The 1,153,433-nt window shown below is 44.8% G+C and overlaps 2 protein-coding genes across 2 annotated transcripts; one reads left to right on the top strand and one right to left on the bottom strand.

Annotated features, from left to right (window-relative positions):
* Positions 1–285,985: 285,985 nt before the first annotated feature.
* LOC146816628 (cytochrome P450 2K1-like) lies at positions 285,986–469,504 on the top strand. The gene is made up of 10 exons (XM_085610506.1): positions 285,986–286,284; positions 314,763–314,925; positions 344,425–344,574; positions 367,886–368,046; positions 374,629–374,805; positions 411,294–411,435; positions 418,141–418,325; positions 447,963–448,104; positions 462,136–462,318; positions 469,433–469,504. Exons 1-9 carry the CDS (start codon positions 286,099–286,101, stop codon positions 462,315–462,317), a joined length of 1,488 nt encoding a protein of 495 aa, XP_085466632.1. The 5' UTR covers positions 285,986–286,098; the 3' UTR covers position 462,318; positions 469,433–469,504.
* Positions 469,505–589,971: 120,467 nt separating this feature from the next.
* Positions 589,972–1,132,990, bottom strand: LOC146816627 (cytochrome P450 2K4-like). Its single transcript, XM_085610507.1, has 9 exons — positions 1,132,653–1,132,990; positions 1,009,848–1,010,010; positions 868,358–868,507; positions 839,288–839,448; positions 783,983–784,156; positions 703,447–703,588; positions 660,396–660,580; positions 620,827–620,968; positions 589,972–590,263 (listed from the first exon to the last, which is right to left on the bottom strand). Exons 1-9 carry the CDS (start codon positions 1,132,836–1,132,838, stop codon positions 590,082–590,084), a joined length of 1,485 nt encoding a protein of 494 aa, XP_085466633.1. The 5' UTR covers positions 1,132,839–1,132,990; the 3' UTR covers positions 589,972–590,081.
* Between the last annotated feature and the right edge of the window lie 20,443 nt (positions 1,132,991–1,153,433).

Below are 1,153,433 nucleotides of genomic sequence, written 5' to 3'. Positions count from 1 at the left end.
TGAGGTGTGCAGTGCAATTATGTGGGTAGTATTGCAATTGTTAATCGTGTGCTGTGGACTGGATTTGTGGAATGGAATAATGTGACAGGGCATGCAGTGGAATTATATGGATAGTAATTATGAGGTGTTGAGTGTACTGGAATTATGTGGAGTGGAATTGTTTCATCGAGTGTAATTATGTTGAATGGTATTTTGTATGTGGGCTGCTATGTAGTAGTGTGTTCAATTGTTTGGCATGAAGTGGAATTTTGTGCTGTGGACTGGATGTATGTGGTGTGTTGTGTAACTGTGTTGAGTTGAAGTATGTTGTTTGTTGTTGAATTATGTCATGTGGAATGGAAATGAGTAGAATTGAATTGTGTGGCAGTGAAGTGTGTGGTGTTTAGTGAAAATTATGTGAAGTGGTAATATGTGGCAAGGTGTAGAGTGTATTTATGTGGAGTGTTGCTACGTAGCATAGACTGGGTTTATGTGGAGTGTATTTATGTGGTATGGACTAGAGTGTAATTATGTGGATTTGAACTATGTGGTGTTGAATGGTATTTTGTTGAGTAGAGTTATGTTGTGTGGTGAATTGTGTGGGCCTGAATTGTGAAGTGTGGAATTGTGTGGAGTTGTGTGGAATCATGTGGCATGGTGTGGTGTGTAATTATGCTGAGTGCTGGCAGGGTGGGAAAGGGTTAAATAGTTTATATTTGTAAGGTACCTAAAAAAAAATGTATTTAAAAGAAAATGTCTCAACACTATTTAACACACCATATGAACTTTGTCATATTGTAAAGTTTAAATAAAACATTTATTTGCAGCACTCCTCATATACATAAAAGTTACGGTGTGGTTACCATTTGGGTGAATATATATATTTTTTTACGAAAACATATTATTTATATTTTTTGTATTTCTTTTATATTTTCTTTACCTTTTTGGGTGCACAGCTTAATTGGTATGAAGCAACGAGACACGCACTGACTGGAAGCTGACTCAGCGTTTGACCCGCATACATCTGAATGTGATGTCACATTGGAACTGGTAATGGCGGCACTCAGATCAGGACATCTATAATAGAAAGCTTTGAGAGAGTCAAAGAAATTGCTGACATGATTTGAGGCTATAATACAAAAGTAAATACAAGCATTTCTTTAAAAACGTAACTCAAATTTAAAAAACAAAAAAGGCATAAAACCTGCAAAGGAAGAAAGTAAATTAATTTGTTACATGAATAAAATACATGTACATGGGAAATGAGGAAATGAGGAAAGCATTGTACATACTGCCACCGAGAGGCTTACAAAAATAAAGTATTTCTAGTAATAGCAAAGTCCGCCTAAAAAGGTGAATGAAATGTGTACTAAAACCAGATGAAACGCGGCGATAGTAAAGTGTGTGCCACATTAAAGGATGAAAACAAAACTTGACCACTGATGGAAAGTGCTTGTCCCAATGTAAAACAATCTGGTGCATGAAGTAAACAGGAACCCTACTCACTACATGAGTAGAGGCAGGCCAAAGAAAAAAGAGTATCATAGATAAAAACCCAAACAAATGCATATCCTCTTGGAGGCAGGATGTGGCATAACATCTAGAGCATCTGACTTTGGAACTAGGAAAAAGGGTTTCAGCCTCAGCATCCCTGTGTGAAAAAAGACAAGCGAGCTGAGAAGAGAGGGCAGAAAGAAAAATAGTGCACTAAAATTAAACATGGCCACTAGTAAAAGGATCCATGTAGCAGGGGTAGTCACTAGGGTGGTAACAAAATGTACACTATTCACCAATGAAACAGAATGGAATTTGCAAGGGCAAACCAAGCTACCAATTAAAAAGCAGCGGGCATGTGTGTGTGTATTCAAACCCCACAGAGGGATTACAGCATGCCTCTCAGAACAGCGCATAGGCGCTGAATCTTCGGGTCGACCTAAAAATAGTGTTCGAGTCTTGGACTTTTCCAGTACACACACAACAATAGCAGGTGTGGAGATCCTCAGGGCCTCCACAGTCCCTGTCAGCGTACTCACCTACACCCGTCCTGGGAGCCAGCTACATTTGTTCGCTCCCACACAGCAAAATCAGCTTTTATCTGCTCAAACTAGGCAGGAGCAAACCTATGACCAAGAATGCAGGCAGGGAGTTGGAGTTCTTCCTCCCCGCAATCAAACAAACGGGGAACTGTGAAGGAAGTTGCCCAATTCGGGTCACTCAGGTCACTCACGACCACCTATCAGCCTTCCATACCAAATGAGGAGTTAGTCAGACAGTAGAGTATAAAAACGAATAACTGTTTATTCAAAGTACAATCAGAGTGGAGCCCTGTCTGCCCAGTTGCTAGGAGTGCTGCAGAGGAACTGAAATCAACAAGCATAAAGACACATTTAGTACATTTCGTAACTGGGCTTGAACACGCCCATAATGGAATTTTCCAGGAAGGTGCGGCAAAGCAATGGAAACGAAAAAAACAAAACAATCTCAGTGCTCATATCTTACACATTTGCAAAGTCCAAGGCTTCTGCAGGCGGACCAGTCTCCAGATAAGTTGGAGAAGGCCTGTATCTAGTGAGAAAAGGTATGCGCTAATATGAACAGTCTATTTATTAGTGAAGAAGTGAAACTGAGCTGAAGCCTTTTCTCAGAAATAGCAAATGATTAGTTTCGATCATGATTCAAAATGACGTCTTGACACAAAATGGTGCAGCAAATGCTAACTTACATAGGGTAATGCACAAGCAGAAACATTTTCATTTCAACAACTGCAGTATCCTGGGGATGGGGTTCCAGGACACTGCTGCTATCTGGCCCTCTGGGATGAGGTCCCCAGTGTCACTGGATAGCTGTTGGAGGAGGCCCCATCCACCCAATCACCACAAAAACTAATTTGGCCCCTCAGATAATTGGTCTCTAGAGCTTTTTCAAGGCTTAGGGAGGGGGTCCCCACTCACCCGCCCCAAAAAAATCAGCCTTGGAGATGGGGTCGCAGGGACCCTTTAGAAGCTTGGATGGGTGGCCCTATTTACCTTTAAAAAAGTAATCACCTCCAGTGGATGGATTCCCTGGGGGCTTTGTATTGCGGAAGGGTGCTGCATGATGCCTTCCTCCCAGTTAGAAAAAAGTAATCAACCCCAGGGGATGAGATCACTGGGGCGTTTAGAGAGCTTGGGAGGGGCCGCGCAATCTCCTCCCCATTAAAAGAAAATCTGCCTCATGGAACAAGAGTCCCCGGGGCCTTGAACTGGCCCGGGTGAGGGTACATGCCCCCTTCCCTTCACAAAAGTGATTGGGCCAGGGAAAAGGGTCCCTGCGGCCATGAAGTAGCACAGGGTGGATGGCTGCACACCCCAATAATTTTCTAAAGCAGTAAATGTGAAATTAGCAGAGTAGCCATTTTTAAAAATTGTTTGATATTGGTGGTGTCCATAGAAAGTGCAGGGGAACCATCAAGCTTTTTTAAATGCTGTGGGAGCTGTAGGGAGCACAGCGGCCCCCCAACATTTTTTTAAAAAAATGCAGTAAGTCTCCTGGGTCAGTAAATCTAAGAATCCAGGAGAGGTTATTATTTTTTTCAAAGCACTCTGATGTGAAGCTATGTGTTTTTGAGTTGATGTGCAGGGGACCCCTTGTGGTTGGTTCTATGGCTGCACTTCGAGGACTGAAAAATGTTAATAAAAGTCTCAAAGATAATAATGTTTTTTTTTTTTTTAAATATTGAAAATAATTTGTAAAAATTAAAATTGAAATGTGAGAATTTATAAAACGTACATTTGATTGTAGTTATTGGCGACATATTAAGAAAGCGAATTGGTCTGCTTAATATATGTTAATGTGCTGACCCCTTCATAAAACCAATTGATCCATTTTTAATATTTTGGTCCTGATCCTTTGATAAAGCCAGTAGGTCTGCTTACTTAAAATTACTCCCTTTATATTGTTATATGAGATTGTCAGCTGTGTGCAGCAACAAAGAGTGCAGGCTCTGGCTGCAGGCTAGCCTCAATGCCCAACCCAGTGCTGAGCATGGCTCAGATCATGTGTGGCAGTGGTTTGGGCACCCATGGAGGGGTTAGGTGCAGAGCCTGGCTACAGGCCAGACCCAGTGCCATACCCCATTGCATGCACAGTGATAGACGTCTTTCTTTGCTTTTAAAAAACAGAGAAATTCACTGAAAAACAAAGGTTAAAGTAATGTTTGATGTGGCGGCCAAATCCTGGACAAGTCAGCACTGCTATTCCTGAACTGCAGGCAATTATTCCCAGCATGTACACTGGCTTACATAGAGTCATCCTTAACTCCCTGTCTTTGAGAGCATCCAGCCCTCTCCCACTGCCTGATAACACAAAGTGCGGCCCAGAGTACTAGCCTGGAGAGCAGAGTCACTGCTGCACCTCTTGTGCCTCCTCATCAGCTCTAGAGGGCATATTGTATCGACGCTGCAGACACTTTCTGTTTTCTGGTAAGCTGCCCTGCTGTCATCCTCCACTTCTAGGGTGCCACAACTTTTCCTGGACCCTCACTCCTATCTTAAGAGGTGCGTCACCTCACCAATGCCATCAGTGCCACCGCAAGGGACCTACAGCAACAAAGCTGTAGCTGGCTAACACATGTTAACACAACGCACATGTGGATTTGTCTGCCTTTGATGCAATATTGAAGGAGATGAGGCTGGATGCTCGATATAGAGGTTGGCAACTCATTCTCTTAACTGTTGGTGCTACTTTGTATATTTTATACTTGTACTGAGGTTTTTATGTGTTTGTTATGTGAAAGAGGGCTGGGAATTTTGAGGAGCCCTACATTTTAGAGGGGGCCAAACTTATGAATATAATTTCATAATGGATTGGTTCTTTTTTTTTAGAGAAGTGAGGTATATCATCTTTGGCTGAGCTTTTGACAGCTCTCCGGTTTGTCCCGGCTTGAACCTTTTGGCAGAGGGCGCCTTACTCCTAGCAGCCATTTCTCCTTTCTTTGGCAATTTGCCGCCACCATTTTTAGAGTGGTTGATGCTCTAGTGCTCTGATGAATACGGGGCAATCCTTAAAAGAAAGACAGTAAAACAGACTTGCTACTAGCGCACCAAAGGCAAGCCCGTCTGCGTCCGACCATGCCTGACCATTGCCAGACTTCAGAATAATTGCCCAAATCTCCTTAGGAACTCGAGATGAGGTTAATATGTTCCAGTGAGGCACTAAATCGTTTAAGAGAGGACAGTAGTACCGTAGGGGATGGGATGGGCAGTGTTTTGAACATTCTCTATCGACACAGATAGAGGGTCCATTCTCCTGCTATGGGTGCTGATGAGAATGCATCTGTGAGCCATCTAAGTCCCAGTCACATATCTACTGTGGCTTAAGTTCGGTTCCAGATTTGGGAGGCCCGATAAAGTCTAGAGTAGCTGGTGGATCTGCACTCAAGTGTGCACCGTTCAATGTCAGGTCTCTCCCTAAACACGCACCTTAAATCTGGGATTTCTTGACATCTTGCAACCTGGATGTATGTTTTTTATTGTGACTTGGGTACATACGGGTCCCTTCCCTGATATTGCTGTTGCTATTCGGGATCACTACAAACTGGTCAAACTGGACAGAGTAGACAAGTCGGTAGGTGGTATAGCAATTGTATTTTGTAACAAGCTCAACATTCTATACTGGAGCCCTATATGTCTAATCAGTTAGACATGCTAGTGTTGAAAGCTGACTCATCCAACCATAAAAATGGTAAGGGGCATTTATTTACCGTTCTCTAGGTCCTAAGAATCAATGTAGTCTACATATTCTGAAAACAAAATAACTTTCTACTGTTGGGTGACCATGGAGAAGACATCAGCTATAGGGACGTCTCTGAACTGATCTGGGCTCTGTGGAACTAAAACAGACAGTTTGCAGCCCTACTCATGAGGCCGGTCATACGTTAAAGTCTACTTTTAATCAATGTAAATGGGTAAAAGTTGATCTCCTGTACAACTGGCCTGGACTGACCATTGTCTCCTTAGGTTTGAGCTTAATTTTGGCAAAGATTTGTCTTCTCTGCAGACAGGGAAACAGAGTGGGTGAAGCGTCTGGAACAATATCAATCAAAGTAATCAAAGTAATATAGGTACTCGTCTACAACTGCAAGCTATTGTGTCTGCAAATTGACTCAGTAGGTGCAAGGTTCATGAATCAATGACCAAGGCTGTAGGTGAAATACATTCTACTAAATTGTTCAAGAGCAGACCACATAAAAAGCAGACATCCTGGTATAATGAAGAGCTTAAAATGAGAAGACGCAAATGCATAAAATTGGAGAGCATGGCATTGGGCAAAATCTGTTCTGGAGAGAGACACATACAAATCAGCCCTGAATACTTAACATAAACATCAAAAGGCTCTCGCAGAAAGTTTTTAGTGGTTAAAATGAAGGGTGGGCGGAGCCTGCGGAATTGCACTATGCGGAATTCCACAGAGTTGCATAAAAACTCAGTGGGTTCCACAGAGTTCCATGAGTGGGCGAAGTTGCTCCAATCACCCACCACTACTGATTTTGTAGGGTCTGGAAATTTAGCCACACTTCCTGTGAAGTACACCAGGCCTATGAGTATGATTTCACCCCAGTCGTGGAGTCCAGTCCACACTTATCAGTACAAAAGACATCAGCAGAGGAGTGGGGGAACCAGAGGAACCAATCAGATCCACTCCATGGTGCACAGTCAGTAACAGTTGTGACATACGGAGTGCTTCTATTCTGCTCTCCTTTCCAAAGCAGTGCCCCAAAAATGATTTTCATTTCTGGGGGATGGGAACCCACCTGTAATCCCACTCAGCACGGCCAGTACCCACCTGTGGACCCCTCCCCCCTCATCTTTAATTCACTCTTAGGCAGTCGGTGGTTCAATAGATCACATCACTTCCCACCTTCTGTGTTCCTAGAGAAGTTTTTCAAAGATGCCCTGTAGTGCCCCCTAGCTGTATCCAGCGCGTGTAACACTAACACTATCACAAACAAGTAGAGCAGCGTAGATGTCTCCAGGCGCTTCCCTTATCTGCAAGCCTGGGTAAGGTGGTCCTGAAATTCTCGGCTACTGCTTGCATGGGATGAGGTATGCGAGAACGGGAGATACTCTCGCATCTGAGGAAGAGCCTGGCCTGCAGTGTGTGACCCCTTCACATGAAAACCCGCATTGGTTACACAAGAAACTCTTGAAGCACTTCACAGTTGATATGAGCAAGCTAGGTCTATGCGTTGGAGACAACCAGGATCAGAGGCGGGGGTCCGGGAATTTCTGCTTCCAGCCAGCATCTTTGGAATGAGTAGGCCCACGCAAAGCACTAGCAGGGAGCACACCAGTACCTGCTACAAGAAGGAAATTGCGATGGCTTATCTTGCGCAGGCTCGGGCTATAGTCTGGAGATAGGCACACTAGTACAGCAATAAATGGTGTGTTTTTGTAGGTGGAGCAATGGCCATTTTGTGTGTGGGAAAATCTAGAGCGTCTCTTTCTTTAAGCCATGCATTCTTGTCCTGGAAATGTTTGCCTAAATCTGACACGGAATCCAATCATAATCGGTAAGCGTTCTACTGTTTTTAAGGAGTTTGAGCAACAACGGTTTGCAAATGGGTTGAGATCAGGGAGGGAGTGACATCTAGGGGAGCGTTGGTGTTACTTATTTGTAATGTGGTGCTGGTGGATGCCAGTAGACTCTGCTACGTGGCGTAGTTGGAGTTTTTGCCAAATTCTGCCCTGCAAGTGGAGGGCAGAGTGACAAAAACTCAGTGAACTCCACTGGCGGAGCGGAGTTTCCAGCCCAAACATAGTTAAAATTCAGAACTTAGGTAACAGTGCCACAGAATTTTTGAATGCAGTGAAAGAAGTCACCAATCCTAATGTATGTCAAGCCTCAATTGAGGCTTTGCCTGTTCTGTGTAATGGCCTCTACACTTACTTCCAGTCCAAGTTGAGGAAAATGTATGAGGAATTTTATCAACTGCCGGAGTCTTTGTGTAACAATGACAGCTATAACAATCCACCTACTAATACACTCAGTAACTTGGGAAGCTTCAAACCTATTGATTCAGCAGGAAGTACAATAGCTGTTTCTTAAAGTTAAATCGAGGTCACAGGAAGATCCAATCCCAGCTCATATCATGACGAAATGCTTAAAACTTGCTTCTCTCTCACTGAGTCATAAAAACCATCAACAGGTTAGTTTTTCCAACTACTAGCCAATCTCTCTACAGCTGTTCCCTAATAACATTTTGGACAAAGCAATTAATAGAAAATGCCACAAATTTCTTGAGGACAATACTGGATCCCTATCAGTCAGTCTTTTGGGCTGATCATTGTCCCGCAACAACTCTTTTTGTAGTCACACACTATATTAGGTCTTCCCTAGACAAGGGCAGTTCAATCATACTGATACATTAATCTTTCCACTGTGTTTGATATGATGTTGCATTCAGTACTCATTGGCCGACGCTCTGGAATAGGAGTGCATGGACGAGTCTTGGATTGTCTGAGAGACTTACTGGATGGTCGTTTCCTAGGTAGTCTCTGTTCCAACTTTTAAATACATGCTGGATGATACCATCTGTGTGGTACGTCATGATCCTACTTAAGTCCTACACTCTAACATGTGTGTGGCCCCGCTGGTGAATGTTGTAAGGTCCTTTGGAATTGAGATCATATCTATACATATGACACCCAGTAGATTTTTTGTTTTCTGCAATTGAATGGGGGAAAACTTAAATAATGCTGTTTGGAAAAGTCTTCAAGGGTTGGTCTGAGGACTGGTGGCCCCAAGAATTAGGTACAGCATCCTACCCTAAAAAGGTAGTTAGAAATCACAGCTTCACAATGGATGGAAGTCTTTAAATGAAAAGCCATGTCAAGGCCATATGTTTTACCTGTTTCTCATGAAGGTGTTCTCCTTGCTTTCTTTGTATTGTAGGAAGACTGTGACCCAGGTACTTATAACCGATCTCCTGGATTATGGAAATGCCTTTCAGTGGCATGCTTACTCTTCCACCTACCAGTAGATGCTAAAATAAGTCTGTGCTTAGCTCTTTGCAGAGGTGCATTTTTAAGCTTATTTTCCTCTTTCATAATGCCCTGCACAGGGCTGGGCAACTATATATTGGCTCCTGTTTCAGCCAGAGCTCTAAGGTCAGCCCATACTGCTTTAGCTGCCCTCTGCAGGATTTAAACTATATGTTAGGTGGAAGCTCCTTTTTGTATCTTGCTCCTTACTACTGCATTAAAGTTGCCAGTTCACATCTGCTCCTGCAATATGCTTTCACTCTTTAAAAAGCTTATTAAAACCTGGCTTTTTAATCTTACTTCTCTTTTGGAGTCTGGTTGAGTTTGCCTTCTCCTCATATGGCCTTAGCATCGGGATACTCCATATGAAGGTAGCCGTTTCAGCACTATACCAAATACCAGTAACATACCATAACATGCGACTAAATGCCTGGTTCCTCCAGGACAAAGAATTCAGGAAACAGATAGGGGACGAGCTTCGTCATTACTTCTCCACTAATCAGGGACCTATGGGAGGCCTGTAAGGCCACCATCCGGGGCTTTGCCAAAGGCGAACTCAAACTCCAGCGGGCAAAACAGGACTCCCGGCTCAAACTTCTGGAAGCCCAGGTTGTCCTGCTTGAAACTCAAACTCCTGTGGAGAGAACCGGGGCCCAGGTTAGGAGACTAGGGTTTCTCAGGGACGAGATTAAGCAGACCTCCCTGGAGGCTGCTAAGCTGCTGTGGAGATCCTCTGTAGCGCGAGTTTATGGGTGAGGAGACAAATATGGAAAGCTCTTGCATCGTTTGGCCACCTATCCTATGGCCAACCGTATCATCCCTAAGGTGATTGACTCAGATGGGGCCATCCAGCGGAACCCCCCGGCGGTGGCCCACTGCTTCGCCAAATATTATGCTACCGTCTACTCTGTACGGCCCACCAATCTTTGCTCCCGGAACTCCTCCAGCGTGAACAACTCCCCCTTCCGCGGCTAAGTGAATCTGAGGCGGAAGACCTAGACCTTCCAATCGCTCCAGAAGAGATCAACGACGCCATTTCACGCATGGCCACTGGTAAGACACTGGGCCAGACGGGCTTCCACAGGAGTTCTATGCGTCCTATCGAGACACGCTGGTTCACCACCTTCTAGAGGTGTATCAGGAAGTGGCTGACCGCGGCTCTTTCCGTCCCGAGACGATCCTGGCCACCATTGTTGTGATCCCAAAGTCTCAGCCTCCTTCAAAGCATTGCTCTGACTACCGTCCCATCTCTCTCATTAATTCGGAGCACAAAATATTTGCCTCGGTTCTGGTTACACCGCATACTTCCACATCTGGACAAGCTGGTCCACCCAGACCAGTGCAGATACATGCCCTCCCGCGGAACCAGACACTGCCTTAGACGTCTCCACCTCGCTCTCGCGAATCAACAACAATTGACTCCCTATCTATCTCATCTTCTCGTGGACTTCGAGAAAGCATTTGATTCGGTAGACTGGCGATACCTAGAGGCAGTGTTGACGGAAATAGGCTTTGGTACCCCTTTCAGCAACCTGGTCAGGATGCTATACTGTACACCACGGGCCCAAGTTCTGGTTAATGGAGCTCTTTCATGCCCCTTCCCCATCAAAAGAGGCACGAGGCAGGGATGCCCCCTTTTGCCACTCCTTTTCACATTAGCGATGGAGCCCTTTGCATATCTTGTTCGCAATGACCCACTTCTCACGGGATGGAGATGGCCGGGCTTGGAAGAGACAAGAATGCCCTTTATGCCGATGACGTTCTACTATTCATTTCAGATCCAGCTTGATCTGGACTGCGGTGCCTTCGGGCCCTGCATCTCTTTGAACGAATATCTGGCCTCCGATTGAACTCGGTCAAATCTGTTCTGGTCCCTCCATCTTTCGAGAGAGTGCTTTGATTGGCAGTCGTCGAGACCCCTTCGGCCGCAGTCATTCAAATACCTGGGTATCTGGGTGGTCCCATCTTCCTGACCTTGCCTGGTCCCTCAATGTAACCTCACTAGTGAAACGGGTTCGTGCTCACCTCCTTAAATGGAAAACGCTTCCATTGAATCCTATGAGCAGAATAGCTTTTTTTAAATGATGATTCTGTCCAGATTTCTTTATATGCTTCAGAATACGCCACTCTCCTTCTCACGGTCATGGTTTCGGGAGATATACAGCCTAGCCACCAAGTTATTATGGGGAGGTCGAAGGCCAAGGCTGGCCCTCACCCAGTGCCGGATCCCACCCTTTGATGGCGGCCTGGGAATGACGAATTTATATCTTTAATATTTAGTGACCCGGCTCCTTACCGTACATGATTCAATGGTGGCTGTTCGGACCCGGCATACCGCTTGGAACTGCATAACTTGGGTTTGTCTACCATTCAGGGGATGCTGTATGGGAACCCCGTCCCCCAAACCCTGCCTGAGGTCACGCTTGGGGTGCTTCTGGCCTGGCGGGCCTCTCTGCGTCACACCCACTGGACGGATAAACTGACCCAATGCACCGCACTGTGGTGCGGAACATGGCACCAGGAAGTCGCTAATCTCTCTGGTTTTAGAGCATGGGATCTCATTGGGATTTCACAACTGGGGTACGTCTGAGGCGGGAACCATATGCGCACCTTTCAGGATCTGCAAACCCGATACTCCCTCCACACCTCCCAGTTTTACCGCTATCTGGGGTAGGGTGGGATCTCCCGCATCTATCGTTCCCTCATGAATAACACTCCCAACTCCCTATCCCTCCTTAAGGGCAAATGGGAGGGCTGCCTTGGGTCCCTGGATGTCGCTGATTGGCGAGACACATTGATGTCCCCTAAAACAGTAACAGACTCAGCAAGGCTCCAACTGGTTCAAATATACTATCTGCATGCTGCCTACCTCACGCCGCTGTGTCTCCACCGCGCTGGGCTCCGGCCTGATGCATCCTGTCCCCACTGCGAATACCCCCAGTCTGATTTTTATCACATGGTATGGCAATCACGCTCTTTTGGGAGTCAATACCGGGGGAGCTCACTGAAGTGCTGGGTTGGAAGGTTCCCTTTAGCCCAATAAATGTGCTCATAGGCCTTACTGTGGGAATGGATGGTTCTAGAGCTGAAAAACTATTTCTAAACACGGCTATGATGGTGGCTAAAAAAGACATTGCGGCCAACTGGCTGAACTCGACTGCACCCACCATGGCGGATTGGCGCAGGGTGGTGGATTGGTGCGCTGCGCAGGAGTGGCTCATGTATGAGGCCAGAGGCTGTCCAAAGAAGTTTCGTAGAATGTGGGGCAAATGGGTCGGGTGGTAGAGGATTGACAATCTCAGAAGATCACTTATGGACTGGGGTGAATGTGATGATATTTTCTTCTTATCTGTCGGACTCTGTACGCTGGTGTAGTATTCTCCTGTCTTTGTTTTGCACTGACAAATGTGCCATCGGCTGGTATTGTTTTTCTTTTGTTAGTTCTTATAAAGTCAATAAAATTGATTATCAAAAAAACATACCATAACATATTAAGGTGTCTATCGTCTCCATGGAAAAAGCGACTTCAGACACCACTACAGAAGTAAAAAGAATCGAGCAAAGACATATAAACTTGGCAATTGCGAGTCACAAAGATGTTTACAAACCTACCACTGAGAGTAGACAATTCCGTGGGCTGGAGTTCAGAAGTTTGACACCCAGAAAACAGACTCTCGCCTTTGGAAGATTGCAGCTGCTGAGGCTATATCTGCATCTTTAGAGGGACAAGAAGGCAATCACATCAAATGATTTTTGCTAACCTACCTTCTCACTCTTTTACAAATCACACACTGGAGTTTGAGAGAGAGCGCATACATTGAAAATGTGCTGTTAGAAACGGAATTTCTGGTTGGCTAAAATAGGCACCCAAGCTAGGCAGAACCCTCCACTCTAGTCACTCTAGTCAGGGTAAGTCAGATACACACCAAAGCCTGTGCTCACACTCTGGTAGCTTGGCGCAGAGCATACAGGCTTATCTACAGAGGCAATCTGTAAAGCATTTGTGCAATTCACACTCACAGTAGTAATAATAGTAATCTTTATTCGGTTTATAACAGAGTAAAACCATAAAAGATATCATAACATACACATATTCATAATAAAATTTACTTAAAAATGTTGTTATCTGTATAGTTAAAAAGAGAAAGTATGCGTAAATTAGGTAATACAGAAATTAATTCACTATATTACAAATTATTTCTGTGCCTCATAATACACTTTAGAAAATTCAGTACGTGATAAACTGTTCGTTCAGAATCCAAAGTTTGAAGTGCCAGCATAGCTGGTCGACATTGTCTGTGGCCCCATCTTTTTAATAAAGGGATTAGCCAGACTTTACGATGGGTATGGAAAAACTTACAGAACAATACTGTGTGCATATTGGACTGTTGTGAACGATCATCACATGGGCACAGTTCCATCTGCGTTTTCCAGTTATTTTTTTCGGGGAATGACACTAGTCTGAAAAAGAGGTTCATTCTGAACCTTGTTAGGAGCATTTTTTCGTAAGTTGTAAGCTCCAGTGTCAAATATTGCTGGATATTCAGCGACTGCTGTGTCATAATTGCGTGGATGACCGATTTTTTCGCACTCAGTGATGTCAGTCTAAGGGATTCCAGGTGGCTTAGGGCAACTAATTTCAGTTCCTTTTTAGATATTTCCTTCAATTCTTCTGGCATATGGTAATATTTTTCTAGGCCCAGGTCAGAGAAGAAATGTCTTACATAGGAGAGCCAGGATATTTTGTAGGCATGGTCCAGATCCATGGTGTCGCGAAGGATGGTTTTAGTCAAGGTGTTTTTTCCAGAGATCCATACTCGCCTCCAAAGCAAAAGAGGTTGGATTTTTATTAGATCTTCAATATATGTGATTCCTAGTTCTATATGTGAGGCATAGGTGGAAGTGCCTCTTGGGGTTGATAAAAGGAACCTCATGAAGAAATTCTCCTCTTTTTGAATAGAGTCGATAGGTGTGTGGCCCCATATCCCTGCACCATATAAGGCGATGGCTTGGCATTTCGCGGCATAAATCTGTAGTAGCTCTGCTGTTGGCTTTTTGCCGAGTTTTTTGGAGAATTTCATTAGTGCCATGATGGCTCGTCTGAAGAGATGTCTCCTATTCTCGACTGCCGCTTTCCAGTTCAGGGCATCGTCAATCATAATGCCTAAGTAGGGATATTGTGAGGTCATTTCAATTTTTTGTTGTTTCAGAAAAATGGACTTGGATGTCTTTCTTGAGCCACTGGCTACCATAACATAGGTTTTATTGATGTTTATATGGAGGTCCAGAGCGCCCATGAAATCTGCGTATTTAGATAGAGATTTCTGCAGTTCAATGGGGGTGCGGGCTAGGATAACTGCGTCGTCCGCATAAAGGAGAGCGGGGATCAAGCGACCGTTAGCTCTTGGGAGGTCTCTCCCTCCTCTCAACATAGCCTTTTCTAGGCCGTTGGTGTACAAAGAGAAGAGGAAGGGGGCTAGGATGCAACCTTGCCTCACTCCCCGCTCTACCCTGAATGGCGACGTCAGTTCTCCTTTTGTCCCGTACCTTACTCTCGCCATGGCTTCGCTGTATAGCTCCCTCAGGAAGTCCAGAAGAGGGGGATCTACCCCCATTGCACTCAACAGTGACCAGAGTCTTGCATGCGAAACGCAGTCGAAAGCAGAGGACAGATCTACATAAACCATGTAAGTAGCGCCAGGTTTTGCATGGATGTATTTTGAAATTAACAGACTTAAGTTTAGTGCCTGTTCAACAGTTCCGAATCCCTCCCTGAATCCAAACTGTAAATCTGATAGGATGTTTTTGTCTTCTACCCATTGCTGTAACTTTTCGAGGAGGACTCTACCAACAAGTTTACCCAGGGAGTCGAGGAGCGAAATTGGTCTGTAGCACTTGGTGTCTTGTCGGTCCCCCTTCTTAAAGATTGGGACCATGATTGAGGATGACCAAGATTCTAACAGCCCAAGCTTCATTGTTGCTAGGCAGACTCTGGTGAGTATTGGAACCCATAGGTCTGGGAGATGTTTAAATAGGTCGACTGGGACCCCGTCGGGACCTGGAGCTTTCCCACTCTTACTTAATGTTAGCGCCGTATTGACATCCTGCAGGTCAATCTCCAGTAGGATTGGGTAGGTTACTGGATTAATATTGGGGTGATGTTCTTCAGTCGTATCTGTTAGTTTAAAGATTTTTGAAAAATGATTCACCCACGTATCCTCATCGATGGCCACATCTATTTTTGGACCAGTATTGTCCGTTAACAGTGGTGTTTTGACTATTTTCCAGAATGCCTGACTATTTTTCTGGAGTGCACTTTCGTGCAAGGCCTTCCACAGAGATTCTTTCAGTTCTTTTTTCCTTGTGGCTCTGGTGATGTTATACTCTCGTCGAAGAGATTGAATATTTGTTTTATCTCTGTTTGGATTTCCGAGAGCTTTTTTCAGCTTGGAATGTGCCTTAGTGCGATCATGATTAAACCAGCCTATGGAGCATAGATTATTTAGTTTTGGTGTTTTAGTTAGAAGACTTCTGACTTGTTCTATTATTTTCTTGTAATTTTCCACGATTTGATTCGCCTCTGCATGGGGGTCGAGACAGATCAAGATGTTATCATAGGTAGAGTCTACTAGATGCTTGGTAAGAATGTTGGGGTCCAGTTTTTCCCATTTTATGGTGTATCCATTGTTTTTCCCCAATTCTATCCTGTTCTGTGCTAAAGTTTTTGCTATGATTGCCGTGTGTGTTCTTGGATGATCTGTTTGGAGGGTTACTTGTAGGGCAGAATGATCACTCAAGTTATTTTCCAGGATTTTAAAGTTGGAAATTGTATCTTTAAGACCTTCTGTAATCATTATGTAGTCAACAGTGGTCTTATGGCCCCTTCCTCTGTAAGTGAATTCTAGTCTGTCATTAGGTTTTTGGATGGGGTTTACAATTAGCAGATCCAGATCAGCAAGTAATTTGTTCATGGCTAGGCCCACACTAGAATGGATAAAGTGGACTAAAGGGTTCTCGAATTCGTCCACCATTCCACAGATGTCATTTTTGGGGCAGGGATGAAGGTTGAAGTCTCCACCCCAAATTATGTTGGCGTTTTCGATTATTTGGTTAGGGCGCCTATGTTCATTTATATTTGCTTGTATTAGGGAAAGAACGTTCAGGAAAATCTCATCCGCTAAATTATTATAGATGTTAATTAGTGTGATGACAAGTTTTTTCCCTAATTTAAGTGTAAGAATTTGGAAGTAGGGCAGGAGATCTACCTTAATGATCTTCATGTCGGAGATTGTGTTTGCTAGGTAGATAGCTAATCCCCCTTTTGGTCTACCTGAGGTACTAGGGAGGGCAGGAGATGTAAATGTTCTATAACCCTCAAGGTGTAGGGGCGTCGTTGTCCAGGTTTCTTGTAGACAGATGATTTGAGCCTCCTTCAAGAAGTCGGCTACAGAACCATCTACTATTTTGTTTCGAAGACCTGCCACGTTCCAAAAGATCACGGACAGATGTAAATAAGTATGGTCTACAGCTATGGTTTTTATTTGTGCAGCGGGTGAAATGAGGATGGATGGGGCCAGGGCGGTCTGTACGGGCTCCGGGGATTTACTTGTTAGTCAATCGACCATTTCCAGGCCACTAAACCTATTCATAGTCGGTATACCTAACCAATTTGGCCCTTTGATGGGTTCTCTATGATTGACTTCGTATGGTTGGTAAGATGGTCGCTCCCATTGCTCCCGTTTTCTAGGTCTATTTTGTGGGCCCATGATCTGCCATGGAAGTTCTCTTTGCTGGTAGTTCTGATTTGCGGGGCGCCAAGGGTTATAGAAGTCACTGTGTCGTAGCGGTGGTTTTAAGCCAGCCACATCTAACTCCCACGGCTGTGGAATAGGTTTCCGCCAAAAGTTATCAGTATCGTATGAGATGTTATTGTTACTGAATCTTTTTGGGTAAAAATATGACAGTGGTCTAGTGGCAATCCCCCCTGTGATGTTGTTTTGTTCCCAGGAGCAGATATACTCAGCGATAGTGGGGTCCTCAAAAGTGATTACGACGCAATCTCCCCGAATAGTTTTCTCCGTATGGCCCACCCACGGGGTCCTACTGACTGAAACTATTCTAGTTATACAGGGTGGCGGAACCGGTCGGTTTGTGTTCAGCCAGTACCGAACTTTATTCTTCAATGACCAATTTGGTTCCGTCCCCTCTGATGTAAGTTCCGGGACCCCCGTCAAGACTGCCACATAAGGGCACGCCTCAGGTGGCATGTTTAGGGGAGGTCTTTGCTCAGTGGTCCCTTTCAGGGGTCCTTTTGTTTTTGGTGGATGCGTGTTTATTGCAGCTAGGTTTTTAGGGACTGAAGTGCCAGTGATTGGGGTAATTTCTAGTGGTGTAAGTAGGGGGTTGGGTTGTGAGGGAATGATCTGGGGATTAGGAGTTTGGTTTTGTGCGGTGAGAGTGTTTGGTACTGTCGATGATTTTAAGGAGGGTTGTTTTTTTGTGCGTGAAAGCGATACTGTTGCGAATTGCTTCGAAGTAGGGAGAGTAAGCGTAGGGTTTGGGGTAAGTTTTGTGAAAGCTTGAGAGGGTAAAGGTTTAATGGACGCTGAGATTTTTGTTAGCTGTCTCTCGATGTTGATGAGTCTAATTTCTAGAGGGCGAATTTGGGAATTTAGGAGGGAAGCAATTTCTTTAATTAATCGTGATAATTCTCTATTTTTGCCTAGTTGTAGAAGGTTTAAGGTATCTGAGGTAGAGATATCTTGAAGAGCAGATGATGGCTGATGTAGTTCAATCACGTTGTTTTTTGGAGGGACAGAGTGGAGAGGGAGTACAGATAAGTCTGTATCACCAACCAGTACTGGGTTCTCGGTTGATATGATATTCTCAGATTGATTTCGTGTTTTCCTAACATTCCTTTTCTTTACAGTCCCCTCCCGTCTCCCTCTCTTTTGCCTCAATTCTTCAGAGGTTGTATCTAGAAAAATATTTAGGGTTTTTTCTAGGTCGCTTTCAGTGGAGGTTATACTAAGTTGGGAAGCTGAGAGGTCTACGTTATTTGGGAGGCTGGGTCTGTTTATAACTGCATCCCTTTGAGATGGCAATGGCTGTACGGGTGGGGATCTTGCGGATGCCAATATTCCCATTGAGGATCGGCGTGCTATTGCAAGTTCAGTTGAAACCCTCCCCTCAATTAGGCTTAGACTTTGGTCAATAAAAGTATTAGCTTTTGCAAGAAAGTCATCCATTGGGCCTAGTAATTTTTCGCCTATCCCATTTTTTTTGAGTTTCTTATGCTTATTTGATCTCGTGTTCATTTTCCTGGGAATAATTCCAAGTGGAATTTTGTACGGCGACGGTTAGTTATTAAGACAGGTCGAAAGCAGTAGTAAATACCTGTGTATTGGATGTCCTTGGTGTAGGGCTTGGGGGGGTGGGCCGGACCGGACTCTCACGTTCTCGAACGGCCTCAAACGGCCCGCTCTTTGCCCGGTCTTCGCCCCGGACTGCGCCCCGCACGCGTCCCGCGATGCGCGTTACGGGGGCCGCCTTTACGCTGTGATTGGTAATAGGGGCGTGGTACTGGGAGGGGACGCGGCTCGCACGGAAAGAGGACCAGCTGGAGCTGTTGTGTGCTGGTCCTCGCAGTCCCGGGGCCAGCGCCTCTCCCTCCTCTGCGGCCACGGGATGTGCTGGGGCCTCCTAGCCGGGCAGCGGTGCTGAATGGTCCCGTGGGGCTACTCCTGTAGCCAAGAACTGCTCCGGTCGTGAACTGGACTTGCAGAAACTATTTGCGAGTGGCGACTCACAGTAACATAATGAATACACCACAAAAGAGGCACCAGACAGGGTTCTAAAAAATAGATTTCTATATTAGACCTAACACAAGAAGACCAAAACGACATGAATCACATAAGTAGTGCATTAGATATGCCGTCTACCAGTACCAAAATAAAACACCATGCTAAGCAGCATTTCAGATCAATGGGTCACAAGAAACAATACAAATCACAGTGGAGATGAATGTAGGTTATTTTCCTGCAGTATCATGGTCCAAAGACAGTGTTTCAGTGGAGATAGAGTTGGGGAGAGCACTCAGGACCCTTGGGCTATGCGCGGTCACTGCAACCACGTCTCATAGAGTTTGACTTCAAATGAGGCTCGTTATTGAGGCAGATAAAAAACAATAGATGAAAATTAAAGGCGTGCCCTTCAGACACGAGAGCGGGAAATCCTCTATACTTTTCCCAGGACTACACTGTTCTTAGACACACAGTACCTTGTCCAGGGACACCGAGCCAAGGAACGGGTGATGCTGCGGTGGTCTCCCCCTCAGAGGGGGGGGAGGTACTCAGCGTTGCTCGGCAACTTGACTACTCTGCAAGTGATGCCTCTTGGCTGGAGCCAGTCCAGATTTGGGATGGCAGGCAGGCATGCACACGCTCCCCTTTTAACACTGTGGGTGCTGAGCATGGCAGGAGAGCAAGTATGGCAGTCTCTTTTCTGCCAAGTAGCAGGTGGGGAAAGGCACTGCTCTGGCAACGCTTCACTACAGGAGTGTGATGAGGTGATATGATAGACTCCCATCAGTCAGAACTCCGCCGCGGTAACTTAGGAAATGGAGTCCCTCGGTGAGACGCACATGGAATGCTGAATCCGGATCGCACTCTGGCAACGCTGTCTTTCCCAAACACAAAGTTCTTGGTTCCCACAGATCAGAGCTCTGGTTCTTATAGAACGGGCCTCTGGAGTAGTGTAGGGTACAGGGTAACAAAGTCTTCGATGGCCCTGAGACCTTGAGAGAACAGGGGGCAGGCCAACAATCCCTTTGAGAACACTAGGGGCACAAAAGCAGGTAGCAAGCGGCAGACCAGCACAACCAGGCAAGTTGTAAAGTAGCAGTTCCTTCTGCAGCCCAGCAGGCAGCAGGCCAACACAGCAAGGCAGTTAGTGGGAATGGTGATTCCTCCTGGTAGCACAGCAGTCCTCCCGGCAATGTGCAGATGTAGAGCCCGCACTGTCTGGTTACAAGTCCTATGCAATGTCTGCCCAATGGGGTAAATAAGCCATTTGTGTGAGGGCAGGATATAACCTATTCAAATGTAAGTATGAACCACTCCTCCCTCTACCCGCCCATGAAGACTACCAGTATCCAGATGTATGCAGATGTATCCCCCTGTCACACCCAGCCTTTCCTGTGTTGTGGCTGACTGGAGCGAATGGACAAAGTGTACCTGTCGTCCAGCCCATATGTGTATTGGAGATAGGCTGCAAAGCACAAAGAGTTATAAGCACAGAGAAGTGACAACTTTCTCAAAATTGCATTGCTAAAATAGACATGCGAAATCCAACTTCGCAAGTAAGTAGGATTTATCGCTATTATTCTGAACATTTCAAACAAGGCAACACTACTCCTTTCTGATCAGAATGTATATAAGGAGATTTCTAAAGCAAGCCTATGAGAGAAGTGGATCTCACAGTAGTTAATAATTAGGGCTCCCGGATTTCCGTTTAAACAGATTTTTGCATATAAATACAGACGGAAAACAATTTTTCCTTTGTCTGTATTTATATGTAAAAACGGCAAAATACTAGAAAATGTTGCGTGCTCGAATCCAGAGTTATCTCGCCACGCCCCCTTCCTGCAGCTGGAAATTCCTCCCCGTGCACACACACAGCCGCACCCGAGTACTTCACAGGTCTTTTGAAGATCATTTACTTGTTGGAGGCTTTATCTGCTATATTTTAGTTATATGTTTTCTATTTTTAAACTGTTTCTCCCCATTTGTTTGTACGCCAGGACTGTGTCACTGGCTGTGCTGTGCGCAGTAATCCTGATGTCTTTTGAAAACGGATTCCTCTTTATAATTGCGTTTCCTTCCGGTAGGCTGCAGAGTACCAGTACTACGTCCTTCAGTAATTTATACTCGTTAAATAACTGCTAGTCTGTGTCAGTCGCTTTAAATTAGGCACACAGCGCCTTCTTCTGGAGGGATGGTTACCTGTTAATTTTTATGCCATAAGTAGACGTGCCTGTGCGAAGCAGCAGAGGCTGAACCCTATGAATATTGTAAACCGTGTGCCTTGAGGCCAAAGATGCACATTCAGACAAAGCTGCTGCTTCTCTAGAACCGGTCCTGCAACCCTCTCTGGCATCAAAACCTCCACTTCCGGGGTACTTTGTCTAAGTAAACAGCACAGTTCCTACTACTAAGGGCCCTTGTATTGAGGAAATATGAATTTTGTGATCAGTTATGTCCCCTATCGTAGACCCCAACGGCTCCATGTGCATGCTATAAGTACATGTATGTTCCCTCCAGTTCCAGTTTTGAAGACGCAAATATATGTGCGTCCACCGTCAATATGTCCTCTTTCAGATCCGCCATGAATGGGTCAGATATTCCATTCCTAAGTATGAAAGGCCACCGACTTTATGTGGTTCACTTTCCACATTTTACAGATTCAGGCGAGTAGGCCCAGAATTCTGTCATCAAGCCTTTTCCTGCCTTCTGCCTCTGAAAGCTCCAGTCTGGGCCTGCATCTGTATCCATGAACTTTGTCCTACTCCCTGCGCGGCTAACGGTGCCTGATCCAGCCTGTTGCCTGCCAAAAACTGTATTTCACCTTCAAGATTATCTGCTCCGCTCCTCATCCGATGCATTCCTGTCTAGTAGTTTAGGTAAACATTCCTCCAGCTACCGTGCAAAGGGCCAGGCCTCGCTGTCCTCATGCAAGTAATTCATAGCCCCCGTTACCATGGAATATTCCTACCCCCTCGCATCTCATGTAGACACTTAGACGCTTGTACACGCACTAACAGTCAGTATAGAATAGATTCTATCCTAGAGACCTTTCCTTTTGGATAACACAGTTCTTTAAACATAGGATATTAGATATGATTTGGGATTAGGTTGACATGACCCCCCAGACTTCTGTCTCCACATATAGAGCTAAATGTCAAGTCCCCTTCACCCTCTAGTTGCACGTCATTCACACGTCATGCGGCTGCGCGCGCATCTCTGCCAAATATTTCTGCTGACATTGCAGGATTCTCTTATGGATCCACCCACTTGTGACATCATGTATAATGACGTTATCTAAGTTACGCCTATATGTCCGCCTCTATTAGTTACGTATGCACATTTTATCTGTATTATCAGCTGTTACGCCTCCTGCATCTGTTTCACTGTAATGCATTTCCTATAAAACTGATTATCTGTCAATAATGTATGCCCTTCCTTCCTGAACTTTCGTGGTGATGGAATTTGAAGCCTGCAATTCGAATTGTATTCCTTTGTATAGGAATAAAGCCTTTTAGAACCTCTAATACCACGGATTCTGCCTCTTATATTTACTGAGTTATTCTTACTAGACTTTACCGCATAAAAAATAGTACCGGTAATGAAATATTTACCACATAAATTGGCGCCCGAACAGGGACACTTTCTCATCTCACGCGCCGGAGGTGCGTTGCAGGCCCGGTCTCCTGCCACAGCTGAACGGACAAAAACGCGTACCTGCAGGATTTCCTGTATCTCCCTCCGGCCAAGCGGGGGCGACTGAGGCTGCGATCAACACCCAGACGAGGCGGTGAGAAGTGCGAAGTATCCCGACCAGAGCCTAGCTGAGAGAGCAAGATCCGAGGTATACAGAGGCCCACCAGGTTCCGAAGTTCCGAGTCCAGTCGAGTCGAGTCCAGTCCGGTCCAGTTTCAGTTCCGTTCCGAGGCCTTCCGTTCCGAGCTACCCGGTGAGTACCATTACCGGGGAGGCATTTAACGTGCACATAATCTGTGCCGGTCAAGACGGGTTTGGGTACACTAATCCGGTCTGCACTGTTTCAGCAGTGTATCTGTACTGTTTAGCAGTATATCTAGTATGTCTTGCATATAAATAAGTATTATTTAGTGTCAGTATTATGTCAGTAACTAGTTTTCTATTAGTTATCATCGTTCGTTAAACTGTTAAGTGTTAAATGTTTTAATACGTTTTATATATATTGTGGTGTGAATGACTGTTCATTATTGTGTTTATTGTATAAAGTGTGTTCTAGTAATAAGGTCTACAAATGCCGCTCTTTTCGAAACTAAGACAGATCAAAACTAGAAAAGGTGTACTCGAAGAAGCTGTTCCCATCCCACCTAGGGACACTCCAGGGTACTTTATGTATCATAAGCATGGCCTAGATGCCGTATTATTTCTTGATTTATGGGTGGACTACACCAAGGATTTGCCAGAAAATCAGAGATGGCCCGCAGCGGGGACCTGGGATGCAGATAGCATCATGAGAGTAGAAGAAGAATTATGGAAAAAGAAAGCCAGACAGTCACAGAAAGATGCCATTGAATTATGGCGTAAAGAATCTTCTAGACGTACAGAAAAAGCGCTCAGACAGGAAGAGAAAGGTAGAGAGAATTCAAATAAAACCCGAGAAAATCTATTAATTGAGGAAGGTACCCGAGTAAAATCAGAACAAGTAGACAGACAAAGAAACACTCTTATGAATGGTATGTATCCACTTCTGGCCGAAGGGTTACCTAAGGCTACCCCGGAAATACCAAAAGACTTAACTCCTCCATTGCTCCCGATAAAAGCACATCCCAAAACACATCCCAAAACAGCAAAGGATGTTTTCCTTTCCTCCTATTTAGATGACGTAGCTCCCGAGTATGCTAATGCCATACCACATACACCGCTTGCCGATGGTGTTCAACACCAAGAGCATCCGTCTGTATCCCCGCAACAACAAACTCCTACACAAGTTCCCACAGGTCCGTCCGTTTCTACTGTTTTTCCCGCATCTACAATTTCTATCTTACGTCCAACGAATCCTTTCTGGCCCAGCACCTCAGATGGTGCTACAGGAGGTACGACAGACATGTTTGCCACACCGCCGCGAAATAAACAGACCCTTAGAGATTTAGCACTCCAACGTACACCCCAACTAGCGACATCCGACATGTTTAAAGAGCAGCTTGTGGATTGTAGATACGATCCAGTGCCAGGTAGACAGGACAAATTGCTCATATCATCACTACGTATACGACGAGCTACATTGTATTTAATGACGATACCAGGAATGGTTGAACACCTAGACAATATATATCGCTTTGTCCAAACAGGGCGAGGTCCAGAGAGTATTAACGAAGCTATGGAATACCAGAAAGTGGATGTACAAAGACAACTACTCCGTTTTTTCATAAATTGCGTGATTAGGAACCAAGACAGGCCTGGGGCAGATCATGATACCATGCAAAAACTTATCAAATGGGGTCAGAACATATCAGAAGAGAAACATGATAGACAGGCGTGTATAATCGCCATGTATCGAAAGATCCGCAAGGAAGTAGAACGAATACATAAAGAAAGACGAGAAGCAGACAGAGTTGAATCAGAGGAAGAGGAGGAGCAAGAATCAGAACAATTAGATACGATAGCTTATGTAGGTAGAGGAAGACCCCATAATAATACTAGAGGCTTTAATGATCCGATACGTCCGATACGTCCAGAATATAATAGACATTTTCAAACCCCTATGTTGAATACAAGGTCCCCCGAACACCTATTTCAAGCCGCTGATAAATTACTCCGAGATTGAAGGGGGTACCACATGCTCGATTCCATGGACGAACAAGAATTAGCCAGGTCAGCAGTACAATGGGCTGATAGTCCCAGCGAATACAATGATGATGCACTAGCACACACGTTTCTGAATCTTGACCCCTACGAACAGCGTTTAGCTAGTATATACATGATTCAACACCTCCTTATATTATATAAAAGCCAACACTCCGATCCAGGACCCTTACCTGACATATTGACAGAACTACTCACGAATAAATGGAGAGGGTCAGGTACTGATTTAATTAATGAAATTCTAGAATTCCGAAACCAGTATATAACTTTCGTATGCCCAGAACACGTTCCAGTTCCCATTATGGGAAGAAAAATGTATCACATAGATAGACAGAATCCGTTACGCGAAGTACACCCAATCAGAGGTGAAGGTAATAACTTTACACGCGTGTTTGTGTACACGCCTATAACTAAAATTGAATTATTAGAAATGAAGAAAGTAGTACCCAGCCATGACAAGGATCCAGCAGGTTTCCACCGTGAGATAAAAGACATGTTACTCATGGGAGAGTATACCTACCCCGACATTATGAAAATATTAAAAGTCCTATTACCCGCCGGTGTTTACGAGAAACTCAAAGAAAAGGAATGGGAGGTGGGAGACCAAAAGATAGATTGGACAGCATTAGAAAACGAAGAAAGGGCCAAAGCTGCAGGAGCAGGGCTTGGGGAAAAGACTACAGCATTACCAGGATTACTAGTGCAGGTACTGCCACGATTATTAACTACGAAAAAGGAAGACTGGGGTGCAATCTCAGCCTGTAAACAAAAGCAAGATGAAGACACTAGTGATTTCTATTCCCGATTTGAAAAATGTTTTGGTATAAATAGTGGCATAAAAGCAAGTAGCGAGTCATATCCACATCTGTTTGTGACAAAATTAGTTGAAAATTCCCTACCACAAGTCAAGAATAGAGTATTGAAATTCGAAAGTACCTGGCAAGGTAATACCCCGTCCCAGATGTTACAGATGTTACAATATCACCACAATAGAATTAGAGAAGAACAAGAACACGAACAAAGACGTATGAAAGATACAAAAATGAAAATGCTTGTTGCTCAGTCAGTTCCAGCTGATGGTCATCTAAAGGGTGATTCCGCAGGTCCCACGAAAGGGACATGCAACTATTGTAAACAACAAGGTCATTATATACACGATTGTCCAGTCCTGAAACATAATATTGCCACAGGTAGAACCCAGGAGAGACCACGTCCACCTAGACAGGATCAGAATCAACAACAAATCCCTCAGCACGCACAACCTAGGTTAGCTCCGCAACAACTAGCTCCGCAACAGGCAGCTCCACAACAGACCGTAGCACCACCACAAGCGCAGCCTATTGCTGCAACACAAGCAACGACACAACAGATGTATCAGTATGCACAAGCAGATTATCCCGATTACCAGCGATACACATGAAATAGCCTAGAGAGGGAAGTTGGCTTACCCCTTATTGAGGTTCCTGTAGACCAAGAGGGACCTTATGTACATAGTGAACTATTAGGGGAAGACAGAAAGTTTTTACTTGACACAGGGGCAAGCAGAACAACTATAAGACGCAGTGAAGTTCCAGGGGCACCCCTCTCAGGCTCACAAAATATTTCCCTTGGATTCTCAGGAAAACCTATAATTAATGATGTAACACAACCTCTTCCACTTACGGTTGGTCCATTGACACGTACTACAGATTTATTGCTTACTAAATCATGTCCAGAAAACTTGTTAGGTATAAAAACATTGAAAGCTCTAGGAGCTATAATATGTTGTTCTCCGGAAGGAGTACGATTATTTTTACGTGACTTTAAAGGTCACTACGTGTCCAGAGACATGGATCACCGGCTGCAGAATTTACCTACACATTTATGGGCACAAGGCCCCACTGATGTTGGTTGCATGAACATTACACCATATCGAGTCACACTGAAAACAGGAGTAGTACTACCACGAATGCGACAATACAAGTTACCACCAGATGCTGTTGTGGCTTTGCTGCAAATCATTGACGAGCTCATTGCACAAGGAGTGGTTGTCGAAACCGACTCCAATGTATGTAATTCCCCGATAATTCCGATTCTTAAAAGAACGGATCCAAAAGCACCACCAGTATATCGTTTAGTTATTGATCTGCGCGAATTAAATAAATGTATTGTACCACAATACCCTGTGGTCCCAGATATCTCTTCATTACTAACAGCTATTGACTCGGAAGCAACGTTCTTCACTGTAATTGATCTCAAGAATGCTTTCTTTAGCGTCCCAATAGATCTGGAAAGTCAATATCTGTTCGGATTCAGTTTAAATGGACGAAGTTTTAAATTCACACGCGCACCTCAAGGATTTACAGAAAGCACCAGCATCTATAGCCAAGCACTGAAACGAGAACTTGACAGTATCCACATGCCAGTTAACACTGCCTTGCTTCAATATGTCGATGATCTGCTGATCACCGCCCGAAGCGAACCTGAATGTGAAACAGCGTCACTGACGGTTTTGAAATTTCTGGCCGACAAGGGGCACAAGGTGTCCCCTTCTAAGCTGCAATTCTGTGTCCAGCGAGTTGTTTACCTTGGGCACTCGCTGTCCAAGGAGGGAAGACAGCTTACACCCGACCGCATCCAGTTAATTGCTAACATGTCACCACCCAAGACACAAAAGGAGGTGCGGGCTTTTATAGGTCTCACTTCATACTGTAGGCAGTGGATCCCTCAATATGCATTTCTAGCAAAACCACTCATCCAGTTGACAACACAGGAGGCAGCCACATCGACTGTCCTCCCTTGGACTCAAGAACATACACACGCCTTTGAAAGCTTAAAGAAAGCTTTATGCCAAGCACCTGTTTTAGCAACACCATGTTACAGTAAACAGTTTACACTCTTTGTTACAGAACGCGAAGGTACTGCCTTGTCAGTACTCACTCAGGAACAAGCAGGATCACACAAACCATGTGCTTATTTCTCTAGTACATTAGATCCAGTAGCTCAGGCTCTTCCTGCGTGCCTGAAATCGGTGGCAGCAACAGCTTTAGCAATCAGACAAAGCGATGCCATAGTGTTAGGACACCAATTGACAGTACAAGTACCACACGCAGTAGAGGTTCTCTTGAACCGCACACAAACACAACACTTGACTATAGCGAGACTCACTGGTTACGAATTGACATTGTTTCAGCCACACATAGAAATCAGACGTTGTAATACGTTAAATCCTGCCACACTGTTACCAGTGGGAGGAACAGACCCCTTGGCACATGATTGTGTCAAAGTCATTACTATCACGACGAAACCCAGACAAGACTTGACAGACATCCCTTTATCAGATCCAGACCTGACATTGTATGTAGATGGTTCATGTATGAGAACAAGTACAGGAGAGTTAGTGGCCGCTTAAGCAGTCACAACAGACACTGAAGTCATTGAAACAAATTGTATTAACACTTTGTCAGCTCAAGCAGCAGAGCTCATCGCTCTGACACAAGCCTGTATTCAAGCCAAAAATAAGAAAGTCAACATATACACAGATTCACGTTATGCATTCGGAGTCGTCCATGACTTCGGCGTACTGTGGCGAGAGAGAGGTTATTTAACTTCTCACGGTGCCCACATCCAACACGGACCCCTCATTCAAGCCCTATTAGACGCGATTCATCTACCTACTGCAATATCGATTATGAAATGCAAAGCTCATACGAAAGTTACCGATATCATTTCTCAGGGTAATGACCTAGCTGACAGAACAGCTAAACAGACTGCTCAGAATCAGACTCACACAACTGACACGACAAAGACAATAGTTCCGACACCAACACATTGCATGACAGTTAAGGATCCCGCCCTTGATGTAATTGACATACAGACACATGCTACACCAGAAGAAATAAAGAAATGGACTGAATTAGGAGGGATCCAAACGGATCAAGGATGGATGACGAAGGAAAAATCTATATGGTTTCTTCCCGACTCCATGGTTCAAGTCATCATTAACACAATACATAGTCCAGCGCACCTAGGAGAAAAAGCTATGCTAGACAGCATTCAACACATCTGGTTCAACAAACATTTGCGAGCAGCAGCTAAACAAAAAGTTCGTACCTGTATGATATGTTGTCAGTTCAATCCAGGTAAAAGCATCCCCGTAGAGCAGGGTGGATTTCAACCTCCCGATCATGCTTTTGAAGCCCTCCAGATGGATTATATCCAGATGGAACGATGTCGAGGATTCAAATATGTTCTCGTAGTTGTTTGTGCTCTTTCCCGTTGGACAGAAGCCTACCCGGTTTCAGATTACACTGCCCCGACTACTGCCAAACAGTTAGTTCGAGAATTCTTCCCACGGTACGGTTTACCACGTGTTGTCTACTCAGATAACGGCCAGCCATTCTCATCCGAACTAATGAAACACGTTTCCCTTTTGTTAGGCTACCAATGGAAATTCCACTGTGTCCGACATCCCGAGGCAGCAGGTCTTGTGGAACGCCATAATCAAACTCTGAAAATTAGATTGTCCAAAATATGTAGAGAAAAAGGTGTTGATTGGATAGTAGCCTTACCAGTTGCGCTCTTTTACATGAGAATGGTAGCACATTCTCGAACAGGGCTATCCCCGTACGAGGTGATCTTCGGTAGACCACCAAATATGTGGGGGACGCCTATACCTCGCAAAATCACTGATGTTGACTGTAATATGCTGACAGATTACCTGGCTTCCTTGATGTCTGCACTACAATCTTGTCGTTCACAGGTAGCTGCAGCTTTTCCCGATAATACTGAGGTGAAGCCCCATGACGTGGTTCCAGGCGACCTGGTTCTGGTCCGGAATTTCGACCGGAAGACCCAACTGGAGCCTAGGTGGAAATCGCCAAAGCTTGTTCTACTAACCACAAGGACAGCCGTGAAGATCGAGGGACGTAAAGGGTGGTTGCACTCGAGTCATATCAAGAAATTTTATGGACTACCATCCAGTGTGAATACTCAACCCTGCATTCCCTCACAGACAGACTCAAAGCTCCCCTTGGTTGAGCAGTCAAAACCGGAACTTTATAAACTAAAATTAAGGTCTAGCCAGTCAGACAATTTGATTGTTTAAGTCCTCTCCAAGGTGAATCGGTTGAATTTGTCTCTGACATGTATCCTCTAGACCGGAATAGAGAAAGAAATCAACAGATGCAGCTTAAAAAGCATGCGTATTGTAAATCACTTCGTAGTCACTGCACAGTAACATTATTAATTTTGTTTTTTCTAAGTCTTCTGATCATCATTTCCAGTATACTATTGCACATGTATTACCCTATTTTTAAGCGTGCTTACAATGTAACTGCAGAACATTCTTTTAGCGAATTACCTCCGCATGAGTTGTCCTATAGATTTGCGCTGCGCAACAACACATTCATTAGTATGTTACATCATTCCCATCAGACCAGCAATGCTACAAATTGTTGGATATGTGGACGACTCCCTCCCTATCAGAACTATAAGGGAGTTTTGCCCCTCTTTCCATATCCGTTCACACACAATGGCTCCTGTGGAGCATGGTTTAGTTTGATTAATTCCCTAGATTCAAATTCCGCAGTTTATCAAGACAACTGGGTATGGGGAAACCTGAACCTAGTTTTGCTTAAAGTCTGCTACCCTAACAAGGAGGGACTTCCCAAAAGAACAGGAACTGATCTAGAAAATGAAGTATATGGATTAGGTAATTTTACACTTAACCTCATGATCCTGAACGTTGAATCTGAAGCTACACCAATCTTGCCCGCCATGTCAGTATTCCCAGTAAAAGGGGAATTATGTGTAAGAAAGAATGGTTCCATACACATGGGCCATAGTAAATGCACCACTGTAATAAAATTCAGTGATCAAGGCAAGTCTACATTTAGAGCCTCCCATCATTCCTACTTCATATGTGGCCAGACCGCATATATACGTCTACCTCTAGATTGGGATGGTACCTGTTACATAGCATTCCTTCTGCCACCTGTTTTCCTAGCCCCTCCTGATTATCACAGAAATACCCATTTAGTACACAATAGACAGCAGAGAGATCTCCCAATTGTCGATTACACTGAAACAGCATGGGAGCAATACACAGATTTCAATAAAGGTTTCTTTCCCTATATAGGTACAGTCACTAATAGTAAGCTGATACGTAGATTAACTAGAACCCTTGAAGCAGTAGTGAACGAGACTACTTCCGCCTTAGGCAATTTAACAGAAGAGCAGTCTGCTATGCGGATTGTTGTGCTTCAAAATCGTCTTGTCCTTGACGTCATCCTGGCCGATAGGGGCGGAGCTTGTAGGGTCATCGGATCAAGTTGCTGCGTTTTCATACCAGAAAATTCGCCGTCAGTATATAAAGCCATAACTCGCCTTCATAAAATTGTGAGCCAGATACACCAGAGTCCAGGCACCTGGACTTGGTCCGGTTGGTTTTGGAGCGTGTTGTCAGCCTGGGGATGGAGAATCCTATCCTTCCTAGGTATTGGCTTCCTCATACTATTCAGTTGCTGCTTATGTCTACAATGTGGGCCAGCGATTTGTGGTCTGTGTGCCACATCGTGTATCCCACATCCAAGTTTTCGTTCAAGATCCCGGAAGAAGAAAGAAGAACAAATGATGCTATATGAACAGATCGATGGATTGATGAAGATCGATATCTCCTGAGGGTCCGTAGGGGACAAGGAGGGAATGAGGAAATATGAATTTTGTGATCAGTTATGTCCCCTATCGTAGACCCCAACGGCTCCATGTGCATGCTATAAGTACATGTATGTTCCCTCCAGTTCCAGTTTTGAAGACGCAAATATATGTGCGTCCACCGTCAATATGTCCTCTTTCAGATCCGCCATGAATGGGTCAGATATTCCATTCCTAAGTATGAAAGGCCACCGACTTTATGTGGTTCACTTTACACATTTTACAGATTCAGGCGAGTAGGCCCAGAATTCTGTCATCAAGCCTTTTCCTGCCTTCTGCCTCTGAAAGCTCCAGTCTGAGCCTGCATCTGTATCCATGAACTTTGTCCTACTCCCTGCGCGGCTAACGGTGCCTGATCCAGCCTGTTGCCTGCCAAAAACTGTATTTCACCTTCAAGATTATCTGCTCCGCTCCTCATCCGATGCATTCCTGTCTAGTAGTTTAGGTAAACATTCCTCCAGCTACCGTGCAAAGGGCCAGGCCTCGCTGTCCTCATGCAAGTAATTCATAGCCCCCGTTACCATGGAATATTCCTACCCCCTCGCATCTCATGTAGACACTTAGACGCTTGTACACGCACTAACAGTCAGTATAGAATAGATTCTATCCTAGAGACCTTTCCTTTTGGATAACACAGTTCTTTAAACATAGGATATTAGATATGATTTGGGATTAGGTTGACATGACCCCCCAGACTTCTGTCTCCACATATAGAGCTAAATGTCAAGTCCCCTTCACCCTCTAGTTGCACGTCATTCACACGTCATGCGGCTGCGCGCGCATCTCTGCCAAATATTTCTGCTGACATTGCAGGATTCTCTTATGGATCCACCCACTTGTGACATCATGTATAATGACGTTATCTAAGTTACGCCTATATGTCCGCCTCTATTAGTTACGTATGCACATTTTATCTGTATTATCAGCTGTTACGCCTCCTGCATCTGTTTCACTGTAATGCATTTCCTATAAAACTGATTATCTGTCAATAATGTATGCCCTTCCTTCCTGAACTTTCGTGGTGATGGAATTTGAAGCCTGCAATTCGAATTGTATTCCTTTGTATAGGAATAAAGCCTTTTAGAACCTCTAATACCACGGATTCTGCCTCTTATATTTACTGAGTTATTCTTACTAGACTTTACCGCATAAAAAATAGTACCGGTAATGAAATATTTACCACAGTATGGTGCGCTCAACCCCCTAAGTGTCTTGCGGCGCTAAAGTCCACCCTGAAGAGCAAGTCTGGAGACCAGGTGAAGTGTTCTAGCAGTTGTGACTCCTGGCTGCACCATGTCATCAAATGGTTTGATCCTGGCCAAATGCCTTTATCCCTCTGGGCTTTGGTTGCCATTGTCTGTAGAAATTTAGAGTGCACTCAAACTGAGCAATTATTGTTGGGTGTTGTATGTTAAGGCGTGTTATTGGCATTTCTGTAGTGCAGCATCGGTCAGCTTTGTGGCATCACAAGAGAGAGAGGGCAGTTGTTCACCATGAAGTCTGTAATAGCCAGTATATTGTTGACTGTCCCAAACATCACCGGACCCAGGTGCACTCAAAGGTGGTTCTGGCCCTGCCTCAGACACTACCATCTAAACTGAAATCACCGGCCTCCTCAGGCGAGGGACTGACTCCGCCAGCTCTATGCTGACTCTGTCCCAACCCTACAGGCCTGTTGGATCCGTGCCTCCCCTCAGATCGCTGCACTCGAGGCTCTGTCTTAAAAGACCATAAATTAAAGAAGCGCCGCACAGCTGCGCATAATGTTCAGGTAATGTGTGGGCTTCTCTTTAAAGAGCTTCGGGTGCAGAATTTAATACATGCAAAAGCCATTCCTGCCTTTGGTCTCATCCAGAAGCAGGCAGCACATGTCTGCCTGGGCTTTGAAAATACTAAATTCATTCACTGTTTATGGGGGCATCTGTGAAACTGGAAGGGCTGCTAATTAATGCAAAAATGTCTCGATAGTTCAGCGCTCGTTGCTGCAACATCCAGTGCAAAAGCAAGTCACATGGTTGAAACCCTGGATTCTACAAGGCTGAAAAACAATGAGAGGGAAATAGTAGCACGTGTTAGCTGCAGCGCTTAGAAACGGCAGAAGTGAGTTATAAAGTATACATAAAAAACAAGTTGTCATCATTAATACTGGGCTAGCCAATATAGACAACCAATAGCTTTTCAGGGATGCCAGAGGCCCGGAGGACCCTTCCCCCCCACCCCCCCAACACGTTTGGGTTGTAAAAGAAAGGCATGATTGTGGTAGAGAGGCTGCATTGCATCCCTGGGCCCTGGTGCCACTGCACCTGTTGCACTACCGATGGGCACGCCCCTCAGAGCACTTTGTCTCCAGTTCTGAACTTTCAGTGTAGAAGTGGCCAGATGATGTTAGCATGTTATTTTATTTGTTTACAAGGCACCCGTTCACCCGGCTGTGACTTGGCACTAGTGAGACGTCAGAGCACAGAGCCTACTCACAAAGACATTTTGGAGTACTTAAAGTGGTTATCTTGTGGGACGCTTTTACGTGCTCATAAATGCCTCTGTGAATTGGGCCCTAGAACATCTAAATTAGGATTAAATGGGCATATTCATACACAATTAGCATAAATAGAAAAACCTTCCCCTCTCTGCAGTTTTAACAATAGGGAGTGGATGTTTTGGAGCCAGTGGGCCAATACACAAAGGCCACTGGGAGCACAGCACCGTGACCAGCACTCTCGATGGAACTTTTGACAATGCCCCCTAGGCGGAATCCAGAATCTTCTTTGCGTACTACGGTGCCCGAGCAACCTTGGCCAATGGAGATGTCCTTTGCAGCTATGGAGGAGTTTGGCTCTGGTTCACCACTTGGCCGTCACCTACCCAGCCGGAGATCGGACACAGTTTTCCTCACCTCCCCATTGTGTTTCTTTCCCCTCCCCACCTCCTCCCTCCATGATTCTTTGTCTGCCTCCCCCGTTCCAGCCTGACTTTCCTGTTTCCCCTAACTACTTTACCCCTTGCGAGTTTTTTTCTAATGTTTATTCTATGCTTTTGTAACTCATGTATCTACATTATACTGTTTCCCACCAATATAGGTAACCTTACGTACTTTCAGTGTGAAAACCATAGACATTTGAAGGAAGATTTCTAGCTGCTTTAGATGGAAATACAGAAGCGCTGGCACATGTTTGCTCCTGATAAGTGCTTGTACTCTATCCTAAAGTGTTTTTATAGCAGAACTGAGAAGCACAGGTACTCTCCTTTTCAAATTACTGAGTACCGGACATTTAAAGCACTGCTAAAGCCACAACAAATCGCTAGTTTAAGTGAGCCTATGTGTGCATTGTCAATTTAAATAAATGTGGAAAAATACTAGCTGTAGCGTCGTCTTTTGCTTGTGGCAAACATAAATGTGGATAAATTTAAAAAAAACGCCCCAAAAATAAATATGGATAAATACAGACGGAAATGGAAAAAAAAAATGCCATAAAACTGCAAGCCCTATTAATAATGAATTAGGTTGTGTGTCACTTCCAGGACATGCAAAACATAAAAGTACATGTTTTACCTTTTACTTACACAGCAGCCTGCCCATGGGACTACCAGGGCCTACCTTAGGGGTGACCTATGTGTGATAAAAGGAGAGTTTAAGGCTTGGCAAGTAGTTTTAAATGCCAAGTCGAAATGGTAGTAAACTGCACACACAGGCCTTGCAGTGGCAGGCCTGAAACAGGTTTAAAAGGCTATTTCTATGGGTGGAACACTCTGTGCTTTAGGCCCACTAGTAACATTTAATTTACAGGCCCAAGGTATATGGTACACCACTTTACAAGGGTCTTACAAGTAAATCAAATTTGCCAAACAGGTGTAAACCAATCATACCATGTTTACAGGAGAGAGCACATGCGCTTTAGCACGTTAGCAGTGGTAAAGTGCCCAGAGTCCTAACTCCAACAAAAAGAGGGTTTGCCAAAAAATTAGGAGAAAGGCAAAATGTTTGGGGATAACCCTGCAGAAAAGGCAAGGTCCAACACAGGCCAAGACCCTAACACAGACACACCACATCCACTAATAGTCTGCCTACTTTAACACAGTCAGGCCCGCTATACCCCCAGGCTCTTGCTACAACACGGTCAATACCAGTATTAAGGTCAGAAAATCACTGGGGCAGCTGATTATTCACCGGAAACTAATCTCATCAGAGAAAAAAAATATTGCCATTACAACCAACTGAAACAAAAGGGCATACTCTATGGCCTAGTTGGCACATGGATCATGATCAGAGAATAAACAGACCAGCTGGCATTGGCAAATTCCTGTACAATGTTAATGATCAATCTATGAATGATGAGACACAATCCACTCCTTCTCATTCACTCCCACAAGAGATGAAATGTCACCTAGCACAATGGTCAGAGTGCTAAGGAGGGGGATCATTTGCTCACTTTTTTGCAAAAAATTGGCCACAATCCCAATTTGGCCACTTCACCTACCACAGTTAGAGGCAAAGTCAGAGTCCCTTTGAAGACCCAGTGCTCAAATGTTAATGGCAGCTACTATGTGGATCTGGGTCATGCATGTCATGCTAACTAAAATGTTCTTTGTTAGTACCTAAACAGTACATTCTGGTTCATGGACTAACAGCTAATCACACATTCCCTGATTCAATATGACAGTCTACAGCACAATACCATCTTGCAGACCCTTTACTGGTATTTACCTTGCTACCCTGCATGCCTTACCCTTATCATGACTCCAAGACCTCTGACAGTGCTTTCTCTCAAAGTTCAGGGTCTAAACAACTATATTGAGTGTAAAGAAATATTATCCTTCTTGGCAATCAACAATCCTGACATTGCTCTCATGCAGAAGCCCAAACCTCCCAGTCAATAAGCTCTTTAAGATTCAACAGGATTGGGTGTGGACTGTGACCTTTGCAGCCAACCTGCTGCACTGTTGTAAAAATTGCCAATTGCACACTTGCATACTGGACAGGTACTGATGGTGTTGTGTAAACAACGTCTTGGGCTTGGTTCTACAAGGATGTGTTTCCCACCCGCAGGTAACACAAGTGAACTCAGTTCGGGGAACTAAAACTGAAAGTGAAAGGCGGGCTATGGCAGGTATACACAAAAAGGGAGGAGGGGGTCCAAGGAGAAAGTTTAAGACCTGCGAGGGTTAACTTCCCAATTTAACACTATTTACACAATAGAACCCTTGTGTCTAAATAATAAACGAAAGTTAGAAAAATCAAAAGTGAGAGAAAACTGTTGAAGAATTAGCCTCAACGTCACCTGAGGTGTCCCTTTCTGAGGACGAAATACCTCACCCACCATAGGTGGCATGCTTCATCATTGGGAATTCTCCTTGTGGCAGGATGCCTAGTCCCGGCACGGGCTACAACCCCCTCTCTGAGAGGGAGGAGCTCAGGGATGTTTTGTTTCTAGTTTGGAATATACTAAATCTCACAATGATGAGTAATAACTCGGGTTAGGCGAAAGACGCAGCTCAAAAAAATATTGTGATACTGAAGAAATAAGACAAAACTGGCTACGTGGTACGCAATGTACCTTTATTGACTCGTTCTGGGGCCAGGTTTAAAAAACAGGGCTCAGCAGGGGTAAAATATACCTGCAAGTTAGTGACGAAAATGAACTACTTGTTTCAGCCTATTGACCCTCTTTGGAGGTGTTGTGGCTATAAAGTAGTATAAACAGTGGCTGATAATCAGGAAAGATTTTCTGAATATCACAAATCAATAAGAAGATAATGAAAAGAAAGATACAAAACCAGTGATCCTTTTCTTCTCTGTCATATCTCGTAATGGATTCACTTTTAATACCTGCATAGGGTCATAATTCTAAATTAGGTTGAAGTGATTCATAAAGAGTTTGCATCAGGGACATAGTTTCTCTTACTTTCTACATTTATAATGACATTAAATTAATTGTGGGCAATGTCTTTTGCCACAAAACATAGAACAGTGTATTAACTCTGTACATATATCAAAACAAAGGAGAATGTGTCTCCTTGTCTTACCGGAATGTTGCAGGAAAATAAGTTGTTCTACTGGCTATTGAAAAGTATTTCTATTTTATCTTGTCATGATGCACTTCATACCTTGGATCACAGATTGCTGTGAGTGGTAATGTAATGTCTTTTGTAGCTCTCAGGCAGAGTTGTTTTGATTTTCATTGACACAGACTTGAGGGAAACAAGACCAGGGTGAGGAAGATAAGGAGGACAAGGACAGCCAGCCAGGAAGCCCAAGTTGAATGGACCTGGTCGCAAGGAGGGGCAGGAGCCAAATATCCAGCCTAAAAAGGACTTCAAGAGAAAGAGAGCCAGGACCAACTGGACCCTTGGATGCAAAGCCAGATGGGGCAGGAGGAACAGGATGAACCAAACCAGGAGGCAAAGACTGAGAGACACAGGCCTAAGAAAGCTAAAACACGAGACACCAAGTCACTAGCAGAACCAGGAACGGGGAACAGGAATCAGATAACCAGGTTGAGGAGGATCAGAAGGACCAGGTATGGGGATGAGGGTTAAGAAGACCAGGAAGGAACTAGAAGGACTGGGATGGTTAGGAGGACATGGACCAAGAGGGCAAGACATATAACTAGCCGAATAAGGAGGACCAGAAGAAAGAGGATCAATGGGCACAAAACCAGGAAGAGAAAAAAAGACTGTGAGGACCAGTATTAGAAGGACACTGGCTAGACAGACCAGAACCAGAGTGATGAAGACTAGGAGAATAGGATCTGAAGTAGTAGGAGCAGATGCCTGTGCAACAAGAGCAGGAAAGACCAAAATAAAGCAAACCAGGGAAAGGAGGACCAGTGAGACCAAAGCCAAAAATCAATGACAGGAGTCAGAATAACCAAGCCACCTGGCTAGGAATAGAAGAAACAGAATAAGGTAGATCGTAATTAAATAATGAGTTAGTGCAGAACTAGTATGACAAAGAGCTGGAACACATGGTGGTCCAGGGCCAGCAGTATCACGAGAAGGATTAGCTGAGCTAGAAGTATAATCAGGACAATGTACAGGACTATAAGTACCAGAGGGACCAGAGCTAAGAGAACTGAGATCTGGAGCCTAGTAGAGTATTAGGACAAGGACTTGGAGTAGCACAATCAGGTGATGAGATTCAGGAGGATCGGAACAATCAGAAACAGAAGGACAAAGAGGATCAGACCAGGACCAAGATGACCAGACTCCGTCCATAAGAAACCAATAAATAATAATCACCCAGATAAAACCCCCAACAGTAACAAGCAGCAACAATCACCATGCCGGGAAAAGACAGGTCTTGAAGGCTTTCTTAAAGTTCAATAAATCTTGATAAACTCTTAATGAGAGAGGTAAGGTGTTCCAGCGACGGCCGCTTTTAATGAATTGGTACATATACCCTAAATTTCATTCACAGAACGAGCAGACCCATTTTATTAACTCCTTTAAAGGTGATACACATGTCTTTAAACAGAACTCATTCTGGAACACATGGGCAAAGTAAATCTGCTAGGGCCTGAGAAATAGAGAGAAATCTTGGGTTGGCTAAGGCTTATTTAGCCTGCAGAAGTGAGGCAGGAGCCTCCAAGAACAATGCATTGCTCTAAATGGCTCATAAGAACACCATGAAGCATTAACAAAGCATTTTTGATTTAAAATAAGACAGAACTTTCTGGGGCAACCTCATCAAGCCAAAACATGTAGAAGAAAGCTTATTCACATATGCTGAGAGGGAAATGTCAGAACCAACTAAAACTCCCAAATAACGCATAGAGGCTGCAGGTTCAAACCTCACACTATCCGATAGCAGCCAAAAATGTGATGGTAATGGTGGAGCTGGACTGCAAATCGAGCAACAACAAATGTATGCATTGGCATTATTGAATTTCAGGGCATTGTTGCTTAGCCATGCAGAGTTGCCATTTAGAGAGTTATGTAAAGAGATCTGATTAAGTCGTTGAAAATAGTCGAAAGACAAAATGAACTGCATGTCATCAGCATAATTTATAAAATTGATTCCATGATATCTAATTAACAAAGTCAGAGAGTGCAAGTAAACATGAAATAAGGTTTGGTTTAAAGCAGAAACTTGAGGCAGCCCATGATTCACTGGCCAGAAAGAGGAAACGGTAAGGTTACAGATGGATGGCTTACGCTATGTCCGGACGATAGAATTTAAAATAGGCCAGAGCCCTTCCTTCGATCTGTGCTTCCAAAAGCCTGTGGAGCAGAATCCCATGGTTTACAGTGTCAAACACAGCCAACAGGTCCAGCGGTACCAGAGCACCTACTTGACCACTGCCCACCATTATTTGCCAGTCATCTAAAGCTGAGACCAGCACAAACTTGCTCGCAAGAGCTGGTCTAAACATATCTTTCCAAGATCTTGACTGGGAAGGGCAACTCAGAAATAGGACGAAAGTTTGAAAATTCATGGGGGTCTGCTATAGTTTCTTTAATAAAGAATGAGCCATTGCTCTTTTACAGGGCATTGGCACCACACTCACCACAAGAGATTGATTACAATGGGACAGGAGAGGAGGCCTTAGGGGGATTCAGATTTAAATTGGAGCTAGAGGAACACACCAGATGTCTAAAATAATCTTCAGGCATTGAGCCACATTAATCGAAGATTGGGCAAGACGTCCTTAAGAGGCAAGGTTTCCTGAAATTGAATGTTAACCAGTGGCAATGGTTTTGTGACTGAAAGATGCTGGATTGTCACATAAAATGTGGAGGGGAAAACGTCCTCACTTAAAAAGTCAGAGTTAGACAAATAACAGACTAATTCGCACAACAACCTCAGGGACTCTGACTACCATGGCGCCAAGATCCTTAACAAACTACTGCCCAGAAGGAAGACTAGAACCAGTGGACTGAGTACTGGTAGACCAAGAAGGAAGGGACTAGGTCTGGAGAATCAGGATGAGCCAAACCAGATGGACAAGGAGTGCCACTGGCGGATCAGGATAAGAAGACCAGTTGGAGGAGCTCCCAACAGATCAGCAGTCTTGGTTTGGAAGGATCAGCAGTGCTAAAACTAGGGGTCAAAGAAAGACGTCCAGGACAATGAAGTGCCAGGAAGGAGCATGCACAGGAAAACCAGGGCCAAAAGAGACTAGAACCAGGAGCACCAGTTTAATAAAAACTAATTCCATGGTGACCAGTCCTAGGTGGCCAGGGCAAGTAGGAGGTCCATTATGACCAAAATAATCCAGAAACACGCAACTTAAAAAAAAAAAGCGAAGCAGAGCTAAGTATCACGAGAAGGCTTTCACAAACATAAATAGGGGTTGAGGGAGGCTGCAGAAAGATGGGCTCAGATGGTTGCTCTGGGTAACAAAGATCTCTGAGAGCAAGCTGTATTAACACAGCACCAGCGCCAGCAGTGGTTGCTTCAGCTTGAGACAAGTTATTTACAAAGCTCTGAGGGCAAGTAAAAGGGTGGTGGAGATACACATGCAGTAGAATTGATTGGAAGGCCAGCAAAGAAGCTCTGAGTGTCAAGACTGACAGAGTAGTCTGTGAAACTCTTGGCAGTCAAATGAATCTGAAGACGAATTAGGGGGTTTTAATGCCAAAAAAGGAGTTGGATGGGCTTTGAGGCCAGCAGAGATCACTTAGAAGTGGTCTGGGCCTAATACAAAAAAGAAAAAAACTGAACGCCAAACAAAGTATTCTGAGGACAATGGTAAGGATGTGAGAGTCATAATGGCGTTATGTTATCACCGATGGGAAACAGATGGGTTCAGTAGTCTGCGAAGCATGAAGTGACTCTTCCTCAGAGATAATGGAATGTGAAAGCTGGTCAAACTGAGTACTTGAGGGCCAGCAGGGCAATGTGAAGGCTGACATGACACTGGAGGAAGGACTGAAAGCTAATATCAGCAAAGCTAATATCAGCAGACAGGATCACAGGCTACTCAATTAGCAGTTAGGGCCAGCAAAGGATGGTCCAAAAAAAGTCACTTCAGAGAGCCAGCTGAAGGCCTCAGAGGGCCAGAAGAGGTGGCACTGGATGGTGAAGATGGGGGGATGTGGTTTGCAAACTAATATAGAAGTTCTTAGTCCTGACAAAAAGAAAGTAGCTGAAAGTTTTGTGGGCCAGCTGAAAAGTGGTAGTACTGACAGTGAAGGTTTGATACTTCTTAAAGGTGACACTGGCAGAATAGAATTGAAGATTTGCAGAAAGAACTTTTAGCCTCTAAGGACTGGCAGAAGGCTGCAGAATGTAGTTGAGGGAGCTGAATCAGTCATATGAGTTTCTAAAGCTGGCATATGGGAGGGTCTGGGCAATTCTGAAGGCCATTGTGGACAAGCAAGGGGTGACACTGGCTTATAGGCTTTAAGTGTTACTGGTAGTAGTCAGACAGATGGTGGGGGCACTTAGTGTTAATAGTTGAGCTATTTCATCCAGACAAGAAGGTGTTCTGGGCACTCAGGGGCATCATAGAAGCCCTTAGTCTCCTAGAGGAAGTCGGAGAAAGCTAGGGCACACCAGTGTAATGGCCTATGCGGGGTCTGAAAGAGGCCATCTGGTGTAGTATTAGGAGTCTCAGAGCTGCCAGAGATATTGTGGATGATGCATGCTAAAGTGTTATAAGAGCTGATGGTCATTAGAGGAGGGAGGTGGTTAGAGCATGTTCGAAGTTCGGTGCAAGTTTTGAGGGCCATCTGAAAGGTAGGCAGGCTGACAGGCTCTGAGGTTCTGGCAGATGAGCTATGAGGGCTGGTTTGGTGCAGAGGTAATAATAGTATTGACACCGTAGTCTGAGATACAGAAGGGGAGATAGAAGTATTATCAAGCATAATTATGGGGGGTCAGAACCAAAGTTCCCTCTAATTTGTTTCCTCTGTGTGTGCCAGTGTAGGGTCTCTGGCCATGGCTATGAGCGCCAGGAACCAGACCGCGCACGTGGGGGCAGCACCAAATTTCGCTCCAAAACCTTGCTTAAAAAAGTGAAAAAACTACACATTTCCACACATACAGTGCCATGTTAAGTGCCTTAAGGCAGGTTTGCAATTTAGATACACATGCTATGACATTAATGGGCTACACAGGCAAGTACACTTCGGGTTTAGAAAAGCACACGACTCCAATGGGGGTACCATCATAACTTTTTACTGCTGTAGATGTATTGTTACTTGTTGTATAATATATCTGGATGCAGAGACAGAAAGAAACAGCAAAATACCAGCCGGGCGGCACACTTAGCTAAGCAGAAAATTCTATCTTATGTGTTACCTAAGAAATGCAGCAAGTCCAAAAGCACGATGTGTAAAGCGTGATGTTGCTCATACCTGTACCAGCCTCCCGCTCTGTCAGGGGGCACAGGTGCTAAATTCTTGGCCACACTAACAAATTATTTCCAAGCAACCCAGGACGGCCAACTCAAGTCCACTGGCTGAGGGAGAGTGCACAGCGGTAAGAGAATCAGTCATCACCAGTAGAGAGTCATGCTGCCAAGGTGAAGAAGAAGAACTACAGAATGAACACAGTACGTATAACCACCAGCCACTGTCAGTCACAGTACACCATCACAATCAAATTGATTTAATTTTAGGAAAGCGTATGATATTCTTTCTTTCTGAGTTCTCGGCTACCTATTGAGGAACGTCAAAGCCGTAAGCCATACACAGGGTACGGTAGTACGCCCGACTTGCTATCGCTGCTGTAAACTTTAGAACACAAGTTGGTGAATTACCTGGTGTGTATTCTAGCACCAAATGTTAACGTTTCGCCGAAAACATCCACCTTTGACAGAATTACTGAATAGCGCAATCCACAGTAAGAACTGAGATACAACTATGAACTAAGTTGTGGGCAAATTAAACATTGTTTTTCTTATTGTGGTGCTGGCTACAGGCACAGAGAGAGTGTGGGATTGGTGTCATATAGTCCACTTAGGGGCTCAGTGGCAATGTACTGAGTGCATGCTTACCGTACTTTACAGTGTTGTCAGCGTCGGTGACTGAGACTATGCAGGATGTTTTTCATTTTAACAGCCTTACCCTAGAAGGCATTGCTGCTGTTTGGGCTGGCGGCTGGACACCCATTAAACAGAATGCAAGGGGCCTCTTAAGAAGCAAAAACTGCTGTGAGCCAGAGCGAGAAACTCCTGAGGAGAACTGCCTATGGCTCTCCATGCGTTCTGACACATCTTTATATTGCAATTACAGACTTTTTTCTTCCTCTCCAGCTGAAGCACCAAAACACGTCACAGCTCATGTCTGAAAACAACGCTGCAGTGGTGAAAAGCAGCTGTCAGGTGACTCACCCTACAGTTGATACCTTTCCCAGAGAAAAATTGGCCATTAGTTGTTATTCAAAGAGTCTGCAAAGGCCTAGACCGGATACTAAACAGCACAGAATACAAAATTGAATTTATTCATTTGTAACATGCTATTTATATATATGTTTACTTTTAAGTGTTAGTCACTAATAGATCACCTCCAGAACGCTTTTAAAACTGCATTCTATTTATATTTGTTCTTTGTAGTATGTACATATAATATTGAAAAATTCCAGCTCTAAGTAATTTTGCTTATTTTTGTACTGTCCGCAACATCAAAATGTCTGCCTTGTGTTCATTTGATTTCAGCAGGATGTGCTTAGCTGTATTACGGTGCAATAAAGTGCAAAGGCATGGGGGTATGAGATTTTTAGGATGATTTCTTTACTTTTATATCTTCTGGGCAAGCAAATCATATCAGTGTCTTAGTTTTCCGTTTCAGGGGTTTTGAAGCAGTTTCAAGATATTGTAGGTCTTATTGATCGGGAGGGTGTAATTTCCAATATTTATCTCTTTCCATGCACTTCATTGCTTGGTTTCACTCTCGAGTAAATGTCACACTAAGGGGGAGATTTACTAAGATTTTGTACTGAGTTTTTTTCTGTATTCATTTGAATAACTGAGGAAATGAAGTACCATTTCCAGCATCTATATGTTCCTACAATTGATACATATAGATCAAAGGTTGCATTTTTAAAGTCAGACAACCAATATAGAAAAAGCATTTTCTCAGTGAATGTATTCTTTGTCGTGGGCGAATATATGCCTCCCGCAGGGCCTTTTCCCTCCAAAGGAAGGAGGGATCCACTACCCTGATTGTCTTCCACCCATTGTTTGAGCAGTAACTGGAGGAGGATCTTCCTTTGTCAGAAGTGCTTATCGAAATCACTTTGCCTCTTTTGGTCACTTACCTTTTCTTATACTTAATTGAGACCCTGCTGTATCTGGGTTGTAAAGTGTATGTAGAGAACAAAGTAGTTTTCAGTAATTGTCGGCCGCCGGTTACGTAGTTTTGATTTCCGCTCAGCTACGGTAGACGGGCTCCCTGAGGTGTTTGTCTGGAGGATATTCTTAGATACTGATTGGTCTTGGGAGTCTACATTTTAGCAAATATAGGGGTATATTCACAAGAAAGTGTGATAAACAAGATCAAAAAATGTTAACGCAAGTTTACACATCGCAGCCTATCACGGGAAAATAACCCCGTGTCAACGTGAAATTCATAACCATGCGATAGTCTGCTGACACTGCGGACAATGTCCGCGATACAACCACTTCGATGGAGATAAAAACAGAAACCACAACACAAAAAAACCTGCGATGGGCCAAAGCGCGATGAGGAAATCAGCGATAGGCAGCGCCAGGCCTGCAACACACACCGGGCAGGCGGGAAAAATCACCATAAAAGTAGAAAAAACACCCAAACACAAACTAACCAACACCCAAGCACATGGAGGCAGCCAGAGCAGGCACAGAGGATGAGCGCAACCCCACAAGCACCCCGGACGACCAGCCTGGGACCTCGGGGACAGGGAAGGGCAAGAACAAGAAGAGGAAGACGAAGTTCAGTCCGCAGGCGAACAGGATCATAGTCACGGAGGTGATGGAACACCATCAACAACTGTTCATCACCTCCAACGTGTCATTGGACACCAAAAATGGAATATGGCGGGACATCGTGGACAAGGTGAATGCCGTTGGAGAGCACAAGAGGACAATGGACGAGGTCAAAAGGCGATGGAATGACATCACGCGAAAGACCAAGGAGAAACTCGCAGCCAACCAGAAGGCAGCAATGCAGACTGGAGGTGGGGGCCCGGCGCCACAGCTTGTGCTGGATGACATGGTGGAGCTGGTGTTGACAGTCATCAGTGTGTATACTGTAGCCGGAGTCGAGTGATCGGACACTGCTAGACAGGACACAACACAACCGCAACAGGGAGATTGACCACCAGGTTCTGGGGGGACGGGTGAAGATGGCCACGATGGCACACATGCACAATCAAGCAGAGCACAGTGCACACCCTCAATGACTCTGGGTCATCGCCCAGATTTACAGACTGTCACAATGTACCACCATGCTGTCTGAATGTCAACATGTACCATGTGGCTACATACATGTGGACACATTGTAATACACCATCTACCCTTCACATTGCAGGGCCACTGTCAACACCCCCAGCAGAGCAGTCCCAGCCACTCTTCACTGATGACAAGGAGGACAACCCCAGCATCGACGCACAAGCCCTCCTAGACATCATTGACATCATCCACAACTCACCTCCAGGATCAGGGCAGCCCAGCTGCATCGAGAACACCCCACCCACCACCCAAAACACCCAGCAGGAGGCACCCACAGCCCGGCGGTCTCCCAAGACCCCCAGGAACAACACACGGCCTTACAATGCTGTGTGCTGGAGGGCCAGAGGGAGACGGCTGAGCAGGTGCTGGTGGGGTTCGACCTCATAGCTACCAAAATGGACACCATCCTTGGGAGTCTCAGTCCGCTCCATGGTCTCCAATGAGCCCTGACCGACATCGCTGGAGTCATGATGTGGAGAAAAGAACACATGTCTGCTCAGAGGGGCTCGAGTGATACCAGCCGTGAGCTGGCACACATGTGAAGGATCATGGAGGACATGGTGCGGATAGAGGCGGAAAGTATTGCACCCACCGCTGCACATCAGCGAAATGTAGCTGGGATCTACCATGCCCTGCAGATCCTCCTCATGGCATTGCTGCCACAAGGCGTGACGCTGTTGAATGCTGCTGCCCCTACAACATCCACATCTCCGCCCCCTGGTGTGCCAGTGCCTCACAGTGCGGCAGGCGTATCCACTCAGGCACCTGATGTGTTACTGCCACACAGTGCGGCCGACAACCCTCCTCCGGCCCCTGATGTGTCAGTGGCACACTGTTCCTCAGCCGGTACTGCAACACCCACAGGTTGGGCAGAGCACCAATGGGTTTGTGTTCAGAAGGAGGCACTAGCTTTTATTTCCGCCACCTTGTCTGTTTCTGCTTGGTGCCGCACATGGCCCCATGACCTTCCACTGACCCCCGATACACTCCGATGCACTCACCTTGGACAGCGACATGGACTGCCATATCCTGTTTGATGACCAATGACATGGCGACCAGACTGCGGACTGTACCCTTCCTCTCCCACAGTAATTGTCATCCCCGGATGGACTCTGGCTGGCCCTCCACATGCTCATATTGTGTAGTGTGCTTGGCATTGCCCTGTACCACTCCAGCTACAAAACTGCACTGGATGTGCAATAAACATCCAGTAACGCACTGCAGTGTCATGTCTTTCATCAACCATGTATGAATGTGTGGATGAATGTAGGGACAGTGATTTCCTTTGCGTCAATGATGCTCATCCTGTGGGATGCCAGTCAGAGGGTGCTACATTGCCTATTGTGTTCTGGGTGTCGTGGACACAAGCATCAGTCACTTCCTTGTCCGGACAACATGGACTGAACCATGCCCAGAGCCCGCGCGTCATTGTTGCAACCCCTACACTGGGCTAGCATACAGCAGGCCACACCACTCCGCTCATGCTCCGAGGGGGGCCCTCATTGCTACCCGTCGCAGGCGTACTCGCTGGTGGTGTGCCGGTCACTGGTCTAGTTTTCAGCGTGTCACAGGCACTCCCTAAGGACAGGTTTGCACAAACACCACACCCATCTGGCACAGGCGTCACAGGCCATGTGACTCCGCCAACATAAGGGGCTGACGACATTACATTCCCTTCTATCGGTGGTGACTAGATGAAGGATGGTCCATGGTTCTCAATCATAAGGGGCGCATGAGTTGTTGCGCACAGGGTTAGTGGCACCCGAGGCCTTGTGGCCGACACCAGCCTACCACCACTTGGCGCTGACTGGGGCTGCACAGGGTTAGTGGCACCCGAGGCCTTGCGGCCGGCACGGTCTTACGACCATGTGGCGCTGACTGGGGTTGCACAGGGTTAGTGGCACCAGAAGCTTTGTGGCCAGCACATGCACACCACCACGTGTCGGTGACTTTGGGTGCACTGAGGTAGGGGCACCTCAAGTGCTGAGTGGGTGTGCAGCCTGCCATGATGCCCCGTCCCGGCGGTCCAGAGAGCTCAGGTTTTGTGTGCCCTGCTGGACCGCAGTGTAGGCCAGAGCCAGCGGGCAGCGCGGGCCTACCGCCACGTGGCTTCGCGTCTGGGATCACAGAGTTAGTGGCACGTATTTGGCTGAGCGGGTGTGCAGCCTGCGTTGATGCCCTGTGCACTGGTATGTCCTCTGCTATGGAGTAATCAAGACCCAGCACCAAACGTGAGACCAGGAAATTACAGTTTTTTTGCACTCGCGCGAACACTCTCCCGGGATGTGTGCGCTTCACTCAGGACACTGCGCGCACCGGGTCACTAAGGTATGAGGGTGCACGTGCGCGCACCTTAGACGGAACACTGGTCAGAACACTTGTCAGACAGACACTTATGGGCTGTGAATAAGGGAGGTTGGGTGCAATTCTGGAGAAGGGGCAACAAAAAAGGTTATGATGGAGAGGTGCAAATAAGATGTGTGTGGATGAAGGTAGTGTGGATGCTATATAGCTTGACTAGACTCTGCAGAGGCACCACATTGGACTGTTTCATAAATGAATTTAGATAATAGCAGGACAGGATTGTCCCGTGCTTGAAATACGAGTGAGTATCCTGAGTAAGTGGCTAATTGAGAAACTGCACACTAACCTGGCATGTGTGGAGTGCCCTAGACACCTGTCCATTGAAAAAAAAGCTCCACAGCCTATTCTGTGAAATAAAGGGGCACAACATGCTTTTCTACATAACTGAAATACGACTACTGTCCATGTCCTTTGGTTCATCACCTGAAGTGGTGATGGCAGTGTACTGTATTTTGTGAATTATTAGTCTTGAACAGACAGTTTTTTCCTGAGTAAAATAAAAATGTGGACCTCTGTACTCACTTGTATGAAATTCCAGTTTAGTGCAACTCCAAGACCCTTTAGCTGACATTGCATGTGCCTGTTGAGTGTGGGTATGTGTGGTGGATGTGTAGCAAGTGTGTAGTAGTAAGACTCCATTTGTGTTGGAAGCCTGAGTGCTGGACCTGTGGGATGCAATTTGGTTGGCTTTGATGTAGCATTGCATGTGATAGAAAATAGATACAGCTTCCCCAGACAGTAAAGTTTATTTACTGCACTCATTCATGCACCTGGAGGGTGGAGACCCAGACAATGAAGTTAGGGGGGATGGAGAAAGGGCTACACAAAATATTGCAGATTAGCTTGTTATGAGTAATGACATCTGGTACATGGTAGAAGCGAGGGGTTGGTCAACAGTTTCTGTTCTTAGGGAGAGCAAGTTTCTAAGCAGGGTCTGTCCCTGAGTCTGTATCTGACGACTGCTTCAGGAAGGCTGAGGAGAGTTGTTACTCAATTTTCGATCCTTTAGTTGCAAAAACAAAGTTAACAAAAAGTCTCTATTTATTCACATTGTTACATTTCCTACAATATTTGTACTACAGTCAATTAGTAAAATATATCTCTCAGTTTCTTTTGTGCTTTTTCATTGATGCCTGTGTGTCTTCCTCTGATTTACTGGAAACACTCTTTTGATTTTCTGTCCAATTAGTTATAATTGACACCTTCAGATTCTTCCTTCCTAAACTTTCTCCAGGAAATTATTCCCTGCACTGAGAGAAAAAAACAGGCAGTGCTCACCCCAGGAGTATAGCCTGAATGGTCATCCTTCGTCCTTAAGAATAACCTTCTTTTAGTCCCTTCATCACTCCTATCGTGGAGAAAGAAGAAACAGTGGTCATCTCTGGTGGCAGTTTTGATGATCCCCAATTTGCAATGCCTTCCTCTCTCCTTCACCTAGGTTGGAGTTAAGAGGGGACCAGGAACGGTACAAAGCTTTTGCTTCCCTACTAGTGGAGTTTCTGCTACAGGACATGGCCCTAACATTCCCAGGATTCTGACTGGGTGATTGGCTGTTAGAGCTGCTTCTTAGTTACTCACTCCTTACTTCTGTGGTCATACCATCACTGGGGTAGAGTTCTGGGAAAGGCAGTTTACTTGCGGAGTACCACGGTTTGCTATGCCGTCCCTTGTGTAGCTCAGACTGGAAGTAGGGTTGACTCCCTCTCCAAAATCAGATGGGTTTGACTCCCTGTCCAACATCAGACACTCATCCAGCTTGCGAGAGTTGACTGCAACAACCCAGTTTACAGATTGCTAGGACCATTTTCTCTGCCCATTTCCTGCCTGCTTGTGCCATGCAAGAACTATTTCATCTTAACTTAGTCTCAAGTTTTACCTTTGCTTTCTCATCAATGTTGTTTTCATTTTTCCTTCCAGAAACATTTCTCAAACAATTTTGCTTATTCTTTTCCTACCACTTCCGTTGGGATCCTGTGGTGTATTTCCACCATTTTTAGGTCTCACGTGATCCAGCGCTTGCGCTGATCTGGCCGAGACATTTTGTATACAGGCTTGGCTTTTCAAAGTGCTGCCGTGGCCTAAAGCTTCAGTGCACGTGAACGTGCACGCGCGCAGCGCCATGTGTCTTTCCTCAGCACGCGATCGCAATCACTTTCACTTTCACGGCCGCGATGTCACTTTCGCGTCTGCATTGCCAAAGCTTGTTATAATATTGTTAACAGCTGTGTCAAATCACAGACTTTAATATTTGAATGCAAAAACGTAAACCTTTAAGTTAGTTTCTTTGGTAAATTATTCAGCAAAATGCATCATTTACCGCCGAAAGTCCTACCATGGGGTGGGTGTGTGACATTGGTCTAGTTCTAACGTGTGCAATTTAGCAGTAGTTTACGATACAATTTGCCTGACATTTTTTCAGATCACTAGCAATGGCGCTATTTGTAATTTGCCTAACAGTAAGGACTCACTTGCAGTCTCTGGCAAGTTCGTTCACCTCACAGCGGCGCGAGAAGTAAAAAGCAATGACAATCAATGGAACTGTCAATGCATCATGCTGAGTGCGTCACCCTTGACCGCGTCAGGGAGGCTCGAGCTCGTCAGGTGCCTGTGTTTTTATTTTGATACAACGTTCGCTTTCTCTGCTGGCAGCCAATATGTTCAAAGTACGGAAACCTGTCTCTGTGCTCATGCATGCGAATGTTGTGTGATGTACTCGATTAGGCAGGCCTTGGAATGCCAGGCAGCAATGACCTCCAGCCGCAACTAGTCCGTGTTTTATTCCAGCTGATTGGCCAAGATAAAAGGCATTCTAACCCTGTGGCCAATCGCTGCGCTGTTTATTTATCCTACAAAGACTATCGTTGCAGCAGCTGTACAGCTGTTCATCCCGCGTTGTCTCAGGGGGTAGAAAGTACACAAAACATAGCATGTTTAAAATGAATTTCCATGTCTAAATATCCTACGTAGTTCAAAGTTACGGGGTCACGACAAAGTGCAAAAGCAGCTGTAAAAAGCGTGGGGGGCTGTATGTTGAAATACAAAGGCAGAAGGAATCGAAATGATGCGTTCACATTGGTTATAGTTAACACAGAATATTTGAGAACAAAAACACCTGCACGTGCTCAGTAGGAGGCTGTTCTCATAATAATACAACGGTTTTTTTTTAGTTCTAATTTGAGAATTCCCGTTATGTTTATTTTCAGCACCATATAAATTAGGAAGTGGTACTCATAAATGCAAAATATACTTGCAGCAGCGACACCTATTGGCACATCAGTAAACTACTTTCACTAATGCTGAAGAAAAGCAGAATATTGGCCTATGGAAAAGGTGAACAAGAGCACGCTTAAAGCAAGGTTACGTAACAGGGTTAAGACTCAGGGAAAACGACAAAACTTTAAAAAAAATATCTGCACTGCTGGTTGCATGTAACATTTCCATTTCCGTTAGCTAATTAGCCCAAGGAAACTTAAATCAAATCCCTGAATACAAGCCTGTAAGATTTTAAAGTTCACCAAAATGCAAGTTAACTAGTGTTGTTCTGGTTCCAAATAATGCTTTTTTGGTCTTTATCGAATCGATACAACTCCTTCGCACCCTGTATTTTCCAAAAACTCTCTCTATGATAGACAACATTCATTATTGACCCCATGATCCGTTCCATACATATTTGCATAATATATATGGTTTGCCCTGCAACCACACATTGCTCACTTACCTATCCAAACATATCCTCCATGTGCATAAACAATGAACAGAGTACTAACTCTCAACCACCATGTGACAGAAAATGATGACGTATCTTTAGCGAGCAAGACTAAACTTTAATAATTAGAAATGTGGTATTAGCCATATTAAGGTATATTGAACTAATAACCAACTGGTGTTGTGCTTGTCTCTATATTAGACAAACCGCGCCACCATGTGGCAGACTGTATAAGCACCGGTGTTGACATTAAGTGCTAGTGCCGAGCACCAGAAACCACCGGCTCAAACTAAGCACTGCAGCATTCATTACCTTATTTAAACGATGGTTGCAATGCAGCATCCAGTCAAAAGTAGGGAATGCCCCGCCTGCCAACCTCTAGCATTGTCTTCCTCATGTGGAGGACGTGGGATGCCAGTTTCCCTCATGGTAAGGACTGCCAGTATTCCCACCAGCTATGCCGAATGAAAACCCCTCAGTGCCATCAGTGTTAGAAGTGGGCGGGAACGGAAGGGCACGGCGTGCCCCTACTTATAAAAATTAATTTCAGTCCGTTCCCCTACTTCTTTGTTTTAAAAAAGCATCCCGGGACTGCAGAAATAGCCCTACTTCTAAAATTGCAACTTTATCTTTCAGCCTGTGTGGTGCACATCGAGGAAGGCCTCTGCAGTGCCCACTACCTCCTCCCACTTCCCCTCTGTGTCTAGGGGCCTGCAAAACAACACCGAAAGGGCCATCAGTCTTAGGTTAGCACGAAAACTGCTCCCTCTGATGGCCCTGCTGCTGCCGTGTTTCACACCTCATTTAGTGGGGCCGCTGCTTGCCTGCACCCACTGTGACCAATACAATGGTCACGTCAGGATACTTTGGTGTCCCCGCCCTTCACCTCCTCTGCCCTATATTTTCGGGCTCACGCAGACTGACGGTAGCCACCAGGAAAAAACAAGCATTTGCAATGCAACAGGTCTCGCATTTATACGAGTTTTAGCTATTGGCATTGTAAATGAAAATGCCTTTTATTTATGTTTGTTTTTGAAACATAAATAAAAGGCATTGTCATTTACAATGCCAATAGCTTAAACTCGCGTAAATGCGAGACCTATTGCATTGCAAATGCTTGTTTCCATGTGGACAAGTTTCAATATTAATTAAGCCTGTTCTGGATCATGTTGTTAAGTTCTAAGAATGCGCTTCTAGTAAATATGCAATGTCCCATAGTTTGTTAATCACTCTGCAATAATAATAATCAGTGCATGATCAGATTCAAGCTTCATCATTCAGCTGTTCTCGCTGATTGCACATATCTGCCACCCATCCTTAGGGCATGTGAGAATATAGATTTCATATATCACACTGCATCTGTTAACAAATTTCGTTTCTTTTTTTAGACATGCTTAAAGCCCATGAAAGATGTAGGATTATTGCACATCTACAAGTATTTGAAATACACTGCCATTTCGCTATCCTGTGTAGCGGTTTGCACATTATAGCTCAACTCATCCTAGGGCGAGACGGCCTTGTTCTGAAATTGGCACAACAAAGTGTGAACTCCAAAAAGTAGTGGAGTCAGACATTTACTAGAGTAAACTGTATCAGTATTTCAAGGTTTTCTCGCATTCTTCACAAGACGCTCCTGACATTTGCTTCTTAGCCCCTATTTGAAGTTTTTGTCCATCACGTGTTCCTGCTTCCATTTGTTAGCATTTAGAAGACGTGTATAAATGTGCCATTGAAATATGGATTCTAGCGCTGCGTGCTTCAAGTGAGCAGAGGGCAAAGCTCTGGTCTGTTGATTTGTTATTTTCTCTTTGCATATTTTGTTGCCTGCTGGCAGTTTTTACAGTAAAGATGGTAGACTTCCATTTGCTATCCTCAGTGCCTGTTTTCTTGTATACACGATAAGATTTGCCACTAATTAATTAGCAATTTTCAGTGAATGCTCACTTTTGACACCCTTCATCCAGTAGATGTTAGGGCATGTTTAGATATATCCTGAAAGCGTCCTTAGATTAACTTGATTTTCTCTCCTGACTAGAGAGAAACTATGCAGTGGTTAAGAAGCAACAGGGCCAGGAAACAGAACTGATAACTTTGAGGTGGTCCCCTCTGCCTGCTACATCCCACTTTTTCATTCATTAGTACCCCAGTATTTTGTTTTACTCTTTGACCATGGAATGGGTATGGAGACCATAGAAAGATGCCATGGATTGAATCCGCTTCGATACTCCGTTTTTTTCTCCACCTTGAATTGTATTTACACACTGATGGCACTAAAGATGAAGGGGCTTATTTACAGTTTGGTGGGACAAGAGCACCCCAATCCAATGGGCTGTTAATGCGCAGGATACTGTATATAAAAGAAAATAATGCCTAGGGACTGATAATGTAACATGAATTTTGGCGAAAAGATAGATAAATTATCTCTTCCCTTGAGTAATATTCTTTCTCCAAAACAAGCTTTGTTGCTATATTTTATGACCACGTCAACGGCAATTCCAAGGAAAACATTTTTTTCACCTTTTTAATAGTGTAAGTATAAGTATATTTATTTTATACCTCACTTCTTCTTCACTCTTTTTTAGATATATATATACAAACATATACAATATTTACAATACTTACATACAACAAAGCAGCTGAACATATACATATCAACAAAAGCCCTATATTTCAAACAGGATGCCTATGAGCTTATTTTACTACAGCATTCCTATATATCGAAGACCACTCTAACAGAGACACTTTGAGATTTTGTTGTTACAACCTCCAAATTATTTAGAGTGCTCTTTACTATTTTTTTAACAAACAAAACACAATCAAGCGAGTGTCTTCAAAGTAAATGTTGACGCGTTTCAGTCAAATAACTCTTTAGGCCTCATCAGGACTAGGGCATCAGAACATATAATTTCATAAAGTTCAACCTATTGGAACAAATTAAATATTCCTTTTAGTCAGTATAATTATTCATCTTGTTTCTATATACATTATATACACACAGGAACATGCAAACCCACAATAGAATTCCATTATATTGCAATTATATTACAAACGCTGAAGTGGAGGCCCACAAAAAGGGGGAATTTAGTGAAACACCCAATTGTGTAATTCAACCATTTTATACGTGAAATACCTTATCACCAAAACAGTGAATATAAAGAAGCTCCTGGAATAATTTTACTATATTAACCAGAAAAAATTAGAAAAAATGTGTGTATCGCCATATAAGAGAAACTATATATTACCTCTTGTCCACCAACAATTTTTTGGGACAAATGGGAGTCCTCCCTTTTTCTTTTATTATAATAATTTTTATCTTGGCGCGCTAAAGACAAAAAAACCATAAAGAATAAATATCTCCATGGGAAATAAAAATAAGAATAAAAATATTCACTACATCCCTATTTAGTATATTTACTTACTAATAAGAGTCTTTCTGTCATTCCACCATACTGTCACTGATTTATTTCTGCATGGGGCTGCCATGCGAGGCTCCCTGTCAGTGCTTAATTTGAACAAGAATGGGTGTGGGTTCCCAAAGTGGGCTTGCTGAATACCACGGCTGCATGGTCTTAAATTCACCCCTTCCTACTTCAATCCACTCTGCTTTCCCATGGATCTACCTAGTGTCTCCCTGTGTGACAATCTGTCTGTCTTGCTCTTCCTCCTGTTTTCCACTGTGTGTGTTTTTCCCTCTCTTGCTCTTAGGAAATGTCTAATGAGGAACAATAACTGCCGGCCCCAAAATGTATGCATTGGTGGGCCCCACTGTCAACCACCAGATCAAATTAAGCTCTGATCCCTGCACATTAGGGCTATTTCATTTTCTTTTTAAAAACAACAAACCCCTGCTTTGTAGCCGTGTTGCTGAAAAGGGGAAAGGAATGCTGAGTGGCCTCAATAAAGATTGCAGCTGGCCCAGCGTTCACTTGTGAATAGAGTACACCCATGACACCAGTGGATTACAGAAATCACCACAAGGCAGGTGGAGGTCCTCTACAGGGAAGTAGAGGGTACATATTGTAATTGTATTTATATAGTGCTTAATACCCTGACAAGGCTTTGATGCGCTCTGCACTGGGAAGCGTGTGGTCCGGAACTCAAGGTTAGTCCAGAGTTATTGGTTAATGTGTGATATTGGAATTTATATTTTTTGGAAAGTGGGTTATTGGCAGGAGTGAGAGTGCACGTACCATTGGCATTAAGGCCACCAGCCCAGTATAAGATACAGTAAAGGTCTCAGTAAATTATTTATTCCCTTGCTCAATCCTTGGTAGCTGATAATGAACAGTCAGTACTAATTTAGGAGACAGGTATGCAAAGTATTCATAAACACCAATACATCAAATACGTAAGACACCACACACAATTAAATTCCCACAAAAATTATAGAAAAAGGAAATATGTTTATCTTTAAAATGACACCAAAACAACGAAAATCGAATGAAGGGAGCAGAAGACATGACATTTTAAAGATTAAGTATATATATTGCTCTTCTCTGGGACAACTGTCACGTTTGACCGAGACAAAGTCAAAGTTTGAGGCTGACCGTGATGGAGCCCAAGTCAAATACACTAAGCAGGAGGACCTGGTCAAAATCTTTCCTTCACACTTAGAAACTTTTCTGGAGCTTTCTCTTCCAAAGTCGATCAATGCTCCAGAGCAGGCTCGATTTAGTGAGGGTTCACCGGCCATCAGTTTGGTGAGGCTGTGTGGTTGTAGTGCAGATCTGGCAAAATGTAACATGCAATCTGCTTTTTGGAATTTGCCAATTCACCCGGGTGATTTTCACCTTTTGAGTATGCAGTTTGGAGGCGCTATATATGTCGATAGAGTGTAGGTGATGGACTGGGCTATCTACTGTGCCTTGTTTAAAAACCTTTGTACTTATTTGCAATGGGTGGTGATGAAGAAAGCAGGGTCTAAGTCGATATCTTCTTATCTAGATAATTTTTGCTCATGTGAAGAAGAGGCATAGGTGAATGCGCAAGATTGCAGCATACCTTATCTCGCTCATCACGTTCTTTTGCCTTTCTCTGACCGCCAAAAGGTGCCCAACATGCTCACTGCATTTGTATGTTCTCTCCATCCAGGCTGTATATTTCTCTGCTGCTCTATCTGCAAAGATTGGATCTATTGCAGCCCTGTCTGTTAATAACCCTGCTTGGGCATCTTTCACATCCCCTCATTGCTGTAAAACTCTAATGAAATTCTCCTCTGCGGCAGCTAAGCTGTCTTGTTTAGTCTGCACATTTTGCCTCTCAAACTTTGCCCTGTTCAGTGAAAACCTAAGTGTGTCACCCCTTAGGCAAGCCTTGAAAGTATTCCAGACTGTGCTAAATGGGGCACTCCCAACATTCTCTTTCAAGTATGTTGGGATCCACTCGCTGAAATGTGTGCAATAGTCTTCATTAAAGAGCAGGGCACACTCAAGCTCAAAGCATTTCTAGTTTTATACCCCATTCCTTGGATTTCTAATACCAGTGGATTATGATCCGAAAGAAACCACGGTATCGCTCAATTTTACAACCAGCAAGGAGACGATTGTAGACAAGGAAATAGTCCAGCCGGGCATATGTAGAATGTGGGGCAGAAAAATATGTAACCATGTTCTGCTGGTTTCATTCTAGCACACACAAGGAGGCACAGGATCAAGACTGATTTGCATATAGCTAGGTTTGAACTGAGGTGGCAAAGTGAGCTAAAGAATGATGATGGATTCAACCCAGATCTGTGACTGGGGTGAGTGTCTGAAAAGTTTCAGTGCTCTTCCATCATCTCCTTGTGTTTGCTTTGTTCGCCCTAAGTTGGCAGGGTATGCCCAGACGTGGCTTCCTTGCTCATTTTGCCACTGGATTCAAGCTAGCCTGGCTGATGAGAGGCGTTACCCCGAAACAGGTCCCAGGATGCTTGTTTCCGGTTCATGGCAGACGTGGTTTGGCAGTTCAGGCTGGACTGTTCCCATGAGGCACAGGTTCATCTAATTTGCATAGAGCTGGGTCTGAACTGAGGTGGCGAAGTGCGCTAAAGAACGATGATAGATTCAACCCAGATCTGTGACTGGGGGTGAGTGTCTGAAATGTTTCAGAGCTCCGTCCATCATCTCCTTGTGTTTGCTTCATTCTAGCTCAGACATCAAAAGGGCCATGTTCTTTAGACAGCCCTTCTAGTGCTTTAAATACCCTGGGATGCCGACTGGTGTATGGAAATTGAGCCACTATATTCCAAACACTCAGGAGATTGATATTCAGGTCCCCGCACAAAACTATGTGTAGAGGCCGAATATCAATTCCTTGGATATCGGGTCAATAACAGATGGATTATCCAGGATACAACCATAGACTGTGCAGAGGATAAATGTATCTCCGCTAGCAATATGACAGACTACCACAATCCATCAAGCCTGAGTATCCACGATTACATGTTTAAATTTCAACCAATTACCATTGGCCAGAATTGCAACCTCCCCCCCCCCCCCAAATGTGCCCCTTGTGAAGTTGCACCAATAGGATTGTACCCCATAGTGTTTAGAACATTTCTTTGTGAAGTTCAATGTGTGTTTCTTGTAAACAAACGATATCTGCCTTCAGGACCTGTATTCCTATTGCAACTCTTGATAATTTCTAGGATCATTCAAGCCACATACGTTAATAGAGGCAATAGGTATTCTCTGTGTGTCCCCCATTTAACTTATTGAAAAAGCAGAAGAGAGCTATCTGGTTCCTAGTTCTTAACATGGCAGTGGGAACACTCCCAAGCTTCTTCACTCTCCTAGGTGTTTCCTCTTTTCTACTTATTTGTTTTCTGAGCGTGTGGGACACCCTACTCCCCCATCACCCATCCCAAACCCCTCCCACATAAGATACCCCTCAAAACCCTTACCCATCCAGTTGGCAGCCAGGCCTGGCCTAAGTGACGGCATCCAAGACCCAGGAACCGCTTCTCCAACCTCCCCCACACTCCTCAGTAGGAATGCAACACCCCCATAGGTTTCTCTTTTCCCCCCTTTTTTTTGAGCCCCTTTTCCCCCTTCATCACAAACACAATGCTTATTCATCAACGTCCCCTTTCATCTGTTTGACCACCCACATTCTTTTTCCCCCCCATATTCTAGATTCTTAGATTGAGAGCCTCCCTTCAACTCATCCAAATATTAAGTGCCTGCACCTTTGAGAAGAAGCTTCTTATCCACCCCTTAAAAAACACTTTCAATTTCACTGGGTTTTGCAGGTAAACCTCAGCCATTAGCTTCTGAAAAGGAGAAAACATCTGTCTCAAACGCCATCGCTGCTCAACGGTGGCATGGGAAAAATCTGTCTGGGCAAATAATGAGACCCCCTCAAACTCTTTTTTTAGAGTTGGGACGTGCCTGATCGTAAATGCTCTGCCTTAGCAATAAATTGCCAAAATACATCAAAACCACCAGGGGATAGGCATTAAAGCTGGTTTTTTGCTTCTTGATGGTTAGGGGGAATCTATGTAATGTAATGTAATGTAAGTGCCAATTTGTATCGCGCGGCAATCGCTCCAAGGAGCATCTAGGTGCCCAGAAAGGACCACCAGATGTTAGGTAGTCCCTATGCTTACTTGACCGAGAACCCGAATTACACTAGGCTTCTGGCAGTTATATCTTGGAGATTAAAGATCCAGGTTTTTAGATGTTTACGGAAGTCTATTTCTTTATCCAGTAATCTCAACTGGGGGGGAAGAGTATTCCATGCTTTTGCTCCCAGTACCGCCAGGGATTTGCCCCCTCGAGTTTTGAGTCTGAAACTCGGGACGGTAAGCAGGTTGGCCGTTGAAGAACGCAGTGCTCTGGTTGGACCGTATCTGCTGAATTTTTTCCTCAGATAGGACGGGCCTAGGTTGTGAACAGCTCTAAAAGTAATTAACAGTACTTTAAATAAAACCCTTTTTGTAATGGGCAGCCAATGTAATGCCTTGAGGGCTTTGGTTGCAGATGATCTTTTCGGCCATTTTAGAACCAGCCTCGCTGCTGCATGTTGCACCATCTGAAGTTTGTGTGTGACAACTTTATTTGTACCAGCATAGAGGCTGTTGCAGTAATCGATGCGCGATGTTACAAGTGCAACCGTAACTGTTTTCCTTGCTTCAAGGGGCAAAAGATCAAAGAACTTTCTCAGTCCCTTTATTACCCCAAAGCACATGCCTGCCACTCTAGCTGCTTGTTGTCTAAAAGACAGGTCAGAGTCAAAATGCACCCCCAGATTACGGGCCGAGTTGGTTGTATGGGGTGGTATTTCAGCTTTTTCTGGCCACCATAATCGTGGGGTGAACTCATTTTTTGGGCCTATAGGCATGATCTCTGTTTTACCTGTGTTGCATTTCAGGTGATTTAGGCGCATCCATTCAAAGGTGGCCGTTAGGCAACCTTTGAGCTTATCCTCCCAGGCTTGGTTATCCTTATCCATTACCAGGATAAGTTGTGTGTCATCGGCATAGGCTATAGCGTCTATGCCAAATGACGATATCAGTTTTATCAGGGGTGCAGTATAAACATTAAACAGGGTCGGGCTCAGGCTCGAACCCTGCGGAACTCCCGTCAACAGCGCTTTTTCACTGGAGCAGAATTCCCCCAGGGTCACCACTTGCCTCCTGTCACTTAAAAAGTTTCTTATCCACTCAAGCACTGTCCCTGTGACACCAGATGTTATTAACCGGTCTAATAGGATGGCATGTGAGACCGTGTCGAAGGCCGCCGATAGATCTAATAAAATCAGGACGGCCTTCTTGCCTTGGTCTAGGGCTGAGCGGATAGTTTCTGTAGTGAACAGGAGGGCCGATTCGGTGGAATGTTGGGCCCTGAAACCTGCCTGGTTGGGGTGCCATACATCACTATCTTCCAAGAAACGAGTAAGTTGTTTATTTACAATTACTATGCACCCTCTGGATTTCTTTCTCCCAGTCCCATCCCACAAGTTAGGGGAAGGCGCCCTTTAGGACCCTGAGTACAAAGCCTTTAGGGCAGAGGTCTTCAAACTTTTTTGCTCTGAGCCCCCTCAAGCAAAATGTTTTGAAGTTGGACCCCCCTCCAAAAATGCATGTCAAGAAAATGAAGCATGGAAGGGGCAGGGGTGAGCTCCAGGACGGCGCTTAGGAGATCATTTCAGGGGTATTTTTCTGTAGCACATAATCTACGCTATATGTGAGACCTATGAAAGTACATATATAATAAACCAAAACAGAAATGGACCAAAAACACTATGGCCCATAATTGGAGTTTTGTGAGCTTAAATGCAACTGTACCTACTGCACTAAAAAAAAAAAAGCTACAAAAACTCTCCAACTTCTTCAAGGCATCTCTCTGAGGTAGCTGTCTCTATCATCTGTAATCTACATAATAAGCCCCCGTATAGCACCATTTCTTCTGGGCTATCTCTTTGATGCTGTCAAAGGAGCTCACTGCTTTCCTCTTTTTCTCGGAACAAGATGCTGCTGGTCACCTCTCTGTCATCCCCTCTACTCACCTTGAAGGACATCTGCATGCTAAAAGATTCGAAGCTGACAGAATCTGTGGGGAGCCGCTTGCTTTTTTAATTTCACAAAAGCAGTCCCCATACTTTTGGTTAAAAAACAAAACCAGCTCTGAACAACTGTTGTGAAGGGAGGTTGGGGTTGGGGGTGGAGTTTTCCTGTGCTGTGACACAAAGCTATGGAGGAAACAGTCATTCCCACCAGGGTGACTGCTACCTGAAAGAATGCAAATGTGTGCAATTGCTTAATCACCACAAGTAAAGGCAGCTTGGAAGCCAGTTTAGGATTTAATTGATAGAGGCACCTGAGGCTTCATGTGGGCAATGAGCTTTTCTTTTTGATATTTAGGGGCAGATTTACTATTTTTTCATGTAGCGCTCTGCAGCAGCCGTAAATGCTGTGCTGCGCTGCGCTACGTGATAAGAAGAGAGGAGGAGAGCACCCTATTTACTAAAATAAGGCAATCTCCTCCTCTCCAGCTAGTTCCGGCGCTGAAATCAGCAGCTGTGCGCCACAGAGACACCTTTGCACCATGGTGCAAAGATATCTCTGTGAATCTAGCATAGGTTTTGTACTGGAAGGAAGCCTTCCAGTACAAAATACTATGCACAGACTAAATTTAACCATGTTCCCACTTTGTATGTGTGCTGTAAAGTGCAGCTCACATGCAAAGTCGGAAAAGGAAGGAGAAATTAAAGCATTTCTCCTTCCTTATGCCTACTTGAAAAGGGCGCAGTTTTTTTTCACGCTAAACCTAATCTACTTTATTTAGCAAATTGGGTTTTGCATGAGAAACCTTGGGTGGTTGCATGCGAACACCCCTGCACCACGCTTGGTACGCCCCATGGCGCAAAGTAATGCAAATCAGCACCATTTACTGCTTTGCATTACTTTTCCGTTACTTCCAGCGCTAAACAAGTTTAGCACACGAAAGTAAATTGGGAAAAAAGGCGGAAAATCTTAGTAAATCTCCCCCCAAATGTCAGGCTGTTTAAAGCTGAGTTCTAGAAAGTGTACTTTTAAAAGACAAATGTTTGCACTAGGTATAGTTTACATATTATTAAATTATACATGTTGAAAGCACTTGTTTCATCTTAAAACACCAAATCATTTTGCAGCATTCTACCTTATGCAGTGTATAATAGCATTTTAAAATATTGACTTGCATATTCACAGGGCTTTCTGCTCCAAGCTGGGACCTTATAGCACTATGAATACACAAGCCATGATTCCTCACATCTACAGCAGTCACATTACTCAAATGAAATTTAAGAATGTATTTCTATCTGATTAGCTTACCTTCTAATTTTCAGTTAAGGTCTCTACATTATTTTATATGCCATTAACTGAAAGTGAAAAACAAAACACTTACTGAATATTTTCTTCTTTATAGCCACGTTTTTGACCCTGCCACCATATGGCTAAAAGGAAAAAGATATTCTGTAAGCATCTTGTTTTTCCACTTTCTGTTACCTGCATATAAAAAAATACAAAAACTTTAGATGAAAAATAAATGCAAGTAAGCTAATCCGATGGAAATGCATTCTTTTAAATTATGAGGTCTCTGTGTGTTTTTTTAACCACTTCAAGGAATGCATGAAAATGAAGACAGACTGAAAACGAGCCAAGTTGCGCTTCCAGGCCATCTTCATTTACCAGTGCTTGTGAGCCATTGGTGCCCCCCTAGGAATGTAGCCACGGCCCCCCAAGGTGGCGCGCCGCACAGTTTGAAGACCTCTGCCCTAGGGTCTCCTCCTTCAACACCTTCGAGAATGACCAACAGTCTCAGGTTATCCCTCCTTTGCCTGTTTTCCTGATCCTCGATCTTCCACATCATATCAGTAAGTTAGGGATCCTGAGAGATACACAAAGTTTTTAATTGGGCCACCTCTGCTTCAAGGGTTTCTGTGCATGCTTCCACCATGGTCATCCTATCAGATATCTCAGAACAGCTTTTGCTTATTTCCCTGACAGAGCTTTGTAGTTTTTTTAAGCCTGCCTAGCATGCTGGTTATCACTCCTGACCTCCTCCTGCATCTGTTTAATGGCTGCCAAAATAACAGAGGATGACGGTTCATAAGTGTCACTGGGTGCTCGTCCTAAACACTCAGCCCTGCTCCCTTGTTGAGCGAGTAATTGGATTGACGAGTAGTTCCATCGCAACCTGGGGGTGTCTTTCCGGGGTGAGCCTTCATGCCCTGTCTCCGTATTCTTGCCACTTCCTGACAGTTTTTACCCATCCTCGTAGATTTCTTCTTGGCTTTTTGTGCGCTCGACTGACTTTTGCATCTGGTATGGACAACAGACTCGTCCAGGGAATCCCTGCTGGATGAGCATGACAATGCGGGAGGTGAGGATTCTAGATCCAGCATTAAGAAGTCAGAGTAGTCAGTGAAGGAAAAAGAAAATTCTCCACCCCCCACTGGTTCCAGAGAGGGGATCCCCTTCACATCCCCCAGAGAGCTAGATCCTGGCAAAATGGTACTGATAAATTCTGGGAAGCTAACAAGGCCCCCCCTCCAGCCCTTTTGGTCCTTCCTGCTCAGTGAACACAGTGTTAGATAGTATATTTTCAGAAACTAAGTCACTCACTGGGGTCACAATTAAACTGATCACCTCAGTCGTATTCCCACTTACTCTAAGATTCTCGTTCAGATTGGAATCCAACTGTGCAGAAGCAGCTGTAGTTGTAGACAGGGGAGCAGCAGCAATCATCTCTTGATTCTTCGAGTTTTTACTATGCTTAGGTGGAAATATGTTGGAAATCGCTGGTTGCCCTTCAGCGTTTGATGTGCTGTTTCTTCCACAGCTTGGCTTTTGGTTAGGCTTCCCTTCGAAGCTGGTTGCTTCAGCACCTCCCCTCCGGCCCCTCCTCTCTGTGCTGGACTCCCGGGAATGCTCTGGACCTCTTGGAGGAGCCGGCTGGGACCGAAGCTGCGGTCACCGCTGCAGTGAGAATGTTGTACCTGAGCTTTTTTGCTTCTTTGTCCACCATCAGTCAAAAAAGAATTACGAGCAAGGTGAGCGGTTTCGTGGGCGGCTCAGAAATGGTCAGCACCTGCGGCACTATCGGGAGAACTAAAATGATGATTGCCCTGCTGATCTGTTTCACCATGCTTTGTTTCAGGCACCTGCAGAATACTTTATCAACGTTGTTTCAGAGGATATAAACGTGCCGCCACTGGTCCGGTACTGCTGCATGTTAAATCTGGGGTCCATATACATCCCTGCTGCAGAAGTATCACAGAATGAGGCGGGTGGGGGAGAGAGGAGACTGGGGCGAGTTACTCTGACGCCATCTTGCTCCCGTCCATCCTACTTTGGTACATATTGAAACGCTACACCTGTTTCTTTCTAGCTTGCGAAAAACAGATAATTCTAAACACACAGGGGCAGATTAACAAGCTCCTTGCGCCAATGGTGCATCACTTTTTGTGTCACACCGGTGGCGCATTTAACAGCTGCATATTTACAAAGACAGGAAAAACCACCCTGCGTGACTATTTCCGTTCTTGTAAATATTGCCACTTTGCACGCAGCACTTTCCGTGAAAGGGGCGTTCCATGGGTGTTGCTGTGGGTGTTTCAACGCAACACCCATGGAACCTGACTCATTTCCAGATTTGCAAAGAATCGTAAATTTGGAAATGCGTGTGAATGCAACGCCTCCCCAGGGGAGACGTAGGGAGGCTCAACGAGGCAAAGTGTATTCATTGCTCAACTAAAACAAATGTTGGTATTGTTATCATGTTAAATTGCATAGCGCACAGTGTATGTTTTACTTTCAGCAACGGGTCAGTGTGTGTTTGTTTTAGTTTTACCAACAGGTTTTACTGCTAATAAAATAAAGGCTGCATGTTAGAAATGTCCCACAGGAGCAGCAAAAGCACTTGCTACTAGTAAAAAAATGTGGGGCAGGTTTACAAGAAAGTGACTCGGAGCGTTCCACGAGCCATTTGGCTGCGCCACACTAAGTCACTTTCAAAGCACAGGGATGTGACATATTTACAACAATATGTTGCATCTCTGTGCTACCCCCTGCACTGACGCACAAACTGCTGCCATGTGCCGTCGCAGGCACCCTTGCACCATTGTGCAAGGATGCATGCGTCATGGGGAAATTGTTTTTGTTCAGGAATGGTTCCCTTCCTGCACAAAAAACAATCTGAAAAATGCAGTTTTACAACTTCTACGTGTGCTGCATTAGCACTAGGCCTGGGCGGTAAATTCCGTTCCGCTCGCGGAATTTGCGGAATTTGCGTAATTTCGCGTTCCGCGGAGAACGCGAAATTGCTAAAAAGTCTGCTTTCCGCGATTTCGCGAAATTTTTGCTTGTTCGCGATCTCAAAATGCGTGTTCGCGAGATATTTCTCCCCGAGCACGCAAACAGCAATTGTGAACAGGAAAAAAGCATCGCGAACAAGCAATTCCGCGTGTTCGCGGAATTTCTGCGTGTTCGCGGAGATTTTTTACCGTTTCGCGGAGATTTGCGTAACGCAATTCCGCAAATTCCGCCCACCCCTAATTAGCACACATAAAAGTTGAAAAACGCCATTGTTCTAATGATTGTTTATGTGCAGGAAGGGAACCTTTCCTGCACAAAACCAATCATTAGAGGTGATTTTATCTTTTCATGTGTGCTAGAGAATTCAGCACGCATAGAAAGAGGAAAAATAAACGAGGAGCAATGAATACATTTCTCCTTGTTGCCCCTCCGTACGCCTCCCTTGGGGAGGCATAGCATTCCCACGCATTTCTAGATTTATGATTCCTCTTAAATCTGGAAATGTGTCTGGTTCCATAGGTGTCGCGTGGGAACACCCACAGCAACACCCACGGAACGCCCATTTCATGCAAAGTGCTGCATGTGAAGGGGCCATATTTACAAGGACAGGAAAAGCCACGCAGGGTGGCTTTTCCTGTCCTTGTAAATATGTGGCAGTGAAATGCGCCACCGATACGTCACAAAAAGTGATGCATCGGTGGTGCAAGGGGCTTATAAATGTGCCCCAATGTGTTTTGCTATTTAAATCCCTTATTTGGTTGAAAAGAGTATATGTTTGTGTATAGCAAAATATATATGTAAATAAATTTACACAGTATGTTTATATGTTCATGAAGGTACACAATGGTGCAAATGTCAGGTTTGCTTAGGGCTAGTATTCATCTATTTATGTAATATTTAATATGTTCCCTTTGATTACAGTGTGTTTACAGTAGTTGGATATTCCTATAAACTTCATGTAATATACATTTTATAAAGGAACATAATATGCAAGTATTTTTCTGTATATGCAAACCTTTTAAAACTCGCCCAGCATTTATTTATATTCACTTAGTGCACATAACAGCCAAATTGAAGTCCGAAATACTGGTCTGCACTATGCTCTGAGTCTTGACCCATTTGTTTTTGTTGTAATTTGTGTTGTGAAGCGCATCTGCGAATGAGGAGAAGTTCACTGCAGTTTGAAGGAACTACAGGGCATATTAACAAGGGCTTTATCTCCGCTTTTTTGGCTTTAACCCCTTCGGTGCTCATGACGGAACGGTTCCGTCATGAGCCACGGTTGAGCTGTGCTCATGACGGAACCGTTCCGTCATGACCACGCCCGCGCAAGATTCCGTCAGCACAGCGGCGGAATCTGCGCAGCATGGAAGGGGTTAAAAGCCAAAGAAGCGGAGATAAAAATATCAACAACAGGGGGGCATATTATCAAGCCAGGCGATAAAATTATCGCCGCTTTAGCGGCAGAAAACGGCCGCTAAAACGGCGATAATGGGCTTGATAATATGCTCTATGGAATTCCAATTGAAGCCCATGTTAGATGTGAAGGACATCTAACATGGGCTTCAATTGGAATTCCACAGAGCATATTATCAAGCCCATTATCGCCGTTTTAGCGGCCGTTTTCTGCCGCTAAAGCAGCGATAATTTTATCGCCTGGCTTGATAATATGCCCCAGGGTGCTAACATGCAATAATCGCATGTTAGCACCCTTTTTCACTACGCTTTCCTTTGCATCTCTAATGAAATGCAAAGTGGGCGTTCCAGAGCAAATTAATAGGAGAAATGTCACTAAGCGACATTTCTCCTATTATCAAGCTTCACGCTAACCCTGTTAGAGACAAAAAAAGCAGCACTAACCACGGTTAACGCTGCTTTTTTACGTCTGCTAATTTTCAGATTTAGCCATGTAATCCAATGGGAGGTGGATTACATGGCTAAATCCACCATGGGATTATCAACAAGGCTATCCCTGTCCTTGTAGTTTTATCGCTGCATTACCAGTGATAACCTCCCAAAATGCCGCTATCGCTGGATTTTTTATCGCCTAGGCGGTTAGCGTTGTTAATAACGCGATAACCAGGCGATATTATCCAGCGATAGCGGGCGTTAAAACAATTAACGCTAAGCCCCCTTAGTGTTAATTTTCCCTGTTCCTTGTTAATATGCCCCTACATGGTGTAAAGGGTCCCTCACAATAAGGGAAGAAGTGAAGGAAGGAGAACGTCTTCCTGTCTCGTCCCTGCAGACTCAGCAGTTTTGACAAGAGTCAGCAGTTGTTCAGTGGCTTTAAGCTCCCACATTAAGCCAGGAGTCATGCCAAAGGAACATGTAACTCCTTTATATCCTGCTGGAAGCATATTTTTAACTGTGCTACAACCTACCAACATTACACAAGTGGGACTGCTGGAGTCAGACCCGATACAGCTGACCCGATACATCCAGCCGGTCCCTCTGCCTAGTCAATGGCACTGCCAATGTAAAATGTGACCAGTCACTTGGAATGCAGATTATGTAACCCAGTCCTAGTGTAATACACATTTTAGAGAGGAACATATTGTGTACGCATTTTGTTTGTATATGTAAAAAGTATAAAATATGGCCAGCATCTATTTATATTTGGTGAATGTACATCATAGCCAAGTAGCAATCTAAAATACACTAATGATTAAACCTGCTGCTAGATTGTAGCTCTCGTTTAAAAAAAATACCTAAAAATGCACATTGATATAATTTACCGTTCCAACAATGACATACTAGCTTGCCAATAACATCAGCTGACTCTGGAGTTGGGGAATAAGGTTCAGGTTTTGTGACCACACATATTAAATACTTTTATATTTAAAAAAAAAAACGTACTGCTTAAAAAAAATCCATTTAATTTAGATAACACAAAATTGATTAATTATCACTAAAATCCATTGCTGCTTCTATGGGATATTTGTAATATGCAGCCTTTGTTTCTGAGGCAAGTTGTGTTTTGCAAAGAAATTGTACTTAAAGCTAAACCAAGTATGCTCTTAAAATCCATATATATAGCTAACTACAATTAAAACCTTCCGTTGGAACTCCTAAAGCAAGTTTAATTAGTAAAACCAGCAGTGACCTTTTACTAATTTTTTGCAACATAATTAATCAAAAAATGTGCTTAATTTTATTTGTACCGATTGATTTACTGGGCTGTACTATGTTACATTCTACACTAAATATAAGAGGTGGCTGCGTTTCGAAACAGGGATTAGGAACTACATATCCCAGAATGCAATACAATTAAAAGTGGATTGGTAATAGGGGACAGGACTTCAGGTTCGTTAACTGCTTTGTTTCAAACTAGTTTGTTTCCCTTTTCCCCTCAATTCAATATATGTTTCTATTCCTTCTATACCTCTTTATCCTGGACCTTTCCTATTACTTCTTCCTGACTGGATTTCCCTTTCACTGCTTCCATGGAACATTTCTAACATGTAGCCTTTTTCTCCGGGATATGTTGTATTTAGCTATAAAACTGTGCTTAAGTTAAAACACGTATGTTTGCAACTACACACAGGGCATATGTGTATTTTTACAGATACATATTTCGTTTACTGCACGCAAAGGCTACAGAGGCATCCAAAAGGCAACCAGTATCTGACAGCCAATCTTTCTGAAACGCGCTGCAACTTTCTAGTGCATGTTCAATAAAGTGAAACAAACATACACTACTGTGTGTGATATAATTTAGCTCATGAACAAGACTCGTGCCCTTTGCCTCGTAATTGCTTACATCTCATTAAAACTGTCTGGAATATTTTGGAGGCTGTGTGGGCTTTTATGCAACTTTTTTATTAGCAAAATATAATTGTTTTTTTAACCATATTAATACAGCGTATTGGAGCAATATGCCTTAAACTATATACAACATTACTTTACAATATTTACTGTCAGTTTGTGTTTTGAACAAAAAATGCACTTCATTTTGCAATTCTTTAAAAAAAAAAGTAGGCCTATGTTTACCTTTGATCACTTTTTTCTATAAATACATTACCATTTACAATGCTATTAGCTCTAACTCAAACAATTGCGAGACTTATTGCATTTCTAATGCTTGTTGTACTATGTTATGAAGTTCCACTTCAGTGTCACTCCCAGACCCTTGAACTGGCATTGCATGTGCATATTAAGTGTATGTAGGCCTGATGCATGTATAGCAAGTGTGAAGTAATGCATCTTCATGCGTGTTGAAAGTCTTAGTATTGAGGCCTTTGCCGTGCTTTTTGTATGTCCCCTGATTTAGTCTGGAACATGATGGAGAGTAGATACAGCCTCCCCTAAACAGGAGATGTTTATTGACTGCATTCCTGGACCTGGAGAATGGAGACTCAGACACTGAAGTGACGGCGGATGGAGAAAGGGCTAACCATAGAAATTCAGGGCTTATTATTTGAGAGGCCTTGCGTCACTTTTATGCCGCCGGTGCGTCACTCTTTGCGACGCACCGGCGGCATAAAAAATACGTCATGTTGCGCCCTATTTACAAAGTGACGCATCTAGGCAGATGCGTGACTTCATAAACCCCTGCCCACATTATACCAGAGCAAGGTATAATGTATGCAGGGGGGGGGTTCCCCCGCAAAAAGCCTCGTAGAAGTGGCGCATTGAAATCTATGAGATTTCAGTGCGCCACTTCTAGCACGCCATTGCGTCAATATCTTACGCCTGCCTCCCAGCAGGCATAAGACTGATGCAGCTCCTTTCACTATACAATGTCCCATAGTTTAGTACTCACCCTGCAATAATAAGCAGCACGTGGTCTGATTCAAGTTCCAACATTCATCTACTCTCACTGAATGCACATATCTGCCACCCATCCTTACGGCATGTGACATAGATTTTATGTATCACACTGTATTATTAATTGCAATTTCGTTTTTATACCTACTTAAAGCCCACTGAATTTTTAGCAATATTGTACACCTATAAATATTTCAAATATATTGCCATTTTGCTATCCTGTGTAGTGCATTGTATGTTTTACCTCAACTATCCTAAGTAAAGGTAGCCTCATTCTGAAATTGCCACAACGAAGTAGTGAAGTCAAACTTTCACTAGGAAAAACTACCATGCCTTCAAGGGTTTTCTTGCATTTTTCCAAAGAAAAGAGTCTAACATTTGCTTAGTATCTCCTATCTGTAGTTTTTCCCATCACATGTTCCTGCTTTCATTCGTCACCATTGAGAAAACATACAAATGTACCATTGAAAAATATGTATTTTAACATTGCATGCTCCAACTGAGCAGGGGCCAAAGCTCTGGTCTGTTGATTTGGCGTTTTTCTTTGCTTATGCTTATGCAACTCATATTTATGACCTTCTCAATACGGAAGACTTGGATTGCTTATTCATCACGGAAACATGGATGAACGAGTGCTCTAATCCTGATATTGTATTGGCACTACCACAGGGCTATACCTTGACCAGACAGGATAGAGGCGACAAAAGGGGAGGGGGTCTTGCAATTCTATACAAGCAACACTTGATATTAAAAAATATAAACTCTATGGCTTTTGATGGGGCAGAGAGTCTACAGTTCTGCTTCCAATTAAATAGCAGTACTACGTTTACAGGAGTTCTTATTTACAGACCCCCAGGCCCGCCGCAGAATTTTATAGATACTCTAGGAGACAGTATTGGCCCCCTGGTAATCAGATATTCCAATTTTACCCTTTTAGGCGATTTGAATATCCATTTAGACTCTCATGACAGTCTCTATACTAGACAGTTTTATGAGACTATTAGCACGGTAGGTTTAAAACAAATGATTGAGACCTCCACTCATACCGCTGGGCATATCTTGGATGGTATTTGCACTAACATGACCAATCTCGCTGCAAAGCCTCCCATTACAATTACGTGGTCAGATCATAAATATATTCCATTTAAGATTATATTTGATAAGGATCCAATAGTGACTCCCCGGAACCCACAAGATTCTACGAAGATTCGGAAATGGAATAATATGCTCATACACCCAGAGCTTTTAACTAAGGCAGGGATAACAACACCCACTCTTTCGGGTATTCCATCTATAGACACTGATAAGTTTAATGAATGGATGGCATCTTTGGCCGATAACTTAGCTCCACTCACGTATTCTCGAAAGGTACGGAGCAATAACAAAAAGCAAGCACTATGGTTCACTCCCCATTTAAAAGAATTGCAAATGATTTGTAGGAAAAAAGAAAGAATTTGGAGGAGTAGCTATAAATCGACTGATCTTATGTCTTTTAAAGCTGCCCTTAAACAATACCACCACAATATTAAACTGGAAAAAGCTACTTTCTACTCCAACCAAATTGAGCTAGCAGGAAACGACCAAAAAATAATCTTTGATATTGTTAAGACATTTACGAAACCTAAGATATTGGTACAAGAAATTATACCATCACAAGCTCTATGTGATAAAATCTCAAAATATTTTGAACAAAAAATTATGGACCTGAGGGAAGACTTCCCAGCGACCACCCTTTTAATGAATGAGTCTATACTCTTAGGGACTACCGGAGCTTTTTCCAGCTTTCAAGAAGTCAGCTTGGAACAATCAAAACAAGTTATTCTTACCTGTAAATCGGGCTCCAAGTTTGATCCATGTCCTCCCAAAGTCTTTCAGGCACTTGTAGACATCATTAATCCAGTCATCAATAAAATAATTAATTCATCATTTGAGTCCGCAGGTGTCCCTGACATCTGGAAAATCGCAGCAGTAAAACCTCTTCAAAAAAAGAAAGTTGCAGACCCTAGTACACTTTCCAACCTTCGACCAATTTCACTGCTGCCCTGGCTGAGTAAGCTGGCTGAAAAATTGGCGAATAAACAATTGAATGAGTTTTTACTGAAAGAAAACATCCTCCACCCTAAACAATCTGGTTTCAGACCTGGCCATTCGACAGAATCCGTGCTGCTCCATACATCAGAAACGTTAAAATTGGCTTTAGATCAAGGTAGGGACGCAGTACTGGTTCTGTTGGATCTATCGGCAGCGTTTGACACTATTTCTCACGCTGTCTTGTTGGATAGATTGGCTATTAATTGCATTACCAACAAGGCATTAGCATGGTTTACGTCTTTCTTAGAAAATAGACGTAGCATTGTCACCCTTGGCCATTACAAGTCGGCAGAAAAACTGAGTCTGTCAGGGGTCCCTCAGGGTTCCTCTCTGAGCCTGACACTTTTCAATCTATATATGGCCCCATTACTCACTCTGATCGACTCCTTTGAGGTTGAGGCTATTACATATGCAGATGATACACAGATCATCCTCACCTTAGATAAAAATTTCACCAGATCCGAGGAAAAATTCAATCACTGCCTAATGGCATTTATGAATTGGATGAAGGTGAATCATCTGAAATGTAATAGCCAAAAAACCGAGATTATGCTGTTTGGAAAAACTAATCTTTTTTCGCCCAGTTAGTGGTGGCCTGAAAACATGGTCCCTCCAGCGAACACCGCAGACACAGCTAGGAACTTAGGAATTTTATTCGATCGTTCCTTATCATTTCACAGTCAAGCATTAGCAGTGGCAGGCATGTGTTTTTATACTATAAAAACTTTGAGAAAGTTCTTGGACCTATTGCCTCTTCATGCTAGGAAATTGGTTGCGGTAGCGCTAGTGCTCTCACGCCTGGACTACTGTAACAGCCTGTATGCGGGGGCAAATAAATCCATTATAAAAAACTTACAAGTGGTCCAGAACACGGCAGCCAGGTTGGTGCTTAGGCTTCCTAGGGGAGCCTCTTCTTCCACAGGACTTCAACGTCTACACTGGCTGCACATACATAAAATAATTCTGTTTAAAATCTTAACTATCATCTTTAAAACCACTAAAACATTAGGGCCAGCATATTTTAGGGCTAGAATCTGGCCTTATACCACACAGCGTCCTCTTCGTTCATCATCTGGACATTATCTGACAGTTCCCCGTTATCGACTGAAAACAAAAGGGGGAAAAACCTTAGCTGTTCTGGGTACTAAAGCCTGGAACAGCTTGCCGTTTCAGTTGAGACTAGCTCAATCAGAATGTCTTTTCAGAGAGCTATTAAAAACGTGGATTTTTCCATCACTGATAGTACCGTGTTCTCCCTGCTATCAGGATAATCACAGGGACTCACACTTTTATCTGTCTCCTTATCTCTTCCATTACTGCTCGGTCTTCTGCTTATGGTCTGATAGCGCCAAGATGCTCCTTGGAGTGGACGTAGCGCTTTATAAACAAATTAATTAATTCATTCATTGTATTGCCTGCTGGCTATTTTTACATTAAATTGTTTAGACTTCTTTGCATTATCCTGAGTGTTTGTTTTCTTTTACACATGCTAAGATTTGCCAGATTTTCTTCCAGTAGTAAAGGCATGCTTAGATATATGCTGACAGCGTCCTTGGATTAACTACCCATTGAGTTGCTGAACTCTCCTGACCAGAGACATTTTATGCTGATTGAGAGCAACAGGGCCAGGAGGCAGACATTGTAAGTCTGAGGTGTCCCTTCTGCCTGCTACATCCAACTTACTTTTTTGGTCATTATTATCCTAGTATTTTGTTTTGCACTGTGGCCATGGAATGTGAATGGAGACTACATAAAATGAGCCCACTGTTTGAACCAGCTTCGGTACTCTGGTCTTTTCTCTATCTTGAATTGTGTTTCTTCCCCAGTGGCACTAAAGATGAAGAGACTCAATTACAGTTTGGTGGGAGAAGAGCTCTCCCATACACTGGCTGTTATTCAGCGCAAGGTTACTGCCACTGATTTCTTTTCTTCATGGGTTTGCAATGCAAGATACCCTGCCACTGATTAATTTGAAAATGAATGAGTGCAAGTACCCAAAGCTCTGCTTAGAGGTCCACACTATTAAAAGTGGGTGTAGGAAATTGGTTTATTGGTTGATTGAGGGGTTGAAACCTTACTCACGCAGCAACCACAATTCTTGTCAGGGTATAACACAAGCAAACCCCACATTATCCTGTGCCTAACCCCCAAGTAGCTTGGCAAAAAAGCAGTCAGGTTTAACATAGAGTCAATATTTAAAGTAATTATGCATCAGTTCAAACAGCAATCAAGAATAAACTCAACACATGAAAAATAACACCAATTTCGAAAAATAAAGTAACATTTAAGAAATTATTTGACACCAAAACAACAAAAATCTAATTAGTAGAACTAGAGATAGGCAATTGTAAAGGATTAGATAAAAGTAGTGCCTAAAAGCACAAAACGCTATCTGGGGTTATCTGAATGTACCAGATCAGGAAAAGGTCACAAGTTCAGGCCGACTGCAGTGGAGTGTGGGCCAGATACAGGAACCAAGTTAGGCCTGCTGAACAAAGCAACTTAAATTCTGGTTGCGGAGCATTGTGAGGTCCCGCGTTGAGGAAGTGTCGTGCACCAGCGGTTCTGAGGAGCAGCCATGAGGTCCTACGCCAAGGAAGCATCACGCAGCGGCGGGTCCGTGGCGATGCGAGACTGCGATGTGAGGTCATGCATCGAGATATATTGTGCAGCAGCAGTCTCAATAGTCTGCGGGGCGATGAGTCGCCCCTTATTGGTTCTACTGAGTGCACAGCTGGGCTGGCAGAGCACCTTTAGGTCCACTTTCAAGGGTCCAGGCCTGCACCCTTGGGGGCACCACTTGGGGGGCAGGGCTCTCAGCAGGTAGAGTCCAGGTGCAGGGTTCAAGGTGGTTGGAGCCTTTTCTGTCACTGAAGCTCCAATCAGGAGTCCAGCCAACTAGCCCTTGCAGTCACTCTAGTGGTCACGGGTTCAAGATGAAGATAAAATCCTTCTCTATCAGGCAGCAGGGCAGCAGAGTAGCAGTCCTTTCTGCAGCAGAGCAGCAGAGCTGTCCTCTTTTGAATCTTCTACAGGTCCAGAAGTGTAGTGCATAGTAGCGTCTGAGGGTTCAATATTTCTTCCTGGCGCCCACTTCGAAGTGTGAGAAGCTTCTAGAGTCCTCCTCCTACAGAAGGGTTGGGAATTTCCTGCCTCCCTGCCCGGGCCCTACCTTGTCTAGTGGTAATAAAGCCTAGTACAAAACCCTTTGTGAGTCTGCTGAGGCAGAGGTTGTGTGATGTGCAAGTGTGGTATGGGACAGCTGCTTCCTCTTATTCCTGACAGAGATGGCCCTTTCTGCCAACACTGATCCCCCCTCTGTTTTACAGTCTGGGAGTAATACACAAGACCAACTGCCAGCTTCACCTAGTCATGTGACCGAGGATACAGGCTGCAGGCACAAATTGTTAGGTCAAGAAAATGCCAACTTTCAGAAAGTGGCATTTTCAAAACTGACTTAAATACAACTTTACCATTAAAGTGGATTTAAAAATACAATTCTATAGAGACCAGACTCAACTTTCCTACCTTCTCCCAATTGAAAGTTATCACTTAAAGATAATAAGGGAACCCAATGTATCCTAAGGGAGATGCCAGTCTTGCAGTAGTGAAAATCGAATTTTTCACTACCAGGACATGTAAAAGTTAAAAGTAATTGCCCAACGTTTTAAATACATTGCACCCTGGCCTATGGACTATTTAAGGCCTACCCTAGGGGTGGCCTTTATGTATTAAAAAGAAAGGTTTCGACCTGGACAATGGTTTATTTTGTCAGGTCAAAATGGCAAAGTAAAACTGCACACACAGGCTGCAATGGCAGGCCTGAGTCAGGTTTAAAGGGCTGCTGAAGTAGGTAGGGCAATGCGTGATTGAGGACCACCAGTAGCATTTAATTTAGAGGCCCTTGGTACCTGTAGTGTCAATTTACTACAGACATACAAGTAAAAAAAATGTGTCAACTGGGTGTAAGCCAATTTCCCCATGTTTAAAGGAGAGAGCACGAGCACTGTATCACTGGTTAGCAGTAGTAAAGTGAATAAAGTCCTATGGCCAACAAAAAGGAATTCGTCAAAAACAGGAGGAGTAAGGAAACAGGTTTAGGTGAAGACCACCCTAAGGCTGACAGGTCTAAGATGTGCCCTCCCCAGCAGAAAGTACGAGAACTACCCAACTCCTAGAAATTCTCATCACTATGGTGAGAGAACCTGGAAAGAGACCATCAGCATTGGAATGGTCTGAACAGGTCGGTGTTCCAACATGAAGTTTGTTCCCTGTAGGGAGATGGACCACCGCAACAGCTTGAGATTTTCACCCCTTATTTGCATGAGCCATCTGAGGAGCCTGTGGTCTGGATCAACTTGGAAGTGAGTCCCTAACAGGTATGGTCTCAGCTTGTGCAGTGCCCAGAGCACAGCAAAGGCCTCACATTCAATAATGGCACTCCTCGTCTGTTCCCTGGGAAATTACCTTCTACTGATGAAGGCTACAGGTTGGTCTAGACTCTCCTCAATTAACTGTCCCAATACATCCAGTATGCCATGCTCTAAACCGTGGGGCTATACAATAAATTCCTTGTAAATGTCAGGAACCTTGAATAAAGGTGCTGTACACATGGCCACCTTGAGGGTATTGAAGGCCTCTGTCATGATCGCCTTTTTTGGGCTGCTTCTTGGAAATCAGCTCAGTAACAGGACAATAATGATGCCACATCCCTAACACACCTCCTGCAATATTCGGTAGACCCTAGCCTCCGTTTGAGTTTCCTGGGGGTTGCCAGGCAATGGCAGTCTCAATCTTGGCATGGAGGGGCTGCACCTTGCTGCTGCCCACTAGGTGGCCCAAATATAACATAGTTCCCTGGCCTATCTGGCACTCACTGGCCTTGAAATTCAGGCTAGCATGCTGCAGGGTCTGAAGTACCTCCTGGAGGGGGAAACAACCTTTACAACGCAGTCATTATATCGCACTACATTTACAACGCAGTCATTACATCGCAACATCCTTTACAACGCATGTCACTACAATGCAGCCATTACATTGCATGTCACTACAACGCATGAAACTACAACGCATGTCACTACAATGCAGGCATTACATCGCATGTCATTACAATGCATACCATTACAATGCATAGTACCCCTACACTATCCAACACTTACCCTACTGTTGCACTCCCTGGAGTTAGAATAGTAATTTTTACCCCTACACTATCCAACACTTACCCTACTGTTGCACCCCCTGGAGTTAGAATAGTAATTGTTACCCCTATACTATCCAACACTTACCTTACATGCGATGTAATGGTATGCATTGTAATGGCATGCATTGTAAAGGTATAATGCGATGTAATGGAAAGCGTTGTAAAGGTAGTTTCTGAAAATGCAATGTAATGGCATGCGACGTAAAAGAATGCGTTGTAAAGGATGTTGCGATTTTAAAACTGCGTTGTAAAGGCATGCATTGTAAATGTATGCGTTGTAACATCAGACATTCGTGTTTGTTCCTGAAGCTCTGTAAATTACAATATATATTGTGTCCCATCAAGCGAAGGTACGGAAGACGCTGACATGTTCATCATTGCATAGCTTCCATTACAATTAAATTACCATGTAGAATTTCAGGGGTCAAACGTGTTTAAGGCAAAAAAGATAAGGGCATCGTGTTTGAAGGAGTCCGTTAACAGTAAGGTTAAAAAAATATAAAGCTGGTGGGCCCAGGCCCATTTTGTTTGGTGTAATTGTTGGGCCGGTTTCAGGTTCTACTATTTGAGCCAGTTGCAAAGATGCAGAAGAGGACAGGACACATATTGTAAGCAGTTCCAGAAGCTCTCTACCTCTGTTCCAAGCACCCAAAACTGTTTTTTTTTTCTACTGTGAAAGTTATAGGAGGCATCTACTTACACAAAATGCTGCTTGTATGCTGAGGACATGTGTGTGCTTGTGTAACATAGTATGTGAACGGGCTGTCATTGGCTGAACGCATGAGTGTGTGTGTGCTTGGGCAACATTGTATGTGAAAGGGCTGTCATTGCCTATAAATGGAGCTGAGAGGTCAGGTGGATGCGTCTGCTATTAGTTTTGGACTCTGTACATTGGCACAGGTCCCACTTGAAACAGGCTGGGGCAGGATTGTGTTGCGTTTCCAAGTCAGCCACGTGATGTTTACGGCAGCAAATAAAAGCAAGCTGCTTGCAACTCAGGTTTCTTTTCTGAAAAGAAACTACACCAGAACCAGCACGTCATTGAATGAGCATCACACATTGAAAGCATTTTGTAGGCTTATGCAATTCAAATTACTGTAAATGACGCTATATATTGTGTCCCACCCAGTAAAGGTGCACAAGCCACTGATGTGTTCAATAATTCATCTCTTTCATACCACATAGAATTTCAGGGTTTCAAATGTGTCGAAGGCAAAATAAGATCAGTTCTCAGCAAAGATACATTTATGATAATATTTTTTTCCAATGTTATATATGCCAGGCTAACACTACAGATTAACACCCACACAACAGTGATATATTGCTGGTTATTTTTCTCAGTTCCCAACTACCAATGTTCCCAAAACAACATACATTATTTTTAAAGAAATTGTGTATATGAGTATAGAGACGTGTCAATCCCAATGCCTTAAAAATAACTATATTATCAAGGAATGGGAAATACGGAATGCTTTGTAGTCTCCCTTACTTATACAGTTTGTAGCAGCTGTTCATACATACATTCTCCTTATGCAAGATCAAAGTTGTTCTCAACCCTCCCTCCTGGGCATAGTCTTGGCAGAGCAGCACCATCCTCCCTTCTCCACTGCCCTTGATTGATTTAAATGCCATTTGTGTCGGGGTCAGTGTGCAGGCCTGGCTGCTGGCTGCTGGTGGGCTTGTGCAAAGTGTCATGGACAGTGGCCTGGGCTATGGACTTAGTTCGAGGATTATCTGCATCCAGTCTGCTTGAGTTGCGCCACTCACGGGAAGCGGAGACTAGCCCAGAAAACCTGCCAAACACATGTGGCAGTGGCTGTAATGTATACTAGTAAGCAGGTGTACAAGAGCACTGGCCTCCTCACTGTCAAAGAGGCCTGCAAGATACCTTGCATCACCTTAGAGTCACAAATTTCCTGCTGCGTGTGGCACGCATGTGTAGATTTTTAGGTTGAGCCTGTAACAGCGCGCATGCGCTGTTCTGGCGAAAACTTCATGTAAGGGCTTTTGAAAATTAACCTAAGAATCGCACACGTGCGTGTGCTTTTTGTTTTGGCCCACGATAATGGCCTTTGCATGCGTCTTTTTAACAAAGACAGCGCACAATTGGCCAAAGGCGGGCGCATTGCTCCGCCCATGGCTATATTGGCTGCGGTTACCCGCACGGCCGCCATGTGATTTCAATTATCGTGTCTAGACACGGGCGTGATAATTGAAACCAGATGTCTCGCTGTGGCACGCGCACCACTCGCATGCATGTTTGTTGCTTCTGGCCACCTCCACTGGAATATGAAAGAACAAAGCTATTGAAATACTTGAATACAGATACAGAGAAGTCCAGGAATCTTGTAGATGCTCCACCCCCCACCCCTCTACTCCTGACAACGGAATAGGATGGACCCATAAGACGGACATGTAAATTTATATTACAAAACATTTGCATTTGTTATGGTATGTGACTAAGTCAAATATAGAAGCTGATTTCTGCATCACACAATAAAAGGAATATTTCCTAATTGTTGCCTAAACAGTAATAGCCTTACGTTTTCTTTGACACAATTGCAAATGATATTAGGTGACAAATGTCACATTAGGTAAAAGAGTTTTAGTCTCGAGGTCAGCCTTGTGTCTTACCTGTTGTGATCACGTATTTATTAAGCTCGGTGTCATACATTTATCTTGTCCAAAGTCGGTGGTCACAGCAGCTCTGGCTAACCAGGTTGCTGCTATAACTCTCCCCCCGTTATATATCGTACCTGAATTTGTCTGCTGAAGATATTATCCATTGACCACCTCGTCACCTTTTGCAATCCTCGCATCCAACACTGTTGCCCCACCCCCTGCTCCCAAGACCCAACTGTCTCTCCAACAACAAGGTTCTTGGGCCTTGTCCCAAACTCAGACGTCGCGCGCCTTATGCAGCGTCACTACACACCCTGCCCCACTGCCATCGCTTCCATCATCTTCTTCACACCTGCCACGAAGAAGCCTCAGCCAGGTAAAAGCATCTTCCAACCAGCACGTGGCACCGCTTGAAAACTCAGGATTCTAAGTCACTTTACCAGGCATTCAAAACTAGTGCACTGTACTGATGCCTCTCACTAACACCCCTGCTCTATGCAATCAGGTTATTACAGTCGTGCGTCAGCATTCTTCTGTGCCGAGTGCACTGTACTGATGCCTCTCAGACAACACCCCTGCTCTATGCAATCAGGTTATTACAGTCGTGCGTCAGCATTCTTCTGTGCCGAGTGCACTGTACTGATGCCTCTCAGACAACACCCCTGCTCTATGTAATCAGGTTATTACAGTCGTGCGTCAGCATCCTTCTGTGCCGAGTGCACTGTACTGATGCCTCTCAGACAACACCCCTGCTCTATGCAATCAGGTTATTACAGTCGTGCGTCAGCATTCTTCTGTGCCGAGTGCACTGTACTGATGCCTCTCAGACAACACCCCTGCTCTATGCAATCAGGTTATTACAGTCGTGCGTCAGCATCCTTCTGTGCCGAGTGCACTGTACTGATGCCTCTCAGACAACACCCCTGCTCTATGCAATCAGGTTATTACAGTCGTGCGTCAGCATCCTTCTGTGCCGAGTGCACTGTACTGATGCCTCTCAGACAACACCCCTGCTCTATGCAATCAGGTTATTACAGTCGTGCGTCAGCATCCTTCTGTGCCGAGTGCACTGTACTGATGCCTCTCAGACAACACCCCTGCTCTATGCAATCAGGTTATTACAGTCGTGCGTCAGCATTCTTCTGTGCCGAGTGCACTGTACTGATGCCTCTCAGACAACACCCCTGCTCTATGCAATCAGGTTATTACAGTCGTGCGTCAGCATTCTTCTGTGCCGAGTGCACTGTACTGATGCCTCTCAGACAACACCCCTGCTCTATGCAATCAGGTTATTACAGTCGTGCGTCAGCATCCTTCTGTGCCGAGTGCACTGTACTGATGCCTCTCAGACAACACCCCTGCTCTATGCAATCAGGTTATTACAGTCGTGCGTCAGCATCCTTCTGTGCCGAGTGCACTGTACTGATGCCTCTCAGACAACACCCCTGCTCTATGCAATCAGGTTATTACAGTCGTGCGTCAGCATTCTTCTGTGCCGAGTGCACTGTACTGATGCCTCTCAGACAACACCCCTGCTCTATGCAATCAGGTTATTACAGTCGTGCATCAGCATCCTTCTGTGCCGAGTGCACTGTACTGATGCCTCTCAGACAACACCCCTGCTCTATGCAATCAGGTTATTACAGTCGTGCGTCAGCATTCTTCTGTGCCGAGTGCACTGTACTGATGCCTCTCAGACAACACCCCTGCTCTATGCAATCAGGTTATTACAGTCGTGCGTCAGCATCCTTCTGTGCTACTTCAGCGAATCCTCGTACTACTTACAGGTTTATGAAAAGGCGCTGCACCTGCACGTCACCTAGACCACTACTAAGCGCAGAAGTTGCCTATTTGAACTTACCTGCAAAATTGGCGTGAACGGCGTATTGCAGTCCACTTGCAGGGCTTACGTCTGTAATGCAACGGCTGCACTTACTACTATCATCGGGGTAAAGTTAAGAGCAGCATTACAACTCCCGTGCTCAGCTTTAAAATAAGAATTCCCTGTGTGTCGCTCCCCTCCCTTCCTGCGTGTCGCTCCCCTCCCTTCCTGCGTGCACTCCAATGAGACTTTCCCAACGCATTCCTTGTAGCCGTTAGGAGCAGGGTGCGCACTCTCCGGCAGGGACTGCAGAACAGCAGGAAGGTAGGGAGAGGCAGCGAGCCGCTCTGCAGGCCCCGCACAGGCATTCTGAATTATTAATAGAGAAAACTGCGGCACCCCCTTTCTCCTCTCATCACCACATCCCACGAATACCACAGACTGCACTGCTGACAGGGCGAGGCCCGCCTGCTCTCAACTGGGCGAACCTGCTACAGCAGGCTGTGGTGTGCAGCCGATGAGGCTATAACTTATGGGCCGACTCTGATCCAGTCTGCTAAAATCTGCCTGTACTGTACAGCCGAAGAAACTGCAGTCAGAGCTGGTCAGTCTGCTGGGAAGTAACCGCAGCGATGGGGAGGCTGAAGGCCTGCCTGCTCTGAAGTAAACATGCTGCAGCGATGAGCAGGCTGCAGACCTGCCTGGTGTGAAAAGAAACAAGCATTGGCATAGCCAATAGGTCTCGCTTTTGGGACCTTATAAGTATTTTTCTTTTTTTTTTGTCCTGCCTCTACTCGTGTGTGTTATCTTTACTTCCAGCAGAAGGTTCCTAGCAGAATCATTAACCAGTGCTTCCTAGTGGATGCTCGTTCTGCACATGCTTTGTGTGGTTATTTTTTGTTTATTTAAACTTTTACAGGCTTTGCTCTAAGTAATTAAATTTTGTTTTTGGGGTTGTCGTCACTCCTCGCCACTCCCCCTATGTGTTCACAAATCCTCTTGGTCGTCCCGACGGCACAGTTTCCAGCTGCTCCTGCTTGGGAAGGTACCAAACAAACAGCATATGAATTTGTTAACAACATTAACAATAATGATTTAAACCTTAACTTTACAGCAGAAGTTAATGAGGAGGTAATACAGTTCTTAGATGTTGAGATCTACATCAAAGATAATCTCATTCACACCAAACTACACAGAAAAAGCACAGCAGGCAATGCGATACTGCATGCTAGTAGCTCTCATCCCTATCATCTGATTAAACGTATCCCATATGGGGAATTCTTGAGGATCAAACGTATATGCAACACAGACCAAGACCTCAAGAAATGCCAAAGTGAGGCATTTCAGAGATTTATCCATCAAGGGTACAAAGAGAAAGATATTTATGACAGCTATGAACAAAGCCAACGCTTTTAGTAGCGATGTAGAAACAACTGAAACTGTTTGTCACGAAAAGAAAATGATTGAATCAGTTAACAACATAAGACTCATTACAGCATATAGTCAACAAGAAAAACAACTTAAAAAGATTGTTTATAAAAACTGGCCCATTATTAAAACAGACCTTACTATGTCTCACATGGTGCCTGAGCTACCTAACATTACTTTCAGACGGGCACCTTCAATGAGAGACGCATTAGTTAGATCCAGTCCAGAGGTTATGAAGACATCCAATTGGCTAACCAAAAGAAAGGGTTTCTTTAAATGTAGCTCTTGTAGAGCCTGCAAATTTGGTAAAAATACAAGTGAGATAATAGGAGTATCTGATTTAAATCCCATAAAAATCTCCAAAGTACTGACATGTCGTACTGAATTTGCAGTCTATGTTCTAGAATGTACCTGCAAATTAAGATATGTGGGAAGTACGAAATTGCAGGCCTTCAACCACACCTGAGAGCTATAGTAATCTCGGACCCCAGTTACCCAGTAGCTAGACATTTTAAACATGTACACAACAACAATTTAAATGATCTTAGCTACTTTGTCATTGACATGGTACCCAAATCAATTAGAGGGGCAAACAGGGAAAAGAAACTGAGACAATTGGAGTGACACTATATACTGACTCTAGATTCAAAAATGCCAAAGGGTTTGAACAATGGAGAAGAAATGCATCATTTTCTATAAATCTATCATATGTGACGTTTAAGAACTGTTATTATTATCTTTTAATCCTTTTTCATCACTTTTTAAATTACTCCGATTTTTATTCATCTGGCTTTTTATTTAGTTTTTGGATAGGTTTTTATCATGGGTTTTAACTGGTAGTCCCGGTTTTACCTTTGATTTTACCAGTCTTTTTACGAATGAATCGCCGATAATATTTATTGAGAGTGATTTTATGGGGGTATTATCCCGCCTACATAATTATTGGTGTCTATTTTTTCATTAGTAACATGTTAATCTTTGAAATGATCCTTCAACACGACGAAGTTCCCCGAATATACCTGAGATATATTAGCACTTACTAGTAATCAGGGTTAGATTTAAAAACATTGAGATTAAGTAATAATCCCACAGGGGACTGATTTTCAAAATATTATACATTATCACTGCATTTGCCAAATGAGAGAACATGAACAGGATAAAATCTGATAACAGTACAGGCTTCTCATAAAAAATTCGAATATAAATAGATTTTAAATGTATAATTTACCAACAGTTATGCTGTTTTAAATAACTGATGATTTTTTAGCATGATTTTTTGCACTTGCACTATTCTTTGTTTACATATTTATTTATTGTAAACTGCGATTTTGCACATTGTATAAATACGAAGGTTAATATTTGTATTATCAATATGATGAAATAATATTGTTTGTACCTTGATATTCAAGAGCAATAGCAAAACAAGTCTTTTTTCACTGTTTGTTCACCAGTATTTAAATACAGATTGGCCGTATACATGTCATGTGATCAATACAGTGTTTCACTGTCGAAACGCGTAATGCTGAAATGCCAACGATGCTGATAATTTAAATGCAATAAACTGCACTTGAAACTACGAAGAACAAGCTGTGGTCCATACCTGTTTCCTTGGGGGATCCCAGGCACGACAGGATTTTGTTACCTAATATATATATACAGCTGGCAATTCAACACTTCACGCCAGCAGTGCACACCCGCAGCACCTCATACAGAGTATCCCCTATGGGGAGATGCTGCGTCTTAAACGTATTTGTAGTGACCACACGGACCTTATACAGGTACAGGCCGCCAGTAAAAACAGATTTCTGGCAAGAGGATACTCGAGAAAGGTTATTGACAGAGCAATTCAAAAAACCAATGATCTTGATAGAGCAACCCTCTTTCAAACAAAAGGAGTAGCCAAGGGAACTGAGGATCAATTTAGATTTATCCTGAACTACAGCAAACAGAGCAGAACCCTTAGAAATCTAATCAACAAAAATTGGCCTATTGTGTTGGGGGACCCCATCATAGGCCATTTACTCCCTAAAAGAGCGTCATTAACCTTCAGTAGAGCGCCATCCATGCGGGATGCATTAGTCAGGAATGACTTGGAAAATCAAACTCAAGTCACCTGGTTAAGCCAAAGAAAGGGGTTCTTCCGATGTAAATCGTGTAAAGCATGTCAACAGGGCGTTAACACCACTGCCTTCAAGACACCCTTTACCAAAGAAGAAATCCCAATCACCAAATACCTAACCTGCAAAACAGATCATGCTATTTATGTGCTGGAGTGCCCCTGTGGACTAAGGTATGTAGGTAGTACTATCCTACAAGGGCACAAGAGGGTACTCCAGCACCTTAGGGCAATTAAGAATTCTGACTCAGCGTACCCTGTCGCTAGACACTTTGAGGACCTTCATAAGTCCGATCCCACTCTGTTAAAATATTTTTTGATCGACAATATTCCACACAAAAAAAGAGGGGGTGATAGGGTCAGAGCGCTTAGACAATTAGAAACCAGATATATCCTAAATTTGGATACCAAGCACCCTAATGGCCTCAACCAAACCGAAGACCTATACACGTGTTTGTGAATCTCTGCCACTATCATCTTTCGTCATAGCTAAATCGGGGTTAAATCTGAATAAGTAGCTTTACTGTCCAATAATCGAGCTTCATGGGAAAAACCAAATAAATTTAAGGTAAACTGAGATCTATAATAAAACCAATAGGATGGAACACTATGTCCATATCCTATATTTCCTTATGCCGTTTGTGCACATTTGCACTTCTCAAATAACCACACTAACACATCGGGTTCTTCTTTTTTTTAAAACAATTTAAAAAATAATTTTTTTGATTTTGGGGATAAAATGTACACACAGCACTAAGCACTTTAGGTAAGAAAAGGATTTTCTTTTGTTTTTCTTCTCCTCACTTACACTTACCCCACATGCAAATAAGATAATATGAGGTTGTTAAATATTGATCAGGACCTTTGTTTGATTTCACTATAGTGTCCAAAATATAACCAGTCTACTTAGACACATTGCTACATGGTATTTATACCTGGACGGTCTTGGTGACATTTATACATATACATGTATTTATACACGCAAATGATTATGGCCATATAGAAGGAAAGGTTTTTTGACATAGCAGCAATATTTATGCTTTTAGCTTATTTATTTATTTAAATGAGATGGATCTTTTTAAATTTGACTGACAATGTCTAATTAAAATGTTAAAACTGGCCACACAAATATGTACATCAAATTGACAAGGTCGATTATTGTAGATATTTTAGCATTGTTGTAACAATTTTAACAATTTGCTATTTGCTATTTGCACACTAAAATGTGATAATTCGAAAATGTATAAACTCACATGTGAAATTTCCTCTATGTCTATGATCAAATCGAACCTCACTAGCATGTCCCCTTTAAATGAATTATAAAAAAATGCAAAAAAACGCAATTTAAGACACCGCGAGATGTGTAGCGCGTCATGTGATCAAGGTCCTTCCGGGACCGAAACGCGTCATGTCGATCGTGTGAGCTGAGGCTGAATAAAAACTTTTAATGGCGTAATGGATTTTGTGGTCCGCACTCTGATTTGAGGCAGTGAATATCACGGCTGCTTTTGGAGACTAAGCGCGATATATATATATATATATATATATATATATATATATATATATATATATATATATATATATATATATATATATATATATATATATATATTATCTAGTAGATAGTTATAGTTAGGATCGTGTTTCCATAGGAAATCCGCAACATTCTATTTGGAATAACTTTGGCGCCGATTAACGAATCCTCGCGAAATTTTCAAAATAGGTGGGGCGCTCCGCTCCGCTCTTTCCCTGAAAGTCTCGGGGGCATTCGTCAAGCGGGGGCTGAGAAAAAGGGGGGGTCCCAAAACGCGTTTTTCCCATGCATTTTTCCATAGGACCTTTAGTCCACGCTACAGCCCGAACGGCTGAACAGAATTACTTGAAATTTGGCAGAGAGGTAGTCCTCAGGTCAGGGATGTGGTTATAGTCATAGTCAAAAAGCTTTATTTCGATAAGAATTATCATAAAAGCATATACAAGAAAAGCATGATAAAAATAGAAGTTCATTAGGAAACAAATTTTACAGCAAATCATGATATTAGCTTAATGGCTAGTTTAAAAAAGACGTATTAAAAATACAGATTTAAAACTGTGATTTAAAAAGACATATAAGAAAGACAATTCATTGTATCAACTAGTGCAGTTATTAAGTTTGTTTCTGATAATCCAGGACCAGCCCAGGAATTTTGCCACAGCACAAACTAACACCAAACTTGTGTCAGAACGAAGAATGCGTAGGGCAACTCGATAGTTCGAAATGCCCAGGAGACGGCAGGCAGGGGCTAGCCATCTTTTTCTTGGATTGCTATACACTGGGCATTCAAACATAATGTGCGCTGTACTTTCTACTTTTTCAGGGCATATCGGGCAAGTAGCGGGGGTCTGATAGGGAGGTTTCCATTTGCTAGTAAATTCGCGAGTAGGGAGGATCTCAAGTCTGAATTGAAAATACAGTGCTCTGTCCCTAGGTTTTGATATGAACTCAAGAAAGGGCTCAAAGTTAACTGTCTGCTTGAAGGTATGGTAGGCTTCAGTTAATCTTCCAAGACTTGAGCTACCAAGATCCCGATTATCAATCCAGGCCCAATAAGCTTTTTTGAGATCGACCTTACTCACAGGGGCTCCATGTTCCCAAAGGTCGTTGAGACAAAGCTGGATACGAGATTTTTTGATGTTACGAAGCCAGCTTATTTTTTGGGAGCCGGCTGCGTCCATTATATCTCTCAAGCCCTCAGTATATTTTGCTAGCTCCGGGGTACGCCATAAGCGAGCCCAAAATAGCAGGGGGCGAAGCCTAGCAATGTCTTTAAATGAACGCCTACCCAAATCACTAAAAAAAGGTTTCAAAGGAGTACCCCTGGGCATTGATACTAGTTCTCTTAGGAATTTATTCTCGGACAAAGTAAGTTCATCTGTGTTTTCGAACCCCCAAAGTTCGGCTCCATACATAGCCGAACCTACTGCTTTGGCCTGGTAGATCATTAATGCGGGAGTAATTGGCTTGCTCCTCGAGGAGCGATGTTCTTTAGCAATTACCCCCGCGGCCCGCTTATGGTTAAGCAGCATTTTATGAATGTGGGGCTTCCAACTCATATTGTCAGAGATCCTGATACCTAGGTAGTCAAATAATTTGACATATTCTAGGGGGACTCCATCAGAAAAAATAGATACACTAGATGATTTGCGAGATTTAAAAGAGAGGAGCTTCGTTTTTGATGTATTAATGACCAGACCTCTCATTGAGCAAAACAGGTAAAATCTATCTAAAAGCTTCTGTAACCCTGCCGGTGTCTTGGACAACAGCAGGGTATCGTCAGCAAATAAAAGAGTGGGGACTTTTTCCCCCGCCAAAACAGGTGCGTCCGCCGGGACTTCTAGCAGGAATTTCACCACTCCATTCACAAAAAGGGAAAAAAGAGTGGGTGCTAGTACACAGCCCTGACGGACTCCTCTGCTGACTGGGATCTTATCAGTACGCTGTGCCTGACTACCCCATCTCACCCTGGCAAAATTCCCCTCGTGAAGGCGTACCAGGAGGTCGAGGATGTAAGGCGGAAGACCCAAATCATGGAGGACAGACCATAGACGGTCACGAGGGACCAGGTCGAAGGCCGACTTCAGATCGATAAAGGCTAGGTGGAGATTGCCCCTACCAATCTGGACAGTTTTCCAGTATATCAGTAGGAGCCTAAAGACCTGGTCGATCGTGCCCGTGAACGGCCTGAACCCAGCCTGATAGTGTGATAGAATGTCATTGTCAGTGGCCCACAATAGAATTCGCTCCAGCAGGACCCTGCCAACCACCTTCTGACTAACGTCAATAGGGCTTATTGGGCGGTAGTTAGCAGGGTCCTCCCTGGAGCCCTTCTTAAATATTGGTATAACCTCCGCCCCCCTCCAAGACTCGGGGATGGGTAGCCCCTTTAGAAAGGCATTAAGTAAGATGGTAAAATACACAGCCCAAGATTTGGGGTCAGAGCGAAACAAGTCTCCAGGCAGGCCATCTGGGCCTGCAGCTTTAGCTGGGACCAATCTATTAATAGCAGACATAACTTCTGTTTCAGTAAAGGGATCATTGTTAGGCGGGGTTAGGTCTGTGGGAGCAATAGTAGAAAAAACACTAGTGCTTTGCACACTGTCATCCGAATAAAGTGTCGAAAAATGGGTAAACCACTCATGGTTGGTAATATGATTAGGGATTATATCAGGATCTTGGCCTTGGGAAAATCTACAAAGGTTCCAAAATGTGGTCCCATCCCTTGCTAGGCTAGCATTTTTTAGAGCCAGCCAGTGAGATTCTTCCCATGTACGCTTTGCGTTGGCTACAGCCTTCCTGTAAGTAGACCTAGCATTTTTAATTAAAATGCAATCCTTAGTTTTAATAGCGGATGCGAGCGTTTTTCTGCTGGATCTGCACTCAGAATTGAACCAAGAACCGGGTGTTTTGTGTTTGTGGGAGTTGTTAGAGGAAGAGGATGTAAAAAGAGACCCAATTAACTCAATGGTGTCGGCATAAATAGACACGGCCCTTGATTTCTGGTTATCGTCTTCACATGCTTGCCTAAGTTCATCTGTTTTTAGTAGCAGTATTTCTTTAATAGTAGACAATTTTTGAATGTCAACTGCAATTTTAGGCCATTTGAGATATCTTTTACAATTAGATGGAATGACATCTCTTGTGAGCAATGTCGGACGATAATCGAAAGCTGATTGATCAGGGGTCCATAAGCTCTTTAGGGTCAGGCAAAGGGGGTTGTGGTCACTGTCGATGGTAGGGACAATAACCATATCCACTGCATGGTGCCAGAGTCTTCGGTCAATTAGGATGTAGTCAATTCTTGATGGGCTAGAGATTCTATTGAAGGTGGATGCTGCATGGAGGTCGGAAGGGAGTCGACCATTAGCAGCTCTCAGCCCATATTCCATAACCAGAGCTTTCATTTGAATTACCACTGGTGACCATCTCGTTACTGGGGGAACAGAAAGGGAGGGTATACCCCACCTAGTGTCTTCCTCTTCAACATCCAAGATGTCTTCAGAGGCAAGAGGTTCAAAGGTACAATTCAGGTCTCCGGCAGCCAGTATGAATGAATTCGGAGGGCAAGAGGAGAATTCCTCTTCTAGGATAGTAACAGTAAGTAGGGGACTTAGATCCTCCTTGAGTACCCCTAATGTAGATGTTAAAAAGCTCGATAGTTGGCCCCCCTTTCTGCCCGCTCAGGGTTAGGTGCAGCACGTCCGGAGACGGACTTCGTACGTGTCTAACTCTACAGGAGAGGGCTACATTGATCCATATTATAAGGCCCCCCGAGGGGCGTCCACGGCCAGTGGAGACCGCAGGGACGCAATAGCATGAAAAACCAGATTTAAATAAGGGTATGACACTCCAGGTCTCTTGAAATATACAGAGATCAAAAGTGGCAATAAACCGGTTCCAATCTGGGAGTGGGAGTTTAGCTTTCAGACCTGCAATGTTCCACGAGATAATTTTAAGGGTCGTATTTGGTGCTGGGGAGGGGGAAGTGGCAGAGTCCAATGAAATCAATGTTGGAACAGCCCTTGTTAATACACCTTCCCCCCCATCCCCGTTGAGGATAGTAGAGGGCGGTGTTTCAGGGGTCAGTCTGTGATTGGGGATAAGAGCAACTTGAGTTGCTTCAGTAGGAAATGGTGACGTGTAGGGGACAGTTGTGAGTCAATCAATTTGTCCGAGTATGGATGTTCCCTCAAGCCTTTGATAAGGCAGCCCGCTTCTCCACCCCACAGGGGCATGGCTCAGTGTAGAAGGATGTCTGAACTGAATGGAAGACGAGTCAGGGGAGGAAGATCTATACTCTAGTGCAATAAGGCCCTCAGCTAAATAATGATTAGCTAGAGTCAATTCAATCGTGTCCGTTGGAAAATTGTTGGATCTTAATCTGCGAGCCCTCAGGAGGTCATCTCTAATAAGAGATCGACAGCCTCTGGTGTGGCGAATCCAATGCGTAACTTTATTCTTTAAGGATTCTTCGCTCTCATACCTATCACTCTTGGGGACTCCCACCATATGGACAATGGGCTGGGAATTGGCCCTGTGATTTTGCACTACAGAGGGTTGGCAGAGCGAATCGGGGGCTGCAGATTTTGAAGAAAGATGACACTGATTAGTTGTAACATTATCATGCAACATTGAGTGCGTTCTTTTATTAAGGATTGGTAAGCCAGTCCCAGCTCTGGTAGATGGTATAGAGTTTGATCTAGCTTGCAAAGATGGGACTGGCGGTTGAATAATCATGGGTATACTAGGATCAGTAGTAGTAAGGGAAGGATTTATTGGTACGTAAGGGTAATAAGCAGTACTAGTTGGAACAATTGATAGTTGCGAGGACTGTATGAGGGGTCTTTTCACTATTGATAGTAATTCCTTAACCAGCACTTTTAAGTCACTAATTTCAAGTTTCAGTGCGTTAATGGTTTCCATAATTAGGCCCGGCGCTGGGTCTGCCACTGCCTCTCGTTGATAGCTATCCATATGCAGAGATGGTCCAGGAGCAAAAACTCCATCACCGGGAAGGTCTAAAACAGCAGGTATAGGTAAACTAGAAGTAATGTCACAACATTCTGCAGAGTCATTGGCCAAATCAGATAAGACCTCAAAGCGATTTTTACACAAAATGACAGTGGGTTCAAGAGGTACCATGTTGTCCACAGAGGCACAAGGGCTTAAAACTTCAATAGTTGCTCCAAGAATAGTGGAGTGGCTCTGGGTGCCATCCAGAGCTGTTGATGTTGGTAAAATAGAGGGAGTTGGGGCAGTTTTCTTATTAAACATTTGGGGGATGGTAACAAGGCCTGGGCGAGGATTACTTGCAGGCAACGGAGACGGAGGCAAAGACATAGTAGTTGAATCAGAATCCAGGAGCGTAGTACAATCATCGACTAAGGATTCAATACGTTGTAAGGTAGTAGGTGGAATAAGTTTCTTAGTGGATTTATGGGCCTTGTTTCTTTTGGCCACACTGCCATTAGCATCCGTCATTTTCCTTTTGCCCATTATGGCTCAAGACCTGTCCCGCTAGATGGTGTGTGAACAAAGTACACTGCAAGCGTGGCAAAAAGGCCCCACAGACACAGCACAGAGTAGTACCTTCAAATGATGTAACACCCGATGTTGGGGAGGGAATACGCTGGCCTCGGGACTAAGATGACAGGGACGTGGCCCTGCCCTGCCTCCTCCTGCCCCGGATGGCCACAGACGGCCCGCCCTCTGCCCGGGCTCAGCCCGGCGACGCCCGCGCACGTCCCGCGACGCTGAGGGAGCCGCTGCTGAAGTAGCGCCTCCGGGCGCGCTTTCCGCCGGAAATGGGCGGTGCAATAGGGGGCTGCTGGGTACTGTAGTCTCCCCCTGTGGCTGCCTCTGATGGCGTGTGGCGGCGAGGGAGGGGGAGAAAGCCCAGGTACGTGCGGTCACCTCACTGCTGGTTCCGCTGCTGCAGATGGCACAGAAGACCCCCGCTCCACCGGGGGAGCCGCTGCTGAAGTAGCGCCTCCGGGCGCGCTTTCCGCCGGAAATGGGCGGTGCAATAGGGGCTGCTGGGTACTGTAGTCTCCCCCTGTGGCTGCCTCTGATGGCGTGTGGCGGCGAGGGAGGGGGAGAAAGCCCAGGTACGTGCGGGCACCTCACTGCTGGTTCCGCTGCTGCAGATGGCACAGAAGACCCCCGCTCCACCGGGGGAGCCGCTGCTGAAGTAGCGCCTCCGGGCGCGCTTTTCGCCGGAAATGGGCGGTGCAATAGGGGGCTGCTGGGTACTGTAGTCTCCCCCTGTGGCTGCCTCTGATGGCGTGTGGCGGCAAGGGAGGGGGAGAAAGCCCAGGTACGTGCGGTCACCTCACTGCTGGTTCCGCTGCTGCAGATGGTACAGAAGACCCCCGCTCCACCGGGGGAGCCGCTGCTGAAGTAGCGCCTCCGGGCGCGCTTTCCGCCGGAAATGGGCGGTGCAATAGGGGGCTGCTGGGTACTGTAGTCTCCCCCTGTGGCTGCCTCTGATGGCGTGTGGCGGCGAGGGAGGGGGAGAAAGCCCAGGTACGTGCGGTCACCTCACTGCTGGTTCCGCTTCTGCAGATGGCACAGAAGACCCCCTTTTGCAGGTCTGGTGGAAATCTGTTCAGTATTTCCTGAGAAAATAGCCTTTAAAAGCATATATATATCTATAAGCGCGCACCGTGCGCGTATGGTAAAACTTACCGTACGCGCACGCTGCCGTGCGCGAGCGCGATTCTGATTGGTTGTTAGATCTTAGTAAACATTCGAATCGGTCGAAACCAGGAAGTGTCGGCCGCCATTTTGTCTCTCGCAGTCTGAGGGGGTGAAAAACAAAGGTGGAGAACGTGAAAAGGGGGCAGGGTGGACAGTTCCTGACCCCCTAGCCTTAGTCAGGGGGTCCCAGAAGGACCCCCAAGGACCAAAATTTCCTTAAATTTTTTTGCGAAAAATCGCGGCGTACGCATAGCGTGCGCGTACGGTAGAAACGGAAAAATTCTGCGAACTGCGTAACATGGGCGCGCGGTGCGCTAAGCGCACAGTGCGAGTACGGTACGCGCACGGTGAAAAACCTTAAAATATAAAATAAAATAAATACATAACTTAGCATTTAAAAAACCGTACAAATTCACTGAAAAAACCATAGGTTTCACACACGTTATAGTTAGGAATTAGCATTTAAAAAACCTTGCAAATTCACTTAAAAAACCATAGGTTTCACACATGTTATAGTTAGCTGGACATTTCACTCGTGAAAAACCATTGAAATTCCCCCGTTATAGTTAGTGCAGGCAACTATAACTCACGCGACCGCAATCCTCTGCTGATGACGTCAGATATTACATCACTGATGACATATGTGTCTTTCTGAAAAAAAAATATTTGTAATATATGTATAGCTAAAAATTAATGGAAGAAGACATGGGTAAATAAGTGTCTAAATACAGTGATGTAATATCTGACGTCATCAGCAGAGGATTGCGGTCGCGTGAGTTATAGTTGCCTGCACTAATTATAACGGGGGAATTTCAATGGTTTTTCACGAGTGAAATGTCCAGCTAACTATAACATGTGTGAAACCTATGGTTTTTTAAGTGAATATATATATATATATATATATCACTGAAAAAAACATAGGTTTCAGGGGCGTTATAGTTAGCTGGACTTTTCACTCGTACAAAACCATTGACATTCCCCCGTTACAGTTAGTGCAGGCAACTATAACTCGCGCGCCCGCAATGCACTGCTGATGACGTCACATATTACATCACTCATGACATGGTCAGTGACATCACTCATGATATCACTGATGACATCTCAAATGACATCACTGATGACATCACTGATTACATAATCCAGTGAATGTGTGTTTTTCTGAAAATTAAATGTTTTATATATGTATATCTCAAGGTCGATGGAAGAGTAAATGGGTATATAAGTGTCTAAATCGATGATTTGTTTTTGAAAAATTGATTGTATAACTGACTGATTAAGTGTATCTTAGTGAATACATGGCTTAGTGAGTAATGTTTAAATATGTAAATATCTGTATCAGTCTCTCACTTTGTGTATAAGTGGCTGCATGGGTTGCTGAGTAGCTACATGAGTGTCTATATAGGTTATTAGTTGGTTTTTTGAGTATCAGTATGAGTGTCTGAGTGTCTGTATGGTTCGGTGGGGGGTATTACGTAGTGCATATGCGCATGAATGAGTGACTCACTGTTTGTATGTGTCGAAGACAGCATGTGTGCAGGACTGTATGGGTGGATGAGTGTGTGCATGGGTGTGTTAGTGAGTGAATGACTGTCTCAGTAGTGTCTTTATGAGTAACTACATATGTTTTAAACTAGTATATGTGACAATTGGTGTATATAAGTGAGTATATGTGAGAGTGAGAGATTGAAAGAGTTCCTGTATGAATAAGTATGTGTTTCTATAAGTGATTGTTTAAAAGACTAAGTATGTGTAAGTGCCTGTAGAAGTAAGTGTGGTGGTGTGTGTATAACTGTATATGCAAGTAAATGGATGTTTGATTCTTTATTAGCATGAGTGACTATGTGTGTGAGTAACTCTATGGATGAGTGGCGTTGTGTAACAGGATGTATAGGTGTATGAGTACATATGATGAGTGAGTACATGTATGAGTGACTGTATAGGACTGTTGGTGAATGAGTGGATGTGTATGTGGATCTTAGAATTACTGAATAGGTTGTTGTAACTGGTATTGGTATGTCCATTGTTTTGAAAATTGTGTGTAACAAAGGTTATATTAGGGGGAGAGGAGGTCTGCCACTCTATCACAAGGATGATGTTATCAGTGATGTCATGAGTGATGTCATTAGAGATGTCATCAGTGATGTCATGAGTGATGTCACTGACCATGTCATGAGTGATTTAATATGTGACTTCATCAGCAGTGCATTGCGGGCGCGCGAGTTATAGTTAGCTGAATTAACTATAACGGGGGAATGTCAATGGTTTTCTACGAATGAAAAGTCCAGCTAACTATAACGCCCCTGAAACCTATGGTTTGTTCAGTGAATTTCTAAGGTTTTTTAAATGCTAATTCCTAACTATAACGTGCCAGAAACCTATGGGTTTTTCAGTGAATTTCAAAGGTTTTTTAAATGCTAATTTCTAACTATGCCTACAGAGATAGGACATGTGAAGAAAGAAGAAAAAATGCACAGAAAGAACAAACAGAAGAGCAGAAAGAAGCCTTGTTGCAAAATCATCCTGTACCCTCAACTTTTTCAGATGGATACTGGTGGTAACTGAGTCTGACTAACCAGTCCTAGAGCCAGTGCTATGTTAAAAGACACTCAGAATACAGTGAAAACACCTACATACATTAGGGAACACTATGCGTTGGGGTCCCCCTGTGATTAGCATGACCTCCTCTGTAAGCCCCTAGTATATAATAGGGCAGGGGATTAAAACTACCTCTTAAAACGCGCCACAGGGCGTGTTTGCACACGTCACCTCAGGCCTCGTCCCCTCCCTTCCCCACTGTGTAAACACGCCCTGTGGCTGTTTTAAGTTGGGAGATTAAGTCCCCTTCAATCCTGAGGGTCCCTAGGGTCCAACTAGACCACTAGGTACCTCCAGTAAGCGCCACAGAGCTGCGTTGCAGAGAGATGTAAAAAGGGGCACGGCCTAGTCCACCTCTCTGCAACGCAGCGCAGTGGCGCTTACTGGAAGCAACTGGTGGGCTAGTTAGCCCCCAGGGGCCCTCAGGATTGAAGGGGAATTATTTCCCCAACTTAAAACACGCCATATGGCGTGTTTGCACACGTCACCTCAGGCCCCGTCCCCTCCCTTCCCCACTGTGTAAACACGCCCTGTGGCCGTTTTTTAAGTTGGGAGATTAAGTCCCCTTGAATCCTGAGGGTACCTAGGGGCAAAATAGCCCACTAGGTACGTCCAGTAAGCGCCATTGCAGAGAGGTGTAAAAAGGGGCACAGCCTGCGCCACCTCTCTTCAACGCAGAGCAGTGGCGCTTACTGGAAGCACCTGGTGGGCTAGTTGGCCCCCAGGGTCCCTCAGGATTGAAAGGGAATTATTTCCCCAACTTAAAACGCGCCACAGGGCGTGTTTGCACACGTCACCTCAGGCCCCGTCCCCTCCCTTCACCACTGTGTAAACACGCCCTGTGGCCATTCTAAGTTGAGAGATTAAGTCCCCTTGAATCCTAAGGGTACCTAGGGTCAAACTAGCCCACTAGGTACCTCCAGTAAGCGCCACAGAGCTGCGTTGCATAGAGGTGTAAAAAGGGGCTTGGCCTCAGAACACCTGTCTGCAATGCAGATCCCTGACACATACTGGAGATACCTGTTGGGCCAGTTGGCCCTCAGGGACCCTCAGTATTGAAGGGGATTTAATTCCCCAACTTACAACTGGCCAGGGGGCGCATTTGCAGAGTGCTGCAAGGAGGGGGCATGGCCTCCGGCGCGATGCCGGTCTTTTATTTATTTTATTTTTTTAAGAAGGAGGGCTGTGTGGCTCCCCTTCTTTTTCTAATTTATTGGCCCTGGGGACCCCATCCCCCAGGGCCTGCATCCTAATATTTTTTGTTGAAAAAAATTAATTTGGCCCTCCCAAGGCCTTAATCGGCCCCGGGGACCCCAACCCCCGGGTCATGGCCTTTTTAAAAAAAAATTATTTAGGAGGGGGGCTGCGTTGCCCTCCTCCTCAGGCCACTTAGGGCCCCAGGGACCCCATCACCCGGGGCCGGCCTTTGTTTTTTCTTATTTAAAAAAAAAATATATTTATAGAAACACCTAGGACATGCTGGACAAACCATATGTACCTATCACCATGATGATTTGCGTGATAATTATTAAAAGGCGACTATGCATACAATGAATCCACGTGGAATGTATTTACACCGCTAGTGAAGCTCTGACGTGTCTGAAGCACTACCGTGCCTAATCCCGGCGCCCCCGCCGGTGGGTACTCTCCAAGTAGACACCCTTGTCGTTTATTTATACAAACATGGTTAGCTATTGACGGGCACAATTAATACACACGCACACCAAGCCATTGAAAGGAGATTCGACAAAAATTCGACCAAACTATGCAAGAAGCCCCCCTCACGGTTAATAAAACACACATCCACCGCCGGATGTGTAATACTTTTTATTTTACTCTCTGGAAAGGAGACGAACCTCACTTGAGAGTCACAGCATGCCCCTGGCTGAGCCCAATGCTGTGTTACACCCACCAGTGCCCTCCGAGTGCCACACACCTCTGTGTTGTATTCCACCAGCTAGTGCGTATACTATGACACTCTCTAGCCCATGTGCACTGTAACACCACCCCATGAATATGTCATGACACACTTGCCTTCGCACGGGTTATATTGCCCCATCTAACGTGCCTTCCTCGATGCCTATGTTATAACGCACAGCACTATGCCATACATATTACAATCTGGGATCCATATCTTTGTCACAGTGCATATGCAACGTTACACTCCCCAGCACATATTTTATATTACATCTTTAGAGGCTAGTTAGGTTACACAACACTGCCCTGTGCATTTTACACTCCAAGGACATATCGCATAGCACGCGCTAGTGCCTGTGCTATCTCGCGCTCTCCAATGAATCTGTCATTGCGCACAATGTATTGCATATTATATTTCACGCCCTGGTTCATCTTATATCACACTTTTTGGTGCATAGTTTATACCATATACTATATCTAGTTTTCATTTTCAATCGTGCTCTCAGGACTATGTTCTATATAACACTGCGTCCACCTACCCTTTTCACGGACATTACATTTTGCGATGGGGGTGGAGGGTCAGGGGGTGTTTCTGCCAAGTGAGCCCGGAGTCACAGTCACACACGTCCTCTTCTTCCTGAATAAAAGTGAGATTATGCTGCATACTTGTTCATATTTTAAGTAGTTCGTACAGACACACATTTTTAAAAACAATAAAGTTCCTAATACCCACCTTCTATGAACAGTTAGCTTGCTGCCCCATCCACCTCCTCCCTATCCTCTGTTGTCTGAATCCATGGACTAGCCTCCTCCCTCCTGCCATGCATGGTCTGATGTGCTGCCACTGCCCTCCATTTAGCATGATGTACCAGTCCACTCCTCCTGCCCTCCATTGCCCAATTCTATGGCCCATCATTGACCTCCTGCTTAGCCTCTGTGCTTAGCTTGCTGCCCCTATTCTCCTTCCCCCTGCCCTCCGATGTCTTTGTGCATGCCCCTGCTCCATCCTTTTTGCCCACCATGTTCCATTGACCTGCCACTCCTATCTACTGAGTGTTCTGCTGAGCTGCCACTCCCCTCCCACCTGCCTAGCATTGTCAGATGACTGTAACCTGTGCCTGCCACATCCACCCTGCCTGTCCACATGCCATGCCCCTATCCTCTTCCTCCTGTCCTCCATGGTCCATTTTACTGCCACACCCTTCTGCCCTCCCCGGTATGTTGTGCTGCAACTGCTCCTCCTGCCGGCCCCGCGCGGTCTGTTGTGAGGCCCCTTCCCCTGAACTCTGTTGTCTGTGCCCAGGTCCTGACCCTCCCTTCTGTCCTCCATGGTCCTTCCTTTGTGCATGCCCCTGCACCCTCCTTCTTGCCCATCATAGCCATTGTGCTGCCACTAACCCTCCCGCTTGCCATGCATGGTCTTCTGTGCTGCCATGGCCCCTCCCACCTTCCCTGTGTGGTCAGCTAGCTGCCCCTGACCCCCTCCCACCTTCCCTCCATGGTCTGTGTGTATGCCATCATAGTCTCAGTGTTGCTCTCCATGGTGTGTCTTGTTTCTAGTGCCCACCCTGCCTGACCTCCATGTTCATCTTGCTGCTCCTGCCCTGCCCCCTTGCCCACAGCCCTCTGTTTCCATGTGCAGACCCCTATTTCCTCCCTCATGGCTTGTCTGTTCCATTGTAATGCCCCTGATCTGTCCCTCCTGCCCTTTATGGTCTGTTATGCTGCAGCTTTCTCTCCTGTCTGTCCATTATGGTCAGCTAGCTACCATTGCCTCTTTCCCCTCTGTTCTCTGTTGTCCTTGTGCATGGTCCTGTCCCCTCCCTATTGCTTTCTATGGATTGTTGTGCTGCACTCCCGTCCCACATGCCCTGTGTGGTGTATTGTGCTGCTGCAAACCCTGATGCCTGCCCTGTAGGGTCAGTTTGGTGCACCTCTCCATGTCCCTCCTGTCCTCTGTTATCCGAGTCCATGTCCCTACCCCAATTCCTCCTGCCTACCATGATCCAATATACCATACTTGCGAACATTTTGAACTTGGTAAGAGGGAGATTTTGAATAAAAACTGGGGTATTGATTTTCCTAATTTCCGCATTTACTGCAGTCTCCTCAGTAGGAAATACTTTCAGTTTTTTACTTTGGTTCCATCAAGAAGGCATTCAGATGTGTCACACATTTGCCATAAATTCTGAATTTTAGCACTCTAGTTGCTCATTAGATCACTGTAGTAAAGCTACTGCTCACCAGGGAAGTCTGCTGCTGGTATTCAAAGTGCATGTTTCAGTCTGCATGTCAGAATGTTCTTATGAAATAGAAGAGGATTTGAGAAGTCAAAATGTGCCCTAATTTTTCTTTCTGCAGCACTAATCATAATTCCTATGGCAAAATGAACCCCCTCATTTTGTTCCTTTGTAAATTAAATGTTTTAAGTGTTACCACTTTATTCCAATCAAGATGGCTTCAGGTGTGCCATACTTTTGTCATAAGTAAGACTGTTGGCGCTCTAGTTGTTCGTTAGAACACTCTGGGACATTCTGCCATTGGGCTATACTTGGGCTACATCCGGGTGATATTTGGGCTACATTTGGACTCTTTTGTCTCTGTTGGCCATTTTGTGAGACTTATTTGTTATGAAGTTTCCTAATTTCCTCATTTACTACAGTCTCCTCAGTAGGAAATACTTTCAGTTTTTTGCTTTGATTCCATCAAGAAGGCATTCAGATGTGTCACACATTTGCCATAAATTCAGAATGTTAGCACTCTAGTTGCTTATTAGATCACTGTAGTAAAGCTACTGCTCACCAGGGAAGTCTGCTGCAGGTATTGAAAGTGCATGTTTCAGTCTGCATGTCAGAATTTTTTAATGAAATAGAAGAGGATTTGAGAAGTCACTCAAAATGTGCCCTAATTTTTCTTTCTGCAGCACTAATCATACTTTCTATGGTAAAATGAACCCCCTCATTTTGTTCCTTTTTAAATTAAATGTTTTAAGAGTTACCACTTTATTCCAATCAAGATGGCTTCAGGTGTGCAATACGTTTGTCATAAGTAGGACTGTTAGCGCTCTAGTTGTTATTTAGAACACTCTGGGAAGCTGCAGTAGAACACAAAGGATTCAACTGACAGGCTCTGCCCTTGTTGGATGTACATGTTTTACTGAGAATGTCAGACTTTATTCTCACATGACTGAGAAAGATAATGTGAATTTACAGAAAATATGCTCTCAGTTTAGCTTATATATCACCTTCCAAACCTCTGTGGGAAAAGCATGAGAAAATAGTTTTCTCTCAAACATGATTCATGATATCACAGCAGAAGGCTTTTTCACATAGTAAAATCACCTTAGAACACACCACAATTCCTAAAATGAGTATGGTACCATCAACAAATGATTTATAATGTAACTTAAGTCTTAAAACCTTCTATTAACTGCAATGCTTTTTAATGAGGTGCTATCATGTATATTGGTCCCAAGATGGCTGCCAACACTTCTTGGATGAAGTACTGACAGCCAATCAGATCTCACGATGAGATGTGTGGTTAGGCTCCGCCCAGATATATCTATCTTTTTAACTCTAATTTTCTCAGGAACTACTGAATGGATTTACACCATTTAACCAAAAGGCACGAGTCTGCACTGAGGACTACCTCTTTGCCAAATTTGGTGTAATTCCGTTGAGCAGTTCAGGCTGTAGCTGCGTCAACAGGTCCTATAGGAAAATGCATGGGGAAAACGTGTTTTGGGACTCCCCTTTTTTCTCGGCCCCCGCTTGACAAATCACCGTGAAATTTTCTGGATAGGAGCGGACCGGAGCTGGCCAAAAGTTTGGAAAATTTTGTGAAGATTCGTCAATCGGCGCCAACGTTATTCCAAATAGAATGTTGCGGATTTCCTATGGAAAATAGGTTCTAACTATAACTACCTACTGGTGACTGCCAGTAGGTAATATATATGTATATATATATATATATATATATATATATATATATATATATATATATATTAAAAAACCAATGAAATTCCCCCGTTATAGTTAGTGCAGGCAACTATAACTCACGCGACCGCAATCCTCTGCTGATGCTAATACTGTATTTAGACACTTATTTGCCCATGTCTTCTTCCATAAATTTTTAGCTATACATATATTACAAATATTTTTTTTTCATAAAGACACATATGTCATCAGCAGAAGATTGCGGTCGCGTGAGTTATAGTTGCCTGCACTAACTATAACGGGGGAATTTCATTGGTTTTTTATCAGTAAAATTTCCGCTAACTATAATATGTGTGAAACCTATGGTTTTTTCAGTGAATTTGCAAGGTTTTTTAAATGCTAATTCCTAACTATAACGTGTGTGAAACCTATGGTTTTTTCAGTGAATTTGTACGGTTTTTTAAATGCTAAGTTACTTTACGCCATTCGTGGCGTGCGCGCCCAGTTTACGCAGTTCGTTCCGTGCGCGCACGGTGAGCACGCGGTGCGCTTTGCGCACCGCGCGCCCACTTTATGCAGTTAGTGCCGTGCCCACGTTACGCTAGATGGGCCATGTACGCACAATGCGCTTCGCGCACCGTGCGCACATGGAGGACATATGATGCACTTCGTTTTGAAATGTAATATTTTAATTTTTCACACCTGTTATAAGCAATGCACAAATGGTGCCCTTCGGGCACCATTTGCACACGGGGTGGGGAGAGTGTGGATACGTTTTTTTTTTTTATATTTTTTTACCGTACGCGTACGGTAAGCGTCATCGGCGAAATTAGCGAAAAAAAAAAATTTCAGTTTTTGGCCTTGGGGGATCTTTGGGGACTCCGTCAACATGGCTAGGTGTTTTGGAGCTGTCCAAACAGCCCCTTTACATGTTTTTGTGCTTTGTATTTTAATCCACACTCTCAGTGCGAGAGAGAAAATGGCGGCCGCCGCTTCCTGGTTTCGGCCGATTCAAATGTTTATTAAGATCTAAGAGCCAATCAGAATCGGGCTCGCGCACGCCACCGTACGCGTACGGTAAGCGTACCGTAAGCGCACCGTAAGCTGGCTCAGATATATATATTGATTTAAAGGCTATTTTCTCAGAATCTACTGAACAGATTTACACCAAACCTACAAAAGGCCCTTCCTTGACCTGAGGACTACCTCTCTGCCAAATTTCTAGTAATTCTGTTCAGCCGTTCGGGCTGTAGCTGTGTCTAAAGGTCCTATGGAAAAATGCATGGGAAAAACGCGTTTTGGGACCCCCCTTTTATCTCAGCCCCCGCATGACGAATCCCCCCGAGACTTTCAGGGTAGGAGCGGAGCGTAGCGCCCCACCTATTTTGAAAAATTTGCGAGGATTCGTCGACCGGCGCCAAAGTTATTCAAAATAGAATGTTGCGGATTTCCTATGGAAACGTGGTCCTAACTATAACTACCTACTGGCGACCGCCAGTAGGTAATATATATATATATATATATATATATATATATATATATATATATATATATATATATATATATATATCCAACAAACCCTCCTGTGTAGAAAGGAAGAGGCCACACGGGGAATTGCTTCGGAAGCGCCTTTATTGGAACAGCAAATTGGCATAATAAATTTCGGCTTATTCAAGCCTTCTTCGGATGCCTCTGTTAGTTCAGGGTGCTGCCCCACCCACGCTGTTGTAGTGTCCTGCACCCTCCCATTGGTGGGAGCGCAAAAATTCCTGATCACATGGTTGCCCATCCGTAGTAGTATTGTGAATACTACAACTCCCAGAAATCACCATGCTAGGATCGATGTTGCACAGGAAATGTGTTGATAAGTTTATCCAGGACCGGATTGTGCTGGGCAGGACAAACGTAGGGTGGCCGGTCTGAAAGTGTCCTGAATGTAGATTTTGTCCATAAAAATGACTTCCTTCGGCACCCGTTTACATCCCAGCCTTGTCGAGTAGAATTTCTGCCTGGCTGTGAGCAGGAAAACAATGTGACCTGTTCCTCGTATAATCCCGAGCTGTATTGCACAGCAGCCTCTGCATATTTCTCTCGTAAAGGTGGGCTGAGCAGAATCCGATACCTCGGGGCCAAAACAACTGCAAAAGCAGACTCCAGTAATCTCTCAGCCACTTTGCGGGATGGTGCCTCTTAGCACGCCACTGGCCGGCGTGAAAAACATCCAATGAACCCTCCTGTGTAGAAAGGAAGAGGCCATACGGGGAATTGCTTCGGAAGCGCCTTTATTGGAACAGCAAATTGGCATAATGCATTTCGGCTTATTCAAGCCTTCTTTGGATGCCTCTGTTAGTTCAGGGTGCTGCCCCACCCACGCTGTTGTAGTGTCCTGCACCCTCCCATTGGTGGGAGCGCAAAAATTCCTGATCACATGGTTGCCCATCCGTAGTAGTATTGTGAATACTACAACTCCCAGAAATCACCATGCTAGGATCGATGTTGCACAGGAAATGTGTTGATAAGTTTATACAGGACCGGATTGTGCTGGGCAGGACAAACGTAGGGTGGCCGGTCTGAAAGTGTCCTGAATGTAGATTTTGTCCATAAAAACGACTTCCTTCGGCCCCCGTTTACATCCCAGCCTTGTCGAGTAGAATTTCTGCCTGGCTGTGAGCAGGAAAACAATGACCTGTTCCTCGTATAATCCCGAGCTGTATTGCACAGCAGCCTCTGCATATTTCTCTCGTAAAGGTGGGCTGAGCAGAATACGATACCTCGGGGCCAAAACAACTGCAAAAGCAGACTCCAGTAATCTCTCAGCCACTTTGCGGGATGGTGCCTCTTAGCACGCCACTGGCCGGCGTGAAAAACATCCAACGAACCCTCCTGTGTAGAAAGGAAGAGGCCACACGGGGAATTGCTTCGGAAGCGCCTTTATTGGAATAGCAAATTGGCATAATGCATTTTGGCTTATTCAAGCCTTCTTCGGATGCCTCTGTTAGTTCAGGGTGCTGCCCCACCCACGCTGTTGTAGTGTCCTGCACCCTCCCATTGGTGGGAGCGCAAAAATTCCTGATCACATGGTTGCCCATCCGTAGTAGTATTGTGAATACTACAACTCCCAGAAATCACCATGCTAGGATCGATGTTGCACAGGAAATGTGTTGATAAGTTTATCCAGGACCGGATTGTGCTGGGCAGGACAAACGTAGGGTGGCCGGTCTGAAAGTGTCCTGAATGTAGATTTTGTCCATAAAAACGACTTCCTTCGGCCCCCGTTTACATCCCAGCCTTGTCGAGTAGAATTTCTGCCTGGCTGTGAGCAGGAAAACAATGTGGCTTTTTCACATAGTAAAATCACCTTAGAACACACCACAGTTCCTAAAATGAGTATGGTACCATCAACAAATGATTTATAATGTAACTTAAGTCTTAAAACCTTCTATTAACTGCAATGCTTTTTAATGAGGTGCTATCATGTAAATTGGTCCCAAGATGGCTGCCAACACTTCTTGGATGAAGTACTGACAGCCAATCAGATCTCACGATGAGATGTGTGGTTAGGCTCCGCCCAGATATATCTATCTTTTTAACTCAAATTTTCTCAGGAACTACTGAATGGATTTATACCATTTAACCAAAAGGCACGAGTCTGCACTGAGGACTACCTCTTTGCCAAATTTGGTGTAATTCCGTTGAGCAGTTCGGGCTGTAGCTGCGTCTACAGGTCCTATAGGAAAATGCATGGGGAAAACGCGTTTTGGGACTCCCCTTTTTTCTCGGCCCCCGCTTGACAAATCACCGTGAAATTTTCTGGATAGGAGCGGACCGGAGCTGGCCAAAAGTTTGGAAAATTTTGTGAAGATTCGTCAATCGGCGCCAACGTTATTCCAAATAGAATGTTGCGGATTTCCTATGGAAAATAGGTCCTAACTATAACTACCTACTGGCGACTGCCAGTAGGCAATAGATATATATATATAATATATATATATATATATATATATATATATATATATATATATATATATATATATATATATATATATATATATATATATATATATATATATATATTTCTTTTTTTTCTTTTTTTTTGGTATATTGACATTCTAGCAACTGTAGTAATGTAGTTTACATTTTATTGTTAAAGGCACTATCTAGCCGGAGATCGACCCAGATTCCCCAGGTCCGAAGTCGGCAGCTGTGGCGGTTATACCACAGCCTCTCTCCTGCTTGTTTACTTTTGCTTTTGCTTGGTAAGCTGTGCGCACATGCACTTTCTGAGTCCCACTCCCTTCTGTAGCTGCCTGCATCTAAAAACAAGCATTTGCAATGCAATAGGTCTTGCATTTGCAAGAGCTTCAGCTATTGGCATTGTAAATGACAATGGCTTTTATTTATGTGTTGGTTTTTAAAACATAAATAAAAGGCATTGTCATTTACAATGGCAATTGCTCAAACTCTCGCAAATGCGAGACCTATTGCATTGCAAATGCTTGTTGTATAAAATGGACCATATTTGTTCACTGCTGCTGACAGTGTAATAAAAGTCCACTTCAATGCACGGTGCAAATATTCATGCATTAGGCCACACAGGCGATAATTTTTAACGCCGTCCTTGATAATATGCCCCCTAGTTTTAACCAATTCACCCACACATTGCATGTGAGATCCTCTACAAAAATAAAAATCTGCCTGCAAATCGCTTAGGTTCATATTCTCAAGCACGGCGTTAAAATTATCGCCGCTTTAGCGGCAGAAAACTGCCGCTAAAGCGGCGATAATGGGCTTGGTAATATGCCGCAGAGAATTCCCATAGAAGCTCATGTTGACACCAGAACATGGGCTTCTATTGGAATTCTCCAGGGCATATTATCAAGCCCATTATCGCTGCTTTAGCAGCAGTTTTCTGCCGCTAAAGCGGCAATAATTTTAACGCTGTTTCTTGATAATATGCCACTTAGATTCTTTCTGAAGCAAGAGGTAAGTCACAGTGTATAGGGAAAAAAAGAGCAAATAGGCCAAGAAAATGTGCGCCAGGATATAAACAAGACTGAAAAAGCTTGTTCAAAATAACGCAATTGTTGAGATACCAGTTATCAAGAAGGTAAAGTGTTGACTGGGAACCTCACCTAGGGACCATGTGGTTCAAACTGTAAACTGACTAGCTGAAATGTCTTCAACCCACTAGAAAACTATTAATGTGACTACGGTTTGACAAGCCAGCTGCTGTGTGTCTGGTGCCTCCTTCTTGTTGGTGACGTGCCACTAAATTTAAAATGAGACTCAAAATTTGGCTGCCAGTTTGCCACACATTTTTCCCTCGAAACAGCTCCGACATACAGAGTGAGAAAACACTGGCCGCAAATCTGGCATGGAAGGAATGGCCATTGTGAGTTGTCATTTCTGAACATAGATGCTCATAGCTGTGGTGCATCTGCACAAATATCCTAATTAAAGTCCCTTGCAGGTTGGAAGCTTTTTTTAGCATATTGGAGGCATTTCTGGATTTTTTGTTTGGACCCACCATGATTTATGTGGCCCTTCAAGGCAGAAAGGATTCTGGCCCCTCTGACGCCATTTTCGCTGACATCAGGTCATTGGAGTTTATGGTTTACATTTTTTTATTGAATTTTCCAGAACGAAAAGCACCACCTACAACCTACCGGCCGGTGGGCAAAAACCACCATAGAATAGCAAAATAGAGAGAGGAGATTGAGTTAAAGAGAGACAGAAAGGACGAGAATAAAGGGAGTACTGGTCCAGCACTGGTTACGATCTCGTGTCCTTTATTGGGAATTATCATGTGGCTTGTGTTCCTGCTGCGAGGGTATCTTTGAGTCATGTGGGGGATTTCTGGTGAGTCCAAGCACACCTAAATATATAGGGCATGTTGGTTCGTTAAATTCAGAGGATAGGAACTCCACTGTGGAATTCCAGGTTTTGTGAAAGCGGGGGAGCCTGCGCGATATACTAGCCTTTATCTTTCCCATTCCTACCACCTCCCATAATTCATGTAGCCAATCTAGCCTGGTTGGAATGCCTTTACTCCCCCACCTAGCCAATAGTTCTTGTTTAGCCGCTCCCAAGTCCAGCGTAATAGCGCAAACTCTGCACGATTTAAGGGGATATGTTAATGTGTTCGGAAGGCCATAAAGTATGTAACTTGGAAATCGTGGCGGGTCTGTGTCGTAAGTAGTGTTGATGTCTGTCAGTATGGCATCCCAGAAAGGCTGTATCTTGGAGCATTCCCATAGCAAATGAGTCAAGGTGCCTACTTGGCCACAGTGGCACCTGCAATGAGCATCTGCCCCTGGTTTCCATCGTGCTACCCTGTCTGGGGTATAATACCAGTAATGCGCTATTTTAAGGAACATCTCTTTACCTGCCGTGCTACAAGAGGAGGCTCTAGCTCTATGTACGATGTTGTGCCATTCCTTTGGGGAAAATTCCCCCACACATTCTGTCTCCCACCTGCGCTGCACTGGTGTCTTATTTCGTTGTGTGGGTGTATATGTCTGATAATAAATGCTTGTCTGAAGCTCTGGTTATCACCCATTTCTCAAACTTCGTTAAAGGGCGCTATGCGTGTATGCTAGCATTCGGGTGTGTCACCCAGTGCCTTAGGGCAAGGTATTGCCAATATGCTGTTTTAGGGAGGCTGTATCCAGCCGAAAGCTGAGAGAAATCCATTATCCCTTTCTCATCGAAGAGATCTCCCACCCTTTTGCAATTGGCCTCTTGCCATGTGAGGTAACTTTGTCCATGGTGCACTGACGGAAACTCCGGATGACCATGTCAATAGGGACATGGGGGTAGAAAGACCCTGTGACACCTGAACCCTGTCCCACACAGTCATCGTAGCTCTCAGCACTGGGGAAGTGTATACCCCCACCGGACAGTGTCATCTGGGCAGCCATGGAACCTTCCACATGTGTATACCCGCTATTTCTCGATCAATGAAGCACCAATGCTTCTCTGACATTGGCCTGTACGATTCGACCATGTGTCGTAGTTGGGCAGCTTGATAATATCGCAGCAAATGGGAAAATCTCAGACCCCCATCTGCTTGTTTTAGATAGGTTTGCTGGGGTGCCATGCAAGATTTTTTCCCACCCCAAACCAAGTCCACTATGAGGTGTTGCAGTTTGGCAAGTGCCAGGGAGGGGGGGGCTTGCAACAGGATAGTTTGCATTACATACAGTATACGAGGTAGTATAGTCATCTTGACAGCAGCCAACGTACTCAGCCACGACAGTGTGAGTGATCTCCAACACTGGAGGGCGGCCCGAGTGTTGTTCAGTAGGGTGTCATAATTCTCGCATACTGTGCGATCCAACGTGGAGGATATTTGTAGGCCCAAATAAGGGACCCCTGTGTCAGCCCATACAAAAGGAAAATCCGTTTTTAGTCGCTCTAGATCGACAGTGGTGCGGCTTGTGTTTTATGATTGTTAATTTTAAAGCCTGAGACCCGACCAAAGTCAGCAAACTCCCGCATGAGTGGGGTATGGAGGTATCCGATTGAGTAATAAAGAGCACCACGTAGTCTGCATAGAGAGAGATCTTATGTTCCTTATCCTCATATAGATTCCGGTAATTGCAACGTGGTGTCGTATACGCTCCACAAAGGGCTCCATATACAGAGCGAATAGAAGGGGAGAGAGCAGACACCCCTGCTGGGTGGCCCTCCAGATTTTAAAAGGTTGAGACCTGGTCCCATTCACATTAATTTTCACCTCAGGTGCCTTATACGTGCTATTTACCCACCTCAGGAACCGCGGCCCAAGGCCAAATCTCATTATTACCAAGTGCAGATAGGGCCACTGGACCCAGTTGAAAGCCTTCTCGGCATCAACCGATAGAAACAGGGTCGGTTTCTGACAGCGTTGGGTCTTGTCGATAAGGTGGCATAGTCGTCTAGTGCCATTGCTACAGCTTCTTTCGGGTATAAATCCCAACTGATCGGGGTCCAGCAGCCCCTGCATTTGTGGTGCTAATAGAGCTGCTAGTATGCTGGTAAAATTTTATGATCCATACTCAGCAGCAAGATGGGGTGATATGATGTGTATTTCTTTGGGTCTTTCCCTGCCTTTGGCAGGACTACCACCATAGACATACACATAGAATCATGTATTGATGTATCAATGCTAATCAAATTAAAATGTCTTGTGAGTATCGGAATTAAGCTTGTGGCTAGGATCTTATAAAAATCTGAGGAAAACCCATCTTCTCCAGGGGCCTTGCCTGACGCAAGACCCTGAATCGCCCTCAACACCTCATCTGGTTTGATGTCTGCGTCTAGTTTATCTGCATCAATGGTCGGAAGAGAGGCAACCTCTGCTTGGGCGACAGATGCAGCTGCTGCTTTATCGGTGGTGTCCACCGTGTAAAGTGTTGTGTAAAAGTTTTCGAACTCAAGGGCTATTTGGTCATCTCCCTGTACCGTGTTACCCTGTGCTGTTTCTATCTCCACTATATGGCGTTGAAGTGTTTGGGAACGCAGCTGGGGCGCCAGCAGCCTCCCTGCTTTGTTCCCACCTTCATAAAAGCGTTGCTTAGTGCGGGGTAGAGAATTGTTAACCCTATCGAGATCCAATGCTTTCAGTTGCTTGCGAACATTGGTAAGCTGGCGATGCACCCGCACTGCCCTTGTATTACGATGCAACATTTCCTGCTCTTTAACCTGCCCCTCCAGACGGTCTCTTTTTTCTTTTCTGTCCATGTTCAGTCTGGCCGCTATTGCAAGAAATCGTCCCCGAATGACAGCCTTCAGTGTGTCCCACAATAAGTGTATGTGCGTGTGACCATCATCATTGCTCTCTAGAAAGGTTTGTATGGCCTCTTGTATCTCTTTTATATTAGCGACATACGTAAGAAATGTATGGTTAAGTCTCCATAGCCTATGCTTCTGGTAGTCCCCTTCTAGACGCCAAGAAAAGTTAATGGGTGCATGGTCCAAAAGTGATGCCGTGCCTATACTGGTGTCCAGTATCCCTTGAGTAATTTGTGGTGTGGTGAGAAAGAAATCAAGCTGGGCATAGGACTGGTGCGCTGCTGAGAAAAAGGTATAGTCACGGGCCGTAAGGTTACGCTGTCGCCATGCATCCGCAAGTCCCACCTCTGCCAGCTAACCCAGCATGGAGGCCGACAACACTCCCAAGTGACCCGTCCGTTGTGTGGTTCTATCTAGAGTGGGTTTTGTACTATATTATAGTGCCCCCTATTATGATATTCTCACCGAGTCTCATAGGATCGAGGCAATTGTGTCCCTAAGAAATCCCTCTTGTCCCTCAATGGGCCCATATAGTTATGCCAGTGTGTAGGTGTGGCCTCCCACAACCACCTGAAGTGCCAGCACCCTTCCTGGTATTTCTGTTTGCACCCTCAGTATCCTACCTGGAAAGTGTGTTTCCAAAAGCACTGCCACCCCCGCTTTCTTCCCTGACAAAGACGAGAAGAATTGGCGGTCAAACCAGCGCAACTGAAGGCGCGCCCAATCTGCGCGCTCCAGGTGCATTTCTTGCAGAAGGCAGATATCACATTTAATTTCTTTGAGGTATGCCAGAAGTGCCCTTCGTTTTGCCAAGGAGTTAAGGCCCCGTACGTTGAGACTTACTATTAGGGTATTAAGGGTAGCGCCATTGGGACAATATGAGTGTGTGTGCTTCAGATCAAGGTTTCATTTCCTCACACGTTTCTCTGGTCCCCTTTGCTTAGTATCTTCTTGATAGTGTGTATAACCCTGGTCCTTCCACTTGGGAGGATCCCAATCATAGGTCAGAGTGGTGTTCGTCTCACCCCTCTTAATGCATGAGATGCAATGGACTACCAGCCCTGGCTGTGGTAGCCCATCAGTGGCACAATAGCCCTCCCTCACCCATACCTGGCCGATTACAAATCCTGTAGATCGTGTAGATAGGCCCTGTGTGTTATATACCCAGAGATCCCCATCTAGCGTCAGACTCACTTTCCCCGTGTTCTTGCCGCATTTCTATTTAGATGAAACCCGACCCCTCCCGATCCTGGCTGGAGAAAGAGTGCGCCAAAGAGAGGCCAGAGAAAAAGAGAGAAAAAGAGATATCTCATAGAAAAAAAAACTTATAGCCTGATTTTCACAGAAAGGCTGTCCCAACCTGGGCACCAGTAGTGCCTTGGTGCGTGGGTCCATCTGGCGGGCGACAGTGCAGCACCATCCGGTATATTGATGGATGAAAAGCAGGCTTTGCCCGCAATGGCCATAACCAGTTCTCAACCCGGGATCACCAGTCACCGGCGTGCCTAGGGATTCTGATAAAAGTCCCTGGAGACCGCTCCTTCTGCTGTCTGATCTCCTTCGCCCTCTCCGGCTTGCAATTTCTTAAGGAGTGCCGCTCGTTCCTTCCGGTTTTCTGTTTCTGAGGGTTGTGCGTGTGAAATCTTCCCAGTGCGGCGTCCTCCTCTCCTTTTCCCTACTTGTTCCAGTCCAGCCTCGCTCGGCCGGTGGTCCGCTGATTCACCTGCCACAAAGTCAACTCCCAGTGCTTTCAGCACCTCTTGCAAGGACCTCACTGCATGTGTTTCTTTGTCCCACACAAAAAGTAGTTTGAATGGATGTCCCCACCTGTAGCGTATCTCGTGATCTTGCAGGAAGGTAGTGGCAGGGTGCAGGGCTCTACGGCGTTGGAATGTTAATTGGGAGAGATCTTGATAGATGCCCACTTGAAGGCCCTCAAATTGGATGTTCGCCTTGTCCCTGGTGGCTGCCATGATAATTTCTTTTGACGGTACGAGTGAAGGCACATGAGAATGTCCTGGGGTTGGCCTGGGTTCCTTGCAAGGCGGGCAGCCCTATGTGTGCAATCCAAAACAATCTCCTGATCTTCCAGCACCGGGGCGACATATCGGAAAAGTCGGGTCCCAATGTCCTCTAGTTTCCCAGCATCTGCGCGAAGAGGAACTCCCTTAATGCGTACATTCGAGCGCTGGGATCTGTTTTCCAGGTCTTCTAGACACAGGCTTAATACCTCGTTCCGATCCCGCAGGTCTATCAGTTCTCTTGCCTGCAAATGAAGTTCTTCTTCCCTGCCATAACCTGCCTTCTCCAGGGTATCTATGCGGTCTCCCAATTTGTTGATATCCATCTTGACCTGTTTCAAGTCAGCAGAGACCTCCTGGCGCAGTCCCGCAAAGCCGTCCCTCAGCGAGGTGAACAGTTGCTCCATGAAGCGCCGCTTGTCGGTTCTTCCTTTCCCTGGTCTATGTGACCTAGCTCCTCTTCCCAGGCCTCGGATGATGGCAACTCTGCTGCTAACCATCCTGCCGCTTGCCACAAGGTTTCTGCAGGAGATCTTTAATGTTGGTCTCTTGTTTAGGACGGGTGGATGTCATACTGCTAGCTTAGTTCTGTGTGTGCTGTATAGTTTCCAGACCACCTCCCGGAGTACTATGTTTAGCGGTGCGGTCTGTCAGATGGCCCTGTGAGCCTTGTTAGGTGCGGTATTCTAGTGGGGGCTCTGATGTCGTCAGGCCATACGTTCTATTCAGGCTCCACTAATCGTGCCTGCTGCCCACCATCTGTGTGGCCTCTGCTTTGTCTGGTTTCGGTCCCTCAATCACATCAGGCCTCGCCTGCTGGTAAGTCCGAAAGGGGTGCAGTCCCAACCCTTGTGCCTGCTGAGTATTCTTGCCTCTTTCAAGTTAATTGAGATGGCGGCTGTCGCATCCCCTCTTAATCAATGCCTGACTTGGCCCTTCACACTTTGCTCTTCCTGTCTTCGCAGTCTTCAAAAGCCCTGCATCTGGGGGCCCTCCACCTGGCCCCAAGCCGGCTGCCCCCCCAGTCAGGTGCACTACAATCCCAGGGGGAACATCACCTTCCACCCCTCACTGTTCCTACTGCTCCAGGTCAAGGTGCCAGCCTACTGGGTTGCCAGGCTAACGGCTTATTCTGCCTGCGGGGGCCAGCTCCACATCTCCCCCGCCCGGCCTCCTGTATACACCTACCGCAGCCCGGGTCCTATTATAATTCAAAAGTCAATTGGTGTGCCCCCCGCTGCCCCGGCCGCCTTATTTAGGAATCTGGGTCCAACGGGGCAGGCCCACCACTTCTATGGTCTGCGACTTTGCGTCTCTCCTTTAAGAGCATCTAGCTCACCGGCACACCTCCGCGCCGCCTCTTCGCAATCCGCTTACACCACGTCGTGCTCCATCTCTGCAGCAGCTGGGCCTCGATGTTGCAGTACCTCCGCGCTACCTGGCCAACCTCCTGGGATCCAGCTTCCCTCCGCTCGGCTATTAGGCCTCGAGGCCGCCTGATGCTCGTCTTGCATCCCGCACCTCGCGGGGACTGTGACCACCGCTGCCTCATGCCTCTGCTGAGCTCCAGTCCAGGAACGATGCTTTGGGCCAGTTCGGGAGTCTCAGGGTGGTTGAAATATTTGCGTTATTGGGCAGCGGCGAGCGGAGCTCTGGAAAGTCACCGCTACACCTCCGCCATCTTGGCCACGCCCCCTCTACATTGGAGTTTAGAAGCACAGAGTCAGAGTCGCTCCGCCATCGTGTACAGTAAAGTTACCACAACTTTTGGCTGGCATGGAGAAGTGTAGCACTCAGTCCTGCCACTGCCTGTCCACATATCATGGCTGATACAGAAGCAGATGCAAAAGAGGCATTTTATTAACTTCCTGATTTACTTACCTGAGTTGGTCCTCCTATCTAATACAAATTGTGCAGTTGTTAAAACAGTAACATTCATGTTATGTGCTGTTCTTTGGGTATTGTGTTTTTCACAGTCTCTAAACGACAACATGGGGCTGGGCACTAGAGTAATTTATTGTCCATCTGTAGGGCTTATTACTTTGTCTCTGCAATCTGTCATCAAAGGTTTTAGTAAATGTCTCCCTGAAGGATAGCTATTTGGTCCAAGGTAAGTGTTTGCAAGAATATTTAGCTTGTTAGTTGATCATCTGGGCAAATAATAGAGGCCCAAATCATAAAGCTATTTTTGGGCTGTAAATCAATGTGGTACTGGCTGTGATTGTGTGGGGTACTGTTAACTGGCTGGCTGCTCAGGGAGTTCAAGTAGCATGTCTTCACAGGGCTCACTCCTCAAAACAAGTTAACTCCAACCAGGTCAGAGAAATGAAATCAGTGTTTCATAAGATGTCACCTCTTGTTCCTTGTATTTCAGCCTGTCCTGCTGCCTCAGCACACGGGATGCCGGCTGGGGCGCATGTATTTTATGGATGGGGACAACCCTTTAACAGTGGATAAAGACCCTCAGGCCCCTACCTTCAACCCATGCCCCCTAGAGAGAAGAGCACCAGCCTCATAGTAAAGGTAAAAGAAAAGGTTACAGCAACCTGGGCGAGGCCCATTTGGTTGTTTGTAAGGCCCGTTTATGGTCTAGAATAGATTAAAATAATGCTGACCACAAGTATATAATAGAAATGACAGTCTGTAACTCTTTTTCCTGTGCATTGGCATTGCGATATGAACCAGTATGAGTTTGGCTGTTTGTAAGGTGTGTGTCACAATGAATACAGAGCACTTCACAGTGCATGCCTTTTCCTGGACTGAAGGCAGCAATAACTGTAATCACACGTAAGAGCGAGTCCCCCTGTTTCATAATGGAAGTGATTCACAATATTATGGTAAGATAACTCTGGAGGTTAGCATATTTGCTGGAGAGACCTGTTTGTTGTCTAGTCCCAGTTTGGAATCAATGTAGCATAAAGGATTATTGTCTTCTGCAAAGCACATCAGGTGGCATGCAGATGACAGATTTTTGTTGTAGGGAGATAGGAAAGAGGATTGCACATTTTAACATAGAAATATTTTGTTACTTGCAGTTCATAATATAGTACAGTGAGCTTTGATGGACATGTAACACCTCTCACCTTGTAACTCTCAATGTCTAATGTACCACACCCTGTACATTGATTTATACAATTGCATGAGGTATTGTCAATGTATAATGTGTAAGAGTGATGTTGCTTGTGCCCCCCCCCCAAAACCATAACTGTCACTCCCCAGCACCAGATCATCCCATGGCAATGGGACATCGCCTTTCACCCCACCTCGTGAGAAGAGCACGAAATCCGAGCTGTAGGCACTGCAAAAGCCTCAAGCTCTTGTTTTGCTATCTTTGGTCTAGGTTTACCTTTTGTCCCAGATTTCTGAGACATTTCCAGGGGTTATTCTCATGTCCAGGACTGTTCCATGTCACTCAAAAGATTGCCTGTGTCTGATTGTGAGGACTTGAAGAGGTAGTGTGTTTTAGAACTGTCCCCAAAATTAGGCATTGCCAGCCTGCAGAACATCGATGCACGCAGTGCATCTCTGACCTTAGCCAGTCTGCAGCCTTCCTCCAGTTTCCGACTGGATGCAGGTGATGGCTGGTGTTTGATAACGTCAAGGAAAGCTCTTGCGACAAAGTCAAAAGTTCAATGCTGACCGTGATGGAGCATTGGCCGGCTACAAGGACCCACCTTCTCCCTCTGAACACAGCTTAAATCCTTGTACGCAATCTGCACGATGCTGCTTTGCATAATTCTTTCTCACAGTTCCTTGATGTTGCTGAACAATGCTGAATTAAGAGCTTTTGACATGCTCAAGTTGTTCAGTGGTTTCTGCTGTGTATCCAACGGACCCTAGTCTCAAAGCTTTCATCACATTTTAATTATCAGCAGGCACCAGGGAGGAAGTCAGCAGATAGTTAAATGACAGGCAGCAGAGAGGAAACCAGCAGAAAGGTTTTCTACAGACACCGGAGGAAATTAGTAGATAGTTTGAAAAGCACCAGGAGGACATCAGCAGAAAGTTTATCATCAGGAACAATAGAGGAACTCAGAAGGAATGTTGTCTCCAGGTTCCAGAGGACCTTGGTCGATCATTTATCAGGAGACATCATTTATTAAATCAGCAGAAAGTTTATCACCTGTAACAAGCAGCAGAAGGGGAAACCAGCATAAAGGTTTTCTACAGGCACTAGAAGAAATCAGCAGATAGTTTGATGAGCACCAGGGAGGAAATCAGCAGATACCTTATCAACAGGAGCAAAAGAGGAACTCAGCAGGAAGGTTGTCTCCAGGTGCGGCAAATAGTTTAACAGGAGGCACCGTTTACTAAATCAGCTGAAAGTTCTTCACCTATCGCCAAAAAGTAACTTGAAGTACAGTTGCAAGTCCATGTAACAAGTGATAGACAAATAACAACTAACTAGTGCTACTTATGTGTACTTGATTACATTTCTTGTTAGTATATCTATGGTATTATAAATAATATACATGGGTGTTTTCTGTCAGGTGATAAGTCTATCTAGTTAGGGCTTTCTTTGTACTGTTCAGTTTATTGTTTGCCAAAATGAACACAGTTGACAGTTTACTTGCAAAGCCGTTTTTGGGAATGATGCATGAAGATAAACTTCGGGTGAAAGCACTATGACCATATACACCTGAAATAAACATTGAACAGTCTGCAAAAGACCAGTGGAAGGGTTACACACACAGGTTGACACAAACAGGATTTGATAAAATGCAGTGATTACCTACCAGCTCTTCTAAGAATGCCTTGTACTGTTTCTCCTGTTTGTTCTTTGGGAGTGACGTTAGCTATACTACAACAGGAGTTACTGACCTAAAACATCTTGCAGAAAACATAAAGAGACATGATTCCAGCGAATCCTGCTTCACCAATGTATTAAAGATATCTTTGTTGAGAAAATCAAATACTGTACTGCAGTTAAATGACGCCTATCGCAAGGGATAATCAAATGTAATGAGGAGGTTAACAAGAACCGGTATCTATTATCCAAATTGATTGAGTAAGTCATATTTGGTGGAGCCATTGATTTGGCATTGTCAGGGCCATGATGGAAAGCAAGACTCCCTAAATCCAGGTCTCTCTAAAGGGCTGGTTGATTTTGTGTCCAGAATAGATAGTGCAATGGAAACACACTTGAAAACTGCAACTGTGTTTAAAGGCATTTCTAAGACAATCCAAAAAGAGTTCCTTGACTGTATGCTGGGGGTAACAAAATAAACTATTGTACAGCAATTAAGAAGCACTGATAACTTAGCTATTCACGCAAAATATACAACTGATGTCACTACCAAGATGCAGTCAGTACTTGTTTTCCGTGACCTTGATGGTAATTCCAAGATAGTGGAAAGATTGTATTGATTTTCGCATCTTAAAGATTAATCTGCAGATCCAATTTTATCAGCTATTCTTAATTAACTGAACCTTATTTTCATAGAGCACTGTGGTAAAGAGAAATTTAATTGCTCAGAGCTACGATGGTGCCAGTGTCATGTGTGGTGCCTCTGGTGGGGTTAAAACAAATCAGAGAAATCTACCCAAATGCAAACTATGTCCATTGCTGTGACCACCAACTAAATCTAATCATGGAATAGTTTGCATTGAAAATATCCAGAGTCAGAATTTTCTTTAAAGAGTTAGGTGTCATTGCTGTTTTCTTTCTTGTTCTCCAAAATGGACTGAAGTTCTTCAGTAAGTAGTAGCAAAAAGAATACTGAGAGGGTCTACAACTCGCTGGAACTTCAACATCTGAGCTATCAATATAATTCACGAACACAGAGATGATCTTGTAGAATGCAAGAATTTGAATACAGAAGAAAGTACATTTGATTCCAATTATGCATGTGAAGCAAATGTCTTTACCAGAATTCTGGAAGACAAGGAGTTTTATTTTTTTAATTTTTTTGTTCCAAGTCATAATGCCCCATGTCAATATTTTGTAAGAACAATTACAAGAAACAAGACATTGATACTGTATTTGTACAAAGGGTCGCTTCAGACTTTGTGATAAGCATCTACAGGTATGGGAGTCCATTGACAATTTGGACTCTAAATTGCCACATGATTCTCAATTTACAAACCACAAATTGCAGATAGGTACCTTGATTCTGGGAAAGAAATATGTGACATTACTGTGAAGCACATCAATATAATGCGGGTTGCACACCTATTTTTAGACAGTAAATTTGACGTTTCTCAACCTTCAATTGTTATTGCGTGCACACTGGTGACGTGCCCAGCCCAAACTACATGTTTTTTAAAACTAAACAACATCAAATAGGGGCATCATGTAGCCCCCAAAACCAATGGCACAGCCGATGCTGCCGTTGCATAAATGTTTTTTCCACATTGTATTCCGTTTCACTTGTATTCCATAATTTAATCCAGTCTTTCATTTCAAACCAGTTCAAATCCACATGCTAGAATGCTATTTCCCAAGTTTCTCATGTTCCAGGTGGGCCATCCGAACCTCTATGCAAGAACACGTACTGAGGCAAGATTCTTCAAAAGCAGTTTATTGAAACCCAGGCATCTTCTCAGTGCAACACTACTGCATAGTGACCTGTAGTAAATGTTTTTTTACTGCAGCTCTCAATGAATCAGTGGAAGCATATCCAATGCTAAACAAGTCAAGATTGCCCACAGAACTATCAATCCTGTATGGAAGACAGGACTTTCATCAGGCAACAAGGGGTGCCATGGCTTTATATATATTTTCATGTCACAAAAACTTACAAAACTCTTTTTCTGAGACTCTTTAGTTATTAAGAATTGTCATTACGACACCTATGACAACATCCAAAGCTAAAAGATGTTTTTCCACACTGAAGAGGATAAAATATTCTTAAGAAACACAGTGACCGAAGCTTGGCTAAATGCATTAGCCATGCTGTCAATGGAAAAAGAACAAATAAATCAGATTCCAGAATTCAACAAAAGAACTATTGAAAAGTTTGCTCACATTAAAGAACTGGGTGCAAACTTTCTGTACAGTTAGAAACCATGGAAATTCATGTAGTGTTGTGAATCATTAGTCCTAGCGAATATAGTTTTGGTTTACTTTGTATTGTAAAGTAACATTAAAGAATACAGTAGAAACCTTGTATGAAAGTAAGTGCACAATGTATTCAATATTAGTTTCGGTACCTTGCAACACCTGAGAGGATTTCAGATGTTAATGGACCTCTCTCTTAACCTTTTTGCAAAGTTCCCCAGCAAATATGGCCCAGGTTTGTAAATAGCCTACATTCTGGCAAACTTTGGACTAACATGCAAACTACAGCCAGCCAGATTGTGACCATGTACCTTCCATGACATACTTAAAGATGGTGCATACTGAGCAATAATCTGTCTTGCACGAAATTACAGGATTATGTTTATTGGTCTCATCTTTCCTGAGGGTATTATAGTCTTATTTTCAAACTTTAGCTGTACAGCAATGTCCTTTACGAGAAGGAGTTTTCTTGTGGCTATCCTTTGATGAAGCTGTAGTTGTTTGCTCTTTTCCAAATTGCCAAATCATAAACAGTAATGTTTGCTGTGCTGATAGAGGCCTGTAGAATCCTGGATGTCATTGTTTTTACCATATCTATTACTATGCGCATCATATGGACTGATACTGAGTGAATTTGTTAATAATATTACTTACACATTTTGAATGCATATGGTTTAATTCAGTATTATATTGTTGAGTACTGTCACACTTTAAGGAACATCTCTCCTTTTCCTACCAGTAATTTAAATAGCTCCAGGATAGCTGTTAGATGGCAGATAAATGAATAAATAAATAAATATCTTAATCCACTGAAGAGCAGACTAAATGATTTGACATCATTGGATATCTTTAGAGCTACACATGAGGCTTGACCTCAAACTTGATTGCTCAACACATAGTAACAAAGTTCAAACAGTTATGTAAAGGTGGCAGCACTTCATGCTTATCTAGTGCATTTGTTGAGCAGAATTTGATTCTAAATTCCATCTGCAGCGATGCAAAATCTAAATTGATGCACTTACATGCAAGGTGTCTGAATGTTTGCTCATTTTGGATAAATGATGATAGAGCAATGTTAGTTTGTATGTTGGCATATGTAGAATTATCTGCTAGTAATATTTTGTGATGGCTTCATGGGTGTCAGATAATATAAATGTGTAAACCCATACAACTTTGAGAAAGTTGTGTTTTATCTTTACACCAATACATATTTAATTTCATTATTTATATATGTTCTCTAAAGTACTGGTTAACCAGAGTCCTTGTCAGAGATGTACAAAGTATTGAACGTTAAAGTATATAAATTTACTCTTTGAACTATTAAAACATTCTCTACACAAAGAGTTTCGTCATCTTTCTCTAAAGCATGTTTTTTGAAAGAATTTAACCAGACTTGGTTGTTTAAATGTAAATATATATAAAGTATTCTAAATTACTCGTTGACCAGCTGGCTTTTGGTAGATGGATATTTACTTTTTGTTTTTCATCTGTAAAGCTACCCTGCTTAAAGTTTGGTTGACTTTCATTAAGATGAAATTGTTATTTTGTTCTTCAAATAATTTGATTATATCATATGAAGATTTTTTTCACCTTCTCTGTACTTAGCTTTGAACAGATGATTCAGAAAAGAAACAGACATGCACTAAAGGTAGGGAAAACATTTTAAGTGTTGCATGTATATATTTTATCTCTGCATGTTTCTTTGTGTTTTTAGTTTATGCGAGTTCCCTCCATGTATGATATTCAGTTTCAATATGTGAACACTAAACAATATCTTAATCTGTTGCCCATTGATGATGATCCACTGTATTTGACTGGCTGCTGGTAACCGACCCAAGCAATGTCAGTCCAGTACAAATCAATAAAGAAGCTCAGTAAGGAGCAACACACTGATAGCGGATACAATTCAGCTTTACTGAAATAGTTCACAAACATAAGGAAGGTGCACTCAATACAAGAGTCATTCAGATCCACAAATATTATCCGTTGATATTTCAAGTTTATTCCAAATTTAATCGGCAAACAGCCAAAGCGTTTGCCGATAGTGGTGACTATTTTATTATATCGTATGATTATATTCACTGCGATATTGAGACAGTGGTTACATAACCTAGTTGCGATTTATATGCAGCGCTTGGGTTTCTGCTTTGACTTATGGCGTAATGCGCTTCACACTGGGTACCTCTAATTAGGTTATCAACTAAGATTATATTCTTGCCGTCATATGCTACATGATATATGAGCATTACACACAAAAAAACTTTTTTGTAAGTTAACAGATATGTTTAAGATTACTATCTGATTACTATAGTCTAGGGATGATTATTGATACATTTAGCGAGTTTGCCAAAATTTGTCCCATGGGAAATCTATAATAGGGATTGGCACTTAGCAGTCAGACAATATACTATATGTTTATATTAGTCATTTTTATGATTACCAGTATTGCTTTCTAAGAAAACGGTGCTACCTTGACCTAAGGACATTGGATATTAGTGATAAGTTGCCCTATGAATTTTGCGCATTACTGCTGCATATACTAGGGATTCATGTTGGTGTTTCTCATGTCTTTGTGTTTATGTATTTGCCTGTCTAAACAATTGAGAGAGTTGATGGGCCTTTGTCAAATTGCCTTTTTCATTTCATTTTATTTGTCCTTTGCTTTTAGATTGAGAGTGCAATTATTATGAAGCCTCTTATAATCTAGAACTTACCTATGACGATACTCACTATGCCGCTATATACCTTTGATGAATACGTAAGTCACCTTTGAAAATATACCTAGTTTATTATTATTATTTTTTAGAAAATACTCTATAATTGTGTTTTACACTAAAGATTAGATAGATTATGCATCTACTTGCCCTTTGTTATTTTGACTTTCAGATTGGGATACATATGTGATGAACTTTGCGCGGTTTATGAACGCTTTGGCTATTATTAAGTTGCTGTGGCGAAATTAGCCGTATCTCGTTTGATCTTTAGGTGAGACGGTATACATATATTTTTAGGTAACTAGACATAATATCGAAAAAAAAATATCGAGTAGCCAGAATATCGAGTTTTTAATATCGAATGGACAGAATATCGACTTGCAAAAATATAGTGGTGAAGAATATCGAAAAACAGGTAAGAAATATCGATTGCAATAATATAGAAGTAAGTAATATCGACTGTCATAATATAGTTGTTAAAAATATCGAATTTTGTATAGTGTTTTAAGTGTTAGTATATGTGTTAAAAGTATGTATTAATATTGGAATGTATGTTAGAATATTTTTAAATTATTGAATTTTATGTATTTTGATTTTTTTGTAATTTAATTCCGTAGCGGGTTGTGGGTTTATAGGGGAGTAGGGTGGGAAGTAATTTAATTATAGTACATTCAATAATAATTTATAGGAATTATTAATTATTTTTAATTTAATTTTGCGTTTTACTTCTGTAGCGGGTTGTGGGTTTATAGGGGAATAGGGTGGGAAGTAATTTAATTATAGATTATTAAATAATAATTTATAGGAATTATCAATTATTTTTAATTTAATTTTGCGTTTTACTTCTGTAGCGGGTAGTGGGTTTATAGGGGAATAGGGTGGGAAGTAATTTAATTGTTATTAGTTAATTATTAATTGGTATTGCAAATTAATTGGTTGTTGATTAATTATTAATTGGTAAATAATTAGTATTAATTGGTAATTAATTTGTATTAATTGTTTAATTGATAATTATGTTAATTGTATTCATTTAATATTTGTAGCGGGCAGTGTGTTTATAGGGGAATATGGTGGCAAGTAATATAATTGTAAATAAATAAATATTTAATTTATTTGTGTATATTGTTAATTAATATATCTTTAATTTAATTTTGCATTTTACTTCTGTAGCGGGTTGTGGGTTTATAGGGGAATAGGGTGGGAAGTAATTTAATTGTTATTAGTTAATTATTAATTGGTATTGCAAATTAATTGGTTGTTGATTAATAATTAATTGGTAAATAATTAGTATTAATTGGTAATTAATTAGTATTAATAGGTAAATTGATAATTATGTTAATTGTATTCAATTAATATTTGTAGCGGGTATTGTGTTTATACGGGAATATGGTGGGAAGTAATATAATTGGAAAAAAATAATTATTTAAATAATTTGTGTATATCCTTAATTAATATATTATAAATTAATTATTAATTGGTATTATTTGCATTTATTAATGTTTATTATTAAAAAACAATTGTTTGTTAATTAATTATTAATTGTTAATTAATTAAACAAAAATGTATTGGTATTTATAAATAATCAGTTCTTGTGTGATTGGTAATTAATTGTAATACTTGTTTTTGTATTAATAATTAATTAATTTAAAAATAAAAATACATTTATTATTTTCTCTACTATTGCACTTACTTGAGTGGGAATAGTAATTTTTACCCCTACGCTATCCAATGCTTTCCCTATTATTGCACTCTCTGGAGTGTGAATAGTAATTTTTACCCTCCCGCTATCCAACACTTTCCCTACTGTTGCATTCTCTGGAGTGGGAATAGTAATTTTTACCCTACCGCTATCCAACGCTTTCTCTAGTGTTGCAGTCACTGGAGTGGGAATAGTAAATTTGACCCTCCCGCTATCCAACCCTTTCCCTACTGTTGCACTCTCTGGAGTGGGAATAGTAATTTTTACCCCAACGCTATCCAACGCTTTCCCTACTGTTGCACTCTCTGGAGTGGGAATAGTAATTTTTACCCTACCGCTATCCAACGCTTTCCCTACTGTTGCAGTCACTGGAGTGGGAATAGTAAATTTGACCCTCCCCCTATCCAACGCTTTCCCTACTGTTGCACTCTCTGGAGTGGGAATAGTAATTTTTACCCCTACGCTATCCAATGCTTTCCCTACTGTTGCACTCTCTGGAGTGGGAATAGTAATTTTTACCCTACCGCTATCCAACGCTTTCCCTACTGTTGCAGTCACTGCAGTGCGAATAGTAAATTTGACACTCCCGCTATCCAACGCTTTTCCTATTGTTGCACTCTCTGGAGTGGGAATAGTAATTTTTACCCCTACGCTATCCAACGCTTTCCCTACTGTTGCACTCACTGGAGTGGGAATAGTAAATGTTACCCTCCCGCTATCCAATGCTTTCCCTACTGTTGCACTCTCTGGAGTGGGAATAGTAATTTTTACCCCTACGCTATCCAACGCTTTCCCTACTGTTGCACTCACTGGAGTGGGAATAGTAAATGTTACCCTCCCGCTATCCAACGCTTTCCCTACTGTTGCACTCTCTGGAGTGGGAATAGTAATTTTTACCCTCCCGCTATCCAACGCTTTCCCTACTGTTGCACTCTCTGGAGTGGGAATAGTAATTTTTACCCCTACGCTATCCAACGTTTTCCCTACTGTTGCACTCACTGGAGTGGGAATAGTAAATGTTACCCTCCCGCTATCCAACGCTTTCCCTACTGTTGCACTCTCTGGAGTGGGAATAGTAATTTTTACCCCTACGCTATCCAACGCTTTCCCTATTGTTGCACTCACTGGAGTGGGAATAGTAAATGTTACCCTCCCGCTATCCAACGCTTTCCCTACTGTTGCAGTCACTGGAGTGGGAATAGTAAATTTGACCCTCCCCCTATCCAACGCTTTCCCTACTGTTGCACTCTCTGGAGTGGGAATAGTAATTTTTACCCCTACGCTATCCAATGCTTTCCCTACTGTTGCACTCTCTGGAGTGGGAATAGTAATTTTTACCCTACCGCTATCCAACGCTTTCCCTACTGTTGCAGTCACTGCAGTGCGAATAGTAAATTTGACACTCCCGCTATCCAACGCTTTTCCAATTTTGCACTCTCTGGAGTGGCAATAGTAATTTTTACCCCTACGCTATCCAACGCTTTCCCTACTGTTGCACTCACTGGAGTGGGAATAGTAAATGTTACCCTCCCGCTATCCAATGCTTTCCCTACTGTTGCACTCTCTGGAGTGGGAATAGTAATTTTTACCCCTACGCTATCCAACGCTTTCCCTACTGTTGCACTCACTGGAGTGGGAATAGTAAATGTTACCCTCCCGCTATCCAACGCTTTCCCTACTGTTGCACTCTCTGGAGTGGGAATAGTAATTTTTACCCTCCCGCTATCCAACGCTTTCCCTACTGTTGCACTCTCTGGAGTGGGAATAGTAATTTTTACCCCTACGCTATCCAACGCTTTCCCTACTGTTGCACTCACTGGAGTGGGAATAGTAAATGTTACCCTCCCGCTATCCAACGCTTTCCCTACTGTTGCACTCTCTGGAGTGGGAATAGTAATTTTTACCCCTACGCTATCCAACGCTTTCCCTATTGTTGCACTCACTGGAGTGGGAATAGTAAATGTTACCCTCCCGCTATCCAACGCTTTCCCTACTGTTGCACTCTCTGGAGTGGGAATAGTAATTTTTACCCCTACGCTATCCAATGTTTTCCCTATTATTGCACTCTCTGGAGTGGGAATAGTAATTTTTACCCTCCCGTTATCCAACACTTTCCCTACTGTTCCATTCTCTGGAGTGGGAATAGTAATTTTTACCCTCCCGCTTTCCAACGCTTTCCCTACTATTGCACTTACTGGAGTGGTAATAGTAAATTTTACGCGCCCGCTATCCTACACAGAAAATATTGAATATTTTTAATTAATATCACGTTAAGATATATGTATTAATTTTTTTTTTTTACTTACTTTAATTATTCATTAAGTTTACTGTTATTTAAGTATTTTTAAGTATGTGTCAGTTAATTATATGTATTATTTCATTAATTTAACATTACTTTTAAAACATTAAAAAAATTCGATATTTTGACTAACTATATTATTTACAACGATATTTTGGATTCGATATTTTTGTAATTTCCTGTTTGGAGATAGGACTTCGATATTTTGGCATTCTATATTTTGGCATCGATATTTTTGTAAGTCTATATTTTTGTAGTCGATATTATGTCAGTGATCCATATTTTTAATGCCATGGAATATATTCTGGTCCAGAGTCTATTTATATTTTTTCGTATAGCTATGTTGGTCCTATACACTTTCAGTTTTTACTATCACAATTACTTCTTTTCCTTTTTTCTCCTTTCTTCTTTCTTGTATGTCCTACTAAACTAGTTCTTTCCTTCAATTAACTAAAAGATGTATGTAGTTTTAGATTCAGATACAGTACGCTTTGATTTCTATATCTGTATTATATGCCCAGCAAAACACGTTACATGTAATATGTGTGTTTTGTGTTGTTTTTATACATATAATTTTGTATATATGTGTATGTTTGTTATTGATCATATTGTATTTATATATTTGTACTTTGTTATGTATTTCTGTTGGTTGTCGCATTATATTTGTGCTTTTTTATGTTTTTACATTACTTCTGCAGCCCTGAAGAAGTCCCCTGGCAAAAGGGACGAAACGCGTTGGCTGTTTGCCGATTAAATTTGGAATAAACTTGAAATATCAACGGATAATATTTGTGGATCTGAATGACTCTTGTATTGAGTGCACCTTCCTTATGTTTGTGAACTTTTTGGATCATTATAGCATCTTCCAACGACGGATGCTGGAAGTGGATGCACCGTTTTTGATATAACTATACTTGGGAATTTAAGTGCTTAACCTTTGTCTGTCGTTGGTAGCTTTACTGAAATACTAGGACAAATGCAAATCTCAGCAATGATGATTATACATTAGCAGAATAGTTGCATGTGTATTTATGTATATATATATATAGATTCACTTAAAAAACCATAGGTTTCACACATGTTATAGTTAGCTGTACATTTCACTCGTAAAAAACAAATGAAATTCCACGTTATAGATAGATCAGGTAACTATAACTTGCGCGCCCACAATAAACTGCTGATGACGTCACATAGTACATCACTCATGACATGGTCAGTGACATCACTCATGACATCAATGATGACATCTGAAATTACACATTGTGGATTGCGGTCGCGCAAGTTATAGTTACCTGATCTAACTATAACGTGGAATTTCATTGTTTTTTTACGATTGAAATGTACAGCTAACTATAACATGTGTGAAACCTATGGTTTTTTAAGTGAATTTGCAAGGTTTTGTAAATGATAATTCCTAACTATAACGTGTGTGAAACCTATGGTTTTTTTCAGTGAATTTTTACGGTTTTTTAAATGCTAAGTTATGTATTTATTTTTTATTATTTTTTCTGGTTTTTCACTATGCGCACACCCTGCACGGAGCGCGCTTACAGATATATATATAGATTTAAATGCTATTTTCTCAGGACCTACAGAACAGATTTACACCAGACCTACAAAAGGCACTTCCTTGACCTGAGGACTACCTCTCTGCCAAATTTCAAGTAATTCTGTTCAGCCGTTCGGGCTGTAGCTGTGTCTAAAGGTCCTATGGAAAAATGCATGGGGAAAACGCATTTTGGGACCCCCCTTTTTTCTCAGCCCCCGCTTGACGAATCCCCCCGAGACTTTCAGGGTAGGAGCGGAGCGTAGCGCCCCATTAGTTTTGAAAATTTCGCGAGCATTCGTCGACCGGCGCCAAAGTTATTCCAAATAGAATGTTGAGGATTTCCTATGGAAACAGGGTCCTAACTATAACTATCTACTGGCGACCGCCAGTAGATAATATATATATATATATATAGATATATATATATATATATATATATATATATATATATATATATATATATAACAAGATTCGCCACCAACAGCTGCTTTCACGCAGAAAAAGGATGAAGAGCGGACCCAAAGTTCTTAGTGCAAATCAAGTGGCTTTTATTTTCGTTCCTAGCAAGTCCGCCATTACGCGTTTTGACCCCCACGGGTCTTGATCACATGACGCGTTGCCTATGGTTTGGTCGACATTTAAGGTGCTACATGCAGGAAATGACATCAATAGTGCAAAGTTCAAATGCATAGTAACTGAAGAGATACTATGAGCAGCAAGAGTTGTCTGTACATGTGCAAAACTTTACGCATATAATTTGTGTCAATAAATATATAAATATAAAAATAATCATATAAATATGCTCACAAACATTATAATGAATACATAAATGTATATAAAATCCTGAATCTGATAAATAATGCGTAAAAGCAAGTTGAAGTCACTTTTGATAAGAACAAATGTTGTTAACACTCAGGATGACAGATGGCATTTAAAATCTGATAAAACAATCCAATGGATCCTCCTAGATCATTGCTTTTTTATCTCATCTTGTTGGCCAGGAGAGAAATCTGCAAAAGGTGGACAGATCCTTCCCCTCCCATCTTCCCAGACTGATTGTCATCAGCTGTTGTGGTTTCTAAACTCGATCTTATTAGATCTTGCAGCAAGAAGAAGCTGGCATTCTGGGACTTGTTACTTCTCGGTTTGGGCCCAGGAAGTGTGTAAGGTTTTTTTTTTTCCTTGAGTCCTATGATTATGCTACCTCAACACTCTCCGGGCTATGCAGTGTGCTCCCTACTTTACAGTAGGGGTTCCCCAGCTCTTGGAGCTTGGTATGAGAGTTATCTCTGTTGACCTATCACTGGCATCCAAGCAGACTTCTGGTACCTGTAAGTGGGCTTCTATACCTATTTGCCCACCCTCTCCCAGCTTGCTGAGTTTGGTACAGAGCTCATTGATGCGTAGTGAAGTGAGATTGGTGGCGAATGAGGGCAAAAAAAAAAAAAAATCCAATGGAATTATATAAAGCTAAAAATGCCTACTCTCATTTAGTAAATTTGCCAGCCTGGTATAGACTCCATTATATCAGACAATTTATAATTTGCACATCATTTTATAAAATTATATTCTTTGCCCCAAAATGTAATTGCAATCAAGCCCAAGTGGGCCATCATGAAGTCAATAAATATCCTGCATAAAATCACTCCAAACAGTGCTAAAAAGGATGTGTAAAATACAAAAAATATTTGTAAAAATCAGTTGTTATCACAGTTTCATACATTCACGAGAAGATGTGCCCTACCTGACACAATAAAATAAAAAACACATTTTTTATAAACATAGCAGCTGATTTTTTCAAAACATACACAGAAGTTGATTATCTAAATTAATTTCATCAGAGACACGTATAAAAATATTCGCTAACATTCAACCCTGATGGAGACTTGGTGTCCAACTCCAATATGTAACGTGTTTCCAGGAGGCACAATTTCGTCTCCCTATTTCCTCCTCTTTTGAGTGGTAAGATTGTGTCTATTACAAAATATTGGAGATGTGAAGGGTTGCTATCATGTTTTTCCTCAAAATGCCTAGCAACTGGATAGGCTTGATCTTTGCCACTGATTGCTGGAGTATCCGTTTGTGGGCCGGCAGCTTAGTACTGCCGATATATCTCAGCCCACAAGGATACTCCAGCACATACACCGCAAAATCAGTTTTACAAGTCAATTTTTTGTTGATTGGAAAAGGATTTGGTTTGAATGGGCTGCTGTAGTGCGTTTTATTGCACCCAAACCTGCAAGCTTTGCAGCTAGGACATTTTATGAACCCCCTGCACAATGCCATCCAAGTAGTCGGTGAAAGCACTTACGGGCTATTCCTAACTAGGGCATAGCTCATTGATTTAGATTTCCTAAAAGTCAAAGCAGGCTTAGTTGGAACAAGACTACCAAGAACTGGATCACCCTGTACCAGGTTCCAATTTCGATAGAAGATTTTTCTAAGTGCCTGATGTTGACTGTTATAGGTAAGTATGATTCTAGGTTGGAGTTCTGTAGTGAGTGTGCTATCTATGGTCAGCATCTCCCCATAAGGGATGCTGCGTATCAGGTGATGCGGATGATGACTACTCGCATGCAGAACTGTGTTGCCTGTGGTAGGATTTCTGTATAGTTTTGTGGCAAGGGTACCCTGGTCCACGAACACCTCCACATCTAAAAAATAAACTGACATTGCACTTATAGTAGATGTAAATTGGAGGTTAAAACAATTGTTGTTAATTAGACCCACAAATTCGCTTGCACTGATTTCTGATCCTCTCCAAATTAAAAACAGATCATCTATGTGACGTAGATAGACTACTGCATGTTGGTCCATTATCTCTTTGTGCTGCCCCATAAGGACCTGCTCCTCCCACAGCCCCATGTGCAAACAGGCATAGCTGGGGGAGAAGCAGGCCCCCGTCGCAACACCCCTGATCTGCTGATAGATTTGGTTGTCAAATGAGAAAAAGTTTTGATCCAAACATGACGATATCATTGAAATCAACATTTTGTTGTGCATGGAGAGGTTCATTGGTCCTAGATTCAGATAATACTCAACAGCTTTAAGGCTATCACAGTGCCATATGGAGGTATAAAGTGATGTTACATCTAAAGTTATTAAAAGCATATCAGAGCTCCATTCAACGTGATCAGTTTTGCGCAGGAAGTCAGATGTGTCCTGTATATACGAGGCCAATCCTTTGACCCAAGCCTGCAAAAAATAATCCACATATTTGGACGTGTTTTCCATTATGCTGTCGATCGCAGAGATTATTGGTCTCCCAGGGGGTTTGTTGGCACATTTATGAATTTTTGGGATGAGATATAGCGTGGGGGTGACCGGATGTTCCTTTTTCAGGAATAGATACTCGTCATTTGTAATCAACCCCCCACTTTTCCAGGCCAATAATTTACAATAGTGTTGATTCCATGCTGCCCTAACAATATGAATGTTGCTTTTCCTGTAACACTCTGGGTCAGCCAGTTGCTGTCCTGCTTCCTCCATGTAGAGTTGGCGCGGCCATAGGACAACGTTGCCACCCTTGTCCGCCTGCCTCACAATTATGTTGTTATATATATATTCACTGAAAAAACCATAGGTTTCAGGGACACTATAGTTTGAAACTAGCATTTAAAAAACCTTTGAAATTCACTGAAACAAAAATAGGTTTCAGGGACGTTGTAGTTAGAAATTAGCATTTAAAAAACCTTAGAAATTCACTGAAAAAACCATAGGTTTCAGGGGTGTTATAAAAAGCTAGACATTTCACTTGTACAAAACCACAGAAATTCCTCCATTATAGTTAGTTCTGCTAACTATAACTCGTGCGCCCGCAATGCACTGCTGATGATGTCACATATTACATCATTCATGACATGGTCAGTGACATCACTGATGACATCTCAAATGACATCACTGATTGTCCAGCCAACTATAACACCCCTGAAACCTATGTTTTTTTTAGTGAATTTCTAAGGTTTTTCAAATGCTAATTTCTAACTCTAACGTCCCTGAAATCTATGTTTTTTTCAGCGAATTTCAAAGGTTTTTTTAAATGCTAGTTTCTAACTATTACGTCCCTGAAACCTATGGTTTTTTCAGTGAATTTCAAAGGTTTTTTAAATGCTAATTATTGGGCAGCGGCGAGCGGAGCTCTGGAAAGTCACCGCTACACCTCCGCCATCTTGGCCATGCCCCCTCTACATTGGAGTTTAGAAGCACAGAGTCAGAGTCACTCCGCCATCGTGTACAGTAAAGTTACCACAACTTTTGGCTGGCATGGAGAAGTGTAGCACTCAGTCCTGCCACTGCCTGTCCAAATATCATGACTGATACAGAAGCAGATGCAAAAGAGGCATTTTATTAACTTCCTGATTTACTTACCTGAGTTGGTCCTCCTATCTAATACAAATTGTGCAGTTGTTAAAACAGTAACATTCATGTTATGTGCTGTTCTTTGGGTATTGTGTTTTTCACAGTCTCTAAACGACAACATGGGGCTGGGCACTAGAGTCATTTATTGTCCATCTGTAGGGCTTATTACTTTGTCTCTGCAATCTGTCATCAAAGGTTTTAGTAAATGTCTCCCTGAAGGATAGCTATTTGGTCCAAGGTAAGTGTTTGCAAGAATATTTAGCTTGTTAGTTGATCATCTGGGCAAATAATAGAGGCCCAAATCATAAAGCAATTTTTGGGCTGTAAATCAATGTGGTACTGGCTGTGATTGTGTGGGGTACTGTTAACTGGCTGGCTGCTCAGGGAGTTCTTTAAGTTGCATGTCTTCACAGGGCTCACTCCTCAAAACAAGTTAACTCCAACCAGGTCAGAGAAATTAAATCAGTGTTTCATAAGATGTCACCTCTTGTTCCTTGTATTTCAGCCTGTCCTGCTGCCTCAGCACACGGGATGCCGGCTGGGGCGCATGTATTTTATGGATGGGGACAACCCTTTAACAGTGGATAAAGACCCTCAGGCCCCTACCTTCAACCCATGCCCCCTAGAGAGAAGAGCACCAGCCTCATAGTAAAGGTAAAAGAAAAGGTTACAGCAACCTGGGCGAGGCCCATTTGGTTGTTTGTAAGGCCCGTTTATGGTCTAGAATAGATTAAAATAATGCTGACCACAAGTATATAATAGAAATGAAAGTCTGTAACTCTTTTTCCTGTGCATTGGCATTGCGATATGAACCAGTATGAGTTTGGCTGTTTGAAAGGTGTGTGTCACAATGAAGACAGAGCACTTCACAGTGCATGCCTTTTCCTGGACTGAAGGCAGCAATAACTGTAATCACACGTAAGAGTGAGTCCCCCTGTTTCATAATGGAAGTGATTCACAATAATATGGTAAGATAACTCTGGAGGTTAGCATATTTGCTGGAGAGACCTGTTTGTTGTCTAGTCCCAGTTTGGAATCAATGTAGCATAAAGGATTATTGTCTTCTGCAAAGCACATCAGGTGGCATGCAGATGACAGATTTTTGTTGTAGGGAGATAGGTAAGAGGATTGCACATTTTAACATAGAGATATTTTGTTACTTGCAGTTCATAATATAGTACAGTGAGCTTTGATGGACATGTAACTCCTCTCACCTTGTAACCCTCAATGTCTAATGTACCACACCCTGTACATTGATTTATACAATTGCATGAGGTATTGTCAATGTATAATGTGTAAGAGTGATGTTGCTTGTGCCCCCCCCAAAACCATAACTGTCACTCCCCAGCACCAGATCATCCCATGGCAATGGGACATCGCTTTTCACCCCACCTCGTGAGAAGAGCACGAAATCCGAGCTGTAGGAACTGCAAAAGCCTCAAGCTCTTGTTTTGCTATCTTTGGTCTAGGTTTACCTTTTGTCCCAGATTTCTGAGACATTTCCAGGGGTTATTCTCATGTCCAGGACTGTTCCATGTCACTCAAAAGATTGCCTGTGTCTGATTGTGAGGTTTTGAAGAGGTAGTGTGTTTTAGAACTGTCCCCAAATTTAGGCATTGCCAGCCTGCAGAACATCGATGCACGCAGTGCATCTCTGACCTTAGCCAGTCTGCAGCCTTCCTCCAGTTTCCGACTGGATGCAGGTGATGGCTGGTGTTTGATAACGTCAAGGAAAGCTCTTGCGACAAAGTCAAAAGTTCAATGCTGACCGTGATGGAGCATTGGCCGGCTACAAGGACCCACCTTCTCCCTCTGAACACATCTTAAATCCTTGTACGCAATCTGCACGATGCTGCTTTGCATAATTCTTTCTCACAGTTCCTTGATGTTGCTGAACAATGCTGAATTAAGAGCTTTTGACATGCTCAAGTTGTTCAGTGGTTTCTGCTGTGTATCCAACGGACCCTAGTCTCAAAGCTTTCGTCATATTTTAATTATCAGCAGGCACCAGGGAGGAAGTCAGCAGATAGTTAAATGACAGGCAGCAGAGAGGAAACCAGCAGAAAGGTTTTCTACAGACACCGGAGGAAATTAGTAGATAGTTTGAAAAGCACCAGGAGGACATCAGCAGAAAGTTTATCATCAGGAACAATAGAGGAACTCAGAAGGAATGTTGTCTCCAGGTTCCAGAGGACCTTGGTCGATCATTTATCAGGAGACATCATTTATTAAATCAGCAGAAAGTTTATCACCTGTAACAAGCAGCAGAAGGGGAAACCAGCATAAAGGTTTTCTACAGGCACTAGAAGAAATCAGCAGATAGTTTGATGAGCACCAGGGAGGAAATCAGCAGATACCTTATCAACAGGAACAAAAGAGGAACTCAGCAGGAAGGTTGTCTCCAGGTGCGGCAAATAGTTTAACAGGAGGCACCGTTTACTAAATCAGCTGAAAGTTCTTCACCCATCGCCAAAAAGTAACTTGAAGTACAGTTGCAAGTCCATGTAACAAGTGATAGACAAATAACAACTAACTAGTGCTACTTATGTGTACTTGATTACATTTCTTGTTAGTATATCGATGGTGTTATAAATAATATACATGGGTGTTTTCTGTCAGGTGATAAGTCTATCTAGTTAGGGCTTTCTTTGTACTGTTCAGTTTATTGTTTGCCAAAATGAACACAGTTGACAGTTTACTTGCAAAGCCGTTTTTGGGAATGATGCATGAAGATAAACTTCGGGTGAAAGCACTATGACCTGATACAACTGAAATAAACATTGAACAGTCTGCAAAAGACCAGTGGAAGGGTTACACACACAGGTTGACACAAACAGGATTTGATAAAATGCAGTGATTACCTACCAGCTCTTCTAAGAATGCCTTGTACTGTTTCTCCTGTTTGTTCTTTGGGAGTGACGTTAGCTATACTACAACAGGAGTTACTGACCTAAAACATCTTGCAGAAAACATAAAGAGACATGATTCCAGCGAATCCTGCTTTACCAATGTAGTAAAGATATCTTTGTTGAAAAAATCAAATACTGTACTGCAGTTAAATGACGCCTACCGCAAGGGATAATCAAATGTAATGAGGAGGTTAACAAGAACCGGTATCTATTATCCAAATTGATTGAGTAAGTCATATTTGGTGGAGCCATTGATTTGGCATTGTCAGGGCCATGATGGAAAGCAAGACTCCCTAAATCCAGGTCTCTTCAAAGGGCTGGTTGATTTTGTGTCCAGAATAGATAGTGCAATGGAAACACACTTGAAAACTGCAACTGTGTTTAAAGGCATTTCTAAGACAATCCAAAAAGAGTTCCTTGACTGTATGCTGGGGGTAACAAAATAAACTATTGTACAGCAATTAAGAAGCACTGATAACTTAGCTATTCACGCAAAATATACAACTGATGTCACTACCAAGATGCAGTCAGTACTTGTTTTCCGTGACCTTGATGGTAATTCCAAGATAGTGGAAAGATTGTATTGATTTTCGCATCTTAAAGATTCATCTGCAGATCCAATTTTATCAGCTATTCTTAATGAACTGAACCTTATTTTCATAGAGCACTGTGGTAAAGAGAAATTTAATTGCTCAGAGCTACGATGGTGCCAGTGTCATGTGTGGTGCCTCTGGTGGGGTTAAAACAAATCAGAGAAATCTACCCAAATGCAAACTATGTCCATTGCTGTGACCACCAACTAAATCTAATCATGGAATAGTTTGCATTGAAAATATCCAGAGTCAGAATTTTCTTTAAAGAGTTAGGTGTCATTGCTGTTTTCTTTCTTGTTCTCCAAAATGGACTGAAGTTCTTCAGTAAGTAGTACCAAAAAGAATACTGAGAGGGTCTACAACTCGCTGGAACTTCAACATCTGAGCTATCAATATAATTCACGAACACAGAGATGATCTTGTAGAATGCAAGAATTTTAATACAGAAGAAAGTACATTTGATTCCAATTATGCATGTGAAGCAAATGTCTTTACCAGAATTCTGGAAGACAAGGAGTTTTATTTTTTTTATTTTTTTGTTCCAAGTCATAATGACCCATGTCAATATTTTGTAAGAACAATTACAAGAAACAAGACATTGATACTGTATTTGTACAAAGGGTCGCTTCAGACTTTGTGATAAGCATCTACAGGTATGGGAGTCCATTGACAATTTGGACTCTAAATTGCCACATGATTCTCAATTTACAAACCACAAATTGCAGATAGGTACCTTGATTCTGGAAAAGAAATATGTGACATTACTGTGAAGCATATCAATATAATGCGGGTTGCACACCTATTTTTAGACAGTAAATTTGACGTTTCTCAACCTTCAATTTTTAATGCGTGCACACTGGTGACGTGCCCAGCCAAAACTACATGTTTTTTAAAACTAAACAACATCAAATAGGGGCATCATGTAGCCCCCAAAACCAATGGCACAGCCGATGCTGCCGTTGCATAAATGTTTTTTCCACATTGTATTCCGTTTCACTTGTACTCCATAATTTAATTCAGTCTTTCATTTCAAACCAGTTCAAATCCACATGCTAGAATGCTATTTCCCAAGTTTCTCATGTTCCAGGTTGGCCATCCGAACCTCTATGCAAGAACACGTACTGAGGCAAGATTCTTCAAAAGCAGTTTATTGAAACCCAGGCATCTTCTCAGTGCAACACTACTGCATAGTGACCTGTTTTAAAAACATAGTAAATGTTTTTTTACTGCAGCTCTCAATGAATCAGTGGAAGCATATCCAATGCTAAACAAGTCAAGATTGGAATCAGGGAACAGGGTCCTAACTATAACTATCTACTGGCGACCGCCAGTAGATAATATCTATATATATATATATATATATATATATATATATATATATATATATATATATATATATATATATAACAAGATTCGCCACCAACAGCTGCTTTCACGCAGAAAAAGGATGAAGAGCGGACCCAAAGTTCTTAGTGCAAATCAAGTGGCTTTTATTTTCGTTCCTAGCAAGTCCGCCATTACGCGTTTTGACCCCCACGGGTCTTGATCACATGACGCGTTGCCTATGGTTTGGTCGACATTTAAGGTGCTACATGCAGGAAATGACATCAATAGTGCAAAGTTCAAATGCATAGTAACTGAAGAGATACTATGAGCAGCAAGAGTTGTCTGTACATGTGCAAAACTTTACGCATATAATTTGTGTCAATAAATATATAAATATAAAAATAATCATATAAATATGCTCACAAACATTATAATGAATACATAAATGTATATAAAATCCTGAATCTGATAAATAATGCGTAAAAGCAAGTTGAAGTCACTTTTGATAAGAACAAATGTTGTTAACACTCAGGATGACAGATGGCATTTTAAATCTGATAAAACAATCCAATGGATCCTCCTAGATCATTGCTTTTTTATCTCATCTTGTTGGCCAGGAGAGAAATCTGCAAAAGGTGGACAGATCCTTCCCCTCCCATCTTCTCAGACTGATTGTCATCAGCTGTTGCGGTTTCTAAACTCGATCTTATTAGATCTTGCAGCAAGAAGAAGCTGGCATTCTGGGACTTGTTACTTCTCGGTTTGGGCCCAGGAAGTGTGTAAGGTTTTTTTTTTCCTTGAGTCCTATGATTATGCTACCTCAACACTCTCCGGGCTATGCAGTGTGCTCCCTACTTTACAGTAGGGGTTCCCCAGCTCTTGGAGCTTGGTATGAGAGTTATCTCTGTTGACCTATCACTGGCATCCAAGCAGACTTCTGGTACCTGTAAGTGGGCTTCTATACCTATTTGCCCACCCTCTCCCAGCTTGCTGAGTTTGGTACAGAGCTCATTGATGCGTAGTGAAGTGAGATTGGTGGCGATTGAGGGCAAAAAAAAAAAAATCCAATGGAATTATATAAAGCTAAAAATGCCTACTCTCATTTAGTAAATTTGCCAACCTGGTATAGACTCCATTATATCAGACAATTTATAATTTGCACATCATTTTATAAAATTATATTCTTTGCCCCAAAATGTAATTGCAATCAAGCCCAAGTGGGCCATCATGAAGTCAATAAATATCCTGCATAAAATCACTCCGTTGATCATTAATCAGTGCAAAACAGTGCTAAAAAGGATGTGTAAAATACAAAAAATATTTGTAAAAATCAGTTGTTATCACAGTTTCATAAATTCACGAGAAGATGTGCCCTACCTGACACAATAAAATAAAAAACAAATTTTTAATAAACATAGCAGCTGATTTTTTCAAAACATACACAGAAGTTCATTATCTAAATTAATTTCATCAGAGACACGTATAAAAATCTTCGCTAACATTCAACCCTGATGGAGACTTGGTGTCCAACTCCAATATGTAACGTGTTTCCAGGAGGCACAATTTCGCCTCCCTATTTCCTCCTCTTTTGAGTGGTAAGATTGTGTAAAATATTGGAGATGTGAAGGGTTGCTATCATGTTTTTCCTCAAAATGCCTAGCAACTGGATAGGCTTGATCTTTGCCACTGATTGCTGGAGTATCCGTTTGTGGGCCGGCAGCTTAGTACTGCCGATATATCTCAGCCCACAAGGATACTCCAGCACATACACCGCAAAATCAGTTTTACAAGTCAATTTTTTGTTGATTGGGAAAGGATTTGGTTTGTATGGGCTGCTGTAGTGCGTTTTATTGCACCCAAACCTGCAAGCTTTGCAGCTAGGACATTTTATGAACCCCCTGCACAATGCCATCCAAGTAGTCGGTGAAAACACTTACGGGCTATTCCTAACTAGGGCATTGCTCATTGATTTAGATTTCCTAAAAGTCAAAGCAGGCTTAGTTGGAACAAGACTACCAAGAACTGGATCACCCTGTACCAGGTTCCAATTTCGATAGAAGATTTTTCTAAGTGCCTGATGTTGACTGTTATAGGTAAGTATGATTCTAGGTTGGAGTTCTGTAGTGAGTGTGCTATCTATGGTCTGACTCGGTTTTGATGTGAGCACCTCCCCTCTAAAAAGGTTCCTAGTGTTTCTGATTGCACTGTCTACAATGCTGGGAGCATATCCTCTTGCTTTGAATCTCAGCCTACTTGACTCCTGCGCAGCCTCACAGTCAGAATCTGTACTACAAATACGTCTGATACGCAGCATCTCCCCATAAGGGATGCTGCGTATCAGGTGATGCGGATGATGACTACTCGCATGCAGAACTGTGTTGCCTGTGGTAGGATTTCTGTATAGTTTTGTGGCAAGGGTACCCTGGTCCACGAACACCTCCACATCTAAAAAATAAACTGACATTGCACTTATAGTAGATGTAAATTGGAGGTTAAAACAATTGTTGTTAATTAGACCCACAAATTCGCTTGCACTGATTTCTGATCCTCTCCAAATTAAAAACAGATCATCTATGTAACGTAGATAGACTACTGCATGTTGGTCCATTATCTCTTTGTGCTGCCCCATAAGGACCTGCTCCTCCCACAGCCCCATGTGCAAACAGGCATAGCTGGGGGAGAAGCAGGCCCCCGTCGCAACACCCCTGATCTGCTGATAGATTTGGTTGTCAAATGAGAAAAAGTTTTGATCCAAACATGACGATATCATTGAAATCAACATTTTGTTGTGCATGGAGAGGTTCATTGGTCCTAGATTCAGATAATACTCAACAGCTTTAAGGCTATCACAGTGCCATATGGAGGTATAAAGTGATGTTACATCTAAAGTTATTAAAAGCATATCAGAGCTCCATTCAACGTGATCAGTTTTGCGCAGGAAGTCAGATGTGTCCTGTATATACGAGGCCAATCCTTTGACCCAAGCCTGCAAAAAATAATCCACATATTTGGACGTGTTTTCCATTATGCTGTCGATCGCAGAGATTATTGGTCTCCCAGGGGGTTTGTTGGCACATTTATGAATTTTTGGGATGAGATATAGCGTGGGGGTGACCGGATGTTCCTTTTTCAGGAATAGATACTCGTCATTTGTAATCAACCCCCACTTTTCCAGGCCAATAATTTACAATAGTGTTGATTCCATGCTGCCCTAACAATATGAATGTTGCTTTTCCTGTAACACTCTGGGTCAGCCAGTTGCTGTCCTGCTTCCTCCATGTAGAGTTGGCGCGGCCATAGGACAACGTTGCCACCCTTGTCCGCCTGCCTCACAATTATGTTGTTATATATATATTCACTGAAAAAACCATAGGTTTCAGGGACACTATAGTTTGAAACTAGCATTTAAAAAACCTTTGAAATTCACTGAAACAAAAATAGGTTTCAGGGACGTTGTAGTTAGAAATTAGCATTTAAAAAACCTTAGAAATTCACTGAAAAAACCATAGGTTTCAGGGGTGTTATAAAAAGCTAGACATTTCACTTGTACAAAACCACAGAAATTCCTCCATTATAGTTAGTTCTGCTAACTATAACTCGTGCGCCCGCAATGCACTGCTGATGATGTCACATATTACATCATTCATGACATGGTCAGTGACATCACTGATGACATCTCAAATGACATCACTGATTGTCCAGCCAACTATAACACCCCTGAAACCTATGTTTTTTTTAGTGAATTTCTAAGGTTTTTCAAATGCTAATTTCTAACTCTAACGTCCCTGAAATCTATGTTTTTTTCAGCGAATTTCAAAGGTTTTTTTAAATGCTAGTTTCTAACTATTACGTCCCTGAAACCTATGGTTTTTTCAGTGAATTTCAAAGGTTTTTTAAATGCTAATTATTGGGCAGCGGCGAGCGGAGCTCTGGAAAGTCACCGCTACACCTCCGCCATCTTGGCCATGCCCCCTCTACATTGGAGTTTAGAAGCACAGAGTCAGAGTCACTCCGCCATCGTGTACAGTAAAGTTACCACAACTTTTGGCTGGCATGGAGAAGTGTAGCACTCAGTCCTGCCACTGCCTGTCCAAATATCATGACTGATACAGAAGCAGATGCAAAAGAGGCATTTTATTAACTTCCTGATTTACTTACCTGAGTTGGTCCTCCTATCTAATACAAATTGTGCAGTTGTTAAAACAGTAACATTCATGTTATGTGCTGTTCTTTGGGTATTGTGTTTTTCACAGTCTCTAAACGACAACATGGGGCTGGGCACTAGAGTCATTTATTGTCCATCTGTAGGGCTTATTACTTTGTCTCTGCAATCTGTCATCAAAGGTTTTAGTAAATGTCTCCCTGAAGGATAGCTATTTGGTCCAAGGTAAGTGTTTGCAAGAATATTTAGCTTGTTAGTTGATCATCTGGGCAAATAATAGAGGCCCAAATCATAAAGCAATTTTTGGGCTGTAAATCAATGTGGTACTGGCTGTGATTGTGTGGGGTACTGTTAACTGGCTGGCTGCTCAGGGAGTTCTTTAAGTTGCATGTCTTCACAGGGCTCACTCCTCAAAACAAGTTAACTCCAACCAGGTCAGAGAAATTAAATCAGTGTTTCATAAGATGTCACCTCTTGTTCCTTGTATTTCAGCCTGTCCTGCTGCCTCAGCACACGGGATGCCGGCTGGGGCGCATGTATTTTATGGATGGGGACAACCCTTTAACAGTGGATAAAGACCCTCAGGCCCCTACCTTCAACCCATGCCCCCTAGAGAGAAGAGCACCAGCCTCATAGTAAAGGTAAAAGAAAAGGTTACAGCAACCTGGGCGAGGCCCATTTGGTTGTTTGTAAGGCCCGTTTATGGTCTAGAATAGATTAAAATAATGCTGACCACAAGTATATAATAGAAATGACAGTCTGTAACTCTTTTTCCTGTGCATTGGCATTGCGATATGAACCAGTATGAGTTTGGCTGTTTGAAAGGTGTGTGTCACAATGAAGACAGAGCACTTCACAGTGCATGCCTTTTCCTGGACTGAAGGCAGCAATAACTGTAATCACACGTAAGAGTGAGTCCCCCTGTTTCATAATGGAAGTGATTCACAATAATATGGTAAGATAACTCTGGAGGTTAGCATATTTGCTGGAGAGACCTGTTTGTTGTCTAGTCCCAGTTTGGAATCAATGTAGCATAAAGGATTATTGTCTTCTGCAAAGCACATCAGGTGGCATGCAGATGACAGATTTTTGTTGTAGGGAGATAGGTAAGAGGATTGCACATTTTAACATAGAGATATTTTGTTACTTGCAGTTCATAATATAGTACAGTGAGCTTTGATGGACATGTAACTCCTCTCACCTTGTAACCCTCAATGTCTAATGTACCACACCCTGTACATTGATTTATACAATTGCATGAGGTATTGTCAATGTATAATGTGTAAGAGTGATGTTGCTTGTGCCCCCCCCAAAACCATAACTGTCACTCCCCAGCACCAGATCATCCCATGGCAATGGGACATCGCTTTTCACCCCACCTCGTGAGAAGAGCACGAAATCCGAGCTGTAGGAACTGCAAAAGCCTCAAGCTCTTGTTTTGCTATCTTTGGTCTAGGTTTACCTTTTGTCCCAGATTTCTGAGACATTTCCAGGGGTTATTCTCATGTCCAGGACTGTTCCATGTCACTCAAAAGATTGCCTGTGTCTGATTGTGAGGTTTTGAAGAGGTAGTGTGTTTTAGAACTGTCCCCAAATTTAGGCATTGCCAGCCTGCAGAACATCGATGCACGCAGTGCATCTCTGACCTTAGCCAGTCTGCAGCCTTCCTCCAGTTTCCGACTGGATGCAGGTGATGGCTGGTGTTTGATAACGTCAAGGAAAGCTCTTGCGACAAAGTCAAAAGTTCAATGCTGACCGTGATGGAGCATTGGCCGGCTACAAGGACCCACCTTCTCCCTCTGAACACATCTTAAATCCTTGTACGCAATCTGCACGATGCTGCTTTGCATAATTCTTTCTCACAGTTCCTTGATGTTGCTGAACAATGCTGAATTAAGAGCTTTTGACATGCTCAAGTTGTTCAGTGGTTTCTGCTGTGTATCCAACGGACCCTAGTCTCAAAGCTTTCGTCATATTTTAATTATCAGCAGGCACCAGGGAGGAAGTCAGCAGATAGTTAAATGACAGGCAGCAGAGAGGAAACCAGCAGAAAGGTTTTCTACAGACACCGGAGGAAATTAGTAGATAGTTTGAAAAGCACCAGGAGGACATCAGCAGAAAGTTTATCATCAGGAACAATAGAGGAACTCAGAAGGAATGTTGTCTCCAGGTTCCAGAGGACCTTGGTCGATCATTTATCAGGAGACATCATTTATTAAATCAGCAGAAAGTTTATCACCTGTAACAAGCAGCAGAAGGGGAAACCAGCATAAAGGTTTTCTACAGGCACTAGAAGAAATCAGCAGATAGTTTGATGAGCACCAGGGAGGAAATCAGCAGATACCTTATCAACAGGAACAAAAGAGGAACTCAGCAGGAAGGTTGTCTCCAGGTGCGGCAAATAGTTTAACAGGAGGCACCGTTTACTAAATCAGCTGAAAGTTCTTCACCCATCGCCAAAAAGTAACTTGAAGTACAGTTGCAAGTCCATGTAACAAGTGATAGACAAATAACAACTAACTAGTGCTACTTATGTGTACTTGATTACATTTCTTGTTAGTATATCGATGGTGTTATAAATAATATACATGGGTGTTTTCTGTCAGGTGATAAGTCTATCTAGTTAGGGCTTTCTTTGTACTGTTCAGTTTATTGTTTGCCAAAATGAACACAGTTGACAGTTTACTTGCAAAGCCGTTTTTGGGAATGATGCATGAAGATAAACTTCGGGTGAAAGCACTATGACCTGATACAACTGAAATAAACATTGAACAGTCTGCAAAAGACCAGTGGAAGGGTTACACACACAGGTTGACACAAACAGGATTTGATAAAATGCAGTGATTACCTACCAGCTCTTCTAAGAATGCCTTGTACTGTTTCTCCTGTTTGTTCTTTGGGAGTGACGTTAGCTATACTACAACAGGAGTTACTGACCTAAAACATCTTGCAGAAAACATAAAGAGACATGATTCCAGCGAATCCTGCTTTACCAATGTAGTAAAGATATCTTTGTTGAAAAAATCAAATACTGTACTGCAGTTAAATGACGCCTACCGCAAGGGATAATCAAATGTAATGAGGAGGTTAACAAGAACCGGTATCTATTATCCAAATTGATTGAGTAAGTCATATTTGGTGGAGCCATTGATTTGGCATTGTCAGGGCCATGATGGAAAGCAAGACTCCCTAAATCCAGGTCTCTTCAAAGGGCTGGTTGATTTTGTGTCCAGAATAGATAGTGCAATGGAAACACACTTGAAAACTGCAACTGTGTTTAAAGGCATTTCTAAGACAATCCAAAAAGAGTTCCTTGACTGTATGCTGGGGGTAACAAAATAAACTATTGTACAGCAATTAAGAAGCACTGATAACTTAGCTATTCACGCAAAATATACAACTGATGTCACTACCAAGATGCAGTCAGTACTTGTTTTCCGTGACCTTGATGGTAATTCCAAGATAGTGGAAAGATTGTATTGATTTTCGCATCTTAAAGATTCATCTGCAGATCCAATTTTATCAGCTATTCTTAATGAACTGAACCTTATTTTCATAGAGCACTGTGGTAAAGAGAAATTTAATTGCTCAGAGCTACGATGGTGCCAGTGTCATGTGTGGTGCCTCTGGTGGGGTTAAAACAAATCAGAGAAATCTACCCAAATGCAAACTATGTCCATTGCTGTGACCACCAACTAAATCTAATCATGGAATAGTTTGCATTGAAAATATCCAGAGTCAGAATTTTCTTTAAAGAGTTAGGTGTCATTGCTGTTTTCTTTCTTGTTCTCCAAAATGGACTGAAGTTCTTCAGTAAGTAGTACCAAAAAGAATACTGAGAGGGTCTACAACTCGCTGGAACTTCAACATCTGAGCTATCAATATAATTCACGAACACAGAGATGATCTTGTAGAATGCAAGAATTTTAATACAGAAGAAAGTACATTTGATTCCAATTATGCATGTGAAGCAAATGTCTTTACCAGAATTCTGGAAGACAAGGAGTTTTATTTTTTTTATTTTTTTGTTCCAAGTCATAATGACCCATGTCAATATTTTGTAAGAACAATTACAAGAAACAAGACATTGATACTGTATTTGTACAAAGGGTCGCTTCAGACTTTGTGATAAGCATCTACAGGTATGGGAGTCCATTGACAATTTGGACTCTAAATTGCCACATGATTCTCAATTTACAAACCACAAATTGCAGATAGGTACCTTGATTCTGGAAAAGAAATATGTGACATTACTGTGAAGCATATCAATATAATGCGGGTTGCACACCTATTTTTAGACAGTAAATTTGACGTTTCTCAACCTTCAATTTTTAATGCGTGCACACTGGTGACGTGCCCAGCCAAAACTACATGTTTTTTAAAACTAAACAACATCAAATAGGGGCATCATGTAGCCCCCAAAACCAATGGCACAGCCGATGCTGCCGTTGCATAAATGTTTTTTCCACATTGTATTCCGTTTCACTTGTACTCCATAATTTAATTCAGTCTTTCATTTCAAACCAGTTCAAATCCACATGCTAGAATGCTATTTCCCAAGTTTCTCATGTTCCAGGTGGGCCATCCGAACCTCTATGCAAGAACACGTACTGAGGCAAGATTCTTCAAAAGCAGTTTATTGAAACCCAGGCATCTTCTCAGTGCAACACTACTGCATAGTGACCTGTTTTAAAAACATAGTAAATGTTTTTTTACTGCAGCTCTCAATGAATCAGTGGAAGCATATCCAATGCTAAACAAGTCAAGATTGGAATCAGGGAACAGGGTCCTAACTATAACTATCTACTGGCGACCGCCAGTAGATAATATCTATATATATATATATATATATATATATATATATATATATATATATATATATATATATATATATATATATATATATATATATATATATATATATATATATATATATATAAACAAGATTCGCCACCAACAGCTGCTTTCACGCAGAAAAAGGATGAAGAGCGGACCCAAAGTTCTTAGTGCAAATCAAGTGGCTTTTATTTTCGTTCCTAGCAAGTCCGCCATTACGCGTTTTGACCCCCACGGGTCTTGATCACATGACGCGTTGCCTATGGTTTGGTCGACATTTAAGGTGCTACATGCAGGAAATGACATCAATAGTGCAAAGTTCAAATGCATAGTAACTGAAGAGATACTATGAGCAGCAAGAGTTGTCTGTACATGTGCAAAACTTTACGCATATAATTTGTGTCAATAAATATATAAATATAAAAATAATCATATAAATATGCTCACAAACATTATAATGAATACATAAATGTATATAAAATCCTGAATCTGATAAATAATGCGTAAAAGCAAGTTGAAGTCACTTTTGATAAGAACAAATGTTGTTAACACTCAGGATGACAGATGGCATTTTAAATCTGATAAAACAATCCAATGGATCCTCCTAGATCATTGCTTTTTTATCTCATCTTGTTGGCCAGGAGAGAAATCTGCAAAAGGTGGACAGATCCTTCCCCTCCCATCTTCTCAGACTGATTGTCATCAGCTGTTGCGGTTTCTAAACTCGATCTTATTAGATCTTGCAGCAAGAAGAAGCTGGCATTCTGGGACTTGTTACTTCTCGGTTTGGGCCCAGGAAGTGTGTAAGGTTTTTTTTTTCCTTGAGTCCTATGATTATGCTACCTCAACACTCTCCGGGCTATGCAGTGTGCTCCCTACTTTACAGTAGGGGTTCCCCAGCTCTTGGAGCTTGGTATGAGAGTTATCTCTGTTGACCTATCACTGGCATCCAAGCAGACTTCTGGTACCTGTAAGTGGGCTTCTATACCTATTTGCCCACCCTCTCCCAGCTTGCTGAGTTTGGTACAGAGCTCATTGATGCGTAGTGAAGTGAGATTGGTGGCGATTGAGGGCAAAAAAAAAAAAATCCAATGGAATTATATAAAGCTAAAAATGCCTACTCTCATTTAGTAAATTTGCCAACCTGGTATAGACTCCATTATATCAGACAATTTATAATTTGCACATCATTTTATAAAATTATATTCTTTGCCCCAAAATGTAATTGCAATCAAGCCCAAGTGGGCCATCATGAAGTCAATAAATATCCTGCATAAAATCACTCCGTTGATCATTAATCAGTGCAAAACAGTGCTAAAAAGGATGTGTAAAATACAAAAAATATTTGTAAAAATCAGTTGTTATCACAGTTTCATAAATTCACGAGAAGATGTGCCCTACCTGACACAATAAAATAAAAAACAAATTTTTAATAAACATAGCAGCTGATTTTTTCAAAACATACACAGAAGTTCATTATCTAAATTAATTTCATCAGAGACACGTATAAAAATCTTCGCTAACATTCAACCCTGATGGAGACTTGGTGTCCAACTCCAATATGTAACGTGTTTCCAGGAGGCACAATTTCGCCTCCCTATTTCCTCCTCTTTTGAGTGGTAAGATTGTGTAAAATATTGGAGATGTGAAGGGTTGCTATCATGTTTTTCCTCAAAATGCCTAGCAACTGGATAGGCTTGATCTTTGCCACTGATTGCTGGAGTATCCGTTTGTGGGCCGGCAGCTTAGTACTGCCGATATATCTCAGCCCACAAGGATACTCCAGCACATACACCGCAAAATCAGTTTTACAAGTCAATTTTTTGTTGATTGGGAAAGGATTTGGTTTGTATGGGCTGCTGTAGTGCGTTTTATTGCACCCAAACCTGCAAGCTTTGCAGCTAGGACATTTTATGAACCCCCTGCACAATGCCATCCAAGTAGTCGGTGAAAACACTTACGGGCTATTCCTAACTAGGGCATTGCTCATTGATTTAGATTTCCTAAAAGTCAAAGCAGGCTTAGTTGGAACAAGACTACCAAGAACTGGATCACCCTGTACCAGGTTCCAATTTCGATAGAAGATTTTTCTAAGTGCCTGATGTTGACTGTTATAGGTAAGTATGATTCTAGGTTGGAGTTCTGTAGTGAGTGTGCTATCTATGGTCTGACTCGGTTTTGATGTGAGCACCTCCCCTCTAAAAAGGTTCCTAGTGTTTCTGATTGCACTGTCTACAATGCTGGGAGCATATCCTCTTGCTTTGAATCTCAGCCTACTTGACTCCTGCGCAGCCTCACAGTCAGAATCTGTACTACAAATACGTCTGATACGCAGCATCTCCCCATAAGGGATGCTGCGTATCAGGTGATGCGGATGATGACTACTCGCATGCAGAACTGTGTTGCCTGTGGTAGGATTTCTGTATAGTTTTGTGGCAAGGGTACCCTGGTCCACGAACACCTCCACATCTAAAAAATAAACTGACATTGCACTTATAGTAGATGTAAATTGGAGGTTAAAACAATTGTTGTTAATTAGACCCACAAATTCGCTTGCACTGATTTCTGATCCTCTCCAAATTAAAAACAGATCATCTATGTAACGTAGATAGACTACTGCATGTTGGTCCATTATCTCTTTGTGCTGCCCCATAAGGACCTGCTCCTCCCACAGCCCCATGTGCAAACAGGCATAGCTGGGGGAGAAGCAGGCCCCCATCGCAACACCCCTGATCTGCTGATAGATTTGGTTGTCAAATGAGAAAAAGTTTTGATCCAAACATGACGATATCATTGAAATCAACATTTTGTTGTGCATGGAGAGGTTCATTGGTCCTAGATTCAGATAATACTCAACAGCTTTAAGGCTATCACAGTGCCATATGGAGGTATAAAGTGATGTTACATCTAAAATTATTAAAAGCATATCAGAGCTCCATTCAACGTGATCAGTTTTGCGCAGGAAGTCAGATGTGTCCTGTATATACAAGGCCAATCCTTTGACCCAAGCCTGCAAAAAATAATCCACATATTTGGACGTGTTTTCCATTATGCTTTCGATCGCAGAGATTATTGGTCTCCCAGGGGGTTTGTTGGCACATTTATGAATTTTTGGGATGAGATATAGCGTGGGGGTGACCGGATGTTCCTTTTTCAGGAATAGATACTCGTCATTTGTAATCAACCCCCCACTTTTCCAGGCCAATAATTTACAATAGTGTTGATTCCATGCTGCCCTAACAATATGAATGTTGCTTTTCCTGTAACACTCTGGGTCAGCCAGTTGCTGTCCTGCTTCCTCCATGTAGAGTTGGCGCGGCCATAGGACAACGTTGCCACCCTTGTCCGCCTGCCTCACAATTATGTTGTTATATATATATTCACTGAAAAAAACATAGGTTTCAGGGACACTATAGTTTGAAACTAGCATTTAAAAAACCTTTGAAATTCACTGAAACAAAAATAGGTTTCAGGGACGTTGTAGTTAGAAATTAGCATTTAAAAAACCTTAGAAATTCACTGAAAAAACCATAGGTTTCAGGGGTGTTATAAAAAGCTAGACATTTCACTTGTACAAAACCACAGAAATTCCTCCATTATAGTTAGTTCTGCTAACTATAACTCGCGCGCCCGCAATGCACTGCTGATGATGTCACATATTACATCATTCATGACATGGTCAGTGACATCACTGATGACATCTCAAATGACATCACTGATTGTCCAGCCAACTATAACACCCCTGAAACCTATGTTTTTTTTAGTGAATTTCTAAGGTTTTTCAAATGCTAATTTCTAACTCTAACGTCCCTGAAATCTATGTTTTTTTCAGCGAATTTCAAAGGTTTTTTTAAATGCTAGTTTCTAACTATTACGTCCCTGAAACCTATGGTTTTTTCAGTGAATTTCAAAGGTTTTTTAAATGCTAATTATTGGGCAGCGGCGAGCGGAGCTCTGGAAAGTCACCGCTACACCTCCGCCATCTTGGCCACGCCCCCTCTACATTGGAGTTTAGAAGCACAGAGTCAGAGTCACTCCGCCATCGTGTACAGTAAAGTTACCACAACTTTTGGCTGGCATGGAGAAGTGTAGCACTCAGTCCTGCCACTGCCTGTCCAAATATCATGACTGATACAGAAGCAGATGCAAAAGAGGCATTTTATTAACTTCCTGATTTACTTACCTGAGTTGGTCCTCCTATCTAATACAAATTGTGCAGTTGTTAGAACAGTAACATTCATGTTATGTGCTGTTCTTTGGGTATTGTGTTTTTCACAGTCTCTAAACGACAACATGGGGCTGGGCACTAGAGTCATTTATTGTCCATCTGTAGGGCTTATTACTTTGTCTCTGCAATCTGTCATCAAAGGTTTTAGTAAATGTCTCCCTGAAGGATAGCTATTTGGTCCAAGGTAAGTGTTTGCAAGAATATTTAGCTTGTTAGTTGATCATCTGGGCAAATAATAGAGGCCCAAATCATAAAGCTATTTTTGGGCTGTAAATCAATGTGGTACTGGCTGTGATTGTGTGGGAGTTCTTTAAGTAGCATGTCTTCCCAGGGCTCACTCCTCAAAACAAGTTAACTCCAACCAGGTCAGAGAAATTAAATCAGTGTTTCATAAGATGTCACCTCTTGTTCCTTGTATTTCAGCCTGTCCTGCTGCCTCAACACACAGGATGCCGGCTGGGGCGCATGTATTTTATGGATGGGGACAACCCTTTAACAGTGGATAAAGACCCTCAGGCCCCTACCTTCAACCCATGCCCCCTAGAGAGAAGAGCACCAGCCTCATAGTAAAGGTAAAAGAAAAGGTTACAGCAACCTGGGCGAGGCCCATTTGGTTGTTTGTAAGGCCCGTTTATGGTCTAGAATAGATTAAAATAATGCTGACCACAAGTATATAATAGAAATGACAGTCTGTAACTCTTTTTCCTGTGCATTGGCATTGCGATATGAACCAGTATGAGTTTGGCTGTTTGTAAGGTGTGTGTCACAATGAATACAGAGCACTTCACAGTGCATGCCTTTTCCTGGACTGAAGGCAGCAATAACTGTAATCACACGTAAGAGCGAGTCCCCCTGTTTCATAATGGAAGTGATTCACAATAATATGGTAAGATAACTCTGGAGGTTAGCATATTTGCTGGAGAGACCTGTTTGTTGTCTAGTCCCAGTTTGGAATCAATGTAGCATAAAGGATTATTGTCTTCTGCAAAGCACATCAGGTGGCATGCAGATGACAGATTTTTGTTGTAGGGAGATAGGTAAGAGGATTGCAAATTTTAACATAGAGATATTTTGTTACTTGCAGTTCATAATATAGTACAGTGAGCTTTGATGGACATGTAACTCCTCTCACCTTGTAACCCTCAATATCTAATGTACCACACCCTGTACATTGATTTATACAATTGCATGAGGTATTGTCAATGTATAATGTGTAAGAGTGATGTTGCTTGTGCCCCCCCCAAAACCATAACTGTCACTCCCCAGCACCAGATCATCCCATGGCAATGGGACATCGCCTTTCACCCCACCTCGTGAGAAGAGCACGAAATCCGAGCTGTAGGCACTGCAAAAGCCTCAAGCTCTTGTTTTGCTATCTTTGGTCTAGGTTTACCTTTTGTCCCAGATTTCTGAGACATTTCCAGGGGTTATTCTCATGTCCAGGACTGTTCCATGTCACTCAAAAGATTGCCTGTGTCTGATTGTGAGGTTTTGAAGAGATAGTGTGTTTTAGAACTGTCCCCAAAATTAGGCATTGCCAGCCTGCAGAACATCGATGCACGCAGTGCATCTCTGACCTTAGCCAGTCTGCAGCCTTCCTCCAGTTTCCGACTGGATGCAGGTGATGGCTGGTGTTTGATAACGTCAAGGAAAGCTCTTGCGACAAAGTCAAAAGTTCAATGCTGACCGTGATGGAGCATTGGCCGGCTACAAGGACCCACCTTCTCCCTCTGAACACAGCTTAAATCCTTGTACGCAATCTGCACGATGCTGCTTTGCATAATTCTTTCTCACAGTTCCTTGATGTTGCTGAACAATGCTGAATTAAGAGCTTTTGACATGCTCAAGTTGTTCAGTGGTTTCTGCTGAGTATCCAACGGACCCTAGTCTCAAAGCTTTCGTCATATTTTAATTATCAGCAGGCACCAGGGAGGAAGTCAGCAGATAGTTAAATGACAGGCAGCAGAGAGGAAACCAGCAGAAAGGTTTTCTACAGACACCGGAGGAAATTAGTAGATAGTTTGAAAAGCACCAGGAGGACATCAGCAGAAAGTTTATCATCAGGAACAATAGAGGAACTCAGAAGGAATGTTGTCTCCAGGTTCCAGAGGACCTTGGTCGATCATTTATCAGGAGACATCATTTATTAAATCAGCAGAAAGTTTATCACCTGTAACAAGCAGCAGAAGGGGAAACCAGCATAAAGGTTTTCTACAGGGACTAGAAGAAATCAGCAGATAGTTTGATGAGCACCAGGGAGGAAATCAGCAGATACCTTATCAACAGGAACAAAAGAGGAACTCAGCAGGAAGGTTGTCTCCAGGTGCGGCAAATAGTTTAACAGGAGGCACCGTTTACTAAATCAGCTGAAAGTTCTTCACCTATCGCCAAAAAGTAACTTGAAGTACAGTTGCAAGTCCAAGTAACAAGTGATAGACAAATAACAACTAACTAGTGCTACTTATGTGTACTGGATTACATTTCTTGTTAGTATATCTATGGTATTATAAATAAATAAATAATATACATGGGTGTTTTCTGTCAGGTGATAAGTCTATCTAGTTAGGGCTTTCTTTGTACTGTTCAGTTTATTGTTTGCCAAAATGAACACAGTTGACAGTTTACTTGCAAAGCCGTTTTTGGGAATGATGCATGAAGATAAACTTCGGGTGAAAGCACTATGACCTGATACACCTGAAATAAACATTGAACAGTCTGCAAAAGACCAGTGGAAGGGTTACACACACAGGTTGACACAAACAGGATTTGATAAAATGCAGTGATTACCTACCAGCTCTTCTAAGAATGCCTTGTACTGTTTCTCCTGTTTGTTCTTTGGGAGTGACGTTAGCTATACTACAACAGGAGTTACTGACCTAAAACATCTTGCAGAAAACATAAAGAGACATGATTCCAGCGAATCCTGCTTTACCAATGTATTAAAGATATCTTTGTTGAGAAAATCAAATACTGTACTGCAGTTAAATGACGCCTACCGCAAGGGATAATCAAATGTAATGAGGAGGTTAACAAGAACCGGTATTTATTATCCAAATTGATTGAGTAAGTCATATTTGGTGGAGCCATTGATTTGGCATTGTCAGGGCCATGATGGAAAGCAAGACTCCCTAAATCCAGTTCTCTTCAAAGGGCTGGTTGATTTTGTGTCCAGAATAGGTAGTGCAATGGAAACACACTTGAAAACTGCAACTGTGTTTAAAGGCATTTCTAAGATAATCCAAAAAGAGTTCCTTGACTGTATGCTGGGGGTAACAAAATAAACTATTGTACAGCAATTAAGAAGCACTGATAACTTAGCTATTCACGCAAAATATACAACTGATGTCACTACCAAGATGCAGTCAGTACTTGTTTTCCGTGACCTTGATGGTAATTCCAAGATAGTGGAAAGATTGTATTGATTTTCGCATCTTAAAGATTCATCTGCAGATCCAATTTTATCAGCTATTCTTAATGAACTGAACCTTATTTTCATAGAGCACTGTGGTAAAGAGAACTTTAATAGCTCAGAGCTACGATGGTGCCAGTGTCATGTGTGGTGCCTCTGGTGGGGTTAAAACAAATCAGAGAAATCTACCCAAATGCAAACTATGTCCATTGCTGTGACCACCAACTAAATCTAATCATGGAATAGTTTGCATTGAAAATATCCAGAGTCAGAATTTTCTTTAAAGAGTTAGGTGTCATTGCTGTTTTCTTTCTTGTTCTCCAAAATGGACTGAAGTTCTTCAGTAAGTAGTAGCAAAAAGAATACTGAGAGGGTCTACAACTCGCTGGAACTTCAACATCTGAGCTATCAATATAATTCACGAACACAGAGATGATCTTGTAGAATGCAAGAATTTTAATACAGAAGAAAGTACATTTGATTCCAATTATGCATGTGAAGCAAATGTCTTTACCAGAATTCTGGAAGACAAGGAGTTTTATTTTTTTTATTTTTTTGTTCCAAGTCATAATGCCCCATGTCAATATTTTGTAAGAACAATTACAAGAAACAAGACATTGATACTGTATTTGTACAAAGGGTCGCTTCAGACTTTGTGATAAGCATCTACAGGTATGGGAGTCCATTGACAATTTGGACTCTAAATTGCCACATGATTCTCAATTTACAAACCACAAATTGCAGATAGGTACCTTGATTCTGGAAAAGAAATATGTGACATTACTGTGAAGCATATCAATATAATGCGGGTTGCACACCTATTTTTAGACAGTAAATTTGACGTTTCTCAACCTTCAATTTTTATTGCGTGCACACTGGTGACGTGCCCAGCCCAAACTACATGTTTTTTAAAACTAAACACCATGAAATAGGGGCATCATGTAGCCCCCAAAACCAATGGCACAGCCGATGCTGCCGTTGCATAAATGTTTTTTCCACATTGTATTGCGTTTCACTTGTACTCTATAATTTAATCCAGTCTTTCATTTCAAACCAGTTCAAATCCACATGCTAGAATGCTATTTCCCAAGTTTCTCATGTTCCAGGTGGGCCATCCGAACCTCTATGCAAGAACACGTACTGAGGCAAGATTCTTCAAAAACAGTTTATTGAAACCCAGGCATCTTCTCAGTGCAACACTACTGCATAGTGACCTGTTTTAAAAACATAGTAAATGTTTTTTTACTGCAGCTCTCAATGAATCAGTGGAAGCATATCCAATGCTAAACAAGTCAATATTGCCCACAGAACTATCAATCCTGTATGGAAGACAGGACTTTCATCAGGCAACAAGGGGTGCCATGGCTTTATATATATTTTCATGTCACAAAAACTTACAAAACTCTTTTTCTGAGACTCTTTAGTTATTGAGAATTGTCATTACGACACCTATGACAACATCCAAAGCTAAAAAATGTTTTTCCACACTGAAGAGGATAAAATATTCTTAAGAAACACAGTGACCGAAGCTTGGCTAAATGCATTAGCCATGCTGTCAATGGAAAAAGAACAAATAAATCAGATTCCAGAATTCAACAAAAGAACTATTGAAAAGTTTGCTCACATTAAAGAACTGGGTGCAAACTTTCTGTACAGTTAGAAACCATGGAAATTCATGTAGTGTTGTGAATCATTAGTCCTAGCGAATATAGTTTTGGTTTACTTTGTATTGTAAAGTAACATTAAAGAATACAGTAGAAACCTTGTATGAAAGTAAGTGCACAATGTATTCAATATTAGTTTCAGTACCTTGCAACACCTGAGAGAATTTCAGATGTTAATGGACCTCTCTCTGAACCTTTTTGCAAAGTTCCCCAGCAAATATGGCCCAGGTTTGTAAATAGCCAACATTCTGGCAAACTTTGGACTAACATGCAAACTACAGCCAGCCAGATTGTGACCATGTACCTTCCATGACATACTTAAAAATGGTGCATACTGAGCAATAATCTGTCTTGCACGAAATTACAGGATTATGTTTATTGGTCTCATCTTTCCTGAGGGTATTATAGTCTTATTTTCAAACTTTAGCTGTACAGCAATGTCCTTTACGAGAAGGAGTTTTCTTGTGGCTATCCTTTGATGAAGCTGTAGTTGTTTGCTCTTTTCCAAATTGCCAAATCATAAACAGTAATGTTTGCTGTGCTGATAGAGGCCTGTAGAATCCTGGATGTCATTGTTTTTACCATATCTATTACTATGCGCATCATATGGACTGATACTGAGTGAATTTGTTAATAATATTACTTACATATTTTGAATGCATATGGTTTAATTCAGTATTATATTGTTGAGTACTGTCACACTTTAAGGAACATCTCTCCTTTTCCTACCAGTAATTTAAATAGCTCCAGGATAGCTGTTAGATGGCAGATAAATGAATAAATAAATAAATATCTTAATCCACTGAAGAGCAGACTAAATGATTTGACATCATTGGATATCTTTAGAGCTACACATGAGGCTTGACCTCAAACTTGATTGCTCAACACATAGTAACAAAGTTCAAACAGTTATGTAAAGGTGGCAGCACTTCATGCTTATCTAGTGCATTTGTTGAGCAGAATTTGATTCTAAATTCCATCTGCAGCGATGCAAAATCTAAATTGATGCACTTACATGCAAGGTGTCTGAATGTTTGCTCATTTTGGATACATGATGATAGAGCAATGTAAGTTTGTATGTTGGCACATGTAGAATTATCTGCTAGTAATATTTTGTGATGGCTTCATGGGTGTCAGATAATATAAATGTGTAAACCCATACAACTTTGAGAAAGTTGTGTTTTATCTTTACACCAATACATATTTAATTTCATTATTTATATACGTTCTCTAAAGTACTGGTTAACCAGAGTCCTTGTCAGAGATGTACAAAGTATTGAACGTTAAAGTATATAAATTTACTCTTTGAACTATTAAAACATTCTCTACACAAAGAGTTTCGTCATCTTTCTCTAAAGCATGTTTTTTGAAAGAATTTAACCAGACTTGGTTGTTTAAATGTAAATATATATAAAGTATTCTAAATTACTCGTTGACCAGCTGGCTTTTGGTAGATGGATATTTACTTTTTGTTTTTCATCTGTAAAGCTACCCTGCTTAAAGTTTGGTTGACTTTCGTTAAGATGAAATTGTTATTTTGTTCTTCAAATAATTTGATTATATCATATGAAGATTTTTTTCACCTTCTCTGTACTTAGCTTTGAACAGATGATTCAGAAAAGAAACAGACATGCACTAAAGGTAGGGAAAACATTTTAAGTGTTGCATGTATATATTTTATCTCTGCATGTTTCTTTGTGTTTTTAGTTTATGCGAGTTCCATCCATGTATGATATTCAGTTTCAATATGTGAACACTAAACAATATCTTAATCTGTTGCCCATTGATGATGATCCACTGTATTTGACTGGCTGCTGGTAACCGACCCAAGCAATGTCAGTCCAGTACAAATCAATAAAGAAGCTCAGTAAGGAGCAACACACTGATAGCGGATACAATTCAGCTTTACTGAAATAGTTCACAAACATAAGGAAGGTGCACTCAATACAAGAGTCATTCAGATCCACAAATATTATCCGTTGATATTTCAAGTTTATTCCAAATTTAATCGGCAAACAGCCAACGCGTTTGCCGATAGTGGTGACTATTTTATTATATCGTATGATTATATTCACTGCGATATTGAGAAAGTGGTTACATAACCTAGTTGCGATTTATATGCAGCGCTTGGGTTTCTGCTTTGACTTATGGCGTAATGCGCTTCACACTGGGTACCTCTAATTAGGTTATCAACTAAGATTATATTCTTGCCGTCATATGCTACATGATATATGAGCATTAAACACAAAAAAACTTTTTTGTAAGTTAACAAATATGTTTAAGATTACTATCTGATTACTATAGTCTAGGGATGATTATTGATACATTTAGCGAGATTGCCAAAATTTGTCCCATGGGAAATCTATAATAGGGATTGGCACTTATCAGTCAGACAATATACTATATGTTTATATTAGTCATTTTTATGATTACCAGTGTTGCTTTCTAAGAAAACGGTGCTACCTTGACCTAAGGACATTGGATATTAGTGATAAATTGCCCTATGAATTTTGCGCATTACTGCTGCATATACTAGGGATTCATGTTGGTGTTTCTCATGTCTTTGTGTTTATGTATTTGCCTGTCTAAACAATTGAGAGAGTTGATGGGCCTTTGTCAAATTGCCTTTTTCATTTCATTTTATTTGTCCTTTGCTTTTAGATTGAGAGTGCAATTATTATGAAGCCTCTTATAATCTAGAACTTACCTATGACGATACTCACTATGCCGCTATATACCTTTGATGAATACGTAAGTCACCTTTGAAAACATACCTAGTTTATTATTATTATTTTTTAGAAAATACTGTATGATTGTGTTTTACACTAAAGATTAGATAGATTATGCATCTACTTGCCCTTTGTTATTTTGACTTTCAGATTGGGATACATATGTGATGAACTTTGCGCGGTTTATGGACGCTTTGGCTATTATTAAGTTGCTGTGGCGAAATTAGCCGTATCTCGTTTGATCTTTAGGTGAGACGGTATACATATATTTTTAATGCCATGGAATATGTTCTGGTCCAGAGTCTATTTATATTTTTTCGTATAGCTATGTTGGTCCTATACACTTTCAGTTTTTACTATCACAATTACTTCTTTTCCTTTTTTCTCCTTTCTTCTTTCTTGTATGTCCTACTAAACTAGTTCTTTCCTTCAATTAACTAAAAGATGTATGTAGTTTTAGATTCAGATACAGTACGCTTTGATTTCTATATCTGTATTATATGCCCAGCAAAACACGTTACATGTAATGTGTGTGTTTTGTGTTGTTTTTATACATATAATGTTGTATATATGTGTATGTTTGTTATTGAAATATTAACAAATGGCCAACGTGCACTCAATTTTAAACGTTGTTTAACTGATGATTAATAGTGTGCTCTCAACACCAAGACGACCGTCCAAAGCGTCTCATAGATAAATATCAACGAAAATGCATGAAGAAAACTTCCTGCTGGTGTGAGCACTGTAGACACAGCAAACGTGTTGCTATACAATTTAAACAAATGAGTGAATTCAATTATCAAGGCTCATGAAGATTTTCAATGTTTCGAAGTTTTTATTGCATTCTATCTCTGCAAATGCACTTCAATTAGAATAACAATGTTCTGTGAAAACGAACAGAATCCATGGCTGACGTAAATTCAACAGAACCCAATGCATTTCGGTCAAATGCGGACCCTTCATCAGGGGTCAATATTCCATGCTACAAAAAACAAACAAAAGAAGCAATTCAACTGCATTGTCCTCATAACCAAACACTTAATAATTTACAATTGCTGTACGAGAAAAACTTTCTCTCTATGACATACCAAAATGTGTACATTAGTTAGCTGAAAATGCGCAAGGGCGAAAAACAGACAAGAAAAAAGATAAAAGGTAAGAGATCATGCTACTTCGGTGAAAACAAAACGTGACCGATTGGCTCGGTGGAAAACAGTTGCTCTAATGTGAAAAAAGAAGGCGAAAAGTGAAGTGATAGTGCCCAAACTCATGGCTAAACTCATAGTTATACAGTTTAACTGTGGCTGACCCCTTCACCAAGTGTAACAAATTTGCTCCGCAAGTTAATTAAAATGCGCTAAGGTTTTCAACCGTGCGTGTCACACTCACCAAATCTGGAAATGATACATGGTTACTCAGCCAAGGTTGGGTGCGTGACGTGCTCAACGTCACCATTTAAAAAATGTTTCAATGAAAATAGAAAGCGGATCACTGTGATGAATACTAAACATAGAAAACAGACTCGGGTGCTGTGGTGAAAACATAGAAAACAAACTCGAGTACAGACAAATAACTTAATAGTTATTAGAAATGCAACCTAGAAGCAATACACAATTGGTTTAGTGCAACATATAAAATCTATCACATATGATTTTATAGAAAACAACTGTATTCAATCCTATCATTTAATCCAATAGGTTGGAGAGATTGTAGTTTTTTAGTCCAAAAGAATTCAGAGCGTGCTAATGATTTAGCAGGATCACACTCTCCTGTGGGTTTCTGCGATTCAAGAATGGTGAAACGTAGTTGCGCAATGTTATGTCTTGCGTCTTTCCAATGCATTGCAACTGTGGATTTTTCATTCATCAAGCGAATGTTACTCTTGTGTTCACCTATTCGTGTCTTTGCTTTTCTTTCAGTTCGACCTACATAGATCTTGTCGCATGGACATTTCAAGGCATAAATTACATTCGTGGTATCGCAAGTGCTTGAGTGTTGTAGATTGATTTTATGACCTTTGGTTGGATGATAGAAGACGGCGCCTGTCATCACATTATTACAATGAATGCAGTTCATACATTTTTGCATGCCTTTAAATGTCTTTTTGGGAATCGTTGGATGTTTTGACAATAGTTCTTTAAGGTTCTTGGATCTCTGCATGGCAAAAATTGGAGGCTGTGGAAACAAACTCATGAGATCTGGTTCAGTTTTTATAATGTCCCAATGTTTTAAGATGGTAGATTTAATCAAGGTGGATTGTGTTGAGTGTTTCAGAACACAAATAGGACGGTGAGTTTGCAGTTTCTCTGTGGGTTTCAGTAGATCAGTCCGATCTATGTTCTCCAATCTTTGGCAACTTTGGTCAAGAATGTTATCTGGATATCCTCTATTCCGGAATTTATTAGAGAAATCGTGAATGATCTCTCTCATGTCTTGAGAGTCAGAAGTTATTCTCTTAAGTCGAATGAATTGGGAATACGGCAAATGTTTTTTGAGAGCAAATTGATGAAAGCTGCTGAAATGCAAACTATTGTTTCTGTCTGTAGCTTTGATATATACATTGGTTTTGATGTGTCCTTCATGAATTTGTATTAAAACATCCAGAAAATTAATTTGAGATTTATTGATCGAGTGAGTGAATTTAGTGCGATCATGAATTTGATTGAGATCACCAATATTGTCTTCCAAAATTCTCGGATCACTTTTCCAAATTATCAATATGTCGTCAATGTACCGCTTATATAAAATCAGATGTTGAGACCATGAATCATTGTTCAAAATATGTTCGTGTTCAAATTTAGACATAAAGATATTGGCATATGTGGGTGCCCCCGTAAATCCCATCTATGTGCCAGTGTTTTGGGCGTAGAATGTACCTTTCCATTCAAAATATTATAAATATTGATCATATTGTATTTATATATTTGTACTTTGTTATGTATTTCTGTTGGTTGTCGCATTATATTTGTGCTTTTTTATGTTTTTACATTACTTCTGCAGCCCTGAAGAAGTCCCCTGGCAAAAGGGACGAAACGCGTTGGCTGTTTGCCGATTAAATTTGGAATAAACTTGAAATATCAACGGATAATATTTGTGGACCTGAATGACTCTTGTATTGAGTGCACCTTCCTTATGTTTGTGAACTTTTTGGATCATTATAGCATCTTCCAACGATGGATGCTGGAAGTGGATGCACCGTATTTGATATAACTATACTTGGGAATTTAAGTGCTTAACCTTTGTCTGTCGTTGGTAGCTTTACTGAAATACTAGCACAAATGCATATCTCAGCAATGATGATTATACATTAGCAGAATAGTTGCATGTGTATTTATATATATATATATATATATATATATATATATATAACAAGATTCGCCACCAACAGCTGCTTTCGCGCAGAAAAAGGATGAAGAGCGGACCCAAAGTTCTTAGTGCAAATCAAGTGGCTTTTATTTTCGTTCCCAGCAAGTCCGCCAGTACGCGTTTTGACCCCCACGGGTCTTGATCACATGACGCGTTGCCTATGGTTTGGTCGACATTTAAGGTGCTACATGCAGGAAATGACATCAATAGTGCAAAGTTCAAATGCATAGTAACTGAAGAGATACTATGAGCAGCAAGAGTTGTCTGTACATGTGCAAAACTTTACGCATATAATTTGTGTCAATAAATATATAAATATAAAAATAATCATATAAATATGCTCACAAACATTATAATGAATACATAAATGTATATAAAATCCTGAATCTGATAAATAATGCGTAAAAGCAAGTTGAAGTCACTTTTGATAAGAACAAATGTTGTTAACACTCAGGATGACAGATGGCATTTAAAATCTGATAAAACAATCCAATGGATCCTCCTGGGTCATTGCTTTTTTATCTCATCTTGTTGGCCAGGAGAGAAATCTGCAAAAGGTGGACAGATCCTTCCCCTCCCATCTTCTCAGACTGATTGTCATCAACTGTTGCGGTTTCTAAACTCGATCTTATTAGATCTTGCAGCAAGAAGAAGCTGGCATTCTGGGACTTGTTACTTCTCGGTTTGGGCCCAGGAAGTGTGTAAGGTTTTTTTTTTTTCCTTGAGTCCTATGATTATGCTACCTCAACACTCTCCGGGCTATGCAGTGTGCTCCCTACTTTACAGTAGGGGTTCCCCAGCTCTTGGAGCTTGGTATGAGAGTTATCTCTGTTGACCTATCACTGGCATCCAAGCAGACTTCTGGTACCTGTAAGTGGGCTTCTATACCTATTTGCCCACCCTCTCCCAGCTTGCTGAGTTTGGTACAGAGCTCATTGATGCGTAGTGAAGTGAGATTGGTGGCGAATGAGGGCAAAAAAAAAAAAAAAATCCAATGGAATTATATAAAGCTAAAAATGCCTACTCTCATTTAGTAAATTTGCCAGCCTGGTATAGACTCCATTATATCAGACAATTTATAATTTGCACGTCATTTTATAAAATTATATTCTTTGCCCCAAAATGTAATTGCAATCAAGCCCAAGTGGGCCATCATGAAGTCAATAAATATCCTGCATAAAATCACTCCGTTGATCATTAATCAGTGCAAAACAGTGCTAAAAAGGATGTGTAAAATACAAAAAATATTTGTAAAAATCAGTTGTTATCACAGTTTCATAAATTCACGAGAAGATGTGCCCTACCTGACACAATAAAATAAAAAACAAATTTTTTATAAACATAGCAGCTGATTTTTTCAAAACATACACAGAAGTTGATTATCTAAATTAATTTCATCAGAGACACGTATAAAAATCTTCGCTAACATTCAACCCTGATGGAGACTTGGTGTCCAACTCCAATATGTAACGTGTTTCCAGGAGGCACAATTTCGCCTCCCTATTTCCTCCTCTTTTGAGTGGTAAGATTGTGTCTATTACAAAATATTGGAGATGTGAAGGGTTGCTATCATGTTTTTACTCAAAATGCCTAGCAACTGGATAGGCTTGATCTTTGCCACTGATTGCTGGAGTATCCGTTTGTGGGCCGGCAGCTTAGTACTGCCGATATATCTCAGCCCACAAGGATACTCCAGCACATACACCGCAAAATCAGTTTTACAAGTCAATTTTTTGTTGATTGGGAAAGGATTTGGTTTGAATGGGCTGCTGTAGTGTGTTTTATTGCACCCAAACCTGCAAGCTTTGCAGCTAGGACATTTTATGAACCCCCTGCACAATGCCATCCAAGTAGTCGGTGAAAGCACTTACGGGCTATTCCTAACTAGGGCATTGCTCATTGATTTAGATTTCCTAAAAGTCAAAGCAGGCTTAGTTGGAACAAGACTACCAAGAACTGGATCACCCTGTACCAGGTTCCAATTTCGATAGAAGATTTTTCTAAGTGCCTGATGTTGACTGTTATAGGTAAGTATGATTCTAGGTTGGAGTTCTGTAGTGAGTGTGCTATCTATGGTCTGACTCGGTTTTGATGTGAGCACCTCCCCTCTAAAAAGGTTCCTAGTGTTTCTGATTGCACTGTCTACAATGCTGGGAGCATATCCTCTTGCTTTGAATCTCAGCCTACTTGACTCCTGCGCAGCCTCACAGTCAGAATCTGTACTACAAATACGTCTGATACGCAGCATCTCCCCATAAGGGATGCTGCGTATCAGGTGATGCGGATGATGACTACTCGCATGCAGAACTGTGTTGCCTGTGGTAGGATTTCTGTATAGTTTTGTGGCAAGGGTACCCTGGTCCACGAACACCTCCACATCTAAAAAATAAACTGACATTGCACTTGTAGTAGATGTAAATTGGAGGTTAAAACAATTGTTGTTAATTAGACCCACAAATTCGCTTGCACTGATTTCTGATCCTCTCCAAATTAAAAACAGATCATCTATGTAACGTAGATAGACTACTGCATGTTGGTCCATTATCTCTTTGTGCTGCCCCATAAGGACCTGCTCCTCCCACAGCCCCATGTGCAAACAGGCATAGCTGGGGGAGAATCAGGCCCCCATCGCAACACCCCTGATCTGCTGATAGATTTGGTTGTCAAATGAGAAAAAGTTTTGATCCAAACATGACGATATAATTGAAATCAACATTTTGTTGTGCATGGAGAGGTTCATTGGTCCTAGATTCAGATAATACTCAACAGCTTTAAGGCTATCACAGAGCCATATGCAGGTATAAAGTGATGTTACATCTAAAGTTATTAAAAGCATATCAGAGCTCCATTCAACGTGATCAGTTTTGCGCAGGAAGTCAGATGTGTCCTGTATATACGAGGCCAATCCTTTGACCCAAGCCTGCAAAAAATAATCCACATATTTGGACGTGTTTTCCATTATGCTGTCGATCGCAGAGATTATTGGTCTCCCAGGGGGTTTGTTGGCACATTTATGAATTTTTGGGATGAGATATAGCGTGGGGGTGACCGGATGTTCCTTTTTTAGGAATAGATACTCGTCATTTGTAATCAACCCCCCACTTTTCCAGGCCAATAATTTACAATAGTGTTGATTCCATGCTGCCCTAACAATATGAATGTTGCTTTTCCTGTAACACTCTGGGTCAGCCAGTTGCTGTCCTGCTTCCTCCATGTAGAGTTGGCGCGGCCATAGGACAACGTTGCCACCCTTGTCCGCCTGCCTCACAATCATGTTGTTATATATATATTCACTGAAAAAACCATAGGTTTCAGGGACACTATAGTTTGAAACTAGCATTTAAAAAACCTTTGAAATTCACTGAAACAAAAATAGGTTTCAGGGACGTTGTAGTTAGAAATTAGCATTTAAAAAACCTTATAAATTCACTGAAAAAACCATAGGTTTCAGGGGTGTTATAAAAAGCTAGACATTTCACTTGTACAAAACCACAGAAATTCCTCCATTATAGTTAGTTCTGCTAACTATAACTCGCGCGCCCGCAATGCACTGCTGATGATGTCACATATTACATTATTCATGACATGGTCAGTGACATCACTGATGACATCTCAAATGACATCACTGATTGTCCAGCCAACTATAACACCCCTGAAACCTATGTTTTTTTTAGTGAATTTCTAAGGTTTTTCAAATGCTAATTTCTAACTCTAACGTCCCTGAAATCTATGTTTTTTTCAGCGAATTTCAAAGGTTTTTTTAAATGATAGTTTCTAACTATTACGTCCCTGAAACCTATGGTTTTTTCAGTGAATTTCAAAGGTTTTTTAAATGCCAATTTTTAAGTATATTAGTAGTAATACCTATGTTTTTTGTACTGAATTTCTAGAGTTTTTCAACTGTTTATTTGTAAATATATCATTTAGTAAACAATATTATATACTTTTCTGAAAATGGCAATTTTTTTATTAAAACAATTACAAAGTATAATATAGTATATTTATTTTGATTTATTTTTTTATTTTAATATATTTATATTATTTTCGTTTTTTTTAAAAAATGTTTTGTAGTCGCGCACCGAAAGCGTACCTAACACAGTGGGTGCGCGTATCCAAGCCGCCATTTTGGAAAAGTCGTGAAGGATCCGCGTACGGTGTGCGACGGGTGCGTGTTTTCCAATTACGTCATATACGTATAATATTACGTGGTGTGCGCGTTTGTTATGCGAACGGTACGCGACTCCTGCTCCCGCTTATTAGTGACACATGCGCATTACGGTACGCGATGCATGCACGGTGGTGGGCCCCGCGTGATGTCATATAGGTGCTGGGGCGCGCTGGGTGCACGACTCCTGCGAAAGTTTTTATATTCTAAAATGATATGTATGTGTCTTTAATGTACATATTAGGGCACAAACTGTAGCTATGTGCTTCAACTGGCACCCTTGCACCATGGTGCAAGAATGCCTGCATCGTGGGCAGATTGTTTTTGTGCAGGAAAGAACACCTTCCTGTACAAAAACAATGACTAAAGGCATTTTCCTCCTTCAATGCGTGGCGTAGAATGCAGCACGCATTGAAAGAGGAAAAATTAGGAGAAATGAAAACATTTCTCCTCATTGCGCCTTGCTACGCGACCTCTAGGGTGGTGCAGCATTCAAACACATGTCCAGATTTATGATTTCTTGTAAATCTAGATATGTGTCTTGTTCCATGGGTGTTGTGTGGGAACATACACAGCAACACCCATGGAACGCCCCTTCAACACAAAGTGCTGCGTATGAAGGGGCCGTATTTACAAGGAGAGGAAAATCCATGCAGGCTGGCTTTTCCTCTCCTTGTAAATATGGAGGTTCCCCCAGCACCACCACTACATCACAAAAAGTGATGTACTAGTGGTGCAGGGGCCTTGTAAATCTGCTCCATAAGTGCTTACATGTTGACAGAGTAATACGATACATACATAGTGCTGGATGGGTGATTGAGGAAGTGCATTAGATTGACAGGAGGAATCCTAGACTATATAGGTACTACTTCAGTATTTAGTGCATAGTACAAATAGTTTGTATATGCTTAGATGTTTGTTGGGATTGTGCACAGAATATTGTAGGTGTACTTGTGTTAGTGCCTAGGCCATTCCATAAGAACATCATTAGTAATTTGAATTATCACAGTGCTGTAAATAGAGTACATGGTCAATTTATAAGTGCTTAGGTATTGATGGAGTGATAGGATAAGAAAATAGTGCTGGATGGATGATTGAGGAAATGCATGAGACTAACAGGAGGAATCCTGGGCTGCATGGGTACTACTTCAGTATTTAGTGGAGTGTACCAATAGTATGTATGTGGTTAGAGGTTTGTAGGCATTGTGCACAGAATACTGTAGGTGTTCTTGTTTTAGAGGCTATGCCTTTCTATAAGTACATGACTAGTAACTGGAATGATTGCACTGCTACTAACAGGATGCGTGAAGAATTTATAAGTGGATAAATATTGGCAAAGTGATAGCATAAGGTGATAGTGGTGGATGGGTTATTGGAGAACTGCATGGAACTGACACGAGGATTCCTAGCCTGCATGGGTAGTAACTGGGTGTTTGTAAGAGTGTATCAATAGTATATATGTGGTTACAGTTCTGTATGTATACTCCACAGAATATTGTACCTGTACTTGTGTTAGGAGTTACGCCATTCCATAAGTACATGATTAGTAACTGGAATGATTACAGTGCTGCAAAGAGAGTGCATGGTGAATTTATAAGTGCTTATGTATTGGCGGAGTGATAGGATAAGTAGATAGTGCTGGACGGGTTATTGGAGAAGTACATGGGACTGACAGGAGGATTCTTAGCCTGCATGGGTACTAACTGGGCGTTTGCAAGCGTGTATCAATAGTATGTATGTGGTTACAGCTCTGTATGTATATTGTACAGAATATTATACCTGTACTTGTGTTAGTGACTAGGCCATTCCATAAGTACATGACTAGTAACTGAAATGATTACAGTGGTGCAAACAGAGTGCATGGTGAATTTATAAGTGCTTAGATATTGGTGAAGTGATAGGATAAGTAGATAGTGCTGGATGGGTGACTGCAGAAATGCATGGGACTGATAGGAGGATTCCTACCCTGCATAAGTACTAACTAGATATTTAGAGAAGTGTACCAATACTATGTAGCTGGTTAAAGGTCTGCATGCATTGTGCAGAGAATATTGTAGGTGTACTTGTGTTACTGGCTAGGCCACTCCATAAGTACATGACTAGTAATTGGAATAATTCCAGTGCTGCAGAGAGAATGCCTGGTGAATTTATAAGTGCTTAGGTATTGGCAGAGTGATAGGATAAGAAGATAGTGCTGGATGAGTGATTGAGGAGGTGCATGGGACTGACAGGAGGATTACTAGGTTGCATAGGTAGTACTTTAGTATTTACAAGAGAGTTATAATAGTATGTATGTGGAAAGAGTTCTGCATGCATAGTGCAGGGAATATTGTAGGTGTACCTGTGTTAGTGGCTAGGTCACTCCATAAGTACATCACAAGTATTTCGAATAATTACAGTGCTGCAAAGAGAGTGCCTGGTCAATTTATAACTGCTTAGCTATTGGCGGATTGATAGGATAAGAAGATAGTGCTGGATGGGTGATTGAGGAAGTGCATGGGAGTAACAGAAAGATTCCTAGGCTGCATGGATAGTAAGTGGGAATTTGTATGAATGTATAAATAGTAGGAACCTGGTTGGAAGTCTGCATGCATACTGTACAAAACATTGGAGGTGTACTTGTGTTAGTGGCTAGGCCACTCTATAAGTACATTACTAGTAATTGGAATGATTACAGTGCTGACAATAGAATACATGGTCAATTTATGAGTGCTGAGGTATTGGCGGAGTGATAGGATAAGAAGATAGTGCTGGTATTGGCAGAGTAACAGGATAAGTAGATAGTGGTGGATAAGTGATTGGAGAAGTGTATGAGATTGACAGGAGGATACCAAGACTGCATAGTTAGAGTGCTGGTAGTTGACAGCAGGGTGAGTTTATAAGTGCTTGTGTTTTGGTACAGTGGTTAGATAAGGACCTAGTTTTTTCTGAATGATTAGAGTATTGCAAGGAGATCATCTGAGATAATGCATAACTGCTTGGGTACTGACAGAGGTATTGAATTAGTACATGCTAGTAGTAAATGACTTAAAAACTGCATTACCAGTAACATAGTGATTGGTGGACTGTATGGTTAGTACCCGAGGTATTTTAGACATTAGTAAGCAGTGAGTAGGTGTTTAAAGGTGTGTATGAATAGTGCCTGGATGAATGTAGTAGTGGATGGATAGTGTTTGGATTACTTAACCTTACCTTTACAGAAGTAGATATCAAAATATTGTAAAACTTTTTTGGAGTTGTTTGTTATATTTTAAACTTTAAAAAGTTTTTAACTTTAGAATTAGGATCTGTAAAAGAGAAGAAAAATACAGTTATAATATATAATGTTATCATTTTATAAATACAACATAATTTAAGCATAATATAAATTATTTTGTTTGCCTTTTTTGCTGTTCTCAGAATATATTGAATTTCACTATAAATAGTGATTTCAATGTTACTCATCCCATAACAGCGGGCAAAAAAAAACCAATCAAGAAGATTGTTTAAAAAAAACAAATCTGTGTCAAAAATATTTCAACATAGTTCACTATCTCTGCACATTGCATACAAATAACATCCTCATTAACATAGCATATAATACAAATCACACATATGTAAAATGCTTCTTTGTAAGAGAATGTTGTTACTACAATATGAAAGAACTGAAACAATAATTCAATCAACAATTCTTTATAATTTCCATATACTCTAAATGATCTTCTTTAAAATGTATGCTGTCAGAATATCCCCAAACAAGTGCCTAATTCATATTAATATATTTCCTCCAGGCCAAATGATATTTCTGAAATCCTTTATACTGAAATTGTCCAAAGTAATCGTATTAATAGAGTTTAACATATTCCCAATAGGCCAAATTATGTTCTTAGAACTTTAGCTTTAAAAATATTAGGTATGAATTTGGTAATTTGTTCGACAAACGATATCTAGAAACTAAATGAGCATCATTACAAAATATCCATCCTTTATTGCATTTTAAATAGACAGTGTAATGTCCAGATGTTGTGGAAGGTCCATCGTGGAAAATAATTTCTACTGCTACAAAAGTTCTTCCTGATATTGATAGTTGACTTGCTACAACATTTTAATTAAAGTTTCCAAATTTCTTCCATCAGCTGTACAACGTTGTATCATTAAAATTATATATTGTACAAATTTTTCTACAATAGTGCTGATAACATTTCTGTTTTGCATTGGGTACACTCCATGTTTTGATTTGCTGCTTTAACTAATTTGTTGAAAGACACTGTTTTACAGTCTGGTATTGTTAAATATATAAATCTTTCAGTGTCTATGATAGTGGTAGAAGTAAACCTACAATTTTCACATTCATGTTCCGATTTATAACGAAGTCCAAATAGATTTTCAATTTGTTTTCCTTCCTCTTCTAATACTGCAAGCATATATATTAGAAATTCCTGAGCATCTTGTTGCACATTCTCTGTAAATTGCGTAGAACCAGAACTTATATACAAATGATTCCTAATATCAGAAACATTTTGTATTTTACTATTATAAATTCTCAATTTTGCAAAAATAGAACGCAACAAGGAACAAAACCTTTTTTCATGATTCTCCATAATTTGCTGTTGCAGGTATTCTAGAAAAAATACAACATTTACCACTACATTAGCATAGCAGTTGATACCTTAACTATTTGCTAACTGATATCTGACAATCTCTTCAATAGTGTCCTTTTTCTTTTTGCTTGGAATTTCAACATTATCCTGATTTATTTCTTCTCTTTAACTTCACTACAGATATTCTCATACCTTCTTTTTTGACCTACTACATGCTTTTCATATACAAGATATTCACCTAAATTGGGAGCATACAGTCTCCTTAACCGATTATACTCTCTTACACAATTTACATCTGCACTAATCTTTCTCTCATCAAAATCAGTCAAATGCAATCCAGATAAAGTTCTGACTCGGGACAAAGCAACATAAGCCATACCCTCTTTAAATACGGTACTTCTAATATTTATCAAAGCACTGACTACACTTAAACCTTAAGATTTATGAATAGTCACTGCATATTCCAAAGAAAGACGAAACTGTTTACTATGAACATACAAATCTTTAGCAAGCAAAAAATGAGCAGAACAACTAGCAATTTGTTTTACTTCTTCAATCTGATCAAATTTTATTTTCAAACATTCAATTCCATCTTTTTTTTGATAATTAACAAAATCAACAACGTTTTCTATTGCTCCATTTACTAAACCTTTTTCCACATCCAAATTACACTGTAAAATAACCCAAAAGCTTACACATACATATACATTTTTTTCTAAACCAGCGGTTTTAGATATAGATTTTTCTAAAGAATCCAATTTTGTTTTCAGTTTTTCTGTTAAAATAATAGTAATTCCTTCATGCTCTATTTTATCAATGGCTTCCATTTTTATTATTTGTTCATTTTCCAGCTTTAAAAGTTCTTCATTGAATGTACAACACTCTTGCAGTGTTGGCATGAGGTAGATTATAGATTTCTTTTCTGCAATTTCTTTGTATATTTTTGCAGGAACTATATTTTCATTTGGAAACAAGTTGGTAAGTAGCCGACTTTGCAAAGCTTGTTTGCCATGTTCTGTCAATACTAAAATTCTTATATCTTGTAGAATGGTTCCATAATCTTTATCATTTGCTTGTCGCATATTTTTAATGAGTTCTTTGTACTCAAAATATGACCAAATGTTAACGTTTCCAACACTTCCAAAAGACTTTCTGGTTTCTTCGTGCACAAGCGTTTTAAATACTGGTTGCCCTTTTACAGGAGTAAGTTGCAGTAGATCACCAAAAACTATCACATGTTTTCCTCCAAATAAGACATCGTATTCTGTTTTTAAAATGTGCTGCATTCTTAAATGCACAAAGGCAAGCATTAAGTTTGAGACCATGGCACCTCATCAATAATCAAAAGTTTCATTTTCTTTAGCACTCTTGAAACTTCATAACAAGCTTCTCCAGATAGCTTGTGATATTCCAATTTATTTTCATGTTTCACAGGTAGCATTAGTAAACGATGTAATGGAATTCCTTTAATGTTGTGTGCTGCCAATCCAGTTGGAGCAGTTACAACACAAGACAAATGTGAGTAAGTTATTTTCCGTAGATAAGTGGTCAAAACTTTAATCAAGAAACTTTTTCCTGTACCAGCTTGACCACTGATATACATTCGGATAGGTTGAAATGATGTGCATGAGTATTCTTTCTTTTCATGAAGAAAACCATGGTCGATCTGTTGTCTAACTTGCTGATATATTTCATTTTGAGATAATTTGCAAAAACTGGGCATTCTATGCTATCTTTACATGCATTGAAAGAATCTTCATAGCACTGAAAATTTCCAAGTAATTCTAATTCTGTACGCCAAGGCTTGAACAGTTGCAAAAGTGCTAAATAGTAAAATTCCCTTCTATCAGCAGCATCACAACTCAGTTTCCTGTGATTAATCAGATTTCCTTTACTATGTTTCACCAAACATCCTTCTGAACCAATCACTGCATATTTTCCTTCATTTATGTTTTCTGTAGTATTTTTCTTAAAACTGTAAAATTGCAGCACTTCATAGAGACTTATGTTCTCAAGATGACGACTTCTATTTGAATAGTATGTATCCAACATGTTTGTTTTGACAATATCTGTACTTCCTGGTTTATTTACTGCTAAATATTTGATATCTTGTATAGGTTTAAGTACTCGATTTCGCGTTGCAGCAACACCTAGACTCACCCAAATGATCCCTCTTGACTTTGAATATAAACTTGCAGACAACAACCGATCCGAGCATTCGTACGCTCCAATCTCTCAATGGGATAACATCTTCAAACTACAACTGTACAATTTCTTACTAAGACTCTTCTCGTGGGAAATTTCTTCCCACATTTCTTTCAACTACGTCTTTTCTGATTTTGTTATGTATGATGTTACATACCGAGCAACAGCAATGGAATTGTCCGCAACATACTGGATATCCATATGAGCATTCAACATTGAGAGAATAACTGGATTATAATCATTGATATACTTTGATTCTTCACTTCTCAAATTGTACGTATGTTTTGTAGATTTTCTAGTGATGGTATGTCTCACTGCTGACATGAAACTGTTTACTCTTCCTTTGGATATTACTGGACGTGGAAATCCAAAACGACATTTGGTATAAAACGTTTCCTTCGACTTGTATTTCCGTCGACAATATTTGCCACATCGATGACTTTGGAATCATAACACTTGTTGCCTTAAGGTGTTTTCTTCTGTTCTTTTTGGTATAACACATGTAACATAATCTTGTATAAAAGATAAAACAGTGTCATCCGAATCAGTTCCAAATTTGGGTGCATCCTTGATCCATAACAGCATATGTATATGAGGGGCACCTCTAGCTTGATACTCCTTTCTCCAAAAGAAATCAATAACTTCTCCAAGGGGAGGATTCTTTTTTTTGCAGATAAAAGACGTCATAGCTTCAAACCTATGGTTGAAATATCTGCATACATTTACAGGATCCAAAGAGCACAATTCTTCAGGTGTCTTGTGTTCAATATTTCTTTTATTTAAACTTGCTTCTCGAAGAAATTCAAGTAAATCAACCCAGGCGTATTCAGCACAGCTTAGGGTAACAAACCACGTAGGAATTCCTAAGTTCCTTAGAATACATGACGACGATACCAATACTCGTTATAACGTCCACGTTTTCCAGTGGGAAAGGGCTGTGGAAAACAACGAGCTTCCAAACTTTTTTCCCATACACTCATGGGAGTCCCCTTCGCTTTTTTCATTTGGAATAATTCAATAGTATTCCCCATCGCTTCTTTTGAATGAAGTGGATGTGCACTATAATGTTCATAAATTTCTTCACTTTTGCACATGTCAACTTTTTCAATTTGACCACTTGACGTTTCACTATCATCTCCTAAAACTATTTCTTCTTCTTCTACATACACATTTTTGTAGTAATCATTGTTTTTTATAAGATTTTGGTGCCGATTCCGATCCTGGAGAAACCGGGTACGAACCGTCGGTCGGAGGGTTTTCTCCGTCCGACTCGTACCCGGTTGTAAAACTTCACAAACATGCAAGTACGATTCGCACGGAAACACTATTTCCGTACGATTCGTACAAAACACCAACCGAGGAAAATAAACATACAAATGACATCCGGAAAAGCGCCGACGTGACATCGGGACGCATGCAGCCTGCGTTCCATGAACCAGGAAGTACGATTCGCACCGACGTCATCCCGCACGGAGAATATTTTCCGGCAGCCAAAAACTGCCGGGAAATCAGGACGACGCGCACAAGGAGCACCTGTACGCGACGGACAGACATGGACCCGAACCTACGTGTCATCCCGGCCCTCATAGCAGTCGACCTTCTCTACAGGTACCGACGCAGACGCCGCAGAAGGTCAGAACAACACCCAGGGGCAAAGGGGGGGCAGGGGCAGGACACAAAACCCCCACCCAAGTCACACAGCACACATGCCCTGGACATACCTGACCTCCAGGCCCTGGTCACTTCGAGGGGTTGGGGGCGTGTCCAGCTATGCCAGCGTCTGCCACAACGGAAGTGGGCGACGACGCGAACCGGCAACACAACAATACAGGTACGTACCGTACCCACCCCTTAAGAGCGTGGGTACGAGTTGTACCACGCCCACACCCACGTCACCCCAACAATGGCGGTACGGCCCGTACCCATGTGCCAAAGGCCTGGGTACGGGCCGTACAAGCATTCCACAGCGTGGGCACGGGTACGTACGGACCGTACCCCCAACCGTGTATGTACGGACCGTACCCCCACCCGTGTATGTATGGAGCGTACCCCCACCCCAACAGTGTATGTACAGACCGTACCCTCACCCGCGTATGTATGGAGCGTACCCCCACCCCAACCGTGTATGTACGGACCGTCCCCACACCCGCGTATGTATGGAGCGTACCCCCACCCCAACAGTGTATGTACGGACCGTACCCACACCCGCGTATGTATGGAGCATACCCCCACCCCAACAGTGTATGTACGGACCGTACCCTCACCCGCGTATGTATGGAGCGTACCCCCACCCCAACAGTGTATGTACGGACCGTACCCCCACCCGCGTATGTATGGAGCGTACCCCCACCCCAACAGTGTATGTATGGACCGTACCCCCACCCGCGTATGTATGGAGTGTACCCCCACCCCAACAGTGTATGTACGGACCGTACTCCCGCCCGCCTTGGTATGGAGCGTACCCCCACCAGTGTATGTACGGACCGTGCCCTCACCCGCGTATGTATGGAGCGTACCCCCACCCCAACAGTGTATGTACGGACCGTACCCTCACCCGCATATGTATGGAGCGTACCCCCACCCCAACAGTGTATGTACGGACCGTACCCACACCCGCGTATGTATGGAGCATACCCCCACCCCAACAGTGTATGTACAGACCGTACCCTCACCCGCGTATGTATGGAGCGTACCCCCACCCCAACAGTGTATGTACGGACCGTACCCCCACCCGCGTATATATGGAGCATACCCCCACCCCAACAGTGTATGTACAGACCGTACCCCCACCCGCGTATGTATGGAGCGTACCCCCACCCCAACAGTGTATGTACGGACTGTACCCCCACCCGCCTATGTATGGAGCGTACCCCTACCCCAACAGTGTATGTACGGACTGTACCCTCACCCGCATATGTATAGAGCGTACCCCCACCCCAACAGTGTATGTACGGACCGTACCCTCACCCGCGTATGTATGGAGCGTACCCCCACCCCAACAGTGTATGTACGGACCATACCCACACCCATGTATGTATGGAGCGTACCCCCACCCCAACAGTGTATGTACGGAACGTACCCTCACCCGCGTATGTATGGAGCGTACCCCCACCCCAACAGTGTATGTACGGACCGTACCCTCACCCGCATATGTATGGAGCGTACCCCTACCCCAACAGTGTATGTACGGACCGTACCCCCACCCGCGTATGTATGGAGCGTACCCCCACCCCAACAGTGTATGTATGGACCGTACCCTCACCCGCATATGTGTGGAGCGTACCCCCACCCCAACAGTGTATGTACGGACCGTACCCCCACCCGCGTGTGTATGGAGCGTACCCCCACCCCAACAGTGTATGTATGGACCGTACCCTCACCCGCGTATGTATGGAGCGTACATGGCCAGACGCAGGAGGGGTGGGTGCAGAGTCCTCCCAGCAGTGCCCAGACGCAGGAGGGGTGGGTGCCTATCACTCCCAGCAGTGCCCAGACACAGGAGGGGTGGGTGTAGAGTCCCCCCAGCAGTGCCCAGACACAGGAGGGGTGGGTGCCTATCACTCCCAGCAGTGCCCAGACACAGGAGGGGTGTGTGCAGAGTCCTCCCAGCAGTGCCCAGACACAGGAGGGGTGGGTGCAGAGTCCTCCCAGCAGTGCCCAGACACAGGCGGGGTGGGTGCAGAGTCCTCCCAGCAGTGCCCAGACACAGGAGGGGTGGGTGCAGAGTCCTCCCAGCAGTGCCCAGACACAGGAGGGGTGGGTGCAGAGTCCTCCCAGCAGTGCCCAGTCACAGGAGGGGTGTGTGCAGAGTCTTCCCAGCAGTGCCCAGACACAGGATGGGTGGGTGTAGAGTCCCCCCAGCAGTGGCCAGACACAGGAGGGGTGTGTGCAGAGTCCTCCCAGCAGTGCCCAGACGCAGGAGGGGTGGGTGCCTATAACACCCAGCAGTGCCCAGACACAGGAGGGGTGGGTGCAGAGTCCTCCCAGCAGTGCCCAGACACAGGAGGGGTGGGTTCAGAGTCCTCCCAGCAGTGCCCAGACACAGGAGGGGTGGGTGCAGAGTTCTTCAAGCAGTGCCCAGACACAGGAGGGGTGGGTGCAGAGACCTCCCAGCAGTGCCCAGACACAGGAGGGGTGGGTGCAGAGTCCTCCCAGCAGTGCCCAGACACAGGAGGGGTGGGTGCAGAGTCCTCCCAGCAGTGCCCAGACACAGGAGGAGTGGGTGCAGAGTCCTCCCATCAGTGCCCAGACACAGGAGGGGTGGGAGTAGTGTCCTCCCAGCAGTGCCCAGACACAGGAGGGGTGGGTGTAGAGTCCTCCCAGCAGTGCCCAGACACAGGAGGGGTGGGTGCCTATCACTCCCAGCAGTGCCCAGACACAGGAGGGGTGGGTGTAGAGTCCTCCCAGCAGTGCCCATGGAATGCAAAGGGTGGAGTACCCACAGATACAATGGCCACAAATGTCAGTCAGGTGCACAAAGACCCTGCAGTACATGTACCACATGTGTGCGAGGCTGGGAGTACACACATGCATAGCACCTAACAGAGAACATGTCCACATGAAGTCATGCCAACAGTCTACATACACAAGTACAGTGACCACCAAGGATGCCACGAATGATGCAGGTGGAGACATCGTTCAGCATGCATGTGCAAAGTTGAAGGAGTCCGTCACACACCCAGCTGATGTAGACACAGCTCAGCACCACATATTGGAAACACCCTGCAGGGAAGATGTCAGGTTACACAGAGGAAGGAACACACCTTGGGACGATGTCACCATGCAGTAACTGCTTACATGAACAAAGTAATTTAGCCAACAGCTTGTGATGGCACACAGATACCAGGGTCCACCCTATGACCAGCACAAGAATACATTTCCCACACACCCAACACATTATCACCACCCAAAATCATGGAGCAGGTCCACCAACAGCAATACCAGATAAACAGTAGTGTTCCATGGAAAAAACAAATTGCTTTATTCAGCAGGATGTAAGTAATAATCATCATAAATGTCAATTTATACAAGGCCCATAGGGCAGTCCATGACTCAAATCCGTATGGGGGACACAGTGGTATGTGTGTCCCCTAGCTTGCCTGCACAGTCAGACTCCTTTGTCTTCCACAGGGGGGGCATCATGTTGGGGGGAAGGACCAGGCACCGCAGGGACAGGAGGGGCAAGGGTAGGTGTTGTGGGTGCAGGGACGGACGACTCCAACACAGGGGGTGGGGCAGCACCAAAGGTGGATTCGAGCACGGCGCTGCACACTACTGCCAAGTCGCCCAGCGTCTCCCCTACACCCGAATGAACCACAGGCCCCAAGGAGGGGGGGGCGCAGGGATGGGTCGCAGCGCTACCGGGGGAGGTCGTGGACAGGGGGGGGCCTCAACTCCCCTGCCGGTGTCCTGCCTCCACCGCTTGCGGGGTGGTGCCACACTGGGGCTGATGGACAGACTGGGCAGGACTGACCCTGTGTCCGACTCTTGGCCAGGAGAGCTGAGGGGAGTGGATTTGGAGGGTGGTGGTCGTGAGGAATGCGGACTCCCACTCTGGCTGTGTGTCTTACGTTTGCCCCCCGACCCAGTGGGTGTGCCTACCTCACCCTGTGTGTGCGTGCCAGGAGGTGTGCGCTTGTCCTTCCCTGCTGGTGTGGTGGCTGTGTCTGGTGGGGTGTGTGCATGCTGACGTCTGGGTGTACGTGGGACAGGCATGGGAGTGGGAAGTGTGGATGGGGCATGGGTAGGGGGTGGGACGAAGTGCTGCAGGAGAGCCACTGCTGCAGTCAGTGTCGAGTGAATAGACCGCAGCAAGTTGCGTTGGTCAGCCTCCGATGCTGAAATGCCCTCCAAGTATGCCTCCATGTTGTTGAGCACTCGGCTGTGGCCATGGAGGACATTATTGTAAATAACAACAGGAGTATAACCCATATACCACGTTGAGAGGTGGGTAGGTATGTAAGAAAGAGCAACAATTCTCAACAGGTATTATTACGCTAGACAATTAAAATTGTATGTCCAAGACATTAGACCGAGGGGAAAAAAGGAAGACTCTTTGAAAAACTTTTGAAGAATGTATTTAAATCAAAACATCATTTGAGCGTCATTCGTGGAAACACGAGAAAGTAATTTTTACAGTTGTATCAGCACTGTAGAAATACATTTTTGAGAAAATAATAATAAATAATAACAACCCAAATTGTACTTGGTGCCGGATGTGAAAGTGAAAGTGGCGACACAAGTGACAATTGTGAAAAACAGCGACGGCGGCGCAAGAGAAGTGACAAATAATATACAGTGTGAACAATTTATATAAAATAAACTGTGGTTGAGGAAATAAATTGATTATTTATGGTAATTCAAGACAATCGTTTGCAACGAGAAAACCACAAGAGAAATGTTGCGCGATTAATGGCGCTGAACGGTCGACGGCGTTTCGATCCTCTAGGTTAGGATCATCTTCAGGACCGGGTTGTTAGATTTACAAACGGTGCTGTACAGGGGGCAAGAACAGAAGGGCGTAAGGACAGAGAGGGGGAAGGTATGAGGAGAGGGAAAAGACCACAGTGGGCCCGAGTGTAAGGCGAGTTGTATTTGAAAAAAGCAAGATAAAAGGGAGAAAAAGGGGAGAAAGGACGTGGTGGGGTAAGGAAGAATTAAATTAACCTGAGGGGTCTTTTCCCTCTCCTCATACCTTCCCCCTCTCTGTCCTTACGCCCTTCTGTTCTTGCAAACGATTGTCTTGAATTACCATAAATAATCAATTTATTTCCTCAACCACAGTTTATTTTATATAAATTGTTCACACTGTATATTATTTGTCACTTCTCTTGCGCCGCCGTCGCTGTTTTTCACAATTGTCACTTGTGTCGCCACTTTCACTTTCACATCCGGCACCAAGTACAATTTGGGTTGTTATTATTTATTATTATTTTCTCAAAAATGTATTTCTACAGTGCTGATACAACTGTAAAAATTACTTTCTCGTGTTTCCACGAATGACGCTCAAATGATGTTTTGATTTAAATACATTCTTCAAAAGTTTTTCAAAGAGTCTTCCTTTTTTCCCCTCGGTCTAATGTCTTGGACATACAATTTTAATTGTCTAGCGTAATAATACCTGTTGAGAATTGTTGCTCTTTCTTACATGGAGGACATTAAGCATCGCAGCCTGACCAACCTGCAACTGCCGCAGGATGTCCACAGACTCGGCATTGGCGGCAGCAGTGGAGACAGGGGCAGGGGGTGCGGTGCCTGGCAGGAAGGAGACACGTGGTGACCTAGCACGCCGGGAAGGGACACGAGCAAGTGGGAGGCCAGTGATGGCAATGGAGGGGGCGGGGAGAGATGTTGTGCTGCTGTCAGCTGTTGGAGCAGCCTCCGCCCCCTCGGAGAGCTCAGCCTCGGACCCGTCAGCTTCATATTCTGTGGTGGCAGTGGACAGGACCTCCGGCTCACTCCCCTCGGCCTCAGTTCCACTCGATGTGCCAACTAAGATGTCACTGCTGGCACTGGTGCTCGGTCCCTCCGCACGGTCCGTGCCGGTGTCTCCATCCGTGTCCCCCGACGATGCTGTGGGCAAGGTGAAAAAACAGGAATTAATCAGACACCTGTATACATATGTCACATGAGTCAAATCTACATAGGTTGCAGTGCATAGCCTGAAAAGAAAGATGAGTAACATCTACAATACAAGGTACATATATAGGCCCTGCAACACACAGTTGGTTCACCCACCATGCCACTGAGAAACTATGGAGAGCATGACACATTTGCAAATGACATGATATGGATTTGGACAGAGGAGCCAGGCTCTGGGGACAATCCAGCACTGCATCTGCACCACACAGCGTTGCCGTAACTAGGGATGAGCAGGGACCATCTCTATGAACTTGAGGCACATGCTGCAAAGGTAATACTTAAAGACATGCCCAACATGAATGGGTCACTGCACCTTGAGTGTATGTCCAGACAAACATCACACACTGAGCAGACCGAGCAATGAGATTTCAGGTGTCGACATGTAGGCCTTGCCCGCACCAACCACCCCCTACATGAGGCAATTTGATGAGACACAGGAAGCACTTGCATCTCTTAGTCTGGGAGAAATACACATGGGCTGCCAGAAACCCATATTGGACCCAAAATACCCCATGTGCGCCTGTACAACGATCTCATTTACAAATGGCCATCATCAGATAATTGTAACAAGACACACAGGCACTGGCCACCGTGAGTATGAATGAGGAAAATTAGGTCAGGCTGTACAGTGGACACTTGTAGAACACGTTACGTAAATATACATGGTGCCAGGGGACAATGGTACAGGGCACATCCTATGCTGTAGACACTGAGAGTGTCCACATATTGTGATGACACACATGATACCTAGCAAAATATGCCCCAGGGGACAGTGGTGGCCACAATATTCCATGGTCCTGAATGGTAATGACTGCAACACAGGCCACCATCCCTGCACTCTGCTTATCGCACACTCATGCACATCATGTCACAGGTCACAACATAGGACATGCTTGCTGTAAGGCATTACAATTCAGAGACATACTCCTATGTCTGGACTCAGCATCAGTGCCAATTGACATGGACCCCACAAGTACTGAACTGGAAAGGGCACAGGCAAGGTCCCAAAACCTGTTACACACCACCCCACACATGATGCTGCAAGCATTGGTCACGATGACCTTGTGAAAGAGTGACTACATACAGACCAGGGAACACATGGCAAGGAGGGGAAGGGAGGAAGGACAGCACTGCTATACTGTGGGTGACAGGACCTGCACCACACATTTAAACACTGGCAGTGTATCCATGCAACTGCGCACTTACAAATGCTGGTGACACACAACAAACACACATGTACCTACCCCCTTCCAGCTGCTGCTTCTCCCGTAAGCGCCTGTCCATGTCAGGAAAGACCACCGCCAGCACACGCTTGTGGATGTGGGTCAGACGGCGACGCCCATGGTTCTTAGGGCCCACAGGTGAGTCCCCCAGCAGGACCCGTGCGATTCTCCGCGTCCAGCACCGGATATCCTGCCAGCGTTTTCTCACCTGGGCCAGGCGCCGCTTGCGACCATCCGTCCTCCTCACGACACTGACGGCGTCCCTCCAGATCTGCTCCTTGGCAGAGGCGCCTACCTGTGGGGTTGAAAAAGTGAGACTACATCAATACACCTGCCACATATCACGGAGACACACATTAGAACAATTTTGCTGGTTTCAACAAGGCATAGTATGCAGCCAAAGCATTGCACCTTTGTCATAGGGACATTTTTCTCTGTGTAAGGGCAAATGCACCACGTGCCATTGAAAGTACACAGGTGGCATGAGGGGTACGACACAATAAATGATCCAGACTCACACTGTGCATCAGAAGGTACACCAGGATTATGTGCAGCACCTCAAAGCAGTCACATGCCACAGGCCACTGACGCTACCTCAGCAGAGTACACAGACACACACAGGCACAGGACATTCACCTGCCATTGCCAAATGCAGCTACAAACCTCACTCTGCACATGTGCCACTAGACTGGGGGGGCTCACAGGTGTGGGGCTGGCTCTGCACGTCAGACACACAGCACTGCTCCCTGCTCACATCAGATGGGCAGGGTATATCCATCCCTCATGCAGCTGGGGTGCTACACTCCACATATGCACCCACCCACATGACAGGGGACTTACACACACACCGATGTCCAGGGTACAAACACATCATGTGGACACTCTCAGCACAGGTACACTGAACAAACACACAATTGTGGGTACAGTCACCTGTCACACTGGGGTGACCACAGAATCACATGAGGACTGTAGAAGCTACATTCCCAGGAGGATTAGACAGGCAGAATTTGGCATGCACCATGCAGTGATTGTCACAGTAAACACAATTGCAAGTGAGGACGGCAGACATGCACCACATCATGCTCTGGCTGGGAGACATTAGGCATTCCCCCCCTGGGACCCACCCTACAGTACAATGCATGTGTGTCACACCTGGACACAATGCCAGAAGTCACAGTCACAAAAAAGGGCCACAGTCTGTGCTAGTGGACTCAGCACTCACCTATAACCCTGGTCGGCCATACAGCATGGGGTACTGTGGGAGGATGACATCCAGCAATGCCACATTCTCCTCCAGGGTGAAAGGCTGGGCCCTCTCCACAGACCTTGACATGGTGCCAGGGAATCACGAGCAGCAGCAGTGTTGTGGAATCAAAAGATGTGCAGGCAAGTGCTCTCTCATGGGACCTGGCTGCCTTATATCTGCCTTGCTGGCCTGTTTCATGCACAGGAGTACAGAGTGATTGGTCACTCAGATTTGCATCCTATGTTTCCTCCAATCCATTTAAACCTACCCCTGTGAGGGGGTTGGAGTTTTTTTAGAATTCAGCATGATGTCATTTCAACTACAACTTTGCAACAAAGTAGATTATTTCAAACCGACTTTTGCAGGCCACCTCATTCAACAAATTCAAAGTTTAAACTCGGTCTCCATGGCAACCAGCATGCATCTCTGGCTTCATACTTGTCCCTCATGTGTCCCCTATGTAATTTGGAGATTCACACACAGGTACGGTGCGTTCCGGGGCCCTAGGGCACCCCGAATGCATAGCAACGGGCCGTACAGGCGTGTGTACGGTCCGTATCACTATGGGTACGCATACGCGAGCAAACCCATAGTGATACGGACCGTACACACGCGTGTACGCTCACTATCACTATGGGTGTGCTCGCGTATGCGTACCCATAGTGATACGGACCGTACACATGCCTGTACGCTCACTATCACTATGGGTGTGCTCGCGTATGTGTACCCATAGTGATACGGACCGTACATGCGCGTGTACGCTCACTATCACTATGGGTGTGCTCGCGTATGCGTACCCATAGTGATACGGACCGTACACGCGCGTGTACGCTCACTATCACTATGGGTGTGCTCGCGTATGAGTACCCATAGTGATACGGACCGTACACACGCGTGTACGCTCACTATCACTATGGGTGTGGACGCGTATGCAAACCCATAGTGATACGGACCGTACACACGCGTGTACGCTCACTATCACTATGGGTGTGCTCGCGTATGCGTACCCATAGTGATAAGGACCGTACACACGCCTGTACGCTCACTATCACTATGGGTAGGCCTACGGCAGCACTCCCATAGTAATAGGGAACGTACACACGCCCTCAGAGCGACTGTACGGTGCCTTTCACACATAACAGTGGTGACAGGCAGCACACAGAAAGGAATAGAGCTGACATACTTGTCCATGGATGGACATCAAGGCATTGTCTGTGCAGTACTACATGTGTGGGGCACAGGTGTGAAAGGATGTGATGTGGCACATTGCTCCTGAGTTGTGAAGGCAATAGATGTATGATGAGATGTGTACAGATGTTATGTGTGATGGTGCACTATGTGCCAGACATTCCCTTCACTCCTTTAACATGTGTGCATGTCGTACAGAACACTTGAGATAAGCGTCACTGACATGGCACAGTCAACAACACACGCAAGTGTCCCCTGATGCCCGCTACAGGGGTTACCACACCTGACATGTGACTACCCACGTTGCACGATGTTACTATGTCATGTATGTGTGGTGTGTTCCCATTAGCTTGATGGTGGTGTTCCCTCAAATGCATCTGCAGTTGCTGCAACCAACATGTGTCTGTGTGTAGATGGCCATGGCACACTGTTACGCACACTAGGCCACATGTGGTATCGGATGTAAGGTGTGTGTGTATGCATGGGACACGGAGTAGCGTAACAAGGACCTGTCTGCATACTCTCAATGTATGTGTGATCAGTCATGACATGTACACCTTCATGGCAAGGTGTGTGGGCTGTCCTAGTGTTATGTCATGTGACCTGTGGCTCTAGTGTTCCGCTACCTGTCTCTGCAATCAACATCCTACATCTGCTGATATGTTGATGTATGTCACTCCTGTATTGCGTCTGGCTGTTCACTTACACTGGGACACAGCTAGTCCTATGCCATGGGATGTGGAGGTTCACAATCCCCGTGTGTAGCTGGGTCTTGGTAGGAGTGTCACCTGGCAGCCATACGTGTCCAGGGCATGTAGCACATACCTGACTCCATATGTAGCATATGTGTATTGACAGATTAACATGTGCTCAGTACATATAAATTGTTGTTGTGGTGCACTCACTCTTCCTTGTCACTTCCAAATTACTGCAGAGCGCCGCCTCTTCCCCGACCACTTCCGGACTTGGCTGACATGCGGGAGAATGACTGTATACTCTGCTACCGCTTCCCCCAACCGTTGATTGAGGAGTTGACGGCAAGGCTGGCACCACACCTGCAACCGCTGCACAGGTATCCTACGGCACTGACACCCAAGCTGAAGGTAATGGCAGCCCTACATTTTTTTTGCCACGGGTACCTTTCAATATACCATAGCTCATGTTGGTGGCATGTCCCAGACCATGTTCAGCCGTGTGCTGCATGATTTTATAGAGGCCATGTTGCTTCACCTGGATGTGTTTATCCATTTCCCAACTCCTGAACAGTTGACAGGTGTCAAGCGTGGATTCTATGCCCTGGGAGGGATGCCCCATGTCATTGGGTCCATAGATGGGACACATGTGGCTTTGGTACCACCACAGGCACAGGAGGTAGCGTACAGGAATCGCAAGCACTACCACTCCATCAATGCCCTTGTGGTGTGTCTGTCCAACATGGTGATTTCACATGTCTGTGCTCGTTTTCCAGGATCAGCACACGATGCCTACATCATGAGGCGTAGCAGGATGCCTGAAATGATGACGCAGCTGCCCAACGAACGAGCATGTGTTGTTGGTGGGTACACTCTGTCTGTCCTGTATTTTGCGTAGACTTCCTGCCCGACTGCTTCTCCTGTCCTACTTTTGTCCATGTGGTTTCCATGTAGGGGACGCTGGCTATCCCAACATGCTATGGCTGATCACACCTCTCCGCAACCCCAGCACGCCGGCCCAGCTCCGCTACAAGACCGCCCATGGCCGGACAAGGCGAGTGATAGAGAGGACATTTGGCCTCCTGAAGAGCCGATTCAGGTGCCTACACAAGACCGGCGGCGCCCTCCCATATGCCCCGGTGAAGGTCTGCAAAATCTTCATGGTCTGCTGCATGCTGCACAACATGGCAGTTGAGAAAGCTGTGCCACTCATCCTGTATCAAGATGATCAGGACCATCCACCCGTGGAGGACGAAGGGCTTGGCAATGGGGCTAGTGATGTGGAGGATGAGGAGCCGCAAGAGGACATCCGGAGTCGGCTCATACGCGACTTCTTTGCTTAGTGGTGAGTACCAGTGTCTGAGTGTGCACGCATTGGTCCTTGTGTGGCATGTGTTGCAATGTGTGTGTCCATCTGCATGTATGCCACGTGAGTCAGAGGTGTGTGTGGATGTGTCACTCGAGTGATGGTGCCAGTGATGAGTGTATTTCCGCAGTCATAATTGTGACCTAGCATGTTGTCATCCTTATATGTGTCGAGTACATGCACATGCAAGTGGATGAGCTTTTTATGGCTGACTTCTTGTGTGTCTCTCATCCCCAGGTACTTGCGCATGCCGTCTGCTGGTTGCATTGTGGCACTGCTATTCCTCATGGACACGTCATCGTGTGCTGACTCAGCGTTACACGCACGGACAAGTTTGGAAGTCTCCTTAGGGTAATTATTAAATTATTAAAATAAATCTATAATATATACTATTGTATTAGTAAACAAACATTTTCTACATAAAAACCATTTAAACACTTTGTTTTGAAATCACAATCCATTTGCTGCAGTATACAGGTACTAAATGGATAATTCTAGGAATAAATAAGTGAATAAGTAGTGTTTACGTGTTTAGAGGACTGCATCAATATTGGATAGATGATTGTAATACTGTAAGTATTAGTACCTGGGTCATTGCATGGGTTCTGTCAGAGGCTGTGCAGTCACGAGGCACGGGAGCAGAATGTCGCTTTTTCCCAATGCCCCTCCAAGATTTCTAGCAATACGCGATGCTTGATGCACGATGCTAAGAAATCCCAGGGGGGAAAGGGGATGGAACAGAGAAGAGACAGGCACACTCGTCTGGTTCTTCTTCCTGCTTCAGACGTCTTCCTTCGGCAATTCTTGTCCGCTAAGAAGGAAAAGGTTACACTTAATACCCACTATCTCCAACTCTTCCCTTCGCCTTCTTGCCGAATAGTTCAAAACCTACCCTAAGGAAGTGTGACCCTGGCTCCTCTTCTGTCTGAGTGATACTTGTGGTTGAATGCTGCAACTAAACAATATGTGCGTTAATTTTCCTTTCTAGTTGTATCCTCTATATTAACCTCCTCTCCTTCTCTCTCTCTCTTTCTTTAGAATTCTCACCTCACGTTATCACTACAGACGTTGTGTGGATTCTCCGGTAAGTGTTCTTCTCTTGTCGTGCTTAACATATATACATATGCTGTCATAGGTTTATACTCTTTATATGCTGCTTTAATTCTCTGTAATTATTTGTCTTGTATTGCCTATTTCTTTCCTATTGCCTCTCCTGAATTGATATACTCTATTCTTTCCTAGGCTATTCCTTTGCCCTTGGGTGCTTGTGTCTTTTTATATCTCAACCCCTTTTTGAAGAAACAGTGTTGCTAAGAATTATCCTTGCCGCTTGTGCTGACTCTCAAAAACGTTCACTAAAACGATAGTTTTATCTCTAGTTGCGCATGCTCCTCAAAAAGACCAGAGTTCTCTGGAGCACTAATCTCTATTACTCCGCTACTTTTCCGCGCATTCTCAATACTCGGAACAGTCTTACTTCAATTATTTCTAACTCCCTCAAGGCACTCTGAAAACGAATACTTTTCGTCGAGTCTTCGCCCGCCGAACTCCGCTGATACTAAGGTCGACGTCCGTTGCTCTCTCCAGTGAGGTGAAGTGCGCCACAGAGCGGGCTCAGCACCTGGACATTCCAGAATGCTGCCGCGCACTAGAGCGCAAACTATTACTCATAATGTCTTTCAATGGCCGCCATCTTAGGAACGATGTTTAATCGTCTCCTCAACCCACTTGGAACCATCCTTCCTTTTAAACTAGTTTTGCGGATGATTACACCCACAGTTTGTCTCTTCCTTAGCTGGATTTTTGCGATCCTGACAGTACCCTCCCTCAAAGTGGAATCTTCCGGCTTGGGCTTGTTCGAATATTTCTTGTGAAAGACTTTAACTAGTCTGGAAGCATGAACATCAGTGGACAACTCCCACGACCTTTCCTCTGGTCCATAACCTCTCCAATCTAGCAAGTAATATAATCGCCCTTTGCGTATCTTAGCATCTAGAACCTGTTTCACCTCAAATTCCACTCCTTGCTCAGACTGAATTGGTCTAGGTGGTTTCATTCTTCGCAAGTCTTTAGATGCTTTCTTTAATAAAGAGATGTGAAAAACTGGATGCACTGGCAAACCTTTAGGTAATTTTAGCTGGTAATTTAAGGTGCTTAATTTCTTCTCAATTAAATAGGGGCCTACAAATCGTGGTTGTAGCTTCCTATTTCCCTTAAGTTTTAAATTTTTTGTGTTTAGCCAAACTCTATCTCCCACTTGTATATCTGGTCCCTGTTTTCTCTTCTTGTCTGCATAATGCTTATAATTTTCTTTGGCCTTAGTCAAATTTTCTACTGCCAAACTATGTACTCTTGTCATATGCTCCACTAAATTTGTAACTGCTGGTACATCTGCTTCTTGAAAATTTAGGGACTGATTAGGATGCCTACCCGTGTTCAAATAAAAGGGGGAGAATCCTGTGGAAACATTCTTTGCATTATTATGGGCAAACTCTGCCGCCCACAGATAATCTGGCCAATCACACTCTTGATCCAACTAACACAAACGAAGGTACTGTTCCAGTTCCTGATTTGTCCTCTCAGTTTGGCCATCCGTTTCTGGATGATAACTAGTTGAGTATCTGGACTCTATATTCAACCTCTCTGTGAAAGACCTCCAAAAATGAGAGAGAAACTGGGAGCCCCTGTCAGATATTAAGACCTTGGGTATTCCATGAGCTCGGACTATGTTTTGGCTAAAAATGTGTGCTAATGTCTTGGCAGTGGGTGTCCCCTTTAAAGGAATAAAATGGGCCATCTTAGTAAAAGCATCTACACAAACTAGAATTGTATCAAACCCTTAACTTGAAGGTGACTCGACAATTAAATCTAAGCTGACTGTGTGCCATTGATAGGGTGGGATGGGCAGTGGCTTCAATAGACCCTTGGAAGCTTGTCTCTCTGTCTTTCTCCTTGCGCAAGTCTCACATGTGGCTACATATTGTCGTATATCCTTAATCATATTTGGCCACCAAAAACGTCGCCTGATCAGATCTTCCGTCTTTAAGATTCCTTTATGGCCTGCCAATATGTTATCATGACATTCTTTTAAAGCCTTTTGTTGTATTTCAGTCTTGGGTAAATAAAGGGCTTCGTTATGATACAATAAGCCGCCACGAATTTCTCGTTTGGGATCTTCCTTCAACCAAGCCTCAATTTCATCCTGAGTCATAGATGTCTGATCTTCTTCTTCCACAGATTCTTTTAAAACAACTCCAATTCCTCTGTCTGTCGGTATGATTTCCTGTTCTTTGACCTCATCAGAAATTCCTTCTGTACCCAATCGGGATAAAGCATCTGCCTTACCATTCTGAGAGCCTGGCCGATATGTTATGACAAAATCAAAATCGGGGAAATATAACGACCAACGCAATTACCTTGGTGTTAAGGTCTTAGCAGATCTTAAAAATTTTAAATTTCGATGATCTGTGTAGACTGTGACCACATGTTTCGCACCCATCAGATAATGCCTCCATTCTTTAAACGCATCCTTTATGGCCAATAGCTCCTTTTCAGTTATTGTATAGTTGACTTCTGTTGAAGTTAATTTCCGAGATCGAAAAGCCACTGGATGCAATTGCCCTTTAGTTTTATGTCTTTGGGACAATACTCCCCCTAACGCCAAATTTGAAGCATCCGTTTCAACAAAAAATGGCTCCGAGGGATCTGGGTGGAGCAAGATGGGGGCTGTAGTGAAATCTTTTTTTAACTGGGTGAAGGCCTCCTCTACCTCCTTTGTCCATTCAAACCTGACTCCTTTTTTCAGTAACTTAGTTAAGGGAATCAATTTTTTAGAAAAATCTTGAATAAATCTTCGATAAAAGTTTGCAAAACCAATGAAGCTTTGAATTTCCTTCACAGTTTTCGGAGATTCCCACTCAATCACTGCCTTGATCTTACTTTCATCCATAGTGATTCCGCTAGGCGAAAGCACAAACCCCAGAAATTCCACTGTGGAAACATTAAATGCGCATTTCTCCAATTTGACAAATAGACTGTTTTCTCGTAGTCTTTATAACACTCTTTTTACATGTAGTCGATGCTCCTCCACAGAGTTCGAATAGATCAGTATATCGTCGATATACACAATTGCATTCCGATCAATGAACTCCTTCAACACATCATTTATAAAATGCTGAAATGCTGCTGGAGCATTACATAGGCCATAAGGCATCACTTGATATTCAAAGAGCCCATGCTTGGTACGGAAGGCCGCCTTCCATTCATCTCCCTCTCGAATTCTCACAAGATGATATGCTCCCCTTAAATCCAACTTGGTGTAAACTTGCGCTCCTTTCACTTGATCTAAGAGGGCCGAGATCAAAGGCAGAGGATATCTGTTCTTAATTGTGATTCGATTTATTGCCCTATAGTCAATGCAAGCTCTTAACTCCCCATTTTTCTTTGGGATAAAAAATAGTGGCGAGGAGACAGGAGATTGTGACGGTCTAATGAAACCATTTTCAAGATAATTTTGCAAATATTCTTTCAGATGTGCATCTTCTCGTACGGTTAAGGCATATATTCGACTACAAGGGAGATTGGAACCTTCTTTCCAATTCTATTTTACAATCGAATTCTCTGTGGGGCGGTAGTCTTTCGGCCTCCTTCTCATTAAATACATCTCGAAACTCAAGGTACTCCTCAGGCAATTCTGTAGTGGTCATTACACAAATTGTAGCTTCTCTTTCGCTCAAATGAAACGCTGATGACTTCATCTGCTCACTCTGATCTTTCCTATAACAATTTTCTGTACAATATTTGGAGTTCAGGACAATTGTTCGGGCTTCCCAATCTATAGCTGGATTGTGTTCTGTCAGCCATGGCAAACCCAGTATCAGTTGAAACTGAGGAGCGTTGATTAAATTGAATTGCAAAGTTTCACTGTGTCCTTCTTCCGATTCCAACTCCACAGGCTCAGTGTGGCTCACTATGGGCCCGGAAGAAAGATTAGTGCCATCGACAGCTCGAACTGCTTCACTTCGATCTTTCTTCAATGCTCTCAGCCCAATTCTTTCTGCAAACTTCAAATCGCAACAATTGCCCGTCGCTCCCGAATCGACCATTACTGTTACTTGAGTTAATTTTCTCTCTCTGAATCGTAGAGTCATCATAATTACAAGATGGGGGGAAGCCGACTGTAAGGTGTTCGCCAGGGTATGCATTTCTGGAGTTGTTTCTGTTTTTGCAACCACCAGTCCAACTCCGCTCACTGGTGGTGCTGGGCGTTTTCCGCCGGGGTTTGCCGTGGTTTCTTCAGACAATTGCATACAAAATGTCCACTGCCACCACAGTAGAGACATAATTTGTTTGCTCTCCGTTTCTCTTTTTCCTCTTTTGTAGGGGGGCCTCGAATAGTTCCAATTTGCATTGGTTCTCCCCCTCGGGCTGTTTCATTTTCCCTGACACTTTCTACTCTGGCTCGGTCAAATCTTGGAACACTTGAACGAAACTCTTTTTTCTTCTCTCCTCTTCTCTCGCTCTGCCGAAAATCAATTTCTAGTACTAAATCGACTAATGCTGAAATCTCTGAAGGTCTATTTGGCACTTGCGCCAATGCGTCCTTTAATTCATCTTTTAATCCTCGATAAAACACGGCTGCTCTTTTGTTTTCTGGCCACTCTGTTTCTACCACTAGTTTATTAAACTGGGCCAATTAAGATATTAAATCACGATTGCCCTGTCTAATCTCCAATAGCTCGTTGTCTGTGGCTTGAGTAGCCCTTCGCCTGTCGAAGATTCGAAGAAACTCTTTTTTGAATTCATCTAGGTCATACAAAATAGGATCATTTCTGGTCACCAGGGGCATCGACCACGAAGCTGCATCTCCACTCAAATATGATAAGATAAAAGCCACACGAGACTGCGCATCGGGAAAGACTGCTGGACGACACATAAAGTGTAAAGTACATTGTGTCAGAAAAACCTGCGCCTTCTGTGGGTCTCCATTAAAGCGGTCAGGCGGGGCCAAGGGTATCACAGGAGATAGGGAATGAATTACTTGAGTGGTAATTTTAGGTTGAGGAACAGAGGCATCACTTGTAATTCCTTCCTGAGAGGCGGAATATTTTAAACTGGGTCCTGACACTAGACTACCCATCTTAACAGCCAAATCTGCAGTCTCTTTCTTAAGCTCTCTATTTTCCTCTCTAACTAAGACTAATTTTCTTTGAATACTTTCTAGTACCTCACCTAGCTTTTTTAAATCTAGACCCTCCGCCATTCTGCTCAGGTGCTAATTTTCACGTGGGCACTTCACTCTGTCAGAGGCTGTGCAGTCACGAGGCACGGTAGCAGAATGTCGCTTTTTCCCAATGCCCCTCCAAGATTTCTAGCAATACGCGATGCTTGATGCACGATGCTAAGAAATCCCAGGGAAAAAAGGGGATGGGACAGAGAAGAGACAGGCACACTCGTCTGGTTCTTCTTCCTGCTTCAGACGTCTTCCTTCGGCAATTCTTGTCCGCTAAGAAGGAAAAGGTTACACTTAATTCCCACTATCTCCAACTCTTCCCTTCCCCTTCTTGCCCAATAGTTCAAAACCTACCCTAAGGAAGTGTGACCCTGGCTCCTCTTCTGTCTGAGTGATACTTGTGGTTGAATGCTGCAACTAAACAATATGTGCGTTAATTTTCCTTTCTAGTTGTATCCTCTATATTAACCTCCTCTCCTTCTCTCTCTCTCTTTCTTTAGAATTCTCACCTCACGTTATCACTACAGACGTTGTGTGGATTCTCCGGTAAGTGTTCTTCTCTTGTCGTGCTTAACATATATATATATATGCTGTCATAGGTTTATACTCTTTATATGCTGCTTTAATTCTCTGTAATTATTTGTCTTGTATTGCCTATTTCTTTCCTATTGCCTCTCCTGAATTGATATACTCTATTCTTTCCTAGGCTATTCCTTTGCCCTTGGGTGCTTGTGTCTTTTTATATCTCAACCCCTTTTTGAAGAAACAGTGTTGCTAAGAATTATCCTTGCCGCTTGTGCTGACTCTCAAAAACGTTCACTAAAACGATAGTTGTATCTCTAGTTTCGCATGCTCCTCACAAAGACCAGAGTTCTCTGGAGCACTAATCTCTATTACTCCGCTACTTTTCCGCGCATTCTCAATACTCGGAACAGTCTTACTTCAATTATTTCTAACTCCCTCAAGGCTCTCTGAAAACGAATACGTTTCATCAAGTCTTCGCCCGCCGAACTCCGCTGATACTAAGGTCGACGTCCGTTGCTCTCTCCAGTCAGGTGAAGTGCGCCACAGAGCGGGCTCAGCACCTGGACATTCCAGAATGCTGCCGCGCACTAGAGCGCAAACTATTACTCATAATGTCTTTCAATGGCCGCCATCTTAGGGACGATGTTTAATCGTCTCCTCAACCCTCTTGGAACCATCCTTCCTTTTAAACTAGTTTTGCGGATGATTACACCCACAGTTTGTCTCTTCCTTAGCGGGATTTTTGCGATCCTGACAAGTACATAGGTACTGACTGGATAATTAGAGTACTGCATGAAAAGAGAATGGAGAAATCATTAATGGTTGGATTTTGCACAGTGATTAGATAAGGACATGGTACTGGCTGCATATTTAGAAGACTGCACAGAGAGTGACAGTGTGATTACTGCACTTAATGACTACTATCTGGATTATTGCAGGAGTGAATCAGTAGTCTGCAGAGGGTTAGGGACGTGCATAGATTGTGGACATTTGACTGTAGCACGGTGTCTCTTCATGCCCGAGTCATTCTACAAGTCCATAGACAGTGACTGAGTAGGTAGAGTGCTGGTAGTTGACAGCAGGGTGAGTTTATAAGTGCTTGTGTTTCGGCACAAAGATTAGATAAGGACATGGTTCTGTCAGGATAATTGTGAAAGTGGACAGAGAGTGACAGTGTGATTGGGGCACTGCATGAACACTATCTGGATTATTGCAGGAGTGAATCAGTAGTCTGCAGGGGGTTAGGGGCGTGCATAGATTGTGCACATTTGACTGTAGCACGGTGTCTCTTCATGCCTGAGTCATTGTACAAGTACATAGATAGTGACTGAGGAGCTAGAGTGCTGGTAGTTGACAGCAGAGTGAGTTTATAAGTGCTTGTGTTTCGGCACAGACATTAGATAAGGACTTGGTTCTGTCAGGATAATTGCAAGAATGGACAGAGAGTGACAGTGTGATTGGGGCACTGCATGAGTACTATCTGGATTATTGTAGGAGTGAATCAGTAATCTGCAGGGGGTTAGTGGCCTGCATAGATTGTGCACATTTGATTGTAGCACTGTATGTGTTAATGCCTGAGTCATTGTACAAGTGAATGGACAGTGACTGGGTAGGTAGAGTGCCGGTAGTTGACAGCAGGGTGAGTTTATAGGTGCTTGTGTTTCTGCACAGTGATTAGATAAGGGCATTGTTCTGTCAGGATAATTGCAAGAATGGACAGAGAGTGACAGTGTGATTGGGGCACTGCATGAGTACTATCTGGATTATTGTAGGAGTGAATCAGTAATCTGCAGGGGGTTAGGGGCCTGCATAGGCTGTGCACATTTGATTGTAGCCCTGCATGTGTTAATGCCTGAGTCATTGTACAAGTGCATGGACAGTGACTGGGTAGGTAGAGTGCCGGTAGTTGACAGCAGGGTGAGTTTATACGTGCTTGTGTTTCTGCACATTGATTAGATAAGGTCATTGTTTTGTCAAGATGATAGCAGGAGTGGGCAGAGAGTGACACTGTGATTACTGAACTGCATGGGCACTATTTTTATTTTTGCAGGAGTGAATCAGTAGACTGCAGGGGATTATGGGACCATATAGATTGTTTACATTTACCTACATACTAACTACGAAATTGGACATTATAGAACCACAAAAATACTTCTCATGCACTTATAAAATCACATATTCACTACCTTTGCACTTCTGTTCTCTATCAGGTACCTCTCATTAATTCAGTAAATCTAGATACAACTATATAAATACAATCTAAACAAATACATGACTCATGAAATACTATCTATTTAAGGAGACAACTACTACATACCAGAAAGAGTAAAATGTAGTGGTTTTGTTTTGAACTACATGTTGCCATTTAAATCTACAAATGTGCAACATCATCAAACTGTACCTTCCAACAAACTTAATTAAGAAGAGTAATCAACAACACCTTGTTTATGAGGATTTCTAAAACCACACAAACTAATAACAGAATTATAATCATTAACACCTTATATGATCAATTTGCAAACAGCACAGTTCTACCTCATTTTACCAAACTATCTATAATAATGCCATTTTTATTCAACTATACCCTTTTACTAAAAAAAAATATGCATGCCTAATAAACTGCACCATATATAAACATTTTTGAAACTACACATTCTTCATGCATATTTAAACAATTAATAATAAATAAGAAGCATCATTCAACTATACCTATCAAGATACTTAATAATATATATTAGTCCACATACTATTTTTTTAAACAAAGTTCAAATACAATAGAGATTATTCCAATATATATTTGTACATTTAATAAATTAATTTAACCAGCAGAGTTTCATAAAAATGTCAAATCTATATTACTTAAATCTCTTAAAAATATAACTCACCTTTTAAATAAATGTGTTGAATGAAAAATCTCACAAACTCAGTCAGGATTTTCTTTTTCACACAGAGAAAGTAGATGAGCACACTCTCCAATGTAAAACCAGTAATGGCAAACTTTCCCTCTAATTTTCCATACATATACACATAACCCACAAATGACATTGCTTCCCAGTGTTTTTCAAATTGAAAAACGATTTTCCATTGGTCATAGAGAATAATACTTTTCAACTGACATCTTCACCCCGTGTACTTAATGTCAGTTTCCATAGCAACAGGTCATGCAACATTCATCTTAGCTGCCAGGTCAGAAGTTCACCAAACAATGTTGCAAATGACAACAGCAGGTGTGGTTGACTTTGCAAAGCATACCCTTATCCTTTCTGCTGTACCTTTCAAACATTTTTTAATAACCAATAACAAACATGCTTTCTAAACAAAGTAAAATGCACCCTATATTTGAATGTAGAGTGTTCTTAAATAGCCAATCAAATCTCTACTTTCTTAAAAACAGCATATTGTCCACCATTTTAGATAAATTTCATTCTACCACCTGCCTACCTCACCTACAGACATCTTTTGATTACCTTCAGAGATCCCTTCAAGATGCTTTCACTATGGATTGTTGGACACAGCTATGTTTTCTGGTGCAAAAGGTATGCTGAAAGCAGCGGTATTGACAAAGACCTAGCTTTGCAAAATGTAGATATTAAATGGATTGGACAGAGAGGATTAAAGTGGCACCAATTGATGCCATTGGTTAAAACCTTTATGCACCTCCAACCCCCTGACCTCATGATTGTGCACTGTGGTGGCAATGACCAAGGCAAATTGACTGGGGTAGGTTTGGAAATGCTAATGAAGGACACCTTTGCAGAATTGATGTTGCTTTTCCCCCAAACTGTCTTTGTCTACTCTAACATATGCCAACGACAACAAGCATTGGCATAGCCAATAGGTCTCACCTTTGAGGCCTTATAAGTGTTTAGCCAGAGATACTGGCTTTGCCAATGTCTTTAAGCTCTGTTGTAGAGCAGTGTGGCTGCTGTGCAGCATGCTGAAAAATTATAATAAAAAAGTGTTATAAGCATTTTTGTTACCATATATAACCAAAAAGATATTATGTGCAACTGAACAATCCTATTAAAGGAAGAATATAAATATGAATTCTAGTTTTTTTGTCCTTGAAATGCTGGCAACTTCTTCCTGCCTGTTCTAATGCATGTTTGTTATAGATTTTTGTTTATTGGGAGGGATGGAGGTGTTTGGGAAATAGTACCTGAATTACAACACGAGCAGTGGACGGACACATGGGGAGAATTATCAGATACCAGATTCCGAGGGCAGACTGAGGTGATGTTGTGCTGGTGCGGAGGGGATGCAATGGACTTGGGTAGTGTGTTATAGAATAGAGTGCAGGAAGGTGGCATGGAGTGCCAGAGGGAGTTGCGTAGAGTGCAGTAGTGTCTTAGAGTGGCACATAGTAGAGTAGAGTTTAATGGAGTGAAGCATCATAAAGTGGAGTATTGTGGAGTAGAGTGTCAGAGTAAAGAGGACTACAGTGAAGTGGCATAAAGTGCACTGGTGTAGAACAGATTGGCGGAGAGTGCAGTGCGTTTGAGTGAAGGGGTGTAGAGTCATTGGCACAGAGTGCAGTGACGTTGAGTAGAGAGTGGTGTATAGTGCAATAACAGAGTGGAGTGTTGCAAAGTGGAGTAGAGTGGTGTAGAGTGCATTGGCATAGAGTAGATTGCTTCAGAGTAGAGTGAAGTTGCGTAGAGTGGAGTGATGCAGGGTAGGGTGTACAATGGTGTAGAATGCAGTGGTGAGGAGTGCAGTGGTGCAGAATGAGGTACAGTGGCATAGAGTGGAGTAATGCAGAGTAGAGTGGCGTAGAGTGCATTGGTATAGAGTGCAGTCGCAGAGTAGCGTGGCGTTGCGGAAGGCAGCAAGTGTGAGCAGGCAGTACAGAGAGGAGACAGGGAGTGTGAGGAAGATATGAGAGGGGGCAGTAGGAGTGCGAGATAAGGGGGCAGTGGGAGGGGGAGGGAGAAATGAGATTGGTAGTGGGGGTGGGATGAGATAGACTTGCCTGGTTGAACTGTGAGAGCATAAAAAAATACAATTAAGCACTCTTAAAATAGTCCTAACTAGGAAAAAGGCTCAACGAGTTCTCACTGCTAATATCTGCTATGGTCAGCTATATAACAGTGCAAGACCAAAACTAACCCAACGGTTCATCCTTCCTAGGTCAGTTACAGTACTGTTAAATTGGGTAACAAAGACTGCTGTTGTTTAAAGATTTTTGGAATATCAAATGTTCGGTATTGGCGATGTATAAAAAATAAAAATTGCTATAATTAGGCACTCAGATAGGTCAGATAGCGTTGGGTACCTTTTTGAATCATCCATCCACCTGTATAATGGCAGTGTGGTAATAAAGACTTTGGCGCCGATCACGATCCTGTAAAAACCGGGTACGAACCGTCGGACGGAGCATATTCTCCGTCCGACGCGTACCCGGTCGTCAAAATTTACAAACATGGAATTACGATTCGCACGGAAACACCATTTCCGTACGAATCGTAAAAAACCCCGACCGAACAAAATAAACCTACAAATGCGATCCGGGAAAGCACCGAGCTGACGTCGGGACGCTCGCAGCCTGCCATTCACGAACCAGGAATTACGATTCGCACCGACGTCATCCCGCACGGTGAATATTTTCCGGCAGCCAAAAACTGCCGGGAAATCAGGACGACGCGAACAAGGACTACCAGTACGCGACGGACAGACAGGACGACGCGAACAAGGAGGACCAGTACGCGACAGGACGACGCGAACAAGGAGGACCAGTACGCGACGGACAGACAGGACGACGCGAACAAGGAGGACCAGTACGCGACAGGACGACGCGAACAAGGAGGACCAGTACGCGACGGACAGACATGGACCCGAACCTACGAGTCATCCCGGCCCTCATAGCAATCGACCTCCTCTACAGGTTCGGACGCAGACGCCGCAGAAGGTCAGAACAACTAAGGGAGGGGGAAAGGGGGGGGGTTGGGGGTGGCAGGACCAGGGCAGGCCACAAACCCCCCACCAAAGTCACACAGCACACATGCCCTGGACATACCTGACTCCCATGCCCTGGTCACTACGAGGGGGTGGGGGCGTGTCCAGATAATCCAGCGACCGCCACAACGGAAGTCCGTCACCACGCGAACAGGCAACACAACCAGACAGGTACGTCCTGTACCCACGCCTGAAGAGCGTGGGTACAAGTCGAACCACGCCCACACCCATGTCACCCCAACAATGGCGGGACGGCTCGTACCCACGTGGCAAAGGCCTGGGTACGGCCCGCACAAGCATCACACAGCGTGGGGACGGATATGTACGGACCCTACCCCCACCCCGTATGCATGGAGCGTACCCCCACCCCAACAGTGTAAGTACAACCCGTACCCACCCGCGTACGTATGGAGCGTACCCCCACCCCAACAGTGTAAGTACGACCCGTACCCACCCGCGTACGTATGGAGCGCACCCCCACCCCAACAGTGTAAGTACGACCCGTACCCACCCGCGTACGTATGGAGCGCACCCCCACCCCAACAGTGTAAGTACGACCCGTACCCACCCGTGTACGTATGGAGCGCACCCCCACCCCAACAGTGTAAGTACGACCCATACCCACCCGCGTACGTATGGAGCGTACCCCCACCCCAACAGTGTAAGTACGACCCGTACCCACCCGCGTACGTATGGAGCGTACCCCCACCCCAACAGTGTAAGTACGACCCGTACCCACCCGCGTACGTATGGAGCGCACCCCCACCCCAACAGTGTAAGTACGACCTGTACCCACCCGCGTACATATGGAGCGCACCCCCACCCCAACAGTGTAAGTACGACCCGTACCCACCCGCGTACGTATGGAGCGTACCCCCACCCCAACAGTGTAAGTACGACCCGTACCCACCCGCGTACGTATGGAGCGTACCCCCACCCCAACAGTGTAAGTACGACCCATACCCACCCGCGTACGTATGGAGTGTACCCCCACCCCAACAGTGTAAGTACGACCCGTACCCACCCGCGTACGTATGGAGCGTACCCCCACCCCAACAGTGTAAGTACGACCCGTACCCACCCGCGTACGTATGGAGCGCACCCCACCCCAACAGTGTAAGTACGACCCGTACCCACCCGCGTACGTATGGAGCGTACCCCCACCCCAACAGTGTAAGTAAGACACGTACCCCCCACCCGCGTACGTATGGAGCGTACCCCCACCCCAACAGTGTAAGTAAGACACATACCCTCACCTCGAATGCATGGAGCGTAGCCCCACCCCAACAGTGTAAGTAAGACACGTACCACCACCTCGAATGCATGGAGCGTATCCACATCCGTGTATGTCATGAGCGTACATATTGTGAAATTGGAGAGGTGGGTGCAGAGTCCTCCCAGCAGTGCCCTGAGACAGGAGGGGTGTGTGCAGAGTCCTCCCAGCAGTGCCCAGACACAGGAGGGGTGTGTGCAGAGTCCTCCCAGCAGTGCGCTAAGACAGGAGGGGTGTGTGCAGAGTCCTCCCAGCAGTGCCCTGAGACAGGAGGGGTGGGTGCCTATCACTCCCAGCAGTGCCCTGAGACAGGAGGGGTGTGTGCAGAGTCCTCCCAGCAGTGACCAGACACAGGAGGGGTGGGTGCCTATCACTCCCAGCACTGCCCTGAGACAGGAGGGGTGTGTGCAGAGTCCTCCCAGCAGTGCCCTAAGACAGGAGGGGTGGGGGCCTATCACTCCCAGCAGTGCCCTGAGACAGGAGGGGTGGGTGCAGAGGCCTCCCAGCAGTGCCCAGACACAGGAGGGATGGGTGCCTATCACTCCCAGCAGTGCCCTGAGACAGGAGGGGTGTGTGCAGAGTCCTCCCTGCAGTGCCCTAAGACAGGAGGGGTGGGTGCCTATCACTCCCAGCACTGCCCTGAGACAGGAGGGGTGGGTGCAGAGTCCTCCCAGCAGTGCCCTAAGACAGGAGGGGTGGGGGCCTATCACTCCCAGCAGTGCCCTGAGACAGGAGGGGTGGGTGCAGAGTCCTCCCAGCAGTGCCCAGACACAGGAGGGGTGGGTGCAGAGGCCTCCCAGCAGTGCCCAGACACAGGAGGGATGGGGGCCTATCACTCCCAGCACTGCCCTGAGACAGGAGGGGTGGGTGCAGAGTCCTCCCAGCAGTGCCCTAAGACAGGAGGGGTGGGGGCCTATCACTCCCAGCAGTGCCCTGAGACAGGAGGGGTGGGTGCAGAGGCCTCCCAGCAGTGCCCTGAGACAGGAGGGGTGGGTGCAGAGGCCTCCCAGCAGTGCCCAGACACAGGAGGGATGGGGTCCTATCACTCCCAGCAGTGCCCTGAGACAGGAGGGGTGGGTGCAGAGGCCTCCCAGCAGTGCCCAGACACAGGAGGGATGGGTGCCTATCACTCCCAGCACTGCCCTGAGACAGGAGGGGTGTGTGCAGAGTCCTCCCAGCAGTGCCCTAAGACAGGAGGGGTGGGTGCCTATCACTCCCAGCACTGCCCTGAGACAGGAGGGGTGGGTGCCTATCACTCCTAGCAGTGCCCTGAGACAGGAGGGGTGGGTGCAGAGTCCTCCCAGCAGTGCCCAGACACAGGAGGGGTGGGGGCCTATCACTCCCAGCAGTGCCCTGAGACAGGAGGGGTGGGTGCAGAGTCCTCCCAGCAGTGCCCAGACACAGGAGGGATGGGTGCCTATCACTCCCAGCACTGCCCATGGAACGCAAAGGGTGGAGTAGTCACAGATATTATGCCCACAAATGTCAGTCAGGTGCACAAAGACCCTGCAGTACATGTACCACATGTGTTCGAGGCTGGGAGTATACGCATGCATAGCGCAGAAAAGAAAACATGTACACATGAAGTCATGTCAATAGGCCACATACACAAGTACAATGACTACCAAGGATGCCACGAATGATGCAGGTGGAGACATCGCTCAGCATGCATGTGCAAAGGTGAAGGACTACGTCACACACCCAGCTAATGGACACACAGCTCTGTGCCAAAGTCAGGGGACACCCTGCAGGGAAGAAGTCTGGGTACACAGAGGAAGGAATACACCTTGGGACAATTGCAACATGCAGCAACTGCTTACATGAATGGACAAAGGTAGCTAACACCGTGTGATGGCACACAGATCCCAGGGTCCACTACTACTACATTTCCCACACACCCAACACATGACCAACACCAACAACCATGTAGCAGCCCCACCAACAGCAATGCCAGCAATGCAGGAGTGTTCCAAGGGCAAAAATAAATAGCTTTATTCAGCATGAGAAAAAAAATAGTATGACGTAAGTCCAATTTTAACAAAGGACATAGGGCAGTCCAGGAGTCCCAGCTGGATGGGGGACACAGTGGGATGCGTGTCCCCTAGCTTGCCTGCACAGTTACAATCCATCGTCTTCCACAGGGGTGAGGGCATCATGTGGGGGGGAAGAAACAGGCACCGCAGGGACAGGAGGGTGAAGGGTAGGCGTCGTGGGTGCAGGGATGGAGGACTCCACCACAGGGGGTGGGGCAGGGCCAAAGGCAGAGGCCAGGATCTCGCTGCACACCTTAGCAAGGTCCTCCAGGGACTCCCCTGCACCCGAAGGAACCACAGGCCCCAAGGAGGGGGGGGGTCAGAGGGATGGGTCGCAGCGCCACTGGGGGAGGGTGTGGACAGGGGGGGGACTCAACCACCCTGACCGAGGACTTCCTTGACCGCTTGCGTGGTGGCGTCACTGTGGGGCTCAGGGACAGAGCGGCCATGAAGGAGTCTTTGGGGGAGATGTGGCCAGGAGAGCTGAGGGGAGGGGATTTGGAGGGAGTGGATTGGGTGGAATGCGGACTCCCACTCTGGCTGCGTGTCACACGTTTTCCCCCCGACCCAGTGGGTGTGCCTACTGCACCCTGTGTGTGCGTGTCAGGAGGTGTGCGGCGGACCTTCCCTGCTGGTGTGGTGCCTGTGTCTGTTGTGGTGGGTGCATGCTTACGTCTGGGTGTATGTGGGACAGGCATGGGAGTGGGAAGTGTGGAAGGAGCAGGGGTAGGGGGTGGGACGTAGCACTGCAGGAGACCCACTGCTGCAGTCAGTGTGGAGTCTATGGACCTCAGCAAGTTGCGTTGGTCAGCCTGCGATGAATGAATGCCCTCCAAGTATGCCTCCATGTTGTTGAGGACCTGGCTGTGGCCATGGAGGACATTAAGGATCGCAGTCTGACCAATCTGCAACTGCCGCTGGATGTCCACAGACTCAGCATTGGCGGCAGAAGTGGAGACAGGGGCAGGGGGTGCGGTGCCTGGCAGGAAGGAGACATGTGGTGACCGGGCACGTAGGGAAGGGACACGAGCAAGTGGGAGGAGGCTGATGCCAATGGAGGGGGCGGTGCCAGATGTAGGGCTGCTGTCAGATGGTGGTGCAGCCACCGCCCACTCGGAGTGATCACCCTCGGACCCGTCAGCTTCATAGTCTGTTGTGCCAGTCGACAGGTCCCCGGGGTCACTCTCCACCGCCTCTGTCCCACTCGAAATGCCAGCACTGATGTCACCGCTGGCACTGGTGCTCGGTCCCTCCGTGCCGTCTGTGTCCATGTCTCCCTCCGTGTCCCCCGACGATGCTGTGGACAGGGTAAAGAGACAGGAAGTTATCATACACCTGTATACATATGTCACATGAGTCAAATCTACGTAGGTAACAGTGCATAGCCTGAAACAAAGGAAGAGTTATATCTACATCACAAGGTACATATGTAGGGCATGCAAGACACCGTTTTTTGACCCACCATGCCATTGAAAATCCATGGAGAGCATGACACAATAGCAAATGAGATGATATGGAATTTTGACTGAGGAGAATGGCCCTGGGGACAATCCAGCACTGCATCTGCACCACACAGCGTGGCAGGAAATTGGGATGAGTAGGGACAAAATCCAGGAACTAGAGGCACATGCAGCATAGGTAATACTGAGAACATGGCCACCCTGACTGGAACACTGCACCTTGAGTGTATGTCCAGGCAAACATCACACAATGGGCAGTCCTAGCAAGGATATATCAGGTCTTGACATGTCGGACATGCCCGCACCACCCACCCCCTACATGAGACAAATCTATGGAGACACAGGAAGCACGTACATCTCTTAGTCTGGGTGAAATACACATGGGATGCTAAACTTCTATATTGCACACAAACTACCCAAGGTGCGGCAGTGCAAATTATCATGTACAAATGGGCAGCATCAGATGATTGCAACAAGACACAAAGGCAATGGCCACCGTGAGTATGTAATAGGAAAATCAGGTCAGGCTGTACAGTGGACACTTGTAATACATCTCACGTCAATATACATGTTTGCAGGGGACAATGGCACAGAGCACAACCTATGCTGTAGACACAGAGATTGTCGACATTCTCGGCTTACACACATGATACCTAGGAAAAAATGACCCTGGGGACAGTAGTGGCCACACAACTCCATGCTCCTGAATGGGAATGACTGCGACACACGCTAACATCCCTGCACTAGGCCTAACGCACAATCATGCACATCATGTCACAGGCCACCACATGGGACATGCCTGCTGGAAGGCCTGCCACTCGAGAGATTAACTCCCATGTCTGGACTCAGCATTAGTGCCAACTGACATGGAACCCACAAGTCCAGAACTGGACAGGGCACAGGCAAGGTCACACAACTTGTTACACACCACCCCCACACATGATGCTGCAGGCATTGTACACTTGGAGAAGGTGTCAGGCAACATAACCTTGTGATGGAGTGACTACACACAGACCAGGGAACACATTGCAAGGAGGGGAAGGGAGGCAGGAGAACACTGCAATACTGTGGGGAACATGATCTGCACAGCACCATAAACCCTGGAAGTGTATCCATGGAACAGTGCACATACAAATGCTGGTGAAACACAACAAACACACACATGTACCTACCCCTTTCCGGCTGCTGCATCTCCTGTAGACGCCTGTCCAAGTCAGGAAAGACCACCGCCAGCACACGTTTCTGGATGTGGGAGAGACGGCGGCGCCCGCGGTTCTTGTGGCTCTCAGGTGAGTCCCCCAGCAGGAGCCGTGCGATCCTCCGCGTCCAGCACCGGATATCCTGCCAGCGTTTCCTCACCTGGGACAGGCGCCGCTTCCGACCATCCGCACTCCTCACGGCGCTGACGGCGTCCAGCCATATCTTCTCCTTGGCAGAGGCGTCTACCTGTGAGGATGGACAAGTGACACTACATCAATACACCTGGCACATGTCACAGGGACACAGATTAGAACACATTCACTGTTTACAACAAGGCCTAGTATGCATCCAACGCATTGCACCTCTGTCATAGGGACATGATCCTCTGGGGGAATGCCAAAAGCAGTACGTGCCATTGAAAGGACACAGGTGGAATGAGGGCAACTACACAACCAATGATCCAGTCTCACACTGTGCATCACACCCACCCCTCCTGTCTCAGGGCACTGCTGGGAGTGATAGGCCCCCACCCCTCCTGTCTCAGGGCACTGCTGGGAGTGATAGGCCCCCACCCCTCCTGTCTCAGGGCACTGCTGGGAGTGATAGGCCCCCACCCCTCCTGTCTCAGGGCACTGCTGGGAGTGATAGGCCCCCACCCCTCCTGTCTCAGGGCACTGCTAGGAGTGATAAGCCCCCACCCCTCCTGTCTCAGGGCACTGCCGGAGGACTCTGCACACACCCCTCCTGTCTCAGGGCACTGCTGGGAGGACTCTGCACACACCCCTCCTGTCTCAGGGTACTGCTGGGAGTGATAGGCCCCCACCCCTCCTGTGTCTGGGCTCTGCTGGGAGACATCAGGCATTCCCACCCCTGGGACCCCCCCTACAGTACATAGCATGTGGGTCACACCTGGACACAATGCCAGAAGTCACAGTCACGAAAAAGGGGCACAGTCTGTGCCAGTGGACACTGCACTCACCTGATAACCTGGTCGCCCATACAGCATGGGGTACTGTGGGAGGATCACCTCCACCAAAGCCATGTTCTCCTCCAGGGTGAATGGCTGTGGCCTCTCCACAGCCCTTGACATGGTTCCAGGGAATCAGTAGCAGCAGCTGGGTCGTGGAATACAGAGATGTGCAGGCAAGTGCTCCCTCATGGGACCTGGCTGCCTTATATCTGCCTTGCTGGCCCATCTCATGCACAGGGGTACAGAGTGATTGGTCACTCACATTTGCATCCTATGTTTCCTCCAATCCCTTCAAACCTAGCAGTCTGTGGGTTCTCTATCGGTTTCATTCTCCTGCATGATGTCAGCCCCACAAACACATTGCAACAAAGTAGAAGAATACCAACTGACTTCTGCTGTGCACCTTCCAGAACAAATTCGAAATTTGAACTTGGTCTCCATGACAACCAGCATGCATCTAGGCCTTAATACTTGTCCCTCATGTGTCCCCAATGTAATTTGGAGCGTCACACACAGGTACGGTGCGTTTCGGGGCCCTAGGGCACCCCAAATGCATTGCAACGGCCCGTACACGCGTGCCTACGTTCACTATCACTATGGGTGTTCTAGCGTATGCGTACTCGTAGTGGTACGGACCGTACAAATACCTGTACGCTCGCCATCACGATGGCTACACATACGGCAGCACTCCCATAGTGATATGGGAACGTACACAGGCCCTCTTCGCAGCAGTACAGCGGTTTTCACACATCACAGTGGTGACAGGCGGCACACCGGTAGGGATAGGGCGGACATAATTGTCCATGGATGGACATACTTGTCCATGGATGGACATACTTGTCCATGAATGGACATACTTGTCCATTAATTGACATCAAGGCATCGTCTGTGCATTACTACATGTGTGGGGCACAGGTGTGACGGCCTGTGGTGTGGAACATTACTCCTGAGTGGAGAAGGCACCAGATGTATGATGAGATGTCTACAGATGTACTGTGTGATGGTGCAATGTGTGGCAGGCATGGCCGTGACTCCTGTGACATGTGTGCATGTCGTACTGCACACTTTGAGTGAGCGTCACTGGCATGGCACGGACAACTACACACGGAAGTGTCCCCTGATGCCCGGTACAGGGGTTCTCACACCTGACTTGTCACTACCCACGGTGCACAATGTGACTATGTCATGTATGTGTGGGGGCTTCCCATCAGGTTGATGTTGGAGCACCCTCAAAAGCTGCAGCCGTTGCAGCAACCAACATGTGTCTGTGTGTAGATTGTCATTGCACACTGTTCCGCACACCATGCCACATGTGGTATCGGATATGAGGTGCACATGTATGCATGGGACACAGAGTAGCGTGACAAGGACATGTCTGCATCCTCACAATGAATGTGTGGTGAGTCATGACATGTGCACCCTCATGGCAAGGTGTGTGGGCTGTCCTAGTGTAATGTCATGTGACCTGTGGCTCTAGTGTTCCGCTACCGGTCTCTGCAATTGGCATCCTACTTCTGCTGATGTGTGGGCGTATGTCACTCCTGTCTTGCGTCTGGCTGTTCACTTGCACTGGGACACAGCTATTCCCATGGCATGGCATGGGGAGGTTCTCAATCTCCGTGTGTAGCTGGGTCTTGGTAGGAGTGTCACCTTGCATCCATACGTGTCCTGGGCATGTAGCACATACCTGACTCCCTATGTAGCATATGTGTGTTGACAGATCAACATGTGCTCAGTACATATGAATTGTTGTCGTAGTGCACTCACTCTTCCTTGTCACTTCCAAATTACTGCAGAGCGCCGCCTCTTGCCCGACCAATTCCGGACTTGGCTGCCATGCGGGAGAATGACAGCATCCGGCTCTACCGCTTCACCCAACCGTTGATTCTGGAGCTGACGGCGAGACTGGCACCACACCTGCAACCGCAGCACAGGTATCCTACGGCACTGACACCCCAGCTGAAGGTAATGGCTGCCCTACATTTTCTTGCCACGGGTACCTTTCAAAATACCATAGCTCATGTTGGTGGCATGTCCCAGAGCATGTTCTGCCGTGTGCTGCATGATTTCTTAGAGGCCATGTTGATTCACCTGGATGACTTCATCAAGTTCCCAACCCCTGAACAGTTGACTGCGGTCAAGCGTGGATTCTATGCCCTGGGAGGGATGCCCCATGTCATTGGGTCCATAGATGGTACACATGTAGCTTTGGTACCACCACACGCACGGGAGGTGGCGTACCGCAATCGAAAGCACTACCACTCCATCAATGCCCTTGTGGTGTGTCAGTCCAACATGGTGATTTCACATGTCTGGGCTCGTTTTCCAGGATCAGCACATGATGCCTACATCATGAGGCGTAGCAGGATGCCTGAAATGATGATGCAGCTGCGCAACGAACGAGCATGTGTTGTTGGTGGGTACAGTCTGTCTGTCCTGTATTTTGCATAGCCTACCAGCACGACCGCTTCACCAGTTCTAACGATGTCCATGTGCTTCCCATGTAGGGGACGCTGGCTATCCCAACATGCCTTGGCTGCTCACACCTCTCCGCAACCCCATCACGCCGGCCCAGCTCCGCTACAACACCGCCCATGGCCAGACAAGGCGAGTGATAGAGAGGACGTTTGGCCTGCTGAAGAGCCGATTCAGGTGCCTCCACAAGACCGGTGGCGCACTCCCATATGCCCCGGCGAAGGTCTGCAAGATCTTCATGGTCTGCTGCATGCTGCACAACATGGCAATTGAAAGAGCTGTGCCACTCATCCTGGATCGACATGACGAGGACCATCCACCCGTGGAGGACGAAGGGCTTGGCAATGGGGCTAGTGATGTGGAGGATGTGGAGCCGCAAGAGGACATCCGGACTCGGCTCATACGCGACTTCTTTGCTTAGTGGTGAGTACCAGTGTCTGAGTGTGCACGCATTGGTCCCCGTGTGGCATGTGTTGTGATGTGTGTGTCCACCTGCATGTATGGCATGTGAGTCAGAGGTGTGTGTGGGTGTGTCACTGGAGTGATGGTGGCAGTGATGGTTGTATTTCCCCAGTCATAATTGTGACCTAGCATGTTGTCATCCATACATGTGTCGAGTAAATGCACATGCAAGTGGCTGTGCTTTTTGTGGCTGACTTCTTGTGTGTCTCTCTTCCCCAGGTACTTGCGCATGCTGTATGCTGCTTGCATTGTTGTGGCACTGCTATTCCTCATGGACATGACATCGTGGGCTGACTCAGCGTTACAGGCACGGACACGTTTGGAAGTCTCCATAGGGTAAGGGATGCATCTGGGGTGTATTGGGTGTGGCAGTTGTTCACGATGTATGCACACTGCCCCTGTTGATGTTTGGTTCCCCTGCAGCCATGTAGCATCACCATGGGACACGACATGCAGCTGTGTACACCTGAATAGATGGTCTGCCTGGTTGACAGTCATCAGTGATGGGAAAGGGGATTGTGATGATGGCATCAATGTGTGTGACACTGCCCTCGGACACATACGGTTAGCATTGGCTTGACATGGTGTGGGACTTCCACATCAGCGGATCTATGGTGTATGGCAGGCTCTCCGTGAGCAGCTGTGGGTGTTTAGCTGTTAGCCGACGCTTGTGTGCCAGTTCCATGGCGAACACGCATTTGTGCTGCAGAAGGGGGGTGCCAGTGTTGGACCCACATGTTACTCCACATGATGTGTTCATGTGTACTTCAAGTTGCCTCTGCAATCCCGAAAACATGACTAATAAAGGTGTCCCTATGCCTCCAAGGTGCCTCTTCTCAGTCAATGCTGGTGTGTTGCCACGGTGCATCCAGCATGTCTGGCATGGTATTCCCTGATTGTGGCTATGTGTCAATGTGTCGAGTAGCAAGATGCATGCTGTGTGTGTGGGCTGAGACTGTGTATTGGCCATGATGTCCATGACTGTGTGGGTATTGTGACATGTGCCATCCCCATGCATCCAACGTTGTCCAGGACCCCATTCTCTGCATCCACCGGACTCAAGCTTGCAGGACATGGTTCTGCCACCTGTCTACACATACCTGGGTGCCCCCCAGGACACTGGACTGGATCCCTGACCTCTGCGCATGACTGTTGCTGTACTCAATGTGTCTGTCAGCACGGTTGTTCGGCCACCCCCTCAGCTGGTTGGGCCCATCACGGGTGTGTATGGTGCTCCATGTCTGTCTTGCCTAATACACTGTGACCCATGTGTCCTGTGCCCGACTCAGGCCCCAGGGTGTGGATGGTTGAAGACAAAAGATGACTCAGGCATGTTTAGACTTTACAAGACACATGTTAGGTAATAATGCAACCAGCAGGCATCTACTCTTCATAGTGTGATTTATTATTGGGGGGGGGGGACAAAGTGAGGGGCTTTCCGGGAGTTTTGAATCCAAAGTTCAGTAGGGGAGTTGGTGTCCTTGCCATTAGAAATCCTCAGAGTCCATGCCACAGTCTTTGTCAACATTGGTCAGCCAGTGACCAGCAGGGCCATGTGGCAGAGAATGTCTCTTGATGCTGTGATGCTGTTGGTCCAGTGGGCCAGGTGCCAGGCCAGGTGTCCTGGGAGATGGTGATGTAGCGCCAACCCTCACGGTCCTTTCCGTGGACGACCCGGCCTCCTGCGGGGACCCTCAGCAGCAGGCCGTGACGACGTCTGGGATGCTCCATCGGATGTTTCCTCCTCCTCCTCCTGATCCCTCCCTGTGGGTGGTGATGTTCTCCGCCTTCTGGCACAGGGAGGGTCGGCCATGTTGTCGGCCATCCGACGGAGTGTATCGTGAATCCCCTGGAACGCTGTCACTTGCTCAGCCTGTCTGTCCTTCATCCTCCGTTGGTGTCGCAGTAGACAGGCATGTAGCTCCGCATGTTGCTGGGCCTGCTGGGTCTTGATCCCCTCGAGGACAGACACAACCTGGGCCAGGCCCGTGGTGTCCTGCCGGTATGTGTCCAGGATGTTACGGACATGGGAAAATACCGGTTCCCCAGCCAACTGGTCAGGCTCGCGCCTCCGCCGTCCTCCACTCCCACCACCCCTGCCCACTTGCACCTGGCCTGCCCTTGTGGGTACATCGGGTCTCCGGGACCCCTGAGGGGTGGCATTGGCGTTGTCGCCTGCCTCCTCCTGGGTGCCCGGGACACCGTGTCCCTCCTGGCCAGCCTGGCTGCATTGTGGTGTTGGGGCAGGGATCCTGGGTGTCTCCTGGGATGTGGCAGGAGTGGGGGTGGTGGTTGGCACAGTTGTACCTGACGCAGGTGCTGCAGGTGGTTGGACACCAGAGGTGCCAGGTCGGTCGGGGTCGTCCACAGAGTGGTGAGAGTGGTCGCTGCCGGTGGGATCGGGCTCCCGCAGATCCGGGTCCTGTGAGTCTTCCCCCCCAGTGTTGGGGGGTGAACCACGACGTTGACCTGTGTGTGAGAGAGACAATGTTAATTTTGGTCCATGCAACATCCATGTTTCATCAGTTTCAAAGTTGGGACATTTCCTCTTGGCATTGGGATCTGTCTTGCATTCCACTCACAGTGCACTTGTGCATGGGTGTGTCCCTTGGGCACCACTTTGGCCCCTTTAACTATGTGTGGCACGGTCTTCCTTGCTGCATCAAGTGTGACTGCAGTCAGCAGTGGAGTGGGCAGGTGTGGCGAGCCATGCATTGGCGCCTTCCGTGTAGCACTGTACATGTGCACATGGAGTGGATCCACACACTTATATGGTCCAGGTAGCTGTCGTTGTGCTCGTGAACAGGTTGTGACATGGCCCTGTGTTTTGCCATGGGGAAGAGGGGGGGTTCTGGGACTGGCCACCCTTGTCTACATGCACGCAGTCTATCTGCTGACGAGCAGACATTCGCACACGCCACACGGCTGATTTGCTCTCCCTGTGTCTCGCTCCCTCTCTGTCCCCCTCTCCCTCCCTCTCTGTCCCCCTCTCCCTCCCTCTCTGTCCCCCTCTCCCTCCCTCTCTGTCCCCCTCTCCCTCCCTCCGTGTGTCAGCCTCCTCCCTCTGTCCGTCTCCCTGTGTCTCCCTCCCTCTCTGTCCCCCTCTCCCTCCCTCTGTGTGTCACCCTCTGTCACCTCAGCCCAGCTTCCTGGGCACACACTGTTAGCAGATCTTTGAGTGGCCGTTGGCTTGTTGATGTGAGTTTGTTTCTGATCTCCAGGCACCCATTGGGTGTGATGTGTGTCTGTGCGCTGCTGCTGTGGTGGTGTGTGCTGCCACTCTTTCACAATGTTGGCTGTTCATTAGCTGCTGTCATGTGCAAAACAGTGCCTTCACCCCCATGTGTTGATGCAAGGCGTCCGCCATTTGCTGGCAAGTCATTCCTGTGTTGGGACACACTGTTTGTCTGGCTGTGACCTAGGCCATATGGGCAGAGGGCATTGTTGTCTGCTTCTGAGTTGCACTATGTGATTTTTGGGGCCCACCCTCCCGCCATCCGGGTTACCGTGTCATGTGTTGGTGTCTTCTGTGGCCTGTGACTTGACATTGTCCAGCTGGGTGCATGGGGCATGGTGGCAGCAGTGGCATGTGCGTGCTCATGGAGTGTGGTTGAGTCATGCGATGGCTTGGGGTGGTTGCGTGCCTGTTAGTGATTTTGGTTGTGGATGCCGTTCCCCCCATGTGAGGTGCGTTGTTTGTGTACTCACCCGGGTCTCGGAGTCCTTCTAATCCTTCGACTGCCTCCACTGGCAGTATGGCCATCACCCTCTCCTCCCAGGGATGGTAGTCTACGGGTCTGCGGGAGGGCCCTCCTCCGGTGGCGTTGGCCTGGTCGTGTTCCTCCTCCCTCTTGGCTCGGACCCTCCTCCGCAGATCGTACCACCTGTTCTGGCATTCCTGCCTGGTCCTTCTGGTGTCCCCAACAGCATTCACAGCATCGATGATGGTCTGCCACATGGCTGTTTTTGCTACCATGCTGGTGTTTCTGACCAATGTTCCAAAGAGCTGTGGCTCGACTCTGAGGAGTTCATCAACAAGAACCTCCAACTCTCGGTTACTGAACTTTGGATTCTTGGTAGTGGGCATGGTGAGGGGTGTGGGTGTGGATGGTGGGGGGGGTGTGGATGGTGGGGGGGGGTGTGGATGGTTGTGGGTGTGTGGGTGTGGTTGTGCAGGTGTGTGTGTGTGAATGTGATGAGGGTGTGTTTGTGAAGGTGGTTGTGTGGAGATGTGCAAGTGTAAGGTGTGGTGAAGCTTGTAGTAAGGTGCTGTTAGTTGTATGTGGTGTCTGGCAGCAGTGAGTCTGTTGCAAAGGCTCATGGTTTGTGTGTGTGGGCCCTTTTTATTGGTCCATTGGTGGGTGTGGCTGTGTTTGAAGTTTGGGTGGGTGTGTTATAAGGAGTGGTGGTGTTTAGGGCCTCTGTTTGTTTTTGGCAGTTGCAGGTCAGTGTATGTGTTTTTTTTAGTGTTTGTTGGCCATGTTTAGTGGCTTTGTGCCATTCGAATAGTGTATTCTTGTGTTGTTTTGTTTTGTCCTGGTTGTGTACGTGCGTTTTGAGCGTGTGTACGGTGTGTAGATGGGCCATTTAGTTGTACGGTGCTGTCCTTGTGTGTGGCTTGGCACGACTCGTACATGCGGTTGTGATGTTGGGGCATGGGGTGCGCTCCGTACTTAGGAGGTTGTGGTGGGGGTGCGACTCGAACGTACTGGGGTGTACTTAGACGGTGGTACGACACGTACTGGGGTGGGGGTACGACTCGTACGTACTGGGGTGTGGGTACACGGTGGTACGACACGTACAGGGGTGGGGGTACGACTCGAACGTACTGGGGTGTACTTAGACGGTGGTACGACACGTACAGGGGTGGGGGTACGACTCGAACGTACTGGGGTGTACTTAGACGGTGGTACGACACGTACAGGGGTGGGGGTACGACTCGAACGTACTGGGGTGTAGGTACACGGGGGTACGACATGTACAGGGGTGGGGGTACGACTCGAACGTACTGGGGTGTACTTAGATGGTGGTACGACACGTACAGGGGTGGGGGTACAACTCGAACGTACTGGGGTGTACTTAGACGGTGGTACGACACGTACAGGGGTGGGGGCATGACTCGAACGTACTGGGGTGTAGGTACACGGGGGTATGACACGTACAGGGGTGGGGGTACGACTCGAACGTACTGGGGTGTACTTAGACGGTGGTACGACACGTACAGGGGTGGGGGTACGACTCGAACGTACTGGGGTGTAGGTACACGGGGTATGACACGTACAGGGGTGGGGGTACGACTCGAACGTACTGGGGTGTAGGTACACGGGGGTATGACACGTACAGGGGTGGGGGTATGACTCGAACGTACTGGGGTGTAGGTACACGGGGGTATGACACGTACAGGGGTGGGGGTACGACTCGAACGTACTGGGGTGTAGGTACACGGGGGTATGACACGTACAGGTGTGGGGGTACGACTCGAACGTACTGGGGTGTAGGTACACGGGGGTACGACACGTACAGGGGTGGGGGTACGACTCGAAAGTACTGGGGTGTGGGTACACGGTGGTACGACACGTGCAGGGGTGGGGGTACGACTCGAACGTACTGGGGTGTGGGTACACGGTGGTACGACACGTACAGGGGTGGGGGTACGACTCGAACGTACTGGGGTGTGGGTACACGGTGGTACGACACGTACAGGGGTGGGGGTACGACTCGAACGTACTGGGGTGTACTTAGACGGTGGTACGACACGTACAGGGGTGGGGGTACGACTCGAACGTACTGGGGTGTAGGTACACGGGGGTACGACACGTACAGGGGTGGGGGTACGACTCGAACGTACTGGGGTGTAGGTACACGGGGGTATGACACGTACAGGGGTGGGGGTACGACTCGAACGTACTGGGGTGTGGGTACACGGTGGTACGACACGTACAGGGGTGGGGGTACGACTCGAACGTACTGGGGTGTACTTAGACGGTGGTACGACACGTACAGGGGTGGGGGTACGACTCGAACGTACTGGGGTGTACTTAGATGGTGGTACGACACGTACAGGGGTGGGGGTACGACTCGAACGTACTGGGGTGTACTTAGATGGTGGTACGACACGTACAGGGGTGGGGGTACGACCCGAACGTACTGGGGTGTACTTCGACGGTGGTACGACACGTACAGGGGTGGGGGTACGACTCGAACGTATGGATGCTGGGGGGAGTGTTTGGCGCGTATGCGGGCACATATCTCCATGGTTGCAATGGGAGTTCGGTGCGGACGGTGTTTTTACCATACGGTTGTGAGTTCGGACGCACGGGTGGGATCGTGATTCCTCGGTCGGACTTGACTTTTCACGTTTGTACGGTAAATCGTCCGAGGACGTGTCGGACACATTTTCCGACCCGAGGACGTGTGGGGAATGATTCCGAATGCAGTTCGTATGGACTTTTTACCATGCGAATCGTGATTGCCAGTTTGTACGGAACTTGTACGATTCGTACGGTAAAAAGACCGGATACGAGTCGCAAGGGGATTTTTTCTACCGGATCGTAATCGGCACCCATGTAATGAAGAAACACCAGCACCAGTTGCAAGACTGCTGCCAATCTGGAGTTCTATATGGGCCCTTCAATGCAACAGCTATAAATATAGACACATTTGTACACATTCCTAAAGAAGAACATGGGTGCATGATCTATGAATCTTCACTCTTACAAAAACTGAAGCAAATCAAGTGTGGGCTGTTTTTGCATTTGTATAAGGAATGGAGGAGAGAGACAGAGAGAGATAATTAGAGAGTTGAAGGATAATGGTTATTGGCAGATTCAGAAAGACTTGCACATTTCTGCACAGGGCAGATTTGCAGCGTTTAACTCATACAGACACAGAAGTCCCAAAGGGTAATTATGATTTTGGAGGGTCAGGGGAGTGGGAGATGGTAGTACGAATATCGGTCCAGATGAAAAACAAATCACCTATAAATACCGCAGAAATGGCTACACCGGTGATACTGTTAATGATAGTCATGGGAGTTGTGTTTACATAATTGGGGCCACTATGAGGTTTTTAACGTTTCATGGCCTAGCAATGCTGATTCAATTTTGCAAAGGAGGCGGTGTTGACAAATGCTCAATTACAGAGTATTTTTCATTTTGCGCTTTTTGTGTCTTGGGTTACCCGAAGGGGTAAGATGGAAAGAAAGAATGTAAGGGCATTGAGATCAAAGAGATGTGAGGCTGGTTGACTTTTAATGTCAAAAGTGGAAGTAACAATAACTTTAATTACACAGATTATTTTGGGGTCTTGAGGCAGTTCATTAAACCCAGTTTGTGTATTTACGATAGTACCTGTTAGTATCTTTTTTAGTCAGATGGAATCAAATCGGTGTCTGGGTTTAGCTGCACTATACAGGACACTAGCAGCATGAAGACTGCTACTGTTCAAGGAGTGGGCAGCATGAAGGTCGATTGGGCCATGGCTTCCATGAATAAACTCGGCTTTTTGCAACAAAAAAATAACGTTCAATAGGAACACAAAAAGGAAAGCTAGTGCTGGAAAAAAAATCCATGAGCGCTACCCAATTTCCTAATGTCCCACTTTGTTCCTGTAGAATGGCGCCGGTAGATGAATCTTCGCGGAAGTTTCAAAACTCGTGGGGCGCTCCGGTCCGCTCCTATCCTGAAAGTCCCAAAACGTGTTTTCCCCATGCAATTTTCCATAGGAACGGAATTACACCAAATTTGGCAAAGAGGCAGTTCTTGGTTCAGAAAGAACCCTTTTTGTTAAATGGTGTAAATCCGTTCAGTAGTTGCAGAGAAAATCAAAAGTAAAAACACATATATATCTATGGCCGTGGAGGATCCGTGCACATTCACAATCATGAGCTGTATGCTAATTGGCTGTCAACACTCCAAACCAGAAAGTGTTGGCAGCCATCTTGTGCCTCGGTAGAACCGAGGCACAAGAAATCAGTCATACAAGTGAGCAAAACGCAAAAAGGGGGCAGGGTAGAAACACCCTGACCCCCTAGACCTGCTATGGGGGTGGGGTCCCACAAGGACCCCCAGGGCCCCCAATTTTTTTTTTTTGAACGGGAAAATCCACAGAGAATCTGCGGATCCAGACGCAAAAAAAAAAACAAGTGCGGGCTTCCGCGCTTTGATACAATTTAGCCCCCAGGGGGGCCAAGTCCCGGGGGCAATATTATTATGTAATGGGGGGCCCAGAGGGGCCCCCACAGCCACAGGGACCACCACCCCTGGGGCTCTACTTAATTGTGATTGTGGGGGCACACTGCCCCCAGCAGCCCCGGGTACCGCCACCCCCTGGGGCTTCTTAGTTTAATGTTAGGGAGCCTCTAAGGCCCCCCCAAGCCCTGGGGACCGCCACCCTCCGGGGCTCTACTTAATTGTTATTGCGGGGGCACACTGCCCCCCCACAGCCCTGGGGACCGCCACCCCTGGGGCTTTTTTTTTTTTAAACAATAACCTGTGTGGGGAGCTCAAGCCCCCCCACACGCCCCAGAGACCGCCACCTCCCCGGGGCTCTAAATATAAAAATTGGGGGGTCCGTAACGGACCCCCCTACCCCGGGGACCACCACCTCCCCAGCTTTGTAGATTTTGGGAGGGGGGCCGCGCGGCCCCCTCCTAGAGCCTTGTCATGACCCTGGGGACTGCCATACCCCAGGGCCTGCTCCTGTAGTGTCCCGGGGTGCCCACCCCAGGGACACTGTAGTTTGCTATGGCAGGGTGGGAGCCTCGCTGGCTCCCGCCCTGCCATAGCAAACTTGGTTTGGATTTTGAAAGAGAGAGCAGGGAAACCTGCTCTCTCTTTCAAAATCCAAACCAAATTGCTTTTCCACACGGGAAGCTGCATCTTAGCAGCTCCCCATGTGGAAAAGCAATGCCTGCTCCCGAGGGACGCGGGGAGCCAGTGGGACCGTGGGGGGATTGGGGACACCCCGCGGTCCCCAACGGAGAGGGCCAGCCCTGGGGGATGGGGTCCCTGGGGCTACAAGTGGAAAGGAGGGGTCCACACGGCCCCCCTCCCCAGAATTTTATAGACAAAATAAATAAATAAAACACAAAGGCTGGCCCCGGGGGATGGGGGATGGGGTCCCAGGGGCCATAAGTGGCCTGAGGAGGGGGGCAATGCAGCCCCACTCCTAAAGAATTTTTTTTAAAAAGGCCATGCCCCGGGGGATGGTGTCCCTGGGGCCGATTAAAGCCTAGGGAGGGGGGGCACGCGGCCCCCTTCCAATTATTAATATTTTTTTAAATTAGGGGGCAGACCCTGGGGAATGGGGTGCCCAGGGCCAATAAATTAGAAAAAGAAGGGGGGCTGCACAGCCCCCCTTCTTTAAAAAAAATAAAAGTCCGGCATCGCGCCGGAGGCCATGCCCCCTCCTTGCAGCACTCTGCAAACGCACCCCCTGGCGCGTTTGCAGATGGGGAACGAATTCCCCTTGAATACTGGGGGTCCCTGGGGGCCAACTAGCCCACCAGGAACCTCCAGTATGCGCCAGGGGGCTGCGTTGCAGAGAGGTGTTCTGAGGCCATGCCCCTTTTTACACCTCTCTGCAACGCAGCTCTGTGGCGCTTAATGGAGGTAGCTGGTGGGCTAGTTGCACCCCATGGACCCTCAGGATTCAAGGGGAGTTAATCCCCCAACTTAAAACGTGACACGGGGCGCGTTTGCACAGTGGTGAATAGAAGGGGCGGGGGCCTGAGGTGACATGTGTGCAAACATGCCTTGTGGTGCATTTTAAGTTGAGGAATTCATTCCTCTTCAATCCTGAGGGTCCCTGTGGGCCAAGTAGCCCACCAGGTACCTCCAGTAAGCGCCACGGAGCTGCGTTGCAGAGTGTTGTCAAAAGGGGCGTGGCCTCTGAACACCTCTCTGTAACGCAGTTCTTTGGCGCATACTGGAGGTACCTGGTGGGCTAGTTGGCCCCCAGGGACCCTCAGGATTGAGTAGGAATTAATTCTCCAACTTAAAACGCACCACAGGGCGTGTTTGCAGACATGTCACCTCAGGCCACGCCCCCTTCCTTCACCATTGTGCAAACACGCCCCCTGGTGAGTTGTAAGTTGGGGAATTAATTCCCCTTCAATACTGAGGGTCCTTGAGGGCCAACTAGCCCAACAGGTATCTCCAGTATGCGCCAGCGAGCTGCGTTGTAGACAGGTGTTCAGAGGCCACGCCCCTTTTACACCTCTCCGCAACGCAGCTCTGTGGCGCTTACTGGAGGTACCTAGTGGGCTAGCTTGACCCTAGGGACCCTTAGGATTCAAAGGGACTTAATCTCTCAACTTAGAACGGCCACAGGGCGCGTTTACACATTGGTGAAGGTAGGGGAGGGGCCTGAGGTGACGTGTGCAAACACGCTCTGTGGCGCGTTTTAAGTTGGGGAAATAATTCACCTTCAATCCTGAGGGACCCTGGGGGCCAACTAGCCCACCAGGTGCTTCCAGTAAGCGCCACTGCGCTGCGTTGCATAGAGGTGGTCTAGGCCGTGCCCCTTTTTACATCTCTCTGCAACGCAGCTCTGTGGCGCCTACTGGAGGTACCTAGTGGGCTAGTTGGACCCTAGGGACCCTCAGGATTCAAATGAACTTAATCTCCCAACTAAAAATGGCCACAGGGGGTGTTTACACAGTGGTGAAGGGAAGGGACGGGGCCAGAGGTGACGTGTGCAAACACGCTCTGTGGTGCGTTTTAAGTTGGGGAAATAATTCACCTTCAATCCTGAGGGACCCTGGGGGCCAAGTAGCCCACCAGGTGGTTCCAGTAAGCGCCACTGCGCTGCGTTGCATAGAGGGGGTCTAGGCCATGCCCCTTTTTACATCTCTCTGCAACGCAGCTCTGTGGTGCCTACTGGAGGTACCTAGTGGGCTAGTTGGACCCTAGGGACCCTCAGGATTCAAGCTGACTTAATCTCCCAACTTAACACAGCCACAGAGCGTGTTTGCACAGTGGTGAAGGGAAGGGATGGGGCCTGAGGTGACGTGAGCAAACACGCCCTGTCGCGCGTTTCAAGACGTAGTATTGATCCCCCTGCCCTATTATATACTAGGGGCTTACAGAGGAGGTCATGCTAATCACAGGGGGACCCCAACGCATAGTGTTCCCTAGTGTATGTAGGTGTTTTCACTGTATTCTAAGTGTCTTTTAACATAGCACTGGCTCTAGGACTGGTTAGTCAGACTCAGTTACCACCAGTATCTGTCTGAAAAAGTTGAGGGTACAGGATGATTTTGCAACAAGGCTTCTTTCTGCTCTTCTGTTTGTTCTTTCTGCACATTTTCCTTCTTCCTGCACTTTTCTTCGTCTTTGAGGACTTCTGTTGCTTCTTTCTGCATTTCTTTTTTTTCTTTCTGTGCGTTTTTCTTCTTTCTTCACATGTCCTATCTCTGTAGGCATAGTTAGAAATTAGCATTTACAAAACCTTTGAAATTCACTGAAAAAAACATAGATTTCAGGCACGTTATAGTTAGGAATTAGCATTTAAAAAACCTTAGAAATTCACTGAAAAAAACATAGGTTTCAGGGGCGTTATAGATTAGCTGGACATTTCACTCGTACAAAACCATTGAAATTCCCCCGTTATAGTTAGTTCAGCTAACTATAACTCGCGCGCCCGCAATGCACTGCTGATGACGTCACATATTACATCACTCATGACATGGTCAGTGACATTACTCATGACATCACTGATGACATCTCAAATGACACCACTGATGACATCACTGATGACATCATCCTTGTGATAAAGTGGCACACCTCCTCTCACCCTAATCTAACCTTTGATACACACATTCAAATATATAAACTAAAATTTTCAAAACAATGGACATACCAAAACCAGTTACAACAACCTATTCAGTAATTCTAAGATCCACATACACACCCGCTCATTCACCAACAGTCCTATACAGTCACTCATACATGTACTCACTCATCATATATACTCATACACTTATACATCCTGTTACACACCGCCACTCATCCACAGAGTTACTCACACACATAGTCACTCATGCTAATAAACAATCAAACATCCATTTACTTGCATATTCAGTTATACACACACCACCACACTTACTTCTACAGAAACTTATACATACTTAGTTTTTTAAACAATCACTTATAGAAACACATACTTATTCATACAGGAACTCTTCCAATCTCTCACTCTCACATATACTCACTTATATACACCAATAGTCACATATACTAGTTTAAAACATATGTAGTTACTCACAAAGACACTATTGAGACAGTCATTCACTCACTAACACACCGATACACACACTCATCCACCCATACAGTCCTGCACACATGCTGTCTTCAACACATACAAACAGTGAGTCACTCATTCATGCATCTATGCACTACTTAATATCCCCCACCGAACCATACAGACACTCAGACACTAATACTGATACTCAAAAAACCAACTAATAACCTATATAGACACTCATGTAGCTACTCACCAACCCATGCAGCCACTTATACACAAAGTGAGAGACTGATACAGATATTTACATATTTAAACATTACTTACTAACCCATGTATTCACTAAGATCCACTTAATCAGTCAGTTATACAATGAATTTTTCAACAAAAAATCATCCATTTAGACCAGGGTTACTCATAGTACGGCCCGCGGGCCGCCAGCGGCCCGGCAAGCCTTCCTTGGTGGCGCGCGGACCTTTCAGACATCGTACCGGTGTACGAGCGAGGAAGAATGGAGTTCAGGCAGGCAAGAGCCCTATTATGCACTCGAAGACGGAGGGCTGCTCTGGTTGGCTGAAGCTCCCGCCCCACATTCGAAAATAGCCCACAGTGTGCAACGATTGGCTACTCAACCGGAGGCTGCAGGCTGTCTGTCCAATGAGCTGTGGAGAAAAGGGAACCCTCCGGTTGGATGATGTACGTTGGAGCCGAAGCCCGCGCTTCGGTCAGCCTTTGTCTCCGTGTCCATCCATTCAATTGTAGTCACACGGACCGCTCGCCCCCGGTCAACTGGGCGAGGAGCCCAGGATGTTATAAGTGTACCACCCTTGGTCACCCTGGAACACGCCGCCGTTAACTGCGCTCGATTTCACGTTCACATCGTCTGCTTTATGCAGACACCATTCCGAGTCTGTGAAAGCACCAAGGCACACGTTATCTCACATTTATTATAAACTGAGGTCCAATAACTCCCAGACCCCCTTCTTTCTTTGGGAGGGAGATGGAGGGAGACGGAGGGAGGGAGAGGGAGACAGAGGGAGGGAGGGAGACGGAGGGAGGGAGACAGAGGGAGGGAGGGAGGGAGGGAGGGAGGGAGACAGAGAGAGACCGAAGGAGATGGAGGAAGAGGGAGGGAGAGAGACAGAGGGAGGGAGAGGGAGACAGAGGGAGAGAGACAAAGGGAGGGAGATGGAGGGAGACAGAGGGAGGGAGGGAGAGGGAGGGAGATGGAGGAAGGGAGGGAGAGGAAGGGAGGGAGAGGGAGGGAGGGAGGAAGATGGAGGGAGGGAGATAGAGGGAGTGAGGGAGACGGAGGGAGATGGAGGACGGGAGATGGAGGGAGAGGGAGGGAGAGAGACAGGGAGGGAGAGAGACAGGGAGGGAGAGAGACAGGGAGGGAGGGAGATGGAGGGAGAGGGAGACAGAGGGAGGGAGGGAGAGAGAGGGAGGGAGATGGAGGAAGGGAGGGAGAGGGAGGGAGGGAGGAAGATGGAGGGAGGGAGGGAGATAGAGGGAGTGAGAGAGACGGAGGGAGATGGAGGACGGGAGATGGAGGGAGAGGGAGGGAGAGAGACAGGGAGGGAGAGAGACAGGGAGGGAGAGAGACGGAGGGAGGGAGATGGAGGGAGAGGGAGACAGATGGAGAGAGACAAAGGGAGGGAGATGGAGGGAGACAGAGGGAGGGAGGGAGAGAGAGGGAGGGAGAGGGAGGAAGGGAGGGAGAGGGAGGGAGGGAGGAAGATGAAGGGAGGGAGGGAGATAGAGGGAGTGAGTGAGACGGAGGGAGATGGAGGACGGGAGATGGAGGGAGAGGGTGGGAGAGAGACAGGGAGGGAGACAGAGGAAGGAGGCGACAGAGGGAGGGCGACAGAGGGAGTGGACAGAGGGAGGGCAACAGAGGGGGACAGAGAGGGAGGAGGGAGACAGAGAGGGAGGAGGGAGACAGAGAGGGAGGAGGGAGACAGAGGGAGGAGGGAGACAGAGAGAGGGGGCGACGGAGGGAGGGCGACGGAGGGAGGGAGACAGGGAGAGAGACAGGGAGAGAGACAGGGAGAGAGACAGGGAGAGAGACAGGGGAGAGAGGGAGGGAGGGAGGGAGAGGGAAGGGGAGAGAGGGAGGGAGAGGGAGGTGGAGAGAGGTAGGGAGAGGGGGAGGGAGGGGAAGGAAGAGAGGAGGGGAAGGGAGAGGGTAGGGAGGGGGAGAGGGAGAGGGAGAGAGAGAGAGATGTGGCTCAGTGGACGAAGGCGTCTGCTGCAGGGACCTGTGTTCAACCTCATGGTCACAATTTTTTTTGCTTTAGCCCCGCCCCTCCCCCACTGACCCCGCCTCCACCGGTGCGGCCCTCAGCCACAAACCACACTGTAAATTTGGCCCCCGAGAGAAAGTTTGTGAGTACCCCTGATTTAGACACTTATATACCCATTTATTCTTCCGTCGACCTTGAGGTATACATATATAAAACATATTTAATTTTCAGAAAAACACACATTCACTGGATGATGTCATGAGTGATGTCATGAGTGATGTAATTTGAGATGTCATCAGGATGTCATGAGTGATGTCACTGACCATGTCATGAGTGATGTAATATTTGACATCATCAGCAGTGCATTGCGGGCGCGCAAGTTATAGTTAGCTGAACTAACTATAACGGGTGAATTTCAATGGTTTTGTATGAGTGAAATGTCCAGCTAACTATAACGCCCCTGAAACCTATGATTTTTTTAGTGAATATATATATATATATATATATATATTATATTATATATATATATATATAAATAATGTAATGATAGCATGTAAAAATCAAAAGCACAAACAATTTTGTAGCACAGGAGAAAGGTGAAACACGCAGTCTTGAACCAATTAAAATGTAGTTGACTAAAGGTTCAATAATAAGGTTTTGGTAAGTCAAGGTAGAGCAGTAGAATCAGGCCCTGCATCCCCTGGGACTTAGCTTTCCACAACACCAAGAAGCTTGCTTCAATCTCTCTCTCTCACCCTCCCTGGGAATGGCGTAACCAGGGCAGCAGTTGTGGGCAACTGCAGATCTGCACAACTCCATCTGAAAGCTTCCCCAAGCAATCTGCACCCCTTCTTTCATACAGTAAAAGTTGGTTTACACAATACCATGTTCCTTTCCTGTACCTGTTCCTCTTGTTGTGTTATCAGTGTTTTTGCTCACACTGACTCTTTCTGACTCATACCAGCTGCATCTTACACCTTCTCTTCCCTGGTACCAAATCATCACCCTCCGAGGGCCTTCAGCTACTCCCAGATGCATCCTAGGTCAGTTCAACCTTAACGGTATGTCTCTTACAGCCCACAAGCCTCATCCTGGTACCATAAAAACATCACTTTGGCAGACAGGTAAAAGTATTAAAAATTGCAAAAACAAGCATCACAAGATTCTTTGCTTTCTCAGCATGGTAAATGGGTTTTTCTGCATGCATTTTCACTCATCGACACGGCTGAAGCTAACTAACCCTTTCATGTCACAATGTCTTCCACACCCTATTTCCTAAATACTACTCACAGAGCCTGAACTTGGATGTATTTGAAGGCATGTGCCTTTTGACCTCATCTCTCTATCCCACAGAGAAACTAGGGTAACTGATGTCCTCTCCCCCAACCTAACTGGGACCATCTCCTTCCTACGTGCTTTACTCACCAGCCCAGGTGTCTACCCACCCAGGCTCGTAGCCAGAAGTATATTTTTAGGGGGGTATGGCACTCAGCTGTGTTCAAACATTAAAGGTTTGCTCTATAGGTTAATTTATTTATTCTTATGTATTTGAAAGGTTTTGCATAGCGCAAACATGCGAAGATCGCTATACAAAGGAGCAGTAACGAAAAGAAGGTAAAAGAAGCATTCTTTACCAAATACTGGTTGTACTACTAAATAACAACCCCTAGAATATCGTGGTACAAGAATATCAAGGCAGAATATTGAAAGGTAAGTGCATATATGGAAGTATAGATTAACTATTCCTAACTCCACATCTACATACCTAAAATATATATATATACATTCGGTAGGTGCATATCTGTGGAGCAAGGTATAGAAAAACTATACTTACCTTTTGATATTTTCGATATTCAGAGCCATCGATATTGTGGTTTCGATATTCAGGGTGCCCACAGTGTGATTCTATGTGAAGGGATATGTGGATTTTTTAAGGTGCATGTTAAAGCAGACTCAATCAACTTTCCACAATCTAACTTTAAACCTTTTCAATTAGATGGGATTTACAGTAGAAGTATTTAAAGTTGTAAAGTAGGCAGACTCACAACTTTCAGAATTTTCTAAGCTGTTCATGAGTTGTGCCATGCAAACCTTATCAAGTACGTTTGTTAAAAAAAAATAAGCTTTTCTCAGCTCCAACACCTCTTACCTGAGGTGGTAGATATACAGTCTCCACACCCAAAACTTTTTGCTGGGTGATGTCCTATCTCAGACATTCTGCATCAGGAAATCAACACATCTGGAAGGCTCGTAAGGATCAACCTCAACTCAAGTAAAGTTAGGAAAGATTGTCTGCTTCATAAAGTAGGGAAGCAAAAGACACACAAATGAAGGACAGAATGCAGAGCAAATCACACATTCACCCCCAGTCAACAGATATGGGTTAAATCTATTGTTCTTTTGCTCACCATGCCACCCCAGTTTAGACCCAGCCATATGCAAATTCGTCTTGACCCTGTTCCTCATGGGAACAGTCCAGCAAGAACTGCCAAGCCAGGTCCTCCCTCAATCAGAAACAAGCATCCTGGGACCGGTTTCGGGGTGTTACCCCTCACCAGCCAGGCTAGCTTGAATCTAGTGGCATAGTGAGCCCGCGTCCCACTTCTGGACATACCCGGCGCACTTAGGACAAGAAAGTAAAAGACACACAAATGATAGACAGAATGAAGAGCAAATAAAACATTCAACCCCAGACCATATATTTTATATGATAATTTTTAATTTTACTCACCACTAATTTAAAATAGCTTCACAGAGAGCTTGGAACATATCCATCAAGAACATTTTGGTAAATTAGTGATGAAGAGTTTGTTTTAAACATTTTAGGGATCCAACAATGGTGAAAACTAAAGAGAATTTAAATGTAATTTTAACAGAGGAAGTTGCAACGGTCCCACAATTAATTTCATTGTAAGGTTGTGACATAAGATGGATAGTTCAATTACATTTCATATAAAACACCAATCAAAACTTCATAGACTTGAAGAAGGTTCCAACATTGGCATACACACCTCATAGTTACAGGTAGGTTGTGCGAAAGGTGTTGTACATAAAGAGACCTTTGTTAGACATCGACCAGCAAAGTAGGTAGGCATGGTAAAGTATAGGTGATTGTGTGCACCCGGGGCAGGTCCATTTGAGGCCTGTGGCCTGGCTGAGGACACTAGCAGAAGTACTACTTCTAATACTCTGAGTTGCGGCTCTGTGATAACCTTTCTCTTTGATGGTGCATGCATGGCACTTTCCATTTGGATGCCACAGAGACCTCCACTACCAGAATTATGGACATTCTCTACTCTTTCACATGCAGTATACGCCTTGCACAGGACCTACATGTGGCTAACATTGCTTGGGCTAGCAAGCACTGGAACTGGAGAAGTCCTCTACGATATATGAACAAACAGGTAAATGCAATGTGGCCGTCATATCTCTGCAGCTTGTTGTCAATTCTTGTTGGTCAGGATATCAGGTTTCGGGATTTTGGTGGGTTTTAACTGCTTTAGGGCAGATAATGATCCTCTGATGTCCACCACGCTACTTTCACAGCACACTGGAATTCAACAGGCCATTGAGGTTCTGGACTTTTAAGAGTCCAGAGGTGTCAGGGAAACAACACCCGAAGACCCCTGAGTTCCTTCCTGTCTCGGTGCACAAAATAAACAGAGACGCGGGTTTCTCGATGGTGGCGTCAAAGACCAAGGTTTATTTACTGCAGGGACACAGAAGTCATAGGAACCACACAGAGGCAGAATCTACGAGACTGTTCAAATTGCATTAAGTGGGTTGCGCCTTAAATACACGAAATATGTCTTTAGGCAACATTACACGAATATTTCTCATGCCCAACCCGGTATCCCAAACAGACAATAAATATACATCAAACAATAATTAGTCGTAGGTTTTCGGTATTCGATCAGGTCCCCTTGTCAGTTTTCCATTCTTTGCCCGATCCTCCCCATCATAAAAATCGTAACCTCCCCATTGTAAAAGCCCAGAAGGAGAGGAGTAGAGCCAGGTGCAAAGGATTGAAAAGTAGGATAAGAGGTGTTTATGGATCATAAACGGGCATGGCTACTGTCTTCGGCCTCTCAGTCAGGACAATGGTCACGAGAACCAGTATAGCAGGACTGGCCTCAGGCAAGGGAGGCGGCTTGATTCTGCCTAGTCATGCAGCGTCAGCCTTTCTCGGGGCTCGAGCTTACGTGTCCTTAACAAGGTGATTCTGCCGGGGTCATCGCCCGTTCATTGACTATGTGAGGGCAAGAAACAAAATGGATGCCGTATCTAAAATGGATGCCATGACTTAACAACAGAATGCCCTATTTCTCAGTGAATTCATGTTAGTTGCGCAGCGAAAACACTGTCATGTATATAATGGATCATTTGCGGTTTATTGGTACCAAAATCGTGTCAGTACTACGATACCGAATACACGGGTTTGGATTGCTACAGAACCTTAGACCGTCCTTTTGCCCTTACATAGGCAATAACTTACTCTATGTCAGAGTCTATTTCTATGTTCATCAGGTCACTGATGTGTTGTTGAAGCATTACTCTATCCCGTGGCGTATCTCTAAAAACAGGTGGTCTTCTTACGCATGACGAAACACAAACGCTACATAAGGCAGGACCACACTGAACAATGAGACAGCACGAAAATAAAAATACCAACGCAACACCAGTGACTATCAGAACCTTCCATCCCCACGTAGATAACAGGCTCCAGAACCATCCCATTAATGACCAGTCACCTTCCTCTACATGAATGGAGTCCGAGATTTTGTGTAACTTAGAGATGGCTTTGTATACTGTTGGCGCATTATCTGGGATAAAAACACAGCAACTTGATTGGATCATCTTACATACCCCACCTCGATCTGCAAGTAACACATCAAGGACCATACGGTTCTGTAGCGTCATGAGGCGATCCGCTTGAAGTTCAGCTGTCAGGTTACTAAGGGCACCCGCAGTTTCGGTAATAGTGGATTCAACTACCCGTGTTAGTTGACGTAAGTTTCTACTGTTGGCCATAGGCCCCCAGAATGGGAGGAAACCTTTGAAGAAGTCTCCTGCTTCTTGGCCAGCAGTATCTTCTTTACTGAAAACACCTCTCACAACTCTAGTTTTGTGAGAATCCGGTGCAGCAGTGTATGTCGGAGGTAACAGTTGAGCGATATAACATGAGCCTGAGAAGTCAGCGGGCAGCCATGTGTATGCTCTGTCTTGACAAACAAAATAAGTGCCCTTAGCAGCTAAAAATGCAGGGGAAGACTGTGACGGGAAAACGTATGTTTCGATACAGTCACTCTTCCCAAGTCGAGCTTTCGGATTCCTCCCATTTCCTTGCAAACAGACTTGACCTTGGTGGGGTACGACCCAAATCGGAGTCGAGCTTTTACGTTTGTTCTCACCCATAGTAATGCCATATTCCGTAACGTTCCAACCCATGTAAACTCGCAATTCATCCTTGGGAATAAACGGAGTGTTATTGACATCTCTAACCATGTCAGTAATTCCCTTTATCAAGGCTCTATTAGCGGAATTATATCTAGTGGAACGCAGAGGTCGTGGGGGATAGGTCTCTAGGGCATAGGCGAACATGGTCTGAAATGCCCAGAATGATCCATTATAACTAAAGGGCAGAACCAGATAAGGGATGCCCTTATCCATGGTATGTGGTATCAAGCCACACACCCAGCAGTTTGTTGTGTTAATCACTAGTTGATGTTGGTGCAAGAGCTGAATGAAAGTGTTATTTATAAACTCGGAGCGTCGAGCTTGCTCGTGTGCAGGAAAAGGATGGAAAGAATGAATAGAAACAACAGTCGGAGAAACAGAAACATGGGGAGATACTGTAGATGTAACAAGTGCAAAGATCAATTGAATACCAAAAATAATTCCGCCTACCAAAGTTATTAAAACAATCAGAAGTGTCAGAGCACATTGCATTAAGAAACATTTGCTATACAATATGTCATATAGTTTTGTCTTGTGCACATTTATGACGTAAGCCCGTCGCAGTTCAGGAAGCTCCATCTTCTACAACCGTTCGCAACGGATGGTTTGTACCTGTTAATAAATTGCCTCTGTCCACCCTGGGGGTTCCCAAAGTAAACAGAAGAAACCGACCTTGTGTCTGGTTCCCTGCAAATTAAAACAAGGCACACGTTACGACCCTACGGTAACCCAGACGGCAAGGTAAAAAAATTTAAAGCAAACTTCCTGACTGAATGGAATGCGAGAAGATCAAAAACAGTTTTCAAACAAAAAGGTAATTATGCAATGTCATTAGTTCATAGCATGAGAACGTAGATTATATCTGTACTTTCCAGGTCTTGTTTGATTTTGAAATAGCTGGTCTACAGGTGTAGAAATGTTCGACTCCACAGGTGATAAATGTTCACTTTGTACAATACTCTGTTCTGGGTTCGAAAGAGCGGTTCCTGCTGAGGTGTCAAAGTTCTGTGTTTCAGTTCGTTTGTCCGTTATGTACTCTGCGTCACTGAATGGGATGAGCCTAGGAACAGGTTCTGTCTCGGATACACCAAATCCCTGTCTAACCCAGTTGTCGTAGGGGAGTGGGAGAGGGACACGCTTCGTATGGCTGGCGTACACCCAATTCTTTCTTCCAGCTAGGCGTACAGCAGTTCTCGTTGTTAGGAGTACTTGAAACGGGCCTACGAATCTTGGCTGAAGGTTCCGGGTTCGTCCGAAATTCCGGACCACCACTTGGTCGCCGGGTTTCAACGTGTGGCCTGGACTCTCTGGCAGTTTAGGCAAGGATTCGAATACCTGTTGACGAATAAAGCTTAGTTTAGCAGTCAGGTCATATAGATAATCAATCAACATTGGATATTCGATCTGTTTGAATTCCTTTGGCCTAGGGACTCCCCAAACATTAGCAGGGCGACCGAACATAATTTCATATGGGCTAAGCCTTACTCGAGAGTGTACAGTCGCTCTGGTGGACAGTAGCCCTAAAGGCAGTGCATCTGGCCAAGATAGACCAGTGGAAGCTTGAATTTTAGCAAGTTTCAGCTTCAAGGTACCATTGTACCCTTCAACTAAACCTGCCGACTGTGGGTGATTCGCACTGTGGAACTTCTGGGTGATACCCAGACCCGTGCACACACTCTTCATAACTTTCCCTACAAACTCACTTCCATTGTCCGACCAAACAATCCGTGGCATACCATACCTAGGGAAGTACTCTTTGAGGAGGATTTTGGCAGTGGACATAGCAGTGTTATCCTTTAATGGATATGCCTCAATCCATCTTGAAAAGGCACAGACTACCACTAGGACATACTTAAGATTGTTACACCTGTCCATGTGGATAAAATCCAACTGAATCACTTCAAAGGGACAAGAAGGGGGGGCAAAATGACCGGTTGGGGTTCCCTTGCCAGGATTATGCATCAGGCATATCATGCAGTTTTTCACCACTCTTTCCGCACACTTAGTAATTCCATCATTCTTCCATACTGGAGCTAACATTTTACAGATCCCTTTCGAACTGATGTGCGCCGTTCCATGCGCCATCGTGACTACTGCGAGCACATACGCATCAGGTAACATCCAACGCTGCTGTTCAGACAAATCAACCCAACATCCACTTGAATCCATTTTACCCGTTTTCTTCTTCCATTCATTTTTCTCATTTTCAGTTGCTTCATTCTGGATTGCCTTCACACTTTCAGTCGTATTCTCACACATCCCTGATTCAGCAATCCATCTTGCAGACGTTGCAACGTACATTCGGCTCGTCATGTTCTTGGCCGTCTCTTTGGCGACCTCATCAGCAAACGCATTCCCAGGGCCAACATCATCCGTAATCTTTCGATGTGCACTGCACTTCACAATCGCAACTTCATTCGGTAGGGTCAGGGATTCCAATAGATCGCTGACTAACTGTCCATGTTGGATCTTAGTCCCGTGGGACGTGAGAAAACCTCTTTCTTTCCACAGGCGTCCAAAACTATGTGCTATGCCGAAGGCGTATTGGCTATCAGTAAACACATTCACTCTCTTTCCCTCAGCTAAAACACACGCTCTTGTTAGTGCAATTAATTCTGCAGCCTGGGCAGAATTCTGACTCACTCTTGCGGTCTCCACAATTGTACTCAAAGTCGTAACTGCATACGCGGCCGTCACATCACCATTCTGTAGTTTAAAACATGACCCATCGACATATAAAGTGCCATCTGGATCAAATAACGGAGTGTCTTTTAAATCAATCCGACCTTTTGTCTCTTCCTCAGTTCTAAAACAACAGTCATGAGGCTCTGAATCACTCGACTCTTGAGTAGTCGGCAACAGCGTTGCTGGATTCAGTATGTTGCATCGCTTGATCTGAATGTGACTTGCCAAAAGCGTCAGCTCATAGCCTGATAGTCTAGCACTGGTGAGGTGCTGAGTTTTTGTTCGATTCATGAGTGTATCCACAGCATGTGGAACCATGACTACTAACATGTTGTTCATGACTAGTCCAGCAGACTGTCGGATAGACACTGCAGCTGCTGCTGTAGCTCTCAAACAACTTGGCAACGCTCTGGCTACCGGGTCTAATGTAGATGAGAAATATGCACAAGGCCGCTGTTTGTCACCAAATTGTTGCGTTAAAACACTCAATGCACAACCTTCCCTTTCATGGACATATAGTGTAAACGGCTTACTGTAGTCAGGAGTACCCAACACAGGAGCTGAACACAGCGCATCACGTAAGTTGGAGAAACTCTGTTGACATTCATCAGACCATGGCAAAGGGCTCGGAACACCTTTTCCAGTCAGAGCTACCAATGGTTTTGCCATGAGAGAAAAATTTGGGATCCATTGCCTGCAGTATGACGTAATACCCAAAAACGCACGCACTTCTCTCTGTGTGCTTGGTACAGTCATCTGCGAAATTGCTTTGATTCTCTCTGGGGTCAACCTTCTTCCCTCCTTTGACAAAAGATGACCTAAGTAGGTCACTTCTTGGCAACAATATTGTAATCTAGAAGGTGAAACCTTGTGATGCAAATCTGACATGTGACGTAATAAAGAAATTGTAGCTGTCTTGCAAGTTTCCTTGTCATCAGCAGCCAGTAAAAGATCGTCTACATATTGGATCAGGGCAACACCAGGAGGAAGTACAAGAGCATCCAATTGACTTTTCAATGCTTGGCTGTAAATTGAAGAGCTCTCACAATAGCCTTGGGGAGCGCGCTTGAACCTGAAACTGCGACCTCCTAAGGAAAAACCAAAAATGTCTCTACTTTCCTCGGCTATCGGGATGCTAAAAAATGCATTTTTCAAATCGATCACTGTAAACCATGAGGCTGAGGCAGGAATCAACGTCAATAATGCAGTGATATCTGGTACCACAGGAAATTGCGGAATCACTATTTTGTTAACCTCTCTGAGGTCAATCACAAATCTGTAGATTGGAGGTTTGGAAGGGTCAGTGCGTTTCAAAATCGGCAGAACAGGGCTATTGCAGACATTTCCTCTAGTTTCCTCTATCACATCTTTCTGTATTAAATCTTTCACGATTAGTAAAAGTGCACGTTCACCTTCATTTGAAATTCGATACTGTGGGATTCGTGGGAATCTAACATTCGCTTTCAGACTTACCACATTAGGGGGAATTTCCAAAAGGCCTACATCGTTAGGACCAGTTGCCCAAAGAGTATCAGGGAGAGAACGCAGCTCCGGTGGGAGCTTATCCATCGACATGTACATTGGAGAAATGACTCTCTTGCCCAGTGTGAGCTGCACTCCCGAAGGAGAACAGTCCAGTGTCGCATTCAGGCGTTTCAACAGATCTAAACCAAGCAGATTCTCATTACAACCGGTTGTTAGGATAAGGGGTGCTTCTAGTTCGCATGGCCCAACAGAGATTGACAAAGGACTAGAGACAGGATTGTGAACAGGGGCGCCTGAGAAACCTACTGAAGTGTTCGTTAAGCCAGACAAAGGTGCGCCAGGGAGTTTCGCATGCATAATTGAACTTTTTGCCGCACCAGTATCCAACAGAAACGGTTCGACCACGCCTGATGTAACTACTGCGACATAAGGTCCACTCTGATCAACTGGAACTGATACTACTCCCTCTCTTTGCCTGTGGCTGTCCTAGTACTCGCTTCTCTGAATCTCTTCATTATGATCATAGTAATCCTCAACATGATACTGTGAAGATCTACCTAGTTGCGCAGATTGTACATTTCGCTGATCGAAATAATTTGAGGGGCGATCGGCCTGTGGTGTCATAGTACCACGTCCTCTACCTCTAGGAGCTTGCATAATCCCGCCATTACCTCTCTGAGCTGGGACACCACTGGTCTGTGCGTGCAGTACTGGACACTCGTTCTTATAATGGCCCTCCTTTTTACAATAGGCACACTGATTCCATGCTAACTGTTGTCGAGGAAAACCATAATTAAATCTTTGGGACGTCCCTTGCTGGAATTGTGGCTGTTGCTGAAACTGGGGTCGCTGCTGTGAATCTGACTGATTCGAGCGAGGCGGATATGCCTGTTGCAATAGTACTTTAGTCTTTAAATCTTTTTTCTTCTTTTCTGACTTTTCTTTCTCTTCTTTCTCTCTATTCTCGTAATACTGAGCAGTTGCAAGTATCTGTGCTGTCGTCGACACTGCCCATGCACTCTCAGAATCTTTTAACTTGTTACTAAGCTCAGGCAGTAAATTAAACACGAACTTGTCAACAAACAACCTCTGACCTCCCTCAGTACTCATATCTTGCCCACTGTGGTCTACGAAGGTCTCTTCAAATCTAGTGAAGAAGTCAGAGACGCTTTCGTCCTTCTTCTGTTTGCATGCTGATAGTTTATCCCAATTTACCCGTAACGCCGGCATCAGCGTTTTCATCAGATTAATTATTCTGCCAGGTAAGGCAGCAATCAGAGGTTCAGGTTTAGCACCGCCAACTTGTTGCGCATCTGCCGCTATAATAGCTGGCCAATCACCTCCTAGGGCGACTGGGTGGTTCTCTTGCCGGATCTTGGCCCATATAGGCTGTGGCACTACATTGCCAAATAGCATTTCAATATCTGCCAAATTCATGACACACGCTTGAACCGTCTGCGTTAATTCTTTATAATAACCAGCAGGATTTTTACGCGGATCCGGCAACGCTTGTTTTACTGCTAATACTTCGGCCCGCTTCCAAGGGATGTGTATCCACACTCTATGGAAATGTGCCGGAGCAGCTGCAATACCATTAACCGCATCAGCGGCAACTGCTTCGCGCCATATGGGCGGAACTTCCCTCATCGGATATTGACCTCGTCTTTTCCTAGTAATCGGTGAACCATCAGGGTCCCTTGGCACTCGAAGAGGGGAATCATCCCTATAAGCTAAAATCAGTTCTATCGCTTCCCTTACTTCTGAACCTATCACCATTCCTGCGGCAAATTTCTGCTGAACATTTATCAGATCAGAGGGGACTGAATCTAAGTCATCATTATCCCATTCCTCACGCACAAGAGAACACATCACGTCAAAAACATAACGTTGAGTTGGTTCATTCCACTGCATAAAGGTATCTAACACTCTTCGTGCATCATACTTCGCAGCTTTCGACATCCACCTAAGAGCTGTCGAATCTAACATTTCTCGTTCCTGGGGACCAGGAAGCTGGCTACGTCTCTGTGTAGAGTCAGAAACGGGGGTCCCAATTAAAGACCTATAGAGAGGAGTTAAGATATTAGTTACAGAGTCGGTTATTTTCCGACGAACAGAAAGCGGAGTCAGAATGTTTACAGGGTTCGGGAACAAGGCAACTGGAGCAGAAGAAATAGTAAGGGTGGGTGTAGCAGGTAAAGCAGTTTGCGAAACGACAGGTAAAGGCGGAACAGGCGATCCAGGAAGAGGGGGTGCCGAAGGAACATTAACCACGGGAAGGACAGGAGCTGGAATCATAGGAAGTGGAGCAACTATTCCAGGCTGACCAGCAGCTGGTTGTACAACAGGTAGTAACTGTGGTGCTGTAGTAATACCCTGGAATATGAAAATAGGGGATTGATTCGATAAGGGTAACAGAGTCCAGAATCAATTAACTATTATGAACGTATGTTTGCCTCTGAACCCATAAATCAAAACTATATTTGATCATCAGTCCTTTTTATTGACTGAGAATACCAATATCTTTTTACTTTTTTTCACAATTTTTCGCAAACAGAGTAAACTCTACAACAATAGACTCCTTTGTTCTTTACAGTATTCACACATATATCCTATACATAATATTTACATTTTTTACAAAAACATATACAAAAAACAAATAATATGACGTTATGTAGCTAAATTCTACACCATTAGTTTTTCAAATTCTGTATGAAAATGTCCAATATTTTACACCTTTGGGACCTTAAACTAATTGTTCCTCGAAACAGTTGGCTTTTACTGGTCCTAGGCAGAGTCAGAAACAATCGTTACAGTGTTCTTACACGGGGGAACCTTGAATTTATTGGATTCCTTTTCTTTAGGGAAGAAAAAATACTATTTACGTTATCCCTGTTTGTTCTGGATCTCTGCTAGTCTAATTTTTATAGCCTACGCGTTTCGACCTTTGTATGTGGACCTACAAAGTCTTGGCAAGGTCTTCTTCAGGGCTTGCTTTACTGGAGTGTGGACATCTTTCTTTACTGATCTCCTAAATCTTTGTTGTGCCTGTGTGGCTCGAACCGATAATGTTCTCTGACCCGGCTGTGTTCCAATTTGATGGGATATGGCTGTTCGATTCTTTACTGGTTTGCCTTGTGTTGTTTTAATGGGTTCCAGTGCCTTTTGAGGTTTTGATTTTTCGAAAGGAGAAGGCTTGAAATTCTTTTTCTTGCTCTTTGTAGTCTTCGCGTTCTCGCCACTGTGGAGCTGTCAGCGCTGACAGCTCCACAGTGGCGAGGACGCGAAAGGCACTGGAACCCATTAAAACAACACAAGGCAAACCTGTAAAGAATCGAACAGCCATATCCCATCAAATTGGAACACAGCCGGGTCAGAGAACATTATCGGTTCGAGCCACACAGGCACAACAAAGATTTAGGAGATCAGTAAAGAAAGATGTCCACACTCCAGTAAAGCAAGCCCTGAAGAAGACCTTGCCAAGACTTTGTAGGTCCACATACAAAGGTCGAAACGCGTAGGCTATAAAAATTAGACTAGCAGAGATCCAGAACAAACAGGGATAATGTAAATAGTATTTTTTCTTCCCTAAAGAAAAGGAATCCAATAAATTCAAGGTTCCCCCGTGTAAGAACACTGTAACGATTGTTTCTGACTCTGCCTAGGACCAGTAAAAGCCAACTGTTTCGAGGAACAATTAGTTTAAGGTCCCAAAGGTGTAAAATATTGGACATTTTCATACAGAATTTGAAAAACTAATGGTGTAGAATTTAGCTACATAACGTCATATTATTTGTTTTTTGTATATGTTTTTGTAAAAAATGTAAATATTATGTACAGGATATATGTGTGAATACTGTAAAGAACAAAGGAGTCTATTGTTGTAGAGTTTACTCTGTTTGCGAAAAATTGTGAAAAAAAGTAAAAAGATATTGGTATTCTCAGTCAATAAAAAGGACTGATGATCAAATATAGTTTTGATTTATGGGTTCAGAGGCAAACATACGTTCATAGTAGTAATACCCTGTGCATACGGTGGAGGTGATCTCAACAGGTAAGACAACAGAGGATCTTTTTCGTGGTCCTCTATCGGCTTAGCAGGACAAGATGGCAATACAGGGTAACATTTATCAATTGCCAAATTATATTTTCTATCCGCTATCTCCATTGTTTTCTCAGTCTCGTTGACATGTAGCTGCCTAGCAGACTCCATTAAAGTCAACCCTTTCTCTTTCTGTTCTTTCTTCGTCTTCCTAATTTCTCTCTGTTTGGCTTCTTTACGCCATACGCGAAAAGAATCAAACATTGCCGGCCGGGCTTTCCTTTTAAACAACTTCATTTCTAGATTGTCTAGAATTTCGCTTTAGAAGCTACCATGCGGTGGCCAACTAAGGACACCATCTTTTCTGGTATAACGGACCCATACTTCATTATAAGCAATAGGACCTACACCATGTTTACAATAGAGCTCATATGTAGGAGTTCCAATCGGAGGAACCGTACACGAATCCTCCAACCGGGAATCCCCGTTGCAACGTAACCAGGACAAGAAACAATTACTACTGTTAGTCATGACAAACAAAACCAAATTCCAACCAAAATGCGCAGAGAACTTAGGCCTACCAAAATGAACCAATACCAAAACAAAGATTATCTTAACAAGAGCAACCAATGATAATCTACGAATTCAAAAACAAACGTATCTAGACAACAACTGAGCGCGACCCACTTAATACTTAACTGAAATGTGGAAGACGTCACCAAGGAGAACCCGTCTACGTCTCGCCGTACTAAGGTCTGCACCTCGGGTCCAAGACAGGGCGACAGTCAGGGCAGCGGTCCTCTGTAGCCGTCTGGGAGCGGGAACCCTCGTGGAAGAGATCGTCGGGCCACTTTTACGACATGCAGGGATCGATGAAGCGGGGTACCTCCCTCCGGAATCTTCACACGAAGCTCCTCGAACTTTTCAGGCTTTGGACCGGTACCGGATGACGTCGCCCCACGTTGGGTGCCATTTTGAGGTTCTGGACTTTTAAGAGTCCAGAGGTGTCAGGGAAACAACACCCGAAGACCCCTGAGTTCCTTCCTGTCTTGGTGCACAAAATAAACAGAGACGCGGGTTTCTCGATGGTGGCGTCAAAGACCAAGGTTTATTTACGGCAGGGACACAGAAGTCATAGGAACCACACAGAGGCAGAATCTACGAGACTGTTCAAATTGCATTAAGTGGGTTGCGCCTTAAATACACGAAATATGTCTTTAGGCAACATTACACGAATATTTCTCATGCCCAACCCGGTATCCCAAACAGACAATAAATATACATCAAACAATAATTAGTCGTAGGTTTTCGGTATTCTATCAGGTCCCCTTGTCAGTTTTCCATTCTTTGCCCGATCCTCCCCATCATAAAAATCGTAACCTCCCCATTGTAAAAGCCCAGAAGGAGAGGAGTAGAGCCAGGTGCAAAGGATTGAAAAGTAGGATAAGAGGTGTTTATGGATCATAAACGGGCATGGCTACCGTCTTCGGCCTCTCAGTCAGGACAATGGTCACGAGAACCAGTATAGCAGGACTGGCCTCAGGCAAGGGAGGCGGCTTGATTCTGCCTAGTCATGCAGCGTCAGCCTTTCTCGGGGCTCGAGCTTACGTGTCCTTAACAAGGTGATTCTGCCGTGGTCATCGCCCGTTCATTGACCATGTGAGGGCAAGAAACAAAATGGATGCCGTATCTAAAATGGATGCCATGACTTAACAACAGAATGCCCTATTTCTCAGTGAATTCATGTTAGTTGCGCAGCGAAAACACTGTCATGTATATAATGGATCATTTGCGGTTTATTGGTACCAAAATCGTGTCAGTACTACGATACCGAATACACGGGTTTGGATTGCTACAGAACCTCACCATCCATAGTACTGGAAAAGAAAATGTTTTTGGTAAAAACACCAGAATTCATTTTTTTCCCAATATCAAAATTGGCATTTGAAGAAAATGCTTTCCATGAGTCCCAAGTTTGATTTTTTCTGTTTTTCTGTATTGCGCAGCACACTGTGTGCACTGATCTTACACCGCAAAACAACAGTGAAAGCAGATCGTGCTTATGGAGTATGCGTAGATCCACAAGAGTCCTATGACACAGCATTCCTACACTATATAACAGTAGTAACGCACTTATGTGACTAAGCTATTGCCAATGAAAGGAAAGGCTCAATAAGGCCCTCTAAGATACAAGGAAAGATTACGATTTTGCCTAACAAATTGACCAATACTAGCAATGTGAGTAGCTGTGGTATTTAGGCCAGGGCTCGGTCCACACCCTGGGAAACCTTTCAGGCCCAGAATATTCTAAAAACAAGTTACCTAGGGAAGTCTGTGGTGGTGTGCTTTAAGCAATAATTTGTCTTACCCAAAAAGCCCTGCAAATACCAAACCTTGGCTAAATCACGGAGTTGCCTTATATTATTGTGAAGGACAATTCTGGAATATGTGAGGATCCATAAGATTTCTACCACCCAGAGTCCACACTCTTCTCTCAATTAAAATACTACCCCAAATTGTAACCAAATTATTTGCATTTAGTTATTTATTTACATAGGACCTCATAACAGCAATGAATCTGTTATTACCATAAATTAGATAACGCAGAATTTAAAAGGAGTCAATACATTTCAAAAATCATTTTCATACTACCTAGATCTTACGTTACAATATATGCATTGGAGAAAATGCTATTCAATATTGTGCAAAGAAGTCTAGAGAGGTAAATTATATACAAATGCTTTCAGCCTCAGATGTCATGAGTACGGCTTGAACAATATTTGGTTCAAGGAGATAAATCCTCGGTGTGTTAACCCTGACAGGGTTATCTAGATATTAAACCGATTTTGAAAGCTAGTTGGTTACAGCAGCCCTTTGTGACATGGCCGGCTATATTGGGTCATTTCTGATTCACACTACTGCTGGTTAGGTTATTTGCTCCCCTTTGAAGGAGGTACATTAGCCTAACATACTATCTGGCTCCTGAAAACATAATAGCTATCTGCAGAGCAGATACATTATCTCAACAGGCTATACTTCACAACAGGCCAGTGTAGGCTGGAGCAATGTCAGTCAAATATTAGTCATACCTGACTTGTGATAACTCAGCCCCAGCGCAATGGGCTAATCAAAGCACAATGCTGTACTGGATTCTGGAGTTTCCTGATTGGACATTACTTCTGAATGACTGGTAGGTTTGGGTAGTGGAAACCACTTATATATAAGAAGTAGGAAATGCCATAAAAGTTGCTGGCTTCAGAAAAGCATGACAATGTTCTGTACAGTTGTGCAATCTCTTCACACAGCAAATTCTTGTTTGACATACCATATGTGAAAAGTGAGAAGGGAGTTCAGCTAATGACCATTGAATTATTGGCATCTCCGCTGTGACAGCGAAGTAGCAAACTAGTATTATACAAACTTTCATATCAGTTCCTCACACACAACACTGAGGCGTCCCACAGGGGTCCATCATATCCCCTCTACTATTCAACATCTACCTAACCTCCTTACCGAACCTGACTAAATCATTCATCCTCACCTGTTATAATTATGTAGATGACACCCAAACCATTTTTAAAAATGTATGATATGAAAGACTTCTGCAAGTTAACATTTGATGACTGCCTTCGGGTTATAAACACATGGAGGATCAATAGCCATCTAATGCTAAATACCCAAAACGCAGAGCTTCAAACCAGCGGACACTGACAAAAAAACAGTCTGCCACCATATGGCCTAAGGAATTTGAGGCCCCTCTAACAATATCAAGAAAGGTCAGAAACCTTTGGCTGAAAATGGAGCCTGTAGCGCATGGTTGGCTTTTCTTTATGTTCTGCATAAAATGAAAATAAAAATACATTTAAAAAAAAAGAAAATTCAGAATCTATGGGTAACCATGGATTCAGACCTATTGTTGATACATCATCTTAACAACATACAACATACAACAATGCCTTCTACACAACAAAAACCATATGTTACATCCTCCTATACCTTGGAAACCAACAGAAACTACAAGCTATCCTCATAGTTGGAATCTCCATTCTTAACTATACCATCTATACCGTGGTGCAGCACTCATAATACACAAAAACAACTTATCAAAAATACTGCTCCTCTCTGTCTTCACCCAAGATAACACATGACTCCAGTCTAACAATAGCAAAACGGTCAATGTTCAAGGCACTTTGCATTGTTCACAGTGCCTCTAAGGAAAAGGATTGCTACACCTGTAAGTTAAATTCAAGCAATACAAACGAATCAGGACACTGTGCTCCAGGCTTGCAACACTTATCATATCACCTTAATGTAAGAAATCTGTAGGAGGCACTGCTTTCTCAGTGCAAGCCACCAAGCTCTGGAAGTCACTACCAGGCAGCATTCAAAGCATCCAGGAGCATATACACTTCAAGACACTTGAAAACATGGCTATTTCCATGACAACTACACCACCACACAGCCCAGTAAGCGAACCTGTAAAGACAGTCTCACCTTTAAGCTCAATCTTTACCTTCCAATTCACAGATTGGAAACAAGCCAAACTACCTCAGGAAGAGGTGTGGTGCAGCGGCCAGGGCGACTGACTCCGGAACCTGGGGACTCACGGTTCGATCGCCAGCGGCAGATCAGCCCAGCACCATGTGACTCTTGGCAATACCTCGCTTAATCTTCCCGAAGGCCCCCAGTGCCTTGACAACCTCGGGTAATTGTTGGCGCTTTACAAATACTGGACATTTACTTTTGATAAGCAGCTAAGTTAAGAGCGCAGATCTGTGCTTCACCTGGTATTATATAGTTATGGAACTTCATACATAATAATTCAGGCCCACACTAATATCATAACACTCAGCGGTTGGCAATCAACTGCAACTCACACCTCTTACATTCAATTAAGGCATATGTGCTACGAGTTGTCCATCACTAGTACTGTACAGCCAATACACCAGCCACTACTACATGAACAGACATGGAATAAAGGAAGAGATCTGTCAAGCATTGCAGGTCAGTTGGAGGACTTTAATCTAGTCCATGGCTGCAGGTTCCAAATATTTATACACATTGACCGCTTCTTTACATTTCACAATGGCTTTCAGATGTGAAATGATAGTACCAATACACATTCCAGCAGATCTCTCCACTTCTCTCTCCCTCCAACAATGCCAGCTCTTGCCCAGATTTTGCATCAGGGTTGCATCACTTTTGTGGCACATCCTCAATGCAAATCATTTTTGGTATTTACTAAGCCATACAGAGCCACCTTGCATGATTTTGCGTAGCTAAATAAATACAAAGTGCATATCGCTGCCTTGGTTACCTTGCATTGGGAAGATGTTCCATGTGGGTAGCATGGATCCACCCATGGGGTTTGGTGCATTCACAGATTTACTAAAGTTGGTGAACCTGCAAATGTTTCAAAGTGCTACGCCTTCCCCAAGGGGGGTAGCAAGGAGAAATATCTTTATTTCTCCTTGTTACTTCCTCATTCTATGAGGCATTACACGGCAAACATAGAAAGAGGAATATGTCTCTAAGGATTGTTTTTGTGCAGGAAGTTGTGCCTTCCTGCACAAAAACAATCCTGCCTGTACCACAGGCACCCTTGCACCTTGGTGCAAGTGTGCCTGCGTTGGCACTGGTCAGAACACAATGTGTCAGGAAAATCTAATGTCTGTGCAGAAAATGCAGGCGCAAAAGTGCACTTGCCCCTACCTGCATTGCTAAGTGTGCAAACTAGTTGCTAAGTATTAACAACAATTTTACTCAATACAATGTAAAACAATCATACTGCTTAACTGAATTTATATTAACCCAAAAGTTTTTTTACATGTTTTTATTGCGGATCAACTCTCCGCCAGTATATCACATTACCCACATGAATATACAATGTTCATGTACATAATCCTAGACAATCGAAAAATATACAAAAAAACTTTTCAGCTGATTAATGTTGATGGTAGCACATATTTTCCAGAAGCAACTTTTCCCAATGCATTTTGGGATCTAATTGATCCCTTCTTCAGGGGACCTGTAAAGAAACATCAACAATGAATCAAAAACTGTGTGTCTTGACGGTTAATACATCAAAAACAAAATTCACTTCTCACCCAGAATGGTGGATTGATTACCCATGTTAGCTTGTATGGCAGACTGATGGTTCAGGACAGACAGAGATCATAGGTGTGATGAGAAAGTGACATAGAAAACAGAGAGAAACAATTCACCAAGTGCTTCTCGGTCTCTAGTGCAAGTATTTCCTCTACCCTAATACGCACAGTGCAACAAACCAAGTGAACAAATACTCACTGCTTAACAAACAAGTGTGTCATGAAAACGTGTCCGATAATTGAACTCCGAACAGAACTAGCTCTGGAATAAATTAACACAATACATATGTACCACTGATGCACTCCCATTACATGAAGTTCTATGAAACCCGTCCGATGCAACATCAGTTACCTTTTACTGCTCCATAGCTCTGTGGGAGAATACAAAAAATCTTATCGCCTCTACCCTCTCGTCAGTGTCTGGAACCAGTATTTCTGCGATCAATGGAATGTGAATCAATTAAAGCTAGCTATGTGTTGTGCCAAATCACCCCTTGCCAGAAAAATAAACCTCTCACCTTCGTCTAGTAATCCAGCAATCCCCGCAGTATCTACCTCGCAGTCACGGAAAACGCGTTCTACCAACTCGCGTGTTCCCATAAAGCCTTACGCTAAATGCAACATCGAGAAAGGACTAACGCGGTTAAACTTATCCATTGAACGGGTACATTGCGGCCATCTTAAACTGTCTGTTATCGGTGAGAATATAATGGTGTAATCAACTCGTATGATTTCCGAAGATTAACTGCGGTGCCGTTTGCGGGTCAAAACCAGAAAAGTGAAAACTTAGTTAACAATGCTCGAATATTGAGAAAGTACCACCATCAAAAAGGAAAAGCTTAATATCTTGCCTCACTGTTTCTCAGCATTCTACATATTTATATGTAATTGCAAGTCATAAGTAAAGATGTATAGAATAGCGCTTTGAGACACATAATACCAGCAAGATTCCAGTTACAATACAAAATGGTGACAATGCCTAGAAATGCATACTGGTCGTCAGATTACATGTCATGGCTTGACTCATTGAAACAATACTGTGAGCCAAATGATAGTGACAGCAAAGAAAGGAACAAAATACTGTACAACAAAGTCACACTATTATTAATCTGTCTGAACCCTTGAATTGTGTTACCTGTGTGTTGTATACACACAAAAGGGACTGTATGAACTGACTCCTAGTGAGCAATCTAGCCTCTTGTATATGAAACTGTGTCAAGTTAAAGAAAGCAACTCAGATCCAGTTTGTCATTTAATCCAGACGGCATCATGATGTTCAGATATTTGATCCAACAGATTTCTTTCTGTGATAGCCAGTTGGCATTGTCTCTATCAGATATTAAGGCTACTTTTTCTAGTATTAAAAATCGTAATTGAGGTATGCTGTGGTTTGACTCCATCCAATGCATGGCCAGACTGGAATTCGGATTTTTGTTGCGAATAAGACTCTTGTGTTCAGTAATTCTGATCTTAATATTTCTTTCGGTTTTCCCTACGTACATTTTGCTGCAGGGAAATTTTATGCCATATATTACGAACGTAGAGTTGCAGTCTGTAGAATCTCATAATTTAATTATTTTTCCTGTGTAGGGGTTTGTTATCATATTGCCTGTCATGATGTTGTTGCAGTGAACACAATTGGGGCATTTTTTCATGCCCACTTCTGTGACGTGAACCCTCGTCGCTTTCTTGGTCAACAGTTCCTTTATGTTACAGCTCCTGGTGTATGCAAATAGTGTTTTTTTGTAAACAGGCCTTTGAAATCTGATTCACTGTGGAGTAATTCCCAACAACGGTTAATAATCTTTCTGATGAAATGAGATCTTGTTGAAAATTTAGAGACAAAAACCATCCTGTCTTGATCTTTTTTCTCTTGATTTGTAATGAAACTCTTCTGGGAACTCTCTCCACTCTTTCTTCAGCAGAAGTAATTACATTTCCGAGATATCCTCGAGCTTGCAATTTAACTTTTTGTTGTTCCATCTTTGCAGCTAATGCTTCTGATGTGAATGAGATTCTCTTGATTCGTAGCATTTGAGAGTAAGGTACATTTTGTAAAAGAGCAGGTGGATGAAAGCTGGTATACAGCAGAAACTTGTTTCGGTCAGTCGTCTTATGAAAGACAGTAGTGGCTAGTCCTCCTTGCTGTTTAGTAATGAGCACGTCCAAAAATGCTATTTGATTATCACTAATTTGTTGAGTGAATTGTATGCGGTCCCCCTTGTGTGTATACAGATCAGATCTCCTCGCTCGCTGAGCTTGTTATTGGGAACTGCTTGTTTTAGACTAATCTTTGCTGATATTTTTTAGAGAACTGTAATTTGTTTTTCTAAATTGACTCGCTCACCCGCACGCTTCCTCTCAGCCCAGCTGCTGCTGGCTGTCACGCCCACTAGACATCCTATCATCGTGAAGGGGGGCGGAGCTAAGGCTGCCACCGGCTACTTCATGCCGGTTGCAGCGCGAGAGCTGCAGTTTGGTCAGATCTCCTCGCTCACTGAGCTTGTTATTGGGAACTGCTTGTTTTAAACTAATCTTTGCTGCTATTTTTTAGAGAACTGTAATTTTTTTTTTTAAATTGACTTGCTCACCCGCACCCTTCCTCCCAGCTCAGCTGCTGCTGGCTGTCACGCCCACTAGACATCCTATCAGCGCGAAGGGGGGTGGAGCTAAGGCTGCCACTGGCTACTTCATGCTGGTTACAATGTGGGAGCACAGCGGACGCGCGCAGCGGGCGTGGCGGCGGCACACCTTCCGGGACCTGGGGCCTCCCACTATGCTCAGAAAATTAGCTACACCTCCATTGAGCTGTTAGCATTTCACACAGTTTCTGCTAAATTCAAGCTCAATCCCCTTACATATTCCAACATTTTGGAGCAGGGATTCCTGGAACCCAGAACTACCTTCTCTGAAATCTGGCAGGCCAATATTGTTGGTCCATCTCCGATTCAACATGGCCCGGACCATAATTTACGAAAGCTCTCGGTTGTATATCTAAATACTCGCTCGCTGGTTAAACACCAGATGGATATCTTTTTGTTGCTCAAATGTGAGCAACCTGACCTTCTCCTGCTTTCTGAAACCTCACTATCTCAAGAGTCATCCCCAGATATTCTTGCGGCACTACCCTCTGACTACCATATTATCCAGGCTAATCGTTCCCAGGGGAAAGTGGGTGGAGGAGTAGCTATTATCACACGCCATGATTGTAACTGTACGGCTCTTACCCCGCTTGACCTACCCCTAGTGGACAACCTGGTGATGAAATTTGAGTTTGAATCTGGCACCGCCCCCTTAGTATGTGTCCTGCTCTATAGACCTCCTCAAAGGATGCCTTTCTTTCCCCACTCCTTGGGTGAACAGATAGCTTACTTGGTAACCAACTATGGGAGGGTTATTCTGATTGGCGATTTCAACTACTGGGCCAATGACACCCTTGGCGGCCCCCAATCGGCTGAGCTGACCGAGCTACTTTCAGGACTAAACCTAATCCAACAGGTTCCCACGGCCACTCATATTAAGGGACATATTCTTGACCAGGTCTGGACTGTGAACATTACTATGTCTCCCATCTCAGTCTCACCATGTACCTGGTCTGACCACCATATAATTCACTTCACTATTCAAGATAATGTCGTGAATAAAAACCCTAGTCTAGCTAGGTGCACTCGGAGAAACTGTAACAAGGTTGATAAATCTTTATTTCTTGATTCCCTCACGAACTCAGCTCCTCCAGGCAATTCCCTACTTGACCTGGCTGATGCACAGCTCACTAGCTGGCCGCTAGTGATAAGTTTGCTCCCCTCAGGAAGATCCACGCCCCCTCGCCGCCATGATACTCATAAATGGTTCTTCACTGAACTGAAACACCAAAAACTAGCCTTAAGACTACTGGAAAGAAAGTGGCGAGGCAACTATAAACCTGAAGACAAGCAGTCCTATTTAAACTTCTTGAAAACCTACAAGAAATCTACTTTAACGGCCAAAGCGGCGCATTTTTCATCTAAAATTATGTCGGCTACTAACCGCTCGAAAGAGATTTTTCACAATGTGAATGAGTTATCCAACCCCGAAAGAACCTTATGTAAACCCCCCCTTCTCAAACTTTTTGTAACGCATTAAACCTCTTCTTTATCGATAAAATTTAAAAAATCAAGTCCAGTATCCCGGTCAGTCAAAGGCTGTCCCCTAGACCCCTTCCCATTACTAACCACAGTACACTCTCGCATTTCCCCACAATATGTGAGCGTACTTTTTTAATCTTCTCTCAAAAGTCAAATCTGGATCACCTACCGACTGCTGCCCTCCTAGCATTTTGAAGGAAATTTTTACTACCCTTCCTAGTCCTGCTTTAAATCTCTTAAACGAATGTCTATCCCAAAGCACTGTCCCTGCTACTTTTAAAGAGGCTATTGTCGTTCCCCTCTTGAAAAAGATGGGATCTGACCTGCTAATTTTGACTAATTACCGCCCTATCTCTCTCCTTACCTATCTGGCCAAGATATTGGAAGCTTATGTCACAGGCTGTCTCACTGACGTCTTGGAGAAATTAGAATTCATTGATTCCCATCAAGCAGGCTTCCGCCCGGCACACTCGACTGAGGCGGTGATCCTTACAGTATTGGATACCCACCGTAGTGAGGCTGATAGTGGTTCCTCACAGGCCCTCGTCCTGCTTGATCGCTCCGCTGCCTTTGACACGGTCGATCACTCTCTTTTGGTCGACTGTGTCAGGGACGCTGGAATCTCGGGACCTGCTTTAAGCTGAATCAACTCTTTTTTGGAAAATGACTCTCAGGCATTTTGCACTGCTCAGTTCACTGTCCCCAGAGTCAAAATCTCTTGTGGAGTCCCTCAGGGCTCCTCCCTCTCTCCCCTGTTGTTTCATTTTTACCTCCTCCCTCTAGTCCGAGCCCTGAAGGAGCTCAAAGTCTGCACTTTCAATTATGCAGATGATTTTCAACTCATTTTCTCCATTAGTAATTCTTCTGAGTCGGTCCATGCTTTTCAATCCACCATGTTGTTCGTCAGCCAATGGATGAACGAGAACCATCTGAAATCTAATCCGGACAAAACCGAGCTAGTTCTAACTGGTGGCACCGATAAAAATCCTTGGGGACCCCATTTCTGGCCCAGAGAGCTGGGCCAGTCCCCTATCCCTTCTAGCTCGGCTAAAAGCCTTGGGGTGGTCATCAGTCAAGATCTTACTCTGAAGCCCCAGATTAGATCAGTGATCACCACCTGTTTCTTCCAACTCCGAAAAATAAAAAAGATCTGTAGATTCCTCACCCACGACGCTCGGATACAGGTGATTATTGCCTTGGTTATGTCGCATGTCGACTATGCCAATATATTATACTTTGGCATCCCTTTCTATCTCTTAAAACGTTTACAGATGGTACAAAACCAGGCCGCATGTCTGATTGCTCACCAGTCTCGGCATCATCACATTACTCCCCTCTTGAAGCAACTTCACTGGCTGCTGGTTGCTCAGCGGTGCGCCTTTAACATTGGATGTCTTATTTTTAGGCCACTCAATGGTAACAGCCCGAAATATGTCAACAACATGATTAATAAATATGCTCCCACACGTAACCTTCGCTCAGCGCATAAAAATCTTCTTCTTATCCCCCTTTTTGGACTGAAGCGAACCAGCGGTGCCAAGTTCTCCACCTTGGTCCCCACTTTCTGGCATTCCCTCCCCTCTGAAATGCGCTTCTGCACCAATCTTCTCGGCTTCAGAAATCTCTTAAAAAGTTGGCTCTTCCGACAGGCTTTCTAAATTCTATCTCAGGGACTTGGATTTCAACCAAACCAGCGCCATGAAACCTCCCCGGTGTACGCGCGCTCTACAAATTCTTATTGACATGACATGACAGGTAACACAATTTAAGGGTTCAGACAGATTGATAATAGTGTGACTTTGTTGTACTGTATTTTGTTCCTTTCTTTGCTGTCACTATAATTTGTCTCACAGTACTGTTTCAATGAGTCAAGCCATGACATGTAATTTGACAACCAGTATGCATTTCTAGGCATTGTCACCATTTTGTATTGTAACTGGAATCTTGCTGGCATTACGTGTCTCAAAGCGCTGTTCTAAACATGTTAACTTATGACTTGCAATCACATATAAATATGTAGAATGCTGAGAAACAGTGAGGAAAGACATTAAGATTTTCCTTTTTGGTGATGGTACTTTTTCAATATTCGGGCACCGTTAACTAAGTTTTCACTTTCCTGGTATTGACCCACAAACGGCACCGCAGTTAATCTTCGGAAATCGTATGAGTTGATTACACCATTATATTCTCACCTATAACAGACAGTTTAAGATGGCCACCATGTACCTGTTCAATCGATTAGTTTAACCTCATTAGTCCTTTTTCGATGTTGCATTTAGCATAGGGCTATATGGGAACATGCAAGTTGGTAGAACGCGTCTTCCGTGACTGCGAGGTGGATACTACAGGGCTAAAACTAAAACACCCCATAGAAGCATTAATAATCCAGTACAACAGCAGCACATTCTACACCACCTCTTAAAGAAGGCACATCTATTTCTATTATCCTCTATGTTAGCCATTTTAGTTTAGCCTCTACTACTCCACTACTGTTTGAACTTCTTCAATTCTTCAACAATTCTTCAGCTTTCAGTTTATCCAAATGATCTCCTTGTTCACTTGATCCAAGTGAATCCTTCTTTCACTCAGTTTGGATACTTGTCATTCTTCACTCCAATTTCTTCAACATCAAATTGTATCAGATCTCCAACGTCGGAATCCTCAGTACTCGACTCTTCTCCAATGTCAGTCAAGAGTACTTTCAGAATTTCACCAGTATCTTCCTCAACCACTTTTCTCAAGACCACTTCCGGATTATCCTGAGTCACTGTTTCTTCTTTTCCCTCTTCAGACAGTGTCACATAAGACCATTCCGGTGATCTGTACTTTTGGTTGGGTCTTTTAACTCTTCTTATTTCTACTGGTTCTTTTGATTTCTTTGATTCTTCTTCTTCAGCCTTTGAAGTTTGACTTGATATTTCATTTACTTGTTCAGCTTTCGATGAATTTGCTCTTATTACTGTGTATCTCACCCTTTTAACTCGGTTGTTAGGCCAACGATCTCCTTTCACAACCTTTTTCGGCCTTAATTCTTTAACACTCTTTTCTCCAATCGAAGTTCTCTTTCTCAGAACTCGACCCTCTGTTTGTTCATCCTCATCATCTGTCTCAAGTGCCTCTTGTTTCCGTTTTCCAGCAGTTTTCTTCTTCTCCACAGATTTTTTCACCACTGTTTGAGACTTCCCTACTTCTGTCCCTCCTCGGGTCTCCGACACGCAATCTTCTTGCTGTCTACTTGTCCCTTCACCTAGCTCCTCATCAATGTTCCCTACACCTCCTCGGGGGTCTTCCGCAATCTGTCCCTCTCTATCTTCTTCTGACCCTGTTTCTTCAAGAATAATCTCAAGTGGTTCTTCAATCTCCTCCTCTTCTGATTCAGGAGTAATCTCTGTGTGATTTCTTTTTTCTTTTCTTTTCCCTCCACTGCTACTTGAAACTTCAGGCTCTTTAACAGAATCTGATCTTTTCTCTGATACTCGCAGTGATTCTCTTGAAGCTCTCTGTGCTTCTTTTCTCACTGATTCCGTATCTTCAGTATCTTCATCATCGCTGGAATCTGACTCTTCAAAATACTCTTTACCAGTTCCTTCTTTTGGGTTTGGAACTCTCAGAGTATGACTTGCATGTACCCAGTGCTTCACTCCAGCACACTTTACTGCAGTCGTCGTAGTCAGAATAACTTGTCTTGGCCTTCCCCACCTTGGAATCAAGCAATTTCTTCTTCTGTGTACCTTAATCCTCACCCAGTCTCCTGGACTCAGATCATGGGCTTGCTTCTTCTCAAGTGTGGTAGCTTCTTCTCCAACCTGGTGAAACACAGAATGAACTGCGTCAGCCAGGCCTTTACAGTAATCCAAAATCATGTCATCAGTTATTGACACCAACTTATTGACAGGCACGAATGCATGGCGCATAGCACGTCCCATGATTATTTCATGCGGGCTCAAACCAGTAGTTCTATCTGGAGTAGATCTCATTGTCATTAGGACTAGAGGTAACACATCTGGCCATTTCATGCCAGTGGCTAAACACATCTTTCCAATTCTATTCTTGATTGTGCCATTGATCTGCTCAACCACACCAGAAGCCTCTGGTCGGTATGCACAATGTAGCTTCTGCTGTATTTTCAATGCTTCACAAATTAAACCTATGAGTTCATTTTGAAAGTGTCTACCTCTGTCAGACTCAACTGTAACTGGAAACCCGTACCTAGGAATCAACTCTCTCAACAGTAATTTTGCCACTGTTAATCCATCATTTCTTCTAGTCGGGTAAGCTTCCACCCACCTTGAAAACAAACAGACTACCACTAGAACATACCTCAGTCTGTTCACTTGGGGCATTTCAATGAAATCAATCTGCATTCTTGTAAAAGGACCTCCTTCTCTGCCTATTGTTCCCAGACTCACCACTGTCTTTTTCCCAGTGTTAAATTGCTGACAAATTAAACACCTTTGACAGATGCTCTCTGCAATTGTCCTGAACTTTGCATTGTACCAGGTCTGCTTGAACGACCTTACCATCGCATCCCTCCCCAGATGTCCCTGGCCATGATACATCCTTGCCATTGACGACAAGATTGAGTTAGGCATCACTGGTCTGCCATCTCTGTAGACCCAAACATGGTCTGTTTCTCTTGGAGCACATCCTGCTTTAACCCAATCTTGTTTCTCTTCTTCACCTGCCTCATCTTGTAACTGCTTTACTTCATCCCACGTTTCTAGGACATTAGTAAACATCACAGAAAGAAAAGACATTTCCTCGATTCTGTCCCGATTAATTGACTGATTTGTTTTAGCACAATACTGCGCCACATCGTTGGCGTATCGGTTTCCAACTGTGATAAAATCATCCCCTGGACCATGGGCAGCACATTTTACAACAGCTAACTCCTCAGGCAGCTGTATCGCCTCAAGCAGTTTTCCAATCAATTCAGCATTCTTTATCGGGGTTCCACCCGATGTCAAGAAACCTCTTTGCAGCCACAACTGGCCAAAGTCATGCACCACTCCAAATCCATACTGACTATCAGTCAACACGGTTGTTCTCAAATCTTTCCCAATCTCACAAGCTTTTGTCAATGCCACGAATTCAGCAACTTGCGCAGATTTCACTCCTTTCAATGGTGATGCTTCCATGACCTCTGAAACTTTGCACACTGCATATGCTGCACATAGCACACCATCATCATTCCTCAGGCATGATCCATCCACAAACAACACATGGTCATTCTCAGGTAAGGGAATATCCCTTATGTCTGGTATCGGTTTTGTACAATACTCAAGCACATCCAAACAATCATGATCATCTTCCATCTTTATACCCACATTTTCAATATCCGGAAAAAGTGTCGCTGGATTCACATTCACACATCTCTCAAGAGTCACATTTGAAGCTCCCAGAATCACTTTTTCGTACTTAGTCAGCCGACTATGTGACATATGCTGAGTTCTGCTTCTTGTCAAAAGAATTGCCACATTGTGAGGTACGAATACCCTTACAGGATATCCCATTATGATCCCCTCACTCTGTTCCAGGCTTCTGCATGTTGCAGCCACAGATTTTAGACAACCTGGTAAACCCACAGCTACAGGGTCAAGTGTCGATGAGAAGTATGCAATAGGCCTTCTCAATTGTCCATGTTTCTGGATTAACACTGAAAGTGCACATCCATTTCTCTCACTGCAGTACAGCTCAAATTCTTTCTCATAGTCAGGCATACCCAAAGCTGGAGCCTCACACATTTTACTTTTGAGCTCTTCAAATGCTGCCAATTGTTCTGCATCCAGATCTAATGGATCTTTCATTTCACTTTTCGTCAGCTTAATCAGTGGCTTTGCTATCAGGGAAAAATTAATTATCCACTGACGACAATATCCCACCATACCCAGGAACATTCTCACTTCTCTCTGGGTTTTCGGAGCTTTCATTTCTCTGATTATTCTGATCCTGTCAGTAGTCACTTTTCTCAGACCTTTTTCAATATTGTGTCCAAGATAATGAACCTCTTTCTTGCAAAATTGCAATTTGGCTGGAGATACCTTTAACCCTCCATCTGCCAGATGATTCAGTAAAGCTATGGTATCTACTTCACAAGCTTCACGTGTCTTTGATGCCACAAGTAGGTCATCAATTTACTGCACTAACACTGAGTTTTCGGGCATACTCAAACTCTCCAACGATTTCTTCAATAACTGATTGAATATCGAAGGACTCTCCGTATACCCCTGTGGGATTCGACACCATGCTAAGATACGCTGGCCAAACCTAAATGCAAAAATCGGCTGGCTGTCATGATGCAACGGAATTGAAAAGAACGCATGACACAAATCAATCACTGTATACCACTCAGCATCATGTGGAATTTGATACAGAATTACTGATGGATTTGGCACAATAGGACAACATGCCACCACAATTTGATTAACTTTTCTCAGATCCTGTACGATCCTAAATTTGCCATTGGGCTTTTTCAGTCCCATTATCGGTGAATTACACGGACTACTCAGTAGTTCTCCCAGAACTCCTTGCTGAATCATTTTCTCAATTATAGGAGTTATCCCTTCAATTATTTCTGGTGTCATTTTGTACTGAGGAATGTTAGGATATGTAATTCCCTCTTTCACTGCAATTTTCACTGGATCTACATTATTCATCAATCCCACATCCTCTCCTGTAAAATCCCAAACTGCTCTTTTCACTGTGTCTCTCAGCTCTTGAGGCAAATCCTCCGGATTAAACACAGCAAATGCACCAATTAACTCATTTTCTCTATTTTCTAGAGTCATTCGGTACAAAACATCATCATCTGGTGTCTCAAAAGCTATTCCATCTGGTGTACAAAAAATTGTGCAGTTCATTTTACACAATAAGTCCCTACCTAACAGGTTCACTGGACTCGTGTCACAGACAATAAATCTGTGCATGTCTGAAAATTTCCCTATCTGTACTCTTACTGGTTCAGTAAGACGTGTTCTGATTTGTGTATTGGCTACACCAACTACTTGGATTGCTTCATCCGAGAGAGGAAGATTTCTAACATCTGTTGACCTGACAGTTGATCTTGTCGCACCTGTGTCTACCAAAAAAGTAACACTCTCCTCATTTATTTTCCCATCCACAAATGGTCCTGCCTGGTCTATTTCTAGAGTTGCACCAAGTATGCACTCTTCCTCCTCTCTTCGGCACCGTCAATAATCACCCTCAGACTCACTCCCTTCACTCTTTAACAAGTACTGCTGTACTTTGTTAGAACGTCTTGGTTTGTTTACCTGCTCATCATTGAAGAATCCCGAGTCCTGATTGTACTTTTGTACCCCTCTATTCTGCGGCAAGGGCGGTTTTGGCTCTTGACTCTGCTGTCTCACAACTTTCTGTTGTTGCTGTTGATTATTCCCTTCATTCTGGTTCTGCACCTGTTGATTTAAGGATTTACCCTCATTATTCACTAATGGTGGATTAGGACATTCAGATCTCCAATGTCCCAGCTGGCCACAGTTGTGACAAGGGAACTTTTTTTTCGCTTCCTCAAGACTTCCTTTCCCTTTTCCTGCATATCTGGGTCTATTTCCTGCATTATTTCCTGGATTATTCGCCTGTTCCACTAACTGTGCTTCCTGTCTTTCTGCAACTTTCACTTGTGCCCACATTGCTTTCTCTTTCAGCTTTCTTTGTTTTGCTTCAATTTCATCACTGAAGTATTTTGCATGTCTCAGAATCTCATCTACTTTTTTACTCTGCCAATCCACCGTGTGCTCACGAATTCTCTCACCAATTTCAGGTCTTAAACCATATACAAATCTGTATACAAAATGACTCAAATCCTTGTCACCCAGGTGTTCATCTCCACTGAATTGTTTAAAAGCCAGTATCAGCCTTTCATAAAAAGCATGAACTGATTCTTTTGCTTCCTGTTGTGTTCGATCTATCTTAACCCAGTCTGTCTCTTTTGGAGGAACTTTACTCTTCAGGTATACCATCACCTGATCATACTTCCTCATCACTTCTGGATCTGGTGCCCCTGTTCTTGGATCTCTTGGATATTCCTCAGTAGGCCAACTCACAACTATGTTACACTCAGTCCACAAGTCTGCTGGAACAATTATATCAAACAGACTATTCAGGTCAACCCACAGCACTTTTGACAATTTCACAAACCTATCTACCTGCCTATAGCACTCGACGGGCTTTTCTCTCAATCGAGGGAAATCATTCGTAAATGATAATATATCCTGTCTGGTCCATGGAACATGTACATATCCTCCTCCAGGTATTTCTCTCATGGGATAATTCTCCACTGGTTTCTCCTTTTCTCTCACTGGAAATGCCGAATAAGTTGTTCTATCTTCAGATTCCTCTCTTTTCTTATACCACCTATCCTTCCACTTTTCTACATCACCCCATCTTCGCAATAATGCCACCATTTCTTTAATCTGTCCTGTTCTACCAGAAGTATTCAAATTTTCAATGTCTTTTTCTGTGAAATCCATCCTGTAAGTTTTCTGCAAAACCTTTACTTTATCAATGTCAACTCCTTGCTCATTTGCTATCGCTCTTACTCTATCATGTGTATTTCTTGCTCTCCATGTTATGCTTTTGCACATAAACATTAATTCACCATCATGATGACTCTTCAGAATTTCTGTTGGAACTGTTCCTGTCACAAGCTCTTCTAATTCTATACGTAACTTAACCACATCTATAACTTGTGAATCCTTATCCTTTTTCTGAAGAACCTTCATCCAATCATTCAAATCATCAACTGTTATTTCAGCAGTTTTTCTCACTGGAACCACCTTTTTCTGCGGTTCTAAAATCGGCATCCCTGAACAACTAGGTTCACTAACATCCAATAGTTCACTACATGTGTCATGTCTTGTTTGTCTCAGGTCACTTCTTTCTGCTCTTTTATCTGAATCTCCTGAAGGACCAACTGAATTCGTTAGGTTATTCCCAACATATGGAATCACTAGTCCATTCTCACCTGCTCTCTGTTTGTCAAACACAGGCATAACTGGACCTATTGTTACAGGCACCGTAACAGCTTCCAAATTCTTCGTTAACTCCCTAATTTTCTCAGTCAGTTCTGTTGTCGTTTTTGCTAATTTTCTAGCATTTTCCTCACTACTTCGATTTTCTCTTTCCCTGAAAGAACTATTACTTCTTGATTCAGGTGTCATTTTTTCTTTCTCAACTGTATCTCTTATCGGAGAAACAACTGGTGTACTCTCATCTGGTTCTGGTCTATATGGAGGTGGTCTCTTGTAAATCATGTCATTTAAGACCTCATCCTCATACTCTCCATATCTTCTCATATCTGACTCAGGAACCCTTTCTACAGAAGGAGCAGAAACTTCAACTGTTCTCATTGGATATAATCCCTCTGTCATACTAGCATCTCGCCATCTTTTCATCCGATCATGATGTGTTTCACGATCATGTCTCCTCCCAAACATGTATCTGTAATACCCTCCAGATCTTTGCTTTTCTCGGTCATGAACTTCCTCTTCCCATTGGAAGGAGGAGGAGTGTGGCTCAATGGTTAGAGTGGCAGACCCTGAAGCAGAGTTCTGGTCAGGGACCAGGGTTCAATTCCCGCCTCGGCGGGGTTCGGGCTCAATTTCCTCGGACCTGTCTATTCTCGCCTCGGTGCCTATTCTAATCATGGGCCCCACGCTGCAACTCTGGGCAATAGCTTGCTTAGCCTCCACACCGGCCCCAACAGCGCTAAGGATGCCTGGCTTCACACTGGGGGTGCCCAGGAGTGGACACTTCACAGGGAAAGCCAGGAGGGGTTCCACAGCGGTATGAGTATCAGCGCCAGGAAACCGCAAAAAGGCGACACCGCAAGGTGGCCGTCTGGTGACAGTGCGCTCTATAAGTACCTTGACATTTACATTTACATTTACATTCCACTAAAGCCTCGAACTGTGTAGGTCTTGGCTTTGGGTCTAAGCATAACATCTTTTCCCGTAAATTTCTCAACACGGCCAAATTAAATGAACCATGTTCTGGAAATGCTAGAACACCATCTTCTTTAGTATACCTAACCCAATTCTGCAACCATATACAGGTATGTAATCCATATTTCGCAACCATGAAGGATGCAGGTGTTTTCGCTGGAGGTAGCAACTCACCCTCTCTCGTCTTAACCTCTTTATCCTTGCTAAACCACTTCTTAACTTTTCCAAAGAAGGTTTTCTTCTTTTTCTCTTCTTGATAATACATTTTAGCGCTTACTAAAACTCTCTACTCTTTCCGTAAATATACAATACGAGTTTTCAACCAATTGCAGCGCGACTCACACTAACGCACCAATCCTGGAGCGTCTACGTCACTAAACAGCTCTTCCAATCCCTGCGCGACTCACACTAACGCACCAATCCTAGCGCGAACCCTTTTCTGATCCACTATCCAATCAGAGCGCGGACCTTCTGACGTCAACAGCCGCTGCAGTCTCTGTCTCCTGTCTCTGTCACTCGTCTACCCCTCCTTTACAAAAAACTCTCAGTAGACTTCGTGTCAAAATTTCTACAAAATCTATTAGTTACAACATAAAAACATCTCCATTGTCTGCTTCGCTAACTACAGAATAGTAAAAAGAGAGTCTATTTCTCAAGAATCAACAAACTTACATACATCTCATAACTGTTTCCTCTAGGACGTATCCAAAGAGTCTTACAATCAATAAATGTATATGCATTCACGCACATTCATGCAAGAAAAAATATAGTACATGCACACAGAATCCTGCTTCCCGAGAAGAGCGCACAATCTGTCCTATTACAGAATTATAACTCACAACAACTAAGCAGCTTACCTCTGCCCAATTCCTCAAACAAGCTCAGAGAATACCTATTACTCCTCCCGCAATAAGCTTTAACGGCAGTCCTTACGGATCCCTGGGACTTAAGACCAGAGTTTCACAGATAACCTTCACTACGATACACACTCCTTATATACCAGAAATGTTTTCTAATAGTAACATACGACGATGTCACTGATTCCGAACCCAGACAATGTGAACGCGCAACTTCAATTGTCACACGTAATTCCTTACAATCCCGTCTTTCCCGAGAGCAGCATATACTTCCCTCTGCCCTACTACGGAACTGCTACAACAGCTTCCAAATTCCAGAAGCACTACATATAACTCAACATGACGACTCCAACATATAGTATTAGTACATATACCAATATCATCAAAAATAAATCAATAATCAATAAGCTAATATACAAGCAATCTTATCTTATCAAGATCAAGACAACCATCTATAACCATCCTCTGCTACCAGAGAAATTGATAGAGATCAGGGTACCTAAAATAAACCCACTTCCACGGATAGAGTAATTTCACAGTTACACGCACATACATTCATCATACGCTAGGGCCCATTTCACTAACATACGCTCAAATACTCTACCAGCATAAGACCTGTGGGAAGAAAACCCTGCATCTATATCTAGGACGATAGGACCTAATTATAGTGGTTATCCTTAAACATACTCTATACAAACTATACAACAATGATCAAAATGTACACAATAATTGACAAGAAAGAATATTCAACACCATGTAAAGTTATATTGCTTTATCTAAAATTAGTCAAAGTAAATCAGAATAAATCATTTCTCATAGTTACCTATTCTAACTAAGTGTCAGAACGGGTCAGGACCAGTCTCTCGGTAAGTCTCTCAGGACAAAGTCCCTCAGCATCGATCCTCAGCAACGCAAGTTCACGCGGCAAAGGTAAAATGGCAAGTGGCAAAACCCTCCCTAAGCTAACAATTCTTATAATGAAAAATACAATGGAAACACACATAAAGTTGGCGAAATAAACTGTATCACTGAGCAGAGCGAGAAGGAAGGGATGTAACATTGCTACATCTGAAAATCTTCGCTCAGGAAAAGTCACAAGACGTGAACTACGGAACAGGAACCAAGAAACTATCAAAGTATCCAACTTGTACAACTTCCCTCGGCAGCCAGGCCACAGTTCTTTGTTTATTTCTGAAGCTCCTTTGTTTGCCAAGGACGTTCCATTTCTTTTGGAGATCCTCCAAACTGCTGATGTCCTCATGGAAAAATACAACAAGGACCACGGTCAGTTGTCTTCGACCTTTTTCCAGCAGGGGTCTCTCTTGCCACATCACAGAATATGCCACAGCCAGGCTTCGAAATACTGTCAGCTCGGCTAAGGCCTTCATAGGCCACAATAGACCATCTTAATTAAAGAGACAAAATAAACGTTACTACAGCATAATGATTAAACAGTGTTAACCCCACTAATACCCTTATGTGTATGTATTTATCTAGCTTTGCGACATAAAAAGCATTAATTCAGATAGCGTTTTGTGCTCAAAATAAATAGCACACAGCAACGTTTAAACATGAAAACTTGCACGTTATTATTAGGACAGAAACAGCACAAATAAGCTAACCCTCGTGTAACTTTCTCTTATGTTAGGACAAACGGGTTGATTAATAAAACACACTTGCACAAAGACAAATAGTTAATTGTTAATTATTAATAAATTAATAAAACGCATAGACATGCCAGAGCTTCAAAAGCCCTAGAATTTTCTAAAAGAAAACTCTGCTCCAGCACTGGATTACTAGACGAAGGTGAGAGGTTAGTTTTTATGGCCAGGGATGATTTGGCATGACACACAGCTAGCTTTAATTGATTCACATTCCACTGATTGCAGAAGTACTGGTTCCAGACACTGACGAGAGGGTAGAGGCAATAAGGTTTTTTTGTATTCTCCCACGGAGCTACGGAGCAGTAAAAGGTAACTGATGTTGCATTGGACGGGTTTCATAGAACTTCATGTAATGGGAGTGCATCAGTGGTACATATGTATTGTGTTAATTTATTCCAGAGCTAGTTCTGTTCGGAGTTCAATTATCGGACACGTTCTCATGACACACTTGTTTGTTAAGCAGTGAGTATTTTTTCACTTGGTTTGTTGCACGGCGCGTATTCGGGTAGAGGAAATACTTGCACTAGATACCGAGAAGCACGTGATGAATTTTTTCTTTCTGTTTTCTATGTCACTTTCTCATCACACCTATAATCTCTGTCTGTCCTGAACCATCAGTCTGCCATACAAGCTAACATGGGTAATCAATCCACCATTCTGGGTGAGAAGTGAACATTTTTTTGATGTATTAACCGTCAAGACACACAGTTTTCGATTCTTTTTAAAAAAAAATCTCCCTGGCCTACTACACATAGGTATTTATTGTTGATGTTTCTTTACAGTTCCCCTGAAGATGAAGAGGGGATCAATTAGATCCCAAAATGCATTGGGAAAAGTTTCTTCTGGAAAATATGTGCTGACATCAACATCAATCAGCTGTTTGAAATGTTTTGTACATTTTTCGATTGTCTAGGATTATGTACATGGACTTTGTATATTCATGAGTGTAATATGATATACTGGCGGAGAGTTGATCCGCAAAAAAACATGTAAAATATTTTTTGGTTAATATAAATTCAGTTAAGCCGTATGATTGTTTTACATTGTATTAAGTAACATTGTTGGTAATACTTAACAACTAGTTTGCACACTTAGCAAGTGCACTTTTGCACCTACATTTTCTGCACAGTTTTATGAGAGGCAGGCCACCTCATTCCCATCTAGCACGCTCAATTCTTTTTAAAAAACAGTGTACAGTGGAGAACATTGTGTACATGATTTAACAGGAGTGCGCGATATACTACCACAATTTACTACCACAATTTACACTTTCTAATGTCTGCCTTTCAAGCAACATAGTGCAGCATGTTTCCTTGCTGTGTTGAGTGAAATGTTAGTAAATCTGACCAAAACGTTTGATTGGAAAACTGTTGTAATGTGCTTATTCTCTATGCACTCTCCCTACACTGTTCTCTGCCTGCCTGCTCTGCCTTTGATGAGGTCAGATAGAATGTTGAGGGTGGTTTGGATGGAAGGGTGAATCAGTTGGTGAGAAGGGGCTGAGCAGCGAGGACGCTGCTCCTGGTGGGGTATCAATAAGGACTAGAACATCTTCCTGTAACATGTAACAAGTAATCTGTCTTGAAGAATAAATCATCAATCGTTTATATACAAGACCTGCACCATCAATCATTTTAACAAAAACCCAGTGCAGTAACCAGCTATACAGACTGTAATCATAAAAAATACCATAATGGGACCCGCAGAGCTGTTCAAAGATGCTAGCTTACTGAAAAATCATAAATTGCATGTCTGTGTCTCTCATATTAAACCCTCTGCTAAGCACTGCGTCCCATGACACAATAACTGCGTCTTGGTGGTCATCACGCACGACATGGAAACACCTTCCACACTGGATCACAAAACAAAGACAACACCCTTAGACAGCACGCTTCTAACTGCACACCACTGTATATGGCATAGCTTGCAGCCCATGTATGTCAGTGCTTCAGTGCCACAAAAAGGGGCAATAAGCACTATACAAATGCATAATACAATATTTATCACTTTTGCATCACCAAGATTTGTTTTGATCCTATTAAAATCTTTATCTGCATCACACTTTAGAATTATAATACAAAATGTGTTTCATGTGTGCTTTCATGACAGCTGGTATATGCTGAAAGATTTCTACAGTTCATTTACAGGTATTTTGTGAATTAGAAACAACATCAAATCCTACAGTATTTATTTTTTCACTCTCTGTACACAAGGCCACTGGAATTGTGATTCTGCAGTCGCTGTGGTTTCCACATATTTATGAATATACCATATTTGCAAAAAGTCCATTATCTGCTGCATAATCTTTAGATTTTTTTAAATAATTCTAAAGATACTGCAACATATGCTGCTAGGCATTGGCAGGTCCTTGGTGAAAGTTGTATGGTCACCTTTCAGTAACTTACAGCTGTATTTGAATGTGGAACTGGTACTAATGAAGTGAAACCTTTGCCCAGATAGTGCTACTAACACGTGTCGTTTCAGGGATTCCGCACATACATAGAACTATGTGCAGGAAAACAGGACCTCAGTGAATAGGGGTGTACCAACCTACCACATTAATACCCAAAATCCCAAACCAATGAGCTATAGTGTCTCATTCGTTCTCCTCCAAATTTTACAGAGCTACAAATTATTAGACAACCCAGAACACAACACTACCGACTCTCAGGAATCGCGGGAGCAAGACGTACTCTTTCGCTCACTCACAACGAGAATAGACAGAGCCACTGAAATAGTTCAAAATGTTTATTTTAACTATCGTACTCTACAATACAGTATACATGCCACTATTAGCAGGAAAATGCATAAACTCAGCACAGTTAGCATTGTAACAATACCATAGAATACAAAGGGAGAAATGATTTTATATAAAGACTGTGGAAATAAGGGCCTATAAGCCTGACCACCCTCCCCTTGACTCGAAGAAGTTTATTTTATGAAAAGGATGATCTCTGGGCTTTGACAGCAGACCCCATACCTTAAGGCCTGGATGAAAGGTTTACATCATAGGAACAGCAGAGCTCATCTCCATGGAACGGCTTTCTCCAAGTGTGTTAAAACAACATGCAACAACGTATGATCAAAGAACTGCAGCTGTGTGTAGCATGTTATGTCTCGGTGCTAGGGACTGACCAGAGCAGAATAACAAGGGGCATTGTTGATCGGCCTTGCACTTCGTGTTCAGACTAAACTCCAGGAAAGGCAGGGAACGCGATGGCAGCCCGTTTTCATGTGAAAGGCACAAACAGAGTCTTGCAAAAACAAAGTCATGTACTAACGTGCCCAAAAGCAGCATCATGGCAGCAAAGCTCATGCTAACTTAGCAATGTCAAAAATATCCCTAAGGGCCCTATAATACCCTAAGAAGCATATAACAGTGTAATAATTACAAAATAATTAAGTGAAGTATTAAAAAAATCTGCCACATTAAACTGCATAATCTGTGCTTTCCAGTCAACATTGACGCATAATTTAGGCCTCCCTTGCTGTCTAATTCCAGTGGCCCTGTTTGTACCACAGAGAGATTGTCATATAGTTTCCATTTTTCAAAATACTCTCACTGCCAGTCAGAGGAAGAAAAGTAAACAACATCTCCATAAGCAGCAATTTGTCAAAAGATATAGCCTGACATGTAACCTGCCTTGCAACATGCAGCAAATGTAACAAGGAAAAAATCATAATTTAAAGGTATTTTTATTGTTAATTCCCCTTCAGAACTCCTGCACTTACATTCAGTGTCAGATGCCTCAGTCGTTTGGGGGGAGGGGGTCAAAGATTACTATGGGCTGGCCTGACCCCCAAATGCACCCCGTGGCTACCGCCCTGTGCCCACCTGTGGGGAGTTGGGCCTTTTTGGGTCACTTGTTATCTCCCACGGAAAGGTAAAGTATTTATGCAGCACTTCAAGCAGTTATAAAATTTAAATACAAGACAAGAAAAATCCAAAACAAATTTAGACAAATAGAGGACATTTTAATAAAATTATTTGCCACCAAAACGACAAAAATCCAATTAGTAGAACCGAAGATATGCAGTTTTGAAGGTTGAGATAGAGTAGTGCCTAAAAGAATAAAGCACTAACTGTGGTTAAATGGTCGCGCCAGGATAAAGTCACAAGCTCAGGCCAAGGACGATGGAGCATAGGCTGGGGAGAGGGACCAAGTTAGGGATGCTGAGCAAATTACCTGAAATTCTGGTTGCGGAGCATTGTGAGATCCTGAGTCGAGGATGCGTAGTGCAGCGGTGTTTCTGAGGAGCTGTGGGGTTGTAATGTGAAGTCCTGCGACTCACTTTGTATGCTGATCTGTGGGCATTAGTAACTCTATGCCTGTTAAGCAGTGATCATGGGTGGCTGCATGTCTGGAGGTGCTTGGGACTGCCAAGAGGTGTGGTGACCTGGGAGAGGAAATCTGTATTCATAGGTACCTTGATATTTAATGGTCTGTGTGTGTTGGTGTATGTAATTGATTGAGGTTTATATGTTTATTTATTTAATGAGTTTTATATAGCGCTGGCTAGACCCGTAGGTATCAGAGCGCTTTACATGAGGTTCAACAATGTTACAACAATGATAACAATTACATGTTACATCAAGTATATGCGACACAATAAAGAGCGAGAAGGAGAGACAAATAGAGTGGAAAGGGGGAGAAGGGGAGTTAGAAGGGAGAGGAAGGGGGGTAGACGGTATGAGAGACGAAGGGAAAGTCTGCCCAATGACCCACTAGGTAGGAGACGACCGAGGAGGGAATCCACAGCCAGTCTCCCCTATAGCTCTCAAGGTAGCTCCATCGGGCAATCGGTTAGATAGATAGATAGATAGATAGATAGATAGATAGATAGATAGATAGATAGATAGATAGATAGATAGATAGATAGATAGATAGATAGATAGATAGATAGATAGATAGATAGATAGATAGATAGATAGATAGATAGATAGATAGATAGATAGATGACAAGGAAAAAGCAGAGTTACAGAAATACGATGAGGGGGGAATCGGCGAGACGGGGAGAAACTGTGCCCAAAGTCCGGCTGGGCAGGTGACGGTCAAGGGGATGAACCAAGGCCGATCTCTGAACAGAGCAGCTCCACCGGGCGTCGAACAAAATGCTCGGACTCCGCTGTCAGGATAGTGAGGGGTCAGGCACCCATCAGCCTCAGCTTCAAGTAAATAGTGGCCCCAGGGACTTAGACTGGGACTTAGAAGGAAGCCCCAGATACACGCGGGCATCCAGCACGATGGGGCCGATGGTGGAGGGGCCCAACCGTGTGCTCTGTATGGAACAAAGTTTGCTGCACACTTTCACTGGCGGGGGGCGGGCCTCCCTCCCTCTCTCATCTGAATGGGGCCGTCTCAGCTCCCAGGAGGCTCGTCTGCTCTCGTTAGTTCAGGGGTCCACAGCTCACGCCAGCTCACCTTGATTGGCGATTTTGCTATCAAGTATTGCAGGTATACAGTGGGACACCAGCGCTCGCAGCAGAAGTCTACTCGGGCGCCACTCCCTATGTCGCGAGGTGCAGGGCCGCCGTCTTGTTCAGCAGGGTGAGACCGTGTCTCCGTCCCAGGGAGCCGCCAATTTTGAGTCGGGCAGCCGTGATCGCCCGTTTCTCAATCCTCCCGGCTCTCGTGGTCAGCGCCACGCAAACCTGGTGAGTAGCATCAGCCCTCCACTCTCTCAGAGCAAAGGTGCGGCAGTCTGTGTCAGGGGTCCTCACGCCGCTGTGAACCCTGTGGGCTCGGGGGACTCCCCTGGGCACAATGACTGCCCGCCTCTCGTCACCCTCGCCACTCAGGGGTCACAGTCTGTTCCAGCGGCTGCAGCCAGGGCCTACAACAGGTCCCCGCTCCGACACTGGACCTCGGACGGCCCGGGAAGCCTCAAAGACAACCGCAGATGACCCGCAGGGGAAGGAAGACCCCTGAGATAATTGCGTTGGCCACTCTAGCTCAGTCTCAATGGGGGAAAGCCTCGAGCCTGTCTTCCTCAACGAATCACGAGTTCGCAAGCGGGGAATCAGCGCAATGAGGGTTGCTGAACATCAGGAGCCCAGGTGAGAAGGAGGATCTCGGGAGGATGCTAGAGATCGGGGGGAAATCACCAGAAAGGCGATGCCTGGTGGGGAGCTCCCGGCCGGAGCTCCTCACCAGTCGGCCATCTTGTTTGTTGACAGGCTTGCAGCATGTGCTCTGTATATGCTTTCAAGTATGATAATCTATGGGTTTTTTTAACGGAGTTTTATATGCGCGAACTTGACCTGGAAACGGGTATCAGAGCGCCTTACATGAGCTCCAGTTGCGTTACATGAGGACACGTTCATTTTTGTTTGGCACGGGGAGAATAAGTGATTTGCTCAGAATCACAGGATGTTCAGCGTCATTGCAGAGACTCGAACCCGGTTCCCCAGATTGGAGGTCGACCGCCCTAGCCGTTAGGTCAACTACTCTCCCCATGTTATTAGTCTTGTGTGTCTGTTTGCAAGCACTATACAAAAGACACACTGCTGACTTTGTCAATTACTAGTTTACAGGGGTATCACAATTTTTTCCCTATAGTTTTTCCTTTAAACAAAAAAGCATATGCAATACGAACTTGGCAAACTCTATTTGCCCAATGCGTCAGCATCCAGGTGCAAAAAAAGCATTTGACCCTTTGTTTATACCAGAACCAAGTTCATGTATTCTGGAGACAATGCAGGTGCTCACGTGTAACTTCAGGTTTTTGCATATAAAATAATGTACACGCCTATATGAAAAATGAGTTCAAGATAAACTGATGGTGAAACATACTCTATAGGTTACGCAACCACAGATGGTTAAGGCAATCACTCCAGATGTCTGTGTGTGTAACCAGAGAGTCACATAATTGAAACCAGTTCAAAACAGTGGGGAATTGTGAGGTGTGTACTTATAGTGCCACAAGGTCCCAGGGCCAGACTGTCATAGAAAGCCCAATAAATATGCAAGTCGTTATTTGAAAAAGGTATTACACACAGTATGACAGATAGACCCAAAATATGAACAAGATATAGTGTTTATAATAAACCACATGTTTTGAAAATAGATATTTTAGTAAAACGCAGACTGTACCTAATTGAAAAGTTTTTAGAAATGTCCATTAAAAACGCGCACTGTAGAACTCAGCTGGTAACCAACACTCGAAAAATCACTGCAACTATCAAACTACAAGGGAAACCTTCAATTAAATCATGTGCCAGTTTCCAAACTGTCTTTACAATCTCTTCACAAGAACGAGAGCTCTGTTTGTTAAACATTTGAAAAAAAAACTTGCCCACGTCCCTTCCCAAACGCCCCGCCCACTCTGTACTCTGTGATACGAAGCTGAACGACAGGCATTTAAAAGCCATGTTTTATGCAGATCACGTTTCCACGCATAAGTGAGATTGGTTTCAGCTCCCGGGGCTTCGTACCGCTTCCTTGCCGTTTGAAAAGGACATGTATAGTCCAGATCCCGTTGCCGCCCTTCTTGCCTGTGTTTTGGGCATCATTTTTGTTTTAAAAATTATAAACGGACGGAAGAGCGACAAATACAGCAACTTTCCTCCCGGACCGAGGCCGCTGCCAATCATCGGTAACCTACATATCCTCAACCTGAAGAGACCTTACGTGACATTACTCGAGGTGAGCGAACGAGACGACGTTTCGTTACCCAACAGATGTATGTCATTACAGTCAAATATGTGCGTCACAGGCTCCGATAAATTGAAGTTAGTTTTATATGTGGTTACGTGGGGTAAACAAAGAAGTCGGGTGGGCGTCACCAAACCCAACTCCCCCCTCCCCCCACTTTCAGTGCACAAGAAACAACAATAAATAAAGGGTGAAGGTGTGCCGACTTATTTCGAACTGGGGAATCAGGTTCAAGTCTCGGCGTCGGCTCAACATCCTGTGATTCTCGGCAAATCTCTCATTGCCTACAAATAGAACATTAACGTGCCCTTAAATGTAACTTGTGCTCCAATACCCTGCCCGAGTTCGCGTTATAAACTGCAAAAAACAAAAGGGGCAGATTTACAAACCCCTTTCATGGCTCTTACAACGGGCGCTTACAATGGGCAAATTTACAACGTGACGCATCTAGGGAGATGCATCACGTTGTAAACCCCTGCGTGACATTATACCTATGCAGGTGGGCGACTAGAGCCACATTTCGGTGGGGGGGAGGCTGAAAACGATTTCGGGGGGGGGGGGGGGGGCGCTAGTCTTCCAGCCATAGAAGAGTGGCTGTAAAAAGGGGTGAAAACACAACAAAAGCCTCATTAACGAGTAAATGGTCTTTTAAAGACTTTAAAGACCTGTGAAGTACTCGGGTGCAATTAGACGGACGCCAGCCCACGAGGCTGTCTCAGCCGGGCTGACACACATGACGGGGGCTGAAGCCTGGGGGGGGGGGGTTGAAGCCCGGTGACCCCAATGGGTGATGCGCGCCTGTACCTATGTCAGGTATAATGTATGGAGGGTAGACGTTCCCACGCAGGAAAGCCTCATAAAAGTGATGCAGTGAAACCTACAAGATTTCACTGCGTGACTTTTACGACGCCACTTCGTCAAAACCTTATGCCTGCTTGAAGCATGCGTAAGGAGTAACGCAGTGTATTGGCGAATAGGCCGCAACACTCATTGCTGGAGTTGCGTCGCGCTTGCTACGTAACTCCAGCAATGCGTGACTTTTCCGCCAACAGATGCGTCATAATTTCTGACGCATCTGTCAGTCCTTGCGCCTTAGTGCGCCGTATATACGGCGCATCTATGGTGGCACCAGGGTTTTTCGCGCAGGGAAACTGACGCATCTATACAGATGTGTTAGTTTCTTGTAAATCTGCCCCAAAAGTATTTATTGTACTGCAGGTATTAATGCAGTGGCTAACGTCTTTAGCTGAGGTCACCGGGGGGAGGAATAGCTAACAAATATATGCAAGCTTTGGTAAAGCAATAAAGCCTGAGTTTTTTTTACCCATATGTTTTAACAATCTTCTTCACCAACTAACTACAAGTTTGTGTGTGTGGTTGGGTAAGTTGGTGGCTACAACTAACTAATGGCTTGAAGAATGGAGGGACCACGTGTGGGTTCATGGATGTATAAGGGAGAGCTGAGTGCATACTGTACAAAAAGACGTGGGCATATTAGCAGAGCATTCACAAACTTTTGAAGGGCCTGTGGCAAATACTAGTTTCAGGAGCAGACCGAGAGAACCTGGTTCACTGAGGCTTCAACTTCATGAAATTGGGTGACCCTGGAAAATAATGTTCCTTCCTCTGTTTCCTTTCAGTGACCGTCTCTTCGGAGTGCATCTTGTAGTAATTCAGTTCAACTCACAGTTTTGTTGCTCCTGTTATAACAGTAATTAAGGCTTTGTAAAGGAGGCACAAGACAACTGACTTGCCTTTTGGGTCACTAATGAAGTTTTCATCTTAGAGGAAGGAGGAAAGTATGAGATAGCCATCCAAGTGGCTGGTCTGCACGAGTAATCAGGAAAACTTGTTCCAATCCTGTGTGACCCTACACAATTGCTTTTCTTAGCTGTGCCTCCTTTTCAAAGATCTTATATGAGACCACTGTAGGAAAGTGGCTCTGTATATACTGTTCCCAATAACATAACATAACCGGTGTATTTGTAAAGAGCACGATTACCCGTAGGTGTCTTGGCGAGAATAACAGTTGTTTATTGTTACCCAACTCAATGGTACTCATTTTATCAACCTCAGATGGATGAAAGGCTGAGTGGACCCGCCGGGATTTGAACCTGTGACCATGAAGTCAAACACAGGCCCCTGCAGTGGCTGCTTTAGTCCACTGAGCTACCAGACCCGGCTATAGGTACAGTGTGCACAGAGTCCACAGTCCCCAGAGGTTTGGCAGAGGCTAAAGCTAGATATAACCTTACTCTCTAAAGTGGTTGCTTGGTCAAGCAGTAAGGCAGTATCAGAGGACAGTGTAAAGCATTTGTTGTACACACTCAGTCAGCAAATGGTCTCACACACTCAAGAACTGAACTCTAGGCCAATGGTTTGTATATAAAAATATATATGGTTGTTTTATTTTAGAACCAACAATAGGTATCCAAATATACTTTCCCAGAATGAGATGCTTTAGTTAAATACTTTGCAATAGGCAATTGACTTTTGAATGTAATAGTTACAGTTTATTGCAATAGGCAACACAATTTCAAACACAATAATACATGTCCCTTCACCTAGCTCCTCATCAATGTTCCCTACACCTCCTCGGGGGTCTTCCGCAATCTGTCCCTCTCTATCTTCTTCTGACCCTGTTTCTTCAAGAATAATCTCAAGTGGTTCTTCAATCTCCTCCTCTTCTGATTCAGGAGTAATCTCTGTGTGATTTCTTTTTTCTTTTCTTTTCCCTCCACTGCTACTTGAAACTTCAGGCTCTTTAACAGAATCTGATCTTTTCTCTGATACTCGCAGTGATTCTCTTGAAGCTCTCTGTGCTTCTTTTCTCACTGATTCCGTATCTTCAGTATCTTCATCATCGCTGGAATCTGACTCTTCAAAATACTCTTTACCAGTTCCTTCTTTTGGGTTTGGAACTCTCAGAGTATGACTTGCATGTACCCAGTGCTTCACTCCAGCACACTTTACTGCAGTCGTCGTAGTCAGAATAACTTGTCTTGGCCTTCCCCACCTTGGAATCAAGCAATTTCTTCTTCTGTGTACCTTAATCCTCACCCAGTCTCCTGGACTCAGATCATGGGCTTGCTTCTTCTCAAGTGTGGTAGCTTCTTCTCCAACCTGGTGAAACACAGAATGAACTGCGTCAGCCAGGCCTTTACAGTAATCCAAAATCATGTCATCAGTTATTGACACCAACTTATTGACAGGCACGAATGCATGGCGCATAGCACGTCCCATGATTATTTCATGCGGGCTCAAACCAGTAGTTCTATCTGGAGTAGATCTCATTGTCATCAGGACTAGAGGTAACACATCTGGCCATTTCATGCCAGTGGCTAAACACATCTTTCCAATTCTATTCTTGATTGTGCCATTGATCTGCTCAACCACACCAGAAGCCTCTGGTCGGTATGCACAATGTAGCTTCTGCTGTATTTTCAATGCTTCACAAATTAAACCTATGAGTTCATTTTGAAAGTGTCTACCTCTGTCAGACTCAACTGTAACTGGAAACCCGTACCTAGGAATCAACTCTCTCAACAGTAATTTTGCCACTGTTAATCCATCATTTCTTCTAGTCGGGTAAGCTTCCACCCACCTTGAAAACAAACAGACTACCACTAGAACATACCTCAGTCTGTTCACTTGGGGCATTTCAATGAAATCAATCTGCATTCTTGTAAAAGGACCTCCTTCTCTGCCTATTGTTCCCAGACTCACCACTGTCTTTTTCCCAGTGTTAAATTGCTGACAAATTAAACACCTTTGACAGATGCTCTCTGCAATTGTCCTGAACTTTGCATTGTACCAGGTCTGCTTGAACGACCTTACCATCGCATCCCTCCCCAGATGTCCCTGGCCATGATACATCCTTGCCATTGACGACAAGATTGAGTTAGGCATCACTGGTCTGCCATCTCTGTAGACCCAAACATGGTCTGTTTCTCTTGGAGCACATCCTGCTTTAACCCAATCTTGTTTCTCTTCTTCACCTGCCTCATCTTGTAACTGCTTTACTTCATCCCACGTTTCTAGGACATTAGTAAACATCACAGAAAGAAAAGACATTTCCTCGATTCTGTCCCGATTAATTGACTGATTTGTTTTAGCACAATACTGCGCCACATCGTTGGCGTATCGGTTTCCAACTGTGATAAAATCATCCCCTGGACCATGGGCAGCACATTTTACAACAGCTAACTCCTCAGGCAGCTGTATCGCCTCAAGCAGTTTTCCAATCAATTCAGCATTCTTTATCGGGGTTCCACCCGATGTCAAGAAACCTCTTTGCAGCCACAACTGGCCAAAGTCATGCACCACTCCAAATCCATACTGACTATCAGTCAACACGGTTGTTCTCAAATCTTTCCCAATCTCACAAGCTTTTGTCAATGCCACTAATTCAGCAACTTGCGCAGATTTCACTCCTTTCAATGGTGATGCTTCCATGACCTCTGAAACTTTGCACACTGCATATGCTGCACATAGCACACCATCATCATTCCTCAGGCATGATCCATCCACAAACAACACATGGTCATTCTCAGGTAAGGGAATATCCCTTATGTCTGGTATCGGTTTTGTACAATACTCAAGCACATCCAAACAATCATGATCATCTTCCATCTTTATACCCACATTTTCAATATCCGGAAAAAGTGTCGCTGGATTCACATTCACACATCTCTCAAGAGTCACATTTGAAGCTCCCAGAATCACTTTTTCGTACTTAGTCAGCCGACTATGTGACATATGCTGAGTTCTGCTTCTTGTCAAAAGAATTGCCACATTGTGAGGTACGAATACCCTTACAGGATATCCCATTATGATCCCCTCACTCTGTTCCAGGCTTCTGCATGTTGCAGCCACAGATTTTAGACAACCTGGTAAACCCACAGCTACAGGGTCAAGTGTCGATGAGAAGTATGCAATAGGCCTTCTCAATTGTCCATGTTTCTGGATTAACACTGAAAGTGCACATCCATTTCTCTCACTGCAGTACAGCTCAAATTCTTTCTCATAGTCAGGCATACCCAAAGCTGGAGCCTCACACATTTTACTTTTGAGCTCTTCAAATGCTGCCAATTGTTCTGCATCCAGATCTAATGGATCTTTCATTTCACTTTTCGTCAGCTTAATCAGTGGCTTTGCTATCAGGGAAAAATTAATTATCCACTGACGACAATATCCCACCATACCCAGGAACATTCTCACTTCTCTCTGGGTTTTCGGAGCTTTCATTTCTCTGATTATTCTGATCCTGTCAGTAGTCACTTTTCTCAGACCTTTTTCAATATTGTGTCCAAGATAATGAACCTCTTTCTTGCAAAATTGCAATTTGGCTGGAGATACCTTTAACCCTCCATCTGCCAGATGATTCAGTAAAGCTATGGTATCTACTTCACAAGCTTCACGTGTCTTTGATGCCACAAGTAGGTCATCAATTTACTGCACTAACACTGAGTTTTCGGGCATACTCAAACTCTCCAACGATTTCTTCAATAACTGATTGAATATCGAAGGACTCTCCGTATACCCCTGTGGGATTCGACACCATGCTAAGATACGCTGGCCAAACCTAAATGCAAAAATCGGCTGGCTGTCATGATGCAACGGAATTGAAAAGAACGCATGACACAAATCAATCACTGTATACCACTCAGCATCATGTGGAATTTGATACAGAATTACTGATGGATTTGGCACAATAGGACAACATGCCACCACAATTTGATTAACTTTTCTCAGATCCTGTACGATCCTAAATTTGCCATTGGGCTTTTTCAGTCCCATTATCGGTGAATTACACGGACTACTCAGTAGTTCTCTCAGAACTCCTTGCTGAATCATTTTCTCAATTATAGGAGTTATCCCTTCAATTATTTCTGGTGTCATTTTGTACTGAGGAATGTTAGGATATGTAATTCCCTCTTTCACTGCAATTTTCACTGGATCTACATTATTCATCAATCCCACATCCTCTCCTGTAAAATCCCAAACTGCTCTTTTCACTGTGTCTCTCAGCTCTTGAGGCAAATCCTCCGGATTAAACACAGCAAATGCACCAATTAACTCATTTTCTCTATTTTCTAGAGTCATTCGGTACAAAACATCATCATCTGGTGTCTCAAAAGCTATTCCATCTGGTGTACAAAAAATTGTGCAGTTCATTTTACACAATAAGTCCCTACCTAACAGGTTCACTGGACTCGTGTCACAGACAATAAATCTGTGCATGTCTGAAAATTTCCCTATCTGTACTCTTACTGGTTCAGTAAGACGTGTTCTGATTTGTGTATTGGCTACACCAACTACTTGGATTGCTTCATCCGAGAGAGGAAGATTTCTAACATCTGTTGACCTGACAGTTGATCTTGTCGCACCTGTGTCTACCAAAAAAGTAACACTCTCCTCATTTATTTTCCCATCCACAAATGGTCCTGCCTGGTCTATTTCTAGAGTTGCACCAAGTATGCACTCTTCCTCCTCTCTTCGGCACCGTCAATAATCACCCTCAGACTCACTCCCTTCACTCTTTAACAAGTACTGCTGTACTTTGTTAGAACGTCTTGGTTTGTTTACCTGCTCATCATTGAAGAATCCCGAGTCCTGATTGTACTTTTGTACCCCTCTATTCTGCGGCAAGGGCGGTTTTGGCTCTTGACTCTGCTGTCTCACAACTTTCTGTTGTTGCTGTTGATTATTCCCTTCATTCTGGTTCTGCACCTGTTGATTTAAGGATTTACCCTCATTATTCACTAATGGTGGATTAGGACATTCAGATCTCCAATGTCCCAGCTGGCCACAGTTGTGACAAGGGAACTTTTTTTTCGCTTCCTCAAGACTTCCTTTCCCTTTTCCTGCATATCTGGGTCTATTTCCTGCATTATTTCCTGGATTATTCGCCTGTTCCACTAACTGTGCTTCCTGTCTTTCTGCAACTTTCACTTGTGCCCACATTGCTTTCTCTTTCAGCTTTCTTTGTTTTGCTTCAATTTCATCACTGAAGTATTTTGCATGTCTCAGAATCTCATCTACTTTTTTACTCTGCCAATCCACCGTGTGCTCACGAATTCTCTCACCAATTTCAGGTCTTAAACCATATACAAATCTGTATACAAAATGACTCAAATCCTTGTCACCCAGGTGTTCATCTCCACTGAATTGTTTAAAAGCCAGTATCAGCCTTTCATAAAAAGCATGAACTGATTCTTTTGCTTCCTGTTGTGTTCGATCTATCTTAACCCAGTCTGTCTCTTTTGGAGGAACTTTACTCTTCAGGTATACCATCACCTGATCATACTTCCTCATCACTTCTGGATCTGGTGCCCCTGTTCTTGGATCTCTTGGATATTCCTCAGTAGGCCAACTCACAACTATTTTACACTCAGTCCACAAGTCTGCTGGAACAATTATATCAAACAGACTATTCAGGTCAACCCACAGCACTTTTGACAATTTCACAAACCTATCTACCTGCCTATAGCACTCGACGGGCTTTTCTCTCAATCGAGGGAAATCATTCGTAAATGATAATATATCCTGTCTGGTCCATGGAACATGTACATATCCTCCTCCAGGTATTTCTCTCATGGGATAATTCTCCACTGGTTTCTCCTTTTCTCTCACTGGAAATGCCGAATAAGTTGTTCTATCTTCAGATTCCTCTCTTTTCTTATACCACCTATCCTTCCACTTTTCTACATCACCCCATCTTCGCAATAATGCCACCATTTCTTTAATCTGTCCTGTTCTACCAGAAGTATTCAAATTTTCAATGTCTTTTTCTGTGAAATCCATCCTGTAAGTTTTCTGCAAAACCTTTACTTTATCAATGTCAACTCCTTGCTCATTTGCTATCGCTCTTACTCTATCATGTGTATTTCTTGCTCTCCATGTTATGCTTTTGCACATAAACATTAATTCACCATCATGATGACTCTTCAGAATTTCTGTTGGAACTGTTCCTGTCACAAGCTCTTCTAATTCTATACGTAACTTAACCACATCTATAACTTGTGAATCCTTATCCTTTTTCTGAAGAACCTTCATCCAATCATTCAAATCATCAACTGTTATTTCAGCAGTTTTTCTCACTGGAACCACCTTTTTCTGCGGTTCTAAAATCGGCATCCCTGAACAACTAGGTTCACTAACATCCAATAGTTCACTACATGTGTCATGTCTTGTTTGTCTCAGGTCACTTCTTTCTGCTCTTTTATCTGAATCTCCTGAAGGACCAACTGAATTCGTTAGGTTATTCCCAACATATGGAATCACTAGTCCATTCTCACCTGCTCTCTGTTTGTCAAACACAGGCATAACTGGACCTATTGTTACAGGCACCGTAACAGCTTCCAAATTCTTCGTTAACTCCCTAATTTTCTCAGTCAGTTCTGTTGTCGTTTTTGCTAATTTTCTAGCATTTTCCTCACTACTTCGATTTTCTCTTTCCCTGAAAGAACTATTACTTCTTGATTCAGGTGTCATTTTTTCTTTCTCAACTGTATCTCTTATCGGAGAAACAACTGGTGTACTCTCATCTGGTTCTGGTCTATATGGAGGTGGTCTCTTGTAAATCATGTCATTTAAGACCTCATCCTCATACTCTCCATATCTTCTCATATCTGACTCAGGAACCCTTTCTACAGAAGGAGCAGAAACTTCAACTGTTCTCATTGGATATAATCCCTCTGTCATACTAGCATCTCGCCATCTTTTCATCCGATCATGATGTGTTTCACGATCATGTCTCCTCCCAAACATGTATCTGTAATACCCTCCAGATCTTTGCTTTTCTCGGTCATGAACTTCCTCTTCCCATTCCACTAAAGCCTCGAACTGTGTAGGTCTTGGCTTTGGGTCTAAGCATAACATCTTTTCCCGTAAATTTCTCAACACGGGCAAATTAAATGAACCATGTTCTGGAAATGCTAGAACACCATCTTCTTTAGTATACCTAACCCAATTCTGCAACCATATACAGGTATGTAATCCATATTTCGCAACCATGAAGGATGCAGGTGTTTTCGCTGGAGGTAGCAACTCACCCTCTCTCGTCTTAACCTCTTTATCCTTGCTAAACCACTTCTTAACTTTTCCAAAGAAGGTTTTCTTCTTTTTCTCTTCTTGATAATACATTTTAGCGCTTACTAAAACTCTCTACTCTTTCCGTAAATATACAATACGAGTTTTCAACCAATTGCAGCGCGACTCACACTAACGCACCAATCCTGGAGCGTCTACGTCACTAAACAGCTCTTCCAATCCCTGCGCGACTCACACTAACGCACCAATCCTAGCGCGAACCCTTTTCTGATCCACTATCCAATCAGAGCGCGGACCTTCTGACGTCAACAGCCGCTGCAGTCTCTGTCTCCTGTCTCTGTCACTCGTCTACCCCTCCTTTACAAAAAACTCTCAGTAGACTTCGTGTCAAAATTTCTACAAAATCTATTAGTTACAACATAAAAACATCTCCATTGTCTGCTTCGCTAACTACAGAATAGTAAAAAGAGAGTCTATTTCTCAAGAATCAACAAACTTACATACATCTCATAACTGTTTCCTCTAGGACGTATCCAAAGAGTCTTACAATCAATAAATGTATATGCATTCACGCACATTCATGCAAGAAAAAATATAGTACATGCACACAGAATCCTGCTTCCCGAGAACAGCGCACAATCTGTCCTATTACAGAATTATAACTCACAACAACTAAGCAGCTTACCTCTGCCCAGTTCCTCAAACAAGCTCAGAGAATACCTATTACTCCTCCCGCAATAAGCTTTAACGGCAGTCCTTACGGATCCCTGGGACTTAAGACCAGAGTTTCACAGATAACCTTCACTACGATACACACTCCTTATATACCAGAAATGTTTTCTAATAGTAACATACGACGATGTCACTGATTCCGAACCCAGACAATGTGAACGCGCAACTTCAATTGTCACACGTAATTCCTTACAATCCCGTCTTTCCCGAGAGCAGCATATACTTCCCTCTGCCCTACTACGGAACTGCTACAACAGCTTCCAAATTCCAGAAGCACTACATATAACTCAACATGACGACTCCAACATATAGTATTAGTACATATACCAATATCATCAAAAATAAATCAATAATCAATAAGCTAATATACAAGCAATCTTATCTTATCAAGATCAAGACAACCATCTATAACCATCCTCTGCTACCAGAGAAATTGATAGAGATCAGGGTACCTAAAATAAACCCACTTCCACGGATAGAGTAATTTCACAGTTACACGCACATACATTCATCATACGCTAGGGCCCATTTCACTAACATACGCTCAAATACTCTACCAGCATAAGACCTGTGGGAAGAAAACCCTGCATCTATATCTAGGACGATAGGACCTAATTATAGTGGTTATCCTTAAACATACTCTATACAAACTATACAACAATGATCAAAATGTACACAATAATTGACAAGAAAGAATATTCAACACCATGTAAAGTTATATTGCTTTATCTAAAATTAGTCAAAGTAAATCAGAATAAATCATTTCTCATAGTTACCTATTCTAACTAAGTGTCAGAACGGGTCAGGACCAGTCTCTCGGTAAGTCTCTCAGGACAAAGTCCCTCAGCATCGATCCTCAGCAACGCAAGTTCACGCGGCAAAGGTAAAATGGCAAGTGGCAAAACCCTCCCTAAGCTAACAATTCTTATAATGAAAAATACAATGGAAACACACATAAAGTTGGCGAAATAAACTGTATCACTGAGCAGAGCGAGAAGGAAGGGATGTAACATTGCTACATCTGAAAATCTTCGCTCAGGAAAAGTCACAAGACGTGAACTACGGAACAGGAACCAAGAAACTATCAAAGTATCCAACTTGTACAACTTCCCTCGGCAGCCAGGCCACAGTTCTTTGTTTATTTCTGAAGCTCCTTTGTTTGCCAAGGACGTTCCATTTCTTTTGGAGATCCTCCAAACTGCTGATGTCCTCATGGAAAAATACAACAAGGACCACGGTCAGTTGTCTTCGACCTTTTTCCAGCAGGGGTCTCTCTTGCCACATCACAGAATATGCCACAGCCAGGCTTCGAAATACTGTCAGCTCGGCTAAGGCCTTCATAGGCCACAATAGACCATCTTAATTAAAGAGACAAAATAAACGTTACTACAGCATAATGATTAAACAGTGTTAACCCCACTAATACCCTTATGTGTATGTATTTATCTAGCTTTGCGACATAAAAAGCATTAATTCAGATAGCGTTTTGTGCTCAAAATAAATAGCACACAGCAACGTTTAAACATGAAAACTTGCACGTTATTATTAGGACAGAAACAGCACAAATAAGCTAACCCTCGTGTAACTTTCTCTTATGTTAGGACAAACGGGTTGATTAATAAAACACACTTGCACAAAGACAAATAGTTAATTGTTAATTATTAATAAATTAATAAAACGCATAGACATGCCAGAGCTTCAAAAGCCCTAGAATTTTCTAAAAGAAAACTCTGCTCCAGCACTGGATTACTAGACGAAGGTGAGAGGTTAGTTTTTATGGCCAGGGATGATTTGGCATGACACACAGCTAGCTTTAATTGATTCACATTCCACTGATTGCAGAAGTACTGGTTCCAGACACTGACGAGAGGGTAGAGGCAATAAGGTTTTTTTGTATTCTCCCACGGAGCTACGGAGCAGTAAAAGGTAACTGATGTTGCATTGGACGGGTTTCATAGAACTTCATGTAATGGGAGTGCATCAGTGGTACATATGTATTGTGTTAATTTATTCCAGAGCTAGTTCTGTTCGGAGTTCAATTATCGGACACGTTCTCATGACACACTTGTTTGTTAAGCAGTGAGTATTTTTTCACTTGGTTTGTTGCACGGCGCGTATTCGGGTAGAGGAAATACTTGCACTAGATACCGAGAAGCACGTGATGAATTTTTTCTTTCTGTTTTCTATGTCACTTTCTCATCACACCTATAATCTCTGTCTGTCCTGAACCATCAGTCTGCCATACAAGCTAACATGGGTAATCAATCCACCATTCTGGGTGAGAAGTGAACATTTTTTTGATGTATTAACCGTCAAGACACACAGTTTTCGATTCTTTTTAAAAAAAAATCTCCCTGGCCTACTACACATAGGTATTTATTGTTGATGTTTCTTTACAGTTCCCCTGAAGATGAAGAGGGGATCAATTAGATCCCAAAATGCATTGGGAAAAGTTTCTTCTGGAAAATATGTGCTGACATCAACATCAATCAGCTGTTTGAAATGTTTTGTACATTTTTCGATTGTCTAGGATTATGTACATGGACTTTGTATATTCATGAGTGTAATATGATATACTGGCGGAGAGTTGATCCGCAAAAAAACATGTAAAATATTTTTTGGTTAATATAAATTCAGTTAAGCCGTATGATTGTTTTACATTGTATTAAGTAACATTGTTGGTAATACTTAACAACTAGTTTGCACACTTAGCAAGTGCACTTTTGCACCTACATTTTCTGCACAGTTTTATGAGAGGCAGGCCACCTCATTCCCATCTAGCACGCTCAATTCTTTTTAAAAAACAGTGTACAGTGGAGAACATTGTGTACATGATTTAACAGGAGTGCGCGATATACTACCACAATTTACTACCACAATTTACACTTTCTAATGTCTGCCTTTCAAGCAACATAGTGCAGCATGTTTCCTTGCTGTGTTGAGTGAAATGTTAGTAAATCTGACCAAAACGTTTGATTGGAAAACTGTTGTAATGTGCTTATTCTCTATGCACTCTCCCTACACTGTTCTCTGCCTGCCTGCTCTGCCTTTGATGAGGTCAGATAGAATGTTGAGGGTGGTTTGGATGGAAGGGTGAATCAGTTGGTGAGAAGGGGCTGAGCAGCGAGGACGCTGCTCCTGGTGGGGTATCAATAAGGACTAGAACATCTTCCTGTAACATGTAACAAGTAATCTGTCTTGAAGAATAAATCATCAATCGTTTATATACAAGACCTGCACCATCAATCATTTTAACAAAAACCCAGTGCAGTAACCAGCTATACAGACTGTAATCATAAAAAATACCATAATGGGACCCGCAGAGCTGTTCAAAGATGCTAGCTTACTGAAAAATCATAAATTGCATGTCTGTGTCTCTCATATTAAACCCTCTGCTAAGCACTGCGTCCCATGACACAATAACTGCGTCTTGGTGGTCATCACGCACGACATGGAAACACCTTCCACACTGGATCACAAAACAAAGACAACACCCTTAGACAGCACGCTTCTAACTGCACACCACTGTATATGGCATAGCTTGCAGCCCATGTATGTCAGTGCTTCAGTGCCACAAAAAGGGGCAATAAGCACTATACAAATGCATAATACAATATTTATCACTTTTGCATCACCAAGATTTGTTTTGATCCTATTAAAATCTTTATCTGCATCACACTTTAGAATTATAATACAAAATGTGTTTCATGTGTGCTTTCATGACAGCTGGTATATGCTGAAAGATTTCTACAGTTCATTTACAGGTATTTTGTGAATTAGAAACAACATCAAATCCTACAGTATTTATTTTTTCACTCTCTGTACACAAGGCCACTGGAATTGTGATTCTGCAGTCGCTGTGGTTTCCACATATTTATGAATATACCATATTTGCAAAAAGTCCATTATCTGCTGCATAATCTTTAGATTTTTTAAAAAAATTCTAAAGATACTGCAACATATGCTGCTAGGCATTGGCAGGTCCTTGGTGAAAGTTGTATGGTCACCTTTCAGTAACTTACAGCTGTATTTGAATGTGGAACTGGTACTAATGAAGTGAAACCTTTGCCCAGATAGTGCTACTAACACGTGTCGTTTCAGGGATTCCGCACATACATAGAACTATGTGCAGGAAAACAGGACCTCAGTGAATAGGGGTGTACCAACCTACCACATTAATACCCAAAATCCCAAACCAATGAGCTATAGTGTCTCATTCGTTCTCCTCCAAATTTTACAGAGCTACAAATTATTAGACAACCCAGAACACAACACTACCGACTCTCAGGAATCGCGGGAGCAAGACGTACTCTTTCGCTCACTCACAACGAGAATAGACAGAGCCACTGAAATAGTTCAAAATGTTTATTTTAACTATCGTACTCTACAATACAGTATACATGCCACTATTAGCAGGAAAATGCATAAACTCAGCACAGTTAGCATTGTAACAATACCATAGAATACAAAGGGAGAAATGATTTTATATAAAGACTGTGGAAATAAGGGCCTATAAGCCTGACCACCCTCCCCTTGACTCGAAGAAGTTTATTTTATGAAAAGGATGATCTCTGGGCTTTGACAGCAGACCCCATACCTTAAGGCCTGGATGAAAGGTTTACATCATAGGAACAGCAGAGCTCATCTCCATGGAACGGCTTTCTCCAAGTGTGTTAAAACAACATGCAACAACGTATGATCAAAGCACTGCAGCTGTGTGTAGCATGTTATGTCTCGGTGCTAGGGACTGACCAGAGCAGAATAACAAGGGGCATTGTTGATCGGCCTTGCACTTCGTGTTCAGACTAAACTCCAGGAAAGGCAGGGAACGCGATGGCAGCCCGTTTTCATGTGAAAGGCACAAACAGAGTCTTGCAAAAACAAAGTCATGTACTAACGTGCCCAAAAGCAGCATCATGGCAGCAAAGCTCATGCTAACTTAGCAATGTCAAAAATATCCCTAAGGGCCCTATAATACCCTAAGAAGCATATAACAGTGTAATAATTACAAAATAATTAAGTGAAGTATTAAAAAAATCTGCCACATTAAACTGCATAATCTGTGCTTTCCAGTCAACATTGACGCATAATTTAGGCCTCCCTTGCTGTCTAATTCCAGTGGCCCTGTTTGTACCACAGAGAGATTGTCATATAGTTTCCATTTTTCAAAATACTCTCACTGCCAGTCAGAGGAAGAAAAGTAAACAACATCTCCATAAGCAGCAATTTGTCAAAAGATATAGCCTGACATGTAACCTGCCTTGCAACATGCAGCAAATGTAACAAGGAAAAAATCATAATTTAAAGGTATTTTTATTGTTAATTCCCCTTCAGAACTCCTGCACTTACATTCAGTGTCAGATGCCTCAGTCGTTTGGGGGGAGGGGGTCAAAGATTACTATGGGCTGGCCTGACCCCCAAATGCACCCCGTGGCTACCGCCCTGTGCCCACCTGTGGGGAGTTGGGCCTTTTTGGGTCACTTGTTATCTCCCACGGAAAGGTAAAGTATTTATGCAGCACTTCAAGCAGTTATAAAATTTAAATACAAGACAAGAAAAATCCAAAACAAATTTAGACAAATAGAGGACATTTTAATAAAATTATTTGCCACCAAAACGACAAAAATCCAATTAGTAGAACCGAAGATATGCAGTTTTGAAGGTTGAGATAGAGTAGTGCCTAAAAGAATAAAGCACTAACTGTGGTTAAATGGTCGCGCCAGGATAAAGTCACAAGCTCAGGCCAAGGACGATGGAGCATAGGCTGGGGAGAGGGACCAAGTTAGGGATGCTGAGCAAATTACCTGAAATTCTGGTTGCGGAGCATTGTGAGATCCTGAGTCGAGGATGCGTAGTGCAGCGGTGTTTCTGAGGAGCTGTGGGGTTGTAATGTGAAGTCCTGCGACTCACTTTGTATGCTGATCTGTGGGCATTAGTAACTCTATGCCTGTTAAGCAGTGATCATGGGTGGCTGCATGTCTGGAGGTGCTTGGGACTGCCAAGAGGTGTGGTGACCTGGGAGAGGAAATCTGTATTCATAGGTACCTTGATATTTAATGGTCTGTGTGTGTTGGTGTATGTAATTGATTGAGGTTTATATGTTTATTTATTTAATGAGTTTTATATAGCGCTGGCTAGACCCGTAGGTATCAGAGCGCTTTACATGAGGTTCAACAATGTTACAACAATGATAACAATTACATGTTACATCAAGTATATGCGACACAATAAAGAGCGAGAAGGAGAGACAAATAGAGTGGAAAGGGGGAGAAGGGGAGTTAGAAGGGAGAGGAAGGGGGGTAGACGGTATGAGAGACGAAGGGAAAGTCTGCCCAATGACCCACTAGGTAGGAGACGACCGAGGAGGAAATCCACAGCCAGTCTCCCCTATAGCTCTCAAGGTAGCTCCATCGGGCAATCGGTTAGATAGATAGATAGATAGATAGATAGATAGATAGATAGATAGATAGATAGATAGAAGACAAGGAAAAAGCAGAGTTACAGAAATACGATGAGGGGGGAATCGGCGAGACGGGGAGAAACTGTGCCCAAAGTCCGGCTGGGCAGGTGACGGTCAAGGGGATGAACCAAGGCCGATCTCTGAACAGAGCAGCTCCACCGGGCGTCGAACAAAATGCTCGGACTCCGCTGTCAGGATAGTGAGGGGTCAGGCACCCATCAGCCTCAGCTTCAAGTAAATAGTGGCCCCAGGGACTTAGACTGGGACTTAGAAGGAAGCCCCAGATACACGCGGGCATCCAGCACGATGGGGCCGATGGTGGAGGGGCCCAACCGTGTGCTCTGTATGGAACAAAGTTTGCTGCACACTTTCACTGGCGGGGGGCGGGCCTCCCTCCCTCTCTCATCTGAATGGGGCCGTCTCAGCTCCCAGGAGGCTCGTCTGCTCTCGTTAGTTCAGGGGTCCACAGCTCACGCCAGCTCACCTTGATTGGCGATTTTGCTATCAAGTATTGCAGGTATACAGTGGGACACCAGCGCTCGCAGCAGAAGTCTACTCGGGCGCCACTCCCTATGTCGCGAGGTGCAGGGCCGCCGTCTTGTTCAGCAGGGTGAGACCGTGTCTCCGTCCCAGGGAGCCGCCAATTTTGAGTCGGGCAGCCGTGATCGCCCGTTTCTCAATCCTCCCGGCTCTCGTGGTCAGCGCCACGCAAACCTGGTGAGTAGCATCAGCCCTCCACTCTCTCAGAGCAAAGGTGCGGCAGTCTGTGTCAGGGGTCCTCACGCCGCTGTGAACCCTGTGGGCTCGGGGGACTCCCCTGGGCACAATGACTGCCCGCCTCTCGTCACCCTCGCCACTCAGGGGTCACAGTCTGTTCCAGCTGCTGCAGCCAGGGCCTACAACAGGTCCCCGCTCCGACACTGGACCTCGGACGGCCCGGGAAGCCTCAAAGACAACCGCAGATGACCCGCAGGGGAAGGAAGACCCCTGAGATAATTGCGTTGGCCACTCTAGCTCAGTCTCAATGGGGGAAAGCCTCGAGCCTGTCTTCCTCAACGAATCACGAGTTCGCAAGCGGGGAATCAGCGCAATGAGGGTTGCTGAACATCAGGAGCCCAGGTGAGAAGGAGGATCTCGGGAGGATGCTAGAGATCGGGGGGAAATCACCAGAAAGGCGATGCCTGGTGGGGAGCTCCCGGCCGGAGCTCCTCACCAGTCGGCCATCTTGTTTGTTGACAGGCTTGCAGCATGTGCTCTGTATATGCTTTCAAGTATGATAATCTATGGGTTTTTTTAACGGAGTTTTATATGCGCGAACTTGACCTGGAAACGGGTATCAGAGCGCCTTACATGAGCTCCAGTTGCGTTACATGAGGACACGTTCATTTTTGTTTGGCACGGGGAGAATAAGTGATTTGCTCAGAATCACAGGATGTTCAGCGTCATTGCAGAGACTCGAACCCGGTTCCCCAGATTGGAGGTCGACCGCCCTCGCCGTTAGGTCAACTACTCTCCCCATGTTATTAGTCTTGTGTGTCTGTTTGCAAGCACTATACAAAAGACACACTGCTGACTTTGTCAATTACTAGTTTACAGGGGTATCACAATTTTTTCCCTATAGTTTTTCCTTTAAACAAAAAAGCATATGCAATACGAACTTGGCAAACTCTATTTGCCCAATGCGTCAGCATCCAGGTGCAAAAAAAGCATTTGACCCTTTGTTTATACCAGAACCAAGTTCATGTATTCTGGAGACAATGCAGGTGCTCACGTGTAACTTCAGGTTTTTGCATATAAAATAATGTACACGCCTATATGAAAAATGAGTTCAAGATAAACTGATGGTGAAACATACTCTATAGGTTACGCAACCACAGATGGTTAAGGCAATCACTCCAGATGTCTGTGTGTGTAACCAGAGAGTCACATAATTGAAACCAGTTCAAAACAGTGGGGAATTGTGAGGTGTGTACTTATAGTGCCACAAGGTCCCAGGGCCAGACTGTCATAGAAAGCCCAATAAATATGCAAGTCGTTATTTGAAAAAGGTATTACACACAGTATGACAGATAGACCCAAAATATGAACAAGATATAGTGTTTATAATAAACCACATGTTTTGAAAATAGATATTTTAGTAAAACGCAGACTGTACCTAATTGAAAAGTTTTTAGAAATGTCCATTAAAAACGCGCACTGTAGAACTCAGCTGGTAACCAACACTCGAAAAATCACTGCAACTATCAAACTACAAGGGAAACCTTCAATTAAATCATGTGCCAGTTTCCAAACTGTCTTTACAATCTCTTCACAAGAACGTGAGCTCTGTTTGTTAAACATTTGAAAAAAAAACTTGCCCACGTCCCTTCCCAAACGCCCCGCCCACTCTGTACTCTGTGATACGAAGCTGAACGACAGGCATTTAAAAGCCATGTTTTATGCAGATCACGTTTCCACGCATAAGTGAGATTGGTTTCAGCTCCCGGGGCTTCGTACCGCTTCCTTGCCGTTTGAAAAGGACATGTATAGTCCAGATCCCGTTGCCGCCCTTCTTGCCTGTGTTTTGGGCATCATTTTTGTTTTAAAAATTATAAACGGACGGAAGAGCGACAAATACAGCAACTTTCCTCCCGGACCGAGGCCGCTGCCAATCATCGGTAACCTACATATCCTCAACCTGAAGAGACCTTACGTGACATTACTCGAGGTGAGCGAACGAGACGACGTTTCGTTACCCAACAGATGTATGTCATTACAGTCAAATATGTGCGTCACAGGCTCCGATAAATTGAAGTTAGTTTTATATGTGGTTACGTGGGGTAAACAAAGAAGTCGGGTGGGCGTCACCAAACCCAACTCCCCCCTCCCCCCACTTTCAGTGCACAAGAAACAACAATAAATAAAGGGTGAAGGTGTGCCGACTTATTTCGAACTGGGGAATCAGGTTCAAGTCTCGGCGTCGGCTCAACATCCTGTGATTCTCGGCAAATCTCCCATTGCCTACAAATAGAACATTAACGTGCCCTTAAATGTAACTTGTGCTCCAATACCCTGCCCGAGTTCGCGTTATAAACTGCAAAAAACAAAAGGGGCAGATTTACAAACCCCTTTCATGGCTCTTACAACGGGCGCTTACAATGGGCAAATTTACAACGTGACGCATCTAGGGAGATGCATCACGTTGTAAACCCCTGCGTGACATTATACCTATGCAGGTGGGCGACTAGAGCCACATTTCGGTGGGGGGGAGGCTGAAAACGATTTCGGGGGGGGGGGGGGGGCGCTAGTCTTCCAGCCATAGAAGAGTGGCTGTAAAAAGGGGTGAACACACAACAAAAGCCTCATTAACGAGTAAATGGTCTTTTAAAGACTTTAAAGACCTGTGAAGTACTCGGGTGCAATTAGACGGACGCCAGCCCACGAGGCTGTCTCAGCCGGGCTGACACACATGACGGGGGCTGAAGCCTGGGGGGGGGGGGGTTGAAGCCCGGTGACCCCAATGGGTGATGCGCGCCTGTACCTATGTCAGGTATAATGTATGGAGGGTAGACGTTCCCACGCAGGAAAGCCTCATAAAAGTGATGCAGTGAAACCTACAAGATTTCACTGCGTGACTTTTACGACGCCACTTCGTCAAAACCTTATGCCTGCTTGAAGCATGCGTAAGGAGTAACGCAGTGTATTGGCGAATAGGCCGCAACACTCATTGCTGGAGTTGCGTCGCGCTTGCTACGTAACTCCAGCAATGCGTGACTTTTCCGCCAACAGATGCGTCATAATTTCTGACGCATCTGTCAGTCCTTGCGCCTTAGTGCGCCGTATATACGGCGCATCTATGGTGGCACCAGGGTTTTTCGCGCAGGGAAACTGACGCATCTATACAGATGTGTTAGTTTCTTGTAAATCTGCCCCAAAAGTATTTATTGTACTGCAGGTATTAATGCAGTGGCTAACGTCTTTAGCTGAGGTCACCGGGGGGAGGAATAGCTAACAAATATATGCAAGCTTTGGTAAAGCAATAAAGCCTGAGTTTTTTTTACCCATATGTTTTAACAATCTTCTTCACCAACTAACTACAAGTTTGTGTGTGTGGTTGGGTAAGTTGGTGGCTACAACTAACTAATGGCTTGAAGAATGGAGGGACCACGTGTGGGTTCATGGATGTATAAGGGAGAGCTGAGTGCATACTGTACAAAAAGACGTGGGCATATTAGCAGAGCATTCACAAACTTTTGAAGGGCCTGTGGCAAATACTAGTTTCAGGAGCAGACCGAGAGAACCTGGTTCACTGAGGCTTCAACTTCATGAAATTGGGTGACCCTGGAAAATAATGTTCCTTCCTCTGTTTCCTTTCAGTGACCGTCTCTTCGGAGTGCATCTTGTAGTAATTCAGTTCAACTCACAGTTTTGTTGCTCCTGTTATAACAGTAATTAAGGCTTTGTAAAGGAGGCACAAGACAACTGACTTGCCTTTTGGGTCACTAATGAAGTTTTCATCTTAGAGGAAGGAGGAAAGTATGAGATAGCCATCCAAGTGGCTGGTCTGCACGAGTAATCAGGAAAACTTGTTCCAATCCTGTGTGACCCTACACAATTGCTTTTCTTAGCTGTGCCTCCTTTTCAAAGATCTTATATGAGACCACTGTAGGAAAGTGGCTCTGTATATACTGTTCCCAATAACATAACATAACCGGTGTATTTGTAAAGAGCACGATTACCCGTAGGTGTCTTGGCGAGAATAACAGTTGTTTATTGTTACCCAACTCAATGGTACTCATTTTATCAACCTCAGATGGATGAAAGGCTGAGTGGACCCGCCGGGATTTGAACCTGTGACCATGAAGTCAAACACAGGCCCCTGCAGTGGCTGCTTTAGTCCACTGAGCTACCAGACCCGGCTATAGGTACAGTGTGCACAGAGTCCACAGTCCCCAGAGGTTTGGCAGAGGCTAAAGCTAGATATAACCTTACTCTCTAAAGTGATAGCTTGGTTGAGCAGTAAGGCAGTATCAGAGGACAGTGTAAAGCATTTGTTGTACACACTCAGTCAGCAAATGGTCTCACACAATCAAGAACTGAACTCTAGGCCAATGGTTTGTATATAAAAATATATATGGTTGTTTTATTTTAGAACCAACAATAGGTATCCAAATATACTTTCCCAGAATGAGATGCTTTAGTTAAATACTTTGCAATAGGCAATTGACTTTTGAATGTAATAGTTACAGTTTATTGCAATAGGCAACACAATTTCAAACACAATAATACATTGAGCTCAATGGGAATTTCAAGTTAAATGCAATTGATTACTTTTCTAACTCCAGGACTGGATCCTAGATTCAGTCCTGGGACAGTTCCTCGAAAAACAGGTGAGTAAATACGATTTAGTTACTGTTGAGATTTTTAAGCAATATTTGGTATTTTAAAAGTAGACACTTTGAAACTTTTCTCTAATAAAATCACCAATGTTATCCTATGGGAGGAAATTCACTTATCAGGGAAGTGGGGTTATGGTTACTTTTTCTAGGTCAGTGTTGGATCCTGGATCCAGCACTAGTGTACCACCTGTAAGCAGTTGAGAGAATGCGTTTAAGTTATACAGGCGATTTTTAACGAATATTTATAAGTTTGCAAAATCCACAGAAGAAATTTCACAGAAAAACAGTCAATGGTTTCCTATGGAAGAAAATTCAAGTTATAGGTAAAGTATGTTCTCGTTACTTTTGTAATCCAGTGCTGGGCTCCTAGGCTCAGTGCTGGGACATCTATCTAAAACAGGTAAGTAATTACGTTTTCACAGTTGGTACGATTTTTAAAGAATATTTGTAGTTTGCAAAAATCGACACTGAAGAAATTTCACGGAAAAACAGTCAGTGGTTTCCTATGGGAGAAAATTGAGTTAGCTGTAAGTATGGTTGTAATTACTTTTCAGGGACAGTGCTGGACACCAAGATCCAGCACTAGGATCTCTCCTAATAGCAGGTGAGTATTTTCGATTTCGTTACTTGGTTGATTTTAGGTGAATATTTTTAAGTTTAGAAACTCCACACTTAAAAGAATTTTCAAGTGAAACCAGCCAATGTTACCCTATGGAAGAAAAGTGAGTTATCGGCTTTGGGTAAGTACTCGACTGGCAGAGTTAAGGTGCTGGGCATAGACTCAGGGGTGTCCCAGGGTTACAGTTGTTACACCCTCAGCGGCACAGGGGCAGCCGGGTGCAAAGTGAGGTAGGCCCAATGTTATCCTATGGGAGGCAGGGGGCCCGTGGTTGGTGGCTGCTGGCTAGCAGGCCACGCAGCTGTGGGAGCTGGGCTCCTGGTCACTTGCTCAGGGCAAATGGGGAAGTAGGTTAGAGTAGAAGTTGCACTACCAGGGCCACTCAGGCGGCTGGGTGCAGGGTGCTTTTGAGCCTTCGGGCGCTCAATAGATTGCAATGGAGAAGCTCAAGAACGAACAAAGGCTGCAAGCTCGGGACGAAGATTCTTCAGGTGCGACCACCAGGTAAGTTGGGTAGTTGGAGGATAGGTAGGTACCCAGGAGTTGGGCACAGGGGACCGCAGGGCGCCGGGTGCAGGGGTGTTTTTGGTGTCGGGAAATCTTACCCTCTGTTGATCGTGGTTGGGGGGGTCCCTGGTTCTGAGGCTGCAGGCGTAGTCATGAGCGTCGAGGTGGGTCCTTGGGTGCCGGATTCGGGGTCAAAGTCGCCGGGGGACATCCTCGTGGTCTTTGTCCACTCCAGCACTGGCCAGGCTTGGCGGGTGCAGAGTGTGCAGGGTTCACGGTTCCTGGCTGATGCCAGGGGTCAGTTACTTGCTTTGAGCAGTGCCACTGCTCGTGGGAGTCCCAGATTCACAAGGTAGCCAGGTCCTCCGGGGTTTGTAAGGTTGCTGGCCACGGGAGATGCCGGGATTTAGCAGGAGCAGGTTCGAGGGTCGACAGGCCGGTAGGGCTGGGGCCAAAGCAGTTGGTGTCTTCCTCTTGTTAGCAGCTGCATGGCAGGTCTTATTTCTTCTTGATCTTCTTTGCTGTTTCAGAATCTGGATCTAAGGAAGGAAGGTTCAGGGTGCCCCTAAATACTAGATTTAGGGGCGTTACAGGTAGGTAAAGGGCAGGTACCAATGGGTCCCTCCCCTGGGGTGGTTACACCCCCTATCCTGCCACTCTCCTGTGGGAGGGGGACAGTAGCCTAGTCCTGATTGAGCAGGGCTTCCCATCTTCAAGATGGCGAGAGCCCGGAGATGTGCTTCACCTCGCCTCCCCCACCTGAGGGGTGGGGTTGGCAGAGGCTGGCACACCCCCTTTCCTTCCTTGGGGTTTCCGGCCAGTCTTCCCGCCAGAGTGGGGGTCAGAACCGGTAGCGGCCAGTTGCTGAGTACAGCAAGTGGCCTGGAGAAGCTCACAAAGGCGGAATGACTTTGAAGCTTCCTCTGACCATCCTGGGGGAGGGGACCTAGCACCTCACCCAGGATGTGCATTGTTGCAGGCCCAGGAGAGCGGATGGTTCTCTACCCAGGGGTCTAGCAACATGTCTGCTGTGTGGCAGCTAAGGCAGCCTCTCAGACAGACGTGGATTGTAGGTTAGGTTCAGGGTCATCTCTAAGATGCCCTCTGTCGTGCATTGTACATTAAAACCCACACTGGCATCAGTGCGGTTTTAATGTGCTGAGAAGTTTGATATCAAACTTCTCAGTGTTCAGTGCAGCCATCATGGTGCTGTGGAGTTCGTCTTGACGCTCTCCCAGCACCATATACTCTTAAATGGCAGCACTGCACTTACAGTGCCCAGGAATGGACCTGGGTACTGTAGGGGCACAGGGTTCATGCACCTGTGCCCACACCACTGGCATAGGGCACCCAGCTAGAGGGGTGGCTGATGTATGCCAGGGCAGTGTGTGTTGTGGGCATGGCACACGGGGATGTGTGCCCTGTCGTCTCTCTGTTTGGTTCTGCACCCAGACACTCAACCTGCAAAGGCAGTGTTTGTGTGTGTGTAAGGGTACAGGGCCCCTAAGGGTGGCACAATAAGTGCTGCACCTCTTAGGGGCCTTCTCTGGTCACAGTGCCCTGGGTACCTATGGTACCATTTACCAGGGGCTGACCTGTGGCCAGAGATGCCAATTGGAGTTAGGTTTCAGTACAGTTTTAGGGAAGGAACATAGGCCCTGGGCACCTGATTGGCAGGAACCCAGGGCACACTCAGTCAAAGTACATCAGCAATTCAGCAAAAAGTGGGGGCATACCATGCAAGAAAGATGGCACTTTCTCACAGCCACCTTGAAATAATTCATTCACGATGCGCACTGTACAATTTCTTTTTTTATATATAGTTTTATATAGTTTAATGACCATGCTGTGCTCCATCTCTCCCAATTAGGGCAAGACAACTGACTTGCCTCTTGAGTCATTATTAAAATCGTCAGGGTAGAGAGGTTGTGGCTGACTAATTCTAATAGAGGCCACTCAGTGTAGTGTTATGTTTTAATACGCTAAAGTGAAATAGTCCAAAATGCCATTTTCTTAACTTAAAAGTTCTTATCTAAATAATGCTGCAATCGTTGACTTTTGCATCAAGATGGGATTCCCAGGCTGAGCTATGAGCTCTTCTCTTCAGCCTCCACAGTCAAGCTGTTACAGAAAGATGCAGCAGAGGCTGATCAGTGGAGAATTATGGCTCCTGCCTGTCAATGCTTCTTTACCACTGCCCTGTTGGCACTTCTAGTGAGTGAGGTAGGATAACCTTGGGTTTTGAGCTCGTGGTTCCAAGACCTATTTGTGTCCACCGCCCACAATCCAGTAAGCTGTGAGTGTAGCTTGTCCGCACCGCTACTGCCCATTTCGTAGCATGTGCTATGATTACAGTGACACGCTATGAAACATGCAATCAGTGCAGACAGCCTAGCCCATAGCACACCAAAGGGCCTCCCTGAAGGAGGGTGGCGTGGGGAAAAGGCTGTTACCCCCACCCCCTTTTGACCATGTCGAGTGTTAATCTGACACCTTGCCCTGAATGTTATTTTTTCAGAGATTCAAGAAGGAAGTGTGGTGTACAGCATATCTGGTGTGAGAGATCTCCCCTTTGGACTCTAGCAGCCTTTCCATCTCTGTAAGATGTAAACCACAAATTGCAATGTTTCAACAGACCTTGCTCAAATCCAATCTGCAAGACGAAATACAGTTACACACGCGTAATAAAATGGACAAGTTATTAATCAAAAAAGCCCAAATATTTTACTACTTAAGGAGAATCTATAATGCAGTATGCCCCATAAAGAGGTTTTGTAAAATACTACCATTATTTTGCAACCCTAAAAGCATCCAAGAAACCCATTCTAATTCTCGGGACTCGATAAACTGACAACTCTTTATCTAGCAAAAACAGATATGTTGGATTCAGGCACAAAAGAACAACTGCCCCAACCCACTTCAAACAAATGGTACCAATGAAAGGGTAACACCACCTCAAGTGTCTTTCCGAGAACTGTCAACAAGAGAATTCCTATATCTTGTGAAAACCATCAAACCACTTGGCTTCCTCTCTGACCCTTGTCCCTCACAAATCTTCAAGAATGTCCTTCCGTCAGCTTCAGCCGACTTTCAAGTCAGAATAAGAATCAACAGCTCCTTAGCAACAGAAGTTTTCCCACAACATTTAAAAAAGGCCTACATTTGTCTATTACAGTCTCAAACCCCCAACAATAACAAAACAATAGCAAAAGGACCATTTTTGCAGGTTATAGAAAGAGCAACTTTTACTCCAATGTTAAAATTTATTGGAGATAACTCCAAACTCCGTGACTTCCAAACAGGACTGCACTTTGGAAGAGGCACCAAATCCGCCCCAATCACCATCTTAGATGACTTTAAAAACAGAGTAGACCAAAATTAGGCTGCTATTACTACACCGACAATACACTTACTTACTTATGCCTACGGGCCCCTCTTGCTATATATGCCATCAGCTAGAACTCTCCAGCCATCTGTGTCCTGGGCTTTTCTTTCAGTATGGATCTAGGTGTAACCCATCTCCTTGCAGTCAGTCTTGACGCCTCAGGTCAGGTGTTTCTTGGCTTTCCCTTTTCCCTTGAGGGTTCCAAGTCTGGGCTTGCTTGGTGGTGTTTGATGAGAGCTTATGGAGGGTGGGACCTATCCAGTACCAGCATCTTTTCATGATTTCTTAATGAGCAGGGAGTTAGAAAGTCTGCTGCCATAGGTCTTTGTTGCTGCTTGTGTTTGGCCAGCATTTTTGGAGGATGTTCCCCAAACAGGTGTTGACCAAGGTCAGTAGTTGTCATTGTTATCCTGCAAGTTTCTGTTCCATACAGAAGGACCAATTTTATGTTACTGTTAATAAGCCTGAACTTGGTTTTCAGCATTGGATCCTTAGAACACCAGATTTTCTTAAGCTGAACGAAGGAAGCCCTTTCTGATTCCTGCTTTGACTGTGGCATCTGTGCCACCCTGCTTGTCTATGACACTGCCTAGGTAGGTGAAGGCCTCAACCTCTTTCCGTGCATTGCCTGCAAGAGTAACTGCGGTTGGGCTAACCATGTTAACCTTCAGGATCTTGATTTTTCCCCTGTGGACGTTGAGACGAAGCTGTGCTGAAGTGGCTGCCACATTGTTGATCTTCTCTTGCATCTGTAGATAGGTATGGAAGAGTACGGCCAGGTCATAATCAAAGTCCAGGTCGTCGAGCTGCATCCAAGGTGTCCACTGGATCTCATTTCTTCTCCTTGCTGTGAATGTCTTTATGATCCAGTCTATGGCCAGCAGGAAGAGAAAAGTTTAGAGCAAATAACTCTGGAGCACTCTGCTCCTCACGTAGAAGACTTCAGTGAGTTGTCCTCCATGGACTATCTTGCAGGTCATTCCCTCGTAAGAGTTCCTGATGATTCTTACAAGTTTACTTGGCACACCGTAGTGGTGCGAGGAGTTTTCGTAGGGTCTCTCAATCCATGCTGTCAAATGCCTTCTTATAGTCGATGAAGTTGGCAGAGAAAAGCAATTTATATTCACTCGACTGCTTAATGATGACGTGCAGTGTTGCAGTCTGGTCTGTGCAGGATCTATCTATGCAGCAGTTAGCATGCTGGTCTCTTAAGTGCACGTCAACTTGCTTCTTCATTCTGTTCAGGGTAATTCTGTTGAACACTTTACCTGGGGTTGATAGAAGAGTTAATCCTCTGTAGTTTATTCAGTTATTTAGGTCACCTTTCTTGGGTAAATTGAGATATCCCTCCTTCCAGTCTGATGGCAACTTTTCCTTTTCCCAGATCCTTCTAAATATGGGGTAGAGTATGTCTACATATGTTTCAATGTCTGCCATCAGAGCATCTGCAGGAATGTTGTCCGGTCCTGCCTCCTACCCATTTCTCAGATGTTTGATGGATTGCCCTATTTCTTCCTTGGTTGGTCTGCTGCAGTCGATTGGCAAGTCCTTGTCATCTGGCTGTATATCTAGTCGAAACTGCAGCATGGGCTGGTTCAGCAATTCTTCAAAGTGCTCCACCAACCTATGTTTTTGGCCTATGTTATCCATAATTGTCTTCCGAGCTTTGTCTTTAACAAGTCTTTCTGGATTCCTGTATCTCCCGGAAAGTTTCTTTGTTAAGTTGTAGAGTTCTTTCAAGTTTCCATGGCTCTTTGCTTCAGTGGCAAGATCATTGATGAATCTTTGCTTGTCTGCTCTTAAGCTTCTCTTTGCTTGCTTGTTGGTTTTTGTGAATTTGCCATGAGCTTTTGTTTTTTTCTGCTCATGTTCGGCTAGTGTTGCGTGCAGCTTTCTTTTCCTTTCTCTCTGATTTTGCATAGTGTTGGTAGAGATCCATTCTTTATGCTGGTTTTTCATGGGATCCAGTACTTCCTGGTAGGTTGATGTCACTGTTTCTGTGATCTTTTCCCACCTACATTCTACTAAGTCTCTGTCGTCCTCTTGTTCTTGTAGGACGTGAAATTTGTTACTAAGGGTGACTGAGTATTCACTCAGTTTCTGTGCAGTTTTGAGGAGGATGGTTTTATATTGCTGGTGTTGTTTTCTCATTTCCATCCATGCTTTCTTCAGATTTAGCCTGGCAACAACAAGGTGATGCTCTCATGTCTCTGAATTTCACCGCAAGGCGTTATACCTCTCTGTGAAGGAAATTCCTCTCTCATCAAGGGTGGGATGTGTCTTGGTTTATTGGTTGACCTGTCTGTAGCTAGGATGTTTTTATATGGTGGGGTAGCTAGCCCCATGCATCACGGTCCTCAGTGGTCAGCTGGACTAAGGACCGGAGGAGGTGATACACAGATACTTCTTAAATTGGAAGGCCCCAAGGGTCCTGCAAACTCATAAATCTTTGGTTGCCCCTTTACTAGTGGATAACATAGAATCACCTCAAATTAAATAACTCCAAAACTAAGAAACATATCTGTAACAACTGAGAAACATGTTATCCGCCATGTGCCTGGCTTGACGAACCAGAACCCAAAATTTCCAGCGAAGTACTAAACCTTGGAATTACCATGGACTTCAAGCAATCCATCAATGCCAAAATGGATAATCAATCAATACTATCCTTTCGTACCATGAAAACACTGCTAAACCTCTTCCCAGCCATAGCATATTTCCTCATAAGGTTCAAGCAACAATCTCTCTTATACTAACACATCTAGACTACACCAGCTATATACATCATGGCTCATCTCCTATCAAAACTGAGAAGATTACAGAGAATTAAGAACTCAGCTGGCGGAAAATTCTTACATGTAAAGCCACTGGTGCTTAACACCTCTGCCTTGAAGGCCCTCCACTGGGTAACAGTTGCCAGAGCATCCACTTTCAATTGCTTTGTATTACTCTAAAGGGGATAAATGGTAACAGCCCTATATTCGTAAGGAAGAAATTCACCAACTACATCAACTGAGTAATTTACATCCCAGACTGGCACCCCGTCTCCCAATCCCAGCATACAAGTAACAAGCTTTGGCATAGCCAATAGGTCTCACCTTTGGGACCTTATAAGTATTTAATTATGCAGCACAATATCATTGTTGCAACATCAACTGTGTTGCACCTGTTGCATGGCTAAACACTTATAAAGTCCCAAAGGCGAGACCTATTGGCTATGCCAATGCTTGTTGGCTTTGGAAATGTCAGTCTGAGGGCCAAGCCTGGCCTTCTCTGGTCTCTAACAGACATGGATGGGCCCACCCTTGGCTCTGGCGTGTCCCGTGCCGCGGGTTAACAGGAGCGCTTTAAGCTCTAACAAATGCCAGGTGCTGTAATCTCCTGTTGCCCCCAAATATTCTGGGGTTAGAACTTCAGTGGTTGTGCCCTGCAAACAGCGTCCTGCTCATGCTCAATTTATCGTCGTTCCAACATCTCGAAGCCTTGATGGCATCTCTTATCTTAACAGTATTAATTAGCTCTCACTGATTTGTATTTCAGAATGCCAACGCCAAGTGTACTATTCAGAGAGACTAATATTGAACCTACAGCTTATTCCCTAACTATTAAAACTCTAAACTTAATACCATGCACATATACTTATCTATCTGATTTTTAACCATCCGAAATAATGCAAATCCGAATTTGTAGTGAACCCGAAGACTAGGATCGAACTAAAGAGTAGGACAAAATTGTGGGTCTGAAATTGAGGTGGTAAACCATCTTGTCACCCAGATGGGGAGCTGTTGCAGACAGAGGCAAAGGGCAGGGCAGAGAGGCAGGATCAGACAATCGTTGGATTATTTAATTTAATTTTTAAAGAAGTAGCATCGGACTTGTTGTCTGTCCAGTTGTATGATGTTTAACTTTATACAATCTCATTGGACACGTTTCAAACTCAAATATGATAAGGGTATCCTAGTTTGCACCACAATGAACTTGTGCATTAATTCTAAAAAGCAGAATGACGAGCAATGGAATATTTTTAGTTTGAAGAGAGCGGCCTATTGTTTACTATATTGCTGTGAGCAAGGCAATGTCATGACGCTGAGATAATGTGAAGCTGGTGTGTGAGGAAGTGAATAAGTAGCCATTGGAAGCATACCGGTGCCAGATGAAACTGCAGATGCATGCGTTCACCGCAGAGAATGGCTGGTTATCTGGCACACGCATGACATCAGCGAAGAATGCGAGCAGATAATGTCAACGCGCTGTTTGCATTCCTTGTGAATGTTCTTTTGATTTTAGTGGAATGCGGAGAGCCGCCGGTGCCAGTGTGCTTCAGTACCTACAAAGTCTTGGGTAAAGTCTGAGCTCTACCATGCTGAGTAAAACATGCCTGGTCACTTATTAAGCTTGCTCACAATAGGGGGAGTGGCGTCAGGGGAATGTTTAAAATGCAAAGCGCCCAGCAGGAAGTTGAGAAAAAGGCGTGCAGGCTGCAGCGGGAGAGAGAGGTGGAGGGGTGCACCCGCAAGTGGTGCGCGCACGCTGGGGAGAGCAGTCTGCTCTTTTTCGAAGCACATACTCGTGCTTGTGGCGCGCCGTTGTGCACTCCCGCAAGGTGTATGCCGCCACAAGCATGAGTATGTGCTTCGAAAAAGAGCTGAAGGACGGCTAAAGGTCCTCCTAAGCGGCGCATGTACTCTGCGTAGGCGAGACCTAAAAACATATTGGTGGCACAATTTTCTCTGTACAAGCAGAAAACTATGGAACTAGTTACCAGGAAAAGTAAAGTCTACTGAGTTCCACTTCACTTTCAAAAGACTGGTTAAGCGCTTGCTCTTTTGTACATGATCTCAAGGCTCAAAAACAACAGCTTAAGAACAAGAACAGGAAGAACAAGATACAAAAATGAAAGGAGCACGCATAGTTCCCTTTACAGAAATATTTCTGTGTTTGTTTTCTGTAAATAAACAATATATGAATCTTGACATGTTATGTATGTATAGGTATGCATAACATATACATTACCCAGCGGCAGTCGCCACTGGTTAGTTATAGTTAGGTCAGCTGTTCCATTGGAAATGTGTTTATTTGTGTTGCTAACAACTTTGGTTCTGCTTGATGAATCTCCAAACGTTCCAAAAAAGGTGCTACTGTTTGATTAATTTGTGGTTGGAAAGTTTAGAGATGATCGTGCAAGCGCGGGGCGAGGAACAAAATGTAAAATGCCCATGCATTTTCTGTAGACTTCTTGAAGAAAGGCGACAGCAAAAACTGCCAAACTGAATTACATCAAATTTGGCAAGAAGATCCTGGTCTGGAGATTGTGCTTTTTATGATTTGGTGTAAATTCATTTAATATTTCTTTTTGAAATTAAGGATCAAATTAAGGGCCAAACATATTTATATATCTGGACCGTTGGGTCTGCAAGAGGCTTGAAACTCTTGCATGAGCGGCAATTTAAAAATGGAGTGTTCTGATTAGCTCAGGGAGTTTTATTTCGCTTGGGCTAATATTCTCCGGCTGGTGTGGCTGCTCTGATTGGCTGCAAAAAAATGTTGCTGGTAGCCATTACAGAATACAGGACTCGGGTAATTTCTTGAAGTAGTAAATAAAAAAATATATATAAGGGGGCAGGGTAGGTTACCCTGCTCCCTAGGCCCTTGAAGGAGTCTAACTGCGGCCCAAAAAAAACCCCAAAAAACTTCAGCAGCTTCTGATGTGATTCTGTGGGACGCCCAAGGGTTCGGGGAAAAAAAAAAAGGTGGCTGGAGCCATCTCAGTTGTGTAATTAAGATGATGGTGGCCTATTGCCCCCCCCCGAGCTGTATTCGGCCCGGGGACCCCATCCCCTGGGCCCTATTCAACAATATGGGAAGGGGGTCTACGCAGCCCCGTTTGCAAAGCTGTATTTGGCCCAAGGGACCCCGTCCCCCAGGATCAGATTAACTAATGCGGTGAAGGGGTACTGGCCCCCCGCCCAAAGCCCCATTTGGCCCTAGGGACCGCACCCCATAGGGCCAAATTTGTCAAAGAAGGTAAGTGGTCATGTACCCCCCTCCCCAACCCATTATAGGCCCCTGGGAGCCCACCCCGAGGCAGCATTTGTTAAATGGTGGAGGTGCAATGCCTCGCACCCAAGCTATTATAATCCCCTGGCAGCCCACCCCCAGGCTGCATGTAATAAGGGGAGGGACGCGAGGCATTCTCCTCAAGCCATTATAGGATCCTGGGACCCTATCTCTCGGGGTCGTCTCTCTTGCTGTGCACCTGGGAGCTCACCCCCAGGGCACAGTAGTTTCCCTGCCCCCACCGGCACTGGCAGAGAAACCTGTGTTTGCTCACTCCAATCAGGAGCATTTTCAAAACTCCCACCAAACGGGAGCAAACACAAAGTCTGTTCCCAACTTGCGTGAGCTTTGAAAGTGCTCCCACCAGCTGGGAGCAGACTTTTGATCTGTTTTCTGTCTGCACTGATGCAGGCAGGGGAACAGATTAAGGGATTGCTGTCTTTCAAAGGGAGCAGCTTAAATAGCTGCTCCATGCAGGCAGGAGCAATGCTGGCACCACAACATGCAGGGAGCGGGTGGGGCCATGAGGGCCCTGGGGCTTCCAACTATGTGGATGGTGGGTACCCCCAGATTGGACACCAAGGGCACCCACCTTTACACAATGTATTGGGCCCCAGGGGAAGGGGTCCCTGGGGCTGAAAATGGCAGATTATGATGTTTCCAAACACCGTGCCTTCAATGGGTGCCTGTATGAAAAAAAGGGTGGTCGCGAAAAACTTGCACCATGTGGTGGGCACCGTTTGGTGCCTGCCACACCGTGCATGATTGGAAAGAGAGAACCCACGGGTACCCCCATGGACCCCAACCGGAAGACTCCAGGTGAAGGGGACCTGCTACGGGCCCCCAAAGTCAGATTACGACTGCGATCTGTGTCAGACAAACCGATTTGGAAAGGCTATCGAAATCTGACATCGTAATGCGTCAGTCGGAAACGCAGTCCAAAGACCTGTATGATTCAGCTCCGACTGACTGACTTGGTTTCTCCGAATGCTGATCAGAACTGAGTCAGAACGACCAAACGGTTTCTGACTATCATAATCGGTCGGTCAGATGTGTTTCTGAGTCCGTCGGAAACGCAGGTTCCGAATCGTATTCGGACAAACCGAATGCTGTTCGGAGCCTTTCGGACCGACATTGTAATCTGCCCCTTAGTGTTGGTAAGTGGGTACGCATTAGGGATCCTAAGTTCAGAGATCCTATTTGTATAACTGAAATCCGAGGTAAAGCAGTGAAGATTTCTAATGGTCAAAGGTGGAACACTGCACGTTTGGCGAAAAATTATGAAATAACATTGTTGGATGATGTATCTAAGAAATGTATTCCAAGCGGATCAAAAACAAGTAATGGTGTCAAAGATGTGTTAGAAAGTCAAGATCTGACACTACATAAAGTTTCTTCTAGATTCAAAGATTAGGAGTATCTTATTTCATTCATTTAATTCTATCACATAGTAGCTGTTAGGGTCAATTTAGTTTATAATTCTGTTGATCAGATTGGGATTGTTATGTTTATTATATTAGTGTATTTTTTGTTGTCATGTTTTTGTTGTGTCCTTTTTGTTGTATTGGGGAGATATGTGGTGTCTTGGATTCTGTGTGTGCATGGGCTGTCTATATATACAGTGAGGTAATAAGAGGTTATGGATATTCATCGGCCAGCTCTGTGTTCTGTATTGGTATGGATTATGTTTCCCTTACGGCACAGTTGGAGCATTTCCTCAGGACCCTTTGGATGCATCTTGATCCTCTGCCTAATACAATATATCACAAGAATAAAAGTACACTCAATGGACATTCATCTTTACGACACCTCTATGGGCTTTGGGTCACCACGTTCTCAAGATTGGACTTTTTTCTTGTTTATATAAGTTTTGCTCTCCTTTTTCAACAGATTCCCTCCCTAATCTTGTGTTTGACTCACCCGTGGAGTATTTCTTCTCTGGACTGTTTGAAGAATATGGAAACAAAAATATCATCTGACAAAAATGTCTTGTGCAAGATATTTGTTCACAAAATTATCACATCATAGATGTTTATTGTAGAAAATCTACAACCAGCATGCCAATATTTTTCTAAGCAATATTTAGGACACAATGATAATGTCAAAAGATATTTTTGCCAATAATATTCTGAGAAGCCTTTGTCTTATAATGGCTCTTATTGTTTCACTGCTTCCAAGGGTTCGGAGTGACATCATAGAAAAGTTGAACTTCACTTTTACTGTCTGTTTGTTATCACTGAGTTGTATTTTTTTCTAATGACACCAAGCATATGTCGAAGTAAAAAGGTACGTGTCATTTATGTCCCGCTAGTGTTTCAATTGACTCATTCCGTTAAGCATCCAATCCATTCACCCACAATTCTCTTCCCCAGCCAGCCAGTTGTTCATCCATCCATTATAACATCCATCTATTGGCCATCCGACACAAATTGAACAATGGTCCTGTGTGGAATAATCAATTTTATGTAAATAGATCAATGGCACTTACTCCTGAGCAAAGTAGTGATAAAGTCCATAAAAACGTGCTTAATACAAAACATTTAATGCTTCATGATCGTGCTCTGTGCTCAAGTGAACACACAGTGAGTGAGGATTAACCCCTTGAGTGCCCGCCCCTTTCCCCGCCCTGTGCCGGGCGTTTCATTAGCGGGCGGGGTTTATGACGAGCTGGTCTCGTCATGGGCACAGCGCAACCGCGGCCCATGACGAGACCAGCTCGTCATGGGCACTCAAGAGGTTAAAAAAGACAGTACGCTATGTGTATTACAGATGGGCGATGGAACAATGGAAAATGTTGTTGCCTGCACTGCTTGAATCATGTATCTAGACAACAAAAGAGCCTGTTTAAAGGGCAGTTCAATTGCCACAATTGTCTATGACGTTTTGACACACTATGATTAATGTGTCCTCACCAGGACTTAACATTTATGAACCAAGAGCCATATATTATATGTGTGATGCTTGATATATTGTGTAGTCTTTGAACACAAGTGAAAGAGGTGTTTCAGGGCTATAAACCCATGTTGCTCAATATTTTTAAGTGGATTTTCAGAATTTATTTTTATTGAGTGAGGGAATACCACTCAGGCTCATCTTTCAGACCTGATCTACCTGGCCCAAGAAGGTATAGCCATTTCTGTTCCTTATAACAGGAATTCTCAACTAATTCTTAATCAAGAAGTTGTTTAAAATTCACAGTTAACAGATAGGTTATTCATCATGATTCTTTGCCAAATTGTAAGGAACTAGGGATTAAAGTAATTGAAGAAGAAGCATCTGGTCCTGCAGAAAGCCCCCAGGTGGATGGCTACTCTATAGTAATTGTTGAGACACGTCTTGATTATAGCAGTGATGAAGGTATCAAATCAAATAAACTTTATTCGGTTTCACATGTGCGAAAACCAAAAAAGTTACAACACATCCAGATTTCATTAAAAACATGATACAATAAGATTACAATTCATGTACAAAATCATGGCACTTAAAATGGGAAACCAATAAACTGGTACACAAGTGTCACTCTGACAATGAAGTGTACAGGTTGATGATAAAATCAACACCCCTTAAATTTGCACTACCCTACACTGATAACCTAGCCATCATGAATCTGTTCTCCGAATGTAATCCACACGTGGGTAACTAGTTATCCAGGCAGGTCCTGGTTCTTACCGTGGATTTCAAATAGCCAACAATAAAAAAAATACAATCAGCCTTCAATAATTGCAGGTACAGGAGCGATGGATGAACCTGATTAAAATTCGACTTCTTTTTGTAGAGGGACTAAAAAATATCTCTGGGGTACCACATAAAACGTGCAAAAAAACATAAAATGTAGCAGGTCCTGCGGAGACTCACCGTTGCAGCCACAGGCTGCTAACACTTGACCTCTACTGCACCCTTTTGGAACAGCTAGTAAGAGGTGAAAAAGGTCCAGGTGAAACCTGGACAATAAAAACCGCTCATAAGTTGATAGAGACCCCAGGAGATATGGCTCAGCAGATGGATTTGTTTTTAACATTATAAATTTCCGGACACTTTGCGCACTTTTCGCTCATCTCTTTCTAGTTTCCTTAAACTACTGAAGGCTTCTCTAACAAACTTCACATCCTTTTTTGCAATACATTCAGGATTAGAAAATAAGTCAGGACACCCTAGCTCTTCAAAGTTAGCTTTGATATACTTAAGCCACGGTATACGGGACATGTTATCAAGATTCTTACATTCGGTTAAAATCAGATGGCTAAGAGCTAAATCTTTGTTCAACTAGCAATTAAACCAGAAGACAAGAGGGCGCAGAGCCAGGAAATCACTTAAATAGGGCACCCCCAATTCCTCATGAGCCACCAGGTTCGTCAGACTGCTCGGGGCGCCCAACATGCGCTTCAAAAAAGTATTCTCCACTACCTGCAGTGCATCAGTTACGGTATGCCCCCAAATTTCGCTGCCGTAGCAGGCTGTAGATATGCTTTTTGCCTGATAAACTTTCAGCATAGCTGCAATTGGACGCTTGCCCAATGTAGCAGCAAAGTTAAAGATAGCAGCATTTACCCGTGCCAGGTTCCCCTTTTTCCTCCGAAGTAGTGGCCCCCATTTTAATTGATCATCCATTAAAACCCCCAAATATGAAAAACAGTCGTCCGGGGAACTATTTCGGGACCTACTTTAAATTGAAAACTTTTTTGGGCCGTGTCCCGACCTGCAACATGTATTTATTTTTTATTGGTACTAGTCTTGGCCCTCGTAGTAGCTGCAGCTAACTTACGCCTCCCCATGGCTCAGAGCAGCTGGTTTGCAAGTCCAATGTTACTACAGGGTCCACTCAATATAACAAGTAAATAACTCTGAGGAAAAGGTGCACCCATAAAACAGTAGAAACACCCCACAGTGAACCCAACAGCCTTTTACATTATAAACAGTTACTGAAGTCTCTTTGACCCAAATGCAGCACAAAGCAAGCTAAAAAGTCCGCTATAGAGTCAGTCCTAGCTCCTTTTGACGCCGCAGAATGTACTTATAGAGGCAGCCGCTGGAGATGGATACAGATTGAATATGAGGACCAAATGAGAAGGCCCCGCCCAGCCTCGTCCGGTCTCGGACGGGAGCCTCGTCCGGTCTCGGACGGGCGCAGACTGGCCCGAGCGCGTCCCGTGCTGCGGGAGCCCTGACCTCCTCCTTAAATGCGCCTCCTGGCAAGATTAATGTCAGGTGCGGCAAGCGCTGCTGCTGGGAGGTGTAGTCCTCACGGCCCCCGGTGGAGAAGTGCAAAACCTGGCCTGGGCAGCTGCGAAAAGCGTCTCCAGTCACGCCCGGACTCTCTGGCAGGAACTGCTATTGCAAATGAGCTGAGAGTGGGAAGATATCATTATAAGTATTGTTTGTTCCCACTCCTTGGCTGTTTTTTATTCCTGCATGGGACATATAAGTTTCATAAATATCCGCCACAATACAATTTAACAGTTCTGTTGCAAAACCCTTCAAAGCTCAAAACAGCTCTTATACTCAGAACCCCCCCCCCCCCCCCCCCCCAAAAAAGAGCTCTGTATGTGCCAATCTTGAACTATTACGGTGCTGGTGAAGAATTGCCCCTACAATGAAGCGTGCCTCATAATGTAGGGGAGGATTTGCATCCTATTTTTAAAAAGTATTTCTCGGTTAACCTATGATTCCCACGAGAAGAGTGGGATTACTGACTACTGCATACATCCTCAACATAATAGACATTTTCCCAGGAACATTGTAAGATAATGTCGATCTCCTTCATAACACAGAGCCTACCAGCCTCTTGAGTTTGGGTTATGACTAGCATAATGGTGTCAGTTCTTGACATTTTATAGATACTCTTGGTATGACAGTAACTATCCTTGACCTAATGATTTTACTAGCATAATAGTGGTGATTCATGACATTCTTGGCACAATGGTGCCATCTTTGGTGTAATCTGTAATACATGCATTTGTAGCAAACCTAGCCCCAGATCTTCTCCCTTCTATTCTTTCCCCTTCAGAAATTCACCTCTCCGAGTTTCTGCCTCAAATTCTGATGCTCTGTATTACCATTTACCCTTGTGCTCATACCTACCCTCTGTCTGAGCTCTTTCCTAGCTCTCCTTCCTCATCTTACCTCCTTGTTCTATTATTCCGACATCTCCTTTCCCCACCATTAACTTTTTTCCTTCATCTGGCTCCACGTGTATATGTTCCTATTGCCCCCGAAGGAATCCGCTTTCCGTTTTTACCCCTACCACCTTTCCTCCTCTTATAGCTCCACTGAAATACATTCCTCTGACGCCTCTAAAACTCCTCTTTCTGCTTACCACCCTCTCACCTCGTCTTTCTGTGTTCACTCTCCACATTCACCCTACCACTCCTGCTCCTCCCCTAATTATATTGCTAAACGGATATAAAGGGCTATTGTCTTAGTAGCAGGAGACATCCATCCCTAATGCGGTCTGTATATAGGATGTGGCTCTAAAGGAACCTGTCGGTGCTATATAAATTAACAGACATTCCGTCTCCATGGTTACGTTTTAATGTTAGCACAATGATGTTAATAAGGTAGTTATTCTGGACTCGATTACGATTTCAGTCGGAGTTGCCTCTGACCGACACCGTTGCGGTCTTGGGACCGAGCGACCTGCAGTCGGCGGTCCCGCTACCGTAATTACAATGCGACCGCACATGGTGCGGTTGCATACTCTCAGTAGGTCTCGCGTAGACAGCGCATGCGCTGCCGCAAGACCTATAGCAAACACAATATGGAGGGTAATTTCTCCTGTCGCATGCCATCGGTTGATTTTGGTATTGGTCTCCTTATCTGGCTTATGGTTGGCTTTTGATCCCCTACGTCACTTCCGTTTTGCCTCCGTTTTGCAGGAAGCAGCACAGACCAACTACCGTCATGTTCCGCTGCTACCTGTTGTCTATTCATTTAGGGACTACTTGTTTCATTTTGCCACCACAACACCTACCATGGCGTTGGTTATTTAGCCTTCAGAAGCTATTTATAATGTCCCGTCGTGTTGTAGCTGCATACTGTTCCTTGCACGCTCTATGGTGAACGTGGAGGTTTTTCCTCTTATCAGTCCGATAGAAAACGGCGCTCGCGTCTGATCTAGGAGAAGGTATTTTTATTTTTTTTCTTCAGTTTTCTTATCTTGCACCAATTGATGCGTCTCTCCTGCCCCATCCCGTTTAGCCTTCCTCATCATTGTTTATTTAACAGGCTGCGGGCAGGAAGGGCCGTTGTCCCCATCGCGTTGTTGTGCTCCATGCGCACCAAGTCACCCAAGCTGCATACTGTTCCTCACACGCTCTACGGTGAACGTGGAGGTTTCTCCTCTTATCAGTACCATAGAAAACCGCTCGCAGCCGGTCGAAGAGAAGGTATTTTTCCTTCTTTTTCCATCTTGCACCAATTGTTTCACCGTCCTCATCTTTGTTTTTTAACAGGCTTCAGGCAGGAGGGACCGTGTATAAGGCAATTATTTAATAAACAACGTGGCGGATAATCCTCTCTGGTTACCCGTCCTTGCAGCGTGCTTTCATCGTTGCGTCTCTCCTGCTCCTTCCAGTGTTTTTTTTCTCACCATTGTTTATTTATTTGACAAGCTGCAGGCAGGACGGAACCTGCATGAGACAATCATTTACTAAATAACATGGCTGCAATCATCTTTGCTTAAACTTTTGCCAGAGCGGGGTGTAATCTACGTCCCTTTTGTCAGTTTTACCACTTTCCCGTTCTCTCTGAGACCGTGTAATCTATGTGTATTAGGCAACTTTTTATTTAGTATGCTGCACCATTTAAGTCCTCTGCTTGCTAGTCTGCCAGGGAATGTTGACAAGAACTTATTTAGGGTTTAAGTGGAACTAGTATTTCAAGAACACACGCGGTCTGCGTTTTCCTAATTTGTGCTTCTTGATGGTTACAAAACATGTTTTTTAACTGTTCGATCGTTTTCCACAGCATATGATGTGATTTAATATTACAATTCAATGAATTGTAAAGCCAAATTAAGTGCATTGGTGCAAACAAGTAGCAGCGACTAAAATATTACCGCGGAGCGCAGACTCCTTCCGTTTTATATAAACTTCAGACAGCCGCTGTCCTAAAGGAGGTGTTTATCCTCTACTGTCATTTCCGTGTCCTAACAAATTGTGAAAGCAGCTGTCCTGAGTAGACCGCTAAGAAACACTGGCTTTTTATATTGGAGTTTTTTTGCATAAAGTTAATCCCCCAAAAAAACCTCTTTACTCTATAAACAACGCCATTGCATTACAGCATGAATTTATGTTTCGTAGATGGGTCTGGTGATTTAGTATCAGTGCATCCTCTTCCGGGATCGGGATGTATCCTCTTGGCCAGAGGCTCGAACCCCAGCTGGTCTATTCGGCCTTTTACCCTTACAAGGTGGACAACTCGAGTACCATTGAGTTGGGTAGCAATTAACATCTGTTATTCCTCATCGGTTAAACTGCCCCTTACAAATATGGTTGTTATGTATTTTACACAGCTTGCTTTAATTTTTTTTCTCCTTTGTAGTATGCAGTGACGTTTTGCCTAACGACCACCCTAAACCTTTTGTGGCTACTTACATTTTTTTTTTCATCTATATCCCGAACTAGATTTTGAGATCCAGCGGCAAACCTCTCATCTAGGAGCCCAACTTCAAATTCAGATCGCAAGAAGTTCAAAAATGTGTTTTATTTCACCATTAGTTGACCATTGCTCTTCCCCTTGTAGTTTAAAGCGCACTCTTGTTCTGTAAAGCTAAGGGAATATATATTTAGTATTTCGAGCTAGCTGTCCGTGTGTTGTAGCAAGTTTCAGTTAAAAGGTGTTCTACAGCATCAGTGTCTCTCTTGTCACTTAGACAATTTGGCTCAGAGTGAGCGTTTTATCAATGTATATGAGATGTCAGGGCATGTCCAGTTAGCTCATTGATTGTTTGATAGGGGTGTATCTCAGGGTGGGTGGAGCCATTGGAGACTAGCCTTCGGTTATTCTTTCTCCAGCTCCCTAGAGTTCATTCCAGCAGCGGTCATAAGCAGAGAGAGGGGATGAAGAAAGACCACAGAGACACAGAATGGAGGGAAAGACAGAGCAAGACTGACAAGGATCAGGCTGGTGTTGAGCATTTTTGCCAGGACAGCTTTCGGTTTCCACTCCACCTGCATGGCACAAGTTTGCATGTACTGCATCACTTATGTCAGTTTGCAAGTGTTATTTACAAACGTGTTTCTCATTGTACTAAGAGCACCAGTTAATTTTCTGCTTTCGGTTTCTCCATTGATCCCAGAGTGTACCAGTTACAGTGAAGAAGCGGATACACGTTTCTCTCAGACTTACATGAAGTGATTGTAGCTCATACATATTTGAGTTTGAATCCCACAGCAGATCCAACGCGAGCAAGAGTTTTTTCTCCTGTGGTTATTTGTTAAGAATTTACGTGAGAGTTTCATTTTATAGAACAGCTCCCTTTGAAGTAGTCACAAGACAAGCATTTATATTTCTCTTTACAAGATCAGAAACATGTTAGGCTGTATAGTATGCTTGCCTGGAGTTTTCTGTATTATTTTTCCTTTTTTTTTACAGTCTGAAGAGACCTGCGTTTTGGTGGCTGGTGTTGCTGGTCAGATCGCCTACTCATTGCCACAGTCTATAGCCAGGGGAGATGTCTTTGGAAAGGAATGATCTTTCGTTGTATCAGGAATTGTGTTGATTGCTCTCTTCTCATCTAAGGTGAAGTTTCTGACTTCATTATTCATCAGCCAGTGTCCATGAGATCATTCAATAAGGTCCCACAGGAAAAAAACAAGACTTAGTTAATGTTTAGCTTCGTGAACCTTATGCTTTGGTTGTTACAGTTTTAACTATGCCTTTAGGTACAAAGGGATGCAGGGCAAATGGCCAAGATTGCTTTGCTGCTTGTTTGGGTTTGGAAATGCCGACAGCAGCATTGAGCGATCTGTTATGTGGATTTGAAGGCATGGTTAAAAATCTTTGCTCCTATATGTGTTATTAAAATGTTGTCAAACGACTGTGTGGCTGCACCATACTTTGTAAACTTCCTAGTTTGATCAATACAAAGGATCAAACATTTGGAGATATTTACTGACAAGCCCAGAACTGAACTTCTGACTAGCAGTTCTCTTGAATATTCCCAAAGTTACATGTGCTGTGTGCAGAAACAAACTTCATCTGTCAGCCTCTGAATAAAATCCAAGGCCTTCACCTCTATCTAACACTGTCTCAGTGGGTCCCTTAAAATGTAGTTACTACTGTTCATATTTTTTCACTTTTTTGTGAGCAGAACTATCAGATTGAACGTTTTGTCAGGTTGGCCACATTGTTTGTGTTGTCCAAGCCACCAAAAAACCTTGTTAGTTCTGACTGGTTGTATTGAGCAGGTGATATGGTAAAATCTCTTCAAAGTGAGATTACTGGACGGAATATTGGTTTTACTTGAACACTAACTTTTTGTCCTAAGTATTGTTCAGGTTCCTCACTGGCAAACTTGCCCAGTTTTGGAATGATGCTTTGCCAAAATGATAAACTCCTGTTTGGGATGCCATCTTCTGATTATTTGTATCTTTCAGGAAGAATCAGGCAGCATCTGCTTCTGTGACACATATGGAAAGCGCAAAGGCTCAGTTACTGGAAGCCGTGCTTCTCATAAGCCAGGACTATAAGTACAAAGTGCTTGTTTATGCACCACTTTCAGCTTTTCAAAACAAATAAATAAGTAGCATTGTCATTTACAATGCCAATTGCTCAAACTCTTGCAAATGCGAGACCTATTGCATTGCAAATGCTTGTTTTTCTATGGGAGCCTGTGCTGTGGCCGTTACCCGGCCTCAGCACAAGGTCCGATGGAAAAATGTGAGGTTCTGTTCATCCCTGCACCACACGGTGTAGGGATCTACAGGGGGGCTCCATAGGTGCCTCCTTGGCCACCAAGCGGGGGCCACAAGGAGGAGAGGGCCCTGCCAGGGTCCCCCAAGCTTGCTTTCCAACAGGCTTTCCATGTCAGAAAACCTGGCATGGAAAGCTCGTCGGAAACAGAGCATCATAATCCCTAATGACCTTTGGCATTACGGAATTGTAATAAGGCCCTCTGTTTCCAAAGTTAGGTTACTATGTGAAGCACTCTCTGCATCATTTGGTGAAGTGCACTAGAGAAGTTTGCAAAATAAGTAAACCAAGTAAAAACTGTAATAAATAAAAAAAAATGTTGTGGGCTAAGAGTAAATTCAAAATTTTGCAGCTTTCAAAATCAATGTTGTACATTGCAGTGTCATTTAGGCTCCACACCAACAAAGCTTGTTTCTGATTTCATCATTTGATTTTTTTGTAAAATCTTTTTATTGGCAATTCATTATTTTACAAGGTCCACATTTTATGCGATCAGCATTGCAGATGGTTAGTACATTAATCGCAAGCCTTTTTATTCTCGGGTTGTATAGTATTGATTAGAAACATGAGTCATAACTCAACATTCTTCTTTGTATCTAGGGGCGATGTACTCCTAAAGCCGTGCGAACAGATGTTGTCCTTCGTAGGATGTGCTATTACTCGTGTGGACCTTGATGATGCTGGATAACACAGACTATTGTATTTTCTTATAATATGAATATAACTCTTCAACGTGGGTAATGTGAACTGGGATTCACTGTATAAAGGTGCTCACGTGTTTATGAGGGCTAGGTACTCCAATGGTTGGTGTCGGCCGCTCGGTCTATATGGCAGGGCTTGGGTTGTGCATGACTATGTGGGGGGTGGCGGTCGCCTCCCATGGTCAGATTTAGGGTCGCAAGACACTGAGGGACCAACTGCGGGGGGGGAATTCTGTGTGCTCCTGGTGTGTCTCCTGTACCGGGGGTATAGTGGCCTGCGTGGGTGGCTCACATGTTCCAACTTGTGTGAAGGCATGAATCAGTGTTGCCTATTGCATGGAAATGTGATGCTTGTGTGTGCCTTGGATTTCTTCCGACCTAAGCACCGCTTCTTCAGAGACCCCCCACTTTATAACCGCGCCCCGCCATGCATCAGCAGATGGCCCCTCTGGCGCTATCCATTATAACCGCGCCCCGCCATGCATCAGCAGATGGCCCCTCTGGCGCTATCCAATACATGACTATGCATCTTTTCACCATGAGGATCACCAGGGAAGCAAAGCGTGTTTCCACATTTTGGTGCTTTCGGCGTTTGCCTATGCCCAATGCGCAGACTTCCCATGTATTGAAACTGGTAAGCCCGGTGATCTCTAGTAGGGTTGCGTGTATTGTGGCCCAGTGGGTGTGGAGTACCGGACAATCCAGGAAGGATGCCCCGGGTTCCGGACATCTAGGGCAGGTGAAGTCTGAGTTAGGGTAATAACGCTGTAGCATTTTTGGGGTCAGATATGACCTATGTAGCATGTGGTATGTATGTTTGTAAACCGGTAGTTGCGGGACACCTTCTTTGGGAACTCAAGGGCGCGTTCCCACTCTTTATCATGAAGGGGTCGTTAGAGCTCCGCCTCCCATTTTTATCGTAGAGGAACTTCCCAAGTGCTTGAGTGCGGTTACATGTGCTTTTCCCTGGCTAGATACTGATATGTCCAGCGCCAGGATGCCCGTTAGGTGATAGAGCGCTTTATAAATGGTATAAATAAACTAAAGTGACCGCACTTAGCTCTCGTACCACTTTGTACAGGCATGTTACCAAGTGTTGTCCTGAACCCATCTGCAAGATAGTGTTTAGGACTGGGTGTGTGGGTGGTTCCGTGTCTATTGTGTGCCACAGCCTTCTGCACTCCGTCAACAGTTGCCTGTGTGTGAGGAATTGCCCATTTGGGAGGTCCGTGGCAGTGGTAAGTTCAGCAAATGTCTGCAATTGCCCGTTTTCCTACAGGGCGCCTGCTTCTGTGATTGCATGCTCGGTCTAGCTATGCAGTGCATGCTCCGTGAAATGTGTTCGGCCTCTTGGAAATCCCACCAATGTCTGTTTGGGGGAGTAGAAAGGAGCTGTGTGGCTCATTTTGTGTATACACCTCAGGCATGCTTGTGCGACTGTTATTTGGAGTGGACAATCTGCTATTTGCTCGGCACCTGGTAGTAGCATGCGGTGTATAACTGGGGCTGTAACTGGTCCTACCATAGTGTGTGTCTCTGTCAATGTTCGGCCTGCTTTCCACCATGACACCCAGTGCAGCTGGGCCGCCAAAAAGTACACCTCAAAGGATGGAGCACCCAGTCCTCTCCTATCCATGGGCAACTGTAGTTTGGCTAGGGCTATTCGTCTGCAGCCTTTGTCCCAGATGAGAGATACCAGAAGGGTATCCAATTCCCATAAAAAGAGGCGCGGTGGACCACTGGGAGATTGGTGAATAGATACAGTAGTAGCAGGACCAGTATCGTCTTGGCCACTGCAATTTTCCCTTTGGGAGCTAAAGGGAGATCCCTCCAGAAATTGACTGAGGACTGAGCCTCGGCCAGCGCCCTGTGGTGGTTTCCTTTGTATACGTCTTGTGGCGTGTGGTAGAGCCGTATACCTAGGTATCGGACTGCTTGTGTTGCCCACCCATTAGCAGCTGTTGGGGTGGGAGGTCACCTGAGAGAGGGTAGATTGTGGACTTAGCCCAGTTGTCTTTTAGCCCTGCCACCCGCTCAGAGTCCTGCAGAGCGTCTAGTATAGGGGTGAGGTCCGACGTGATGTCACGGATGTAGATTAGAACATCATCGGCGTATAGCTACACCACGTGGATCATGTCCGCTATTGGTATACCCCACTTTTCTCCCTCCCTACGGAAGTGAATCACTAGCGGCTCCATCGCCATCGCGAAAAGCCGGGGAGAGAGCGGGCACCCCTGCCTTGTGCCTCTGAGAATTGGAAAGGATGACGACATGTAGGGGCCCAGCTTTACTCTGGATGTCGGTCTAGTGTATATAAGGTTAGTGTAAGCGAGCAATCGAGGACCCACTCCCATCTGTCGCAAGACACGAAGGAGGTAGGGCCAACTCAGGGTGTCGAAAGCTTTTTCAAGGTCCAGGACCATGCTCGCCGCACGTGGAAAATTATTACGGGCCCGGTCCTGAACATGAAACAGGCGTCTAATGTTGTAGGAGGTGTTTCTGCCTGGCACAAACCCGCACTGGTCATGGAGAATCACTGTTGGAAGGATAGAGGCGTACCTTTCCGTCAGTATCTTCCCGAATATCTTGTAATCTGCTGGCAGCAGGGCTATTGGACGGTAGGATCCTACAATATGGGGATTCCTGTCCGGTTTGAGGAAGGAAACAAGTAACGATTCATACATGGACTGTGGTAGGTCCCCTTCATCTAGCACCGACTGGTATAGTTTAACCATCTGAGGCACCAACTGTGCAGAGAAGGTGCGATAAAATTCCAGCGGAAGGCCATCAAGGCCAGTCACTTTACAAGTAGCCAGCACTTGCAGTGCCTGCGTAATGTCCGACGCTGTGATTATCTCGTCTAACTCTTGGCAGACCGCTCGCGTTCGGATTTCATCATTTGATGTTTGTATTTTTAAATTTGCATTAATGAAGAAGTCTAATTTTTAAATATATGTTTTTTTAAATATTTTTTTTTTATAACAATCTGGATTTTGTGTGGTAAAGAATTGAACCACCCATATGGCTGATATGTGAGGAAATAATTAAAAAACGTTTTTCCCCTACAGTATCTTTCACTTTGTCGACAGATTTGGAGTGTGAAACAGTACATACTACAGCATGATTGCGTGAGCACGAAACAATGAAAATAATGGCAAAATGCCCATGATTTTTGTAAATGTTTTATTGCGCGTGAGTAACTGGAATAACATCAGATTGTGCCTTTTTATTACCTATTTTGAATTCTACATTGAATTTGTAATTGCCAAAAGGTTTGTTTGTTTGTTTGCCGAATCTCCAATTATGTTAAAATTAATGGGATTTGCATTCAACACAATTTAGTTTGCCTCAGCCTAATTACAAAGGAAGGCTGCCTCGCAGGGGTGGAGCAGGAAGAGGTGAAGGTCATAGGCTCTCATGTAAGTCATATTCCGCCATGGTCTCTAGAGGTCGCTATCATTGACATCAAGTGGCCTTCTGGCAGACAACAACTGAAACCGAGAAATGAAGAGGAAGAAGGTGAGAACAATATCAGGAAGGGCCCATGGATGCCAGGTGATGTGAGCCCTCTGGTAGAATGTTTTGGAAGAGTGAAAGAGTTTCAATTTGTTTGTTTCTTCCCTACAGCTCTCCAAGGAGTATGGCTCAGTGTTCAGCGTTCATATTGGACTTCAGAAGACAGTGGTGCTGGCTGGTTATGAGACTGTGAGAGATGCTCTTGTAAACCATGCCGAAGAGTTTTCAGAGAGAGCCCACATCCCACTTTTCCAAGAGACTTCAAAAGGAAATGGTAAGTTAGTTTTCTCCTTGGTTTTGAAACACAGGACGTTATGTGGGTGCTGCATTCATTGAACTTTATTTACACTGTTGAGATGAGAATTGGTACAATGCAAGCTGAATGTGAACAGAGCAGCACATTTCAGAATCATCCATCAGATTGACTTTAATAGATTATTTATGTATACACTGAAACACTAACGACACTGTAACAAAAGTAACAACCATGCATTGAGCCACATATCTGGCTCATCTTAACTAATCCACACCAAATTTTCTGAAAAAAAAGTTTACCATTTTTAGGTCTCGACTGTAGATGCACTGTCTCAAAGAGCCCTGTTGCTTGTACTTTAAGGGCTTCCACCAACCTTTAGGCTTGCCATTTGTTTGCTCCATTATTGCTCTCCCATTCGTCCGTGGCATGCATTTGTCATACCTCTTCCCCTGTTTACTCCTCCCCAAGACTAAGAACACAATCCATCTGCTATCCCTCTTTTTATTACCAGTTTAAGTCCTTCTTTTTACTTCATTTACCAGCCCTCCTCAGGAGCGCTGGTGTTTTTAATTCTCTCTGAGCGTAATTTCTTTCTTTTTTTAAATTAATTATCCTGTCCCGCTTTGCAGTCGCTTTGTCCATTATTGACTGCGCCTGGGGAAGGGCGTGTGCAACGGGTCACGACGGTGGCCTGGTTTCACCGTCACACAATTGCAAAAACTTTGTGCTGGTGGCATAAGTTTGTTGTTTCATCGCGCACTGCATGGCTGCGCTACCATGAAGTCCTGTGGGGTGTCGTTTTCCGCAGCTTTCCGAGGTTTTGAAAATGTTGTATTCTTTGCCGTATCGTTGTAACTGTTGCTTGGTTCGTTGACGCGGCCGCTCTAACTTTGTGCTGGTAGTGATTATTAGGTGCACTTTTAAGGAAGTGCCGCTCGCCGGTGTTCACGCCATGATGGCTATCGTCATTTCCTAGAGACTCGAGGAAGGATCTTGGCGGAAGTGCTGTATGCCCATTTTGCCTTCTGCTTACCACGTCTATGCCCAAAAAATATGTGACTACAACTTGCAGCATGCCGTTGACCGGAAAATCTCTCCCTGCACTTCTGATTCTTGGGTAGTGTTCCATTGTACACTGTGACTTACATCCTAGTGCTGGCAGCAATGGACGGCTTCTCATCTGACTTTAGCCTAGCGGGGCATGGGGTTCATGGAAGGTGGACCCAGGCCTCATCATGGAGCAAGTCAAAGTGCACATAGCTGTGGCCAACGCTCAGGAGCTGTTGCAGGTAAGCATAACGGTGGTGTGGGTGAGCGCCTGCTTTGTGGCGCTATGTGTAAAGTGAGAAGAGGAATAACCTCAAGGCATTAGAACATTTGTGGACTCAATGGAGGTCATGCTCTTTATTGCTGTACAGCAGTGTTTTCTGATACTCATTGAGGTGGTGCTATTTGTGTCTGCCAAAATGTGTTGGCTGCTTCTGTTACTCATTCAGTGTTGCAGCATTCCTGTCTACAAACCTACTGCTGAAAAAGAGGGTAGTTTGGTTTCTGGTGATTCCTTGTGATCGGCAGCTGGTTATTTTACCACCTCCCTTCTCCCCGAAGCTTCCTCCTACCTCCCATGGGTGCTGTATTCTTGTTTACACTTCCAAATAAAAACATTTGAAAGGTTTGACATTTAATAACAGTCCCAAGTTATTATTTTAACATATTTGCTAGCCCTTGACCACAATCTACATGCTAATTGGTTGATTACCAGCCGCAACGCCCCTTTCACCATCTATATAATTAAGCACTCACATTGCTGAGACATATTGGCTATGCCAATGTTTGTTCTCTCTGGCTATAGACAGCGTTCGCTGTTTGGCAAGACCTCAAGCACATACATACGATATATTATACAGAAAGTTGAATTGGGATGTCCTATTTAGCCAGCGACTTGTTTGGCTGAACCCCTTCTGACATTGGCTTGAATGGCTGTCCATCATGTTTTGTATCAGGGCACAGCAGTTTGTAGATGTTTACAACCAGTTTGCAATGATAGCAACCCTAAATGTTGTTACTCACCTTGCAATAGGCATGCATTTATTGATATTACTTTTGTAATACCACGTTCACAATTGAATTGGGGAGGCTAGTGCGAGAGATGAGCCAGAAAGAGCAGTACGGAGCAGCTATTAAAATTCTTGCATGGAGTACAGAGCTGAAATTGGAAGTTCATTTGTAGTTGGGGAGACACACATATGGCATTTTGCTATTGGGCCAAAAAGGGACAGCACAGGCCACATACTCGCTTATTGTGTGAAAAAGGCTACTTTATTGAAGACAGTTGCACGTCGACCAAAATGCCTTTGCCTCACAAAACTAGACCTCGCTATTCATTACTTCACCTGATTTCTCCTACCCTAACCCCTACGTCTCCCACCCCTCTTAACCTCTTTATCTTGCAACTGTAAGGATGGGATGTGGATGGATGGATGGATGATCTGCAAGGAGAGGATGTGGTCTAAAGGCTAGGGCGGTCGACTTCAAATCTGGAGAACTGTGTTCGAGTTTGAGCAAGGACAGCAACATCCTGTGATTCTGGGCAAATCACGTATCTCCCCGTGCCTAACAAAAAAAAAAGAGAATATGTACTCATGTAATGCAACTGGTGCTTGTGTAGAGCGCTCTGATACCCAATACTTTCGGGTAAAATTTGTGCTTCATAAAGTTCCCTTAAAAAAAAAAATACTAAAAAATCCCCCTACCCGGGCATTGAATGTTAACCTTTGCATCCTTAAGCACTTTAACCTACATCTATTTCCATCTAACTATCTAAGTATCTCAACTCTTAACTTTGTTGCTTCCTCATGGTTCATCTTTATCATCACCCCCCATTGTCCTGATTCCCCTGTTTTCACAACCATCATCTTAATGTATAACCATGGCAACTGAAACTGCCCACCACCACTCAGAAAAGGGCTACCCCCTACTTTTCTGACCCTCCCAAGAACCTATGTCAGCTATGTTCCCCTTCAACGTTCTCTCAAGCAACTCTTTGATTTGCAACACACAGCTCCATCGTGTACTTAGGCTAGTGAATCACATCCCCTCTAAAACATTCTGGTGCATCGTACCTCAATTCTGGATGTTCCACCCTTCCAAACCTTTCTTCTCAAACTTTCATGTCCCTATCTATTTTGTGCCTGGCCTTAGCAGTGGCGGTGGGCTTAATCGCCCCCCCTCGATTGCTGCCTTGTAATGACTCAGTCCAAAAGACGAAAGTTCATGACCATTGTCTCCAAATTTCTAGCATGTTCGTCTTCATTTAGTTTAACAAATCCAGTCCTTTGCAGATAACCAAATCATTTTCGCACAGGTTCAAAACAATAGCAGACATCTATGCCACTTCAATAACTTATTCAAGAATTGTAACAGCTCCTGCCATCTTATACCACATTTCCCATGCCAAGTCACTTTTAAAGAGACTGTCATCAAGCCTGAGGTTTGCACCTTGTCCCTTCTGGGAATCGTGCCTTTCTGCCCACATATTAAATGAATGTCCTACGATCCATATTGATTATTAAATGAACTCAGAACAAGCTACTGTACCTGAAAAGAACATAATATGTGAGGTACAGCCAAAATGACACTACTCCTAAACCTCCCCTGTTCCCCATGCGCACATACCGCTTAAAGCACATCGACCATCAGACCAGCTACATGATCCTATCCCTGACCCAACCTGCTGCGCTGCCTCTGTGGCCAAACCAATCCTAAAATAATGCATCCCATATTCCCTTGTGATCCTCCCAGTGCTTGACAACGCTTTCCACAATACCCAAAGAAGCTGATATGCAGTCCACTGCATCCCATCATCATGACCAATAAGTGCTCCTTGTGCGGCCCCACTGACCGCCTGTCATCTTGCTCCCCACTATTCCAGACACACATCTCTGCCTGGGAATGCTTGTGGCAATACCCTCTTCCCCTTTGCCCTCTGATCTGTCATAGATTGACAAATGCACAAATTCAGTCTTGTCCCTCATACCTCCCACGTCTGCTCAATCCAACCCTGGAACCCCTTTTCTACTCAGTAGTTCAGAGATCCTGAAGGCCCCGAAAAACATCCACGACATGAGTGGAAAACAACTGTCTCCTCTTCGTTACTGCACAATGATGGCAGAGGACCCAAAACCTGGCCTAGCAAATGCCTAGATTACAGCCTCCGCAGCTATGGCTGGGGACCCCTTTCCCTGCCCACCCCTCTAGCACCTTCCGTCCCAGCTCCCCGGCAGATGGCGTGAAACCCCAGAAGAGCTTGCCCATGAAGGCAATCCCAGCCAGTTTCCCAAATATTGTTACTTTAGACAAAAATGTTTTAACCAATGTGAGTATGTACTGTACAGGGTCCTTTTCCCTACTCTACTGCTCTGACCTCCATTCTGCTTGCCCACTATAAACTCCTGCCATGCCTGGGAATATGATTTCCTGGTGGATTCCTCCGCCGACCCTACCACCAACTGAGGCAATCTTCTCTCTCCTATGTTCCACAGTCTGCCGGCACCGGTGTCCTGTCCTTGTCTGTCTCCGTGGCCAGCCCATAGAACATCTCCCACTGTGAAAGAGACGAAACATCTGCAATATCATTGTCCACCCCTGCCACATGGTTCGCCCTAAAGGCAACATCATGTTTCAAACAACCCTTCACAAAGACTCCAGCAGCCTAAGGACCTGTTCATCTGTTGCCAACTGCCTGTTTACCACATGTACCACTGCCATATTATCTACCCTGATTAAAACCCTTTTGTGAGTCAGCTCCTGCTCTCAAAGAGTCACTGAGACCACTAGGGAAAGAACTCAAGAAACGCAATGTTCCTTCCCCTGTGTTACCACGCCACAGGCCACTTCTCTGCGCACCACCTGCCTGCCAAAACAGACTGAAACCGAAGCCCTCAGAAGAATCAGACTATAGCTACACTTCCCAGTCGCATTCCTTTTGAGTTATCATTGGAATTGCATTGCAATCTTCCAAGAACTTAAGCCACATTTGCATATCCTCTCTTATGCCCGCAGACCACTACGTGTGGTGGTGAGGCAATGACAGGCCAGCTAAAGATATGCCTAAACACCTGCAAAAAGTCCTACACGTCCTGATTATTCAAATGGCCTAACAAGACCTGCACGTTTTGACAGTCACCTCAGTTCTTTCCAATATTTGCACCCTTTTTTCCATGGGTAGGAACACACCTCCATGGACCCTTAGTCTAATTCAATGCCCAAAAATGATAGTACTATTGCTGGCATCATTGTCTTTTTGGGCACCAGCGGCACCTTAATGTCACCAAAGAGCTCTTGAAAACTTGCCAACTGCTGTTGATAGTGCGCAGAACCGGAATGACCCCGGAATGACCCGCAAAAAAAGAAGTCATTGAGATAGTGCATCACTGTCCTCTTCCCAGTTTGCAACGTGAAAACCCAGTGTCAGATAGAGATGAACTGCTCAAACGGCGCACACAATATAACCCAGCCCATGGGTAGCACCTTGTCGATGTTCCATTGGCCTTCAAATTGTATGCTCTGCAATTGGAAATCCTATGCATGGACTGGCAGCAGCAGAAATGCTGATTTAGTGTTGCACTGCGCCATAAGTGCGCCCCTTCTGATCGGTTCCTCCAGTGCCATGGCCACATCCACTGAGAAATATGATACTGGCGTAAGCTCCCCTGGAATAAAATCATTGACCAAGCTCCCTTCTGACCATGGCAAGTATTGTACAAGTCAAAATTGGACATTTTCCTTTTTTTACACTACCCCAGTTGGAGATATGATCAAATTAAGCGTAAGTTACGTCTCAAATGGCCCGGCCATTCTGCCCTCTAGTACCTCCTTCTGAAGGTTTACCCTCACCACTTGTTAATGTGACTGTGCGGATTTCAAGCTCTCTGCCCATCCTGCTGCTCTGGCGCCCTTGTGCCTCATCCTAAAACCTTCCCGAAAAATATAGCTCAACAACTTCGAATCCCCTTTGTCGTGGTAACATGCAAAACAACCTTGCAGCTGCTCTGCATTAATTGGTGTTTGAGCCTTTGCCCACATTCCTCCTGTGTTTCCTGCTACTTGATTCCCTTGCTGTATGCCCCATGATGTTGATTCCATTGTCCTGCTTGTGTGCCCTGTCCACTACCTCCCAACCCATAGCACTGCACAAGGGGGTGTCTACCCGCGCACTTGAAACATTTGTGCTGGAACTTGTAGTACTCTCTCGTACAGGAGCCCTTGGTAAAATCACAACACGTTCCAAGCGCTTCATCCTGAGTCTTGGCCACTCTCGCCACCTCTCCCTGGGTGGATCGAGGCTGAAAGTATGATATACTAATGGTAGGCCACTCTAAATGTTGTTTTACCGAACTTTACGGAACCCATTGTGAGAAGTTGGCCTGATATATGATGTCACTAATTCTAGTGTACACCTTGTATCAGTCCAAACAACCCTTATGGTGATTGGTTGTAAAGTCAACCTTATAGACCAGCTATCCTAGTGGTAGCATGGACAAGAGAAGTCTTAGGCTAAACTCTGAATGGCATGTGAAGCCAGCTGTTATACCATATGTAATCCCTTGAATACCAAATGAAAGGACACCACAACAGATATATATAAAATAGAATGTATTTATTCTAGGCAAACCCTCAGCACGCTTTATGAGATTCGAGGTAAGTACAACACAGTCTTATTTAAGTGTACATTAAGTCACACAGGTAAGTAATACAGTTAGGCCCTAGGGGCCCCGCAAACCATATACTAAGTAAGTGGTATGAGGACCATTGTCACAAACACAGGATAGGCCTAGGCCTAGGGAATCGCTGGGGCTACACTATACTACCAACAGTTAGGAAGTGGGAGGCCCACGGGATTCAGGTGCAGAGTGGAAACACTCACGCGTAATGCGTAAAAGTCGATAGAATTACTAGCAGTTAGAAATAAGCAGTTTTAGGACACTTCTGGTATAGCTAGAACGTCGAGACTCGGAAACTAGACCCTAGGATAGTTCATACCCTTGTGAGCACCGAAGTACCCAAGTTACCTAGCCCACGGGCTGCGGGTGCATAAGTGTGAACTTGCGTCGGGTTTCGTCGTGGACTTCTATGGATGCCTGAAGGTAAGTTGCTGACAGGCAGTCAGTGAAGAGCGTCCGGTGGATCCCAAGGTGGGGATCAAGAAGGAAGGAACCTGCAAGCAGAAGGGACAGAGTCTAGGTCACCAGCCAGGAGCCGGGAAGGAACCAGGAAGGAACCAGGCGATGTCGTGAAGATGCAGGTGAAGAGGTGAAGCTTGTCGCAGCAGCCACGGGTACCAGGAAACGTCGAGGACGACCAGGACCAGGAGGTGAGCTGTCCCACGAAGGCTCTTGCTGTCGGCGGCGTCGAAGTCGAGTCGGGACCCAACAAGCCTTGGCAAGCGGAACCCACGCAGGATGGAGGACTTGCTTCTGGTGCAGACCAGGAAGGTCTGGGGTGCTTCTCTTTCACAGAGGAGCGGGTGTCAGTCTGGAGGAGCCGGACCAGCAAAGTGAAAGTAAAGGTTCGTCGTCGCAGAGGCTACTAGCCAACGGGCCAGCAACCGGACAACACGTCGAGCAACACAGGTGCAGAAGCGCCCCACGCAGAACACGTGAAGTGTGGGGAGCTGGTCTTCTTTGCAGATGGTGCTCGGAGTGGGGCTTCTCAATTCCCCAAGCACAGCCTCGAGGAAGCCTCAGAGGTCGCGCTAGTCAGTTACTAGCCACTTTTCCCAAGTCGCCGGTCCCACGGCCCTCGTCGCCTCCACGGGTCTCAGCTTCGCTGGAGATGTGCATCTGGTTCAGAGGTGTCTGGAAGTCTCAGCGCTGGTCAGTCTCTGCAGTCGTCCCTCGTAGGATTCAGGTGCAAAGCAAGCAGCGGTCGCTGGATGGTGCCTGGTTGCCCAGGGTGGTCACTCCTTGGCCACAAGGGAGATTTCTTCAGTCTTCTTCCTGAGGTCGAATGTCGAAGGTCCAGAGTCTCTGTTCAAGTTGCAGATTCAGGTTAATCTAATCTTGCAGGGCTCAGCTACCTTCTAATATACTAGGCTAGTGGGCTGGGTTACCTGCAAGGTCCCTCCTATGGGTGGGACCAGGAAGGGGCGTGGCTACACCCCCTTTCCTTTGTCCAGTTTCGCGCCAGAGCTGGGGCTGGAGTGCCCCAGCACCGGTCTGAACTGGACTATGCGTGGAGCACCTTGTGTGCCCCAGGCATGTCTCATTCCTTTCAGCCCTCCCTGCCCAATACACTAAAGTCTGTCTGGGGAGGTGCTAGCACGTCCCCAAGCAGGAAACCTATTGTCCAGGCCTCCCTGGCTGGGAGGGCTCCCAGCTGCAGGAGGTCAGACTTGTGTCTGTGGCAGCAGCATCCATTTTGTGATGCTGAGGCTTTGGTCAGAGTTAAACAGCAAAGTAGGATTTTAACATGTCTCTCCCGCTAGAAGGGGGGAATAATATCCTCATCACCAGAAATGGTATGGGGGTATTATTCCAAAGTGTTAGACACCTTACACGACATGTTTTGATAAAGCCAAACCATAGTTACCATAACCGTTTAAGATTATAAGGTACTTTAAGAGTATATGGTAGGCTATATCATAGAACAGCTATAAGGACATGGTTCGGACAGCTGCTGACAGGCTCAGCTCATGCTAGAGCACCATCTCACATGTTACCAAGCACTCTGCCTCCAGGATTGTTAAGGCCTGCCATAGGAGTGGCTCACAGGTACACATGTGTCTATTTTAAGGGTAGATATAGGTATACTATATCTAAGCAAGGGGTGATTACACGACCTTGCCCCAGCTGAGGGATCAGCCAGTTGTGTCTGATTGGAAGGCCAGACCAGGGGTGGCATAATACATGCTGCAGCCCCTGGGAGGCCTAGGGTACACCTATGCCCTGGGTACCTAGGGTACACTGTACAGGGTACAGTAAGATGATCCTTACCAATTGGGTATGTACCTAGGGTACATGGAGTCCATTTTAAAGAGAGAGCAGACAGCCTGAGACCCTGAATGGCAGGATCTCAGGCCAACTAAGTCGAAAACCAGCTAGACACTAGGCAAAAAGTTGGGGGTAACCATAGTCAGATATCCACCTTCCTACACCCATCATCTGTTGGTTTAAGTGGGTGTAAATTTCCCCCCATTTTGCCACCAGATCCCACGCTAGGCGTGCGTGAAACTCCTTGTCGTAATGAAACTCCTTGTCGTAATGTACACAGGTGTTAGAGTCGGGGATCTCTGGTTGGCGCAAGGTTGCCCTTGTGTCAAGCAGGAACCCTCTCCTCCACGTCAGGGCGCAGGATAACCCCTCGCGAATGACCCTTGCTCACCCTCTAGGTGCGTGGCGTGAGCAGCCAAGGCGATTCCTCAGGCGTTGTTGGTTAAGCACTTACAATCGTACACACAGTAAATACATCAATCCCCCCAGAAACGGACACCAGACTTGGATATATATAAAAATACGATTCTTTATGTCAAAATAAGGTATATATATCTCAACAGACTTATCACAAGACCAATAACGTTTTCGCTAGGCCACCAGGTTATACAGCAGGCAAATGATCTTGTTTGTAGCTTCAAATGGATGGTTCGTAGTCTCTTTACTTGTAGTTCCAGTACTCACAGAGATCGGTTCCTGCGAACGGGGAAATAAGGCGTTGCGGGCCCCGAGCCCGATACTGGAACTTCCTTAGTGATGTGGAGAGTCGGCACAGGTCGGTGCGACTCTCGGCTTGGGAAGTGTTCTTGGGTCCTCAATCAGCAGGTGTGGGCACGTAGGCAGGCGCGGCCAGCGACCCTTTAGCACGGCGGTGCAGGAGGGTCTCCACAGCGGAGGCGGCGCGGCCTGAGATGTCCGGGGATAGCGAAGCGGGGTCGCAGGGCACGGTCAGTGCAGCTGGATGACCCGGCGTAGATCACAGTCGTCGGACGGCTTCCGGCGGGAGGGGTGATAGCGCGGTCAGCGCGCTCCAGTAGCAGGCGGTGACAGGGATGCAGGCGGCCTGGCCCGGGGACAGAGAGCGGCTCGGGACGGAGCGGGGCTCTCACGGGTTTGAGGCAGGCGAGCTTCTGAGTGTCACGGCCCTAGGAGGGGCGATGAGGGGCGCAGTCTCTTTTCCAGCGGGATGCACACACGGCTCGAATTGGAGGACGAGCAAGAAGCACAAAGAACCCACTGTTCCTGGGGTTCAGTTCAGGGGGCAAGCTCAGATCAAGCCCTTGGAGAGTGTTCAAGCACAAAGTAGCAAAGTCTTTTCAGTAAGTCTCTTCCTCTCCTCTCTCAGCAAGGCAAGCAGCAGGCCAGCTCCTCCGGCGTCTTCTTCTCCTTCTAGTCGGGCAGAGGTTCTTTGTGGTAAACAGGATTCTGATTTCTTAGGAGCCAGGCTCCTACTTTTATACACCAATTCTTTTGTTCTTTAGCGCCAGGGGGCCTAGGCCTGGCTCAGTCCAGTTCTGGAGCACTTTGTTATGGTGACTCTGCTCTTTCCTTTCAGCAGCAGGGCAGAGACATCAGCCGCCCCACAGGGGGTGGCGCCGGCTTTGTGGTGGCAGAGCACAGGTCTATTCAAGAGTCAAGGTGTACTCCTCCCACCCATCCAAGTGTAATCTCTCTACCCACCACCTGGCAGCCAACCTGTCTCTGGGGATCCCCCCACCCTGCTCCTTACTGTTGCCAGGCAGAACACATACACACAGCAGAGGCGGACTGAGATGGTCAGGTCAGTAAATACTAACTTTCTAAAAGTAGTATTTACAAACCCAGGATACTAAAATAAACTTGACTACAAGAGGTATTTTATTATTCTGAGTTCAGGCATACCAAACTTGACACTCTACCATGCTCTCTGAGTCCACTGGGGTCACAGCGTTGGCGTGACCCCGGCAGCCCACTCTGGCCTATGGAGAGCAGGTAGCCTTCAATAGTGAAAAATGACAAGGGCTGTAATTCACTACTAAGACATGCCACACACACCAGGGCATGTCTTACCTTATGCCTACAATGCACCCTGCCCTTGGGCCTACCAGAGGGGTGGCTAATATGTAGGTAAGGGAAGGTTTAGGGACTGGCAAGTGGGGGCACTTGCGCAGTCAGCGCGACGGTCCGGGACCGCGCACAGGGTCTGCGGTGGCAGACCCTAGACACACTTTACAAGGCCGCTTCCGTGGGTGGCGCAACCAGCGCTGCAAGCCCACCAGCAGCATTGGCATTCACAAGCCCTGGCACCCCTGGTGCACTCTACTGGGGACTGACAGTGAATCCAATCAACCAATCATGGACATCAATTACAGGTACACTTTACTTAGGGAGCACTTGCACTGCGGCACGGATTAGCCGTGGCGCAGTGCCCTGAGCGGACAACACCAGCAAAACAGTCGAGGCACACCATCAAAAAGTGGAAGGGAAACTCACGCCAAGGTGCCAGGTCTAACACGTGTCCCCTCCAGCTGAAATGTGGGGAGAACTACCCTTGCCCAGGGGGTTCCTCGTCACTAAGGCGGAAATACCTGGACAGACCGTCAGCGTTGGCGTGATCTGTACCAGGACGGTGTTCCACCGTAAAGTCCATACCCTGTAGGGAGATGGACCACCTCAACAGCTTCGGGTTTTCACCCCTCATTTGCATCAACCATCTGAGGGGCCTGTGGTCCGTCTGAACCCGGAAGTGAGACCCAAACAAGTAGGGTCTTAGCTTCTTCAGCGCCCAGACCACAGCAAATGCTTCTCGCTCAATTGCACTCCACCTACTTTCCCGTGGAAGTAACCTCCTACTGATGAAGGCTACGGGTTGGTCCCAGCCCTCCTCAGTCATCTGTGAGAGAACAGCCCCTACACCATGCTCTGAAGCGTCTGTCTGGACTAGGAATTCCTTGGAGAAGTCAGGGGCCAAGAGCACGGGCGCCGTGCACATGGCAGTCTTCAGGGTGTCGAAAGCTTTCTGACAGGTGTCAGTCCAAATCACGTTCCTGGGCTGCTTCTTCGAAGTCAGCTCTGTCAAGGGGGCAACGATCGTTCCATAGCCCTTGACAAACCTCCTGTAGTACCCAGTGAGCCCCAGGAAGGCCCTCACTGCTGTCTGCGTCTTGGGGGGTTCCCAAGCCAGGATGGTCTCAATTTTGGGTTGCAAGGGTGCCACCTTGCCACTTCCCACTTGGTGTCCCAAGTACACCACGGAACCCTGCCCGATCTGGCACTTGCTTGCCTTGATCGTGAGGCCTGCTCGGCGCAGCGCCATCAACACTTCCCAGAGGTGGCGCAGGTGCTCGGGCCAGGGGGCGCTGAACACCGCGATGTCATCCAGGTAGGCGGCACTGAACGCATCCAGCCCAACCAGTACCTGGTTGACCAACCTCTGAAAGGTGGCAGGGGCATTCTTCATCCCAAATGGCATGACTCGGAACTGGAAGTGCCCATCTGGTGTAGAGAATGCTGACCTCTCTTTGGCCCCATCGGTCAAGGCGATCTGCCAGTACCCAGACGTTAAATCAAACGTACTGAGGAACCGGGCAGCCCCCAGCCGATCTATGAGCTCATCAGCTCTGGGGATGGGGTGCGCGTCAGTCTTCGTGACTGAATTGAGTCCTCTGTAGTCCACACAGAACCGGAGTTCAGGTGTGGCTCCCGGCGCAGCAGCCTTTGGGACCAAGACCACGGGGCTGGACCAAGGACTGCTGGAGGACTCAATCACCCCTAGCGCAAGCATTTTGGAGACCTCCTCCTTAATGCAAGCTCTGACCCTGTCAGTTACCCTGTAAGCCTTGTGCTTCACAGGTAAGCTGTCTCCTGTGTCCACATCATGGACGCACCAATCTGTGACACCAGGAACCAGGGAGAATCGGTCGGAAAATTGTCCCAGCAAGTGGCGGCAGTCTTCCTGTTGTTCGGGCGTCAGGGTGGGTGAGAGGTTAACTCCATCCACTGACCCATCTTTCTCAGAGGCCACTAAGAGGTCAGGAAGAGGCTCGGTCTCCTCTTCCATTCCATCATCAGTGGCCAGCAGCATGCCCACTTCGGTCCTCTCTAAGTGGGGCTTAAGGCGGTTAACATGTAGGACCCTTAAAGGGTTCCTGGGAGTCTGCATGTCCACCAAGTAGGTGATAGGACTTTTGCGCTCCACAACCTCAAATGGACCTGTCCACTTATCCTGAAGTGCACACGGCTCCACTGGGGCCAAGACCCACACCTTTTGTCCAGGTTGAAGCTCTACCAGAGTGGCATTCCGGTCGTACCACCGCTTCATCTCCTCCTGGCTGGCTTCCAGATTTGCCTCAGCAAGTTGCCTGAAACGCCGAGTCTGGTTTCGGAAGGCCAGCATGTAACTATATACATTCTGGGGAGGTTTCCTGGGAGATTGCTCCCAGCCTTCCTTTACCAAACTCAGAGGTCCTCTTACCGGGTGACCATACAGAAGCTCAAAGGGGCTGAATCCTAGAGACTTCTGTGGCACCTCTCGGTAAGCGAAGAGCAGGCATGGCAAGAGGACGTCCCACTTACGCCTCATCGGACCGTCCAGGCCCATGATCATGCCTTTGAGGGTTCGGTTGAATCTCTCAACCAACCCATTTCCTTGGGGGTGGTAAGGAGTGGTGAACTTGTAAGTTACCCCACACTCCTTCCACAGGGATTTCATATACGTGGATATGAAATTGGTCCCCCTGTCGCTCACCACCTCTAGAGGGAATCCCACTCGGGAGAAAATTCCCATCAGTGCCCGTCCCACCACGGGGGCCGTCACTGTCCTCAGAGGGATGGCTTCAGGGTACCGGGTGGCATGGTCCACCAAGACCAGGATGAACCTGTTGCCCAGGGCTGTCTTGGGGTCCAGAGGCCCCACAATGTCAATACCCACTCGTTGGAATGGCGTACCGACCACAGGGAAAGGTTGCAGAGGAGCCTTGTGCTTCCCTCCGCTCTTACCACTTGCCTGGCAAGTCTGACAGGTTCTGCAGTAGGAATCTGAATTCTTATGCATTTGGGGCCAGTAAAAGTGGGTGACAAGCCTGTCATAGGTCTTGTCCATCCCCAAATGTCCTGCTAACGGCACATCGTGAGCCAGCCCCAGTAGGAAGGTTCTGAACTTCTGGGGTACCACCAGCACACGGGCTGACCCAGGTTCAGCAGCCTTAGGCTCGGAATACAGGAGGTCACTCTCCCAGTACACGTAGTGTGTTTTGGCCTGAACACCATTGGCCTGGTCTGCAGCCTGTTGCCGCATACCTACGAGAGAAGGGCATTCTTTCTGCTCCCTGCAGAATTCCTCCCTGGAGGGACCTCCTTCTTGCTGCCAATGGGTCAGCTCAGGCAGATCTCCCAGTTCGGCAATCTGTTCCCCGGTAGGCTCCAGAGCATCCCCCTCAGGGTCTACTTCCTCCTGGGCCGTGGGAACTTCGGGGGCCGGTTTCCCGCGCCTCCTGCGCCTTCTCCCTAAGGCCGGTTCCTGGACCTCTCCCTCAGGCTCCAGGACCCTCTCAACACCCCTACTGGCTGCCATGGACCGGGTGGTCACGCACGCCCAGTCGGGTAGACCCACCATCCTCAGATGCGTGGTCTTCTCCACCTTTTCCCAAGGGGAGCTCTCCAGGTCGTTCCCTAGCAGACAGTCTACAGGCATGTCAGTTCTCACAGCGACTTGTAGAGTACCAGAGACCTCCCCCCACTCAAAGGGAACTTGAGCCATTGGACAACGACTCTCTACGTTGTCAGCATTGACAACCCTACAGTAGGCATTGGGTACAATTTGCTCTTGAGACACCAGGTGTTGCCTCACCGAGGTCACGCTGGCTCCTGTATCTCTAAGAGCCTCAACCTTCTTTCCATTGATGGTCACCACTTGCCCATATTTCTTAGTGTTAGAGGGCAGGTAGGTTACAGGGACCATCTCACTGTCTCCTAGCGAGACTAGGGTCATCTGCCCGGGACCCCCACCCTCCTGGACTGCTACTTCCTCCCCAAAGTTAACACTAGCTACTTGCCGGGGTGGAGCACCAGTGGGTGCGGTCTTACCAAACAGGCGACACTTCGGATCAGAGGCAATGTGACCCGGGTCACCACACTTGTAACAATTGAAGGGCCCCTTTGGAACAGGTCTACCTGTCGGGGCCCCGTTCTGCTGCGGGGGTGGGGGAGGCTGAGAACCCTTCTGCTGGTTCCCTTGGGAATTACTTTGGGGGCCTTTTTGGAACCCCTTCTGTTTACCCTTGTCCCCCCCACTCTTCTGCTGGGGACCCTGCCCACCTTTGGCGGAGTCTCCCACTTGACCCTTGTGGACCCTGGTGCTGAGCCAGCGGTCCGCCTCCTCAGCAAGCTTCCTCGGGTTGGACAGCTTGCTATCGATCAGGTGCTGGCGTAGCTCAGGAAAACATTGACTGGACAAGTGCTCCCATGCAATTAAATCAAGCAGCCCTTGATAATCATTCACTTTGCTACCCTTCACCCAACCATCCAGCGCTCTGCAGAAAAAGGTCACATATTCCACATACGTACTCTCAGGGATCTTCTTGGTCTCCCTGAACCTCTGTCTATATAGCTCAGGAGTTAACCCATACCTGGTCATTAAAGCTTCCTTCATATGGGGGTATGAGGTTTGGACTTCTAAGGGCAAATCTAACAGTGTGTCCCGCCCTTCAGCAAGGAACCTTCCCCACAACCCCGCTCCCCAGTCTTTCTCAGGGACCCGGTGTGAGGACATGGCCACCTCGTAGGCCCTAAACCACTGCCCTATGTCATCCTTTCTGAAATACTCCTTTACTACATCTTTGGGGATGTACACCTTGGACTCTACCTGCGCTGGTGGAGTGCTGCCACCAGAAGGAGCGGTGTCCAAACTTTTCGCCTTCAGCTCCAACTCCTTCAATCTGATATCGTGATCCATTTGGCGTTGTTGTGCCTCCAGGGCCAACTTCTGCTTTTCCATTTCCATTTGTCCTGCCAACTTTGCCATCTCCATTGCATGCGCCCTGTCTGCTGCCCTGTCTGCCAGCTCCTCTGGCGACCGGACTCTGCTGGGCTCCTCAAGGTTGTCGGGTGGAACGATGTCCCCCGCATTCCGTGGGTCTCGTGACTCCCTCCAGGCTCTTAGCGCCTTGGCGTACTGGGTTCTCCTCTTGAATCCAGCATGGGGAACTCGGAATTTTACACTGTAGCCTTTCAATTGCTCCATCGTGTAGCCTTCCAGTCTCTCCCAATCTACCTCATCTATTCCAGAAATCACAGAGAGTGCTCTTCCAGCGGAGTGCGAGCCAGGCATGGTTGCAGTAATGGCAGATGTCTCAACAAAGTTCAGAAAATGAAAACCTGTGGCTGCGTTACTTGGTCTGCTCTCACTATCTGGTGATTAATAATTCACTGTATGCAAATTACAAGTGCAAATCCGAAATCCCAACCGCTGCCAACAATGTTAGAGTCGGGGATCTCTGGTTGGCGCAAGGTTGCCCTTGTGTCAAGCAGGAACCCTCTCCTCCACGTCAGGGCGCAGGATAACCCCTCGCGAATGACCCTTGCTCACCCTCTAGGTGCGTGGCGTGAGCAGCCAAGGCGATTCCTCAGGCGTTGTTGGTTAAGCACTTACAATCGTACACACAGTAAATACATCAATCCCCCCAGAAACGGACACCAGACTTGGATATATATAAAAATACGATTCTTTATGTCAAAATAAGGTATATATATCTCAACAGACTTATCACAAGACCAATAACGTTTTCGCTAGGCCACCAGGTTATACAGCAGGCAAATGATCTTGTTTGTAGCTTCAAATGGATGGTTCGTAGTCTCTTTACTTGTAGTTCCAGTACTCACAGAGATCGGTTCCTGCGAACGGGGAAATAAGGCGTTGCGGGCCCCGAGCCCGATACTGGAACTTCCTTAGTGATGTGGAGAGTCGGCACAGGTCGGTGCGACTCTCGGCTTGGGAAGTGTTCTTGGGTCCTCAATCAGCAGGTGTGGGCACGTAGGCAGGCGCGGCCAGCGACCCTTTAGCACGGCGGTGCAGGAGGGTCTCCACAGCGGAGGCGGCGCGGCCTGAGATGTCCGGGGATAGCGAAGCGGGGTCGCAGGGCACGGTCAGTGCAGCTGGATGACCCGGCGTAGATCACAGTCGTCGGACGGCTTCCGGCGGGAGGGGTGATAGCGCGGTCAGCGCGCTCCAGTAGCAGGCGGTGACAGGGATGCAGGCGGCCTGGCCCGGGGACAGAGAGCGGCTCGGGACGGAGCGGGGCTCTCACGGGTTTGAGGCAGGCGAGCTTCTGAGTGTCACGGCCCTAGGAGGGGCGATGAGGGGCGCAGTCTCTTTTCCAGCGGGATGCACACACGGCTCGAATTGGAGGACGAGCAAGAAGCACAAAGAACCCACTGTTCCTGGGGTTCAGTTCAGGGGGCAAGCTCAGATCAAGCCCTTGGAGAGTGTTCAAGCACAAAGTAGCAAAGTCTTTTCAGTAAGTCTCTTCCTCTCCTCTCTCAGCAAGGCAAGCAGCAGGCCAGCTCCTCCGGCGTCTTCTTCTCCTTCTAGTCGGGCAGAGGTTCTTTGTGGTAAACAGGATTCTGATTTCTTAGGAGCCAGGCTCCTACTTTTATACACCAATTCTTTTGTTCTTTAGCGCCAGGGGGCCTAGGCCTGGCTCAGTCCAGTTCTGGAGCACTTTGTTATGGTGACTCTGCTCTTTCCTTTCAGCAGCAGGGCAGAGACATCAGCCGCCCCACAGGGGGTGGCGCCGGCTTTGTGGTGGCAGAGCACAGGTCTATTCAAGAGTCAAGGTGTACTCCTCCCACCCATCCAAGTGTAATCTCTCTACCCACCACCTGGCAGCCAACCTGTCTCTGGGGATCCCCCCACCCTGCTCCTTACTGTTGCCAGGCAGAACACATACACACAGCAGAGGCGGACTGAGATGGTCAGGTCAGTAAATACTAACTTTCTAAAAGTAGTATTTACAAACCCAGGATACTAAAATAAACTTGACTACAAGAGGTATTTTATTATTCTGAGTTCAGGCATACCAAACTTGACACTCTACCATGCTCTCTGAGTCCACTGGGGTCACAGCGTTGGCGTGACCCCGGCAGCCCACTCTGGCCTATGGAGAGCAGGTAGCCTTCAATAGTGAAAAATGACAAGGGCTGTAATTCACTACTAAGACATGCCACACACACCAGGGCATGTCTTACCTTATGCCTACAATGCACCCTGCCCTTGGGCCTACCAGAGGGGTGGCTAATATGTAGGTAAGGGAAGGTTTAGGGACTGGCAAGTGGGGGCACTTGCGCAGTCAGCGCGACGGTCCGGGACCGCGCACAGGGTCTGCGGTGGCAGACCCTAGACACACTTTACAAGGCCGCTTCCGTGGGTGGCGCAACCAGCGCTGCAAGCCCACCAGCAGCATTGGCATTCACAAGCCCTGGCACCCCTGGTGCACTCTACTGGGGACTGACAGTGAATCCAATCAACCAATCATGGACATCAATTACAGGTACACTTTACTTAGGGAGCACTTGCACTGCGGCACGGATTAGCCGTGGCGCAGTGCCCTGAGCGGACAACACCAGCAAAACAGTCGAGGCACACCATCAAAAAGTGGAAGGGAAACTCACGCCAAGGTGCCAGGTCTAACAACAGGCATACTCCCTATACGTGATATGCGGTCTGCGTATCACATCCATACATTTGAATTGTGAAACGCATCATTCTGGGTATTTTTCGCAGTATTCACTCATGAAAATCAAAAATGCCGCCGTCCAGTTCTTGATAGTCGTAAGCACCTCAGGCAATTTTACAACTCAAATGCCTCCTCTTTGAACCCCTCATTCATGCTAAGCTCCCTGTGGAGAAGCTTGAGCATCTCTACGTACTCCCCTTTCCATATCTTCTCTATGGTTGCCAACAATAAATATGTTCCCAGAGGCTTAGTCACCCCCATTCCATACTCTTTCGCTCCAGTGTTCTCCTTCCCTGTCTTGTCCTGTCCCTCCTTTCCTTTTCCCTGCGGCATGTCCTGTTCTCTTTTTGCCCCAGATTGTGGAGTCCCTGTTTCCTGTGCCTGCTCCTCCAAACTTTCCGTCTGCATTTGGCCAACCCTGGACGACTTCTTCACTGTTGGCACCTCTGTACCTATCCCGACATCTTTGACGTACAAACCACTCCGTAAACATATGTGGTTGCTACTCCCATCTTCCCCTATATTCAACTTTACGACACCTTGCGTGTGTGTATCACATTTTGCGCTGTGCCTCCTGCACCCTTACCTGGCATCAAGGTTGCCTCTGTTCCAGATCTAGCCGCCCATCAGTTACCATGATACTCCTACAACACACTAAAAACAACTATATTATCTGAACCCCTTCATGCCACTTGTCCGCCACCTGTTTCATTCTTGCACCTCATCATCCACCACTTCACCCATTTCCAAACTTGTTTTGTCATTGTCCAACTGTGCCTGATCTTCTCTTACATCACACAGCTCCGTGGGCTCCCTGCCCTGTGCATCCATACTGCTGTCTGCATTCCATGCAAAACCTAATGTGCTACCTGAGGGAGGCCAGGGAACCTTAATAAACTCTCCTGTCTGCACCTCCCCCTACTTTCGCTTGACTCCACCGTCCCAAGTACCACATTGAGGCATCCTGGTTGATGCACTACTGAGGCCACCATAGACCTTCTTGTGGCAGTATTGTAACTGTCCCACATTGGCATCTGGCTGGCCGCCTGAGACCCTGCCATCTCTTCCCCTAAGGGTCTGTGAGGCGCATTAGACTTTCAAGTCTGCATGTCTGATGTGACCCTGTTCCTTCAAAAGAAAAGGTAGGTCAGGCTTGCCATTGTTAATGTACCCATCTACCTGCTCTTCACCCTGTTTTGGGCACCCAATGCCAACTGCCCCTGCTTACCTCACCCTAATAACCTGCTATGCCTCTTGTGCTGCTTACACCTGCCGCTCTGCTTCCCTGCTACGAATGGTGCCTCCGCCCCATTCCTCCCGCCAAAGTGCCCCCCCTCACAGTGCTGACACTGCCCCTTGTTTTGTACCTTGTCGCATGGAAGTCCTAGCTGTAGGCCTCACTCAAAAACTCAGCCTCTCCCCCTTCATAAACCCCCCTCCACATCCGCTTGCTCTTGTCCTTCCTCATTGCTCTACTCCAGCTGCTATCAGCACTGAAGCTGGGCCCCCCACGTTGTCCAAGCGTCTCCCTCTGTCTTCCTTGAGCCTCCTCCACAATTGAGACACATGTGGTGCCTGTTGGACCCACCCACCTCACTAGCTTTCCGCCCCTGCCAGACCTTACATTATCTCCCCCTACCAGCTCCCCCGATCTCCTTTTCACTCATTGCTCAACCTTGTGCTGGCAGGCTGTTCTCCCTGCCTGCAGGGATCAATGCCCACCTTCTCTCTCTTCTGCCTTTTGTCAGAGAGCATGTACGCTGTTCCCAGCCCCCTTGCTCTTTCCCTGAGCCTGTATCACACTCCCTATATCCTCCCTCTCCCCTTCTTCAGTCAGCCTCTCACTGGAGCCTGCTGCTTCATTCTGTGCCCCTGCCCAGGAGTCCACATGCTCGGCTGCCTCTGGACTAACCAGCTGCAACTTGACCCACTCCCCCAGCTATAAGTTCGAGCTGGGTCGCCACACTGCCTTTCTCCCAGGGTGAACGCCTCACACATCCCTCAGCCGCTCTCTTCGATACCAATTGTCCCCTGGAGTTTACCTACTGTCTCCCTGACATATTTAGGCCGCGATATGGAGACAAGCAGGCTAGGATTACTGCCGGCATTTTGCTTGCGGCATGCCCTGCCGGGCGTGCCACGATGCGAGTGCCCAGTGTGAGTAAACCCATGCGCCCTACCTCTGTGAGCAGCCTTGTTTGTATTTGGTATTTGTTGAGCGCATATATCACCCGTAGGTCTCATAGCGCTAGTGCTGCAGCGTGGAATACAAAATCCCTCCCTTCGTCACAGACCAAAGATCTCACAAACAGACAATCCCTACATTCGCTGGTGGGGCCCATAACACCAACATTCACTCTATCGGTCTGTTTTTCTCTGGAGATGATTGTTCCATCCGCTGTAATGAAAGGCCCTAAATTCCACTTTTGGTACTCCTCTCATAGGTTGGCGACGGATCAGCTAGTTGCTGGTTTAGTCGATTTTCTAATTCTCTAATCACTTTGCATTAATACATTTTCCGTAAATAAAAAGCCCAACTAATTTCTGTAATGAATCAAATCAATTTTTATCTAGATAATGCAAATAAATTGTTAGTTATTCAAGCAGCTGACCATCATATTGACCTATTCTGGCTAATTGTCGTCCTCTAAGTCAAATTCAGTCGTTCTGTCACACTATGCCCATGTAATGTCAAAATTCAGTTCATCAGGAAATTGGGCATCCGATCAGTCCGTCAAAGATTCAGGGAAACAGCTGTCCTGCAGTGTCACCGTCCTCTCCGTCAGCATAACGTCAGGAAATCAAAGAAGGCGCCGAATGGGGTATCTCCTTCCCTCTCTATTCTACGTGTTTTTATAAGGAAAATTGACATAATATTGTATCCAATATAAGTCCAATATCAGTCCAATATCGGATGACCGGTTCCCACCAAAGTAATGTATATTAGCTCATTGGTCTTCATAGTTCCGGTTTAAAAAGTCACTTCTTTGTTCATTGGAGAATTGTCTTGTCTCCCAGTGTCCTTGATGGGTACAGTTTGGTTAGGGTCATGAGGAGGCCACTGTTGCTGATGTTAGCGCAGGCGCACTTCACTCAGGACCATATGGAGCAGCTTAAGTCGTGTCGAGTACAGAGGGCGGCCATTTTACGATAGGCCAGATTGGACAACTTAAGCAAAGAAACACAAAAACGTAATTAATACATAGAAATGACTAATAAAATGTTATTCCCTCACTAATACCCATATGTGTGTGTATTTATCTAGCAAAAAGCAACACTCAATGCAGATTATACTCACTATATAAAGCACAAATCACAAATACACCACAAAAGCAACATTTAACATGCAATATTCTAATTGTCTATTATTAGTATGCGTACATATTTTAATTAACGTATTAATTAGGCCATGCAAATCCCACTTGTATTTCATATATTAGTAAGGTTGGTAAGTATCCACAGCAAATCAATTAATAATATTACTATTAGTTAGTTAATCAATTAATATAAACATGCAAAATGAAGAGGGTATACAAAAATTTTCAAATTACCCGCTCCAGCAATCCCCCCTTTGGTGATTTTATCACCACAACATCACAACATTTTTGTACTTTTACGGAATTTTCAAAATGTGTTCTTGCTCTTATTCATAACTCAGTTTCCCCTAATTCTTCTCTTTTTGTTGTTTTATACATACTCTCCTTCCATTCTTCTAATTCAATCTCTTCAAATTCTCTCTCTTGTTCCTTGTCTTTTTTTAAAAATGTTCTCTTTTTACTATTTTCTTAGTTTTCTTATTTCTACAACAAATACATGCTAATCTTATCACTAATATTATGAAAATCACACATGTTAGTGGAAATAATATTTTGCCTACAAATGTGCTACCGAGCTTCACTAAGAAATGTTTAATAGCAGCTATTTTCTTTCCAATCTTTTCCCAAACACCTTCAACTTCCAGTGGTACAATTTCGTCATGCAATTCTGTAATGTTCCTAATGTAAATTTTCAGATCTTTGCTTTCGTCAGGAATGTAAGTACAACAATGTTGAACTTTCAGCATTCCACAGACTCCACCCTCTTTTGCCAATAATATATCAAGGGCAAGTCAATTTTGCATTACCATAGTACGCATGGCAACCATTTCAGTGTTTACCAATAAGAATCCTCCAGCGGTGCTTGTTGACAAGCGATCCACTGCTGTTGATAATCTTCTAATTTTGTTTGCATTCAGAGATATTCCCACTGCTAGTATCAATGCTCCAAAAATGTCACCCACAATTTCTGCCCAAGATTCTCTCTTACTACGTACTAAATGATTACCTAAGCTATGTGAAAGATTTTTGGAAAAACCAGGCCTAAGTAACATGTGCTATACCAATGGTCTGGCAAACGATAATATGCCCTGTTCCCACAGATAAAATATTGTCCAGGGAAAACTGGATCTCTTCCACCTTTAAATCCCCATCCACCCATGATTCAGTATGTATCATGGCACTCACTATTCCCTAGAAAATAATTGTCATACGCCGTTTGATTCCTTCTTATACACAATTTCCCTTTCTGGGGCCAATCTAAAGCCAAAGTTGGATTAGTTTCACCCATCAAATGTTTTTCCATTTCTACATCCCAGACTGTTTTCTCCACCTTTCCTTCAGATGCCTTTCTTTGCATTTTCAGTCTCCTTGCCTCGACCATGTCTAAGAATGTCTTTTCCTCTTTCTTCAAACTGCAAGTCAAATTATTTTTGAAAATATATTCTAATGTTTGTTCTTTAGTTTCTAAGAAAAATTCCCCTAATACCTTAGCAGGTTTTACCTTGTTTAGTTTGTTATTAACAGGTACTTGCGCAAAAATGTTATCTACATCTGAAAAATAATATTCTAATTTTCCCATGTGATAAAATAAACTAGCTATTACACTACATGTTATTCCATACGTAGCCGGAAGGTGATAAGTCACTCCTTCTGACACAGATGCAGGTAACTGCATGCATACATAGCAATCCCTTACGTCCATGGTCTTTACATATTCATACAACAATTTTGAAAACACATTATTAGAAAAAGTCAGTAATAGACTTATCTGCATGTAAATAATTATTATCTATTCTAGTCAGAACTACCTTTTGAATCTTCCCTATATTAGTTATGTTTCCACTATGTCCTTCTAGCGTGTCTATAGTAACCTTAAAAGAAATAAGAAGAGCAAGTATGCTCCACAGAAGCATTAATAATCCTGTACAACAACAACAACACATTTTACATCATCTTTTCATGAATGTACATCTACTTTTACTATTATCTACGTTAGCCATTTTTACTAAAACAGACTGTGTCTTTTGACTTAGCCTCTTTTACTTCACAACTAGTCTCTAACCCAAGGCTTCTAAGCACCTACGTGGTTCTACCAGTTTCTATTTTTTTCTTAATTTATTGTTTCCGCATCAACAGCTTCTTTTGTTCTATTCAGTTTGGCATCTCATCATCTTTTGCCTCCTTCTCGTAATCTGGATACAGAATTTCCTGAACTTCCGCTTCTTCTTCTCCAATGTCGGACAAGAGAACTCTTAGGATTTCTGATTCTTCCTCTTCTTTAACCACTTTCAGTACAATCTCCTCTGGATTTCCTTGACTATCTGCATCTTCTCCCTTTTCAGGCAGAGCCACATACGTCCATTCTGGTGACTTATACTTCTGGTTAGGTTTCCCTGTTCTTTTTCCCCTCTATTCTGAATCGTTTCTTCTTGTTTCAATTTTCCTTGATAAGTCACTTCATTCACCTGTTCAGCCCTTGGTGAATTCACTCGTGTCAGCCGATATCTCAATTTCTTTATTTTATTTGGCCACACATCATCCTTTGCAACTCTTTTCAGTTTACCTCCTTTATTGTTCTTTTCATCTCTCCAAGCTCTCTTTCTTAGAACTCGACCTTCAGGTATTTCGTTTCCACTTACATCAGACTCTGTCTCAACTTGCTTCTCCTTTTCAACAATTTCTTTTTCCACCACTTGTTTTGTTTTCCCTACTTCTGTCCCTCCTCGGGTCTCCAGAACGCAATCTTCCTGCTGACTACTTGTCCCTTCACCTAACTGGATGTTGCAGTTCCCTACTCATCCTCAGGGGTCTTCTGCAGAAATCTGTCCCTCTCTCTCTGTACCTGTCCCTTGTTCACTTGAATCTGTTATTTCAGGTGGAACTCCCCTCAGTCTTTCATCTGGAACTTCCTTTTCCTGAATTTCTTTTATTGCTTCTTCATTATCTTTTCCTTACTTCTTTCTATGTTCTTTTCTAGGGCCTTGTGTCCCTTGTTCATTTTCAGAATCTGAGCTGGTATCAGAAATCTGCTATCTTCTTCTAAGAGAGCTACTTCTGGGGATCAATTCTAGATTTGGTTCTGTTTCCCCCCTTTCAGAGTTTTCTTATGTTTTTGGCTCTTCGTTATCTGATTCAGTACTTGACTCTGATTCATCATAATATTCCTTTTCTGTGCTGTCCACTGGATTTGGTATCCTCAAAGTATGACTGGCATGGATCCAGTTTTTCAGTCCAGCACACTTCACAGCTGTTGTTGTGGTCAAAATGACTTGTCTTGGTTTTCCCCACCTTGAAACCAAACAGTTTCTTCTTCTGTGGACTTTTATCCTCACCCAGTCTCCTGGGCACAGATCATGAGCTGGCTTCTTTTCAAGGGTGGTGGCATCCGCTCCAACCTGATGAAACACTGAATGGACTGCGTCCGCTAGGTTTTTGCAGTATTCCAATACCATGTCATCAGTTATAGTCATCAGCTTGTTGACTGGTATAAAAACGTGCCTCATAGCGCGTCCCATTATTATTTCATAAGGACTTAACCCTGTAGTTCTGTCTGGAATTGATCTAATAGTCATGAGTACTAGAGGCAAGACATCAGGCCATTTCATACCTGTGGCTAAACACATTTTCCTAATTCTATTTTTGATAGTACCATTCATCTGTTCAACCAAACCAGAATCCTCTGGTCGGTAGGCACAATGTAGTTTCTGTTGTACATTCAATGCTTCACTAATTAATTTTACAATTTCATTATGAAAATGCCCTCCTCGGTCTGATTCAAGGGTCACTGGGAACCCGAACCTGGGGATAAATTCTCTCAAAAGTAGCTTTGCCACTGTCATCCTATCATTTCTTCTTGTTGGAAATGCTTCCACCCACCTAGAGAACAGACAGACCATAACCAAAACATACCTCAATCTTTTACAGGGAGGCATCTCAATGAAATCCACTTGCATTCTGGTAAAAGGCCCTCCTTCTCGGCCTATTGTTCCTAGACTCACTACTGTCTTCCTGCCAGGATTGTATTGCTGACATATTAAGCATCTCTGACATAGACTTTCTGCTACAAGTCTAAATTTTGGATTGTACCAGGTCTGCTTAAATGACCTGAACATAGCATCTCTCCCTATGTGTCCCTGGTCATGATACATCCATACCATGGTAGACATCATGCTATCAGGCATAACTGGTCTTCCATCTCGATAGACCCACACATGATCCATTTCTCTTGGTGCACATCCTGCTTTTATCCATTGTTCAATTTCCTCATCTCCTGACTCTTCTTGCAACTGTCTTACTTCTTCCCAAGTTCCCACAATGTTAGTAAACATCAAGGAGCAAGAAAACATTTCTCTTTCCTTAGCCCGATTGATAGAATTCTGATTGTGTGCGCAATATTGTGCTATGTCACTGGCGTACCTATTTCCTGTGGTGATGTAATCACCACCTTGACTATGAGCAGCACATTTCACAACAGCCAGTTGTCTAGGCAGCTGTATCGCCTCAAGCAACTTTCCAACCACTTCAGCATTCTTGATAGGAGTTCCACTTGAGGTCAGGAAACCTCTTTGTAGCCAGAGTTGGCCAAAATCATGGACCACTCCGAAGCCATACTGGCTGCCAGTTATCACATTCACTCTCACACTTTTCCTGATCTTGCATGCTCTAGTTAGGGCCACTAGTTCTGCCACTTGTGCTGATTTTATTCCTTTCAGATAGGATGCTTCCAACACTGCTGCGACTGTGCATACTGCATATGCTGCACTTAGCACTCCTTCTTCCGTTCTCAAACATGACCCGTCAACAAACATCACAAAGTGGCTTTCTGGTAAAGGCACATCTTTTATATCCGGTCGTGGTTTTGTGCAGTAATCAAGCACATGCAAACAATCATGATCTACTTCGTCTCTTACTTCCACATTCTCAGCATCAGGCAACAATGTTGCAGGATTCACATTCAAACACCTCGCAAGACTTGCATTGGTTGCCCCTAATATGACCTTTTCATACTTAGTCAGCCGACTGTGTGTCATATACTGAGTACGACTCCTTGTTAAGAGGATCGCTACATCATGAGGTACAAACACTTTCAATGGATATCCCATCACAATTCCTTCACTCTGCTCCAAACTTCGGCATGTTGCAGCTACTGCTTTCAAACACCCAGGTAAAGCTATAGCTACCGGGTCAAGCATCGATGAAAAATATGCAATTGGTCTCCTCATCTTTCCATGTTTCTGTATCAACACAGAGAGTGCACATCCATTTCTCTCACTGCAATACAACTTAAACTCCTTTCTCATAATCAGGCATACCTAATGCAGGTGCTTCGCACAAACCATCTTTCAATCGTTTAAATGCTGCCAATTCTTCCTTGTTTAACTCAATGGGATCTTTCACATCACTTCTTGTCAGTCGTACCAAAGGTTTTGCAATCAGGGAAAAGTTGCTAATCCACTGACGGCAGTACCCTACCATTCCCAGAAACATTCTCACCTCTCTTTGAGTCATGGGGGCTCTCATTCCTTTTATGATTCTGATTCTGTCTATTGTTATTTTCCTCAGTCCTTTCTCAATTTTATGTCCCAAATACTGTACTTCCTTTTTACAAAACTGCAATTTTGATGGCGATACCTTCAGTCCTCCATCTGCCAAATGATTCAACAATGCTATTGTTTCTACTTCACAAGCCTCACGTGTTTTCGACGCCACCAATAGGTCGTCGATGTACTGGACTAGTACAGAACTTTCAGGCATTTCTAAACTTTCCAATGACTTCTTCAATAACTGATTAAAGATTGAGGGGCTTTCTGTATACCCCTGTAGGACTCGGCACCAAGCCAAAATATGCTCGCGAAAACGAAATGCAAACATTTGCTGACTGTCATGGTGCAATGGGATGGAAAAGAAAGCATGGCATAAATCAATTACAGTATACCATTCTGCATCATGGGGAATCTGATATAAAACCACTGATGGATTTGGTACAATGGGACAACATGACACAACAATTTTATTCACTTTTCTCAGGTCTTGCACTATTCTAAATTTCCCATTAGGCTTTTTCAGTCCCATTATTGGCGAATTACATGGACTGCTCATTATTTCTCTCAAAATTCCTTGCTTGATCATTTTCTCAATTATTGGAGTTACTCCTTCAATTATCTCAGGTGTCATTTTATATTGAGGGACATTTGGATAGGTTACTCCTTCTTTTACAGTTATCTTTATTGGATCTACATTTCTCATTAATCCTACAGCTTCAATTCTTTAGGTAATTCATCAGGGTTAAATACAGCATAGGTTTCAGTAACCTCGCTTTCTCTGTTTGCTAGGGTCATTTTATGCAATACATCTTCATCTGGTGTTTCAAATGCTATTCCATCCGGAGTACAAAATATAGTGCAATTCATTTTGCACAACAGATCTCTACCTAACAAATTCACAGGACTGGTGTCATGGCAATGCTTGTTTCCATTTTGAAGGTGACATTGCAATATACCAGGCGATCACTGCCGCTGTTGTTTTTCTTGCTTTATCAAAAAACGGAGACTTTCCCAGTCATGCTGAACACAATGTACCTAACCAAGGACAGCCTGTCTGTCCTAGGCTGTTACATCTTCTGTATCATCATGTTACCAGAATAGACTCTTGAGAACATCTGAATCTAATGTTCTAGTATTATGAGAGAATCTTTTAACGTATTCTGTATTAAACTGTATCTTTTTGCTTGTTTCCCATTGTTTCATATCCTGTTAACCGTGCTCATTTGTAGTGTCTAAAGTCTTATGTAAGGATATGTTTTCTCTGCCTGGAGAGCACACCTTCCTACTTTTAGAAGGCAAATCTATGGTGGATTTTCTGCATAATTTTACTGTGTCCTTCGTACTTTTAATTTATATGCCATTATGCTAAATGATTGACGATCCAGTTTATGTATTTGTGCACTTGTATGCTTTAAGTAAATGTTTACACTTTAGCCTGTGTGCGCCATTCTTACTGAATGTTTCACAGATTTAATTCAGTGTGCTTGATTTAATAAACTAGAGACAAGTCCAATCTGGGAGCACCAAAGTCCGTAGAGGGACTACACCACTCCTGGTCTAAGTAGTTGGCGCACATTGGGTTAGCAAATGAGAGACAAATTTGTGCATCGACAAATCTAGTACCCCTTTTACGCCCCTCCCGCATTGCAATTCAGTATGGATCGCAGAATCAATTTAATGACTTGAAAAAACGTTTTTGATTTGCATTAGTAATGGCCCTTTGTGGTCAAAATTGTGTGATTTTGTGAATCACAGTTTGCGACTGCAAAAGAGCTTAGTACAACTACCCTAATTATGTAAATGCAGACACTCCTTGGAAGCTTGTCGGCGGAAGAAACCAAATTCTGTTTTGTGATTTACTAAAATGTATCCTTCTGTGGCAGTGATGACATTCACTGTAACAATTGTCTGTCGATTGGAAAGTATAAAAGCAGCCTGATCTTATTCTATGTTGCAGGTCTTATTTTTTCTCATGGAGAAAACTGGAAGGTGATGAGGCGCTTTACTCTGACTACCTTACGTGATTTTGGAATGGGCAAGAGAACCATTGAGGACAAAATTACAGAGGAAAGTGAATTTCTTTTAAAGAACATTGAAAGTTACCAAGGTAAGCAGTTATGGAATAATGTAGTTCAGTAGAGTTTGAGGCGTTGCCATTATTTACTACACCGTTTTCAATTCAGTTGCAATACATGTCTGGAACCAGATATGTAGTGTCAAGCACTTTCCATCTGTCCATTTTATAGTACTCTTGAAATACGGACCCTATATGTTCTCAGCTTTACCTTGCTGTCATAGTTCCAGGGCTCCACTAGTGTGACTGAGGTGTTTTAGGTGGCATGGTCTAGTTTTGCTGGCCTCATGGAATAAATAAAAATCATAAAAGAAAAATGCAGACTTGGGAGGGCTTTGGGTCAGACTTGTTGATCTGTTGGTTTGTCCAGCTGGCTTTTACATTTTGTGTCTGCCTACAACAGAATACAGCATGGGGCAATGGGTCAGCCCACTTCAATTGCTACCTCTCTTGCACTGTGGCAGCATTTTCCATATCCCACCTAAAAAGCGGTGCAATTCAGTGGTAAGGCTGGTGCACCAAAACTTTATTTTGTCCATTACCGCATGTTTATTTGATGTTTTTAGGTTACAGTAATCAAAGCTTACGGTAGTATTTCTTTGCAGCATATTTACCTGTGAAGTGCATTAAAAAAACTAAAAAGGGTTTCTATACCTGTTCCAAGTACACCATCCTTCTAGGGAGCAAGCATACTGTTCTATTAAAGTTAAATGCAATGGTCCTTTTTTATTTAAAAATGTTGTTGCAAGGATAAGGTCGCCAATTTAGGCAGAGGCATGTTTGTTTACTTCCTTTTATTTTCTTGGCATCTATGATGCTACCCACCTGATCAGTTTACCAAAGATTTTTAATAGCATCCCCTCCATCCGAGAAAAGTCCACTAGTTCCCTGTACTCAATGATATTACCTTTAAAGATGACACTCTCACCTTCAAGGTTGTACTTTCAGGCAGATTATCGCCTCATCAGACAAACAAGATCTATCTCTTAGGGGAATTTACAAAAATTGAGAAAATAAAATGTGTGAAGGTTTAGATATTATGACAGGTCTTTTCCTCATTTACTCAGATTCTGAACTCCATTCATGTCTGGATTTGTAAGACTCTCCCCCCCCCTTTGTTTTGACAAGGACCTGAAAAATCTTCACAAAAATCAACTTCTCATATGAGTATCAACTCCCTGATTAACTGATGTGATCCCCATCAGGCTGCATAGCCTTTTCTGCACCTTTGATAATACCCTTCTTTCCTTCCAGAACCATAGTTGTAAGCCACATCTCTCCTTCTATATCACACACTGTCTATTGAATTCCCTATTCTGTACCCCCACTACTGGACAGTGGACAGATGCTTTGTAGCTAGGTTCCCCATGTATACAAACATACCAACATACATACATGTATGCTCTGTTAATGAGGACTCACCAGTCATGTGAACAATGGTAACAAACTTGACATGTTTCTGCTGGCTATATAATCTCCTCATAAAGTACTGCATTTGTGTACACTCCCATCACCTTCTGTTGCCATATTTAAGTAGTCTATTAATCTTGAAGGATATTTCTAATCACAGAGTCCTCATTTTTTTAATATTCCCTGGTGCCAGTATGAATTAGAGATGGGTGAACTTGTAGAATTTCACTACGCGTAATTCTGCGGAGTTGCATAAAAACTTAGTGAGATTCCACTGAGTTGCTGAATAGGTGAAAATATACACTTTGTGCTGCTCGTGCTGTGATTTACTGCCGGTAGGGCTTCCGTGCCGAAAAATCAGTGCAAACCTCACCATCTGGTGCACAAGAGCGCACGGCCATTTGAGTTAATTTTATAGCTTCTCAAGTAGAAAATCTACTCAAGAAGCGGCCTCTGACCATGATGCCCCGCGTTAAAAAATCTCGCCAGAAGCCCTCCTAGCAACCAAAAATTGTGCAGGGGTCACCCAATCTTGATAACCAGCTTGCATTTCAGTTATGCAGAATCAGCAGATTACGACAATTGTGCAAGCAGAATGACATTTTCTACTCCCCGCTTAGTCTGAATCCAGAAATTTCAAAGGAATGGTCCTGTGCACTGGCAGGTGGTGCAGCACAACTCCATATGTAAGTGTCTTCGATGGACCCTGCTGCCAATTTCTTTCATGATCTGTCTATGACCTGAAATATACAGCAGCTGACCAACTGAAAAACCAGTTTGCAGAGTACAAAACTGGGTAACCATACCACATTTCGAGAAGCAGGAGGACAGTGAGGCGTCTACTGTTAGATATATTGAACAGCAGAAAGACTGTTACTGAAGGTAAGTCACTTTCTGAATAGGTACCAAAGCAGTATCTGTTTAATGGCTCAAACTAATAAGGTTAGTGGACCAAGTAGGCAAAATGCTCATCTTGACACACCTGACTGTTGAGGAAGTAGTGCCTAGTCAACATGTGTACCTGGGTACACATAGTTGCCTGACATATACCCAGAAGAGGCACTCATCATGGTAATTCAATGATTGCGGCCTTTGCATTATTGGAGTGAAGCTGAAAACCTTCTGGAGGCTGCTTCTTAGCCAATGTGTAGCATTCCTTGATGCAGAGAATGATCTGTCAAGTGACAGTCTGTTTCTGTGTTAACTTGCCGGTCTTTATCTCATATAATTCCATGAAGAGTTGATCCTACACCTGATGTTCCTTGGTGCAATCAGTGTATAAGTTAAGCCCTCTCTTGGGGTCGGTCCAAACGATGGAGTCTCTCTTCTTCTTTGGAAGTGTGATGGCTTGTCAGGCGTTAAACAGTAGCACCTTTGGAAAGATTGCTACACTAGGTCTCAGCACCACTTTGGCCCGAGAAAAAGGTGGTATAAGAGGGCTGGACCAAGACACCCCAAAGGTAACTCAACTGGCATGCAGATGTAATTGCCACTAGGAAGACTGTTTTGAAGGTGAATAGATGCAATTAAAAATGGTTCAAACAAGATACACATCAGAAAGGTGAAGCCTAGATTTAAGTTCCACTGTGGCATTACAAAGAGTGTTGGTGCAACATTTTAGAAATAGCATCACAACAGGTAATTTGAATAAGGGTAATTGGTCCAGTGAATGTAAAAAGGCTGAAAGAGCCAACAGGTAATCATTAACTACGGTAACTGCGCCCAGAGCCACGCCATTCTAGGGCAAAAGCAAAGCAAACAACAACACATCTGACAGCTTTGCCTGCAATAACTCTTACTGCTGGATGTCACATCATGCCACAAATGTGTCCTAGCGCACCGTTACCTTTTTTGTCTACCCAACTGTAGTAAAACCGATCTGGAATGTAGCAAAATCCCAATTTTCTCCGGTTATAGTGTCCTCAACTTTCTTCCTGCCTTCTTCCCTTGCTCCCCGAGCTGATACATTCTGACCAAAGTGGCTTTATACCACGTGGAAACACTTCCTTAAACATACGCTGCCTCTTCAGCTTAATTGACTCAGCCCACGACCAATTCCTATATGTTGGCTGCATGTTATTAGACATTCAGCAAACATTCGACACCCTGGGCTGGGACTACATGCTTGCAGCATTGAAATGGTACAGGTTCCCTCCTGAATATTGCCGCTGGGTAGAGTTACATTACACTATGCCCACGGCCAGAGCTAAAGCTGGCCAAAACATCTCCCCATCGTATCGAATATTTTGAAGTACTCGCCAAGGGTGTCCCCTATCCCTGCTTTTTTTGTATTGACAATAGAGCCCCTCGCCCAGCATCTCCATCAAGCTATGAAAATATTTGGAATACTGGTGGGCCCGGTTACTCACTCAGTGACATTGTGCGCCGATGACATTCTCTTATATCTCAGGGATCTAAGCCTGGACATGCATACACTGGCCGCCCTGCTAACACGATTCGGCACCCTCTCAGGATTACTGATTAAGGCCTCCAAATCCTGTGCATTTTGTTTTACTACTCGTACACATTGCCCACCCTACAGTTTGGTTCGGTGCAACTCGGTGGAACCGATCACTTTCAGATACTTTGGCATCCAGCTATATAGAGACACACAGGATGCATTTGAAGGGAATCTAGTATGCACAATCCAGTCCTTGAAATCACAAGTGGCCTTCTGGCTTAAATTGCCATTTTTGAAGGTGGGTCAACTGGCAGTGGCGAGAATGGTGATGCTGCCAAGATTGTTATATCATTTTGTCAATTTGCCAGTAGTGATCCCTGATTGGGTATTGAAACTCTTGGACTCTCTATTTATAGACCTGATCTGGGGAGAATGTCGCAGTAAGGCTACCCTCTCTAAATTACAATGACCAGCAACTAGGGGTGGTATGGGGACACCAGACTTTAAAGCGCATTGTATAGTTGGACAGCTTCAGTGGTTGGTGTACTGGCTAGCAGGTCACAATTTGTTTGAGATGGGCTACACACCCACACAACTGCATCTAGGGACGTGGGGGTGGATCCAAGATCTGTGGGTCACCAGGTGGAGTCACATGGCAAGGCGTTCTTCCCGAAGACTACTACTTTGATCTTTTCCAAGTTCAATTTGATGCAGTTAGATTTCATTCAAGTAGCTACTTCTGTCAGTTCAATTCAATACTTTATTTAGGCTTTATCAACCATAAAAGTCCATGCAACATACAGTTTACAACCTACATTAAATAAAAAAGCAGATACTACTATAAATAAGGTAAAAAGTGAGTAAAACACATCAAATACATTATATTAAAACAAAGTTTTAGGCCAATGCAGTATTTAAGACCGATGGTCCCTCTACCCCCTCCACTGTCAAACAGTAAATACGATTTTATCCTCAGCGGTCTTTAAAGTGTCAAACCTTCCCCTAAAATGTCACCTTTAGCTTAGTAGCTCTGATTCTACATGCCCATAATAAGAATCTAGACACACTAAACATAATCATCTTTTGTGTCACATATAAAAATTCTGGAAGCTTCCCAATAATGAACAATTGCCAACAACTTACAGGGTGTAAGTCCTTCCACAACTTACACCCTGGAAGGATCAATTTCTTAATGGGTATGATATAGTTGGGGCAAAATAATAAAAAGTGATCAATAGATTGCTCTGGCTGTAGGTAAAAGGGACAATTAGAGGTTGTGGTCCGTTTTTGTCCCATATGGAAGTGAAAGAGTTTATGGGTAAAATGCCAAACCTAAACTTTACATACAGCATTTTGGCCTGAGCTGGGTGTATTCTATCCAGAAAAGGCTCGAAGCACGGGCCACTTTTATGATCAAAAACTTCTGTTAAGCTCCCCGCTTTCTGGTCTTTCCAAAGTTGTTCCAGCATATTTTCCCAATAGGCTTGTTTCAATGTTACTGTGGCGCCCTTTGTCAATTTATCAGGATATAGCCATACCTCTTCCTTCTTGAGAGACTCACACAAACCCTTTATCGAGCTGCGTCCTATGCAGGTAAGAGTGGTGGGGCCGGGCTGGGGGGAAGATTCGACAGACAACCACGAGGGAAATTAAATAAAAAAAATAATTTTCCCTCATCATCACCTGTCGAAATCCCCCACTCCCAGCCCCACTGCTCCTACCTGCGTGGCTCACTGCTGCCTTTATCTTCCTTAACCAGGGGTGTAGAGTTTCTTGTCCAGGCTAATAATCTCCTCCTGGGTTTTCCTATAAATTTCAAGTTCGCAGGCATTTCAGATTCAGACCCAATGCATTAAAAGTTTTAATAAAATAACATGATCAATTCTTTTTAATCCTAGGTTGAATCGAAGTGGGGTGAGAGGGGTGCTTCTAGGGAACACAACTCCCGGTCGCGGCTGTACTCCAGGTCGCGGCCACACTTCCTGCGGTCGCCTCTGTGCTGCTCCGCGGCTCAGCATCCGTCTGCGGTCCTAAATATATATTACGGTGAGAGAGTTTGCTTCGGTACCTACGCAGTGTCCGCAACATCGCCAGAGGAATGACCAGTATGATACGTAGGTTACAGCATGGTGCCCGTGCCCCATGTGCTATAACACACAACGAAACCTCATAACATGCACTTGCACCATGAAAAGAGAATTACTTTGCTAAAGCTGAAGTATTTTGCCTTCACGCACGTACGCACGTGCAGAAAACTGGTGGCCGAAATAGTATTTCCGCTGGCCGCCGTAGTCCGTCATGCCTTTAAAAACAGGGCAGTGATGCATTTTCTGTGGCCTGTTGCATGGTCCGCGTTTCGATTGTCAAATCCAGCCTTTCTATCTCACGTCATTTTTGACAAAACAACAATCTTGATTGGCCCTCCTGCTGAAAGTCTCTCCAGAGAGGCCCAGGATTTTGAGCATGAAGGCTCCCTCGTATCTAGCAGTAGGAGTAAGGGGGAATGGCTATGAGAGGCCGAGCCATGGAGAAGCTTTGCTACGGAAGCACCGAAGCCAACCCCTCCTGCGTCGTGCGCTATATGTGTAAAAAAAAAAACTTCAAGCAAGCTGGTATCGCGCGCTTCCCTCAAAGGCTAATAAATGCCACATGTTCTGTTCCGGTCATTGATGCTGAGAAGGGCCAGCTGTTCCCAATCATAGAAGCGCTGCCTTCCAAGTCTTATGTATGTTTTCCCTGAAGGGGAGTGTGAGTTTGGGGCCCGCTGGTAATGGTAACCAATGGGAACTTCGGACTTGATAGGAGCTTCAGCCTGCGGAGTCAATCCGGTTTACCATTATCCTTGCCTAATCTAGCTAGGCACACCAACCCTCTTACATGGTGTTTGCTTGAATCTTTGCTTGGTAACTTCTAGTGCATCCATGTATGTGTCCGTTGCATGTTTGAGTCGTTTACCATTTGTGTTTCCACTACTTGATCTGAGAGACTGTTTCATGCATTCTCTACCCATAATGTAAAAATATATTATCTAATGTTATCCCTAGTAAGCTCCCTTCTGCCACGTCGGGTCTCATTTCCCAATCGCTAGTTTTAGTTTATTGTATTTTTTTGGTCCGGAAATGTGCATATTCCTTTTAGGAGTTTGAATGTCCTTCGTATCTTTCCGCTGGATCTATGTATATACTAAGTGACTCATTTCCTTAAGGGGACTGCATTTTTAATTGTTTATCATTCTTCTCGACGGTGTCTGGTCTGCTCCATTCTATCTGTATCCTTCTTTAGTCTATCATTATTCTCCTGAAGATGTCACCCTCCATAACCCAAATGTCACACTATACTCGAATTCAATCCTCTAGAGGTGAAAGTGCAGTGGTGTCTCCCAGTCCCCCTTTTTGGGTGTTTCTGCTTTTCCGTCTAACCACTAGTTTATCCTTTGTTCCCCCAAGATATTGTCACATTTTCTTTCCAGATTGAAGTTATCCAGTTTAATCAGTGCTGCATTTTTAATCTGTGTGATTGTTCTGCTTGGGTTTTCGGAACCCGCTCAGCAGAGCCTCTCTAACCCAAACCAGAACGTTACCCCCTCCCTAGGGCCTATTTACACCTAAATCACCCTATATATGTACCACCTAAGGACAGGGAATTCCTACTATATATACCAAGACCTACAAGTCACAGCCTCGCGGTCCCAAATGGACCCAGGACTTCCTGCCCAGACGGCAGCCACAGACTTCCTGCCCAGACGGCAGTCACAGCCTCGCGGTCCCAAATGGACCCAGGACTTCCTGCCCAGACGGCAGCCACAGACTTCCTGCCCAGACGGCAGTCACAGCCTCGCGGTCCCAAATGGACCCAGGACTTCCTGCCCAGACGGCAGCCACAGCCTCGCGGTCCCAAACGGACCCAGGACTTCCTGCCCAGACGGCAGCCACAGCCTCGCGGTCCCAAACGGACCCAGGACTTCCTGCCCAGACAGCAGCCACAGCCTCGCGGTCCCAAATGGACCCAGGACTTCCTGCCCAGACGGCAGCTTTAGACAAGTCACAGCCTCGCGGTCCCAAACGGACCCAGGACTTCCTGCCCAGACGGCAGCCACAGACTTCCTGCCCAGACGGCAGTCACAGCCTCGCGGTCCCAAATGGACCCAGGACTTCCTGCCCAGACGGCAGCCTTAGCACGAGTTCATCCTATAATTACCACGACATCAGTGTTACTATATATCAGATCACACAAAGACAGCTAGTTGAGCACAACTTGTTCCCCAGTTCGAAGGGCTCCTTTCTCCCTTATTCAGTTACCACCTACCTGATCAGGATTAACATCTGTTCATGTTGAGTCACAGCTGACTAGAAGAATAGGTTACCCTCTTACACAAGAACACGTAGCACATATTGCTTTACTACAAACTGAATACTTTATTTAGTTATTACATGCACACTCACGGAACATAATACGTATCACATAGCCTGCAAAGAAAAGTGAAAGATTAAGTTGTACACTCTAATAGTAAGGGGTTGACATCACCTTGGTCGTATGTAGCCTGCACTCAATGGTCATCTAGGTTCCCTTCTCGTCTGCGCCTCGGCTTCGCCTGGAAGTCACACCTCCGCAATCACGGGTTTACTCCCGTCTCCCTCTCCGAGTCACTGGGACCTCTTCCTCATCGGCTACTCTCTTCTCTTTGGAATATCTATCTCTCGGTTTTTCTCCACCTCCAAGTTTGTCATCTGTCTTCCCTGGAATAAGTAGCAGCTTTACTACTAACGGCCAGGTGCCGCCCATGGACAAGAAGCAAGTGCAAGTATCTGCCTCAAACTTTTACTAATATAGACGTGCATTTCCTCATGGAAAATTCCAGCCCGTAACCTGCCGCCCACCAAATTCTTGTACCTCCCCGTGCCAAGGACACGTTCCCAGCCGGCCGGCCTGATGTAGTGTCTTCGGCATGAAGAAAAATACAATCCTTCGATAAGGGCCGGCCTGAACCGGTTCTCTCCAAGCGAATAACACCTCCTAACTAAAACACTGCCTATGACCTAGAAACATCCCGAGCTGCCAGAGCAGGAGGAAAGATGGAGTCTCTCCCGTTTAAGGCCTACCAGGCCTGAATTCAGCACGGCTCCATGAAATACCCTCACTACAGAACAGATTACCCCTAATGCTAACGAATCTATCCCCTAGGATATATATATGCAAACCCTGATCTATGGGGAAGAACACAGGATCATGTCGAAGTGCCTAATAAATAGGCTCTATACACTACTCTAACCCTTAGACTTGAATGGAAAGAGACTGAAGTCACCTAAATCACCCTTCAACACAATAAGACCGGAAAGATCGAGCAGTACATTTCACCCTTGACTTCAGTCTATTATACATTCATTAAATGGAGCTAACATCTGTGGAAGAATAATATGAAACAAAGCTAACTGATCTATGTCTAGTACCAAGTGTGCAGAATTGAAATAATGAAGGAATACACTGAATAAAGCAACAGATAGAAATCAAAACAGCAACAGCAATCAAAATACCACCTAATATTTGGCGTAGCGCGTGTATATCAGGTAACCAATTAAAGAGCCAGTCAAACCAGCCCTGGTCAATGTGTTTTCTAACTTCTTCTGTTAAGTCACGCAACTTGTCGATGTGAGCACGAATGGATTGTGTATGGTCAGACAAGTTAAAACAACAGAGACCTTCGAAGTCCGAGTAATCATGTCCATGTTTAAGCAAAAGATAATCAATGGCTGCTCTATTTTGCAAAATGGCCCTACGTTCACCCTGGGCGTCTAATAGCATGTCAGACAAAATTGTAGAAGTATGATTAATAGATTTCACCATCCAGCAGGCCATTTTCCCAATAGATTTGGCATTATAAACCGCCAAAGCAGGAACACCAATAATTGAAACAGCTAAGCTAAGGTATTCAGACTTGGAATATAAATGCAAAGATGGGTCACAATCCTCCTGTAACATTACAGTATCTCGAAGCACACGAGAGTTGGCATTCGGGTGCGATGCAAACATCAACAAACTGAGTCTCGTAATGGCACAAGGGCCTCCGGAAATGTTTGCAGGGACAAATGGCCAGGAAGTATTACCACATGAGAAAAGCCATCCGGCAGGTAGTAACATCGCGCGATAGTGACTGGGGGTAACTACCAAACCATTACAAGTCATATTGTTCTGAACTGAAACACATGTGGTCGGTGCCCTTTGAAAGCACAAAGTCCGTTCGTGAGCGGTAAATGAAGTGGCGCCTTTTAGTTTGAGGCGTAGACATTCAGAGATCGCACTAGGATTACACGTAAGAAAGAAGCACAAATCACCTTGTGTGATATTATAAGTAAGTATTTGGGACTGGATGGGGGTTTGCTCGTTCGGCAATTCAATACATAGGGGGCAATATACATGGGTAGCAAAATCACCCAGGAGAATATTGGGACGGGCCTTCGAGACATTAAAAATATCAGTTAAAGTTTCCAATGAGGCGGGGACAGCAACTAGGCAGGTCGCCAGAATGTCATGGACAGATCTCATCGGTGTCAAACAGAAGTGAGGGGCGTCAGTCACCCTTTTGGCAAGTGCGGTCCAAAAGTTCGATGATGAATCCCATGCAGCGAAGGAACGCAACACTCGGGTTCCCAGTTCATCCCGGGTTGATAGGATCCCTCCTTTCTCGTCGTACCAGTCCGAAAACAGTCCGGCTCCGACACATCCTGCAGCAACAATCCAAAGAATGATCTGAAAGAGAACCAAATACAGGCATTAATCATTCTCGTAAATAATATTTATCAGCCGGGACCGCTTCCCAGCTATCTTTCCCTGGTCTCATAACCAAAATGGTATTATCCTGACCGGTGGCAATGACCTCTGCTTGTTCAGGGGGATTCTTAGGCGACTGCACCCAAACTCTGGCCCCAGGATTATCCGTGGAGCCAAAACCTTTCTGGCCACGTACAGTTAGCAACGTTGGAGCAGTGCCTTTCATTAATACACCACTGAAAACAGGCATTATGAGTAATTGAGCCACTCGGTCAGTGCGATGTATCAGTAAGTCAATCTCACTGCTATTCAGCAGGAGCACCTTAATCTCTCCCTGATAATCACTGTCGATAATTCCTCCAAGCACCTGAATGCCTTTTACAGCCAGCCCCGATCTAGGGGCGATCAATCCGAAATTTCCAGGTGGTATCTGAACACCAACACCTGTCTCTATGATGACTCGATCTCTACTTTTTATAACAATGTCATCCATAGCATGCAAGTCTAAACCTGCCGACCCTGGGGTCGCTCTACATGGAGCCAAAGCTCCGGGAGTAATTTCCCAATACATCACGGTTTCTCTGATTTCATTAGGCATAGCCTCAGCATTCGGGGGAAACAAACGCATGAGTGGAGATTCAGCATTTAAAAAAGGACGATTGTTCAAAATCAATAGTGCTTGGGGCAAAAAGTCTCGCCAATTTTTATACTTGTCATCCGTTAACTTACGCAGCTGGTCCTTTAGCAGGCCATTCAATCTCTCCACCAGGCCCGAGGCCTGTGGGTAGTAGGGGATATGGAATATCCATTCAATATTGTTTTCCGCACAGAACTCCTGTACCAATCTTCCACGAAAATGGGATGCATTATCAGATTGAATTTGGAATGGCACACCATAGTACATCATAATTAATTCTAATGTTTTAATGGTATTCAATTGGGTAGCTTGCTTACAGGGAAGGGCTACCAGCAGGCCACTGTATGTATCAACAATAGTGCAAACATATTGACAATTCCTACTCATGGGAAGTGGACCAATGTAATCGATCTGCCAAATTTGAGCGGGCAATTTGCCGCGATGTAAATGACCTTTAACAATTTGGGGCACCTTACGCCGTCTGATATGCTGACAAACGGGGCAGTGTAAAATAACATTTTTGATTAAATCTAAGGGAATATAAATTCCTCGATCAGCAGCCCACCTGCTAGTGGCCTTCTCTCCAAAATGTCCTGCCTTCTGGTGTGCCCATTTCGCCAATCCCGCAATATCAGAATCTTGCCTGTCCACCACTGCCTCAGCAATTTTAGACTTCTCATCTGCAATGTTATGAAAAAATTTGTCAAGAGAATCTATCGGGGTGTGAGCGTCCACATGGAAGATTGTAACAGTACTCTGTGGGAGCATCTCCCAAATTTCTTGCCATAACTCTTTTCCCCATAATTCTTTGGAATGTAACTTCCAATTATGGGAATGCCAAGTTGGCAACCAAACAGCCAGTCCATTGGCAGTAGACCAAGAATCAGTGAAAATATGACATGTACCAGGTAACTCTTGTTTCAAAACTTGGTAAACAGCGTAAAGCTCGGCAAATTGGCTACTTTTACCTTCACCAGTTGTGCTCAACAATTTCTGTGTGATCGGATTATAGGACACCGCCTTCCAGTGCCGTGTCATCCCTATAAACCTCGCTGAACCATCAGTGAACCAAACATGGTTTCTTTCCGCTGCGGACAAATCATCAAAAGGCTTACCCCACTTGACAGGAGACTCCTGTGCTAAAGGTACGGAACATTCACTCTCAGTATCAGTCGATGGCGCTCGCGCCACCTGCTCATGTAAAGAAGCAATTCCTTTCGGGCCCACACGTGCCCTGTCTTGTATGTACCATTTCCATTTAATCACACTCGCCTCTTGAGCGTGTCCAATTCGGTGAGTTTTCGGCGAACTCAGGACCCACTGCATGATAGGAATTTCCGGACGCAGAACTATATCATGTTCCAAAGTCAATTGCTCGGTATCCACCAGAGCCCAATAACAAGCAAGTAACTGTTTCTCAAAGGGTGTGTAACGCTCACCAGCATCAGGTAACTTTTTGGTCCAAAAACCTAACGGTACTTTACTCCTGCCTTGTTTCTGCCACAAACTCCAATTTGCATAAAGGCCCTGTACAGACACATTCAAATCCACGTCACCATCACGTACAGGCCATAAATCCAGAGCATGTTGAATTGCCTCTTTTGCCAGACTAAACGCATCTTGCTGTGGTTTATCCCATTCAAATGCATTCTTTTTACGCGTGACCCGGTACAAGGGGGCCAATATTTGACTCAAATGAGGAATATGCTGGCGCCAAAAGCCAAACAGACCAATGAAGCTCTGGGCTTCTTTCCTATTTCTAGGAACTGCAAAATCAAGAATCTTCTGTTTAACCTGAGGGATCACTTCACGGTGCCCTTCATGCCAATTAATACCCAAAGATTTTACAGCATGGGACGGACCTTGCAATTTATCTGGGTTGATTTCCCAACCTTTCTCACGCAGGCACTCAATGACTCTGTCTAATTGGGTCTGAACTTCCTCTTGTGTTTCGCCTTGGATCAAAACATCATCAATATAATGACATATCTGAATTTGGGGATGAACCGGTACCTCAGCCAAATGCTCTGCCACCAGCCGGTGACATATCGTAGGACTATGCACATAGCCCTGGGGAAGACTTCTAAACGTCATCTGACGCCCGTTCCACGTAAAACTGAATTGTTCCTGACACTCTGGGGCAATCGGAATTGAAAAGAAAGCATTAGCAATATCAATGGACGCGTACCATGTACCTGGATGCTTTTGGATTCTCTCAATAAGTGTAATAACATCCGGTACTGCAACAGTCAAAGAGGGTGTGTGCTTGTTCAATTCTCGATAATCAACGGTCATGCGCCAAGAGTTATCACTCTTACGCACCGGCCAAACAGGATTATTCCAAGCAGAAGTAACTGGGGTTATGACTCCTGCATCCACTAACTCCTGAATAGTGGTACTAATCTCCTCATGACCACCTGGAATACGATACTGCTTCTGACAAACCACTTTTGTCGCATGGGGAACTTGTATGGGGGGCATTCTTAAACGACCAACCCGTATAGGTCTGGACGATATATAATGCGTTGTTCCAAATTGGTAACATCCGTCATCTAGATGCAAAGTCATTCCTCTCAAAATATCAATCCCAATTATGAATTCTAGAAGTGGCACTACTAGTACAGAATACTCTTTTCTAGGAATTCTACCTATTCTCATTTCAAGCAAAGTTTGAACTGCAGGGGTTTCTTTTCCACCTAATCCGGTAATAGTAAAAGGCTGACCTGTAAACTTCTTTGATTTTCCATGAATAAGAGTGGCCTCCGCTCCTGTATCTACCAATGCTCGGGCCCTTTGGATATTACGATGTCTCCAATAAATATCAATATCTACATAGGGTCTATTATCTCTGTGAGCCCATCTGTGTACCGGAGCTTGACCTATTTCCTAGTCATTCTTACTGCATTCTGTGTACCAGGATAGATCAGGATAAAGACTCTCACGTTTCTTAGGTATCGCTACCTCCTGTTCATATCCATTCCCAGTACGGAACGGATTCGTATCTTCTGCATTGTACTGCGGGTTACGATCGACCAAACTGTGACGATCCTCTCTCCTCCTCAACTCAGGGGATTGATCCCTATCATCTCTACGTCTGCTGTAAACATAGTCAGTTCTCCCCCTTTCTCTTTCCCCCTCTCTCTCCCTGTCTCTCTCTCGACGGGGGGACACATCACGTGCAGAACGTCGATCATCACGACGAACAGAGCGCCCACGGCGGTCGTCATCACCGCTACCGTCAGAACCACCACGATCACATTCAGTCGTCCGAACACGTCGGGCACCCTCCTTTCGATCCAAGCCACGTTTGCGAAACAACTCCCACAAACGAGCGGTAGTCTCACCATCAATATCCTCCCTCCGCACACCATCAGCCAGAAGACCAGAAAAAATATCACGTCTAGTAAGTTTATTTTCACCAGGAGTACGAGTGTCAGGCCGGGACTGCCGTTCAGGTTTAAACCACTCACCCAACTCACCTAGTTGGTGCACCGATTCCAAAACCGTAGATAATACGTTACCAGTCTGATTAATCAATAAAGTCATCATGACCTGCTTATAAGCAACAGGGGAAGATCGAATGATACGGTTCCGCACAGAAGATGTCAATGAACCATCAAGCAACCTGTCAGCAGTACCCAGAAAAATTGCCGTTTTCATCACCTCCTCTTTGAGACGTTGAGCAGCATCACGCAAAGTATACCACGGCTTGTCATTCACAGGCCAGTCAGATTCAGTAGGATATTTTAGATTACAACCCTCAGTTGCCAATTGGAGTAAAGAAATCTGACCAACACCATTATAGTTACGAAAATGATCCTGCACAGTAGAATCCAAACTCAAGGAACAGAACTTTAAACAATCGCCAGTATCCAACATAATACCAGCAGCGCCCAGTTCATAAAGGCGCACCATCCATGTGAGCAAGGACTCACCAGCTCGCTGCCGAAATCGCTGCAAAATATCACTAATTTCCTGCTGAGTAAAGTCTTCTAAACAGTCCAAAGAAATACCCTGCGGAGCATTGGGAGACTGCTGCAACTTCCGACGGAAAACTGGATGCGCAGAAACCGCGGGACGAGCATCACAAGGAGCCCGATCAGTACTCGTAGAGGGACAATCAGTGTAAGAAGCATTGATCCCACTCGAAGAACGAGCGTAATCACGGGGTGCACCATCAAAGGTGCGAGAAGCAGACTTACAATCATGGCGGGAGCGAGAAGACTCGCGCTTGGCAGACTCCTCACCCGAGGAACAAGAATCCGTCGAGTTCCAGATATTACCATCCCATTCATCAGGATTCCAATCCAGCCCAGCTGTCGCCACGACCAGACGCACCTTTCGCGTCGAAACCCGACCGCGCCTGTTCTTGTATTTATAACGAGCAATTCGCACAGCCGCCCGTTCGGCAATAGTTTGGTAAGTCTCAAGTTTATCAGCAAGCAACTTATTTTGACACCGCAACAAAGTATGAGAATTCTGAATCTCAACAAAGTGCGCTTCCACATCTGTAAGAGATATCTGTAACTTCAACAATCTCTCATGCAGAATCCTGTATGCAGACAAAAGAATCCAACCTCTGCGCCCCAAAATGGGAATCTCCTCACCCTTCGATACGGGTGCCTTCTGCAAACAAGCAATCACATCAGCCGGCTCTGCCAGCTCCAAAGAAGAATTCCAATTCTCACTCAAACCAGTGGAATCAGCCCACTCACGGGCCAAGACTTCATAAGGCGTTGAATCCCATCCGGGAATATCAACGGGCAACTTAAAAGTAGATTTAGACCTTCTAGAAAACATCGTGAAAAAGGAAAAAGAAGAAAAGAAGAGAAAGAAAAGAAGGAAGAAAAATAAAAACTATACACACAAATATACAAAAATAAAATGCAAACAAAACCACGCACGCGCCGAAAGCAAACACAAGACAACCACAACGCACACAGGTTTCGTAAACGGTTCGTGACGCCAAATGTTCTGCTTGGGTTTTCGGAACCCGCTCAGCAGAGCCTCTCTAACCCAAACCAGAACGTTACCCCCTCCCTAGGGCCTATTTACACCTAAATCACCCTATATATGTACCACCTAAGGACAGGGAATTCCTACTATATATACCAAGACGTACAAATCACAGCCTCGCGGTCCCAAATGGACCCAGGACTTCCTGCCCAGACGGCAGCCACAGACTTCCGGCCCAGACGGCAGTCACAGCCTCGCGGTCCCAAATGGACCCAGGACTTCCTGCCCAGACGGCAGCCACAGACTTCCTGCCCAGACGGCAGTCACAGCCTCGCGGTCCCAAATGGACCCAGGACTTCCTGCCCAGACGGCAGCCACAGCCTCGCGGTCCCAAACGGACCCAGGACTTCCTGCCCAGACGGCAGCCACAGCCTCGCGGTCCCAAACGGACCCAGGACTTCCTGCCCAGACGGCAGCCACAGCCTCGCGGTCCCAAACGGACCCAGGACTTCCTGCCCAGACGGCAGCTTTAGACAAGTCACAGCCTCGCGGTCCCAAACGGACCCAGGACTTCCTGCCCAGACGGCAGCCACAGACTTCCTGCCCAGACGGCAGTCACAGCCTCGCGGTTCCAAATGGACCCAGGACTTCCTGCCCAGACGGCAGCCTTAGCACGAGTTCATCCTATAATTACCACGACATCAGTGTTACTATATATCAGATCACACAAAGACAGCTAGTTGAGCACAACTTGTTCCCCAGTTCGAAGGGCTCCTTTCTCCCTTATTCAGTTACCACCTACCTGATCAGGATTAACATCTGTTCATGTTGAGTCACAGCTGACTAGAAGAATATGTTACCCTCTTACACAAGAACACGTAGCACATATTGCTTTACTACAAACTGAATACTTTATTTAGTTATTACATGCACACTCACGGAACATAATACGTATCACATAGCCTGCAAAGAAAAGTGAAAGATTAAGTTGTACACTCTAATAGTAAGGGGTTGACATCACCTTGGTCGTATGTAGCCTGCACTCAATGGTCATCTAGGTTCCCTTCTCGTCTGCGCCTCGGCTTCGCCTGGAAGTCACACCTCCGCAATCACGGGTTTACTCCCGTCTCCCTCTCCGAGTCACTGGGACCTCTTCCTCATCGGCTACTCTCTTCTCTTTGGAATATCTATCTCTCGGTTTTTCTCCACCTCCAAGTTTGTCATCTGTCTTCCCTGGAATAAGTAGCAGCTTTACTACTAACGGCCAGGTGCCGCCCATGGACAAGAAGCAAGTGCAAGTATCTGCCTCAAACTTTTACTAATATAGACGTGCATTTCCTCATGGAAAATTCCAGCCCGTAACCTGCCGCCCACCAAATTTTTGTACCTCCCCGTGCCAAGGACACGTTCCTAGCCGGCCGGCCTGATGTAGTGTCTTCGGCATGAAGAAAAATACAATCCTTCGATAAGGGCCGGCCTGAACCGGTTCTCTCCAAGCGAATAACACCTCCTAACTAAAACACTGCCTATGACCTAGAAACATCCCGAGCTGCCAGAGCAGGAGGAAAGATGGAGTCTCTCCCGTTTAAGGCCTACCAGGCCTGAATTCAGCACGGCTCCATGAAATACCCTCACTACAGAACAGATTACCCCTAATGCTAACGAATCTATCCCCTAGGATATATATATGCAAACCCTGATCTATGGGGAAGAACACAGGATCATGTCGAAGTGCCTAATAAATAGGCTCTATACACTACTCTAACCCTTAGACTTGAATGGAAAGAGACTGAAGTCACCTAAATCACCCTTCAACACAATAAGACCGGAAAGATCGAGCAGTACAGTGATCACTTTAGATACCTCTCCTTCCATCTGTGGCTACTCCTCACAATGGGTTTGACGTAAATGCTCTGTACACCACTTTTCACTTGGCTGCTTCAGACTTAGGTTGCTTCCTCCATGTATAATATTTTAGCTTATCTAAATATCCTATACCTTTGGCTTTTAGCCCTGAAGTATCAATCCATGTACAGATTTTGCATCGTCTGTAACAACGCAAGCTTCCATCTCTGCTCTTCCGCAATGTGCTTTTGTAAGGTCATTGAGCACACATACAAGTGCGATCGTGTGGCCCCACTTATCTTTCTTTCTCCAGAACAATGTTGAAGGGCCTCATATAGTTACACCCTGAAGATGATGAGGAAAGATATTCCGTCCAACTCGTTTCTCTTTACTTTCACCTCAGTGACTAGGTGATGAACCACACCTTTTTAAAACACAAGAATGGACTCCTGGACCGTACTGCTTGCTTCTGAAGCATTACAATGTGTTCACCTCCACGGAAGGAAAATGATGTTCTCTAGTAGAAAGTAAGATCCCTTAATTAACTTCCTATGTGGGCGTCATACTCTTTATTTTCCGCTACAGTCACGAAATATGGTTATGCACCGCATACCTAAATGTGAACTCTTAGGAAGTAGGCAGTGTTTCTGTCCATTGATTCACATTAACGATCCAGTGCTTATCCATTTAACGTCATTTGCTTCTAAGAAACATAATGGACAAATTAATAAACGAGGACTCCTTTCTCAGTTGAATAGTTGATTTCTCAAAGAACGCCCTTCATAGGTGGGCAGATAGTGGTACATATTCAACTACTTGACTACTTAATTTGAACAAACAGGGCACAAGTTTCTCTTTATGTATAGTGCTTTGATGACCTCCACATCCCCTATTGGACGAAAGTTCTCCCCATTTCTTATTTGGAATGATGTAATGTCCTTCACTTGCCATCTTCAGGATACCCTGTGTTTATCCTACAGTGAGTTGGACAGTCATATGAGTCTTCATGATGTTTCCATGTTGCTTTTAGTTGTAATGGACAGCAGAGCTGAGGGATGTGGCCAAAGTATGCTCATTTTCTGAGTAATAGTTTGTATGCTGCAGAAAACGGTGGTGTCCTCTTGTGTTATTTTGGCGATGCCGATCTTGGACATCCAAGCCTGCATTTACACCCTTCCTGTCCTTTGACCAAAAGCATATGTACCTGGTGGGTGTGGGAGTGCTTACCTGCAACGGTTGATGTTGTTGCACCACGGATATTGTGCTGCATAGCTAAATACTTATAAGGTCCCAAAAGCGAGACCTATTGGTTATGCCAATGCTTGTTAAAGATCTGACTAGTATAGCATTCTTTCAAAATGAAATTTTAGGCATGGCAAAAAGAAGAAAGGAGTATGATTTTAGGGTACAAACCGTGTTGAAGATTCTTGAAAATAAGGAATTGACAGCAGTATTTGCTCAAGGGTCTTTTACATATCTAGGACATTTGGTTTGTGATAAAGTCATATTGCCTAAATCAGAGTTACTGGAAGCAATCCAAAACTCACAAACCCCCAAGATTAAAAATATGAGATCCTTCTCAGGACTTACAGAATTCTCTGTGGAATGCGTTCCCGATTTTGCTGAGAAATCTTATGCTAATAAATAACTGTTAAAGAAATACATGGGTTTTGGGTGGAACAACAAATTGCAATTTGATGTAGACACCATGAAAGCAGATACAAGTAAAGCTATGCCTTTGAGTGGGCTTGACTCATCCCTTAGAGTAGTGATCATGACTGATGCCATCAATAGAGGGCTGAGTGTAGTTCTTTCCCAAGTTGAAGCTAATGGTAAGGAGCTCCCAATAGATTTGGTGAGAGATCCTGACACACGCTGAGGAGCATTTTTTGTGAGTGAGAAAGAAGTACTAGAGTGTGTGTGTGGATGTGAATTATTTGAGACATTATGTTTGCTGAACTTTATCCCACATGTGTCATCTCCCACGCACATAAAAGGCCACATCCTTGACCAAACCTGGACCTCTAATCTCATGGTGTCCAGTTTGACGGTGTCTCCATGCACTTGGTCCGACAACTTCTTAATAAATTTCAACCTTAATGATTTGATCATATTCGAACCTCGAGCTAAGATGAGCAATATCTGTGCTTTCTGTAACCACACATCAATCTTCTATCAACCAAAGTGAAGCAGATATTAGAATATGTCTAACAGCCACTAGCAATATATATGCCCGCCTCAGGGAAGTCAAAACGACCAGCTGGTTCTCAGAAGGTTTAAAATCCCAAAAACCAATCCTGCACCACACTAAACGTACTTGGAGACGAAATTATTCACCTGATAGGAAAGATGCTTATCAAGCCCAACTTAAACAATTTTAAAAATCTATTTTACAAACTAAAACCACATATTTTTCAAACAAGATCTTCAATTCGACAAATAAATCCAAAGACATATTTGCAATTGTGACCGAGTTATCCAATCCAGAGTGACAGCAAAATGAGTCCCTACTCAGACACTATGTTACTCTCTGAACAACTTCTTTATTGACAAAATCAGTACCATTAAAGTGAGTATACATGTTGATTCCTCCCCTGATGACCAGTCTGTGACACTCAGGAATCCTCATTCTTTACATCAGTTCCCTGCAATTAGCAGAGAAGTCGTACTGTACTCGCTGACAACAGTCAAATCTGGATCCCCCACTGACAGGTGCCCTCTCACATTCTGAGAGACGTTTTCCTAGCATGCCCCCATCCTGCCCTCTCTCTATTGAATGACTTGCTAACTCAGGGTTCAGTCCCTAGATCCTTTAATGAATTAGTAGTAGTTCCACTAGTCAAGAAAACAGGTGCAGACCCTTTGGTCCCCTCGAACTATTGCCCCCATCTCACTGCTCCCCTACCTGCCTTAGGTTTTGGAAGCCCATGCCGCCAACTGTCTCTGATCTTTTATTGAACAGTCTCAATTCCTAGACTCTCACCAAGCAGGCTTTCACCCCTCTCACTCAACTGAGGCTGTAATCTTGACTGTTCCTAGATGAAATGAGGAAAGAAGCAGATAAAGGCACTACTCGGCTCTTGTGCCTCTTGATCCCTGTGCGGCTTTTGACACAGTCGAACATGGAATCTTGGTTGACCGTGTCCGGGACGCAGGAATTCAGGGACCTGCCGTTCAATGCAATGGCTGTTGACCTTCTTAGATGATCGCTTCCAATCAGTCTGCACTTCTCAATTCATGGATCCTAGAGTTAGATTAACCTGTGGTGTGCTGCAGGGTTCATCCTTGTCCCCGCACTTGTTCAATCTGTATCTCGTTCCACATATTCAGTCTCTGGGTGAAAGAACAATTTGCACTTTCCACTATGCCGATGATCTGCAATTGATTTTTCACCATCAACAACACCCAATTCCTTCTTGAATATCTAGACGAGTATGTTACATATACACAACTGGATGAATAATAATCACTTAAAATTAAACACACACAAAACTGAGCTGATCCTAGTCGGTGGCTCTCAAAATCCTTGGAACTCGAAGTTCTGGCCGGTGGAGCTGGGAGGGCCACCACTTCCATCTTTATCGGCCAAGAGCCTTGGTGGCACAATTGATAGTGAACTGACTTTGAAGACCCAGATTGGGATGGTATTTTCTACCTGCTTTTTTCAACTTCGAAAGATGAGGAAAATTAGCAGACTCCTTACTATGGAAGCTGTTGTTCAGGTCTTTCTTTCTTAGGTCATTTCTCATATTGACTATGCTATCTCAATTTACTTTGACCTCACGGCCAGATTAAAATTGGTGCAAAATCAGGCAGGTAGACTGATCCATCACCAGCCGTGATGGCATCATGCCACTCCTCTTATGAGGAAGCTACATTGGCTCCTTGTAACACAAGGCTGTGCATTTAACAATGGATGCCTCTTTTTAAAATCCCTTCATGGCACATGCCCGAAATTTGTTTCCACTCTTATCCAGAGGTATGCCCCCACTTGGAACCTGAACCTTTTGGTCATCCCCACTTTCAAACGGAAAACACTAGGCGGATCTTGATTTTCTGCTTTGTCCCCTCATTTCTGGAACTCACTTCCCTTTAACATCCGATCCTCTACAAGTTACTTCCATTTCAGGAGGCTATTAAAAACTTGTTTTTTCTCTTAGGCATATGAACGATCTAACGAGCAGCAGGCTACCTCTTCAATTTAGCGCCAAGAAACCGTATGGTGTACGTGTGCTCTATAAATATTCTTAACATAACATTATTTGTAGCGGTGTATGATATTCTCCCTGCGTTCTTTTGTTGCTTGCTGCCACCTACCATACAATTGAATCTCAGGCATTTAATTTGAAATGTCCTGATGATGAGCCTTACATTGTTAAAGGATTGAAAACTTGTTGACAGCACACACTGATCCTTTATTCTATATATAACTTGACAGGGCTCATTTCTAGTATCGTGAAATACATAGAATAATGTTTATAACTGCTCCTTAGAGATTAGAAGTTAAAAAAATAATTCTTTGATGCTACCCACTATCATTGATTGTCCATAAATATGCTTACAAAAATTTGAGATGAAAACATTGACTCATAATTAAATTCATTGATGTAATTTGAGATTAACTGTGCTTTTGTCAGGGCCATCATTCCTTTAAAGTAGCATGTACCAATCGTCCAAATGTGACCTTGGGTTCCCCTTGTTTTTTGTAATCTAATAACATGCATGGCACTAGCCTCTAGTTCCTACTCCTCAACAAAACACCTTCCCTACGCCAGCCTTCTTTTTTGTTTCAGGTGAGACAGCAACCAATACTTCACTATATTCTATCTTTATTCTTCATTGGATTGCCTACCCTCCATTGCTGTACTTTGATGGTTGATTCAATTATTTCAGAGTTGTATCACAATATATACTTCTATATAGTGTTCTTTAAACAGTTTCTATCTTATACTGCCTAATCATATTTTAATGATCATTTACTAGTGTTGTTGGTACTTGTAATTTTAAAAATTTGTGTGGTCTTATTTTTGCCTAGAAAATATACTGTTTAATCCGTTGAGCTAATTAATTTTTTTCTGCACCATTCTGTTTGGATTCCATATTTCCAGGAGGTATTTTGTGTTAATTATTTCACCAATTATTTGCTCATTGAAGCCTAAGTTTTGGGCTATACTACCTGATGGGTTTCCTTTTTCAGTACTGTATAGATGAATGCACTTGAAAGCCCAACTAGAAATACTCCGTTATTTGGTTGTCTACTTCAGTGACGTTAAAACTGTTGAAATATAAAATCCATAACTTACAATTTCTTTTCTAACGAAACGTTTCAGGAAAACCTTTTAATAACGCAACGATCATGAATGCTGCTGTTGCCAACATTATTGTATCGATAGTCCTTGGACACCGCTATGATTACGATGACAAAACTTTCCTGAGGCTCCTAAGTTTAATTGCTGAAAACTTCAGGGCTTCGGCTAGTCCCATGGCTTCGGTAATTATCAATAATAATTTAATTTGGTCAAGCTAAAATTAAAACAATATTTTGATTAGATTAATCTCTTTTGTCATATGTCATGTACTGTGTGTAGTAAACTTTACCTTGTATTTTTGCTACTTTTATATAGTTTCAATATTTTGAGGACTAGTTTATAAAGGCTTCTTATTTTGACCACTGTATACTTGATGTAGGAATGGGATTTAAAAAGAAATTTTGCTGATTTATTTTTCAATTTTATTTGGACCGCTTAGTAGATGCTGAGGCCCTCATTCGTAGGACTATGTAATGTAATGAAAATGATTCCTAACTATCGTGTAGGGAGGTTTCAGTTCTATTAAGGACACGGAGGCGAGGATTATGCTTTTCTCTCTTCACTTTTTATTACAGTAGCCATTTTGAAACACATCTCAACAAGTGTAATTCCTTGGGAGTGGTCTCGAGAACCAACCAATCATACAACAATCATACAACGTTAGTAGTCCAATAAAACACCCAATATAACGTCCAATCGGGTTCCTCTTGTATCTGTAAGAGTCCTCTCTTTCTGTTGAGCCCCTTCTTTCGTTGCCTGAGTCATGCCTTAAGTACTTCTTCACTGATCCTGCTTGCCACCGTCTGATGCTGCAACCAGAGAAAAAAGGAAAACGAATGCATCTTTCTTACAAGGAATAGAGATAGCAGACTCATTAGGGAATACAGAATACCAACAGTATAAACATTTTGAAAGTGTTTTCTTACTGTCTAGGGAGGGATCCCTATCGAGAAGAATAATCCCTGCTTGCCGGGTGGGATAATCCTCGGCTCTGTGTCCTTAATAGAATTTGAACTTTCCTACATGATAGTTGTGAATAATTTTAATACTATGTCAGGACCGGAGGCGAGGATTATACTGGTTTAAAGTTTGCTCAAGACCAGCTGAGCTATATCCAACACCGGCTTCAAGTAAAACCTCTTCAAAATAGAGTCTGAGGACCAATCCCTGCCGTTAATGATGTCCGCTAATCTCACCCCGAGCAAAAAAGCTGTGGAAGCCATGGCTCCTCTAGCAGAGTGCGCTCCGATTAGCTATGTATTGCACCACCTAGTCTGCAGAGCCACCTTCTTCCACCGCAAGATAGCAGACATCCACGACAGCTTCAACACCCAGACAGCCCCAATAGACAGCAACACAACAGACCCTCCGCACACCATAGACCACGACCCGCTGCTAGCCTTGGCCAGCATGAACTTCGATGACACCATCAAGACCATGAGCACAATCCACTCCGGCTCTCCGTCAGACCCATTCCCGCACCACGTCTTCAACAAAGCAAGCAGCTCAATTGCACCCCACCTGCGCAACATCATCAACCTGTCCCACGAGACCGCAACCTTCCCAGAGAGCTGGAAACACACCGAGATAAACGCCCTACTCAAAAAACCTAAGGCAGACCCAAGAGACCTCAAGAACTTCCGGCCCATCTCTCTGCTTCCCGGCCAAGGTCATCGAGAAAATCGTCAACAGACAGCTAACACGATACCTCGAAGAAAACCGAATACTGGACCTTTCCCATTCAGGGTTCTGCAGCAACCACAGCACCGGGACTGCCCTCATCACCGCCACCGATGACATCAGGGCCCTGCTGGACAACGGTGAGACCGCAGCACTCATTCTCCTAGACCTCTCCGCCGCCTTCGACACCGTCTGCCACTGCACACTACGAGCACGCCTCCACGCCGCAGGCTCTGGAATAGACCACCTTCTTCCTCTCCGGCAGAACTCAGAGCGTCTGCCTCCCCCCATTTCGTTCCAAAGCCTCTGAGATCATCTGCGGCGTACCCCAGGGATCCTCCCTCAGCCTGACACTGTTCAACATTTACATGGCCCCGCTCGCACACGTCGCCCGACAGCACGACCTCAACATAATCTCCTACGCAGACGACACTCAACTGATCCTCTCCCTCACCAAGAACCCCATCACCGCCAAAGCCAACCTCCACGAAGGAATGAAGGCCTTTGCCGACTGGATGAAGATCAGCTGCCTGAAGCTGAACACGGACAAGACAAAGGTCCTCATCCTCGGCTCCAACATCTCAGCCTGGGATGACTCCTGATGGCCGACGGCACTGGGGGCAGCCCTGACACCCACTGACCACGCACGCAACCTGGGAATCATCCTCGACTCAACGTTCTCAATGACCAAGCAAGTCAGCGCCGTCTCCTCCTCCTGCTTCAACACCCTTCGCATGCTCCGCAAGATCTACAGATGGATCCTGACATATACAAGGAAGACAGTCACCCAGGCCCTCGTCAGCACCAGACTCGACTACGGAAACGCCCTCTACGCGGGAGCCCCAACCAAGCTCATCAAACGACTACAACACATCCAAAACGCCTCGGCACGACTGATCCTCGATGTACCACGACACGGCCACATCACCCCTCACCTGAGAAACCTGCACTGGCTCCATGTCAACAAGAGGATATCCTTCAAGCTCCTCATCCATGCAGTTCGTGAGGGGCCAGGGGGTTCAGGGTTAAGAAAGCCTGTGTTAGTCATGCAAAAGCTTCCATATCAACTCCCTCCTCTCTAGGTAGCTTCGCTGGCTGTGAACCCTCACCTGGAGGTACTGAGGAAGGCTTTGGCGTGTCTGATGCTGCCTCGGGCCTTTTTGCGTATTCATGTGCAATAAGCTGCACAAGGTTCTCCTCCATGGAGCTCATAGCCTCATCTACCACCCGGTAAATGAAGGCATACACTGCACTATAAAAATCATCATCCCAAGGCAGGCACACCAAGGGATCCCCGTAATCATCACCTGAGTCTTCCATGTGTCTAAGTTATGGGTACTGAGGACGAGCCCTGTGAAAGATAAAGAGGCAAGGACAAAACGTCTTATCTTGTGGCTGCAAGCAGCAAAGAAAGAAGGAGCTCAACCGAAAGAAAGCACTCTTGCAGATACAAGAGGAGCCTGATTGGATGTTATATTGGACTCCCAATGTTGTGTGATTGGTTTTTCTCGAGACCACTCCCGAGGAATCATAGGACTGATGTGTTTTAAAATGGCTACAGTAATAAAAAGTGATGAGAGAAAAACATAATCCTCTCTAAAATGGAGAATTCCCAGAGTAATCCTGTGAAGTAAGATAGGTCCATGGGGTGATTCTTCATTTCTCAGTTAACATTCAGGATACCATAAGCTATAGGTTGGTAATTCTGCATTGCTAAATACATTTCCGAAGTATTAGTAATATTGGGTGTGAATTTACCAGTGTGGGATTATTGCATACCTTGCAGTGGATTTTTCATAGTATAACTAGTTTGTCATATCTACTTCATTGCCTCTTCTTAGCCCCATTTTGAAAGCCACGACAAATAGGTTATTGTGAAAACACATCACTATAAGTGTTAAGGAAGAAATACTGGAAGGAAGCCAAAGCTTTGGTGTGTATTGTAAGTTTGTGATAGAGCAAAATATTTTTTCTTTGAAATCACTGTGTTTTTAATGGGTTCATTCTATTGACAAATAGGAGGAAGTTTCTAACTATTAAATGGGCAGAACAAAATTGTATGTAGGTAACAGTTTTGATTATCACAATGTTTATTTATAGAAAACGATCCCATAGGAGGCAACATTTCCATATTTCTATCAATATTCTTCTAAATAAAATATATAAAAATAAATTCTACTAATAACTAATTATGAGATTGTTAATTTTAAATTGAAATTAATGTTCAAATATATTTGTCAGAAACATTACTTGTTATTCAGTACTGTTTTGCGAATTGTCAAATTCTGCATTTTTATTATAAGGTTTTAATTTAGAACGTTTTATGATAGTATTAGATCATACTCTTCATACAAGATCGCAAGTATCAATCTATGGTAAGCTGATTTATTATGGATTTATCGCTTTGGCACTCGAAGGTTAGAGAATGGTTTCCATGTATAGGTTTTTCTGTGTTTTTATATATGCTATGTTGAATTCAGTTCTGCAGGGTCTATTTTTATGGAGTGTAATGTTGATTTTTAGATGCACTTTTATATGGTGAACTCTTTGGAGTTCCAAATCATAATAAATAAATGCAAAAATAAATTGCTTTATAGCCTACCCCAAACATGCAATAAGAAATATTTTTTCTTGGCATAAGACTTTAGATTTGTGAATTTCAACACTTCTTGTTTAAGATAAAGTCTTGAACAGGTGCATGAAAAGCAACTTAGAAAGATATCAAAAAGTGAAGCTACATGCAGTCCTCCGTGACTGTAAGATAGTCTGTTGTGTGAACTACATCAACCAGTGAACTGAAGGGGGTCGCGGGGTTTAAGATGCGGTGCCGTCGGCTTACCAGTAGCTCGAGATGTTTGTGCCAGGTAAAATCTCACCTAATTATTCCAGACATAGACCATGAACGCGAGTTCTAAAGTTAAACTCTTTTGCACTCCACTCGACAAGTGTACCAGCAGAAAAGGAACCACTGCAAATGGGGAATCTATTTGACTTGAAGAAATATGGTAGTCTTGTCCAAGAAATGATGCCTTTTCTAAGTAATGATTCAATCAAAACACAGTGCTGCATTCACTCGAGGTAGACTCTGTGCTTCCTCAATTAAGCATCCTTTTTGCAAGTTTTTTCCCGTTCAAGATTTTCCTCACTCTTGCTCCTCCTCATGCGCACAAGGTAAATAGTGCTGATGTACACCTAACATAATGCTTTTACCAAGCCCAAAATGATAATTGAAAAATGGGTAAATTGGGCATAAAGGACATTTCTGGCATGTAATCTGAGTATTACCTCCTTATCTATTTCCTTGTCTCATTCATTATGGAGAGGAGAATGCGCACAAATGGCATGTCTCCATCATAAACTTTTTATTCCATACAGAAGACATAGTGATACCTTGGAGTAATTCTGCATTTAAATCTTAATTAGAGCAAATCTTCAAAAAGTATGATTTTACATATAGATAATCTTAATGCACAGGGCCTTTCAACAACAAACACACTGTTGCTAAAAAACAATCCACTCCTTCACACGACATCAAGTAATATGTAATGAAAGTCAAGGGAGAAGACATGGGCATATTTTCAGGGAGAGTGTTTGGGGTTGTGTTATCCCCCGAATAAATGCATTCTTTGCTTGATAGTAGGCTGTAGGGGCAATAGACCAGGTCTGCTATGTTTGTGTTGGTTTTCCTCGGCATTCTCATTTCATTAAGAAAATAGGTTGAACTTGTTTTTTATCAGGATCTTAAAGATATAATGACAGTTTTTCAAAAATGTAGTAAATCTGCAGCCACAGAATTACTCATTGAATGGGTACAAATGTACTACTTCTGGGAATCCATAAGTAGTGGACTTGGAAAGCTGCACCAGTCACAGGTTTCCAGGCATACTACTCAGAATGTCATGTGACATTTTGGTCACATGATATTTTTTGATATTACTATTTCTGAAATGCAGATTGTAGAAACAGTACATTTTCTCATTGGAAATGGGTCATTTCGCAGTAGTACTTTTTTTTCTAGAAAGGAAAAATATTTTTCTATTTAGAGAAACCCCTTCTTCTGCGCCCCCACTAATTATTTGGGGTGTTCTATTTTCCTTCCTACACTAAAGGGAGATTTCCTCCAATGCATTGCTGGAGCAAGTCTCAGACAATTTAAACAGAAAAAGGGTCAGACAGAAGTTTGAGAATGCCCGCAAACTCAAATTTTGGTGCGCTTTCACACACTCTTAAGTTAGATTATGGTGGATTCACTAATGTCACACTCCCTACAGCATTATTGTATAGTTTTGATGAACAGTTATGCAGTAATGTGGAAAAAGTGGTTTATTGGTTGTGAATTGAGTTTCTCCACAAGAAATAATCGCACCGCCTTATTATGCCTAGTTAAATATTTCAATAATTTAAACCTGTGCGCCAACCTTGGTAGCTATGGCCTGAGCAGGCTCAATTTATAGAAAATGTGCAATGCATTTACAAATAACAAGACAGTTGACAAGTCGCATCTAATGTAATAATCCCACTCCAATTTATATAGAGTTAAATTATTGAACAAAATGATCCCAGAATTTCAAAAATCCAATAAGGGGAACCGGAAATATGAATTGTTAAAGATTTAAGGAAAAAGCACTGATGGTAGTCAATGGTTTAGGAAGACCAGGACCGAGGCAAAATTTCAGGCTGACCGCTATGAAGCACGGGTCGGATAAAGCAACCAGGTATGGCCTCATCAGTGGTTTGTCTTTTATTTGGAAGCTAGTTCGCATTTTGACAATGTACAGGGTCTGAGGCCCCCCATGAAACACTGACACTTCTTGTGTGCACTATTGATATGAACAGGTCCTATCATACATAGCAGCATGCCTAACCTGTGTTAGGCTTCACTTCTTGAGATCGAAAATGAGATTCACAAATGAAAGAAAAAAACTTGGGAATTCCTTCAACTCTAATTGGGAGCTTTAATATAATATGCATAACTTCGTTTTTAAAGTATTGTATATTCACGTTACTCTAATGATGGTATTAGCATGTCTTGCCTGTTCGTAAATTTGAATAATTCTTTCCAATTTAAAAAAACTATATTTCAGCTTTTTAACATGTACCCGACCATAGTTGGATTTCTACCTGGAGATCACAAAGTGATGATGAAGAACATGAAGGAAATACAAATTTTTATCAGAACCACATTTGTCCAGTACCTGAAAGACTTGGACCGGAATGACCAAAGAAGTCTCATTGATGCCTTTCTTGTAAGACAGCAAGAGGTAACAGAATTGACTATTTATGGTTAACAATAAATTATAATTGTTTTAGAGATGGGTATGTCAGTGGCACAAGCTATGAGAGGGAGGGAGAGAGAGAGGGACAGAGAAAGAAAAAGACATAGAGAAAGAGAGACAGAAAGAGAGAGAAAGAGAGAGAAAGAAAGAGACAGAGAGAAAGGGACAGAAAGAGAGAAAGATCACAACCTTCCTGTGAGCTGTGAATCTGCTTCAACACTACAACCTGGATAAAGGGTCTAAGGGAGAGATATTTAAAGACCAGCCCAAATTCTAATCCCCATAACAAGACTGTATAAACACAACAGAATAGGGGGTCTATTGGTAGACAGCACAAGATTAAAGAAAAGGAAAAGTAGTGTGTGAAATATCAGACCCAAACATTGTCAGAGCAGAGCACGGAAAACCATCAAACCGACTCAACCAAAGAGACCAAAGTTGAGAGCAAAGTCACCTCTCACAATCAGTTTATATCATATGGTCTCCACTAAGAGCCGAGGTATGCCTCTTCGTCATAGAGACTTCCTCGTTAGTGTAAGGCTCTCTTGCTCATGTGGGTTGATAAAGAAAAGTCCAAAAGTCACGTGACAGACTGTGACCACCAGACAGAAGAAGTGCAGTGCAAAGAAAAATGTGAAATTTAAAAAGAGATTGTGTGAAGAGTACGATATACTTCACTCATTTCTGCACATCTCTATTAAAAAAGTGTGTGAACAAAAAATATATATCAAACAGTGCCAACTAGTCACTGTTGAATGAGGGTCAACATGTTTCAGCCTTCACGGGATTGTGGCCCAAGGCTTTCTTCAGGACCTATAAAGATTAGTGTTACTGCATTCAAATAGATGGATTCCAAAAGGTGAAAATTTAAAATGTGAAAATTTGGCATGGGAAGAAGTAATCAATACAACCTCACTTGTGTCCTAATCCTCTATATCACAGGGTGCTAGCATCACCTGAGGAGAAAGGACAGTTAGCACACCTCATGGACCAATTCAGAAAAATTGTGCCGTCTATATACAAGCAAATTTAACATAAAAGTGCCTGGTTCATTGCTATAAAAGAGGGAACGCAATGCTTACCCAACGTGATCAGGGATTGCACCTCACCTACCCTGGAACCTGGCTCAGGTTAATGAGGCCCCGCTCTGAATCGTGGGTAAAGAGAGAAAAAAAACATCTTTTTTTGTATTATTTGTTTTATAGTTAGTTAAAACCACATTGGAACAACAAAGAGCCAAAATGTACTCCTAGTTGGTCAAACGCGTTACGTGAAAACGTAACGACCTCCGAACACCCAAACAGTGTTCTCCCATGCAGTGCAGAAAAACCCCCTCCCAGTAAATCAACTCCTTGCAGTAATGTTGTTATTACAAAATATTTGGGCTGGCTAGTATCTCTGACTAGTAAGCGACCAGAGTCCATCATCATCTTTCTCTTGAACAAACTACCGAGAAAATGACACAGTTCTAAAAATCAAGTGTCTTAGTACTAAACAGTAAGGCGCGCTTATAAGCATGCCTCATATGAACTGTACTTAAGACTAGTGAGCGAAAAAGGAAAACAGAATAAAGAACCGAGATTAGGGCGCTCGGTTAGCAGCACAACTCACCTATCCGTCGTTGCCCCTGGCTTTCCTAAGCAGGGTGGGAGGCAACGTACCGGAACCGGGAGTGTGTTCAAATACTCTCACCACAGACGGCACGCCTTACGCTGCGTGGCAAAAGACTACGGCGGCCGCCGTGTCCAAATCAATACAACTACAGGAAAAACGGCATGTCTCATGGGAGAAGTAGTTTAAAAACTATCAATGTATTTCGAAAAAGCACGCCTTCCGCTGAATGGCTAGAAACTACGGTCGGCAAGTCTAAATTGGGAACTACAAAAAACGGCATGCCTCATGGGAGATGTAGTTGATCGCTGTAAGTGCGCTTTAAGATTAACTACACACAAAGCCTCAAAACACATAAAAATACAGACCACTGTAGATACGGGTTAGCCTTTGCATTTAACCCTCAATCAACTGGCCAAGCTGCAGTTTTACTCTACGTCTATTCCGATTTCGAACCGGCCCGAGAGACCCAAATCAATGCCATCTACTGCTCGGATATCAAGTCCCATGGGCAAAGTCAATGATAGCATTCCAGTGAGAAAAAAGAGCTCATTATGTGTACTCAGCTTCTGGGTGATGTACTTAGTGCACGTCATGTGTTATAAACCGCTTATTTGCATGCTGGTTTACCGCAAAGGTTTAATAATAGGTAAGCTCATCCCTATTAGTTTGAATTTAGTTGTGGTAGTTAACATCTAATGTTCCCATTGTCTGATTGGTGGGTAGTATGGTGTTTGGTAAAAAGACTCATTTGCATGCTGATGCCCCGCCAACATCAATAGTTAGTAGGCTCTCCCATGATCCTATTGCAGTAGTTCACAACTAGTGTGCCCTATCACAGTACCAGAGGTAAACACAGTGGTGTAGCGGCGGGCCGAGGTTAGTTCATCATCCATTATAACAAAAGTGATAAACGTTAGACCCGGAATGCCACGATGCCTCATAAATGCACCGCACAGTTGTGCAACGCACCTCCTTAGTGTTGGATGCTCGTCCAGGGAATATCATCGTTTAATCCCAAAGTGTCACAACATAGCCTATGGACCCATTTTTGTTCTTTGGTGAACAAAAACCTGGAGATATCACTGATGTGTTGTGGGATGATCGGTTTCTCCAGTATTGTCCAATGGAAATCATCTGTAGTGTGATTGGCTTCTGTGTAATGTCTGGTGAGCTTTGTGTTGGATTTACGGCACCTGAAGGTGCTCTTATGCTCTGTCATTCGTAGTCTCACCTTTCGGGTGGTCATACCCACATATCTCATCTTACACGGGCATGTGAGTAAATAAATAACATTACTGCTGTTGCAGTTTGTGAACTGAGTCTGCAACCAGGGTCTATCGGTCCCAATATCCACAGATGAGCTGTTGGTAGTTTGTGGACACACCGAACAACCCCCACAGGGATGGTGTCCCGTCACTGCCGGCAGGTCCCATAAAGTACCTAGTGTTCTACTGGGCACAGTTGGAACGTCTCACGATGGTCAGCACTTTCTGCACACTATCCAATGATATAAAGAAAAGCATCAAAAAACACTGGAGGATATTAAACAGTTGCCAGGAGAAAATAGCGATGCCACTCTTTGCTTTCAAAAGATCAGGCAATATCAAGGACAGACTGGTCCATACACGACCATCAACTGTGCCCAGTAGAACACTAGGTACTTTATGGGACCTGCCGGCAGTGACGGGACACCATCCCTGTGGGGGTTGTTCGGTGTGTCCACAAACTACCAACAGCTCATCTGTGGATATTGGGACCGATAGACCCTGGTTGCAGACTCAGTTCACAAACTGCAACAGCAGTAATATTATTTATTTACTCACATGCCCGTGTAAGATGAGATATGTGGGTATGACCACCCGAAAGGTGAGACTACGAATGACAGAGCATAAGAGCACCTTCAGGTGCCGTAAATCCAACACAAAGCTCACCAGACATTACACAGAAGCCAATCACACTACAGATGATTTCCATTGGACAATACTGGAGAAACCGATCATCCCACAACACATCAGTGATATCTCCAGGTTTTTGTTCACCAAAGAACAAAAATGGGTCCATAGGCTATGTTGTGACACTTTGGGATTAAACGATGATATTCCCTGGACGAGCATCCAACACTAAGGAGGTGCGTTGCACAACTGTGCGGTGCATTTATGAGGCATCGTGGCATTCCGGGTCTAACGTTTATCACTTTTGTTATAATGGATGATGAACTAACCTCGGCCCGCCGCTACACCACTGTGTTTACCTCTGGTACTGTGATAGGGCACACTAGTTGTGAACTACTGCAATAGGATCATGGGAGAGCCTACTAACTATTGATGTTGGCGGGGCATCAGCATGCAAATGAGTCTTTTTACCAAACACCATACTACCCACCAATCAGACAATGGGAACATTAGATGTTAACTACCACAACTAAATTCAAACTAATAGGGATGAGCTTACCTATTATTAAACCTTTGCGGTATACCAGCATGCAAATAAGCGGTTTATAACACATGACGTGCACTAAGTACATCACCCAGAAGCTGAGTACACATAATGAGCTCTTTTTTCTCACTGGAATGCTATCATTGACTTTGCCCATGGGACTTGATATCCGAGCAGTAGATGGCATTGATTTGGGTCTCTCGGGCCGGTTCGAAATCGGAATAGACGTAGAGTAAAACTGCAGCTTGGCCAGTTGATTGAGGGTTAAATGCAAAGGCTAACCCGTATCTACAGTGGTCTGTATTTTTATGTGTTTTGAGGCTTTGTGTGTAGTTAATCTTAAAGCGCACTTACAGCGATCAACTACATCTCCCATGAGGCATGCCGTTTTTTGTAGTTCCCAATTTAGACTTGCCGACCGTAGTTTCTAGCCATTCAGCGGAAGGCGTGCTTTTTCGAAATACATTGATAGTTTTTAAACTACTTCTCCCATGAGACATGCCGTTTTTCCTGTAGTTCTATTGATTTGGACACGGCGGCCGCCGTAGTCTTTTGCCACGCAGCGTAAGGCGTGCCGTCTGTGGTGAGAGTATTTGAACACACTCCCGGTTCCGGTACGTTGCCTCCCACCCTGCTTAGGAAAGCCAGGGGCAACGACGGATAGGTGAGTTGTGCTGCTAACCGAGCGCCCTAATCTCGGTTCTTTATTCTGTTTTCCTTTTTCGCTCACTAGTCTTAAGTACAGTTCATATGAGGCATGCTTATAAGCGCGCCTTACTGTTTAGTACTAAGACACTTGATTTTTAGAACTGTGTCATTTTCTCGGTAGTTTGTTCAAGAGAAAGATGATGATGGACTCTGGTCGCTTACTAGTCAGAGATACTAGCCAGCCCAAATATTTTGTAATAACAACATTACTGCAAGGAGTTGATTTACTGGGAGGGGGTTTTTCTGCACTGCATGGGAGAACACTGTTTGGGTGTTAGGAGGTCGTTACGTTTTCACGTAACGCGTTTGACCAACTAGGAGTACATTTTGGCTCTTTGTTGTTCCAATGTGGTTTTAACTAACTATAAAACAAATAATACAAAAAAAGATGTTTTTTTTCTCTCTTTACCCACGATTCAGAGCGGGGCCTCATTAACCTGAGCCAGGTTCCAGGGTAGGTGAGGTGCAATCCCTGATCACGTTGGGTAAGCATTGCGTTCCCTCTTTTATAGCAATGAACCAGGCACTTTTATGTTAAATTTGCTTGTATATAGACGGCACAATTTTTCTGAATTGGTCCATGAGGTGTGCTAACTGTCCTTTCTCCTCAGGTGATGCTAGCACCCTGTGATATAGAGGATTAGGACACAAGTGAGGTTGTATTGATTACTTCTTCCCATGCCAAATTTTCACATTTTATATTTTCACCTTTTGGAATCCATCTATTTGAATGCAGTAACACTAATCTTTATAGGTCCTGAAGAAAGCCTTGGGCCACAATCCCGTGAAGGCTGAAACATGTTGACCCTCATTCAACAGTGACTAGTTGGCACTGTTTGATATATATTTTTTGTTCACACACTTTTTTAATAGAGATGTGCAGAAATGAGTGAAGTATATCGTACTCTTCACACAATCTCTTTTTAAATTTCACATTTTTCTTTGCACTGCACTTCTTCTGTCTGGTGGTCACAGTCTGTCACATGACTTTTGGACTTTTCTTTATCAACCCACATGAGCAAGAGAGCCTTACACTAACGAGGAAGTCTCTATGACGAAGAGGCATACCTCGGCTCTTAGTGGAGACCATATGATATAAACTGATTGTGAGAGGTGACTTTGCTCTCAACTTTGGTCTCTTTGGTTGAGTCGGTTTGATGGTTTTCCGTGCTCTGCTCTGACAATGTTTGGGTCTGATATTTCACACACTACTTTTCCTTTTCTTTAATCTTGTGCTGTCTACCAATAGACCCCCTATTCTGTTGTGTTTATACAGCTGTGAATCTGCTCACACAGTCCAAAGAAGTGCCAAAATAAGCTGCTTTCACTAAGAGTGAACTACACTCAACTTGTGTAGCTTTGCTTGAGCAGCACAGGATGATAATCCCCAGAGAAATTGCATAAGCAGTGTGTATGAGAAATCAGCCTAAACCATAATAGTCAAACCTAAAATACACTATTTTAATGCCACTAAGATTCGCAGCATATATAGTCATTTCTACTGACCTTGGCAATACAGAATGGGAACGTGAAAGGGGTAGCGGCAGACCGAGCACGGAGGCACATGCACTTGTGTGAAGTACTGGACAAAAAAGAAAAAAAACTTCACTGACAGCTGCAAAGGATACAAGCCATCCATGAAAAGTATGATGAAGAAACAGTGCTCACAAGGTTGTCTGACTCAAAGCCCACTCTAAGTATATGCATTGTATTCAATTGGTCTTTCAACAATAGACAGCCAAAAGCTGTTAGCAGGCAAAGCCAAAGAGAAAGGGAAAAAGTGGCCATACCTCTCAGAAGTATCATGTATACTAGGAAAACTAACTGATACCTCATTAACATTTGAACAAATCAGGAGAGGAATGGGATATAGGCAAATCTCATGCACACCCATTCTTTACTCCCATGGCTGAACTTGGATGAATTGCTTACGATAGCCACTGGACTCAATTGTGAAAATTGAGAACATCTGTGCAAGGTAGCATCCGCAGCAGGAAAACCACTAAAATAAAAATGGCAAAATGAGCATTTCTAAAACTTGAGCAAGAACTATACTGGCTGTCTGGAAAATAAAGTATGATTTCTGGAAATAACCTGATACTCCTGCTTCATAACAACTCTTCCTTATACTCCATTTTCCTGGTCACATACTCTAGCAAAAAAGAACTCCTTTTTAAAAACAGACTACACTGAGGGAATCACTCAACACAGGTTCAAAGCATCTCAAACAATCAATTCAATGCAATTGTGATACTGGGAAAAATGCACAAATGTAGTTTTTTCAGGTAAAAAACATATGCTGGAATAGGTACCTAATCTGTAGTACGCCCTTTCCTTTAAACATTAAAACTGCTAGATACAGTTTTAGTATGATGTATTTCCAAGGTAATATCACAACTTTTGCAATAAAAATGTAATAGATATTGGATTTTTAGTTCAAGCAAATTTCAATTATTTTCACCTATTGCAAACGTTATTTGCACCTTGATTGTGCATAGATAGATGAAATAACTGATCAACCAAATCATGCTAAAAGGAGGGTCTGTCGGAATAAAAATTATGCTCTCGCATTTTTTTACATAAGTTAGCATTCGCTGCACCATTTTGTGCACAGACGCCAGTTTGTATCATGATTGTAACTAATTATTTGCCATTTCTGAGAAACGGCCATTTCTGGGTTATGTTTCTACGTTGCTGAGGTTCTGCCACACTAATGCATGCACTGTCCTTATTAGCGCATACCTTTCCTTTAGATGTAAGCCTTCTTCCACTTGTCTAGCGGTGGGCACAGGCAAAATGACCTTGAATAGTAGATAATGTGTGCCCGGCCTCAGAACCAAAACTTACTTCTTTATAATTTACTGTCCAGCTACTACTCCCTGGAAAATTCCATGGTGGGCGTAAAATGTACATAATGTATCATTATGCTTGCTGATGTCAGTCCCCTCTGCAGTACTCCTAAGCAGCTGGGCAGATTGGGCTCCGCTCTGAGTGTATTCTAAATCAACTAATATTGGTTTGTATTCTCTACGGTCTGACGACTCTTCATTTTTAGTGGAAGGCTGAGAGGTGGTCATTGGTGACCGAGTGACCCGAATCGGGCCACTTCTGTCATTCGTTAGGGGCCCAGCCAGTCATTGGCCAGTGATACCATCTCATAGCCTGTCGCTTTTGGACTACTGTAATAGTCTATATCTAAACATCCAAAGGAAACACTTAAACAGGCTCCAACTCGTGAAAAATGCAGCAGCTAGATTGCTGAAAGGGGTGCTTAAGTTTTCTCTCTGTCAAAAAAGAAAAAAAACTGCTACAGTGGCTCCCAATAAAACTACGGATTCCATTCAAATCCCTGTGCACGGTCTTCAAGGCCCTCCAAGGAGCAGGCCCGGACCATCTGAAACGGCGTTTTCAGTGGTACGTCCCCAGAAGAGCTCTTTGCTCCACTGGAGCAAAAGGAGTGATCATACCCAGAGTTAAAAAAGCCAACTGGAGTGGTGGAAATGTCATCACATGTGCAGCTAGGGCCTGGAATGAGCTCCCTTTCCATTTCAGGTACACCACCAAACTCATGACATTCAGGAAAGGACTGAAAACCTGGCTTTTCACCATAAAGGGCATCAAACACCTCGACAATCGATAGGTAGCAGTCAGCGCCAGGACACCCTTTGGTAACCGTTGTGCTTAAGAAATTTACATAACATAACTATTCCCATGAGGAACAAGGACAAGACTGATTTGCATATGGCTGGGTCCAAACTAAAGGTGAGATGAATCCAATCCAAATCTTTGTGACTGGGGGTGAATGTTTGAAATATTCAGCAATATGTCCATCATTTGTTCCTTTTGCTGTTGGACTACAGTTCCCACAGTGCACATAGCCAAATCCTTAAAAGTCCACTGGCTGCACTCTAGGATGGGAACCTTTGGTCGATATGATGCAGGTGGGCTCTGTTAACCGGTGGCTTGCAGGGAGTACACTCCACCCCAGGGCTGTAGTATTAGGTTGCGCAGCAGGCACAATAAGGCAGAGTGCAGGTCTTTGGGTGCAAATCTAGATTCCAGCAGGGCAGTCCTTCTTCTTGTAGTATCAGGCAGCAGACCTGAGAGACTATGCAGCTCTCACATATGTATTCAGTGTTCTGTGGTGACAAGCAGTAGGGTACCTCTGTCCAATGAGATGCTGGGTGAGACCCAAAAGCATGACAACTTCCTCCAAAGTGTGGGACCTTCTTGCTCCACAGACACTACACTTCCAAAATCCAACATAGAAGATTTCTCTCCAGAGTAGTGGGAGTTGGCTAAACCATCCCCTGACCTCTGTTAATTGATGTCCTAAGCCTGCCATCTGGCTGAGGGCATAGGATGTGGGGGTAGGTATGCCAGGCATTCCTTACTGATCTGCTCTCTCTTTGAGCTCAGTTTGATTTACCCAACCCCCTCTTTAGAACCTATCCACCACAGCTTCTGGGCTCTCTCCATCAGAGTTCGAGGCATGTGGGCTGCTGAATTCATATCTGTGCATAGATCGCCGCCTAGTGTTGGGTCCGGATGTTTGCACGTTGTTGTCCTGGAAGAGTCTTCGAAGTATCCTGAGATAGGTGACTCCTCCCCTGGACCACAGTGCGCATGGGCATCCTCTCCATCCTCAGATAGTTTTTTTCCGCCATTGGGTTCGGATGTGCTTATCTTAGCTCAAGTTAGGAAAATTTAGTTTAAGGCCAAAAGGCCTTTAGTTTTCGTCGGTACTGTTCCCGTTCGGTATCGACTGCTTTCTTGCTTAGTTTAGAAACTTCTTCCAGTTTTTCGGATCCGTTTAATCCGAACATCGACCTTACATCGACGATGGAATCGAGGACCCCATTCAAACGGTGTCCTGTATGCCACGCCAAATATCCACACATCGACGTCCACCCGGTGTGCAACAAATGTCTCTCGCCGGATCACGACGAATCGAAATGTATGGCCTGTGCCCGATTCCGATCCAAGAAGACTCTCCGGACTCGACGGGCAGCGAGATTAGAAGCGCAGCAATCGGCACCGGCCCCGGCCAACATCTTCAGCACCGAGGACGAAGATGTTGAAAGCGTGGAAGAAGTAAACTCCAGCCCCGCTTCCGAACACGATTCCCGATCGGAAGACGCCGATGAAGCGCTTTTTCACAGGGAAGAAGCCATCGATGAGGTAGGAGACTACGATGAGGCCTTTGGGGCCGAAGAAGATAGCTCTGGTGAAGAGCCGGGCCTACCCATCGAAACGGAGGCTATCAAAGTGCGTCATTCTACGGCTCTGGTCAAGGGATCGCCTCCGGGCCTTACCCGAGATCAATCCCAAAGTTCTTCGGCCCCGGCCTCGAACATCCAGCGCGAGCCATTATTACTGAAAAAGACTGGTTTCCCTTCAACGAAACCGAAACCAATCGTCGCACCGGTTCCACAGAAACCGAAAGTGAAACTAGCAGTGGACGGCTCGAAGCCCTCGACCTCCACTCCTTCGACGCCAGCACAGACCATCGGCTCCGAACGCGCTAAAATGGATTTCGGCGCCGAACTCGCTGCAGCGGATGTCGGTACCGACCCGAAAAGGAAGGCTGTCGGTCCCACAAAAGCGCTTCGGCCCCCGGCACCGAAGCAGTCGGCCCCGACCACCAAAGTCAAGATGGCCGCTCCATCGGAGTCCACTTCGAAGGCAGCGACACGCGTCAAGTCATCGACTCCGTCGACCGCTAATACCTCTCCTCGGATCGATGACCCTGTGGCTCCGAAGCAGTCGACGCCTACCTCTACAGAACCACTCGGCACCAAAGAACCTTCGGCGTTCTCGGTGCGGCAAGTTGCGGCGTCATTGCAACGCATCAGGGAACGGGCAGCCCTCCGGTCCACGTCAGGCCCCGAGCCGAACAAGGCTCCAAAGGCACCCTCGGCACCAACCAACATCACTTTTGGTTTGCCGCCATCCACGGCGCCGAAGATGTTCGAGATCCGAACACGTGTCCGACAGACAAGGTCCCCATCTACTGGACACTCTCCTACTGAGCCTTCCCCGTCACAATTCATCGACGCCGACACCGGCAGACTCATGCTCCGAAAACGGAAGGTCACCCCAGAGCAAGCCTTGGACTCTTACAAAATCCCTCTGAAGCAGAAACTGCCAGCAGAGTCGGAACCGGTTCTATACGAACGCTTGCACACGTCCTATCCGGATCCCCAGTCCTTTTCTCCGACGCCCTCCGACACGGACGCAATGGAGGATTACATAGGTGATGATGCCACCTACCCTACGGATATAGATCCTGAGGAGCAGCAGGACCCAGATCAAGCTTGGGATGACCCTGCAGACCTGGGTGCCGCAACAGATACACAGGACACGCAGCTTTACGGCGCAAAAACATCTCCCACAGAGGACACTGCTGCCTTCAATGCCCTCATAGAACGTGCTGCAGCCAATCATGGAGTGCAACTCCACTCTGACACAGTTGAGGACGACTTCTTGGTGGACACTTTCGCCTCCTCCGAGAGAAGTGTCAAGACTTTGCCCATGTTGAAAGGTGTTCTCAAGCCAGCAAAGGACATTTTCAAGGAAACAACCAGGGCACGGGTGCTAAACCCCAGGATTGAAAAAAAATACAAACCTGCGCCCGGGGACCCTATGTACATTAGAGGTCAGTTACCTCTGGACTCCACGGTGGTTGCTAACGCTCGCAAAAGAGCCCACTCGCAAACAGGTGATGCTCCTCCCCCAGACAAGGAGTCCAAAGTGCTGGAGACCTCAGGCAAGAGAATTGCAGCTCAAATGTATGTGTTTAAATGTAAATATATGCATTGCCAATACACAGGCCCTGCTGGCTCGCTATGATCGTTCACACTACGACACGCTAGAGTCACTACTCCAGCATCTGCCAGACGAATACAAAGAGGCAGCGGAGCTCCTCATCAGAGAGGGACAACTTCTTACCAACGCATCCATTAAGTGCGCACTAGATGCTGCAGACACAGCTGCGAGGGCGATGAACACCAGCGTCATGTTACGACAACACGCTTGGTTAAGAATCTCCGGATTCAAAACAGAGATTCAAAACAACATCCTAAATCAGCCAGTCAACCCCGACTACTTATTCGGACCAGAAGTTGACACCACCTTAGAAAAAATAAAAAAGGACACTGACACTGCAAAGTCAATGGGGGCTCTGCAAACGCAGACATTTCGTAGTGGCTCCTTTCGTCGCCCCGGGAATAGGGGAGCAGCTAGAGGACAGGGGTCACAGCAGCAATACACTAAAGGGGGCACACAAAGTACCTACGATAAAAACAACAGAGGTGGATATTGTGGCTCCAGCACCAAGGGCAGAGGACGCGGTTACGGCAACACCAGGTCCTCACCCAAGAACAAACAGTGACGCCCTCTCCCTTCCCCCCGACCACATACCACCTGTCGGGGGGAGACTCCAGCGGTTCCTGTCCACGTGGAAAACCATCACCACGGACAGGTGGGTCAGGGATATTATCCAGCACGGTTACTGTCTCGAATTAACCTCCACTCCACCCACAATACCACCAAAGCACCGTCCTATGTCCGCAGAGCACTTAGCATTATTGCAGCAGGAAGTGCTAAGTATGCTGCAAAAAGGTGCAATAGAGGTCGTGCCCGTCAACCAGCAGGGGACAGGGGTATACTCCCTGTACTTCCTGATCCCAAAAAAGGACGGGTCGCTCAGACTTATACTAGACCTGAGACCCCTCAACCACTACATTCTGTCAGAGCATTTTCATATGCTCACCCTACAGCAGGTTCTCCCGCTGCTCAGCCAGGGAGACTTCCTAGCCACACTAGACCTCAAAGATGCGTACTTCCACATACCCATCCACCCGTCACACAGGAAATATCTCAGGTTCACTATTCAGGGACAGCACTATCAATTCAAAGTCCTCCCCTTCGGCGTGACAACAGCACCCAGGGTTTTTACCAAGTGCCTAGCTACCGTGGCTGCACATCTACGGCGACGACACATTCACGTCTACCCTTACCTGGACGACTGGCTTGTTCAGGCAAAATCAGCCCAGCAATGTGCCAGCCACATGTCCCTCACCATTCACCTTCTTCACAGTCTGGGATTCTCACTAAATTACCCGAAATCACATCTACAACCCGCACACGTACAACAGTACCTGGGCGCGACCATAGACACTCTGGCAGCCACAGCTCAGCCAAATTTAGTGAGGATCAACAGCATGCAACTGCTGATCTCAAAGTTCAAACCACAACACTCCCTTCCTGCGAGGGTGTTCATGCAGTTGATAGGCATGATGGCCTCCTGCATTTTCATAGTCCCGCACGCGAGACTACATATGTGCCCGCTTCAGGAGTGCTTAGCACGTCAATGGAATCAGGCTCACGGGCAATTAAAAGACCTAGTGTTGGTGAGCGGTCGGGCATACAACTCTCTGCATTGGTGGAATCCACAAAACCTTTGCAAGGGCCGACCATTCCGAGAGCCTATTCCACAAATAATACTGACAGCGGACACCTCTCTCCGGGGATGGGGAGCTCATGTACTCAGTTACACAGTGCAGGGACTATGGACGACACAACAAAAGAAGATGCACATCAACGTTCTCGAACTGATGGCAATCTTCCTTGCCATGAAGGCATTCAAAGTACACTTGTGCAACAAAGTCCTGTTGATCCGGACGGACAACATGACTGCCATGTACTACATACAAAAGCATGGAGGAACACACTCTCCACAGTTGTCTCACCTGGCTCAGAGCATGTGGAAGTCGGCCATTCAAAGGAACATATTCCTCATGGCGGAACACCTGCCCGGCAAGGACAACCAGATGGCGGATCTGCTCAGCAGACACAGCCACCAGATGCACGAGTGGGAGCTACACCCCTCAGTACTCCAACCGTACTTCCAACAGTGGGGTCATCCAGAGATAGACCTATTCGCCACAAACGAAAACGCAAAATGCCAAAGCTTTGCCGCCAGGTTCCCACATCCACAATCGCAGGGCAATGCGATATGGATGAACTGGTCCGGCAGATTTGCGTACGCTTTTTCTCCAGCGCCATTAATACCGCTGGTAGCACGCAAACTGCGACAACACTCACTGACACTCATCCTAGTTGCTCCAACGTGGGCGCGCCAGCCATGGTACACCACCTTACTGGAACTTTCCGTGGTGCCGCATCAAAGGCTGCGGATAACACCTGCACTCCTAACGCAGAGCCATGGCGAAATTCAGCACCCAGATCCGCAACAGCTGAACCTGGCAATCTGGCTCCTGAAGTCTTAGAGTTTGGCTACCTAAACCTGCCACCTGACTGTATGGAGATCATCAAGGAGGCCAGGAGACCCACTACCAGAGCTTGCTATGCGGCTAAATGGAAGAGGTTTGTCATTTACTGCACCCACAATGACATCAACCCGCTAGACGAATCCATTCAAAACATAATCTGTTACCTCTTACACCTATACCGCTGCAATCTGGCATACACCTCAATACGTATCCATTTGACCGCAATAGCAGCCTATCTCCAGAACAGGCAGCACCTCTCTTTATTCAGAGTGCCTGCCATCAAAGCTTTCTTGGAGGGACTCAAACGAGTAATTCCCCCAAGACACCCACCAGCACCGGTGTGGAACCTCAACTTGGTCCTCACCAGACTAATGGGTCCACCCTTCGAACCTCTCCACTCATGTGAGATTCAATTCCTCACCTGGAAAGTAGCTTTCCTAGTAGCAATCACTTCGTTAAGAAGAGTTAGTGAACTCCAGGCACTAACCATTCAAGAGCCATTCATACAGGTTCACGCAAACAGGGTCGTACTGCGTACCAACCCCAAATTCATGCCTAAAGTAATATCGCAGTTCCACATGAATCAAACTATTGAACTGCCTGTTTTCTTTCAGAATCCACAAAATGTCGCTGAAAGAATGCTCCATACACTAGATGTAAAAAGGGCCCTCATGTACTATATAGACAGAACTAAAGACTTTAGGAAGACAAAACAACTTTTCGTTGCTTTTTCTCCACAACACAAAGGCAACGCCATCTCCCAAGCAGGTATAGCCAGATGGATCGTTAAATGTATTCAAATTTGCTATCAAAAGGCTAAACGCACGTTAACGATTCCCCCACGAGCCCACTCAACACGTAAGTTAGGGGCGTCCATGGGTTTCCTGGGAAACATTCCTTTACAGGAAATATGTAGAGCAGCCACATGGTCCACTATACATACATTTACCAAACACTACTGTGTAGATGTACACTCAAAACAGCAGGCAGCTGTAGGACAGGCTGTTCTCAAAACTCTTTTTCAGACTGCTGCAGCTGGCACCGGTAGCCGCCGCTAATAGGAGGTACTGCTATGTATTCTATGCACAGATATGAATTCAGCAGCCCACATGCCTCGAACTGAATATGCTACTTACCAGTATGCATCTGTTCTTGGCATGTAGGGCTGCTGACATTCATATCGCCCACCCTCCTCCCCGGCGCCTGTAGCAGCTGCAGCTCTCAGAATGACTGTATAGCATGGTCATCACTTTCTGTATCTACTCCATCACTGCCACAATGGCGAAAAACAATCTGAGGATGGAGAGGATGCCCATGCGCACTGTGGTCCAGGGGAGGAGTCACCTATCTCAGGATACTTCGAAGACTCTTCCAGGACAACAACGTGCAAACATCCGGACCCAACACTAGGCGGCGATCTATGCACAGATATGAATGTCAGCAGCCCTACATGCCAAGAACAGATGCATACTGGTAAGTAGCATATTCATAACTCCTGCTCTATGCGTACAGTTATCACCTCATCAAGGCGGCCTGGCTAAGCCTGTTAAGGCTGACCAATCAGCAGAGACTACTTGAAGGCTGGATTTTGGCTCACAGAAAAGGAAGAAAATAATTTCTTTTCTGTACCAGTAATGATAAATTCAACAGTGGCAAATTGTTGGATTCATCAATAGCGAACTTTTAAGTCTTTTAAGTCTTTTAATGACAGATGTCCTTTCCTAGCAATAGTTTTACTTAAATATTGCAATGTTAGCCTATATAGCTAAGTACCTACAATGGGGAAAACATACAATGGGGAGATTTTCTCTCTCCAGGGCATAAAAACATCTTTTATAAGGTATTAGCACTTTTAAAGTGCCCATACCATAAAAGTCGAATTTGCATACAATTTACTTCAGGCAATCTCCAAAGCCAGGTTGCCTTTAAAATGACAGCAGGCACTCAGCACTGCACACATGCAAGTGCAGAAAATATGCTGGTCCTTTAAACTTCCATGCCTTATAATATACTAGGGACTTATAGGTAGTTTGAACCTCCTATACCTAGGTACTTATAGGGTCTGTCGATGCCAATTTTGGAGAATTTACTTTTAAAGAAGGAACTTCCTTTAAAAGGACAGCTCCGCAAACATGCAAGTGCAGTAAATCTGCTGGGCCTCTAAACCTTCATCCCCTATTATATACTAGTGACTTACAGGTAGATTGTTCCCCCTGGTCCTACTATCTACTAGGAACTTATAGGATCTGTCATTGCCAATTGTAAGTCTACCCAATTACATGTAGTTTTTAAATATAGCACTGTCCCTGGGCATAGTTAGCAGAGCGCAGGGTACAATCAGAGTCAGTTATCACCAGTATTATTCAGGAAAAATGGGGTGAACAGGGCAAAAGGATGTTTTTGTAACACAGTGTAATTCCGTCCAGTGGTTCGGGCTGCAGGTTGTGTTCAAAGCCCCTGTGGGAATTCAAATGGGAGAACACACTTTTTTTACCCCCCTTTTTCTCTGCCCCTGCTTGACAGATCACCCTAAAACTTTCCATGCACACCATGACCTAACTTGTAACTTTTTTTTAACATATTTTGTGAAGAGTCATCAAACGACTCCAAAGAGATATATATATATATATATATATATATATATATATATATATATCCAGAAACAGTGTGCCCATGCACGGAATCGCACTCCAGCCACGTCGGTTTGAGGAAAACCTTTATTCGGGGAAAACTGCTGATGGCACAAGGAGTCAATAAAGTTCAAGGGTGGCGTCAGTTTCACGACGCGTTTCGGGCTCTTCCCTTCTTCCTGGTGAAACGCCACTGCAGCCATCCACACATGCGGTGATAGGTCCAATTTACCCTCCAATGGGCCAATCAAATGCACAGACCTCCCCAGATGGATTCTGGGATTTGCAGTGTGGATAAATCCTAATGCCTCAGTAGTCTTGCTGCATAATAGACATTTTTAGACCCTGTATGGGCCCCTCGTAACACCGGCAGTAAGCAATCCATCCCATAACGTGGCTTCAGAAAACTCGGCGAATTCCGAGCCTCCATGCCCCATACAATCAACCGGGTGGTGCGGCTTCCCGCGGCTGGGCGGCCGCGATTAACATCCAGAAACAGTGTGCCCATGCACGGAATCGCACTCCAGCCACGTCGGTTTGAGGAAAACCTTTATTCGGGGAAAACTGCTGATGGCACAAGGAGTCAATAAAGTTCAAGGGTGGCGTCAGTTTCACGACGCGTTTCGGGCTCTTCCCTTCTTCCTGGTGAAACGCCACTGCAGCCATCCACACATGCGGTGATAGGTCCAATTTACCCTCCAATGGGCCAATCAAATGCACAGACCTCCCCAGATGGATTCTGGGATTTGCAGTGTGGATAAATCCTAATGCCTCAGTAGTCTTGCTGCATAATAGACATTTTTAGACCCTGTATGGGCCCCTCGTAACACCGGCAGTAAGCAATCCATCCCATAACGTGGCTTCAGAAAACTCAGCGAATTCCGAGCCTCCATGCCCCATACAATCAACCGGGTGGTGCGGCTTCCCGCGGCTGGGCGGCCGCGATTAACATCCAGAAACAGTGTGCCCATGCACGGAATCGCACTCCAGCCACGTCGGTTTGAGGAAAACCTTTATTCGGGGAAAACTGCTGATGGCACAAGGAGTCAATAAAGTTCAAGGGTGGCGTCAGTTTCACGACGCGTTTCGGGCTCTTCCCTTCTTCCTGGTGAAACGCCACTGCAGCCATCCACACATGCGGTGATAGGTCCAATTTACCCTCCAATGGGCCAATCAATTGCACAGACCTCCCCAGATGGATTCTGGGATTTGCAGTGTGGATAAATCCTAATGCCTCAGTAGTCTTGCTGCATAATAGACATTTTTAGACCCTGTATGGGCCCCTCGTAACACCGGCAGTAAGCAATCCATCCCATAACGTGGCTTCAGAAAACTCGGCGAATTCCGAGCCTCCATGCCCCATACAATCAACCGGGTGGTGCGGCTTCCCGCGGCTGGGCGGCCGCGATTAACATCCAGAAACAGTGTGCCCATGCACGGAATCGCACTCCAGCCACGTCGGTTTGAGGAAAACCTTTATTCGGGGAAAACTGCTGATGGCACAAGGAGTCAATAAAGTTCAAGGGTGGCGTCAGTTTCACGACGCGTTTCGGGCTCTTCCCTTCTTCCTGGTGAAACGCCACTGCAGCCATCCACACATGCGGTGATAGGTCCAATTTACCCTCCAATGGGCCAATCAAATGCACAGACCTCCCCAGATGGATTCTGGGATTTGCAGTGTGGATAAATCCTAATGCCTCAGTAGTCTTGCTGCATAATAGACATTTTTAGACCCTGTATGGGCCCCTCGTAACACCGGCAGTAAGCAATCCATCCCATAACGTGGCTTCAGAAAACTCGGCGAATTCCGAGCCTCCATGCCCCATACAATCAACCGGGTGGTGCGGCTTCCCGCGGCTGGGCGGCCGCGATTAACATCCAGAAACAGTGTGCCCATGCACGGAATCGCACTCCAGCCACGTCGGTTTGAGGAAAACCTTTATTCGGGGAAAACTGCTGATGGCACAAGGAGTCAATAAAGTTCAAGGGTGGCGTCAGTTTCACGACGCGTTTCGGGCTCTTCCCTTCTTCCTGGTGAAACGCCACTGCAGCCATCCACACATGCGGTGATAGGTCCAATTTACCCTCCAATGGGCCAATCAATTGCACAGACCTCCCCAGATGGATTCTGGGATTTGCAGTGTGGATAAATCCTAATGCCTCAGTAGTCTTGCTGCATAATAGACATTATGCAGCAAGACTACTGAGGCATTATGCAGCAAGACTACTGAGGCATTAGGATTTATCCACACTGCAAATCCCAGAATCCATCTGGGGAGGTCTGTGCATTTGATTGGCCCATTGGAGGGTAAATTGGACCTATCACCGCATGTGTGGATGGCTGCAGTGGCGTTTCACCAGGAAGAAGGGAAGAGCCCGAAACGCGTCGTGAAACTGACGCCACCCTTGAACTTTATTGACTCCTTGTGCCATCAGCAGTTTTCCCCGAATAAAGGTTTTCCTCAAACCGACGTGGCTGGAGTGCGATTCCGTGCATGGGCACACTGTTTCTGGATGTTAATCGCGGCCGCCCAGCCGCGGGAAGCCGCACCACCCGGTTGATTGTATGGGGCATGGAGGCTCGGAATTCGCCGAGTTTTCTGAAGCCACGTTATGGGATGGATTGCTTACTGCCGGTGTTACGAGGGGCCCATACAGGGTCTAAAAATGTCTATTATGCAGCAAGACTACTGAGGCATTAGGATTTATCCACACTGCAAATCCCAGAATCCATCTGGGGAGGTCTGTGCATTTGATTGGCCCATTGGAGGGTAAATTGGACCTATCACCGCATGTGTGGATGGCTGCAGTGGCGTTTCACCAGGAAGAAGGGAAGAGCCCGAAACGCGTCGTGAAACTGACGCCACCCTTGAACTTTATTGACTCCTTGTGCCATCAGCAGTTTTCCCCGAATAAAGGTTTTCCTCAAACCGACGTGGCTGGAGTGCGATTCCGTGCATGGGCACACTGTTTCTGGATGTTAATCGCGGCCGCCCAGCCGCGGGAAGCCGCACCACCCGGTTGATTGTATGGGGCATGGAGGCTCGGAATTCGCCGAGTTTTCTGAAGCCACGTTATGGGATGGATTGCTTACTGCCGGTGTTACGAGGGGCCCATACAGGGTCTAAAAATGTCTATTATGCAGCAAGACTACTGAGGCATTAGGATTTATCCACACTGCAAATCCCAGAATCCATCTGGGGAGGTCTGTGCATTTGATTGGCCCATTGGAGGGTAAATTGGACCTATCACCGCATGTGTGGATGGCTGCAGTGGCGTTTCACCAGGAAGAAGGGAAGAGCCCGAAACGCGTCGTGAAACTGACGCCACCCTTGAACTTTATTGACTCCTTGTGCCATCAGCAGTTTTCCCCGAATAAAGGTTTTCCTCAAACCGACGTGGCTGGAGTGCGATTCCGTGCATGGGCACACTGTTTCTGGATGTTAATCGCGGCCGCCCAGCCGCGGGAAGCCGCACCACCCGGTTGATTGTATGGGGCATGGAGGCTCGGAATTCGCCGAGTTTTCTGAAGCCACGTTATGGGATGGATTGCTTACTGCCGGTGTTACGAGGGGCCCATACAGGGTCTAAAAATGTCTATTATGCAGCAAGACTACTGAGGCATTAGGATTTATCCACACTGCAAATCCCAGAATCCATCTGGGGAGGTCTGTGCATTTGATTGGCCCATTGGAGGGTAAATTGGACCTATCACCGCATGTGTGGATGGCTGCAGTGGCGTTTCACCAGGAAGAAGGGAAGAGCCCGAAACGCGTCGTGAAACTGACGCCACCCTTGAACTTTATTGACTCCTTGTGCCATCAGCAGTTTTCCCCGAATAAAGGTTTTCCTCAAACCGACGTGGCTGGAGTGCGATTCCGTGCATGGGCACACTGTTTCTGGATGTTAATCGCGGCCGCCCAGCCGCGGGAAGCCGCACCACCCGGTTGATTGTATGGGGCATGGAGGCTCGGAATTCGCCGAGTTTTCTGAAGCCACGTTATGGGATGGATTGCTTACTGCCGGTGTTACGAGGGGCCCATACAGGGTCTAAAAATGTCTATTATGCAGCAAGACTACTGAGGCATTAGGATTTATCCACACTGCAAATCCCAGAATCCATCTGGGGAGGTCTGTGCATTTGATTGGCCCATTGGAGGGTAAATTGGACCTATCACCGCATGTGTGGATGGCTGCAGTGGCGTTTCACCAGGAAGAAGGGAAGAGCCCGAAACGCGTCGTGAAACTGACGCCACCCTTGAACTTTATTGACTCCTTGTGCCATCAGCAGTTTTCCCCGAATAAAGGTTTTCCTCAAACCGACGTGGCTGGAGTGCGATTCCGTGCATGGGCACACTGTTTCTGGATGTTAATCGCGGCCGCCCAGCCGCGGGAAGCCGCACCACCCGGTTGATTGTATGGGGCATGGAGGCTCGGAATTCGCCGAGTTTTCTGAAGCCACGTTATGGGATGGATTGCTTACTGCCGGTGTTACGAGGGGCCCATACAGGGTCTAAAAATGTCTATTATGCAGCAAGACTACTGAGGCATTAGGATTTATCCACACTGCAAATCCCAGAATCCATCTGGGGAGGTCTGTGCATTTGATTGGCCCATTGGAGGGTAAATTGGACCTATCACCGCATGTGTGGATGGCTGCAGTGGCGTTTCACCAGGAAGAAGGGAAGAGCCCGAAACGCGTCGTGAAACTAACGCCACCCTTGAACTTTATTGACTCCTTGTGCCATCAGCAGTTTTCCCCGAATAAAGGTTTTCCTCAAACCGACGTGGCTGGAGTGTGATTCCGTGCATGGGCACACTGTTTCTGGATGTTAATCGCGGCCGCCCAGCCGCGGGAAGCCGCACCACCCGGTTGATTGTATGGGGCATGGAGGCTCGGAATTCGCCGAGTTTTCTGAAGCCACGTTATGGGATGGATTGCTTACTGCCGGTGTTACGAGGGGCCCATACAGGGTCTAAAAATGTCTATTATGCAGCAAGACTACTGAGGCATTAGGATTTATCCACACTGCAAATCCCAGAATCCATCTGGGGAGGTCTGTGCATTTGATTGGCCCATTGGAGGGTAAATTGGACCTATCACCGCATGTGTGGATGGCTGCAGTGGCGTTTCACCAGGAAGAAGGGAAGAGCCCGAAACGCGTCGTGAAACTGACGCCACCCTTGAACTTTATTGACTCCTTGTGCCATCAGCAGTTTTCCCCGAATAAAGGTTTTCCTCAAACCGACGTGGCTGGAGTGCGATTCCGTGCATGGGCACACTGTTTCTGGATATATATATATATATATATATATATATATATATATATATATATATATATATATATATATATATATATATATGCACGAACAATTTTCCACAAGTTGGGTAGAAAAACAAGCCACTCCAGTCCAAAGGTTTGCTCAATGCTGCGGGTTTATTCGACAGACAACAAGACGCGTTTCGATCTCAGCCGAGATCTTGGTCACATGACCTTGGGTGAGTTTCACTTACAATTTAAAGGTACAGTGTACACGACGCAGCGTGTGTAGTAAACATAAAAGAAATATTCATCAAAATACAGAGGCTTGTGCGTGTTCGTTCGATCATACAATAGAGTTTAGTATTTATACATACAAATATATAATTGCTTCATTTGTAAATAAACATAATCCAGAATATAAGCTGAGGAAATAAATTCAGGTTTATTTCCCCTCTTCAAGGTGACACAGATTGGGAAATAGAGAGATTGAGTAAAGTACTTCAATCAGGCAGTATAAGTAGGGGTGAAGGTCTAGTACCTCAGTTGAACATTGGCCAAAGTGGAAAATATCGGTAAAGTACCTGGATAATCCATGAGGAAGGCGTGAAGGTATAGTACCTTAAAGTGCTGACAAATAGTGAGGCAGGTGATAGTTCTATTTATTCAATAATCCTGATATTGTCGAGATGAAAAATTCAACAAGATTGTCGAATCTTGTGTGCTCTTAACCAGTTATCAGTGACTATTTTCCTCGTATTCCAATCTGTCAAGATATAAATAATAAATCATTAATATTGAAATATAAATCCTCTGGTATATCAAAGCAGCACTTTGTTGTGTACATTGTCTCAACATAATAACATATTTCCACATTCTACACATATAAAGGTATATGTACCACCAGCTACACAATTCTGGAAAAGAAGGTAGAGTTACAAAACAGCACATAAAGTGAGCCATAAAATGAAGTTAAAATTTGTATCACCCCGTTAAGGTGATATCATAAAGAAACTCATGGTTAGGTTGCGGGAAGCGTATATCAATTTTCACAAATGTACATAAAGTTCTTCGTCATTATTCATACCGAGTGGGAACATACTGCCAGCTAGTAGAATCAATCGTGATTCCAGACGGCGCAGGGCTCGAATTCTATTACCTCCTCTTGGGTGTTTTGGGATGGTTGCTAAGCCAATGTATCTAGCTTTGGTCCAGTCACCCCCATGCATCTCATCAAAGTGTCTCGCTGTACTGTAGCTATGGTCATGATTGGTGATGGCCCGCCAGTGTTCTAAAATTCTTTTCTTAACTGGAAATGTAGTTGATCCTACATACCATTTATCACACGGGCAGATAATAGCATAGACTACAAATTCAGTGCTGCACGAAATGGACTTATTGATTTTCCATTTGTTTTTGAGTCTAGGTAGTGTGATTTCCTTGGTGTTAACACTGTGGCTACAGGCTTTGCATTTGCTGCATTTGTGAAAGCCAATTCTCTGATCTAGCCAAGTTTTTTTCTTTTGAGGCTGTAGATGACTATCTACTAGTTTATCTTTTAAGGATGTAGTCTTTCTGTAGGTGATAGCTGGTGTTTGTCCTAACTTATCTTGGAGGAGAGGATCCTGTGTAAGGATATGCCACCTTTTCTTTAAGATTTTCCTCAACTCGTCTGCCTGTGTACTGAACGTTGTAATAAAACGGACAGGTGTGTCAGTACTGTCTGGTTTATTCAGTTTTTTAGGGGGCGAGAATAGGGCATCATTTTGGCTTAAAAGATCTGCCTTTTTGGCGCCTCTTTGCAGCATCTTGCTGGGATATCCCCTGTTTTTAAATCTAGTTATCATTTTAAGTTTATTTTTTTCATACAGTGTATTGGTGCTACAGTTCCGTTTGGCTCTTAGAAATTCACTGTAAGGTATACTCCACCTAAAATTAGGTGGGTGACAACTAGCTGCATGGAGGATAGAATTCCCTGCCGTTTTTTTCCTGAACAAGTCAGTGGTTAACATGCCATCTTCTATTGTTAATTTGATGTCAAGGAAATCTATACTGTGTTGGCTGTGTTGCATGGTAAACCTAAGGTTCAGGTTATTGGAATTCAAATGATTTACAAATTCAAGCAGGTCCAATTCGTTGCCTTCCCACACAAAGAAAATATCATCAATAAATCTGAGCCATAGTCCGATATTATTTGACCATGGCTCAGTATCTTCACTCCAGAGTACCTGCTTCTCCCACCAGCCAACCATGAGATTGGCATAGCTGGGGGCGAAGCAGGTACCCATCGAGGTGCCCTGTAGCTGTTTGTACCATTTGTCATTAAACATAAATACATTTTCAGTGAGACAAATTTCAATCATTTGTAGAAGCATCCGTGTGTGTTCCAAAAATTCAATGTTTCTAGCTTTTAAGAAATATTGGCAAGCCGTCAGGCCATCTATATGTTTTATGCTCGTATATAAGCTCTCTACATCTAGACAGACCATCCAATATTCTTTTTCCCAGTGCAGGTTCTGAATTTTCTGAAGGAAATCTGTGGTGTCTCTGAGATATGAATTGAGGTCTTTGACATATGGAAACAAAAAATGGTCAATGTATACTGATGTTTTCTCAAGAAGGCTATTTTTGGAAGAAACTATAGGGCGACCAGGTGGGTTGATTGGATCCTTGTGTACTTTGGGTAGTAAATAGAAGGTAGGTGTGGTGGGTGTTACATTCATTAAATATTTCTTTTCATCCCAACTCAAAAGTTTACGGTCAGACCATTCATTCAGGTACCCATGGTATCTAGTGAGTAGTGTGTCAAGATATGACTTATCTACCCTCTCATAACATGTGGGGTTGTTTAATTGTCTCATGGCCTCTTGGATATATTTGTCCCTATCCATGATGACAATATTCCCCCCTTTGTCAGATGATTTGATCACTATTGTATTGTCTTGCTGTAAGCTAGATACAGCCTCCCAATGTGTTTTACTCATATTCCTGATTTGTGGGTGTTTATCAATAATTTTGAGTAGATCTTGACTGACCGTCTCATGGAATAGGTCGATGTTGTCTTTGGGTGTCTGTGGTATAAATTTGGAGGGGGCTCTGAAGTTAGTCAGACTAGGGGCATTGGTTTCAATTCCTAGTGCATGTTCATTGATGTCATTACTGTTAGGATCAAATGGGTTTTGTGTATTCATGACATTATCATTGGGATTTTGTAAGTGCTGCATGTTTAAAAGAAATGGAATATCAGCTATGGCTAATCGCTGGTTACCACTAGAGCTAGCTTCTTGCGACAAAGTGCCGGCATTGGTATGAACGACTTTGCCACGTGATGCGTGTAGTTTGTAAAGTTTAACTTTACGTACGAATTGATAGAGATCAATTCGAGTTTGGGCATAGTTTAGGTGATTATCAGGACAAAACGATAAGCCTAATTTTAAAACTTGTTCTTCAGAAACTGTAATAGATCTAACTGACAGATTCATTACCGTTAATTGTTGGGTGGAGTCCTCCATTATTGTTTCTTGTTGTCCTGGCTTCTCGTTCCCATACCAGTATTGTTTTTCCTTTGCCCTCCTGCACCGTCTTTTCTTGCTCTCATATTGGCGCCTCTTCCTCTTCCCCCCGGTTTTCCTCTGTAGGACTGTTCGTGATTCCTCTGAATGAGGCGCATCTCCTCGGAAAAAGACGACGATTCACCTTGATTTGATGCGCCACTGTCTACTGAATCTTGATCTGAGCTCAAATCTGTGATTGAGCCATCCGTGCCTCTGTCAATTACTCCAAGTGTTTTATCTTTCGCCATGTCTGCTCTGATTTTATCAAATTTTCTTGCGAATGTCAATATACGTCCCAATCTGTAATCCTTCTCATCGCGTTGGAACTTTCTTTCCTTTCTCTCAATTACTCCTTTTTCAAAAGTTTTAATTCTCTCATCTACAAGTTTCAGGATGCTTTTAACTTCATTCTGGTCTGTGTTGCTAGCTAATTCATCCATTAGTGCTTGAATTTGCTGCGTTAATTCCTTGTGTTCTTCCCATGCATTTTTGATTAGCATGTGAATCATATTCTTAGAACAGGTATTAGTGTTATCAGTCCAGTCTTTAAGTAACTGTGGCTTGGGATTATTGAGTGTAGGAATGATGAAAATTCTTAAGCCTCGTGGGATTCTATCAACCTCAAGATAATTTTGCAGCGAAGTCGCCTCCCACCATCTGCTTGTTTCTTTTTTCCGGAGCCTCTCGAGTTGGTTCCCCAGCTGCTTTGCTGTTGACCCCTCGGGCACTGTTGGTACGCCGGCATTGTCTCCCACTCCCGTATTTTTCTTTTTGAAGATTAGATTAGCGGACGCTTCCCGCCCTTTTAACCATTCGTCTGTCATTCCGGAGAACTCCGCTGTGGTCACATATATTTGCATCCACCTTGGACCGCGCTACAGTGATACGTTCACTCACGAACTCTGGCGCAACCGTTTAAACAACAATAAAACAATCGGGGCACTTGCGTACTCACGAGTCAGTGCTGGGCGGTTCAGGGTAGATAATCAGTCTGCTCTTCTCTCGCCCATTGGTTCACTCGTTTTCCGTTGGCTCTCCGTGTTGTAATTTTCGTGATGTCGAGCCGTGGCTCTTTGGATGTTGAATCTTCCTGGTTGCGCCGGCGGGCGTGTCTTTCGGGTTCAAAAGGTTTGGTTGGCGGTATCGGCACCTCCCTTCCTAGCGAGTCGGGGCTCGTTTAGCGGACGCCGCCGCTAAATATGCACGAACAATTTTCCACAAGTTGGGTAGAAAAACAAGCCACTCCAGTCCAAAGGTTTGCTCAATGCTGCGGGTTTATTCGACAGACAACAAGACGCGTTTCGATCTCAGCCGAGATCTTGGTCACATGACCTTGGGTGAGTTTCACTTACAATTTAAAGGTACAGTGTACACGACGCAGCGTGTGTAGTAAACATAAAAGAAATATTCATCAAAATACAGAGGCTTGTGTATATATATTCACTGAAAAAACCATAGGTTTCAGGGGTTTTATAGTTAGCTGGACTTTTCACTTGTACAAAACCATTGAAATTCCCCCGTTATAGTTAGTTCAGCTAACTATAACTCGCGCGCCCGCAATGCACTGCTGATGACGTCACATATTACATCACTCATGACATGGTCAGTGACATCACTCATGACATCACTGATGACATCTCAAATTACATCACTGATGACATCACTGATGACATCATCCAGTGAATGTGTGTTTTTCTGAAAATTAAATATGTTTTATATATGTATATCTCAAGGTCGATGGAAGAATAAATGGGTATACAAGTGTCTAAATGGATTTGTTTTTGAAAAATTGATTGTGTAACTGACTGATTAAGTGTATCATAGTGAATACATGGCTTAGTGAGTAATGTTTAAATATGTAAATATCTGTATCAGTCTCTCACTTTGTGTATAAGTGGCTGCATGGATTGGTGAGTAGCTACATGGGTGTCTATATAGGTTATTAGTTGGTTTTTTGAGTATCAGTCTGAGTGTCTGCATGGTTCGGTGGGGGTTATTACGTAGTGCATAGGTGCATGAATGAGTGACTCACTGTTTGTATGTGTTGAAGACAGCATGTGTGCAGGACTGTATGGGTGGATGAGTGTGTGTGTGGGTGTGTTAGTGAGTGAATGACTGTCTCAATAGTGTCTTTATGAGTAACTACATATGTTTTAAACTAGTATATGTGACTATTGGTGTATATAAGTGAGTATATGTGAGAGTGAGAGATTGAAAGAGTTCCTGTATGAATAAGTATGTGTTTCTATAAGTGATTGTTTAAAAGACTAAGTATGTGTACGTTTCCGTAGAAGTAAGTGTGGTGGTGTGTGTATAACTGTATATGCAAGTAAATGTATGTTTGATTCTTTATTAGCATGAGTGACTATGTGTGTGAGTAACTCTATGGATGAGTGGCATTGTGTAACAGGATGTATAGGTGTATGAGTACATATGATGAGTGAGTACATGTATGAGTGACTGTATAGGACTGTTGGTGAATGAGTGGATGTGTATGTGGATCTTAGAATTACTGAATAGGTTGTTGTAACTGGTATTGGTATGTCCATTGTTTTGAAAATTTTAGTCTCTATTTTTGAATGTGTGTATCAAAGGTTATATTAGGGTGAGAGGAGGTCTGCCACTCTATCACAAGGATGATGTCATCAGTGATGTCATCAGTGATGTCATTTGAGATGTCATCAGTGATGTCATGAGTGATGTCACTGACCATGTTATGAGTGATGTAATATGTGACGTCATCAGCAGTGCATTGCGGGCGCGCGAGTTATAGTTAGCTGAACTAACTATAACGGGGGAATTTCAATGGTTTTGTACAAGTGAAAAGTCCAGCTAACTATAACACCCCTGAAACCTATGGTTTTTTCAGTGAATTTCTGAGGTTTTTTAAATGCTAATTCCTAACTATAACGTGCCTGAAACCTATGGTTTTTTCTGTGAATTTCAAAGGTTTTTTAAATGCTTATTTCTAACTATGCCTACAGAGATAGGACATGTGAAGAAAGAAGAAAAAATGCACAGAAAGAAAAAAAAAGAAGTGCAGAAAGAAGCAACAGAAGTCCTCAAAGACGAAGAAAAGTGCAGGAAGAAGGATAACGTGCAGAAAGAACAAAAAGAAGAGCAGAAAGAAGCCTTGTTGCAAAATCATCCTGTACCCTCAACTTTTTCAGACGGATACTGGTGGTAACTGAGTCTGACTAACCAGTCCTAGAGCCAGTGCTATGTTAAAAGACACTTAGAATACAGTGAAAACACCTACATACACTAGGGAACATTATGCGTTGGGGTCCCCCTGTGATTAGCTTGACCTCCTCTGTAAGCCCCTAGTATATAATAGGGCAGGGGGATTAAAACTACCTCTTAAAACAGGACACAGGGCGTTTTTGCACACGTTAACTCAGGCCCCGTCCCCTCCCTTCACCACTGTGTAAACACGCCCTGTGTCCGTTTTTAGTTGGGAGATTAAGTTCATTTAAATCCTGAGGGTCCCTAGGGTCCAACTAGCCCACTAGGTACCTCCAGTAAGTGCCACAGAGCTGCGTTGCAGAGAGGTGTAAAAAGTGGCACGGCCTGGACCACCTCTCTGCAATGCAGCTCAGTGGCGCTTACTGGAAGCACTTGGTGGGCTAGTTGGCCCCCAGGGGCCCACAGTATTGAAGGGAAATTATATCCCCAATTTAAAACGTGCCATAGTACGTGTTTGCACACGTCACCTCAGGCCCCGTCCCCTCCCTTCACCACTGTGTAAACGCGCCCTGTGGCTGTTCTAAGTTGAGAGATTAAGTCCCCTTGAATCCTAAGGGTCCCTAGGGTCACACTAGACCACTAGGTACCTCCAGTAAGCGCCACAGAGCTGCGTTGCAGAGAGGTGTAAAAAGGGGCTTGGCCTCAGAACACCTGTCTGTAGCGCAGCTCCCTGGCGCATACTGGAGATGCCTGTTGGGCTAGTTGGCCCTCAGGGACCCTCAGTATTGAAGAGGAATTAATTCCCCAACTTACAACTCGCCAGGGGGCGCGTTTGCAGAGTGCTGCAAGGAGGGGGCGTGGCCTCCGGCACGATGCCAGTCTTTTATTTATTTTAATTTTTTAAGAAGGGGAGCTGTGTGGTTCCCCTTCTTATTCTAATTTATTGGCCCTGATGACCCCATCCCCCAGGGCCTGTCTCCTAATTATATTTTTTTGACCCCAATCCCCAGGGCCGGCCACTGTTTTTTATTATTTTTTAAAAATATATATTTATAGACACACCTAGGACATGCTGGACAAACCGTACGTACCTATCACCATGACGATTTGCGTGATATTCATTAAAAGGCGACTATGCATACAATGAATCCACGTGGAATGTATTTACACCACTAGTGAAGCTCTGACATGTCTGATGCCCTACCGTGCCTAATCCCGGTAGACATCCTTGTTGTTTATTTATACAAACATGGGTAGCTATTGACGGGCACATTTAATACACATGCACACCAAGCCATTCAAAGGGGATTCGACAAAAATTCGACCAAAACTATGCAAGAAACCCCCCTCACGGTTAATAAAACACACATCCACTGCCGGATGTGTAATACTTTTTATTTTACTCTCTGGAAAGGAGACGAACATCATTTGAGAGTCACAGCGCGCTCCTGGCAGAGCCCAATGCTGTGTTACACCCACCATTGCCTGCTGAGTGCCACACACATCTGTGTTGTATTCCACCAGCTAGTGCATATGCTATGACACTCTCTAGCCCATGTGCACTGTAACACCACCCCGTGAATATGTCATGCCACACTTGTCTTCGCACGGGTTATATTGCCCCATCTAATGTGCCTTCCTCGATGTCTATGTTATAACGCACAGTGCTATGCCATACATATTACAATCTGGTTTCCATATCTTTGTCACAGTGCATATGCAACGTTACACTCCCCAGCACATATTTTATATTACAACTTTAGAGACTAGTTAGGTTACACAACACTGCCCTGTGCATATTACACTCCAAGGCGCATATCGCATAGCACGCGCTAGTGCCTGTGCTATCTCGCGCTCTCCAATGAATCTGTCATTGCGCACAATGTATTGCATATTATATTTCATGCCCGGTTCATCTTATATCACACTTTTTGGTGCATAGTTTATACAATACACTATATCTAGTTTTCATTTTCAATCGTGCTCTCAGGACTATGTTCTATGTAACACTGTGTTCACCTACCCTTTTCACGGGCATTACATTTTGCGATAGGGGGTGGAGGGTCAGGGGGTGTTTCTGCCAAGTGAGCCCGGAGTCACAGTCACAAACGTCCTCTTCTTCATGAATAAAAGTGAGATTATGCTGCATACTTGTTCATATTTTAAGTAGTTCGCACAGACACACGTTTTAAAAACAATAAAGTTCCTAATACCCGCCTTCTCTGAACAGTTAGCTTGCTGCCCCATCCCCCTCCTCCCTATCCTCTGTTGTGTGAATCCATGGACTAGCCTCCTCCCTCCTGCCATGCAAGGTCTGATGTGCTGCCACTGCCCTCAATTTAGTATGATGTACCAGTCCACTCCTCCTGCCCAATTCTATGCCCCATCATTGACCTCCTGCTTAAACTCTGTGCTTAGCTTGCTGCCCCTATTCTCCTTCCCCCTGCCCTCCGATGTCTTTGTGCATGCCCCTTCTCCATCCTTTTTGCCCACCATGTTCTATGGACCTGCCACTCCTATCTACTCTGAGTGTTCTGTTGAGCTGCCACTCCCCTCCCACCTGCCTAGCATTGTCAGATGACTGTAACCTGTCCCTGCCACCTCCACCCTGCCTGTCCACATGCCATGCCCCTATCCTCTTCCTCCTGTCCTACATGGTCCATTGTGGAGAAGTGTGGCTCAATGGTTAGAGTGGCAGACCTCGATGCAGAGCACTGGTCCGGGACCAGGGTTCGATTCCCGTCGCGGCAGGGTCTTGGGCTATAAATTCCGCGGACCGGATATTCTCGCCTCAGTGCCTAGTCTAATCATGGGTCCCACGCTGCAACTCTGGGCAATAGCTTGCTTAATCTCCACAACGGCCCCACAGCGCTGGGATGCCTGGCTTCACCCTGGGGATGCCCAGGAGTGGACATTTCACAGGGAAATGCCAGGAAGGGTTCCCTAGCGGTATGAGTACAGCGCCGGGAGACCCCGGACCGGGGTAGCTGTGCGCTATATAAGTACAAGCACATTTACATTTACATTGTACTGCCACACCCTTCTGCTCTCCTTGGTCTGTTGTGCAGCAACTGTTCTTCCTGCCTGCCCCGTGCGGTCTGTTGTGAGGCCCCCTTCCCCTGAACTTTCTTGTCTGTGCACAGGTCCTGATCCTCCCTTCTATCCTCCATCGTCCTTTGTGCATGCCCCTGCACCCTCCTTCTTGCCCATCATAGCCATTGTGCTGCCACTAACCCTCCCACTTGCCATGCATGGTCTTCTGAGCTGCCATGGCCCCTCCCACCTTCCCTGTGTGGTCAGTTAGCTGCCCCTGACCCCCTCCCACCTTCTCTCCATGGTCTGTGTGTATTCCATTACAGTCTCACTGTTGCTCTTCATGGTGTGTCTTGCTTCTAGTGCCCATCCTGCCTGACCTCCATGGCTATCTTGCTGCTCCTGCCCTGCCCCCTTGCCCCCAGCCCTCTGTTTACATGTGCAGACCCCTACTCCCTCCCTCCTGGCTTGTCTGTTCCATTGTAATGCCCCTGATCCGTCCCTCCTGCCCTTTTTGGTCTGTTATGCTGCAGCTTTCTCTCCTGTCTGTCCATTATGGTCAGCTAGCTATCATTGCCTATTGCCCCTCTGTTCTCGGTTGTCCATGTGCATGGTCCTGTCCCCTCCCTCTTGCTTTCTATGGATTGTTGTGCTGCACTCACGTCCCGCATGCCCTGTGTGGTGTATTGTGCTGCTGCAAACCCTGATGCCTGCCCTGCAGGGTCAGTTTGGTGCACCTCTCCATGTCCCTCCTGTCCTCTGTTATCCAAGTCCATGTCCCTACCCCATTTCCTTCCATGATCCAATGTACCATACTTGCGAACATTTTTAACTTGGTAAGAGGGAGATTTTAAAAAAAAACTGGGGTATTGATTTTCCCCTTTGAGTTACATTGAAAAAGAGGAGATTGTAGACAGGAGACAGATCAAATAAAGCCCATTTGAGCTTAAAAACATTGGACGTTTCCTGGCTGAATCGGGTCTGTTGGCATGTATGGTTGTACTTCCATTGCCTCTTCCTTCTGCCCACAATGGTCTATTACATTGCCACAGCCTCTCTTGCAAGTCCTGTATTGTTGGTTTGTTGCCCCTGCCCCCCTTTCCACTGCCCTCCATAGTCTGTTGTGCTGCCACGGCCCTTCCTGCCTGCTCAGTGTGGTTAAATTGTTGCCTTTGCACCCTCCTACCTGCCTTCAATTTTCAGAGTCCGTGCCCCTGGCCTCTGCCTCTCAACAGTATCCTAATGAACAACTAGATTGCTAACATTCTATATTTATTACAAAAGTGTGGAACGCCTGACGTCATCTTGATGTGATCAAAACTGTAATACGTAGAGCATTTCCTTTAGAAATTACATATATGAGAGGGTCTTATTGGCATCAAAATTATGGTTAGTGCTCTAAAAGACTAAAATAAGGACATATTTTCTGAGTTTTCAAATAGCGACAAAGCACTTTTAAATTATTTGTTACCTTTATGTTTTTTTATCCAGTTGACCACTTGATTAAATGTTGCACTTAGGGGAGAGGATGTGGTGTTACTTCCAGAACTGCAGACTTTGCAACTGGGGAACCAGGTTGGAGTTTCTGCTTCAGCTCGACATTCTGTGATTCTGGTCAAATCACTTAGTCTCCCCATGTCTACAACCAAAATGAATGTGTTCTTGTGTGATGTAACCAATGCTCATGTAAAGCACTCCAATACCTGACAAGTCTGCACTATATAACACTGCAAAAACACAAAATAATAAGTGTTTTGCACACTTCTGTCATTGGGCTATATTTGGGCTACATCTGGGTGATTTTGGGCTACATTTGGGCTCTTTTGTCTCCGGTGGCCATCTTGGGAGATTTATTTGTTATGAAGTTTCCTAATTTCCTCATGTACTGCAGTCTCCTCAGTAGGAAATGCTTTCAGTTTTTTACTTTGATTCCATCATGAAGGTATACAGATATGTCACACATTTGCCATAAATGCTGAAAGTTAGCACTCTAGTTGCTCATTAGATCACTGTAGTGAAACTACTGTTCACCATGGAAGTCTGCCCCTGGTATTAAAAGTGCATGTTTCAGTCTGCATGTCAGAATTTTTTAATGAAATAGAAGAGGATTTGAGAAGTCACTCAAAATGTGCCCTCATTTTCTTTCTTCAGCATTAATCATAATTTCTATGGCAAAATGAACCCCCTCATTGTGTTCCTTTTTAAATTAAATGTTTTAAGTGTTGCCAGTTTATTCCAATCAAGATGGCTTCAGGTGTGCCATACTTTTGTCATAAGGAAGACAGTAAGCGCTCTAGTTGTTTTTAAGAACACTCTGGGACATTCTGTCATTGGGCTATACTCGGGCTACATCTGGGTGATATTTGGGCTACATTTGGTCTCTTTTGTCTCTGGTGGCCATCTTGGGAGACTTTTTTGTTATGAAGTTTCCTAATTTCCTCATTTACTGCAGTCTCCTCAGTAGGAAATACTTTCAGTTTTTTACTTTGATTACATCAAGAAGGCATTCAGATGTGTCACACATTTGCCATAAATTCTGAATGTTTGCACTCTTTTTGCTCATTAGATCACTGTAGTAAAGCTACTGCTCATCAGGGGAAACTGCTGCTGGTATTGAAAGTGCATGTTTCAGTCTGCATGTCAGAATTTTTTAATGAAATAGAAGAGGATTTGAGAAGTCACTCAAAATGTGCCCTAATTTTTCTTTCTGCAGCACTAATCATACTTTTTATGGAAAAATGAACCCCCTCATTTTGTTCCTTTTTAAATTAAATGTTTTAAGAGTTACCACTTTAATCCAAGCAAGATGGCTTCAGGTGTGCCATACGTTTATCATAAGTAGGACTGTTAGCGCTCTAGATGTTCTTTGGAACACTCTGGGAAGCTGCAGTAGAACACAAAGGAATCAACTGACAGTCTCTGCCCTTGTTGGATGTACATGTTTTACTGAGAATGTCAGACTTCATTCTCACATGACTGAGAAAGATAATGTGAATTTACAGAAAATAAGCTCTCAGTTTAGCTTATAGATCACCTTCCAAACCTCTGTGGGAAAGGCATGAAAAAATATTTTTCTCTCAATCATGATATCCCAGCAGAGGGCTTTTTCACATGGTGAGATCACCTTAGAACATACCACAATTCCTAAAATGAGTATGGTACCATCAACAAATGATTTATAATGTAACTAAAGTCTTAAAACCTTCTATTAACTGCAATGCTTTTTAATGAGGTGCTATCATGTATATTGGTCCCAAGATGGCTGCCAACACTTCTTGGATGAAGTGCTGACAGCCAATCAGATCTCAGGATGAGATGTGTGGTTAGGCTCCGCCCATATATATATATGATTTTACTTTTGATTTTCTCAGGAACTACTGAACAGATTGACACCAGACCTGCAAAAGGCACTTCCCTGACCTGAGGACTACCTCTCTGCCAAATTTCAAGTAATTCTGTTCAGCCGTTCGGGCTGTACCTTGGACTAAAGGTCCCTATGGAAAATTGCATGGGAAAAACGTGTTTTGGGACCCCCCTTTTTTCTCAGCCCCCGCTTGAACGAATCCCCCCGAGACTTTCAGGGTAGGAGCGGAGCGGAGCACCCCACCTATTTTGAAAATTTTGCGAGAATTCGTCAACCGGCGCCAAAGTTATTCCAAATAGAATGTTGCGGATTTCCTATGGAAACACGGTCCTAACTATAACTATCTACTGGCGACCGCCAGTAGATAATATAAATATATATATATATATATATATATATATATGTATATATATATATATATATATACACACACACACACACTCACAGAGGTGGTGCTAGCACTTCTGTAATTATGGTTTGATCAGAAGTTACATTGAAAGGCATCGTGTTTTTTATCTTTATTTCTTTTGCACCAATAATTAAAAATAAATGCTGAAACAAATAAATGATACTGCATTCACAGCCTGTCTCGTGCTAAAGATAATATTATATGAAATCTCATCTAGGAGATTATTTCAGATATTTGCAATTGCATCTAATACATAAAAGGAGAGATCAAGAACAATGCATGTTGTGGGCAGGGTTCGTATTTCTATTGTGCACGTTATAGCACTGTAGCCCAATTCAATGGAGAGTTGCATGTACAATAGAAAGGGCTTTGAAAAACATAAGTCAAGCAACTCTTTTTCCAATGCAGTATATGTTGCTCTGAACAAATGTAGAAAAAAATATATTTATAGTTTTCTAGACCGATTTATGTTTCATTATGACCATACAAGTATATAGGTGTTCATCAACTCTCACAGGTAAACCGACCCTGCCAGCCCAAAAAGTGATCAAACCCTACAGCTAAAATCATGACTAGTTTGTAAGTGCAAATTCGATGTGAGTACCAGAAAACCAGAATTGGGATCTGTTCTTGTAAATTTCAATCTTGATCAATCTAAGCTAAACTTTTGACCACAAAAACCTTTACTAATAAGGTCCCTTGGTACAGGTCCAAAAAAAACCTGGATGATAAATAAATGCTGCAGAAATTCACGTGCTTTTAAATGGTTCACTATACAGACAAGCTCAGAAGGAGTTGGAAAATGTAAAAAAAAAAATGAGAGATTTGATGTTTTGGAGGAAGACAGTAGATATTAAAGCATTTCGTTTTCCTTGAAACCCCTGTTTGCCTGACAGCTTTGACCCATAGATGCACCTTTTTACATTTGTGTGTTATAACTCTCTGTATGGATCACAAAGACATTTGACTTTTGCATTTTTAGGAAAAGCCTGATCCTCGTATATATTTTCACGATGAAAATTTAACATGTCTTGTAAGCCACCTGTTTGCTGCTGGCGCGGAGACCACTTCCACCACACTCCGCTGGGGCCTACTCCTAATGATGAAATATCCAGATATCCAAGGTAAGATTTCAGACATTTACCTATTTTTAATATGGCTAGTGTTTACTTCAAACCGTCATTTTTACTTTTTTGTTTGAATTGATTAGTATTGTATGTCAAGTTGAATACTGAAAGGTAACTTACATTTTATCACAACTTACAATCATTGACAAAGTCAGTTTGTTCCTGACTTTATGAAAAACTCTTGTGAGTCAGGCTGATCTTCCATATTTCTTTGACTTGTGGAAATATTTAGGGGGCAGAGCTTGTCCCGCATGAAGATGGCCGCCATTTAGGCGAGCTCCTTCGACGACATGTCAAACCACAATCATCGAGGTGCCAAAAGGACAACACCAGCCACCTCTCGGCATTGAGCTCAAAATTCTGTTGAATAGTGATACCTGGATGTCTGGAGCTGCTGTTTGTTGGACAAGAGAAGGCTGAAAGGCGTCCCCACTGTGAGTGGGAGCCGAACTGACCCTGATGCTCTCATATCCTTGGGCCCGCTGGCTGTGTGGGGCCCCCACCACATTGTTGATTGCACCTTGGTGTAGGATACGCGCTTGGCTTTGTGGCTGATCGGGCTGATCATCCTGGGCCAGAGTCACCTTTGAGCGCAAGTTAAGTGCCTGGACCTGAGGCTGCTGAGGGGACAGGATTGTGGTGGCTGCACCGCTGCAGGCGAGAATGTAGTGCTGGATGCCGTGGCCTCCTTGTTGGTGTGCGTAGGCAGCGTGCGCCATCAGAGAGTACTGACCATGCAGAGAGAGCCTTCTCCTGCAAGGCCTCATGCTTGGATCAGCTTTGCCGTGGTTTATAATGAGCACCGCTGGCCCCACTAGACTTTTCTGCAATGAATTACACTGCTGGAGGACTAGTGAGTAGTGTGTAATTTACATTTCATGACGGATCGAGGTTGCATTTGACACCCGTTCTTGCTGTGTAGCCTGAGGCTCATGGCCTAACTGTGTTGTGTTGGCTGGTGTCCCAGGCCTGATCAGCATGGGGACCAAGTGAGCCCACTGCGGTGGCGCTGCGGCCCCTGAAATATTGAAAGGGCTGTGCTGTGATATCGGCAGACATTGACTTTCTGACTTGTCCTAGCATACTCACCTGTGCTTCGTTAGCAATGAGGGGCATTCGATGGGACATTTTGACTCTTCTGTGATCAGTCTATTGAGGTGACGGTGTTGCTGGTGGTACCTCTTGCTGCTGCCCGGGAGCAGCAGTCTACAATGCATACGGTGGGCAAAACAGATAAATCGCAAACCATACTGCAATTCGAGCTCTGGAAGACCCACAAGCCTCATAATGAAGGCACAGCAACACTTGAGACTGGCCAGGCTGATGCAGGACCAGAGATGGGTAGCGAGCAGCCTCACCAAAATCAACAGCAAGATCAATGTGTTTTCTTTCTGGATGGATTGGATGTCGGAATGCCTAAACAAGCATACAGAATGTCTTGACGTTATGGAGAGGCGTGTTTCGGAGGTCGAGCATGAACAGGTTGCCTCTGTACCCCAGAGACAGATAGAGAAGCTTCTCTCATCCCTGCAGGCTAAAGCAGAGTATTCTGAAGCCTTATTGTGTCAAAACAATCTCTGGATAATAGGATTAGCTGAATCCACGAACATTGACAACATGGGGATGTACGTGGAACAACTACTCATTAATCTGCTGGGACATGAAACATGACACTTGATTGAGCTGCTAGCCCCACAAGCACTTTGTGCATATGGGAGTGAGCTTGATTGTGGTCCAGAGTGCTAGAGATGGCAGATCTTGAGAGCAATTGCAGATATCCTTTTGTGGCTTTCCCTTTGTCAGAATGTTTTGTCATTCTTGCGACTTGGTTGTATGAGTCATATTGGATTGGCTTCGGCACAACTATGGTATTAAGATTCAGGAGGAGGTGTTGGTAGATGCAAGTGGCCGATTTGTGGTTGTGCACTGTCACAAGCACAACTTGGCTGTGCTACAAGCAGGGGTGTATGGTTCCAGCTATGATGACCCACAGTTTTATAATACCCTACGCGCTAGGCTTGCCTAATGTGGCAATCTACCCCAGATATGGGGAGGTGATTTTAATTGTGCTTTATGCCCTGACAGGTATTGTTCCAGGTGTCTGCTGTGGCGGCCCTCAGCTGCAGCCCATTCCCTCAATGGCATTGGCGAACAATGCTGTCTGCTGGATATATGGCGGCACAGGTCCCTAAAGGGTGAGGGGTACACTCATTATTGTGCACAACATCCACACATATATGCAGTATTGGCTTATGTCCCTGAGTCTGAGGTGGGCCGTCTGCGCCCTTCTGCATTCTCCTGGCACTTCCCCCATAAATCTCTTTTAGATGCTGTGTTCATGAGAGGAGCTTGCAAAGGCGATTGCTGAATACTAGCATGGGTTCTGTAGAGCAGTTTGCTATGGTCTAGGAGACCTTTAAGACCTACGTTCGGGGGTTACCATATCCAAACATACTGTCATGCTTTGGTTGATGTGGTGCCGGCTGACACCACTGTTGATAGATCTGGCAAGTTTAGAACGGGCACGTACAGAGATGGCTAAGCAGAGTTTGCTCGGTGACATTAGGGTTCAGTTTGATTAGCACAACAAAGTTGTACAAAGTGCGGTCACTCATCTGGGGAATTATGCTACTGCAAAGGAACATGTCATGCGTCCTTGTGCCATGTTGGTGGTGCTTGTATGTCTGTGACGCAATGACAGGGCGGTGTTGGCAATCAAAGATGAGCAGGGCATTCCCCTTTATTCAACAGTGCATCTGACGGATCGTTTTTACCATTACTATACGGGTCTACATACTTTGGTCTTATGCAATGAGAAAACCACAGCTGACCATTTTGCCCACATCACTATGAAGCGGCTGGCGGTGGCATATAGGGCGTGCCTTATGGAACCCACCCCGTGGAGATCGTGGCTAGGATATACTGGGCGGGAAAGCACCGCATAGGATGGGATGACAGTGGCCTTTTTTAATGCCTACCAGGATAAACTTGTCCCGCACTTCGCTAAGGTTTTTGAAGAGTTTGTGACGGAGGGGTGCATGTACCCTACGATGCACGAGGCATTATTGGTCACTCTGCTGAAGCCGAGAAAGGCGGTTGACTGCTGCTCGTCCTACAGACCAGTGTCACAGTGGAACATCGACACAAAAATATTCACAAAAATCTTGGCTCTTTACTTGGTGCCTCTATTTCCGGGCATCATGGGCACAAAGCAAGTTGCATTTATATGGAGTCGATCTCTGATATATAACCTTAGGACCACCTTCGGCACAATCTCTCATAGCAATCAAAATGTACATGCTACCACTGTGTGTTTGGACGTTGAAAAGCATTTCATTCAATTGAGTGGGGGTTTATGCTTTCTTTGTTGAATGGGCGTAGGAGTGGGAGATGTTTTCCTACAGCTGATCCAAGTGCTTTATACTAGGCCGACCACCTGTGTCCGAGTCATCAGATTGATTTAGAGTCCTATAGATATCCCAATAATAATAATAATAACCAGCATTTGTAAAGCACGCAGCTCCCTCAGGGGAGGTGTCCCGGTGCTCAGTGCCGTCTGAAAAATTAAGCGAGCTATTGCCCAGAGTTACATGGTTCTGGGTCAAGCTGCCGCCAGGGATCAAACCGGTAGCCCCCGTTTTCTGGAGTCAGCCACCCTGGCCATTGCACCACACCTCTTCCACCAGGCATGGCTGCCCCCTGTCACCACTATTGTATGCCCTGGTGGCTGAATCACTTGCTTATACGCTGCGTGAATCTCGTGTGCCCCTGGTAATTCACTTCCAGAACTACAATCTAATTGCGTATGCTTATGCGGCCGAAACCCTTCTATATGTCTGGAACGCAGAGCATAACTTGTCCCCGGTTCTTCAAGAGGTTAGACTGTTTGGTGGTAGGGCTGCTCTGGGAACAGCAACCAGCCCTGGCAGATTACTGCTCAGACTGGGCCTAGGCGTGGTAGTGGGGGGTGGTGCTAGCGAGAAGCACTGCTCCCGCTTTTGTTATAGGGGGCCAATGCCCCCAGTAACAAAACCGGTCCCCACAGCCACAAAACCAGCCCCCACCTCCCCACCCCTCTGGCCCACTGGAGAAATTCCCGTTGCCTGCAACAGCCAGTCCGGCCCTCTTTGGTGGATACTCTGGGCTGCTTATTAACTGGGAAAAGTCTTATATTCCCCACTATTGCAGCCTCAATGTTGGTACAGATGAAGTATCCACCGCAGTGGACAACAGACTCGGTGTGTTATTTGGGGGTACAGGTCCATACCAACCCGGCAATGGTGGCAGAGCCGTGCAGCGGCTCACTGAAGTGGTTGAGCATTGGCTCCGTTTGCCCCAGTCGCTGTGTGGCTGCATCATTATCATGCAGACGGTAGTGTTACTCTGTTTCTTGTTCTTATTCAAAATATCCATATTCTTTTGCCCAGCATCGAATTCGGTACCTTAAGTGCCTTGATGGTGCGCTAGGCCTGGGAGTTGAAGCAGCCTGGTGTGCGCTGGGACACGCTTACTCTTCCCTTTGCCATGGGTGGACAGAACGCTCTGGACATGGAGACTTACTTTAGAGCAGCACAATGTATGTTTGCCCACTATTGACTGCACGGCCTGGGCGGACTGCCTCACCTGTGGTTTGAGTATGATACCGCTCTTCCTCTTACTTTGCATAGGATGCTGTTTAATTAATCAACGCCTCGTTACAGCACCCTTGAATTGCTGTGCGCTACGCAATATTCATGAAAAGGACTGGACTGCTTAACTTGCTACAGGTGCGATTAGAGTGGTGTATATGGTTCCCCCTGGGGCAGCAAAAAGCAGTGGTGAGTGCGCTATAGGGGCTGAGGTTGAGATGTATAGGCGATTTTGTTTACGGAGGGGGTACTCCGTAGTTGGGAGCAGGTATGTGGGCAGGGCAACACACCCACTGTCCTGGCTCAGTTTTGCTGCTACAGTGCATGGCACATGATGTGGGAGTTGTTGGAGGAAATCTTGGGAGCCTCGGGAGTTGCCTGCCTTAACGTACTTGCTACAGGCAACAACACCCCAGGGCATTATTGCAACATTATATGCATGCTCGCAGGAGGTGTGGCAGCCTGGAGTTGTTAAGGCTTGACTGGATTGGCAGGAGGATTTGGAACTGCTTAACAGTGATAAGCAATGGACTATTGCTGTTCGGTCATCCGGGCTGTCTCTTTAAACAGTCGACACTGGCTGGTTCACTTCAAGTATATCAATCGAGTGTATTACTAGCTGGCTCGACTTTTGTTATGGCTTTCGGGACAGGGCTTGCTGCTTCCCTTGTGGGGTGGATGGAGCGGGTTTTGCGTATGTGGCTTGATTTTGCTATTATACAGCCGCAGTTTTAGCTACACAGAGAATTCCCGAAGACCTTTAAATGCTTAGTAGCCCTGGGATTGCTGCTTCCTAGGTGCAGGATAGTGATGCACTGGGCGGGGGGTCTGCTCCTAACACTGCGAGAATGGCACACAGACATGGCGTATTGCAACACTGTCTGATGCTGATCATGATCTGATGCCGGCCTGGCTACCAGGCATTTATGGAGCATGCTGAAGAGACTGGGACTGCTGATACGGGGGTGATGAAGGGAAACTGGCAGTAGGCTAGCGGCTCTCTCTATGAGCCTATAGGATGGATGGACTTGTGCAGATTAAGCTGCATAGTGTGGCCCCCAGGAATTTTTCTAGCACTTGAATGATCCACTGTACAGTGGTAACTGTGGAGGGAGGTCAGCTGCTTGGTGTCTGGGATTGGGAGGCACAGGCATTGCAGGACTATATTGGTACTGCTGTTACTGGTCCGCCTTATGTATCGTGCCATGTGTTCTTAATGGCTCTCTGACTGTTTGCTCTGTTGTCAGGCTGCTGTAGCTGATAACTCTTGTAAAGTATGTCACTCACCACTGGTTAACGTGCCATTATATGATGTATAGTTGTGGGAAATAAAAATAAAGATTTGAAAAAAAACAAAACATATTTAACGGGAGAAAAAAAACATTTTATTTTTTAACAATAAATCCTGTAGATCATTGCAGAGAACTTACCCATGGGAGGCATGCCAGATTTGACAGGGAACATGAACAGTGCCTTTAAAGTGCATGGAGAAAACTCCCTTCTAGATCGTGGCCATTGGTTTTTTCTTTTTTCACAACCAAACTCCTGCGTTTTGGTGGTCTGTCTAAAACAAAAAAGTAAGATGAGCTGGGCAAAAAGATGTCACCTGCCTGGCAGTCATGCTTGCTGAAATGTGGTCGAAATGCCCCTTTTTCAGACCTTTACAGTATGTAAAGAACCACTGACTTCTGGAGGAGGTGCTGCAGTGAGTGGAAATGACAATTGCAATTTTAAGGATGCTTAAAGATACCAGGTGGCTAGTATTATGTAGAAATGCAATGCTATTACTACAGCAGCACGACATTTCAAAGAAGAGTAGCACTTTAATTTGAATACCTATTCTCTTTACAAATACTTTGCTCTCCTCCATATTTCTATTTTGAATGCTGCTCCTCAGACAGATAAGTATTCTTTTTTACTTTTCTTTAAATTTGATATTTTAAGTTGTGATGGTTGGCCTCCTAGGGAAGCAGAGGCCCTTCTACCATATTTGCACCTCTCCATTTAACTAAAGCATCATAGTTTCAAAATCAGCTTGCCTTCTTAGCTCAATGTTCTGCTATTTTTTTGTCAGAAAATGTTCAGAAAGAGATAGACCGTGTGATAGGTTCTGCAAAGCCTCAAAGTGAACATCGAAAGCAAATGCCTTATACTGATGCCGTCATCCACGAAGTTCAGAGATTTGCAAATATCCTACCAATGAGTTTGCCTCACGAGACGGCGATGGATGTCAATTTTAAAGGCTACTTTATTCCAAAAGTGAGTATGTGAGCTGTTTTTTTTTGTTCAGAATCCATCATTGTGAAACTGTTCTTTTGAAAAAGTAACCACTAAAGATACAATGATGCAGTGTTTCTTTTCAGTTCCAATAAAAACTATGAGAGTAATCTCGATTTCAACAGTTTTTTGTAACTAAGTAGAATTACCACTTAAGGAAGGTGGAAATTGACCACCCTCTAGGGTGGCCCCGCGCCAAATGGGAGGTTACATAATGAGCAAATGTGACTGGGATGCAGTGAAATCTTTACAGGATAACGCTGCTCTAACTATTAAATCTGCTGACAAGGGGGGCGCTGTGGTCCTTATGAATACTTGAGACTATGAAGCTGAAGTTCTGAGGTTGCTCAGTGACAGGAGGAACTATCGACCACTTGTCCGTGACCCTACAGCCGAATTGCTGCAAATTATTACAACTATTGTGGCACAGGCATGTGAAAAGAAGTGGATCACTGTCAAAGAGGCGGATTTTCTTGTTAATACTAACCCTAGAGTACCGGCATTCTATGTCTTGCCAAAGATTCATAAGGCCCAGCGACCCCCTCCTGGACGCCCAATAGTATCTGGGATTTCATCGGTACTTGAGCCCCTATCACAGTTTGCTGATTTCTTCTTGAGGGAATCTGTGATTAATCAACGATCCTATGTTCAGGATACGACTGATATCCTAAACATCATAAATGATATGGATTTTGACTCTTCTCAACAGCTTCTCGTGACTATTGACATTGAGTCCTTGTACACTAGCATACCCCAGGACGCGACGCTGGTGGCAGCAGCTCGCGCTCTTGGGGCCCAAGAGTGGTTTTATGATACCCCTCAGTCCTTTGTCATGCAATGTGTGGAGTTGGCCTTGACACGTAACTATTTCTGCTACAAGGATAACCTCTTTTTACAAACTTCGAGGACATCTATGGGCGCTACATTTGCGCCGAGTCTGGCCTGTATCTATGTCTGCCAATTTGAGGCACATCATCTGGACCAGCTCTCTAATCCCTTCCAGGGTATCGTAGGAACTGTTCCTCTACTTCTGATTATCTGCGGCAATCGGAGGTTTTGAGTGAGAAATTGACTCAACGCTCCTACCCGAAGAAAATTATCACCAGAGCGCGTAAGAGGGCCCAGAATACACCTAGGGAAGCTCTGCTTGAGAGAAGTCATAAGGAATCAAAAGAAAGTCTACCTGTGGTTTTGACATTTGACCCTCTGTCTAGCAAGATCAGGCAGATAATAAAAAAGCATTGGTCACTTTTGTCTACAAGTGACTTTCAGATGCCACAGCCCAGATTTGCGTTTAAAAGAACGCAGAATTTGAAGGATAGATTAGTGCATACAAGACCGGTTCAGAACAAGAAGAGTGTTACTCTTCCCCCGGGACATCATCCTTGTGGCATGTGTTCGGTTTGTGAGCTGACGGAGAAGACGACTGAGATCACACTAGGTAGTGGGAGGACCTGGTTTCTTCGTCAGTTCACCAACTGTAACACTTTTCACGTAATATACAGACTTACTTGCCCGTGTGGGTTACATTACATTGGTCTCACATCCAGAAAAGTTAAGGTGCGCATACAAGAACATTTAAGCACGATCAGGGCAGGCAAACTCACTACACGCCTGGTACAACATTACCACGATCACCTGCACCCTTTTAAATCATTAAAATGGGTTGTTTTGGAGAAAGTGTTTGGTGATGCTGGTGATGTGGAGAAGAAATTGGCAGTAAAGGAGGCTCGCTGGATTTACTCAGAGAAGGGGGACACTGTTGGCCTTAATGACCAAATTGAGTGGAATAAGGTCAGCAGATAGGCTGTCGTCTTGTGTTTCCAGTATTACACCAGTGTGTGATTTAGGGGCCGCAGTAGTGGATATGATTCAGGATACATCTTGAGGGATCTATGTGAGAGTATCTGCGTTGATTTTGACAAATGTACTGATTGTTGATCTTTATATGCATACATATGGTGTTTCCAGACTCTAAATAAATGGAGTAGGGCTGATTTAAAGAACTTCCGCGATCAGACTGTGGATGAATGATCTTTATATGCATACACATGGTGGACATACTGATTCCCTGAACTCTGAATAAATATACATACTGATTCCCAGATTCCAAAAAAGTGGAGGAGGGCTTATTTAAAGAACATGCGCAATTAGGTTGTGGATGATTGAGTATTGCGAGAGGACGACTCCCGTTTTTTTGGTCACCGCTAGGGACATTATACCAAAGATGAGGCAGTGCTTATTTGCATGTAATATGCGGAGATGCAGCCGTAGGTCCTGGCTGAGTTTCTATCTTTATGTAAATATGAAACATTGGTCTATGTACGGACTATTGCTGTCCGAATTAGTATTTACTTGTATTTCCTATTGATAAGATGGCCGCTGCATTCCCGATGCTGCTTAGACTGGATATTGGACCTTTCAAACTCTCGCGACGCGCGAGCATGGGCTGCTTGAAAGAAGAAGCAGCGGGGCGGTAACTCGATGCTGGGTTGAGTTACTGCTCGAGTGAAAAGGTATACGGTAAGCGTGTAGAGGCACTATGAAGATCTCGCTTGACGTTTTACAGTTGCTGGATGTTTTTTTAAATCTTAGGGCATCTGATGCACGTTTTGTAGATGCGCATTATATAGCTATGCAGTGGCCTGAGTTTTGAACGATGGGTGGAGACTCTACATTGGTCTTAAATGTGCCGGTCAGATCTGCAGGTCATTGAAAGCAAGCGGCCATCTGACCGATTTGTCATTACTGTGGGCATTAGTTACACACATGTAAATACTTTACGCTTACTTTACGTTTTTCAGAAACGGGTAGTAACTCGCCTTTTTATTCTTCATTGTCTGGGGGATATTCTACAAAGTTTTTAAACGTGTAGATAGGAGTGCGGGTCATGGTCAGCTGGTTTTGCATGAGAGGAGAACCAGTAACGATTGGCCAATTGTAATAGCTACGTGTGCGCTGCCCCATTTTGCTTAAAATTATGAGACCTATATGTACATTTGGATGTGAAGCAGCTGGAACAAAATTGTTGGTTTTTATTAAGACACACGGTTATGGTGTGGAAACCCGGGGGGGTAACCCTCGTTTTTATTATACTCTTTTCACAGATATAGGCACTAGCAACGGGTGTGCTTTTCTGAACAGGGAGGCGAAAGCAAACCGGTTATACGCCCTTGTGACTGGTTGGGAGTTGGTATGTGGGCCCGGGGCTCCGACTAGGTAAATACAGCTGAGGTTAGAATCATGGAATTTTCCATGATGATTTGTGAATGTATTTAAGAGGTTTTAATTGTGGACATCCCGCTGAACTAATCAAACTCTATGTTGTCTCTTTGTGTAAGTCAGTCCTTTTATTGTTGTGTGTCCAGGGAGATGATTTTTTACCTCTGTAGCCCTGATGAAATTGCCACAAATTGATTGGCAAGGAAACATGTTGGCCGTCATTAAAAAGGTATACAACATGCTGTGTTTTTAAACAGTGGGATAGACTCTGGATCAAAATAAAAGTATAATTGTGAGTCTAACCACTTTTATTGTTTGTGTTGGTACATCTCTTGTCCTTGTCTTCACAGTACACACTTTTTGTTGTATTTGTCTTTCTTTGCACTGGACTCATCACTTCTTTGCTCAGGAGAAAGTTATTGATGATGAAATAAACGTGGGCAAACTGGTGAGAACCAACCAGTAGCTCCTCTGGTGGTGCGCACGTAAGATACTTTCTCTTCCTTTACACAATTTTTTCACCTATCCTTTTTTTTTTTTTTTTTAAATCCGGGTGTATGTAGAGTCAGTAAAGTTGCTAAAATTAATTTGTGGACTGACTTTTCACTTTCTTGTTTCCATCTTTTCTGTTGTTCTGAAATTTTAAGTATTGGTAGCACACTGGATGGGGTTATACCATATGATTTAATGGGTATTGGAGGTTCCAACATTTTTTTTTCCCCTCCACCCAGTCCAGACCACATGAAAATTATGCTACGTGATGCCAGTTCTTGTTTGTTGAAATGGTTTCTGTGAGTGACAGGGCTGGGGAATTCCAGGAGACAGGCTGGGGCAGCCTGGTGGTGAACAGAGAGATTTACATCCAGATGGGTGGGAGGAGTGCACCTGGACTCTGAATAGGGCTGTGCTCTGCCACCACAATGCTGGCTCCACCTCCTGTGGAGCAGCTGATGTCTCTGCCCTGCACCCTGAATAGAAAGTCAGAGTCATGTCAACAAAGTGCTCAGGAACTTGTTTGGACTGGGCAAAGGCCCCTCTACCCCAGAGGAACAAAGGAATTAGGGGTATACATATTGGGACCCTGCTCCCAAGAAATTAGATCCTGCTTGACAAAAAGAACCTGTGCCTGAACTGGGAAAGTTGTAAGGAGGAGTACTGTCCCTGACCTGGGGGATTGGCCTGCAGTGGTTGCCTTGCTGCCGAAGGAGAGGAGAAAGACTACAAAAGACTTTATTTCAACTTGTGCTTAAAAAGATCTCCAAGGGCCTGAGTAGAGCTGGCCTCCTGTTAAGAAGTCCCAGGAACAAAAGGACTTCACCCCCAGCTTCCCCCTGAACTCTGCTGTGTGAGTTCTGCCCCTCCTAGAGTGCTGGAACCAGTTTTGGGGCCTCTGGGAGCTGTGCCTGCTGTTGGGAAGCTGGCCAAGAAGAAATAAATCAAATATCTCCACTTTTTCACGCACAGCCGGCTTAGCGAGAAAATTTCTGTCGCACCGCTCGTTAGCGTGCAGAATTTTATCGCTGAGGACATCGTCGCAGAGCCTGCTGCCGCTGAGCCCGATCAGCGCTGGGAAAATCGTCGCCCCGCTTGTTAGCGGACCGAATTTGATCGCTACCAGCCCAGATCCCTGCTCCGCCTGTTAGCGGGCAGAATTCTATCGCTGCAAACATCGTCGCAGAGCCTGCTGCCACTGAGCCCGATCAGCGTTGGAAAAATCATCTCCCTGCTCGTTAGCGGGCCGATTTCGATCGCTGCGGACATCGCCGCAGAGCCAACCAAGATCCACGCTTCGCCTGTTAGTGGGAAGAATTCTATCGCTGCGAACTTCGTCGCAGAGCCAGCCGCTGCTGTGTGAAATCGTCGTAAAACAAGCCAAGATCATCGCACCGCTCGTTAGCGTGAGTAATTTTATCGCTTCGAATATCGTCGCAGACCCAACCAAGATAACCGCTGGTGAAATTGTCGCCCCGCTCATTAGCGGGCCGAATTTTTTCGCATTGTGCCTTAGCGAGTAAATTTCTACCGGATAAGCTACACCTTGATTTTCAACGCTGAAGTGCCGCTAGGAACTTTTTATCGCATCATAAGGTACTGTGGGTTAAAATGGACGTGTATGATTTTGTCGCTAACCTAATAACTCTTTCTAAAATCATATTCTTGAACTGTGTATGTCATTTTTGTCATTATTTGGTCTTGTGCTAAGCCTTTATATAAAAGATCACTTTTTTTATATAAATCTAGTGTGGTGTCCATTTGTGGTATTGTCACTGGGTTACTGTATGTGGTCACAAATGCTTAACCTATAACGCAATGAGATAAGCCTTGTCTGCTCGTGCCAAGCTACCTAGAGGGTGAGTAGGGGTTATTTTAGGAGTGTAACCTCTTACCCTGACTAGAGGAGAGGGTCCCCGCTTGTCACAAGTACCTACCTGTGCCAACCAGAGAACCCGGATTCTAACATTGGTGGTCAGCGGTGAGGATTCTGAATTTGCATTTGTGATTCATGTACAGTGATTGGTGAACACCACTTAGTGAGTTCAGACCAATAGCGCAACCACATACCTTTTTAATTTTCGTTTTGCTGGAAATCGCCATTTTTAAAAAATCATGCCTGGTTCAGTCGTTGTGGGGAGAGCAGCATCTGTAGTCTCTGAAATTGAAGTTATTGAATGGGAAGAAGAGAGACTAGAGAGCTAAACCAAGGCCCAGCTGAAGGGCTTCTGTACAAAGTTCCAAGTCCCCATTGTTGGATGTAAACTCAAGGCAGATCTACTCAAGGCGCTGAGGGCCTGGATTGAGTCCAGATCACATGAGGAGGCAGAAATAATTGAACCAGCAGGAAACGCCCAGAGTTTTGGCAGAGGCCTGTCGCCAGAAGAGTTGGCAGACAGGAAAGAAACCAGGATGCGCATGAAATGGAGATGGCAAAACTGAAATTGAATGGGCAACTGGAGCTGGAAAGCAAAAAGATGGCTCTGGAAGAGAGGAAATTCCGGATGGAGCATGAGATGAAGTTGAGGGAATTAGATCTAAAGGCTAAGAGTTTAGAGTCTACTCCCTCTGGTGGTGTCACGTGGTTTTAGGCCACTCCCTATTTACAGTGCTAAGTTAGCTCAATCACGTTAGCTGTTAGACAGCCATCTTGCTGCTTTTGCTGCCTTTGCACCCGACACTGTTGTTACATGTTATTCATTTGAGAAATGCAGACTCGCTCTTGTCTCAAGTGAATGTTATTTATACATCCTTAACAGTTGCTAGTGCCCTTGGTCTGTACATCGAGTAAAGAACTGTTCTAGGACACTAGACGGTGCCGGCTGATTGTGTTCAGGGTGATCGTACCACTGTTTAGTCATAACATGCACGCAGCTGCAAATACCAGAAAGTCGTAGGCTTTAATATTACAGCGCAGCATTTTGTTAGAGCATTCGATAGAAGAGCTGAAGCAGAGAACACTGAGCTGATCCTGTGATGTGATACACCTAAGCTGATCTATACGGTATGGGGTCCCCTATGCAAGCCTATGAGACCTTCTAATAGTCTAATAATATTTTATTAGTTGCTAGAGAAAGGAGGGTGGTTATTTTCCACTGTCATTATTAATATGATCGCTCCTTTCATTTTCTATGGTATTGTAACAATGCTAATGGTAATGATCTTAAACATTTGTCTGCTTATGTTAGCCAAAGTACTGTATAACAGGACTCGAGGTTTATGAATAAATTCTTTAAACTTTACTGTGTCTTAGTTATTCTGTTGTGGACTGATATATATGTGCAAACGGGTATTTCGGGTTCCCACCATTCCTGAGAATAACTACGTCGCATGTTCTGGGTTGTCTATACATTGGGACCGCCGAGCTAAATCTCGGATAACGAATGTGACACTAAGCTAGTCGGATAAGGGGTTCTTAGTTCTGAGGGGAGTTTCTGGTACACCACAATTCTCTAAGGTTCTGGTTTCCTGCGCATAGTTCTGTGCATACGCAGAATCCCTACAACAGTGGCAGCACACCGTCAGTGCAGGCAGAATAAAGGGTGTACATACCCAAAGATGTGGTGAAATAATTTTTTAAGGGTGATGACATAGGACAGTGGTTCAAAGCCTATGAGGTAGCCATGTCTTCCCACCGGGTCCCTGAGAAAGATTGGGGAGCGGGGTTGTGGGGGCGGTTCCTTAGTGAGGGGTGGGACACACTGCTATACTAGCCTTCAGATGAATATAATTCTTATCCCCATATGAAGGAAGCTTTGATGACTAGGTATGGTTTAACCCCTGAGTTGTATAGGCAAAGGTTCAGGGGTTGCACAAAGATTCCAAACAGTACATATGTTGAGTATGTAACTTTTTTTTGCAGAGCACTGGATGGTTGGGTGAAGGGTAGCAAGGTTGATGATTTTCAAGGGCTTCTTGATTTAATGGCATGGGAGCACTTGTCCAGTAATTGTTTTCCTGAGCTATGCCAGCACCTGATTGATAGTAGGCTGACTAACCCTAGAAAGCTTGCTGAGGAGGCTGGGTCAGTACCAGGGTCCACAAGGGTCCAATGGGAGATTCCGCCAAAGGTGGGCAGTGTCCCCAGCAGAAGAGTGGGGGGGACAGGGGTAACCAGAGGGAGTTCCCAAGAAGGCTCCAAAAAAATCCCCAAGGGAACCAAGCGAAAGGTTCTCAGCCTCCCCCACCCCAGAAACCGACCGGGGCCCCGAGAGGTCTATCTGTTCAGAAGGGGCCCCTAAAATGTTACAAGTGTGGTACCATGGGGCATTTTGCCTCTGATTTAAAGTGTCCTTTGTATGGTAAACCAGCACCCACTGGTGCTCCGCCCCGGCAGATGGCTAGTGTAGCCTTGGGGGAGGAAAGGGCAGTCCAAGGTGGGTGGGGTCCTGCAGAGATGTCCCTTGTCTCATTAGGAGACTGTGAGATGGTCCCCCAAACCCAGCTGCCTGATAACACTAAAAAATACAGGCAGTGGGTGACCATCAATGGCCGTAGGGTGGAAGCTCTGAGAGATACCGGAGCCAGTGTGACAGCTGTCAAGTGTCACCTGGTGTCTCAAGAGCAGGTTGTCCCAGCAGCATTCTATCCAGTTGTTGCCGCTGACAACACAGAGAGTCACTGCAAGGTGGCTCAGGTTCCCTTTGAGTGGGGGGAGGGGGGGGGGTCTCTGGTACTCTTCAGGTAGCTGTGAGACCCACCAAGCTTGTAGACTGTCTGTTAGGGAACGATTTGGAGAGCTCACCTTGGGCTAACTTGGAAATGTTGGGGATGCCGGATTAGGCGTGTGTCACCACACGGTCCATGGCAGCAAGTAGAGGTGCTCAAGAGGTCCTGGAGCCTGAGAGGGAGGCCCTGGAACCGGCCTTAGAGAGAAGAGGCAGGGGGCGCGGGAAACCGGCCCCTGAAGTTCCCACGGCCCAGGAGGAAGCAGACCTTGAGGGGGAGGCCCTGGAGCCCGCCGGGGAACAGATAGCTGAGCTGGGGGACCTGCCTGAGCTGACCCATTGGCAGCAGGAAGGAGGCACCTCTAGGGAGGACTTTTGTAAGGCAAAGAAAGAATGCCCTTCTCTCGTGGGTATGCAGCAGCAGGCTGCAGACCAGGCCGCAGGTGATCAGTCTGGGTCACATTTCATTTACTGGGAGAATGACCTCCTATATACAGAGCCTAAGGTTGCTGAGCCTGGGTCAGCCCGTGCGCTGGTGGTACCCCAGGACTTCAGAGCTTTCCTACTGGAGCTGGCTCACGATGTGCCATTGGCAGGACATTTAGGGCAGGACAAGACCTTTGAAAGGCTTGTCACCCACTTTTATTGGCCCCAAATGCGCAGGAGTTCAGACACTCACTGCAGGACCTGTCAGACTTTCCAGGCAAGTGGAAAGAGTGGGAGGAAGCAGAAGGCTCCTCTCCAGCCATTCCCTGTGGTCGGTACCCCATTCCAGCGAGTGGGGATTGACATTGTGGGGCCACTGGACCCCAGGACAGCCATGGGCAACAGGTTTATCCTGGTCCTGGTGGACCATGCCACCCGGTACCCGTAAGCCATCCCTCCGAGGACAGTGACGGCCCCCGTGGTGGAACGTGCACTGATGGGAATTTTCTCCAGAGTGGGATTCCCTCTAGAGGTGGTGTCTGACCGGGGTACCAATTTCATATCCAAGTATATGAAATCCCTTTGGCAAGAGTGTGGTGTAACCTACAAGTTCACCACACCTTACCACCCCCAAGGAAACGGGTTGGTTGAGAGATTCAACCGTACCCTCAAGGGCATGATAATCGGTCTGGAAAAACCCATGAGGCGTAAGTGGGATGTCCTCTTGCCATGCCTTCTCTTTGCGTACCGTGAGGTGCCACAGAAGTCTCTAGGGTTCAGCCCCTTTGAGCTCCTGTATGGCCACCCGGTGAGAGGACCTCTAATTCTGGTCAAGGAAGGCTGGGAGCAATCTCCCAGGAAACCTCCCCAGAATGTATATAGCTACATGCTGGCCTTCAGGAATCAGACTAGGCGATTCAGGCAACTTGCTGAGGCAAATCTGGAAGCCAGCCAGGAGGAGATGAAGCAGTGGTACGACCAGAATGCCACTCTGGTAGAGCTTCAGCCTGGACAGAAGGTGTGGGTCTTGGCCCCCGTGGAGCCTTGTGCGCTCCAGGATAAGTGGACCGGTCCCTTTGAGGTTGTGGAGCGCAAGGGTCCTGTTACCTATTTGGAGGACTTGCGGTCTCCAAGGAACCCCTTAAGGGTCCTTCATGTCAACCGCCTCAAGCCCCACTTGGAGAGGTCCCAAATGGGCATGCTCTTGGCAACAGATGCTGGGATGGAAGAGGAGACCGAGCCTCTTCCTGACCTCCTGTCAGCCCAGGAGCAAGATGGGTCAGTGGATGGTGTCATCCTCTCTTCCGCCCTGACCCCTGAGTAACAGAATGATTGTCGCCAGCTGTTGGGACAATTTTCTGATCTGTTTTCCCTGGTTCCCGGTGTCAATGATTGGTGCGTCCATGATGTGGACACTGGGGATAGTACACCTGTGAGGCACAAGGCCTACAGGGTGACTGAAGGGTGAGGGCATGCATCAAGGAGGAGGTCTCCAAGATGTTTGCACTCTGGGTAATTGAGACCTCCAGCAGTCCTTGGGCCAGCCCAGTGGTCTGTGGTCCCAAAGGCTGCAGCGCCGGGAACCACACCCGAACTCCGGTTCTGTGTGGACTACTGAGGACTCAATTCAGTCACCGGGACTGATGCACACCCCATCCCCAGAGCTGATGAGCTCATAGATCGGCTAGGGGCTGCCAACTACCTCAGCACGTTTGATTTAACGTCTGGGTACTGGCAGATCGCCTTGACCGATGGGGCCAAAGAGAAGTCAGCATTTTCCACCCCAGATGGGCACTACCTGTTCGGGGTTATGCCCTTTGGGATGAAGAATGCCCCTGCCACCTTCCAGAGGTTGGTCAACCAGGTGTTGGCTAGGCTGGATTCGTTCAGTGCAGCCTACCTGGATGACATCGCAGTGTTCAGCTCCACTTGGGAAGAACACCTGCGCCACCTCTGGGAAGTGTTGATGGTGCTGGGGAGGGCAGGCCTCACGATCAAGGCGAGTAAGTGCCAGATCGGGCAGGGTTCCGTGGTGTACTTGGGGCACCAGGTTAGGAGCGGCCAGGTGGCGCCCCTTCAACCCAAGATAGAAACCATCCTGAATTGGGAGTCGCCCAAAACCCAGACAGGTGAGAGCCTTCCTAGGTCTCACCGGGTACTACAGGTGGTTTGTCAAGGGGTATGGCAACATTGTTGCCCCCTTGACAGCGCTGACTTCTAGGAAGCAGCCCAGGAAAGTGATTTGGAATGACACCTGTCAGAAAGCTTTTGAGGCCCTGAAAGCTGCTATGTGTACGGCGCCCGTGCTCTTGGCTCCCAACTTCTACAAAGAGTTTATCGTTCAGACAGACGCTTCAGAGCATGGTGTGGGGGCTGTTCTTTCACAGATTAATGAGGAGGGCCTAGATCAACCTGTAGCCTTCCTTAGCAGGAGGTTACTTCCACGGGAACAGAGATGGAGTGCTATTGAGTGTGAGGCATCTGCTGTGGTCTGGGCTAAGACCCTACCTGTTTGGGTCTCACTTCCGGGTTCAGACAGACCACAGGCCCCTCAGATTGTTGATGCATATGAGCGGTGAGAATCCAAAGCTGTTGAGGTGGTCCATTTCCCTACAGGGTATGGATTTCACGGTGGAACATCGCCCTGGTACAGATCATGCCAATGCTGACGGTCTGTCCAGATTTTTCCGCCTTAGTGATGAGGAACTCCCTGGGGTAGGGTAGTTCTCCCCACATTTCAGCTGGAGGGGACACGTGTTAGCCTGGCACCTTGGCGTGAGTCTCCCTTCCACTTTTTGTCTCGCTGTGCCTCATGTTTTTGCTTGTGTTGGCTGATCAGAGCACTGTGCCACTGCCAACCAGTGCCACAGTGCAAGTGCTCCCTATTTAAAATGTATATGTTGTTTGGATTCCATGATTGGCTTATTTGGTTTACTGTCAGACCCCAGTAAGATGCACCAGGAGTGCCCAGGGCTTGTAAATACAAATGCTGCTGGTGGGCTTGCAGCACTGGTTGTGCAACCCACAGAAGCGGCCTAGTAAAATGTGTCTAAGGTCTGCCACTGCAGAACTTGCATGCAGTCTGGTACTGTCATGCTGACTGGGCAAGTGCACCCATTTGCCAGTCCCTAAACCTTCCCTTAACTTCATATTAGTTACCCCTATGGTAGGTCCAAGGGCAGGGTGCATTGTAAGCCTAAGGTAGGACAAGCCCTGATGTGTGTGGCATGTCCCAATAGTGAATTACAGCCATTTTCGTTTTTCACTATTGTAAGGCTACATGTTCTCCATAGGCCAGAATGGGCTGTCAGAATTGTTACATTCTATGATCCTAACAGACCCGGGGAACATGGTAGAAATTCGAGTTTAGTATGCCTGAACTCAGAATAATAAAATACATCTTTTAGTAAAGTTTATTTTAATATTCTGTGTTTGCAAATGCCACTTTTTGAAAGCTGATATTTGCTTGCCTAACCATTTCAGCCCGCCTGTGCTGGGATGTGTATCTGCTGTCTGGTTTCTGTGAGTCACAGGGCTGGAGAATTCCAGGAGACAGGTTGGGGCAGCCTGGTGGTGAATAGAGAGATTGGCATCCAGATGGTTGGGAGGAGTGCACCTGGACTCTGAATAGGGCTGTGCTCTGCCACCACAATGCTGGCTCCACCTCCTGTGGAGCGGCTGATGTCTCTGCCCTGCACCCTGAATAGAAAGTCAGAGTCATGTCAACAAAGTGCTCAGGAACTGGTTTGGACTGGGCAAAGGCCCCTCTACCCCAGAGGAACAAAGGAATTAGGGGTAGAAGTATTGGGACCCTGCTCCCAAGAAATTAGATCTTGCTTGACAGAAAGAACCTCTGCCTGAGGAGAAGGAACTGGGAAAGCTGTAAGGAGGAGTACTGTCCCTGACCTGGGAGATTGGCCTGCAGTGGTTGACTTGCTGGTGAAGGAGAGGAGACAGACTACAAAATACTTTATTTCAACTTGTGCTTAAAAAGATCTCCAAGGGCCTGAGTTGAGCTGGCCTCCTGTTAAAAAGTCCCAGGAACAAAAGGACTTCACCCCCAGCTTCCCCCTGAACTCTGCTGTGTGAGTTCTGCCCCTCCTAGAGTGCTGGAACCAGTTTTGGGGCCTCTTGGAGCTGTGCCTGCTCTTGGGAAGCTGGCCAAGAAGAAAGAAATCAAAGATCCCCACTTTTTCACGCACAGCCGACTTAGCGAGAACATTTCCGTCTCGCCGCTCGTTAGCGTGCAGAATTTTATCGCTGAGGACATCGTCGCAGAGCCTGCTGCCGCTGAGCCCGATCAGCGCTGGGAAAATCGTTGCCCCGCTTGTTAGCGGACCGAATTTGATCGCTACCAGCCCAGTTCCCCGCTCCGCCTGTTAGCGGGCAGAATTCTATCGCTGCGAACATCGTCGCAGAGCCTGCTGCCGCTGAGCCCGATCAGCGTTGGAAAAATCAGCGCCCCGCTCGTTAGCGGGCCGAATTCGATCGCTGCGAACATCGCCCCAGAGCCAACCAAGATCCACGCTTCACCTGTTAGCGGGAAGAATTCTATCGCTGCGAACTTCGACGCAGAGCCTGCCGCTGCTGTGTGAAATCGTCGCAGAACAAGCCAGATCATCGCACCACTCGTTAGCGTGAGTAATTTTATCGCTGCGAATATCGTCGCAGACCCAACCAAGATAACCGCTGGTGATATTGTCGCCCCGCTCGTTAGCGGGCCAAATTTTGTCGCATTGTGCCTTAGCGAGTACATTTCTACCGGATAAGCTACACCTTGATTTTCAACGCTGAAGTGCCGCTAGGAACTTTTTATCGCATCATAAGGTACTGTGGGTTAAAACGGACCCTAAGGTGAATGATTTTGTCGCTAACCTAAGAACTCTTTCTAAAATCATATTCTTGAACTGTGTATGTCATTTTTGTCATTATTTGGTCTTGTGCTAGGCCTTTATATAAAAGATCACTATTTTTTATATAAATCTAGTGTGTTGTCCATTTGTGGTGTTGTCAATGGGTTACTGTATGTGGTCACAAATACTTAACCTATAACGCTCTGAGATAAGCCTTGTCTGCTCGCGCCAAGCTACCTAGAGGGTGAGCAGGGGTCATTTTAGGAGTGTAACCCCTTACCCTGACTAGAGGAGAGGGTCCCTGCTTGTCACAAGTACCTACTTTTGCCAACCAGAGATCCCCAATTCTAACAACAACGCTCACAGGAAGTTTCTCAGATTCGTAGAGGACGATCAGCACTACCAATTCAAAGTACTCCCATTCAGAGTCACCACATCACCACAAGTGTTTACCAAGTGCCTAGCAGTAGTGCCAGCACACCTCAGAAGACAACACATCCATGTCTTCCCATACCTAGACAACTGGATCATAAAAGCCAACTCATACAACCAGTGTGTACAACACACTCATGCCACTATCCAACTACGTACAACAATACCTCGGTGCCACGATAGACACCTCCAAAGTGCTAGCCTACCCCAGTCCCGCCAGGAGAGCAAGCATACAGGCTCTTCGCGCCAAATTTCAACCACAACACTTTCTTCCAGTCCGAGTGTTTATGCAACTTACTGGGATGATGGCCTCTTGCATATTCATAGTACCTCATGCAAGACTCCAGATGCGTCCTCTCCAGGAGTGCTTAGCATGCCAATGGAACCAGGCTCAAGGTCAATTATCAGATCTGGTGTTGGTAGACGGTGGTGCCCATCGCTCTCTGCAGTGGTGGATCACCAAAAACCTTTCCATAGGGCAACCGTTCCTAGAGCCGGTTCCTCAAATAGTTCTAACTGCGGACGCATCGCTCTCCGGGTAGGGAGCTCACCTACTACATCACAGCATGCAGGGCAGGTAGACACCTCAACCAAAGTTACTCCACATCAACCATCTGGAGTTACTGGCCATATTCCTAGCCCTAAAAGCGTTTCAAACACACGTCTCAGGCAAGGCTTTCTTAGTCCGCACAGACAACATGACAGCCATGTACTACATCCAAAAACAGGGCGACACACACTCTCTGCAGCTCTCTCAGCTAGCACAGAGCATATGGAGGAAGGCCATACTTCAAAACATGTTTCTCCTATCCCAACATGTCCCAGGAGTCCAAAACACCATTGCAGATCTGTTGAGCCATCAAACACAACAGATCCACGAGTGGGAACGTCATCCACAAGTTCAACCATTCTTTCAAAGGTGGGGGCAACCACAGATGGACCTCTTCGCCACCCACAAAAACGCCAAATGCCCAAGCTTCGCTGCCAGATATCCACACCCATTGTCTAAAGGCAATGCGATATGGATGAACTGGTCAGGCAGATTTGCGTACGCTATTTCGACTCTCCCACTCATTCCATTAGTGGTGCGCAAACTACAGCAACATTCCCTAACTCTCATCCTAGTTGCTCCGACTTTGGCCAGACAACCGCGGTACAGTACATTGCTGGAACTCTCTGTAGTTCCGCACCAAAAGTTACACCTCTCTCCACGCCTCTTAACCCAGAACCATGGAGAGATGAGACACCCCGACGAAGCTCAGCTCAACCTTGCGATCTGGCTCCTGAAATCCTAGAATTTGGTTACCTTAATCTTCCCCCTGACTGTATGAACATCATTAAAGAAGCTAGGCATCCTACCACTAGAGCATGCTACGCAGCCAAGTGGAAACGTTTCGTGATCTATTGTCACAACAAAAACATCAGTCCCTTAGATGTGTCCATCCAACTCATCATAGGCTACTTACTACACCTACAAAGACGCAATCTAGCCTACACGTCTATTAGACTACACCTTGCTGCCATAGCAGCGTATCTACAAAATAGACAACATCTATCACTCTTCGGAGTACCTGCCATAAAATCCTTCATGGAAGGCCTTAAGAGAATATTTCCCCCAAGAGTGCCACCCTCACCTGTGTGTAACCTAAACATAGTGCTCACAAGACTAATGGGACCTCCATTTGAACCTCTACATAAATGTGAGCTTCAATTTTTAACATGGAAAACTGCTTTCCTTGTAGCCATTACTTCACTCAGAAGAAGTCAGTGAGATACAAGCACTCACCATACAGGAACCCTTTCTGCAAATGCATCATAATAAGGTTGTTCTCCGCACTAATCCAAAATTCCTTCCTAAAGTCATTTCTCCCTTTCACCTCAATCAATCTGTGGAACTGCCCGTATTCTTCTCGCAGCCACAAACCATTGCAGAAAGAGCTCTACACACCCTAGATGTCAAAAGAGCTTTACTCTACTACATCCAGAGAACACAACCTTTTCGTAAGACCAAACAACTGTTTGTGTCTTTCTCACCACCACACAAAGGGAAACAGCCATTACAACGCGGTTTTTACCACGCAGTGCAGTTACATCGCATGCGTTACAACGCATGCGATGTTACAACGCTATACCATTACAACGCAAGTCTGTACATCGACTTGCGCTAGATGGCGTACTAACATTACAAATAGTGTAGTTTACTATCCCAACACCTTCCCTACTGTTAAGTGGACTGGAGTTGGAATAGTAAATTACACTTTTTTAATGTTAGCACGCCATCTAGCGCAAGTCGATGTAAAGACTTGCGTTGGAATGGCATAGCGTTGTAACATCGCATGCGTTGTAACGCATGCGATGTAACTGCACGCGTGGTAAAAACCCGCGTTGTAATGTCATACATCCACCCACACAGGCAACCCCATCTCAAAATCTGGGATAGCTGGGTGGATTGTTAAATGCATACAAATCTGCTACCACAAAGCAAAATGAACGCTATCTGTTCCCCCTAAAGCCCACAATACACGTACGATAGGGGCTTCCATGGCATTTTTAGTGAACATCCCCTTAGATGATATCTGCAAAGCAGCTACATGGTCTACACTGCACACTTTCACTAAACACTATTGTGTAGATGTGCAAACTAAGCAACAAGCTAGTGTGGGCCAGGCTGTCCTCAAAACACAGTTTCAAACAACTGCAACAGATGCTGCTGGTCGCCGCTAGAGACTAATACTGCAATCTATTCTATGCACAGTGTGTAATCTGCAGCTCATATGCCTCGAACTGAATATGCTACTTACCAGTATGCATCTGTTCTTGGCATGTAGAGCTTCAGATCTACACACGCCTACCCGCCTCCCCGGCTACCTTTATCTGTCCCAGTTTTATCTTATTTAGATACAACACACATGGGCATCTTTCCTGTCTCTTACAAAGCTCCACCATTTCCCCGCTGGCGGAAAACAATCGGAGGTTGGAGCCGAAGCTCATGTGTAACATGATTCAAAGGAGGAGTCACATACCTCGTGACTTCCAAAGACTTTTCGAGAAAAACAACTGCAACATCCGGACCCAACACCAGATGGTGATCTATGCAATGTGTGTATATCTGCAGCTCTACATGCCAAGAACAGATGCATACTGGTAAGTAGCATATTCGTTTCATAAAACAACTAATATATGCACGCAATCAACTTGTTTTTCAATGGACCACAAAACTTTATAAACAACTTGTGTTGTATGACAGATAACACACACAGTGAAAAAACATATGGCTCTAAACAACACACGAAATACAGGTACTATGCCTACATTTACCAGTCACTATGGCTACTTGACACCAAACAAAAATATATTTTGCTGCATAGCATTTTCAACATTCACTGTGATAATAGAACCTCGTACTACAAAGTACAAATATGCGCACTGTTGCAGCATTACCATGTGAGCCACTACAGACTCTAAAGTTGTGAATGGTATGTTACTTTTCTATATTAGCCTTCTAATACCAAGAAAATACCTAACACTGGGTTAAAAGACATGCAGTTTTATCTCACACCCATAAATACATAGGCTAGGCTTATGTGTACACAAGTACATATGAGAATATGCACTAATCCAGATGAGAAGTGTCCCTCTCAGCACAGCCAAAGGGCAACGAAGTTGCAAGGTAAGTCGCAAAGTAATGCAGAATTTCAAAGAAAGTTCCAACATGCGATTTTATTGACACATGTTTGATCAATGTTCAATTCCTCGTTACATTCACGGGATTGTAGATTAAACACAAAGGTTCAACACAGGACTTTTTTTTAAAATGCGCTCAATGCATTTCGGGTCACACACGACCCTTCATCAGGAGAAGTCCTAAAAGAATCCAAAAGGAGAGATTTAACGACCTGCTCGGATGTATGGATATCAATAGATGAAAAAACTTCACCCGTTTAAGAAAAGAGATCCGGAGTGGAGTGACGGTAAAAATAAAGGAAACGTGTTTGACGGTAGAAAGAACGGAGACCCTCAGAGGAATCCCAAAGGTGATTTGTTAAAAGAAGAAAACAACCAAGGGATGATTAGTTGATCCTATAATAAGCGTGCATGTAAAGCAATATTTAGAACCGATAAGGACTTCGGGACAGCCCGTTATGGGGAACCGCTTGTGAAAAGAGAGGAAATTACGTGATACGCTATAAGTAGCCCAGTAATATATATTTGAAAACAAAGCATACCTGAAGGTAGAGTGATCAAAAGATTCAAACGTCCGAAAGACGAACAGCGTATACGTGTGTAGTCTGACACCAATAGCTGTGGTCGATAGTAAAGAGTGAAAAGGAACTCGCTAATAACTGTTGCGTGAGGAGAGAAAGCAAAGAGGGGTTAAAAAGATAAATAAACCTAGCGGCAGCCATGTTGAAATGGAGTCCTAACATAATGATGTTAATACAATGATAATGCAATTGGTAACAAGAGGAAGACAAAATAGCTAAGAGAAGTATTAAAACATTAAAACAGAAAAGGTGAAGAGGCTGGAGGAGTTTTGAAACAATAAAAAGACGAAAAAAGATACGAAGACAAAAACAAGAGTTTACTAATGGTTTAAACAAATTGGAAGGAAGCAAGTAAATAAAGTTATTCAAAATTGAAACAAAAAAAAAAACGCGAATAAAAAACGAATAAAAAACAAATAGATGGTTAGGAGTGTAAAGGAAATTGAGAGGATCAAGGAGGTAAATGGAACGTGGAGAGTTCATAGGAACTAACAAGAAATGAAAATAAATGAAAATAAATGAAAATAAGGCACAATACAAAAAATACAAGTAATGTTGTGTTGACATAAGATACATTGGAAAACAACAAGTAAGTGATATTCCAAGGGACTAGATCGTACAGAGCAATAATTATAAGAAACAACTGAGTTCGACGCGGTCATTGAGTCCATGTGGGACCAGGGCATTCATTTTGTAGATCCAAACCGTTTCTCTCTGCAGAAGAAACTTGCGATTGTCTCTGTGATCTTTAATCGGTACCACCTCACATACCAAAAATCTCAATTGGCTTATGTTGTGACTCTTAGCAAGAAAATGCATCGCTATTATAGATTTGGTGTTCTTGTTGCAAATGTTACTTTTGTGCTCCGTTAATCGTACCTTAGGTTTTTGGAGTCACATGTTGCCGTGACATGTAACTTGATGTTATAACCCTGTGTAGGGTGCTGAGTTGAGTTGCCTTGGATAATGTTATTGCAATGGCCACAGTTATGGCAGGGTAGTGTACCCTTATGAGAACCGATTGAATCATTAAACGATTGAAATTGTAAAAGTTCCATCAAATTCTTGCCCCTTTCGTAAGCAAAAATTGGTCTTTCCAAAAATGTGTCCTTGAAATCAGGTTCAATTTGTAACATCGGCCAATGTTTCAAAATGGTTTTTTTGATGTTGAAGCTCATGGTGGAGAATTTGGTAACCATAACTGATCTTGTCAAGGATTTTTTGATGTTACTGTCTTTTAACAGTTGTGTTCTAGATTTGTATTTCACCCTTTCCAGAGAGGTTGATACGATTTCTTTGGGGTACCCACGATCAAAGAAGCGTTTTTCCATGTTCTGGTTTTCTTGTGACAAGAGTGTTGGTTCAGAAATAATTCTTTTCACCCTGAGAAATTGAGAGTACGGTAGATGATTTTTTAGTGAGGGTTGGTGGAAGCTGGAAAAATGTAACAAGTTATTTCTGTCAGTACTCTTTCTATAAAGAGTAGTCTCAATGCGGTCATCTTTGATGTATAGTAGTACATCCAAATAGTTGATAGTGTCATTATGGATATCATAGGTGAATTTCAACCGATCATTTATCCCATTGAGGGTGTTGATGGCTTCTCTCAAAAGATGTTCGGGACCTCTCCAAATCAAAAAATGTCGTCAATGTACCGTAGAAATAGTGACATGTATGGTTTCCATTGTGAGTTATTTAGAATATGATCAAGCTCGAACTTGTGCATGAACAGTTGTGCATAGCAAGGAGCTGCACAATTGCCCATGGATGTGCCGTTCAACTGCAGGTAAAATCTGTTGTTGTAACAAAAATAGCTGTGGTAAAGTGTAAAATGAAGTAACTCAAGTAGAAATACTTTAAGATCTTCAGAAATAGAAGATTGCAAAAGAAAAAATTCAATGGCTTCCATACCAAGATTATGAGGGATAGAGGTATACAAAGAAGTTACATCTATGGTACAAAAAAGTGTATTCGTATCCCACTTGATGTCTCTTTACCACAGCTATTTTTGTTACAACAACAGATTTTACCTGCAGTTGAACGGCACATCCATGGGCAATTGTGCAGCTCCTTGCTATGCACAACTGTTCATGCACAAGTTCGAGCTTGATCATATTCTAAATAACTCACAATGGAAACCATACATGTCACTATTTCTACGGTACATTGACGACATTTTTTTGATTTGGAGAGGTCCCGAACATCTTTTGAGAGAAGCCATCAACACCCTCAATGGGATAAATGATCGGTTGAAATTCACCTATGATATCCATCATGACACTATCAACTATTTGGATGTACTACTATACATCAAAGATGACCGCATTGAGACTACTCTTTATAGAAAGAGTACTGACAGAAATAACTTGTTACATTTTTCCAGCTTCCACCAACCCTCACTAAAAAATCATCTACCGTACTCTCAATTTCTCAGGGTGAAAAGAATTATTTCTGAACCAACACTCTTGTCACAAGAAAACCAGAACATGGAAAAACGCTTCTTTGATCGTGGGTACCCCAAAGAAATCGTATCAACCTCTCTGGAAAGGGTGAAATACAAATCTAGAACACAACTGTTAAAAGACAGTAACATCAAAAAATCCTTGACAAGATCAGTTATGGTTACCAAATTCTCCACCATGAGCTTCAACATCAAAAAAACCATTTTGAAACATTGGCCGATGTTACAAATTGAACCTGATTTCAAGGACACATTTTTGGAAAGACCAATTTTTGCTTACGAAAGGGGCAAGAATTTGATGGAACTTTTACAATTTCAATCGTTTAATGATTCAATCGGTTCTCATAAGGGTACTATACCCTGCCATAACTGTGGCCATTGCAATAACATTATCCAAGGCAACTCAACTCAGCACCCTACACAGGGTTATAACAACAAGTTACATGTCACGGCAACATGTGACTCCAAAAACCTTGTTTACATGCTCAAGTGCCCGTGCGGCCTAATATACATTGGCAAGACTGAGAGAAAAATTAAGGTACGATTAACGGAGCACAAAAGTAACATTCGCAACAAGAACACCAAATCTATAATAGCGATGCATTTTCTTGCTAAGAGTCACAACATAAGCCAATTGAGATTTTTGGTATGTGAGGTGGTACCGATTAAAGATCACAGAGACAATCGCAAGTTTCTTCTGCAGAGAGAAACGGTTTGGATCTACAAAATGAATGCCCTGGTCCCACATGGACTCAATGACCGCGTCGAACTCAGTTGTTTCTTATAATTATTGCTCTGTACAATTTAGTCCCTTGGAATATCACTTACTTGTTGTTTTCCAATGTATCTTATGTCAACACAACATTACTTGTATTTTTTGTATTGTGCCTTATTTTCATTTATTTTCATTTCTTGTTAGTTCCTATGAACTCTCCACGTTCCATTTACCTGCTTGATCCTCTCAATTTCCTTTACACTCCTAACCATCTATTTGTTTTTTATTCGTTTTTTATTCGCGTTTTTTTTGTTTTGTTTCAATTTTGAATAACTTTATTTACTTGCTTCCTTCCAATTTGTTTAAACCATTAGTAAACTCTTGTTTTTGTCTTCGTATCTTTTTTCGTCTTTTTATTGTTTCAAAACTCCTCCAGCCTCTTCACCTTTTCTGTTTTAATGTTTTAATACTTCTCTTAGCTATTTTGTCTTCCTCTTGTTACCAATTGCATTATCATTGTATTAACATCATTATGTTAGGACTCCATTTCAACATGGCTGCCGCTAGGTTTATTTATCTTTTTAACCCCTCTTTGCTTTCTCTCCTCACGCAACAGTTATTAGCGAGTTCCTTTTCACTCTTTACTATCGACCACAGCTATTGGTGTCAGACTACACACGTATACGCTGTTCGTCTTTCGGACGTTTGAATCTTTTGATCACTCTACCTTCAGGTATGCTTTGTTTTCAAATATATATTACTGGGCTACTTATAGCGTATCACGTAATTTCCTCTCTTTTCACAAGCGGTTCCCCATAACGGGCTGTCCCGAAGTCCTTATCGGTTCTAAATATTGCTTTACATGCACGCTTATTATAGGATCAACTAATCATCCCTTGGTTGTTTTCTTCTTTTAACAAATCACCTTTGGGATTCCTCTGAGGGTCTCCGTTCTTTCTACCGTCAAACACGTTTCCTTTATTTTTACCGTCACTCCACTCCGGATCTCTTTTCTTAAACGGGTGAAGTTTTTTCATCTATTGATATCCATACATCCGAGCAGGTCGTTAAATCTCTCCTTTTGGATTCTTTTAGGACTTCTCCTGATGAAGGGTCGTGTGTGACCCGAAATGCATTGAGCGCATTTTAAAAAAAAGTCCTGTGTTGAACCTTTGTGTTTAATCTACAATCCCGTGAATGTAACGAGGAATTGAACATTGATCAAACATGTGTCAATAAAATCGCATGTTGGAACTTTCTTTGAAATTCTGCATTACTTTGCGACTTACCTTGCAACTTCGTTGCCCTTTGGCTGTGCTGAGAGGGACACTTCTCATCTGGATTAGTGCATATTCTCATTCATTCCTGCGTCCTGGTTTAGGAGACGCTTTCCTCTATAGCACGCCCCAACTGGTTTAAATTCAATTCAACAATTGGTGTGCGTGGTCTTTCCACATTGTTCACAAGTACATATGGCCATGTACATATCCCTTTCAAAATTACCCCTGTGGACGCGGGGTAATAAAACATATGGGTTTATATTTATTCTACACCCAAAAATAGAAATATGTCGCTATTACAGATCAAATACTTGGATTCATACCAAAATAGCAACACACAAAGCAGAAATATCAAGAGATAGTTATTTATATTTATATACATATATGTGCATATTATATATAGGTAGGTATATAGATGTATGTAGATATATACTTCTATGTATACATACATTTATGGGGAAAACATAATTAAAGAGGTATGTATTAATGTATATGTATATGTACATATATATTCACTGAAAAAACCATAGGTTTCAGGCACGTTACTTAGGAATTAGCATTTAAAAAACCTTAGAAATTCACTGGAAAAATCATAGGTTTCAGGGGCGTTATAGTTAGCTGGACTTTTCACTCGTACAAAACCATTGAAATTCCCCCGTTACAGTTAGTTCAGCTAACTATAACTCGCGCGCCCGCAATGCACTGCTGATGACATCACATATTACATCACTCATGACGTGTCTGACGCCCTACCGTGCCTTCCTCGATGCCTAAGTTATAACGCACAGCGCTATGCCATACATATTACAATCTGGGATCCATATCTTTGTCACAGTGCATATGCAAAGTTACACTCCCCAGCACATATTTTATATTACGACTTTAGAGACTAGTTGGGTTACACAACATTGCCCTGTGCATATTACACTCCAAGGCGCATATCGCATAGCATGCGCTAGTGCCTGTGCTATCTCGCGCTCTCCAATGAATCTGTCATTGCGCACAATGTATTGCATATTATATTTCACGCCCCGGTTCATCTTATATCACACTTTTTGGTGCATAGTTTATACCATATACTATATCTAGTTTTCATTTTCAATCGTGCTCTCAGGACTATGTTCTATATAACACTGCGTCAACCTACCCTTCTCACGGGCATTACATTTTTCAATGGGGGGTGGAGGGTCAGGGGGTGTTTCTGCCAAGTGAGCCCGGAGTCACAGTCACAAACGTCCTCTTCTTCCTGAATAAAAGTGAGATTATGCTGCATACTTGTTCATATTGAGAGATGGATGAGGCACCTGAGGAGGTCACACCGGAGTCCACGGAGGGGAACGTTGCTTCCTTGGGGGACCTGCCTACCCCTGCAGAGTGGCAGGTGGAAGGAGGGCCCACCAGGGAGGAGTTTTGTCGGGCAGAAGGAGTGCCCCACCCTTGAGGGCATGAGGTGAAAGGCCGCAGCCGAAGCAGCAGGCAGTGTTTCCGGGAACTACCATATTTACTGGGAGGACAGCCTCCTTTACAGTGAGCCCAAGGCTCCTGTGCATGGGTCATCAAGGGCATCAGTGGTCCCCCAATGCTACAGGGCCTTCCTTTTGGGATTGGTTCATGAGATCCCATTGGCAGGACACTTGGGCCAAGACAAGACCTTTGCTAGGCTGGTCCCACATTTTTATTTGCCACAGATGAGGATCTCCTCAGATACATTCTGCAGGACCTGTCTGACCTGCCAAGCTAGTGGGAAAACGGGGACTAAGCTGAAGGCTCCCCTGGAACCACTACCTGTTGTTAGCACCCCCTTTGAACGGGTGGGCATCGACATTGTTGGGCCTATGGATCCACCGACTTTTTCTGGTCACAGGTTTATCCTGGTTCTGGTGGACCACGCCACCCGGTACCCAGAGGCTATTCCTCTGAGAACCATCACTGCACCTGCGGTGGCCCGGGCCCTGATGGGGATGTTTACCAGAGTGGGTTTCCCTAAGGAAGTTGTGTCTCACAGGGGCACTAATTTCATGTCTGCGTATATGCAAGCCATGTGGAACGAGTGTGGGGTTACTTATAAGTTTACCACCCCTTACCACCCACAGACCAATGGTCTCATGGAGATATTTAACAAGACCCTAAAGGGTATGATCAGGAGTCTGCCTGAGGGCCTGAGGAAAAAGTGTGACATCCTCTTGCCCTGTTTGTTGTTTTCCTACAGGGAGGTACCACAGAAGGGGGTGGGTTTCAGCCCCTTCGAGCTTTTGTACGGTTACCCTGTCAGGGGAACTCTCAGTTTAGTGAAGGATGGGTGGGAGAAGACCCCAAGGAGGCTTCCCCAAGATGTAGTGAGCTACATGCTGGCCTTCCGCAGCCAAATGGCTAAGTTGTGGAAGCAAGCTTCTAACAACCTTGAGGCCAGCCAGGCGGTGATGAAAGAATGGTACGACCAGAACTCTCACCCTGTGGAGCTAGAGCCTGGACAGAAGGTATGGGTCCTGGAGCCTGGAGAGCTTAGTGCCCTCCAGGACCGCTGGATAGGCCCTTACGAGATATTGGAGAAGAAAGGTAAGTCCACTTACCTGGTGAACCTTAAGACCCCCAGGCAGCCTGACAGGGTACTACACGCCAACCGCCTCAAACCCCACCATGAGAGGTCTGAGCTCACCTTACTGATGGTGACTGATGGGGCCAAGGAAGAGGAAAGTTAACCTCTCATGGACCTCTTTTCTTCTAAAGAGAAGGACGGGTCGGTGGAGGGAGTGGTCCTCTCCCCATCCTTGTCTCCTGAGCAACAGAGGGACTGCCGCCAGGTCCTGGAGCAGTTCTCCTCAGTGTTTTCCCTTATCCCTGGGATCACCCACCTGTGTTCCCATGATGTGGACACAGGAGACCGCCTCCCTGTCAAGTCCAAGTCTTACAGGCTGTCAGACAAAGTGAGGGCCAGCATTCAGAGTGAAGTCACTAAGATGCTGGAGTTGGGGGTGATAGAGCCCTCCAAAAGCCCTTGGTCCAGTCTGGTGGTTCTGGTACCAAAAGCTGCCCCACCGGGCACCACCCCTGAACTTGAGTTCTGTGTGGACTACAGAGGGCTAAATTCTGTGACTAAGACTGATGCTCATCTCATCCCTAGGGCGGATGAACTCATTGACCGGCTGGGGGCTGCATGATACCTGAGCACCTTTGACCTCACATCAGGGTACTGGCAGATCGCCCTAACGGACGGAGCCAAGGAGAGGTCCACCTTTTCCACCCCAGAGGGCCACTACCAGTTTAGAGTGATGCCCTTTGGACTCAAAAATGCTCCTGCCACCTTCCAGCGGCTGGTGAACCGGGTCCTCTCCGGTTTAGAGGCCTTCTACGCTGCCTGCCTGGACAACATAGCTGTCTTCAGTAGCAGCTGGGAGGACCATCTGTGTCACCTCCAGGAAGTGCTTCAGGCCCTGCAGTGGGCAGGCCTGAATATGAAAGCCAGCAAATGCCAGATAGGGCAGGGTCAGTATTTTACCTAGGACACTTGGTGAATGGCGGTAAGGTGCAGCTCCTACAGGCCAAGAGAGAAACCATCCTGGCCTGGGAGCCCCCCAAAATGCTGACTGAGGTCAGGTCATTCCTGGGCCTCACAGGGTACTACCGCAGATTTGTCAAGGGTTATGGCACCATTGTGGCCCCCTTGACTGAGCTAACCTCCAAAAAGCACCCTAGGAAAGTAATCTGGACAGAGGCTTGCCAAAAAGCCTTTGACTCCCTAAAGCAGGCCATGTGCACAGCTCCTGTGCTCAGGGCCCCTGACTTCTCCAGAGAGTTCATTGTCCAAACGGACGCCTCAGAGCATGGCATAGGGGCAGTACTTTCACACCTCCATGAGGAGGGCCTGGACCAACCAGTGGCTTTCATCTCTAGGAGGCTACTCCCCCGGGAACAGCGGTGGAGTGCTATAGAGAGAGAAGCTTTCGCGGTGGTCTGGGCTGTGAAGAAGCTGAGGCCATACTTGTTTGGCTCCCACATCCTTATTCAGACTGACCACCGGCCCCTCAGGTGGCTCATGCAAATGAGGGACAAAAATCCCAAATTGTTGAGGTAGTCCATTTCCCTACAGGGGATGGACTTCAGGGTGGAACACCAACCCGGAGTAGACCACGCCAATGCTGACGGTCTCTCTAGGTTCTTCCGCCTTAGTGATGAGAACTCCCTAGAGGGTGGGTAGTTCTCCCCACTTTCAGCTGGGGGGGACACGTGTTGGACCTGTCAGCCTTAGGGTGGTCTCCCCCTACATTTTCGCCCTTGTGCCTCCCATTTTCACCGTACCTTTGTGTTGGACATAGGCCTCTGGGCGCCTCACCACTGCTAAACGGTGCTGAGGTGCAGGTGCTCTCCCCTAAAACATTGCGACGCTGGCATATCTGCCACAAGCCCCTGCTGCTGCAGTGAGGCTTAACCCTCCATAGGCTAACATTGGGAATCCCCCTTATGGGATAATTTCTGACAGGGACCTAATAAGTCTGTCATGTTTGGTCTTGTTGGACTCAGGGCGGGGAACCCTTTCCAATGATATATGGGGTTTGTACACTACTCCTTTAGCAATCCCACTTTTAGAAAGTAGATATTTTCCTGCCTACACATAGTCTGGGCACTGCAGACTCCCCCCTCCCATCTACACACTGATAGCTGCTTGAGGTGGGAGGGGTGATTCGCACTTTCTCCCCTTGAAGGGGCTGTGAATGGCTGCCCACCGGAGCCTTAACGTCCCTGTATCTCGTCACTGTGACAACCAGGTCAGGGAAGGCAGGGAACATCTCATAACTCCCTGGACTCTTCCAGAACCCCCCTGTCCCCAGACCCTTTCAGAGACTTCCACCACCTTCCAGTAACTAGACTGTAGGGTATATAAGGGAGGGTCTTGGCCTCACATTCTTGTTACACTGCTGGACCTGAAAGAATCCCTGCTGGAGTGAGGACTGCTGCGCCAGGAAGGATTGCCCTTTGGAAGGAGGCTGACTGCTCTAAGGAACTGCTGCCCCAACCTGCTGAGCTGCCCTACTGCCTGCTGATCCTGCCCTGCTAGGGTGACCTAAAGAAACATCCCCAGAGTGTCTCCACAGCCTTCCTAAGAACTGCCTTTATGGGACTACAACCCTTTGTCTAAAACTGCCTCTGGCCGCGAGTCTGCAGCGGGACTGAGCTGGGAATCCCAGGCACGTCATCGGGAAAGCCGCGCTGGTATTGGTGCTGGCGTCAAGGGTTGCCCCGCAACGAGGGAGCGTCCCCTCAGGAGCTGCGCTGGGATTGGTGCGACGAGAAGCGTCCTCGGGAAGCCGCGCTGAAGGGAAGAAGCGCGAGGCGTCCCGACCGGTCCCCGCGACCCGCTATCGGACAGCAAGGGAGAGACGAGAGACCGCGCCCTCTTAGGTAACCGGCCGGGGAGCAAGGGGGCGTGCTGAGTTGCTGTCTGGGGCGGAAAGGCGCGGGGGCTGCAGGAGAGCGCTGGCGGCCTCCCGCCAAGGCTGGACACAGACGTGGGACACATTGCCATTCCTCGCCAGGGTAGCCCTGAAAACAAAGTCAGCGTGTCAGCCGGCAACGTGTGGCTGGGGGAGACCAGACCCTAGATGGGCATAACTCTTGATGGGACCATGTTATTTCTCTACAACCACCGACAACCAAGCCGACACTTCAGCTGGCAACACAGTGGGGGCCCAATAAGTGCAATCTAGACCCAGCCAGCAGCGCGAGAGGCCCCACACGCTCGAGACAACGCCCACATTGAGAGTACTCAGTACTCTAAGCCCACAATTCGATTTCCCACGGGACTGTTCCCCACCACCCACAATCGGACTGGCAATTCCAGGAATATTGTCCCTTCAGAGAAACTGCCAGAACTTGAAGGATTATTACCTCTTGCTAGGAACACCACCAACAGACTCATTGCCCCTGCAAGATTGTCCCCTAAAGAGACTGACAATAGAATAGTGCCAGTTCAGAGCTCATGATTCCTGTGGAATGTTTTTATTGTTAATCTTCCCTGAAATATAGATAAAGATTTTTATATTCATATAAACGCTGGTGTAGCGTCCGATTGTGATTGTCTTTTATTGTGTCACTGGTGTTCTGTGTTGCACAAATACTTTACACATTGCCTCTGAAGTTACGCCTTCCTGCTCAGCGCCAAGCTACCCTGTCGGAAGCGGTGGTCCCTACTTGGACTAGGGTGCATACCCCTGCCAACTAGAGACCCCGGTTGTAACAAACAGGCAGACACAATCGCAAGGCAAAAAAAGGAAAAAATTATCTGAGAGCTTGCACACACACACAGAGGGGGTTTCAGCCTGACCATGAGGATCAGGTTTCACAACCGCCCATCAGAGAAAAAAGTGGAAAAAAAAGAAAAAGCAGTTTTTGACTCAAACCACTAGATGGCGGAATATGCACAATATATGAATCTAGAAGAGTCTAGGCTGCAAAGATGTTCGTACAGGTAAGTAACTAGTTTTGTTAATGTCAGCGGGCAAAGCTCCTGTCTGGTTGAGCCAATTTCAGTATTCCGTGGATCAGTGAGCGTCACCCCACTGCTTTGCAGCAGTGAAAGAAAATAAAAATAAAATAATAACTCAAATTTATAATTTTATTTTTTCCTGCCGGCAGCTTTGTAGGTGGTCCCAGATCCCAATTGGTACTCGCAACATGAGATTAGTACTCACAACACTAGTAAAATTCAAAGGTCGAATATGGTCAAACATGTCTGGAAACCATGTTCGCACCCTGTTGTGGAATTAATTATTTTGAAAGCCCTGAATCCCTTTGACTTCTTTCCATTGCAGGGCACTTACGTCATTCCATTACTTTCATCTGTACTTAATGACAAGGCTCACTTTGAGAGACCCGAAGAGTTCAACCCACAACATTTCTTGGATTCAGATGGAAACCTTCTCAAGAAAGAAGCTTTCATGCCATTTTCTGCAGGTAATTGATTACATTTATGTAAGGTATATAAATGGTTGTCACCTCCATTAGTGGGTTGTCAAACCTAAACCCAAGGATTTATAGTGGTGAGAAAAGTGAGGATTGGAGGGTAAGGCCTGTTTATAAGAAATGTAAATGATGATAGCAGTGCGTAAATTTACTTTTTAACATTGAAGCACATTTTTTAACATTGAAGAACACTTAATCAGTTCAGAGAAAGTCCATAGCAGAGTAGATTGGTGTTCTTGTCTGCTTATAAGTGGTTAGATTTCGGGCTCAGTTACTAATAGATGTCTTTTCCCCATCAAACTGATGTATTTGCTTTTGGCTGCCCTTTTCCCTCATTATGCGCTCTCACCCTTGATGCTGTCCTTAATATTTTCCCCTATCTACATAGATCAGCACATACTCCAATGTAATACTACATCAAATTTAGACATACAAATCAACTGCCTTGATAACATCAGGTATTTATTATGTCCTCGATTTGCTCACAGTCATGTTATTTGCAGTCTAGGAAATTCGACTCCATTATTATTATTTTAAGTATTTATAGAGCGCGACTGATACCTTGCAGGCTTCCTGGCGCTGGAGAATACTCTGCTGAAGGATAGACCGGAGTAGTTAGCAGGTGGGCAGAATTTAGGGGAATAGCCAGGTCTTGATGCGCTTCCTAAATGGAAGAAGTTGTGAGATCTGGCGTATGTCAATAGGCAGACTGTTCCATAACTTGGCCGCTGCGACCCTGAAGGATCTGCCCCCGGTTCTGGCTTTGTTGAATCTGGGCACCTTTACCAGACGGGCTGATGATGATCGTAAGTCTCTGGTGGGAGTGTACCACAGGAACAAAGCTTGCAGGGGTCTGGGCCCGAGTCCATGCAGAGCCTTAAAGACGATGCAGAGGGACTTGAATGCCACACGCTGCTTTAAGGGTAGCCAATGTAGCTCGGCCAGGGCTGCTGTGGCCGAAGACCTTCTCGTCCAGCCAAGAGCCAGCTTGGCGGCGGCAGATTGAATTCTTTGAAGTCGGTCCATCAGCGTGACTGGAGATTCAAGGAGCAGGGAGTTACAATAGTCAATGCGACTGAGTATTGTGCATCTGACTATCGACGCCCGGGCTTGTGCTGGGAGGAGTGGCATGATTTTACACAGGGAGCGTAGCAGGGCTGTGCAGATCCCCCCTGTTTTTGCTACCTGGGTTTCCGTACTCAGCTTGTTATTGAGCATGGCTCCCAGGTTGCGGACCGAGGAGACTGGCAGAGGTTTATCCCTAGTCTCAGGTGGCCAGAATTCACTCGGAAAGGGGCGGGGTGTGTTGGTGGCCGCACAGAACAGAACCTCTGTTTTGGAGGAGTTGAATTGGAGGGAGTTTCTGTGGAGCCACCCAGCCGTCTCTCTTAAGCAGTCGTGGAAGGTGGTTAAAGGAATGGAGTCTTCTCCTTCCCAAGAGAGAATGAGCTGCGTGTCATCAGCGTAGTTGATCGTTTTTATCCCGAAAGACTTAATTAACGTGATCAACGGGATGAGGTACACGTTAAAAAGAATGGGGCTGATGGAGGAGCCCTGGGGAACTCCCTGAGGCACCGGTACGAAGGTGGATTGGAATGGGGGGAGGGAGACAGCCTGTCTCCTGTCCCACAGGTAGGAGTGAAACCAGAGCAGCGCTGTGCCATCCACGCCTGCCTCACCTAGTCTCTGCAGCAGCGTGCTGTGGTTGACCGTATCGAATGCGGCAGACAGGTCCAGCAGTATCAGTGCTACTGGCTGGCCCCTGTCTGCACGCATGCGAAGGTCTTCCATGGCTGTCAAGACCGCTGTTTCGGTGCCGTGGGCGGGACGGAATCCGAACTGATGATCGTCTAGAAAGTTGTTCTGTTCTAGATGACAGGAAAGGCAAGAACTGACCCATCGTTCAGCGACTTTCGCCGGAAATGGTAATAGGGAGATGGGTCGGTAGTTAGATAGACAGTCTGGACTCAGGGAGGGTTTTTTTAGGAGTGGGGTGACCAGCGCCTGTTTCCATGAGGTTGGGACATAACCACTGTGCAAGGACTGGTTACATATTTGGCGCATGGTGCCGAAAAGTTCAGTTCCAAAACTTTTCCAAATTTTAGGGGGCAGGGGGTCGAGTGGGGAGCCCGAGGTAATTCCAAGCGCCAGTCTTTCAAACTCGGAGACCGGGATAGGAGGAAATTCCCGTAATCTGGCCGTCAGGACGGAGCCTGGAGGCGTCAGGTTTTGAGAACTGGTGCTGGATCCCTGAATGATAGGTGCTCCCAGAGAAGGGGGTGTTTTCAGGTTTTGAATGATGGTGTTTATTTTGTTGATAAAAAATGCTGCGAGGTTATCACAGAGGGCTTGGGTGGGGGGCTGCGAAGAAGTTACACAGTCTGGATGGGTTAAGTTTTTAAAAATCTGGAAGATACTTTTCGAACTGTTGGTGGCATTGGTGATGGTGGAACAGTAATAGTTGGCCTTATTATGGGCAATGGCAGTTTTGTACGCCCGGAGGTTGTCTTTCCAAAGAGATTTGTTGGTGTCAGAATAGCCTTGCCTCCATCTTCTCTCTGCTTGTCTGCAGGCTAGTTTGAGTGCTCTCAATGAGTCGTCGAACCAGGGGGCAGGTGCTCGTCTCTTTGGTTTGCCCTTTTTCTGAGGGACGAGGCGGTCGGAGATGTTGGAAATCCTTGAGCAGAGGGACAGATAGTTGTCCTCTACCGACTGAGCGATGGAGAAGCTGTCTTCCACCTCAAAAACCGGGCCGGTCAGTCTTAGTTTATCCAGAGCTTTCCAATCTCTGAACAAAAGATCGGGCCGGAGCTGAGTGACGATCTGCTGGCCCTGCTGTCGGCTATGTGAAATTTAATGAGCGCATGGTCGGTCCAGCACATAGGCAGAATGTCGCTCAGGAGTACTAGCTGGGGGGAGGAAAAGATTAAATCGAGCTGGTGCCCTGCGGAGTGTGTAGGCTTATTGACCAGCTGGGAGAGTCCCATACCTTCACAGGAAAGTAGTAGATTGTTAAGAGCGGAGTCTAGGCTGCCGTTGGGCCATAAGTTAAAATCGCCCAAGACGATCAACTTGTTGTGAGAGGTAGCCATATTAGTAAGGGTGGTGAGGAGCGACTGCTGCTGAGTGGAGTTAAAGGCTCCCGGTGAGCGGTAACAAATCACAGCTGTGAAAGTTGTTCCGGAGTGGCAGTCGATTGAGAGTCCAAGTATTTCCGTGCCGGCCACTGGGTCCATATCAAGAGTTTTTACGGTCCAGGAGGCTCTATATATTATACCGACTCCACCACCCCGACCCTTAGGTCTAGGGAGATGCAGGATTTTAAAATCTTGAGGACAGGCCCAATCCAATTCAATATTACAGTCGGAGTGGGTCCAGGTCTCCGTCAGGAATAGAGCATCAAGATGGTGATTATCGATCAACTGGGAGATTTCGTTAGCATGTTTAGGCAAAGACCTGACGTTCAGCAGGCCACCCGACAGTAAACCTTTGCAGGCAAAGTCGTGCAGAGGATAGGCGGTGTCAAAGAAGGACAGATGGCCTTCATGAGCGTGGTCTCTGAGTCGGATTAAAGACTTGCGCGCCAGAGGCGAAGGGCTAGTGGTGGATAGGGGGGCTGGAGCCTCAGGGGTCGCTCCGGGCGCTACCGAGGCGCGGACGAGCGCAGACGAGCTTGCCTTATGCGCGCCTTCGGCGCGCATTCGCCGCGCCCGCTGCGCTCGTCCGCTGCGCTTCCTGCAGGGGCTCATGTTTTATAGTCGATGTCAGTGGGTAGGAAGGGGGCGTGGCCAGCCGCGGTGGGCGTGTCTGGCGGCGACCAGGAAATGGCTGCAGGACGCGATGTGCTCTAAGAGCGAAGCGACAAGCTGTCTGCCGCTAAGCTCAGGAGCAGGTAAGGCCAAGGTATTTTAAGGGTGCATATGGTTTTAAAATCACACACAATACACAAGTATACAAAGTTTAAAATAGATTAGCGACTACCGGCTTCCGCCTCAGTAGTGTTCTCAGGTTGTCCAGATCCCCAGGTTTCAAAGTCTGCAGCTCAGTCACTAGGTCACTTCTCTCACTTTCTGACAATGTACAAACTGGATTATTCTGAAATGCATTTGAGTCAGACATCATAAGTTAGAAGTCTGATATAAAACATGGTTATGGTAATCATCAGTTACTAATTTGTACTTTGACATATACGTTTGCCTATTTTTAAGTTTCATGATCTTAATAGAATCTTATGTTTCCAGTTCAGTTTGTATATGCATTCAGATGTATTTTCACCCAAATGCTTCAATGTTAGAACATTCTGCTTTGATCAGGATGTTCTGATTGCTGTCATCATATAATTGTAGATAGCTCGGAGTGCAAAGACTTTGAAGCAAAGAAAATCTTGAACTATTTCTTCAAAGGTTTCTTAAAATGATTTGTCACAAGTTCCACTTAGGGCCCAATTCCGATCTCAGACGGAAGGGCTCCGAATTGGATTCGACTTTGCCAAAAGCGATCCGGAGCCCTTGTTTCAGACCGAATCGTTCACAGTGCTGAAGGACCAAGTATGATGCCTGGAAACCATTACCGCTGACCGAATCAGTTCCGGAAGGCATTCGGAGAGATAGAGCTTTCCGGATCCAAATCGTGCAGCTCTATGGGCTAGGTTTTCCGAGCGAGCAAGTACGATGAATGATTCGGACAGCCTTTCTAATTCAGTTTGCCAGAAATTAAACTGCTACTGGAATCGGTCTTTGGGGGCCCGTAGCTGGCCCCCCTTCACCCAGAGCCCTCCGAATTGGGCCCGTGAGGGTACCCATGGGTTTCCTCGTCCCAAACATGCACAATGTGGCAGGCACAAAGTAGTGCCTGCCACACAGGGTGCACGATTTTCCCTAGTCACCTCTTTCTTCAATGCGAGCCTGTGTACGCGTTCGGTTGTCAATGGGAGTCCGACCTACTCGTATCCGGATGCATTCAAATGCATCGTATTCGTTCGGTCGGACTCCCCCCAATCCAAGTCATACGGAACCAAACGAACAAATTCTGAATCGGGACCCAATTTGGGATTGCTGCTAGGTAAACATAATGTGGATATGCATTGCTTATTTATGCATTCTAGAGATATTTTTTAGATCCTTTCAAAAGTGTATAATTGATTGAAAAATTTGGCACAGGGGAAAATGATTCACAACTATCTTCCCAATACAGCTCTATGTTCTACTGATCAAAGTACATTGTTTATTTCTAGATCACGTTTTGAGCAGTAGGATGATAGAAAAAAATCAGTTTTAAATAACTCTTTGGACAGCTGTTTTGGCATTGTTTGACATTAGATGCTGCATGCATAAAGATAATTTGGGTTTGAAGCACTTTCTGCAGATGCCCCAAAACTACTATGATACACTATTCAGTTTTGAGATTAGTCATGTCTATTGAGGCATGTTCATTCTCTTATTACTACCATGTCTATGAACCCTTAAGTAGTGACGCTACTTTATAACCTGTTGATGTATAATATAACATGTATTTGTAAAGCGCATGTTCACCCAGAAGGGTATCTTGGTGCTGAATAACAGATATTTATTGTTACCCAACTCAATGGTACTCATTTTACCAACCTTGGAAGGATGAAAGTCTGAGTGGACCTACCGGAGTTTGAACCTGTGACCATGAGATCAAACACAAGCTCCAACAATGTATTGAGAAATTTGTATACCACCGCCCTTCCCGCATTCTTAGGTCTAGCAATCAGCTATTACTTCAGGTTCCTAGACATAACAAGACCAGACAAGGAGGTCGCTCCCTCTCCATCATGGGCCCACGTCTGTGGAACAGTCTTCCTCTTTTCCTCAGAGACTGCCCTAGCCATCTAGCCTTCAGGAAACACCTTAAGACTACCCTGTTCTAGTTGGAGCGCTGCTCTACCTGTTCCTTCACAGCACCGCGCGGAGATACACCTTCGGGTGTGATGCCGGCGCGTTACAAGCCCATAAATAAATAAATGTGCGAATTAGTCCATTAAGCCACAATGTGCACATTAGTCCATTAAGCCATCAGACCCGTCATATAAGATAAGTGTCACATGCCATTATCTATTAACATATTTATTAATTACCCGACACTCCTTGCCAGTTCAATTACTTTCTCTGCCGTAAAAGATCTGATGTCAGTATCAGTAGTGTGTACTTATTCAAGGATTGAAGATACCTGCAATTAGCATTGTGGTGCTATCAGCGAAAAAATTTGTATTTGACAATTAGCTGAAAAAAGATTTCTAAAACGACAAACCCAATTTAGGAGCACTTGGTTCCATGAGGCAAATGACTGAGTTCATTTCCAGAAATTTTTGGCTACACCAGAGAGATAAGGTTTCATTTTAAATGTTGTCACATAAAACATCTACAGAATTATCAAGTATGTTTTAGTAGTGCGTGCTACTACAGGCATGTTAAAGGAAGTCATCTTCTGAGAAGTCAAGGAGCATATATATTCTATCTTTCAACGCTTGAGAAAATAGAAAAGCCCATTATCAGTAAAAATGTATTGTTATTTAAAATGTTATTGAGCACAATAATACAAAGTGGGCCATGTTAGCACTAGATGTGCACTAAAATCTATGCTGCATTTTAGAATGGACCTGGTTGTTTATTTTTTATCAAGCCTTTTGGCAACACATCTTTGCTCAAGTAGAAATATGAAGGCAAATTGTCAGCACAGTTCAAACCACCTGAAAGAGGAAACAAATGAAAGAGTGTTTCAAAGCCTTAAAATCATTAGAATCTTCTGGCATTCTAGACTATATCAGACGCAACCCTTGCAGTTTCTAAAGCGCTTGCTCCATATACATACTACAAATTCATTTATTTGAAAGGCTAGGGCATACAAGTTATTTTTGATTAGACTTGCATTAGTTTTCAGTTCTGAAGGCAAAATGCAGGCTTTTAGAACACTCTTAGTTAATTAATAATAGAGAACTGTATGACAGTCCTCATGCATATCATAAATGAAGACAGACGCTCTCTTAGAGTAATTGAACGACGTTGGAGAGCCGCACCCTCATCTGACCACCTCAAGCTACTAAGAACCTCCTACTTTAGAAAGATCAGAAGATCTAAAACCGACTTCTTCAGGACTCAACTAGACCAAGCCAAGAACTGCCCCAAAAAGCTATTCGATCTTATCAAAGCTCAAAACAAGAGCGCACCCAATCTCCCTTAAGCCATCCTAGTCACTGTACCCAATTGTGAGGAATTTACCTCCTTCTTCGCTTCTAAAACAGAATCCATAAAATCAGACCTACTCAAGGACCTCTTATCTCTCTGACATGCAAAAGAACTCATCACTGCCCCTTGCAGGTGCCCAAGATAATGACCTCCCAAAATTCAACCTCAAAAACAACGCAACCTGGTCCCACTTCTACACTTACAGTGAAAAACCATATTAAAGACGCTAACCACTCTGAAACCTTCCAACCATTTCACAGACCCACTCCCGGCCAACTACTTAAAAGACTTCATTCCCCTGTTACTACCCCTCTGGACCAAAATCATGAATACCTCCCTCCTTCAAGGATCCATTCCAGACATCCTGAAAACAGGTCAGGTATCCCCTATCCTAAAGAAAACAACAGCTGACCCTTCGGATCTAAATAACTATCATCCGATTTCTAACATACCTGTGCTAGCCAAACTCCCGGAAAAATGTGTTAACATGCAGCTGAACCGTCACATTGACCAATTCAACCTGGCTTCCGAGCAAGTCACAGTACCGAATCAGCCATGACACATGTAAATGACGACGTTCTTAAAAATCCTGGACCAAAACGAAGCCTGTTTACTAATCCTACTTGACCTGTCATCAGCATTTGACACCGTCAAACACGGCAATTCGCTAGAACTCCTGAAACACAGAATGGCACTGTCTGGAGCTGTATTTACTGGTTCGCCTCTTTCCTCCAAAATGGATCCCAAAGATTCAAGGTCAGTCAATCCCTATCCAACTCCATGCCAGTCACGCTAGGAGTATCGCAAGGCTCCTCCCTCTCACTCTCCCTTTTCAACCTTTTCATGGAACCTCTCACCGAACTTCTCAGCCTCGCCAAGATTCACTTCCATATGTACGCAGACGACACCCAAATCTACATCAAGATCCACTCACTTGAAGACATCAAATCCCTCAACACCACACTACAAAAAACCCAAACATGGCTGGCCAAAAACCATTTGAAACTAAACTCCCTCAAAACGGAATTCCTCCTAATTGCTCCCCCTAACAAAACACCCTCTATCCTGGACTGGCTGAAGCACCTAACTGCTCTCAAAGGACAACCTCTCATCGTTGACTCTGCGAAATCGCTAGGTGTAACTCTGGACAGTAACCTAAAGATGCAGAAGCATATCAGCATTTCCACAAAAGGAGCTAACTTCAACATGAAGACCCTGCGAAAACTGAAACCCTTTCTGCCATCCTACAATTTCAAACAAGCATTTCAAGCCCTAGTAATCCCTAGAGGGGAATATGGGGCGGTTGTCGACAACCCCGCTAAGAGCCGCTATCAACTCAGCTGCAAGACTCATCACGGGCTCAAAGAGAACCTCTTGCATCTCCCCAGTCCTGAGAGCCCTCAACTGGCTACCGTTTCGAGGCTAAAATTCATCTGAAAATCGCATGTATGACGCACAAGGCCCTTCACCATAACTACCTAGCTCAGAAACTGGTGCTCTCCGCCGGCATCAGAGCTTCTAGGTGCGCCAAGACTTTTCTACTGAAACCACAACGATTTGCCAAGAAAAAAACCTACAACCGATCCTTCTCTGGTATGGCTCCTAGGATCTGGAACGCTTTGCCCATTGAAACAAGAATTAACCCCTCCACTGCCTCCTTCAAAAAAGAAGTGAAAGCGATCCTCATGGCTAAATTCACATAAATTTACTGACTTATTACTGTATTTTATTACTAGTTCTGTTTTTATGCTCCATACTGTTTTCTTTCTGTTGTCGTTAGCTGCTTTTTTTTTTTACTTTTATGAGTATTGTATATATGACTCACTTATATCTTTGTGTGCTATGTCTCCTCCTGTTTTCTACATCTGACGTGTAAAGCGCTCTGATACTCGCAAGAGTCTTGTTCGCGCTATATAAAACCTTCAAATAAATAAACTTCTGATTCTCAAAGAGGAAATTTCAAGGATGCATGTAGGAAGGTAGCATGTGCCAGAGAGAGATGAACACATGCACACGGACAACTAGGGGAAACAAAAACACATATACAGTGCTTGAGCGAAAGACTCAGTTGTTAATTTGTTGAAAAAATAAATAAATACGTGCCAGGGTTCTAGTCACGAGGCAGTTTGCAACAGCTCATTTTTCCTGTTAGCACCGCCTAAAAGAGAACCATGAATGTGGGGGAGAGGGTGTAGCATAATGGCCAGAGCTACCAGCCTCAGAGCTTGGGAACCAGGTTCGAGTCTCAACGATTGATGTCCAGCACAACGGACAAGAGTTTATCAAATTGGCGGGAGTGCTTAGAAAGCGCCGCTGCCAGGGATGAACCGGCAGCATCGGTAACATCTATGGTCTAACTACCCATGGTGCCAGCCACTGTCATTGGGGTTTTGTCAGTTTTCGTGGCATACCATTGTGTGTGTGGCCAGATTCTACCACACTGTGGGATAACTGTCTGTGAGGGAAGCGGCGAATACGAAGACAAATCAGTGTCTGCGCCCCAGTGATTCAAAAATTGGCCCTTCTGCAGAGATCCTTCGCTTTGTCAGCCATTTTCTGGTGTATCAAGCTGGGCTGTCTGCGGACCTCAGAACCCCTGTGTGGCGGACAGGTAGTACATGTCCACAGACCAATTATAAAAAATAGTGACCCCAAATGCCAATTAAGTGAGCGGAGTGGCCGGGGGGTGTAAACCTTAAAACAGTGACTTTGGCCGTGAGTGTGCCCTGAGTTTCATGTTGTTTACACCCCACAGCCATGGTTGTACTTGAAGGAGGAGGGCCTGCTACAGGAGTAAATGAGGCTGAGGTTCCCATCTTCGTAATCCGGGAGGAGCAGGACCCGGGTCGAGTACCCAATAGACAATAGTGGGAGTTACAGTTTATTGTGGTGGCTGGGAGTCGGTTTCCTGCAGAAAGCACCATGGTTGATGCTTAATGTGTATTGTCCAGGCAGCAGCTATCAGGGGGAGTACACCTGCCTCTGGGAAACCCCTGTCTGCAATTGCGTGTCTTCAAAGATGTCAGGAGGGGGCGCTGGGCTGAATTCCATCAGTCCCTTGAATTTGAGAGCTTACCTTGATGTATAGAATATCACTGGCAAGCAGCAGGCGTATCATTTGTTGCATCCTGTGCGGCAAAACCCATCAGGTGGTGATTGATTGGCCAGGACGAGAGAATGTCACATAAACAGTCATGAGCCACTAGCCGCTCCTCTTGTAGTTTATCTGGCACTGCTCAACCCTGGTCCCTGTCCCAATGGGCAACCACAGTGCTGCCAGGCCTCCTCAGAGTCTACTGGGCAGACCAGCCCCGCGACCTAAGAGCACACCACTGGTGGCGTGGGTCTCCAACCGCTCCTCTGGGCTGCCCCTCCTGCAGCCCCACTCCTGATGCCCAGGCCCGATCCAAGCCCAGACGGGCTGTAATTGCTCAGGGACTGTCAGGCCGATCTCACGCAGTCACATAAAGGAGTCATAGACCGTGGCTTCCAGCACAGCACCAGTTGGCCCGAGGTGGAAGCACACCCTCATTCAAGGCCAGCTTCTAAAGAGCAAGCAATAATTTGGGGGTAGTTCACTCCCCCAGGTCAGGACTATATACTTAATCATTGGCCGAGGGTCGCAGAGCACTGAGTTCCGTTGCCATCTTGCCCAAGCCCAATCGAATGACCCCATGATACAAAATAACACAAAGTAGCAGAACTTTGTATTACTTTGGGAACCTATCCAACACAAATCCTCCATTGTAATTTTAGGATTATGTGACCTGCCTTCCTGGAAAAAATCAGGGTCAGGATCATATGAAGTCACTTCCTATGATGTCATTCAGGTCAAAGGATATGTTATGTCACATTCGCTACCCCAGGCATTTGATGATTCGAATATAACACATTACAACGCGTCCAAAATCCAACACATTCCCTGGAGTTGCACGCCCCCTACAGCAAGTCATTGTTACAACTTGCGATTTAATTGCACGCGTGATAACGCAGTCCTTGTAACGACTGCGTTGTAAACTACCACGTTGTGTTTACAGCTTTGTAAACACTGTTTCCCGATGAGTCGATACCCATGTCCTAGTATGTACTGAACAGTTGGTCAGATGGTCCAATATGTATATCTGGTGACAGCCTTTGAAGTGGGGCATCTTTTAGGTTACCCTCACATTTGATTCTGAAAAATGTTTCTCTTCCCCTTTTAAAGCTCTGGGGTGACAAAAGGGTGTGCAACGTACCTATATTACCTTCTTGGGATACAGTCTTGTTAGTTTGTCCATGAATGGAGCATGGGTGCTTGTTGATGTTTCTTCTTCTCGCCGCTTTGTACCAAACTCATATGCTAGAGCGCTAAGTTTGACCACGATTGACACTTCTTAGTGACTTTCCGTTATCTGTGCTTCCTTGCTGTGCTTGTCCCCTCCTGTTGTGTGTGGGGGAACCTGGAATTTGTGCATGGTTGGTTTGCTTGGAGAGGAAGGCCCTGCTTGACTATTTCTATATTTGAGCATTCTCATTATGTGGGCTTCCTCATCTTTTCTATGATGGAGCCTTGCTTCTGCTGGGTATGTTACTATTGTTATGGCTACCAGGCCTGGGCGTAGTTCGTGGAGTTTGCTATGCGGAACTCCGTGAAGTGTCAAAACATATCCGCGGAGTTCCGGAAGTGGCAGAGTGCAGTGCAAACTGCTGTTCGCGTTTGTCTTCCTGCCGCTCGGGTAGAATTCTACCCGTGCGGCAACTTGCGCTCACAAACTTAACGTTCGCGAGTGGGAAATAACTCAGCTGCTCTACACGAAGTGGAGTTTTCTGCACTCCACAAGCTCTGCGGAGAGCAGAAAACTCTGAAAACTGTGAACGGAGCGGAGTTTACCACCCAGGCCCAATAGCTACTCACTGTATCTTCATTATGTTATTTGACTTTTGCTGTCATGTCTCTGAGTTAATCCTTCCTGCATTTATTTTCTTATATGCATTACTTTGTTACACCGTGTTGTTAAAACTGCCTGGGCCCAATATGCATTCTTAATGGGTGACCCATTAGCAGGTTGAGGCAGCTGGAAACTTCTAGACGGCCTTAAACTTTTGAGCTGGAAAATGCTAACTTTAAAAAATTGTAATCTAAAATCGGACTTTAGCATAACAGGGGATTGTAAATTACAATTTTAATTTCAAACTTGACATCATTATCTGCTCTCAATCAAAGGTTGACAAATATTAAATATAATAAAGTAACCCAATGTTATCCAATTGGAGAGATAGGCCTTACAATAGTGAAAAAACAAATTTAGGGTTTTTTTTTACTACCAGGACATGTAAAGCTTAAGAAAATGTGGTCTATCTTTTACATACAATTGTCTCTGTCATATAGGTTTTTAGGGCATACCTTAGGAGTGATTTGTATGTATTAAAAAGGGAGAGGTTTGTTTTGGCAGGTCAAAATGGCACTTTGAAACTGTACTACAGGCTGCAGTAGCAAACCTGAAACGTTTTAAAGAGCTATTTTAGTGGGTGGCACATAGAGTGCTGCAGGCCCACTAGTAGCATTTAATTTACAGGCTCTGGGTCCTTGTAGTACCACTTTACTAGGGATTTGCAAGTCAATTAAATATGCCACTAAGTTGTAAGCCAATTTTACCATATTTTAGGGAGAGAACACAAGCACTTTAGCACTGATTAGCAGTGGTAAAGTGCACAGGATCCTAAAAGTAAAAATAACTGGTAGAGCAAAGGAGGGGAGTGAAGACAAAAAAAACAAGTTTGGGTTACCTTGCAGAGAGGGCCAGGTGCAACAGTAGCACTGCTAAAATGAGTTGCAACTTTCAATGAAAAGAACATCATCTCTGCGAGGAAGTGGGACGAATGTTGAGGAAAAATATATCAGCTCTGCAGATAAATTCTGCCCCGTTTAAGGTATGACCTCCATGTGGAGATTTGTTGGTAAAATCCATGATCCATTTAACAAAGCTGAATAGACGTTTTAGATCTAGCCTGACATGGTGACTTCTCGAAGCACATTCATCCTAGCTAGACTATCAACTGAAACCTTAGCGCCTACGCCCTCCCACTGGTAAACCCAATCCCTCATTTTTATCCCACTCCCAAATCCTCTAATGGGAATGCATGGCTGTAATTTGCTGAACTGTTGACAAGCCCTAAACTCTTCGTAGTCACATGGCCGAAAAGGTGGGCTCCAATTAGGCCCACTGTGTGCACGTCTGTCCAAGAAATATTATACTGCAGCCAAGCTATTTGTGTTTTGTGTTGTATTTCTGCCCATCTCTTTATATTCACTTTTAAAACTATTCCAGTTTTCATTGCTGAATATGATATATTGTGCTTAAAATGTACAATCATCAAAGACCTTGTTTTGGAAAATGGAGGACAGACACGCTAAACCTCCTGCTAAATTATAATACTCTCCTACTGTTTTATTCCATTCTTGAAGCCTACTTCGCTTTGAGATAAACAATTTACACACATTTTCACAACTATATGTTGTTCTAAAATAGAACAAATTCAGAAATACCATGAATTGCAATATGTCTTTTACACCTCAAATATTTAAACATTTTCTCCAAAAATGGAAAAACTGCCTTTTCAGCAGCAGGTTGCCGTTTTATGCTGTTACTTTTGCTACAGGTATATTATGATTCTTTTTGAATACTAGTAAGCATGCTGGTGTTTAAATTGCATTCTTAAGTCTTCGTTATTGTTTTTCTTATCAGCTTTATGCATTTACCCAGTTTATTTCTTTTTAAAAATGTGGTAGACAATGAATTGAGCTGAATTCCACTAAAATGTCTATTTGTTCTAGGTCGACGAGTCTGCGCGGGTGAGACCCTTGCCAAAATGGAACTTTTCATTTTCTTCACAAACCTGTTGCAGAAGTTCACTTTCTCTCCTCCTGCCGAAGTAACCAACGTGGACATCAGTCCTGGAATTGGATTTACAATTCCTCCACTGCCACACAAAATGTGTGCTGTATCACGATATTAAGGTGTCAAAAGAATCCCTGTATTGTCGTTTTGGTGAGGTATATTATAGAATGATTTTAACTAAAATCTGTACATTTATTAAAGTGTTCTCCAGATCTACTAGAAGAGTCAGCATCGTCATGTTCACTTTTCTGTTTAAGAGAATGTGACTCAGTAACTCCTTCTATAATGCATAAGTGTCACAGGTTTTCTTTTTTAATCCTCTATATCAAATCACTTCTTCACCCCTCTTAGCATTGGGTGTCAGTAACTGTAGGGTGCAGGTGGCTCCAGTGTGCCGAAGAAACACTACACAAGTGCAGCTCAGTAGCCTTCATTGTATGAACATCCCCAAATGTTAGGTGTATACCAATAGCATGGGATTCAACAGAAAAAGTTGTTTGTTCTAAATAAAACATTAAGTCGGGTTAGGAGTTCCTTCAGCGCCCCCTACAAATATCAATAAACAACAAACGTAAAAACACATATTATAGAGTACACACTGTGACTTCTGACCTACGGCTTTTAGCCCAACCAATACTTTGTTATGTAGCTTTTGCTATGTTCGTTCATTATGGTTGTTGTGAGAAAGTGGTTATTAGTTGGGACAGATCCAGGGGCATATTTATGAGCCCCTCTGCGTCATCCTTGCACCACGCAGTGTGGTGCAAAAGTGACACAACTGTAAGATGAGATGTATGAAGCCACGCAAGCCCACATTTCCTGGCCCTGAGTAGCTTCATAAATTTTGAGTAAAGCAAAGCAGCATAAATTGCTGCATCGCCTTACTTTGCGCTAGGGTGGCATTCAATGGGCGTTGTGTGGATGCATCGTGGTCCGGTCTCTTATAGCGCAATTGGGCGGAGCAAGAAACAAGCACGCACGCCAACAAAGTCAAACTTCAGCAAAAAAACTGGAATACAGGGTGTGCATCTGACTAATGTTGACTTTTCATAATATGAATTTTTCCGTCCAATCAGTCAGTTTGCACCCACGGATGAAAATGTTTAATGGAAACGTGGAACAATTGGCACAGTATGTATATAAACGCAAAGATGAATAACGCAGGAGTTTGGCTTTCGGTCACAAACGACTATGAGAACGTGAAGAGAACAGATACTTAAAAAATGAAAAACAGGACTGTAGAGTTGCGGCCTATGGGCTAGGAATGATACCACACCACACGTGTACTCTGGTAATGGCCAGCTTAATGCCTGCCCACGCCCAGCGCTCCGGGCTCTTTATTCTCTTACGAACGTGCCCTCCGTATGGACGTAAGGCACGTCCACCTGTGCGCACGCTCGGGGGGGTGAGGGCTCACTACATATCGCCTGGGACCCCCGTTACAGTGGTTGGGTCCAACTCAGGCAAACACTACATTCCTCCTTTACCCACAAATGCAAAAACCCCAAAAACATGGCGCTTAGCGACAAAACATCTTTAAAGTCTCAAACGCAAGTCTCTGCGGGTTTCAAGAACAAACAAAAGAACAGTCTTACTTGGTCTTGGCGGAGGTACAGCCCACTTTCACTTCGGCAGCCGACAGCGGGCCACAAAAACTCGGTACCTCTGGGATGGCTGCGGACATGGGCGTAGATGGTACCTGCTCTGGCTGCGCCCGTCTGGAGGGGTTTGAAACATGTCCTCAGAACAGTCTGTATCAGCCACGCCTGGGCGACTCTGTGTTCCTTGTGACTCCCGATCTCCGTTGGTTGGGTGACCGAGGTGCTCCCTGTGTTTTCTGTTCTGCGTGGAGTCTCTTCTTCCGTGGCGGTCTCTTCTTCCATGGCTTCTCGGGGACCTGGGGGTACCGCTGGGCTGTAGCCTCCCAGCTCGGGAAACTCTTCCTCTCCTCCATCTGGGACTTTCTTGAAAAACAATACATTCCTTGTGACCTCTTCCCCGTGCCTGACCGCTGTGATCAGTGTTCCGTTGATGTTCGTGACCGTCCAGGGGTCTAGCTCGAAGGGCAGGCGGAACTTTCCACCTGGGTGGCGGTCTTTCACAAGCACCCGGTCTCCAACTTGGATTGGGCTGTCGGCGGCTCTCCTCTTCCGGGATGCTTCGCGGTTGGTTTTTGTTCTCTGTTCCATGGACCGGATAGGCGGGGATGGTGATGACGCCCACATGGGATGGTGTGGGATGGTGTCTGTGACTGTCCTGCCAAAACAGAGGCGGCTCGGAGGAACCCCTGTGGTGCAGTGGGGCATCAGCCTGTATTCGCGTAGGAATTGATACAGGGCAAGCTCTATGCCCTGGCCGTCCGCCAGTGCGATCTGAATGTTCTTGTTCAGGGTCCTCATTAGCCTCTCAACTTCCCCGTTAGCTTGAGGCCACCTCGGGGTTATGCGTCGGTGCTTGATACGGTGGGATTGCAGGTAATCCGCTAACTCGGCGCCATTGAAAGGTGGACCATTGTCCGTGCGCAGTTCCCTAATGAGGCCATGTGTGGCAAGTATCTTTTCCAGCTTGGGAACTACCTCGGAGGCGGCAGTCGAGGACAGGATCTCCACCTCAGGGTACCGTGAGAAGTCATCCACCACCCCCCAACATGTACTCCCCCCCCCCCCCCCCCGGGAAATCTGCGCTGGCTTGAGACGTCGGTCCTTCCTCGGTGATCACTGGCACCAGAGGGTTAGGTAGGCTGGTCGCTAAACACACCGGACATCGCTGGACGATTGTTTCCAATATTTTATCGAGGCCTGGGAACCAGAGTTTGCTCCGAAGGCGGTTCTTTGGGTTTACAATGCCTTGGTGCGCACCAGGAGGGCTGCCTGTTGGGTGAGACAGTCAGGTAGCACCAGGCGGGGGCCTCTCAGGAGGCATCCTTCCTGAGATACGGACAGTTCGTTCCGGACTTGGTGAAGCGCCTTTAGCGTTGCTTGGGCACCAGGTGTGCGGAATGACGAGGGGCTTTGGAGTGGCTTCCAGTTGCCTGACGTGACAGCCTGGATGGCGATCTGTAGGTAGTCGTCATCTTTGGTGGCTCGTGCCACTTCCTCCAGGGAGATTGGCAGAGGCCGTGACCTTTCTACGATCATCCTGACATACTCCTCCGTGGCCGCGGCTTCTGCAGCTTCCGAGTCAGTGGCCGGGCGGGCGAGTCTCGACAAGAAGTCGGCTGGATTTCGGGTGCCTGGTCGATACTCCACGGTGAGCTGGAATTCCTGGAGCTGGAGCACCCATTTTTCGATCCGAGGAGGAGGACGTGAAGAGGAGCCTTGGAACAGCGGGACGAGACGTTTGTGATCTGTGATTACCACAAAAGGGTGCCCATACAGATAAATGTGGAAGTGCCGGCACCCCCAAAGGATGGCAATGGCCTCTCTTTCAATCTGCGAGTATCGCTGTTCCGTTGGTGTGAGCGTTCTGCTTGCATATGCGATGGGGGCCCATTCTCCGCATGCCTGTTGCTGGGTGAGCACGGCCCCTAGGCCTGTCGGGCTGGCGTCCACCACAAGTTGTGATTCGTTTCGGGGATCGAAGTAGGCTAAGGTCGTGTCAGCTGAGAGTGCTGCCTTGGTTTTCTGGCATGACTCTTGCTGTTCCGGACCCCACTCCCAGGTGGCAGCAGCTTTTGTGAGGTCACGAAGGGGGCGGTGAGATCAGACAAATCCTTGATGAACCTCCCGCAGTAGGTGACCATCCCAAGGAAACTGCAAACTGCTGTCACCGACGTGGGGGCGGGGGCTGCGTGGATGTCTTTGACCTTTTCTGGATCCGGGCCTATTCCTTGGTCGGAAAACCTGTAGCCAAGGAAACTAATGTCCTTACGTAGGAAGTCGCATTTTTCTCTGTGGAGGGTCAACCCTCGCTCTTGAAGGCGGGTAAACACTGCTTGGAGGCGTTCGTCCAAGGTTGGTGCGTGGACCAAAATGTCGTCACTGACATTTAAGATGCCGTCTAGCCCTTGCAGGACGTTCTGGATGATATTTTGAAACACCTCCGCTGCACTCGATATCCCAAAGTTGAGCCGGGTTTACCGCCAGAGGCCAGCGTGCGTGGAGAAAGTGGTAATCGGACGCGAGTCAGGGTGTAGGGGAATCTGGTGGTACCCCGATCTCAGGTCCATCTTTGAGAACCACTTTGAGCCAGACAACTCTCCGACTATGTCGTCTATGGTTGGTGTCAGGTGGCGCTCGCGCTTGATAGCGAGGTTGGGGATGCACATATCTACGCAGATCCGCACGGCGTCTGGCTGTTTCGGCTTCTTGGCCACCACAATGGGCGACACCCACGGGTTGGGCCCGCTTACCCTTTTGATGATTCCAGCACGCTCGAGTACCCGCAGCTCCGCTCCAACCTTGGGTCGTAGGTGGAACGCAATGCGTCGGTGCCGGAGGGCTACCGGGGCGACCAATTTGTCTATGTGGAGGTGGATGGCGGGTCCCTTTAAACAGCTGACGTGTGTTTTAGTACTAGATGGTCAAGGCTGCGGGCTTGGACTGTGAGTGCAAAATGGACCAACCCGAGGTATTGGGCTGTTCGGCAACCAAGCAGGAATCCTGATCCTTCTTGCGACACATAGATCTTGGTTTGCAGGCGAGTGGCGTCGTGGGACAGGTCCGTCCAGAACATCCCGCACAGGCGTAGCGAGCGACTGGTGCCGTAGGCGTACACTTGTACCCTCGTGGGATGGAGTGCCGGGGCATTCTCTAGTGTCTGGTACACGCTGGCGGCCATCAGGTTGATTAACGTGCCTGTGTCGATCAAGGTACGGTACTGCTTGGTCTCGCACGTTGACCGTGCACATGGGTTCCGCGGATGGTGTAGCTGCCAGGGTGTGAAGCACCCACACGACATGGACGGAGGCTGCATCCGCTTCATCCTCGTCCATGTCACTGCTGGTTAATGTGCTGGGTAGCGGCTCTAACTGTCTCACCCTTCTGGGTGGCGACAGACATACACTTGCGAAGTGGTTTGCTTTCCCACATGCGCTGCAGACCTTGCCTTGTGCCGGGCATGCTCCTCTGTGGGGCGTCGCGCCTCCGCACCACGCGCAGGAGCGGCCGGGGGGGGGGCTGAGCTAGTCTTGGGTTTCTACGCCGGGGTTGCTTCATGTGGTTCTCGGTGGCGTCGGTCTTGAGGGCGCACACTGGCTCAGTCTTGCGATCGCCGGCTTTGGCTCCATGTGCGTGGCTCTAGCCTTAGATAACTCCTTTGATCGCCCTAGTACGAGGATGTCGCGCATGGGCATGTTGTCCGCCTCCAACACTCTCTGGCGCAGCTTCGAAGACGCACAGCACTGGATGAATTGGGCGCGGATTTCGTCGTCCACATCGGAGAGGGTGCACGTGCTGGCTAGCTTCTTCAACCTTGCTTAAAAGACGTCTACCGACTCATCCGGGAGTTGGCGGGCTTGCCGGAGTAGGAATCTTTCATAGTCGACGCTAGCGAAAGGTTCAAAATACGCCGTAATGGCGTCGCGCAACGTGGCATATGTTCTGGGCGGGCCAGCCTCGGTTACGTCTTTCGATATGTCGTGGATAGCTTCTCCTCCTAGGTGTAAAAGCATGGCACGCCACCGCTCAGCCGCGATTTCTGCCGCCACAAAGTAGTTCTCCGGTCGTTCCGGGGGGGGGTGCCGGTGACTGCCAACGGCTCTAGGGGGGGTACGTTGGCCATGGCCTCTGAGGATGGGCACGCCAGCAGGGGGGGGGACCTCACCTCCACACCTCTGGGGGAGATCCACCAGTCTTCCGGGCGTCGTGTGCGGGTCCCTAGGGCTGCCTCGTTACCCAGGGGCGTCCAGGGGAGTAGGAGGAGTGACCAGAGGCTTCCAAACGGACAAATTGGTATCTCACGCAGGTCCGGACCTCGTGTTGCACGCGAAAAGCGTAAGGGATGGCAGGCCGGTCGCGTTGGTCCTCGGGTGCCTGCTCCGCTGGAACATGAGCTTTCCGGGCAGGTAGGAGGCAGTCGCTGGGGGCCGGAGGGGCGGAAATGAGCTCGGCCAGGCGGGGAAGGCAGGCAGCAAGTCCGGGCAGGGTGTGCACGGCCCGGAGACAGCTGGGGCCACACGCGGGTAGGAACACGGCCTCAGGAGGAGGGGAGTTGATCCGCTCCTTGGGCAAGAGCGTGAGGCGGCGGCGCACGCGATGGGGTGGCTAGACCACCTCGTCGCCAGTGTAGAGTTGCGGCCTATGGTCTAGGAATGATACCACACCACACGTGTACTCTGGTAATGGCCAGCTTAATGCCTGCACACGCCCAGCGCTCCGGGCTCTTTATTCTCTTACGAACGTGCCCTCTGTGTGGACGTACGGCACGACCACCTGTGCGCACGCTCAGGGGGGGGGCTCACTACATATCGCCTGGGACCCCCGTTACAGTGGTTGGGTCCAACTCAGGCAAACACTAAAAGGACCTTTTTATTAATGGACACTTGTTGCTTTGAACACTTTGCAGTAATTAGACAATTGTATATTTTTGAGGTATCATTATTTTTGAGGTTACAGACCTTTGACAATCTATTATGAAACTCTAGTTAGTAGGATGGTCTTATTGTTATTTGGGTTGTGGGGGAGTGAAGCACATCCCTTAAGGTTCAGCAGGATGCATTCTGGGTAACGTAGTATTTCCTGGTGAATCATGTGATCGAGGGTGGGTCCGGCAGATGTAAAACGCCTGGCGTAGTGCCGAATTACATGTGATCAGTCACCTGGTTGGAGTTGGGGAGGGGTGATAAAGCAGCCATGTTATAGCGCAACATTTGAGCTTGACATGAAGGAGAAGCAGACTCATGCTGCGTCACCTTTTAACATTTTAACGTGATGACAGGAATCGAGCATGTTTGTTTTGGAAGAGTCAGCATGTTGCAAGCTATGACGGTTTAATTATGGACGTAATGTAATATGAGTCACTGTGAGTTGACCTAGTTCCGAGTTGCTCGAGAACTTGAATAATCATCTTGAATAATTATGGGGGTAATGATAGTTAGGCATTGCAGGTTTCAGGTTTAATGCAATTGATAACGTCGTGGGTTTTTGAAATATTTGTAAGAGTTACTATTGTTATTTCACATGTGGATAAAAGAAACCCAGTAAGAGCTTATTTTACTAGATGTATAACCAGATGTATACGAATTACGATATTGGTCTTGTGCATGAATTTCTTAAAGAATTTTTTGTATTTCAGATGCCCCTGATGAAGGGAACATCCCAAAATGCATTGGGCAGTTTTTAATAAAAATGTGACTTGTGAAAGCTATCACCGCTCCTGTGTTTGTGACCACCTTTGTTGCAGATTACGAATGGATAAAATGAATTGAAGAAATAGAAAAATGGTAAAAATTATATTGAGTAAAAATGTGATTAAATAGAAGATTAAATTAACAATTTGATTGGATTCATTCAAATACCTGGCTGTGCAGCTTGAGTTGGTACCTGAATGTGGGTCCATCGTGGTCAGTTCTATTATAGCGCAATTGGGCGGAGCGCGAATCAAGCATGCACGCCAACAATGTCAAACTTCAGGGAAAAAAATGAAATACAGGGTGTGCATCTCACTAACGTTGACTTTTCATAACGTTGTGTGGATGTTCTCACACAACTCGCAGATTTAACAGAACTGGTAAACCTGGGAATGCGCTAAAACATACGCCTTCCCAAGAGAGACGTAACAAGGAGGAATATCTTTATTTCTCCTTGTCACTTTCTCTTCCTATTTGTGCTACATTCTGCAGGACACATAGACAGAGGACTGTACCTCTCAAGATTGGCTTTCTGCAGGAAAAACAATCCTGCATGCAACACAGGCACCTTTGCACCCTGGCGCCTGCGTTGGCACTAGGCAGTCAAATCGGCACCAGCGCTGGAAATGAGGCATTCTTTTAAAAGCAGTGCATTCCTGCCCTTTCCCTGTCACGCAGCACAGCAAGGTGCGTTGGGCTGCATGGTAATGTCATATGTATGCCCCTGAGATTCACCCTAAGCAATATAGATTCTATCCTTTTAGGTCCAGTGAAAGGTTTCAGTAATAAAAATCTGATTTCAGCCCTTACTAGTCACTGCACAGAGCAGAAAGGCTTATCTTAAAGAAAATGTGTAAAGCAGTCAGTAATACAAAAAAAGTTACACTGTCAAAACGCAATAAAAATACCATTCCAATTTATTAAGAGTGAATAATTTTATTCTCAAAATTCCACCAAAACGACAAAAATCAAATAGGGGACGTAAAGATATGATTTAAAGATTAAAGTATATAAATAACACCAAAAAGTGCAAAGTGTCAATGGTCACGATAGTCCGGGACTAAGGGGCGATTTCTTGCTAACAGCGATGGAGGGCAGCCTGTATACTCCAACCAAGTTTGACCAGGACAAAATTTTTACCTTGGGATCTAGGGCCAGATGTGTGTACATAGCATATTGTGAATCTGAAATGCAATTTTTACCATATCGCTATTTTGGAATCACCAAATGCTATGTATGTATAAATCGTGAAATATTTTGTGATTCCTTAATATTACCTACTAGCGATTCGGTAAATAGCAAATCTATATTAGGTGATATGACTCCATTCATTCTAATGGGCCTACAGGCCCATAGGAATGAATGGTATTGCATTTGCTAAGTTGCGATTCCCAAATTGGTAATCGTAAACTAACTAATAAAAGCCAAGGTTGCCCGGGGTCCTAAGGCCCCCCTGTAGCATCCCCAAATTGTGAATGGTGCACATGTACAGGCATGTGTGAGCAACATGACACTTTGAAAATTATTTTTTGGCCGTTTTCAACATTCGCACATGGTTACCATCAACTTGAAGTTGATGGTAATTAGCGTCTCCTAAATGCATAGTTCGCATTTAGAAAGGCCTCTCACGTGCGCAATAGAGATTCGCAAATTGTGATTCCCTATTTGCACTCGCAATTTAGGTAATCGCAAAAAATTGCAATCACCTAAATTGCGAATGCCAAAGCCTTTCATACGTAGATAAGTGCCATTTTACGTTTGCAAAGGGCTGAATTTTGCGATTCGCACTGTTTGGGAATGCAAAATGGTTTCATACATCTTGTCTTTTTCTGAAAGTCAAACTCCTTCAACACAGCAGGTTGTATCCAAGGTCGGCTCCATGATGTCAGATAAGTGTTGGGTCAGGTCCCAGTAAAGCCGTTGGTGTTGAATGAAAAAGCTCTGAGGTGATGGGTATTCAAGTTTCGAACCCAGGGATGTCCTATTTCAAGTCAACTATTTTTGATATCTTCGCCTAGTCAAGATTTTTACCTTCAGACTTTTTCACAGCTCAAAATCATCCAGCAGGCAAAGGCTGCATGCTGTGACAAGAACCCACTGAAAGGGATTTGCTGGTGGGGAGAAGGTCTGAGCAGGGGTGCGTTTTGGATTGATGGGCTTGACAGATTTGTCTCGGTCCTCTGGAGATCTTCAAGTCTAAGAGTCTTCTAAATCACAGGTTTTCAAGAGTGGTAGGAGAAGTCCAGTTAGACAAAGCCAAAGGTCCCAGGGCCTCAGGAATATCACTTGGGTGTCAAGACTCACTCCAGCAGAGGACAGATCATGTCCAGTTGGTACTGGTGAGTTGAGCAGAAAAGGCATCTTGTGACTTGTGTGTCCCTGCAGCTTCAACATGAGGTCAGCCTTATTACCCTTAGAGTCCTGCTTTGTATCCGGGGTACAAGAATGAGAGCAGGTCCAGCGCTTCTCAGTACTCAGACAGAAGGTTCAGTCCTCTTCAGAATCACTGCAGGAAAAGGCCTCTTACAGCTTATAATCACAAAGGTCAGCCAACTGCCTCCTGAACTTCAATTCTTTGTCCCGGGTACAAGAGGGATCAGCCCAGCCCTTCTGGTCTCATCACAGGTCTAAAACAGCATGCACAATCAGTCTTCTGGTTTTTTAACAAGTCTAGAGAGGAGGGTGCCAAGGGATGCTCTTTACACTTGTTACTCCCTAACCAATAAGGTAAACGTTCTTAGGAGCAACATAACCACTTTTGTAGCAATTCCTGTGTACCCTACTGCAAACAATCCCACACTGTCCCTCGCTCACTAAATCCAATATGGAGAAACCCATCCCCCTTGTGCAGAGCCTGTGTGCCCACCCAGAGGTGTAGCCAGAGTCATGAGCAACCCCCTCCAGGGCAGCTTCCCCAACGAGGTTAAGCATCTACCTGACTGAGATGATAAAGGAAGGGCCCTGACATCTGCTTGACAGAGGGAAGTGAATTAAGTTCCTTGCACAACTCCAATAGTCTTAATGTCAGGCGGAAAAAACAAAATCCCCATACTTAGGCCATTGTCTACGCTCGGGAAGCAATATTCACACATCAACAGGGCTATTCACCAGATGGGTGAAAGTTGGAGGTCAATGCAAATCAGCCTCTAGGTGCTTTAGGCAGGAAAATTAACACTTTCTAAAAGTCACTTTTCCTTAATATTTATCATACATTAGACTTCATCATTATGTTGGGCTTTTAATTGGTATAAAAAATGTATTTAAACATATGTTCAAGGCATATGAGCTGCAGATCACACACTTAGGATAGTAGATCGCCATCTGGTGTTGGGCTCGGATGCTTGCAGGTTGTTGTTGTCTTCGGAAGAAGTCTTTGGTCACGAGATAGGTGACTCCTCCCTTGGACTACAGTGCGCATGGGCATCCACTCCATCCTCAGATTGTTTTTTTCCACCATTGGGTTCGGATGTAACTTTTCCACTCCGGTTGAAAATCTCAAATACAAGCTTTTCGAAGCGAAAAAACTTCTAACAACTATATCGAAGCACCTTCACTCGACATTGAATTCATCGGCTCGATTCCGGATGTCGACGCGGGCTGCTGGGCCTATCCACGCCGTGAGGCCTACGGCTCATGGAAAGGACGCCATTTAAAAAACCCCAGTGTGGAGCAAAATTATATAATACACCTCCTAAAGCCAAAGACTCGACCGATCAACCAAAACCTCAATCGGAACTGAAAAAATCGGCGCCAAAATCTGTTCCTGAAGAACAAGAACTTTTCCATCCAGATCCAACACAAAAAAGGATCTATAATAATCGAAAGACTGAACATGTCACTGCAGTGCCATATAAGAAACAGAAACTGGACACAACACCTGCCCCAGTTCCTATAAAAAAGAAGGACTCTGCAACATCACCTATTCCTCCTTCCTCTCCCATACAACCTTCTACCCCACCCCCTCTGCCTACACCACCCTTACCTCTACCATCTCCATCACATACACCACCTCCACAGGATGATGATGATGACCTAGGGCGAGGGGGTGATCCTGGTGATCCTAATGATCCGTTCACGGATCCAGATACCGCACCATTGGATGATTGGGCATACCCTCTACCAGATATACCTGACCCTACACCATATCCCTCCAAACCATCACCTCCAGATGACCACCTGGGGTTTGGACAACTAGTAAACAGGGAAGCACTTTACCATGGCGTCACCAGGCACTCCGATGCACCCGAGGAAGATTTCTTCTTAGACACGTTTGAACAGTCTCAGAAAACAGTACAAATTCTACCTATGATTAAAGGTGTCATAAAACACGCCACAGAGGTATTTAAAGACCCCGTCCGTGCCAGGGTGCTTAACCCAAGAATTGAGAAAAAATATAGACCTGCCCCAGAAGATCCTTGTTACATCAAAGGACAGCTCCCTCTAGATTCTTTGGTCGTTTCCAACGCAAGGAAACGCGCCAACTCCCAAACCACGGGGGCTGCACCAACCCCTGACAAAGAATCTAAACTATTAGAAGCCTCGGGCAAATGAGTAGCAGCACAAGCTGCTAATCATTGACGTATTGCCAACACCCAAGCCCTACTAGCACGATATGATAGGGCTCACTACGATCAATTGGAGAATCTGCTACAACACCTGCCAGACCAATACAAGACCCAGGGAAATGACCTTATACAAGAGGGAAAACTCATCTCAAATGCGTCAATTAAATGCGCACTTGACGCCGCAGACACCGCCTCTAGAGCAATAAACACAATTGTACTCCTCAGACGCCATGCCTGGCTACGCATATTTTACTTTGAGTAGTAGTGACTTGCTCTTGTACTTCTTCTGGTTTTCTACTGAATCTTGTCTTGCTCTTGGAATTTAGTAGTAAGCCAGAAGGACTCAGAAAGTAAGTGACATCAATTTGTTTGTGAATCTGACTGGCTATAATTGATCGTATACAAATTTGATTTCATTTAGTTCAATTTCCAGTATAAGGTCATGAGCCATCAAGTGTGTGAGTCATACATGGTAAATCTCTTACTTGAACGTAATGTAGAATGAACTAAAAATTTGACTGGGCTCAAAAATGGTACAATAGTCAATCACAACAGAACGTAGGATTCTACACAGAATGAACTCCATTGTGTGACTCTCAAATCAATACTGCACACGAGGCCTATTTCTAAAGGTTATCATAAAGAAGTTGACTCAGTCAAATCCCAGGAGGCGAAGAACGAAGTCAGTTCATTGCGAGTCACAGCGGAAGAACCTCAGCCACAGCTGTCATCCATCAAGTACTTCACAGGACTCCACGCAGTGAGCCATACTTCGAACTTTGGTGACAATAACATTTCACAGCCTGCAGCAGAGAAGGACAAACCATTGCACCTAGAAGAAGGGGGTGAGAGGCTAAACATAACATTCCCCCCTTTGAACGGAGGATACCACACATCCCCCTCCTATACAACAACGAACACCAAGGGAAAGGGAAATCAGGGTGAAGGTGAAGACCACCAAGGGGAAGGAAAAGGAAAGGGTGAAAGAGAGAAGGACCGGTAACAAGAACATGTGAGAGCAGGGTGCGGCCAACATTATTCTTCAAGTATTTGGGACAACATATCTCCCTCCCATTTGACTTGGGGTGAATGTTGGTTTCCCCAGTATCAGCAACTGTGGGTGCGCTAGCTGCAACTGGTATTCTGCACTCATTTTCCCTTGAAGTGTCTATGTTCATGGAAGGAGCAGTGTACTTCACCACCCTCCCTAAGTTCCAAATTCTCCCATCTTGAGTTTTGACTGCATTCTTGGAACAACTTTGAAATTCTCATGGGCTCTGTGAACTCAGAACACATTTCTCTGACTTAAGGATGTCTGACTTTGACAAGATTGCCCACTTTGAACTCAATGTCCTTTTGTGAAACCTCGCCTTTCTATCAGCCATGGCCTTCTGTTCCCTATCACGCCAAAGGGTTTCTTCAGAAAGATCAGTCCAACCTTTGTGCCATTTCATCCATCCTGGTACCATTCTGGAGTTAGGCTTCCTGGCTTTCAAAATTTGAAACGGCGTCAGGATTGTAGTTTGGTGAGGGGTTATCCTGTAAGCTTCTAGCCGCTTCAAACCCTCATCCTTCCAGCTCAACCCACTGGCCCTCGCTAACTGGATGCCCTCCTTGAGGCTTCTATTGAATCTTTCAACCATCCCATTAGACTCCGGATGGGAAAGGGCACACAGTATGTGTTTTCTTCCATTACACTCTAGGAACTCTCTCATTCCTTTGGAGCAGAGTTGCACCCCATTATCCATCAGAATTCTGCTGGGTAAACCCTCCCGGAGGAACTTTTCCAATAGGAACTCAATGACCGACTTGGTGGTGATCTCTGAGACAAACTTCATCTCGGGCCACATGGAGTACAAGTCCATCAGCACCAGTACGTATTGCATTCAGTTTTCCCCTGCCAATGGGCCCACTATGTCTAGAGCTACATCCACCCACGGGCCCTTGGGTGGTGACCTGCAGTGCATGGGAGGTGTCTGTAGTTTCAGTATTTTGTCGCTGGAGGAGCACAGCACACATTCCCTTATTTTCCTCTCTATTTCCAAATCCATGTTGGGCCATCAAAAATCTAAACTTAGCTTCTGTTTGTTCTTGGTGATGCCCAGATGTCCCTCATGGGCCAAGTTGATCAAAATGTCCCTCAAAGTCCCAGGCGGAACCAGCTTCATGCCACAGAATAGACATTCATCCACAATGGATAGTTCATCTCTAACCATCTAGAATGGTCTGTTCACGCTTGTTCTGGTTTGCCCAAACACCTTTGGTCTACTCACAAACTCTCTGCCTTTAATTCATCCTTCCAGCGTGCTCCTTCTACTCCTTGAGTTATGATGCAAGTTACGAACTTCCTCCTCCTGCCCACTACCACCAATGGCCTCTTCCTGGGTTTCTCATATCAGTCCAGAGAGACAATCTGCAGCAAAGTTCCTCACTCTGTGTACATACTCGACCCCAAACGTGTTCTCTTGCAGACTCACCACCCATCATCTGATCCTGCTCGAAATAGAATCTAGTCCTTTCTTTGTCAAGACTTCAACCAGAGGCTTGTGATCAGTCATAAAGTCGAACTTGGTCCCCCACACAAAGTCTCTAAATTTGTTAACAGCCCAATGTGCAGCTAAAGCTTCTTTCTCAATCACCGAGTAGTTAATCTCTTCCTGGCGTAGAGATCGAGAAGTGAATGCTATGGTTTCCTCCCCCTTCTCTCCCTCTTGGGTCAAGACAACTCCTAACCCTTTGGAGCTGGCATCAGTGGTTATCATCGTTCTTCTTCCAGGCACAAAAGCTTTCAGATTTGGTGCTTCAGCTAGAGCTGCTTTTGTGTCCTCAAACTCCTTCTGGCACTTCTCACACCAGTCGAATACCACCCCTTTCCTTAGCAAGCTATGAATCTGGTATGTACGCTTGGCAAAGTTCTGAACAAATTTACTATAGAGCTCAATCATGCCCATAAAGGGCTTGACTTCCCCTTTGTTTTTGGGTAGGGCAAGTTTCAGTATGGTGCTTTGCAGCTCGGTTTTGGGAAGTTTGTCTTCCACTGTCACTCTATTTCCCAGAAACTCTATTTCAGATCAACCAGTTTTGCATTTCTCCCTTCTCACTGTAAGGCCCTGCTCCTGGAAACTCTTCAGGACCTGTCTGAGTCTCTGATCATGTTGTCTATCATTCTTCCCACACAGTAGTCTAGCACAGTACTCCAGGAATCCGTTTGAGGATATTGCTCATGATCCTTTGAAATACTGCGGCGGCCGACACAAGTCCAAACGTCATGCGTTTGAACTTGTAAGCCACCATGTGCGTATAGACGCCGTAAGTTCTTGTGACTCTGTGTGCAGTCTGACTTGGTATTATGCAGAGGTTAGATCTAGGGTTGAGAAAACCTTTGCTCCAGCTAGTGTACTCATCATTCGTGTAATGTTCGGCAGGAGGTCCTTGTCCACTATGACTTCTCTGTTGAATGCCCTGAGATCTATGCACAGACGCACTGCCCCATCAACCTTCTTGGCTACCACTATTGGTGCCACCACTCAGTGGCCTCCACCAGATAAATCACTTTCAAACAGCACAGTTTCTCTAACTCCCCTTTCACCGCCTCCTGCATGGATATGGGCAGGTTTCTCACCTTGGATGAGACTGATTTGGAGTTTCTCCTTGAATCTTATTCTATGGACATAGTGCTTAAGGCATCCTAACTGTTCTGAAAATACGTCACTGAATTCTTCTTCAATACAATATTGGACTTTGCCCACCTCCTGCACCAGACTTTGAGGGTTTTTGTTGGGGATGAGATAGATACCCACGTCTTTTTGCACCTGCCAACCTAGTATGTTGTCCCCCTGTAGGATACGTATATCTTAGTCTGTCTTTGTAACCTACTGTTCCCCAAAATAAGCCACTCATCTGTATGGGTTGTCCTCCATAGCCCCCTCCCCGGTTCACATCCATTCGTTGGAGTTTTCTTTTGCCCCTTAGCACTTTTCCAAAAACTTCAGTAGACATTATTGTAATTTTGAGCATAACTCAAACATCGCTTCAACCATGTCTCTTCAACAGTTATAAAGTCCTTTGGGTTCTCACCGCTCCTCCCTCAATTTGTAAGACAATTTTATCACAGACTTAAGTAGTTTTTTCTCTAGTATTCCTTTTGTAATTGACATTACTCTTGCAACAGCCTCTGAAATTACCCTTCCTCCCACACCTGTTGCAAGTTACTTTTAGCACAGGACACTCTTTGCTGTTTGCTAAATGTCCAACCTTTCCACACCTGTAGCAGTTTCCCTTAAAGCTCTAACTACTCTTATTCTCTATTTGCTCTTTCTTAGTTCCTTTACCAACAAGTATGTTATCACTTTCATTTGTAACTTCATTAACTTTTGTTTTTTGCTCACAGTCTTGCTTTATTTCGCTCACACACTGCATCATGCGCTCAACCTGTTTGGCGACCTGTTTGGCCACAATTAATACCTCCCCTAGAGGCAGTTCATCTTTTAACCACAACTCCTCTCGTATCCTTTCAATCTTACATGTTAATAAAAACTGATCTCTTATTCGCTCCTCACATGCCCCCCCCCCCCCAAATGTACAACTTGCAGCTAGTTTTCTCAAGTCTGATACAAATTCTTCTACTGACTCCCCCCTCCTTCTGCCCTCTCTTTCCAAAAAGGTAGCTCTCCATTATGGTGCTAATTTTAGGCAAGAAATGGTTGTCAAGTATTTTAATGTTTAATTCATACTCATTTGAACCTCCAGCATCATTGACACTCAGATCCAGTAGATGTTCCAGAATCTCCTGCCCTTCAGCCCCTAAATAGTGCAGCAGTAATGTCACTTTTCCTTCTAATCCGACTTTGGGCCCACAAACAACCCCATAGTTTTTGAACACTTTTGTCCATTTTTTCCTGGGGTGGCAAGGAAAAAACAGTGGGGGTATGTTCTGCATAGTTGAAATACTGAATAGAAATCTGCAAGTACAAACAGAAATACTTTCCAACAATCCCCAGCAAATACTTCTTCTTAAGTGAGGCTTGAACCAACAAAGGTATTCAATTTCCTTAGGTGGAAACCTGCAAGAGAAAAAGTGGAGGAAGAGCAATACAGCTGTTTAATCTATATGAGAGGAAAAGAGTGTGATGGGACCGCAGTTAACAGTGAGAATGGAGTCGACCACCAGGAGGCACTGTTCACACCACCTTAGAGGAGAAAAGTGTTCTCTTTCCAGTCTGCCCAACATTTTCTCAGACTTCCTTCCCACAGTGCTTCCTCACTGACAGGAAAAGTGGCTCTCCTAGAGGGCACTCGCTGAAATCAAAAAAAGCTGGAAACAAGGACACAAAGGCACACACCGAAAGAGGAACCAAAAGAGTCTCCAAATCAGGTAAGAATGTGGCTTGAAGGTAATCTGCCACTCCCAAGGTAATTGTGCCGAGCACTCGAACTTTAGCAAACAGCTGTGCCAGTCAGCGTGACCAGCTAGTAGCTCACTTCAATTTTGACGCATTGGAATTCCCTTGCGATGCTGGTGTAGCTGTGCCAGTCAGCATGACTGGCAAGTATTTCACTTTGCCCTTGAATTAACTGTGTCAGACAGCACAACCCCTTGGAGGCTCTCTTCTTTTTACACCGTACACTGGTGACTAAAATGGGCTGTGCCAGTCAGGGGAACTGCCGTGTGATTCATTGTGCTGTTGGCATACTACAATCCACTTGTGACACTGGGGTAGCTGTGCCAGTCTGCGTGACCAGCATGGAACTCTCTTCATAGGTTTAGCAGAGCGCTGATGACTGAAATGGCTGTGTCCATCAGCGTGACGGACAGGTGCCCCAAGCATAACACTGCACTGAAAAATTGTCCCGCTACTCTCTCTACCTGCCGGATTGCTTCCCAAGATCATGAGCTGCAATTGTAGCAAGTTACTTTGCAATATACCAGTGGTACAGCAAGGAGGCAGAGCCAACCACAAGTACTGTCACCGTGAGGAAAATACAGCAGCTCAACGGGAGCAGAAGAGTGCCTGTCCGCTGAGGACTAAGAGGGGCTAGAGGGCTGAGAGTTAGGACTGCCCAATTGCTCAACAAGAGCGTAACACCAAATGCTAGAAGGTAGCCGGCCAAACAAATCCAGTCCCAGAGTCTAGAATTACTCACTGTACCGAAGTGTATTAGAGACGGCAACGATCGCTCCGATTTGCGTGTTGCTGTGTGAAATTATGCTATAAGCAGTGGAAGTCCGGTATCCTGTCCTCTGCTGCCAGTGTAAAGAAGTCGACTCAGTCAAATCACAGGAGGCGAGAAGGTGAATAACAAAGACACTTTATTGTGAGTCACAGTGAAAAGTTCCACAGCTGTGGTCCATCAAGTACTGCACAGGACTCCACCCAGGGAGCCTCACTTAGAACTTTGGTGACAATAAAATTCCACTGCTTGCAGCATAGAAGGACAAACCATTGTACCTCGAAGAAGGGGGTGAGAGCCTAAACATAACATTCTTCCCTTGGAACGGTGGATACCACAGTTATCTTCCATTTGTTGAGGCTATTTTGGTTTATTTACCAGCTGGATATGACCTCGTCAGTGCTGGTCGCTCTACCCGCCGCGTGGCCCCTCCAGGAAGTCACCGGCTCCCTGCTGCTGCCGCCGCTGCTCACATCGCTGCCCTGATTGTGCCCCCACTGTGGTCTGTACTTTCGCCCTGATTTGTTTCATTTGTTTTGTGCTGTTGTCCTGATTGTCCTGTTCAGCCTGCCCCGTGTACTGCCCTGCCCCCGTTCGCCGTAGTGTTGCCCTGTTGGTATTGTGCCCTGTTGTTATTGTCTCTGTTCTGTTCCCCTAGCGCTTCCGTACCCGCTGCTCCCCCGCGGCCCCGCCCCCACTCCTGCTGGTTCTCTCGACCCTCCCCACTCGCCACCCCGCTCCCGCCTCCCAGCTGCTCCTCCCTCCCACGGAGTACTTCGGGGAGAGACCGGGCGACGGGGAGCTGTGACCCAGTCTGACCTCGTCAGTGCTGGTCGCTCTAACCGCCGCGTGGCCCCTCCAGGAAGTCACCGGCTCCCTGCTGCTGCCGCCGCCGCTCACATCGCTGCCCTGATTGTGCCCCCACTGTGGTCTGTACTTTCGCCCTGATTTGTTTCATTTGTTTTGTGCTGTTGTCCTGATTGTCCTGTTCAGCCTGCCCCGTGTACTGCCCTGCCCCCGTTCGCCGTAGTGTTGCCCTGTTGGTATTGTGCCCTGTTGTTATTGTCTCTGTTCTGTTCCCCTAGCGCTTCCGTCCCCGCTGCTCCCCCGTGGCCCCGCCCCCACTCCTGCTGGTTCCCTCGACCCTCCCCACTCGCCACCCCGCTCCCGCCTCCCAGCTGCTCCTCCCTCGCTCCGCCCCTCCCACTACGCCATTTATGGCGGAGTCCAAGCGTACGCGCAGCGTCCGCGCGCAGCGGGCGTGCCGATTGTGTGCCGAAGGCGCACCAAAGGCAAGCCAGTCTGCGCCCGTCAGCGCCTGCACCGCGCCCAGCGCCAGACCCCCTGGCCCCCGCAGAAGCCAGCCTACCCGCCGGACCTACGACGCAGCCACCCTCAACGCACTCAACACCGGCGGATCCCCGGCTGCCACCGAGCCACCCCAGGACGCACCCACGGACCCTTTACCTGCCAATCCTGCAAGTTCACCTGCATCCGGACCTGTACCGCACCCGCCAAGACAAGCACCAGCAACAACCACCTGAAGTGCATCCTGCTCAACACCCGCTCCGTCCACAGACACGCCGTGGATCTCTGGAACCTGCTCGACACCACAGCTCCAGACGTCGCCTTCCTCACGGAAACATGGATGAACGCCTCCTCAGCGCCTGACATCGCCATCGCCATCCCGGACGGATACAAGATCACCCGGAGGGACCGCGCCAACCAGATGGGAGGAGGTATCGCCATCGTCCACAAGAACACCATCCGCATCACAACCAACTCCGACGACACCCTCACAGCTGCCGAACACCTACACTTCCAAATCCACAACGACCCCAAGACTACACTCAGAGGCACCCTCATCTACAGACCCCCGGGACCACGCACACAATTCAGCGAAGACTTCGCCGACTTCATCAGCCCGCACGCCCTCCCCTCCACTGACTACATCCTCCTCGGGGACCTCAACTTCCACCTGGAGAACAACAACGACCGCAACACCACCACCCTGCTCGACAACCTCTCCAACCTTGGACTCAAGCAACTGGTGACCACCCCCACCCACTACGCCGGCCACACGCTCGACCCCGTCTTCTCCTCCAGCAAGGACATCTCCTTCAGCCACGCCACCGGACTCCACCGGATGGACCACAGCTGCGTCCACTTCAGCTTCAAAAGGACCACGCTCCACCACCACCAGCAACAGGGCCCCCGCAGAAGCTGGAACAAGATCACAGCCGACCAGCTCGCCGCATCCCTGAGCCAGAACCCTCCCGCCAGCTCAGCGAGCCCCAACCAAGCCGCCAACAACCTCACGAGGTGGATCAGCAACTGCGCAGACGACCTCGCCCCACTGAAGACCCCCTCCCAGCAGACCCGGCAACAAGGAAGCATCCTGGTTCACCGACGAACTCAAGTGCTCCAAGAAGACCTGCCGAGCCCTCGAGAAAGCCTGGCACAGAGACCCAACACCAGACAACATGACCACCCTCAAGCTCGCCACTCGATAACACCACCAACTGATCCACGCCACCAAGAAAACCGTATTCAAGGAACGACTGGACAACAACGCCCACAACAGCAAGGAACTCTTCAACGTTGTCAAAGAGCTCTCCAACTCCAGCGCCGGAAACAACGACATCACCCCGTCGCAAGACCTCTGCAACTCTCTCGCCTCGTTCTTCCACAGCAAGATCGCAGACATCCATAACAGCTTCAGCACACAGCTGACGCACCCTACGACCGCACCAGCGCCCCCCACCACCACCCTCCGTGCCTGGACCCCGATCAACACTGAAGACACCATCCGCACGATGAACTCCATCCACTCCGGATCACCAACCGACCCCTGCCCTCACCACGTCTTCAACAAGGCCGACTCCGCCATTGCTCCCCATCTACGGGACATCATCAACGCCTCCTTCCACACCGCCACCTTCCCAGAGAGCTGGAAGCATGCCGAACTCAGCGCCCTACTGAAGAAACCATCAGCGGACCCCACCGACCTCAAAAACTACCGCCCCATCTCGCTCCTCCCGTTCCCGGCCAAAGTCATCGAGAAGACCGTCAACAGACAGCTGGCCGCCTTCCTCGAGACTAATGGATCACTCGACCACTCGCAGTCCGGCTTCCGGGCCAACCACAGTACCGGGACCGCCCTCATCGCAGCCACCGACGACATCCGAACCCTGCTCGACAACGGGGAAACAGCGGCCCTCTTCCTCTTGGACCTCTCCGCGGCGTTCGACGCGGTCTGCCACTGCACCCTAGTGCAGCGCCTCAACATCGGAATCCAAGAGAAGGCACTGGAATGGATCATCTCCTTCCTCACCGGAAGGACACAGAGAGTCCGCCTCCCCCGTTCAGATCAGAAGCCACCGAAGTCATCTGCGGCGTACCTCAAGGATCTTCACTCAGCCCCACGCTGTTCAACATCTACATGATCCCCCTCGTGGCCATCGCACGCCAACACAACCTCAACATCATCTCCTACGCCGACGACACCCAGCTGATCCTGTCCCTCACCAACGACCCCGCCACCGCCAGAACTAACCTACACGAAGGGATGAAAGACGTAGCCGAGTGGATGATGAACAGCCGCCTGAAACTGAACTCAGACAAGACGGAAGTCCTCATCCTGGGATCGTCGCCCGCCGCCTGGGACGACTCCTGGTGGCCCCCTGCCCTGGGCAGCGCACCCAAACCTACAGACCACGCACGCAACCTGGGCTTCATCCTGGACTCCTCCCTCTCCATGACCAGACAAGTCAACGCCGTCTCCTCGTCATGCTTCAACATCCTACGCATGCTACGTAAGATCTTCCGGTGGATCCCCACCGAAACCAGGAGGACGGTCACCCAGGCCCTCGTCACCAGCCGACTGGACTACGGCAACTCCCTCTACGCCGGAACCACCGCAAAACTCCAGAAAAGACTCCAGCGCATTCAGAACGCCACAGCACGATTCATCCTGGACATCCCCCAACACAGCCACATCTCCGCACACCTGAGAAACCTGCACTGGCTCCCCGTCAGCAAGAGAATCACGTTCCGACTCCTCACCCACGCACACAAAGCTCTCCACAACCAAGGCCCAAGATACCTCAACGACCGCCTGAACTTCTACACTCCCACCTGCCGGCTTCGCTCGACCAGCCACGCCCTCGCCGCCGTCCCCCGCATCCGAAGAGCCACAACGGGAGGAAGATCCTTCTCCTACCTGGCCGCCAAGACGTGGAACTCCCTCCCCACCCACCTCCGCCTGACCCAAGACCACCTCGCCTTCAGGAAGCAACTCAAGACCTGGCTGTTCGAGCAGTAGCGGACCCCCCTACCCCAAGCGCCTTGAGACCCTCCGGGTGAGTAGCGCGCTATACAAATGCTTGATTGATTGATTGATTGATCTTGCGGGTGCCACTCAGTTTGAGACAGTTTGCGCATTGCCACATACAAGGTCCTTCTTGACCTGTGTTGGTATTTCTTTTTCAGAAATATTGCATCACTGCCTGGGGGTCAAATGATTACCAAAATAGTTTTGCTTCTGCATACTTTACAATATTGGTACGCACTCCACCTTTACAATTGCACAACCATTGTAGAGGTTCATTATATGCTTCTGGGAGAGGATCTTGCAACATTATCAGTGCACAGCATATCAGACAAGATGGCAAGCAGACCCTGACTCCTATCCAGGACACAGATGAGATGGATTACATCACTCAGCTATCATGCAACATCCAAAGCCTCCGAGGCATGCTAAAGTCATGCACTCTTTCTCTTTGTGCTGGCATCAGGGCACAGATCCCCTTTCATGCTTTTCAGCAATCGTATATTTACCCGGTCAACCTTACTGGAACCCTAGATGTTTTCCAGTTTCCCTCATTTACTCCGTCTGAGAAAGTCTATTATTAGTTGGGGTGTGTAGGAGAGTAGGATCTGCTTCTTATGATTACCCCAACTTTTTGCTGATGTTTCACTGTTTTTCGACTTTAGTGTGGCTGGGGCCCTGCTATTCAGGACCCCAGCCTAGCTGCTTCCTCTCTAAATTGATTCCTGGTACCTTAGGTACACAACAGATTGGATTCTGAGGTGCCCTTATAAGTCCCTAGTATATGGTATACTATGTACCCAGGGCATTGGTACCCCAGAGGCCTACCAGGCGCTGAAGCACGTATTTTGCCACCCCTGGGAAGCCCTCCAAAGTGACACCACAGGTCTGCTACTGCAGCCTGGGTATGGTGGTGCATGCACCCCTTACAAAGATATAGGTTCACTATATCTCATCTATCACTGCACATATAAACCTATCAGTTACCCCTATTGCAGGCCTTATCAATCCTGAAGGCAGGGTGCTTGGTTTTGTGTGAGAGGGTGCCCCTGCATGAGCAGAGCCCCTCTGCAGCCTTCGGAATCTCTTCTCCGGGGTTGTCTATGATGCAGCCTGACCATATACTCTTAAGTGCATTATAACCAAACGATAAATGCTAACTTTGGACTGGCTGCACGGAATCATGTCGTGTTTGGTATCAAACACCTTGCAATCATACCCTCACACCAGTAACTGGTGTGGAAGTGTATGATCTCACTCTTCTAGAGAGAGAGACATGACAGCACCGGTATACCCGGTACCAGCTTAAAAGAGCCCTGGCATCACAAAATGGATGCTGCAGCCACAGACATGGGTCTGGCCTCCGGCTGCTGACCGAAACTCTGGCAGGGGAGGCTTGGACAATAGGTTTACTGTCACAGGGAGGTGTTACCATCTCCCAGACAGGCCTTAGTGGATTAGGGCTGGGTGGGAGCACTCCAGGAGTGCTTTGAAGTCCTGCACTGGGGGCACATTTGGTGTCCCTGTGCATAGTCCTGCTCAAACTGGTTGCAGGGGCTACCAGCCCCTGCTTTAGCGTGAAACTAGACAAAGGAAATGGGTGTAGCCACCCCTCTTTCCAAACCCTCTCATAGTTTGGTCCCCGGAGTTAGTCCAACACCTTCCTTGGGTATAAAGAATGAATCTCTGTAACCAGAACTTTAGATATCCCTGGACGAAACTCTGAAACTGAATCCTGGAACTTCGACAATCTGTTCAACGCCAGATGACTGAAGAATCTCTCTTGGGGTAAAGGAGTTACTCCCCTGCTTGGCAGGCACCAAAGATGCATCTGTCCGGTCTGCATCTCCGAAGCTCCCGCCGGACACCGAAGACTTTGCAACACCAGAGGTGGATTTCCAGACTTCCCAGAGGCCGAACCGAGTCCCCAGCAAAGCTGAGACCCGTAGCCCTCGTGGATACCGTGGAGACACCGAGCACATTTGCAAGTGCATCAGCTTCCCGACGACTCTCGAGGCTGTGCATTGGGTTACTTGCAGCCCAGACCCTGAGCACCTTTTGCACTGAAGATTGTGGGCCTACACTCCATGAGTGTTCCATGAGCCCGCTCTTTGCATTCCCAATCGAGGTACCTTCGCGATCCCTGGTCCGTCAAATGGTGGGTCCCTGTGAAGGCAACTCTTACTTTAATTGGGCTTCCCTGGGTGCTCCAGACGTGCCCCGACTCCATCGCTTGGGGTGTCCCCAGGACCTTGCTGGTCCGCATCGAAGCATCTTTCTCCTTTCTGCATGGGTTGCTGTTGCCAAGGCATGTTTTGTCCAATCCGGGCACCGACGCTGCATCACTCTACATCCTTCGTGGGACAGCGCAAATCCAGCTCCTGGCCGTCCTCGACGCCTCCTGGTCCTCGTGACTGAAGTCATCTTCACCTCTTCGCACCTGAAACACCCGACATCGGTGGGCATTCGTCTATCGTGCCCCTGGTCACTGGCAAGTGACCCAGACTCTGTCTCCTTTGCTTTTAGGTTCTTCACTTCTCCGGTCCATGCGTGGATCTCTTCGGACACTTCGCATCTTCCCGGCAGCAGCACTTCTTCGCCAGCAGCCATTGAAAACGACGACGTGACCCGACACCATTTGACACCAATGTACCCGGCTTCCCTGGGTGAGGTAACTCGAGTACTCCAGTTCTCCCGTGGGTGTTGACCCTAGAACTGTCCAAGTCCAAGAGGGTTTGGTCCTAGTCCATTTCTAAGTGTCCTTTAACTTTATAAATCTAACTGCGACTTTCCCCATAGAAGCTAACGGGAGCTCGCGGCTGTGTTCTCACACTGCACACGTCCCCCGTGGGTCCCCTGGGTCACTAGCTTGGGTGGTTCCTTGGGGTCCCAGCCATTCTACAGGCTCTAGGCCTTGTGTCTAGTTAAGTCGTGGTTCTTATACCACTTTCTCAGTATATGCTTTGGTCCGCCTCTAGGGCCTAACGTGTATTGTGCTACTTTACTGTAATATTTTGAAGTGTAACTTATGTGCTTTACCTCTAGCCTCATAAAGAGACTGGTAGGGTGGGTTTAGGAATAAATACATATATTTTATATATATATATATATATATATATATATTTATATATATATATATATATTTATATATATATATATTTATATATATATATATTATCTACTGGCGGTCGCCAGTAGATAGTTATAGTTAGGACCGAGTTTCCATAGGAAATCTCAAAATTCTATTTTGAATAACTTTGGCGCCGGTTGACGAATCCTCGCAAAATTTTCAAAACTAATGGGGCGCTCCATTCAGCTCCTACCCTGAAAGTCTCGGGGTGATTCGTCAAGCGGGGGCCGAGAAAAAGGGGGGGTCCCAAAACGTGTTTTCCCCATGCATTTTCCCATAGGACCTTTAGACACAGCTACAGCCCGAACGGCTGAACAGAATTACTTGAAAATAGGCAGAGAGGTAGCCATAAGGTCAAGAAAGTGCCTTTTGCAGGTCTGGTGTAAATCTGTTCAGTATTTCCTGAGAAAATAGCATTTAAAAGCATATCAATATCTATACGCGCGTACCGTGCGCGCACTGAGCAAGCCCTGTGCGCGCACCTTGCAGTGCGCGAGCGTAATTCTGATTGGTTGTTAGATGTCAGTAAACATTCGAATCGGTCGAAATCAGGAAGTGTCGGGCGCCATTTTGTCTGTCGCACTGAAAAGGAAAGGTGGAGACCGTGAATAGGGGGCAGGGTAGGGAGTTCTTGACCCCCTAGCCATTGTAAGGGGGTCACAGTAGGACCACGAAAGGCAAAAAAAAATTTTTTAAATTTTTTTTAAAAACATCGCGAGGTGCGCGCACCCAGCGCGCACCCGAAAAAAAACATTAAAAAAAATTGAATTACAAATCAAGTTTAAGTGTTTAGATATTAGGTGGCTCTAAAAAGAGCCCTTGTGTTTATTGAGTGTTTTTCGGTACCTACAAGTAAGTACCGATGCAGAGTCTAAAGTTCAAGAGGAAGACTCTGTTCCCTTCATCATTGAAATGTACACCGTCTCCTCTATAAATGTCTTGCATGTTGTAACGCAAGTTGTTGTGGTATATAGAACCCATACCATAGTCTCTGAGGAAAGCAGAAACAGACTTATTGACGTGCTTTCTTGCTTTGTCAATCTGCGGACAATGTTGGTTGGACCAGTTCCACTTTTGCCTTTGGCATATATTAGAATATACAAAGGTAGTTTGTGGAAAAAGTGACATCAGTTGCACAAAGGTGTCCTTAACAAGCATTTCCAGACCTACCCCAGTTAAAGTGCCTAGGTCATTTCCACCACAGTGCACAATAATAAGGTTAGGCTGTGGGAGATGTAGAAAGGTTTTCACCAAAGGCATTAATTGGTGCCACTTTAACCCTCTCTGACCAATCCATTTAATGTCTACATTTGGCAAAGCAAGATCTCTCACCATACCTCTTTTTTCTGCATACTTTTCACTCCAGAAGACATAGCTGTGACCTACAATCCACACTGTGAACATCTTTCAAGGAGATGTGGATGCACTCAGGAGGTGTCTTTCAGTAGAATGGCAATATGAAATGAAAGACAGTTGTAAAATGGAGGCATACATATTTTTTTTTTAATAAAAAGAACTCATTGGCTGTTTCAAATCATTTTACAGTTAAAACTAGGCTGTATGTGTACATTTTTAGAAGCATGTTTTGTATTGGTTCAGAAAAATGTGTTCCCACAGAACATTACTTTGGATTTGCTGTTAGGTTTGAAAAGTCAAGCACTCTTGCTCTTTGGATTTGAAACATTGTGTGGTGAACTACTGACCTCTCTGCTCACACCAGTGTTCCATGACCTGTTGCTATGGTAGCAGGCAGAAGTCATGTTGGGGGAAGGGATGATTTGGAAAAGGGGTTGAAAGTTGCAACCAATAGAAATGTGTGATTCCATTTGAAAAAATGTGGGAAGGACTGTGATTTGAAATGAACATGTATATGTGTGAAAAAAGAGAGGGAAACATTGCCATTTACTGGTTCTGCTGAGAGGAGAGAGGTGTACAGCTCTGAGATTCTGGCTCTGATAATCTGCTGTTTGAGTGCCACATTTATTTCTCAACTAATTAATTTTAAAGGTGAGTTATGAGTTTCAGAGGGGAAGTATGTGGTGTATTTTGATATAAATAATAGAAATGTCATTTTTCTTTTAAAGTTGAGTTTTACATTTTGTGGTTTAGGAGATATTTAACTGTTTTGAACGTGTAAGATATTATGGAGTATGTCTTCACTGTAAGTTAAGGTGTACTGCTATCACTGAGGAATACTGTTTTGTGCCTAGAATCACATCATGAGTCTGTCTGCACACAGGATTTGTTGTCAGAGATTTAATTTGTGTTGCTTTTGTTCTGTTAGCCTTGCACTCGCAGAAAAGGGGTAGTTTGTTAACTTAAAGTGTGATGGTTAGCATTCAGCAGAAATCAGTTACTCACAAATGAGAGGCAAATGCAAACACATTTGAAAATAGTATGGTACATTTTCCTACTACTTTAAAAGTTGTGTTTTTCATTTTATGTTAAGGAAGATATTTAAGTGGCTTGAACATGTTATATATTATGGAGTATGTCTTCACTATAAGTTAAGGTGTACTGGTATCACCCAGGAATACTGTTTTCTACCTAGAATCACACACGTGAGCACACAGGAAATGTTATCAGAGATTTGATTCGTGTTGGTCTTGCTCTATTACCCTTGCACTCGCAGGAAAGGGGCAGCTTGTTTTTTGTAACACATGGTCATGGCCTCAAGGAGCTGTTAGGACATGTGCTTCTTTTTGTCTGTGTAAACTATAAGAAAAATGTGTCAGGCTGTCACAGTAATTATCACTTGCTCTACCACAGTACTAAATGTGCTTTCAAATTGTCAAAGGAAATATCGCTTTCTGCCTAGAATCACACCATGACTCTGTGTGCACACAGGAATTATTTTCAGCGTTCCAATTTGTGTTGCTGTTGTTCTGTAAAAGTTGCACATTCAGGAAAGGGCCAGCTTGTTTTCTTCAAATGTGTTGGTTAGCACTCAGCAGAAATCAGTATCTCAAAAATGTGAGACAAATGCAAACACATTTGAAAATAGCATGGTAGATTTTTCATCAATTCTTGCAATGGCTGGGGTGGTTCCTACATGTTGAAAAGTCTAATTAACCCTTACCACACATGTAGTCTTATACACATGTCTGCACTCTTCATGCAGTTGTGGAAGTCTCCATGCAGATCTCTCTTGCAGCTGACAATACTTAGTTTCAAGAAACACACTCTTTGCACACACGCAGCAGCTTCTCGTACACTCCCATGTATAATAGTCAGCTGTGTGTGGTGTTTTAGATAGTAGTGTGTAACGCAAACAGATTCAATGTCACCAAGGCTCATTTCCTTTGCTCTAGTCTAATCACTCACCCTGTAACACATGGTCATGGTCTCAAGGAGCTGTTAGAATATGTGCTCCTTTCTGTCTTTGTAAACTGTAAGAAAAATGTGTCAGGCTGTCACAGTAATTATCGCTTGCTCTACCACAGTACTAAATGTGCTTTCAAATTGCCAAAGGAAATATCGCTTTCTGCCTAGAATCACACCATGACTCTGTGTGCACACAGGAATTGTTGTCAGCGTTCCAATTTGGGTTGCTGTTGTTCTGTAAAACTTGCATATTCAGGAAAGGGCCAGCTTGTTTTCTTCAAATGTGTTGATTAGCACTCAGCAGAAATCAGTATCTCAAAAATGTGAGGCAAATGCAATAACACATGTGAAAATAGCATGGTAGATTTTTCATCAATTCTTGCAATGGCTGAGGTGGTTCCTACATGTTGAAAAGTCTAATTAACCCTTACCACACATGTAGTCTTATACACATGTCTGCACTCTTCATGCAGTTGTGGAAGTCTCCATGCAGATCTCTCTTGCAGCTGACAATACACAGTTTCCAGAAACACACTCTTTGCACACACGCAGCAGCTTCTCGTACACTCCCATGTATAATAGTCAGCTGTGTGTGGTGTTTTAGATAGTAGTGTGTAACGCAAACAGATTCAATGTCACCAAGGCTCATTTCCTTTGCTCTAATCTAATCACTCACCCTGTAACACATGGTCATGGTCTCAAGGAGCTGTTAGAAAATGTGCTCCTTTCTGTCTGTGTAAACTATAAGAAAAATGTGTCAGGCTGTCACAGTAATTATCACTTGCTCTACCACAGTACTAAATGTGTTTTCAAATTGCCAAAGGAAACATCGCTTTCTGTCTAGAATCACACCATGACTCTGTGTGCACACAGGAATTGTTGTCAGCGTTCCAATTTGTGTTGCTGTTGTTCTGTAAAACTTGCATATTCAGGAAAGGGCCACCTTGTTTTCTTCAAATGTGTTGATTAGCACTCAGCAGTAATCAGTATTTCAAAAATGTGAGGAAATGCAATAATACATGTGAAAATAGCATGGTAGATTTTTCATCAATTCTTGCAATGGCTGAGGTGGTTCCTACATGTTGAAACGTCTAATTAACCCTTACCACACATGTAGTCTTATACACATGTCTGCACTCTTCATGCAGTTGTGGAAGTCTCTATGCAGATCTCTCTTGCAGCTGACAATACACAGTTTCCAGAAACACACTCTTTGCACACACGCAGCAGCTTCTCGTACACTCCCATGTATAATAGTCAGATGTGTGTGGTGTTTTAGATAGTAGTGTGTAACGCAAACAGATTCAATGTCACCAAGGCTCATTTCCTTTGCTCTAGTCTAATCACTCACCCTGTAACACATGGTCATGGTCTCAAGGAGCTGTTAAAACATGTGCTCCTTTCTGTCTGTGTAAACTATAAGAAAAATGTGTCAGGCTGTCACAGTAATTATCACTTGCTCTACCACAGTACTAAATGTGTTTTCAAATTGCCAAAGGAAATATCGCTTTCTGCCTAGAATCACACCATGACTCTGTGTGCACACAGGAATTGTTGTCAGCGTTCCAATTTGTGTTGCTGTTGTTCTGTAAAACTTGCATATTCAGGAAAGGGCCACCTTGTTTTCTTCAAATGTGTTGATTAGCACTCAGCAGAAATCAGTATCTCAAAAATGTGAGGCAAATGCAAACACATAGCACACACATTCAACGTCATCAAGGCTGATTTCCTTTGCTGTAGTCTAATCACTCACCCTGTAACACATGGTCATGGTGTCAAATAGCTGTAAGGACATGTGCTCTTTTCTACTTCTCTAAAATATAAGAAAAATGTGTCAGGCTGTCAAAGTAATTATCATTTGCTCCTCAACAGAAGTACATGTGCTTTCAAATTGCCAATCAAATATCGTTTTCTGCCTAGAATCACACCATGAGTGTGTGTGCACACAGGAATTATTGTCAGAGATTTAATTCATGTTTCTCCTATTTTGTAAGACTTGGACTCGTAGGAAAGGATCAGCTCATGTGATAGGATTTGAAAAGTTGAAAAAAATTTTTTAAATGAATTAAAATTACATAAAGGTATTTTTTTTTTAGTTTTTTGCAGGTATTGCTGAGCAACAGTGAAAAAATATAAAGATGCCTATAAAGTCAAGAAAAAGAAAAGAAAAGAAACAACAACTATATTTGAAGACGACTGGTAAAAAAAAATAGGAGGCGAAGCATGTGTTGGAAAACAGAAAAAGTCTTCTGGTAAGCAAACTAAAGAATTTTTAAAAAATATCTTCCAAAAAAAAAAAAATGATCGAAAGATAAATTCAAACAGTGTTTCAAGTACAAAACTACAACAGAGTCGACAGCAAAAACAAAATGCTAATATAGACTCAGAAGTTAGGAAGAGTGACTTAACACGGAAAATAGATTTTAAAAACATTCGTCGAAAAATGTTTCAGAGAAGAGTGATGTTAAATTTACTGAAGGATGTGAAAAAATATAAGAAAAAAACAAAATTTTATAAGAAAAAGAAATTAATTGAAAGTATTGTTACCAAGGCATTAGAAATAAAAAAAAAACTATTCATTTTAATTTTGAACAGGATGCGTAGATTAGATAAATTAGTCAATGCAATGAAGTCACAAAGCAAAAGGAAAAGAGAAGTAAAAAAAAAAACTTTTGTAAAGTGTTCTTAGGAGAATGGAAGCATAGTTCAAGTACTGAACCATTTTTTAATGAAGAGAGTTATCTTCAAAGTAATAGTTTGTTGCATGCAGTTGACACCAATGGTAGAGCATATGAAGTTAAGGATGGGTGTGTAATGGAAAAGGAGAAAATGGTTCCAAGAAATGAGGAACAAGTGATGGCTGATGAGGTTATGGGGAGACGTCCTAAAGCCCCAGTGTACACTTGGAATTGTAGTAGTATTTGTACTGTGCGTCAGGAATCTATTGATAAATTACGTGACTTTCTAAGAGAATATAGTAAAAAGAGTGTTAAACAGAAGATTAAGGTGCTTCAAAGACTAGATCCATGCAGAGTGAGAGAGAATACTGGTTTGCAAGGACATTCTCTGGCTTGTCTATCTAGGAAAGTGTGTCAAAGTGTTTTTCACCATTTTAGGATGCTGGCTGTTCATCATACTGAAATGAGAAAGTTTGTGAGAACATTGTATTTTGCTAAAAGTCCAGCACTAAAGTTAAATGAGTTGAATAATGCTCTGTTCCGTGGATCTGTATCAGATGTAGTGAAGGTTACTGATGAAATTCAGTTTTGTTACTTTGGTCCAGAGCAAGAAAATGTAGAAAATGACACAGTGATTGATGAAAATGTGGAAGAGAATGTAGAACTCACTGTTAGTAAAAATTTTGAAGATTAAATGACAAAATTTACTATTATCTCTAATGAAAGACCAAATATTACTTGTATTTGTTGCCGGAGAAGCCATTATAAAATTCAAACAAGGAATGTTGATCTCTATAAAAAAAGTGAAAATGAAGATAATTATAAGTGGAAAGATTTTGCAACATATATATTTCTGGAAAATTGTTTTGATTTGGGTGAAGATCAGCGTATTTGTAAATACTGTTATAACAAGTTATAAGAAAATAGAATGCCAGCTAGAGCTGTACATAATAATTTAGAATTGGTTGATATTCCTCCAGAACTTTCTGATTTAAATACGTATGAGTCTATACTCATTCAATGTGTGCATCCATTTCAGACCATAGTGCGTATGGAGCCAAAAACTGGTAAATTACCTCTTTCGGATTTACAAAGAGGTTTAAAAGGAAGAGTTGTCTATTTGCCATTGGATTTGAAAAAAAATATGGAAACAATTGATGCAGATACTTTGGAAACTGAACCATTAGTTCTGTAGTAGGGGATCTCTGTGTATAGTCATAATCTATGAATAGTCCCGCCCATGTGCGGGGACCCCGGAGCAATCAAAATATCTCTTAAGCTGTCCTGCATTTGCAAACCTGCAAAGACACTTAAGAGACAGACAAAAATAATACAGCCTGATAACAACACGGCTGCACTGGCCAGCACTTCCTCTGAAGTGAACACAAAAGCCAAAATAAAGTTTAAATGTCATTTTTATTCACATCTGACATGTTCCTTTATTGTATCACACTCCCTTCACCAAAATCCCTTTAAACAATAGAGAGGAAGGGGTGGACAGACAAGCCCTATAGGCTGTCATTATGTGTCTGCTAAAGGGATACCGTGCCTTTAAGAAACTCTCCAGAGACCCCCGGTATCCCAGGATGCACAGCCCAAGCAAGTTACTTTCAGTTCTTTTTTCCGGCTCCTGCTAGCAGGACCCTGGAGCTTGAGCTCTACCCTTTTGGGTGGATAGTTAGATAAAATTTTGATATTTTTGGATAAATACTTTACTCACTCGACGTCTAGTGCCTTCCTCTACTGCATCCTGCAATTTGGGGCAGTTTGGCCATTTTTAACATGGCTTTATTTGATAAGTGCCCTGAATGTGGGAGGAAGAAGGCCAAGACGGACCCACATGATGTCTGCATCCTCTGCTTGCCATCCTCGCATGTCCCTGCTACGTGTGCCATCTGCAAGACCTTCTCCAGGAGGACCCTGAGGGACAGGGAGTAGATTCGCCTTCAGGGACAAGAGGAGCAGAGGACAGGTGGGACTTCGGGGCACGGAGGATCTCCTCCCCCTTCTTCTGCCCATGCTTCAGCCACTGGAGGGACCTCCGGGCAGAAAACGGGGCAGAAACGGCGCCTACCGGCTGGTAGGTCGCATTCGACGTCGAAGGCGACGACGTCGACGGCGAGGGATAAAGCTACGGTATGTTCGCCGTCGATCCAGGGCTCTGGATCTCGGCATTCTCGGCGTTCGACGTCGAGAGAGGGGCTGGCGGGACCCGGGACCGGGTCGCCGTCAAAGATTCCGCAGTCGACGTCGACACACCATCGATGTCGTACCAAGCCCCCTGGCCAGCCATCGACTCTTGGCTCGACGCTGACGACATCGACGCCGAGGCATCGGCGACTGCCGTCGAGGCGCAGTTCGCCGTCGAGGCACAGATCGCCATCGAGGCGCAGTTCGCCGTCGAGGCACAGATCGCCGTCGAGGCACAGATCGCCGTCGAGGCACAGATCGCCGTCGAGGCACAGATCGCCGTCGAGGCACAGGTCGCCGTCGAGGCACAGGTCGCCGTCGAGGCACAGATCGCCGTCGAGGCACAGATCGCCGTCGAGGCGAAGGAGATCGATGTCGAGGCGAAGGCGAAGACGGTCGACGTCATGGAGACACCGGTCGACGTCGAGAGGCCGTTCGTCGAGGGGGGGACGGCGATCGGCGAAGAGACACCGTACGAGGTCGACGTTCAGTTCGACGTCGAGGACAACTGGTAACACGTCGTCGGTGATCACGATCTCCAGTCATGGATCTAGGAGAAGACGGCACTCCCCCTCGTGCATTTCGACACGGGACAGGCCCTCCAAGAGGAGAAGGGTGGACGTGAGTCCGGACAGTGCTGGTCCGGGTTCTCCTGCACGGAGTGATGGAGCTCCACAGCCTCTCTCTCAGCCGCTGCCTCAGCATCCTCCTACGCCACCACCACCGCCTCCTCCACCGCCTCCCCCTCCGCCTCCTCCTCCTCCGCCACCTCTTCCTCCTCCTAAGAGACCTACGCCGCCGATGCCACAGCTCCCGCCGTCTCCTCGGCGACCGGCGACTCCTAAGGCTCCACGAAGACCGAGGTCTCGCTCTCGACGGAGGTCACGGAGTAGGCGCAGATCGTCCACTCGCACCAGACACGGATGGCGGAGATATAGATCTCGTTACAGAGGCACGAGAACGGACTCTTCTGGTACTGGACGTTTCTCTCCCTCGCTGTCGAAGACACCGCCTACGCGAATCTCACCGGTGGATGATGTGGCCACGTTCCAGGAGGTGTTAATGAGAGGGGCAGCGAAATTGGGGATCTCGGTAGCAGTCCCGGTTCCCACTACCTCGGTGATCTTTGAGACTTTGCACAAGGCTCATCTGTCACGCCCCCTCCTTCCTTTGGTCCCGGGGTTGGAGGAGCCAGCCATGGAGGTCTTCTTGACGCCAGCCGTGGTGAAGTCGGCTCCCTCAAGGTTGCAGAAAAAGTATAGGGCCCCTGATTCTGATCCGGCGTTCCTCAGGGTGGACCCTCCCCCGGACTCTGTCGTTGTGGTTGCAGCTCGCAAACAGCACTCCACGACGCCCTCTTCCACGGCTCCTCCGGATAAGGAGAGTCGCAAGATGGACTCTTTGGGGAGGAGAGTGTGCTCCACGTCGGCCACCACGATGAAGGCTGCTAGCGCCTCCGCTCTGTTGGGTCGATATGACCGGTCACTCTGGGACTCCTTGCAACAGTTTGCTGCCTCCCTACCTAGGGATAAAAGGGAGGACTTCCAGGAGGTTCTGAACGAGGGCATGATGGTCTCCAACCAGATCATCAGTGCTGCGGGGGATGTGTCGTTGCTGGCAGCCCATGGGTACTGTCACAGGGTACACATGAGGAGGCATTCCTGGCTGAGGCTCACCTCTCTGAAGCCTGAGGCGCAGCAGAAGATCGCCAATTTGCCTTTCTCCGGCACGACGCTGTTCGGTTCTCATGCGGATGACGAGATGGCCCGCATGAAGGCCGAAGCGGAAACCCTGAAAGCCGTGGGGTTGGAAAGACCCAAGGAGCAGAAGAGGTCGTTCCGCTCCTATGGCAGGCGCTATTCGAAACAACGAGGTCAAGGGGGTCAGGCTGGTCACCAACAACAGCACCAGCAACAGCAACAACAGTTCCCCAGGCAGTCCTTTCAGAAGCGCCAGAGGGGCAGAGGACAGCATCAATCCTCGTCGGGGAACAAAGGCCCGGCCGGGTCGAAGCCCTGAAGGATCACTTCCCCCTCATCCGTTACCCGCTCCGGTGGGGGGAAGTATTCAACACTACCTGGCAGAGTGGAGGACAATAACTCAGGACAAGTGGGTGCTGAATATTGTTTGCAATGGATACAGTCTTCGTTTCACCAGCCCGCCTCCACAGATTCCACCAGTGCGCTCTCCCTTCATGGTACGGGAACTCCAGGGGGAGGCGGACGTCCTGTTAAGGAAGAAGGCGATAGAAGCTGTTCCTTTGAGGCAAAGAGGAACAGGCCTTTACTCCCGGTTCTTTCTCGTCAGAAAAAAGGACAAAAACGAGTTCAGGCCTATTCTAGATCTGCGTCAAGCAAACAAGTGGATCCGCAGATAAAAGTTTTGTATGTTGTCCCTGCATCAGATTTACCCTCAGTTGCATCGAGGAGATTGGCTGTGCGCCATAGATCTGCAGGACGCTTACTTTCATGTGCCGATCGCATCAAAGCATCGCAAGTTCCTGAGGTTTCTGGTAGGCGACAACCATTACCAGTATACAGTACTCCCGTTTGGTCTGAAGTCTGCCCCACGGACGTTCTCCAAGTGCATGGCAGTGGTGGCAGCACACTTGCGGAAGACCAAAGTGTTTGTGTATCCATACCTGGACGATTGGCTGATCAAAGCTTTCACGTACCGGGAAGCCCAGTGTCACTTCAACAGGACAGCTGCCTTGCTTCATCGTCTGGGGCTGCACATCAACATGTCAAAGTCAGTGCCGGTTCCTGTGCAGTGTCTCCAGTACTTGGGGGCCTCAGTCAATACCTTGAACGCAAGCGTGTGTCCTTCGGAGGAGAGACGCTTATCGATCCGTGGGAAGGCCCTGCACCTCCTCTCAGCCCACTCTCCTACAGTGAGGACGGTGTCTTCCTTACTGGGGTCGATGGCTTCCTGCATCTTTCTCACCCCCAATGCACGTCTGCATATGAGGCCTCTGCAGGAATGTCTGGAGGATCAATGGGACCAGAGGTGGGGGCGTTGGGAGGACAAGATTCATCTGTCCCAACACGCTCTCCAATCTCTGAAATGGTGGTGCTCCTCGGAGAATGTTTGCAATGGGACTCCTTTCCACAAGGATATTCCGGTCCAGACCATAGTGACCGATGCGTCTCTCCAGGGCTGGGGAGCGCATTCGGGCCCTCTTCAGATTCAGGGGATATGGTCGCAGACGGAGATGTCTTACCACATCAACTTTTTGGAACTCAGAGCAGTACACTTGGCCCTGAAGGCGTTCCATCCCTCCTTCACGACGAACTCCCTGCTTGTTCAGACGGACAATACTACTACCATGTACTACCTCAACAAGCAGGGGGGCTCCCGGTCACGCACGCTGCCTCGGGAGGCACAGACGATCTGGAATTGGCTGGTGGCCAGGAACCTGACGATCAAGGCAACCCATCTGCCGGGAGTGCAGAATGCCCAAGCCGATGCACTCAGCAGGCTCGTTCAAGAAAATCACGAGTGGGTGCTAAACGACGACGTGCTCAGAGACGTCTTCGCAGAGTGGGGCACTCCGGATATCGATCTGTTCGCTACGGCAGAAAACAGCAAATGCCGCGACTTCGCGTCCAGGTACTACCAACCAGGGACACTGGGGAATGCCCTATGGATCAGCTGGTCCAACAGCTTTCTCTACGACTTTCCGCCCATTCCCCTGATTCTGGCGGTGCTGATCAAGCTGTCGCAATCCAGAGCCAGGATGATCCTGATTGCTCCGGAGTGGCCGAGGCAATGGTGGTTCACCGACCTTTTTCACCGGTCTGTTCTGCCGCACCGGCGCCTGCCGTGTCGGCCGGACCTTCTCACGAAGTTCGGAGGACAGATGGTCCACCCCAATCTCTCGTCCTTGAGTTTGGCAGCATGGCTCCTGAGCTAGTACAGTATGGACACTTGAACCTACCTCAGGACTGTATGGAGATCTTGAAAGAGGCGAAGAGACCGTCTACGAGGACTTCCTACGCCTATAAGTGGAAGAGATTCTGCTTATGGTGCAAGGCAAAGAACATTGACCCTACATCCTGTAAAGAAGATGTTATTTTGCCTTATCTGCTGCAGTTAGCTCAATCTGGGCTTAATTTTCAGTCTATTAAAGTTCATCTCGCAGCTTTGACTGCGTATAGAAAGGGACCTTCCCAAACCTCATTTTTTCAAATCCCTGTGATTAAAGATTTTTTGGAGGGTTTGCGTAAGGTGTTTCCCCCTGTTAGACGACCTTCTCCACCATGGGAATTGAACGTGGTGTTGTCCAGATTGATGAGGGAGCCTTTTGAGCCTATTCATAAGGCTTCTTTGCAGCATTTGTCCTGGAAGGCTGCCTTCCTTGTGGCCATTACATCGGCCAGGAGGGTAAGTGAGATTCAGGCTCTGTGTTGTCAAGAGCCGTATACTGTATTCCATGCGTCTAAAGTAGTGATGCGTACTCATCCTAAATTTTTGCCTAAGGTGATATCTGATTTCCATGTAAATCAAATGATAACTTTGCCTACATTTTTTCAGCATCCCTCCTCTCCGGCGGAGAGGTCTCTGCATTCACTAGATGTGCGTAGGGTGTTGAAATTCTATCTAGATAAGACAAAAGACATCCGCAGGTCGGATCAACTGTTTGTAAATTATGGTTCAGTAAGAACTGGTCTAGCTACCTCGAAACAGTCCATCTCTAGATGGATTGTGTCCTGTATTCAGCTTTGTTATCAGAAAGCTAATAAGACGTTAGGGGGTAAGCCTACAGTGCATTCGACTAGGGGCAAAGCAGCTACTACAGCTTTGCTTAGGAATGTTCCAATTGCTGACATTTGTAAGGCTGCCACCTGGAAGTCGGTCCATACGTTTACAAAGCATTACTGCCTGGACTCTGATGCTAGGGCAGATGCACAGGTTGGACAGGCTTCGCTGAGGAATTTGTTTGCACAGTGATTTGTTGGTGTTTGGTTCTTACTCCACCGCTGTGTGTTGGTTGGGATGGGCTTGCCATTCTATTCATAGATTATGACTATACACAGAGATCCCCTACTACAGAAGGAGTAGTTTCTTACCTGTAACTCCAGTTCTGTAGTAGGGGTATCTCTGTTATAGTCATAAGCGACCCTCCCTCCTCCCCGGTGGAGTAATTCTGACTGTATTAGGCCTGTTGTTATACACCTTCAAAAAGAACTGAAAGTAACTTGCTTGGGCTGTGCATCCTGGGATACCGGGGGTCTCTGGAGAGTTTCTTAAAGGCACGGTATCCCTTTAGCAGACACATAATGACAGCCTATAGGGCTTGTCTGTCCACCCCTTCCTCTCTATTGTTTAAAGGGATTTTGGTGAAGGGAGTGTGATACAATAAAGGAACATGTCAGATGTGAATAAAAATGACATTTAAACTTTATTTTGGCTTTTGTGTTCACTTCAGAGGAAGTGCTGGCCAGTGCAGCCGTGTTGTTATTAGGCTGTATTATTTTTGTCTGTCTCTAAAGTGTCTTTGCAGGTTTGCAAATGCAGGACAGCTTAAGAGATATTTTGATTGCTCCGGGGTCCCCACACATGAACGGGACTATTCATAGATTATGACTATAACAGAGATACCCCTACTACAGAACTGGAGTTACAGGTAAGAAACTACTCCTCATTCTGGTTAATGGTGTACCTACAAAGAATAAGAACATTTGTCAGGAGCTGGTGGATGTACGAAAAGTACAAAGAGCAAATTTGTATTTGAAAAAAAATAATAAATGGTATGAAGTCATTTATATGGATGAAGATGAAGAAGAAATACTAGAAGACACAGGAATACCAACTGGGCAACTTGAAAAAGTGGATAAGTCAAAAGAAGAAGAAATTTATGAACATTTCAGCATACATCCACTTCATTCTAAAGAAGTTATGGGAAACGCTATTGATCTGTTTCAGATGAAGAAAGCACAAGGAACTCCCGTGAGTGTATGGGAAGAGAGCTTGGAAGCTCGTTGTTTTCCACAGCTGTTTCCTACAGGAGAAGGAGGACGATATGATGAACGTCCAGTACAGATTCCTGCTTCGGAGTATCGGACTACAAGATTATATGCAGAAGATCCTAGATTTCGTCAAAGTATTCCTTATTTGTTCCATCTTTTATTTGAAAGTGACTTGTCAGCACTATCTTATGCAGTAAATCACATTTTGAAAACTGGAGTACATCTACGTAATGTGACTGCAAAGGATTTTATGAACAAAGTGCAACAGCGAGATGATCATTTGGAATCTCAATTGATCAATTTGATAGCTTGTCAGCGTGGGACTAATCAATATTGGTACCGACGCCATGGAGAATTGAAGTGTATGTTACGGAATTTAGGAACTCCTACATGGTTCCTTACCCTAAGCTGTGCTGAGTACGCTTGGGATGATCTTCTGGATTTTCATCGAGAGGCAAATTCAAATATTGAAAACATCCAATACAAGACAGCAGGAGAATTGTGCTCATTGGATCCGGTTAATGTTTGCAGATATTTCAATCATAGATTTGAGGCTATGATGTCCTTCATCTGCAATAAAAAAAAACACCTCTTGGAGAAGTTGTGGATTTCTTTTGGAGAAAAGAGTACCAAGCCAGAGGTGCTCCTCATATTCATATGCTGTTGTGGATCAAGGATGCCCCAAAATTTGGAACAGATTCTGATGATGCAGTTTTAAGTTTCATCGAAGGATATGCAACATGTGCTATACCTAAAAGCACAGAAGAGAAAAATTTAAAAGAGCAAGTTTTACGTTTCCAAAGTCATCGGTGTGGAAAATACTGTCGACGAAAGTACAAGAGTAAAGATAAATTCTACACAAAATGTCGATTTGGATTTCCACGACCTGTTCTTTCAAAAGGAAGAGTAAACAGTTTTATGTCAGCTGTGCGACATACTATTACAAGAAAATCACCTAAAAATACGTACAACCTAAGAAGAAAAGAAGAGTCAAAATATATAAATGACTACAACCCAGTCATTTTATCCATGTGGAATGCTAACATGGATATACAGTATGTGGCTGACAATTCTATTGCTGTTGCTCGCTATGTCACATCTTACATCACTAAATCTGAGAAAACGGAATTGAAGGAAATGTGGGAAGAGATTTCTCACGAGAAGACTGTTAGTAAGAAGCTATACAGTTTCAGTTTAAAGATGTTATCGCATCGAGAAATTGGATCCTACGAATGCTCAGATAGGTTATCATCTGCAAGTCTGTACTCAAAATCCAGAAGAATAATTTGGGCAAGTTTAGGTCTTGCAGGAATGCGAAATCGGGTACTGAAATCTATTCGAGAAATTGAATATTTAGCAGAGTTCGAACCAGAAAGTACAGACATTTTAAGAACAAACATGTTGGACACATATTATCCACAAAGAAGTCATCACCTTGAGAACATGTGTCTCTATGAAGTGCTGCAGAACTTTATTTTTAAACGGAATGCCACAGAAGATATCAACAATGGAAAATATAAAGTCATTGGTGAGGAAGGATGTTTGGTGAAGCAAAAAAAAGGAAGTTTGATAAATCACCGGAAGCTGAGTTGCGACACTCCTGATAAAAAGGAATTTTACTACTTGGCACTTTTGCAGCTGTTTAAACCATGGCGTTCAGAGGACGAACTACTTGGAGAATTTCAGAGCTATGAAGATTCCTTCAATGCTAGCAAAGACAGCATAGAATGCAGTACTTTCACAACTTATGTTCAAATGTTAAATGAAGAAATTGAACAAGAAGCAACAATTGCAGCTGAAGTAGCTAGAGACAGTTCTCAAGACAGTCAAAGTTCTGGGACATTCAGTCAAGATCCTCTAGGACAACCGATCGTCGAAAATGAAGCAGCAATAGCTATGAACGAAGTGGAAACAGCTATGAATCAAGCTCAGGAAGATTTAGTAAACTTAACATATTTGGAGGAGCAACTGAATGAAGAACAAAAACAAATTTATGAAGAAGTCTCATTCTTTTGAACCAATGAGAATGTATGTAAGTGGACAAGCAGGAACTGGAAAAATGTTCTTAATTAATGTAATTAGAAGCTACCTACAGAAGAAAAGGGAATCCATTTTCTCTTGTGTTGTTACTGCTCCAACTGGGTTAGCAGCGTATAACATCAAAGGAGTTACCTTACATCGTTTGCTAATGCTACCAGTAGAGCACGAGAACAAAATACAGTACCACAAACTAGCAGGAGAAGCATGCTTGGAAGTTTCAAGAGTATTGAAGAAAATGAAAGTACTCATTATTGATGAAGTTAGCATGGTATCAAACTTAATGCTTGCCTTTGTGCATTTAAGAATGCAGCAAATTCTGAAGAGAGACTTTGACGTGTTATTTGGAGGAAAACACATCATAGTTTTTGGAGATCTTTTGCAACTTACTCCAGTTAAAGGAAAACCGGTATTCCATATTCTTACATATGAAGACACGAAAAAGTCGTTAGGAAGTATAGGCAATGTAAATATTTGGACATATTTTGAGTATAAGGAACTCATTACCAATATGAGGCAAGCCAATGATGAGGACTATGCAAGTATTCTGAAAGATATAAGAATTGGACTACTCACAGAACATGGCAGAAAAGCATTACAGAGTCGATTGCTATGTAATTTGTTTCCAACAGAAGAAATAGTTCCAGAGAAAATATACAAGAAAATTGCGGAAAAACATACTGTAATCTGCTTAATGCCAACACTACATGAATGCTCTGTATTCAATCAAGAACTTTTGAAATTGGAAAATGAAGAGATCATAAAACTGGAAGCTGTGGATAAAATAGAACATGAACGAATAACTATTATATTGACAGGCAAATTGGGAACTAAATTGGATTCTCTGGGGAAAAACATTTCAAAAACAGCTGGTTTGGAAAATAATCTTTATGTGTGTATGAACTGTAGAGTAATTTTAAGACGTAATTTGGATGTAGAGAAAGGTTTAGTGAATGGAGCTATGGGAAGAGTTGTGGGTTTTGTTAATTACCAGAAAAAAGTTGGAATTGAATGTTTAAAAATAAAATTTGATCAGATACAAGAGGTTAAAGACATTTGTCGTTGTTCAGTTCGTTTCTTGCTTGTGAAAGACGTATATGTACGTAGGAAGCAGTTTCCGTTTTCTCTAGCATATGCTGTAACTATTCACAAATCTCAAGGATTAACTGTTGATAGTGCTTTTGTAAACATTGGATCTACTATGTTTAAAGAAGGTATGGCATATGTTGCTTTGTCACGCGTGAAAAAAATATCTGGGTTATTCATGATAGACTTTGATGACTCAAAAGTTAGTGCTGATGCAAACTGTGTAAAGGAGTATAATAGATTAAGAAGAAGCTATGCTCCTCATTTAGGTCAGTATCCTGTGTTTGAAAAACGTGTTGTTTGTCGGAAAAGGAGATTTGAGAATATCTGTAATGAGGATGTACAGAAGAGAAAACAAAAAGATAGTGATGTGACTGCAAGCAAAAAGAAAAAGGACAGTGTGGAAGAGGCTGTTGGTTGTCATTTTGAAAATAGCTCTGGTGTCAACTGCTACGCAAATGTAGTGCTGAATGTTGTATTTTATCTTGATTTTTTGTAAGAGCAGATGATACTAAATCATGAAAAAAGATTCTGTTCTTTGCTGAGTCTCCTTTATGAGAAGCTGAGTAATGATAAAACTAAAATAGAAAGTGCTTCTGATGTTAGAAATCTTTTAGATGTATGTTCTGGACGTACACAGTTTACACAAAATGTCCAGCAAGATGCACAGGAATTCTTGATGTATATCCTGATGGTACTAGAAGATGAAGGGGTAGAAGTAGAAAATGTATTTGGTGTCTCTTATAAATGGGAACATTGTTGTGATAACTGTATGAACACAAGCAATACTAATGTTGATTCTGAAAGGTTCATATATTTACCATTACCAGAGAGTAAAACAGTGACTTTTAGTAAATTAGTTAAAGATGCTAATCACAACATGGAATGTTCTAAATGTAAATCTGAAATGTTGTCAACGTTATTTTTAAAGAAATATGGACAGCATGTAATTTTAATGGTACAACGTTGTAGAGCTGATGGAACAAAATTGGAAACTTTACTAAAGAAGTTTGTTGGCAACCAAGTATCTATATCTGGAAAAACTTTTGTAGCAGTTGCAATCATTTTTCATGATAGTCCTTCTATAACTTCTGGATTATCTTAAATGTGAAAAAGGATGGACACTGTGTAATGATTCTCAATTGATTTTCAAGCAACGTTTGCCTTATGATTTACCCAATTCTTACCTAATTTTTCTGAAACCCAAATTTTAAATACTAACATCATCATTGGAAGAAAGCATTATTAAAATTTAAAAGACTTAAAATTGGATATTTCGCTCAAAAGAGATTTTAAACTTACCATTTGGCCTCAAGGAAAGGTAAAACAAACATTTGTGGACTTCTTTGACAGATATTATTTTGGAAAATGTTCTTTTGTAACAAGGTTTACAGATGTAATTTCTTGAAAATTGTTATTGTTCTTAAAAGGTATTTTTGACATTTCTATTAAGGTATGTTTTAGTGAGGATACATTTGGGGCTTTTTTTAAACAATCTTTCAGATTGTTTTTTTTTTGCCCGCTGTTAAATGATGAATACAATTGATTTCACTATTTTCAGTGAAAATCAAAACATTCTGAAAACAGCAAAAGAAGGGCAAAAAATTGTTTTGCTAAATATGAAAAAACATGTACTGTTTAATAAAGTGTATTGTTGAATATTAATACTTTTTTTCTTTTTTTCAGAACTAGAAAGAAAATTTAGAAGATGTAATTCAGTTATCTTTGCAATTAAATAAAAACATTTAATTCTAAATTATTTATTTTGATGGTCAGGTAAGTTTAACATATCTGTATGTGTCACTGGTTTCGTTTCATGCTTCCTTTTCTTCACCTCTCCTTACTCTACTTTTCTCATTTCTCTTCTCACTCTCTCTTCCTGGTTTACTACTCTTTTGTAACTCCCTCACTCCTTCTCTACTACTCCCCTACCTTTACTACCTCCATCACTAATTTTTCATCCATGTTTCTTTTTCTGTATGCATATGTCTTAGTCTTTTTAACTGCCTTACTCCTTCTCAGTTGTTTGCTCTCTGTGTCTGTATCTGTCACTCTCTGTTTGTCTGTTTTACCCTTAACTTCCTTAACATCTCTGGGGCAGATTTACAAGCCACCTGCGCCACCACTACGTCACTTTTCTTGACGTACTAGTGGCGCAGGGTGCTTTTCCATATTTACAAGGAGAGGATAAGCCTCTTTGTGTGTCTTTTCCTCTCCTTGTAAATACAGGCAATTCTAATGCAGCACTAAAATGAGCTATTATCTTTTTCGGGTACCTATACATAAATACTGATGCAGAGTTTAAAGTTTAAAAGGAAGACTCTCTTCCCTTCATCTGTGAAATGCACACCATCTCTTTTTTTAATTAATTTGCCACTCCCCTCTCTTGGTCAGGGAGTCCCTGAAGGTTTACTAAAGGTGAAAAAAATTATTATTTTTTTAAAAAAAAAAAAAAACCATTGGGTGCGCGCTGAGTGCGCGCACCCTAAAAAAAAAAAGAGAAATAGATTCTAATAAACAAGTTTTTGTGTTTTGATTTTAGGTGACTCTAAAAAGAGCCCTTGAGTTAATGTAGGGACAGAGGAAGAGAAAAACGAAGAAAAAAAAATAAGAAAATTATGGCCTTTCGCAAAGATGCTCTTCAAATTTTCTTTGAATGAGATCAATACTGCTCTCACCCAAAGAAATAAGAAGACCACAATCCATGCAGTGTGTACTCATCCTCTGAAAACAAGGACGAATATCCAGAGGTGTGGAAGAAGGTGAAGGCACCATTGCAGAAGAAGTGCTCGCCTGAGCTGCCGAAGATGTGCTCGGCTGAGCTGCTGCAGATGTCGTCGGCTGAGCCGGTGGAGGGTTTGCTCCAGAAGCTTGACAAAAAGTCACTGGATGCATTGCCTCAACGTGCCTCATCATAGTATGAATACTAAAAGAGTACTTCTTGTTAGCATTCCCACGTGACAAGACGCGCTGACACAGTTTGCAGGTGACCTTTGGTGCATTCACCTTCTTTTGTCCCTCTGGAAAAGTGAAAAACTGCCATATGAAGGAGTCTTTCTGCTTCCTCTGCCTCTGTCTCTCAAGAGTGTCCTGTTCACTCTCAGAAGATGGCTGCTGCTCTGCCATTGTATCTCAAAACAGATTAGCTCCTTCTCCTAGGGAATCAGAACTAACAATGAGGGGGGTGGGTGTGATTTTGGAAGAATCTGGAACTAAAAGTACTTTGAACCAATGAAAAGTGATATTTCTTCATCACATGACTTGCCATGAGGGGATTGGGTGTGGTGTTGAAACAATCTGAAACTGAAAGTAATGAAAACCAATTAAAAGTGTTGTTTTATTATTAACATAACCCGAGGTGCGCGCACTGAGCAAGCTCCGAGCGCGCACTGTGCAATTACGCATGCGCGAACGCGTATGTGCGCATGCGCTTACGTACTTTGCGCGTACGTAACGCGCATACGCAGCACGCACGTATGCGTGAACGTCAGCGCGCGTACTCTACGCGTATACGGAAGTGTACCGCGTGGAGCACGTACGCCGCACGCACGCATGCGTACGTACGCATGCGTACTGGGTGCGCGCTCCGAGCGCGCACTAAAACGTATGTATGCGTACGTAAATAACGTACGCCGGAATTCATGAAAAACGTAGGCAAACGTACTAGGTGCGCGCTCTGAGCGCGCACCCTAAGAATTTATATTAAAAAAAAAAAGTGGACATAACTTAATAGAAGATATAAACTATGCTGTTCAACTTTATCCTAATTGAAAGTTAAAAAAAAAATGAGCCACACCAAATTAAAGGATACAGATAATATATAAATGTATACATAGGGAAATTTTTGAAAAAGAAATATTTAAAAAATATAATTAAAAAATACAAAAATTAGCATTTAAAAAACCTTTGAAATTCAATGAAAAAACCATAGGTTTCACACACGTTATAGTTGGGAATTAGCATTTCAAAAACCTTGCAAATTCACTGAAAAAACCATAGGTTTCACACACGTTATAGTTAGCTGGTCATTTTACTCGTAAAAAACCAATGAAATTCCCCCGTTATAGTTAGTTCAGCTAACTATAACTCGCGCGCACGCAATCCACTGCTGATGACGTCACATATTACATCACTCATGACATGGTCAGTGACATCACTCATGACATCACTGATGACATCTCAAATGACATCACTGATGACATCACTGATGACGTCATCCATGTGAAAAATTACCACATCTTCACACACCCTAATATAACCATTAATACACTAACTAAAAATTTGAGAGTTCTATTCTCAAAACCATATATACTGCAATAGCAATCATTACATACCCACTTATTAACTCTTTGGTCTTCATATACCTCCACTTGCTCACCTGTACAGTCACTCATACTTACAGTCACTCCGTACAAAACTATAATATACATTTAAACACTTATATAGAAACTCACACACTAACAAGTATCCATAGACCTACTGTTACACCTACTCAGTCATGCAAATAATCACACTCCCATTTTCTCACCTATGCAGTGAAACACACTCAAGTTCACTTACTCATAAAATTAGTATCACATTCTTACACTCTTATAGAATCATTGATACAAGCACACTCTCATCCATACAGTCACTTTCACAATCACACACTCTGATATCTACTCACTTATATACTCTTACACGCACATATACTGCCTTTCACATATGTAGTAAGTTACAAATGTACTACTGAGATATACATTCAATCCCTAACACACCCAAACAAACACTCACTCAACCATACAGTCCATCACAGATGCAGTCTTAAAACCATGCACCCATAGAATCACCCACTCACACATCTATGCATAGAGTGACACACACCCTACCCACACAAACACTCATGAACCCATACAGATATTCAGACAACCAATCAATTACCCATATAGAGACTCATATAGCTGTTCTCAAAACCATGCAGCCACTTATACACCAACATACAGACACATACACACATTTACACAGTTTAGTCACTAGTCTGTAGTAAGATACATTTAATGACTAACTTAAAGAATCATGTTATGTACCACAGAAAATCATCCATTTACACACTTGTACAACCACTCATTCTTAAACAGGCCTTTTCCTATATATATTAAACATATTGAAATTTTTCAAAAACACATACTCACTGGATGATGTCATCAGTGATGTCATTTGAGATGTCATCAGTGATGTCTTGAGTGATGTCACTGACCATGTCATGAGTGATGTAATATGTGACGTCATCAGCAGTGGATTGCGGGTGCGCGAGTTATAGTTAGCTGAACTAACTATAACGGGGGAATTTCATTGGTTTTTTACGAGTAAAATGACCAGCTAACTATAATGTGTGTGAAACCTCTGTTTTTTTCAGTGAATTTGCAAGGTTTTTTAAATGCTAATTCCTAACTATAACGTGTGTGAAACCTATGGTTTTTTCAGTGAATATATATATATATATATACACCTGGTGTTGTCTCCTTTCATTTAGCCACTCAAGAGATTATAGACTGGTAAAACAAGCTGCTTTACATTCCTTCAAGACTTGGTTGTCTTTAACCTATCATCAATAAGGGGTTGTTTGGACTGGTGCAAGGTGCCCACTATAACTAGTGGACAGCATATACCAGGCCAACTTCTCACAGGGTGGAGAGTAGTCCCCGAACAAGTAATAATGTCACTATTTTTGCTAGGTCCGGTAAAGGTTTCAGTAATGTAAGTCTGAGTTCAACCCCTGGTACCTATGGCACAGAGCATACAGGCTTAACTTGAGAAAACATTTAGAAGTACCAAAATGGTTAAAAACTCCAATTTATAAAAATAGAATATATTTAGTGAACAAAAAAAAATAAGAAATGATAAAAAAAAAACATAGGGGAAGTGTAGATATAATTTGTTTAATCTTTAGTTAAAATAGCGACAAAATCCATAAAGCGCCAACCACAGGCAACTTGGTGTGCCAGAGCAGGACAAGATTGAGGTTTATGCCTGACCGTGATGCAGAGCGGTCAATTACATAGGCAAAGCTTGTCCCTGTCGTAGGTTTTACCGTCTGAATTAGTCGGTGGAACAGAAGTAAAAAATCCTCAGTGGGGAAAGGCATCCGGCTGTTGTAGAGATGGGTTCCACAAGGCTGGCTTGCCACCAATGAAATACTTGTGAATCTGTTGACTTGGCAGAAAAGCTCCAAGCAGGATACATTAAAAAAATTAATCCAAGGCAGGACCCTCGCCAGCTGTATACTTTTGGTGCCTTATTTCTATCTTCGAACATATTCACTTTTATGGAGCTCGGATCTAGCAGGACAAGGATGCAAGCTGTAGCCGAAAAGGCCTCAATGAGGCCGGATACCTTCTCTGCGACAACATGCTTAAACCAATTTGCTGCTGCAGAAAAGCTTCAAGCAAGAGCAACCTGAATCTTTGTCCCTGCGGCAACACACCTTTGTCAGATGGACTTGGCGAGCTTGTCCCGGTCTTCTGTTGGTTCTCGAGGCATAAATATTTGAAGACATTTTTAAGTTCTAGGTCTTAGGTTTAGGCAGGAGAAGTATACTCTGACACTTATCTTAGGGCCCAAGCACCTTGGGGACTACCCACTTAGGGGGCAAGACTCACTCTACTAGAAGCCACCAGCATGTTTTATGGTGGGGCCACTTGAACTGGTCAACTGGGCTCCTTAGAAAAATTGATCTTTTGCAGCTTTTGTGGCCCTGTAGCTTAACAAGAGGTCAGCCAACCCACCCTTCGTGTCCACTTCTCAGTACGGAGTACAAGTTGGAGAATGCGCAGCTCCTATAGGTCTCCTTACAGGTCACAACAGCAGGTGCAGTTCTTCTGTCTTCCAAATGTCCAGAGGTTTTCTGAAGAGGGTACTGGTGGTGCCAAATCTATACCTAATGGCAGCCTTTGAGTGGGGAACATTTCTAGCCACTCCCTAACCAATAGAGTATAAGTTCCCAGGAGTGACCCTAACCACTTTTTCAGCAATTCCTGTGTGTTTTACTGAAAACTGTACCACAGTGCCTCTCTACCTAAAACCAAGATGGCAGAACTTACAAAAACAATTTTGGGGTCAGCTCCTCTCCCACTGGGATTAGTCACTGGCTGGCTAGCAGGACACTGAGGAGGGAGGCCAATGTGTGAGCTACATCTGCCTGTGAGCAAGTGAAGTTAATTAAGTTCCCAGGTGCAGCCCAGCGGGATAATCCTCTCCCCATACCCCACTTTGTCAATTTGCTGGGAGTGATACACATCTCACCACAGGTGAGCCATTAAGGCACATTTGGATTTGGCTGGAAAAGGTCAACATTCTAAAAGTCCAATTTTCGAAATAGTAAGTAAACAATCTGACCTGGTGTTACCTGGTTTTAAATGTCTAGTAAAATGAGTCCTTGAAGAATTTGTTTGCTATTTCCAAACTGGAAATATGCATTATAAAGTGTTATAATGTAACCCAGTACTTTTCTTTAGAAGAGCCAGCCTTCTGACAGTGAAAACCAACTGTTGAGATATTTTTACTGCCAGGACATGTAAAACTTAAGTACACATGACCTACTCTTTAACCTGTTCACTGCTATGCCCCCCGTGCTGCGTGCTAAGCCTTTTTTTTGGCTATTTGGGTAGTTCGCACTTAGGCCTCTGTAACGTTTTGTCCACATAAGGTACCTACGCCAAATTGGCATCCTTTTCTTCCAACATATGGAGGATTCTAAATGTACCCAGGATTTGTGGATTCAACTGGCCAAAATGCAGCTAAAAAACAGGAAAAAGTGCTTCAGAAGAAAGCATCTGTTTTATTCCCTGCAAAATGTATCATGTGGTTCTAAAATCACCATCTTCTACACAATTTTGGCATTTTACTGGGACATAGCCTATTTTTTGAATTTTTAGTGGTTCAAACTCTTTCCAGTTAGTGGTAGAAATGGGTGTAAAAAGCAATAATGGATCCTGGAAAATAATACATTTCTGAAAGGTAGACAGAATTCAGCATGGGGTCATTTGTGTAGATCCTTCATTGTTTTTCTATAGAAACTAACAATTGAAATACAAAATATTGAAATTGAGTTGAAAGAAACAGCCATTTTTGCCAACGTATTCACCTGTAACTTCTTCTATGTATGGCAGATTTTTTAACGCTATATACCATAACGTCTGCTTGACCCTTCTAATTGCAGGGATATATAGGACTACTAGGTTCACCAAGAACCCGTGGTACCCAGAGCCAATAACATAGCTGCGTCTTGCAATGGTTTTTCATTGTTTACTGGATATATCGCAATTAATTTGGTTAAATATAAAGAGTGAAAAATAGGTACCAAGGAAACCTATATATTTCCGAAATGGGAACAAAATATAAACTTCAGAAGCAGTGGTTATTTGTACAGCTCTGAAATTGTGGGTTCCCATACATGCATGTGAATTAGAGGACATTTTCCAAAATAACTTCTTTTTTTACACATTGTCTTACATTTGGAAGGCAGAATTGCAAAGCAATTCAATTGGTAATAACACTTGTTCTATTCTTCTGTGTTTCCCTAAGTCTCCTGATAAAAATGTTACCTCACTTGTGTGGGTAGGCCTATTGCCTACAACAGGAAACGGCTCAACACGCAACGTGGACGCATTACATTTTTCCAGTGAAAACTGACCCATTATTGCAATGTGCCTAGCTGTGGATTTTGGACCCTAGCTCAGCTGGCACCTATGGAAATCTAGCAAACCTATACATTTTTTAAACCTAGACACCCGGGGAAACCCAGTATGGGGTGACTTGTGGGGCACTTGATAGGCTCTGTTACCCAGAATCCCTTGTAAACCTCAAACTTTGTAAAACAAAACACATTTTCCTCACATTTCTGTGATGGAAAGTCCTGGAATTTATGGGGAACCACACACTTTCACCCAACCAGCATTCCCCAAAGTCTCCCATTATAAATGGTACCTCACTTGTGTGGGTAGGCCTAGTACCCGCAGCAAGAAATAGCCCAAAACGCAACTTGGAAACATCACATTTTACCAGTGAAAACGGACCCTTTTTACGCAATGTGCCTGGCTGTGGATTTTGTACCCTAGCTCTGCTGGCACCTAAGGAAACCTAGCAAACCTATACATTTTTGAAAACTAGGCATCAAGAGGAATCTAGAATGGGGTGACTTGTGAGGCTTGCACCAGGTTCTGTTACACAGAATCCCTTGCAGAGCCCAAACTTTGTAACAAAAACATTTTCCTCATATTTCTATGATGGAAATTTCTGTAATCTACAGCGAGTCACAAACTTCCATTCAACCAGCATTTCTCTAAGGCTCCTGATAAAAATGATACCTCATTTGTGTGGGTAGACCTAGTACTCGAGACAGGAAACGGGCCAAAAGGCAATGTGGACATATCACATTTTTCCACTGAAAACTGACCCTTTATTTGCAATATGCCATATGCCATGCTGTGGTTTTTGGGTTCTAGCTCAAGTGGCACCTAGGGAAACCTTGCAAAACCTATACATTTTTTAAATCTCGACATCCAGGGAAATCCAGGAAGGAGTGACTTGTGTGGCTCTCACCAGGTTCTGTTACCCAGATTCCCATGCAAAACCCAAACTCTGTGATGAGAATTTCTGGAATCTGCAGGGAGTCATAAACTTCCACCCACCCAGCGTTACGCCAAGTCTCCCGATAAAAATGGTACCTCACTTGTGTGGGTAGGCCTACTATCCGCAACTGGAAATGGCCCAAAACGTTGTCACATCACATTTTTGCAGTGAAAGCAGACCCTTTTTTGCAATGTGCCTAACTGTGGATTTCGGACCACAGCTCTGCCGGCACCTAAGGAAACCTAGCAAACCCATATTTTTTTTGAAACTCCACATCCAGGCAAAACCAGGATGGGGTGACTTGTGTGGCTCTTACTAGGTTCTTTTACCCAGAATCCCTTGCAAACCTCAAACTTTTTTTTTAAAACACACATTTTCACATTTCTGTAATGGAAAGTTCTGGAATTTGCATGGATACACAAACTTCCACTCACCTAGCATTCTCCCAAGTCTTCCGATAAAAATGGTACCTCACTTTTGTGGGTAGGCCTAGTACCTGTGACAGAAAACGGCCCAAAACGCACTGTGGAGACTCCCCAAAGATTCCAAAATATTCCATCAAAGAAATGTGAGGATATTGTGTTTTTATTTTTACAAAGTTTGAGGTTTGCAAGGGATACTGGGTAACAGAACCTTGTGAGAGCAACACAAGTCACCCATCCTGTATTCCCCTGGGTGTGTAGGTTTAAAAAATTTACAGGTTTGCTGGGTTTCCCTAGGTGCCGGCTGCGCTAGGACCCAAAATCCACAGCTAGGCACATTGCCAAGCCTAAAATTTGTAGGCAAATGAGCACATAAAAGTAAACTCCATATCATAATAAAGTGCTTAATAGCCGGAAAACAATTGCATCAGAATGCATATTGGCTAAAAGAAAGGACCAATATGCCTTGAAGAATCTTGAGGGAGTAAACATAAAGTTAGAGTAATAAGAATGGTGATAATATATATATATATAGAGTCTAGAGTCAACACATACAAAGATGGACATCAATTAGTTAATTTCAAATTCACAAATAAAAAAAATAAGTACAAAACCTCAAACAGGGTCTGTCATGTGCTCGTAAAATTAAGATGGTGGACTTCAAAACATTATTTTGGCTGGTTCAGCTCATTTAAAATTATCAAATGAATGTGAGTGGAATCAAGAACTAGGCACAAAGGGCATTATGTAGGTATTTACCAATTCCTAAATACCCAGTTTTACCGATTCGATATTTAAAAATCGGTAAATAGAATGTAGGTAAAAAATCGGTAAATTTTACCGATTCGGTAATATTCATTATTACCGATTCGGTATTTACCGAATCGGTAAAAAGGAATAACTTCCCATTCATTCCTATGGGCCTGGAGGCCCATAGGAATGAATGAGAAGCCATTCACTGTTACCGATTCGGTAAATACCGATTTGGTAATAGGGGGAGCATATTCAAGGGTGGCAGGGTGTCACATTGACACCCTGTTGCACCCCTGAATCGTGCATGTGTGCACATGTGGCGCACATACATGCCCTAAGGGCATGTATGTCTGCCACATGGCTCTTTTAAAAAAGAACAAAATTGCTTTTTAAAAGGTATTCGGTATTTACCACCAACCTGTTGGTGGTAAATAACGAATCCTTAAACCAAAAATGCACTCACTTGAGTGCTCTCTACATAGGATTTAAGGATTCGGTAATTTACTGATTCCTTAAAATAACGAATCGGTAAGTTACCGAATCCTTAAATCCAGCCTCCTACATCACAAAGGGCTAAATACCGGTCGGTAACGGGAAATTTACCGATTTTCGGCCGTTACCGACCGGTATTAGCCCACCTACATATGGCCCAAAGTCCTTTGTGTGTTTCTACCATCAAGGCAGTTGGGATCAGTAATTTGGTTTTGAATGGTGTTCTCAAAAGGTGCCTGTATGATTAAGTTAAAACATAAAAAAATGAAGTTCTAATTCAAATTGTTATGTTAAAAACAGTACAATCATGACTTGGTTGAAAGTTTAACGAGCAGCTTCAATCTTTACAATTTAAATGCAGTTTATCATTTGACCCAAGGCATTAAGTCCAAGACAGCATGCATCTAGTCTTACACAAATACCTTGTTTAATCTGATTCTCAATGCCCACGTTATAAATCTAGAAACAGCAAACACAATGCACTCCTTTTCATTGTGTCTTAATATTCTAGATACTTCCCACTAATGGGAAGTGCCCAATAGATAGATCCCATAGAGGGATAATCCATCTTTTCTGGGGAAGAGTAGACCAGAAAAATAGAAAATCATCCACATTTTCTTCAAGCTGTGGGCAGAAAGGGCAAAGGGATGTTAAAGAGGTTTTTTTTGTTTCATCTGGAAGTGCAAGGGGCATATTATAAAAAATGGTGTTAAAATCATCGCCGCTTTAGTGCCAGGAAACTGCCGCTAAAGCGGCGATAATGGGCTTGATAATATGCACAAGGGCATATTATCAAGCCCATTATTGCCGCTTTAGCGGCAGTTTCCTGCCGCTAAAGCGGCGATAATTTTAATGCCGTTCTTGACAATATGCCCCAAAGAGTTTAGCTGCAAAGTGCTGACTCTGAACTTTAGGAACCAGCTTTTAGCTTGAGCGAGGCGTATCATGTCCAGATATAGTTTGAAAAGTTTGAAAATAAGTATTTATGGCTCAGAAATTTCTCAATAATGCTCCCACCTTCCACATTTGCTCTAATATAAGATCCCAATAAGCTTTCTTCATGTTGTGAGGGTACCCTTCGATGTTGAGGCAGAGGTGAGCCAGAGCTCATTCCTTTTAATGAGCTCACACAGAGTTTTATATTCCTAAGCCACGGAATGCGGACACCTTTGTCAATGGCAATTATCTCCACCAAAGCTTTCCTGAAGAACTCAAGTTCCGGAGTTGTACAAATACACACCCAGTACGTAAAGACGTTCTAATGGGATCACCTGGTCAATCCTCTTTAGTGCTAAGTCTAATCGGACAGGTATGGTAGCTCGGAGATAGAACAGCAGCCTAATAAATAGTTTTTCTGTCTGATTGAGTAGGGACACATCAGCACATCCCCAGAGTTCTGCACCATATATTGCCCCTGAAAGGGCTGTGGCCCTGTATACTTCAAGGGCAGGGGAAACTGCTCTACTGGAGATGGCCTTGTATTTCTTTACTCTGGTCAATGCCCTTTGGAGCATGGTGGTTCTAATTTTCCAGAACTGTGGTGCCCAGGACATGTCAGCCTATCTGATACCCAGGTAATCAAAACTTTCTACTTGCTCCAGGGACATCCCATCAATACTCCTTCTGCCTCTATAGGAGGGATGGGGTTTAGTGCCATAAATTATGACTTTGAATGATTTATCTCTAGGCCCCTTGCAAGACTACAGGATGAGAAGCTGTCCAGAAAAGCATGAAGGGCACACGGGGTCTGGGATAATAAAAGCATGTCATCAGCAAACTCAAGGATTGGCAGTTGATGCCTGCAGATTTAGGGGCGTCTTGATTGCAATTTGTCAGCCATTCTACCACTCCATTAATGTATAAGCTACAGAGCGTGGGGGGAGCACACATCCTTGCCTAAGAATTGCCACATATTATGGGTATTCTATGTGTAAATCCCCCTCCCAAATTCCACCCGACCTACTCATATATATCTGAGTACAAAATGTTCAAGACTCCTAATAAATTATACGGTATGCCATGTGACTCCAATACCATCCATAGGTTTTCCCTCTGGACCAGGGCAAATGCCACCTTTAGGTTCATTATGGCAACATAAAGGGGTTCCCGCCTCAGTGTGACATATTTCCAGCAGATCGCTTTGAAGCGGAACACCTGATCTAAGGTAATGAGCATAGCCCTAAACCCTGCTTGACTATCTGGCAGAACATGATGGTCTGTTGCCCAAGTTAAAAGTCTGGCTAATATTTGTCTTGTGAACATTTATGGTTGATATCAATCCGACTAATGGGTCTGTAGTTGACCGGGACATCCATCCTCCCTTCCTATAAATAGGGACGATGATGGCTCCATGCCAGGAGGGGGGAATATCCCTGCCACACAGGATAGCATTGTCAAGGGCATGTAAATAGGGGACCAAAATTTCTGGTTCAGCAAATATAGATCACTTGTTATGCCATCGGGGCCCAGTGCCTTCTCCTCTTTTAGGTTTCGCCTGCACAGCACTTACGCTGTGCTTGTGAAATCCTTTTATTTCATATGATTCTTAAAAGGGGTTTACAACCCGCACTTGCTTTTCAATGGCTTGTGGGCTTGCCACTTACTTTTTCTCTGTTTCTATCGGCTGTAGCATACTATTTCTTGTTGTTCCTCGGGTATTTCTCTTTTCAGTATCCCATGGTCCAAGTACTGTTTTCATCCACTTTGGTGGAACTTCTTTTAAGCATCTCTGCATGCTCTATGGGAAGCCAAACGCTCTGATTGCAATGTGCACTCACCGGTCCCCCCCGGGACCAAAGCAAGGACCCACTCTAGTGCACCCATTTGTTTGCAAACAGTCTGGTCTTTAACTGCTTTCAGTTAATCGTTTCTCCAGCACTGTGCAGCAAGCAGGAGTGCCGCATCACAGGCCGACGCTCGTTTATTATTATACGTTTCCTGCCTCAGTGAGTGCAGATACTACGGACTGTGTTCCAACTGACAACATGCTATATCATGTGCTTTCCTATTAGAAAAAAGCAAGGAATCTCGTTGTTCATGGCACATAACTTAAACTTCTGTCTTACAGCCCGGAGAGGACAAGCTACTAAATCTTGCAATAAAAGCTGTCTGATTTACTGTAAATTCTAGAGGGCTGACCACACCACATCCGACCATGAAGGTGATATTTAACATTTAAAGTTCAATACAGAAGGTAATTAATTAATTAATATGCATAATAAATTCAATATAGGGAATTAGTATAAGGCTCAGTCTAATGCAGCAGGAGGGATGATATAGAGTTAAGTCTCAGAGAAAATAGTGCAAGTCCTAAGCAAGAGAGAGACTAGCAAGGGACGGTTCTCCAAGAGTCAGGGCAAACACAATGGGTTCCCCTCCAGAATGAACTCTTTTTATAAAAACAAACACAGCAAAAGTCAGGTAATTATTCTAAAATGATCAAAATGTTTCAGAGGCTGACATAATCACAATACACCAATATGCGACAATATCAAACTAAACAAATAATAATACAAAGGAAAACGCTTCAGCAATAAAGACATCCAGCATCATGGAGGTCTGTTCACTTACAGCTTCCAGCATACCCAGTAGGATTATTTTAAGAAAGAAAAACGTAAGTAAGTAGGTAAAGAAGGAGCTTCCGATTATTATCTTCCATACCCTCATGTAAATGTAGGTGTTTGAGATTATTGGTGAAGTGGTAGTTTGTCATGACAGCACAAGTTGCATGTTTTGTGACTGGTAAAAAAAATGTTTTTCTTTATCAGTTCACCTTGTAGCTGTAAATCAAAAAATCTGTCGGTCAGAAACATCAAGCTGGGTGTTGATTTTGTTGAATTCGATATATTGTTCAGTTACAGTTTCCAGATTGGCCGAGTTAGAAGATTTTGAGAAAGAAAAACTTAATAAATGTAAGTGAGCCTGAACATAAAGCCTTGGCAGGGTACAAGGCAGCAAATCTAGCCCAACAGCAAAGCACTTTTAGTGGCTGCTAAATCCTGCAATGTCCTGCTCATAGATTTAAGTACCAACACGGAAGGCTTCTGCAGGAGATCAACAACAACGTATCTGACTTTGAGAGACCAACACTAGCATCAGCTTTTTTCTCCTCCCTACTTCAGAAAATATTGTAATTCAGCTCAACCAATTTGATTTCACTCATTGTGGGGTCTCATTGCTTATTAATTTTTAGGTTGAGTCCTAAACCAGCGCGCAAACGCTGCTCTGGGGTTGATCTGTGGTAGTAGAGTACGGTAGAGAAGCCACACCCACTCCCCCGCTTATCTTTTTTATTGGCTTGTGTCTTTGTCCTTTCTAAATGCTGCCTTCCGATTGGTTTATAGGCCTGTTAGTCCCTTCTTATGATGTCCATGGCTACTGGCTCCTTTACTTCGAGTGTTGCACTGTATGTGTTATTTAGATTGTGAGCACTATTTTCTTCCTCTGCCTTTCCCCCCCTCCGCAGTCCATGCCTTCTCGGCCCCCCCGCACTCCCGTTGTTCATGCCTTCTCACCCTCCTGCCCCCCGCCCACCCGGACTCCCGTTTGCAATGCAATAGGTCTTGTGTAAATGCGAGTCCTATTGCATTGCAAATGCTTGTTGTAAAAGTATTGTGACATTGCCACAACACTGCCCGAGCACAACCGGAAACACAGGCTCTGTGAAGCTGTTTAAAGCAGTTCTTTGGCAGCTCTGGGGACAGTAGTGTAGGATATATTTACAGCGATGTCACAGAGATACTTCGGCGACAATGGACTACGGCATCACTCTGAAACCAGAGCACGTTTTCCCAACCGTAAGAAATGGTGTGTGGTATTAGTGTGACATCACACAGTAACTCCATAGCAAAGGGAATGAGTAGGCGGAGCGTGACGTAACAAAAAAGTACAGTTTCAGAAACCAATGGAAGGAGTCAGAACGACTTGTGCGGGGTGGAGGCATTGTGACATCATGGGGAAGGGCTGCGAAGCTGGCAGGGCTTAGTTGGTAAATAAAAGACGCTTACAGCCGACCACAGCTGGGAAGAAGAGGTGCTGGCTGTTGTTTCAAATTTGACATCTGCGTACAGACACTCAGGGCTCTTCTTCATACAGAACCTTTGCATTTACACTTACCTCCGGTATGCTGCTCTTCGGTGTGCCGGATCTCTTTGCCTATACCATCTAGCCTTGAAAAAGTCAGTTGGACGAAACACGTGTCGGCTGCCAATGTTTTTGCATATGGATTTTTGAGAAGAAAAGAAAATAAAGAGAAAAGAATATCTTACAGACTCCCTCTGATTACTACATTGGTTGCTACCTATACTATATTATGGACTCATTTGGTGTGCCTCGGCATATGTGCATGTCATTTGTGAACTCGACGGCGACGTTTTTCCTTAGAGTTTTTCTGTCTCTTTGAGGGTGGAGGGAGACTTATTGCTTTGAGAGCACCACACTGTACTGTACACTAATATTACTTTCCGGATGATTTATTACAAAGATGTGCATTCGCAAATAGGCACTGCCACCTCTGTGTTTCTGTGGAATGCCTGACAACACTTATTCACTCACCCACCAACAGATATCTACTTTCATCGCACCATCTACCCTGCCTAAACTTTTTACACATCTCCATTGTTCCTCTCGACCCTTGGCCCTCTCTAAACATCCTGATGGCGTGACTACTAGCTTCCTCAGCAGAAGAAAGCGGTGTGCTAGTCTACTCAGCATGCATCTGCTGTCCCCACCTGTATGTTTCAGATACTATCATTACATTCTTCCCTCTCTGTTTTCCAGACCACCATTCCAATTTTTATAAACTCTTTACACTAGCCTTGGTTCACAGTCTCTACCCTGCATATATTCCACAAAGTCCCACAAACTTCTTCTCTCAGCCTTTTCACGTCTCCCCTCACTTTAAAGCCTTCCACGTGGCCTGGTTCATCCATGGGAATGCACACTGTAATGAACGGGGTGCATCTCCCTCTTGTCTTGCATTAAGGTGGTCCAAAAACGACCTGCTGACCAGTGGATCTTCACAGCAGGTTACATATCCCTCAATCTCCTCCTGGTGGTTGCTCACCAACCTTGGTAGGTATGTAATATTTTTCCTGATCATGTCACTATTTATGCTAAATTATCACCCATCATGTCTCCTCACCTGGGTATCTCCTAAACGGATCATTATCCTGTGTATTATACACATTCCTGTGCACAGGGAGGGTTGGCGAAATGTTCTTCTTCTCTGATAAGTACGAGATTCACACAAGTGCTGCTAGATTGTCCAGGGCTGACTTGTGCTTTATGGTAGGTAGTCTTTATACATTTTACACAACACTTATTCATAATATGGACTCTATAATTGACCGTTAATTGTTCGTGCTGTCTCGATTCTGAATTCACTGTTGTCTCCAATTGGACGCCTTCTTACCCAATTCACAGTGCTCAGAAACGAACACAATCGAGGACCTATTGTTATATTCCATCCTGCCAAAAACAGGAGCAGCTCACGTTCTGTCTGTCGGGTCATTCTGGTGCTTCCACAATAGATGTGTTTAATTTGATTTTTTAACCTGAAAAACGTTCAATTACTCCACATGGTGTAATGGAGTATTTTTTCACAAAAAATCATAATGTGAGATGCCAGAAATTACATAAATGTAGTTATCGTAATTGAAATTTGGCCCAAAATCCCATGTTGGTAATCTGTTTTTCCAGGAAGGACTGCAAACATTATAGTTCAGCCTCCTGTGAGCAGGCTTGAGATGAGTCCGCCATTTTGTCGGAGGCTTCTACTACGGCTTAGCTTTACACCCGCAGTAGCTTGAATGTGTTTTTTCGGATGACTTGGGTACAGTATTTTTACTGTATGGGAGCACTGCACTGATGATAAAATAAAGGGGATTTGGGGATTTCTCGCATTTTACAATGATTTATGGTGAGTGGTTCAGGTTGTTACAATGCAAGTTTAGAAACGATGCATGGCTATATGGGCACTTTACACACGCCATAGACGTTACAGAAGAATAAATGGGGGCTCATGCCCCTCTTCTACCATAATTAAAAGTTTGGACATGCCCAAGGATGGACTGATGGATTTTCCTTTGTGCTTACTGCTGAGGATTGATACTGCATATCGGGATTTAAGCCCCGCCCCCCCCAAGGCACCACTGCATTACCACTTCTAGGGTCCTGGGAATTATGCTGCAGAGTGTACCAAGTTATGTGGCAGGGTTATCTAAATAATGCGCCCAGAAAAGGCAACTTATGCAGTGCAATGTGGCGCGTTTTCTGATAGTTTTGCTTCCTTATTTTGTATACAGGTTAATACAGTCCGGTTAAAGGTTTCACCCTATTAGTGCCAGTTTAACATCCGAATAAATAATTAAGCAACAGAGGTAATCTGTCAAACCTTTGCTAAGGACTAGTCACTGCACAGCAGCGTATGATGTTACGTTTTAGTAACTTTTGATAACTTTCAGCTAGAAACTACGTTTTTTAATTGTTGTTAATATGCAGCATATCCAGCAGTTGATGGACCATATGGCAAATCCTTAGTTATGCGGAAAACACCACAACCGCAAAATGGCATAATTCCAGTGGCCCTGTTCTACGCCAAATAAACCGGGGATAATTATTTTAGTGATAATAAATAAAACACATTATTAACATAATGGACCGTGATAGGAATTGTAATGCTTGGATGGAATGTTAAAAGTAACTTCTAAATCGTTTTGTTGGTGTTGTGAGCTTTAATTTTACAAACTTTGTAGGGCACAGCTAAGAGACTGCATTCTCTGTACTTATGTGTTTTCCATCAGTTACGAACAGGTGTTTCTATTCTCAGATTCTTAAAAGGTTTCTCCACCTTCATGGCTGAAGGAGGTTTTATTAAGGCTGGAATATCCAGCGCAGGAATAAGTCTGGATCCAAGGTAGAATTTAGACGCCCACAAACGATATGTGAACTACATTTAGATTTTTTCGGAGTGGGCTCACCTGGAATTCTGGCTCGGACCTGGCCATCCTGAATTTGTGGCAGAGGTCTCTGGTCTTTCGGATCTAATCTAAATTAATTTTAGGAACATTTGAGGGGTTTATACAAATTGGCCTGACTCTTAGCGATCACTGGCACTGAGGTGACCATCTCATTCCAGGTCAGGTACTTGTGGACACTGTCTCCACTCGTGAACTTTTGACCTTCAACTAATTGATTTCAGGGGTGTAAGTATAATGGAAGAAAAACAAGACTACAAACCCCAGAATGCATATGCTCTCATTCTAAAGATTGGATACTGTGTCTGTAATGACCCGGAGGCAGATGGTTACGCTAACCTATATACAAATATTAAATTATGATGCTGTGCATAGTACTGATACTCTTTAATCATGGTGGACTTTTTACTCCCATCTGGTAATAAGGGCGTACACAGGTGAACTAAATGCATTTGATACTTTCCTCATTGGAGATTTTTTTTAAACTTTAAGTGCTAGTTTTTGTTTACGCATTGGTGCCTCTGGCTGTAGTTTTTTTTATTAAATATCAATGTGAATTACATACTAGTGTGTAGAAATCCAAGGAATGTGGACTATACCATTCTCTTGACCCAAATCATTCTGAAGTATATTTGGTGTCTTACTGGGTAGCTAAAGGAGGTACTTTTTCCCTTAAAAAAACACAGATGTTTGAAATATTTGTCATGCCAGTTTAACTAAATGTGGCCCAATATAATCTGATTTCTTAAGTGTACTAGTAGAAACACACTTAAAGTTTTATTGATACAGTGGAGAGTTTAATTTCCATGTTTTCCACCTGGCACAGTTTAACTTGAAAAAAAGATAGCTTAATACGTCAAGGATTCCATGTCAGAGAAACTAGCTGGCTGCTTACATGGCCAATTTTATTGGGATGTGATCTTGCTGATTAGCTTAAACTAATTTTGCTCTCATTCCTTTTAAAATCCTAAATGCTTCTTTATTACTACTAGAGATGAAAAACAGCATGGTTTGAAGTAACCGGTGTTGACCTGCAGAAATGAATGTGCTCTATATTATGGATCAAAACAACATTCTTGCTGGTTTGAGGAGTCCTATCAATTATGCAAAGAAGTTTAGGGAACTCTGGGTGACCTGCTGTGTTTAGGTGGAGAGAGCTGCTTCCTCTCGTGGAGTGCATCCTCAACGTGGCAGACACCATAAATCTGCTCAGCTCAAAGAGTTTTTCTAGCAGAGTTTGAAGGGTAGAATCTACATATTTGTCATCATTGGTGAGATGGAAAAGCGACAAAGCGTGCACACATTAAATCTAGGAGTAGCTAGGTTGTTCCTGCAAGCTGGAAAATGATCCTTTTATACATGGTGATGCGCAGAGTGTAACATGCCATTTAACTCCCTCGGGTGTGGAGGGCTGATGCCACTTTAATTATGCAGTTTGGCGGATGTTTTCTCCATATTTATGTATTTGCTGAATTTCTCACATTATCAACCGCCATCATTAACATATTTAAAAAAAAAAAAATGCTCAGCCGATCAAGTTGCTAAAAAAAAACAAGCGTTTGCAATGCAATAGGTCTCGCATTACTGAAGGTTTGAGCTATTGGTGTTGCAAGTAATACTGCAACACACATAGCTCAAACTCTCGCAAATGTGAGACCTATTGCATTACAAATGCTTGTTCTAAATTGTGTTGGGTTTTTTATTGTGTTGTGTGTGACTTTTAAATTGTTTGGTAGTACATTAACCCAACATACATTTATCTTGGGATCTGTCGGCTGCCAGTAGCATTTGACCATATAATAATCACTCTGAGTCATTTTAATCCACAGTGATGCAGCCTTGAAAATGCAGGAAGATGCATTTGGTTGATGAAACAGTTATGCTCTGTAGTGCATTTCCAAATTCATGATATAGGCCTCCAGGGCCTGATTCTTAAAGGTAGCTTCACCTTTTGAGCAATTGCCACTTTTGAGTGAGTTTACTACTTTTGGGCCATTCATAAAATCAGAATGTAAATTTAATGCAAATGTGTAACTTAAATATCCTCACAAAATTCAAAGGCCCGAGGGTTATACACTTCAGAGTAAGTTACACTTTTGAATGCATTTTATACTTTTTGGCTCTTTACAAATTTAGACTTTTGTGCTCCCACTACATTCAAATCTAATCCAATGGTACTTTGCGGAGCAGGTGTCTGGTCTCATGGAGCCTTTTTTGGCTACAACCTGCAGCCTTGCCCCGCTGGAAGAACCCGAGCTCCAAAAAAGTGACTACGTCCAAACGTAGAAATATTCACCGCACAACGGCGTGAAAAATATGCAGCCGGTGAGGGACTTCTCTGGGGTCGAAATTCGAATTCCTCCTGCTCTGAGCTTTCCCACCAACCGCTTCAATTAGACCTCATCTAGCGGCTATTCGATGACGTGGAGAATTCTCCGGCCACAGCCTCTTGCCCCGCTGAGTATTTTTGACTTCTATCTCAGATTCCGAAGGTAAATGTTTTCACCGGGACAAACCTGGTCCCTATATTCTACTTGTGCTCCATTGCGGTCAGCCTTAATGTATGAGTTTGTACAGTCTAACACAACCAGGTGACGCAATTGGCACTTAAAATTTACTTATCTAAATTAGTTTGTGATTTTCTTGTGCTGTGTTTTCACTCTATTACTGTTTTTGTACTACATTATTACTTTACACATTGCCTCTAAGTGAACCCTAACTGCTTTTGTGCCAAAGGTTAAGCACAGGTTTATATAGAGACCTTTGTCCTTCGCCCTGACAAGGATAGTGATTATTATTTGAGGTGGGTTCCCACCTTCCTTTAAGTAATTTTTTACAATACTCATCTGGCTGCAGCATTTTATTTGTATGCTTGTAAATTAAATGCTTCTAGTGGGCCTGCAGCACTGATTCTGCTACCCACTTAAGTAGCCCTTTAAACATGTCTCAGGCATGCCATTGCAGGTTGTGTGTGAGGTTTAAACTGCCAGTTTGACCTGGCACAATAAACCTTCCAGCACTGCATCAATATATACAATAAACCTTTTGCCAGGTCTAAACCTTCCATTTTAATACAAAGAAGTCACCCTTAGGGAAGACCCTAAACAGTTGAGAGGGCAGCGTGGAGTGTATTTAAAAAGCTGGACATATACTTTTAACTTTTGCATGTCTTGCTAGTGAAAAACTCTAAATTTCAATTTTTCATTACTGAAAGGCCTGCCTATCCCGTATGACAACATTGAGTTAACCTATTACATTTAATAGTGAGAACATTCAATTGGGAGCAGGTAGGAATTTTGAATTTGGTGTCTTAAGAATTGCAAAAAAACAAAAAAGTTTATTGTGCGGTTTATTACAACCATTACAATTAACAAACACAAATACAGATTTTAAAAAGTTCCAAAATGCACACATTTTTGAAATTTAACACTATATCAATCCATATAATAGACAGGTGAACTGGCTGGGAAAACAAGCCTATGTAACTCTCGACCTTAAAGCAATAGAAAGAACCATAAGCCCACCTGTGTCTAATAAATACAAAGTGCAACGTGCAATAAAAACAACTACTTTTATCCGCAAATTTGGAAGGCTTTTTGAGTCAGACAAAGTGCAATGTCAAATGTTCATAGTTCAAGCCCACTACTGATGGACCACTCAGAAAACCACCCGATGATCTAACCTAGGTCTGGTGCTTAAGCCACAGTTAGTCAAAAAGAAAAGGATCAGCAGTAAAAAAAAGTGCAACATACCATATAAGTGGGGAGGGTGACAATGCCTATAAAGTGCCTGATCAGGGGCTTATATTGAGCAATGCAAAGAGCGGAGTTAAAGTAACAGCTTTAACAAAAGAGGGTACATGCAGTGACTCAGTACTCATGCCTAAAGCAAGCTTCTTGCTGGTAATTTATATTCAGTGGAGGACCATCATAGGCTATGGTGCCAATAGCTGATAGAGCTAAGTGCAAAGTGCAGTGATTAAAGTGATTCAAGTGATTAAAATAACAACAGAATTACAATAAGCAATAAAAACAGAGGTAAATACATAAAAAATAGGCATCACTGTAGCCGATGACAAAATATTCATGGATTAGCACAGACAAAAAATAAGCATTGTTACGATCAAGAGCATACACAGCACTATCTTAAAACCTCCAGTTAATCAGAGAATGTATGCACCTTTATGGAAGAGGCACCGGAGGGCAGTCCAATAGGCTGCTCAGGCTGATACTGTCACCACCCCCTCATTAGCCGTTTGTGTAGGGGGCCTAGCACAGAGGGTTTATGTTCCTTCACCCCTGTGACACTTTTATAGCACACCATGCTATCCCCTGATGTCCCCTGGTGTTCTCCCAGCAACCTAACAACTGTTGTTCCCTCTAACACCCTCACGACTGATGTTTCCGCAGCCCTCTCATGACAGATGGCCCCCAGAATCCCTCATGGCTACTGTGCCCCCAGCATCCCTCATGGCTGTGTTCCCCCAGCTCCCACATGACCGATGTTTCCTAGCACCTGTAATTCCATTGCCCTTGCATCCCTGCAAGCGTTCCCCAACCCCCTAAACCAATGGATTAACTGCTCCTGTTGTACCTAGGGCCTTGGTGTAGTTGTCCTTTAAATCCCTCCAAGCTTCCCCCCGAATCCAGTGAACCAATGGCAAGCGTGCTCTCGCTGGTACTGGGGTCTTGGTGCTGTTTTCCACTGTGCAATTTCGAGCCAAAACAATACATTCATTATTTGTTATTGTGATTCCGATCAAGAAGTTGCATGTGCTTATTCTGTAAAGTCAAAGAGAGTGTACTAACACTTGATTTCCCCAAGGTTTGAGAAAATTCCAGACAGCCATGTTCCCCACGTACTGCACGTGATTTAGTTACATCCATTGAGCTTCAGGAAGGATATATAAACTCCGCCCAAACCCAAATCATGTGTTGGTCGAGCTCCCTGCAGAACAAGCTTCAACCATCCCACTCACCTGAAAAATCCTGCTGGAAACAAAAAGGGCTCCAGTCTTCTTCAAGTATATCTGAACCAGAGGTTCTCGTGGCACCATCTCCCTCGATGTCTTCTCCTCCTGCACACCTACTGTGAGAAGTTGGCCTGGCATATGCTGTCGGGTCGCGGGCTGATTTTCAATGGGAAAATAGTCAAAAGTTCTGCTAGCCAAAAGCGTCGATGATGCCGTGAAGATCAAAGATGTGAAGAATGTAGAGAAGAACCTGAAAGCAGAGGGGACAGAGTCTGGGTCACGGCAAAGTGACCAGGAGGCTCAAAGCAAAGAGCCCTTCGATGTCGGGTGCTTCAGGTGGAAAGTGGTGTAGCTTGGATCTGCAGCCACGGGCTCCGGGAGGCATCAAGGAAGGCCAAGTTCAGGAGGGCGACTGTCCCACGTCGGATGAGGGTCGCTGCGGTGTTAGTGTCCGGAATGGATCCACTAAGCCTTGGCAACCGCAACCCACGAGGAATAAACAAATCTGCTACAGTGCAGACCCACGAGGTCTGGGAGAGGTCTCCTTCGAGGAGACTGTAGAGCAGGCCTGGAGCAACCAGGGGAACTCTTGTTTTCAAAGATAGACCTCCGCTAGGGCCCACAAGTCGAGAGACAAGAGACCGCTGGAGGCGGCAATTTGGCGTGCGTAAAAGGGCACCCACGGGCCACCGGAGGGGGCTAGGGCGCTGGTCTTTGGCACAACGGCTGTACAGTGGTTGGCTCGAAAACGGGCCAAAGCACAACTTCCCCACTGGTCAGGGTCGTGTGCTAAGCAAGAGGTGGCCGGTGTATGCAGAATTAGGTCTCTGCAGCTGCCTACGTGCAGCTCTGAAGGGACATTTGGTGCACCCACCCTGTTCCAATCCACATCATCCTGTCTGGGGAGATGCTAGCACCTCCCTGCCACAGGAGCACTATTGTCCAGCTGGTGAGGCTGGGGTTTTCCCCAGCAACAGCCAGCCAGGGTCGCGTAGGTGGCGGGCAGTAGCCATTTTGTGAAACTTGTGCACTTTTAAATTGGTGTCTGAATTCTGCCGCTTTTCCCATATCGCCCCTCTAGCAGGGGGGAATCGTACCCTCATGCCCATGGCTGGACTGGGGGTATGATTCCTACATGTTTGACACCTAACACGATATGGTTCTGTGTAGCCATTCTCAAGTTATCGCGATATGGCAATAGACTTATAATGCGGTTAAGAGTATATGGTGGTATGGCTACACTACAAACAACCCAGTAACGATTTTACGAAGGTTGCAGAGAGGCCCTACTCATGTAGGGGTCCCCCCTCACACATACCTCAGCACCCTGCCTTGTAGGATTACCAAGGCCTGCTATAGGGGTGACCTATGAGAGTATATGTGTTGTAATGGGGTGGGGTATAGGGTACCTATATCCCTGTAAGGAGTGCTAGCACCACCTTACCCAGACTACAATAGTGGTCTGGTGGTGTCAGTTTGTATGGCTGTCCCAGGGTGGCACAATACGTGCTGCAGCCCTGGTAGGCCTACTGGGGGACCCATGCCCTGGGTACCTAGGGTACCATCTACAAGGGACTGTCAGGGCATCCTCAGCATCCAATTAGTTTGTACCTAAGGAACTTCATATTAGTTTTAGGGAGAAAGCAGATAGGCTGGGGTCCTGGATAGCAGGATCCCAGCCAGACTAGTCAAAAACCACTCAAATACCACGCAAAAAGTTGGGGGCAACCTTCCTACACCTACCCTGGACCCCCAGTGTCTCAAGGAGTCAAGGCTTCAAGATCTTCTTCGAATTTCAGAAAAGTTCAAGAACTAGGCTAAGTATTTGATATCAGGTTAGTGCGCACTAAACCTCCTACAGTAGTAAAACTGGACAGAGAATCCCCGTCTTCAAAGACTATAGACTTTTCCTTCATGTCCTCTCTGTGAATTACTCCAGCACATCTTGTGGGTTTATACTCCAGACCGTACCTACAACCTTGGCACTAGAATTGTATTGCGCAAGTATTAAGGAATTGAGCTCTGTGTTTCTCTGATGAACAGTAGTGCCTAGAGAAAGCACTTCAGGAGTCTTTGATATGTGTATGGACCATGTACCAAAATCTGTATTTCAGGTTATTTATAGGAGTACCACCCTCTAATCTGTGATTGTGGTTATTCTGCTCTCATGCCGAGCTGCTAATTAAACCTGTTAGTTGGGTCTCTGAAAATAATGCATATTCATTGTATTTAGAGACTTGTAAGTGTGCTGGTGGTAATTGCCCCCTGTTGTTATTTCCAGTGCATTGCATCATCTCAAAAACAGAGGTTTGGGGCACACCTACCTCGCTAAGGAGTGGCAGATCCTGTTACGCAGTGTCTCACAGCCTCAGAGCAGATTCAACACCGCAAGTCTGTCTTATCTTATTTTATCCCAACCCCCATACCCCTTTGGAGACAGTGTGTGTTCTAAGGTTTTAATCCCTAGCCATTTGCTGTCCCCGGGAGTGATAGGAGTTCCAGCATCGACTCCATTGTCATCTTCGTGATTGGGACCAGGTGAGTGTATTGCAGATACCAAATGGTGGTACTGCTCCCCCAGACAGCAAAGCTTCTTAACTGCTAGAGCAACAAACATAGCCAGCAAAATAAGCAAATGCCCAATTTGTTCCATTCCCGCTTCAGGAGAAATTTTCATTCCAAAGTAAAAGTGGGCAGCTGCAGACCATATTTTGGAAAGATTCATCATATTGTCCACACACCCTGCACATGATTGATTCCGACGGCCAACGCCACCTAGCTAAATGTTTTAGGAACAGCCATTCACTAAGTCTGAGGGCATGAATCTTGCTTTTTTCTATTTTGAGTACGTGCAAGACAGGTAGAGTAAATGTAGCATTTGTTCATAGGAATTAATGGCAGCCCACTTGTGCTTGAGCTTTGCTAAAACATCCATGTCAGCCTGACATGAAAGGAATCACGCAAGCTTTTTAATACATTGCTTAAAGGCATGTTTACTCATGTGGGAGGCCCAGAGCTCTTCAACATTAACAATACTCAGGCAGTCCTCAAAATGCAGTTGGTGGTAGTGCCTAGAGCCTCCAGATTGTATTTCAGCCCACAATATGGCCTCTAGGCCTCCTTTCCTGGCGTACCTAAGTTTGTGGCAGAGATTTAAGAATGGTCCTGCTCTAGCCACCTGCTGATCGATAAGGCCAAATTCCAGGCCAGATCTGGGCAGCTTAGGAAGATATTGGCAGATGAAAGGAGAACTTATATATATTTGTGATGAGCTTATTCAAGAGTTTCCCATCCCTCCCCAGCAAAATGTTGCTGCTTTAGGACAAAGATGGAATAATTATTGCCCCCATTACATTCAGTAGAGAGCCTGGCTCCCACAGGAAATGTAACAATTTTCAGTTTGACATCTTGAGGGCCAAAGCTTTCAGTTCGACTGTCTTCATGTGCTGCACAAAGGTACACCTTACATCAGTGGTGACCCCCAGGTATTTATAAACCTGTTCATTCATAAGCTAATAGACATTAAAATGCCAGCAGCCACCTTTGTTAATTTTCCTGTGCAGTTTAATGGTATTTAGTTTTTCTTTAGATTGACCTTCAAGCATCTGGCAATAGAATAGGAGTTCAAAATAGAATAGGAGTTCAGCGTGTTTGACAAACTCTGCAACTCAACTCTATTGCTGCTGAAAAGGGCTAAATCATCTGCATTAAGCAAATTACTGATGTACATGTCTCCTATCTTAGAGGAATAACTATTGATGGTGTCAACAGTGCTGGATAAGTCGCCGACGTACAGGTTGAAGAGCAGGGGGACCTACACACACCCGTTTTACCCCAGTGATGTTGCACTTTTTCTAGATACACAGGATCTGTCACCCAATTTAATCAAACCCACGTGTTAGTGTGCAACCGACTAATGGCTTCGAGGAGTTTTGATGGAATACCTGAATTCTTTAACTTTGTCCAGTGGGCCCCCCTGGAACACAGTCAAACGCTGGATAAACCCCCTTGACTCCACCCATTGTTGCAGGTCTTTCTGCAATAGGCTGGCAAAGAATTTTGCTTCATTGTCCAGGAGCGCTATAAGTCTATAATTTTGAGGTCAGATTTTAGAACCTTCTTTGAAAATTGATTCAATGGTGGCCCCATGCAGTAGTTAAAAAGCAGAGCAAGCTTATGGGCCCAAAAAGAAGTATCCTGTTTGCACACAGCTTGTGGGAGGCCATTGGGCCCGGTAGCCGCGTCTTATCTGGCCTTAACCAGAACCTGCGGCAGCCGGCTAGTCAGAGATGATGAGTCTGCAGTGGTGGGATCTAAGCATTTGTGATCTCGTAAGGGTAGTAGAGGTAGCAGCCATGGTTGTGCTTATGTGGCAAGGCTCATCCCCTTGCTGGGAGGCATAGCTATTCTGGCTATCATAGTCAGTTGACATAAAGTGCCTAGAAAGAAATGATAACCAGTGTGTTTCAGAGATCTCTGCACAACCAGCTTTACCAGACCCATTTACTTGTCAATTTAACAGGGCCCAAAGTTTCCTCAAGCATTTTTTTTCTAACTTTCATATTAATGAGTGGTCCAGAAGTGACCAGCACTTTTTGCCTTCTCTGCCCAGACAGCTTGCTTATAACGTTTTTGTACCTGCTTGAATGCTGTTGCTAACTCATTATTGCCAGGTGTTTATGAACTACTCTCATTGCAAAGTTCTGAGCTTTCTTTAAGCTTAGGATTGTAGCCATGGGAGGTGGGGGGGGGGGGAGAGCTTGATGTTGCTCCAGGTAGAGCCCGCGGTACCAGTTGTGTGTGGAAATTTTGCAAGGAGCAAGGTAAGACCACTGGTCCATTCAGCAATCGATGGGAAGTTTCCAATGGCGACCACTCTGATAGCTTTTATACATTCGGCCATGATTTTGTCACCTAAGATTGTCAGTGAAAACAGTTAAGTACAGGCCGGGGCATGTTGTAACAGGTTAGTATTGATTCTTATGACCTAAGTGCGATGATCACTATCAGAGCGAGGGGCTATGCAGGAGCTTTTACTAAAGGGAACATTTCCAAGTTACCTATGGAATAATCAAGATAAAACTGTGATGTACCATCTGATATATAGTCCAATTGGTTGGACCATCCTGTGGAAGCCTTCCATTTAGGACTTTAAAACCCAGAATATTAAGCTGCAAGACAACAGGTTCCCCCAACGGTCTTCATTGGCAACCTTTGAGCCTGGTTTGTTTTGTGATGTCCCAAGTGCCCTCAAGAGAGGTCTCTGGAATATCCTGATGATGATCTTGAAAGAGATTCACATTAAAGTTTCCCGTCATCATACTGTGAGATGAAGGATGGTCCCTAGCCAAATCACAAAGGGCTGATATTAGCTGGTTTAATTTGGGCCTTTTGTTCTCTTGAACTTTGATTGATGTAATTGTTAATTAACAGCAGCAAGCGGAGAGATCTCCTGTTGTGGAGTTTAGTCACTTGTAACTAATCCTCTTGCATAGTGATAGTTTCAATTTTCACCCAAAGTTTTATGGAAATATATAATGACAGGCCACTTTGGTCTGTTTTTTTTAATGCTATTTAGAAGCTAGTTTGGTATACTCAACGAAAACGGTAATATGATGGCCAAAAACAGACCATGTTTCTTGTAGGGCATAGCTTTCAAACTCAATCCAAAAGGCTGGGAGGTCAGTGAACTGCTGTTTCTCTGTCAGACCAGATATGTTCCAAGAGGATAAGGAAAGGGGTAAAGACTCAATGGAGAATGAGAAAATACTTTCCTTAATTCAATCAGAGTATCTGTGGTTTGAGGCAGAGAATAGCCAGTTCCACTTAGTCCTTAAAGGGTCACAAGGCTCCCTCTCTAATTCACTGAAAGCTGTGATGGTGTGGCTCAATGCATTTTTTAAGACAGGGTGAGTATCTTGACTAGGCATAGGTCGGGCAGGCTGATGTTTTGTGAGACCTGCAGGATAACCAATTTCCTTAAAGGTGGTAAGCCTGATGCCCCATGCATTGAATAAGTCTTCTCTAGATAATAGCTTTTGCATCTGTGCTGCAGAAGTAAGTGTCACCAGTGTGGGTTCGGAAATTTGTGTACCCTTTGGGGCCAGAAACTCAATTCAAATGATATCTTGTTATTCCATAAAGATATGCTCTGGGATTGTCTTCATTAACCTTAAGATGTTTTCCCTGTTCAAGATGTCATGGGGCCTTGGGTATGATATTCCGGGATAAACAACAACTGGACTTTGGGGTGTAGCAGATCTGCTTGCTTAGTGGAAGCTTGGCTTCTAGTATAGCCAGGAAAGTCCAGAGTCTGATTTACGGCATTCAGACCTCACTAATTTACTTTCACCAATGTTCCTCACAGTGAATCCTCCTTGTTTAGGGCCCTTTGGGCCTATAATCTACGGGATTAAAGGCCACTTGTTCCCTTACGATTGTGACTTAAATATTTCCTCTCTTAACCTGGGTATGAGGTCCAGGAGAGTAAGCTGGGCAGCCTGGGTTCTGCACAGCTCCTGACTTCTGAGGGGCTGGATCAACCCTCCTTTCCAACTTGCTCACTGTTGTAACAACTTCATCAATGCTCAGGTAGGAGCAGGTAGGAAAGTTAAGTTCGGTGTCATAAGAATTGTCATTTAAATCCATCTTTAATGGTAAAGTCGGTTGAATAAACAATTCTGAAAATGCCACTTTTAGAAAACACAACAAGATGATGGGCGGAGTGCTTAAACTTTTCAACCACTCACCCCCAGTCAAGAGAACTAGGTTTAGTCCATCCTTCTTTTGCTCACTATGCCACCCCAATTTGGACCCAGCCATATGCAATTCAGTCTTGACCCTGCTCCTCAAGGGAACAGTCCAGCCTGAAGTGCAGGCCAGGTCCTCCCTGGACCGAAAACAAGCATTCTGCGACTGGTTTCAGGGTATCACTCCACATCAGCAGGGCTAGCTTGAATGCAGTGGCACAGCGCGCAAGGGACCCATGTCTGGGCATACCCTTGGACACTTAGGGCAAACATAGAAAACACAACAAGATTGTTATTGTTAATTTGACGTAATATAGCGCAGAAATCACCCTAGGGCATCCCGGCGCTGTTGGGGAACAAAATCAAGAGACGAAGAGGGTGATTAAAATAAGTGGGCTTTGAGTTGTTTCCTGAATTTACAGTAATTTGGACAGGAACGGACGTGAAGAGGAAGCTTGTTCCAGTACACGGGGCGAGATAGGAAAATGCCTTTCCTCCTCAACGTGTTAAGGTAACAGGGCTTTCGCGCAAAATCTTAGATTACGGCAGGGAACATACACTTTTATTCTTTTCTGAAGATAAAGCAGGCCTTTACCCTTTAAGGCATTATATGTGAGACAACAGATTTTAAAATTAGAGCGTTTGTTCACGGGCATCCAGTGTAGTTCTTTCAGCAGAGGTGCTGAGTAATTGCCAGAAGGGCAGTTGAAGACCAGCCTGGCTGCCGTATTTTGCGCGACCAGAAGTTTATAGATCAGCGCTTCACTGACCTCTGCCTGCAGGGCATTGCCATAGTCTAGTCTGCTTATAATGATGGCCTGAACCAGAGTTCTACTGGCGGGTAGGGGAAAATTCTGCGCAGTAGGCGTAGATTGTGGTAGCATGAGCCAGTGTTGGCCAAAACGTGCTCTCTCATTGTTAAGGCTTGGTCCAGTTTTATCCCTAGATTCTATACTGCTTGCTTGGGCATGGGAGTTGATGAGGCCACCAGTCATCTGCCCAGATAGAAGAGGCTTTGCCAAACAGCATTATCTCAGTCTTATCTGCATTCAGCTGGAGATAGTTCTCATTCATCCTGTCTGAGATGACTAACATACCTGAAAATGTTCTTTTTCTGCCACCAGATCATGGCCTGGTGTAAACAATAGCTGGGTTTCATCTGCGTATGATATTATATAAAAGCCAAAGTGCTCTACAATCCCAGCCAAAGGAGCCATGTAGATATTAAACAAGGTAGGGCTCAAACATGAGCCCTGCGGCACACCCTTGTCTAACATTATCTTACGTGAAGAGTAGGGACCCAGAGATGACAGTTTGATGTCTGTCTGTCAAAAATGTATAACCATTTTAGTGCTAAGCCCTGGATTCCAATTTCTTGTAGCCTGGACGATGAAGATGATGGATGGAGAGCTGAAACTTTTCAACCACTCATACCCAGTCAAGAAATCTGGGTTTAATCCATCTTTCTTTTGCTCACTATGCCACCCCAGTTTGGACCCAGCCATATGCAAATCAGTCTTGCGCCTGCTCCTCATTGGAACAGTCCAACCGGAACTGCCAGGCCAGGTCCTCTCTGGACCGGAAACAAGGATCCTGGAACTGGTTTTGGGGTATAACCCCTCATCAGCCAGGCTGGCTTGAATGTAGTGGCACAGTGAGCAATGGACCCACATCTGGGCATAGTGTTGACCACTTAGGGCAAACACAGTAAGATGATGGACAGAGTGCTGGAACTTTTCAACTACTCACCCCCAGTCAAGAGATCTGGGTTTAAGCCATCGTTATTTTGCTCACTATGCCACCACAGTTTGGACCTAGCCATATGCAAATCAGTCTTGACCCTGCTCCTCATGGGAATAGTCCAGCCCAAACTGCCAGGCCAGGTCCTCCTTTGAAAGTTGGCCTTTTCCTGTCCCAACCATTTGGTGTCTGCAGCCTGTATCCTGAGTCATATGACTAGTCGTAGCTAGCAGTTGGATCTTTGTATATTGCTCCCAGACAGTGAGACAAAGGGGAAATATGTGTTGGCAGGATGGGCTATCCCTAACTTGATGAGGGAGAGGGGCTGTCACCTACCACACTTGCACATCACAAAGGCTCTGCATTGGCACGCTCACAAAGTGTTTGACAGTAGTCATTTGTGACCCCATACAAGCTGGGGTCAAGACCGGAAGGCAGGACATTCCAAACACCTCTGGGGGTGGAAACCTCCAGAACCTTCTCCTACTTGGCACCTGGTATAAATATTGGATCCTTGGATCCAACTCTTCAGTGAACCTCTGGAACTATGGAAGACTAAGAGGGACTGCTGTGCTGCTCTGTAAGAAGGACTGCTACTCTGCTGCCTTGCTGTCTGAATGAAAAGGACTGGATCCGCATCTTGATCCTAGGGCTACCAGATTGACTGCGAGGGCTAGTTGGCTGGCCTCCTGATCAGAGCCTCAGGGACAGAAAATGTTCAAACCACCTCGAACCCAGCACCTGTACTCTACCAGTTTTGAGTCTTGCCACAAGTGGTACCACCCTAGTCCTGGACCCTTGGAAGTTGGCCTGGAGGTTCTCTGCTAACCCTGCTGCGGTCCTGTGAGCAAAACCGATGCAGCACAATGCATCTCCTCGGCACTATACTTCAGAACTGCCTCAGCTCAATGCATCCCCAATGCTGGACTTTTCATTGCATCTCCTCATCAGAACCGCCACAGCACAATGCATCCCCAATGCCGGTCTTTGCATCGCAACCTGCAGCCTCCTCGGAACCACCGCTGTGTGACGCATTCTCAATGCAGGCTTACGCATAGCAAGCTCCTCGTCTACAGTATCCTCGAAGACAACACAAGACTTCATATCACAACCCAAAAGCTTCTTCTGCACTACTGGTACTCTGTTTAGCAGGCATAACCTGGTCCCTGTATCTGGCCCATGTTACATCACGGTTGTCCTGAACTTGTGACTTTTTCCTAGTCCGGCGCGAACAGATAACCACAGATGGCACTTTGTTTCTATGCACTATTTTCACTTAATTCTCTAAAATGTCATATCTCCGGTTCTACTGATTGGATTTATGTCATTTTGATTGCAAATACTTTATACAAATTTTTCTAAATTGGTGTTGGATTTTTCTTGTGTTGTGTTTTCACTAACTGCTGCATCAATACATTACATATTGCCTGTAAATTAAGTCTGACGGCTTTTCTGCCAAGTTAACAGAGGGTTAAGCACAGGTTAATTTGGAGTTTGCTTGTGTTTCACACTGAAATGGGTTGTGGATGCTGCCTGAGTAGGAATTCACCCCCTCAATTAGTAACCCAATTTCCAACACAGTGTGTACCATACTTAGGCTGTTGCACATTTCTATGTAGCAAACATGATGTGCTATATGACTCGTTTGTCAATTACATTTCAGGACCAGAGACAGTGATATGGTCATGGGACTAAGCAGTGACCTTGCAACCTTTAGGCCTTCTTCACAAAGGTACATTTATATTTTTGTGCAAGTTTATGTTTGTTTGCTATTCACAAAGGTATTTTACAAGTAGGATCTTTACAACTTTGAAATCCCCACTCATAAAAAGATAGGGCTGTTGTTATATGTGTCATCCTTAGGGTGGTCTTCTTCAGTGGTGGCTGGTAGAATGTGAAAGTGATGGGGCGTAAGACCAATGTATAAATTATCGTCTTAAGAAGCGAATCAATCAAGCCTGATTTTATGAGGAGGGCCCGGGTAGCGGTTCTCCCCCAGAGAAAATGTTAAAACATTTGGGACCAGATGTAGGTAAATGTGAAATACCGATTTCTTGATAGCGAATTTTACCGATTCGATATTAAGAAATCGGTATTTCCTATGTAGGTAAAGATTCAGTAAAAAATACCGAATCCTTAATCTTCCTTTTTACCGAATCGGTAATTGAGATCCGGTAATAAGGAATACCTACCCATTCATTTCTATGGGCTTGGAGGCCCATAGGAATGAATGTGAAGACATTCACTTTTAGCGATTCGGTATTACCGAATCGTTAATAGCGGGAGGTATTTCAAGGGTGCAAGGGTGTCAAAAGGACACCCTGTTGCACCCCTGAAATGCGCATGTGTGCACATGTGGCGCACATACATGCTCTAAGGGCATGGATTGTGCCACATGGCACATTAAAAAAAGCAAAAAAGTGCTTTTTGTAAGGAAATTGCTACTTACCACCAACTTGAAGTTGGTGGTAAATAGCGATTCCTTAAGGCTGAGGTGCACTGTTTTCAGTGCTTCCTACATTGCATTTAAGGAATCGGTATTACCGATTCTTTAAATGCAAGAGCAATAAGGAATCTGTATTTACCGATTCCTTTAGTTACCGATTCCTTACCTACATCGCACATGGCTAAATACCGGTCGATAACGCTGAAATTTACAGAATTTTGGCACGAATGTAAAGCTCTTTAATACTTTCAGGTTACGCTTGCGCTATATAAAAACTGCGTAAAGAGGGTAAAAACAAAGCCGTAACACAATGAAAGAGAAATAAATGCCATTTATTTAAAGACTTTAGGAATCACACACATGTACATCCATGAGATCTATATTTTACATGAATCATGACTACATGCTATATACCTTGTATACTCATGCAAAGCTTATCCTTCCAGTTTCAGTTTGTATCTAAGGGCGATGGGGCTCTCTCTCTCCCCTCCCCATTTGCTCCCATCTGTTTTATGTAAGTCACGTGTCTGTGTAATAACTACTGCTAATTACCAGGTTAAGGTAGATGTCATCCAAAGGGCCTGGCTACCTGACTATCACTTCAAGTGAGAGCGGGGAAATTTACAGTTCACCTTATTACCAAGTACAATCCAGTCTGCATATCTATTCATACTTTCTTTTCTAGTCTTTTCAGCACCTGCTTTTAATCTGCACCTCTTTACCGAGTCAAGGTTCAGCCACCCAGCTCTCATCTGTACCTGCATCCCTTTAACAAAGGCTGGTTGCTGATCAGGCCTTGCACCTTCCCTGAAAACTATCCCCAGTGTGGCCGAGATTGGGGAACCAAAGGCAGACATGGCAAAGATGCTCAAACCAGCCCCTCTTCCTCTGTCTCCTTGTGAAATCTCTCTCTTTCTATCTCCCTCTCCCTCTCCCTCTCTCTCCCTCTCCCTCTCCCTCTCCCTCTCCCTCTCTCTCTCTCCCTCTCCCTCTTTCTCTTGAAGCTTTCTTCTGCCTGATGCCAGCACTACCATGAGCTGGGGAAAGTGGCAGATGCACCACGAGTGACACTGGGCTTTCAAAGGTGACCTCTAAGGGCTCATGCCCACATGGGAAATTCCCGATGGCATTAAAGGACTGCCCAGCCCTGTCCCCATCAAAGGTTCTCTTGCTCCGCCCTCATCTCAAGGGACAGCTAACATCACACTCCCTGCACCCATGCGCCGGTCTCACTCACCCTTAACGAGCCTCTGAGGAAAGTGGAACCTGCCTGCCATCAGGGATATCTGTAGGGCTGGGGTTGAGTCAGTTACATACAGTCTTTACCCATATTGAGAGGGGGGGGCGAGGTTCCATCGGGTCCCAGTACAAGGCAGCGCCCATGGAGGTACATTCCCGCACACGGGTCACAAAACCAGACCAGACTCGGCTCTGCATTGCTAGTGTTTTGAAAACCAATCTTAAGTGTACGGAAAGAGCTGACACCCATTCCATTTGAGATCGTGAACTATACAAATGTAATTGCTGACAATACCTAGAGGCAGGCACCACACGTTGCCACCCGTCCGGGCTATCACCTGTTGGGCAAATACCAGATGTACATTGCTGGACTTCAGCAAGCCTTTTCGCTCCAAAGCAAAGCAGTAATTAATGTCAGACAACAAATGCAAGGAAAACGGCGGCGTGTCTTGACAGGCCATCACTAATGTCTCTGCATTTTTTCAAGAAACGTGACCCAGCAGGCCATAGGGAGAGTCTGTCAAAATACTCCCTGCCCACCAGCCCCCCTTGTCATAACCAATGTGGATGGATTCCAGTTTTTCAAGCCCTGTCAAAAGTGGGAAGGGTTTCTTAACTTGTGTGGTGACAGCAGGAGGGAAGTGCGGCAAGATCTGTAGCATTCTGTCTTCTGAGCAGGCAGAGCAATTCAAATGACAATTCCAGGAAATGTAAAGTGATTCTTCAGTTCAAAGCAAAGTACCATGGATTGTGTATGCAGATGTTTTGGTGTTATGCCAGTAATGGCCATGTACAAAGCACACACAATACAAGCGGATTTAGATTTGTTGCTGGCACTTAAGAGGTGTGACTCACTACAAAAGTCAATAGCACTCATTTGTTTCACCCCAGGAGTCCTACAGTTGGAGTTAGACTTGCAGGGTTTCAAATATATGTTCTGCTAGTTACAAAAGTGTTACTGGAAAAACGCAGGATTTCAGTGTGCAGTATATCAGCATTTCCAGTTTCAGCATGTGAACCACAGGTCATGTGTGGCGCTCTGCTGAAGACATTTTAAGCCTGTCAGGTATGTTATGATGATTCAAACCTGTGACCAGTTTTTTACACACACATTTCTATAGCGCAAACAGGTGCATTAACTTTCTGAGCTATCTTGCCATTTTTAAAAACAGGGTTGCCAAATATACAGACCCCTGGAGCCGGCGCCCTCAGCCGTGATCCGCTAAACTATTTTACTCCAGATCCACTTGTCCATCAGATATAGCTGAGAAGGTAGTTTGGTACATACAATGGTAAACTGAGGGCACTAAGCCTTTTATTCTTGAATGTATTACTAAACTTCCCCAATGTTTTAACAAATGTAAAACACAGGTAAAAGTGCATGTGTGTGTACATGTGCACACCTACAAATGTGCAGCCACGGGAGTTATCTATTCAGCAAAACTATCTCCAAAATAGCCATTGTGAGGGTGTACAATTGGTTAGAGTTGAAAAAGAGGCCCAATAAAGGGCATGTCAAACAGTCCTGTCAGACATGAATGCATCTGTTACACTGATTCGAAACAGCATGGGTGTTTCAAACGTCCTGGGGCATTACAGGCCATGTCATTATGGTGGGTGAGGGGTTTAGACACCTGGCAGGGGAATTCCCAGTCAGCAGGCGAGTTGTTTCACATTCTCCGAATTGTTCCTCTATTGCCTGCAGAATGAGGTGTTGACATCAGTCCTATCAAAGGCAGCAGGAGAAGTGTATGTTTGGAAGCCCTTGTGAAAGGGCGCATGCTCTTTCAGCCTGTTTTTGGTTTATTTTGCCACCATAAGCAAAGCAAAAGTGTATTCTTTTTTTGATTGCAGGCAATGAGCTACACATTACAGAAGACTGGATTCAGGGCTGATGTCCTGGTCTTGATCCTGATCCTCCAAATCATCCTCGGCCCTTAATGTTGTGATAGAATATACCAGGAAAATCATGGATATGACGGAGGCTGGGCTGCCCTGATACTGTTAGATCTTAGCGCAGCCTTCGACACTCTCAATCATCAACTTATGATTCAGAGACTTAAGGAGGTGGGTGTGGCAGGAGCGGCGTTAGACTGGTTTCAGTCCTTCCTTGAAAATCTATGAAGGCGAATCGGCATCAGAGTATATCCCTCTGCAATGTGGAGTCACCCAAGGATCATCACTAGGTCCCACCATGTTTAATATTTACATGAGTTCTTTAGCTGAATTAGTGTATCCTTGGGGGATTCAGATCGTCACTTACGCCGACGATACACAATTAGTGGTCTTCCTTAGTCAGAAGGACAAATCTGATCCTGGTCTTACATCATGCTTGGCAAAGATCTCTGAATGGATGGATAAGTCATTTTTGAAATTAAACGGAGCAAAAACAGATCTTATGCTTCTTGGGCATACTTTCCCTGCCAGTATTGATGCATCATGGCCCAGCTGACTGGGTCCCCCACCTGTACCAAAAACTAAGATTAAGAGTCTGGGAATTTGTAAGCTAGATTTAAAAGAACAGGGGGCATATCAACACGGACCGGCGATAATTATCGCTAAGCGCACTTATCGCTAGGATAATTATCGCCGGCTAACGTGGATTTTTATCGCTGAGATAGCGTGCTATTAGCAATGCTCAAAAGCTATAAAAATCCTAGCGCTAACTGCCAAACGTGAGATTATCGCTGGAAACCCAGCGATAATCTCACTAAGTTTGGCGTTAGCTTGATGATAGGGCAAGGCATACTTAGCCATGATATCCACCTTCCATAGGATATCATGGCTAAGTCAGTCCTGAAGCAGGCGTAAGGAAAGTAGCGATAACGGGGGTTATCTCTACTTTTCATGCCGCTATGCTTCATAGCGTGGGGCTTTATGATAGGAGAAATGTCGCTTAGCTAGCGACCCTTGACCCTGATCCAGGCAGGTCGCTCCCCATGCCGCGCAGCTCCACCAGCCCGTGCCCGTGTCCTGAGCCCAGCTGCTGCTGGGAGTTCGAGGCCCGCCTCCACCCGCAGGCTACCACCTGTGCCTCATTCCTGGTGGCCAGTGGTAGGCCCTAGGTTTGCTCTCTTGCTTTTTCCTGTTTTGCTGCTGTTGCCTGTTTTTGTAATTGTTTATTTGTGCTCGTCTTTTTCTCCCCCTTTCATTCCCCCAGCTTTGTTGTGCCAGTTTTTGCCTTCTGTGTCCTTCGCCAGTCCCGCTTTTTGCCTGTTTTTGCTGTTGTTGCCTGTTTCTGTAAATGTTTATTTGTGCTCGTTTTTTCTGCCCCTTTCATTCCACCTGCTTAGTTGTGCCCGTTTTTGCCTTCTGTATCCTTTTCCGGACCCGCTTTCCCGCCGCTGCGTCCCCTGCGGCCTTGCCCCCCCACTCCCATTCGTCTGCCCCTCTCTCCCATCTACCTCCTCCCTCCCACCTCCCCTTCTTATGGCATCCACTCCTGGACCATGTCCAGTGCCAGAACCCCTGGCACCTGTCTCCGCTACGACGCCAGCACCCTCCACGCACTCAACGCCGGACGATCACGCACCTGCTACCTGGCTGCCCGAAGCGCACACAAGGACTCTTCTCCTGCCGGAACTGCAGCTTCACCAGCATCCGACCCGCTAACCCACCGACCAGGAAAGAACCCAACTACCTCAGCTGCATCCTTCTCAACACCCGCTCCGCCCGCAAACACGCTGTTGAACTCTGGGACCTACTCGACTCAACCTCCCCAGACGTCGCCTTCCTGATGGAGACCTGGCTGAACCCGTCCTCGGCATCTGACATCGCCATAGCCATCCCGGAAGCCTACAAGATCACCCGCAGGGACAGCACCAACAAAGTAGGAGGAGGAATTGCCGTCGTCCACAGGAACACCCTCAGTCTCGACCAGCACCGCCGACACCCTCAGCACCGCCGAACACCTGCACTTCCAGATCCACACCGACCCCAACACCACCCTCAGAGGAACCCTCACCTACAGACCCCGGGACCCCGACCACAGTTCAGTGACTCTATAGCCGACTTCGTCAGCACACACGCCCTCGCCTCCATGGACTACATCCTCCTCAGGGACCTGAACTTCCGCCTCGAGAACAAAAACAACGCCAACTCCGCCACCCTGATCGACAACCTAGCCAACCTCGGACTCAGACAACTTGTCCCAACACCCACCCACTCCACCGGCCACACACTCGACCCCATCTTCTCCGCAAGCCCCCACGTCTCCTTCAGCCACACCTCTGAACTCCACTGGACCGACCATCACTGCATCCACTTCACCTTCCGGAAACCCACCACGCACAACCGCTCCCAACAGATGTCTCACCGCTGCTGGAGCAAAGTCACTGAAGACAAGCTAAAACAACAGTTGATGGACAGAATGCAGAACAATGTCATACATTCAGCCCAGTACAGAGATCTGGGCCTAAATCCATCGTTTTTTTGCTCACCATGCCATTCCAGTTTGAACCCAGCCATATGCAAATCAGTCTGGACCCTGTGCCTTATGGGAACAGTCCAGCCCGAACTGCCAAGCCAGGTCCTCCCTGGACTGGAAACAAGCATCCTAGGACCGGTTTCGGGGTTTCACCCCTCTTGAGCCAGGATAGCTTGATTCCAGTGGCATGGAGAGCACGGGACTCACGTCTGAGCATACCCGTCCCACTCGGGGTGACAAATGCTGAGGAGGGGTGAGGCCCTGAAACCGGTCCTAGGATGCTTGTTTCCGGTCCAGGGAAGACCTGGCATGGCATGGAGAGCTAATCACTACCCTCGCCCAGAGCCCACCACCCGAGCCCGACGACAGCGCCGCCTGCAACCTCAGACAGTGGATCGACGACTGCGCCAACACTCTCGCCCCGCTCAAGAAACCCTCCAACAGTCACACCAGCAGGAAAGCCAGCTGGTTCACTGAAGACCTCCAGGCCTCCAAACAAACCTGCCGAAAGCTGGAGAAGAACTGGCTCCATGACCAAACTTCGGACAGCTACGCAGCCCACAAGAACGCCACCCGCAGACACCATCACCTCATCAGATCAGCCAAAAGGGCCTCCTTCAAAGACCGCCTAGAAAACAATGCACACAACAGCAAAGAACTCTTCAACATCGTGAAGGAACTCTCCAACCCCAGCTCCAACACCAACGACATCCCACCTTCGCAAGACCTGTGCGATTCGCTGGCTACTTTCTTCCATCGCAAGATCGTAGACATCCACGACAGCTTCAACAACATGACCGCTCCGACAACCACTGAGACCTCCGCCCCCACGACCACCATCCGCACCAACGGCCTGCTCTCCTGGGCCAACATCAACGACGATGACACCATCAAGATCATGAACACCATCCACTCCGGATCTCTGTCAGACCCTTGCCCACACCACATCTTCAACTAAGCCAGCACCGCCATTGCAACCCATCTCTGGAAAGCCATCAGTATCTCCTTCAAGACAGCAACCTTCCCGGAGAGCTGGAAGCACACCGAGATCAATGCCTTACTCAAGAAAAGCAAGGTGGACCCCAAGGACCCCAAGAACTTCCTGCCCATCTCCCTGCTCCTGCTCCCGGCGAAGGTCATCGAGAAGACCGTCAACAAACAACTGACCCGCTACCTCGAGGAGAACAGCATCCTGGACCCGTCCCAGTCTGGGTTCCGCAGCAACTACAGCACCAAAACTGCCCTCATCGCCGCCCCCGATGACATCAGGACCCTGTTAGACAACGGAGAAACCGCAGCCCTCATCCTACTAGACCTGTCAGCCGCCTTCGACACGGTCTGCCACCGCACACTACGAACATGCCTCTACGACGCTGGGATCCAAGTGAAGGCCCTGGATTGGACCACCTCCTTCCTCTCCGGCAGAACACAGAGCGTCCGCCTCCCCGCCTTCTGCTCCAAAGCCACTGAGATCATCTGCGGCGTAGCCCAGGGCTCATCCCTCAGTCCAATGCTGTTCAACATCTACATGGCACCGCTCGCCCACGTCGCCCGACTGCACAACCTCAACTTCATCTCCTTTGCCAACGACACCCAGCTGATCCTCTCCCTCACCAAGGACCCCCACACTGCCAAAACCAACCTCCACGAAGGAATGAAGGCCGTCGCCGAATGGAAGCGGAACAGCCAACTGAAGCTGAACTCGGACAAGACGGAGGTCCTCATCCTTGGATCCACCCCTTCGGCCTGGAACGACTCCTGTTGGCTGACCGCACTGGGAACAGCTCCAACACCCACCGACCATGCACGCAACCTAGGGGTCATCCTCGACTCCACCCTCTCCATGACCAAGCAGGTAAACGCCGTCTCTTCCTCCTGCTTCAACACCCTCTGCATGCTCCGCAAGATCTACAAGTGGATCCCCACCAAAACAAGAAGAACGGTCAACCAGGCCCTCGTCTGCAGCAGGTTGGACTACGAAACCCCGTCTACGCAGGAGCCTCAGCCAAACTCCTAAAACGGCTTCAACACATCCAGAACGCCTCTGCACGCCTGATCCTCGACATCCCTCGCTGCAGCCACATCACACCCCACCTGAGAGACCTGCACTGGCTCCCCGCCAACAAGAGGATAACCTTCAAGCTCCTCACCCACGCACAAAAGGCACTCCACAACACCGGACCAGCGTACCTCAACAGCCGACTCAGCTTCTACATCCCCCACCCGCCAGCTCTGCTCCGCTGCCCTCTCCCTTGCCACAGTCCCCTGCATCTGAAGAGCAACTTCCGGCGGCAGATCATTCTCCCACCTCGCCGTCAAGACCTGGAACACCCTCCCCATCCACCTACGGCAGACCCAAGACCTGCTATCCTTCAGAAGACTCCTCAAGACCTGGCTTTTCGAGTAGTAGCAGCATTCCCCACCCCCCAGCACCTTGAGACTCTCACGGGTAAGTAGTGCGCTTTACAAATGCTATGATTGGTTGATTGATTATGTTGTAAAGATATAATATAAACAAATACTATACAGTGTAACAGATCAAGTATTTATCCTGATATTGTTGGCCCCATTCGCAGTAACCAGCTCATTGAGCAGAAAGGGTATTTTACTGTCATACACAATGAGATTGCTAAAGAGAACTGTATTACTGTGATTAAATAAGAGGCATGTTCACAGAAAGAATTAACTTTCAACATTTCCATTCATGATATTGAGCCATGAAATTGTATTTCAACAGGGGTTGCTTGTATTATTGATGTTAAATTTACAATGATGCAAAGCAAGAATGTACCCAGTATGTTTTTTATGTTCTTTACGGCACAAAACAAGTGGTATGCTGTCAATGAGGCACTGTCACTTCAAATAAGGCACTTCCCTTACTTGCCACTGTCATGTGATCAAGGCTCAAGCGAGCCGAAACGCGTAATGGCGACAGGTGAGGAATAAACACCTTGCACCGAATCTGGGTCCGTGCCCGTTCTTGAGAAATTCCTGCTATGCAAATATATATATATTCACTGAAAAAACCATAGGTTTCACACATGTTATAGTTAGCGGAAATTTTACTGATAAAAAACCAATGAAATTCCCCCGTTATAGTTAGTGCAGGCAACTATAACTCACGCGACCCCAATCCTCTGCTGATGCTAATACTGTATTTAGACACTTATTTGCCCATGTCTTCTTCCATACATTTTTAGCTATACATATATTACAAATATTTTTTTTTCATAAAGACACATATGTCATCAGCAGAAGATTGCGGTCGCGTGAGTTATAGTTGCCTGCACTAACTATAACGGGGGAATTTCATTGGTTTTTTATCAGTAAAATGTCCGCTAACTATAACATGTGTGAAACCTATGGTTTTTTCAGTGAATTTGCAAGGTCTTTTAAATGCTAATTCCTAACTATAACGTGTGTGAAACCTATGGTTTTTTCAGTGAATTTGTACGGTTTTTTAAATGCTAAGTTACTTTACGCCATTCGTGGCGTCCGCGCCCACTTAACGCAGTTCGTTCCGTGCGCGCACCGTGCGCGCATCATGAGCACGCGGTGCGCTTCGCGCACCGCGTGCCCACTTTACGCAGTTAGTGCCGTGCACGCACGGTGGGCACGCGGTGCGCTACGCGCACCGCGTGCCCACGTTACGCTAGATGGGCCATGTACGCACGATGCGCTTCGCGCACCGTGCGCACATGGAGGACATATGATGCACTTCGTTTTGAAAGGTAAAATTTTAATTTTTCGTATATTTTATACGCCATGCACAAATGGTGCCCTTCGGGCACCATTTGCACACGGGGTGGAGAGAGTGTGGATAATTTTTTTTTTATTATTATTTTTTTTTATATTTTAGTTTATCTCAGGTGTAATAAGCCATGCACGATTGGTGCCCTTCGGGCACCGATTGAACACAGGGTGGAGAGAGTGTGGATAATTTATTTTTTTTTAAAATTTTTTACCGTACGTAAGCGTAATCGGCAAAATTACCGAAAAAATTAAAATTCCGTTTTTGGCCTTGGGGGATCTTTGGGGACTCCCTCAACATGGCTATGTGTGTGGGAGCTGTCTAAACAGCCCCTTTACATGTTTTTGGGCTTTATATTTTAAAAATCACTCTCAGTGCTAGAGAGAAAATGGCGGCCGCCGCTTCCTGGTTTCGGCCGATTCGAATGTTTACTTAGATCTAAGAGCCAATCAAAATCGCGCTCGCGCACGCCACCGTACGCGTACGGTAAGCGTACCGTAAGCGCACCGTAAGCTGGCTCAGATATATATATTGATTTAAAGGCTATTTTCTCAGAATCTACTGAACAGATTTACACCAAACCTACAAAAGGCACTTCCTTGACCTGAGGACTACCTCTCTGCCAAATTTCTAGTAATTCTGTTCAGCCGTTCGGGCTGTAGCCCTGTCTAAAGGTCCTATGGAAAAATGCATGGGAAAAACGCGTTTTGGGACCCCCCTTTTATCTCAGCCCCCGCTTGACGAATCCCCCCGAGACTTTCAGGGTCGGAGCGTAGCGCCCCACCTATTTTGAAAAATTTGCGAGGATTCGTCGACCGGCGCCAAAGTTATTCAAAATAGAATGTTGCGGATTTCCTATGGAAACGTGGTCCTAACTATAACTACCTACTGGCGACCGCCAGTAGGTAATATATATATATATATATATATATATCTTTAAGCTGACTTTTGTGTACCCATTGCAGAGCATTCACCCAATGGGAAATATAGTTTTTCTTGTTACTTTGTAATAATCAGCTCACGTTCTTTACTAAAATCAGGACTTCCTGGGGCACCAGGGAAACAAATCCACTTTCCATTTGTCTGTTTCTATTGATTGCTGGATAAACCAGTATGCATTTGGTTCTAATATTTCACATTCTGTGCATTGTGTTTTTATGCCTAATTTGCCGTACAATACATTTACCATAATTTGTGATATTATTGAAGCATGGGCGTAAAATTCCGCTCAGTTCACTGAGTTTGCAGAGCTTTGGCAACTCCATGTTCCTCGTAGAATGCGTAGTTGCCGATATACTCTGCAACGGACCAGAGATATTTTTGTTTTGGCACGCTCTAAATGCGTTTTTGCGGGTGCGTTTTACCAGGTGCTCATGATCTCTGACGAGTTTCCGGCCCATTCGTGAGCTCCACGAGATTTGCTAGGCGGCCGCATGGTCCAGCGGGAGTTTGTGCTCGCTAACATGTCATTTGCGCAGGATCTACCACGGCTGAAATCTGGGGAAGGTTCTCTCCCAGAGCATCATCAAAACCTTCTCGAAATGACGATTTGGAGTAAAAAAGTCTTTTTTCTTTTTTTAACTTTTTGTTCAAGAGGATAGAAGTGCCCGACAGTCTCCAACTGGAAGGTTTACTCCTTGTGTCTGCTGCATAATACATCCTTGGATTTGGGGACTTTGAGTAAGTTGGAAAACTAGTGTTGTTTGGTTGATGGGGCCATGCACCTGGATTTATTTGTACTTTTCATCAATTTTTTTAATTTGTTGTGGTGGATGTCCTTTAGTTTTTTCAGTGGCCTAGTTATTTTTTTGCAAGAATTTTTTTTTGTATAAAAGGAAAAATGTTGCACAGTTCACTACATTTTCTATTTTTTTTTTAATGAATTTGAAATATTGATGCAATTCACTATGCAGCCCAGTAGTCTCCCAATAGGTCTTTCAGCCAGTAGGCCCAGAGCTACTCATGGGTGCATGAAACAACTGTTTCTGTGGTGTCTGTTGAATTTAAACATCATTTCGGCCATGAATGGCATTGGATTGAAATTAGGGGTGGGCGGTATTTGCGTAGTCGTGCTACGCAAACCTACTCGAAACGGTAAAAAATCTCCGCGATCACACAGAAATTCCGCGAACACGCGGAATTGCTCATTCGCAATGCTTTTTTCATGCTCGTGGGGAAATATCTTGTGAACATGCATTTCGAGAACGTGAACAAGCAAAAAAATCCGCCAAGTCGTGGAACGCAGAATTTTGGGCAATTTTGCGTTCTACGCAGAATGCGAAATTACCCAAATTCCGCAAATTCCGCGAGTGGAACGGAATTTATCGCCCATGCCTAATTGAAATAGAAAATGTGTTTTTGGGTGGTATTTCACTTTTTTTCCATGTGTGTTAATGCCTTTGTTGAATACAATAAACATCTGTTATTCAGCGGCAAGAGACCTCTGGGTGAACGCGCGCTTTACAAATACACATGTTATGTTATGTTATGTGTGTGGTTGTAACTTGCAAACCTTTCTGGCTCTGTGGATTTTCGTTTTTGACATTTTGCCAGTGTGTGAGTGTGTTTGCATTGCAATAGTAGGCCAGAAATGCATTTGCCTTAGTTCCCAATGTGGCAGGGACTGTTTTGTAAAGTTTGTGTTGTTAGGCCTGTTTGTGTTCATTGCTTTCCAGGCCTCCTGCTTGTTGTTGTGACCATGTGGCTGGCTTGTGAAGGTAGTCAGTGTGCTTTCGCCATAGGCCTGCATGTCTTCCCTTTGTTACCCTTGGCTTACTGCTTCTTGTTGTGGTCTGGCAATGTGGCTAGTTGCCATTTTGTGAAGGCAGCCAGTGTGCTTTTGCCATAGGCCTGCATGTCTTCCATTTGTTCTCAAATGCCTTCTTCTTGCTTGTTGTTGATAATGACCATGTAGCACTGGCTGGCAGCCATTTTGTGCGTTCAGCTAATATGCCCCTTTGCAATATGGCTGCATGGATGGTTGATCAATGAGATAATAGCACCCTAATAAATTAATATTTAGTCACTTGAGGGTAATTTTTATTTTTTACATATTTATAATGTCTTTTTTTATTGTTTATTTTAATTTCTTTTTTCATTATAATTTTAAATGTTTGCAATTTGTTTAATTTTTTTGATATTTTCAAGTGTTTTCAATTTTTTTCATTTTTCCCCCCCACATTTTTTTAATGTTTTTTCCAATTTTCTTCAATGTTTCTTTTTTTAAAGTTTCATGTCTGCTATATGACGTGCACAACAGTTTTCATTGTCTCGGGATTGCTCCATTGTCATATGTCAGCTGCAGCTCCCGCATTGCACAATGCACATAGCAAACTGTATGTTGTTGTTCTTTCCTATCCTTCCTGAGTGTACTGTACAGTAAACCATGAAAGCTTATGTTGTCAAAATCTCACACGTGGTTTTGCTGTATTGTTACTTTTTTTAATAACTGAGCACATTAAATTATATTATATTTGTTTGTACTAGTAATTGAACTACAACTACAACAATGCCACGTTTCACTGATGTTCTTCTTGCTTCTTTGCTTTTAGGTGCACAAGAGGAGGAGATGACATCACCCACAGTACTGCCAGACAGAAGGCCTGCGCATGACGTGACATGTGACCACAGACTTCAACTTGTGAAGCTAAGTGCAACTGCTAACTGACAGCTTCAAGATGGCCCCAAAGAAGAAAGGTACCAGTACCAAGAGAGTTGGCAGTGAGAAGAAGGCACTTACCACCACCAGTATGTCGCCAAAGACCTTTTTTGGGAAACTCAAATTTGCAGCTGCAGTAGCGGTGTCCGGGAAGGAAGCTGCGAGCAGCACCCCTGCATCAGCAGACCCACCCTACCAACCTAGGCCCAAGCCCATGTCTGTCTCTAAGGCAGCAAGTCTAATCAAGGCAACGCCGACAAGCAGTGACGTTGAAATTGACTTCTCATAATGTAGTACCTAATCAATGCTGGACACTCAGATAAGTGGACAACAATAGCCACATCCACCAACAGTAGTTCTTCCTGAAGTAGGGAAAGTTCAGGAGATCGAGCTTCCTGCGGAGGAAGAAGAGCAAGCCACTCTTTCCAAAGATCCATTGTCTTCCAGATCTTCAGCAAGAAAAAGGAGAGTTAGTCTATCAACTCCTTCTCCAAGTAACCCTTCTGATGATCTAGACACCACTTGGATCCTGCCTCAGTCTGAGAGTAAGATACGCCACGAGACGAAAGCCTTAGAGTTATGGAGGTAGATGTAGAACAGGAGGATGATGACAAGTAAGACATCATGGACGCTAGCCCTGCCCCAGTGGAGACCAACATTACCCCATCCCAAATTGCTGTGAGGGATGTGGCACCACAGACACCACCGACCCAGATGCCACCAACACCACCTCCAGCAGCCATATTTACAAAGCCTCAGCAGGGACCTACATCCACAACCACCTCAGTAGAAGTAGGTACTACAGAGAGTCAAACATCACGCCCACCTACCAGTTCATCCGACATTGCCAGTGGCATCAGCAGCTTCAGAAAGGTGACTTCCCCACTTTAGGACTTCTTTTCAGTTAGCAAGAAGGAGGTGAACATTGCTGTATGCTCCCTTTGTAGAGCAAGTGTTAGTCGGGCAAGCTTGGTATAAACAATGGTACTGGAGGCCAAACAACCCATCTGGAAAAGACCACTTGATCCAGTGGGAGGTGCACCTTAGCGGCCAAAAAACTGCAAGTGTTGTTGGTGGCAATGGTGAAAGGCTGAGCAAGGAATCCGATCTGATCATGGTGAAAGATGAAGAAGAGGAAGACATTTTCTCCGGTACACCAAGCAGCCCTGTCCCCAGCAATGCAGTGGTATCGCCCACATCATTATCATCAGCAACATCGCAATGGCACAAGAGTCAGGTCGAGGCGCCATGGCAAGAGAGTACTGCCACACCGAAAAGAGAATTGAGCCTACCAATATCTGCTCTCAAGAAGTCACCTGCATCAGTGGCACCAGAAAAGAAAAAAATCCTGGCAACCATTCTCAGCATGTTTAGGCCAGCGGGGCAGTATGAACACAACCACCCAACGGCGCATTTGTACAACGCGAAGCTGGCTAAAATGTTAATGCTGGTCCTCGTCCCATTTTCTTTTGTGGAAGGGGTGGGTTTTCTGGAATTTGTGACATCCATCTGTCCAAAATGGAAGGTTCCCAGCCGGTCCTATTTTGCCAGAGTTGCTGTTCCAGCGCTACATCAGGACGTGCTGGAATTGCTTGGACAAGCTTTGCAGCAGAGTGCTGTTTACACTATCTACCTGACGACAGACATGTGGACTAGTTGCCAAGCCACTGATTGCATGTGTAGCACTGCACACTGGATCACTTTTGTGGGGGTTAGTGAAAAGACTCTGCAGGTGTTGACACTGCTGAGATTTTTAATGGTGCTTGGAAGCATGCAACAGTAGCCATGTTTGCCGTGGAGAAATCCCATACAGCTGCAAATCTTCTGGAGGACTTTAACACTAAGGTCTTTGAATGGCTGTGACCAAGAGGGCTTAATATTGGTTTTGTTGCCACAGACAATGGCAGTAAAATAGTGACGGCCATGGCCGATGGTGGCTATTTCAGGGTCCTGTGTCTGGCACTCTGCATTAACATCATTAATCAAGACTTTCTCAAAAAAGAAGACGGAGTCAGCAACTTAATGTCCACCTGCAGAAGAATCTGCACACATTTCAGCCATTCTTTTAATGCAGCTGATGATCATTTAACATGATAATAGAATGCCAGTTGATCATTGAGATGGACCAATGGGGCCCAGTTAAATGCCTAACAGAGATGATGCTTCCTTTCAAGGTGTTCACACGTGAAGTCAGCAATGAGTACACTACCATGGACCAAGCTATCCCATTGTTGCACATGCTACTGGAACAGCCAAAGGAGGTGTCTGCAATGTACACAGGAGTGGATGAAAATAAAAAGAAGCATATGAGTACTCATACAGGATGTGCTAACACGTTGGAACTCGACTTATTACATGCTTGAACATCTGTTTGAGCAGTACAGACCAAGCAATGAATATGTTATGCAAGGAGTGGATGAAACTTTGAAAAACATGATGATTGAGATACTGGAACAGCTAAACGAGGTGTCTGCAATGTACGCAGGTGTGGAGGAAAATAAAAAGATAAGAGTTGGTGGACAACTTAATCCTTAGCTTATCTGCAAATTCAAGGGTGCAAGAAGTCATTGTGTCATCCAACCATTACATTTGTGTCACAATTCTTGATCCATGGTACAAACCATTTCTGGCCACTTTCATTCTTTTTTCAGACGGGGATGTTGCAAACTACAAAATTTGGATAGGTGTGGAAGCCAGTCAGCTAGAAAAAGAACGGCCGGTAATTAGAGGCCCGCTCCTCCAGGGCACAACTACTGCAGGACAGCCTTCAAGTTCAGAGCCTGAGGGCAGTGTGGTTGGCTCCCAACAGCCAAAGCCACCAACAGCAAGAACAATATCAACAACAAGAACAGGAGCATTAGCCCCAAAATCAGCAAAGGAATGGTTTCTACTGGCGAGGCTTCAATCCAGTGCTGAGGCAAAAGCAAAAGACGCCTATGACCATTGCGCAAATGGTCCAGGCCTATCTGGATGACCCAACAGAGGTCTGCTTTGATTACAATCCATTGCTGTATTGGTATGGGAAAAGGCACCAATTGCCAGTTCTGAGCAGGCTGGTGATAAACTATCTGGCTTGTCCTGTAGTCAGTGTGTCCACTAAGCATGTTTTCAGTGCTGCTGGTGCTGTTCTGAAAGTGAGAAGGACCAGTCTGTCACCCCAAAACATGGAGAGATTAACCATGATCAAAATGAATCAACACTTTATACCACTGGATTACACCATACCTGAAGTACTACAAGAGGCAGATGATGGAGACTCAGGTCATGGAAGAAGTGTTTTAGATGACCTACTTCTGGGCGAACCACCACATTTTAACCCCTTCGACGCGCTTGACGGAACGGTTCCGTCATGCACGTTGGTTGGGCTGTGCTTATGACGGAACCGTTCCGTCATGGCCCCGCCCGCGCACGGAATCTTCAGCGTGGCGCGGAAATCCAAAGAGGTCTAGGAGGATGAGTGCTGCGGTCTCACCGTTGTCCAGCAGGGTCCTGATGTCGTCGGTGGCGGCGATGAGGGCAGTCTCGTGCTGTGGTTGCTGTGGAACCCTGACTTGGAAGGGTCCAGGATTCTGTTTTCTTCGAGGTATCGGGTTAGCTGCCTGTTGACGATTTTCTCGATGACCTTTGCTGGGAAGGGGAGCAGAGAGATGGGCCGGAAGTTCTTGAGGTCTCTTGGGTCTGCCTTAGTTTTTTTGAGTAGGGCGTTTATCTCAGTGTGTTTCCAGCTCTCTGGGAAGGTCGCGGGCTCGAGGGAGAGGTTGATGGCGTTGCGTAGATTGGATGCGAAAGAGCTGCTTCCTTTGATGAAGATGTGAAGTGGGAATGGGTCTGACGGAGACCCGGAGTGGATTATGCTCATGGTCTTGATGGTGTCATCGACGCTCACGCTGGCCCAGGCTAGCAGGGGGTTGTGGTCAATGGTGTACGGAGGGTCTGTTGTGTTGCTGCCTGTTGGGGCTGTGTGGGTGTTGAAGCTGTCGTGGATGTCTGCTATCTTGCGGTGGAAGGTGGCGAGGGAGTCGCACAGGGCTTGCGACGGCGGGATGTCGTTGGTGTTGGAGCTGGGGTTGTAGAATTGCTTCACAATGTTGAAGAGCTCCTTGCTATTGTGTGCGTTGTTGTCGAGGCGTTCTTTGAAGGAGGTCCTCTTGGCCGCCCTGATGAGGTGGTGGTGGTTGCGGATGGCGTCCTTGTGTGCTGCGTGGCTGTCAGGAGTTTGTTCACTGTGCCATTCCTTCTCTAGTTTCCGGCAGGCTTGCTTGGAGGCAAGGAGTTCTGGGGTGAACAAGCTGGCCCTCTTGCTGGTGCCTCGTTGGGGGTTTTCTTCAGCAGGGCGAGGGTGTTGGCGCAGTCCTCAATCCTGCGTCTGAGGCTGTGGGCAGTGTCGTCGGTGTTGGAGGGTTCGGTGGGTGGGCTGAGATCGAGGTTTGCATGTAGTTGGTCTTCGGTGATTTTGCTCCAGCAGAGGCGGGGGATTTGTTGGGTGAGGTGATGTGTGCTGGGTTTCTGGAAGGCAAAGTGGATGACGTGGTGGTCAGTCCAGAGGAGTTCGGTGGTGTGGCTGACAGAGACATGCAGGCTTGAGGAGAAGACGGGGTCCAGCGTGTGGCTGGCGGAGTGGGTGGGCATTGTGACGAGTTGCTTCAGTCCGAGGTTGGCGAGGTTATCGATCAGGGTTGTGGAGTTGTTGTCGTTGTTGCTCTCAAGGTGAAAGTTCAGGTCTCCGAGGAGGATGTAGTCGGTGGAGGTCAGGGCGTGCGTGCTGATGAAGTCGGCGATGGAATCGCTGAACTGGAGACGGGGTCCGGGGGGTCGGAAGAGGAGGGTGCCTCTGAGGGTGGAGTTAGGTTCTGTGTGTATCTGGAAGTGCATGTGTTCGGCGGTGCTGAGCGCGTCATCGGTGCTAGTCGAGACCCTGATGCTGTTCTTGTGGACGATGGCGATTCCTCCTCCGACTCCGTTGGTGCGGTCTCTGCGGTTGATCTTGTAGCTGTGGGGAATGGCTATGGTGCTGAGGAGCCGTTCAGCCAGGTCTCTGTCAGGAAGGCGACGTCCGGGGTTGTTGTGTTGAGCAGGTCCCAGAGCTCGATGGCGTGTTTGCGTGCGGAGCAGGTGTTCAGTAGTATGCATCAGAGGTGGTTGGGGTCTTTCTTGGCAGATGATTGGTCGACTCTGAGGCTGGTGTAGCTGCAGTTCTGGCAGGTGAAGGGACCGTGTGTGCGTTTCGGGGCGGCCTTGAAGCAGGTGTGGGTCCGTCTGGAGTTGAGAGCGTGCAGAGTGCTGGCGTCGTAGTGGCGGCAGTCGTCGTAGCCGGTGCGGGGGCCAGGGGTTCTGGCACTGGGCGCGGTCCAGGCGGGACGGGCGCAGACGGGCTTGCCTTAGGCACGCTTTTGGCGTTCCAGTGGCGCAGCCATGCAGCGGCCAGCGTATATAGGGAGGTGGGAGGGAGGAGCAGCTGGGAGGCAGGAGGCGGGGGCAGCGAATGGGCAGGGGACGCAGCGGCGGGGGTGGTGAGGGACGATGAAGGGAACAGAAGGCAAAAGGGCACAAAAAACGAGGGAAAACGAGTGTCACAGAAGGCAAGAGGGCACAGAAATTCAGGGAAAAAACGAGTGTCACAGAAGGCAAAAAGGGCACAAAAAATGAGGTAAAACGAGTGTCACAGAAGGCAAGAGGGCACAGAAATACAGGGAAAAACGAGTGTCACAGAAGGCAAAAAGGGCACAGAAATACAGGAAAAACAAGTGTCACAGAGGCAAACAGGGCACAAGAATACAGGGGCAGCTGAGAAACAGAAGGCAAAAAAGGGCGGAGAGGCACGGGGGCAGAGAGGGGTACAGAAGGAAAAATTGGGCAGAGCCACGGGGGCAGTGAGGAGTACAGAAGGAAAAAACAGGCAGAGACACGGGGGCAGTGAGGGGTACAGAAGGAAAAACTGGGCTGAGAGACACGGGGACAGCGAGGGGAACAGGGGGAAGAAAACGGGCACGGACCACAAATGGGCAGCAGGGGAAGACAGAACAACCCTTCCCATCCATTCATCGAACCCCTAACCCTCTTCCTATGGGCTCTGTGATATATTGAGGTATGACTGAATTAAATTTATATCATTAATTGATCACACATTTGGTGGGGCGGATGTGGTAAAAGCAACACCAACTCAAGGCAGGGCAAGGATATTCTTTTGCTCTAAGTATAGCCCACACTGGCGCTATTAATATATTAGATTGCCCACCCATGCACAGTATTTAATATTCACATTTTCATCATAATTTCCAGCATCATCATCCTTCCAGCACTAAAGGTTATGCTTGTCCACTTCATAGCTCAAGTCAACCTCAGTTTGTAACTTGTTCTAGCCCACCATTCTGATTTTTTATTTTACTTTAGCATTTTATCACGCTTTCTTATTTGGCAGTCTTCTTCTTGTGTACTACTAGTCGTACTCTAGTCTCCCTCAGCAGACTGTCTCATTTTTGTTTGCCAAGCTTGCATACAAAACAGCATAACTCAGTTTTTAATATGTTCATATTCCTGATCCTACAGTTTGAGTTTGGCTAGGAGAGACGAACCTCGCTGCAGAATCTGGTGCTTTCACTAGTATTCAACTAGTCCACTAGCATGCTGCTACTCTCTACTACTACCACCACCATGGCACCTTGGGAATAACCATGCAGCCATCACTTCGCCTAATATCAGTTAAGAGAAAAACTATGGGGAATTCATTCTAGATGCAATAATCTATATACTATGGAAATTAATTCACACACCCACACCCGCCTGAGTCCATAGGGGTTAATATAGTTGCAGACTGCATAGACTTGGATGAGAGAGAAGTAGGACAAGTGAGGGTACCGCATCTATCTGTTAGTATGTTACACTTTCGGAAGATTTCTAAAACTGGCTGCGGCCCTGCGGCAAAGGAAACTGTGGGAAGTAAAAGAGTAACTCCCCCCAAAAAAGATTACATCATATGTAAAACTATAAATGTATTCCCCTAACAAATATAAATTAGAAGAAAACCCAAAACACCTGACCCAGCCGTCTTCCTAACCCTGACCAATGTCCAAAGTAAAGCAAGTCCAAAATTAAAATTGTGCCTAAATCAAATGTCCATAAAAAAAATACAAACCCATGTTTTTCCCTACCCCCACAATCCCACCCAGTTTCCAAGTCCCACCCACCAAACAAAAGATTAAAAAAGGGGCAAGAGAGGCCTTGGGGCAGGCTAGCACTCGGATCTTCTTCTCCAGCTGGTCAAAACGCTCCTCCATCCTTGCTTCCAGGCGCGCCAGCCTCAGAATCATGCAGTGCTGAAAGCCTCTAAGTACACAGGGGGAAGCAGCAGTGGTTCGATGGTGACGGGAAGCTGCTGGACCATGGTGTCGTACCGCCGGAGGCACTGGGGCCTGGATGGGGCCTGGGGCATTGGAGGCTGAAGCTGCTGCCCTAATGTCCTCCAGCTTCCTTTGGCTGCTATCTCCAGCTTGGTGGGTTGGTAAGGAGTAGCTATATCAAGACAGGAAAAAGACAAATTTTAACCAATACTCTTAGCAAAACAGTAACACATAAATTATATAGTGGCACAGTAGCGCTAGCAGTACATAACATTGCTGGTTTCCTTGATTCCTCTGCCCACTAAGATTTGGATGTGATTAGTGTTTCAGGCATTAGGCACTATGGAGTAGACAAGTATTCTTCTTCTCTCTCTTGTTTAGCTAAATTAATCTTGTAGGCGTGCCAGCTCAGCTTGCGCCCGAGACAGACATACTCGTGTCGCAGACTTTCATTATTTTACTACTGTCGACAGGTGGGGCAGCTCTACTACACAATTATCTTTTTTTTCTATTATGGCCATGCTCTGTTAAATGGCAAATGCTCAATTTCACTTTCACCCTGACTGCAACAAGGGAGATGAATACATGAACTATTACTAAAATAAATGATGATATATGTCACAACGTCACGTGAGATACTACTACTTTAACCATATAGCCGATAGGCCACCCATGGCTGACAGTGCCAAAATGCCATAGGTAGGTAGTGGGCTTGGAGGGAGGCGATTGATGATGGGCTGGTACATAATATATATGTTGTGCTTGAAAACAACTGTGAGTCAAGGGAGTAGTCTGAAATACAACCTCAAACCTTTGAATAAAAAACCTTGATTAAAAAAAACTTTGTTTATTGTTGTTCCTAAGGACTTTTCCATCTATCATTTCATTGTTCTTCATTTTTATTTTTCACCCTTGGCTTTGCAACTCAGGCATGGTTTAAGTTTTACATTCTCTTCATCAGGCTTCACCCATGATTGCACACCATCCATCCATCCAAACATGGCTAACATTCTCAACAAACCTGTTACCAACATACATTTGTCAATCAACCACTCATGCGTCCTTGTTTTGGCCCATCAAACCCTCCGGAGGATTCCTTTCACACATACACTTTCACCCACCCAGGCAGGCATCCTTTCTTTCGCCTTTCATCCATCCTTCAACTACCCCTGCATCCCATCAGCCACCTATATATTCATTACTTCATCCACACATCCTTCTCTGCCAGTCATATTACATTTCGCCCATCCTTCCTCCTTCCATCATTCTTTCCTTTTCCATCGACCCATGAAGGTCTGACTCTTCTTCATAAAACCTTCTCTGCTGAGTTGAAGATAGAAGAGGCCATGGCCACTCTCTTGTTTTACTGATTGAGCATGAAAAAGTAAAAGAAAGCCTTCTCACCTCAACAACCATGTGTAGCATACCTTACTTGGGCATGCAATCTGCAGGGCAGAGTATTAGTACTTGTAGTAGTAAGGACCAATGGGTTCTCAGTATTACAGTACCACCACTAGGCAGTCCACAAAATCTATAAGGAGAGAGGGAAAGCTGATGGAAAAAACAGAGGAAAGCAAGCTACACACAGACAAGTACAGACAGAGGCAGTTTGAGGTAAAATACAGACACTAGAAATAAAAAAATAACTAAGTTAGTAAATAGGATAATGCAGGGATAACGAGAATTTAGAAACAGATAGATCGAAGAGGATTTGGGAAAAAATAAAATTAGGAAACGGAAATAATAGTTCAAAATAAGGTGCAGTAAAAGTTAGGGAAATATATATTAAAATTAACAACAGGAGGACATACTGGGGCCAGCAGAGCCATCGGATGAGGAGCGTTCTTGTGAGGCACCTTCAGCTCCTGCACCCACCTCGGATGACATTGTCTTGCCCCTGGATGCTGATGATTATGTAAGACATAATTAAAGAGACAAAAAATTATTGGTGTTAAATAAATATTAAATCATCGTTCCAAAAAGATGTTTTGACAGGAAACGGCAATTGGAATAACATTGACCTTTCCTAAATCAGATTGACTAGTAGTAGACTAGTATTGAGGTCGCGGACTCTCCTATCTTTATTATTCCATAGTTCCAATCAGTCTTCTGAATCCTAAACCTACATAGCCCACCTATTCCAAACACTGTGGAATGAATTACAAAACAATTATATTTGCTTCTAAGTTCCCATCACATTTGCAATCATCTCAACCTCCTTTGACGGGCCAATTCACCAGGGGCCATATGTTTCCCATTATGTGTCTATGGGAAAATGTGTTCATACATATGGCCCCAGGTCTTTATTTAGTCTTTAAATGCATAGATGGGTGCATGCATTTTGCATACACCAAACTGGTTGGTTGGTAGTCACTATACGAACTACAAAAAAGGTTTAACTGAGGACTGAAGTGAGAGGACGAGGGCCGTTAAATTACTAATACTAAGTATCTAATTAACTACCACTATCTTAGTGACAGGAAACAAGGAAAGGAGCCTCTCTAGTCTGCATTACCTAACTTAAGTTCCTACATGATCAGCCCAAGTGAGTGCAAAGTTGCAAACAAGTACTATTAGGAAGCGCCGAGCACCTGTCTAGATTAACGATCACATAATATAAGATTTGTAAATGTAACTTACATGCACGTGTGCAGCATGCTTGCTATTTGGGAAAAAATATTAGCAGTAACATAGAACACACAGGTAATACTAATATTGATAATTGGCTACTCACCAAACCCTGCGACCTCAACCCCTAGCAGGTCGGACATGTCCTGCTCTCGGTCCAGGATGTCAGAACACTGGTGCGTCAGCTGATTGTGGGTGCACCAATCCCCAGAGCAGCGATACACTGCCCGGTGCACCCAGGCCTAAGTCTGCTTGTGCTCCTGGAGCACAGACCCGGACCCAGGCCTGCCACCCGCTGCCAGGGTGAAGGAGAGGTGGCGATGCACAAAAGAAAACAAGCACTGCCAACTCCACCTTCGAAAACATGTCCCGGGGCTGTACCCCATCCGGGCGCTGCCTTCCGCAAGGAAGGTGGCTCTTCTTTGCCACCTTGGCCTAGCTCTTTTTCTCTGCCATGTTGCTGGGGGGAGTTGTTGTATATCAATGGGGTGACCCGATAGACCACTGGACTCGGGTATATATATTGGTACATAAAAAGACAGTCACAGTGGAATAATTTTACACAATTAGAGCACACGTTTGTTGAGCAGACTTATACAGAATTATGACAACACCTATTGAGATGCATGAATGACTGAATTTAATCAGTTGAACACAGAAATAGGTCAACATATCAACCTTTCAAAAGACAAAAGCATGTCAAAAATCATCATTTTTAGATTAAATAGGTGTAAGTGAAGTGATAAGTGCAAAATAAATAGGGAGAAGTGCAAACGGTGTGAAGGGGGAAGGTCGTGTGTTTAAGAACATCCAAAATCAATTTGAAGACCTAACCTGCCACTTCAATGGCAAGGAACACAAATGAAACAACATGAACAAGGAAAGCAGTTGTATAATCACTGTCAGTCTCATGTATTAGGAACAAACAAGGAGAAAGTCGACGTTTCGACCCCTAATAGAGCCAGCAAATAGAAATTCTTGAAAGCGGGGTCTTCATCAGGACCAAAGAGGGGGATAAGCTTACACCTGAGGACAATGAATAGAATTAGTACGGTGTGTCTGTAAGACAGCCAAATGTATCAGTTGTTGAATTAAAGTGTTATTTACCAACATCAGCAGGAATGATTCATGCTGGACGATAGAAAGGTTGGGCCCATATGGCTCCTAAAAAGGAAGGAGACGGAGAAACAAGGAGTACACCTGCATAGGATCTTGCTTGTGGCATGATACTTAATCGCCTATCCATGGTGGTATGGTACTCACCAATGGGTGTTATGAATCGGGACTTGAATGAAGATATTCGTAGCGATGTCTGATCAATCAGGATGGACAGTGGTTCAAACGTAACCAAAGCTAAGGAGTAAGAACAAAAGTCTCAAAACTCACAAAAGGGGTTGCAGTATTCAAAATAATGCATGATACGTTCAGTGGTAGTAACGGGGCATATTCAAAAAAGACCCGAAAGAGTCAGGAGAGTGAAATTGGTTACAAGCGTTTGTATCAATTAAAACGCATTTAACGGAAATTTTGTCTGGGGAATTTTCAGTTAAAAAAGGTGTAATCGTGAAGAAAACACCAGAGGTAAGGTAAAGACGGGGCATACCCAGAACGGAGGGGCCTTTAAAAATTAAAACATATACAATGGGTAAATGCCCAGAGTGTAATGAATTAATGCGCATATGAGAAAAGCCCACTTAACGGCTGTACATGCCCAGAGTGTAATGAATTAATGCGCATATGGGAAAAGCCCACTTAACAGCTGTACAAGTGGAATCCCAAAAAGGGTCCAACAACGAGAAAATTCACAGTTAGAGAGAGCAAAGGGGAAGGAGAAGCACAGTCTCTCGTAAGGGGAAAGGCACGCGAGCAGCGCGGTATGAGAAGCAGAGTCTCTCGTAAGAAAAAAGGACGCGCAGGCAGCGCGGTATGACATACCTCCAGGGCAGCGTCGACGGCATCTGACAGCTAACCCTGGGTGGTGTCACATGACCCATTAAATACCTAAGACGAACGTGTATGTGAGGACTGAAGAGTGGCACGTTCATTGGACGAAGGCTGGGGGGTGTATGTCAGCTCAGCTGAAGCCTCCACGGAGCCAAAAATGAAACTAATTACAGGCATGGGGCACCGGGAGTTTGAGATAGAAACCAAGTTGCGGTGATGCTGCAAGCCGAACATTAAACAAGGTCTGCGATTCTGGCTGCGAGGCAGCTTACATTCTAAACGCCTTATTACAGCAAAATCATACGTTAAGAGGTGACATTCACAATACTGCGAGTAAAGGTGGAGATATCAGCGTAAATACAGAACGTTAGCCACCCAAATCACCTTATTAGATAAACACAACACCATACTGAAAAACAGCGTAAACGCAAAGCGTTAACCAAATCATTAGAATAACGCAACATAATACTGAGGAAGCAGCTTAGTATCTTGTGATTACATGAACAAATGTATAAAAACGATGATGTGCTGACTGCAAAGGCAGCTTACATTCTAATAAGTGCTCGAGCAACCTCTTTGATTATTAATGGACATCAAAAGAATACATTTTTAAGATTGCAAAGGACACGGAAACATTTGCATGCTTGCTAAATCAACCTCATCGCCTGAAATAAGAGTGAATGTCATTTCAAAGTTGCAGAGGACAGGGAAACAGCAGTGGTGCGGGGCGTGCCATGTAACATAATAAAACCTATATGAGGTAATGGAGTGTGCGTGAACAAGGTACCCCCTGAGTGTAAAGTCGCCACCTAACGCCTAGGTATTATTCAACAAAGATAGTTGGGCATATGTTGCGTCAAGTTCATTCAGGCCATTTTGGACAGAGCCAAACCGGTCCATCCATTTACATTCCCGGATATTGAGAATTGAACCCAAATCCCCTCCCCTGACACCCAGTGTGATGGCCTCAAGCACCAGCCATTTCATCGATTCAGGGGGGTGGTTTGATGTTAGGAAATGTTCAACCATTGGGGCCCCCATGGTACTGCACCTTATTCTGCTGCAATGCTGTAAGATCCGGCACGTGATCTTTTGAGTTGTCTGACCTATATAGATTTTATTGCATGGACAGACAATGGCATAAATGACATTCTTGGTGTTGCAGTTAAATGAGTGTTTTTAAAACCACTGTACAGTTGCTATATTGGAACACCTTAGTTTCAATGGTAAGGTTACAAGCTTTACACTGTCCACATTTGACATGGCCTACTGGAGCTGGAAGTTGCCACATCGAGTCAATAGTTGGTTTGGGAGGTGTCTCCAAAAAGGACTTAACCACTTGATCACGAACATTTCTGCCCTTTTTAAAGGAGTGCATTGGGGGTTCAGGAAGCTGGAGTTCAGATGACACCGGATGCCAGTGTTTGTTAATGATATGGCGGATTTCATTGCTCCTGGTACTGAAGGTGGTAACGCATATCAGCCTGTTGAGGTCCTCATCCTGGTTCTTAGGAGTTAGAAGCATATCTCTGTGGTTAAACCATGCTCTCTTCCGAGCCCTCTTAACCAACCGTCTGGGATAGCCACGTTCAATCAGTCTAACGATAGATTCGGTGAAGAAGTCCTCCTTCCGTGTGCAGTTCCTCCTGATCCTGAGGAACTGGCCAAAAGGCAGATTATCACGTAGGCCTCTCGGGTGATGGCTCCCATATCTATGTAGAGTATTTCTCTCCGTAGGCTTACGGTAAAGGGTCGTGTAGAGGCATTCATTCGTGGTTTTGATTGAGATATCCAGGAAATCAATAGTAGACTTAGCTTAAACAAACACTGGCATCTGGTGTCATCTGAACTCCAGCTTCCTGAACCCCCAATGCACTCCTTTAAAAAGGGCAGAAATGTTCGTGATCAAGTGGTTAAGTCCTTTTTGGAGACACCTCCCAAACCAACTATTGACTCGATGTGGCAACTTCCAGCTCCAGTAGGCCATGTCAAATGTGGACAGTGTAAAGTTTGTAACCTTACCATTGAAACTAAGGTGTTCCAACATAGCAACTGTACAGTGGTTTTAAAAACACTCACTAACTGCAACACCAAGAATGTCATTTATGCCATTGTCTGTCCATGCAATAAAATCTATATAGGTCAGACAACTCAAAAGATCAAGTGCCAGATCTTACAGCATTGCAGCAGAATAAGGTGCAGTACCATGGGGGCCCCCATGGTTGAACATTTCCTAACATCAAACCACCCCCCTGAATCGATGAAATGGCTGGTGCTTGAGGCCATCACACTGGGTGTCAGGGGAGGGGATTTGGGTTCAATTCTCAATATCCGGGAATGTAAATGGATGGACCGGTTTGGCTCTGTCCAAAATGGCCTGAATGAACTTGACGCAACATATGCCCAACTATCTTTGTTGAATAATACCTAGGCGTTAGGTGGCGACTTTACACTCAGGGGGTACCTTGTTCACGCACACTCCATTACCTCGTATAGGTTTTATTATGTTACATGGCACGCACCGCACCACTGCTGTTTCCCTGTCCTCTGCAACTTTGAAATGACATTCACTCTTATTTCAGGCGATGAGGTTGATTTAGCAAGCATGCAAATGTTTCCGTGTCCTTTGCAATCTTAAAAATGCATTCTTTTGATGTCCATTAATATTCAAAGAGGTTGCTCGAGCACTTATTAGAATGTAAGCTGCCTTTGCAGTCAGCACATCATCGTTTTTATACATTTGTTCATGTAATCACAAGATACTAAGCTGCTTCCTCAGTATTATGTTGCGTTATTCTAATGATTTGGTTAACGCTTTGCGTTTACGCTGTTTTTCAGTATGGTGTTGTGTTTATCTAATAAGGTGATTTGGGTGGCTAACGTTCTGTATTTACAATGATATCTCCACCTTTACTCGCAGTATTGTGAATGTCACCTCTTAACGTATGATTTTGCTGTAGTAAGGCGTTTAGAATGTAAGCTGCCTCGCAGCCAGAATCGCAGACCTTGTTTAATGTTCGGCTTGCAGCATCACCGCAACTTGGTTTCTATCTCAAACTCCCGGTGCCCCATGCCTGTAATTAGTTTCATTTTTGGCTCCGTGGAGGCTTCAGCTGAGCTGACATACACCCCCCAGCCTTCGTCCAAAGAACGTGCCACTCTTCAGTCCTCACGTACACGTTCGTCTTAGGTATTTAATGGGTCATGTGACACCACCCAGGGTTAGCTGTCAGATGCCGTCGACGCTGCCCTGGAGGTATGTCATACCGCGCTGCCTGTGCGTCCTTTTTTCTTACGAGAGACTCTGCTTCTCATACCGCGCTGCTCGCGCGCCTTTCCCCTTACGAGAGACTGTGCTTCTCCTTCCCCTTTGCTCTCTCTAACTGTGAATTTTCTCGTTGTTGGACCCTTTTTGGGATTCCACTTGTACAGCTGTTAAGTGGGCTTTTCCCATATGCGCATTAATTCATTACACTCTGGGCATGTACAGCCGTTAAGTGGGCTTTTCTCATATGCGCATTAATTCATTACACTCTGGGCATTTACCCATTGTATATGTTTTAATTTTTAAAGGCCCCTCCGTTCTGGGTATGCCCCGTCTTACCTTACCTCTGGTGTTTTCTTCACGATTACACCTTTTTTAACTGAAAATTCCCCAGACAAAATTTCCGTTAAATGCGTTTTAATTGATATAAACGCTTGTAACCAATTTCACTCTCATGACTCTTTCGGGTCTTTTTTGAATATGCCCCGTTACTACCACTGAACGTATCATGCATTATTTTGAATACTGCAACCCCTTTTGTGAGTTTTGAGACTTTTGTTCTTACTCCTTAGCTTTGGTTACGTTTGAACCACTGTCCATCCTGATTGATCAGACATCGCTACGAATATCTTCATTCAAGTCCCGATTCATAACACCCATTGGTGAGTACCATACCACCATGGATAGGCGATTAAGTATCATGCCACAAGCAAGATCCTATGCAGGTGTACTCCTTGTTTCTCCGTCTCCTTCCTTTTTAGGAGCCATATGGGCCCAACCTTTCTATCGTCCAGCATGAATCATTCCTGCTGATGTTGGTAAATAACACTTTAATTCAACAACTGATACATTTGGCTGTCTTACAGACACACCATACTAATTCTATTCATTGTCCCTCAGGTGTGAGCTTATCCCCCTCTTTGGTCCTGATGAAGACCCCGCTTCCAAGAATTTCTATCTGCTGGCTCGATTAGGGGTCGAAACGTCGACTTTCTCCTTGTTTGTTCCTAATACATGAGACTGACAGTGATTATACAACTGCTTTCCTTGTTCGTGTTGTTGCATTTGTGTTCCTTGCCATTGAAGTGGCAGGTTAGGTCTTCAAATTGATTTTGGATGTTCTTAAACACACGACCTTCCCCCTTCACACCGTTTGCACTTATCCCTATTTATTTTGCACTTATCACTTCACTTACACCTATTTAATCTAAAAATGATGATTTTGACATGCTTTTGTCTTTTGAAAGGTTGATATGTTGACCTATTTCTGTGTTCAACTGATTAAATTCAGTCATTCATGCATCTCAATAGGTGTTGTCATAATTCTGTATAAGTCTGCTAAAAAAACGTGTGCTCTAATTGTGTAAAATTATTCCACTGTGACTGTCTTTTTATGTACCAATGTTGCTGGGGGGGCAGGATTATAACACATAAAAGGGAGAAGAAGGAAGGAAGTAAAACAATTAGGAAGGAAGTAAGTAGAAAAATAGTATAAAAGAACAAAACTGCAAAAGAAAACACAAATTATAGAGAAAAAAGCTAACTCTACACTTAAGAAGAGAGAGGGATGGATAATAAATAAAAAAGATCAGAAAAAGTTTTCGGATTGGAAAGATTTAGGAAGGAGTCAAAACAGGCCCCAGAACCATAACAGAGAAAAAAAATACGATGGCCGTGCCAATGCCTGACCGCGTGATGCAGTTTGCGCAATATTTCCCCCTGAATATGCAATCCACGTTGCTGTACTTTGAGAAACGTAAAGCGAACGGGCGGGACAAGCAACTCAGCCTGTTCGTGGAACTCCATGCAGCAGACTTTTTTTGCCACTCTGCAGCGTTGAGCCTAGCAACGCTACACAAACTCCGCTCATGCTTAATAATATTATATTACAAGAGTGGATCCCTTGTCTGTTGCATCGATTTGTACTGCTTTGGTTTGTTTCTTCAAATAACATTTTTAATTTAGAAAGCATCAAAGTAGCATTTTTTAGATAACGTTCGAAAATTAACTTTGGTCCCTAATCATAGAATAAAATCACTCCCACATTGAGCAATTGAGCATTGCACAAAGAAGAATATTGTTTCCACCAAAGAATGTTACAGAGGTGTCATTTGTGATCAATATTAAACTGAAGTGCTGAACTGGAAATGTTGTGCATGATATTGCTAATATTTAGTCAGGAAATCAGTGATTTTCCTTGCATCTATATTTCTTAAACTCTAATCACTGGAAGTAGGTGAGTGTTAATTACATTTTAAATATTTAGATTTATGGTACAGGTAGTATTCCCTGGGTCATTCACTTTTATGTGCACAATGGTTTGGTTCAAAAGCACCAAGTGCTGGGGTAAGTGCCTGTTTAAACAGTGGACCAAAAGTCTAACTTAGACCAAATGTCTAACCTTAGTAGAAGTAAAGTTACACTTTTGGTCTAAGTTAGACTTTTAGTCTAATCTTAGACTAAAAGTCTAACTTTAGTAGTAGTAAGGGCCAAAAACTGCAACAAGAGGGCAATACTTTACTTCATCTTGGATTCAAAACCTCAAAGAGAATAATGTAGGCAGACTGCCATCTTGGAGAGGGATGTTTACAAGGCTTGTTCAGATCATCTTCCTAAAATTCACGGAGTCAGTTTAGCACAAGAAGAAGAAGCCCAAATGTAACATTCTTTGACCAGCTCTTAACTCCACCATACCACCACCCCACATCTCACACTAGGCAGCTTGTGAAACACCCCTTCAGGTGAGCATAAAAACACCGGGGTAATCTAGGTGACATGTATGTTTAACCATGCTCTGAGTGCACTGTGTTCAGCAACATGCTTCCTGACTGTCTGAGGAGTGCAGTGTCCTTCCATGAACACTTGCAATCTCTGATAAGCTCTCAGTATAGAGATAACATGTTCCTGCTGCTCATGTCCCTTCGTCCGGTCACCACACTTTTCTACCTGGAGCCTCTACCTACAATTAATCCTGGTACCAATAATCACAAGAGACACACTGCAGGCCCTGTGAGAAGTTGGCCTGGTATATGATGTCCACTAATTGTAGTGGGCACCTTGAACAACCCTTATTGATGATTAGGTTAAAGACAACCTTTATTAAAAAACTATCATAGTGGTAGCTATGGAGAGCACCCTTCAGGCTAAGTCTTGAAGGAATATAAAGCAGCTTGGTTTACCAGATTATAACCTCTTGAATGACCAGATGAAAGGAGAACCACACAGGGTATATATAAAATATATGTATTTATTTCTAAACACTTTACTAATCTTTTTATGAGATTAGAGAACAAGATACACAATATTAAAGCACTAGAACAACAGTAAATAGCACGATATACAATGGGCCCCAGGGGGAGACCAAACCATATATTAAGAAAGTGGTATAAGAACCACGACTTGACTAGACACAGTGCCTAGAGCACATAGAATCGCTGGGACCCCAAGGAACCATCCAAGGCAGTGACACAGGGGACCCACGGGGGACGCGTGCAGTGTGAGAACACAGCCGCGAGCTCCGTACAATCCTATGGGAAAGTCGCGGTTGGAATTTTAAAGATGAAGGACACTTAGGAGAGGACTTGGAGCAAACCCTTTCAAACTTAGAAGGTTCTAAGGCCAGCACCCATGTGACCACCTGAGTTTTCGTGTTACCTAACCCAGGGAAGCCGGGTGCATAGGTGTCAAATGGTGTCGGGAATCTTTGTCGTTTTCAAAGGAGAGTTGCTGCAAAGTGCTGCTGCTGTGAAGAGGAGAAGTGTCCGGTGTGATCCAAGCCAGGATCGGAGATGTGAAGAACCTGAAAGCAGAGGGGACAGAGTCTGGGTCACTTCAGGGTGACCAGGGGCACGGTAGACCAATGCCCATCAATGTCGGGTGTTTCAGGTGCGAAGAGGTGAAGCTTGACTTCACTGCCATGGGGACCAGGAGATGCCGACGATGACCACAGCCCGCAGGCAAGCTGTTCCACGAAGGATGTCGAGTGCTGGGGGGTCGGTGTCCAGATTGGAGACCAACAAACCTTGGCAACGGCAAACCACGCGATGAGAGTAAAAAGGCTTCGGTGTGGACCAGCAAGGTCCTGTGGACTCCCCAAGTGATGGAGATTCAGGGCACATCTGGAGAAACCAGGTAAGCCCGTTGAAAGTTACAATACCCTTCTCAGGGACCCACAAGTTGGCGGACAAGGGATCGTGAAGGGACCTCAATAGGAATCACTAAATACCAGCCCACGGGACACTCGAGGAGTGTAGGCCAGTAATCATTGGTGGAATCAATGCTCGGGTCTGGACTACAAGTAGCCCAAAGCACAGCCTCAGGGATCGCCAAAAAGCATATGCTGCTGCAAATGTGCACGGTGTCCAGGGGTTCGGGTTGCACAGTCCCCACGAGGGCTTTGGATCGGCCTCGGGGAAGCTTGGAAACCCACCTCCTGTGTTGCAAAGTCTTTGGAGTCCTTCAGGAGCTGCGTAGTTGCAAAGCAGACAGATGCGTCTTTGGTGCCTGCCTTGCAGGGGAGTAACTCCTTTACTCCAAGGGAGATTCTTCGGTCATCCAACGTCGTGTAGATAGTAGAAGTTCTGGGATTCTGTAACAGAGTTTCGTCCAGGTAAATCTAAAGCCCTGTAGCCAGGGGTTCCTACTTTATACCCAAGGAAGGGGTGGGACAAATTCTGGGGACCCACTTATGGGATGGTCAGGACAGAGGGGTGGCTACACCAATGTTCTTTGTCCAGTTTCATGCCAGAGCAGGGGCTGATAGCCCCTGCAACTGTCTTGAGCTGGACTATGCACAGGGACACCAAATGTGCCCCCAGTGTAGACATCAAAGCACTATTGGAGTGTACCCACCCAGCCCCAATACACTAAAGCCTGTCTGGGAGGTGGTCACACCTCCCTGTGACAGCAAACCTATTGTCCAGCCTCCCCAGCCGGAGTTTTGTCCAGCAGCAGGAGGGCAGACTCGTGTCTGTGGCTGGCAGAATCCATTTTGTGATGCCGGGGTTCTGTGAAGCTGGTACCAGGTGTCATATTTCTCCCTTTAGAAGGGTGGAATCATACCTCCGATGGAGGTATGATTCCAAAGTGTTTGACACCAAACACGACATGTTTCCATGCAGCCATTCCAAAGTTAGCATTTACCACGAGGTTATAATGCACTTAAGAGTATATGGTTTGGCTGCATCACAGACAACCCCGGAATAAAGCTCAGGACACAGCTTTCTTTTATTATGGAGATTTGATACCTTGTGTTTTGGAGGGGACTGGTGCTAATGCAACTGCTAAAAAGTGATGAGTGAAAAGGTCTATTCAGTATTTAACAAATTCACACTTCAGAATGAGGCCTCAGTCTTTGAGATGTTGAAGATCAACCCTCAGAGGACATAGCTGTTCTTAGGTGGCTTTATCATGGACCACAGTGTTTTCGGTGACATTGATGACCCTATTCAGCCAGGAAAAGTCCTCTCCAAAACAAGTGTGAAAAACATCAGTAGCATGGGTCAAAGTTCAACCTTATATAAGTCTGAAAACCTTGAGGCAAATGAGTCATTTCTGATACCCCAAGTCAAAGTCCATTTTTGATAACCAGAAGGCTCATTTGTTTTTGGCAATCAGATCATTGACTATAGGTTTTAGGTGGCATTGATCACTTTTGATAATGCTGGCTTCTTCTAGTCACATTAAATCTGATCGGCTTTAGAACACAAGTAAAATTCAAGACACAGATGCTAGTGGCCGCAAGGTGTAGTCACAGTTCAGGCAGCATGATTCCCTGAAAATTTCCAAAAAGTCATCAAAAATGTTACTCAGCTCCCAAGTCCTCACACAGGAAAATTGGAAGAAGAGAGGTTTTCTTCAGTGTTTATACCTAACACTTGGTGTGAATCATGGGATCTTTGTAAGCAATATGAGCAGCAAATAACCTGCAGAAGCGCGAATAATGTTAGAATAGAGGTTCGTTAGTTTAGTAGGATGTTATGTATTTTTGACATCAGATTGATTGATGTGCATGTTGTGTTCTCAGGTTTGCAACTGACACATTTGCTAGATTCTTCAATGGGTTTCACACATTCATTACACCCACTATTTGTACAACGCCTTCCTTCAACTTTTCATCCTCCTCCTGGTGTTCTATATCGGTCAGTGACTGCGGATAATCACAGCTTGGACCATCTGAGTTGTAAAACTATAATCTCATATGTGGTGATGCATCTTTCATCATGCTGAATACTTTATCCCATGTGCTGGGCACCCTTTGGAGTGATAGTAGGTGTCACCTTAATGACTGCAAGTAAACATCTTGAAGGACTGATGGCTAGGCTAGACAGAGATTCAGTGTACATGTTCAATATTATTTACCCGGGGGTCTTGGAGTACTAATTTAGTGTATAGGCGCCTAGTATTGAACAGTTCTAGACAGAGGCTTAGTGTGAGAATGTTTTAAGAGTGAGATTCCTGGATTTCTGAGAACAAGGCTTCCCAGCCAGAAAGATAAGTAACCTTGGATGATTTGAGTGTGAATCTTATCTGCCTCATCATATAGCATACATGTGCATGCCAGACAATCCGGCAAGAAGGACTGGAGCCATTTAGGAGCAAAGCCACATTTGGCCATTTCTGACAACATGATCTTACAAGTCTGAAATAGCCTTACTAGACATCTCTTGCCTTTAAGATAATGAGGAAAAAGCATTTCAAACAGTATACCTAAAAGCAGATAACACTCTGTAGATAAAATCCATGTGCCAGCTTGGTGGTCTGGTAACCCTCTTAGGTTTGAGATCTGGATATGTCCATTGTGGTACTATAACCTCTTCCTTTTGGCAACCTTGATTTGAAGGAATTTCCATTGCTCTGAAAATTCTGGCCACAGCAAGACACTGACCATTGTCTGATTCGTCCACATTATGGCCTGCTCTGTTAATCTTCAGTGGCCCAGTATTCTTCCCAACATGTTGCAGGCCATACCTGTGATTATTATTTTTTTATAGCGCTCAGGTACATTGTGTATTAACGATATCCTAACCACATGCACTAAGTTTTTTTACAACCAGGATGGTACCAATTCAGTACACAGTTGAAATACTTTTAAGGAGACAGAGGGACAGTCCTTGTAGACGACGGGACGTCAGTGCTTAATTTGTAAAAAAACGTAGTGCCGGGGCTCTCGACAGGAGGACACTAGAGCTTGCACCATCTGTTGCCCCTGGCAGCACTGCCAATGACAGCACCAACACTCTACTAATCATCACACTCTTAAAAGTGTGACAATTCATACTATTACAGGCCCCCAAGCTATAAGAATGGCTTTGGAGGCAAATACTAATAATTGGAAATTGAAATAATAACAGTTGTTGTTGTGCTTGTACCTAAATTAGCAGACACCACTACAATGTGGCAGGCAGTCATAAGCCCCGGTGCTGACAATTAAGTGCTGATGCTGAGCACTGGAAAGCACCGGCACAAATTGAGCACTGCGGAACGTACAATATGCCCATACCTTTTTGTGAAAAGATATTTTACCAATTATATAATTTCCCTGGGCCAACCTATTGATCCTTTTGACCATTCCATTAACTTTAGGCAATATAGTGTTTTAAGGTGTTTGTCTCTCATGTTTTAAGAGAAAATACTTCTCGTCTTATATCAATTGAATCCCATTATCAGTTATCAGAATTTCAGGTGCTCTTTTCATCATGAATGTGTAGAGAGCTCATTCACTGTTCTTGTGATGTTTTGGTTCACTCCTCACATAACCACCCACTTGGTATGACAGTCCAGCAAAAGAAAGACATGCATTCTGTCTATCCAAAATGATGTTTTTTTTTCCTATTTCTTGGCATCAGTTTCCACTGGAGATAAAGGTGATTTGTGCATAATCTTAGCTTTATCACTGCTAGCTAGTACAGCCGATACAGTGTCTTACGCTGTCCCCAATAATGGTGTCAAGGTTAGCTCACAGTAATGTGCTCCAACCCTGTTTTATTGCAACCTCCTTTCAAGGTGATTCCATGAGCAGGACTCACAATCCTCTCTTCAAGACATCAGGGGGGCGACTTTGTTTTCACTGTGCAGTTTCATATTAATGAGACTTCATTTATTCCTTACTTCAAAACTCTTTAAATTCATCCACATGGTACCTTTCATTTGCCAGCCTTTTCTAGCCATCTCTCTAACCTTTGCACATATATGGTTCTTTTTGTCACAGCCCTTCCAGTATTATATGCTGCCCATTCCATAATATGAACATTGATTAGTTTGAGGTATGCATAATCAGAATACTAGAGAGAAAGCTGACAAATGTATGCACTGATGTTAAGCAGTGGAGCTTTTCGAATTGCAAGATGAGTAGTTTTTCCAACTCAATTTTGTGTCAGACTTGTAGAAGAATAGCACAAATAAGTATTATAGTACGGCAGGATCACAAAGGTAGAAGAAGAACAAAGTAATCTCATAAAAGCTCGTTTCATAGCTCTTGAGCTTGATTGACCTGCTTTAGGCAGTCACTTCATCGGGGGTGATCTTCTTGTAGCTGTCTTATGCACTGCTGCCACCTCCTCGTCACCAGCCAAATAACTCCACAGTCCAAGAATAGGTTCAGGTAAGGAGGTTAATGGTCAGAAGGAAACAACACCATTAACAGCCTAACCAGATCAGCCTTGGGTCGGGGATTCCACAGGTGAGAGGGCACAATTGTAACATACTATTCTAAAACAAAAGTGCAATGCACACTTCGAAGCATCTGGTCCAATGGGGCCATCAGATGCAGCCCCACCGCAGAGTAGTCATATAAGCAATTCTGACCATGTCTTGCTGAGTCGACTAGAGAGGTGGCATCTTTAAAGAGTTGGACGAGAACTCTGTTGTAATATATTTTTAATTATCATGAAGGGAAAAAATATTGCTAAAGTCTAAATGTGCATTATGCAGCATTAAAATCAGATCTGAAAACACACAGACACATAAAATTACATAATCACAATTGATCAAATGAAGTACTGGCATAAACAAGAGCATTAATAGGAAAAGAAAGGAGAAAGTGCCAATGCTTCCAATCTAAATGTACAGCAGAGATCAATCATTCAAATAAAGTTTTCAACTCTTTAAAAAAAAATAACATTGTTGAAGCAAGTTTAACGGAGGAGGGTAGAGAGATGTCCAGAGCCTGGTTGAGGCAAGTGAAAAACGCTTCCCTAGCTTTGCAAGGTTTTTTTGAGTGGGAATATCAAGTTGGGTAGTGAGTGCCCTATGGGTAATACACAGCCCACTGAATGACACCACTTGTCACTGAAAATCCACTGTCATTCCTAATCCTTTAAGCATAATCTCTTCCGTTGCCATATTAGTCGACTTTCATGCATCTACAATTTACTGAGAGAACTGCCCTGACTCGACCAGCACAGCCCCTTTCCTGGATGCCTGGAAACATGCCACAGTACTCTCTCTCCTAAAGAAACCTCAACAAGCCCTAAAACACTAGCTAACTACGGGCCCATCTCCCTGCTACCCTTCCCAGTGAAAGCTATGGAAACAGTTTCTCTCAGTCTCATACAGGTCAGCACCCCCACGCCCCTCTCACCAGCATCATTCACACCCTCAGAATCAAAGTTATATCCTACACAGATGACACTCAACTCACCCTCTCCCTCTCTGACAAAACATTGAACACACAAGCCATCTTTTTTGCCTGCATACCCATGAAGTGTTAAATTCTACACTACACCCATCATTCCCTGAGCATTCAAGTTCCTCAATTCAATGTCCAACTGGAGTTATAGTTAAACCTTCTTTATTACACCTGACAGTCTTCAATTCTAGCCAACTCGTTTTTCGTCATAAGCTGAATTCTTAGGGCCATTAGATTTCTCACATATTTTAAATTTATTGCAGTCCCACTGTTGTTAAATTATCATGTCACACATCAAGATCAGTATCACTCAGTTTATATAAATGCATTGGGTATGCTAAACGAAATCTCTCGCTGAGTATGGCTGTGTGTCTGTCAATTGCTCAGTCAGCGGTTCTCTATTATTAATTGCAGAGGAGCTTTAAATGTAAGTCCGACTGGACATTGAATTGGTGAACTGTAGTGCTCAAAGGACTTTAGTTGTGATATGGAATGTCACGTTGCATGGGCAGTGGCGGCAGGTGTAATTTGAAAGTGTTGGGGTGTAAAACAATTGTTGTACTTCACTTCGGTGCGCAGAGCGAGTGAGCCTTAACCACCTACGGGGGATTCGGGGGGGTTCTCCCCCGAGCAATGTTTGAAAAAAGAGTGGGCAAATGGTGCATTTTCAAGCAAACCAGAAGGTGTGAAGAACAGCCCTGGAATGCTTTCTGCCCAGAACTCAGGATCCTTCCCACCTGGCAGTGCCCAAGGAAAAAGTGAAAACCTGCCTCTTCAAGGAAAAAGAAGGGGCATATCAGCAACAACCGGAGATAATTATCGCTAAGTGCACTTAGCGCTAGGATAATTATCACTGGCTACCGCCGAATTTTATCGCTGAGATAGCGTGCTATTAGCAACGCTTATCTCCAAAGCGATAAAATTCCTGGCGCAAGCTGCCAAATGTGCGATTATTGCTGGAAATCCAGTGATAATCGCACAACATTTGGAGATATCTTGCTGATAGGGCAAGGCAGACTTAGCCATGATATCCACCTTCCATAGGATATCATGGCTAAGACAGTTGAAAAGCAGGCGTAAGGAAAGTAGCGATAACCATGGTTAGCGCTACTTTTCTTATCGCAATGCTTGTTAGCGATTCCCTTGATAATTGGAGAAATGTCAGTTAGCGACATTTCTCCAGTTATTTCAGGAAGGAACGCCCACTTTGCATCTCATTAGAGATGCAAAGCTGGGCGTTCAGAAAACAGGCGCTGAGGCAAGGATTCACGCGATAGCGTGACCTTGCTGATAAAGCAATAAAATTATCGCCGCTTTACGGCCGAAAACGGCCGCAAAGGCGGCTATAATTTTTTATCGCCGCTTTGTAGATATGCCCCCATATTTCTTAAAAGGCAGCTTCTCTGAATCTACTGCACAAAAAAGTAAAAGTGTTTTGAAAAATACATTGATATGAAAACTATGCTGACTATGAGGAGCTAAACACGAGTTAAGATGACGAATCTCGACTGAAGAAAAATACAAACAAAAATATCTAAAATTGCACAACAGAAGAAAAAACCTGTAATTCGTACGGCCATGTAAAAAAGGTAAAAGACAAACAGAAGAATTAAAAGAGGTGAGTTATCAAATGGAACTAGTGCAAATTCACAGACGGCTGAAAAGAGACAAGCCACGTCATACCATTTAACATAGCTGAATTACTAGTCATTATTATTTTGGTAAGCGAGCCAGGATAAGAAATAATGTTAACACTTTGCTGTTTATACAAAATGATAACATATTAAACATATTAAATGCCCGCTTCTTTATTCCCTTTCGGGACTTGTGCTTCTCTGTTCGTATTTTATCCGACATGCACTAAGTCGGGCGGCTGGGTCGCATGGACGTTTCTCAGCTTGCACCTACACAAATAAATGAAGTGTTCGCATAAACTGATCGCAGCTAAGAAACGGGTCACTAATCTGAGGGTTGGGTGGAAAAAATGTCCGTCTGAAGCAATGGACATAATGACTGCTAAAAAGATTGACCGAAAAGGCTATCACTTGTCAGTTATGAAACACTGTTTTCAGGAAGAAAGCAGATATACTGTGCCCTCCAACCTTAACATGAGGAAGGAAAGCATTGGTTTCTGCAGCGGCTTTTGTGGCTACCATGAAGATGAATGCAGGCATGAACTGACCCTTCCCAGCAGGTGCACTTCCTCCAGCTGCACGTGGACTGGACGGGAGCCTTAGGGGATCAGATAATCTTCACTGGAAAGCAAAGCTGGGATCCTATGAAAGCAAACAGAGAAATTCACTTTTCTGCCCAAGTGACAGCTGCTGTGAAGGCACGTACAACAGGTCCCGCTGACAGTGAACAATGCATCCCTCGCGTTTCTCACACATACACTAAGCCGATCACATTTCATCACGGAACGTCCTCCCTAAATAAACACGACAAGGCGCTCAGAGAGATAGCGCACAGCACCACTGTAGATCTTTGAATTCTTACCTGCACCAACAAACGCGGATATGAACAATATGCAGGGCCTCAGAAAACACGTACCCACGATTCAAGCATGCACTTTGAAGCTGTTGGTCAAATGATCATGTCTCCTCCCCCAGAGCACAGAACCAGATACAGCAAGGCTGCTGGCAATGAGATCACCTGCAGCTTTGTAAGGAGAAAAAAAAACGTAGAACAGTACCGGCATGAGGCGCAAAGCACTTACAGATACGGGTGGTAGACTGCATAACTTCTATAAAAGGACCTGAACAATAATATTTCTACAAATACAAGAAAGTAAATGAACCCGTACATATAACGCAGCCATCCAAACGTTTACTCCATACCCTCACCCCACATGCCCGATGTAATGATATACTGAAAGGCGGCAATGCATACAATAGGAATGTACGCTTTGCAAACCGGACAATTCGTATTTTGTTATGCAGGCACCAGTGCTTGCATTATCTCAACACATTCTGTGTGGCACAACCCGGGCATTGTATGCATCTCAAATGATAAGGAAAAGAAAATCATGCCTTTCATTGTCAATGCAATGTCCCATGACTGTGACTGGAAGGGAAGCTTAGCGGGTTAATGCACATGCTGCACGTATATAACCAAAGGCATTCCAGTCTGCTTTGTATCTTGTGCCACTGTAATACAAACTTGTTCTAGCAGCAGCGAGTGTTATGTGCGACGTGCCAGCGGTTGCAGTGCCCTGCTCTGTCCTACACAGCATCGCTGACAACAGTAGGTGCATGTGCAACAGCCATGCGTATACAATAGTAGAAGCAGCATCATGGATGCATCTGGTCTCGCATACACACACTGACAGCAGCAGGGTGGATGTGACATGCTCAGCCACACACGTTTGCAGAGACAGCCAGGGTGCGTCAGTCACATCCATGCCTGTGTGTCACAGCAAGGTTGAACAGCTGGGAGACAGCGCCTGGGTGCATGTGCCAAGCACTGCCATGCAACAGCAATGACAGCAGCAAAGTGCGTGAACCACAGGAATTGGTGCAAATCAGTCGCGGCCAGCAAAACGGGCGCGGATGGGTTCGCGCGCGGGGGGAAGTGGGTAATAATCTTTATATAAAATTTAAAAAACGTACCTTCCTCCAGTTCCATGATGCGTCACGTGCCGCAGTCTCCGCTCCTGCTGCTCTGTGGCTCGTTTTAGGAAGACTCCCTCCTCCTGCTCCCCTAAGCCAATCACAATGCTGCAATCGCAGCGTTGTGATTGGTGAGGCGCAGTGGAGAGCGCCCCAGCCGGCCCATTTTCTCTATGTAGGCTGCATGCAGCAGCTTACATAGAGAAAAAGGGAGAGTGTGCATGACTGCTTTGGCCGGCATTGGGCTAGCCACTCTCCCCCTGCCCTCGAGCAGGACCGAACCAAACCAGGCACTTCTGCTTTCTCACAGTGCGAGAAGCAGAAACATAAAAGGGTACTTTTACCATTTTATGTTTCTGCATTCTTGCACTGCGAGAAAGCAGTGAGACGACGCCCGCACGCCCCTATGGGGGAGCCACCACTGGTCCTGTATAAACGCATCATACCAATAAGAGGGAAGGGGCAGAGCAGGACCGCAACATATGCTGCAGATAAACTAATGCTGAAAGGCAGTGTTGGAAGGGTAGATATGCAGTAGGGAAGTAACGATTAAGTTGCTTAGGTGTTAGATAGGCCCGGGCAGGATGTAGAACTGAATATGTTTGAAACAGACATTTCTAGACACTCATTGGGGAAATTCCAGAGCCTGTTCCCATTCGGAGTCAGGCAATACCTGGCTGATAAGGTCCTCCCATTTGCCCCTCAAGGTGATAAGTGGAATCCCAGTGTACTCCTGTAGGGCCCTGTAGATCGACCTTAATTGATGGCGTCTTTCCCCCATGTGTAGAAGAGTCTGTTTAATGAGGGGGGATGTTTTTAGGTTCCTCATCACATGTGGGCCAGAGGACGCGGCACATGTGGCGCAGCTGCCTGTATGTGAGAATTCATCCTCGAGGTATAGTGTGGTCAGGAATAAGTTGGTCAAAGGTGAGGAGAAGGCCTTCCATAAAGAGGTCGCCGATTGTGGTCAACGATTGCTTGTGCCAGCTCCACAGGTCAACAGCTGAGTAGGAACCAGAAAATCATGGGAGGCCCTGCAAGGGGAGTGCCGGAGCATACGTTGGGACATGGCATGTTAAATAAGAGACCCTGGCCAAACACCAGTAGGCAATCGTGACTTGCAAAGACCATGTGGACTGGGGTGTGCCTTCAGGAAGCAGGGAGTTTTGGATTGTGGCCGTAGGGGACCTGATCCATTGCATGTCTCGCCCATGTTTTGCCCTGCTAACCACTGTGAGACCCACTACAACTGTGCTGCTCGGTAGTAAGTCTCAAATGATGGGGCTCAGTGCCCTCCTCTGCCTACCGGTAGCTGCAGCTTCTTCAGCACAATGCAATGGTATTTATCTCCCCAGATAAGTTCTCCCAGCAAAGTATCCAAATCCCAGAAAAACAGGCTCGAAGAGTAAGGCAAATGTTCACAAAATAATTAAACGAGCCTTGGTAAAATGATCATTTTGGACAGGGTTATTTTCCCGATCGTATCTAAAGGTAGGTGCTTCCTGAACTGCACCTGAGATTTCAGGGCAGAGAGGGCTTTTCTCAAGCTGCCCTTATACATGTCAACTGGGGAGTGGTAAAAGTAAACCCCAGGATAGCGGACTGGGACCTCCTTCCATACCAGAAGGGTGCCTCCGAGTTGCACTTTGTGGTGCGATGCGTCTTGGCTGAGTGGATACATGCAGGATTTGGCCTAGTTGACCGGGAGGCCCGCTGCCTGGGCAATTGTGTGAAGCATGCTATGTATGTGGGAGAGGTCTGAGTGGACATCACAGAGGTATAAAAGCAGGTAGTCCATGTATAGAGACACCACATGGGTCACATCATCTAAGGAGAGCCTCCAACCCTTCCCTCCACCCCTCAAGCGAGGCAGGATGGCTAGGGTCTTCATGGCAATCGCAAATAGGACAGGCGAAAAGGGGCAGCTCTGCCTAGTGCCCCTGCCCATGGAAAAGGGTGGTGAGACAAGCTGACCCAGGTAGATTCAAGATTTTGGGTTAGTGTATAGCAATTTAGTGTGACCCAAGTTGCGGTTACCAACCCCCATCCTGGCCAACACTTGGAAGAGATAATCCCAGGTAAGGGTGTCAAAGGCTTTTTCCAGATCCAGTATTAGACAGGCTGTATGTGGGAACCTTCGGGGGGCCTGGTCCATGATGTGGTCCAGGCGGTGGATGTTCTGAGACATGCTGCAGACTAGAACAAATCAATTTTGGTCTGTGTGAAGTGTCTCAGGTAATATCTGAGCATATCTGTCAGCCTGGATGTTCCCCCCGGTTCTTATAGTCTGTGCCAAGGATGGCGATTGACATATAAAGGAGAGATGCGAAGGGTCTCTATTGGGCTTCAAAAGGGACACCAGTGGAGACTCTCCGAAAGATCGGGGGTAGAACCCCGAGTTGGAGGGCTTTGTTAAATATTTCCCCCAGTCGGAGTGAATGGCCTGTAACAAAGGTGCTGCAATATTCAATTGGCAAGCAGTTGAGGACCGGGGATTTGTTCCTAGCCAGGTTCCGGATGGCCTGCTGATTTCATGGACTGTTATGTAAGCATCCATGCTCTCCCTGGTGGCAGTGGGGATGTAAAAGAGAGTGCAACCCACCAGAAAAGTGCCGATTGTATCAACGTTCGAGGGAGGAGGTGCCTTGTATACAGAGGAGTAAAATGCGTGAAATGCATTCAGGATATCACACTATGCGCCCAGAACAATGCCAGTGGGTGAGGATATTGCTAGGATTGGGCCTGGACAAGTGTCCTGTTGAGCCAGACATGCAAGAAGGCGACCAGACATATTTCCCTCCCGATGTGTTTTTGCCACGTAGGTGTTAAAGTTGAAGCAGCAGAGCCGCTCCAGAAGACGAGCGAGATGAGTCTTGGCCTCAGTCTGCTTGGGACCTCCAGAGGTGTCATGGATCACAGCTCAAATTAGGAATATGTTTTTCTGCCTCCTGGAATTCCCCCCCTTGCACTCTATGGATTCCCGCCACCTCTTGCAGAGACCCCCGCAACTACCTAAAAAGTGTCCTATTCTTGTGCCCTAGTAGATGCTATAGCTTGGTTCTCTGTGAAAAACTGTCTGATATGCAATTTCTGAGACTCACAAGATGCTGTGTCTTCTAGGTGGTCCCAAGGGAGACACCACATGGGTGCAGGAGGGACCAGGGTGTTCCACGGCATATCAGCTACATGTGTGCCGTGGTCAGAGATAACGCCCCCTAGGTAGTCTGTTTGTTTGTCCGTGTTTAGAGCTGGACTGGAACATAAAATACTATCAAGGAAAATCTACAGATTGTGTGGTGCAGAATGGAATGAACAGTTGCGGGAGTGGGGGGTCTAATGTTCTCTAGGCATCCGCAAGCGCCTATTGATGGTCCCATCCTGAGAAGCGCCCCAACTGTGTATGTGGCAGGTAGCGGGGATGCGGATAATGGAAGCCTTCTAGCCACGTATCTAGTATGCAGTTATGGTCCCCGCCTAGTTCACACAGTGTTTGGGTTCTAAGCACTTATGTCCCGGCGAGTGCTGCCCAATAGACCCCCTGATCAGTGTCTGGGGTGAATAAGCTTCCTCTGAGTTTACAGGAGCCATCAAATCGTCCGTTAACGAGCACATGGAATGGAACACCAGGCCATGTCCAAATGAATGTGCCTTGAACGTATGCAGAATAGATGATGGCAAATATGGACTCTCTCTATCACTTTTGCAGACGCTGCAGTCACACAGCCATGGGATGAGTTTCTTGATGGAATATGATGTGCACAGTCTGCTGTTTAAGGCAGGAGAGACAGAGTTGCATTTTCTAGCCATGTGCATGGTGCTTATATTCAGGGTAAGGAACTTTCTCCTAACAGAGGGGACCATTGTATTGGAAGTCGAGTGTGTTTGGTCTGAACTGTGGGCACGCCTCAGTGAGCCCTCCCAGTTGCAAAGGTGTAACAGCTCACCCTCTGTGTACCAAATGTCGTGTGTCTACCTGGTTGAGTCGTTGGGGTATGAACCGTGTGAACATAAGGTTAGAGGAAAACAACTACACGTGGGGCCTGCTGCCAACAGCAGCATGTCCAAACTGAGTAGGGTTTTGAACCATGTGGTAAAGTGAGGTAGTTGCAAAGCGATGATAAGTAGTGTATCAGTCTAGTGTAGCCCTGAATGTCAATATCTTATTTGACCAGTGCCCAGCCTAGGCATGGCGCAGATGCCATACTAACCCCTGCACACCACAATTTGTCATGATTAAGGTCCTGGAGCTGGTGCAGCCTCCGCAGTATTGTAAAGCAGTCTAAGTTCAGAGTAAAAGGCGGCTGCGCCCCAGGTGTACACACCAGTTTCTGGACTACAGCAGGCCTTCTTCCATTTGCAGCGTCACCAGTGGCTGAGTTTGGGAGCCTCGCCCGAAAGCCCTCTATCACAGTGGAATCATCCTTTGACAAGCAAATGTGTGGGCCGTTCACTCCCTCTGAGGTACTCGCACTATTCACCAATGTCACTGCTGCCTGTAAGGGGTCTGCCAGGGCCTGTTTCTCCTTCACTGCCTTTTCAGCAAGAGGCAGGAGGAACCCCCTGTGACTGTCGTGGTTCTTTGTGATGGCTGTTAGCTCTTCCCATGCGTCCATGGGATCAGTGAAAAAGAGGGATTTTCCTTCTATCAATAATTTGAGGCGGGCCAGAAACAATAGAAAGTATTTGATGCCTAGTTGTTGGATCCACTTCATTACTGACTTTAAGTAAGCCAGCTCACACGACTGTACAGCATGACAGTGGTTTTGTCAAGCTTTAGCCATCTAGCTAGTCTGGCAGCTTTCAGGATGGCATCACAGTCCTTGAACTGGAGGAGTTTGGGCAGCATCGGGCATGACAGCACCACTTGGAACAGGCCAACCTACCAGCACCCTGTGGGCCCTTTCCAGTGAGAAACATGGCATGAGGTCAGAGGCACAGACAAAAGACTTAAATCAGGACACTAAGAAGGCCAGTGGGTTGTGGCCCTTGATCCCTTCCGGAAATCCCAGAATTCGGATGTTTCTTCTGCAAGAGCAACCCTTGCCATCTTCCGCCCACCCCTCAAGCTCCCTCACTATGTCCTGAAGATCCTGAATGGCAAGTTGATTGGCAGTAGATTGCAATTGCTGTTTGGCCAGCACATTTGTCCTCTTTGTGACTCTGTAAGCTTGCAGTGATCATCACGGAGGAAACCCAGTTCCGCCACTAAGAAGCCATGCTTGTCCTCCATGGAGATCCCAGAAGTTTCGATGGCCATGAGTACTATGTCTGACTTATTGTCAGTGGGTGCTGAGGAGTGCTGCAACGCAATGGGTATGGGGGTTTCCGGTACTAATGTTGATGGATCAGCCACTGGGGGCCCCTGAGAAGGTGCGGCTGATCTCAAGTTACCCATACCAGGAGGAACAGTAGCTCCAACTGTGGCAAAAGGAACGTAGACTTACGAGTGTCAGGCCCGCTGTGTTGGGGGAAAGGTGGGACTATCACCCAGCCATGCCACCACAAGTCCCACAGTCCTAACAATCCATTGTCTGGGTGTCCCTTAGTGACCACGTTCCTTAGTGGCAGTGCAGCAGGGAGGTCGGTATCAGCTCTAAGGGTCGTCCAGTGTCATTTCCTAGTGGGCGCTGGCAGCAGAGACTGGGTGCAGATTGCGACACTCCCAAGGACTCACAACCTCCGCTGGTCGTTCTCAATCCCGGGAGGCTGGCAGAAGAGAAACCCTAGGCACCAGTCCTCGCACCAAAGCTGATGGCCAGCTCCTCACCCCAGTCAGGATCCCTGTAAGCCCCTGTCGGGCAAGTGCGCCCTCCACATCATCACTTTAGTGCTGGTGCAGCACAGATTTCAGCCTCCACTCAGGCAAATCAAGCTCAGAGGCGCTGAAGACAATGCCTGAACTCGCATATCGCATATCAGGCCTCCCCAGCAGTCTCCTTGCCCCCTCCCAAGCTCTGTACCACTTTGCATTGGGTGGGTCTGAGTGGGGGGGTAATATAGTGGGCCCGCTGCATCTCCGCGTTGATTGCTCTCCCTGTCCTGTGATCAGGGCCGCAGGCCAGCAGCCACAATGGGTGCCTCTCCGACAGGCCTAGTGCCTAGTGCCCTGTGGGATCCCACTTGTCTTTTTCCAGCTGCCAACACCTGCGGCCGTTCAATTGCCAGCCCTCTCTACCCCAGGGTCACAGGTCCAGGAGCATGGAGTAGGTGAGAAAAAATCCCAGCAGTACCACCGATCGTCCCCCTTTGCCAAGGAGTGTCAGGCGCTGGCAAGCCTGCAGGAAGTCCTGCACTCACTCTCTCCAGACCAGGAACCTCAGCGTAGGCCACAACAGCGCTGGCCCCAGCAATATCAGGAGTGCCCCATGCATGGTGCTGGGGACAGGTGTTTAGCATCCTGCCACCAAGGGTGCCGCCACCACACAGCCTCAGCCATCGATGCCAGGCTCCTTCATTTAATTGAGGCGGATGGTAGAGCTGAAGGTGTGGAACTCTAACAAAGAGCCACAGCGATGCTGTTTTGCTAAGCCCCTTAGTCACCATCTTTGAAACATTTTTCGCCTGCATGTCTGAAGCTGTCAGATGCCTGAAAAGCAACTGCCTCAAGCTCGACACAGAGAAGCTGGAAGTAGTCATATTGGGTAAAGATACCTTGCTATGGGACTCCACCTTGTGCCCTGTTGATCTCAGACCCTCACCCACCCAACTACCCATGAGAAGAACCGAGGAATAATATCCGATGACAAGCTTGCTATGACAGGTCAAGCGAATGCAGTCTCCGTCTCCTAATCCCAACACCCATTCAAGATGGTCACGAAGATTTTCAACTTGCTTCCCTTCAACACTCACAGAACCATCACCCAGGCTCTCATCACCAGCAAGTTGGACTATGGTAGCTCACTCTCCATAGAAATCATGTACAACTGACCAGAAGACTCCAGATCGGAATTCAGCTGCCAAACTCACACTCAGACTTCCCCCACACCTACATCACCACGCACCTCAAAGATGTCCACTAGCTCTGCATCCACAAAAAGGCACTCTTGAAACTCCTCAGTCATACATACAAATCCCTGCACAAAAGCGGCCCCACCTACCTCAACAATCATATCAACTTTCACATACATACTTGAAACCTCATCCCTCACATACTCTCAACCAGATCCATCAAACAGGCCTTCTCCTACTTCATTCCCAAAGCCTGGAATGACCTACCCCAGCACATCAAACTCACCTCTTCAGTTCTTGAATTTCGCAAGAAACTGAAGACATAACTCATCCTATAGTCTCTGCGCCAAATTTAGCCTGCATCGCTCCCGCTTTTCAGCACCAGGATACCCTTCTGGGTGTGTCGTGTGATCTACAAATTCCCATAACACATTCAACTCTCCTTGATAGAGAACAAGTCTTATCAAAATGAAAGCAGAAAAATAGCAGGAATTGATTCAGTTGGATCAGGCTTGATCTCCATGTCAGATGTGTGGGAAAGGTTTATGAAAACCCATGAGAATATCAACCTAGGTCTGTTAAACATTGTATCTCTTCTGGCCGCCATCCCACGCATTTACAAGACCAGAACGGGTGGAATGTCCTTCTCCTACCTCGCAGCCAAGACCTGGAACGACCTCCCCCTTCACCTCCGGCAAAGCCCTACACCGTGTGGAATTCAGCTCCGCCTGATCATGACTGACCCAGTGTTTCAACACCTGGTTATTCTGGTTGTTGAAACACCCAACTTGATTTTACAAACCTGACCTAATGGCTAGTAAAGTTGCTTTAGGTGTTAGGCTACAACAGCAGTCAGGCCTTGTTCCACTGCCCTGACTAACGTCATACTGCAAGGGGGAGCATGCACTCTTTCTCAGTCATGATACTTCTTCCTTTTTCACTTCCTACTCACCCTTTCCACCTACTTCGCCCATGCCTTACCTGAGAAGGTGGGACTTATGTGTGTTAACACCCATGGGAGACAGAATAACTTTTGGAATATCATCAGGTAAATCAGGTCTGCGCAGTTGTTCACCATTCCTAGGAGTTCAACTCGTAATTGTTGGAATTCCATGCTGAGATTCTTTCAGATAAAGGTATTTGGTGCAATGGTGTTTGATTGACATGCATGGGCCAACCCCCTTCTTAAATTGGCATTTTAAAATCGAGTAGGAGTAGCTCACCTCTATCTAAATTTACTTCCAAAAATCAGAATGTTATGGGAATAAAAGCCATGCCTTTTAACTGTAAACATGCACTGTTGAGCTTCCCATATGTACTGTAGGCTGGGCGACATATGTCAGGTGTTGTATCACCAGATCAGTCCTCAAATGTCTCTACGGACCTGTCAAGCTCAGTATTTGAAAGCATGACTAAAATCATACCATTTATTGAAGAGTAATAACTGCAAACAAATGACAAATGGTACATAGAACTCTCCCATAATGAAACATTTCTCCTCATTGTAAGTAGGTGGGTTCTGCTTAGGAACGTGCGACTGCACAAATCCTATGAGGCATTGGTGGGGTAGTGAATCCCACTGCTGGAGTGAGGTCCACATCTGTTACACCAGGAGGTAGGCAGAAGGTGAACTTCTGCAGCAGGCTTGTAAAAAAGATGAAGAGCTCCATCCTAGCAAGAGTCTCACCGGCACAGACCCGCCGACCTGGGGAAAAACAAATTACTATTATGTATATGTGTTAAACCAGCAATTCAGCTATAGTAAATACATTCAAAGTATGTATATCAGTGAAATGCAGTGCTTAATTGGAGCCAGTGGTTGTAGGTGGGGTCCACAGACACTCATTTTTGGGGACGGGAACTTATTTTTCCTCATGAGACTTTGACACAGAGCAAGACAGAGAAAAATACACAAAGGGGAAAGAATGAGGTTGTGAAAGATGGAAAAAGGATGACAACGGGAGAGAGCAGAGATGAAAAAAAACATGCAAGAATGAGATAAAGGGGCAGGGAGTGTCTGGTGGTGTATTAAAGAGCCATCAGGTTGAATCAACACTACCTAGTTTTAATACTTAATCAGGGTAGATTTACATAGCTTTCACGGGCCCTTGTGTCACTCAAGGCGACGCTGGGCAACTTAAAAACTTATTTGTGATTTACAAAACCACTCAAGGTCTGATTTGCATGGATTTGTATAGAAATTAATGCAATGTAGCAGCTTGTGTTGCATTACATTTCTTGGTGTTAGGCATGCCGTGGGTGGAGCATGGGCGTTCTTATGCATTCATAATTGGATTTCATGCAATTGCAGATATACTAAGGTTTTGTAAAGCTGTAATTGCATGAAACTGGTATGCTTACTACAGAGAGACGTGACAAATAGAAAATCTTTTCTTTTTTTCCCCTCGTTATTTTCTCTTTTTATGCCTGATGCAGGAAAATATTTTTTTGTGCAGGACGGAACTCCTTCCTGCACAAAATCAATCCTGCCCGTAATGCAGGCACCCTTGCACCTTGTGCGCTGCTTTAGCTGTGCCATTGCAGGGAGTGAGGCGCAGAGCGGCATGTCTTAGTAGTGTTCAGCTCTATCCGATTCATGCAACTTGCCTTGCTGCACCACGCTGCGTGAATTCTTAATAAATCTTCCCCTTAACCATTTTACAAGTTAGGCACTGGTGAAATGCAGTTTTATTTCAATGGATTCTACAGACTTTCCCAGTTAACTTCCCTGTGCTTGGACACTAAGGTCTTTGTTTATGGAATTTTGGCGCTGCTCTACGCCAAAGTGAAAGGGCAAGAATGCACTGTATTTATGCAATATTGTCCATTCCCATCCTCTCTAACAGGGCGGCTGCCATTTTAGCTGCCAAGCGCCAACCATGGTGCAAGGGAGCCTGTGTTGTCAGCATGATTGTTTTTGAGCATCAAGGGGAACCTTCCTGCACAACACCAATTCTATGATGCGTTTTCCTCTTTCTATGAGTGCTGCATCCTGCAGCACTCATAGAAAGAGGAAAAAACGAGGAGAAATAAAGACATTTCCTTCATTATGTCTCATCTCGGGAGGTGTAAGGATTTGGCACTTACCCGGGTTTAACATGCTCTTGTAAATATGGGTCAGTGTCAAAATCTGTGGGTGTTACGTGGAAAAACCTACCGCAGTGCCCATGGAACACCTCCCGAGTGCAGAGTAAGGCAACCAGGGGCGGCTCCACCGCTATAGCGGAGAATCATCGCCCCACTGCTTTTAAGCAGCGCACTGCAAAGTAAAGGAAACCTACAATGATAATAACTTTGAGTCATTAGCACTTCAGGTTTCCTTTGTGGGTTGCTGCTCTGCTCTCAGAGCAGGGGTGGAGAGGTTTGCCCACTCCTATGTGGCCCTCTTGGGCTGCCCAAACCAGTCATGCGTACTTTCCCTGTTCTCCATGCAGGCTGCATTATAGCCTGTATGGAGAATATGCCCAGGCTCCCATTCATTTCAGCGTTGAACCAGGACACTCAAAACCAATCACAACGCTGCATCGCAGCGTTGTGATTGGTCAGGGGAGCCTGGCTGTGCTTCCCATGCGTCAGTCCAATGAGGAGAGCAGGAGCAGAGATGTGGGACCCAGGTCGCAAGGTAAGTGTTTGTTTTATTATTATTTTTTTCACATTGCTTATCGTTTCCCAAACCCCCCCCGCACGCCCGCACCCGCCCGCCACCTGCAAATCATGCCGGTAGCCACTGAAGGCAATTTCCGCTGCCCTGCTGTACTCCATATCTATGAGGCAAATTCAAAGCCATGCGCAGTAGCTTTTCGTGGCCTCATAGATATAAATTTGTAATCTGCGCCACCGGAGCGTCACAAAAAATGATGCTCTGGCGGCGCAGGGGGCTCGTAAATAAGCCCCTAAAGGCACGAGTTATATTATTTTGCCAGATAGAGTAATCTCTATTGGCCTGGCAGAGAATTTATTGTCAGCCAGACCAAGATTACTCTGCCCGCCAAATTGAGAAATGATTGCCAATGCTGTTTACAGTTTGGTGCACGACTCCATCAACATGCCCCAAACTGTTTTCTTTTTTTTTTCAAAAAGACACTCCCAAAGCCAGGTTTTCTTCTTGAAAATTGAAAAGAAAATGTTCCCCTCACTATGGGACTACTCTCCCATGGCGAGGGGAGCATTTAGCAGTTTTTACTGCTCCATCCCACCAGGATTTTCCTGACTGTGATGAGCAGTGAAAACTGACTTCTAATTCCACCCATTTAACTCAGATGGGCGGATTTGGAGGTCTGCTTCCAAAGACCATCGAAGGGGTTTAATCACGGCGGCCAAGTATATACCGCTAAGATTTAAACCGGGCCCTAAAAACCGGTAGCTTTCTGAAAAGTTTTTGAAAAAAAATGGAACCCTTCTTACTATGCAACATTTACCACATACCTCTGCTGGGCAGTAACTCCATGCAAGGATGGCCAACAAAAAAGGATGGACTAGTCATTTTAGTGCTTACCCACCTATTTCCACCTCCTAGTTCAATAGGACAGTGGCTAGAAATCCTACTTCCTAGGGAAGTAGATGCAGTGCACATTTCCGATGAGGAATACTGCTTGGCCAATGCCCATGTGTGAGTGTGGTGCCAGGAGACCCATATAGGTCCCTGAAGGCCAGGGAGTCCCACCTGTTCCGCCTACAAACACCAACTGGTACAAGACTAGTAAAAACAACTAGTCATTCGATAGGCAATGACTCCCCTTGAGCTACCAGCTTTTTAAATATTTATTTCATTATCATGTCATAGATTCAGAAGCATTTACGTAAGAAATATTGTACATAACATCAGTTAAACGTTACACGAGCAGTTAGCATTTTTGGATGGAATCATATAGAGAAGGTTCTGGGCTTGATGGAGATGCATAATTAACAAAAACATATCAATACAAACAATTATTTTTGACATATACATATTTAAGTGTCAGATATATTGTAGAAGTACAGTAAGTATCTGGTTACATCACTTGACTTCTTGTAATACGGAGCATTACTGGAAAGCAATCTTGGACTGAGAGACAGAGCACATTTTAACAGGGACGTGTACAGGAGACAGACTGAAATCCCAATGCTGCACATGGAGATTTGATTTGACCAGAGTGTTTGATGTTAGCTGATTGTAAGCTATGAGATTTGATGTTTCCAGCAAGGATTGAAGTTCCTTGGAGCTGGGAGGAGTCATATATGGCTTTGGAAATGAACATCACCAGCTTGGAATGAGCACTGTTCTGACATTAGGACGTGACGCCTCATTTCCAATAGTCTAAGGTCTGGACAGAGTATAAAGTACCTTGCATCAGAGTTTAGGATATTGCCGAATGGAGGAATTGAGTACTGGGGAAGATGCCCCAGAAAACTGTTTCAGTAGTCAAGTTTGGGCAGGACAGGCAAAAATATCAGACTCCCTGCTGTTTTACCTTTCAAAAAACAAAATCTCAATATCGTTCCAACATCGGTGCTCAAGACCGTGGTCCATCCCCACATTACTGCTAGATTGGACTATGCCAACTTGCTTTACTTAGGTTTTGCTCAGTACCATGTCAGGAATCTTCAGGTTGTCCATAATGGCACTGCCAGGCTAATTTTAAGTATTCCTCAACAGCAGCCTATTTAACCGCATCTTAAATCTCTTCACTGGCTACCTGTGCATAGAATATTTAAATTAAAACGTTTAATCTTGATGCATCATGCATTCTGCAGGAAGGGACGTAAATACCTGATGGACAGGTTTACTCATTATCACCCAAACAGATATTTAAGATCTGCTAACGTACTTCTGTGAAAAATCCCTATGATTTGGGATGTCAGGAAAATGGGGCCACTCCTTTGCTTGCTTTGTCTGCTTAAATATGGAATGAACTTCCTTTCATCTTACATTCAATTTCATTTCTAAGGATCACTGTTTTTAAAAACAACAGAAAATATGGATTTTTGAGATCTGCCTACCCATCCTTTATGTGCAGCCTCTATTTACGCACCACAGAGATGACCTTTTCAGTAGCTTACAAAACCTTCGTTCCGGGCCCCTCTGTGCCTGGACCGCGCCCAGCACCAGGAACCCTGGATCTCCCATCACCCGCAGCTACTCCAGCCCTAACTCACAGCCTTGGTACACAGACAGGGCAACAACTGCTGCTACACCATTCTACCCTGAAAGGTAGGACCTTTTGCTTGCCGCCACTGTCTCTTCTCCTGCAACACCAGAGCAGCCAGCAATGCTGGAGACATCTCAAACACAAGTGCATCCACCACGCTAACCAAGACCACCACAGCACACACCCAGTGCATTTTACACAATGCACAATCCCTCTGAAAACATGCCACGGAGATCTGGAATACACTCTCATTCATGACCACAGACGTCATCATCCCCACAGAGACATGGCTGAACTCCACCTCTGCGCCAGACATCATTGATACCCATGAAGGCTACAAGATTACACACAGGGACAGAACCAACAAACACGGAGGAGGAATCTCCATCATCTACAAGGACACGATCTACAGCATAATCTCTTCAGACGACTTGACCCCGATAATCAAGCATCTCAATTTCCAAATCCACACAGAAAGAAAAAGCACCATAAAAGGCACCCTCACCTACAGACCACAAGGACCATGCCCCGGCTTCTGCAAAGCCATCCCTGACTTCATCATCCTGATCATCATAGATTCCGAGCACAACATCTTCCTAGGGGATCTTAACTTCCACCTCGATGACCCCAGCGACACCAATACAACCAACCACCTGGAGAGCATGAGCAACATCGCCCTCAAACAACTTTCATCATCCCTACCCACATCGCAGGACACATGCTCAACCCCATTTTTACGTCCAGTGACTGAGTCAAGTAAGCCACATCTCACAGCTCTCCTTGACCGACCATTAGAGCTTCAACTTCACCATCTCAGGACCTACCAACACTGGCACCATGGCCCCCAGATGCATGCATTGAAACTGTAAAGTTCTCAGGCGACCAGTGTAACAAGGCTCCCTCCTTCCAGGCACAACATTCAACCCAGAACAGGCTGTGAAGAACTTCTTCCAATGAGTCACCGAATGCACCAACACACTCACCTCCGCCATGCCAGCCAAATCCAAAGAACCTGCCAGAAGAGCCAACTGGTTCACCGCTGAGCTGAACTTCCACAACAAGAAAGGAAGGGGCGCACCAGCAAAGAAATAGGAGACTATATCAACTTCAAGACAGCCCTCAACCAGTACCACCGGCTCCTAAAAGAAACGTAGAAGATCACTTTTGCAGACTGCATGCAAGCCAGCCCACACCACAGCAAGAAACTCATTGCCATTGTGAAGGAGTTCTCCAACCCCGCAGCCACAGGAAACAACATCACCCTCTCCCAAGAATTGTGTAACACCCTGGAGGGCTTCTTCCCCAACAAGATCTCAGTCAAATGACAAATTCAAACCCCAACCCACCACTTCCGACAGCATCAGCCTGCTCACACACACAAACACAAACCCCAAACACCTGCTCACCCATTGAGACCCTCTCACATCTCAATCAACAATCTCCATCATGAACTCTGTGCACTTGGGAGCACCCACGGATCACTGTCTCCACCATGTCTTCATTCTTGGGAGCAAGACGATTGGTGGCAAGCTAAAAAAAGTTCTGAACACCTCCATCAACTCAGCCTTCTTCCTTGAGGAATGGAAGCATGCTGAAATGAGGCCCCTCATGAAGAAACCCTCCAGCAGAACCAAAGAACTACCGGCCCATCTCCCTGCTCCCCTTTCCAACAAAGGTTCTCAAGAAGGCAATTCACCAAACACCTGGACCACAACAACCTCCTGGACCCCTCTCCGTCTCAGATTCAGAGCCAACCACAGCACTAAGACAGCCATGATCGCAGCCACCGATGACAGCAGGGCCTTCCTGGACCTCAGCAAACCAGCAGCCGTCATCCTCCTGGACCTGTCAGCTGCCTATGAAGCCATCATCCCATCACATCTTGATCAATAGCCTACATCACATTGGAATCCAGGGAGACGTCCTCAAATAAATCACATCATACCTCAGGGGTAGAACCCAGAGAATCAGTCTCCCACGTTCACCTCAGAACCCAAGAAGATAATCTGCGACATCCGCCAAGGATCGTCCCTCAGCCCAACCCTCTTCAACACATGCATGGCCAACACCGTCAGATTACACGGACCCAACGTCATCTCCTATGCTGACAACACCCAGCTCATCCTGTCACTGTCAGAAGACCCTTCCACCACCAGAACCAACTTCCACAGACGTATGATCAAGTCACCGACTGGATGAAGGAGAACTGTCTCAAGCTCAACATGGACAAGACGGAAGTCCTCATCTTTGGGAACAACACCTCTCCATGGAACAAAGGGGCATATCAGCAACACCCGGCGATAATTTTCGCTCCGCGCTGTTAGCGTGAGGATAATTAGTGCCGGGTAACGTGGATTTTTATCGCTGAGATAGCGTGCTATCAGCAACGCTTATCTCCTCAGAGATAAAAATCCTCACGCTAACTGCCTAACGTGAGATTATTGCTGGAAACCCAGCGATAATCTCACACAATGTGGCGTGAGCTTGCTGAGAGGGACTCACAAACTTAGCCATGATATCCACCCTCCATAGGATATCATGGCTAAGTCAGTCCTGAAGCAGGCGTAAGGAAAGTAGCGATAACAAGGGTTATCGCTACTTTTCCTGACGCTATGCTTCATAGCGTGGGGCTTGATGATAGGAGAAATGTCGCTTAGTGAAATTTCTCCTGTCATGTTAGGTCAGGAACACACACTTTGCATCTCATTAGAGATGCAAAGCTGGGCGTAAAGAATCCCCACGCTAAAGCAAGGTTTCACGCGTTAGCGTGGCCTTGCTAAATAGGCGATAAAATTATCGCCGCTTTTCGGACGAAAATGGCCGCAGAAGCGGCGATAATTTTTTAACGCCTGCTTGTAAATATGCCCCAAAGTATGGTGGCCTGCTGAACTCGGGCCATCCCCCACACCGACAGACCACGCCAGCAACCTCAGCATTATCTTGGACAGCAGATATCTAGAAAGAAACAGGTAAAGGCAGTATCATCTGCCTGCTTCCATACCCTATGCATTCTCTGCAAAATCTTCAGGTAGCTCCCAGTCATCACCAGAAGGACCATAACGCAGGCCCTTGTCACCAGCAGGCTGGACTACGGGAACACACTCTATGTAGGCATCACTGCATGCCTCCTGAAGAGACTACAGACAATACAAAACTCAACAGCAAACTCATCCTCGACCTCCCTGGATGAACCCACATCACACCCCACCTCAAAAAGCTACACTGGCTCCAGATCCAGAAAGATGCTAGTTCAAGATGTTGACCCATGCATACAAAACCTTGCACAATGAAGGACCAGCTTCCATCAACAAATGCATGACTTTCCACCAACTGACCAGACACCTATGATCCGCCTCGCTCTTCCGTGTAGACACCCCCTGGCGGCCAAAGCTTGGAACGATCTTCCCCTGCACCTCAAGACCACATAATCGCTCCAGCAATTCAAGAAAGGACTCAAGACGTGGCTGTTCAAATGAACAGACAACCATGAAGCAGTTAGCAATTCCAGCACCTTGATGCGCTCATGGGTGACTTGCAGTGCTTTACAAATCCTTGATTGATTCATTCATTTAGAGTCCAATTTGGTGAATGGATATTTTTTCTGCTCATGGTCTACATTTGCTCTTGCTGTGTATCCTAGAGGGACGGTAATTCCCTTAGCAACCAGGGCCTATTTTATGTCCAGTAGAAAACTTTTTTTGACCATTGTGTTCGGATTAAGGTCTGGGAAAAATAACAACCTTTTCCTAATTTTTCTTTACACAGCCGCCCTTAGAGCCTACTGCCTCCACTACGGGGAACCATGCAACAACTTCACAGTGGCCCTAGTTCTTTCTCTGGGGTTCCTCAGCTTTGGTGGGAGTTGAAAGGCTCGAAATGCTACTGCTGCTTTGACCCTGGTTTAGACCACAGGAGGTCTATCATCACCCTGCTATTTAGTTAGCGGCTCTTCTTTCTGCGTAGGTGAGTACAGAATCCAACTTTGCAGTGTAGCTTCTATCTTTCTCCCTTTGATATCCAGTGTTTCTATTTTGTTTTCCAGACCAACGGTAGCAGTTCTGGCAACGCGTTTGAACTTTTAAAGATCCTTCAACAAATGGTGATTCTTGGTTTCACCATTTGCCCTTCCAGCCTTTGCACTGCAGAAACAGTGAACACACTACTGTACAGGCTCCCTAGCTTGGTCATACGGCTGATTCAATAGCGCCTGCCAGTTTCTTCATGATGGCATGAATTGAATTGATAAACTGGAGGAGTAGTTGACTTTTTATATTGTCTGTGCTCAGGGCCCTAGCACTTCTTCCCAGGCAGATAATTATACGAGAGGATGCACCATGGGTTTAAATCAATTTTGAACCTTTTCCCTTCCCCAATGAGTTTACTGAGGCCCAACCCTTGATCAGCCTCCTGAGGTGCTAGTAAGATGATTGTGTGTGGAACTGACACTCTCGTTATAATTTCTATACCGGAATAGAGTGAACTGTACAATGTTGGCACTGTGGCGTGTGGGATTCTTTAAAACAATGGCAAAAGTTTCCCTCGGGAGCTTGTGTTCAAAAAGCTCCCAAAAAGTCAGTGCAGTGCCTTTCTGCACCAAACTGCTAGCTATGACATTTTGTGACTCACAATACAGTCCATGATAAGAGCACCTCTATTGCCAAAAGAGCATGAGAGCACTTCTCCTTTCGTATCCCAACTGGATAGTTGATTATAATAGGCACATGGAAGGAGCTGATAAAACTATTCAGTTGCTTCAAACATACAATGTCACCCTTAAATCCAATTCTGGGTGCAAGAGGTTGGCTGTCCACCTGATCCATTTTGCAGCACACAATGCTTATGTTGTCTATCGTCAGGCTACCATTTGAAGACTGATATCCTTCCTTGACTTTTAGTTGGACATTATCATAATTTTGCTGCTGTAGTTCTCTGTAGTGGAGTATGTTGCAAGGTAAAAGGAGAAACACTGTGTTGATCTTATTCCCACAATAAAGAAGAGTCAACCATATTGAAGATGCAGAGGAAGGAGGTAGGAGACTCTCTACTAGGCCTTAGCAGAGGTTGCGGAGTTTCACTCTGCGGAATTCTGCTGAGTTACTGAAAAACTCCTCCGAATTCCATGGAGTTCTGTGAGCGGGCGGAGTAATTGCCTAATGCCATTGGCTGTTGTTAACACAGGGTGAGAATCTTCAGGGTATGTCTCTAAAAGTACTGGACAGACTGCCTGCAGCATGAGGGAGGATAATAAATTGCAAAGACAAAGCACACATTGCTGGTGAATTATCTCAAGTGAAACTGCACTCCAAGGCGTCTGGCGCCACACTGGACTCCACGGGGCCCGCTCCTGCCTCGATAGGTCGGCAGGTTCAAGGGAGGAAGAGATGCTTTTTCTCAAGCCAGGAGATGTCAGGGCAGATTTTCTTGTCAAGAAAGGGAGACAAAAATAAAACTAAACCCATTTCTTGCATAGTTGGATCCTCAGTAAGGACACGTGAAGCTGCCAGATGCAGGGAATCTGCATCCAGATAGGGCTGGGGAGGAGGGTGTCCAGCCTCCCATATGCATGGGGAGGGAGCAGTGGAGTCCACTTTCTATGCTGATGAGTTCCTGTGTGCAGCTGGGCTAGCACGGGGAGGGTCAGATTGCAATGGCTGAGAGCAGTGAATAACAGGCAGGGCAGGCATGAGGAGAGAGGATGAGAGCAGTGCCCATTCCGCAGAGGCGCAGAGCACTTTCATGAAAACTGGCTGCAGTAGCTGCACAGTGTCTACACAGAGCAGACACTTAACATGGAGACAGAGTGCACGGAGGTTAGTCACAGAACGCATGTGAATACCCTGTGACTGTGAGCAGGTCCGATGCAGGGAGCAGGACGGGTATGGAGCACCTGCTTGCAGGATGGGCATCATTTTGATGTAGAACAGACAGTGGGTGGCACCTGTGTGCAGCACAGAGTGGCTGGGAGAGTTTCCTATCTGCACAGGTCCTGTATGCAGGCTCGGCACAGTGTCCATACAGGAAGGCACCGAAGGCGAGTTCAAGTTGATGAAGTAGCCACTCAGTGTCCACGAAGATCAGGGTCTGTATAGATGAGCAGACTTGGTGCAGGCTGGATGAAATCTCCACGCAGTATTCAGTACATAGGATGATAGGACAGGCGCACACGAGCTACTGTTCTGGAAGGTTGACTCACAGGTACAATGTGTGTAGTCTGGGTGCTGTGTCAGGGCAGAGAACACTCTGATGCCCTGAGTACCTTTGTGAAGGTGAGGCAAAGTATCGGAGCTCCCTACCTCACTCCCCAACACTTATCCGCTCGACGGCACAGTCAGGCATCCACTTTTCTGTTGTTGTCCAAACTTGCCATGGTCCGGATCTTCCTGGGTAAGTCTGCCCGGACACCACACAAGGAGCAAGAGGTTCAGAACCCAAAGTGCGAGCACACTGCCTGAATCGTTGGCTCATCAGGTGCTGGTGGGCTTTACCTCATGAAGTGGCAGACGGTCTATTCTGTGCCCCTTTGTCAAAGGTTGCAGGTTTAGGCCCACCTACGACAATGTATGCATGCTCTCATATACGGCAGGGTGTTGTTTCTTTAATTAAAAGTTCCTTCATAGGGCTAAAGTCCTACTGAGGCTGTGTGACCTTCTCTAGACCACATCCTGCACTGTTGTTGCTGGCTGCAGTGTCCTACTTTTTTCTGTTCCCTGGTTGTCCCTGGCTTTAGGCTTCTTGTCTGCTCAATGGTAGGTTTGCTGTAAAGTTTTGCTTCCTGCTGTGGGATACAGTCTTATAAGTCACATCCATCAAGTGTGTGGTTGTATTCCCCTAGTGTGTTATTATGTCTTTGAATTTAGCTTTCCTTGAGTTGCCTCTTAACTCTCTGCAGGTAACAGAGACAATGTATCATTCTCAGCAAGACCGAGTGGAGAGGTTGCACAGCAAGACCGAGTGGAGAGGTTGCACAGTAGTTACATTTTTTTCACTTTTGTGGCTGCTTCATTTCAATGCTGTTTCTTTCCATTTAATATCCATGTCTCACTCTTGGCTGTTGTTGTGCACCTCGCTTTCTTACTGCGGTATGACATTTTCTTTTTCCTATAGGTGTTGCGTTGGTAGTCCTTGGCTTGGTTGACTCCATGGCGTCTGAGCCCCCAGGCTTCCTGGATCTTACTGTGGCTTCTCAGGAGCCTTGTTCATAAATGTCTCTCTTAGTTCTCTTTTTTAATTTGTTCCAGCCTGCAGTCAGCTTTATCCTTGTTTGCTGCTTCTACACCAAGCTGAGTGGTGGTTGCTCAGTGGAGTCCCTGTCTTTATGGTTCTTGTTACCACTAAGTGAGTGTCATTTGGGTTCCCTTACCTCATGTGAGTTCCCTTCCCTCTTCTCTCTGCTCAGCCACTTGACGTGGTTCTTTTGGGTGTTGGCTTCCTGCCAGTCTATGTGTTCAGTTTGCTCTTGTTGTCAATATAATCCATTAGGTGCTTGTTACCAGTTTGGGCTTCCTTACATTGTGTTCACAAGTCCTAGCTTCTCCTTGTCCCATTCCTGTTATGCTTTGGACTTTGTAAGTTTGCAGTTCTGTTCTGTACATCTTACCAGACTTGTTTCGTACATCCCATGGTCCCTGTCCACTGGATAGGCTGCTTCTGGGTAGACTTGAGAGTTCTACATCTACTCCGTTTTGTGGTTTGCTGAATTCATCTGCTGAAAAGGTCTATCCTAATGTTTCTTTGGGTTTTGGAGATCTTCGGTTTTTCCTGACTTATTCTACTAAAGCAGGCATACTTGTCTGTTCCCTTGGGTTCTTAGGCTTTTCCTAAGATTTTCCTATTTCTTTTTTGTCCTGTCATGCTCCCTGATGGTATCCAACTCTTGTGTCCCCCTTGCAAGACAAGGAGGTTCTCCCTTTGTGTTGCTGATCATGGTGTCAGTTTTCTCCATGTCTGAATATGGTGTAATACTTTTTTGGTGTATGATAAATACATTAGTGTCATGTTCTCGGAATTCCTTTGCTTTGAAGTACTGCTTCATTCAGCTGATGGTTTGCTTTCCTTTGTTGCCCATGCTCCCATGGTCCTAAGGTTATTCAGGTGGGGGGGGGGGGAGTTTTATAGTTTTGGGGATCCAGTCTAAGATGTGAAGGTCTTTGTTCCCACTTCTTGAAGAACTATCTATGGACCCTGTCTGCTCTTGATTGATTGGTTCATTTGGTGCAGACTCTTTCTTAGCTCTGTTGGGTGATATGATGGTTGGTCAGCCGAGTCCCTTTTAGGTCTTCTATGTCTCACTTGCTTGACTCCTTAGTTTCTCCCACCTAGGACTCCTCCTTGAATTTTCTTCTGGGTTTATCTACTTGTCTTCCTCTATTGTGTATTGTTTGATGGATTTTTATCAGAGGCTTCATTTTATTCCTGGTCTATGTGTGTTCTCATTTAGATTATTTATACCTCTGCCCCTCAGTTGGATGTCCTTGAGACTCTTCTTTGATGTGTCCCTTTTTTGCTTTATTGTGGCTATGTTTATAGTTTGAGAAAGAAAAAACGGCAGACCAAGGCCGAGCACATCCAGTCCATATGTACTACCAATTCATATGGTGGTGCAATCTCTTTCCACACCCGCCGTCCAAGGGTGTCAAATGAAAGCCAAATTCAAAAGGAAAGTTGGAAGGTGCACTCGTTCCGAAGTCAATGAGGCAGCGTAAACAGTTATTCCATAATTAGGTCCTTTTATTCAATAAATATCGTAAAACTGGCACACAGCCAACGCGTTTCGTTCACGATTCTTTGCCGGAGGGAACTTCGACAGGGCTGTAACATTATGGACAAGACACAACATCAATATGACATGACATAAGATTGACAAAATAAACATATATATATATACAAGCACAAGAAGTGTTGACAAAATAAACATATATATATATATACACAAGTATAAGTAGTGCTAGATGACCCAAGACTCTAAAATAACCCCAAAATGTTTTGGGACGAAAAATTGACGCATAAATGATATGAACCAAATATGAGAAATTCCAGACAATTCACATAACAATCCTTCACATGAATATTGTGTGTTACTCAAAAGGGGAACATACTACATGTTTCCCAAAGCAAACATATAAAGGACATATAAAAACATTAAAAACATTTAAGAAATGTACGACAACAAATATATAATACACCATTGAAAATTGCACATTTGCAACCAAATTGCAATCTCTAACAATTTGCATGTTGTCAATAATGCCTAAATATCTAAAACTATACCATCAGGGACAGATCTATATATAAGCAATAATGCTTTTGCCAAAAGGAAATTATCAATAATATCACATGTATGTCGAAAAACGTATGTCTCTCACCACATATATTGCAAGAATCCAAACATATAGGGCATAGATTAGGCCTCAAAATGTGGGGTATACAGTGCGCTCTCTGAAAGACAAAGGCGGGGGGGAAGGAGGAAACTTATTCACCAAGAGGAACTTGGTCTGAAAACCCCCCAAAAAGTTCAAGTTTTGCAAGGAGGAACTCAATCCAAGAACCCGTATTGAGGTTATAAACAGCCCTAGACTCACCTCAAAATTCGTCATATGCTCTATGTAGCATTACGTTACACCTCCCTCTCTGTTTGATAAACAAGATTTCTAGGAGGAAAGATAAAAATTTCAATAAGAAAGTGAAAGTAAGCCTCACAATGAAGAATCTTAAGTATGGGCTCAAGATGAGGAAAATTCGCGCACTATTCCAGATAAACCGTATATAAGGAATTCCAATATATTGAATGGAATCCAAGGTAAATCTTTATTCATCCATCAGCAGTACAGTGACAAATTGTTGTGAAGACTGTATAGGAAAATGGTCAATGTCAATGCGGAAAAGCATAATGTGTCGTATGTATAAATGATAAAGAACTGACACCAGTATTCATCCTACAATAGTATTTATCCTACAATAGGAAGGTCGTTAAGAAAAAAGCGAGCTAATATGAGGTCCATTGTTCGCCATTATAGAGACCAACTAGTTTAATCATATCCGGGCAGAAATGAATATTAAAATGAATAAATAGAATGAAATCACATAGTAATCCAAAGTGAATTGTAGATATGTATCAGCTGCCAAATGTCAATCCACAAGTAAAGTCTAATTAGACCTCTATGGGAATCAAATAAGCATTAAATATCCATTAGGTATCCTCAATTAAAAAACAGACTGAAAGCGAGGCGAGTTGACTAATCATAAACTGTACTGCTCCATCAAAGAGTACGTTAAAACAAAGGGCAAACCCAAAAGTCACTGGGACCTGGGTATCAAACAGTAGAAAGAAGATGGTCCCAGAACATACAAAATTATTGAAAATCTAAACAGGGTTAGCAAAATAACTATTGCAACAAATAAGGCATATCGAAGTGCTATTTAATCACACCTGGATCAAACACATGAATGTGTATGGAAAATCACATTATTCAAAAAAGTGCAGGGTGCCACGGGGAAGGGGAGGGAGTGACGAGTTAGGTAGGGTAGTAGGGTGAGTGACATATAAATATTTATAACAGTAATACAAATCAATTGCTGAGCACATTAATATCGTACCGAATAGACAGGATGAAATTCATTCATTTACAAAGTTGAATGTTTTGCCAAAAGCCATATACAAGTGAAGGTACACAGTGCTCATTGCACTATTGAAGGTACTGGCATAGTTAAATGTCGACGTTTCGACCCCTCTGCCAAAGTAGGTTGATTTAGTCCTTACGGGTGGGGTCTTCCTCAGGACAACGAGGATGGTGAAACAGGAAGGGTAGGCACCTAAAAGAACATGGGTGAGTATTAAAAATAGTATCATGACCTAGCGGAATTAAACAGCAAGGTTGGATGTGAAAGGGCATTATCATAATTACCATGTTAGAGAACGGACATCTAATAAGTGTCAGCTTGGCGTCCAAAGGCGCAAGGGCAGGAAGGCTCCGGATGAGGGTGGGAGTGACAGGCACCTATGACGAATTTAAGGTGTCATTGAGATGATCCAAATCACAATTAAATGGATTTGTAAGGTATGATTCGATCTGAATGTGAACTTACGGGTATTAATAAAGTCGCAAAGGAGGGATTCATTACTCCATCGTAAAACGCCGTGACGTAGATCGGTGAGTTGAGTGAAATTAATCACGGGGAAATCGATCTCTATAAATCAAACGGAAAGAGTGCTCTTTAGTGAAAAACCTGATTGGTAATCCAAAACTAGAGAAATATACAGCAACAGGGACCTGGTCCCTCAACCTATCATCCACACAGAAGAATACTATCAATGGGGGGGGGGGTTAAAACAAGTGGCGGGACGTGCAATTAGTCACATCGCCATAAGTCAATAGAGGGCATAAATTAAGATTTTCTAGGAATTAAGTCAATGTCATGCGTAGAAAGGAGATATCACTTCCAAAATGTGAAAAGGAAGGAAAATCATCTACTCAGACAGGAAAGAACTAATCGTTTAAAAATAAGGAGTGAAGGAGGCACATATAACACCATAGGTCTTATTAACTAATTGAGAGATTGTGAGACACAGGTCAAACAAAGGGGTAGACGGTGAGGTTCCCATACCTTTAGACAGCATCCATGAATGCGGTGCTCGATTCCGACAAAGCACTGGACCCGTGAGGAAACGCTCTCATAAGAAGAACGCAGCGCGCCGCGTGACGTTGAACCGGGCGCAGCCGCTAGATGCTGCCCGCACCGGTAATTTAGAAGAAAGACAACCCGAGTAGTTCATTTGTGAAATGGAACTAATGATAAGTGGAGCTGTATTGATAAAATACGACGATGAAGTATAATTGGGTGGGCAAAGCTAAAAAGTATATCTCAATAACACGAATAGTGTTTGTGCATTGTTTGGGTAAATTGCAAATCTTGGAGTTTGCCGCTCAGGAGGAGTGATCGAGGACAGATTAATGAACATGGTCGACCAAATGGTGGTGTAAAAAAGAAAATATATACATTGAGAAAACACGTATAACTGTATAATATACATTACATAAAAAACATTTGTAATTAAATGTGCATTGTATGTAAACACACATATAGGTTTATGCAAATCAACATTATCCTAATATACTGAAGAGGATAAGGCGAACACAAATCGGAAAAAGTGAATTTGTTGGGAAAAAAATGGTCAAATTATCATATATACATTAGGTACATTGATCACATGGGTCCAATGGTCACTATGACAGAAAGTTCAAAGATAACATTGATCACTGGCTAGAGTACGAGCTGGAAAAAGCAGAGAAAATATGAACATTATTCACTAGTTGCTGAGAGTGGCTAGTTGAGCATTACTGGGGTCTTGTTCGTTCAAACCCGTTAAGATGGTATCAAAGCGAATCATCATTTTAGACTCTCTGATGGTTAGGATAGAGGATATATTGCCTCCCCTGGGGCCCAGTTCGGTTTTTTCCAACACAATCCATTGCATTTCATCAGGGCTGTGTCCCAGTTGGTGATAGTGTTCAACTAGGGGTGCACCTGTCACATTGCATCTTATCCTGCTCTGGTGCTGAAGAATTCTCGCTTTGACCTTTTGTTGTGTCTGGCCAATATATAGTTGGCCACAGGGGCAAAGGAACCCATAGATGACATTATTAGAATTGCAGTTTGTATGGGATTGTAATGTAATAGTCTGATGATTGTGTACGAAATTCTTTGATTGAATAGTTGTTGGGCATGCTTTACATGACCCGCATTTGAAATGGCCTATGATTGGTGGTAAATTTCAGAGTGACCGAATCGTCGGTTCAACTGGGTCCTCAAGGAAGGCACCCTGCACTTTTTTGAATAATGTGATTTTCCATACACATTCATGTGTTTGATCCAGGTGTGATTAAATAACACTTCGATATGCCTTATTTGTTGCAATAGTTATTTTGCTAACCCTGTTTAGATTTTCAATAATTTTGTATGTTCTGGGACCATCTTCTTTCTACCACCAAAGAGTACAGCAAGTCAAAACAAAGCACGCATTAAAAACCAAGTGAGTCAACATGTCGTTGTATACCACCTATCCTGCAAGAATTTCAGTATCACGCCCAAGAGGGAATGCAGTGGTAGCGTGATCAACAGTTAATTGTATTGTTGCACATGTCTAATCGTAGCCATAAGAAAAGTCATGGAAAAACTTAAATAAAAAACGACAGTTACGAGTAACCGGGAACAGAGTCTGAGGCTGTTCCCAATCCCAAATCTGATCGTAGCCTCGAGCACCAAAAAATGTTTTGAACAATAGGCATGTCTCTTACCTTAAGAATGGGAGGATAAACATCACGTGGCGTGATAACCGGCAGCAAGGATTCAATGAGCACCGCGCCATTATTTAAAGACCAAGGACGAATGTGTTGAAGGTGGAACCTTCCGGTCACATGGCAAATAATGTGACCAGTATATAGAGGCTCTTTAGTGATGATTACGAATGGAATCTAGCAGCCATCTTCTAATATTCAAAAGACAGGTATGCTGGGCTATAATTATAACTTTAAAGAGAGGATGTGTTGAAAATTGAAACAACGATGTGATTAAGCATTCACTAAAGACATGAATTCCCCTTTAGGACAGAGTTTCTTCCGTTATGTTGACTAAAGTCTGGACTCCATTTTGTATTGTCATGTCTCCACGTGCTCAGCACGAGAAGAGTCCTATCTTCGTGTTAGTTGCTCTTGTAATATTCCTAGTAACAGTCTATAAATAGCTCCTTTGTCCGTCTGGCGCATGCCCAGGCTTGACCACATCTGTTATCAGTTAATCCTCGCTTGACCATGTTTTCGCGGGCTTAGAGATGTGTTAACTCCGCCCACATATTGATTCTGTATCGAAAATGTCCATAAAAGGTAATGTTCTTCGTCTCATGTTGTATCCACCCACTTATGAGCCCCTCTGTTGTGTATAAAAGGGGACTGTGTTCGCAAGTTCTGTGTGCTACTCTATGCAATACTGAAGGGTGTTGTATGGATTGTAGGACCACCCTTAAGGGTTAATAAACTTTGTCTTTGTACTTTGCAGTTTCCGTGCCAACTTCCTTGTAGATTCCATTACAGGAGAGCGAACCCTTGTGTCCTGCGGGCCTAGCTGGGGCCTGTATTCATCAATTGGCGCCCGTCACGTGGGGCTCATCGGCGACTCGGATGCTCGAAGGACTGGTCGTGACGAAGGTGAGGAATTTGGCCGGGGATGTGATCACTGCCAGAGGCATTTTAGTCCTGGCATCCCGAGGTTTTCTTCCTTCCCTTCCGAACTGACCATCTGGGTGGCGCCGGTCCTCGACTGAGACCTCTTCTGTCGGTTCTGCCTTGACAGCCGTTTGGGCGAATTTTGGAGCTTGGCAGTTGGAATCTGGACACTCTTGATTGGTAAGAACCGTTGTACGGTACTTGCTCCGAGTTTTTGAAGCCTGGGTTGGCTATTTGAGTTTGATTTGTGATGACCGGTCATATCTTGTATTGATTACTGTGAGAATATATGCGTTGCAACACATATAGGCAGGTAATGTGGAGATATTTCTCCGGAGCTGTGTAAATTTGAACGGCGCAAAGTTTAAGTGCCATTTTTTTGATAATACTGCATATTTTGCATTATTTTTGAGCATGCCTGCTTTTAGCGCACTCCGTAAGTGGTGCTGCTGCTTTGGAAACCGGTTAAACCTCGAGGAATCTGCTCCAGCCCCCCCAGAGGGGACTCCTAATAGGGATATGTATGTGAAGCATGGTCTTTCTTCCATAATGTACAGCACAGTATGGAGGAAATATACCAAAAAGGATCCTGAGTTGCGCTGGCCTTTGTATGGATCATTTGATATGCGTAAGATTGAGTATGTGGAACAGTGTATGTGTAAACGGCGTGCTCGTCAAGATATGTTTGAGTGTGTGCGATTATGGGTGAAGGAAGTGCGTGAGCGAGAAAAACGTGAGAAAGCGCTGTTTGATAAAGAGCAACGGAAGAATGATCATGTGCGAGCGCAGGAAGCGAAGCGTCGGGAGGAAAGAGAACAGACGGAGAGACAAGAGAAAGAGCGTAGGCTGCAAGTGTCGGGTCAATATGCTGTTCGGCAGCCTCTTTATCCTGTCCTTACTAATCTTGATGATGATTTTTTCCTATTAGATCGTTCCCCGCCACCTTATGTGGGTGCGTCTGCTCCGACAGTTCAGGATTCTGGATCGGGTAAAGATAAGATAGACACGCGATCCATGTTATCTCTTGAGCGCTCGGGTGAGCTTCGGAAACTTTCTTATCGTGCAGTTTCAAATAAGATGTCTTCTGCAGAGTTATTACCGGTTCTGGAAGGATGGCAGGATAGAGAGAAATTGTATTTTGCTGCCGTTTTCTCTGATGAAGTGGTTGCTGCCTTTCGAAAATATTCTGATGTTTTTGAGCCACAGGAGATAGTGTCGGATTCTAGAGCACTACGTAATGGTACTTTCTCTCCCTCTCAGGTGCCTGATGCGGTCCAACGTCTGTTTGCGCTACGGGATGAGATGCTTCAACTGCGGGACAAAGCGCGCCGGAACAAGGAGGAGGAGAGCTTGACCTTGCAGGCGGACGACCAGCAGCCGTCTTCCTCCCAGTCAGATAAGGGCGAACTAGTGCATGCTAAACCCATGCGAGAGGCGGCACCTTTGTATGTTCCTCCTAAAGGAGCGGGAACTAGTGCGGATATTACTTCTGCTGATGCTAAGGGATATTTTGTGTACAATTGGGTTTATACTCCCTGGCATAGGGCTGATGTTATGGCATTAAAGAATGCATTGCCTGACCCCCGCAAGAATCCAGCGGCCTTTTACGAAGAAGTCGAAGGGGCCTTGAATTCTTGTACTATGACCTTAGCAGATATAGATCTGTTCTTTGGGCTTATCTTACCACCGGATATGTGGCGATCTGTATGGAAGGTGGATGATCAAGCCGCTTTTAAGGCTAGGTGGTCTGAGATTGAGGATGAGGATAGGGAGAGGAAGCCCGCGCAGAAACCGCCTCAGATTATCTTAGATCTCCCCGCTGCTATTTTGACCAAGTTGAAAACAATTATTCCCCCTAAAAAGATTGACTGGAACATGTTAGCCTCGTGTAAACAGAAAGTTGATGAATCAGTTGCAGATTTCTTTACGCGCTTTGAGGAGACATTTCATGATTTTAGTGGTCAGTCACTTACGGATGATACGGGTCGACACCTTTTTGCTGATAAATATGTGGCGAATTTATTACCGGAAATAGCAGCTCGTTTAAAAGCGAGTGAAAGTTCTTGGTCCACCGCGTCTCCGACATCCCTCCTGACTATAGCTCAGTATTATGAGCGTCAGGAACAAGAAGCGAAGGGGCAGGAGGAGAAGAAATCGAAAGATTTAAAAACGAAGGTGATGTTAGCGCAAGTGTATGGTCCGCCTCGTCGGGGTGTCAATAGAGGTAGGGGAGGATTCTATGGTCCCCCTTCGGGTCGATCAGATTTAAATAGGAATCAATGTGCGTATTGTAAACAGTCGGGTCATTGGGCCAGAGATTGTCCGGCGTTGTATGCATCTCGCCAGGGGCATAATCAAGGTTCACCGAGAGGTAGAGGGGGTTTCCCGAATCTCAGAGGGAATTCTAATGATCGTGCTCGTTTTGAACCTACCGTGCAGCAGCGAGATAGACCTAATGTCTTTGATCGACAGCACCAGTATCAAGTGTCAGGGACGGACCGCTCTGGGTACCATGATTCGCAGCATGCATAGGAATGCGTTGGATGGGGGTTAGAATCAGTTGAAGTGCCGGTTGATCAGAAGGGTCCTTATGTCTCAGGTTTTGGGTTCTACTGATCGGTTCCTAGTAGATACAGGAGCGACTCGTAGCGCGCTGTCTAAACAATTGGTTTCTGAGGGCTCCCCCATCTGGCTTAATGGGTACATCGGTAGGGTTTGATGGTACACTCTCTCGAAGCCCTCTTTCTCGACCCCTTGCATTCCAGGTTGATCCCTTTTCTGCACCCTGTCCGTTTTTGCTTGCTCCGAACACGCCTGACAACATTATGGGTCTTGATATGCTCAAGCACTTCAGAGCTACGATCCGCTGCTCCCCCGCTGGAGTACGTGTGATATTAAACGATAATCACCCTCTGACAGAACGGATGTGTGTGGTTGCAGAGGATACTGTGTTAGCTTCTCTCCCTCGTACTTTGTGGGCCATTTCGGATACCGATGTGGGACAGATGGTGATTCCGCCTGTCCATATTAGTGTCCAGGAGGGGGCGGTGTTACCACGCCTCCCTCAGTATCGTATTTCCCAGGAGGGGGAGGAGGCCCTTATACAGATTGTGCAGGATTTGATTAAGGTGGGAGTAGTGGAGGAAGATCCCTACAACGTCTGTAACAGTCCGATTTTACCCATCTTGAAGAAAGATACGGATGCCAAAGTTTATCGGTTTATCATTGATTTGAGGGAGGTGAACAAGATCATGATACCTCAGTATCCAGTGGTTTCTGATATCACGACGTTGCTCACTTTGGTCCCGCCAACGGCGACCACGTTTTCGGTTATTGATTTGAAAAATGCCTTTTTTCGATCCCTATTCATCCTGATAGCCGATACCTTTTTGGTTTCACTCTGAATAATAGGTCTTATCGATTTTGTAGAGTTCCTCAGGGCTACACAGAAAGCCCTAGCATTTACAGTCAAGCATTGAAAAGGCAATTGGATTCTTTTGTTCTGCCTGAGGGTGTCGCCCTTATACAATATGTCGATGACATCTTGTTGGCGGCTGACACTCCTGAGCTGTGTGAGAAGAGTACGTTATCCTTGCTTTCCTTTTTGGCATTTCACAATCACAAAGTATCGAGGAAGAAATTGCAATTCTGTAGACCAAAGGTGACTTATTTGGGTCACCTTTTGTCTAAGGAGGGGCGTGCACTCACACCAGATCGTATTCAAGCAATTTTGGACACGCCAGTGCCTTCCACACAGAAGGACGTGCGTGCATTTTTGGATCTTGTTTCTTTTTGTAGGCAATGGATATTAGGGTTTTCACACATAGCCAAGCCATTATTAGCCCTTTTGACAAAAGACACACCTATTCCGCTTCCCTGGTCAAATGAGTGTGACATTGCCTTCCAGCAATTGCGACAGGCCCTTTGTTCAGCACCAGTGTTAGGGACCCCTGATTATACAAAACCCTTTTCGCTGTATGTGCATGAGAAAGATGGATGTGCATTATCAGTTTTAGTGCAGATGCACGGCAGCAAGCAGCGCCCTTGTGCATATTTTTCGGCTGTACTTGATCCTGTTGCCCGAGCATTGCCTGGTTGTTTCCGCTCGGTTGCGGCGACAGCTGTGTCAATACGCCAAAGCGAGGGAATTGTGTTATCTCACAAACTGTTGGTATTAGTCCCCCATGCTGTTGATGCCCTGCTTTATCAGACAAAAACGCAGCATTTGACCAGTGCCCGTTTAACGGGATATGAGTTGACGCTTTTGGCTCCTCATATTACGTTAAAGAGGTGTGTAACGTTAAATCTGGCTACATTGTTGCCGTTTCCGGAAACTCAGTCTGAAGCACGAAAAGCACATGATTGTATTCTTGTGACTGAGGAACAGACAAAGGGTCGTATTGATCTCCAAGATACGCCCTTTCCAGATGTTGATGGAGAATTGTGGGTGGACGGATCATGCCTGAAGCTACCAGATGGTACGACTTCAGCAGCGTATGCAATTACCACACTGCAAACAATAGTGGAGACAGCACGCATACCACAGAAATCAGCTCAAGCAGCGGAACTTATAGCATTAACACGAGCATGTGAGCTCAGTACAGGATTGTGTGTGAATGTTTATACAGATAGTCGCTATGCCTTCGGAGTAGCGCATGATTTCGGCCTACTCTGGAAGGAGAGAGGGTTTCTAACGTCGCATGGAGTACAGATAATGCATGGAGAGTTAGTTCACAACCTTTTGACCGCATTGACATATCCGAAGAAGATTGCTATAATTAAATGTAGTGCCCATAAGAAAGTGGTTGATAAAGTTGGAGAAGGGAATGCTTTGGCAGACCGGGTGGCACGGGAGACTGCAATGCAGCCTAGTGCTACTGCCATGTACGTAGTGAAGTCGCAGGTAGAAAGATGGCACGATGCAAAGAGAGAAGTGCTGGAAATACAGAGGACCGCTTCTGACAAAGAACGGGAGCAATGGTCCAATGATGGAGAATTGGATGATGAGGGTTGTTGGAGAAATAAGCAGATGGATAGATGGAAGTTACCCACAGCTTTTGTACAACCTATGGTTCAGATGGCACATGGGCTAGCACATGTTGGAGCTTCCGCAATTGTAAAATTGCTTACTCAAGTCTGGGAGCATCCAGAGATTGCTAGCACGGCAAAGAGGGTAGTGCAGACCTGTATGATTTGTCTGAGGTATAACCCAGGAAAGGGTACTCGAACTCCAGCAGGAGGATTTGTGACACCTACTGCACCCTTTGAGGTTTTGCAGATGGATTACATCCAGCTTGAACGCTGTAACAATTTGAAGTATGTTCTAGTAGTGGTTTGTGCCTTCCGTAAATGGGTTGAGGCATACCCTACGAAAGATAATACTGCAATGACTACAGCCAAGATGCTATTGAAGGAGTTCTTCCCTCGATATGGCGTTTGTAGACTGCTGTGGAGTGATAACGGACCTCACTTTATAGCGGATGTTATAAAGTATGTCCTGAAGGGTCTAGGCATTACCCAGAAGTCTCATGCAGTGTTTCACCCTCAGTCTGCAGGACTGGTTGGGAAGTATAATGGTACGCTGAAGCTCAAGATCGCTAAGATCCAAGCTTCGACTTCTTTGACTTGGCCAGATGCTTTACCGCTGGCATTATTGTCAATTAGATCGATACCACATTCTCGAACCGGTCTCACGCCTTATGAGATCGTTTTTGGACGCCCAATGAATATTTGGGGTCCACCAAGGCCTAAGGCTGTGTATGATGTACCTTGTGTAATGATGAATGATTATCTGGCACAGTTAACGGATAACTTGGTTTCTATTCATCAACAGGTCTGAGAGGCGCTCCCTGATCGGTCCACAGGCGAAGGTCATAGTCTCCGACCTGGAGACTATGTTATGCTGAAGATTTTTGAAAGGACGAACAGCTTGGAGCCGAGATGGGTTGGTCCTGAGCAAGTCCTACTTGCAACGAGGACGGCTGTGCGGGTTTCCAACCGAAAGAACTGGATCCATTCCCTGCACTGTCGCAAAGTGCCACCTGGATTGGTGGAGCCTGCTGTATTGACCGACCATCGAGAAATTCTGACTGCAGAGAAAGGCCGTGCTGTGGAACCGAACGACACTGAGGAGCTCTTTCCGGACCACGTGATTCCTGGAGGAAGACGATATCATCTCAGACCAAGGAAGTGAATTCTTCAGTATCAGGACAAGTTGTCAGAACGGCCCTTAGGTTAGTGAAACGGAGAGCCAATATGGCAAGGGGGGGGATCAGCCCTGCATTAGGGTAGCGACACCCGTCTTGGCCCGCTGGTGAAGAAATCAACCGCTGCCTAAGGGGAAGAGTTCTGACAACCTTTTAGTTTCAGGAAGATATTGATTTTTCATTCTAAAATGGAGAAAAAGAAAATCCTTTGTGCAACAGGTTTTATTCTTACAGTAGCTATTGTTGGGATAACCACATGGTTTGTTGAGGATGTGACTCCTGCTCGAGAGTTGCTTGTTTTGACTACTCCAGTGCCTGAGGAGCACTACTTTTATACCCTTCCGTATCAAGAGTTGAAGCATCGCCAGTCTTATTTGAATAACACTTTCATCCAGATGTTGCATCATACCCATGTTGCCACTAATGCTACGAACTGTTGGATATGTGGCATGATGCCAGCGCACCAGAAGAAAGGAGGAACTCCGTTCATACCTCTTCCTTTTTCTCATAATGGCTCTTGTAGAGCATGGTACACTTTGCTTTTTGCCACTCGGAAACCTACAGTGGGACGGTTACTCTTCAGACTTAATAGGGAATGTCATCAAGATAAAGATGGTTATCCACAAGCGAATGGGACAATTTGGGAATGGGAAGAGTATCGACCAGACAATGAATCGATTCCCTATATTTTCACGAACACTAGGGACACTGTGGGGAAAGACCGATTTGTGATTCAAGTGGCACAAGCTCAAGCGGACCTGTGTGTCCAGAGTGTGGGTTATATTCCTGTTGGTGTTAGTGACTGTATCACTATCTTAAACATCGACGGGTTGAATAACAGTACCTTCTTAGCATCCCATAATACATACTTCGTATGTGGAAATAAAGGTTATTATCGTTTGCCAGCCGGTTGGTCTGGAGTATGTTACGTAGCATTCCTATTACCTCCTGTTTTCTTGGCACCTGCATCTTATCATAAAGATTTGAAGTTGTTGAATAATGTGACTGTAAATAGGTATAAACGTACTCTATCTATTGATGTTGTTGACCAAACCGATACTAGCCTGCAGCAGTATATTGATTTTAATTTAGGATTGTTCTTCTTTGTTGGAGCTGCCCTAAATAGTAGGAAAGTTCAAAGGTTAACAAGAGTTGTAGAGGCTGTGACAAATCAAACCGCTGCTGCTCTTGGGAATCTTACGGAAGAATTACAAATTACTAGAATTGTTGCATTGCAGAATCGTATGGTGTTAGATGTTATGATAGCTGACCGAGGTGGAGCATGTAAAATTATCGGAAGTAGTTGTTGTGTGTTTATTCCTGACCACACGCCATCAGTCTATAATGCTATCAACAAGTTACATAAAATTGCAGCTGAAATCCATACAGAAAATGGCACTTGGACCTTTTCTGCATGGTTTTGGGCATTGATCACCACATGGGGGTGGAAGGTTTTAACTGGTCTCTGTATTATCGTAGCAATTCTGTTTTCCTGTTGCATTTGTATCCAATGTGGTCCTTTACTCTGTTCCCTATGTGTGTCACTCTGTATTCCTGATGAGAAAGCTATTGCCAATGTCACTTACCAGAAACATTTAACTAAAGAAATAGAAGAAATGATGAAAATTGACATATACGATGATTATTCTAATAAACCGGATGTCTTCAGTAAATGCTGAAAGGGTCGTCTGTTGAAAATTGAAACAACGATGTGATTAAGCATTCACTAAAGAAATGAATTCCCCTTTAGGACCGAGTTTCTTCCGTTATGTTGACTAAAGTCTGGACTCCATTTTGTATTGTCATGTCTCCACGTGCTCAGCACGAGAAGAGTCCTATCTTCGTGTTAGTTGCTCTTGTAATCTTCCTAGTAACAGTCTATAAATAGCTCCTTTGTCCGTCTGGCGCATGCCCAGGCTTGACCACATCTGTTATCAGTTAATCCTCGCTTGACCATGTTTTCGCGGGCTTAGAGATGTGTTAACTCCGCCCACATATTGATTCTGTATCGAAAATGTCCATAAAAGGTAATGTTCTTCGTCTCATGTTGTATCCACCCACTTATGAGCCCCTCTGTTGTGTATAAAAGGGGACTGTGTTCGCAAGTTCTGTGTGCTACTCTATGCAATACTGAAGGGTGTTGTATGGATTGTAGGACCACCCTTAAGGGTTAATAAACTTTGTCTTTGTACTTTGCAGTTTCCGTGCCAACTTCCTTGTAGATTCCATTACAGGAGAGCGAACCCTTGTGTCCTGCAGGCCTAGCTGGGGCCTGTATTCATCAGATGGAGGCAAAGGTTCACGGAACACGGATATTAGAAAACACACCCGTAGGGACTAAATTAAAACCTGTACCCTCCGTTCAAAAAATCCACGGGTGGCTCGTAGAGTTAAGCTGAGAGCAATCGTAGGAAGGTAGTAGTCATCTATAAAAAATAAACAAAATTATATTTGGTGCTTAATGTCATTGAGAAGGGCGGCCATCTGTTACTATTCCCGCCCTATGTCAAGATGGCCACTCTCTTCCTATGATTACTGCTAGCCATGCTTCTAGAGCAACTTATATAGGATAGGATTGGGAGTTTTCTGGTCTCATCACATTTATTATGACGTTTAGTGTTGATGATTTTTTAATCTATCTCTCTTAAGAAAGCTTTGATTCCCATATCTTTGGCCAATTTGGAGTCTTCTATACCCATTCTTTCACTGTTCTAAGATGGCCGCCCTTCTCAATGACTGTTTTTAGTAATGCCTTTGTGAACAATTCATGCACTATCTGTCCGGAGGGTACTGGTTTTATCGAAGGCCCTCTGGGGCATTAAGCACCAAATATAATTTTGTTTATTTTTTATAGATGACTACTACCTTCCTACGATCGCTCTCAGCTTAACTCTAGGAGCGACCCGTGGATATTTGAACGGAGGGTACGTTTTCTAATATCCGTGTTCCGTGAACCTTTGTCTCCAACCTCTCTTTAAAGTTATAATTATAGCCCAGCATACCGGTCTTTTGACTATTAGAAGATGGCTGCTAGATTCCATTCGTAATCACCACTAAATCGCCTCTATCTACTGGTCACATTATTTGCCATATGACCGGAAGGTTCCGCCTTCAACACATTCGTCCTTGGTCTTTAAATAATGGCGCGGTGCTCATTGACTCCTTGCTGCCGGTTATCACACCACGTCATGTTTATCCTCCCGTTCTTAAGGTAAGAGACATGCGTATTGTTCTAAATATTTTTTGGGTGCTCGTGGCTACGATCAGATTCGTGATCGGGAACAGCCTCAGGCTCTGTTCCCGGTTACTCGTAACTATCATTTTTTATTTAAGTTTTTCCATGACTTTCCTAATGGCTGCGATTAGACATGTGCAACAATACAATTAACTGTCAATCACGCTACCGCTGCATTACCTCTTGGGCGTGATACTGAAATTCTTGCAGGATAGGTGGTATACAACGACATGTTGACTCACTTGATTTTTAATGCGTGCTTTGTTTTGACTTGCTGTACTCTTTGATGGAGCGGTAGAGTTTATGATTCTTCAACTCGCCTCGCTTTCAGTCCGTTTTTTAATTGAGGATACCTAATGGATATTTAATGCTTATTTGATTCCCATAGAGGTCTAATTGGACTTTACTTGTGGATTGACATTTGGCAGCTGATACATATCAGCAATTCACTTTGGATTACTATGTGATTTCATTCTATTTATTCATTTTAATATTCATTTCTGCCCAGATATGATTAAACTAGTTGGCCTCTATTATGGCGAACAATGGACCTCATATTAGCTCGCTTTTTTCTTAACGACCTTCCTATTGTAGGATGAATACTATTGTAGGATGAATACGGGTGTTAGTTCTTTATCATTTATACAAACGACACATTATGCTTTTCCGCATTGACATTGACCATTTTCCTATACAGTCTTTACAACAATTCACCACTTTACTGCTGATGGATGAATAAAGATTTACCTTGGATGCCATTCAATATATTGGAATTCCTTATGTACGCTTTATCTGGAATAGTGAGGTGAGTGCACATTGCACTATGATTTGCGTGAATTTTCCCTATCTTTGAGTCCATACTTAAGATTCTTCATTGTGAGGCTTACTTTCGCTTTCTTATTTAACTTTTTTTCTTTCCTCCTAGAAATCTTGTTTATCATACAGAGAGGGAGGTGTAACGCAATGCTACATAGAGCATATGATTAATTTGGTTATTTTGAGGTGAGTCTAGCGCTGTTTATAACCTCAATACGGGTTCTTGGATTGAGTTCCTCCTTGCAAACCTGACCTTTTTGGGGGGGTTTCAGACCAAGTTCCTCTTGGTGAATAAGTCTCCCCCTGCCTTTGTCTTTCAGAGAGTTTGCTGTATACCCCACATTTTGAGGCCTAATCTATGCCCTATATGTTGGGATTCTTGCAATATAGGAGGTGAGAGACATACATTTTTTGACATACTTGTGATATTATTGATAATTTCCTTTTGGCAAAAGCATTATTGCTTATATATAGATCTGTCGCTGATGGTATAGCTTTAGATATTGAGGTGTTATTGACAACATGCAAATAGTTAGAGATTGCAATTTGGTTGCAAATGTGCAATTTTCAATGGTGTATTATATATTTGTTGTCGTACATTTCTTAAATGTTTTAATTGGTTTTATATGTCCTTTATATGTTTGCTTTGGGAAACATGTAGTATGGTCCCCTTTTGAGTAACACACAATATTCATGTGAAGGATTGTTATGTGAATTGTCTGGAATTTCTCATATTTGGTTCATTTTATTTATGCGTTAATTTTTTGTCCCCAATTTTTTTTTTTCATTTTAGAGTCTTGGGTCATCTAGCACTACTTATACTTGTATATATATATATATATATATATATATGTTTATTTTGTCAACACTTCTTGTGCTTGTATATATATATATGTTTATTTTCTCAATCTTATTTCATGTCATATTGATGTTGTGTCTTGTCCATAATGTTACAGCCCTGACGAAGTTCCCTCTGGCAAAGAATCGGGAACGAAACGCGTTGGCTGTGTGCCAGTTTTAAGATGTTTATAGTTTGTACTAGCGTAGAAAGCCATGTGTTTTGCCTTCCTTTTCTGCCTCCTTACACATGGGATGGATATTGATTGCCCAGATTGGGTTTGCCTGGTCTTTTCCTGCGTTACCAGGCTGATTCATCTGTCTGGCTACTTTTGATTTGTCCTGACTGGAGTTGTCTGTCTTATTGTTCTATGCCTGTGGGTTTTTCTGAGTTAGTTCCTGTCTATGGTGTTTGACCTGGTCAGTTCCTTTACCCTTGATATGCTAGGTTGTTCCTCTCATGCACTCAAGCTTGTCTAACTTCGAATAACTTATTTAAATTATGGATCAGTAATACTGCATCTGCAAATTCTAGAAATTGTGGCCTTTTTAGGTTTGGTTATAGTGCAGCATTACTCATTTTTCAAATTAGCTCCAATCATTTCTTGGTTCTAGCTCATAATTTCTATAAATCAGCAACCCCTTGCCCAAGACATTAAATGTTTAGTTTTTTTGAGTTATGTCCCTGAAATCATACTGTAACTGCCTTGTACATCATGTCATTCTCTGGTTGAAAATGGCCCCACTAAATATTAAATGAAGTTTGACATACTTTATTACAAATTTTCACACAGTTGAACATCGATCACCAGTAACTTAACTTATTTTACCTGCTGAGAAAGGAATGAATGCATCTTTCTTCAAAAATCTTCCTTCTGAATCAAGGAAATGCTCTGGATAAAATTGTTTGGGTTTTTCAAAGTGATCCTCATCTTGCAAGACAGATGCCAGGAGAGGAGTAACAAGAGTTCCCTAGGAAGGATAAGTATGTTTCAACCGGTTAACCACTGAAAAAAATAAAACAATGGACAAGTGATTCTAATAAGCAAAAGACACACAATTGATGGACAGAGTGCAGAACAAATCAAAACATTCACCCCAGTCAAGAGATCTGGGTAAAATCCATCATTATTTTGCTCACCATGCCACCCCAGTTTAGACCTGGCCATATGCAAATCAGTCTTGACCCTGTGCCTCATCGGAACAGTCCGGCCAGAAAGTGCCAAGCCAGGTCCTCCCTGGACCAGAAACAAGCATCCTAGTACCGGTGTCAGGGTTTCACCCCTCTTCAGCCAGGATAGCTTGATTCCAGTGGCACAGTGAGCCCAGGACCCACGTCTGGGCATACCTGGTGCACTTAGGGCAAGAAAGAAAAAGACACACAATTGATGGACAGAATGCAGAACAAATCAAAACATTCACCCCCAGTCAAGAGATCTGGGTTAAATCCATCATTCTTTTGCTCACCATGCCACCCCAGTTTAGACCTGGCCATATGCAAATCAGTCTTGACGCTGTGCCTCATGGGAACAGTCCAGCCCGAACTGCCAAACCAGGTCCTCCCTGGACCGGAAACAAGCATCCTAGGACCGGTTTCGGGGTTTCACCCCTCTTCAGCCAGGATAGCTTGATTCCAGTGGCACAGTGAGCCCGGACGTGGGTCCCTTGCTCACTTTGCCACTGGATTCAAGCTAGCCTGGCTGCTGACGGCTGATTAGCCAGAAACCGGTCCCAGGATGCTTGTTTCCGGTCCAGGGAAGACATGGCTTGGCAGTTCGGGCTGGACTGTTCCCATGAGGCACAGGGTCAGACTGATTTGCATATGGCCTTGTCTGAACTGGGGTGGAGGAGTGAGCTAAAGAATGATGATGGATTAAACCCAGATCAGTTGACTGGGGGTGAGTGCTTGCATTGTCCATCATCCCTTTGGTTTTGCCAAGTGATTCTATTAGACAGTAAGCATAGCATGTTTGCATTCTGGAGAATCAACATCTCCATGTGAAACAACTGTGTGGTCATTAAGTAGAAATGGTCTAATAACCAACAAGGCTTGTCAGAGGCAGGTAGATCCAAGTGAGAAAGATGCTTATAAGTCAGTAAAAACAAATATTGGTTGGTAGCTCGCAGCAGGGGGCTGAGAATCCCAAAGGAAATGAAAAAGAGAGAATTTCTTTAGGGATCATTACAGGCAAAGAAAAATATGTTTTTTTATTAGGTGAATGAGGGATAATAGAGAGAATTATGTATCTGAAAGAGAAAATTAGTTATAGATTACTTACCTTGTGAATTACCCCGCGGTGTCAGACTGGATCCGGAGAATTTTTCCATCAGCAGTACCCCTGCACGACGAAAGGTAGCATCGGTTGGCTCCGCGTTCGTCATTGGCGTCGTGGTCGCCGGGATGATGTCGCCACAGCTACTTAGATGCCGCCCTCATATGCTGATGTCAGTTCTCTCTTTTTCCACGCCAGCCAGCGCAGACCCGGAGAGAGCTGTACCTCCAGCCACTTTTTGACTGACTTTTTTGATCAACTTTTGTCTACACCGTTTTGAGTCCTCTACTCCTGGTGCGCATAGGGATGCCCAGTTTCAAGGCTTTCGGCTCCTACCGACGGTTGATGTCGATGACGGATCCGCACCGCGTGTGCCTGTTTTGCCTGGAACAGGACCACGACTCCAAGTCGTGATTCGACTGCCGTACCATGAATCCGAAGTCTTTGCGGTAGCGGTCCCGAAAGCTTCTCGAGGCCCAGCAGTCGGCCCGCCTTGTTCAAGGTCCCGGTCGTGTGGGAGGTCGAGGAACCAGTTGCGGAGGCACCACCACCAGTCCTCTTTGAACTCTTCACACTCCTCAGGTCAGTCGAAGCACAAGAAGAAGACGAAGAAGCATCTTCGCTCTTTGACCTCTCCCCGTCTGTCGGCCGACGTGATGAGGGATGCGGGTGGTGCTCCTCCCGCGGCTCAGCGTGTGGAGCCTGTTGGGTCAGCTCTGAGTTTCCCTCCCTTTCCGGGACCCGGAGCGCCCCTGTCCAGTTTCAGAGTTTCTACAAAGCGATGCATGCCATCTTTGGGCAGCCCAACTACACTGGTGCGCCTTCGTGCTCTGCAGACTCAGCTGGGGGCCCTGGGCCTTTGAAGCCAGCAGCTTCGGCCCCAGCGCCGCAGGGTCACCTTGCATCCAGGCCTGGATCCGGATCGGTGCCGGTCACCCTCATAACACCTCCACTGGCGTCGATTCCACCGGCACCACATCAACAGACGACGCCAATTGTGTCCCCAACCGGTGTGGACCTCGGCCTCCATCCCAATGTAGACACGGAGCTCGACCGACGTCGACCATTGCTGGATTCGGCGTCGATGGGTACTTTTGTGCCCCTGTTCTACCCTGGTTTTTTCAGGCCATATTGGCAACCAGAGGAAGGTGATGGGGACTGGGAGGGTCTGGAGACCCTTTGACTGACCAGTTGGATTACGGCCCAGACTGGAGAGAGGAGCTGGGGGAAGCCAGTGATCTGGATACCTCCCCAGACCTTGGCATAGTCTCTCCTCCAACCATGGCTGCGGATGAGGGAGCGTCTTACGCAGTGGTGGTGCGTAGAGCAGCTGAGGCTCTCAACCTCGAGCTACCTACGGTGGCAGTCAGGTCTAACCTCCTGACAGAGGTGCTTCAACCAGCAGTGAGCTCTCCGGAGCCCCTGTTGCCGTTTAATGAAGCCCTGACCGACATCCTTTTGAGCACCTGGTCCAGGCCCAACACAGGGACTCCTGTGGATAGGATGATTGCCCGATGACACCACCCGGCCCGGGCAACCCCACTTTCCTCTCTCAACACCCCACCCCTGAGAGCTTGGTGGTCCAAGCCTCAACGTCCAAAGGTGCATTACCTAACGCACCACCTGATAGGGAATCCAAAAAGCTGGACTACCTTAGGAAGAAGCTGTTTTCTTTCTCTAGCTTGGGACTTCGGTCGGTAAACACCGCATGTCTGTTGGGCCGTTACACCCACTCTGTGTGGGATACGGTAGCGCAGGGGGGAACAACCTTTACAACGCAACTTTTACAACGCACTACACTTACAACGCATTTTTTACAACGCAAAATCCATTACAACGCACTCCATTACAACGCATGACACTACAACGCATTTTTAAAAACTACCTTTACAACGCATTCCATTACAACGCATACTACCTTTACAACGCATACCATTACAACGCATAATATTACACTACACTATCCAACACTTACCCTACTGTTGCACCCCCTGGAGTTAGAATAGTAATTTTTACCCCTATACTATCCAACACTTATCCTACTGTTGCACCCCCTGGAGTTAGAATAGTAATTTTTACCCCTATACTATCCAACACTTACCCTACTGTTGCACCCCCTGGAGTTAGAATAGTAATTTTTACCCCTATACTATCCAACACTTACCCTACTGTTGCACCCCCTGGAGTTAGAATAGTAATTTTTACCCCTATACTATCCAACACTTACCCTACTGTTGCACCCCCTGGAGTTAGAATAGTAATTTTTACCCCTATACTATCCAACACTTACCCTACTGTTGCACCCCCTGGAGTTAGAATAGCAATTTTTACCCCTATACTATCCAACACTTACCCTACTGTTGCACCCCCTGGAGTTAGAATAGTAATTTTTACCCCTATACTATCCAACACTTACCCTACTGTTGCACCCCCTGGAGTTAGAATAGTAATTTTTACCCCTATACTATCCAACACTTACCCTACTGTTGCACCCCCTGGAGTTAGAATAGTAATTTTTACCCCTATACTATCCAACACTTACCCTACTGTTGCACCCCCTGGAGTTAGAATAGTAATTGTTACCCCTATACTATCAATCATAGGCATTTGTATAGCGCACTGCTCACCCGGAGGGTCTCAAGGCGCTGGGGTGGGGAACGCTACTGCTCGAACAGCCAGGTCTTGAGTTGCTTCCTGAAGGCGAGATGGTCTTGCGTTGTCCGGAGGTGGATGGGGAGGGAGTTCCATGTCTTGGCTGCCAGGTAGGAGAAGGATCTTCCTCCGGCGGTGGCTCTGCGGATGCGGGGGACGGTGGCAAGTGCGAGGCTGGCGGAGCGGAGCTGGCGGGTGGGCTTGTGGAAGGTCAGGCGGCTGTTGAGGAACTTGGGGCCCAGGTCGTGGAGGGCCTTGTGTGCGTGGGTGAGGAGTCGGAACGTGATTCTTTTGTTGACGGGGAGCCAGTGCAGGTCTCTCAGGTGTCCAGAGATGTGGCTGTGTCGGGGGATGTCCAGGATGAGTCATGCTGAGGCGTTCTGGATCCGTTGGAGTTTCTTCTGGAGTTTGGCGGCGGTGCCGGCGTAGAGGGCGTTCCCATAGTCCAGCCGACTGGTGACGAGGGCCTGGGTGACCGTCTTCCTGGTCTCGGTGGGGATCCACCGGAAGATCTTTCGAAGCATGCGCAGGGTGTTGAAGCATGAAGACGAGACGGCGTTGACTTGTCTGGTCATCGAGAGGGAGGAGTCCAGGATGAAGCCTAGGTTGCGTGCGTGGTCCGTTGGCTTGGGGGTGGCTCCCAGGGCGGGGGGCCACCAGGAGTCGTCCCAGGCGGAGGGTGATGATCCCAGGATGAGGACCTCTGTCTTGTCTGAGTTCAGTTTCAGGCGGCTGTTCTTCATCCATTCTGCGACGTCTTTCATCCCTTCATGTAGGCTGGCTCTGGCGGCGTCCGGGTCGCTAGTGAGGGAGAGGATCAGCTGGGTGTCGTCGGCGTAGGTGATGATCTTGAGGTTGTGTTGACGTGCGATGGTTGCGAGGGGGCTCATGTAGACGTTGAAGAGGGTGGGGCTGAGCGATGACCCTTGTGGAACGCCGCAGATGACTTCGGTGGCCGCTGACCGGAACGGGGGGAGGCGGACTCTCTGGGTTCTTCCGGCGAGGAATGAGGTGATCCACTCCAGGGCCTTCTCCTGGATGCCGGTGTTGTTCAGGCGCTGTACCAGGGTGCGGTGGCAGACAGTGTCGAACGCTGCTGAGAGGTCCAGGAGGATGAGGGCCGCAGTTTCCCCGTTGTCCATTAGGGATCTGATGTCGTCTGTGGCTGCGATGAGGGCGGTCTCCGTGCTGTGGTTGGCTCGGAAGCCGGATTGCGAGTGGTCGAGGGATCCGTTGGTCTCGAGGAAGGCGGCTAGCTGTCTGTTGACGGTCTTCTCGATGACTTTGGCAGGAAACGGGAGGAGCGAGATGGGGCGGTAGTTCTTGAGGTCGGAGGGGTCTGCAGTTGGTTTCTTCAGCAGGGCACTGATCTCAGCGTGTTTCCAGCACTCCGGGAAGGTGGCGGTGTTGAAGGAGGCGTTGATGATGTCGCGGAGGTGGGGTGCGATGATGTGGTTGGCCGTGTTGAAGATATGGTGTGGGCAGGGGTCCGTAGGGGATCCGGAGTGGATGGTGTTCATTGTGCGTGTTGTGTCTTCGGTGCTGACTGTGGTCCAGGTACGGAGGGTGGCGGTGGGGGGCATCGGTTCGGTGGTGGGGTTCGTGGTTGGTGGGCCGAAGCTGTTGTGAATGTTGACGATCTTGTTGTGGAAGAAGGCTGCGAGGGAGTCGCAGAGGTCTTGCGAGGGAGTGATGTCATTGTTTCCGGCGTCGGGGTTGGAGAGCTCTTTGACGATGCTGAAGAGTTCCTTGCTGATGTGGGTGTTGTTGTCCAGTCGTTCCTTGAAGGCTGTCTTCTTTGTGGCGCGGATCAGTTGGTGGTGTTTGCGGGTGGCGTGTTTGAGGGCCGTCATGTTGTCTGTGGTCTGGTTGGTGCGCCAGGTGTTCTCCAGGGAGCGGCAGTTCTTCTTGGAGGTGATGAGCTCGTCGGTGAACCAGGAGGCTTTCTTGCTGCCGCGTCTGCTGGGGGGGTTCTTCTTCAGTGGTGCGAGGGCGTCTGCGCAGTTGGTGATCCACTGTGTGAGGTTGTTGGCGGCTTTGTTGGGGTCCGTTGAGCTGGTAGGGGGGTTCTGGCTGAGGAAGGTGGTGAGCTGGTCGCCGGTGATCTTGTTCCAGCTCCTGCGGGGGGCTTGTTGAGGGTGGTGGTGGGTCGTCGTTTTACTGAAGCTGAAGTGGACGCAGCTGTGGTCAGTCCACTGGAGATTGGTGGAGTGGCTGAAGGTGACGTATTTGCTGGATGAGAAGACTGGGTCAAGCGTGTGGCCGGCGTAGTGGGTGGGGGTGGTTACCAGTTGCTTGAGTCCGAGGTTGGCCAGGTTGTCCAGCAGAGCAGTGGTGTTGCGGTCCTTGTTGTCCTCCAGGTGGAAGTTGAGGTCACCCAGGAGGATGTAGTCGGTGGAATTGATGGCGTATGGGCTGATGAAGTCTGTGATGTCTTCGCTGAACTGTGTGCGTGGTCCCGGTGGTCTGTAGACGAGGGTGCCTCTGAGCGTGGTCTTGGGGTCGGTGTGTATCTGGAAGTGGAGGTGTTCGGCGGAGGTGAAGGTGTCATCGGAGTTGGTCGTGATGCGGATGGTGTTCTTGTGGATGATGGCGATGCCTCCTCCTGTCTGGTTGACGCGGTCCTTCCTGGTGATTTTGTAGCCTTCCGGGACGGCGATGGCGACGTCGGGCGCTGAGGAGGCGTTCATCCAGGTTTCCGTCAGGAAGGCGATGTCTGGTGCTGTCGAGTCGAGGAGGTTCCAGAGTTCGACGGCATGCCTGTGAACGGAGCGGGTGTTGAGCAAGATGCACATCAGGTGTTTGTTGCTGGGGCTCGGTTTAGCAGGTGCGGTGTTGGGTCGGAGGCTGGTGAAGCGGCAGGTAAGGCAGGTGAAGGGTCCATGGGTGTGTCTCGGGGTGGCTCGGTAGCAGGAGGTGTTTCGGCCGGCATTGAGTGCGTGGAGGGTTTTGGCGTCGTAGATGTGCAGGGTGTGCTGGCGAGGGCGAGGACCAGGGGGTCTGGCGCTGGGCGCGGACCAGGCGCGGACGGGCGCAGACGGGCTTACCTTTGGCGCACCTTCGGCGCTCAATCGGCACTCCCGCTGCGCGCGTCCGCTGCGCGGTCGCTCTGGGGGCGTCATAAGTAAGGAGCCGGGAGGGAGGAGCAGCTGGGTGGCAAGAGCGGGGCGGCGAATGGAATCACAGGGGGGCGGGGCCGCAGGGAGGCAGCGGCGGGAAATTCCAAGAAGCAGCGGGCAGCGGGAAATTCCCAGGAGCAGCGGGAAATTCCCAGGAGCAGCGGGCAGCGAGCGAAGGAATCTGCAGGCAGGAGGCGGCAGAGGCAGGCAGGAGCAGCAGCAGTGAGTGGGGCGACCAAGCCCTGTGGAGGGCTGAGCGGTCAGCGGTACTATCCAACACTTACCCTACTGGTGCACCCCCTGGAGTTAGAATAGTAATTTTTACCCCTATACTATCCAACACTTTCCCTACTGTTGCACCCCCTGGAGTTAGAATAGTAATTTTTACCCCTATACTATCCAACACTTACCCTACTGTTGCACCCCCTGGAGTTAGAATAGTAATTTTTACCCCTATACTATCCAACACTTTCCCTACTGTTGCACCCCCTGGAGTTAGAATAGTAATTTTTACCCCTATACTATCCAACACTTACCCTACTGTTGCACCCCCTGGAGTTAGAATAGTAATTTTTACCCCTATACTATCCAACACTTACCCTACTGTTGCACCCCCTGGAGTTAGAATAGTAATTTTTACCCCTATACTATCTAATACTTACCTTAAATGCAATTTTATATTATGCGTTGTAATGGTATGCGTTGTAAAGGTAGTATGCGTTGTAATGGAATGTGTTGTAAAGGTAGTTTTTAAAAATGCGTTGTAGTGTCATGCGTTGTAATGGAGTGCGGTTTAATGGATTTTGCGTTGTAAAAAATGCGTTGTAAGTGCATGCGTTGTAAAAGTGTGCGTTGTAACGACATACATCCTAGCGCAGGTGCTGCCCCACTGCCTGGAGGAGGCCCAGGCCTTGCTCTCACATACAGTCGCCAAGGATAGAGACTCAACCAAGTTTACCATCAGGTGTGGGCTGGACACAGCTGACTCGCTAGGCAGGACGATTTCAACGTTGGTAGCCCTTCGACACTACGCTGGTCTGAGGTCAACTGGCTTTACGAGGGATGTCCAAGCTACCCTTATGGGCATGCCCTTTGATGGCCGTCGCCTGTTTGGTGACAAGGCAGACAACGCGCTAGCATGCTTCAAGGACTCTCGGGCTATGGCCAAGTCCCTGGGCCTCTCAACCCACCCTGCGCCGTCTGCTTTTTGCCCCTTTCGTGGCTACGGAAGGATTACCCTACCATGTTCTGCCCAAAGCCACAGGCCAGCGCAAGCTGTTCAGCCCCTGCATGTCCGGGGATGTGGGACCCACCATCGTGGGTCTGGGGGCCAGCGAACGTGCCAGTCCACCACCGCCCCCTCTGCAGCAGCCTCCAAACCCTCCTAGTCCGACCTTTCAGGGCCATCGCCAGTGGGTGACAGGATTCGCCATCACCTCCCCCACTGGCACACCATCACGTCAGACAGGTGGGTTTTGCAAATAGTCCAAAGGGGTTACTCCCTCCCCTTCCAGACTAATCTTTTGTGACGGTGCTGCAGGGTAAGGATTACCACTGACCTCCCCAAAACTAGTGGCCAAGGACAACTATATGCATATACATTGAGATCCCCAGCACACGTTGACAGTGTCTCACATATTTTTCAAATAAAGGAGTGTAAGCACAAATAACATACAAGTCAGTTAATCCTTTGCTTGTTTCTTTTAATCTCAGGGTCTTTAGACAGTCGACAAGTGTTTCATCGCATACATGGGTATTCGTCCCGCGACTTTATCAAGGCTGTACAAAACAAACAAAACATAAGAATGTGCCACCTTACACAATATCAGATGTACATATACTAACATATCCAAAACCAACAAAAGAGTGAACCGTAACAATCCATATTTTCGAAAAGATATGCATGAAAAAGCACCAGGTGGAATGAATCAGCGGTAGAAATTAGAAATCCCAATCAAAAACTGATAAAATTATCCAGAGTACTGAAAAGAGATGGAGTGAAAGGAAACGTGTATGAGCTAAAGCTGTGTGCAACAACTTGTCTCGTTTCTAAATTCTCGTGAATTACAAATGAGAGGATGTGACCGTGGTGATCATTATCGTTGTCCGTGAGTATGTGGCGTGAATTAAAAAAATTCACACAATAGACTATTTGTGGTCCCTCTATAGCCCAAACGGTGAGTCAAAAGAACACATTATAAATACCTATATCTTCTGAGATGTATTCTCTAAAAATATAAAAAATAGGGATAGACAATAATTTGGCATGTTTGTCCACTTAACAATGTAATATCCAATGTTTTGCTGTTATTAAAGAGAAACCCACTTTGTTTGTGGTGATAATTCCGACCCACAAAGGGGTTCTGTTTCTTACGACATTTAAGCATTGCCGTGTATCTATCGGGGGGCTACCAGTATGTCCCCAAATCTCCAACTACAACAAAGCGAAATCAGAACGGGGATGTCTCAGTAGCTCTGTAGATACATAATCATTGACATTGTTCACCTTCACGTATGTCTCAATCTTGCCATAGTACTTTACATACTCTTCACACAATACCAAAACATTTGGTCTCATATCTTAAGACAGCCCAAAATTATATACTGTAGTGGTAAAAAGCCTCTTAGTGCCACGTCAATTAAAGGCACACACACTGTATACACTTGTCTAGGAGGCGGACTCCTACTCTAACAGTAGCAAGTCAATCGGTAAGTTAATAATGAGAAATGGGCATTGTGACATTGTTGCAATCACTTTGATACATAGAAACTAATAAATCATTGTATAAAGCTTCAAGTCCATATGCCTACCTTAGTGGCATTGTAATATTGTATCTCTTACTAACCCTATAACTATATACACGTATCAGTGTGAGTGACTACAGAGTACTCAAACGTACCCTTAGAGCTATAATTCTGGAGTCAAGTTTGTCATTAAGTGATCCCCAGGGTAAACTCGCATTTTAATGTTAAGACACCAACACAACTATTCACTGGGGTGAGCGGGCATGACCGACTAACCATATATCGATTACTGCGATTGCCCATCTAATCCAAGTATTAGAAACCAACCATGCTCAACCATAGGCCCACTTCTTTCTCACACACACTGGATTTCCTGCCAAATGCGTTTGACTATCTAGTTCTTACTGTAATTTCAGGTGCAAAATATCTCAACGTCGTTTTCTTGTGCGCTCCGAGTGCGGGACACAATTGTAATGTTTGTACATGCCGTATATATGCCTGCTCTTCCCCCACGATGCATAGACATCGAAAGAAGACCAACTATGAAGCTACAAGTCGTTTGAAATCAAATGGTGGCCATTTTGAAATGTTTAAAAGGGTGCCGAAATATATTGTACCTATTGTATTATACGTATCCCAAGGCATACGGTGTACAAGTGTATATTGAGGGGTGCCATTGAGCGAGTTCCTGCCCCCGAAGTAGGTTGTGGTTGCTATTCCCACTACTTTCTGGTACCCAATAAGGACAAAGGCCTGCGTCTTATCTTGGACATCAGGGACGTCAACCGCTTCCTCCAGAAGGAGAAGTTGAAAATGTTGATGCTAGCTCAGGTCCTTTCTGCCCTCGACCCTGGAGGCGAGATGGTAGCGTTGGACTTGCAGGAGGCCTATTTTCACATCCCCGTACTGCCGGCCCACTGGCGCTACTTGCGGTTCAAGGTAGGCCACGAGCACTTTCAGTTTACTGTGATCCCCTTTGATCTCACTGCCCCTCGGGTGTTCACAAAGGTGATGGAGGTGGTCACAGCTCATCTGCGCAGATCAGGGGTTCCAGTCTCCCCTATCTCGACGACTGGCTGTTGAAGGCAGGCTTGCCCCAGGCTGTCTTCTCCCATCTCCAGACTATGGTGGATCTCCTGCATTCGCTGGGGTTCTCTATCAACTTGCCGAAGTCACACCTAACTCCCTCTCAGAAGTACCTCTTCATTGGAGCGGTTGTGAACATGACGCAGTTTCGGGTCTATTCTCCCGAGTCTCGAGTCCGGGATATTCCGGCTATGATTCCGATCTTTCAGCCTCTATTCCGGGTTTCGGTCAGGGTGACCCTGTGGCTACTAGGCCTGATGGCCTCCTGCATCCTGCTTGTGGATCATGCCAGATGGCATATGCGGGCTCTGCAGTGGGACCTGAAGTTCCAGTGGGCACAGCATCAGGGGATCCTGTACGATTGCATTCAGATCTCGGAGGGCAATTGCAGTGGTGTCTAACAAACTTGGATTGGGTCAACGGCAGATCCCTCTCCCTTCGCCAACCAGAGTTCACAGTGGTGACCGATGCATTACTTCTCGGATGGGAAAGGCGGAGATCAGAGGCCTCTGGTCTCAGGGAGAGTCCGGGCTCCACATCAACCTTCTGGAGCTTCGCATGATTCATCTTGCACTTAAAGCATTCTTTCCCTCTATCCAGGAAAGAGTAGTGCAGGTGTTCACGGACAGCACCACCGCCATGTGGTACTGTAACAAACAGGGTGGGGTCATGGACCCTATGTCAAGAGGCTCTCTGTCTCTGGACATAGCTGGAACATCAGGGCATATCCCTGGTGGTTCAACACCTGGCAGGTTCTCTGAACGCTAGGGCGGATTAACTCATCCGCATGTGCATGATGGATCACGAATAGTGTCTTCACTCGGAGGTGGTGCAAAGGTCCCTTTCAGCAGTGCGAAGAGCCTTCGTTAGATCTATTTGCCATCGAAGAGAACGCGCAATGTCAGCAATTCTGTGTGTTGGAATTTCCAAGGCGGCACTCGCTAGGCAACGCTTTTCGTCACGAGTGGAATTACGGTCTTCTATATGCCTTTCCGCCTATACCACTTCTGCCCAGAGTGCTGAAGAACATCAAGCGCGACTGGGCCCAAGTCATCATGGTGGCTCCGGATTGGGCATGAAGAGTTTGGTATCCCGTGCTGCTACACATGGCCTTTGATCCGCCGATCTGACTGCCTCTTCGGGAGGAACTTCTGTCGCAGCAGCAGGGGACTGTCCTCCACCCGTACCTGTCCAGTCTCCACCTCCTTGCATGGAGATTGAGCGGCAACAGTTGACGGCCTTTGACCTTCCTCTTGAAGTCTGTGATGTTATCTTGGCAGCCAGGCGTCCCTCCACTAAGACGGTATACGCCTGCAGCTGGAACAAATTTGTGGCATGGTGCACAGCAAAGACTGAGGATCCCCTTTCTGCCCCTCTTTCTGAGGTTCTCTTGTTCCTCCTTTCTTTGACCCAGCAAGGCTCTGCTCTGGGAACTCTAAAGGGCTACTTCTCGGCAATTTCAGCCTTTCTTAGGCTTCCTGATCAACCTTCTCTTTTCAAGGCCCCTGTTGTAAAGCACTTTCTTAACGGCATTACTCATCTTTTTCCTCCTGTTCCCTTCATAATGCCCCAGTGGGACTTGAGCCTAGTTCTAACCTATCTTATGTGCACTCCCTTTGAGTCGCTACATAACTATCCTCTTAGGCTTCTGACCTTTCTTCAAAACCTCCTTTTCTGGCTGTTCATCCGGTCAAGGTTGTCCTTTAAACTCGTCCATCCTTTCTTCCCAAAGTGGTTACTTCTTTCCACTATGGTCAGACCATCACTTTGCCCACCTTCTTTCCGCCTCCACATCCTTCTAAGGAGGAAAAGAGGCTCCATCGCCTGGATCCAAAACGTGCACTTTCCTTTTACTTGGATCGCACAAAGCAATTCCGTATGGATGACCAACTCTTTGTTGGCTACGTGGACGCTAAAAAAGGTTGTGCCGTACACAAACGGACCATCTCTAGATGGGTCATTTTGTGTATTAAAGCTTGCTATTCTTGGGCAAAGAAGGAGCCTCCTGTGGGGCACGTGGCCATTCCACCAGTGTGACAGCAGCTACCACTGCTTTGGGACAGGGAGTCCCCCTCAATGACATCTGTCAGGCAGCAACGTGGGCATCTCTGCACTCATTCACGAATCACTATTGCCTGGACAGTCAAGTCAGGAGAGGCAGCTTTTTTGGCCGGTCTGTTCTCCAGGACTTTCTGGTGTGAACTTGGTTCACAGACCCACCTCCGGGGTTGGTATTGCTGGGTATCTATTCACAAGGTAAGGAATCTATAACTATTTGTCTCTTTCAGATGAACAAGTTACTTACCTTCAGTAACGATATATCTATAAGAGACATAAATTAGTTATAGATTCCTTACTGCCCCACCCATCCTCCCCGTTCTGCAAACTGACTTTAGGGTTAAGGATGTCCTTTCAGTGCCCTAGTTTTGTGCACCAGTGGTCAGTGTCTTGCATGGCTCTGCACTTCTGGTGTGGAAAGTCGTGTACAGAACTGACGTCAGCGCACGAGGGCGGCATCTAAGTAGCAGCCGCGACATCATCCCGGTGACCACGACGCCAACAACGAACGCAGACCCGACGGACGCCACCTTTCGACGCGCAGGGGTCCTGCTGATGAAACAATTCGCTGGATCCAGTCTGACACCTGGGGGTAATTCACAAGGTAAGGAATCTATAACTAATCTATGTCTCTTACAGATATATTGTTACCAAAGGTAAGTAACTTGTTCTTTAGTTTGACATTTAGAGAATAACATTAATGTATAAAGTGATTGAACAGAGGATGTGATTTTGTTAGTTTGGTGATTCCCCAAACATGCTTGGGATGGGTTCTGTCGTACCTTGGCAACCTCATATAATTTTTTGATAACTTTAGTGGATAATGACATTATGCAAATATACTTTGTGCTGCCTAAGAGTAAGCAGAACTAGTTTTTCTAATGCTCCAGAGACTGCAGGCCTGATTCACAAAGGTAAACTTACACTTTTGTTTTAAGTTTAAAGTTTTATTTTTGTATTCACAAACTGCACTACGTTAATAGTAAATTTATGATGGTGGAGAACTCTGCACATGAAAAGATAAGACAGGCCAATGCTTTTATGCACAGAGTTATCGGCGCCAACAAAGCAAACACAAGGAGATGATGGACGGAGCGTTGAAACGTTTCAGACATTCACCCCCAGTCACAGATCTGGTTTGAATCCATCATCATTCTTTAGCTCACTTCGCCACCCCAGTTCAGACCCAGCCATATACAAATCAGTCTTGAACCAATTCCTCATGGGAATAGTTCAGCCCGAACTGCCAAGCCAGGTCTTCCATGGAGCGGAAACAAGCATCCTAGGACCGGTTTTGGAGGTAACCATAACCCAACAGTAAAGCACCTTCGGAGGTCTGCAATGTCCTGCTCATAGTTTTAAGCACCAACACCGAAAGCTTCTACAGGAGATCAATGACGACATATCTGACTTTAAGAGAGCAACACCAGCATCAGCTTTTTGCTGTGCCCTATTTCAGAAAATATTCTTATTCACTTCCACCAATCTGATTTTACTCATTGTGGTGCCTCTTTGCTTATTACATTTTTCTAAATTGTTTTGGGCTTTTTATTGTGCTGAGTGTGAGTTAACAAAAATTTGGAAGTGGATTACCTCAACATGCATTTTTCTTGCAATCTGTCTGCTGCCAGTAGAATTTGATTGTACAATAATCACTCTGTGGCATTATAACCCAGAATGATGTATTCTTGAAGATGCAGGAAAATGCATTTGGCTGATGGAACAGTTAGGCTCTGTAGTGCAGTTCCATATTCATGATATAGTCCTCCAGGGCCTGATTCAAAAAGGCCACTTACAGTTTTGAGTTATTGACTTTTGAGTAAGTTTACTTCTTTTTGGCCCTTCATAAAATCAACATGTAAACTGAATGCAAAAGTGTAACCTAAATATCCCCCCAAAACTGAAGCGCCTGAGGACTATCCACTTCTGAGTAATTTACACTTTTGAATAATTTTTCTTCGTTTTGGTTACTAACAAAATGTAGGTTTAAAATATATTTTTAGAGTAAATTTAGACTGATTTTGTGCTCCCACTACATTCTTTGCATCAGCAGCAAATCTGAACCAGTGGGATTTGTGGAGAAGGTGTCTGGCCTCCTGGAGGAACCCGAGCTCCAAAAAAGTGACTAAGTCCAAACCTAGAAATATTCACGCACAAAGGCATAAAATATAGAAATTCAAATTTCTCCTGCTCTGACCTTTCCCGTCAACTACTTCAGGGAGACCTCATCCAGCCGGTATTCAACCACGAAGAGAACTCTTCAGCCACAGCCTGCTATTTTGCCCCGCTGAGGATTTTTGACTTCCATCTTAGAGTCCGAAGGTAAAACTTCACAGGGACAAACCTGGTACCTGTATCCCACCTGTGCTCCACCACGGTCAGCCTTAACGTTTGAGTTTGTTCCAGTCTAGTGCAACCAGATGACCATAATTGGTGCTTAAAATTTACTCTATTTTTCTTAATTAGTTTGGAATTTTCTTGTGTTGTGTTTTCACTTTATTGCTGTTTGCGTACTGCATAAATAATTCACATGTTGCCTAAGCCTAACTGCTTTTGTGCCAAACTACCAGAGGGTGGAGTACAGGTTTATTTAGGGACTTTTGTGTTTCCCCCTGACAAGGACAGTGATTAACATTTGAGGTAGGTTCCCACCCTCCTTTAAGTAATACTCCAGTTTTCTACAACACCCATCTGGCTGCAGCATTTTCTGTGTATGTCTGATTTCTGAAGCTGAGGAGCATTTGATGAGCATACTCAGTAATCTGCTTCCTCTCGTGTTATCATATGTGGAATGAGTACATGAGTACTGGTCAAACATGCCCAGAGTTTAGTCACATTTCCCTAAGCTGCTCAGCTTTTACTGACATGCCTTTAGAGTCTTAAATCAATATTTCGTGCCAGAATTCTCTCCTTGGCATGTGTACCTGGGCTTATATGGCTTAATATGAGTTCACAAAGGTCCAAACAGTAAGGCGTGTTCTTCAGTAAGATTAGAAATTTCCCTGGCCTTCCATATTTATATAGGTAGCATGCACATTGTTAGAAAGGGAAGTCATTTGTAGTGAGGCTGGTTAGGCCTCACTATGCAATACTCCCACAATACCCCAAATAGGTCCTTTGAATTCATTCTAATAAATCCCTAGCTCAGTGTGGCACACAGGCTTTACTAGAGTAACATGTGTTAAGAATTTCATAGCACCAACATGGAGTATGAGGAATTTGCTCAACTTGAAAGAAATCTGACACAAATTTCAAAAAATAAAGCAGGTTTGTAAATAAATTTAGACACTAAAATGAAGACAATCGGATGAGTATAACCGGAGTCATATATTTTTCAATATTGTAAAACTTTTACATTGCGATCAATGGGGAAAAACACTAGTGACAATTGGTTACTTACAGGTCGAGTTCAGTAGAAAACAGTGGGTGTTAAGGTGATGCGGGTCCCAAGACCAGGCCACGACAGTCAGTTTAATTTTACCAGGATTGTGGGGCCCAGGTACAGAGTTGTCCTCGCTGTCCCTGGGGCAGAAGCAGGAGCCTCTGGTTTGCTGGTTTTACCACTTGGATGGTGCTGGGAAGGAAACTAGTCCAAAATCTCGACAACTGAGCCACTGAGGCATTGGGCTAAAGGTGTTGCAGGTTTCCTTCGAGGCACAGCATCGAACAAAGGTAGTGGTAGCCAGACAGACCACCAACAAGCCTTTGCAGCAGCAATCTGTACCTGTAGGCTGCAGGAGACTAGTAACTCTAGTCCAAAGAAGTTCTAGAGTTGCTTTTAACTCTAAGAGGGATTCCTCTTTCCACTAGAATCAGTCTCTGGTCCAGGACGAAACGTGGTGCAGTTGCAAGGTTGTTGCACCAGGGGCAGGTTATCGCTCCTTTTCTTTGTGCAGGTCCTGAAGTCGCAGACTCAGGTCTCTTCTTGGTCCTTGATTGCAAGTCGATTCAGATCTGAGTTTCTGGTGTTAGGGGAGCCCCTTACATCCTAGATTTAGAGTCGTTAGGAGTGGGCGTGCTGGTACTCAATGGGCTACTAGCCCCAGCGGCTGATTCGCCCCTGAAGCGACCACTTCCTGTGGAGGTTGGCACTTTTTCTACCCAGAAGCCTCTATTCTGCCACTTTTAAAAATGGTAGACACCTTCCTTGGCTGTACAGACCAGGTAGCTCATCCTAGGGATGTGGCTAGCCTTTTGAAGGTGCACACCTTCTGATTACCTAATTTTCCTGCCTGCCCAGGTCCAAATGTGTCTGGGGCAGGAGGTTGGCTATTTCCTCCTTTGGGAGGAAGCCTGTTTGCATATCAGAGGTGGTGGAAGGTTTGAAGCTCACTGCCTTGATGTGCCACTTCACTAGCTATCCTGTCAGGGAGAGAGGTGACACCTCCTTCCCAGGCAGGTCTTTGTTTCTGACTCCTGGGAATATTGCTACATCCTGGTAGTGGATCAGATTCCTGTCTTGGCAGCATTAGCTGCAGGCTCTCAGAGAACTCACAGGAAAGGTTAAGGCAACCAGGTGAGCAACCTCTATGGTAGCGACCTGGGTACATGTCACCTTAAATCTGACTTTGGGAAAAGTTGGATTTGATGAGACAAGTTGTTTGATACCAAACATGACATTTTTCAGTGGGACCATAATGGAGCTGCCAGCTTCGGGATGACCGGGTGCCAGCCCATGTTATCCTATGGCTCACTGAACACTTATCGTATCCCTTAATGGGAGGATACTACTATATGGACATATAAGCTTGCACTTATATGTCTACACCTTTAATATTATGCACCCTGCCTCCTGGGCTTAGGAGGCCTACTTTAGGGGGAATGACATACATTAAAAATAGTGCTGTGACCTTGGCACTCATGGTGAGGGCAAAGTCGAGTTTGAGCAGTTTGCACTACTCATGCAGTCTGCAATGGCAGGACTGCTCTCATCGCTTTACTTAGGTTTTTCAGGGTGGTACCATCAGTGTTTCAAGTTCTGGTGACCCCTTTAACTCCCATGCCCTATGTACAACTGGCACCACCTACCAGGGACTTATCAGGGGATTCAAGTACTTGCCAATTGGGATAACCAATTCACCTGCATCATATTGCAGGTAGAGAAACCTGGGGCTGGGGCCTGGATATTTTCAGAGTCATAACAATCCGCACTGGGGAAAAAAGTGTGGAGGTGACCATACAAAAAGGGCACTTTTCTACACACATGGAATTCAGAGTCTGGAAAATGTCTGTACTGCTGCACATGCTGCAGCATACGTCTGTTTAATACCTACAGCAAGCTGGGCTGATCAATCAGTATGGTCCATGGAAGGAAGTTGTTGAGTGCTGTAGGTATCACCTATAGGAACAAGTGTATCATAAGTGTACGATTATATCTGTAATAATCTCCTATAGTGGCATATTTAGAGATTCCTTGATCCATGTTATGTGGAATTCCTTAACAAATAGAATGCTAATCTTTGTAACAGACACCAACTTGAATGTAGGCTCTGCTTTTGTTGATATATAATATTTATGTGTAATTTTATTTGTACAGAGGTTTTGAGTCACCAGTCTGCAGATACTGTGGATGTTATAACAAGTTAGTATGTAAACTTACAAGATGTTTTGAGTGATTTTCTGTCCACTGTTATTCTGAAAGTGGGACAGTGGCCAAGAAAGCAGCCAGACTCTCTCTGTAAAGAGATACAAGTAGCTAACTCTACGAGCTGAAGCACAAATTAATTTCTCTTAGGCTCATACCCGTATGGTGTAACATGAGACATTTCATTTTAATTGACTGTGTCGCTTGATTTTAACTGGGTTATATACACCTCAACCCTCTGTAAGTGGAGAGTAACCATGCAGATCTGATCCTTGTGCATGGGTATAACAGCATGTTTCCCTGGTGGAGATTGAGGTGGTTGGGGGGGACCTGGGCGCCGCCTATGCCCACAGCCAATGCATGTAGATCTGTGCAGTGGGATTGGGCCCTGTAAAACCACATCTCATGCTCCTGCAACTTGCAGTTCTGCGTACAGGAACCATTGGCCTCATATTCTTGTGGAGGGGTACCTAATCCAGGGATACCACTGTGCCAAACTCATAATGACAGTCAGAATACCTAAACACACTCAAAGTCTATCTTGACTACACAAAGTATTGATACACTTATACACTTAACACAGTCAGGGATTGATTCTTCAAACCAAACATACTGAAAGCTTTGAGGAGGCTAAGAACAAATTGAAGCTAATATATGCTCAATAAAACAAATGTATGCTTAAAATACCAGAAAATATTACAAAATAATTAAACACAACCAAGACATTGATTGTATGGTTATACTTACAGTAGCAAAAAATACTATGAGATAATTAACATAAACATGTTTAATACATTTGCTGTATGCTCAAGGCCTCTACAGTAAGTGAATAAATTCAGGGTTTTTGCATATTGAAAGTGATAATCAAAACACCTCTGGTCGGGGCCTACAAAATATTATACATTACTGCTCACAGGAATCTGTAATACAAAGTAGAAAGTGCACCTTGAACACAAATTACAGAGTGCTTTTCAAGAGGCAAGGGAACAAATGAGTGAAAATATATCACAAAACCACATTTACAGAAAATGGTTCATTCAATATGTAGAAGTCTGTGGGGATTAGAATGTGCTGGTCAAATTAATGCAGCAGTACATTGCTGCATGGAGTTTAGAAACATTTGACTATGACCACTGTAAGGTGTTAATAGGCAGATGCAAAACATAGCACCCCTACAAGTAATTCATTAAGAAGAGCATGGAAGTGTGTTTGACTTGGCCCGTTTCCCAGGGTCATGCCCAAACCTTTTGCCTTCACCCACCTGTTTTCTGAACCCATCTGTGTTGGCCTTTAGGACTCTATGCACTTTACCACTGCTAACCAGTGCTAAAGTGCTTGTGCAATGAGCACATTTAATTTACTTGTAAGTCCCTAGTAAAGTGGTACTGTATATATATCCAGGGCCTGTTAATTAAATGCTACTAGTGGTCCTTCAGCATTGATTGTGACACCCACTTAAGTAGCCCTTCAAACATGTCATAGGTGTGCCATTGCAGCTAATGTGTGCAGTTTAAAACTGCCTGTTTGGCCTGAAAAAATACACTTTTTGCCTGGTCCAAACTTTCCTTTTAAATGCAATTAAGTCACCCTTAGGGAAGGCCCTAAACAGTAGACAATGCATTGTGCAGTGTATTTAAAAATCTGGACATGTACTTTTAACTTTCACGTCCTGTTAGTCAAATATTCTTCAATTCATTTTTTCACTACTGGTTGGCCTGTCTCTCCTATAGGATAAAATTGGGTTAACTTATTAAATTTAATAGTGATAACTTTCAGTTGGGAGCAGTTAGGAGTTTTGAGTTTGGTGTCGTAAGAATTGTAAAAAAAGTTTATTGTGTGGTTAATTAAAACCATTACAATTAACAAACATATATACAGAATTAAAAAAGTTCTAAATTGCACACATTTTAGCAATTTAACGCTATGTTAATGCATATAATAAACACGTGAATTGGCTGGGAAAACAGGACTTGTAGCTCTCGACCTTATAGCAATAAACAGAACCATAGGCCACCTGTGTCTAATAAATACAAAGTGCAACATGCAATAAAAGCAACTACTTTTATCTGCTAATAAAAGGCACATAGAGTCGGATGTTCACTCCTACAAAATAGTATGTTTAGGGGTTGCAAACAAGTGGAAATAATCAACAAGTTTGGAAGGCTCATTGATTCAGACAAAATGCAATGTACAGTATTGGAGAAGTAGCAGCAAAATTTTATAGGTGAACCACTCGATTGTTCTAAGCTAGGCCGGCGCTTAAGTAACAATTAGTTAGGAAGAAAAGGGTCTGCGATTAAAAAGTGCAAAGTGCCATGTAAGAGGAGATGATGACAACGCCTATGAAGTGCTTGATAAGGGGCTTATATTGAGCAACGCAAAGGGCGGAGTTAAAGTAACTGTGAGCTTTGACCACAGCAAACTCCTAGCTGCAAATTTATATTCAGTGAGTGTTAGAAATGGCCGTTGCTAGTTGGCAGGTTGTTACCCGGTCCAAGTAGGGACCCTTCTTCCTAGTCAGGATAAGGGGGATAGACTACTGAAATAACCCCTGCTCACCCCCTTGCTAGCTTGACACAAGCAAACAGGCTTTTATCAGAGGCAGAGTGTAAAGCATTTGCACATAACCAACAGTAATATAGTTAAAACATTACAAAAGGACACCACACCAGTTTTAGAAAAATAACCAATATTTTATCTGTGCAAACAAGACCACAAACGATAAAAATCCACCAAACAACCAATATCAATAATCAAAAATAGACTTAAAATACAATTCCTGGAGTCAATAGCTCCATCCAGGGTTATCACGGCGTTGTGAACAACAAATCCAAACAATTCTGGCTGACCGTGGCATCGTAGGTTAGCTACGGTGTCGGGAAGACTGGCAAAACAGTTGCTTTAGAAATGCAGGGCATCGGCAACATCTTGTTGAGCTCCGAAGAGCCGGCATCAGCAGACGTTGGTTCTGGAGGTCCGTGCAGGAGTCGTCAGGCTCTTGGAAGTCACAGGCGTTGCAGATCAAACTCTGTGAGTTTAACGTCAGGAGCACCAGTGTCAACAGGCGTTGGGGCTGTGGTGTGAAGTACAGAGGTGCGACTTGCGGTGCCCTCATACAGCGGTGCAGGCAGCGGCGTCTTTGATGGCATCAGGTTACCTTTTTCCTCTGTGGCAGCTGAAACATCCAGTTAAAGAAGTCAGTACCCGGAAGATGTCGAAGTCTTTGATTTCCCTGAGGCTACCAGTAGTAGGCAAGCACTACATTAAGCCCTTGGAGATACTCTGGATGCAGAAAGAACAGTCCAGTCCTTTCCCTGCCCAAGGCAGAAGAAGCAACTGCAAGCCAATCCAGCAAAGCACACAGCAAAGGGGCAGTATTACTCCTAGCAGCTCTTCCAGCTCTTCTTCCTCGCAGGTTCCTTAGTCCAGCAGAAATCTAAAGTTCTGTGGTCTAGGCCCCAATATTTATACCATATTTTATTTTGTTCTCTTGTGGCAAAAGTCTCTCAGGTCAGCCCAAACGAGTTCTGTCCTCTCTGGCCCAGCTTCCTGGCAGGAGGTGGAGACAGCATGATGGACTTCCCTGCTTGGGGCAATAGAACATAGACCTGGCCTACAGCAGTGGGGACATGTTCTGCTTCTACGCCTTGCTGAACCCAGTTGAATCCCTCTGTCCATACTCTCAGGACCCACTAAGCTTACCCTGGGGGACCCCTTTTCCTCACCAATAGCTGATAGAGCTTCCACTGAGCACGTTCGGCAGCATTTAATGCCAGAGGTGAACGCCTTTCTCTCTATATATTAGCTGCCATGCTGTATAAGCTATTCATTGCTATGGTATCCAGGTGGAACCTAATTTAAAGATCTTGTACTGCTGCTTGTGAGGATCCCGGTCACGGGTGTTGAAGCCCGCCAATGCCGCACCTGGAGGTGCTTGCCGCCGCTGTTTGTTTGCTGCCTCAACCATCTTGACTGCCCTTGGGAACCACATTACCCAGGGTGCATCACAGCCAGCCACAGCTGTTCCAGGACCAGGGGGAGGAACTGGTCATCCTCAGAGCATAAAGCGCAGCCTCTACCCCCACAGCGTGGGATGTGCCGTGCGAAGCCCAGGCCAAGGGCGGGTCCGTCTGAGCCCGTCAGAGACAGGAGGAGACTGGACTAGGCCATCTTATTGACAATTTAACCTGTGTAAGCTGTTCTCTGCTTTTCTGTTGTTGGTATTATCTTCGTATATGCATCTGTCTTTACACTTTTGCTGTCTATACAGTGTGGGGTAATGAGTAGAAACAAGCGGAGGGGAGGAGGGGGGCCCGGTGTAGCGGGCACACTGGATGCGTTTCTGTCGCGGGCTGAATCAGTTTTAACACACAAGATTCAGCTGACAGAAAGAAGACTCTCTCTAGAGCCTCAGAGTCTCTCCAGTGGAACCATACCAATTGTATTATCTTCAGTTTCTGAACAAACGGATGTTACTGACTGCCCCCCTTCAACCGAGGCAATCCCCCCCCGGAGTGTCAGCATAATGAGCCCCCCATGCTAGACTGTTCAGCTAGTACTCTTTCTACTCTAAGTAACTCCATTGCCAGTACACTAACCCGCCAGTTAAGGAGTTCTGTAGCGGTAGGGGGGGCACATAATCAGAAAAAAAAGGAAAGCGTGCGCCCTTCCTAAATCAACGCAACAGGCATCCAAAATGGTGAAAAGGAAGTCCGTGCCTTGCAGGCGCGAGGGAGGCTCGAATGAAGTGATAATTTCAGATGCTCAGGGATTATGTAGACCTAGTAATGTAAGTAGTACTAACGAGACCGAGTTCCTAAATAGAGTTGAGGAAATCCTTATGGCCCTTTTAGATCCGCTAATAGTAAAACTGGCCAGTATAGATAAGAGACTGGCCACAATGGAGCGGTATCTATTTAGAGCACCCCATCCCCCAGTAGACAGGGACAAGGACAAGTGGGTATGGTAGAGTCCAGACAGGAGAGGATTGATGATAACAGACCTTCCACAAGTGCAGCTATCCCAACTCCCCATGTTGAGGAAAGGTCGCCAATGACCAACCTTTTAGTACCTCTAACTTCAAATACTAATACAACCCATAGAGGGGGTTTAGTTGGTCTGCGGGCTCCCATGCAACTACGGGGGCGGACGTGAATGCTTGTATGTCCTTGCATCTCCGATCTGAAGCAACACCCTATACAGTTGTATTGGCAAATGTACCACTGCTCCCCTCTAACACACAAGAGCATTGGTCATCGCTAAAGAATAAGGCCCTACATCTATTAAATACTAGATTAGGGATAGGGAACGCACTAGTTAGTGAATTTAAAATGGTGCGAAGAATTCCCTGGGTTGGTAAATCCCCAAAGGTTTTTATGGGAGATTTGGTGATCCTAAGCTTTAGGTCTCCGCGATTGGTCCAGGAAGTTTTGGAATGGGATGGGACTGGTTGCTTAACTAAGGACGATATTAGTATACTTCCCTTGGGTTTCTTCTATAAACCGTGTGGTAATCATGCTAGAGGTAGGGGAGCCCTGAGGAACGTCTCTTGTGAACAAGGCACATATAATTATGCGGTCCCTACATGTAATAGGTTTGAAGTATTCTCCTTCCTAGAGGATATCGATTGACTTGGACGCAAATTAAGTGCCATTAATCACACAGTGCCTACGGCCACCTGTATATCAGCTATGCTCAATAACAGTGTATTTTCACTATCATCACTAAATGAAAACAGACTGGATAGATCCCCCGTTAACAATACGGTTTGTGAAGAAGGGGATTGTGGCTTATCACATCGGAGTATTACGACAGGTGAGGGGGTCCTAGGGATTGTTCATGTACGCCAACCGGGGCCCTCGGTGTGTAAAGTAAACAAGTCTCATTTTGGCCCTGTTTTGAAATTAGTTTCCTGGAATGTAGCAGGGTTATGTTCTAAGATAACCTCAGTGGGCTGGGCTACTTTTATTGAAGGTCATGATATAATGACCTTCCAGGAAACTTGGGCATTGGACCACGTTTATTGCCAGGGTTTTATAAATTTCTCCAAACTGGCTCAAGGAGGACTGAGGGGAAGACCTGTGGGGGGATTAACAACTTGGATAAGGTAGTCCGATTGTTATAGGGTGGACAAACTGTTTATTGATTGCAGGGACATTCTAATAATTAGAATACAGATGTTAGATGTCCCTGACTTGTTGCTTATTAATGTCTATGCTAGGGGTATGCAAGGTGGGAAAGCGTCCCCCACTGTGGCTCTCCTATATATGTTTTTAAATGATTATAAGGGTGTAAGCAATAAGATAATAGCTGGAGATTTTAATCGCTCTTTTGAGCCCCTTGATGATAATGATGTCAACCTCAGTTATGAGGAGGATGCCCTGTGGAATATACCTCATTTGGATATTCCTCCTATTAAAAAATGGACTGGGGCAGCCCTGCAGTTAAAAGTGTTTTGCTTGGAACAAGGGGTAAGGGCTGTAAATGGAAGATCTCTTTCGGATCAGCAGGGCTCACATACTTTTAATAACGGGTTGCGAAGTAGTCGCATTGACTTTAATTTCCTTAATAAGGAATTTTGGCCCTCCCTATTAGATATGGTAGTTTGGGAGCGGGCTGAGAGCGATCACAACCCATTAGTGCTCTCTATGCAGCTCAAAGGTATTCCCATTATCGATAAGCAGGTGCCGGGAACTGCTTATGTAGAAATTTACACAACAAATGACGCAAGGAGGGATAAATGGACGAAAGGTTTTAAAAATGTAGAGTATTTAAATCAGATGAGGGAGCTAGTGAAGAGTGCATTAGCTACTCTCCAAATTTGTGCCACTCAAGAGGAGGTGAACTTAAAGGTGGCACAGGTCCACAGTGAATTGTTTTGTAAGCTAAAAGGTTTTTTACCAACTCGGGCAATCAATCTAAAAGCCGATCTGGCGTTAAGGCTGCCACCTGGTAAGGCGAATCATGTAGAGAAGCATATAGACTCTTAGCTAGAGCTATAAGATCTAAAAACCGGGAGGATATAAGAAATGCTAGGGAGGGGTATAAGTCGGCCCAATTGAAAGCAAAGAGGGAATGGGATGACCAATATTGGGTGGAGCTGCTTAAGGTTTGTACAGGGAGAAGCATGGCTGCTTTTTGGCATCTTGTGAAATGGGGCAGGGGAGATTTGAATCGGGTGCCAGAAAACCATGTACCTCCTGTGCACTGGGTATCCTATTTTAAGACCCAGTTTGCAATTACAAACCCCTCCCAGGAAACATTTGAATTGCCACCTTCTGAATCCTTCTTGAATTTTACCAAAAAAGAGGTGGAAATAGCACTTAAATCAGTCCCAAGAGGCAGGGCACCCGGGTTAGATGGTATTCCGGCAGATCTGTTCCTTCATGATATAGATATTTGGGCATCCATATCCAGCTCCTTGTGAATGCTATCGCTAGCGGAGCAACCATGCCCGATACATGGTCAGGAGCGGAAATCCTCCCGATTTTTAAGAAAGGTGACCATTCTAACCTGGGTAATTATAGGCCAAAAAGCCTCATTGACTGTATACAGAAAGTTTCTGCTAGAATGGTACTGTGCCGAATCCAAGCCTGATTGGAGGAATTTGACATTTTGTCACCGCTCTAGGCGGGTTTCCGCTCATGTACCAGCACCATCTACCAGGTTTTTAGGTTTATTTTAGTCTACTAGCGTGTGGTTATTTTAGGTGGGGGTACAATCTATGCTGCATTTGTCGACCTTAAGTTGGCTTTTGATCTTGTTCCCCGTGCCGAGAACTTTTTTAGAATTCGGTATGCCACTATAAATTTTAGCCTTTTTAGTCACTCTACATGATGCAAATTATGCGCAGGTACGTTGGGACACTCAAGGAAGTGTTACGCAAAGGTTTCCTATAGCTAAAGGGGTTCGACAGGGGTGCCTTTTAGCACTAACCCTTTTTTCATTGTATATTAATAGGGTAGTCCAGTACTTCCAGAATTTCCCCACTGATGCTCCCACGTTAGCAGGCCTGAAAATCCCCTTGCTTATGTTTGCAGATGACACCCTCATACTTTCTAAGACTCAGAAGGGTCTACAGATAGCTTTAGGGAGATTTGAGGAGTTTTGTCATGACCATGATCACCTAGTGAATGTGGAGAAAACAAAATTTATGGTCCTACATAAGCATAAGGTGATTAATGGTAGAGTAGAAATGAAGGAAAGTATTCTGGAACAGACCCAGTCTTTTACTTATTTGGGGGTAACAATTGGCAGCAAACTTAGTTGGAAGCCTCAGATCAATGTATTAACTCTTAGGCATGCTCAGCTGTCAGGTGCCCTGTTAAAGAAGCAGCAATTTTCATATACCAAACCTGTCGCTCCAGTTTTAAAAATGTACAATACAAAAATTTGTGCCTCGGTCTTGTATGGGGCCGAATTGTGGGGCTTTGAGAATCTTGCCCCCCTTATAACATCCCAAAATACATTTTTGAGGGCATTGACTGGTCTCCCTCAGTCAACTCCCTTATTGCCCCTATTTTTAGATCTTGTCTGTTATTCTGTCGAAGATACGGCGCAATTCAGACCAGTAGCATACTGGAGGAGATTATGGGTCACCCCGGAACTGTCCCAGTACGCACAAGCAATTTTGGAATTTAGGGAGGCTGATAGCATGCATAACATTCCATGGCTGAGACGAGTAAAAATTACCTTTTCAGAGATGGGAATGAGTAGTCTGTGGCAAAATCCCATGAAAAACTCCTTTCCTTCTAAGAGCGAATACAAGATAGCATATTGGAACATGATCAAAATGAAGCGCTTCTCTGCCTTAACAGGATCATCCTTATGCAGAGTCTTTTTAGAACATAAACATGAAGTTAAGTATGAAAAGTACTGGGATTTTATTACCTCCAAAAAAGATAGGAAACTGTACCACCAATTTCGGGTGGGATCTCTTCCCACCAATTTATTCGCTAGTAAATGGAATGGTATGAATCACAGTAAATGTTTGTTTTGCCCCACACAGAATGAATCATTGGCACATATTTTGTTTGCTTGTCCAGCTTACAAAGTCCCCTGGTTAAAGCCTGTCTGTTTGACCTTAGGGACTAGGTCAGGCAGCGAAGCTTTTAGGATTCTAAAAACATCTACGAATGAATCAATGGTGATTGCCGTCGCCAAATTCCTAAGCTGGATGTTGGCTATACGTGCTAAAGAGAGGAGGCAATGTTAAACGTACTCTTCTTCGAGTACGTGTTTTGGGGCGATTAATTAAATGTATTGTGTTGCATTGACCTTAATGTATCCAATTGGCAGCCTTTATAGGATCTTATGAGTGTTACGCCAATTATGGTGGGGGGATCTTTTTTAAAGATTTTTTAGTGGATTGTATTATTTATTGTTTTAAGTACATTCTAACTGTGGACCGGTTATCTTTCTGTTCATCACCTTTTGAAGGAACAATTTTTGCTAAATATCCATGACTACGAAAACCTATAAGAATTGTTAATGTCATATTTTGATGTATTTAGATTCTTTTAACCTGGTTTTAAATGGTATTGTTTTTATGATATTTTATCGAAATAAAGACTTATTGAATTGAATTGATAGAGCTAAGTGCAAAGTGCAGTGATTAAAATAACAACAGAATTACAGTAAGCAATAAACACAGAAGTAAATAGATTAAAAACAATTAGGCATCACTGGAGCCGATGACCAAAAATTCATGAATTAGCAAGGATAAAAAATAAGCAATGTTGAGATAAAGAGCGTGCACAGTACTATCTTAGCCTGTTCGGTGCATCGGACGGCTAGGAGCTCTCCGTGCAAACAGTGGGCGTGTGCATAGGATGGCTCCAAGCCATCCTCTTAGCCACCCATGGGGGAAGTACTGGTGCTCCCCCCCGTGGGCCGCCCTTAGTAATCCCCCACCAGGGATGGCAGCAGAATTGCTTCCACTGGCACCCCGACACCCCGGCATTTGATGACGTCAGTGCGCACGGCACGCCAACGTCATTAGAAGCTGCTGTAGATGGGCTGTACATTCAAGCTCGCGTCAGAGAAGGAGGTAAGTTTCTCTTTCGGGGAGGGGAGGGAATGGCAAAGAGGCTTTGGGGGAAAGGAAAGAGTTTTTCCTTTCCCTGATGTCTTTTTGCAGTGCATTACAATTGTGTGTGACTGTGTAGCGGTGATCGAGCAACAGAAATTCCCACTAGGCCACCAAGGACTTTTTTGGGGGTTGTTAACCTGTTTTGAGGAGTGTTCCCTTGAGCACACCCCTTTAGGGGGCATATGTTTTAGCTATTTCTGTCCCCCTTGGGGTCAGATCGCTCATATTTTTAAGCCAAGTTGCCACCAAGGGGTCAGAAACCACTAGTCACCAGGGAGTAATTGATTTTGTCATGCTGGGAGGGTCCCTTGGGCAAGGGTCGCTCCCCTCTATTAGGGGGCCTATATTTTGGCTATTTCTGCACCCCTTGGGTGCAGATTGGCCATATTTTTAGGCCGAATCAACTTGTCACAAGGGATTTATTTATTTGGTTATGTCGAGGAGTGGCCCCTTGGGCAAGAATTGCTCCCCATTATTGGGGCATGAATTTGGCCATTTCAGCCCCCCTAAGGGGCAGGTAGGTCATATTTGTAGGCTCATATGCCTCCAAGGGGGACAGAATGCCACCACACATCAGGGATTTTATTTATGTATATGTCGGGGAGCGGCCCCTTAAGCAAGGGTCACTCCCTTTTATTGGGGCATGTATTTTGGCAATTTCTGCCTGTTTGGGGGCAATCGACCATCTTTTTAGGCTGGGATAGAAAACCATTGAATACCAGGGAAGGTTCAGCTGATGATCTGCATGTACTGGTATTTAGCTGGCTGGGTGTGTATTGGCGTTTTGCTGGCAGTGTGTGTGAACTTGCACTTGGCTGGCAGTGTGTGTGGACTTGCGCTTGGCTGGTGATTTTTGTGGGCTAACGCTTGGCTGGTGGTGTGTGTAAACTTGCACTTGCCTGGCAGTTTGTATAGACTGCCACTTGCCTGGCAGTGTGTGCAATCTGGTGCTTTGATGGTAATGGGAAAACTTCATAGTGTTTTATAATGTTAATGTTTTATTTCTTGTCATTGTTTGTATTTGTGATCGTAATCTTTTATTTCTCCTTTTTATTCTAGTGCAAAGTTTTTGTTTTCATTTGCTGCAACTCCTGCTTCTAGTTTTGACACTGGTAGATCTGCAGTTTGTGTAGTTACAGGTGTTTGGTAATAATACGTTTTTGGTACTGTTTACTCCAAATGAGTATCATTGCCTTGCATGAATGCCTTTTTTTGTAAATGATAAAATAATAGCAGCATATTTAGCTTCTGTTTTATTGTGTGTGAAATTCCCCTTGGATTTGTGCACAATGTGTATTGTATTGTTTTGTGTTTAATTTTCTTTTGTTTTTCCTTTTTAGTGGGATATAGTTGGTGATTGCTGTGTCTGAGCAGAGTAGGTACAGGTGATCCTACGTCTAGCTGTCTCTGGCAAGTGAGTGGTATTGTATTTCAGTGTGTGCTTTGTATTAATTGACTTTTCCTTCCAGATTACTATATGCCAGTAGTTATACTTTCTGTTTGATAAAGCAACACTTTTCCTTATTACTTAATTTAAACAGTGTTGAATATTGTTGGCCTATTTGTTGTATAACATTTATCACTAAGGATTATGGGTTGCTGAAGGATTACCGCTCAGCAGGTTGTTGGTATGCTTTCCGCATCTTACTCTGACCATGATTATGACACTGACTCTGAATCTGAGACAAAGGAGGAAGTCCAAGATTCTGCAAGTAAATTTTTTGTCAGAGAGGAATCATCTGATGGAGGACACTAATGTCCAATAGTGCAGCAAAATGCATCTGGATTGCTGCCTAGGGCTGAAAAGCTTCAGATTTGAAGTGCTGAACTCTGGGTTGTCCCACACATGGTGCAGCTGTTACCTGCCTTTACTGGTGTCGCAGGGTGTAGAGTAAATACTGAAAGCTTTCTGTCTCTAAATTTCGATCTATTGTTTATTGACGATGTATTTTTGGATGAGATTGTTGAACAGACTAATTGGCATGCTGAACCGTATTTGAGGGACAACTGTGTCACACTTAAGCCCCGCTCTACATCTACCCGGGGGACTCCCACAAATCTGGTTGAGCTGAGAAATTCTGGGGTTTAATTTTTTTGATGGGACTGATAAGGAAGCGGTTACTTGCTTTCTTCATGTTGCTCTACTAACCCTTTCATGGCAACTGCTATATTTCCTGTAACCATGAGTTGTGATCGGTATTTGCTTATGCTTTGGATGCTGCATTTTATTGATAATACTTCAGCAGAGCTACGGGATAACCCTGATTGTGTGACCGTCTCTACAAGATACAGCCTGTCCTTGATTATTTTGTAGATTGCTTTTCAGAGATCTATGTTCCAGGGAAAGAAATAGCTGTGGATGAGTCTTTGGCATTGTTCAAGGGATGTTTGGTTTTTAGGCAGTACATTCTTAGCATGAGGGCTCGTTATGGGATCAAGAAGTATATGCTGTCTGACAGTAGCACTGGATATGTCTATAATTTCAGGGTATTCACTGGTAGGGATTCCACTATTGACCCCCTAGTTGTCCGTCCACTTTTGAAGTCAGTGAGAAAATTGTGTGAGAACTTGGTAGAGGACTTTTTAACAAATGGCAGCATTCATACATAGATAACGTCTACATATGTGTGCAATTGTTCAAGAAATTGTTCAAAGTGGACACTGTTGCATGTGGCACATTCTGTTCTAAATGTAACGGTTACCCTAAAGAGCCTGTTTGTAGAAAACCTCAGAACGGACAGTGCAGTGCCTTGCATAGTAATGAACTTCTAGCTGGAGAGATGTCTAAATGCTGACTACCATTCATGATGAAAGTACTTCACCTGTGACTGGTTGGGGTAAGGTTGCTGAAATGTGAAAACCTGTTTGCATTTTAGTCTACAAAAGCACATGGGTGGTATAGATAGAGTAGGTCAGTGGTTGTAGCCTTACAGTGGTACTCGTAAGTCATACATTTGGTATAAGAAGTTGGCTGTCCATCTGTTTCGTTTGGCAACCTTCAATGCTTTTGTTGTAATCAAGGATTGTTCTCTAGATTCAAAGATGACTTTTGTTCAGTTTCAGCAGGCTGTGATAGGCAGCCCTGTCATAGTGGAGCAGACAAGTGTTCCTAGAGTTGGAGAGGTGGAGCGATCACCACTTTCCGGATTACATTCTTCCCAAGCCCAACAAAGGCTTCCACTGTAGGAGATGTAGAGTCTGTGTCTGAAGAGGCGTGCAGAAGGAGAGTCATATGTACTGTTCTGAATGTCCTTCTAAGCCTGGGCTGTGTGTTCCCGTATGTTTTAAATTGTACCACACGCAAAGGAATTTTTGGGGAGTAAATGGGAGCGTAAACATGGATTGACTGAGCTGCATCATTTTATAGTTTTTGTTTAGTTTCACAGTTGGCTGTACTTTGATGTATTGAGTTATACCTGTTGTGTTTGAGGTCAGGGTTGTTTTTTTTATCTCCTTTAAATTGGTTTGTGTTTTTTTGTTGTTAAAAACATGTTGGCGGTGTGGGTAGGCTGGTGCTCGGCTGGCGGTGTGCGTGGACTGGTACTTGGCTGGTGGTGTGCATGGATGATGCTTGGCTGGCAGTGTGCGTGGACTGGTGCTTGGCTGGCAGTGTGCGTGGACTGCACTTGGCTGTTGGTGTGCATGGATGTGCTTGGCTGGTGGTGTGCATGAACTGGCACTTGGCTGGTGGTGTCCGTGGACTGATGCTTGGCTGGCGGTGCGGTGGACTGTCACTTGGCTGGTGGTATGCGCACACTGTCGCTTGGCTGGCTGTGTATGTAGACTGGTGCTTGGCTGGTGGTGTGTGAGCTGGCATTTGACTGACAGTGTGTGTGTAGTGACTTGATGCTGGTCACTGAACACACATGTCCAGCCAAACACCAGTCCACACACTCCGTCAGCTGGCAGCCGGTGTGATTGCTGTATCAGTCATGTGGGCGTATGAAAGTGATGAGCCCTTTGATGGCGCTGCCTGTTGATGTGAGTGTTGTAATGTGCTGGACCTGTGGCTGGTGGTGTGAATGGTTTTGAGTGCGTCATGCATGAACGGTGTGTGAATGGCTTGTAAAGCACTTGCTGCCTTGTAACAGCTTTACTGCTTCTGAGCCGCGAGTCTTTGGTTCAGTTTTTTAACTTTCAATTATTGACAGTGTATTTCATTTTTGTGAAATCTCTTGTTAATGAAATTTACATTTTGAACCTTTCACTCACCCTTGTGCCAATTCCAACCAGCATATGTGTGTTACTGAGGAATGGATGATTATCAAGTTAGATTTGTCTTTTCCATCTTTCTCTGTCAGGGTGTAAATCGTCAGTAGGGAAAATCTACCAACTTCAGATATTTTTGTAAAACGTGTGTTTTGTTAGGCACAGTTTGAGTTTGCAGAGGATCCTGAGAAAAAAAACCTGGTAAGAGCCATGCAAGTCACCCCATCCTGGACTCCCTCAGTGTGTCTAGTTTGCAAAAATGTGCTGCTTTGGTGGGTTTCCAGAGGTGCCCTCTGAGATAGGGCCCAAAATCCACAGCTACACACATTGCAAAAAACACATAGTTTTTCAGTGGGAAAATGCAACATGCCTGCATTGCATGTGGCACCCGTTTGTGTCATGGTCACTTGGTCCAACCACACAAGTGAAAAAACATTTTTATCGGGAGACCTGGGGAAATACAAGGTGGTAGGAAATTTGTGGCTGCCTTCAGATTCCAGGACTTTTCCTCAAAGCAATGCAAGTAAACTTAGATTTTTATGCAAAGTTTGAACTTTGCAGGGGATTCTGGGTACAAAAACCTGGTGAAAGTCCCACAGGTCACCCCACCCTGGGATACCCCACGTGTCTAATTTTCCAAAATGTGCGGGTTTGGTAGGTTTCCCTAGGTTCCAGCTGAGCTGAGGGTCCAAAATACACAGCTACCCACATTGCGAGTTATAATTTTATTTCGATACCTGGGGGAACGGTGGGTGGTAGGACATTTGTGGCTGCCTGCAGATTCCAGGACTTTTGCTCACAGAAATGCAATTAAAATGTGTTTTTTGGCAAACTTTGAGTTTTTAAGGTGAATCTGGGTGAAAACAAACCTAGTGAGAACCACGCAAGTCACCCCACCTTGGACTCCACTGAGTGTCTAGTTTTAAAAAATGTGCTAGTTTGGTGGGTTTCCCTATAGGCCGAGCTGGGGCCCAAAATCCACAGCTAGTCAGGTCCAAGAGTGACCACAAGGGCTAGTCCGCTGGCCTCCTGTTCAGAGTCATAGGGACACAAGTGTTTCCCAACCAGTTGAACCAGCACCCATATCCAGATGGAGCCAGCCCCTCACCCGTCAGGTCCTGAATCCTTGGTGTGGCTTTATGTGGCTAAATTGCAGTTACTGGGCTCTACGCAACTGCGAACTGGCCTGTTGGTGACAAAAACCTTGGCTCTTGCACTTCCTGAATCAACTCAACTGTTTGCGCTACAGCATTGACTGCTCGCAGAGAGCGCCACCACCAAGCTCTGGCCTGAACGTTTGTGACGAGAACAGGATCTTTGCGCTGTAGCGATGAAAGTCACAATGCCAGGCGTGCCCTTCCTGCTCCAACGACGACCATCCATGAAGTTTCCCTGTGCCTCGTGGCCACCTTCACCACAAACTGGACTCTTTGCACTGGACTGAGAAGGTAACTTTTCAGTGGGACTAACCTGGTCCCTGTATAAGACACGTGCTCCATCACGGTCAGCCTGAACTTGCGACTTTCTCCTGGTCTCGCAGAACTAGATTGCCACAAGTCACGCTTTGGGCTTTTGGCACTATCTTCAGTTAATTCTTTAAAATTGCGTATTTTCAGTTCTAATGATTGGATTTTTGTTGTTTTGATGTCAAATTATTTATTAAAGTTTGCTCTATTTTTCTAAATTAGTGTGGGTTTTTTCATGTTGTGTTTTCACTTTGTTACTGTTTGAAGTATTACAAATATACTTTACACATTGCCTCTAAATTTAGGCTGACTGCTCTGTGCCAAGCTACCAGAGGGTTGAACACAGGTTAATTTGGGGTTTGCTTGTGCCTCACCCTGACAAGGATTGTGGTTGCTACTTGAGTAGGGTTTCACCCCCCATAACCAGTAATCAAATTTCTTACAACTTTCCTTTCTTTTTATGTGCGGAGACTCTGCAGTCATAAAGATACTACTCATAAATTACCTTTGTGAATAGCAAACCATTATAAAATTACACAAACAGTGTAATTTTACCTTTGTGAATCAGGCCCTTTACATTTATCCTCCATCTCATTGGCCTACACCGCTTTTCAGTCTCATTTCCGTGCTCCAGCAGAATGTCATGTTTTATGAAGATTGGTGTCTACTGAATAGCTGTAACCATGTTGGTGTTTGTAAGTATTTATGAGGTCTACATTTCACATAATCTATGGTTAGTTGAAGTCTCTTTTGTGTAGTCTGTGTTCAGGGGTTCCTCATTATGTCCCATGTGGAACTGTTGTTCACTGAAGGGCCTGCAGAAAAAAAATACATGCCTTTTTAAGTTGTCAATTAATTGCAACCATTTACCATCTGTTTTGAGGGGGAAAGAGGCTATCTGGGACAATTCCACTTGTGGTGTTGTATGCTATATACCTTGTAATTACTATGTCATACCACAAGCACTGTTAGCATATTTGGCTTTCCCGTGAATTTGCTGCATGCTCTAACTTTACATGCGGTGAAATTGCCAGTATACTTATGTGCTGTTTGGTCAGTTTTACCTCGAATTTTCGGTGAAAATGCTGTAACTGATTTACCACAGAACCTGGAACAAATACCTAAGGGGGCAGATTCACAAAAATGTGCTCTTACTTTATGCCTTATATTGCAATTCTCAAAACTTGTCTAGGCAATGATAGGTAACTTAAGAATATCTGAAGATCTATTTTATTTTATCAATGCAATTCACCTCAAGCATTTGCTATGCAATAGGTATCATATTTGCGAGAGTTTGTGAAATTGGCAGTGTAAATGACAATGCCTTTCATTTATGCTTTTTGAAAACCTGTAAGCGGTGTGTAAGCACACATTTTGTACACATAGTCCTTGCTTACGAGAAGGACGGCTGGCAGTACAAGAGGCCCAGTTACTGCCAGCCTTGCTTCTCGTAAGCTACAACTGTAAGTATAAAGTGCGTGTTTATGCTCCATGAAGATTTTCAAACACATAAATAAAAGACATTGTCATCTACATAGACAATAGCTCAAACTCTCGCAAATGCAAACCTATTGCATTGCATTTGAGCTCTGAGATGAAGGTTGCAGCAGCCACAGGAAGGCAAAAGTGCCACGCACCAACTGAGTGTCATTTTGCATTTCAGATTTTAAGGACCTCTACAGCTTTTTTTCCTGATGCACCCCCATCTTTTCAACATGGTAGAGTATGCAGCAATAATTCAAGTTTATTGAAAGTCTGTTAGGATGCGCTTAGAAAATATAGTGCAAGACAAACCAGACAGTCTCCCAGTGAGAGTGTAAATCCAGTGATACCTTTGCAGACAAGGTACTCACTGTGATGTGTACAGAAATTACTGCACACGAAATAATGTGATAACACAAAGTGAATGGGCTGGCTGCTTTCTGCCACATCTGCCAAATACGCCCTTACAAACAGGCGGATGGTTTCATCTGCTCCCGACAATAAAACAAATGAAACATTTTTGAGTAACATAAAGATGCAGGTGGTGACATAAGCTCCGCGCTTTTGTTCTAGTCTAGAAATTTCACCAATGACCTTAGTACTGCACCTGGCACACTGTGTATTCATCGTGCTGAAACACTGAAAGATAATAACATCCAATCTCTGTTCCCAGCCCATTTAATCATGGAGGAAGATTTCAACACATGAATTGAGGAACCGGACAACAAAATGGAGTCCTCTGCACTTTAAAATATGACATCAAAAGGGAGATTTTTAAAGAAATTTGTGTTCTGCTGTTTGTGAGGCCTAACCTGGCCTGGACATGGAGTCAAACCACATGTCCAGCATCATAAAGATTCACATTCACAGACTCATTTAGAGACTCATACGCCCACTTACAGACCAACTCAGATGCTCATATGCCCACTCATACACCGAGGAAGACACTTATGCAGCCACTCCCAGGCCCAACCAGACATTCACATACCCATTGAGACACCCACACACTCATTCACACATTCACTGAGACATTCATGCACTCACTCACACATTCATTGTAATAGATTACAGGTTACACTTAGGAAATAAGATTAAAACACTCTAGAAATTCACAAGTTACAGAGCCGTTATAGTTAGGAAATAGAATTTTTTTAAATATAGAAATTAACAGAAAAACCAAAGGTTGCAGGGACGTTATAGTTAGGCTCAGATTTCACTCGTACACAACCAGTGAAATTCAGCAGTTATAGTTACCTAAGATAACTATATCTAATGTCCCCGCAATGCACTACTTATGACCTCATATATTACATCACTCATGACATGGTCAGTGACATCACTCATGACATCTCAAATGACTGATAGATTGATGCACCCACTCACAGACTCGCTCAAAGACTCATGCACCCACTCACATATATACTTAGAGACTTGTACACCCAATCACTGATCCGCTCAGATACTCATACACCCACTCACAGACCCACTCACATACCTACTCAAACACCCACTTAGAGAATTATGCTTCTACTCACAACCCACTGAGAGACTGAGGTACCCACTCACAGACTCACTGGGAAATTCATGTACTCAGTCACAGACCAACTCAGACTTTCACGTACCCCATACAGACCCACTGAGAGACTTATGCTTCCACTCATACACCCACTGATAGATTAATGCACCCACTTACAAACCCACTCAGAGACTCCTGCACCCAGTTACAGACCCAGACAAAGACTGATACACTCATTCACAAACATACTCAGGCACTTATGTACCCACTCATAGATCCAGTCACAGACTCATGCACCCATTCACATACCTACTCAGACACTCACACACCCACTCACATGCCCAGTCAGAGACTTATATACCAACTCAATAACTCACTAAAAAAGACTCATGCGCCCACTTACAGACCCACTGATAAACTCATGCAGCCAGTCACAGACCCACTCAGAGACTTATCCACACACTCACATATCCACTCAAAGACTCATGCACTGACTTGATAACACACACAAAAACGTATGCAACCAGTCATATACCCACTGAGATACTCATGCGCCCACTCACGTGCCCACTCAGAGACTTGTGATGCAGCCAGTCACAGACCCACTCATAGACTCATGCACCCAGACACAGACCCACTCAGACACTCATGCACCAACTCGCAAACCTACTGAGAGACTTATGCTTCTACTCATACACCTACTAATAGATTGATGCACCCACTCACAAACCCACTCAGAGACTCATGCACCCAGTTAAAGACCCAGACAAAGACTGATACACTCATTTACCGATCCAATCAGGCACTTATGCACCCACCCATAGATCCAGTCACATGCCCTGAATAACTGCGCAAACAGAAAATAGGTTTCGAAGATGGTTTTTAAAGAAACTTACTACAAAAACATCCAACTACCCCTCCTGTTACCTCCAGTAATTCCCACACAGTGGGATTGCTGACAGGTCATGCCCCCTTTCGCCACCACTCTGCAAACGCTCCTCCTGATGTAGTGCAAGTTGGGGGGATGAAGTCCACTTTACTCTTGAGGGCCAAGAAGTCCTCCTGGTACCTCCGATAAGTACTATACAGCGGTATCTCTGAGAGCTAGTAGGAGGCCCGTACCCGTTCTCCTCCCCTCTGCAAACGCAACTACTACTTAAAAAAACATAAAAATTCACTGGAAAAAAACAAAGGTTACAGGGACGTTATAGTTAGGAATTAGCATTTACTAAAAACATTCAAAATTCACTGAAACAAACTATGTTTTAGAGGGACATTTTAGTTAGGAAATGGAATAAAAAAATCTTAGAAATTCCCTGAAAAAACCACAGGTTACAGGGACGTTATATAGTTAGGCTCAGGTTTCACTCGTAAAAAAACTGGGAAATTCAGCAGTTATAGTTAGCTGAGTTAACTATAACTCATTACCCCCGCAATGCACTTCTTCTCACATATTACATCACTTATGACATGTCAGTGACATCCCAGATGACATCTCAAATGGCATCCACAGACCCACTCACACACACATGTAGAAAGAGGAAAATATGTGAACAAATCAACATATGTCTCCTTGTTACACTTCACCTTGGAAGATGTAGCATTTTGACACTTTCCTAGGTTTACTAGTCATTGCAAATCTTGGAATGCACCAAAATCCATGGGTGGATGTGTTGGAATACCCACTGCCCACCCATGGAATGCCTTCCCAGCGCAAAGACACGCAAAGCAGTGACTTGCCCTGCCTTGTATTACTCCAGATTTACTAAGCCACTCAGAGCCACACAAGGTGGCTCTGCGTGGCTTAGTAAATCTCATTGAAGCCCTTGTGTTTTCTTGCATTGCCTTGCCCCCTCTTGAACCGCCTTGCACCGCCTTGAGTGATGCAGTGGCACCACAAGGGCTTTGTAAATTGGGGCCCAATTCTGATAGACAAAAATAGGCAAAACAACAACAGGAAAACATGTGTACGAGCTATATATGTTTACCTACAATATTATAAATAACACCACAAACTAACTCTGTGCTATATGGCATAGCAAACTACCAGTCCACACAGCACTTCCATACCACAACAGGGGTAGCACTGTATAAATCTACTCAGTAATACAATACATACTTTTGGAATAAAGTATCCCTTAAAGATGACATCAGATGCAGTCTCATGAGGCAAGCTCATGGGCAGGATATTGGCAAACCTCTGGATTTCATGGATGACTGCATTTGTGTAAGGCATAGTCTTTCGATGCTCATATTTGGCCTGTGCGGATCCCAAAACTCTTTCAATCTCTTCTTGAACTTTTTCTGAAACAAGAAATTAAAAACATGGAACGACATGATTACACTTCAAAAAATAGTTTTCACAAAGTTGTTGAGAATCATATCATAAAATATAGCATTTAAAGCAGAGTTGAACACTGGTTAGTTACATCATGCTGCATTACTTAAAACAACTGAATGTTGCCTAATATGCAGTGAATAGTGTCACAAGTATGACCGCCCACTCAAATAATTTCATTTAAATCTCTCAAGTCCACACACATTGTAATGGAAAATTGAGTTTGCTCAACACATGGAAATGTTGCTTCCTCGTCACATTCAGAGAAGCATTTTTGATGACATGCACTGCAAGGCATACATCTCTTTTCCATTTACAAGTGAGATAAAATTCTCTAGATGTTCTCAGAAGCTAACCTTGTAGCAGACTCATTGACTACCAGACTTTGTGTGCCACTATTCCAGGTGTCAAATCAATGCACAATCCCCCTTCATTCACTATCTTAAAATTAGCATTCCTTTCCTTTTCATACATAACGTCCCTGTAATGCATTGATGATTTCAAAGAATCATTTTTTTAAATGTTCTGAAGGGCAAACGGGTAATGCTTGGGAAAGGGGCTGCTGTATTGTTTAGGTAGATGAGCTGGCACATATGACAGAGAATGGAAACCAGTTATCAAACCGATTTTCCAGGGCTGTGTATCCCCCTTGCTAGCCACACCTCTGCATTGGGCACTCTAAGAGAGGGGTTCTCCCATATTGGAATTGGGCAGAATGGAGCCTTCTGGGATAGCTAGATGCCACACTTCACCGGAATAGTCATAAGGAAAGCGGGGACCTGGTAGCCCATTAGCTAGCGACTGCAACCTCAGCTGAGGGCATTTTTAGGGCATATAGAGGGCCCCCAATGCACCTAAACTCAGATCTCATTGGACTGGAGAAGAGGACTGAAGAAGGACTTCCCTGCTGCACCAAGGACCTGTCAAAGAGAGATTGCACCGATGAGGACTGCATCTGCTGCACCTGGTGGCAAACAAAGGAAATGGATTGTGCCTACTGTCTCCTGCTCATGAATAAGTCAACTCCCAAGCCCAGTCTAAGCAAGAGATTCAGCCACCTGCCCTCCTATTCATGGCACAGGGCCACAAGAGCTAAAAAAGCCTCCTGGGGCGAGTTGGTAGCCCAGATAACCATATCACCACTTGTCACTGCCATGCAGCACCAGGGATCAGGACCCACGGTTCAAAAGTTGCCCCTGAATCTGCTGGACAAAGGAGAGTCATCAGAGTGCAGCTTTATTGACCCAGTAATTGAAGACAAGATACTGACAAAAGAAGGGAACTACTGAAACATCTGTTCTGGGCGACTGGTAGCCCAGTGACAACTGGACTTCTGCCAAGCCCAAGAGGACTTTGAAGGACGTCGACACTTGTGGCCAGGATCGCCTCACCAAGCCTGTGGACTGAGTAGTGCCCCAAGGAAGACCCAGGCAACATCTTCAGTTTCCTTGAGCATCTTCAGCATACTGTTTCTTTGGCATCAGGGCCACTCCATAGAAGTCACTATTTCTGTTTACCTTGCTGGCCTCTTGCTTATCTCCCTGGCTCCCTGCCAGAGTTGGTACCTATAGTAACTCTAAGTAACCACATTAATACTTATCCAAGTTCTTCTGGAAACGTTTATAAGTATCTTACCAACACTTGTACGCGGTTAAGTAAAAAGTGCTGATTTACTATAACTGCAAATTCTGTATCTCCGAAACCCACTGGTGTATCTTTTTTTTTATTTTAGTGTCAAAAATTGTATTAAAATCTGAACTATTTTTATGAACTGGTGTCATATCTCTTGAGTGTCTCAGTTATTTCACCTTTAATTGTTTTGGTAATGTTTAAATGCTTAACACTTGTTCCTTTGAGTAAGCCAGACAGCTCAGAGCCACAGCTACCCAGGGTTGAGCTAAAGGTTTAACAAACCTACTGGTCTGTTGGAAGGTGGATTATTAGTAGGGGTAAGTATGCACCTACCACTAGCAACAAGGCCACCAACACAATATGAGGCCCAGACAAGGTCTCAATATATTATTCCCTTGCTCAACACTTGATAGCTGGCAGCGAGCAGGCAGGCTTAACTTAGGAGACAGGTGTGTAAGGCATTTAAAAACAACAATAAATTATATAAGTAGGACACAACACAATAAAATTAGGAAATATGTTTATCTGTCAAATGACACCAAAATGACAAACATCCAATGTAGGGAACCGGAGGTATGAAGTTTTAAAGAATGAACACTTTCTAGTGCTTAAAAACCAATAGCGCCAAATTGGGACATTTGGTCACGCTTGACCGGCACAAAGTCAAAATTTGAGGGTGACCGCAATGGAGCCCTGGTCAGAAACACTAAGTGAGAGGCCTCGGTCAAAATGTTACCTTCCCCCTTTCTGGAGGATTTTCTCTCAACATCGAGCGGACCTCTCCACCAGGCTGGATTCGCAGTGGCTTTGTTGACTTGGTTCAGCGGGAGCCACTGGTCACCTCCTGAAGTCTTGAGCTCTGGAGCCTTCAGCAGGATGAACCTGAAATTCAATCTGGGTCGTGGTTTGACGTAGTTAGATTGTCTCAGCTCAATCTCAACGTCGGGTTGGTCACCTTATGGAGCTTTTTCCAAAAGTTGCTCGAAACTTCTGGAACTTCTTACTGAAGTTCCTCTTGAAGGTTCAAAGTTTCCACAACACAAATACAAGTTTCCAAAATCTCTGAGTTGATCCTCTGAAGTTGGGAATACAGTTCCTACAATGCACTTGGCCAAAACCTTTAAAGTCTAGCTGAAAGTGGTCAGTAGGTTGTTCTTGCTGGATATGATGCAGGTGGAGCTCTGTTAACCTGTTGCTTCCAGGGAGTCCACTCATCTTTTTAAAGCAAGGCAAATCCTTAGGGAGGTGTTCCTTGGTGTGCAGCAGATGCCGTCATTCAGAGTCCAGTCCTCTTGGTGCAGGCCAGGGTTCCAGCAGGGCAGTACTTCTTCTTCATGTAGTTTCAGGCAGCAGATCTGAGTTGCTATGCAGCTCTGCCATATTTATCCTCTGTTCTGTGGGGACAAGCAGGGGTGGTCCCCCTGACAAATGGGGTGCATGGTGCCACCCAAAATGATGACAGCTTCCTCCAAAGTGTGGCATATTCTTGTCCCACAAATCACTCTATTTTAAAATTCGAGATGGAGAAACTTTCTCCTTTGGGTTTAGGTCTGGCTAAGCCAACCTACTGGTGTAGATCATTTCCCTTAACACGCCCCTTCCAGACTTCCTTCAAGTTAAATTCCTAGGACTCCCATCTGGCTGAGGGGTACAGGAAGAGGGGGTAGGCCTGGCTTGTATCCTACCTGTCCTGCTTTCTTTGAAGACCAGTTTGTTTACCCAACCCCCTAATGTAGAAGCCATCTTTTATATGTGATACCAAATGCTTGAAGCTTCAGGTCCTGTTAAGTTGACATGAGACCCAACATAGAGATGCTTGTACTTTTCCGTTCCGTTCTATTTAGATAAAGATGCTGTAGTAACGCAAGTCTTGCTTAAGAAACATACGAGAACAGATGAGGATGCTAGCTTAGCCGCAAGTATTCCAACATATCACATTTTGAAATATTTCTTGTACATGCTATGATATTGCAATAATTTTGGTGGAAAAGTACCAAGACTAATACAATGCATTACAGTGGAAAGTCCCAAAACTGTCACGTACCTCAGACACGTGGTCAGCAACAATATAGTTCAGACCATACATGGTATAACACAGTCTAGGCCCTTGTTGATTGTACAGATACGCATTGCCTAACTTGTGTTATGTGTATTATGATGATGGTCCCTATGTGGTTTGCGACAATTAAAACTGTCAAAGGCATCACCTCTTCGGACCCTCAGTGGCTATGCTGACTGTCTCTGGACTGCACGTATTTGCATTATCTGTTGGTCTCCAATAAATTCTGGTTACCTTATGTGCTGACAGAGAGTTGCATCTCTGGTATTATTTCTATATTTCTATTTCAGCTTCCACATGGTGTGAGAATGCAGCCCCAGGGCCACTGACTTCACCGGCCAGCTTTATTCGGAGTTCGGAGGCCGGAGGTTGGATGACTCTTGATCTTTGTCTTTTCTCTCTCCCTCCGCTCCATGGCTGAGGAACTCTGCCTGCCATGAATTGGTTTATGTCATATCTCTAGCTCCTGCTTTATCTTCCTCTCAGCACATTTGTATGTACATTCTTTGATGAAGCTCTTTCTCCCCTCTATCTCCCTCTGTTTTGCGCCGCTCATGCCGGTGTGTTTGTTTCCCGGACAAATATTTGTCTCTTTCCTTCCAAATTACATGGCTCGTACAGCAGCAATTCTGATCACTTTCTCCAGCCTCCTCTTTGTGGCTTTAATAATATAAATCTCGGTCTGTCATTCTGATTAAGACTGTGTCTCTGTTTAAGGTTGGCACTTGCTTCGTGGTGCTGACAGTGACTTGCTTCCTGCACAGTGCATGGTATTTGACCTCTGGCACTGCTTCCAACTTATGCAAATTTCTCTAATATGCATTTTTTGACCTCCATTTCAGGTTCTGGCCCAAATACTCACCCCGCCAGGCTAGTGACGGCGACCATCCGCACTTTCCCTGCACGTAGTGACTCCCTGGTGCTAAGCAGCACGTGGCTAACGGTGTACCAAGGAGGGCGAACTTCTGCACCTCCTTGTCTTGCCTGCGGAGAGTCCCCAGCCTATGGGGGTGGAGGAAATTTACAGCTACTTCCCAGTGACTGGACCTGAGGTCAGTAGGCATTGCCAGAATCAGCACTCATCGGTGAGTTTTTTGGGTGGGTCTCCATTCTCTGGGATGGGTTGTAGCAGGTAGCCCCTAGTATTAGAGTTGCAGCATTGTTTGCTCCCTAGGCACAGGGGGTAGCGGTGTAGGCTCCCCTAAGATTGCACACAGTTGTTGTGCGGACACAAATTAGTGGAAGTGGTAGCCAGGTGGGCTTCTCCTTTAGTTGTAAGAGGTTTTGCAGATTTAGAAGTTTCCATAAACTCAGGTTTGGGTGCAGCTTCCTCACTTCAGCAACGCTGGCCACTGGTACCCAGCAGGGCGCTGCCTCCTGCTGGACACCAGAAGTGGTCTCCAGCTGTGCCTAGGGGTCCACCTAGGCACAACGGGGAGGTAGTATCAGTTGTGTTCTTTTCATTCATTTTGGGTTTTATTGCATTTGTTTATTGTGTTATTGTGATGTGTCTCTCCTATATTGTGGTCAAATACTGTTAGGGTTGCTCCTACCATTGCTATTGTTGTAGGGTGTTCTCTGTAATTGTCAGGCTATCATTTACTTGGGTATTATAGACACTACGTTACTGACATTAATACGCTGCTACCTCTCTCACAACGAATTGAACAACACTTTAATAATTATTGCAGCCCTAATAAAAAGCCTCTTAATATTCCAGCCCATCCACAATTAACTGTCTGGCTGACCTATTAATATTTGCCCTATACTGTACGTTCCCTTCCATTTGTGTGCTATTTTTATGACCCTTGAAGTACCAATAATATTGTTCCTATTTACCCTGTTATTATTCTGGGATTAGCATGGTCACACCGCACCAATTCACAGCACATCTCATAATACAGTGCTGCAGCGCAGGGTTGCCAAATATTGCTTCTATGTTTTATGTGTTTGCATCAACTGCATGAAGAGTTCACCACTTCTACTCTGTTTATCTGGATGCCTGAACGCTCACGGCACAGTTCAAAGGGTCTTCAATTCCATCTAGCCGCACCTCCTGCCCTGTTGGGAATACTTGGAGATTGCAAGGATGCAGAATTACTACTCTTTCTTCCAAATACTTTCCTGTCAACTTCTTTTCTGTCCATGGAGCACCAGTAACGCTACCAGCACCCAGGACGTTCTCTTTCCCTTCCCATTTGTGAATGCTTTGGTGAACTAGTACCGATTGAACTGTCTTTTGATTGACAAACGGCTTCCTCTGCTGCTGCAAAAGGTGGAGGCTGGCTGAAAGCACTTGATAATGTTTGTTCACCCATTGTGTTGTCTGTTTGCATTATGTTATTTGTTATGTTATGTTATTTACTTTTATTACGCGCACAGATACTCGAAGAGTGTCCCGGCGCCGTTCAAGGAGGACAGAATTAAAGCTCAACCCTACGAGAAGAGGTAAGTTTTTAGAAGTTTCTTAAAAACCCCAGAGTCTTCAACCAATCGGAGAGAAAGGGGGAGGGCATTCCAGGCGCGGGCAGCATACACAACCAGGGAAACGCCACCTAGTCTATGGCGCTGGAAGCGAGGTACCTTCATGAGCCTGAGAGAGGAAGACCTCAGGTGTCGCCCCGGCACGTAGAACGAGAACCGTTTCTGAAGGTATCCTGGCCCCCGTCTATGCAGGGCGCGATGAGCAAGGGTAAGAGATTTGAAAGCTATCCGGGCCCTGACCGGAAGCCAATGGAGGGAACGGCGGTAGTCATGAACACTCTGCCTGGGACCCAGCCCCCCCAACATGCGGACAGCCGCATTCTGGGTAACTTGAAGCTTATTGAGTACAAAAGCTGGGAGCCCAGCATAGAGGGCATTAGCATAATCCAAGCGGGACAAGATAAGTGCACGCACCACCGATTCCCTAGCCGCTTGAGGGAGCAACGGAAGAAATTTCCTCAAAATTTTGAGAAGACCGAAACAGCAGCCTGTCAAACGAGTAACCTGGCTAGAAAAGGAAAGGTTACTGTCAAAATAAATGCCCAGGTTCTTAACGGTCTTGCTGTTTGAAACCGGCGGTGGGAACTCAGGCGGCCAGATAGACTCTCTAAATCCAGAGGGGAAGTCACCAAACATCAAGACCTCGGATTTATCCTCATTGCATTTTAAATGTGCCGACGCCATCCATTTGAAGACCGAGGAAAGACACCTCTGCACATGGGCCACCGATGACCCCTGTTTGTCCCAAGTGAACAAAAGTTGCGTATCGTCGGCATATGCAATGACCTTAGCTCCCAGCCTTTCTGCTAAAAAGACCAGAGGAGTGAGATAGATATTAAATAGGAGGGGGCTAAGGGAGGAACCCTGGGGAACACCCGTGTCAACGAGAAGAGGTGATGAAGCCGCCGGGGGTATCCAGACTTGTTGGTAGCGGCCATCCAGAAAAGATTTGATCCAGCCCCAAACAGCGCCCGACACACCAATCTCCGAGAGTCTGTCAAGCAACAGAGAGTGGGGGACAGTATCAAAGGCTGCCGACAGGTCGAGCAGCACAAGGGCAGCCTTCCCGTCGGCATCTAGACAGTCCCGAACGGCTTCAGAGATTTCCAGAAGAGCACCTTCCGTACTGAAGGAAGGCCGGAAACCCGATTGGGCAGGATGAAGAAGATCCGCACTGTCGACATACTCAGACAGCTGTCTATTCACTATCTTCTCACAGACTTTAGACATGCTGGGGAGAAGAGAAATAGGTCTGTAGTTTCCCGGCGCTGAAGGATCGAGAGTCGATTTCTTCAGTAGGGGGAGGATTTTGGCCTGCTTCCAACAGTTAGGGACCCTGCCCTCCTGCAAGGATAGATTAATGATGCAGTTAACTTCCTCATTGACTGTTTCTGCCACCGAAGCCAGAAGTCTTGCTGAGCAAGGATCGTCCGGAGAACCGGACTTCAGACCCTGAAGAATTCTCAAGGTACCCGCCAGATCCACCGGGGAGAAATAAGACATGGAATGAATGGTAGGCAGCACTGCAGAAGTAATGAGAGAGGAGACACAGGGAATCAAGGGCCCCGTAGAGACAGGCGGGGCAGAGAAGCTGCCTTGTATCTTTAAAATCTTGTCCCGAAAAAATGTAGAGAGTGTCTCGCACCAAGCCGTGGTTGCTGGTAGGACGCAGCTCTGCGCCACAGGAGACAGAAAACTTTGAACGATAGAAAAAATTTCTTTCGAGTTATTCTTGGCTCGATCAATCCGAGTGGCGAAGAAAGCCCTTTTAGCAGAAGAGATCGCTTTATAGTAGGTTTTTTGACCCAGCCTAAGCCGCTTCTTTGCTAACGAGCAGTAGTTGCTAAGACGCCAGGCGCGCTCCAATTTCTTACAGCCCTGCTTGAGGAGACACAGATCCTCCGTAAACCAGGGTTTGGAGGGAGAAGCCCTTGACTGTCTAGCCGAGGTGGGAATGGCAATGGCCGCCCAAGAGCCCGAAAGCCAGTTAGAAAAGGCAACAAGACACTGATCAAGGTCTTGTGACAGAGACGGCCTATTGGCCGCCAACGCCTTGGCAAACAATAGGGGGTCAACCTTCTTGAATGCTGCCTTATGACTGACCATTGGACTGACACCGGGCGGGGTCACCACCCATGAGAAGGGAATTAGATAGTGATCAGACCAGGGGACAGGGAGTGGAGTTTTGACAGAGATAGGGAAGTTGGAAAAAATAGGATCAAGAATATGGCCACCAATATGAGTAGCCTGATCGACCCATTGAGAGAGCTGCGCAGATTGGCAAGTATCAAGAAGATCACGTGTGTCTTTCGAATTATTATGGTCAAGATGAATATTGACATCGCCAAGAATCACATAATGAGAGAACTGTAAAGCTCTCATGGAGACCGCCTCCACACAGGCCTGAAGGAAAGCATGGGCTACTCCCGGCGGACGATAGATCAGGGACCCTCCAAGAGAAAAGTGGGCCGAGCAGCGAAGGTTAAAATCCAGAACTTCGCAGCCATCCCACGTGCTGAGAGAGCACCTATCCAACGCCCACATCTCTTTAAATATCACAGCCAAACCCCCACCTCTCCCAGTGGTACGATCTAATCTGCTGATTTTGTACCCCGAGGGAATGGCCAAGGTAACAATAGGGTCGGAGGAGTTATCAAGCCACGTCTCCGTAAGAAATAAAAAGTCCAGAGCTTTATCGTCCAGGAGCTCAAACACTTCTGCATGGTGCTTTTTCAGCGAGCGCACATTGAGTAGCGCCGCCGAAATGACCAAGGAGTTAGATATTTTAGAGCCAGAACCAACACCCAACTTGAGGCAGAAGCCACATGCCTCACACGCAAAGTCACTGGTTCCAAACAGGTTAGGGAACAACTTCGGGTTGCAAGACGACCCCCGCAGCCGAATAAGACACTCACGTGAGTAGGACCGGTGGCGAGAGACATCCCCCCTGAAATGGGCAGCATAACTGGCCCCGGCTCCCGTCGGGCTGCTGACGGGCGCAGTCGGTCTTGCCTTAGGCGCGCCTTCGGCGCGCCAGCGGCGCGAACGTGCTGCGTGCATTTAAATAGTGCCGTGGTGGGGAGACTAGAGCACGTTCAAGATCAAAATGGCGCTCAGTACAGTCCCGCCGGAAGTGAGGAAAGCTCACACGGCAATGAAAAATACAATTTAAAGTGCCCCCAAATGTATATCCTCCACAAGTGTGCAAATTCGCAAATTAATAGTTGGCAAAGATAAAACACAATTAAACACAGTTTAAAATGCGCAAACAATTGAACACAGTTAAAAAGTTGGTAAAGCAGCGATTTTGGATAGGAACAAGAACAAAATTCTGTCAGCCCTAAAGCACCTGCGAACGTGCAGCGTGCATTTAAATAGTGCCGGTGGTGGGGAGACTAGAGCGCGTTCAAGATCAAAATGGCGCTCAGTACAGTCCCGCCGGAAGTGAGGAAAGCTCACACGGCAATGAAAAATACAATTTAAAGTGCCCCCAAATGTATATCCTCCACAAGTGTGCAAATTCGCAAATTAATAGTTGGCAAAGATAAAACACAATTAAACACAGTTTAAAATGCGCAAACAATTGAACACAGTTAAAAAGTTGGTAAAGCAGCGATTTTGGATAGGAACAAGAACAAAATTCTGTCAGCCCTAAAGCACCTGCGAACGTGCAGCGTGCATTTAAATAGTGCCGGTGGTGGGGAGACTAGAGCGCGTTCAAGATCAAAATGGCGCTCAGTACAGTCCCGCCGGAAGTGAGGAAAGCTCACACGGCAATGAAAAATACAATTTAAAGTGCCCCCAAATGTATATCCTCCACAAGTGTGCAAATTCGCAAATTAATAGTTGGCAAAGATAAAACACAATTAAACACAGTTTAAAATGCGCAAACAATTGAACACAGTTAAAAAGTTGGTAAAGCAGCGATTTTGGATAGGAACAAGAACAAAATTCTGTCAGCCCTAAAGCACCTGCGAACGTGCAGCGTGCATTTAAATAGTGCCGGTGGTGGGGAGACTAGAGCGCGTTCAAGATCAAAATGGCGCTCAGTACAGTCCCGCCGGAAGTGAGGAAAGCTCACACGGCAATGAAAAATACAATTTAAAGTGCCCCCAAATGTATATCCTCCACAAGTGTGCAAATTCGCAAATTAATAGTTGGCAAAGATAAAACACAATTAAACACAGTTTAAAATGCGCAAACAATTGAACACAGTTAAAAAGTTGGTAAAGCAGCGATTTTGGATAGGAACAAGAACAAAATTCTGTCAGCCCTAAAGCACCTGCGAACGTGCAGCGTGCATTTAAATAGTGCCGGTGGTGGGGAGACTAGAGCGCGTTCAAGATCAAAATGGCGCTCAGTACAGTCCCGCCGGAAGTGAGGAAAGCTCACACGGCAATGAAAAATACAATTTAAAGTGCCCCCAAATGTATATCCTCCACAAGTGTGCAAATTCGCAAATTAATAGTTGGCAAGATAAAACACAATTAAACACAGTTTAAAATGCGCAAACAATTGAACACAGTTAAAAAGTTGGTAAAGCAGCGATTTTGGATAGGAACAAGAACAAAATTCTGTCAGCCCTTATAGTGCAACGCCCCACCCTCCCTGTGTCTGGTATATCTGAACTGTCGTGTCAAAGTAACAAGGGTTAGTGCTTGCACTTCACACCACCACACAATCTGCTGAGTAAAAACAATTTAAATAGCAGCCAGCCAGCCCCGCCAAAAGACTCCCCAGCATACCATCTGGCCCATGCCAAGGACTAGGTTCCATACTCTTTATATATAAATGGCATGACCTGACAGAGAAGAGACCTGACTTCCAATTTCCATGTCACAGGACCTACGACGTGAATAAATTGTGGTATTTGAGACAAATGTTAAAGTTGAAAGGGAAAAAGATAAGGCCGGCAGAGAGGGAATCATTTTATCAGTGGGACTTGGTTCTATGCGCGCAATAAGTAACATAAAAAGTAAGGTCTACAAGGAATTGTTAGACGTTAAGAATAAGCTTTTGAATGAGGTGGTGAAGAAACAGATAAGTGAAAATTGGAGAAAGACGCAACTAGATGTAGTGGTTGTGTTTCCATGCATTCCGGTTGAAAATGAAAAAGGTGAGAAAAAGGACAGGGAGGGAGAAGGGGATTCTTTCCTCGAAGACCTATTAATGGGGAGATGCAACAACAACCCCCATCCCAAAAACAGACGCCACTGTCTTACCCTCTGCTCCCCCACAACAACACACTGAGCTATCTGAGGCACAGCAAACAGCTTGCATAACTTTCATACACAAGCTGTTGAATGAAGCTGTTACGAAAATAGACTTGGATGCAATCCAAGATATCGCATTCCTCGAACTCATGAGGCAAGGAGCTGTACACGCAACTTTAAAATACAGCGATAAGAAACAACAGTTGTTAGCCAAATGCACAAAAAGACAAATAGCAGTACAGCGTTTAATAGACAAACACATGGAAGCAGCTATTTCATGACACATCAATGGATGAAACATTTTCCATTACACAGTGGCGGAATTTAATATGGGACATCTGTACGTATGTACACCAGACAGCTCATGATATCATCACATTAGAACAGGCTATAGAAGGATCACAGCCCACTCCATCACAGGCTACACAAAGCAGTCTTATTACTATACATAGTGCCCCTGTCCCCACTTGCACCACCAGCAATGGACAGGAAAATGCTGAAAGCAGACACCACTAAATGCCAGAATTTCTTACACCAGATGGTGGAAGGGACACTACCATTAGACACATTTACAGCACAACAGTGTAGGCAATATGAGGATAAAGTGTTGTCACTGTCACAAACGGATCTGATGGATAAAGGACAACAAGCACCTAACACATATACAACAAGCCAAAAACCAATACAGAGATGACACAAGTGACCCTCCATCGCTGCCCACACAGTGTTGCTGGGACATATAAAAATTTTGTTTCACAGACTCGGACCTGCCAACATGGGACGAGGCCAAACTAAAGGAAACACTGAAATATGCAGTGGAGAAAGTACAGCAATGGAAGAAACTAATACACACATTTGCAGTGATAGATGTAGTCCAGACCCTTCCCCCCCGCAATAGAGACACAGCCCCTACAACAGCACCACCAACATTAATTATGCCCCTGAGAGAAGTGCTCCTCCCCCAGGCAGTAAAGATGACAAATTAGCATATGTCCATGTCCCATGGTCCAGGCAAGACATTATGTGCTTCACTAAAGATTTCCCAAAATTGAGGGATGAACCAAGGAAGTGGTCCACTGAGTTAGGCAGAATGGCAGCTCTGAGGGGCTGTTATGGAACAACTTTGATGTGCTATTCAATATAATTGTGCCAAAGGACCTGTGGGAAGACTGCAAAAGTAAAGTAGAATGGCCAAAAAGGGAGCCAGATAGGGGAAAGGGAGGAATTCCAGGAAAAGAAGTAGATGAAAAATACCAGGAAGTAGTGAAATATTTGAAAGTAAATGTACAGGAAGACAAAGTAGACTGGGACAAGATAACACATACAAAGCAGGAAAAAGAGGAGAGTGTGAACTCATATTTTGACGTCCTCCTGCAAGTCTTTCAGCAGAACAGCGGGATAAAAAATCCAATGGGAGATTCTATGCCAGCATTTGTAACAACGATTGTTCAAGGACTGAGGCCACATATTAACACACACATACAAATATCATTTGTTTGCTGACAACAAGAACCAGTTGAAAAGGTATTGTCAGCAGCCAGATACTGCGCTGACTACCAGCTGCACAATGTACAAACAATGGAGGCAGACAAAATGAAGAAGGAGAAAGTAAGACTGATGGTAGCTCAAGAGAGATTGTACACAAACCAGCAAGGAAGAGCCAGGGGTAGGGGGAGAGGAAAAGGTACAGGCAGGCAACAAAACAGTAGGTCTGTTTCCCTACCACCACCAGGAACAGCATGCTTCTACTGTAAGACCCCAACCACTGGAAGGCGGACTGCCCAATAATAAAAAATGAAAATAGGCCAACGCAGAATAGAGGACAGGGCCAACAACAATACTAATATAACACAGAGCACACAGACTACAGCAATAATGATCAGCAAGGGTATTCACCAAATGACATGCCAAATGACATGCCTCCACCTCCGCCCCCGCAACAGCATAGAAGGAACATGGATGAGTGGACGGGAAGAGGACGAGTGGATGCAAGAGAATGGTGCTTTCCCACCACCGCCTCTAGGTACATTCTAGGGATGCCTGAGAGTGGAAGACTGCCTAATAGCTCCAGCAATAGGAGTGGACCAATCTGGCTCATATGTTGATGGAACAGTTTTGGGCAAAACTGTACCATTCTTAATAGACACAGGAGCTCAAAGATCAATGCTAAAAGGCATCTCAGATGCCCGAGGTGCCACTTTCGGGAACACAAGTAACGGCATTCGGAATGACAGGACAACCAATAGATGAATATCTCACACAGCCACTAAAACTAGTAGTAGGCACCATCGCTGTCAACCATCAGTTCATCTGTAACAGGTTCTGTCCTGTGAATCTACTGGGAAGGGACCTGCTCTGTAAATTACAATGCATCATATACTGCTCACCAACAGGGGTTTTCCTAGAAAGCAGACCAAACGGTTTGATGCTGCAGGCCTTTATGACATGCACCGAACCCGTCATACCTCCAGAACTGTGCAATTGCGTGCCACCTCAGGTCTAGTCTCGGAGTGCCAATGATGTAGGACAGGTGTTAAACTACCCACCAGTGCAGATCAAACTACAGCCAGGAGCACCCCTCCCAAGAGTACCACAGTACAAGATTTTCAAAGGAAGGGAAGGAAGGCATAGCACCAGTCATAAAATACCTCCTAAAGCAGGGAGTTATAAAGCAACACGCCAATACACCCTGTTAAAAAGGCCTCTTAGAGCCCAGACTGGGCTCCTGTATATCGTTTTACCCAAGACCTAAGAGAACTGAATAAAATAGTGGTACCTTCCTTTCCAGTGGTCCCAAACCCAGCAACAATATTGTCAAATATCCCAGTAACAGCAACACACTTCACAGTGCTGGATGTTAGCTCCGCCTTCTTTACCATTCCCCCGCACCCTGACAGCCAGTACCTCTTTGCTTTCTCCTTCAGGTCCAAGCAATTTTCTTGGTGTTGTCTCCCTCAAGGGTATACAGAGTCCCCTCCATCTTCACAAATGCATTGAAGACAGATTTGGATTCCCTAGTACTAAAAGAACATTCCACACTTATCCAGTACATAGATGATTTGCTACTGGCCTCACCTTCAAGGGACGCTTGTGCAAAGAACACTGTTACGCTCCTGCCCCATCTAGCACTCAAGGGTTATAAGGTCTCCCCGAAGAAATTACAGTTTTGCCTCCCCGCTGTGAAATACCTGGGCCATGAATTGTCCGAAGGGACAAGAAAATTACTGCCTGACAGGATATCCACCATCACCCATTTTCCCCGACCACACACACAAAAATAGGTTTGGGCTTTCCTGAGGGTAGTGGGATACTGTCGGCACTGGATCCCAAATTTCTCCCTGATTGTCAAGCCCTTGCAGGCCTTAACACACAAAGACGTCCCAGACATTGTGCCCTGGTCACAGGACTGTGATAAGGCGTTCCACAAATTAAATATTGAACTCAGTGGGGCACCAGTGTTAGGCCTCCCAGATTACAGCAAGGATTTTCATCTGTTCTGCCATGAGAAGGGGGGGGGGTGCTCACTGGCGGTGTTAACACAAAAGCACGGATCCTTCTACCGCCTAGTGGCATACTATTCCGCAACATTGGACCCAGTAGCATCAGTGCTCCCGCATTGCCTCCGAGCAGCAGCAGCACTGGCAGTGGAACAATCAGAAAATATAGTGCTAGCACACACTATGGTCTTGCACGTTCTCCATGCAGTGGACACACTTCTCACATCCACTAAGACCCAGCATCTGACGAATGCATGCCTCACCAGGTATGAGCTGACACTATTAGCAGCACACATTGTCATCAAACAATGTACCACCTTAAACCCAGCATTCCTTTTGCCAACAGAGCATGACCTAGATGATTTGGCATCAGATCAATCATTTCACGACTGTGCACTGGCTATAGACAGGCATAACAAGGTGTGCCCTGACCTAAAAGACACATCCCTGCCAGATGCCCAAGGAGATTTGTTTGTGGATGGGTCATATCTCAGGGACGACATAGGGACACTGCAGGCCTCTTATGCAGTGGGCACAGCCAACAATTTGCTGGAAGGGGGAAGGCTGTCAGCCACCAAAAACGCACAAGCGGCTGAACTCGTGGCACTGACAAGGGCATGCACATTGGCTAAAGGAAAAAGAGCAAACATAAACACAGACAGCCAATATGCCTTCAGAGTGGTCTATGACTTCGGCCAACTATGGGCAATGAGTGGATTCCTCACATCAGCAGGTCAACAAATACAACACGCAGAATTGATAAGTGACCTTCTCCAAGCACTGTTACTGCCATCAAAAGTAGCTATAATAAAATGCAGCACACACTTCATTAAAAGATTATTTGTCGAAAGGCAATGCATTTATCGATGGTGAAGCAAAGAGGATAGCACTAACAAGCTGCCAGTTAGCAATGGTGCAAATGATTAGCAAGAACAAGGATATTCATGTTAACAATGACTCGCTACATTGTGACCCTATGCATATTCAGGAAAAGGTTGAGGAACATGAAAAGGAGGAGTCGGTTAAAGGAGGATGTGTGCAAACAAAGGAGGGGTTATGGACAGGGCCAAATGGAAAAATATGCTTGCCTTCATCAATGCTCTCCTCTATGGCTCGCCTCTTTCATTGTCCCTCACATGTGGGCCGAGACGGCATGATCAGATTGTTTTCACAATGTTGGTACAACTGCAAGTTCCTTCAAATAGCAGAGAGACTTTGTAGACAAGGCACTGTTGTGCACAATATAACACTGGGAAATGGTACACCAACTGCACCTTGTAACTTTCCGCCGCCCAATTGACCCTTTGAAAGCCTCCAACTGGATTTCATTGACATGCCCCCCACCAAGAAGTATAAACACGTGTTGGTAATTGTGTACATGTTAAGCAAATGGACTGAGGCTTATCCAACAAAGAACTGTGATGCACACACTGTTGCTAAATGCCTTTTGAAAGAACGTATACCGCGCTTTGGAACTCCAGCACTTCTGAGCCCAGACAATGGACATGCGTTCATTTCCCATGTGATAGGGGGAATATGTAAGATGCTGGTGGTCACACAAAAACTGAACTGCGCCTATCACCCACCTGAAGCTAGTGCTGTGAAGAGGTAGAATGGGGTGTTTAAAAAACTAAATTGGCAACATTTGTGCATCAATTGAACTTTCATGGGTGGACGCACTGCCACTAGCTCTGTTGGCAATGAGAAGCACACCAGATAGGGTGACAGAGCTAAGCCCTCAAAAGATTCTGTTTGGCCACCCAATGAATATTGCAGGCCATATGTCTACTGCTCCACTATCAATAGCAGATGAATAATTTTGTGCTATTGTAAAAAATGAACAGAGACATTACGTTATCTTCATCGCCAGGTCCCTCAGGCTCTTCCAGAAGCAGCAACTCTGCCGTTGCATGACCTGCACCCAGGCAACTGGGTCTGGGTCTGGGTCAAAGCTCACACCAGATGACACTGCCTCAAGCCAAGGTGGAAGGGCCCTTTCCATGTCCTCCTGACAACAGCAACAGCCATCAAGTGCGAGGGGCTGACATCCTGGATCCACAGCTCCCACACCAAGAAAGAAACAGGGCCTGATCAAGGACAAACTGTGCCAAACCCTCCGCTATTGAGTGGCTTAAGAAGCCTGTTTTTACAATACCTTTCATTCCCCACTTTCAGATATCAGCCACCAGCACAAAACATTGCTGCAACACGCCTTGACGTGTGATTTACGCAATCGAGGGCATTGGATCCCGCCTTATAAGGGATGTCAACTGAACAGTGAAATGCATGCAGGACTTTAAGAAGAAGATAGCATGGGTCCCAGTGGAAGAAGAATTAAATTAGGGACCATTCCCAAGAAGAAGAGAACAGAGTTAGGGAAGTATTCTTTGACATATAGAACACCTACATCATATCCAGGACAATGCCAAGCACAAGGAAAGGAAATGGCCAGCGGTGCTACTGGCAGTATTATCACCAGCTCCAGGAATAATAGTGACTGCATTGATAATAATATATACAAACAATCTTGAAATACCATTCCTTAATGGCCAGGTGGGGAATGGGAGCAACTCAAATGTAACATACGGAGAGAGGAAAATTAACATGATCGAGCAAGACATTTTGGGGGAGGTTGACATTAAAGGAGAAGGAGGACGGGAACTATGGGATGAGTACCAGGGACATAAATATGTTGAAATGCAAAAAATGTATGTACGCATTATGAACATATCCGGATGTTATGTTTGCACACACTTGCCAACAGACACTGAACAGAGCATGAGTTACAATGTGACACCCTTTACAACATATTTGGGATGTTTCCTAATATGAGACATGCTTTTCAGGCAGCATAACATGTCCATAGCTGTTGCACTTCCTAGGAACAGCCAGGTAATTACAGGGCAGTCAATAACAAGGCCTAAGACACAGAGAGTGCCATGCATGAATATGCAACCCACAAAAAGGGATCAGGCAATGCTCAACACATTTGACAAAACTTCTAGGATTGTGGAATGGAAAAACAGGGTTGGTTGGTACAAAGGGGAAAGGACAAAAGGAAATGAGCAAAAAATACCAAGATTTAGGATAAGACAACAGCTTACCCCACCATCCTGCATTCAGAATGATAAACAGACAGCCCCTAAACAGCCTGCCGTACAGATGCACCTACCTAAACCACCATGCACAATATCACAACTAGGCATAGGACGGGAAGAATGGAAGATATGCAGCTTCGGTGTACAATTGAAGAATTAGAAAGGGTCAGCGAGGATTAAGGGAATGTGACAAAAGTTATGATGAAGCCCTAGGACTTTCAGACGAAGGAGAAAATTCAGAAATCACCCCAATTTTTGTTGGTGAAAGTAACTGCACACACATAACAAGATTATCACAAATTAGGAAAAGTGATCAGCGGTCCTCATCTGGACTAGTGGGTTACAAGGGACTGTTCTTTGTATGTGGCCAATGGGCGTACTTCTATTTGCCCCCGGGATAGTATGGTAGGTGCTACCTTGCCTCCATCCTACCCTGAATGACCCATTTATTTGACTTAGTACAGGTTGAGCACCAAGGGCATCGGCCAGGAAGAGTTAGGAGGACAGCAGAATGGGAGGATGACGATGACAGGATTAGGGATAATAGTGCCTGGTGCAGGAATAATATACACCTCAACAAGGATACACCAGCTAGCAAGGATGATTGAGGGTCTAGCAGATTCAACAGCAGCAGCCCTAGGAAACATCACTGAAGAACTAACCACCACGAGGGCTGTGGTGATACAGAACAGGGTTGCGTTAGACATCATCCTGGCCAAGGAGGGTGGAGTATGCCACGTCATCCACCAGGTGTGCTGTTCATACATACGTGACAACAGCCGCAATATAGACAATGCTATACATAAAATAAATACAATTAAAGACGAGGCCCACAACATACACACAGGAAGCATGTGGGAAAATTTGATACTATGGCTGGGAAGCTGGCAAACATGGATATTGGATGTGATCGTTATAGTTATAACAGCATTGGTCACCCTGTGTATAATGGTCCAGGTTTGTCCTGCATGCTGTGCAGCTTTTGCTTCCAGCTGTGCACGCTGTGTGTCACGACACAGAAGGCACGGACATCACAATTATGAATCGGACCCAAGCGATGAAGGACCGGAGATGGTGTACAGAAAGAATGTGAATTAATGATTTGGTATCAGATGGGGAAATGTAGAAGCCATCTTTTATATGTGATACCAAATGCTTGAAGCTTCAGGCCCTGTTAAGTTGCCATGAGAACCAACATATAGATGCTTGTACTTTTCCGTTCAATTTAGATAAAGATGCTGTTGTAACGCAATGCTTGCTGAAAAAAATACAGAACAGAGCAGGATGCTAGCTTAGCCGCAAGTATTTCAGCATATCACATTTAGAAATATTTCTCATATGTACTATGATATTGCAATCATTTTGGTGGAAAAGTACCAAGGCTAATACATTGCATTACAGTGGAAAGTCCCAAAACTGTCACGTACTTCAGACACGTGGTCAGCAACAGTATAGTTCGGACCATATGTGGTATAACACAGTGTAGGCCCCTGTTGAAAACAGTTACACACTGCCTAACTTGTGTTACGTGTATTATGGCGATGCTTCCTATGTGGTTTGCGACAATAAAAACTGTCAAGGGAGTCACCTCTTCGGACCCGCAGTGGCTATGCTGACTGTCTCCATGCTCCATGTATTTGCATTATTGGTCTCCAATAAATTCTGTTTACCTTATGTTGACAGGGAGGTGCATCTGTGGTATTATTTCTATATTTCTATTTCAGCTTACTCACTTCTTGGCCTGTTCTCTGCAGCCGCAGATCTCCCCCCACCATATATCCTTTGTCTCCATGGTGGCCACTTATCAGCTTGTCAGAGTAATTTGGCTAAGCTAAGCTTGTCAAGGGTTTGCCAATCAGGAGAGGCTGCTAGAAGGCTGGATTTTATCTCACAGAAAGGAAAGTTCTATAACTTGCTTTTCTGTACTAGTTTTGATAAATTCAACAGTGGCTCATTACCAATCTTTTATGTCCTTGAAATATTGTTTTAGCTCGCTCTTATCAATTGTTATGCTTTATTACAGTATTCCCTTCTTAGCCTATTTAGCTAAACTGCTACAATGGGGAACAACGAAATTGGTAGTTATTCCCTCACCAGGGCACATAAAACATTTTTTTAAAAGGCCCTGCTTATTTTTACATGGCACTCTACCCTGGGGGCACCTATGGTAGATCTTAGGGGTGACATATTTAAAAATAAGGTAGTATAATACTTTGGAAGAACCTTTAAATCCAAAGTCGAATTTGCATATAATTTCAATGTAAAGGCAGTTTTCAAAGCAGGACTGACCTTTAAAAGGACAGCAGTTCACACTTAAGTGCATTACATCTGCTGGGCCTCTAAAACTACATTCCCTACCATATACTAGGCACACACAGGTAGGTTGTCAGTACCAATTGTAATTACACCTAATTATCATATACCTTTTAATCAGAGCACTGGCCCTAGGTCTGGTTAGCATAGCAGAGGGCACAGGCAGAGTCAGTTCCCACTATTGACAGTCAAAGAAATGAGGGTGATCGGGACCAAAAAGGATGACTTTCTCACATGGTCCTAAAGATGGTGGTATTTGTATTACAGGGTGAGGTCCCACAACCACACCATATAATACACCCCATTTCTCCACACATGAGCACACGCTGGACCAGCCTTCTCCACAACAACAGAAGGGTGCAACAAGGTGCAGCCTGAGCAAGACACAGGGGTGCTGTGTCCTGACCTGGGCAGCTAGGCCCCCCAACCCCATGAACGGTTGTTTCAAGATGCTGCAGAAATGCATTGAGTGGGATAGGGCAATGGACCGCAACACAGATGATGCAGGCTACAAGAAAGCATCTGGAACTAGTGCCACCCAACCACATCCACTATGGTCAGACCACTTTACAAACTGCCAGACTGCTTGGCCTTCGCTCTGCTGAGTTGCCTTCACAAAAGACAAACCCTCAAGTCATCAGAAACTCCAGGGCAGCCAGGTCACCTGGACGTGCCTTAGGCATGCATGGCTTGCAACCAGATGCCTGTACAATGACCATCATGTGGTCACACTATAACTGAAGGGATTTCGTTCATCCTTGGATCCGACAGGGACTCTGAGGCCCAGGTTCTCGGAGCCCAAGTGGGGTATCAGGTAAGGGGTTATGAGAGGCCTTCACTGAGCATTGACCCGGGGCCTGGTCAGAGCTTCTGAAACTAGACAAGTAAGGGAGACTTCCACAGGCTTTGGGAGCAGTTCCCAGGCCCTTTGCAACACAGCTGTCCGGTGAAAGGAGCTAAGGGCTAGGGGCTTCCACTTCTGAGCTTCTGAACCCAATCAATTAGAATACAGTGCTGGCTAAACCATCCCCCAAGTATCCCACTCTGCAAGGGGATATCAGCTTTGCGTCCCTTCTCACTCTACGGAGAGCAGGGCTCATTGGGAAGGCCCATTGGACATGGCTGGAAGACAGACTCAGGATGCTGCAACTGTAGATCGTGCTAGATAAGTCCCTGGCAGCACCAGAGGAGAAAGACCGGAGGGCAATGGTAGCCCTCATACCTTGTCCCTAATAATCTGGAAAAAGCATTGTATGGTTCCTACTAATTCAATAAGACTGCTAGTTTGGACAACATACTCGTCAAAATTATGGGGATTGTGCACTTTTGCCATCAGATTATGTTGGTGCGATTCTTGGCTAGCTCACAGTAAGCCATCTGACGCTGCGATGATTAGTAGAAGAAAGTAGAAGGAAACAGAGCATTGTAACCAGCGTTACAAAAATGGTGAAGAAGAGGAATAATTCAACCAGTATAGTTATTGCAGTGATTATGAGAATAATTGTACTCCTATCTAGTTCTACCTAGCCTAGAGAGGATAGGGTGAATGCGGTTTCTGACAGATACTTTGGAATGGTCTAACTTCTCAGTTACATGTGTGCATGTTTCATCTGTAAGCCAGGCTTGTGTAGAACAGGCTGCCGCCCCTCTCAGGATAGTGTTGAAATTCAGCTGGGCTTGAAAACAGGCTTGGGGCGATCACGACAATCCATAAAAATGCTCCTTTGCCTGACAAAGGCTCAGGGCAGTTTATATAATGATAAGTGGACCCATTCACACTGTGCCTGAGTTCAGATCCTGCTATCATTGTTGATCCTACAAATTCAAAGCTGTTTCCGAACAGAAAACAATATGCTAGGGCAATTTGCACAGTGTACTTGCTTCTCGGACTTAAGGTAAGATGATATAATAATGTACCTATGAAGAAGTGAATCTGTAAGCAAAACACTTTGTAAGTAAATGTGAATACTTTAAATGTGAATATGTAGAAAATGGCAGCGTTTGTGCACAGGCCCTATTAACTTCCTGACAGAAGTCTACATACCTTGGGGCAGATTTACTAGAAACTAACACAGTGCGGTACCACAAATCATTTTGCTATGCCGCGCTGCATTCCTTTCGAAGCACAGGGATGTAATATATTTACAATAATATGTTGCATCTCTGTGCTTCCCCCTGCGCTGGTGCACAAACTGCTGCCATGTGCAGGTGCAGGCACCTTTGCACCATGGTGCAAGGAGGCTTGAGTTATTGGGAGATTGTTTTTGTGCAAGAAGGTGACACTTCCTCTACAAAAACAATAATTTGAGGTGATTTCCTCTTTCGACTGTGTGCAGCACGCAGTGAAAGTGGAAAAAAATGAGGAGAAATTAAAAAATTTCTCCTTGTTGCACCTCGCTGCGTCACCCCTAGGGTGGCATAGCATTCAGACACATTTCCAGATTTACTATTCCTCGTAAATCTGGAAATGCATCAATGGACATGGGTGTTGCAACACCCATGTCATGCCCCTAACACGCAAAGAGTTGCGTGAAAAGGGGTGATATTTACAAGCACAGGTAAAGTCACGTAGGGTGGCTTTACCTGTGCTTGTAAATATTACTCAGCAGGTTGCGCTGCCGATGCGTCACGCAACGGGCTATGAGGGGCCTCGTGGAGCACTGACTCGGGCCCAGTCAGAGCTTCTGAATGTAGACAAGCAGGGATGAATTCCCCTGTGCTGCAGGATCTCATCCTGTGCACTTTGTGGCACAGCTGGCTGCATAAGGTAGCCCAGGGCCGGGGAATTCTAACCAGAGGCCAGCCAGAGCTCTGACCTGGGGCCAGTCAGAGCTTATCTTGGGAAAGCAGAGGAGGCCTCTCTGGTTCTGCAGGTCTTCATCCAGGGCATTTTGAGACACAGCAGGCCCGTGAATGTAGCCCAGGGCCAGGGCTTTACACCCCAGGAACCGCTAGAGCTCTTACCTGGGACCCAGTAGGAGCTTCTTTACCTGGAGAAGAGGGGGAAGCCTCCCCAGGCCTGAGGGTCCCTGTTAGGGGCATTTCAGACATGGTGAGCCAGGAAAAGAAGCCCAGGGCCTGGGTCTTTCATGCTAGGTCCCACTGGTGACTCAATCTGGGGTCTATTCAGAGCTTCTGAACCTAGACCTCCCCAGGCCATCAGGACCAGGTCCCAGGCACTTTGCACCACAGTGGGCTGGTGAAAAGTACCTAGGGACAAAGGCTTCCACCTCCGAGCTTCTGAACTCTATCAATTAGAATACAGTGCTGGCTAAACCGCCCACCTTCCCCCCCAGGCAGCTCGCCCAGCACGGGGCTATGCACTTTGCACCATGACTGCTCTCCAAGAAGTAGGGCTCTTATGAAAGGTCCATCGAAGAGTGCTGGAATCAGACACAGTCTCAGGCCCCTGCGACCCCAGGTCCAGCCAGCTCAGGTACCCGCAGCACCTGGGGAGAAAGACCGGAGGGCAATAGGATCCCTCATTCATTGTCTCTAATAATCTGTAGTAAGGCTACATACCTTGTCACTAATAATCTAGAGGAAGGCTGCCAGGGGGGTGAGGCGGGGGAGAAGAGTCCTTTGTGGCTCTTGCTTCTGGCTCCAAGTGCTTGCCACCTGCTGGGCACGACCCACTCTGGATGCAGAGGCGGGTGAGGAGTGTGATCGGGGCGGTACACCTGTCAAACATTAACACAGGCAAGCTCAAGGGAGGACAGGAATCTCACGTGAAGCAGAACGGAAAAGGCTTGCTTGATCTAGCTTTTCAGTTTGAATACAGATTGTGAAAGCAGGACCTCACTATCTTTCTATTTTTGGGGGGTTTTAAGCAGGATGTGTCAGAAAAGATACCACAGGGATAACTCGCTTCATAGCGACATCACTTTCTGATACTTCGATGTCGGCTCTTCCTATCATTGTGAAGCACCAAGTGTTGGATTGTTCACCCACTGATAGGGAACTTAAGCTGGGTTTAGACCATTGTGAAACAGGTTAGTTTTACCTTACTGATGATGTGTTGTAGCAGTAGTAATCCTGCTCAGTACGAGACAAACCACAGGTTCAGACATTTGGTGTATGAGCTTGGTGGAGGAGCCAATGTGGCAAAGCTACCACTGTGAGATTAGATAGAATGCCTCTAAGTCAGAATCCCCCCAAAACCGTAACAATACTACAGTACTGTAGAGCCTCGGTTGACCTGGAATAGCTGGCCTCTGAGCCGGTGCATCGACTTAATCACTTTAGGAAAGGAGTGTGGATGGAAGGGGACCACCTCCGTCACTCTTAGTGCATTGCAAGTTCGTGGGGCACCTGGTGCTAAACCTTTTGTAAAGGACATGATTATGGGTCAGGGTTTCATAAGCAACAGAGCAGCTATCTTGCTGCAATTTATTGAAAGTCATCTGAGTCAAGCTTTTGTCTCTGTCTGTAGGTGTCTGTACCCCCCTGGGGTCCCCTCTGCTGCCAGGCTGGTAGGAGGAACATGGTGTGGGGGGTTGGAGGCTGCCCCCAACCCCATCATTGCTATATGGGGACATACCCCTCCCACTCTGCACCACCAAGTGCAGAAAGGGGAGCACAATCCCTCATGGGTCAGCAGGGTGACCAGATGGCTAGAGAAGGTACCAGCGGAGCCGCCTGGAGGCAAGATGCCTGTTGATGGCTCTAGGAAGGAACCTTCTGACTGCTTGCCTGTTCATCAGCTACTGGCTGGGCACTCTGGTCACCAGGTTGTACCGAACCAGTGACTGGCCTACCAGATCACTGGACAGTGATTGGCTGTAGGAACGTGCACCTTTTTGCATGGTTGCCCGCACTTTTTGCCTAATGTTGATGTACTTTGATGGCGTATGCCCTGGGTTCCTGCCAACCAGGTACCCAGGGCCTATGTTCTTTCCCTAAAACTGTACTTTTGCAAAGCATAAGAGGTGGATGAAGCCATAGATTTGCCTGGTAGGCCCTGTCCCTGTAGGCCAGGGTTACAGGCATTGGGCAGGGGCACCTTCCCTATCTGGGCCAGGTGGGTGTCGGACTGGTCAGGAGTCTGTGGCTCCTGTGGGCCAAACCGCTCCAGTAAACCCCCGTGAGACACTGCTTTTGCCTGGGAGGCCTTTCTTGACAGGACAGGGCTCCAGGGACCCGGCAGGGCCATCTTCCCTTCCCGGGCCAGGTTGGCGCTGGACCGGGGAAAGGTCTTGGTCTTCTGCGGGCTGAACAGCTCCTGTAATCCCCCATGAGAGGCGGGCAAAGCCATGGTTTTGGCCTGGGAGGCCCAGTCCCTGTTGGCCAGGGCTCCAAGTACAGAGGTGGGGAGGAGTCTTGGGCTCCAGTTGGCTGAACAGCTCCCATAATCCCCCCATTGGAGGCCTGGTCCCTGCAGGACAGGGTGGTGCCCAACCTGGAAAGGTTTGCCATGTTTCAAGATGTCCACAAGTTTGCTTGCCAACTTTGTGTGGACAATTTCACCAGTTTTATTCTCAAGGCCGATCAAGCCAATGGCAAGTATGGGTGTATCAACTCAGTGAACGACATCACCAGACTAGTCTTCCTAATTTGAATTACGCCCAGGATCAATTCACATTTCAACCTGAGAAACAGATTTACTACTGCCCTTGACAAGCGCAAATTTCTGATCATTTCCAGAATAAAAATGAACTGGTTTGTAAAAAGACATTGATCTGGACTATTTATGCTCTCTTTAGTCTTCTAATTCCTGATTTTCCATAATTTTTTCAAAGAAAAAGCCTTCAGAATCTATATTTCTTGTTAGTTTCATCTGTGCTTGCCCTTTGCCACCTATCTATTTGACCCAGTTTGAAAACTTAACCTATGAACAGTTGTTCCTTAACAGTTCAAGGCCTCACTAATGTCTTAGATTTTTCACTGATTTCTTTATGTCTGGACTTATGATATTCAAACAAAGTTTGGAAAATATTTTTAAATGATTTATTATTGTTATTGATTCACTTTTTAATAGCTTACATCATAGTTTTTTTTACATATAATTAGGATACTTATTGTGTTGTAATCGAATAAATCCACTTGAGCTACAAGAAGAAAAAAATGAATTTCTGAGTGTTTTACTCCTTCATCAGGAGTGTGTATCCTGCTATCTCAAAATGTACGAGAAAAGCCAGATACATACTTAACTTATTCCCCACATATTTGATATATCATTTATTGATATAAACTTTAATACATCACATCAATGTATAGATCACACTGATTTATTGTCTAGGTTTAAATAAATTCTAAAATAAATAAGATGCTAAAACTTCAATATTATTACAAGAGTTCAGGTGCTCGTATGTTTAATGGATCTGTTGGAAACGGCCCTTTTTGCAGGGTTATCCCCAAACTTTTTGCTTCTTCCTCCTTTATTTTTTCTGACCTGTGGTTGTTGGCAATAGGACTCTGAGCACTTTACCACTGCTGATCAGTGCTAAAGTGCATATGCTCTCTGTATAAATTGTTATATTGATTGGTTATCCATGATTGGTATATTTGTTTCACCTGTTAGCCCCTAGTAAAGTGCACTGCGTGTGCCAGGGCTGGTGATTCAAATGCTACTAGTGGGCTGCAGCACTGATTGTGCCACCCACAGGAGTAGCGCTAAATTGATGTCTTAGGCCTGCTTGCAGTGCCTATGTGCAGTCCAGGACTGCCAGGTCGACCTGGCCAGTGCACCCACTGACCAGGCCTTATCCTTCCCTTTCTGTACATGTCAGGCATCCCTATGGTGGCCCTAGGTACCCCCCTGGGCTGGGTGCAGTGTATCTGAAAGGTAGGGCATGTACTGAGGTGTGTAACATGCCCTGGTAGTGAATTACAGCCATTTTCGTTTTTCACTGCTGAGAGGCTATCTTGCCCATAGGATAGAATGGGGAAGGCTGTTTACATGCCTATCTTCCCATAAGGGCAAGATAGAAAATCCAAGTTTGGTATCTCTGTGTTCAGAATTTAATTATACATCTTTTTAGCAAGATGGTTTTTAAATTCACTGTGTGAGAATAGCACTTTTTAGAAAGTAGCTATTCTCCTGTTTAACCTTCCTGTGTGCCTGTGTGCTGGTTGGCTGACTGGTGTCAGGTGATGTGCTAGGTGGCTCCAGGAGCCTGGATGAGTCAGCAGCAGGGTGAATAGGGAGATCTGCTTTAGATGGGTGGGAGGAGTAGTCCCTGGGTCTGAATAGGGCTGCCCCTGACAAACACAAAGCTGGCTCCACCCCCTGCTGGCCAGGCTGAGGACTCTGCCTCTGCTGGCACAAAGAAGGCTCCACCTCCTGCTGAGCGTCTAACGACCCTGCCCCTCACTCTGAAAGGAACCAGGTGCTCCAGAGCAGAGCACACCCAGGAACCGGTTTGAGCAGGGGAATCCCCCCACTGGAACAAAGAGAGACAAAGACTTGGAGGGGTATAAGAAGAGGACCCCAGACACCTAAACTTTAGATCACTTTGGAACTAAGAAGAAACCTCTGCCAAGGAGAAAGCTGAAAAGGACTGAAGAGGAGAAGACTGCCTGCTTGCTGTTTTGCTTTGCTGCCAAGGAGAGGGGAAGGACTTTGCTGTGTCCCCTTCTTTTGATTCTGATCTCCAAGGGCCTGAGAAGAGCTGGCTCCCTGTTAGGAAGTCCCAGGAACAAAAGGACTTCACCACCAGCTCCCCTGGAACTCTGCTGAGAGAGTTCTGACCTGCCTTGGAGTGCTTGCCCAGTCTTGGGGCTTCAGGAGGTCGTTTTGCTGTGTTGAGGGAGCTGGGAAGCAGAAGCGTGAACAAGAGTGACTGGTACCCAACGCATCATCTGATTGCGTGTCGCAAGACGAGAGTGCGTGGAAAATTTCATCGCGGCACCATCGCAACACGCAGGGTCTCCGCATCGCCGAGTGCGTCGAGCATCGTCCCGAAGCGTGAAGCTTCCTGCCATTGCGAGGGTTGTCGCAGAACCAGTTTGCGGGCCGCACCACTGCCGGTGCGTGAAAAGTCTCCAATCGCTGCGTGCGTCGACGCAGAGTCCCGTTCCGTGGCGCATCGAGAGTTGCGGCGCCGGAAGGCAACGCTGCGCCACGCATCGCACCACATCGAAGAGTGTCGCATCGAACCTGTGCGTGAAGCTTCCCCCTAAGAAACCTACGCAACGAAAGCCAAAGGCATCGCATCCTCCCCCTACAGATCGGAGCCGGCGCATCCACCTCTGCTGCGTGAAGCAGGGCTGCTGCAAAGCCTCCCCAGGATCTCAGGAGCATCGCATCGCCTTTGCCATCTTCCTTGTTATAGCTTTTGGGAACCTTATCGCAACTACAGGTACTGTGGGGCACGAAAGTGTCGCATTTTGTGCATTGAGAGTCGCATTGTGCAGGACACTGACTTTGACATCCTGGAGTACTTTCTGCAAACTCTTGAACTATCTTTAAAGTAACCTTTTTGAATTATATGTTGGTTTGTCTGTAATATTTGGTCTTGTGAAGTTTTTAGTAAAGATACATTATTTTTCTAAAACTGGTGTGGAGTAAATCTGTGGTGTTTTCACTGTGTTACTGTGAGTGTTGGTACAAATACTTTACACATTGCCTTTGATAGCCTAGACTGCTCAGGCCAAGCTACCTAGAGGGTGAGCAGGGGTTATCTTAACAGTGTATCCCCCTTTCCCTGACTAGAAGCAAGGGTCCCTACTTGGACAGTGGTACCTACCCTGCCAACTAGAGACCCCCAGATCTAACATTGGTGGTCAGCGGTGAGGATTGAACTTGTATTTGTACTTGACCCACAGTAATTGGTGTACATCACTAGGAGTGCAGACCAATAGACAACCACATACTGTATTATTTTTGATTCTATTTTTGAGTAACTCTTCAACAGCATCATGTCTCAGATGGCAACAAGTGAGAGGGCAGAATTGGAGTTTTCCATTGAGGATTTGTATTCGTACAAAGTTGAGGAGCTCAAGCAATTCTGCAAAGACCTTGGTTGCCCTGTGAAAAGCGGATCTAGAAAGGATGTGCTACAAAGATTCTTGAAGGCCTGTTGGGAGGCCCAAGAGGAAGATGATGCAGATGAAGAGAATGGTTTTATTCCCCAAGATCTGCCCGTGGGCAGAGCAGTCTCAAGGGCTGGCAGCTCCCATTCCAGTAGGGGGCTCACTCCAGAGGAGTTGGAGGAGAATCAAAGGGTGAGAAACCATGAATTGGAAATAATGAAAATGAAAATGAAGCAATCGGAAGTAGACAAGGCGGCGGAGGAGAGCAGGAATGCCCGTGCCTTGGAGGAGAAGAAATTGCTTCTGGCTCATGAGTTGAGGATGAGGGAGCTTGATTTGGAGCTCGAGAGGCTTGAGGCCATGAGTGTCTCAGCTGAAGAAGAATGGTTAGCTCAAGAAGTGAGCTTTGTTGAGTTGGAGGTGGAGTCCAGCTCAGATGGTGGCAGCAAGATTGTAATATCCAGTGCTGAGAGAAAGGTACAAACACCCAGAGATGTGGCGCCTAACTTGAGGGAGGGGGTTGACATACACCAGGGGGTTCAGGTTTATGATGTAGTTCCAGTGGAGTGCAGTGTCCCTGAAGTGGATTGGGGAACTGGCACAGGGGACCATATTCCTAGTGGTGGGAGGGACACTCTACTGAACCTAGATGAGAGGTACAGGGAGAGGGGTTCCCCCGTGGTAGAAACCTTGGTGTGTGAGTGTGAAGACCGCCCAGAAGAGTGTGAGTTGTGTGACAGAGACAGTCAGGTACTGTCTTGCCAATCTCAGGAGAGTGGTGTGGGGTACTTGTGTGAGGCACTGGAGGGTGAGGCAAACGGTAGCTGGGTTAACAACTGTGGGGGGCTGTGTGATTCATTTGTTGGAGAGCATATTTTAAGTCCCTGTTTTCCAGAGCTATGCCAACACCCGGTGGAGTGTGAGTTCTCTGGTTCCAGAGAGCTTGCGTTGGAGGCAGACCTTTGGTTGGATACCAAAAGGTCTGGAGAGGCATTGGGGAGTGATCCCAAAAGGAGTGGCCCAGATATCTTCCAGACCTGTGAGGTGGAAGAGGTTCAGTGTAGCCCGGTTAGGTCCCAGTGTAGTGGGAGGGGTGTAGGGGCTCACGTCCTGTCTCAGTGGAGAAGGGGTGAGTGTGGGACTGTGGGTCCCAAGGTGCCCGAAACCCAGTCTCAGGGCCTGGAGGGTTTCTTAAGGGAACACCAGGTTGGGGGCCTAGACGGTGCTAGTAGGCCATTTGAGGATGATCTCCTAGTGTCAGGAGAACCTGGAGCCTCTGTAAACAGAGCTCCAGTGGTTCTGGTGTCTGGCGGTACCGCTCCAGTTGGGAGGGTGCAGAAGTCCAGACTGAGGGGTGAGAGGGGGATGTGTTCCCCAGTGGGAGAACCAGTGTGTCAGGGACAAGCCAGAAGGGCTGAGTCCCCTAGGAGTGACCATGGTGACACCACTTCTGTCCTGGGGGATCTTCGCGCACTGTCAGGTGGACAGGGGCCGGGAGATCTGCGCCAGGCAGACTGTCACGAGACACATGAGTCATGTGTCACCCTCGGGGAGATACTGTGTGAGTCCCCAGAAGTCCTGGCATGCCAGGCAGGTGTGCAACCGGAGGGTTTAGACCCTAGGTTGGGAGACCAGTTGCTGGAGAGAGGTCCTGAACTGGAGGGAGGGACATCTGTAAGCAGTGTCTCTACCAGTTTGTCTTGGAGATGTACCACTCCAAGTAGGAGGGTGCAGAATTCTGGAAGGGGGTGCAGAGGGAGGGAGTCCTCGCCTCTGACCCCGGTTCACCTGGAGGGTGTAGACCCTAGGTTGGAGGGCCGGGTCCGGGGTGTCCCCCCTGACCTGGGATCCCAGTTGCAGGATAGAACCCCTGAACTGGTGGGTGAATGGTGCAGGACACCTGCTGCAGGTGCCCTGACTATTCTAGAAGGGGGTACCGCTCCAGGTGGGAGGGTACAGAGCCCCAAGGAAGAGGAGGACTGGGTATGGAAAAGCCTACCCCAGCCTCCTGTCCAGCCACCGGATACAGGCCCGGGGCTGGTGGGTCAGTGCCAGGTTGTCAGACCAGACCTGACAGGAAAGGAAGTGGACAAAGGGTGCCGAGCACCTGGGGCTACTGCCCCCCTCCTTCTGACGCCACAGGGGTTTGAGAGCCCTGAGAGGCATAAGGCCTGGGTCTCATCCCTGACCACTGTCACTGGTCACTGTGGCCTGCTGTCTGTCTGTTGGGACACACCTGTGAGCAAGTTAAGGCTAGGTGCTACACAGGTGGTGTCCACAGGTGAAGAGAAGGGTTCCACATGGGTTGGCTTGGTGGACCCTGAGAGTATGGATGGAGAGATCCAACCGGGTTCAGGAAGGCGTAGAACAGGAATAGTACCCTGCTGTTTGGGCCAGTTTCCGTGTTCTATCGCCCTAAGCAGGGAATCCCATCGAGGTATCGCTTGGTCTACCCTGGCTTTAGGCTGGAAGGGGGTTGTGTTGGAAACGGCCCTTTTTGCAGGGTTATCCCCAAACTTTTTGCTTCTTCCTCCTTTATTTTTTCTGACCTGTGGTTGTTGGCAATAGGACTCTGAGCACTTTACCACTGCTGATCAGTGCTAAAGTGCATATGCTCTCTGTATAAATTGTTATATTGATTGGTTATCCATGATTGGTATATTTGTTTCACCTGTTAGCCCCTAGTAAAGTGCACTGCGTGTGCCAGGGCTGGTGATTCAAATGCTACTAGTGGGCTGCAGCACTGATTGTGCCACCCACAGGAGTAGCGCTAAATTGATGTCTTAGGCCTGCTTGCAGTGCCTATGTGCAGTCCAGGACTGCCAGGTCGACCTGGCCAGTGCACCCACTGACCAGGCCTTATCCTTCCCTTTCTGTACATGTCAGGCATCCCTATGGTGGCCCTAGGTACCCCCCTGGGCTGGGTGCAGTGTATCTGAAAGGTAGGGCATGTACTGAGGTGTGTAACATGCCCTGGTAGTGAATTACAGCCATTTTCGTTTTTCACTGCTGAGAGGCTATCTTGCCCATAGGATAGAATGGGGAAGGCTGTTTACATGCCTATCTTCCCATAAGGGCAAGATAGAAAATCCAAGTTTGGTATCTCTGTGTTCAGAATTTAATTATACATCTTTTTAGCAAGATGGTTTTTAAATTCACTGTGTGAGAATAGCACTTTTTAGAAAGTAGCTATTCTCCTGTTTAACCTTCCTGTGTGCCTGTGTGCTGGTTGGCTGACTGGTGTCAGGTGATGTGCTAGGTGGCTCCAGGAGCCTGGATGAGTCAGCAGCAGGGTGAATAGGGAGATCTGCTTTAGATGGGTGGGAGGAGTAGTCCCTGGGTCTGAATAGGGCTGCCCCTGACAAACACAAAGCTGGCTCCACCCCCTGCTGGCCAGGCTGAGGACTCTGCCTCTGCTGGCACAAAGAAGGCTCCACCTCCTGCTGAGCGTCTAACGACCCTGCCCCTCACTCTGAAAGGAACCAGGTGCTCCAGAGCAGAGCACACCCAGGAACCGGTTTGAGCAGGGGAATCCCCCCACTGGAACAAAGAGAGACAAAGACTTGGAGGGGTATAAGAAGAGGACCCCAGACACCTAAACTTTAGATCACTTTGGAACTAAGAAGAAACCTCTGCCAAGGAGAAAGCTGAAAAGGACTGAAGAGGAGAAGACTGCCTGCTTGCTGTTTTGCTTTGCTGCCAAGGAGAGGGGAAGGACTTTGCTGTGTCCCCTTCTTTTGATTCTGATCTCCAAGGGCCTGAGAAGAGCTGGCTCCCTGTTAGGAAGTCCCAGGAACAAAAGGACTTCACCACCAGCTCCCCTGGAACTCTGCTGAGAGAGTTCTGACCTGCCTTGGAGTGCTTGCCCAGTCTTGGGGCTTCAGGAGGTCGTTTTGCTGTGTTGAGGGAGCTGGGAAGCAGAAGCGTGAACAAGAGTGACTGGTACCCAACGCATCATCCGATTGCGTGTCGCAAGACGAGAGTGCGTGGAAAATTTCATCGCGGCACCATCGCAACACGCAGGGTCTCCGCATCGCCGAGTGCGTCGAGCATCGTCCCGAAGCGTGAAGCTTCCTGCCATTGCGAGGGTTGTCGCAGAACCAGTTTGCGGGCCGCACCACTGCCGGTGCGTGAAAAGTCTCCAATCGCTGCGTGCGTCGACGCAGAGTCCCGTTCCGTGGCGCATCGAGAGTTGCGGCGCCGGAAGGCAACGCTGCGCCACGCATCGCACCACATCGTGGTTGAATCTCGTTAGCCCTTGCTCAGAAGAATATTACAGATATGTAAGTACATCAAGGAACACACATAGGTCAAAACCTGGCCCCAGGTAGTCAGAGGTAAAGCTCCATCAACAGGTTTTCTTGGTTCAACTTATCCAAACTGTAATTTTCGGCTTCTTCATTCAAAGTATAAATACACTTAAGCACTAGAGACTTACACTTCAGTCAGAAAGAAAACTAACATCGCTTTTGGTATTTCTAAATAAATTATAAGGCCTACATTTGTCCTGACCTATTCTGGATCCCTTGTGAGACATAATTCCCTGTGAGAAGATTCTAGATTAAGTCCTCCTTGCTATGAAGGCATTTGAAGACCTTAAAAGGAAATGTGCCCTTAATAACTCACAATTGTACTGTTACATTCTGGTTAGACATGCCATCATTTGTTGCAGCAGCACTTTTCGCCCTACGTTCGATGGGTATGCCCAGATGTGGGTCCCTTGCTTGTTGTGCCACTGGATTCAAGCTAGCCTGGCTGATTAGTGGTGTTACCCCGAAACTGGTCCCAGGATGCTTGTTTCTGGTCCAGGGAGGACCCGTCTTGGCAGTTCGGGCTGGACTGTTCCCAGGACGAGCAGGATCCAGACTTTGTTGCCACAGCACATACCTCATTGATACATGCTGTATGCATTAGTGGTGAGGGGGAGGAGCAAAATGTGAATGTCAGTTGAAAAAAAAGACCTATGGATAAAGAGGGCTTCTTCAAAGCCAGTCTGTGTATGCATGTATATACATATTCACCAAAAAAAAAAAAAAGGTTACACGTGGATGATGTCATGAGTGATATCATTTGAGATGTCATCAGTGATTTTACTGTAATATCTGAGGTCATAAGCAGTACGTAATTTATAGTTAGCTCAGGTAACGATAACTGCAGAATTTCACTGGTTTTGTAAAAGTGAAATCTGACTCTAACTATAACGTCCCTGTAACCTTTGCTTTTTTTGGTGAATTTTTGAGGTTTTTTAAATGCTAATTCCTAACTATAACTTACCTGTATCCTTTGTTTTTTCTTCAGTGAATTTCTATGGTTTTTAGGTCTCGCCTGAGCCAGCGCTTTAGCGCTGCTCTCGCGAGAGCTTTTGTAAATGGGGGATCTGGAAGTGCAAACGAGTGCTTTCAGGCCTCCAAATACAGTGCATGTGCGCCGGGCGCGCGCACCATTTGGCAGCCTGCACACCATTTGCTTTCACTTTCGCGGCCGCTTTGATGTTTGATTGCGATCACTTTCACTTTGGCCGCTTGTTCTTTTTGACACTCTCTGTACCTTTCAAAGTTGATGGCATTAGCTTTGGCAGGCATCTAAAGCTTTCTTAATACCAGATCAAAAAAGAAACTTTGCAATAGAGATGTAAGCCTATGCATTCAGATTGTGCTTGATGATGGGGTGGAATGTTATTCTTGAGGGTGTAATAAAGTACGTTTTCAACAATAATCTACCTTTCCATTTTTATATTGCAGTGAATATTTCCCAGTAATATTTTTTCATTTTCTTCGCCATATTATTGAGGCTGCCAAGTACTCGAGTAACTTTAAATTCACAAGTTTAAAGCAAGGTTCGCTGCATGCTGTATCATATCCCACCAGAGTCCCGTAGAGTGCTCTCCCGCCCCTAGAAAGCCCCATGCCACAGAGAGAACAGTCTCTATTCACAGTAGAGAGAGTACTCTTTTTGCAGTCCCCCCTTGCTTTAAACATATCTAATGTTTTATTAAAGTGCTGAGCCCTGCCGTGCTTTGATTTTCCTTCCAGAGAGGTAGAACCGTTAACTCTGCATTCTTCCAGGCGACTGTAAATCTCAGAGACAGCTCCTTCTCCAGGCACCGCTTTATTGCACCATTAGTTCAGGGCCCTGAAGCTCTGCAATGTTAAAAGAAGGAGAGGGAAAAAAATGCTGGAGTTTCTGTTAGTGTATTTTTTATTTAGGTTAAAACTACTTTTAAATGGTAACATCCAGCCACCCCCCATATAAATATCATCTTCAGATGTAACCGAATTGTGTGACACACACACAACCGCAAAATATGAAATTTCCAATGTCAAACTGTTTTTTATCTTCACGCACTCTCATCTTTGGTCATTGATTCATTCTATGAATTTACTTAATTCTCTAATCTCCCTAGTATTTCTCTCTAGTCTGTCTTTTTTTTCGTGCATTTCCTCTTTATTTGTTTTCACTAATTATTTTCCAGTCTTTATTTTCTCTTAACATTCATTCTCTTTCTGTTTTTTCGTTCTATGCTTATCTTTCTACCTATCGTTTTCCTTTTATCTCTGCCTTCCTCGTTGTTCATCCTTCTATACCCCTTTCATTTGCTCTTTTGGTTTTCATGTTTCTCTTTCTTTACTACTCTCTCCATCTTTCTTCTCTACATTCCTTACTTTGTTTCGTTCTTTCTTTTTTATTTCTAGTCTTTTACCGGATTGTTTCCCTCTCTTAATTATTATTTTTCTTTCATTTGGTTTCTATCTATTTTGTTTCTCCTTCCTGTTCGTCCTTGCTCTTGCTTCGTTTTTTCATCCTTTTTATTTCATTCTAGGCTACGTCTCTGTGACCTTTGATTTTTCCTTCTTCCTTTCTTTTCCCTTTTTTTATTTCTCTTGCTTCTTCCTTTCATTTTCTGCTTTCCTTTTTCACATTTTTCTTATTTCTTACTCATCTTCCTCCTCTTCATGTTACCTTGTTTTATTTGTCTCTCTTCTCTTCTTCCTTTTCTGTCATTTACCTTTTCTCTCAAATTTTCTCTCGTTTCTCTTTTACTTTCTTTTTTTTAGTCCTTGCTGATTGTTTCTCTTTTGTTACATCCATACAGGGCCGGCCTTTAGCATGGGTAAGCTGGGCACAAACCCATGCTGCCAATTTTCTGATGGGCGCATGGAGCTGGGTGCATTAAGGTTCTGTCAACAGCAGCGCCCTTCTCATCTTGATCCAGCCCTGTCCTTGTCCCTGCTTGTTCATTTATCTCTGATTGTACAGTAGTTTTAGTCCTTCATTATCATAGGGCAGGCGATGTTTTTAATACCCTCCCTTGTTAGCTCCCTTCACGGCACTCATCAACAAAACCATCATCTCAGTGATTTTGGCGAGCTGGGGAAGGTGGGGGAGGGTCGGGATGTTTGTATTCAGGGGCCAGTCCCTGCTCATCCAGGTACTGACCAGTGAACACAAAAGGAAACGCGTGCGGCCTCATTGAATTCACTGCCATAGCAAGGGCGCCACATTTCTCTCTGTCCACGCCCAGAGCGCAATCTTAGCAAAGGTCGACTCTGCAGCCCCATACTTTCCTCTCACTATCTCTTTAGCTTATTTTACAGCCAATTCGCAGCGAACTCTAAAAAAAGTTTCTCCTTGAGCAGAAATTGTAAAACCAACAGCAGAGCTATTTTTTCTGTTATAAGACCGGCTCTATGTACAAACCTCGCCGTGTTTGCTCTGTTCCGCGTGAACTGTCAAGTAGCCACGCGCACAGCCTCTCCCTGCATCCGATGCCATGTCATGCTGTTTGCTGTACAGAACTCACTGCTCGTTTTGACGCAATGCAGTAAAGCACAAGAGCTTCCAAGTGCCGATATGGGAAGGGAGCAGCGCAAGAAGCTGCCAGGAACGTCCGGTGTGTGCCTGGACCGTCCCTCTCCAGGGCACGCGGGCGGAGGTGCTGGTCAGGCGTCATCTCTCCGGGGCCGCCGTTCGGGTGACAGGCAGCAGATGCCGTCCCACACACGAAGAAGTCTGTGGTGCTTGTTCCACGCACACATCTGGCTCAGCTGCACGTGTCAAAAGGAACTACATATCACCTGCAATTATACTACACAATACACGTGTACATCTTATGGAGCATCAGTGCAAGGGCAGGTGTGTGTTGTGTATGGAGTGTCTATTATGTGTGAGTTTGCTTGCATGGTGTGTGCCGTGTGTGGGTGTATGTGGGATGACGACCTCCTAAAATCACCACTGTGTATGTGATGAAAGTGGTATGTGGTGAGCAGCATGTGTGCTGTAACGTGTGTGTTTTGCAACATCTATTTTTGCATATTACATAGGAAAATATTACTTTTGTGTTCTGTGCGTAGAGCCTGACTGTGTTAGATAGTTTGTGTGGTTGTACCCTATTTTGAAAAGTGTGTGTGATTAAACTGGGTATTGCGTGTGATATGTTCTTCTTAATAGAACATGCCTGTGAATTAGTGTATCATAAATATGCGTGTGGAGAATACCAATGCCTCTTTGCGGTAATTACTCGTGTTTCTTTGTATTGCATGAATTGTCTTAAGGCATGTGTCCGCATCACAGTATACGTTTGTAAGCGTGCACAGGGTCAGACTGGGAACAGAAACCGGCCCTGGCAAACTGCTCAGCCGTGCCCCCCTGGGGTGACGGGAAGCGCGGCTGAGCAGTTTGCGAGGGCCGGTTTCGGCCGATTTTGTTACAGGGGGCCGATATTGCCGACCCCCAGTAACAACAAGCATTTGCAATGCAATAGGTCTCGCATTTACACGAGTTTAAGCAATTGGCAATGTAAATGACAATGCCTTTTATTTATGTTAAAAAAACAAAAATAAAAGGCATTGTCATTTGCAATGTCAATAGCTCAAACTCACGTAAATGCGAGACCTATTGCATTGCAAATGCTTGTTTAACTTGTAATCACATTTGCACAGGGGTAATTAAAGGGAGCTGGGCCTCAAACCACCTCTTAGGAATCCCGCTGTGTAGGACTTACAGAAGGTACCAGAAGGGCTTCTTGGCCCCCAAGGTCCCTCAGGAGTAAAGTGGACTTCATCCTCAAATCAATAGTGCACCACGAGCAGCGTTTGCAGAGTAGTGGAGAAAGCGGATGTGTCCTCCGAACATCTCTTACTAATCCTACTGTGTGGGACCTGCTGAGACATCGTCCTTGGGGCCAACTACCTCACCGTTTACCTCCAATAAGTACCACAAGTGTTTTTGTTGAGAGGTTTTTGGTGTCAAAGGCGATTCCCAAGATGTCTGTTCAACACTTCCCGGTTGAAGTGTTGGCAGCCAATCAGAGCAGTGCATTGCCCTGCACGAAATCTCTTTGTTCGCGAGGACTTCACAACCAGATATAGCTCAATAATTTTAAACTTAAATTTCTCAAAAACTACCGAACAGATCTACACAAAATAAGCAAAAAGGACTATATTTAACCAACATCTACCTCTCTGCAAAATTTGGTGTAAGTCCGTTCAGCAGTTTGGACTGTTGGTACGGCTTAAGGTTCCTATGGGAATTAACCTTATTTCATGCCCCCAGATTCTCGGTCCCCAAACTTTCAATGACAACCAGAACCTACCTTGACACTTTTTGGGGAAAATTTCATGAAGATTGGTCAAGCGACGCCAAAGTTATAGCCAAGTCAAAAAACGCTTTTCCTATGGAAACTAGTTCCTAACTATAACTACATACTGGTGACCACCAGTAGGTAATATGTATATTTTTATTTAGGATTTTTTTTTATTTTGTGAACCACCTGAAACATCCTAGAGCTGTCTCTCTGTCAGATCTAAAAATGGTTGTCTTCTATATAGACCGTGTCTGGAGCGCAAAGGATTAATTGTGGCAAGTGTTAGCATTGACTGAGCTTATCATTTGCTCTAGGTACAATTATACAATATTGTTAAACTTAAATAATATTTTTAAACATTAATATAGTATTTATTTTAAATGGTGTACCCTTTTATCATGTACTAACACTATGTAAAGTCAATCAACTCCACTTTTCCGAAGGTGTGTAAGCTCTTATTATTCAGCTGCTTTGACTGACATTTCCTGTCACTGTACAGAACTGGTCTTATGTTGTTATTATTGTCTCATTGTTATGTATATTGTGTTTTTTCTTCATTTTGTTTGTTTATTGTGAATGTATAGTCAAATGTGCCATATTGGCAGTGTATTCAACATCAATATGGTGTGGGTCTTTTTTAGATAGATTGTAATTGTTTTATATATGTAAACATATTTGTATAGGTTTTCTATATTAACAAAAAAAGAGAAAAAAAGAATCAACTGAATGATTTGACATGTTTAAAAATAAATGAAATGACATGTTCTTAATACACTGTTGTCTGTGGGGTCTATATTATTACATGGACATACTGCCTAATTCTTAAATAAATAAGTGTAGGAAGTTTTTGTTGTAGTTTACTGTACAGAACTGTACATGAAATGCTTTCCTTGGATTCCGACCTATTTCACAAAAGGCTAAGTTAAATGAGCAGTTGGTGATTTTTTTTTCTGACAGGCCACCCAAGTGCACAATGTTAAGGGATATTACATCCAACATCAGCTATTAGTGCCTTTTTTTAAACTTAAAAGAGAAATGTGCCTAAGAATGTTGCATCATAAGGTAATTCCTTTAATAAATAAAAGCTGCTGAAAGGTGAAGACCTTTACATTTGGGAAAAGTGGAATGTTTTTGCACTTGCCTATAAATAAAGGAAAATGTAAAAAAAAAGTAAAAATTGGGGCTTTCACAATGTGACTGTGTCACTGGAACCAAAGTATATCTGACAGATGAGCCTTAACCAGTATGAAAAGGGTCTTGGATTGTTTGTGTTCCGCTTCAGACGGGACCTGGTATGAATGTTCTGGCTGTAGTGTTCCTAGTGGAGCAAAGCCAAGACGGATTTGCATATGGCTGGGTCCACACTCAGGTGGCATTGTGGGCAAAAAACGATAGACTGGAATGCACCCTGAGCAATTGCCAGTCCCCGAAATTAATTCAAGCATTTCATCCATCACCTTGTTCTTGTTGCAGCTTCATTAGACTCACTATCTCCTAGACATTGATCCCAGGCATCACTAACCAGTAGATGTTTCTGGAATCAAGAAGGCCTTTGTTGTGCACAGAGGATAGTCTGCTGTCCTTCCTCCAGTATGTGTTTTGCCTCAGGAAAGTCAGCAATCAACATCTCCTGTCTAGTGTTTCACTCGTCACCTCCAGTAGCCTTTCCAAGTCCTGGGCTTCCAAAATGGTGCCCACAGGCATCCACGTTGTGTACCATGCACAGGCACACATAAATCCAGGCATGCACACACAAGTATTGCATGCTGTCTGGTGCTACACACAAGCACTATGTAGGCCAAGGTTGATTTAAGTACATAGCAGCGAAATTATACATGAGTGGGCCTGTAGGCACCACATCTGTGTCACCAGCAAAAAAGGCCCTTTCACACTACTTATCACTATGAATCACAAAACAGGTATGCTGCTACCACTGTTCTCATGCCTCTGAACTTCTGGCACAGGCAGTAGCCCTCTGCTTTACGAGGGTAGTGCTTGGTGCGCACCACCCAGTCGAAAATGACTGCACTACTGCGAGACAGACCCGGCTTGGATCGGGATAAGTGAACATTTACCATATGTTTTATTGCTTTCAGAACAGTCTTACATCATTTGCTCATCTATTAGTCTTTAAACTTGTTTCCATTCAATAGCACTCAATGTGATAATTAGTTCCTCCTGTCAAACTCTTTTTATTTTCTCTGGTAGTCATCCATTACAGACCTCTAACTATCCTTGCTCTACTTTAGAAAAATGAATAATCTCTTTCGGGGGCATGTGTTCTAGAGTGTTATATATCTGAATGTTGTTGATTGAATACGGTGCAGAGTCTGGTGCAGAGAACAGCTAACATGTACGATCCTCTCCAAATGTTGCAGTCTAGGAGAGCAATTAGATCTGAAAACAAGAGTTGATGTAATCTGAAGAGTTTAAACAAATGCTGATGAGAGGACCTTCCCCAGTGTGGCCTCTGTTTGGTGGAAGGGCCTCACTGACTGATAAAAATGCGGCTTAGTCACTTGTTCTGAGAGAAGACATGTTTGAATGTGAAGATGCTGGTGGTGCTTTATTGCCTCTAAAGATCAGCAGCACCATCTGAACACATTCCCTCCAGTGTGGATTAACTTTCTCCTCCTTATCCGAGTGCTTGTATAGCTGTTCAGCTTCTGTTCCCATATAAAGAAGCCTCCCTCACCAGATTGCTCTCTGCTTACATTCACAACCTACTGGTTTACTTCTTGATACATTGTGGAGGGGAGCTTTAACCAATAGGTCACAAATTACCATCTAGGAACCCTTACCCCTGAAAACTCCTACATGTCTCAGAAGACTCTTATACTAACAATCCAATCATCAACATGCACACACAGACACACACACCTCTTTGTACTATGCAACACAACTCCATTTGTTATATAAAAATAAATAAACAATAGATAATCGAAGTCAACAACTAAAGCGTAAACAAGTGTCGCAATATAGCATTACAGGCCCCTGCTCAGTAAGTTACCAGTCAAAAGAGGCACTAGGGCTAGCCAAGTTATAGCCCCAAGACGCAGCCAAATACAGCAGGAGACAGAAGGACTATAATGCTTCAAACATTCCACTCACTGAGGGGAGAATTTTCTAAATAAAAAGAGAGAAGGGGAAACACAAGCATCTATGCTGGAACATAATCTCTATGGGCCCGATTCACAGAAGTAATCTGAGACAAAATCCTAAATTTATGACTTTCGGTATTCACAAAAGGTATTTAGGATAGTAACGTTAGGATTCCTAACTTTACTACTCCTAACTGCCTTTTGTGAATACCGAAAGTTGTAAAGTTAGGATTTGGTCTCAGATTACTTTTAAGAATCAGGCCCTATGCCAGCCATATAGGCACTCTGAAAACTCGGCAAACTCCGCGAACGGAGTGGAGTTCACTGCCCAGGCCTAATATAGACATGCACCTATTCATAATCAGTAGTGAAATGAACATTATGGTTTTTCTTTTCTTAGAAGCAGACGAGAGCCGTGTATCCATGCAGGATTGTATGTCTTCTCCCTCAGGTTTTAGAAATAACTCTTGGCTAGACCTGGAGCCCATGGGGTTTACTGAAAATTGAATTATTTACCCATTGCCAGTCTAACTCCAACAATTGATATGTCTTTTTGACAAAGCCAGGTACAGGGCATTGTTGTAAATATTATTTGCCTCTCTGATTAATTTCCCCTCACCCTCCTCAGAGCCACATATTTGGATTTTGTGGTTCTGCCGCTCTGCATTGTAGTGTGGATGGGAAACCCTTAGAGTCTATGCTATTTACACCTGCTAGTCCCAAAAATCGAAGAGGAGAATGCAAGGGGGTACTCCAAGCCCACCCATTGAGACATGTGACCAGGACTTAAAATCCTTTCTGAAAGGGTTGAGCAAGTACACATTCAAGATTAATATGTCATATTCCTCACATTCAAGAATAAAATGTCTTATTCCTTACTTTGAATAGCTGGGTATTTCACCATTAGCAAAAAACCCCAACGGAGTGTTGTAGAAGTCGTTTCCATCCCAGCAGAAAAGAGGTTCCTTACAACTGATAAAAGGTTGTTGTCATGGAAATATGTATCCGGATTAGATTTTTCCTATGAAGAAAGAAGGTATTTGTCATCTTATTTTATATATCATTCCTTCTTTGCATAGCAAAGGAATTGCCTATTCTGTACATTAAATCATCATCCCTTCACTATGCAGGAGACACTGTATTCATATAGATAATACATTCACAAAAAGCACTATTTGACAAATTATTTTAGTCTCAAAATTAATTATATACATTTTGCCGACATTTTTTTTTATTAGACCAATGATTCAAAAGAATTCAACTCACCATGCTGTGAACCCTTCTTGATACAGGCTTATAGTTGCAAAGTTATCACTCTAGTATTTCCGCACCATCTCTAGCCACAAGGAAACTAACTGTAACATGTTAGAAGTTGCCTAGTCTACCCATATCTCTCTTAGTATGTATGGCATGTCCTATGGTACAGAAGAGGAAACTCCTTCTCCAATGTGAAGGGGTGATATCAGCCCTTGCTATTTGACATAGGAGTTCCTCTAATCAGCCATGAATGTATCCCTAGCAGGAGCCACTGAAAATACTTCCTCAATAAGACATTATGGGCCTTCTTACGATGGCGGTGAGACTGCCACCGACAGCCCGTCGGTGGTGTTCCCACCGCCATCGTAATACAGATTTCCGCCCACCACATTAGGATGGTGGGCTGATGTTTGGCGGTCAGAGAGACTAACTGCTACAGATCTGACGGGCCCGTCGTTCCGTCAGAGGCACTTGTATCCCCACAACAGTGGTGGCACCTGCTCAGGCACCGCCGTAGAGATTACCATGTCCCTTTCTGCCGGCCGTTTCATGCGGTTAACCTGCCATGAAAAGGTTGGTGTAAAGGGACTTTAGGGGCCCATAGCGGTCCCCCTTTCCCCCTTGTCCCTCGGATATGGGCCCTGGGGGGCATCTATGGCGCCCTCCTACACATCCCTGCACCATATGGCAGGCACCACATGGTGCCTGCAACATAGTGCTGGGATATACAAAAAGTGTATTTTTTTGTACTGTGGCGTGTGCTGCAGCCCGCAGCACACATCACAATACAAAAGATATGCTTTGCGACTGCCTTCAAGGCGGTCACATTGTAATCGCTATTGCGGGACCTCTGACAGCTAGTCGGGGGTCCCATTCCCCACCAGGATAGCGTTCGGACAAAAGTCCGACTGCCATCGTGATCAGGCCCCAAGGAACAGATTTACAAACCTGTCAAGCAATGCAGCAGAGCACCCATGGTCGCGCTCCGTTGTGTGACAGGAAGAGAGCAGGAAAGTACCATATCTTTTTTTTAAAAACTTATCTTTAATAACAAGATAGCACATGAAAGGTTTACATCAGTGTTACATCCCATCTTTCATCTTACATCACAGATCTGAGCTATCCATATGTGAACACAATAGCTTTCACTTAGATGCTCAGAGAGCAAATAGCAATATTTGGGAAGCAATCACAACTCGGATTTTGCGTGCAACCATTTTATATCTAGTATACTAAACAGTAACAAGACTACAGCTTCATATATAAGAAGTGGCGAAAAAAGAAAACTGAAGGAGGGTACTGTGAAGAACAGAAAGGAAGGGCTTTGGACGGCACCAGCGGTCGGTCCCGGCATCCTCCTATGCAAACAGCAGAGATTATTCTGGGGCTTGGGCTTCAGGTACTCATAGCAGAAACCTTATATAATGGCAGACTTATTCCAGTCTGGGCTTCGGGTTGTCTATGTATATACAGGAGATGAGTGTTGGGCATCTGTATCATCTAGAACTAACTTGTGTGGATGTCGGACTATCTCATGTCTCAATTTTATCCTCCCCGTCAAAGCATTGTTCGTCTCCTGAATGCAGGGTTTCTAACATATTCTTCCACTCATCTAAATCTCTCTCTGCATTCTCATCTGCACGCACCATTGTTAAACAAATTTCCTTGGCTACACACCACTCCCTCATATCTGCTCTCAATTTATCTAGATCCGAGCGGGGGGTGCTATGGGGCCAGTGAATTGGGACTCCGCCTTTCGCCATGATCAGGCGCAGAAGTGCAAATTTGTGTCTCATGCACATCCCTCTTTTGGGAACCAGAAGTACTCCCAGTAACAATGTTTTAGGGAGGCCTCCACATGTAGCGCTGTGGCTGTGTCTCCTGTCTCATTTGCTGCCAATAGACCTGGAGGTGGGCGCAACTCCAGGCCATATGGAGGAACATGGCTGAATCTGAGCCGCACTTAGGGCAAGCTGCGGTTCTGCAGGAATAAAAAGTGCCAATCGCTGAGGTGTCAGGTATGTGCGATGGAGATAATAAAATCAAGTCAGTTTAAATCTGGCCTTACTAGCCACTTCTCAAACCTGCGCAAATGCTCTTGTCCACTCACCCTTCGTAGAAAGTACCATATCTACATAGATATAGCAAAATCCTGCTCTCTCCCTAGAACTGGTGCAGAATTTTGCTGCAGAGCGCCATGCACAAACCTTTGTCTGTGTGAATCTAGCATAGGTTTTGTACTGGAATGGTACCAGTACAAAATACTATGCTTAGACAAACTTTAAAAGTTTTCCCAATTTAAATTTGTGCTTGTTCAATGCCGCACGCATTAGGGAAAAGTTAGTAGAAGTTTGTAGCAATTAAAGCATTTCTCCTTTTTAATGCCTGCTTTCAAGTGGCTTTAAGTTATGGCACAAAACCCTGTCTACTATTGTTAGTCGATAGAGGTTTGTGAGTAAAAACATGGATGGTTGCACAGAAACGCCCATGTGCCACCCATGGAACGCCACCTTGAAGCTTAGTAACGCAAAGCATTGCACTGCTCTGGTTTGCATTACTGTTTTTTACAAACCAACACAAATACTAATTTGCGTTAGTTTGTAAATCCCTAAAAAGTATTTTGTGTCAGGTCTTCATTAAAATAGTAACGCAAACCCAACACAAAACCTTTGTAAATTTGGGCCAACTTATCTACCCCTTGCTGTAATATTAAGTAAGCTCCAGGTTTGCGGCACAAATTCTGAGCACCTTATGATCTGCACAGCTATAAGAGCAGAACCATACCTGGTATGGTTACTAATAGTTGGGACCGGATCCTCATTACCACATTTAGATTTGGTATTACTTGATGTTCATTATGTTTTCACTTGGGCAGTTTGATCAGTTGTCTGCTATGACTAGTTCATGTGATGAGTAATACACTCAAACCCTATTCTCACTTTACCATCTTTTGCAAACTTGATGTTGTATATACAAAACGTTTTTTCATTCCTATCCTGAGAAGTCTTGGTTTTGTTACCTGCAGGTCCGCATTCTTAATTCTCCAGAAACTTAGCTCACCCCTTATATGTTCCTGTGTTAGGTTTTAAATCCGCCTTTTGTCACAGGAAAATGTTGCTTTTTTTAATGTAAGTGACTGGCTACTATGTATTCTATGTTGGGAAGGTGCCAGACTGATTCTGAGACCCCCCTCAGGAAAATGGTTTCCAATAGACCAGCTAGTTCAGAGTGCCACCATAAGCACCCCTAAGAGCCAGCCAGGTAGTAAATGGCTTTGGCAACCACAGAACATGACAACCCTGACTCCCACAGGAATCGTGATAACAGATCTAGAACCCTGTCGCTCAGTCCCTTGTGCTATCTCTGCAAAATATACAAGGAATACACAGAAGGGTGGTTTCAATATTTATTGAACCATTGCGATTCTTGTAGAGAATATATGTGCTGCAATGATCAATAGACAGAAGCAAATAAAAGTTATTAGTATTATAAGGATAGTGACCAAAATAAATTGTTCCACCATCTTGCTAAAACAATGTACATATACGCACATATCAGAACAGTATAGTGTACTCCTACTATATGTTCCCTAACCTAGTTCTCTAGGGTGGGTGTGTACTCTGCCAAGGATCCCCTATTGGATTATCCAAACCCCATTATCTGAAGAGAAACTATGTAGGTCCCTATCTTGGTTACATGTTGGACATTCCTCTTCTCAGAGAGATCAGCAAGCAGCTGGGTTGAGGTTTCAGCGTGGAGTGACGTCACAATGACAGCAAGTACCCTTCTGCCCCAACCTGGAAATGCTTGTATATTTATAACAAAAAGCATCCTTTCTCCCGTGCCAAGACCTTAGTCAGGGTGTCATTGTTTATGATCTATTGATAGCTGCATCGCTGTATGTTCAGACTTTACGAGAAGTTCAAGGTGTTGTGATAGTGTTCGTACAAAGTGGAATTTGTAAGCAAAGTAGTTTCAGAGAAACTAATCCTGTACTGTTGTTAAAATTGAAAAAGTCAATGTCAATATGACTAATGATACATTCCCATACATCAACGAAAGTGCATCTTTATTGATGAATTCACCCGTTGTGAGCTTCACGTCAACCCCAACTTAGAAATACATAGTTAGGCAGGCCCTAGATCCAGGCCCAGAGGTCACTGGTTCACAGATCACAGGTGGGGTTGCACGTAGCCAGCAGACAAATGCACAAACAGGAGATCCCAGATCAAACCCACCGATAGTTTCAGAGACACCCAATGGAGTTTGGCCCCAAAAAAATCACACACGGCCGGAGGGGTGTGCGTGTTCCCAAAACACCATAAAGTCAGATGCCGCATTAAAATTAGGAACACTCAGCCAATCATGACACAGCAAACACAGTACATGCAGTTACTGGACATCTGAACACGTTATATACTGGCCACATTGTCTCAACGCAAGGTCAAGGCCCACCTTGATTCTTCATCCAAAACAATAATTTATGGTTCCAAAGACAAAGGTCCGCATTCCTTTTCAAAAAGGACTGTCGGAACCTCTTTATTACATCCAATGAGCTGTATAAAAGTCTATGCAGACCGATTGAGATAGTCCTCAAACCCTATGCTTGTAATGGTTCTGCCGGCCGCACTGTTTACTTAAACAAACTGTTTCTTTTTGCAAAATATCTCTTGTCTCTTGTTTTTCCATGGTATTCAATGTTCAAGGAACATTTTGGTGAGCCAGCAAGTAGTTGATTTGTACCTTGAACCCGACTGCAGCCACAGGAAGTGGACCCCACCTGGAGGGATCCACTTTCGTGCAACAAGAAAGATGAGCAGATGCCACAATCGATTGAAAGTTCTGCTGCATCTGGAGGGATCGAAGGTCCGTCCTGAAGCAGCCATCACAGAGAGTAAGAGACTACATCAGAACCTTAGGACAGCATGTGGCATATGGTAAACTAGGGAGAAGCGCATAAATTTAACCTGAGCGCCTTGCCAGTGACAGAAGTCTGGCAAATTACCTATTTTATATTTCCTAAGTGAGTAGTCGCAAGGCGTCTTCGGAGGCGATCCAGCGGAAGTCACCTATTTTCAATATTTAGCATGCTAGGAAGGTGAATATTTATTGTATTTATTGTCAGAGTCGACACCTCAATCCTATTTTTTAGTTCTACAGCGTTTCTCAGAGACACCAGTTTTACACGCACAGTGGGTATCTGAAAGAAGTGAGAGGTGTTGGTCTCTTGGACAGCCGGGTGTAACACAGATAGAATGCTTAGTCACTGGGTGTGATACAGGGTACATTTCCGACATTTAGGGAAAAAAATTTGGACCCGGGAGATAGAGTGTAACTTGTGTTTGGCCAAGAGGGACCTTTGGTTCGAAAGTTATTCCTTTTCTCCGCAAGTTGCTGCTATTATCTTTGTCACAGAGCCAATAGTGACAGACTATCAGGCTCACCTAGTCTGATGCGCTATGTAGAGATTCCCCTGGTCACAGGATAGCATGTGCTAGGAGCAGGCTGAGGAATTGTTTTGGGAAAGGACATCATTTTTTTTCTTTTGGTTTTTTGGTGTTGGTTGCTTAAGACCGCTGGGCTGATACAGATGGTATGCTTGCCCCTAGGTGCGATATTGGGTACAATTATTGATTGTGCTAGCGGCTTGGATCACTGGGCATGACACAGAGGAAACACTTGGGCCCTGGGTGTGATAGAGGTGCAAATCGTTGATGTGCAAATTGTTGATGTGCAAGTTGTTGATATGCAATTGATGATGTGCGATGTTGTGTTGCTGTTAATATTGCAAAGTGTTGTGTTTTTGTCGATAATTTAGTGTTCCATATGAAGGTGCTGCTATTTCTTACAACCTGTGTTTGACATCAAAGCAATATCGCAATATCGTTCATATACAGTTTTTATTAATAACTACATTTCTTCTAGAAGACACAAGATAACAGAGGGTTTAAAGTGATGCGGTATGCGATGGCGCCTCCGCGTATGTACGTGTGTATGGAGCAATAATAATATTTAATCGGTGCTACAGGTGGGGGGATAACCCTGAACCCCCAAAGAAGACCGGAGTCTAAGAAATTATAAGACAGGTGACCTGTGCACACGTAATCTGTGTCAACAGTGTGAATTACTGCAAGTAACTAATAAACAACTATCACAGTAGTCTGATTGGCGTTTTCTTTCTTTGTTGTTTAATTGGAGATCAGATGCCCAGCCAACACGTTTTTCGTCAGGGTATGAACCCACAACTTCTTCAGGGCTACAGGATGTACAATAGCAATATGTTAACAGACTGTTCCGTACAGTTGAAATCAACTGTGGACGGAATGGCGATACAATGTGACTGTGGTGAAAACTGCACCTAGTGCGACAGGACAATCACCTAGAGAATATGCGGGGACTCCGAACATTAAGAATAGATGCATCACCCAAGAATATGCTTGGTGTCGGTGTGTCCAAAAATAAGATTAGTTATACAAGCAGCAAATATTACGTTAATGCAATATTCAAAAGAAATTACTATATATTCATACAGTGAAAATCTCATAGTATAATGTGACATATTAATAGCTTCTGACAGCTTACAAGTTCGTCTGTATATTCAGTGATCTGTGATGGAAGGAAAGGGAAACCTTCACCAGAAAGGAACAAAAAAGGAACAAAAAAGGGGGGGGTAGAGAAATGAAGGTACAATAAAAATAGACGGACGTATAGTAGTCCCTGAGAGCACATCTTACCTATTGGACATATGGCCTGGAAGGAGAAATTCTGAAAAAAAGGGCAAGTGGGGGAGCCCAGCCAGTAATTGGGCTGAACGTGGAGTAAATGAGTCAAAGAATAAAAAAAATAAAAAGAAGGTGAGTAGGTAAGGATTAAAACTGTGCTCACCTCTCCGCCGGTTGTACTTCTGTCCCGGCTGTAGGGGTGAGCAAATCCAATGAAGAACATCAACTAATATTCAGGTGAGTACCAAAACAGGAGCATTGAGTAAAAAGGGGTGGGAATCATGTATATTAGGGCGGGAAAGGTGCTCAAGAATCTGCTAACGCGCAATATGTAGAACGATAATGCGAGTTTCGACGCCTAGGCCTAATAATAATAGGGTGACACCGAACAAGGTATATCCCTGTAAGAATAAACAGGAACAAGTATATGAGAGAGTATAAAAAGGCTCTAACTGAATACCAGTAGCTGCAAAAATTGCTACAAGCATCATGAGTAGCACAAGCGACAAATGAAAGTCAAGTATTAGGATTAACAAGGCGCAATAAGTGGAAGAGTGGAATGCAGCAAGGTAAGTATGCGCACTCCATAGGGTGATCAGTGTCCACTAAGTCATGTGAGGCGGTGATACCCCTCGTTTTCGTTCCTTTCTGGTGAAGGTTTCCCTTCCTTCCGTCACATGTCACTGAACATACAGACAAACTTGTGAACCTTCAGAAGCTATTAATATGTCGATTAGACGATGACCTGTTGAAACTCTGGAAAGAATCACTCACCATAAACTCAAGAACACTAATGGGATTATTAAATGAGAATGCTGATCGTAAAGTAGCAGCATTCCAAATAGAGATCAAGAAGCTAGAGGAGGAAATTAAAGATCAAGGTAAATCAGAGGCCACTGAAAAGAATTATGCAATCCTTGCTGATGTGTTATCCACACATCAGGAAGATATAAAACAAAGAAAAGCAAGAAAGCTTAAACGAGATGAAATAGACTACAGGAAAGGTAGAGATTTTATCTTCGCCAAGAAATATGATTTAATACTAACAAATGACCAGGATAAGAACAAACTGAACAGACGGCAAACAATTTCTGTCTCCTCAAGCTCAACCTCCCTGAGTGTACCATTGCCCAGTGATGGTGAACTGGATAACGTACCAGGCACCTCCAGCTCAGGGAGACCAGAGAACTCTTTTTTAAAGGAAGTCCAACGTATAAAAAAGGGACACAGGGTACAACCCAAAAGTGGGGCACAAACAAAAAAACAAGAAGAGGCAAGAGAGCAGGTCGCAAACGACTACAGGAGAAACTTGAGGTCAGGGGACAAGAGAAATTGATGAATACACAGGACATGGGGGTTGACATCATCAACTTATCCTCCCTCAGCCTCACAGATGACATGATATCTCTTCTTAAGAAGGGCTTAGGTTTTTGCCCGATTGACAGGGGGGATGTATGCAAAGCAAAAATTGATTTGTCCACATTTGTGAGAAACTTAAAACTGAAGAAAATGTTTTCAAATAATCCAATGATCAATAAACATGTCAAGAATATCCCCTTGTGCGGAGTGTTGGATGTACTCAGTATACAAGACCTATATGACACACAGTTGTTACTGTCAATCCCAAATCAAGAAGCAACACCAAATGGTTTGGGCCAACTACTCACTGACCTTGATGTAGAAACTGACTATTCTATTTCCAGTGGATTGAAATTCAAATCTAGATGGACCCCTATTCTACCTGGGGGCAATACCATTGACACTTTCTACAACCTGGTCTTACAAGATATAGACAAACAAGAGTCCAAGAGAAAATCTAATATGAGACGTAATCAAGACAACCTCACCCAGGGAGAACGACATGCTCTCACACTATTATCCACAAACACATCAATAACCATCAGGGAGGCTGACAAAGGGGGCAACATTGTTATTATGAACAGACAGGATTATAACATGGAGGTCTTGGGGCTGCTCAATGACAACACATGCTACAAAGTCCTCACCAATAACCCTACAGGCACACTCACCTTCCTAATCAATAAACACCTCACGACTTTGCGCCAAGAGGGTTTACTCAGTAAAGAAGAATTCCTTTACCTAAGAGTGGAGAGACCTAAATTCCTGGCACTTTACACACTGCCTAAGGTACACAAGAACCTTCCCTTCCCCCATGGCAGACCCATTGTGTCTAGTATAGGGGGACCCACAGAGATAATTGCGGAATACGTTGACGTGTTCCTGCAACCCATTGTTCAGAACCTTCCCGCCTACATCAGGGACACAAAACACATCTTAAGCCTACTAACTGATCTCACCTGGCAGAATGACATTATCCTAGCCTCACTGGACGTGGTTTCCCTATATACAAACATTGATCCACGCATTGGCATGCAGGCCTTGGAATGGCATTTTAGCATGAAACCTGCTACACAATGGCAACATACTAGAATGCTACTAGCGATGATAGAACTGATACTCAGTAACAATTGGTTTATCTTTGAGGGCCATTGGTATAAGCAAATACGGGGAGTGGCCATGGGCTCTAAATTCTCGCCTTCCTTCGCTAACCTCTTCATGGGGTATTTTGAAGCCAAATTGATATGAAGTGACAACGGCAGCAGGTTCAACCAATACATAGTTTACTGGGGCCGTTACATAGACAATTGTTTACTACTGTGGTCAGGAACAGAGGAAACACTTCAAGAATTCTACCTATACCTAGACACCAACACATTAGGAGTTCAGTTTACACATCAGCATAGTAGGACACACCTTGTCTTCCTGGATGTGGAGCTGTATGTCCAGGATGGTTCGATACATAGCAAGTTACACCGCAAACCCACCGCATGCAACTCTGTCTTGCATGCCACCAGTGCGCACCCTAGACATAAAATTAAGGCCATCCCCTATGCTGAATTCACTAGAGCAAGGAGAAACTGTAGTGAGGATATAGAATTTCACACATGCCTCCACACCATGAAAGATATTCCAGACCAGAGGCTACCAACAAACAACCCTGGCTAGAGCAGTGAGACGCATACTACGTGTTCCACGCACAGAGACACTGAGAGAGAGGGAGTCCAGGAACACACAAACACAACCCGTGAGACTAATTACCAACCACAACCAGAGAGCGGATATTATGACAAAGAGCATGCACAAACATTGGGACATTTTAAGAGCGGACAAATCCCTAGAGACATTCACTTCACATAGACCACTTGTCACCTACAGAAGAGGGACCACATTGAGAAGTATTTTGAGTCCTACCATCCTTAAAATCATCAGAGAGAAGGATTGGCTTACCAAACAGGCATTAGGTTTTCATAAATGTGGGAGCTGTGGTGTCTGTAGGTGAGCTTTACACAATAAATCTAAATTCAATGGTTCAGATGGGAGGGAATACCAGATCAAGCAGAACATCAATTGCATGACATGATTTGTAATATACATCATCGTGTGCAAATGCCGTAAACAATACGTGGGTAGCATCATCCGTATGCTTAAAGACCGTATTGGTGAACATGCTAGGGGACTTAAACAAGGGGACAGCAGATACCCTGTGGCAACCCATGCAATTAACTGTAAAGAACAAGGCCAGTATAAACAATTTAACTTAGAGGGGTGGGGACAGGGAATTGTCCTTGTGCCACGCAGAGGCAACTTGGATCATGCGTCTGAAAGCGGTAGAGCTGGGACTCAACACCGACCATGAGCTACAATTCTTTTTAGGTAACTGATACACTTGTTGACACCACCTAGATACTATCTACTCTGGTTTCATCATCAACAGCATTAAAGGTTTTCCTTATTTATTGTTCTGACCATACATGACACTGTATCAATTGTACTCTAATGGACTCAGATCTTCTGAATGTATAAATGTGACGTAGATGGCATAGGTAACCACCAATACTGACTCTGTTTTCTTTGACTATTTATTTCAACATTCTGTTTGCATTATCAGTACTGATATTAGCATCACTTAATGTGTAATAAGACATTGACTCATACAGTGCAGCCCTGTATTAATACTGTATTAATCACGTACCGTATGACTTTACGAACACCATTGTTCTTGTTTTTTGACATAATTATGCTATCACAAGTGCACCCCTTTTCAGCTACCAATCGTTTGGAATTACATCACACCTTTACCCTCTCTCTCCGTGATCATAGTAAATTTTTTACCCAGCGTTTTACACGCCTTCCCAGTACCTCTCCCCACTTTATGATGAGTTGTTTGTAGGTTTTAGTATGCAACCAGTTCTGCACATCACATTACTACAGACTGATCTACCTTACACATGTCCGTATTTTGGGATATGTATTATGAATCACTTTGACTCTTTTCAATGGAATTCTACTTACCATAAGTCACAGATCTCGGGTCGCTTTCTCTTTCACAGCGCGATCACCAATTTCATCGCGTTGACCGCATTTTACAGTACGCCTGGGTTTTTCACACCCACACACATATACCTAAGCTCACTTCCAGTCTCTATCCTGGATAGTGATATTACGTTTCAGCCTCTGTGATCACGGTGCCCGCATCTTTACAGTACGCGTGGGTTTTTACACCCACACGTGTTTGCCTATACTCACTTCCGGTTTCCATACCGGATAGTGAGTTGACATTTCAGGCTGCTCTGGTACCTTTTCTGTACTTATACGGAAGTCTGTGTTATCCACCACTTCCGGTTTCCCCGCAAGCATAGATACACAAGCGTACTCGCTTTCTTCGCACTCGAGTAGCATGCAAGGTAAGCATATTCTAGCTTCTCTGTCAGGTTTCAGTTTTGCGCAAGGACTTATTTGTCTTGTTAGATATCTTAGGGATTGTGCCACATTTTATTATCAGCCTTCTGCAAACACTGCATCGTCACACCAGCTCTTATGCGTTTGACCGCCACCCGCGCTTTTACTCTTATCGGGCTCAACCTATTTCTTCTGTACACCAGTTTTACACACCTTACGCCGAGCCGTGCCTGCATAGACGCCGTAATTTAGCGTTTGCAGACCACTTCCATTGAGATTTTGCTTCCACTACTGTTATTCTTTTATTGCCAGCGCTTTTACTTTCTCCATCTACCGCCCCAATTTAATCATATAGGGTCCTTGTACATTTTAACTGAGCACACTGCATGCTCTCATACGTCATCACCGCCTCACATGACTTAGTGGACACTGATCACCCTATGGAGTGCGCATACTTACCTTGCTGCATTCCACTCTTCCACTTATTGCGCCTTGTTAATCATAATACTTAACTTGCATTTGTCGCTTGTGCTAATCATGCTGCTCGTAGCAATTTTTGCAGCTACTGGTATTCAGTTAGAGCCTTTTTATACTCTCTCATATACTTGTACTGTTTATTCTTACAGGGATATACCTTGTTCGGTGGCACCCTATTATTATTAGGCCTAGACGTAGAAACTCGCATTATCGTTCTACATATTGCGTGTTAGCAGATTCTTGAGCACCTTTTCCCACCCTAATATACATGATTCCCACCCCTGTTTTGGTACTCACCTGAATTTTAGTTGATGTCCTTCATTGGATTTGCTCACCCCTACAGCTGGGACAGAAGTACAACCAGCGAAGAGGTGATCACAGTTTTAATCCTTACCTACTCACCTTCTTTTTATTTTTTTTATTCTTTGACTCATTTACTCCACGTTCAGCCCAATTACTGACTGGGCTCCCCCACTTGCCCTTTTTTTCAGAATTTCTCTTTCCAGGCCATCTGTCCAATAGGTAAGATGTGCTCTCAGGGACTACTATCTGTCCGTCTATTTTTATTGTACCTTCATTTCTCTACCCCACTTTTTTGTTCCTTTCTGGTGAAGGTTTCCCTTTCCTTCCGTCACATGTCACTGTATATATAGACGAACTTGTAAGCCGTCAGAAGCTATTAATATGTCACATTATACTATGAGATTTTCACTGTATGAATACATAGTAATTTCTTTTGAATATTGTATTAACGTAATAAATGCTGCTTGTATAACTAATCTTATGTTTGGACACACCGACACCAAGCATATTCGTGGGTGATGCATCTATTCTTAATGTTCGGAGTCCCCGCATTTTCTCTAGGTGATGGTCCTGTCGCACTGGGTGCAGTTTTCACCACAGTCACATTGTATCGCCATTTCGTCCACAGTTGATTTCAACTGTACGGAACAGTCTGTTAACATATTGCTATTGTACATCCTGTAGCCCTGAAGAAGTCGTGGGTTCATACCCTGACGAAACACGTGTTGGCTGGGCATCTGATCTCCAATTAAACAACAAAGAAAGAAAACGCCAATCAGACCACTGTGATAGTTGTTTATTTGTTACTTGTAGTAATTCACACTGTTGTGCACAGGACACCTGTATTACATTTCTTCTAGGTTGTAACCTTCCATATCTATTGCTGTTTGTGTTTATGATGTATTCATGTAGATTTGTCGATGTTATGTTATGTTAATAAAGCTTCTAGAGCGCACTGTTACCCTAGGGTGTCCTGGTGCTGAGCCCTGCCTTCCTGGTTATAGAAATGATAAGACTGTTCAAATAAAGAGCCTGGTCTTCAGTCCTTTCCTGAAGGTGAGGAGCTCGGTAGAATTTCTAAGGTGCAAGGGTAAGCTGTTCCAAGCCTTTGTGGCACAGTGAAAAAAGCTCCTGTCTTTTTTTGTCACGAGAAACAATCACTTGTTTTGATTCCGAGGAACGCAACCTTCTTCCAGGAACATACCATTGTATGCGTTGTCTCAGATACACAGGACCAATGCCCTTTAAGGCCTTACAAATGGTGCAAAGTGCTTTGAATTGTGCACGGTGTTTCACAGGGAGCCAGTGAAGATCTCGAAGTTCCTTCCTGTGCATCTGTAAATGTAAATGTTGTAGACTTGTAAAACGCACAGCTGCCCCAGCAACGGGGCGTCCCGGCGCTGTAAACCGCTGGGGAACCCATCCTGGCTTTCCCTGTGAGATGGTCCCTACTGGGCATCTCCTAGGTGAAGACAAGCATCCCCGGCGCTGATGGGGCCGTAAGTGGAGATTAAGCAAGCTGTTGCCCAGAGTTGCTGAGTGGGATCCATGGTTAGAGTAGGCACCGAGGCGAGAATTGTCGAGTCCGCTGACCTTGGCCCAAGACCCTGCCGCGTCAGGAATCGAACCCTGGTCCCGGGACGACTTCTGCTCCCGGGTCTGCCGCCTCTAACCAGTGAGCCACACCACTCCACACCATGTAGATAGCATGGAGCTGATAGTAAATGTAATTTAGAAGCAGTGTATATTTTCCCCACAATTTCAGATCGAAACCAGAGAGTCCCTAAAGATAATGAAGTCAAGGTATCTTATCCTCTAAATTATCAAAGTGACCATGGAGACACCATTAAAACACAATCAAACCAGGTTCCCCACTCAGGCCAAAAAAAGTAATAAGGTTTTCCAAAAGTGGCACACACACATGAAGGAACATACATTTCACTGGCCAAAGGAGGGAACTTTCAACAATAACATACTTGAACACATGAGAACATCCAGACCAAATACACAGGTCAAAAGAAAGATAAAAGAGAAGCATGATTAGAGATATGGGTCATCTTTGAGGAAGCCCAGATAAACAATCCTACAATACAGATAGCATAAAAGGCGTAAGCACTTCCCACCATGTGCAGGTAAGGAGGTGCTCTTGCCTGCTCTTCCTGCATTAGGGTATTCCAGTCCACCAATATGCATGGGCCTACCACCGAACAATGAGTGGGTAAGGCCCAGTCATGAAAGATTAAGATACCAATGGACCTAGGAAGTCACTTAGCAACCCCAATCTGGTGCAAGGATTCCCAGAATTTTGAACCCCATCAGTCGTGCCTGACACATAGAACCCGAGCAGCAAGGAGAGCACACACCCTCACTGACCTAGGCGAACACACATGAGTGTCAGGGAGATTTGTGTCAGTTCTAGACAGTGATACTGCTAGCCGGAGTGAGGAAGGGGGCCCCCCGTCCTCTGAGAACTGATGTCCAGCAGCCAGCAGACAAGGGTAGGCACGAATGCCACACACCTTCAAGGGAAAATGTAAACCTTAGAGACACCTGCTTCTCCTCGTTGAAGCATCCCCGTGCACTTATTGGGGCTGAATAAATACTTTGAAGTGGTTTTGATAGACTTTTCCAAGACAACACGATCACAAACCTGACTAAGGTTCATGTAACAGGATGTATATTTTCCTTTGACCCCTGTTTGTCTATTCACATTTTACATCTTTTGTTGGTCCTGATGAAACACCAAAGATCCAGTATGGACCACTAGGACGTGAAATATGTCAACCCTATGACCTTTTACACTCCTCACTTTTCGTAAATTAAACTAACTCTCCTCATTGGTGGAAGGTCTGACAGTTCTTTCTTGTATTTAACCATACCAAACGGATCCAAGAATAAATACTACTGGGGTACCGTTACTATATTTTTAACTCACCTTCAAACTAACCCCACACACCAGCACTCACCACTAAGGCGTTTCTATTAAAAGCGATCCGCTAATGAGCCCTTCAGTGGGGCCCATGAGGAACTGCAGTACCAACCCTACGAGGAGCAAAAACGCCCTATGATGAAGCAAGACAATGTGATGACAATTCTTCAAATTTGAGGAATTTCCCCGCTAGACATTCTATCCAAGCTAATACTTATCTACTTGAGATGAGCTACTTTTCATTTTGTCCTCTATCAACACCTGCTGCAACCTATTAGGCCGGCATCCCTCTATAGGAACAGTTATACTTTAGTCATTTTCATTTTTGAGGAAGCCCAGATCAACAATCCTGCACTACAGATAGCATACCCGGCGTCAACACTTCCCCACCATATGCAGGTAAGGAGGTGCTCTTGCCCGCTCTTCCTGCATTAGGGTTTTCCAATCCACTGATAGTAGAAGCCTGGGCCCTACCACCTAACAACAAGTGGGTAGGCCTAGGCATGAAAGAATAGCACGCCAACAGGCTCAGGTAGTCGCTTAGCAACTCCAGTCTGGTGCAAGGGTTGCCAGAAGTTCGACACCGCATCCGTCAAGCCCGAAACAAAGAACCCCAGCAGCAAGGAAAACACACACCCTCACTGACTTTGGTGAACACACACGAGTGTCAGGGGATTTGTGGCAGTTCTAGACAGTGATACCGCTAGCAAGAGAAAGGAAGGGGGCCCCTGTCCTCTGAGAACCGATGATGAGGGCATGCACTATTGCACCCAAGCATGTGAAGGATATAAGTTGACCCCTAGGGAGGTAGCAGTGAGAGAGGAAGGGGAGAACTTTGAATTCCCCTGTTCTGCAACTTACTAGCAGACTGAACTGAGGAGGGCAACCATATTGACCGGTCCTGGCCTAGGGGAGGGTTATTTTTAGCAGAAGGGCATGGCTATAGTGGAGGATTGCATCAGGTATGGAAAGGGAAATCCCAAATGGAACTTTCCCTACATGCAGCAGTGCCTCTCGGGGTGGGAGAAAAGGCAAACCTAAGAAAGAGAGAGAGAGAGTACCGAAATAAGTTGGGACAGAACCAGGACATTGCAGCAAAATCCCTAAGCTGGGAAAAAAGCAGCACTGGTTAGAACAGCTGTAGGCAACCTGGCACAGTAATCAATGACATCAATGGGGGTACTGCCGCAGAGGTTCAGAAAAGAAAAAGTGCATAGCAGGAGCTGAGGAAGTAGTATGGAGAACTCAGAAAGGCAGGACCTGGCCACAATTCTTACTCCACTCCCAGGAACACATAAGCCACAGGGTCAACTAGGATCGGTCCTGCGTCCAGTGGATGACACACACACACCCTCCCTAACATGTCCTGTGTTGTCAGTTACTCATCAGTATGAGGAAGAACCCACCGTAACAGTGCTAATAAATAACATGCCCTATAGCTTCCGAATCGACGCAGTGGTCACGAAAATCTGCCAGAAAGAAGGGATCGTCCCCTATCCAAAGACTCTATGGACTTGCAGGGGTTCTCAGGTATGGTTTTGAGAGTACCCTTCATAAAACCCCTGGAGTTGAATGTGGGAGGCAGCCGTGTAAAGGGACAATTGCTATATCATCCCTCCTCACCAACTAATCTCCTAGGAAGAGACTGAATGGCCAAACTAAACATGACCATTAATTTCTAGGAAGCTGGGACAATGACTTGTTCGACCCCTGGGGTTTCCCCAGTACGACTCATATCCTTGAACTGCCTCATTAATAAAGACATCTCCGACCGAACTTACAGGCTTCACTAACACTGTCCTCACAATTATTGCCAACACACTGGGGTAGAAGTTACAACTACCCCATGAATTTGTGTTGCTCAGGGGAAGACATCATGACTGGGAATCCCGAGCGGAAGCACTGTTTTGCTTGGAGGCTGTTGAAATACAGCCTGGTTATAGGGTCTTACTGGCCACTGACCAAGCAAATTTGATGTGGGGGTATATCATCTTTGTTGTTACCCCTGTCCTCAGTGTAAGGGAGGTAACATTGCCCAGGAACCTCCGAAATTGTTTTCCCTGACACAGTCAAGATTAGGATAGGACTGCAGAATGGGACCTCTGCTGCCCATGACGATACTGACCACGGGGCAGGAGAAAGACTTGTCAGCAGTAATGCAGCAATTAGGGTCAGAGGGGCCCTACGATGTAGGTCTCATCAATACCACCAAACCCATAAGGATGACGATGGGGGAAGGAGCCATCCTAGCTCGAGTGCGCTAGTACCCACTCTCCAAGGAAGCTGACGAGGGAGTAGCACCTACAATACAGGCCCTAATCGATTAGGGTGTCCTCTACATGGGGGTATCTCCCTGCAAAACACTGATCTTGTTGGTCTCAATGACATCGTTATCCAGAATTCCCAGTAGTGCCAGACCCCTCTATTATCCTAACTAAAATACCTGTGGATGCCAACCACTGCTGCCTGATAGACATCAGAACGAGTTATTTAGCATTCTACTGCACCCCAACACCAGTACCTAACTGCATTCACTTTTTGAATGGTTCAACTGCTATACCAGAGAACACCACAAGGGTATTGTGAGTCCTCAAGTATCTTCAATTGAATACTGAGGAAGGATCTTGCTAACTTCTAGTCAGGCAGCACCCTAATACAGTATGCGGATGACATTTTCATATGCAGCCCCTCTGAAAACTCATGTCGCCAGGACCGATGGCCCTCCCCACTTATGGCTCAGAAAATCATTAAAATGTTATTAGACCTGCAGTTCTAGTAACTTGAAAAATCTACTGGACCTAACTAATGTAATTGACCCGTGAACTTCTCTCAACACGATTGTCACACAGTTCACTTTACAAAATCCTCTAACTTCCGTCACATAAAGAAAAGGAAATGTAGGAAGACAAACTAAATCTTTATTGGTTATTCACTTTGTGAGTAATAAAGATGCCTTTAAATATTGTAACATTTGCTTCGCTTTCAGAGACAGAGGTCGAAAGTCAGTTTGTCTTCCGGCATTTACATTTCTTTCTGTGGCTGAAGTTAGGTGAAATAGCCTAAAAATAGCTCGCCCTGATTAAACTGGCTCGCAATACGGAACGGGTGAGTGGATTTTTCGAGCCCTGTCACTGCACTTGCCAAGAGGGGCTATGAAGTAGAGAAGGGAAAGATGTAGTATGTCCAGCAGGAGGTTAGCAATATGGGCCAAATAATCTCGGCAGCTGACTGACGGATCACATCTGAGGACGTAGACTCCATCAGGTCCATTCCATCACCACAAACAAAAAGGGTTATGCAGAAAGTTTTAGGACTGTGTAATTACGTGCGGCAATGAGTCTTTACCTAAAGCATGTGCATTGCTTCCCTGCTCGAGGCTATGAAAAAGGTGATAACTGGCAATGTGAAACTGACATGGTGTCATGGTTCATCACCTCCCTGCTTTCTGTTTATACTGTATGCATTGATTCCTTGGAATGCATTACACATAACTGATATGTTAAAGATTGAATTATTATTTCTCAAACAAATTATGCTTTCAAATTGCTGCCTGGTATGTAACAGGTTAAGTCCATCTTGCACGTGCATTTAGTTTTGTAGCATAGTGTATTATTTTTGTTATATTATCCTTTGTTTTTATGTGTATATTCTGGAGTGTTCCAGAAGAGTATTCTGGAAAGATCCAGTGGAGTCCTGAAGAATCCCCATCATGTTGGGTGTGGTCTTAGCCTATAAAAGAAGACTGCAGCTGTGAAAGTGTGCTCATTATTTTCTTCATGCTGACTTCCTGAAGTGAAGAGTTAATTGCTGGCATCCTGAAGTGAAGAGTTCATTGCTGTGGCTCTGAAAACTGCAGGTTTGATTTATCTAAGCTCCAGGAATCAGGTAGGAGAAATGCCTTTGATGTATTTTTCCCAGCATTTGCTTATTCAAGAAAAAGACATGGCTCACTCCTAAATAATGAGCAGCAAGTTTTGGGTTCATGGAAGTTCCTGAAAGTAATTAAGCAGCTTGTTTTCCAGATATTTTGTCTGCAATAGTTCAACAGTGCTTAATTAATGTTAAAAGACATTTTGAGAAATACAATGTTTTAAGCACATTCTGAAGGTGATGATTTTCACAGTCCTTGATGATTTTAGCTCAACAGTGCTTTATTATGGTTAAAGACATTTCCAGAGATACAATATTTTAAGCACAATCTGAAGGTGATAATTTTCACAGTCTTTGAAGGTTTAACAGAGAATTATCTGTTTACAAAAACCCAGTGAATAAGTATTTTTGGAAGTTGATGAAGAGAGATATAATCTCCAAAGACATTTATCTAAGTCAGCGAACCTTTTTAATTTAATAAAAGACAGTTTACAGTCTTTGACACTGTAACCCTCAAAACTTAAAGCTACCATGGATTAATAGCTACATTGAGAGTATTCAAGGCTAACATTTTATTTGCAGGTCTCCCTCCCTGCAGTACCCTCCCTAATTATCCTTCCCCCCATTTGGCCACTCCGATCATCTGTTTCTATATATACAAACAGAATCGGTGCTGCCAGAAGGTGAGCATATTGGGAGAACTGTTCCTGAGGAATCAGACCTTGACAGAATAACTAGCCTTTACACTCTTATTCCTCCTGAACAGTGCTTTCAATATGTCTTCCATAGAGGATTTATGTAATATGATGGTTGCTATGCAAAACGAAATGGTAGCCACAAGACACAAAACAGCTGCTTTAGCACATCAGGTGAATGCCCTTCAAAAAGAAATGAGGGGTGAACAAGAGCAAACAAAATTTCTACCCACAGTGTCTACAGAAGGTAGCACTCCAACTTCAGCCGTAGAAGTTACAGTACCAACATCTGTACCTTTAGCTGCCCCAGAGCGCTTTATGGGTGATTCATCTAAAGAGTAAACTTTTCGTACCCAAGTGCAATTACATTTCATGGTTCGTCCCAATTCATTCCCAGATGCACAGTCTAGAATTGCGTTTTTAATTTCGTATTTAGGTGGAGATGCTGCCATGTGGGCAGTTCCACTTGTAAATTCAGAGAGTCGATTATTATATAACTGGTGTCAGTTTAAATAAGAATTTGAACAAACATTTGACCGACGAACCATCACTCGGTCAGCGGATCGTGAATTATTGGAATTAAAGCAGGAAAATAAGGATTTAGTATATTACCTTACACAATTCAATAGACTAATCACTGAAACTAATTGGTCTGAAGAAAAGAGAACTGCATTATATTACCAAGGACTAAAAGATGATCCTAAAGATTTATTAGCACAAATTGATCCTCAACCTGATACCTGTGAAGAGTTGTTAGCTCTTACCTTAAGCTTAGATCATAGACTCTCAGAAAGAAAAAGTGATCAACGAAAAGGAGATTTTCGTCCACCCCTTCATGTACGAGAAAAGGTCCAGTCCGTACCCTCAGACTCTAGTGAACCGATGGATATTGATGGAATTAGATGACCATTAACACAGGAAGAAACGACTTCAAGACGCAAAAATGGTCTGTGCCTCTATAGTGGTAAAAAGGGCTATTTTGTCCGAGAATGTCCAACTCGTCCAAAAACAATGAATCCAAAAGTGTCATCTAATACTAACCAGCAGGAAAACTAAAGCGCTCAAGTGGTAAGCAGAAGAACCCCTTGGGTAAAACTAATAAGGCTCCTGATCAGGTCATAGCCAATACCTTACAGATTTATTCTCCACATCTAACTCTTCATGCTACAATTAATAAAGATACTTTTACACATAAAGTAGTTGTTATGATTGACTCTGGTTCAACCGGGAATTTCATCGATGCTTAATACTGTAAAAATTTACAAATACCTATCCAAGAAAAACAACAGCCAGAAGCAGTAAGAGCTGTAGACGGAACTATGTTAACCTCCGGACCTTTTACTCATTGTACTGAAACCGTTAACTTGTTATTACATCAGGACTCAGGAATACATCATGAACAAATCACTTTCGTTATAATTGATGCACCCCAGTTTGGTATCATATTAGGAATCCCATGGCTAACTGAACACAATCCACAAATTGATTGGGCTAAAAAAAAGTGTTCATTTTGATTCAGAATTGTGTACTCATGTATATATGTTAAAACCAATTGAGTCCTCCACACAATGTATAAAATCACCAACATATGTAATAGCAACTCTTACTATTGCAACCGCTGCAGAAAAAGAAAACTGCATTACGTACACGATATGGGTTATTTGAATACAATGTCATGCCCTTTGGGCTGTGCAACGCCCATGCGGCATTCCAATTTTTTGTGAATGATGTCCTCCAAAAATATTTGGAAACATTTGTCATTGTTTATATTGACGATATTTTAATATTTTTTAATACAGTGGAAGAACATATCAACAATGTCACAAAAGTTTTGACTGCATTACGAAACAGCAAATTGTAAGTTATCTAAGTGTACCTTTCACACTACTGAAGTAGAATTTTTAGGATTCATTTTGTCTCCTCATGGTATTACCATGGCCGAACGCAAAATTCAAGAAATCACAGACTGGCCTGTACCACACAATGTGAAGGATATACAAAGATTTCTAGGTTTCGCAAACTTCTAGAGAAGGTCTATTGTCCATTTTTCTACAAAAGTGAAGCCCCTTACTAGATTACTCGAGAAAGAAGTACAGTTTCACTGGTCACAAGAAACGGAAGAAGCATTTGTAGGACTAAAAAGGGCATGTACTTCAGCTCCAATTCTAAAACATCCAAATACAGAACAGCCATTCATTGTGGAAGCAGATGCTTCTGAAATTGCTATTGGAGCCATTTTATCTCAAAGAGATGGTAGTACAAATCAGTTGCATCCGGTAGTCTTTCTTTCAAAAACATTGCAAGTGGCTGAGCGAAATTATACCATTGCCGAAAAAGAATTATTGGCAATTCGGTTAGCTTTTAAAGAATGGCGTCATTACCTATTTGGTGCAAAGTTCCCTGTTACAGTCTACACTGATCATAGAAACCTGCAATTTTTACGTTGTGCAAAGGCACTAACACCCAGATAATTACGTTGGACATTGTTCTTTGCTGAATGTAATTTTCAAATAACCTTCCATCCTGGCAGTTCAAATAATAAAGCAGATGCTCTTTCTCACTCAACTACCAATACAGTAACCTGCAAAAAGGATCCTGTTCCCATGATTCCTCAGGATCATATTATTGGAGCCACAGTCACCTGGACAACAGAATTTTTTCAACTGATTCGAACAGCCTTGCCATTACCTAAACTATTACAATGGTGTAGTTTAGACCGAAAAAAGAGACAAGTAATAGATAATTTACTGTTCCAAGAGGCATGATTATTTGTTCCTACGAAGAAGTTGCAAAGACAAATACTTCAATGGTGTCATGATCATCCATTAGCTGGACAGCCAGGACGTAGTAAGACAGAAGAATTGGTTAGGCGTCGTTTTTGGTGGCCTGCTTGGAGAACAGATGTCAAAACCTATGTACCACGTTGTGAAATTTGCAGTAGAACCAAGGTAAACAGATCTAAAAAGAAAAGATTGTTACAACCTCTTCCTACTCCTACGGAAACATGGGAAGACATATCAGTAGACTTTATAAGCCATTTACCAAAAGATCAAGGAAAAGATACTATTATGGTAATTGTTGACCATCTATCAAAAATGGCCCATTTTGTTGTTTGTACAGGACTACCAACTGCAGCAGAGGTGGTTACTCATTTGTTACAATAAGTGGTAAGATTACATGGATTACCGAAAACTATTGTTTTCGACCTTGGCTCGCAATTCACCTCCCGCTTTTGGAAAGCTTGGTGTGCTGCACTACAGATTAAAAGTCATACATCTACACGTTTTCATCCTGAAAGCCACGGTCAGACTGAAAGAGTTAATCAAGTGATTAAACAATATTAGTTATTTAGCAAACACAGTTGATTCATGGGTGAACCTTTTTTGGGAAGCTAAATTTGCTTACAACAACATACAACATTCCACCACTCATATGTCCCCATTTAATGCAAATTATGGTCAGCATCCTCATTGTTTACCTCTACTTCATCCATTACCTTGTGACAAGTCCCCTGCAGTAACAATTAAGCTACAAAACCTATCCACTATGGCCTTGAGACTTCGTCGTAATGTTATACGAGCCAAAGTAATATATAAAAGATTTGCGGATAAAAAACGACAACCAGGACCTTTGTATCGTCCAGGAGACCGAGTGTGGTTGTCTACCAAAAACTTCCAATCCAAGCATCACAAGTGATTTCAACCACGTTATATTGGACCATTTTCTATTTTAAAACAAATTAATCCTGTCACCTTTAAATTGGATTTACCACGAAAAATGAAAGTTCATCCAGTATTTGACACCTCCTTGCTAAAACCTGCTCATGCATCAACTCCTACAAGATCACCTCCTCCAATCATAGTGAATCGGCAAGAGGAATATGAAGTATGAACAATTGAAGACGTCAAAAGACGTAAAGGTGTGCTTTGGTATTTAGTGGCATGGAAAGGATGCGGCCCAGAACATGAATCCTGGGAGCCTCATTATTCTATCCATGCAGCACGACTGTTGTGTCGTTTTCATGCTACGCATCCATTACCTTCCTGAAACCCTGTGCAAGATGGACCTTTGGGGGGGTGTACTGTCATGGTTCATCACCTCCCTGTTTTCTGTCTATACTGTGTGCATTGATTCCTTGGCATGCATTACACATAACTGATATGTTAAAGATTGCATTATTATTTCTCAAACAAATTATGCTTTGCAAATTGCTTCCTGGTATGTAACAGGTTAAGTCCATCTTGCAAGTGCATTTAGTTTTGTAGCATAGTGTATTATTTTTGTCTTATTATCCTTTGTTTTTATGTATATATTCTGGAGTGTTCCAGAAGAGTATTCTGCAAAGTTCCAGTGGAGTCCTGAAGAATCCCCATCATGTTGGGTGTGGTATTAGCCTATAAAAGAAGACTGAAGCTGTGAAAGTGTGCTCGTTATTGAGGAACTTCCCTGAGGTCAGTGCATTGATTTAGGACAGCAGCTGTTTTTCCTATGTGCTGGTTCTTTTCTTCCTGCTTACTTCCTGAAGTGAAGAGTTAATTGCTGGCTTCCTGAAGTGAAGAGTTCATTGCTGTGGCTCTGAAAACTGCAGGTTTGATGTATTTAATCTCCAGGAATCAGGTAGGAGAATTGCCTTTGATGTATTTTTCCAGCATTTGCTTATTTAAGAAAAAGACATGGCTCACTCGTAAATAAATAATGAGCGGAAAGATTTGGGTTCATGGAAGTTCATGAAATAATTAAGCAGCTTGTTTTCCAGATATTTTATCTGCAATAGTTCAACAGTGCTTAATTAAGGTTAAAAGACATTTTGAGAAATACAATGTTTTAAGCACATTCTGAAGGTGATGATTTTTACAGTCCTTGATGGTTTTAGTTCAACAGTACTTTATTACGGTTAACGACATTTACAGAGATATAATGTTTTAAACACAATCTGAAGGTGATAATTTTCAGTCTTTAAAGTTTTAACAGAGAATTATTTATTTACACAAAAACCCGTGAATAAGTATTTTTGGAAGTTGATGAAGAGAGATATAATCTCCAAAGACATTTATCTATGTCAGCGAACCTTTTTAATTTAATAAAAGACAGTTTACAGACTTTAACCCTCAAAACTGAAAGCTACCGTGGATTAATAGCTACATTGGGAGTATTCAAGGCTAACATTTTATTTGCAGGTCTCCCTCCCCGCAGTACCCTCCCTAATTACCCTTCCCCCCATTTGGCCACTCTGACCTTCTGTTTCTATATATACATACAGAATCGGTGCAGCCAGAAGGTGGGCATATTGGGAGAATTGTTCCTGAGGAATCAGACATTGACACATGGACACTCAAGATGCACAGTACCTTCTGTAAACTCAAAGCAGAGATAATGTGCTCTAGAAAACCTGATTATGAAAAGGAATTCTTCTGATTCAGCCACAGTTATGTCAGCAGTCTTGACGTGAAGATATTCCTTGGGGCACAGGCCCCTTGCGCACCACAGCAGGGTCTTGGATTCAGTCATGCAGGGCCACTTTCCATATGAACAGGCCCTGGCGGCAACAGCTTTCGCTGTCGACAAAAGCACCTCCATTGTAATGGGGGCACCTCTGACACTATATGCCAAACATTCAGTGTTTGTGGTCCTAAAGAAGAGCAAGAGCACTTTAACTATGCAGCGGGTCTCAGGCTACAAGCTGATGCTCTCCAGACCATCATTAAAAAATAGTATAGTGTCTTTTAGTTAATCTACCAACCTTCGTAGCCCATAAAGTTCAGGAGGGGGAGAAGAACCATGACTGTGCAACCTACACCCCCTATGGGATCAGAATAGAAGATCCCATCCCAGACATTGTGGCACTGCAGCGGGACACGCAAGTGGGCGCCTTCGCTTAGCCTGCGTCGTGCCGGAGTCCTGCCCGTCTGCGCCCGTCAGCGTCCCGGAGGCGCCGGGGCGGCGGTGGACTGCGGCCCGGTAAGCCTCGGACGAGGATGATCTGTTACACCTCAGCGACGCTGCGCGCCCTGCAGACTGTTTCTTGTTCTTGTCGCTCTGTTTTCCCGGGCCGTGTCAAGGGTAAACGACGTTGCCCGGGCTGTGGTTGGTCGCCTGTGTGGACTCCTGTCACCGTCCACCGACCAGCAGTGGCTCGTGTTAAACATCTGTGCCTGCTGCTCAATACGAGGTCAGTAGGTAGCCATGCCCTGTACATTTATGATCTCCTTGTCAGGGAAAATCCATTATGTCTTCTACTGACTGAAACCTGGTTGGGCGAGGCGTCCAATCCGGACATTTTCTCAGCCATTCCTTCGGTGTATAATATCTTCCGGCAGGACAGAGCGAAGGGAAGGGGTGGCGGGGTTGCTGTGGTGGTGAAGAAGAGCGTGTCCTGCTCAGTTCTCCCCCTGAATTCCATCGGGGGTTCCGAGTCCCTTGCCTTTACGCTCACTGTCCCCGTGCCAAGCTCTGAAGGGGCTGCTGGTATACAGGCCGCCTGGCCCTGTGGGTTCCTTTTTGGATGACCTGCAGATGGCCATTTCCGAACTGGCGCTGTCCACACAGCATTGTGTGGTGGCGGGCGTCTTCAATTTCCATCTTGACGTGGCGGACGATTCGGACTCAACTAAATTGCTGGATATCACATCCCCGATGGGCCTTGTACCTTTTGTGATGGGTCCTACACATGAGAAAGGGCATACCCTGGACCAAGTGTTTTCGTCGGTCCCGATTGTTGATATTGAAACCCTGCCCGTGCTCTGGACGGATCACAGGCTGATTAGGTTCTCCGTGTTGGAGAACGGGCGAACGAACAGCAGCGCCCCCATACTGCCCAGACCAGCTGTGAGAGCGTTGCATAGAGTGACGCCCGATATGCTGGAGCAGGCGCTTGTGGATCATCCATGCCCCTTCTCGGGCGATTTGGAACGGGACACTGAGGCTATGCAGCTGTGGCTGACTGAAAGGTTGAATGATCTTGCCCCAAGGGCGGCCCCCCGGTCCACGGCAATACGGCGATCTGCGCTGTGGTTTACGGAGGCGCTGCGCGTGGCTCGCAGCCAATGTAAGGTTGCTGAACGGGACTGGCGCCTTCAGTATGACGGGAAGGCCAAACTCGCCTACAGGTCGGCTGTGAAGGCTTATCACCGGGACATCCTGTGTGCAAAGAAGGAATATCTTGCTAGGAGGATCGAGGCGTCGGGGAACTCCTGTAAGGAGATCTTCACTGTGGTGAAGGAGTTCACGACCCCCAGCTCCAACTTGCCCCTTCCAGTTTCACCTGACTCGTGGGCGTGTGATCTTGCCAGCGTTTTTACAGATAAGATCAAGGCGATTCAGGCCTCCATCTTGGAGAGGTCGGAGGAGGGGTGTTGCGGCTCCGGGGCGGGACGCGTTCCATCGTCCACGCCTGTTGCTGTGCTGTCGGACTTTCCATCTGTTTCTAGCGATGCGTCCCTGTTGCTGCTGGCCAGTCTTAAATCGGGCTCGCCGCTAGACCCCTGCCCTGCCAAATTTTTGGCCAGGATGGCGGCGATGGTGAACCCACTGGTCAACCCCCTTCTCAATGCCTCCTTGAGGGAGGGGAGTGTCCCACGCACCTGGAAAAGGGCGATGGTGATCCCCCTCCTGAAAAAGCCCGGTTTGGATGCTGAGGTCCTGGCCAACTACAGGCCAATTTCTCTTCTTCCGGCTCTGGCGAAGATCACAGAGAAACATGTGCATGGCATCTTGTCTGGTTTCTTAGAAACAAACAATCTACTTCATCCATCCCAATCCGGATTCCGTCCTAATTTAAGTACGGAAACGGCTCTGCTGGAGGTCTCGGAGGTCATTCGCGAGACTTTGGATGTTGGAGGCAAGGCCATGCTTGTCATGTTAGATCTGTCGGCGGCCTTTGACACCGTCCCCCATGTGGCGCTCCTCGCCGGGCTCCATGACATCGGCCTTAGGGGGACGGTGCTCAAATGGTTTACATCTTTTCTTGAGGGCCGCCGCCAGACGATCTGGGTTTCCCAGAGTTCCGCTGAGATGCCGCCATTGGGAGTCGGAGTTCCACAGGGTTCTGTGTTGAGCCCGACGTTGTTCAACATCTTCATGTCCCCTCTGGCGCCCTTGGTGGAGGCTTATGGGGCCCAGATCGTGTCATACGCAGATGACACGCAACTCCTCTTCACCTGCGGAAAAGATCAGTCATTTGATGGAGAGAGTATTTGGGGGTGCTTGGGAATGGTCTTCGACTGGTTCCAGCGGAATAGCCTGAAGGCCAATTCCAGCAAGTCGGAGGTTTTATTCTTCGGCTGTGCTACTGACCCGGAGTGGCAGGAATGGTGGCCGTTGGATATGTGTCCTCCTGCACAGTCATCGCTGGTTGCCAAAAACCTGGGAGTCAAGCGGGACAATAAGCTTATGTTGAGAGCGCATGTTCTTGGTCTGGCTGGCACCTGCTTTAGCATTTTGAAGATGCTCCGCAAGTTTCTACCATTGCTCTCTGTGGAGCACAGGCGGATCACTGTGCAAGCTCTTATTGGATCCAGGCTGGATTATGCGAACGCCCTCTTCCTTGGCCTCCCGGATTATTTGGTCCAGCGTCTGCAGGTGGCGCAGAACTCTGCCGCTCGTGCCATTTTTGGCCTTCACAGGCGAGCACGAGTATCTGGGCTGCTGCAGACACTTCACTGGTTGCCCATCCGGAAGCGGATTATGTTTAAATCCTTGACGCTGATGCATAAAGCACTTTTTGGCTCTGGCGCTAGGTATTTGCAACGGAGGCTGTCTTTTTACCGTCCAGCCCGTTCACTGCGGTCAGAATCTCTTTTCATGGTTGTGGTTCCACGTGTGAGGAAGGCCCGCACTGGGGGGCGCTGTTTTAGCCTCAAGGCCCCTCAGCTTTGGAATTCGCTTCCGCTGGTTTTACGCAGCACTTCTAATTTGCTTCAGTTTAGGAAGAGCCTGAAGACTTGGCTTTTTAACCTTTAGGTTTTCTTTTCTCCTTTTTTTTGTCTTGTGGTCTGTTATTGGTCTGTTGTGTTATTTTACACTGAGCTGCATGTGGAAAGCGCCGGGACACTCTTTCTGAGTAGCTGTGTGCTATATAAACACAATATAACATAACATAACATAACATAACATAACTGTTCATTGATGGGTCCTTAGTGATAGACCAGGAGACAGGAGAGAGACACACAGGAGCTGCAGTTGTTATGACTCATAGCCACGTGCCCTCAGAAACACTGCAAGTCTCCGTGCAGCTAACTCTCCTCCCCCACCTCTCAGCACAGGTGGCGAAGCTGACAGCACTGATTGAGGCCCTCACACAGAGCACAGGGAAAATTATAATGATTTACTCAGACTCAACCTCTTTCATCTCCAAAGTGCATTATAGCATAGGGAGATAGAAAAGGCGAGGGTTCCTGAAATCGGATGACATGCCTGTCTTACACAGGGAACTCCTGGAGTCACTAATTGACACATTGATCCTACCTAAACGCGTGGCCATGGTATGTGCGCCACTCACACCAAGGGCAAGGACTTTGTATCCTGGTGGAATGCATTGGCTGAACAGTTTGCTAAAAGGGAGACGATTAGGGAGACGCACATACTCTTCTTACAACAGGTATTGGAGATGAAATGTTAATATGTTATGTTATGTTAATAACTTTTATTAGGCGCACAGCTGCCCCAGCGAAGGGGCGTCCTGGCGCCTGATCAGGTACACAACACAACAGGTCAAAAGCTGAGGAGAAGAGAAATCAATTAGCGGAGGCAAACAGGTGGGTTTTAATGGTGTGTCTAAAAAGAGTCAGACTATTTAGGGCGCGAATATGTAAAGGAAGGGAATTCCATAGATCAGCCGCCAGAACACGGAAGGAGCGTCCTCCCATCCTACTCAGCCTGAACCTAGGCTTAATCGCCAGATGGTAAGATTCAGACCTGAGGGACCGCGTGGGGACGTATGAAGAAATAAGGCCCGCCAAGGCAGGGGGAGAGGAAAGCTTCAGAATCTTAAATGTCAGACAGAGAGCCTTAAATTTGATTCTCTGTCTGACCGGAAGCCAGTGAAGGGAGGTCAGAACAGCACAGACAGAACATCGTCTCGGAAGGCCAACAATGGCCCGTGCAGCAGCGTTCTGCACCCTCTGAAGCCTAGTAGCCTCAGCCTGGTTGACTCCAAGTAGCAAGGCACTCCCGTAGTCCAGCCGGGAAAGGATAGAGGCCTGAACCACCAGTTGCCGAGTGGGAGGGTCAAAGAATTTGAGGACTGGCCTCAGTCCTCGCAGAATACCAAAGCAGGTAGCTGCAGTCTTCTTTGTATGGCTGGTATAAGAAAGGTTAGAATCCAGCCAAACCCCCAGATTTTTAACTTCGGCCGCTGGGATGGGGGACACCCCCAGTTCGGAAGGCCACCACTGGTCTCCCCAGAGTTCCGCCTGCTTCCCTACAACCAGGACCTCGGTTTTCTTAGCATTGAGCTGTAGGCAGTTGCTACGCATCCAGCTAGCCACAGCTATAAGTCCTGCACGGAACCTGGGCGCAGTCACCTCAGGATCCCCACTGAGTGTCACCGCCAGCAGCGTGTCGTCGGCATACGATGTCATGGTAAGGCCACATTAAACCCAATTGGTCGCACACTGCTACACCTACCAGTCGTGTTCCCCCAATGAAAATGGTCCCTGAAGGTCAGCGTCGGCGGATACACCTATGCTCGAGTGTGAATGCAAGTATGCGTGGCGTGTGCCATCCCTGGACACGTGTTTCGAGGTAGTTGCCTCTCGTCAGCAGGGAGCAGGAAAATGAGTGTGGGGTTGCTGTGTAAGCTGCTAAAATCGTTATCAGGTCTAGTACCTCTCGTAGCGCGCAGGTGCGTAACCAAAGTCCGTCGACTTCACCGGCTCAGAAGAGCCTGAATAAAATTAAACCCAATTGGTCGCACACTGCTACACCTACCAGTCGTGTTCCCCCAATGAAAATGGTCCCTGAAGGTCAGCGTCGGCGGATACACCTATGCTCGAGTGTGAATGCAAGTATGCGTGGCGTGTGCCATCCCTGGACACGTGTTTCGAGGTAGTTGCCTCTCGTCAGCAGGGAGCAGGAAAATGAGTGTGGGGTTGCTGTGTAAGCTGCTAAAATCGTTATCAGGTCTAGTACCTCTCGTAGCGCGCAGGTGCGTAACCAAAGTCCGTCGACTTCACCGGCTCAGAAGAGCCTGAATAAAATTAAACCCAATTGGTCGCACACTGCTACACCTACCAGTCGTGTTCCCCCAATGAAAATGGTCCCTGAAGGTCAGCGTCGGCGGATACACCTATGCTCGAGTGTGAATGCAAGTATGCGTGGCGTGTGCCATCCCTGGACACGTGTTTCGAGGTAGTTGCCTCTCGTCAGCAGGGAGCAGGAAAATGAGTGTGGGGTTGCTGTGTAAGCTGCTAAAATCGTTATCAGGTCTAGTACCTCTCGTAGCGCGCAGGTGCGTAACCAAAGTCCGTCGACTTCACCGGCTCAGAAGAGCCTGAATAAAATTAAACCCAATTGGTCGCACACTGCTACACCTACCAGTCGTGTTCCCCCAATGAAAATGGTCCCTGAAGGTCAGCGTCGGCGGATACACCTATGCTCGAGTGTGAATGCAAGTATGCGTGGCGTGTGCCATCCCTGGACACGTGTTTCGAGGTAGTTGCCTCTCGTCAGCAGGGAGCAGGAAAATGAGTGTGGGGTTGCTGTGTAAGCTGCTAAAATCGTTATCAGGTCTAGTACCTCTCGTAGCGCGCAGGTGCGTAACCAAAGTCCGTCGACTTCACCGGCTCAGAAGAGCCTGAATAAAATTAAACCCAATTGGTCGCACACTGCTACACCTACCAGTCGTGTTCCCCCAATGAAAATGGTCCCTGAAGGTCAGCGTCGGCGGATACACCTATGCTCGAGTGTGAATGCAAGTATGCGTGGCGTGTGCCATCCCTGGACACGTGTTTCGAGGTAGTTGCCTCTCGTCAGCAGGGAGCAGGAAAATGAGTGTGGGGTTGCTGTGTAAGCTGCTAAAATCGTTATCAGGTCTAGTACCTCTCGTAGCGCGCAGGTGCGTAACCAAAGTCCGTCGACTTCACCGGCTCAGAAGAGCCTGAATAAAATTAAACCCAATTGGTCGCACACTGCTACACCTACCAGTCGTGTTCCCCCAATGAAAATGGTCCCTGAAGGTCAGCGTCGGCGGATACACCTATGCTCGAGTGTGAATGCAAGTATGCGTGGCGTGTGCCATCCCTGGACACGTGTTTCGAGGTAGTTGCCTCTCGTCAGCAGGGAGCAGGAAAATGAGTGTGGGGTTGCTGTGTAAGCTGCTAAAATCGTTATCAGGTCTAGTACCTCTCGTAGCGCGCAGGTGCGTAACCAAAGTCCGTCGACTTCACCGGCTCAGAAGAGCCTGAATAAAATTAAACCCAATTGGTCGCACACTGCTACACCTACCAGTCGTGTTCCCCCAATGAAAATGGTCCCTGAAGGTCAGCGTCGGCGGATACACCTATGCTCGAGTGTGAATGCAAGTATGCGTGGCGTGTGCCATCCCTGGACACGTGTTTCGAGGTAGTTGCCTCTCGTCAGCAGGGAGCAGGAAAATGAGTGTGGGGTTGCTGTGTAAGCTGCTAAAATCGTTATCAGGTCTAGTACCTCTCGTAGCGCGCAGGTGCGTAACCAAAGTCCGTCGACTTCACCGGCTCAGAAGAGCCTGAATAAAATTAAACCCAATTGGTCGCACACTGCTACACCTACCAGTCGTGTTCCCCCAATGAAAATGGTCCCTGAAGGTCAGCGTCGGCGGATACACCTATGCTCGAGTGTGAATGCAAGTATGCGTGGCGTGTGCCATCCCTGGACACGTGTTTCGAGGTAGTTGCCTCTCGTCAGCAGGGAGCAGGAAAATGAGTGTGGGGTTGCTGTGTAAGCTGCTAAAATCGTTATCAGGTCTAGTACCTCTCGTAGCGCGCAGGTGCGTAACCAAAGTCCGTCGACTTCACCGGCTCAGAAGAGCCTGAATAAAATTAAACCCAATTGGTCGCACACTGCTACACCTACCAGTCGTGTTCCCCCAATGAAAATGGTCCCTGAAGGTCAGCGTCGGCGGATACACCTATGCTCGAGTGTGAATGCAAGTATGCGTGGCGTGTGCCATCCCTGGACACGTGTTTCGAGGTAGTTGCCTCTCGTCAGCAGGGAGCAGGAAAATGAGTGTGGGGTTGCTGTGTAAGCTGCTAAAATCGTTATCAGGTCTAGTACCTCTCGTAGCGCGCAGGTGCGTAACCAAAGTCCGTCGACTTCACCGGCTCAGAAAAGCCTGAATAAAATTAAACCCAATTGGTCGCACACTGCTACACCTACCAGTCGTGTTCCCCCAATGAAAATGGTCCCTGAAGGTCAGCGTCGGCGGATACACCTATGCTCGAGTGTGAATGCAAGTATGCGTGGCGTGTGCCATCCCTGGACACGTGTTTCGAGGTAGTTGCCTCTCGTCAGCAGGGAGCAGGAAAATGAGTGTGGGGTTGCTGTGTAAGCTGCTAAAATCGTTATCAGGTCTAGTACCTCTCGTAGCGCGCAGGTGCGTAACCAAAGTCCGTCGACTTCACCGGCTCAGAAGAGCCTGAATAAAATTAAACCCAATTGGTCGCACACTGCTACACCTACCAGTCGTGTTCCCCCAATGAAAATGGTCCCTGAAGGTCAGCGTCGGCGGATACACCTATGCTCGAGTGTGAATGCAAGTATGCGTGGCGTGTGCCATCCCTGGACACGTGTTTCGAGGTAGTTGCCTCTCGTCAGCAGGGAGCAGGAAAATGAGTGTGGGGTTGCTGTGTAAGCTGCTAAAATCGTTATCAGGTCTAGTACCTCTCGTAGCGCGCAGGTGCGTAACCAAAGTCCGTCGACTTCACCGGCTCAGAAGAGCCTGAATAAAATTAAACCCAATTGGTCGCACACTGCTACACCTACCAGTCGTGTTCCCCCAATGAAAATGGTCCCTGAAGGTCAGCGTCGGCGGATACACCTATGCTCGAGTGTGAATGCAAGTATGCGTGGCGTGTGCCATCCCTGGACACGTGTTTCGAGGTAGTTGCCTCTCGTCAGCAGGGAGCAGGAAAATGAGTGTGGGGTTGCTGTGTAAGCTGCTAAAATCGTTATCAGGTCTAGTACCTCTCGTAGCGCGCAGGTGCGTAACCAAAGTCCGTCGACTTCACCGGCTCAGAAGAGCCTGAATAAAATTAAACCCAATTGGTCGCACACTGCTACACCTACCAGTCGTGTTCCCCCAATGAAAATGGTCCCTGAAGGTCAGCGTCGGCGGATACACCTATGCTCGAGTGTGAATGCAAGTATGCGTGGCGTGTGCCATCCCTGGACACGTGTTTCGAGGTAGTTGCCTCTCGTCAGCAGGGAGCAGGAAAATGAGTGTGGGGTTGCTGTGTAAGCTGCTAAAATCGTTATCAGGTCTAGTACCTCTCGTAGCGCGCAGGTGCGTAACCAAAGTCCGTCGACTTCACCGGCTCAGAAGAGCCTGAATAAAATTAAACCCAATTGGTCGCACACTGCTACACCTACCAGTCGTGTTCCCCCAATGAAAATGGTCCCTGAAGGTCAGCGTCGGCGGATACACCTATGCTCGAGTGTGAATGCAAGTATGCGTGGCGTGTGCCATCCCTGGACACGTGTTTCGAGGTAGTTGCCTCTCGTCAGCAGGGAGCAGGAAAATGAGTGTGGGGTTGCTGTGTAAGCTGCTAAAATCGTTATCAGGTCTAGTACCTCTCGTAGCGCGCAGGTGCGTAACCAAAGTCCGTCGACTTCACCGGCTCAGAAGAGCCTGAATAAAATTAAACCCAATTGGTCGCACACTGCTACACCTACCAGTCGTGTTCCCCCAATGAAAATGGTCCCTGAAGGTCAGCGTCGGCGGATACACCTATGCTTCAGGGACCATTTTCATTGGGGGAACACGCCTGGTAGGTGTAGCAGTGTGCGACCAATCTGGTTTAACTTTATATTCAGGCTCCCTTGAGCCGGTGGAGTCGACGGACTCATGGTTACGCACCTGCGCGCTACGAGAGGTACTAGACCTGATAACGATTTTAGCAGCTTACACAGCAACCCCACACATTTTCCTACTCCCTGCTGACGAGAGGCAACTACCTCGAAACACGTGTCCAGGGATGGCACACGCCACGCATACTTGCATTCACACTCGAGCATAGGTGTATCCGCCGACGCTGACCTTCAGGGACCATTTTCATTGGGGGAACACGCCTGGTAGGTGTAGCAGTGTGCGACCAATCTGGTTTAACTTTATATTCAGGCTCCCTTGAGCCGGTGGAGTCGACGGACTCATGGTTACGCACCTGCGCGCTACGAGAGGTACTAGACCTGATAACGATTTTAGCAGCTTACACAGCAACCCCACACATTTTCCTACTCCCTGCTGACGAGAGGCAACTACCTCGAAACACGTGTCCAGGGATGGCACACGCCACGCATACTTGCATTCACACTCGAGCATAGGTGTATCCGCCGACGCTGACCTTCAGGGACCATTTTCATTGGGGGAACACGCCTGGTAGGTGTAGCAGTGTGCGACCAATCTGGTTTAACTTTATATTCAGGCTCCCTTGAGCCGGTGGAGTCGACGGACTCATGGTTACGCACCTGCGCGCTACGAGAGGTACTAGACCTGATAACGATTTTAGCAGCTTACACAGCAACCCCACACATTTTCCTACTCCCTGCTGACGAGAGGCAACTACCTCGAAACACGTGTCCAGGGATGGCACACGCCACGCATACTTGCATTCACACTCGAGCATAGGTGTATCCGCCGACGCTGACCTTCAGGGACCATTTTCATTGGGGGAACACGCCTGGTAGGTGTAGCAGTGTGCGACCAATCTGGTTTAACTTTATATTCAGGCTCCCTTGAGCCGGTGGAGTCGACGGACTCATGGTTACGCACCTGCGCGCTACGAGAGGTACTAGACCTGATAACGATTTTAGCAGCTTACACAGCAACCCCACACATTTTCCTACTCCCTGCTGACGAGAGGCAACTACCTCGAAACACGTGTCCAGGGATGGCACACGCCACGCATACTTGCATTCACACTCGAGCATAGGTGTATCCGCCGACGCTGACCTTCAGGGACCATTTTCATTGGGGGAACACGCCTGGTAGGTGTAGCAGTGTGCGACCAATCTGGTTTAACTTTATATTCAGGCTCCCTTGAGCCGGTGGAGTCGACGGACTCATGGTTACGCACCTGCGCGCTACGAGAGGTACTAGACCTGATAACGATTTTAGCAGCTTACACAGCAACCCCACACATTTTCCTACTCCCTGCTGACGAGAGGCAACTACCTCGAAACACGTGTCCAGGGATGGCACACGCCACGCATACTTGCATTCACACTCGAGCATAGGTGTATCCGCCGACGCTGACCTTCAGGGACCATTTTCATTGGGGGAACACGCCTGGTAGGTGTAGCAGTGTGCGACCAATCTGGTTTAACTTTATATTCAGGCTCCCTTGAGCCGGTGGAGTCGACGGACTCATGGTTACGCACCTGCGCGCTACGAGAGGTACTAGACCTGATAACGATTTTAGCAGCTTACACAGCAACCCCACACATTTTCCTACTCCCTGCTGACGAGAGGCAACTACCTCGAAACACGTGTCCAGGGATGGCACACGCCACGCATACTTGCATTCACACTCGAGCATAGGTGTATCCGCCGACGCTGACCTTCAGGGACCATTTTCATTGGGGGAACACGCCTGGTAGGTGTAGCAGTGTGCGACCAATCTGGTTTAACTTTATATTCAGGCTCCCTTGAGCCGGTGGAGTCGACGGACTCATGGTTACGCACCTGCGCGCTACGAGAGGTACTAGACCTGATAACGATTTTAGCAGCTTACACAGCAACCCCACACATTTTCCTACTCCCTGCTGACGAGAGGCAACTACCTCGAAACACGTGTCCAGGGATGGCACACGCCACGCATACTTGCATTCACACTCGAGCATAGGTGTATCCGCCGACGCTGACCTTCAGGGACCATTTTCATTGGGGGAACACGCCTGGTAGGTGTAGCAGTGTGCGACCAATCTGGTTTAACTTTATATTCAGGCTCCCTTGAGCCGGTGGAGTCGACGGACTCATGGTTACGCACCTGCGCGCTACGAGAGGTACTAGACCTGATAACGATTTTAGCAGCTTACACAGCAACCCCACACATTTTCCTACTCCCTGCTGACGAGAGGCAACTACCTCGAAACACGTGTCCAGGGATGGCACACGCCACGCATACTTGCATTCACACTCGAGCATAGGTGTATCCGCCGACGCTGACCTTCAGGGACCATTTTCATTGGGGGAACACGCCTGGTAGGTGTAGCAGTGTGCGACCAATCTGGTTTAACTTTATATTCAGGCTCCCTTGAGCCGGTGGAGTCGACGGACTCATGGTTACGCACCTGCGCGCTACGAGAGGTACTAGACCTGATAACGATTTTAGCAGCTTACACAGCAACCCCACACATTTTCCTACTCCCTGCTGACGAGAGGCAACTACCTCGAAACACGTGTCCAGGGATGGCACACGCCACGCATACTTGCATTCACACTCGAGCATAGGTGTATCCGCCGACGCTGACCTTCAGGGACCATTTTCATTGGGGGAACACGCCTGGTAGGTGTAGCAGTGTGCGACCAATCTGGTTTAACTTTATATTCAGGCTCCCTTGAGCCGGTGGAGTCGACGGACTCATGGTTACGCACCTGCGCGCTACGAGAGGTACTAGACCTGATAACGATTTTAGCAGCTTACACAGCAACCCCACACATTTTCCTACTCCCTGCTGACGAGAGGCAACTACCTCGAAACACGTGTCCAGGGATGGCACACGCCACGCATACTTGCATTCACACTCGAGCATAGGTGTATCCGCCGACGCTGACCTTCAGGGACCATTTTCATTGGGGGAACACGCCTGGTAGGTGTAGCAGTGTGCGACCAATCTGGTTTAACTTTATATTCAGGCTCCCTTGAGCCGGTGGAGTCGACGGACTCATGGTTACGCACCTGCGCGCTACGAGAGGTACTAGACCTGATAACGATTTTAGCAGCTTACACAGCAACCCCACACATTTTCCTACTCCCTGCTGACGAGAGGCAACTACCTCGAAACACGTGTCCAGGGATGGCACACGCCACGCATACTTGCATTCACACTCGAGCATAGGTGTATCCGCCGACGCTGACCTTCAGGGACCATTTTCATTGGGGGAACACGCCTGGTAGGTGTAGCAGTGTGCGACCAATCTGGTTTAACTTTATATTCAGGCTCCCTTGAGCCGGTGGAGTCGACGGACTCATGGTTACGCACCTGCGCGCTACGAGAGGTACTAGACCTGATAACGATTTTAGCAGCTTACACAGCAACCCCACACATTTTCCTACTCCCTGCTGACGAGAGGCAACTACCTCGAAACACGTGTCCAGGGATGGCACACGCCACGCATACTTGCATTCACACTCGAGCATAGGTGTATCCGCCGACGCTGACCTTCAGGGACCATTTTCATTGGGGGAACACGCCTGGTAGGTGTAGCAGTGTGCGACCAATCTGGTTTAACTTTATATTCAGGCTCCCTTGAGCCGGTGGAGTCGACGGACTCATGGTTACGCACCTGCGCGCTACGAGAGGTACTAGACCTGATAACGATTTTAGCAGCTTACACAGCAACCCCACACATTTTCCTACTCCCTGCTGACGAGAGGCAACTACCTCGAAACACGTGTCCAGGGATGGCACACGCCACGCATACTTGCATTCACACTCGAGCATAGGTGTATCCGCCGACGCTGACCTTCAGGGACCATTTTCATTGGGGGAACACGCCTGGTAGGTGTAGCAGTGTGCGACCAATCTGGTTTAATGGTAAGGCCACATTGCCTGACGACAGCAGCCAGCGGTTTCACTTCAGGTCAAGCCTTACAGAGAAAAGGCAGGACTGTATCTGAGGAAATTGTAGGAAATGGCATTATCTGATGAGTAGGAGCATTGGGTAGCTAGGGGTTGCACACAGACCACAGAGAACCTCATATACTGACATACACCCATTGGGAAGCCTCAAAGTCTGGTTAACATAGCATTTCTCCAAATACACCTACCAGCACACACAGCAGAAGAAAACATGATAGCAGAACTTCAGATCAACAGGTTTATTTTTAACCTTACACAAACCGCAACCATGCACCCTGAGGAAAGTTAAAATGACAAGGCGCCATGATGCTCAGAGGTCGTTCTCAGATTATTTAAAAACCCCAAACTAGCTCTACACCGTACTGAACGTACTTGGAGATGCAATTACACTCCCTATAAGAAAGATATCTATCAAGTTCAACTTAAACAATATAAAAAATCTATTCTACAAACTAAAGTCACCTACGTCTCAATCAAGATTTTGAATTCTGCAAATAAATCTAAAGACATATTTGCGATTGTGAACAAGCTATCTAACCCAGATAGAGTCACATCAAAATGACTTCCCTCCCAGGCACTGTGCAACTCCCAGAACATTTTTTTTTTTTTTAAACAAAACTGTTTTTAAATGATAAAATCAGTTCTATTAAAGCAAGTCTACCGGTAAATCCATCCCCTGGTGAACAGTATTTGACATCCAAGAACCCTCACTTTTTACATCAGTTCCCGGTTATTAGCAGAGAATCTTTTCCAGACCTGTTGACCAAAGTCAAATCTGGCTCCCCTGCTGAGAAGTCTTCCTTGCATGCCCTGAGCCTGCCCTATCTCTTTTAAATGACTCGCTAACTCAGGGCTTGTTCCCCAGATCCTTTAAAGAAGCTGTGATAATACCACTAATCAAGAAAATCGGTGCAGAACTCTTGGTCCCATCAAACTATCGCCCCATTTTAGTGCTCCCCCACCTGGCTAAGGTGTTGGAAGCCCATGTTGCCAACTGTCTCCGCTCTTTTATCGAACAATCTCAATTTCTATACTCCCACCAAGCAGGCTTTCCCACCACTCAATCTAATGAGATAGTAATCCTGACTGTATTAGATGAAATGAGTAAAGAAGCAGATAAAGGCACCACCCAGGCCCTGTTGCTCCTCGATCTCTTGGCGGTTTTTGACACAGTCTACCATGAAATTCTGGTGGACCGTGTCAGAGATGCAGGGGTACAGGGACCTGCCCTCCAGTGGCTGACGTCATTTTTAGATGAAAGCCTCTAATCAGTTTTCTTCTCCCAATTCACGGCTCCCAGGGTTAATTTAACTTGTGAGGTTCCGCAATGCTGTTCTCTGTCCCCGCACTTGTTCAATTTATACCTCCTTCCACTTATTCAGTCCCTGGGTGAAATTAAGGTGTGTACCTTCAACTATGCAGATGATCTGCAACTGATCTTCACCATCGACAACACCCCTGACTTTATTCTTAATTTTAAGACCACTATGTTACATATCCACAATTGGATGAATAATAATCACTTAAAATGTACTCGTAGTAAAACAGAACTAATCCTGACTGGCAGCTCTCGAAACCCTTGGACCTTGAACTTTTGGCCGGCAGAGCTGGGAGTGCCACCCCGTCCTTCCTCCCCAGTCAAGAGCCTTGGTGTCACGATTGATAGTGACCTCACGTTGAAGACCCAGATCGGAACAATAGTTTCTACCTGTTTTTTTCAACTTCGGAAGATCAGGAAAATCCGCAGATTCCTCACAACAGAAGCTGTTATTCAGGTCGCTCTATCCTTGGTCATCTCACATCTTGACTATGCTAACTCCATTTACTTTTGCCTCCCTTAACAAAAAGACTGCAACTGGTGTAAAATCAGGCCGTGAGACTGATCTGTCACCAGCCGAGATGGCACTATGCCACTCCTCTCATGAGGAAGCTACATTGGCTCCTGGTAACAAAACGCTGTGCCTTTAAGATCGAACGCCTCATATTCAAATCCCTCCATGGTACATGCCCAGAATTTATTTCCACTCTTACACAGCTATGCCCCTATCTGGAACCTGAGGTCATTCCATCAGAACGTTTTGGCCACCCCCGCATTTAAACAGAAAAAACGTGGTGGATCGCGTTTTGCGGTCTTGGCCCCTCATTTCTGGAACTCAATCACTTTTAACATCAGATCCTCAACATGCTACTCTCATTTCTGGAGGCAATTAAAAATCTGGTTGTTTTCTCAGGCATATGAATAAATGATCTAAAGAGCAGCTGGCTACCTCTCCTTACATAGCGCCAAGAAACCGTATGGTGAACGTGTGGTCTATAAATATATTTTAATATAACATAACCATGTATTTGAATGAATGCACCATTTGCCAGTTATATTCGCCCAAACCTACACTCAAGGTCAAATTTGTCAGCCATCCCAAGACCAACTGGGCCTTTTGGGTGTTACGCATTGACTTAATCGATCTGATTGACCGATGTGCTAACTACCGATATTTGATTGTAGTAGTCTGCCCATACTTTTACCCATACTCTAGGTGGACCGAAGCAGGTTCTTGTTTGACCTGCGATGCCAAGGCAACGGCTAAGTTCCTTGTCAGGAAAGTAATACCCTGGTAGGGGGGTACCAGACGTCATTCGACAACACGATGTTCGACCACATCTCCACCCTGCTAGGAATAACACATAAATTAACCTCAGCATCAGCATACCACCCACAAAGCAATGGCATTGTTGAGAGACTCAATGGCCTATTAAAAAACAAAGTAAGCAAAATTAGCACCAGTCTTAACAAAAAGTGGCACCACTGTCTGCTCCTAGTCTTATTCACCCTCCAAAACACCCTGAGCAGCGACCACCATCTCACACTAAACAAGATTGTAACAAGTAAACTCATGTTGAATCCCATCCCGAAAAACAAAAACCCACACCAAACTAAGGTCCGAAGCTAGCTCCCAAGCACTAGGAGGCAAGCTACATGTATATCTTTTAGAACTACCTAAAACCACTAAGTTCATATCCAGCCAGGTTAATCACTGGACCACCAAGTGCACCACAAGAAGTCAACATTTGGAATTTTGTAAGAAAGTGAAGCAAGCCAAGTTTGAAGGACCCTACGAGGTATTTTTCCCAACACCAACAGACTTCAAGGTGGATTAGAAAAATGTATGGGTCCACCTTTCCAATGTTCGGCTAAAAATGTCTATGACAAACCCCCCATGAACTGCACTGCAACGTTTTGATCAAAATGATCGTTGTGGGCTCCAAGATGTTAGCGAGGTCATGTTACTTCTGTTCACTGATACCGCACGCGGTAAGCATAGATCAACTTTATCTGTCCCAAGAGATAGCCCATGTAAGACCAAAATGCCTTCTCAACCTGTAACTATGCAGAATCAGGGCCAAAATACAGCCCAACAAGTTAGAACCCCACAGAGTAGTAGTGAAACTGACCCATTACAATACCAACCCAACAGCTCTATACCATGTCACAGAGCCTAGCGATATTCAAACAGAGCTAGGGCACCATAGGGGAGAATAAAGTTTGTCCTCAAGGCTTCCTAGAAAATAGATTCTTGGTGGTAGAAGAAACCCCAGACCGAATGCAAAAAACACATCTGCTCCTGCCTCCATTTGTGGTCCAAGGGTGGCCCTTAGTGTATTTGGGGCAGTCTTCTTTAACAAAAAAGGGCCCCAGACATGGAGTTCTTTTATAGGGCTGTCCATCCCGATGATACGAAGGGAAATCAGTCATGTGGGGGAGGGTTGAACACAAGCGTAGACAATGCATGTCAGGAAATATGGGACACTGAGGTGGGTGGATATACTTGGATGGAAGGGAAGGTCAACCCCTAATTGTACAGAATCGTTGTATCTGCAGTATTCGACACGGTGTCCCACACCTTCTTGCTTGGTAGACTTAAGCAAATAGGCATCCGGGGAACGGAGCTGGACTAGATCAGCCACTACCTCCCTGGCCGAGACCAACAAGTTTTTCTCCACCATTTTACCTCTGATGCAAAACCACTGAGATGGGGGGTGCCTCACGGCTTGGCCCTAAGCCCTCTATTCTTTAACATCTAACTGACACCACTTGCAGAGCTCAATGGGGGTCAAGGTGATATCCTACGCTGATGACACCCAACTGATGTTCTCCTTCAGAGATGTGTCGTCATCAGTCATTGTCTCTTTCAGAGACTGTTTCAAAAGCATTGCTGGTTGGATGAGCAATAATTTCTTAAAGCATAATGCCGATAAAATGGAGGTCCTATTTTTCAACCCATCGGCGACAACCCAGGCTGCCCTGTGGTGGCCTCCTGAACTGGGGTCTCCTCCTGTGCCTAAGGACTTGGTGAAGAATCCCGGGGTCCTGTGGGACAAAGACTTGTCCCTCTCAGCCAGGTCTAGCGTGTGTTTGCGGCCTGCTTTGGTAAGATGAAAACTATCCGAAACTATATTGACTTCTTGCCAGAGGAAACCCATAAAATTGTAACTTAGTCACCTTGCACCTTGACTATGCCAACAGGCTTTACCTAGGCCTGATTTGAAGGCTGCAGATAGTACAGAATGCGGCCTCACGGATGGTCTGTAAGGTCCCTCTCCGCCATCATATCTCTCCCCACCTCAGACATCTCCATTGGCTCCCTGTTGCCAAGAGAATTCAATTCAAGGCCCTTAGGTTTGCATTTCAGGCCTACCAGGGCAAACGACCTAGTTCGCTGAGGAAGAGACCGTACCCTTACCACTAGGGCAGATCCCTGAGGTCCAACCATAAACGCTACATTACAGTGCCCCGTTTTGTCAAAGCAAGGGTGGGGGGCAAGTGGGAGCTTCCAAGTGTTGGATTGACTTGCCTCTTCAGCTATGGGTACTGCACTCTGAATTGGACTCCAGAAAGGCCTTGAAGACCTGCATGTTCAGGCACAGGGACTAGCAGTTCGTCTTCTCTGCTCTGTTGTTTTCAGCTTAAGCGCCGGGACACCTCAGCCGGGGTAGTTGTGCGCTGTATAAATGTCTTTATTATTACTACGGATGCTTACACTATTCCTTGTGTTTCAGAGGTAAAGGAATGCTTTCTTTGGGAATTAATTAAAAATGTGGTATGATCCTGCACATTCCGGATATGCAATGGGACACCTCCACGCTGATGAACCTACTGGCAGTGCAGCAAGTCTGCCTACACTTAGCTCATACCTAGATGGCGTGGTCTTTGCTCCCTTGTCACCATACACACCCCAACTTTGGTCATTCCTGGAGTAGAACTAGGATTTCTACCAGCACCCGCTAAGGAAGAAGACAGCCTCGCTGCATCAGTTTTGTGCAAAAGAGAACTGCAGAGTATTTTGGCTGTGCTCAGTACAAGAAAATTCCAGAAAAATTCAGACTGCTCTCAGACATTATTTGCTGGAGGGTCCATGCCCTTCTTCACCATGTAGACAAAAGCTGACGCCTGCTGGTTATAAATTACCAGATGGTAGCTGCTTAAAATGCTTATAATGATGAACAGCACTGAGCTTGGCCTTATTTCGATCAAGGAAATACTGAGAATGATCCGCCTCATGGTAATGCAGCATCTGTATGTGCTAGACTTAATGACCGGGATGGAAGGAAGGGTGTGTGAGAAGATTGGTGCATCATGCTGCACGTTTATCCCAGGTAAGGACCTGGATAACGGGACTCTCACTCTTGTCTCCAAGCACTGCACCATTTACAAAGAGACATGCGTGAGTTGCCCCTGAGCAGGAGTGCTTTTAGAATTGGTTCTCCTGGCATCCCCGGTGACTTTCTGGACTGCGCACATCGTTGGTACTAGTTTTTATACCGATCTTGTTTGTGTGTGGTTATCTACAGTTAAGGATTTCCTGCTGTAAAAACCCAGTCCTCAAATTGGGTAGAATGCAAGTAGCTAGGAAAGTGGTAATTGTCAAAACTAAAGAACAGTCCCCTAATATTATAACTGTAATGAAGTATGGGTTTAATAACATAGTTGAATATTTAACTGGGGGGAATGTTAATATTGAAAAAGTCAATGTCAATGTGAATAATAATACATTCACATACAGAAACGAAATTGCATCTTTATTGATGAATTTGCCCATTGTGGACTCCAAGTCAGCAGAGACTTAGAAATATATTGCTAGGCAGGCCCTGAGACCAAGGCCCGAGGTCTTTGATTGACAGATCACAGGTGGGGTAGCACCTAGCCAGCAGAAAAATGTGCGAACAGGAAATCCCGGATCAGAACCATGGATAGACGCAGCGACACCACAACGGTCCAGGGAAATTGGCCCCAATAAAGCACACAAAACACCATGAAGTCAGATGCCACATAAAAGTTAATATATACTGATCCATCCTTTACTTCAAATAAAGGCATCGTTTAATTTACAATACATAGTATATTGATGAAAGAAGTACCTTTATACCTTCCATTCGGGTTGCCATGTGGACTACTGCATAAATGCCAATAACAGAACAGATCTATTTTGTCCTGAAGAAGTCCTTTTGATAAGGATGAAACGCGTCGGCTGTATTTGTGATCATCCCTATCATGTTTTAAAAAAGAACTTCATTGAATTAAAGGAAGAATTTTGAAAGAACACTGGTGACATGGATTATATTTAATTCTTTGTCTAAAGTAAATTTGTGGTGCACCTGTGCTGTTTGTTTAACATTGTGTATGTTGCATCGTTGCATGCCATCAGTATTTGTTGTTCTGTAAGGTGGTGTGGGGAAAGCATGCTTGTGGCATTATTGTGTCACCATTGCATGCGGCCAGAACATTGTGTTTGCAGCGTCCAGCCCAAATCGCAGAATAGACCTAAGCTGTGATTGCCCATTTTGCAAGGCGGACATATCTTGTTGTATAATGTCTATTGCTGATACATTCTAGAGGACAAGGTGGTCATACCGTTGTCAACCACTGCTGGAGCTTTTTCTAAATTGGCCCTGTCAATTTAGCACAGCCCTTCAGCAGCCTCCTGCTGGGAATCTTTCCATATTTCGTTGTATATTGCAAACAAGAAGCATTTTTTAGGTGTTTTTTGAGGACCTAAAAATAAATGTCTATAAGATCCAGGTCATTAGATAGAATGGACAAGTTGTTATTCACCTGAGATAGTGTTGAGGTTTATAGCCAATCAAGGCACAACTTCCCAACACTGTAAGCTGTCACCACCCCTTAGTGTTTTGTCAGGCCTCCTGATCTAAAAACCCTTGTTGTTACCTAGGAATCGTGCCTGACATCCATTTTTTGTCTAACTGGCAAACTAACCATCACTTCATTGGGTTTCTGATGAATTATACATGCCATTGCAGAGTATGTCATCCAATGTTTCCTTCACGTAATTTGTAAACTGTTGCCAGTTTTCAAAACGTGCAAATGTGGCAATGCGTGGTGTGTTCACATCTTTCATCTTAGCTAATCCAAGATATGACAGTTTGTTCAAGAAAATCATCTGTTATGGAATTAGAAGTGCTCTAGACAAAGCCTCAGTTCCCCGAACCTGCCAGTCTCTTGTCCCCGAAATTGATTTTACACCTATAGTGTCCTTCCAAAAGTCAAAACCTTGTACAAACTGGTGGGAAAGAAAAAAGCAGAGTGCATAATATAGTGTAGATATTGATTATAAGACTGGACACAGTAAATCAAATCTTCCACTATAAGTGTGGGGAATTCAGGATCCGTATTTTCCAGTGGCAGTATAAGAGCCTTTACTTCTGGCAACTGTGCCATGAAGTCACCAAGTGACTGCATGTAGGTTTTCTCAGGATGGATTTCTCCATCATGCATGCACCCTTTTATTATTCCCCATGCCACTGAGTATTGGTGCTTTGTCTCTATGGCAGGCTAGGCAGAACCATCAGTATATATGATGTAATGGGACCATTTTAGAAGCATTATTTCATTAGGCAGAGGATATTCTTGTTCATACTGCAGAAAAGCTTATGTAGTGTAGAGTCAAATCTGTTCTCTACATATGTTGTGGTGAGTGAGTTAACCCATTGTATCAATTGTGGATGTAATGCTTTAGGGTTTGGAACGCTTTCTCTGGTGACGGCCTCTAGGGTCGGCACTGGGGTAACAGCTATAATGCGCTTTCCCTTGAGCAGTGGCTCACTCTTTCACCACAGCAGGCAGTATTTTTTCTGTAGGTGCACACCGCATTTCAGCATTGGTATATAAATGTGATTTATATGCAATCGATACTGTGTCACCTTCATTACACATAACGTAGGTGTACCCTGATGTCCCTGCAATGACACGAATCACCAGGTTTCTTGTGTTTACATGGGTGTGTAAGTGCTTCGAAGCTATCATGTTAGCTTGTACGGAACACAAAATATTTGTGCGTTCCTGTGTCCAATGTGCATGGAAAAGTCTGGATGTATGAAGCTGTTGAACGGTTTAACCCATTCTATATAATCTGATATGTATGTTCTGATAACATTCTGAAAACCCAATATGGATTGTAATCTCTTCAACGTAGTTGAAGTAGCGCACATGTCTCTAAGAAGTGTGTGACAAGGCTTTTGCCTTCATTTGACAACTCATAGCCTAGGAAAAAAGATTGAGTGGGGCAATTTTTGATTTCTTAGAGGTACATTTGTAGCCCATGCTAGCAAACCCCGGATTGATGCGATCTACTCTTGTCAAGTGTTCCGCAATGCCTAGTCATCAAAATGTTCTTATAGCTCTGTTATTCTGGCTGAAAACAGCCCGGGGCTATTCTTTTACCTCTGGGGCAATTGCCAAAATAGCTTCTGAGAGTCTAGCAGCGAGAATGCAGTCAAATATCTGCTCCCAGGCACTATATTTTGGCAGAAAAATCCATTCAAGATATCAAGTGTGGTTTTGTATTTCTTTCTAACTATATTGGGCCCGATTCACAAAACTAACTTAAGACAAAATCCTAAACTTACTACCATTTTCGTATTCACAGAAGGCACTTACTCATTTTGGTATTCACAGAAGACACTTACTCATTTCGGTATTCACAGAAGTTAGGAGTCCTAACTTTAGGACTCCTAAATGCCTTCTGTGAATACCGAAAGTCTTAAAATTAGGATTTTTCTCAGTTTAGGAGTCCTAAAGTTAGGACTCCTAACTTTACTACTACTAAACTGAGAAAAATCCTAATTTTAAGGCTTTCGGTATTCAGAGAAGGCATTTAGGAGTCCTAAAGTTAGGAGTCCTAACTTTACTACTACTAAATTGAGAAAAATCCTTATTTTAGGACTTTCGGTATTCACAGAAGGCATTTAGGAGTCCTAAAGTTGGGACTCCTAACTTCTGTGAATACCGAAATGAGTAAGTGCCTTCTGTGAATACCAAAATGGTAGTAAGTTTAGGATTTTGTCTCAAGTTAGTTCTGTGATTCGGGCCCTTAGTTCATTACTGCAGCACTCTGTGCACATTTATACTGCAAATGTGCGAGTAGCTGTGTTTAATTGTCTGAAGTCTCATACTTGACAATATGATTGATCAGGTTTCATCACAGGAAAAAGGGAATTATTCATTGATGAGGTGCAACTTTCTATTACACCTTAGTATTCAAGTTGGTGGAGTTTTTCCCTAATTTTTATTTAACTTCATGCTTAACAGGATGTTGTCATTGAGGTTGTGGGGTTGTCCTCAGTGGTATTTCATGGTAAGGAGAAATACTATCCCACCCCACAAGGGGTATAATGCAGGAGCTAGCGGTAGTGCCCACTCCATGCCATATGAATGTTTAACTGATTCTTGAATGAGGTCGGAAATGTCAGATAAAACTACCATTGCTCTGTTTGGGCAACCCATTACAATATCAAGTGGCCAATCCTTTACCACCAAAATAATATTATGATCGTGAGTTAAGTCCTTCCAAATGAGAACATTACCATTTATGGGTATGTCGTCTTCAGTTGGAGTTGTACTTTGTGTAAACGCTGTGGGACACTTACCCTAGTATCCAGTGTTTCTACCGCAATATACTCACTCAGCCTTACTCCCACCAGACAATCCATCAGGTTCTGGTGAAGTATTGTGACTTCTGCTGCGTGGTCCAGCATGGTCACTACCTATTCCCAGTTCAGAAGCAGTGTCTTCAATATACAGGGCATGCCTAACCTTAAGTCCGGCTACATTCTTCTTATTGAATTGAGTTTTTGGATTTTTTAGGTTTTTCTTCCTGTTTAATGATGTCAGATGAGCGTTGTGTGTCCATCTTTGATTTCACGTGCTCCTCCGATCTGCGCTCTGACCGTCCATCTCTCTCCACCTTTCAGATTATTCGTGAAAGAAACCAGACAAACGTGTATCAGTATCGATCCTGATACCAGTCGGAGGGTCTTATATTTTCACTGTTTTGCAGGTTATAGCACTTTTCAGTGGCTTCCTGTTGAGGAGACAAATCCTCTTGACTTGTCCTTGTTTTTCTTATTCTCCCACTTCTCCTTTGTAGAAAAGTAGGGGGCTTGTTTAGAGTTATATGTTTCAGAATTACTCTTTGTAATATATATAATTGTAGTTTACCAGGTCTAGCTCCCAAATTCTTGCTGCTGTTGTGCTGGAGTTAAATTCCTTAGACGTTGGTGCATAGTCAACACTGCTGTTTACCCCTTTATGTTGCTTACCATAGTGGCGGATACCATGGCAAAATTGCCTATCAGTTTCACCCCCAAGTCCAGGGCAGGTGCTGGCCGTACTCATTCTGGATCAGTTAAAGCACCTCAGTCAAAACAGCCAATGAAGGGGTACCATGTGCTCTGGTAAGGACTACAGCAAAGACTGTCCTCCAAGTTGTGCAGTCTTCCACAGGGAAATCAATCCCCATTGGCAAACAAATAGTATTCTATTTCTTTCTTTCGGACCCTTATGGGAAACCCAGCCTCAGGCTGGCTTTTTTTGTGCAATCCAGAATGGAATTTCCTCCCGTCTGACAGGATCTTTACCTATGACTGCATTTAATGCCTGGGGTAGCCAATTGTGGTTGTGCAGCTTGAGCAGTCTGCTCAGGGTTAAGTGTCCCCATAACAAATTGTATAAGACATTCTTATATTGTCACTACATCTATGTATAGTGTCCCCACCTTTGCTACTGATAAATTATCGACACTAGGATGCGGTGTGTATCTGGCTAAGACTGGCCATGTTGCTCCTTCATTACTAAGGGTTCTAAGTCTAACATTTTCTGTTGTGTGTGGTAGGGCACCACCAAATCAGTTGGCATGTTAGAGGTATTTCTATCTCTTCATATGGTTTTATAATCGTCTGGTACTTCATCCTGTTTGTAGGTGTGAAATAACCATGTTGTGTTGTCTGCAGCTCGGGATGTAACCCAGCAATAAATAACTCCATCCTATTTGCTTCGTGAACCTTACCACGAAGGTGACATCTCCACCCGCAGGTGCAAGACCATGTTGTAGTAATTTCTGATTAACCACATATCTGCAGTTCACAGCCAAGGTAAGTGTTCACGCACCTCCATCTTCAGACATTATTGTAAATGAATTACAGAGAGGGTAATAAATGGGAATTGATCTTTTGAAGAGTTCAAGCTTGAACAACCTACGGCCAAAACATAGGCATTACCTACTCAGCTGAGGAGGATAGTTTCTATCACCACGGACGTTTCCAGTTAAGAGGTAAGTAGTGGTTTCTAAGAATGCATGAGCGATCCATATAATAATAACCTAATCTACCAATGTTGGCGGAGCCATGTCTTGTAGTTTCCACTTTCCAATAAGAACTGTGCATTTGTTGAGCAACATAAACTTTGGGATGGTGCCAGACTGATTCTGCGCACCGCCTCAGGATATTTTGTCCTATAGACAATCTAGCTCACAATGCCACCATAAGCTCCCCTAACTCCAGACAAGTAAAAAATGACTTTGGCAACCACAGAACATGATAACCTTGACTCCCCCAGGAATCATGGTAACAGATCTTTAACTCATTCGCTCAGTCACTCTTGCTCTCTTGAGGAAATATACATGGAATACATTGAGGGGCGTTTTCAATATATTTTGAACCATCGTGGTTCTTGAATAGAATATAGGTGCTGCAATGAACAATAGACAGAAGTGATTAGCAGTAGAAGGACAGTGAACAAAATAAAAAGTTCTGCCATCTTGATAATACAATGTACATATACAAGCATATAAGAACAGTATAGCGTATTCCTACTATACATTCCCTAACCTGCCAAGTATTGCCTATGGGATAATCCAACCCTTAGTACCTGAATGAAAAATATTTAGCTCCCCTTCTTGGTCACAGTTTGGACATCCCTCCTTGCAGAGGGATCAGTAAGCAGTTTGGTTGGTGTTTCAGTCTGTAGTGACCTCACAATGACAGGAAGTGCTCCTCTACCGCAACCCAGAAATGCTTGTTTATTTATAACAAAAAGTATCCATGCTCCTGAGCCGAGACCTTAGTCAGGCCATCATTGTTTATGATCTATTGATATCTGCATCGCCTCATGAATGAATAACAAACAACCACATTTTCACAATGTATGTTCAAACCTTGTACGAGATGTTTAAGGTGTCATGATAGTGTTCTTATGAAGTGGAATTTGTAAGCAAAGTAGTTTCAGAGAAACAAATCCTGTATTGTCACACACGCAAATGTGTGTTAAATTTCATCGCATGAAAGAGAAGGCAACTTGGGAAACTTGTACATGAAATAATGGACCATATTAGATCTAGACTGCAACAGCTTCCCAGATAGATCAAAACTGAAATATTAGGCATTGATACATTAACAGACCTCAGGCATGATTTACTGAGTCACCACCACTTTTTGTAGGACAAGTGGACATGGAGTGCTATGTAAGCTCTAAGCATCTACTGGAAATAATTTTACTTAAGTTCTATCTCTTAACCAAATAAGACAACCACTTTTATGATAGTTTATGATCTGGCCAAGCTAGCTGGAAGTAGTAACCACTACATTCCTTTAGGCTCGGTGATTCCAGCAGGCTATAATTGGTCTGTATGGATAGCTCAGGGTTTGGATTATGGACTTACCCAAGAAAGTTAGTGGACATTGATGCTGCTATCTGCAGTCCTAAGCCGCTTCTATATTATAAAAAAAAGCCACTGACATTTGTTCAGTCCCCTCTGTAATACCCATTGTGTGAGCCTAAATTTTGCCATGCTGCGTGAATGTCGCATAGCTTAATTTGCATGAGGTGTAGCCCAATGCACATTCTGTCAGACCTTGGGTCTGCTAGTAAAACTATTATTCTTTTGTTGTATATGGCTTCCAGACGATGCCATTAGAATGCATACCCAGAACGGAATCTGGTAAGCAGCTTCTGTGGCATCTAACAGTGGTTAACCAAAGTGGTTAACCACTGTTGTGATGGCACACAGGGGAAGTACTTGCTTCCCCTTTGTTCTGTCACCTCATACTGGCACCGGGAAACCCATATGCAGCAGCAGAATGTCAGCTGACAGTCTCGCCTGCCATCTTCCAGACCCAAAGGAGGTGGGTAAACACGGGCTGCATTGTCCCTCTGCCAACCACATTCTCTCCTGTCAACACAGGTCTCTGCAGGTTTGTGCTGAGAAGGGAAATAAAGCTCTCCATTCTCAATTTGAGTGCAGAGTGTGATTTTGGTCTTGGAGGGGATAGGAGAGTGTAAAGGGTGGTGGGGGAGGGTGGCAGGATGCCAATTTCTTTTTGTTTCAGGTTAGAACAGGGGGTAGAGTAGGGCTTTGCAGAGGGTGTTTGGCATGAGTGGCAAGATACCAGGTATATGTTTGTTCCAATTTAGAAAGGGGAGAGTGAAAGGGTTTTTATGGTGCGGATAGTGTGGGTTGTGGCAAGAAGCCATATATTTGTTTTATATTTGGAGATGGGCAGGAAGGCCATTTTTAGAGGGTGGTGCGGTGGGTGCAGTGGGTGGCAGGATGCCAGGTATTTGTTTTTCAATTTGGGGGATGTATGTTGAAACATGGTGGTGGTGAGTGGCAGGAGGCCAAGTTTTGTTATACATGTTTTTTAATCCTATCTGTGATTCCCCCATTACATGTCTGCCCCTGCGTACATCTTGGAAGCTAGGGCATATGATTTGTTAGGTCACACGCAACAAAACAATACAGTTCATTAAAATGTTAATGACTAGGAGGGTTCTGAGTGACATCATAGACAACTTGAGCTTTGCTCTCATTATCCATTTGTCTTTGTCATTGGTAAATAACATCCCCACTATTCATATTTACCTATCTATAATTCTATATGAGGTTTCAGGCTGAGAGTGTCCAGCATAGTCATATTGTCCCTAGAGGCTGTTAGGCCCGCCTTTCATTGAGAAATGTAACTTTTGAAGTCACCAAAGGTGTACATAGATATGGCCCTCAGACATTTGCTGTTGCAGTATTACATTCTCCATGATCAAAAGCAACTTGGCTGTGTTTGTGATTTGCATATCACACACACTCACCATTGAATAGTACTAAGTGACTACATCCAGCAGTTTTATGTTCTTTTGGCTCCTGGTTGTTTTTGTGGATACTCGTTGCACTGCATAATTCCACTATTTGCATGTACCTATTCTTCAAGACTCCAAGTGTCCTTCTTTACTGGTGTTAGTTACTCATGGGCAACCAATGAGACTTCAAGGCAAGATGGTTTTCCTCATCCCACATTCTGCAGTAATAGTACACCTGCAACTTAAGATCTAGTCCTTGGCTTTAGCAACAATGGGATATCTGTATTGTGTCAAAAGAGCTCAGTGAAATATCCAAAGAATCTTGGGGTGCACAAAATTTATAGCATGGATTTGGAGAAAACATGCACATTTTCAATGTTTGTGATATGTATTCTATATCTCACCCAATGAATTTGTGCAGTGCAATATGGATTTTTTTGTCAGATTACTGTATACTGCAATTTCATCTGGACAAAATATTGGGTCCTAAATATCATCTAGAGTAATATCCTCTCATTGGGAGTAGATTTTCTATTGTTAGCTCAAATTTGGTGATTTGCTTTAGACAATGTTTAGGGCACATTATTTATGTCAGACGATATTCAGAAAATGCTTTGCTAAAGGTATTCTGCTTCAGTTTCGAGTAGAATGCAGGTGGATTACAGTTCAACTGAATTTTTTTTATTATTATTTTTTTATTAAACCCAGAGCATTACAAATTTATCATTATACATAACTATTATCTCCCATACAATTCTTATCTGATGTATACAATTATACAATAAATACCAATATTAAGAACAGCCTAGTTAATACATTTCATATAGTTTCTACAGTACAGTATAATGATATCAACACTGCCTTTAGCCTAAAGGATTGCCACTCTTAAGTTTAAGACCATGGGTCCTCCCTTCATTTATTATCAGAGGGGTATTTCATGTTGATAAATAGGTATTACGGTTTCATAAAAGCAGACCCAGTTGGTCTGCTACGTGGTCCATATTATCTTTTGAATCTATAATAGGGGACCAGATCTTTTTCCCCAGCTTCCTGGCGCGTCTTCCCCTACATTCATAGAGCGGCATCTCCTGCTTATATACAGCAAGCAGCCGAGCTAGCCATGCCTGGAACGGGGAGGCGGGAATCCGAGTCCTTCCATCTAGCAGCAATTATTATCCCAGCAACAGCTACTGAGACAGATGTAAAATAAGGCTGTGTTGTGTCAAGACCAATATTATCATCATACCCTAGAATCATAAGTGTTGGACTAAGTATAATCCTAAACCCGAACAGTGCTTCCCAAAATAACTCTATCCCACTTTCTAGGGTAATAACTTAAAGCAATAATAAAACATGTGTATCAGGGTAGCTGGGCTTTCCAAACACCTAGGGCACTTATCATCTGTTCTTTTTCCCCATTCAAACAGTTTAGCCGGACTAAAATATAGATTAAATAGTGTTTTAAAATGCTGTGCCCTCAGGCTTGTCGATAAGAATATTTTTGCAGCTAGTGCCAGAGCACTATCTACATCGGCATCCGGCATGCCAAACCTCCTAGCCCAGCTTGCCTCAGTTTTTTAAAGGTCCTCCGGGAGGGTTTTGAAATAATGCTACATAGATCTTTAATTTTACAATTGCCACAAATAATTACCTCCATTAAAGTTATGTTGTTGGTGTTTATAACCTCCCTGGTGTAATTCCAAAACTCCCTGATTCGCACATACTTAAAGCACTGAGTTTCCGGGATACCAAATCTTTGCTGTAATGAAGTAAAAGGAAGTAGGTGGCCTAAGTGAAATATGTTCCTGATTGCTATCAAACCATGCCGCTCCCATTGTCTGCCCATTACATCATAAAACTTCATAGGAAAAAGAGAAGAGCACCACAAGGGAGTATATCTGCTATATTTAGGGAAGTTCATAACATTATGTACTTTACTCCATATCTTCGATGCACAAAATACAACCTTAAAGCATACCTTTTTATAATAACATGGCTCCAGCAATAGCCCACCAGCCCTTCTTCCCAAAGCAAGTTCATATATTGTTGGGTGTTTGTTGTAGCTCTGTTGATCTGTCCCTTCCTTATTTTCCGACAGGAGTAAGATACGCATTTGCTGTATAATGGCCGCCCAGTAATATAGTTTATATTAGGTATTGTCAGCCCCCCCGCCTTTGCGGGAGAGAGAGATACTTTATTGCGCGCCTTACCTTACCATACTGCCAGATGAAGTTGATAAATATAGCATCCAAGGTCTTCAATATTATTTTGTCAATAACCACTGGTAGTGATCAAAAGAAATATGAGACCTTGGACAGCATGGTCATTTTTAGAACATTAGTCCTACCAATAATTGATAAATGCAACCCATTTATACGTCTTAGGCCAGCTGATATTTTCTCCATTAAAGAATCAAAATACATTTTTGCTGTGGTAGCTACTTTGGGGCTGATTCGGACTCCAAGATACATGGCTGAATTGACACATCGAGGGTCTTGGAAGGTAAGATTATTTATAAAGATAATCAGTGTTTTACTTTTGTTCAGAGAATAGCCTGAAATTTTGCCAAAATCTTGAGCCATGACTTCTATTTCCCTGATTGCTCCATTGGGGTCACTGGTAACAACAGCAATGTCATCGGCATATGCGAGAACCTTGATCTCATACCCTTCGTTGATTATAGGGCTTATCCCATGGCTATTTATAATCTTTTCAATCAGAGGATTTATATAGAGTTCAAATAGGATTGGGGAACATTGACACCCCTGTATAGTCTCCCTCGAAACCTTGGGGAATATCACTATTTCAATACCCTTCCACGATTCCGGGGGGATCCCAGTATATTGCACCCACAAAATTTTTTTATAGAATGGGAGCTAGTTGGGGTTGGAGTATTTTATAAAATTCCATAGGTATTTTATCAGGCCAAGCAGCCTTCCTTGAAGACAGATGTTGCATGGCTACCATGACTTCCTCTAGTGTTATTTCTGCCTCAAGTTCAGCTCTAGCTGATTGATCTAGAGCCGCCCGAGATTCCCCTTCTGAGATAATATGAGATATATCTAAAGGTGGCCCATCATCCCCCTTGTATGGGTCCTGATAAAATCCATGAAATATCCCAAGCATGTGGCTGACCTCTGAATAGGCTCTTCCATCGTTCTGTATCGGGGTTATCCTACTTCTGGCTTCCCTTTGTCTTATGCGTACACTAGTACTCTACCAAGTGACTCTCCAAATTCATATGTTTTGGTCCTATGTGCTTGATATTCCTTTGCCGTTTTCCAGTTCATCCAAATATTCATTTCTGCCTTCAAAGTGATAGTTTTAAGTTGGGTTCGGACTGCCCCTGTGATATCTGCAACACATGTTCTTGCTCTGTCTCTGCCAACTCCCTCAGTAGTCTTTCTTTTTCAGCCTGGAGCTGTTTCATTTCCTAAGTGACAAAGCTAATAATTTCCCCCTGAAGGCCGCCTTGAAGGTGTCCCATACTATGGCACGTGAAGCACTATATCTGTTAATATCGTAAAACCCCTGTTGCCAGTTCCTGATATGTTCAACAAACATTGTTTTTGAAAGTAGCTCTCTATCAATAGTCCACTTTCTGGGATGTTTGACAGTTGCCTGGCCTCCAACCTCCAAAACTAGCGGATTATTATCTAAGACTACCTTCAGTAGTTTTCTGATTCTGCTTTTCCTTGATAAGTTTGTTGGAGCTAAAAAAGAATCGAGTCATACGTACTATCTTATGGGGGCAGGAGTAATATGTGTACCCTAGGTCACTAGGATGTTGATTACTCCATATATCTACCAGACCGTGACTATCCATAAGAGACGTTAAAGCCCTATATACAAAAGGTTTCCTCCCTTGATATTGTTGCCCTTGCTGGAGACCATTAGCTTGGTGTATGTTGAAATCTATGCATATGAGCAGCGGCTGTGTCCAAGATGCTAGGTCAATTTCGAGATCCTTAAGTATATTCGGGTCATCTTGATTTGATCCATAAATTACACAAATTACAAGCCCTAGCTCAAGCTCGACTAACGCCCACCTGCCCTGTGCATCCATGATTTTACGCTTAGCCAGCCATATCTGTGGTTTGGCTGTATAACCACTCCCCGAATAGTAGTTCTCTGTGAAGAACATACCAATAGGTTATATCCCCTCATTCTCATCAACTCCATTTTCTCCCAAGGAATGTGCATCTCATGCATAAATATAAGATCAGGGGCTATTGCCCACATAAACTCTGCCACCCTTGTCTATTTTGATCTGTCATTTAACCGCCCCTACATTTACCGAACATATAGTACTTTAGCCATATGTACTATACCCGGGGAAAGCCTTGCTGTTCTTTATTATATCTTCATTGAATTCATTACGAACATAGATGCATCGGACCAATTTCATTCTTGCTCTGAGTGTTTTTTTGAATTTTGCAACCCCTCTTCCTGCGCCACCCCTTAAACTTCCCAAGCCCAGAGCCACCTACCCTCCTCTAACCCCTCCCCCCTTCCCTACCGTGAGAAGCTAACAGACCGCTAAGCAGTCTGAAGGAGATGGAAGCAGCGCATGTGACCTGTGGACCGTGGTGACATTTGAACAATTATGAAAAAGAAGAAAGACACAAAAAAGAGAGAAACAAAATGCGTACAAAGGTTTGAAACACCAAATATTCAATAATACACTAGTGCAGAGAAGGTGAATCCCTATGTTCCCCCTAAGCCTCATCTTACTCCTGACATCAGAGCTCATTATTGTCTAAATCCACAGTATGGTCTTATGAGCTTATAGCCCTGTTCTCTTATTTTACTTTTTCTTTCCTTCTTTCCCTCCTCCCCCTCCTCTTCCTCTTTTTTTCCTTCCCTATCTTCTTCCCTTTTCTTTTTTCCCTCCCCCTTCCCCTTGTTTTCTTTTTTATATACCATTCAAAAACTCTTTCGTCTTAATCTCTGAAAAAATGTGTATTGCCCTGCCAGATTACTTTAGTCGGGTTGGGTTGATCACATAAGCCTGTGTATTTAGATCTTGGAAATGTTTTATCATCTGCCTCAGGCACCAGCGTCTCTCATCCGTAGCATGACAAAAGTCTGGTTGGACAAAGAATTATATATCTCCATTAAGGTGCTTTGATTTAGGTCTTGCTTTCTCTGAAATGGCTTGCTTAAGCAGAACATTTCTGAAGTAGGTGAGGATAGCCCTAGCCTTCGCTCCTTCCCTATGAGGTTGTCTTAATACGAAGGGCACCCTGTGGGCTCGCTGGACTTCTTGCACCCAATTCCAACCTGAAAGTTCCCGGAGGGCTGCCCGTAGGAGTTCTATGACAAAGGTCTGGATATCTGAGCCCTCGGCCCCTTCCGGCACCCCAAGTAAGTTAAGATTGTTGTGCCTCTGGCGGTTTTCTTGATCTTCTAGCTTCCATTGTATATCCACTAATCACGCTTTGTGATCCACAGCTTGTACTATAGTAATAGGAAGATCTGTCTCCGTCACGGCGGTTTTTGTCTCAAGATCTGGAAGGGGTCCCCAATGATGTTACACGCTTTAGATCAAGAATCCAATTTGGAGTGGCATGAATTGAAGTGAATCATTCTGAACGGGCCGGAGACTAGACATCCTATGAACGTGGCTAAGGTATTGATGACTAGCCTATTCTCCTGAGCCCTATCATGGAACTTTTCTGTATTTGATCGAAGCAGCTCTGGTTCTTGCACATGAAACCATGGGGAGATAAAGCAAGTTACTTGTGTTTTGATTTACTTCTATTATTGCCGCTCCAAATTGGATTCTAGATCTATTTTACATTTAAGCCCTGATGAAGTTCAATGTCAATGTCAACTGGCTAGAGTTTTTGCATTGATACTATTTGAATAAAGGAGAAACAAAATAAGGAACTCTGGTCCGTATATTATGGTTTTTGGAAAAGAAGCACCATTCCAATATATTCCATTTATAAAGACAAGTCTAGTAGTGCAAAAGGGACCCTAACACTTGTGTGGTACACAGTGAGATTGTTTGCACTAGGGCTAACTGCGAACACTCCCACTGCTGCAAACGTGGGTAGGGTCTACCCCAGGGAACGTTAACTGTATTGACCATGAAATGGCCAGGCGTTAACTCCACCCATAAGCTAGTGCAGGGTATATATGGGGAGAGGAGTTGGCCTAATGGCTAGGGCGCTCGACTTTGGACCTGGGGATCTGGGTTCGAGTCTCAGTAATGATGCTAAACATCCTGTGATTCTGAGCAAATCACTTAATCTCCCTGTGCCTAACAAAAAATGAATGTGTGTCCTCATGTAACATAACATAACTGGTGCTATGTAAAGCGCTCTGATACCTGATTGGATTCGGGTCAATTTCGGGCTATATAAAACTCTGCAAAAAAAATTATGTGTCACCCCGAGACACCTTCTTCAGAACACTATTGGACCTGTGGAAGCACAGAAGGACTGCTGTTTGCGACCTGTGAGGAGACTTGAAGGGCTGAACTTGCTCTCACTTCTACCCAGGACAAAGTAGGGGACCCTGGAGGTCAGTTGGCTAACCTTCTGTGTAAGCCACAGGACAGAAAGCAGCAAGAGGCTGTTTCCTGAAGAGCACAGTTTACCAATACTGACTGTACCTAACCCGGACGCTGCTGGTGGCCTCTGCTAGATTAAGTCTTATTACGCAAGTGCTGTTCCATTGTCCCTGTGACACTTTGCTGTGTTTAACTGAACTTCTCCTAATATTCCTGAAAACCTTGGATTTAGATACTTATTGCACTTGAAGACCTTGTGAAGCAGATCCACACAAGGCAAGTTACCTCTGGGCTCAAGAAATAGGTTTCCCCAACTGAAAGATTTTCCACAGCAGCATATTTGATTCAGCAATACCACACCAGAAGGTATCAGGCATCATGTAGCCCTCTTCTGATACAGCCTGCAGCCGTGTCCCACTGGAGGATTTTGAGCTCCGAAAAAGAGACTAAGTCCAAAGGTAAAAATCTTGGTACGGCAAAGGCACCAAAAGTATCTGACTGGTGAGACGATTTCCTGAGGTGCGAAATTCAACATTTCTCACTCTGTCCGTTGTGTTAAAATCAATGACTTCAACTGGACCTTATAAAACACATACCTGAGGCCATGGAACCCACCTCAGAAATAGCCTGCTGCCTTGCCTAGCTGAAGTATTTTGACTTCCAGAAAAAACAGACTAAGGGCCTGATTTAGAGTTTGGCGGATGAGATATTCTATCACAAATGTGACATATTTCCCGTCTGCCTTATTGCAAGTGCTATAGGATAAAATGCACATTTAATACAGTAGATGGGATATCTGCCACGTTTGTGACAGAGTGTCCCATCCGCCAAACTCTTAATCAGGCTCTAGGTTCCAAAATAAAATCTCTGACCATGTTGTAACTGGTTGATCTATCTTCCCCATGCTCCATTGTAATCGGCCTTAAATCGCACTTAAGTCCTGGTCTACCATGACAGTTGATCTGTACTGGCACCTAACTTTTTAGGGAAATATTTTCATATAAAACTTAAAAAATCCATAAATGAATCTAACCAGCTGTATGTTCTGTCATATTGCCAAAAATTATTTTTGTATGATTGCATGGTTGTGTATTTATTTTCAATTATTTCTTTGTTGATTGTATTATAGTTGGAGTTGTTCTTCTTATTCATTTTGTTTTTTAGGGCTCGCCTGGCGAACGCAGCGCATGCGCTGCCCTCGCAAGGAGAGCACCTTTTGGAATCAATTCTGCGAGGGCTCTCATGCACGCGTCTGCAATGGACAAAGATGGCTGCCCTCGCCATTTGTCCATTGCAAACAGCATGCGCATGTCCGTGGGACTGTGGACAGTCTGCCGCCATCTTGTGCCAATAGCTTCCCATTGTCCATGGCAACCAACCAAACTACCAGAAGCTTTGTCGCGTTAGTTTCCTGTTCCCACCTCCCTCCCACCCCCCTCCCACCGACCGTATTCTACATCCCCCCGCCCCCTTGTTCCGTTCCCGCTCGCTGTCCCTTGTCTCAGAGATTGGGCATCGGAGAAGGGTCTCGCTTCCTCTTCTCTGCTGGTGCTTTCTTGCCTCTCTCAGGTTCTCCCGCACACTGTGGCCCCCTCTCTTCCTCCCTCGCAACCAAGCTTATCAGAAGCTTTGTTGCATTAGTTTCCTGTTCCCACCACTCTCCCGCCGGCCGTGTTCTACATCCCCCACCCCCTTGTTCCATTCCTGCCCCCCTCCCGCTGTCTGTTGTCTGAGGGATTGGGCATCGGAGAAGGGTCTCTCTTCCTCTTCTCTGCTGGTGCTGTCTTGCCCCTCTCAGGTTCTCCCGCACGCTGTGGCCCCCTCTCTTCCTCCCTCGCAGCTCTCTCTCTTCCCCTCCTCTCCCTGCCTCCTCTTCGACCCCCGCTTGTCTTCCTACCTGCTCTTTGAGTCACCTTCCTCCCCTCTTTGACTATCGTGTGTCTTCCTCTCCCTCTTATTTCACTTCCTTCCTCGCTCCACCTCTCCCTTCCTGCCTTTTCTCGCCCAGCATCTCCCTCTCCTGTTGGAGGTCCTCGCCTTCCTTCTCCGGCTCGTTACACCTTCCCCTCTTCTCCCTCCCTCCCCTTCTTTAACTGGCTCCTCTTCCCCACATCACCCGCACTGCTCAGTGATCCTCGGCAGAGAGCAGACCTTGCACGGCCACGATGATGGAGAACAGGGTGTTCTGTTGCTTCGCCTTCTACACGGCGGCCCTGCTGCTCAAGATGTTCCTGCTGGCGATCCTTACCGGCCAGCTGTGGCTGCGCAGGAAGGTGGGTGCCCCGGCAGACACCCTCCCACCCCCTGCTGGCATGTGTGCGTGAGTGTGAATGAGTCTGACACCTCATGCTGGCATGTGAGCATGAGTGTGAAAGAGCCTGACACCCCCCTGCTGGAATGTGTATGTGAGTGTGAACAAGCCTGACACCTCCCTGCTGGCATGTGAGTGTGAATGAGCCTGACACCTGATGCTGGCATGTGTGTATGAGTGTGAACGAGCCTGACACCCCCCTGCTGGCATGTGGGCGTGAGTGTGAACGAGCCTGACACCCCCCTGTGGCATGTGTACGTGAGTGTGAATGACCCTGACACCCCCATGCTGGCATGTGTGCGTGAGTGTGTCAAGCCTGACACCCCCATGCTGGCATGTGTACGTGAGTGTGAAATAACCTGACGCCCCCCTGCTGGCATGTGTGCGTGAGTGTGAACGAGCCTGACACCCCCCTGTGGCATGTGTGCGTGAGTGTGGTAGCCCCAGCATCTGGCTTACACCCTTGTGAACCCCTCTCCATTGACTGATTCTTATCAAACTTCAGAGGGAACATTAAGAAGAGACAGTTGTAGCCGGCCAGATTGTGCGTGAGGTCGTGGGATGTCGGGTGTGTGGTTGTCTGTGTGTGACTGTGGCCAGACTGGGTATGAGATCTTGCGGATCTCGGTGTGTGGTTGACCGTGTGTGTGACTGTACGTGTGATTGTGTATGCTTTTCTGTCTGCCCTGTTGTGTGCCTGTCTGCGGCAGGGCCTTCTATCTGTGTGTCCCCGTTTGTTTGTGTGTGTGTTTGTGTATATTCACCACCGAGGATGTTCATCGGTCCCGTCTCCACAGTACTCTCGCTGGTTGGTGCAGCCCATTAACATGTAGCACTTTGGAGCCCTATTAGGTGCTGCAGAAAGACCGCGTAAAGATAAGAAGCGCCCAGTTTTCCTGCTTTCATTGCTCTTTGTTTGATGCGCTGCTTTGTGCAAGCGCTGTGAAACATCTGCGACCGCTATATGTCACGCCATAAACCTAGCGACCTTTAATAGGATGCAGGACATTACCTCCTCGTTACACCCCCCTCCTCCTCAAGTAATCACTTAATGAGGCCGCCGCGCCTCCCAGACACACCCACTTACCTTAAAAAGTTGAAAAGTGCCCCATCACACCTCACACCTCCTGTTGTTTTACTTAACACAAGCCCCTCCCCCACCTAGTACAGTTAGGCCTGGTCCCAACAGGGAGGGAGGGGTTATTTAATTAGGGTGAAAACCTTACTCGGGGTAATGCAATCACCGGTAAGTAATTAAAGCAGTAACTATTGGGCAACATAAGCTGTAGCGAGAGATGAAACAATGCAGGTTCCCAGGAGCACAACCTTACACCACACAACCCACACCATACAGTAATTAAACCCCTAGCATTGCGTTATCATTTGAGTACGTCACAACGGGGGTGCAAATATTCATTTATTTCTTTACTCCAGCCAGGACCTCTGCACACAACCCTGCACTGCGTTTGCTTCTTGATTCACCACCTGCACTTCATCAGACTAAAACAAGTTTTCCTGCTCAACAAATCTTATCTTATTGGAGCGTGTCGCGTTGGCACCACTCCTGTCAGACTTTGTGTTATTGACAAAGGAGGTGCGGCAGTGCCAGATACCAACGTGTGCACGTTTAACTCTGGGTACCTCACCCGAGTCTTACTACATATAGCCCTTTGAGTGTATGCCACAGGGCACTTTACTGATGCTTCCATAATATTACAAAAGACCAACAAGCATTAAAAATTCAATAGATCTCGCCTTTCATTAAGTTAAAGCCATTTGCTCTGCTATACAATACCATTAGCAAAGCAAATGGCTTTAACTTAATCAAAGGCGAGACCTATTGCATTTCCAATGCTTGTTGTTAAATGGTGTAAATCCGTTCCATAGGAAACTTTTGACACGGCTTCAGCTGGAACTGCTGACAGAATTACACCAAATTTGGCAAAAAGGTAGTGCTTGCTTCAGAAAGCATCCTTTTTAGATTGAGCCTACAGCAGCGCATGCGCTGTTGCTCGACTTTTGTAAGTGGGATTTAAAAGTGCTTCCCACCAGCATTTGCTGGCCTAATGCTTGCGTTCACGCTCGCGTGAACATGCAATTACTTTCACTTTGGATGCTGCTGCGTGCGCACCACTCGTGTGTTTGCGGGCGCGTGCGTGCGCCGTCGCCTCTCTCTCCCGCTGCAGCCCCCGACTTTGCATTCCCCGCAACCAATGCTTGTTTATCTCGCTCCCTCAATGCGTGGAGCCTCCGTAGCGCTAACGGCCATCATGCCATCTTTCTGATACATACTCCGGTTAACAGGTGAGCATAATGTCTTAACCACATACTTCGACTCTCCTTAGCTAGGCGCCCATCTTCTTTTCACTTTCCCTTTCACAGACGCTGGAGCATCTTGTTTACCACAGTGCCCGCCGCATTATTCCTATGGGATCTGGCTATATTCGCTCATATTGTTGACATACTGCCGCGTAGATACTTATCTTTTAATTGAGGTAAGAAGCCTGTTCTAGACAGCACGCATCGATTTATTTATTTTGAACTTACTCTCCGACATTGGGATATCCCCATTCCAGCCTGTCCCTCTGTGATTTACCGCTGCTGTATCTTTTTATTCATTTATTTGTTCAATGGGTACTTCCCTCACTCACTGCTACACTGAGAGTCTCTCCATAGAATCAGCCACTCCACACGGAGTTCCCGCAGCTGATCACTCTTTTATTCTCACATGATCTATTCCACACAGGCTGAGTTCACGCCGTGTCTGCATTGATTTTGATATCCTAGGATTTGCCTTCTCCTTCGACTTTTGCAGATTTATTCAACTTGAACGGCCGCATTTTATGGGCGGTGAGTTAATTGACTCTTTTTACCCAGCCTATTATACCGTTTTGTTTATTTTCACTGACTCATCCGGCTCGTTTTACAAGTCACGGGCGCTACTTGCAGCTTCAAAGCGCTCCAATATGGTTTGTTTTTAGGTCTCGCCTGACGAGACTTATTGAGAGGGCTCCAAAAAGTGCTACCAGGCCAGCCTAGAGCTACAGTGCATGTGCGCGGGCGCCACTTTTACTGCTATTACTTTCACTTTAGCGGCCACACGGCCGCTTTGATGTTTGATCGCAATCGCTTTGGCATAGCCAATAGGTCTTGTTTTTGGGACCTTATAAGTGTTTAGTTATGCAACTGTTGCATGTCTAAACACTTACAAGGTCCCAAAAGCGAGACCTATTGGCTATGCCAATGCTTGTTTTAAATGGTGTAAATCCATTCATTACCTACTGGCGGTCGCCAGTGCGTAGTTATAGTTAGGACCTAGTTTCCATAGAAAACTCATTTTTTGTTTTCCCAATAACTTTAGTGCCGGTTGACGAATCTTTGCGACATTTTCAAAACTTATGGCCCGCTCCGGTCAGCTCCTATCTTAAAAGTTTCGAGGTGATTTGCCAAGCGGGGGCCGAGAAAAAAGGGGGGGTCCCAAAACGTGTTTGCTCCATGTTATTTTCCATAGGAAACGTTAGACACGGCTACAGCCCGAACTGCTGAACGGAATTACAACAAATTTGGCAAAAAGGTAGCCCTTGGTTCAGAAAGAGCCCTTTTTGTTAAATGGTATAAATCCGTTCAGTAGTTCCTGAGAATATTTTTTTAACAAGTGGTCAAAAAATGCATTTCCCATAGGAAACTTTAGACACGGCTACAGCTGGAACTACGGAACGGAATTACACCAAATTTGGCAAGAAGGTAGTGCTTGCTTCAGAAAGCATCCTGTGTTAGGTATCGCCTACCAGTGCGCATACGCTGCATGGGCAAAAACACCTTTAGCCGTCGCTTTGGCTTTTCAGTGCACTTGTGGAGATTCACTTGCGGGAGCGTGTACCGCCATATGGTAGCAATTATCGCTCCTGGCGCTGCTCGCAAGTGAAACGGCCAGACTTTTATTGCAGAGTTTCAAGCGCGCGGCCAATGCTTGTTAGTTCTGTCCTGCGGTATTTGCACTTTCCCTCCTTTGCTTCTTTCTAGTAATGCTGTAAAAGCATACGTTAGTGTCTACTTTCCGCAGGTGCTGTGATTCATCCCGTGCTATCATCTTAGTTGACGCCAGAGTTATTAGAGAACTGTTTGCACCACCGAGAGGCGTGGGTGTGGCGGCGGCTATCAACTGCTGCAGACTTCCTCTCTTGAAAGGCGTGCCTAATTGTTTCTTTCTACTGTTGCAGAACCGAAGACTGTTTTCTTTCCAGATATCTTGTTCTCTCCGTTTCAAAAAGAGGTCCTCAGAAATATAAACACTCGAGGTCTTTTTTTTTCAAACTAAGTGTGCAAGGGATTTGATTAAAAAAGTGTACTTGGTCTTAACCCCAAGATTTCAAATCTGGTAGGTTTTGAGCGGTGATAATAGCAATATTACCTGGGGGAGGAAGTGTGCATGGCGACTGCGCCCTTAACATCTGCTCAAAACAGTTTCCCCAGGACTTTAAGTGGGGGGGCTCTAAAAGGGCGAGGCTTATAAATAGGGCTCCCGGTTTTCCGTATTTACGGATTTATACATATAAATACAGACGGAAATCGATATTTCCTTTGTCTGTATTTATATTTATAAACGGTAAAATACGAGTAAATGTTGCCGCACTGCCGTGCAGTTTCTTTGCCACGCCCCCTGCTTCCAGGAAATGCCTTCCAGTCTCTTCTGATCTTCCAATCAGGGTCTTTTTGGTGCCCTCGTGTGGGCCTATGGGCTCAGGATCTTGCAGTGACGACCGGCCTCTTCAGCCAATCCTAGTCTGATGTAAGCATCACTGTGTGGGCGTGGTTCCCTAGCGCCGAAGTCTGCAGATCCCGCTGCTGAGCCGCTTCCTCTCCTCCGCAGGCTGCTCGCAGTAGCAGCAGCTCATTCTCGGGCTTTTTGTTTCACTATAGTAGCGCTTTCTACGAGCACCAGTAACATTACACAATTACAGTATGATATTTTTTGTGGACACAGGAAGATTAATCGGCAGCTCAGGGCATTACTTAAATGTCTTTAACAGAGATGCCGATTATTCTCCCTGTGTCTACAAAAAGTACGAACATGTTACTGTGTAATGTTACTAGTGCTCGTGGAAAGCGCTACGAAACTGAAACAAAAAGCCCCCAGAGTGAGTGAACGCTTTGTCTGGGGACTGATCTGACTCGACGTCTCCCTTGAAGGGTTGCTGAGAGTACGTTCTCAGTATCTCCCTTCTACGGAGATATATCGTACAGGATCAGTGGCTCTTGCCTGTGTCGTGGTGGGCTGGTGTGCAACAAAGTGTCCGCCTCTCCAGTGTAGTGTTATCAGCCGTATGTATTTAATTGAATTCTTTATCAAAAATCTGACAAATGCTGTTTTTTTTTGGGGGGGGGGCATATTTATATCGCGCAAACTGACCCGATATTGGTGCCCTCTACATGAGCACCAGTTTCATTACAGAGGGACACATTTATTTTTTTTAGGCACAGGGAGATTAAGTGATTTGCCCTGAATCACAGGATGCTGAGCCGACGCCCAGGCTTGAACCCAGTTCCTCAGCTCCAAAGTCACCAGACGTCCTCTCCCCCTTCCATATTTTCTTTACATGTTTGTGCACAGTACCCAAAGAGTTGAAGCGTAAAATGTTTTATTCAATTTTTTAATGCCACATTTAAATATTAAATAGGGGCTCGTCAATGAACCTCAAAATATGTGTGAAGTATCTTCATACTTTTTGTTGTGAATGTTTTGAATCAATACAACACTGTTGTGCAAGTTCATAGTAAATGTTTCCTGTCTGCCGGCTTCGGAGTGAGGGGTTTATTACATGGTTTTGTTAAGGCCTCTGGGGTGGGTTTCAGAGGGGTGAAGCTCTAACAGAATCTTTTGGCCATTCCGGTAACATCAGCAAATATTGAACGGGTTTTCAGTGGTCTTCACTTCATTAACAAACCAGAAAGAGCCTCAATGCCCTCAAAGTCTCTTGAAATGCACATGTGCTTGTACTACAATTGCAAAGTTTTCTGCTGAATGTATTGTGTTGCCCAATAACAACCGGGCGTAGGTGTGCCTTGTCAATGTAAATAAATGTGGAAAAATACTAGCTGTAGCGTCGCCTTTTGCTTGTGGCAAAAATAAATATGGATAGATACAGAAAAAAAGCCCAAAAAATAAATATGGATAAATACAGATGGAAATGGCAAAAAACATAAATACCATAAAACTGGGAGCCCTACTTATAAACATGTAAGCTAAAAATATGTGCTTAGCATCGTGTGCCGCCCGACTGGTACTTTGCTACTTCAGTCATTGCATCCAGATATATAACACAACAAGTAAGTTAATTGTTGTTAGTTGTGTAAGATAAATAAGCAACAACTATGGCTTTGTTATATATAATATTGAAAATGCTTCCGTTTTGAAACAATGAGTCGGCGAAAGGAGTATAACGAGTCTCTTTGAGTTACATTCGAGGTAGTGAAGGGTGGAACTGCTGCAGAATACATAGCGCGTCACGCAATTTGGTGCTTACTTTCACTCCATGTTAAAGAACAGTAGATGTTTCAGCACCCAAGCTAATGTGCCGCATAGCTAAATACATATACGGTCCCAAAGGCGAGACCAATAGCATTGCAAATGCTTGTTACTTTATTATTGCCTTTTTAGCCAGAGCACCCCACTGCCTTTGTGGCCAGTGTTCCTTTATCCATTTGCTTCTCAGAGCCTGAGTAGGATACCAAAGGTAAGTCTGTCAGTGTCTGTCCATGCCAAGGACACACAGTTGGTAGGAGATACTGCCTTGCATGACCCGGGCCTCATTCCTTTCCGTAGCTGCCCATCGTGCCAATGGCTTATATTTTGCAGGAACTACTCTGTCTGACTCAGGCAAATATGCCATCTGTGATGGGCTAACTGTGCGCATATACCATTCAGTAGTACCACTAGTGCAGGCCGGCACTGGCAGTTAGCACTTAAAACCATTTTACCAGACCTTACAGTGAGTGAGACAGTCAGTGAGGTTCACTCAAAGCAGAGATTTGAAAAACCGGGTAGTACAAAAGAATCTAGTGGGAAAAATGGGTCAGAATCCAATTCTTCGCAGCCATTGTCTAATATCTTAAATATCTTAAACAAGCCTAATATCAGTAAAACAAGGCGCTTGAATTTTGATAGTGCCAAATTCAGGGCACCAAGCCTAAAGTGATACTAGTACACCTCCATTCTATACTATATCTCATTCAATCTTACCTGCTTATTGATCAATGTGAAATATTTTCCAGTCTATTTATGGCTATCTAGGAATAAGAATAACTCAAGATTTTGATTTGATGTTTATCACAGAGACCTGACTTTCACCACACACTCTCTGACCTACTAAATTCTATACCACCAGGTTATAAAATCTTTCATTGCGATTGCCTGGGTGCATGAGGAGGTAGAATTGCAGCACTTTTTAAAGACCACCTCACCTGTTCCTTAGAGATGATATAGGACCAGATCTACCATGGAATAATAACTGACCACTGGTCCACACCCAAACCTCTACTACTTCATTACTGTTGTGTTACCATTGTCAACATGGCCGTGTAAATTTGCTGAACAGATCATTGAGGTTGCAGATTTAGTTGAGCAAACACTCATAAATATAGCAGCAAGACTAGAGCATCTAGGCGAACAACACTCTGACACTTGAGACAAGTCCAAGAAAATAATGACTGGTTAGCCAGCATAGCATATATTCCAATGGCCAACAGTGAGACACACATTAGTGATGCAGAGATTTACCATGCAAAATGCGAGATGCAGTATCAAGGTGCGGGAATATTAGTCTAGACCAAAAGCTATTATTATGTGTCAGTTCTTGAAGACAGAACTAATGAGATCACAGTTTAGCAATGCACAAGGAGACCAACTGGATGAACACTCTATTGTGAACAGCAATTCCTCAAACCACTGTGCAGCAATCCGCGACACCAAGCTTCACCACCTTTTCTCTTGGAATAAGTATGACAATACTCATATGAAATATCAACCTATTTACATCTGATCTGCCCGGAAACATAGCCTGACTGAAGCTTGCTTCAGTGACAATTTAATAATTCCCCTAGATGACCTTCTTCCCACAGGTCACTACATCACCTTACAAAATAGGGCAATAGGAGGGGGAGTTGTTCAAGCGATTATACTTACCTGATATGCACAAACATTTTTAACTTATTGTACTCTTACTTCAAGTTACTACAGGGCCCCCATGTCACCCCCGCCATGGGGATACATTCGGGGGGCACAACATGTGCCCCCTGTCTGTATTCCCCGCAGTTCCAGCACAGCATGGACGTTACCGTCCATGCTGTGTTGGAACTTTTTGGCTGTTTCCATTGCTGTGCCTGGTTTCAAGGCACCGCCATGAGAAAGCCAAAGGACCGCCGACTGTATTATGAGTTGTACTTTTACAACTCGTTCTATGGCCGGTGGTCCATGTGAGGGTTTGGCGCAGTAGAGCCGGCGTTAAGCCAATGCCGCTGCTTCAAACTCATAATTTCTAGGTTGAATGCAATAATAAATGCCAGGAAACTCAATGTCATGGTTTTTATTTGTCATTTCAAGACTTAAATTATAAATTAGTAAAAAAGTTACTTGTACCACTAGATTGGGTAGAATATCTGGATTTTCAAGTCACATATTCATATACATTGGAATACCAATATGTCCACATCATTGTAAATCTTTAGTTTTTGTGGTATGATTTGACTTAATGTTCTATGTTTTCTTTTTGGTCCACCTGCTGCTCCTTGGTGCTTTCCCAGAATATGAAAAACATGGATCACAGCATCTTCATTGCCAGATATTAGGAATGCCATATACACTTTTGTGACTTTACTGCTTCAAGGTGGACTCAAATCTTTATGTTCTTCCTGTTATCTAGGCCAAGATCTTGAATATGAAGTAAGGAATCCAAATTACTCTATCATGTTTCACTTCAGCAATTAGGCAGGCTGCTGGGCCTTTTAGTCTCAATATCAGCAATATGTTCATGCCAGTTACACTGTCAGGATCCATGATGGCTAACAAGCCATTGTAAAGCGGGACTAGCTTATCTTTGAGAATATTCCTTTAGACCTAGAGGCCTTTAAACGTCACATCCATTTCCGCTTCAGTTCCCATTCCTGTCAGCAGCCTGCCAGCCTGACAAGATGGAGGGTAAGAGGTGTCTAGTTTTCAACTGAAGGAATGTGCTCTAGAAAGTAGCACCATCGACACCATCGGCAGATACATTGTTAGCAGTGGTTTGCAGGTTCTTTTGCCAGGTTTAAAGAAACTCAAGGCATTTATCAAATTCTTCTTCATATGGAAAGCTACAGAGCAGTTAGGGAAATAATCAATTTTTAGAGTATGAAGTTTAAAACCTCAGAAGAACTAGTAAAATGTTTGGGAGTTTAAAATATCTGCTTCCAGTCAGAGTATAATCTGAGCATACAGAACACGCTAGTAGACAGAGACTCGAGGACTGTCTTAATTAGGCTGAGAGACAACAATATCCTTTTTTTATTCCGTTTGCTCTACAGAAGACGGTGATTATGGCACTCATCTTTTCGAAGATAGATTATTGCAATGCCTTATATTTGGGGACCTCTAAATAATTGATAAAAAAAGCTCCAGTCTCTGCAAAATGCAGCAGCAAGAACACTATTGAAGTTCCCTAAATTTGGACCAATCTCTCACCTAATCCACGGCCTCCACTGGTTGCCAGTGGAAAAGAGGATTTCATTTAAGACCCTCTTCATTATCCACAGGGCCCTTCACAGAGCCGGGCTGACCTTTTTTCAGGATCAGTTTTCCTGGTATACTCCTTGTAGGAATCTGAGATCGAGCTTGGCGCATATAATCACTGTCCCAAGAATAAGCAAGTCACAGTGGGGTGGAAGAATGCTCTTGCACCGTGGAGGGAAACTATGTAATTCCTTGCCTTTAACCCTACACTCGCAACCCGTCTTGCAGCTGTTCAGAAAACAGTTAAAGACCTGGTTGTTTTCTCAATAGGCCATTAGCTATGCTTGCGGTAGGCCCCCAGGCCGCAAGTCTCCTGGGTTTTGATCCGTACAACGCTCAGACATCTTCGGGTATTGCGCACTCTATAAAATTACTTAATTCATTCATTCACTAATTATTAAAAAGGATTTCTTCATTGAACTTCTTGAACTATTTGTACAATTTCTACTTTTGCAGTTACTTCATTTCAACTGAAGCAAGAATCCAGAGAGTCTGTCCGTGCAGAAAAATAGTTAGAGGGAGTACATTCTGTGTTTCCTCTTTTTGTGATGAACACCAAATTACTGGCCCAAACCACAAGTTACCGGGAGCATCTGGTGATAAATATGACATTTTGCGAAGCTTAAGTGCAGTTTAAACTTTTCTGGAATTGTCAGTGAATTGTTCTGTGGCTTTTTCCATGATACTCCCATCTGTGAAAAATTGCCAAGTGGAATATTATAATTTGGGAATCATTCCCTCATGCCAGGGACAGTTTTCGATCAGTCTGAAGATTTTCTGGTATTTGCAGGAAGTCTGCCGGTCTCATTCAGGATTCATGGACACCAGGGATGAGACCTAAGTAGACTGGAACCAGTCTGGGGTTGCTTAGGCTCCTGTTTCAAGGGGCTTCGGCATGGCAGTTCAAGCTGGATTGTTCTTATCTGAGTAGAACCAAGAGTGATTTGCTTATGGCAAGTTTCTGTTTAGAGTGGCAAAGTAGCTGAACAAAGATGCACTGGATTGAGGCACAAACGATTGCCAGGGTCTGAGATTAATTTAGGCTTAACATGACATCCATCATCTTGGTGTTTGTTGCAGTTGAAGCCCTTACGGTGACTGGTATACCCAGATATGGGTCTAGTGCTCACTCTGACAAAGTATTCAAGCTGTGCATCTCTGGACTGTCGGTTCTTGCTGGTCTGTTTAGAATTGCTTAGTGGGTGAAAAATGATGGTCTGGAATGTTGCCCTATTGGGTTGAATGGATCAAGCCTTCCACATTTGTTTTGCTCTTGTTATGTGTGTGGAGCTTTGTTCTCTAATGCTTTTTGGTCAGGAATTGTAACAAAATTATGCCATGCAAAATGTAGTTAATGTTTGTTAGTATTCTGTAACCACACAGAATCAAGCTACAAAGTGTCACCCTCCCCTGTGCATTAGAAACACTTTACATCTTGGGAATACTCCAGTGAACAAATTCCAGCCCCATGGTGTATGAAACTCAGACTCAGGCCATTAATAATCTGCAACTAAAGAATTAATGAAATAGAGACATTGGAAACTTCTTCATTGCAATGTATTACACAGATTGACCTGGTTGTGTCCAACTTTTTAGGAACTGATAAAAAGTGAAAATGGTAAAAGGATGATATAAAATCTTGCACAGCATTTTAACTAGAAGAACAATAAAATAGAGCCCTGAAGAAGTCCATGAGTACGAAACACGTTGGCTAGTGTGTTAAGGAGAATAATAATAGATAAATGAAGAAGATTATGAAAAAAGAACTTTCTACAAAAAGACTTTAATGGAGTTTTGACCATTATATGTATTCAATGTTTGGTTGTGTTACAATTATGCTGAATTATCATATCTAAACGTGAGATCCACACATTAGTTGTGGTGCTGACCCATCTCTATGATTTACACTTAATTTAAAGTAGTTTAACACCACTTTATTATTTGAAACAGTAATTATTCTCCAGAGGGAAGAAGGAAGGCTAAGATGGCCTTCACAGTGTTACAGGATTGAAAGCTGTACAACACTGAACAAGAACAAGCAGTTTGCAAATTCAGGCTATTACCAGAAAGAGACTAAGAAATTGTATGTTAACATGGCACAGTTCAGTAATGCGAGTTAACATGATTACTTAGTATTGCGTCTACAATTTCAATAACCTAAAGGAAATCCGTCAATCACAAATTTCTCTCATAGGAGATAACATAGCGGACAATGTCAGATCCACAGACTGGCATCCAGATGGTACCTTATTGGGGGTGGGGGGTGGATGGGAGGGGTGGCCAAGTGCTCAGCTAAGATGGTGCACCAATGTAGAGCTCTAGCCGAGGACAGCCAAAACCTCAGAGTTCCTGCCAGGATACTGCCGGAGGGCTAGGATTAATCACGGCCTTGGCCACGGAACCTTTGCTGTGCCTGAGGGGGTGGGGGGCAATCAGCCTGAGGAAGCACTGCAGGCCGCAGAGGGGCATATTGTCTGGGGAGCTTCCTGAGACATGCAATGCTGCAGGAGTGTGTTGCCCAGCGGCGGCCGAAGAGCAGGAGATTGACAGAGCACAACCTCGCGTGTCCATCAGTGAAGTTGCAGGGCCGCCAAGCCCCAACCCGCGGGTGGAGCCTTATGCCCAGCAGCAAAGTCAACAGGATCCAGCACTGTGGCAAGACGGGAGAAAGCACAACCCTGGGCTTGCTGCTACAGGCTGAGAAGCGGTGATCAAAAGGCCAAGGGCATTGCGATGGCAAGGAAGCGCCCCGCTGGGTGAGTTAGGAGTGCTGATCTGCTTTTGGTGGAGAGATGGGGCCCTGAGAATATAACTGGACAAAAGGAGGACAGGGTTGGCCACCGATTGCTGAGGGCCTAGTCTGGTGTTCCCTTTACTCAGTAAGTACGCAACATACTTGGAACAGTGCAATGCTGGCCCAGAGTAGCATGCTAAAGAGGCTGTGGGCTGCGGTGGGCTTAATCAGAGGCCCAGGACATGCTATGGTCCACCTTGGAGTAGCAGCAGAATAGCAGAGGCCAGAGAGGGACTGGGGGTCACACGGTGGCCCAGTGAGAGCTGACAGGTGTGGTAAGCGATACACCCACCTGAGCCTGAGGACATTGCAGCCCCCACCATGGTCCAGGACAAATGGTCTAGGGCGCCTTTGGCCCATAGACTCGAAAAATATGATTGTTGCACTGTGGAAGAGAGAAACAAACCAGGAGTCCAGGACCCATCAACCTCAAGAACTAAACTGGAGCCTTCCATGAAAGAGATCATGTAAGCAGTATGAGGAACAAAACCGACACGGGAGCACAAAGTAGAAACTGTCACCCTCGACATTCACCTACACACAGTTCTCCAAAAGGTCTTGGCCCGAATGCCCATTGCATAATCCACACAGGAGGAACACATGAGGGTTATTTAACAACTGCAATCTGAGTTCCTCATCAGAGAGGCTACAACCCGCCTATATGCATGGGCAGAGGATGCTGAAGGGACATCTCGGAGAAACAGCGCTCGTCTGGTGGACATTCCTGACAAGTGTGAGGGCAGGGAAAAACTGCTGAAAAATAAATGGAGAACTTGCTCAAAACAATTATACATCACATTTTGGCACAGTTTCTGGTGGAGAGGACACACCGAGTCACAAGAGTACTGCCCAGACCTAGACCTATGATAGTAAAGTTACTGAACTGTAGAGACTATGACATGGTATTGAAAGAGGCGAGAAAACATGTGCCAAACTATGCACAGGGAGTGCACACCCATTGAAAATTCATTGATAAAGCAAAGGTGGAATTAAGGAGGAGAAATCTTCAATATATAATTATATTCCCTGTGAAATTGAAAGCCCTGTCGGAAAGGGAATTCATGGTTCTTCACATCGCCAAGAGAGGTCTGGGACTGGCTGGAGGGATGGAGACCAGTGACAAGTGGGAGCTAGTGACAAGAGGGCATCATAGAGGTCTGGCATTGTGGAAGGGCCCATCATACTTGAGTGACAGAGACTTGGAGCGGCTGCACATTCCGCCGCTAGTGGGGGAGTCATCCGTAGCTGCGACTGCAAATGCATGTTCCCGCACCTAGACTAGAGACACACACATGAGGAGGTTGCTGGAGGAGGGGTGCCATGTTGACCCCATACAAAACCCACCCACAATAGGGACTACTAAGCGTTGTTAGAAGTTATATAGTAGTTCAAACGTTATTGGGTCTGGATCCCTGCGACATTAGGGACTCTTAAATTAAAAACTATCTTATTCAGGCCAAGGCGGATTATTTCAAGGAAAATATGGGTTTGGTAGATTCTGAGTTAAAGCTATAAGAGGGGTGTAAAAGGTGGTGCTTAGAGTCCGCTTAATATCAATGATATTAGGTAATCATAAGGAGGCTCATAACAAAATGGACAAGTGAGAGGCACAGCTAATGCAATGGGAAATGGATTATCAGACTGTCCCTACACTGGCACTGGCACATTGACTAGCACTAGCAGGAGATGAATATAAGTAATGGATGGAAAAGGGGACACAGACATTACTCAAGACCTCACAGAACAGACTGTATGAGGTGGAGAACAAGGCCGGGAAACTTCTTGCTTGGCTGGCCCACCGAGAATTGGGTCAAAGATGGGTGCGAGAGATCAGGGACAAAACTGGAAAGATGGTGCATTCAGCCCCTGAGATAGCTATTGCCTTTGTGTACTATCTGGAAGTGCTCTACTGCCTTTGCCAGCAGGGCGCAGAGTTAGATCTGCATGGCTTCATAAGGGATACCCCTACACAGAGGCTAGCGAAGGATGAGAGTGATAGACTAGACCGCAAAATAAAAGTGGCTGAAATTAGGGATGCCATGAGGCAGCTGCAGAATTGTAAGACCCTGGATTGAATAGCTTGCTTCTCTGTGGAGTTATTCAAATGCTTGAAGAGGGTGCTTACTCGCCAATGGGGTGGAATACCCAAGAGGACTAGATTTGCCCACTACAATAGACTATGTCTCGTTTCCAATATTTGCCACTTAAATCTGGGACAACATAACCACCCTCACCACGATGTCATGTTCATAACTGAAACCTGGCTCTCCTTCACGTCAGCACCAGACAGTCACTGCAACACCCACCAGATGTAAGATGATCCACTGCAACCAGCCAGTCAGAAACGGCAGGGATATCGCTATCATTTACAAGGACTCCCTCGACTGCACCTCTTCTGATGACATCACAACATCTATTTTGGAACACCTAAACTTCTTGATCAAACCAGACACCAACATCACCATCAGAGGAACCCTCACCTAGAGACCTTCTGACCCTGCCCCCAGCATCTGCTGGTCCATCCCAGACTTCTTTGCCCCCCTGGCCATAGACTCCCACCACTACATCTTCCGGGGGAACTTGAACTTCTACCTAGAAGACCCTGAAGACTCCAACTCCACCACACTTCTCCAAAACATGAGCATCGTCGGCCTCTCTCAGATGGTCACCACCCCCCACGCACAGAGTAGGATGCACCTTAGACCCCATTTTTTCAGCCTACGACAAAGCCAAATTCTCCTACACCATCGAGCTGACCTGGATGGACCACAGCCTTGTTCACATCACCATCTACAGCCCGCAAGATGCCCTGACTAGACCACCGACCCACCCACGCACAACTGGAGCAAGGTCACAGAACTCCTATGGATCACTGCCCTAAAAAAGCAAGACCCACCCCCTCGAACTCCGCTGAACTCAACGTCCAAAACTTCACCAACTGGATCTCCTCAGCCACCGACACTATCTCCCCCCTGAAGAATACCACCAACAAAAGACCCACCAAACTGGCCAGATGGTTAACCCCAGAGCTACTGATTCTCAAGCGACATTGCAAGAAGCAAGAAAGTAGAGAGACAATGGTGATCTGACAAGCCCCCCATCAACTTCGGGTCCTGCAGATCCACTCTCAACAATTACCACCACTGCCTCTGAGAGACTTAGAAAGATGCCCTTAACACTTGCATCAAGGTGAGCGCCGACTTCACCAAGGAACTTTTACGGCATCGTCAGAGAATTCTCCACCACCACTGAGAACATGATATGTCCCTCCCAAGCCCTCTGCAACACTCTAGCTAACTACTTTCACCACAAAATCTCAGACATCTACAGCAACTTCGACCCCCAACCCACCAACCTCAACTGCCTTAGGATCCAAACTAATGCTTCCCTCCCCCACCGGCCCACCGACTGGAAACAGCTCTCCACCAAACACATTATCTTCATCATGAATACCTTGGAAGATCTAGAGTGTCTTGCCTGCCTCTTTGCAGAACTCCTTATCACCTCCATCACAACAGCCACTGAACCTAATCCCTGGGAGCAGGCCCAAGTCAAGCCCCTCCTGAAGAAACCCTCAGCCAACCCTAATGAACTCAAAAACCTCTGCCCAATCTTGCTTCTCCCCTACCAGTAAAAGTCTAGGAAAAGGCCATCAACCCCTAGCTCGCTGACAATCTCAAAGGAAACAACCTGCTGGACCTCTCTCAATCCGGCTTCCAACCCAACCACAGCACTGAGACCACCCTGATCGCAGCAACCGACGACATCAGATGCTTACTTGACCTTGGTGGAACTGCGGACCTCATTCTCCTCAAGCTATCATCAGCCGTCGACACCATCTCCCACTGCACCCTAGTCACCAGACTCCACCTCCATTTTAGGGACTCAGGCTCTGAACTGTTGCCCCTGTGGGCTCCTTGATCCTGTCGGAGGCGGCAGCCATTTCCCCCCACCCAAATCGCTCTGATCACCGATATCATAATCCGGCGGTCGGACTGATACACTGGATGTTGGGCAGTTGGTTGAAGGTCAGGCGTTTGTTGATGTAGGCGGGTACAGACTTGTGGAGGGCTTTGTAGGTGTGTGTGAGGAGCTTGAAGAGGCACCTTTTCCTGGATGGTTAGCCAGTGAAGATCTCTGAGGTTAGGGGTCATAATGAATCTTCTAGGGAGGCTAAGGATGAGTCTTGATGATCTGAAGGCAGCTAAGGAGTTGTTTGGTGGTTCCAGCATAGAGTGCATTGCTGTAGTCAAATCGACTGATGATGAGGGGCCTGGGTGACTGCCTTCCTGGATGTGACGCGGATCCATCAGAAGATCTTGCAGAGCATTTGGAGGGTGAGGAAGCAGGTGGGCGAGACAGCGTTGATCTGTTGCTTCATGGTCAGAATGAAGTCCAAGATGATTCCAAGGTTGCGTGCATGGTCAGTGGGGGTGGGTGAGGGGCTGAGTGTGGTGGGCCACCATGTGTCACCCCATGGGGAGGGCTTCTTCCCAAAGATGATGACCTCTGTCTTGTCCGAGATGAGTTTGAGGCAGTTGGTCTTCATCCAGGTGGCGATTTTGGTCATGGTATTTTGAAAGTTGGCTCTTGTGGTGTCGGCATCTTCTGTAGGGGATAGAATGAGCAGGGTGTCATCAGTATAGGTGAATAGAAGATAAGGTTGAGTCCGTGGGTGTAGGCGATGTCTGCCAGTGGCGTTATGTAGGTGTTGAAGAGGATGGGACTGAGGGAGGATCATTTGGAGAGGTCACATATGATGTCTTTGGGTGTGGAGGTGAAGGGTGGTAGATAAGACTCTCTGGGTTCAGCCAGAATGTAAAGAGGAGATTCAATCGAATGTGTTGCCCTGGATGTAAATTTCCATGGAGAAATTCACACCGTAGTAGAGCTCTCCTTCTATGTGTGAAAAGTTACTAATAGTAACTTTACAGTTGTACATTCACTCTTAGATGTCTTCACGCCCTCAACAGGTGAGGTGGAGACATATTGGTTTCCAATTAAGTGTAAATCTGCTCTCAGAAATGGAGGCTAGCACAAAGGTGTCGATTTACACATAGGTGCAGGACTGCATTTACACATAAGTAAATTTATGTGTGTGAATTTATATTTGTGAATGGGTGCCAATTAGTACAAACGAAGAGAACAGAACAATTACTGTACAGTAAAAGAGGAAGAGCATCAATATCAGTGCAGTGCAGACACAGTGGCATATATGTGGTACTGCAAAATCTCAGCGACTAATATTAAGAGCAGTGAAAGTAGCCAAAAGAAAATAATAGCGGGTAGAAAAAAGAAGTAAAAACCACAAGTGCCTTAGGCAAAGACAGAAACCAGATAATACGACAGAAGACAGTGATATGAATGTTCCCCATGACTCATCAACGAAAGAAAGAAAAGGGAGTGGAGAAAAAATGGGGCTTACTTTGTGCCAAAAAAGGAAACTGGTGAGTGTTGTATCATTTCTGAAACAGAAAAGGCTCTTTCAAACAATATTAGCACCTAAATTTCCACACCATAACGTTTACCACATAAACAATTAGTAAAATGTTTTAAAGGCTAGACATATGTGGAAACATGCAAAATATGTATGAGTTGTGTTACCTCTTTCTGTTTGACAAAAAAGGCATCAATGTAACTTCTCTTGTCATTTGCATCAAATTGTCCAAGGTGTTTGAAGAATGTACTTCTTATGAATGAAAGGAGCTCCTCAACATTCTTTAAAATGGTTTTGTGACTACCAGGTAAGAATCCAATGCAAGGGAATACATTATATATCTAGAGAAAAAAATAAAATAAAACAAAATAGAAAAAACATGAAAATCAGTTACATAGATCATGGGTATATACATCGAGGAACTGTCAACAATAAAACCCTCACTGGTTTAAATCCCGAAACATTTCCATCAACTAGCACACATATTGAAAAACCTCTTAAAAGTTTTTTACTTGAAGGTACAAGTTTGCCACACACGAATGACATTCAGTTATATCAAGAAAGAGTGTTACAATTAATATATTCTTTAAAATGTGATGTGGTCATTGACCTGGTGGAGGAGGAAGAGTAAAGTTGATTACACTATGCACCAATTAAATTCATAGCATTGTGAACAAATTCATTAAGATCTACTCCAAAGTCATTGTAAAGTGAGCAGACCCATTTAAGAAATGGTTCTGCTCACTTCACAATGATTTTGAGCATTTACTCTCGCCTCCGTTGTTCTGTGCAGAGATCTCCGCCTAATATATGCTCTAGTAACTACCTTTAGGGGACCCTGTGGAGTGTGTGGAAAATGGGGAATACTTACTAATAAATGGCAGAGTTTTAGGGAAGGCTAAGGAAGACTTAGTTAGCTATAAGGAGAGATTTAGGGAAGGACATGCAAATCCGCTCAGCCACTCACATAAGCAGAAGCTCATTGCTATTCACAAACTGCACCCCTGAAGTTACTACAGACAAAAAGGACCCAAAACAGTCATAAATGTAACCCAGCTCAGATCTAGAGGAAGTCCAGCACCACACATGGCCAACCACTAGCACTGCAACACTCTCCCATAGAAAATATTGGCGCTGAGAACTTAAAATAAATGTCAGTAGAAAATAATGCTAAATTAATTTATCACTGTTTGAAAATATAAGTAAATGTTAAATACAAATAAAACTTAAATATTTGATTATTATAAAATATGTAAATATTTCTTTTTAAATGTAAACATTAATGTAACTTTAGTTTTAAAAAAAATGTAATTCCTTTAAGTTATATCTATACATAACCTTAAACAACTTTTACTACATAATGAATGAATATTATACTTTAGGGCAGAATGTGTTTACTTATTTACATCTTAAGAAAACAAATCTCATTTTAATTTACCATATTAAAATAATTTAATATTTAGCTTAAAATGATATCACTTTTTATTTTCTCTCATTTAAAGTAATTTAAATTAACATTAAAATATTTTTACTAATTTATTTTTAAGTGCAAGAACCTTTTCCCTACACTTTACTGTAGGGATATGTCTGACAAGTTACACTTGTAAGTTTACAATTTTAAATGATGATAGCCAAAAGTAGTAAAGTTACTCAAAAGTGTAGATTTGTCAGAATGTAAATTCGACTTTGTGAATAGCTCAAAGGTTCAAGAGATGATTCTTGATTCCTGATTCCTGGAGAATTGTCCAAGTGCAAAGCCACCTTGTGTGGGGCGGAGCTTGCCTGGCCTAAAGATGGCCGCTCCGTGATTGAGCTCCGCCAGCCACTGGCACTATCTGGCAGGAATTTGCTGCTTTACATACTCCATACCCATATGGAGGCCCCGGGCAAATGAAGCCCTTTACCTGTTGATCCTGTTGCTGTGCCCATGAGGTGACTTGCCTGAACACAATCAAGGTTCTAGACCGCAGTGTGCGTGCCGGAGTGAGGACTGTCTGCGTGGCTGACGGAAGCGACGGCCTATGCTGTTACAGTGCGCCGCAGCTGGCGCTTGTGCTTTGTGGGGAGCGGGGCCCCTATCTGAGAGTCACACGGCTGGATACCTGAGGAGCTGAGGATTGCTGTGGGGGTGCTACGAGGACCGGCTGATGGGAGGTGAGCCTTGTGGCCCAGCTGATTGCGCGGCGTGACCTGGCCTGGTGTGAGGTGTGTTGGAAGCCGGGTCGCGTAGCTCGTCCTCGAGGCCCCGGGCAAATGAAGCCCTTTACCTGTTGATCCTGTTGCTGTGCCCATGAGGTGACTTGCCTGAACACAATCAAGGTTCTAGACCGCAGTGTGCGTGCCGGAGTGAGGACTGTCTGCGTGGCTGACGGAAGCGACGGCCTATGCTGTTACAGTGCGCCGCAGCTGGCGCTTGTGCTTTGTGGGGAGCGGGGCCCCTATCTGAGAGTCACACGGCTGGATACCTGAGGAGCTGAGGATTGCTGTGGGGGTGCTACGAGGACCGGCTGATGGGAGGTGAGCCTTGTGGCCCAGCTGATTGCGCGGCGTGACCTGGCCTGGTGTGAGGTGTGTTGGAAGCCGGGTCGCGTAGCTCGTCCTCGGTCCCTGGCCCCTTGCGGCTCTGGCTTGGCATCGTCGGCCCGGCACCCACTGTCTTGAAGGACTTGCCTGTTGGTGGTGTTTGGGTGAGGTGCCCCTACTGTAATCTGCTTTGTGCCACCTGCTCTGCTAAGTGACCCCCCCTGCTTCAGGGTATAAGGAACAGTGACATTGTCTGCTGCAGGGAGGGAAAAGAGAGCAGCCCCATATCGGTGCAGGCCACTTCCGCTACTGCTTGCCCTGGTGCACTTCTACCCTTGACTGGTCTGGCAGGTGGACGGCGGTTCTGCGTACTGGACCTGCAGATTGCCAGTGCTTGAGCCCATTGCACGTGTGCCTGAAGGGCCTGCGGGTTAGTGGTGTCGAGATGGGCAAACCAGACAAGTCTCAGCCGCAGATCAATTTTGAGCAGCGTAAATCCAGGCGTTGCGAAGACCCTGCGGAAACCACGATGTCTGAGCCTGTTAACCGTCTGAAGATCCTGTCGGTGATATCAAACAGATCATAGCATCCATGCAGCAAGGTCTGATGGCAATTGATTCCAAAATTGACTCTTTGGCCTATAGAATGGACAGAATGTCGGAGAGGGTCGACAAGCATTCAGAATGCTTAGACATGTGGGAGCGTCGCATCACGGAGGTGGAGGAGGCCCAGTCTGACTCCAGCAGTGCCCAGAAGTGTGTGGCGAGAACCTAGGTTGCCTTACAGGACAGAGCTAAGGACTTGGAAGCCCGATCGCGATGTACTAATCTCCGCATTACAGGCCTGGCTGAGTCTACTGCGACAGGTAATATGGAGTCCCTCATGGAAAAACTGCTCACAACGCTGTTGGGTGCCGAAACCTTCTCTCCTCTGTTTGTCGTAGAGAGGGCGCACCGCTCGCTGGGCCCAAAGCCCCAGCCCGGTGCCCCTCCACGACCCATCGTTGAAAAACTTTTGAACAACCACGATAGGGATGCTGCGCTGCAGAGGGCTAGAAGATTAGGCAGATTGCAGTATGAGGGGGCCTCGCTATCTTTATTCCCTGACTTTACTTTAAAAGTTCAAGAAGCCAGGATGCAATTCACACCCCTAAAATGCAAGCTACGAGATCAGAAGATAGAGTACGCTCTGCTGTACCCTGCATGATTCAAGATGTTGTTTGATGGTAAACCCAAGAGCTTCTCTGACCCTCAGTCTTTACAGAAAGCTCTCAACGATTGGGAAAGGGCTGGCAAGCCTGGGAAGGGACAAAATGGTACTCCCAACGCAGATGGTGGAAATGGCAGCCTTGATGATAATGACTGAGGAGGGGGGAGTTGGACATAAGGTATTCCGCTGCTTTGCTGTGATTACTGTGGTTATACTGGACTGCACATTGGTTGTATTTACGTAGTGATAGAGGCTGGTTGTTAAGCGCTTTTCGGCCTCGGGCTGTTGAACTGTGTTTGTTGTTCTCTTTTTTTCTTCTATGTTTTTTATAAGGCTACTATAGGTGGGGCATCCTGCGTGGTACTCTGGAAATGGGAGGTCAAACAATTTGACACTTATAGGTGTCTCCTTACTGTTACTGTTTATTAGCACTGAGGCTTTAGGATTGTTGTTCGGTGGCGTGGCAGGGGGTGGACTAATTTGACTTTGCTGGGTAACATCCGCCCCAATGCGTAACACGCCATTTCTCTTTACATTTCTAGGGGTTTATTGTTGCATTTGTGTAGTATATGTGCAATTTCTGAATGGCTTTTTTACGGCAGGGAGGGTTGAAACTCACCTTTGCTTAGTTGGGGCATGCAAGGTGTGGGTTAGGGGGGGACGGGGGTTTCATTAAATTTTTTCTTCGCAGATCAAATGCCTGTCTCTGACCATGTTGAGTGGGGTACACTACGAGGGATTACTGGGTGGCTAGTTTAATGGCAATTATTTACTACATGACAAGCCAACATACCAGCATGGGTCATGTTAGGTGTCTGAGCCTCCTGACATGGAATGTTAGGGGCCTAAATGATCATAGAGAGGTGCGATAATTCTAGCTTACTTGAAGTTTAAGGAGGGCAACATCGTTCTACTTCAGGAGACACACTTCAACCCTGGATGCGCGTTACTTACAGGCAGTAGGTTAGCTGGGCCCTTTCATGCAGCGTGTTTCACTTCCCATTCCAGAGGTGTGTTGACATGGGTCAACCCTAAATCCGGGCTCCAATTGGAACAGTGTGAGACTGACCTGGCAGGCAGGTATGTCATATTCAGATGCTACAGCAAAGAGCTGAATTTTCTTATTGTTAATTCCTATGGCCCGAATTATGATGACCCGCAGTTCTATCAGTCCATTTTTTCACTTCTCAAGGACCATCAGCCCATATCATTGCTTTGGGGGGTCTTTAATTGTGTTTTAGACCCAGCTCTTGACCGCTTGAGAGGCCCACCTCGTCCTCCATCTGCCTCAGCTAAGGCCATTGCTGATATAGCTTTACAGCTACAACTGGCCGATGTATGGAGGGCTAGATCCAGCGTTGGTCTTTTATGGTCTTTTATGCTTGCAGTACTGTGTCGTATTGGGCCGGCGAAGTCTTCTTACAAATTGATATCGGTGCTGTACAATTTGCCCATGGCCCGGGTGCGTTCTGGAGACACGGTTTCCACCCCATTTTTAATAGCACAAGGAACTCGCATGGGGGGCCCCCGATCCCCACTATTATATGCAGTAGCTGCTGAGCCCCTACTGAGAGCGCTGCGGGAATATCACTGTCACAGAGGACTTCGCTTCCCCCACTACAATTTAATTGTCTCAGCCTATGCTGATGATTTGCTCTTGTATGTCCGTGACCCTGAGGTCCCTCTTGCCCCTGTGATTCGCTAAATATTGCGCTTTGTTGGGCTTTCAGGACTAAAGATGAACTTTGACAAGTCCATAATTTTTCTGTTAACTCCAGCCACGACGCCGACCCCTCTTGACTTCCCACTACAATGGACGTCCGACCCGGTTTGTTACCTGGGTATCCAAGTTTACTCCGATGCAGACCTAGTGATTAAGGCTAACTACGGCAGGGCCATTGACAAGCTAGGCGACAATATAGACTGATGGATAGTTCTCCCACTTTCACTGGCAGGGAGGGTCTCTCTAATGAAGATGGTGGTACTTCCTCGCTTTCTTTTTCTCTTTGTCAACATTCCCATTGTGGGGCCCCAGCATTTATTTTGTGAGCTGCACACTCTGATGAACAAACTGGCGTGGGCGGGTGAGACTCCGCAGGTTGCTTTGGATACTCTCATGTTGCCATATACTGCGGGGGCTTGGGAACGCCAGATTTGGAGCTTTATTCCAGGATTGCACAGGCTTTGCATGCCCAAAGCTGGATTCATGGCCCACATGACTTGCCTCACCTCCAGATTGAAAAAGAAGCAGCTGCCCCGGACCCCTTACCATGTTTCTTGAGCAAAGCGCCATCGAGATGGTGTGGGATGCTTGGTTCGGTGAACTCCACAGTCCATGCATGGAATGTGTTACTTAAGATGTATGCTGGCGCTCAATTGTATTCGCCCTGTCTGCAGGTGGTGTGGTGTCAGTGGATTGCTCTCAGCTCTTCGTTCGCTATACAGCTTGAATATACATGAAATGGGTGATCTATTTAAAAACTGGTCATCTGGTTACATGGGAGGAGGCTGCCGCTGACGTAGTGGCACCCTCTGCGCTAACGCAATTCCATTTCTTTAGGACTCGCCATGCTATGCGTGTTGTGCTGGGCGAGGAGCTCTTGGAGCCATTGGAGGTCCCTCCCATGTCCATACTTTTGCGTTCACCATCGCCTGTGAAGCTAGTATCTCGCCTTTATGCCTCGGCAATACTTACTAAGACGTCCCCTTTCACGAAGGCGCAGCTGGTTTGGCAGGCAGACATTGGTGTTCCACTCACGGATGATATCTGGTATTACTGCTGTGAAGTTACAGGTAAGATCTCCCTTAATGGCCACCATAGATTAGCCCATTTTAAGTTTTTAAACAGGGTTCATTATACGCCACTGCGCTTTCATAGGTATGGATTGCGTGACACTGATAACTGTCAAAGGTGTGACATGCCTGGTGCCGTTTTTTTCCACATAGCTTGGCAGTGCCCCCAAGTGGAGGACTTGTGGGCTAACAATTTTAAGACATTAAATGAGATTGTGGGGCTCTCACTTACTTTGGCGCTGTTAGGTTATACAAAGCCCCTTCGGAAGAATGTGCGCATGCTGATAGCTATGGGTCTTCTCCTAGCTAAGCGCAGACTCACAATGAGATGGATGTGGGGTCCTGTACCTACTTTGGCAGAGTGGGAAAAAGATATGATATATTGTAATACTCAATCAGATGTTTATAGCGAATTGCTTCCACCTTGCAACCGCCCGAAAGGTTTCTGTGATCTTTTTGCACACGACAACACACTGATGCGGATCAGGACTGGTGATGTATGTGCTGCTATTGTCGATTACTGTGAATGCCTGATTGGAACGCTACAGATACACTGATAGTACCTCTCGTTAATGTGGATATACCTTTCTGTATATCTCTTCGTATTGACCAGCAGGAGGTTGAGTTGCTCCATATTGAGTCAATTATGTGTCTTTTCCTTCTTTTGTATGCCTCAGTACCCTTTAGTGCATTTTGATATATATTTTTTAATGATGAAATGGGTATATAGCTCAGGCATCCTAACAGGCGTTTCACCTCTTTAGTTTGTAGAGTTATTATGGTGTTATTGGATATGGGGCCCACAGTACCTCTTTTTTCCACCTCCTTAAATGCCTCATACAGCATAAGTGCTATCTGTACTTAGCAAACTAAAACATAAACTCCCCTAGATAACTCTCTTCTCCAGGGGATTTGCGTGTGGGAAGGGCCAATTTGGCTTCATTAATTTATTCACTGGTAATACTCCTGCTTTAAAGAATTCAGCTCTTGTCATTTTGTGTAGGTAAGTTTAATGTGCTTATGAAATCCCTTCTGAGACTGTGAGGCCATCCTCTTTTGGATTAAAGCAATGGTCATAGTACTGGACCAACTTCTCCGTTTATCCTCTGGTTGTAATTTGTCTTGTACATTTTCTATCACAGTTATGGCTAAGTGTGGTTCTCTTTGTTTTAACTGCAATGTCAACATCCTACCTACCTTCTCCTTTTTTTCATAGTGTGTTTGTTTCAGCTTCACCAGAGACCTCTCAGCCGCATTGGTGTATAAAATCTTACAAACCATGTTCTCTAGCTGCTGCCTAAGTGTCACAGGTGGGTTCATATTGTATTCAGGCATCAATACTGCTATTACTAGATCGTTCTTCATTTACTTTTCCATCCCATCCAGACCCACACTCCCTCCTCTAGTTACTCCTAACAAACCCCTTTCTGTCATCAATAAACCTATACTCAGCCTTCCATCTTTTCATCCACCAACACCCTTCTCTTCTTTAAACTGCAATAACACAACCACACAGCACTCACACTCTGATGCACCACACATATTTCCTCTTTTAGCAATCAAATCTAACACAGACACTCCTAACTCGTGTTCATCCCCTCTCTCACACCACATACACTCATTTCCAAAACTTATCACCACCCCATTTACCTTGCAGCTTCAATTCAACAACAATACTTTACATACAAATTCTTCTCAGAAAACAAATACATCATCACCTCCTTTCACTTCTCCTCAAAAACAAAACATAGCACACACACCCGCACAACAGAATCTCTCACATACTAAACCTCATATTACTCTCTGTCACAAACTAGAATCATACAACATACACCATACACTTTCCGGACTACACAAATAACACACACCATAAACCAACTCCATTGCCAAGCTTTCTCTCTTCCCGCACTCCTAAGCAATTTACAGCAACACAGCAACTCTCTTTTAACCGCCTCTCATCCATTGGACAATTTAGAACCTTACAACTTGACCCACATGCTCCACCACCACCCCTAACTCATACACCTTCCACTCTAAAGAGATGCAAACAAAGGGCCCGATTCACAGAACTAACTTAAGACAAAATCCTAAACTTACTACCATTTTGGTATTCACGGAAGGCACTTACTCATTTTGGTATTCTCAGAAGGCACTTACTCATTTTTTATATTCACAGAAGGCACTTACTCATTGATGAGTAAGTGCCTTCTGTGAATACCAAAATGAGTTACTTACTCATTTTGAGTAACTTACTCATTTTGGTATTCACAGAAAGCACTTACTCATTAATGAGTAAGTGCCTTCTGTGAATATCAAAATGAGTAACTTACTCATTTTGAGTAACTTACTCATTTTGGTATTCACAGAAGGCACTTACTCATTGATGAGTAAGTGCCTTCTGTGAATTCCAAAATGACTAAGTGCCTTCTGTGAATACCAAAATAGTAGTAAGTTAGTTATGTGAATCGGGACCAAAAGAAGCAACATTCCACTCTTCACAAATTTGCATCTCCATGTCTACTGCACAACAAGACTACTCTACAAAAACAACACAGCTCACCAAATCACCATCAACCACCATCTCCACCTCCTACACATGCAGACCCATCAAAATGCCTTCTTAGCCTGCTGGACGAGGAACCCGATACTGAACAGCTACACTATTGCTATCATCATTCAGCTAATACCAGCACTAAGGGCACACCTGCTACAATCCCTCAAAATACAGCTCACTCTTCTACAAAACAAAATCACACATTCACCAAATCACATTCTTTAAACTGCCTACTAATAAATGCTCAATCATTCTCTAAATAGAAACAACACATCTACGAACTTCTCACTGACACACAACCTGACTTACTATTCATAATTGAATCATGGTTAGAAGATGATTTGGCTCCGTTCTAGCATGAAGCGGTTGCTCTAGGCTATCAAACTATCACACAAAATTGTATAGGCAAAAGAGTAGGTGGCCTAGCTGTTGTGTATAAGAAAATATTAAATATCACTAAAGCTGATGATGTCTCCATATAAGGTTGTGAGGCTCTCCTCACCAGATGCAACTCTACACTATATTCCTCCTGTAACTTCCTGCTACCTAGAATGCAACATTCCCAGACACAGTTTCAAACCGTACAATACTACGCTCCAACCTATGCATTCTAGGTGACCTAAACTTGCTTGCTTTCCAACATAAAACAACACAAAGCAGCACATAGACAATATAAAAACTTTAAATCAAAATCTGAGGAAATTAATCTGGAATGAGAAAACCATAGCTAAAAATGATCTTTGGACAAAAAAATGTTATGCTAGTAACCAAACCAATTCAAGGGAGTTCTGGAAAATGATAAATAGTCTAACAAGACCAGATAAAATCATAGTAGCATCAGTTTTAACTGCGACTGAATGGGTGAATTTTCTGGTACGCCATTTAAACCCGGATTGCAGCATAACTAAAAGTGCGAACAATTGTAAAAGGAAGGAAACATCAAACCCAGAACAGGATAATGAATTTGAAATAACACAAGAACAAGTGTCTAAGCTAATAAGAAAACAAAAAGACGGGGCACCAGGCCCAAATGGTATCCCTTTTGCACTGTATAAGGAGGATCCAGTCATATGGGCAGAACATCTAACCAAGGTTTTTAATGAAATAATTCAGACAGGGGTAATACCCGAATCTTGGAGAGGGTCACTAATATCTCCAATTTTTAAAAAGGGAGATTGGGCCCTGCCGGAGAATTATCGTCTAATAACATTACAGGATACAGATGCAAAACTGTTCGCAGGGATTCTGTTGTCAAACTTATCTGACTGGGTAAAGGATGATTACATTCTCCCCCCAAACCAAACAGGTTTTATTAAAGGTCTAAGAACAACTATTAACATCCTAGCTTTATCGGTACTAATGGACAAAGCAAACTTAAGAAAACAACCTCTATACTTATGTTTTGTTGATTTTAAATCAGCTGTCGATTATGTAGATAGAGAACGATTGTGGGAAAAGTTACTAATGCAAGGAATCCCACCTCTATTATTACAGCTGATTCGTCTTTTATATACTGATACTTGGGTCAGAGTGCGCATCGGAGATGGTCGGTCACTTACCAACAAAATACTGACAACAGGTGGTTTAAAGCAGGGGTGCGTACCGGCCCCATTATTATTTAACCTGTTTTTAGTAGATTTGACGGAGGCATTGAATAATATAAATGCTCATCCACCTAAACTAGCAGATAAACATATATCAAATGTATTATATGCAGACGATGTCGTTCTTTTAAGCAATACAAAAGTGGGCTTACAACATTTAATAACACGAATATTCGAATATTCAAAAGAAAATAGGATTGTAATAAATGAAACAAAATCTAAAGTGTTGGCGATCTCAAAAAATGCAAGACGAAAATATAAATGTAAATGGTTTTTGGGAAAGCAGCAATTAGAACAAGTCGATACCTATAGATATTTGGGTGTTATATTCAACGACAATGGAAATTTTCTCACGCAGAAGCTCGAAATTTATAGGAAAGCAAATGCTTTGATAGCTGCATTTAGGTCGATACAAAAATCAATTAGCAACCTAACTTACCGTCCCTTCCTAAATCGGCCAAACTGCTACCTTCTGTAACATACGGCAGTGAGGTCTTAAATGGAAAAGACGCAGTTATTATTAACAATGCTATTTCAAAAACATTTAAAATTCTGTTTCATTTGCCGAATAATGCATCGCAAGCACAAGTAAGGTTGGAATTCGGTCTCAATAACCAGCTGTATGCAAGAAAATGTCATGCAAATAAGGTCTGGAACAGAATAAAAAATGACCAAGAAAATGTAATCTCCCAGTTACTGTGGAAAGAAACTAATGGAAACAGCAAATCATCCACCTGGAAATATTTGGAAGCGGCGTTAGAAGAATTTGAGGTTAGGCCGATATGGGACTCGACCATTACCCAGGAATCATTTAAGAAAGTTATTAATAAAATTTCAGATCACTTATCGATAATAAGTGACAAAGCCGCCTTTACTAAAAGAAAACATGCTTGGCCTATCATAAATGGTTTCTCAAAAAAGATGGTACAGCAATACCTCGATACGGCATGGTCGCAGAAAAACAAACACATTTTTATCAATGCAAGATTTGGCGTACTCCCGGGATTATCCCATGTACCACCTTGGAAAAAACTCGGATCTGACACTTTATGCAGGCTGTGTAAATCTGGGGAGGAAAACATTATTCATCTATTATGTCTCTGTCATGAATTAAAAAATGAAAGAGTTATTATTTTAAAGAGATTATTTAATGAAAGAGGGATAAGGACATGTAGACAGGCATTGATCCGATGTCTTTCCTCAGATGATATAGTCATGAACTCCGCTTTGGTAAACTTTTTACTAAAAGTATGGAAAAAACTCGAAGAGTAAGAAATAGGACACTAAGATAGACTATATTTTCTTTTTAAGGTCTTAAATGTATGAATTTTATTGTAAACACTAAAAAAATGCATTGAGTTTTAAGGATTTGTTACTATTTAAAGTATATATAATGGATTATTGTATGAATTCGTTTTATTGTAAGATTTTAATTAATCAAACAATAAAGATATCACATCTAAATCCACCTTACGTGCAACGACCATGGAACAAACTCAACTAACAACCAGTACCGATCTAGACAAAATAATGTCCTTGCAAAAACTATATGAGTGGCTACCGGAAGCTTGTGATAACCTAATACCACTAAGAATGACTCAATAGAACAAAAGAAAACAAGCACCTTGGAGAAATATAGAGCTAAAAGAGATAAAATAACAAATTAGAAAGCTACAATGTACCTGGCTCAAACCAAAAACCAATCAATTCAAACTTCACCTACAGAAACTTAACAGATTATACCAGTCAGCAATCAAAAAAGCTAAAAAACAATGCTATTTAGACCAAATTCAAAATGCTAAATTTGCAAATAAAGAATTCAATACAATTCTCACTTAATTTTGTAAACCAAATTGCCTAGAAGGAGCTCATCCCTTTACTCAAGAATTCACAGACAAACTGGCAAATCAATACACAACTAAAGCAGCCACGTTGGACTCCTATTTAAATCAAAGAATATCCTCCAGCACCAACCCATTTCCAAAACAGCATTCCAAGAGTACACTACCCCACCCTCTCCATTCCTTCCAACAAATTCACACAATTAATTTATGGACCTGGTCAAAGAAAGCAGGCCTGCCGGCAGCCCTTCTGAACTGTATCCACCATAAACCTTCAAGAAAATTCTTCTAACTATCTCTGCTGTCACACCAGTATTAAGAATCATCAGCAATTATTTACCTACGGGAATATTTCCAGAAGATCTAAAAAAAAAAGCCATATATACACCCATTACTAAAGAAACCAGACCTGGACCCGCTTGACCCCGACAACTACAGACCAATTACAAATGGATCTTTCCCAGGCAAACTGATAGAAAGAGCAGCTATCACCCAGATGTCACAGTTCATTGAAGATAATTTCAACAGGATTCCATTCAGGAAGAGGCACATCATCTACCCTTGTTACCATCTGGGATGAGCTTAGGAACTCAGTTAACTGGAACGTGGTTTCTGCACTACTTCTCTTGGACCTCTCAGCTGCTTTTGACACGGTTGATCATGACACTCTAATACAAAGACTCTAGGAAGCCAGTATAGAGGGGACTGTTCTCAACTGGATCACATCCTACCTTAAAAACAGAACTAATATCATCCATGCCTCCCTTTCTCATCTAAACCGTACTTCACAAAAGCAGGGGTCCCTCAAGGCTCTATTATCTCACCCATGCTTTTCAACATTTAATTTAAGTCATTACCGGCACTGATCAATAAACTTCACCTCACATGCTATAATTATGTAGATGAAACACAAATACTCCTTAAACTGGAAAGTCCCAAGGACATTAGAAACTCACACATTTTCAGTTGTCTCAGAGCTGTGGATCAATGGGTGCCATGGAGCCATCTCAAACTGAATGCTTCCAAAATGGAAATACACACATGTGGCGATTGGAAAAATTATGACCCACTCACCGCCTGGCCTGATAATCTGGGAACACTACCTAAAGTATCAGAGGAAATTAGAAAAACCTCGTAATCACTATGACTTCAAGCTATCAATAAATGCCCATGTGGACAAGCTAGCAAGGTCAAGCTTCATTACCATAAACATTCTGCAACACATCTACCCCCACCTGGGGTTCCCACACATGGTCCAGGCTACTATCTCTCATGTTCTATCTAAACTCGATTACGCTAATATCCTCTACCACGGATCATCTTTAACAACTATGAAAAGACTACAATGGATTCAGAACTCTGCTGCCAGACTGTTCTTACATTTAAAGCCACAAGCCCACATCAAACCCTCACATTGATTACCGGTTGCCAGGTGATCCACATTCAAGATGCTTTGTATCACCCACAAAGCAATACATGGAACAGGACGCCTCTTTCTCTAGAAAAAAATCCCCAAAAACATTCAACAAAGATGGCACATCCTTCTCTATCAAGCAGCCAAACTGTGGGACTCTTTACCATCAAACATTGGATCCACGGATAACTACCGTATCTTGGCTCTTCCCCACATAAAACCATACTGAAACATAAATATACAGCATATCGCTTTGTAAATAAGCATTTATTTCGACTATAGATATGTACCTACATATGTTTAATGCTTTGTAAAAACGTGTATAATAATTATGTTTTAGATTATAAAGATATTCATTATTTCTGCTTAAGAAATGTACATATTCATTATAGTTATATTATTCTATGTTTAACATGTATATAGGTCATTGCATAAATAAGTATATCTTTTATCATAACTATTTATCTAATATTGCTTCACTATTGATTTACAAAATAACAACTAACACAAACTAATAAATTAACTTAAAGTACTGCAACACTTGAAAGTCTGAGTTTGTTAAATACAACATGAATCTACACATATTACCTTCTTTATACATATTTACTGTGCATGAACTTATGTATCTTTATATTTATTACTATGCTTCTAATTCAGCATCTCCAATGCTCCACCCTATATCTCACCCTATACCTCTCTCAATATATTCTCTGCCTCCACTGTGACTCATCTCTGACCTCATTCTACTACTCTTTCCAATGCACCACCCTATTTCTCACCCTATGCCTCTCTCAATATATCCTCCACTCTCTCACTCATCCCAAACGCCATTCTACTACTATGATCCCCAAAATAACGTTTTCTGGACTCTTTCCCCCTCTATCCCTCCTTGTATCATCTCATACCTTTTTTACTATTCAGATCTCCCAAGCAAGCCTTTCTAATCCCTTCCCTCGACTCTTCCCCCTCCACCTCACCTTTACTCATCCCAAACCTTCTCCTACTGCTATGAGCTCCAAAATAAAATAAACAAATATATTTAAAAAAATGTGGACCCTTCCCTCTTCTATTCCTCCATTATCCTTTTCAAACTAAATAACAGACTAGCATGTCCACCGCTCAAATTAATTTCATATTCCCCTATAGCAATTCCCCACTAATCCTGTTTGGGTTCCGGAGTAGCGTGCTACCCGCAGAAAAGCGCTTCAACACCTCATCAGGGGTAGCAAGCTCTATATAAATGCAAACCCTTCTCCCTTCTATACCTCTACTACCCTTTTTTAATACGAATAACAAACTCACATGACCACCACTCAAATGAATTTCATATTCCCCTATAGTAATTCCCCATCAATGCTGTTTGGGTTCAGGAGTAGCATGCTAACCATTAAACAGGGCTTCAAAACCTCATCAGGGGTAGCAAGAGTTATATAAATGCAAATCATTCTCTCTTCTATCCCTCCACTATCCTTTTCAATCCAAATAACAGACTAACATGTCCACCACTCAAATTAATTTCATATTTCCCTATACTAATTCACCATTAATCATTTTTGGGTTCCAGAGTAGCGTGCGACTCACCTAAAAGCACATTGACGACTCGTCAGGGCTAGTAAGCAATATATAAAAGCAATTACATTTGCAATTGCAATTTGAGCACCAAATCTCACATCATTAACACCCTCCATATTGTTTTCCAAGCTGCACAGATAGTCTGTTCGAAGATTCCTGGTGTGCCATTCTTAGCCTTGAATTGACTAGCGTGAGAGGTCAGCAGACGTTTCTCATCCCAAAACCTATATTGGTGCTGGGAGTGTGACCTAGTTGCAAATTAGTTTGAACAAGAGAGGGGTTAGATACGCTGGCTGAGATAGTCCAAATGTCCTGTTTACTGCCTAGTGATCGATGTTCGAGGTACTACCAAATGTGCCTTATTCCATGGGACCAGTTTTTGATCACTGATCTTATCCCGTAAGTAACACACTATCTGCATTGTTGCTCATATTATGGGGCCCTGTTTTTTCTATTACATTGTCAGTTGCAAAATTCCAATCAACCTCTTCAATAGTTCTTGTCTTACCAAATCCTGCAAGAAGTTTGAATAGTTTGGCTGAAAAGTTTGTCCTCTGAGTGTTTGGGAGATACAGATCCTATAACCAGTGTTTTACAAAAAAAAGTCTGCCCTCTGAGTCTGTCCATTGTTTAAGTATGTTTTGAGGGAGGTTCATATGGATCAATATAGCCACCTTACATTTTCTGGGTATCCTACCACCAGTGTCCGTCTATGGGCCCTTCATAGTAGTACAACAGCTAATCAGCACTCCACCCACTCAGTAACTATGCCGTTTTCAGCCTCTCTCAGAGTATGTGCTTCTTGGATTAAGCATTCTTCTTATTCAAATATTGTAGAACTTTTTTTTATTCAATGTAGTTGGTTGTGTTTTGTTTTAGCATTATGACAGGAATGTTGAGGGAAGTGTTCTAGAACATGGCTCTAGAACACCAACAGTGTATGCATAGTCGGCTGCTATTCTTCCTCTCAGTGAGTCTCAATAAATTTACCTGAAAATTGCTCTTGCCTCGGCCCTCATTCTTTTCATTGGCTACACACAATTGCTTTCTGTTGACTGTGAAGAGGACCGCCTGGAGACGGGCAAATATTCCCCATTCTTCACAAACTTTCAGCCTCAACTTTGTGTGACAAACAGACTGCAGATCGCTGAAGGCTTCAAGAAAGTTAACCCTCAACATCACAGTTTAATCACCTGTCAGTAAGATCCTTTAAAATATTTAAGGGAAATTAGATGTGCAGAGCTTGCGCAGCTAGCGTTGTCATTTTATCATGGGAATGGCCTAGCAAAGTCATGCAGGGTCATAAGGAACCTCACTTCGTGCATAGGCTGAAGCCACAAGGACAGCTCACCATGCTCCAAGGCTACATTGTGAAAACATTAGAACTGTTGCTAGGGGGCCTTCTCTGCTGCCAGGAGCTTTCACCACTCACAGAGGCTAGATTGTAATGTTTTGCTTAGCGACAGTCTTCAAGGAAGAGACGGTTTCAGATGTGCAGTCAGCGCTAAAGTGTGCTTCTGTGCATCTACATTGTAGTGTTTTTCTTTTAGTGGGTGCTGCATTTAAGCACCTAGTTACTCAGTGGCATGCAAACTGCAATACACTGTGTCAGTCTACTCAGAAATATTTTTTCAGTGACTCGCACACTAGGGGGCAACTCTGTGTGGCATATGATAATATGAAACTGAAACTAAAACAAAAGTATATGTAAACTGAAATAATGTGCATTAGCAACACTGACATTTAGGGAATGACATGGCACGGTCTACATTTTCTCCCAACATGTCTTTGTAACACAGGCCTTAAAGGGGAAAATAATTAGCATTTAGGTTGGTCTCAGTCTTGGAGGGGTTAGTAGCATCAATGTATTTTCTGCAAAGCCCTGGGAAGCCAACAGTATCTCCGGAAGACTGGAAGGAGGGTTTTGAATCTATGTCCAGGCCATAAGAGATGACATTTTTATGGCAGCTGGTTACAACACTGTTTGATGGCAAAGAGAAGGCGAATATTGAAACACGAGCCTGCATTATTGTCTGAAGTTGAGGAAGAAGAAGAGGAGAATGAAGAAAGTAATTAATTTGAAGTTGCAATATGGAAATTGGATGCAAATTTGGGGGGAAAAAATGAAGTGGTAGAGAGGTTTCCCATTTCTGAAAAGAAGTGAATTTCCTGGAGATTCGGTGGAAAGGTATGTAGCCAGTATGGAGTTGCTTGCTCCAACTTGTAACTAGAAGGATTTCCAGGATGACATGTTAAGGGATCAATTGATTTTGAAAGTTAATAACCAGAAAGTGCAAGAGAAACTGTTGAACACAGAGGACTAACTCTACAAAGAGTTGAAGTCTGAAGATGAATTTGAGGCAGTCGTAAAAGAAAAACCCAAGTCAAGAAAAGAAGAGGATGGTGGCATCAAGAGAACTGGGAATATTCTGATGTGTTATAAGTGTGGGTTAAAGGGTCATGTAGCAACCAATGAGCCATATCATGCCATAGGACAAGTTTGTAGAAGGTGCAAAAGCATAGGACATTTTGTAAGGGTGTGTAAAGGAAAGATTGAGGGTGTAAGGAAAAACAGAGCCTCAGTAAGACTGATAGAATGAGCTGAGAATGATGAGGGATGCCAGCATGTAATTTTAGAAATTCAAAAGATAAGTAGGTTTGTTTGTTGAAGACAATCCTTTTTGCACTTTCAAAATAGATAGTGTAGGTGTGAGAATGATGGTGTCCTTTGGAGCCAGGTATACTCTAAGTGGAGAAAATACCTAAGCATATTTCCTGATCATATGCTCAAGAGTTCAGATGTGAGGTTGGTGGCCTATGGTAACATGCCCATCGAATTAGTGGGTTTAATTGAAGCTAAATTTAAGTTTCAACATATGGTTGTGACATCAAATGTGTACTTTACCAAGGAGGGTTCATGCTTGTTGGGTTGGCCTCAACAAAGGGATTTGGGAATCAATTTTGATCTGAATCATCCTGATCAAGTGTTGGGAGCATAGTCAGTAGGTGTTGTGGATGCGAGGGTGCCATACATCACTGAGTACCCTGAGGTTTTTAATGATCATTTGGGAACTCTCAAATGTTTCATGCATAAGATTGTGCTGAGGAAAGGTTTGACTAAAAAAGCCCACAAACCTTGTGTTGTACTATTGGTGATGAGGAAACCTTTGCCGCTAGAAATGCAAAGGTTATGCAAGAATGGTATAATCGGAGTGGCTAGCTCCAGTGGTGATTGCTAAGAAGGGCAATGGTGTCATCAGGCTGTGTGTAGACTTAAGGGATTTAAATGCAGAAATCTGGGTGGACGGCATGCTCTCCCCAACTCCACTGTGGATCTTTCCAATGCCTACCACTTATGCGGTGTTCCAAAGTCCTATTCGCCGTTTGTTAAAAGATACACCAAGTGTGACATATTTCCAGGAGAAAAAATGAAATAAAACATGATAAAACATTGAAAAGTGTGTTGAGAATCTTGCAAGAGATTAGATTAACAATAAAGAAAGAGAAATGCAAGTTTAAAGTAGATGGACTGGAATATCTAGGGCACTGGATAGTAGCGATAGATTAGCTCCTAAATTGATACTAGTTTTTGTAATAGAGGAAGCCCCTTCTCCAATGTGTAAAGACCAGCTAAGATCATTCTTGTGATTGGGTGAGTATTATTCTCGCTTTGTGCCCATGTTTGCAGACAAAACCAATCATATACGCAAGTTCATGGTTAAGAACAAGAAGTTTGTTTGGTGTGAGAATGAATTAAAAGAGCTGAAAACAAACATTGCAATGGTGCCAGCACTAAAACATTTTGACAAAAACTTTCTGATAGTAGTAAAGGCTGATGCCAGCCTGGTACGATTAGGTGAGGTGCTACTACAGAAGAGGAACAATGTAGATGTCACAATTGACTATGCTTCTAGACCATTAAAAGATTCAGAAAAACATTACTCCACCATAGAGAGTAAAGCATTGGCTGTGCAATGGGGATTAAAATATTTTAGGACGTGTATGTGGGGAACCAGATTTACAGGAAGGACTGACCCTCAACCGCTAGTGGAAGTTTTCTCAGCAAATAGTGGAAGGAGAGCTTCTCCCAGGATGGCACGGTGGACTATGAGTATGTTAGAGTACAATTTTCACATGGAATATGTTCCAGGAAAGAAAAATTTATGAGCCAACTGTTTGTCTCAGATGTCCTTGGGTGAAGTAGCGAGTTCTGTAAGTGAGGAAGATGATTGGATGGTGGTGAGTGTGAAGTATCGCATGAGGAATGGTTGGAGGCCATCAAAAAGGACAGTGTGTTTCTTGTAGTGGAAAAGTATTTTTGTGAAGGATGACTGATTAAAGGAAGTGATTCACTGGATGCGGAATGTTTCAGACAGGTAAGTCAGGAGTTTTCATTGGTGAGTGAAGTTTTGATGTGAGGTGTTTTGTTAGTAGAGCCATTGAAACTAAGAGAACATGTAATTAAACTAGTGCATGAAGGGCACATAGGAAAGAGTGCCGCCAAGAGACGGGTAAGGAAGGAGTATTGATGGCCTGGAATTGACCGACAGGTAGAAAGGAACATCAGAAATTGTATATTTTGAGCTTGGAGTGACAAGTCACAGAAAACTGTGACTTATCCTCCTGTTGAAAAGGGGGTGGTGATGGACAGAGCATCAGAACCAATCAAACACTCACACCCAGTCAACAGATCTGACCCTGTGCCTCATGGGAACAGTCCAGCCCGAACTGCCAAGCCATGCCTTCCATGGACCGGAAACAAGCTTCCTAGGACCGGTTTCTGGCATTTTGTACCTCTTTACTCGCCATAAGTTGGCAGGGTATGCTCAGACGTTGAGTCCCTTGCTCACTTTGCCACTGGATTCAAGCAAGCTTGGCTGAAGACGGCTGAAATGCCAGAAACCAGTCCTAAGAAGCTTGTTTCCGGTCCAGGGAAGGCATGGTTTGGCAGTTCGGGCTGGACTGTTCCCATGAGGCACAGGGTCAGACTGATTTGCATATGGCCATGTCTGAACTGGGGTGGCAGAGTGGGCTAAAGAACGGTGATGGATCAAACCCAGATCTGTTGACTGGGTGTGAGTGTTTGATTGGTTCTGATGCTCCGTCCATCACCACCCCCTTTTGTACCGCGTTATCCTCCTGTTGAAACTGATAAATTGGATGGTCCATGGAAATAAATCGATATTGACGTCACTGGTCTATTGCATGTTATGGGAAGCTTGACCAAATATGCCATTGTGGTAATAGATTATTGTTCAAGATGGTCTGAAGTGAAGTTTACTAGGGAGGTCCCTTTGGAGATGGTAATTGATTTTCTGAAGAAGTTGTTCATGAAAGTAGTGGTTCCAGAAATTATGGTATCAGATAATGGTGTCCAATTTATTTTGGAGAACATGAAAGATTTTCTTAAAGACTAAATGGTAGAGCATATTCGATCATCTGTGTACTACCCTCAAAGCAATAGTCTTTTAGAGAGGTGGAACAGGACATTGAAGGAGGATTTGCAGTTGGCATTGGCTGGAAGGCAAGATTGGAGAGTGGCAATGAGGACTTTGTGGTGTTATCGTACCACACTATACTGCATGATGGGGAAATCTCCTTTTGAGGTGATGAGAGGTTGCAAGGCCAGGACACTGATGTACAAAGGAGTGGAGAATGGCAAGGTTGTGTTAGAGAGGGAAACCAGAAAGGAAGGTGATTATGCAATTGGTGAATGGGTCCGTGTGTAGAGGGGGGGCATAGTGAGAATGGAGAATCTAAATATTCTGATCCTCTTCAGGTGAGGAAGGTGAATAAATACACATTTTTACTGAGTGATGGAAACATAAGGAATCGGAGCAAAACAGTGAAAACTCCATTGATGATCGAAGTGAAAGACTGGAGTAAATTGTATGATGAATCCAAGAGAGAAGTGTGTGACCGGAACAAGGCCAGAGTTCTGAGGAATCAGTGTGAAATCAAAGCTCGGAAGAGGTTTGATGAATTTCAGATGTAATTTGTGAAATATATATGTGAGTCCTTATTTACATGTAAGACTTTTCTTCTGCATTTGATTTGATATTTTCTAGCTTATTGATGTTAACCGCGTTGTTTTCATGCATTGAGATTTTGTTTTGCAATATTTTAACACATTGCTTCATCCTTAATATGTGGTAACAAAAAGTGTTTGGAATAACTTTGTTACATAATTATTTATTGTTGTTTTTATTTGTGATAGTTAAAGGAGGGAGGTGTGTTGCATTTTGTCTAAGCATTATGGCAGGAATGTTGAAGGAAGTGGACATGTATGGACAGTTGGCTGTTAGTCTCCCTCCTGGTCAGTCGCATTAAACTTACCTGAACCATTTGCCTGGTTCTTTTCATCATGCTTTTCACATTCATTGATAGAATATTCATTGGTTTTACTTGTAGTGTGTTAGTGACTACCCAAGGCATAATGTAGTATATTCCAAATGGTGAGGTGTCCGGAAATTTATCAACCTTTTTTGGAAGTCACCTAGAATAATATATATGCTTGATATTGTGTCAGATTATTGCTGTCTCAACTGAGGAGAATAATGTAGGAGTCAAGGTGGGGTAGAGAACCGTAGGAAAAATGGAGTTTGTAAGAAATTGGGTTGTTGATTAAGGGGATAAAACCCTAGTCAAGGAGGAACCACAGTCCTTTTCAGGGTCAAGTCACAAGCAAACCCTACATTAAGCTGTGCTCAAGTGTTGGCCTCTTAGAGGCAATGTGTAAAATATTTGTGCAACACTTCCAACAGTAATAAAGTAAAAACACAATTCAAGAAAAATCCCACACCAATTTTCAAAAATAGAGTAGATTTTAATAAATATTGTGATACCTACTAGACAAAAAATTAATTAGTAGACCCGGAGATTTGCAATTCTACGGATTTAGGTGGTAATAGCTCTGAAATGCACAAAGAACTATTGGCGGTTATCTGGCTTTGGAAGACACAGTGAAAGTCACAAGTTTAAGCCAACCGTGATGGAGCATGGTCCGGATTTAGGGACTGTATGAGTCCCGCTGAAAGAGTAATCTTCAAAGTCCACAGTGGAATTTGCCGCAAGAAGCAGAGCGAGCATCATGAATGGTCGTCGATGTATCAAGAAGACAAGACCCGGTGTTGTGAACGATTGTCGCTGTAGTGAGATGTTCCTGTCGATGTCACAGATAGTCATTGCTGGAGCTTTGTGTTGGCTGTCACTGCAAGCTATCGATGGTTTAGCGTGAAGTGCAGTTCTCGCGCTGTTGGGTGTCATTGGCGGTGGCTATAGTCAAGTTTGCTGGAAATTTGCATTTGTAGGAGGCACTGGTGGCAAGATCTTGGTGCAAAGGCACCTGTTCACATTTGCAAAGGGCTAGAAAACTCAAGGGGAGCTCCACTGAGGGCACCCTAAGGGTCCAGGACCTAAGGGGCAGGAACTCACTCCAGCAGAGGCCAACAGTTCTCAAGCAGATCCAGTTGCAGGTCCAGATACAGGTACAGGCCGCAGGTCAGCTGGACAATTGCAGGGAGCCTCAGGAGCTTGGTATGACCCTGTAGTTCAAAATAGGAGGGCTGACCCTTGAAGTCATTTCAGCCTGGGATGAAGGGTGCTGGTCCAATCTACATTTCAACAAACATGGCAGAAGGCAGCAGAGCAGTGGAGCAGCAGGGCAGCAGAGTAGCAGCCCTGACAGGAAAGCATCACAGCAGTCCCGCTTTTGTAGCATCCACGGGTCCAGAAGTGTACTGAAGAGTTGGTGTCTGAGGTTCAATATTTATAACTAGTACCTTCTTTAAAGTGGGGAAAACGTATCAAGGATTCGCTCTGAACAGCTCAGGTTACTTGCCTCCCCTGCAGTGGCACCAGAGATTAACTACAGGGGGTCCACAATCCTTTGTGTGACGGAAGGACGCAGTCTATTCAGGTGTAAGTATGACTATACCCGGCTGTGCTCTCTCATCCTGCCAATGATGGCTAATCCGGGGACATCTAAGCTCTCTATTGTGTGTGGCTGTCTAGGAGGAATACAGAAAGACCAACTGCCAACTACACTTAGGGCCAAATGTAGGTAGCATACAATTTACCACTTCTTAAATACCGAATTTTACCGATTCGGTATTTAAGAAGTGGTAAATTGTATGTAGGTAATCATTCGGTAAATATTACCGAATCTGAGAAATTCGGTAATTACCGATTCGGTATTTTACGATTCGGTAATGAGGCATACCTTCCCATTGATTCTTATGGGCCTGGAGGCCCATAGGAATCAATGGGAAGGTATGCCTCATTACTGAATCGGTAAATACCGATTCGGTAATGGGGGGAGCACATTCAAGGGTGGCAGGGTGTCACATTGACACCCTGTTGCACCCCTAATTCCTGCATGTGTGCACATGTGGCGGACATACATGCCCTAAGGGCATGTATGTCTGCCACATGGCAATCTTTTTTCAGCAAAATATTGCTTTTTGCAATGTATTCGGTATTTAACACCAACCTATATTTGGTGTTAAATACCGAATTTCAATTCCTACACAACACTCATTAGAGTGTTACCTACATCTCATTTCAGGATTCATTATTTACCGAATCGGTAAAATTACCGATTCGGTAATTTTACCGATTCGGTAAATTACCGAATCCTGAAATATGCCCCCTACATAGCAAATGCCAAAATACCGGTTGGTAATGGGATAATTACCGAAAATCGGCCGTTACCGACCGGTATTTGGCTTCCTACATATGGCCCTTAGTCATGTGACCCAAAGCAGGCTGCAAGCATTAAATGGCTAAAAAGTGTAATTTTTAAAATTGTAATTCATAATCCGGCCTTAGCATAAAAGAGAATTTTTCATTACAATTCCAAATACACCAAACACAAACTGTTTACCTGTTCCCATTTGGAAGATATTGGTGTAACATTTTATAAGATAACTCCAATGTTATCCTATAGGAGAGGCATGCCTTGCAATAGTGAAACACATAGAGATTTTTCACTAGCAGCGCACATAAAACTTAAACATATATGTCCTACCTTTTAGCTACACTGTATCCTGCCTTCTAAGCTGTTTAGGACATATCCAGCAAGAGATTTGTTCTGTCAGGTCGAAAGAGCAGTTTGAAACTGCACACTCAGGCTGCAATGGAAGACCTGAAACATGTTTGAAGGGTTACTTAAGTGGGTAGCACAATCAGTACTGCAGGCCCACTAGTAGCAATTAATTTACAGGCCCTGGGTACATGTAATACCACTTTACTTTGGACTTACAAGTAAATAAAAAATGTGCCAGTTGGGTCTAAGCCAATTTTATTATGTTTAAAAGAAAGATGGTACAAGCACTTTAGCACATAGCAGTGGTAAATTGTGCAGAGTCCTAAGAAGCCAACAAAAATGAGTTCAGAAAACAGGTCAGTGAAGACATAGCCATTTCAAGAACGTGATAAGACCCATTAGTTTAAGTTTGCTGACCACTGACGTAAGACTCCTAACTGTCTTCTAGATATAATTTTTGGTTTAGTAATGTCTATCTGTACTACTAGGTCTGTGTGCTGGATTCGTCTTTCCTGTGCACAATAGTTTCATCCATCATGATTATATTAATCATATTTAATTAGGTGGACATGTTTTTCGGTTCCACAAACTCCATTGTCTTGTTATAATCATCCCAACCATTTCCAGTAGACTTAATTTGAAATTGTAACTGCATAACCTTGGTCACAGTGCTAGAAATTGTTTCCTTTTCATTACAGCGTTGTTTGAGTAATCTTCAGGGTCATGCACCTTAATGCCTCCTAAAATGAACAGGTCACCATTCTTCTCTATTGCCTGTCGTAGCTTTCTCAAATGTTAATGGTGTAGTAGACATGCAATGATCAGTTTGGGTTGCTCCAACATCGTTGGACCCCTTTGTTTCAGTCTTAGCATCCTTTGAAACTCCAATTGTTTTGAAATATATAAGTTTATTAAAGTTGGCGAAAAGTCCCTGAGCAACGCTATCATATCCTCCATTTGGTACGCCACGCAGATGGATGCTATCCTTGCATGATCTCTCCTCTATGTCTGGCACTTTACTTCACGTTTCTATTGCCAAATCTCTATCCTCCAGTGGGTATTCAGTCGACTGTCTTTTCACTTAATTCAACCTCTTCTCTGTGGAGTCGATCTGAGTATGCTTAAAGGCCAATTCAGTTCCCATCGATTTTACTTCCGAAGTTACTTCGGATAGTTTATTATCTAAAGATCTAATTTTAGAACTAATATAAGTCATTTCGAATGTATCCTCCAGTGAAGCTGTGCTCTACATGTTCTTGTTAACTGCCCTGTTTGCTTTGGCTTGTGCTCAAGTAACCAGGCCTACTCAATTATCATTCCCTTTGTGTTTCCAGTATTAAGCAGGGATCTTGGCATTTGATACAAAGAGGCATATGAGGCGACAGGGGCTTTGCTTTCTTTAAAAGGCAGCCTTAAGCCACTTAACGTGGCTTCACTCTGCCTTGTAAATAAGGCCCCCTTTCACACCATGGTTAGCGTGAAAGGGGAGGGCAATGGGTGTTGCTGTGGGCGTTCCACCGCAACACTCATTGGTTCTGACGCTACCCCTTTTTTACAAGGGAGGCATAAATAGGAGGCAGAGCCAGAATTAAGAACAGCGAAGACCTGGTCTTACAGGTCTTCACAAGGAGCAAAGAGCTGGCGAGCTCCGAGCAACCAGAGGTGGGGAGCTGGAGCGGACCACACTGGGAATCAGGGCAGGCCGGGAAACAGCACGAAAGCAAGCCCAAGCCTAGCAGTGGTTCTAGGACGCAGCAGGATGTGAGGCCGCAGCACTGGAATCGGAGGAGAAGAGGCCCACGGCAGAGATCGGAGAAGTTTGAGGGCGATTCCTGAAGTCCACGTGGGACCTAACAGAACAGCCCGAGTCCAATCCAGGAGGAACGATATCGGTGAGCCTATGTAAAAGGGGAAGAGCAGGAAAAACTCACCAGGTGATTAAACTGATGGTCTTGAGAGCGGGCGAGCCGTGAACACCGGAGATCAGGCTGCCTGATTCTAAGATGGCGGCTGCCTGGGACAGAGCCCCAAGAACAGTGATCTACTATTGCCTGCTGATGAAATGCTCGGGCCCCCGCATTTCCTGATGTTGCTGCATGCCTAGCCTTAATAAAAAGTGCACAGCTTTAACAGATTGGAGAGGCTCAGGTCATTGAGACTCAGATCCTACCATATTCTGAAAGACACAGCCTGCTTTGAAAGAGTCAGCCTGCCAAACATCTCCCCACTTCACGGTTTGATCGTACTAGAATACAGGAACTATTGAGGGAGGCATGGAACACGCTGCAGCACGGTGTGAGGAACCAGCTGGACAAGCTCCACGGAGCAAGCACAGCTTGATGTTTGAATTACACTCAGGGTTTCCCAGTAACAACAGGACTGGTTCGGCAGATGAAGCTATGACGAGGCCCCCCGGGTGGAAAACATGAATATTGTACTTACCGTGGAGACTGAGCAACATGGCCGATGCCCGGTGGTGCTGTTTAGGTAGCTATAGAGGAGTTTGGCTTTGGTTCATCCGCTCAGCCATCACCTACCCAGCCGGACATTGAACATAGTTTTTCTTCGTGTCCCCACTGTGATTCCTTCCCTCCACCACCTCCTCCCTCCGTGATCCTGTGGCTACCTCCCCTTTCTAGCTTATACTTTAATATCTCTTATTACTGTGAAATCACTGTTTTTCTCCTTACGTTTATTCTTGGCTCCTGTTACTGATGTAATTTTGTAGCCTGAACTCGCTGATCCTCATGTAAAGCCGCGGTGCCCAGGCAACTTTGGCTAATGCCCGGTGGAGCTGTCATATGCAGCTATAGCGGAGTTTGGCTCTGGTTCACCCCTCAGCCTGCACCTACCCAGCCGGACAACTTTACCCTTGCCTCCCCGTTGTGTTTTCCTACCTGCATTCCCTACCCCCGTTTACCATTCCACCTCTACCTCTTCACTCCCACTCACATTATTGTGTAATCTCATGTTTCTTCTTTTCTCCTATGTCTATACTTGTCTATGTAATTATGGAATCTGTAACTCACTGATCCTCATGTAAAGTGCTCTGATACCTCCGGGTCTAGCCAGCGTTATATAAAACTTGGCAAATAAATAAATTACCCTGGTGCAATGAGGAGAAACGTTTCATTTCCCCTAGTTTTTGCTGTTTTCATGTGTGTTGCCTTGTGCAGCACACATGAAAACAGCAAAAGGCCAATGAGTGTTTTTGTACAGGAAGGTCCCTCTTCCTGCACATAAACAAGCATTTTAAAGCAAAATGCTGTTTTGCAACTTCTGTGTGTGCCGCATTAAGCAGTACACATAGAAGTTACAAAACGGCCTTTAAAGATTGCTTATGTGCAGGAAGGGGGGCTTACCTGCGCATAAACAATCTTCCCCTGAATGTAGCTACTTTTGCACAGTTGTGCAAACGGGTCTTACATGTCCGCTAGGCTGCTAAATGTAGTGCCAGTGCAGCCCTGCGTTTCTGTAGTGGCGTAGAGATGCGCTAAGCCAGGACGCCTCTCTCAGCCACTTTCCTTGTACATATGCACCCAAGTGTCCTCTGCATATGTTGACATCCCTACCCTGCTATAGGGCTGGAGAAGGAAAGGGGCCTACTAAAGATTTCCCTCTGGGTGAGCGTACATTCATCCATCACCCCTGTGCTCTCACCTCCGAGAGAATTGTTGGTCTGCTGGGTCCCAATGCAAGGCAGTGTTCCAGACTTCGAGCTGTACTACTGTGCCAAGTATTATATCATGTCAGGGAGATTTCCGGCTTTCTAGTATACAGACTCCTAGAGCCTGTTTACCCGTTATAGTGGGATGTATGTGATACACAGGGCCTGGTATCAAGCTGTGACACAGATCCATGGTTGTTGTGCGGTGTGTAAAGGCAGATTCCACATTGTTTCAGGGATCTCTATTTAGCCAAATTTAAAGAGGACTCTGAATTTTATGTACAGTAGTGTGCAATCTTTGCACGAAATAAGGTAAACACAAAACAAGCTATGGGGTTTTTATGACTGCTTCCCAGGCCTTAGAGAACCTTGGTCCTCCATTACTATGCACTTTCTGGTAGAACCTCCTAGTTCCCAAGGGCATACAGTACTTTGGGTAGTAGAAAAAATGGATCCCTCTGAATAAATTACCCACAGCAGTTAAACTGGCCAGACAGGTCTTGATGGAAATGTCAGGCTTCGCGGCTTACCAAGGTGACAGCCAGGGTCTCCTAGTTCATGTCTATCTTTTAAACAACGTTACTAAAACAATTGTTATTATCCTCAAGCAGATGAACAGACCAAGAAACTCAATCATTCCATGTAGCATTATTTGAAGTGCATTTTACCAGCACATCAGGGAGATTGGGTCTCCTGGCCAGCTCTAGCCGAGTGTCTGTACAACAACTGTCTGCATAGTTTCTTGTGGTTTTCTCCAGTGTTTGCATCTATGTTTTCCACACTTGAGTGTGGCTTGTCTAGCTTTCATCCATTAATGTTTCTTTACAATAATCGCTGGTAGAATCTCTCTCAGCAGTATACCAATCAATGATCCACAATCCATTAAATGCCAAAGCATCTTATAAACAATTTGCAGACCAAAATAGAATACCAGCACCAAAGTATTTGGAAGGGCGACATGTTTTGTTATCAACAGATCATTTAGTCATCCCTGAGTCATATCCAAAATGTGTCATTTACTTTGTGGGTCTCTTTTCTATACTAGAACTGGTGGGTTCTTCAGAAGTTCAACTTAAACTTCCAGAACGTTAAAAGTTTAACCATTGTTCAGTGCTTCTAGGGTTATTCTAGCACAAGGTAATCAACAGATCAGACCTCTTTCAGTGATAACAACTGAGGGTTAACAGATATTTGAGGCACCAAAGGTTTTGGACTATAGAATCAAGGAAGGTCTTCTTCAATACCTCATGGCATGAAATGGCTGAGGGAGGTTATAGGTGCCCTTGTCTTTCATACATGCCCCGCTTGGTTGATCAAAGAATTTCATAAGAGATTTTCCAGTAAACCATCACAGAAGACAGGTGAGGGGTGTGATATCATGTGGCGGGCGTACTGTAATGTCTCAACAAGGGTCAGAATGTACCATGAAACATGAGACAAGACAAGAAATAAGAACATCATTAATACAAAAGAAAATATTGAGATCAGAGACCTGAAGACTGTGTAAGCCTGCACAATGGCAGCTGAGCTAGAGGGGCCAGGTCTTCCTGGTAAGTCCGAGAAGGAAGAACAATCAGAAGACCAATGTATAATCTGCATCCAGGACAATTTAAGTAGCAGTATAGCAGGATCAAGTTGCCTTATAAATACTTGGTTTTAGAGTTTCCTTACAATCAGTTTGCTCACTTTATTTACATTCCCTCTACTTTTGTTTTTCTCTGCCTTTCCTTTGTGTTTCCTTTTACTTATCAGCGCCACCTATAAAGAAGGCTCCGCTGTCAGTCTTGAGCCATCTACACCGAAACCTAATTGGAAGTGTCTCTCAATTAAAGCTTCTGCTGGTGTTCGCAGTCACTGAGGAGGTTTTTGAGTACTTCCTGGATTTGTTATCAGCACTAGCTACCAATATTCTACACTCCTAGAGAAAGATAGAAAGTGAGAGAGATTAGAGCAATCCCAAACTCCAACCTGCAGTATGCTTCTCTTCTACTCCCTATCCTCCTTTCATCCTCACACATAATTTTCTGTTTCAAATTCATTCAAGTCTTATCCTGCAGCTCTTATTTTTGGTAAAGTATGTAGATTTGTGTCGGGTTGCATATCTTGCCCTAGTTGTACAGCTATGCCTACCAATTCTTTGTCAAAATCTATCTGGTGGCCCTAATCCCAGGCTACTTGCCTGACTAACTGAATCATTACAGTTTTTATCTCTTCCAAATTGATTTTTCTACAAACATGGATCTGTGTTCTGAATTTAGCTGTGTTACCCAGCAGTTGAATAGAAAATTGATTAGCGCATCAGTCTCACGGGTCAGAGAAGTCATAAAAGTTCAGAAAGTATCTGCTATTATTTCATCACCCAATCGTCCATTTTGGTTTCATAAATTTAGCATTCCAATAATCAAAGATGAATTTGAGAAATCCATTGCTTTTTTCAGTTTCCCTTTGGTCAATTTTGGAACTTAAAATGACTCTGGTAACTTTGTGAGACACAAAATCCAAAGCTTATTCTACACAAATGTCCTGGCTGAAATATGTCAAGGGTGAACACTGCAAATAAATAGCTTGTTGTAATAATGCAGATACATGCCAGCCAAAACACTTGAAATTAGTTAAGTAGCACTTTTTCAAGGCTAAACAGAAAGAATATGTTTTTAGTGCAATTATGTATTTTTAGTTAAAAGAATATCCCCCAGTTATCCACTACATATGTTTCAAACACTACCTCACAGACGAGCATAGTGATTGGACAAAGGTTCTCATAGCCATTTGTGATTTGCTAAGCTTCCTCTGGATACTAACCCCTATCACCGAGGAAAACATGAAATGAGCATTTGACTGACTTCCTATCATTCTGTCCACATATAGAAAAAAATCAAGGAAGTGTTCTATACTCCCTCTGTTGAAATATCTGTAGTTTAGGCAACGCTAACCAGCATTAATCATCTTGATGCTAACTATTGATCCTTGAAGGTTTTTTACCAATAGCACTTCATTAATATAGTAGGTTAGCCAGAAATGAGTTCCTGGTTTGTTTTTAGAAGAAGTCATCTATGTGACTAGTCTTCCTGTCTATAGAATGAGTGCACAACTGAGGTCCAAGAGAGCTTCAGACTTACTGCTGACTATGTAAAACAGTTCGCTTTAGATCCATTGGATTGGATTAAATCTGGTAAGGATCCAGCCTTAGTGACCTTACTGTGGATATCCCTGCTCTCTAAACCATATGTTGTTTGTTTCTGTTATGTGTAGGACAGTAACATTTGTGCCACAACTGAAAGTTTGAGACCTTCCAAGAAGACCGGAACTTTGCTGCTGGCCCCTGGCATACTATGCACTCCGCACTTTACTGTGAGTCCCTGGAGGGGCTTCAAAAGCATCGCAGCAGTCCTGCAGCGTGGGACGCGCGCAGGGCGTGCCCGTGCTCGGCCCGGGCAAAGACCGGGTCAAGACGGGCCCGTCTTAGCCCGTCATAGACTGACAAAGGCCGGGCTGGGCCACCTCCCTAAGGTGGGTCTGGTATCTTTCGTCATTGGTGTGTGCTAGAGTTTCCTAACTCTTACTTTTGACTGTCTAGTCACTGTTAAATAATGGGTAAAAGGAAGACGGGCCACACAGCTACTTTAGTCCTAAAAACGGGAGGTCAAAAATCCTTGATGACCTACTTGACTTGCGCCATGGGGGCCATTGAGGAGCAAATAAATACTGTCGAAGAGACTCTTACTCAAGGGAGACTGGCCACGCTAACAGGAAGTAATACACGTGTAAGCTCCCCCAATAGATCTGCACCTACAGTGTGTGATGGACAAATTGCCCAGGGTGCTCACAAAGGGTGTTTTCAGGAGACATCAGATCTTTTATATGTGAGTGACCCAGAAGATGATTCCCAACCACCCTCGAAACGTTCCAAGAACCCTGATGATTCGGAGGGGATACAAGCAATAATTCCTGCTGGGAAGAGCCCTCTGAGCCCAAGTAAAAAGTCGTTATCTGAGAAAAGGAAAAATCTGGACAAACAACCAAAAACAGGCGATCTTAGAAGGTCTGTTAGCGTAGGGAGACCCACTGTGAACATGTAAATTGAGGCCAAAACCCTGGAATTAGAAAAGATTTCGATGAACATTGATGATATATATAACTATGTGGTTGGTGCTTTGGGGAACTTAATAGATAGAATGTCTGATATAGAGGGGTGTTTAAGAGGAAACAATAGAGTTATCGCAGGGGGCATGAATATGCAACGTATTGGCAACCATCTCTGTAGCTCACTCTCAATCCCATAGGATGCTTCACGCAAATGCGCATGCGTGGGCATCCGCGCATGCGCATTTGCGTGAAGAAGTTACCGTCCAGCAAGAAGAGGGAGCCCTGGGATGCCGCACTGAAGGTAAGGTGGTTTATTTACCTTTAACCTTCTTTAAATTGTTTTAAAATGAGGGCGGGTGAAATGCGGGTGGTGGGCATCTCTGCTTTGCTGCGGGGTGTGCGTAGCGCTGCCTGCTACGCCTACTTCGTAAACAGTGAAGCAGGCAGCGCTACGTGCACTCCGTGGGCGAAGCGGAGCATGACGCCCAGGGTTAAATTATATCTAAGATAGGGGTCTAAATGTGAATATCAGTAAGACATACACAATGAACTGTGGAAAATAAAGGATAAAAAATTGGGACATTTTTATTAACAATAATAAAATTGAAAGCACTGATAAGTTCTCCTATCTGGGGATTAACTTTGATCGGACTGGGTCTTGGACTGCCGCTACGCAGGCAAGAAAACTGATGTTTTCAAGAGCAGTGGGTGCGGTAACAAATTTCTCTAGGAAATTAGGATGTAGACCTGTCCCCGAGTTACTAGCTATCTATAAATCCAAATGTTTATCAACAGCTATCTACGGGGCAGGCATTTGGGGATTTGCGGATGTTCAACACATTCAACGCTGTGAAAATGCTTTTACTCGTTATCTGTTGGCGGTCCCTAGCTCCTCTGCTACTTTTAATTGCCACACGGAACTTGTTTTGCCATTTATTTCTGATATCATTAGAATTAACCCTCTCTTACTTTGGCACAAGGTGTGGGCATCAACTGAGACTGGTTTTAATCGCGATGTCATTATGGATTGCTTAAAACTGGATAGGGTCGCTAATATACCATGGCTAGTTATATTAAAAAAATTGCGAATTAAATTGGCCATCCCAAATTCTTTGTAACCCCGAGATCTTGGTAACAATCTCTAGAATAACCCTAAAAATAGATTGTTTGACCCACCTATAGAATAAACGATGGCTCATAGAGAGAGTTAAAAAAAGCTGTCATGGACAACCACTTGATGACAATATGCCCAGGTATACAACCCTATTTGGAACAGGTCCAGGGAAGCTTTGCTCGTATGCGTTTAACCCGTTTTTGCTTTGGGACTTTCCACAGATTGATTACCTTCCCAGTAGTTAATGACTGGTCGAGAAACTTACTCCCATGTCCGTGTGATGACAGTTCAACCCAAACCACGATGCATTGTGTTTTATTTTGTAAATTTTCTACTTTTCCTAGGAAAAGGTTTTTAATAGCTATCTTGAAGAGTATGGGCTTAAGCCAATGCAGAGTAGCCTTCCTGACGTTACAGTACTTAGAAAATCAATTGATTATAATGGCTATCTCCTCATTTTTAAAGACTGTTATTAGATACAGGAATACAATGTAAAGATTTAAAGCTATGTTACTCTTGCTTCTTCGGATATATATTGATTGTTTTTTACTGTGTAATGTAAGTGTAATGTTTCTTTTTAACTGTGCTTTTATGATTTTTATTGTATAAAAAAATCGAATAAAGGTGAATTTGAATTAGAGACCTTTGCTAAAGGGTCAATACCAGTTCCATTGTGAGTGGAGCAAGTTGGTGACAAAAAATGAAGCAGAATATTAAAGACATATATTTGAGAGAGGGAAGTTTTAAGAGGTAATCTAGAAGAGATATACTGTGAAGTTAAATATTTTTAGGTTTTAAACTGTTGAGTCTAGTAAATGTTTGTCTCCAGATGATTGTTGTCATTGTCTCCAGTATTGAACATTTTGCCTATAAATCATTAATGTAAGGTGTGTTAGTCTAATGAATTCAATGGGATGAAAACAATACTGGAAAAACTAGAATGCTTTAGGCTGTCATACAACAATTCAGGACTAAAAACAGTGTGTCTGTAGGGAATTAGGTTTTTTATTGGGTTGGGGTGAAGACCCTTCTCAAACAAAAGCCACAATCCCTGCCATGGTGAACCACAAAATGTCACTAAATTAACCTGTGCTTAGTCATCTGGGAGCTTGGCACAAAAGCTGCCAGGGTAACTTGGAGGCAATGTGTTACATATTTATGCAGCAGTCAAACAACAATAGAGTGAAAACACAACACAAGAAAAATCTCACACCAATTTAGAAAAGTAGAGTACACTTTAATAAATTATTTGACACTTAAACAACAACAACCAAATCAGTAGAACCAGAGTTATGAATATAGATTGTTGAACCTAAAGTAACATAGCGCCAACAACTAGTTATGTGAGACCAGAGCAAACTGGAAAGCTTTGACTGACCAAGATGGAGCATGGTTCAGATACAAGAGATGGAACGGACCTGGTCCTGCTTGCCTACTGACTTTTTGGTGAAAAATGTCTAATAGGGTAAAGTTCAGTGGGGAAAGGCAGATAGTGGGTCTCAAGGAGGAGTTGTAATAATCGGGGAGCCTCTGGACAGAGTTGCAGTGAAGATTTCTGCGTTTGGACTTAGTCTGTCTTTTGGAAGTCAAAAATCTCCAGTGGGATGAAACTTCAGGCTGTAGATGTCAAGGAATTCAGTGGGCCAGATACCCTTCCAAAGAGGAGCAGCTGAACAGGATTTGCTGCTGCGGAGAAGATAAATAGCAGGCTGACTGGCGATGCACCTTGAGCAGTTCAATAAACAGGTAGGTCCTAGTCGTGTTTTGGATATTCAGCTATTTAGGCACCTTTAGCACCACTTCCACAGGTGGTTTATGACTGGGTGGGTACCACTTGGAGGGTAGGAATCACTTCAGGCAGGGTAAAGGTGCATAATAAAAGTTGTTTGAGCTGTGGGCGTCCCTGCATCTCAGAACAGTAGGCCAGCCAACTAGCCCTTGTGTTGTATGGTTTATACTTTCCCAAGTAAAACTGTTAATTTGTTGGACAACATAAATGTCAGAACTATGCAAGACTGGTTCCACGCACACCATCAGGATATTTTTGCCTAAGTCCTGCTAGCTCTCAGTGCACCACCTGTACCCCTAACCTGACAAAGTAACAAATGGATTGTTCAACCTCAGAACATGACAACCCTGACTCCCAAAGGAAATTGGGGAAACAGATGTAGAACCTTTTTCGTTGGTTACTTGTGCATGCCCAAATAAGTACACAAAAAACACACAGCATGCATTTTCAATATTTATTGAAGCGTTGTGATTCTTGAGTTAAATATGTGCACTGCTATAATCATTTGAAGGAAACAGAATAACATAATTAGCATGATGATGTGGTAAATAATTTAATTACCGGTACTTAATTTGATGCGGAAAATTAATAAGGATAGCTTAGTAAAATAAGAGGCAGAATCCGTGGTATTAGAGATTCGGAACGGGCTTTATTCCTATACAAAGGAACATAATTCGAATTATGGGCCTTCTATTCCATCACCACGAAAGTTCAGGAAGGAAGGAACATATATTATTGACAGATAGGCAGTTTTATAGAAAATACATTACAGTAAAACAGATGCAGGAGGCGTAACAGTTGATAACAGAGATAAAGACATACATGCGTAACTAAAATGGGTGTAACTGGGCGTAACTAAAGAACGTCATTAGGTATGATGTCACAAATGGGTGGTTCCATGAAAGAATTTCGCAATGTCAGCAGAAATATGTGGCAGAGATGCGCGCGCAGCAGCATGACGTGTGATTTGACGTGTAACTAGAAGGTGAAGGGGCTTGACATTTAGCTCTACATGTGGAGACAAAAGTCTGGGGTTATGTCAACCTAATCCCAAATCATATCTAATATCCTATGTTTAAAGAACTGTGTTATCCAAAAAGAGAGGTCTCTTAGGATAGAATCTTATTCTATACTGACTATACTGACTGTTAGTGCGTGTACAAGCGTCTAAGTGTCTACACTAGATGCGAGGGGGTAGGAATATTCCATGGTAACAGGGCTATGAATTACTTGCATGAGGACAGCGAGGCCTGGTCCTTTGCACGGTAGCTGGAGGAATGTTTACCTAAACTACTAGACAGGAATGCATTGGATGAGGAGCGGAGCAGAGCAGATAATCTTGAAGGTGAAATACAGTTTTTGGCAGGCAGACAGGCCGAGTCAGTCATCGTTAGCCGCGCAGGGAGTAGGACAAAGTTCATGGATACAGATGCAGGCTCAGACTGGAGCTTTCAGAGGCAGAAGGCAGGAAAAGGCTTGGTGGCAGAATCAGGGCCTACTCGCCTGGACTGTAAAATGGGATAAATGAACCATATAAAGCCGGTGGCCTTTCATACTTAGGAATAGAATATCCGGCTCATTCATGGCGGATCCGAAAGAGGACATGTTGATGGTGGACGCACATGTATTTGCGTCTTCATAACTGGAACTGGAGGGAACATACATGTACTTGTGATTTATACATGAAGCCGTTGGGGTCCAAGATAGGGGACATAACCGACCATAAAAATCCATATTTCCACATTCCCTCCTTGTCCCCTACTGGCCCTTAGGAGATATCAATCTTCATCAATCCATCGATCTGTTCATATAACATCATTTGTTCTTCTTTCTTCTTCCGGGATCTTGAACGAAAACTTGGATGTGGGATACACGAGGTGGTACACAGACCACAAATCGCTGGCCCACATTGTAGACATAAGCAGCAACTGAATAGTATGAGAAAGCCAATACCTAGGAAGGAGAGCATTCTCCATCCCCAGGCTGACAACACGCCCCAGAACCAACCGGACCAAGTCCAGGTGCCTGGACTCTGGTGTATCTGGCTTACAATCTTATGAAGGCGGGTTATGGCTTTATATACTGACGGTGAATTTTCTGGTATGAAAATGCAACAACTTGATCCGATGACCCTACAAGCTCCGCCCCTATCGGCCAGGATGACGTCAAGGACAAGACGATTTTGAAGCACAACAATCCGCATAGCAGACTGTTCTTCTGTTAAATTGCCTAAGGCGGAAATAGTTTCGTTCACTACTGCTTCAAGGGTTCTGGTTAATCTACGTATCAGCTTACTATTAGTGACTGTACCTATATAGGGGAAGAAACCTTTATTGAAATCTGTGTATTTTTCCCATGCTGTTTCAGTGTAATCGACGATTGGGAGATCTCTCTGCTGTCTATTGTGTACTAAATGGGTATTTCTGTGATAATCAGGAGGAGCTAGAAAAACAGGTGGTAGGAGGAATGCTATATAACAGGTACCATCCCAATCTAGAGGTAGGCGTATATATGCGGTCTGGCCACATATAAAGTAGGAATGACGAGAAGCTCTAAATGTAGACTTGCCTTGATCACTGAATTTTATCACAGTGGTGCATTTACTATGGCCCATGTGTATGGAGCCATTCTTTCTTATACATAGTTCCCCTTTTACTGGGAATACGGACATGGCGGACAAGATTGGTGTAGCTTCAGATTCAACGTTCAGGATCATGAGGTTAAGTGTAAAATTACCTAATCCGTATACTTCATTTTCTAGATCAGTTCCTGTTCTTTTGGGAAGTCCCTCCTTGTTAGGGTAGCAGACTTTAAGCAAAACTAAGTTCAGGTTTCCCCATACCCAGTTGTCTTGATAAACTGCGGAATTCGAATCTAGGGAATTGATCAAACTAAACCATGCTCCACAGGAGCCATTGTGTGTGAACGGATAGGGAAAGAGGGGCAAAACTCCCTTATAGTTCTGATAGGGAGGGAGTCGGCCACATATCCAACAATTTGTAGCATTGCTAGTCTGATGGGAATGATGTAACATACTAATAAAAGTGTTATTGCGCAGCGCAAATCTATATGACAACTCATGCGGAGGAAATTCACTAAAAGAATGTTCTGCAGTTATATTATAAGCATGCTTAGGAATAGGGTAATACATGTGCAATAGGATGCTGACAATGATGATCAAAAGACTTAGAAAAAACAAAATTAATAGTGTTACTGTACAATGACTACGAAATGATTTACAATACGCTTGCTTCTTGAGCAGCATTTGATTATTTCTTTCTCTATTCCGGTCCAGAGGATACATGTCAGAGACAAATTCAACCGATTCACCTTGGAGAGGACTTAAACAATCAAATTGTCTGACTGACTGGACCTCAATTTTAGTCTATATAGTTCTGAGTTCGATTGCTCAACCAAAGGGAGCTTTGAGTCTGTCTTTGAGGAAATACAGGGTTTAGTCTCTATATTGGATGGTAGTCCATAAAATTTCTTGATATGACTCGAGTGCAACCATCCTTTTCTTCCCTCGATTTTCACGGCTGTCCTCCTGGTGAGTAGTACAAGTTGAGGCGATTTCCACCTAGGATCCAGCTGAGTCTTCCGGTCAAAATTCCGCACTAACACCAGGCCCCCGGGAACTACGTCATGGGGTTTCACCTCGGTGTTGTCGGGAAAGGCTGCAGCTACCTGTGAACGACAAGATTGTAGTGCAGACATCAAGGAAGCCAGGTAATCTGTCAGCATATTACAGTCAACGTCAGTTATTTTACGAGGTATAGGCGTCCCCCACATATTTGGTGGTCTACCGAAGATCACCTCATACGGGGATAGCCCTGTTCGAGAATGTGCTACCATTCTCATGTAAAAGAGCGCAACTGGTAAGGCTACTACCCAATCGACACCTTTCTGTCTACATATTTTGGACAATCTAATTTTCAGAGTTTGATTATGTCGTTCCACGAGACCTGCTGCCTCGGGGTGTCGGACACAGTGAAATCTCCATTGATATCCTAATAGAAGGGAAACGTGTTTCATTAGTTCGGATGAGAACGGCTGGCCGTTATCTGAATAGACAACACGTGGTAAACCGTACCGTGGGAAGAATTCTCGAACTAACTGTTTGGCAGTAGTCGGGGCAGTGTAATCTGAAACCGGGTATGCTTCTGTCCAACGGGAAAGAGCACAGACAACTACGAGAACATATTTGAATCCTCGACATCGTTCCATCTGGATATAATCCATCTGGAGGACTTCAAAAGCATGATTAGGAGGTTGAAATCCACCCTGTTCTACGGGGATGCTTTTACCTGGATTAAACTGGCAACATATCATACAGGTACGAACTTTTTGTTTAGCTGCGGCTCGCAAGTGTTTGTTAAACCAAATGTGTTGAATGCTGTCTAGCATAGCTTTTTCTCCTAGGTGCGCTGGACTATGTATTGTATTAATGATAACTTGAACCATAGAGTCGGGAAGAAACCATATAGATTTTTCCTTCGTCATCCATCCCTGATCTGTTTGGATCCCTCCTAATTCAGTCCATTTCTTTATTTCTTCTGGTGTAGCATGTGTCTGTATGTCAATTACGTCAAGAGCGGGATCCTTAACTGTCATGCAATGTGTTGGTGTCGGAACTATTGTCTTTGTCATGTCAGTTGCGTGAGTCTGATTCTGAGCAGTCTGTTTAGCTGTTCTGTCAGCTAGGTCATTACCCTGAGAAATGATATCAGTAACTTTCGTATGAGCTTTACATTTCATAATTGATATTGCAGTAGGTAGATGTATTGCATCTAATAAGGCATGAATGAGGGGTCCGTGCTGAATGTGGGCACCGTGAGAAGTTAAATAACCTCTCTCTCGCCACAGCACGCCGAAGTCATGTACAACTCCGAATGCATAACGTGAATCAGTGTATATGTTGACTTTCTTATTTGTGGCTTGAATACAGGCTTGTGTCAGATGAGCTCTGCTGCTTGAGCTGACAAGGTATTTATGCAATATGTTTCAATGACTTCAGTGTCTGTTGTAACTGCATACGCGGCCACTAGCTCTCCTGTACTTGTTCTCATACATGAACCATCTACATACAACGTCAGGTCTGGATCTGACAATGGGACGTCTGTTAAGTCTTGTCTGGGTTTCGTCGTGATAGTAATAACTTCAATACAATCATGTGCTAGTGGGTCTGTTCCGTTTACTGGCAAGAGTGTGGCAGGATTCAATGTACTACAACGTCTGATTTCTATGTGTGGCTGAAACAATGTCAATTCGTAACCGGTGAGTCTTGCTATAGTCAAGTGTTGTGTTTGCGTGCGGTTCAAGAGAACTTCTACTGCGTGTGGTACTTGTACTGTCAGTTGGTGTCCTAACACTATGGCATCGCTTTGTCTGATTGCTAAAGCTGTTGCTGCCACTGATTTCAGGCACGCAGGAAGAGCCTGAGCTACGGGATCTAATGTACTAGAAAAATAAGCACATGTGTTGTGTGATCCTGCTTGTTCCTGAGTGAGTACTGACAAGGCAGTACCTTCGCGTTCTGTAACGAAGAGTGTAAACTGTTTATTGTAACATGGTGTTGCTAAAACAGGTGCTTGACATAAAGCTGTCTTTAGGCTTTCAAAGGCGTGTGTATGTTCTTGAGTCCAAGGGAGGACAGTCGATGTGGCTGCCTCCTGTGTTGTCAACTGGATGAGTGGTTTTGCTAGAAATGCATATTGAGGGATCCACTGCCTACAGTATGAAGTGAGGCCTATAAAAGCCCGTACCTCCTTTTGTGTCTTGGGTATTGGCATGTTAGCGATTAACTGGATGCGGTCGGATGTAAGCTGCCTTCCCTCCTTGGACAGCGAGTGCCCAAGGTAAACAACTCGCTGGACACAGAATTGCAGCTTAGAAGGGGACACCTTGTGCCCCTTGTCGGCCAGAAATTTTAAAACCGTCAGTGACGCTTTTTCACATTCAAGTTCGCTTCGGGCGGTGATCAGCAGATCATCGACATATTGAAGCAAGGCAGTGTTGACTGGCATGTGGATACTGTCAAGTTCTCGTTTCAGTGCTTGGCTATAGATGCTGGGGCTTTCTGTGAATCCTTGAGGTGCGCGTGTGAATTTAAAGCTTCGTCCATTTAAACTAAATCCGAACAAGTATTGGCTTTCCGGATCTATTGGGACGCTGAAAAAGGCATTCTTGAGATCAATTACAGTAAAGAATGTTGCTTCGGAATCAATGGCTGTCAGTAATGAAGAAATGTCTGGGACTACGGGGTATTGTGGTACAATACATTTATTTAATTCGCGCAGATCAATAACCAATCGATATACTGGCGGGGCTTTAGGATCAGTTCGTTTAAGAATCGGAATTATCGGGGAATTACATACATTGGAGTCCGTTTCCACAACCACTCCTTGGGTAATAAGCTCGTCAACGATTTGCAGTAAAGCCACTACAGCATCTGGGGGTAACTTGTATTGTCGCATTCGTGGTAGTACTACTCCTGTCTTTAGTGTGACTCGATATGGTGTAATGTTCATGCAACCAACATCTGTAGGGCCTTGTGCCCATAAATGTGTGGGTAAAGTCTGCAGTCGGTGATCCATGTCTCGGGACACATAGTGCCCTTTGAAATCACGTAAAAACAATCTTTCTCCTTCCGGAGAACAACATATTATAGCTCCTAGAGCTTTCAGTGTTTTTATACCTAACAGGTTTTCTTGACATGATTTAGTAAGCAATAAATCTGTAGTTCGTGTCAAGGGACCAATCGTAAGTGGAAGAGGCTGTGATACTTCGTTAATGATGGGTTTTCCTGAAAAACCAAGGGAAATATTCTGTGAGCCTGAGAGGGGTGCCCCTGGTACTTCACTACGTTTTATGGTTGTTCGGCTTGCCCCTGTATCAAGTAAAAATTTTCTATCTTGGCCTAATAGTTCACTGTGTACATAAGGTCCTTCTTGATCTACAGGGACCTCGATAAGGGGTAAGCCAACTTCCCTCTCTAGGCTGTTTCATGAGTATCGTTGATAATCAGGATAGTCATACTGTGCGGTCTGGTACATCTGTCGTGTCGTTGTTGGTGTGGCAGCAATAGGCTGCGGTGGTGGAGCTGGCATAGACTGTTGCGGAGCTGGCATGGACTGTGCATGCTGCGGGGCTCCTTGTTGGTTCTGATCCTGTCTAAGTGGCCGTGGTCTTTCTTTTGTAATACCTATGGCGATATTATGTTTTAAGACTGGACAATCGTGTATATAATGACCTGACTGCTTACAATAGTTGCATGTCCCTTTTACAGACCCTGCTGAATCACTGGACTGTGTCATACCCTTTTTATGACCGTCAGCTGGAACTGTCTGGGAAACTAGCATTTTCATTTTCGTGTCTTTCATGCGTCTTTGTTCATGTTCTTGTTCCTCTCTAATTCTATTGTGGTGGTACTGTAGCATTTGTAACATTTGTGACGGGGTGTTACCTTGCCAGGTACTCTCGAATTTCAATACTCTATTCTTAACTTGGGGCAAGGAATTTTCAACTAATTTTGTCACAAACAGATGTGGATACGATTCGCTACTTGCTTTTATTCCACTATTTATACCAAAACATTTTTCGAATCGGGCATAGAAATCACTAGTGTCTTCATCTTGCTTTTGTTTACAGGCTGAGATTGCACCCCAGTCTTCCTTTTTCGTAGTTAATAAACGTGGCAGTACCTGTACTAATAAACCTGGTAGTATTTTGGTCTTTTCCCCAAGCCCTAAACCTGGACCTCGAGCTGTTTCTTCGTTTTCTAATGCTGTCCAATCTATCTTTTGGTCTCCCACCTCCCAATCCTTTTCTCTGAGTTTTTCGTAAATGCCCGCAGGCATTAATACCTTTAATATTTTCATAATGTCGGGATAGGTATACTCTCCCATGAGCAACATGTCTTTAATTTCACGGTGGAAACCCGCTGGGTCTTTGTCATGACTGGGTACCACTTTCTTCATTTCTAATAGTTCCATTTTAGATATGGGTGTGTATACAAACACACGTTTAAACTGATTGTCATCACCCTTTATCGGGTGGACTTGGCGTAAGGGATTCTGTCTATCCATATAATACGTCGTTCTTTCCTTGATGGGCAGTGAGACATGTTCGGGGCATACAAAAAGAATGTACTGCTTTCTGGATTCTAGTATTTCTCTAATTAACTCAGTACCTGAACCTCTCCATTTGTTCGTGAGTAATTCAGTCAATATTTCTGGTAAGGGACCAGGATCGGAGTGTTGGCTTTTATATAATATAAGGAGTTGTTGAATCATGTAGATACCAGCTAAACGCTGTTCATCTGGGGTGAGGTTAAAAAACGTGTGCGCTAGTGTATCATCACTATATTTTCCGGGACTGTCAACCCAGTGAACGGCTGACCTGGCTAATTCTTGTTCATCCATAGAATCTAGTATATGATAACCCCTTCGTTCTCGAAGTAATTTGTCAGCGGCTTGGAACGAATGTTCGGGGGACCTTATATTTATTATAGGGGTTTGGAAATCTCTGTTATTAACTGGACGTATCGGACGTATCGGATCAGTAAAGCATCTAGTATTATTACAAGATCTTTCTCTACCTACATAGGCCATGGTTTCTAACTGTCCTGTGGGCAGTTCCAATTCTTCCTCCTCCTCGTTTTGTTCAGGCTGGTCTACCGCTAATCTCTCTTCGTGTATTCGTTCTACTTCTTTGCGGATCTTTCGGCACATAGCTACTATACTTAATAGTTTATCATGTCTCCCCTCTGATATATTCCGACTCCATGTGGTAAGAATTCGCATTTCTTCCGGATTTACCCCTGGTCGGTCTTGATTTCTGATCACACAATTTATGAGGAAACGTAACAGCTCCCCCTGTATCTCCACTTTCTGGTACTCCATGGCTCTATTAATACTTTCAGAATCTCGCCCTGACTGGACAAAGTGATATATATTTTTTAAATGTGTAGTCATTCCTGGTAGCCTCCCTAAATATATTGCAGCTCGTCGGATACGTAATGATGCCAGCAGCATTTCGTCCTCTTTGCCGGGCACAGGGTCATATCTACAATCTACTAGAAGTTCCTTAAGCATGTCGGGAGTTACTAGTTTGGGCGTACGTTGGTGGGCTAATTCTTGAAAGGAAAGTTTATTTACTCTGGGTGGCGTGGAAAAAATGTTTGTTGTACCTCCTGTAGCACCGCCTGGGGTGCTGGATGGGAAAGGATTCGTTGAACGTGATATAGCAACCATAGGTGTGGGTACAGCTGTAGAAACAGATGTGCTTGCCGGAACTTGTGTCGGAGTTTGTTGTTGTGGAGGTACAGACGGAGGGTCTTGGCGTTGAACCCCCTCGGCAGGCGGTCTATGTGATGCAGTATTAGCATACTCGGGAGCTGCGTCGTCTAAATAAGAGGAAAGGAAAACATCTTCTGCGGTTCTGGGATGCCCTTTGGGATGTGCTTTTATCGGAAACAATGGAGGTGGTAAGTCTTTGGGTATCTCCAGAGTGGCCTTAGGTAACCCTTCGGCCAGAAGAGGATACATACCATTCATAAGGGCATTTCTTTGTCTGTCTACTTGTTCTGCTTTTGCTCGGGTACCTTCTTCAATTAATAGATTTTCTCGGACTTTATTTGAATTCTCCTTACTCTTCTCTTGCTGTCTGCGTGCTTTTTCTGTACGTCTATACGACTCTTTACGCCATAATTCAATGGCATCTTTCTGTGATTGTCTAGCTTTCTTTTTCCATAATTCTTCCTCTACTTTCATGATGCAATCTGCGTCCCAGGTCCCAGCTGCGGGCCATCTCTGATTTTCTGGTAAATCCTTGGTGTAGTCTACCCATAAATCCAGAAATAATATGGCGTCTAGGCCATGTTTATGATACATGAAGTACCCTGGAGTGTCCCTAGGAGGAATGGGAACAGCTTCTTCGAGTACCCCTTTTCTAGTTTTGATCTGTCTTAATTTTGAAAAGAGCGGCATATTGAGAACTGATCTGATACCTAATTTCGAACACGTTTAATACAACAAAACACAATTATGAACAGTCATTCACACCACAATATGCAGAACGTATTTAAAACATCTAACATTTTAACACAATAATGAACAACAATGATGGCCATTTAGGGAACTAGTCACTAAGCATAATACTCGGCACTAACTAGGTAATTCTGAATTATATACTAGACATACTAGATATACTGCTAAACAGTACAGATACACTGCTGAAACAGTGCAGACCGGATTTGTGTACCCAAACCCGTCTTGACCGGCACAACCTGTGTGCACGTCAGAACGCCTCCCCGGCAATGGTACTCACCGGGTAGCTCGGAACGGAAGGCCTCGGAACTGAACTTGAAACTGGACCGGACTGGATTCGACTCGACTGGACTCGGAACTTCGGAACTTCGGAACCTGGTGGGCCTCTGTATACCTCGGATCTTGCTCTCTCAGCTAGGCTCTGGTCGGGATACTTCGCACTTCTCACCACCTCGTCTGGGTGTTGATCGCAGCCTCAGTTACCCCCGCTCGGCAGGAGGGAGATACAGGAAATCCTGTGGGTACGCGTTGTTGTCCGTCCAGCTGTGGCAGGAGACCGGGCCTGCAACGCACCTCCGGCGCGTGAGATGAGAAAGTGTCCCTATTCGGGCGCCATATATGTGGTAAATAATTTAATTACCGGTACTTAATTTGATGCGGAAAATTAATAAGGATAGCTTAGTAAAATAAGAGGCAGAATCCGTGGTATTAGAGATTCGGAACGGGCTTTATTCCTATACAAAGGAACATAATTCGAATTATGGGCCTTCTATTCCATCACCACGAAAGTTCAGGAAGGAAGGAACATATATTATTGACAGATAGGCAGTTTTATAGAAAATACATTACAGTAAAACAGATGCAGGAGGCGTAACAGTTGATAACAGAGATAAAGACATACATGCGTAACTAAAATGGGTGTAACTGGGCGTAACTAAAGAACGTCATTAGGTATGATGTCACAAATGGGTGGTTCCATGAAAGAATTTCGCAATGTCAGCAGAAATATGTGGCAGAGATGCGCGCGCAGCAGCATGACGTGTGATTTGACGTGTAACTAGAAGGTGAAGGGGCTTGACATTTAGCTCTACATGTGGAGACAAAAGTCTGGGGTTATGTCAACCTAATCCCAAATCATATCTAATATCCTATGTTTAAAGAACTGTGTTATCCAAAAAGAGAGGTCTCTTAGGATAGAATCTTATTCTATACTGACTATACTGACTGTTAGTGCGTGTACATGCGTCTAAGTGTCTACACTAGATGCGAGGGGGTAGGAATATTCCATGGTAACAGGGCTATGAATTACTTGCATGAGGACAGCGAGGCCTGGTCCTTTGCACGGTAGCTGGAGGAATGTTTACCTAAACTACTAGACAGGAATGCATTGGATGAGGAGCGGAGCAGAGCAGATAATCTTGAAGGTGAAATACAGTTTTTGGCAGGCAGACAGGCCGAGTCAGTCATCGTTAGCCGCGCAGGGAGTAGGACAAAGTTCATGGATACAGATGCAGGCTCAGACTGGAGCTTTCAGAGGCAGAAGGCAGGAAAAGGCTTGGTGGCAGAATCAGGGCCTACTCGCCTGGACTGTAAAATGGGATAAATGAACCATATAAAGCCGGTGGCCTTTCATACTTAGGAATAGAATATCCGGCTCATTCATGGCGGATCCGAAAGAGGACATGTTGATGGTGGACGCACATGTATTTGCGTCTTCATAACTGGAACTGGAGGGAACATACATGTACTTGTGATTTATACATGAAGCCGTTGGGGTCCAAGATAGGGGACATAACCGACCATAAAAATCCATATTTCCACAATGAAGAAAATAAACAGTTCAACCACTGTGCTGTAATAGTCAATATATGCTGGCTATGATATATAGTACTCCTACCTAGTACTCCTACCTAGTGCTACCTAACCTAGTGTGCCTAGAGTGGATGAATCTGCTGAATCCCCGTAGGGTGATCTAACTTCCCATTAACTGTGGGTAAGTGCCGACAGGCTGCCCATCTTGGAGGAGACGTGGACAGCATCCCTCGCAAGAGGTAGACAGGAATAAGCTGGGCTGGAATTCCATCATGCGATGAACTCTCAGTGTTAGTGAAAAGTTCCTCTAACTAAACCAGGAGGTGATGCTGTATATATAATAAACATCACCCATGTTACCATGCCGAAGGTTTAGTCAGACCACTATTGTTGATTCTATTGTTATAGCTCTGTCCTCGAATGAACAATAAGAACAGCAACATTTTGTATAGTGATCTTAAGCCTTGTACCGAATGTTCAAGGTATTGTGATAACATGCCTACAAAGTGGAAATGTAAGCAATGCTGTTTCAGTTAATATTATCCATCAGAGGCACGCAATTAAATGTGTGTCAAATGTCATTGTGTTTAGGAAAAGAAGGCAACTTAAAAACGTAACCATGTTAAATCGTGGTGTTCCAACTCAGGCCAAATGTAACCATATGGCACTTTTAGTCACTCTGAGTGTCCTTTGCCGGTTCAGGAGTGAACTGAAGATGTTGGTCTGAGGGACCTATTTTCATAACTGGTGCGAGCTATGAAGTGGAACACTTCTGGGGTTTACCCCCTACAGATGGTTCTGGAATTTCCTTCTTCCCAATCCAGACTTCAAGAGTAAATTAAATGAGCCAATTGAGTGTAAGCTAGTTTTACAATGTTTAGGGGAGAGAGCACAAGCATTTTTTCACTGGTTAGCAGTCTTATGGCCAACTAAAATGAATTTCAACAAACAGGAAGGGAGTAGACAAAATATTAGGGAGAAGACCACCCTAAGGCTGACAGGTCTGACTGTGTACATAATGACCTCGAGGGAGGTGGTTACCATAATTCCAAATGGTGCTCTATAAAGGAAATGTGCCCAGAGAGAGTATTCCAATACAAGGGTGTAGGCCAACTAAAGTAACATTGTTTGCATTGTCAAGATGATATCTGGGAATTATTAGGGTAGAACAGAAAAAGGAAGCAACTCTGGTGGAACAAGATCAGAAAAGGGGATTTCACATAGAAGCCAAGAGAACTGTTTTGTTTAGAGTATTTCTGGATTAGTAACTGGGTTTAGGGACAGCAGCCTGTTAGACCTGTCTTCCTTAGGGTGGTATTCCCCTAAACATTTTGCCTTCTTGCCAGCTCTTTTTGCTGATTCTTTTTGTTGGCCTTAGGACTCTGATCACTTTACCACTGCTAACCAGTGTTAATGTTCATGTGCTTCTCCCCTAAAACCTGGTAACATTGGTTTATCCGTAAGTCCCTAGTAGAGTGCTTTACCTGTGCCTGTAAATTAAATGTTACTAGTAGACCTGCAGCACTGATTGTGCCACCCATAAAAGTAGCCTTTTAAACATGTCTCAGGCCTGCCACTGTACAGCCAGTATGTGCAGGTTTACTGCCATGTCAATTTGGCATTTAAAACCCCTTGCTAAGTCTTTAATGCTCCTTTTATGACACCTAAGTCACCCCTAAGGTAGGCCCCAAGGGCAGGTTGTTGTGTAAGTAAAAGGTAGGTCATGTACTTTTATGTTTGGCATGGCCTGGTAGTGAAAAACACCTACATTTGTTTTTCACTATTTTGAGGCGTACATCTCTCATAGGTTAACATTGGGAATTCCTTATTGCACTTTTAAGCTGTAATTACTGATTGAGGAGGAGTGGCTCTGTCATGTTCTATATCATTGGAATGGTAATGATAAATCCTCTATTCAGGCAATGTTGGATTTAACATTAATATTGTGGAAATGCCACTTTAGGAACACCCCGTGTTGCAAAAAAACGTTCCAATCTTTCAGTGGCTCTGTCTTGAATAGTTAATGACAAATCTTCCATTTGGAGAACACTGGCGTATTCATCAACAATTACTAGTAGATGATGTTCATTATCAAGGGGTCAAAATAATTTAATTGAAATATTCTCCAATGCATACTTTAGAAGATCAGACATGTTTAAAGGATTCAGATTGTTTTGGATGACAAACAGTTGCACAAATGACATATCCTTAATTCCTTTTCAACTCTTTCATCAAGATGAGGGAACCACAGTCAATCCCGTAGGACTAGCTTAGTAGCAACAACTCCACAATGTCCCTCATGTGCCAGTTCAATTACTTGTTGTCTCAGACTCTAAGGGGGTGATTAGTACGGCGGGTGGATCGCCACTGCCCGTATGGATGGTGGCGATCCGCCCGCCAAAAGTCACAGCTCGCCACCCATTTCTCCCGTCATATTACTATGGCGGGGGGACCATGGCAGACGGAAAGACCTGCATATTTTGCATTGTGGCGGGTGCTGCTTCCAACACCGCCTGCCACAATGCAATGTATGCGGGATGCCAACGCCACTGTGGCGGTGGCATCCTAATTGCCGGTGCGGGACAACGCACCACTGGTGGCCGGTCCTAGCCCCGCTAGGGTGGGCCATCTTAATAGGCCCCTAAGTTATTACATTTCTTGACCCTCATAAAATATTGCTTCCGAGGGAATCTGAAAGTTCTTTCTGCACTTTTTTGAATTTCTGGTATTCAAGGTCATCATGAAGAGGTTGAGTATGTTTTCACCATGACTGATGTGTAATAATGCCTTTGAGTTTTAGCAAACCTCTGCCAGTGCTCGTAGCAGCAATGATCTGATTAATTGAAATGGCAGCAGAGGTAATGGATTTCACAATGACGTTAACATAAGCTCAGTTGCTTTACAAGTAGTGCCATGACACAGTATTGGTACACTGTTTAGATCTTTTCCTGGACAATTCACAAATGTAGAATCATATACTTGCAGTCGATACCCACACCTCTCAATGCGAGGGGGCATCTTAGCTTTTGGATTGCCAAAAATGGTGAGCAATGCTTGGTGGTCGGAGACAACCATGAAATATTTGCCATACAGGAACATATGCAAATGCTCACAAGGCGACACCACCGTAGGGCTTTCCTTTTCAGGATGTGAGTAAGCACATTCCGTCGGTGACATACTCCTGCTAGCATAAGCCACAATGTATCTTGGTGCATTAGGATGTCCATTGTGTTTGGAAAGTATACCACCTAACGCCATTGGGCTGGCATCAACAATTTGTAGTTTTGGATTAAAGTACACCATTTAACTGGCATTTTCATTCACATTTTTGATTTTCTTGAAGCTTTGTTCATATTCACTTGACCATCAAAAAGGAACATTTTGTTTTGTTAAGTGTCTCAATGGGGCACCTGCAGTGGCAAAGTCACATATATATAACTTGAACAGTAACTGGCCATACCATGGAGCGATCACAGCATAGTTAGATCTTGTGAGGGAAAAGTGGGTAACAAAGCTTGTAATATATTTGGATCTGGAGTCATTTCCCCATCAGAAACGTTATGACCCAAGAACTTGGGATCTGTTTTATGAAACTCTCACTTTGCTGCATTTAAAGTGGGACGTGCATCAACAAGGATATGGCACACCTGTGTAAGAGCTTTATCATGTTCCTTTCGTGTGACCACAAAAACCAATATGTCATCACTGTAATTGAAAGCATTTGTGACTGGATGTATTTTGTGACAAATTACATCCTGAAAGTGTTCTGCAGCTACTCCAAAACGTAGTCTTTTATATCTAAATAAGCCAACAAGATTCTAAAAGGTCAGAATGTACCTGCAATGTTATTCCAGTTCAAGTTGGCGACTCTCTTTGTTCAAATCAGCTGTGTTATTATTTCAGCAGTGTGCGGCCATGGATGTTGTTCTCTTAGTCGACTTGTTAGCTTGGCGCATACCAACGTAGATATGCACTGCTCCTCCACTTTCCTTTTTCAGCACTACCACTATAGGTGATACCCATGGCGTCAGTCCAGTGGATTGCCCAATTCTCATGCTTTAATAGTGTCTCAAGTTCTTTCTCAACAGCCTCCTGTAAATGAAATGCAATTCGACAATGTTGTTGAGCAACATGACAGATGTCCTCATTTATGTGAAGTTGTACTTTCATTGTCTTAAGTCTTCCTAGTCCATGAAATAATGATGTAAACTGATTCACTATCTCATGATGGCACTGACATTGTAGCTTATGGAAATCATCCCCATGTTTGCGAAAATGCTGAAACTGAGTAAACATGCAGTTGTTGAAGTGCCTGGCAGGACATGCATTTGTGCTTGTACTTCTGTCTTTTTATGCTTCACAGTTGCTATAAATGACCCTTGACGTTGCAGTGGCGTCGAAGCCACTTTGGTTTTCGACTGGGTTAAATGGGCACTAGAGACAGTTCATTGTACTTTTCTGCTGGCATAATGTTTATTGACGCACCACTGTCTATGATAAAAAGTATGGGGCACCCATTCGCCTTCAGTGTGATTTTAGGATGGTGTCCAAATAAATGTAATTCTTTCACTTGTCGATCTCGCTTTGATGGCCTTCTTCCTTGCAAGAAGCGAACACTACTTGTGAACATTGTCCAGTGGTCGACATTGACATCACAAACCCTCCTCCTCACTGTCACTTGACAATGACGGTGCCAAACCTTTAGACGAGGAGTTTGAGGACAATGGACTTATTTCAGTTTCTACTTGCCGTAACTGATGTTGCCGCTTTGCCTTTTGGTCGTGGTTGGAATGTCTCTGGAAATTTCTGGCATCCATTTTGTTTTCTCAACATGATGCACTTGATCTTTCCCTTGCTTTGCAAATCATTCCAAAATGGTTCAGTTTCCTGCAGCCCTTACATATATGTCCAATGGCAGGACGTTTACCTTCACGTCCAGTGCAGCAAAACCCAGATCGAAGACACAACTTCTTTTACTTTGGCAACAAAAATTTGTGGCCTTCTACCTTGTGTTTTGGTTTACTTTTCACACTCATCTCTTTCTCCCGCTCTAGCAGCCATGAGTATGTGCTCCAAACTGAGTGTCTGTTTCAGCATTCATCGTCTGAAGGAATCGGAGAGACAGCCGTCTATTACTCTGAGACACATGGCCTCTTTATTGCTGAACTCTTTGAACTTGCAATGCTTGATGAGCGAATCAAGCCTTTCTACAAACTCATCCATAGTTTTACCAGCATTCTTGATTGATAATGTACCTTTCATAGTCAACATTTGGCGCTGGATTAAATTTGGTGTTCAACATCTCTTTGATTTGATGGTATGTCACTTCATCACCATGTGGTATTTTCTCTATCAATTCTTTTACTCCTTCACCCGCTAAGTTCTTTAGATATATAATGATCCTTTTCTCATTTGCTTCTTCCAGCACATCAATGAAATCATCAAATGATTCGATCCAGGCAGTTCATCTGTTGCCAATATTCTGCTTTTTGGCAGTATCGAAGGGAGGTGGTGGTTTTAGGAATGTAGCAGCATCAGAACCTGTGGAACTTTGTGCTGTTGAGAGCGAAGCTTGCTTTGGCAGCATTGGCTGCCCACTTGGATTGACACCTTCGTGAAGCACTAGCCATGTGCTAACATTTGGGTCGCCGCGCCCACTTCCTGGTTACGATACACAGTCTTCCTCTTTGGCGCTGTGCAGGGTTTCTAAGCACCTGCCTGTTGCCGCTCATTGCACTTTCCGTACCTTGTCATCATTGCCTTTAGTGTTATCTCAATGAAAGACTCACCTTGCACGTACCCAAGAGATACTTCCGATCCGCTGACCTTGCCCTCGTCGAAACCCTGTGCATCTACGGAGCCAGAGCAGGTAGAAGAGCCTTCTCCTACGAACGAGCTCCAGATGAACATCAGACATACACTCACTCTGCACATCTTCAGGAAAACTCTCAAGACCTATCTCTTTGACTGATCGGAGCTGCCCCCCATGCGCCTTGAAACTCTCACTGTTTAGTATCACTCATCACAATTCCCAGATTGATTGATTGATTTGTGTCAGAAAAGTTTCCACTTTTAGCACTTCCTTATACTTGGCGATCACTGCCTTTGGCTCTTCACTGTACCTGCTTGTTGCTGCCTTTAGCTTTGTCGTACTGTGTGAATGATAACTCTGTGTTTGGCTGTGGCACAATTTCTCTTGCTTCAACTTTACCAGAAAATGTCTTGCCGACGACAAACAAACTTTCTGTAAAGCCTTCACTTTCTTCACAGGACTTGCACTGGCGGGAGTGGTGATTTGACTCCACAAGCACTAACTGTTGATTTTCCACATCTACTGAGCCACACTTGACATGAACAAGCAGTTTGTTGGACCATTATAAACTCTCTGGGAGAGCACTCTTATTTCTTCAGGTTGCAGGGTTTAAGTAATCCCCTAACTCGATGCCAGTTGTAGGGTCCTCCCCAGCCCAGGTACATGTAAATGATCATGCCACACATGGAACATGATATTACACGTCTTTATTCTTCATAGTGTAACGGTTAACTGCCCGTACTACTTCATGAAGTTGCTTAACCACACCTAATCACTTACGTCACTATTCTACAGAGTCCTGCAGGGACCAGAGGGTATAGCTCTAGCTATCTCTAACACACATGACAGTACCCCCACTTTAAAGGCACAACCGGATATAAGTACTGGGTCTCTGACCCCACCAAATCAAACATTTCTGGACTTGTAAAGTACCTCTGTCAGAATAACTGCTGTGCTGTTACAAAGACTGCCACTGCTGGTAGGGGAGAATTGCTTTTTTTTGCTGAGCTGAGCTGTGCTGCCCTGCTGACCACTGCCTGCTGTTCTGTGACCCTGCTGAGCGAGAGCTGGACTCTGCCTTGATCCCAGAGTGATCTCCAAGGGCTTGTTGGCTTGCCTTCTGTTGCTTGAGACTCAGGCATATCAAAGTCTCATGAGCTGCTCCTGTGCCTGGTCCATTAGAAGTGGAATCAGGTGCTTGTGCCAGTCAAATCCACGCATATTCAGTCTGTGTGTAGTAAAGCTGGCACATCAACCCTGTTGCAGGAGGAGAATTGACACATTGCAGTTGAAGCTGTTGCACCGCCTTAAAGAACCAATGCATCTGTTGCAGGGATTCTGCACATACACAAAACTATGCGCAGGAAACCATTACCTTGGTGTGTAGTGGTGTACCAAAAAACCCACCTCGTTGCCCAGAACCCCAATCCGACTAGCTATAGTGTCTCATTCATTCTCCGTACTACAGCGAAGCTACTAATGATTAGACATCCTAGAACAAGTCACTTCAACCCTCTCAGGAATCGCTGGAATAAGAACACTCTTTGGTTCAAACCCTCATACTTGTCCACAACGTGGGTAATCAGAGACACGGTATAGTTTAAAATGTTTATTTTACCTAACGTGCTCTATAATGCAGCACACGAGCCAATACTAGCAGCAAAATGCATAAGAACAATATAATCAGCATTGTCACAATTCCATAAAGCACAAAAGGGGAAACCATATTATAATGACAGTGGAAACAGGACTACAGTGCCTTACCACCCTCCCCGTGCTATGAGCTAGTTTATTCTAATTATAGAAGACCTCAAGGCTTTGTCAGGGAGACCTCATACCTCCAAGTTAGATGCAAGGATTTTACATCTCTGGACAAGCACAGCTCTTCTTAGTTGGAACGATTTTCTCCAAGTGCTTTTTCATGCATGTAATGCCATATTAAAAGCACACGAGTTTCAGTAGTGCAGCTGTGTTCCATGTTATGTCTATGGGCGTGGGACTGACCAAAGTGAATCAACGGCATACATTGTTTTTCAACCTTGAACACGCTGTGCAGACGAGGAGCATAGTGTACAGCTAGAGATGTGAAAGGCAGACAGTTCTCATGTGAAAGAGCGCAGTCAGTGTATTTACGAGAACAGAGCCATGTAGGAACGTGTGCAAAAAGCCGCAAAATGGCAGCCAAGCATATACTAACTGATGCTAATGTAGCAATGACCGCAGTTAATCCCATGTCCTCACTACACATCGGAACCACACATCGCTGCAGCTGCAGTGTGGGAAGATCGGAGCATCTATTTTTCTAACCTGAGTTGGAAATTTTTCTAGTGTTTTCATTGTGTTACTATGTGTTATGTTGCCCAAATACTTTACACATTGCCTCTTAAGTTAGGCCTGCCTGTTTAGTGCCAATGTACCAGAGAATGAGCACAGGATAATTTATGGTGTATGACTGACTTACCCAGACTAGAATTTGCTGTTCCTGCTTGAACATGGTGCATACCTCTACCTACCTACCCAATTTCTAACATAGCCATTGAGAGGTGGAGACATGACAACAATAGCATGGTAAGAAGTTCCAAATTACCGAAACCATTGGTGATCCGAGAAGTCTCATATTTTCATTGACCAAACTCAGTAGTCGCAGGAATGTTGGGTCTTGATAGTCATAGCGGTGGCCAAGCAAGATAGCCACAATTATATTCGCAATAGATGCATTCATAATCAAAGTATTTTCAAGTGGTTGCCCTGTAGAGAAAAACACAAGCTCAGTGGGCAATCATTTGAGCTAAAATGTGCACTTTTTTATTCTTCCATGGTAAATTTATTGACAAAAAACTAAAAGTTATGCTCACAAAAGATAACAAAGTTTATACCTGAGACCTAAATGCGAGATAATAGAAATGATACGTACATCATTCATGCTACAATTAAATCAAAAACAAAGTTGAGCAAGATGAAAATATTTAAGAGTGGTAGGTACAACCTCACATTGTAGCTGACCATAAAAAATGCTCTACAGCCTCTAGTCGCCTTTATCGAATGGCAAAAAATGCCCTAAGGGGATTTGAAAAAATATTCATAGGCTCTTTAGTTATCTAAATCCACATTGGGATTCATATGATGAAGAAAATTCAAATACATAGGGGGGTATAGAATACAACTCGATGCAAAGGCTATAGTTTTTCATATAAGGAACATATTAGCATTTTCCTATTTTTATGAGGTATCATGTTGGCAGTAATGTAGATTATGGTTAACACAATTTTGTTTTGAAGAAAAAAAAACACATAGCACCATCAAAGAAAGATATGAACCATTTGTCAATTTCTTTGAAGAAAATGTGAAAGAGGTTGGGTCCTGGAATGCCACCCAATCCAATCTTCAGATGCACTCTTCTGTAGCTTGGAAAGCTACTGGTGTATGGGTGTCCTTTAGGGAAATCACTCACTTAGGCAAAGTAAGTCCATAGCCAATCTCATACAATGCACACACTTTCCTAATGTATGTTTTGGCCTGTAGCTAAATACATCAGTTGTTGTCACTGGGCATGATAGGTTCCAGACCGCTCTAAAAATGCCAGGTCAGGCAGCTATTAAAATTCAAGGACTGTTTGTTAAGACATTAACAATTTTGCTCTTTGACAAATCTTATATTTTAGCAAAAGTATGGGAGAGCTGCATAGTTGATGATGACCTTTTCAATGACGTACAATCCAGATTCTGATCTGGATTCAGTAGAGAAACCAATACATTTCAATTTGTTGATGATACCCTTAACATTCTGGGTGACATTTACTCTCCTCAACTTATTCTCATTGACCTACCAGTAACCTTTGATACCCTAAACCATGAAGGAGTGAATGGGAATAAGTGTTATGATTGATTAGCCTCTTATCTATACAACCATCACAAGCAATTCAAGTTGAATACCACTCCATCTACCCTTAGTCAGGAGATTGCATGAGGTTGTGTTCAGTCTACAACTCTTTTCTGTAACTGGATGGAGCAGTTTGTCTCTGTTCTCAGTCACTCTAACACTTCTTGTTATCTTTATGATGATGATACTTACCAGTATCTAATGATTTCTTTTATGTGTGCATCGTCTGACTTCATCAGATACTTTAAGACATTCTGCCTTGCATGTCCGCTTATCAACTTAAAGTAAACCCCTTCAAAATCTAAATTAATTCTAATTTGTTGTACTTCATCCTGGGTCAAATTTGGCATGAATCAGCGAATATTTAGGAGTGTAAAATTTCTATGAACGAATGTACATAATGGGACTCATGCTCTACGTTACAGATAGGGGTTCAAAATAACAACTCAAAGATCTCTGAGGAGTAATAATCTTCATACCCAAAGCTTACTTCAAACTGGTGGTGAGAGTCCTGGTCCTTTTGAGACATTTCTATGGAACTGGACAGTTGACAGGAATACCAAACATTCACCTCACCACCTTAACATAGCATACCAGGTGCTACCACATCAGTTCATGAGTAGGTCCAAGGGAGTTTTAATTTAAGAGGCATTATGTGTAATTTAAAACATTTTCTGAGAGGAAAACTAAAGCCATATGATAGTGGTATTAAAATATATATATATATCTTGATTGGCATTTTCAGTTAGAAATTCAACAATGTGTACATGAGCAACATATCACGCCACAGTTCCTTGTCCAGTCTTAATTCAGTTTATGAACTGCACATTGTGTACGGCTACTTCAAGTCCACCCAATTGGAATGACCAATAGTAAAGAGTAGCCAACAACTTCTTCCGCCGATTCGCTGTCTACCTCTGGTGAGATATATATGTCTCCTATTGCTCTACATGTTTACTGACCCTCGAGGCGTCACTGGGGTTGCAATTTGAATGCAATATCCATCATATTATGTAATATTTAAACCAACGTAGCATAGAAAATCAACTTAGTAACAAAGGCATCCAGGCGTTCTACATTCGGTATACTTTTTTAGGATCTAAGGGGCATATTATCAAGCATGGCGTTAAAATTATCGCCGCTTTAGCAGTTTTCTGACGCTAAAGTGGCGCTAATTTTAACACCATTTCTTGATAATATGCCCCTAGTGAGTTTGCAGACGCAATCCAACTTGGGGGCATATTTGCAACAGACAGCGATATTTATCGCTGACCTTGTATACCGCATTTTGTTCTATCGCTGGAATATTACGCCAGGCTAGCGTTGTATTAACAACGCTTAGCACCATGGCGATGCATATTCCAGCGATAGCGCCCTTTTCCATGGAACATCGCTGGTTTTCCCATCGCTGTGGTCGTATCACATGAATCCACCTCCCATGTTAGGTATGCCTTACTCAGAAATTTAACAGACATTAAATTCCTGCGTTAAGGCATACTTAGCGCGAATAAAATAATCACTTCCCCGCATTGTAAATATCGCAAAGCTGCCTTCCCGATATTTACCCATGTTGTTTCCACAGACACGCCTACTTTGCATCTCATTAGCGATGCTGAGTTAGGCGTGCTGGAAACGGGAGCAAAATCAGCAAAACACGCGAAAACGATAATTTGTTATTGCCGCATTGTTAATATGTCCTTAGGTTGGGTGCAGCTTGCGGCTCATCAGAGTGCCCTGCTCACCTGCCCCTCTGCCTCTCAGTGCCGGCCCAGGGGGGAGCAGCAACAGAAGGCAGCAGTGCGTTGGGCCATATCAGTAAGGGCCAGCGATAATTATCGCTCAGCGCTCTTAGCGTGAGGATAATTATCGCCGGCCAACTCTAAATTTTATCGCGGAGATAGCGTGCTATTAGCAACACTTATCTCCAAAGCGATAAAATTCAGATCGCAAGCTGCCAAATGTGCGATTATCGCTGGAAATCCAGCGATAATTACACAACTTTTGGCAATAGCTTGCTGATAGGTCCTCACATACTTACCCAGGATATCCACCTTCCATAGGATATCATGGCTAAGTCAGTTTCAAAGCACGCGTAAGGAAAGTAGCGATAACAGAGGATATCGCTACTTTTCTTGTCGCTATGCTGCTTTGCGTGAGGCTTGATAATAGATATCCTGGGGAGGAACGCCCACTCTGCATCTCATTAGAGATGCAAAGATGGGCGTTAAGGGAAATGGCGATAAGGCAAGGTTTCACGCGACAGCGTGACCTTGTTGATAAGGCGATAAAATTATCGCTGTTTTTCGTCCAAAAACGGACGCAAAAGCGGCGATAATTTTTTATCGCCTGCTTGCTGATATGCCCCTTCTTCTTTTACTCCCTTTTAGTCCCTTTACTTTCCCTGTCTGCCGTCTGCAAACTCCTAGTACAGGATCCAAACACAACTTACTTTGAGGCCAGGCTGATAGCAAAATATCATACTACAACGCTAGGCCTTAATGATAAAGATGAGATCTGGGCTCTGCTACAATAATGGATCTGTTCAAATGGCTCATATGTTCTTCAGACGATGCTTCTTGCTATAGTTGGTTCGTACTAATTTGCAACAATGTATTATGGATGGTCAGAATGTAAGGAGTGGCGGTACCATACTGGGTTATAAGGTGTTTATTTGTTTTAACTTTACCTCAATAGGTACAATATGATTACAATAAAGAAGTACCTTTAACACATAGTATAGATTTAGTGCATTTTTTTGGGAGTTAGCATTTAATTTAGCCTCAAATTGAATATAGAAAGATTTAAAGAGATCTCCTATGTTGGCGGTAATATTAGGTGTTAGTATTTATTTTTATTTCATTACAAAGGCTTTCTTTATATTCCTGGTAATTATATTTGTTATGGTTATTTACGTTTTTTTATGTTTATATAGTAGCAGTCCCTGTTGCAGTCAAAAATAGTCCTTCTACTAGGTTTACAGCCTGTAACGCCGTTGTCTCTTTTTTTCTTGCTGTAAAGAAAGTGGTCCTTCCATTGTGTTTACGGCACGCTTTGTCGTGTTTAAATAGACTTCCGTATCACGTGACTGTGGACGTGATCCTTACAAACTGGAGAGAAGGAACGGTAGAAGCTGGTCCCGGGTTTAAACTTGAAGGTGAGAAGAATGGGCAACCGGATACGCGTTATGAAGGCTGCAGTAAGGCATAGGAGGCCTTGTACTTAGATTTATGTTTCTGCTTTTGGTCTTTTTTGACAGAGGTGAAGCGCTAGAATATCGTGAATGCACGCAAATGCCGAATGATAGAACCGAGTATTGAATGGTTTCGCTATGGTTGAATAGTGAATTAAAAGGTATGTTTTTTACATATTTTTAGTGACACGCAGGTTCAATCAATGCTAGGTGCAACTTATGTTTTTAATGGTATTTTGTGGATTCTTTCTCTATGTAACGATTTCATCGGTTTATCTGGAGATAATAGAGATTCCGATATAACTAGATACGGACCTATAAGCTCAGGATTAGAAAGTAGATATATTTATTACAGATAGAATGATTTGCCTTTGTGATATGTATTCTTGTTACTTTTAGCCCACCAAGATATACAAGAATAACTTAAAGAAAAGACGACCAGTTGTTCCATTAGATTCTGTTTGGACAAGAGGTAATAGGCATCTCCTGACATAAGGAGTTACACGTATTTTTAGGTTTATTTAACATAATTATGCATTTCTTTCACTCAATTTCTTTACATTCACTGTCGGTGATATGATAGATTGGGTAATAAGTTTGACTCACACTTTGGGTGTTTAATTTAAATTTTTCGTGTTTTGTCTGGGCCGCCACTTCAGTTTTTCAGTTTTTAGTGCCTTGTAAAATAATTGTAAAATAGTGCGTTTGTTCCTGTGTATATAATGTATATAGTAATAAGGACAATTGATTTGTACTTATAGGTTGAAATCTATTTGTTCGGATGCCCTAGTCCTGAGGAGGCCGAAAAAGTTATTAGGCTAAAACGCGTCGACATTTTGTTTTGAAGACACTCGTTGGATTTTGCTTTATGGATTGGAATGATTGTTGAAAGAGCACTCAAAATAATTAGGAGATAAAATCTCAGTGACTCTGGATCAGTGATCTTCGATATATAGGAATGCTGTGTCAAAATAAGCCCAGAAGCATCCTGGTATAAACAAAGGGCGTTTGTTGATATGTATATGTTTAGTTGTTTAGTTATATGTAAGTATTGTAAATATTGTATTTGTTTATTGTATATATATGTTTAAAAACGAAAGAATTTCAGAAAAAGTGGGGTATAAAATAAATATACTTTCACCTACAAAAAAAGTTACGTTTTCTATATACCTTTTGTTCTTATTGGAATCGCCGTTGACTTAGTCATAAAATAAAGCAACACAGTGTTTGTTGGAGAAAAAATATTACTCTAGAGAGGAGATAATTCATCTATCTCTTCATCTGAATTTATATGTTGGTATTAGTCCCTAGGCATTATCTTTTTCTACATATCGTTTACATACCCAGATGCCAGAGGGTTATTGGGTTCTCCCCCTTTTTTGAAGAGGCCAAACACAACTTACAGCAATCGTACACAGCCAAAGTTCAACTTGGTCAATATGGAACTTATCAGGGGCATATTATCAAGAACGGCGTTAAAAATTATCGCCGGTTTAGCGGCAGAAAACTGCCTCTAAAGCGGCGATAATGGGCTTGATAATATGCCCTTGGGAATTCCAATAGAAGTCCATGTTCTGGTGCGAAGATGGACTTCTGTTGGAATTCTCCAGGGCATATTATCAAGCCCATTATCGCCGCTTTAGCGCCAGTTTGCTGCCGCTAAACCGGCGATCATTTTAACGACCGTCCTTGATCATATGCCCCATCAGTGCTTCCTCCTTCCGCCAGTTGCAGCTGACAACACAAAGGCTGATAATTTCAACTCCTGGTTTTGTGGAGCTGTAAACGCCCACAACCCCTTCAACTTGGAACGGACTGAGCAATGGATCGCAGGTTAGGAGTGCTTTCACTTGTTCAAGTCGGACCGTGGAAAAAGCTGCGAAGTTGGTAAACCGGGTGAAAGGAGAGAACAGAGGCAAGGAGGAGTAAACGGCATGGGAGGAGCTGCAGCATTAACCGTGGAGGAGGGTGTATGGAGTAAAAAGGTCAAACCCAGACCCAGAGCAGCGTAAGATCAGCCTATACCTACTGCCACTCCTTCCAACACTGCCAATACTCTATTCCAGGTCATAGACACAGACATATACCAACACCAGCATCTCCACTAAACCCCTGGATGGGTTGGGAGGTAAGAAGGCTAACAGCATATCATTTTTTTTTATCTAAACGTTTGAGCCCAACAATCAAATTCCATTTAGCCTGCTCGTGGTAACCACATAGTTCAAGAGCTCTCATAAGCGCCCAGAGCTCCTAAAGCTCACATCTCTTTTTTTTTTTCGTGATGCGCTCAGGGAGAATGAGAGGCGCGCCTGTAGATGCACGGCGGAGACAAAAGCAGTCTAACGGGACAACCCCAAACAATGCATCTTATGGGGTGCATTGAGCAGGAGTCAGGCACAGTGGTACAAGGGGAAGGGTCATCATTCTTTCCAGTTAAAACCCCAAACTACATACAAAATAAGGTGCTGAGGAAAACGGACTTTCTGAAGAATCCAGTGGACGCTTTACTTACATATCGTAAAGATACACATTTCAGTGGCCTACAAAGCACGATACAGCCACACCTGATGGAGAAATCCAAAGTGGACTTTAATGTAGCTTTACACGAAAAGGAGGAACTAAAAGCATCTGCTCCCCTGTTGGGTCTAAATATAAAGAAAACTCCTTTTAAATGGGAAACCTGGGCTACAAGTAGCAGCCGGCCACGAGAGAAGAAGGAAAGCAGCGAGTTAGGGGCCTTGCAAAAGGCAATGCCAGTAACTCAGGAAACAGGCCCTAACAGCACTCCTCCACCATCTAGGGAAACTCCAAATAGGGGTGAGGAGTCAATTAAACTCCCCTGCTCAGGCAAGGACATTCAGATCATCACTGAGGTGCATCACCACACTGGCTATAACACGGCCAGACCCAAGATTAATATAGAATATATAGATGGAATAGCCCCTGAATCAGATCTAGAAATTGATTCAATGGTCGCTATAGTAGGCCAACCCATCAATTCATCATCCCCAGAGAAAGAAGTATAACCAGATAATGTTTTTTCATTACCCCAGCGGGAGGTTAAGGATGAGGAAGCAAATTTGCCGGGAGTACATCCAGTTGGTACACCCTTATCAGGTCCCCCTGCCATTTGTATACAAGCCGATACCCCAAGCAGTCAATCTACTAGGGAACAAGGTCTTGAAAGCAATACCTGAGAGACCTTCCTCAACTCATTTCAGTCAGTTGCTAACACCCTGACATATCAATCAAGCAAATTAGACAACCAGGTGGATCTTTTAAATACAATGGCGCTATATATTACTACTATCAATACTAAAACTGGAGCACTGAATTCGCTGGTACAGAGAGCAGGCTGAGGTACAGCCCACTTTTACCTGCGCCTGTAGCCCAGTTTTGGATAAACTGACCTCACTTCCTGGGATGCTTGATTCAGTCCTTGCAGAGATTAAGGGGCAGTTACAAATCGCCAATGCTGCGATGACCCCTACAGGGAAAATTAATACCAACAGGAGGGGGTCAGAAAAAAAACCCTACCGGAGAAAGCCATCTGAAGTAGGGGTGGCCTTGGGGGGATCATCTAGCTTAGAGAATTCACAGCAGGGGAAGGAAGTCGACTTATCATCACAAAGTACCCTGGACACAAACACAGTCCCCAGTGTAAGGCACTCTCTCGACCGATCAGTTTTTTTAGACCACTGTATAGGAGTGGGTCAGCAGGGCAGGTAGTACCAAGAAGAGTCTCACAAGGGGATCTGACTAGGCTACCAAAGCATTCGGAGAGACACCGTAAAAGACTAAGCAAAAATCATAATAAAAAAGTTGTGGAGAGCCCTATAGGAAACCAAAGGAAGGTGTATTCATTTTTTCTACCAAAAACAGTTAAGTCAGTGGTGCTCCCAGAAAGAAAGCATGAAGACTCTGTAGTAGAGGAAGGCAGTAAAGGAAAGAAGGATATTCTGAACAATCAACAATGAAGGAAATGGACCGACAAGTGTACCAGAACCAATGGGTGCCAGCCCATGTTAGTTCAGAAAAAAATGAGTCAATATTTCAACTAAAAGCAGCTAAGCCAGTGGTGCATCGAGAAAGAACGCAAAAAGACCCTGTAGTAGGGAAAGGCACTGAAGACGAGGTAAAAATGACTATTACATGAGCATAGGAAAAACTAACACGGAAGGAAAAGGGCTGACACGTGGACCGATCCCAATGTCAGTTGACTCCCGCTTGAGAAAGAAGGAGCCAGATACATCAGGAAACTACCATGATAGCTACTCGCTTGGTCAAAAGATATTGGCCGACTCAGTGCAACGTAATACAACAATGGGCAGTGAAGTATGCAACCTGTCTTCAAAAGAATCCAAAATACAAACCTCGAAGGTACAGTTACACTCCAACGAGGAAGGAAAAGAAAAAAGACAAAAACAGATTCTTACACAAGATATTACAGGGCCAGAGCAGGGTAAAAATACTCAGCAGGTAATAGTTCGTACCATACAGCAAGACCAAAGAGAATGGTCGACTCGACCTAGCCCGCCTGGCACTCACTGTAAAGTGACATTTTTTCCGAAATATAAATCCAGGGAGCATTTTCACAGAATAAATAGAGTGACGGTGATATGCATGACCAAAGAAATACCGGCGTAAACCATATTGAGGCTTCGGATATACATTCTGTCACATTTTTAAACATTCCGACCAGGGGAGGTGAAGAACCGACAATGATCACGTGGGCTACACCTGCGGTAGCTGACCAAGTATGGGTAGAAAAGGAGATATTTGAAAAATGGGGTATAGAAATGACAAGGGAAAAGGAGGAAGCCTATCCACAGTTCTGAGACCATGACGATTATGGAACTCACCTTAAGGTGGAAGGAGAGGAGGGTGGTATGGGACTCCAAGAAGAGTTAAAAAGCATAAGAAAAGCCTGCTAACTTGTAAGAACAAGTACCAATTGGTGTCAATTTGGATTTTAAAGGGGGCAAGGAGTCATTCAATCTCATTATCTAGTGTTACCATAGCCCCCCAGGTAGTTAACCGTTATGAGGAAGCCATAGCGAGCCAAGTCCTACTCCAAAAAACAGATTGGTCTTGGCTCCCGGGTGCTCTGTATTTCGGTGCAGACAAAGAACCAAGAACCTGACAGAAAGAAGACCTATGGGATGATCACAAAGAGAACAAGGTTGATTTTGCTCATGGAATATTGAGGGATTGTCAGCAAAGGTGGGAAGGATGTGGTGAGTAGATACTCAAATTGGTGAATAATCTGAGTAATATGAGACTCCCAATTTTTTCTGTATAAATGCCCAATTCTTAAGCACCTGGAGGTGAATTTTTAACCTTACTCTTTTAAAAAATTTCGGGTCTCCGAACTTAAAAAGGATATTGTACTGCTGAGCTATGCAAAGGTGGGGCTGCAGTGGTTAATTAGTGAAACTGGTCCTTATGCCTCATCCCATGGGTTAAAGGTCAACAAAAACCATGTTGGTGTCAAGTAACTACTGATAGGAATAAGGGGAAGATTGCTAATAAAGATGAATGAGGAATGAATGAAGATGCTTTTCCCCTAACACATAAGATTCTGTGACCTCATATTTAAAAAAGAAAGATAACCATTCTGTGATAACAAGGTTTTTAAAATATATATCAGGAGTGGTTGTAATAGAGGAATATGATTGGTGTATGACAGAAATGAATTTGAGAGTGTAAGTATAAGATTCATGGGATAAACATCAGCATGTTTTTTAGTGGACATGTGGACCTCCATTATTAAACTTTGATGCATTTAATGTTTTCATTTCTAGAGTAAATAACATTGTTTTAAAAAAGTTTCTCCTGAAGAAGGTGGTGTCAATCAACCGAAGTCCACTGAAAGCCGCGTCGACAACTTGTTTTTATTGTATTGTTTCATTATTATTTGCAATTGCCATATATATTTCTTCTCTTGAGATTCACAGTAAGAGGTACCAACGGAATACTGCTTTCTATTACCATATATGTACTAGAAAACAGGTGAAATGAGGCTCGATGTCGATAACGCAAAATCAAGCATGAGTAGAGTAAAATTGGGTTGAAGAGAAAGGATTACCAGACAAATGTATCGATAATTCAGCATAAAAACTCCTGTGGTTTCTCCTGTAGAATATTTTCTGAATTGTGGGGGCTTTTTAAACATATTTTATTGCTGTACTTGAAATAATTTGTAATAAAAGAGGAGATATTTTTACTGAAAATAAGGATCATAGTTTGGGTTGAATGTTTGTATGTGTGTGTAAAGTATGATGTGGAAAGAGTAAATGAACCATTAAGAGTCACAAGGCGGACAACATTTTGTTATTGGTTATTTTAGCCCAGTTCCCCTTGTTTAGAAGGGTTGCTCTAAAATGTGTATGTTGTACTCCATTTGTAAGGTCATGTACCCCGCTTGATGTTGCTTTCTGTTGCATTTGAAGGCAGCCTACTGCGTGTTCCACCAATTTCACATTATCCACCACCTGCAATCTTCTGCCTGCAGCAGGCCCTGGCCAACGGACACAGATCCTACATCTTGCTGCAATGTGGCCTTCGTGTCTGCTATGGCTGCTAACACTTTGTCCAGATGTGAGTGTATCGAGGCGTCCTCAATGCTGTGTCCTGGTCTGCCATACCCTGCTTTTCCCTTGGCGCTGTTGTATTATATAGTTTGCTATAGTTCAATCCAGTCAATCACAGCTACTAGTAAAAGGCTATGAACAGTTGTCTGATCCTACCCAGTCTCTGTTTCCAAGTATTTCAGGTATAGTCTCGCACACCTCGCTTCCAGTGGTAGGGGGGTTTGTGGCTCCTACCAGCAATCCACCACATACCATTCAATAGCTAGTCTATCCCCAGTCACACTCCTCTACCGTTCGTCGCACTACAAAGCTTGAGCTAGCATTCTTAACGATCCATTAATTCAGCAGCTCAAGGATGCTTCCAGAGGCTGCAGGTATCTGGGCCCTAAGTGCAGTTTCAAAGTGTTTGTCACAACATCCGATCCTGGCCAATTAACCCCACCCGAGCATCCAGGCAATCCCCCAGCTCAAAGGCACGGAGTCCACCTCAGGTGGCCTCCAGATAAGTTTTCACAATGACAATTCCTATGGACTGTAAACGTGGAGGCCCTCCCAGCCTCTGGCCTTTCCTCAGCTCCCCAATATCTGTGTTTGCATTGTGCAGCATTTTACTGGTGGCCCCCCACTCCGGAGAGACGTGGCCGGCTCTTTCTTCCTACTCCAAGGCCAGGCCATGGTCCTCTCCAACAGGTGAGATGCAGTGGTGCCAGGTCTGCTGGGGGCAACCACCACTCCCTTCACCAAGAGCATCAAGCCACACCCGGACCCCTAAGTCATTCACAGCTCCCTCTCATCACCTGGGTGCAGCCGTCAGCCCTTCCTCCATCTACCAATCCAGGGAGTCACCGCATCCATGCGACCAATCACTCGTTCTCCATTGCAGACTCCTGACCTCGTGCCATTCTGGGGCCTCCCCGGCAGTCCACTAGTCGGCGGTCTCCTACCAGTGCAGGGACTTCAGTGTGGCTGCTGTAGGCCCTCTGCTGTCTGTAGAGAACGACAGTGCCTCCCTGATCTCCAGCACAGTCGAGTGCAATGTACCTTGGGTCTCCCTGCTCTCCAGCGCAGTAGAATGCGAGGGGTCACCCCCGCGATCACAGACAAGGCGCAGCGAGAAAGCCCTCTCAAGTTCCTCCAATCAGCATTAGAGGATCAATGCCCGACCCCGGCGTTGCTTCATTCGTACCCTCGCTAATTCGCTTCACCAAGCTCAGCTCCGATTGCAATGCTGGGCAGGAGGCATTAGGGTTAAGTTCCACACACTCTAAAAGTAGTTGCAGCCCCTCTATCAGGCTGGTTCACCAGGATACATAGTGAGCCTGTGCAGAGCTATCAGCTCACATGTCTGCCATCTTCAACATCTTGGCCATGCTTGAGTCGAGGCATTTGATGCTTGAACCAGTCTCCAGCTAATATCTTGCACAACATTTGGCAGTGAGTTATATCTTCACATGCAAAGTTCCTGAGAGATAATGGCAAACCACTTTTTATGCTATGTTTTTGCTTTATTTTCATGATGTCATTTTCCGACCTCTGCAAAGTAGTCAACCTATTTAAACATAGCAAACACAAGGAGATGAGGGACGGAGCACTGAAACTTTTCTGACACTCACCCCCAGTCACTGATCGAGGTTAAATCCATCATTGCTCTTTAACTCACTTCGCTGCACCAGTTCAGACACAACTATATGCAAATCAGTCTTGGCCCTGTGCCTCATGGGAACAGACCAGCCCGAACTGCCAAGCCATGTCTTCCCTGGACCAGAAACAAGCATCCTGGAACTGGTTTCAGGCTAACAGCCCTCATCAGCCAGGCTAGCTTGAATTCAGTGGCAAAGTGAGCAAGGGACCCATGTCGGGGCATACCCTGCCAACTTGGGGCGAACAAAGCACACACAAGGAGATGATGGACCGAGCGCTGAAACTGTTCAGACACTTACCGCCAGTCACAGATCCGGGTTGAATCCATCATCGTTCTTTAGCTCACTTCGCCACCCCAGCTCAAACACAGCTATAAGCAAATCAGTCTTGACCCTGTGCCTCATGGGAACAGTCCAGAACTACCAAGCCATGTCTTCAGCCAGGCTAGATGGAATCCAGTGGCAAAGTGAGCAAGGGACCCACGTCTGGACAGCATTCCGTCCATCAATTGTTTCTTTTGCATATGTCACCCTAAGTGGGAAGGGTATGCCCAGACGTGGGTCACGTGCTCACTACACCACTGGATTCAAGCCAGTCTGGCTGATGAAGGGTGATGCCCTGAAACCGGTCCCAGGATGCTTGTTTACGGTCCAGGGAGGACCTGGCTTAGCATTTTGGGCTGGACTGTTCACAGAAGGAACAGGTTCATGATTATTTTGCATATGGCTGGGTCCAAACTGGGGTAGTGTTGTGAGCAAAAGAATGATGGATTTAACTAAGATCGTTGTGACTGGGGATCAATGTTTGCATTGTCCAACATTCCGTCCATCAATTGTTTCTTTTGCATATGTTGCCCTAAGTGGGAAGGGTATGCCCAGACGTGGGTCTTGTGCTCACTACACCACTTGATTCAAGCTAGCCTGGCTGATGAAGGGTGATGCCCTGAAACCTGTCCCATGATGCTTCTTTCTGGTCTAGGGAGGACCTTGGCTTGGCAGTTCAGGCTGGACTATTCCCACAAGGAACAGGGTCAAGACTGATTTGCATATGGCTCGGTCCAAACTGGGGTGCTGTGGTGAGCAAAAGAATTATGGATTTAGCTCCAATCATTGTGTCTTGGGGTGAATGTTTGCATTGTTCAGCATTCCTTCCTTCAATTGTTTCTTTTGCATATGTCACCGTAAGTGGGAAGAGTATGCCCAGATGCGGGTCCCGTGCTAACTACACCTCTGGATTAAAGCCAGCCTGGCTGATGGAGGGTGATGCCCTAAATCCGGTCTCAGGATGCTTGTTTCCGATCCAGGTAGAACCTGGCTTGGCAGTTCGGGCTGGACTGTTCCCACAAAGAACAGGGTCAAGACTGATTTGCATATGACTGGCTCCAAACTGGGACGGTGTAGTGAGCAAAAGAATGATGGATTTAACTCCTGTCATTGCTACTGGGGGGAATGTTTGCATTGTCCAGCATTCCGTCCATCAATTTTTTATTTTGCATGAACCTATTTAAACACGTCACTCCTCTATTTATAAATCTGAATCGCCTTCCTATGCTATCTAGGAGTATTTTTAAAACATTGTGTATTATTTACGCAGCCTTCGAAAATTGAGCTGAAACACTGAACTCTGATTCTTTGCTTCTAAAACTTAAACTACCCACATTCATTACATATCAGCATGTCATCAGTCACTCTCTGGAAGTGCTCCTAAAATGTGGGGCCTGTTGCTCTTGAATTGTAGAAGTCAATTTTTAGATTGGTAAAGAACACCCGCAAAAATAATCCCTCAAACAAAGGCTACAATCCTTACTTTCTGGTGCAGTCTGTAGCACTCTCGGTCATTACTAAAGGTTGCTTGTGACAAGTCCTCTCACTATCAGAGTGAAGTAGCTTAGGCTGTTATGAGAGGTCTCTCGAGTCAGACATACATTGTTTTTGTATTGTCTGTCTGTAGTAAAGGCAAAGTGCATGAGCAGAGTAGCCACTAGTGTGTGGCAACGAAGGGAAAATAAATCAAAACATTTGGAGAGAGTGCACAAAGATACAGGAAGAGAAATGGAGGAGGTGCAGAGGTACAGGAAGGGAAAATGAGGTCATAATGGGCAGCGACTAAATGGTTATGACATGGAAAGAGTGCATTGTGGAGAGGGCTACTACTTTTTAAAGCTTCTCCAAAAAACATAATAGGAACAGAAATGGGACTGTATATCCTTCATGAACTGCCATGAGCTTGATGACCAGGCCATGCAAGTAATAGCAAGAACAACACAAGAAAGGCACAGTCTGTAGGTAAAATATCCAAGACCCACACTCTGTTAACTTCTCCTTATTCTACTTATTAAAGTATTCATGATGCGAGGTTAAACTTGCCTGTTAAATGTCAGGAATAGCTACTGTTCCAACAAAGGGGCCGTATCCAAACATGGAAAAAGGCCTTACAAATAGTTGTAAAGAGCGTTTTACCCATACGACTCACACCCGGTAAACTCTCCTTACAGCCTAGGAAGTACGATTCATACAGAAAGCCTTTTTCTGTATGAATCGTACAAAAGACCATTCAGGCAAAAAATACCAGCGATTCTGATCAGGAACTGCTTGTACGCGATGTCTGCACGTATTTCAGCAGTGTTTTCCGGCCCAGCAAGTACGATTCATCCCGACGTCACTATGTACCACGCTTTCATATCAGGACCGAAAAACTGCCGGGAAAGCAGAACCCTACGCCACTGAGCTCCGGTATGCGACGTACAGCCATGAACCCCGCCCTACGTGTCATCCCGGTCCTCTTGGCCTACGACCTGGTGCACCACACCCGACGCACACGCCGCAGAAGGTGAGAACAACACCCAGGGGCCAGGGTGGGGGTGAGGGGCAGGAAACATACCCCATACTCAAACACAAACCTATAATATGGAGGCCATACATTACCACCTGGGACTGGTCACTTTGGGGGCATGTCCAGCAACCCCTGCGCACTGCAACAACGGAAGTGGACATGTACGGTGCGTACCACACGTACCCCTACGGCACCATGACAACAGTGGTACGGACCGTACCCACGCATGAATGCGTGGGTAAGGTGCGTACCACACGTACCCCTATGGCACCATGACAACAGTGGTATGGACCGTACCCATGCATTCATGCGTGGGTACGGTGCATACCACACGTACCACTACGGCACCATGACAACAGTGGTACAGACCGTACCCACGCATGAATGCGTGGGTACGGTGCGTACCACACGTACCCCTACGGCACCATGACAACAGTGGTACGGTGCGTACCACACGTACCACTACGGCACCATGACAACAGTGGTACAGACCGTACCCACACATTAATGCGTGGGTACGGTGCATACCACACGTACCCCTACGGCACCATGACAACAGTGGTACGGTGCGTACCATACGTACCACTACGGCACCATGACAACAGTGGTACAGACCGTACCCACGCATTAATGCGTGGGTACGGTGCATACCACACGTACCGCTACGGCCCCATGAGTACTCAGGTATGGACCGTACCCACGCATACATGCGTGGGTATGGTACGTACCCCTACAGCTCCATGAGTACTCAGGTACGGACCGTACCCATGCATACATGCGTGGGTACGGTGTGTACCCCGCCATCGCATATGTACGGTGCGTACCCCACCATTGCTAGGTACGGTGCGTACCCTGCCATTGCTAGGTACGGTGCATGCACCGCCATTGCTAGGTACGGTGCGTACACCGCCATCGCTTATGTACAGTGCGTACCCCACCATCGCTTATGTACGGTGCGTACCCTGCCATTGCTAGGTACGGTGCGTACCCCGCCATTGCTAGGTACGGTGCATACCCCGCCATTGCTAGGTACGGTGCGTACCCCGCCATTGCTAGGCATGGTGCGTACACCGCCATCGCTTATGTGAAGTCATTCCCTGTGTACGAGATGGACGTTTTCCTTACAAATCGTAATTCGGTAAGCCGGTCCGCATCGTACTTGTACATTCGGACTCTATTTTTACAATTTGTATGGAAAAGTGTCCGGGTCCGTGTCGTACAACTTTTCCAGACTCTAATTTGTAAGGATGGGGTGGATTCGTATGTATTTTTCACATACGAATCGTACTTCACGGGTCGGACGGGACTCGTACAATTCGTATGGAAAAATTTACAGATACGAGTCGTACGGGGGAATAAAATACAGGATCGGAATCGGCCCCTAAATGTTCAAATGTGATGCTGTCACTCTGAGACTGAATGTATTTATGAATGCTGGTGAGCTGTTATGTAATTTACTTCTGGGTTTATTTATGGGTCATTTTTGAGACTTTGTAACTTTCTGCACATATGCACTAAGCATTTGTAATTTTCTAACATGTTTATATTGTGTATTGACTAACCATCAAACTAGGAGTAGTTCCTTGTGAGAAAAGGGATCGCCAGGTGGTGAAGCCACCAGTCTGGCCAATAATGACGCAGGGGGACCAGAAGGTCATATCTTAATGCAATCACACACCTGTTGGGGTGTCATGCTTCATCATTGGGCGCTCTTCGTCTGGCCGGTGCTGCAATGCCAGATGGGCTGGGGGCTCTTTATTGGAGATCTTTTGATCTGAATATGCCGTTTAGGTGAATGCAGGAGAGGGGACGGTGCAGAAGTTTTTCTAGTGGAAAGTGAAGTTTGTCTAAAATAGACTCTCGTGCCCTAAAGAAATTCCTTATGGGGTAAGGGTACCAGGACTATATAAAAACAGTGGTGCTATCATTCAAAATGTACCTAGACAGCTATCAACAAAGTGAGGTCGACATGTTTCATGCCTTAATTGCCCAAAGGGTCAGTCAGCATTTCAACAGGACCAGTAAAAATATGAAAGTTTGTTGCCCCCTGAGGGGCAGGGGACCTCCTTTCCAATAAAGGATGGCCACTCTATAAGTACAATACTGCACCTGGATGGTTAGTACAATGATTCCACCCGAAAGTGAGTAGGTAATTACCCCGTAGGCAAGGCGGAGGGTCTCGGAGAAACTACGGGACACTTAGTGAGGTCTGGTACATTGCCGCTTGACCTATCCTCAGTCCGGAGGAGGGTAGGTCAAGCGGCATTGTCCCAGACCTCACTAAGTGTCTTGCAGTTTCTCTGAGTTAAAGTCCTTTAGTTCATCTTTACAGTGGCATCAGGTGGCATCTCCTTTGAGCTGGGTATCCTTTCACTATCAGTATTTGGACAAAATATCAAATTTGAAAGATTGAGTTGCGGGAGCATGGCTTGGTGCCATTTTAAGATGGTTGCACGCCACTGTGGCTCTGTGAGAGGACACACAAAGCGGCCTCGGTGGAGTGGCTTCTTTTTTTTCAACATTGAGGTTTCCTCTCTGGAATTTATCCAGGAAGCTCTGCGATGACGCTCATTTCTTCTATACAGCCTAAGAGAGCTTAAGTCATCTCATGTCAGGAGCGCATCTTCCTTTCACGGACTGATGTTGATTTATGACGTGCTGAGGAGTTGTGATGAAGCATGACAGCAGCTATCTCCTCAGCAATTTTTGAAGATTAACGTTGGAGCAGAGGCATGACTGGAAGTGTTAACCCTTGCAGCAGGAACACATGCAGCTGGTATTTTCTCCTATCTGTAATATTGTGTGAGCTGCCGTTTATATTTCTTCGAATACTCTTCTCTTCTGATTGCTTTTCCAGGGAGAATTGGAGTCATTCAATCACGCCTTTTCCCTAGCAAGTTTTTGGTTATTTTTTCACTTGCTTGCTTATTTCGGGGCTTGTAATTACATGTTTTACTGTGTTTTTGTTTCACTTCAAGCCCTTTCTGAGTCGAATTTCCTAAGTATTGGTCTGGCCTGTGTTTCCTCTTTTTTATGTATTTATTTTTATGGAGACACTTCTTCACAGCCTTTCATAACATTTTTGTGTATGACCAGGCTTTCTTCAGGTAAGTCCTTAAACTCGCGCCTTCACTTTGCATTTATTTTAAAATGAAGGGTGTTTATACTCACAAGAGTACTGGAGCCTCCCCTTCCTGAGTCATATCTGCTGTAGTTGTTCTACCTGCTACCAGCAAAATTCTACCTAAAAGACTCAAAAAAGATCCACTGTCACCTCTAAATCTCCTCCTAATGCTTCTCTAGATTTGCTTTAGTAGGAAATAAAAGCTTTGCGCTCCTTCATGGAAGAAACAAATGTTAGATTACGAAATCTTTCAAAGAGATGAAATCTTATGAAGCAGCGTATTTCTATAGTAGAGCGTTAAATTTGTGATTTGAAGGATACTCCATCTAAGGTCATTCTCCTTCCAGAGCAATTCACTAGCCTATGTAGACAGGTTGACGATTTGGAAAATCACAACAGAAGAAACAACCTTCGCATTTATGGATAGCCTGAAGACACAGAGGGTACTAACCCTATATCTTTTTTCAAAACTTTCCTACGGCAGCATTTAAATCTTACTGACGGTTCATCTCTTAACATCCAGCGAGCTCACAGACTTGGGCACTCTCCTAAAGTTCCAACCACATCTAGGAAACTTTGAGGAGTCATCTTGTATTTTCTAGAGTACACAGGACTAATGCAGGTCATTTCCGCTGCCATACTACTTAAACGTATATCCTGGTATGGGCATGATTTATTCCTTTCTCAAGGCTATGCCAAGGTTACTTTAGATCGCTGAAAAGAGTTCTTAAGTATTCGAACTATGCTTCGCTCCCTTTGAGCCTGATTTGAACTTTTTCACCCATGTCTCTTCAAGGACACTTACGATAATAAAACTACTACCTATGAAGATCCATCCCGCTTTAAGGAGTTTCTCGCTAGCCAAAAACGGAGACTATGGATTTTACTGCATCATCTTATTTGTTTATATGATGCTATGTTGTGTTGTCTTTTTGCTTCTTTATGCTTCTTATACATTGATATTTCATGTGATATATGCAGCCATGTCATATTGATGTGTTTCCATTTTTAACGTATGGTTTCGAATTTTGTTATAGGGTCCGAAGCGTTCTTGGTTACTATCTACTGCTTCCTATTAATTATAACCTTTTCTTCCTTACGGGAGTGATCCCGTCTTGTTTCTTGTTCATCTCTCCCGTCATGTGTATTATTGCCCTTCGTGTACCTCTTTTTCCTTTGGGGTCTCATCGTTCCATCTTTTCCCGTGGTCCCCCTGTCCTCATCAACGGTTTCTGTATGTATGTTTATTTTTATTCTTCCGATCTTCTTTTTTCATTATTTCTTCTTCCTATACTCCAACCTATTTTCTTTCTCTTTCCTACCTTCTTTAACTCACTTGTTTTTACTTAATTTTTTTCATACTGTGTACTTTCTCTTTGGACAGGTACCTCCATTTTCTGGCCTTTATTGCATTTCTTATTTCTAATTAATTATGTGATGCCTCTTAATTTTTTCAAGGTTATGTGTGCACTGCTTCTTTTTAATGTTCTTTACAGTTGTTTCTTGGAATTTCGGGGGGTTGAATTTCCTTCTCAAGTATCAGCAGGTTTTATTGCATTTGTCAAACCTTAATGCCCACATTGCAATTTTACAAGAAACACACCTTAAAAGACAGGACTGTATGAAAATACGCAAGGGTTGGATGGGGAAAGTGTATTTCTCGCTGGATTCAGATGATAGATGGTTTTTACTTACATTATCTACCAACAAAGTTCCTATAGTTTTATTTAATGTATATGGCCCTACTGCTCCTGATTGTCAGTTTTGGTCCACCATTACCCAGAAACTATTGCAGCATTCAGATGACAATCTATTATGAGCAGGCAACTGTAATCATTGGGTTGATATCATTGTAGATAGACACTCTTCAGCTCACTATATTTCCAGCAAATCACAAAAAACAATTGTACAGATTCTTTCCAAGAAATTAATTTTTTAGCCCCTGATTAGTTTTTCAGTTATGCACAGTGTCTGTTAGTGGTAATCTCAGCGCCAGGATACCCGTCGGGTGGCAGCCGCGCTATATAAGTACTCTATACATACATACATACATACATACATACATACATACATACATGCTATTAGAAAACATCACTTGATAGATGCCTGGTGACGTTGCAATCCCTCCTTGAGGGAATACACTTATTTTTCTCCAGTTCATCATACCCAATCTAGGATAGACCATATTTTTCTCTCCCATCATCTTACTCAATGTTTACATAGTACGGATACAGGTACCATTTTAATTTCTGACCATGCCCCAATGTCAATTCAATGAGACCTTTTATCTACATGAAACTCTTCTAAACAGTGGAGATTCAATAACTCTTTAATGATGGATACTGATTTTATTTCCTCCTTCACTTCCTTTTTTCATGAATGCTTTCATTTTAATCTTTCTGATACTATTTCCTTCTGTACCATTTGGGATGATTTTAAGGCTTCAGCTCGAGATTTTACTATGAACTTTGTCTCAAAAAAGAAAAGCATCCTAGGCTCACTACGAAGCATTATTTGAGAACATAAACACCTTGAACATATTTACTATACTTCTCATACACACAGGGCCTTGAAACAACTTATTGCAGCTAAATTATCTTTTAACAAAGTTCCCACTGAGTCTGCCTCATCTTATCTAGTGCCATGTATTATGGGGGTCAAAATAAATCTGGCAAGTTGCTAGCAAATTATGTTAAAATTAAACAAAACAGACTATTTTTTTAATCCATTACAGCTGATATTGGTCATACTTACGCCATCGACTCTGATATTTTAGGTCAATTCCATTCTTTTTATGCCAATTTATATATACCTGAACATTCACCTTTGTATCAAGACATCATACAATATCTTTCCTCTATTCACTAACTAGATTTTTGTCAAATAGATTTTTCTTCTCTGAAAATAGAACTGTCGCTTTCAGAACTGTATCTTGCTATGCTTTACCTCCACAAAGATAAAGTTCCTTGACCCCACGGTTTTACTGCAGAATTTTACATTAATTATTCTCATATTCTTTTACTCAAATTTCTTACTTTAATTCAATCTTTCTCTGATTCTTTCATGTCTTCTGGTTATTTTCTCAAAGTTCTTATCTGTCTTATCCCGTAAAATGGTAAAGATTTGCATTACTCCAAAAAATACAGACCCATTTCTTTGGTCAATTTAGGTTATAAAAGCTTTACCAAGACACTGGCAACTAGACTACAATCTCTTTTGCCCAATCTTCTAGGGAAGGACACTCAGGGTTTATTTCTGGTAGATACCTTTCAGACAACACCCATTTGCTCTTTGATATTATATCTAATCTGTTGATCTTCCTGTAGCCTAGGCAGCCATTGCTTTAGATGCTGAAAAAGCTTTTGACGCGGTTAATTGGTCTTTTTTATTTCATGCTCTCTGTTGGTTTGGTTTTGGGCATAAAACCATTAATTTGGTCTCCCTCTTGTACTCGTCAACACAAGCTGCCATTTGTGCTAATGGTCTTACTTCTGCTTTCTTTCCTTTGGGTAGGGGAATTAGGCAGGGCCTGCCTCTATCTCCATTTTTCTTTCATTTGGCACTTGAATCTTTTTTTCAGATTCAGACAAAACCCTCTTATCAACTGGTTCTCCTACAATGCTCAATATATCAAACTATCTGCATATACAGATGATAATTTGTTATTTATGTCAAAACCTCATTCCTCCCTCCTTGCTTTTTCATCAGAATTTGTATTTTATAATCTGGTTTTTGGCTCTAAAATAAATACTAATAAATGTGAAATCCTAGCCTTGAATAACTTCACTTTTAAACATGACTTGTCGTCTTCTAACTTTAAATGGAGAGCTATGCAAATTAAATATGTGGGTTTTCAATTTATTCCCTCTCTTACTACTTTTATCTCTCTTAATTTAGAGGTGCCAATTCACAAGATTGTTTCCTTAACTTCTAGATGGCACTCTTTACACTTATCGTGATGAGGCAGGTTAGATACAATTAAGATGATGTTAGTCCCTATTATTTCATTTACTATTTCTAATATTCTGTTAAATATCCAGCTTAAATCCTATAAAACAATTTATTCTATTTTATCCTCTTTTCTTTGGAATAACAAAAAATCTCATATGTCCTTATCTAAATTGAAGCATCCTAAAGCAGAAGGAGGTGTACATTTTCTGTATTTTTTTAACTACCATAAAGCATTACTTTTGAAGCAATCTGTTTATTGGATTTCATCTCCTTCTTTATTTGCTCCATTATGGGTAGACGCAGAACAAGAGTTTCTCTCCACATTTTCATTTCTTGAAGTCATCAAATTTATATGCATGCCTTGGAAGATATGTACCCCGATTTCTCGACATACCTGTAAGCTATTGCTCTCAGTTATTCCAAGTCACCCTGCAATCTTGGGAACTTTTTTGGAGTCTTCAATCATTTTACACAACTAAATAATAGACCTATCTTCTGGCCTTCTTGGAGAACTTAAGGGCTACTTTGGGTCAAACAATTATATAATAATAATGATTCTTTTATTTATTTCTCAGAAGCTTCCATAATGTTTAGTTTATAGTCTACTTCTTGGCATAAATTTCTGCTCTTATGATATATCATATCGCAATCATACAATTTTTTCCAGTCCCCTGCCCTCAATGATCCACCATCCTCCATTAATTTAACCAACCTTTTAAATACAAATCCAAAAGCCTCTTCTATCTATTAATTCCTTCAACATACAATTAGTGATGGTCCTAAATCCCCCATAGAACTTGTTTGGGAAAATGATCTTCAAGTTACCTTGCCTATCTCTAAATGGAAACAGATTGGGATCAAGATTAGGAAATCCTCTTGTGCAGCTAATACTACACAATCAATTTTTTGTTTATATTAGACTTTTTACAACTCCTGCTCTTCTTCATAGGATTCATCCAGATACTCCGGACACATGCTGGATGTGCTCTGCACAACATGCTGACCTTAAACATTTAATCTTTTTCTGTCCCTATGTCTCCACTTTCTGGCACCAAGTTTAGGATCAAATGAATTCTGTATTTTGTTTAAATACTCCTTACTCTGGTGGTATTTAAGAGGAGGCAAGATGGCGGCTGTGTGAGCACTGCTGGCAGCCGCTCATCCAGCGCTCCATAATCAGATGAAACCCCCGTTTAGATGGAAAAATGAACTCGCTAGGTTTCGCTAACAAACGGAGAATGCAAGGGGAAAGGAATGCTGGAATCGCTCCCCGACTAACTTACTCGTTCGCCTGTGCGGTCCTGAAGGCGTTTTTTGAGTGGTGTGGAGTGAGACGCTGGTCCCAGTTTCCTCGTCGGGACATGCCGCCAAAACAGCGAGTCCCCCGCGGGAGCACAACGAGACTCAGTGGAGGACATTGTGAGTAATAATAATCTAAATATTTATGCAGCTAGTATCAGTGTTGCTACAATGGCTTTCAAATCAGTACAAGGGGATGCAAAGGGTAATGAACTCCTACCCACCACTAAAACAGACAAGTTATTGATAATGATAGTAGTGCAAAGGGAAATATGGATGCCAATCTTGTAAAAACTTCCAAACCTATTGATACACTGTGTGAGTGTCCTAGAACACCGGAATATGGAGAGATATTTTTTTCTATTAATAAGGACTCAGAATTATATAATCCCATTGACCTAACAGATTTTGACAACTCTGGCACGGATTCAGATAGCTCTCTCTCTAACCCTAGTACACAAAAGCGACTTCCCTCCTTAGTAAAAAGAAGGAAAAGGGCCAAAGGTGGGGGAGCCTTAGAAGAGATTGTCCAGTCAGGATCCGATCATAGCCAGCTAATATGGGACTATTCAACAACTCAATTGCTGAGTGAAGATGGTGGGCACGATGAAGGAGACACTGGTGGTGGATTAGCAAAACAGTCTGTCAAATTGGTAAATGCAGTAGAATCACCCCTTCAACGAGTTTGATATATGCAACCCTTAAACAGATGCAGGGTGAAGCAAGACAGGAACACAAACTTGCCCATCTTGCGACAAAGAAGCTTCAAAAAGCAATACGAAAAGTGAACAAGTCCTGTGCTGAGATTACGGAGAGAAGGATCGCCCTGGAGGAACGAGTAGTGGCACTAGAAACTGGCGCAGAGAATTCAGCTCAACAAGTCTCCACAAACGAATCTCGTATCATGGACGTCATGTGGAAGCTTGAGGATTTTGAAAATCGTCAGCGTCGCAATAATTTAAGACTTCTTGGTATCCCTGAAAATGTGGAGGGCGAGGATATTAGAGGTTTTGTGTTGCGCCTGCTGAAAGGGGGCTTTCTTGAGCTGGGGCATTGGGAGTGGGAAAAGGAGATTCAACTGTGCTTCATTTCCCTCTCATGCTTAAAAAGAAGCAGGGTCTCAACAATACTAATGAAAAGCCTAGAGCTATATTAATTTTTTTCGGTAACTTTCTTCTGTGTCAAGCAGTGTTTGATAAAGTTCGACATGAGGCATGGCGGTCTGCCGAGGGCTTCACCTTCTTTGTTAGACCTGACTTCTGCCATATCACGGTAGAGAGAAGGTGGAGGCTTCACCAACTAATCTTGCTCTTTCAAAAGATAGGGGCAGAGGCTTATCTACTTAGTCTGGCGAGACTTAAAATTATCTACAAGGATACCACCAGAGTATTTTCATCTGAGATACAAGCTCAGGACCATCTTAGTGAAATTTCGGAGACTAGGATCTCTAAGGGGTCTGATGGATAGATTCGAAACAATTGGTCTGATTGAATTTATGTACGAGAATGAGATGGGGAAAAAAAGGGGGTTAGCTTGTCTAACTGTCTTTGTTTGACTGTTTCACTTTTGGGGGTTTTCTTTTTTGGTTTGGTTTGTTTTTTGGAGGTGGATGAGCAGCTGGGGAGCAGCTTCATGCAGGAGGCATCACGAGGGTCTGCGGACCTTTTTTGCCGAGGGATAGAGGGAAGAGCAGGGGGTGATGGAGGGAACCAGAGCGGGGTGTGGTTAGGGGGGTTTCGGGGGAGTGCTGAACCAGTTGGTTGCATTAGATATGCTAGTATTAGTAGGTAGCAGGAAGGGGTGCAGAGTGGGCATGTGTTATATTTAAAATGGTGCTAAAACAATTGAAGATAGCATCAATTAATATATGTGGCCTGCATAATCCCTTGAAAAAACGTAGGATTAATGTTGACATACAATATTTAAAGGCAGACATAGTCTGTCTTCAAGAGACTCAAATCGAGGCCATCAGACTGGAGATTGCTGAATTAGAAGGGTACCACCTGATCTCTGCTACAACACAGGGAACACGTACAAGAGGGGTTGCGGTTATGGCTAGGAAAGGAACAGGGCTTAGGTTCTTGCGCTCTATATCAGATCAATACGGCAGATGGGTTATTACTCAATGCTGTGCCGAGGATTACTTTATGCTCCATATATGGCTCGATATTGGACAATCCAACTCTTTTTGAGCAGCTGAATGTGGAGTTAGTTGGCTGGCCTTTACACCTGATCTTATGCGGAGATGGTAATTTAAATCTAGCTAATGGAAGTGGGAAGATAGGTGGAGGATCCTATTATGGACGCAAACCCAAAGTTTTTAAAGTGCTTTCTAATTTATGTAAACTCATGGTCACTCCGATGCATGGTCTACACTAAAACCTCAAGACGCGGGATATGCTTTTTTCCGGCTCTCCACCAGACCCATGCTAGGCTTGATTATTTTTTAGTGTCTCAAGAGATTTTGACAAAATCCAACATAATAAAATTCCCTCGGGTGATGTCCGACCATAGTCTATTAGTGTTAGAGATCTCACTACAGGCATTAAAACCCCCCATTTCTCGCTGGACCTTTAATAGAGCTCTATTGTACGAGAACGAGTATGTGCAACATATGAGGGAATGGATTCCTAGATTTTTAGAAGAAAATAGGGGAAGCACGCAGGTAGAGACAATTTGGGATGCATTTAAAGCTAGGATTAGAGGGAAAACAATGAGATATGGTTGAGCAGCACAAGCAAAAGAGAAAAACTATCTCCAGGAGCAATATCAGAAATTGAATGAAGCTGAAACCCAGCTGGTACAGGCTCTCACCAACAATGGCGAAGTAGAACAGGCACAAGCCAAGGTGGCTATTGTTAAATCCTCAATCATAGAAATGTCATCACATAAAGCAGCAGGGAAATATTGTGCCTGGCGGTCTAAATTGTATGAGTGCGGTGAAAGAGTGGTGGGTAGCTTACTGGTGATCCGAGCAAGACAGCAGATAACTCAAGGGGGTATACTTGTAATAGAAGAACCGTGGGGTAGGGTCGGTTACAGAACCTCGGGAAATTCGAACTGCCTTTCAATGTTTTTACCAGAAATTGTATAGTGAGGATATTAACAATAATGAGGAAAGGTTGCAGAATTATCTGGCTGTGGTTTCAGGGGAGAAATTAACTGCAGAAGAGAGGGAGGCTTTAGGGACACCAATAACAGCAGAGGAGATTCATGGTGCTATTAACTCTTTGGTAAATGGAAAGGCAGTTGGCCCAGACGCTCTACCTGGAGAGTTTTATAAAATGTTTGCCTCTTCCATACAAGAAATAATGAAGGATGTGTCTTTGAAAGCCCACAATGGGCAAGGTGCCCTGGGGTCTTGTGAAACAGCTAAAGTGGTTGTATTTCCCAAGAAAGGTAAGCCAGTAAATGAAATGGGGTCTTATCACCCTATTACCTTAATAAATAGGAACGTTAAAATATTCGCTAAAATTCTTGCTGCACGTCTTGTGGCTATTATTAAGAAGTTAGTCTCCTCAACCCAGCATGTGTTTGTACCTGGACGCAGTACAATAGACCATGTTCATAGGGTTATTGCTCTTTTTGATGTGAAAGATATTACCAGAGACCCTATCGGGCTTATCCTGCTTGACGCGGAGAAGTCCTTTAATAGGGTCTCTGGTCTTTTTTATCGGCAACCTTAAAAAACAGAGGGTTAGGAGAAAGATTCATTATGGCTATTAAAATGATGTATAGAAATCCGGTGGCAAGAATATCAATCATGGGAGGGATATAGGATCCGATACTGATTAGCAGAGGGACCCGGCAGGGGTGTCCATGCTCCCTCCTATTGTTTGCACTATATATAGATCCGCTTGTCAGAAGGATTGAAGCTAATTTCTTGATTGCAGGAGTGCAGAGCAATGGGGGGATCACGAAAATATTGGCTTATGCTGACGATCTCGCGATTACTGTCTCAAATCTCATAAATGCCTTAAGCGAGATTGAAAATGAAGCTGATATCTTTGGGAAGCTATCGGGTTATCATTTAAATCAAAATAAAAGTCAGGTCTTGGTCGGGAATGGCCTTCAGATAAATGATACACAAGTGGTTCAGAAAGCAGTATATTTGAGTGTAGAAATCACGGCAGATGTTTCTAAAATTACTGAAAACAACTTGAACCTTCTAATTTCAAAATTTAAAACTGAATTTAGTCGTATAGAGAACCTTAAGCTTACGGTGGTAGGGAGGTGTAATGCCATTAAAATTAACTTTTTACCAAAGATTTTATATTTCTTCAGGGCTATTCCCCTGACCATCTGCAACTCCTGGTTTACTACTATGAATAAACTTTTCTCCAGGTTCATCTGGGCTGACTGTCGCCCTCGGAGAGCTCTTAAATTGTCAACTCTGCCTAGAGACAGAGAGGGCTAGGCAGTACCTAATCTTCAATTATATTATTGGGTGTTAATGCTTCAGAAAATGGGGATATTGCTCAATGAAAAGGATGATACATAGATGTTGGGCTCCTCTGCTTCTATTTTTGGGCTGATCTTAGGAACTGAGGCACTTGGGTTCAAAGTTAGGCAGGTAATCCATATAGAAGGTCAACTTTGTCATAACTAAAATCCTTAACATACTTTATTAAATACCATATTTTTCTGACTCAGCTGTAATACAATTTAGCAAAGCTACTGTGCTGCACCAGCTGGCATATCAAAGACCCTAGTAGGCAATATGCTAATTCAATGGATGTCTGCTGCTTGAGGAAGGGGTTGGGACTGGAATCTCAATAGCAATTACCAAGCATTTACCTGCTGATTCATTGGGGAGGGTATACTCTTTTGGAGGAAAAAGGCAGGTCTGGGTGGGAGGAGATTACCTCAGACAGATGATTCCCTTAATACTGGATTGAGATGACTTTTTTAACTATCCTAATCATACCCAAAATGAACACAATCTAGAAGAGACAGTGAGCTGTTTCTTTCAGTACAAATTAGGAACGGAGTGTTGATGTGGCCCCACTAGGTTGGAAGAGTACCCTACCAATGATGAAAATGCTCATGTGCCCCTACACAGACTCAGGTATGGTGAATCAGGACCACTGGGTTCATGTAATTTGTATTCAGGCTAATTTGCTAGTATTATCAGGAAAAAATCTTTACCTTTGAATGAATCAAAATGATGTACCAAGAAACTGCATTCTTCAATAACTTTGTCTTCTATAGTTGATTTTCCCATGCCAAAGTCTCTTAACGTTGTTATTGTAAACCTTCTCATCACCTTCCAGTTCTCTCCGTGAGATAGAATAAGACCTAAGTAATAAGGTAAAAAATATAAAGGACATTTTATTGGTGAATGGATCTCCTATATATGTGACTTATTACAGTCAGTAGCATATAGTGAAAATACCATATGTGGTTCTCTTTAAGTTATGATGTTGGTACAATGCCTTTTTTATTTAGCATACAGTAGCTACAAGAGTATTATATTTATTACTGATAATGCTGCAGGCCCAATACAGAAGCACTTATATTTTGGAAGGAAATTTAAATAGTAAGACATTTTAGTAATATATGATGGGTCTCGCAACTTCAAATATAGAACATTCCAACCAACATTTGGGTGGATAAATATATATCTATATCTATCTATCTATCTATCTATCTATCTATCTATCTATCTATCTATCTATCTATCTATCTATCTATCTATCTATCTATCTATCTATCTATCTATCTATCTATCTATCTATCTATCTATCTATCTATCTATCTATCTATCTATCTATCTATCTATCTATCTATCTATCTATCTATCTATCTATCTATCTATCTATCTATCTATCTATCTATCTATCTATCTATCTATCTATCTATCTATCTATCTATCTATCTATCTATCTATATATATATATATATTACCTACTGGCGGTCGCCAGTAGGTAGTTATAGTTAGGACCACGTTTCCATAGGAAATCCGCAACATTCTATTTTGAATAACTTTGGCGCCGGTCGACGAATCCTCGCGAATTTTTCAAAATAGGTGGGGCGCTACGCTCCTCTCCTTCCCTGAAAGTCTCGGGGGGATTCGTCAAGCGGGAGCTGAGATAAAAGGGGGGTCCCAAAACGCGTTTTTCCCATGCATTTTTCCATAGGACCTTTAGACAGGGCTACAGCCCGAACGGCTGAACAGAATTACTAGAAATTTGGCAGAGAGGTAGTCCTCAGGTCAAGGAAGTGCCTTTTGTAGGTTTGGTGTAAATCTGTTCAGTAGATTCTGAGAAAATAGCCTTTAAATCAATATATATATCTGAGCCAGCTTACGGTGCGCTTACGGTACGCTTACCGTACGCGTACGGTGACGTGCGCGAGCGCGATTCTGATTGGCTCTTAGATCTTAGTAAACATTCGAATCGGTCGAAACCAGGAAGCGGCGGCCGCCATTTTGTGTATTTCACTCCGGTAAAAAAGGGTGATATTTATTGATTTTTTAAAAAATCGCGGGGTACGCGTACGGTAAGCTCACCGTACGCGTACGGTAAAAAAAAAAGAAAAAAAAAGAAATGAAATGCAGATTTAAGTGTTTAGATATTAGGGGGCTCTAAAAAGAGCCGTTGTGTTTATGAAGTGATTTTTTATTGGTACCTACAAGTAAGTACCGATGCAGAGTCTAAGGTTCAAGAGGAAGACTCTGTTCCCTTCATCAGTGAAGTGCACACCATCTCCTCTATAAATGTCTTGCATGTCGTAACGCAAGTTGTTGTGGTAAATGGAACCCATACCATAGTCACGGAGGAAAGCAGAAACAGATTTGTTGACGTGCTTTCTTGCTTTGTCAATCTGCGGACAGAAATGATTGGACCAGTTCCATTTTTGCCTTTGGCATATGTTAGAAAAGACAAAGGCAGTTTTAGGGAAAAGTGAAAACAGTTGTGCAAAGGTGTCCTTCATAAGCATTTCCAGACCTACCCCAGTCAAAGTGCCTAGGTCATTGCCACCGCAGTGCACTATTATGAGGTCAGGGTGTTGGTTTTGCATGAAGGATTTCACCAATGGCATCAATTGGTGCCACTTTAACCCTCTCTGACCAATCCATTTAATGTCTACATTTGGCAAAGCAAGGTCTCTCACCATACCTGTTTTCTCTGCAAACTTTTCACTCCAGAAGACATAGCTGTGTCCTACAATCCACACTGTGAACATCTTCAAAGGAGATCTGGATGCACTCAGGAGGTGTATTTCAGTAGAATGGTAAAAAGAAATGAAAGACAGTTTGGAAATGGAGGCATATATATTTTTTTTTTAAAAAAAGAACTGATTGGCTGTTTCATACCATTCTACACTAAAAACTAGGCTGTATGTGTAAATTTATAGAAGCATGTTTTGTATTGGTACAGAAAAAGGTGTTACCAAAGAACAGTACTATGGATTTGCTGTTAGGTTAGAAAAGTCAAGCACTCTTGCTCTGTGGAATTGAAACATTGTTTGGCGAACTTCTGACCTAACTCCACACAGCAGTGTTCCATGAGCTGTTGCTATGGTAGCAGGCAGAAGTCAAGTTGGGGGAAGGGTACTAGGCAGAAGTCAAGTTGGGGGAAGGGTACTTTTGGAAAAGGGTTGGTTTTCAACCAATAGAAATGTGTGATTACATTTGAAAAAAAGGGGGAAGCACTGAGATTTGAAATTAACATGTATATATGTGGAAAAAGAGAGGGAAAGTTTGCCATTATCTGGTTCTGCTGAGAAGAGAGAGGTGTAAAGAACAGAGATCCTGGCTCTGATAATCTGCTGTTTGAGTGCCACATTTCTTTCACAACTAACTAATTTTAAAGGTGAGTTTAGAGTTTGAGAGGGGATGTATATGGTAAATTAAGAAATGAATAATAGAAATGCAATTCTTTTTGTTGAAGTTGTGTTTATTATTTTCTGTTTTGGGAGAAATTTAAATGTGAGGAACAAGTAAAATAATATGGACTATGTTTTCACAATAAATTAAGGTGTACTGGTATAAAAAAAGAATAGTTTAAGGGTTTGAGGTTGGACTCAGTAATGCAAATACATTCAGCATCACTAAGGCTGGTTGCCCTTGCTGGAGTGTAGGCAGTCACCCAGGTTACAAATAGTGCTGGTCTGAAAAAGCAATTTGGACATGTGCTTTTTAAAAAATCTGAAAAGTGGATTCATAATGTGTCAGTCTGTAAAAGTGATTATCACTTGCCAAAAAAAAGAGCAGTAAGTGTGCCTTCAAATTGGCAAAGAAATTTCGTTTTGTGACTAATGTGAAAACATGACTCTGTGTGCAAAGAGGAATTATAGGCAGAGATTTATTGCGTATTGCTCTGGTGATTTCACAGTTGCATTAGATGGAAAGGGGGAGCCATTTTTTGGTGCAGAAGCAGACTCTTAGCACACACCCAGCTGCTTACCATGTGGAATCATGCACAGTATTCACAAGCGAGTGGGGTTTGAGGTTTCAGTCAGTAATGCAAATACATTCAGCATCACTAAGGCTGGTTGCCCTTGCTGGAGTGTAGGCAGTCACCCAGGTTACAAATGGTGCTGGTCTGAAAAAGCAATTTGGACATGTGCTTTTTAAAAAATCTGAAAAGTGGATTCATAATGTGTCAGTCTGTAAAAGTGATTATCACTTGCCAAAAAAAAGAGTAGTAAGTGTGCTTTCAAATTGGCAAAGAAATTTCGTTTAAGGGCCTAATGTGAAAACATGACTCTGTGTGCAAATAGGAATTACAGGCAGAGATTTATTGCGTATTGCTCTGGTGATTTCACAGTTGCATTAGATGGAAAGGGGGAGCCATTTTTTGGTGCAGAAGCAGACTCTTAGCACACACCCAGCTGCTTACCATGTGGAATCATGCACAGTATTCACAAGCGAGTGGGGTTTGAGGTTTCAGTCAGTAATGCAAATACATTCAGCATCACTAAGGCTGGTTGCCCTTGCTGGAGTGTAGGCAGTCACCCAGGTTACAAATGGTGCTGGACTGAAAAAGCAGTTTGGACATGTGCTTTTTAAAAAATCTGAAAAGTGGATTCGTAATGTGTCAGTCTGTAAAAGTGATTATCACTTGCCAAAAAAAAGAGTAGTAAGTGTGCTTTCAAATTGGCAAAGAAATTTCGTTTTGTGACTAATGTGAAAACAAATGTAGTAATATATTTAAATAAAATAAAGGAATTTTTTTTTAGTTTTTTTCAGGTATTGCTGAAGAGCAGTGAACAAAATTTAAGATGCCTACAAAATCCAGAGTAAAAAAAGACCACAAAAAAAACCTATATTTGAAGACAACTGGAGGACCTAAGTTAGTTGAAGATGCTCATGTTGGGAAAAAGAAAAAATCTTCTGGTAAGCAGACAAAACATTTTCTAAAGAACATATTCAAAAAAAGGAAAAATGTACAAAATGTCTGTACTGGAAAGAATGATTTCAATCGAAAAGGACAGGAAAAAATTGAGAATTTAGTTAATGCAAATATACCTTCTGCAACTAAAAATATTAACTTAAACAGAAAAACAGCGTTTAAAGAGATACGTAGAAAAATGTTTCAGAGAAGAGTTATGTCCAATTTGATAAAGGATGTGAAGAAATATAAGCAAAAGGCTAAGTTTTATAAGAGAAAAAAAGAAATTGAAGCCATTGCAGCAAAGGCATTAGAATTAAAAAGGAAACTATTCATTTTAATTTTGAATAGGATGCGTACATTAGACAAAATGGTTAATGTACTGAAATCACATAGCAAAAGGAAAAGAGTAGTGAACAGAACAAACTTTTCTAAAGTGTTTTTAGGAAAATGGATGCATAGTTCAAGTAGTGAACCTTTTTTTAATGAAGAGAGTTATTTTCAAAGTAATAGTTTGCTGCATGCAGTTGACACCAGAGGTCGTGCTTATGAAGTGAAAAATGGTTGCATAATGGAGAAGGAGATAATGGTTCCAAGAGATGAGGTACAAGTGATGGCGGATGAGGCTATGGGGAGACGTCCTAAAGCCCCAGTGTACACTTGGAATTGTAGTAGTATTTGCACTGTGCGTCAGGAATCTATTGATAAATTTCGTGAGTTTCTAAGAGAATATAGTAAAAAAAGTGTAAAACAGAAGATTAAGGTGCTTCAAAGTCTGGATCCATGCAGAGTGAGAGAGAATACTGGTTTGCAGGGTCATTCTCTGGCTTGTCTATCTAGAAAAGTGTGTAATAGTGTTTTCCATCATTTTAGGATGCTGGCTGTTCATCATACTCAAATGAGAAAGTTTGTGAGACGGTTGTATTTTGCTAAAAGTCCAGCAATAAAGTTAGATGAATTGAATAGGGCTCTGTTCCGTGGAACGGTATCAGATGTAGAGAAGGTTGTTGATGAAATTCAGTTTTGTTACTTTGGTCCTGAACAAAACAGTGCAGAGAAGGACACAGTAAATGAGGAAGAAGTGGAAGAGAATGTAGAACCCTCTGTAAGTAAGACATTTAATGATCACATAACAAAATTTGCAATAATCTCTAATGAAAGACCAAATATTACTTGTATTTGTTGCCGCAGAACTCATTATAGAAAACAAACTAGGAATGTTGATCTCTACAGAAAGAGTGAAAATGAAGATAATTATAAGTGGAAGGATTTTGCCACATATATATTTCTTGAAAATTGTTTTGAATTGGGTGAAGATCAGCGTATTTGTAAATACTGTTACAACAAGTTAGAGGAAAATAGAATGCCGACCAGAGCTGTACATAATAATTTAGAATTGGATGCTATTCCTGCTGAACTTTCTGAATTAAATACATATGAGTCTATACTCATTCAATGTGTTCATCTGTTCCAGACCATAGTACGTATGGAGCCCAAAACTGGTAAATTACCTCCTTCAGATTTACTGAGAGGTTTAAAAGGTAGAGTGGTGTATTTGCCCTTGGATTTGAAAAAAAATATGGAAACTATTGATGCGGATACTTTGGAAACTGAACCATTAATTATTCTGGTTAATGGTGTACCTACAAAGAATAAGAAGATTTGGCAGGAGCTGGTAGATGTACGGAAAGTACAAAGAGCAAATTTGTATTTGAAAAGGAATAACAAATGGTATGAATCAATTTATATAGAAGAAGAAGAAGAAGAAGATTTACAAGAAGACACAGAAACACCAACTGGACAAATTGAAAAAGTGGACAAGTCAAAGGAAGAAGAAATTTATGAACATTTTAGCATACATCCTCTTCATTCAAAAGAAGTTATGGGAGACAATATTGATCTATTTCAGATGAAGAAAGCAAAAGGAACTCCCGTGAGTGTATGGGAGGAGAGCTTGGAAGCTCGATGTTTTCCCCAGCTGTTTCCTAAAGGAAAAGGAGGACGATACGATGAACGTCCGGAACAGATTCCAGCTTCTGAGTATCGGACTACAAGACTATATGCTGAAGATCCCAGATTTCGACAAAGTATTCCTTATTTGTTCCATCTTTTATTTGAAAGCGACTTGTCTGCATTGTCTTATGCAGTAAATCACATTTTAAAAAGTGGAGTACATTTGCAAAATGTGTCTGCTAAGGATTTTATGGAGAAAGTGCAGCACCGAGATGATCATTTGGAAACACAACTGATCAATCTGATGGCTTGTCAGCGTGGGACAAATGAATATTGGTACCGACGCCATGGTGAATTAAAATGCATGTTACGGAATTTAGGAACACCAACATGGTTCGTTACCCTAAGCTGTGCCGAGTACGCTTGGGATGATTTACTAGATTTTCTACGAGAGGCAAATTCAAACATTAAAAACATCGAATACAAGACAGCAGGAGAACTGTGCTCATTGGATCCGGTTAATGTTTGCAGATATTTCAATCATAGATTTGAGGCTATGATGTCCTTCATCTGCAATAAAAAAAATCCACCTCTAGGAGAAGTAGTGGATTTCTTTTGGAGAAAAGAGTACCAGGCAAGAGGTGCTCCTCATATTCATGTGCTGTTGTGGATCAAGGATGCCCCAAAGTTTGGAACAGATACTGATGAAGCAGTGTTATCTTACATTGAAGAATATGCAACATGTGCTATACCAAAAAGCACAGAAGAGAAAAAGTTAAAGGAGCAAGTTTTACGTTTCCAAAGTCATCGGTGTGGAAAATACTGTCGACGGAAATACAATAGCAAAGATAAATACTACACTAAATGTCGATTTGGATTTCCTAGACCTGTTCTTTCAAATGGAAGAGTTAACAGTTTTATGTCATCTGTTAGACATACTATCACAAGAAAATCACCTAAGAATACCTACAACCTTAAAAGAAAAGAAGAATCAAAAAATATAAATGACTACAACCCAGTGATTTTATCCATGTGGAACGCTAACATGGATATACAGTATGTAGCTGACAATTCCATTGCTGTTGCTCGATATGTAACGTCTTACATTACGAAATCAGAAAAAACAGAATTGAAGGAAATGTGGGAAGAGATTTCTCACGAGAAAACTGTCAGTAAGAAGCTGTACAGTTTCAGTTTGAAGATGTTATCGCATCGAGAAATTGGATCCTACGAATGTTCAGATAGGTTATCTTCTGCAAGTCTCTACTCGAAATCAAGAAGAATAATTTGGGCAAGTTTAGGCCTTGCAGCAATGAGAAATCGGGTACTGAAATCTGTTGGAGAAATTGAATATTTGGCCGAGAATGACCCAGAAAGTACAGATATTTTGAAATCAAACATGTTGGACACATATTATCCCAAGAGAAGTCTTCATCTAGAGAACATGTGTCTCTATGATGTGCTGCAGAACTACATTTATTCACGGAAAGCCACAGAAGACATCAACAATGGAAAATATAAAGTCATTGGTGAGGAAGGATGTTTGGTGAAGCAAACAAAAGGAAGTTTGATAAATCACCGGAAGCTGAGTTGCGACACTACTGACAAAAAGGAATTTTACTACTTGGCTCTTTTACAGCTGTTTAAACCATGGCGTACAGAGGATGCACTACTGGGAGAATTTCAAAGCTATGAAGATTCTTTTAATGCTTGCAAAGACAGCATACAATGCAGTACATTCTCAACTTATCTGCAAATGTTAAATGAAGAAATTGAACAGGAAACTACAATTGCAGCAGAAATAGCTAGAGACAGTTCTCAGGACAGCCAAAGTTCAGGAACACTCAGTCAAGATCCCCTAGGACAACCAATCGTTGAAAATGAAGCATCAATAGCCATGAATGAAGTGGAAACGGCTATGAATCAAGCTCAAAAAGAATTTATAGACTTACAAAATTTGGAAAGACAACTGAACGAAGAGCAGCAACAAATTTATGAAGAGATCAGAAACAAAATTTATCACAGATTTCTACATGAAAAAAAAGAGTGCTCATGCACATCATTTCATCCAATCAGGATGTATGCGGACAAGCTGGAACTGGAAAAAGTTTCCTTATAAAAGTCATCAGAAGCTACCTACAGCAAAAAACGGATTCTACTTTGTCTTGTGTGGTTACTGCTCCAACTGGGTTAGCAGCATATAACATAAAAGGAATCACTTTACATCGTTTGCTAATGTTACCAGTGGAGCATGAGAACAAAATACAATACCACAAGCTAACTGGAGAAGCATGCTTGGAAGTTTCAAGAGTATTGAAGAAGATGCAAGTTCTCATTATTGATGAGGTGAGCATGGTATCAAACTTAATGCTTGCCTTTGTGCATTTAAGAATGCAGCAAATTCTGAAGACAGACTATGACGTGTTATTTGGAGGAAAACACGTCATCGTTTTTGGAGATCTTTTGCAACTTACTCCAGTTAAAGGACAACCAGTGTTTAATACTGTGACACATGAAGACACGAAGAAGTCATTGGGAAGCATCGGTAATACAAATATTTGGTCCTTCTTTGAGTACAAGGAACTTACTACTAATATGAGGCAAGCAAACGATGAAGAATATGGAAGTATTCTGAAAGATATCAGAATTGGACTACTCACTGAAGCTGGCAAAAAAGCATTACAGAGTCGGCTGCTACATAATTTATTTCCAAAGGAAGAAATAGTTGCAGAGAAGATATACAAGAACATTGCAGAAAAGAAAAGTGTCATCTGCTTAATGCCAACTCTACGTGAATGCTCAATATTCAATGAGGAGCTTTTGAAATTGGAAAAGGAAGATATCAGGAAATTGGAAGCAGTGAACAAAATTGAGGATGGAAGAACTACTATCACATTAACAGGCACACTGAAAAATAAATTGGATTCACTAGAGAAGAACATTTCCAAAACAGCTGGATTAGAAAAAAATCTATATGTTTGCATGAACTGTAGAGTATTTTTAAGGAGAAATTTGGATGTTGAAAAAGGTTTAGTTAATGGAGCTATGGGAAGAGTTGTGGGTTTTATTAATTATCAGAAAAAAGATGGAATTGAATGTTTAAAAATAAAATTTGATCAGATAGAAGAAGTTAAAGACATTTGTCGTTGTTCAGTTCGTTTCATGCTTGTGAAAGACTTATATGTACGTAGGAAGCAGTTTCCGTTTTCGCTAGCATATGCTGTAACTATTCACAAGTCTCAAGGATTGACTGTAGATTGTGCATTTGTGAACATTGGTTCAACTGTGTTCAAAGAAGGTATGGCATATGTTGCTTTGTCACGAGTGAAAACATTATCAGGTTTATTCATGATAGACTTTGATGATTCAAAAGTTAGTGCTGATACAAATTGTGTAAAGGAGTATAATAGATTAATGTTAGACGGCGACCTCAGGGGAGCCCGGAAGGGGGGTCCTGACTACCCTGAGTCCCACCCGTGTAGTATCGTAGCCGGGCACTGGCGGGAGATTCCCCAGGGGGAGGAATCTCGCAACTAGGATCGTACTTCTGGCACCACACGACACAGAGTGACCACACTGGGTATTCTCAGAAAACAAGCTTTATCAAATAGGTATCACTGCAAATATGTACAAGGTGAGCACGGGCTCAAGAGTCTCGGAAAGGTAGGGGGTGGCCGGACAGTCTCTGGTAACGGTTCAAAGCAGGGACGTATCCGGCGCACAGCTCACAATCCTCGAGCTGGGGGATACGTGGTCGGAGTCGGGGTCCGGCGGGACCGTGAGAGTCTGGGGGAGCCGCGAGTCACTCAGCGGGCTCAGGTACAGGTTCGGAGGTCTTACGATCTTCAAGGAGCCGCGAGTCACTCAGCAGGCTCAGGCACAGGTTCGGAGGTTTTACGATCTTCAAGGAGCCGCGAGTCACTCAGCAGGCTTCGGCACAAGTTCGGAGGTCTTACGATCTTCAAGAAGCTGCGAGTCACTCAGCAGGCCCAGGCACAAGTTCGGAGGTCTTACGATCTTCAGGAAGCCGCGAGTCACTCAGCAGGCTTAGGTTGGTTCAGTTCCAGGAGCCACGCACACGTCGGCAGGCTCTCGTTGCTCCAGCGTCGAATCTGCCGGACAGTCTCAGAGCACCCCTTGTTATAGGTCGACCCCTCTTTGATGTCCGGAGTCTGTGCAGGCAGGGGTCTTGTCACCTGGGGGCCGCTCGTCGGGGTTTCCTGCTATTGTCTTTTGATCCTTTCAGGGCCGGGTCGGGAGGAGTCCCAGACACCCAGCAGGCACGGAGCCAGCCCGCAGGGAGGCCGGAGGGCCGATCGAAACCCATCGTCCCAGGGGAGTTCAGAGGTGCGATAGAAACTGCTCCTCCCTCTCTCATCCCCTGGAAGCGTGATGTCCTCCAGCCGGAGTGGCGCCTCGAGGCCCGGGTCGCGCTGGGGCCGGGCGGCCATCTTGTTGCATGGAGTGGGCACGCGGGCCCGGGGTGGCCGAAAGGAGAGAGGCCATGGACGGGGATGTCCGGGGTTGGTGCGGGTGTCCTGTTGGGAAGGGTCGGCTGGGCCGTGTGCTTGGGCTGCAGGTACCAGGTTTCGGTGGTGCGGGGGCACGGAGGGCCATTCTACGAGGCCGGGTCCAACACGCGTCCCCCCCAGCTGAAAGCCGGAGAGAACTGCCCATCACCTTGGGGGGTTCTCTTCGCTGAGGCGGAAGAACCGGGAGAGGCCGTCAGCGTTGGCGTGGTCCGTACCAGGGCGGTGTTCTACGGTGAAGTCCATTCCCTGGAGGGAGATTGACCACCGCAGTAGCTTGGGGTTTTCTCCTCGCATCTGCATGAGCCATCGCAAGGGCCGATGGTCAGTTTGGACTCTGAAATGAGTGCCGAACAGGTAGGGTCGTAGTTTTTTGAGTGCCCAGACCACGGCAAAGGCTTCGCGCTCTATGGTGCTCCACCTCTGTTCTCGGGGCAGCAGCCGCCGACTGAGGAAGGCGACGGGCTGGTCTAGGCCTTGATCATTCACTTGGGACAGGACGGCCCCAATGCCATGCTCGGAGGCATCGGTCTGGACTATGAACTCCTTGGTGTAGTCGGGAGCCTGGAGGACAGGGGCAGTGCACATGGCCTTTTTTTAGAGCATCGAAAGCTTCCTGGCAGGCAGCCGTCCACTGCACCTTCTTTGGCTGTCTTTTAGACGTGAGTTCAGTGAGAGGGCCGACAAGGCTGCCATACCCCCGAATGAATCGGCGGTAGTAGCCCGTGAGTCCCAGAAAGGCTCGGACCTCCGTTTGGGTGATGGGTGGTTCCCATGCCAGGATGGCGTCGATCTTTGGCTGTAGGGGGGCGACCTGGCCACTCCCGACTTGGTGCCCCAGGTAGACTACGAATCCTTGCCCGATCTGGCACTTGCTGGCTTTTACTGTGAGGCCTGCCTGGCGCAGGGCGGTTAGCACTCTCCGGAGGTGCTGGAGGTGCTCACTCCACTCTGAACTGAAGACAGCGATGTCATCCAGATAGGCCGCGCTGAACTGTTCTAGCCCGGCCAGGACCCTATTCACCAGTCTCTGGAAAGTGGCCGGGGCATTTTTCATCCCGAAGGGCATCACGCGGAAGCGGTAGTGTCCATCGGGGGTGGAGAAAGCAGACCGCTCCTTGGCCCCTTCGGTGAGCGCAATCTGCCAGTATCCGCAGGTGAGGTCGAAAGTGCTGAGGAACCGGGCGGCCCCTAGTCGGTCAATGAGTTCGTCGGCTCGTGGAATGGGGTGGGCGTCGGCTCGGGTAATGTCATTGAGCCCCTGGTAATCCACGCAGAACCGGAGCTCGGGGGCGACACCTGGGGCCGCTGCCTTCGGAACCAGGACCACGGGGCTGGCCCAGGGACTGTCAGAGGGCTCGATCACCCCCAGGGTCAACATCTTCAAGACTTCAGCTTGAATGCAGGACCGGACCCGGTCAGGAACCCGGTAGGTTCGGTGTCTCACCGGCGGGCTGTCCCCGGTGTCCACATCGTGAACACACCAGTTGGTGACCCGGGGGGTCAGGGAGAAGAGGTCGGAAAATTGTCTGAGGAGCTGGCGGCAGTCCGCTTGTTGCTGGGCAGTGAGGGCGGGGGAGAGGTTCACTCCCTCCACGGAGCCATCCTGCTCCTTGACACACAGGAGGTCCGGGAGGGGATCCGACTCATCTTCGGCCCCGTCATCGGTGGCCAGCAGGAGGCTCAGTTCTGTCCGCACGAAGTGAGGCTTGAGGCGGTTCACGTGCAGGACCCGGAGGGGATCCCGAGGCGACTGGACGTCCACCAAGTAGGTGACTTGACTCTTCCTCTCAACCACGTTGTAGGGCCCAGTCCATCGGTCCTGGAGGGCGCCAGGCTTCACGGGGGCCATGACCCACACCTGATGGCCCGGCTGGAACTCGACCAGAGTAGCATTCTGGTCGTACCAGCGCTTCATTTCTTCTTGACTCGCCTCCAGGTTGGCCTCGGCCAGTTCTCGGAACCTCCTGGTCTGGTTCCGGAGGGCCAGGACATATTGGAACACATCTCGGGGGGTGGTCTGGGGTGCTGCCTCCCACCCTTCCTTAACCAAACTGAGGGGACCTCGGACGGGGTGTCCATAGAGTAATTCAAACGGGCTGAACCCTAAGGACTTCTGGGGGACCTCCCGGTAAGCGAACAAGAGGCAGGGGAGCAGGACGTCCCACTTACGCCGGAGGGGCTCTTCTAGGCCAGCGATCATCCCTTTCAAAGTCCTATTAAACCTCTCTACTAGGCCGTTCCCTTGGGGATGGTACGGGGTGGTGAACTTATAGGACACCCCACATTGTTGCCACAGGGACGTCATATACCTTGATATAAAATTAGTGCCGCGATCGCTCACGACCTCGCGGGGAAAACCCACCCTGGAAAAGATCCCCATCAGGGCCCGGCCCACCACGGGGGCCGTAATGGTGCGTAGGGGAATAGCCTCCGGATAGCGGGTGGCGTGGTCTACTAGGACCAAGATGAAACGGTGACCTTGGGAGTTGGGGGGGTCCAGTGGCCCCACGATGTCGATTCCGACTCGTTCGAAGGGGGTACTGACGACCGGGAAGGGTTGGAGGGGAGCCTTGCGCTTCCCCCCACTCTTCCCACTGGCCTGGCACGTGGGGCAGGACTTGCAGTGTGCCTCTACCGCTGCTTTCATCTTAGGCCAATAAAAATGGGTCACGAGACGGCTGTAGGTCTTGTCCTGACCCAGGTGGCCGGCGAGGGGGACGTCGTGGGCTAAGCCCAGGAGGAAATCTCGGAAGCGGAGGGGTACCACCAGTACCCGTCCGGATCCCAGCTCCACCGACTTCTGCTCACTATACAGGATGTTATTCTCCCAATAGATTCGGTGCGTTCCGGTCTGGTCACCTGCGGCTTGGCCCTCGGCCTGGCGCCGCAGCCCGACCAGGGAAGGACAGGTGGCTTGCTCCCGGCAAAATTCTTCCCGGGTGGGCCCGCCCTCGTGGCGCCAATGGGCCAACTCGGGTAGATCCCCCAATTCGGGGACCGGGGCGGGGTCGGATGGTGCGGGTTCGTCGCTGGCGACGGACCCTTCTGATGGGGGAACGGGAGGACCCTCGGCGGGGACGGTACTGGTTTCTTCGACCGGGGTGCTCTCGACTTCTCTCCGGGGAGTGAGTCGGGCTGTCATAGATCGGGTGGTGGCACACACCCACTCGGGGAGTCCCATCATTCCTAGGTGGGCCTTGCGCTCTACGTGCTTCCAGGGAGAACTCTCCAGGTCGTTCCCTAGGAGGCAGTCGACCGGCTGGGAGGTTCTTACGGCCACCTTGAGTTTACCTATCACCCCTCCCCACTCAAATGGCACCAGGGCTACCTGACACATACTTTCCCTATTGTCTGCGGATATTATGGGGCAAAAGACATTGGGGAGGATCTGCTCCTCGGGGACTAGGTGCCTGAGGACACCGGTGATACTGGCCCCGGTGTCCCGCAGGGCCTCTACCTGGTGGCTATTGATCTTGACGAGCTGCCCATATTTCTGTGTGTTGGAGGGTAGGAGGCTACCAGGGATCATTTCCCTATCTCCCAGGGATACTAGGGCCATCGCGGCAGGTTCCCACTCCTCGGCTTCCTCAACCTCCTCCTCCAGGGCTACGTTGGCTATCTGTCTCGCAGGGGGGACTTGGGTGGCCATGGGACACTCTGGGTCATTGGCGTAGTGCCCGGGTTTCTGGCAACGGAAGCATGTGACGGTCACCCGGTGTCCCCGTCTCCCAGGGGGCCCGGTCACTGGTGGGGGGGGCGCCGGGAAAGGTGGAGGTGGTGTCTTCGGGGGGCTAGGCTGGGACTCTCTCGGCCCTCCCTGGTTCCCTCCCCCTCTCTGGCGGGGTGGTCCCTGACTGGTTCGGGGGTACTCTCCTACCATGCCCCGGGAGACCCGGGTGTTGGTCCAGCGGTCGGCCTCCACAGCCAGCTTCCGGGGATCTGTGAGCTTGCTATCCAGCAGATGTTGACGTAGCTCTATGAAGCAGTTCGCAGCCAGATGTTCCCATAACATGAGATCAGTGAGTTCGGCAAGGGTGGTGACTTTGCTGCCCTTGACCCACCCATCGAAGGCCCGACTAAAAAAGTTTACATACTCCACCCAGGTGGTGCCCGGGATCTTCCTGCAGTCCCGGAACCGTTGGCGGTACATTTCTGGGGTGAGGCCGTATCTTGTGAGGAGAGCCTCTTTCATGTGGCTGTAGGAGGTCTGCAGGGAGAGGGGTAGGTCGAGCAGGGTGTCCCTTCCTTCGCTCAGAAACCGCCCCCACAACCCCGCCCCCCAGTCCTTCTGTGGGATCCGATGGGAGGTCATGGCGACCTCGTAGGCCCGAAACCATTGCTGAATGTCATCGTTTTTATAATATTCCTTGACCACATCCTTGGGGATGTGGACCTTCTGTTCCGCTGGGGGGGCCGTCTCTCGGTTTCCCGAGGGCCTCCCGTCCTCATTTCGGGCCTTGAGCTCGAGTTCCTTTAAGCTGCGTTCGTGCTCCAGTTGGAGCTTCCTTCCTTCGTGCTCCCGTTGGAGCTTCTTTTCTTCCAGTTCGCCTTGTACGCGCATTTGCTCTACCGCTAGCTTTTTCTCCGCTAACTTCAATTCGCCCTCGATTTTGAGTTTGGCTAACTCGAGTTCATGACTGCGGCTTCTCTCTCTGTCCGCGAGTTCTTCCGGGGATAGGCCCCCGTCTGGTACGATGCCTCGCACCTGATTGCCGCTGCTTTCACTCGGGGGGGGTTCGGCTTCGTCGGGGCGCTCCCCCGTGCCTTCCGGGCGGGAGGCCCCGGTCTCCACCCAAGTTTTCAGTGCTTTCTGCAAGTCTTCCTTAGTGTTGAGGCCAGTGGTAGCGATTTTAAGTTCTTTGCAAAATTGCTTTAGCTCTTTGTGTGTGTATTCTTCTAGATGCTCCACCTGGAACACTCTGTTGGCGTTGGTTTCTGCGGAGCTCATGGCGCTTCCTTCTGCCATCTTTGTTGGTCGTGCGTCCGTTGTTCACTGTACGATCTCTAGGTGATGGGCCCGAATCCCGTCGCTTGCCACCAATGTTAGACGGCGACCTCAGGGGAGCCCGGAAGGGGGGTCCTGACTACCCTGAGTCCCACCCGTGTAGTATCGTAGCCGGGCACTGGCGGGAGATTCCCCAGGGGGAGGAATCTCGCAACTAGGATCGTACTTCTGGCACCACACGACACAGAGTGACCACACTGGGTATTCTCAGAAAACAAGCTTTATCAAATAGGTATCACTGCAAATATGTACAAGGTGAGCACGGGCTCAAGAGTCTCGGAAAGGTAGGGGGTGGCGGGACAGTCTCTGGTAACGGTTCAAAGCAGGGACGTATCCGGCGCACAGCTCACAATCCTCGAGCTGGGGGATACGTGGTCGGAGTCGGGGTCCGGCGGGACCGTGAGAGTCTGGGGGAGCCGCGAGTCACTCAGCGGGCTCAGGTACAGGTTCGGAGGTCTTACGATCTTCAAGGAGCCGCGAGTCACTCAGCAGGCTCAGGCACAGGTTCGGAGGTTTTACGATCTTCAAGGAGCCGCGAGTCACTCAGCAGGCTTCGGCACAAGTTCGGAGGTCTTACGATCTTCAAGGAGCCGCGAGTCACTCAGCAGGCCCAGGCACAAGTTCGGAGGTCTTACGATCTTCAGGAAGCCGCGAGTCACTCAGCAGGCTTAGGTTGGTTCAGTTCCAGGAGCCACGCACACGTCGGCAGGCTCTCGTTGTTCCAGCGTCGAATCTGCCGGACAGTCTCAGAGCACCCCTTGTTATAGGTCGACCCCTCTTTGATGTCCGGAGTCTGTGCAGGCAGGGGTCTTGTCACCTGGGGGCCGCTCGTCGGGGTTTCCTGCTATTGTCTTTTGATCCTTTCAGGGCCGGGTCGGGAGGAGTCCCAGACACCCAGCAGGCACGGAGCCAGCCCGCAGGGAGGCCGGAGGGCCGATCGAAACCCATCGTCCCAGGGGAGTTCAGAGGTGCGATAGAAACTGCTCCTCCCTCTCTCATCCCCTGGAAGCGTGATGTCCTCCAGCCGGAGTGGCGCCTCGAGGCCCGGGTCGCGCTTGGGCCGGGCGGCCATCTTGTTGCATGGAGTGGGCACGCGGGCCCGGGGTGGCCGAAAGGAGAGAGGCCATGGACGGGGATGTCCGGGGTTGGTGCGGGTATCCTGGTGGGGAGGGTCGGCTGGGCCGTGTGCTTGGGCTGCAGGTACCAGGTTTCGGTGGTGCGGGGGCACGGAGGGCCATTCTACGAGGCCGGGTCCAACAATTAAGAAGAAGCTATGCTCCTCATTTAGGTCAGTATCCTGTGTTGGAGAAACGTGTAGTTTCTCGTAAAAGGAGAAATGAGAATATCTGTAATGAAGATGTAGAGAGGAGGAAAAAATTGTGGAGTGATGTAATTGCAAGCAAAAAGAATAAGGAAAATGAAGAACAGGTTGTAGGATGTCATTTTGAAAATAGCTCTGGTGTCAACTGCTACGCTAATGTAGTGCTGAATGTTGCATTTTATCTGGAAAGTTTGCAAGAGCAGATAATAGTAAATCAGGGAAAAAGATTCTGTTCTGTGCTGAGTCTCCTTTTTGAAAAGCTGAGTAATGATAAAACTCAAATAGAAAGTGCTACTGAAATTAGAAAACTTTTAGATGTATGTTTAGGACGAACACAGTTTTCTCAAAATGTACAGCAAGACGCACAGGAATTCTTGATGTATTTTCTTCAGGTACTGGAAGAAGAAGGGGTTCCCATTGAAAATTTATTTGGTCTCTCTTATAAATGGGAACATAGTTGTGAAAACTGTTATAAAATATGTGGCTCTAATGTTGATAATGAAAGGTTTATTTATTTAACATTGCCAGAGAGTAAAACAGTCACTTTTGCTAAATTAGTTAAAGATGCTAATCATAGCATGCAATGCGGTGAGTGTAAATCTGACATGTTTTCAACGTTAATTTTAAAGGAATACGGACAGTATGTAATTTTAATGATGCAACGATGTAGAGCTGATGGTTCAAAATTGGATACTTTAATAAAGAAGTTTACAGGACAGCAATTATCAATTTCAGGAAAAACTTTTGTAACAGTTGCAATAATTTTCCATGATGGACCTACTGTAACTTCTGGTCATTACACAGTTTATCTTAAATGTGAAAAAGGCTGGACACTGTGTAATGATTCCCAATTGATTTTTAAGCAACGTTTGCCTTTTGATTTAGCAAATTCCTATCTAATCTTCCTGAAACCTAAATTTTAGAGAGATTTGGCAACATCTGGACAAAACAATTTTACCATTTTATTGGATTACCATTTGGAATTTACAAATAAAAAGATTTAACAAATTATCATTTGGCCTAATGGAAAGGTAACCAATTGTAATGTGGAATTTTTCCATTTTTTAAGGAAACTTTGGAAAACCAAAAAATTAAAAAAAATCGGTAACATCTGCACAATTTAAATTTTGGAATGTTATTGGATTGCCATTGGAAATTTTTTCAAAAAAGATTTTTAAAATTACTATTTGGCCATGCGGAAAGGTAAACAATTCTATTGTGGACTTATTTAATTATTAATAAATCTTTCGGAAACCAAAATGTTACAGAGAATCGGTGAGATCTGTACAATTTAAACTTTAGATTTTTATTGGATTACCATTGGAAATTTAACCAAATAAGAATTTTCAAATTACTATTTGGCCTAAAGGAAATGGAACCCGATGTATTGTGGAGTTATTTGAGATATATTATTGTGATTATACTTCTGAAACAAAAATATCAGACGGTATTTTAAAGAAATAAGTATTGATATTAGATGATATTTTTTAAGAATATTATGCATTTCTATAAAGTTATGTTTATGCAAAAAGAGATTGTGGGCTTTTTTAAAACAATCTTTGAGATTGTTAATTTTTTTTTTGCCCGCTGTTAAATGATGAATGCAATTGCTTTCACAATTTATAGTGAAATGCAATATATTCTGAAAACAGCAAAAAAAAGGCAAACATTTTTTTTGAAAAATATGTAAATATGTGTACTGTATTATAAAATGTTTTATTAAATATTAATACTTTTTTCTTTTTTTTCAGATTGAGATAGAACATTTTCGAAAACTAGAACCATTTTTAAAGCAATTAAAAAAAAATTTAAATGAATAAATATTTTTTTGAGTGGGTATGGTAAGTCAATAATATCATGGTCCCTTTTTTCCACTTCTCTACAATCACATTTTCAGTTTTTAATTGTAGTCTCTCAAGGACCTTGTAATGTGATAATTGATTTTTAGTGTTTTTAAAAAAAAAAAAAAAAAATTACGCGTACCGTACGCGTACGGTAAAAAAAAAAAAAAAAAAAGTTTTAAAAAACATATATAAAAAATAGATGAAAGGTAAGGTTGGCTCTTAAAAGAGCCGTTGTGTTCATGCAGGGGCAGAGGAAAGAAAGATTGGGAATATTAGATGGTACGACAAGTGTGCTGATCTATTTTACTGTTCACTAGGGAAATACTGGTCTCCCTATAAGTAATTAGATCATGACAAGTGGCGCACCGTACTTCAACCCTCGCAAACCGAGGGTTAATTTCCAGAGGACCAGAAAAAGGAGATGCTCCCCCCACAGATGAAGGGCTCACCTGACCTGCAGAAGAAGGACTCGGCACTGCAGATGATGGTCCAGGCTGAGCTGCTGTGGATGTGCTTGGTTGATTTACTGAAGGGTTACCTTCAGTAAGTCAAGCATGTGTCCTTCTGTGTACATCCTTAAGGTGTCTCATCATGGTGTGATTCCCAAAGGAATACTTCCTGTCAGGATTCCCTCTTGAAAGTACACGCTTACACAGCTTACAAGTCACTAAGGGTGCATTTACCTTTTGCTGGCCTTCTGGAAAAGTAAAATACTCCCATATGTAAGAGGTCTTTTGTTTCCTCGCTCTCTGCCTCAAGGTAGTGCTGCTAGCCTCACTCTCAGAAGAGCTCTGCTGTTCTGCCATCGTATCACAAAGACAACCCAGCTCCTTCTCCTAAGGGATCACAAGCAGAAATGAGGGGAATGGGTGTGGTGTAGGAGAGTTCTAGAACTGAAAGTAGTTTCAACCAATCAAAAGTTGTGTTTCATGATCACATGACCCACCGTATGCTTACGGTGCGCTTACGGCAAAATTACGCATGCGCGTAAAAAAGACACGCGCTCGCGCGCATGCGCATAACAGTCACTCCCCAACACTTCCGCGTAACGTGCGCGTGTAGCGTACGCGCGGCTACGCAAATTGCGTAACTATACGCAAACAGCGTAGAAAAATTACGGACATTGCGTAAACCGTACGCTTACCGTAAGCTTACCGTAGGCGCACTAAAAAAAAAAAAAAAAAAAGGAAAAAATGTATTGCTAATAAATTTTACCTGTTTATTTTAAAAAAAATGTAAAATAAAAACATATTGTAGAATTTTTAAAATTTAACCATAGTCTTTAAAAAAGGATAGAAAATTAAAATAAAAATATGTAAAAAAAAAAGAAGAAAAAAAAAAAAAAAATAGCATTTAAAAAACCTTGCAAATTCACTGAAAAAACCATGGGTTTCACACACGTTATAGTTAGGAATTAGCATTTAAAAAACCTTTGAAATTCACTGAAAAAAACATGGGTTTTACACACGTTATAGTTAGGAATTAGCATTTAAAAAACCTTAGAAATTCAATGAAAAAACCAAAGGTTTCACACATGTTATAGTTAGCTGGACATTTCACTCGTAAAAAACCATTGAAATTCCCCCGTTATAGTTAGTTCAGCTAACTATAACTCGCGCGCCCGCAATGCACTACTGATGACGTCACATATTACATCACTCATGACATGTCAGTGACATCACTCATGACATCACTGATGACATCTGAAATGACATCACTGATGACATCATCCTTGTGATAGAGTGGTAGACCTCCTCTCACCCTAATATAACCTTTGATACACACATTTAAAAATAGAGACTGAAATTTTCAAAAAAATGGACATACCAATAACAGTTACAACAACCTATTCAGTAATTCTAAGATCCACATACACATCCACTCATCCACCAACAATCCTATACAGTCACTCATACATGTACTCCCACATCATATGTACTCATACACCTAAACATCCTGTAAAACAATGCCACTCATTCATAGAGTTACTCACACATAGTCACTCATGCTAATAAAGAATCAAACATCCATTAACCTGCATATACAGTTATACACACACCACCACACTTACTTTTACAGAAACTTACACATACTTAGTCTTTTAAATAATCACTTATAGAAACACATACTTATTCATACAGGCACTCTTCCAATCTCTCACTCGCACATATACTTACTTATATACACCAATAGTCATATATACTAGTTTAAAACATATGTAGTTACTCATAAAGACACTATTGAGACAGTCATTCACTCACTAACACACCCATACACACACTCATCCACCCATACGGTCCTACACACATGCTGTCTTCAACACATACAAACAGTGAGTCACTCATTCATGCACCTATGCACTACATAATAACCCCCACCAAACCATGAAGACACTCAGACACTCATACTGATACTCAAAAAACCAACTAATTACCTATATAGACACTCATGTAGCTACTCACCAACCCATGCAGCCACTTATATACAAAGTGAGAGACTGATACAGGTATTTACACATTTAAACATTACTCACTTAGCCATGTATTCATAAAGATACACTTAATCAGTCAGTTACACAATCAATTTTTCAAAAACAAATCATCAATTTAGACACTTATATACTCATTTATTCTTCCATCGACCTTGAGATATACATATATTAAACATATTTAATTTTCAGAAAAACACACATTCACTGGATGATGTCATCAGTGATGTCATTTAAGATGTCATCAGTGATGTCATGAGTGATGTCACTGACCATGTCATGAGTGATGTAATATGTGACGTCATCAGTAGTGCATTGCTGGCGCGCGAGTTATAGTTAGCTGAACTAACTATAACGGGGGAATTTCAATGGTTTTTTACGAGTGAAATGTCCAGCTAACTATAACATGTGTGAAACCTTTGGTTTTTTCATTGAATATATATATATATATATATACATATATATCCAAGAAAAACGTAACTCCTTCCGGACTCCACGAGACCCGCGGAAAGTGGCGCGCACGCAGGCGGAGTACCGGCTGTCATGTGATCAAGCCTCGTCAGAGGTGAAACGCGTTGTGAATTAAACAACGGACACCCATAACCACTTTGTGTTTGTCTTTCCCGAGAGCAAGCTTTTCTAAAACAATTTCAGAAATCATATATATTTATATATATATATATATATATATATATATATATATATATATAAATATATATATATATATATATATATATATATATATGTATATATATATATATATATATATATTTATTTATTTATTTTCACTGAAAAAACATAGGTTTCAGGGACATTATAGTTATAAATTAGCATTTAAAAAACCTCAGAAATTCACTGAAAAAACCATAGGTTTCATTGACGTTATAGTTAGTTGGACATTTCATTCATATTAAACCAGAGAAATGTGGCCGTTATAGTTAGTAAAGCTAACTATAACTCGCGCCCCCGCAATGCACTGTTGATGACGTCACATATTACATCACCCATGACATGGTCAGTGACATCACTGATGACATCTTAAATGACATCACTGATGACATTACTGATGAAATCATCCAGTGAATGTGTGTTTCTGTAAAGTTTAAATGTGTTTTGAATATATTAATGTCAAGGGGTATTGAAGAATGAGTTGGTGTATAAGCGTCTGGGTGGAGGATTTAATAGGTGTGTGACTGACTGTATAAGTGAGTGATTAATTGTGTCTTACTGAATGCATGGGTTAGTGACTAAACTGTGTGAATGTCTGTATTAGTCTGCATGTTGTTGTGTAAGCTGCTGCATGGGTTGGTGAGTAGCTACATGAGTGTCTTTATGGGTTATTTATTGGTTGCATGAGTATCTGTATGGGTGCCTCACTGTTTGTGTGGGTGGGTGGGGTGGGTGACTTTGTGCATAGATGTGTGAGTGGGTGATTCACTGGGTGTATCGGTTCAAGAGTGCATCTGTGAATGGCTGTATAGGTGGGTGAGTGTGTGTATGGGTGTGTTCATGAGTGTTTAAATGTCTCAGTGGTACATGTGTGATTAACTACATGAAAGCCAGCATATGTGAGTGTTGGAGTATATAAATGACTATATGTGAGTGAGCGATTGTGAGAGTGCCTGTATGCATGAGTGTGTCCTTGAGTCAGTGATTGTATAAGAGAGTAAGTATGTGTTAGTATCTGTATAAATGAGTGTGGTGGTGTGTGTATAAATGTATAGGTGAGTAAATGGCAGTGTTATTGATTCTTTACATGACTAGCTAGGTGTGTCAATAACTCTATGGATGGGTGGCAGTGTGTGAGTGTCTAAATAGGTGTATGAGTGCATATGATAGTGGTGTATTGATGAGTGACTGCATGTATATGACTGACTGTATGGGTGAATTAATGGATATGTGTGTATACCTAGGAATTAGTCAGTGGGTATGTAGTAACTGCTATTGAATTGTCTATGGTTTGAATAAGGTTTTTTTAAATGCTAATTTCTAATTATAATGTTCATTAAACCTATGGTTTTTTCAGTGATTTTAAATTATCTTCCCATTCTCAACCTGGTGAAAACAGCAGATATCACCAGTTTTCCAGCGATAGCTTCTGCAAAAAAAATTCGCCACAAATGAGAGTGACAACTAACGCTTTCCCCTTCCGGTGTTTCCAGTGCGGAGGATCGGCGGGTGAGGAGACATCGACAGTGACTGCATCTGGCATTTCCAATCAGGTACAGCGCGTGAAAGGCCAATAACAGGTGGAGAGGTGTGCATCGACAAGCGGAACCCCCTCAAGCATTGGGCAGTGTAGGGAGGCAGCTTGCGATACGTATTGTTTGAAAAGGCCATAAAAAAGTCCGCAGACATACTCAGGGACCGCGAGTTGGCAGCGGAGGGGATGTTTTTGGACTCCCCAGAAGACGGTCAAGGAGCTAGTAAAAAGACCAATGAGGAGCCCAGTAAAGGGATGGGGCTCAGGGACAGTTTCCGAGCACTGGAAAAATTGAAGCGGCAAGAACAATCAAAATGGTGGGAGGCTCGGTCATTACAAAGATATTTGGATGTCGGGAGAATTCTGAGAGGCCTCCGCATAATGATTGCCCCCAGCTACGAATCCCCAAACCCCCTCATGATGGCAGAATGGGGGGAATGTAATCTGGAATCGTCCAGGCGACTTGTTACCATACTAGTAAAGTATGCTGATATTGATAGGGGAGCGCTTCAAGAAAAGATGGAGCTTTTGGAAAAGGAAATTGAACCACAGGGTGATCCACAACTTAAACAGAAAATGGTGGAAGAAATGAATGCACGACTTAAAAAGGAGGAGGAAAAAATAAAGAATCGAAAGACATATAAATTTAGACGGGATCGGGACGATTATGTAAATGGACAGATATTTACATTCGCAAGGAGATATGACTCCATGCGAGTTGACACAGCTAAAAAACGTCTGGGTAATAAGGAGGATAGAAGAAATAACCAAATGGCAACTAACGCTTCCCCCTCAGCCTCCGAGCTAAGCTCAGCCATGGAGAGTGGTTCTGAGTCAGATAATGTGGGAGTAAGATCGGAGGCAAGCAACGTAAAATTAACATGGGGGAAGAGCTAGAAATTTTAAAACGCAGCAGGAAAGAAACACTCAGACCACGCACCCAGGTACCCGAAAAAGCAGGGCAACCCAACGAAGAAGGGAGCATAGGCAAGCAAGGAGGAAATGTCAGAAGGCGTGGGAGGGGCAGGGCTCGCCGATAGCAAGTCAGCTATCAAAAGAAAATTGTGATAATGACCCCTCCATTACAGAAAACACTAATACTATTGTCAACCTTGCAGGTATTGATCTCTCTATTGCTGAACGCCAGCTTCTAGCATTAGGACTCTCTTATTGCCCAGAATCCAATTTTAACTACACTCAAACTCGCGCTGATATCTATAAATTTATACGTAAGCTCAAATTGCAAAAATATCATCAACAGCGAGGCATTAAGGAAAGATTAGAACAAACGGAATGCCCAGCTCAGACTTCCGAAATGTATGGTCTTCGGGGGTCCGATTATGAGCTTCTCAAGGATATGCGGAGTTTGGAAAGAGGTGACGTCAATATCAATAGTCAGTCACAAGATGAAAGGATGTCAATCAATACACAAACATCCCAGATTCCTGGTACGGATGTTAAGCCATGGACTCCGTTACGACCAAAATCTAAATTTGTACCAGTGATGGCGAGAGACTCTATAGATGTTTTTAATGAACAAATTGTAGCGCAAATTAAAAGACTCAACATTGCTACTAATGATGCAAGTAAAAGGAAATTCACCAATCATGAGAGAAGATATTGGCAACTCATCAAAAAACTAAGGGAAAACCATGAAATCATCATACGCAATTCGGACAAAGGAGGCAATTTGGTGTTGTGGCCACTAAAAGAATACTTAGAAGAAGCCCACAGCCAATTAAGCAATACGGAGTGCTATAAAAGAGTTGCACCGACCAAACTTAAGATCACACAAGAGGCGCTCTTTTCTCAGCTTATAGCATGGAGGAGTACAGGCTTACTCAGTTGGGGTGAGTACAAATATCTCAAAAAGGAAAATGCCACCATCCCTGTAATCTACTTCATACCCAAACTGCACAAGGATATGAACAAACCTCCAGGGCGCCCTATAATTGCTTCGTGTGATGGTCTTCTAGAGAACATGTCTAGATATATTGACTTTTTTTTGCAAGATTTTGTGAAAAGTCTAAAATCATATGTACAGGACACAAGTGACTTTCTAAGGAAAATGCAAAACATTGGGTGGAAATCTTCTTATTTAATGATTGCACTAGATGTGTCTTCGCTGTACACTTGTATTAGGAACAATGATGGTATCAAAGCTGTAGAATATTTTTTGATGAATAGGCCAATGGATTTCCTGCATCACAACAAAATGCTGTTGAAAATGCTTGTATTTTGCCTTGGGTGTATCGGTTCAAGAGTGCATCTGTGAATGGCTGTATAGGTGGGTGAGTGTGTGTATGGGTGTGTTCATGAGTGTTTAAATGTCTCAGTGGTACATGTGTGATTAACTACATGAAAGGCAGCATATGTGAGTGTTGGAGTATATAAATGACTATATGTGAGTGAGTGATTGTGAGAGTGCCTGTATGCATGAGTGTGTCCTTGAGTCAGTGATTGTATAAGAGAGTAAGTATGTGTTAGTATCTTTATAAATGAGTGTGGTGGTGTGTGTATAAATGTATAGGTGAGTAAATGGCAGTGTTATTGATTCTTTACATGACTAGCTAGGTGTGTCAATAACTCTATGGATGAGTGGCAGTGTGTGAGTGTCTGTATAGGTGTATGAGTGCATATGATAGTGGTGTATTGATGAGTGACTGCATGTATGACTGACTGTATGGGTGAATTAATGGATATGTGTGTATACCTAGGAATTAGTCAGTGGGTATGTAGTAACTGCTATTGAATTGTCTATGGTTTGAAAAGGTTTTTTTACATGCTAATTTCTAATTATAATGTTCATTAAACCTATGGTTTTTTCAGTGATTTTAAATTATCTTCCCATTCTCAACCTGGTGAAAACAGCAGATATCGCCAGTTTTCCAGCGATAGCTTCTGCAAAAAAAATCGCCACAAATGAGAGTGACAACTAACTCTAATGATATGCAGAATAGGTGTTCCTGTGCAAAAATAACACAAAAACATCACTTCCCGATATTGTCAGCGACCAGCGAAATCTGTGATGCGATCCAAAAACAGGCGATAAGCCGCGTTAGCAGTAGGAATTTAACATCTGCCTTTTACTGGTGTAAAGCAGGATGACTACCTACAGTGCAAAAGAGAGCCCAACCCAGAACCACATCTGAAGACCAAAACATGCCATAGAGCTACTGATCATGCAGCTCAGACACCGAAGAAGGCCACAACACCCACCGCCACCACCTCCAGGACCTCCCCCTTGGACCCCCTCCACTACCACCGAGGCAGCGCAGAACAGAACAGAACAGCGAACCCTCCCAAAACGACATGGCCCCTCAGGCACACAATAGCTGAATGTTGGTAGACTTGGGAATGAAGTATGTGTGAAGGATGCAAGTCACCCATCAGTAATAATGCACACAGTGCCAAGTGTAGCGGTAATGTGCTGGACAGACCTCACTATGCAGAGCACAGACCTCTCCATGTGTACATATACTGCTGGTGCTTGTACTGTTGTGGACAGTGGACTCAACCATGTTACCTCAGGCAATGGGGAAGATCTCGGTCATGTAGGTGTGTCGTCCCCCCTGTAAGTGAAACTGGAAGCGGAGTGGTCTGGTCCAACGTACGCCACTCCAGCGTAGAAGTGTGAATAAATAGGCCGGGGCTCTAGGCGTGGTTCACTTCTGGGAAGGCCAACGTGTCTGCCAGAGCAGCGTCCCTCACCCTGCCACCGTGAACCCAGCGGCACAGCACCACAGAGTTATGTCTGTACAGACTACTGCCTTCGATGTACACTGCGGACAGCAGGGCTCACAATTCAGATCGATTTGCGATTACAGATGACACAGTACAGACTTATTAGGGCAGAATTCATTAGACAAAAGACAATGTCCTCGGATTTTATCAAGAGGAAGAGACAAAAAGCATTCCTCAATGTATGTGCTGACTACTTCCTTCGATCTACACTGCGGACAGCAGGGCTCACAATTCAGGTCGAGTTGCGAATGCAGATGACGTAGTCCAGTAGGCAAGAGACTTTGCTACCAGTGCGGCCCTCCCGGAACACGCATCATCGCTAGCTGTGCACACGCGGAATGCTTCTGATGCCTCTACCTCAGTGCATCACAACTCCTACACCCTTTATGATAGAATATTTTGTGTATGATTTCAGATCTGCTGCCCCTACCTCAGTGCACCACGAATCAAGGACCCTTTACGATAGAATCTCTGTGTGTGATTCGATGATTACTGTTGTACTTGTTGCCAGCACCAACATTTTTCCTGAGGGCTGGCTTACACTCACCCCACATGCATCCAGCACAGGCGTCACTGGACATGTGACCCTGGTAATAAAAATGGGGCAGAGTGTGCCTGTACCCAGTTCCACTATTTATCTAACTGTGTCTGTGTGTTCATTATGTATGCATGATACCCCTGGACCCTACCACATTACATTGTGCTGTGTACAGCGCACGCACCCATGTTACCTCTGGCAGTGAGGAAAACTTTGGTTATGTAACTTTGTCTCGGTCATTGTATAAGTACATGTTATAGACTGGATCATTAGAGTACTGCAAGGAGAGTATATAGTGAATTTATAAGTGCTAGGGGATTTGCGGAGTGATTGGATAAGTACCTATGTTGGCACACCCTAACCCCCGAACACAAGCTTGGCTCTAATTGGCTGCCCTCCATGTGCCAAAAAACTAAAATTTGGTTGTTGCATGGCCTTGTATTGCTACAGCTGCAACACTCCACTGCATATGCAATACACATTTATATCCACACAGATGTGTCATGTCCACGATCTTTCATGTGTGGAAGTATGGATGAATGTAGGGTCAGTGATTCTCCCTACCTTCCATGTTGGCCATGTTCTGGGACTTGGGTCACAAGGTGATACATTGGCGCTTGTGGCCCGGGTGGCGGCAGCACTACCACAGAGACACCTGCATCAGTTGATTCCTCATACAGCCCAGGACGGAGCCACACCCATAACTCCAGAGTCATTCTTCACAGCCTCACGCAGGACTGGCATTCGCCAGGCCAGCCCACTCCCCTTACGCTTACACGGAGAGATAACAATGCTACATGGCCCAGGTTTTCATTGCAGTGATCTGCTGGTCACAGGTCTAGTTGTCAGTACGTCACAGCCACTCCCTCACGGCTGGTTTATACCCACACCACATCCATAAACCACAGGCGTTACAGAACACGTGACCCTACCAATAAAAAAGACCGGGCGCAGGTGCTCTACGCCATTTCCATTTCAGACTTGCTGGCACCGGATGCACTGTGGCAGGCACAGGCACACCACCACGGGACAGTTGACTTTCGGTGCACTAAGGTACGGGCACCGTAAGTGCTGAGCGGGTGTGCAGCCTGCAATGATGCCCCGCGGTCCGGACAGCTCAGGTTTTGTGTGCCCTGCTGGACCGCAGTGTAGGCCTCAGCCATTGAACAGCGGTGGCCTACCGCTACGTGGCATGGCCTCGCTGGTCACAGAGTTAGCGGCACCGCAAGAGCTGAGCGGGTGTGCAACCTGCGACAATGATGGGTGCACTGGTATATCCTCTGCCATGGTAAAATCAAGATGCAGCACCAAATGTGAGACCTGGATGCCTGCGGAGCGGGGCTGCATGATGTCGAGGCTCCCCTGTCCGTGGACCCCGGGCTTGGGGCTGGCAGCGGTACGTGGTGGGCCCTCTTTTCTACACACTGGTGGAGAAAGGTGAGCAGTGAGGCCTGGGTGGGCAGGGATGGGCAGACACCTCTGGGCGGTGGGAGTGGATGGTGTGCAGCAGCCTGGATGCACAGGAGCAGGACAGTGATGAAGGCGTGTGCAGTTGTATGTACTCTGCCATTACTGATTCTATACTATCCCAGGACACTTCTGGCCCCGGGGACCCCATCCCCCAGGGCCTAGCCTCTCTGTTGGGGGCCGTGGGGGAGCCCCAATGTCCCCACAGTCCCACCGGCTCCCCGACTCCTGCAGAAGCCGGCATTGCTTTTGGGCAATGGGAGCTGATAACATGCAGCTTCCCTTGCCCAAAAGCAATTATCCTTCCTTTATTGAAGCGAGACAAGGTTTTCCTCCTCTCGCTTCAACAGACCACGGTTTGCTATCACAGGGTGGAAGCCATGCTCCCAGCCTGTCATAGCAAATGGCAATGTCCAGGGGGTCCACACCCCCGGGACATTGCAGGAGACGGTCCTGGGGGTGGCGATTCCCAGGGCCATCAAAAGCTCCAGGAGGGGGACTGCATGCCCCCTCCCTCTGTTTTCAAGCCCCAGGAAAGACGTGGTCCCCGGTGCTTTGGGGGGCTCGCGAGGTCCTCCCTGCATATTTAATAAAAGCCCTGGAGGGTGGCGATCCCCAGGACTTGGGGTGGTCTTGGAGGCCCCCGAACAATTACAAAACAAGCCCCGGGGAGGTGGCGATTCCTGGGGCTGCGAGTGGGCCGTGTACCCTCCCGCACCTAATTTACATGGGAGGTGGTGATCCTCGGGGCTGCGGCAGCCCCGCAGGCCCCGCAATATAATTATAGGATTGACCCCGGAACCTGGCCCACCCGGGGGCTCATTTCATTTAAATGAAGTGGGGGAGCCTCCACTTAATTTTATTTATTTTTTCACAAAAACATTTTTTTTTATGCCTGGGGTCCATGTGGAACCCCCGTGAGCAGGACTAGGGGGTCAGGGTGTTTCTACCCTGCCCCATTTTCTTCTCTTTTAATCTTTCGACTGTTTTCTTGTAACTTGATTCTGCCGAGTCACAAGATGGCAGCCAAGACTTCCTGGTTTGGAGTGTTGGCAGCTAATCACAGTGAAGCTCGTGGTCATAGCACCCAATCACAGTGAAGCGCACAGACAGGAGGGTGTGCGAATCCACAGCTGCCCCAGATATCGAAACATTTACTTTTGGAATTTCTCAGCAACTACTGAAAGGATTTACACCATTTTAGAGAAAGACGCTTTCTGAATCAAGCACTACCTGTTTGCCAAATTTGGTGTAATTCCGTTCATCAGTTCGGGCTGTAGCCTTGCCTAAAGTTTCCTATGGGAAAATGATTTTTTTATTTTTATTTTTTGAACTTCTCAGCAACTACTGAACGAATTGACACCATTTAAAAAAAAAGGTCGCTTTCTGAACCAAGCTCTACTTTTTTGCCAAATTTGCTGTAATTCTGTTCAGCAGTTCGGGCTGTAGCCTGTAATAAAATTTCCTATGGAAATTAACATGGAAAAAACACTTTTCAGGACCCCCCTTTTTATCTCAGCCCCCACTTGACGAATCATCCCCAAACTTTTAGGAGAGGAGCTGACCTGGATAGACCTTTTTTTGGGGAGAATTTCGCAAACAATCGTCAAACGACGCCAAAGTTATTAACAAATCAAATAATGCTTTTCCCATGGAAACTAGGTTCTAACTATATTTACCTACTGGCGACTGCCAGTAGGTAATGTGTGTATATATATATATATATATATATCCAGTTTTGCTGCTTATTTCGCAATCTCCAAGGTAACAAAGCAGGCACGGACCACAGTTTTGTGCAGATTAGTTTATTTCTCGCTAGTCGTCCATGACGCGTTTCGGTCCCTCCTGGACCTTGATCACATGATAACGCTTCTTGGCTTCAGCCGCCATTATATAGTGTTGAAAGTGCAAGTGCTTAGTGCAAAAATGTAATTGGAAGCAACACAATCCACAATATCATAAACAGTAAAGAAATACTTAAACTGTTATTGTGTAAATATACTTTGTTTTTCACTGGACTAAATGCAAATTGTTTTAGTATCAGATTTAAATATTATAAAAGACATAAATGCCCAAAATCACTCAATTTAAAAAGCATTAAAAACCACATTAATAAATAATCGCACATGAGTGCATAAAATTCAAATGTGTTCGATTTGCTTTAAAATATCATAATAAAACAAAGTTATATAATACAAAAAATACATTTAACGTCTCCAGTGCAAAATTTGTCAAATTTAAACCGTGATTGCATGAATGCATATTGACACTAATATAAGTTAGATAACTTATAAGACTGCACGAGAACGTTAACCAGGAAATGTTGCTAAGCTTTCACATTAATGCTGATACAAATAGTGCAATGTAACACACGTGCTAAATAAATGACAGACATAAAAAATACATGGACCTGATTACGAATATTGTGCTCATGCGTGTAGCCTATTTAACTAAATTTTCTCTCATTAGTAGGGCGTAGGCAAACTCCAAATATCATAAAAAAGTCCTATAAAAGCTTTATAAAAAATCCTTGTTTTTTTCTCATAAACAATGGGCATCAATTGGCAGTTGTTAATTTGTCCCAAATGATAACTATCTGGATTGATAACTCAATCTTGCTGTAAGATATATAGGGAATTATTTTGCCTACCTTTGGACTATTAGTTAACTTGGTGCAAAATATGATGTACCTATCTAATAAAGTTTGTTATGTCGACCTGTTAAATACAAGTGTAAAGGTCCTCGGTTGCATTCAGGCCTCCCGGTATCTTACTGTCTAGATTTAGGATATAGCGGGTCTCTAGTTTTCGTAGTGTGCCTTCTCTATCACCTCCTCTTCTGTTTTTTGGTACCGCATTAATAAGATAATATCATAGATGTTTTGGGTCGCTGTTATGTATTTCCTGAAAATGTCTAGCGACCGGGTAAGAGGAGTCCCTATTAATAATGGCTCTAAGGTGTTGTAGAATTCTTTTATTAGCTGGAAGTTTCGGGCTGCCTACGTATTTGAGATTACAGGTGCATTCTAAAACATATACTACATGATCCGATTTACAATGTAGGGCTTGCTTTATTTCCACCTCTTTCTCACTAAATGGAATTTTGTAAGTTTTCCTGCTTGTTCCATGAATGCATGCTTTACAATTTTTACAGGCTATAAATCCCTTTCTTTGAGAAAGCCAATTCAGAGGTTCACATACCTCAGGGCTGCTTGTAACTAAACTGTTGCTCACTGAAGGAGCCCTTCTGAAAGTAAGGCCCAGTCTTTTTGGCAGTAATGATCCTATTACTGGATCATCCAGCACTATTGACCAATTGCGCTGCATTATGTTTCTAATAGTTTTATGCTGCAGGTTATAGGTGGTAATGAGTCGCAAGTCATATGTTGAGTCACTTTTGGGTTTCGTAACTAGAAGTGGCTCTCTTTCCAGTTTTGATGTTTTAGCAATGGCTAAATCTAAGATTTTAGCATTGTAGCCTCTGGCTAGGAATCTCTTTTTGCAATCTGCTTGTGCTTTTTGCAAATCTGACCCGCAGCTACAAATACGTTTGATTCTTAGCATTTTCCCGTAGGGAATGCTATTAATCAAATGTCGTGGGTGGAAACTTGACCAGTGTAATAGTGAGTTCCCTGCTGTTGGTTTTCTAAAGAGTTTTGTTTCAGGTATGCCGTTCTTAACGTATAATTCCACATCTAAGAAATTGATGTTATGCTTATCGATTGTTGCCGTAAAGCTTAGATTAATTTCATTAGTGTTTAGGCTTTTGGCAAAGTCATAAGCATCCTGTGAAAGACCATCCCAAACCAAAAAGATATTATCAATGTATCTATAAAAGAATTTTACATGTTTTTCCACCATCGAACTGTGTGACACACCGAGGACCAGCTCCTCCCACCAGCCCATGTGTAAACATGCATAGCTGGGAGAGAAGCTGGCCCCCATCGCAACGCCACGTGTCTGCTGGTAGACAGTTTTGTCAAATAAAAAAACATTATTGTGCAAACAGAATTGTGTCTAATCAATCAACATCATGCTATGTGCAGATAGTCCTGGCTTTCCTTTGCTAAGGAAATGTTCTAAAGCTCTTATGCCATCCCTGTGTTTTATACTCGTGTATAAGGACACCACGTCCAGGGTCATTAAAAGATAACTATCCTGCCATTTGAAGTTGTTGATCTTTTGCAGGAAGTTACTGGTGTCTCTTATATACGTAGGCAATGCCTGTACCAGTTCCTGAAGGAAAAAGTCTATATACTGACAGACGTTCTCCAATAAGCTGTTTTGCGCCGAAATAAAAGGTCGACCAGGGGGGTTCTTGGCATCCTTGTGTATTTTAGGTATGAAATATATATTAGGTATGGTAGGATTTTCTTTATAAATAAATTTATATTCGTCGATAGTTAAAGTTCCCGCACATTTCCAAGCCAGTAGTTTTCCATAGAAGTCATTTTGTATAGCTTTCAGGGCACCCCAATTGCTGGTTTTGTAGCAGGTTCTATCATTTATATGTGATAGTGCCTCCTTCGTGTATTGTGTCCTGCCCCATAAAACAATATTGCCTCCTTTGTCTGCACTTCTGACAATCACATTTTTGTTATTTTGCAATTTTGACAGTAGTTGTTTGAGCTCCCTGTCTTTAGGATGCCATTTTAATTTGCTTTGCATGATCTTATAATTTAATTTTTTGATTTCATTGATTACTTGGTCATTAAAGATGTCGATACTATCTCTTGGCATTATGGTATTGTACGTTGATTTGCGCTTGAAAGGTGTATTTTTTCTACATTCTGGTAATGCAACAAATGTCGGGGAACTTGTGATTTGGCTTAATTCGTCTGGAGTTGATGGTTGAGTGTTCGTTGCTACTGCCCCCATGTTGCAGTTGGTATTCTGTAGTTCAACGAGAGTTTCAAGTAGAGAATCCTCAGACGCTTGCAATGGTTCCATTGAGAAGGATTCCGCCGTTTTTGTTTGGTTTTTCATTTTTTTGTTTTTTTGGTGGCTTCTCTGATACTGTTCCTCTTTTTCCTTTGATGACTTCGTACTGAGTTCATGATGTTTTTTCAATTTTAGTTTCCTTATAAATCTATATACATCCATTCTTGTATTGGCATAGTTAAAGTTCGTTTCAGGGCAAAAGGAGAGTCCCAAAGATAATATTTGTTCTTCTGCTTTTGAGAGGACGATGTCAGTGAGGTTAATGACTGTTTTAGTTTCATTAGTGTTTAGTTGTTCTTCCACCAGCCTCTCCCTCTCCCTCTCGTTTTTTTGTTGTTGTTTTTTTTTTCTGAATATTCACTGAAAAAACCAAAGGTTTCAGGGGCGCTATAGCTAGGAATTGGCATTTAAAAAATAAAGATAAAAACAATGCTGTGGCAAAACACATGGAAACACACTATAACAGCAATTGGAAATCTCTAAAGTTTTACGGAATAGAAACCATACCCATCAATGTACGAGGAGGAAATCGGGAGAAACTACTGCGACAAAAAGAATCACGCCATATCATAAACTTTAGAAGCATGACACCGTTTGGCTTAAACCAGTCGGAAGAATTGTATATACATCTTCAATAAGGAAATATGCCAAAAACTATGTAGAACCACAAGGATTGATCACAAGTAATTAATGAAGGACCCTCGGGTCAGATGATTGAACTCATGGGTTTTGTCTCTAAACTTTGGATAATTGAAATGAGGCCAATAAGGGCCACGTACAATTGCAATAAGTGGGATTGCCCACTTAAGGATGGGAACAAGTGGGACGGCCCACTAGAGTGCGTTTTAAACCCAGAATGGTAACGTGAGACATCACTATGTGAGAGGCAATAATGTTGCATTTTGCTTATAAGTGGTACATAACAGAATGCGCTAAGTTTTCAATGACACAAATGTCTAAAAATGTTAGCATTATCAATGTAATAAATTGTTTATTTTTAGCCTGCTCAAGGATAATGTAAAATTTGCAAAGGGACTACATCTCCCAGAAGTCCGGGACAGAAAACCCTGTGACTGACAGGAAGTGAAGTCATAACGTTTCCTTGTAACACAGGAGCTTAAAATGTAATGTTTTTTTCAAAGGGAACAACCATGAACAAGTTAACGCTAGTTAACGAAACGCGTTGGTTGATTTGCGTTTGGTTTGTGGACCGAAATGAATTGAAAATAAATGGAGCATTTATTTGGAAAAAGATCGCTGGAGTGCGACCCTATTCTTTCTTCTTTGGAGAAAATTGTGGCATATATATATATATATATATATATAGATATATATATATATACTGAAAAAAACCATAGGTTTCACACATGTTATAGTTAGGAATTAGCATTTAAAAAAACCTTGCAAATTCACTGAAAAAATCATAGTTTTCACACATGTTATAGTTAGCTGGACATTTCACTCGTAAAAAACCATTGAAATTCCCCCGTTATAGTTAGTTCAGCTAACTATAACTCAAGCGACTGCAATCCACTGCAATTTGCAAGGTTTTTTAAATGCTAATTCCTAACTATAACGTGTGTGAAACCTATGATTTTTGAAGTGAATTTCAATTTTTTTAAATGCTAATTTCTAACTATAACGTGTGTGAAACCTATGGTTTTTTAGTGAATTTGTAAGCTTTTTTCAATGATAATTTATGTATGTATTATTATATTTTTTATATATTTATTTTACAATAAACTACCTATGTATATAGTTATAGATTGACTGTATCCTTTAATATGGAATGGCTCAGCTCTTTTATTTTGAATTTGGATAAAGTTGAACAGCATAGTTAATATCTTCTATAAACTTATAAACAGTTTAAAATGTTTTTTTGTTTTTTAAAGGGTTTTGCACCGTGCGCGCACCCCACGATTTTTTTAAAACAAATAAAATGTTTTTTTCACTCTTCGGGGTCCTTCAGGGACCCCCTGACAAAGGCTGCCCCCTTTTCACGTTCTCCACCTTTCTTTTTCACTGTCACACACAAAATGGCATCCGACACTTCCTGATTTCGACCGATTGGAATGTTGACTGACATCTAACCACCAATCAGAATTACGCTAACGTACATTTGGTGCGCGTACCGTGCGTGTACCGAGCGCACACCGTGCGCGCACGGTGCGCGCATATAGATATTTATGTACTTTTAACTGCAATTTTCTCAGGAACTACTGAACAGATTGACACCATATATGCAAAAGGCACATGCCTGACCTGAGGACTACCTCTTTGCCAAATTTCATGTAATTCTGTTCAGCCGTTCGGGCTGTACCTTCGACTAAAGGTCCTATGGGAAAATGCATGGGGAAAACGCATGTGGAACCCCCCTTTTTTCTCAGCCCCCGCTTGATGAATCGCCCCGAGACTTTCAGGGTAGGAGCTGAGCGGAGCGCCCCATTAGTTTTGAAAATTTCACAAAGATAAGTCAACCGGCGCCAAAGTTATTAAAAATAGAATTTTCAGATTTCCTATGGGAACTCGGTCCTAACTATAACTATCTACTGTAGATAATATAAATATCTTTATATAGATAGATAGATAGATAGATAGATAGATAGATAGATAGATAGATAGATTCCATTCAGTAGTTCATGAGAAATGTAAAGATATCCCAGCAAACCCTCCCAATCTCGTGCCTGCAATCTGATTGGCTGCCAACATTTCAAACCAGGAAAAAAGGTTAAAAAACATAAAAAAACAAGAAATGGGGTCAGGGTAGAAACACCCTGACCCTTAGGCCTCAGGGGTCACAGGTCCCCCGGGGCCCAAAAAAGCTTTTTTTTTTAAATGAAGCGTGGGCTCCTGCACTTCATTTCCTTTAAGCCCCAGGGTGGGCAAGGTCCAAGGGGCAATGATAGATGTGGGGGCCCATGCGGGCCCTCACAACCCCAGGGACTGCAGGTGCTTCAGGCTCCCCCTGCGGTCCCAAAGGAGATGGCCATGCCCCAGGGGTGCGGTTCCCGTAGCCAAAATCGGCCTGGAGAGGGGTGCCACACGGCCCCCCTCCTTTGAAAGGATTTTTTATGAAAGTAAAAGAAATGGCCTGGCCCTGGGGGATGGGCTTGGCCACCCTCTCTTTTAAAAAAATAAAATGAAAAACAAATAAAGTGACCAAGCCCCGGGGATCGGGTCCCATGGCCCAAAATCGGCCTGGGGAGTGGGATGTACGGCCCCCCCCTCCCTTGAAAATTAATTTTTATAAAAAGTAAAAGAAATGGCCTGGCCCTAGGGGATGAGCTTGGCCCTCCTTCCTTTTAAAAACAAAAGCAAAAAACAAAAGAAAGGGCCAGGCTCCGTGGGATGTGTACATGTGGCAGAAATCAGCCTGGGGAGGGGGGTAGACAGCCCCACCTTTAAAAAATATGGACAAAGGCCCAGCCCTTGGGGATGGGGTCCCAGGGGCATATATCAGCCTTGAGAGGGGAGCTGCACAGCCCCCTCCCATTTTATTTTAATGGAAAAATATAAAATGTGTGAGACCCTGGGGGATAGGGTCCCCGGGGCCCAAAAGTGTCAAGGGAAGGGGGGCCACACAGCCCCCTTCCTAAAATAACCAAAGAAAAAAATGAAGCTGACAACTCCACTACTCTGCAAATGCACCTTGTGGTACACTCTTGGTTGGGGGATAAAGTCCCCTTCGCTCCTGAGGGTCCTTATGGGACCACTAGCCCACCTGTTATCTCCAGTAAGCCCCACACAGTGGGATTTCTGAGAAGGGGTCGGACACCAAACCCCCTTCTCTACGACTCTGCAAACAACCCTCTTGGTGCATTGCTGTGGGGTGATGAGGTCCCTTTGCACCCTGAGGGCCTCTGGACTAAAGTGAACTTCCTCCCTCAAGCAGCAGCATGCCAGGAGGCGTGTTTGCAAAGTGGTGGAGAAAGGGAGCGTGGCCTCTGACCACTTCTCAGCAATCCAGATGTGTGAGGCTTATTGGAGGTAACAGGAGGGCTAGTTGGCCCCCAGGGACCCTCAAGACACAAGGGCACTTCATCCCCCAAATAGTAGTGCGCCAGGAGGTGCATTTGCAGAGTGGTGGAGAAAGAGGGCATGGTTTCTGATGACCTCTTGGCAATCCCACTATGTGGGGTTTATTGGAGGAAACAGGTGGGCTAGTTGGCCCCAAAGGACCCTCACCAGTGAAGGGGACTTCATCCCCAACCAAGAGCATGCCAGGAGGCACATTTGCAGAGTGGTGGTGAAAGGCAGCATAGTCTGCTATCAGAATTCAGTAATCCCGTTAATTGGGACGTACTGGAAGTAATAGGAGGGGTAGTTGCCCCCCAAGGACATCCTTGGGGGCCAACTACCCCTCCTTTTACCTTCAGTAGGACCCACAAAGCAGGATTGCTGAGAAGTTTTAAGAGGCCAAGCCCCCTTTCTCCACCACTTTTAAAACGTGCCTCCTGGCGTATTACTAATTGGGGGATAATGTCCCCTTGGCTCCAGAGGGACCTTGGGGGCCAAGAAGCCCTCCTGATACATCCTGTAAGCCCTACACAGCAGAATTCCGGAGAGCTGGTCGGAGGCCCAGCCCCCTTTCTCCACCACTCTGCAAACGTGACTGCTAGTTAAAATACCTTAGAAATTCACTGAAAACCCCAATGGTTACAGGGACGTTATAGTTAGGATTTAGCATTTAAAAAACCTTAGAAATTCACTGAGAAAACCAAAGGTTTCAGGGACATTATAGTTAGGAATTAACATGTCATTTGAGATGTCATTAGTGATGTAATCATTGAAGTCACTGACCATGTCATGAGTGATGTAATATGTGACATCATCAGCAGTGCATTGCAGAGGTGCGACTTATAGTTAGTTCAGCCAACCATAACAGCTGAATTTTACAGGTTTTGTCAGCCTAACTATAACGTTCCTGTAACCTTTGTTATTTTAGTGAATATATATATATATATATATATATATATATACACACACACACACACACACACACATATTTTACATATATTATTTATACCAAACAAAATCCCGAAAGAGTTCTACAGTAAGATCCGGGCACAGACTCCAAATTTCTCAGTGCATTTTATAATTTTACTACATGTCCACCATAAAAAGCGTTTCGGCCAATCCTGGCCTTGCTCACATACACTCTGCCAACTGAAGCGTCTCCTTTTGTACTCACCTCGTGATTGAGAATGCACAATGATAACTGACAACAGACTATACATTATTACATCTTGCTGTTGACAGAAAACTGACCTAAAATTTGCATGATGGCACAAAATCAACACCATTATTTCCACACACTAAAATCATAAAGAGTGTAGCATAAATTCATGCTGATGAATTCTACTACTATAACATACATATTTATAAAAATAATAATAAATAGCTATGTTCATTAGATAAACCATTCTAAATTGGTTGCATAAACAGGGTCTTGCAAATAGTTCATAAATATACATAAATGAAAGCATCAGATGATTTGAATATAAATAAGCTCATTGTTAAAAGAGAATCATTGGTAATACATGTCATTGAATGATAACACAATTGAGCCCCAAGTGGGCTTAGCCATTCACTTTGAAATTACTTTATATAGTTAGAGCTATCCTTAATTTGTAGCTGCCACAATTATTAGTCTATGTTTGTCAAACCTGAAATTGATCCCAATATTTGTACATAGCCATAGACAACGACAAACCAGTTACACCAATTTTGTACTTTATACCCAAAATACATAAAAATCCCCAACAACCACCAGGAAGGCCTATCCTCTCGGCCCGCAAAAGCCTACTTGAAAATACATCTAAATATGTAGACTTTAACCTGCAGGAACATGTCCAACAATTGGCCTCTTACATCAGGGACATGGGGGATTTTGTATCTACAATGTTGAATTTTGCCTGGAAGGATTATTATTTACTAATTTCCTTGGATGTGACGTCACTATATATGTCTATAAAACATGTAGACGGACTAAAAGCTTTGCAATATTACTTAGCAAGGAGAGGAACAGACTGTGTGTAACATAATGCCATGCTATCTGATATGGTCGAGTTCTGTTTGCGTAATAATATCTTTATGTTCCAAAACACCCTCTATCAACAACTGAGGGGCATAGCAATGGGGGTCAGCTTCTCCCCCAGTTATGCCTGCCTCCACATGGGGTGGTGCGAGGAGCTGGTCCTACTAAAAGAGCATATACAGTATGTTCAAAACAATATAAAGGTGTGGTGGAGGTTCATTGGCGATCTTTTTCTGGTAGGCTCAACAGTAACCAACTGAACCTAGAGTTTACAGCATCAATTAGCAGGGAAAGTATCAACTTCCTAGATGTACAGGTTTTAATTAGAGATGGGAAGCTTGAAACGAGACTCCATCGCCAACCAACAGCCGGAAATGCGGTGCTTCATGCTGGAAGCGCCCATCCTCAGCACTTAATCCAGAGCATCCCCTATGGGGAGACGCTCCATTTAAAAACAAATTTGCAGCTGTGACAATGATCTCAAGGCAGCCAAAGCCAGTAGCAAGATTAGATTCATGGAAAGGGGTTACCCAAAAAGATGTATCGATGCATCAATTGCCAAAAGCTATTTAGTCCCCAGGCATGCCCTCCTCCTGAAACAGACAAAGATAAATGAATCAAGAGAACAGGATGTAGAAACTTTCGGATTTGTTCTAAGATATAACAAACAAGAGAGAAATATCAGAAATATCATAAAGAGAATTTGGCCTCTAGTTTTGGATGACCTGATTATAGGACACTTACTCCCCAATAGACCAGCGATAACATACAGCAGGGCACCATCTATGAAGGACGCCCTGGTTCAAAAAAATCCTAGTGGACCATCCAGGGGTCATGGCTTAGTCAAAGAAAGAGATTTCACAAGTGCACGGTGTGCAAGGCAAGCCAACACGGAGCCAGCACAACCAAGTATAAAACGCCATTCAGTGCACATGAAAGGCCCATTGACAAGGCACTAACCTGCAAATCAGATAATGTGGTCTATGTGCTGGAGTGCCCTTGTGGCCTGCGATATGTAGGCAGTACAATTCTACAAGGGATCCAGAACATCAGGGCGATTAAAAACAGAGACCAATCTTAACCAGTAGCTCACCATTTTAGTGAGGTACATGATGGAAATCCTACAGATTTAAAATATTTTTTGATAGACTCCATCCCCCCTAACAAGAGAGGAGGCAATAGAGAAAAAGCTCTTATTCAACTGGAAACACAATACATTTTAAATCTTGACACTAAGTTTCCGGAAGGTCTCAATGCAACGGAGGAATTAAACACATGCCTGTAGGGTTAGATAGGAAATTATTTAAAGAATAGAAACTATGAAATCCATATCAACTGTTTATTTTCATCAATTAGAACATCTGTAAACATGAGTTTTTTATTATATCCGCCACAAAATTCCCACTAATTCTTAATATATAAGGGTAGAGAGGTTTTTAACACATTTTTTAAGGTATTTATATAGAAAGCACCAAACACTTTACGGTTTACATTTTGCACTAGCACAGGTCACTTTCAGTCGTAAGGTTTACAATTTCAGAGGTATATTATAAGTACTGTCCAAATTTGAACAAACAAACTTGTTTAAGGCTATAAGTCTTTTTTTTTAACAATAGGAGGTATTTAAACCGGGATGTATTCCAATCGACAGTCATGAAATGTAATCTCTATTTTGCTGCTGCAAACTAGTTTTTTCTTACTGTTTTATCCTATTTAGTACTGTGATGCTTTTATGGTTTTAACATTACTTTAGACAATGTTTTAACTTATACAACATTGGGTATTTATACCGATATAGTTTTAAGTATATTTATTCAAAAACCTATTGCTAAATGCTATATAACCATGAAGTCTGGTTTTTATGTCTATGTGAAGCCTTGCTATCTGAATGCGCTGGTCACTTTAAATATAAAAAAAAAGCTTTATAAAAATGGTTTAAAAGGTACCTCCCCTCCGTGATGTGCGTCATGTGATCAAGACCCAAGTTGGGTCAAAACGTGTCATGGCTGCCGAGGTTTTTATTGAGCTCAAATAAACAATTAAGATCTGCAACGATCCTGTGGTCCCTGCTTCATTTACTGGGTGAAACTGGTGTTTGAAATTAAGTGCAATCATATATATATATATTTTTTTTTCTTTTCTTTTTTTTTCACTGAAAAAACCTTAGGTTTCAGAGATGTTATAGTTAGAAATTAGGATTTAAAAACCTTAGAAATTCACAGAAAAAACATAGGTTTCAAGGGTGTTATAGTTAGCTGGCCATTTCACTCGTACAAACCATAGAAATTCCTCCGTTATAGTTAGTTCTGCTAACTATAACTCACGTGCCCGCAATGCACTGCTGATGATGTCACATATTGCATCATGGTCAGTGACATCACTGATGACATCTCAAATGACATCACTGATGACATCATCCAGTGAATGTGGTTTAGTTTGAATATTAAATATGTATTATATATATACCAATTTGTATTGAAGATTGAGTGGATATATAACTGTCTGGATGGAGGATTTGGTAGCTGACTGACTGTCTGTTTAAGTGAGTAATTAAAAGTGTCTCACTTAATAAATGGATTAGTAACTAAACTATGTGAATGTGTTCATCACTGTCTCTGTTGTTGTATAACATGCTGCATCAGTTGGTCACTAACTACATGAGTGTGTATATTAGTTATGGATTAGTTGGGTGACTATTTGTATGGGACACTTTGTTTGTGTGTGGTTGGATGGGGTGTGTGTAACTCTATGCATAGATGTGTGAATGGTTGATTGACTAGGTGTATAGGTTTAAGAGTGCATGTGGAAACAGTTGTTTGGGTGACTGAGTGCATTTATTTGTGTGTTGGTGAGCGAATATATATTTTAGTTGTACATCTGCAACAAAGTAAAACAAATAAAAAGCATTGTATGTGAGAGTTGGTGTATATAAATAAGTATGTGATGTGTAAGAGTCAGTGATTGTGAGAGTAACTATATGAATGATTTTTTAACATATTAACTATGAGTTACTATGTGTGTGAATAAACGAGGTGTTGTTGGATAATTGTGTAAGTGAGTAAATGTAAGTGTAATTAATTTTTTTCATGAGTGAGTAGGATGACTGCATAACCGACTAAGATGACTGCTGATGTGTCAATGTCTATATATGTGTATAAGTGCATTTGATAGTGTTCTATTAATTAGTGACTGCATGTATAAATTATTCTGTTGTTGAATGGTGAGTTGTGTGCGCACTTATCTGTGGTCCGTCCTCCATTGGTGTCCAATGCCAGAAGCTGAAGCGGTTTATGGAGTCTCATTCATATATATATATACATGTGATCAAGGGCACCGTGTTGCCCGAAACGCGTCATGGCGGTGGTGCAGGGCGCCTAAACACAATAAATTAAGAAATTGCACCGAACCTGGGTCTGTGATCGTCATTTCGATGTCAAAGCAATACATTGGACGAAGAATTAAGCATGCATATATATATATATATATATATATTACCTACTGGCGGTCGCCAGTAGGTAGTTATAGTTAGGACCACGTTTCCATAGGAAATCCTCAACATTCTATTTTGAATAACTTTGGCGCCGGTCGACGAATCCTCGCGAATTTTTCAAAATAGGTGGGGCGCTACGCTCCGCTCCTACCCTGAAAGTCTCGGGGGGATTCGTCAAGCGGGGGCTGAGATAAAAGGGGGGTCCCAAAACGCGTTTTTCCCATGAATTTTTCCATAGGACCTTTAGACAGGGCTACAGCCCGAACGGCTGAACAGAATTACTAGAAATTTGGCAGAGAGGTAGTCCTCAGGTCAAGGAAGTGCCTTTTGTAGGTTTGGTGTAAATCTGTTCAGTAGATTCTGAGAAAATAGCCTTTAAATCAATATATATATCTGAGCCAGCTTACAGTGCGCTTACGGTACGCTTACCGTACGCGTACGGTGGCGTGCGCGAGCGCGATTCTGATTGGCTCTTAGATCTTAGTAAACATTCGAATCGGCCGAAACCAGGAAGCGGCAGCCGCCATTTTCTCTCTCGCACTGAGAGTTAGGTTGTAAAATAAAGCCAAAAAACATGTAAAGGGGCTGTTTAGACAGCTCCCACACACATAGCCATGTTGAGGGAGTCCCCAAAGACCCCCCAAGGCCAAAAATGCAATTTTTATTTTTTCGCTAATTTCGCCGATTACGCTCACCGTACGCGTACGGTAAAAAATGATTAAAAAAAAAAACTATCCACACTCTCCCCACCCCGTGTGCAATTGGTTGCCGCAGGCCACCAATTGTGCATGGCTTATCAGAGGTGTGATCAACTAGAATATTTAAAAAAAAAAAAAAAAAAAAAAAAATTATCCACACATCCACCCCGTGTGCAAATGGTGCCCGAAGGGCACCATTTGTGCATGGCTTATAAAAATTACGAAAAATTAAAATATTACCTTTCAAAACGAAGTGCATCATATGTCCTCCATGTGCGCACGGTGCGCGAAGCGCATCGTGCGTACATGGCCCATCTAGCGTAACGTGGGCACGCGGTGCGCGTAGTGCACCGCGTGCCCACCGTGCGTGCACGGCACTAACTACGTAAAGTGGGCGCGCGGTGCGCGAAGCGCACCGCGTGCTTACTGTGCGCGCACGGTGCGCGAAGCGCACCGTGCGCACACGGAACGAACTGCGTTAAGTGGGCGCCCACGCCACGAATGGCGTAAAGTAACTTAGCATTTAAAAAAACGTACAAATTCACTGAAAAAACCATGGTTTCACACACGTTATAGTTAGGAATTAGCATTTAAAAAACCTTGCAAATTCACTGAAAAAACCATAGGTTTCACACATGTTATAGTTAGCGGAAATTTTACTGATAAAAAACCAGTGAAATTCCCCCGTTATAGTTAGTGCAGGCAACTATAACTCACGCGACCGCAATCTTCTGCTGATGACATATGTGTCTTTATGAAAAAAAAATATTTGTAATATATGTATAGCTAAAAATGTATGGAAGAAGACATGGGCAAATAAGTGTCTAAATACAGTATTAGCATCAGCAGAGGATTGCGGTCGCGTGAGTTATAGTTGCCTGCACTAACTATAACGGGGGAATTTCACTGGTTTTTTATCAGTAAAATTTCCGCTAACTATAACATGTGTGAAACCTATGGTTTTTTCAGTGAATATATATATATATATATATATATATATATATATATATTATCTACTGGCGGTCGCCAGTAGATAGTTATAGTTAGGACCGTGTTTCCATAGGAAATCCGCAACATTCTATTTGGAATAACTTTGGCGCCGGTTGATGAATCCTCGCAAAATTTTCAAAATAGGTGGGGCGCTCCGCTCCGCTCCTACCCTGAAAGTCTCGGGGTGATTCGTCAAGCGGGGGCCGAGAAAAAAGGGGGGTCCCAAAACGCGTTTTCCCCATGCATTTTTCCATAGGGACCTTTAGTCCAAGGTACAGCCCGAACGGCTGAACAGAATTACTTGAAATTTGGCAGAGAGGTAGTCCTCAGGTCAGGGAAGTGCCTTTTGCAGGTCTGGTGTCAATCTGTTTGGTAGTTCCTGAGAAAATCAAAAGTAAAATCATATATATATGTGGGCGGAGCCTAACCACACATCTCATCCTGAGATCTGATTGGCTGTCAGCACTTCATCCAAGAAGTGTTGGCAGCCATCTTGGGACCAATATACATGATAGCACCTCATTAAAAAGCATTGCAGTTAATAGAAGGTTTTAAGACTTTAGTTACATTACAAATCATTTGTTGATGGTACCATACTCATTTTAGGAATTGTGGTATGTTCTAAGGTGATTTCACCATGTGAAAAAGCCTTCTGCTGGGATTTCATGATTGAGAGAAAAATATTTTCTCATGCTTTTCCCACAGAGGTTTGGAAGGTGATCTATCAGCTAAACTGAGAGCATATTTTCTGTAAATTCACATTATCTTTCTCAGTCATGGGAGAATGAAGTCTGACATTCTCAGTAAAACATGTACATCCAACAAGGGCAGAGACTGTCAGTTGATTCCTTTGTGTTCTACTGCAGCTTCCCAGAGTGTTCCAAAGAACAACTAGAGCGCTATCAGTCCTACTTATGATGAACGTATGGCACACCTGAAGCCATCTTGCTTGGATTAAAGTGGTAACTCTTAAAACATTTAATTTAAAAAGGAACAAAATGAGGGGGTTCATTTTTCCATAAAAAGTATGATTAGTGCTGCAGAAAGAAAAATGAGGGCACATGTTGAGTGACTTCTCAAATCCTCTTCTATTTCATTAAAAAATTCTGACATGCAGACTGAAACATGCACTTTCAATACCAGCAGCAGTTTTCCCTGGTGAGCAGTAGCTTTACTACAGTGATCTAATGCGCAAAAAGAGTGCTAACATTCTGAATTTATGGCAAATGTGTGACACATCTGAATGCCTTCTTGATGGAATCAAAGTAAAAAACTGAAAGTATTTCCTACTGAGGAGACTGCAGTAAATAAGGAAACTTCATAACAAATAAGTCTCCCAAGATGGCCACCAGAGACAAAAGAGCCTAAATGTAGCCCAAATATCACCCAGATGTAGCCCAAGTATAGCCCAATGACAGAATGTCCCACAGTGTTCTTAAAAACAACTAGAGCGCTTACTGTCTTCATTATGACAAAAGTATGGCACACCTGAAGCCATCTTGATTGGAATAAACTGGCAACACTTAAAACATTTAATTTAAAAAGGAACACAATGAGGGGGTTCATTTTGCCATAGAAATTATGATTAATGCTGAAGAAAGAAAATGAGGGCACATTTTGAGTGACTTCTCAAATCCTCTTCTATTTCATTAAAAAATTCTGACATGCAGACTGAAACATGCACTTTTAATACCAGGAGCAGACTTCCATGGTGAACAGTAGTTTTACTACAGTGATCTAATGAGCAACTAGAGTGCTAACATTCAGAATTTATGGCAAATGTGTGACATATCTGAATACCTTCATGATGGAATCAAAGTAAAAAACTGAAAGCATTTCCTACTGAGGAGACTGCAGTACATTAGGAAATTAGGAAACTTCATAACAAATAAATCTCCCAAAATGGCCGCCGGAGACAAAAGAGCCCAAATGTAGCCCAAAATCACCCAGATGTAGCCCAAATATAGCCCAATGACAGAAGTGTGCAAAACACTTATTATTTTGTGTTTTTGCAGTGTTATATAGTGCAGACTTGTCAGGTATTGGAGTGCTTTACATGAGCATTGGTTACATCACACAAGAACAAATTCATTTTGGTTGTAGACATGGGGAGACTAAGTGATTTGACCAGAATCACAGAATGTCGAGCTGAAGCAGAAACTCCAACCTGGTCCCCAGTTGCAAAGTCTGCAGTTCTGGAAGTAACACCACATCCTCTCCCCTAAGTGCAACATTTAATCAAGTGGTCAACTGGATAAAAAAACATAAAGATAACAAATAATTTAAAAGTGCTTTGTCGCTATTTGAAAACTCAGAAAATATGTCCTTATTTTAGTCTTTTAGAGCACTAACCATAATTTTGATGCCAATAAGACCCTCTCATATATGTAATTTCTAAAGGAAATACTCTAGGTATTACAGTTTTGATTACATCAAGATGACGTCAGGCGTTCCACACTTTTGTAATAAATATAGAATGTTAGCAATCTAGTTGTTCATTAGGATACTGTTGAGAGGCAGAGGCCAGGGGCACGGACTCTGAAAATTGAAGGCAGGTAGGAGGGTGCAAAGGCAACAATTTAACCACACTGAGCAGGCAGGAAGGGCAGTGGCAGCACAACAGACTATGGAGGGCAGTGGAAAGGGAGGCAGGGGCAACAAACCAACAATACAGGACTTGCAAGAGAGGCTGTGGCAATGTAATAGACCATTGTGGGCAGAAGGAAGAGGCAATGGTAGTACAACCATACATGCCAACAGACCCGATTCAGCCAGGAAACGTCCAATGTTTTTAAGCTCAAATGGGCTTTATTTGATCTGTCTCCTGTCTACAATCTCCTCTTTTTCAATGTAACTCAAAGGGGAAAATCAATACCCCAGTTTTTTTCAAAATCTCCCTCTTACCAAGTTCAAAATGTTCGTAAGTATGGTACATTGGATCATGGAAGGAAATGGGGTAGGGACATGGACTTGGATAACAGAGGACAGGAGGGACATGGAGAGGTGCACCAAACTGACCCTGCGGGGCAGGCATCAGGGTTTGCAGCAGCACAATACACCACACAGGGCATGCGGGACGGGAGTGCAGCACAACAATCCATAGAAAGCAAAAGGGAGGGGACAGGACCATGCACATGGACAACAGAGAACAGAGGGGCAAGAGGCAATGGTAGCTAGCTGACCATAATGGACAGACAGGAGAGAAAGCTGCAGCATAACAGACCATAAAGGGCAGGAGGGACGGATCAGGGCATTACAATGGAACAGACAAGCCAGGAGGGAGGGAGTAGGGGTCTGCACATGTAAACAGAGGGCTGGGGGCAAGAGGGCAGGGCAGGAGCAGCAAGATAGCCATGGAGGTCAGGCAGGATGGGCACTAGAAGCAAGACACACCATGAAGAGCAACAGTGAGACTGTGATGGCATACACACAGACCATGGAGGGAAGGTAGGAGGGGGTCAGGGGCAGCTAACTGACCACACAGGGAAGGTGGGAGGGGCCATGGTAGCACAGAAGACCATGCATGGCAAGTGGGAGGGTTAGTGGCAGCACAATGGCTATGATGGGCAAGAAGGAGGGTGCAGGAGCATGCACAAAGGACGATGGAGGATAGAAGGGAGGGTCAGGACCTGTGCACAGACAAGAAAGTTCAGGGGAAGGGGCCTCACAACAGACCGCACGGGGCAGGCAGGAGGAGCAGTTGCAGCACAACCGACCAGGGAGGGCAGAAGGGTGTGGCAGTACAATGGACCATGTGGACAGGAGGAAGAGGATAAGGGCATGGCATGTGGACAGGCAGGGTGGAGGTGGCAGGGACAGGTTACAGTCATCTGACAATGCTAGGCAGGTGGGAGGGGAGTGGCAGCTCAACAGAACACTCAGAGTAGATAGGAGTGGCAGGTCCATGGAACATGGTGGGCAAAAAGGATGGAGCAGGGGCATACACAAAGACATCGGAGGGCAGGGGGAAGGAGAATAGGGGCAGCAAACTAAGCACAGAGTTTAAGCAGGAGGTCAATGATGGGACATAGAATTGGGCAATGGAGGGCAGGAGGAGTGGACTGGTACATCATACTAAATTGAGGGCAGTGGCAGCACATCAGACCATGCATGGCAGGAGGGAGGAGGCTAGTCCATGGATTCACACAACAGAGGATAGGGAGGAGGGGGATGAGGCAGCAAGCTGACTGTTCAGAGAAGGCAAGTATTAGGAACTTTATTGTTTTTAAAACGTGTGTCTGTGCGAACTACTTAAAATATGAACAAGTCTGCAGCATAATCTCACTTTTATTCAGGAAGAAGAGGACGTTTGTGACTGTGACTCCAGGCTCACTTGGCAGAAACACACCCTGACCCTCCACCCCCTATCGCAAAATGTAATGCCCGTGAAAAGGTTAGGTGAACACAGTGTTATATAGAACATAGTCCTGAGAGCATGATTGAAAATGAAAACTAGATATAGTGTATGGTATAAATTATGCACCAAAAAGTGTGATATAAGATGAACCGGGCATGAAATATAATATGCAATACATTGTGCGCTATGACAGATTCATTGGAGAGCGCGAGATAGCACGGGCACTAGCGCGCGCTATGCGATATGCGCCTTGGAGCGTAATGTGCACAGAGCAGTGTTGTGTAACCTAACTAGTCTCTAAAGTTGTAATATAAAATATGTGCTGGGGAGTGTAACGTGGCATATGCACTGTGACAAAGATATGGATCCCAGATTGTAATATGTATGGCATAGCACTGTGCGTTATAACATAGGCATCGAGGAAGGCCCGTTAGATGGGGCAATATAACCCGTGCGAAGACAAGTGTGGCATGACATATTCACGGGGTGGTGTTACAGTGCACATGGGCTAGAGAGTGTCATAGCATATGCACTAGCTAGTGGAATACAACACAGAGGTGTGTGGCACTCAGCAGGCAATGGTGGGTGTAACACAGCATTGGGCTCTGCCAGGAGCGCGCTGTGACTCTCAAGTGATGTTCGTCCCCTTTCCAGAGAGTAAAATAAAAAGTATTACACATCCGGCAGCGGATGTGTGTTTTATTAATCGTGAGGGGGGTTTCTTGCATAGTTTTGGTCGAGTTTTTGTAGAATTCCCTTTGAATGGCTTGGTGTGCATGTGTATTAAATGTGCCTGTCAATAGCTACCCATGTTTGTATAAATAAACGACAAGGGTGTCTACCGGGATTAGGCACGGTAGGGCATCAGACATGTCAGAGCTTCACTAGTGGTGTAAATACATTCCACGTGGATTCATTGTATGCATAGTCGCCTTTTAATGAATATCACGCAAATCGTCATAGTGAGAGGTACGTACGGTTTGTCCAGCATGTCCTAGGTGTGTCTATAAATATATTTTTTTTTAAAATAATAAAAAACAGTGGCCGGCCCTGGGGATTGGGGTCAAAAAAATATAATTAGGAGACAGGCCCTGGGGGATGGGGTCATCAGGGCTAATAAATTAGAATAAGAAGGGGAACCACACAGCCCCCCTTCTTAAAAAATTAAAATAAATAAAAGACTGGCATCGTGCCGGAGGCGACGCCCCCTCCTTGCAGCACTCTGCAAACGCGCCCCCTGGCGAGTTGTAAGTTGGGTAATTAATTCCTCTTCAATACTGAGGATCCCTGAGGGCCAACTAGCCCAACAGGCATCTCCAGTATGCGCCAGGGAGCTGCGCTGCAGACAGGTGTTCTGAGGCCAAGCCCCTTTTTACACCTCTCTGCAACACAGCTCTGTGGCGCTTACTGGAGGTACCTAGTGGTCTAGTTTGACCCTAGGGACCCTTAGGATTTAAGGGGACTTAATCTCTCAACTTAGAACAGCCACAGGGCGCGTTTACACAGTGGTGAAGGGAGGGGACGGGGTCTGAGGTGACGTGTGCAAACACGCACTATGGCACGTTTTAAATTGGGGATATAATTTCCCTTTAATACTGAGGGCCCCTGGGGGCTAACTAGCCCACCAAGTGCTTTCAGTAAGCGCCACTGAGCTGCATTGCAGAGAGGTGGTCCAGGCCGTGCCACTTTTTACACCTCTCTGCAACGCAGCTCTGTGGCACTTACTGGAGGTACCTAGTGGGCTAGTTGGACCCTAGGGACCCTCAGGATTCAAATTAACTCAATCTCCCAACTAAAAACGGACACAGGGCGTGTTTACACAGTGGTGAAGGGAGGGGACAGGGCCTGAGTTAACGTGTGCAAAAACGCCCTGTGGCCTGTTTTAAGAGGTAGTTTTAATCCCCCTGCCCTATTATATACTAGGGGCTTACAGAGGAGGTCATGCTAATCACAGGGGGACGCCAACGCATAATGTTCCCTAGTGTATGTAGGTGTTTTCACTGTATTCTAAATGTCTTTTAACATAGCACTGGCTCTAGGACTGGTTAGTCAGACTCAGTTACCACCAGTATCCGTCTGAAAAAGTTGAGGGTACAGGATGATTTTGCAACAAGGCTTCTTTCTGCTCTTCTTTTTGTTCTTTCTGCACGTTATCCTTCTTCCTGCACTTTTCTTCGTCTTTGAGGACTTCTGTTGCTTCTTTCTGCACTTCTTTTTTTTCTTTCTGTGCATTTTTTCTTCTGTCTTCACATGTCCTATCTCTGTAAGCATAGTTAGAAATTAGCATTTAAAAAACCTTTGAAATTCACAGAAAAAACCTTAGGTTTCAGGCACGTTATAGTTAGGAATTAGCATTTAAAAAACCTCAGAAATTCACTGAAAAAACCATAGGTTTCAGGGGTGTTATAGTTAGCTGGACTTTTCACTTGTACAAAACCATTGAAATTACCCCGTTATAGTTAGTTCAGCTAACTATAACTCGCGCGCCCGCAATGCACTGCTGATGACGTCACATATTACATCACTCATGACATGGTCAGTGACATCACTCATGACATCACTGATGACATCTCAAATGACATCACTGATGACATCATCTTTGTGATAGAGTGGCAGACCTCCTCTCACCCTAATATAACCTTTGATACACACATTCAAAAATAGAGACTACAATTTTCAAAATAATGGACATACCAATACCAGTTACAACAACCTCTTCAGTAATTCTAAGATCCACATACACATCCACTCATTCACCAACAGTCCTATACAGTCACTCATACATGTACTCACTCATCAGATGTACTCATACACCTATACATCCTGTTACACAATGCCAATCATCCATAGAGTTACTCACACACATAGTCACTCATGCTAATAAAGAATCAAACATACATTTACTTGCATATACAGTTATACACACACCACCACACTTACTTCTACGGAAACTTACACATACTTAGTCTTTTAAACAATCACTTATAGAAACACATACTTATTCAAACAGGAACTCTTTCAATCTCTCACTCTCACATATACTCACTTATATACACCAATAGTCACATATACTAGTTTAAAACATATGTAGTTACTCATAAAGACACTATTGAGACAGTCATTCACTCACTAACACACCCATACACACACTCATCTACCCATACAGTCCTACACACATGCTGTCTTCAACACATACAAACAGTGAGTCACTCATTCATGCAACTATGCACTACGTAATACCCCCTACCGAACCATGCAGACACTCAGACTGATACTCAAAAAACCAACTAATAACCTATATAGACACCCATGTAGCTACTCACCAACCCATGCAGCCACTTATACACAAAGTGAGAGACTGATACAGATATTTACATATTGAAACATTACTCACTACGCCATGTATTCACTATGATACACTTAATCAGTCAGTTACACAATCAATTTTTTAAAAACAAATCATCCATTTAGACACTTATATACCCATTTATTCTTCCATCGACCTTGAGATATACATATATAAAACATATTTAATTTTCTGAAAAACACACATTCACTGGATGATGTCATCAGTGATGTCATCAGTGATGCCATTTGAGATGTCATCAGTGATGTCATGAGTGATGTCACTGACCATGTCATGAGTGATGTAATATGTGACGTCATCAGCAGTGCATTGCGGGCGCGCGAGTTATAGTTAGCTGAACTAACTATAACGGGGGAATTTCAATGGTTTTGTACAAGTGAAAAGTCCAGCTAACTATAACACCCCTGAAACCTATGGTTTTTTCAGTGAATTATATATATATATATATATAATTCACTGAAAAAACATAGGTTTCAGGGGTGTTATAGTTAGCTGGACTTTTCACTTGTACAAAACCATTGAAATTCCCCCGTTATAGTTAGTTCAGCTAACTATAACTCGCGCGCCCGCAATGCACTGCTGATGACGTCACATATTACATCATATATATATATATATATATATAAATATATATATATATATATATATATATATATTTTATTTTATTTTTTCACTGAAAAAACCTTAGGTTTCAGAGATGTTATAGATCGAAATTAGCATTTAAAAAACCTTAGAAATTCACAGAAAAATACATAGGTTTCAAGGGTATTATAGTTAGCTGGCCATTTCACTCGTAGTTATAACTATTTTCTTCAGAGTTCCGTGAAAGAACTGCCCTCATATGTGAGAGACACAGGAGACTTTCTTGCGAAGATTAGGGATGTGACATGCAAAAAGATTATCTTCTAATTACATTAGATGTTACCTCCCTATATACTTCCATTAAGCATCAGGATGGGCTCATGGCATTATGTGACTACCTTTCACGCAGAGGCCCTGAATTTGACCAGCACAACACAATGTTGGTTAGCATGGTGGAGTTTTGCCTCTACAATAATGTGTTTATGTTTGAGAATGTTTTCTACCAACAACAACGTGGAGTAGCGATGGGGGCCAGTTTCTCACCGAGCTATGCCTGCCTACACATGGGATGGTGGGAGGAGCTGGTCCTCATCAAAGAATTCTCGAACAACATAACAGTGAATGTTAAAAAATGGCTCAGATATATAGATGATCTCTTTGTGGTTTGGCAGGGATCGATCAGCGAAGCAAAGACACTTGTTCAGAACCTGAATGTTAATAATTTGAATCTTCATTTTACTGCTTCTATTAGCACTACATCTGTTAATTTCTTGGATGTTGAGGTTTATATTAGCAATGATCAAATACATACTACATTGCATAGAAAACCTACTGCGGGCAACTCGGTGCTTCATGTGAGCAGTGCCCACCTGGATCATCTCATTCAAAGTATTCCATTTGGTGAGATGATACGACTAAAAAGAATATGCAGTAATGAAAGAGATTTGGAGAAAGCGCAGGCATCCAGCAAAGCCAGATTTTTAGCTCGAGGGTATTCACTCAAATGCATAACAGATGCTATTCAGAAAAGTAATCAGATAAGTCGAGATACACTTTTAAACAAACAAAGTAAATCAGTGACTAAAAAGAGAGAAACAGAAGAGTCGTTTAGGTTTATATTTGGGTACAATAAACAAAGTAAAAACATCAAAAAAATCATAAATCGAAATTGGCCTATTCTACTGGGAGATCCGGTGATTGGACAAAAACTACCCAAAAACGCCACCATAACCTACAGTAGAGCACCCTACATGAAAGAAACTTTGGTGTGCAATGATTTGGAAAGCGTAGGTAAAGGCACCTGGTTGAGTCAACGCCACGGGTTTTTCAAATGTAAAACATGTAAAGCGTGCCAACATGGTGTCAAAACCACTTCTTATAAAACCCCTGTTAATTCAATTGAGAATCCTATCAAAAAAGCCTTAACATGCAAAATGACCCATGTGGTCTATGTGCTGGAGTGCCCATGTGGTCTTCAATATGTAGGTAGCACTATACTACAAGGACACTAACGGGTGCTCCAGCACATCAGAGCAATTAAGAATCAGGACCAGTCTTACCCGGTGGCGCGACATTTTGCCGAACACCACATGTCAGACTCCACTCTTTTAAGATACTTTTTGATTGACTGTGTGCAGAATAAAAAGAGAGGTGGAGATCGTGTACGAGCTTTGCGCCAATTGGAGACTAGATATATTTTAAATCTTGACACTAAGCACCCAGGGGGGCTCAACCAAACTGAAGATCTGTATACGTATCTATAGCATTTGTTATGTAAATGTAAATTTGCAAATGTAAATTTGATACTTGTATAGCGCACTACTCACCCGCAAGGGTCTCAAGGCGCTTGTAAGAATACCGCTGTGGAACCCATCCTGGCTTTCCCTGTGAGGCATCCACTCTGGGCACCCCCAAGGTGGAGGCCAGGCATTCTTAGTGTTGTGGGGGCCGTTGCGGAGATTAAGCAAGCTATTGCCCAGAGTTGCAGAGTGGGACTCCATGATTGGAATAGGCACCGAGGCAGGAATTATCAGGTCCGTGGAATTTTTGAGCCCAAGAGCCGCCGAGGCGGGGAATTGAACCCTGGTCCCGGGTTAGAGCTCTGCATCAGGGTCTGCCGCTCTAATCATTGAGCCACACTTCTCCACTGATGATGAGGTCTAGATGAAGCATTGACACCAATAGAAATTAACGACTAATATGTCCAATAGATACAATGAGTGGACAACATTAAGAAAGACATAAGCTATCCTGCTATATAAAAGTCATTAGATTAGGGTGTTGCACTCTCAGCAATCCCATTTGTAATTTTGCACGGTGTTTTAGCATAGTTTTTTTATAATTTTATATGTTGGTTTTGTTTTTAACACTAGCACACAGCACTTTGCACCAAAAAATAATTTGCACTTTATTTAACCAGAGGATAACATGTACTAAATTGTTACACACTAACGATTATAAGAGTCATAATTGACATTATTCAATCAGTGCAACAATGATACAGGCCAAGGTATTTAAACCTGGACTCTAAAAAACAGTGTATACTATCCACAAATTGTGTATTTGCACAAAGTAATGGCAGCTATTTACCAAGGTTTAGGGTTAACATCATTACCCCAAGTCCTATGTATTGCATTTCGAAAATTAAGGGAAACTATTTTAAAGTTTTAATAATGTATTTAAACATATATTGTTTTTAACCTGAAGTTTCTTGTTCTACATTGTGACGAACATGCCGTCTATGTCTATGGTTTGCAACATGAGGTGTTTAAAATGCACTTGTCACTTTAAAAACAAAAAAATGCAACAAAAAGTATTTAAGCCAATTAAGCACTGAATAGCGCGTCATGTGATCAAGATCCCCAGAGGATCGAAATGCGTCAGGCGAGTGAGAGGGTGTAAGGGAACGGAACAATAAAAAAATTTGCACTAATCTGTGGTCCGTCCTACATTGATGTCCAACGCCAGGAGCTGAAGCGGTGTATGGAGTCTCATTCATATATATATCACTGAAAAAACCATAGGTTTCAGGGGCGTTATAGTTAGCTGGACTTTTCACTCGTACAAAACCATTGAAATTCCCCTGTTATAGTTAGTTCAGCTAACTATAACTCGCGCGCCTGCAATGCACTGCTGATGACGTCACATATTACATCATTCATGACATGCAAAATCATCCTGTACCCTCAACTTTTTTTTCAGACGGATACTGGTGTTAACTGAGTCTGACTAACCAGTCCTAGAGCCAGTGCTATGTCAGAATACAGTGAAAACACCTACATACACTAGGTAACACTATGCGTTGGGGTCCCCCTGTGATCAGCATGACCTCCTCTGTAAGCCCCTAGTATATAATAGGGCAGGTAATTATAACTACCTCTTAAAACGCGCCACAGGGCGTGTTTGCACACGTCATCTCAGGCCCCGTCCCCTCACTTCCCCACTGTGTAAACACGCCCTGTGCGCGTTTTAAGTTGGGAGATTAAGTCCCCTTGAATCCTGAGGGTCCCTAGGGTCCAACTAGACCACTAGGTACCTCCAGTAAGCGCCACAGAGCTGCGTTGCAGAGAGATGTAAAAAGGGGCACGGCCTAGACCATCTCTTTGTAACGCAGCGCAGTGGCGCTTACTGGAAGCACCTGGTGGGCTAGTTGGCCCCCAGGGGCACTCAGGATTGAAAGGGAATTATTTCCCCAACTTAAAACGTGCCACAGGGCGTGTTTACACATGTCACCTCAGGCCCCGTCCCCTCCCTTCACCACTGTGTAAACGCGCCCTGTGGCCGTTCTAAGTTGAGAGATTAAGTCCCCTTGAATCCTAAGGGTCCCTAGGGTCAAACTAGCCCACTAAGTACCTCCAGTAAGCGCCACAGAGCTGCGTTGCATAGAGGTGTAAAAAGGGGCGTGGCCTCAGAACACCTGTCTGCCACGCAGCTCCCTGGCGCATACTGGAGATACCTGTTGGGCTAGTTGGCCCTCAGGGACCCTCAGTATTGAAGGGGAATTAATTCCCCAACTTACAACTGGCCAGGGGGTGCATTTGCACAGTGCTGCTAGGAGGGGGCGTGGCCTCTGGCGCGATGCCTGTCTTTTATTTATTTTTTTAAGAAGGAGGGCTGTGTGGCCCCCCTTCTTTTTCTAATTTACTGGCCCTGGGGACCCCATCTCCCAGGGCCTGCACCCTAATTTTTTTGTTTAAAAAAAAAAATGTGGCCCTCCCAAGGCCTTAATCGGCCCCGGGGACCCCAACCCCCGGGTCAAGGCCTTTTTTTTTTTATTCTGTAGGAGGGGGCTGAGTTGCCCCCTCCTCAGGCCACTTATGGCCCCGGGGACCCCATCCCCCAGGGCCTGCCTTTGTTTTTTATTATTTTTAAAAAATATATATTTATAGAAACACCTAGGACATGCTGGACAAACCGTATGTACCTATCACCATGACGATTTGTGTGATAATCATTAAAAGGCAACTATGCATAGAATGAATCCACATGGAATGTATTTACACCGCTAGTGAAGCTCTGAGGTGTCTGACGCCCTACCGTGCCTAATCCCGGCACCCCCGCCGGTGGGTACTCTCCAAGTAGATACCCTTGTCGTTTATTTATATAAACATGGGTAGCTATTGACGGGCACATTTAATATACACGCACACCAAGCCATTCAAAGGGGATTCCACAAAAATTCGACCAAACTATGCAATAAACCCCCCTCACGGTTAATAAAACACACATCCACCGCCGGATGTGTAATACTTTTTATTTTACTCTCTGGAAAGGAGACGAACCTCACTTGAGAGTCACAGTGTGCTCCTGGCTGAGCCCAATGCTGTGTTACACCCACCAGTGCCCGCCGAGTTGTATTCCACCAGCTACTGCGTATGCTATGACACTCTCTAGCCCATGTGCACTGTAATACCACCCTGTGAATATGTCGTGCCACACTTGCCTTCGCACGGGTTATATTGCCCCATCTAACGTGCCTTCCTCGATGCCTATGTTATAACGCACAGCGCTTTGCCATACATATTACAATCTGGGATCCATATCTTTGTCACAGTGCATATGCAACGTTACACTCCCCAGCACATATTTTATATTACAACTTTAGAGACTAGTTAGGTTACACAACACTGCCCTGTGCATATTACACTCCAAGGCGCATATCGCATAGCACGAGCTAGTGCCTGTGCTATCTCGCGCTCTCCAATGAATCTGTCATTGCGCACAATGTATTGCATATTATATTTCACGGCCCGGTTCATCTTATATCACACTTTTTGGTGCATAGTTTATACCATATACTATATCTAGTTTTCATTTTCAATCGTGCTCTCAGGACTATGTTCTATATAACACTGCGTCCGCCTACCCTTTTTACGGACATTACATTTTGCGATGGGGGGTGGAGGGTCAGGGGGTGTTTCTGCCAAGTGAGCCCGGAGTCACAGTCACAAACGTCCTCTTCTTCCTGAATAAAAGTGAGATTATGCTGCATACTTGTTCATATTTTAAGTAGTTCGCACAGACACACATTTTAAAAACAATAAAGTTCCTAATACCCACCTTCTCTGAACAGTTAGCTTGCTGCCCCATCCACCTCCTCCCTATCCTCTGCTGTCTGAATCCATGGACTAGCCTCCTCCCTCCTGCCATGCATGGTCTGATGTGCTGCCACTGCCCTCCATTTAGCATGATGTACCAGTCCACTCCTCCTGCCCTCCATTGCCCAATTCTATGGCCCATCATTGACCTCCTGCTTAGCCTCTGTGCTTAGCTTGCTGCCCCTATTCTCCCTTCCCCCTGCCATCCGATGTCTTTGTGCATGCCCCTGCTCCAACCCATGGACCTGTCACTCCTATCTACTCTGCGTGTTCTGTTGAGCTGCCACTTCCCTCCCACCTGCCTAGCATTGTCAGATGACTGTAACCTGTCTCTGCCACCTCCACCCTGCCTGTCCACATGCCATGCCCCTATCCCCTTCCTCCTGTCCTCCATGGTCCATTTTACTGCCACACCCTTCTGCCCTCCCTGGTCTGTTGTTCTGCAACTGCTCCTCCTGCCTGCCCCGTGCGGTCTGTTGTGAGGCCCCTTCCCCTGAACTCTCTTGTCTGTGCCCAGGTCCTGACCCTCCCTTCTATCCTCAATGGTCCTTTGTGCATGCCCCTGCACCCTCCTTCTTGCCCATCATAGCCATTGTGCTGCCACTAACCCTCCTGCTTGCCATGCATGGTCTTCTGTGCTGCCATGGCCCCTCCCACCTTCCCTGTGTGGTCAGCTAGCTGCCCCTGCCCCCTCCCACCTTCCCTCCATGGTCTGTGTGTATGACATCATAGTCTCATTGTTGCTCTCCATGGTGTGTCTTGTTTCTAGTGCCCATACTGCCTGACCTCCATGGTCATCTTGCTGCTCCTGCCCTGCCCCCTTGCCCCAGCCCTCTTTTTCCATGTGCAGATCCCTATTCCCTCCCTCCTGGCTTGCCTGTTCCATTGTAATGCCCCTGATCCGTCCCTCCTGCCCTTTATGGTCTATTATGCTGCAGCTTTCTCTCCTGTCTGTCCATTATGGTCAGCTAGCTACCATTGCCTCTTTCCCCTCTGTTCTCTGTTGTCATGTGCATTGTCCTGTCCCTCCCTATTGCTTTCCATGGATTGTTGTGCTGCACTCCCCGATGCCTGCCCTGTAGGGTCAGTTTGGTGCACCTCTCCATGTCCCTCCTGTCCTCTGTTATCCGAGTCCATGTCCCTACCCCAATTCCTCCTGCCTACCATGATCCAATGTACCATACTTGCAAACATTTTGAACTTGGTAAGAGGGAGATTTTGAAAAAAAACTGGGGTATTGATTTTCCCCTTTGAGTTACATTAAAAAAGAGGAGATTGTAGACAGGAGACAGATCAAGTAAAGCCCATTTGAGCTTAAAAACATTGGACGTTTCCTGGCCGAAACGGGTCTGTTGGCATGTATGGTTGTACTACTGCTGCCTCTTCCTTCTGCCCACAATGGTCTATTATATTGCCACAGCCTCTCTTGCCAGTCCTGTATTGTTGGTTTGTTGCCCCTGCCCCCCTTTCCACTGCCCTCCATAGTCTGTTGTGCTGCCACTGCCCTTCCTGCCTGCCCAGTGTGGTCAAATTGTTGCCTCTGCACTCTCCTACCTGCCTTCAATTTTCAGAGTCCGTGCCCCGGGCCTCTGCCTCTCAACAGTATCCCAATGAACAACTAGATTGCTAACATTCTATATTTATTACAAAAGTGTGGAACGCCTGACGTCATCTTGGTGTAATCAAAACTGTAATACCTAGAGTATTTCCTTTAGAAATTACATATATGAGAGGGTCTTATTTGCATCAAAATTATGGTTAGTGCTCTAAAAAACTAAAATGAGGACATATTTTCTGAGTTTTCAAATAGCGACAAAGAACTTTTAAATTATTTGTAATCTTTATGTTTTTTTATCCAGTTGACCACTTGATTAAATGTTGCACCTAGGGGAGAGGATGTGGTGTTACTTCCAGAGCTGCAGACTTTGCAACTGGGGAACCAGGTTGGAGTTTCTGCTTCAGCTCAACATTCTGTGATTCTGGTCAAATCACTTAATCTCCCCATGTCTACGACCAGAATGAATTTGATCTTGTGTGATGTAACCAATGATCATGTAAAGCACTCCAATACCTGACAAGTCTGCACTATATAAAACTGCAAATACACAAAAAGTAAGTGTTTTGCACACTTCTGTCACTGGGCTACATCTGGGTGATATTTGTGCTTCATTTGGGCTCTTTTGTCTCTGGTGGCCATCTTGGGAGATTTATTTGTTATGAAGTTTCCTCATTGTGAACACCACTTTGTACTCACCTGTACTCATCCCCTCGTGACCCCGTTCCGCCCCGGCCTGTGCCGTTTGTGCGGAGGGTCAGTTCGAGGAGCGTCACTTTCGCTCGTGACACCACTTCCGCCCTGCTCGTAACGTTTGCAGGTTAGCGGTCTAGTTTTTCCCTCGCCCCCTAGTATTTAATGGCAGCATGGAGGAAGCGCAGCGGACGAGCGCAGCGGGAGCGCCGACTTCGCGCCGAAGTCGCGCACAAGTCAAGCCCGTCTGCGCCCGTCCGCGGCCGACCAGGCCCAGGGCCCTGTCGTAATGCCCATTCGTACTCTTATTCCTCCTCCGAGCTCCTGAGACTGAAATCCTCGGGACCCATACCTGCCCGCGCTGCTAGTTTGGCCCAGGCATGTGGTATTTTTGTTCCCTCTGGTTATCCGACACTTGTCTCTCCCCCCAAGCCTTCTTGTTCTACACAGCAGATTACTTCCTCTTTACTTATCTATTACCTCAACACCCGTTCACTTATAAGTAATCAGCTTGAGATCTTTCAGTTACTACATCAGAGTTCTATTGATGTTCTCCTTTTAACTGAAACTTGGATCTCCGAAACTTCGGCTCCTGATATCCTTGCAGCAATCCCTTCGGGTTATTACATTATTCAAGCTAACCGGCCTGCAGGGAAGATCGGCGGTGGGGTGGCAGCTATCATCCGCTCGACCCACACCTTTTCAGAGATTGCCGTAACTCCGCTCTCCAACACTGATTACCTAGTCTTAAAATTTTCCTCACCCAAGTTATCTTTTATCTGTATTCTTGTTTACAGACCGCCTGATTATATGCCCCTTTTCCCTAAACTCTTCAGCGACTCCATCGCCCAATTAGCTATTAGCCATTCGAATATTATAATAATTGGCGATTTTAACTATTGGCCTTCGGACATTCATGAAAGCCAATCATCGCTGGAATTTACAGATTTATTAAAAGGAATGAATCTCTCTCAACTCATTCACACTTCTACCCACCGTAAAGGTCACATATTAGACCAGGTTTGGATGTCTGACCTCGACATCTCACCTCCCTCAGTTTTTCCCTGTTCCTGGTCTGACCATTACTTTATTTCTTTTGTCCTTCACTTACACACTGCATGCCCCCCCCCCCCCGGATTAAGAACTTTAGAGCCCGGAACTGGAATAAAGCGGATCTGGCTGAATTTTATGCCTCACTAACCTCTACTGCACCTACCCCGTCGACTTCGCTCACAGCTCAGTCTGACAACCTAGATACCTGGCTACGCCAGGCCAGCGACAAGGTTGCCCCTTTCAAGAACATCAAAGTAAAGCGCCCTCATGACGCCCAACGCTGGTTCACGGACCAACTGAAAGCGGAGAAACTCGCCTTGCGGCAATTCGAACGCCGCTGGCGTTGCCACTATGACCCGCAACTAAAACTGGCCTATATTGAGGCGTTGAAGTTGTACAAATCATCGATCTTGGCAGCCAAAACGGCATATTACTCTAAACTCATTCTGGACTCTAACAACAACTCCAAAACCATTTTTTCTGTTGTAAATGAGTTATCCCTGCCGGATAGGGTCACTCCCCAGCCTTTGCCGACTCAATCTCTCTGTGACTCACTCAATTCTTACTTTATTGACAAGATCATCACAATAAAAAACAACATTCCGACTCCGGCATCCCCCACTCCGCCCCCCCTCCCCCCAAAAAACCCTAGCTCCTTGTCTATATTCCCCCCTATATCTCCACAAGAATTTATTTCTCTTCTCCTCAAAGTCAAATCCGGTTCCCCTAACAACTGTTGTCCCCCTCAGATCTTGAGAGAAGCCTTTCTAACATGTCCAGGCCCTCCCCTTGCTCTTCTTAATAATTCTCTTGCTACTGGGGAGGTCCCTCTCTCTTTTAAGCAAGCAGCTATCGTTCCCATCTTAAAAAAACCTAACACTGATCCCCTAACACTCAGCAATTACAGACCCATCTCCCTTCTTCCCTATCTGGGAAAAATTTTGGAGACCTATGTCACACGCTGTTTGAGTTCATTCATTGAGGAAACCGGTTTCCTGGACTCCCAGCAGGCGGGCTTCAGACCCCTCCACTCCACCGAGGCGGTCATAGTAGCAGTCATGGACACCCTCAGGAAGGGTGCTGACAACAACATCTCTCAGGCCCTTGTCCTGCTGGACCTTTCGGCGGCTTTCGACACGGTCGATCATTCCATTCTGATCGACCGTGTCCACAATGCCGGCATCCAGGGAGTGGCCCTCGACTGGCTCAGATCCTTTCTCCATCTGCGATCTCAGTCCGTCCATCTCCCCCCCTTTTCTGCCTCTTACACTTCCCTCCCTTGCGGCGTCCCACAGGGCTCTGCACTATCCCCTCTCCTTTTTAATTTGTACCTCCAACCCCTCCTAGCTTCCCTCCGCGATTCGCCAGTTACAAGCTTCAACTACGCTGACGATCTTCAGTTGATTTTCCCTATTGACTCCTCCCCGTCCTCCCGTTTGAATTTTCAGTTGACTATGCTGTCCATTGCGGAATGGATGTATCATAGTCACTTGAAGCTGAACCCTACCAAGACTGAGCTTGTCTTGGTTGGCAGCTCTAACCATCCTTGGAACCCCTCATTCTGGCCTTTTTCTCTGGGGACCGCACCGGTCCCTGTGCGCTCAGTCAAAAGCCTGGGGGTGATTATCTCTGATGATCTTTCAATGAAGCCACAAATCAACTCGGTCACCTCAGCCTGTTTTTTCCATCTCAGGCGGATTCGTAAGATCAGCAGGTTTCTTACTAAAGAAGCCCTGACCTTAGTTGTTATGGCACTTATCACTTCCAGGCTTGACTACGCCAACTTACTTTATGCTGGCATCCCGGCCTGTCATCTTCACCGTCTACAGCTGGTGCAGAATCAGGCCGCCCGCCTGATTTTTCACCAGCCGAAATTCCAGCATGTCACCCCTCTCCTTCATAGTCTTCATTGGCTTCCTATTTCCAAACGCTGTATTTTTAAAATGGCATGTCTCACCTTTAAGGCCCTTTCACAGGCTGCCCCGGCCTTCATTTCCTCTAATCTGTCACGGTATACTCCTTCCCGAACCCTTCGATCCTCCACTCTTAATCTTCTTGAGATTCCCAAGTTTAAAAGGAAAAAGCATGGTGGCCTCTCCTTTTCTGTTTTGGCCCCCTCTACCTGGAACGCCCTGCCATCTGCTCTTCGCATCTGCCCTAAGTATGACTGCTTTCGCAGACTTCTGAAAACTTTGCTCTTCCAATCTGCATACAGCTAATTATCTCATCCCGGCTCTCTGTTATTTGTCATTTCGCGCCAAGAAACCGATGGTGAAAGTGCGCGGTATAAATATTTTAACATAACATAACATAACATAACATTTCCTCATTTACTGCAGTCTCCTCAGTAGGAAATACTTTCAGTTTTTTAGTTTGGTTCCATCAAGAAGGCATTCAGATGTGTCACACATTTGCCATAAATTCTGAATGTTAGCACTCTAGTTGCTCATTAGATCACTGTAGTAAAGCTACTGCTCACCAGGGAAGTCTGCTGCTGGTATTAAAATTGTATGTTTCAGTCTGCATGTCAGAATATTTTTATGAAATAGAAGAGAATTTGAGAAGTCAAAATGTGCCCTAATTTTTCGTTCTGCAGAACTATTCATAATTTCTATGGGAAAATGAACCCCCTCATTTTGTTCCTGTAAATTAAATGTTTTAACTGTTACCACTTTATTCCAATCAAGATGGCTTCAGGTGTGCCATACTTTTGTCATAAGTAAGACTGTTAGCGCTCTAGTTGTTCGTTAGAACACTCTGGGACATTCTGTCATTGGGCTATACTTGGGCTACATCTCGGTGATATTTGGGCTACATTTGGGCTCTTTTGTCTCTGGTGGCCATTTTGGGAGACTTATTTGTTATGATGTTTCCTAATTTCCTCATTTACTACAGTCTCCTCAGTAGGAAAAACTTTCAGTTTTTTACTTTGATTCCATCAAGAAGGCATTCAGATGTGTCACACATTTGCCATAAATTCAGAATGTTAGCACTCTAGTTGCTTATTAGATCACTGTAGTAAAGCTACTGCTCACCAGGGAAGTCTGCTGCTGGTATTGAAAGTGCATGTTTCAGTCTGCATGTCTGAATGTTTTAATGAAACAGAAGAGGATTTGAGAAGTCACTCAAAATGTGCCCTAACTTTTCTTTCTGCAGCACTAATCATACTTTATATGGCAAAATGAACCCCCTCATTTTGTTCCTTTTTAAATTAAATGTTTTAAGAGTTACCACTTTATTCCAACCAAGATGGCTTCAGGTGTGCCATACTTTTGTCATAAGTAGGACTGTTAGCGCTCTAGATGTTCTTTAGAACACTCTGGGAAGCTGCAGTAGAACACAAAGGAATCAACTGACAGTCTCTGCCCTTGTTGGATGTACATGTTTTACTGAGAATGTCAGACTTCATTCTCCCATGACTGAGAAAGATAATGTGAATTTACAGAAAATATGCTCTCAGTTTAGCTTATTGATCACCTTCCAAACCTCTGTGGGAAAAGCATGAGAAAATAGTTTTCTCTCAAACATGATTCATGATATCACAGCAGAAGGCTTTTTCACATGGTAAAATCACCTTAGAACTCACCACAATTCCTAAAATGAGTATGGTACCATCAACAAATTATTTATAATGTAACTAAAGTCTCAAAATCTTCTATTAACTGCAAGGCTTTTTAATGAGGTGCAATCATGTATATTGGTCCCAAGATGGCTGCCAACACTTCTTGGATGAAGTGCTGACAGCCAATCAGATCTCACGATGAGATGTGTGGTTAGGCTCCGCCCAGATATATATATGATTTTACTTTTGATTTTCTCAGGAACTACTGAACGGATTGACACCAGATATGCAAAAGGCACATCCCTGACCTGAGGACTACCTCTTTGCCAAATTTAAAGTACTTCTGTTCAGCCGTTTGGGCTGTACCTTGGACTAAAGGTCCCTATGGAAAATTGCATGGGAAAAACGCGTTTTGGGACCCCCCTTTTTTCTCAGCCCCCACTTGACGAATCCCCCCGAGACCGTTAGGGTACAAGCGGAGCGGAGCGCCCCACCTATTTTGAAAATTTCGCGAGGATTCGTCAATTGGCGCCAAAGTTATTCCAAATAGAATGTTGAGGATTTCCTATGGAAACACGGTCCTAACTATAACTATCTACTGGCGACCGCCAGTAGATAATATATATATTACCTACTGGCGGTCGCCAGTAGGTAGTTATAGTTAGGACCACGTTTTCATAGGAAATCCGCAACATTCTATTTTGAATAACTTTGGCGCCGGTTGACGAATCCTCGCGAATTTTTCAAAATAGGTGGGGCGCTACGCTCCGCTCCTACCCTGAAAGTCTCGGGGGGATTCGTCAAGCGGGGGCTGAGATAAAAGGGGGGTCCCAAAACGCGTTTTTCCCATGCATTTTTCCATAGGACCTTTAGACAGGGCTACAGCCCGAACGGGTGAACAGAATTACTAGAAATTTGGCAGAGAGGTAGTCCTCAGGTCAAGGAAGTGCCTTTTGTAGGTTTGGTGTAAATCTGTTCAGTAGATTCTGAGAAAATAGCCTTTACATCAATATATATATCTGAGCCAGCTTACGGTGCGCTTACGGTACGCTTACCGTACGCGTACGGTGGCGTGCGCGAGCACGATTCTGATTGGCTCTTAGATCTTAGTAAACATTCAAATCGGTCGAAACCAGGAAGCGGCGGCCGCCATTTCGTGTGTTTCACTCAGAAAAAAAAAGAGTGATAACAAGAAAAGGGGGCAAGGAGGAGAGTTACAGACCCCCTAACATTTGTAAGGGGGTCAAAGAAGGACAGAAAAGTACAAAGAAAACATTTATTGATTTTAAAAAAAATCACGGGGTACGCGTACGGTAAGCGTACGGTAGAAAAAAAAAGAAAAAAAGAAATGAAAATCAGATTTAAGTGTTTAGATATTAGGGGGCTCTAAAAAGAGTCGTTGTGTTTATTAAGTGATTTTTTAGTGGTACCTACAAGTAAGTACCGATGCAGAGTCTAAGGTTCAAGAGGAAGACTCTGTTCCCTTCATCATTGAAGTGTACACCATCTCCTCTATAAATGTCTTGCATGTCATAACGCAAGTTGTTGTGGTAAATGGAACCCATACCATAGTCACGGAGGAAAGCAGAAACAGATTTGTTGACGTGCTTTCTTGCTTTGTCAATCTGCGGACAGAAATGATTGGACCAGTTCCATTTTTGCCTTTGGCATATGTTAGAAAACACAAAGGCAGTTTTAGGGAAAAGTGAAAACAGTTGTGCAAAGGTCTCCTTCATAAGCATTTCCAGACCTACCCCAGTCAAAGTGCCTAGGTCATTGCCACCACAGTGCACTATTATGAGGTCAGGGTGTTGGATGTGCATGAAGGATTTCACCAATGGCATCAATTGGTGCCACTTTAACCCTCTCTGACCAATCCATTTAATGTCTACATTTGGCAAAGCAAGGTCTCTCACCATATCTGTTTTCTCTGCATACTTTTCACTCCAGAAGATATAGCTGTGCCCTACAATCCACACTGTGAACATCTTCAAAGGAGAACTGGATGCACTCAGGAGGTGTCTTTCAGTAGAATGGCAATATGAAAAGAAAGACAGTTTGGAAATGGAGGCATACATATTTTTTTTTTAAAAAAAGAACTGATTGGCTGTTTCATACCATTCTAGAATAAAAACTAGGCTGTATGTGTAAATTAATAGAAGCATGTTTTGTATTGGTACAGAAAAATGTGTTACCAAAGAACAGTACTATGGATTTGCTGTTAGGTTTGAAAAGTCAAGCACTCTTGCTCTGTGGAATTGAAACATTGTTTGGCGAACTTCTGACCTGACTCCACACAGCAGTGTTCCATGAGCTGTTGCTATGGTAGCAGGCAGAAGTCAAGTTGGGGGAAGGGTACTAGGCAGAAGTCAAGTTGGGGGAAGGGTACTTTTGGAAAAGGGTTGGGTTTTCAACCAATAGAAATGTGTGATTACATTTGAAAAAAGGGGCAAGCACTGAGATTTGAAACTAACATGTATATGTGTGGAAAAAGAGAGGGAAAGTTTGCCATTATCTGGTTCTGCTGAGAGGAGAGAGGTGTAGAGAACAGAGATCCTGGCTCTGATAATCTGCTGTTTGAGTGCCACATTTCTTTCACAACTAACTAATTTTAAAGGTGAGTTTAGAGTCTGAGAGGGGATGTTTATGGTAAATTAAGAAATGAATAATAGAAATGCAATTCTTTTTGTTGAAGTTGTGTTTATTATTTTCTGTTTTGGGAGAAATTTAAATGTGAGGAACATGTAAAATAATATGGACTATGTTTTCACAATAAATTAAGGTGTACTGGTATAATAAAAGAATAGTTTAAGGGTTTGAGGTTGGACTCAGTAATGCAAATACATTCAGCATCACTAAGGCTGGTTGCCCTTGCTGGAGTGTAGGCAGACACCCAGGTTACAAATGATGCTGGTCTGAAAAAGCAGTTTGGACATGTGCTTTGTAAAAAATCTGAAAAGTGGATTCATAATGTGTCAGTCTGTAAAAGTGTTTATCACTTGCCAAAAAAAAGAGCAGTAAGTGTGCTTTCAAATTGGCAAAGAAATTTCGTTTTGTGACTAATGTGAAAACATGACTCTGTGTGCAAATAGGAATTACAGGCAGAGATTTATTGCGTATTGCTCTGGTGATTTCACAGTTGCATTAGATGGAAAGGGGGAGACATTTTTTGGTGCAGAAGCAGACTCTTAGCACACAGGTAGCTGTTTACCATGTGGAATCATGCACAGTATTCACAAGCGAGTGGGGTTTGAGGTTTCAGTCAGTAATGCAAATACATTCAGCATCACTAAGGCTGGTTGCCCTTGCTGGAGTGTAGGCAGACACCCAGGTTACAAATGATGCTGGTCTGAAAAAGCAGTTTGGACATGTGCTTTGTAAAAAATCTGAAAAGTGGATTCATAATGTGTCAGTCTGTAAAAGTGTTTATCACTTGCCAAAAAAAAGAGCAGTAAGTGTGCTTTCAAATTGGCAAAGAAATTTCGTTTTGTGACTAATGTGAAAACATGACTCTGTGTGCAAATAGGAATTACAGGCAGAGATTTATTGCGTATTGCTCTGGTGATTTCACAGTTGCATTAGATGGAAAGGGGGACACATTTTTTGGTGCAGAAGCAGACTCTTAGCACACAGGTAGGTGCTTACCATGTGGAATCATGCACAGTATTCACAAGCGAGTGGGGTTTGAGGTTTCAGTCAGTAATGCAAATACATTCAGCATCACTAAGGCTAGTTGCCCTTGCTGGAGTGTAGGCAGACACCCAGGTTACAAATGATGCTGGTCTGAAAAAGAAGTTTGGACATGTGCTTTGTAAAAAATCTGAAAAGTGGATTCATAATGTGTCAGTCTGTAAAAGTGTTTATCACTTGCCAAAAAAAAGAGCAGTAAGTGTACTTTCAAATTGGCAAAGAAATTTCGTTTTGTGACTAATGTGAAAACATGACTCTGTGTGCAAATAGGAATTACAGGCAGAGATTTATTGCGTATTGCTCTGGTGATTTCACAGTTGCATTAGATGGAAAGGGGGAGACATTTTTTGGTGCAGAAGCAGACTCTTAGCACACAGGTAGCTGCTTACTATGTGGAATCATGCACAGTATTCACAAGCGAGTGGGGTTTGAGGTTTCAGTCAGTAATGCAAATACATTCAGCATCACTAAGGCTGGTTGCCCTTGCTGGAGTGTAGGCAGACACCCAGGTTACAAATGATGCTGGTCTGAAAAAGCAGTTTGGACATGTGCTTTGTAAAAAATCTGAAAAGTGGATTCATAATGTGTCAGTCTGTAAAAGTGTTTATCACTTGCCAAAAAAAAGAGCAGTAAGTGTGCTTTCAAATTGGCAAAGAAATTTCGTTTTGTGACTAATGTGAAAACATGACTCTGTGTGCAAATAGGAATTACAGGCAGAGATTTATTGCGTATTTCTCTGGTGATTTCACAGTTGCATTAGATGGAAAGGGGGAGACATTTTTTGGTGCAGAAGCAGACTCTTAGCACACAGGTAGCTGCTTACCATGTGGAATCATGCACAGTATTCACAAGCGAGTGGGGTTTGAGGTTTCAGTCAGTAATGCAAATACATTCAGCATCACTAAGGCTGGTTGCCCTTGCTGGAGTGTAGGCAGACACCCAGGTTACAAATGATGCTGGTCTGAAAAAGCAGTTTGGACATGTGCTTTGTAAAAAATCTGAAAAGTGGATTCATAATGTGTCAGTCTGTAAAAGTGTTTATCACTTGCCAAAAAAAAGAGCAGTAAGTGTGCTTTCAAATTGGCAAAGAAATTTCGTTTTGTGACTAATGTGAAAACATGACTCTGTGTGCAAATAGGACTTACAGGCAGAGATTTATTGCGTATTGCTCTGGAGATTTCACAGTTGCATTAGATGGAAAGGGGGAGCCATTTTTTGGTGCAGAAGCAGACTCTTAGCACACAGGTAGCTGCTTACCATGTGGAATCATGCACAGTATTCAGAAGCGAGTGGGGTTTGAGGTTTCAGTCAGTAATGCAAATACATTCAGCATCACTAAGGCTGGTTGCCCTTGCTGGAGTGTAGGCAGACACCCAGGTTACAAATGATGCTGGTCTGAAAAAGGAGTTTGGACATGTGCTTTGTAAAAAATCTGAAAAGTGGATTCATAATGTGTCAGTCTGTAAAAGTGTTTATTACTTGCCAAAAAAAAGAGCAGTAAGTGTGCTTTCAAATTGGCAAAGAAATTTCGTTTTGTGACTAATGTGAAAACATGACTCTGTGTGCAAATAGGAATTACAGGCAGAGATTTATTGCGTATTTCTCTGGTGATTTCACAGTTGCATTAGATGGAAAGGGGGAGAAATTTTTTGGTGCAGAAGCAGACTCTTAGCACACAGGTAGCTGCTTACCATGTGGAATCATGCACAGAATTCACAAGCGAGTGGGGTTTGAGGTTTCAGTCAGTAATGCAAATACATTCAGCATCACTAAGGCTGGTTGCCCTTGCTGGAGTGTAGGCAGACACCCAGGTTACAAATGATGCTGGTCTGAAAAAGCAGTTTGGACATGTGCTTTGTAAAAAATCTGAAAAGTGGATTCATAATGTGTCAGTCTGTAAAAGTGTTTATCACTTGCCAAAAAAAAGAGCAGTAAGTGTGCTTTCAAATTGGCAAAGAAATTTCGTTTTGTGACTAATGTGAAAACATGACTCTGTGTGCAAATAGGAATTACAGGCAGAGATTTATTGCGTATTGCTCTGGTGATTTCACAGTTGCATTAGATGGAAAGGGGGAGACATTTTTTGGTGCAGAAGCAGACTCTTAGCACACAGGTAGCTGCTTACTATGTGGAATCATGCACAGTATTCACAAGCGAGTGGGGTTTGAGGTTTCAGTCAGTAATGCAAATACATTCAGCATCACTAAGGCTAGTTGCCCTTGCTGGAGTGTAGGCAGACACCCAGGTTACAAATGATGCTGGTCTGAAAAAGCAGTTTGGACATGTGCTTTGTAAAAAATCTGAAAAGTGGATTCATAATGTGTCAGTCTGTAAAAGTGTTTAACACTTGCCAAAAAAAAGAGCAGTAAGTGTGCTTTCAAATTGGCCAAGAAATTTCGTTTTGTGACTAATGTGAAAACATGACTCTGTGTGCAAATAGGAATTACAGGCAGAGATTTATTGCGTATTTCTCTGGTGATTTCACAGTTGCATTAGATGGAAAGGGGGAGACATTTTTTGGTGCAGAAGCAGACTCTTAGCACACAGGTAGCTGCTTACCATGTGGAATCATGCACAGTATTCACAAGCGAGTGGAGTTTGAGGTTTCAGTCAGTAATGCAAATACATTCAGCATCACTAAGGCTGGTTGCCCTTGCTGGAGTGTAGGCAGACACCCAGGTTACAAATGATGCTGGTCTGAAAAAGCAGTTTGGACATGTGCTTTGTAAAAAATCTGAAAAGTGGATTCATAATGTGTCAGTCTGTAAAAGTGTTTATCACTTGCCAAAAAAAAGAGCAGTAAGTGTGCTTTCAAATTGGCAAAGAAATTTCGTTTTGTGACTAATGTGAAAACATGACTCTGTGTGCAAATAGGAATTACAGGCAGAGATTTATTGCGTATTTCTCTGGTGATTTCACAGTTGCATTAGATGGAAAGGGGGAGACATTTTTTGGTGCAGAAGCAGACTCTTAGCACACAGGTAGCTGCTTACCATGTGGAATCATGCACAGTATTCACAAGCGAGTGGGGTTTGAGGTTTCAGTCAGTAATGCAAATACATTCAGCATCACTAAGGCTGGTTGCCCTTGCTGGAGTGTAGGCAGACACCCAGGTTACAAATGATGCTGGTCTGAAAAAGCAGTTTGGACATGTGCTTTGTAAAAAATCTGAAAAGTGGATTCATAATGTGTCAGTCTGTAAAAGTGTTTATCACTTGCCAAAAAAAAGAGCAGTAAGTGTGCTTTCAAATTGGCAAAGAAATTTCGTTTTGTGACTAATGTGAAAACATGACTCTGTGTGCAAATAGGAATTACAGGCAGAGATTTATTGCGTATTGCTCTGGAGATTTCACAGTTGCATTAGATGGAAAGGGGGAGCCATTTTTTGGTGCAGAAGCAGACTCTTAGCACACAGGTAGCTGCTTACCATGTGGAATCATGCACAGTATTCAGAAGCGAGTGGGGTTTGAGGTTTCAGTCAGTAATGCAAATACATTCAGCATCACTAAGGCTGGTTGCCCTTGCTGGAGTGTAGGCAGACACCCAGGTTACAAATGATGCTGGTCTGAAAAAGCAGTTTGGACATGTGCTTTGTAAAAAATCTGAAAAGTGGATTCATAATGTGTCAGTCTGTAAAAGTGTTAATCACTTGCCAAAAAAAAGAGCAGTAAGTGTGCTTTCAAATTGGCCTAGAAATTTCGTTTTGTGACTAATGTGAAAACATGACTCTGTGTGCAAATAGGAATTACAGGCAGAGATTTATTGCGTATTTCTCTGGTGATTTCACAGTTGCATTAGATGGAAAGGGGGAGACATTTTTTGGTGCAGAAGCAGACTCTTAGCACACAGGTAGCTGCTTACCATGTGGAATCATGCACAGTATTCACAAGCGAGTGGAGTTTGAGGTTTCAGTCAGTAATGCAAATACATTCAGCATCACTAAGGCTGGTTGCCCTTGCTGGAGTGTAGGCAGACACCCAGGTTACAAATGATGCTGGTCTGAAAAAGCAGTTTGGACATGTGCTTTGTAAAAAATCTGAAAAGTGGATTCATAATGTGTCAGTCTGTAAAAGTGTTTATCACTTGCCAAAAAAAAGAGCAGTAAGTGTGCTTTCAAAAATGCAAAGAAATTTCGTTTTGTGACTAATGTGAAAACATGACTCTGTGTGCAAATAGGAATTACAGGCAGAGATTTATTGCGTATTTCTCTGGTGATTTCACAGTTGCATTAGATGGAAAGGGGGAGACATTTTTTGGTGCAGAAGCAGACTCTTAGCACACAGGTAGCTGCTTACCATGTGGAATCATGCACAGTATTCACAAGCGAGTGGGGTTTGAGGTTTCAGTCAGTAATGCAAATACATTCAGCATCACTAAGGCTGGTTGCCCTTGCTGGAGTGTAGGCAGACACCCAGGTTACAAATGATGCTGGTCTGAAAAAGCAGTTTGGACATGTGCTTTGTAAAAAATCTGAAAAGTGGATTCATAATGTGTCAGTCTGTAAAAGTGTTTATCACTTGCCAAAAAAAAGAGCAGTAAGTGTGCTTTCAAATTGGCAAAGAAATTTTGTTTTGTGACTAATGTGAAAACATGACTCTGTGTGCAAATAGGAATTACAGGCAGAGATTTATTGCGTATTGCTCTGGAGATTTCACAGTTGCATTAGATGGAAAGGGGGAGCCATTTTTTGGTGCAGAAGCAGACTCTTAGCACACAGGTAGCTGCTTACCATGTGGAATCATGCACAGTATTCAGAAGCGAGTGGGGTTTGAGGTTTCAGTCAGTAATGCAAATACATTCAGCATCACTAAGGCTGGTTGCCCTTGCTGGAGTGTAGGCAGACACCCAGGTTACAAATGATGCTGGTCTGAAAAAGGAGTTTGGACATGTGCTTTGTAAAAAATCTGAAAAGTGGATTCATAATGTGTCAGTCTGTAAAAGTGTTTATCACTTGCCAAAAAAAAGAGCAGTAAGTGTGCTTTCAAATTGGCCAAGAAATTTCGTTTTGTGACTAATGTGAAAACAAATGTAGTAATATATTTAAATAAAATAAAGGAATTTTTTTTTAGTTTTTTTCAGGTATTGCTGAAGAGCAGTGAACAAAATTTAAGATGCCTACAAAATCCAGAGTAAAAAAAGAGCAGGAAAAAAAAGCTATATTTGAAGACAACTGGAGGACCTAAGTTAGTTGAAGATGCTCATGTTGGGAAGAAGAAAAAATCTTCTGGTAAGCAAAAAAAAGATTTTCTAAGGAATATATTCAAAAAAAGGAAAAATGTACAAAATGTCTGTACTGGAAAGAATGATTTGAATCGAAAAGGACAGGAAAAAATTGAGAATTTAGTTAATGCAAATATACCTTCTGCAACTGAAAAGATAAACTTAAACAGAAAAACTGCGTTTAAAGAGATACGTAGAAAAATGTTTCAGAGGAGAGTTATGTCCAATTTGATAAAGGATGTGAAGAAATATAAGCAAAAGGCAAAGTTTTTTAAGAGAAAAAAAGAAATTGAAGCCATTGCAGCTAAGGCATTAGAATTAAAAAGGAAACTATTCATTTTAATTTTGAATAGGATGCGTACATTAGACAAAATGGTTAATGTACTGAAATCACATAGCAAAAGGAAAAGAGTAGTGAACAGAACAAACTTTTCTAAAGTGTTTTTAGGAAAATGGATGCATAGTTCAAGTAGTGAACCTTTTTTTAATGAAGAGAGTTATTTTCAAAGTAATAGTTTGCTGCATGCAGTTGACACCAGAGGTCGTGCTTATGAAGTGAAAAATGGTTGCATAATGGAGAAGGAGATAATGGTTCCAAGAGATGAGGTACAAGTGATGGCGGATGAGGCTATGGGGAGACGTCCTAAAGCCCCAGTGTACACTTGGAATTGTAGTAGTATTTGCACTGTGCGTCAGGAATCTATTGATAAATTTCGTGAGTTTCTAAGAGAATATAGCAAAAAAAGTGTGAAACAGAAGATTAAGGTGCTTCAAAGTCTAGATCCATGCAGAGTGAGAGAGAATACTGGTTTGCAGGGTCATTCTCTGGCTTGTCTATCTAGAAAAGTGTGTAATAGTGTTTTCCATCATTTTAGGATGCTGGCTGTTCATCATACTGAAATGAGAAAGTTTGTGAGACGGTTGTATTTTGCTAAAAGTCCAGCAATAAAGTTAGATGAATTGAATAGGGCTCTGTTCCGTGGAACGGTATCAGATGTAGAGAAGGTTGTTGATGAAATTCAGTTTTGTTACTTTGGTCCTGAACAAAACAGTGCAGAGAAGGACACAGTAAATGAGGAAGAAGTGGAAGAAAATGTAGAACCCTCTGTAAGTAAGACATTTAATGATCACATAACAAAATTTGCAATAATCTCTAATGAAAGACCAAATATAACTTGTATTTGTTGCCGCAGAACTCATTATAGAAAACAAACCAGGTATGTTGATCTCTACAGAAAGAGTGAAAATGAAGATAATTATAAGTGGAAGGATTTTGCCACCCATATATTTCTTGAAAATTGTTTTGAATTGGGTGAAGTTCAGCGTATTTGTAAATACTGTTACAACAAGTTAGAGGAAAATAGAATGCCGACCAGAGCTGTACATAATAATTTAGAATTGGATGCTATTCCTGCTGAACTTTCTGAATTAAATACATATGAGTCTATACTCATTCAATGTGTTCATCCGTTCCAGACCATAGTACGTATGGAGCCCAAAACGGGTAAATTACCTCCTTCAGATTTACTGAGAGGTTTAAAAGGTAGAGTGGTGTATTTGCCCTTGGATTTGAAAAAAAATATGGAAACTATTGATGCGGATACTTTGGAAACTGAACCATTAATTATTCTGGTTAATGGTGTACCTACAAAGAATAAGAAGATTTGGCAGGAGCTGGTAGATGTACGGAAAGTACAAAGAGCAAATTTGTATTTGAAAAGGAATAACAAATGGTATGAATCAATTTATATAGAAGAAGAAGAAGAAGAAGATTTACAAGAAGACACAGAAACACCAACTGGACAAATTGAAAAAGTGGACAAGTCAAAGGAAGAAGAAATTTATGAACATTTTAGCATACATCCTCTTCATTCAAAAGAAGTTATGGGAGACAATATTGATCTATTTCAGATGAAGAAAGCAAAAGGAACTCCCGTGAGTGTATGGGAGGAGAGCTTGGAAGCTCGATGTTTTCCCCAGCTGTTTCCAAAAGGAAAAGGAGGATGATACGATGAACGTCCGGAACAGATTCCAGCTTCTGAGTATCGGACTACAAGACTATATGCTGAAGATCCCAGATTTCGACAAAGTATTCCTTATTTGTTCCATCTTTTATTTGAAAGCGACTTGTCTGCACTGTCTTATGCAGTAAATCACATTTTAAAAAGTGGAGTACATTTACAAAATGTGTCTGCTAAGGATTTTATGGAGAAAGTGCAGCACCGAGATGATCATTTGGAAACACAACTGATCAATCTGATGGCTTGTCAGCGTGGGACAAATGAATATTGGTACCGACGCCATGGTGAATTAAAATGCATGTTACGGAATTTAGGAACACCAACATGGTTCCTTACCCTAAGCTGTGCTGAGTACGCTTGGGATTATTTACTGGATTTTCTACGAGAGGCAAATTCAAACATTAAAAACATCGAATACAAAACAGCAGGAGAACTGTGCTCATTGGATCCGGTTAATGTTTGCAGATATTTCAATCATAGATTTGAGGCTATGATGTCCTTCATCTGCAATAAAAAAAATCCACCTCTAGGAGAAGTAGTGGATTTCTTTTGGAGAAAAGAGTACCAGGCAAGAGGTGCTCCTCATATTCATATGCTGTTGTGGATCAAGGATGCCCCAAAGTTTGGAACAGATACTGATGAAGCAGTGTTATCTTACATTGAAGAATATGCAACATGTGCTATACCAAAAAGCACAGAAGAGAAAAAGTTAAAGGAGCAAGTTTTACGGTTCCAAAGTCATCGGTGTGGAAAATACTGTCGACGGAAATACAAGAGCAAAGATAAATACTACACTAAATGTCGATTTGGATTTCCTAGACCTGTTCTTTCAAAAGGAAGAGTTAACAGTTTTATGTCAGCTGTGAGACATACTATCACAAGAAAATCACCTAAGAATACCTACAACCTTAAAAGAAAAGAAGAATCAAAAAATATAAATGACTACAACCCAGTGATTTTATCCATGTGGAACGCTAACATGGATATACAGTATGTAGCTGACAATTCCATTGCTGTTGCTCGATATGTAACGTCTTACATTACGAAATCAGAAAAAACAGAATTGAAGGAAATGTGGGAAGAGATTTCTCACGAGAAAACTGTCAGTGAGAAGCTGTACAGTTTCAGTTTGAAGATGTTATCGCATCGAGAAATTGGATCCTACGAATGTTCAGATAGGTTATCTTCTGCAAGTCTCTACTCGAAATCAAGAAGAATAATTTGGGCAAGTTTAGGCCTTGCAGCAATGAGAAATCGGGAACTGAAATCTGTTGGAGAAATTGAATATTTGGCCGAGAATGACCCAGAAAGTACAGATATTTTGAAATCAAACATGTTGGATACATATTACCCAAAGAGAAGTCATCATCTGGAGAACATGTGTCTCTATGAAGTGCTGCAGAACTACATTTATTCACAGAAAGCCGCAGAAGACATCAACAATGGAAAATATAAAGTTTTTGGTGAGGAAGGATGTTTGGTGAAGCAAACAAAAAGAAGTTTGATAATTCACCGGAAGCTGAGTTGCGACACTACTGACAAAAAGGAATTTTACTACTTGGCTCTTTTACAGCTGTTTAAACCATGGCGTACAGAGGATGAACTACTGGGAGAATTTCAAAGCTATGAAGATTCATTTAATGCTTGCAAAGACAGCATACAATGCAGAACATTCACAACTTATCTGCAAATGTTAAATGAAGAAATTGAACAGGAAACTACAATTGCAGCAGAAATAGCTAGAGACAGTTTTCAGGACAGCCAAAGTTCAGGAACAAACAGTCAAGATCCGCTAGGACAACCAATCGTTGAAAATGAAGCATCAATAGCCATGAATGAAGTGGAAACGGCTATGAATCAAGCTCAAGAAGAATTTATAGACTTACAAAATTTGGAAAGACAACTGAATCAAGAGCAGCAACAAATTTATGAAGAGATCAGAAACAAAATTGATCACGGATTTCTACATAAAAAAAAGAGTGCTCATGCACATCATTTCATCCAATCAGGATGTATGTAAGCGGACAAGCTGGAACTGGAAAAAGTTTCCTTATAAAAGTCATCAGAAGCTACCTACAGCAAAAAACGGATTCTACTTTGTCTTGTGTGGTTACTGCTCCAACTGGGTTAGCAGCATATAACATAAAAGGAATCACTTTACATCGTTTGCTAATGTTACCAGTGGAGCATGAGAACAAAATACAATACAACAAGCTAACTGGAGAAGCATGCTTGGAAGTTTCAAGAGTATTGAAGAAGATGCAAGTTCTCATTATTGATGAGGTGAGCATGGTATCGAACTTAATGCTTGCCTTTGTGCATTTAAGAATGCAGCAAATTCTGAAGTCAGACTATGACGTGTTATTTGGAGGAAAACACGTCATAGTTTTTGGAGATCTTTTGCAACTTACTCCAGTTAAAGGACAACCAGTGTTTAATACTGTGACACATGAAGACACGAAGAAGTCATTGGGAAGCATCGGTAATGCAAATATTTGGTCCTTCTTTGAGTACAAGGAACTTACAACTAATATGAGGCAAGCAAACGATGAAGAATATGGAAGTATTCTGAAAGATATCAGGATTGGACTACTCACAGAAGCTGGCAAAAAAGCATTACAGACTCGGCTGCTACATAATTTATTTCCAAAGGAAGAAATAGTTGCAGAGAAGATATACAAGAACATTGCAGAAAACAAAAGTGTCATCTGCTTAATGCCAACTCTACGTGAATGCTCAATATTCAATGAGGAGCTTTTGAAATTGGAAAAGGAAGATATCAGGAAATTGGAAGCAGTGGACAAAATTGAGGATGGAAGAATTACTGTCACATTAACAGGCACACTGAAAAATAAATTGGATTTACTAGAGAAGAAGATTTCCAAAACAGATGGATTAGAAAAAAATCTATATGTTTGCATGAACTGTAGAGTATTTTTAAGGAGAAATTTGGATGTTGAAAAAGGTTTAGTTAATGGAGCTATGGGAAGAGTTGTGGGTTTTATTAATTATCAGAAAAAAGATGGAATTGAATGTTTAAAAATAAAATTTGATCAGATAGAAGAAGTTAAAGATATTTGTCGTTGTACAGTTCGTTTCATGCTTGTGAAAGACTTATATGTACGTAGGAAGCAGTTTCCGTTTTCTCTAGCATATGCTGTAACTATTCACAAGTCTCAAGGATTGACTGTAGATTGTGCATTTGTGAACATTGGTTCAACTGTGTTCAAAGAAGGTATGGCATATGTTGCTTTGTCACGAGTGAAAACATTATCAGGTTTATTCATGATAGACTTTGATGATTCAAAAGTTAGTGCTGATACAAACTGTGTAAAGGAGTATAATAGATTAAGAAGAAGCTATGCTCCTCATTTAGGTCAGTATCCTGTGTTGGAGAAACGTGTAGTTTCTCGTAAAAGGAGAAATGAGAATATCTGTAATGAAGATGTAGAGAGGAGGAAAAAAAAGAGGAGTGATGTAATTGCAAGCAAAAAGAATAAGGAAAATGAAGAACAGGTTGTAGGATGTTATTTTGAAAATAGCTCTGGTGTCAACTGCTACGCTAATGTAGTGCTGAATGTTGCATTTTATCTGGAAAGTTTGCAAGAGCAGATAATAGTAAATCAGGGAAAAAAATTCTGTACTGTGCTGAGTCTCCTTTTTGAAAAGCTGAGTAATGATAAAACTCAAATAGAAAGTGCTACTGAAATTAGAAAACTTTTAGATGTATGTTCAGGACGAACACAGTTTTCACAAAATGTACAGCAAGATGCACAGGAATTCTTGATGTATTTTCTTCAGGTACTGGAAGAGGAAGGAGTACAAATACAAAATATGTTTGGTCTCTCTTATAAATGGGAACATAGTTGTGAAAACTGTTATAATATATGTGGCTCTAATGTTGATTCTGAAAGGTTTATTTATTGAACATTGCCAGAGAGTAAAACAGTCACTTTTGCTAAATTAGTTAAAGATGCTAATCATAGCATGCAATGCATTGAGTGTAAATCTGACATGTTTTCAACATTAATTTTAAAGGAATACAGACAGTATGTAATTTTAATGATGCAACGATGTAGAGCTGATGGTTCAAAATTGGATACTTTAATAAAGAAGTTTACAGGACAGCAATTATCAATTTCAGGAAAAACTTTTGTAACAGTTGCAATAATTTTCCATGATGGACCTACTGTAACTTCTGGTCATTACACAGTTTTTCTTAAATGTGAAAAAGGCTGGACACTGTGTAATGATTCCCAATTGATTTTTAAGCAACGTTTGCCTTTTGATTTAGCAAATTCCTATCTAATCTTCCTGAAACCTAAATGTTAGAGAGATTTGACAACATCTGGAGAAAACAATTTTACCATTTTATTGGATTACCATTTGGAATTTACAAATAAAAAGACTTAACAAATTATCATTTGGCCTAATGGAAAGGTAACCAATTGTAATGTGGAATTTTTCCATTTTTTAAGGAAACTTTGAAAAACCAAAAATTTAGAAAAAATCGGTAACATCTGCACAATTTAAATTTTGGAATGTTATTGGATTGCCATTGGAAATTTTTTCAAAAAAGATTTTTAAAATTACTATTTGGCCATGCGGAAAAGTAAACAATTCTATTGTGGACTTATTTAATTATTAATTAATCTTTCGGAAACCAAAATATTACAGAGAAACGGTGACATCTGTACAATTTAAACTTTTGTTTTTTTATTGGATTACCATTGGAAATTAAACAAAAAAAGAATTTTAAAATTACTATTTGGCCTAAAGGAAATGGAACCAGATGTATTGTGGAGTTATTTGACATATATTATTGTGATTATACTTCTGAAACAAAAATATCAGACGGTATTTTAAAGAAATAAGTATAGATATTAGATGATATTTTTTTAGAATATTATGCATTTCTTTAAAGTTATGTTTATGAAAAAAGAGATTCTGGGCTTTTTTAAAAACAATCTTTGAGATTGTTAATTTTTTTTTGCCTGCTGTTAAATGATGAATGCAATTGCTTTCTCAATTTATAGTGAAATGCAATATTTTCTGAAAACAGCAAAAAAAAGGCAAAAATATTTTTTGAAAAATATGTAAATATGTGTACTGTATTATTAAATCTTTTATTAAATATTAATACTTTTTTCTTTTTTTTCAGATTGAGATAGAAAATTTTCGAAAACTATAACCATTTAAAAAGCAATTAAAAATAAATTAAATGAATAAATCTTTTTTTGAGTGGGTATGGTAAGTCAATAATGTCATGGTCCCTTTTTTCCACTTCTCTACAATCACATTTGCAGTTTTTAATTGTAGTCTCTCAAGGACCTTGTAATGTGATAATTGATTTTTAGTGTTTTTAAAAAAAAAAAAAAAATTACGCGTACCGTACGCGTACGGTAAAAAAATAAATAAAAAACGTTTTTTCAAAAATATATAAAAAATAGATGAAAGGTAAGGTTGGCTCTTAAAAGAGCCGTTGTGTTCATGCAGGGACAGAGGAAAGAAAGAATGGGAATATTAGACGGTAAGACAAGTGTGCTGATCTATTTTATTGTTCACTAGGGACATACTGGTCTGCCTATAAGTAATTAGATCATGACAATTGGCGCACCGTACTTCAACCCTCGCAAACCGAGGGTTAATTTCCAGAGGACCGGAAAAAAGGAGATGCTCCCCCCACAGATGAAGGGCTCACCTGACCTGCAGAAGAAGGACTCGGCTCTGCAGATGATGGTCCAGGCTGAGCTGCTGTGGATGTGCTTGGTTGACTTACTGAAGGGTTACCTTCAGTAAGTCGAGCATGTGTCCTTCTGTGTACATCCTTAAGGTGTCTCATCATGGTGTGATTCCCAAAGGAATACTTCCTGTCAGGATTACCTCTTGAAAGTACACGCTTACACAGCTTGCAAGTCACTAAGGGTGCATTTACCTTTTGCTGGCCTTCTGGAAAAGTGAAATAATCCCATACGTAAGAGGTCTTTTGTTTCCTCGCTCTCTGCCTCAAGGTAGTGCTGCTAGCCTTACTCTCAGAAGAGCTCTGCTGTTCTGCCATCGTATCACAAAGACAACCCAGCTCCTTCTCCTAAGGGATCACAAGCAGAAATGAGGGGAATGGGTGTGGTGTAGGAGAGTTCTAGAACTGAAAGTAGTTTCAACCAATCAAAAGTTGTGTTTCATGATCACATGACCTACCGTACGCTTACGGTACGCTTACGGCAAAAGTACGCATGCGCGTAAAAAAGACACGCGCTTGCGCGCATGCGCATAACAGTCACTCCCCGACACTTCCGCGTAACGTGCGCGTGTAGCGTACACGCGTACGCGTCCCACGCGGAGTACGCGCGGCTACGCAAATTGCGTAACTATACGCAAACAGCGTAGATAAATTACGGACGTTGCGTAAACCGTACGCTTACCGTAAGCTTACGGTACGCGTACTAAAAAAAAAATAAAAGAAAAAAGGAAAAAATGTATTGCTAATAAATTTAACATGTTTATTTTATAAAATATATTAAAAAAAACATATTATAGAATTTTAAAAATTTAACCATAGTCTTTAAAAAAGGATAGAAAATTAAAATAAAAATATGTAAAAAAAAATAGAAGAAAAAAAAAAAATTAGCATTTAAAAAACCTTGCAAATTCACTGAAAAAACCATGGGTTTCACACACGTTATAGTTAGGAATTAGCATTTAAAAAACCTTAGAAATTCAATGAAAAAAACCAAAGGTTTCACACATGTTATAGTTAGCTGGACATTTCACTCGTAAAAAAACAATGAAATTCCCCCGTTATAGTTAGTTCAGCTAACTATAACTCGCGCGCCCGCAATGCACTACTGATGACGTCACATATTACATCACTCATGACATGGTCAGTGACATCACTCATGACATCACTGATGACATCTCAAATGACATCACTGATGACATTATCCTTGTGACAGAGTGGTAGACCTCCTCTCACCCTAATATAACCTTTGATACAAACATTCAAAAATAGACACTAAAATTTTCAAAACAATGGACATACCAATAACAGTTACAACAACCTATTCAGTAATTCTAAGATCCACATACACATCCACTCATCCACCAACAATCCTATACAGTCACTCATACATGTACTCACACATCATATGTACTCATACACCTAAACATCCTGTAACACAATCCCACTCATCCATAGAGTTACTCACACACATAGTCACTCATGCTAATAAAGAAACAAACATCCATTTACTTGCATATGCAGTTATACACACACCAGCACACTTACTTTAACAGAAACTTACACATACTTAGTCTTTTTAACAATCACTTATAGAAACACATACTTATTCATACAGGAACTCTTCCAATCTCTCACTCTCACATATACTCACTTATAAACAACAATAGTCACATATACTAGTTTAAAACATATGTAGTTACTTATGAAGACACTATTGAGACAGTCATTCACTCACTAACACACCCATGCACACACTCATCCACCCATACAGTCCTGCACACATGCTGTCTTCAACACATACAAACAGTGAGTCACTCATTCATGCATCTATGCACTACGTAATACCCCCCACCGCACCATGAAGACACTCAGACACTCATACTGATACTCAAAAAACCAACTATTAACCTATATAGACACTCATGTAGCTACTCACCAACCCATGCAGCCACTTATATACAAAGTGAGAGACTGATACAGGTATTTACACATTTAAACATTACTCACTAAGCCATGTATTCAAAAAGATACACTTAATCAGTCAGTTATACAATCAATTTTTCAGAAACAAATCATCAATTTAGACACTTATATACTCATTTATTCTTCCATCAACCTTGAGATATACATATATAAAACATATTTAATTTTCAGAAAAACACACATTCACTGGATGATGTCATCAGTGATGTCATTTGAGATGTCATCAGTGATGTCATGAGTGATGTCACTGACCATGTCATGAGTGATGTAATATGTGACGTCATCAGTAGTGCATTGCGGGCGCGCGAGTTATAGTTAGCTGAACTAACTATAACGGGGGAATTTCATTGGTTTTTTACGAGTGAAATGTCCAGCTAACTATAACATGTGTGAAACCTTTGGTTTTTTCATTGAATTTCTAAGGTTTTTTAAATGCTAATTCCTAACTATAACGTGTGTGAAACCCATGGTTTTTTCAGTGAATATATATATATATATATGCACGGAATAGTTAAATGACCGGGGTTTTTTTTAATTGTTACGGGCCATTACCAGCTTATTTGGTGTGGGTATAGATGGCACAATAAATGTTAATACAGATATAAAATATTTTGAATGTATAAATATATAAATATATAAATACAAATAAATAAAGTCATAAAACCTTGAATTATTATTTGTAAAAACTCCCCTTACTAAAATTGGTAAAATACCAACTTTTTAACATGTCATTATATTATGTGCAAATGGATCAATTTAAAAGGGCCATGAGATTACGTGGTCATAGAATGTTTAAACAATTGGGATACAGGGAGAGATAAAATTTCAACAATGATAGCAAAAAATCAATCGATTTTTGTAAAATGTAAGGTGCAAACATTTAAAATGGTACATAAATATATTAAATTTAAAAAATCTTTAATATAAATATATAATCATGAACATACATTGCTACCCTTTAGTTGAATCCCTTTTCTTCCTAGCAATGGATGTAGCCTCTTAAAGCTGGCAACTAGACAGATGCAGCATTCCCTAGTCGAGGTATGTGTGCAGATCCTCGCTAGTGTTGAGTCCCCCAGGGTGTTTGGTATCTAGTTCTAAGATGTAGCGAGTTTCTAGGCGTCTGAGCTTAAGTTGTCGATCCCCACCTCTGCCTAGTGGCGGTATTGCGTCGATGACAAAGTACTGAAGATGTTTCAAATTACTGTCATGTTGTATCTTGAAGTGTCTCGCCACAGGGTAACTCGGGTCGTTGTTGGTGATTTCTCTGATATGCTGTAATATGCGCTTATGAACTTGAAGCTTGGTGCTCCCTATATATAAAAGGTTACACAAACATTGTAGCACATATACTGCATAGTCAGTACGACAGGTCAGATGTTGTTTGATTTCACGTGTCCTGTCATTGAATGCTGTCTGATATGAGGTTCTGTTTGAAGCATAATTACATGCTTTACAGACAGAGCATTTAAAAAAACCTTTTCTGGCCACCAACCAACCTACTTTCTGACTCTCCTCAGGGTTCTTCTTGACTAGGGTATTTGCCATAGTGGCAGCTCTTCTATATGTAATGGCAGTTGGTTACTGTTGAGCCTACCAGAAAAAGATCGTCAATGAACCTCCACCACACCTTTATATTGTTTTGAACATACTGTAGATGCTCTTTTAGTAGGACCAGCTCCTCGCACCACCCCATGTGGAGGCAGGCATAACTGGGGGAGAAGCTGGCCCCCATTGCTATGCCCCTCAGTTGTTGATAGAGGGTGTTTGGGAACATAAAGATATTATTACGCAAACAGAACTCGACCATATCAGATAGCATGGCATTATGTTACATATAGTCTGTTCCTCTCCTTGCTAAGTAATATTGCAAAGCTTTTAGTCCGTCTACATGTTTTATAGACATATATAGTGACGTCACATCCAAGGAAATTAGTAAATAATAATCCTTCCAGGCAAAATTCAACATTGTAGATACAAAATCCCCTGTGTCCCTGATGTAAGAGGCCAATTGTTGGACGTGTTCCTGCAGGTAAAAGTCTACATATTTAGATGTATTTTCAAGTAGGCTTTTGCGGGCCGAGAGGATAGGCCTTCCTGGTGGTTATTGGGGATTTTTATGTATTTTGGGTATAAAGTACAAAATTGGTGTAACTGGATTGTCGTTGTCTATGGCTATGTACAAATATTGGGATCAATTTCAGGCTTGACAAACATAGACTAATATTTGTGGCAGCTACAAATTAAGGATAGCTCTAACTATATAAAGTCATTTCAAAGTGAATGGCTAAGCCCACTTGGGGCTCAATTGTGTTATCATTCAATGACATGTATTACCAATGATTCTCTTTTAACAATGAGCTCATTTATATTCAAATCATCTGATGCTTTCATTTATGTATATTTATGAACTATTTGCAAGACCCTGTTTATGCAACCAATTTAGAATGGTTTATCTAATGAACATAGCTATTTATTATTATTTTTATAAATATGTATGTTATAGTAGTAGAATTCATCAGCATGAATTTATGCTACACTCTTTATGATTTTAGTGTGTGGAAATAATGGTGTTGATTTTGTGCCATCATGCAAATTTTAGGTCAGTTTTCTGTCAACAGCAAGATGTAATAATGTATAGTCTGTTGTCAGTTATCATTGTGCATTCTCAATCACGAGGTGAGTACAAAAGGAGACGCTTCAGTTGGCAGCGTGTATGTGAGCAAGGGCAGGATTGGCCGAAACGCTTTTTATGGTGGACATGTAGTAAAATTATAAAATGCACTGAGAAATTTGTATGTGCCCGGATCTTACTGTAGAACTCTTTCGGGATTTTGTTTGGTATAAATAATATATGTAAAATATGTGTGTGTGTGTATATATATATTCACTTAAAAAACCATAGGTTTCACACATGTTATAGTTAGCTGGACATTTCACTCGTTAAAAACCAATGAAATTCCCCCGTTATAGTTAGTGCAGGCAACTATAACTCACGCGACCGCAATCCTCTGCTGATGATGTCAGATATTACATCACTGATGACATATGTGTCTTTATGAAAAATAAATATTTGTAATATATGTATAGCTAAAGATACAGTATTAGCATCAACAGAGGATTGCGGTCGCGTGAGTTATAGTTGCCTGCACTAACTATAACGGGGGAATTTCATTGGTTTTTAACGAGTGAAATGTCCAGCTAACTATAACATGTGTGAAACCTATGGTTTTTTAAGTGAATTTGCAAGGTTTTTTAAATGCTAATTCCTAACTGTAACGTGTGTGAAACCTATGGTTTTTTCAGTGAATTTGTACGGTTTTTTAAATGCAAGTTTTTTTTTGAGATTTTTGGTAAACCTATGTATAAAATAATATATGTACTATATCCTGCATTATGGAATGGTTAATTTTTTTTTTATGCATTTTTTGCCGTGCGCGCAATTTCTCCTTGCGGAATTTCTCCGTTTACGCCGTGCGCGTACGCTACGTGCATTCGGCGACTTTTTGAAAAAAAATTAAAATTAATTTTTGCCCTTGGGGGTCCTTCTGGGACCCCCTGACAAAGGCTAGGCGGTCAGGAACTGTCCAGCCTGCCCCCTTTTCACGTTATCCACCTTTGTTTTTCACCCCCTCAGACTGCGAGAGACAAAATGGCGGCCGACACTTCCTGGTTTCGACCGATTCGAATGTTTACTGAGATCTAACAACCAATCAGAATCGCGCTCGTGCACGGCGGTGTGCGCGTACGGTAAGCTTACGGTACGCGCTCGGAGCGCGCCCATAGATATATATATTGATTTAAATGCTATTTTCTCAGGAAATACTGAACAGATTTACACGAGACCTTCAAAAGGCACATCCCTGACCTGAGGGCTACCTCTCTGCCAAATTTCACGTAATTCTGTTCAGCCGTTCGGGCTGTAGCTGCGACTAAATTCCCTATGGAAAAATCCATGGGGAAAACGCGTTTTGGGACCCCCCTTTTTTCTCGGCCCCCGCTTGACGAATCACCCCGAGACTTTCAGGGTAGGAGCGGAGCGGGGCGCCCCATTAGTTTTGAAAATTTCGCGAGGATTCGTCAATCGGCGCCAAAGTTATTCAAAATAGAATTTTGAGATTTCCTATGGAAACTCGGTCCTAACTATAACTATCTACTGGCGACGGCCAGTAGATAATATAAATATATATATATATATATGCAACTCCATGAACACCTCGAACCTCCGCTACAAGCCAACAGCAGCAGCGGCGAACAGAGGAAACGGACTCCGATTGTTGGCAGGAAAGATTTTATTTCTGCTCCTCTACTTAGTGACGCGTTTCGGGCACAGCCGGGCCCTTGATCACACACAGGTAACAGTTCGCCAAAGCCATTTAAATATGCAGGGTGAATTCACTTCCTGTGTCACGTAATCATAGACACAGGCAACAGACTTGCGAAGAAGACAGATTTTGTACATTCAATTGTATACTTGCCATAAATTACTTGAATACATCACAAGATTACTAGATAGTGTGTGCGGTATATCGGTATGAATACAAATAAAACAGCAATATAGTAAAACGTGTATCAATTGGTTCACTTTGTGCAATTGAACAAGCTGTAAATGCAAATAAATATATAAATATATAAATACAAATATATTAACAACAACACTGGTATTGGATACAAGAGAGTAACACATTGTAAAAACTGTTAATAAATAGGATAAAATATCGCTAATAAAACAGTAAAAAAATAGTGCCACGGAATCCAATTATGAACCAGCGAAGGTAATATCTGAAATTCCCCCGTTATAGTTAGTTCAGCTAATTATAACTCGCGCGCCCGCAATGCACTGCTGATGACGTCACATATTACATCATATCTTGCTGGTAATTAAAAACTGCCATGACTGGGTTCCATCAGGATATTATTCAATTAAGATGCATCGGAGGATGAAAAGAGTATAATGTGAACTGTGCCTTTTTAAAATACGAACTTTCAGTAAAATACCAGCATATAACTGAAATTCCCGATGCACTGTGGGAGATGTATTTTTTACCAGTCATGTGACCCAAGACTTCTTATAAAAATGCATGCACGTAAGCACTTGGCTGTGGCTTCTACCCGTGATCAAGGCAGAGCGCCGAAACATGTAGGGAAAGAGAAGCTGATGGTGCGTTTTTCTTTGAATAAAGGAACCAACTCTGGAAATGGGCCTCTGTTTTTTGTGCTCACCTGTAGTGAATTGACAGGCTTCTCCGTGCCTGTTGTTGAGAGGCCGCTCTGAAGAGTCGGGGGCTCCTTGCTCGGAGGCTTGTGAAGGATATATATATATATATATATATATATATTTTTTTTTTTTTTTATTTTCACTGAAAAAACCTTAGGTTTCAGAGATGTTATAGTTAGAAATTAGCATTTATAAAACCTTAGAAATTCACAGAAAAAAACATAGGTTTCAAGGGCTTTATAGTTAGCTGGCCATTTCACTCGTACAAACAATAGAAATTCCTCCGTTATAGTTAGTTCTGCTAACTATAATTTGCGCGCCCGCAATGCACTGCTGATGATGTCACATATTGCATCATTCATGACATGGTCAGTAACATCACTGATGACATCACTGATGACCTCTCAAATGACATCACTGACGACATCATCCAGTGAATGTGGTTTCGTTTGAATATTAAATATGTATTATATATATACCAATCTGTATTGAAGATTGAGTGGATATATAACTGTCTGGATTAAGGATTTGGTAGCTGACTGACTGTCTGTTTAAGTGAGTAATTAAAAGTGTCTCACTTAATACATGGATTAGTAACTAAACTATGTGAATGTGTGCATCACTGTCTCTGTTGTTGTATAACATGCTGCATCAGTTGGTCACTAACTACATGAGTGTGTATATTAGTTATGGATTAGTTGGGTGAGTATTTGTATGGGACACTGAGTTTGTGTATGGTTGGATGGGGTGTGTGTATGCATAGATGTGTGAATGGTTGATTGACTAGGTGTATAGGTTTAAGAGTGCACGTGGAAACAGTTGTTTGGGTGACTGAGTGTATTTATTTGTGTGTTGTGAGCGAATATATGTTTTAGTTGTACATCTTCAACAAAGTAAAAAAACATAAAAGGCATTGTATGTGAGAGTTGGTGTATATAAATGAGTATGTGATGTGTAAGAGTCAGTGATTGTGAGAGTAACTATATGAATGAGTGTATAATTGTAATGGTGATTTTTTAACATATTAACTATGAGTTACTATGTGTGTGAATAAATGAGGTGTTGTTGGATAATTGTGTAAGTGAGTAAATGTAAGTGTAATTATTTTTTTTCATGAGTGAGTAGGATGACTGCATAACCGACTAAGATGACTGCTGATGTGTCAATGTCTATAAATGTGTATAAGTGCATTTGATAGTGTTCTATTAATTAGTGACTGCATGTATAAATGATTCTGTTATTGAATGGTGAGTTGTGTGTGTAGACTTAGGAATCAGTGAGTGGGTATGTAGTAACTGGTAATGGTGTCTCAATGGTTTCAAATATGGTACTCTGTATTTTACAGTCAGTGATGAAAGGCTATACTAGTGTAAGACGAGGTGTATCAGATTGTCACGTGGATGATGTCATCAGTGATGTCATTTGAGATGTCATCAGTGATGTCATCAGTGATGTCACTGACCATGTCATGAATGATGCAATATGTGACATCATCAGCAGTGCATTGCGGGCGGGCGAGTTATAGTTAGCTGAACTAACTATAACAGAGGAATTTCTATGGTTTTGTACGAGTAAAATGGCCAGCTAACTATAACACCCCTGAAACCTATGGTGTTTTCTGTGAATTTCTAAGGTTTTTTAAATGCTAATTTCTAATTATAATGTCTCTGAAACCTATGGTTTTTTCAGTGAATTTCAAAGCTTTTTTAAATGCTAATTTCTAACTATAACGTCTCTGAAACCTATGGTTTTTTACAGTGAATTTCAAAGCTTTTTTAAATGCTGATTTTTAAGTGTGATGGTGGTCATACCTATTTTTTGTACTGATTTTCTACAGTTTTTTAACTGTTTATTTATAAATATTTTATTCATTAAATAACATTATATATTTTTTCTGAAAATTGCACAAAATGTTTTTTTTAAATATTCAAACAGAAATATTGATACATTCTTTTTTCCATTTTTTATTTTAATATATTTATATTTTTTTCGGAGTCGCGCACGATTATAGCCGCCATTTTAGAAAAGTTGTGAAGGATCCGCGTACAGTGTGCGACGGCTGCGTGTTTTTCTGTCACACCATATACATTTAATATTACGTGATGTGCGCGATTGGTATGCGACCAGTCCGCGACTCCTGGTCCCGCGCATTATGGTACGAGATGCTTGCGCGGTGGCAGGTCCCGCATGACGTCATATACATGCTGGGGCGCACTGGGTGCGCGACTCCCGCAAAAAAATGTTATGTTCCAAAATGACATGTATGTGTCTTTAATATACATATTAGGGCAAGAGATTTTCCAAGATATTCATAAAAATAATATATTTGTACTTATAATCAACTTATAGTATTTTTAAATATATTTTCGCGAAGTCTGGTGCGTGCATCGTGAGCACAGAAAACCACGTCAGCAGAGCTGCTGTAGAGCCAGAGACCCAGGTCAGCAGAGCTGCTCTAGAGCCAGAGACCAAGCTCAGCAGAGCTGCTCTAGAGGCCGAGAACCAGGTCAGCAGAGCTACTGTAGAGCCAGAGAAACCAGGTCAGCAGAGCTGCTTTAGAGGGAGAGAACCAGGTCAGCAGAACTGCTTTAGAGCCAATGAACCAGGTCAGCAGAGCTGCTCTAGAGCCAGAGAACCAGGTCAGCAGAGCTGCTTTAGAGCCATAGTACCGGGTCAGCAGAGCTACTCTAGAGTCAGAGAACCAGGTCAGCAGAACTGCTTTAGAGCCATAGTACCGGGTCAGCAGAGCTACTCTAGAGCCAGAGAACCAGGTCAGCAGAACTGCTTTAGAGCCAGAGAAACCAGGTCAGCAGAGCTGCTTTAGAGGGAGAGAACCATGTCAGCAGAGCTGCTTTAGAGCCAGAGAACCAGGTCAGCAGAGCTGCTTTAGAGCAAGTGAACCAAGTCAGCAGAGCTGCTCTAGAACCAGAGAACTAAGTCAGCAGAGCTGCTTTAGAGCCATAGAACCAGGTCAGCAGAGCTACTTTAGAGCCAGAGAAACCAGGTCAGTAGAGCTGCTTTAGAGCCATAGAACCGGGTCAGCAGAGCTGCTTTAGAGCCAGAGAACTAGGTCAGCAGAACTGTTGTACAGCCAGAGAACCAGATCAGCAGAGCTGCTCTGTAGCCTAAGAACTAGGTCAGCACAACAGCTCTAGAGCCAGAGAACCAGGTCAGCAGACCTGCTGTAGATCCAGAGAAACAAGGTCAGCAGAGCTGCTTTAGAGCCAGAGAACCAGGTCAGCAGTGCTGCTTTAGAGCCAGAGAACCAGGACAGCAGAGCTGCTGTAGCTGACACTGACTGACTGACACTGACTGACTGACACTGACTGATTGACACTGACTGACACTGATTGACTGACACTGACTGACACTGACACTGACTGACACTGATTGACTGACACTGACTGACTGACATTGACTGACACTGACTGACTGACACTGACTGACTAACTGACACTGACTGACACTGATTGACTGACACTGACTGACTGACACTGACTGACACTGATTGACTGGCAATGACACTGACTGACTGACAGGCACTGACTGACACAGACTAACACTGACTGACTAATCTCTACTACTCTACTACTCACTCTCTACTACTCTCTTCTACTCTCTCTCTACTACTCACTCTCTACTATTCTCTACTATCAACTCTCTACTACTCTACTACTCTACTACTCTCTACTACTCACTCTCTACTACTCTCTACTACTCTCTCCTACTCACTCTCTACTACTCTCTACTACTCTCTCTCTACTATTCACTCTCTACTACTCCCTCGCTACTACTCTCTACTACTCTCTACTACTACTCTCTACTACTCACTCTCTACTACTCTCTACTGCTCACTCTACTGCTTTGACTGACTGACACTGAATGACTGACACTGATTGACTGACACTGACTGACACTGATTAACTGACACTGACTGACTGACACTGACTGACTGACTGGCACTGACTGACACTGATTGACTGAGACTGACTGACACTGATTGACTGGCACTGACACTGACTGACTGACACTGACTTACTGACTCTGACTGACTGACACTTACTGACTGACTGGCACTAACTGACACAGACTGACAATGACTGACTACTCTCTACCACTCTACTACTCACTCTCTACTACTCTCTACTACTCTCTCTCTACTACTCACTCTCTACTACTCTCTACTACCCATTCTCTACTACTCTCTACTACTCTCTCCTGCTCACTCTCTACTACTCTCTCTCTACTACTCACTCTCTACTACTCACTGGCTACTACTCTCTACTACTCTCTCCTGCTCACTCTCTACTACTCTCTACTACTCTCTCTCTCCTACTCACTCTCTACTTCTCACTCGCTACTACTCTCTACTACTCACTCTCTACTACTGACTCGCTACTACTCTCTATTAATCACTCTCTACTACTCACTCTCTACTACTCTCTACTACTCACTCTCTACTACTCTCCACTACCCACTATACTTCTCTCTATCTCTCACTCTCTACTACTCTACTACTCACTCTATACTACTCTCTACTACTCACTCTCTACTACTCACTCTATTACTCTCTACTACTCACTCTCTACTACTCTCTCCACTACTCACTCTCTACTATTTACTCTCTACTACTCACTCCCTACTACTCACTCTCTACTATTTACTCTCTACTACTCACTCTCTACTACTCACTCTCTACTACTGGCTCTCTACTACTAACTCTCCACTACCCACTCTCTACTACTCACTCTCTACTACTCACTCTCTACTACTCTACTACTCTCTACTACTCACTCTCTACTACTCACTCTATTACTCTCTACCACTCACTCTCTACTACTCTACTACTCACTCTCTACTACTCTCTCTCTACTACTCTCTCTCTTCTACTCACTCTACTACTCACTCTATACTACTCTCGCTCTACTACTCACTCTCTACTACTCTACTACTCTCTACTACTCACTCTCTACTACTCTCTACTACTCTCTCCTACTCACTCTCTACTACTCTCTACTACTCTCTCTCCTACTCACTCTCTACTTCTCACTCGCTACTACTCTCTACTACTCACTCTCTACTACTCCCTCGCTACTACTCTCTACTGCTCTCTACTACTACTCTCTACTACTCACTCTCTACTACTCTCTACTGCTCACTCTACTGCTTTGACTGACTGACACTGATTGACTGACACTGATTGACTGACACTGACTGACACTGATTGACTGACACTGACTGACTGACACTGACTGACTGGCACTGACTGACACTGATTGACTGACACTGACTGACACTGATTGACTAACACTGACACTGACTGACTGACACTGACTTACTGACACTGACTGACTGACACTGACTGACTGGCACTAACTGACACAGACTGGCAATGACTGACTACTCTCTACCACTCTACTACTCACTCTCTACTACTCTCTACTACTCTCTCTCTACTACTCACTCTCTACTACTCTCTACTACCCACTCACTACTACTCTCTACTACTCTCTCCTGCTCACTCTCTACTACTCTCTCTCTACTACTCACTCTCTACTACTCACTGGCTACTACTCTCTACTACTCTCTCCTGCTCACTCTCTACTACTCTCTACTACTCTCTCTCTACTACTCACTCTCTACTACTCACTCGCTACTACTCTCTATTAATCACTCTCTACTACTCACTCTCTGCTACTCTCTACTATTCTCTACTACTCACTCTCTACTACTCTCCACTACCCACTATACTACTCTCTACTACTCTCTACCTCTCACTCTCTACTACTCTACTACTCACTCTCTACTACTGACTCGCTACTACTCTCTATTAATCACTCTCTACTACTCACTCTCTACTACTCTCTACTACTCACTCTCTACTACTCTCCACTACCCACTATACTTCTCTCTATCTCTCACTCTCTACTACTCTACTACTCACTCTATACTACTCTCTACTACTCACTCTCTACTACTCACTCTATTACTCTCTACTACTCACTCTCTACTACTCTCTCCACTACTCACTCTCTACTATTTACTCTCTACTACTCACTCCCTACTACTCACTCTCTACTATTTACTCTCTACTACTCACTCTCTACTACTCACTCTCTACTACTGGCTCTCTACTACTAACTCTCTACTACCCACTCTCTACTACTCACTCTCTACTACTCACTCTCTACTACTCTACTACTCTCTACTACTCACTCTCTACTACTCACTCTATTACTCTCTACCACTCACTCTCTACTACTCTACTACTCACTCTCTACTACTCTCTCTCTACTACTCTCTCTCTTCTACTCACTCTACTACTCACTCTATACTACTCTCGCTCTACTACTCACTCTCTACTACTCTACTACTCTCTACTACTCACTCTCTACTACTCTCTACTACTCTCTCCTACTCACTCTCTACTACTCTCTACTACTCTCTCTCTCCTACTCACTCTCTACTTCTCACTCGCTACTACTCTCTACTACTCACTCTCTACTACTCCCTCGCTACTACTCTCTACTGCTCTCTACTACTACTCTCTACTACTCACTCTCTACTACTCTCTACTGCTCACTCTACTGCTTTGACTGACTGACACTGATTGACTGACACTGATTGACTGACACTGACTGACACTGATTGACTGACACTGACTGACTGACACTGACTGACTGGCACTGACTGACACTGATTGACTGACACTGACTGACACTGATTGACTAACACTGACACTGACTGACTGACACTGACTTACTGACACTGACTGACTGACACTGACTGACTGGCACTAACTGACACAGACTGGCAATGACTGACTACTCTCTACCACTCTACTACTCACTCTCTACTACTCTCTACTACTCTCTCTCTACTACTCACTCTCTACTACTCTCTACTACCCACTCACTACTACTCTCTACTACTCTCTCCTGCTCACTCTCTACTACTCTCTCTCTACTACTCACTCTCTACTACTCACTGGCTACTACTCTCTACTACTCTCTCCTGCTCACTCTCTACTACTCTCTACTACTCTCTCTCTACTACTCACTCTCTACTACTCACTCGCTACTACTCTCTATTAATCACTCTCTACTACTCACTCTCTGCTACTCTCTACTATTCTCTACTACTCACTCTCTACTACTCTCCACTACCCACTATACTACTCTCTACTACTCTCTACCTCTCACTCTCTACTACTCTACTACTCACTCTATACTACTCTCTCTACTACTCACTCTCTACTACTCACTCTACTACTCTCTACTACTCACTCTCTACTACTCACTCTCTACTACTCACTCTCTACAATTTACTCTGTACTACTCACTCCCTACTACTCACTCTACTATTTACTCTCTACTACTCACTCTCTACTACTCACTCTCTACTACTTGCTCTCTACTACTCTCTACTACTAACTCTCCACTACCCACTCTCTACTGCTCACTCTCTACTACTCTCTACTACTCACTCTCTACTACTCACTCTCTACTACTCTACTACTCTCTCCTACTCTCTCTACTACTCACTCTCTACTACTCACTACTACTCACTCTACTACTCTCTACCACTCACTCTCTACTACTCTACTACTCACTCTCTACTACACTCTGTCTTCTACTCTCTCTCTTCTACTCACTCTACTACTCCCTACAAATCACTCTCTACTGCTCACTCTCTACTACTCTCTACTGCTCACTCTACTGCTTTGACTGACTGACACTGATTGACTGACACTGATTGACTGACACTGACTGACACTGATTGACTGACACTGACTGACTGACTGACACTGACTGACACTGATTGACTGACACTGACTGACACTGATTGACTGGCACTGACACTGACTGACTGACACTGGCTTACTGACACTGACTGACTGACACTGACTGACTGACTGGCACTAACTGACACAGACTGACAATGACTGACTACTCTCTACCACTCTACTACTCACTCTCTACTACTCTCTACTACTCTCTCTCTACTACTCACTCTCTACTACTCTCTACTACCCACTCTCTACTACTCTCTACTACTCTCTCCTGCTCACTCTCTACTACTCTCTCTCTACTACTCACTCTCTACTACTCACTGGCTACTACTCTCTACTACTCTTTCCTGCTCACTCTCTACTACTTTCTACTACTCTCTCTCTACTACTCACTCTCTACTACTCACTCGCTAATACTCTCTATTAATCACTCTCTCCTACTCACTCTCTACTACTCTCTACTACTCACTCTCTACTACTCTCCACTACCCACTATACTACTCTCTACTACTCTCTACCTCTCACTCTCTGCTACTCTACTACTCACTCTATACTACTCTCTCTACTACTCACTCTCTACTACTCACTCTACTACACTCTCTCTACTACTCACTCTCTACTATTTACTCTCTACTACTCACTCCCTACTACTCACTCTCTACTACTCGCTCTCTACTACTCTCTACTACTAACTCTCCACTACCCACTCTCTACTACTCACTCTCTACTACTCTCTACTACTCACTCTCTACTACTCACTCTCTACTACTCTACTACTCTCTACTACTCTACTACTCTCTACTACTCTCTCTACTACTCACTCTCAACTACTCACTCTCTACTACTCTATTACTCTCTACTACTCTATACTACTCACTCTACTACTCTATACCACTCACTCTCTACTACTCTACTACTCACTCTCTACTATTCTCTCTCTACTACTCTCTCTCTGCTACTCACTCTACTACTCCCTACTACTCACTATCTACTACTCTCTCTCTACTACTCACTCTCTACTACTCTACTACTCTCTACTACTCACTCTCTACTACTCTCTACTACTCTCTCCTACTCACTCTCTACTACTCTCTACTACTCTCTCTCTACTACTCACTCTCTACTACTCACTCGCTACTACTCTCTACTACTCACTCTCTACTACTCACTCTCTACTACTCTCTACTGCTACTCTCTACTAATCACTCTCTACTACGCTCTACTACTCACTCTACTACTCTCTACTACTCTCTACCTCTTACTCTCTTCCACCCTACTACTCATTCTGCTACTCTCTCTCTACTACTCACTCTCTACTACTCACTCTACTACTCACTCTACTACTCTCTACTACTCACTCTCTACTACTCTCTCTCTACTATTCACTCTCTACTATTTACTCTCTACTACTCACTCTCTACTACTCACTCTCTACAATTTACTCTCTACTACTCACTCTCTACTCCTCACTCTCTACTGCTCGCTCTCTACTACTCTCTACTACTAACTCTCTACTACCCATTCTCTACTACTCGCTCTCTACTACTCTCTTCTATTCACTCTCTACTACTCACTCTCTACTACTCTGCTACTCTCTACTACTCTCTACTACTCACTCTACTAATCACTCTCTACTACTCTACTACTCTCTACAACTCTCTCTACCACTCACTCTCTACTACTCTACTACTCACTCTCTACTACTCTCTCTCTACTACTCTCTCTTCTACTCACTCTACTACTCTATACTACTCACTCTCTACTACTCTCTCTCTACTACTCACTCTCTACTACTCGCTCTCTACTACTCTCTACTACTCACTCTCCACTACTCACTCTCCACTACTCGCTCTCAACTACTCTCTACTACTCACTCTCTACTACTCTACTACTCTCTGCTACTCTCTCTACTTCTCACTCTCTACTACTCTCTCTACTACTACTACTACTACTCTCTACTACTCACTCTCTACTACTCTCTACTGCTCACTCTACTACTCACTCTACTACTCTCTACTACTCACCCTCTACTACTCTCTACTACTCACTCTCTACTACTCCACTACTCTCTACTACTCACTCGCTACTACTCTCTACTACTCACTCTCTACTACTCACTCTCTACTACTCTCTACTACTACTCACTCTCTACTACTCTCTACTACTCACTCTCTACTACTCCTTCTCTACAACTCACTCTCTACCACTTTCTACTACTCACTCTCCACTACTCTCTACTACTCACTCTCTGCTACTCTCTCTCTAATACTCTCTACTACTCACTCTACTATTCACTCTCAACTACTCACTCTCTACTACTCTCTACAACTCAATCTCTACTATTCACTCTCTACTACTCTATTACTCTCTAGTCTACTCACTCTCTACTACTCTCTACTACTCACTCTACTACTCTCTACTTCTCTCTACCACTCACTCTCTACTACTCTACTACTCACTCTCTACACGAGTGTGTCTTTTTATACTCTGGAATGCCTCCTCTTCCCTCCGTCCCCACTACCACTTGGTGTCTGTCCTCGTGAGGGCTCTCAACGGTTTGGCATGGGTCACTAGATCCGGGATGAATCTCCAGCAATAAGTAGCCATGCCGAGGAAACTCCTTACTTCGGTCAGTGTCTTTGTAGCGGGAGCGTTCCTGATGCTATGCGACTTCTTCGGATCTACTTGGATACCTTCTTTTTTTTATTTTATTTTTTTATCATATTTATTGAACATTTTGCAAAACAACCAATACAGCCAACAAACATGTCGGTCCACATCAGCAAGTCGTTGTAATACAGTATGCCGTCTGGCGTCGTACAATAAAAGACACAGTTCAATAGTCAACATGCCCACATCTGTATATATCCCAGGCCATGGACTTGGATGCAGGAGTCCAGGGGGCCACACCACCCAACCGCACTGCACAGAGCTATCGCAGTCAAGAAGGAAGGCATGGGACGCACACAAGGACACCCGAGCTCGACACGCCATGCTCGCATAATGGGAAGCACCGGGGCCTCGGAGCGACCTCACCGCCCCCCAGCACACCTCAATCATTCACACCCACCATCTCCTTCAGCTTCCCCAGCCTGATGTTCCCGAGCCCAGCTCACAAATGGTTCCCAGATGTCACGGGGCCTGGACGGAGTCGGCAGCAACTCCCCAAACGTGGTTAGCTGTGTATGTCCATACATGACGTCAGCCAGCCAGCCTTTCACTGTGGGTATCCCTCTCCTCCCCCAATGGACCGCCACCCGCCGCTTGGCAAACAGCAGGAGCAACGCGTGCAACTTACGCGACTGTGGCGGAGTGTCTCGGACATAACCTAAGAGCCCGAGCAGGGGGGAGGGGGCGTCCGAGCGACCCACAATCTGGTTAATTAATAAAAAAATCTTAGCCCAGTAACCCACCAGCCGCGGGCACGACCATGCTACGTGTAAAAAAGAGCCCAAAGCAGATCCACACCGCCAACAGTCATCCGTCTCCCTCAGCCCCATTCTTTTTAGGCTGATGGGGGTTCTATAAACGCGATGCAAGTATTTAAAATGTATGAGATGCAGCCTGTAGTTTGGCGAAAGCTCAGTAAGCTGCCCACAGCAAAACTCCCACTGCTCCTCAGTCATCCCCGGCCGGAGCTCATCATTCCAGCACAGCATAGATTTGGGCGCCCCCACCGGGTCCGTGTGTTGCATGTGACGGTAAATACGAGTTACCAACTTTCGGGGAGATGGGGAGCCCACCACAGCCTCCAACGCCGTAAAGACTGGAGGCGCGTCAGGGAAGTTTCCAGATAGCGCCCGGCACGCTGTTTTCAGTTTGTGGTACAGAAACAATTTGGAAAATGGCACCGCGCCTCCCTCCTCCGGCAACGGATGAGGCATGAACCTGCCCTCAGGGAATAAGTCCGCAAAGGTGCGGAGATGTAGCTTGTCAGCGAGGTGGCCGGCTATTCCATCAGCAACACATGGCAGTATCGGATTACGCCTCAAAGGGAGCGAGGGTGCATACAACAGTGGAACCCCGGCTCTCCTGCGCAACTCATCCCACACCCACTGCAGCATCCCCGCTGTGTCCACGTCTGTTCTAGGGCGCCGTGCCTTGGCGCAGATTGCTACGCTCAGCGGGAGGGGCGCAATCGCGTCCCGTTCCACTGCAACGTGGGGTTGATAGGGGGTGGGGTGGGCCCAAAAATGTATGAACTGAGCTTGCGCACATAGGGCATACAACCTCATGTCAGGAGCGCCCAGGCCCCCCCGTCGCAGCGGCAGCACCAGCGCATCCCACGCCACCCTAGCCTGTCCATGCGCCCATACCAGCTCCACCAGATAGGACCGCAAAGTGGCAAAGAAGTGCGAAGTGAGCGGGATAGGTATATTGACGAATAAGTAAAGAAATTTGGGAAGTACTACCATTTTTGTCAATGCAATCCGCCCAGTGAGCGAAAGGGGCAGGGAGGCCCATAATTTCACTTTCTCGCCCAGCCACATCATTGCCCTGCCAAAGTTAAGATTCCAAATTTCCTGAAGATCCCTGCTAATCCAGATCCCCAAATATTTAACCTCCTCTGCCTCCCAACGCAGAGGGTATTCAGAGGACACCTCCCTGGTACCGTCCGTGAGGGGAAAGATGACTGATTTGGACCAATTGATGGAAATGCCCGCTAGGCCTTCAAAGCGAACAAATTCCCTCAAGACGGGATCCAAATTATCAGCGGGATTGATAAGATAAAGGGTCACATCGTCTGCGTATAGCGAGATGAGAAGATTTCTAGAGCTGAAGCCGATGCCTCTCGCCGTGTGGTGCTGTCTAATCCTGGCCGCCAGCGGCTCCATAGCTATGGCAAACAGCAGCCGAGATAGAGGACATCCCTGCCGGGTGCCATGCAGGATAGGGAATGGCGCCGACACCTGCCCATTGACTCGTACCCTGGCCCTTGGCATGGTGTAAAGCAGACGGATTTTCTTAATCAGGAGCACACTGAACCCCATTCGCTCCAATATAGCGAATAAATAAGGCCATTCGAGAGTGTCAAAGGCCTTAGTAGCATCCAAAAATACCACAGCAGCCCTGACCTCAGGGTGCAGGTAATGAAGCGCGGCAAAGACTGTACGTAGGTTATGGGAGGTCGCCCTTCCCGGTATAAAGCCAGATTGGTCCGGAAGGGCGATCTGTGGCAACATGGGCTGCACCCGATTAGCGAGCAGTTTAGCCAGGATTTTCACGTCAACATTGATCAAGGATAAGGGTCGATAGGAGTTGAGATCGTCCGCCGGTTTGTCCGGCTTCAACAATGTAATAATCAGTGCCTCCCGCATGGTAGCCGGCAACACCCCCTTTTCCAAGGCCTCCTCATACACTGCCAACAGCCGAGGCGCCAGCTCCTCCGCGTACGCCTTATAGAAAGCTGTTGTCAGGCCATCTGGTCCCGGCGCCTTATCGGGCGGCAAACTCTTTATAACTTGCGCCACGTCTCTGGCATCGATCGGGAGGTCCATATATTCCCTGTGCTTATTGTTGAACCACACCAGTGCGATGGAGTCAAGGAAGGATGCGAGCCCTTCTGGGCACGCATTTTGGGTGTTGGTATATAGTCGAGTGTAAAACTCCGAGAACGCTCCCACAATGTCCCCTTTGTCATGAAGACACACACCATCTGCCGTGCGCAGTTCATGAATATAAGACGCGGACCCTGGCGGTCTGAGCATATTTGCCAAGGCCTTACCAGCTCGCCCTCCCTCGCCATATCGCCTAGCCTCTGCATATTTCCCCAAAAATTTGACCTCCCTCATCGCCTCCTCATCATATTCCAGTAGTTTAGTTTTTAGTTGTCCCGCCACTTCCGTCCCACCAACCTCGAAGAAAGCGCGCTCAAGCCGCTTGATATCAGCTTCCAGCGCTGCCAGGGTGCCCCGTATCGCCTTCAGCACACCTGCCTGCCGGGCAATGCATTGGCCCCTAATAACGACCTTAAAGGCCTCCCACAAGGTCGACACCTCAGCCACTGACCCTTCATTTCGCTCGAAGTAGTCGGTAATGTCCGTCCGTATCTCCTCCTTGAACACCTCATCAAGCAATGCGTGAGGCGGGAGCCTCCATGAAAACGCCGGAAAGGGATCGCCAGGGATTAGCAATTTCAACATGCAGGGGGCATGGTCAGACAGCGACCTGGGCATGTGCTCCACCTGTGCCGTCCACAGTGCGATGTCCCGCGACACCAGCCAGAAATCGAGATGGGACCACGCGCCACCATGGGCCGATATGCAGGTACCCTCCCGCAGGTCCGCATGCCTTCCCCGCCAGACATCAACCAACGCCCCATCTGCCAATATGTCCCGCAATGCGGAACTTGCCAACGGATTCAAAGCGCGAGACACCCCCTTTCTGTCTGCTTTGTCGTCCAGTACAGCATTGAAATCGCCTCCCCAGATAATCGTTCCACAACCAGTGGCCCTCACTTGCCCCCAAAGCTTATGGTAGAAGCCAGGGGAGTCGGCATTCGGTCCATACACCGCCACAAACACCACTGACACGCCGCATACAGCGCCCTGAACCACCACAAACCTACCCTCCGGATCACACTGAACCGAACCCTCCCGCCAATCCAACCCACGACGTATTAGTATCGCCACCCCTCGGGCATAATTGGAATAGATGGCTGAATATGTGTGCCCCCATCTAGTGTTACGCAGGCTGCGAGCGGGGGCGGTGTTCAAGTGCGTCTCCTGCAACAGGAAGACATCTACCCCATGACGCACGAGATATGCATGCACCAACCGGGCCTTCCGATGGTCGTTAAGCCCCCGGACATTCCATCTTAGGCAGTTTAAAGTTTTATCTACTCCTGGCATTCCACATACCTGTGCAGCAAATTCCAGTAGGACTTGTTGACAATTATCAGTGCGAACACTCTCGACACCATACAGACAGCAAGCAATAAAGACGTGCAGTGGCCAACAAACCAACAAAGAACTAACCATAACAACCACCCCCCACCCACACCAACCCCCCAATTAGGTCGTGTATAACCCACCCTAAAGTCAAAAAACTCCAACATAGTCGGGAGTCTTCCCAGGGGGACGTGTCGGAGCCAGCGTCTTACCCTGACGAAAACAGGGCAGCCAGAAGGTCTGCAGGCTACCCGGCCCGCTCAAGGTCACATTATACAAAATAAAGGAGCAAGGTCTCTCGACAGAGCTTCACAGAAGGGGGAGCTGACGCCACCCACCCCCCGCAGATCAGGCGCCCAGCCGCGCAGGCAGCGAAAGCATCCGCCAGTTATACAATACCCATCAGTCATTGTCACTCAGGTCGCCATCTGCACTCTCCGCTGCTTTCGTTAGTCTTTTGAGCTTCTTGCCGCCGACATGTTTTGCGAATTTCATCGCCTCCTTAGCGTCCGCAAAAAAGTGTGTTGTACCTTCAAATGATACCTTGAGCCTCGCCGGGTACAGCAGAGAATACGGGATCTGCGCCTGAAGGAGTAGGGGCCGATTCACAGAACTAACTTAAGACAAAATCCTAAACGTACTACTTTTGGTATTCACAGAAGTTAGGATTTTGTCTTAAGTTTGTCTTAAGACAAACTTAAGACAGACTTAAGACAGTCTTAAGACAGTCTTAAGACAGACTTAAGACAAACTTAAGACAAACTTAAGACAGACTTAAGACAGACTTAAGACAAACTTAAGACAAAATCCTGTCTTAAGTCTGTCTTAAGTCTGTCTTAAGTTTGTCTTAAGTCTGTCTTAAGACTGTCCTAAGTCTGTCTTAAGACTGTCTTAAGTCTGTCTTAAGACTGTCTTAAGTCTGTCTTAAGTTTGTCTTAAGACAAACTTAAGACAAAATCCTAACTTCTGTGAATACCAAAAGTAGTAAGTTTAGTATTTTGTCTTAAGTTAGTTCTGTGAATCAGGCCCAATGTCTCTTAGCCGGCACGAACTCCCTGCGCGCCGCCTGCACCGCTGGAGTAAAGTCCGGATAAAAGGATATTGCGTTCCCTTGATGCGTGATCTTGCCTCTCTCTCTCGCCAGCCTAAGGATCGTATCCCTGTCCTGATAATTAAGGAGTTTGGCAATGATGGGTCTCGGAGGTGCCCCAACCGGCGGTTTCTGGCCAAGCGATCTATGTGCCCTCTCCACCACAAAGACCGCAGAGAGGTGCGGGTCAAACAGCTCATGCAGCAGGTCGGTCATGTACGTTTCCATTTTGGAGATGGCGGTCGTCTCCGGAATTCCGGTGACCCGGAGGTTGCTGCGGCGCGACCGGGCCTCCAAGTCGTCATTCTTGGCCCTGATAACACTCAACAACCTGTCCATGTGCAGGAGTTGCTCCTTCGTCTCGACCTGAAATTCATGGAAGTCTGTAGCTCGGTCGTCCAGCTTATCGAGGCACGCCTCGTGCGCGGTCACCTGCGTCTTTACCAACTCGAGCTGTGAGGTCAGGGTATCCAGTTTCGTATCTATGTTTCGGAGACTGGACCTCATCTCCAGCATCAAGGTCCTCAGGTCCTCTCCATGATCGTCCACCCCCAGGCCAGCTCCACCCTCGGCCTGCATCTCCAGTCCCGTGTCTACTTGCCGCGTCGACCTCTTGCTGTCGAAGGTCAGCTTCGCCTGCTTCGCGTCGTGCTTCCCCATGGTCACCTCCTCGAGTATCCCACAGGGGCCGTGCGGACACTGGGCGACTCGCCTAGGTCAGCCGCAGCACCCCAGAGCCCCGGATTAGGGACCGTCCAGGGCCGATGTCACAGCGGGTGGGTGTATCGCCCGGTAGCGTCTCGCGCACTGTCAGCCACTCCTCACCGCAGCACCGCCAGCTCCAAGCAGTGTCAGCAGCCTCGTCCCAGGTCAGCCAGCGCGCCTCCTTGCCCGAGTCACCTCCACCACCGCTCAGTTCAACAGTCGCTGCGACCTAGGCCCGAGGCGCAGCCTCACACAGCCGCGCTCCCTCCTGCAATCGACAGCCCGCTCTGGGCCACAGCTAGCGGTCTCGTCCTCCAGACGGCTCCCCGCAGCAGGCACAGCCGCACGCAGTGCCCAGCACGGGGGCGGCACCGCAACTCAGTGTCTCGTAGCACCAGACCAGCCGCGAGGCAACTCTCCGCCGTCTCCGCTCGATCTTTCCCGCAGCGCGATCTCCCAACCCGCCACCTCCGCACTGCCCTCACACAGCACCTCCGGATCCGCAGTGGCATCCAGCTCACCTCCGCTATTGTGCTCCGTACCAAGGTTCCAGGCAGTCAGCGAGTAGCGACGTTTGCAGCGCCCAGCAGCCAGGGCGCGGGTCCACACGGGGGGCGGCACCGCAACTCACTGTCCCATGGCGCCAGACCAGCCGCGAGGCAACTCTCCGCCGTCTCCGCTTAAGCCTTCCCGCGGCGTGATCTCCCAAGCCTCTTTCCCCGCACTGCCCGCACACAGCACCTCCGGATCGGCAGTGGCATCCAGCTCTCCTCCGCTATTGTGCTCCGTGCCAAGGTTCCAGGTAATCGGCGAGCAGCGACTTTTTGGCCTGCTCCCACGCTGCCTCCCCGGCCTCAATTTTCGCAATGCCGACCTCGAGATCCGGAGGCCGCTGTCTCTCGCACCGCCGCCGTGCACCCAGCGCCGTATCTCCGCCGCTATAGCCTACGGCTCTTCACGATTTCGCAGGCGGGCGCCTCACTCCCTGTGCTCGCTGCTCAACAGACCTCGGCGGTCACAGGTCACCCAAACGTGCAGGATTTATGTCAGGATCAGATTCCGGCCGGCGGAGCTCGCTTAAGCAGCGGCCATTCCGCAGCTCGGTAAGCCACGCCCCCATACTTGGATACCTTCTTGGTTGAACACGTACCCAAAGAATTCTAGGGAGGGCTGGAAAAACTGACACTTGTCTCGGTGGAGCATCGCCCCATGCTTACTAAGGCGTCTCAACGTGCTTCGCAGATGTTTGTGATGGTCCACTGCTGTGGCCGAGTGGATCAGGATGTCATCGCTGACATTTCACACCCCAGGCAGCCCTGACAGCATCTATCGAATCGTGTTCTGGAACACCTCTGCAGCTGAGGATATTCAGAAGTTCAGTCGTTTGTAACCAGGTGGGTGCTGAATGTTGTTATGTAGCGGCTTTCTTCTGACAACGGCAACTGATGATACCCTGCATTCAGATCGATTTTCGAGAACCATCTTGACTCGTTGATGTCTGCAATTATGTCATCCATAGTGGGTTTAAGATGGCGTTCTCTTTTGATGGCCCGATTGGGCAGCCTCATGTCGATGCAGAGGCGTATGGCCCCTGGTTGTTTGGGCTTCTCCGCGATGACCATCGGGGATACCCAGGGCTTCGGTCCAGAGACTTTCTCGATCACCCCTTGTTTTTCTAGGACTTCCAGTTCTCTTTCTACCAACGGTCTCAGGTGGAAGGGGACTCGTCTGTGTCGCAGTGCGACTGGGGTGACGGACTTGTCGATGTGCAACTTAATGGGGTTACACTTGATGCACCCGAGGCCCTGGAAGAGTTCTGGGAATTGATTGAGTAGCTCATCCTCCTAATGGACTTGGACGCTCCTGGCAAAGGAAATCAGACCCAGGTCCTCCGCCGTGTGGTTGTTGAGTAAAGAGTATGCTTCGTGGTCTATGATGTGGATGGTGGCTGTGACCTCTTGGTTGCTTGACCTGATTGGGAGTGATACTTTTCCTTTTAGTGGCAGGGGGGTTTGTCTCCCACAAGCGAATATCTTGGTCCTGGACAGAGTGACTGGCAGGCGAGGTCGTAGGTGCCGATACTGTTGCAGGCCCATCACATTCACCGATGCTCCTGTATCGATGATCACCTTTACTTCTGTGCCTGCGATCCAGACCATGCAGGTGGGTTTTGGTCTTCTGCGCCGCTTGAGGTCTTGTGCAAACGAGATCAGGTAAGTTTCTCCCTCATCTTCATCTGTGGAGGAGTTTCCTAGCCCTTGATACCTGTGGCTTGTCCTCTGTGTTTCCTCCTTCAGCGCTGCGTCGACTAGGGACAGTTGTCGCACCGTCCGTAAGGGTGGTTTTTGGGCTCTGGTGTCGCGGCCTCGATTCCTTCTCCCACATACAGTGGCAAAGTGGTTGTGGATCCCACAGTTGGCACAGGTTTTTCCCTGCGCAGGGCAGTCTTTCGCTGCATGTGGCTCATGCCTGCAGTATCCGCATTGCGTATTGGGTACTTCGGGTCTTGCTCTCCTGGGCGTGTTGGTTCGTGATCGTGTTCTGAGGGCGTCCGCCCGCTTCGTCTTGATGTTCTCCGGTTGCCCTTGTGGTTTGGTGAGTGCCTTGTCCATTTCATTGGCCCTGGCTGCCGACAGGTCATGGGTTCTCGCCAGTATAAGTATGTCCTCCAGAGCGATCTTTGGCTGGCACAGGATGAGGCCTCTGAGCATCTTGTCTCTGCATCCTTGGATGATCTGGGCCCTGATCTCCTTTGGCTGATCATCCTACGTGCATGTGCTGGCCAGTTCACGGAGGCAGGCGCATCTAATGCTCTAGTAAGGTGCTCTCCGCTACGCTAATAAGAAACTGTTTTAAAATTGTATTGCTTGTTATGAACTGAAAACTGGGGGGAACGTTTCATTTTCTGGTGTGTTTTTTTTTTAATTTGGGGAACTATTAGCACTTTTTAACTTTGGTCGTTTTGTGCTTGGTGACATTGCTTTGCTGGGCATTCGATGGGGGCTTGACTCCCTGCCTCTGCCTTACACTGCAGACGTAGCCATCTCTGGCTAGCCGCCATTTTGGACGTGACGTGCGCTCATCGCGGTCAGCGGTCCACTCATTTCACGTCGTATCCAAGCATTAGCCATTCCATTTAATGAGCTCTGTTTATACGCGCAGCGGACGAGGCAGCGGGCACGCCGATGGCGCGCCAAAGGCGCGCTCAAGGCAAGCCCGTCTGCCCCCGTCAGCGCCCGTCAGCGCTAAGTCAGTGCTCAGGGCGAGTCATACTGCTTGTCTGGATGTAACTAGTAGTAATACTGTTCAGTACTTTAGATTGTTCCTAAAGTCCTTGCGACCCCCTCAATGCTCATCATACTTACAATTACTTGGCGGGCTTCTCGAATGCCACTGTCTGTGTGGACTGTGGCTTTTGGTTAGGACCACAGCTCCCTCCTGATAGTGTGTCTGTTGCTTCATCTGCTCAAGGGAACATCAGTGCTGCCCTCATTAATGCTAGATCTTTGAGAAAGCATTATGTCGATGTTGCAGATATGGTCTCTGATAATCATTTAGACCTACTGTTTATCACAGAGACTTTGTTCGCCATAAGTTGGCAGGGTATGCTCAGACGTGAGTCCCTTGCTCACTTTGCCTCTGGATTCAAGCAAACCTGGCTGAAGACGGCTGAAATGCCAGAAACCGGTCCTAGGAAGCTTGTTTCCGGTCCAGGGAAGGCATGGCTTGGCAGTTCGGGCTGGACTGTTCCCATGAGGCACAGGGTCAGACTGATTTGCATATGGCCATGTCTGAACTGGGGTGGCAGAGTGGGCTAAAGAACGGTGATGGATCAAACCCAGATCTGTTGACTGGGTGTGAGTGTTTGATTGGTTCTGATGCTCCGTCCATCACCACCCCTTTTTGTACCGCTTTGTTCGCCATAAGTTGGCAGGGTATGCTCAGACGTGAGTCCCTTGCTCACTTTGCCTCTGGATTCAAGCAAGCCTGGCTGAAGATGGCTGAAATGCCAGAAACCGGTCCTAGGAAGCTTGTTTCCGGTCCAGGGAAGGCATGGCTTGGCAGTTCGGGCTGGACTGTTCCCATGAGGCACAGGGTCAGACTGATTTGCATATGGCCATGTCTGAACTGGGGTGGCAGAGTGGGCTAAAGAACGGTGATGGATCAAACCCAGATCTGTTGACTGGGTGTGAGTGTTTGATTGGTTCTGATGCTCCGTCCATCACCACCCCTTTTTGTACCGCTTTGTTCGCCATAAGTTGGCAGGGTATGCTCAGACGTGAGTCCCTTGCTCACTTTGCCTCTGGATTCAAGCAAGCCTGGCTGAAGACGGCTGAAATGCCAGAAACCGGTCCTAGGAAGCTTGTTTCCGGTCCAGGGAAGGCATGGCTTGGCAGTTCGGGCTGGACTGTTCCCATGAGGCACAGGGTCAGACTGATTTGCATATGGCCATGTCTGAACTGGGGTGGCAGAGTGGGCTAAAGAACGGTGATGGATCAAACCCAGATCTGTTGACTGGGTGTGAGTGTTTGATTGGTTCTGATGCTCCGTCCATCACCACCCCTTTTTGTACCGCTTTGTTCGCCATAAGTTGGCAGGGTATGCTCAAACGCGAGTCCCTTGCTCACTTTGCCTCTGGATTTAAGCAAGCCTGGCTGAATACGGCTGAAATGCCAGAAACCGGTCCTAGGAAGCTTGTTTCCGGTCCAGGGAAGGCATGGCTTGGCAGTTCGGGCTGGACTGTTCCCATGAGGCACAGGGTCAGACTGATTTGCATATGGCCATGTCTGAACTGGGGTGGCAGAGTGGGCTAAAGAACGGTGATGGATCAAACCCAGATCTGTTGACTGGGTGTGAGTGTTTGATTGGTTCTGATGCTCCGTCCATCACCACCCCTTTTTGTACCGCTTTGTTCGCCATAAGTTGGCAGGGTATGCTCAGACGTGAGTCCCTTGCTCACTTTGCCTCTGGATTCAAGCAAGCCTGGCTGAAGACGGCTGAAATGCCAGAAACCGGTCCTAGGAAGCTTGTTTCCGGTCCAGGGAAGGCATGGCTTGGCAGTTCGGGCTGGACTGTTCCCATGAGGCACAGGGTCAGACTGATTTGCATATGGCCATGTCTGAACTGGGGTGGCAGAGTGGGCTAAAGAACGGTGATGGATCAAACCCAGATCTGTTGACTGGGTGTGAGTGTTTGATTGGTTCTGATGCTCCGTCCATCACCACCCCTTTTTGTACCGCTTTGTTCGCCATAAGTTGGCAGGGTATGCTCAGACGTGAGTCCCTTGCTCACTTTGCCTCTGGATTCAAGCAAGCCTGGCTGAAGACGGCTGTAATGCCAGAAACCGGTCCTAGGAAGCTTGTTTCCGGTCCAGGGAAGGCATGGCTTGGCAGTTCGGGCTGGACTGTTCCCATGAGGCACAGGGTCAGACTGATTTGCATATGGCCATGTCTGAACTGGGGTGGCAGAGTGGGCTAAAGAACGGTGATGGATCAAACCCAGATCTGTTGACTGGGTGTGAGTGTTTGATTGGTTCTGATGCTCCATCCATCACCACCCCTTTTTGTACCGCTTTGTTCGCCATAAGTTGGCAGGGTATGCTCAGACGTGAGTCCCTTGCTCACTTTGCCTCTGGATTCAAGCAAGCCTGGCTGAAGACGGCTGAAATGCCAGAAACCGGTCCTAGGAAGCTTGTTTCCGGTCCAGGGAAGGCATGGCTTGGCAGTTCGGGCTGGACTGTTCCCATGAGGCACAGGGTCAGACTGATTTGCATATGGCCATGTCTGAACTGGGGTGGCAGAGTGGGCTAAAGAACGGTGATGGATCAAACCCAGATCTGTTGACTGGGTGTGAGTGTTTGATTGGTTCTGATGCTCCGTCCATCACCACCCCTTTTTGTACCGCTTTGTTCGCCATAAGTTGGCAGGGTATGCTCAGACGTGAGTCCCTTGCTCACTTTGCCTCTGGATTCAAGCCAGCCTGGCTGAAGACGGCTGAAATGTCAGAAACCGGTCCTAGGAAGCTTGTTTCCGGTCCAGGGAAGGCATGGCTTGGCAGTTCGGGCTGGACTGTTCCCATGAGGCACAGGGTCAGACTGATTTGCATATGGCCATGTCTGAACTGGGGTGGCAGAGTGGGCTAAAGAACGGTGATGGATCAAACCCAGATCTGTTGACTGGGTGTGTGTGTTTGATTGGTTCTGATGCTCCGTCCATCACCACCCCTTTTTGTACCGCTTTGTTCACCATAAGTTGGCAGGGTATGCTCAGACGTGAGTCCCTTGTTCACTTTGCCTCTGGATTCAAGCAAGCCTGGCTGAAGACGGCTGAAATGCCAGAAACCGGTCCTAGGAAGCTTGTTTCCGGTCCAGGGAAGGCATGGCTTGGCAGTTCGGGCTGGACTGTTCCCATGAGGCACAGGGTCAGACTGATTTGCATATGGCCATGTCTGAACTGGGGTGGCAGAGTGGGCTAAAGAACGGTGATGGATCAAACCCAGATCTGTTGACTGGGTGTGAGTGTTTGATTGGTTCTGATGCTCCGTCCATCACCACCCCTTTTTGTACCGCTTTGTTCGCCATAAGTTGGCAGGGTATGCTCAGACGTGAGTCCCTTGCTCACTTTTCCTCTGGATTCAAGCAAGCCTGGCTGAAGACGGCTGAAATGCCAGAAACCGGTCCTAGGAAGCTTGTTTCCGGTCCAGGGAAGGCATGGCTTGGCAGTTCGGGCTGGACTGTTCCCATGAGGCACAGGGTCAGACTGATTTGCATATGGCCATGTCTGAACTGGGGTGGCAGAGTGGGCTAAAGAACGGTGATGGATCAAACCCAGATCTGTTGACTGGGTGTGAGTGTTTGATTGGTTCTGATGCTCCGTCCATCACCACCCCTTTTTGTACCGCTTTGTTCGCCATAAGTTGGCAGGGTATGCTCAGACGTGAGTCCCTTGCTCACTTTGCCTCTGGATTCAAGCAAGCCTGGCTGAAGACGGCTGAAATGCCAGAAACCGGTCCTAGGAAGCTTGTTTCCGGTCCAGGGAAGGCATGGCTTGGCAGTTCGGGCTGGACTGTTCCCATGAGGCACAGGGTCAGACTGATTTGCATATGGCCATGTCTGAACTGGGGTGGCAGAGTGGGCTAAAGAACGGTGATGGATCAAACCCAGATCTGTTGACTGGGTGTGAGTGTTTGATTGGTTCTGATGCTCCGTCCATCACCACCCCTTTTTGTACCGCTTTGTTCGCCATAAGTTGGCAGGGTATGCTCAGACGTGAGTCCCTTGCTCACTTTGCCTCTGGATTCAAGCAAGCCTGGCTGAAGACGGCTGAAATGCCAGAAACCGGTCCTAGGAAGCTTGTTTCCGGTCCAGGGAAGGCATGGCTTGGCAGTTCGGGCTGGACTGTTCCCAAGAGGCACAGGGTCAGACTGATTTGCATATGGCCATGTCTGAACTGGGGTGGCAGAGTGGGCTAAAGAACGGTGATGGATCAAACCCAGATCTGTTGACTGGGTGTGAGTGTTTGATTGGTTCTGATGCTCCGTCCATCACCACCCCTTTTTGTACCGCTTTGTTCGCCATAAGTTGGCAGGGTATGCTCAGACGTGAGTCCCTTGCTCACTTTGCCTCTGGATTCAAGCAAGCCTGGCTGAAGACGGCTGAAATGCCAGAAACCGGTCCTAGGAAGCTTGTTTCCGGTCCAGGGAAGGCATGGCTTGGCAGTTCGGGCTGGACTGTTCCCATGAGGCACAGGGTCAGACTGATTTGCATATGGCCATGTCTGAACTGGGGTGGCAGAGTGGGCTAAAGAACGGTGATGGATCAAACCCAGATCTGTTGACTGGGTGTGAGTGTTTGATTGGTTCTGATGCTCCGTCCATCACCACCCCTTTTTGTACCGCTTTTTTATCACAGAGACTTGGCTTGATGTTCTCTCTAATCCTATTGTGGCCTTAGCCACGCCAGCTGGCTATAAAATCCATCGAGTTGATCGCCCTGTCGGCAGAGGGGGGGGCGTGGCTATTCTATATAGAGAGTGCTGGGCTCTGTCTAGCGAAACCTCTTCCATCTGGGGTGCATGTGAGGTTCTTCATTTTAGCTTACAACTCTCTGCTCACTTTACTTTGGGGGGGTGCCTGATTTATCGCCCACCGGGGATAGCTAAAGTATTTTTGGATTCATGTGGGGACGCTTTAGCTGACAGAGTTCTGCGGTTCTCGAACTATTTGCTTCTCGGGGATTTTAATATCCATCTCGATTGTATGGATACAGCTGATTCTACTGCTTTTATCGACTCGCTGCATTTGGTCCATCTCTCTCAATGGGTCACTTATCCTACCCATCAAGGAGGACATACCTTGGATTCAATTTGCTCCAATTTTCCTATTTTAGTTGATAGGCCTCTCCCGGTCGCCTGGACGGATCATTTTCCTATATTTTTTTCTTGGGACATTATGCGTCCTACCTGCCCAGGCAGTGTCCATCGGCCGCCTACTTCTAGGAAACTGGATGCTGGGCAGTTGAGTAGCTGCTTGGCAGCCTCTCGCCCTTCCTTTTCCGAGGACCTTGAGGTTAACGTGTCAAGGTTTGCAGATTGGATCACGGGCGCAATCGGCGCTCCCTCTGCTCCGGGTCGGACTATTCTGAGAAGAGAGTCCCCTTCTAAGCCTTGGTTTACTTCGGAATTGGGGATTCTGAAGCACGCCTGTAAGGTACTGGAGAGAGCATGGCGTTCCAGCGGTTATTGCCCCATAGCCAAACTTGCACTCAGAACTAAACAAAAACTTTATTATGCGGCTATTGGTTTGGCCAAAGGCCGATATTTTGCCGATCGTATTGATCGTGCAAATAATAATTCCAGAGAAATATTTTCTATTGTGAAGAGTTTTGTGTCTCCTAGTGCCCAGGCTTTGGTGGTACCCTCATCGATCATCTGGTGTAACACCTTAGCTAAATTTTTCAGGGACAAAATTGTTAGCATTCAGGACTCCTTTTCAATGGTGTCCACGAATTCTACTTCTTCCTGGTTGGGGAAGCAGATGTTAAAGATTACTTCCATTTTGTCAACTTTTAAACCTGCTGATCTGTCTTGCACCCTTAGGATTCTTAAGGCGCTTAAATCTGGATCTCCTAAGGACCCTTGTGCAGCTAGGCTTCTATCTGAAGTGGCAGACTCGATTAATTTCGAAGTCAACCATATGGTCAATGCATCTCTTCATGAGGCCTGTGTCCCATTATCATGGAAGCAGGCACTGATCCTCCCCCTCCTCAAGAAGCCTTCTCTTGACCCTCTGCTTCCTGAGAACTATCGACCTATCTCACTCCTACCAAGTTTGGCGAAGGTCTGCGAGAAGGTTGTTACATCTCAGCTTACCAACTATGTAGAGGTGTCGGGTTTGCTTCATCCAGCTCAATCTGGCTTCCGTGCTTTTTATAGCACGAAGTCAGCATTACTGGACGTGACTGAGGCAGTTAGGGAGTGTTTGGATGCCAGTGGGAGAGCGGCCCTGGTTATGCTTGATCTCTCAGCGGCATTCGATACTGTGCCACACTCTTTGCTTCTTGATCGACTAGAGGTAATTGGTGTTTCAGGAGCGGTGCTGCACTGGATTAGATCCTTTTTGGAAAACAGATCTCAGCAGGTCTGGCTTCCACCTTATGCCTCTACACCTATGCAGTTGGTAACCGGTGTTCCGCAGGGGTCATCGCTTAGCCCTCTCCTTTTTAACATCTATGTGACTCCGCTGATTTACCTTGCGGAGTCACTGAGGGCTAAGGTGATGGCCTATGCTGATGATACTCAGATACTGTTCTCCTGGAGGAAAGGAGACGACTCGGTTGAGGCCGCACAGCACTGTTTGTCGGCTGTGTTTCACTGGCTGGTGAGTGCACAATTGAAGTGCAACAAAGAAAAATCGGAAGTACTTTTGTATGGCTCGTTCCCTGTGGACTTTAGGGAAAGAATGTGGCCTTCGGGTTTTCCTCGTCCATCTATAGGTAAGAGCACCGTAAAAAATCTCGGTGTCTGGTCCGATGAAAACCTGAACTTTTCCACTCATGTGAAGAAACTGGTAGGAACCTGCTTCGGCACTTTAAAAATTTTGAGGAAGTTTCTTCCGCTTTTACCTGTTAGTGCCAAGGAAACTGTGGTCTGGGCCTTGATTTTGTCTTGTTTAGACTATGCCAACGCCATTCTGGTTGGTAGCCCAGGTTATTTGGTTAAAAAGCTGCAAGTAGTTCAAAATTCAGCAGCTAGACTGCTTCTGGGCCTTTCTTCCACACATAGTGTCTGGAGCCATCTATGCAGCTTGCATTGGCTCCCAGTTGAATCTCGGCTGAAATTTAAGATGTTATCCATTGTACATCGGGCCCTGTACGGGTCAGGTCCCTCCTATCTTCAAAAGAGATTTGTTTTCTATAGACCTAGTAGACAGCTTCGTTCTTCTGATCAGCTGCTGATGCAGATTCCTAGGTTTAAGCGCCAAAGGCTTGGTGGGAGCTCTTTTGTTCGTAAATCCGGTCTGGCCTGGAATGGGCTACCATTGGCACTCCGGGACATTCAGGACCCATTGTTGTTTAGAAAAAAGCTTAAAACATTGCTCTTTTAGTTTCTGATGTGTGTGTAGTTCACTTTTTTTCTGGAGTTAGCGCCGGGGCACTTTGAGTAGCCGAGCCCTTTATAAATTTAATATAACATAACATAAAATAAAATAACATCGACTCCCGTTCCCTTTGGCAGGCTTGGCGCAATTTGAAGCGTTCAAAGTCTGGGTTCAGTTGGGGGCCGAAGTGCGTGTCTAATGCCGTTACTACAGTGGCGTAATCTGTGGTAGTGCCCGTGTTTGGCAGATGCTTAAACAATTTGAATATTTAATATCCAGCATAGTGGAGGAGTAGCGACCTCTTCACCACCTCATCGGCCTCCCCGGTGGCAACGAAGTAGTTGTTCAGGCGTTCAATCCAGATATTCCACCTCGGGGACACTGTCACTGGGTCTTCTAGTTTGCTAAAAGGTGGCAGCACTCCCGAGAGCGCATGTTGGACTGGGAACTGGGGCTGTGCCTGTGCTCTTTCTTCGTCACCAATCTTTCTTGTAGGCGGGCATCTTTCTCACCCCTGTTTGTGGTTTCCCTTCTCCTGTTCTTTTTTGTTCCTCTCCAGCTGCTGCAGTGGCTTGAGTTTGACCCCACTGTGTTTTTGGTGTATTCACTTTGGGCAGCTACGCAGTGTCCTTCTCCCTTGCGCGCTGTGTGTCCTCCTGTCTTTGTCCTGCAGGCTCTTCTGTCCCCCTGCACTTTTCCCTCAGAGGTGCTTGCTCAGCTTTCTGTGCAGATTTCCTCATCCTTGCTGGAGCGGTTCAACTGCTCCTGGGCATGGACACAGTGCCCTCAGGCTTTTCTAGCAGACCTGGGCCTCTGCACTCTTCTGGGGTGTCACTGGGCGCAGAGACACGCTCCTTGTGTGTGCACGCAGTGCCGGGCCTTGTCTCCCGCTGTGGAGGCGATACAGCGTCGCGCTGCAACGCGCTCCTCACGCAGGTGCCATGCCCTCCTCTCCTCAGCGGGACCGCCTCGGGTATCGAAGGATTGCCGGAGGGAAGGCATGGGTGCCCGTTGGTGTCGGGGGCCTTTACTTGTGCAGCCAGATGCTTGGGCCGCACAGCGGGGCAGCACTCACCCGCCGGATGTCGTCAGCGCACCTGCATGGTGTCGGGCGAAGCAGCAGTCACGATTATTCGGGGCGGTGAGCGCCACACACATCCGAAGCAGGCTGAACAGGGTGGCTGTCAGCAGCGAGGGTCACGGCCCTCCTCGTTGCCAGTGTGGTGACCTCGTGCACTTGGAATGATGTGAGGTCTACGTGTTGTGATTGGGAGGGTACACCTTATAATAAGTGGACACACCTCATCGAAAATGAAGGAATCAAGATAGCCTTCATAACGGAGTCATGGACAGATGAGGCCTCTGGCCCGGACATCATCAAAGCTACACCCCCTGGTCATATCTGCTATATCCAGAACAGAATCAACAAGAAAGGTGGTGGATTAGTTATAATATATCATGAGTCCATCAAAGCCACATTCAATAATTCTACTAACTCAGACTGTGAGGCCTTGGATTTCTGCTTTCGCCTTTCCCTGCAATACACGTTTAAAGGTACCTTATTATATAGGCCTCTCGGTCCCAAAACAGTGTTCTTAGCTCACGCTAGCACTTGGGTGGAAAATGAACTAGGATCAAGCTCTTACTCGATCATAGGAGACTTTAACTTCCATCTAGAAGTCGAAGAGGACCCAGATACTATCAAACTCATCGATCTATTTAAGACGATAGATCTAACTCAATGAGTTATGGGACCCACTCATAAAGCTGGTCACACCTTGGATGGTATTTTTACTAATAACACACATGTTACTTTTAGTGAAACACTATCAGTGACCTGGTCTGATCACAAAGCTATAACCTTCTTAGTCTCACCCCCCATGCATGGTACAACAAAAACCACGGCCAACCATACGGAATATCGTTCCTGGAATAAAGTTAATGCAGATGACTTAATTAATCATCTGGCAAAATCTGTTCCCATTATTCCTGATGATGTGGATGCTGCAGCCCTCAACTACTCCAAGTAGCTGGACTCAGCATGCACGGAACTGGCCCCCAGGAAAACTCGCCGCAATTTTAGAGCTCGACCATCATCCCCATGGTACACGCAAGAGCTAAGAGAACATAAACGTGACTGTAAACGTCTAGAAAGAATATGGTGAAGCAATTACGATATACAGGACAAAATTCGCTACAAGACTTGTCTGTCCCACTACAAACAACATCTTCATAAAATCAAACAAGATTTCTATGCCGCTAAAATAAAAAAAGCAGGCAATTCAACTAAAGAACTATTCAAAACGGTTAAAACCCTCGCTGACTCTATCATCCCCCCGATAGAAGCCAGCCAAGAACTCTGCAACAAAATAGCTAACTTTTTCTTCGAGAAAGTTGATAACATCTTCTCTACGTTCACCCACTCAGATAAAGTTACAGTTACTTCAGGGTCAGCAGACTCACATTGTTCTGCTAATAACTCTGTGACTCTATATAATTTTTCACCCACCTCCTCCGCCGAGGTTCTCAAACTCCTGGAGACAACTAAATCTGGTTGTCCTATGGATCCTTGCCCCCTACCTGTAATTAGGCTAGCTCCTGAACAGGTCGCTGAAGCCCTCACGTCAATCTTTAACTCTATATTCGCTAAGGGATATTTCCCCATGATTTGGAAATCTGCATCCATCCTTCCGCTATTAAAGAAGCCACAGCTAGACCCCTTGGACCCAAACAATTTCAGACCTATATCTAGGCTCCCTCTCCCTGCTAAAATAATTGAAAAAACTTATGAATACACAACTTAGCAGATTCCTGGAAGAGGCCCAGCTATTAGATCCTACACAGTATGATTTTAGAACAGGACACAGCACCGAATCTGCGCTGGTTAAGTCTACCGAAGAAATTAGAACTATTTTGGATCAGGGAGGAAAAGCTGCAATGATCATGAATGAATGAATGAAGTTATATTTATATAGCGCGTAGCTACCCGGAGGCCTCCTAGCGCTTAAAGACGGCAATTAAAGCAGAAAAGAAAGGGTCACTGGAAAGCTGAGGGAAAAAGGTAGGTTTTAAGATGTTTGCAGAAGAGAACAATGTTGGGTTCGCTATGGAGCGTGAGGGGGAGAGTGTTCCACAGATTGGACGCATTTAGAATGAAGGACCGTCCGCCCCATTTTGCTCTACGGACTTTTGGTGGCGCGGTAAGGAAGGTGTTACTGGACCGAAGGGCCCTAGTCGGTTTGTAGGGTACGATCAAGGATTGAAGAATTTGTGGGCCATGTTTCCAAAAGGCTTTGTGTGCTAGACACATGGCCTTAAACTGAATCCTAGCACGGATGGGCAGCCAGTGTAGGGACCTCAGGGCGGGTTTGGCTGACTGTCTGCGAGGGATCTGTGTCAAGTGACTCGCCGCACAGTTTTGGATCACCTGTAGTTTATTTAATGTGGATTGGGGAGCGCCAAGATAGAGTGCGTTCCCGTAGTCCAGGCGGGATAAGATTAGTGCTTGGACCATAATTCTCCTGGCTTGAAAAGGAAGTAGGGGGAGAATTTTTCTGATCAGGCGTAACAGACCGAAACATATGGCTGAGAGCTTCGTGGTCTGATAGTTGAAGCTGAGAGTATTATCAAGCCAAATGCCTAGACTTTTGATTTGGTGCTTTGGAGGTGGCAAAGGTCCCATGCAAGGGGGCCAAGAGATGGGGGAAGAGAGCGAGGGTGACTTTCCCAGGAACATGAGTTCGGATTTTTCCCCATTTAATTTGAGGTGTGAAAGGTGCATCCAATGTGCGACTGCCTCTAGACAGAGGTGAAGAGTGTCCGATGAACCCTCCGGATGGTTAAGGGCCACCACTAGCTGGGTATCATCGGCATAGGTGATTATTTTGATGCCGAATGGAAGTACTACCTCAGCTAGGGGGGCCATATAAGAGTTAAAGAGGGTGGGACTAAGAGAGGATCCCTGGGGGACCCCGCACTTAAGAGGCATTGCTTGGAGGTGGTTGTCCCTTCAAATACCTGATAACAGCGGTCCTCTAAGAAGGATTGAAACCAGGTATGAGCATTTTTCCTGATCCCCAGGTTGGAAAGCCTATCGAGCAGAATGTTGTGGTTAACAGTGTCAAAAGCGGCACTGAGGTCGAGCAGAATGATAGCTACTGATCCGCCCTGGTCAAGAAGTTTCCTGGCCTCTTCCGTAACAGCCAGTAGTGCACTTTCTGTACCTAGCTGAGGGCGGAAGCCTGTTTGGGAGATATGCAGTAAGTTGTTAGATTCAAGGTGATTGACCAAAATGGAATTGATGTGGCGTTCGGTCAATTTGCTCAGCCACGGAAGAAGGAAAATGGGTCGATAGTTGGCCAGGTTTGAGGGGTCCAGGTTAGGTTTTTTCAAAAGCGCTCTGACCTGGGCGCATTTCCACGCGCGGGGAACTCTACCAGAGATGATAGAAGAGTTCAGGATATTCATAATGACCGGGCCGACCATGTGTAAGACCAGGGCTAATAGCTGTGGGGGGGCATGTTGGATCTGTCTGCAGCCTTTGACACGGTCCATCATGGTTTATTGATGGACCGGCTACATGAAATAGGTGTCAAAGGAAAAGCATGGAGGTTGATCAAGTCCTTCCTAGCAGACAGAATTCAGGCGGTTACATTGGGAGACTTCACGGCCAAGGCTTTCTCTTTACCATGCGCGGTCCCACAGGGATCTTCCATCAGTCCCACACTCATTAACGTGTACGTAAAACATCTTGCACCCCAGGTAGAATCCTTTGGATTAAATCTTACCTCCTACGCGGACGACACCCAGATTGTGGTATCCATTCTTCCTGGAGCAATATCAAACGTAGCAGAAGATTTTAAAGAGTGTATGACTGCAGTAGGCAGATGGATGATCCAAAACTGCCTCAAGCTAAATTCCAACAAAACTGAGTGGGTTTTGTTTGGAAACGATCCAAGTTTTTGGACTCCTACCTGGTGGCCAGATTCACTGGGTCCACTTCCTACACCTTGTAGGAAAGTCAAGGGCTTGGGTATTATCATTGATGATAAACTTTTGTTTAAAGATCAAGTCAATGCAGTAATTTCCTCCACATCTCTTATCCTGAGATCATGCAAAAAGATACTGCCCCTTCTCCCCAAAGAGTCGCACAGAATGGTCATTTCGGCCCTTGCCTTATCCAAACTCGACTACTGCAATAGTCTTTATCATACCATTCAGGAGGGACTACAGAAAAAATTGCAGTTACTGCAAAATGCTGCGGCAAGACTGATATCTGGCATTCCGAAATATGCCTCTATCTCGGCTGAGATAAAAAAATTACATTGGCTGCCAGTAAACAAACGAATACTATTTAAAGCTCTGTGCATCACGCATAGAGCTCTACATAAAAATGGACCCCTCTACCTAACAAAGCTCTTTCAATGGTATTTACCTGGAAGAAACTTGCGATCTTCTGATGCCAATTTGGTCGCAGTCCCCAGGGTAAAAAAAGCCAACTGGGGAGGGCGCAGTTTCCTGGCAAAAGCAACCAAGGCCTGGAACCTACTGCCGCCATCCCTCAGACACATATCTAACCATCTAGAATTCAGGAAGGCACTTAAGACCAACCTTTTTACATCTTAATTCCTTACGCCGCTGCTACGACTCAGGATGGTCTTCTGTTCTATAGCGCCAGGACACCCTCGGGTATTAGTCGCGCTCTACAAAACTGATTAACATAACATAACATAACAATGGTCTTGTGTCGAAAGTACGCCCTCGAGTGGGCTCTTCCCTTTTATTAACCCCGCTGGCCATGCCTGGCCCACGGATGACGTGTATGCCTGTTTCCGGCTGCGGAGCCGCAATGACAGGAACGCTAACCATTACTAATATATATTCACCAAAATACCTCTCCCAGATGCCAGCAATGTCTTGCCCATTTACAAGCAGTTGACATTCCCACCTTTGCTTTGGACATTTTACTTTCTCTGGTGCTTGTGGATAACACATGAGGGTTTACGCTTTGGAACGTTGTTCTCTGAATACTGCATCAGGGATGCTTCAGGGTCAAAGGTCGGATGTACCAACATGACAGCAGCGATTGGGTAATAGTTCACTTTTCAATCAATTGTATCTTTGGGTTTGCCGCGAGATTTTTGGGGATTGCTGTTGATCTAAAGATGTGTTTTGTTTTTTTGTTACCGGGCAAGTAGTGACATTTTACTGCCGTTGTCCACTGGAAACTTTGCTATATTTCTGCAAGTGAAGTGCCCACTTGAGTGCGATATTCTCAGCAAGTATCTAGAGTTGGCATAATGAACGACCATCAAAGTACACAATTCTGCCCCCAAAACAAATCAACAAGTAAAAACAGATGCAGAGTTCAAAGTGTGGGTTAAGGATTCAGGCCTGGGTATGGATGAAGAAGTCTTACGTTCACGAGGTCAATAAAGTGAGTATAGTTATACGGGTAATACGAACACCTTTTGCTATTTTGCAACTAGAAAGCTGAAGCAGTATAATGGCTGATAAAGTGGAAACCTTGCATTTATGTATTCGCTCATTATTCTTTTTTTTTAAAGGACTTGCTTGGCAGTACTCCTGTCTGGAAGACGTGTTACCATTTTCTCTAAATATGTATTCAACCTAATGGAATTATGCAATATGTCAACCCATCAGTGTTATCATATATTGCTGGGGTAAAGTTGTGTGACACTCATTTGGCAGTCACTAGGCTAGGCGCTACAGCTAAAATAAAGCGTTCTGTTTTCCGCAGCTTCAGCCACTAGAACATTATGAACTGGCCTTTTCACTTATCGTCAAAGCATTAGGCGTGATGGGAGGGCCGCTACCTAATATTATGGAAACAGTTTCCTGCCAAAACAAATATCACCCTGGGTGAGCATTTTCTGCCAGCTGTCCTCTGCACCCTCGCAGGATGCGCCACCTCAGGTTCATGCCCCTGGGTCTTCTTTCATACCTCTTGTTGTGCAGCTCCACAGGCGAACGTAGATACCAACTGTGGTGATTTAACCCCTGCCCTCTGCCTGGGAAGGGTAATGCCCTGGATGATCACTCGCTAGCCTGGGGAGCCCAGGGGAGGCCTCGCTCGCTGGCAGCACAATGAGGGACCACACACACAGTTTGCTAGTTGGGCGCGAACTGCCGTTCGTCCGCCCGTTCATTATTTATATGTACGCGCTCACGTCATTGACGTGAGCGCAACCTGCACGCGTTTGACAGCGCTCTAGCGGAAATGCTAGAGCGCTAACTGTAACATCCCTTCTCAACTCAGTCCTTGACGACAGCTCTTTTATTACTTCGCTGCGTCACTTACTTGGCACGCAAAGTTTCTCAGCCGACTGCTGGGCCTGGGGTTCTCCCTCAGCTCATACCTGGTGGCCCTTCGGGCGCCTGGGGCCGAGGTTTCCGGTGGTGTTTCTTGCCTTGGTCCACCTCCGGTGCCATCGGCGCCACCTGGCTCAGAGTCTGTGTTGCTCCGTGGGTCGGAGCAGGATGTGTCCCCTGCGTCGTTGCCCACGTCGTGGTCCACATCGAGATCTGCTGTCTCAGGGTTATCTGCGGGCCTCTTCACCACCTTGAACCACAATATGTTCCGGGTGACCAGGTCTCTCCCTCGACGCACTGTCACCATGGTCCCTCGGCGGTCGACCACTCTCCAGTATCCCTTTTCATATCGAGTTTTAAACTTTCATCCTGGCCGGCGCTCTTTGAGGACCACTGTGTCACCTACTTGAACTTCTCGGGTTACGGCCCTCCGAGCCTCACTGACTCTGTTGTTTCGCCTTTGACGCCTTCGGAACGCTTCTTCTTCGCTGAAAGGTGGTGCCACCCAGCCTGGGGCTACTGGTAGCCCATCCCTGCGAGGTCCTTGGAACATCAACGCCCAGGGGGCTTGTCGGGTGGAGCAATGGGGAGTACTGCAGTATTCCCCTAGGAATCGCTGTAGCTCTTGTTCTGGGTCTAGTAGTTCAGACACCGTGATGCGTAGTACCTTATTGATGGTGCGCATAAAACGCTCCACTTCCCCGTTGGCTTGGGGCCATTGCGGGGTGATGCGCCTGTGTCTGACGCCGTGTGTCCTCAAGAGCTCTTCGAACTCGTGCCCTTGGAACGGGGGTCCATTGTCACTCCGCAGTTCCTCGGGGTACCCGAACATCCCAAATACCTTCTCCAGGGCAAGTTTCACATGGACAAACGCGGTGGACGGTAGGGCTTCCGCAATAGGGTACTTCGAATAGCTGTCCATGATGACGAGGGTGACTCGCCCATCAGGTAGGCTCCCAAAGTCCACGCTGATCTTCTCCCAGGGGGCGTGCCCGTGTTCTTCAGTCATGATGGGCGCCGGTGGTTGGGCTTCTCCTGTTAGCTGGCATGACTGGCAGCTGCGGACGGTGTCGGTGACGTAGTCGTCCATGCCCGGGAAACAGACCTTCTCCCTCATCCGGGCCTTCATCTTCTCTGAACCTTGGTGCCCCTTGTGTGCTAACTGGGTCGCTCTTGTCCGGAGTGCTCCTGGAATGACGATTCGGGACCCTCTTAGAAGGAGTCCCCCTCTGGTCACGCTCAGCTCGTGTCGTACCCTCCACATTTGTTAAAGATCCTCCCGGTCTCCACTGGCCCACAAGTTCGCCGTTTGTAGAAACGATTGCCAGTTTCCCTCGAGGATGGTATTCTTGACCTTGAATATCACGGGGTCTTGGTCGGCTACTTCTTGGAGTTCTCCAAGCGTAATGGCCCTGGGGCATGTCAATGCCGCCACCATGTCGAGGTGTTCCTCGGCGTCGTCCTCAATGTCCCTGTGCTCGGGTGCACTGTCGTGTTCTGGGTGACGGGACAGGAAGTCTGCTGGGTTTTTGGCCCCTGGCCGGTACACTACAGTCATGTGATATTGTTGCAGACCGATGGCCCACCGCTCTATGCGTGGGGGCGGGTGTGGAGCTGTTCCCCGGAACAACGGCACGAGCGGCTGATGGTCCGTCACCACTGTGAATGGGTGCCCGCACACATAAAGATGGAAATGGCGGCAGCTCCACCGGATCGCCAGTGCTTCCCGCTCGATCTGGAAGTATCGCTTCTCCGTGTCGGTGAGGGCCTTGCTAGCGTACGCCAGAGTTGCCCACTTTCCAGGTTCCTGGTCTTGTGTCAGGACTGCCCCTAGCCCTACGGGGCTGGCATCCACTAGGATTTCGGTTTTCTTGGTCGGGTCAAAGTAGACCAGTGTTGTCTGGTCTAGAAGCGCTTCTTTGATCGCTTCGAAGGCTCGCTCTTCGGCATCCGTCCACTGCCATGCCACGTCTGTCTTGGTGAGGTGTCTCAGGGGCTCAGCTAGGGTGGCCAGATTTGGGACGAACCTTCCACAGTATGTGGCCATCCCTAGGAAACTGCGTACCTCCGCCACTGACGCGGGTGCCGCGGCTGTTTTGATGGCTAGCGACTTTCGAGGGTCCACTTGGATGCCCTCCTTGGTAAAAACGTAGCCGAAGAACTCGATCTTCTGCTGGAACAGCTGGCACTTCTCCCGGTGTAGGGTGACTCCGTGCTCTTGGAGGCGCGTGAGGGTGGCCCTGACGTGTCGGTAGTGCTCCTCGACTGTCTTGGAGTATATGAGGATGTCATCACTCACGTTCAGGACACCGGGCAGTCCGACCAGGATGTCTCTAATTGTGTTCTGAAAGATTTCGGCCACGGACGAAATCCCGAAGTTAAGGCGCTTGTATCGCCATAGACCCAAATGCGTGCTGAAGGTGGTGATGTACCGGCTCTCCTTGGCTAGGGTGAGTTGGTGGTACCCCGCATTTAAGTCCAGTTTCGAGAACCATCGGGCACCGTTCAGGTCAGAGACAATGTCATCCATGGTCGGCGTGATGTGCCTCTCCCTTGTGATGGCCTTGTTCGGGAGGCGCATGTCGATACATAGCCGGATCTTCCCAGGTTGTCGTGGTTTCTCGGCTATGACCATTGGTGACACCCAGGGTGTGGGCCCCGTAACCTTTTCTCCAGCCGTCGGAGTTCCTCCTCTACTAATGGGCGTAGGTGAAATGTGATGCGCCTGTGCCGGAGGGCTGTTGGTTGCACCGCGGTGTCTATATGGAGTCGTACTGGTGGCCTCTTGATTTTTCCTAGGCCTGAGAATAAGCCCTGAAATTCTCCCAGCAAGTCGTCGACTTGTCGGTCCTGGACTACTCTGAGGAACGAGATCAGTCCTAGATCTTCGGCCGCATGACCGCTGAGAAGTGTGTCTACTTCCTGGTTGATGACATGAATGTCGATGACGATTTCCGCCTTTTCTGACTGCACTGCGACCCTCATCTTGCCCTTCAGCGGAAGCGGCGTGTCGCTTCCGTAAGCGAAGATCTTGGCCTTCGACGGGTGGAGCTCCAGCCGTGGTTTGAGGCGATTGTATTGTTGCACCCCCATAACTGTCACTGACGCTCCGGTATCTATCACAGCGTTCACCTACGATCCGGCAATCAAAATGTCGCAGCGCGGCTGAGGTCGCCGGGTGCTCTTGAGGGCTCTGGTAAACGATATGAGGTACGTTTCTCCCTCATCGTCGGACTCAGTGTCTGATTCTGGGTACTCCCTGACTGGTTCTCTCTTGGGCCGTGGCTGCGATGATAAGGATGTGTGTGATAGTTGCGTACTAGCTTCCTCATCGGCTTGTCCCGCCTGTGGCTGCTCCGTTGCATCTTCCTGCGGCAGACGGACGCGAAGTGGTTGTCGATGACCTGGCTGGATCGCGAGCCTGCCGGTCGTGGGGCTTAGGTGGCCGTTCCTTCTTCCGTACTGCGTCCGCTTTCTCCACTTTGACCTCCACCTTGCTGGCCGCTCCTTTCACTAGGGCTAGATCCATTTCCTTTGCACGTGCTGCTGACAGGTCATGAGTCCGGGCCAGGACGAGGATGTCGTTCATCGTGATGTTCGGTTTGCGAAGTATCATGCCTCGTAGCGTCTTACTCCGGATCCCCAGGATCAGCTGCGCTCTGATTTCCTCTTTTGCCCAGTCGCCGACCAGGTGCATGTCCGCAAGGACCCTCAGCCTTGCGTGGAACGCGTCAACCGACTCCCCCTCACGCTGTTTCGCTTGGCGAAGCTTGAAGTGTTCGTAATCAGGGTTGACCTGGGGTCAAAGTGTGCGTTCAAGGCTGCAACCACTGCTGCGTAGTCCGACGGGGGACCCGTGTCAGGCAGGTGCTTGAACAGGAGGTAGATCTCTTCCCCCGCGTAGTGGAGTAGTAGAGAGCGTTTCACCGTTCCATCCGTCTCCCTGGACCCGATGAAGTAGTTTTCCAGCCTCCCCAGCCATGTCTGCCATCTCGGCGCGGCGGTCGTGGGGTCTGCGACCTCGCTAAACGGAGGTAACACTCCCGACGCGGGGTGATGGGGCAGTGTCCCTGCAGGGCTGGGCGTCTCATCATCTCCCATCGTGGCGTCAAAATCCCTGGTGTGTGACCAGGAGTCGTCGTTCACTCACGTGGTGGGTCGGTCGCCGCACGTGGTCAGGTGTAGCGCGCTGCGCCGTCAGGCGAGACCTCTGTTGCTGTTCTGCCTAGCAGCAGGAATTTCAGGGGGTTCAGAGGTCACCCCTCGTCGCCAGTGTGGTGATTTAACCCCTGCCCTCTGCCTGGGAAGGGTAATGCCCTGGATGATCACTCGCTAGCCTGGGGAGCCCAGGGGAGGCCTCGCTCGCTGGCAGCACAATGAGGGACCACACACACAGTTTGCTAGTTGGGCGCGAACTGCCGTTCGTCCGCCCGTTTATTATTTATATGTACGTGCTCACGTCCTTGATGTGAGCGCAACCTGCACGCGTTTGACAGCGCTCTAGCGGAAACGCTAGAGCGCTAACTGTAACACCAACTACAAAGTAGCTGTTCAAGCCTCCCGCCCTCGGAAGTAACCAGAAAGACGGCGATAAATCATAGACTGTCTTTCCTTGCTGGAAGTGGCATTTTACAGAGGTGAATACTTTTCACTACCGAATAAAGGAATGTACTCGTCGCCTCGTCCCTTTCTTGTCTGTAATCTGAGCTCCTCGAGGGCCATCTTTGAATACACTTTCAGTTTCATCTTAATCAGGTAGGCAAAAAAACAAGCATGTAGAGCAGGCCCTGCTCTACCCCATCCCCTCCTTCAATAGGTGCTCCAGCAGAGCAGCAACGGAGCAAAAGGCGTGCGGAGCAGCCTTTGGGAACTTCAGGCTACGTTTGACCCTAAATTTCCCTGCTCCAATTGGTAAAGCGCTCAGTGAGGCTGGTGCCTATGTTGTTTGAATCCAAAAAAATATAATGGAGCAGGTAGTGCTCCGATCCTGGAAGGTAAGCGTATGTATGGGATCTCCGAGAATAAAGCAGACAAACACTGATCTGAACCAGCACACAGAGCGACTCCAGCTTTACCCCACCCCTTCCTCCAATGAGCAATCGTATCAGAGCTGTCGTCTTGGATCCTGGGGATCAGTGTTCGAGCCTCAGCGTGGACTTATAACTCAACATCCTGCGAATCTGTGGAAATCACGTAATTACCCCGAGCACACGCTATATAATACACCCATACAGGTACTCAGACAACCAATCAATCAGCCATACAGCCAATCATTTACCCACCCACACACCCATACAGCCACTTAGACACCAACTGACAGACTGATACAAGCATTCACACAACCAGTAACTCACCAATACATTCATGGAGACACCTAATCACTCACTTATACAGTCAGTCACACACACACTGAATCATCCATACAGGCACTCATACACCCACTGATTCCCTAATACACCTTGGTATATGTATATTTAATACTTATAAACTTTTTAAAAACACTCACAGTCACTGGATGATCTCATGAGTGATGTATTTTGAGATGTCATGAGTGATGTAACTGACGGTCGTGGGGTCTGCGACCTCGCTAAACGGAGGTAACACTCCCGACGCGGGGTGATGGGGCAGTGTCCCTGCAGGGCTGGGCGTCTCATCATCTCCCATCGTGGCGTCAAAATCCCTGGTGTGTGACCAGGAGTCGTCGTTCACTCACGTGGTGGGTCGGTCGCCGCACGTGGTCAGGTGTAGCGCGCTGCGCCGTCAGGCGAGACCTCTGTTGCTGTTCTGCCTAGCAGCAGGAATTTCAGGGGGTTCAGAGGTCACCCCTCGTCGCCAGTGTGGTGATTTAACCCCTGCCCTCTGCCTGGGAAGGGTAATGCCCTGGATGATCACTCGCTAGCCTGGGGAGCCCAGGGGAGGCCTCGCTCGCTGGCAGCACAATGAGGGACCACACACACAGTTTGCTAGTTGGGCGCGAACTGCCGTTCGTCCGCCCGTTTATTATTTATATGTACGTGCTCACGTCCTTGATGTGAGCGCAACCTGCACGCGTTTGACAGCGCTCTAGCGGAAACGCTAGAGCGCTAACTGTAACACCAACTACAAAGTAGCTGTTCAAGCCTCCCGCCCTCGGAAGTAACCAGAAAGACGGCGATAAATCATAGACTGTCTTTCCTTGCTGGAAGTGGCATTTTACAGAGGTGAATACTTTTCACTACCGAATAAAGGAATGTACTCGTCGCCTCGTCCCTTTCTTGTCTGTAATCTGAGCTCCTCGAGGGCCATCTTTGAATACACTTTCAGTTTCATCTTAATCAGGTAGGCAAAAAAACAAGCATGTAGAGCAGGCCCTGCTCTACCCCATCCCCTCCTTCAATAGGTGCTCCAGCAGAGCAGCAACGGAGCAAAAGGCGTGCGGAGCAGCCTTTGGGAACTTCAGGCTACGTTTGACCCTAAATTTCCCTGCTCCAATTGGTAAAGCGCTCAGTGAGGCTGGTGCCTATGTTGTTTGAATCCAAAAAAATATAATGGAGCAGGTAGTGCTCCGATCCTGGAAGGTAAGCGTATGTATGGGATCTCCGAGAATAAAGCAGACAAACACTGATCTGAACCAGCACACAGAGCGACTCCAGCTTTACCCCACCCCTTCCTCCAATGAGCAATCGTATCAGAGCTGTCGTCTTGGATCCTGGGGATCAGTGTTCGAGCCTCAGCGTGGACTTATAACTCAACATCCTGCGAATCTGTGGAAATCACGTAATTACCCCGAGCACACGCTATATAATACACCCATACAGGTACTCAGACAACCAATCAATCAGCCATACAGCCAATCATTTACCCACCCACACACCCATACAGCCACTTAGACACCAACTGACAGACTGATACAAGCATTCACACAACCAGTAACTCACCAATACATTCATGGAGACACCTAATCACTCACTTATACAGTCAGTCACACACACACTGAATCATCCATACAGGCACTCATACACCCACTGATTCCCTAATACACCTTGGTATATGTATATTTAATACTTATAAACTTTTTAAAAACACTCACAGTCACTGGATGATCTCATGAGTGATGTATTTTGAGATGTCATGAGTGATGTAACTGACCATGTCATGAGTGATGTAATATGTGAGGTCCTAAGCAGTGCATTGTAGGGGCGTGAGTTATAGTTAGCTCAGCTAATTTGACTTGTTTTGTCCTAGTGAAACCTGAACCTAACTATGACATCCCTGGAACCTTTGTTTTTTAATGAATTATATATATATAAATATATACACACACACATACGCACACATATATGTTTGTGTATGTGTGTGTATACATACATATATATATATATAAAAACCCATACCCACCCTAAACCCCAAAAATACCCTTCCTACCCAAAAACCCATACCCACCCTAAACCCTAAAAATACCCTTGCCACCTAAATACTCATACCCGCCCTAAACCACAAAAATACTATTGCCACCCAAAATGTTTACCCACCCTTACCCTAAAAACACTTTTGCCCTATGATGGATATATGGAATTAAAAAAACGTAGCAGTATTATTTTATATAATAAACTTGCCTGAGAAATGCTTACATTTTCCCTCCAAAGGCATGTGTTTTAAAGGCATCTTCATGGTAAAAATATGCGTGTAAAGACAATCGGAGTAAAGATGTATGCATTGAAATGGATGCATGGTAATGTGTGGCAATGGCTGGGCTGTAAAGGTTGTTTCCTGTATGACATAGGCCCTCATTGAAACCATGGCAGATGATAATGGCAAGGGGAAGATTTATGCCTTCCCCATTGTAAATGTGTTCTGCTGCCCTTGTGGTGAAGCCAAGTGTGTTCTGTGTACAGTATAGAAGAAAGCTCTGATTGTTGGCCATTGCATATTTGCTGTTAAGCTCAGATTGGTGCTTTGGTGTATCCTGGCCAATGCTGGTTAGTGGAATCTGGGGCTAGAATCTTGTGATAGCCCAGATTCCAACGTGAGTCAGTTGGCCCAGGCTTTTCAATTAGAGAGTTTTTTTCTTTCTCTCTCCTAATAAACCCTTCAGAATAACCACCACCTTTTGCTGTCATCTTTAAAGAAGAACTTTACACTGGCGACAAGTGGGTCCTTGTTGTGGGAAAGCCTGGAGCACTGCCGATGTGAAGAGAAGACATCGGGACAGATCAGAAATTTGTTTTAACGTACACCATATCCTGCATGTACAAAGAAGCGAGTGTACCAAGATGCGAGTCTCCGTTGCCAAGAGACTGACTAAAGGAGGACTCGATCTTCGGTACCGGTCTTGAGTACCAGAGGGGCATATTTTTAATTTAAGCCAGAGGAGCTTGGGAATTTGAATGTGCGAGTGTGACTCTTTAGAGCTTCCCTCACGAGTTTTTCCTCGTGTACATCCCTGCACACCCAACAAAGCATCTGCTGAGTGCCTGCACAAAGATCTTCCATTGTTGTACGTCACACGAATGCACCGCTCACCCAACAAGGTATCTGCAGTGATTGATAATTTATTGTTTGCGCGTTGAAGCTCGAGCACCTACTTTGTAACTGTTTCTTCATGCTCTCTTCTCCGTACGCAGAGCAAAGCTCCTGTGGTGCGCCAGTGCGAGTCATCTTCATTGTGACACGCCACCCGCACATTCACTCGCCAGCATTTTCTCGCACCATCTTCTGGTAACAGTGACTGCATTCAACTCATTGAGCTGCTGAGAAAAAGGTGCTCTCTACGTGCATTCTTCCACGTTCAATTATGTAATTGGCCTGAAGGGTTCCTGGAGTGGCCACGCATTAAACAAGGTCAACTTCACACGGAACTTTCTAGATGCCAAACAGGGCCAATCGTTCATGGAAACAAGCCAAATGGTTGTTAGAGACCATCTTGAATTATTTAAAAGCCATTGCTGCAGTGAATTACTTCATTCAATACTTGACAAAGTCCCCCATTAGTGAAAATCTGCTACTGGGAATCAAGTAATTTGTGGTGATCCGCACACCTAAACAATTGGCATACATCCTGTATAAGATATTCCATTTTTTTTTTTTTTGTATTTGTGCACTTCTTCTTTGCAGACATTTTACTGCCTGATTTGTATGCATTTCAGCATTGTGCATTCCAACAAAAGAGTGAATGCCATACGGTGATTCACACACCCTGGAGTAAATATTTATATAATACCTGTTTAGGGTAAAATGGAAGGCATTGTCGCACCGTTATCTTTCTTACCCAATCCAGGTGATCCTGTTTTAGAACAGAGACAATGAAAGATGGTTTTGAAGCTTATTTAGAAGCTATTGGATAAGTGTACACCGAAAAACGAAAACTTGCTATTCTTAAACATTGTTTAGGTGCAGAAGGGAGACGTGTTTTAAGTCATTTACCACCCATTGTGGTTGATGAAGATGATGAGGATGAATATGATGTATGTGAATTGGCGATTTCACAATTAGATACACTATACATCAAAAAAGTTAATGAGGTGGTTGCCAGAGATACATTTTTAAATAGAGCTCAATTGCCCAATGAATCTATTGATTCATTTGTTAATGGCTTAAGAGTACTTGCTGCAAAATATAAGTATGGAGAATTCCATGACCAGATGTTACGTGATCAAATGGTACACAAAATTGGTGACACAAAAGTACAAGAGAATGCTGCAGAAGACCTTACGTTAGAGAAAGCTATTGACATTAGTCATAGATTTGAAGATATGAAATTGGGTATGAAAGAGTTGGCTGCAAAACTAACTTCTGAAGTACAAGTAGTAACAAAGAATATGAGTGATGATAAATCATCAAAAGATAGTTACAAGGAAAAAACTAAAATGAGCCTCCAAGCTTTTAAGAAAAAGTATGTTTGTTTCAAATGCTGGTTACCTGGTCATTTAGCAAATCACAAATCATGCCCAGCTGTTGGACATGTGTGTAGGTATTGTAAAACACAAAGGTCACTACTGTAGAATGTGTAGGAATCACAACAAATACATGAACAGACCTGCTCATATCAAGGAAGTAGGTCAAGAGTCAGATGATTTAGTTGAAGAATTTTTCCTTTGCATTCATGAAGTTAATGATAAAAACAAGGATTCTCCATTCTGTGTTGTTAACATTGATGGTAAAGATATTGAAGTAATGGCTGACTCTGGAGCCCGCCATACTTTAATTGGTGATCAATTTTTGAAAAAGTTTTCCAGCACACAATTGTTACTATCTGACATAAAATTGTTTGGTTATGGCAATAAACCCATTGATATTTTAGGATATTTTGTTGCTAACATTAATTTTAAAGGTAAGACCATAACTACCAATGTGTATGTAGCTAAGGAGGGATCTTGCCTATTGGGTTAGCCACAACAAAGGGATTTGCTCATTACCCTGGATCCCAATCATCCTGAACAAGTGTTAGGATATAGTGATTTCTTAGCTCAAGTAGGTGTAGATAAAACAACCGAATGGGAGTAATTATTTCCCAATGTGTTTTTATCAAAACTAGGATTGTTGAAGGATTTTGTACATAAAATTATTTTAAAACAGAATACCATTCCTAAAGTACACAAAGTTAGGAATGTTCCTTTATCTATGAGACAAGCATTAAGAGAAGAATTAGACAGATTATGCAGTCAAGACATAATTGAAGAAATCGAGGCGTCTGAGTGGTTGTCACCTCTGGTAGTGGTACACAAGCCTAATAGAAAAATTAGACTCTGTGTTGATTTGAGAGACTTAAACGAATGTATGTGGGTGGATCGGCACCCATTGCCAAATATAAATAAAATATTTTCGGCTTTGAAAGAGGCAGCTGTATTTTCCATATTGGACATATCCAATGCATATCATCAAATTGCTTTGCATGAGGATAGCAAACCCTACACCTCCTTCACAATGCCTGAAGGGGCTTTTAGATACAAGAGGATGCCTTTTGGTCTAATATCAGCCTCTGCAGTATTTCAGAGAGTCATGCATAAGATTTTTAACCGCTTGCCAGGGGCCGTCCGACGTCACAGTGGGCGTGTGCATCCGATTTGCGCACATGTGGAATTCGCCCGCACGGCAGGGGAATTCCAGCTGCGCCCAAAGGGTTAAAGATGTTAAAAATACCTTGTATTTTCAGGATGATATACTGGTGTCCGGGAACAATAAGCAAGAGCATGCTGAGACTTTGTGTAAAGTTCTTCGCATGTTGCAAAGCTATGGAATGACATTGACCATAGAAAAGTCTAAATCTGAAATGGAATCTGTGGACTATTTAGGTCACAATATCAGCATTAAAGGAATATCACGAAAACAGAATTTGATAAAAGCAATTGAAGAAGCCCCAGAACCTCAATTTAAGATCACCTTAGATCTTTCCTAGGTTTGGCTGAATATTATGCCAAATGTATTCCTTTGTTTGCTGATAAGACTAATCATATGAGAAGTCTAATGAAGGAAAACCAACAATGTAATTGGTGTAAGGAATGTGCTACAGAGTTTGTCCATCTTAAGAAAGAATTATCTTCCACCTCTGCTTTGGCAACATTTGGCACCAGTTGTAATTCTGTTATTGTCACTGATGCTAGTACTGTAGGTATTGGTGCTGTTTTGATGCAGAATCAGGATGGAAGACTTGTCACCATTGCTTTTGCATCAATACCACTTAGGGATGCTGAAGTTAAGTATTTGACTCAAGAAAAAGAAACTCTGGCATGTTGGTGGAGCATAGAATATTTTTGCAAATATCAATCAATCAAGCAGGTCTTTGGTAAGCGTGGATACTCACCCGTAAGGGTCTCAAGGTGCTGGGGGGGTTGCAGGTTCCAGTCCATCAAGGAGGGGGTCTGTCGAAGAACCAGGTTTTGAGGTTTCTCGCGAAGATGGGGAGCGATGTTGTCTGTCTGCGGTGGAATGGAAGGGCGTTCCAGAATCTGGCAGCGAGGAAGGAGAAGGAGCGGCCTCCCGATCTGGTCTTTCTGGTGCGGGGAACCACGGCGTAGGAGAGCTGGGCTGATCGTAGTGTCCTTTGGGGTGCATGGAATTTGAGTTGGCAGTTCAGGTATGCTGGTCAAGTGTCGTGGAGGTCCTTGTGTGCATGGGTGAGAATATTGAAGGTGATTCTAGCCTCGATGGGGAGCCAGTGGAGTGTGTGCAGGCGCTGGCAGTGTCTTGGCAGGTTGAGGCCCAGTCTTGCGGCGGCTTTCTGGATGTTTTGTAGCTTGCGGGTGAGATTTCTGTTTATTCCAGGGTAGAGTGTGTTGCTGTAGTCGAGTCTGCTGGTGACGAGGGCATGAGTGACAGTGTTTCTGTGCTCGAGTGGGATACATTTGAAGGTCTTATGTAGGAGGTGGAGGTTGTGGAAGCAGAAGGATGCGACAGAGTTAACCTGGCGGTTCATTTTGACCTCAGAGTCCAGGATGATTCCAAGGTTGCATGCGTGGTCCGTGGGGATGGGTGGGCTTCTGAGGGCGGGGGGCCACCAGGTGTTGTTCCAGGCTTCGATGTTTGGGCCCATGATGAGTACTTCTGTTTTGTCTGTGTTGAGTTGTAGGCAGCTGCTTTCCATCCATTTTGTGAATGCTTCCATGCCTTCTTGAAAGTTGTGTCTGGCGGTGTTGGGTTCGTGGGATAAGGAGAGGATGAGTTGGGTGTCGTCTACATATGACACAATGTTGAGACCATAGGTTCTGACGACGGGGGTGAGTGGAACCATGTAGACATTGAAGAGTGTGGGGCTTAGGGAGGACCCCTGGGGTACTCCGCAGGTGGTTGGTGTAGGGTCCGAGAGGAAAGGGGGGAGTCTGACCCTCTGTGTTCAGCCAGAGAGGAAGAAGTGGATCCAGTCGAGGGCCTTGTCCCGGATCCCTGTGTTGTGGAGTCTGCGTATTAGGGTGCGGTGAGAGACTGTGTCAAACGTCGCTGAGAGGTCGATAAGGATGAGGGCTACAGTTTCTCCTCTGTCCAGTAGAGAGCGGATGTCATCTGTTGGGGCGAGGAGGGCGGTTTCTGTGCTGTGGTTTTTTCTGAAGCCAGATTGGGAGGAGTCGAGGATGTTGTGCTCTTCGATAAAGGTGGCGAGTTAGCTGTTGATGGCTTTCTCAATGACTTTCGCTAGGAACGGGAGTAGGGAGATGGATCTGTAGTTCTTGAGGTCGGTGGTGTCTGCTGAGGGCTTCTTCAGGAGGGGGTTGATTTCGGCCCGTTTCCAGTCATCGGGGAATGAGGCGTTCGTCAGGGAGAGATTGATGGTGTGGGGGAGCATGGGTGCAATGGTGTTGTCGGCTCTGTTGAACATGTGGTGGGGGCAGGGGTCTGTGGGGGCCCCGTTGTGGATTGACTTCATTGTCTTCAGTGTGTCTTCGGTGGTGAGGGCTGTCCAGTTGTCAATCGTTGGCTTCAGGGTGTTGGGGGTGGCTGGTGAGGGTTCAGTGTTGGTTGTCGTCGTCGAACTTGTTGTAAATGTACTTGATTTTGAGGTGGAAGAAGGTGCTGAGTTTGTCGCAGAGGTCTAGTGAGGGAGGAATATCAGTAGACTAGCTGGTGGGTTGGGCAAACTCCTTGATGATGCTGAAGAGTTCTTTGCTGTTGTGCTCGTGTGTGGAGATTCTGTCTTCAATTGCTTTTTGTCTCAGTTTTCGGATGAGTTGGTGATGGGCGTTGGTGGCGGCTCTTAAGTCCTTGTGAGCTTCTGTGGATTTGGAGTTCCTCCAGGACTTTTTGAGGCAGTGGCATGTGCGTCTGGACTCTCGAAGTTTGGCCATAAACCATCTGGCTTTCTTGGCGTGAGTGTTGTTGTTTTTCTTGAGGGAGGATATGGTGTTGGTGCTGTCGGAGATCCATCTGTGCAGAGTTCGGGCTGCGGTGTTGGATTGTCTTCTTCCGCGATAGTTGGGGTGGAGTTGCTAAGGGAGACGGTGAGCTGGTCGTCAGTGATTTTGGTCCAGTTTCTTCATCGGTGCAGGTGCTGATGTATGTGGTTGGTGGGTGTTCTGAAGGTATAGTGGACACATCGGTGGTCTGCCCATGGGAGTTTGGTGGTGTGACTGAAAGTGATGGCGTTTCCAGTTGTGAAGAGGGGGTCAAGGGTGTGTCCTGCTGAGTGTGTGTGTTCTGTCCCGATCTGGCAGAGTCCAATGGTGTGGAGGTTATCCAGGAAGGGATGTGGTGTTGGGAGCCAGTTGGTTGTTGAGCTCGAAGTTGAGGTCTCCCAGCAGGGTATAGTTTGTGGATGCGTTGGCATGCGGGAAGATGATGTCCGTGATGAAGTTGGCGAATGGTCCGTGGGGTCCAGGGGGTGGGTAGATGAGGGTTCCTCAGAGGGTGAAGGTAGGGCTGGCCAGTATTTTGAAGTGAAGGTGTTCCATCAGGTCTGTGGGCTCATCAGGGAGCGTGCTCAGGCAGAGGGCGGATTTGTGGACGATGGCGATTCCTACTCCCGGGCGGGTGGGACGGTCCTTCTTGGGATCTTGTATCCTTGGGGAATGTTGATGGTGATGTCCAGTCCCGAGGTGGTGTTGGTCCAGGTTTCAATGAAGAATGCTATGTCCAGGGTGGTGCTGTCGAGGAGGTCCCAGATTTCAGTTGCGTACTTGTGGAGTGATCAGACGTTGAGGAGTATGCATTTCAGGGTCTTTGGTTCAGATGTGTTGTTGCGGGCGGGTTGCGCTGGGTCAGTGGTCCTGGCGTTGCTGTAGGTGTACCGGCTGGTGATGCTAGCTTGCAGTTGTCGTTGCGGCCTTGGTTGAGTGCATGGAGTGCTGCTGGGTCATAGCGTTGGTGGTGCAGAGGTCAGGGGTTCCTGGCACTGGTCGCGGTCAGGTCGCAGATGGACTTGCCTTTGGCGTGCCAGCGGCACGCCCTCTGTGCAGCGGCCACCATTAATTAGGGGTCCTATATATATATGGATATGGCACTCCATTTAAAATTAGATCAGATCACCATCCTTTAGTGGAGTTATTCACTACTAAAGGATGTGGTAACGCCACAGCCAGAATTGCCAAATGGCAGTACAAATTGCAAGATTTTCATTTCAATGTGGAATACATCCCAGGGACATTTTAGCAGATTGCTTATCCCGTTTACCTATTAAAGAGGAATGTGGCCAGTCTTTTATCGATGAGGATGTTGAAAGAGTTGAATCCATTTGTGAGTTATCAAATGCATGCATTAAACAAGATGAATGGAAGAGTGCCTGTTATAATGATGAGGAAATTCAAGAGGTTATCAAATATAACAATTCACAATGGCCAGAAAAGAACATTTTGGATAAAGAATTATTACCTTATTTGTACGTTGCAAACGAGTTATCAGTATTTGATGATATGTTATTTTGTGGTGTGCAGTTGGTGGTACCTGAAGATTTGACGCAACAGGTGTTAGACATGGCCCATGTAGGTCATCCTGGCATGTCTAGTATGAAAAATAGACTACGTTCTGAATTTTGGTGGCCAGCCATTGACAGATGTATTGAAGCAAAGGTCAGATCTTGCATTGAGTGTGCCATTAGCGGCAAATTACAAAAAGGTATTAACTATGAGAAAGCTCCTGTTTCTAGACCTGAAAATGTATAGGAGAGAATCTCGCTTGACATTGCCGCTCCCATGTGTTTGTCCAACAGTCAGGTTTATGTCATAATTCTCATTGATCAATTATCCCAGTGGCCAGAAATTAGAAAAAAGTAGTACATCAAGTTGATTCACACACGGTAATTCAATTTTTAAATGAAGTATTTGAAAAGGATGGTTTTCCCAAATGTTTGGTTACTGACAATGGTGTGTAGTTGAGATCAACTGAAATGAAAGATTATTTGGATAAACAGGGCATTAGTCATTTACGAACATCAGTGTATTATGCACAAAGCAATAGAATTTTAGAAAGGTGGATAAGAGTTTTGAAGGAAGATATACAGTTGGCTTTAGCTAGTGGAAAAATTGTTCTCAAGCACTCAAAGACTTATTATGGATTTATAGAGTTACTCCCAGAACAGTAGGAGATATATCTTCGTTTGAGAAAATGAGGGGAAGGAAGGCTGTGTGTAACTTGAACCAGATGTAGATGATGGAAATGAGAAACAGAGTTGATCGTTCCAAAGTAACAAGTAGTACCAAAGTGACAAAGTTTGATCGTCGATGGCTATCAAATGATAAACAAGAGTCTTCTCAGATGCATAGGGGTCCCATGCTCCAATTTGATACTGGTGAATGGGTTCGTGTGAAGAAGTGAATATTAATTAAGTCTGAAGAATCCAAATTTTCTGTTCCCATGAAAATAGTCAGAGTGGGACACCAAGCAGTAGAGTTGTCTGATGGAAATGTGTGGAGCATGAGTAAGGTTGTTAAAGTGTCCAAATGTTTATGGCCTAATGAAGAAAAGTTTTCCGGACCAAGAGATGTTGTGGTTAAACAACAAAACAGTGATGTGTCAAATACGGCATCAGCTTCAAGGTTGAAATCTAAACCAGCTTGGTGCAAATATTATGACATGTCATAGCTTGACAAGTGTAAGCCATGTGTTTACACCTTCATGCTGAACACCCTGTTTCTGATCGTATTACCCAATTGTAACACTGTACATATGTAATTATTTTGGATATTATTTCACATATGTCATTTGATTGCTTTGCAAATTTTGTTATCTCCTCACTTGTAGATTCTTTGTGTAATCTCTTACTATTTTATCTTAATTGTTAATGTGCTAACGATAGGGGATGTGTTGTATCCTGGCCAATGCTGGTTAGTGGAATCTGGGGCTAGAATCTTGTGATAGCCCAGATTCCAGTGAGAGTCAGTTGGCCCAGGCTTTTCCATTAGAGTTGTTTTCTTTCTCTCTCCTAATAAACCCATCACAATAACCACCATGTTTTGCTGTCATCTTTAAAGAAGAACTTTACATGCTTCCCACAGTTACCTCACAATGGTGCCATTTTACAATGTATATTCTCTGTCCCATATGTCTCAAAATGTTACTGTAGGAAACTGTATCTGATGGGCAATAACAAAAGACAAGCTAACTTACCATTTCCTTTATCCATCTTTTGAAATATTGGGATTCTTGCTCTTTCTCCAAACTCCTCAGCATGGTTTATCAGGGCATCCTTCACTGTCTCATAACCTGCCAGAACAACAGCTTTTTTCATGCCCATCTGAATGCTGAATACTGGTCCATATTTCTTCGATAACTAAATAAATAAAAAACAAAACACTTTTAGAAACTTTTGCATTTCAAAGATGCATGGTGGTAAGAGAACCCAGGAAGCAGGTAAGTACAGGACAATGGCCCTTATTAACTAACAAGTTACAAGTAAGGAAACCCTACCAGGAGCCGCTGCGAGCTTACTGTCCCCCCCCCCCCACCCCACTGCGGCATAACATGCACGACACTACAAGACGTAGCATCATGTCATGTTCTCTACTAGGGACATTGCCACACCCTCCCAGATCACTTAACGGTGCCTTGGGGCGCGGGACGCCAACGCCCTGGTTAATACCTGCACTCCATAGCGTGATACTCGTCCCGCACAGCCAGGCGCCACACTGTCATAAATGCCTCGTACTGGGTGGGGTGGATCTCTGCTGGAAGGGCACAGTTTGTGTAGCACTTGTTTGGTTCCGTTATTGAAGTTGAATGAAATCTCATGTTCCTCATGCTTGATCGCCTCATACTGCTCTGATTGCTCACTGCTACATGCTTAACCAGTTCTAATTCCTATGCTACGCGGCCGGCCCGTCAGGGTTGTAGGCGACATGCTGTGTAAACCAGTGGCTGCTTTTCAAACTATGCTTATCGATGCCCCCACTGCATGTTGTCGCTGCCGGCCTGATCATTCAGGATGTAGGCGTACAGCTGTGTACTATTTCTCCATGCTCAATAAAGGTTTTGAAAAAAAAAAAAAAAGAAAAAAAAACCCTACCAGGAGCCAGAATGCCCAGACCTCAGCTGTAGAAAGAAAATCCAGCTGACAGGGACAGAACACTCACACTAAAGACATCATACATTCATATGACTCACAATACTCTACGCCAGGCTAGAATAGAAGACAAACAAGGCTAGTACACAAAACCACACATCTTCCCTCTCATTGAGCACAAGAACATAAAAGAATACTAGGAACAGAACACATAATCGTCAAAACAAATACCACAATTTATTTTATTTATAAAACTCAAATAATACTGAAACAATGAAAGCAAAATAGACTCTCATAGACCAGGTACATACCATACTAGAAATAAGTGGAAAACTAAACACCACAATACACAAATTCACACAGATCAAATGGTAGCATGCACAATCTCACACACATTCACACAGTGAACAAAAATGTGCACCCACACAGAGCACACACAACCAAAAATAACCTCGTCACCAATAATCTACTTGGGCACCACACTTTGCGGAGTGTATACTCTCTATGTAAAGAGCACACAAAAGTACAACCCAGGGAAGCACGCAACCTATACACAAAGAACATGTGGGCTTTCAACCCAGTGCAGGACACATCTTCCAAGCAGAAAGCACATGGGCCTTCAACCTAGTGGAGTACGACTTACCATGCCATGCAAAAGCACACTGCACGGCTTGGTAAATCTGTTCTGAAGCAAGGCAGTGCAAGTCACTGCCTTGCATTACACTGGGACAGGAAGGCGTTATTTGTTTGGAGAGCGGTTGTTCCCAGGCATCCACCCATGTATTCTAAAGCATTCCCAGATTTGCCAACACTGGTAGACCAGAGAATGCATCAGAATTGTATGCCACCCGATAGAGGTGCAATGAGGAGAATTATTTTTATTTCTCCTCATTGTTCTTCTTTCTAAGTGTGCTGTAGAAAAAATGCCTCTAAGAAATGGTTTCACCCAGGGAGCTGTCTCTTCTTTCACAAAAACAATCCTGCCTGTAATGCAGGCACCCTTGCACCACGGCACAAGCGTTGCCTGCATTCTCGCTAGGCTGCACTGAGTGCAAAGGCACAAGGAGAGAACAGGTATGCGCCATAACTGTATAGGCACATTCCTTCCCTCTCCCTTTCATGCAGCGCAGCAAGATGCCTGGCTGCAATGCAAAAAAGTTTCCAATGATAACAGCTCACATGGTAAGTTTCCACTGTTTATTAAGCAAGTACTGGTTTTATTTATTGACATCTCCCCTTCCTGGCTTCTTTATTTATATATTTTTCTTGAGTTTCACACAACTGTCCTTCACCTGCTCCAGTTTATCACCTGACACTCAAATTACTCCTCCAAGGTCTAACTAGTTTTGTAACTGACATCCTGCCTTTTAACAGGGCAAAATGTGAAATGTCGGTAGTGGGTCTTGGAGTGTTTCGTAATGCCCACAACAAATCCTCAAATTGTTTCACCCAATTCAAACCATTGGCCACAGATAACTGAGTGCTGTGCTTGATGATCCTGTTGCAGGGTTCTACAAGGCCATTACTGGGAGTATGATAAAGAGACGTTATGATGTGTTTATTCCCCAGTAACACATGAATCTCTGAAGCTCTATGGGTGTAAACAGCATCCCATTGCCCATTACCAACTCAACTAGGGCCCCTTCTCTGATGAACAAGGACTGAAAAGAACTCCAACACCTTTTCCGTATTGGCTGACTTCACGAACTGCACCTCCAGCCAACGTGTGTCATAATCCACAATTATCAATCCATACCTATTCCGTTCATTCAAAACATACATGGGTCCAATGATGTCCAGGCTCAATCTAAATCAGGATTTCTCCAGAAGAGGTATAACTTCCACTGGAATGGGAAAGGTCACTTGGACTTGTCACTCATTGCACAATCCACACAATCCCTATCACAGTGCTTCACTCACCGATTCATTCCTGACCACCAGAATATCTCCTTGTTCCTCCTCTTCATAGTTCTCATGCCCACGTGTCCCTTATGAGCCAAAGCCAAAATATTGGACAGCATTTTCAGTGGAACCATCAGCAAATCTGTTCTTCTCATCACCCCATCCTTCATACTCAATTCTGGGATTACATGTTTAAATGAGTTCTAGGGAATCCATCCTTTGCCCAACATACCCACCACCTCTTGCATTGCCTCATCATCAAACATAGCATCTTTCCATTCCTCCTCAGAAAAGCATCCAAAACCAGTCTCTTCTAAGCATGCTACAGTGCCATCTTCTTCACATACCGTACTCGTTCCCTCATTCTTGAGTAGCAATCTCGACAGTCGGCAAAAATGTTTTTGGCACCAGGAATGTATTCCATTCTGAACATGGTACTCTATCATTCTGTAATGCCACTTAGCTATGCAAGGAGTAGCGTTGTCTGATCCCTTGGTGGTAAATACATTCACCAAAGGATTTTGGTCCATACGGATAACAAATTCAGAACCCCACAAGTAGTTCCTGAGATGCTCCACCCCCACCAGCAGGTCTTACTTCTCGCTTGATTACTGAGTACTTAGATTCCACTTTCCGCAATGCTCTTGAAGTGAAAGCTACTACTTCCTCCTTGACTTCTTTTTTTAAACAGAGCCACACTTAACCAGTGCTGACTGGCATCAGTAACCACAATAGATCGGTCATTAGTGTCAAAAGGCTGGAGAGGAATGACATTTCCAAATTGAAGTTTGACCTCCTAAAACTCCTGTTCCTGCTCTGTAACCCACACAAACTGTTGATTTTTCTTCTTTATGACCCTCATGTTACATGTTTTCCCACTACAGTTTAAAATGAACTGAACATAAAACTCCAGCATCCCAAAAAATTATCGGGATCGATCCTTATTCTGTGGATCAGGAAATTCCTTAATGGCCCTAACCAAATCCACCTTTGGTTCCACACCTTGAGCCAATAGTTTGTAACCTATATAGTCAACAGTGTCCACAGCAAACCTGCACTTTTCCGCCTTCAACATAGCACCCCTTTCTGTTAAAATGGACAACACCTTGGCTAACATTTTGTCATTGGACTCCAGGTTTTCCTATACACTAAAATGTCATCTTGAAAGCATCTCACATGCGGAACACCAGTGAACATGTCCTACACGGCTCTCTGAAATACCACTGAGGCTGACACCAAACCAAATGGCATCCATTTAAATCTATAAGCACCACACGGAGTAATAAATTATGTCAAATGGTGGCTCTCTTTGTGCAAATTGATCTGGTGGTAGGAGGACAACATGTCAAATGTGGAAAAAAACTTTGGCTCCCTTAAACAATCCTAATAATTCGGTAATGTTGGGCAGGGGATGTCTATCTACCCAAATCATATCAATGAGATCCCTCAAATCTATGCACATACTGAGACCCTCATTTGCTTTCCTGGCCAAAACCCCAGGGGACAACCAGTCTGAGCTCTCAATAGGCTCAATAATATCTTATTGAAATACGGATTTCAGTCCAGAGTCAATTCCTTCCTCATGACAAAAAGTACACAACTGGGTTTGTGCACTCCAGAATGGACCTCCTCCTTCAATATTATGCAGTGAGAAAAACCCTTGATCCTGCCCAACATTTAGCTGAAGAATTAAGGAAAGGATGCCTTCTAACGTTCTACCTCTACAGATCATACTGATTTACACTCATCCTTCAGTTACACTTGCTCCACACTTTTTGTATCCAGAATGATGCCCACATTTTTTTCTCCAACAACCGTAATAAACAATACCCTTCCTTTGCTACGTAAATGTGGCAGGTGTGCTATGACCTTTACAACTCAACACACTGTCAAATTCATCCAAAACTGGCGTACCCACATATGCAATTGATTTACCTTGTGACTTCTTCAGGGTAATATTGCCAAATTTGCTCTAATCTTCAGGTCTAATAAGGGAAAATAATGACCCTGAATCTGCCATCACAGAAATTGAAATGCCAGAAACCTCAATCGACGAACCGGTCTTTTGACACTCAAGGTATTCAACTTTACTACCTCATTTTGCTTAAGCCCATCTGCTTCATTTGAACTGGAGATCATCATACCAATATCATTACCCCCTCAAATCAGACTCAGAACTACCTTCTAAAGCACACTCCACAGAAAGGACACATTTGGACTTAGGTTTAGCATTAGTTGCCTTAGATTTGCATACCGTAACAAAATTTCCATTCTTCTTACATTTTGCACACGCTTTGTCCACAGCTGGAAATGATGAAGCATTGCCTAAATGTTTTTTTGCTGTCACACCTATAACATTCTAAAGTGTTCTTTCATTTAGTGTCTGTTTTCTTGTTCTCTTTTTTCACAACGTTTTCTGAAGAAACAGCATGGACACATGTCTCTAAAGCCATCTGATCCTTGTACCTTCCAGTCGATTCAACACATTTTTCTATTTCCAATGCGTTATCCAAGGTTAGGTTATCTGCCGCCAAACATTTTTCCTGACAGTTCTTGTTATTGCTCTTTTCCACTAATTATCTTCCAGCATCTCGTCGTCGAATGTCTTGTAATCACAATATGCAGCCAACAGTCTGAGATCACTCATATAATTCTCCACTTTTTCCGCAGGAAGTTGCTTCCTCATTTAGAACTTGTATCTTTCCATAATGATAATGTCCTACTGGGGTGAATTTGCACTAGGATAGTCCTGGCGCTCATAAAATTACGTCCTGATTCTGTAGCATAGGCTCCAATTATTTGCGATGCTCAAGGGGAGGAGAATAACCCTAAACCCTCCAAACTTTGACCCTAAGGTCTTTCACAAAATAAAGCAATCCTTTGCAAGCACATACATAAAAAAAACATTTCATTATTAACAGTTGCATAAGAAAGAATGATTCATTATTTTCTATTCTTTGTCTTTAATTCTCTATGCCCAGCCAAAACGTGTTTTGTCGATAGGGGATTACCCCACAACTTTTTCTGGGCTGTCAAGCTTGCCAATTCAATCTATTCCTCTCACCTCTCTGCCGGTTCTACTTCCAACCCGGCTGGTCATTTATAATTATATCTAAGTCAAACTTAAGCTCCAGTGTTGATTCCTTCTAATGTATGGATTATGTTCCCAATGACTTCAGTCCAGTCTAGTACAACACACTTCCAATTCCGGTTAACAGAAGATGACTTTGTCGCAGGAGAATACAAACACAGGAGCTTACTCGCTTGCAGGGAATTACAGGGAAAATTCAAAATATGTAGTGCATTTCACTGCTATGGAAACATAGGGGTGGGTGTCTGGGTCACAGCATGCTTCACACTCTCCACAACGGCACCAACACTCTAGGGGAGAAAGAGCAGCTACGTCAGGAAGATATTGGGGTGGAGGAGAGGTCAAGACTTCAATTTTGGCTGGGTAAATGCCCAAACAGGGAGGGCGCGTGTAGCTTGCACGAGGGCTTCACATGGGGTTTCACTTTCAGGCTGGGCTGGCCATGCCCTAGGGGGCGGCATTGGGCCGAAAATTTGAAGTCCATTACAGCACACCCACAGGACAAACTGCAAGAAGGAAGGATGGCAGGGACTTTCCACAGTTGGCCAATGAAAGACTTGATCATATCCTCAATAGGTGTGGTACCCAATAAAGAGACAGTTCAATTCAGGCTTATCAAGAATCGGTCATGGCTGGAAGGACAATCAATCAATTACTTCATAAAGGAAGAGTTGGCATTGGTGTCTTATTCCTCAGTGGATGTGACTGTGACCGTGGTTGAGCAAGTAGGAAGGAAAGCACATGTGGCAAAATGCGACATAAAATCACCATTTAGGTTGCTTCCAGTCCACCCAGATGATTTTCAATTGCTAGGTGTCCAATTTGGAGGTTCATGGTATGTGGACATAGCACTACCCATGGGGTGCTCAATTTCATGCGCGCTCTTCAAACTTTTCTACGGTGGCTGTTTACTCATGCAACGGGTCACGAGAATGTGACTCAGTATCTCAATGACTTCTTCTAGGTCACTCCTGTTCCATGGACTACCAGCAGCTGCTGGTACGTTTTCAGGAGCTCATGTAGGATTGGGGGGTTCTTTTAGCCTCGTAAAAAATGGTGCTTCTGGTGACCATCATATCTTTTCTAGGAGTTGACCTGGATTTGGTGGCCTTGATAGCAAGCCTTGCACTGGACAAAAAAGTGAAGATACAAGTACTGTTAGAAACAATGCTGGAAAAAAGGTCACAGTTGGAGAAGTACTGTTATATTCCATATAGGTACCCAATATAGGCATAGATAACACTGCGACATTTAGCCTATATCCTTCCCTACATTTTATACATTTAATAATGACTGACCTTTTACCTAGATACGACACTGCATTCAGAACGCAGGTTTTTCCCTAGTTTGAAACTCCTACACGCACAGCAGGACTCACAGCAGGACGAACATCTCCTGTATAATATCTATGGATAAAGTTCAAGCCTGATGTCATCCTTTAGGCTGACACAGTAACACAGCAAGGTAGGACCCCTGGGGAGACCTGTGGGTATATCTATAGCATGTCTTGCTTGGACAGACAGAGGAGACCGTGACTTCCCGGCTGACACACTGACCAGAGACGATGAGGTTCCTGCATGCAGACGCTCAAGCTATCAGTAGTCTAACATACCGCGTGGGGTGTCCAACTCGAGAGCAGGACGGGGTCCCATATTCTCTCCTTACCCAGGTAATGGGGTGGACTAGACCTTAGAGGGATTCTTGGCATAATGCATAACACCTACACAGATGTTAGGTACATTTAGGTACATCTAGTTAAGGAGGCATCGTAGGAGTACGCATTTATTATCATGTGTTTTATGTACTTGTATATATTCATGATTACTGCAAAATGGTAGAACTGTGCCATCCCTTTACTTTCGTAGTACTGCTAATCATATATCTCTGCTACTGTCTAATGGTTGTTACAGAAAATGTATTCTACACTAGAATAACAACTATTCAATAAATCCTTATTGAAACGCCCAGACTCTTTATTTGTGTGTATCTCTGAGACAAACTTAGGGGCATATTAACAACGGCCAGCGATAATTATCGCTGGCCGTGCTTAGCGATAATTATATTATCGCAGGCTATCTCTGGTATTTATCACCCTGGTAGCGCGTTATTAAAAACGCGTTACTCCAGGGCGATAAAAATTCCAGAGATAGCGAGTTTATCGCCCTTTTGCAGGGAACATCGCTGGTTTTCCAGCGATGTTCCCTGCAAAAGGGTGATATCCTTGCTGATACGACCCACAGGGTCGTATCAGCATAACTCACCCCCTATCTTAAGGATGGCTAAGTCAGGATTTTAGCAGACGTTAGGTTTTGGCGAAAACGGCCATTTTCGCCAAAGTCTAATATGTGCTAAAATCATGTGGGCTGCCTTGTAAATATTGCGATGTAAACATCAGCGATATTTGCAAGGTAGTCCATCTTGGGTACGCCCAGTAACGCCCACTTTGCATCTCATTGGAGATGCAAAGTGAGGCGTTGGGAAAAAGGGTGCTAACATGCGATTATGCATGTTAGCACCCTCTTGTAAATAGGGCGCTGGTTTTATCTCTGCTTTTTTGGCTTAGTAAGCCAAAAAACCGGAGATAAAGCCCTTGTAAATATGCCCCTCAGTAAGCACGAGTGACTGAGCGAAAAGTAGTATATTGTTTCCACGATCCTAGGGGATCAGGGTTGTCATGTTCTGAGGTTGCCAGAAACTATTCTCTTCCCGATAAGAGGAGATTCTAGTAGCACTGTGAGCTAGCTAATGCAAACAGGTTAGCATATCTGGTGGGGGTGCTCGGAACCAGTCTGCCACCAAACCCACAATTTATGTTATCTGAATGCGCAAATCCTGTATAGAATATATAGGAACTAAACAACAGTACAAGTCCTCTTGCGTACTTAATTTTGCTTTCTAGGTTGTAAGTGCTGGCAGAACATTCTGCAGGAGACAAGGTATGGCTCTCTCTCCCTCACTATCATTCAAGACTATCTGCAGGGGTTAAGGCAGATCTGCGGATGTGGTAACAACTTTAGGATTCCTTCCAAAGCATTCTGGTGGCAGCACATGAGTAAGATGTTCAGATTTATTCCAATGAATCAGGGGGCATACTGTTTGGAGTGTGTTGGCAGGGCCATAGGTGTGCGGAGGAATGGTATGACTGTTAGAAAGGAGGGGGAGGAGCATTCTTTCCTGGAGTTCTGTTCACTAGTGGTAGCGGTCACTCTGTGGGGATATTTGTTGCAACACCAGAAAGTAGTATTTCAGATAGACAATATGGCTATAGTTCAGGTAGTTAACAGGTAGTCTGCAAAAGACACTCAGGTCCTCAAGCTGTTGAGAGTTTTTGGGCTGAAATATTTGAGACAGAACATTTTGTACAAAGCCAAGCACATCCCGGTTGTGGACAATGACATTGCCAATGCTTTGTCTTGTTTGCAGTGGGAGAGGTTCCATGGGCTGGCCAAGGAGGCAGACAAAGACAGACCTCTGATGCCACCAGAATTATGGACAGTAGGTGACTAACAATGTGTCAACTGGTAGTTGGGTCCTTGGTGGAGTCTACGGGTTCTGCGTATTACCAGACCTGTGGAGAGTTTTTTAACTCAGGAGCTCATCGCCACTCAGTAGAGTGGGCCAGCGTTGAGGATGTGCTGCAATTCATCCTACAAATGATAAGAAAGGGCATTTCCAGAGTGACAATCATGGGGAGGCATTGCATTTATGGGAAATTTCTTATGGGGTTATGCACCGTCAGCCAGGAAGTTGGGTAAGGGAATGGTAGAAGGTTGGGCTAGGGAATAAGGAAAATTGGGTCACAAGAGGAAGACCCTGTCTTGGCAGGTTTTTTGCAGGGTAATTTAGACATTGCTGGAATAGCATTTTCCCAATTTGAAGTTATCCTTTTCTCTACCGTTATGTCGTGGATGTTTTTTTAAGCCTTTAGAGTTACAGAACTACTCGGGGGTAGGGATCAAGTTGGTTTGGCATGGGAGGAGGTTAGTTTCCGGCACGATGGGTTGAAATTACATTTGCTAAGATCAAAGACTGATCAAAGATGGAAGGGGAAGTCAATCATTTTGCAATTTCAGGCAAAAGATTTCTGCCCTGCAACATGGGGATGAAGCTTAGGATGCAAGTGGTGACAATGCAAGGGATGGTGTTTCAGCAAGATCTCTGACCCTGCTGCCCCCCTCCCCGACATGGCTGCAGAAGCTCTCCCGGCGACAAGGGGGGTTTGCCGCCCTCATTCCTGCCCTGGCTCCTCTCCCAACTCCCAGGAGCCTGACACCAGCGATTGCCTTGCCTCTCCTGTCTCAGACTTGGTCATCAACTTGTTCTACATCGATGGTGAGTTCTGCTGGCTGCAACCCCCACGAGGCCCCCTCTTGTTTACTATTCCTGTGCCGATCTGTCTCATTTCTCTAAGCGCATCGCCCGGGGTCTGGCTCTTTATCTTTATCTCGGCCAGCTGGTCTCATTATGTAGCGCTATTTTGGATACCTCTGAGCCCTCCTGCCCTGCCCTGTTAACCTGCTGACGCCGAGAGGGACTGCACTACATGGGCTTCAGCTCAGCAGCTTCCAGTCCCGTTGCCACTCCCGCTTCATCCCGAGTGCGGATAGTTTTCCAACGAGCACGCTCTCCCGGCGCCTTTTTCTCCCCGCTCCCTTCAGTCAAACAGATCTCCCAGGGGGAAGAGCCCACACTGGCCTGATTGTCTGACTTCAGTCACATTGTTAGTTGGGGTTCTTGCCTGAGCTCTAAGGTTACATCGAGGGCACACATTTTGTTTGTCCAGCCCTAGGGATGCTCCCTGGCTTCCATTTTGTTTTCTGGGCTCAGATCTGCAGCTGGGTGCACCCCCTCCCCGATCCCTATGATCGGCTGAGCATATAAATAGAAATGGGCCTGGTCCACCTTCTCCTGGTGGTGGCCATCTTGGATTGGGCTTGTGGACATCATTTCTCACACCTGGGCATGCCATAGTTAGAAAAAAGGACTGGCTACTCCCCCTGCTTTTTTGGAACCATCTTGGAGTCGGCTGGCTCCACTTTCTCCTGGTGGAGGCCATCTTGGAATTGACATGTGAACATTACTTCTCACACCTGGGCAGGCTATAGTAAGAGAATAGGACTGGTGACACCCCCTGCTTTTTGGGGACCATCTGGGAGTGGCCTTGTTGACATTATTTCTTCACGCCTGGGGAGGGCATACAAAGAGACATGGATTGTCCCTCACCCTGCATTTGTGGGCCATCTTTGAGGGGGCATATTGGCATTACCCCTCACATCTGGTTCAGGAAGACATTATTCCACACACTGGTTCCGGGACTTCTCACTTTAACTCCGTCCTCCCTCCAGTGATAAGACATTATCATCGGATAATAGACACACTATCACAAAGGAGCTAAGCCCCAATCCCTCAGGATCCAATTCTTTCATCATCAACTACCCACCCAACTTATCGAAAAACGCCGCTATGAAACACAAGCATCACCTACTTAGGGCCAAACCCGAAACGTTAATCTCTGATGTCTACTTTTGTACCTACAGAGGCACCAGAGTTAATTGCCTTATTTTCTACACCAGGAAAAGAGCATGCTGGCGAAAAGTCTTTTACTCCATGCTCCGAATAGCAGGTACCAGAAAAACACCTCATGGTCACAAGCTCACAACAGCACCCTCGTCCACACTCAACGCCAATGCCACCATCACCCTTGATAACAATAGTATCATCTTAATCCAAGCGTCCAATTTCAATCTAGTTAAGATAACCACTATCTTCCCGTTACTCAAAAATGCGGTTTCTGCAAAACTCAATGATACCCACACTCACCCTACCATCTCTCAGGACTTGTCGAGTCCGCCCCCCTCTTCTTCGGAAGGCCCTCACTCCATCTTCACCACTAGATCATCACAGAGTGGCTCTGTCCCCTGTTGACGTGCCCCATCTAGGAAGGCCCTAACTCCATCTAAACCACCCTTTGCCACTAGATCTTCACAGGGTGGCTCTGTCCCCTGTTGACATGCCCCAACCAACTAGACCCTCGACTCAGAGTGCTAGAGTCTTTTCACTCAGCGCACATCTAGCCAGTCCGATCCTACCTGATCCTCGACTGGAGAGATCCCCGTGTGACCTACTGGCAATTCCTCCAACGATTGATCCCTTGTCCCTCAGCCTTCTCCCTACGACTCATATCAGTTTGGAATCTGGGCAAATGCCCACCTCTGTTCCTGATCCGTCAATCCTACTCATTTCAGTTTTGAATGTACCTAACCCTCAGTTCATTCCCCACTTTGCAAATGCCCCAACCTCACCATTAAAAGGACATGGAACCCCTCTAGTCCCCAATGATCAACTTCCTCCACAGGAACTAGTCACCTCTAACATGGACCACACGGGCTTACACTGAGACCCCCTTTCTCCACTCGCTTTCCCTACACTCACTACACCCCTCGCCCAACACTCAGACTTGGCTACGCGCCTGGACAATATATCTCTCCAGTTGCACCTTCTCACTTCTGAGCTACTTCACCTGAAAGCCCTCTATGATGATCTTTCCCCCGTGATCAGCTCTCTCCTTACCTCTGTGAATGCTCCCAGAGCTTCCATTAGTGATAGTGATCACAAGGGTCAGCCTTTAGCCCCCTCCATCCCGAAATCCATAGAGCTCTGAAGTTGGGTGGTGGCCTAGCCTGTATTCATAAAAACACACTCTCGATCTCTCACTTGGAGTCGTCTGAGCCTTCCTCCTGTAAATACCTCTGTCTCAGCATCCCAAGCATGAATCTACAGGTTTGTAAACTTCACACCTTCTACCACCCCCTGGGAGACAATCTCCCCATCATCAAGCCACTAATGTAAATCATCTCTGTCAATGTTGATTCAACCGTGTCCCAAATCTTCCTTGGTGATTTCAACCTTAACTGGTCTAACCCCAACGACCTCGCTGTACCTTGCCTTAAATCATTCTTAAATGATCAAGAACTGACTCAACACTGTGACCAAATAACTCATATTAAAGGAGAAAGTATAGACCTCATTATCTCGAAAGGGCAGACCATCTCCTTGTACTCTATTAACCCGTGTGACTGGTCTGACCACCACTGCATCATCTTTTATATTAACAGGGAGGGGTCGATGAGGAAGGCTCAACCAATGAAGTCAAAGATATGGAGAAGGGACCTCAGATCAATAAACTCTGACGAACTAGCTGCCCACTGTAAATCGGCCCTCACCTCCCAAGCTGACTTGGTTGAGGTACAGTCACTCACCGACTCCTACAATTCGACCATCTCCAACATCATGGATGACATTGCTCCAATCCAACAAAAAAATGCCTCAACAAAAATAACCAAACCCTGGTATAATGACAACTTAAACACAGAACGCCGCTACCTTAGGATAGTTGAACGTTCCTGGCGATCCAATGCCTCCTCGGACCAACAAAAGCACCTTAAAGAGGCTAGGAGTCTCTACAATAAAAAATTAAGATTGCTTAGGCTGACTTCTTCAGACACCAACTAGATGAAGCAGGTCCAAACCACTCTGACCCAGGTGGCAGCCCACCCACTTGCGACGAGCTTGCTGCTTTCTTCACTAAGAAAAAGCAAGACTCATCTCCATTGACCTCACCTCTAAGAATGCCCTACTACCTTCCCCCGGGGACGTATCACCCCTTGACCTCTTATCGGCACTGCAGAGATTTCAATGGTATGGGTTGCCTGGAAGGCATTCTTGAGGGGTATAGTCACAAGCACGGCATGTCATTAGAATAGGCAATGTAGAGTAGAGGTGACACAGACGTAGTCTGCTATGAAGGCAGTTGAGGTTAGGTTAAATAGGGAGATCGAGACCGAGAAGCGACAAGAGTATATGTCAGAATTACAAGCCCTGAAAACCATCTTGATAACATCATTCAGCTCAGGATTGCAAAAAGATGGGAAGCCAGTAAGATGGCCCATTTTGAATAAGTAGAGGGAGCCAGCAAACTTCTGGCATGGAAGGTCAAGTCGGACAGGACACGCAACTTGATAAAACGGATTGATAGTGAGGGCAACTCATCTTCAGTATCAACAGATGATGAAATTGGAGAGGCTTTTTTTGCCTTCTTTCAGGTGTTATATAAGGAAGACAATCAGGTGGATAAAGCCTACGCGAAGGATTGGTTAGAGAAAGGCTTGCTGGCTTCCTTAAACTCCATCCAGCGAGAAAATTTGGAGCAGGATATATCCCAGCAGGAGGTTAGGAAGGCCATCGCCGCCTGCAAAGGACTAAGGCAGCTGGGCCCAATGGGCTTCCAGCGGAATTGTTCAGATCTCTGGGGGAGGCAATAATACCTATTATGACGGCACTCTTCAATAATATACTATCTGAGGGTACTAGACCTCCTGCTTCATGGGGTCAAGCTACCATATCATTAATTCTGAAAGCAGGAAAAAATCCGGCAAATTGTGGGTCCTACAGGCCTATTTCCCTCCTGAATACAGATTATAAAATATTCACAAGGATTTTGGAAGATAGGTTGGGAGCAGTAGCAGGTAGTATGTTACACCCAGACCAAAAGGGTTTTGTAAGGGTCAGAAACTTATTTGACCTAACTCATGATTTTATAGATGCAATTGACCTGGCTTCAACATTTTCTTTACCATTGGCAGCAATGACATTGGACGCCACTAAGGCATTCAACAGGGTCAACTGGATATATTTAACAGCAGTTTTGGAAATGTTTAACTTAGGAGAGAAATGTTGCCGTGCCATACAGCTCATATATCAAGATCCTACTGCAAGACTCCTAGTCAATGGGAAACTGACTAATCATTTTAAGATTACAAGGGGAACCAGACAGGGCTGCCCACACTCCCCGCTCCTTTTTGATTTGTATATTGAGCCTTTCGCTCAGCATATAAGAGGTGAATTGAGCATTTCATCATTGAAGTTTGGAGCATGGGAGAGGAAGGTCGCCCTGTATGCGGATGATGTTTTGATCTTGTCATCCGAGCTGGAAGTATCCTTCCACCAGGTCATTAGGTTGGCACAAGACTTTGGTTGGGTTTCCGGCTACGAGGTAAGTGCAGAGAAAACATAGATTATGGCATGGAATTTGCCGGGAAGCGGATACCTTACCAAGGGTGACATGAGATATTTAGGTGTAAGGATTGTACAGAACATATCTAAGATAGCGGGGACTAATATTGCAAATACTGCAAGAGATTGCCAGAAGCTCATGAAATCTTGGGCATATCCCCCCCTGACTATTTTTGGTAGAATTAATCTGATCAAAATGATTATACTACCGAAAATTACTTTTCTTTTTAACACTATTCCCCTGCACTTTGAAAAACAGGCGATAGACAAATTACAACAAGCTATTAATTCATTTGCCTGGGCATATAAATCTACAAGAATAGCGTGGAAGAAGCTAAGGCGCAGAAGAGAGAAGGGCGGCGTTATGCTACCCGACCTTCAGTATTATGCCTGCGCCTTTCAACTATTACACTCTAGGATGCTGTTAAAATCCCCAGATGATTCAGAAAGAGGTATTATGTTTTCGGACAAGTTGAAGGGGGTGGGACTGCCGCTTGAGGGGTTCCTCTTTAAATTCGGTGACCAAAAGTACTTCAAGAAGATCAGGTTGAAAGTTATTTTGGCCGCAGGCCGGATATGACTCAGAATTAAGCAGCGTACTGGCCACAACTATTACTCTAGCCTAACTCCTCTTTGGGACTCTCCGGGGGTCCCAGAGTGCTTGAAGGACAAACTAGCAATACCACTTAGAACAGCAGGGTTACTAGTATGGAACAATCTGGCTTCTGAAGGGTCCCTTTTACCCTGGGAGTTTTTTCATAACATGCTGGAGGAGGGTATGTCCAGGTTTAAGTAGGTACAGCTTCTGAGCTGCTCACAGAATCTTAAAAAATCGATAGGAATAGGAAACACCCTTGAGGATCAATTGGTTTTAAGGCCGTTTCGGGGGAAAGAAGTCTCTTTCTTTTATTGGTCTATAGTGGAAACTATCGATGGAGACTTTAATCCATCAGAAGAACTGTGGGGCGCCTCTATGTCAAATGTGTGTTGGGAGGATGTGTGCCAGACTTCCTTTCAGACACTGTTTTCTAAACCCGCCTGGCTGAGGAGGAACCACTACTTTACTACACATAGGGCCTATTTATCTCCAGCTAGACGTTCAAAAATTGCAAAAGGTCCCCCAGTTAGGTGAAAGAAATGTGTTTTAGCAAAAGCTACAGATATACATATGTTTAAAGAGTGTCCAGGGATAACAGAATTTTGGGAGAGTGTAATGGCATCCCTAGCCGACATCATAAGTATCCCAGTCCAAATCTCTCTCGCCTTAATCATCTTCGGCATAACTAGTAAAGTCCTAGGCCCCACTAGGGTGTTTCTCTTTTATTCAATCCTGTTAGCTAGGAGAGAGATGTGTAGGAGATGGGCAGAGGTTACACCACCGACACACTCAGAATGGTTATCCTCATTATATAAGACTTCTAAGAATGGTCTGAGTAGATTACAGAACAGCAAGAGAAAGTAATATGGGAGGGTTTGCTTAACTGCTCTCAGTGTTAGCTATCTGGTGGCTAGTATTTGGGGACTATGTGGGTTATGCCGGTTGTATTTGGAGTTTAAAAATGCCATCTGTTGTCCTATGATTATGCCTCATTGGATACTCAGACTGGGTCGAGTCCCGTAGGGCCATCAAGTTTCCATCTTATACGGGCCTGGACCAACAGTCATCGGTCATCTTCTAGAGAGTGAGACCACACCTTTACTAGGAAAGGGGAATGCGACTTTTTCTAGGATAGTCATACACCGGTAGGCGGGCTTTGTCCCCTGGGCCCCTCCAATCCAAGTGCCTACGTCTCTTGAAATCAAGTTACGGTATTGACATCCTGCCTTCTGTCAAATGTGGTCTAAGGCGGATGAGGCTAAAAAAAAAAAGCGCTCTGATATCCTTCGGGATCTTGTTCGCGCTATATAAAACTTTATAAATAAATAAATATATAAAACAAGGGAGTAGGGTCACTTCATTTCAGTTGATAACAGTATTGAGGAAGGCAGTAGCAAAGTTTGGCTTGGGGGCTACAGACTTTACTATTTGTTCTGTCAGGATCAGGACAGTGACAGAGGCAAGTTAGAGGGGGGTGGTCAGCGGAACAGATAATGGGACGAGGTAGGTGTTTGTTAGATTGTTTTCAGAGATATGTTAGGTCTGGCAAGGGGGTAGGAGAGGATTGCTAGCAGAATTATGTATTCACATTGTTTTCTTTTTCAGGTTCAGTTCCAGGCCCGTTGGCTGCTGGCTTGTTGATGTGGATCGTTGTGCATTCTTTTGCAAAACGGGTAGCCAGGGCAGCAGGGTGGGGGTAAGAATTTGGGTTTTCAACAGAGATCTTTTACAATTGAATGGTTTGGTAAGGGTGCATTGAGGTGGAAGGAGGTGTTACCAAAGCTTAATTTGATCATGTGAAGTAATACTTGCCGGGACATGCTGCTTATTCACCTAGGTGAGAATGACATGGTGGTAGAATAAGGTTTACGGCCTATGAAACACGATTTGAGGGAGGTCCAGTTACAATGGTCAGGCTGTTTTGCAGCATGGACAGAATTTTTACCTAGAAAATGTTGGAGGGGGCCGACAAGCCATCAGCCATAGATAAAGCCAGGAGGAAGGTGAACCGGGAGATGTGGCGTTTCTCTAGGGATGGAGGCATAGGCAAGATTCAGCATGTAGATTTACGTTATGAGGAAGTTGAGTTTTTCAGGGACGACAGTGTGCATTTGTATGAATATGGTATGAGATTATACCTGTTGGAACTCAGGGAGTTTTTGATCAGGACACTGAAGACAGAACAGTGAATTGTACCTAGTTGGGGGCATAACAATACAGGGGGTGCCTTTTTCTGGTGGCGGATGGCCCACAAGTTTGCAAACCTTTGCTTTAGGTTATTTTGGTTAATATAGAAGGAGAATGCAGAAAGGGAGTGTCTCAACAAGCAGACACTGGAAGTCCTAGAGTTAAAATGTTATGTCATAGCAATAACTAGTTGAGCACAGGTTAATTAGTTCATTGCTAAGCAGAAAGGTAATTTTAAGGTAAGACAATCAGACAATGTACAGTAGGTTATAATGTTAAAGTTTGAAAGGTATGTATATGGGGGCGGGATTAGGGGAGGGGGAGGGGGAGGAGGAAGGTAGATGTGTTTATGTATAGTGAGGTTTTTAGTTCTGTAAGGCCATAGACCGAGGAGGCTATGTGATTGCACCTGTTTCAATACAGCGGCCTTTTCCACACTTATAAGGAGTCAGTGATCAATATTGCACCCCATTTTGCCCAGTACATGGCGCAGAAATAAATGTGAGAGACTGATTAATCTCTCTGAACCAGACATATTCTCTCTAATGATGGGCAGTTTCCCAAATGACAAAAAAAAACATTGCAGAAGAAATTCTGTCTCGATATCCTGGCTAGCACATCTTTAATTATAATCATGAGGTCTAGAATGTTGATTGTACGTACGATGACAGCACAAGTGGAAAATGCTTGCGCTGATTGATAACTGCACAGCAAACTGTCCTGTCAGATAATGTGAGCATGCATAGTGCAGTGCTTCTATTCAAACACTAGCTAAAGTCAATGGCGGCTGCTACCCTAAATATTTGGTAGGGCAACCAACCAACCACTGACCAGCATGAGGCCAATGCCAAAGTTTTCAGTCATGCCTCGTTATAACAATGTTTATTACGAACCACGACTGAGAGCTCTTGCGTTGTTGCTGAAGGCATTGTTTGTCAGTGGTAAAGAAATAGATACAAGAAAAAAGTAAAAGAAACATTTACTTACTACTCTATTGGATCCCTCCTCTGTCCTCCTTGTGCTTCAGTCCCTCGGCGCTGGTGGTCTCTGCAGAATTGAAGTCTCTAGGCCAATCCAGACGCTGCTGAAAATGTTAATGGATTTGCTGGGGCAGGCTGCCTCGACGCCCCTGCAAGCACTCTGGGCATGTGCCTGCTCTCCACTCAGCTGTCTAAGACAGCTGGGTGGAGTGGTTTAAAGTGTGCATGTCAGGCTGGCCATCATAAGATAGCCGGCCAAAATTACATGAGCACTCTAAACTGGTGGAGTGAGCACCAATCCCCTGCTGCCAATCAGCAGCGGTGGCCCCACCCAAACACAGTTGGCTGGCAAAGGGAAAAATGCAATGGTAATAAATTCATTTTATTTCCATTTTATTTGTCTCCCTTGTGGCACAGGCAGCAGGGGGGGCGACGCTCCTCTATTAGAATGGAGCTCAGTATGCAATGACATTTACCTGCGGTTGTTTTTCCAGTTGACCACTTGCAACAGAAAAACCTGCGTTGTGATGCATGTTTGCTAATTTTTATTTACCTTTCTAACAAGGTGGACAGCCAGATAAAAAGGATAAATTAAAAGTAGAAAAGTGAAAAATCAAGTGAGCACCAGTGTAAAAAAATTAAGCGTGCAGACTGGTAGCACGTTTCAGCTGCCAGCCTCTTGTAAAAAAACGTATAAAACTTATAAAATAAATAATGATGAATAAATAACTTTATTACTGTTAAAGTGCTGCATAAATACTTTACACATTATCTTTAAGTTTAGCCTGACTGCGTTTGTGCCAAGCTACCAGACTGTTAAGCACAGGTTACTTTAGTAACTTCTTGTGGTGTACCCTAACAACGACTGTGGCTGTTGGTTCAGAAAGGTTCATGCCCTCCTCAAATAAAACAACCCAGTTTCTTACACTGGCTCTTCCAGAAAGTGACTTCAGAACTACTGCACAAGATAACTGATCTCAATGTTGGCTGTTGGCAACCTCCTGCCCTATGGCCTCCCAGCATACACATTACAGCACATCTCCACCAGGGCCTGACAAAATATCTTCACATCACCCCAATCCTGATGGAACTCTTATTAGTTCCCCTTGCTGACCTGCATCATCTTCAAAACAGCTGAAGTATTTAAAAAGCCATTACAACCAACATCCTTGCTAGTTGTGTAGACAAGCTCACCATTTCTTGTAGTTTTTGACACACATACACATGGAGACTGAGAAGTTTGAAAAACAAAAAAAATTGGCAGCAGGCATTTTCCATCTATGCATCTAGGATCTGGAACAATAAACTTTTTCCGTCAGGACCGCCCCCAAAACAGCTCCAATTTAGAAAAAGTATTGTGAGGCACCTCTTTAAAGAACACTGCTTTACAACGCATTAGTAGTCCACAAACAAGCTAACTCTCCTATCACTTGTAACCTTCATGCTGGATTTTGACCATGTACATCACTCCACTGCCTTTTGTCTAGGTTTGTGCTAGCGAAATACAACATACTTAAATACATACATGAATTTTGCTGGTGGGTTCTCCTGATTGCCATTTCTTTCATAAAGCGTAGAATTTCCCATTACACATGAATCTAAATCTAGCCTTTAACGCATATAATGGATTAGTATTACAAACTGGATATTTGATCATCACTAATGTCTGACCCTGAAAGCAAAATAGATGGGGTAGAGACAGACAAAAGTTGCAGCTTTATTTAATCAAGTAGCTGCTCCAGAGAGGGAGGCTTTCGAATTGGCTAAACCAACAGTGAAAGCCCATCTTTGTATCAAAACATACCCTTTACAGCAAGACTGAAGTTGAATGTCTAAACCTGAGAAAGAATCCTTTAAATATGTGTGGGTTTGGCATTTTTGTTAAAAAATGCTGCAATTTCTAGAGGGCGGGAGGGAAGAAACCTGCTTGCATACCCCCTGCATACCTGCCTCCAAACCCTCATGATCGTTTTCTTCATTCAGGCCATATTTGTGAGAAAATAATGCAACACAGTGAAAGGGCAGGAATACGTTGTATTTATTACAATGCAACTTATTCCTGTCCTTTCCCCAGTGATGGCGCACAATGTGCTGCCCAGCGCTAATGCAGACACCCTTGCACCATGATGCAAGGGTGTCTGCGTTGCATGCAGGATTGCTTTTGTGCAGGAAGGGGCATCTTCCTACACAAAACAATCCCTGGATCCATATTCCTCTAGCTTTATGTGCTGCAGAATGCAGCACACATAGAAAGAGGAAGTAATGTGGAGAAATGAAGACATTTGTCCTCGTTACGCCTCACCTGGGATGCAGTAGCATTTTGGTGCATTACCAGGTCTAACAGCAATGGCAAATCTGGAAATGAATTGAATTCCATGTGAATTGGTAGGAACACCCACACAACGCGCATGGAATGCCGTCCCAGGGCAGAGTACACAATACAGTAATTTGAGCTATGTTGTGTTACTCCTGATTCATCACGTCACTCAAGTCCACTCAAAGTGGATTGATAAATCGCATTTTAGTGTTTGTTCGTGCAGGGCACCATGTTGCATGGTGCAAACACAATGCAAACACTTGTTAAATATGCCCCTATGATTTCCTTAGAAAAGCATATTTTAAACCGATTTTATTGTCGTTGACAAGCATACATGTACTCCGTGTTTTTGTTGAAGCTAAACACCCACTGGCCACATTGGTGGCTTCTACATTTGTATCACCTGAAAAAAAGATTAAAACAATGATGGGTGAGTTTTAAAAGATATGAATTGCTGCACTGTTAAATATACATATTTATTTAGAGTTATGCCTGAGATTGATATTTTTTCTTTTTCACTATTCTTGCCGCTTCTACTATTTGTAGTGTTTTTTAAAATTTATTTTCAAATGCTTTTATGAGCTATGTTTTAATGTTTTACAAAACAACATAAACTGGCCAACTAGAAATGCAATTATATTAGATGTTATTGTAATTCAAATAAGTTCAGGTGAATTGGAGATATATTCGTGGCCAGTGCGGTGATATAATTCTGGCCCTGGTGTTTTCTACATAGTTACGAATTTACCATATGTGCAACATCATTCATCAAACCTGTCGGCCAGCCAGTAGAGTGCATTGGGACATGAGCAGTACATTCCTCCTCCACTACACCAAACTGGTTCTGTGACCTGTTCTCCCTCCCACTTGGCTGGTGTCCAACTGGCAGCAGAGGTCCTAAACAACAAAAGCCTTCCTTTCCACTCAACAGTGAATGGGCCCGCCTCACCCTGGTCCATTTAAAGGTAACCGCTTGGACTCTATTGACATGACCTCCACATCAAGAGTGGTTTTCGCCAGGTGCTGTTTTTGTGAAATGCACATAAAAGCACCCAGGGCAGGGAATCCCTCTGGTGTTGGCACCAGAGTGATTCCATTTTTCCATTTCAGGTTAGACTTCTGGGAAACAATTTTCCCAACAGCAGAGGTAAGCATTTGTTTTAATGATGATAAGCATTCATTGCGCACTGATGTCATGAACATGAAAGTTAAAGTGAAATTACCTGTTTGGCTCATTTCACTTTCACTTGTATCAGTGTTTAGGGGCATATCTCAGCCCACAAACACCGCTGTAAATGGAAGAGGTATTGTTGGAAAGACGAAAGCCTCCCCTTATCAATGAAATCTCTCCCTAGTGTATTTGTGCTTGGGCATCACCCAGCATGGTAGAAAGCCACCAGGGAATTAATACTAAAACAAAATAATGGGATGAGGCAGCCCACTCAGGCATAGGGCTATGTCACCAACCTGAGTGGGGCAATACAGTGTTCTGCCCTCTGGAAAGCAGATTGGGGTATTTTGTCCCTGATCTGCATCCCCGGGTGGTGGAAAAGTTGACTAGACACCAGGATGCAATTTCATACTGCACTCTGGCTTTGGGCTATAACCCCATCTCAAAATGGGAACACATTTTTTCAGAGTGCAGCTGGGTGGGGGTGTGTGGTCCCAATTTGTCTCTCCCAAGGGAGGATAAAGCCCACTAGAAAGAAGATGTTTTGTGCCAAAACAAATGATGTAGCATTCCACCCTGGCATTGGGCCATACCTACTCCCCAGAAGGGGCAATAGTGTCTTTCTGCCACCCCAAGGGCAGATCACGGGTTGACCCAACATTTCTCAAGGACAGAAAGCCCACTGGCTGGCAGCACGAATGTGTATGAAATAATTGTGGTGGGGAGAGGTGGGTATTGCCCATCCTGACATTAGTCCCCAGTCCCACCCCTGCAGCATCTACAGTCTTTCTTATCTCCTTGAGACTAAAGCATCCCCATCCCTATCTCTATGGTAAGTGAAAAGAAACGTTGATTCTGCTGGATGTCATTTTTAAATATTAGCCAGCACAGTGGGGGAAATTTTTGCCCACTTGCCATGCTGAATGGTTACACTATTTGGGTTCAAGTTTGGCTTCCACATTGGAAAACATACCAAAACCAGACATTTCTGAAAACAAGACATTCTAAGCAGCCCTGGCTGGTGTGCCTCTTGTTGATCCCATGACTTTGTCCAGAAGGCCTTGCAAAACTCAAAGTTTAACTAAAAGCACCCATTTTCCTAATTTTATTTAGCGGAAAGGCCTGGAATCTGCAAGGATCCACAAATGTCCTATTATCCAGCGTTTCCACCTTTTGTCCTTATAAAAATGGTTATATGAGTGGGCCCAGAGCCCCCGCAACAGAATAAGCCCCAAAACGCAAAATGGACAGAACATATTTTTCCACACATAACGGCCCTTTTATGTAATGTGGGTAGCTGTGAATTTAGGGCCTCGGCTCAGTCTTCTCCCAGGAAAACCTACCAAACCCAAACATTTCTGAAAATTTGAAAACCAGGGGAGTCCATGGTGGTCTGACTTGCATGAATCCCCCTGTCTTTTCTTACTCACAATACAATTCAAACTTCAAGCTTTGGCAAAACACACATTTTGCTCAGAATTCTGTGAGAGTAAATATTGGTATCTGCATGGATCCCCAAGAACCTTCCACCCAACATTCCCAGACTTCTGATAAAAACTGGATTCTCCTTCTGTGGCTCAGCCTAGCGCCTGTGACCATCAGGCCCCAAAACTACATATCTAGACATCAACTTTTCTTGTCAAAAAATGACCTGATTTGGTGATGGGGGATGTATACATATTGGAACACAGAGTAGTAGAATATTTCTCTATATTTATGACTTCCGGATGTAAGTCACTGTGCAAGAAATAAAATATCTAGCAAAATTCCCTCTTAATCACTCAATAGTATCAGCAACCCCAAATTCCGAGGTGTACAAATAAGCTATATTCCTATACTCAGTGTCCTGTGCACATTTCAGAAATACATAGGTTTCCTTCATACCCATTTTCCTTTCTTTATATTTTATCACATGAATTGATGTATGGTTAGTACTGAATGAAACCTCATTATCAGCTGCAGCTCAGTTTTTGGCTCGAGGAATCATGTGTTTTTAGAGAACCTACAAACGCTATATACCCTTGCAACCAGAAGGGTCTATCACAGGTGACTAAATTTTCTTGTAAATTGCCAAAATGTCATAGATGAAAACGTTGTCACAAATGACTAGTCTTTCTTTCGTATTTTCATTATTTTTTATTTCAAAGATTAGTTTCTTTGGAAAATCCTTGAGTGATATAAACAAATGACCACTTGCTGAATTTAGAATGTTATATACATATTAGACGTGTATAGCTTTTCAAGATCACCCATGGTTTTCACACCAGTGTCCAACACAAACTGCAAGTAGGTTGAGAGCAGAAAATGTAAAAGAAAATTAAAAACAACAAATCTAAAAACTGCCCATGAGCACATAATATACAAGGGGCTTGTCAACTAAACAAACAATTTGAAAAGTAGGAAAGTGTGTTAATAATTTTAACAAAGTCAAAAAAAGCTTTATTTGGTGCAAAATATACCACCATAAAAGCATTCTAATTAGAGACAGCCGTCACAATTTAAAAAAAGTAAGAATATACAATCAAATTTAAAACAGCAAAAATTCATGCTCAATCAATACATCAAAGTACAGTACATGTTTGCATAATATATAGTGCAAATAAGCAGAATGACCTGTGACATTTATATACAAAAAGTGCTATTGTATATCCCGGTATAAGGCACAGTACAGAATAGTCAGGGTGACCTGTGTCATGTGGATACAAAAAGTGCATTGTGCTATCGTATGTCCCAGTAAATGATACATAAAGTAACTACATGATCTATAACAAGTAGATACGAAAAGTGCAAAGTATTATTAAAAATCCCGGTATAATACATAGGACATAAAGGGCAAGGGGACCTGCATCATATAGATACATAAAGTGCATTGTGCAATTGTATGTCCCAGTGAGCGATACATGAAGTAACTATATACACTCTTCTGGCTTATCATGTAACAGTGCTTCCAAATATGAGTAGATCTTTCTTCTTCTTATTGCCATGATATTGAATTTAAAAGTTAAGAAATAGAGATTGGTTTATTCAATAAGTTTGATATCATAAGAGCATACTACTGCTTTGTGAAAGGAACACAGCAATTATATAAAAAGAGAGAAATTGGTTTAAAATTATTAGTTAAATTGTTCCGTCTAGAAGCATTATATAACAAAATAGTTAAAAATTCATAAAGTTAAAACAGTAAAACAGGACATCCTAGTAATTCCAATTTGGCGATAAAACAGTGTCACTCCACAGAGCTTTCTTTTATTTATTTTTTACGCTTGTTCCATGCACAGCCTAAGAACTTAGCCACCCCGCAGACCAGCGATGGGGTGCCATCTGTTCTTAAGATTTGAAGGGCGACTAAGTGTTTTGTTGTGCCAAGGTTTCTGCAGGCTGGTTTTAACCATCTGGCCCTTGCCAATTTGTACGCAGGGCAAGCAAAAAGGAAATGGGCAATACTTTCCTCCGGGGCAGGGCAGCATGGGCATGATTGTGGAGAAGGTTTTAATAGATTCCATTTAGCTGTAAACGGGTTTAAGGGTAAGGAACCTAACCTAAATTGAATATACAAAGTTCTGTCTCTTGGTACTTGGATAAAGTCCATATATGGTTCGAGGCAGCTGTGTTGTTTGTGTGAAAAGTACTCCTCAGTTAGTTTCCCCAGATGAAGGGTTCTTAACTCCCGTTCTGCTACCCAGTTCCAGTAAAGTAATTTAAGCTCCTCTTTTGGCGGAGGGATCTGGCTTGCCCATGCCCCGGACAGCCCTAGATCAGTTAGTAATTTCTTGAGGTTCACCAGCCATTTAACTTTGTTGCCTAGGTCCAGTGTCAGGACCTCTGAAAATTCTGCTGCATACCCAGAGAGCTCCTGTGTCCACCGAAGGCGTGCCCAAAAAAACAAGGGACAGGACCTGGCAATGTCACTAAAGGGTCGCCTACCCATATCGTGAAAAATTGGTTTCATGGGAGTACTAGCAGGAAGTGAGACTAGCTCTCTAAGGAATTTATGTTCAGACTTGGAGATGTCATCAGTGTTGTCAAAGCCCCAGAGCTCGGCACCATATAGGGCCGAGCTCACTGCTTTACTCTCATAAACCACGAGGGCGGGAGCGACCGGTTTGCTTAATGATAAGCTTTGTGCTTTCCTGATGGCTCCTGCTACTCGCTTATGATTTAGTAACATTTTGTCCAAGTGAAATCTCCAATTCATCTTGTCGCAGAGTCTAACCCCCAAATAATCAAAGGTTTTGACTCTCTCTAACTGGGTTCCATCTAGAATAAGGCTAGTTCTAAACTGTTTACAAGGATTAAAAGCCATAAACTTCGTTTTTGCAGTATTTATCTTAAGGCCACGAGTTGTGCAAAAAAGATGTAATCTATCTAGTAACTTCTGTAGACCAGCTGGAGTTTTGGAGATGAGCAGTGTATCATCGGCAAATAGGAGGGTCGCGATTTTATCACCAGCCTGAGTGGGTGCGTCGGCAGGATCTTTCCCCAAAAAGCCAACCACCCCATTCACATACAATGAGAATAGGGTGGGAGCCATGACGCACCCCTGGCGGACCCCCCTACTGACAATGATCCTATCAGTGACTTGGCCCTGGGCACCCCATCTTACACGAGCATAATTATCCTCGTGTAAGCAGATCAATAAATGTAAAACTTGTGGTGGGATGCCCATTTCTGCTAAGACTGACCACAGCTTCCCCCTGGGTACCAAATCAAACGCGGTCTTAAGATCGATAAAGGCGAGATATAAGCTGCCCCTAGCAATCACTACCACTTTCCAGTAGAGGTGAAGCAACCGAAACACCTGATCAATAGTCCCGGTGTTCCTTCTAAACCCCGCTTGATATTGGGAGATGATGCTACCATCATCAATCCAATCCTGAATCCTGTGTAGGAGAACCCTGCCAACCACCTTTTGGATGACATCTATCAGGCTTATAGGCCTGTAGTTGGCAGGGTCCTCCTTGTCCCCTTTTTTATATATAGGAACTACTTCGGCTCCTTTCCAGGAGTCTGGGACCGGTGCGCCCTTCGCAATTAGGTCGAGCCGGAGCAAAATATAGTTGGCCCATCTGACTGGTGCTAGTCGGAGTAGGTCCCCCGGAATACCATCCGGTCCTGCTGCTCTGGCAGGGACGATGCAATTAATTGCATCTACAATTTCTGTAGTATTAAAAGTTATAGGTTCATCAACAAAGTGTGGATAGTGGGCATATTTTGGAGACTGCTGATTATCCAAGGGGTCTTGACGTGAGTATAATTTAGAGAAGTGGGCATGCCATTCTTAATTAGTGATGTGGTTGGGTATTGGGGCAGTGCCTTTGGAATCAGCAGCTTTAATCAAATTCCAAAAGGCTGTAGATTCCCTTGGGTTGCAGGCATCTTTAAGTGCCTGCCAATACGATGCCTCCCAATCACGTTTGGCTTTTTTAATAGCGGCATTGTATTCTTTCCTAGCTTCTCTAATTTTAGAAGGACTTTTCCTTTTAAGGGCAAGAGATAAAGCTTTCCTCTTTGTTCTACAACCCTTAGTGAACCAAGGGTTGAGCCCTTTTTTGTTGTTATGCTTGTGATTAAAAAATTGCCCAGTCTGAAAGTGCGAGCTCATCTGACTGATGGTTGCTTCGTAAATAAGAGTTGCCTTGGATGTTGCTAGTGGGTTTGTAACAACTGCCTCCAATTCTTTGGTTCTAGTCGACAGGATTTCAGAAATAGACTGGATTTTAAAATCTTGCCCTACGACCTTCGTCCACTTCAGGAACCTACCAGAGTTGGAGGGGACAACATCTTTGGTGACTAAAATGGGATCAATGCTTAAGGCTTGCTCGGGCCATGTCCAGGCATTCTTCAAGCAGTAGGACAGAAAATTATGATCACTATCTACTGTGGAACCAATTACCATGTCAATAGATGCAGTCCAAAGGTGGATATCTAATAGGATATAATCAATGCGTGAGGTGAATCCTACTCTATTGTATTTGTGAGCTCCTAAACAGTCAGATGGAACACTACCGTTCAGTGCCCTCAAACCAAATAGATATTTGCATTAATTTGGAGAGCCACCTGAGTCCACTTCTTGATGGGTACTAAGTCTAAGGAAGGTATTCCCCATTGGAGATCTTCATCTGCTGTCCCCAAGAGATCATCCGAACCCAAGGGTTCGAAAGTACAATTGAGATCTCCTGCTACCATAATTTTTGCAGATGCGTGGCAGCTACTTAGTTTTTCCACAAGGAGTGAGAGGGTGGGCGAAGTCTTGCCCCCAGTCGTCCCTCTTACATAAACATTAAAAAGTTTGATGGAACTATATTTTGTTTTACTGTCCACCCCAGATCAATACTGGCCCACACAATCAGGCCACCAGATGGACGCCCCTTACCGGGATGCACCGCTGGAGTAAAGAAGGTAGTATACCCTGACTTATGGAGTGATGTCAGACTCCAAGTTTCCTGAAAAATGCAGAGATGGTGATCGTCAACTAAGCTGCTCCAATGGGGCAATAATACTTTGTTCTTGAGCCCTGCGATGTTCCAAGAAAGTATCTTAAGAGGAGTATTGCATGGCTCAGATTCAGTAGCCACGACATCAGTAGCTATGTCCTTCGTGAATATCGTAGAATTATTTATTGAATGGTCATGACCTGGGGCTTCCTGTCCTACCTGATCTGTATTTGAAGAGATCGGAGAAGTAGTACGGGGAGTCAGTCCCCCTGGTAGTGTAAAATCCGAGGGTAAGTTCTTGGGAGCGTAAGAATAGTTAAGAATGGGCCCTTCACATCCCTTTCTGCCTGAATCAGCAGTAGATGCTATGCTATGGCTTCGAGAGATGGCCATATGCGGTATATCATACAAAGAATGATAAGGGGAGCCAGGCAAAATATATTTGTCCTGATAAGGATATATATTTTGCCTTAAATTCTGGGCAGGGGTGTTAGGTAGTCAATCAATTTGGCTCAATGGTGAAAGATGACCACGCACTAAGGATTCCTAGTGGCAAACAGCTCTTTTCTCGACTATAGGTGACAGCGCCTAATCTGTATTGAGGACGACTCAGGAGAAGATGTGCGATACTCCAGCGCAACCAAGTTATCCGCCAGATCTACATTTGACAGAGTTAATTCGATATTGTCAAACACCCCATTCGCAGATGGGCACCTACTTGCTCTTAATATGTCCTCCCGTATAATAGAGCGGCAACCTCTAATATGCCGTAGCCAGTGAATAGACTTGTTCACTAGCGATTCACTACTCTCAAAACAATGAGTGGAATTAAGTTTAGGGACATTAACCATGAAGACAGTGTGCGTTGCTTTCATTTGGTCCCTATGATTAGGGGGAGGTAGAGAGGTCGTTAGGACCCGCGGTTTTAAATAAGGGATTGAGAATCAGATGTTAAAATGGTACTCCTAAACTTAGAATATTTTTTAACTTGAGAATGATTCTCGAAAGCATTATTAATACAGGGAGCTTGAGGTGTATTGTGAGCGTTATATTTATTGTCATGCGCACAGTGGGGTGCGGTGACCTGTACCATTCCAGACCCTTCTCTCCCTTTACCGATACTCGGTGTTGTGATTGGGGGAACACTGCAGGGTGGTGGAAGGCTGGTTTGGGAGGCAGACTGAAGGAAGAGACCTAACTGGGGAGGTAAGTCCTACAATCACATTTTTTAGGGATTCAACCTCGGCCTTGAGAGACTGGACGATTTTAATCAGATTATTGTCGGGCATTTACAGGAACAAGTCCCATTCAGATAAGTTTGAGGAAGCAAAATAGGAGCCGTAATTTCCACCGGTGTAGTAGTGGATAATGGGATGCCTAGTTGGCTCGTTGTTAGACTTGGGAGATCAGCCTGTGGATCCGGGGCTAAAGTTACTGGTTGTTTGTGGCCCAAGATCTTAGCTGATTGCTCATCAGAATTGCATGATGATTTTTTAAACATTGATGGTATGATAGTTGTCGAAACAGCTTTTGTATTGACTACTGTTGGGAGGGGAGCAGGGGATTTCTCAGTCAGAAGGTCCTCGCACTCTCTGACAAGGGTGTCTATCCGATCCATGACACAGTTGTCAGCAGCACTTTTGGGAATCTTTCTGGCCTTTTTTGTCTTCCCTACACAGATGTTAGAGCCATTATCACCCCCAGCCCCCTCCATAATTTTCCGCTTCCCCATTATGACACCAACAATATACAGTGAGCCAAAGGTACGATAAGAACTGTGAAGACAATACGATTTGATGAATGTTCCTTATGTTATTTAAAGATTCTGGGGAAAATACATATATTCATATGTCTCTCAGTACTTTGACGAGACGATCGTGTGATCACTGTACCTCTGGGATATATTCGGCTTACTGGCGTGCGGAAATACGAAGGTGGGCCCAGCCCAGCCTCCTCCAGGCGATGACGGGCAAGGACGGGCACGCCCTTGGCCCGGGCTTTGCGTCCCGCGCTGCGGGGTAGCTTAGGGTGATTTATAGTTCTTGTGGCACGCTGGAAGTGCGCGGTTCGTCGCGCTGCGAGCGTGGCCTCCTGGGAGTTGTGGTCCCTTCCGGTAGCTGGGTCCGCTCTTGTACTAGCGATAGTTCCGTACTGCAACGAGGGCTGAGCAAGACAGCGTCCTGCAGGTAAGGTGTGCCCCTTCAGTGATCTGGCGTAACATTCTGGAGGAGTAACGCTGGGGGTCCTTGAGCTATTTAGACTTATTTTTCAAGTTCTTCTCAAATTATTTTCTTAAGGGCCTAACTTTTATCCAGATATCTCCCCAGCTACCTAGTTACCTCCTCAGCGATATTACTCAATATAAGGGTGTTGCTTTCCTCATCAGGTTGAAAGTGTTCTTTATCTAATATATATCTCATGGTACTTCTTCTGAAGTTGTCCTGTAAAGGGCAATTTAAGTATTATTTTTCAGTTTCTTCTGTCTAGGTTGGAAGTATAGCTCATATCGGCCTCCAGAGCATGAATAGACTTTTCCAGAATTTATTTTCAAAACATCCTATTTTGCATGCTTTTCTATAGAGGCCCAAAATTTGACTTTGTGGAAAATTTGACTTTCAGCCTTCATCTGGACTACTCTGGCAATGTGTGCTGAGAGCTGATGGCCGTGGATGCAAACCATTCTAATGAATGCATTTAAAGGAGATTTCGACTTCTCTATCACCTTTTTAATGTGCAAGTCGCACTACAGTTCGTTTGACATATATAGGCCATGATAGGTCAAGGAATTTACTTCATCCCACTTTGTGTCATTGATGTGAAAGACTTTAGTGTCTTACCAATTTTTTCTGAAGAAATTATTTTTTATTTTCTACATGGTTATTTTCAAGCCATTCAATTTGCACTATTTGCACTGTGAGAAAATGTTGCACCGACATCCCATGCAGCACTGCGGACACTGACCTAATCAAGTAGCAATGCTACAGCCTCTAGAAATTGTAAATACGTTTTTCCTTCCGGGAAGACTCAGAAACAGCCTTTACATTGCAGATTTTGATGCTTTCTCAGGGCATCCTTTGTGGACCCTCCGTGAACCTCTTAAACTCTGTCACTTAGGAAAATGCTTAATGTTTTCTATATTTAACAAGAAAGTTTGACTGCTGATCAGTGTATTACCTGGATGTTTAATTTTCGCGCCATATTCAGCATAGAAAATGTATAGAATGTTTAGCCTCATATTCTCCTTCTCAAACATTTGACCATGGCAGGATTTACTTTCAAGTGCTGACACTTTTCAAGTAAGCAAACTCAAGCATATACATTGTTCCTTCAAAATTGAGTGAAACATTTTTCAAAATACAATATTATGAATTAGTTGCAGCTGCCAGTTAGTGAACGTTTCCCAAATAGGAACGCATAGCTAATTGTTAAGTGGTTCTGCATATAACGAAAGCTTTGTCAGCTCTTTTACTATAACTATATTGTTTAGCACGATACTTGTTGGTGTCCTCAGATATTAGTGTCCAACTTTTTTTCTATTTAGCTGTCCTAAAAGCCTCTTTTCAGCACACAACACAAAACGCAAAAACACATCAGGTGCAGAAACTGAGTCATTGACTCATCTGGACCAACCTCAGTCAGTCTCTATCACTGGATCAATGGGCTAACCAACACGTTTTGGATCAGCCCACTGCGCACTGTGGATGTTTAAATGTACAAAAAAGCAGTTCATCATCATCATCATCATAGCAAAATCGTGATGAAATCACTGATGACATCTCAAATGACCACTTATGACTCCAGTGATGACATCATCCAGTGACTGTGATTGTTTTTAAAACATTTATGAGCTTTAAATAAATATACCAACCTGTATTGGTGAATCAGTGGGTGTATAAGTGACTGTACGGATGCCTGAGTGGGTGCATGACTAACTGTGTAAGTGAGTGATTAGGTGTCACAGTGAATGTATGGTTGAGGGACTGGTTGTTTGAACGTGTGTATCTGTCTGTTAGTTGATGTCTAAGTGGGTGCATGAGTGTGTTAGTGGGTATATGAATGGCTATATGGATGATTGCTTGGTTGTCTGACTATCTCTATGATTGTGTGTGTGGGTGAGGAGGTGTGTGACTGCCTACATGGATGAGTGAGTGTCTGTAAGGCTGTGTCAGTGACTGAATGCTTGTGTTAGTATGCTAGTGTCAGTATGGGTGAGTAACTGGGAATGTGAAATGCAGCATAGGTTGTTGTGTTTTGATTTAGATGTCCGTATTTAGGTTTTCCTAAATCATGTCCTTATATAGGCACAATTCGCATTGCCCTTAGTTAGGCATAGGATCCCAGTCTTTATTTAGGCATTAGCCATGCTATCCAAATACAGGCATGGTCACCTACACCCGTCCATCCCCACGTCACAACGAGTTCTTAGAAACCAGACCCTTAACCCCTTCGCTGCTAGGCCTTTTCCCCCCTGTGCTAAGCCTTTTTTTGGCTATTTGGGTTAGTGCGTGCTTAGGCCCCTGTAACTTTTTGACCACATAAGGTATCCACATTTGCGTCCTTTTCTTCCAACATCTTGGGGATTCTCAAGGTACCCAGGGTTTGTGGATTTCCCTAGAGGGGTCCCAGAAATTAGCCAAAATAAAGCTAAATTTTGTTTTTTGGGGGGGAAATGGGAAAAAGGGCTGTAAATGAAAGCGTCTGGGTTTTTCCCGGCAAATGGTATCAAAAAAGGGTTTGTGGGGCTGAAATCACCATTTTCCCATCTTTTAGGGAACGACAGACTTTTGTCAGAAAACCAAAATATTTTACAAAGTTTTGCCATTTTTCTGGGACATAGCCTACTTCTGCTATTTTTGGTGCTTTAGACCTTCTTCCAGTTAATGATAGAAATGGGTATGAAAGCATGAAAGCAATAATGGATCCTGGGAAGCTATACATTTTAGAAAAGTAGACAAAATTCTTAATTCAGCAAGGGGTCATTTGTGTAGATCCTTCAATGTTTCTTTATAGAAACTAACAGTTCAATATTAGAAAATTTGAAAATTATTTGAAAAAAGCAGTCTTTTGTGTCAACGTTTATACCTGTAACTTCTTCTAATTATGACAGCTCTTTGAAAGCAATATACCGTTACATCCGCTGGACCTTTCTGGTTGTGGGGATATATAGGACTTGTAGGTTCACCAAGAACCCGACGAACCCAGAGTCAAAAACTGAGCAGTAATTTGCAATGGCTTTTTATTATGTACCGGGTATGTATCAATTATTGTGGGAAAATGTATACATGGAAAAATCGGTATGAAAGACACCTATGTATTTCTGAAATAAGAACTAATTATAGAGTTTAGAAACAGTAGATATTTGCACATTTTCGAAATTGTGAATACTCATGCTAGCTTAAAAATTATCGGTCATTTTTCAAAATGACTTCTTTTTTACAAAATGTCTTTCATTTGGAAGGCAGAAATGCATCAAAAGTCAATTGGTAACGACAGTTGCTTTACAAATCTGAATTACCCTAAGTCTCCCCATAAAAGTGGTACCTCACTTGTGTGGGTTGGCATAGTGCCCACGACAGGAAATGGCTCAAAACCCAACGTGAACACACCACATTTTCACAATGAAAAATTACCCTTTTTTTGCAAAGTGCCTAGCTGTAGTTTTTTAACCCTAGCTCTGCCGGCACCTAGGGAAACCTAGCAAACCTATACATTTTTTAAAACTAGATACCATGGGGAACCAAGAAAGGAGTGACTTGACTGCCTCCCTCCAGGTTCTCTTACCCAGAATCCCTTGCAAACCTAAACAATTGTCAAAAAAACACATTTTCCCACATTTCTGCGGTGTAAAGTCCTGGAATCCATGTGGATCCACAAATTTCCACCCACCCCCGTTCCCCAAAGTCTTCCAAGAAAAATGGTACCTTACTTGTGTGGGTCAGCCTAGTGCCCGCAACAGGAAACGGCGCAAAAGGCAACGTGGATACACCTCAATTTTCACAGTGAAAACTGACCCTTTTTTGGCAAAGTGCCTAGCTGTAGTTTTTGAATCCTAGCTCTGCCGGCACCTAGGAAAACCTAGCACACCTATACATTTTTTTAAACTTGACACCCAGGGGAATCCAGGATGGGGTGACTTGACTGGCTCTCACCAGATTCTGTTACCCAGAATCCCTTGCAAACCTAAAAATTTGTCAAAAATGGAAAGTTCTGGAATCTGCGTGGATCCACAAAATTAAACCTACCCCACGGTCTCCATAGCCTTCCAATAAAAACGGTGCCTCACTCGTGTGGGAGACCCTAGTACCCGCGACAGGCAGGGGCCCAAAACATATTGAGGCGAGATCAAAATTGCCTATCACTAAACAACCTGGTTTTGCAAGAGGGGTCACCTGGGTTTTTGGCCCCAGGGGGGCAGGAAGGCTGTAATTATTTGGGGGGAGAGGGTGGGGGCATGGGCATGCTTATTTTGGGCAGCCCCCACTCTAATTCAGATTTGCCCCAAAATATCTGTGTAGTGGGTTTTTGCCCCCCCAGGGGGGCAGATTGGGGGCTACTGTCCCATCTACCCCCCAGGGGGGGCAGAAAAGCTGTAATCGTGGTGGGGTGGGGGCATTGGCGTGCCCATTTCAGGCAGCCCCACCCTAAAAAAAATTGCATGAAAAAAAATCTCTGCCGTCAAGTGGGCTTTCTGCCTCCCCCGGGGGGGCAGATTGGGGCTACTGCCCCACTTGCCCCCCGGGGGGGCAGAAAGACTGTAATATTGTGGCCGGGGGTGTGGGCGCATCGGCATGCCCGTTTTGGGCAGCTCTCCCCCCTAATAAATATCCCTTAAAAAATCCCTGGTGTCTGGTGTGCTTTCTACATCCCCAGGGGGGCAGATTGGGGGCTACTGCCCCATCTACTTCCCAGGGTGGCAGAGAGACTAATAATGCCAACATTTTAATGGGGGGAGCAAATGCCCTTGCCCAAGGGGCCGCTCCCCACCCCCCACTCCCTGGTGCCCAGTGGGTGGATCCCTGCTTGGGGATCGCCCCCCTGGGGTGATCCCCAAGCAGGGATCCACTAGTGAGGGGCACTATTGGAAAGGGGAGATTTTCCCCTTTCCAATGATACCTCTCCTGAGTTTCTACTTGCTCAGGGGGCTGAGGTAGCCCCCTGAGCACAAAGAAACTGAAACTGATTGAGCCTCTTGGCTCATTTCAGTTTCGGTTTCACTGAAATGACATCAGCGCGACGTGTGCGCCGATCGTCATTTCAGGGAAAACAGGGGGGGAGCCTCGGGAGCTGGGGAAGCTCTTCCCCAGCTCCCGAGGCTTTAGGGGAGAAAAGGGAATCCCTCTGGTGCCCGCACCAGAGGGATTTCCGGTGCTGGGTGTTATGACGAGCTGGACTCGTCATGAGCACACGCCCACTGTGTGCCATGATGAGTCCAGCTCATCATGAGCCCTCAAGGGGTTAAGCCATTGGGACTTTCCCTAGCTAGGATTATTGATTTCTCCAAGAACTCATCTATTATGCATGAACTACTATTCCTTAGGGGTTTATTCATGACATCTTCCTCTGCCCGACTTTACGTCAATGCTAACATTCCTAAGTACCTTTCAGGTATAAATATACCTTTCCTTACCATGGCAAACCACAGCTCGGCTACACAGCTCAATACAGCTCAACATGGCAAGTTTGAAAGAATTTGAATCCCCGCCTGACGCACTGACCAGACGCTGTCATCCCTGCTCTCAGAGAATCCAGCTTCCAGTGTTCTGACTCCCTTCGCGGGGTGTTAGAGTTTGAGACCTGGAAAGAGATTCCCACCTCTCTCATTCTAAGGCATGGAGCTGACTAGAACCTAGAGGGACTCTTGGCATACAAACTTGGCATTTGCAATACTACAGCACACAGCACCTACTTCTTACCTTGCGCTACACTTAGGTTAGGTACACTGGGGTAGAACGATTCAGAAGTATCAAACGAGTATCCACTTTTTAGCCCATGTTATTTATGTATATATATATTTATATGAATAAATGTCATAGCTAGAAGACAATGCTATTGCAGTATTTTTTTTCTTACTGCTTACGCTGTGCGTATTATATCTCGCATACTGTCTTGCGATTGTAACAGCTCATATCTCTTACACAAGAACCAAGACTGTTCAATAAATGTTTTTATTGAAACGCCCGTCTATCTATTTCTGTGTAACTCTGAAGAAACTAAGCATGCACGATTGACTGAGTAAAACTGTTATCTGTTGTTTTCCCGATTTTGAGACATGTTCCGATTTTAAGGGATCAAAGTTGTCATGTTTATGCAGTTGACAGAAACTACTCCCTTCTTGTTTATTCAAGGAGTTTCTAGTGGCCTCTGAGTTAGCTGGCACACAAAGTAATTAAGTTTAATGTACTCAATAGAGGCATACTGACCTCAGTCCTATGCCACAAATATAGTGTATATTATTCCAATGTGCAGAGCCTATAAGGGAAATAGGAACTACACTACAAGGTGAGCGACTGGGTATATAAGTGGCTGTATGCATGAGTGTGTGAATGTGAGAGCAGCTATATGGATGAGTGCATCATAATCAATGGCTTGTGGTCCGTTCGCAAAATAATTGATGAACCCCACAAATATGCCCAAAAATATTCTGCACCCCAATCTGCAGCTAGTGCTTACTGCTCAATAATGAAATAGTTTCTTTCAGATTGCATGAGTGAGCACAAAGCAAATGTCACAATTCTTTCTCTCTGATAAATTTGGGAAAGAACTGCCCCAATGGCTGTAGCCCACGCATTCACATGAGGACTGACTTGAGGCTTGTATCAAATGGGGCCAATATGCCAGTACTACTGATCTCATCTTCTTTCATAGCAAAGCATTTTTGTTGTTCTTCCTCCAACACATATTTGCTCCCTTCTCTCAATAATGTTCTTAACCCCTCAGATTTGTCAGAGACGTTTTTGACAAATTTTGTTTAATACTTTATGAGCCTGAAAATGATCTCAACTGATCTTTGTCCATTGGCGATGGTGCATGTATTATTGGCCTCCACAAGATAGCATTTGGGCTTAATACCATCTGCTGAAATGGTATACCCCAAGTTAAACCTAATTCTCCCAATTTGTGTAAGACTTGTATCAGAGCCAAATTGTGTTGCTCAATGGTTTCCCCAAGACTAATATGTCATTATGAAATAATACATTTCCCATCCCATTAAAGATTTGAGCCATCATCCACTGAAACACACTACTGGCTGAAACTAATCTGAATGACACACAGGTGAAATAAAGATTGCCTTCCATCGTTATAAGTGCAGTTAACAATTTGGATTCTTCATGTAACCGTATCTTATGGTAAGCACTCCTCAGACCTAACTTTGAGAAGGACTTACCACCCTTCAAAGAAGACACCAATTCATTCATATTTGGAAGAGGAAATCTGTCTACAACAATATTGCGGTTTAAAGATCTGAGATCTATACAAATTATTTATCTGATTTCTGTGTAATGACAACAGGTGAGACACATGATGAAGCCTTGACTGGCTTCTAGCATTAGACCATCCAATTAGTCTCACTGGCAATGGCACTCTTCTCACCTTATGTTGCATTGGTATTACATCTTTTTTCAATATGATTTTGTGTACATAGCTTTCGAGACATACAAGTTTCCCTTCAAACACCCTCCACACACCACTCAAGATATCCTTTATCTGCAATTCTTCCACAACCATAAATTGGTTTGGTGTCCTAGGATTTATCATGATTTTAAAATCAAATTGGTGCATCTATCCTAATGTAGGAAAACCATCGGAAAACCATCAGCAGATACGTACACCTTCCCTTCAACCTTGCCGTTCCCAAATTTGATTGTGTCCACCATATACACCAAAATGTCCATAGTTACACCTTGGTACCAACCAAGGCATATATCCCTTGGCAATAATGTGACATTTTGCCAATGCTTTGTGAACAATTCTTTTAGAATAAGGGTGTACATTGATTCACAGTTCACCATTAATTCCACTTTGATTCCACACACATCAAACAATGCCGTTGGCCTACACATCCTCCTCTTGTCAACGTCCATCTTTTTTCTCCACTTATCTCATCTAGGCTTCATATATTCTGTCATCCAAATCTAGTTTACTGCTCTCTTCGACTACACCAACCGCAGTCTTGTTGCTTTCCTTGCTATTCCTCTTGATTTCCTTGCACTTGCGCGCAAAGTGGCCCTTATAGCCACATTTCCTGCAGTCTTTACAAAGCTCAAAGAACAGTTTGGAATCTGATCCTTTAGAATTATTCTTCATTATTGCACTCAGATTAAGCACCTTGTTGCCACCCCTGGATACTGCGTACCATATCCCTTTCCAGGCTTTTTTTATTTGTGTCCATATCTACAATTGATACTTCACTGACCAACATTCTCCCTTTACCTAATGCCCTCATACAATACTCTGACTCAAATACTTTGGCAATGTCTTCTGTATCTTTGGGTTTTGGGTCTTTAGTTGCCCAAGTCTTTCCTGGCTCTTTTTGCTCTCGCAATGAACTATGAGTTGATATTGAGGAAGCTCATCAGTCATTACACCAAAAACGACATTTCACAGACAATTCTCTGAGTCTAGCTACAAATTCATCAATAGATTCTTGTTCACCCTATGTTTGGGTATGAAATTTGTAGTGTAAACAGAGTCCCTATGACAGCAATAGTAGGAGACGTTGCTTTTGTGTGCAGTATTAGAGCTGTGCACATCTATACTTTTAGTATAACAGTGCCCACAGCTTAATGCACATAAGGTTAAAGAAGCAGCTGGCAATATGAAAGGGTCTATCACAGAAATTAAGGCCAATATGGCAAAGCCATAGAAGAGCAAGCTGTACTGGCAAGGTGAGGCTGCCAACATTCTGGGTCTAAGGTGCTGAGCGACGACTCAAGCAGTTACCTATAGATTAACACCTAAAAAACCATCTCCATCTTTCATTTATACAGTCTCCTGACCTGTATAGTGCCCATATACAGAACTCAATAGCATGCTGCAGACGTGTACAGTTCCAAGGATATTCACAGGACAGTGTCTCTGCTTCTAACTCTAATAATATTTCTATGACAGAGCTCAACACCTTTTCAGAATGTATTGAGCTATTATTTGGTGCTTTATTATCAGACTAAAATACAAAACAAACATTGCCAAAGCCAATAGGACTGTCCTTCACAATCAGTTCATTATGTTTTTATCTGTTTTGTAAATTTAGCAAAATAAAGTGTTCTGTGTATTTTTGCAATATGCTTTATTCAACTGAAAAGTAGGTAGGAACATGTCCTACTTTTTCCATTTGAAAGTAATGATTATGTACTTGTTCCTGGCAAGGTCATATTTTGAGGTGACATTATGATATGATTGATTTGTTACACATGAAATAAAATAAAAGTTTATTGAAGACTTTGGATGACAGAGTTAAATTCTACATTGAGACTCATAAACTGGTGGTTAATTTATAATGGCTGTTTAAATTATACACATAGACTGGATTACAGGGGAAAATATGATATGTAATACCTTTTGTTTTTTGGAGTAGAAGAAGGGTTTTTAATAAAGGCAGTGAAACATGTTTTAATTGTAAACTTGGTAACACAAAAATGTAAAACTAATCTTGTTATGAGAAGAATTGCTGCTGGCCACTTTGGCTTTTCCTTTGTGGCAGATTAGTATCATAAAAGGTTTGGCTTGACATTAGTAAATGGTATTACCAATAAATGTCTGTAATATTTTTAACAGTGTCATTTGTAACTCAAAATGTATTGTTAGTGAAATGTAAAGCATTCTTTAATGAATAAAACAAGACTAAAACAACTAAAATAACAGAAATCAAATTAGTGGAACTGGAGATATTGAATTTAGTAAAAATAGAGCAAAAAAGCAAAAAGCGACAACTGGGAATAGCTGGGGATATCTGGTTGACCGGACTGGGACAAAGTAACAAGTTCAGGCAGACAGCAATAGAGTGTGGGCAGGTTACAGGGACCCAATTAGGCCAGCTGAACTGAGAACCGTAAATCCTGGTTGCAGAGACCTGTGTGAATCTGTGTCAAAGAAGCGCCGCACAGTCAAAGCAATGTGTCTGTTCTATAATGCAGCAAAGCTGCATTGAAAGGTCCTGATGCATCATCAACAAGGCTTGCAATGCAAAGTCCTGGTGTAGGGGGTGTTTCGCGAAGCTGGCGATGCGTTGATTCAAAGAAGCGGCATGGTTGCGATGTGGAGTCCAGTCAACAAGAGATGCAAGGACCTGGGCTATGGATGCACTGTGTAGTCGGGGCAATGCATCAGTTCAGAGGACTGCGGTGGGAACACAGGTCTTTTTGATGGGTCCAATCCATGCAGCAGCAGCGATGCGGCAATTCTGCTCGGGAATGTGCTGCTCAGCTGAGGAGATGCATCAGTCTTGCTTGGGATGCACCGCTCAGCAGAGAAGATGCGTCGGTTCAGCTGACAAGCACTTCCAAAGGACCTGGACTAAGGTGGCATCACTTGGCAGGTAGACTCATAGATTGCAGAGTTCAGATACAAGGTTGTTAGAAGCCTATTATGTACCTGAGGCTTCAGATCAGGAGACCAGCCAACCAGACCTTGTAATCACTCTGGGTTCAAAGATGCAGTTCCAATTCTTCTCACAAAGAAAACAGCAGCAGGCAGCAGGTCAGCACTCTAGATTTCTCAAGCCAAGCAGGGCCACGCAAGGTGGCTTTACGTGGCTTGATAAACCCTACTTAGTAGTTGCGTCGATCTTGCATGCCATTGCGTGGCACCGGGGCACTGAAAATGCATGACAAATATGCCCCCAAATGGCTAAAGCATGTGATAGGGTAAATCTTGAAACAAAGGCTCTAATAAAATGGGTTGTAGGCCTTAGGTCTCTAGAGGATTCTCTGGATTTAGAGAATACATTCTTCTCCTTGACGGATGGTTCTGAAACGAGTGCTGCAGCATCGGAGGGAGAGAGTTTGTCACTGACCTCTAGCTCCGATCCCAGCAGCCAGTATGATGGTTCTGGTACGGTGGTTCCCAGGAAGAAAAATCTCAGGCGAAGCAGAGGGTGCCTCCCAGGGTCAGGCTAAGGAGCAAGTTATGATTTAAAATGGGATTACTCAACTATGCAAAAACCATATGAGGAGCCCAATATGGAGGTTAAAAGGGGACAAAATAATCAAGACCCTGAGAAACCAACCCTGAAATTGATATATGACTCGATTAAACAGCATCAAGAAGAGACGCGGCTGGATGACAAGAACACCCACCTGGCGCCCAAAAAGCTACAAGGGGCCGTCAGAAATGTGGCAAAAGCCTGTACTGAGATTGGGGAGAGAATAACTGCAGTAGAAGAATGAACAGCAGGACTGGAGAATGAAGTGGCAAGAGGCCAAAGCCAGACAGAATATCGGACATGCAGTGGAAGCTTGAAAATTATGAAAACCATCTAAGACGCAATAACCTGAGGATTTTGGGCATAGAGGTAGGCATAGTAGGGGGTGACATCAGATCCTATGTCTTAAAGCTATTGAGAGGGGCTTTCCCGGAGCTCCAGCAGTGGAACTGGGACATCCAGCGCGTCCATCACCACCCTCTTATGCTTAAAACCTACAGGCAGACCCATCCAAAGGGAATGCAGCAACCAAGAGCCATCATAGTATACTTCAGGAATTTCTTACTTCGTTAAGCTGTGTTCCTTAAAGCTCATCCTAACTTTCAGCAGACCTACAAGGACAATCTTTTTTCACTCGCCCGATTTCTGCCACGTGACATGGAAAGACGATGGCGCCTACGCCAATTAATTCAGCCATGTCAAGCACAGGGTGCAGAGGTGTACTTATTAAATCCAGCTCGCCTGAAAATAATCCATAATAATAAAGTGAGAGTTTTCACATCAGAAATAGAGGCGAAGGAATACTTGATGAATACGGAAATAGAGACTGATTAAGAATAATTAACCGGGGGAGGAGCCTAGCGCGCAACCAAGATGGCCGCGTAGGTGCGAGGCTCCCGAGGACCTCCGCAACCTCCTACGACTATCCTGAATTTATCCTGTCTCGGATGAGGGGACTGTGTTGGTGAGCCTGAGCTGAGGTGGCACCCGTTTCCCGTTGTCAAATCGGACCTCGGACACCGGAGTGAGCACCGATTGAAGTTTGCGGCCTTCTCCTCGCCAGACCCCGGATTTGCGCTGAGGGGTGACCCAGTGACAAAGTGAACAACAGCGGCGGGCCGGGCCTGGCGAGTCGCGTACCCCGCACTTTCGCTTTCGCTTTCGCACCCCCTTGCCGTCTCTGCAGGGTTGGGTCGCGGGGCTCTTTGTGTTGGTGTGGCCTCGCTGGGAGACTCGGCCTGCCCGCCGGCTGTGACCCACCCCGCCGATCTGGGGTGGCCCCCCCCGGAGCTTGTGGCCCTGATTGCCTGCCCTTCACGACGTGGCTGGTGCGACCGGGGGACTGGTGGCCATGGCCACGAAACAAGATGGAGACCGGGCAAAGACCAAGTCGACCCGGCGTGGCACCACCCATCAGGCCAACAGTATGGACCGCTATACCCTCCAGAAGGGATCTCCCGGCGGCCCGCACAAGTCCCCTGAGGGCCCTCCTGATTCCCCCGACCTGCCCACGGATCTGACTCTGCGGGATGTCATGGGCGCCATTGCCGAGATGAAGGCCTCGGTGGGCCAGCGGTTCGACACACTGGCACAGAAGATCGACTCGGTCCTCGTGGATGTTTGCCTGGTGAGGGCCGATCTTTCCAAGACCAACGACCGAGTTGATTCTTTGGCCCACACCGCATCGGGCCTTACTACTGAGGTGGCGGCACTACAAACAGAGGTGCGCCGGCTTAGTCAGGCGAGCGCGCTTATGGATCGGCGCCTGGAGGACTCCGAGAGTCGGGCCCGGAGGAACAACATCCGCATCATCGGGGTGCCCGAGGGACGGGAGGAAGCGGCGGCGGACCTATTTGTGGAGGACCTGATCGCTACCCATCTCCAGCCACGGGGGCTGAGTAAATTCTTCGCGGTGGAGCGGGCCCACAGGGTTCCCGGGGGAAGGCCGAAGGTCGGAGCCCCTCCGCGACCTCTCATTGCCCGGATTTTCAACTTTCGGGACAGAGACGCTATCCTGCAAGCCTCCAGACTGCATGGGCCGGTTAAGCTTGACAATATGGAGGTGAACTTTTACCCTGATTTCACCCCAGCGGTCCAGAAGCAGAGACTGAGCTTCCTAGGCGTCAAGCGCCGTCTTCGGGACCTGAACCTTAAATACGCTATGCTCTTCCCAGCCAAGCTGCGAGTGGAGGTAGAGGGTCGCACGCACTTTTTTGATCATCCCGAAGTGGCCGGAGACTGGCTGGGCACTCTGTCTGGGGATCGTGATCGAGGGGGTGGGGGGGGAGCGGCGGGGGGAGACGGCACACTGGATCGGGACTGAGGGGGTAATATTGGGCTTCACTCTGGACAAAAATGATGCCACTTTCGATTAAGCGTCTGTCTGTATAATTTCCCCTCCTATGGAGGTTGTGTGGGGTCTACTGGGGGTTCTCCTTCCTCCTCTAGGGGGTTTAGCTAGTTTTACTATATATATGGGGCGACAGGCACACTGCACGTTGGGGGGGCTGTCCGGGCTCATGCAGGGGTGCAGGGAGGGGGGAGTTTTGTTGGGGCGGGTGGGCAGGGATGGGGGGGTGTTGTTCGTTTTTACCACAAGGCAAAAGTATCATTGTGTTGTGGAAATATGGATTTTTCTGGTCAGTTATGTCCCCTATCTTGGACCCCAACGGTTCCATGTGTATATCACAAGTACATGTATGTTCCCTCCAGTTCCAGTTATGAAGACGCAAATACATGTGTGCCCACCGTCAACATGTCCTCTGCCAGATCCGCCATGAATAGGCCGGATATTCCATTCTTAAATATGAAAGGCCACCGGCTTTATATGGTTCACTTATGCCATTTTACAGTCCAGGCAAGTAGGCCCTGATTCTGTCATCAAACTCTTCCTGCCTTCTGCCTCTGAAAGCTCCAGCCCGAGCCTGCATCTGTGACCATGAACTTTGTCTCATTCTCTGCGCAGCTCACGAAGCCTGACATCAGCTTACTCTCTGCCAAGAACTGTATTTCACCTTCGAATTATCTGCTTCCCCCTCAGCCGATGCATTCCTGCCTAGTAGTTTAAGTAAACATTCTTCCAGTTACCAAGCAAAAAGGCCCATCTTCTCTGTCTTCATGCAAGTAATTCATAGCCCTGTTACCATGGAATATTCCTACCCCCTCGCATTTAGTGTAGACACTTAGACGCTTGTACACGCACGCACAGTCAGTATAGAATAGATTCTGTCCGAGAGTCCTTCTTTTATGGATAACATAGTTCTTTAAACATAGGATGTTAGATATGATTTGGGATTAGGTTGACTTGACCCCCCAGACTTCTTGTCTCCACACATAGAGCTAAATGTCAAGTCCCCGTCACCCCCTAGTTACACGTCAATTACACGTCAGACTGCTGCGCGCGCATCCATGCCAAGTATTATCTTATAGATCCACCTATACATGACATCACAACCAATCATGTTTCTTTTTACTCATTATTACACCCATTTTCGGTTACGCAAACCAAACGTCAATGTCCTTATCAATTGTTACGCCTACTGTATTCACTTCATTATAATGTATGTATTATAAAAGTTACTGCTTGTCAATAAAGTATGTACTTCACTTCCTGAACCCCCGTGGTGATGGAACTTGAGGCATCCGATTATAATCGCTTATTGGAATAAAGCCCATTCCGAACCTCTAATATCACGGATTCTGCCTCTCATTTTACTGAGCTATTTTATAATGTTTCTGTATCAAATTCAGTCCCGGTAAAGGAGAAATATTTACCACATGATGGCGCCCGAACAGGGACACTTTCTCATCTCACGCGCCGGCGGTGTGTTGCAGGCCCGGTCTCCTGCCACAGCTGGACGGACAATAACGCGTACCAGCAGGATTTCCTGTATCTCCCTCCGGTCAAGCGGGGGCGACTGAGACTGCGATCAACACCCAGACGAGGCGGTGAGAAGTGCGAAGTATCCCGACCAGAGCCTAGCTGAGAGAGCAAGATCCGAGGTATACAGAGACCCACCAGTCCGAAGTCAAGCCCAGTGTCCGACGAGTCGAGTCGAGTCCGGTCCGGTTCAAGTTCAAGTTACTGAGGCCTTCCGTTTCCGAAGCTACCCGGTGAGTACCATTGCTGGGGAGGCATTTCTGACGTGCACATAGGTTGTGCCGGTCAAGACGGGTTTGGGTACACAAATCCGGTCTGCACTGTTTTAGCAGTGTATCTGTACTGTTTAGCAGTATATCAAGTATTCCGAAGTATTCCGAAGTGTCTAGTTATTGTCTAGTTATTGTCGAAAATTAAGCTTGGTGATTAGTTATGCAGACGATCATCATTGTTGTTTCAGTTAAAGGTTTAATGTTTAATGTTTAAAGTGTTTAAGTATATCGTGGTATGAATGACTGTTCATTATCGTGTTTATTGTATTAAGTCTGTTCAAATTCAAGTATCAGGTCAAAATCAAGTATAAGGTCAGTTCTCAATATGCCGCTCTTTTCGAAATTAAGACAGATCACTACCAGAAAAGGGGTTCTCGAAGAAGCCGTCCCTATTCCTCCTAGGGACACTCCAGGGCACTTTATGTATCACAAACATGGCTTAGACGCTATATTATTTCTTGATTTATGGGTAGACTATACCAAGGGATTACCAGAAAGTCAGAGGTGGCCCACAGCGGGGACCTGGGATGCAGAGTGCATCATGAAAGTCGAGGAAGAGTTATGGAAAAGAAAAGTCAGACAGTCACAGAAAGACGCCGTTGAATTATGGCGTAAAGAATCACATAGACGAACAGAAAAAGCACGTAGACAGGAGGAGAAGAGTAAAGAGAGTTCCAATAAAGTTCGAGAGAATCTATTAATTGAGGAAGGTATCCCAGTGAAATCAGAACAAGTAGACAGACAAAGAAATGCCCTTATGAATGGTATGTATCCCCTTCTGGCCGAAGGATTACCTAAGGCTACTCCAGAGATACCGAAAGACTTGCCAACCCCATTGTTCCCAATAAAGGTACATCCTAAGGGGCATCCTAGAACCGCAGAAGATGTTTTTCTTTCCTCATATTTAGATGACGCAGCTCCCGAGTATGCTAACTCTGCCCTACATAGACCGCATACCAGGGAGGTTCAACGCCAAGATCCAGTACCCGTATCCCTACAGCAACAAATCGAGTCACAAGTTCCGGCAAGCACATCTGTTTCTGTATCCGCTCCTACAGCTACTTCTATGGCTGTGTCCACACCTGTAGTTGCTGTGTCACGTTCGACGAATCCTTTTACACCCGACGCCCCAGATGGGGCCGCGGGAGGAGCTACCAATGTCTTTTCTACGCCACCCAGAATAAATAAACTTACTTTTCAAGAGTCAGCGCATTCACGTACACCCAAACTCCTTAGTACCCGTACGCTTAAGGAACTTCTTATAGATTGTAGATATGACCCGGTGCCTGGAAAGGAGGACGAAATGACCCTAGCATCATTGCGTATCAGACGAGCCGCAGTGTATTTAGCGAAGTTACCAGGAATGACTGCGCATCTAGATAATATATATCATTTTGTCCAAACAGGGCGAGATCCAGAATGTATTTACAGAGCTATGGAATACCAGAAAGTAGAGATACAGGGGGAACTGTTACGTTTCCTCATAAACTGTGTGATCAGAAATCAAGACCGACCGGGGGTAGACCCGGAAGCCATGAAAATTCTTACAAGATGGAGCCAGAATATATCAGAAGGGAGACATGATAAACAAAATTGTATAATAGCCATGTGCCGAAAGATCCGTAAAGAAATAGAACGCCTACACGAAGAGAGATTAGAGACAGACGAGTTCGAACAAAACGAGGAAGAAGGGTCAGGACTGCCCACAGGACAGTCGGACACCATAGCCTATGTAGGTAGAGGAAGATCTTGTAATAGGAATCAGACTAGATATCATACTGACTCAATACATCCGATATGTCCAGATAATAACAGGAATTTTCAAATACCTATAATTAACATAAGGTCTAACGAGCATTCGTTCCAAACCGCCGACAAACTACTCCGAGAACGAAGGGGTTATAATTTCCTCGATTCTATGGATGAACAAGATTTAGCCAGGGCAGCTGTCCATTGGGTGGACAGTCCCGGAAAATATAGTGATGATACAGTAGTACGCACATTTTTGAATCTTACCCCAGATGAACAAAGGTTAGCTGGGATTTATATGATTCAACAACTCATTATACTATATCGGAGTCAGCATTCGGACCCTGGTCCCTTGCCTGACATACTGACTGACTTACTTATGAATAAATGGAGAGGTCTAGGTACTGAATTAATTAAAGAAATTCTAGAATCAAGAAAGCAGTATATTCTTTTTGTATGTTCCGAACATGTTCCATTGTCCGTCAAGGAAAGAACTACGTATCACATAGATAGACAGAATCCCTTACGAGAAGTGCACCCAATAAAGGGTGAGGACAACGAGTTTAAACGCGTATTTGTATATACGCCTATATCGAAAATAGAATTGTTAGAAATGAAGAAAGTAGTACCCAGTCATGACAAGGACCCAGCGGGGTTTCACCGAGAAATTAAAGACATGTTACTCATGGGAGAGTATACCTACCCCGACATTATGACAATATTAAAGGTGTTGATGCCTGCTGGCATTTATGAGAAACTCAAGGAAAAAGAGTGGGAGGTAGGTGATCAAAAGATAGAATGGTCAGCATTAGAAGCAGAAGAAAGGGCCCGAGGTCCAGGTTCGGGGCTTGGGGACAAAACTAAGGCATTACCAGGACTACTAGTACAGGTACTGCCACGTTTATTAACTACGAAAAAGGAAGATTGGGGTACAATTTCAGCCTGTAAACAGAAGCAAGACGAAGACACTAGTGATTACTATGCCCGTTTTGAAAAATGTTTTGGTATAAATAGTGGCATAAAAGCAAGTAGCGAATCCTACCCACATCTGTTTGTAACAAAATTAGTAGAAAATGCTCTGCCCCCAGTAAAGAATAGAGTATTAAAATTCGAAAGTACCTGGCAAGGTAATACTCCAACACAAATGTTACAAATGTTACAGTACCACCACAATAGAATTAAAGAGGAGCAAGAACATGAACACAGACGCATGAAAGACACAAAAATGAAGATGTTAGTTTCCCAGACAGTTCCAGCTGAAGGACATAAAAGGGGTATGACACAGTCCGATTCAGCAGGACCTGTAAAAGGGACATGCAATTATTGTAAAAAGCCAGGCCATTACGTACACGATTGTCCAGTTTTAAAACATAATATCGCCATAGGTAAAACACAAGAAAGATCACGGCCACTCAGACAAGATCAGAATGAACAAGGAGCTATACAGCATGCCCAGGCCATGCCAGCCGCACAACAGCCAATACAGTTTGTGCCAGCTGCACCCCCATTGCCTGTTGCTGCCACACAGACAACAACACGACAAATGTATCAGACCGCACAGTATGAATATCCCGAGTATCAGCGTTACGCATGAACTAGCCTAGAGAGGGAAGTTGACTTACCCCTTATCGAGATTCCTGTAGATCAAGAAGGACCTTATGTACATAGTAAATTATTAGGTCGAGATAGAAAATTTTTACTCGATACAGGGGCAAGTCGAACAACTATAAAACGTAGTGAAGTTCCAGGGGCACCCCTCTCAGGCTCACAGAATATTTCCCTTGGTTTTTCAGGAAAACCTATTGTTAATGAAGTGTCACAGCCTCTGCCACTTACGATAGGACCTCTGACCCGAACTACAGATTTACTGCTTACTAAATCATGTCCAGAAAATCTATTAGGAATAAAAACGTTAAAAGCTCTAGGAGCTATAATATGTTGTTCTCCGGAAGGAGTAAGATTGTTTTTACGTGATTTTAAAGGTCACTATGTATCTAGAGACATGGATCCCCGACTGCAGACCTTACCTACACGTCTATGGGCACAAGGCCCTACTGATGTTGGTTGCATGAATATAACACCATATCGAGTCACACTAAAGGCAGGAGTGGTGCTACCACGAATGCGACAATACAAGTTACCACCAGATGCTGTAGTGGCTTTACTACAAATCATTGACGAGCTCATTGCCCAAGGAGTAGTTGTGGAAACAGACTCCAATATATGTAATTCACCGATAATACCGATTCTCAAACGAACAGATCCTACAGCGCCGCCAGTATATCGATTGGTTATTGATCTGCGCGAGTTAAACAAATGCATTGTGCCACAATTCCCTGTGGTCCCAGATATCTCGTCATTACTGACAGCCATTGATTCCGAAGCGACATTCTTTACTGTAATTGATCTCAAAAACGCCTTTTTCAGCGTCCCAATAGATCCGGAAAGCCAATATTTGTTCGGATTTAGTTTAAATGGGCGTAGCTTTAAATTCACACGCGCACCTCAAGGATTTACAGAAAGCCCCAGCATCTATAGCCAAGCACTGAAACGAGAACTTGACAGTATCCACATGCCAGTCAACACTGCCTTGCTTCAATATGTCGATGATCTGCTGATCACCGCCCGAAGCGAACCTGAATGTGAAAAAGCATCACTGACAGTTTTACAATTTCTAGCCGAAAAAGGGCACAAGGTGTCCCCTTCTAAGCTGCAATTCTGTGTCCAGCAAGTTGTTTATCTTGGACACTCGCTGGACAAGGAGGGAAGGCAGCTTACACCCGACCGTATTCAGTTAATAGCTAACATGCCAATACCCAAGACACAAAAGGAGGTGCGGGCTTTCATAGGCCTCACTTCATATTGTAGACAGTGGATCCCTCAATATGCATTTCTAGCAAAACCACTCATTCAATTAACAACACAGGAGGCAGCCACATCGACTGTTCTCCCTTGGACTCAAGAACATACACAAGCTTTTGAAAACCTAAAGAAAGCTTTATGTCAAGCACCTGTTTTAGCAACACCATGTTACAGAAAACAGTTTACACTCTTTGTTACAGAACGCGAAGGTACTGCTCTGTCAGTACTCACACAGGAACAAGCAGGAGCACACAAACCATGTGCCTATTTCTCTAGTACATTAGATCCCGTAGCTCAGGCTTTGCCTGCGTGCCTGAAATCAGTAGCAGCGACAGCTTTAGCAATCAGACAAAGCGATGCCATAGTGTTAGGACATCCATTGACAGTTCAAGTACCCCACGCAGTAGAGGTTCTTGTAAATAGAACACAAACACAACACTTGACTATAGCGCGACTTACAGGATATGAACTTACATTGTTTCAGCCACATATAGAAATAAGACGCTGTAACACATTGAATCCTGCCACACTTTTGCCAGTAATCGGAATAGACCCACTAGCCCATGACTGTATTGAAGTTATTACTGTAACGACAAAACCCAGACAAGACTTGACCGATGTTCCATTGTCAGATCCAGACTTGACATTTTATGTCGATGGTTCATGCATGAGAACAAGTACAGGAGAGTTAGTAGCCGCTTATGCAGTCACAACAGATACTGAAGTCATTGAAACTAATCGTATAAATACTTTGTCAGCTCAAGCCGCAGAGCTCATCGCTCTGACACAAGCCTGTATTCAAGCCACGAATAAAAAAGTCAACATATACACTGATTCACGTTATGCATTCGGAGTTGTACATGACTTCGGCGTGCTGTGGCGAGAGAGAGGTTATTTAACTTCCCACGGTGCCCACATTCAGCACGGACCTCTCATTCATGCATTATTAGATGCAATACATCTACCCACTGAAATATCAATTATGAAATGTAAGGCCCATACGAAGGTTACTGATATCATTTCCCAAGGCAATGATCTAGCCGACAGAACAGCTAAACTGACTGCTCAAACTCAGACCCCCGACATGACAAAGACAACAGTCCCGACACCGACACATTGTATGACCGTTAAAGATCCTACTCTTGACGTAATTGACATACAGACACATGCTACACCAGACGAAATAAAGAAATGGACCGAGTTAGGAGGGATCCAAACGGACCAAGGATGGATGATGAAGGAAAGGTCTGTATGGTTCCTTCCTGATTCAATGGTCCAAGTCGTAATTAACACTATACATAGTCCGGCACATCTAGGAGAAAAAGCTATGCTAGACAGCATTCAACACATTTGGTTCAATAAACATTTACGAGCAGCAGCAAAACAAAAGGTCCGTACCTGTATGATCTGTTGCCAGTTCAACCCAGGAAAAAGTGTTCCCGTAGAACAGGGTGGATTTCATCCTCCTGATCACCCTTTTGAAGTCCTACAGATGGATTATATCCAGATGGAACGATGTCGAGGATTCAAATATGTTCTCGTAGTTGTCTGCGCTCTGTCCCGTTGGACAGAGGCGTACCCGGTTTCAGATTACACTGCCCCGACTACTGCCAAACAGTTGGTTCGAGAATTCTTCCCACGATACGGTTTACCACGTGTTGTCTACTCAGATAACGGCCAGCCGTTCTCATCCGAACTAATGAAACACGTTTCACTTTTGTTAGGTTATCAGTGGAAATTCCACTGTGTCCGACACCCCGAAGCAGCAGGTCTCGTAGAAAGACATAATCAGACACTGAAAATCAGACTGTCCAAAATATGCAGAGAGAAAGGGGTCGACTGGATAGTAGCATTACCAGTTGCACTTTTTTACATGAGAATGGTAGCACACTCTAGAACAGGGCTATCCCCGTATGAGGTGATCTTCGGTAGACCACCGAATATGTGGGGGACGCCTATACCACGCAAAATAACTGATGTTGACTGTAATATGCTGACAGATTACTTGGCTTCCTTGATGTCTGCACTACAATCTTCTCGTTCACAGGTAGCTGCAGCCTTTCCCGACAACACTGAGGTGAAACCCCATGACGTGGTTCCGGGGGATCTTGTCTTTGTGAGAAATTTTGACCGAAAGACTCAACTGGAGCCCAGGTGGAAAGCACCCAAGTTGGTCCTGTTGACCACAAGAACAGCCGTGAAGATCGAGGGCCGCAAGGGCTGGATTCATTCAAGCCACATCAAGAAATTTCATGGACTATCTTCGGATACAGACATTGTGCCCTGCACTCCCTCACAGACTGATTCAAAACTTCCTTTGGTGGAAAAAACTGAAAGCGAACTTTACAAAGTTAAGTTAAGGCCTAGGACGTCAGACGGTTTGATTGTTTAAGTCCTCCCCTAGGTGAAGCGGTTGAATCTGTCTCTGACATGTATCCTCTAGACCTGAATCATGAACAATCGCGAAAAATGATGAAACGACAGGCGTATTGTAAATCACTGCGTAGCCACTGCATAGTGACATTATTAATTTTGTTTTTATTGAGTCTTTTAATAATTATTACAAGTATGTTGTTGCACATATATTACCCTATTGCCAGAAATATTCACAATGTTATTGCAGAACATTCTTTTAGTGACTTACCTCCGCATGAATTGTCTTATAGACTTGCGCTGCGCAATAACACTTTCATTAGTATGTTACATCATTCCCATCAGACTAGTAACGCCACCAATTGTTGGGTGTGTGGCCGACTCCCTCCCTATCAGAATTATGAAGGAGTCCTGCCTTTCTTTCCGCATCCATTTACACATAATGGCTCCTGTGGAGCATGGTTTAGTTTAATTAATTCCATAGACTCAGACACAGCAGTTTACCAAGACCATTGGATATGGGGAAACCTGAACCTAGTTTTATTCAAAGTCTGTTACCCTGACAAGGAGGGTCGCCCCAAAAGAACAGGAACTGATCTAGAAAATGAAGTATATGGATTAGGTAATTTTACACCTAATCTCATGATTCTAAATGTCGTATCCGAAGTTGAGCTAGTCTTACCCACCATGTCAGTATTCCCAGCAAAAGGTGAATTATGTGTAAGAAAGGTTGGTTCCATACACATGGGCCACAGTCAATGCACTACTACAGTAGAATTCAGTGATCAAGGCAAATCTTCATTCAGAGCTTCTCGCCACTCCTACTTTATATGTGGTCAGACTGCATATATGCGTCTACCTCTAGATTGGGATGGTACCTGCTACATTGCATTCCTTTTGCCACCTGTTTTCCTAGCTCCTCCTGATTATTATAGAAATATTCATTTAGTACACAACAGAGAACGGAGAGATCTCCCCATTGTCGATTACACTGAAACGGCATGGGACAAGTATGTAGATTTTAATAAAGGCATCTTTCCCTATATAGGTACTGTTACTAACAGTAAACTGATACGTAGATTAACTAGAACCCTTGAAGCAGTAGTGAATGAGACTATTTCCGCCTTAGGCAATTTAACGGAAGAGCAGTCTGCTATGCGGATTGTTGTGCTTCAAAATCGTCTTGTCCTTGACGTCATCCTGGCTGATAGAGGCGGAGCTTGTAGGGTCATCGGATCAAGCTGCTGCGTATTCATACCAGAAAATTCGCCATCTGTATATAAAGCCATCACTCGCCTTCATAAGATAGTAAGCCAGATACACCAGAACCCAGGCACTTGGACTTGGTCCAGTTGGTTTTGGAATGCGGTATCAGCCTGGGGATGGAGAGTTCTATCCTTCCTAGGTATTGGCCTTCTCATACTATTCAGTTGCTGTCTATGTCTACAATGTGGACCAGCGATTTGTGGTCTGTGTGCCACATCGTGTATCCCACATCAAGATTTTCATTCAAGATCCCGGAAGAAGAAAGAAGAACAAATGATGCTATATGAACAGATCAATGGATTGATGAAGATTGATATCTCTTGAAGGGCAAGTAGGGGACAAGGAGGGAATGTGGAAATATGGATTTTTCTGGTCAGTTATGTCCCCTATCTTGGACCCCAACGGTTCCATGTGTATATCACAAGTACATGTATGTTCCCTCCAGTTCCAGTTATGAAGACGCAAATACATGTGTGCCCACCGTCAACATGTCCTCTGCCAGATCCGCCATGAATAGGCCGGATATTCCATTCTTAAATATGAAAGGCCACCGGCTTTATATGGTTCACTTATGCCATTTTACAGTCCAGGCAAGTAGGCCCTGATTCTGTCATCAAACTCTTCCTGCCTTCTGCCTCTGAAAGCTCCAGCCCGAGCCTGCATCTGTGACCATGAACTTTGTCTCATTCTCTGCGCAGCTCACGAAGCCTGACATCAGCTTACTCTCTGCCAAGAACTGTATTTCACCTTCGAATTATCTGCTTCCCCCTCAGCCGATGCATTCCTGCCTAGTAGTTTAAGTAAACATTCTTCCAGTTACCAAGCAAAAAGGCCCATCTTCTCTGTCTTCATGCAAGTAATTCATAGCCCTGTTACCATGGAATATTCCTACCCCCTCGCATTTAGTGTAGACACTTAGACGCTTGTACACGCACGCACAGTCAGTATAGAATAGATTCTGTCCGAGAGTCCTTCTTTTATGGATAACATAGTTCTTTAAACATAGGATGTTAGATATGATTTGGGATTAGGTTGACTTGACCCCCCAGACTTCTTGTCTCCACACATAGAGCTAAATGTCAAGTCCCCGTCACCCCCTAGTTACACGTCAATTACACGTCAGACTGCTGCGCGCGCATCCATGCCAAGTATTATCTTATAGATCCACCTATACATGACATCACAACCAATCATGTTTCTTTTTACTCATTATTACACCCATTTTCGGTTACGCAAACCAAACGTCAATGTCCTTATCAATTGTTACGCCTACTGTATTCACTTCATTATAATGTATGTATTATAAAAGTTACTGCTTGTCAATAAAGTATGTACTTCACTTCCTGAACCCCCGTGGTGATGGAACTTGAGGCATCCGATTATAATCGCTTATTGGAATAAAGCCCATTCCGAACCTCTAATATCACGGATTCTGCCTCTCATTTTACTGAGCTATTTTATAATGTTTCTGTATCAAATTCAGTCCCGGTAAAGGAGAAATATTTACCACAGTGTTAGCTCTATAGTGCTCTCGGGGGGACAAATGGTGGCTTCTGTCTATGATGGGGGGTAGGGAACTAACTCTGTTGTCCTGGAACGTGAATGGACTGGGGGACAAGATTAAACGTGGTGTGGTCCTGCAGTTCTTGAAGCGAATCTCGCCCGATGTAGTTTTTCTGCAGGAGACACACCTCATTGGCAACTCCTTCTGCGCCATGAATCGGCGTGGCTATCGCCTAGTGGCCCATTCGGGCTTCACGTCTGGCTCAAGGGGTGTGGGCATCATGGTTAAGAACTCGCTCCCGTTGGAGATTGAGGAGGTGCTCCATGACGACAGGGGACGTTACACTGTCTTGGTGGGAAGGATGGAGGGCAAAGTGGTCGTTTTTGTGTCAGTATACGTCCCGCCGGGGCTGCAGTCGACTACCTTTGCGGACCTGGGGCGCCTCCTCCTTGGCCTTCCGGGGGGGATTCTGGTGGTGGGGGGGGATTTCAATGCGGTGGTTTCCGGGACTGTGGATCGTCACCCCCCTAGGGACCTCCCCCGGGCCCAAGCGTGGCTATCTGGCCTATTGGACACTTTGGGATTGGTGGATTGCTGGCGTTTAAAACATCCCACGCAGCTATAGTATACCTTCCATTCGGGGGCCCATGGTAGTCTCTCACGACTAGATTATGTCCTGGTCCCGGCGGCCTATGTTGGGAGGGTGGGAGAGGTGCGCCATTTGGCACGGGGTATCTCGGACCATTCCCCGCTCTTGTTACACCTGGATCTTTTTCCGAGGGGTGAGGGTAGGGTGGTCCCGATCAATCCCTGGTACCTGCGCGACCCCACCATTCGCGCTGAACTGATTAAATCCCTCCAGCGCTATTTTGACGAGAATGTGGGGTCCGTGCCTTCGGCTGTCTCACTGTGGGAGGCATTCAAGACAGTACTACGAGGAGAGGCCCTGTCCCTTATTTCCCACACCCGGAGGCGCGAGCGGGAGGAGGTGACCCGGGTGGAAGCTGAGATAGCCGAGTTGGAGGGTAATCTAGAATGAGGGGTGACGGATGCCGTATTACATGTTCTCCAACTCAAGCAAGCGGCCTATAGGGCCCTCGTCACGGAGGCGGCCAGGGGCCTCAGTAGAGAGCAACAGGGGAGACTGTATGATGTGGGTGATAAGGCTGGTAAATTGATTGCGTGGCTGGACAAAAAGGAGAGAGCGAGTCGTGTAGTCCCGCTGATTGAGAAAACGGACGGTGTGTGTGTTACTGAGCCAGAAGAAATTGTCTCCTGCTTCGCGGATTATTTCCGTGGGGTGTATTCCCCGGTGTCTTCCCGCTCTGAAGAGGATTCCCGTGCCCTGCTCAGGGATATCGCGCTGCCTTCCCTTTCGGAGGAGGACAGAGTGTCGTTGGACGCCGCTCCAACCTCCGACGAAATCGCCCTCGCCATACGTTCGGTCGCTTCCGGCAAGGCCATGGGTCCTAATGGTCTCCCCATCGAGTTGTACAAGTTGCGACCGGATACGCTGGCACCACATCTCCGATCGATGTTCCTGGAGGCTCACTCGGTGGGCTCCCTCCCGCTGGACCAGCGTCTGGCTACAATCGTGGTTATCCACAAGGAGGGGAGACCTCGGGACCGGGTTACATCCTATCGGCCCATTTCGCTACTGAACGCGGAGCCCAAAATTCTCGCCAAGGTCCTGGCCAATCGGCTGGTCGGCGTGGTGGGCGACCTGGTTCACCAGGATCAGTCCGGCTTTATTCCCCATCGTAACACGGCCCTTAACTTGCGGCGTTTGCATGGGGTGCTCGCACGTGTTCAGTACATACGGGAGCCGGCCATTTTGGCGTCCTTGGACGCCACCATGGCGTTTGACACGCTTGAATGGCCATACATCTGGGCGATGCTTGCGAAGTTTGGCTTTGGCGCAGGGTTCATCAGTTGGGTCAAATTGCTGTATTCGGGCCCATTGGCGCAGGTGGTGGTGAACGGTAGAGTATCAGCTCAGTTCGAGCTGGGCCGGGGCACGCGGCAGGGCTGCCCTTTATCGCCGCTCCTTTTTGCACTTGCCTTGGAGCCCCTGGCGGAGTGGCTGCAGTGCATCCTTCCATCCGTGGTCTCCGTTGGACCCCCGAGTATGAGGACCGCGTATCCCTATACGCTGATGACATCCTCTTGTACCTAGCTTCCCCACGTAAATCACTGATAGTACTGGTTGATGTTTTGCATTCATTTGGTCGTAACTCCGGCCTTGTCATCAACTGGGCTAAATCGTGCGTGTATGTTCTCTCTGGGGAGGCTCCTATTCTCCCGCGGGGCTGTCCGATCCAGATCGCCCCGCAGGGATTTCGGTACCTGGGTGTCTTCATTACTCTGGACCCGGAGGCCCGGTATGATCGGAACTTGCTTCCCCCCCTCCAGCGCCTGAAGGAAGATGTCACGCGCTGGCGGCGCTTGCCGCTTTCGCCGCTCGGCCGGGCAGCATTGTTTAAGATGATGTCTCTGCTGCGTTTCCTGTACGCTTTGCAGAACACTATGGACCTCGTCCCAGCGCGCTACTTCCGTGAGGTGGAGAGTTTGCAGCGCCGCCTGTTCTGGGACGGGAGGCCGCGTATCGCCCTGGCGAAGCTGACGCTCCCATGGTATGACGGAGGGATTGCCCACCCGGATATCAAACGGTACTATTGGGCCTCCCAGCTGGCTGCGATTAATCACGGCCTGTACGGGCCCGCCTTAAACCCGGCATTCAAAATGGATAAGATGCTACTCCCGGGTGGGGACTATAATCGAGCGCTCTACTCCAGCGCGCCCGACGCTCGGCTGACCGGCCCCACGCGTGTCATGGTGCGAGTGTGGCACGCGGCAAATGTGGCGATGGGGTGGAAGGACCGTCTGACCCGGGCATCACCACTATACGCGTCCGAGCAGTTGGGCTCCCTGTGGACCTCGAAGGGCTTCGAGAAGTGGGACATGATAGGCATCAGCAAAGTGGGGGATCTCTGGACGAGGGGAGGATTTAAAACGTTCAAGATGCTGCAGACGGAATTCCAGTTGCATGACAGGGAGTACTTTCGGTATTTGCAGGTCCGTCATGCACTGGGCTCCGTCTTCCCGGACGTTGCATCCATCCCGGAGTATTCCCCCCTGGAGGATAGAGTGCTGGATGGACACGTTCCGGACAGCACGATCTCACTGATCTACAAAAAACTGATCAATGACCGCTTGGGATTGCTGAATGCCCTTCGTGAGGCTTGGGTTGCCGATGGACTGGAGCTGGACGATGAGGACTGGACCTCTGCGGTGGCCTCCCCGAAAGAGGTGGCCATACCGGCCCGCCTTCGCTTCGTCCAGCTCAAGATACTCCACAGAGTCTACATGACGGGGCCAAGGCTCCTGCGTATGGGCTATGCTGTGGACGGGTTGTGTAAGCGTGGGTGTGGCGCTTTGGGGACCTTTCTGCATATATTGTGGGAATGCCTGGAGGTGGAGCGATTCTGGCGTGGTGTGCATGAGGTCCTGCGTGTGGTTACGCATGTGGTGCTGCTACCCGAAGCGAGGAGATGCCTGTTGAATGTGTGGGAACCTACCGACTACTCAGCGCCACAGACGTGGTGGGTGACTCTGGGATATATGGTGGCCAAGCGCGATATTGCTCAACTGTGGGGATCCCAGAGGTCCCCGACTGTCTCGGCCTGGAAGGAACATATGGATTGGTGCATGTTTCGGGAAAAGGTGGTGTATGTGGCGAGAGGTAAGCCTGGGACATGGGTGAAAGTATGGGGCCCCTGGAACGCCTACCGCGGGGGAATCAGTGCTCCGCCGTTATTGCCCGATCCGTCGCCTGCCCCATCCCCTTAGCCGACTCATCTTCCTTGTTCCGGGCATTGAGTTTACCCAGCCCTAGTCCTGATCTCTTCCCCTTCTTGATACTCCTATGGACTGGTAGGGTCTCCCTCTCAGGGGAGCACATGCTGCTATTTCTGATTGTGGATTGCCTTGTGGGTTTGTTTTTCTGGTTGTTCCTTCAGTTTAAAATGAAACCGTACAGTGGGGTCCGGATGGTGTGGCTATTAACGCTGCTAACTCCTGTGCATCTTCCTCAGCCGCAACACATGCTCTACAATGTGTATCATATGCTCCTTTTGTCTGCTAGCGGCTGGCCGGAAGGTTGTAGGCCCATCTTTGTATATTTTTTGAGTTTTGTAATAAACGGTTTAAAAAAAAAAAAAAAAAAAAAAGAATAATTAACCAACTTCTTAATGTCTGGGGACCAACAGACCTTAACCACGCCGAAAGTCAGTGGGTGACGACAGGCATATTAATAGCTAAACGGAACATAGGGCAAAAGTGGGGAGTAGGGACCGTACCGACGTTGCAGAATTGGTGTAAAGATATGGACATGGTCATGGTAGCGGAGAAGGCCACATTTATCAATAGGAAATGCTCTAAAAAATGGGTAAGAGTGTGGGGTAAATGGAACATATATAGGGGAAACATCTGCAGGCCTCCAGAAGAAGACAGCGACTCGGATGAAGACATGTAATATTAGTGGAGACATGTGAGCTCCAATGTAGAAACATATATCAATTGACTGTAACGATGTAACATCAAGTTGTGAAATTGTATGTACAGATCACTATTGTTCAATAAAAATTTTCAAAAAAAAGAATAATGAACCAAATCTGTCAACTGTGATGGCTATATCGGGGGTGGCAAAGCGATGTACATTTAGATGCTCCCTGACACATAGGGGTCTATTAGCATGGTGGTCAGAAAATCACTCCGACCGCCATGGTAGTGTGAAAACAACGCCCGTCAGGACCGCGTCATAATCACCGGTCCAATTACTATGCTCCGCAGTCTAAATCCGACCGCGGCGGTACGATCGCGGCATTTAACACTGAGGCGGCACCACTGCGATGTCCAAAAAAACTTGTCCAGCATATCCCTGCACTGCGTGACAGGCACTGCACAGTGTCTGCCACCTGGTACAGGGACGTAGGGGGGTACCATGGGTACCCCCCCAGTGCACCCAAATACATTGGGGGCCCTCAATGGCCCCCCAGAGACATTTTCCGCATGTCTTTCCATGGCGGTTCAACCGCTGCGGAAAGGCTGGTTACCGACGGCATTATAATCATGCCAGCGGAGCCTGGCCCTGCACTGGCCCCATTTTAGAGGTCCAGATCCGCCCACCAGGCAAGGGTGCGGACTGCTACAGGCGGAAAAGTGGCAGGCTGAAAATCTCACTGCCGTGGTCGTCACCGCCATGCTAATGGGACCTGCAGTTTTCTGGGTTGGGATCGCGGGCGGATGACCACCACCGGCCCGACGGTTGCCACCACTGGCCCAGCGGCGGCCATCCGACTGCCATCCTAATAGACCCCACAGAGTGGTTAGCATAAGTATGGGCATTGAGCAGTGGGGGGGCAAAGGCACCATCACCCAGACCTCACTCGGTCTGTCTCGCCGTTTGGGTGGAGGTGATGGATGGGAGTAGGAGGAGAGAGGAAGGGGTTCAGGGGAGGGGTGGGGGGGCGAGGGTAGTGGGAGTCGAGGGAAGAAACGGGGCATAACAAGAATCAGGAGATTTCATGTCAGAGTAGTTGTTAAATTCTGGGGGAGGAAGAGCAAGGACAGAACATTTAATAGAGTGGGAAGTTATGACTGGGAGGTGGAAATAAGCCTACTATGATTAATATACGAATAGCGTCGATAATTATCGGTTGCTTAAGTCACCCTGGTAAACGACGTAAGGTGGCAGAAGACTTAAAAATGCTGCGTTCCAATATTGTCTGCCTTCAGGAAACACATATTGTGGGTATAGATAAAAGAAGACTAGAGCAAGTGTGTTATAACCTCAGAGCCCACCCCACACAGGGTACAAGAGCAAGAGGGGTAGCCATTTTAACTCGGAAGAAGGAGATGGTATGTAAAAGGCAGCTGACTGATAAATATGGACGCTTGGCTATCGCAGAGTTATATAATACTACATTTTTCTTTACTCTGTGTTCAGTATGTGGGCCAATGGCGGATGATTCCTAGTTATTTGATTTCTTGAATCTGGAATTAGCAAGTTGGCCTACCCCCATTATAATGTGTGGGGATCTGAATATTAATGGAATCGGTGTGTCATGGGGTGATAGCTCAGGTTCATATTCAGGCCGTAAGCCTAGGGCCTGTAGCGCTGTCACTCACTTGGTTGAGGGTAATGGGCTATTAGATGCATGGCAGAATTTAAAGCTGGCAGACCCCGAGTCAGGAAGCACCTATTTCTCGGCCCCACATAAAACAATTCCCCAGTTGGATTATTTTTTTTGTTTCTCAATGTATAATGAGAAATTGCCATATTGAAAAATACACCAGCGTAACGTCAGACCATAACCCCCTTGTACTAGGAATAATGCAGATGGGGGAAAAAGTACAGAACAGAACCGGACCTTTGACCTTTGCTGGCGGATGAGGGTTATGTCATCTACATGAAGAAATGGATAGAAGATTTCTTAGGAAGGAACAGAGGCAGAATCCAAATTGGTAAGGGACGGGATGCCTTTGAGGCAGGCATTTATGGGAAGACATTAAGTTTTAGTTTGCACTGTATTAAAAAGCAGCGGCCGGCAGTAGAGGCTGGGATGGCAATAGAGAGTATAACGGTGAGGCTTGCACAAGCCAAAGCAGCAATAGGGTACGTAACCATAACAAAGGTCACTGAGAAATATATGACCTGGCATGCAGAATGCTATGAGTATAGTGAATGGGTAGGGCGCACGCTAGCAGTGCGCACTAGACAGAAAAATGTGCGTAGTGAGATAATAGCAATACAGAATGAGAGAGGGAACTTGGTAACCACAGCTTCGGTATTCCAAGAGGAATTTTGTAGGTTCTTTATGAAATTATATGATTCTGAGAGGGACATTGAGCAGAATGTAATCAGGGAATATCTAGTCTCCGACTGTGAGGAGAAATTCTCCACGGGGGTCCGAGAAGCCATGGAAGCTCCTTTTACACCTGAGGAAATATTTAGGGTGCTTAGCAAACTCTCAGCAGGAAAGGAGGCAGGGCTTGACCGAATCCCGCTTGAGTTTTATAAGGTTTTTTGGTCATCTCTAGGGGCAGGTCTTACCAGTACCCTCTACCAGGTGCAGATGGGGGAGCCTCCCCCGGAGTCTTGGGCACAGGCCAGCATCGCCTTATTTCTTGAAGAAAGGGAAGCCAGCCATAGATCCAGGGTTGTATCGGCCAATCACTCTTATGAATACGGACGCAAAAATATATTCTAAGGTCATAGCGAACCAATTAGGCCCGACTATCGGGCGAGTTATCCTGGCTAGTCAGAACACATTAATACCTGGTAGGGGGACCACGGATCATGTCAGAAGGGTCATTAGGCTTTTTGACCCCGCTTCAGTTTCAGGAGACTCTATGGTGCTTATACTGTTAGATGCAGAAAAAGCATTTGATAGGGTCTCCTGGGACTTTCTAAGGGCCCCCCTTGAATGAGTTTTATGAAGGCCCTACGTGTATTGTATGTGTCGCCCACAGCTAGACGTACAATAATGGGAGGGGAAAACATAGGGATTCAAGATCAAAAGAGGGACCAGGCAGGGCTGTCCATGCTCTCCATTACTGTTTGCCTGTTATCTCGACCCTCTAATATGCAGAATTGATGCTAATTCAGGTAGAAAGTCCATAAGCAATCGCAGGTTTGAAACTAAGATTTTAGGGTATGCAGACGACTGATCGGTCGTCAAACTAATCCCGGAAGCGGCACTGGTAGAAACAGCAAAATAAACTGTGGCTTTCAGGAAGATCTCAGGGTATTTACCCAATCAGCATAAAACCCAAATCTTAATCAATGAACATCTTGGACTAGCTGACCACAGGGTCATCTAGTCAGCAATGTATTTAGGGGTAAATATATCATCTAATATAGGACAAGTTGTAGAATTAAATCTAGCCCCTGTCATGCAGAAACGATCACAGGACTTTGCCAGGCTGAATAACCTTCATTTGTCACTTGTTGGCCACTGCAATGTGATTAAAATAATTTTTATTTTTATTTCCTTTTTATTTCCTTTTCATATCAATACCTCTGGTATTCGAAATAGTATGGTTTAAGAAGTTAGACGGGGTAGTCAATAGATTTATATGGGCATATGGGAAGACAAGACGGATCCTGAAATTTATGACTCTCCCTACGGAGAGAGCAGGATTGGCTGTTCTGGATTTTAGATTATACCACTCAGCATCAGCCCTGCAATATATGTGTGGAATAGTTGGGGGAAATCCCTTGGATCCTTGGAGTTGGGGGAGGGTACCAGATATCTATGAGCTATTAGTGGGAAAAGAGGCTAAAAACCTTTTTTAAGATTTACAGAGCTTAGCGATTAGAAGAAGGTAAGGTTCAAGACTCTTTCGGCAGCATGTCGGGTATGTGGGGTTGTTAAAGAGGAAGAATAAATTACTACACCCCTCTTTTTACAAATCCATCCCTTCCGGTAGTTTTTCATGAAAGCACAATGAAACAGTGGAGGCACTTAGGGGTGGAGACAATTGGGGATTTGTTTAGTACAACCGAAGTTAAATCATTTACTGAGATTCAAGATAGGTATAGGGTCAACAGGAAAGACTTTTTTAAATACTTACAGAAATGTGGTTTCCTTGTGAAGAAAACAGGGGTTCCAAAAGGGATAATTAAAGACATCATTATGGATAGGATGAGGGATGAAAAAGGCTGCACTATTAGCCGGGTCCACAGCGAGCTGATCACCGTGCAGCCAGACGATCTTGAGAGGCAGGCAGATAAATGGGATCAAAGGCTCGGGTTAAAGGGGTCAGACTTCCTTTAATCTCTAAATAGTGGCATACTATATTGTACTCATCAAAGTTGCAGGGACAGCATTTTAAGAGGAGTTTAGATCTTTAATATACACCTGGGAAAATAGCAAAGGGGGGTGGTTCAGTGGGTATGAGCTGCCCTCACTGCAAAGTCCAAAGGCAGATGTGGTTCACATGTTTTCGACTTGCCCATGGCTTAATATCTTGTAAAAAAAGAGAGAGAAATTCTTAGAGCTTACTCTGAAGGTGAAAGTAGTCTTAACGCCCGAATTAATGCTGGTGGTGGTTAGTAGCTCAAGGTCAGACGGTGCCCAACCTTATTTTATGTTTTTGGCTGTTGCGCTGACTAGAATCTGCATTTCTACAGCTTGGCTGGATCCTTTGGCCCCATCCTTTTCTCAATGGCTCGCCCGACTCCTCTCCACTTTTAATTTGGAGAAAGGAATTTACAAATGAAATGGCCAAAAACTGGGGTTAACTATCTGGCACCAATTTATCAGTGGAAGGCTGAGGTTGGGGGACCCCGAGGCAGTATTGACCTACATAAAACCAATGCTGTTTTTATCAAAGTGTTAATGCCTTTACCCCGATACTTCTATTTCTATGAAATCTGCCTGCGAAACTGTTTATGTATGAATTTATTTATGTGCTCCGCCGAAATAAATGTTAAAAAAAAAATAGTTAAAAAAAGAAAAAAGGATTCCAGAGACTCCAAACACAGGCAACTCTGAGGAAATACTTTGGGAGAGGTAGGCCTTGCAGTAATGAGAAATAGATTTAAGAGTTTTTCACTACCAGGATGTGAGGATCTGGGTGTATTATATGATATGGCTGTGTGGCCTTATTAGGAAATACACTCACAAAAACGGTCTTGGGTCCGCTCAGGCTCGTCTGAAAACCTTAATGTCAACACAGGGTAGCTATAGCTCTGAGCAACAAGACTTAACAAAGAAACAATGTGTAAGGTACTTAACCTTGATGACAAAATTCACAGAGGGTTCTGGAGATATGGATTTTTAAAGCATTTAAAAATGTTGACATCAGCCGCAAAAAAGCACTGACAAGTTAAAAACCTGAAAACTTTGAAAAGTTTGTAAGACTTTGTAACTGAGTTTGGTGACTCCGACCCGGGTTGGACGACAAAATCCATTAGGGTTGAGGTCTAGGAGTCCTAAAAGAAATGTTTGGACAATTACCTGGCCCACCAGAGCATTTTTATAGTGAGTTCCAACCTTTACAGGACAGCCACCATTAACTTATAGGGAGTGGTCCTGATGCCGAGGGATTCAGGCTTAAGATTTGCTCAATGGATGCTCCAGATGCTGTGTGGTCCATGGGGGTGAAGTCTGGTTGAGTGCTCAGTACACAGGTAAGTGGGGGAGACATTGACCATGGGTCACACAAAGTCCTCTTTGCAGGAGTCAAAGGGCTGCCCATGCAGAACTTTCATTATTGCAATATAGCCGTCACAGTGCAAATTTTAGTTGGGGACTAGTGTCCCTTGGTGTGGACGAATCGGGTTGTCAACACACAGGCATGAATCCAGCAGACTTGGGTGCACCTCTTGCCTGTCAAAGTGCCCAGCATTCGGTAGCGGCAAAGCAGCTGCGATGGCTACCAGAAATGCGGTTTGGGCTCTTCCAGCACTAATGTCTCTGGGGGTGCCATTCAAGAGATCCTTGGAGTCTCTGCTTCAGAGTGGGGCTGGTAATCAACTTTTCCCAATCCAGGCACACAGAACAGGGTCCAAAACTCCACTAGCCCAAAGTGTAGCAGGTGTAGTCGTGTCTACATCGCAGCCTCTTCTTTTGCACTTCCAATGGGTGCAATGTGTTCTTCTTCTCATCCTTGTTCCAAATCGGACAATGCGATCACTAGCGAATGGGCTAGTAGGTCCCCTGCTATCTTGTGACACAGTTCCTTGATGTGTGTGTGTCTATCCCAGAGTGCAACTTGCATGCCACATAAAACATGACTGTAAGCTTCATCAAATGTAAGGACCTTGGTAGCCCACTCCTGGGGTTGTGGTTATCATGGGCTACATGCCCATAAAAAACATGGTCAGAAACTGGCTTTTCCCTTCCTTGGCCTTGGCTCTACCTTGTCTAGGGGAAACAAAAGACTTCCTGCATGGGAGTTTTGTTACAGTGTCCCTTCAATGGGGGCATCACCTTTGATACTTGCCTTTTGGGTTAAAACCCTTTGCAGCCCACCCTGTTGTGAGGGGGTCACACCTACAGTGCAGCAGCAGTATCTGGTCCTGCCCTGGGATTCGTTCACATGCCCACGTGGGCATAACCCTGTCTCAGTCCCAGTGGCAATGCAAAGTTACTTGATGAGCTGTGTTAGGGAATGCCAACTTTCGCAAAAGTGCCAGCATTAAATTTGACATAGATGTTGACTGGACCATTCAGTCGCATTTAATGTTCTTTTCAATTTGATACTTTACATGACATGGTTCGGTAGCCTCTGGCATGAGTTAGATGCATTGTAGTGGCAACTGTTAACCCTGCCATTATCTTATAAGGTTACTTAACTGTCCTCAGCAAACACCACCAATTTAGGGTTTTGTTGTACATACATATCAAACATATTTGGCTATCTTAACAATATATAGCTCCTTGCCTTAGGGCTGCATAGGCCTACCTTAGAAGAGACTTATGTATATAGTTAAGGGATTTGTGTACCTTGGCACTGGTGGTAGTGGCAAAGTCATGTGTGCAGTGCACCCACAGCCCATTCAAATTGCAATGGTCACTGAAAGTCGTTTGCTCACTTTGTCACACACAGTGTGGCACAACCAGTGCCCCAGCTCATTTGTGGACAGCCAGCCTTACATGTCCTGGGTACTATATTCTAGGGACTTATAAGTAATTCAGCACACAGCAATACGTAATCAAATTAAATAATCAAATTAAATAAATCATTTTGAAAATGAAAGACAAATGTCACTGAAGTCTGGACAATGTATTCTCAAAGTCAAAAACCAGCAGATGGTCCAAAATGGGGAAAAAAGTTGGGGGAAACCTGCAAAAGGACTGTTTTCTTACACAGGGCATGTAAAAATGCTTAAAAGTACATGTCCTGCTTTTTAAATACATTTCCCCCTACCCTCTATCCTGCCCAGGGTCTACCCTAGGGGTGACTTAAATGTAACAAGCAATAGTCAATGCATCAGGTTTCGCCTATGTGATTTATAATACACTTTTTGATGTCGTAAGATGTAGCTTGCTGAGTAGTTGTACATTATAAGTTACAGAAAGTCCGTATAAGTGTTATGACTTGTTTATGTACAAAAAGGCACTATATTGTGCTGTTACAAGTGGTACTTTAAAGTGGGGAGATTAGGTAAATGGTGGTGGACACAGATAAAATGCATGAATCTGATAAGAAGGGTTGACAGTGGCGTTGCTATGGGGAGAATAGGTAAAGGGTGAATAAAAACCACACAAGTACAGTGTAAGTGCTGTTTCTGCAAATCCAAAACAATAAGATAATCAAAACTAGATGAAAAGGTGTTGTTTGATTATTGTCCATTGTTAAGATAAACAAATGGAAATTAACTTAACATTTTTCAAAGAGCTTTTCAGCAGTTGTCCAATATATTTGACAGAAACACACTGAAAGTGAGATTATTGTTTTATTGAGATGGGCAAGTTTTTTTATTACAGATTTCTACTTTATCTTGTGAAGTGTTTTTATTTTGCATGGCACTTTTTTTTATTATTGCGAAAAAACTAAAACATGAACATGAACTCTGAAGCAATAATGAGAATATAGGCGATATTTGCTCATGCATTGTCACTGGCACTGCGTTACTTAAGGTTTACAAACATTCTTTATTTAACCCCTTCGCCGCGGCACGAATTTTGCCGCGGCGTTGGGGGGGGGGGTTTGGGGGCAGCGCGGTGCCCCCATGCTCGTGACGGAACCACTCCGTCATGAGTCACGGGCGCGCTGTGCTCATGACGGAGTGGTTCCGTCACGACTCCACCCACTGCGCTAATCGCCCGCACAGGCGGGGAATTAGCGCCGCGTGGGCGGAACGGCCGCCAACGGCCGTAGCATGACGGAACCACTCCGTCATGAGCACACGGCGCCCGTGGCTCATGACGGAGTGGTTCCGTCATGAGCAGGGAAGGGGTTAAAAAGTAGACTGTGACTTTTTAAATTATTGTGCTACATACTTTGAACTTTGTTTGTTGTAACAAATACTATATTTCTTTCAAGGCATTTGCTTTAATAAGTTCCGGTGCCACTGCACCTACTTCACCATTGAAACCATGACCCTAGTGCCTAATGGATAACTGTGCTTTGCCTGTTTTAGGAATGTGAAGTTGAAGCAGTTGGTGTTCTTTATATTAAAAAACAATGAAAGTACAGGAGGTTGTTTAAATTACTTTGGACAACTCAAAACCTTATTAGCAATTAGTAAGCTAAATGACCAGGCATAAAGCGAGCTAAGTTAAACAAAGCGTTTGCCTGTTTTAAGAATGTGCAGTTGATCTTCTTTATAATAAATGACAACGCAAATACAAGCGGCTGTTTAAATTACTTTGGAGAACTCAAACCCTTTTCAGCAAATATTAAGCTAAAATACCATGCATTAAAAGTATGCAAATAAATATGAATGCATTTTACATCCACAGAAAGATGAACAGCAACATTCCCACTATTAGGAAACAACTCCTGCTTCAGTTTACAGAGTATTGCTCAATTAACATGTTGCTTATTCATATGGCTCATGGAAAATACAGCAAAGGATATACCATGTTTTTGGTGGTAGAAAACTAAAATCTGCACAGTAAAGGTCATCCTGAAAAAAACACTCTTACCACATACCTTCTTACTAAGCTATAATCTTGGTGTTAAAAAAGTGGCAAACTCAAACGAAAGAAGAAAAAAATGAGTTTTTAATTTAAAAGTATTTCAAAATAATAGATACCTTCTGAAAATCGAACAGCAACACAAATCCCATGCAGTCACCAAACACACTTACTCACAAATACAAGCTTTGACGCAATGCAACAACAAAGCCCAGCAGTCAAATTCACTGCTCTTAAAACTATACAGCCTCTCTTTACAGCCAATCTAAGGCACAGGCTGCAATCACAAAACTCAAGGACTGCTTTTAGAACAGGCACGCTGCCATGTGTACAATCCAAGAGCAGGTTAAAACATCCCTTCAGAGCACCACAGAGCTTGTTCATGTAATGCACTGCAATCTCTTCGGGTTTACGCTACATAATGCACCAACAACAAACACATGACCCAAAAAAAATAGAATCTTATTAGCGACAAACAGATGACAGAATAAAATGCAATTTTATTAGAGGAAAAATGTCATAAAGAATGTGAAAATTAGTTAAAAGTTCCACCCACTAAAGCAGAGTTAAACAAGCATGTTTCAAATGTGTGCAGCAATGGGAAGTTAAGTATCAGTAAACAGTAAACGCTGTGCAGCCTTAGCGTAAGAAAAAAAGTTCCACAACTTTTGTTCCTCGTGCCGCTGCACCTGCTGTACCATTCAAATCATGACCCAAGTGCCTGCAAGTTAACTGCACTTGTGACTGACTGTTTAGGTGTAAAATATATCAATAATCAGTTTTTAGTGGGATGCCTAGTACTTTTGGTCCTGAAACCGCGAGATCACATCTCTCCAGCATTGAAAGGCCTGCATTGGTTAACGGTTGCCAGAAGAACCACGTTCAAGCTGCTTTGTATCACCCACAAAGCCATACATGGAATAGGACTGCTCTGCATCAGGAATAAAATCACCAAACACATTCACCATAGGAACCTTCGCTCTGGAGTGGCACCTCGCCTGAAAATCCCAAGATACAAGAAAAAACCATGGGTGGCACATCCTTCTCTGTTCAAGCAGCCAAAATATGGAACTCTTTACCCCCAACATAAGATGGACCGACAACCACCTTATCCACAGAAAACTACTCAAGAATTGGCTGTTCCCCACATAAGCACCATACGCAAACACAAATATACAGCATATCCCTCTGTATGTAAGCATTTATTTGTGCTATAGATATGTAACTATATATGTGTACTGCTTTGTATAAACATGTCGAATAATTATGTTTAAAAATATATAGATAAACAAATAAATAAAATGAATAAGGAAATACATTTTTAAGTACAACACTTGAAAACCAGAGGCTATCGAATGCATCTTTAATCTACTTATACTTACTTCCTTTATGCATCTATATACCTTCCATGTACTTGGATCTATGTATTTCTTACTCCCCCCGCCCCAAAAAAAAGCATATTCAATGCACTACCCTATTTCTCACCCTATACCTCCATCAATATCTTTAATCTACATATACTTCCTTCCTTCCTTTATGCATCTATAAACTTTCCATGTACTTATGGATCTATATATTTATTACTTCCTTCCAATTCAGCATATCCAATGCACTACCCTATTTCTCACCCTATACCTCTTTCCATATATATCTTCTACCTCAACTCTCTGACTCATCTCAAACCTCTTTCTACTACTCATTTCCAATGCACTACCCTATTTCTCACCCTATAGCTCTATCAATATATCCTCTACATCCACTCTCTCATTCATCTCAAACCCTATACCACCACTCTGACCCCTAAAAGAGCCCTTTCTAGACTCTCCCCTACTCTACCCCTACTTGCACCATCTGACACCTTTTTCACTATACTGATCCCCCAAAACAAGCCTTTCTAAACTCTTCCACATCCCTTTTTACTCATCCCAAGCCTCCCTCTGCTGCTATGACGTCCCAAAAAATAAATTCAAATCCTTGACTCTTCTATCTCTCCACTATCCTTTCATAAAAATAACAGACTAACATGTTCACTTATCAAATTTCATATTTCACTATACTAATTCAACACTAATCCTTTATGGGTTTCGAGTAGCGTGCTACTCACCGAAAAAATCGCTTAAACACCTCATTAGGGGTAGCAAGCACTATATAAATGCATCCCTTTTCCCTCTTCTATCCCTCCGCTATCCTTCTCAATACAAATGACTGACTAATATCCACCACTCAAATAACTTTCAAATTTCACAATAGTAATTCACCACTAATCCTTTATGGGTTCTGGAGTAGCGTGCTACTCACTGAAAAAGCACTTCAACACCCCATCAGGGGTAACAAACTCTATATATATATCTATACAAACCACTGTCCCTCTCCTATCCCTCTGCTACCCTTCTCAATCCAAGTAACCAAATAACATATCATCCACCACTCAAATTACTTTCACATTTTACATTTTACTGTACGAATTCAACACTACTCCTTTAATGGGTTCCAGAGTAGCATGCTACTCGCCAAAAAAGCACTTCTACACCCCAACAGAGGTTAAAAAGAGCTATATAAATGCAAACCTTTTTCCCTCCTCTGTTCCTCCGCTATCCTTCTCAAGCCAAATAACTGATTAATATCAACCACTCAAATTACTTTCATATTTCACTATACTAATTCACCAATAATCCTTATGGGTTTCGGAGTAGCGTGCTACTCACCAAGAAAGTGCTTCAACACCCCATCAGGAGTAACAAGTGCTATATAAATGCAAACCTTTTTCCCTCTTCTATCCCCCTGCTATCCTTCTGAATCCAAATAACTGACTAACCTATCCACCACTCAAATTACTTTCATATGTCACAATACTAATTCAACACTAATCCTTCTTGGGTTCCGGAGTAGCTTGCTACTCGCCGAAAAAGCGATTCGATGCCTCATCAGGGGTAGTAAGAGCTATATAAATGCAATTACAATACAATACAATACAATACAATTCATGACCCTATTACCTGTAAGGAAATTGCACTTGTGACAGCACGTTTAGCAGAAAAAAATACCAATATTAGGTGTTTAGTGGTTTGCCTAGAACATTTGGTCCGGTGTCACTGCAACTGCTGCACCATTGTAACCGTGACCCAGTGACTGCTAAATAACTGCACTTTTGAATGTCCGTTTAGTAGTAACATCTAGCAATAATCTATGTTTAATGGGGTCCCTAGAGCTTTGGCCCCGGTGCCACTGCACCTGCTGTACCATTTACATTAAGCCCTATTTAACTACAAGGTAACTACAATTGTGACTGCCAGTTTAGTAGTAAAATACAGCAATTTAGGGGTCTAGAGGAGTCCTGACAACTTTGGGTCTAGTGCCACTGCAGGTGCTGCACCATTCACATCATGGCCCTAGTGCCTGCAAGGTAACTTCATTTATAACTGCATGTATAGTAGTAATACATAGCAATATTAGGTGTTTAGAGTAGTTCTGACACATTTTGGGCCTGATGCCACTGCACCTGCTAAGCTATTCTAATCATTACCCTAGTGCCTGCAAGAAAACTGCATTTCTGACTGACTGTTTAGTAGTAAAATATGGTAATATTAGGTGTTTAGAGGAGTTCTGACAACTTTTGGGCCCAGTGCCACTACACCTGTTACACCATTCTAATCATCGCCCTAGTGCCTGCAAGAAGACTGCATTTGTGACTGCCTGTTTAGTAGTAACATATAGCAATATTTGGTGATTAGGATGGTTTTTAGAACTTTGGGCACAGGTGTCACTGCACCTGTAGCACCATTCAAATCATGACCCTAGTGCCTGCTAGATAACAGCACATATGACTGCCTGTTTAGTAGTAACATGTAGCAATATTAAGGGGGTCATTATGATAGAGGGCGGATCGCCACCGCCTGTATAGAGGTGGCGATCCACCCACCAAAATCTACCGCCCGCATGACTCCCCCCGCCACATTACGATGGTGGGGGGACCCCGGCGGACGGGAAGACCATCTGCCGGTTTTCCGCCGGTAGGCAATCCGCCCGATTGCCTACCGGGCGGAAAAGCCAAGGAATATCCATATTATCATCATGGCGGTGAACTGCCTTGAAAGGCAGGCGGTTTTGCATTTGGGGGCCCGTTGCGGTACCCTAGGGTGTTCGGGGGGGGGGGTGCACCTTTGGCATTGCATGCACAAGGTGGCAGGCACCGCACGGTGCCTATCACGTTGTGCATTTAAATGCACAACATGCATTTTACACATTGCGGCGGGTGCTGCTTGCCACTTGTGGGACCGCTGCGACAATGGCGGGCGGTCCCGTTTCCCGATACGGTGGCAGGCGGACAAAGTCCGCCTGCCATTGTAATAGGCCCCTAGGTGTTTAGAGGAGTTCTGAGAACTTTGGGGTCCGGTGCCACTGCATCTGCTACGCCATTCAAATTATGACACTAGTGCTTGCAAGGTAAATACATTTATGGCTGCATGTTTAGATGTAAAATAAACCAATCTTAGGTGTTTAGAGGAGTTCTGACATCTATTGTGCCCGGTGCCCCTGCATCTGCTGCACCATTCAAATCATGGCCACAGTGCCTGCAAGCTAACTGCACTTGCGACTGCCTGTTTAGTTCTAAAATGAAGCAGTAATCGGTGTTTAGTGGTTCGCTTAGTGCTTTTGGTCCTGGTGCCACAGCACCTAGTGCACCTTTGAAATCATGATCCTAGGGCCTGCCAGATAACTGCACTTATGACTGCCTGTTTAGTAGTACCATGTAGCAATATTAGGTGTTTAGATGTGTTTGGACAACTTTTGGGCCCTGTGCCACTGCACCTGCTACAAAATTCAAATCATGACACTAGTGCTTACAAAGTAACTGAATTTATGACTTCCTGTATTGTAGTAAAATATACCAATATTAGGTGTTCTGAGAAGTTCTTGCAAATATTGGGCTTAGTGCTACTTCACCTGCTGCCCCATTCAAATCATCACTCTAGTGCCTGAAAGAAAACTGCCTTTGTGACTGTCTGTTTGGTAGTAACATATAGCAATAGTTGGTTCTTAGTGAGGTTCCTAAAACGTTGGGCCCCGGTGTCACTGCACCTGCTGCATCTTTGAAATAAAGGCCCAAGTACCTGCAAGGGAACTGCACCTGTGAGTGACTGATTGGTAGTTAAAGATAACAATATTTGGTGTTTAGAGGAGTTCTGATAACTTTGGCACCAGTGCCACTGCACCTGCTGCACCATTCAAACCATGACCCTAAAGCCTGCAAGATAACTGCACTTGCGACTGCCAGTATAGTTCTAAAATATAGCAATAATCGGTGTTTAGTGGTGTGCCTAGTGCTTTTGGTACCGGTGCCACAGCACCTTGCGCGCCATTGAAATCATGATCCTAGTGACTGCAAGATAACTGCATTTGTGACTGCCTGTTTAGTAGGAACATATAGCAATATTTGGTGCTTAGTGGGTTACGTAGAACTTTGGGAACAGGTGTCACTGCATCTGCTGCACCATTGAAATCATAGCCCTAGTGCCTGCAAGATACCTGCACTTATGACTGCCAGTTTAGTAGTAACTGGTAGCAATATTACATGCCAAGAGGAGTTCTGACAACTTTTGGACCCGGTGTCACCGCACCTGCTACACCATTCAAATTATGACACTACTGCCTGCAAAGTAACTGCATTTATGACTGCCTGTTTAGTAATAAAATATACCAATATTAAGGTGCCGATTCCGATCCTGTAAAACCCGGGTACGAACCGTCGGACGGAGCGTTTTCTCCGTCCGACTCGTACCCGGGAAAAACACCTTACAGACCCGCAAATACGATTCGTACAGAAACACCATTTCCGTACGAATCATAAACAACACCGACCGGCGAAAAGATACCCACAATTCAGATCCGGGACACCGCGTACGCGACATTCACCCGGAGTCAGGCAGCGTTTTACGGATCAGCAAGTACGATTCGTACCCACAGCACTTTGCACGGCAACATTTTTACGGGACCCAAAAAGTGCCAGAAAAGCTAAGTACGCCGTGATGCAACGACGAAAAGGGGGCTCGGTACGCCCGTACCCCCATCCCTACACGTCCGCACCGTACCCACAGCCCCCCCATGTACGCACTGTACCCCCAGCCCCCCGTAGGTATGGAGCGTACCCCCACCCGGTGTTCGGTGCGTATGCGGGCACATGTTTGGACGTCTCCATGGTTGCTATGGGAGTTCGCTCCGTACGGTGTTTTTTCCATACGGTTGTGCATTCGGACGGACGGGACGGATTCTACTAGCGCGCACGGACTTAAGTTTACCAATTCGTACGTTAACATGTCCGGTGACGTGTCAGACACTTTTTCCGACCCGAGGACGTGCCGGGGAATTTTCCCAATACGATTCGTATGGATTTTTTAACATATGAATCGTACTTGCCAGTTTGTATGGGACTTGTACGATTCGTACGTAAAAAAAATCCGGATACGATTTGTACGGGGAATATTTTTAACGGATCGGAATCGGCACCTAGGTGTTTAGAAGAGTTCTGACAACTTTTGGGCGCAGTGCCACTGCACCTTTTGCACCATTAAAATCATCACCCTAGTGCCTGCAAGAAAACTGCATGTGTGATTGCCTGTTTGGTAGTAACATATAGCAATATTTGGTTCTTAGTGGGGTTCCTAGAACCTTGAGCCCCGGTGTCACTGCACCTGCTGCATCTCTGAAATTATGACCCTAGTGCCTACAAGGCAAATGCACCTTTGACTTTCCGGTGTTTAGAGGAGATCTGACAGTTTTGGCCCTAGTGCCCCTGCACCTGCTATGCCATTCAAATCATGACTCTCAAGCCTGCTAGATACTGCACATGTGACTGCCTGCTTAGTAGCAAAAGATAGCAATTGTTGGAGTTTAGAGGGGCTCCTATAGCTTTGTTTCCTGGTATAACTGCACCTAATGCATCATTCAAATCATGACCCCAGAACCTGTAAGATAGCTGCACTTGTGACTGCCAGTTTAGTTCTAAAATATAGCAATAATCGGCATTTAGTGGGGTGCTTAGTGCTTTTGGTCCGGTGCCACAGCAGGTTCACTGATAGAATATCGATGGTAAAAATATCGAAGTAAAAATATAGATAGTAAAAATATCGACTCCCTATACTCAAACAGGTAAGTACAAAACTATTGAATCAAGAATATTGAAGTTAAAAAATAAAGATGTAAAACATATTGATTTAAAAATATAAATGAAATAAAATAATATATATTAAAAATATAAAATAATATTGGGCCATATGTATCAACACATTTCCCCAAAGACATAGAGGTGCCGATTACGATCCGGCAAAAACCGGGTACGAACCGTCGAACGGAGGCTTTTTTCCGTCCGACTCGTACCCGGTCGTAAAACTTCACAAACATGCAATCACGATTCGCACGGAAACACCATTTCCGTACGAGTCGTACAAAACACCGGCCGACAAAAAGATACATACAAATGGGATCCGGGGAAGGCGCTGACGTGACGTCGGGACGCTTCCAGGCCGCGTTTCACGAACCAGGAATTACGATTCGAACCGACAGCAGTCCGGACGGCAATATTTTTACGGCACCCAAAAAGTGCCGGAAATGTGAAGTACGGCGCGAAACGACCAGAGTAGGTGGCCCGGTAAGCGCCGTACCCCCCCCCAGCCCCCGCATGTACGTGCCGTACCCCCCCCCCGCCCCCGCATGTACGCGCCGTACCCCCCCCAGCCCCCGCATGTACGCGCCGTACCCCCCCCCAGCCCCCGCATGTACGCACCGTACCCCCCCCAGCCCCCGCATGTACGCACCGTACCCCCCCCAGCCCCCGCATGTACGCGCCGTACCGCCCCGTGTATGTACACCCGTGTACGTTCGAGTCGTACCCCCACCCCTGTACGTGTCGTACCACCGTGTATGTACACCCCAGTACGTTCGAGTCGTACCCCCACCCGTGTATGTACGGTGCGTGCGCTGGGGTTCGCACCGTACATACACGGGGGTACGACTCGTACGTACACGGGGGTACGCTCCATTCATACACGGGGGGGTACGCTCCATTCATACGTACGAGTCGTACCCCCGTGTATGTACGGTGCGAACCCCAGCACACGCACCGTACATACACGGGTGGGGGTACGACTCGAACGTACTCGGGTATACATACACGGGGGGGTACGGCACGTACATGCGGGGGCTGGGGGGGTATGGCGCGTACATGCGGGGGCGGGGGGGGTACGGCGCGTACATGCGGGGGCTGGGGGGGTACGGCGCGTACATGCGGGGGCTGGGGGGGGTACGGCGCGTACCGGGCACCTGTTTGGACGTCTCCATGGTTGCTATGGGAGTTCGGTGCGGACGGTCTCTTAACCATACGGTTGTGAGATCGGACGCACGGGATGGATCGTGATTCCTCGGTCGGACTTGACTGTTCACATTTGTACGGTAAATCGTCCGAGGACGTGTCGGACACATTTTCCGACCCGAGGACGTGTGGGGACTAATTCCCGCGGCGGTTCGTATGGACTTTTTACCATGCGAATCGTGATTGCCAGTTCGTACGGCACTTGTACGATTCGTACGGTAAAAAGACCGGATACGAGTCGTACGGGAATTTTTTTTACCGGATCGTAATTGGCACCAGAATGGGCAAAACCCTTTGATACATCTGGCCCATTATCTTTAACAAAATACATTGCATTTTATATACATTTTAACTAAATATAAAAAATAAACTTAATTAAAAAAAATATAAACACACCAACATAATAATTTATACATATACATATATTGAATTTAAAATAATGTATTAACTATGAGCTTTATTTAATTTTTAAATTATATAAAAATAAAATCTATACATATATTAATAATTTAAAATAAAAAAAAACATCCTATAATTAATTAAAACATTAAACTATTTAATAAAAATAAAATTTACATTTCACAGCGTAATAAATACAACAGTAGGGAAAATGTTGGATAGCGGAGGGGTAAAAATTACTATTCCCTCTCCAGTGTGTGTAACAGTAGGGAAAGTATTGGATAGCGTAGGGGTAAAAAATACTATTCCCACTCCAGTGAGTGCAACAGTAAGGAAAGTGCTGGATAGCGTAGGGGTACAAATTACTATTCCCACTCCAGTGAGTACAACAGTAGGGAAAGGGCTGTATAGCGAAGGGGTAAAAATTACTATTCCCACTCCAGTGAGTGCAACAGTAGGTACAGTATTGTATAATGGAGGGGTAAAAATGACTATTCCCATTCCAGTGAGTGCAACAGTAGGAAAAGTATTGGATAGCGGGAGGGGGGAAAATTACTATTCCCACTCCAGTGAGTGCAACAATAGGGAAGATATTGGATAGCAGAGGGGTAAAAATTACTATTCCCACTCCAGTGAGTGAAACAGTAAGGAAAGTGCTGGATAGCGGAAGGGTAAAGATTACTATTCCCACTCCAGTGAGTGCAACAGTAGGGAAAGTATTGGATAGCGGAGGGGTAAAAATTACTATTCCCACTCCAGTGAGTGCAACAGTAGGTAAAGTATAGGATAGCAGAAAAACAAAAATAACTAATAACATTTCAACAATAAAAATAAAATATATATATTCTTATAAATATAAATGAAATAAAATAATATATACTAAAAATATAAAATAATAATATTATCTTCAACAAAATACATTACATTTTATATACATTTTATCTAAATATAAAAAAAACCTTAGTTTAAAAAAATATAAACACACCAACATAAAATTACTATTCCCACTCCAGTGAGTGAAACAGTAGGGAAAGTGCTGGATAGCAGAGGGATAAAAATTACTATTCCCACTCCAGTGAGTGCAACAGTAGGTAAAGTATTGGATAGCAGAAAAACAAAAATTACGAATAACATTTCAACAATAAAAATAAAATATATATTCTTAAAAATAAATAAACAATATTTTAAAAATATACAATTAAACATATTAAACATATGAAAATAACACATTATAATGGTAATTACATATAATAAAAACCTACAAATTTGCCTACTGAACTGTCCCTTTCCTATCTACACTAAACTTTCTGCCTGTTTCCTCCCTTTTCCTCCTCTCTTCTCTTTCTCTCTTAACCAGACAAACAGTAGGGGCCAGTTATTCATGTAACAATGTAAGAAATGTGTTTTGTGCCCATCTGGTCTTACCCTACAACAACTGCTAAATGTAACTGAAAAATTTCAATAAAAATATATTTTTTTAAAAATACAGTCATAAACGATATTTATTTAAAAGAAACAAATATTCACAAACACATTATTTAAAACATAAATGTATGTATTTTATTTTGTACCCTATAACACCACACCAATAAAAAAAGACAGTAACATTTTATTAACATTTATTTACATAATTAACATAATTAATAATACATTTAAAATATATTATTATTAAAAAAAGATAATAAACATTCATTGATTATACATTCTTTAACACTATAATATCCACAACACACCTAATAATAATTACACGATTACGATGAAGAATTACTAATTCATTATTTAAATTGATTAACAAATAATTAATAATTCATCAATAAAAAATGAATTACTTCCCACCCATCCCACCATTTATACCTATAAACACCACAATACACACCTATAATTATTTACACAATTACCATAATTAATTACTAAATAACTAATTTAAATTAATTAACAACTAATTAATAATTCATCAATAAAATGTAAATTAGTTTGCACCCTTCCCACCATTTACACCTATAAATACCAAAACACTCACCTAAAATGATTACACAATTACCATAATTAATTACTAATTAATTTAAATTCATTAACAAATAATCATCAAACAATTATCAATAAATTAATTTACACATTTAACACTATATACAAATATTAATAAATAAAAATTATTCAATAAATGTTATATAATTAAATTACTTCCCACCCTATTCCCCTATAAACCCACAACCTGCTACGGAACTAATAATGCAAAAATCCATTTAATTTTTTTAAATAACTACTATAAATAATCAATAAAATTGATATAATTAAATTACTCCCCATCCTATTCCCCTATAAAGCCACAACCCGCTACGGAACTAAAAACGCAAAAGTCAATAGTTTATTTTTTTAAACTACAAAAATTTTAACACATATAATAAAAATACAAACAATTCTTATACAAAAAAACAAACATCACACACATGTCAAATATATACTAAAAGACATAACATTAATATAAAATTGATATCTTTAACAACTATGGTGTCGATAAGGATTGCGGTCGGAAAACCATCCAGACCGCTTTGGTAGCGGAAATTCACCCTCCGCTGGTATTGCGGCAAAACCGGAGGTCCAATTATGATTAACAACCAAAAAATTCCGACCGCGGCGAAACGATGCCACGAAAGCCCACCGGTAGCGGGCGGAGCTGGTGATAATCCGTCCGCAGTGGTCGGATTCGGAGCGCAAACACACAAAACCGCCTCTAGGCCAGCAGAGTGACCGCCCGTAAAATTAGGATTCCAGTGATGTGTCAGCGGGACGATCCGCTGTTTCCGACCGCCGCAATCGCAAACAGTGATGAAGATGAATGGGAGAGCCTGCTGAAGGGCTGTTGCATATCCAACACCGCGGACGCTCTGTGACAAATATGGAGGTCAAAAACATAAACACACAACAAGGCCACCAAGTGCACACATCCAACTAGCTCAGCCACCAAAAACACCTAACACACCCCAATGACACACACCCATAGCAACTTAAAAAATACAAATCCCAGCACAACCCACACAACACACCTGACAGCAATACTCCATTTTGACACACCCACATAGCTGAGTATGACAACAGCCCCTTTTCTGACCTGAATCCTTTGCACTACTCCAGCCCTGAAACAACTAAACCCTGCAGCACATTGGATAGGCAAAACACCACACATCTCACCATCACAACAACACAGATACCACCTACACCAACCCCGCCACCCTCACAACTGCACCTCAAACCATTTGCACATCACACACCAGGGCACAAAAGAAAATGCCCAAATTCACTGTCAGCGAGTTGTCAGTCATGACAGATGAGATAATCAGAGTAGAACCAGAATTGTTTGGCCATCTGGTCCAACAGACACCATTACTCACCAGAGAACAAATGTGGAGAAGGATAGTCGACAAGGTCAATGTAGTAGGGACCACCCCGTGCACCAAGAAGGAAATCATGAAGCGGTGGCATGACCTGAAGAGGCTGTTGAAACAGAAGAACTACAATAACCATCAGCTGGCTCAGATGACTGGTGGTGGCCCTTCCATTCCACCAAGAACATTCACTGCATGGGAGGAGAAGGTGCTTACCATACTGCATCCAGAGAGTCTCACAGGAATAGCCGGGAGAGTGGAGGATGTTAAGTACAAACAAATGTCTATCATGACACTGCCATGTACTGTCTTGCACAACTACAAAGCTACACCTCCAAGGCCCAATTCCATTCATCTGCACCACACACTACCCAACACATGTCTCACAGATGTAACATTCACTCCATCTGAATCAACCCAAAGGTAGCCAGCAACATTCCCAGGGTTGCATGTGTATAGACAGCCAGCACTACAACTCCCACCAGGCCCCCTTGTCCCACCCCTGAGCAGGATGTAGCACTCCCCCAAATGTATTTGTGGAGCCAATTTATTGTTCATGTTCACCTAACAGGTAGGTAGCCATCTTAACAGGGTGGGGTGTTTGGGGTTGAGAGGCCTGCACTACAACTCCCATCAGGCCCCCATGTCCCACCCCTGAGCAGGATGAAGCACTCCCCCCAGCCAGAAGCATGTGTCAGCCATTGTATTGTTCACCTTCACCTAACAGGTAGGTAGCCATCTTAACAGGGAGGGGTGTCTGTGGGTGGGAGGCCTGCACTACAACTCCCACCAGGCTGCCATGCCCCACCCCTGAGCAGGATGTAGCACTCCCCCAGCCAGAAGCATGTGGCAGCCATTGTATTGTTCACCTTCACCTAACAGGTAGGTAGCCATCTTAACAGGGAGCGGTGTCTGTGGGTGGGAGGCCTGCACTACATCTCCCACCAGGCCCCCTGTATCACAGCTCAGCAAGGTGGACCACTCCCCCCCAGCCAGAAGCATGAGGCAGCCATTGTATTGTTTACCTTCACCTGACAGGTAGATAGCCATCTTAACAGGGAAGGGTGTTTGGGGTTGGGAGGCCTGCACTACAACTCCCACCAGGCCACCATGTCCCACCCTTGAGCAGGATGTCGCACTCCCCCCAGCCAGAAGCATGTGTCAGTCATTGTATTGTTCACCTTCACCTAACAGGTAGGTAGCCATCTTAACAGGGAGGGGTGTTTGGGTGTGAGATGCCTGCGCTACAACTTCTACCGGCCCTCCTGTCTCATCCCTGAGCAGGATGTAGCACTCCCCCCAGCCAGGGAGGGGTGTCTGTGGGGGGGAGGCCTGCACTACAACTCCCATCATGCCCCCTGTCCCACAGCTCAGCAAGATGTAGCACTCCCCCCACCCAGAAGCATGTGGCAGCCATTGTATTGTTCACCTTCACCTAACAGGTAGGTAGCCATCTTCGCAGGGAGTGGTGTTTGGGGGTGGGAGGCCTGCACTACAACTCCCACCAGGCACACATTTCCCACCCCTGAGCACATGGAGCACTCCACCACATACCCAGAGAGATGTGTCAGAAATTCCACCCAAATGTGACAACAGAACATGTAAGTAGACAGTGCATGCACCCCACCATTCCTCACAAAAAGAATGGAGCCATAGGACAACACCAGCCCTCATATCCCACCAAAATTGACACAGATCCAATAGCCACTTACAGTGTGCAGACAGCTAAGCATATGTAACTGTCACAGCAACCAAAGTGTGACTCACCAAATCACATGTTGAAGAAATTCAGGGCACAATCATGCACAGCACTGAATGCTGTCTGTAAATTCCATGGGAGCAGAGCTAGATTGACCATATGAAAAAAGCAAGCATGGTCTGTAGTACAAATAAAGCAATGCACATGACACGACAAAGGTATGCATGAGATAACAATGGCAAGTTCATGCTCAGATGTAACATCTGCCAGGCAGAGTAATCAACGAAGATGCTTCACATAAAGGTGCCGATTACAATCCGGCAAAAACCGGGTACGAACCGTCGGACGGAGCATATTCTCCGTCCGACGCGTACCCGGTCGGAACAATAAACAAACATGGAATTACGATTCGCACGGAAACACCATTTCTGTACGAATCGTACAAAACCCCGACCGACGAAAAGAAACGTACAAATGCGATCCGGGAAAGCACCGACGTGACGTCGGGACGCACGCAGCCTGCCATTCACGAACCAGGAATCACGATTCGCACCGACGTCATCCCGCACGGTGAATATTTTCCGGCTGCCAAAAACTGCCGAGAAATCAGGACGACGCGAACAAGAAGGACCTGTACGCGACGGACAGACATGGACCCGAACCTACGTGTCATCCCGGCCCTCATAGCAGTTGACCTCCTCTACAGGTTACGCAGACGCCGCAGAAGGTCAGAACAACACCCAGGGGCAAGGGGGGGAGGGGGGGCAGGGGCAGGACACATAACCCCCACCCAAGTCACACAGCACACATGCCCTGGACATACCTGACCCTCAGGCCCTGGTCACTACGAGGGGGTGGGGGCGTGTCCAGCTAAGCCAGCGACCGCCACAACGGAAGTTCTTGACGACGCGAACCGGCAACACAACAATACAGGTACGTCCCGTACCCACGCCTTAAGAGCGTGGGTACGAGTCGTACCACGCCCACACCTACGTCACCCCAACAATGGCGGGACGGCTCGTACCCACGTGGCAAAGGCCTGGGTACGGCCCGCACAAGCATTCCACAGCGTGGGTACGGATATGTACGGACCGTAACCCCACCCGCGTATGCATGGAGCGTACCCCCCACCCCAACAGTGTAAGTACGACCCGTACCCTCACCCGCGTACGTATGGAGCGTACCCCCACCCCAACAGTGTAAGTACGACCCGTACCCTCACCCGCGTACGTATGGAGCGTACCCCCACCCCAACAGTGTAAGTACGACCCGTACCCTCACCCGCGTACGTATGGAGCGTACCCCCCACCCCAACAGTGTAAGTACGACCCGTACCCTCACCCGCGTACGTATGGAGCGTACCCCCCACCCCAACAGTGTAAGTACGACCCGTACCCTCACCCGCGTACGTATGGAGCGTACCCCCCACCCCAACAGTGTAAGTACGACCCGTACCCTCACCCGCGTACGTATGGAGCGTACCCCCCACCCCAACAGTGTAAGTACGACCCGTACCCTCACCCGCGTACGTATGGAGCGTACCCCCACCCCAACAGTGTAAGTACGACCCGTACCCTCACCCGCGTACGTATGGAGCGTACCCCCCACCCCAACAGTGTAAGTACGACCCGTACCCTCACTCAAGTACGTATGGAGCGTAACCCCCACCCCAACTGTGTAAGTACGACCCGTACCCTCACCCGCGTACTTATGGAGCGTACCCCCCACCCCAACAGTGTAAGTACGACCCGTACCCTCACCCGCGTACGTATGGAGCGTACCCCCCACCCCAACAGTGTAAGTACGACCCGTACCCTCACCCGCGTATGCATGGAGCGTACCCCCCACCCCAACAGTGTAAGTACGACCCGTACCCTCACCCGCGTACGCATGGAGCGTACCCCCCATGCCAACAGTGTACATACGGACCGTAACCCCACCCGCGTATGCATGGAGCCTACCCTCACCCCAACAGTGGAAGTACGACCTGTACCCCCCTCTACGTATGGAGCATACCCCCCAGCCCAGCAGTGTAAGTACGACCCGTACCCTCACCCGCGTACGCATGGAGCGTACCCCCCACCCCAACAGTGTAAGTACGACCCGTACCCTCACCCGCGTATGCATGGAGCGCACCCCCCATGTCAACAGTGTACGTACGGACCGTACCCCCACCTCGTATGCATGGAGCGAACCCACACCCGTGTATGTTCTAAGCGTACATATCCTGATATATGAGGGTTGGGTGCAGAGTCCCCCCAGCAGTGCCCAGAGACAGGAGGGGTGGGTGCCTATCACTCCCAACAGTGCCCAGACATAGGAGGGGTGTGTGCAGAGTCCTCCCAGCAGTGCCCAGAGACAGGAGGGGTGTGTGCAGAGTACTCCCAGCAGTGCCCAGGGACAGGAGGGGTGTGTGCAGAGTCCCCCCAGCAGTGCCCAGACACAGGAGGGGTGTGTGCAGAGTCCTCCCAGCAGTGCCCAGACACAGGAGGGGTGGGTGCCTATCACTCCCAGCAGTGCCTAGTCATAAGAGGGGTGTGTGCAGTGTCCCCCCAGCAGTGCCCAGACACAGGAGGGGTGTGTGCAGAGTCCTCCCAGCAGTGCCCAGACACAGGAGGGGTGGGTGCCGATCACTCCCAGCAGTGCCCAGACACAGGAGGGGTGGGTGCAGAGTCCTCCCAGCAGTGCCCAGACACAGGAGGGGTGTGTGCAGAGTCCTCCCAGCAGTGCCCAGACATAGGAGGGGTGTGTGCAGAGTCCTCCCAGCAGTGCCCAGAGACAGGAGGGGTGTGTGCAGAGTCCCCCCAGCAGTGCCCAGACACAGGAGGGGTGTGTGCAGAGTCCTCCCAGCAGTGCCCAGACACAGGAGGGGTGGGTGCCTATCACTCCCAGCAGTACCCAGTCATAAGAGGGGTGTGTGCAGAGTCCCCCCAGCAGTGCCCAGACACAGGAGGGGTGTGTGCAGAGTCCTCCCAGCAGTGCCCAGACACAGGAGGGGTGGCTGCCTATCACTCCCAGCAGTGCCCAGACACAGGAGGGGTGGGTGCAGAGTCCTCCCAGCAGTGCCCAGACACAGGAGGGGTGTGTGCAGAGTCCTCCCAGCAGTGCCCAGACATAGGAGGGGTGTGTGCAGAGTCCTCCCAGCAGTGTCCAGAGACAGGAGGGGTGTGTGCAGAGTACTCCCAGCAGTGCCCAGGGACAGGAGGGGTGTGTGCAGAGTCCCCCCAGCAGTGCCCAGACACAGGAGGGGTGTGTGCAGAGTCCTCCCAGCAGTGCCCAGACACAGGAGGGGTGGGTGCCTATCACTCCCAGCAGTGCCCAGTCATAATAGGGGTGTGTGCAGAGTCCCCCCAGCAGTGCCCAGACACAGGAGGGGTGTGTGCAGAGTCCTCCCAGCAGTGCCCAGACACAGGAGGGGTGGGTGCCTATCACTCCCAGCAGTGCCCAGACACAGGAGGGGTGGGTGCAGAGTCCTCCCAGCAGTGCAGACATAGGAGAGGTGTGTGCAGAGTCCTCCCAGCAGTGCCCAGAGACAGGAGGGGTGTGTGCAGAGTACTCCCAGCAGTGCCCAGGGACAGGAGGGGTGTGTGCATAGTCCCCCCAGCAGTGCCCAGATACAGGAGGGGTGTGTGCAGAGTCCTCCCAGCAGTGCCCAGACACAGGAGGGGTGGGTGCCTATCACTCCCAGCAGTGCCCAGTCATAAGAGGGGTGTGTGCAGAGTCCCCCCAGCAGTGCCCAGACACAGGAGGGGTATGTGCAGAGTCCTCCCAGCAGTGCCCAGACACAGGAGGGGTGGGTGCCTATCACTCCCAGCAGTGCCCAGACACAGGAGGGGTGTGTGCAGAGTCCTCCCAGCAGTGCCCAGACACAGGAGGGGTGGGTGCCTATCACTCCCAGCAGTGCCCAGTCATAAGAGGGGTGTGTGCAGAGTCCCCCCAGCAGTGCCCAGACACAGGAGGGGTGTGTGCAGAGTCCTCCCAGCAGTGCCCAGACACAGGAGGGGTGGGTGCCTATCACTCCCAGCAGTGCCCAGACACAGGAGGGGTGGGTGCAGAGTCCTCCCAGCAGTGCCCAGACACAGGAGGGGTGTGTGCAGAGTCCTCCCAGCAGTGCCCAGACATAGGAGGGGTGTGTGCAGACCTCCCAGCAGTACCCAGACACAGGAGGGGTGTGTGCAGAGTACTCCCAGCAGTGCCCAGGGACAGGAGGGGTGTGTGCAGAGCCCCCCCCAGCAGTGCCCAGACACAGGAGGGGTGTGTGAAGAGTCCTCCCAGCAGTGCCCAGACACAGGAGGGGTGGGTGCCTATCACTCCCATCAGTGCCCAGTCATAAGAGGGGTGTGTGCAGAGTCCCCCCAGCAGTGCCCAGACACAGGAGGGGTGTGTGCAGAGTCCTCCCAGCAGTGCCCAGACACAGGAGGGGTGGGTGCCTATCACTCCCAGCAGTGCCCAGACACAGGAGGGGTGGGTGCAGAGTCCTCCCAGCAGTGCCCAGACACAGGAGGGGTGTGTGCAGAGTCCTCCCAGCAGTGCCCAGACATAGGAGGGGTGTGTGCAGAGTCCTCCCAGCAGTGCCCAGAGACAGGAGGGGTGTGTGCAGAGTCCCCCCAGCAGTGCCCAGACACAGGAGGGGTGTGTGCAGAGTCCTCCCAGCAGTGCCCAGACACAGGAGGGGTGGGTGCCTATCACTCCCAGCAGTGGCCAGTCATAAGAGGGGTGTGTGCAGAGTCCCCCCAGCAGTGCCCAGACACAGGAGGGGTGTGTGCAGAGTCCTCCCAGCAGTGCCCAGACACAGGAGGGGTGGGTGCCTATCACTCCCAGCAGTGCCCAGACACAGGAGGGGTGGGTGCAGAGTCCTCCCAGCAGTGCCCAGACACAGGAGGGGTGTGTGCAGAGTCCTCCCAGCAGTGCCCAGACATAGGAGGGGTGTGTGCAGAGTCCTCCCAGCAGTACCCAGACACAGGAGGGGTGTGTGCAGAGTACTCCCAGCAGTGCCCAGGGACAGGAGGGGTGTGTGCAGAGCCCCCCCCAGCAGTGCCCAGACACAGGAGGGGTGTGTGCAGAGTCCTCCCAGCATTGCCCAGACACGGGAGGGGTGGGTGCCTATCACTCCCAGCAGTGCCCAGTCATAAGAGGGGTGTGTGCAGAGTCCCCCCAGCAGTGCCCAGACACAGGAGGGGTGTGTGCAGAGTCCTCCCAGCAGTGCCCAGACACAGGAGGGGTGGGTGCCTGTCACTCCCAGCAGTGCCCAGACACAGGAGGGGTGGGTGCAGAGTCCTCCCAGCAGTGCCCAGAGACAGGAGGGGTGTGTGCAGATTCCCCCCAGCAGTGCCCAGACACAGGAGGGGTGTGTGCAGAGTCCTCCCAGCAGTGCCCAGACACAGGAGGGGTGGGTGCCTATCACTCCCAGCAGTGCCCAGTCATAAGAGGGGTGTGTGCAGAGTCCCCCCAACAGTGCCCAGACATAGCGGGGGTGTGTGCAGAGTCCTCCCAGCAGTGCCCAGACACAGGAGGGGTGGGTGCCTATCACTCCCAGCAGTGGCCATGGAACGCAAAGGGTGGAGTAGCCACAGATACCATGGCCACAAATGTCAGTCAGGTGCACAAAGACCCTGCAGTACATGTACCACATGTGTGCCAGGCTGGGAGTATACGCATGCATAGCGCCGAAAAGAAAACATGTCCACATGAAGTCATGTCAATAGTCCACATACACAAGTACAATGACTACCAAGGATGCCACGAATGATGCAGGTGGAGACATCGCTCAGCATGCATGTGCAAAGTTGAAGGAGTCCGTCACACACCCAGCTCATGTACACACAGCTCAGCGCTAAATATTGGCAACACCCTGCAGGGAATATGTCAGGGTACACAGAGGAAGGAATACACCTTGGGACTATTTCACCATGCAGCAACTGCTTACATGAACAGAGAAACCTAGCTAACACCGTGTGATGGCACAAAGATCCCAGGGTCCCCCCTATGAGCAGCACACTACTACATTTCCCACACACCCAACACATGAACACCACCCAAAACCATGTAGCAGTCCCACCAACAGCAATACCAGCAAAGCATTAGTGTTCCAAGGGAAAAAAATAAATTGCTTTATTCAGCATGATCCAAAAAAATCTTGTTTGTAGGAAGTCCAATATTTACAAAGCCCATAGTGCAGTCCTGAAGTCACAGCTGGATGGGGGACACAGTGGGATGCGTGTCCCCTAGCTTGCCTGCACAGTTAGATTCTGTTGTCTTCCACAGGGGTGAGGGCATCATGTGGGGGGGAAGGACCAGGCACCGCAGGGACAGGAGGGCGAAGGGTAGGCGTTGTGGGTGCAGGGATGGAGGACTCCACCACAGGGGGTGGGGCAGGGCCAAAGGTGGAGGCCAGGAGCTTGCTCCACACCTTAGCAAGGTCCTCCAGGGAATCCCCTGCACCCGAAGGAACCACAGGCCCCAAGGAGGGGGGGGGGTCAGAGGGATGGGTCGCAGCGCCACTGGGGGAGGGTGTAGACAGGGGGGGGACTCAACCACCCTGACCGGGGACTCCCTTGGCCACTTGCGGGGTGGTGTCACTGTGGGGCTCAGGGACAGAGCGGCCATGAAGGAGTCTTTGTGTGAAATGTGGCCAGGAGAGCTGAGGGGAGGGGATTTGGAGGGAGTGGATGTGGTGGAATGCGGACTCCCACTCTGGCTGCATGACTTACGTTTGCCCCCCAACCCAGTGGTTGTGCCTACCTCACCCTGTGTGTGCGTGCCAGGAGGTGTGCGCTTGCCCTGCCCTGCTGGTGTGGTGCCTGTGTCTGGTGGGGTGTGTGCATGCTGATGTCTTGGTGTACGTGGGACAGGCATGGGAGTGGGAAGTGTGGATGGGGCAGGGGTAGGGGGTGGGACGTAGAGCTGCAGGAGACCCACTGCTGCAGTCAGTGTCGAGTCTATGGACCTCAGCAAGTTGCGTTGGTCAGACTGCGCGGCTGAAATGCCCTCCAAGTATGCCTCCATCTGGTTGAGCACTTGGCTGTGGCCATGGAGGACATTAAGCGTCACAGTCTGACCAACCCGCAACTGCCGCAGGATGTCCACAGACTCGGCATTGGTGGCAGCAGTGGAGACAGGGGTAGGGGGTGCGGTGCCTGGCAAGAAGGAGACACGTCCTGACGGAGCACGGCGGGAAGGGACACGAGCAAGTGGGAGGCCGGTGATCGGAATGGAGGGGGTGGGTAGTGATGGAGTGCTGGTGTCAGCTGTGGGACCAGCCACCGCCCCCTCGGAGTGCTCAGCCTCGGACCCGTCTGCGTCATAGTCGGTGGTGGATTGACTGGACAGGTCCTCCACTGCACTCCCGTCGGCCTCCGTGCCACTCGATGTGCCAGACAACTCTGCACTGCTGGCACTGGTGCTCGCTCCCTCCTCACGGTCCGTGCCAGTGTCTCCCTCGGAGTCCCCCGACGATGCTGTGGGCAAGGTAAAGAGACAGGAAATAATCAGACACCTGTATACATATGCCACATGAGTCAAATCCACATAGGTCACAGTGCATAGCCTGAAAAGCAACATGAGTAACATCTACAATACAAGGTACATATGTAGGCCCTGCAACACACAGTTGGTTGACCCACCATGCCATTGACCAACTATGGAGAGCATGACACAAAAGCAAATAACATGACATGGATTTGGACAGAGGAGCCAGGCACTGGGGACAATCCAGCACAGCATCTGCAGCACACAGCGTTGGCGTAAAAAGGGATGAGCAGGAACCATGTCTATTAACTGTAGGCACATGCTGCAAAGGCAATACTTAAAAACATGCCCAACATTAATGGGTCACTGCACCTTGAGTGTCTGTCCAGACAAACATCACACACTGGCCAGACCTAGCAAGGAGACTTCAGGTCTAGACATGTAGGCCTTGCCCGCACCAACCACCCCCTACATGAGACAATTTTTTGAGACACAGGAAGCACTTACATCTCTTAGTCTGGAATAAAAAACACATGGCCTGCAAGAAATCCAGATTGGACACACAATACCCCTGGTGCGCCAGTACAAATACATCATCTACAAATGGCCATCATCAGATCATTGTACCAAGACACACAGGCACTGGCCCCCGTGAGTATGAACAAGGGACATTTGGTCAGCCTGTACAGTGGACACATGTAGCAGAGTTTACGTAAACACAAATGGTGCCAGGGTACAATGGCACAGAGCACAACCTATGCTGTAGACACAGAGATTGTCGACATTTTTGGATTACACACATGATACCTAGGAAAAGATGCCCCAGGGGACAGTAGTGGCCACACTACTCCATGGTCCTGCATCCTGGTCCTGGACTGCAACACAAGCCACCATCCCTGCACTCTGCATATCTCACACTCATGCACATCATGTCACAGGCCACAAAATAGGACATGCATGCTGTATAGCAATACACTTTAGAGACACACTCCTATGTCTGGACTCAGCATCAGTGACAACTGACATGGACCCCACAAGTACTGAACTGGACAGGGCACAGGCAAGGTCCCAAAACCTGTTACACACCACCCCCACACATGAAGCTGCAAGCATTGGGCACATCGATAAACTGGCAGCCTAGATAACCTTTTGCAAGTGTGACAACACACAGACCAGGGTACACATGCCAAGGAGGGGAAGGGAGGAAGGACAGCACCGCTACACTTTGGGGACCAGGAACTGCACTGCACATGTAAACCCTGGCAGTGTATCAATGCAACTGTGCACTTACAAATGCTGGTGACACACAACAAACACACATGTACCTACCCCCTTCCTGCTGCTGCTTTTCCCGTAAGCGCCTGTCCATGTCAGGGAAGACGACCGCCAGCACACGCTTGTGGATGTGGGTCAGACGGCGGCGCCCATGGTTCTTTTGGCTCACAGGTGAGTTCCTCAGCAGGACCCGTGCGATCCTCCGCGTCCAGCACCGGATATCCTGCCAGCGTTTCCTCACCTGGGCTAGGCGCCGCTTCCGACCATCCGTCTGCCTCACGGCACTGACGGCGTCCTTCCAGATCTGCTCCTTGGCACAGACGCCTACCTGTGAGGATGAAAAAGTGAGACAACATCAATACACCTGCGACATGTCACAGAAACACACATTAGAGCAATTTGGCTGGTTTTAACAGGGCATAGAATGCATCAAGCTCATTACACCTGTGTCATAGGGACACTTTCCTCTGTGGAAGGCAAAAAGCACTAGGTGGCATTGTAGAGTACATAGGTGGCATGAGGGGTACAACACAATCAATCATCCAGGCTCACACTGTGCATCACAAGCGACACCAGGATTATGTTCAGCACCTCAATGCAGTCACATGCCACAGGCCACTGAGGCGCCCTCAGCAGAGTACACAGACACACACAGCCACAGGACAATCACCTGCCATTGCCAACTGCAGCTACACACCTCACTCTGCACATGTGCCACTAGACTGGGGGGTGTCACAGGTGTGGGGATGGCCCATCACCGCAGACACACAGCACTGCTCCCTGCTCACATCAGATGGGCAGGGTATATCCATCCCTCATGCAGCTGGGGTGCTACACTCCACATATGCACTCACCCACATGACAGGGGACTTACACACACACACCAATGTCCAGGGGACAAACACATCATTTGTACACTCTCAGCACATGTACACTAAACAAACACACATCTGTGGGTACTGCCACCTGTCACACTGGGGGGACCACAGATTCACATAAGGACTGTAGTAACAACATTCCCAGGAGGATTAGACAGGCAGAATGTGTAATGCCACATGCAGTGATTGTCACAGTACACACAATGCAAGTGAGGAGAGCAGACATGCACCACAGCATGCTCTGGCTGGGAGACATTAGGCATTCCCCCACCCGGGACCCACCCTACAGTACATTGCATGTGTGTTACACCTGGACACAATGGCAGAAGTCACAGTCACAAAAAAGGGGCACAGTCTTTGCTAGTGGACTCAGCACTCACCTGAACCCCTGGTCGACCATACAGCATGGGGTACTGTGGGAGGATCACATCCAGCAGGGCTTGGTTCTCCTCCTGGGTGAAATGTTGGGCCCTCTCCACAGACCAGGACATGGTGCCAGAGGATTCACGAACAGCAGTAGTGTAGTTGAATCAAAGGATGTGCAGGCAAGTGCTCTCTCATGGGACCTGGCTGCCTTATATCTACCTTACTGCCCTGTTTCATTCACAGGAGTACAGAGTGATTGGTCACTCACATTTGCATCCTATGTTTCCTCTAACCCCTTTAAACCTACCACAGTCAGTGGCTTTGCTTTTTTTTTTTGAGCATGATGTCAACTCAACAACCACTTTGCAACAAAGTAGATTCTTTCAAACCGACTTTAGCTGGGCACCTGATGAAAAAAATTCAAACTTTAAACTCGGTCTCCATGACAACCAGCATGCATGTAGGGCTTTATACTTGTCCCTCATGTGTCCCCTATGTAATTTGGACATGCACACACAGGTACGGTGAGTTCCAGGGCCCCAGGGCACCCCAAATGCATAGAAACGGCCCGTACACTCGCGTGTACGGGGCGTATCACTATGGGTACGCATACGCGAGCAAAGCCATAGTGAAATGGCCCGTACACGCGTGTGTACGGGGCGTATCACTATGGGTACGCATACGCGAGCAAAGCCATAGTGAAACGGCCCGTACACGCGCGTGTACGGGGCGTATCACTATGGGTACGCATACGCGAGCAAAGCCATAGTGAAATGGCCCGTACACGCGCGTGTACGGGGCGTATCACTATGGGTACGCATACGCGAGCAAAGCCATAGTGAAACGGCCCGTACACGCGCGTGTACGGGGCATATCACTATGGCTTTGCTCGCGTATGCGTACCCATAGTGATACACCCCGTACACACGCATGTACGGGCCGTTTCACTATGGCTTTGCTCGCGTATGCGTACCCATAGTGATACGCCCCGTACACACGCGTGTACGGGCCGTTTCACTATGGGTAGGCCTACGGCAGCACTCCCATAGTGATGGGGAACGTACACACACCCTCAGAGCGCATGTACGGTGAATTTCACACCTGACAGTGGTGACAGGCAGCACACAGAAAGGAATAGAGCTGACATACTTGTCCAAGGCTGGACATCAAGGCATTGTCTGTGCAGTACTACATGTGTGGGGCACAGGTGTGTCAGGCTGTAATGTGGCACATTACTCCTGAGTTGTGAAGGCAATAGATGTATGATGAGATGTGTACAGATGTCATGTGTGATGGTGGACTATGTGCCAGATATCCCCTTCACTCCTTTGACATGTGTGCATGTAGTACAGAATACTTGTGAAAAGCGTCACTGCCATGGCACAGTCAACAACACACGCAACTGTCCCCTGATGCCAGCTACAGGGGTTTTCACACCTGACATGTGACTACCCGCGTTGCACGATGTGACTATGTCATGTATGTGTCGTGTGTTCCCATTAGCTTGCTGTTGATGTTTGGTCAAATGCATCTGCAGTTGCTGCAACCAACATGTGTCTGTGTGTAGATGGCCATGGCACAGTGTTACGCATACCAGGCCACATGTGGAATCCGACGTAAGGTGTGTGTGTATGCATCGACACGGAGTTTCAAAACAAGGACATATCTGCATACTCTCAATGTATGTGTGATCATTCTTGAAATGTAATCCTTCATGGCAAGGTGTGTGGTCTGTCCTTTTTCTATTACATGTGACCTGTGCCTCTAGTGTTCCGCAACCTGTCTGTACAATAAACATCCTTCCTCTGCACATATTTGGTTGTCTGTAACTCCTGTAATGCGTCTGCCTGCTCACTTACACTGGCCCACAGCTAGTTTCATGGCATGGCATTATGAGGTTGAGAATAAACGTTTGGAGCTGTCTCTTGGTAGGAGTGTCACATGGCTGGCCTACATGTCCAGGGCATATTGCACAGACCTGACTCTGTATGTAGCATATGTGTATTGCCTGTTTACCATGTGCTCAGTACATTGACATTGGTGGTGTACTGTACTCACTCTTCGTTGTCCCTTCTAATTCACTGCAGGGCTCCGCCTCTCCCTCGAGCAATTCCGGACTTGGCTGACATGCGGGAAAATGACTGTATACGCCGCTACCGCTTCCCCCAACGTTTGATTGAGGACTTGACGACACGGCTGGCAGCACACCTCCAACCGCTACACAGGTATCCTGGTGCACTGACACCCAAGATGAAGGTGATGGCAGCCCTACATTTCTTGGCCACGGGTACCTTTCAACATACCATTGCCCATGTCGGTGGGATGTCCCAAACCATGTTAAGCCGTGTTCTGCATGATTTTTTAGAGGCCATGTTGGAGCACCTTGATGAGTTCATAAAATTCCCAACTCCTGACCAGTTGACAGCTGTCAAGCGTGAGTTCTATGCCCTGGGAGGGATGCCCCATGTCATTGGGTCCATAGATGGAACACATGTGGGTTTGGTACCACCACAGGCACAGGAGGTAGCCTTCCGTAACCGCAAGCATTACCACTCCATTAATGCCCTTGCGGTGTGTCTTGCCAACATGGTGATTTCACATGTCTGTGCTCATTTTCCAGGATCAGCACACGATGCGTACATCATGAGGCGTAGCAGGGTGCCTGAAATGATGCTGCAGCTGCGCAACGAACGAGCATGTATTGTTGGTGGGTATACTCTGGCAGTCCTGTATTTAACATCATCTTCCTGTCTTACTGCTTCTCCTGACCCACTCTTGTCCATGATGTTTCCATGTAGGGGACGCTGGCTATCCCAACATGCCATGGCTGATCACGCCTCTCCGCAACCCCAGCACGGCTGCCGATCACTGCTACAACAACGCCCATGGGTGGACCAGGCGAGTAATAGAGAGGACGTTTGGCCTCCTGAAGAGCCGATTCCATTGCCTCCACAAGACCGGTGGCGCACTCCCATATGCACCGGTGAAGGTCTGCAAGATATTCCTCGTGTGCTGCATGCTGCACAACATGGCAGTGGAGAAAGCTGTGCCACTCATCCTGGATCCAGATGAGCAGGACCATCCACCCGTGGAGGATGAAGGGCTTGGGCACGAGGCAAGTGATGTGGAGGAGGAGGAGGCGGTAGAGGACATGCGGAGTCAGCTCATACGCGACTTCTTTGCTTAGTGGTGAGTTCCAGTGTCTGAGTGTGCATGCATTGGGCTGTGTGTGGCATGTGTTGCAATGTGTGTGTCCATCTGCATGTCTTCCAAGTGAGTCTGAGGTGTGTTTGGATGTGTCACTCGAGTGATGGTGCAATAGAAGAATGCTTTTCCAGAGTCATCATTGTCACCTAGCATGTTGACAACCTAATACGTGTCGAGTACATGCACATGCATGCGGATGTACTTCTTTTGGCTGACTTCTGGTGTGTCTCCCATCCACAGGTACTTGCGCATGCTGTCTGCTGGTGGCATTGTTGTGCTCCAGCTATTCCTCATGAACACAGCAACATGTGCTGAATCAGCGTTACATGCACGGACAAGTTTGAAAATCTCCTTCGGGTAAGGGATGCAGCACGGCTTTTTGGGAGTGGTATTTGTTTTGAATGTGTGTGCACTGCACCTGTTCATGTCTGGTTACTTTGCATACATGTAGAATCACCATGGGGCACATGACCTGGAGCAGAATTCACCTGAATTGATGGTCAGACTTGGTGACAGTCATCTGTAATGGGATTGTGATGGAGCCATCAATGTGTGTAACACTGGCCTCGGAAACATACGGGTTGCACCGGGTTGACATGGTGTGTGAATTCCCCATTAGGGGCTCAATGGTGTATAGCAGGCTCTCCGTGAGCAGCAGGGGGTGTTTAGCTGTAACCCGTCACTTGTGTGCCAGTGCCATGGATTTCCAGCATCTGTGGTGCTAAGGGGGGTGCCAGTGTTGGTCCCACGTGTTCATCCACATGACCTGTGTATGTGTTGACAGAGTTGCATTAGCATTCCGACACACATGAGTAATAAAGGTGTCCCTCTGCCTCCAAGGTGCCTCATCTCTGTCAATGGTGGTCTGTTGCCACTGTGCATGCGGCATGTCTGGCATTGTTCTCAGAGATGGTGCATATGAGTCTATGTGTAGAGTAGCAAGATGCAAGCTGTTTGTCAGGGATTAGATTCTGTATTGTGCATGATGTCCATGGCTATGTAGGTTTTGTGGCATGTCAGTCTCCACGACGGCCACTGTGCCGCATGTGAATCCATTGTGTGTGTGTGTGCCATGTTGAGCCAGACATTCCTTCCTTGACATACACCTTTTGCATGGTTCCTTCCTGAGATCCTTGTCTTTGTGTGATACTTGTGGCATTGTTTCCTTGACATGGCACATGCTGCTGCAGGCCCTGCTGCAAGGGCACCCAGTGTCCATGCAAACGAGCTGGTGTCCATCATGGATTGCTTGCTGACATGTGCTATGCTGATCAGCAGCATCTGTGCCTCATGCGGCAGCACACTCTGCATTATGCACAAGATCCCCAGTTCCATCCACCTCAAGGCAAGAGGGAGACCATCCCCAGGTCAACTATGACATCCGTGTCTACTCCTACCCTGCACTCTACGGACATGTGCGTTCGAAATCCCATGATACTTGTCCACATCCAGGGTGCATCTGCACAGCTCTGCTACTACATCTGGCGACCAGGCCACATCAATGTCCAACAGAGATGGGGGGAGTGGATCACTGCCAGCTGCAGGATGACCTTCTCAATCCACGCACACCCTCAGGATGCAGCCCACACCCACAACACAACCTTGTGGCACTGTGATCCAACACCCAATTGTGCCATCTCCATGCATCCAACCTTGGCTGGCCCACCATTCTCCACATCCACCTGACTCAAGCATGCAGGACATGGTTCTGCCACGTGTCTACACATACCTGGGACTCCCACCCCAGGACACTCCACATGATCCCTGACCTCTGCGCATGACTGTTGCTCTTCTAAATAGGTCTGTGGGCACAGTTGTGCGGGCACCCCCTCAGCTGGTTGGGCCCATCACGGGTGAGTTTGGTGCTCCATGTCTGTCTTGGATGGTACGTTGTGACCCATGTGTGTCCTGTGCCAGACTCAGACCCCAGGGTATGGTGGTTCGGAGTTAATTCAGAAATCAGGCATGGTTTGACTTTACAACACACACATGTAGTGGAATAATGCAAAATGACGGCATCATCTTGTGATTGTGATGAATTTTATTAGTTCTGGGGTACGTGTTTGGGGGGGTGACAAGAGGTGCTTGGCGGGAGTGTAGAATCCAAAGGTCACAGGGGGAGTTGGTGTCCTTGCCATTGACAGTCATCAGAGTCTCTGCCACAGTCTTTGTCAACATTGGTCAGACAGTGACCAGCAAGGCCATGTGGCAGAGAATGTCCTTTGCTGCTGTGCTGCTGTTGGGCCATAGGGCCAGGTGCCAGGCCAGGTGACCTGGGAGATGGTGATGTTCCGCTGACTCTCACGGTCTTTTGCGTGGATGACCACCTTCCTGCGGGGACCCTCAGACGCCTGGCTTGACAGTGCAAGGGACGCTCCGTCAGATGAATCCTCCTCCTCCTCCCTCCCTGGGTCTGGTGCTGCTCTACGCCTGGTGGCACAGGGAGGGTTTGCCAGGCTTTGGGCGATCTGACGGAGGGATTGGCTCACGTCCCTGTGCACCGCCAAGTGCTCTGCATGTCTTGCCTCCATCCTGGCATGATGCTCAACCTGCAGGGCCTTCATCTCATTGAGGGTCTCCACTACCTGGGCGATGCCTCTGGAGTCACACCGGTATGCGTCCAGGATGGTTCTGACGTGTGCCATAGCTGGGTCCTGAGCCAACTGGGCAGGTTCGGGCCTCCGCCGTCCTCCACTCCCACCACCCCTGCCCACTTGCGCCTGGCCTGCCGTTGTGGGCACATCGGGTCTCCGGGACCCCTGAGGGATGGCATTTGCGGTGTCGCCTGCCTCCTCCTGGGTGCCCGGAGAACCTTGTCCCTCCTGGACAGACTGGCTGCGTTGCTGTGTGCGGGCAGGGCTCCTGGGTGTCTCCTGGGATGTGGCAGGAATGGGGGTGGTGGTTGGCACAGTTGTACCTGACGCAGGTGCTGCAGGTGGTTGGACACCAGAGGGGCCAGGTTGGTCTGGGTCATCCACGGAGTGGTGAGAGTCGTCGCTGCCAGTGGGGTCCTCTTCACGCAGAGCCTGGTCCTGTGAGTCTTCCCCCCAGTGTTGGGGGGAGATCGACGACGTTGACCTGTGTGTGAGAGAGACAGTGTTAATTGTGTTACATGCGACATCCATGTTTCATTCTTTTTTGACACAGTTCCTCTGGGTGGTTGGATTTGGCTAGCATTCCTCACACAGTGCACTTGTGCATGGGTATGTCCCTTGGCCACAGCTTTCGACACTTTACCTATGTGTGACACAATCTTAGTTGATGCATATTTTGGGAACGCAGTCAGCAGTGTAGTGAGCGGGCGTAGCAAGCCATGCAGAGCCGCCTTACGTGTTGCACTGTACGTGGCCAAATGGTGTTTTTTCCATGCTATTTGAGAATGCAGGTAGGTAACTTAACAATTTGTGACAGGGTTCTGACGAACACAGTGGGTAGGTATACTGGGTGTAAGGTTCTGCTTGTGCCTGCAGCACGGATGTACTCGTGCACAGATTGACACATGGCCTAGTGTTTATCAAAGGTTGAAGGGGGGGTTAAGGCACTGCCAAACCTTGTCTACATGCACACAGTCCACCTGCTGACGAGCGGACATGGCCACACCACCCAAGGGTGATTTGGTCTCCCTCTGTCTCCCTTTCTCCCTCCCTCTGTCAGCCTCCTCCCTCTGTCCGTCTCCCTTTCTCCCTCCCTCTATCAGCCTCCTCCCTCTGTCCGTCTCCCTTTCTCCCTCCCTCTGTCAGCCTCCTCCCTCCCTCTGTCTGTCTCCCTGTGTCCACCTCTGCCTCTGTCCCTCTCTCTGCCCTTCTTCCTCCCTCTGTGTGTTACCCTCTGTCACCTCAGCCCAGCTTCCTGGGCACACACAGTTTGCAGGTCTTGCAAAGGCCATTGGCTTGTTCATGTGGGTTTGTTTCTTCTCTGCGGGCACCCATTGGGCGGAGTGTCTGAGTCTGCGCTGCTGCTGTGGCGGTGTGTGCTGACACTCTTTCAGTGTGCTGCGTCTTCATTGGCTGCTGTTATGTGCAAATTGTGCCTTCATACCCATGTCGTCCTGCAACGCGGCCACCATTAGCAGGCAAAACAGTACTGTGTGGGGACACACTGTTGGTATGGCTGTGCCCTAAGCCATATGGGCTGAGGGCATTGTTGTGTGCTTCAGAGTTGCTCTATGTTAGTTTTGAGGCCCACCCTCCCGACATCGGGGACATCCTGTCTTGTGTTGGTGTTTTGTGTGGCCTGTGACTTGGCATGGCCTTGCTTGGGGCATGGAGGCGCTAGTGGCATGTGTGTGTTTTTGGAGTGTGGTTGTGTCCGGTGCTGGCTTTGGGGGGGTTGCGTGCATGATTGGTATTTGGGTTGTATATGGTGTTCCCCTCATGTGAGGTGAGTTGTTTGTGTACTCACCAGGCTCTCGGACTCCTTCTAGTCCGTCTACTGCCAACGGCTCCAGCGTGGCCATCACCTTCTCCTCCCAGGGATGGTAGTGTACCGGTCTGCGGGCCGGCCCTCCTCCAGTGATGTTGGCCTGGTTGTGCTCGTCCGTCATTTTGCGGCGGACTGTCCTCCGCAGATCGTACCACCTGGCTTGGCACTCATGCCTGGTCCTTCTGGTGGCCCCAACAGCATTCACGAAATTGACTATCCTCTCCCACATGGCAGTTTTTTCTGTTATGCTGGTCCGTCTGACCAATGTTCCAAAGAGCTGTGGCTCGACTCTGATGATTTCGTCGACAAGGGACTCCAGCTCGTCCTTTGTGAACTTTGGATTCTTGTTGGTGGGCATGGTGTGGGGTGTGGGTGTGGATGGTTGTGGGGGTGGGGGTGTGGATGGGTGTGGGTGTGGATGGTTGTGGGTGTGCAGGTGTGTGTGTGTGAATGTGATGAGGGTGTTTTTGTGATGGTGGTTGTGTGAAGGAGTGCAAGTGTAAGGTGTATTGATGTTTGAAGTATGGTGCAGTGCGTTGTCTCTGGGGTATGGCAGCAGTGGATCTGTTGCAAAGGATCATGGTTTGTGTGTGTTGGGCCTTTTTATTGGTCCATTTGTGGGTGTGGCTGTGTTTGAACTTTGGGTGGGTGTGTTATAAGGAGTGGTAGTGGTTTGGGCCTCTGTTTATCTGTTTGTCAGTTGCAGGTCAGTGTATAGGATGTATTTGGCCTTGTTGGATATGTTTTGTGGTGTTGTGTGCCTCGGATTGACTGTCCTTGTGTTTTTTTGGTTAGTTCTGGTTCCGTATGAGTGTTTTTAGCCTCTGTACGGTGCGTACATGGGCCATGTTGTTGTACAGTGCTGTCCTTTGCTATGGCTTATTACGACTCGTACATGCCCGATGTTGGGTGAGGGTGCTGGTGTGTGGGCCTGGGGTAGGGTGCGTACGAACACGGGCAGGGTGTTGGTCCGCACCGTCCATCGGTGGTGGTGTTTCGCATGGTACATACAAGGGGGGCTGGGTGTAGGGTCCGTACATACACTGGTGGGGTGGGGGTATGGTCCGTACATACACTGGTGGGGTGGGGGTATGGTCCGTACATACACTGGTGGGGTGGGGGTACGGTCCGTACATACACGGGTGGGGTGTTGGTACGCTCCATTCATACACGGGTGGGGGTTCGGTCCGTACATACATGGGTGGGGTGGGGGTACGGTCCGTACATACACGGGTGGGGTGGGGGTACGGTCCGTACATACACGGATGGGGGTACGCTCAATTCATACACGGGTGGGGGCTCGGTCCGTACATACACTGGTGGGGTGGGGGTACGGTCCATACATACACTGGTGGGGTGTTGGTACGCTCCATTCATACACGGGTGGGGGTTCAGTCCGTACATACACGGGTGGGGTGGGGGTACGGTCCGTACATACACTGGTGGGGTGGGGGTACGGTCCGTACATACACGGGTGGAGTGGGGGTACGGTCCGTACATACACTGGTGGGGTGGGGGTACGGTCCGTACATACACGGGTGGGGTGTTGGTACGCTCCATTCATACACGGGTGGGGGTTCGGTCCGTACATGCATGGGTGGGGTGGGGGTACGGTTCATACATACACTGGTGGGTTGGGGGTACGGTCCGTACATACACTGGTGGGGTGGGGGTATGGTCCGTACATACACGGGTGGGGTGTTGGTACGCTCAATTCATACACGGGTGGGGGTTCGGTCCGTACATGCACAGGTGGGGTGGGGGTACGGTCCGTACATACACTGGTGGGGTGGGGGTACGGTCCATACATACACGGGTGGGGTGGGGGTACGGTCCGTACATACACGGGTGGGGTGGGGGTACGGTCCATACATACACTGGTGGGGTGGGGGTACGGTCCGTACATACACGGGTGGGGTGTTGGTACGCTCCATTCATACACGGGTGGGGGTTCGGTCCGTACATACATGGGTGGGGTGGGGTTACGGTCCGTACATACACTGGTGGGGTGGGGGTACGGTCCGTACATACACTGGTGGGGTGGGGGTACGGTCCGTACATACACGGGTGGGGTGTTGGTACGCTCCATTCATACACGGGTGGGGGTACGGTCCATACATACACTGGTGGGGTGGGGGTACGGTCCGTACATACATGGGTGGGGTGTTGGTACGCTCCATTCATACACTGGTGGGGGTTCGGTCCGTACATACACGGGTGGGGTGGGGGTACGGTCCGTACATACACTGGTGGGGTGGGGGTACGGTCCGTACATACACGGGTGGGGTGTTGGTACGCTCCATTCACATACGCGTGGGGGTACGGTCCGTACATACACGGGTGGGGTGGGGGTACGGTCCGTACATACACGGGTGGGGTGTTGGTACGCTCCATTCACATACGCGTGGGGGTACGGTCCGTACATACACGGGTGGGGTGGGGGTACGATCCATACATACACGGGTGGGGTGTTGGTACGCTCCATTCATACACGGGTGGGGGTTCGGTCCGTACATGCACGGGTGGGGTGGGGGTACGGTCCGTACATACACTGGTGGGGTGGGGGTACGGTCCATACATACACGGGTGGGGTGGGGGTACGGTCCGTACATACACGGGTGGGGTGGGGGTACGGTCCATACATACACTGGTGGGGTGGGGGTACGGTCCGTACATACACGGGTGGGGTGTTGGTACGCTCCATTCATACACGGGTGGGGGTTCGGTCCGTACATACATGGGTGGGGTGGGGTTACGGTCCGTACATACACTGGTGGGGTGGGGGTACGGTCCGTACATACACTGGTGGGGTGGGGGTACGGTCCGTACATACACGGGTGGGGTGTTGGTACGCTCCATTCATACACGGGTGGGGGTACGGTCCGTACATACACTGGTGGGGTGGGGGTACGGTCCGTACATACATGGGTGGGGTGTTGGTACGCTCCATTCATACACTGGTGGGGGTTCGGTCCGTACATACACGGGTGGGGTGGGGGTACGGTCCGTACATACACTGGTGGGGTGGGGGTACGGTCCGTACATACACGGGTGGGGTGTTGGTACGCTCCATTCACATACGCGTGGGGGTACGGTCCGTACATACACGGGTGGGGTGGGGGTACGATCCGTACATACACGGGTGGGGGTTCGGCACGTACATCCGCGGCCGGGGGGCATTTTGCGCGTACATGCGGGGTCTGTGGTGGGGTGTTCGGCGCGTATGCGGGCACGTGTCTCCATGCTTGCTGTGGGAGTTCAGTCCGTACGGTGTTTTTTGCATACAGTTGTGAAATTGAAAGGACGGGAGTGATCGTACTTGCGCGGTCGGACTTCATTTTTCCGAATCGTACGGTAAATCGTCCGGGGATGTGTCGGACACAATTTCCGACCCGAGGACGTGTGGGGAAATGTTCCGGATGTGATTCGTATGGAGTTTTTCCCATGCGAATCGTACTTGGCAGTTTGTACGCTACTTGTACGATTCAGACGGAAAAAAGTCCAGATTCAATTCGGACGGGGGAAATTTTTCCAGGATCCGAATCGGCACCACAATGTGAGAACTAGTAAACTGTGTGTTGCATAACCTGTAAATAAGATACATCTAACACCAAGCTTGAGGGGTGCACGTCAATGTCCATTTCCCCTCTGTCCCACAGGTGACCGAGAACTGACAGCAGAGGGTGATGACACCAACCTGCCAAGCCAGTCTCCTCCCCCCAGGACATGGACTATCTGACGCTGACTCCCTGGATTTCGAGGATGCGGAGCAAGAAGCCGGCCCATCAGGCATGCCAGGGCGCAACAGGTCCCTGGACCCCACTGTCCCCCACGCCACCACATCAGCAACAACAACTATGCTGACACCTGCTGTAACGACCTGTGCGGCCTCCACCACCACCGCCTGGCCCCTGAGGTGTGTCACCGCCAATGCCAAAGCTCTTACAGCCAATAGGAACTGCATTCGCAGTAGCCTAATGCAATTTTGAAAATCACGGTAGGCGTGCTCCGCCACCGTGGGGCCGGTCATTGGATGCAATTGTAAGATGCACGATCGCAGTAGCGACTGCCTGGCCCCTGCGGTGTGTCACCGCCAATGCCCTTACAGCCAATGGGAACTGCAATCATAGTAGCCTAATGCAATTTTGAAAATCGCTGTAGGCGTGCTCCGCCACCGTGGGGCCAGTCATTTGATACATTAGAAAAAAGCGGGCCTGGAACACCAATTGCAGCAACTTAGAACCACTGAAATTACCCCAGGGGGCTATATATGTGTGGGAGAGAAGCTCACATTTCCACTGCTTCCAGACACTGTTGCCTGACACTCTTCACCACCAACTGCTGCTGCTCCTGGACCCAGACACTGCTGCCTGACACTCCTCATGACCAACTGCTGCTGCCTCTGTCTCATGGACCCATTGATGGCGAGGACTGAGAACATCAGGGCCCACCCCTTTACCACAGAGGAGCTGGAGGTCCTGGTGGATGAGGTTCTCACACAGTATGGGAGGCTACATGGTGCTCCAAATGTCATTGTAAGTGTTTCATATTGGTAGTGAGTTTGCAGGGAGTGCACACATGAAGTTGATCTGCTGCAGTATGTGCCTGAGAGTGTGGCTTTGTGTGATACACTGCCTAGCATGCAGACTTCAGGGGAAAGGGTTGTGTAGCCTATTTTACATTTTCCCTGACTGCATATCTGGATGGGAGGGACATGCAGTGTTTTTGCAGCCATACAGTGACACTGCATGTTTGGCGTCAGGACAGAAATTGCCTGTTCAAATGGATGTTTGGGTCCATGGGGTTCTTCACAGGCTCATCTGTGACATTACCAAGAGTTTACGTCCAGAGGGTACTGATGGAAGTGTGTCTGACTTATATTGCCACCATGGATGTGTCAGCATTATGCACAAGAGTGAAATGCCAGAGGGTGACAAACTTGGTGGAAATTCACCTGTGACACAGCAGATTGTTGTACTTTTGAACCGACCCCCTTCCATTTTCATCATTATGTGTACTGACTTGCATGTGTAGGCACTGTTTGCCCTATCATATTGTCCCTGCATGTGACATTTCTGATGCCCCATGTTGAACCTCAGTGTGAGCCCCCCTGGCCTGCACAGTCACTGCCCAATTTGGCAAGGACACATCACTGAATGGACAGAGTGAGACATGTGGGTTGTCTACCATATCCATCAAAGAGCTAGCTCAGCCCTGTGGATTACACAAGGCAGACCTTGTTCGAAGGGTGTGAGATTGTAAGATCATGTCCCTAAATGTGACCTCCATGACGCAGGGAGCCATTCACAGGGAAAGGAAATTGAGGGGTGTTCAGTGTTGGACACAGTGAGTCTGCCCCGACACATTATTTCCAATGTAATGTATGTCTTGCTCACCCACAAACTGGATATCAGATGTGGTCTTCCTTCACATTACTTTTTGTGCTGGCATTCTGTATGTGTATGAGACGAGCAGGTACTGTATCCATCCTCATACCTGCATGCATTTTGATATGATTATCCCATGCCTATGTACTATGTGTCCTGCTGTATTGTCTCTGCTAAACATATCTGTGAAGTAGTGCTGAGTTAGTGCATGCTCCTGTACTGAGAGATAGTGGTACATAACCTAGTGTCACTGAAATTCCCTCCTCTTGTCTCCAATGCCTGCAGCTCAAAGTCCACCAGCTGAAGGCCGTATGGAGGGCCATTGCACACAAGGTGCGGGCTCTGGGTGTCTCCAACCGATGGCACACACACTGTCACAAGAGGTGGGATGACATCTGCCGGCTGAGCAAAAACATGGCAGAGATGACGCTGCTCCCAGGACTGGCAGGTTGGCACACAGGAGCATGACACCACTAATGGACCGCATCTTAGCTGTGACACAGCCTGAGCTGGATGCATGTTTGAAGGACCATCAGCAGCAAGCTGGGGGTGAATATTCTTGCAAGGGTGACTTTGGTTGTGAGTGACTGCATGTATTCCACGCCTGAGCCAGTGCTGAGCTCTGTGATGTTGCTAGTGTGGTGCAATGGCTTGAAAGTGGCCTCTGTGTTGGGTGCAACTGTCATGCATTTTCACTTCATGTACTTTCTCATGTCATTGATGTAATGGCCCTTGACATTGCATTCTGAGTTGTGGCCTTATGGCATCGGCTGCATTGGGGGAGTCAGGAACATCCCATGGCAGTGAATGGCAGTGTGCCTCATCTGAGTGTGCTTTCATCAATGTTTGCAGTGCCTGTCCTCAAAATTGTGAGGATTACACATCTGACACCAATGTGCAACTGTAGTTGTGCCCCAAAGTACGACATGGTGGATGGCATGAACTCATGGCCATTGCGAACTTTTATTTAGGAGTCTGTATCTGTGTTGTCCCCTGATGGTGACTCCATATGTGACTGTAACAACATGTTGGGAGGTACATATTTTTCAGTCACAGAGACCTAGGTATGCTCAGAGGGATCTATATTCTGGTAACACGGAGGCACAGACAAGCTATTTGGCTGTGTGAACATCACATTGGTCAATTAATGCCAAGTTTGCATGATACCATGCAATTTTTGACTTTAGAATTAAGCTTGTACAATGTGACTGCAAAGGGTGGTGGTGCAACATGGGGGTATCATAATCTTGTTTCGTGCTTTGCTTGCATGTGATGTTTGTGTGAATGGCACTAAACTGAACCTACGTCTCTGTCTTTTGAAGCATTTACTGAGGGCACAAAAGGACAGGGGACGGACATCAGTGGTGAGGCATCAGGCACAACTGCTACACATGAACACACTGACACTGATGTGACCAGCGCCTCGGAGGGGGCCAGGAGTTTGCTTGAAGAATCATAGCCAGAGACACCAAACTCAATGTCATCTGACACCAGTGGTGACTCCTCTATGTTGGCCGGCACAGGGAGTGGAAAATCTGCCTCGTCTTCCACCACACATCGTCCAGTGCCCGCCCTTCCAGCTACTTCTACTAGTGCTGCACGTGCTCGCACCAGTAAGAAGGGAAGAGTGTCCTTCCCCCCAGGCACCACTACCCCTGCCCCTGTCTCCCCTGCTGCCCTCAGTGTTGAGGCTGTGGACCTTTTGTGCCAGTTGTGTGTGGGTAAGACAACTCTCCTGAATGCCTTCCTAGACCATGACAAGAAGTTGGCACAGGTAGTTGCCTTCATTGAGAGCATTCATTCAGATATGGGTGGGCTACACAGGACTGTCCAGTCTTTGTCCTCCACAGTGATGGCAGCCATTCAGCTGTCACAGGCTCAGAGTCCAGCTCCAGTCCCTTCGGCCAGCCCCCTGCCAGTGGCTACATCTGACAAGAGTGACCACACACCACAGCCCTCTGACTCAAGATGCACCACACACAGCACACAACAACAGCACCCCAAGCGGGCCAGAGCACAGACACCATCCCCCAAACAAACCAAAGTCACCCCGGAGCACAAAGGAAAAACCCCTTCAGGTGACACACAGGGGCATCAAGCCAAGAAGCAGGCCTCAGGCCACATGCATCAAAAGCATCCCAACTAAGTGTGCCTGCTGTGAAGCTGGTGCCTGCTAAGAGTCCAAAGAAAAAGCCCTCTAAGGCAGATTCACCCACAACCTCAACTACCATCCACACCCCTGTGAAGCTAGGAAAGGAGGGCACAGTAGGGGGTTCACCTGGTCAACAGGGGATGGAGGGGATGGAGGGGAAAAGGCAAGGCCAGGCCAAGTGTACCGCCCAAACCAGCAGATCTCCAGAGGGAGGGCCACCACCTGCACCTGATGCACCTGTGGTGGAGATTGAGTCTGTTGTGCTCACCCCACTTACTGCTCCGCCGAAGACAATAATTCCCTATTGAGTCCGCAAGAATGGGAAAGGCACCCCTCCACATTTTCACTTGCACACTGTGTCTCATGGCAGCATGACTCCACCTCTACGTGCCACCACACCACCCGGTCCAAGCAGCCCTCTGGCTCCCAAAGCCACTGATGCCTCTACCTCAGCTGGTCCTCTCTCTCCCAGGTCAAGTCCTCCAACTGGCCCCAACACTCAGGTACCTTCCAGTCCACCTGACAGCCAGGTCTGAGTCAAAGTTCCCTTCACATACCTGTATCTCCCACACGGTACCTGGACTGCTAATTGTTATCCCCCTAGCTGTGTTTGCTGATCATGGCAGTGTACAGTCTCAGCCATTCCCTGTGCAGCATCTCATGCACACATGTGCCTACTTTGAACTGTGGAATGGCCAATGGCCTTGCTGTTCATCACTGTTGATGACCATACCCTGTGCAGGTTCTCATGTACCTACTTTGAACTGTGGACTGGCCAATGGCCTTGCTGTTCATCACTGTTGGTGCCCATTCCCTGTGCAGGTTCTCATGTACCTACTTTGAACTGTGGACTGGCCAATGTCCTTGCTGTTCATCACTGTTGATGCCTGTTCCCTGTGCAGCTTCTCATGCACACATGTGCCTACTTTTAACTGTGGACTGGCCACTGGCCTTGCTGTTCAACACTTAGGATGCCCATTCCCTGTGCAGGCTCTCATGTACCTACTTTGCACTTTGTACTGGCCACTGGCTTTGCTGTTGGTTACTATGGATGCCCATTCCCTGTGCAGTTTCTCATGCACACATGTACTTTGTTCTACTTTGTACTGGCCACTGGCCTTGCTGTTTATCACTTAGGATGCCCATTCCCTGTGCAGTTTCTCAAGCACACATGTGCCTACTTTGCACTTTGTACTGGCCACTGGCCTTGCTGTTTATCACTTAGGATGCCCATTCCCTTTGCAGGTTCTCATGTACCTACTTTGCACCTTGTACTGGCCACTGGCCTTGCTGTTGGTTACTATGGTGGCCCATTCCCTGTGCAGTTTCTCATGCACACATGTGCCTACTGTGCACTTTGTACTGGTCACTGGCCTTGCTCCTGTCTACCTTTGAGGCCTATCTGTGTAATATGTAATAAAGACAGTTACTCCTGTTGTCTGCTTTGTCAATGTCCTTGCTAAATAAATGGTTTGCTGTATGGGTATGGTTTAATGTGACACATGCTCAGTATGTCAGCTTTAACATTGCCAATAGCTTGTTTCACTTTTTCAGAGTTTGGCAGAGGTGACAGGCACTTCCGTTCTTCTTGACTCTGTAGCTTGGGGGTGCACTGATGGTTGTTTGTGATGACCTACTGTCATCCTAATCGTTCTATGGTCAGGTTTGCTAAATTGTACACGTGTCATGTTTGGATGCACTGCCAGCATAGAGGGGGATTCTATCCACAGTATAGCAGGCAGGCTGGCCAGGGTCCATCATATCTTTGTGATCTTTCTTGATGTGTAAACAGCAGTGTTGGTGTATGGTCATCTTGTGATGGCCTGTCTTCCTAGTCACATGGGTACATTTTAATGTGTGCACTTGAGTGGTCATGAAGTGTGCAGTGTGAAGGGGGTGACTTTGTCAGTAGTGTTGATGTGTGTGTGCCCCTGCAATGGCAACTGCACACGTGTCACCCAGGAGCTGAGTGCCTGTTAGTTTGATTTGTCAGCCCTGTGATTGTGTGCACATGTGGTAGTTGTAGGTTGTGCGTTGTGCAGTGTGTCGGTGTGTTAATGCACTCATGGGGGACACCTACTTGTTGTTGCTGCCAGTTGTGAGTATGCAGAGTGTGATACAGCCAAGTCTGTGTTGTGTTTTGTTGATCAGCCATGTGTCTTGTTACAAATCTCCTAGCTTTGCTTCTGATGCCTACCCATTGTGAGTGAGTCCTCCATGTATTTGTGTATAGTACACTCCTGACCTGTCCACTACTGACGTACACACCACTTCACTCTGATGTCACCTATCCCCTTGGGTTGGCAGTGTGTGTTCCTTCCCACCACTTCATTTGTTACACTATGCTTTGTGGTGCTGATCTGTGCACAGTTTCCCAATTAGTAATGTGTGATTTTCTTGTACTGTTTTGCAGTCATGGTTGCTCATGTGCACTGCAACTGTTTATGCTGCACAGCTGCCTGGTCATGTTGTATGCACCTGGGTGCCCCTGAGTTGAGCACCTGTGGGTGTTGGGTTAGCTGTATGTGTGTTTGCTGAGGTACTGCTACCCTTCCTGAGTGTGATGTTGTCTGTGGGCTGTGCTGATTTGTGTTGTGGAGTACATGTTGTGGCACTGAGATGTGTGTGCTACTGATTTGGTTGTTGTGCACACAGTGCTTGTTGTGCATGCAGTGTAGTGAGTGTATGTTGCCTTGTACATGCCTGGTGTGCATCCCCTGATGTCAAGCTGAGTTTGCAATGTGATGGATTGGCATGTGCATCTGTTGTGTTTTTGTTGTGGATGTATGCAGTGTTTGGCCTGTGTTGGCTCTTTCAGCTGACAGATGCTCTGTGTGTGATGTTCTATTTGCATGACATTGTGTGCGAGTTGTTTGTACATTGTGATACATTCTGATGTGTGTTGCAGGTGAAGTGTGCATTACTTGTGTGTCTGTCACATGCAGCAAGATGGATTCTTGTTCCTGAGCTTGTTTTGAGTGCACATTGGTGGTTTGTCCTCCTATTTTTGAGCTGTTTCTTGTCAGGATTGTGCATGTGCATGCATGTGGTACACTATGAGGTTTGTGTTTGGCTATTGTTTTTGTGCCAGCATTGGTTCAGGCATCCCTGAGTGTGTGTGTGATGTTTGTGGATGCACCCTAGAGAGTGTGATTGTTTGCCAGTGTACTGACAGGACATTATTTGCATCATTCTGTGTGTTTGACACTGGTGTTGAGTGGTGCAGGTGTGAGGTGGTGGAGGAGGGGTATTTGTGAAGGATCAAACTTGTGTTTGACATTCAGGGAGTGCGACAATGAACCATGTGTGTTGTGCTGATGACATCCCCATGTCAAGTAAGTTGAGACAGATGTGTGGCTGATCACTGTTTGATTTCAGACACTTCCTATCATCTCTGTGCCTATGCATGGCTTGCCTTGCTGTCTCCCAGAGTTGTTGCACAGAGGTCACTGTGGTTTGATTGCACTCACTGTGCCAGCCATGCCTGATTTGATATGCTGTGATATGTTCCTTCTCTTGCATGTGATGTACACATGCTTTGTGGCTTGCTCCATGGCTTTCCAGCACTGTCCACCTCACTTTTGGCTAGCCCACTTATCGTCTTACATTGCTGCAGACATATGGTATGTGTATGTGGCTGTGTGTCAGTGTGGGGTGTGTCTGGGTGACTTGACAGGCTGTGTGTACAGTTAAGTGGTTGTTCATATTCAGTGTGAGTGTTTATTTTGTGATTGGACTCAGTTTGCTTGACATGAGTGGAGGGTAGGTATGGAGAAGAGGGTTTCCCTTCCCCTGAGCTTCTGTGCAGGGTGTTCCTCTTCACCCCCACCTTCTGAGACAGGTTCTCTGGTTGTTTGGTGTGTGTGGTGCAGGGTCTGGGTACACCTGGATGGTGAATTGTGCAGGGGGGCACAGGAGGGGCACACAGCATGTCCCCTAATGGGTGTGGGGGGCCTAGTGTGTGAAGGGTGGAGGTGTGGTCCTATGATCTTTGTGGACTGCCCATACCTGGCTCTGGCCCTGCCTACTACATTGTTTTCAGGTTTTCCCGCGTCTTCACCGCTGCGTGACGTGACCGGGAGATTGCATTGATTTTTCGGTTGATGGGTAATCCAGATGGGGAGGTGTGATTTTGTGACAGGTAGGACATGTGTGGGTACACTTGTGGATGTATTCCTGTCCCCACCAGAGTGTCTGGTGTAGACACAGTGCTTAATTTGTGCCGGTGCTTTCCGGTGCTATGCAACCGGCACTTAATTTTCAGGGCCGGGTCTACACCACGATATAGGCTGCTCACTAAATTCACACGGCCCTCTCGCCTGTGAAGAGCACCGCAGAGCTGCAAGCCTCTCTTACACCATCTCACATTTCATCATTTATTTTCACACAGTGTGTTTGAAGGGGGCATTGGTTGTTGCAGCAAAGCAGCCCGTGAGCCCCACTTATCCCCCGCCTACTGCTAATTGAATGATTTTATACCGTTTAACATCTTCAACATACACTGGAACTCTGATGGTCACATTCATCCTTTAATAATTCAGGGATGAATGCGACCATCAGAGTTCCGGTGTTTACTGAAGATGTAACACGGTATAAAAGCACAGAAGAGAACACAAGGGTGTGCCGTGTCACCAGAACACACCGGGAGCAAAGTCGAGCGGGGGCAGGTGAGGTTTAATGTAAATAACTGCGGACAATGATAGAGCTGAACTTGTGACTGGCTGTTTATTAGCAAAATATAGCAATATTTGGTGTTTAGAGCGGATCCTAGAGCTTTGATGCCCGGTGTAACTGCACCAGCTGCACCATTGAAATCATGATTCAAGTGCCTGCAACGTAACTGCCCTCTGTGACTGACTGTTAAGTAGTTAAATATAGCAATATTTGTCGTTTAAAGGAGTTCTGATAACTTTTGGCCCCATTACTTAGCAATAATCTATGTTTAGTGGGCTACCTACAGCTTTTTACCACTGCACCCTCTACACCATTCAAATCATGCCCCTTTTACCTGCAAAGTAATTGCAATTCTGAGTCTAACTGCCTGTTTAGTAGTTAAATGTAGCGATATTAGGTGTTTCGAGGAGTTCTGACAACTTTTGCTCCCGGTGCCACTGCACCTGCTACACCATTCAAATCATGACCCTAGTGCCTGCAAGGTAACTGCATTTATGACTGCCAGTTTAGTAGTAATGCATAGCAATATTAGGTGTTTTTAATGGGAGTTCTGACAAGTTTTAGGCCCAGTGCCACTGCACCTGTTGCCCCATTCTAATTATTACCTTAGTGCCTGCAAGATAACTGCATTTATGACTGCCTGTTTAGTAGTAATTCATAGCAATATTAGGTGTTTAGAGGAGTTATGGCACAGATGAGAAGGAGTAGTTAGGCAACGGGAAACTAATAAGGAGACACAGAAGGGAAAACAGACTACAACCAATAGAAATGGAGGAAAGTAAACTGGCAAGCATACGGACCAATAAAGGTGAAAGTGGGTTATAAGTCCCTTTTAAGATATATTAAAAACAATAGATTTCACAAGAAAAATGCAAGCACTATGAAGGCGAAACCTAAAAAGTAAGGTTTGACCCTGGCAGAAGGTTTATTTTTTTCAGGTCAAAGTGGCAGTTTAATCTGCATACACAAGCTCTGCAATCGCAGGCCTGAAACACGTTTAAAGGGCTACTTAAGTGGGTGACACAAACAGTTCTGCAGGTCCATTAGTAGCATTAAATTTACAGACAATGGGCATAAATATGCCAGTTGGGGATGAGCCAATGTTACCGGGTTTTAGAGTAGAGAACACAAGTACTTTAGCAGTGTCAACAAAAACGAATTCGGAAGGCAAAAGATTTGTCACGCTTGTGCCATTGCATAGTTTAGATTTCGTCTTGTGGCCATAGAACACGCTTTGGTTCATCTACTGTCCATAGCATGTGGTCTACTTACACTGAAAGGATTGATTAGCTACTCCAAATCTGCATCTAATAATATTCTACAATATTGGCCTGAAATTCTCCAGATGCCTGGGCCATGGTTACACACATAAATTACTTCAAGATATGGTACACTAAGGCTTCTCACTCCAATCTAGCAAACAGAGGACAGTGTAATTTGGCTCATAATATTTCCCAGAGGATCAGTGAGAAGTGAAATAGGAAAATGGAAAAACATACATGAAATTCTGAAATTAGTATTGTATATCAGTGGATGTTCCTTGAATGAGTTTTTTGAATTAAGAGACTACTAAATCAAGACACTACTTTATACTTTTCTCGTGGCTCATTGTCATTCCAGCTATATGTTAACCCCTCTGTAATAAATAACTGAAAATATTGTCTTTTTTTATGACAACTTTATATTAATAATGCAAATATGACATTGAGACAATAAATCCAGTGCTGTATCACATAAAATGCCCTTGGGACACGTGACATGTGTACATGGGGCACTTTGGTATTACAAAAGGGGCCATAGATGCTTGTGCAACCCTTTCTGTTCAGAAAATTGCATCTGCACATAAAGAGCACCGGTGCAGTGCTAACCAGGGTGAACAGACAGAAAATCAATGAAGACATATCGAGTGCCATGAATATCGAGGCAAGAGTATCGAGGATGCAAATTATTGAGTTGTAAAAAATATTGATTTTGAAAATATCGATGTTAAAAATATAGTCTATTTGTTTTTTTTGCATAATGTTTAAAATGTTCATTTTTATTTTAGTAGCAGTTATTTTATATGCATAAATATAATTTGTAATGTTAAAATATATGTTTTTAAGGTTTTTTCTTTTATTTTTAGGAGCGGGACGTTGGGTTTATAGGAGATGAGGGTGAGAAGTAATTTAAAATATATTTGTTTAAAGTAATATACATTTTTTAATTTACAATTAGTTTAATTAGGAGCAGGATATTGGATTTATAGGGGAGAAGGGTTGGGAGTAATTTAGAATATATTTGTTTAAATTCAAATATATTTTTTTAATTTTTATTTATATTTTTAGGAGCGGGCTGTTGGGTTTTTATGGGCTAAGGGTGGGGAGTCATTTATAATATATTTTGTTTAAACTAATATTTAAATTGTTTTGTAATTTATTAATGTGAATAAAAAAAAATTGCAAAGTTCTAAATATTACTTTAAATTATTTTTTTATTTTAACATTTTATTTTTAGTTGAGGTGTAGATATTTTTATGTAAAAAATTAATACATTTACAAAAAAATTTTAAAAAATTATTTTAATTTGTTTTACATTTATTTGTATGTATATAATAATATGTCTTGTATTAATTTAAAAAATATTATAAAAATTAAAAACATTAAAAAAATTAAAAAAATAAGGGGCTCATTATAATGGCAGAAGGACCGCCACCGCCAGGCCGGCAGTGGCGGTCCCTCTTCCATCTGAATGCCTATTTTCCCGCGCCACATTAGGATGGTGGGGGAATCGTTCCGCAAGCGTGGCGGGCGCAAAGACTTTGTTATGATTGCCTGGCAGAGCGGATAAGACCGGGGATATGGTGGCGGTGCCTAGCAGGCACCGCCCGCCCGTTTACAATGCCGGCGTCAGCCAGCCTTTCCATGGCAGTAGAACCGCCATGGAAAGGCTGGCGGAGGCTGGCTTTGTGGGCCCGTTGCGGGCCCCCTCTGTGTTGGGGGAGCGAGTTGTGCACTGGGGGTACCGTAGCATTTCCATGCACAAGGTGGCATGCACCGCGTGGTGCCTGCCACGTTGTGCAGGGAAATGCACGACATGGCCATTTAACATTGCGGTGGGTGCTGCAGCCAGCAGCACCCACCGCAATTATAAATTGCTGGATGTGACCGCCATGGTAGCGGTTGCATCGTAATACAGGCGGGCGGTCCCGACCCTGCTACGGTGGCAGGCGGACTCGAGTCCGCCCACCATCGTAATCAGCCTCTAAATATTTTTTTTAGTAAACTTTTATGTTTTTGAAATTTTAAAAATAGTAAAAATTTGGGGAAATGTAATATACATTTTAATTTTGAATTAATTTGTTTTGAATAAGAAAATTATAAGATTATAAAGTTATTTTTTTTAAATAATGTCATTTATAATATGTAGATTTTTAGCATATGTATTGGTATTTTTTGATGTTTATAAAATATATTGTAATTTTATTGTGTTAAGTTTCAAAATGTAAAAATATTAGTATTTGTTTGCAAATTTAAATTAACATTTTTGGGGTATTTTCTCAGAACGTAGTTAATTGTTATTTGGAATAGTTTTTTTTTTTTAATTACCTAGCACTTTTACTGAGTTTAGTTAGTTTGGAGTTGGATTAGTAAATTTAAATAGTTCATTATCCATCACTTTCTCTGATTTTTGTTTTTTGATAAGCAATTTTATTGGTTTAGAACATGAAATACAGATCAGCCAAGACACGGAGGACAATAAATCAATTACATCTTTGAGAACAGAGCGTCCCACAGTTCTGCACCTCATGAGAAATACATTGACAAAATAAAGAAGCAAATCACTCCAGGTCTTCCACAGTGCCCAGTCATTTACCCCACACCCTACGGTATTTCTTAGGAGGTCCTCTTGCCATGTACAGGGCTTTTTTTGAGTAGCGCACCAGTCCACCCCCCTACACCACTTACCCAGGTTCGGCAGGTCCAAACAGTTCCAGGCCGCCGCTATATCGCGCTTGGTTAGATTAATCGCTGTGTTAAAACATATCTTGTCATTTATGGACCCGTCCAGCCCATCTGTAATCCCTAATAGTGAGTGGTGTGGGTCATGGGGAACCTCACATCCCAGGACCTCTGCAAGATCCTGCTCAATGGCCCCCCAAAATCTCTCCAGACTAGGACATAACCAGACCACATGGAAAAAATCAGCCGGGGTCTGGCCGCACTGTGCGCATGACGCATCTGGGCGTATGCCCACTCGATAGAGGCGCAGGGGGGGTGAGGTAGGAGCTTGTAGGTAGTATAGTTGGATCAACCTAAGTTTGGCAGAAGCAGTGATTGTCTTGGGCGACATGAGGGCGTCGCACCAATCAACTTCATCCAGGGGGCCCACCCACTCTACCCATTGATCCCTCAGCTTAGCCAGTGATGCAGAAGTGTTATTGACCAAAGTGCGATATATACGGGAGATGCCCCCTTACCCTGATCCCCCAACATAGTTTGTGCCTCCATAGGGCTGTATTCCAGGAGCCTAGTGTCGTCTGTGATGTGCGCCTGGAGGGCATGTCTTAACTGTAAGTACTTATAAAATTGGGATGGGTGTAGGGAGTAGCGGGTTTGCATTTCTTGGAAGGAGAGCAAATGGCCTCTGACCCACACGTCTCCAAGGTGCGAGATGCCGATGAGGTCCCAAGCTTTGAACCCCTGTAGCCCACTGGCTTCTCGGAGCCAGGCCCCATGCCAAAGGGGTGTGCATTGAGTCAATTTACGCGTCCAGCCAGTATGTCGTAGCGATGCCCGCCAGGCCAACAGCACGGACTGCGTCACGTCTGGTAATTGGGACAGGATGGGCCCTCCGTACATCATAGCCTGGATTTTGGGTAATCCCAGCTCACTCTATTCAAGCCAATAGGCCGGGTCGGCCCATCCCCCATTAAACCAATCATGGTCCACCAGGAGGCGTGTTGCTAAGAAGTAAAGGTACAGATGCCTCATTCCCATACCCTCATCAAAGGAAGGGATCTGGCATGTGGATAGGGCCAGGCGTGCCCTTCCTCCACCCCAAAGAAATTTGGTGGCGAGGCTGTCCAGTTCCCTGAACCAGGTCCTGGGATAGCAGAAGGGGGTATTTTGAAGGACATAAAGAAAAATGGGTAGGATCATCATTTTTAACAGAGCGATCATCCCCAGGGGGTTTAGGGGCAACGTCTTCCATTTTTGAAAGTCGTCTTTGGCCTTTTTAACCAGCTGGGTGACATTAAGGGACCAGCCCAATTCCGGAAGCAAGGTAACCCATATCCCCAAGTATTTAAAAGAGCTGCGCCGAAGCGGTATGGTGGATTGCCAGTCGTAGCCGTCCCTCGACAGGTGGAGCGGGACCAGCACCGATTTCCCTGGGTTCATTCGAAGACCAGAGGCATGCCCAAATGCCTGCAAGATCTGGAGGCAATCTGGTCCCAAGGATGCGGGTTCGGCCAGAAAGAACAAGACATTGTCCGCATACAATGCGATCTTGTCCAGTTCAGTGTTAGGCCATTCCCAGCCCCTAATAAGGTCCGCGGGCTGCACCAGGGACGCCAGAGGCTCAATTGCCAGGGCGAACAACAAGGGTGAGAGGGGACAGCCCTGCCTTGTGCCCCTGGCAATGGGAAAGGCTTCTGATAGTATGCCATTGACCAGCAATCTCGTGCGCGGTTGTGCGTAAAGTACCTGTACCAGAGCCAGGAACTGGGGTCTGAATCCCATCTCAGCCAACACATCCCATAGGTATGTCCAGTCCACTGAATCAAAAGCTTTTTCAAAGTCTATGAGGAGGAGAGCAAGGTACGGGGTGAGCAGGTGTCGGTGGGCTAAAGCCAGCTGCAGCCTCGGAAGGCAGTGTCGGGTCGCGCGCTTGGGCATGAATCCGCATTGGTCAGGGTGGACCAACAAGGGCAAATAATGCTTCAGCCTCTGGGCCAGGATGGTGGCGTATATCTTGATCTCCATATTAAGGAGAGAGATGGGATGGTAGTCCACACATTGGTTGGAAGGGGGCTGAGATTTCGGGAGGACCACAAAGGTGGCGATATCCGTTTCTGGCGGAAAAGAACTTTTTTCCAGGGCTTCTCGGAATAGGGCAGCCAGATGTGGCACAAGAGTATCGCGATACAACGCATAGTATTTTTGGGGGAGGCCATCTGGGCCCAGGGTCTTACACGATGAAGTGAGAGAGATCGCTTCCTCAATCTCTGTCCTAGATATGGGGCGGTCCAGATCCTTCTGGGCGGCCGACTCCAACCGAGGGAGACGCACGTTACCACATTCCAGGAGAACCCGGAGCGGGAGATCGGGGGTTTGCGCTGTGTATAGATGCCGGTAGTAGGCGGCAAATATGCGAGCCATCGCCAATGAGATGCTGTGCACCCTACCTTGTTTGTCTACCACCTCTGGAATAATATGATTCGTCCTGGGGTATGTGACAGCCGTCTCTCTTCCCTCCACTCCTAACACTCTAGTATGGCGTTGAGTAGGCCAGAGCGCCATATGTCTATGTAATATATAATGTGCACAGTTTCATTTGCTTACTTAGTAACTACTGTAATTTGTAGCTCTATGAACCTGGAAGGCTGTGGCACTAATCCCAATAAAAAACACATGTTCACTATCCCGGATCACATGAAAAAGTAACATGTATCTTTTCCATTCTCTTCTAAGCAGCAGTTGGGTTGCTCCCATGAGGACTGGATCTTATACTTGTGGCGTTACACGGTCTCCTTCATAAGTCGGTAAGCACAATTTTTTGTTTATTTGCAGCGCAGTCCGCTTTCACTTTAGCAGCTGCGCTTGTTTATATATTGTTTATTTAATTAATTTGCTGCTGGGGCCAAAAGGAAGCATTTCTACTCACTAATCTAACTAGCATTTGCAATGCAATAGGTCTTGCATTTCCGCAAATTTGAGCTATTGACATTGCAGATAACAATGCCTTTTATTTTTGTTTTCGTTTAAAACATAAATAAAAGGCATTGTCATTTACAATGCCGATACCTTAAACTCGCGTAAATGCGAGACCTATTGCATTGCAAATGCTTGTTATACACGTTGTTCAGAGTTATTTCCTGTTCAGATGCGACCTCAAAAATTATATTCATCCCCTTCCATTTCTCACATAGTAATGCAATTGATTTATTTATTTAATGATTCCTTAACATTTGTGTTAATACTGGAAGAATCATCACTTTGCTTTCGCAGTCTTGTACAAAACGCTCTCTTTCTTTTTGGCAAGGCAAATTTAGTCTTGTACTTGTACTGTATGCCTGAACACGAAGCACACATTATAAATGTATCTTTATAATACTCATATATATTTGTGAATATTATCCTGCACCTCAACCGTGAGCCGCTTTTATTACACAACTGTTCCTGAAATGCAAGTCTAATGCACCCGCCCTACGCCTAGTTATTGAAAAACCGGTTAGAGTCGTTTCTAGTGAAAGGGAGATTAGCAAACGGAGTGTAAAGTATCTTGTGTCAGGGACCAGCACCTGAGGTCATGGAGGTAGAATTTTCTATTTACATTCCAGGTCTCGGATTTTGGCGCCCAGGTCTCAGACGGGAAGGTTCAAGTCTGCGGACAAATGCCAAAGTAACTAGCGACTGTTCTACCCACTGCTGACGCTATGCTTACTTAGGGGGTTTACAGCGCCATCATGCCCCTTTGGGGGGCACTTTGCAGCTTAAGGCAATGAGGCAGTTCCATGAGGGGTGTTTGCGGCCCATCTCCTCTCTTTCAGTGGAAACCGTGTAGGACAAGCGTTTTTGCGTGCGCTGTTGGCTTAGATGGTTCGCCCTTCATATTATTGGGTCCTTTTTGATGATCCCCTATAAGACCATCTATGTTCCGCCTTATAGATAAGAAGCAAGAGATATCTACTGCGGTGTCCCCACCCAGCTTACAGAATGCAGCAATGCACAGATCTGTGTGGGGGAGTCCTCTTCCTTCTCTCCATGTTTCACCATGCAGGTCTGGGTCTCCTAAAACATAACCCATCCAAAACCAAGCTCCTCTTTACCAGGGATTCAATAAACAACTGGAACCGTGCCAGCTTCTCTTGGAATGTGGGGTCACCACCCCTGCCCTCTAAAGCTGCTCACTGTGTAGGCATCTACATTGAACCTGACCTTTTCTTTGAGGCTCAGTTCTCCAAAGTTGTGGCTCCTGCTTTTTCATAGACTGAACTTCACAAGTAAATCTTTCCTTAAATGATACCTGTCGTTCATATCTCTATGTTCTAGTGCTTAATTTGAGCCTGTGGGGGCCACCAGCACTTATTTTTCAGCTTCAGATATTTATGGAGTGAAAACACAGGTCACAATGGGAGAATGCGGGAACCTGCGAGAGTGAGACACAAGGACATGGATTGTCAGGTAGTGGATTAAAGATTATCGGTCTTGGTGTCAAGCAGCCTGGTGTTTAATTGCAGTGGCTGGCAGCTTCTGGGCAGAGCTTCGAGCACTAGCACTCTTTCTTTCACAAATTAAGCACTGCGGTGGTGGTTGCATTAGTTCACTCTAGATTTTATTATGGCAGCTCAAGCTATTTAGAAGCAACGTTTAAAGGCATGGGCAAAATGGCTCTGGTTCAGGGCCCCAGCCTTTCAGGCCCCCCCTGATAGAGCCAGCTCTGTTTTGTAGAGAGCTGTGCCCAGATGACCATGAACAGTTCTTATACAGGTTGTTTTAAAGGCTGTTTTCCTTTAATTTAGTATAAAGTGATATGACCATGTAACATCCATTAAAAAGCTTGTTTTATATCAAAACAGGACCTCACATATGAGAAACGAGAGAAGGGGTCACAGAGATTATTTGCAATAATATTAGTGAGTGGCTACTGCATTAAAATATTGGAAAAACATGTCACTCGCCACGAACATTTGATGGAAACACATTTAAAATTTGGACCAGTGTGCCTGTGCCCTGGCCAAAGAAGGCCTGAAAGAGCTGAAACTGAATCTGTTTCAAACAGGGTCCCCAAAATAACTTTGGCCGACAGCCCGCGAAATTCTTAAGATGTCCCTGCTCAGATGTTCTGGAAAAGCTTCTAAAAAGGCTTAAGTTGGTACATAATGCTGCCCCTCCATCTTATAAGTATAACCAACACCCAGGGGTGTGACTATATCTTGCCATTCTGTTGCATGCAAACTGGTTGGCCATCGAAAAGAAGTCACTGCTTATTTAAGTCACTGCTTATTGAAGTCACTGCTTATTGAAGTCACTGCTTAATGAAGTCCCTGCTTATTGTTCATGGTGCTGCAAATTCTTTCTGACTCGTAGATTTCAGATGCACAGGCTGCAGTAATTTCAGATATCCCCAAGATCTGGACTGTTTCCTTCAGCCTCAAAGTTTTTTTGTAGCCTCAGCAAGAAGGTAGAACAAGCGTCCTTTAGATCTCTACTGTCTTTATTCTAGTATATTATTTTTACCAGAAGCTGAACATTTGTCTCTATAAACGGAACTAATGAATAAATGCGTGTCAGCTTTATCTCGTTATAACTATTGCTGTGCCATCTTCTACAGTGCCAAGAAACCTCAGTGTAGGGGCGCTATATACATTATATATACCATAGCATGACGGTCACATACATTTTCTCCTATCTGAAGTTAAACTCAGCTCGAAATCACAAACGCAAAGCACTTTCTATGCCTGTTCTTTGGACATGCAGCTACTTTTTTAATGAAAGCTATGCATTGCTGCACCAATTACATAGATGTTCTTCCAAAGCGTGTTTAAAACAACAATGCCGCGAGTATGAGACAGTCTGTACCTCTAATAAGGTCAGGTGGGGCTTCTTCAGGTTCATGATGTGCAGATTTCCAATCAGTGGCAGTGGTCTTGGTCCTGGAGGAAACTTCCTGTATTTGTCGGTTTTCGAACTATTTTTAAATTTTAAAAAACAAATAAGGGTCACAATACATGCCAAAGCAATGGCAGTAGTGTCTGTGAAATCCATAATGTCCGGAGGAGTCCCAGGGCTGGAAGAAGCTGCAGACAGGATGAAAGAAGCAGCCGCTCCAAGTGCTGCTGCAGGCGCAGTGACGTTTTCAGACACTTTGCACGGAGTGAAGTCGGAGTCCGGTTTCACGTGAGCACGTCTGAATAAATATCAATCCTTTAAGTGAGACTCAAAGTACACTTTACCTTTCTGCTGCTTTGACAAGGCATTGTGGTTTTCCCTTTTGAGTGCGTTTTAGCTGTGAAGTGGCCGAGCTGCGAAGTGCAGCTGTAAAACAAATCCAATGGGCGGGGGAAATTACCCAGAAAAGAGAACAAACTAAGCAGATTATAAACACTTGTTATTTGAGACAACGAAGGATAAGTGTAAAAACGTGTTCTTCCATTGCAGCCAAAGTACTTCATATCACGAGCCTTACTTTCAGCCACTCATAGATTTCCAGCCAAAACATGAGTCTGAACTGTGAAATTTGAACTACATGCCCCAGAATGCTTAGTGCATTTTCTGAAATATGGACAATACCAATAGATCTTATGTTGGCTGCCAGTCAGCTTTGTCGGTGCATGTTTTGTCATGGCCTTTTGTAAAACTATTTGCTGGAACAGCTGAGAGCCTTTGCTAATATATAAAACAAAACAAAAAACGATGCCAAAAGCTCACATGGCCTTAGCAGTCGCTGGCACTGAAGGAACTACTTTGTGGGCAGATGTGCTCCTTGTCAGAAAGCTGGATGCTGTTACAGTGACGTTAATCAGAGAATATATTGGGATGAAAGCCTCTGTTAGTATATTTTAGATATACATTTAGTAAAACCAAACGGCATTGGTTGATAACAGACCTATAACAAGCATTTGCAATGCAATAGGTCTCGCATTACTGAAAGTTTGAGCTATTGGCATTGCATTATTATTTGCAACTCCAATAAGTCAAACTTCCAGTAATGCTAAACCTATTGCATTGCAAATGCTTGTTTATCACTGCAAGCATGTGGCATCACACAATTCAAAATAAATACATATGTAAAGTTAAGGGCAAGCTACAGCAGGTACCGCACTATAAAGCATTATTTAATATTTATTGAGTTGCTCTTCAAGCAGTAACATTAATACTAGGTAGAGAAAATCAATACCATTCTTGTGGGAAACTGCAAAAGAGAGTTAAATGATATATGTAAAAACATACAAGTTGCGTATATTGGCTATATATTGGTATAATTCTGCTTAAAGTAGTTACTTCCCAGCAGGTAATAATTGCGAACCACTGACTGAGGGCAAGTGAAGTATAGCCAGAGTCACTGGAATTATGCGGCAGCAAAGGGACACTTTATGCAGCAGGGTTGACTAAACTAAGCTGCAAGATGAAGCAAATTATGCAGCATGTAGTACATTCTGTGATAGTATTTATAATTTTCACATTTTTACACCTGTTAACAGTGTCTGGGCATAGGTTACACATCATTAGTGTTGGTTTATCTCCCAAATATAGTAATAAGCAACAGAAAGGTAACCAGTGAGCCTATGCAACAGGCCTTCCACTGTGCAGCAACATATGTGACTGCCTTTTAGTAACTTTTGGACCGTTTAAGCGAAACTATTTCCTGCTAAAATCTGCAGATTATACAGTAGATGATAGATTATGTGGCAAATACGGCAAATTTGTAATTATGCGAAAAACTCTGCGACAGCACAAACATATAATTCCAGTGGCTCTGAGTATAGCTGATTTACGGCACTGCGGGACAAATACCAGTGCTATGCACACCGCCACTGAGTATTGTTATTAAAGTGCTGGTGGCACCATAGGGGAGTGGGGTATGGGTATGCTGAGGAATGGAGAGAGGGAGGATGGATTATGTTTCTGAGTAGCTATGAAACTGCTGTCCCTCTGCATCAAAGTGGAGTGATCTACACAAGTACTATTTAAGTGGCTTACTCAGTTTAAATTGTGAAACGTTAGGATGGCAGCAGTGCCTGTAGTTCGTTCTGCTCTTCACATGGCCACTGTTGCAGGTATGCTTGCAGCCCCTAGTTCAATGTCTTAGGCTTGAGCACAGTGGTTGGTGTTTTCCATAGGTGAGCTTTCTCTCAGACCGGAAGGAAGGTCAGTTCTCAGCGAGGGGCAGGAAGCCTGCTAAAGGCACCTGAAGCTTGCTCCAGATAGTGGCAAGGGATGGCCGCTGGACACAGATTACATCAGGAATGCACCAGACTCACATTACATATACAAACGAGGTATGTGGTCTATTGCGAGTCTCCCCACAAAACTCCCACGGCTCCCACTGGCAGCTGTACAGACTGTGCAGTCTTATTACGGGACTCACTACTGGAGGTTTGACCCGCCCGTACAAATCCATCACCACACCTGACTGAGCACTGTGGAGGCCCGTGATTAGTGGGTGCAACTAGTTGCCAGGCAACAACAAGGCACTTTAAACCATTACCGGTATTTTTTCCTCAAGAGGTTTTATCTACATTTAAAAAAAATGCTTGTTTTGTTTAACAGTGTGAGCCTGGCCCAAAGGTATAGTCCAAAGTGAGCAGCTCAAGCCACCATGCTCATGTCATTGCTGTTTCAAGCAGCAGCCTGTGACCTATTGTCTAAGGTGCGGCGTACAACTACATTGATGAAGGGGGTAGTAGGTTGGCTCTTCCACAAACTGTCTTGTCAGCTGCTGACATTTGGGAACGAGTGACTTCCAGTGACTTCCGTTTTGGGGGCCTGGCATGTCCAAGTGCAGAAGAAAAGGAGATAGGAGAGCTGAATAAAAGGGACACATGGGGGCAGAAGATGAGGATGCAGAAGGGGACAAAGAGAAGGAAAGGGACACAGAAGAGTAAAAGGGAAGGAAAGGAGCACAGAAGGGGAATTACACAAGAAGCGGATGAAATTGACACATTGGAGACCAAGGACAGGGACACAGAATGGGCAGACACAAAATTGGCCAGAAGGGAGCAAAAGAAACAAGTATACCGTCAGGTAGTGTGCGGAACCATTAGTTTAAACGTATTCCAAAGGTCCGTTGCTAAAATCACAGTTTGTTTAGGGGTGTGCAAAACTGCATACTTTTTCACGATATTTTGTGTTTAATAGCAGCAAATGCACACAATTGCATTAATGGCTCAAGTTGTAGTTTTCTGGTATCCGAGTTGAAATGTTTTCACACAAGAGCATAAGCTGCATGAAAAAAGTGAGGCAAAATATTGTCAGGGGTCAGGTTCAAGCACAAAATATTCGAGTTTCCCATGAGCAAATATTGAAGCAAAATATTGAAATTTCATGAATTGTGCAAAATCCACAAGCGTATTTAAATTTCAAACTTGCGAACGTTTTTGTAATTGGTTGCCTTCGAGACCCACATTTTTGTCTTAAATAGTATCATTACCATAGTATAGCTAATGAGCCGGAAAATCCGGCATATTTTGTGTAGGATTCCATGTCAGGTTCTCTGTCTGTTTATAGAACACAACATGTCAATTTCAGAACTTGATATCACTTGAAATGGAACACTTGGCAACGTTTTTATGCTCTGGGGGATTTCATTAAATAAGACGAGCACGAAAGCTACAAGCAAGCATAGGTTTTATGGAAAAAAAATGTTTCAAGCTAAGCAGTTTCCACAGCGACGCAACACATTTGCCTGAATCTTTGACCATCTGCGACCTATGCGTTTATTTCAATATATATATTGAAACTGAAGCGTCATTTTGTGTTTCCTAATGTAGCTCTTAGCTGTTCTGCAAGAATAAATGGAAAGAATAGATGCTGTTTGTGATTGAAACATTTTGACTATCAGCTGTTAATACTGCCACGTGTTTAACGACTGTGAACGAAGAGGTTTAAAGATAGAAAACTGTACTCGAAAGGAATGAGATTTTAGCCGCTCTAGGAATGTTCAGTTGTGTAACAAGGAACATCCACAATTTTCGAATCCAAATTTGAAACAAAATGAATTTGCTAGGAGCGAATTAGGGCAAAATCAGGACAAGCAAATTGACACTCAGCATAGTGAACCAGCGCGGTGGTCGCAAAAGAGTGCTAGGATGATAGCAAATAAGCTCATAGAAAGAGCTCAGACCTGCAGTTCTCCCCGGAGACCAGAGCCAGTCCACAACCGGGGCAGCTGCGAGGAGCAGGCACAGACAGCAGTGCCCCCTGCTCTGAGGAAACCTGCAGCACAATCCTTCCTCTCCATCTGCCTGGCTCCGCTGTGAGGCAGACCAGGCTGGAGCATGCTGACTGATTGGGAGAGCACAGAAAGTGGGACGGAGGAGCTGGGAACTACACAAACAAAAAGTGAAACCAGTGCAGCGCTCTTGAAACGGGCGCAGCGCTGATAAAGTATGTTCAAAATTATTAAAACATGCAAGATGGGGGGTTGGAGCGAAGTGCAAGGAACATAACAGGCTCCCTCCAGACACCTCTGATGATGAGCAGGATACAAATGCTGTGGGTTAACTAGGAAGCAAAACGAGGGTAAAGAGAATGTCTCCGTGAGCCTTGTGCTCGGCTGGCGCCTCGGGCATGTTTACTACGGGAACACATGGGAATGCAAAGCCATTAATCAAGCAGGATGGCTCTGTCTCCCTTCACGCCCAGGGAGGAGGGAGATGCGAGCAGAGCATCAAAGGGCTGGGTGAGAAGGGAGGGGGAATGCAAGGGTCAAAGCTGCGAAAGTGAAAGTAATCGAGCAGAGCATCAAAGGGCTGGGTGAGAAGGGAGGGGGGAATGCAATGAGCAGAGGAGCAGCTGTGCATGTGCATGTGATCGTGCACTCAAGGTTTAGGCCAGCCAAAAGATTGTGGGTACCACTTTGAAAATCCCACATAAAAAATGTCTCTTCGAGCCTTTGGCTCGCGAGACCTAAAAAGGACTGTCTAGATGCATGGTGTTAATTAGGAGAAGCCAGAGTAGCATTTGCTATCCATAATTTGCCATTTGTGGGCTTTCTTTCAAAAGCAGGTTACAAGCATCTAGTCTCCAGAGTAATGCTGACTAGTGTCCATTTATTGTCTTCTCCTGGCTCCTCAGCCATAAATAGTAGGGATGACGTTTGGGAAGGGACCAACCTCTTGGTGGGAAAATATAGGGGCATATTATCAAGAAACGACGTTAAAATTATCGCCGCTTTAGCGGCAGAAAACTGCCGCTAAAGCGGCAATAATGGGCTTGATGATATGCCCATGAGAATTCCCTTAGAAGCCCATGTTCTGGTGTCAACATGGGCTTCTTTTGGAATTCTCTGCGGCATATTATCAAGCCCATTATCACCGCTTTAGCGGCAGTTTTCTGCAGCTAAAGCGGGGATAATGTGAACGCCGTGCTTGATAATATGCCCCATAGTGCTTGACGTCATTTTCATTCATTTTCGCTCTACAAATCTTCAATAAGGAAACTCCACCCACCTGCAGCCAAGAGGTTCAGACAGCTCTTGTTGAGCCACCACAGATGTTACCTGAGAGAGATTGACCCTCAGCAGTGTATGCCTGAGATATTGCTTGATGAATCAACCTTCTCAAAGTAGCTTGGAAAACGTGTTTACCTTTTGCACAGAATCATTAGAAATGAAGAAAAATGTGTATTCCCAAATGCCTTTGTATGGTATAAATCAATCAAACAGCATTTGTAATGGGCAACACTCTCACCCCTAAGGGTATCTGGGCACTGTGTCTCCATTGAAGATCCAGGTTTTGAGTCTCTTTCCAAAGACTGCCAGCGAGGAGGCTGTACGGAGCTGGAGGGGAAGTTCATTCCAGGTCTTGGCCATGATGTAGGAGAAGGAGCGGCCACCCCTGTGGCTGCAAAGGATGTGGGGAGTGTGTGCGAGGGTGAGTGTAGAGGAGTGCAGGTGTCTAGTGGGTTGATGGAATTTTTGTCGGTTTGAGGTAGGCAGGTCCTAGGTCATGGAGGGCTTTGTAGGCATGCATGAGGATCTTGAACTGGCATCTTTTCTGGATGGGGGCCAGTGGAGGTCTCTCAGGTGGGGGGCAGTGTGAGTTAATTTGGTGAGGTTGTGTGCACTCGTGTAAATTGAATCTGTTCTGTTCCTCGCCGCCAGCGCCTCCCAGTTTCTCAGCACGTCTGCTTTATGAACACGGTCTAGCGCTCGGGGGGAGGGACAGCTGCTGCTCAGCAAAGCTGATTGGTTGGTGGGTGGAAGGAAATTACAGAAATAGATGCGCTGGAGCAGACGCGCAGTGCAAGAGAGAGACACGCCAAAGCTCACAAGGCAGTCCTCAGGGTACGCTGACAGTTGGGCTTTAAACACTGCTCAAGCACCTTTCAAACTGCACTTTTTAATTTGGTTTTAGCTTCACCTCGCTGCTAGAAACCGGTATTGAAGTGTACATTACTTTTAAAACTGCTTTTAAATCGTTGTATTTCACTTGTCCTACCTGAAAATTGTACTCGTGTAAATTGAATCTGTTCTGTTCCTTGCCGCCAGTACCTCCCAGTTTACCAGCACTTCCGCTTTACGTATGCGGTCTAGCGCTCGGGGGGAACAGCTGCTGCTCAGCAGAGCTGATTGGTTGGGGGTGGAAGGGAATTACAGAAATAGATGCGCTGGAGCGGATGCACGCATCTGGCACGCCGCTGGCACGCCTAAGGCAAGTCCGAACCACCCGCCAGCCAATTCGAGTCAATGATGAGCTCGATGGAGCTTCATCAACCGGTCAACGGCCCTCCCCACCTCAAAGGTCACACCTTAGACCTCATCTGGACCTCGCAACCATGGGCAAGCCTATTAGACATCAGCCCCTGCGCCTGGCCCGACCACTCGCTAGTTAGCTGTTGGGTCCTAATTGGTAACCCACTACCACATCCTACCCCGGAGTGCAGAAAATTGAGATGCTGGAATGAAATCGAGCCAGAGAAACTAGTGAACACCCTAATTAGGCACTCAGCCCCAAAAATCAAACATAAACAAGGGAACCCTGACCAAGAGTGTGAAGCACTCTCGGACACTCTGTGTAAAGCTTTAGACCAAGTAGCGCCAGAGCGGAGGGACAAAATTAGAGACAATAGAAAGGGAGCCCCCTGGTTTAATGAGACTGAGAGAGAAGAAGCAAAGCCTCCGGCTCTCGGAGAGGCAGTGGCGTAAAAATTATGACACAGCTAAACTGGTAATATATTAAACCCTGCTCACCTCTTATAAAAAAGCAGGCCTGCTTTTAGATTTCTAGTTCAATTATCTAATTCTGGAGCTGTTTTGTACATCGGGGCTTTTTAAATCCGCTATGCATGCTCACAGGTCTATGTTGTGCTTCATTTTTGCTGGAAATATTATGATATGATGGTTTTATATTTTTATGGTCTTAATTCTTTTTATGTTGCTCTATTGGATTTTTAGGAAACATATATTTGTATAATTCTGTCTTGTTTACATGTGTGAGACTTTTATGGATGCCACAGTGCATCCGAATAAGGTTTTCTTGAATTGAATTGAAGAGTAATTGAAATCACTAGTGGCTGAATACTGGTTCAGCAGTGAACAAGTATTTTACAGTTCATTATATGATTGTGGATTAGTGTAGGAAGCTGGCTCTGTATAAACTATACGAAAGTGAGGTATAGTGTGCACAGAGTCCAGTGGAACCCCAAAGGTAGGCAGAGGTATAAGTAGATAGCACCCTACTCTCTATTTGTGGTAGTGTGGTCGAGCAGTAAGGCAGTAAGGCTGTTTCAGAGGTAGCATTAAGCATTTGTTCTACACACACAATCAGCAAATGATATCACACACTCAAAGACTGAACTTCAGACCAATTGGTTTTCTTTAAAAATATTATTTTAGTTATTTTATTTTATAGAACCAAGCAAGCCTGGCACAGGTGAGCAATAAATACTTTACAGTAGTAATGCAGTTTGTAAACAGTTTGTAAACAGTTTGAATTGCAATTGTATATGCACTTTGATTTGATTACAGTAAAGCTACTAGTACTGCAATGCTTTTGACATACTGTACATATGTATAAACTTTTCAGTAGAATGTCAAGCAGATTAGTTTACAGATTACTTTCTTATACAGTGCAGTATACCTGGATAGTATTCTGGGTGTAGACTTTGGGGTCCCCCAGGGTCAAGGATGCACTCTTGTTACACCCTTAGCAGCAGTAGGACGGCTGGGTGCTGAGTACTGAGGCCCAATGTTATCCAACAGGGAATAGCGGGCCTCCGGCTGATGAGCAGGCTACTGGGTTGTGGGAGCAAAGCTCCTGGACTTAAGCCCAGGGTACATGGGGGTTCAAGCAAGCACAAAAGGTTCACCCTAAGCGGAACTGGGGTGGCCGGGTGCAGAGTGCTGTTTGGGCGTCGGGTGCCCTGTAGCTTTCTCCCGTTTGCAAACACACTACAGGCTCGGGGACGAAGGTCTTCTGGGTGTGACCACCACTTAGAGAGGTAAGTTTGGATGCTGGGGGATGGTGAGACACCGTTGGTTGGGCCACCCAAGGCTGTGGGGCATTGGGTGCAGGGGTGCCTTTTAGGGTGGGATCTTCTTACCAGCTTCTGGTAGTGGTTCGGGGGACCTTCTGGTTTCAGGCCTGAGGCAGGTCAGGGGTCCTGAATCTTGGGTCAGAATCGCCAGGGAGACCTCCTCTTGGTGTTGGGCCACACAAACATGGGCTGTGGGCATTGGGTGCAGAGTGGTGCAGACTCGTGGACTTTGCCGGACCTGGAGTCTGTTGGTGAAGAAATACAGTCTTTTCTTTTGAAAGCAGGGCAGGTCCTCTAGGTTTTTGAGGTTGCTGGCTGCAGGACACACAGGAGTTTTTCTTCTGCAGGTTTGCGGTGAGGACATGCAGGTAGGGCTTGGGCCAAGTCAGTGGGCGTCCTCCTCTTGTTAGTTTTGGCACGGCTGTTTGGTCCTTCTTTTCTTCTTCTGGTTTTTTCTCTGAGGAAGCAAAGTTTGCGGTGCCCCCTAATTATAAGATTTAGGGGCATTACATGCAAGTAAAGGTTGGGACCAGTGGCTCTCTTCCTTGGGGTGGGTACATCCCCTATTATGGCACTCTCCGGCAGGAGGGGGCATATGCCTCACTCTGCTTGGCTGGGTCCTCTCATTTGCGAGATGGCGGGGACCGAGAGTTGTGTTTCACCTCACCTCCCCCAACTGAGGGGTGGAGTTGTCAGAGATGGGCACACCTCTCTTCCTCACTTGTATTTCCCGCAGGTTCTCCCTCCCAAAGTGGGTGTCTAACCCAGTGGGGACCAATTGCTGAATGCAGCAAGTGGCCTGGGGAAGCTCACAAAGGCGGCAAGCCTTTGAAGCTTCCCCTTCGTGGACCCTGCCCATCCTGGGGGAGGAGGCTTAGCACCCCATCCCAGGATATGCATTGTTTCAGGCCCTCAAGAACAACAAGCTCTCAAGCAAAGGGTCTGAAAGGACCAACTCAGCCTGGACACTAGTGGTAGGTCATTTTTCAGGGGGCACCTCTAAGATGCCCTCTGTGTGCATCTTTCATTAAATCCCACACTAGCATCAGTGTGGGTTTAATGTGCTGAGAAGTTTGATACCAAACTTCTCCGTTTTCAGTGCAGCCATTATGGTGCTGTGGAGTTTGTAATGGCAAACTCCCAGCACCATATAATCTTACTGGCAGCACTGCACTTACAATGTCTAAGAATTGTATAGGGTACCGAGCTAGAGGGGTGACTGATCTATGCCAGGGCAGTGGGTTGTAGGCATGGCACACAGGGATGTGCGCCATGTCGACCCTTCACTTTATTCTGCACTCAGACACGCAGCCTGCAAAGGCAGTGTGTGAGTGTGAAGGTACAGGACCTTCAAGGGTGGCACAATAAGTGCTTCAGCCCTTAGATGCCTTCCCTGGTCACAGTGCCCTGGGTACATATGGTACCATTTACCAGGGGCTGACCTGTGGCCATAAAAGTTCTGCATTCTGTCCATCAACAGTTGTTTTTGCATTTGTCACCCCGAGTGGGACGGGTGTGCCCAGACGTGGGTCCTGTGCGCTCCATGCCACTGGAATCAAGCATTCCTGGCTGAAGAGGGGTGAAACCCTGAAACCGGTCCAAGGATGCTTGTTTCCTGTCCAGGGAGGACCTGGCTTGGCAGTTCGGGCTGGACTGTTACCATGAGGCACAGGGTCAAGACTGATTTGCATATGGCTGGGTTCAAACTGGAAGGGCATGGTGAGCAAAAAACTATGGATTTAGGCCCAGATCTCTGTACTGGGGTGAATGTATGACATTGTTCTGCATTCTGTCCATCAACTGTTGTTTTTGCATTTGTCACCTCGAGTGGGACGGGTATGCCCAGACGTGGGTCTTGTGCTCTCCATGCCACTGGAATCAAGCTATCCTGGCTGAAGAGGGGTAAAAGCCTGAAACCGGTCCTAGGATGCTTGTTTCCAGTTCAGGGAGGACCTGGCTTGGCAGTTCGGGCTGGACTGTTCCCATGAGGCACAGGGTCAAGACTGATTTGCATATGGCTGGGTTCAAACTGGAATGGCATGGTGAGCAAAAAATGATGGATTTAGGCCCAGATCTCTGTACTGGGGTGAAAGTATGGCATTGTTCTGCATTCATTCCATCAACTGTTGTTTTTGGGTTTGGGTTTAAATGCGATTTTAGGGAAAGAACATAGGCCCTGGGTATCTGATTAGCATGAGCCCAGAGCACACTCCGTCAAAGCACATCAGCAGTTCAGCAACATGTGGGGGCAACCATGTAGAAAGAGGGCACTTTTTTCACAATTAGTACATAGAACTCTTACTCATAATATAGACATGGCTTTAGAATGAGTGTGCCATAGCCCCAAATATCTTAGTTCCAACTAATTGCAAATGCTTCCTGAAAAATCATTCACAGGAGTGGATGGTGGTCTAGAAGTGATAGCTAATAAAGAGGGCTGTGTAAATCAAACTGGGCTTCAAAGAATTTGCAGGAACAGAAGGAGGGAGGTTAATGGAAAAGAGCTACCCAGTGGGTTAGATTAGCCAGCTCTTCTTTCAAAGAAGATAAAAGATCCATCTTGAATTTTAAAGTGCAGTGCTTTGTGGGTCAATAATATGCCACACTTAGGAGGAAGTTGTTAGGCTCTTGGGTGACACCTAAAACTTCATTGGACAGGGGTGCTCCCTATTTGTTGATGATGATCATTGAATAAATAAGTGAAAGTTGCAGAGCGACTCAGATATAGCTCAAGTTCTCACTTTGAATTTGCTGCATGAAACTACAAGAAGAAGGATAGACCTGATAGAACCCTCAACTACACCACACAGGATTTCTCCCTGAAGGACTGCTCCTGTTACATACTTGGAACTACAGTCCTGAGGAATTTGCCTTGCTTCAAACAGGGTTAAGGAATGGAATCCCTGAAAGCAACAGGTTAACAGAGCTTCCCTGCACCATCTCCCTCAAGAGGACTACAACCTGGAGTGCGTCCAGTGGAATTTTAAGGATTTGACCAGGTGTATTGTGGAAACCATAGTCCATACTTCCAAAGACCATCTCAGAGTTTCTAGGCCCTTATATTTGCTTTTTTGATACTTTGAACCCTAAAAAGGAAAGTCAGGAAGAAGCTACAGAAGTTTGGAGAAGTTTGGAGGGACTTTTGGAAAACGCTCTATAAGTGGACCAGTCTGACGTCTAGAGTCAAACCGACTACCTTCAACTCCTACACAGCCTGGATTTCTGGCTCGTCCTGCTGAAAGTTACGGAGCTCAAGACTCTAGGAGTTGAGCAGGAGCACCCGCTGAACCAAGCCGGCGAACCCTCTGTGAATCTGACTTGACAAAGTCCCTTGCTCCCTGTCGAGAGAAAATCCTCCAGAAACGTTTATAAGTGTGGAGGTAAAATTGTGACCGGGGCCTCCCATTTATGGCATCTGACCAGGGCTCTATCATGGTTAACCTCAAATTACGACTTTGTCCCGGTCAAACATGACCAGATGGTCCAGGTTAACGCTACATGTTTATAAGCACTATAAAGTGGTTAATCTTTAAAAATTCATATCTCCGGATACCTATATTGAATTCATGTCATTTTGGTGTCAATTTAAAGATACAAATATTTCCCACTTTTATAAATTTGTGTGAGGGTTGTATTGTATGTTTTGTCTTACTTATTTACTGTATTGATGTCTTTAAGTGCTTTACATGCCTGTCTCCTGAGTTAAGCCTGCCAGCTCACAGCCAGCTATCAAGGTTTGATCCAGAAGCTAATATATTGAGACCTTCTCTGGACCTGTATATTAAGTTGGTGGTCTTATTGCTAGCTGTTAGTGCATAATTACCCCTACAAATAGCCCATCTTCCAACATAATTGGTGTTCAGCTGTGTGTATGCGGGCTTGTGTTTGAATTACACTATACAATAATTTAAGTTAAGAGCTTTAAAAATCCACTGAATTGATTTAGAACAAACTGTCAATTTTTAAAATTTTTGAAATTTGGACAAAGAAATATTTTCAATCCAACTCCACCACCCTCCTAAACAACCTTTCCAACATCGGCCTGAAACAGCTCATCACCACGCCCACCCACATGGCAACACATCCTCGACCCCATCTTCGCAGGAGGCAACAGCATCCACTTCAGCCACACCATGCAACCCCACCACTGCGTACACTTTGTTGACAAAACCACCGACCCTAAACCCGCACCGCGCTCTCCAAGAAGGAACTGGAGCAAAATCATTTGGAAGCAGTTCAACTCTGCCCTCAACCGTGACGCCCACACCACATCAACCGACGCCAACCTCGCAGCCAAAGAAGTCCCCAGATGGATCTCCAATTCCGCAGACGATCTTGCACCCCTGCGTAACTCTGACAGACAGTGCCCCAGGAAGGCCACCTGGGTCACCACCGACCTCTAAGAATCCAGACCCACCTGCAGATGTCTCGAGAAGATCTGGAGAAACAGCAAAATGCCAAAAAATTGCACGACCTACAAAAACGCCATGACGGAATACCACCAATGCATCAGATCCAGTAAGAGGACCTTCATCCAAAACAAGATCCTCGCCAACTCCAGCAACTCCAAAGAACTCTTCAGCATCATCCAGGGATTCACCAACCCCCACAGCGAAACCACTGACATCACCCCCTCCGAGGACCTCTGTGATAAGTTCGGATCCTACTTCCATCTGAAAATAAAGGGCCTCTAGACCAATTCAACGGCCAGACACCTGACTCCGAAACTACCTCCCTCTCCAGCAACACCAGCCAGCCTGCTGTCTCCTCCTGGTCCACAGGCACCACTGAAGGCACCACCCCGACCATGAAAAGCATCCACTCAGGGGCCCCCACAGACCCCTGCCCACCGCACATCTACCAGAAGGCCGCCACCGCCATCACTCCAGAACTACGACGCACCATCAACACCACCCTTACGACCAGCATCTTTCCAGATGACTGGAAACGCACAGAAGTCAGACCCCTGCTCAAGAAGCCCTCAGCAGACCTCAGAGACCTCAAGAACTACCGACCAATCTCCCTCCTTCCCTTCACGGCCAAAGTCACAGAAAAGATTGTCAATGCCCAGCTAACAAAATTCATAGAAGAAAACGCCATCCTTGACGCCTCCCAATCCAGATTCCGCAGCAACCACAGTCTCGAGACCGCTCTATTTGCTGCCACTGATGAGATCCGCACCCTCCTTGACCAAGGACACACCGCGGCCCTGATCCTACTTGACCTCCTCGCAGCATTCGACACGTCTCCCACCGCACACTCACTGCCAGACTCCATGACACCGGCATACAGGGAACTGCCCTCCAATGGATCTGCTCCTTCCTCACTGGCAGAACCCAAAGGATCAGACTGACACCCTTCCTCTATGAACCCATGGATATCAACTGCAGAGCACCCCAAGGATTGTCGCTCAACCCCGCGCTCTTTAACATCTACCTACGCCGATACACCCAGCTCATCCTCTCCCTCACCAAGGACCCCATCTCCACCAGACTCAACTTCCAGGAAGGAATGAAGAATGTCGCAGCCTGGATGAGCAGCAGCTGCCTGAAGCTCAACTCGGAGAAGACAGAGGTCCTCGTCCTTGGGCCCTACACCTCTGCATGGGACAGCACCTGGTGGCCCACCGCCCTCGGCAGCCCCTCTACCCCCACGGGCCATGCACGAAACCTCGGCATCATACTCGACTCCTACCTCTCCATAATCCAACAAGTCTGCGTCGTCGCCTCCACCTGCTCCAACACTCTCTGCATCCTCCAAAAGACCTTCAAATGGATCCCCCGAATCAGGAAAGACCGTTACTTACGCACTCATAACCATCAGAGTGGACTACGGAAATGCCCTCTACGCCAGAATCAACAAGTCCCTGCTCCACAAACTCTAGACCATCCAGATCACCGCAGCCAGATTCGTCCTAGGAATCCCACGACATGAACACATCACCCAGCACCTGCGCAACCTCCACTTTCTCTCCGTCGAGAAGAAAGTCACGTTCAAGATACTCATCCATGCCTACAAATGCCTCCACAACACCAGACCCCAATACCTCAATGAGAGAATCTACGTTCACGTACACAAGAAAAACCACCGATGCGCCGACCTCGCCGAAACCCAGCACATCAGTAGAGCCAGAATAACTGTAAGAGCCTTCTCCTACATCGTGGCCAAGACCTTGACTGAGCTCCCGATCGACATCAGACGCGCCCCGTCCCTGAACATCTTCAGGAAGGTGTTCAAGACCTGGCTCTTTGACTGAACAGAGCTGCTTACCCCCTCTCCCCCATTGCCTTGGGACCCTCACGGGTGAGTAGCATGCTTACAATTCCTCTGATTGATTGATTAAATACCGCAACACTTCAAGATCAGTGCAACATCACCTCAGCACAGCACCAACTCAACATCACTCAGCGCCACCTGAGAACCAGTGCAGCACCACCCCTTTAGCATGAACCAGCACCTCAGCATCACTCGGCACCACCTCATTATCACCTCAGCAACAACTCTTCATCAGTTCACCACCAACTCAGCATCAGCATAGCACTACTTCAGCACCAACGCATCACAACATAAACATCAGCACAGTACCATGTCCGCATCAGTGCACCACCACAAAGGCAGAACTACCTCACCATCAGCAGAGCATCACCTCAACACAGCACCAGCTCAGCATCACTCAGCACTCCTAAGCACCAACCCAGCACCACCATCTCAGCATAACTCTGCACCACAGCGTCACTCAGCACCACCTCCGCATCACTCAGCACCACCTCAGCATCACTCAGCACCACCTCAGTGACGCTCAGTATCACCTCCACACCAGCACACACTACCTCAGCATCACTCAGCACCACCTGGGTATCATTCAGCATCACATCTGCACCAGCACAAGCCCACCTCAGTCCCACTTCAGCATTACTTAGCACCTCCTCAGTGTGCCCTCGAAATCTGGCTTCTGTTGATTCTCTCCTAGTGCCCGTCCACTGCTAGTGTTGTCATTCAGATACTATGTCTCAATCACTACCCTCCTATTGTTTATGTCCCTCCATTCATAACAAAGCTAAATTAAACAAGCATTACAACAGGAAGGAAGAGGTTGCCATCATTGCAAGGACAGAAAACTAGAAGACATTTTTGTTAATTCTTTTTTTATTAGAGTCATTCAATTGTACATAGTGTCTTCTTTAAACTCCATTGCATAACAGCCCACAACACAAAATACCATACCACACACTTACAATCCATTACACACAGTCCCACTCCACATAGTTCCAGTATACTCAAAAAGCATAATTACTATCCACATAATACAACTGCTCATCATACCACTTCATTCCACTACACAAATCCACACCACACAGTTTCACAACTAACAAGTCCAATCCAACTCACATAATTACATAATTGGTACACACCACATACATTCTCTTCTATTCATAACACATAGGTAAGAGATATTTACGTTTGCAATACCAATAGCTCCAACCCTTTTCTTTTTTCAAAGACACAGATCTGATGCTTAGCTCCTACCTATTTGTTCTTTTCCGTCACCAAAAACGCAAAGCTATACTCACAGTTCCATGCCACACAATTCAGCTCCATACATTTCCAATCCACACCACTTAATTAAACACAAAATTACATAATACAACTCAACAACACAATTACACAACACACCACATACATTCAATTCACACCACACAATTACACATTGTGCCGCAAAATTCAACAGCACAACACATAATTAAACTGACCTAGTTACCACTCCACAACACACAATCCCACTCCAAATAATGCCACTACACTGAATGCCAAATAATTGCTAACCATATATTTCCACAGCACACCATGCCACATAATGCCACTACACAAATCCACTCCACACCACACATTCCACACAACACAATTCTACAACTGGCTGATCCAGTCCAAATAGTTCCACTACACACCACATACATACATTCCATAACACATAAGTAAAATACATTGCCATTTACCAAGCCAATAGCTCCAACTCACACAAATGTGAGACCAATTGTATTTCCAGTGCTTTTTTCAATTATATTAAACAGCAAAACTCTCCACTGACGAGCCCCTCTAAAAATATAACAACACAGCGCCACTATGTGGTGGACTGTAAAAATAAGCCCGCACTGCTTTGATGTGTCTACCTATTTGTATATGACCGCTAGCTGTACTTGCGTAAAACATATCTGCTGTTAATATTTAAAAACACAGCGCTAAAGCTGTCTGTCTGAGGTCAGTGATCATTGCATCCCGATAATGTTCGACTGACCTGTTGAATGTGTTTATTCATTAAACTCTGATCTGTTTTGTTTTCAGTAGCCGAACTGGAAATCTCGTGTCACTTTCAGAACATAAAACTTTTCGATTGCCAACAAATCATCATCGTATTTTTCATACAAGGGTACAATTGCTGAATGGCATTTGTATGGCACTAAATGCAGGTGTACAGGAGGGCATGTAGAAAATCCTGGATCTCTCTTGACCTGTATTCCAGCTATCAAGCCCAAGGAAGGTGGCTTTGGGTCAGGTAAACTCTGACAAACCGAAGCCCTCGATGGGTTATTCATTTATCACTGAAGCATTGCCTCCCTAAAGGGCACTGCTTAGAGATCATAGGTCTATCTGTTCAAAGGTAATTTTCAAACTCGAAGCCTTCGATCATCAAAATACAAATGTGCAATGTAGTAAAACTAATTTGAAAGTAAGAAAAGTCCTTATGACTTACAGAAACAGGGGCCTACCTTCGGAGGGAGGGAAGGGGCGGGGTGTTTGGGGAGTCACACCCACCAGTAAATGTATTATTCAACAAAAAGTTGGGCAATGGACGTTTCAGTCAGGTATGGTAAGGTGTCAGTCGGATTTCACTTGGGATTTTTAAACACTCACTTGGACAAAAAAACGCAGACACACACACTCTGTTTTGAAGATCTTAAAACATGGGTATTTTACGTAATACTGTAGGGCAGATTTACAAGAAAGTGCCGCAACGCCACACCGCATGTCATTTTGCTTCACTACACTGTAGCACTTTCAGAGCACAGGAATGTTATATATTTACAATGATATGTTGCATACCTGTGCTCTCCCCTGTGCTGGTGCACAAATAGGTGCCATACACTGGCGCAGGCACCTTCCTGCTCGTAAACAATCACTACAGGCATTCTCCTCTTTCACTGTGTGCTGCAGAATGCAGTACGCATTGAAAGTGGAAACAAGCATTTGCAATGCAATACGTCTCGCATTTACGTGAGTTTGAGTTGTTGGCATTGTAAATGACAATGCCTTTTATTTATGTTTTGATTTTGGAACATAAATAAAACACATTGTCATTTATAATGCCAATAGCTTAAACTCGAGTAAATGCGAGACCTATTGCATTGCAAATGCTTGTTTTACATTTCACCACTCCTTCGGCCCCGTCCTTTCCGTGGAGCGGATGGGCTCTCAGGCGCTACAATAGAATCTCCGAAAAGAGAACATTCTAACCAATGAGCAGTAAAAAGGAAAGAAAAGCACATCCCCTTGGGTGGAGGGGGTGGGGCAGTGTTGCACTGACTGATTACGTAGTGCCAAAAACACGAAAGATTGACTATTTGTGAAGAAGTAATTGTTATTACAACTAAACCCAAAGACATCATTTCTGACGCATTGCAACCAAGATTTGAGATCGTCTTTCACGCGCTACTTTGCAGATTTCATAAACATCTGATCAGTGAACGCTCAACCCAATGAGCTATAGAGCCTTTTATTTATTCCGTCCCACGGCATCAAAACGATCTTCGGCAATCCCTCTTATATTGGCAGGCAACCATACAAATGTCCACTATTACTCGAAGATTTCTGAAGGAAACCAAGTATAACATGCACATGTTTTCTTGATGCTACAGTGCTGCATGTGGCTGCATGCAGCTTCGAACTGCTAGCCCAGATCAGAGGTTCGCGAATACTCACGACTCCCCGTTATAAAACCCTTCACAGCAATTAATTCCAGGGGTGAATCGGGGGGGGGGGGCTGGCTAAAGCCCTTTGAGCCCAATGGGCGTTGCGCGCCTTGGTTTGGGATGTCCACTGCTGCCGAGTAGCTGCTGAGCAGGGAGGCAAATAGATGGGAGAGTTTGGAGCAAACTTCCAGGCTTACAATGCGACGGGGAGCAAAGTCCTTAGGCCTATGCGGAGCATGGTGAGACCACCAAAGGACTGTCTCCTGCTGCGTTTGTGTTCAGCTGGCCACAAGAAAACAAAGCCAAATCACACTGTGATTATGGTAAACGCTTGGAAGTCATACTGTGCACTATATAATGGCGCCGCGATGCTTTACTAATAGCAGTGTGGGCGATTTACAGGTGCTAATTAATCAGAACATATCCTTAAATTATTCCTCACTCACATTGCACGTATGACAAAGACCGTGTAAGTGCCTGTAACAAGATAAACTTCTCACAAAGACCACACAAATACTGAAGATCCCCTCCCACCTTTTGGAAGACAGGGCAGCACATTGTGCATTGCCTGTTGTCCAGCCCCCACCCCCCCAACCACAACGCGTGGCCTGGACACGGCAGGCAGCAGCGCCCAGGGTCACTCCTTCCTTATTGGCACCTGTGCGTTATGTGGTCACTGCATCTAAACATCCTGTTATCCAATGCATACACCGAGGTACGTCAGCTACAGGGAGCATGGGAGAGCGATGGCTGTACGAGTGTAGGAAATGCAGTAAAAGATGCAGCGAGCAAGAGAAAGTGAGTAAAAGAGAAAAACAACGCAAGGCAGATTTAAAGAAAAGGGAAGGAAAGAGAGCCAGGCGATGGAGTTTAGGAAGGCAAGGCTAAGGAGCGAAAGAAACGACAAGACCAGAGAGGTGAAAGAAAAGAAAGGGACTTAGAGAAGTAAGGTTTGAAAGTAAAAGTAAGACAGAAGGGGAGATAGAAAGTTACGGCAAAGTCAGACAGTAACAGACAACAAAAGCCAGGAAATGGCAGAGAAGCTAAGCGAGGAGAGAAAGAGAGGCGAGAAGTGAATGAAGATAGTGCGAGAATATGGAATTAGCAACTGCATGAAGACAAGGCCTGGTAAGGAAGTGGGATAAGGGAGGGGGTGGCAAATGGTGTGCACTTTCGCGGGTGCTTTGATGTTCTCAGTGGCCGCGCGACTCACTGAGAACATCAAAGCGCCCGCGAAATGTAAATGCAGGCTGCCAAATGGTGCGCGTGCCTGGCGCACATGCACTGTAGTTGGGGGCCTGGAAAGCACTGTTTGCACTTCCACATCCCCGTTTTCAATAGCTCTCGCCAGAGCAGCGCTAGAGCGCTGGCTCAGGCGAGACCTAAAAAACGAGGAGAAATGAAAACATTTCTCCTTCTTGCGCCTCGCTACACCACCCCTAGGGTGGCGTAGCATACTGATGCATTTCCAGGTTTACGATTCCTCGTAAATCTGTAAATGTATCTGGTTCCATGGGTGTTGCTTTTAATATAATGATTAACTTGATATTACAGCATGATTGTTGGACAATCTGAGGCTTACACCCTCCCAGTCTTACTGACCAAGCCACGCCCCTGTACAGAAACCACAAACAGAAGGGAGTGTGACTGTGTGCTCCCTTGTAATTGTTATATTCAGTGGTCTGTATCAATGGTACTGACAACCACTGATCAGTTACTTCTAAGTCTCTCCACTCCCACCCCCTAGCTGAGGTGGTCACTGATTCAGAAAGACAAAATTATACTCTTGGGATCATCTTCCCCTTTGAGAACAACATTTCTGAGAGGGTTTGTACTCAATGGCATCCCTCTGCCAAATATAACTAATCGGCCAGGCTCCAATAAGCTCTTCCAGGGGTTGTTGCCCCAATCTCAACATTAACATTCAGCGCCTGTTGTCTTGTGTTATGAGTCTAGTGCTCAATATATTAAAGAAGCATTACTTCCATAATCCTGCCTATAACTTTGGTGGCCACACAAACGTAGAGATATTCATTGCTATTCACCTGTGGGGGGGTTGACTTGAAAGATTGGGGGCACCCCTGGAGAGTTGGGGGCCTTCTTGCGCCACAGGGGCCTTCATTACAACCCCTTATTATAACTTTTCCGCTCCCCTTCTGCTAGCTGATAATATTAGGGGGTCGATTCCGATACCGGG

The sequence above is a fragment of the Triturus cristatus genome, chromosome 6 (assembly GCF_964204655.1).
Source record: "Triturus cristatus chromosome 6, aTriCri1.1, whole genome shotgun sequence".
NCBI lineage: Eukaryota > Metazoa > Chordata > Amphibia > Caudata > Salamandridae > Triturus > Triturus cristatus.
Note: the sequence above shows the minus strand (reverse complement) of the source record. Positions and strands in the feature narration are given on the sequence as shown.

What these genes read in the sequence shown, in the direction of transcription:
- LOC146816628 (XM_085610506.1), top strand. Translation starts at nt 286,099, where the DNA reads ATGTATAGTCCAGATCCCGTTGCCGCCCTTCTTGCCTGTGTTTTGGGC. An exon ending in TTCTTGTAAGACAGCAAGAG is followed by an intron (nt 374,806 to 411,293) that starts GTAACAGAATTG and finishes TTGCATTTTTAG; the next exon opens with GAAAAGCCTGATCCTCGTAT. An exon ending in GAAATATCCAGATATCCAAG is followed by an intron (nt 411,436 to 418,140) that starts GTAAGATTTCAG and finishes TTTTTTTGTCAG; the next exon opens with AAAATGTTCAGAAAGAGATA.
- LOC146816627 (XM_085610507.1), bottom strand. Translation starts at nt 1,132,838, where the DNA reads ATGGATTTCACAGACACTACTGCCATTGCTTTGGCATGTATTGTGACC. An exon ending in TCATTTTGATTCATTCAAAG is followed by an intron (nt 839,449 to 868,357) that starts GTAAAGATTTTT and finishes TTTTCTCTACAG; the next exon opens with GGCAACCACTTGAAAATACT. An exon ending in ATTCATTCCTTTCTCAGCAG is followed by an intron (nt 590,264 to 620,826) that starts GTAAAATAAGTT and finishes GTTTTTCCCCAG; the next exon opens with GTCGGCGGGTCTGTGCCGGT.